Below are 1153433 nucleotides of genomic sequence, written 5' to 3' on the forward strand. Positions count from 1 at the left end.
CAAGTTTGGATATTTATTCTGCTGACTCCCTTCCTGCCTGGCGACCGCCATGATTTGGTGTGTCACCTTACTGAAGGCTATATCTCTTGAAAGGTACTGCTCTCTGTCTCACTGCCTCACCAGGTTCTGATAACTTCTACTGTTTGCATCTTCTGGCTTAGGGATATTAACAGCTCTGGCTATTCTGTCCTTGGGAGGTAACTGTTCAGTCTTGTTTTCTCTATTTCTAGGCATATCTTTATAAACGGTCCCTTTGTTCTACTCTTTAATTAGCCAGCTTGAGTGTGCCATCTGTTTCCTGCCAGGATTCTAACTGATACACATAAGGAGAGCAGTATGTGAGGTTGGGAATGTCTTCAAGAATTGGTCCTTCACGTTTTGATATAAAATTTTTAAAAATCTCAATGTTAAAAGATATTATGATATTAATTACATGTTAAATATTTTGATGCACCAGAATGTCAGGGGATAAAAGTAAACATCCTGAAACTCAATAAAGGAAGCCAGTCCAATATTGCCCTGTTATGTTTTACACTAGGGTGAAAAGGAAATATAAGTATTGTCAAATTAATTTTCGATGCATAGAGGCATTTTTAAAAAAAAATTAAAATGAACACAAGGTGAGCACTGCAAGCTACAGAAATGATAAAGTGGCTTTTAACTGTTCACTCACTATTGCTATGGAAACAACCTAGCACGAGCTGAGTTGAAAGATAATTCAAAAATGTCATCATAGTTTGGCATGGTAATATTTATTGAATGTGTAAAATCAAGTAGCTATATTCCCTGAATTTATCATAAATGATTTTTCTGTGGCCTTTTTATGTTTAATTTAATTTAATTTAATTCAACAGAGCATAAGGTTTATTTTTTATCAGCTGTATTACAATGGTAAATAGCAATTTAGCTTCCAAGAAGATATCTGTTAATTTGAAGTTTTTTCAAGTTATTTTTTCCTTATATAGCTTTGTGATTTCATATTGAATCCTCCTGAAAAAGTATACTTTACTCATTTTTATAAGAGAGTAAGAAATTATGTTTGCAGGAGTGTGTGTGTGTGTGTGTGTGTATACACCCATATAGATACATATTTGTCATTTAGATATGTCCTTCTGGAAGGAGAAGCAAGGCTGGAATTTTATATTACAAATCCTTTGGAAATCTTTGTAGGGCTCTGGGCATATTGGTGGCTTGCAGATCCTTGGTTTCTATAGGCCGCTGAGTGAAAGAAAACTCACAGTTAAGAAGAAAAGAAGGAAAATACAAGACTATGATAATTCAACGACTATTAAAGCAACACATGAATTCAGATTGAATTTTTTTTTCTTCAAGGTTTACTCCACAAATAGTAGATTCCCCAGGAGAATTACTGTTTCATGTGCAGACCCTGGGCAAGCAGTAATCAATTGTTTCTTAAGAACTTTGTTCCTTGAAAAAGGGAAGGTTAATACCCCATTTCTCACTCTGATGATAATTGGCAGAATGCCATGGCTGAGTTGTGCCAATATTAAGGGAAAGTGAGAGCTAAGAAGCATGAATTTATTTTGAGGGTGCTTAGCCCCTTTAAGGGCAGGCCTTGGTGAAAATAGTCTTTACTCCATTTTCTTTATTTCCCCTTTTCTGCAAAAAAAAAAAAAGAGAGAATATTTCGCTATAATTCTTTGGTTTAGTAACCTGTATAGTTTATCTCCCTTTTTAAAAGACTGCCATATTGCTTTTTTAGTTTGCCTTATATAATGGTAAAAAGAGTCATGCATTTGTTCAATTATACTGCAATATCATGGAACCCTTTCATCCTTCCCATAACTTGGTTATCTATAGCCAAAGTTGAAACACCCTGTAAATTGCCTTTACAAAATGAATGGCATATCAAAGCTCTAAAACAGCAGTCAATACTCTTGAGTGTTGGAGTAGCAGAAGTTATTCAGTTGAATAAAACTGAGGTTACATCTACTGAATAAAAGATGAGCTTCAGTTCACTAAGCATGACCTCATCTATCAAAGCTCCACGTTGCTGACTAGTTAGGACTTCCTCTGAAGGTCGGCACATCCCACAGATACCTGCATGGTCCCAGTCCTGTTGATGTAGGTAGCTTAAGGATTGACAATACCAACTGTTCTTAAAGAAAGACTTTTTATTTTCCGTTTTTTCAAATGTAGAGTGTTGTAGCTCAACAGTAAATTGATCTCTTGAGAGAGTCATGCCGAAAGCATCCCTGAAGACAGTAAGTGGATGCTGTGCTCTGTACCCACTTTGTTCACTGTGGTACCTGGACACTCCCTGTCTGCAGTCACCGTTGCAGTGGAGTTGGCTCCTTGTGGTCTTACTGACGTTTCATTACTGCACAGTTTTCTACCCTAGAATTCAACATTTTCCGTAAAGGAGTTGTCACCTCTTTGCAGAATAATTGCCCTTACTTAATAGACCTGCAGGTAGAAAGTCAGGAATTCCTCGGGCTACAGTAGCTCCGGATTGGTGGTGACATAAATAGGCAAGGAATAGAACTATTGGAGAAGTTTGGAACAGGAAAATCTGAGTTGCAGTTTCTTGTATTCTCTCTACTTGCCAGGCTGGGACAACTCCCCCACATCTTTTGTCTTTGTATTTGTATTAAATAATTGTTGATAGAGATTGTTTGCATGACAGAGTCTGAAATTTTTATTTATTCCAAATGATGGATGGCACGCTATGTTACTGCCACCACCAATATATTGCATTTAAAACATGACCTCTTATTTATCTCCAATGTTAGGTGTTTTAGAAAAGCAGCCTGAAATAAGAGTATAATTCTATGTAAAAGCAGAAATGATAGTGAGTTTAAGTTTATTTTTGAGGCTTTTTCTCTTTCTTTCACAAAACCACAGCCATAGAGAAAGAAAAGAAAAATAATGAACAAAGTATGTGCAAAGCATAAGCATTCATTTATTGCTGACTCATAAAGTACATGTCCTAATGGAGGAGAAAGAAAATCAACAAATAAATAGATACCATTTCAGGTGGTGATAAGAGCTAGAAGAAAAGTTAAGCTGGCTTGGGATACTGTTGTGGAGAGGGGTGATCATTTAGGTTGGTTGGACGGGAAGTCCTCTCCACAACAAAATAGTATTGGGGCAAATACTTGGATGAGGTGAGAGCATGAGCCATTTTCATACCTGGAGCCATTTTCATACCTGGAGGGAAGGAGTTACAAGCAGAGGGAACAGTGTGCACAGGTCTGAGGTGGAAGCACACCGACATGTCTTGAGTGGAATGAGAACGTGGAAACATGTAGAAGATGCTGTCAGAGGAGTGACCAAATCAGGTTCTCCTAGGCCATGGTTAGCGATTTGTGTTTTTATTCTTAGTGACATAGGAGGCATTAGCGAGTTTTGAGCATAGCTGTGCTATAATATGACAGGTAAAATGATCTGTCTTGTTACTATGTGGAGACCAAACAGGTGGGGTTGGGGGAGAAACGAGTGGTGTTGGTGAACATGTACTCAGGAGGCACATTCATACCACAGAATTTCAGACAAGAGAATAATGGTTTGGACTAGGATGGTAATAATGAGAATCAAAAGGATTTAACATGAAAGAATATTCAATTTAATGAAATAATGGGCAGAAAGACAATGTCACAAAAATGTCAATTCTCCCCAGTAGTTATAATTTTAAAAATCTTATTTTAAGGTGATCGTAAACTATTATAGAAAAACAAATGTCCAGGAATAGCCAGGAATACTTTGAGAAAAGATTCTATTTGGAGACAGGGGATACTTATTCTACCATGTATCAAGAAGGTATAAAGCTATAGGAATTAAGAGTCATTGTTTCAGGAATAAACAAGCTAGATAACATGAACATTTTCATCAAAACCTCAGAAACCATCCTATACACATATAGATACTTGATAGAAGATAAAAGTTACACTGAGCGAGGCTGTGAAATTGATTATGGGAAAGCAAAAACATAGACATTGATCCTTATTTCATAAAAATAAATTCCACATAGGTGAAAGACCAAAATGTGAAAAATAAAATAAATTTATGAAAAAAAATTAGAATTGTTTTTGGCTTTAGAATATTTTTAAATAAACTCAAAAAGCATATATATATGCATATATATATGTATATGTGCATGTGTGTGTATATATATATGTCCTAAAAAGAAGAAAAGTACAATGCATCCAACAGAAAAATGATCAGAAGCAATGCCTAGGTATGCTACAAGAAAGGAAATCCCAGAATGACTAACAAGCATGTAAAATTTGCCTAGGGTCACTAGTAATCAAGTAAATGTATATTAAAACCACAATGATGCAATAGGGAAAAATGACAAAATTAAAAAGTAATATAACACCAGATATTGGTGAGCATATGAAACAACAGGAATACTGTGCTTGTACACTATACACACACCTCCAAACCAGTTTGGAGGGTAACTTTGCAGTGCAGAAAGTTGAAGATGTGCACCCCTCATGACTCAGTATATACTCCTAAGTACATGATCTAGAACTGCACTGTTCAATGCAGTAGCCACTGGCCATTTGTAGCTATTAAATTAAAATGTATTAAAATTAAATTACATTCAGTTCTCCATTTGCATGAGCCACATTTCAAGAGCTCAGTAGCTACTCTGTGACTAGTGACTACTCTATTGGGCAGCACAATGAACTTTTCTATAATTGTAAAATGTTCTATTCAACAGAAGTGATATAGAAGAATTCTCATACACATGGACAAGAAGATGTTTATAACAGCTTTATTTGTAATAACGGAATACTGGAAACCACTCAAATGTTAATACAGTCATTGATAAACAAAATGTGGTATGTTTATTTGGAATACTCAAATGAAAATAAATAAAACTACATATACCAACATGAATGAGTCTCACAAACAATGTTTAGAAAAATTGAGAGGTAACAACGTGCTAGCAGCCCTCGCTTGCTCTCTGCGCCTCTTCAGCCTCAGGGTCCACTCTGGCCATGCTCGAGGAGCCCTTAAGCCAGCCGCTGTGCTGTGGGGGCCCCTCTCTGGGGCTGGCAGAGGCTGGAGCCGACTCCCTCTGCTCGCAGGGAGGTGTGGAGGGAGAGGCACAGGTGGGAGCTGGGACTGCAAGCCGCTCTGGCAGGCTGGCCTGGGTTCTGGGTGGGCGCAGCTTGGTGGGCCCCACACTCCACGTGGCCAGCCTGCGCCTGCTGGGCTTGATCAGAGGCTGGGTCCGGTGCATGAACGGCCAAGTTCCCTCTTCGCAGGGTTGTTGGCCAGGATGGTGGGTCTCTGTCTCTTTCTCGCTTCCCCTCTTTTCCTCTTGGTTGTCTGGGGCAACCTCTCTCTGGGCTGCCGGAGTGCCAGAGCTAGGAGCCACAAAGTCTGGCAGAGAGTGCCAGTGAGAGGTGAAGTTGGCTGGGCTTCTTGGATGGGTGAGGACTTGGGGAACTTTTCCCTCTAGCTAAAGGATTGTAAATGCACCAATCATCACTCTGTCTAGCTAAAGGTTTGTAAACGCACCAATCAGCACTCTGTCAAAATGGACCAATAAGCTCTCTGTAAAACGGACCAATCAGCTCTCTGTAAAGTGGACCAATCAGCAGAATGTAGGTGGGGCCAGATAAGGGAATAAAAGCAGGCCACCCGAGCAAGTAGCAGCAACCTCCTCAGGTCCCCTTCCACGCAATGGAAGCTTTGTTCTTTCTCTCTTCACGATACATGTTGCTGCTGCTCACTCTTTGGGTCTGTGCTGTGTTTTAAGAGCTGTAACACTCACCACGAAGGTCTGCAGCTTCACTCCTGAAGCCAGTGAGACCATGAACCCACCAGGAGGAAGAAACAACTCTGGATGCACCACCTTTATGAACTGTAACAGTCACCATGAAGGTCTGCAGCTTCACTCCTGAGGCTGGCAAGACCACGAACACACAGGAAGGAATGAATAACTCCAGACGCGCCGCCTTTAAGAGCTGTAACACTCGCCGTGAAGGTCTGCAGCTTCACTCCTGAAGTCAGTGATACCACAAACCCACTGTGTCCATAATTGGTGGGTTCTTGGTCTCACTGACTTCAAGAATGAAGCCGCAGACCCTCACGGTGAGTGTTACAGTTCTTAAAGGCAGCGTGTCCGGAGTTTGTTCCTTCTGATGTTCAGATGTGTTCAGAGTTTCTTCCTTCTGGTGGGTTCGTGGTCTCACTGGCTTCCAGAGTGAAGCTGCAGACCTTCGCTGTGAGCGTTACAGCTCTTAAGGTGGCGCGTCTGGAGTTGTTCGTTCCTTCCATCTGGAGTTGTTCATTCCTCCTGGTGGGTTCGTGGTCTCACTGGCTTCAGGAGTGAGGCTGCACACCTTTGTGGTGAGTGTTACAGCTCATAAAGGCAGTGCGGACCCAAAGAGTGAGCAGCAGCAAGATTTATTGCAAAGAGCAAAAGAACAAAGCTTCCACAGTGTGGAAGGGGACCCAAGCGGGTTGCCACTACTGGCTGGGGCAGCCTTCTTTTATTCCCTTATCTGGTCTCACCCACATCCTGCTGATTGATCCATTTTATAGAGAGCTGATTGGCCCATTTTACAGAGAGCTGATTGGTCCATTTTGACAGGGTGCTGATTGGTGCATTTACAATCCCTGAGGTAGACACAGAGTGCTGATTGGTACATTTACAATCCTTTAGCTAGACACAAAAGTTCTCCAAGTCCCCACTAGATTAGCTAGACACAGAGCACTGATTGGTGCATTTACAAACCTTGAGCTAGACACAGGGTGCTGATTGGTGCATTTACAAACATTTAGCTAGGCATAAAATTCTCCAAGTCCTCACTAGAATAGCTAGACACAGAGCACTGATTGGTGCATTTACAAACCTTTAGCTAGACACAGAGTGCTGATTGGTGCATTTACAATCCTCTAGCTAGACATAAAAGTTCTCCAAGTCCCCACTAGAACAGCTAGACACAGAGCACTGATTGGTGCATTTACAAACCTTGAGCTAGATACGGGGGTGCTGATTGGTGTGTTTACAAACCTTGAGCTAGAGTGCTGATTGATGTATTTACAATCCCTTAGCTAGACATAAAGGTTCTCCAAGTCCCCGCTAGACTCAGGAGCCCAGCTGGCTTCACCTAGTGAATCCTGCAGCAGGGCCACAGGTGGAGCTGCCCACCAGTCCCACACCACACGCCCACACTCGTCAGCCCTTGGGTGGTCGAAGGGCCTGGGCGCCATGGAGCAGGGGGCGGCACTCATCGGGGAGGCTTGGGCCATGCAGGAGCCCACGGCAGTGGGAGGCTCGGCCATGGCAGGCTGCAGGTCCCGAGCCCTGCCCCACAGGGAGGCAGCTAAGGCCCGGTGAGAATTCGAGTGAAGTGCCGGCCCGGCACTGCTGGGGAACCTGGCGCACCCTCCACAGCTACTGGCCCAGGTGCTAAGCCTCTCACTGCCTGGGGTGGCGCCAGTCGGCTGCTCCGAGTGCAGGGCCCATGGAGCCCATCCCAACCCAGAACTCGCAGTGGCCCACAAGCACCACACGCAGCCCCAGTTCCCACCCCCGCCTCTCCCTCCACGCCTCCCCGCAAGCAGAGGGAACCAGCTCCGACCTCGGCCAGCCCAGAGAGGGGCTCCCACAGTGCAGTGGCGGGCTGAAGGGCTCCTCAAGCATGGCCAGAGTGGGTGCCAAGGCTGAGGAGGCGCTGAGAGAGACCGAGGGCTGCAAGGGCTGCCAGCATGCTGTCACCTCTCACCACCAGAAGGAAGAAACTCTGGACACATCTGAACATCTGACAGAACAAACTCTGGACACACCATCTTTAAGAACTGTAACACCACGAGGGTCTGTGGCTTCATTCTTGAAGTCAGCGAGACCAAGAACCCACCAATTCCAGACACAAAATTACGATGCAGAATATACATGTATAACAAGGAATAAATTTTTAAAATGTTATAATTTTGATAATTTATAAAATTTTAAAATGGGAAAAACAACCTATATGTGGTGTAGACATATATTATGCAAGTGTAAGTACATTAAATTGCGTGGGAATAACAGACATCAAATTAGGATAGTAGTTATCCTAAGAAGTGGACGAGGGGTGCCAGGTACACGGATGCATAACTGTTGCCAATATGTATCATATTATGCCATATATTCCAGTTATTTCAAAATAATGCTATTTCTAACATTCAAAAAATGAGTTTACAAATTGATTAAACATGTTTATATTTTATGTTTTTATATTTCTACTTTATAAATACATATATTTAATAATATATATATATAATTTACCCTAAATATATATACCTATATTTTCCTAACTAAGCCAGTTAGTTTTTCACAGGCATGTAAAAATACCACAAGCTTTATCAAAGCACGACTTTAAAAAGTATACACAGAATTGTCTAAATAATTTTCATTCCTAATTCTTTATTTAAATAAATACAGTACTACTCCTTTAAAGACAAATTGTGAAGGGAAGAAAATCACCACTGTAATTTCACCACCTTTGCTACTGTTTTTATTTATCTTCTCTTGGCTCACATGCCTACACATTTTGCCTTGTTGCAGTCATGGTGTGTATCATTTTATCTCCACCTTTGCATGAAATTTTGGAGAAACAATTGTTCCAATGAAATTATTAGATGTTAGTAAAAGTTTAATGGCTGGTACATATTTCACCGATTTGTTGTAAGTATAGTTTATTTCCTTCTAACTTTTTTACTACTATAAATGCCACTGTAATTTATATCACGTGAGCTGTTTCTTTAGACAATATCATGAAGAATAGATTTAATGAAGCAAGTTATGAATGGTTTATATGATGTGTTTTAACTTGTTTTCTTGCTTGTGCAAAGGCTATACCAATGTACAATGCCACCAGCAATGTATGGAGTTCATTTTAAAACACCCTTTTGCCACCATTGAATATTACCAATTTAGTTTTTGTCCTCCATTTTGTTTATTTTATTTGTATAACATGGTATATTTGTTTTAATTTGAATTTCTTTAAATAACTGTGAAGGTAAACATTTATAGTTGTTTATTCCCCATGTATGAATTATCTACTTATGTCTTATGTTTATATATTTGGTGTTTTGATATTTTATACGTGAGAATTAGATATCCCTTATAATTGTTAGAAATCCCTTAACACATTTCTGCAATTTTTTCAATTATATTGTTATGTTTAGAGCTTATTTTCATTATAATGAATTTTAATATGTATCATTGATGATTTCTTTTATAACCTCTTATATTTTTTCAAAATTCAGAATACTGTCTCTCCAAATAGCTGCTTATGGACATTCCAGAAATAAAGAATGTCACCACCTCCAGAAACCATTCATTCCTTTTCTTGAATTCTGTATTTGAATTCTTCTGAACATGATTCAACTAAAATCTGTTTTCCTTACATTTCAACTGAATTTACATAATGTTGGTCCTGATTTTAGTCACTGGGCCATACTGACAAACTCCTTTTCAAATATCTTTCCAGCACACTCTTCTTCAGTGCTAGATTTCTCCCAAACTGTATCAGTTGTTCCCTTCTAGAAGTTCTGGAGTTGTTTATGTGCCTCTGTATGTGTCATGCCCAGAACCACACACCATGTTCCAGGAGAAATCTCTTCAGCCAAAGACATACTTGGTTTAGAATCTGAGGCTATAAATTGGGACTCTTTTACTGGACTTCTCTGTCTTACAGAGAAGAAAAATATATTTTCCTCCCAATTCGCCAAGTGATCTCTTCTGATATATTTGAAATTCGTAAATACTGTAAAATGCTAAATAAGAGTACATTTGTATTCAAATTATATTCTCCCAAGTGTGTTTACAAAATTATCGTTCTAAGAGCATATTCAACATTGTGAAAAATCACATTCTATTCAGTGGTATTGTTACTATTCCATGAAGAATCCAACAGCATGTATTTTCTACTTCGAATTGAATTTTTCTAGTAATTTAGATTTTTGATCTGTAGTAAATACATTTCTCAGCACAGGTCTTCATACATCTTTTCGTCATCTCTAAAAGATATTCCAAAAGAAGATAACTTTGGCTTGTTATGAATAAAACAGCTTGATTTTATTTTAATAATTTGAATCATTTTAACTGCAAAATAAAGCCAATAGACATGGAATTGGTATCACTTTGGTTACATTCTCTCTGTACCTAGGACAGGACACTAGTAAAATAGTGCACCAAGTTATGATTAACAATAAAGCAGAATTATTACATTGACAAATTTGACACGTTTTCTGGATGTTCATTTTTATTATTCTGTATATGACACCTGTTAACATTTCCAGAATTTGATCAGTTTTTTTCTTTAACTGCTAAAACTTCTACTTTGACTTTATCAAACACGAAATATTTTATGTATTACTTTATGCATTTTTATCACATCTTTTGTAGTTACTCTCCATCCTATTACTCTTACTGTCTGATAACCATCACTTTGTCATTAATGTAAGACTACTTAAGCAGCTGTGCTCCAAGCCTTAGAGAAACTCTTTGAACACTTGTTCTGATGAAAGGACAAAAATCATAGTGATGGGTTTGAGTAAGGAAGCCATGAAGGCCAGGAAAGCCTGTTAGCTGGCTTCTAGCTTAGGCCTTAAAGAGGAAAATAGAAGTTCTAGCTCACATTAGGTCCAAGGAGTTTGACCAAAAGTAGGTTTTGCGGCCAAAGCCCCACCTAGGGGCCAAAGAGTAAATATTTTGGGCTCACATTCTCTGTTGCAATTACTCAACTCTGCATTTGTAGGACTAAAGCAGACATTCATAATACATAAATAAATGAACATGACTGTGTCTCAATAAAACCTTGTTTGCAGAACAAGATGGCAGGCCATTTTTGGCCCATGGGCCATAGTTTGTCAACCTCTACTCTAAGTTATAGATACCCTGGGAAGTTGCAATGGCAATATATACAGCCTGCTTGATATTCAGGAATGTGTTGTTCTAAACTTATTTTTCCATTTCTTATATTTAAATATAGAGGAAATTCGTGATTGAAATCCTAAAAGCCTTTTGGGAAATGCAAAGTAAAAAAGACCACATTTTAGAGCCTTTACTCCAAATATAGTCAAGCTGCCCACCCTAGTAAATCTTGCCTCTGTCTTTCCTTAGCCTCCAAACTCTCTGCCTGTTCACTCTGAACTAATTAAAGCTGAGAATGCATGACCACAGAAAGACCTTTGCCTTTCCAGTGACCTACAAATAGATGTATTTTTACTGCATACATTAAGAACTCAAGGCTCCAGAAACAGATTCTCAGAATTTACCAGGCATAAAAGATACAGACAACCAAACCTAGCATCAAGGATTTTATTTGACCTGTATAAGCAAGTGAATATACTTTCTTTAATCCATAGGGCTGGGTGGCATTGCCACTTTGGAACCCAGGGAGACAAACCCATATATCTTTTATAAGCCTGGAAGCCTAAGTATGCTCACCTATAAAATGGAATTAACAATATTACCTACTTCATAGGGCTTTTGCGAAGTTTTAATAAGATTATTCATGAGTACCTAGTACAGTGCTTAGCATAAGTACTTTTAAATGTTACCTATTATTATTAATACTTATTCTCAGTGCCAAAGAGGCTGGTAGGAGGACCTCACCCTAATCCCTTTACAAAAAGCCACTAACAGCTAACTAAAAGCCACAAGTTTGCTAATAATTAGCTTGCTGAATTTTCTTCCCAAGATATATTCATTTATTCAGGTCCCCAAAATGAGTCAGTCATATCCCTAATAGCAAAGATATATACTACACATTCTACATTTCTCCTCTTGAGCCCATTATATGGATCATTATTCAAGCACACAACTCTTTCCTTCTGAACCTAGAGGCAGCCAAAAAATCTAGCTCATTAGGGATCTAGGAAATCCAGTCTTGTCCTAGCATCTCTGAATTCACTATAGCCATATCAGAGGGCTGTCTCATGAAAGCTTCTTTAGCTCAAACCCTGCAGAGAAATATGAGGCATCAGTTCAGAAAAGTTTGGGGAAAATTGTAAAAGCAACCTGATTTCTTTTCTAACCACCAAAACTGTAAGAGAGGAATAGATTTAGACTTTGTGAGATCTCTAAAAGTAGCATCAGAATTCATCTTCATTTGGAGCAAAAGGATATGTAGAGAGATCGACAGAGAAGCATATAGACAGATATCAATCTATGTTAGTATATAGATATCTTTATGACAAGTGCTAAATAATATTGCCTATTGATATGGTTTGTATCTGTGTCCCTACTCACCCTCATGTTCAGTTGTAATCTAATGGTTGGAGGCAGGCCCTGGTAGGAGGTGATTGTGAAGGGGGACAAGGAAGTGCTGTGTAGAGAAGGGCAGGTCCCTGTCTAGGGCTCCACCAGCGGACCTGTGCACACTGACCTAGGTGAGGACAGTCATTTCTGTTTTTGTGCCCAAATGTTGAATTTTCCAAGACCACCCTGGCCCACCATGCCCCCATCCTGTGCCTATAAAAACCCTGAGACCCTAGTGGGCATTTCCACAAGCAGCTGGACATCAAGAGGAACACACCAGTGGAAGAACACACAAGCAGCTGGACGTCAGGAGGACAATGAGAGGGGCACACCGGCAGAAGAACACACTGGCAGACACCAGCAGATGCTGGCAGGCCAGCTGGTGGAACGACATTGATTTTGGCCGGGGCAGTTGGAGGAGAACCTGGCCACTGGTCAGCCCAACTCCAGGGGAAAACCACCTTCCCACTCCACCCCCTTTCTGGCTCCTGCATCTGCTGAGAGCTACCACCACTCAGTAAGAAACCTTGCATCCATCCTCCAAGCCCATGTGTGATCCTATTTTTCAGGCACACCGAGGCAAGAACCTAGGATACAGAAAGCCCTCTGTCCTTATGATAAGGCAGGGGGGCCAATTGAGCTGATAAACACAAGCTGCCTATGGACGGCTGAACTGAAAGAGCACATTGTAACACATGCCGACTGAAGTTTCAGCTGTAAACACTCACCCGTAGACACTGCTGTAGGATCGAAGCCTCACAACCTGACCGTCTGCATGCTCCCAGAGGTTTGAGCAGCGGGGCACCAAAGAAGCAAGCCACACCCCCGTCACGCACCCTGTGAGAGGGATAAGGGAACTTTCCTTCTTTCAATTGGATCATGAGAGCAGTTTCTCATGAATGGTTTAACATCACCCCCTTGGTGCTGTTCTTGTGATAGCGAGTGAGTTCTCGTGAGATCTGGTTGTTTAAAAGTGTGTAGCACCCCCTCACTCTCTCTCTTCCTCCTGCTCCAGCCATGTGAAGTGCTTGTTTCCCCTTTGCCTTCCACCACGATTGTAAGTTTCCTGAGGCCTCCCTAGAAGCCCAGCAGATGCCAGCATCATGCTTCCTGTACAGTATGTGGAACTATGAGCCAATTAAAGCTTTTTTCTTTAGAAATTACCCAGTCTTAGGTATTTTTTCAAAGCAGTGAGAAAGTGGACTAATACACCTACTTAGGGCCACTCCTACTCACTGCCCCCTGAAGTGGTCCATGCTCCATCTGGCTGGTTCAGTATAGGATCCCAAGCCTTTACTTCCAAGAATATGCCAGAGTTTACAGGCATTTTTTTTAGTCTGAGCCACCAAAAATATCTGTGTCTTTGGATTATTGGAGGGATATCAATATTAGTTATCCAAAATTTCCCAAAACATTCTGAAACATTTGAAAGTTTTTAGAAACAAGGAATGTGTTTTTAAACATCTTTACACCCCTGCTCTGTCACTTACTAACTTAGTCTTGGTGAACTTCATTTTCTAAAAAATGTGTATATATCCTAACACATAGTGTATTTTATTAATAATGTCTAACATGTAAAATTATCTAAGAAATTACATTCTTTTATTTAGTTAGTTATATTTATTTAGTCATTGAGACTAGTGGCTTTAACTGGAAAATAAATAAATCCAAAGAAGGTTAATCATAAAATGGAATACATAACAAACCCTGATATAAATAATTTTGTGGGGTCCAAAACAAAACAAAAGAAGTTGAAAAGTTATTCCTGAGCTTTAAACCAATTCCCAAAATTACAATGAAAGTGATGATCAATATAAAGAAATAGTGACAATTCCCACTGTGAAAGTAGGAGCTCTCCCTAGGTCCTAGTTATTTCATATGCCATGCTGGGTGCCCTTAGGAGGAAGGATATAACATCTGCCTGGTGTCCTTTTTCTGCCTTTCTCTGGCTCCTACAGCAGAGGCCAATATATGCCTACCTGCTGATTGGGCTTTCTTGATCAATCCTAGTCATGGGAGAACCCCAGGAAACACTTTAAGAGCTTTAACCCAATTCTCTGGGACTGGGTTTCTAGTGATTCTTGCTCTTCATCTGGTTCTAATATTTGGTTTACTGTTTCCTAAGTTGCTCTAATGGTCTTCTAATACCTAAATTCCTATTTTATTGCCTATAGTATATTCCCAGAATCTTTAGATTTGGAACCTTAAATTACTTTCTAAAGTCCCCTCTCAAAGACTAGATTCTGAATCATTGCATAGCAAGCTTCTCAATGAACATCAAAATGGACTAAGGCATGAATGAGAAGTGAAATGTAATTGTGTTAAGCTACTGAGATTTTAGTGTTGTTTGCTACAGCACTTAGTCTGTACCTAGATTTTCTAATTGATATTGGAGATTCTGGCTTCTAAGTAGGAAGGTGGTCAGCAGGCTGAAAATCAAAAAAAGTGTTCTTCTATGGAAAATACATTTGCAAAAAAAAATGTGTTGCCAACAATAATTTGGTAGGCAGGTCATGTGCCTACTGAATTATACCTCTAGGGGAAGAGGTTGGAAAACAATGGTAGTAGTATATGCTAGCTAGTGTTGTCTGCATTTGTCAGGGTGTTCGAAGAAAGAGATGAGCTCAGGAAAGAGTTGTCCATGTTGCAAGCAGAAATGAGACAAACCTGAAAAAGTCTAAAAATTTGGGCCATGAACAGGTTGGAAACGTCTATGACTACAGCTTCCGGATCCCAAACAGTAAGTGATGTGATTGGGAGAGACTTTGGGTAATCAAAAAACATCTGTGGGTTAAAGTGACTAAACCTAGCATCAAATACCACATTAATCACCAGTTTTAGCCACCTTAAAATCATTTCAGGTGTTTTAGCCACCTTAAATTAAGAAAAAGAAAAATAGGGAAATTAAGCAATAAAATCAAGCTGATTAGAGACCAATGTCTGGAAAGCAACTTGGATGTGGTTACAGGCACATGGTATTGATTGCAAGCAAACAAATCTCAAACTTTGTGGAAATTGCATGGCAGATAAAAGCAGGAGGGTAGTCTAAAGGAACTTGTAACTAAAGAACATTTTAAAAACCTTTAGGTGGGCAGTGCACTGGCAAAGCTCCGCAGCCCTAAGGAAGTCTTCAATCACTTCAGATATGCCAAGTAAGACATGATAAGGAGGTCCCTCCCAGAGGGTAGAGTCAGGGGGCCATAGAAAATAATGTGTAAAGGAGTTCCTTACAGAGAGCAGATCCAAGGAAGAATCAAGGATCTTCCTCTGCTCTCAGGACTGACAGCCTTCACAGTGTTTGAATTACCCTTAAACAGTAACTGCTGTGTCTCTTTTTTTCATCCTTACCAAATGGGACTGTTTGATATGGTGGATATCAGGGACAGATACTAAGTTTACAAGTCATAGGACTATGCGGAACTATGTGTGATATGATGATGTAGAGGACATATTGAGGCCCAAGACTTTGAGCAAGATTTTGAAAATGAGTGTAATCTATGTGTGGAAAAAAAAAGAAGAAACTGAAAATTTGGTTACCAGGAGGAGTAGATTATGGTGGAAATGCTAGTGTTCACCAATATCCGTGTTCCCTTTTCTTGGACACACAGAAAAACTATATTTTCCAACCTTTCTTGCAATTAGATATGGTCAAGTGATTAGATTCCAGTTAAAGGAATGTAGTCAGAAGTGTATCCTAATTCTAGGTATAGCGTGCAAAGCCTTCTGCAATGGAGGACTCTGAGAGTCCTAGAAAGGTTAGAATACTACAGCACATATCTGGCTCACTGACTATCTTTGTGTAGTCCACAAATAAAATGGTTTTGCATTTTTAATAAATTATTGGAATAATATTTTATGACATGTAAAACTACATAAAATTTAAATTTCAATGTCACAAATAAAGTTTTATTAAAAACATTCATGTTCACATTCATTCATATTGTCTATGTCTACTTTTATACTGCAATGGCAGAGTTGAATTGGTGCAATAGACAGCATATGTGACAATCTCATTGCTGTAACATGCTGACTCAATACACTACACACTGCAATGATGTTATTATAATTTGACAGCATTTGAGCCATGTATATTATTGTACCATGGCATTTTACACATAAGTATTTTTTTCTATGAGTGCATGTCCATCAGGTAAAAAAAAAAAAAAGACGAAGAAAGGCAGAGAGAATAGGACTTTAAATGGCACACTTGTAAGGTAGAGTAACATGTGGATTATTTTGTTATCAAATTAGGTAGCAAAACATTATGTTTTTTATGAAATGACAGTATACTTGTAGTAGACAAAATAATGGCCTCCCAAAGATATCCAAATCAAGACCTGTGAAATCTGTGAATATGTTACCTTACATCCCAAAAGGGAGTTTTCAGATGTGATTAAGTAAAGGATCTTGAGATAAGATTTTTCTAGTGGTCTCAATGTAATTACAGTGGTCCTTATAAAAGGGAGGCAGGAGAGTTAGAGTCAGAAGAGAAAACTGGAAAATGGAAGCAAAGATTGGAAAGATGTGATTGCTGACTGGAGCCTATAAGTCAAGGAGTTCAGAAACACTATAGAATCTGGGAAAGCAAAACAAACAAACAACAAAACAGATTATTCCTTAGATTCTCCGGAATGCTTTGGTTTTAACCCAGTAATATCCCCTTTGGGGTATTCTATACTCCAGAATTATAAGAAAATAAATTTGTGTTAAGTCCCTACATTTGTTACAGCAAAAATAGGAAAGTAAGACAACACACATGGGTATTATCAAACTAAGCCTTCATCACAACATTCTCAACTCATAGGTAAGCAATGTCCAGAAAAATTAGAAAATTTAAAACAAAATATCTCATGGTAAAATTTCTTCACAAAAGTAAAAAATGAAAATGAGGCTGCACCCTCAGTAAGCTTCCAAGTGGCTTGTTAGCCAAGCAAAGAAAGCTGTTACCTGATGATGAGTTAATTAAATCATATTTGACTGTAGTAGTAGAAGAAATGTACCCAGAGAAAATGAATCTAAAACTATTAGCCTTTTGATGCAAAGAAGTTGCTCAAAGAGTTACGGATATGAGAGCAATATCAATAGGCAACAAAAAAATAAGGCAAATGATTTTGAATGGTTTGTCTTAGTTCTTCATGAGTAGATGTTATATGTACTGCTCATTGTTATTGTTTATTCAATGCTGAGTTTGAAGTTACTGAATAATCTGTGTGGAACAACTACAGGTGAGCTTATTTTCAAAGAAGTTGAGAAAACTTTAATTCAGTACACCCTGAAGTGGGATCTGCTAAGATGTGTTTCAACTGATGGTGGTAAAAATATGTGTACAGCAGAAAAAGATTTAGTTGGACAAATTCATAAAGGCAGTGAAAAAATGAGGTATTTAAAGGCTGTGATCATCATCAGGTACTTTGCAGAAAAAATTTTACTCTATCATGTGTTATTGAACCAGAGTCATCAACAGTGAACTTCATTTGCTCTCATGGACTTACTTATCATCAATTCCATGAATTTTGGTCAGGAATAGAAGCTAGATATCTTGACTTGTTTTACCCCACAGGAGATCAAGGGCCTGTCAGTGGTAAAATTTTTTTGTGTTTTTTTGAGCTTCTGGTCAAAATTGAAATTTTTCTGAACAAGGAAAATTTCACTCAGCTGTGATTAGCAAACACTAAATAGCTTTGGAAAACAGCTTTTTCCACAGAATTGATCATGTTTAAGAAATCCAACCTAAAAATTTGAGGTAAAATAGCACTTACAAGTAAAACTTTATAAAGTTATTTTCATAACAATTTGACTCACAAGTCATGTCAAGCTGCTTTACACACTTTCTGTTCTGTAAATTTAAAGGAAGAAAAAAAAATCTCCATTTCCACACAAATTTGCAGCAATGTTTCTGGACCTCAAGACAAGTGCAAAAGAATTTCCCATTTATAAAAACCTATACTTACTTCCATATTTCAAAACTGTTCTATTGAGGAGCTTCCTCTTAATCTTCAATTAAAAGTGATTAGCCTGCAATGCAATGACATGTTACAAGACAAGAGAAGAATCTAATAGAATTCTGCAAATGTTTTCTTTTTTATTTTATTTATTTATTTATTTATTTATTTATTTTGAGACAGAGTCTCGCTCTGTCACCCAGGCTGGAGTGCAGTGACGCAATCTCAGCTCACTGCAAGCTCCGCCTCCCGGGTTCACGCCATTCTCCTTCCTCAGCCTCCTGAATAGCTGGGACTACAGGTGCATGCCACCACACCTGTCAAATTTTTTGTATTTTTTTAGTAGAGACGGGGTTTCACCGTGTTAGCCAGGGTGATCTCGATCTCCTGACTTCGTGATCCGCCCATCTCGGCCTCCCAAAGTGCTGGGATTACAGGCGTGAGCCACCGTGCCTGGCCTCCTGCAAATGTTTTCTAAGAGATGAATATGGTCAATTAAATTTGTATGCTCACAGATTGATATCAATATTGAGCAGAATTTATCTATTTAAAAAGACATATACCTGTAATCCCAGCACTTTGGGAGGCCGAGGAGGGCAGATCACGAGGTCAGGAGATCGAGACCACGGTGAAACCCCGTCTCTACTAAAAATACAAAAAATTAGCCAGGCGCAGTGGCGGGCGCCTGTAGTCGCAGCTACTCGGGAGGCTGAGGAAGGAGAATGGCGTGAACCCGGGAGGCGGAGCTTGCAGTGAGCCAAGATCGTGTTACTGCACTCCAGCCTGGGCGACAGAGGGAGACTCCGTCTCAAAAAAAAAAAAAAAGACATACAAAAGATAAAATATATAAAATTGTATTACAGATCAGCATTATCCAGTGAACATTTGCAATCATTTTGATGATAAGGAAACTAATTCTGAATCCCAATTAAGCCAAAGTGTATCCCCCTAAAAGAACTATTCAATTTTTCTCATTAGTACACCTGTATTACAGAGAATTTCATTGTTATTATATTTCTAATTTCATCAAAATAATACTTGCCAAAATTTGTTTTCTCTCTTGTTACGTAAGTACCTAGATAATATATTTGATTTTGTCTATTGGCTGGCAGGCCTAAAATATTTACTATCCAGCCTTTACAAAAAAATATTTTCTGATCCCTGCTCTAGCAGATGGTGGAGGGAGCCATTACATACAAGGGGACTGTATTTCTAATCACTATGTGGGAGGCTGATTACCAAACATCCCACTGAATCACAAGTGAGAAATTAACCCTTGTTGCGGTAAGCTGCTCACAAGGTTGTAGGTTGTTTGTTACAGCAGCCAGTATTATTTACCATGACTAAAACAACCTCTTAATTACATGACTGAAATTCACATTTCAGGAAATCTCAGAAACCACAAGTATTTCCACGAAAAACTGTCACTTCGGAAATGGCTACAGATATATTACCTTAGCAAAGTAAATCAGCATAATTTGGTTTTTTTTAATTCAGCCAACATTCTTTTGAGGCGCTGTGATTAAGGCAGTATGCAAGGTTGATTTGATATTTTCCTTTGAAGCTACAAATTTCCACTTATTTTTAAATTGAGCAATTAAATGTATTTATTATTAAGTCAATAAATTGTAGAAGCCCCATGCAATCATTTGTTCAATGAAAGTCTTTACTAAGACAAAGAACATGTATTTTTGCTTTCCTAAAAGAGGAATTTCTCTTCTCTTTAGAATACTATGCTGTTTTCCACTGGCAAATTAGAAAAGAATAAATTTCAAGGTCTGAATTGGACATTACTTTGAAATATCCACAGAGAGAACATTTAAAATACTCCTATAATAAAATGCAGTCATCAAATTGCCAAAATTTGTCCCAATTGCATGAAGAACTACAGAAAGCAAAACACTAAGGAGAGAAATGTTCTCCTATTTGGCATTATAGAGTGAAAAATTACCTGAAGTGAAAAGCATTTCACTTTCTGATTCTGAGTAGAATCAGGTCTATAAAATTAAATGATATAAGTGTGGCCCAGTTTTAATTTTTTTAAATTACATTTTAAAAATATTTTCTGGATACCTATATGGCAGTGTATCCTAGATCACACTTTGATAATCTTAAGCAATGTTTTCTAAATGTTCCAAAGCATGAGAATTACTTAGGGTGAGGAGGTGATCGTTAACATGCTGGTTCTCCTATCCCAGAATCAGATTCATTAAGTGTAGTGAGGGACCAAGGGTCTGCACTTTCACCAGTTCACCTTGGAGGTTAAAATGTTCACTTTGAAAGTTAGAATGTATGCTAGATATCAGGAACTGGCTAATTTAACCTCTTTTCTGCCTTCTTAGACTCCCTTGCAGCTAGGGTTCTGTCTGCAAATTAATTCTGTTAACTAGATGCACTTGTGGGAAACATGGAAGACAAAACAGGCTGGAAGCCATCTTTTTGCCCTCATTTTGGCTATGTCTGCTTTAGCATGGTTATGGTCATGGATTTTCTCAAGTAATGTTTTAGTGTGCATGATCTAGTTTTCTGTGTGCTAAACAGTGGCTGTTTTAGAAGTAGCAGTAGTCCTTTTTTTCTGGCATAGTTACAGTTATTACCTATTGTTCTAGAATTGTTCCTGGAGGTTCAGAGAGGAAATAAACTTTTAAAATAACTTCCAACTGTTTTGTAAGCACCTAATTCCCAATATCATGTCAGTTCCTGCTTAAAATAGAGTGGTTTCTGTTTATTGAACTGAACTGTAACTAATAAGGAATGTGACACCAATGATAACGTGATACAGCAGTGGGCTCTAGAGCGGTACCGTCATTTGTACCTCTTGAAACCTGTTCTTTCCTCATCATATAGGAATGTGTTTGTGAGAAAAAGTCAGTAACTGTATCAAGATACCCTTGAATTTCCTTGATTGATGCTTGGACAGCAAGTATGCTTGCCCACTGCTATACTACCTCATCCCTTGCCCCCTACCACACACACATCAAAAGACAAGGATGACAGAAAGTGTTTAATCACTGCTTCTCCAGGTGGAGACATCCTCAGGCTAGGACCACAAAGCCCTCCTGGTAGGGCTGGAAGCATGTGTTTGTTGAGAGACAGGATCTACCAGACTGTAAATTTCATGAGCATAGATGCTTTTGCTTGTTTTCATTTTCCTCTTCAGTGCTACTATTACAAAACCCAGGACCATGCCTGACAATCAATTATTATATAACACATTTAATAAACATTAAAAATGTTTTGAATGATGAATTAACCTAGGATAATCTAAAGAAGTTATCACTTCTTAGTAAGTTAAGGCTTCCATAGCTATGTGCTGCCTCAGGGGTAGAATGGGATATTAAGACATTTTTTAAAAAGTTTCCAAGGTCTAGAAACAAGGATAGGATCTAAATGGTCTGAAACTTTGCCAACCAACCCCTACATTTATGAATACTATGATTCTCACCTTTATGCTTTGTTGACTGGGTAGGCCACTATGTGACCCCATGTTGTGCTCTCACATGTTGTTCTGAGCTAATACTTGTCTACAACTAGACCCTCAAATTATGCCCTAGAAACAACTCTGCTATTTCCCCTTAGAATGCAGAGCCTGGCCTTGCACTTCCTTGATTTTCTAACCCCTTGCAAAACTGGGTGCTGAGATGAAAGCTATGTCTTAGTAATAGAAGCAAAATCTAAGTTATCAAAATTATCAGCCACATGTAAAGACAAGTAATCATAAGGTGGCTTAAAGTTGAGCCCCAAGGCACTGGGCTGATATTATGTACATGTCCCTTCCTACAGTCAAGATTGGTCCCAGAAATTTTGAAATAGTTGATGACTAGTGGTAGACATCAAGGTGTAAGAGCTATGAGGAGTTATTTATATAAGTTAAGATAAACTCTGCTGAGGGAAATTTTATTTTATTCATTTGTATCACTTACTGACCTTTGTAATCAAACAGGAAATTCCTGATGTTTGAAAAGATGGAAGCTCTGTGGAGACAATATTCAAACAGCATTTTGTCGAATTCATGGCTGGTACCTTTCTGCAGGATTCTCTCACTTTCATTATTATTGCCACTATTCACTCTTTAAAACTGATCCAATAATGAGAAAAATCTTAACATTATTAAACTTCAGCATAACTGAGCTATGTGAGAATTTTTTTAAATTGCCAGTGGTTCTAAAGTATATAACATTAAACAGTAATATATAAACAGCATGAACATTCGTTTCCTAAGAATAGCTACAATCCTATAAAAACTCCCTTCTAGTCTCCAAAAAGACCTTATACATTATCACCTGTTTCTAGCATGGCTTTCAGCCCTTTTTGATTTTTGCCTATTTCCATGAGACAGGTGCCATCTTAACTCTGTCTCAAATTTACTGATAAATTTCCCAACCTTGTCTCTTATATGGAAATATCTTCTATTCTAGTGTATATTGAAATTGCTCTCCCACAACTCAAATACTGTTTCTAAATCACCAAATCTAAATCATTTAGCTCACATTAGAGCAAAAGACAAAATTGTATTTTGATTATTTATTCTTCAATAACTGCTTGAACTTTGTACAGAAACTCATTTATTTAATACAGCAAACATATATGGAAAGCCTCTCATGTATTAAGCACCGTGCAAGGCTCTAGGCATACAAAGAAAAACAGTCACTGCCTTCCCTTTCAAAAACCTGTGTGGTACCATGGATAGGTCCACAAACTATCAACTAGATTGCAAAGCATGATATAACTTGAACTGAACTATAAAACGGAATTATCAAAGTGAACACTTAATTGAGCAAGCATGGAGAAAAATGAAGGTTGGGATTCATCCAATATAGCAAATAGCCACTGGAGTCGTTTAAGAGAGTAATCTTAGTTGAACTGTGATATGGTTTAGCTTTGTGCTCCCACCCAAATCTCATCCTGAAATTTAGTTCCCATAATTTTGTGTCATGGGAGGGACCCAGTGGGAGGTAAATGAATCATGGGGACAGTTACCTCCATGTTGTTCTCGTGATAGTGAGTGGGTTCTCACAAGATCTGATGGTTTTATAAGGAGCTTCCCCACCTTCACTCTGCACTTCTCCTTGCTGTAGCCGTGTGAAGAAGGATGTGTTTGCTTCCCCTTCTGCCATGATTGTAAGTCTCCTGAGGCCTCCCAAGCCATGCTGAACTATGAGTCAATTAAACCTCTTTCTTTTATAAATTACCCAGTCTCAGGTATGTCATTATTAGCAGCGTGAGAATGAACTAATACAGTAAATTGGTACTGGGTAGTGGGGCGCTGCTATAAAAATACCCAAAAACGTGAAATTGACTTTGGAATTGGGTAACAGGCAGAGGCTGGAACAGTTTGGAGGGCTCAGAAGAAGACAGAAAAAAATGTGGGAAAATTTAGAACTTCCTAGAGACTTGGAGAACTCAAAAGACAGGAAGCTGTGGGAATGTTTGGAACTTCCTGGAGACTTGTTGAATGGCTTTAACCAAAATGCTGATAGTGATATGAACAATGAATTCCAGGCTGAGGTGGTCTCAGATGAAGATAAGCAACTTCTTGGAAAGTGAAGTAAAGGTGACTCTTGCTATACTTTAGCAAAGAGATTGGTGGCATTTTGCCTCTGCCCTTGAGATCTGTGGAACTTCTTGAACTTGAGAGAGATGATTTAGGGTATCTGGTGGAAGAAATTTCTAAGTGGCAAAGCATTCAAGAAGAAGCAGAGCATAAAAGTTTGGAAGATTTCCAAACTGATGATGTGGTACAAAAGAAAAAGTCATTTTCTGGGGAGAAATTCAAGCCAGCTGCAGAAATTTGCATAAGTAATGAGGAATCAAATGTTAATCACCAAGACATTGGGGAAAATGTCTTCTGGGCATGTCAGGGACATTCTGGCCAGCCCCTCTCACAGGCCCAGAGGCCTAGGAGGGAAAAATGGTTTTCTGGGCCAGGTCCAGGGCCCCCCTGCTGTGTGCAGCCTCGGAACTGCATCTCAACTGCTCCAGCCATGACTAAAGTGAGCCAAGGTACAGCTCAGACTATTGCTTCAGAGGGTGCAAGCTTCAAGCCTTGGCAGCTTTCATGTGATGTTGGTCCTGTGGATACACAGAAGACAAGAATTGAGGTCAGGGAACCTTTGCCTAGATTTCAGACAATATATGGAAATGCCTGAATGTCCAGGCAGAAGTTTGCTGCAGGGGCAGATCCCTCATGGAGAACCTCTGCTAGGGCAGTGCAGAAGGGAAATGTGAGGTTGGAACCCCCATACAGAGTCCCTACTGGGACACTGCCTAGTGGAGCTGTGAGAAAAGGACCATTGTCCTCCAGACACCAGAATGGTAGATCCACAAACACGTTGCACTGTGCACCTGGAAAGGCCATAGACACTCAATGCCAGCCTGTGAAAACAGCCAGGAGGGGGCTGTACCCTGCCAAGCCACAAGAGTGGAGCTGGCCAAGGCCATGGGAGCCCATTTCTTATATAAATGTGCCCGGGATGGGCACATTTGGAACTTCAGGGTTGAATTACTGCCCTATTGAATATTGGACTTGCATGGGGCCTGTGGCCCCTTTGTTTTGGCCAATTTCTCCCTTTTCAAAAGGTTGCATTTGCCCAAGGCCTGTACCTGCATTGTGTCTAGGAAGTAACTAACTTGCTTTTGATTTTGCAGGTTCATAGGCAGAAGGGAGTTGACTTGTCTCTGATGAAACTTTGAGCTATGGACTTTTGAGTTAATGCTAGAATGAGTTAAGACTTTGGGGAACTGTTGGGAAGGCATGTTGTGTTTGGAAATGTGAGGACATGAGATTTGGGAGGGGCCGGGGCAGAATGATGTAGTTTGGCTTTGTGTCCAAATCTCATCTTGAATTTTAGTTCCTGTAATCCTCACATGTCATGGGAGGGACCTGGTGGGAGGTAATTGAATCATGGGGACATTTACCTCCTTTCTGTTCTGGTGAGATTGAGTGAGTTCTCATGAGATCTGATGGTTTTATAAAGGACTTTCCCCGTCTTCATTCTGCACTTCTTCTTGCTGCCACCATGTGAAGAAGGACGTGTTTGCTTCCCCTTCCATCATGATTGTAAGTTTCCTGAGGCCTCTCCAGCCATGCTGAATTGTGAGTCAATTAAACCTCTTTCTTTTATAAATTAGCCAGTCTCAGGAATGTCTTCATTAGCAGTGTATGAGCAGACTAATACAGATTGGATTGTACTGTCTGTGAGATATACCTTTTTTCTCAACCAGATTACATCAATTCTAAAGGTCCTTCCTTACTTGTCAAAAAAAAAAAAAAGGGTTAGATAGGAGGGGCAGAAAAAGATGGCAGAATGGAAGGCTTTACCAATCATTCCCCCCTGCCCCACAAGACCAATTTAACAAATATGTACACGCACCAAAAGTACCTTCAAAAGAACCAAAAATAAGGTGAGCATTCACATTACCTGGTTTTAACTTCATATTGCTGAAAGAGGCACTAAGATAGAAAAAACATTCTTGAATCACTGAAGCCATTGATCTCCAGCCCCTGGTGGCTACAGCATGGTGTAGAGAGAGCTTCTGTGTGCTGAGGAGAGGGAGAGTGCAGAAATTGTAATGCATTGAACTCAGTGCTGCTCTGTTATAGCAGAAAGCAAAATTGGACCAAACTCAGTGAATGCCCATCCACAGAGGGAGTCTTTAAGCCAGCCCTAGCCAGAGGAGAATCATTAATTCCAGCAGTTGGAACTTGAGTTCCTGCAAGCCTCACCACCACAGGCTAAAGTGAGTTGGGGCCCTAAATAAACTTGAAAGACATTCTAGGCCACATGGACTGCATTTTCCAGGCAAGTCCTAGCGCTGAACTGGGCTGACATATGACCTAGTGAGATACAAGCTGGGATAGCTAAAGGAGTGCTGACATCACCCCTCCTCTAACCCCAGGAAAACAGCTCATGGCTCCAAAAGACACCACTTCTTCCTGCTTGAAGAGAGAAGAGTGGAGAGGACTTTGTCTTGCACCTTGTATATCAGCTTAGCCACAGCAGGATAGGGCACTGGTCAGAGTTGCAAGAACCTCTTTCTTATTAGATTTCTTGGTCTAATAAGAAATCATCAGTGAGGAAAGGCCATCCATACAGTATCTCAGAAGGGCTTAGACCTAACTTTGAAGGGGTGTTTATTACTCACTGTAAAGCCATGGAAAGAAGGATAACCCAAGGAAGGTGAGTTTCTTGGGACAGTTTTCTGAGGTGTCTTTTGATGATATCATTTGTCTTCTCCTCTTTTCCTGAGGACTGGGGTCTCCAAGCACAATGGAGACGATACCGTATGCCTAGTGCCTTTGAGACCCCCTGAAAAATGGCTGCCTTAAATGAGGGGTGGTTGTCACTTTGGAGGTACTTAAGAAGACCAAAACGGGGAATGATTTCATTAACTAACACCTTTACTACCTCAGAGGCCTTTTCTATATGGCATAGAAATGCTTCCACCCAGTTACTGGAAGTATCTACCCATACCAGGAGGTATTGGATGCCCTTTGTCTTTGGCATGTGAATGAAGTCTATCTGCCAGTCCTTCCCTGGATAGCTTCCCATCCTTTGGGTTTGAGGAGGAAGGAGCCATCTTCTCAGGAGATTATTTTTAAGACAGATTTCACAAGCATAACAACTGTTTTACTGTGCTTAGTAAGTTCTTTCCTGAAAACAATCTCTGGGCACATTGTTAAGTTTTATCCTTTCCCAAGTGAAAAGCTTGGTGAAGGAATTTAAGTACTTTCCACTGGCTAGAGGCTGGCAAGGGGAGCTTGCCATCCTCTGACTACAGCCATCCAGAGGGCTGGAAGGTGTACCCTCGAGAAGAGGCCCATTCTATTTCTGCAGGGGAGTACTGAGGCTTGATTTCTCTTGTGGAGCCTTCCCACATTAGAGGAGATTCAAGTGTGTTGATGTCATGAGGCTTCCTTGTTGCTGACTTGGCTGCCTGACCACCTAACTTGTTTCCTTTGGCTATTTAATCTACTCCCTTCTGATGTCCCTTACAATGCATCACTGCTACTTCTCATGGAAGAAAAACTAAGGATAATAACCTGTTAATTTCCTGATGGTATTTTATAGGAGATCCATTGGTGGTGGTTAGTAAGAAAATGCCTTTCCTTCCAAATGGTAGCATGAACATGGAGAACTAGGAAAGCATACTTGGAGTCAGTGTAAATGTTAGCCACTTTTCCCTTGCTTAATCCAAGTGCTCTTGTAAGAGCTATCAACTGGGCTAGTTGGGCGCTTGTGCCTGGAAAGAGAGATACATTTTCAATAACATTATTCAGAGTGACTACTGCATATCCTGCCTTACAGACTCCTTAGTCTACAAAGGAGCTTCCATCTGTGAAGAGGGTCCAATCTGGATTTTCCAGGTTAGTTTCCTTGAGATCTTCCCTGGCCACATAGGTCTGTACCACAACTTGTTCACGATCATGTTCAAGTTCCCCAGCTCCCTCAGGTAGGAAAGTAGCTGGATTTAAGTGAGAGCAAGTTTTTAACTGGATTGTAGAACTCTCTAACAGTAGAACTTGATATTTAAGGAGGCTGCTGTGTGTTAACCAAAGGCTTCCCTTAGAGGACAGTGATCCCACCACATTACATGGGGTATAAACAGTTAAGTCATTTCTCAGGGTTAATTTGGATGTTTCTGGGACCAGTAGGACCACTGTGGCAATAGTTTGGAGACATGCTAGCCATTCTTTAACCACCAAATCAAGTTCCTTACTCAAGTAACCCACTGGCTATTGAACTGGTCCTTGGGCCTGTGTTAAGACTCCAGAGCCATTCCCTTCCTTTCTGATACATAAAGATTGAAGGCCCTTCCTACAGGAAGGCAGAGAGCTGGTTCCTTAAGTAGGGCCTGCATTAGCTGGATAAAGGCCTTTTGAGCTTCAGGTTCCCAGATTAGGAGATAAGTTTTAGCCACTTGAGTTTCTCTTATGTGATGATACCGGGGATGAGCTATCTCACCATACCCAGGTATCCATAGCCTAAAAATTATTGTCCATGTATTGCAAAACTTTGGCCTGAACATGGGAAAACTCAGAGAGGCCTTTTGACAATGCCTGTCCAAACAAATCAGGGCTATCTCAAAATCCTTGAGTCATCCTTTAAATCTAGGACTATAAACTATTTAGTTCCCTCAAGTATTTGGGTCAGCAAGGTATAGGGATTAAGTACTATTGGGTGGATTGGGACTACAGCTTTATTAATGAGATGGAGGTCCTGAACTAGTCTCCATTCCTCATTGGGTTTTTGCAGTCTCCTAATATTGGGGTGTTGCAGGGGCTGTTGCAGGGTTTGCAGAGGCCCTGTATTTTTAGGTTATTAATAATGGCTTCTAGCTCTCTCTTAGCCTCTGGCTCTAGAGGATATTGTTTCTGGTTAGGAAAAAAAGTGGGGTCTTTAAGATGAATTTGGATTGGCCTAACAGTTACAGCTGAACCTATTCTTCCTTGAGTTGCCCACACTTCTGGATTGATATTAGCTTCCACCAGGGGGAGACAAAAAGATTGTCCTGGGGCTATAAAGATATTGGCCCCCATGTAAGCTAAAATGTCTCTACCTAATAAAGGTAAAAATAGAAACCTAATAAGGTTTTCTAGCATGATTAAAAAGGCATGTGTAAATAGTAGGTTTCCCCATCTGCAACTAATGGGTTGAAAAAAGTATATCAAATGTAAGTCTTTCCTGAGACTCCCCTCATGGTTGTGCTATAGGAATAGGGAAGACCTGTATTAGAGAGGAGCAGAGAGAGGCTGACTCCAGTGTCCAGAAGGAGATCCACCTTCCTTACTTCAATTTCCAGAATCACAAAGGGCTCCTGTGCTGTAATGGCAGTATGAGCCACTGGAGCTGTGGGTCTGAGCCCCGGGATGCATCAGTCCAGTTGTACTATCTGAAAGACTGATTCTGAACCTGCTGACCTTTGTTTCTGGGGGCAGTCCAATTTCCAGTGGTCCCCTGCCACATGCTGGACAGGGTCATGGTGATTTCTTCTTGCTGCCTGGGCACTCCTTCTTAAAGTACCCTGACATGCCACACGAATAGCAACTAGTGGATGCACCTCAGGGATCCTGGATTTTGCAAGTGTGCAAAGCAGCTACTAGAGACTCTGTCCTTCTCTTTTGCTTCCTCTCTTTCTCCTGGTCCTCCTCCTTGTCCCTATTATAAAAGACTGAAGTGGCCACCTTCAGGAGGTTCTCTAAGGTGCTATATGGTCCTATAGCCTGCTTCTGTAGTTTCCTTCTAATATCAGGAGCTCCCTGTATAATAAACTTGTCCTTTAGGATGAGCTGTCCCTCCATTGATTCAGGGGATAGGTAAGCGTGCTTTATTAGCCTCTCTAAGTCTTTCCATAAAAGCTGCGGGACTCTCATCCAGCTTTTGGTCTATCATGGACAGTTTAGAATAATCAAGATGTTTGGCCCTAGTTCTTAGTAGGCCCTCCAATATGCACATTTAAAAATGTTTCTTTTTCCATTCATCTGTAGCATCATTGGGGTTCCAATTAGGGTTTTCAAGAGAAACTGCTTCCCTTCCTATTGGGAATGGTGTTTCCATTATTTCTCGGCCTTCCCTATTTCCCCTTTTCCTTTCAGGCCTACTATAGGAGACATATTACTCATTTTTGAATCTCTCTGCTGCCTGCAGAGCTGCCTGCTTCTCAGCTGCAATTAGAGTTTGGCTTAGGAGCAGTATAACATCTCTCCATGAGAGGTCAAATACCTGAGTTAAATTTTGGAAGTCTTCTATATATCTCTCAGGGTCGTCAGAAAACCGACCTAATCTCTTTACTTGCCTATGGTCCTGCAGTAATTAGGGGACTAGAGGAGTTAGGGAACTGAATAAGGGGGATTCACAGATTGTTCCCCTGGAAGTTGATTCTCTAACTTGGGAGAATCATTCTCTATAGGCTTGCCTGACATGACTGCTAAAAGTGCTGGGTTGATTGTGCAACACTTGCGATGGTCTAGAAAGAAGGTCAAGTTCTTGTGCAAAAGCAAATGAGCCCCTTTTTCGTTAAAGTTTCAGGGTCAAAGGAGTCCTTGTGCTACAGAATGCACTCCAGAGGTGTGCAAGCTGAAGATAGTGTGTTACCCATTTAGAAAGAGATGTGAGAAAAAGGTGTCTATTTAGTCTCCTTCCTTTTGATGTGACACAAAGTAGAGGGGAAGACAGTGGGGGTGTCCCCTCTGCTGTATTCACTCCGTGGTTCCTGGGTCCTGGCACCTTGTTGAACGTGCCACCCATGGTTTCAGGCTTGACCCCCAGACATGGAACCAGAAGAACTAAGCGATTGGAATTAGTCACACTCACCCACATGACTATAGTCCTCTGCCTGTGATTGCCCTTTGACTTCCTAGACTTGTGTGACCTGCCTGGCTCCCCAAAAAATGGATCTCAGGAGAGACTATGTGACAGTTGCATTTGGGCAACTTTTCTACTTCCCTCCTTAATGGAGAAAGAGTGCTGGTTTGAGCTCTATATCTTGCTATTATGGCCCATGCTAAAACGTTTACCCTTAGAGAATGGGTCCAGTTAACTTCTGAACTTAAAATCCACTCACTAATTAAGTACCATTCTAATTGGAAGCAGAATAGGTGCCCTTAAAGAATGGAGGGACCAAGTGGCCATTTTCCTGCTGATAAGACAGTATTGATACTAAAATTTCACTTCTTAGGATATTTTACTCCTAGTTGTTGAAGGTAGAATTTTCCCATTTACAGAAGCAGCATGAAGCCTGGTTTCAAGTACAGAGGCACAAAAAGGGAAGAGAATTGGGGAGCTAGAGTGTTTCGGTAGAGGACCAACAATGCACCACATGGAGAGGATCCCCTGGGTGGTGCTGTTGACCTTGAAATGTCATATGCTCTCCAGACCAAGGGCAGAGAGACCTGGAAATGCCATGTTCTCTCCAAACCAAGGACAGAGAGTGACCTGGAAGTGCCATGTACTCTCTAGACCAAGGACAGAGAGATCTGGAAATGTCATATGCTCTCCAGACCAAGGGCAGAGAGTGATGCTCACTGTGGGCTGGGGACCCTGTGTTCCTAGAAAATCACAAAGACGCCTTCCCTTGAGCTATATTCCTGGTTACTATAACATTTCCTGATCTTGCTAAACAAGATTACTTCACTTAACTGTAAAACTTCCTGTACATTGCATACACAGAGAGGGCAGGAGATATGGTGGTCATGAAAAGAAAAGGAGGAAATTATGATAGAAAATTTGGAGATCTTGTTGCCAACACCCCATTGGGCAGTTGGAGGCTGGAGTCAGTCCAGAAGCCTTCAGATAACATTGGGGGGTATCCCCAGCCAGAAATCCTCAGTTGCTCCAAAACCTCTTCCAGCCCCATGTGACAGCTAAGTCCTCTGTGAAAGGAAGCTTAAAATATGGCCAATATGTCCAACAACCTGTAGGTGCTGTGGGATTCTCCATGTTCTCCCCAGTGAGCCTCACATCTGAGTCTTCAAAAACTGGAGCCATGCTGTTTTTAACTGGCTGATGAATGCCTGTTACTGATTTTATGTCATTCTAAAATGGAGGTGAGAGCCCTGAAATGAAAGGACAGAGTTTGAGTCTGCTCCTCTACTCACCATTTCAATGAATGTTGTACCTTGGTATCTTGGATGAGGTCCCCAATATGAAGCAGCTATGTTGTCTGGGGTATATATCCGGGTTTCATCATCTCATGCCAGGAAATGTTAGGACACAGACCCACATGATGAGTTTAGGAGCATAAGTTTAATAGGCAGAAGAAAAGAGAAAGAAAAATAGCTCTCTCTGTAGAGAGAGAGGTGTCCTCTGAGTGAAAAAGACCAGCTGGTGGTGGATATGCTGGATTTTATAGTTCAGCTTGAGAAGGCAGTGTCTGATTTACATAGGGCTTGCAGATTGGTTCAATCAGGTATGACATTTACCTAGTGTGCAGGGAAGGCTAGTTGCCCCTCCTAATCTTATTATGCAAATAAACTTTCTTTGGCCAGTGCCATTTTTATCTGCTCCTTACTGTACATATGGCTGTCAGGGAAGGGAAGATGGAGCCGCCATCTTGAACATGTCTAGTCCCTAGTTCCTGCCGGCATTCACCTGTGCAAGCTCCTAGCTTGCTTGTCTATGTCTGCAACTTGACTTTACAGGCTGCTTTTGTTAGAAAATGGTTTGGAGCTGCTTTTTATTAAAAAGTAAAGCCTTACCAAGATTACCATGCCCTTACTATCTGCCTAAGTGATTACTTCTTAATTCCTATATCAAAGGGAATGGAAGAGCCCTTGGTCCTTAAGGAAACATCAGTGGTCATCTGACAGTACTCCCTGTAAGCCTGTGGTGGCAGTAGCTATGGAGTGAGGTTCCTCAGCCTTTGGAAAGGGGAAGGAAGAGTAGGAAGGACTGCATATTGTGGGTTGAGTGCCAGCTCAGCTGCAATACAATAGAAAACCAAGTAGACATCTGAGGTTTTTGACTCTAGTCCCTGACTTCTGGATGGCACTTCTGGAGCCACTCAAGACCTTGGGGTCCTCACTGCCCTGAAAAGAAGGACACAGACCTGGCTGGCTTTGCCATTTGCTAATTGTAGAGCACCAGGTCCCTGATGGAACATAGATGGTAGTCAGGGAGTTGTTACCGCAGCCCTTGGGTGAGACTCAGTACTGTGCTGGCTTTAGCTCTGATGAATATGACAAATACAGTCATAGTGCTGGTGGCCACAGGGGTGCCTGCATCACTCCATCCCTAGTTTTAAGTGGCTCAGGACAGAGAGGGAGACTATATATTTTGAAAAAAGGAAGAAAAGAGGACAAGAGTCTCTGTCTGATAATCCAGAGAATTCTGGATAAATTTAACAAAGAGATTTAAATAATTAAAAAGAATCAAGCAGAAATTCTGGAGCTGAAAAATTCAGTTGGCATACTGAAGAATGCATCAGAGTCTTTTAATAGCAGAATCAAGCAAGGAGAAGAAAGAATTAGTCAGCTTGAAGATAGGCTATTTGAAATACACAGTTGGAGGAGACAAAAGAAAAAAAAAGAATAGAAAACAATGATGCCTACAGGATCTATAAAATAGCTTCAAATGGGGAACTCTAAGAGTTACTTACCTTAAAGAAGTAAAGAAACAGACAGGGTAGAAAGTTTATGCAAAGGGGTAATAACAATTCAAAGGGAAGAGAACTTTCCAAAGCTAGTCAAAGATATAAATATCCAAGTACAAGAAGGTAATAGAACACCAAGCAGACTTAACCCAAATAAGACTACATCAAGGCATAATAGTCAAACTCCCAAAGGTCAAGGATAAAGAAAGGATGCTAAAAGCAGCAAAAGTAAAGAAATAACATACAGCCAAGTGCAGTGGCTCACACCTGTAATACCAGCACTTTAGGAGGCCGAGGCAGGCAGATCCTGAGGTCAGGAGTTTGAGACCAGACTGGCCAACATGGTGAAACCCCACCTCTACTAAAAATACAAACAGATTAGCCAGGTGTGGTGGCAGGCACCTGTAATCCCAGCTACTCAGGAGGCTGAGGCAGGAGAATTGTTTGAACTGGAGAGGCGGAGATTGCAGTGAGCCAAGAACTCACAGAAAGAAAAAAGAAATAAATAACATACAATGGAGCAAGCTTTTCAGTGGAAACCTTACAGGCCAGGAAAGAATGGCATGACAAACTAAGGTAAAAGAAAAAAAAAACTTTAACCTTGGAATAGTATATCCAGGAAAAATATTCTTCAAGCTTAAAGGAAAAATAAAAACTTTTCCAGACAAACAAAAACTGATAGACTTCAGCAACACCAGACCTGTCCTACAAGAGATGCTGAAGGGAGTACTTCAATCAGAAAGAAAAGGACATTAATGAGCAATGAGAAATCATCTGAAGGTAAAAAAACTCACTGATAATAGTAAGTACATAGAGAAACATAGACTATTATAACACTGTAACTGTGGTGTGTAAACTATCCTTACTCTAATTAAAAATAATAAACAACAAAACAATCAAAAATAATATATAATTACAACTTTTCAAGACATAGACAGTACAATAAGATATAAATAGAAACAACAAAAGTTAAAAAGACCTGATAGTGCTGAAAAATACACTACATCAATTTCATAATACAATCACAAATATTAATAGCAGAATAGACCAAGCTGAGGAAACAATCTCAAACTTTACACACTGGATTTCTAAAATAAGACAGTCAAACAAGAGTAGAGAAAAAAGAATAGAGAGGAGTAAACAAAACCTTCAAGAATTATGGGATTATTACGCACATAATTATCACATTCTCCAAAGTCAAAATGAAAAAAAAATTAAAGATAGGAAGACAGAGAAGTCAGGTTGCCTACAAAGGGAAGTCCATCAGACTAACAGCAGACCTCTCAGCAGAAACCCCACAAGCCAGAAGAGATTGGGAGCCAATATTCAACATTCTTAAAGAAAAGAAATCCCAACACAGAATTTCGTATCTGGCCAAACTAAGCTACATAAGTGAAAAAGAAATAATATCCTTTCCAGACAAGCAAATGCTGAGGGAGTTCATCATCACTAGACCTGCCTTACAAGAGCTCCTGAAAGAAGCACTAAACATGGAAAGGAAAGATTATTAGCCACTACAAAAACGTACTAAACTACACTGACTAGTGACACTATAAAGCAACCACACAAACAAGTCTCCATAACAACCAGCTAACATCATGATGACAGGATGAAATCTACATATATCAATACTATCCTTGGATGTAAATGGGCTAAATGCCCCCAGTTAAATGGCACAGCGTGGCAAGCTGGATAAAGAACCAAGACCCTTGTCATGCTGTCTTCAAGAGAACAATCTCCTATGCAATGACATTCATAGCTTCAAAATAAAGGGATGGAGGACAGTCTACCAAGAAAATGGAAAACAGAAAAAGGCAGGGGATGCAATCCTAATTTTAGGAAAGACAGGCTTTAAATCAACAGAGATTTTTAAAAAGACAAAGAAGAGCATTACATATTGGTAAAGGGTTCAATTCAACAAGAAGACCTAACTATTATAAATATATATTGCACCCAACACAGGAGCACCAAGATTCATAAAGCAAGTTCTTAGAGACCTTCCAAGAGACTTAGACTCCCACACAATAATAATGGGAGAATTCAACACTCCACTGACAGTATTAGACAGATTATTAATACAGAAAAGTAACAAAGATATTAAGGACCTGAACTCAACATTGGATCAAATGGACCTGGCAAATCAGAACTACAATGAGATACCCTCTCACACCAGTCAGGATGGCTATTATTAAAGAGTCAAAAAGTCACAGGTGCTGGTGAGGTTGTAGAAAGTAGTGTGGTGATTCCTCAAAGACCTAAAAAAAGAAATGTCATTCAACCCAGCAATCCCATTACTGGAATAATACCCACAAGAATATAAAGTATTCTATCACAAAGACACATGTACAAATATGTTCATTGCAGCACTATTCACAATAGCAAAGACATGGAATCGATATAAATGCCCATCAGAAGTAGATTGGATAAAGAAAATGTGGTATATATACACCATGGAATGCTATGCCTCCATAAAGAAGAACAAGATCATGTCCTTTGCAGAAACATAGATGGAGCTGGAGACCATTAACCTTAGCAAACTAATACAGGAACAGAAAACCAAATACTGCATGTTCTCACTTATAAGTAGGAGATACATGATGAGAACACATGGACACATACAGGGGAATGACAGACACTGGGGCCTGCTGGAGGGTGGAGGGTGGCAGAGAGGATAGAATTAAGAAAAATGACTAATTGGTACTAGGCTTAATACCTGGGTGACTAAATAATCTGTACAACAAACCTCCATGACAAGAGTTTACCTATATAACAAACCTGCACATATGCCCCTGAACTTAAAAGTTACAACAGAAAAGAAACAAAAATATGTTAGAAAGAGGGAGGATTAAGGTTACGTGAAGCATTTTTATTAGTTTTCTTTTTGCTTGTTTGTTTATGCAAACATTGTTAAGCTGTTATAAGCTTGAAATAATGAGTTATAAGATAATATTTACAAGGCCCATGGTGACCTCAAACCACAAAACATACAATGGATACACACAAAATAAAAAGCAAGAAACTAAGTCATATCACCAGAGTAAATCACTTTCACTAAATGGAAGACAGGAAGGAAAGCAGGAAGAGAAGACCACAAAACAACCAGAAAACACATAATGAAGTGGCAGGAGTAAGTTATTACTTATAAATAATAACATTGAATGTAAATGGACTAAACTCTTTAATCAAAAGACATAGAGTAGCTGAATGTGAAATAAAAATTTATGCCAAAAAAGAGCTGAAATAGCCATATCTATACCAAAGTAGATTTCAATACAAAAACTATAAGAAGGGACAAAAAGGTCATTAAAGGTCACTGTGTAATAATAAAGGGGTCAATTCAGCAAGAGAATATAACAGTTTTAAATGTATATGGGCCCAACACTGAAGCACCCAGATATATAAAGCAAATATTATTAGAGCTAAAGAGAGAGATGCCAATAAAATATTCTCTGGAGACTTCAACACCCCACTTTGCGCATTAGACAGATCTTCCAGATAGAAAATCAACAAAAAAAAACACACTTAATTTGCATTATGGACCTAAAAAACAAAGACAGAGTTATAGTTTCATATTATATTATTTTTTATTTCTAGTACAGTTCTAAGTCTTTATTGCATGTAACTAGTACACATATTATGGAACACTTACCCAAAAAAATTCTGCTACATTGAATAATATTAATGGTATATGGGAACAAGTTCTCTCAGGAAAAACAGGAATTTCCTGTTCTTTTCTTTGGTATGCACTAGTAATTTTCTGCTTTGTACAAAAGTAGAACTTTGTATCAGTACAAATTTTAACTTTGTGCTGGTATACACTCTTTTTCAACTATAGCAGTAATCATTTTGAGGAGATCATTGCACATATTGGGAGAAAGATTACAATCTTTTTCATTCATTAATTTGTTTTTGACCTGCTGAAAGGCAAGACTACCTAAAATCATATATATATATATATATATGCCACATATATATGTGTATGTGTGTGTTTTTGACCTGCTGAAAGGTAAGACTACCTAAAAGTCACATATACATATATATGTATACATATGTATATATATGCGTATATATATACATATATATGTGTGCATATATATACACCTATGCATATATGTGTGTGTATATGTATATATTACTTTAAGTTCTGGGATACATGTGCAGAATGTGCAGGTTTGTTACATAGGCATATGTGTGTCATGGTGGTTTGCTGCACCTATCAACCTGTCATCTAGGTTTTAAACCTCACATGCATTAGCTATTTGTCCTGATGCTGTCCTTCCTCTTGCCAACCCCCACCCACAGGCCCTGGTGTGTGTTATTCCTTTCCGTGTGTCCACGTGTTCTCATTGTTCAACTCCCACTTATGAGTGAGAACATGCAGTGTTTGGTTTTCTGTTCTTGTGTTAGTTTGCTGAGGATGATGGCTTCCAGCCTCATCCATTAACTTTTATTTTTCAAACTCTGATTTACTGACTTTTAAAGCACACTTGACTATAAGTATACAAAGTATTTGAATGTTAAATTTTAATAACATACAGGTTCTATTTACCTTACTATTTCTAAATCACAGGAAATCAGGAATTGCAGGACACAGCCAATTCTATTCATTTTTATTAAATATTCTTATATACTGTTTATCATTTTTCTATATTCTACAATAGACATTTATGGTTTCATTTTTTAAAAAAAAATTACTTTAAAATAATTCTCATAAAATTTCTAACTTGGGGACTACATGTGTCCTCTGAATATAACTAATCCTAAAACCTTTTCCCTTGTATTTGACAAGACAGAGAAAAGTAATGGATCTTATTAGAAGTAACTGTGTGAATCCACACAATTGTTCAAATGTTCTTGAAACATTTGCATTTGCTGTCAGTACTTGCATAGTTTCACCGAAAAAATAATCCGGAGATTTAGTGAATCCAGTTCCGTCATTTCACTAATGAGACTCAGAGAAGAGAACTGAGGTACCCAGGACCATACACTCACTTAGTTTATGGCAAAAATGAGAATAAGAAACAGAATTTTAGGTTTCTATTTTAGGACACTTTCATTATAGCAGAGCTGCCTTCTTAATTAGCTATAAAATAATAAAAGGTCACTTTTGAAATAAAAGTTGTAAGTAAAAGATTATTGTACCCCAGATATTTAAATATATCTGTAATAAATAGTGCTATGAAATACCAGTTTCATAATTGAGAGCATTTCAGAAATTTTCACTTAAAGTCAGTGTTCAGCTTGAGCTATAAGCAGTGTGGCATGTAGTTTTAAGTCAAGATAGTGCTGTACTATATACAGTCATATGCCACATAATGACCTTTAGGTCAATGGCAGAATACATATACAATGGTAGTAGTCCCGTGACATTATAATATTATATTTTTACCATACCTCTTCTATGTTTAGATATGCAAATACTTATTATTGTGTTATAATTGCCTACAGTATTCAGTACAGTAACATGCTATAATAATCAGTTCTCACATTGCTATAAAGAAATGCCTGAGACCAGGTGATTTATAAAGAAAAGAGGTGTGATTGGCTCACATTTCTGCAAGCTGTACAGGAAGCATGATGTTGGCATCTGCTGGGCTTCTGGGGAGGCCTCAGGAAACTGAAAATTATGGCAGAAGGCTAAGGGGAAGCAGCCACATCTTACATGGCCTGAGCAGCAACAAGAGACGGGGGAAGTGCTATACTTTTAAACAACCAGATCTAATAAGAACTCACTATTGCAACAAAAGCACCAAAGCAGATGGTGTTAAACCACAAGAAACTGCTTCTATGATCCAGTCCGCCTCACAAGCCCCTACCTCCAACATTGGGGATTACAATTTGACATGAAATTTGCATCGGAGCATGTCTCCAAACCATATCATTCTACCCTCTTCTCCTCCCAAATCTCATGTTCTTCTCACATTTCAAAACACTATCATGCATTCCCAACAGTCGCCCAGAGTCTTATCTCATTTCAGCATTAACTCAAAAGTCCAAATGTCAAAGTCTCATCTGAGACAAGGTTAGTCCCTTCCTACTATGAACCTGTAAAATAAAAAACAATTTTGTTACTTCCAAGATACAATGGGGATAAAAGCACTAAGTAAATATTCCTGTTCCAAAAGGGAGAAATTGGCCAAAGCAAAGTGACTATAATCCTCATGCAAGTCCAAAACGCAGTAGGGCAGTCATTGAATCTTAAAGCTCCAAAATAATCTTCTTTGACTCCATTTCCCACATCCAGGGTAGACTGGTGTCAGAGTTGAGTTCCCAAGGCCTTGGGAAGCTCTGCCCTGTGGCTTTGTAGGGTTCAGCCTCTGTGGCTGCTCTCATGGTAGTGTTGAGTGCCTGTGGCTGTTCCAGGTGCAGGGTGGATCTACCATTTTGCTGCTGGTGGATCTACCATTCTGGAGTCTGGAGGACGATGGCCCTCTTCTCACAGTTCTACTAGGCAGTGCAGCAATGGGAACTCTGCCTGGGGGCTCCAAACTCATATTTCCCCTCCACACTGTTCTAGAAGAGGTTCTCCATGAAGGTTCTGCCCCTGAAGCAGGATTATTTCTGGACACCCAGGCTTTTCCATACATCCTCTGAAATCTAGGCAGAGGCTCCCAAGCCTCAACTCTTACACTCTATGTACCTGTAGACTTAACATCATGTGGCAGCCACCAAGCTTTACAGCTTGCACCCTCTAAAGCAGCAGCCTGAGCTGTACTTGGGCCTGTGTGAGCCATGTCTGGAGTGACTGGGATATGAGGAGCAGTCCCCCTAGGCCTGGCCCATAAAACCATTTTTCCCTCCTAGGCATCTGGGACTGTGATGGGAGCAGCTGCTGCAAAGGTCCCGGAAATGCCTTCTAGGCCTTTTCCCCATCGTCTTGGCTATTAGCACTTGGCTCCTTTTAACTTAGGCAAATTTCTGCAGTCTGCTTGAATTCTTCCTCCTGAAAATTGGTTTTTATTGTCTACCACATGGCCATGCTGCAAATTTTTTAAACTTTTTACATTCTGCTTCCCTTTTAAATATAACTTCCAATTTCAGATCATTTCTTTGCTCATGCATATGAGCATAGGTTTATAGGTTTATAGAAGCAGCAAGGCTACATCTTGAACCCTTTGTTCCTTAGAAATTTCTTCTGCCAGATACCCTAAAGTATCACTCTCAAGTCCAAAGTCTGCATATCCCTAGAGCAGGGGCACAACGCAGCCAGGCTGTTTGCTAAGGTATAGCAAAAGTGATCATTACTCCAGTTCCCAATAGTTTCCTCATTTCCATCTGAGACCTCATCAGCCTGGTCTTCATTGTCCATATCACTATCACCATTTTGGTCACAACCATTGAACAAGTCTCTAGTAAGTTCCAAATTTTTATCATCTGTCTGTCTTTTTCTGAAACTTCTAAACTCTTCCAATCTCTGTCCATTACCCAATTTCAAAGTCACTTAAACATTTGTAGGTACCTTTATAACAATGACCCACTCCTTGCTACCAATTTTCTGTAATAGTCAGTTCTCACATTGCTATAAAGAAATACCTGAGACTGGGTAATTTATAAAGAAAAGAGGTGTAATTGGCTCTTGGTTCTGCAGGCTGTACAGGAAGCATTGTGCTGGCATCTGCTCGACTTCTGGGGAGACCTCAGAAACCATACAATCATGGTAGAAGGTAAAGGGGAAGCAGGCATACCTTACATGGCTGGAGTAGGAGCAAGAGAGAAAGGGTGAGGACCTACACACTTTTAAACAATCAGATCTCACAAGAACTCATTATTGCAACAACAGCACCAAGGAGGATGGTGTTAAACCATGAGAAACGTCCTCCATAATCCAGTCACCTCCCCTGAAGCCTCACCTCCAGCAATGGAGATTACAATTTGACATGAGATTTGGGTAGGAATGCAAATCCAAACCATATCAGTTGCTGTACAAATTTGTAGCATAGCAGCAATAGGCTGTGCCATCTAGCCTAGGTATAGAGTAGGCTATACCACATAGGCTTCTGTAAGTACACTCTGATATTTGTACAACAATGAAATTGCCTAATGACTGATTTCTTAGAAAAGTATCCCTGTTAAGTGACACGTGACTAAATTGTTACACATCTTTTCAATCAACAAACCCCTTTTGTACATTCCTATTTGCAAAGCACTGTCTTTGTTCCCAGGGAAAATTGTTGGAGAAGTTAGAGAGGACTAAAGAGAAGTAAAGGATTTGGTTCTTATATTTCAATAAAATCTTCAATCTAAAAGTGGGGGAAATCCAAGAACAAATAAAGTAGCTTTTTGATTAATTTTTTACATTTTTATTATTTTACATTTTTTATTTGCTAAGCTATAGTGAAAGGGGGAATTATCCTTACCTTCTACCTCTCTTACCCCCCAAATCCCATTCCAGTTATAAATATTATACCTCTTTCTTAAAAAAAATAGTTCCAGAATTTGATACCTCTTGTTATCTCCACCATTGTATAAAAGTCTGGCTTCATTTGTTCATATTTTGAAGCCTCACCTCTCCCTGTTTGCCTTCTGCTCTACATCAGAGAAGCTGATGAGAAAGTCCTAGATACTCCCTCCTTTGGCAGTAGCAGGAAGTTCAAAGCATGCGTGGGAACTCTCAATCCATCCCCAATTTGTAACTACCATCAAAACTCCAAGTCAGTCTGCTTTCCCTGCTCTCTCTCAAGGGCAGATTTGGCCCTCTTTGGACCAACTTGGGAGGCTTGCCTTGTTTTCCCTCAAGCCTTAATATGTGAGTAATAAATCTTTTTATGCCCTGTTTGTATGAGTGTGTGTCAACATCAGTCTCAATATCTAAATGAAACTTTGGTTGGAAGAACATCCTGTTTGTCTGAAGTGGTCACAACATGTTATCACACTAGTTTAAGCTACCATCACCACTTGCCTGGATTATTACAATAGCCTTCTACATCTTTGATCTCCCAGCTTTAGCTCTTGTTCCAATTTTGTCTGTTTTCTGTTGGGCAACCAGGTTGATCATTTTAAAATGTACATCATATCATGTCACTTCTCATTCGAAATCCACCAATGGACTCACACAGAATAAGAGCTGACGTTTTTACCATGGACTCCAAGGCACCTTGTGATTATTCCTCTGTATCACTCGGAGACATTCTCTCTTTCCCTCTTGTCTCTCCCTTTATCATTTCACTCTGGCTAGCCCTGGTGGCTTTTTCATTGTTCCTTACACACACTAAACATACTTCACCTCATTTTCACTTACTATGCCCTCTGCTGGACTTCTGATCCTTTGCTGTGTCTACAGATATCCTAATGGTTGTTTCCTTCATTTTCTTCACAACTCTTCAAATCTCACTTTATCAATGGGGCCTTCTCTGACAATCTCTTTATGTAAAAATAGTAACTACCTCACTGTCTGTCTCTATTACTCTGTTTTATTTTTTCTTTATAGCATGGATCACTCCCAACATATTATATATTATCAATTTATCTGCTTACTGTTTTCACCTAGAAATTAAGTTCCCAAAGGTCAGAAATTTTGTTGTGTTCATTGTGACACATCTTCCTCTCCATGTGTGTATGGGTGTGTATGTGTGTGCATACACATACACACACAGAGAGAGAGAGAGAGACCAGAATCCCCAGAATCCATAGTTTAAAAACATATCTTGCTTGTGTAACTAAGCGAATTAATTAATCTCTCCTTCTCTCTATAGACACACAGATATACAGTAAACAACATCAAGAATCTTTTCTGATTCTTACTCCAAATCTCTATTTTCCCTGGATAAGCAGACAAGGGCAATATGCAGAATTAAAGAGTAACATTAAAATAACTTAGTTTTGCCTCTTGGTCCTATTTCGGCATGCTGTTCACTATAAATGAGTTTCAATTGGCCTGTCATTTATGCAAGGAATATAAGGCTAAGTCTTAAACCCAGAGCTGTGGTTCAGCTTATGTCCAAGTGCATGAAAAAAACAGGATGCTGGAATCTGCTGGGCCTGGTCTATGACCACTTTAGCCCAGTTTACATTAGGGATGATGAAAATTAAACAGACAATTCTCTGAACTCCTTTGTTTTTTTTTTTTTTTTTTTTCTTTTTAGAATCCTGCCCTGCAACTTCCAGGTGGAGGGGCTTGCAGGATGCTATTTGGAAGGCTGCAGCTTGTCTCACTTTGTTCTTTTTGTCCTATTGAGTTGACTCAGCATGGCAGCTCTTTGAAGACAGTGAGAGCTCTCTGTTTGTATTCCCTCCAAAGAGATGCACACTTACTGAAGGCTCAGCAGAGAATGTAGAAATCAGACTCCTCAGCCAAGCAAGCCAGTTCCCATGGAAAGCTGTGTGAGGCAAGGTTCTCATAGGTGCCTTCGTGTTTTTACATTTTGATCCTCTACATCTTTTTATGTTAAATCACAATTTTAAAAGTAGATCTAAACTATACTTAAATGCAAATATTGAGAGGATGGGATGCCTGACTAGTAGGACCCATGGAGATCTGATATTCTTATTGTTGCATTTTATCTTTGTGGTGATTCTGGCACTAAATGGAAAATAAAATTCTGACTTACTCTCATGTTGCATTTGAGTTAGCAACTTTGAATTCGTTTTTTTGATACTTGAGTTTTGCCTTTATTTCTAACTTTCTTTAGAATATATAACATCTTATGCCTTTTGTACATTTTTTTGTTTCTACCATTCTTACCACATTTATCATACCATGCCTTGTATTTTAGTCACTTTTAAAGGTTGGTCTTCCCCAAAGTAAATGTTGCTTGAAGGCAAGGAAGATATTTTCATGTAAGCTCTATAACCATGGGCCATATCCTTTGCCAGAAATCGGATGGTCTGGATACAATTTAAAATCTTGCTACCTAGTGTGAGTCAGCATGCAGGACATCTGTCTAGTGAGAAATAGTCTAAAAACAAAATAAAATAAAAACAACAATAATCTTTAGCTACTTCCCAGACATCAAAGGTCACTCATATTAAAAGGGCAGAGAGGATCAGGGACTACCAATGATAAGACTGCCATACCTGTCCTTGATCCTGGTTCCAACAGCAGTTTCTAGTTAGTGGGGATTTCCAGCCAAGTTCTCAATCAGAAAAGGCAGTTGCCTGTTCTCATTATATCATTGGATTCATATAGATTTAAAGTTGTCAGGTATTCTTAGTAGATTAATATTTTATCCTTGTAGGATGTCTCTTTATCTCAAATAATACTGTTTTCCTTACAGTCTTACATTGCCTCATGGTGATGCCTTAATTTTTCTTAAAGTGTTTGTATTATACATCTTTTCTCTACCTTTGGTTTTTAATCTTATTTTTAATGCATGATTCTGGTAAGCTGCATATACTTGCTTTTTCCCTTTATGTCCAGTGTAATGACTTATTATGGTATAATAAAAATAATTACTTTTCCCATTTCCCTAGCAATTTAGAACTGCAGAACTTTTATTAGCCCTCCCCTCCCACTTTTTGTGTTATTCTCTTCTGTGAAAGGTATCATTCCAATATCCTCTGACTTTTGTCATTGCTCTGCTACATTACAATAGTCCTATTTCTTCTGGCTGTCTTAATGCTTTCCTCTCATTTTTGTTTTTAAGCAGTTTCACTATGAAGTACCTGTTTTTACTGTTTATTCTGATTGGGGTTTGTAGCAGTTCTTGAATCAGTAGCTTGATGTCTTTCATCAATTTTGGAAAATTTTTATTTCTTATCTATTAAAATATTGTCTCTATTCTCTTTCTTCTTTCCTATGGAAACTCCCTCCATCGTACAATGCTTTTCTCTAGCCTGTTTAGTACCTTTAACCCTAACTTCCATTTTGACTGATTTTAATATTGATGCTCTTATTTTCTTTTTGTTTGCATTTGCCTAGTGGTTTTTATCTATCGGTCTTCTTTTTAAATAAGAATTTCATTATTAATTATTTTGTGCAGGTTACTTATGAGCAATATAGAAGTCTTTTTGCTCTGTTTTCAGGAAAATATGACAGTTTCTGTCTTTAAATTTTTCATGTGCATGTAGCAGAATAACCTGTATACTTGATTTTATTTCCCCCTTTTAACTTTATTGGTTATTTAACCAATAAATAATATTTATTATTTATTATTGGTTAAATAGCCAATAAATAATATTTATTGGTTGAATAACCAATAAATCACAGCAGCTGCTTGATTCCAGATAGCAAAGCACCTTGGAGTTGTTGAGGAGAGGAAAGAGGCTGCATTCAGGCAGCCATGTTTCCAGAAACCTTTCTAACATGCCTCTCATATACATCTCATTTAATCCTCCTACAAAACATTTTCAATGAATTTATTCATTTCCCCCAGGTCTGCATTTAGGATAGATAACCTGCATAACACTGCATAGTGACTCATGCCTATCTTTGAAGATGAGCTGAAGAACTGATGCCTAGCTGGATCCAATTTGAAGCCTATTTATACCTTCTGAATATGAAATGTGGGCAGCAACAAATATACAAACTATATCAGCTTACTAAGGACCCCTCATTTCCTTCATCTTACTAACCTTGGCCTTGAAATAATAAAATTCATATTCTGGCATTCCTCCATTCCATATAATAGAATAGACAGAGTAAGATTGAGACTAAACATTAAGTGATGTCTGCGTTCCTGCTAATGGCTGTCACTGGCTAGTAATTTATATAATTATGTTTTCATTTAACTATTCATTTATGCTTTATAATTTAAATATATTAAGAACTAAATGAAATATTTCCTGGAGTCCTTTCCTGGTGTGTGAGTATATATGTATGTTTTTAAAGCAGAGTCATGTTTATGCCCCAAAGTTGTCAGAGCTGACATAAAAACGAAATCACTGCTTCAGACTCCAGGCCTAAAAATATCAGGGTAGGTCCTAGTACACACTTACTATCCTTAATCAAACTTTTCTTACTTACTTTCTTTCTTTCTTTTCTTTTTCTTTCTTTCTTTCTTTCTTTTTCTTTCTTTCTTTTTCTTTCTTTCTTCCTTCCTTCCTTTCTCTCTCTTCCTTCCTTCTTTTCTTTCCTTCCTTCCTTCCTTTCTCTCTCTCTCTTTCTTTCTTTCTTTCTTTCTTTTCTTCTTTGTTTCTTCTTTCTTTCTTCCTGCACTTACCACAAGTGTCTTCTACAACCATTCAAATGTTTTCTGCAGCAAGCCAAGTGCTTCTTCTCCAGGCCTACATTTTTCCTGGGGGAGAAAAGACATCTCTCCTCAGTTTCAGATTACAGCAAAGACACCATGAACTATCTCAGTTTTATGTTACCCAGTCAAATGGAAGACAGTAATATTTGCTACGATTTTTGGTTGCAAGTAACAAAAATTAACTTTCGGTAACTTCAAATGGACTTCGAATCTCCAACATTGACCTTCATGCCTACTGTATATGAATGCTCAATAAATGTTTCTTGAGTGACTACTAATAGGGGATCTTTTTATTTGGTATGTAGCTATGCACCAGGCACTGTGAAGAACAATTTATATGTATTATCTAACTTAAATGTCACAGTTATTATCCGTATTTTACAAATGAGGCAACAGAAATTGTTCAGTGTCATAGAGCTAATAAGTGGTAACGTCACCAGAACTGTGGCTTATCTAGAGAAAGCCAGCAAATGGGATAATTCCTTAAACACGTGATCTACTCTGTGCTACAAAGAAAGGGCTGCTGCCACTTTTATTTTAGTTCAATTGTCTTTGAACTACATTTTATCAGCAATCTAAACATATCATAAACTAGAAACAGAACAGAAATGGGAAATTGCTTCTCTACCTATTACATCTATATCTATTTACTTAAACAGTTTATCCACACCTATATTTTTTCTCTTGAGGTCAGGGAAACTTTTGAAGGGAGCAAATACTATCACCTACAAGATGGACTAGGGCTTTGGGACTCAGTCAGAGTCTATGATTTTAGGGAGCAGGAGGAAATAGAATTTTACATCTATATTTTATTTACGAATATAGCATTTCCACATGCATAAGCCAATTCCTAGACAGAAATGTAACATTGAAATACATCCATGAATCCTTTTCTTTAAAAAGAAAGGGAAAAAATTTGACAATTGCTAATTGGTTAATTAGTGCTTAACTAAAGTGACTCCAAATTTGAGCACTCCCAGATGAACAGTAGGAAAAGCAAGCAGGAAACAAATGTAATGCCTTGAAGTGAAATGCACACGGCTGTTAGTCAGACAAGCAGCTGGCCTGTTTTCTTGCCCATCCTTTTTGAGGAGTGATTTCCTAAAATAACATGTGAAAATGCCCTGAACAAAGGAGATACCCAATAAATATTAATTCACTTGCCTCTTCCAACCCGCCTCCATCCCCTGTGTGCAAAGATCTGAGGCTACTCCATTTCTGATCAGAAAGAATGCAAGTTGTGCATTCATTTGTTCAACAGGATTTCCTGGGTGTCTGCTACATATCAGACACCATGCTACACACTGAGAAATAGCAATAAACCAAACAGGCATGGTCCTTGTTCTTGGTGAACTCACAGGAATAGACTTTAAGTAAATGATTACTTAACAACTTTCACGATGTGAAGATGCAACAAAGATGAAGGGGCAACCATGCAGAATCTAATGAGTGGAAAAAATTCCAGATCCAGAAATAGTCTCCCTTTTCTTTCATCTCCCTCCTTCCTCAGACAGGTATGCCACACCTGGCATTATTGGGTGAGATTTGAAGAGTAGGGTGTGGTATTGTCAGCGTTTGCATAAATCAGGTTGTACTTGACTGCAGCTCAGACACAGGCCAAAGCCTCTAGAAAAACATGTGATGAGTTCAATCCCGTGTTCCTACTGAGCATGCATGTGTTCAGCCACTTTGAGATTGCCTCATTCCCCAGGGAAGCTCCTGGCAACATACTCTTAGTCAGAATCTCAGGTATCCTAAAATAGGCCAGCAAAGATATCTGTGATGGCAGATGCTCTTGTTTTAATGTCAGTAAAAGATGATGGGGTTGCATAGTTGCCTCACATTCCCAGTGTCCTTAAATTTCCCTGTGGCTTCACAGCTAAGCAATTGTTCTTGTTGAGGCACTGAGCTTTGGAAGGTGTTTCTGTCATAAAAGTCCAAGCATATTAGAGATGTCTAATGTTTGAGAAGAGCTGAAAATTATTTCATAACAATAATAACTAATGTTTATTAAGCACTTACATGCCAAACACATTTCATACATGATCTTTTGGATGAATGATTATCCTACTTCATGAAAACCATTAAACTGCAGCAAACCAGGACTGAGAGTTTTGAAATTTAGTTCATTCCCTAAGAGCTTAAATATTTCATTTCAAAGAGAAGACTTCAAATCAGAATCTCAAACTCATATTTAATTTCAGGGCAATGCTTTTTTACTATGCCACTTAGGTCAAATTATTTAACCCTTTGGGCATTGGTTCTTAAAGGGATGAGGTTAAACTATATCAGCTCTAAGTTCCTTTCCAGTTGTGCCATTTTTCTAATTCAACCTGATGAATCCTGCCTTCTAAATAGCAGACGGTGGTAGTGAGTTTAAAATCATTTGCTTTTACTATATTCAAGGGAATACCTTCAAAAAAGAAAAAGAGAAGCATAATTGAATGTTATCTAGACTGAGGCAGTGTTGTTTCTATTTTTTTTTTCAAAAATGTTTTCTGATTCCCCATGGGTATTCTTTCTAGCTGGTTAGACAGAAACTTCAGAAGTGAAAACCCAGTCCTTTCCAATGAATCTGAAATGAAATCCTAATGAGGCTATGTTCTATTTATATAAGAGTGAGAATGGGGAGGGGAATGATTTTCCCTACCACATTTTCAGCAAGCTTTTGAAAAATGGCAATTTAGATAAGGTTTGTCAGTCTTCCCACAATGGCTAGAATTCAAACCTCCGGGAAGTTGGAAATGACTATTGTCCTCTCAACCAGAGCACAGGACCAAGTTTGATTTTCTGTTTTAGCCTTGATTTTTGGTGCAATCATTAAAAAAGATACTTAATATGACTCTTGCAAATGTCTCTGCCTCCAAATAAAGAAAAATAAAATATTTCATGCCTCTCCAGAGAGCTGTTAGAACTCATTTTTGTTTGTAAATGTTAATAAAATGATAGGCATGGATACTTGCAAAGTATGGTTTCTCTGTAATGTAAAATTGGCCAGGTTATTGACTGAGGTCTGAGTAATTACTATAACTTGAGTTTGGTGTGTAATTTGGTGCCATTCTTCCCTTTGCATTAATTTGGAGCTAGGTGGGAGCTTTAGGGCTTTTCATGGAGACTGTCTATAATGATTTATTTAAATTCTGACCATGCTTTCTAATTATGAAAATATTTCAATCACCTCTCTTGCTGACTTGACTTTTAAGATGATAGAACATTTTCTATACATAATATTTGGTGAAGTTTCCCGGCTCCTGTACATTAAATGCTATGAGAAAATATGTGTTACTGGGAAAGAAGAATGAAGCTGAGTGCTTTTCAATAATTCATCATTCTTCCAAGGTGAAAAATCCAGCACTTACATTTAGAAGCACTATCCACACACCCAACAATGTTGAAATTGCTTTTGTTCACTGGAAGAGCTGGCTGTGTCATCAGATCTTTCATTTATTCGGGTGTGCTAAAAGCTGTGTGCTAGCATTCAAGGTAGCTGTCCAACTCCTTGGCCTTTCCACAATGGGAAATGTACACCTGGCTCTTGACGGACTTCATAGTGGTCGTCTTGAGGTGGCCTCACCTTTTCATGTGCAATCCCAAGAGAAAAGAACCCAGAGTTAGCAATTCTAATTATTTCTCATTGTCATACCCTGTTATCTCCCACCTCCTGGCAAACTCTTTCATCTCCTCAAACTCTCCCTTCTGCTCACTGCAAGACAGCTGCAATGACTTCCTTCTTGTTCCCTCAAACACCATAAGGCAAACACCACTCCCACCACCCCCACCCCTGGGGCCAGAACTGCTAATCCTGCAAATACTGCAAGGCTTGCTCCTGGATTCCTGCTGATCTCAAATGATACTTAAAAGAGACAACTTCCCTGATCACCCTCCTCAAATAACACATCCCGCTCTGCTCCCTTCCCCTCTGTTGAACTCTCTGTCTCCTCAAACTGCCTGGTTTATTTTTCTTCAGTTGATGTCATTATTTGACATATATTTATTTCTCTATCTTCCCCAGTTATTACCCTCACTCTTTTCCTCCTCAACAATCATTGCAATATAAAATTCATTTGTTTATTTTATGTGTTTATTGTCTCTCACCCCCTACTTTATCCTCAATGCCTAGAACAATGAAGTAGTTACACAGTATTAGTTGATTAAATAAATGATTGAATCATGACTGATAATATTCTCCATCCATAGCTTAACAAGGTGGGAAATGTCCCTATTACTTAGAACAAAAATCCTAGCTTTTCAGCAAGACAGGTGAGAACTGTTTATAATCAGGCTCAAAGCTTTTCATATCATCTTAACTTCTGCCATATATTTGCCCCTAGCCCATGCAGCATCTTTTCCACTCCTGAGGAGCATGGACTGCTCCCAGGGCTCACTCACCATTCTTCCCTTTGTTCAAGCTGTATTGTGCTTCCCAATGTTTTCCTGATGAATTCTTACCCTTCCATATTAGCTTAATAGGCTCCCATACCAAAGTACCACAGACTGGTGGCTTCAATAAGAGAGATTTATTATCTCTCCATTCTGCAGGCTATATGTCTGAAATTAGGTGTCAGTGGGGTTGGTTCTTCCGGAGGGCTGCAAGGAAGAATTTGCTTCATGCTTCTCCCTCCTAGCTTTGGTGTTTTGCTGGCAATCTTTGACATTCCTTGGCCTTTGCCCTATCTTCATGTGGCATTCTCCAAAATTTCCCCTTTTTTAACAGACACCAGTCTTCTGGATTAGGGTCTCGTTCTACTCAGTATGACGTCATCTTAACTAATTGCATCTGCTATGGCCCTATTTCTAAATAAGGTCACATTCTGAGGTACTGGGGATTAGAACTTCAATATATGGATTTGGGGGACACAATTCACCTCATAGCACCTTTCTTCAAAGTCTAGAGAAAATATCGCCTTCTCCAAAATGCTTTTCTTGATACGTTTAGTTGGAGTCCCTTTTTCTTCTTTGTTTTCATGATGCTGGATTTATATCCATATTTTTCCTTTTACAATACTTATTTCACTAACTTATTCATTTACTCTTCAATACCTATGGGTGAGTAGGGCAGAATAACATTTTCTTTCATCAACAATAGGGCCTTAGTTGGAATGGGCCCCTATAATAAAAGACAGATCAGCAAGAGGAAAACAGAAGTCTAATTTCACATATACATGGAGATGACCAGGGAATATGTAGTCCTCCAAGAGGTGGCTTCGAATTCCAGCTTATATAGCATCTTAACAATGAACAACAAATTTTAGAGAAGTGATGAGACTAAGTAAAAGGACTTTGAGTTCCAGGGGTGAGAACATGTGAGTAGAAAAATAAATGGCAGATAAAGGCTCTTTAATACAGCTTGTTCATGTAGATTCCTCTGGTATCTTTCACGGGCATCAATGTGAAGAGACCACCAAACAGGCTTTGTGTGAACAACAAGGCTGTTTATTTCACTTGGGTGCAGGCAGGCTGAGTCCGAAAAGAGAGTCAGAGAAGGGAGATAGGGGTGGGGCCATTTTATAAGATTTGGATAGGTAAAGGAAAATTACAGTCAAAGGGGGGTTGTTCTCTGGCGGGCAGGTGTGGGGGTCACAAGGTGCTCAGTAGGGGAGCTTTTGAGCCAGGATGAGCCAGGAGAAGGAATTTCACAAGGTAATGTCATCAGTTAAGGCAGGAACAGGCCATTTTCACTTCTTTTGTGGTGAAATGTCATCAGTTAAGGCAGGAACTGGCCATCTGGATGTGTACATGCAGGTCACAGGGGATATGATGGCTTAGCTTGGCCTCAGAGGCCTGACATTCCTGTCTTCTTATATTAATAAGAAAAATAAAATGAAATAGTGGTAAAATGCTGGGACAGTGAAAATTTTGGGGGGTGGTATGGAGAGATAATGGGCGATGTTTCTCAGGGCTGCTTTGAGCGGGATTAGGGGCGGCACGGGAACCAAGAGTGGGAAAGATTAAGCTGAAGGAAGATTTTGTAGTAAGGGGTGATATCGTGGGGTTGTTAGAAGAAACATTTGTCATTTAGAATTATTGGTGATGGCCTGGATACGGTTTTGCATGAATTGAAAAACTAAATGGAATAAGAGAAGGAGAAAAACAGGTATTAAATGTCTAAGAATTGGGAGGACCTAGGACATTTAATTAGAGAGTGCGTAAGGAGATTCAGCATAGTCCTGCCAGCTAAGATTATTTATTTACTTTAAGAGTTAAGAGTGGCAGTTTGGGGATAGCACCAGGAGATATCAGCTGTGATGGCTTGCAGAAACAGTGTAAACTGGCAGTGTAAACAAGAGTGCAGTGTAAACAAGAGCAGGGCATGTATGAGTAGTTGAGAATGGTGAATAGGAGTATGACTAGACAGAAGATAGTAGGGATGACAAGTTTTTTGGGGCACAGTCCAAGTTGGTCTGGTGTCTGGAATGAGACTGGGGCCTAATAAAAAGGAGATCTACATAGGAGCTCAAATGGGCTATACCATGTAGCATTCCGAGGACAGTCCTGAATTCTGAGAAGGGAAAGTGGTAAAAGTATTGTCTAGTCATTTTTAAGTTGGTGGCCGAGCTTAGTGAGGTGTGTTTTTAAAAGACTATTAGTCTGTTCTACTTTTCCTGAAGATTGAGGACTGTAAGGGGTATAAAGGTTTCACTGAATACTAAGAGCCTGAAAAAATGCTTGGCTGATTTGACTAATAAAGGCCGGTCTCCTATCAGACTGTACAGAGGTGGGAAGGCCAAACTGAGGAATTATGTCTGACAGAAGGGAAAAAATGACCACGGGGGCCTTCTCAGACCCTGTGGGAAAGGCCTCTACCTATCCAGTGAAAGTGTCTACCTAGACTAAGAGGTATTTTAGTTTTCTGACTAGGGGCATGTGAGTAAAGTCAATTTGCCAGTCTTGGGCAGGGGCAAATCCTCGAGCTTGATGTGTAGGAAAGGGAGGGGGCCTGAACAATCCCTGAGGGGTGGTAGAATAGTAGATGGAACACTGAGAAGTGATTTCTTTGAGGATAGATTTCCAGGATGGAAAGGAAATGAGAGGTTCTAAGAGATGGGCTAGCAGCTTGCAACTTATAAGGAAGAGGTTATGAAATGACGACAGAATAGAATGGGCCATGAGGCTGGAAGGAGATATTTTCCTTGGTCTAAAAACTATTTGTCTTGTGTGGGAAGCGATTGATAGGTGAAGTTTCAGTGGGCTAGTAGGTGGGAGTGACCGATGTGAAGGAGAAAAACTGGCCATGAGGGACGGAAGTTGGAAAGCTAACTGCTTGTCTAGCTACTTTATCAACATAAGTGTTGCCTAGAGCAATGGGATCTGATGCCTTCTGACGGCCTTTGCAGTAAACGGCTCCAGCTTCCTTTGGAAGTAAAGCGGCCTCGAGCAGTTTTTATCAAAGAGGCATTAATGATGGAGGACCTTTGCGCAGTGAAGGAACCTCTTTCAGCCTATATAACAGCATGGTGCTGCAGAATACAAAAGGCATATTTAGAGTCAGTATAAATATTGATGCGTAGTCCTTTTGCAAGAGTGAGGGCTTGAGTTAAGGCAACTAGTTTGGCTTACTGAGAGGTAGTGGAGGGGGGCAGAGTGGTAGCCTCAATGATAGATGTGGAAGATACTATAGCATAGCCTGCTTTTGCTGGTGAATGGCAATTAGGCCTGGTGGGACTGCCATCAATAAACTAAATGTGATCAGGGTGAGGAACAGGAAATAAATAAATATGGGGATCAGGTGGATCAGAGAGATACAGTCATGAGGGTCAGGTGTAATATCCAGAATAATGTGGGAGGCCGGACTGAAGTCCATGCCGGGAACAATGGTAACTGTGGGAGACTCAACAAGGAGTGAGTATAGCTGAAGGAGCCAGGAAGCAGAAAGTATATGCATCAGGTATGAGGAGGAAAATAGATTTTGGAAGTTATGAGAACTGTAGAGAGTGAGTTGAGCATAGTTTGTGATTTTTAGGGCCTCTAAAAGTATTAAAGCAGCAGCAGCTGCTGCACGCAGACATGAGGGCTAGGCTAAAACAGTAAGGTCAAGTTGTTTGGACAGAAAGGCTACAGGGTGCGGTCTTGGCTGTCATGTAAGAATTCTTACTGCACTAACCATGCCTAGGAAGGAAAGGAGTTGTTGTTTTGTAGAAGGGATTGAGGTTTGGGAGATTAGTCAAACACGATCAGCAGGGAGAGCACGTGTGTTTTTATGAGAATTATGCCGAGATAGGTAACAGATGAGGATGAAATTTGGGCTTGACTGAAGTAATGGGGGCTGTCTGTGAAGACTTGTGGCAGTACAGCGTAGATAATTTGCTGAGCCTGATGGGTGTCAGGGTCAGTCCAAGTGAAAGCAAAGAGAGGCTGGGATGAAGGGTGCAAAGGAATAGTAAAGAAAGCATGTTTGAGATCCAGAACAGAATAATGGATTGTGGAGGGAGGTATTGAGGATAGGAGAGTATATGGGTTTGGCACTATGGGGTGGATAGGTAAAACAATTTGGTTGATAAGGTGCAGATCCTGAACTAACTTGTAAGGCTTGTCTGGTTTTAGGACAGGTAAAATGGGGGAATTGTAAGGAGAATTTATAGGCTTTAAAAGGCCATGCTGTAGCAGTCGAGTGATAAACAGGCTTTAATCTTTTTAAACATGCTGCGGGATGGGATATTGGCGTTGAGCGGGGTAAGGGTGATTAGGTTTTAATGAGATGGTAAGGGGTGCATGATCAGTCGCCAAGGAGGGAGTAGAGGTATCCTATACTTGTGGGTTAAGGTTAGGGGATACAAGAGGAGGATGCAAAGGAGGCTTTGGATTGGGAAGAAGGGCGGCAATGAGATGTGGCTGTAGTCCAGGAATAGTCAGGGAAGCAGATAATTTAAAGTGTCTCAGCCTAATAAGGGAACTGGGCAGGTGGGGATAACTAAAAAGGAGTGCTTAAAAAAGTACTGTCTAAGTTGGCACCAGAGTTGGGGAGTTTTAAGAGGTCTAGAAGCATGGCTGTCAATACCCACAACAGTTATGGAAGCAAGAGAAACAGGCCTTTGAAAAGAAGGTAATGTGGAGTGGGTAGCCTCCATACTGATTAAGAAGGGGACGGACTTACTTTCCACTGTGAGACTTACTCGAAGCTCGGTGTCTATGATGGTCTAGGGGGCTTCCGAGGCGATCAGGCAGTGTCAATCTTCAGCAGCTAAGCTGAGAAGATCTGGGAAGGAGTTAGTCAGAGAGCCTTGGGCCAGAGTTCCAGGGGTTCTGGGAGTGGCTGCCAGGTGAGTTGGACAGTCCGATTTCCAGTAGGGTCCCACACAGATGGGACATGGCTTAGGAGGAATCCCAGGCTGTGGGCATTCCTTGGCCTGGTGGCCAGATTTCTGGCACTTGTAGCAAGCTCCTGGGGGAGGCGGGCCTGAAGGAACACCTGGCCACTGCAGTTTAGGCGTTGGAAGTTCTTGTGTGCTGGAGATGTGGCTGGGGTTTGTCTCACAGTGGAAGCAAGGAATTGCAACTCAGAAATATGTTGCTAATTGGCTGCCTCTACTCTATTATTGTACACTTTGAAGGCAAGGTTAATTAAGTCCTGTTGTGGGGTTTGAGGGCCGGAATTTAATTTTTGGAGTTTTATTTAATGTTGCGAGCAGATTGGGTAATAAAATGTATATTGAGAATAAGATGCCTTTTGACATTTTAGGGTCTAGGGCTGTAAAGCATCTCAGGGTTGCTGCCAAATGAGCCATGAACTGGGCTGGGTTGTTAGATTTGATGAAAAAGAGCCTAAATGCTATCTGATTTGGGATAAAGAAAAAGGAGCATTAACCTTGACTATGCCTTTAGCTCCAGCCACCTTTTTAAGAGGAAATTGCTGGGCAGGTAGGGGAGGGCTAGTCACAGAACGAAACTGTAAGTCGGACCGGGTGTGAGGAGGGGAGGTGATAAAAGGATTATAGGGTGGAGGAGCAGAGGCTGAGGAACAATTGGGACCTAGCTCGGCCTGGAGAGTAGGGGAGAAGTCAGATGGGTCTGTAGAAAAGGAAGATTAGAAAGACTCAGCGATGCTTGGGGTTGTGACTGAGGGGACACGTGGGAAGGAAGGAAGATTTGGGACAAGTTGCATTGAGAACAGAGACTAGGGAGGGACCAATGTGTAAAAGAATGCCTGGACGTCAGGCACCTCAGACCGTTTGCCTATTTTACGACAAGAATTATTTAGATCTTGTAGGATGGAAAAATTGAAAGTGCCATTTTCTGGCTATTTGGAACTACTGTTGAGTTTGTATTGGGGTCAAGCAGCATTGCAGAAGAAAATAAGATGCTTAGATTTTAGGTCAGGTGAGAATTGAAGAGATTTCAAGTTCTTAAGAACACAGGCTAAGGGAGAAGAAGGAGGAATGGAGGGTGGAAGTTTACCTATAGTGAAGGAGGCAAGTTTAAAGAGGAGGGTAGAGACACGGAGAAGGGGGTGGGGAGAAGCCCTGGGCTCCAACGTGGGTGAGCAGCCAAAGCAGGCATCCCTGCAATTGACTTGCCACCAAGGGAACGTGGGTGAATGATCAAGGCAGGCGTCCCCGCAGAGATCAGACACCAATGGAACGTAAGTGAATAATCACAGAGTCATCCCTGCAATGGTTAAACACCAAGGGAAGGCTGCCTTCCTGAGTCCGTGATGGGCGCCAGAGTTTTGGGTCCACAGATAAAATGTGTCTCCTTTGTCTCTACCAGAAAATGAAAGGAATTGAAATTAAGAGAAGGGAGAGATTGAAGTGTGGCGCCAAGATTGAAAGGAGAAAGAGGTTGAGGGATAGTGAGGGAGGTTGGAGAAGAGAGTAAAACGAGGCCACTTACCGGATTTGAAATTTGTGAGATGTTCCTAGGGCTGGTCGGTCTGAGGACCCGAGGTCGTAGGTGGATCTTTCTCACCGAGCAAAGAGCAGGAGGACCGGGGATTGATCTCCCAAGGGAGGTCCCCCGATCCAAGTCATGGCACCAAATTTCATGCACATCCGCGTGAAGAGACCACCAAACAGGCTTTGTGTGAGCAACAAGGCTGTTTATTTCACCCGGGTGCAGGTGGGCTGAGTCCAAAAAGACAGCAAAGAGAGATAGGGGTGGGGCCATTTTATAAGATTTGGGTAGGTAAAGGAAAATTACAGTCAAAAGGGGGTCGTTCTCTGGCGGGCAGGTGTTCTCTGGGGTCACAAGGTGCTCAGTAGGGGAGCTTTTGAGCCAGGATGAGCCAGGAGAAGGAATTTCACAAGATAATGTCATCAGTTAAGGCAGGAATTGGCCATTTTCACTTCTTTTGTGGTAGAATGTCATCAGTTAAGGCAGGAACTGGCCATCTGGATGTGTACGTGCAGGTCACAGGGGCCATGATGGCTTAGCTTGGACTCAGAGGCCTGACAGTATCATCTCTAGATGATAAAGGTCTAAAGTTGTCTTCAGTGATTGACCTATGTTCTCTGCGGTAGGAGAAGGGGGCAGAAAACCTTTTGCCTTTGTAAATATGTGTCCTGCTTTTAGGTAAATAGAGGGAGGGCAGAGAACTTTCCTGTATCTGTTTCTTTTTAATTGCCTTCAACTCAACAACCCTTCATATTTTGGGGTGGCATTGTCTTGTCTCCTACAGATGTTTACATTGGTCTGGGAACATAATGTAAATAAGGCATACCCTCTGGCCTCATGGAGCTCCTAGAATAATGAGAATAATTTTCATCTCTTGGAAGATACTCAATAAATTTTGATTGAATTCAATAATTACCTTTCAATTTAGTATCTTTTGTTATAAACACACACGAAGAAGCAATGGGATAATGAAGGAAAAATGTTTCCACAGAAGAGATGTTTGCTTTTGTTTGGAGAAATGGATGGGTATTTGGAACACCAAGTGGGGAACAACAGAGATTTGAAGGAGTTTAGGAGAGGCATGAAATAACAAAACATGTTTGAGATGTTGCAAGTAGTTGAGAACACTTGGAATGTGTTCCAAGTATGGGGAAAGGCATGAGAGGTAATCAATCAGGAGTCATACCATGAATGTCTTTTGGCATAATTAGGAAATCAAATGTGCCTGGATATTGAACACAATTCTTCTTGTTCTTTATAAGTTTGTCTAAAATCCCAAAGTTAAGGACAATTTCTTTTAAGAGGTACAACACACACCTCATTAAGTCTTATCAAGAACAGTCCAAAACATCTTTTTCCTCTTCTCTTCACCCCTCCTTCTGGCTTATATAAGAATTCAGTTTGTTAAAGAGGAGATTAATAGAGGTGGTGAATCTTATGCTTGGGGAAAAAATACTTGGCATTTCACATTACTTCCCTTCCTCTTTCTAAGTCAAGAGGAGAGGGGAGGACTTAGAATGAAGGGTGAGAGAGAGAGGGAGAAATTGGGAGAGAGGGAGAGAGAGAGAACAAGACATTCAGAGAAACTGAGGGCGCCTGCAAAGAGGCAAGGCCAGCATTTCACCCCTGAGTTCATGCTTGTTCAGCTGTAGAAACTCTTGTGTTCTTCCCAGCAGAGCTGCAAGAATGGAAGGCAGCGAGGGAGTCCCTGGGAAACACACATGGACCTGGGGGTTGTATATATTTCTTGACCAGAGAATCCTGAAGGTGGGAAGCTGAGTCAAGAGCTACACTAGGAGTAGGAGAAGCAAGGCTGAGAAACAGGGCAGCAACAGGGCAGTTTCCTTTCTCGGCCTTATGGTGTCCAAGTGTGTCTCCTAGATGGTCACCAAGGAAGAACTGCCCTCAGGGTAAGAGTGCCTCAGGGACAAGACACAGTGGGTTGTGTTCCTGGGGCAGAAGTGGTTGCATGGGGATGGGAGCTGTGGAAGGGTGCAAAACAGACTCACCAGAGAATACTTCACCCACTGCATGAATTGTACAGTGTGGAAATGCCCCTAAGGAGCTCACAAATATGCACCACAAGGAAGCCAGAACTTGAATGCAGCTGTTGGAAGATCACTTGTGACTAAGAGAGAAGTTGATGCAGCCCCATCTGATTAAATGACTACCTCTTTTTTTCTTAGTCTTTTTTTTTTCTCTAGCTCAGATCCTAAAAGCTAGGGGGCAAGAGATTGAGAGGGGGAATCAGAGAAAAGAAAACCAGACCATGCTCCCATATCACTTCCTTGCTGCAGGAACCGCTAGCTTTAAATTGTATGGTAAATTAAAGTATTAATTTAGACTTAATTAATTTAATTTAATTCTACATCTAGCTGAAAAATGATTGTACCTTCTGATTCAGTAAATTTAATAAGCCTGTTACACAGACATTATCATATAGTGGATCCAGAGTCACTACAGGTTTGAAGTCAAGGAGTCATGTATTCAAGCTATTATTTAGAAGATAACACCAGTAAAATCCTATGCTTTGTTCTTAGCCCAATCATTACTTTCTCAGATGAGCCACTCCTTCCATCACCTTGGTCAATTTTCCCTATTTCTAATGTTTACCCTTATAGTGATATTTGCCTCTAAATGCCTCTTTCTCATGCTTGCTCGGAAGCTAATGGGGATAGAGATTTCCCTTACCTTTTTCTTTCTTTGCTCTTTTATTCTACCAGTCCTTGCATAAAAACATAACAAATAAAAGAGAAAAACTGCATCCATATTTTCTATGTCTTTAATTTTCCTGAAAGTAGAGAATATAACCTATTTGTATTTATATCCTTGAATTTATCTAGACTAGTACTAGATAAATTCTAGTTGAAATAAAATTAATTTTAAATTATTTTTAGTGACTTTGAAATCTAATAATTCCTACTTGATATCTGCAGCTTCTGAATGTTTCCTGTTGTCTGTATTTTTCTGCTGGTTCTCATTCATGTTGTCTTATCTCCTCATGGGCTTGGTTATATCATTGACTGTGTGCAGGACTTTGGTTTGAAAAAAACATTCCTAGATATAATTTGAGGCATAAAATAATATTATATTCCTCTAGGAGAATTTTTATTTGCTTCTATAGGTACCTGGGGGGCATTAAAAAACAAGGATTTTTTTTTTTAACAGGGGTTACTATGTCACTCAGACTGGAGTACAGTGGCATGATTTTGGCTCACTACAACCTCAGCCTCCCAGGCTCAAGCGATCCTCCTAAACCTCCTGAGTAGATGAGACCACAGGTGCGCACCACCATGCCTGGCAATTTTTTTTTTAAATTTCTTGGTAAAGACTGGGATTTGCCATGTTGTCCAAGCTGGTCTCAAACTCCTGAGCTAAGGTGACCCTCATGCCTCAGCCTCCCAAAGTGCTGGGATTACAGGCATGAGCCACAGCACCAGGCCAACAAGGATTATTTTAATCCAATTTCAGGGTGAGATTGTTCTGGGTGATCTGGGCCAGGCTAGAGCTAGGGAGAAGGCTAGTTTACTTCTGGGTTACCCTTACTCCTGAAGCATAGCCTTTTGAGTCCCAATCCAAGATAAAGGTGGTTTACCAAACTCAGTGTTCAGCCCTGTACCCTTTTTAAGGTTGTGAAAACTCTAGTTAGTCTTAGCAGCCTCATCTGGATCAGCAAATATTCCCGGGGCAAAACCAGCCCCAATTGCTGGGTTAACATCATTAGGGTAGGAGTCCCTTTCTTCTTCCAATCTTGGCCCGATATTCCTCATTGTTCTGTTATCTCTCTGATGTCCTCAAATGGATGATTTTTTATCTCTTGTCCATATTTTCTAGTTGTCCTCAGTGACAGGGTTACTCCAAATTACGCAGTCCATCGTTACTGGATGCTGAAGTCTTGAAAACCACAATGTTGAACTGACTTATTGATTTTTTTTTTCTAACTTTAGAAGAATGACCATTGACTTTGGCGGATTTTAAATTAGCCATAGCAGGAATCCTGGATTGTTGCCTGAGCACTGGATAACATTTTGAAAGCTACCAGGAAATGTTAATGAAATACTACATTCTATACCTCTGGAGTTCAGCCAAGTGCGTCCTCAGTTTTAGACTGATACAGAATACATTTAAACTTTCATGCAAGTCAGTCTTAATTTCCTATGAATCTGCATCATTTTGACTACAATACAATGTAAGAATTAACCTTGTGGTAATTTAAATTGTTTTTATAGCACCCACTTATCAAAACAACAGGACTTGTGAAAAAGCAAAAAGAGAGAAATAGAACAATGAAGCCTGGCAAATCAGACCCGAAGGACAAGACTTGTTTCTGCAGTGACTTTAAGATTATTTGTCCATTGCTACTTATCCAAACATTTATTAGAACCCTGTGGTATGCCAGGTATGATAATGGATGCTACAGGCAGGAAGCAAAAATTTAAAAAGAAAGCCATGGTTCCTGTCCTCCCATTATATTGTCCGTGCCTGGCAACTGCTTAATATACTATTACTCTAAAAACTTTCCAAACACAATCAGAAAGGTGTTTTATTTGTTCTACTGCCCAAACACATTTGCAGTGGGTCAAAAAATAATGGAAGCTTCATGGTAACAAGAGGTGATCATTTGCTCAATGTGTAATGAAGCGGGAAAGAGAGTGAGAAAGAGTTGGCATGTTGGGAGGATAGTTTTTGGCTGTGCTGGTTGGGAATGGGGTGGGCAAGGAAACTGACAGGTACAGTGACCCTGAGTCTCAGCTTCTCTTTTAATATTTTCCCTTTGTGTTGCATGTCCACTCCCAGGATGAGACTCCTACCTCACCTCTCTTCTGACTATGACCAAGCAAAGTACAGTGAGAGTTCTGCTCAGATGAATCAGCAGCTGTCTGTAACGGGGCCAAAGTCAAGACACAGCACTGCTCTCACCAATTTTCTAGATCAGAGGCTTTATTTAAAGGCTGAGGGAGAACTGAAAAACTTCCAACTCAGTAACCTTACTTACTCCCTAGACCCTTTCCAGGAATTGCTAAGAATCCTAAAGAAAGGAACTACTAGGCCAAGCACATTTTCTAAGTACGAAAGAGAATTCGAAAATTAAGCAGACTAACAAAATGCTGTGAAAATTAATCAAGCTTCTCATATTAGTTTTTCATAAGTCTTTTTGTTTGTTTGTTTGTTTTTGTTTTGTTTTTGTTTTTTGAGACGGAGTCTCTCTCTGTCACCAGGCTGGAATGCAGTGGCACGATGTCGGCTCACTGCAACCTCCAACTCCCTGGTTCAAGCGATTCTCCTGCCTCAGTTTCCTGAGTAGCTGGGATTTTCCTAAGTCTTAAAACCAGAGCTGTGACTATGAGTCATAATGTCACACCACCTTCTCTGTCTCTGTTGTAAATCATTCAACCAAAACTACACACTTTGGTGAAGTTCAAATATTTATGAATAAGCTGGCTGAACAAACCCACCTTGGAGCTTGGATGTGAAAGCTAAAGACAAACATGTCAAGACTGCACTTGACAGAGTTAGGAGATAGGAAGTTCAAAGGTTACAAATGTGAAACATTTGAGAATTAAAGGGTTAAAAAATGAAAGTAAATGCAACTGCATGAAGACTGCAGTAATTCATATGTCCTGGGGAAGCTAATCTGATACTAGCAGTCATAATTGTAAAATTGCACTGTTTTTACTGTTCATTTTCTATTATGTTATTTAGTTAATTAATTAATTAAGCTTGGTTGTTCAATTAAATCTTAATTAATACAGTAATTGGAACTAGGCAAACAAAGCCCTGCTTACCAGCCGTCCTTTGGAACCTGCTTTGATGAACAGATCAAAATGATTTATAATTAGGTGTCAATTATTTATATGCAAATTATATTGTTAAAGGGCCTGAGGGCATCTTGAAAAGTTTATTTTCAAGAGCTTTAAACTTTCTTTCTACCTATAATCTTATTTACATATGTGAATTTTCTTAGCTTGATAGATATTCACGGAGAGTAAAACATGACTATACAACAGTATTTCTTTGCTTTTACAAATTCTAAGCCCATGGCAAGTGAATTAGTAGTGTTTTCTTACGTTTTGTTTGGTTTAGTACTTCTAATAGGAGCTCATCAGTGGAGAGCATGATGTCTATTCACAAGAGTCAATAGGACTAAATTCAGGTTTTTTTTTTTTTTTTTTAGAGAAAATGTGTCTTAAACAGATTGGCTGATTTATTCCTTCCCTTCCCTTTCCTCTTCCCTCCCTCCCTCTATCCCTTCCTTTTTTACTGCTACTTTGCAAGAAGTTTCTGGATCTTTATGTTTATTTGTACATGGAGACACACTGATCACGTGTTTGTTAAATGTAATGTTCATCAAAGATACTTTACATTTATATAGAACTTGCATGAATATTTTCTCTTTTAATCCTCACAATTCTAAGATGTTTACAAAAAACCTATTTTTTCCCTTTTACAGATGGGAAACTAAGTCTAAGAAAAGCAAAGTATAAGACTTAAGATCAACAATTAGTAAGTAATGGAATTGCTATTATTATAACACAATCACGATATTGACCAATTTTATGTGCCATAAAATTAGAGTAAAATATTAATATCTATGAAATGTTTTATGGTTTTGATACACAGGCATAGGGCAGAACCTGAACTATGTGCAAATATTCTGTTTGTCTGTCTTCTAAAGCTAAGAGAATACCAGCCTCTCTCCACATCAAGTAAACTTAGATCCCCCCACCAGTTTTGCTCTCCAAACACGGAGTCCTCTGAAATACAATCTGCAGTACTCGGAATATTTTAAGTGGTCTTCTCACTCACTAATTTTGCCTGCAAATGTCCTTTTTGGCCCTAGGTCAAGACTACTTTTTATATTTCCTATAAGACCTGGGTCCTTATCTAATTTTTTTCCATGAAACTAGACAAAAGGGTCACGCAATCTGGATGTAACTGTGACTTGTGATTTTGGTTAATGTACCTATGTTGAACCAGAGTCACCTTGCCCATTATAATTTTACATTTGCAGTTGTGTAAATGCCCAGAAATAGCATTTTTCATTTTTAAAATGTCTAAAGCAATTTTCTTTAATAAGCACATGATCTCTACATCTCTTCCTGTAACCTTTCTGAAAACATTAAAATTTTCTAACTGAATAGATTTATGAATTTTAAAAAATGACCAGTAGGACAACACATCCTCCATTAACCTTGGACAAAAGTGGCTCATCCATTTAAGAAGAAAAATCAATAATATTCCATGGAAATATTTATGAAAAATCAAATACAGTCACTACTGAAGAGCTGATAAAGAAAATAAGGCATATGAAGCAAAAATACCTACTAATATATATATGTATGTATGTACATATAAGTAAAATATATGTAAACATGTACCTATACAATAAAATATAAAATGTTGAATATATGTATACATGTAGTTTTTACACAAATAACATATATACGTACACCAGAAATACTCTACCTCATTATTCCTTAGGTAGAGAAAATATATATATATATATGTATATATATATAGAAAGAGAGAGAGAGAGACTGATTTTCTTTGTCACAGATTAGCTGAAGATGAAATGTTTTGAGTGAGGCTCCTACCTGCTTTACTGTTACATTTACATTTTGTCCTCTCTCTGCAATTGACTAAAGTCCTAGTAGAAATGGGCACAGGAACTGGAATACATGACAGAATGCTGAAATTGCATTGACAATTACTGGATGTAGGCTGCTGCATATATTATACTGACATCAATTACAATTACATTACAATTAAATAACCTTACTATATTGGAGCATGGGAATATGTTGCCAACTTATTCCTGCCTCATCCCTATCCCACCCTCTGTAGTCCTACACATTCAATTGACAGAAGCTGAAGAAGGGTAAAATCCAATCTGAGTTTCTGATGTAAGGCTTTGCAATGTTCACCACCAAATATTTCCACAAAACCCAAAAGGGTTCCTAATGTGTTCTCATAAACAGTTATGCCCTTTTGGGACTCTGCTATTGCTCCATTAGCTTTCAACGATTACCTTGGGCACCATAACCTTCTAGTAGGCTCTCCCACTGCTCCCCCAGGCATCAATGAATATGTGCTCAAGTCTCACAGTGGTTAAATGGGGAAAGGTAGCATGCCTTTCTTCCCTTTGTGTTATAATTTGTCCGAGAGATCACCAAGCAGCACTGCCTCTACACCAACACTTTCAGAGCTTTTGTGTAAAACTGCTCTTTCTATTTTAGTTAAATTTTTCTCATTCTAGACATGCATCTGGGTGAGACATGTATTTGAGTGACGGCCACTATGTTATGCTGAAATTTCTTATTCCCTTTCAATGACAAAGACTTTGTTATAAATATGCATTCCTCGTTCCTTCTTCCCTTTAGGTGAACTCTTTTTCCAGGAGGCTTCTCAGTCCCTGTGAAAAGAGACTTGAGTTGGGGCCATACCAAAGTTTTCTAGATGAATCAGAATGTCAGCAGAAGACATAGATTGTACTAAAGATGAAATCCCTGCTGCAGAAATAAGAACACGTTTATAGACTAGCAGAACTTAAAGATCAGTTGATACTCTGAAGTTTCATTCAAAAAATGTAAAAACTAATGATAAATTCAGAGGAAAGCAACTTAATGCACAAAATTCATTTGAGTAAAGGAGCCTGAGCCAATGCTATGTATCAAGAGTCCTCTTGAAGTTTCAAAATTGACAAAAAAAAAAAAAAAAAAAAAATGAAGAAGACAATTCTGGAGATGGAGGTTTGGTTTTACTACCTATTTGTCATTAAATCTCTTAGATCTTTAATTTTCTTTTCTGTGAAATGGAAAGTCCTAACAGAAAATGGAGAAAATTGTGGATTTAGGTGTTATACTCCTCCTCCTTGGATAAAAAACCATGTAATATTTTTCACCTTCTTTTTAATTAGTGAATATATATATATTATTTTTTTAATGTGAGGTTTTAAAAATCTTTTGTAGAACACTCTTTGTAATGCATGAATATCACGAGCAGGTTATTTTAATATTTTACAATTAGGATAAGACAGCCTGGACAGAGGTTCCTTTTGATGTGAGTCCTCCTAACCTAGTTGCAGTTTTCTCAAGGTTGTTCAGGGGCCAGGCCTGGATAGAAAGGGAGAAGAAAGGGTCCCATCAGTGCTGGCTGTATCATATTGAATTTTTCTTTCCTTTCTCTTGGGGCTTTAATGGTACCCTACCACAGTAGGGGAAAGGTAAGAGCGAAATTATTTGTACATGCTAAGCACCGTGAGAAGCTTTGCCCTTAAGCACTGAATTTCTCAGTCTGACTAAGAAGAATGAAGAATTAAAGTGAAAGTACATGACTTCCCTCAGAGTTCACTGAGCTCCTTCCCTAGGACCCAAACTTTACTCTCATTATTGAATTGCTGAGATGGTTTGGTTGTGTACACTGTAAAGAACTGTATGAATATTGTTAGAGTAGTCATCATATGAGGCAAAATTCAGAGCTGATTCATTAAGCAGCATTTATTGCTAATACTAAGGACAAAAGTCCCAAAGAACACTGAAGTTATATATTAAGGATGCAATGCCTATGACCTAGTACACCAGCCTGGAACTAAAAATTAAAATTTCAACAATAGAATCCATTCCTTTCTTAGCAGATCACGTTAATTAAACCCATATAATTTCAGGAGTCTTTGGGGGGATATTTCTTGGCTGACATGTCCTTTTCTCCACTGACATAATGACTTGCTACCATAGAAGCCAGAGGTGAATAAAGTCACAAAGATAAGATGTCCCCCCCCTGTGGTATCTCCATTCCAGACGTCTGTTCTGGTTTGCTGCTGGGACTCTGGGTCCACACTGTGCTCCAACAGGAATGGCAAATTGGAAACCCTCGTTTGCTGTCCTGTGGTCTTCACTCCTCCCAGACTACAGAGAAGAGTTGCTTCTACCCCAGCTGTCTCCACAGATCACAGTAAAATAGCTCTTTAGGGTGCCTTTGGATTTTTTGATGTAGTCCCTTCTCCTTTCAGGGACAGGGGTAAGAAACTTTGTGTTCCATCATAAATTGCTCTTCCCTTTTGTAATTAGTTTGCCCCCTAAAATGGTCCATTTCCCTTTGTTCAAACTTATGAATCTCAGTCCTTCATTCTTTAGATTAACTTCACCCACCCCAGGTCCACACTCTCAGTCCCTAAAGCAAATAAGCTGGTGGCATACCCATTTCCACTAGTCTTCTAGAAGTATTTAGTCAAGTCTGAATTCAAGTGAAATAAAAGAGACATATGTTGCCAAATGGAGTTCTCCTGCTTTAAGAATAATATCCTAGCCATAAAGTATTGGCAGTGACACATAGATTCTATACTTCATGGTATTTTTTACAGAAAAATATGCAACTAGTTGTCTGAGAAGGTATATTTTTTTTTTGCTTAGAAATGAGATGGAGTGGAATCTGTGATTCAATCAGTGGACTATAAACTGAATTTCTACTAAAACTTTAGCGTTTCATCCCTCAGGTAATGTTCTTTAAAGAAAACATCACATCTGGAAAAAGTATCTCATCTGTGCATCATTGCTCATTTATTCAGAAATTGCTAGTGAGTATCTACTATACATTGTCAGTCAGTGTTCCAGTTTCTGGGTTATGGCAATGAACAAGATGACAACATCCTGGCCCTTAAGAATTAAAACAAGATGGTGAAGTCCTGGCTCTTACAGAGCTAAATAAAGAAATAAGAGCAATCCAGATTGCACTACATGCTATACAGGAAATTGTGTTGGCTTGGGCTGCCATAACAAAATACCACAGACTGGGTGGCTTAAACAAGATAAATTTATTTCTCATAGTTCTGGAGACTGGAAAATCCAAGATAAATTTCTGCTAGAGTTCAGTTCTGGTGAGGTCTGTCTTCCTGGCTTGCAGATGAGTATCTCCCTCTGTGTCCTCACATAGTAGAGAGAGAACAAGCTCTATAGTCTCTGACTATAAGGACACTGATTCCAACATGAAGTTGCTACCCTCGTTCCCTCATCTCAATATAATTACCTACCAAATACCCCATCTCCAAATACTATCACATTAGAGGTTAGAGCTTTAACATATGCATTTTGAGAGGACATAATTCAGTCCATAGCAGAAATAAATAGGGTGATGTAATAGAGAGTACTGGGGTAGATGAGAAACTTTAGGATAACAGAACTCTCTGAGGAAGAGCTAGCTGAGCTAAGAGATGAGAGCCGAGAAAGTAGCAATCTTGTGTGATGCTTAGGTTGAAATCATTTCAGACACAGGAACAGCAAATGCAAAAGCCCCAAATATCTAAAGAGCATAGAAGGCAGATTTGGCTTAAGATAAAGGAGAAAGAGATAATGTCAGCTTGGACTAGGATAGTGGCTCTGGAGGTACAGGAATGTGGATGAATCAGAAACATAGAACTATAAGAACTTACAGATTTGATGTGGAAGATGAGAAGAGGATGGAATCAAGCTCATTTCTGGGCAATTGGATGTACCGTTTACCATTTCCTATAATCGAGGAAAGTAAAAGCAACTCCTTATAAATTCAAAAAATTGATAAACCATTGACACAAATGACCTCATAAAGATAGCAGTATTGATCATTCTGGAATATAATAAAATTATCTTCAAAATAAGTTCTTATCCAGAATCAGTCTCAGAGACTTCAAAACTGGTAATATGGAAACCAAAAGATGGAACTGACTAAAATCAAGTAACAGATCATGAATTAACATATTACATTTGGATTTGCCTTCCCATTGTTTATTTCACTTTTATGATTATCTGTGCCTGTGAGAAACAAATTATTTTCTGTGTTAAAATAATAATGAATAATAAAATAATATTTATGTAGTGCTTACTATATTCTACTTTCTAGATGCTTCACGTGTGTTAACCAAGTTAATTAACAAGTTAAATTTACTAATTTATTTCTTATAGCAGTGCTATCATTAGGCCCATGGTACAGATAGTAAAACTGAAGCACAACCAACTAAAATGATCTTCATGATATCATAGCTATTAAGTGGGCAAAGCCAACGTTCAAGCCCAGCAATCTGAAAACATAGTTCATGCTTTTATCCACCTCAGTATAATACTCCTCATTCATGATTAAGAGGGCCAAGGAGGATGGGACAATGCTAAATTAATGGGTTAAATACACTTGCCTGTAGGACTAATGATTTTGTAAGAAAGCATTTGTAAAGATACCCTTATGTACCAGATAGACCCGAAGAAAACATAACTTTCAAGGGTTTTAAGGTCTTTATAACACAATAAGGATTTTTTTCAGAACAATCCAATGAGCTAGCCATGAGAGAAATCTAGTCTATACTGTGGTTTCTCTTCTGGAATTTGAAAATCGTCACCCTCGTCCTCTAGAAGAGATTGTATCCATTGCACTATAAGCTTTTAAATTCATGCCAATTAATAAAAGTTGCCTATTTGTGAACTGTAAACAGATGTATTGCAATAAATATTGTGATCTGACAAATCAAAAACAACAAAAAAACAATTTATTTCTTCACTGCAGAATAATTTATTGACTTTCCACCATGTACCAGCCACTCTCCTCAGCACTGGGGCCTTTCACAGTTTTACTTGCTCCTTAGTGAACAAAAGGCTTAGTTTTCCGATCTAGAAACATAGAAAGATAAATCTTTTATTGTGACATTTTAGACCCAAAAGTTGCTTCCTATTCACTTTTTTTTTTTTTTTTTTTTGCATCATGGTACTGCTTCTTTTCTAATGAGTAATACATCAGTGCCTCTGAAATGATCTGTCTTTAGCGATTTTCTGGAAGAATATATTTTCAAAGACATCATTTATTTGCAGAGAAGGAGGCACTATTAATAGTTAGCATGCCAGTCCAGCATTGCAATTAATGACGGAACAACCTGAGATAAGTTTTGGGCCACCAACCTTTAAATGTTTTATATAATGGTAACTTGCTTTGTTTTTTGAGTGGTGCTTTCTAATTAGTTCTATGTGTTGTCAAAACTTTTCCAACATCTCATTTTTATAGCATAGTAACATTGGCCTACTTCTTCCTGAGATTGTACCTTTGCTAGTTTCCTCAACAGATTGTATGGTATGAGGGAAATCAATTGCTCATTTTTAACATCAGGTGAGATGGACAAGCCCAGAAGAGTTTCAGTCAAGTTTTGCATCCTCCTGACAAGGTAATACATGTTTTTCTTGTTCCAAGCTGTACAGTTTACAAGCAGCAACTGACGGTTTGGCAGAACTTCCTGAAGTCAGATCTGTCACGGTAGCTCCTTAAAGTCTTACTGAATGTGCTGTGAGTGTATCTATAACCACCCTTTTCCGCCAAGTTTAATTCCATAAGAGCTTTCTATCTTTGAACGTGCTCAATAAATGTTAAGGCTGGTTAAGTAACTGGAAGAAAGCTGTTAATCACCTCTAAAGCCAGATGGTGGTGTTTGAACCAGTCTGAACAATTTCTATATGCTGAAAGGTACAAGTATAGTGTGATTTTTTTTCATTTTAAATACCTATCAAAGGTAGCAGGGACTGTGTTTTAGTCCATTTGTGTTGCTATCACAGAATACCTGAGACTGGGTAATTTATAAAGAAACGAGTTCATTTGCCTCACGATTCTGGTGGCTGGAAAATCGAAGAGCATGGTGCCAGCATCTGCTGGACCTCCGGTGAGGGCTTTCCTGTTGCATCATAACATGACCAAAGGTCAAAGGGGAAGTGACCTGTATGAAAAAGGACCAAACACAAGGGGGAACGTCACTTTATAACAACCAGTTCTCACCAGAATTAATCAATTCCTGAAAGAGTAATAACCCACTCACTTCTGAGAGATGATGCCAATCTATTCATGAGGGATCAGCCCCCCCAAACCCAAACAACCACACCTCCCAACACTGCCACACTGGGAATAGACTTTCAACATGACTTTTAGTGGGGACAAGCCACATTCAAATCATAGCAAACTGTAACCTACTTTGTTTTGCTGACCTTTAGAGAAAGAAATGGTGGCAAGTTGATTTATTCAGAGCTGGAAGCCACTTTTGTGCCCTTGAACATAATTAATTCATACATATATTCTTATGGGATTATGGCTATTGCTACTTTTTAGAACATACTAGTGGAAAATTACCTGAACAAAAACTCTGTATTTTTTATACTACTTATTATAGTAGGATGCATCTTTATTAAAAATCATGACTCCTACAGAGAAATAGTAAAAATAGTCATGATCTGGAATATCATTCAAATGAACACTGCTGGGAATAAGCAAATCCAAGAAGAACCAGACTTGACTTCTTGGTTTCACTGCCCACTCACACCTTCCCAAGAAGAATGCCATCTACAGTTCCATATTGCCTTTTTTTTTTTTAATTTCTAGAGCGTTTTCATTTTAATCATGTACACACCCCTTCCCACTAAACTCTTCTTCTTTAGGGTTGCAGACATTAAAGTGTTTTAATAATCATTTACAGACTGTTTTGCATCTTCTAAAGAGTATCTGAGGAATTCAACAATTTTTTTACATTTTTCATTTATCTTTATTTTTAACTTTTATGGGTACATGGTAAGCATATAAATTTGTGGGGTACATGAGATATTTTGATATAAGAATATAATGTGCAATAATCACATTGGGAAAATGGGATAGTCATCACTTCTAGAATCTATCATTTATTTGTGTTACAAATGTTACAATTATACTCTTGTAGTTATTTTTCTTTTTATTATTTTTAAGCTATGGCATTTTATTTTTTTTCAGCTTATATTTTAGATTCAGGGGGTATATGTGCAGATTTGTTACCTGGATATATTGCGTGATGCTGAGATTTAGGGTATAAATGATCCTGTTACCCAGGTACTAGCATAGTACCCAACAGTTAGTTTTCCAACCTTGCCCCCCTTCCTGCCTCCTCAGTCTAGTAGTTCCCAGTGTCTATTGCTATCATCCTTATATCCATGAGTATCCATTGTTTAGCGTCCACTTCTTATAAGTGGGAACATGTGGTATTTGGTTTTCTGATCCTATGCTAATTGGCTTAGGATAATGGCCTCTAGCTACATCCATGTTGCTGCAAAGGACATGAATTTGTTCTTTTTGGTGGCTGCATAGTATTCCATGGTGTATATGTACCATGTTTTCTTTCCCCAATCCACCACTGATGGGCACCTAGGTTGATTCCATGTCTTTGCTATTGTGAATAGTGCTGCAATGAGCATGCAAGTGCATGTGTCTTTTTGGTAGACTGATTGGTTTTCTTTTGGATATATACCCAGTAATGGGATTGCTGGGCAAATGGTAGTTCTGTTTTAAGTTCTTTGAGGAATCTCCAGATTGCTTTCCACAGTGGCTGAACTAATTTACATTCCCACCAGCAGTGTATAAACATTCCATTTTCTACATAGCATCGCTAGTAGATGTGACTATAGAGAATGTTGTGTAGGGTCTTTTGACTTTACTTCTATAGGCCTATGCACTTCTCTCAGGTACAGGTTTATGGTACAAGCATGGTGCCAGCATCTTGGCTTCTGATGAGGCCTCAGGGAGCTTTCACTCATGGCAGAAGGTGAAGAGGGGAGCAGGCATGTCACATGGTGAGAGAGGAAGCAAGAGAGAGATGAGAGAGGTCTCAGACTCTTTAACAATCAGATCTCATGGCAACTCATTAGCATGGGGAGGGCACCAAGTCATTCATGAAGGATCTGTTTCATGACCCAAACACCCCCTACCATGCCTCACCTCCAATATTAGGGATCACATTTCAATATGAGATTTGGAGGGAACATCAAAACTATATCAACAATTGTCTGATATTGGGGACATACATTATTTTGCTGAATTCTTTATTTTTAGAGAAGCCTAAAGGTAGAAAGGAGGTTCAACCAGCCTGCCTTAACAGGGATTCAAAAGCAAGGAGGCATGAGAGAGCAAGAAGGCATGAGTTTCCACATTCCAGGTGAATGCTAGGGGAGGTAGCTGTACTGGAGCTGTTTTGATGTGACCAGTAGTAAAGGGCGAGGGACAGGAGCTTAGGGAGAATCACAGGAGTCAGTTGAGAGTGCACAATGCACATCAGTCCCTGGGCTCTGCATCGAGATTTCCTGAGGGATCTTCGCCAGTCATCTCTTCTGTGTGAGCTCTCTATGCCCAGCATTGGTATACTGCTTTCTCTTTCTTTCAATGTCCTATCCTTTGTCTCTCCTCCCCAAATGATATCCTTCCTAACCTTCCAAATTCTCCCGAATTGCTTAAGGAGAGCAGGTTAACTCTCTGCCTTTCTTCTTACCTATCCCCGGTAAGTTGTTTCTAGATTCAGAACCCCTTAATACCTGTTAAAAAGTGCAGAACATAGCAACTCATTTTTATTTATTGTCAGTTTATACTATTTATTCAAAATTATTTGTTGATACTTTCAAGAAAAAAAGTTATAAAAAGAAGACAATCCCTTACATTTCAGAAGTAAAGGAATTCAGTGTTATCAGTTACCCAAGATGATTTGATTACCATAATTAGGTCTTAAATTTAGCTGAATTAAATTTCCTGGCAGTAAAGAAAAGAAAGAAGATGTGAGTTATGAAGCATTGACTTTCTGGCAGAAGAAAACATTCAAATTTGTTAGTAGAGAAACTTCTTTCATAAACTAAATCCAAACATGAATTTATTGTATGAGTCATTAAATAAGATGCTATGACTTTCAAAAGATGCTTAAGTGCTGCTAGTTTGCAGCAACATTACTGCAGCTGGAGGCCATTATCCTAAGTGAAATAACACAGAAACAGAAAATGAAATACCACATGTTCTCACTTATAAGTGAGAGCTAAACACTGGGTACACACGTGGATATAAAGATGGAAACACTAGACACTGGGACTCCAAAAGTTGAAAGGGAGGAAAGGATGGGGGCAAGGGTTGAAAAACTACCTATTGGATAATACCTTCACTATTTGGATGAAGGGTTCCCTAAAGGCCAAACCCAGCATTGTACAATATACCCATGTAACAAACCTGCACATACACCCCTGAATCTATAGTTTCAATAGATAAATAATGCTGTGAGCATGGATGGCTCTTGAATTGATACTCTGTAAAGCCTGAGGACATAATATCACATTGTAAGGGCAATTCTGTGGAATAGTGGAAAGCACATTGGAACTAGAGTTCAAAGGCCTGGATTTGAATCCCGGTCCTACAACTTTTGGGGATTTTGTAAAAGTTTACTGAGTTCTCTGAGCAACATTTTTCTTATCTACAAAGAATAATACTTGCTTTAAGTCTGTTTTATGGAAATTAAATAAATTAATAGACATGAACTTGTATAAATTTGTCTGTCTCAAGCTAGAAGATTAAATGTTTTTAACATTTTAATCTGAGAATAAGAAGAGAAATTACAACTACCAATACTTTTCTCACAGCATTTACTTTTATTTTTGCATTTGGCATACATCATTTTCTTCTATCAGAAATCTTTTTCCCATTTTAGAGGGAGAAAGTGAGGCTTTTGGATCCTGGACTGAGTTTGGCCCATAGATATCCATAGACTCTTTAAAAGACAAAACAACACAGAACAAAGCAACAGTGGTACCATTCTGCTTGACTGTTCTTTGAGGACCTGCTGGCATCCTTGTCTTCTAAGGCATTTCAGGAGAGTTCCGTAGTGGGCTGAGCATGGTCTTTCTCTGAAGTGGGGAGACCAGTTGGCTTTATACCTTGATAGGCAGCAAAGCAGAGTTTTTTCCTGGAGTCCCAGTGGGGAACTGACAATTTTCCAAATTAGCCCACAAGAACAGAAACTGCTATATCTTCACCAGCACCCAAGGGAATGCTGATGTTCCAGGAGTATCAGAAGCACATTTTGAGCCCCAGTTATAAATCTAAGTGTGGGCAAAAAACTAGAATAATCCTCTGAGGGAACCCAAGTGTCTTTAAAAACATTCAATTATAACCCCTCAAAGGACTGATCTTCAACCTAAAACATTTAATAGATTCACTTTTAAAAATAATTACCACTATTAAGGCTCAAATTCGAAGTCCAAATGATTAAATGGAAGAAATATTTGAAAATAAAGAGAAAAAAATACAAACAGATAAAACCATCATGGAATATGTAAAAAGCTTAGGATGCAGATCTAATTGGCATAACTTACAAATAATGAGAATTCCAAAAGAAGTAAAAAGAATATATGTAAGAGGGGCTATAATTTTTGTAAAGGGAAGGACATTTATCTAAGTTAAAGGATAACTGGAATCTGAATCTGCAAATTAGAGGGTTTGCTGGAATCCAGAGAGAAATAAATTAAAAAGAAAGACACAAAACTAGGCTTATCTAGATAACATTTCTGAACTCTAAGAATAAGAGGAAGAACACTTACAAATTACCAGGAGGAATAAAAATGACTTACAAAGGAAAAACAGTTTTGTATCAGAGCTTTCAGTAGTGACAATAAAAACTAGACACTCGAAAAAAACCCTACAGACTGATGGAAAAAAAGAACTTCAGCCTAAGAATCTCATATCTTGGGATAATATTCTTTATCAGTTAGGATGAAAGATATTTGAGAACGTGCAAGAATTCACATAATGTCTATGCTACTATCTTGTCTGAGCAAAACTCACTTATGAGAAATTATGTCTGAGAAAAACACTCATATTATGAGAAAGACATACTAAATGAAACGTAACAGAAACTTCACTATCAGCAGTAGGAGGAAGTGAGAGACATTGGTTACATGCCAGTAATTCTGCTCCTTGTATAGTTAAATTTAAATGGATAATATAATGATAGAGTGATTGGGACCATGCAAAAGGAATGCTAAATAATAATTAGAAAGAAGAGATGCACGGCAATCAGGACAATCTCTAAGAGACTGAGTCGCTCGGGGCACCTCAGCCAGGTGTGGTGGGGTGAATAATGCACCCCCCCAAAAGAAGTCCACAGCCTATTTCCAGGAACCTACGAATGTGCTATGTTATGTGACAAAGGGACTTTGCAAATGTGACTAAATCATGAACCTGGAGATGGGGAGATTATGTTCGATTATCTGTGTGGGATTATTCTTATCGTATGAGTTCTTACAGGCATAGAAACTTTCCCAAGTATGGTCAGTGCGAAATTTGACTACAGAAGTGTGATAAGAAAGGTGAAATGTTGCTGGCTTTGTAAAAGAAGTACGAAGCATGAGCCAATGAATGCAGGAGGCCTCTAGAAACTGAAAAAAGCAAGGAAACAAATACTCCCCCAGAGCTTCAGAAACATATGTCTACTGACACCCCGATTTTAACCCAGTGACATCCATGTTGAACCCTGGCCAACAGAGCTCTAAAATAATAAGTATGCTTTGCTTTAAGTCACTAAGTTTGTGGTTATTTGTTGCAGCAGTAATAGGAAATTAATACTGTATATATATTTTATATGTATTATATATTATACATATATACATTATGTATACATATATATGTACTTTAAGTTCTGGGATACATGTGCAGAATGTGCAGTTTTGTTACATAGGTATGTGCAGGTTTGTTATGAAGGTATGCACGTGCCATATATGTATAATATATGTACTTTAAGTTCTGGGATACATGTGCAGAATGTGCAGGTTTGTCACGTAGGTATACACGTGCCATGGCACGTGTATAATATATAATACATATAATATCTATATATATATATACACACACCACACACACACACCAGTAAGTTCCCAAACTGGAGACTTTCCTTCCTTTTGTCCTAACTCTGGTGATTTCAATGTCTATATGGATGATCCCTCCAATATTTCGGTCTCTCAGCCCCTTAACCTCCTCTGCAATAATTTCACCTTCATCAATACTGAAAGAATGCCTTCTCTCATAGCAAACCCTAGGACACACTAGTATTGATAACCAGACAACCTCCATGATATGAATTCTAGCCTTTCTTGTCTCTGATTACAACCTCCTATTAATCAGTTTATTATCTAAATTTCAAACTTCTTTGACCATACTCACCGAGACAAATACAATCAAATGATCACCTTGACATTATCTCTCAATTTTTCAAATGTCTTCTCTTTCCTTCTTATCTATTTATTCTCAATATCTTCTCACTTTAATTGTTGTTTTCATATATGTTCATCTTCTATGCCTTTCTCTCCCTGAATCACATTTGTCTGGCAAAACCCAGTTTAACTCAAACTCACAGCCTATTCTCAACCTACACTCACACAGTTTATTTCATGTTTGGAGAAAAAGACAAAAACGATCTTAACTTTTCTCTCTCTAAATCCCAAACTTACCTCTGTGTTGCCTGCCAATCCGATAGCATTTCACTGGTATAGCCTTCCTCCTATCCTCTGGAACAACTATGTCACAATGTATGTCAGACCTCTAGCATCTTTTTCCCTATTCTTAGCTGATGATCCTGTTTCCTCCTTCACTGAAAAAAAAAAAATTGAACTAATGAGAACTTCCACAAGCTCACATCCCATCTACCACTTTGCTAGATCTAAATCCTACCTTCCCACCTGCACCTATGGCTCTGAGGCCACTCTCTCTACCTGTGTCCTGAATACTTTGCTCTCTCACCTCTTCAAGAACCTCACCCTGCAATTATCCCTTATCTTTCACTCTCCACTAAATCATGGCTATTGACATACACCTTACATTAATAATTCCCATTATAAAAATTATTTCCATGATCTTGCATTTATCTACATCTCAGTCTCTGCTCTTTATCATAGCAAAGCTCCACCAAAGAGCTGTAGGAGCTCACTGTTTCCACTTCCTCCTCTCTTATTCTTTCTAAAACTCATTCTAACAGTCTTTCATACCCACCATTCTAGCAAAACAGTACTTGTCAAGGTCACCAGTGGTCCCTCCCTACCTTGCCAAATCCATTGAGCATTCTCAGGTCCATCTTCATCAACTTATTGGTAGATTCCACACAATGATCACTCTTTTCTTGAAAAACTATCATGATTTTGCATCTGGGACACCATGTACTTGATTCACACACCTCACTGGCCACTTATCCTCAGTCTCCTTTACTGGTTCCACCTAATCTCCTAAATTTCAGAGTTCACCCAGGGTCAGTGTTAGGACATCTCCTCTCTACACTGAGTTCGTGATCTCACCTCATTCCATGGCAACAAGTACCATCCATACCCTCACTGCTCCTAAATTTATATCCCAACCTTGGAGCTTTTCCCTGAACTACAGACTCATATAATATTTCACTTGCTAGAATCAAATCCTTGGTGTAATTCTTGACCTCTCTCTTACTCTCATGTGGCAAATTTAATTTGTTGGAAAAGCCCACTCAGCTTCATTTTTAAAATATATCAAAATTTTAACATTTTCTTGTTGCCTCCTCCATAGCCATCCTAGTCCAAACCACTATAATCTCTTGGATGTATTTCGATAGCCTCCCGTTTTCCCCTACTCTGCCTTGCTACCCTAGACAGAGCTGGCAGATGATGCTAATCCTTAAGGTATCCTCCAAGGCCTTACAATTTGTCTACATAAAAAGTGTCACAGCAAGCATTACATTGCCTGTGAGCTTGTTAGAAATGCAAAATCTCAGGCCCTACTCCCAGATCTGCTGAGTCAACTTTGCAGATGAATAAGATCCCCAGGTGGTTCATGTTACATGCTAATAAGAAGCACCACCCTGTGAGCTCTGCCTTCCCCTACAATCCCCACTACTTTCCAGATGTGTCGCCTTCTCCTTGTTCCTGTTCTGGAGCCACTACATCCTCCCTTGCTCACTGCAGTTCCCCAAATACGCTAGTCATGCTCCCTCTTCAAGGCTTGTGCTTTTCCTTCATCTGAAATGTACTTTCTCCAGATATCTGCAGTGCTTTGTCTTACTTTATTACTGATTCTGCTCAAATGTCACCCTCTCAGAGAGAACTTTGCTGGCTACCTTATCTAACAGAGCTATCCCACACCCATCCCTGTATGTTCTCTCCCCTTTGCCCAGCTTTATAGTGCACTAGCTGATATTTGATGTTTATTTCACATATGTCTCTCCACATTAGAATATAAGAGCCACGAAAACAGGTACTTCATTTTGTCTCTTAAGGGAGTGCCTACTTCTAGCAGGCTATCAGTAAAATATTTGCTGAATCGACTAAGGAATTTAGGATGCACCCCAGCCATACTTGATTCTTTGTTATCCCCTATACACACTCTATCTGTGCTCTTTTCATCATCTAATATTGAAATGCCATCCAGACCTGAGCCTCTGCTCAAACACCATGTCTCCCATGAGGCTTTTGCAGACTTCCCCAGATGAAAATAATTTCTTCCCTCTATTTCCATGTAAATTTCTATCAGTCATTGAGTAGCTTCTACCACATTCTGCCTCATGCTTTTTGTATTCAAACAATCTATCTGCTTCTTTATCAGCTTTATTGAGATGGGTATTATTTGCATATAATAAAGCACACACATTCCAAGTTTACATTTTAGGAGCTTGACAAATATATACTTCGTCTAATCACTAACCCAGTCAAGTTATCCATTATTTCCACCACCACAGAGATTTCTGCCATGTTTTTTGCAGTCAGCCCATTCTTGCCCTACTGATTCCTGCATCAGGTAACCAAAATCCCATTTCCATCACTACAGATTAGTTTTGCTGATTCTAGGACTAGAATGAATTGTATAGCACAAACTCTTTTGCGTTTGGTTTATTTTACTCAGCATAATGTTTTGAAATTTATCCATGTTGATTTAGTATCAGTAGTTCCATTTTTATTGCTGGGTAGTATTCCACCACATAGATACACTACAATTTGTGTATCCTTTTACCTGTTAGTAAACCATTTGGTTGTTTTCAGCTTGGACTATGTTGAATACAGCTGCAGTGAACATTTTTGTGTATGCCTTTTGTAGACACATACTTTTATTTATTTGGGGTGCATACCTAAGAGTAGAAGCAGTGAGCTTTAAAATAATATCTTTATAAAACTTGATAACATGTTTTTGAAAGTGACTGTATAATTTGCAAGCCTACTAGCAAGGTATGAGCATTTATTTTGCATTTCCCTGATGACTTTATGACCTTTTCATGTACTTAGTGGCATTCGTATGTCTTCTTTGGTAAAAGTACTATGCAAGACTTTTGCCCATATTTACAATTGGCTTTTTTGTCTTCATTTTATTGAGTTGTAAGAGTCCTTTATATATTCTTTATATTGACATAAATTCATAATTATATACATGTATCTGTTCTTTATATATTCTGGATATAAGTCCTTTGTTAGAAATTGCAAATATTTTCTCCCATTGTTGCTTGCCTTTTCATTTTCTTAAAATTATATTTTAAAGAGCAGAAATTTAAATCATTTTCTCATTTGTTAGTATTTTTTATGACATGAAAAGTTTTTTTGCCTTTTCCAATCTCACCATTTTAAAGACAAGGATTATCTCTGATCAAGGAATTGCTCACAGGTGTCTCCAGTGATGTTTATGTGATTGTTGAACTTATGGTTATTACAGCAGAAGAAGTATGATTTTAATGCATCTAATTGCCTTTCCAGTTGTTTAGTTGATGTTTAAGCCTATAGGTGGTTAGCTCAAGCCATATGTGACCCCATCAAAATGAGACTGCATCTGTCATAATGTTCCCACTAGCTCTGAGTTTAGCAGTTACTCTCTTCTACTGGCACTGAACAAGCATCAATTCAGCATCAGCCACATAGTTGCAAAAAGAGAAACCAGACTTGTTTAAAGAAATAAATGAACATATACAAAGAGTGTCAGGTAGCTTCCAAGATTTGGGGGAATCTGCAAAAGCAGTTTTGGGAAACAAGCAGGAATCAAGAGGGCTCTGGAGTCTAAAAGACAGGAAGATCCTGGCATGATGCTTCATCTCATAGTACTCAATGGTTCTGCCAGCCTGCATCTCAACTATTATTGTCTGCCAGCTAGAGTGAATTTGAACTCTGTCTTAATTTTTGCATTTTTTGTTCATAACTCAATATTTTGGAGAGCAGTATCAAATTTATTCAACATATATTCTTGATTATCTCTTTTAGTGTCAGGCAGTGTTCTAGATGCTGAAAATATATTAATTAACAAAATAGATTAAAATGCCTGTCTTTATGAAGCTTATAGTATTGGAGAAAAGAAATATAATAAAAATAAATATGATAAATAAGTAAAATATATTATATAATTATATACCTGGTCCTGGTTTCTCTGAAGTAAGTAGAGGGTGTATGTCTTTATTTGGCTTCTATACTCATCAAAATGGACAATTTATTACATATATACAACTCCCCATTGCATATATGTAATAAATTGTCCATTTTGATGAGTGTGAGGGAGAAATTGGATTGGGGGAAATTGGATTTTGGGGAAATTGGATTTTAAAAATGTGATGTGAGGGAGAAATTGGATTTTGAGGGGTCAAAAATATAGAAAAAAATAGTACAATATAGATATATTTAATTTAAAGTATAGATACTTTCTATTAGTTCATATTTACCTAATAATATATATTGAGCCCTTTGTTCCAGGCACTGTACCAGCCAGTTACACATATATTATCCCATTTTATCCTTATAACAATCATATAACCCTAAATTACCATCCATCTTTTTTTGAGATAAGGTAATTGGAAGTTCAGGGTGATAATTTAACTTTTTTGAGGTTGGATAACAGGATTGATATCCAAGTGCTTTTATTCTATGTCCTGTGTTTCTTTCACAAGGCCATTCTCCAATTAATAGAGAGGTTTATTTACTGGGATTTTAAAAAATGAGAAGTTTATTGTGTTCTCATCAACCAACACATGGCTGCAGTTCCCCACCCCCACATATGATAAATTACACAAATGTCCCCTATCCACAGAATAAGCCTTAAGGATTTTTACCTATGGCCCTTACCAATATTTCAAAATAATGACTGACCCCTACTAAAGTTCAGGGCTGATTATTTCCTCTTCTGGGGATAAGAAATTAGAGGAAGAGGTGCAATTGTTGCATCTTGCTCTAATTGATGAAATGCATCTCATCCATATGAAGTTAGATCATAAAATACATAAAACTGTATGAAAAAGTACCAGCAAATAGAAAAATGTCTTCACTGAACTTTTCAAAAACACTTGGAGTCACTGAGCTTGGGGTCACAAGAAGGATCATTACTGCAGCTTTTTTTCCTTTCATTAAATGTTTACTCTTGGCGTTCTATTTGGCAACAAGCTCAAGGTTATGCTGTCAGTGCAAGATCATTAGCTTTACAATTTTTCAAAAAGTGTTTGCCTTAGGAAATGTTCATCCCAACCTGAGTGAATATGTTTATGTCCAGGTGTAAATCCTGTTGCTGGAGGAACCGCTTGCTAATTAGAGTGGCTGCTGTTCTTTATTTCTCTGTGTGTGAATTAAGCAGCAGAAATTCATCAGAAATTTTTTCTTCCTGAACAACATTAGCTTCAGTTTTTAGCATAAGCTTTGGTTGTTGCACCTTGGTAAGCACTTTTCTCCTCTCATTTATCCAATAAAAGGTCTAAAGAGCTATGTCCCCTTCACTCCAACATCATCAAGGCAACTAGAAAAAAGTGACAAATGTCTAGTTATTTTTGGTTAAAGAGGTGACAGCTTGATGTCAGAAAATATTCTGGCTAATGGATATATATTCTTTTGTTTTCTCTCTCTGAACATTCCTTGAAAAAAGAAGAGTGTCTGGTTTGGTGAGGGTGGGGAAATTGGGAGGCGCACATGAAACTTTATAGAGCAACTAGAAGATGGTAGGCACTATGCTCAAGACTTGAGCTACTAGGATAACACTGCCCTTCTTTCAACAAAACAAAACAAATGCAAAACTCTCAGTCTAGGGGAAAGAAGAACATGTAAAGAAATTATTGCAATTGTGTATGATAATTGATATGAGAATGACATTTTTCTACAGAGAAAAGGATGCAGAGTCAAAAGAAATTGCTTCTTTGGGGACCAGATTGCTAAGGCTTCACAAAAGAGGTGAGATTTTTGTTGGTCTCACAGGTAACAGAGTTCAACAGATTTGGTTTTAAAATCCATTATACATTTTACATTTCCAATGTTAAATTTGAATTATGGAGTTACACATACTTCTTTTTCTTACTTGTGCCTTCAGTGACTCTTGAAATATGATTTGTATTTTTATGTATCATTAAATTAAAATTGTATATACTTATATTTTTAATTGATAGCTCCTAGCCATAGGCAACAATGACTAGGAAGCAATTAATTGAGTAGTTGTCCTTCTTCTTGCAGATTTTGGGCAAAATGATAAATGGAGGCAGGACTGAGACAGGGCTGGAGGGGTTGGTTTGGGAGCTCTTGAATCTGATGCCAAGGAAAACTTTAGGCACATTTGAAGAGGACACAACTTTATAAAGCCATCCAACAATCTTGCTACCAGTTGGTATGTTACTCTGAAAGCAAATATTAGACAAAATTCTACTAAATGTCCGAAGTGGTTAGCAAGAGGGCGCTAAAACAGGACTTTCTAGAGTCTTCTGACTTGGGTTCTCTTTCTGGTTTGACCACATTGAAGATATATGACTTTATATCAAACCATCTATCCCTCCTGTACTTCAAAGTTGTGATGAGAATTAAGCCAAATAAGGGAGGTGTATTATTTAGGGTTCTCCAGAAGAACAGAACCAATAGGGGAAAGAGAAATTAGTTCACACAATAATGGAAGCTGTCAATTCCAAAGCTCTCCAGTCGGCAAGTTGGAGACTCGGAAGAGCTTATGGTGTAGTACTAGTCTGATGGGCTCTAGGCTTAAGATCCAGGAAGAGCCAATATTTCATTTTGAGTCTGAAGGCAAGAAAAGACCAATTTCCCAGCTCAAAACAGCCAATCAGGAGGAGTTCCATCCCTCTTACTCATGGAAATCAACCTTTTTATTTTACTCAAGCCTTTAGCTGATTGGATGAGGTCCATGCACATTAGAGAGAGCTATCCGCTTTACCAAGTCTACTAGTGTCAATGTTAACCTTATCCAAGGACACCCTCACAGAAACACCAGATAATATTGATGTCTGACCAATTATCTGGGTACACTGTGGCCCAGTCAGCTGACACACAAAATTATCCATCATGGTAGGTAAACTTGCTAAGTAAATTAAAGCATCACATGACTCTAAGATATTCATATGTGGAGTTCATATGAGCCTTACCTATTTACTGCCTGCTGAATATAAGGGGATACTCATTCCTTTATCTCCAATCATTCATTATCCATTTGTATTCCAGGCCTTTCACATACCCACCAGTGTGCTTGGCCTGGGGATAAAATGATGAGCAAAACAATTCCCATCCTCACAGACATTATCACCTGCTGGATAAACACATTAATCAAGTACTCACAAACATAAACACTGATAAATTGTACTTAGTGCTAAGGAGAAAAAATAACCAGGGGACTACATAGTCTTGGGCTAGGAGTGGAGTGGGGTTGTCAGAGGTTTCCTTGCAAAAGTGAAGCTAAACTGAAGTTGGAGGATAAGAAGGCGCTAAAATGTATGAAGATAGGTGATGGAAAATAGCTTTCATTCATTAAACTAGTATTTGTTGAGTGCGTCTCCATGTGAGGCACTGTTTTAGGTGGTTGGGCTAAATCTCTAAATAAACCAGATACGGAGCTTACAGTCCAGCCAGGGGAGACAGACAATCAACACATAATAAATAAATTATATAGTTGCTAGAAGATGACCCCATGACCTGGAAAGATGAGCAAAACAGAGCAAGGTAAGAAGTCTCAGTAGTGCAGGAAAGGAAGGTAGTGTTGCCATTTTAAATACAGTTCTCAGGTTTGGCTTTGCTGAGGAGGCAGTATCCAAGCAAAGATTTACAGATGGCTACAGGGCTGGCCATGTGGGCATCTGGAAGGACAGGAGGGAATATCTTATGCAAATGTCCTAAGGTATGCACAAGCCTGTGAGGTGTGTTGGAGGAAATGCAAGGAGGCCAGGGACTAGAGCAGAGACAGCCAGGGCAGAGGAAGTAGAAGGCAACAATATAATAAGCAGGGCACAGAGTAAAATGCTATGATTCTATAAGGAATCATCTCATGTAGTTCTCATAGAACTCTGTGAGGCAGGCACAATTACCTCCACTTACTGAATGAGAATCAGGTTCAGAGATGTGAAGTGTCTGATTCAAAATTCTGTTAACCATGAATTCCATCTGTCCCAAAGGCTGCAAAAGACTGCAGAGCGTAATGGTTAGAAATACCACCTCTGGGGCCTGACTGCCAGTTTGAATCCTGGTTCTGTTAACTACAACCAGTGTGGCATTGGTATTTAACCTCTCTGTGCTTCAGTTTTCCCATTTGTAAAAATGGAATGGTTACAATACTACCTTATAGTGTTCTGAGAAGTGAACGAATTAATTCATATGGAGTGCTTATGAATAGTGTCTGGCACATAGTAATTACTGTACTCAAAAATTGTTAGCTATTATATCGAATTCTATTCTAAGTAGTTACTCAGAAAACTACTGTGTTTCTCTTTCTTCTAGCAAATTTGAATTGAGCAACCCTCTGGCTGTTGATGATAAAGAGATGAATGAGAGAAAATTACCCTGAGGTTCTATAAGTCTAGAACATAGGAGCAAGATCTGACCAGGGACAGAGACTTCCCAGGTGGAAGAAAAAATGATGGATGTAAGCAAAGTGTTCAGACTTCACTATGTTGATAATGCAAATTTTCAAAAGCTTTTAGGCAGAGGAATAGGAATAAGGTTATACTTGTGGATATATTACTGTGACTGCAATATGGAAGGTGTTAGAAGGTATAGCAAGATGAGGGGGAGGGACAGTTAGAAAGCATTTTTAGTATTCCAGGAAGAAGACAGAGGGTCTGAACTACGGTACAGTTAATAAGGATTTACTCAAAGAGATGCCCTGGAGAGACTGTAAGTATGTCAACTATGGGAATGGGTGAGGTGAAGAAAAGAAAATAATCTAGGGTAAATTCTACAGGTCTGATTTAGGCATCTGGGTGAACCATAGGGCCAACCATCAGACAGGAAATTCACGGAAACTGTTCTAAAGCTAATTTAGCAGATCAGAAGATGCCAGATTATTTGGTAAATACAGTAGCCACTGATGGGGCAGAAGTAGGTGTGGTCTATGCTTCCTTTTCCTTACAATTTGTAACAAGATGGAGTGTTATCCTGAAAGCAAGTCCCAAAAATTATTAGTAAAAATGCACAAAACCAGTGCCACACTCTGCACTAGGCACCTGACCAACACCTTGCAGTAAAGGCTAGTGAGAACTGATTCCAGGACTTTGTTAATGAAGGGCCAGACAACTTTTTGGTTGAGTTAGGTTACAAGGTTCTTTGTGGAGTCAGGGGTGGCTTGTGTTGGGGACTGGCGGTCGGGGGTTGGCTTGGGAACGCTGAACCATGGAACCATTGTGTTCCTGCAAGGGTAGTGGAGCCTGTAGAACATTCCTAGCCAGTCAGCTTTCTTAAACACATTCATTTACTTAATAATTTTTAAATTATTTTATTATTAAAATATTGCTAATATTTTAAAGATAATTACAAACTCTAGGGTCTCAGATTTTGATAATGGTAATTCAAATGTTTAGTAACCATCTTTGGAGCATTGATTTCTGATAGATTACTTCAAATACTTCCTAATTACCCCCACCTGCCTTCCCCCAGGCATTTTTGGGATTAATCTGTACAACTGTTTAAAATTTAAACTTACTTCACACCACTTATACAGAAATAAGAAATTTTTTAAAATAAATTACCAATATATCAGGAAAGTCTGTCAGAAAGTTCTACATACACTAAATATAAAATGCCAGTGGAGTCTAAGTTTATATGTTTAGTGGGCATTTGCATATTTAAATTTAAAGTTCGAGAGAGGGCTCAAAAACATAGAATTAGTCATTATTAATACAAAAGGCATAGATCAAAAAGAGTGGCAATTTAAGTGGCTTGGGCAGTCAGTATACATATAATTAGAAATTTGTTTGCATAATTACCCTGGGTAGATTGCTTGATTTCTTTTTCTCATGGATAGTATCATAGTAGCCACTCTAGTTGCATGTATTAACTTATTTAATCCTCACAATAACCCTGTGAGGTAGGTATTGTTGTTATTCCATTTATATAGAAGAGGAAACCAAGGCACAATTAGGTTAAGTAACTTGTCCAAGATCATACGCACACACACACACACACACACAATACAACACCTGGGACTTTCATCACTAAAAGGAAAATAAAATCTTATTATTAGGTTGTTTTACTAGATGAGTGAAATGCAGAGGTTTTCTTTATTTTATTTATTTATTTATTTATTTATTTATTTATTTATTTATTTTGAGACAGAGTCTCGCTCTGTCGCCCAGGCTGGAGTGCAGTGGCACAATCTCAGCTCACTGCAAGCTCTGCCTCCCGGGTTCACGCCATTCTCCTGCCTCAGCCTCCTGAGTAGCTGGGACTACAGGCGCCCGCCACCACGTCTGGCTAATTTTTTGTATTTTTAGTAGAGACGGGGTTTCACCGTGTTAGCCAGGATGGTCTTGATCTCCTGACCTCGTGATCCGCCCACCTCGGCCTCCCAAAGTGCTGGGATTACAGGCATGAGCCACCGCGCCTGGCCGGTTTTCTTTATTTTTAAAATAGAAAGTCAGGTTACTGCCACTAAATAAAAACTATGGAAATATTTTGTTGCTTCCTGTAAGGCCCACCTCAGTGTTAGAGTTAAAGGAAGCTTCTTAATTTAATAATGTGGTCACTGGGAAGCAGCACTTCCAAGCTGTAGGTTGAAAGGAAGCACAACCAGTGCCAGTAATCAGAGTCAGGGAATTCCAGAAATGGGATGCTCCCTTTTCTCTCCTCCATGAGGGTAATTGGATGTTTCGCTCCTCAGTAGGGTCAGGCAACTGTGAGGAACAATATTTGCATAACTCTCTCCCATGGACTGCAGGGCAAATGTCCTCACTGATTGTACCTCTCTGGAGAGCTATCACAACTTTTTGTGGTACTCTTTTGATCCATCCTTATTTTTTAAATATCTAGAAGCTTCAGGAAATGGAAGCGGTCAGGGTTGTTTACCATTTCTGAAGGCTTGGTTTTCATTGTGATGATCGTCATTAAAGTGGGCTCCATTTTCTATTGCTCATGGAGCATGGGGAGGATATTTATTTTTTATATATAGTCTATATAACAACCAACCTAAAAAAGATGATAGAAGAATCAAATCCTCACATGTCAATATTAACCTTGAATGTAAACAGGCTAAATGCACCACTTAAAAGACAGAGTGGCAAGTTGGATAAAGAAGCAAGACCCAACTGTCTGTTATCTTCAAGATACTCATCTCACATGCAATGACACCCATAGGTTCAAAGTAAAGGGATGGAGAAAAATATACCAAAAACTCAACAATGATCAAAAAGGACACAGAAAGGCATTACATATGAAGAAAGGTTCAAATCAACAAGAAGATTTAATTATCCTACATATGTATGCACCCAGTATTGGACCACCTAGATTCATAAAACAAGTTCTTAGACCTATGAAGGTATTTAGATAACCACACAATAATATTGGGAGACTTCGACAACCCACAGATGCTATTAGACAGATCATTGAGGCAGAAAACTAATAGATATTTGAGACCTAAACTCGATACTTGACCAGATGGACCTAACAGACATCTACAGAATAGTCCACCCAACAACAGAATACTTATTCTTCTCATCTTCACATGCCACATACTCCAATATCAGCCACATACTTGATCATAAAGCAATTCTCAACAAATTAAAAAAACTGGAATCAACAACCACACTCTCAGACAACAGCACAATAAAAATATCAATCAATATCAGGATGATCTCTCAATACCATACAATGACATGAAAATTTTAAAAGTTTGCTCTTGAATGACTTTTGGGTAAAGAACAAAAATTAGCAGAAATCACAAAATTATTTGAAACTAATGAAAACAAAGATATATGCCAGAATCTCTAGGAAATAGTTACAGCATGTTTAGAGGAAAGTTTATAGCTAAATGCCTACATCAAAAAGACAAAGATCTCAAATTAACACCCTAACATCACACATAGGACTAGTAAAACAAGAGTAAACCAACTCCCAAAGCTAACAGAAGAAAATAAATAACAAAAATCAGAGTTGAATTGAACAAAATTGAGACATGAAAATCTATACAAAAGATCAACGGGTCCAAAAGTTGTTTATTTGAAAGAATAAATAAGATTGACCTAGTGGGCAAAGGGTATGAACAGACACTTTTCAGAAGAAGGCATACAGATGGCCAATGAACCTGTGGAAAAATACTCAACATCTCTAATCATTAGAGAAATGCAAATCAAAACCGCAGTGAAATACCATCTCACACACGAGAATGGCTATTATTAAGAACTCAAAAAATTAACAAATGTTGGTGAGGTTGTTGAAAAAAGGGAACACTTTTACACTACTGGTGTAAATGTAAATTAGTTCAGCCATTGGGGAAAACAGTTTGGTGATTTCTCAAATAAATTAAATCAGAATTACCATTTGACCCAACTATCCCATTATTGGGTATATACCCAAAAGAATATAAATTATTCTACCATAAGGACACATGCATACGTAGGTTCATCACAGCACTATTCACAACAGTAGAGATGTGGAGTCAACTTTGATGCCTTTCAGCGGTGGACTAGATAAAGAAAATGTGATACATATACACCATGGAATATTATGCAGCCATAAAAAGAACAAGATCATGTCCTTTGCAGCAACATGAATAGAGTTGGAGGCCATTATTCTAAGCAAACTAGCACAGAATATCAAATACCACATGTTCTGTTTTATAAGTGGGAGCTAAATTTTGAGTACATATGGACACAAAGAAGGGAACAACAGACACTGGACCTATTTGAGGGTGGAGGCTGGGAGGAGGGAGAGGATTGAAAAACTACCTATCAAGTGCATAATTATGCCTATACCTGGATGACAAAATAATCTGTATACCAAACCCCTGCAACACACAATTTACCTATATAACAAACCTGCACATGTAGCCCTGAACCTAAAATAAAAGTTAAAAAAAAAACACAATTAGAAATGACAAAGCGGATATTACCACCAACCCACATAAATACAAAAGTCCTTCACAGACTATTATGAACACTTCTGTGCACACAAACGAGAAAGACTAGAAGAAATGGATAAATTCCTGGAAACATATCACCTCCCAAGATTGAACTAAGGAGAAAGAAATCCAAACCAATAGCAAGTTCTGAAATTGAATCAGTAATGAGAAACCTACCAACCAGAAAAAAACCCTGAACCAGATGGATTCACAGCTGAATTCTACCAGACATATAAAGAGCTGGTAACAATACTACTGAAATTATTCCAAGGAATCAAGGAGGAGAGACTCCTCCCTAACTCATTCTATGAAGCCAGTATTGCTCTGATACCAAAACCTGGCAAAGACACATGAAAAAAGAAAACTTCAGGTCAATATCCCAAATAAACATAGGCACAAAAATCATCAACAAAATACTATCAAACCTAACCCAGCAGCGCATCAAAAAGATAATTCACTACGATCAAGTAGACTTTATTCCTGTGACGCAAGGTTGGTTCAACATACGCAAATCAATAAATGTGACTGATCACATAAACAACTAATATTTAAAACCCCATGATCATCTCAATAGATGTAGAAAAAACTTTCGATAAAATTCACCATGTCTTCATGTTAAAAACCCTTAGCAAACTGGGCATTGAAGAAACATACCTCAAATAAAAGCTATGTATGACAAACACACAGCCCACATAACACTGAACAGGCAAAAGCTGGAAGAATTTCCCTTGAGAACTGGGAGAAACCAAGGATACTCATTCTCACCACTCCTGTTCACCATAGTCCTGGAAGTCCTAGCAAGAGCAATCAGATAAGAGAAAGAAATAAAAGACATCCAAATAGGAAGAGAGGAAGTCAAACCATCTCCATTTGCAGACAATATAATTCTGTACCTTGAAAACCCCATAATCTGTACCCGAAGCCTCCTAGAAATGACAAACAACTTCAGTAAACTTTCAGGATATAAAAAGCAATGAGTAGCATTTCTTTTTCTTTCTTTTTAATTTTATTTTACTTTAAGTTCTGGGATACATGTACTGAACATGCAAGTTTGTTACATCGGTATATATGTGCCAGGGTGGCTTGCTGCACCTGTCAACCTGTCATCTAGGTTTTGAGCCCCACATGCATTAGGTATTTGTTCTAATGCTCTCCTTCCCCTTTCCCCCAACCCTCCCGACAGGCCCCAGTGTGTGATGTGCCCTTCCCCGTATCCGTGTGTTCTCATTGTTCAACTCCCCCTTATGATTAAGAACATGCAGTGTTTGGTTTTCTGTTTCTGTGTTAATTTGCTGAGGATGATGGTTTCCAGCTTCACCCATGTCCCTGCAAAGGATATGATCAAAAATGGGTATTTTGGCATTTATATATGCCAATAACATCCAAGCTGAAAGCCAAATCAGGAACAAAATCCCATTTACAATATCCACAAAAAGAACAAAATACTTAGGAATACAGCTTGCCAGGGAGGTGTAAGATGTCTACAAGGAGAATTACAAAACACTGCTGCAATAAATCAGACATTACACAAACAAATGGAAAAACATTCCACTCTCATGGATAGAAAGAATCAATATTGTTAAAATGGCCATATTGCCCATAGCTATTTACGGATTCAGTACTATTTCTATCAAACCGTTAGTGTCATTTTCCACAGAATTAGAAAAATCTTCTAAAATTTATAAAGAACCAAAAAAGAGCCCAAATAGCCAAAGCAATCCTAAGCAAAAAGAACAAAGCCAGAGATATCAAACTACTGACTTCAAACTATACTATAAGGATACAGTAACCAAAACAGCATGACACTGATACAAAAACAGCCAACGAGTCTATTTTAAAATGTTCAACATCACTAATCAGAGAAATGCAAATAAAAACCACAATGAGACAACAACTCATAATGGCCAGAAAGGCAATTATTAAAATATCAAAATACAGCAGATTTTGGTGAGGCTACGGAGAAAAGGGAACACTTATATACTGCTGGTGGGAATGTAAATGAGTTCAGCCACCAGGAAAAGCAGTTTGAAGATTTCTCAAAAGAACTAAAAACAGAACTACCATTCAACCCAGCAATTCCACTACCTGGTATATACTCAAAGGAATATAAATTATTCATTATAAAGACACATGCATGCCTATTTATTGTATTGTAGCAGTATTATTGATTGCTATAGTAGTTTATTGTAGCAATAAATAATAGCAAAAAATAACAATAAACAATAGCAAAAAAGGTGGAATCAACATAGATGACCATCAACGGTGAACTAAATAAAGAAAATGTGGTACATATACAGCATAGAATGCTATGCAGACACAAAAAAAATGAGATCATGTCCTTTGCAGCAACATGGATGGAGCAGGAAGCCATTGTCCTAAGTAAACTTATGAAGAGACAGAAAACCAAATACTACATGTTCTCACTTGTAGGTGGGAGCTAAACGTTGAGTACACCTGCACACAAAGAGGGGAACAATAGACACTGGGGCCTACTTGAGGATGGAGAGTGGAAGGAGGGTGACGATCAAAAAATCACCTATTATGCACTATACTCACTACCTGAAGGATGAAATCATTTGTATCCCAAACCAAAGTGACATGTAATTTACCCATGTAAAAAATCTTCACGTGTACCCCAAACCTAAAATTAAAGTTGAAAAATCAAGAGTTCTTTATATGTTTTCATAACTGTTCTTTATCAGAGATGTTTTGCAAATATTTTCTCTCAGTATGTGGCTCATCTTTTTATTTTCTTAACAGTGTCTTTAGCAAAACAGAAGTTTTTAATTTTAGCAGAGTTTCACTTATCAATTTTTTTTCATGAATCATGTTTTTGGTGTTGTGTCTAAAAACTTATCTCTAAACCCAAGGTCTACATCCTTCTGTTTTCTTTAATAAATATTAAATATTTACTTTTAATTGTTCACTTTACATGTAAGTTTATGACTCATTTTTCATTTACTTTTGTGAAGGGTATGTGGTCTGTGTCTAGATTTTTTTTTTGCATAAGTATGTCCAATCTTTCCAGCACCATTTGTTGAAAATGCTATCCTTTCTCCATTTGGTTGCCTTTGTTCCTTTGTCAAAGATTGATTGGCTGTTTTTGTGGGTATATTTCTTGGCTCTCTGTTCTGTTACATTGATCTATGTGTCTGTGTTTTCCACTAATAAGCTTGATTAACTATATAATAACTATAAGTATATAACTACATGATCTGGAAGCTCAGTAATGTCAGCCCTCCAACTTTGTGCTTCCTCTTCAGTATTGTGTTGGCAATTCTAGGTCTTTTGCCTTTCCACACAAACTAGAGTCCAAATTAGTTTGTTGACATCCACAAAACATAATTTGCTGGACTTTTGATTGGGACTGAGTTGAGTCTGTATATCAAGTTGGGAAGAATAGGCATCTTAACAATATTGAGTCTTCCAATCTTTGAACATGGAATATCTCTCCATTTGCTTATATCTTCTTTGATATCTTTCATCAGAATTTTGTAGCTTCCTACATATAGATCCTATGTGAGTTTTCTTAGATTTATACCTAAGTGTTTATTTTTGTGCTATTATAAATGGTGGTGTTCTTAATAAAGATAACTATGCTCCTTTGAGAAACAGCTCTTGGCCTGCTGCAGTATACCAAATGTAAACTTTTAAGTCCCTTTTTAATTTTTTTGTCTTATTGCATAGCTGGGCTTCCAGTACAATGTTGAAGAGAGGTGGTAAGAGGGGATATAGTTGCTTTGTTCCTGATCTTAGGGGGACAGCTGTCAGTTTCTTAATATCAAGCATTATGTAGTTTCAGGGTTTTTTGTAAATGTTGTTTATCAGGTTGAGGAAGTCCTCCTCTTATCTTACGTTGCTGAGAGATTTTATTTTTAAGTATATGTTAGATTTTGTCAAATGCTTTTTCTTTATCAATTGCCCATATAATTTATTTTGGCCTATTTATGTGGCGGACTACATTAATTGATTTTCTAATGTTGAGCCAGCATTGCATACCTGTAATAAGTCCCACCTGCTCATGGTGTATAATTATTTTGATACATTGTTGGAGTTGACTGTTAATATTTATATATATATGTTTGTGAGGGATATTGGTCTGTAGTTTTTCTTTCTTGTGATGTCTTTACGTAGTTTTGCTGTTAGGGTAATGCGAGATTTATAGAATAAGTTAGAAAGAATTTCCTCTGTTTCTATTTTCTGGATCATATTATAGAAAATTGGTATTCTCTCTGTGAATGTTTGGTAGAATTTACTAGTAAAACTGTCTGGCCCTGGTACTTTCTGTTTTGGAAGTTTATTATTGATTCAATTTCTTTCAGAGATGTGGATTCTTTTAGATTATCTTTTCCTCCTTGTATGAATTGGGTAGCTTGTGTCTTTAAAAAATTGGTCCACTTCGTCTAAGTTATCAAATCTGTGGAGAGAGAGTTGTTCATAATATCTTTTTATTCTCCTTTTGATGACCATGAGATCAGAAATGATGACTCCTCTTTCATTTCTAATACTGGCAATTTTTATCATTTCTTTTCTTTCCTTTGTTGGCCTGGTACTATGATTTGAATCTTTGTCCCTTCCAAAATTTATGTTGAAATTTAATTGCCATTATAACAGTGTTAAGAGGTAGGACCTTTAAGAGGTGATTAGGCCATAAGGGCTCTTCCTTCATTATTAAATTAATGTCAGAGTGAGTTTGCTAAAAAGGGAGAAGTTTGTCTACCCTCCCTGCATCTTGTCCAGTGTTGCCCTTCTACCTTCCATCATCTGGCCCCTCAATTTTAGACTTCCCAGCCTCCTGAACTGTGCGAAATAAATTTCTGTTCATTATAATTTACCCAGTCTCAAGTATTCTGTTGTAGAAGCAAAGTGGATTCAGACACCTGGCTAGCAGTTTATCAATTTTATATTTCTTTTCCAAAAGCCAGAATTTGCTGTTGTTGATTTTTTTCTATTGATTCCCTGTTTTCAATGAAATCAATTCCTTTTCTAGTTTTTATTATTTTATTATTTTGTGCTTGATTTGGGCTTAAATTTATATTTTTTCTATAGTTTCCTAAGGTGTAAGCTTACATTGTTGATTATAAATATTTCTTCTTTTCTAATATGTGCAGCTACTGCTATTGTTTCCTTAAGCTCTGCTTTTGCTACATTCCACAAATTTTGATAAATTGTATTTTAATTTTTATGTATTTCTAAATATTTTTAAATGTCTGAGACTCTTTTTGACCCTTTTTTAGAGTTGTATTTGTGTTTTTGGATTTTTCAGTTATCTTTCTGTCATTGATATTTAATTTCATTGTGATTGAGAACATATTTTGTATAATTTATATTCTTTTAAATATGTTAAGTTGTATTTTACTTAGCTCATATATAGTCTATCTTGCTAAATGTTCTACTTGAGCTTGGGAAGCATAAAAATATTCTACACATGTCAATTAGTTCAAGTTGATTGATGTTATTGTTTATTTTGATTATATCCTTATTGATTCTCTGCCTGCTGAATCATTTTCAATTACTGAAAAAGAGGTATGAGATTCTCCAGCCATAGGAGTGAATTTATCTGTTTCTCCTTTCAGCCCTATCAACTTTTGCCTCATGTATTTTGATGCCCTGTTTGTTCACTGCATACACATTAGGGATTGCTATATCTTCTTGAAGAGTTAGTCCTTTTATTATTATGTAATGTCCTTCTTTATCCCTGATAATTTTCATTATTCTGAAGTCAAGTTTGTCTGAAATTAATATAGGTATTCTAGCATTCACTTGATTAGCATCAGCATTCCATTCCTTTATATATATGTATGTGTGTGTGTGTGTGCACGCATGTGTGTTTGTATGTGTCAAAGGGTTTCTTGTTGAAAGCATATAATTATAGACTCCTAAACTGTGAGAAAACAAATTTCTGCTGTTTAACCTATCCAGTATATGCTATTTTGTTATAGTAGCCCAAATAAGACCGATACAGTGATTTAACTGGTTTAATAACTACCATGTGTGTAACTGTTTTATATTGGTGGCATTTAAAAATATATTGCTCTCTTTTTTCTACCTTCTCTGGCAGGTTTTGATTGAGCATTCAATATAATTCCATTTTCTTAGTATTTTATTTGATTTCCTCTTTATTCCTTCTCTGACACTCTTCCTTTTTTATGTAGATCAAAATTCTGACTTACGTAATTTTTCTTTTCTCTGAAGAAATTCTAATATTTCTTACAGAGAAGGCCTATTTACAATAAACCACTTCAGTTTTTATTTATCTGAGAAAACCTTTATTTTTCCTTTTTTGAAAATAATTTTGTTGGGTATAACATTCTAGGCTGGTGGTATTGTTTTTCTTTTAATACTTTAAATATTTCACTTCACTCTCTTCTGATTTACATGGTTTCTGAGGAGAAGTCCAATATAATTTTCATCTTTATTTTTCTATAGGTGAGGTGAGTATTTTTTTTCCCTCTGGCTTTAAAAAAACCTCTCTCTCTCTCTCTCTGCAGTTTTAATGTGATATGCCAAGGTGTTGATTATTTCATATTTATCCTGCTTGGTGTTTTTCTAAGCTTCCTTTATTTTGATTTGGTGTCTGTCACTAACTTTTGAAAATCCCAGACATGATTACTTTTAATATTTCTTCTGTTCTCCTCTCCTTCTTCTTTTTCTTTTGTCATTCCAAGTTCGTGAATATTGTACCTTTTGAAATTGCCCCACAGTTCCTGGATGCTCTATTTTTAAAATTGTTATTATCTTTTGTATTTTCTCTTTGTATCTCTGTTTGGAAGTTTCTGTTACCACATTTTCAAGTCCACTGATTCTTTTTTTGCCCATGCCCAGTCTCCTGATCAGTCTCCTGATCAGTCTGTTGATGAGCCCATCAAAGTCATTCTTCGTTTCTATTACAGTGTTTTTGACTAGCATTTCCTGTTCACTCTTTATTAGAGTTTCTGTCTCTCTGCTTACAAACCCATCTGTTCTTACATGTCTACATTTATACTAGAGACTTTGACATAATAATCATAATGTTTAAAATTCCTGTCTAATAATCCCCAAACCTATGTCATATCTGAATTTTGTTATTATATTGCTTTATCTCATTAGGTTCTATTTTTTCTTCTTGCCTTTTAGCATGACTCATAGTATTTTGTCGAAATCTGGACATGTATTGAACAACAGGAACTGAGGGAAATAGGGCTTTAATATAAGGTTTTATGCTTATCCAGCTGGGGATTGGGCCATTTTTATGTTTATGGCAGATGTAGTTGCCAAAGCCTTCACTTTCCTCATTTACGTCTCCCCTCTTGTATTTGGCTTCCCAAGGAGCTACTCCTTAAATAGAATCTGTGTCTTGCAGCACTCCACTCTTATTATACTGAAGCCCTGTTGGTGATAAGGTACAAGAGAAGAAATATTCTGTAATTTTATGATGGTATCTCAGTGTTTTAGTGGGTCTGTGTGTCTGCACTGTGACTTTTACAGTGTTTCTAAACTTGTTTATTCCTCCTTAGGTGAAATAGAAAGGCTGGAGGAAACTGGGATTGGATAAACACCTTTCTCACTGGTGTTATAAGCATTTGGTAAAATTGTTTCTCCTAGAGATTAGGCTTTTGTCATAGAGCATGTTCTGGGTTTCTCTCAAAATGATTTATTTTCCCCTCCTCCTACCAAAAATAAGAATTTTTTTGTTTTTAATTTCCATGGCTTGTTCACCATGAGAACCTGAGGATTCCTGGAGATAAAACTCAGAAAAGTGTGAGAACCCCTCTAGGACTGGGTGCCCAAGAAGTCTTACTCTAAGCCAGTTTACACTCGGCCTCTAGCAATTCATCAAAATAATCATTAAAGTGTTTCTACCAGTTTATAGCTCTTGTGGCTTCTGCAGCAGATAAGCTAATCTCAGCTGTGATTCTCTGTATTTGGCTATGATTCTCTGAGTTCGGCCATAACTCTATGTGTTCATCTATTTTTCTAAATTTGAGGGGCACAGTTTTTCCCCTGAACTCAATTATCTGATGAATTGAAGGAAAGTCATTGATTTTCAATATGTTGGGCTTTTTCTTATAAGGATGGAAGTAATGACTTCCAAACTTTTGACATGTTGTAGCTGAAACTGAAGGTGTTTTATACATTTTGATGATCAACTTAACATTTGTTTAGTATAATGCAATTGCTTTATTTACTTATTTACTTATTTATTTGTTTATTGAGATGGAGTCTTGCTCTGTTGCCCAGGCTGGAGTGCAGTGGCGTGATCTCAGCTTACTGTACCCTCCATCTCCCAGGTTCAAGCAATTCTCCTGCTTCAGCCTTCTAAGTAGCTGGGACTATGCCTGGTTAATTTTTTTTTTTTTTTTGTATTTTTAGTAGAGGCAGGGTTTAGCCATGTTGGCCAGGCTGGTCTCGAATTCCTGACATTAGAAGATCCACCCGCCTCAGCCTCCCAAAGTGCTGGGATTATAGGCGTGAGCCACCATGCCCAGCCTGCAATTGCATTTAATCAGTTGAATTAGTGATAACAGAAGGACTATCACTGATTGTTGCAAATTGTTTTAGCCTTCAGAGACAGGATTCTATTAGGCTTTCTTTCTACCGTTCCACCCCATCTCCCACTTCCCAGCTCAAATATTACATTCTGTTTGACATCTTCAAGTATGTTATGTTCAAAGTAAGGAAACAATCACCATTGATGAATTCCTGCAGGTGCTCTTTAAGTGTAGTTCAAAAGTATGAATGCTTTTGTAGATCAGTTTGAAAAACAGTGAAACCCTAGGACACTAATTTGGGTTGATTGGCATGATTCCAGGACACAGAACCCAGAGAGCTACTTGCTCTGCCTACTAGCTTCCTTTCCCAGTGCCAGCAAGTCCTCCCAACTCACGTTAGTATTTCCCTGTTCATGCTCTGCCATCGACTCATAGACCAGCATGTGGTCTTGGGACCATCTGTTTCAGGATTACCAGGGATGTGTGTTTAAAAGTTCACATCCTAGAACTGAGTCAAGATCTTAGGATGTTGGGTGTCAGAATCTGAATATAAATCCCTTTTGCTCCTGCTCCACCACCACAACCACCACGGTTCTCGTATTCACTTAAATTTGAATCCTACTGCTCTTGGAGTAGACATTTAAGAAACCACTAAGTTAGACTGAGTATGTATGCATACTGTACAATTCAAAAGTATTAACTGAATACTATTGTGCTGTAAAGAACATAAAAGGAAGGATATATACGATCAATGCCTTCAAAACACAATTTACTAGGGGAGATAGGATAAAACATCTAATTATAATATGCATCAAATTTAGAGACATGTAGTAATAGAAGCAGCAAGGATTACTTCTACTTAGGGGATCAGGAAAGATTAGTGAAGAAGGTGACATTTACATTAAGCTCTGAGGCATGCAGAAGGAAAGGTGTGCATTCTAGGCAGAGGAAGCCCCAGGAGCAACAGCAAAGACCTTGGCAATGACTGGCATGTGTGTGGCAAATGTCGGAGAACTAAGAGGAAGAGATGAAGCCAAAAAGTAAACTGCGGCTATGACAGTCCTTGAATTCCAACTGCAGGAATTCTGCTTTATTCTGTTATTAAAGGAGGGAATGGTTATTGAAGGTTTCTGAACAGTGGATGACATGGTTACCCTTGAGAAATATTATGGCAGCAATGCGAAAGGAAAGACTAAGGTGAAAGACAGTTGGGGGCTGTGGCAACAGTCCATGTAATAGATAACAAAAAGCTAATCTGTGGAGCAGCAGTGCAGGCAGAGAAGAGGGAATCTGAAGTATACTAGAAAGTTTTAGATTTGCTGCATGGTCCAATTTATTTCCAAAAAAAAAAAAAAAAAGGTGTACTACAAGCACGGTGGCTCATGCCTATAATCCCAGCACTTTGGGAGGCCAAAGTAGGAGGGTCACTTAAAGCCAGGAGTTTGCGACCGGCCTGGGCAACACAGTGAGACCCTGTCCTTAAAAAAAAAATAAGCTGGGTGTACTGGCATTTGCCTGTAGACTTATCTACCTAGGAGGCTGAGGCAGGAGGATCACTTGAGCCCAAGAGTTTGAGGCTACAATGAGCTACGATTGTGCACTGCACTTTAACCTGGGTGACAGAGAGAAAGAGAGAGATCCTGCATGTTAAAAAGAAATAGGGTAATGTTGAAGTTGATTCAGTTTTCTAGTTTGTGTAAGTGGATGAGTGGTGACAATAAGCAAGTATAAATAGACTCAAGTCTATTGGAAGGTGTACCCATCTTAGGTGCTTTTGTAGATAAATGTAGCCTCGAAAAATTTGAGGTGATGAAGTTTAGCTATTATGCAATAAGGATAGAATGTATAATGAAAGCAGCTCTCAGACCAAATTGTGCCACACATTTAGACATTTATTAAATATTTTCTAAGTGGGCATAAAATAGTGCATACAACCTGTCTTGTAACCTTGTTGACATCCCATTTGTCTGTCCTTTAAGTAACTGACCCAAGCTTACATTAAATGTTCATTTGAGGCTGACTGAATAATAGAGGCAGGATTCAGGCACCTTTTTATTAACAATCGGGAAACTTGGATCCTCTGATTCAGTGGCTGGACACAGAGGGCCCTCTAGGGATCAAGCCTTGAGTGTCTTTTCATTTTTTTTTTGAGACAGAGTCTCACTCTGTCGCCCAGGCTGGAGTGCAGTGGCGTGATCTTGGCTCACTGCAAGCTCCTCCTCCTGGGTTCATGCCATTCTCCTGCCTCAGCCTCCCGAGTAGCTGGGACTACAGGTGCCCACCACCATGCCTGGCTAATTTTTTTGTATTTTTAGTAGAGACGGGGTTTCACCGTGTTAGCCAGGATGGTCTCGATCTCCTGACCTCGTGATCCGCCCGTCTCGGCCTCCCAAAGTGCTGGGATTACAGGCATAAGCCACCGCACCCGGTCTCTGGGTGTCTTTTCTAAAGTGGGACCAAAGGGCTTGTTAGAACACTTATTCCAGGCTTATGCAAGAATTAGAAGTATCATTAAAGTATCCTCAAATCTTAACTATCATTAATTTCACCAAGGAGGTCTTGTTTCTGAAATTCATTATACTACATAACAATATCATATCCAAGGCCAACATAGCTGGAACAGTATAGAAGGTACTTTATAGAGTGTCGCCTTTCTGATATGATGGTAGCTTTCTAATTGACCATCCAAGAAATGAGAGTTCCTATTAGGACAGCTGACTTCCCTAGAGTGTACTTTAAACAAACATGCACATATTTACATCACTCTGTCTAGGGTGAAGTATTTTAAAGTAAGTTGCATACACGGTAACCCCAAGATCTGGGATTCAAGAAGAGAAATGATTTCAAGGAAAGAAGAAAAATTTGCTTATGTAAATCCTGACATTCTACAAAAATATACAACTACCCATAATAGGAGATTTTTTGACCATTAAAAAAAATCTCTTTTCAAATCTACTTGTTCTTTGCTTATCTTTGGCACCATGTAAAATCCTCTGCCAATAGAACACAGCAAAAGCCAAAAGTGGCCATTCCACCAGCAATTTTTTTCCTAGGTTCTGTATTTGAGAAAATTGGTTTTTCTAAACAAGCAATAAGGCAAGAGCATATCAGAACAAAGACTGGCCAGAGAAACAACATATTCCAACATGTATGGATTTTAAATGTGTTGATTCTTATAGAATGTTGCAGAAAATGAGAGTATGCAATATATCTGTAATCCAATTTGATTCAGTGAGACTGAGACTTCTTCACCTTAAATTCATTGAAGAGCTTCAGAGGGTACATGAAAAATAATTCTGTCTGTAGAGCCATAGTGAGGGATCATGATGGCAAAAAAGACAGAATGACCCGACCTGCACCAGTAGCCTATCTTTGATCTCTCCCTTCCATGCCTTCTGCTGCCTGCCCACTCTGCTGCTTGCAAAAAGCATGGATGGATAACACAGGACAGGGCTGTCACACAAGCTAGATGCTCTTTATTTGAATCTGGTTTCACCCTTAACTGGTTCTGCAAGTCCAAGGTCCAGAAATTACTTGACCACAGTTTTCCATTCTGTAAAAAGGAGGTAAGAATTGTGCCTATCATGGAAATTGTGTGGGGATTACAGGAGTTAATGCATGTGAGGTGCTTAACAAAGGGCTGGGACACCATACTTAATATATGTTAATGAGACCATTGCGGGATAGTATTGGGTGAGTGAGAACTCTAAATTGTTTTTGCAAAAGAACTAGCTTTTGTATTTTCTTCGTTGGGTAGACTCACATTTTACCTTGCCTCAGGTTTTCTGCATTCAGGCAGGAATCAGTTGAGCAGTATAGTACTTGCTAGTTAGGTAAAAGTAAGGCTGATTTCCTTTGAGGAAGAAAGAGCAGAACATTTGGTAGCCTGACAAGGGAGGTCCCTGTCAACATCCCCTGCTATATAAAGGTGAGTAAATTGGCATACGGGGGCCAAAAAGCCTCCTTAGAGTAAGAGAGACCTTTGTCACCTATTTTGAGGTTCAATATTATCAGAAACTCTATGGTGAACTCCCATAATTTGAGATTAGTCAGCAGTGTCAAACAACCCATGTGACTACAAGGGACCAATTTCCAACAGTAACCATGTATGGCAATGAAGGAATCAATAACAATGATGGACTTACAATTGCTCTTAAATGCCCATGGGATTGAGTGATCCACAGGGTTAATAGTTGAAATGAGAGCACCTCAGGGAGGTATTATTGGATTCTGGGTAATATGGGAAAGCAAATTTTAAGAGATTAGTTAAGAAAATACAAGTGATAAGGCCATGTATTATGAAAAGCTATCATACTACTTACGTTGTATTCATGCATCCATCTATCCATTCATTCATTCCTTTACTCCTTCCTTTATTCACCCATCAACATGCATTTTTACAGGGGCTGTTTAAAACAGAGAGAGAGCTTTATAAGGCATGGTTTTGGTTGCCAAGTGGCCAATAATCATATCAAGGAGACATGTTTAATGGGATAATGCAGGAAGGACTATCATTACATTTGATTTGTTACTATTTTGCTAATAAAACATTGTATACTCAGAAAAGCCTAGCCATCACCTTACTATATGTGCTAAATGTTTCACTCTGTGTATGTGTGTATGTGTGTGTGGGGTGTGTGTGTGTATACAAGCATTTGTGTTTACAGATTCTCAGAATGACAAAGTATGCCAGTCTTTGCTCAGTTTTAGTGTGGTGACTGCTATTTGGTGTGAAAGTTTGTTTTGCAAAACAATATAAAATTTCCAAAATCTACCAGTACTTGGAGAAGAAAACCTCAGAAAGCATGCTCTGGTGGGCTCTCCCTCATCTGTCAATGGAGACATGCATTTTTGCAATTCAGTGTCAGATCTGGCTCCCATGAAACCCCTATTGTCTTTTCTTCTGATGACAAACATAAACTGACCACATCAGAAGAGATACTGATGAAGACAGCTTTTCTTGTCACCAAGTAATGAACACCCACTTCAGCCCTTATGAGTCGAGAATAGATGAATTCCCATCTGTCATGGATTATCAGATATTTCTGCATCTGTTCAACAAAGGTAATTATTAACAATACAATTAAAGTAGGACTGCATCTGTGGATTTGCTATCTTTTTCCTTTGCTAATCTTCTATATTTTGCTTTTTGGTCCCAAGATGATAGAATAAACATGCTTTTTGGATGCAAGAGGGCATCTGATCCAATATTCCTTAATTAATGTAAGCTTTTAAAAATCATTCCAATATCCTTAGATGGTCTTTGAATACCTAGGCAGAATGAGAAAAAAACCTCACCGCACTTATTTAAAAATTCCTATTCATGGCAGCATCTTGTGGAAGTATTCTAACCAGCTGTCAAGCAGGCAGTTCTCCCCATAGCTTCTGGACAGCCCCAAGGCTCCCAGAAAGATAGTGGAGAGGGTCAGGTTGACAGATTGTTTTTGCTGTCTTAATGAGCACAAATTAACCTATTTTGCGGAAAAATCTCTCTGGATTATAACAGACAAACCATCTTTCACAACATGATACGTCTTTAGTGGGCTGCTCTGGTTTCTTCATGTAGGGGCTGACAGTCTAGCTTGCTGATTGTAGTTTGTTCCTAGTTAATTTTTTGCTATTATGACTCAGCCTTAGCATTTTCTGATGACAGATATTGATATCCACTGCTGAGTCATTTTGTCTGTTGGTTGTTTAATTCCTCTTTATAGTGAATGCTTTCTTGCAGGCATTAACATGTGTTGTAAAGATCTTCATATTTTGTGATCACTCGCTTATGTCCATCCATATTCTTCCACAACCCCTGACCAGCCAACTAGGCCACATGTCACAGTCCATAAATTCATATATATTCCAACTTTGGGTTACTTTTCTCTCCACACAAAGGATATGACCAGGTAAACAAACCAAAGCATTGATCATTGGGAAGAATATCCCTTTTCAATGTTTTTCAATGTCATCCCTGAATATGCTATGGTTGCTGTCCATTTTCTGTTGATGTCTGCCTACCAAGCCAAAACATCCATAAACCAAGGTTAATTTTTTTCCTTTCTAGTAGTTGGTCAGTTGGTGACCAGCATATGTTCAGAGGTGTGAGTTGAAAAAGGAATGCTATTATAATAAAGGGGGAAGCTCTGGGTGCCTGGACTTGGACTACCTGCTTATGCAGCTTACTTGTCTTCTCTGGTCCTGCTTGTGATTGATGCTGGATATACCACTTCCATCTTATGATGAACTATTGCTGGTCCTGCCCAACCTTATGACTAGGACTGATAGGACCCAGCCCATGATGAGCAATTGAATTGTATGGTCATGTGTTGTGCCATGGTAAGGTACCCCATCTCTAGCAGGGGCCAGTACTATGTCAGAAGTTGTTTTTCAAAAAACATGTAATTACCTGCTGTAGATTGTATGGCCTTGCTTCAGAAACCCAGACACTTCTGTTGTGATCTCCCACTGCGGCATGACACAGGATCCACCTGGCCTCTTTTCTCAGCACTGACACCTCCAACACCATTGGGTTTACCTGTCTATGGCCCAAGTGGTGGCAGAGTTGCTTGCTGTGCTTCTTGGACTTGCTGTAGAGTCCTCTTCTGTTCTAGATTTAACAATCCCACTAAAACCTGGAAGCCTTTCCCATTGCCCAGTGTATCAACTGGAGAAGTATTTTTTGTGTGTAATGTAGGTGATATGGTTTGGCTGTGTCCCCACCCAAATCTCATCTTGAATTCCCATGTGCTGTGGGAGGGACCTGGTGGGAGGTAATTGAATCATGGAGGCAGGTCTTTCCAGTGCTGTTCTCATGATAGTGAACAAGTCTTATGAGATCTGATGGTTTTAAAAAGGGGAGTTTCCCTGCACAAGTTCTCTTCTCTTATCTGCCACCATGTGAGATGTGCCTTTCACCTTCTGCCATGATTGTGAGGCCTCCCCAGCCACGTGGAACTGTGAGTCCATTAAACCTCTTTTTTTTTGTAAATTGCCCAGTCTTTGGTATGTCTTTATCAGCAGCATGAAAATGAACTAATACAGTAGCTCATTAGGCATTATGTTTCTTTTTATTTTATTTTACTTTTTGGTGGTGGGAAGTGCAAGGTACACTAATTTGGAAGGGATGTCAGCATGTTACTGACCACAGGGGCCCCTGAAATTTTATAAATGTTTCAGGCCTCACAATTTTCTCAGGGTCCATATCCTACCCTGTTGGGCACATATCTACTACCAAGACTTTCTGTATGCTAGCTATCTCTTGCTTATTTGCCCCTATAACTATAGTATCATTGATGATATTGATCAATGTGAAGTTCCCTAGGATGTCTACATGGTCCAGATTTCTTTGGACTATGTTGTGACTGCAGTAGGAAAGTTATCCTTGGGTAAAACTATACATGTATATTTTTGCCTGATTCATGTAAATGCCAGTGGTTTCCAATACTCTTTTTTGATTAAGATAGAAAATAATTTATCTGATAAGTTAATCACTGCATATGCTGTACTTGAGGACATATTATTCTGCTCTAGCAAAAATATTGAAATTGGCACAGCTGCTGTGGTTGGAACTATAATTTGGTTGAATTTGTGGTAATATCCTACCTTCAGGACCCACCTGCTTTTTCCAGAGGTCAGACTGGTAAAATAAGCAGATATATGATAAGGATGACTACCCTGGGATCTAGAGTGGCATTAATTTCCACTCTTCTGCACTCTGGTGCAGTATTTTTTAATTTTCTATCTTGGCTGGGCATAGATGATTGGTTTTAGAGACTTCTGCTTGGCCTTCTTCACTTTGATAGCGTTCAGTCTATAGGCCAAGGACAAAATGTGGAGCTTACTTCAAGTATTAAGTGTGTCAATCTCAACTATACATTCAGGGATGGGAGAAATGACTACAGGGCAGGTCCATGGATCCAGTGAACTTATTGCAAGCCGGATTTTGGCCAGGACTCCATTTATAACTTGGTTTCTGAGTGCTCCTCAATAAAACAACAGACTATTATGACACTGTTGTAGTTTGAACACATCCCCAAATTTAATATGTTGAAACTTAATCCTGAAATTCATATGTTGATTGGAGGTGTGGCCTTTGGAGGTTATTAGGACTAGACAAGGTCATCAAGGTAGAGCCCTATGATGGAACCCTGATGGCTTTATAGGAAGAGGAAGAAAGACCTGAGCTGACACGTTCTTGCCCTCTCACGATGTAATGCCCTCTGCCATGTTATGGCACAGACAGAAGTCTCTCATCAGATGCAGGCACCATGTCCTTATACTTCCCAAACTTTCCTCCAAATGGATCTATAGCCATTTATTCAGGTAAGTGTGTAAAATGTGGAAGTTTGGTAGAATCATTGCCATAGTACATGCTATGGTGTTTTAGGATCTTTCTTCCTGAGGACCCAGTTCTCTCTTTGATCAACGGGCTTCAGGTCTTAAATTGGCTCAGGTCTAGAAACTGAACAAGGGTAATGATTTATTCGGGTGATTATGCTTAGTCTGCTGAACCTCTGTACTTAATTTCTTTTGCTGCAGCAGGCTGAGTATTACCCTAGTCCACTGCCCATTTACTTTGCCTGTAAAGACAGGTCTCCTATATTTTCTATAGATCTGACCCACTGGAAGCCACTCTAACCTTGCCAGGAATCACAATTAATCATTACACCCTGGATTTCATTATTCAAGCACCACCACATGGCCTCAATTGTTTTGGGGTGTTATCAACTCCATTGCTATAAGTCAAGTAAATAGCAACCTTTCTCACCATCAGCTGTGGCCCTCTCTAGCTCTGGTGGTTGCTAGAGCTACCACTGTTCTAACAAAAATACTGCATCTGGCACAGCAGCTGTGATTGGACCTACTATTCGGTTGAGTATGTGGTTGTCTACGTTTAGATTATGCCATTGCCTTTCTTACCAATACATTTATTTGTTCTCGGTCAATGTTCATCTCCTGGGCCTTCCTGTGGAGCTTAATCATCCAGTGGCTCTTCTGGCCTTATGTCATAGTTCCATGACAGGATTTGTGTTGCTCCAGGGAGACTGTGTCCCTGGGCAAGGTGGCTCTCTACAGCTGAGGCAGACCCTAAAGGAGCTGACACCTGGAAGCTGTTCACTGAGTATATCACCTGCTGCTGAATGGAAAGTGCTTTGTAAGGGATCTGGGGCAGCACATCTCCATGTCTACCACAAGTGATTAAGAGGGTTTGTATTGGTATTCTTGCTGTTTTGTGAGAACTCTTTGCAGAACTGAAGTTTTTCTTTTGTTTTGTTTTGATTTAAGGAGCTAGAACTGGGACACTATGAGTACATTTCTACTTTTGTATATTATTTGTACATATAAACCCAGATATATCTGCCTATTGCTTCCCTATGTCTAGGCTTAGGTTAACTTTTTGAAGAACAGAATATATTTCACTTTATTATATGAAATGAAATATTTGCAGGTAATCCTTTTTGTCCTTATAAAGACTTGAGTTACAAGAGCCTTTTCTGAGGTCCTTCAGCTGGGTAGCCCAAGCATCATCTGTCACCATGACCCTGCTGCCTAGAGCAAGTACATGGAAAAAGAATCCCCGGAGCCAGTTTGGTGTGCCATCCTCCCACAAGCAGGTGGTGAGTAATTTCATCCAGTTGTGGAGAGAGAATCTTGAGACACCAAAGTCAAGCCAAAATTGATTTAATTATTTTATTGTATTGATGGGGCCTTGAAATCTTTTCTTGGTCAGAGTATTTTTTTAAGTATGCTATACCTAATAATGTCATTTTCTGCTTAAAATTCTTTAGTGGTTTCCTGCTATCTTCAGAAGAAAGTACAAAGTTCTCAGCATGGTCAATGAGGCCCAAGCATGAGCTGAACCCTGCTCACCTCTCCCATCTCAGCATATCCTTGTTATAAAAAAAGTTTATTGTAAATAGACAAGTTATAGTTGTATGTATTTATAGAGTACAAAATGATGCTATGATTTTGTAATACAAATGTGGAATAATTAAATCAAGCTAATTAACATATCCATCCTCACAAACATTTATCATATATCCTGAGAGAGGCACTAGATATACAGGATTGAGCCATACAAATAACTAGAGGGAAAGATACACTTAAAACTCATAATGACACAAATAATGATTTAGTTATAGCTATAGAAAGGACTACCTTTTTTTGAAGGTAGACTGTTATAAAAACAAATGCAATCCTCCCTGCCTTAGCAAAGCATTATTCTTTGGCGTTATTTCAGTTGGTTTTTGTGCAGGAGCATCCTTAGGTCTGTGGATTCGGCTTTGTTCAATCACTGAGTGACTCCTACCAAAATCCAGCGGTGTCCCAGTAGCCTGCCCCCAGCAGTTAGGTCTGTTCTCAGGAGCCAGCTCCTCCTGTGTGGGGGTGGGGTGGGCACTGAGGTGTTACTTTCCCCCATATGGTGTGTCTGGTGGTTGGGACTAGAATACAGCCTGGTCTCTTGTCTGCAGTCCATTTTCTACCGGTACCCTGCCCAAAACCCAAGACCATTTGATTGGAGGCCAAGTGACTGGTCAATCACAAAATGCAAACTGGTTGACGTCCCAGCTTGGGCTGTCTGTATGGCTTTCCTTTGGCTTCTCCCAGGAATGCTTCCTGCTTCAAACTGGACAGATTTCTCTGGAACAATGACAACATCCTGCCAGCTCCAGCAGTGTCTGCTGCTACACTTCCCTCCATATTGGATCCCTTGCATCATGGGCTCTTCTGCCTTCTTTGGCAGCTACTCCTCAACCCTTTCAAACAGAGGAACCTGCAGCGGAATTGGGCCCCCGGCTCTTGCTCCTGTTTTCTTCAATGTCCAGATTTATTTGTTTTCAGGCTTGGATGATGATACATATTTAAGTCCTTAGGTTTAAAAAAAAACCAAACCAAAACAAACAAAAAAAACCAACCACCCACAAAAATCCCTCTACTCTGTCCTTCAGAAAGGACAACAGGGTATGGGGCTGGCGTAGGGTGGAGTAGAAAAACAGCTTACACTCACTGCCTTTAGATAAGAGGTAACTGATGGTAAAATGCCAAGCAGGCAGAAAGAGGGGCCGTAAGACACTTCTTGTCTAACGTTTTGCCCTCCCCCCACTGTTATCACTCTGTGTAGAATCCTGGCTGGCAAGGCTGGCTTGGATGGATACTGACGCTTAGACCTCACACTATTGATTTGCTTAGGGCTAGGTGCCAGGCTTCTCTTCCAGCCCATAAACAACTAATCAAATTAATGGATGCTGCTGCTGGTTCTCATCAAATGCCATTAAAATATAACTCTTTCATGAATAATTCTAAACATTGACTCAAAGCAATTGATTACAAGAACTATGTATTTCAAATGGGAGGAATAATTGATGTTTTCAACATGTAAATAAGCTTCTAGGGAGTTCTGAGAGTACAAAAGTTATAAAAGTACAGCTATAATCACAGTTCGTCTGAGTTTTAGAGCTTCCGACTTGTGTTTATTTTCCAGTTGTGGCTTTCAGAGAGCAACATGTAAAATGCAAACCTGTTTCATCATCTCAATTTCATTCTGTCTGGTCCTGCCTGTAAACTTACTAAGTGCTATGGGTCTGCACTTAGAGATATGAACTGTAGAAAAACATAAAGAATGGGGACATTATATTTCCTTTCTTTTAAAAGACTGGCATCTCAAGATACAGAGTCAGTCATCACATAACTGCCTTCCCATCAATCACAGTCAATTCACTCATGAAAAGCTCTAGTAGAAGAAGAAACTGAAGAGTCAGGTGAGGATATTGCACTCTTGTTTCAGAAATTAGTGCGGGGGACTTCTAGCTGCCCCCTCTGACTGGCTGCTCTTTGTTTTAACTCTCTCATGCTTTGTCCTGGTTTGCTCTCACTCCCTACCGTGGGCCTCCCTTACTTGATAGTTTTGTTCAAGTTTTTCTGGCTCAACTGGGATACTTGCTTTAAATTGGATTTTTTAAATTTTCTATTCTTACCCCTCATTTCCCATATTGAATGTAAGAAATAATCCTGCCTCCCTCTTAACTGAAAGGATTTGACTGGCAGAGTCATGGAGTCCTCTATCATGGAGAGGATCAGATAATTTGAGAATATTATGCTACACAAATGAGTCAATTCTTTTTCTTTTCTTTCTTTTTTTTTTTTTTTTGGAGTCTCACTCTGTTGCCCAGGCTGGAGTGCAAAGGCACAATCTTGGCTCACTGCAACCTCCGCCTCCCTGGTTCAAGTGATTCTCCTGCCTCAGCCTCCTGAGTATCTGGGATTACAGGTGCCCGCCACCACACCAGGCTAATTTTTATATTTTTAGTAGAGACAGAGTTTCACCATGTTGGCTAGGCTGGTCTCGAACTCCTGACCTTAAGTGATCTGCCTGCCTCGGCATCCCAAATTGCTGGGATTACAGGCTTGAGCCACCGCACCCGGCCTAAATAAATCAATTCTAAGTACATTATTTCACTTAATATGTAGTTATTCAGTCAAATTTTATTGAGTCAGAAACTATAAAGCTAATTAATGTATAATTAATTCCTCCCCCCCACACCAAGTCATCATTATAGGCAGGATCAAAATGTTTATAATCTAATAGGAGACACAGATATATAAACATATAGTGGAAGAAATGCTAAAGATACTATAATAGATAAAAGGTAGGTCATATAGGAACACAATAGAGGGGCAGTACATTTTATTTTGGAAGATGAAGAAAGACTTAATAAAAGAGATGATATTTGAATTGGTCTTGCTGGTTATGGTGGAAAAGCAGATTCCAAACAGAAGACACTGAGCAAAAGCAGAGTTGAGTGGTACAAGTGATGCAAAGGAGAGCTGTCAGTAGTTCAACATGGCTGCAGGGTTAGAAGTCACTGGACAGGGGAGAGAAAACCAGAGAAGCTGGCATACAGTCTTGAGTGCCAGGCAGTAATATGCATTTTATTAGTGGTTCTCAAATTGATGTTTGTAAGAGAATCACCTACGGAACTTTAAAAACTCAGCTCAGCTCTAGCTCCATCCCAAACGCACTGAATGTACTTCCAAGTGTGAGACATGGCTGGGCATATTTTGCAAATGCTCTTCTGACCAGAAACTCCCGAAACTTGTTCCATGTCCTTTTTGGGCATAGAGCTGAACAGCATTTCCTAGCATTCCTTGCAGCTAGGCAGAGGCTGTAACTGAGTTCTGGCCAATGGAATGCAAGAAGTGATACATGCCACTTCCAAGTCTATTCCTGAAAATTCTTACAGCATCTTCCTCACCTGCTCTCCTTCATCACCAGCCTGCTGAATATGCTGAAGACTGTAAGACCCTAGAAAGTCAAAGAACCTCTTGCTGAAACATGTCTGAGTCCCTGAGTCATTGTATGTAAGGCTACCCAGTGAACACCCAGTTCAGTGGCCATATGAGCAAGGAATTGATTTTTATTGTGTTAAGCCAGTGGGATTTTGGACTTGTACACAATACTTTTGAAAACCACTGCTGGGCAATAACTGGCCACTGAAAGTGTGAAGTGTTACAATCGGATTTACACTTCAGAAATATTATTCTGGTACAAGTGTGGAGAATAGATAGCACTGGAAAAGGTGAGAGCCAGGAAGACCAATTAAGATTAATTGCAGTCATCTTCGGAATAGAATATGAGATTGCAGCATGGCAGTAGTGATAATGATGGGGAATAGGATAGTGGACCAATTATAGGAGACAGAAGTAAATAAAATCTATTCATTTTGGAGACCATTTGGATATGTAAATGACAGAGCCTCTGAGTTTTCTACTGTATTTGAAGTTCAACATGTTGTGCTTCAAATGCAAAAACATTATAATTTGTTCAAATATAATTTTATAGTAATTTCATGGTTATCAAGCTTGAAGAGTAATTGTTAGAGTTATCTTTCCTGATATGGCCATTGCTCTTCGTCTCATCTTACACATTTTGTTTCAGTCAAGAGTAACTGTTTTTAAATGCAGATATTTTCTAGTGTGGTTTGGTTGAAGTCAACTGCTATCCAGATAAAATGATGTATTCAAAGCAAATAAGTCTATATGGTGAATGGAAAACCCTGACACTGTTTTAAAATTTTATTCTACAAAGCACTGTGGCTTGGCTGAAGTGTTGCCCTGATTCCACAGGCTGCCAAGGTGAGCTTTCTAAAAGGCAAGGCTAGAGTGACATCCCAATTCAGAAGTGGCTACCTCAACTGCATCCAAATACAGCTGGAAGATCCTAAAGTGCAGGGGCTCAGGTGCATGTGTCAGCTTTCTTTAAATGCTGAAGACACAAGCACTTTCACTTCAGGATTTATGAAAGGTGGTGGATTACTGGCAAGATGAGAGTGTCCTGATAAGAGAAGCTAGTAAAGAAATCATAAAAAGAAGGAAATAATTTAGAACTCTAGAGCCTAGGAAACCTTGAGGAATAAGTTTGGCCCAGCAGCTCCAAGGGATTATGACCATTGATTTCAGACAATATAGCTGCTTGCTTTAAACTAAGGGATCTGAACTTCTGTTACAAGTGAAAAGGGATTACATTGCAGCTTGTAGAGTTCAAAGCAACCAACAGGGACAGAAAATTGGGAGCAAATGGCCTAACCATGTTTAATGGCAGCATCAACTTGGAAGAAGCCGAGGGGGTTCTGTCGAAAGCTGGGCACTAGAGGGGACTGGAGCCCATGCCTGTCATATTCACCTCACATCTGCATGACTTGTTGCAGCTACCTGCATGCTTTCACATATATACAGTCTTCTTTGGTCCTCTTCAAAACCCTGTGAAGAATTTCCATTCCAGGGATGAGAATAGGGCTCATCACGTCAAGGGAAACATCTTCATGGCCAGTCTTGATACCTGGATAAGGATTCTTAAAAATAATAAATTTGGAGTCATCATTTCAAAATATGGTTTTCAAAATATGGTTGTCTCTAGAGCCCATATTCAAATTATGCTTCCTAGAACTGGCCATTAGCTAATCTTTTTTTCCCTTGTTTTAATATTCATAACTACCAGTTCTTCCTCTAACATTCTCCTGGGGATGTGTTCAAAACATGCAGAGCTCCAGTCTCCCTTCCCCAAAGAAAGTGAAATGACAAAAGAAACAAATTCCAGTGCTAGGAATTGCATTGAGACAAATCTGTGTTGTGGTTTTAAAAATGTAGCTTAAATCAAAACACGGGGCAATGAACTGACTGCGTTTGCCATTTAATTTGACCTTATCTGTTTCAATCATATGCTTTAAATTGTAAATTATATCCAGGAAGCTATTAAAAATTAATATTTAACTTAGATTCTTGAGCGGTAAGAATTGCTAGAAGTTAAGCATATTTATGGCTTTACAACCATTTCCCAGGTTATCCTTACCAAAGATCCCATTTGATACAGATACTCTGGTTTTGATGGGTGTTTATAGATGTTTGTGATGGAAAACTGGAGTCAGACAAGCCTGAATTCCAATCTTGACTTTGCATTTGGCTAGCTTTCAGTCCTTGGGCAAGTCAAAAAAACCTCTCTAAGCCTGAGGTTCACCATCTGTATAGTGAAATTAACCCTACTTAGCTTCAATTGTTAAGGTTAATGTGAGTATTGAATGGAATATTTATTTTCACATAGAAAATATTCAAAATGGTGGTATCATTAATATGAGAATTAAGCAAAGATCTGGATAGGGTGAAAAAGTTTATTAGAGCAAGGAGTATCTATAAATTTGTTTTGTTACTGTGATTCTCAATTATAAATTATCGTGGTCTTTCTCAGTTATGTAAGTCCTTAAAAAGCCCAATAGTACAGTTGGTATTAAGGAATTTAGACCTTAGGAGAGCTTATGTTGGAAGTAGATATATAAACCTGTGAAATATATGTTTTATATTCACTAAAATAATTGATACCTCACACTAAATTAAAATATTATCAGTAGTAGTTTATACATATTAAATTAGTAATACTTTCCAATTTTGTTTCTCATTAAATTTTTTCAGAATCTCTCTCTAGGAGAAAGTACCTGGAAGATATTTTCATTTACAGGATATCAGCTTTTATATGCTGATAATATGCTTACAAGCCAAATTTGCCCTGATGTTTGTTCTTCCATCAAGGATGTTCCAGTCTCTCTAAATTGATGTGATTTTTCTTTCTCTTCTCATGTTGCCTACTGTAGTTTCTTTCACAGTAACATTTCTCCCCTCCCAGGTCTCATCATGCTCCCTGGGGCAGACTTAGAGTAAGTTCAATGCTAGAATGTTTAAGAAGCCGCATGTTCTCACTCATAGGTGGGAATTGAACAATGAGAACACATGGACACAGGAAGGGGAACATCACACCCCGGGGCCTGTCGTGGGGGAGGGGGAGGGGGGAGGGATAGCATTAGGAGATATGCCTAATGTTAAATGATGAGTTAATGGGTGCAGCACACCAACATGGCACATGTATACATATGTAACTAACCTGCACATTGTGCACATGTACCCTAAAACTTAAAGTATAATAATAAAAAAAAAAAGCCAGCTAACCAGCAAAACAACCAACCAACCAACCAGCCTTTTATGTAATACCCTCAGTCAGCTATGTTGAACATAACTTTTGAGTCCTCTACACAACACATAAGAGTACTAGCCTAATGAGAATTTTATGGTAAAGTTCCTTTCATAGAGGCTTCTATTCTCTCCCTGCAGTTTTAAAGCCTGTTTAAAGTAAAATTGCTGTTTTTATTTCTAAGATTTCATTGCTGAAACCTCCACTTGTTCTCCACCATCTGCCTAACCTTCTCTTTTCATTATAAATCCACCTCTTTTTCTAGTTTCTTCAACAAGAGTGACTTGTGAGTTATAAATACTACATCTAAACTTCCCTAGTTGTTCAAGTAAGACAGTTCTAGGCCAGTCTAAATGGAAGCAACCCAAACGTTTCTGAGCTTGACTCTGTTACCTATATTTATACTCACTAATTACAACTCTATGCACACAAACATGTTTAAACGTCTAAATGGGGATAAATGAGGAAAGTGCCAGTTTATCTGCTGCAGAATTAATTGAGTTGCTCTTGCTGTCTTAAAGGTACAGGCTGGCTAATAGGTCAGAGTTGGGTTCTGAGGGACAAAGCTCGAAGAAATCAGGCCAGATAGAGTAGTGAGCCAAGTCAGTCTCAGAGGGAAAAACCAATATAAGCATAATACCCTACTTGTAGCTGCCTAAGCATGAGTTGAAATTTAAAATAAGGGTTAGTTCAGAGTGAAGGCAGATGAGAAACAATGGCAGGGTACTGAGGTCTTAGCTGAATGTCAGATAATCCAGTTGGCCTCCTGAATTATCAGTTATAGAGACAATTAGGATTTATTAGCATTGTCTTTCTCATATTTCATATTGGGCTGTGTTGGTGACCCATGGGGAAGCCAAATAATGTGATAAAATTGCTTACGGAGCCCAGTGGTGAGCTGCCATGTATTGACTCCCTCCTTCAAATCTGAATGCCTGTGTTGGACTTCTTTCCACCATACTGTCAGCCAGTGGTGCAGTGTTTTTGGACATTACTTGTGTGAAATCTGATACTACAAAAATAAAAAAAAAATTGTACCTGGTTGACTCTTAGGGCAGATGGAGAAGAAATAATTCTTAACATTTTAAATAGAATTTGCTGGTGATCTCAGCTATGCTAAAAGATAAGGTAACATAAGTAGCTACCATGGGGAGAAAATGGGGTAACTAATTATGATTATACAATACAAATAGACATGTGGTGATGAGATTTATGTCTAAGTGTATATTATCAGGCACAAATTCATAGTGTTTATTTAATTTTCCATTTAAACTACTAATGAAGTACTTTATAAATGTAGGATACTAAAATTATGTCAAATTAGTTCAAATTCTGCACTATGTGGAAGAAAGTACTGTAATTACTGAACAGTAGAAATATAATTGTTTATAGTACTTAAGCATCACTGCAATTAAGACATCACATTTGTTAAGCTTTCTTTAGAATCTGTGCTTAGTAATTTTTTAAATCCTTTTTTTTTAACCTCAATTTCTGAGATTGCTACACATCTCTTTTTAAAATGTCCTTAATAGTTTAAAAGTTTTGGTATTCAAAAAGCTCTGTAGAGTCTCAGTCTATTGGTATGACTCAGGATTCAAGACTGAATGTGAATGGATTTAATTTTTACTTTATTTCATTTTAGTATCTTTACTTGGTATAAATGCAATACCCAAAAGAGGCAGCAAAAGAAGAAACTAGATCCATATGTAGGTAAGAAAAGGTCACTATCAGTATATACAATTCAACAGTGGAAGCCTTAGAAGGCTGAAGTCTTGTTTGACTATTAAAATGTCCTTGGAAATTATTCCATTTGTTACTAAATTTATGAAAATTTAAATATATATTTTCATTTTTTTAATAGTTTTTCTAGCTAATCCCTAGAAACACATAAACATGTTGTTCTAGGTTTGTTATTTTTTTTCTGTCTTACTTCTGCTAATTAGATTTTCTCATTAAAACATTTTCCATTAATACCCATGTAAAAATTCTCAAATAATATTTTTATAAGACATGCATATTGATAATAAACATCTACTTTCTAAATCAACTTCTTTCATCATTCTATAAGACAATGACTTTCAGAATAAATAAAAATGTGGTACTAGGTGTTATTATTTACATGTCCCAGAGCTAAAAGTTGAATGTTCTAGGCTGCCAAAACTTAGTAATAGCTAGTGTTGCCACCTTACATAACATGGTAAGTTCCTTTAGATAGTATGGGCAATGGGTTACTATAGTGAGCTTGATCTCTGCATTTGTGTGTGTGTGTGTGTGTGTGTGTGTGTCAGATATGTTTATGATTCTAAGTAGCACCATGCATGGCTATTAAAGGTAAAAGTAACAGCAGGGGCATGGTTCCAAATGCTTAGTAAAGATGTTTATTAAAGCTGGCTCTCAAGTGACAGATAAATGCATAGTTCTATTATGCATGCTAAATTCAGTATGCTGCAAGCTTAAAAGTAGATAGGTCAAAACAAGAGAGACTTAAAAAATCATAAAGAAAAAATGCAGCTATGTCAGTGTGTGACAGGAAAATAATTTTTCCTTAAAAGTGATCTCCCTCACCCCCTCAAGAAACGTAACCACAATTTATGGAACAAAATTGAAAGCAAGTTGGCAGTGTGCCTTTTCTTAACTTGCCTGGCATCAAGCTTTAAAAACCCCATGTAAATGGACTTTTCTTAAGCCAAGATACAATTAAACAAAAAACTACATCACATAATCACTGCTGTATAATTCTTATTTATTAATGTGCAATATTTAGTTCTTAAAAAACAAAAACAAAAAACACACACGCAAAACAAGACATTAAACAAATTCTTTCATGCACGGCTTCTCTACCTGACAAGGTTCCGCTGCATGATTTTTTGAGGAGTTCCCTTGCTCAGGGTTGGCATATGTTTTTCAATTTTCACTATCCAGAGCCATATTTGCAGAAAGATATACGAATATTGTAAATGGTGGGATGTGCTGCTCTCATATGATGAAAACTTCAGTTCCTTGGTTGTCTGGGGCTTTGTGTAAATGCCAATAAATTTGAGAGTTCGCCCAACTGTGTGTCTTAACCTTTGTTCCCAAAGGTGAAGGGCAGGATTTTTAATCAAGTAGCAATTTATCTTTAATTAGGAAAACATAATTAGGTATTATCACCTAATTTCAATTACTGGTGGGAGAAAGTCACATTTCATGAGTAGTGACCCATGTTGGGTTATAGAGCTCCTATTACTGAATTTTGCATCTGTATTTATATTTGGCAGACAGCCAATAAAAATTAAAAGGTGATCACCATGTTTCTCTGCAGTCCAGTTGTCAAAGTCACCAACTCTTGCTGCTGAATAAGAAACCAAGAGATACTTCCTGAGTCACATTTAGCTATTTCTGTTTTCTGCTCAGACATCAAGTGTAGATCAAAATAGTTGTATACAAAACGCCCATGTGAAATAGGTTAGGTAACTGTTCCACACTTCATTTCTGGTACAGTTAAAAACAGTTTAATGTCTCAAGGCACCACTATGGTTGAACATCAGATACATGGGTCATCAGCTAATCTTCTACTATGCTGTAAAGTCAGTAATAGCTTGTGCAATTGTGAAAAGCAATCTCTAGAGGACTGTTAAGTATACAGTAGGCACGTGTATTATAATACAAATAGAAAACAATGAATCCTAGAAAAAGCATGTTGAGCACCGTTGTGGCATTGTTCATATTTTTACCTAACACTACGTAAACCTTACATATACAAAAGGAAAGACTAAATTTTTAAAGTTACACTCAAGGTTGCTTTTTGTGCTATCTCCAAGTCTATCTCTGAGTCTAGTTCGTAGGTGTACTTTTAGAAGTCGTTGGGTCTTGATCAGCTTCTGTTGCACTAGTAGATTCGTTCAACTGTGAGCTCAAGTTTTCCGAGGTTAGGTGGGAAGACTTGTAGACGATCTCATTGAAGTCAGACCTGATGCAAACCAAAGAAGGGTCATTCAAGGGGTCTTCTACTGAAGCCTGGGTGTTTTCTCGAGTGATTCCCATGTCTTTGCTATGTTCTGATGGAGATTTTCTTTTCATGCGAGTGTAAGTTTTGTCTTGATTCTCCATGCGTGGTTCATTTTTCAAAAATCGTCCAAAGAACCAAATAAAGAATCCAAACCACACAAAGGCTATCAGGCTTGGAACAAAGGCCAGACACTTGACATCAAGACTGGCTCCTATGAACCTGCTGTGTAAGAACATGTCTCCCTCAACATATGTTTTATTAGTCCGAGGGTTAGTGTGATTGGACCTCCATTCCCAGGATAGCTTGGTTCTGTTCAAATCTTTTAAACTTTCTGAGTCTTTCACTGTATATATCTTCTGCCCTGGGCCGATATATTGCCCATATTCATGAGGTTTATAAAATATTTGGTTCTTCCACATATTAAGATCCAAAATCAAGACGAGGAAGATAATTCCATAGTTAAACCATTTGCCTGCATTAAAAAAGAAATACTGCATTAATCAAAGGGCCATAAAATTGCAATAAGGTTTTCTACAATAAAATGAGGATAATGGTATAATAACATCAATTGTTAATGTTTCAGACTGGTTAACAATTAATTTTTTGAGAGTGCTGTGCTGCCATTAAGTGAATTGGCAAAGGGAATTTACTAAATGGATTCTGGGCATATGAAAACACAACTGTAGGTCCCTGAGCCAGTAATTTATGGCATTTATACTAACAAGATTAAGTCTCCTTGTTTTACAGGCACCACAGCTATACTCAAATTTGGTTCCATGTAGGTTATCCTCTAGAACATTTCAATTAATGTGAAAAAACAAAGTCTAATGAAATTCTTAGAAAAGTTCAATGTATGATTGAACATCTCTTACAGTTTTATAATTATGTCTGGGCAAGAAATAAATCATTTTGCAATGCAAGCACAGCAGTATATCAAATTAATTCATATTGCTGTTTGTAGGTGACCTGTTGATTAAACCATTAGTTGATGTGATTCAGATCAATAATCCTTGAGCATTCATTTCAAGACTTTAAAAATAATTACATCAAATTCTCATTGAACAAAATGCATTTATCAGACATAAATGTAACCATACCTTATGAACTGCTTGAAAAGATATATTTGAAGAGATTGCAACTATTATTTCTTTTTTCAATATTTAAAATCTTATATAAATACAATATTTAATGATCTGTTATCAAATGATATTTTTACATTTGCAAATGGAAAGAATGTGGGAAAACTTTTCAGGTATACTAGAAAACTTTTCAGGTATACTAGAGTCCATTATAATTTTTATTATGATTTCTACAAATGGACAAAAGGTGAAAAAACTTTCGAGTGATACTAGATTCCATTATAATTTTTTATTATAAATTATTGCAAATATCATGTATATTATAATAATACAGTAATACCTGCCTCATAGGTTTGCTGTAGCAAGTTAGGGGACGTATGTACCAGGTTCCAGAAGCTTTAGTTATAAAAATTTTATGTATTATGCCAAAACTTTTTTCTTTTGTATTTGAAGTAACATTATTTAACGTTATTGTTACTGCTTCATATGATTATGTATTTGGCAATATACAGTCTAACAAAATATCTAGCTACATAAAAATACAAAAGACATAACTGCGAGGGGTTTAGGAAAGTATTTTATCATCATAATTACATATTTTATTAAAGTTCCTATTATATGTAAGGCTAAATACTTTTAATACTGGCTCCAAAATTACTAGCTGTGTGATCTTGAGCCAGTTGTTAAACACTCCAAAGCCCAGTTTCTTTACATGCAGAAAATAATAGTATTTATTAAAGTTGTCAGAATTTCATGCGATTACTAGATGCTAAGGACAGTGCCTGGTACATAATAGGGGCCCAGTAATTGCTATAATTATCATCACGAAAGCCTTGCCTAAACCATGATAATTTTTTTATTTGCATGAGAAGGTGCAACTTGCTCCTCTATGAAGAGAGCTTACCTAAACTATATGAAGGGAAATAGTAACTGCTTGTCCTGACATTGTTCAGCTATATAGAGTTTATAATATTTGAAATGAAAACTCTTGCCTGAATGATTTTTTTGGGCATACCCAACTGGAAAGTAATTTTGAACATTGGGAATGTTGTCTCAGATATGATAAAATATCTATAGTGTCTGGTGCTGTTAAGTTCAAACCACTCATGAGATCTTCAAAACTAAACCAGGTTCATATTAAAGATCAACCATAACAGACTCCGTGTAGAACACACTGGTAGATGCTGAAGACATATGTCTCTGCCTTTCAGAAAGGATTTCATCATCTTGTTAGGGGAACAGGACAGAGATCAACAGATAAATAGTGAGAGGCTACATCTGGAGGTGCCAAATGAGTGATACAAACCATAAATGCTGTAAATATTGAGGAAATGGAAAAAAAACGGAAGGATACTTTCTGCAGGAAAGATTTTGAGGACGGAACAATTCATGTGGTCCTTGAAGAACAAGCAGGACAGAAAACAGTTTGGAAAATGTTGTGTTTTTATTTTCGTTTATACTTTCAGTATGTTGTAGATAGAACAGCATATATAAAAAGATGAGATAACATGGAAGAAAGAGGCTGAGGGGAGAGAAAAGGAAAAGAATGGAGATTATTGTAGAAAAAGGCAGGAAAGGGATGAGAAACAGGAGAAATGAAAAAGTTCAGAGATTCTTATCCAGTATTAAGGAGACACTAATCTGTAGATTCCATGACAGAAAGCAAGTTGAAGGAGGGGCTTTGGGTTCTCCTCTGTTGTCGGAGCTTTATATTTATTCTCTTGCTGTAAACTGTACATGTTACAAAGCCAGACCAGATGGTGGGGGAAGAGGTCCTTGTGCTTGTATGACTGATCACCATCTCCTTATAAAATTTTTATTTTCCTTTTGAGACAGTGTCTCACTCTGTTGCAAGGCTGGAGCACAGTGGTGCAATTATAGCTCACTGCAGCTTTGAACTCCTAGACAAAACAATCCTCCTGCCTCAGCCTCCCAAGTAGCTAGAACTACAAGCTCAAGTCACCATACCTGGCTCCCACTACTTTCTTGACTCCCAAAGGTTTCTTTCTCCCAAAGAACTTTTCCAGCACTATTCAATTATTTTTCTACCAAGTGAATAGTGCTGGGTCAGTTTGACCACTAAACTTGCACACCCAAGGATCACTTTTTATTATTTCTCATGTGTCCTGATGTCTGAACATTTAGATGGGGTGGAGAAGGAGCAAATTAAAACTGTATGGCCTAACATCAGTTAACGGATATCATCACCTACTCCAACACATCTTTACTGGTTTGTAAAAGGGAGCACCATGGCAACAAAGCTGCAGGCTGGAAATCAGCAGATGGGCATCTCATCCCAACACTGAACTTAAAGCATATGACCTTGGGTAACCTGTTTAACCTCTCTAGACCACGGTTATTCTATTTTCAAATTGAGAAAACTGAACTAGATGCCTTCCAGTTCCATAATTCTGCCCTTCTACCCCAAATCTGTCTACTTATTGGTCGTGTATAGAATCCAATTTTTTATTCTGTGAAATGGAGAATAATACCAGTGTAACTACCTCAAAGGATTATTTGTGAGGATAAAATGAGATGTTGTGTTGGAACATTCTGTGAAATATATTGTTTGCCAAAAATGTAGGGTGGTATTATTTCTCCAATTTATTTCTCTACTCCTTCAATCTAGACAATATAGGATCTTGGTGATGGAATAGAGGGAGAGAAGGACACATAAGGATTGTAACAAAGATATATCCTAAAAGTGATCACATTATCTAATTTTTCTGTTGGAATAAAACAGTATGCATTACTAAATACCAACAATAATAGGAAGATGACATGGGACCAGTTATCCAAGAGGACTCAGTGTGTGGCTCTATGTAAATATGCTTTGTAAATCAGCATATTTAACATGTTAAAAATCCTTGGCAATTAGTAGTTTGTCTACTGCTTGAAGTAGTATTGGCCCTGAGGAAAGACCTTTTATATCTATGAATTTTGAGGCTAAAAAACAGGGGATCGTGTCCCTACCTCTCCCCCACAGAAGAGAGGCCATGTGGGGGTGGGGAAGTGCAGAGGGGAAGGGATGCAGTGAGCCAGGCTGCCTATTCATATCACATTTCCCTTCTTCTCCCTCCTGCGGATGCAGCAGTGTCCTTCTCTCACTCAGCTGAAACTTGAAGCTGCTAAAATGGTAGAAAAAATGGCCCTTTTTATTATTTTTGTTTGTTTGTTTGTTTCTGCCCATCTGACATGACCTCTAGTTCATTTATCTGTTTACAGAGGAAGGATGTTCATCTTTCTCTGTCATCCATCTTTCCATTTTTCCCACACACTGTGTCGTTACCTTGGTAACGCTTTCTCCTCCTTAAAAAATTCCTTTTGCCCTATCAGATGTGGCAAAGCAGAAGGTGAAGTCAGGCAGGGCAACCCAACCCCTGTGTTCTTGTCTATAAAGTGAGGGAGTTGAGCTAGATAATCCTTAAGATTTCTTCCCAGCCCTAAAAGTTTCTTTGATGAGTCTGTGAAATAAACATTGCCTAAATCTTAGTGTTTTATGCTAGGCCAGGAAATCTCAACATTAGAGCAAAGAAGATGGAATATACAATTTTAGAAGGAGAAAGGTTTTCTGAAAAAAAATTGTATCTTCTGAGAAACAGTGTTTACCATAAAAAATAACTTTTGAGTCCCTGAAATGACCCAGATAGAAAGGATTTAAGACAAAAAAGAACAGAATAGAAAGTGCTTCTATAGCCATTTTCCCAAGTGTGTTGTTGTGAATATACAATCGACAGTAACTAGAGGGTTGGTATTTCAGCATTAATCATATGAGAGCTTTTGCATTTTCCCCTGTTGTTTCAACTACATAGCATAATGTAAATCAGCAAGGAGGTAGGGTAAGAATCCATACATTCTTTCTATTAATCTCCTTGTTGAAATACTTCACTATCTCCTCTAATGAGAAATCACTGCGTGGTGTTGGTGGGATTACCTCTTTTTTGGTTTTTGGGCTTTTAATGAATCTTACCGGTTGTCAGAGATGATATTATAATGAAAATTTTATCTTTTTACTTTGTGGGAGTTTACAGAATCTGAGGATAGATCATTTTAAAAGGATTCTTCATTAAATATCACCCTCACTTAAAAAGCAAATGACAACAATTTGAGGGAAAGTGTTATTTTTTTCAACTAAGGAAAAAGACTATAAGGTACTGATAATTCCACCATATAATGAACTTTTCATGACTGAAATATGCAAATATAATATTTTTAATCTTTTACTCTTCAGAGGTGCCAGTTAGCATTGTGGTTGAGCTGTGCTGTGGGCCCCTCTCTACCACATGGGTGTGATTACTTGGCCAGACTTTGACATCTAGTGCAGGTGTATGGATGTGCAGTTACGCTCCCCAAAGTCATTCAGCAACCATCATGGGACAGCACAAAACCATGGCCTTGAAGAAGATGAATTTTGGATAAGTAAAAGAAATATGCAATTTGCTGTATCAGTCTTCTTGGCCATCCATCCTAATCTTCCCTCATTCCAGATGTGAGCAGTAAAAACAGGGCTCACGAGTTAGCATCTCTTCATGTCTCTCCCTAGGCAATTTAGGGATATCTAGAAACCACATTAAGTGCTTGGGTCATGAGGAGGCCATTTTGTAAACTGAAAATATTTACTTATTAATTTATGAAGTAGTCATAATTATTTGAGTTATCAAAGTACCTTCTTAAGACTTAAAAACAAACTGATACAACTTCTCAAAGTGCCTCTCTTGTCATTGTTACTTCCTAAGTGGGAGACTATTTCTTAGGAAGCAATCCAATGTGATGAGTACAGGTAGGAACATGTGATCATAAGCATAGAAAGAAGAAGACAAGTGGTTATACTGAATTAGATGACCATTAAACTATGACTTTCTTGAGATTGGGAACTGTGTCATGTTCATTTCTGTGTTCTCCAGATACCAACTAGTTTTTGACACATATTAACTCAGAAAAATATCTGTTAACCAACTTGTAAACTCTGAGACAATGTGCCCAGAAAAATACGAAAAGAGAAGTTTTAGCATTTCAAATAAAATGCATGTATCATAATTATCTGATGAATTCCACGATATAGCTAAAATTGGACATAATCTGAAAAACTGTGAAAAGCAAAATGTTCATGTTTCAAGGATTATGAATAATTATATATTTCGAGTCCTTCCTCTGGCTCTGAAGACAATTCCTAAAGGGCATGTAAGTTTTATTACAAAGGTGCTCATGTATGTACAAATGAAGACAGGATACCTCAGGGTGGGCAGGGCAGAAACTCAGGGCCAGCAAGAACTGACAGGCCATGGGCAAAATGATGGCCCTGAAGAAGATGAGTTTTGGACAAATAAAAGGAATTGCTGCTTTATATAGAAGTAAACATAGTTAACTCTTAAGAGCTGAAAATGAAAATTGCTTGAGGAAAGGTTTGGAAAAATTCACAACAACTGAGAGCGGAGCAAGAGGTCTTTGTGTACTTTGGATAAATTCATGATCTTCGGGGACTTTCTTTGTATACAGGATGCAACACATTTCCTTATAACAAGTCCCTTGCTAATTTTTCCAGACAGAACATTCTGCTGGAGGAACCACTGGACGTCCCCTCCCCAGCCTTCTCATGGCCTGATTCACACAGGAGAGCTCTTTAAAAAAAACAGTCTCTGGGAGCTCATTTGCTAGAAATCATGCACCTATGAAAATAAAATCCTTCATTTTTACTCATTATTTTCCACATTCTCACCATTGTAAAACACCTGTACCCTCACACAACACAGGAAACTGAAATAGAACAGACACTACACAGGCTTGTTTACTTCTACATGTTCCAGTTTTGCCGAAAGGGTTCCCGTGGGCATCATCGTGCCAACAGTGTGAATTCTTTTCTCAAGGCTGCACAGGCCTTCCTTCTGGCCTTTTGCCCAACCCCCTCCTAATTTACTCAGATGATGGCCACCAATGGGACACTTCCTTTGTCTGGCTGCGATGACAGATGGCAGAGCTTCCACCGGGATTGGCATTAATAGGACTCGGAGGAGCTTCCGAGACTGAATTGAGAGGCCATTCCTCTCTCACCTCCAGAGATTTAGTACATCGCATTTTCAATCCATCTATGCACTTACCTTACAGGTAAAGGGGAAGAGGGCAGAGAAGATCATTATACAGTTGCTTTTAGGGTTTACTTTTAGGAGGAGAACAATGAACTTGGGCTAAAAGTACCAGTGTGACTTAATCACTAACCATTTATTCCCTTTGTTACTGAAGTCCATAGTCTAAGAAAAAATATATTTTAAAACACTCTTGGATAGAAATGATTTATTTTTATAAGCTGTAGCCCAGCTTATAAAATGAAAGCTCATACATACTGCAGCAAGCCATCTGTCAAGGGGGATCCAGATGAGCTAAACAGATGCAACAATTCAAGTTATTTCTGACATGCATAAATAAAACTAGCTTGGAATCAGGATTAAAAAAATACTCAAATCCTATATGCTTTTAAAATGTCAATGGGAACTCATCAGTGTCATAACCCTCTACATACAGAGTATTTCATTGGGAAAGAGAATTTTGCATTCTTAGCTTTCTCCTTTTTAAGGACTCACGACAGCAGATAACAGTAGAAAACTCAGAATAGTGGGTAAGTGGCAAGAGGGCACCCTCTCAAGCTACCCAACATTTCTGAATTAAATAGGAAAGACAATCTCTGGCCAGATGAAAGGAAAAGTTTTAAGTAAAAAACAGTGAAAGCTTACTGAATGCTTACTACATGGCAGGCAGCGTCATAAGTGCCTTACATATATTAATTTAATTCTCACAACGACCCTATGGGATAAGTATTATTACTGTGCCCATTAAATAGACGAGAAACTGAGTCTCTGAAAGGCTAAGGAACTCGATGAGGACCACACCACCAGTAAGTAGCAAAGCTAGAGCCCATGTATCCAACCTCTTTGCTCCATTGCTTCACTGTGTGCTGGATGTCTTTTCTACATCATAGGGACATGGTAGATTGGGGCCAAGTGGAGTCAACTTTTGACTCAGGAGACCCTTCATGGTCCTTGTCCAGGCTCTTCTAGTGCAGAACAAACAAAGCAGATAAAGCAAAAGAGGGAGCCATCTGGGGTTCTACAGGTTCCCTTCCCATCCCTGGCTCCAGCTTCCTCTGTGGTCACTCAGACCAGCACCTTTCCCCAATCATAGTCTCCTCTGCTGGCCCCAGCTCTAAAATTTCAGCTCCTAGGAGGATTCTACCATGTGCCTTTCTCCCTGGTCATCCCACTGCTATTGAATTTGCATTCTACCCCTTGGCTTTTGATTTTAACAGTTGCATATGAAAACAAATTAAAGCTGAGATAAGAGGAATTCTAACTATAGAAAATGTCTCTCAGCAGCAGCATGTCTCAAAGAGCAGTCCTCTGCCAGCCAGCAGACGTATCACTTGCCATGCTTGACAGAAGGGTGGATTCCAAGTCTGCTGCATACCTCAGGCATCAGATTCTGGAGGTGTGGCTAATGCAGCTGTCTTTTAAATAAGTTCTCCAGGTGATTCCAATACACATTAACGTTTGTCATCCCCTGACGGATCTAGAGGGTTTTATGCTTAATAACCCCAGTGGTGACACTGTATTTAGTTATCAAGGAAAGCACTGAAGTCTCCATAAAAAAAGTACCAGGGCTCAGAGGAGCTGATCAGCAAGCTAGAATTTGTAGTTCACATGGAAATTTGTAGGCTGCTAACTATTGAGAATATTGAAATGGAGCATGTAGCACAGTATTTTGGAAATTTTACCTAGTTTTCCACAGAAACAATTGTCTTACAAATGTAGTCAGGTAAAGTAAAAAGCCCTTCACAGATGACTAGATGCTACTCTGGGGTGGCCTCAGCAATCTCTTCAGCCAATTAACAAAACAGAGAGAGTAAAAGAAACAGAACAAAAGCAAGAGAGAAAAGCTCAGACTGCTTCAACCTCCAAACCTGTGCCATTTTCCCAGGTATTTTTATCATGGCTATGTGGATGCATGTGAACAAACTGGGTTTATCACAAATTGGATTTAATTTGTTTATGGTGGAACCCTTCACTCCAAAGTCCTCACCTACCCTATTTTAGCTTATTTTTTGAGACAGGATCTGGCTCTGTTGCCCAGGCTGGAGTGCAGTGGTGCCATCATGGCTCACTGCAGCCTTGACCTCCTGGGCTCAAGAAATCCTCCCACCTCAGCCTCCCAAGTGGCTAGGACCACAGGTGTGTGCCATCATGCCAAACTAACTTCCTTCCTTCCCTCCCTCCTCTTTCTTCCTTTCTTTCTATTTTTTGTTAGAGATGAGTTTCCCTATGTTGCCCAGGATGTCTCAAACCCCTGAGTTCAAGTGATCCTCCTGCCTTGGCCTCCCAAAGTGCCAGGACTATAGGTGTGAGCCACCACGTTCAGCCCCTTATTTTATTAATATTTTGAATGTAAGCTCCAGAATCCTCAAAAGCCTTTTTGGCAAGTCCAGACACCCAATTGTTTGCATGACACATTTCAGGGAGACGCTCTGATCTCATCTGTCATCTCTCAATCAGAAAGGAGACATCCCCAATTATCAACATCACTTGGGAGAGCTTTCCCGAAGTTCGATTCTCTGGCCCTCACCCAGACCTACTGGATCAAAACATTAGTAATGAAACCCAACAATCTGTGTATTTATAAAGTTCCCTGATGACTTGGCCATCACCATCATATGGCAAACACTGCACCAAAGCCTTAATTACAATACATTACCACCTTCGGGCAAACCAGATTAACATGTAGTCTCTGCTATAAAAGTTGAACTAGTCTTTCATCCTTTTAGGTTTTCAGAAAATAATTCTTGGTGGGAAAAGGGTTTTAGTTCAAATGGAAGTCATGTATCTGCTTCTATCTAAATGCACAGTAGGCTTTACCTCAAAGTTAATAACACTGAAGCTTTAGGGACTCTGCATGCATAGCCCCCTTCCGAGGCACTGAATATAATTTTGAGATGTAATTTTATATTCATCTTCTTAAACAGAGTATTCCACATTGTGTAAACTCTGGACACCACAAATCTGAAATCTGTACCATCTATAAATGACAATGTAAATGATAAAGTTATACAAAATAATCCTAAATTAAATATTTTTAGCAGCTCATTTTTTTTCTTACCAATAGGCTCTCCATTTTTTTTTCCTTTTTTAACCTGAAGTTCTGTACTCAAGCAGGATATTTTTGACAAGGCATTCTGATAGTCAGAGACAATATTAGTGTAATGATGGCCTGGGACAAGAGCTGGTAGCAAGAACAGATGGTCTACGCAAAAGCCCCCCCCAAAGGGATATGATGATGCCATGTGTGTGATAGCTGTTTTAGAAGTCCAAGAGGGTAGCATGCTGCAGAGATTAAGTGGGTACTCTGAAACCAGACTATGTGACCTGAACTCAAATTGATTGATTTACCCAGTGAATTTAATAGATGGGCCTCATTCATTTTGAATAGGAAAAGAAACCTGCTGCATCTTCCCTATTCATGAGCTCATTCTCCAATTTAGGAAGGTCGCCTCATGCTTAAAGCAAAAAACAGCCTCCTAGCTGGGAAGCAAAGGTTTTTTGCAGTACTCAGATGTTAATGTTTTCTGGGCTCAGACTATTTTTATTTGGCAGCACAGACGGTAGTGTAAGCACAGATTTCTTCAGCAGATTTTATTATAGCAGGTGTGGGATCCTAGGCCATTGTCCTTAAAACAGACACACACTCATTACCTGCATTTGAACAGCTTTGGAACTAATGCCATCCTTTATCTGTGATCATTCAGCTGTCTGCCTCTTGTCATAAAGAAAGAGAGATATAAAACGTAGCTCCGGGAAGCCCTTTTTAGATGAGAATGACTGATATGTCATGAAAGGATATTACAATAAATCATATTTTAGCCATTTCAAAAGCAGAAAATATCTGAAAATAAAATAATCTGAAGATCCACAAGAGAATCACTTAAGACGAACCTGAGCTTTGCCACAGAAGTAGGTTTTCAGAAAATCAAATGAGAAGTGGCCTAACTCCCTAAAGGCATATGTTCTGATTGGGGCTCTAGGATACCATTGTTTTAATTTCAGCAACAAACGAAGAACAAGAGCATAAAGAATATAACATTGAAAATAGATACTGAGTTCTATGTGGTGGAAAATAAACCCATCCAATGAACAAGATCAAGGTAGAGTGGCATATGGAGTATGTCAGAAATGACTCTCCACAGCAAAGATTTGTCTTCCCTCTTTGATAATCCTATACTAGAATACCAGATCTGACACCAGAAGTGGCTGCTCAGCTAAGGACTACATTTCCTTGCTCTCCCTGACTCTAAGTAGGGCTATGTACCAGTTATCATCAATGGAACATGAGGAAAGGTGACATATTTCTTTTCCAAGCCCAAGAGATTAAGGAACAGACAAGCCTTCTTAATCACTTTCCCCATTCTCTGTATTTCCATCTGCCTGCTGGATGCTAACACTGAAATTGTCAAAGCCACCAGTAACTTAAGTCCCAGAATGATAGTACAGAGCCCCTTGTTGATCTGAAAACTACCTTGCACTGTTAAGTGAATGAGAAATAACATTGTATTTATGCCTCTCAAATATTATGGCTTGCTTTTTACAGCAACTAGCATTACCCTAACTAATGTACGAAGATAATCAAATTGTGTTCAAGGATATAACACACCTGTTATGTGAATACGATATTCCTCCTTGAAGATTTTCTGGAAGAAAGGAATCTTGAACTGCATGTGAGGGGTGTGCAAACCAGGGAGATTTACATCAACATCTCCCATGAAATGTGGGAATTCCCAGTCCTGTCAGAGAAAATAAAATAAAAACATTTGTGATTCGTTTCATTCCTAAGCAGCAAAACACCAAAAATTGACTTTTTATAAGCACTTATTTTAAAATCATTTAAATGCAGCCAGCTGTTGGATACATCAGTTTCATTCTGTGATGGTTATTTTATGTACATTAGGTAGCAGTATGCATTCAAAATCAAAATTAAGTCATAACTTATATCTTCAGATTTTCTTTTTAATGTGGTAATAAGAAACCAATACAGAATTGATTTGCATCTACACATGTTTATCTCTTTCATTCTGGAGAACTGCACTTAAATGTTTTCAGGAAGGAAGTGATCCGTATTTAATAAATATGGGGTAAATTTGTTAAATTTTGTTTCATGACTTTTAAAAAGTATGAACCTTATAGCATGTTTTCTGTAAGAAGACAAAGTAAAGAGGATCTGATTCACTTAATCAAGTTCTTTGATTTGTATCAAGTGACTTTTATTAATCATGTCTGCTGGCAACCATCCGGAATGTAAAAATGACAGGCTCCTGTCCTGCTCTCTTGCAATTCAGCATCAGTTTGAGCCAAATAATGGAAGACCTGACATGGTAGCATAAGAGATCAACAGTGAATTAATTTCCAAATTGTCATTAGTTATTTCCTGGTTGTCAAGGCAAAACTGGGTGGGCCAACACTCCTTCTCTGAAGGAAGGGAAACAGATGCAAATGAGGATATTTTTAGGTGTCTCATCTCCTCTTGGTTTTCAGATAGAGGCACCAAAGTAAAGTTCAAAACTAGCATGTGAAGAAAGAATACACAAAACTTGAAGAAACATTTGAGATAGATCCATAGACATTAGTATACACATTTTCACTTGTAACACCTAAATAATCACCAAATAATCAGTCCTATATTTAGTTAATATTCTTTAAAGAATTTGAATATGAAAAAGTCAGAAACAAAATATTAATTTGAGATTTTGATCTATTACATCAATATAAAGAAATTAAGTCTATTTGAGATTTTTATATATGCAGCTGAGAGGGATGTGCTAGTAACATAGTGCCTAAACTTTTTAGAGGTTTCCATGTCTATTCCACTGTCCTCTCTGTTGGGAGTTCTGGTTAAGAGAGAATGGGCCTTGAAGAAGACAATATGTGAGTGGCAGTAACGAGGAAAGCCTGCAATGTCTACCAGTTTCCGGATCTATGGATCATTTCAAGCTGCTAAAAAGAAATAAATATACAAGAAGTAAAACAGAACGATGCAACATTATCCCTTTCTATCAGGGTACATGTAAATCTCTTGTTGGTCTCACCTCCACTTGTCTTTCAGACATCAGCAGCAAATAGACAGGTAATTTGGGAGGTTCATAAAACCCAACGCACTAGAGCTGAATTAATTTGGCACATTTTGATCTAAAATATTATGACTTAAGATGCATTAAAGGAGGTAGAAGATGCAGAAGATGCATCGGTGATAACACATGTGAACTACTGCTGAGGTTAACGTGCATTTGCCTTTTATTTTCCACTAATGCCACCTTTGTTCTTTCTATGTTGCTTGGAAGACGTTTGCAATAATAATAATAATAATAATAATAATAATAATAATAGACATTGAATTTAGTATTTTGCTAAAATATAACTCATGAAAAATTATGCTTGACAAAGAAAATGACTGATAACCAGAATATCTTTCACTTGCCCTGGATAAATGACACGAAGCATTATCAATAGAGCACTTCTCTTTTTATTTCTGGGTTTAAGGAGGAGAAGATTTCTTGGTAGTAATTGGGCAAGTGTATTCAGAACCGGCTTCTTTTTAGAAAGACACTTTTGAATGCTCCCATTTAGCTTTTCCTTCAATGAAACTAAAGTTTTCTATTGGGTATGAAATTGGTTTTAGTTTGAAAGCAATCTCTAGAGATTTCTTGTAGACTGTGATCAAAATCTCATACACACACACACACACACACACACACACACACACACACACACACACACAAATAGTTCCTTGATTATTTCCCACCTGTACTTTCACAGAGAAAGATAAGTTATGGAAATGAAGGGTAAAGGAAAGAGGGGGAAGAACAAGTCTTAGTTTTTATCTGGAAGATTACTTTACTTTTTTGTCTTTTTTTAAAGAAAGGGCTCAGAGAAGGTAGTTTGGGCCTGAGGGTGTGAAGTGTGACAGAAGCAGCTGGTGCCATGTAAGAATTTTTTAAAAGATAAATAAAATAGATGATGACTCATTCATAAAGTCTTTCATATCCATCCTTTCTATTTTACTTTTTGTAATCAAGATTTTGTTTTTCCAAACCTCTTTTACTTAATCTCTTAAAGCCTTGCCTCCATTCTCTCTCTCTACTACTCTGATTTTTACATTTCAATTCCTACTCTAGATATCTCTTCAGACTCATCATTCTTGAGTGAGTGTAAACTCTGGCCTAATTTGACTTGGAGCAGAAAATAATGATAATTGCTAATGTTTTGCAGAACATGTGGTGCTCATTTAATAGAAAATGGACATCCTGGCCAGGCGTGTTGGCTCACCCCAGTAATCCCAGCACTTTGGGAGACAGAGGCAGGCAGATTACCTGAGATCAGGAGTTTGAGACCAGCCTGGCTAACATGGTGAAACCCCATCTCTACCAAAAATACAAAAATTAGCCAGGTGTGGAGGCATGTGCCTAAAATCCCAGCTACTCTGGAGGCTGAGGCAGGAGAATTGCTTGAACCCGGGAGACGGAGGTTGTAGTGAGCCGAGATTGCACCACTGTACTCCAGCCTGGGTGACAGAGCAAGACTCCATCTCAAAAAAAAAAAAAAAAAAAAAAAGGAAATGGACATCCTAGGCTGGTGAAACCTCAGGTATTTAAAGGAGGTAGAAAGCAGAGAGAGCGGGGACGGTATTCTGAATCTATCTAGGTTCCAGTCTCTTCATCTATAAATTGGTGTTGAATATGTCAGCCTCACAAGCTCCCTGGGAGGATGAGATAACATTAGCACATTACTGGAGACAGAGGTGAAAGACAGGTGAATGTTCAACAAAAATGGTTTATTTCCTGGCATAATTTCAAGGTCAAGTTTATCCTGACAGTGAAGCAAAGGAAGTGGATAGGTATGTTTCCAGGAGGGTCACACATTGGCTGTTTCAAGGTCCAGGAGAAAAAGGAAGAAAGTCGTGTTCTCCTTTCTGCCCTTATCCATTGCAGAGCACTGGCCCCCTGGGGCCTTTGCCCAGGACTTGGGCCAGAGCACAGTCCTCCCAGAGGGTGCCTGGAACAGGGCTGTTGAGAAGGGCACCTCCCTCAGAGACATGTAAGCATTAGTTTCATGAAGACAGAAGAACAGGAGCTTACTGGTTTCTTGTGCAATGTGGGTCACACTGTGTGTGAAAGACTTTAACAGTGTGAGGGAGACACTGCTGCTATGCAGGTGGGAGGGAGAGCCAGCAACATGTGTAACTGATGGCAGAGGAAATCTGTGGACATTTGGGTTATAAATTATGGAGTGCCTGCAACGTTCTATTATAATCCTAGGCTGTATATTCCTGTATATACTTATATACAAAACCATCCTACTTGCTATTATTAGCCCATTTTTTATTGAAGTATAATTGACAAATAAAAATTACATATATTTAAGATCACAATGTGATGTCTTGATATATGCATACATTATAAAATGATAACCACAATCAAGCTAATTAACACGTCCACCTGCAGATGTGAACATCTGCCTCAGGAAAGTTGTCACTTGTCCAAAGTGACATAGGTGCCATGCAGCAGAGCTGAGGTTTTATCTGGCTCCAAAGAATACATACTTTCTGCTAGGTCATGCTGCCTTTAACTATGGAAAGTGACATCATTTCCTGCTTTTAATTCAGAACTGGAATTATTTTTACCTGCTCTATGTTTTCTAATTGAGAATCACTGAAGGCAGTCATCACCAAAAGCCAGTTCCATGAGAGGCTTTAAACTATTTTCTTTCTTTCTTTTTTTTTTTTTCATCACAGGGATGTCATTTGATTCATACTATCCGGATGTAAACAAGAAGACCAACTTTAACATTTTCTTCAAGAAACAACTGCCCCAGGGATAGTTGGCTTCTAATCAGACTCTGATGAGTGGAGAGATTTGACTAATGGGTGATTCATAGCAAACACTGAGATTCTCCTGGCATCATAACTATGGATGTATAGCCAGTTTTATATACAGATTGTATAGAAGTGTTATGAGAGTCATGGCTTTCTTTCCTTCTACATAAATGTAAAATATATATTTTGAACACAAGATAAAAATGTTGAATTAAGGGAATGACGAGGCAAGAGGTGTTCAGCTACAAAGCCCATGGTAGAGAGGCTAATCCTGGGATTGTATATTATGAAATATTCATTTATTTTGTTCTTTAAGAAGTGTTATCAGTGTTTAGTAATTCAAAGCTTTCTTATCGTTCTCTGCTATTAAATCTTACAATAACTACAGAGGTCTATCAGATTTGTGGTTCAGTGATGTGAGAATTACTTAGGCACAAGGTATTACGCTACTCCAATTCTCATCAGTTCAAGGTAATGTACACAGTGTGAACAGACTTCCAACTTTGCATCTTGCTTCATATATGACTAACAGTTAATTTTTATTCATATGGGTGTATTTCCCATATAAAAATAAAAGGACAGTGTCATGACATATATCTAATCTTATTTTTTACATATATGGATGGTTTACTTTTGCCTATGCAATGAAAATCAGTTACTGATCCCTACTATTCATGAGCCACAATAGACACAAAATTTCAGTTCACTGTTAAATATGTAGGCAAGATCGTCTCAGGATAGCTTGGATTCATAATTTCCCTATGTTTTCTCATTGAGACCCATGCCTCAGGGTCAAGGAAAATAATTTGGTACTATTCAGGGGAACTCAAACTTGAAACCAACACTGTTTTGAATTCCCTGACTGGCATTCAATTTCCCAAATTAAATGAAGAGACCTCATTTCTATTTAGAGAAGCGTTAGAGGGTAAAAATGTAATGATACTGATTACCCTACCCTGCAAAACTAAAGCCATAGTATCAGAACAAAAGTTGTATTTTCTAGGCTAAAAATTAGCCACCTGATTTATGAGGAAATTAAGAGATAGATTAGATTAGATTTTAGTGAAAAGCTATAAATTCTTAAATGTTACTATAAAATACCAACAGTTTTTCAATGTAATAATTTGTATATCTTCTTTTTATAGGCATTAGATTATTAAGCTTGAATGATATCAAAAGTCAACTTTACAGATATATTTATTTCTTTCTAGGTTAATCTCTATGCCCCGTATTTCATAACTGAATTTAGATCTATGAATATCATAACATCATTCTACCAAAAACTTCCCCAGCTTGTAAAGTGTCCTTAGCTTTGCTATGCTTAGCAGTGTCCTAGCAACCGAATTTCAGATGACAGTGAGCAGTGGTGGCCTGAAGAATTGTACTCAGGCTTTGGGTGATATTTTTGTTTCTTATTAAGAAACCTGAGTGCCTGATTTCTTTCAGCAACACTGTACTTCTTCTAATTGGCAAAGTTGTCCTAGTAACACTTGGCCGAATAAATCCTTGGAAACCTTGACATACAGTAGATTTTGCTTATTTATTTGTTTATTAATGTAAGCTCCAGGGAGCTTAGAGGAATTTCTTTCTGTTTTGTTCACTGCTGTATTTTCTATGGCTGAAATAATGCTCAGTATATAGTAAGAACTCAAATATTTGTTGAATTGATGAATGGAGCTCTCTGAAGGTTAAAGATATATAACAATCCCCACCTGTAATCCCAGCACTTTGGGAGGCCAAGGCGGGAGGATCACTTGAGTTCAGGAGTTCGAGACCACCCTGGCCAATGTGACAGAAATCCGTCTCTACTAAAAATACAAAAATTAGCCAGGCATGGTGGCTCATGCCTGTAGTCCCAGCTACTTGGGAGGCTGAGGTAGAAGAATCGCTTGAACCCAGGAGGCGGAGGTTGCAGTCAGCCGAGATTGCACTACTGCATTCCAGCCTGTCCAGCCTGGGCGACACAGTGAGACTCCGTCTCAAAAAAAAAAAAAAAAAAAAAAAAAAAAAAGAATCTCTGTGGTTTCACATAAATGGAAACACAGGATGGATATAAGTAAACAGAAACAACACAATAAATACTTGTTTTTGTAAATAAACATTATACATCATCTTACATTAATTATTATTAAAAATTGGTTGTCTTATTTTTTTCCCTATAAACTAGGTGTACTGGAATTATACAGAGAGTGAAACAAAGATTGAGCCATTTGTCATTGATCACAGAGGAAAGGAGTGGACAATTAGAGAGAGTGGAAGTCATTGTAAATATTGTGAGAAGAGGCAGTAAATGTTTGGAGAGTTGGTTAAAAATGTTTGCTGGGTTGAACCAAGTCACCCTTTTAGTCATCATGTAAATACAAAGAAGTTCATGAGACATGTCTAACCAAGTGAGAGAACAAGGAAAGAGAATGTAAACCAACATGTGATTTTAAAGGTCGGGGGATCATTTCACATAGCGGATGACAGCAGGAGGAGCATTAAGGCAAGGTTGAATGTTAAGAGATGCCCTGCCGTAAATTTGAAGGATGAACAATAGAGACATTGCAGGAGGTTACTTTCTAGATGTCCTTTGACAACTCCCCTTTTCTCTTATGTTGTATTCTCACTTTCTCTTAATATTCACTGTTGTTTTTCCCTTCAAGGGCAAATTAATACTATAACTCTTTGGAGTTTTCTCTCAGGAGGAACTTATGCTATTTAAAGAATTTAAAATCTGTGGAGAAAAATCTAGACTTTCTGGTTCAAGTAGGCTTTTTTCAACAAGTAGTAAAGATGGCAGACCTCATTCATCACTAAAACAGATCCAAGTCAAACTGTAAACCCTTACTTGAAATGTTGTTAAAAACTTCACTTTTTTATGTGCTTTTGTGTATTCTAAAATAGCAATGAACTCTCAAAATTGTTGTTGCTCAAGCAATTTAATTATCCTAAGGATCTATTTTATAGGATTGTTTAATATCTTTTATTCATCAATCATTTTTCTTACTTGCAAAGGCCAATATGAATTTTCCTGGAAAATTCTGAAGTCAACATATATAAATGAAATATAAGTAATAGTTTAGTGCCTATAGAAAAAGCAAATAAGTCAAGCCCAGAAGAGGCCTGAAAAGTAAGTATATAGTCTGTTACTTTTCAGAGGCCTTGCCTTGAGGCTCTGGCAAGATAGCAGCGGGTTTTTAAAACAAACTTCATTACACCTAGACACCTTGAAAACATCGTTCCTTTAAGTGTCAAGGTAGAAATGTGTCTGATGAAACGCACTGGGCCTCATTTAAAGACATCTTGCCCTGGCAGACTGATGTGATGAAAGACAAAATATAAGTCAGTCTTATAAGTGTTTACAACGAATAGAAATGCATCATGTGGCATCTAGGAATAATGGAAAATCAGTACTCCTTCACTAGGCAAATATAGTTAACCAGTACACAGGAAAGAGTGCTTAACATCTTAAAGACACCAATAAAAGGGGAAAGGGGGTACAAATAACTAGCTCTAAAGAGTTGCTGATAACTAAAGTTAGTGCAAAGTCTAAAGAAACACACTCAATGATAAGTCATCTTGGATCATCTTCATCAGTTATCAAACAACTTGACCTAGTGGGCAGTTCTTAAGAAGAATGAAAGTTAACTATATAAATTGGCATATTTCTTACTCAAATGCGTGTTCCTCCAATAAGGAATGAATGAAATCTAGTGGAACAAAGTTATTAGACAACATATTTGTGTTCTTGTTCAGGCTCTGGCTACAGTTCAATAGCACATAGCTCCTACTTATTTGGTGCTTTATTATATTTGCATATTTGGTACAAAATGTCACTGCTCCAGTATCTGTTCTGGCTCCGCACATGCTGCCAGGAATGGTCACATTCAATTGTCTGAATGACTAATTTCTTCTATGGGCTATATAGGAAAATTAATTGCATACTGTCAAGAGTAGGTATTATTGTCCTTGGTAACATTTTTATTTAATATTGAGGTCATTTTTCTCCATGAAAAAATAATGATGATGGAGATCAGTGGGAAAATGTGATTCAGTATAAAAATATTCACTTTACAAATAATGGAGAGAGTACAAGGTTGATCTAAATATTAGATGGTGGGTAGAGGTGAATGACCTCCAGAGTTCTTCACAATGGTTTTAGTTCTATGATTATATGTTTTTTCTGGAATGTCTTATGGAGGATATATTCTATTTGGGGAGACAGACCAAACAGAAAATAGCAAGATAATGTGAAGTCAAATAGTGATAACTGCTCTGAAGCAAATAAAGCAGAGAAGGGGGATGGAGAATAGTGAGTTGGGTGTGGCTTCTATTTTAATTATTAAAAAGAAAACTTCTCTGAAGATGACCTTTGTGTGGAGTACTGATTGATATGAAAGAGGAAGCCCTGAGAAGCTCTGGAGGAGGATCATATCAGCTAGAGGAAAGAGCAAGTACAAAGGCCCTGAGGAGGAAATAAGATGATTGTATTGAAGAAACAGCAAGGTAACAATGGTCACGGGAGCGTGAGAGATGTGGACAGTTATAAACTGACTGTAGGAGGGGTAAAAATCTATTAGGAGACTGTTGCAGTAGTTTAGGTGTGAAATGACAGCAATTTAAATAAGGGTGGCCAGGTGGTCAGATCAAGGTGTATTTTGAAGGCATCACCAACTGAATTTCTGAATGGCTGGAGCAACTGGTAAATGGTAATAGCATTTGCTGAGAAGGGAGACATTGGGGAACCAATACACTTACAGAAAATAGAGAAGTGGGTAAGAAATCCAGAGAGCTCAGTGTATGCTAACATGGCAGGGCTTATTAGATATCCAAGTGGAGGTATATTATGTAGGCAGTTGGGAATCTTTGGGGAGAGCACAAGGCTGGAGATACAGATGTGGACTCACCAGTCTATTGATCTAAGGCCACAGAATCGGATAAAATCATTTAGAAAGGGAGCATAGAAAGCCAAGAAAAGAGGCCAGGGACTGACTGAGGCACTCCCTCATTTATAAGCTGGAAGAGAATCCCATAAAGAAGACTGAAAAGAAATGGCATGCAATAGAAGAAGAACAAGAGAAAGTGGTGTCCTAGAAGCCAGGTAAAAAAGTGTTTCACAAGGGAAGGCATGATCAACTTGTGTCTAATGCCCCTGAAGGTTTAAGTAATAAAAAGACTGAATATTAACCATCAGATTTGGCAATATGGGGGTTGTTGATATTGATAAGACCTTTGAGCTCCTGAGGAAGCCGACATTGGGGACAAAGGCCTGACTGGAGTTGGTTCAAGAGAAAATGGGAGGTGAGAAGTAGAGGAAATAAATACAGAACTCTAATGAGGAGCTTTGCTGTTAGTTGAAGTAGGGTGAAGAGGCAGTAACTGGAGAGAGACTATGATTAGATTAGTTTCAAATAATTTTGTTAGCATAAAATAAGTTGAATTTTGGTAGAACAGAGGACTCTGACATGTGAGATTCCCTTTTAATATTTTCAGTAGTTTTTGCAAGGGCAAATGTTAAAAGCCAGTGTGCACCAATATGGATACACTGGTTGTTTACAGCTGGTGTCCATTCTGATTGGGCAGTATCTATTCTCTTTGGTCAGTACCACTGCTGTACCAGTAGTTAAATATTCTGACCATCATTCTTTGTGAAGTCAAGATGGCTGTTCTTCTAAAAAACAAAACAAAACTGGGTTAAGTTCACTGTGTCTTGAATGTAGCAGGCTTTTGGAAACAATAGGCTGGATCCTCACTGCTCTGTACCCAGTGTGGTTTCTTTCTGGTTTCATCTTTTTTAGTAAAGACTTCAGGTTCTGAAACAACCTCCATCTCTGACCCCTTTGGACCACCCAATGATAATATGTAACAGAAAGTAAAACCTTTAGAGCAATGGATTTGAACTGGCAGGCTTTCCATGCCTTTCTTCAATGAGGGTTAGGTCAAGAGCATTCATCCTCTGAGCTCTAGAGAAAAATTATCCATCCTCATGTAAGAGAGGAAAGACTAGGAAAACAAGATACACTGGAGCAGGTTAGAGGGAAGGAAAGAATAAAATACATTTTGTTGTTGGAGAATTATTTCCTCAGTGAATTGAAAAATTTTCTGAAACTATTGTCAGTCCAGAGGTCAATGGCCAAGAAAAGTCTAAAATACATTACTTTCCTTGTTGGACACCTATGGGAGAGAGATTCTATCATCCTCAGGGTCTTTTTGGAAAACAAGTCCACATGCTGGGGTAAAGAACCTTACATGCTTGTTAGCAGTTGCCTATCTTTATACCGACACAATCCATTCAAAGCCTGAGGTGGCTACAGCAAATATGTTTTATAGATTCCACATAGCATGAATAGAGTGAATGTGACGTCTACATTTCTCACAGAAGTTCCCAATGATATACTCAAGTTCCCCATAGGAGGGCATCACACTATTATTGAACTAATTCAACAGTTACTCAATGCTCACTAGATGAAAAACATCTATTCTCAAAGAATATAAAATAACATTGATAAATAAAGAATCAAATTAAACTCTTCCTTTTATAGTTACAGACAATGACAGTCAATGAGGTTACAGGAATCCTCCCATATCATCCAAAAGATTACTAGTAGAGACCAGATGAAATTCAATCAGTAGCCCCTGAACTATATTCCAATACATTTCCCTCCACATTACTGAGGACTCTTCACAGCACACCAACATGGCACATGTATACATATGTAACAAACCTGCACGTTGTGCACATGTACCCTAGAACTTAAAGTATAATAATAATAATAATAAAAGAAAATCCTATATAGGAGATTGACTGTATTTTCATATTCAATTCAGACTAAGCAAACAAACATTTGTCATGAATTTGCTCTGTGCCAGGCATTTGATATATTTAGTCTATTGTAAACCACACGCAAATATATATGGTAGGTAGGATTTTTCTTAATTTACGTGGAAGTAAACTGAGGCTCACAGAGCAGTTAAATAGCTTGTCCAATGCTGCACAATTGATGCCAAAAGGATTTGTACCCAGGACAGTCTGATTGAAAAGACTTCTTTTGTTTACCATAGTAAGATTTTTCATGACATTTTCCCCCATCAGGCCTAATATTGCAATTATCTACCCACTTTAAGCCCAACTATCATGCCGATATGTCCTTCTGTTTGATGCTAAATTATATCTGTAATGAAAGGTTGACTTTCAGTGGTATGTTGCAGCTGATCTTGAAATAATATTTTCTTAGGATTTTTTGCTACCTGGAGCACCTGGGGAGGGAATCCTGTCTAACACACATTGCAAAGTGAAGGAATGGAAGTGGTCCTATGTTTATCCTGCAAGTCACTGACAAAGCCTACAAAATATGCAGGCTGAGATATGCATTTAACTGTAGATGGTTTATGGCCATCTTAGAATTTTTACTGCCAATGCATAGATTTGGCTCTAAACTTATCATATTTCTAGTAATGAATACTATCTCCCTAACTTCTTTGCACTTCGCTTTTCTCACCTGAGGATATTTTTCATCATGTGTAGGTACTCTGATATCAGATTCCTATATCACTGCATGGAAAAACAGAATGGCTTTTGAGATGATTTAGAGCCCACTAGTGATGGCTATCACTTCACAGCTTGCTAAAAAGACACAGCTTTTATGTTTCTTCGGAACTTATGTGATGGTTAAGATTTGTACTCCCAACATACTGCGGCTGTGCATATCATTAAATGGTAAAACTTTTATGTTACGTATATGACTTAAGGCAGTGCAAAAACACAAGAAGATCTATATGGGTAACAATAACATTTTTTGGCATAGAAACCTAACAAACTATTTTATCTTAAGTCTTCCTTGTTTGTATATCAATGGAGTGTTTAAGTTACTGTGTTACAAGAAGCCCTTCACTTAAAGGATTAATTCTTTTTGCTCATAATTATGATCAGAAGATGACACATTGCCTATAAATATAAAAATCATTAATCATTTTATTAAATATCCTTCTTTATATTTGATTTTAAATAGAATTGTCAATGTAACCAACATTAAAAACTAATCTGTAATGTTATTGTGAGGTTGAAGCTTCATATAATATCTCTGCAATATATCATATTTCTAATGAAATGTGTCATATTTAAAAGTATTACAAATTATATCCTTAGGCATATGTGGAAACAAAGTAACAGTGGAGTTCTGAAGGTGGTAAAAATTATCAGAAAATAATTTTATGCTACCTCAGTATAATGTCTCATAAAATTTTTACTCATAAAAATTGGTAAACCCATGGTTCTGAAAATGGACTTTTAATGCACAGAGAGACTATATGGAAGCAATCGTAAAAACTAAACATAAAACATACAGTTTTGCCTTCAAGCAATGGATTGTACTTGGTGAACCATAGGTAAATGTGAAATTATTACATTTGCCAGTTGCCAAAGGCTTTGCTTTATGGATATCTGCAATGTTATATGCATAAATCAATTAATATGTTTTTCCCCATATAAACCCAGGTACACTTGATTTATTGGCTCTTGCTGGAGGAGAAGTTGGCAAATCGGCATCATTATGAAATTGTTTAGGTGAAAGACTATTCAGAAATCAGTTCTCTGAAGAAGGTTCCAAATTATTTTACAAATATATGATTTGTTGACTGCTCTCTGCCCCTAATTCCTAACTCAGAGATTCCTGGACTTTTAATACTATATATATCTTCAAATGAAAAATTCACTGTAACAACTACACACTCAAAACAAATACCTCAACTAATCATTTATCATCTGCCTTTCAATTAGCCTTAGCCCGAAATGGAGAGCTCTTCAAATCTCTTCTTTTAGAACAAAACATAGGAAGAACATTTGGGTGTTTTAATGTAAATACCTGCAAGGTATGCTAATTAACTCAGAATCAGTGAAAGATTTTTTTCAATTTTACTTCCTAAGCCTCAATTATATACAATGAGAAACAATAATAATTATCATAATTAATGATTTTTCTTTTTCAAGTCAGTAGTTTATGATTAATCATGCCCTGACAATTATATATTATGATCAATTGGTTGCTCATGCAATAATCTAAAATAAAGAGATGTCCTTTAAAGTTACTTAAATGAAAGGAAATACATCTTCCTTTACTAATATGATTAAATATTTTGCTTGCCACCCTTCTAGCTGGGTACTGTAATTGATGCACTGTTCTAACAATGACCACTATTCAATGATCTCCCACATGTAGTAGATTCTGTACTAGGTGCAGCCTTTTACATATATTTCTTTGTTCTATTTTAAAAATGATACTACATGGCAGGTTTTATTTTTCTCATTTTGCAATTGGAGACACTGTGGCTCACAGAAGGCACCTGCATTACCCACTGTAATACAGCTATAAATAGAAGAGTAAAAGCCAAACCTAGGTCTGTCCAGTCCCATGAGTGTTTTTGCATGATGGCAAGTAATTCAGCTTGTCCTGGCTCTAAATGACCTTACATTACTGTCTTGGTCTAACCATTGTTTCGTTTGTGTCTCTCATTAAACCACAGCTGGGTGTGGTGGCATGCACCTGTAGTTCCAGCTACTCGGGAGGCTGAGGATGGAGAATCACTTGAACCTGGGAGGCAGAGGTTGCAGTGAGCCGAGATCACACCGCCGCACTCCAGCCTGGGTAACAGAGGGAGACTCCATCTCAAAACAAACAACCAACCAAAAAAAGAAAAAAAAAAGAAAAGGAAAGAAAAAAAGAAAAAGAAGCTGCCAAATTGTGTAGAGATGTTTGCCCACAGTTGTGTAGAGATAAAGTCTTCAGATTGCTCTTCTGGTTTAGTCCTTGTCACTTCTCTTTACTCTAACTATCTTTGATTTCCAACCATTATTTTTCATTGAAAATAGATCTTGCCTTTACCATCACAATTCTAAGCTAACACTTGTTTTGCTATCCTAGTTAACAACTAATCTCTTTCCTTTGCTTTTTTAAAAAATTATTTTGTCTTTTATTTGTGCCATCACCTTTTATTTGCTAAATATTTGCACATTCAAGAACTGTTTGTGTCAGTCCCCCTACTAAGCCTTGATACAGCAATGAATCAGGTAGAAATGGCTCTAGGCTCTGTCCTCATGGGGTTTATAGTTTGAATATGGCATAACTACATACACAGAATAATTTCAGAAAATATTAGTGCTAGAGAGAAAATAAACCACGATAAGGATTGGGAGAAGCTACGTTAGATAGGGTAAGAAAAGACCTCTATGAGGTAAGAGCCTCTGCAGGGAAAGGGTACCAGGTGCTGTGATATGTGCTATGGTTGCAACCAGGACCAAAACAGATGGACAGAGGTTTACCATCAGGTCTGGTGGGAGTGACAGGTAAAAGAATGAGTAAAGAGCCAAATACGTGGTGATATGTTTTGCAAAGGAAATAAACTAGGGATTGAGAAAAGAAATAACAGAGGGCACCCTGCGAGGCATCTTGGAAGAAAGGACACCTAAGCTGGGAGATGAGGATGAGAATGATCTAGCCCTTGAAAAAGTAGAGAATATTGAGCAAAGCAAGTGCTCAATTACCTACTTCATGCCAGTGCTCTGCTAGATCTTAGAAATACAATGGTGAATGAAAACCCATGTGCACTCTGACTTTTTAGAGCACAGTCTAGAAAGGGAGTTGAACACTAATCAAACAATGATGGAAATAGACCTTAGTACTTCTCAGTTAACCTGTATGGCCATGCCTATCTATCACTCACCTATCACAATGGCACAATTTTTTTTTTTGTATATGTAACTCTTCTTGACTATTTTCCTAGTACCAGCACCAAAGAATCTTCTATTACAGCGTCACAACAGACTACCGTGTGGTGTTCATTAACTTCACATTTATGTATTAATTATACACTCCTTGAAGGTACACTTCTTTATGTCTCTCTCAGTCCTTAGCACAATAGTAGATGCGCGGTGGGAAGTAAAAACCATTTGGTTGTTTGATTATTCACCAATATTTAATAAGTGTTTACCATGTGCCAGAAACTGTGCAACGCCTTGGAATACCAAAGACATCAATCAAAATTCTTGCCTCCAAGAAAGCTCATCCTCTAGTAGAAGAGGCAAACAAGTTAAACAATACTTACAGGATAATATGGAAGCATTGTATTAATAATAGAGTCTTGAAAGAAGTTCCCTATGGACCCATTGGGGAATACATTCCTCATTCAAGCTCTGAGAGAATGAGTAAATTAACCAATCATTCTCTATCTTCCATTTTCTTGGTGACCACAGGTTGTTGAGAGTATGTAGCTCATCACTGTATTACAGGAGTAAGATGTAGCTGTATAAATTGCTCATCTTTGCTATAATTTGAAAACAAATTATAGCGTGGAGTTTTTAGTTTTAAACAGAGACCAAATGAACTTTTCTCAGTGGGTAGCTTTAATTTACCTAACTTTAGATTAATTGTCTTCTAGAGTCTGTGAAAAAATGTCTTTCTTATAATACTTTAAGTCCATTTTTCCCAAGACAGACCCTGCTTGTTAGACTGTGTGGTGAAATAGAAAATGCAATCTCTAGCACTGCTTCAATGCTCAGTTCATATCTTTGAACACTATTGCTAAAGCCATAAAAATGAGAATGGTTTGCAAAATTTCTGTCAGCTAGTAGAAATGTTTTGGTGTCCCATGTTAACTTCAGTCAATTTGCAACATTACTTAAAACCATACAATAGATAAACAGGGGTATGTGACTTCAGATCAGCAAGAATATTATTGAGAACAGTGATTAAAACAAGATCAAGTCCATGGTTAAGGCTGTATGCCTCATTCATATCTAAGCTAGTTTTGACTTCATATTCTTGACATCATTTAGATTGATTGCCATTTGGAAAAACACTGGCCTGACAGTTTCCTTGGTCAGTATTTACCTTACACATCAATATGTTTTTAATGTGTTTTAAATGTTTTTAAAAGCCAGTATTTTTAATCTTTGACTTTTTTTTTGAGACAGAGTCTCACTTTGTCACCCAGGCTGGAGTGCAGTGGTGTGATCTTGACTCACTGCAACCTTCACCCCTGGAGTTCAGGCAATTCTCCTGCCTCAGCCTCCCGAGTAGCTGGGACTACACCACCACACCCAGCTAATTTTTCTATTTCTAGCAGAGATGGGGCTTCACTATGTTGGCTGGTCTAAAATGCCTGACTTCAGGTGATCCTTCCACCTCGGCCTCCCAAAGTTCTGGGATTACAGGCATGAGCCACTGCGCCCGACCTAATCTTTGACTCTTGAGGTAATCACTTTGGTACATGATACCATGTAACAACCTGTCACCAAAAACAGTAATACACACATGTCATTTTCTCCAGTGCTTCCATAATTAATAAGAAAAATTTACAATTATATTTACTTTCTTAAAATGGGGCTTTAGGTATTAGTATACACACATACACACTTTCCTAATTATTTTCATAGAACATTTGACCATGTAAATTAAAATTAAGAAGAATACAGAGAAATTACATGTTCCAGTCAAGTAAATCTACTTTTAAAAATCAGGTACAAATTTATGTTTTCTTTGAGATTCAACTTTTTATTTTTAATCTGGTTTCATACTACCAAAGAAATTGAATTGAATGACGATGTGATAAAAATAAAATCAAACTACTTGTTTGTGCACAGACAAAAATAATTGCTAACATTTTTACTTTTAAAATAGCTGCCTTGGAAACTTGTAAACATAGTTTGTAACGTGTAAATATAGTTGGTTTTTAGATAATTTTCTTATTCCTTTTTTTCACTTACATGTTAATTTGAGAGTATGTTTATGCAGTCATGTTTAAATGTACTTACATATCCATATTAATCTGGTAATTCTATTCCCGGAAATTTTCTCTGCTAAGGAAATAATTAAAAACATAAAAAATCCATATGCATAAAGATAGATTTTCAATCTATTGTTATTTATTATGGTGAAAATGTGGAAACTGCCTTTTGGTAGAAAAGAGTAAAACAAATTATGGTTTATAATTCCATGGAAAATTATACGGCTACTCAGAATTATAAGTATGCAAACTTTATGATATATAATTAAGTGAAAAATACATAATACGAAATTGAATATATGGTATAATTTTATGTGGAAAATCACAGATGCACAGTAAAAGCAAAACAAAAAGACATAAGGTAATATATCAAATTAGTTTTATTACTGTAGTAAAATTATAGATGGTTTTAAAATCTTGCTTTTCAAATTTTGAAAGTATTTGTATATTATTTTAATTTTGTGCACACATATATATATATACACACTCTAGACACTTTGTTATTTTCTCACAGCAATTCTTTTACTTTTTTTTTTTGCCTTAAATCTCTCTTTAATTCCAACATAGTCAATATCTTCCTTTAAACTCTAACCTTGTATCCTCTTATAAATCTTGCTTTCATTCCATCTTGCTTTTATTTACTTTTGGTTGGAGAAATTCCTTTTCAGCTCCGGGTTCAAAGGGGATATAATATCACCTGCCTTCTTTCAATGTCTCCAGAGTGCTGTGAGATTTAATGGGATAATGTCCACACAGCACTTTATGCTCCTTAGAGAAAGGTGCTATATAAAAACAATGCATCATAATTATATATGTTATTACGAAACCCACAGAGATATTAGAGCTACAATTTAGCACAAGTAGATGGGTTGGACTAACTCCAAGTTAGTTGCAGGCTGGGCCATGTCCCTTTACACCAAACTCCCAGGAGTGGGAGGAGGTTGCTGCTTCTCCCTGCTGGCACTTGAAGTACCAAAAACGCAAAGCCTCAGCTCTTCTCAATGTTACAAACAGAACATTTCAGTTTTCAAGTACCATCTTTAAAAAAATCATAGTATGTCATTTATGTTTACTTGATATTCTCATTTTCATTCTCTCCCCCTTCCCTGGCTTAGTTCCAACTGAATACATTTCCAATCTATTTATGGAAGATAAACTTACAGAGCCAGGGTTAAAGGCAGATATCACTGACTACTGGAAATTATCAGGTGACATGAGGGATTGTGTATTAATGAAGAATAACACAATCTCTGAGTAGAATTAGAGGTCATTTAGCATAGCCAACAACTACCTGATGTACATCACCTATCCATTTGTTCACAAGTGGCCAACCATCCTCTGAGAATTTCTAATTAAAGAACACTTGCTACTTCTTTATTTCATTTTTTTCAATTTTATTTTATTTCATTTTAAAATTAATTTCAACTTTTATATTCATGGGTTATATATACAGGTTCATTACCTGGATATATTGTGTGATGCTAGGTTTGTGGTATGATTGATCCTGTCACCATAGGACTGAGCATAGTAGCCCAATAGTTAGTTTTTCAACCTTTGACTGCCTCCCTCCCTCCCTGCCTCTAGGAATCCAGTGTCTTTTGTTGCTTTATGTTCCTGTTTATCCACTGTTTAGCTCCCACTTATAAGTGACAACATGTGGTATTTGGTTTCCTGTTCCTGTGTTAATTCACTTAGGATAATGGCCTCCAGTGGCATCCATTTGCTGAAAAGGACATGGTTTTGTTCTTTGTTATGGCTGCATAGTATTCCATGGTGTAAATGTACCACATTTTCTTTATCCTATCCACCACTGATGGGCACCTAGGTTGATTCCATGTCTTTGCTATTGTGAATAGTGCTGTGATGAACATATGGATGCATGTGTCTTTCTGGAAGAACAATTTACTTTATTTTGAATATACACACCCAGTAATGGAATTTCTGGGTCAAATGTAGTTCTATTTTTAGTTCCTTGAGAAATCTCCAAACTACTTTCCACAGGGGCTGGATTCATTTGCATTCCTACCAACAGTGTATAAGCATTCTCTTTCCTCTGCAGTCTTGCCAGTATCTGTTAATTTTTTACTTTTTAGTAATAGCCATTCTGACTGGTGTGATGGTATCTTGTTGTGGTATTGATTTCCATGTCTCTGATGATTAGTAACATGGAAACGCTACCATTTTTAAAAGCTCTGACACTTAGAATGTTCTACTCTACGTATAGCCACACTCTATCCACTTGTAGTTCCACTTTCTGAAGCTGATCTAAGTGTCCCTCCTCTGACTTAGTCACTTCGCTGTGCTTCTTTATTCATTCACTTTGTCAACACTTATTCTATACCCATGGTGTAGTCCCATGTGAGGCTCTGGGGACACAAAGAGAATTGCTAATACCTTTCTGTTCTAGAGGATCACACAGTTTAGTGGGGACACAGACATCAAGATAGAGAAATGATCATAATTGTGGCAGGTGCCATGCTGTGGTTAGGAAGGAAAGTGCCAAGGAACAGAAAAGAGGGAGAAACTATTTCTGCCCCTGAGAGCATTCAGGAAAGCTCAAAATCCAAGAGAAGGTGATTTTGTTCTCTGTTGAAAACATGACTAAGATTTTGCCAACTGAAGACATTTTATGAAAGAATTCTGCATACGAACAAATGTGAATGGGCCAGTTTTATGCAAATGACAGTGAGAAGTCCAATATGGCTGAATCTGGGTGATAGGGATGAAGCTGAAGGAGCCAGTGTGTGAAGGGTTTTATTTTCAGTGCTTACAAATTTGGCTTTATGCCCCATGCAATGAAGGTAACAGGGATTATGAAGAGCAAATTAAATGATCAGATTTGTCCTTAGGAAGATGACTATAACAACGAAGGTAGAGTATTGACTACAGTGGGGAGAGTCTTGTGTTAAGAAGCTATTGCAAAAGTCCAGACAAGACATGGTGAAGACCTATACTCCAGTGGTAGAAAGATAGGAGTGAGACTTCAGAAGTTACTAATGGCACCGACGTTAACATATTGGATAAGGGAACCAAAGGAGTGGGAGAAGGAAAAAGTAAATCTGTTTTCCTTACTTGAGAGACTAAAGGGATGGTGACATCATTAACAACAACATCAACAACAAAATACAGAGGGCAGAAGATTTGGGGAATAATTATAAGGTAATAACATCTTCAGGTGGGAATATACAGAAGACAGCTGGAAACGTGGATCTGCAGCTTGTCAAAGTTGGAAATAAACTGAAAGAAAAACCCCAGACAAAATAAGCAGAACAAAATAGTTCAAAGGAACTCAGTTGAATACCTAGTGAGGTATTACTCTGACCTCTCTTATTCTGTTAATTCCATTATTTTTGCCAAAGATGCTGTTGACACTATGAACTCATTCAGAAGACAGTAATATAAACAAAATGGATGAAAAGAGCTTAACGGTTTGCTCCTTTACAATTCTGAATTTGGCTTAGTTTTGTAGTTTGCAACAAATGCAGTTCATTTATCTGTTTTACATGTCATATTGTAATTTGTCATTCTTATCATATCAGATTTTTCTATCTTCCCCAAGACATCTTCCTGAGGAAAAGTACTTTAAGGCATTTCAGGACCTTGTATTCTTAAAATAAGGTCCTTCACACACACAAGTTCTGAGAAGTGACCAATGGGTCTCACAATTGCACATAAACCCAGTTCTCTCTTTTACCATGTGGCATCTGCCTTTTTTTCTTTTTTTTTTCCTGACTCTAAACAGATATCTACTGCAGAAGACAATGTCCATGAACCTGCTTGGAAGATGCTGGAAAGCCACTGAGTTAGCCACCAATCTTTATGAAACAGTCTCCCTCCAGTGCTAGCATGACTGGTTTTGCTTCCAGCTAACCACTGCCAAAGATGTCTCCTGTCCTGCTTCTTCACTGGGTCAGGTAGTAGGCTGCTCCAGCCTCTTGCTGCCATCACTGTTTTAGTTCTATGTACCCCTGCTTATTCTGGTGCTATATATAGAATACAAAGCAGGAGTCTTCAGTGTTTCCAAAATTGTTCAAAAATTTGGTAAAGGATGCTTTAGGATTTGATCATCAACACACTCAAGCCTACATTTCGGAGGGTGGCAGAATGAACCACGCAACTTCCATGGTTTGGTTCCTTCTACTCTCAAAGCATTGAATTTCTATCAAGCTTCTCTATGTCAACTCTCTATTGCCATAGGATGGACTACTTCCTAAAAGACTCTTCAGTCCATCATGCAAATGGGCTCCTGGCAGGCCCATCCTCTAAGACTCTCCAGATGTATCTAATCATACCTGACTCAAGGTAAATACTGATTGGGTGATCATGTGTTATGCTGTGTATCTCAAGTAGAATAACCAGGATAAAGACTATGTAACCTCCAAATAGGCAATGGAAAGGAAGTGTCAAATCAAAAGGAACTAATGCTATCTCTCAGACATTTATTTTGAGAAACTCAAAACACTATCCCATTATTATATTCAAACACAAATTTGATCAGTCTAAAGCAATATCAGCCAGAAGACAGATATATTTCTAAATAAATATATAGAGCTGAAAAGGCCAACTTGTACAAGGAAAATCCATTTTTCAAATGATTGTGCATCGTTTAATTTTTACAACATCATGCATGAAAGTTTAGCTACCTTAGCCTCTGGAAATAATAATAAAAACAGAATATCATATATCCACTTACTTTGGGTCTGCTAACTTTATTAGTTTTAATATTAATAAAAAGGTATTTATTATGAGTATGCTGGACGGATTAATTCTAACTGTAAGCTTTCCCCAGTGATTATGGTTCTGCATAGAATTTTCAAAAGAATTTAGAAGATATAAAATTTCTTCCTGTGACTAATTTCTTTATAGTTTAACACTACTAAAAATTGTTTTCCGAATTAAAAGCACTTTGTTTTCAGTGATTTTTTTTTAATTTTTAAAATTATTTTTTGTTGAATAGGAGTGGTGAGAGAGGACATCCCTGTCTTGTGCCAGTTTTCAAAGGGAATGCTTCCAGTTTTTGTCCATTCAGTATGACATTGGCTGTGGGTTTGTCATAGATAGCTCTTATTATTTTGAGATACGTCCCATCAATACCTAATTTATTGAGAGTTTTTAGCATGAAGGGTTGTTGAATTTTGTCAAAGGCCTTTTCTGCATCTATTGAGATAATCATGTGGTTTTTGACTTTGGTTCTGTTTATATGCTGGATTATGTTTATTGATTTTTGTATGTTGAACCAGCCTTGCATCCCAGGGATGAAGCTCACTTGATCATGATGGATAAGCTTTTTGATGTGCTGCTGGATTCGGTTTGACAGTATTTTACTGAGGATTTTTGCATCAATGTTCATCAAGGATATTGGTCTAAAATTCTCTTGTTTTGTTGTGTCTCTGCCAGGCTTTGGTATCAGGATGATGCTGGCTGGAAGTTCTGGCCAGGGCAATCAGGCAGAAGAAGGAAATAAAGGGCATTCAATTAGGAAAAGAGGAAGTCAAATTGTCCCTGTTTGCAGATGACATGATTGTATATCTAGAAAACCCATCGCCTCAGCCCAAAATCTCCTTCAGCTGATAAGCAACTTCAGCAAAGTCTCAGGATACAAAATCAATGTGCAAAAATCACAAGCATCCTTCTACATCAATAACAGACAGAGAGCCAAATAATGAGTGAACTCCCATTCACAATTGCTTCAAAGAGAATAAAATACCTAGGAAGCCAACTTACAAGGGATGTGAAGGACCTCTTCAAGGAGAACTACAAACCACTGCTCAATGAAATAAAAGAGGATACAAACAAATGGAAGAACATTCCATGCTCATGGGTAGGAAGAATCAATATCGTGAAAATGGCCATACTGCCCAAGGTAATTTACAGATTCAATGCCATCCCCATCAAGCTACCAATGACATTCTCCACAGAATTGGAAAAAACTACTTTGAAGTTCATATGGAACCAAAAAAGAGCCCACATCGCCAAGTCAATCCTAAGCCAAAAGAACAAAGCTGGAGGCATCATGCTACCTGACTTCAAACTATACTACAAGGCTACAGTAACCAAAACAGCATGGTACTGGTACCAAAACAGACATATAGACCAATGGAACAGAACAGAGCCCTCAGAAATAACGCCACATATCTACAACTATCTGATCTTTGACAAACCTGACAAAAACAAGAAATGGGGAAAGGATTCCCTATTTAATAAATGGTGCTGGGAAAACTGGCTAGCCATATGTAGAAAGCTGAAACTGGATCCCTTCCTTACACCTTATACAAAAATTAATTCAAGATGGATTAAAGACTTAAATGTTAGACCTAAAACCATAAAAACCCTAGAAGAAAACCTAGGCAATACCATTCAGGACATAGGAATGGGCAAGGACTTCATGTCTAAAACACCAAAAGCAATGGCAACAAAAGCCAAAATTGACAAATGGGATCTAATTAAACTAAAGAGCTTCTGCACAGCAAAAGAAACTACCATCAGAGTGAACAGGCAACCTACAGAATGGGAGAAAATTTTCACAACCTACTCATCTGACAAAGGGCTAATATCCAGAATCTACAATGAACTCAAACAAATTTACAAGAAAAAAACAGACAACCCCATCAAAAAGTGGGCGAAGGATATGAACAGACACTTCTCAAAAGAAGACATTTATGCAGCCAAAAAACACATGAAAAAATGCTCATCATCACTGGCCATCAGAGAAATGCAAATCAAAACCACAATGAGATACCATCTCACACCAGTTAGAATGGCGATCATTAAAAAGTCAGGAAACAACAGGTGCTGGAGAGGATGTGGAGAAATAGGAACACTTTTACACTGTTGGTGGGACTGTAAACTAGTTCAACTATTGTGGAAGACAGTGTGGCGATTCCTCATGGATCTAGAACTAGAAATACCATTTGACCCAGCCATCCCATTACTAGGTATATACCCAAAGGATTATAAATCATGCTGCTATAAAGACACATGAACACGTATGTTTATTGCAGCACTATTCATAATAGCAAAGACTTGGAACCAACCCAAATGTCCAACAATGATAGACTGAATTAAGAAAATGTGGCACATATACACCATGGAATACTATGCAGCCATAAAAAATGATGAGTTCATGTCCTTTGTAGGGACATGGATGAAGCTGGAAACCATCATTCACAGCAAACTATCACAGGGACAAAAAACCAAACACTGCATGTTCTCACTCATAGGTGGGAATTGAACAATGAGAACACATGGACACAGGAAGGGGAACGTCACACTCCGGGGACTGTTGTGGGGTGGGGAAAGGGGGGAGGGATAGCATTAGGAGATATACCTAATGCTAAATGATGAGTTAATAGGTGCAGCACACCAACATGGCACAGGTATACGTATGTAACAAACCTGCACGTTGTGCACATGTACCCTAAAACTTAAAGTATAATAATAAAATTTAAAAAAACAAAAAAACAAAACAAAACAAAATTATTTTAAAAAATGTTTGTGGGTACATAGTAGGTGTATATATTTATGGGGTACATGAGATGTTTTGATACAGGCATGCAATGCCTAATAATCACATAATGAATAATGGGGTGTCCATCCCCTCAATTATTTATCTTTTTACAGCTTTTACTTACCATGCATATATGTCTGTCTTAAAGAAGAAACAAAAGAGAAAAAGGCAAGAAAAGTGAATAAAAATAAAGGAAGATAAATTTAGTCACCAGCCTTATATCTGACCCTAATGCATAAAGGCTGTACTGAGGGCGATTGCTGGGAAATGCAATTTCAGCTTTTTTTTAAGGTACGTCATGGTGATATATCTACTAATGCCAATGCTGTGTAGAGAATGGGAACCTCATCCCGGAAGCATTTCAGTTTTCAAAAATCACTCAGGAAGAGTTGTCAAAAATATTCTGAACTTTATTATAATTGTTGTAAATCACTTGGATTTTGACAAACACAATAGGTTTGGCTTTTTAAATCATTTTTTAGTCAAACATCCACAAGCAAAATGTAATGAAATTTTCTCTGTGCAACTCAAATCGGATTTCTATATGAATCAGAATATATATGTAGGCCTTGAATGAATAAAAGAGTATGTGCCAAGAACATACACTGGGGAAAAGATAGTCTATTCAATAAACGGTGCTGGGACAACTGGATGTCCATATGCAGAAGAATGAAACTAAAACCCTATCTCTCACTACATACAAAAATCAAATCAAAATGAATTAAAGGTTTAAATCTAAGACCTCAAACTATGAAACTAGTACAAGAAAACATTGGGGAAAATCACCAAGACATTTGTCTGAGAAAAATTTTCTTGAGCAATACCCTGCAAACACAGGAAACCAAAGCAAAAATAGAAAGACGGGATCACATCAATTTAAAAAGCTTCTGCACAGCAAAGGGAATAATCAACAAAGTGAAGAGACAACTCACAGAATGTGAGAAAATATTTGCAAAATGCCGGTCTGACAAGGCATTAATAACCAAAATATATAAAGAGCTCAAATAACTCTATAGGAAAAAATTTAATAATCCAATAAAAAATAGACAAAAGATTTGTATAGACATTTCTCAAAAGAAGACATATGAGTGACAAACAGGCATATGAAAACATCACTGATCATCAGAGAAATGCAAATCAAAATTACAATGAGATATTATCTCACTCCAGTTAAAAATGGTTTTTATTCAAAAGACAGGTGATAGCAAATGCTGGAGAAGATGTGGAGACTAGGGGAACCCTTGTACACTGTTGGTGGGAATGTAAAGTAGTACAACCACTATGGAGAACAGTTTGGAGGTTCCTCAAAATCTAAGAATAGAGCTACCATATGATCCAGGAATCCCACTGCTGGTTATATACCCAAAAGAAAGGAAATCAGTATATCAAAGAGATATCTGCACTCTCATGTTTGTTGCAGCACTGTTCACAGTAGCCAAGATTTGGAAGCAACTTATGTGTCCATTAGCAGATGAATGGATGAAGAAAATGTGGCACATATACACAATAGAGTACTATTCAGCCATAAAACAATGAGATCCTGCCATCTGCAACAACATAGATGGAACTGGGGGTCATTATGTTAAGTGAAATAAGCCAGGCACAGTAAGACAAACATTGCATGTTCTCAATTATTTGTGGGATCTAAAAATCAAAACAGCTGAACTCATGGAGATAGAGAGTAGAAGAATGGTTGCCAGAGAATGGGAAGGATAATGGATACAACAAAAAATAGTTAGAAAGAATGAATAAGAACTAGTTTGACAGCAAAACAGGGTAATTATAGTCAATAATAATTTAATTGTACATTTTGAAATAACTAAAAAATATAGTTGGATTGTGTTTAAAACAAAGGATAAATGCTTGGGGGCACAGATAATCCAATTTCCATGATATGATTATTATGCATTTCATGCCTGTATCAAAAAATCTCATGTACCCCATGATATATATACTTTGCATATGGCAAGTTGGGTGATTTTTGTCTTTCTGCTCTGCTAGATTGTGATAAAGATATATACCTAGTATGTACTCACAAAAATTAAAAATTAAAGAGTATGTAAGACAAGCTTTTCCTAGTGAAGACAGGCTGTTCCCAGAAATTAATTACTTCTGAAAGAGAGAAAATAATTGGAAGATAATTTAAGAAAATATCAATGATATGGGCATATGCTTTGGATAAGAACAGAATCCATTGAAAACATAGTCCATTAACTGGCCACTTCTCTGACGACCCATTCTGTATTTCACTTCCTCGAACTGACATTTGCAAATGAGCCACCTTTGCCTTTCCTGGCTACATCAGGTATACTTTGCATGTGGCAAATTGGCTGATACTTGTCTTTCTCTTCTGCTAGATTGGAGTAACTTGAAGGCAAGGACTAGGTCTCAGTCATCTTTTATGTTTCTAGTACATGGTACAGTGTTTGGAACATAGCAAATGCGTAAAAAATTGTCAAAGGAATGAGTAAGTGAGTGAATGATGAATGAATGACTTTCTATTCCATAAGGCAGCTGCACTTTCCTAAACTGGGAAAAGTTGACAGATTAAGCCCTCAGGGAAAGAAGGATGCTACTTCCAACAGAATGCTCAGCACTTCTCTGGGAACATAAAATGCAGGTTCCAGAATGTATTCTCACATGGAGTGACACAGACCAGCAATCAGCACTCTGAAGTGGATCTGATAGGAATGTCAATGGCCATGTTGTGATTAATAATGGAGGGACAGTACAGGCACTCAGAAAAGAGCAGCTTGCACTGCCTAATTTCCTCCATTATCAATTCAGCTGAAGTACCCAGACAACTTGATTCAAGTTTTCATAGCTGTTAAAATAACTACCTCATTCATATTTTACTGAATGGGTGGCTTTCTTTCAACATGTGGTTATTATAAAGAAACTGACGTATTGTTTGTTTAAACAATAGAAATTCATTGTATGACAGAAGCCCTGGAGAATGAGTTAAATGGGTCTATTAGCTGTTACCTTTCACAGAAAAGAATTAAACATACATCTCTGAAAGTTTGAAGAGGCACACTCCATCAAACTTTACAATCTATGCCTTTGAAAATGTTATCATTGATAACAGTCTATAGTATTTTAAGAGGGGCAAAAATGCAATTTGTTTGAATTCCTGTATCAGTGGATCTTTGTTAGAAATTTATGCTTGATTAATACAAATATAGTTTCAGTACTCACTGTGGTTGGGAAAGGCTTTCAACCAAAGCATGTTGTTTTAATTATCTCACTGGTGTAGAACTTCAAGCCTGGAGATACAGGCTAAGCTATAAAGGAATCATCTCTCTGACAATCACCTCTCTGACTGACATTCAATCAATACTCTTTCAGAATGAAAAAAGAATAAGATCTGTTAAGAAAAACAAACTCTTTTGGGAAAAGGGGCCCGTTCTAATGGTCCCAACTCTTCACCCTCACACTTCTATGTCTTGAGGTTTTATTAGTTTGATCCTACTTGCCATCACTACCCATTACCCAAAGGTACCAATATCCCCTTTTCTTAGTCTAAAGACAAAACCCACAAATGAAACAAAATGCCCTTCCCATTATTCTTTTTAATATAACTAGGTCTAGCATTAACTTTCTAAAGAAAATTTAAGAAAAAATTCAAGAGCTATAAACACAAAATGTTTTAAAAATTGTTAAAATGTACAGTTCTGAGATAGCAAGTTATGCCATCACCTGCTAGGCACTAAGAACGTATTATCAGAATGTGTTTTGGGCATATTGCTTCATTTGTGGCTCTTGTCTTTGGACTAGGGGGTATTGGTACCTAAGAAAAGGGGGTATTGGTACCTTGGGGTAAAGGGTGATGATGACAGGAAGGGTCAAAGTAATAAAACCCCAAGACATAGTTAGAAGTTTGAGGGTGAAGAGTTGGGATCATTAGAATGAGTCCCTTTTCCCACCAGAGTATATTTCTCTATAGCTCTCTCTTTTTTTTTTCATTCTTAAAGAGTATTGCCCTTGTCAAAGATATTATTCCTTTATATCTTAAACCAGAATGTGTTCTGTTTTAAAGTCAACCTTGGTTAATTTCTGAGATGTTCTTTATGTTACGTGATGTTCCTACTTTATGTTGAGCTCTGTGATAAAACTTTCACATCCTCTTGAAGAGAAACACAACTACCCTTAAAGGTCCCTCAGCTTCTTTTTAAGATGATGTCCAGGTAGGACTCTAACTAGCAGTAGTTTCTATTACTCCATTGGTCACTATTTGTGATTAACCCTCTTCAGCACATACTTCAGCCTATAAGGTCATGGTGCTCAATCCTGACTCACTGGGTTCCACTTTCAGAGTCGCTTCAATTGCTCGACAGCAAGGCCAGGATGTAGAAGTTTTTTAAAAGTCCCAAAATGATAACATGCAGCCAGATTTGAAACTTAAGAGCTGAGTAAAGAAGAGAGGAAAAATTCTGATGACAGGGTACAGTTAGCGGTGTTTGACTATTTCTCTGAGTTTTTAAAAATATGCTGTCCTCTCATTTTGACCCCTTGATTACTAACTCTTGTAAGAAAATCACCTCTGTTAGTAAGCAGAACACAAAGCTTCCCAAGAGAGAAGGGACAGCTGCACTGAAGATTGTTACCATCTTAAATTATTGGGGGAACAGTGTCAGATATAAGAAAATTCATAAATGATCTTGATGATTGTCTCTCCAGAGAGCTCCTATGCTCATGTATGAAAGATTTGGGGTTTATAATGTGAGGAAGTTTCCTACATAACAAAACACATATATACCATTGAAACTGTGAGGTTATGTTGAAAGATAGGAATCATTCGGAGAAACTAATACCTTTGTCCTCTGTGAATTCTTAAAACTTAAGTACCCTTCAACCCTAGAGCATTCTTGGGAACATACTTGAGATTTGTATGATTGTATCACAGGTTGTGAATTTTCTGGCACTCATATTTATTTCTACATCTATGTACCCTAAGTAGAGGTTAAAAATGCATGGCATTTGAGGTCCTTCCAGAATCTGTTACCTGTGGGAAAAACTCCAAACTTTTAATCTAGAAAACTATTCACCATGGAATAAAAGGTTACAATATAGGTAGGATTGATTTAAGTGGAAGATTAGACAATGGGAAAAAGAAGGCTTTTAACTAATTTGCTCTACGTGTGTGTGTGTGTGTGTGTGTGTAAAGGCAGATTGGAATAGAAATTACAGGGGAGAAGATTTACAAATGAATTATATTCAGTTGTCTAAACAATAAAAAATAAATGTCCTTATCAGGAAAAAAAGTGGTTAAAACTAATTCATTGGCCTAGAAAAATTAGCTTTTCTCATAGCGCATCCCTCAGAAGAGCATTATTTTCAATAATATGCTTACCTAATACAACCACTTGCAAAGAGACAACCATTATGCCACTTCAGTGAGCTGAAGATTTTAATGATATTTTGGCCTATGGCATCTTTTCCCTTGTGCTGGAAAATTCATCAGTTAAAATCCACATTCAGAGGAAGCACTCAACTCTGAAATCACTCTGCTGACTCAAATTGTGTTCTGAAGGGAATTGGTCAAGCCGCATTTGACACAACGAGGTACAACTTGGCAACATATGCTGAAGTGACACAGTCTGGGGAACAAGGAACAAAGCATGTCCTGCTGCCTATACCATGGGATCGCACAGTATGTGCAAGAGTCTGAAAGACAAATAGACCCACTGAGTACTTTTCCTATTGGGAAAAGGAAAAAGAGGGTGAGAATGAGTGGAAGAACAAGAGTGAGAGAGAGAAAGACTCTTCATTGAGTACTGTGTGTGCTGCATGTTTCCTGTGCATTTTTGAGGAGGAGATTATGAGCAACCACATTGTATATTTTGAAGCAGGATGAAAAACCACATTTATCTGATTTATGAACAACTCACACAGAAAAAGCATCATTATGCAGGAACAGAAAGTTGTATAGGTGAAATAATTCAATCCAACTTTGTAGAACACTGCAGTGGAAAGCAACACGCCATTTATAAATTTAGTACCAAGCATTTTGTTCAAAATAATCATTTCAAGAGCTTAATTAAAGGAAAGCAGTGGATACAATAATAGAAGTCTTGTTTCCCAGCTAAGACTTAGACTGAAATGATTTAAGTTAACTTACTTAAAGGTAACCAAATTAAACAAATAAAATGATTTTATTTGTATCGAACTGATAAAACTTCAGGGGAAAATAATTCAATACTTTAAAAGATATAGTTTAACAGATCACAATTTCTTCATCTTTTAAAAGAGGGAATTTTAGTAGATGATCTGTAAGATTTCTTGCAGGTCCAGAAGATTCTGTTTCTATAGAAGTAAAATAAGCAGCCTTTGTGGAGGATAAGAGATTACACTGCGCCTAATTATAATCCTATTTACAGAACCCTGAAAGATAATCTAATAGCTCCAGGGCTCACTATTCAGATATATATTTTCAATTTTAAAAATTAGAATTAATTACATCTGTACATACAAAATAACAATAACAACCAGGAAATAAGTAAATAAATAACAATGATACGTTGACTATGTAAATGAATAGCAATTAGCGTTCTTTTTAACTTAATCTCCACGGATTTTTGTATTAGTCTGTTTGGTATATCTTTAGCTCTTCCCTGTTTGAATAACACTTATAATGCTGATTATAGTAATAACAGATCCAAATCATTTGGGATCTATTTTGTGCTCCACATTTTACATATTTTCTTATTTAATCATCACTATGTATTTAATCAATACTATGAATATGTGTTTTATCTGTTTTACAAAATGAGAAAATATGCACTCATCTCAGAGAGGTAAAGTAACCTACCTAAGGTCTCCCCCATCTATACAGTGACAATTCTAGAAATTGAATCTGTGTCAGACTGAAATCAAGGTGCTGCTATTCCACAAGATAAAGGAACTGAGGGGAATATGCCCTGAAGAAATAGGAGCTGGTGAAATAACCAGAAATTCAGAGCCAACACAATACCCTCAATATTCCCGCCAGAAAACTCAGCTCTGGTGACTTTGCCTGGACAACAGTCCTTCTGACAGTGAGTCCCACTGGCATGGATGGAACCCCCTTTCCACCATGTTATCCCACCAAAGGAGCCCTACTCCTTCTATTCTGGGCCAATCTCTGCTCCTCCACACCAGCCCCCAAGTCCAACCCAGCCTGTAGCTTGGAAATCTCATTCTTCTTCCCAGTCCCCAGTTAGTTGAAATCCCTGTTGTGATTCTTGATGACTGGTTTAATGCACCTTCTCTCGGTAGGCCCACTCTGTTGAGGGGATAAAGATGAAAGATGATAGCAAGGGCAGGAGAAGCAATGCAAACAATCAGATGTCCCAATAGAAGGCATAAGAGACCCTGCAATCCTACTCACTGGGCACAACAGGAGACAGAACCTTGACCTTTTCCTATCCAGGATCTCCTCTATGTAGCAATGACAGCATGAGTAGAAAAGGAGAGGAGCACTGCAGACATGTAACTATGTGACTGGACAATGGTACTGACTGGACACAGGACTCTGTCCCCAACAGTTTACTGACAGGTGAGCTTAGAGTCACAAATTTATGCAATACTACATATTTCTCCATCTGTGTTTTTTCTTCGACTCCACCAAGATTCCCAAATAGTATCTCCACCCAGATTCCCAAATAATGTCTAGACCAACCCCAGGTCCTTTCTTTAACACTCCATATCTGCCCAAATTAGGCTTGTGCATCACCTCCTTGCGTGACCACCTGGACAGTAGTTTGATATTCTTATTGGTGCCAACTGGACCAGGTACATGATTTGAGAGGCCTAGCAGAAATGAAAACATGGAGCCCCTTGTTCTAAAGGTATTACAAATATGAAGAATGCAACAACTGTCATTAAACCAAGTACAAAGTTCTTCAGAGCATGGCAAGCAGTGTAACTGCACAAGTGGCATACTTATAAAGCTAGCCCTGGGTGTCTGTTCAGTCTTTACTTGGTGAAAACCATACTCCTAGTTGCTTCTCCTCTAGGGATATAAAAACATATGATGACTCTATTATCAAAACTATGTAAAGCAGCAGATGTTTGCTTTTCATCATACCTTACAGTTCTCAGGTGATGTTAATAGGTTACCTATATTTCCCTGACATAGTAGTTGTGATTTTAAATGCAAGCCTGCTCTCCCTACTTATTTCTCAACAATTTAAGACCAGCTTTGATATTTACCACCCATTACCTTTGTGCTCAGCACTGAACAAGCCAGGCAACCAACCACTATGAGCTGCCCCCACCTGTCTGATCTACCCCAGCTTCCGGCTTCTGGCTCCTTGCCATGAGCAAGACCATAAACTCAACATCATGGTCCACTTCAGTGCCAGCCAAACATAGTCAAAGATGATCAGCTCATTACCAAGCTCCCCAGGCTTGAAATAGTCCAGTGGAGACTCTGACACTGAGGATGTAAAACTGGATTTTTAAAGTTCAGTCACTGTAATATTCCTTCGTCTATGAATATAATTGATTTTAACATTTTATTTTAAACAGTGATAAAATACACACAACATAGAATTTACCATCTTAATCATTTTTAAGTGTATAATTTAATAGTGTTGAGGACATTTAAATTTTGGTCAACCTGATTACCATCTATCTCTACAACTTTTTTAATTGTCTCAAACTTAAACTTCATACCCATTAAACAAGTCCCCATGTCCCCTGTCCCCCAGGCCCCTGGCAACTACCATTTCACTTTTTGTCTCTATAAATTTGACTACTCTAGGTATCTCATAAAAGTGGAATCATACAGTATTTCTCTTTTTGTGACTGCATTATTTAACTTTTGATGTAAATTTTTCAGGTGAGTGTGGAGAACTGGAAGCAAGTCCCTTTAGGGGCATCAATAGACAATCAGTAAGTTTTAGGGAATTTGCTTATTCCCATAGGAAATAACAACTGAAAGGGAGAGTTGGATCTGTTCCCTGGGTTGGAAATATTCTCATCACCACTTCCCCTAGGCAAAGTCTCTTTTCCGGCCGGGTGTGGTGGCTCATGCCTATAATCTCAGCACTTTGGGAGGCAAAGGTGGGCAGATCACTTGAGGTCAGGAGTTTGAAACCAGCCTGGTCAACACGGCGAAACCCCATCTGTACTAAAAATACAAAAAATAAAAAATAAAAAAAAATAGCTGGGCATGGTGGTGGGCACCTGTACTAAAAATACAAAAAAAAATTAGCTGGGTATGGTGGTGGGCACCTGTAAACCCAGCTACTCGGGAGGCTGAGATACCCGAGTCACGAGAATCACTTGAAGAAGGGGAAGGAGGTGGGGGGCAGAGGTTGCAGTGAGCAGAGATTGTGCCACTTCATTCCAGTCTGGGCAACAGAGTGAGACTGTCTCAGAAACAAAAACAAAAACAAAAACAAACCATTCTCTTTTTCCTTTTATTCTTATTTATCAAGAAGAATGTTAAAAACCTTTGAGGTCAAATGTCTCAATCTACATTTGCCAGATGGTCTTTTTAAAAGTTATTACTAAAGAAGAAAAATATGCCTTTTTGTCTCATGATAATAAGACAATAATTTAGGTAACCAAACCTGCAAACTTGCCCACTGTTAGATATTTAATGAGTCTTTTTTTTTTTTTTTTTGACTAATCAGCAACTCATTTCTGTTTTACCTCTCCTCAGTTCACCCTTTGTACTGGGAACACTCTGCCTACATATGCAAATTGTTGCAGGCTGACCTTGATAAATGGTCTGTGTTTGTATAATTTAGATTAGTTCAGTAATTGTTTGCAACAGAGGCCAGCAATCTTGCCAGGGGTATTAAACATTCACTTTCAGGACTTGGTGGTCTGTGAGGAAGGAAAGGTCAGACCAAAGCTGCTTTACCACCTTCTCCCAAGGTCATGTCTACTTTTGCTGTCTCTAAGCAGTTGCCCAGAATCCATCAGCTGGAAGCTGGCTGAAAAGAGGGAGGGCAGATTCCCTAGATTTTCCTGGAAGCAGAGATGTAGTAAAGCTGGCCAACTTCAGAAAAAAGTAGAGAGCAAAGCTAAATCGAAAAGGTAATAAAAGTGATCCTATGGCCTTTAGACATGACAAACGACCTTCTGTAGCTCTGCTTTCAAAAGCCAGTACACTGGAATTGTTCCTGAGAAGCTAGATAGCTGACTTGTAGTTTTACAATATACTTTAAGTTTGTTTTATTATATGGAACTATTTTTTTTTTGTCTTTTAAAATATCTGGGAACTCCTATGAAGTACAAGTAAGAATATGTACAAGTAAGTACAAGTAAGAGGCTACCGCCTCTAAGAATTCCAGGGTTTGATCTCTGTCCCTTATTCGATCTGACAATACGCTTAGTTCTGAACAGTTTTCATGATGAGAGAACTCACTTGCCACGTCAGCCTCTGCTGGAGTGCCTCACTGCTTAGCGTTCTGTTTCATTAATCCAAAACTGTTTCCTTTAACATATTCTCTGAGCCCATGGCTAATATGTTTACTGACTCTTCTAGATTCAATATCCATGAACACTGCTATAGTTTCTATCCGTTATTCCTTTCCCAGCTATATAACCCAATCAAATGCTTGGATCCTTTGTCATCTGATGTGACTGCAAATTCTCTCATGCCATGGTTGTCTCTCCTAACATGTTCTAGTTGATTTAGAGACCCAAACACAGTCACAGGCCAGGATGAACACCTCAGAGCAGAGCAAGACTAACACCAACCCTACATTCCCATGTTTATTGCAGCACTATTCACAATAACAAAGATACAGAATCAACTGAACAGTCCATCAATGGATGATTAAAGAGAATGCAGCATATATACACAGTGGAATACTATTCAGCCATAGAAAAGAATGAAATCATGTCTTTTACAGCAACATGAATGGAACTGGAGGTCATTATCTTAAGTGAACTAAGTTAGACGCAGGGAAATACCACAGGTCCTTACCCATAAGTGGGAGCTAAACAATGTGTACACTTGGGCTGGGCACTGCACACTTGGGCTGGGCATGGTGGCTCATGTCTGTAATCTCAGCAATTTGGGAGGCTGAGGTGGGAGCATTGCTTGAGCCCAGGAGTTCATGACCAACCTAGGCAACATGGTGAGACTCTGACTTTAAAATTTTTTTTTTCTAATTAGCTGGGCATGGTGGTGTGTATCTGTAGTCCCAGTTACTTGGGAGGCTGAGGTAAGAGGATTGCTTGAGCCCAATAGGTCCAGAGTGCAAAGAACTGTGATCATGCCACTGCACTCCAGCCTGAGTAACAGAGTAAAATCCTGTCTAAAAAAATGTGTACACTTGGACACAGAGAATGGAATGATAGACAATGAAGACTTGGAAGGGTGAGAGATGGGAGGTGGGTGGATGGTGAGAAATTACTTAATAGATGCAAAGTACATTATTCAGGTGATGGGTACCCTAGAAGCCCTGACTTGGCCGTTGCACTATGCATGTAGCAGGACTGCACTTGTATGCTATAAATTGATGCAAATTAAAAATATGTGTACAATGTAAAAAATGTTCACATGATCAGAAATTCAAACATGCCCTGTAAGCATATAGATGCTTATAACACAAAATCAATGATCTATCCTCCTCCACAACCTCCAGCTCCATCTCCTTCTTGTAAAGGCAACTACTAGATATTCTTTCAGTAAATAAATTCTTGACGTGCATAGCTAAGTAGTTAGATGGTTTGGCATGGGAGACTCAGCTGTTTCTTCCCCAAGCCTCATATATTTTTAAGAGGAAAGGGCCTCTGTAGCTGGAGACTGGCTGAAAAGAGCAGGCAGGCACCACAGATGTTACTGAGAACTGAACTGTGGTAATGCTGGCAAACTTTCTCAGGAAAGTAGAAAGCATAGCCAAATCACAGTGTTTATAAACGCAATCCTGTGGCCTTTAGATTTGATAGGTAAGAAGTAAGTACTTCCCTGTTTTGATTGGTTTTCCTTTAATTATAAATGAGGTTGAGCCTTTCTTGGGAAATGTATTAGCCATTTATATTAATCAACTTTCTCTTTATAGTCTTTACTCACTTTTTACCTTCATGCATTTACTTCATTTACGTCATCTTTATTCCTTTGGTGTAAGGAGTCAGGTTGTGATCCAACATTTGTTTTTCACAGACGCCTAGCCAGTGTCTCAAAGGTTACTGAATAATTTACCTTTCCCTGACTGATGTAAAATACCACCTTCATTTTATATTAAATTATTTCTATATGTAGTTATGTTCCAAATCTCTATCCTAATCCAGTTAACTTCTCTATTTCTTTTTAATGCAAAAACTATTTTAGCTGTGGCTTCATTACAATATTTTAATATCTGGCAGTGCATTGCAGACTTTCCATAGCTAACTTTGCATATATATTTCTTCACTTTAAATGTAGAATTGTCAGGTTCGGAAAACACTTCTTGATTTGGATATATTAATATATGTATATTGGATATATTATATATAAAAATCATATATGAGTAATTTAGGGAAAATTAAAAGTATTGATAATATTGAATCCTCCAATTCAAAGCAAAGTACTTTTTATACATTTTTTCTTATATACCTCAGCAGAAATTTTTAAGGGCTTCTTCACAATAAAATCTACATATTTTTAAACTTTATGCCAGCTATTGTATCTTTTTTGATTGCTTATAAATGAGATAACATCTTTCATTGTATTTTCTAATTAGTTACTGATTATAGAAAAGCTATTTGATTTCTGTATAGTATATTAATGTTATAACCATTACCTTTCTGAAACCTAATTTTTCTAATAATATTTGTGCTGATTCTCTTGGTTTTCTGAGTATAGGATCATGTTAACAGCAAGCATGATGATCTTGCTTCCTGCTTTATATCTCTTATTTAATTCCATTGGCTACTACTTCTGATAAATGTCAGGTGTAGGGAATATAATATGGTGGATGTTGTAGATCATTGCAATCAGGGCCATGTCATTTCTCTTTTAGTATGACTTTAGTCTGCTAGAAGCTGGAAAATGAAAAACCACGTTTCCCAGGATTTCTTTGAGCTTGGATTCTACCTGCAATCTAGCAAGCAGATGTTTACCCATGAAATTTGGAGGGTAGAAATGAAGCAGATTGGGCTGTGCTTCTGTTCTATTGATTAGGCAAACCAAGAACATGGTCAGAGAGTTTCTGGAGTTTTCTTAACCACAGCATAGATACCAGTGTTTAATGCCTAGTTTTGTAGGTGTTGAGAAGCAGTGGGTAGGGTAGTCATTTTGCTACTGTAGGTCTTCCCTGAGATGGTGTGGTCATAGAGCCAATAGTTGGGCAGTGGCTGCAAGATTCCGTAGCTTCATAATCACAGCTGATGCAGCAGCTCTCTTGGCAGCTGTTCTACAAGACATACCTGGAAGCTATGCCCAGAGCTTGCTCCACCAACTTTTCCAACAATTTCAAAATGAATTTTGCCACATGGCCCTTTCTACTTAAACTAGCTAGATTGGTTTCTGTTGTCTGCCAAAAACTCTAATGATAAAACATTATTATCTTGCTCCTAACCTTAAAGAAAATATATTGATAATTCTAATATTTCACCACTAAGTATGATGCTGGTTTTTGAATATGTGTGTGTATAAATATATCTCCATGAAATTTAAAAAATACTTTTGAAATTATTCCTTTAATTTCCTTTATACTCATGGATGTTTACGCTTCTCATTTATATTTTTTTTAATCCTTGGATTCCTTAATTTCCCATTGTAATAGCACATTTATATGGACATGCACTATTTTTAAAATGTTTTACACATGTTACTCTTAGGCCTATTTTCCACCATCTTTTTCGTGTGTGTGTGTATGTGCGTATGTGTGTGTAAAGGATTTGGCCTAGAATTTCATAATGCAGTGTATTACCTATACCTTCCAGCTTTGTTTTATTTGTAAATCTGACCGGAATACAAATTTATATAATTTATTTAAAACAAAAAGTTAAACAGGATAGGTCTAAAGATAAAAACTCCTGCAAACCTTTAGAAATCACTTTATAGACTGACATAGATTTATTTATTAACATTTTTAGGTATAATCTTTAATCAGTTTCAAATCCACCAAATTATACTTATTTTTTCTTCATCTTTACCCACATTATCTTAATTTAAAGCAGGACATTGTGTTAAACTTCTCAAATAATTCATCAGTTGTGGAGAGGGTCAAGGTCTGTTTTTAAAAATATTCTGCTTTAATGAACCTTTAAAAATACTTCTTATAAAATATTTTAAAACAAGATTCTGAAAGCTTTAGCTCTAATGTAAAGCCTGTAAGATCCTTAAAATCAGAAATCAATAGTGCTTTTCCTTCTACTTTAAACATTCAGTCAGCATTTCCCCATGTAGGTCAGTGGTTCTTAATCATTCATGGCTGCTCCCTCTGTTCTACAGTTTGCAATGGAAAGAAACACTGTTAGGCTACATTTTTCTTCATCAGCACTTGATTTATACATTTTCCCCCAAATATTCTACATTCCCTAATTCAATTAATGCCAAGATACTTTGAACTACTGACTATGATATGCATTTTAATGTGAAAATATGTGTTTGAGAATGGATTGCATGCCGTCACACTAACCCCCAAGGAGCTCTTTCAAGGTTGGTTATCCTCATCTCTATCAGAAGGTACATCATTTGTTTATTTTCCTCTCACAGCTGTATGACTTAGTCCTTTGCAAATATGGAGTCAGATTGTCAGTCTATTGGAAAGATGTCCCTGAAGGATGAAGGGCGTGGGTCACTGGAAGCAGGATCACCTGTTCATCTCCTGAAATCTCTTTCTCTCCACAAAGCAGCTCTGTGACATTCTTACCTGACCAATGTCACCAGGTACTGCTAGAACCTGAATGTGTCTCCCAAATTAATTTGTTGAAACTTAGTCAACAATGTCATACTATTAATCACCTCACTTTTAGGAGGTGATTAAGTCATGAAGCTATAGTCCTCATGAATGGATTATAAAATCCATCCCTTATAAGAGGGTCAGTTCTTCTGCTCCTTCTACTACATGAGGATACAGCCTTCTTGCTCTCTGGAAGATACAGCAACAACATGCCATCTTGGAAGCAGAGAGCAGCCCTCACTGGATACCAAGACTGTGAGTGCATTGATCTTTAACGTCCCAGCCTCCCTGACTGTAAGGAAATATTTTTGTTCTTATTAATTGCCTAGCCTCAGGTATTTTGTTATGGCAGCACAAATGGACTAAGACAGCTTCTTCTATAAGCTTCCCCAACTGCAAAGGAATATTACACACAAAAGAGGATAAAAGATACCGAAGACACTGAGTTTCAAACACTGTTTTAAAAGATCAGTCTTATTTCTTACACGTTTAACTTCATAATACTGCTCCCGTCAGCAGCATCAATTATTATTATTACTTTTTAGGAATTGCTCTAGCTGACAGTAGGTCTGATTGATGTTTACTCACATCAGTTTGAATGAATAATTGTAAAAGATGTAGATTGTAGCTTGAGTGGAGAAAAGGGAAAGGAAGAACAATCTAGACTTAATCATTTATAAAGTGCTTGCTCTATGACTGATACCATGTTTTACATATATAGCTTTCCAAAAAAACCCCTATGGTTTTTTTTAAAACAGGCTTTAAATGCCAACTTCAGGCACTTTTCCAATGCCTAATGGATTTCTCTAAAACATAAAACCAGGAATCCAGGAATTATTTGTTTCTGGCTTCCCATAAAGCTTCATTAATCACCATGGATCACTAAAAATCAGTAAAATGTCATAAAAGCTTGCTTTCCATTTTCCTGCAAATCTAATGCTGACACTTCTATAGTAAAGGGTTGGAAAACTGAATGGGTTAGACATGTTCTAGAATACAAATTAGTAGCTCATGGCAAATAGAAAATATATATATGTATGTGTCTATGTATGAAATACACGCATAATAGTGGTTTTGCTGGCATGAGAACCTTTTTACTCATTACCATCAATTCACTTCTTTTTTATTTTCCTATTTTAAAAACAATCATAGATAAAATTTACTGAATTATTATTCTCTTCATTTTACAGATAAAGACAATAAGGCTTACAAACTTGCATAAGATCACAGGGTGAGTAAATGCTGGGACTAGGATTTGTACCTCAGCAAAGCTGACTTTAGAATCTGTCCTTTTAAACACAATACTATACAGCTTTCCCTCAAAACATTCTGCAACAAATTATCAAATGTATTTTTATGTGGCTCAAAGTATGAATCAAATAGCCGCACTCATGAAATTAAAAGTTAAACATGGTACTTGCCACATCCTAAATTGATTCTGTTTATGGAAGGTATATCATGTCTCTTCTACAGAAAAACCCATCTTTGCAACAAATCCATATTTCTGGTTTTATTTCTTATAGTTCAAACATTTCCCCCTTTAGATTGTAGTGTATGTAGTTTTAGTGGCAAGAATTGTCACTGATTGCTCATACATAAGACAATTAATGTATTCTACTGTTTAAGCATTATGGTACTTGAGTATTATAAATTTGGGTTCATCCAGCAAAATCTGTTTGATTCTCTTCAATGCTGTTGTGCAGATTTACAAACAGGTATATATTTTTAACAAAAAAGTGAAAAGCTTCACCAACAAAAATCTCTACATGTTTTTACCAAGATTATGTTTTTAGACAATATACATGAAAATCAGGACTACATAGTTATTACCATTAGATACATTTTAACTTTAATGATAGAAAGTTGAAATTCAGGATGTTTTTCTGATAATTCTGGCTCTGCCATTAATTAACTAGATGACCCTGAATATACAACTTAACCTCTCTGAGCATGTACTTCTTCCTTTGTAAAACAGATACAAGTATCATCTTACCTGATTGAACTGCTATGATGATCAATGAGAAAAAAGCAATGAGTGAATTAAAAATACTATTTTCATATAAAGTATTACTTTAAAATGATTTTACTCAGAGACTTATTCTGTTTAGACTTAGTTCATCTGTTGTAATCTAACCTAAATATTTTATTCTAAGCATGTTAGTTTCATGCCAAAAGCTACTAATGTCTCCATATTTCTGACCCCACCTTTCTACACTCCTCTGAATTTTCAAGTGTTTCCATAATCTGACTTCAGGCCACGTATCCAGTGTTAGTTTCCACTGACAATCATCATGGACTCTGTTGCTCTTCTCAAGCCTATCACCATAATGTTCCATATCTCACCTACAGTGCTCCCAATATACCATGTCTGCTTTTCTACTTAGTGAATTCTCTTCCAGTCTCCAAAGTCCCAAATTTTCCATGACAATTTCTGGAGGCTATGAACATACAGAGTATACCTCATGTTATAATGCCCCCCTTACATTCTCTGATTTTTTTGTTTGTGTTTTGGCTTGCTCTCCTTGTGAAATTATAATCTCACAGTGAAAGGCCATTCTATATACTTTTTCAGAAGATTTTTATAGTGTTGAGCATATAACTGAATTTTTTTTCTTAGATCATGAATCAGATACTCATGAAACAGTACTTTTTAAATGTCACTGTGCCAAGAGTTGAGGAGTGTGGTGGCCACTATTCCACTCCTCGTGGAGAGCATCATGTGGTGGAGGATTCCGTCCTACATCCAGGCGTTAAGTAAAGAGTTGCAAGGTTCTCTTAATGGAACCTCCTTTCTGAAGCCCAGTGCCACATAAGCCAAACCTTAAGTAATCATGCCACGTGTCTCAGAAGAGGTGACTCTTAAGCTAAAAATCTCAGAAAGAATAAGAATCATGCAGGTGAAATGTGCACCAACCACATTCTTCAGCTTTCCAAGGTGATTAAAAAAGACTTAGGGTTCACCTGAGGCCCAGAGCTGCACCATGCCTTTTCAAGAGCCTCAATGACAATCATGTACTCCTAATTCTTGGTAAGGTAGCTTTTCCATTAAGTCACATAGCTTTGCTTAGCCAATCTAATGATATCCAGGATGAATGCTATTTTCCTAAAGTCAATGAATCCATTCCCTTAATTATATTACCAAATACTTGACCTGAAATAAAAAGCCCTACATTGAATATAAGTATTTCCACAGCAGATACAATTTTATGTCATAATTACTTGTCTTGACAGTCTTTGTCATGAATAGGATTTGAAATCATACTTAAGAAGAAGAATACAATCTTATTAGGCATGAAGCAAAAGTTTGTCATCAAAAGAGAAGTCCAAGAAAGAACATTATTGTTTACTAAATGCACATTATGTGTCAGCCACCAGGAAATCTATTTTAAAGTCTCTAAAAATTCTATCGAGGTAAATACAATAATTCATTTTATAAATGAGAAAACAGAGGTTTCAGAGAGGTTTAGCATCGTCCCTCAGGATAACAGCAGACAGATTTGAAACCCAAGCTCATATCCATTTAAAGCCCAGTTCTTTCCTTTCATCAACCTCTTCATGGGGTTGATCAGTCAGATAGGTAAACTCTAACCAGGCTCCCCAGACCATGCCATGTCTCTCCCCTTTTCAGTGTTTTCCTATCTCTCTTTACTTCTCCATAATACAAATCACCACAACTTGTACCTATGTGTATTAGTTTGTTCTCATGCTGCTATCAAAAACTGTCCAAGACTGGGTAATTTATAAAAGAAACAGGTTTAATTGACTCACAGTTCCACAGGGCTGGGGAGGCCTCAGGAAACTTACAATCATGGAGGAAGGGGAAGCAAGCATGTCCTTCTTCACATGGTGGCAGGAAGGAGAAGTGCCAAGCAAAGGGGGAAAGCTCCTTATAAAACTATCAGATCTTGTGAGAACTCACTATCATGATTACAGCATGGGGGTAACTGCCTCCATGATCCAATTTCCGCCCACCATGTCCCTCCCACAACAAGTCAGGCTTATGGGAACTACAATTCAAGATGAGATTTGGGTGGGGACACAGCCAAACCATATCAATATGTATTTATTTCTATAATTCATTAGTTAATATCTACTTCTATCACAAGATTCCAGGCTCCAAAAGGGAAGTTCCAGTTTTATCCACCATATTTTATGCCCAGGGCCTGGCACATTGTTTGGGTTTAAAAAGCTCTTATCAAATAAATGACACTACTCCATGCAGTACACTTACTCCATGCATTCTGAAGCAAGAAACCTGGAGCTGTTGATCAAAGGCACTTCCAGTAAGAACAATGCAGCCTCAAATTGGTGAGAGATCTATAAATTGTCTGGGTGGTTTTGACAACACAATTGCCATCAGTTTTGAAATATTAAGGAACACTCTTCAGTAATCATTTACATCTTATCAAACTGTAATAAAAATATGTAATGTGTTAAGAAACTGTCAATGTACAAAGACATTTAAAATCTCTTAATGTCAGTTGCAACACAATCGGTATAGCTTTATATAAAAATTATTTTAAAGTAAAAGAGATCTTAAAGATATGGATATTTTCAATCCTTTATATTAATTAAAACTGTGTACACACGCAGAGAGAATTATACTTACTATGAAAATGCTGGGAAATGCTGATATTCAATTTAGGACAGTTTATTTCTAGTCAAGAATTTTTCTAAGTGTAGGGGTGTGTGTGTGTGTGTGTGTGTGTGTAGTAACAGTAGTTTGTTTAATTTGTTTTTATAAGCTCCTAGCTGGAAGCTGGCTCTGAAAAAAAAGTTCATAGACTTATGAAAATTCTATAATAAATTCCATACTTCTCCTAATTCTATGAAATTCTAGAATTGATAGAACTCTCACAGTGCTTGAGAATTTAGACATTAATTATGCCAGGATTATAACTTTTAACTTAGATTACAACAGGGATCTAGAACAATTTTATCAGTGGTCATATTATTATAAAATATTCAAAGGTAGGCTTAAATAAGCCCACTTGGTTTTCTTTTCCTTTGGTCCAGTTGTTTGTCTGATACAGAGCAATTTGGCATAACCCAAAGACTGGCTTTGTTATTCAAAGTAAGAAGATATTTTTTCCACCTTCTAGTAAGAAGTGAAATGCTCTGCACAAACTTATTCCATTCTTACAAAGTGAAGAAGGAAAGCTATTAAAATAAAACTATGCAATTTATTTCTTATAGCAACACTTAGTTTTATTACCCCCATTTTATAGATATGGGAAACTGGAACCCAGAGAGGTTAAATATAGCCAGTGTGCCAGAGCTGGTAACAGATGCAGTCAAGATGTGTCTTCTCTGGGACTTGGTTTACATACATGTAACAGAAAAAGTGGCTGTTCCATCTACATGTGCCTCAGATATGTGATAAATTGATAAATAAGTGTGATGCCTCTAGCACAGAGTTGATGATAGGTAGGCATTCACACATTATTAATAAATCTTAATTAATTAAATTTATTTTTGGCAGCACAGATAAAACCTATGTGCTCAAGGTGACAAGAATAAAGTTTTCTTCATCAGTCAATGAATTAGCAAGTGTCACAAAGTACTGCTGTGAAGTTGGGTGCTTGGGGTACTGAAGGCTAGTAGCAGGCATGGATTCGGTCTCCAGGTATCCACTCCCTAGAGGAAGGGAAAAATTTCCAGTGGACAAGAAAGGGTATTCAAAACTTTGAGCAGTAAAAAATTGTTGAATTCTATAGGAAGCTTGGAAAGATAGTTAATATTGTCCATTAAATGTAAATGAACTTTACTGCATCATTAATTCATGAACAATCACCCTGCTATCTAAACAGTCAACATTTAAGCTTAAATTGATAAACAGTTCCTTCTTATCTTATCTTATCATTTGAAGTTCCTTATCTAACAGATCCTTATCTTATCATTTGAAAGCTCTTTAACTCTTGAGTGTGGAGGCTGTGCACAGAGGAAATAAATATGCCAGCCCAAGAAACACCATCATGGGCTTTTCAGTGACAGTTGGGCCCTGAAGACAACTCTCAGCTTATGAAACACCATGGTTATTAAAGCTGACAAAGCTCTCAGAGGATCTTACCTCTCTTGTGACAATGTCTGATTCGACACCCAGGTTGCTTTATTTACTTTGTAGTGTAGTGCCTTAACTTAAAGAGTCACTTAGATGATCAAAGAGTTTAAATAGTACTACTAAGCTGGCTCACCTGCTGCCAACAAAAAAAAAGAGAAAAAAAGATTTATTTTTTTTTAAAAAAAAGGTCCCACTAGAAGAAATACTAGAGCGGAATTAAAATCCCTTATTGGAGATCTAAATCAAATATTCAGTGGTCACCTCCACACAGAAATTGACCAAATCATAAATGTTGTGATTCTACACTTTGTTTACATATTGATTCCTGGGAAATCAAATAATTTGGGGTTAGGTTCCCAGACTTGCTAAACAATGTTTTTAAACTTATAGTTTAGCTGAAATACTCTCAGTTTTAAATTAAAATGTAAAATAGTATAAAACAATGCCATTACCTTATAGTAATATAACAAAATAGTGAGACCCTGTTGCTACTTCTATCCAGAAGGAGGTTTCCTTCCATGTGTGAGTGTGCATACACATGGTCAATGTGTGGATGTTGGTGAGGTGGAAACGTTACCTCCATGCACAAGCTGCCTATGGACATAGGATTTCTGCAAATCACATATGATCATTGGTTGTTTTTGCCTTCTAATTTGTCACAGGATTAGTGAGTATTCAATTAGAATCAAGATCTTGGACTTGTCCAATACGGTAGTCACTAGCTACATGTGGCTATTAAACACTTGAAATGTGGACAGGTAGAAATGAGATGTGCTATAAGTATAAAATGCACACTAACAACTTAGTATGAAAAAAATGTAAAATATCTCATCAATAATTTTATATTGATTACAGGTAGAATTATAATATTTTAGATATATTGGGTTAAATAAAGATGTTATTAAAATTAATGTTACATGTTCCTTTTTTAATGTGGCTGCTAGAAAACTTACCATTACACATGTAGTTCACAATGTATTTCCATTGGACAGAGCTGCCTTAGAGCATAGTCAGGAGGCTTCTAGGGTTATTAGGAGGAACAGCCCCAAATAACTTAGAAATAAAGGTTTTATTTTAACTTACATAAAAAAGTTAACTTTTTTTAAAAGGTTCCTCATTAAAAAATGCAATCAAAACCACAATGAGATACTACTTCACATTCAGTAAGATGGCTACAATCCAGAAAAATCCAGAAAATAACAGTGTTGGAGAGGATGTGGAGAAATTGGAACCCTTGTGCATTGACAGTGGGAATGTAAATGGTATGGCACTTCCTCAAAAAATTAAAAATAGAATTACCAGATGATCCAGGAATTCTACTTTTGAGTATATTTCCAAAAAAACCCCTGAAAGTAGGAACTTGAACAGACATCTCTATGCCCATCATACAAATGTTCATAGCAGCATTATTCACAAAAGATGGAAGCAACCCAAGTGTCCATGGATAGATCAATGGATAAACAAAATACGGTATATACATACAAAGACATAGTAATTAGCCCTAAAAAGAAAGGAAATTCTGACACCTGCTATGACAGAGATAAACCTTAAAGACATATGCTAAGTGAAATAAGCCAGACACAATAGGATAAATGCTATATGATTGTTCTTGTACGAGGTACATAGAGTAGTCAAATTTATAAAGACAGAAAGTGGAAGAGTGGTTGCTCAGGCACAAGGGGAGAAAGGAATGGGGAGTTACTGTTTAGTGGACACAGAGTTTCAGAGTCACAAGATAAAAAATTTCTGGAGATGCATCGTGAGGTGGTAGTTGTGTTGAAGAAAACAATATTCTGACACTTTTTAAAATGGTAAGGAAGACTTTATTCAGACCATTGTGATAGATGTCAACACTATCACAACAGGAAGAAAGATTGGGTTAAACACCAAATACGGTACAGACAGCTGGGAATTACAGTTTTATGTACATCTTTCTGAAGACTATTCTGGCTAAGTGAAGTTGAGCAGTTCAGACTAGTGCTCACCTCCACTGCTTTAAATTCCTTATTTCTTTTAATACAGCTCCAGTTCTTATTAGTTTTGGTGTGTGTGTTTAGTGGGGCAGCCACATCATGGTATTGGTTGATACTGTGCAACAGGATATTTTCACACCTATTGCTGCTGAGCCTCTATTCTGTATGTTTGCACTGTGATTACTCAGAACCCTTACATTCTTCCTATGTAATTTCATATTACATTTGGGCCACTGTTATAGAGCTGTAGCAGTCAAAATATTTTACACAGTGAAACCCTGAGAGATGTTTTATAGGAATCTGCAATAAGATGGAAGGTGTTCTGGTTGTGGTGGGATAGTCCATCTCCCATCCACTACTCACTTCATGGCTTCTGCTTGTCCCTTCTGTGACCCATGTGGCATCTCTGTGGAAGTTAGGGTTCTGAGAAGTATAATTTGTCTTGAGCTATCCAAGACTTATCTTATTTCTGGTATTACATCGGGTCCCTAAACGTTTAAAGCACCTCATCCTGATTCCAGGAATAATTGATGTAACAAGAGACTTGTTTATTGATAAAATCTATATTTAAGAACTATTTATGACACTTTCTTTTCTGCATTACATTGGTTTTTTTGAATGGTATCTGACTTTCCTGGTAATGAAAAGATCTTTCTGCTACAAGAAGATTCTAGAATTCTGTAGAAACAAGCAAATTGAAATGGTAGAAAAAGATAAAGATTTGAAAAATTTTAAATTTGGGGAAAACATCTAAATTCCAACCAAAGATATCTTTTAGTTATAAATTATATCAGTGATTGTAACACGTGCTTTGTCTGGCTAGAATTTGCTGCTGTGGCTGATCCGTGACACTAATTTTCTAAAAGTAGCTGAACGAAGGAACTATAAAAGCTAGCAGTTTTCTTGTAGAGTTATTTACTTACTGGCAGAATAAAATGCACTGTTTCTGTAAATCTTCAACCCCTACACAGAACTGAGAATGTTAACAGTGCTGAAATTCTTAATAGTTTTTATCTTCCATGGCAAATGAAGTTAATTCAATTTGAGTCAGCGCACAATTATGAAAACTCTTACTGCAATACACTGGCCAAATGGTGGCAATACTAAGATATGTACGATGGCTGTGCCTTCAAGGAGTTCATATTCTAGAGGGTTATGCACTGTTTTAGAACTTCCAAAGGAAATCAGCCATAACTAATACAATTAGTATCAACTCTTAGAATGTTCTATAGTGAAAGAATAAAAGGGTCATTAATCAACTGGAGAAAAAGCTAGGGTTTTTGATCAACTAGAGATAACATCAAGCCACATTTGGTTGACAAGTTCACTATTTACAAATTACTTAACTGGCTCACTGCTCCATAGAGAAAAACACATTCGTAATCTGTCACAGAAGTTCAGGCCTGGGTCTGGATGTTTAAGTCACAGTATGTAATGTGGCGGGATGCATTTTCCTTAATGGGCATTCCATGACAGCTCACTAGCCAGCTCAGGAAGTGTGGAGATATGGAATTAAAATATTAGGGGCTTCTGATCTTGGCAATTGTGGAGTTCTTACTGACTCGGAACTTTTCCTGCACAGCACACTTATATCTGAAAGGACTGACTCTAAATGCAATACGCAATACACCTGAGTAACTGATTGCTAGAAAAACTAGAACTCCTGCTTCATATTTCTATGTAACAATAAGAAAAAAAAAGTCATGGAAGTTAAAACTATCCGTTAATGGCCAGAATGAAACATAAATATAACAGATGTTAAAATATATAAAATGTTTATTATCCCAAGATGTTCGGTGGTTAACTATGCACATTCTCTTTTGTTATGCAAAAACATGCAGGCACTTTAATGAACATTATAAGGATTCCTGAGCAAGTAAAAATGAGTGTGTCTTTTAGTTAACATACTGTATAACACCAATCAAATTTTCAATGGAATCATAAACATCTTCTACTTAATCATCTTGGCAAAAATTATGCATTTCGATTCCAAACACAATCCTGTTATTCCTCTACACAACTCAAACAAGTTTAATTCTTTTCCTTTTATTTATCCTCCTAAACACTGTATTACCAAAGATAGTTTTATACCTGAATGTACTATAAATTCATTCAAATTTCAACACTGGCTGAAATATGAATTACAGAGTTGTAATCACCTCTTCAATTTTTAAATATTCACTAATCTTTCCTATTGAATTTTCATTGTTTTTTTGAGATGTTAAGGTTCTTAGAAGAGAGGATATGTATTTAATTACCTTTGTAGCCCCAGTACCTACAGTATAGCTAATAAATAGTAAATACATAAAAATATAGGTAAATATATACAAATATAAGTACTTTATCAAGTTTTTTAATGACTTATCTTTTGTATTAGGTCAAATTGGTGACATTCTGCAGAGAGGCTGTTGAGAAACTGACTTCCAAGGCCTCCGCCTTGACTAGAGCTTAACATACGGCTCAGGCTAGAAAGAAGGAGGCTTCAGTATATAGGTAGCCTGTGAAACTCTACAGTTTGAAAAGGAGGACAGTGTGAACCTACTGAATTTTAAGAAACATCGAAACATTCATTTGGGCGACACATTTGGTGAATAGTGTGGTGAAGTTCCCCAATGAGGCCTGGATTGCAAAGGGCCTCATAGGACATTGAATGTTTTAAAGACAACAAAAGCCACAGAAGTTTTCCAAATAGGGGAGTGATATGATCAGAGCTGTTTTATAAAGGAAAACTCCCAGCGGAAGATGGATTTGATGCCCTGAATTTCAGCACACTGCTCTTCATATGACCTGATGCAACATAGAATAGCTACATTCTCTTTTCCATATGACAGTCTTTCAAATACATGAGGGTAGAGAGCATGTTCCTACTGAAAGTCTATGCTTCAAGCTAAACACCTCCCTTTCCTCCATCAGTCCTCTAATATCATTCTCTAGGTCTCTCAAGATCCTGGATGTTGGTCTCTGGACACACTTTCCAGTTCTTCACTGTCTCATTTGAAACACAGAACATTCAGCTTAACATAAAAAGCAGATATCACAAAGAAAAAGATTGATACATTTAAAACAACTGTATGTTGAACACACCCTCTCATAAATTAAAATATGGATTTCTGCATTAATAACATATTTGGGCTTTCTAACATTCAGAAGCCAGGGTTCTTTTTTTTAAATAAAAAACAAAAAACAAAAAACAAAAACAAAAACAAAACCAGGGTCTCACTCTGTTGCCCAGGCTGCTGGAGTGCAGTGTGGCAGGATTTTGGCTCACTGCAACCTCTGCCTCCCAGGTTCAAGCAATTCTCCCACCTCAGCCTCTGGAGGAGCTGGGATTCCAGGCGCACGCCACCACACTCGGCTAATTTTTGTATTTTTTGGTAGAGATGGGGTTTCACCATGTTGGCCAGGCTGGTCTTGAATCCCTGACCTCAAGTGGATCTGCCCCCCTTGGACACCCAGAGTGCTGGAATTATAGGCGTGAGCCACTGCACCCAGCCTTCACATGCCAGAGTTCTATCCTGACCTTTTTTATACGCTTTATATAAAATTTTCTATGAGCAGTGTTCAATAATTTGTATACACGCATGGACACACCCACTCCACACCACATACAGACATAAACACACACATATCAGGTGATTCTTGGGTAGATTCAATCTTGAAAACAACTGCTGTAAACAATCTCAACAAATAAAACTCAGAACAAATATGTGTAACATATATAACAGGAAAAGGGGTAATTTCTTTAATGTGCAAGGAGCTATTACAAGACAATGAGAAAAATATTAACCATCCTAAGATAAAATTATGTAAAGGATGTGAACAACCAATTCACAAAAAGAATAAATGTAAATAGCTATAAATAATATAAATAGCTATAAATAATATAATATAAATAATATAATAAATAATATAAATATAAATAGTTGAGAAAAAATATCTCAACTGCACATCTTTTGTCCCTTGTCCTCAATTTTGAAATAGAAAAGCTCTGAAAATAAAGATTTTTCATCATTCATTCAGCAGCAAAACTGAACTGGACCTGATGGCAAAACCTGATAATAAGGGAGAATATGAATGGCCAATGTCTGCCCCTACTTAGTGTGGATATTCATAGTTTTCACTGTAGAAAGATGAAGGGGATTGTTTGTTTAAAGCTTTTAAATCTCAGGTCCCCTGAGGTGGTTGTACAATATGCAGTTCTATATTACCTTGCTAAAAATCTAAACAAAATCCAAATTTTAAAAGAATCATTGAACTAGAGATCATGGACATGTGTAATTAAAGAAATGCATGTCAAAATGAAATATTCTTTTTTGTCAATCAAATTGGAAACTACTAATATAAATACAGTCCTCTTTGTTGGTTTAAGGAATGGTTGCCTTTTTACTCTTACTACGGAATGAGAGATGAAATAACCACTAGAGAAAAATTTGGCTTAGCTTATTATAAGTCATAATGTTCAACCAACAATTCCACTTCCAGGAATTTATCTCAAGAAAATAATCACCATATCTTGTTCATTGCTGCACCATAAATAGTAATAAAATGGAAACAAATATTTAACAATAGAGAATCTGTTAATACAGTTACAGATAAAATTACAATGCATTCATTAAAATGATCTTGGGAAAGAATAGTTAATGACATGAGAAATGTTAGCAACATATTGTGACCTGAAAAAGCAGGTTTGCAAAACAGTAACATAGAAGATAATTCTATTTTTGTAAAAATATATATGAATTATGTGCACAGATTGAAGCCTAGAATGATGGATTTATCCATAAGGTTGTATCAGGGTCATTTTTGTTTCCTTTTTACTATTTAGTCTTTCAATTTTTTTTCCCAAAGAACCTGTAATGTTTTTGTTACTTAAAATGTCAACACATTTTTAATGTAGTACCCTGAACTCAACATAATTCTGCTGAAATATTCGACCATGAAAAAGTAACATGAAGTTGTCATTTCCCTTACCCTGGACACTTCCGTTAATACAGCCCAAGTTTACAGTATAAAGGATTAACTATAGTTTAGTGCAGTGTAAACAGGCTCTAATATGTTATAGAGCATAGTAATGATATTGATGATGGTGAAAATAGTACTACTAATAATAGCATCATCATAGGAAAAGAAGGGGAAAGAAAAGAAATTAATGAAATTACAGGCAAGCAGAAGTCACCTTGCCAACAACTCTCCAAAGCAATCCTTTCATATGTCTCACCTCCTTTTCCTTCCATAATTGTATGAGAATGGCTCAAGAATGCAAAAGCTTTCTGATTTTAAAAGATGGGGCAGGTTCTACCTCAAAATAACAGTTTGAGATACTATATTTACTTCTCTTTCCTCTCTAAATACCATTAAAATTATTGAAATGATGTCAAAATGAGGTGAAGAAAGAGGATCAGTAATGAGGCAGGAAAAAAATAGAGTATACCACAAATAGCTCCTATATATGTAAATGGTTCTAGAGCACAGCAAAAGACAGAAGGGCTTCAGCTTATTTATAAGACTAACATAACCATGATTTTAAAAATTGCAGGAAAAAAAGAATACACACACCTCACTTATAAATATAGATGCAAAACTGGATTCAGAAGTATCTTAAAAGAATAATGCAGTACCACAAAGTGGGACATACCCTAGTAATGTAAGTTTGGGATAAGGTAAGAAATCTATTCTTAAAGTTTGTTACACTAATAGTTCAAAGTAGAAAACATACTTAAAGAAAGCACATGAAATTACCTAGAATGTAAAAAGGTGCTCTATAAAATTCATCATAAATTCCTGATAAAACAATAAGTTATTTTCTTAATGTTTTAGCAGGTACCAACAGCAAAAGTGATACTACATGGTCAAATGGGTAAGAAAAAACCCTAAAACCTCAATAAAGAAATAGGATGAGCCCATGAGCTGGATGTTCATAAAACAATATGAATATTCATCAAGCATCTAATAGAGGAAATAAGATCCATCTAACTAATAATAATAAAAAAAGAGCAATAGGGTATGTTTGACTATTGGCTAGCAAAAGATTTAAAAAATCAGTTAACACTCAGTGTTGGGAAAGATGTGGAGAAAATCAAGTGTATTAGTTTCCTATTCCTGCTGTAACAAAGTACCACAAACTTAGTGCCTGAAAACAACAGAACTTTATTATTTTAAAGATCTAGAGGACAAAAGTTCAAAATGGGTCTCACTAGTCTAAAATCAAGTTGTTGACAGGGCTGTGTTCCTTCTGGAGGCTCTAAGGAAGAATGTGTTTCTTTGCCTTTTATTGATTGTAGAGGTCACCTACAGTCTCTGGCTTATGGCCTTCACTCCTACCTTTAAAGCCAGCAATGTAGGGCCAAGTCCTTCTCACACTGCTATCTCTCTGGTTGTCTTCTGCTTCCCTCTTCCTCTTTTAAAGACTCCTGTGATTATATTGGGCCCTCCTGGATAAGGAAATTTAAGGAAATCTCCCATTTTAAAGTCAGCTGATTAGCAAACCTAATTCTAGTATAACCTTAATTTCCCTTTGCCATGCAACTTAACATATTTGCAGGATCCTGGGAGTAGGGTATGAGTATCTTTTTTGGTGGGGGGCCGGCCAGCGGGGAGCACATTATTCTGCCTACTATACCAGGTATTTCCAGTCACTATTGGTGTGAGTGTACAGTATATTCTTACAACCTATCTGGCAGTTTGGCATTAAAATGTCCATGTAGGTTACTTTGCATCGTGAGACTAAAATTAAATATTAATTAGATTTGCAAGTTCCTTTTTATAGCATAGTTTTAAACCATATCTCAAAGACGTTCAAAAATAGTTACATTGGCTCTCTTTCCTGAAATGTAGTGGTGATGACCTACTATTCATGGTGTCCTCAAGCAAATTCCAGGCCATGCAGAGATGAAAGTAATTTTCTAAAGACATGTTTTAGAATTGGGCTTACTCTTACTGATAGATAAGGGAACCAGGAAACCTTTTAGTAGCGAAATGAAGCTTTCTGCAACTCTGAGAAGAAAACAGAGAGGGTGTATAAACACTCTAGATCTCTGGGAATCAATTTTAAAAAGATGTGCTATCATTCATTTACATTTTGGCCTCGTTAGGTCAGAAAATACACACTTTATGACCTAAGGAATCCTAGAGGTCAAAAGAATATGTCTCAGAGCTACTCACCACGCAGATGCAGAGAGAACTAATACCCGAGCCATGCTACGAAGTAACAACATCTGGGTAAATACCCATGGACAGAGCTGGTTGGCCGTTAGATATCTCTAACATAGCTTCTCTGACATAAGTCGCCAATTCCTTTTATTCAAATGAAATTACGCCCTTGTTACACTTCATTCTCTTTCTCCCATCCCTACCCAGGTCATTATGGCTAGAGAATTTTCCAGTTTAGAAAAAAATCTCATTTTATGAGAATCCCTGTTTCAAGTTCTCTCATTTTATTGTGAAAGCCTACAAACTATCATTCTCTTTCCATCAAATAAACCATGATTTTCATTTTATTACAGAGAGCATAGTAAATACATATTTAAAGATACATTTGCCACGAAGCTTGAAACCTTTAGTGATTCTCTATCTGGATATACAATACACGCTAATGTTATTAATATTGAGTAGTTTGCAGTTGAGAATACATAGTTGTTATTTTTCTAAATTAATAATCTATGACTGAGCTTAAGATTTATGAGCTCTTAAAAGTTGTACTTCGTTAGGCATAGTTTTTTCACCCATCATAATATAAGTTTTTACTCCTAATGTGAAAGTCTGTGATTGCAATTTTCCATCTCTCCATTCTCAAGGAAGCAGCTCTGGGTGGGAGTCACCAGATTCATCCCTGTCGGCAGTAGCAAAATGAATCCAGATTTTATCATAATATTTTTACCTCTTTTCCTTCTTCTAGGGATTAGGAAAGACAACATGGGGTCTGCCATGTTCAGAATCTCTTCCTGGTGACTTTGCATTCAGAATTTTCCTAGCTTGCTTCATAATACACGGAAGAACAATCATACTCCCTGATTTTGCTACTCTTTGCAGCTGTCTCTAGGAGATATGCCAATGGCACGCATAGAGGATACCCATTTCAACTAAAAGAGTTACCAGAAGAAAAGCTGGGCTCAGAGATGTATAAAGGAGTCAGCACAAACAATCTACTCTGGGTCTGTGATGATTGTGCTTTGTAAAATACTATGAAAAGTGAATTACATCATAAACACTCCTACAGCCTACAGTAAATTTAATGCAGGAATTGTCTAATGTCAACAGGCTTTAAATAATCCCTGTAAAACAAATCTTTCAGTTTCTGATCAATTCAAATACAATTATCACACAGAAAATTTATCTTAAAAATAGCTCATACAAGTACATTGATCCGAAATTCTAAAGAAATGAAAAAATAAAATTGCTCCCAATTGACAATACTCTAAAATCTTTTCTTTAAAATGTGAATATTGAGTCCCAATGACCTGAAAGGAACTAGTTTAGGTGCTGGTCTAAATTCAGCCAACATCTGTTGAATATTCTCTGTGTCTGACATGAACTATTCTAGGCAATTCTTACAACTCTTTAGTAAAACAATTAAATACATCCAAACAAATTTAAATGGAACAGTAAAATAACTCTAATCGAAATATTTAAAAATTGCCATGAACAAATAATAAAAGAAGCACTAAAGTTTATTTGAGAGAGGCAGATGAGACTTCACAGAGAGGACAGCATATAAGCTGAGGGTTGGATGGCTGAGGGCAGTGAAGCATGCACACTGGGGAGATGCCCTGGTATTGCACATGCAAAGGTCTGCACTATTTTAAAAAGGCAGAATTCGGTAATCAACAAGTATTTCAAAATTTAATAGAGTGTAAAATGCAAGAGGTGGGGGTAGGAGAGGGAAGGTGGTGATAATGACCAGGAAGAGAAGGTCAGAAGCTAGGCATGAGCTAGATGATAAAAGGCCTTGTATAGATGACATGCAAATGAATTATTATTTAAAGAATTTTGAAGATAAGATTTTGGTGTTAAAAAGATTACTTTGGAATAATGGAGTAAGACCAAAAGAAGAGAAAGGGCTTTGTACTAATATAGGCAAAAGTTGATGGTAACATGAACTGTAAGGTATAGGTGATAACAGTCTAAAGGAGGGGCAGATTCAAAAGATATTTGGCAAGAAGAATATATAGGCATGATGGCTGACTGGAAGATAAGTAGGAAAGAGAAATCTTGGATTTTTAAAAGGTTTTTTGGTGTGAGTGACTGGATAGATAACTGTTTGAAGGGTTGATGATAGCTTGGTTTTAGACATGATGAACCAGAGATGCCCATGTAAACATCCAGGTGGATAGAGCTGGTTGCCAGTTAGATATCCAGGTCTGAAATTCAGCAGAAGTCTTAGGGCTTGAGGAAGATTTGAGAAAGACTAGCCTTATTGGGAGGCTGTTAGGCCATGGCAGTGAACAGAACTGCCTTAAAAAATAACTTGGATGAGAAGATAAGGAAACACAGGGCAGAATCACAGAGTATGTATAATGGACAGCTAGAGGAAGGAAATTTGACAAACTGGACTGGAAAGAAAGAGACATATAGTTAGGTTTTGAGCCAAGAAAAAAAAATAGGTAATTTTATGAAAAGCAAAGAAGAATGAATTTTAAATATTGAATTAACTGGTAGTCAGAAGACAAAGTGAATGCAGCCACTAGATCTTATTTCTACACTCATTTAATAAATGTAAGAACTTAGCACTTTTGTATTTACGTCATCAGAAAATGCATTATTTTTCTTCCAAGACAGCAGATTAGAAGCTTGCAGTGTGTCTTAGCCACTTGGAAACAGCAAAATCATACATTTTAATTCAAATGCATGAATTTTAATTCAAAAGGGAAAACGGGAACCCATTAAGACAGTGAAGGATGTCCCAGACCCCAGGGAGGAGAAGGTGGGCAAGCAGCCCCTGGGAAGGCATTTGGTAAATAAAAGTGAGTGAAGACCCAGAACAGGGGGTGGGCAGAGAGCCTCCCTCTGTGAGTCACTTTTCCAATGGGGATCCATGCAACCCAGGACAAGCAAGAGCATTTTGTTTCTCCCAAGCCTTGGGACTAGCTTGGGGTGAGGCTTGGGGACATTGAGAGGAAAAGATACCAGGAATTCCTGCAGGCATTTTCCCAGACTCAGGATGGAGAGCAGGATGCCATTTTTAATCCAGGTGCATACAAAGTCAGTAATTCTTTGACAACCCAGCAGCATGGCCATGCAGGCATTATAGTCTTGGATCAGAGATTGCAGAGCTTGCTCTGGTGCTGAGTAGAGGCCTCCATAGCCAGAATTGAATGGTGCGTGTGGACAGTGCCCCAGTTGTAGGTGCTGGAATTGTGCTCCCCCTGTGTAGTTCTAGGGTGAGAGGGAAGCTGCTACAGCGACAGTTTCTCTTGAGCAATGAGACTTGTAGCCAGGCCTAGCTTGGTGACCTGGAACTGGCCTGTGTGTGACCTTGCTGGGAGCTCCATCCTGCTCACCTGAGATCATGGTGCAGGGGACACTCTCTGCTCCATGCCTAGGCAGATTTCCAGGCATTTGGAGCACCCACTTACATGAACTTGCATCCTGAGTCATCCCACCCTCTCTGTGCCTAGATTGTGGTGCAGCAGGGACCTCTCTGCTCCATGCTTAGGCAGTCAGAGCACCCACTCTCCTGGATCAGTAGGCTGAGCTGCCCCACCCTTCCTGTGCATAGACTGGGATGCAGTGGGGTCCTCTCTGCTCCATACCCTGGCAGATTTCTGGCCATTGAGAACACCTGCTCTTCTGGATTACCAGCCTGAGCCACCCCACCTTTCCTGTGCATAAATTGGCTTGTAGCAGGATTCTCTCCACTTCATGCCCAGGCAAATCTCCATGCAGATGGAGCACCCTGTTGCCTGGATCAGCAACCTTAGCCACCCTACCTTTCCTGTGGATAGATTAGGGTGTAGCAGGGCCCTCTCTGCTACACATCCAGGCAGAACTCCAGGTATTCAGAGCACCTACTCTCCTGGACTAGTAGCCTGAGCCATCTCACCTTCACGTACATAGATTAGAGTGTAGCAGGGCCTCTTCTGTTCCACGCATGCAGGCAGATCTCCAGACAATCAGAGCACTTCTTATCATGGACCAGCAGCCTGAGTCTCCCACCCCTCCTGTGCATAGATTGTGGTGTAACAGGACCCTCTCCACTCCATGCTTAGGCATATCTCCAGGCATCTGAAGTACCCCCTTGCCTGGGTCAGTGGCCTGAGTTGCCCCACACTTTCTGTGGAGAGACTGTGGTGCAGTACGGCCCCCTATGCTACATGCCCAGGAAGATCTCCAGGTGCATCCACTCTACTGGATTAGGAGTTCGGGCAGTCACCCCTCCCCATGCAGAGAACTTAGGGCCAAGCAGGTTACCAAGCTCCATGCCTAGACATACCTCTGGGCGCTAGGTGGCCACGCATTAGGTGCTGGTGCTAGTACCTGCCATTGAGTGGCTGTAGGTGAGCCTGCCCAGTCCAGGCCCTACTCTCTTGGTTCCCTCATGTGGTGGTGAGTAGGGAGCTAAGACCACTGTGCACTAAACAGTTCAGCCCATTGCCTGCAGCATCAGAGACCTCCCAGCAAACAAGGTTGAAATATACACCCATTCACGTTGGCCAGAGCTGACTTTTACCCATAAGTGCCATCTACTGGCCTGTATGTAGAACCACACAGTCCAACATAAAACCAGCTGACAGAAGTGCATAGGGCTATAGAAGCAAAGCCAAGGCCAGGCTGGTGGATCACCTGAGGTCAGGAGTTCGAGACCAGCCTGGCCAACATGGTGAAATCCTGTCTCTACTAAAAATACAAAAAATTAGTCAGGTGTAGTGGCAGGCACCTGTAATCCCACCTACTTGGGAGGCTGAGGCAGGAGGATTGCTTGAACCCTGGAGGCAGAGGTTTCAGTAAGCTGAGATTGCGCCATTTGCACTCCAGCCTGGGCAACAAGTGTGAAACTTTGTCTCAAAAACAAAAACAAAAACAAAAAAATGAAGCAAAGCCAAAAGACCCTAGCCAACATTCTTTACAGTTACACCCACTAGGGAGAAAAACAAAGAAAAATTAAAAAAAATACATATATATATATAATAGGGAAAGAAAGGGGAAAATCCTATTCACATGAAAATATTAATAATTACAAAAATTAGAAGTGCCAGTGTCTCCAGATGAGAAAGAACCAGTGCAACTTTTCTCATACCATGAAAAATCTGAATATTGTGACTCCACCAAAGGATCACACTAGATCTCCAGCAATGGTCCCTGACTAAAACAGACACTCAGAAATGACGGATTAAGAATGCAAAGCTTGGATTGCAAGGAGGCTCAACAAGATTCAAGACAAGGATGCAAGCCAAAAAAAAAAAAAAAAAAGAAAAAGAAAAAGAAATTTCTAAAGAAATCCAGGAAATGAAGAAGGAGATAAACATCTTTAAAGAAAATCAGTCAGAGCTTCCAGGATTGAAAAATTCAATTAAAGAATTTCAAAATACAATTGAAGGTTTTATCAATATACTACACCAAACAGAAAAAGAATTACAGAGCTAGAAGACTAGTCTTTTGAATTAATCAAGTCAGACTAAAATAAAGAAAAAAAATTTTAATGAACAAAGTCTGAAAAATATGGGATTATGCAAAGCAAACAAATTTATAAATTACTGGCATTTCTGAGAGAGGAGGAGAAAAAGTAAACAATCTGGAAAACATATTTGAAGCAACAGTACAAAGAGTGTCCCTAGTATTTTTAAAGAGGTAGACACCCAGGAACAAGAAATCCAGAGAACACCTGTGAGATACCATACAAAAAGAACATCATCAAGGCATATAGTCATCAAACTGCCCAAGGACAATGCTAAAGAAAAAATCTTAAAGGCAGCTAGAGAAAAAGTTCAGACCATGCACAAATGGAATCCCATCAATTTAAAAGCATATGTCTCAGCTGAAATATTACAAGCCAGAAGAGATTGGGGGCCTATTTTCAGCATCCTTAAGGGAAAGAAATTTCAACCAAGAATTCCATATCCCATCAAACTAAGCTTTATAAGCAAAGTAGAAATACAATGTTTTCCAGACACCCCCCACAATAAAAAAACGCTAAGAGAATGTATCTCCATTAGACCAGGCTTAAAAGAGGTCCTTAAGGGAATTTTTAAAATGGAAACAAAATAACAATACCTGCTACCACAAAAATACATGTAAGTCTATAGTTCACAGACCCTATAGAGCAATTATATAACAGGAACTACAAAGCAACCAGTTAATAATTTCACCATAGGATTAAAACCACACATGACAATATTAACCTTGAGTGAAAATAGTCTAAATGCTTCACTAAGAAGACACAGAGAGTGGTAAACTGGATTAAAAAGTCTGTCTCCTGTCTTCCAGAGACCCCTCTCACAGGAAATGACACTTACAGGCTCAAAGTAAAGAACTGGAGAAAGAAAGATCTATCATGAAAATGGAAAACAAAAAAGAATAGGGGTTGCTATTTTTATATCATTGCTATTTTTATATCAGATAAAACAGACTTTAAGCCAGCAATAATAAAATAGGGAAAAGAAGGACATTATATAATGATGAAAGTTTCAATTCAACAAGAAGATTTAATAATCCTAAGTATATGTGCACCCAACATTGGAGCACCCACATTAATAATACAAGTACTCCTATATCTATGAAAAGCCTTAGCCCACCACACAATAGTGCTCAGCCATAAAGCAAGTCTCAACAGATTAGAAAAAATAGAAATCATACCCAGCATATGCTCTGACCACAGTGGAATACAAATAAAATCAAAACCAAGAAGGTATCTGAAAACCACACAATTACTTGGAAATTAAACTACTTTTCTCTGAACAATTTTTGGGTAAACAATGAATTTAAGGCAGAAAGTAAAAAATTCTTTGAAAGAAACGAACAGTCAACACAACATAGCAAAATCTCTTGGATGAAGCAAAAACAGTGTTGACAGGAAAATTTATAGCTCTAAACATCTACTTCAAGAAGTTAGGAAGATCTCAAATTTACAATTTGGTATCACATCTAGAGGAACTAGAAAAATAAGAATAAACTAACTCCAAAGCTAGCAGAAGAAAAGAAATTATTAAAATAAGAGCAGAACTGAATGAAATTCAGGCCCCAAAATTCATACAAAGCATCAATGAACCCAAAAGTTGGCTCTCTGAAAGACGAAACAAGACAGATAGACTGCTAGCTAGATTAACAAAAAAAAGAGAAGATCCAAAAACGTGCAATTTGAAACAACAAAGGTGATATTACAACCAATTCCACAGAAACACAAAAGATTCTCAGAGAATATTATGAACACCTCTATGCACACAAACTAGAAACTCTAGAAGAAATGGATAAATTCCTGGAAACACACAAGCCCCAACAGTGAATCAGGAAGAAATTGAAACATTGAACATACCAATACCCAGTTACAAAATTGAATTAGTCAAAAAAACCTACATACAAAAAAGCTCTGGATCAGATGGATTCACAGCTGAATTTTACTACATGTACAGAGAAGAGCTCGTACTAATTCTATTGAAACTATTTCAAAAAATGGAGGAGGATGGGCTCCTGCCTAACTCATACTATGAAGCTAGTATCACCCTGATACCATAAACTGATAAAGGCGCAATGTAAAAAGAAAACTAGCCTGTAGTCCCAGCTACTCAGGAGGCTGAGGCAGGAGAATCCCTTGAACCCAGGAGGCAGAGGTTGCAGTGAGCTGAGATTGCGCCACTGCACTCCAACCTTGGCGACAGAGTGAGACTTTGTCTTAAAAAAAAAAAAAAAAAAGAAGAAGAAGAAGAAACTACAGGCCAATATCCCTGATAAACATAGACACAAAAATCCTCAAAAAAAGAAAAAAACTGCCAAATGAAATCCAGCAGCATATCAAAAAGTTAAGTCACCACAATCAAGTAGGCTTTATTCCTGAGATGCCAGTTGGTTCAACACACAAAACTAAATAAATGTGATTCACCACAAAACCAGAATTAAAAACCAAAACTGTACGATCATCTTAATAGAAGTATAAAAGGCTTTTGATAAAATCCAACCTCCCTTCATTATAAAACCTCAACAAACAAGCCCTTGAAGGAACATACATCAAAAAAATAAGAGTCATCTATAAAAAATCTACAGTCAACATCATTCTGACTGGGCAAAAGCTGGAAGTATTCCCCATGAGAACTGGAACAAGACAAGGATGCTGTTACCAACCCTATTCAACATAGTGTTGGAAGTCCTAGCCAGAGCAATCAGGCAAGAGAAAGAATAAAACACATCAATAGGAAAAGAGCAAGTCAAACTATCTCAGTTTTGCAGACAATATGATTCTATGCCTAGAAAACCCTAAAGCCTCTGCCAAAGGCTCCTAGACCAGATAAACAACTTTAGTAAAGTTTCAGGACACAAAATGAGCATATAAAAATCAGTACCATTTCTATACACCAAAGAGGTTCAAGCTGAGAGCCAAATCAAGAACATAATCTCACTTACAATACCCACCCACACAAAAAAGTACCTAGGAATACAACCAACTAAGGATATAAAATATCTCTACAAGGAGAACTACAAAACACTGCTGAAAAAAATCAGAGATGACACAAATGGAAAAACATTCCATGCTCACAGACTGAAAGAATTAATGTCATTAAAACGTCCATACTGCTCAAAGTAATCTGCAGATTCAACACTATTCCTTCAAACTATCAATGTCTTTTTTCACAGAATTATAAAAAATTATTCTAAAACTCATATTGAACCAAAAGAGAGCCTGAATAGCCAAAGCAATGCTAAGCAAAAAGAACAAAGCCAGAGGCATCACACTACCTGACTTCAAACTACACTACATGGCTACAGTAATCAAAACAGCATGATATTGGTACAAAAACAGACAGACAGAATAATAGATCTGAAAAGTGAACCCAGAAACAAGCTGCACACCTACAGCCATCTGACCTTTGACAAAGTCAACAAAAATAAGCAATAAGGAAAGAACTCCATATGTAATAAATGGTGCTGAGATAACTGGATAGTCATATGCAGAAGAATGAAACTGTCCCCATACTTTTCACCATATAGAAAAACTAACTCAAGATGGGATTAAAGATTTAAATGTAAAATCTCAAGCTATAAAAATCATAAAAGAAAACCTAGAAAATAACATTGTAGATAACAGGATTGGCAAAGAACTTATGACTAAGTCCTCAAAAGCAACTGCAACAAGGCCAAAAATTGACAAGTGAGACCTAATTAAATAAAGAGCTTTCGTACAGCAAAATGAAAAGCAGAGTAAACAGACAGCTCACAGTATTGGAGAAAATATCTGCAAACTATGCATCCAACAGAGGTTTAATATCCAGAATCTGTAATATACTTAAACAACTTAACAAGCAAAACACATATAATCTCATCTAAAAGTGGGCAAAAGAACATGAACAGACACTTCTCAAAAACAAAAGACATACAAGGAGCTAACAAGCATATGAAAAAATGCTCATCATCACTAATCATCAGAGAAATGCAAATCAAAACCACAATGACATACCATCTCACATCTGTCAGAATGGCTATTATAAAAATAAATAACAGATGCTGATGAGGCTGCAGAGAAAAGGGAATGTTTATGTACTGACGGTAGGAATGTAAATTAGTTCAGCCCCTTTGGAAAGCAGTTTGGAGATTTCTCAAGGAACTTAAACAGAACTGCCATTCAACTCAGCAATCGTATCACTGGGTATATACTCAATAAAAAATAAATCATTCGATCACCAAAAAGACATGTGCACTCACATATGTATCACAGAGCTATTCACAATAGCAAAAGACATGGAATCAATCTAAGGGCCCAACAGCAGTGATTGGATAAAGAAAATGTGATGCATGTACACCCTGGAATATTACACAGCCATGAAAAAGAACAAAATCATGTCCTTTGCAGCAACATAGATTCATCTGAAGGCCGTCATCCTAAGTAAATTAACATAGGAACAGAAAACCAAATCCTGCATGTTCTCACTTATAAGTGGGAGCTAAACATTGGGTACATATGAACATAAAGATGGCAACAAGAGATACTGGGGATTACTAGAGAGGGAAGGGAAGGGACAAGGGCTGAAAAACTGAAAAACTACTTATTGGGTACTATGCTCACTACCTAGGTGATAGGATGATGCACACCACAGATGATAGGATCATCATCCTATGATCATTCATAGGATCATTCATCAACATCAGCATCACACAATATACTCATGTAACAAACCTGCACAAGTACCTCCTGAATCTAAAATAAAAGTTGAAATTATTAAGAAAAATAATGTACCTTGGCCTCCATGACCTTTTCCTTCCCCTGGCTCTTGCCCAGAAACCCATCTGGCATGTAAAGAGGAGGATTGACCTGGCCATCAAATGCCAAAAGAATGGGAGGAAAAATATAAATATATATACACATATATATACACATATATATACACACATATATATACATATATACACATATATACATATATATACACATATACACATATATACATATATACATATATATACATATATACATATATATATTTAATATTAACTGAAAATTTATTGGGAAGCTGAAGCTGGATGTAAGATGTAACATTATGTACAATACAGCAAAATTGTTTTGAAAATCCTCTCTGTTACAATTTCTGTTGGCTGTGGCAGCTGTCATCTCTACGTCCTCCCTCTTTCTTTCCCCATAACAAGTCTTCTCAACCTTCTGCATAGGCAGGAATACTCAACTAGGTTCCTGAGCTTCTCCAGTTTGCATCTACACCCACCACCCTATTCATTAAAACAAAAGATCTTTCTTGGCATTCACCCTCTTTAGAAGGCCCAGGAAGGGATTATAAACAACTACTTATCTTTTTTCTAGACACATTTTTGTGTGTAAATTTATTTTGTTATAAAACTGAGATATATGTACCTCCTTGATTTCCTGCTGTTTCTCTGCTTTAGACCTTATTTGACTTGCCAAATGAATGTACTCAGCTACTGAAATCAAAGGTTGAACAAACGGTATAATCTCTCAGATACAAATATCGTTTTCAGCATACATATATGTATATACATATATATATACACACATAAAAATTAGAGAAAAATGTATCCAGAATATATTTAGTTTTATTTTTCAGCTTTCCACAAATACACAACAGTAGTGATATAGTTTTATAGGAGAAATTCAAAATTCTGAACAATTCCCCAAACATCTTCAAATGCAATAAACTGAGACTATCATCTAGCAGTTTAGAATTTTCTTGCAGTTCTGTCATGTACAGCCATCTGATCAAAGCAATAGCAAACATTCACTTATTACCAGAGTTACATGAGAGCTGAGAAATCATAGTCTAATTTTAAACTCGTATTTCCAGGCAGAATCCCCTAGTGATTCTCATACTACTAGATGTAAGAGGAAGACCCAAGAATCTGCATTTTTAAGCAGAACCCAGGTGCTTCTAATGCAGGTAACTATGATTGCAAGAATCATCTGTAATGATTTAAAGGAACATATATCCCAGGCACCATTACCCACTTACTAAACAAGAAACTCCTGGAGCTCTTCTGATCCAGAGAACTCACATCTCTGTAAAGGTTCCGGTGATTATTTTGTGTGCTTGTGAGAGACGGAGTTTCGCTCTTGTTGCTCAGGCTGGAGTGCAATGGCGCAATCTTAGCTCACCCCAACCTCCGCCTCCAGGGTTCAAACTATTCTCCTGCCTCAGCCTCCAGAGTAGCTGGAATTATAGGCATATGCCACCACACCTGGCTAATTTTGTATTTTTAGTAGAGATGGGGTTTCTCCATGTTGATCAGGCTGGTCTTGAACTCCCGACCTCAGGTGATCCACCCGCCTCGGCCTCCCAAAGTGCTGGGATTAGAGGCGTGAGCCACTGTGCCCTGCCCCCAGTGATTCTTATCATCAGATAACAGTGAGAATCACTGCCTTAGAGTATGCCTCTATTTGTAGGTTATGGCTACATTGTTTCTCCTACTCCAAATTCTTTATATACTGTCATATTACTATAGTTTTTCTTAGTTAAAACCAAAGGTCTGAATGATCAATTGTAATTCAAAGAAAAACTGAAACATTTTTCAACTAAATTAATTTTCTTCTATCCACATTATGTACTTTTGACATGCAAAAACATCATACTTCAAGCATTTAAAAAAATTGACCATCACAAAAAAATCTTGTAACAAGAGGAAGGAAAAAACTGTCATGCTATCAACAAGAAAAGTGGATTCCTAGAAACAAGCTGACTTAACTAAGGTCACACTGCCACTAAGAACTATGCAGCCCTGACTTTAGTCTATTGCAAGAGTGTTCCCGTCATTCACTAAACTTCCTATCACCTGCAATGTGCTTTGTTTTCAACTTTGTATACAGCATATTATTCCATTTTATATGCACAACAGTAAAACAAGTTATGAAAAAAAGTATGGTCTTTGAAGTCAGACAGATCTGTTTTTTTTTTTTTTTTAAATTCTCATTCTGCTGAATCCAGACTGTATCAGTGTGCCTTAGGAAATTCCCATTTTCTTCTCATTTGTAAAATTATAAATAATATTAATAATATTATCCTTATTGGAAAGTTTTGTAAGATTAAATGAAATAAAGTACATCTGAGCATCCAGGACAGTGCCCAGTACATATTAAGTGCTCAATGAATGTTGGCCTTTTAGTTTTTCTGCCTTCTTCTCTCCCTCAACTCCTGTCTTTTTAGTCCAGTAGTGTTTTCATTGCACCATTCTGCTCATCTTAGTAGCTTGTTCCTCATTTCACTGTGCAGTGTTCTCATTATGGTCTCCTGTTACTGGATTCCATATTTAATCTAACTAGACTTGACACTGAGCCTCTTGGACAACATTCTCCAACGTGCCTCTTCACGTCCAACTCCAGAGTTAATAAACCTTGACTTAGAAACTGCCCGTTGGGGTAGTGGGTAGAGGTTCAGAAGACCCAGCTTCTACATCAGGTCCTGCCACTGACTGACTTTATGACCTTAGGCAAATTAAAGAACCTCCCTGGGCTTCAGCTGTAAAACTCAAGATATGAAAAAGTGATCCTAAATTTTCCTCCTGCTCTAAAATTTCATGACTTCATGATATTAATGAACTTGTCGCTCTAACAATAGCTCTTTTTCATTTCTTATTTTAGGCATGAGTTTAAAATGAATGCTCTGAATTATAGAGGATTGTTATACTGGCTTCCATGATTCCATTGCCTACAAAGTTCTTTTGTAATTTGTTCCTTAGCTTTATCATTGTAACTTAAAAAGCTCATAGAGGAGCCCATAGAAATACTTCATATCCCTGACAGCATCCATTAAAAATAGTTACAGGCCGGGCGCAGTGGCTGACGTCTATAATCCCAGCACTTTGGGAGGCCGAGGTGGGCGGATCACAACGTCAGGAGCTCGAGACCATCCTGACTAACACGGTGAAACCCCGTCTCTACTAAAAATACAAAAAATTAGCCCGGCGCGGTGGCAGGCGCCTGTAGTCCCAGCTACTGGGAAGCCTGAAGCAGGAGAATGGCGTGAACCCGGGAGGCGGAGCTTGCAGCGAGCCGAGATGGCGCCACTGCACTCCAGCCTGGGCGACAGAGCAAGAGTCTGTCTCAAAAAAAAAAAAAAAAAAAAAAGTTACAAAGAATCAGTCCATCAGATCTGGGAAAAGCTTGCACCATAGCTTGCATTTAGCATCACCTATACAATTCTGACCTGAAGTACAGCCGTGCTCTGAGTTTGGGTGCCAATAGCATGGCTGAATGTGTCAGTCTTCAATGCTGCACTTTTTTTTACTGGGTACAAGTGAGACAATGACAAGTAGCAACTACTACACAGGACTTCCAGGGCCAACCTTGACACACATGCAAAGATGAGAGTGAGGGATAGGGCTGAAATATTCTTTTCAGAGCGATGGTCAAGCTCTAATTATAAGAAAAAGCACATTCATTGGAAAAATACAAATGCAAATGAGTTATATCTTGCTGCTTCAGGATGGCTTTGAAAAAATTCCTGCCCATCTGCAGTAGTATAGAATTTATATCTTTCCAGTTTTTTAAATCATGTTCTAGCTCTCTTTTAAACGAATACCTCAGGGACTGAAGCATTTTACTTTAAATTGGGATAAAACTTGAATGTCTCTATTTTCCACTTACTTAACCAAATCTTATAATTCCTTCAAACTACATTCTTTCCATGTTATACATAAAAAGCTGAGTGATCTCTCCCGCTCACGATAATCCCTCACAGAATTTACTATCAGTTTCAACTGTCATCTATATCATATGCTAACCAGACTATTAGTTTCATTTTCAAGTGAATGCGTTTGTCACTCCAGTACCCATGATTGAATCCTAAAAGTTTTTGCCTGATAAACCCAATGCTTCCAGCTCACTATTACCTTCTGCCAAATTCCTCTGATACCATGGGCCACCTGTTAGGACATCCTCCTTGGCACTTCATGCAGACTACCCACTTGGCTGGACTCCTTCCTTCTGTATGGACAAACTCACCGTGTTAAGTCTGTCTACTATTTGGAGATCTGTTGCCAGGACTGCTAATAAACATAATGCAGTCCTCCTCCGTGATTCTCCCTGAACAGTCTGTCTCCCCACTGTACTAGCAGTAATGAGGGAAGTGAGAGTAAATAAAGTTGAGATTTAATCCCTTAAGCACATACCATGAGGAGAGTAGGCATTTATGGTTAATCCAGGTATTACCTAAGTGATAAGCCCTTTATTCCACGTCACCACTTGGGACCCTATAACAGAAGCCAGCACTATTGTGTTTTCAAATAGTATTTTTCCTTTAGTAAGGAAAAATGAAGATGTTAAACACATGTAAAGAGGAACTTAAAATAGTTTGAAGAAGTTATAGAAAATACTCCCAAAGCTCAAGGAGATGTTAAATCTAGTGGACAAACATTTAAACAAATCTTTCTTTCTAAGTAGCCTGTAAATGTAATCAGTTGGAATAACTTATCTTGAAAATATATTCCAACTTGTTAAAACACCATGACTATTTAATTAACATAGGTTTATGCTTGTTGCTCTGCCATATGCTCTGAAATGACTGAATCCACTTTCCACAACTGTGACCTCAAAAGAAATGCTGTACTAACGTCAGGTCAATGGGGTTTTAAAATAAAGTCTACCAAGAGTCACAATGTCTATTTTTAAAGTAGTCAACCTACTTCTTAGAGCCACGCACAAAACAGAATACAAACACACTTTAAATCTGTTACATGGTGAAATGTTTGTGGAATGCAATTTTCATGATTATTTTTTCAGTGCATTAACAATTGCTTTTCAGGAAATATCACTTCTCTCCAAGTGCCTTTTGACTATACCACAGAGTGCTTTTTAACACCTAACTGCAATTTATTCAGATTTATATTTAGATAGTTAATTACTGTAAGATCATACTTCAGTGAAAATGACCAAATGTAATATTATTGATAGTTCATTCTCCTGCTGCTGGTATTTCACCTCTTGAAAAATCACATTATTTGGTGCATGTGAAATAATGTTACATTAATTCCTTTACTCTTTCACAAAGCAAAATATTTATGGTAAAACTGCAATGCACTAACCATGCTGTGGGAATGAAAAAATTGATAAAACATTTCCTCTCCTCAAGGAGCTTACACATTATAGGAGGTATGTATGTACACAGGTGACAAGCAGGTACTTAGATAAATTACAGGAGAGAGAAATATTGAAAGATATCAATAGTATAAGGATCCAAAAGTTGATCTTTGAAACGTTCTTTTTTTAATAGTCTCTCCTCTATTCAGCTTCTGTTATGAACTTGATGCACATAAATCTAAGATATTACACACACACCTGCACACACATATCTATGTATATAGGCACACATATATTTGTATTTATTGATATAGAAATATGAGTAGATTTCTGCTAGGTTTATCATCTACTTTCCATTTTTTTCTTTTTCTTTTTAAAATAATTTCCAATTTTATTATAGACTCAGGGGGTCCAAGTGCAGGTTTGTTACATGGGTATATTATGTGATGCTAAGAATTGGGGTATGGATGGCCCTGTTGCCCAGGAGAGAGCATAGTACCTGATGGGTAGTTTTTCGGTCCATTCCCCTCTCCCCTTCTACCCTCTCCAGTAGTCCCCAGTGTCTGTAGTACCCGTTTTTATGTTCACCTGTACTCAATGTTTAGCTCTCATTTATAAATGAGAACATGTGGTATTTGGTTTTCTGTTCCTCTGTTAATTCACTTAGGATGATGGTCTCCAGATGAATCCATGTTGCTGTAAAGGACATCATTTCATTCTTTTTCATGGCTGTAGAGTATGCCATGGTGTTCAGGTACCACATTTTCTTTATCTGATCCACTGTTGATGGGCACCTAGGCTGGATGAACATATGTGTGCATGTGTCTTTTTGGTAGAACAACTTCTTTTCCTTTGGGTATATACTCAGTAATGGGATTGCTGGGTTGAATGCTAGTTCTGTTTAAGCTGTTTGAGAGATCTCCAAACTGCTTTCCACAGTGGTTGAACAATTTACATTCCCACCATTAGTGCATAAGCATTCCCTTTTCTCTGCAGCCTTGCCAGCATCTGTTATTCTTTTTAATCTTTTTTATAATAGGTCAGACTGACAGCTGTGAGATGGTATGTCATTCAGTTTTGATTTGCATTTATCTGATGATTAGTGATGATGAGCATTTTTTCATATGCTTGTTGGCTGCTTGTCTTTTTTTTTTTTGAGAAGTGTCTGTTCATGTTCTTTTGCCCAATTTTAGATGGGATTATCTGTTTTTTGCTTGTTGAGTTGTTTAAGTATCTTTTAAATTCTAGATATTAGACCTCTGTTGGATGTATAGTTTGCAGATATTTTCTCCAATACTGTGGGTTGTCTTTTTACTCTCCTATTTCTTTTTCTGTACAAAAGCTCTTTTGTTTAATTAGGTCTCACTTGTCAATTTTTGTTTTTGTTGCAATTGCTTTTGGGGACTTAGTCATAAATTCTTTGCCAAAGCCAATGTCAAGAAGGAAGAGTCTTTCCTCATGGTTACCACTGCCCCAGGCCCATGGCAAGTACTGCCTGGCTACTGCTGATGTTCACACAAGATCCAATGGCTGTTTAGTCAGCTTATGGTATATACTGCCAGGCCTGGCTCTCTCCTTTCAAGAATGGGCTCCCCTCTGGCCCAGGATGAGTCCAGATGTGTCATCTAGGAGCCAAGGCCTGGAGTCAGGAACCTCAGGAGCCAACTCTGTGCTCTACCCCACTGCGGCTGAGCTGGTACCCAAGCTGCAAGACAAAGTTCCCTTTACTCTTCACTCTGCTTTCCTCAAGTAGAAGGAATATCTCGCCATGGCCACCACAGGTGGGGATGTTTGGGTTTCACCTGAAACCAACATGGCTCTGGATGTCACTCAAGGCTGCAGTGAGTACTGCCTAGCTACTCCTTATGTTCATTTAAGGCCCAAGGGCCCTTTAGACAATGGGTGATTAATCTTGCCAGAACTGAGTCCTTCCCTTCAAGTCAGTGGGTTCCCTTCTGGCCCAGAAATGTTGTCCAGAGGTAGAACCTGAAATAGGGGCCTCAGGACTCTGTCTGGTGCCCTATTCTACTGTAGTAAGCTAGTATCCAAGTTGCAAGACAAAGTCCTCTTTACTGTCTGCTCTCCTCTCCTGAAGCAGAGGAAAGGAGTCTGTCCTGGAGCTGTGAGCTGCACTACTAGGGACTGAAGAAGGAGTGGTTCAAGCACTCCCTTGGCTACCCTGGCTGGTGTCTCACTAGGTCGCATGACACAAAGTCTACTGCCTCCAAGCTCAGCACAGCACAAGGACTAGCCAAGAAATTCCAAGTCCTTGTGGCCTAGACTGCCTTTCAAATTTATTTGGGATCCCAAAGCACTTTAGCCTGCAGTTGGGAGGCTACCAGAAATTCCCCTCTGGCTAGGGCTGGTCTAGATGCTCTCTATGTGTGCCAGCTGAATTTTGCCCTGTGTTGCATTCTGCTATGACAGGCAGCACTAAGTTCCAATGCAAAGTCCCATAGTCACTGTGCTCTCCTCCCTCCCCTAAGCACATAGATTCTGTGCCACGTGGCCACTGCTGGGGGATGGGGGAAGAGAGGTATCAGCAATTCAAGACTGTCTCTCTTACACTCTTCAGTGCCTCTTTCCTAATATAATGTTAAAACCAAGCACTGTGATCATTCATCTGATTTTTGGTTCTTATGGAGGTGCTTTCTTATATGAATTGTTAAATTTCATGCTCCTATAGGGGGATGATCACTGGAAGGTTCTATCTGGATATTTTGCTCCATTTGTCCCACTTTTTTCCTTTGTTTACAAACATATTTTAACTCTTTTTTTAAAAATTGTGTAAATTTATGGGGTACAAGTGTAATTTTCATACATGGATAGATTGTGTAGTGGTGAAGTCAGCACTTTTAGGATATCCATTACCTGAATCTTTTCCTTAACCTAGCAAAGAAGAAAGGTGGGTGGGATATGCTACAAGTCAAATACTTATGCAAAGAAATAGAGGGATATATATAAATCAAATGACATAATTACAAATACTTAACAGAAACTGAGATAAAGTTTTCCTTAGAAGAATGTTTTCTCTACAATTTATTTCTTGTGTCCTGTACGTAGCATGTGTGAGTCACGTTACACTTTGCTGGTATCTGTTTATGCCCTAGTTCTAGTGAGTTTACTAAAACCACAGAAAAATGTGATACAACAATAAAGGTAGAAAAATCCTATTTAGTAAATATCTATAAAAATTAATGATTTACTTTCTCTAAAAGTATTCAGAACTGGCCTGCTAATTTTATTAAAAATAATAAAAAGAACTTTACAAAAGTAGCACCAAATTCTAATGGTTTCTTTTTAAAAAAAATTACAATACCAGCTGGGCACAGTGGCTCATGCCTGTAATCCCAGCACTTTGGGAGGCTGAGGTGGGCGGATCACCTGAGGTTGGGAGTTCGGGACCAGCCTGACCAACATAGAGAAACCCCATCTCTACTAAAAAAAAAAATACAAAATTAGCCAGGTATGGTGGTGCATGCCTGTAATCCCAGCTACCTGGGAGGCTGAGGCAGGAGAATCGCTTGAACCCAGGAGTCGGAGGTTGCAGTGAGCCGAGATCACGCCATTGCACTCCAGCCTGGGCAACAAGAGTGAAACTCCATCTCAGAAAAAAAAAAAATTACAATACCTTTCTATAGTATAAGTGGAATTTTCCTACCAATAGAAAACCTAGGATCGACTGCTTTCAAATCATTTAAATAATTCTAATAAGGACAGGTGTTTTAGTGACACTAATTTTACTTTATTTTTCTTTCATCTGGAATATGTAAATATGGGATGAATTAGAACACAGTTTAGTTGGTTGTGAACTTGTTAGGATATTTGTCTTATATATTTTCAAATGTCTTGAGTACATATGCTTTCTGGGGCTCTGTTTCCTTAAATTAACTCTCTTACCACATGTACTAGTTCCTACAACTTCTACATGATGCTCACAAAGAGGGATACAGTTTACACATGACTCAGTGCTTAGCTGTCACTTCTTTATCCTCATCAAGCAGTTATTACTCTGGGCCTACTCCTGCCATGTAAGGCACTTTGCTTGGGAAGCTCCAGGGATATGAAGAGTTATGAGGAAAAAGTGACATATTGATTTGCAGTTCAGGTAAAAAGTGCTACAGGAGTTCTGAAGAGGAAGTGATCACATGACTTTAATGAAGAGAAAGTTGAAATGGTCTCCAATGGTAGGATCTAAATGAGCAGAACAGAAAAGGCACAATCTGTAGAGGAACAAGAGACTCCTGACACTGGGGAATAAGTATGCTGTGGGCAAATGCCCAGCAGCAAATATGTTGATCTGGGTGGAACTAGAGCATAGAAGACGTGGGAGAATACAGAGTCAGGGCCAGACCATGGAGGTCACTCAGAGAGCTCCCAGAGGCTGGACTCTCCTCTCGGACAATGAGGAGTCATGGACAATATCTAGGGCTGAGAAGTGTAAAACATGACATTTCCAACTGGAAGGTTATGAAGAAGAGCTGCATAGGGCATATGGTACGTGGATGTGTGGTGGCAGAAGATCCATAGGAGATTAAATAGTATAGAGGGGAGTCAAGACTGGAATGGTGGCAAGGAAATGAGATAGAAGAATGATATTAAAGGCATAAAGATAAATCAGTAGGCCTGGCTAGCTGACTTAGTGTTAGGGGAGACAGAAAAGAAGAAGAGACCTAAATTTTGGGGCTAATTTTTTACTCATCTTTATATTAGAAACCTACTAATTTGGAGTTATAGCCCAACCTCTCTCCCCTTTTCTTTCAGATGACCTCACCACCATAGCCTCCCATGCTGAGCCCATGAGTTTCTCCAATTCCTTCCTAGGAAATCTGGAATCAGGCCTGACAGCTAGAGGGTGATTGCCCTCTGAGGTGTCGGCAGTAGCCATTTTCTTCTATTTGAACGAGAAACCTGGAAAGGCCATTTTACAATAAGAGAAAAAAAAAAAGAGAAGGCAAAAACAAAAAAGATAAGAGATGGAAAATAAATGCTAGGTCTGGATTCCCTGTTACACCCTGGTCTCTGCTTTCATGTGTCCCTAGAGGCAACTACATCCCTCCTCTTGAATTGGGTAGGATATCCCTAAAATTCAGCAATACATTCCTCCTTTGATTAAATTAGCTTGGCAGGGTTATTGCTACTTGTAGCCAAAATGGTCCAAACTTAAATATTCCTCAGCATAAACTCTTCATCGTCGGTCATTTGGTGCTCTGACTACTCTCTGAACACTTCAGCATGTTATTAACATTTTACATTGTTATGATATTTTTTCATCTAGAATGTCTTTCCCTTCCCCTTTGCTGACTCTGCCTATGTAAATCCTGACTATCCTTTCTTTCTTCCATCTGTCTTTATTAAGCAGTTTTTGAGTGAATCTATAATATCTGTAAATTACAATGTTATATTTTCCCACTTGAAGTCCTTGATTTTAGTGAACTTATTGGAAGAATACTTAAAACTTACACAAATAGAGTAGAAGTATGAGGATGGTAATGGACAATCAAAGAATTTATGCTCTCAAATATATGAATGTAAGCAAATTCAATTAGACAACAGTCTACTGGGCTACTAATACCATTGACTTTAAGATGGGTTCAGAGAGGTATCAGTAGGCCATTTGGCCAATGTGGACATTTTACAAGAGAAATTATATTAGTTAGGAAATAGAGGAAGATAAAAATAGCCTTTATATAAGTAATGCATGATACATTATTGCATAAGTGCTAAAAATTCAATTCTGTAGATACCCATGGGACGTCCTACAGCTTAGTAACAGGCAGATCTAGAACCTGCCAGTGCTGTCTAACTCAAAGTCAGATTGGAAAGTTTTTTCCATTGCTATTTCAGGAAATAAGAAATTTATCAATTTTCAAATGCAACAAAAATATTCCGTTTTACCTCTTTAAATAATTTTTAAAAATGATAGTGTATTTTAAAATATTATCTATTAAAGTAGTAATATACTCAAAGAACCATCTTGAACCTAATGCCCAAGATATATTATTTAACAAATTAAAAAAAATCAATAAATAAACTGTTATTCTCTTTTGAGACAACACTGAATATCTCTCATAAAGGCCTCTTTTTGCCTCTAGAAATGAGAAAACCAATCTGCTATCCTGTGAAATCTCACATAAATTCAGAATACAATGGAGTATTCCTTCAGTAATTGTAGTCTTTGGTCTGGTGACTTACAATGCCTCAGGAGGGAAAAAAAAATTGCCTTATGAAAGCAATAAGAAAATGTCTAACAAATGGATGGATATTTAATGAGCAAGAAATAGCTAGTGTCTCTTTCTGCCCCATTCAAAAGAAGAGTCCTAAAACGCCAAACAGTCACACCAGATTACATGAGTAACACTGGTTAGTGTGATGCTATTGTATGAAAAATCTGTTGCTAAGCAGGGCAGAAATACGGTTTACATGAAAATGGAATGATCTCTGGTGAATACTGAAAGAAAGTAACAATTTCCATAACCAGAAAAAGAATTTTTACATCACTCCATTTCAACTGCTATAAAACCCTGAGTTGCTTTGACAATTGCTTTTCCCTGCTTTGCTGCTTTTATATAATCCTCATGTCTGCAGCTTTCCATTTACTAAATGACAAGGATTTTTGGTTTTTGTTTCTGAGTGTGTTTTTTTTCCCCCTAAAGCCTAGGCAGAAAATAACAATGTGCTATATGGTTTCTAGGGGCCCACCTTGCAATGTTCATAAAATACATTTTTGGTGCCCCTCTTATAAAAGTCCAATTGGCTTTCCCTCCCAGTATAATAGCTGAAAATATAAACAGAGAAGGCCCCATCAAAAGTAACTGTAAACGCTGTACTTATTTAGATTTATGGAGCCTGTTGCCATATCCTGTTTGTTATACTGGGAACAGAGCATGCAGCAGCTTCACTGAGGGGAGGGAAATACACTTACCTGCATCACAATAAGAAGGTCAAAGACCAAGATAAAAGAAGCAAGGAATGCTCTGGAAACTTCATCACTGGGCAAAAATCCCCGATTCAGCTTGTCCCAGCTGATCCAGTCCGTTGTAATCACAAGTACAACCACAGACGTCAGAGTAAAAAGAACTGTCCTGTAAGGAACAAGACACTCATTAAAGAACATAAGGCATAAAATATAGATACTAGAGAGTGCATGTTATCTGTGCTGTATTAAATGTCTGCCCCTTGGCAAGTACCTATCCTAAGGCATATTAGCCAAAAGGAAGATGAAAAAAGTTGGCCGGGCATGGTGGCTCATGCCTGTAGTCCCAGAACTTTGGGAGCCCAAGGCAGGTGGATCACCTGAGGTCAGGAGTTCGAGACAAGCCTGTCCAACATGGTGAATCCCTGTCTCTACTAAAAATACAAAAAAATTAGCCAAACGCAGTGGTGTGCGCCTGTAGTCCCAGCTACTTGGGAGGCTGAGGCTGGAGAATCACTTGAACCTGGGAGATGGAGTTTGCAGTGAGCCGAGATTGCGCCACTGCACTCCAGCCTGGGTGACAGAGCAAGACTCCATCTCAAAAAAAAAAAAAAAAAAATTAAATGCCTTCTATCAAAAGCAATTTTCCCCAAAGAACATTAAGATAATAATTATGGAACAAATAATTAACAACAACAATATTAAAAATGACTTTGGTTAGCGCAGTAAGTGTCCCAAGAAAACATTGGTGTGTAGCTCTTAGTAAACCTGTACATTGTTTACCAAGGGTAGTGGACATGCAATGTAAGAAGATAAGGCAGATGGTGAATGGGTGAGGAAATCTTTGGATTCCATTATCCTTCTACAAAAGAGAGGGATAGTTAGACCAGACTCATCACCATCTCTAAGACTTGATAAGCTCCATACAGGGACCACCTCTAAAAGCCAATAATGTAGCCTGTTCTCATAGGACATATATCATCCATGGCTTGTGGTCTACTGACCTCTCTCCATGTCAGAGCAACTGCTCCCTGCTAGATAAGATACTAGGAGCCTGACATTTTCTCTTATCTATCTTTGTAGCCCCCATAAAATCTTGCATACGTATACACAGATGGAATTCAATGAGGGTTAGTTGAAACTAAAGCATTTTTAAAAATCAGAAAAATACTCAAATTAGTCTTTAATGCTGACTTTTAAAGTAGATCTGAAATGTGGGTGATGAAAATTTGATCTGCCAGAGAATTGTCCATAATGTAGTTAAGCCTGTGCTTTTCAGGGCTATATTGATGGCTAGATATTGTTTAGAATTATAAGAAGAAAAAAAAAATTATTTGAAATAAATTTAATCAGATAAAAATGCAAGAAAGAAAAGGGAAATAAAGGAAAACAGAAGAAAACATAGAGGTGAAATAACATTGTAGAACACATATCCATTTTGGCAATTAACAAAACCGTTTTTGCCCTCTAATGTCTTATAATAATTGAAACTCATAAAAAATAATATGAATCTTCATAGAATTCTCTTTTCAATTGTACATAGTGTAAACCTCTAAGCCAAAAATTTGGTTTTCCTTTTCACAATTTCTTATTTGAGGCAAGTTATACTTTAATTAATGGATATAAAGAAACACTTCTTATGTTTTTTTTTCTCCTCATGAATGGAAAGATACATTATTTTTTAAAATTTTAGAAAATAAACATTCCTATTAAACCTCATTATTTTATTAAAATTGCAAACTTTCAAAAGAATTTGACTCACGACCTCTAAAATATAAAATACAGATTGTCTCCTGCTGTGGTGTAGAGTAACTTTGATCACAAAAATTCAAATGAATTAAATAAGCATGGGAGAAGTTCTAACTAATTATTATAACTCAATAGATAGAAATTGCAAGTATTATGTAATAAGAATAGTGGGATTTAAGCAAAATTTTCTCCAGGTTAAGTCTATGTGTTTTTGATTTTGTTTTCTTGAGCTTGAGAAACCTCAAACAACTCTGAATGAAATCACCACAATTTCTTTTTTCAAGAAGGAATATAGCAGCCTTGATGAAGAATAAATATTGATTATTATTCAAAGTTTTTTGGTAGTAAGGGTATTTTCTTATCATTCTTGGCTTTTCAAATGCATTTCCCACAAGGATGCTATAAATATATACACTTTACAGGAATGCACTCATATGGCTGTATAGGTTGGTAAATAGTTGGGGCTCCAATTTCCTTATGTCCCACTTTCTTTTTCTCCCCAGCCTCCTTCACAGAGCCTCTCACCTCCCTGTTATCCAGCACTGCCTGGTTAACCTCTGGGGAAACAAGGGTACTCTAGTACCTCACTCTAATTCTATAGCCAGTGTCTATTCTATTGGTCAGAGCCTGTGCTCTGTGGTATTTTTAATATCGTTACTGTATTTTCACCTGGAACCCCCTTTAGTAAAGACAGTTGATTAAGAAGAATTAATACTCTAATATTACTTCATAGGTCTAAAAATGTAAACTGATACTGTAAAATTAAATATTTATTCAGAGGCACATTTTTAGGTGTGAAAGTCTAGGAGTTTGGAATAAGTGTCTGCTGAGAAATTAGAAACCTCATCTATTACAATATTTATAAAGGAACTATTCTAGGAGTCAGCAAGACAGCAGAATAGGAGATCCTCTACTCATATCCTCCCACAGAACAATAATTTGGCAGCTATCTATGGAAAAAAGTGCCTTTTTCGAGCTTTGGATTCAGATACGAAGTCCAAGACTGATCAGGGCTGTCTGAGAGGGCAGGCTTGTACCCAGTTGCCAGGCTTATGAACAGTGGTCCTGGATACAGACCCAGAAACAGCCTCAGCCCCCTATGAACTTGGCTACAACTCCATTTGGCCTTTGTCCTGCCACCAGAATCATCCACCAAGGAATGAGGGAGGAGTCATGCCCACATGCACTTTGTACAACAGACCGGCTGATCTCAGCCCTAGCTGTCGACCGTAAAGAGGCCCTGTAATTCAGCTCTAGCCATTCTCACCTGTAGTCTGACAGCATTTCTTCCCACACAGGGACCTGCCAGGAGATATGCCCATTCATGCCCTGGTGGCAGTCCCACCAACTTTGGTCCCACTGTAGATGCTGAAAGAGCCCTTTAACTTGGTTCCAGCTCCTCTCAGCTGTGATCTGAGAGCAGTTCGGCCCACCAAGGGACTTTATAGGAAACATGCTTATCCATGCTCCCAGAAATAGGCCTCAGGCTGAATGTAGATCCTGAAGTAGACCTGTGACCCAGCTCCAGCCCTGCTCGGCTGCAGTCAGGGGCAGTCTTGCCCAGTCAAGAACCTGGCAGGAGGTACATTTGTCTGTGACCCTGGAGAGAGACCTAAAAACACTGAACTCAGCTGTGGACCCTGAAGCACACTCTGTAACTCAGTTCTAGCCCCTCTCAGCCATAGTCCAGGACCAGTTCTGCCTGACCAAGGATCCACCTAGTGACCCAGTGGGAGCCCTCTTAAGAACCTGGAGAGAAAGACACCAAATAGTATACCTGGTAATAGGCCTACCATCTGTGGAGCCAACTGTGGAATCTAAAGCACACCCTTGCCCTAGTGTCTGTTCTACTGCCCAAAGTCCAATCTGTCTTGAGACCAGACAGGATCCATATACACTCTGCTCCTCGTAAGAACCAGCAAAAGTCTCGTGACCCAGTTAAAATTCCAGTCGACTGTGGTCCCAAAACCAATCCTAGCAGGCTGGGAACCCTACAGGAGAAGGTCAATATCTGCCAAAGCCAATCTGTAAAGACTTGAACAGGTATTTGTTCCTTCAAATGCAGACACAAATGCAAAGCTACACAGACAATAAAGAATTAGATAAACATGACACCACAGAAGGAAACTAATAAGCACCAGTAACAACCCCAAAGAAATTGAGATCTATGAACCGTCTGACAAAGAATTCAAAACAATCATATTAAAGAAGATCAATGGGATGGAAGAGGAAACAGACAACTAAATGAAATCAGAAAAACAATGCATGAACAAAATTAGAAGTTCATAAAAAATAGAAACCATAAAAAAAAACAGAAATCCTGGATTGAAGAATACAATAATAGAACTGAAAAATTCAAAAGAGAGCTACAATATCATATTTAATCATGGAGAAGAAAAAAATATCAAACTTAAAGACAGGTCACATGAAATTAGCCAGTTAGAGGAATGACAATTAAAAAAGAGTAAAGACAGCATACTAGGCCAAGCGTAGTGGCTTATGCCCGTAATCCCAGCACTTTGGGAGGCCAAGGCAGGTGGATTGCTTGAGGTCAGGAGTTCGAGACCAGCCTGGGCAACACAGTGAAACCCTGTCTCTTAAAAAAAGAAAAAAGAAAATTCAGCCAGGCATAGTGGCCTGCGCCTGCAGTCCCAGCTACTCGGGAGGCTGAGGCAGGAGAATCACTTGAGCCCAGGAGGCAAAGGTTGCAGTAAGCCAAGATCACACCACTGAACTCCAGTCTGGGTGACAGAGCAAGACCCTGTCTCAAATAAATAAATAAATAAATAAATAAATAAATACAATATATATAGAAAGAGAGCATACTAACCTATGGGTACCATCAAGATAATAAATACGCGATTTATGAAAGTCACAGGAGAAGAGAGAAAGAAAGAAACAGAAGGCTTAAAGAAATAACGTCTGAAAACTTCCCAGAGGGATACAGACAGCCAGATTTATGAAGCTCAAAGAATCTAAAGAAGGACCCACCCAGAGAATATTTTTCTGAGACACATTACAGTAATTCCCCTTTATCTGTGGTTTCACTTTCAATGCTTTCATTTACCTACAGTCAGTCAACCACAGTTTGAAAATACTATACGGAAAATTCCAGAAATAAACAATTCACAAGTTTTAAATTGCATTCTGTTCTGAGCAGAGTGATGAAATCTAACTCTGTCCTGCTCTTTCTTGTCCAGGATGTGGATTATCCCTTTTTCCAGGATATGACACTGAGTATGCTAACAGTCATTTAGTCACTTAGTAGCCATCTGTTATCAGATTGACTGTGGTGGTATTGCAGTTTGTGTTCAAGTAATACTTCTTTTACTTAATAATGGCTCCAAAGCACAAGAGTAGTGATGCTGGCAATTTGGATATGCCAAAGAGAAGCCATCAAGTGGAAAGGTGAAAGCTCTTGACTTAGTAAAGAAAGAAAAAAAATGGTATGCTGAGTTTCCCAAGATCCATGGTAAGAACAAATCTTCTACCCATGAAATTAAGAAGAAAAAATGGAAATTCATACTAGTTTCCATTTGCTGTTGCACTTCAGACTGCAGAAGTTATGGTCACAATGTGTGATAAGCAAAGATGGAAAAGGCATTAAATTTGTTTGTAGAAGACATGAACAGAAACAGGTTCCAACTGATGGCAATTGGATTCAGTACTATCCACAGTTTCAGGCATCCACTGGGAATCTTAGAATTTATTCCTCACAGATAGAGAGGGAATACTTTATGATCAAATTGACAAAAGTCTTCAATAAAGAGGGAAACTTTAAAGCAGCAAGAGAAAAGAGACTCATCACAAAGAAGGGTACCCTGATAAAACTATTGGTGAACATCTCCATAAAAAACCTTGAAAACCAGGAGAGAGTGGAATGATATATTCAAAGTGTTCAGGAAACGAAGAGTTAAAAAAGAATGCTATATCCAACAAGGCTGTCTTTCAGAAATGTAGGAGAGAGAAGGACTTTTCCACAGAAGCTAAGGCTAAGGGAATTCATTGCCACTAGATCTGACTTTTAAAAGAATGCTGAAGGTAGAACTTAATGCTAAATTGAACTGAAAAGATGCTAATTAACAAAATAAAAATATCTGAATGTATAAGATTCACTAGTAAAGTTAAAAATATAGTCAAGTTCAGAATATTGTAATAGTTGTATATAAACCACTTGTAACTTTACAGTAAAAGTTAAAAAACAAAAGTATTAAAAATAACTATAGATACACTAGTTTGTTAAAGATATACAATATAAAGAGATGCACGGTGTGACATCAATAGCATAAAACGTTGACTGGGGAGTAAAAGTGTAGAGTGTTTGTATGCAACTGAAGTCAAGTTCTTATCAACTTAAAATGGAATGTTATAAGATCTTTTACGCAAGCCTCATTGTAACCACAAAGAAAAAACCTCTAGTAGACACACAAAAGACAAAAAGGAATTAAAAATATAAGATTATAGGAAATTATCAAAATACAAAGAAAGACAGCAGGAGAAAAAGAAAGGAACAGAAGCATAGCAAAACATTTTAAAAAGTGGAAGTCATAAGTCTTTACCTATCAATAATTAGTTTAAATGTAAACGGATTACATTCTTCAATCTAAAAATGCAGAGTGGCTGAATAGATTCAAAAAGCAAAAACAAGAGCCCATTATAAGCTGCCTATAAGAGAATCATTTTAGTCTTAAGGACACACATATGCTGAAATGTAGGAATGGGAAAAGATATTCTAATCAAATGGTAACCAAAAGACAGCAGGGGTGGATATATTCAAATTAGACAGAATGGACTTTCAGTCAAAATCTGTTACAAGAAACAAAGATGGTCATTATATAATAACAAATGGTCAATATATAAAGAGAATGTAACAATTTTGAATATATATATATCCAGTACCAGAGCATCTAAACATACAAGGCAACTACTAACAGAACTGAAAAAAAAGAGACAGCAATACAATAATAATAGGGGACTTCAATTTCTATTTGCAACAATGAATAGATCATACAGATCAAAATAAACAACTAAACAATGGACTTGAATAACACCATACACCAAATGACTAACAAATATATTCAAAACATTCCATCTGAAGCAGCAAAATGAACCTTCTTCTCCAGCATACATGGAACATTCTTCAGGATAAGATCATATATTAAGCCACAAAACAGCACTTTATCTTTTCTGACCACAATAGTATGAAACTAGAAATCAGTAACAGGAAGATTTTGTAAAATTCACAAGCATATGAAAATTAAACAACATGCTACCTGAACAACCAATGGGTCAAAGAAGAAATCAAAAGGGAAATCAGAAAGTATCTTGAGACCACAAAAAATAAAAACAGAACGTACCCAAACTGATAGGATGCAGCAAATACAGTTCTAAGAGGGAAGTTTATAATCATAACTGCCTATAATAAGCATAAAGATCCCAAATAAAACGCTAAATTTTATACCTCAAGGAACTAGGAAAAGAAGAACAAACTAAACTAATGCCAAAGTTAGTAGAAGATAGGATGTAACAAAGATCAGAGCAAAAATAAATCAAATAGAGACTAATAAAACAATGAAATACCAACAAAGCTAAAACTTGGTTTTTTGAAAATGTAAACAAAATTGATAAACATTTAGCCATACCAACCAAGAAAAAAAGAAGGGACTCAAATAAAATTATAAATAAAAGGGAAGACACTACAACTGATACCACAGAAATACATAGGGTCATAAGAGACTACTCCGAATAATAATATTCCAACAAATTGGATAACCTGGAATAAGGATAAATTCCTAGAAACATACAAGTTACCAAGACTGAATAATGAAGAAGTAGAAAACCTGAACAGACCGATCATGAGTAAAAACCTCTAAAGAAAAGCCTAAAACCTGATAGCTTCACAAGTGAATTATATCAGATATTTAAAGAGGAATTAGTATCAATCCTTCTCAAATTCTTCTAAAAATTCAGAAGGAGAGGATACCTCCAATCTCATTTTAAGAAGCTAGCATTATTCTGATACTAAAGCCAGATATGGATACTATAAAAAAAGAAAATCATAGGTCAATATTCCTAATGAATATAAATACAAACATTTTTAAGAAAATGTAATCAAACCAAATTAACAACACTTTAAAAGAATACCATGATCAAATGACATTTATCCTTGGCAAGCAAGGATATGTTAGCTTACACAAATCAATAAATGTGATGCATCACATTAAGAGAATAAAGGATACAAATCATATGATCATCTCAAATGCAGAGAAAGCATTTGATAAAATTCAACATTATTCCATGATAAAAACTCTCAACTAATAAGGTACAGAAGAAATGTACCTCAAAAGAACTAAGGCTATATATAACAACCTCTCAACCAACATCATACTTAACAATGAAAAAAGATGAAAGCTTTTACTTTAAGATCAGGAACAAGAAAAGATGCCCACCCTCATCATTTCTATTTAACATGGTACTGAAAGTCTAGCCAGAGCAATTAGGCAAGAAAATGAAATAAAAGATATCCAAATCAGAAAGGAAGAAAAACTGTTTCTGATTGCAGATAACATGATCTTACATATAGGAAACCCTAAAGACTCCACCAAAAAAAAAAAAAAAAAAAAAAAAAAAACTGTTAGAACTAATAAACAAATTGAGTAAAGTTGCAGGACAAAAAAATCAACATACAAAAGTTAGCTGTGTTTCTACATACTAATAATAAACCATCTAAAAAAGAATCAAAACAATCCACTTTACAAAAGAATAATAAAGAATAAAATTCTTGCAAATAAATTTAACAGACACTGAAAATTGTAAGATGTTGATGAAAGAAACTGAAGAGACAAATAAATGGAATACTTCCTATCTTCAGAGATGGGAATAATTAATACTGCTAAAATATCCATATTACCCAAATAAATCTACAGATTCAATGTAATCCCTATAAAAATTCCAATGGCATTTTTCAAAGAAATCAGAAAAACATTTCTAAAATTAATATAAAACTATAGAAGATGGTGAATAGCCAAACGAATCTTGGGAAAGTACAGCAGGGCCAGGCACAGTAGCTCATGCCTAAAATATCAGTGCTTTGGGAGACCAAGGTAGGAGGATCTTGAGATTGGAAGTTCCAGACCACCCTGGGTAACATAGTGAGACCTCGTTTTTATATATAAAAAATTAATAACCAGCTGGGGCTGATGGTGCATGCTTATAGCCCCAGCAACTCCAGAAGCTGAGGTGGGAGGATTGCTTGAGTCCAGGAGTTTGAGTTTGCAGTGAGCTATGACTAAGCCATTGCACTGCAGCCCAGGTGACAGAGAGAGACACTTGTCCTTAAAAAATAAGAACAAAACTGGAGGTGTCACACCTTCTGATTTCAAATTATGTTACAAAGCTATAGTAATCAAAACAGTATGCTGCTGGCATAAAAATGAGATACATAGACCAATAGAACAGAGAGCCAGAAATAAACCCATACATAGACAGTCAACTAATCTTTGACAAAAGCACTAAGAATACAAAGAGAATGGCATTGTGATAAATGAATATCCACATACAAAAGAAAGAAATTAGACACCTACATCATACACAAATATTAACTCAAAATGGATTAAAGACTTAAATGTAAGGCCTGAAATCATAAAACTCTTATAAGAAAACAGGGAAAAAGCTCCTTGACACTCGTATTGGCAATGATTTTTTGTATATGACACAAAAAGCAGAGGCAAAAAAATAAAAAATAAGCAAATGGGATAACATCAAAGTAAGAAACTTACGTACTGCAAAAGAAACAATCACACTTATGTACTGCAAAAGAAATAAAAAGGCAAGCTATGAAATGGGAGATGGTTTTACAAACCTTGTATCTGACAAGGGGTTAATATTAAAAATATATAAGGAACTCATACAAGTTAATAGCAAAAAATGAAATAACCTGGTTAGAAAATGGGCAAGGGGTGTGAATAAACATTCTTCCAAAGAAAACATACAAATGCCCAACAGGTGTATTAAAAGGTGCTTTATCTCACTAATCATGGGAAATGCAAATTAAAACTACAATGACATATTGCTGTTAGAATGGTTATTATCAAAAAGACAAGGGATAACAAGTGTTGGTGATGGTGTTAAGAAAAGGGATCCCTAGACTCAGTGCAGTGGCTGTAATCCCAGCACTTTGGGAAGCTGAGGCGGGCGGATCAGGAAGGAGTTTGAGACCATCCTGGCCAACATAGTGAAACCATGTCTCTACTAAAAATACAAAAAATTAGCCAGGCATGGTGGCAGGCGCCTGCAATCCCAGTTACTCGGGAGGCTAAGGCGGGAGAATCGCTTGAACCTGAGAGGCGGAGGTTGCAGTGAGCTGAGATTGTGCCACTGCACTCCAGCCTAGGTAACAGAGGGAGACTCTGTCTCAAAAAAAAAAAAAAAAAAAAAAAAAAAAGAGAAAAGAAAAGAAAACAGATCCCTTTTACATTGTTAGTGGGAATGGTAATGTAAATTGATTCAGCAAGTATGGCAAACAGTAAGGAGGTTCTTCAAAAAATTAAAAATAAAACTACTATACAATCCAGCAAATCCACTTCTGAATATATATCTAAAGGCAATTAAGTCAGTATCTTGATGAGATATCTGCACTCTCTTGTTCATATCATCATTATTCACAACAGCCAAGATGTAGAACCAACCTAAGTACCTATTAATGGATGAATGAAGAAAGAAAATGTTACACACACACACACACACACACACACACACACAATGGGATAGTATTCAGCCTTAAAAGAGATGAAATCCTTCCATTTGCAACAACATGGATGCACCTAAAGAACATTATGCTAAATAAAATAAGCCAGATATAGAAATACCCATACTGTATGGTATCACTTACATGTGATATCTGAAAAAGTAGAACTCATAGAAGCAAAGAGTAGAAGAACAGTTATCAGGGATTACGAGTGGGGAAAATTGGGAGATGTTGTTTGAAGTGTACAAACTTTCAGTTATAAGTGAATAGGTTCTGAGGATCTAATGTACAGCATGGTGACTATAATTAATAATACTGAAGTTTTACTTGAAATTCACTAGGAAGGTAGGTATTGAGTGTCTTCACCACATGCATACATACATACACACACAATGGTTAACTATGTATGATGAATATGTTCATTAATTTGATTGTGTTGATATATGCATATGTATATTAAATCACGTTGTGCACTTTAAACATATACAATTTTGTTAATTATACCTCAATAAAGCTGAAAAAGGGAGTAATTCTTATTCATGCTAATTATTTCATTGTGAATAAAGTAATTAAAATTAGTAATTAAAACTTTTTTATAATTTGATAAGTACTTCGGTAATTAGAATTTATTGTAACATTTTATGTGAGAGATTCCTGAGGCCAAATCAGCACCAATTCACCTCTTGGATGTTTTCATTATTTGACATATTTATATAATACAAAACACTCTTTCTAAGAGCTCTTGATACGTGGTTTTCTGGCTTTATAATGTACTTCCATTTTGACAAAGGGTATTGCTACAGATCTCAGGAAACAGTTACTGGTACCATCTTATTACTCCAAAGGGAAATTAAAGGAGGTATTCTGCCTGATATTTAATATTTAATTCTCCAAAAGGAATAAAAATGGCAATCATTAAATATCAATGCATACAGCTCAGAGAAAAAGACCTAAAAATAAAATCTCAAGAGAATGGAAAACAGAAAAGAGGGAGCAAAATACTTTAATTGGTCATATCACCTCCAAAATTATGCTCAGCGTCTTATGTAGATATAACTGCAGATGCAAATGTATTGCATGCCATTTGTTTTTCTGAGCCACTTCTTGTAAAATTGATAGACTTCACCATGCTATGGTAATTCAGCCAAAACCATTACTTTTAAAGAGCCAGGGCTCAGTTAGGTCATATAAAAAGAGTCACTTTTCTGTAAAACTGCCATGCAGGAAATAGTAATAATAGCAAATTACTGTTTCAGACATATGGCACTTAAGCCAAGCACTGGCATAAAGTCTTTATACAAATTAACCACCAATTAACTTATGTAATGTTTACTACTACCCCAATACCATCCCACCCAGTTTAAAAGTGCTGAAACTGAATCACAGAAAGTTTCAATAACTAAACCAAACTTATAACACATATTTTATAAATTATATAACATATAAGATAGAAATGATGTAAGATGGTTCAAGTCCAGGCTGACTCATGACAGTTTTTTGTCATAAGCACTGCACTGCAATGCCTTTCATAGGAAGCACTTGAATATTACCCTCCTGTTATTATGTTTGTAGCTAGGATTTCATTCATTTTCATTTTTCGTTATAAGCATACTATTGTAAAATCATCATCCAGAAGTACTTAACATTGAAAAGTAAAGCTGACAGAGACTGTCAAGGACAGCAGGGAACAGTTAAAAGGAAATTTCACGGCAGTGAAAATGAAACCTCATGGATGTTGGCCATCAGTGCACCATCCTTGGGTTTTTATTTAACCAATATGGTGGAAAAGATGTTTAATCTGACCATACTTCTTGGGGGGTTTCAACTTCTCTTTTTAAGTAGTATCCAATTAAATAATTATCTGGATTACTTTCCTTTCAGGCTGCAGCCACTGCCAGCAAGACACACTGGCTCATCAATTCCACCCTCTCTGGTTTCTGGCCTCTAGTCAAATGGAAAGAACTCATACATAATTATCAGCTTGAGTGGTTGGAATCTTCATTATAATGATTCCATATTTCCAGTTAGTCTATTTCCTTTTCCTCAATTGTTGCTAATACCTCTTAGGTTAATAGAAATTAGAATGTGAGACTAAGAAGGGTTAACAGAGCTTTTATAATCCAATGGTTCCTAACCTCTGGGGTGGGCTCCTGAGAATCACAGAGTTGTTGTTAAAAAAGTGTGAATGCATATGTGCACTAAGATCTCGGTAAAGTGAACAAATAAACTGCTTCCATAGAGGTTAGGCCACCTGCTTGTGTCACAGAGGCTGCCAGTGACAGAACTGATGAGAATTTATATCTATTGACAGTAAGGATTTGCTTTGTAGTAGAGTTCAAGTTTTGTAGTAGACCACCTTTTTTCTGTTCAGCTAAAAAGCTGCACAAATTCTCAAAAATATAATATCATCTTGATATCATTTGTTGGAAACATGCATTTTAGAGCCTACTCAATTGTTTATTATATATGGGATTAGAGACATAGTAGCACATGTAAATAAATCCAGATAATCTCCCAAAACAAGATTTAATTCATAGTCTTAACTGCTCCTTTATTCTAACTCCTGGGTTTTATAAAATACGGAACTTTTACTTTAGATATCTAAATTTATGGATATTGTTTTCTTTCATTCATTACCACTTAAGATAGACTTCTTGAGTAGTCAGCCTGAAAGCAGTCATTAAATCAAAAGAGAGAGGAAGTGGTATTAGGTTTAGACAATCCACAAAGGGCTGACTCATTTATGGTGGTTAACTATCATGCAATTTAATTTTCATTAAACTGGTAGCAAAAATGTGCAGAATTACCTAATATAAGCTGATTGCCAAAATTTGACGATTTTTTTCTATCAAAAATAGAAACTTCATGTGATTCAACACAATAAAACATATTTATTATGTTTATATATATTATATATATAAAACTATGTTTTAATACATTAACCATTATTCATGTTCTAAATGTTTATAATCTTTGATTCCAGTCATGAATATCATATTCCTTATGTTCATGCTGCACAGTTATTATAAAATCTTAAAGGAAATAAAAATAACTTTGATTTCTTTTTATAATACTAATGTTAAAATGTTGGAATGCAACCAAAAAAGTCAAATAATGTATCAGTTTCTTACAGAAAAATAAAAATCTGTGAATCTTATTAAATAGAAAGGTTTAAAGTGAAGTGGGATAGCAAACTTAAATTTACAATTAAATTATGATATAGTGTCACATATGAAAATGCTAAATACATGAAACAAAATATGGCATGACAATGGAATTTAAAACAATTAAATGTCATAATTTCTAACCATGTTGTTCATGAGAAAAAAATAAACAGGCAAAAGCAGAAGAATGCTTTCCTTCATTTTTCACTGCAAAACCAAGAACCAGTTCAAACATTCAGTTGCCTGTGAACACTAAGTACCAGCACACTGAAGTCACAGATGGCCATGAAAGAATGCCAACACTTTTCATTTTCCTTGTTTTAATGATCAATATTGTCACCTCAACTCTGTAACAAAAGCAATCACCACTCATGTACTCAAGCCAGTTTATCCTGAAATATGTGGGTTTACTGAACCCTGAAGCCCAGCTGATGAGGTCAACGTTGCTCTTTAGGAAGTAGGGAAGGAAGTGATTTGGTTCTCTTCTGGTTTCCTACTCTTGAGATCAGGAAACGTCGAGGGAGCACAAAGGTAATGTTTGCCAAGTGACCTAGTGAAAGAGTACAGCTTTTCCATATGGCTTTCAGTCAGTAAATGCTGCTGCTGTTTTTTGGCCAATCTGAACACATTTGTTAAGATAGCATCCTTGAGAACGGAGATGCAGTTATGAACTTATCTTGTTTGTGGCTCCATTGAGATCTGGAGTCTGTAAAGGAAATTACTAGACTCTAATGTTGTCCATTAAAGTACACATTTACGTGTTATTTATCTTTGTATATCTCTTTACTTCAACAAGAAAAGAACCCTGAGCACAGCAGCACCTCAAAAGTGTAAACAAAATAAAATGAAGGAACAACTTGGTAATGCTTGTTCTTGACAGGCCATGAAAGAGGTGGCTGAAAAAGATACCTCTGGGTTGGAGCATTTGGTCACTCAGATTGTAATGTATGTGAACAGTGTGCCAGCATCCTAATCTACGTAAAGTCCCCTGGAGTTCTGCAGTGCCCAGCCACTGCAACTATGTTGGACCCTGCACATTGGCAATCTCCATATAAAAAGTGATGATTGAAATAATTGTATTTATTGTAGTGGCTTGAATTCCTCTACCTATATCTGAAGGATGCTGGTTTACTGAGAGGCACTTAAAAGTAGCTTATTGGTATAGAACATAGTTAATCTTGGTTAGGAAGAACCATTTTAGTTTCTCTGTGTTTCACAGTTTTAGGGTGTAGAATAAAAAATAGAAAAAAAAATACCTAGTAGAATGCAAAGCCATTAGGAGATGGCCTATGCCATTTATTATTGATTACCAATGACTGCTACATTGCTGCTGCTTAATAACTAGTAGAATGAATAAATTCATCTATTTGACCTGAGGTGGAAAATGTTCATCCTTTATCATCCACCAAGCTGAGATGCTACTGCAAATAATGGTACATTCCTCTTTACAAAGCAAAGAGGCCTGTGCATTGCAAAATTAGGTTGGATGCACCTAATGGGCATGTTAATCCTGTGTGTCTCTTAGTAAACTCACCAGCCCCATTTTTCTTACTACTGAATTACCTTGTACATGCTAAATTATTCACCAGTTCAACAGAGGGAAATTGTATTAGTCTGTTTTCACACTGCTACTAAAGACATACCCGAGACTGGGAGGAAAAAGAGATTTAATTGGATTTACAGTTCCACGTGGCTGGGGAGGCTTCAGAATCATGGTGGGAGGTGAAAGTCACTTTTTTTGTTGTTTTTTTTTTTTGAGACGGAGTCTCGCTGTGTCACCAGGCTGGAGTGCAGTGGCATGATCTCGGCTCACTGAAACCTCCACCTCTCGGGTTCAAGCAAGTCTCCTGCCTCAGCCTCCTGAGTAGCTGGGACTACAGGCTGCGCCACCATGCCCAGCTAATTTTTGTATTTTCAGTAGAGATGGGGTTTCACCATGTTGGCCAGGATGGTCTCCATCTCTTGACCTCATGGTCTGCCCGCGTCAGCCTCCCAAAGTGCTGGGATTACAGATGTGAGCCACCGCACCCGGCCAAAAGGCACTTCTTACATGGCCCCAGCAAGAGAAAAATGAGAAAGACACAGAAGTGGAAACCCTGATAAACACATCAGATTTCGTGAGACATATTCACCCTATCCTAAGAGTAGCACAGGAAAGACCAGCCCCCATGATTCAATTACCTAGCCCTGAGTCTCTCCCACAACACGTGGGAATTCTAGGAGCTACAATTCAAGTTGAGATTTGGGTAGGGACACAGCCAAACCATATCATTCCGCCCCTGGCTCCTCTAAATCTCATGTCCTCACATTTCAAAACCAATCACGCCTTCCCAACAGTCTCCCAAAGTCTTAACTCACTTCAGCATTAACCCAAAAGTCCACAGTCTAAAGTCTCATCTGAGACAAGGCAAGTCCCTTCCGTCTATGAGCCTGTAAAATCAAAAGCAAGCTAGTTACTTCCTAGATACAATGGGGGTACAGGTATTGGGTAAATACAGCTGTTTGAAATGGGAGAAATTGGCCAAAACAGAGGGGTTGCAGAGCCCATGTAAGTCTGAAATCCAGTGGGGCAGTCAAATTTTAAAGCTCCAGAATGATCTCCTTTGATTCCAAGTCTCAAAATCAGGTCACGCTGATGCAAGAGGTGGGTTCCCATGGTCTTGGGCAGCTCCGCCCCTGTGACTTTGCAGTGGACAGACTCCCTCTTGGCTGCTTTCATGGGCTGGCGTTCAGTGTTTGTGGCTTTTCCAGGTGCATGGTGCAAGCTCTCGGTGGGTCTACCATTCTGGGTTCTGAAGGACGGTGGCCCTCTTCTCACAGCTCTACAAGGCAGTGCCCCAATAGGGACTCTGTGTGCAGGCTCTGACCCCACATTTCCCTTCTGCACTGCCCTAGCAAAGGTTCTCCATGAGGGCCTCGCCCCTGCAGCAAACTTTTGCCTGGGAATCCAGGCATTTCCATACATCTTCTGAAATCTAGGCGGAGTTTCCCAAACCTCAATTCTTGACTTCTGTGTACCCACAGGCTCCACACCACGTGGGAGCTGCCAAAGTTTGGGGCTTCCGCCCTCTGAAGCCACAGCCTGAGCTGGACATTGGCCTCTTTCAGCCATGGCTGGAGTGGCTGGGTCACAGGGCACCAAGTCCCTAGGCTGCACACAGCACGAGGACCCTGGGCCCAGCCCACGAAACCACTTTCCTCCTGGGCTTCCGGACCTGTGATGGGGATGCTGCTGTGAAGGTCTCTGACACAGCCTGGAGATATTTTACACGTGGTCTTGGGGATTCACATTAGGCTCCATGCTACTTATGTAAATTTCTGCAGCTGGCTTGAATTTCTCCCCAGAAAATGGACTTTTCTTTTCTGTCACATAGTCAGGCTGCAAATATTCCAAACTTTTATGCTCTGCTTCCCTTATAAAACTGAATGACAAGTCACCTCTTGAATGCTTTGCTGCTTAGAAATTTCTTCTGCAGATACCCTAAATAATCTTTCTCAAGTTTAAAGTTCCACAGATCTCTAGGGCAGGGGCAAAATGACGCTAGTCTCTTTGCTAAAACATAACAAGAGTCACCTTTACTCCAGTTCCCAACAAGTTCCTCACCTCCACCTGGACCTTATTGTCCATATCGCTATCAGCATTTTGGGCAAAGCCATTCAGTAAGTCGCTAAGAAGTTCCAAACTTTCCCATATTTTCCTGTCTTCTCCTGAGCCCTCCAAACTGTTCCAACCTCTGCCTGTTACCCAGTTCCAAAGTCACTTCCACATTTTTGGGTATCTTTTCAGCAACGTCCCACTCTAATGGTACCAATTTACTGTATTAGTCTGACACTGACATACCTGAGACGGGGAAGAAAAAGATGTTTAATTGGACTTACAGTTCCACGTGGCTAGGGAGGCCTCAGAATCATGGTGGGAGGCGAAAGGCACTTCTTACATGGTGGCAACAAGAGAAAAATGAGAAAGAAGCAAAAGTGGAAACCCCGGATAAACCCATCAGTTCTTGTGAGACTTATTCACTGTGATGAGAATAGCAAGGGAAAGACCAGCCCCCGTGATTCAATTACCTCCCCTTGGATCCCTCCTACAACACGTGGGAATTCTAGGAGCTACAATTCAAGTTGACATTTGGGTGGGGACACAGCCAAATCATAACAGAAATACACAAAATATTATCTATTAATCATTACCCCAGGCATAAAATATTACTGCAAGATTGGTAAAGAAAGTCATAATAAAGATATGGCAATAGATTAATGCCCATTAATACAGACAATGCCAGGAAGAACTATATCCATTATTATTCATGCAGTGAAAATAAAATGATACCTACAGTACTCCAAACATTGTCTCAGCTTTTAAAAATACAAAGTAGAATTTTCTTAACTAACTGTATCAAGTTGCATCTTTTACCTGTTGTTAAAAGTACTTTTAAAAAAGAAAAGAAAAAGTAGGATGCTGTCAAATGGCAGTGAACAGGACAAAAGCATGTTTTATTTGATTTCTAAATAGGACGAATTTATATACTGGGTTAAAAATAAGGTTCTGATAAAATTTTGTGACTTTGATGAAGACAAAGTGTTTACATAAATCAAGGCTAAGAACAAGAGTATGTCTGAGTTGCATCTCAAACATCTCTTGAAGAGGATATATCATCATGAGACTTTCCACCAAGAAACATATTTTGATAACGCCCCAAAAGTACCCCTAAAAGAGATAATGTTTTCCATGATAAGGGCCGCATGACATAATGGCTAGGAAGGCAGATATTATAAACATAAAATAATTTTCTGTTGTGAAAGAAAACTATAAAATAAAAGTAACACAAAAATTACCTGAAATTATACGTAAATATTTAAAGGATGTAATGTCATGTCACAATGAAAGATCAAAAAATTAATATTAGGATTCATGTAAGATATTTCACTCTTAAATTCTAAGGGGAAAGATTTTTTAAAGCATCTAATGCTTTATTACTGTAGCAATATACTTAATTTCTCTTGGGAACTTGTGAAGATGCTGACTTATTTAAGACTAATTCAGGAAAAACTGGGAAAACAACCATACTTCACTCAAAAATAAGGAAAATGCATGATAGCACTTGTGATCGGGGCACCCACTCATCAGTTTGACTGAATTAAGAATTGATTGTCGGCATTTTAAAGGCAAATCATCAACCTTGTTTGGTAAACCCAGTGGGGAATTTTAAAGCTATATAAAAAGTATAATTTCATCAGAATTTAGAAATTCTCTTAACCGAAAATGTTACTTCAGGTAATGTAAAAGATTGGAAAATAGGATTGCTTTTTGAATTTGAAAGTTATATTGTCATGTAGGCAAGGGCACAGAGAATTCAGGAAACATTTTTTGAGCAACCACCATGATAAAGACACAGAGCTAAAATATAGAGACATGGGAATGACCTCTGCCCTTAAGTAACTTGCTGCCAATTGAAGGATGCCAATATGTACACAAATAATCATACCTCAGGAAAAAAAAAAAAGATGCTATAGAAGTTTCTAAGAATATCTGATTGATTTTTATCCATGTATGAGGGGTGGCTGAGAGTTCTGATTAAATTGGACCTAAAAGATCAGTAAATTTCCACAGTAGAAAGGATACTGCAGGCAGGAATACAAATTTGAAAGGAAATGCTGAAATTGTAGCGGGTGGGTAGTAAAACATGGGAGAAGAATGGCAGATATTTCCACAGTTTCTAGACTATGTGAATAAAAGAACTGTGAAACCATTAACTCAACTGAGAAATAGGAAAGAAAATAGAAATGAAATATGAATTTGGTTTTGCGCTGATTGTTAAATTTATGAACTGGCAGGACATCTATACAGGGATTAACAACAGTCAGCTGGAGATAGGAATCTAGACCAAGAAAAGGTCAGGGCCTGAATTTTGAATCTTTCAAATAAAAGTTAAAGTCACAGCGATGAATGAATTTTTTCAGGTAAAAAAAATAAAAATAAAAAGTATATATAGGGAAAAACAAAAATAGAATCTTGAATATTACTGCTTTTTATGGTGTATTCAGAGACAGATTGAGACTAGTAAGGTGTAGCCAGAGATAGCTTAAGAAATCCAGAGAAAACCAGTAAAAATCTAGGGAAGGAGAGAATTTCAGGAACAAACTAGTGGCCCAAAACTCCAAAAACCACATAAAGGTTTCATAGGATAAAAACTGAAGATGGACCACTGTTGAAGACATTTCCTTCTTCAACACGAGATTGCTTTGAAAATTGTAGGCCGGGTGTGCTGGCTCACGCCTGTAATCCCAGCACTTTGGGAGGCCAGGGTGGGCGGATCACCTGAGCCCAGGAGTTCAAGACCAGCCTGGGCAACACAGTGAAACCCCGTTTCTACTAAAATACAAAAAATTAGGCGGGCGTGGTGGCATGCGCCTGTAATCTCAGCTTCTCAGGAGGCTGAGGCAGGAGAATGGCTTGAACCTGGGATGCGGAGGTTGCAGTGAGCCGAGATTATGCCACTGTACTACAGCCTGTGCAACAGAGCAAGACTCCATCTCAAAAAAAAAAAAAAAAGAAGAAAAGAAAAGAAAATTGCAAACTTGGATGTAAATATAGTTTCAGATATTTTCCTTGTAAATTCAGATATGGGCTTAATTTGTGTTCTGCTCCCAGGGTCTCTCTTGGTAAGGGTGAAGAGAAAAAAACATTATTTGGATAATTTATTTAAAACAATTTGGCTGCAACTGGCCAAGTAATTGACAACTTTATTAGCGTTTACCCAAACATCGGAAGCAAAGGTATTTAGTACTTTAATTTTCCATTATGTTCATGAATGGAGAAGGGCATTCAAAGCTCATCCAGGCATATTAAAATGCTACCTAATATCAAGTCATTCCACTTTGTAGAAACATATTTCTCAGTCATAGCTTTTGACTTTGACTTTATCATTTCCTTATTAAGAGAAAGTAGTTGGCATTAATATTTTGAGGAACAATTATAGGCACAAAATTATAAGATACAAATATATCTACTCTCAAGCACTTTATAACATAATTTGGAAAATGGGCTATACTTTAATTAGGTAGAGAAGACTATCATGTACTTCTAACTGTAATGAAGAATAAAGGAAAGTCTCAAGAAGGCACTAAAATTATCCATTGCCTTGAAGAAAGAGCAAATAAAATCAAGAGAAAGGATCATGTGATATCTAGGGATAAAATTAGCAGGAATTAACACCATTGTGTTGTGAGGAAGTGGATACATCTGCCTAGACAAGAAAAAGGATAGGGGATATGGACTGGGTTTAGATCCATGCTTATCCAAGCAAAATAAGGTTAGATATTTATGGGCAAAACCATATTTCCATATTTCTGATGGACTTAAAATTCTTAAATTCTTAAAATTGTTCAATGAAGACTTATTTTAATGTTACAGAAAAGAGATCCCATTGATTGATTTTTAAGTAGTATAATATTCTTTAACATCATTGTTTTTCAGGATGGATTCTGTCACGGAGGGAAGAGAGAGCTCACATTGAGGAACAGCAGAAAGTAGACTGCTGCAGTAATATATGAATGGCATGCTTACAGCTAAATAGCAATGATATAAAGAACAAATATAAAATATGTTTGAAAGGAAAGTTAATGAAACTTATTACTAAACTTGGATGACACTTACAGAAACAGGGAATTTGGAAAGAAAGCTTGTTTGAGAATAGAAGACTATAAGACAGATATTCAGATAGCCTCAAAAACCTGTGTTGCTTGCCCCAGATACTAGTACTTTTTAGTAGGCAAAACTCTTAAGATGATCTCCAATGATGCTTGCTCTCGTGTAATCTCTTTTTAATCCTGAGTAGAACCTATGAATATGATGAGGCATCACTCTCATGATTGTGTTACCTTACATGGCAAAGGGATTTTTGCAGCATTAATTAAGATTTCTAATCAGATAACCTTGGATTCATCAAAAGGGAGATTATCTGTATGGGCCTAACCCAATCACATGAGCCCCTTAAAAGCTCAGAGTTTTGGCCAGGCGCAGTGGCTCACGCCTGTAATCCCAGCACTTTAGGAGGCCGAGGCAGGCAGATCACAAGGTCAGGAGTTCGAGACCAGCCTGACCAACATGGTGAAACCCCATCTCTACTAAAAATACAAAAATTAGCTGGGCATGGTGGCATGCGCCTGTAATCCCAGCTACTCAGGAGGCTGAGGCAGGAGAATCGCTTGAACCCGGAAGGTGGAGGTTGCAGTGAGCCGAGATCACACCACTGCACTCTAGCCTTGGTGACAGAGTGGGACTCTGTCAAAAAAAAAAAAAAAAAAAAAAAAAGCTCAGAGTTTTGTCTGGCTAGTGGCAGTAGATGCAGCATGGGAGGGAAGTTCTCTGTTGCTGAAATGGGGGGAAATCATGTGGCTTAAATTTGAGAGTGACTCTGGGAGCTGACAGCAGCCCTACGAGACAGACAATAAGAAAATGGGGACTTCAGTTCTATTAGTGCAAGGAACTGAGTTCAGCCAACAATAGAAAAGAGTTTGTAAAGAGCCCCAAGCTCAAGATAAAAATGTATTAAAATAGTCAGCAGACAATTTTACTTAAGCCAAAGCAGAAGACCCAGCCATGTCTCAACAAACTTTTGACCTACAGAACTGTGAAATAATAAATGGGTCTTTTTTTTTAAGATATCAAAATTCTGGTAATTTGTTATGCAGTAATAGAAAACTAATACCGCTTTAGAAATTTAGGATACTTGGGATCCTAAAATGATTGTTCATTGGAAACATTTCCTAGTCCAGATGTAGAAAAGAAATGTTTAGCTCTTGACAGCTATAATTAAGATCAACTAAGAAGGATTACCTATACAAACTGGAAAACAAACCTCGGCTTAAGCAAAAACATGTATTCACAGGAAAATGATAATTGAATTAGAAAATAAAAATTAGCATTGAAAGAAAATCTTGTCCAGCTACTTGTCTTCAAATTTATAAATAATTGTTCAAGGAAGGCTGTATCTACCTCTTTTCCCAAAATTTCACAAGAAAGAATAATGCCTTCGAAACCCATCCAGGCATATTAAAATGCTACCTAATACCTAAATGCAATTTCTCTTGGCTAAATTTAACCACCACAGCCTTAGAAGATTGCTAGTCAGGATCTATTACACACACACACACACACACACACACACACACACACACACACACACACAAACTTTTCATGTATTTAAAAAGAACTTCTCAAAGGAAAAAAAACAGGTCTAGCTAATAGACATAGCTCACACTAATTAATTTTTAAATTGAATTTATTTTATTTATTAGCTTTTAGATTGATAAGTAAAAATTATATATCTTTATGGTATATAACATAATGCTTTGATATATGTATACAATACAATGTAGAATGGCTTAATCAAGCTATTTGACATATGCATTATCTCTCAGACTTATTTTTTCGGGCGACATCATTTAACCTACTCTCTTAGAAATTTTTAAGTATACAACATATTGTTATTAACTATAGGTACCATGGTATACAATAGATCTATTAAACTTCTTCCTCCTGCCTAACTGAAACTTTTTGTCCTTTGACCAACATCTCCCCAGTCCCCTCACCCCCAGCTGCTGATACTCATTTTATTCTCTTTTTCTATGAGTTCAAGTTTTTAGATTTCGCTTATAAGTGAGATCATGCTGTATTTGTATTACTGTGCCTAGCTTATTTCACTTAACACATTGTCCTCCAACTTTATCCATATTGTTGCAAATGATAGGATTTCCTTCTTTTTAAAACTTGAATACTATTCCATTCTATATACATGCCACATTTTCTTATCCATTCATCCACTGATGGACACTTAAGTTGATTCCATATCTTGGCTAGTGTGAGTAATGAACACTACTGCAATGAACATGGCAGTGCAGGTATCTTTTTGACATACTCATTTCATATCCTTTGGATATATACCCAGTAGAGGGATTGCTTGATCACATGACAGTTCTATTTTTAATTTTTGTGGGTACATAGTAGGTGTATATATTTATGGGATACATAAGATGTTTTGATACAGGCATGCAATGCATAATAATCACATCATAAAAATTGAACTATCCATCCCCTCAAGCATTTATGCCTTGTCTTACGAACAATGCAATTATACTATTTTAGTTATTTTTAAATATACACTTATTGTTGACTATAGTTACCCTTTTGTGCTATAAAATAGTAGGTCTTATTCATTCTTCCTCACTATCTCTATTGTACCCATTAACCATTCCCACCTCCCCGCCCCTACAAGCCTTTCCAGACTCTGGTAACCATCCTTCTACTCTCTATGTCCATGAGTTCAATTGTTTTGATTTTTGGATCCCAAAAATAAGTGAAAACATGTGATGTTCTTATTTGTGTGCTTGGCTTATTTCACTTAATATAATGATCTCTAGTTCCATCCATGTCATTGCAAACGACAGGATCTCATTCTTTTTAATGGCTGAATAGTACTCCATTATATATATGTACCACATTTTCTTTATCTGTTCATCTGTTGATGAACACTTACATTGCTTCCAAATCGTGGCTATTGTGAACACTGCTGCAACAAATATGGGACTGCAGATATATCTTTGATATACTGATTTCCTTTCTTTTGGATATATACCTAGTAGTGGGATTGCTTGATCATATGGTAGCTCTATTTTTAGTTTTCTGAAGAACCTCCAAACTGTTCTCCATAACGGTTGCACTAATTTACATTGCCACCAACAGTGTATGAGGGTTCCCTTTGATCCACATCTTCATTATTTGTTATTGTCTGTCGTTTGGATAGAAACCATTTTAACTGGGGTGAGATGACATCTCACTGCAGTTCTGATTTGCATTTCTCTGATGATCAATGATGTTTAGCACCTTTTCATCTGCCTGTTTGCCATTTGCATGTCCTCTTTTGAGAAATGTCTACTCAAAACTTTTGCCCATTTTTTGATCGGGTTATTCAACTTTTTTTCTATAGAGTGGTTTGAACTCCTTATATATTCTAGTCATTCATCGTCAGATGGGTAGTTTGTAAACGTTTCCTCCCATTCTGTAGGTTTTTTACTTTGTTGATTGTTTCCACTGCTGTGCAGAAGCTTTTTAACTTCATGTGATCCCATTTGCCAACTTTTCCTTTGGTTGCCTTTGCTTCTGGGTTATTACTCCAGAAAACTTTTTCCCAGACCAATGTTCTGGAGAGTTTCCCCAATGTTTTCTTATTAGTAGTATCATAGGCTGAAGTCTTGGATTTAAATCTTTAATCCATTTTGATATGATTTTAATGTGGTGAGAGATAGGGGTCTAATTTCATTCTTCCGAGTATTTATATCCAGTTTTCCTAGCACCATGTATTGAAGAGACTATCTTTTCCAACGTGTATGTTCCTGGCACGTCTGTTAAAAATGAGTACACTGTAGCTGTATGAATTTGTTTCTGGGTTCTCTATTCTGTTCCATTGGTCTATGTGTCTGTGTTTATGCCAGTAGTATGCTGTTTTGGTTACTATAGCTCTATAGCCTAATTTGAAGACAGGTAATGCAACTACTCCAGTTTAGTTCTTTTTGCTTAATATAGCTTTGGCTGTTCTGGGTCTCTTGTTGTTACATATATTTTTAGAATTGTTTTCCTATTTTTGTGAAGAATGTCATTAGTATTTTGATAGAGATTGCATTGAATATGTAGATTGCTTTGGGTACTATGGACATTTAAACAATATTGATCCTTCTAATCCATAAACATGGACTCTCTTTCCATTTTTTGGCGTCCTCTTCAATTTCTTTCATTAGTGTTTTATAGTTTTCATTATTAAGATCTTTCACTTCTTTGGTAAAGTTAATTGCTAGGTATTTATTTTTGTGTGTGGCCACTGGGATTACTTTTTAAAATTTCTATTTCACATGGTTCACTGTTGGCACATAGAAATGCTACAGATTTTTGTATGTTGATTTCATGTCCTGCAACTTTACTGAATTTATCATTTCTAATAGTTTTTTTGTGGAGTCTTTAGGTTTTTCAAAATATAAGATAATATCATCTGCAAACAAGGATAATTTGACTTATTCCATTCCAATTTGGACACGCTTTATTTCTTTCTTGTCTGATTTCTCAGACTTCCAGTACTATGTTGACCAACAGTGTTGAAAGTGGGCATTCTTGTCATGTTCCAGATCTTAGAGGAGAGGCTTTCAGTTTTTTCCCATTCAGTATGATACCAGTTTTGGGTCTGTTTGGATGGCTTTTATTACGCTGAGGTGTGTTCCTTCTATACCCAGTTTTTTGAGGATTCCATTTTTTATCATAAAGGAATGTTGAATTTTATCAAATGCATTTTCAGCATCAATTGAAATGATCATATGATTTTGTCCTTCATTCTGTTGACATGATATATCACACTGATTGATTTGCATATGTTGAACCATCCTGGCATCCCAGGGCTAAATCCCACTTGGTCATGATGAATGATCTTTTTAATTTATTGTTGAATTTGGTTTGCTAGTATTATGTTGAGAATTTTTGCATCAATATTCATCAGATATACTGGCCTGTAGTTTTCTTTTTACAATGTGTTCTTGTCTGATTTTGGTGTCAGGGTAATACTGTCCTTGTAGAATGAGTTTGGAAGTATTCCTTCCGCTTCTATTTATCAGAATAATTTGAGTACTATTGGTATTAGTTCTTTTTAAATATATATATGTATATTTATTATACTTTAAGTTCTAGGGTACATGTGCACAACATGCAGGTTTGTTCCATATGTATACATGTGCCATGTTGGTGTGCTGCACCCATTAACTCATCATTTACAATAGGTACATCTCCTAATGCTATTCCCCCCCCCTCCCCCCACCCCACAACAGGTCCTGGTGTGTGATGTTCCCCTTCCTGTGTCCAAGTGTTCTCATTGTTCAATTCTCACCTGTGAGTGAGAACATGCAGTGTTTGGTTTTCTGTCCTTGTGATAGTTTGCTGAGAATGATGGTTTCCAGCTTCATCCATGTCCCTACAAAGGACATGAACTCATCATTTTTTATGGCTGCATAGTATTCCATGGTGTATATGTGCCACATTTTCTTAATCCAATCTATCATTGTTGGACATTTGGGTTGGTTGCAGGTCTTTGCTATTGTGAATAGCACCACAATAAACATACGTGTGCATGTGTCTTTATAGCAGCATGATTTATAATCCTTTGGGTATATACCCAGTAATGGGATGGCTGGGTCAAATGGTATTTCTAGTTCTAGATCCCTGAGGAATCGCCACACTGTCTTCCACAGTGGTTGAACCAGTTTACAGTCCCACTAACAGTGTGAAAGTGTTCCTATTTCTGCACATCCTCTTCAGCACCTGTTATTTCCTGACTTTTTAATGATCGCCATTCTAACTGGTGTGAGATGGTATCTCATTGTGGTTTTGATTTGCATTTCTCTGATGGCCAGTGATGATGAGCATTTTTTCATGTGTCTGTTGGCTGCATAAATGTCTTCTTTTGAGAAGTGTCTTGTTCATATCCTTCGCCCACTTGTTGATGGGGTTGTTTTTTTCTTGTAAATTTGTTTGAGTTCTTTGTAGATTCTGGATATTAGCCCTTTGTCAGATGAGTAGATTGCAAAAGTTTTCTCCCATTCTGTAGGTGGGCTGTTCACTCTGATGGTAGTTTCTTTTGCTGTGCAGAAGCTCTTTAGTTGAATTAGATCCCATTTGTCAATTTTGGCTTTTGTTGCCATTGCTTTTGGTGTTTTGGTATTAGTTCTTTAAATGTCTGATAGAATTCAGTGGTGAAGTGATTAGGTCCTGGGCTTTTCTTTATGGGGACACTTTTATTATGGCTTTGATCTTGTTACTTGTTATTGAGTCTGTTTAGCTTTTGGATTTCTTGTTTTTAATTTTTTGAGGAACCTCCATAATGTGTTCCAAAATGGTTGTACCAATATACATACCACCAACAGTGAATAAGGTTCCACTTTTTTCTACATTCTTACCAATACTTATCTTTCATCTTTTTGATTGCAGCCACTCTAACGAGTATGAGGTGATAGCTCAAGGTTTTTATTTGCATTTCCCTGATGATTAGAGATGTTGGGCATTTTTTCACATATGTGTTGGATTTCTGTATGTCTTCTTTTGAGAAATGTCTATTTAGGTCCTTTGTCCATTTCTTTATCAGTCTGTTTGTTTTTGTGCTATTGAGCTGTGTGAGTTTCTTATATATTTCATATATTAACCCCTTATCATATATACCGTTTGGAAATATATTCCCTCATTCTATGAGTTATTTATTCTCTATTGATTATTTGCTGTGCAGAAGATTTTTTAGCTCGATGTAATCTCATTTGTCTATTTTTGCTTTTGTTGCCTGTGTTTTGATCATCTTGAGTATTATCCCAGAATATAATGGAACATTTCCCTATGTTTTCTTCTAGTAGTTTTATAGTTTCAGGTCTTATCTTTAAGACCTTAAACAATTTTAAGTGGATTTTTTAATATGATATGAGTGGAGGATCAAAAACCATTCTTCAGCATGTGGACTGTCAGTTTTTCTAGCATCACGTATTGAAAAGATGCTTGTTTCCCTATTGTATTTTCTTGGCATCTTTGTCAAAAATTGATTGACCGTAAATGGATGGATTTCTTTCTGGGCTCCCTATTCTGTTCCAGTGGCCTATATGTATATTTTTTGTACTGTTTATGTGTACTTGGAAAAGACAGTTATGCTCTCAGGCCTAATTTCTTAATCTATGAAATGAAGAAGGAGAAGAAGGAAAAGCAGAATGGGCAGAAGGAGACAATGATTATAAAAGCTAAAATTTATTAGGTAGTTAAAATTATATTACTATACCCATATACTCACTTTTCAAACACATCCTATGAGGTAAATACTATCATTTTATGAAGCCAGTATCATCTTCATACCAAAACCAGGAAAGGACATAACAAAAAAACAAAACTACAGACCAATATCCCTGATGAACATAGATGCACAAATCCTCAACAAAATACTAGCTAACCAAATCCAACAGCATATCAAAAAGATAATCCACCATGGTCAAGTGGGTTTCATACCCGGGAAACAGGGATGGTTTAACAAACACAAGTGATCTTTTTAATGTATTGTTTAATGTGAATTAAAACAGAATTAACATAAACAGAATTAAAAACAAAAATTAGATAAACATAATTATAAATAAAAATCACATGATCATCTCAATAGATGCAGAAAAAGCATCCGACAAAATCCAGCAACTCTTTATGATTAAAAACCCTCAGTACAATTGGGATAGAAGGGACATACTTTAATGTAATAAAAGTTGTTTATGACAAACCCACAGCAAACATAATACTGAATGGAGAAAAGTTGAAAGCATTCCCTTTGAGAACTGGAACATGACAAGGATGCCCACTCTCACCACTTCTATTCAAAATAGTACTGGAAGTCCCAGCCAGAGCAATCAGACATGAGAAAGAAATGAAGGGCATCCAAGTCAGTAAAGAGGAAGTAAAACTGTCACTCTTTACCGATGATATGATCGTATACCTGGAAAATCCTAAAGATTCTTCCAAAAAGCTACAGAACTGATAAATGAATTCAGCAAAGTTTCAGGATACAAAATTAATGCACACAAATCAGTAGCTCTGCTGTACACCAACAGCGACCAAGCTGAAAATCAAATCAAGAACACAACCCCTTTTTACAATAGCTGCAAATAAATAAATAAATAAATATATAATACTTAGGAATGTATCTAACCAAGGAGGTGAAAATCCTCTATAGGGAAAACTACAAAACATGGCTGAAAGAAACTATTAACAACCTCTTTCTGTGTAAGGAGCATTATACTTTGAGAGATTAAGTAGCCTGTTTAACATTACAAAGTTATTAAATATGGAGTTTAAATTTAAACCCTAATCTCTATGACTCCAACGCCAAAGCTCTTAGCCACTGTGCTATTTGGGTGTGCCTAATTATGGTTTTGTTGTGAAGGTTAAATGAAATAATAAATGTGAAACAACACTGAAAAATATATTTGTTATTATTGCACTTAAATGACAACAATTTAGTCATTCTTTAGTCTTCTTTTTCCAGGTCGTTTCACAGGTATTCCAAGATAAAGCTACTATAAATTATCCCACTAACAAGTAGTTGGGGAAATTTTCTTTCAAATTATAAGACTGTTAAGATTTCTTTTTATCCAGAGATGATATCTGTAATCCACAAAACCAGATTTCTTATTGACAATAATTTTCTCTGCTTTGTTTGGTAGTATTAAGTGATAAGAAACATATGCTGATATAGAAACATAAGTATCTGTTTTGACCCAATGAGGACTTGGAAAGTATCATTCATCAAATTGAAAAATATAACATAATATAAATATAATTAGTGGATTTACAAATGTTGGGCTGAATCAATAAACAAAATCGAAGGTAATCATAATTCCAATGAGAGAATGTTTAATTTTAACAATGTGAAAACAACATAGCTCATAAAAATGTAGACGATGAGGAAGGGAGACGAGGTAGAGAGAAACATGGAGCTATTATTTAAAGATAAGAATAGAAAAAACAAAACTAAAAAAAAATAATTGCAAAAAGTAGTCTGGGAGGGGCAGTAGAGGGTAGTAATATAAGACAGTAAATTTCCTATCACTGATTGTGTGTTGTTAATAATTACTGTGTGAAACAGATACATTTTTAAAATTAGCATAATAGAATAATTTAGGATTTTAAAACAAAAGGAGTCAATTACAGGAAGGGTTGTGTAGTCATTAAGGAGTGTGGATTGGGGTGGTAATGTTTTCCTTTTAAATTTATGCCTTTTGGTGTTACTTGAATTTTTATTTTTGTTTTTATCATTTGCATGTGTTACTTTTAGAGTAATAAAATTATCACATAGCTAACCCAAAAGCAATCCAGTTTGAATGTCAGACAATAGAGAAAGGAGAAAACTTGCCTTAGATACCAGATACAGGTATAAAAATAACAGAGATGAATCTCTTAAATGTAACGTTGAGTGAAAAAAAGCAAGAGATAAAAGTATGTATTTATTTAGATAAAATTCAGAAATGGATAATCGACTATATTATTTAGGGATCCATGTAAGGTTGGTAAAACTAAAGGAAACCAAGTAACTGATTATTACAAAGCACAAATTATGGCTATCTTAAGGGAGGAGGGAACTGTGATCTGGGAGGGAAACAATAGAGGTTTTTGGGGTCCCTATACTTGTCTATTTCTTGACCTGAGTGGTGGGTACTTGACACTTATTAGAAAAGGAAGACTATGGGCCAATTTCAATATAAAATAGTGCTCATACTTATTAGATTTCAAGGAAATTAAAATTTAAACCACAAAGATATATTTGCATACACCTACTAGTTTGCCAACAATGTGAGAGCTGTTAGTATACCTATATTAAACATAGAAACATATACTGTATAGTATACATATATGTAACAAATATATTTATAATAGTCTTCTATAAATAATAAACTCATACATATGTAATATGTAACAAATATATTTATAATATACTCTTCTATATATGATAAACTCATACATATGTAGTATTTCTCATAATTTTTAAAAATGACTTCATTTCTCCCCTGAACAAAAGACACCATGGGGCCAGGTGCTGTGGCTCATGTCTGTAATCCCAAGACCTGGAGAGGCCGAGGTGGGTGGATCACCTGAGGTCGGGAGTTCGAGACCAGCCTGGGCAACATGGTGAAACCCCATCTCTACTAAAAGCATAAAAAAAAAAATTAGCCAGGCATGGCGGTGCATGTCTGTAGTCCTAGCTACTTGGGAGCCTGAGGCAGAAGAATTGCTTGAACCTGGGAGGCAGAGGTTGCAGTGAGCCGAGATTGCGTCATTGCACTCCAAGCTGGGCAACAGAGCAAGACTCTGTCTCAAAAAAAAAAAAAGATGTCATGATCAAGTAGAATTTTTTCCAAAGACACTACAACAAAGGAAAATTACAGACCCATAACCTTTATAAAAATCATTAAAAATTAAACATAGAACTACCATATGGTCAAGGAATCCCACTACTGGGTATATATCCAAAGGACATGAAATCAGTATGTTAAAGAGCTATCTGCACTCCCATATTCAATGCAGCATTGTTCACAGTAGCTGAGACATAGGAACAACCTAAATGTCCACTGATGAATAACGGACAAGGAAAACATGGCATACATAATGTCCTCCAGCTTCATCCATGTTATCAAAAATCACAGCATTTCCTTCTTTTTTAAGGTATTCAGGCTTATGTTGAATAAAGTAAGCCAGACACAAAAGGACAAATACTACATGATACCAATTATAAGATGAATCTAAAATTGTCAAACTCATAGAGGCAGTGAATGGAATGGTTGCTAGGGACTTGGAGGGAGAAAGGAGGGTCAAAGGTATAAATTTTGGTTATACAAGGTGTGTAAGTCCTAGAGATCTACTGGACAGCATAGTGCCTATAATTAACAATATTGTGTTGTAAACTTACAATTTTGCTAACAAAGTAAATCTTAACATTAATTATTCTTATCATACAAATAATAATAAAGAAATTGGGAGCAAACTTTTAGAGGGGATGAACAAGTTCATGGCATAGATTGTGGTTGATGGTTTCACAGTGTATTCTTATTTCCAAATTCATTAAGTGGTATATATTAAATATGTACAACTTTTTGTATGTCAATCATACCTTAACTATTTTTAAATAACCAATTTTATTTCTTATACACTAGTAATGAACAATCTAAAAATGCAATTAAGAAAAAGATTTCATTTATGATAACATCAAAAAGAACTAAATATTTAAAAATAAATGTAACATAATAAGTCAAGGCCCATACACGGAAAATTACAAAATATAGTTGAAAAAATTAAAGAAGACAAAAATAAATAGAAATATATTTTATGTTTATGTGTTGAAAGATTTAACACCGTTAAGATGGACATACTCTTCAGATTGATATACATATTCAATATAATCCCTACCAAAACCCCAGCTGCTTTATTGGCAGAAATTGACAAGCTAATCCTAAAATTCATATGGAAATGCAAGGGACCCTTGGCATAAAGAAAGATATATATATAGGCAAAACAGAATTGAGAATCCAAAAAGCAACCCATATATATACATCCATGGTCAATTGATTTCTGACAAGGCTGCCAACACTATACAATGGGGAAAAGAATAATCTTTCCAACAAATGGTGTTGGGACAACTGGAAAATCACATGCAAAATAATGAAGTTGGATACTATCCTATACCATATATAATAACTCAAAATGGATCAACAACCTAAATATAAGAGCTAAAGCTATAAAACTCATGAAGAAATTATAGGAATAAATCTTTGTCAACTTCAGCTAGACAACTGTTTCTTAAATGTGATACCTGAAGTCTGACCAAAGAAAATACAGATAAATTGAACTTCATCAAAATTAAAAACATATGTGCTTCAAAGGACAGCAAAATAAATTGAAAATGCAAGCCACAAACTAGGAGAAAATACATGCAAATCACTTATCAGATATGTGCCTTATATGCAGAATATATAAAGAACTCTTACAACTCAACCATAAAAAGACAAATAACCCAATTTAAAAATGGGTAAATATTTTAAATAGACATTTCTCCAGGAAAGATATAAACATGGCCAGTAAGCACATAAAAAGATGCTCAGTATAGTCATTAGGAAAATGCAAATCAAAATGAGATAGCAGTTCACATCCACTAGGATGGTTACAATAAAAGTGACAGACGATAATAAATGTTTAAGAGGATAGAGAACAATTAGAACCATCATTCATTGCTGGTAGGATTACATACTGCTATAGCCAGTTTGGTAAGCAGTTTGGTAGTTCTTCAAAATGTTAAATGTTACTATATTACCCAGGAGTTTTTTCAAAATGTTATAGGTTTACCATACTATTCAGCAATTTCACTTCTAGCTATACACCCAAGAGAAATAAAAACATATATCCATAGATAAAGTATGTGAATGTTCATAGCAGCATTATTGCTAATAGCCCCAAAGTAGAAACAACCCAAATATCTATCAAGTCATGAATGGGTAAATAAAATTTGCTTTATCCATACAATGGAATATTACTTGTGAATAAAAAGTAATGAATGATTAATAAATGCTCCATAATGGACAAACCTTGAAAGCATTATGCTAAGTGAAAGACTAGCTAAAAATACCACATAGTGTATTATTCTATTAATTGAAATATCCAGAATAGGTAAATAAATAAAGAGAGAACACAGACTGGTGTTTTCCAGGGCCTGGGGAAGGGGAGAATGGGAAGCAACTGCATAATGGGTAGGGGGTTTCTTTTGGAGTGATGAAAATGTTTCAGAATCAGATAGAGAGAGTGGTTGTACAGTATTATGAAAGCCCTAAATGCTACTAAATTGTATAGTTTAAAATGGTTAATTTTATGTTATGTCAATTTCACCTCAATAAAAAAATAAAGGTTGGAAAAAAGAAACTATTTCCCAAATGGGTTCACTTGTCTCCATCTTCACTATTCACCTTCTAGTCAAAGCTCTGCCCTCTCTCACCCAAACCACTGACATAGCCTTCTAACTGGAATTACTGCTTTTAGTTTTGCCTCTCTATGATACATGCTCCACAGAGCAGCCAAAAATGACCTTTTAAACTTAAACCAGATCCTATCACTCACTTCTTCCAGTAGTGTGTCATTGCACTTAGAATGAAATCCGAATACCCTACCTTAGCCCCACTACATGATCTACACCTTGTTCCCTTCTCCAAAGTCATGTGGTACCATTTTCACTCTGGCCCTTCCTTTGTTTCTGGATCATAACAGCCTCCTTTCTGCTGTGCAGCCTTTGGATTAGTTGGTCTCTTTCCTTTACTGGCTTCTCGTTATATAGTGTTCCGCTTAAACCTCAGAGAGTTCTCTAAACTCCCAGGCAAAAGTAGCCACCTAAACACTCGTTTCTTTTTGTCATAGTATTTTACTTCTTGACAAGCATCTTCAAAGCTGGTATTTTCTTTGGCTTGTTTCTCATTTGTTTCTTTATCATCTACTATCCCCAGAGCACATATTTTGGAATTATACTGCTAGGTTTCTAATCCCAGCTCTGTCACTTTTGGGACAAATTATAATATCTATACATAATTCATAAGGTTGTTGTGAAGCTTAGATGTAATTTTTATAGAATGCTTAAAACTTTAGTAAATGCTAAAAAGCTGTAGTATATGCTAGTTATTATTATTATTATTTATTTTCAATTCTTTTAGTGATCATCCATATAAATGATGACATTTGGTATGATTTTCATATATTCAAACCACATCTTTATATTTTTTTCTTTTTCTGTTGGTTTTATGTTACCTAGAAAAAGCATCTGTTTTTTCAGATTTCTATGGTTCTGTGAGCAGTTTCATCCTTCTGACATACATACACTATCAAAATAATAAAAGTTGCGCAGTCCTTTACTTCCCTTGCAGCAATTAGGTGGGACATCTCTGCTGTCCTTATCCCTTCCCTAAGAGCTTCCCATCAACATCCTTCTTATCTGAGGGATCTGTGAGTAGCCTTCTCCAGTCTACATATTCCTTCACAAATACCCACCTCACAGAAACACTGGCTCCAGTGTCCTGAGAGCCACAGAGTTAAGGTAACAAATATGGAGGGGACTAGCATAGCTGATAGGGGATTCTGAAGGTACAATACCACATTCACATTTGTGCTTGGTGAGGGAAAAGTAACTGTCTTAGGGTGAAGCTTCAGTAATAGTTATAAAATCAAGGAAGTGAGAGGGCGCACTGAGAGATGGATTTTGAATTTCCAGCTAGTGGGAGATCATCCAGGTAGACAACAAAGATGAAAAACAATGATCAAATAAATAGACAGAAAAACAAACTTGTCAGAAAAAAATAGGTTATCTCCTAAACACTCATCAACTTATAGTTTTACCATATTCACTGAATCTTTTGTATATGTAGACAGTCATTGCTATTTGTAGGTATACTGAGAACTCTAAAGTCTTTAGAAAACCATGAAACTGACATAGCAACATTTTAAAGCATAAAACAGGGATTCTAATTGAGTAGAACTGTTGTAAAACATTACACAATTCTATTGCTCTGAAAATATTAATATGATCCTCCAGGATACAAATGCACCTTCACTGAAATAAATTATGAACTAAAAGTATTCTTGATTATTTTATCTTACAAAGTGAAGAGACTGTATATTTTATATTTATATTTTCCATGCACAGTGGTCTGTTCTTCCATTATCTTTTCTTATGAGAGGCATAATGACAAATAAGTCCAAAGAATGTGTAGCATTATTATGGCAGATCAATCAAATGGCTAATTACCCCTCTTATCTAAGTGGCATTATCTTGCTTTAAAGGTGATGAAAATAACAAATGAAGAAGTTATTTCGTTTTTTAAAAACAATTCTGTAAGGAAGCAGTCTATCACTGATGGGCATTTGGGTTGGTTCCAAGTCTTTGCTATTGTGAATAGTGCTGCAATAAATATACATGTGCTTGTGTCTTTATGGTAGAATGATTTATAATCCTTGGGGTATATACCCAGTAATGGGATTGCTGGGTCAAATGGTATTTCTGATTCTAGATCCTTGAGGAATCACCACACTGTCTTCCACAATGGTTGAACTAATTTATACTCCCACCAACACTGTAAAAGCATTCCTATTTCTCCACATCCTCTCCCCAGAATCTGTAGTTTCCTGACTTTTTAATGATCACCATTCTAACTGGCGTGAGATGGTATCTCATTGTGGTTTTGATTTGCATTTCTCTAATGACCAGTGATGATGAGCTTTTTTTCATATGTTTGTTGACCACATTAAAGAAACACCACAGAGAAGCAGATTTCTGAGAAAACTTTGTTATAGATAAAAGCAACAGAATTTATTTCACCATATTATTAACTTTTCAAAGTGAAAATGCTATTTCAAACACCAGCCTATTTAAAGTGCTAACTTATAAATGTCATTGCCTGTGACATAGCAAAAGAAAAGTCACAGCCTTATAAAAAGCACAATTTCAATAAAGAATTATTGCATAAAAAATAGAGCACAGATTAAAACAAAGTCTGGTTGTGAGAATTTTTCTTACTTAGTTTCCATTCTTAAAGTAACTGCTTCATTTTAGTAAGACAGCAATATTAAAAATGAACCTCGGCGGGGCGCAATGGCTCACGCCTATAATCCCAGCACTTTGGGAGGCCGAGGCGGGTGGATCACGAAGTCAGGAGATCGAGACCATCTTGGCTAACATGGTGAAACCCCATCTCTACTAAAAATACAAAAATATTAGCTGGGCGTGGTGGCACGCACCTGTAATCCCAGCTACTCAGGAGGCTGAGGCAGGAGAATCGCTTGAACCCAGGATGCGGAGCGAGATTCCATCTCAAAAATAAATAAATAAGTAAATGAACCTCATGCAATGAAAATCATGGTAGATCACATTAATTTAACTGCTATAGAATTATATGACAGCAAATCACATGAAACTTTTTTACTCTGGTGGCTATCTTAGTATGAAGGTCTTTTATACTTTTATAGTTTGGACAAGATAACCTCTTTCATTTCCATCAAACACGTGGGTTTGTGGAAGCAACACGAATGAACAGACTTCTCTGTTTTACTGGTTCTACCAGAATAACCACAGGATCCTTGGTCATGTTTTAACTCTCTCTTCAGTTTTCTACTTTCTGCCAAGGGAAAATAAAGTTTTCTTGCTATATTTATATTACATAGCTTCCTAAAACTAAACAATGTATGAGTATAGTATATACTAGACACTGGAATTCACACATGTACATACACACCGCATAGTGTGTGTGTACAAATGGAAAAATTTGTGGTACTATCAAAATTTTAGCCTGTTGACTATAGTCAGCATAACCTTTTACACTTTTTTCTCCTTATTTTAAAGGCAGGACTTACTTTTTGCATAAAATATTCAGGAAAGTCTCTGGAGAAGCTGGTTCACACCTACATTAATCCTTACAGGTATTTCTTTTATAAAAACTCCACATGGATTTCCTTTTAATAGCAAAAACATTGGCTGTTTACATTCCATTTCATTAAACAAGGTAATTCTCCACCTTTGAACAAAAGTCACTAACTTGTAATTCATACCCAAATCAATAGAGAATTACAATAAGATGAATCTTGCAGGGTGTAAAGGAAAAGCTAGTTCAGAACTTCATTCAGAAGGGCTTCCTGACTTGCTTTAATTGAATTTCACTCCAGTGCTTTGTTCCAAACACCATTCAAAATGCTGCACATGTGAAGGTTTCTCAGAGATTCCTACTTCTCAATTTACCACTAAACTGGGAAAATTACTGTGGTTTTCTTTATAAGCGAAATGTCATAATAGCAACAGCAGGATTATTCAACACCATCGTACCTTCCATCTATGTTCCTATTATTCAAATTGGACTGTTTCCTTAAGCTTTATTTTTTTAATATGACTTCTCCCCATAGCGATACTATTGATAAGAATCTGTAGCATCAAGTTTTTTAAAAATATAAACCTTGAAGCCAAAGCAGTACCAAGACAGCCCAAATCCTCAGTAATATCAAAAAGCTTTTTATCCATTGTGCAAAAAAATCCAGACTACTGATTTCATAAATACCAAAATTTCACAATTGTTTTGCATTTTCCACATTATAGTTTGATATTTTAAATCAGATAGCATGTGAGAACATTAGTTTTCCAGTTAGGTAGAGTCGTGTTTGAATCTTTACTATTTACTGATTAAGCAATAATAAAAGCAAGCTATTTACCTTTTCTGAGCCTTAGCTTCTTCATCTGAGATAGCGATAAGCCACCCTTCAGTTCTTTACTGAGTTAATCATGCGAAGTGCCTATAAGATTGCTCCATAAATAATTTCTGTTTTATAGACATTATTGATTTTTTAATTGATTTTTTAAAAAAATGTTTTAAGATGGACCAAAGATCCAATACGCATTAATGTAACTTGTATATACTCACAATTTTAAAATCTATTTTAAAAATCCAAGACATAATTGGATAATGTCCTGTAAAGGACATAGTTATCAGTTAATAGAGATTATTATACAAGAAACATGCTATATAAAGTTCAATGTGCCACTCACAATTACAAAATAGAATATTTTAAAAGCAGCTTGCTAAAAAAATTTGTCTCTCTTTTTACTTGTGGAGTCTGATTAAGATACTTAAATCTCAAGATTTATGCCCATCTGCCTCTCCTCTCACTGCCAGGATCTATGATTTGCACATGGTTTTCCACTGTGAAACTAGCTGGGGTGGGAAGGGGTGGAGGATGGTTTTAAACAAGACAAAACAAAACTAATCTCTATCCGTAAACAGATATTTGTTTTTCCCTTCTAAACTCATGTAGTCTGAAGTACATGCTGGGGCAAATGATAACCAAAGTAACCAACTTTAAAATAATTTTATGACTAGAGCAATTTTCCCTTATATTACCAAATAATAAATACTGTATGTTTCTATTTGTTTTTGTATTTACCATAGAGGTTAATAATAGATATTACCAATGGATTAAAAATAGAGGATATTAGAAAATGGAAAGTTATTTACTAGTAAGTACTTTTTCTTTGTAAGTATGAATTACAGCATCCTTTAGGTACAATTTCATTTGAAATCACACAGCTTCTCATCATGAAAGGAGTCTTTGTACTTGTGCACCTGATGGCTGAGGCAGCATATGAGGAAAGGTTTAGACTCCACTTAGCCAGAGGGCAAGTCAAAAAATCACAAGTGAGTCTGTAAGACACAATCTCATTACCATAAAAATTACCAGTGTAAATACGGTGGTAACTCAAATTGCTGAAGAACATGCTTTCTCACCTTTCACTAACCTGCAGATATCTGTGGCAATAATGGCCTTAGTGGCCAAGGCAGGTCTTCTGGACAGAAGAGCTAAGTGTCATGGAAAGACGCTTCTTGTACCATCGGTCCCTACGTTGGCCTGGGAGCAGTAGGGAAAATGTCCACAGCCAATTCTGACCAGTGAAACCAATTAGCAGAACCTAGTCAAGGGAGGTTTCACATGGTGTTCTAAATGTTCTCAGATATCATATAAATCTCCAAAATTTTTCATGGTGGTTTTCAAAATAAGAAACGATTGGTTCTTAACTAAAAATCATTACATAAACTGATGTCCTTCATTCTTCAACTCATCAAATAGCAGTAGTGCTAAATGTGGGCCAGGTTACAAATAATTTTATAACGAGTTCTTGTTGCTTTTTAAAAATACATGTTTCAAATGCTTTTTTCTAATTCAAATACATAATTTTAATTCAAAAAGGGTAATTCTATTTTTAATATGGCCACTGTTATTATTTACTCATTATAACAATAAGGATGCATGGAAACATTTAGATAAAGTTCCTATTTCAGTGAATGCCATCACTTACTATTCCTTGTGGAACATACTTAATTACCTACTAAGGTTGGAGAAGTCTTGTGTAACTTTTACCAACAATTACCGTAATGACCATCATCATTCCCAAAGATCAATTTAACATAACTCCTTGAAAGAAGTCCGTATCTTCATGAATTTCCTGGAAAGTCTTAAAATAGAAAGAAAAGTATTTGCGCAGTGAGACCATAAAGACTGACAAACTTTGCTTTGAATCCTGACTCAGTCCCTTTAGTAAGCTTTGTAATAATCATATTAAACATGTTTTTGAATCATCTGAGATTCAGTTTCCTCATCTTAAAACTGCAGTTATAATAACCACATCATAGAGTATGGTGAAGACTATGTGAGATAATTTATATAATTCACACAGCACATTGTAGGGACTCATATTGTAGGTTGCTATATAGCTGGAACATTTAGTATAATGCTGGCCACCTCAATACCAAGAGAGCTCACTCCATTAGCGGAGCTGCTGTACCTCCTATGCAGTTTAGTAAGAAACAATGACTTGGGAAATGCTAAAGGGATAACAGAACACTAATATGAAAAGTGAAGTACATTTTTATATTTTACTCAAATGTTTTGTATACAAAGGCAGAAATACAACACAAGCCACAAATCAATAAAATCAATTTAAAATTATGAATTTGATATTTTATATTTTTTCTTAATGAATTCTTGACATCCATGGTGACTTTATGCTTACAGCACATCTCAATTCAGACAAATTTCAAGTGCTCAGTAGCTATATGTAGCTAATGGCTCCTGTATTAGAAAATGAACATTAATGAACATCTGGCTGAATTCATCAATATTCATCTCAATGTTCCAGCAGTCTCTGGACACAGCCACAACTACACATTTGCTAATTCTGTAAAGTTTATATGTGATTCTCAAGGACAGCTATATTCTCCACTGAGATGACTTAAAAGAAACCCTGACTATTGAATTGTGAAAAGCTTTCCAAAATAAAATGTAATTACAAATGTTTTGAACCAATCTTTAATTATTTTTTCAAAAGAGTTTGAATAAATATAGATTCTTTCATTTAACAAGGTTGATTTTTCTTCTGTTAAGAATTTAAATAACAGAAATGTCAAAACACTCTAATCTTTTTTTCCTGGTGATGCTTTAATGTTAAAAATATTTCTCTAGAATACACACCATATGTCATGAGGGAAGAAGAAAAAATGTTTTCCATAAGTGAATGAAACTTCATAATCAGCCATATGAGCTACAAGTCTTTTAAACTCTTGAAAGAAATAGAACAGCCATTACTCAGTGAGGCCACGGCTGCTCATTATACATAGACAGTAATTACCTGAGGTAAGAGGAACTAATGTCAAAAATATATAAAAACATTTTTTAAATGTAATAGAATGAACAGGGAGGTCATTTATGCTTTGGAGGGGTTTGTACTATCTAGCATCAAAAATTACATAAAAAATGCATTTTGTTGATAAATGCCCACCTAATGCTTTGGTAGCTACAGAGTTGAATTCAAAGCTAAGCCAAGATAAAGAAATTCCTTGGGAAAAAATAATTAAATCTCTATTATGAAAAAGGTAATTTTCAAATTATGTTCTGTCTTCTCATAAAGGTAATAAATATTAATAATCTCCAGGTTTCCTAATCTATTTATTTTAAATATACTGGATTATTAACATTATTCTAAAGAATACTACTGAAATTAACATAGTTATGACTTAATAGCAATGAGTTCAGAAAGATTATGTCAAAAATAATTCTGGCAAAATCCAAAAACATATGTGCATAATATATACTTTATTTAAAAATAGAAACACCATATTTTCTCATAAATTTCCTCCTTATTGCATATGATATATTTTTGTTCCGAGAGGAAAATGTAAAATAAGCTGTGTCTCCTGTATAATGTGTTTTATTCAGGGTGTAGCACCAGAGACATGGGTGTCAAGTGGGATCTATGTTGGAGTAGTTGATTTGGCTTTAGGATGCCAAAGGTAGTGATTTACAATGAAATCTATATGGCAATTTGCCCCAATACCAGTGAAAATTCTGGTCAGGAGAAAAGGTTTTATGTAGAGGAGAAACTCGAAATCAGATATTAGTAGCAACTATTGTTTCAAGCTACCAGTCCTTTGAAGACACAACCCTAGCAAGTAGTTGAGGATATGACAGGCAAGGTCCTTCCTCTACTGGAGATGGCTAAAAGGACTAGACATTGTGTCAAGATCTGGATTTGAGACAGAGCTCCAATCCCAAAACAGAATGGTAAAGACAAACAACAAATGGAGTGGACACCTATATATATAGCAAGAGTCAACATGTCAAAAGGGTGAGAAGAATCAGCAAATGGATAGGAGTGCAGATGCCTACGGCTCCGCTCAAGCACATAATATTGAGCCCAGGGCAGCAGGACTACTTCTAAACCACCATAAGAGGAAAACTCTTCCCATGGGTGTGCAACTTCTCCTTCTCTCTGCCTCTTTCTTCTTTGCTTGAGTGATGTGTGCTCCAGTGACCTAGCATATAGGCTATTTGAGGATTCAACCAAGTCACATACAAATAAACATCTAGTATGCAATAGATATTTCATAAATCCTTTCTTCCTTTATGTGAAGAAGGGTTAACTAGGAGGAATAAAAAAGTCATTTGTCAGGGTCAGCAGGGGCCCAGTCACAGACCAGGAAAAGAGAAGGCAGTAACCATAGAACATATATGTGTAAATAATGGCCAAGTTACAAACCCTTTTAGAAAAGACTTAAAACCAAACAATCATTATATACTGAGACAGGTAAAATCAATAACCTGTAGAAACAATTGCACATATTTAAAAATAATGATGATGTTTCAAGGGTATTGATTTTTTAAAACAAACGTTTCTTTGATTATCCTAAATAATGCTATCCTGAGAAACAGAAATCAAGTAAGATGAAAGCCCATGTTATTTTATACATTTTAATTGCATCTGCAAACACTTTTTGGGGTTTCTGACATCATATCAATTCCTATTGCATTATATTACTACCGGCTATATCTTTCATCATAAAACTCAAGAATGCATAGTAATCTATAGCAGCAAAATTCCACATTGTATAAATCTACATCAAAATTCACATGAAATATCCATGTATTATTTATAAGAGTAATTTCATCTTGTGAATCTGATCAAATTATAAATAATGAGATGAAACCTGAAATGGAATTTAACTTTATTGAAATATGTGATTGCATATTTCTTCCTTCCTTCATATTTAAAAGGTTAAAACATGACATTTTGGGTCCACATTCAATGGTAAGTAGTTTAAATATAATAATGAGATTCCATATATCTGACCAATGCAATAAAAAAGCAGGCAAAAGTCTTGTTCCTTTCAACATACATACATTGTTTTATATGCACATATGTGTAAATATCAAATTTTTATATAAATTTAGGTATACATAAATTTATATATATCCTTATTCTGTGGGTATGCATGTGTATATGTATGCACATAGTGTGTACATATGTGTTTATGTTTATTTTTAATTTAAAGTTTTACAAAAATGCTGACCACAAATGATGTTCTTAACTAGTGTTTTTAGTAATATAACGAGTTATAAATGACTTATATAAATAATTTAATATAAAATCTGCTTGAGGATATGAGGAATGGTCTGGATTGGCTTTCTGAGTCAGGTTATTAATAATTTGCTTCACTGAACAACAATACTATAGTTATCATCAGTGTCCAGTAATGACATTCTCTTTCTGAAATATGAGGATTGTTTTCCAAAACATATTTTCCATGTTAAAAAATATTTTTTAAATGCTAATAGAAAAACACAGAAAAGGGTATAGCGGAAAATGAAATTATCCCTCCAATAATGCAGTGGTTGATTTTTTGCCAGTATTTTGTTATTCTTTGGCTGTATTTTATTCCTGTATTTTCTCTATACCTATGTATGTATATGTGTATGCATGTGTCTGTGTTACCAAATTGTGATCCTACCATGTCCAAGTTTATATCCTGCTTTTACAATTAACTGCTTACATTGTGGATATTTTTAAGAAAAATCAAACACACTATCATTCAAACATGCTATCTTACACAGCTGTGTAATATTCCATGATATAAATTTATCTAACTTACTTGGACTCGTTATTAGACATTTAGTTACTATATGTCATATATGTCAGTGTTATATGTCAGTATTATAAATCCTAGTTAATATCTGGTACTTTTGATTTGCATTTCTCTGATGGCCAGTGATGATGAGCATTTTTTCATGTGTTTTTTGGCTGCATAAATGTCTTCTTTTGAGAAGTGTCTGTTCATATCCTTTGCCCACTTTTTGATGGGGTTGTTTGTTTTTTTCTTGTAAATTTGTTTGAGACTGTAAACTAGTTCAACCATTGTGGAAGTCAGTGTGGCGATTCCTCAGGGATCTAGAACTAGAAATACCATTTGACCCAGCCATCCCATTACTGGGTATATATCCAAAGGATTATAAATCATGCTGCTATAAAGACACATGCACACGTATGTTTATTGTGGCACTATTCACAATAGCAAAGACTTGGAACCAACCCAAATGTCCAACAACGATAGACTGGATTAAGAAAATGTGGCATATATACACCACGGAATACTATGCAGCCATAAAATATGAACAGTTCATGTCCTTTGTAGGGACATGGATGAAACTGGAAACCATCATTCTCAGCAAACTATCGCAAGGACAAAAAACCAAACACCGCATGTTCTCACTCATAGGTGGGAATTGAACAATGAGAACACATGGACACAGGAAGGGGAACATCACACTCCCGGGACTGTTGTGGGGTGGGGGGAGGGGGGAGGGATAGCTTTAGGAGATATACCTAATGCTAAATGACGAGTTAATGGGTGCAGCACACCAACATGGCACATGTATACATATGTAACAAACCTGCGCATTGTGCACATGTACCCTAAAACTTAAGTATAATAAAAAATATATATATATATCTGGTACTTTCTTAAGACACACCCCTAGAAGCAGAATAATTACTGAATCAAGGGTATGACTATTTTATGGATATTTTCCATATTATAAAATTTATTTTTTGAAAGGTTGATTCAAATTACACTCTAGCAGTAGAGTATGAGAATGTTTACTTTTATCTTTTCTAGTAAAAACTTTTAAAAAATCTGGGCTAATTTGATAGATGAAAATGGTACTTTGAGTTTTCATTTCATTTTGTGTTATCAATAATGAGGTTTTTATTTTGTATATTTAGAAGTCATTTCTATGCATTTTTCTGTAAACTGTCTACTTCATAGTGTTCTTCTAATTGATTTGATTCTCATCTACTGAGACTTAATCCTCTTCATACTAATTAAAAACAACTTTCTAGCATGTAAGTCATTTTCAATTTTGTTGATAACTATTTTCTGTCAAGAATATATATATTTTATGTAGTTCAATATATAAATCTTTTTACTTGTGGTGATTTTTCCTTTTAGGCTTAGAAATCTTTTACAGTTCTCAACTCCTCACACATATGCCATTGTAATCTATATTTATTTTTTATTTTTTGCTTCACAGTGGTTATTGTTGTCATTGAGTTGGTTAGCCTGCTTCTATTTTTTTTTTTTTTTTTTTTTTGGTCAAATGAGGTGAAGGGAAAAAAAATGATGATCAAACTTGACTTTTTTCCAAATAGATGATTTTCCAAGTTTCTCTACTGAGGATAGAAATGTTCTCTGCAGTTCTGTAATGTTTCTTTGAGAGAGAGAAGGTGTGTGTGTGTGTGTGTGTGTGTGTGTGTGTGTGTAGGAATTATCAATATAGCACAGTAGCTTTTATGCAAGTTAAGTCACATTGGATTTATAACTGGCTTTACCACTTACTAGTGCATCACCTTGAACAAATGATCTCTGTATGCCCACATTTTCTAAGTGTAAAGCATGGATAACAATAATGTCAGCTTCACTATGATGTGAAAATGGCATAAACTAAGCACACAAGGAACCTAGAGAGCACTAGCTCACCTGCTGAGTTAATGGACCCAATCAAGCAATCCTGGATTCTAATCTCTAGATTTGGCTGTGGGAAAAGGGAGCTCCTTATAACCCACAACTGAAATTCAGCATCTCTGCCCTGTGGCTTTCAATTTGGGGAGGCTCATATCGGGTCTTTTCTTACCCTCTGTCGACCTCAGCTTTAGGATTTTGAGTGGATTACTGATCTCCTTTTAAGGTGTTCCCTTAGGATAGACTGAACTTTGCATAAATCATAAAAGACCACATTTTAAGTTCATCATCCTGAACATCCCTTCAAATATGGTGAAAATTTTAGCAGTATTTATCCTGTCTCTTGATTCTTGGACCAGTAACATAATGTTTTAATTTTTGATCATATAATTTAAAAAATAAATCTAACAGGTTAAATATGTGCTCCCTCCCACACACACTCCCCCTATTCATTAATGTTTAATTAGTTATTCTTTTCCTGTGTTTTGACAGGTGATTACACATAAAGTAGAAAGATAATGTTAGAAACATATCATTTTAAACCACAGTCCAAAAATTCACTTGGTTTATAGACATTTGTGTTTCACACAGCAGTAATATTTCTTAGTTAGAGGGTTGCTTTTTTCCTTTTTTTCTCCTCTTTCTCCTTTCTGTTCCTCCTCTTTTTCCGACCTCTTCTTCTTTTCTTTGCTAAATAATTAATAACCACAACCATAAAATTTTACTTCAGAAGCTTTATTATCCTCATTTTTTCTGTAGTGAAATTTTTCCTGGACAGGGGTGGGACTGACATGTCCATACTGCCCCTTTCACGCCTCCTCTGTGTCAAAAATATCCTGCTAGATACTTTTCACAGTCCTGTGGGGAAAACAACTGAAGCTTGGAGGGTTCAATAAGGTGCTCCAGGTTATGTAACTGATAAAGGGATTCCATCCCAGTATAAATCAAACCTGTGTAAACATCAAAGCCAAATCCTAGACAACTATTCTATAAGACTTAACCAAGGGATGTGCAAATGAAGAGGATAGAGCCCTGATTACATAATAGGGATTGGGAGCAGACTTCACAAAAAATGGCATTCAAGCTGAATCTTTGCTTTTTGTTTTTTGTTTGTTTGTTTGTTTGTTTTTGAGACAGAGTCTCACTCTGTGACCCATGTTGGAGTGCAGCGATGTGATCTCAGCTCACTGCAACCTCCACCTCCCAAGTTCAAGCGATTCTCCTGCCTCAGCCTCCTAAGCAGCAGGGATAACAAGTGTGTGCTGCCACACCTGGCTAATTTTTGTATTTTTAATAGGACGGGGTTTTGCTATGGTGCCCAGGATGGTCTCGAACTCTGGACTTAAGTGATCCGCCTACCTCGGCCTCCCAAAGTGCTGGGATTACAGGTATGAGCCACTGGGCCTGGCCACAGGCTGAATCTTTGGATATGGATAAAGTTTAATAGGTGGAAAAAAAGGAGAAAGGCCTTGTAGGCAAGGGTAGAGCATGATCAGAGTCACCAGAGACGAAGCATGCAGCAAGCTTGTGAAACTGAGAGAAGACTGTAGATAAATTGAAGCATTGATATGTCAAGAGACGAAAAAAGGCTAGCAATGAAGGATGAGCTAGATGCTGTAAAGCCTTGAACATTATGCTAAGAAGTACGCAATTTTCTTCTTTTTTCGCCTGTAAGTAAGGAATCTGCAGTAAGGGAGTAGTGAAGGAGGGGTGGGGTGATCTCTGGGTAGGAAGTTACCACTAAGATAGTAACAGTTTCTAAGAGTGATCTGATCCAATCCACATTTTAAGAAGCTAATGCTGAATGTTTTTGTTTGTTGCTTATTTCTTTGTGGCCTCTGAAATTTTTGTTTGACGTATGTAGAGGTAAATAAATGACTTTAAATATTTTCTTTGACCACCCAGGGTATAGAGTTACTAACTCAAAGACTAGTTAGGACTGTTGGTAGATTCAGTGTCAGCTAATAAGATTATTTGATATTTCCAATTATTCTGTGGTTTGGGTTATAAATTAATCCAATATATACTTTTTAAAAATCCATCTTACATATAAAGTAATGAGCTGTAAAATGTGTCCTTAGTGACGTAGGACAGTGGTCAAACTACACTTGGCCTCATGTTACTATCACAGATGATTAAATGCCGGTTCTCAGTGAAGCTAAATCTATCATCTTATAAGCTACCCTTAAGATTTCATCAATATAAAAAAAGCATCCAACCGATGGCCTTAGAGGCCTTAAATACCAGTGTCCTGAAAGAGGCTTTGAAAGCAACAAGCTTTCACAGCTCATAAATTGGCATGACAGATCTGTCAGTAACCACATTTTAAATGCCTCCCTGGGATTTCAAGTTTCCATTTTAGAAGACCTGTTTTCATTTTATATCCCATTAAATTATGATGATACTTCAGCTTTTTCCTTTAATAATGTTGTAAATCTAATTCAAAGGTGAATCCCTGGGCTTTGTAGTGCATCCATCAGAGGTGTCATTCACTCTGGAGTATCAGCCCTCAACCCTGTGACACAACTGCATCTTGGACAAGACAATATGTAATGCTGAGTCAAGACGTGCACCAGAGCAATCATGTGACCAAGAACCCTCTCAAAATCTTTATTTTTATTTTTATTTTATTTTACTTTAAGATCCGGGATACAAGTGCAGAACGTGTAGGTTTGTTACATAGGTATACATGTGCCATGGTGGTTTGCTGCACCTATCAACCTGTCATCCAGGTTTTAAGCCCCGCATGCATTAACTATTTGTCCTAATGCTATCCCTCCCCTTGCCCCACACTGCCCACACTGGCCTCAGTGTGTGTTGTTCCCCTCTGTGTCCATGTGTTCCCATTGTTCAACTCCCACTTAGGAGCAAGAACATGCAGTGTTTGGTTTTCTGTTCCTGCGTTAGTTTGCTGAGAATGATGGCTTCCAGCTTCATCCATATCCCTGCAAAGGACATGATCTCATTCCTTTTCATGGCTGCATAGTATTCCATGGTGTATATGTACCACATTTTCTTTATCCAGTCTATCATTGATGGGCATTTGGGTTGGTTCCAAGTCTTTGCTATTGTAAATACTGCTGCAATAAACATATGTGTGCATGTGTCTTTATAGTAGAATGATTTATATTCCTCTGGGTATATACCCAGTAATGGGATTGCTGGGTCAAATGGTATTTCTGGTTCTAGATCCTTGAGGAATTGCCACATTGTATTCCACAATGGTTGAACTAATTTACATTCCCATCAGCAGTGTAAAAGCGTTCCTATTTCTCCACAGCCTCGCCAGTATCTACTGTTTCCTGACTTTTTTATAATAGCCATTGTGACTGGTGCGAGCTGGTATTTCATTGTGGTTTTGATTCGCATTTCTCTAATGATTAGTGATGCTGAGCTTTTTTTCATATGTTTGTTGGCCACATAAATGTCTTCTTTTGAGAAGTGTCTGTTCATATCCTTTGCCCACTTTTTGATGGGGTTATTTTTTTTCTGTAAATTTGTTTAAGTTCCTTGTAGTTTCTGAATATTGAACCTTTGTCAGATGGGTAGACTGCAAAAATTTTCTCCCATTCTGTAGGTTGTCTGTTCACTCTGATGATAGTTTCATTTGCTGTGCAGAAGTTCTTTAGTTTAATTAGATCCCATTTGTGAATTTTGGATTTTATTGCAATTGCTTTTGGTATTTTAGTCATGAAGTCTTTGCCCATGCCCATGTCCTGAATCGTATTGCCTAGGTTTTCTTCTAGGGTTTTTATGGTTTTAAGTCCTACAATTAAGTTTTTAATCCATCTTGAGTTAATTTTTGTATAAGGTGTAAGGAAGGGGTCCAGTTTTTGTTTTCTGCATATGGCTAGCCAGTTTACCCAGCACCATTTATTAAATAGAGAATCCTTTCCCCATTGCTTGTTTTTACATGGTTTGTTGAAGATCAGATGGTTGTAGATGTGTAGTGTTACTTCTGAGGTCTCTGTTCAGTTCCATTGATCTATATGTTTCTTTTGGTACCAGTACCACGGTGTTTTAGTTACTATAGCCTTGTAGTATAGTTTGAAGCCAGGTAGTGTGATGCCTCCAGCTTTGTTCTTTTTGCTTAGGATTGTGTTGGCTACACTGGCTCTTTTTTGGTTCCATATGAAATTTAACGTAGTTTTTTCTAATTCTGTGAAGAATTTCAATGGTAGTTTGGATGGCAATAGCATTGAATCTATAAATTACTTTGGAGAGTATATCCATTTTCATGATATTGATTCTTCCTATCCATGGAACCCTCTCAAAATCTTGACCATATTTGGAATTTTACCCATTGTATGGATTCTAGTTGTTTGCTAATTCTATCTCCTGCAGACCTCAGCCTAGAATAATAAACATGTAACTTTGATAAGATATTAGTAGTTGTATACCACATACATTTGAATACAAACCCCTGGAAACACACACACACACACACAAACCCTCCCAACCTTTCCCTACATTAAATATCTTTATTTCCTCTCTTGCTCCTGCTCTGCTATGTGAGATGCCTGCTCCGCTTCACCTTCTGCCATGAGTAAAGGGTCCTTGAGGCCTCTTCAGAAACTGTGCAGATGTCAGCACCATGCTTCCTGTACAACTTGCAGAACAGAACTAATAAGAAGCAGCCTAAAAAAATGAATAAACCCACACACACAAAAGATGAGCCTCAGCAGAAGGACATGATGGCCCATTTTTCTTCGGGACCATTAACCTCAAAGTTGAAGGCAGAGGCCAAAACTCTGGCTCTGGTTAAGACACAAACAGTGGCTAATGCCAATGAGAAATTTGGAAAACCCCCAGAAAACCAAAAGAAGCTCTCTGACAAAGATATGGCAGTCATCAAGATCCAAGCCTGGTGTTGGGGCACCCTGGTACATCAGGCACTGTGGCACACAGCCCTCAGCACCTGGATCATTCAGTGCTGATGTTGGCTGATACTGTCCAGGATTCTGGAGATGAGGCAGTGGGCAGGCAGCATTGGAGGACTTCTCACGGGAGGAGTGGGCAGCAGTCACACTGCAGTCCCTAGCCCACATGTGCCACATCTGCCAGCGCTAATGTCACATCCTCAATGCTGTCTGCATCATCCAGGGCTACTGGAGGTGCCTCTGTGTTTCCTGGGGGCTCATCAAGGTTCATTATAGAGTGATGGCCAACCGCTGCCTCTTGAGCTGGAGATCTTGAGGAATTGGCAGGGCTTGTCTGCAGCCCCATGTGGAGAAGGACTCTAGTCCTTATCTAAACTGAATATAAACTGTGTTTGATGAGCAATGTCTGCCATAGGAAGGAAAGTTCAGGGTACAGATCGGTCAATTAGCCAACTCCAGGAAGCATCATTCATGTTTGGTCTATGTAAATGGTGCACCCTCCCCAAGACTGGGTATAATGGAAGCCTGGGGGCTGATAGTGATGGCAATAGCATCAAATTCTCCAGAAATTCACCCATCTGGGTCTAGTTGCTCAGGGTTTGTTCCCTGATCCACACGATTGAGAGGAGTCCACCCATCCCAAACCCTGTGATCCTGTCTCCCCGCCCAACTGGGGGCTATATCCTCATACTTGGCTTCTGAGTCAGAATCTGAGACCCAAACTGGAAGCTGTTAGCATAACCCAAGTCCTCATTCTCATCTCAAACCCTATCTTTCCCTTGCCCTCAAGCCCCACATGGAAGCTAGAACTCATTTCCTCCAGACAAGCCTGGCATAAGAGGTTCCACAGGCAAGGGGGTGGGAAAGAGAGCATTCTGCTGCCAGCCCAACCCTCTGGTGAGTGTCAGACCCCAGGCTATCACAGCACCCTCTCCCCAGGACTAACCTCTTCAACGACTGGTCCAGGCAGAGTTGGCTCCTCTGAAAGTTCCTTCCTGTGAAATACTGCCCCCTGGCATGGGGTTGGGGCATAGGTGATGATAAAGGGCCGATTAAGAGGTCAAGGTTTGCGCTGCTCTGGTGATTAGTGATGCTGAACATGGTTTCATACATCTGTTTGCCATTTAGCAAAAAACAGTGTAATGTATATTTCAGGATACTTAGAAGATTTTGAATGTTGTCACCACAAAGAAAGGATAAATGTTTAAAGTGATGGATATGGTAAATACTCCAATTGATCATAATATGATGTATAAATGCACTGAAATATAACATTGCACACCATAAATATGTACAATTGTTGTATCAATTATAAATTTAAAAATAAAACAAGAAAAAATATATCCTTGTTTCTCTGGCATTTAAAAACAAAGCTTGAGCATAAAAGAAAATGTTGCCGTCTCATCCTGTTGCTATTTCCCCGTGAAATTTTTCCATAATTTAATCAGTGGTATTATAACAGAGTAGCACCATTATTTCCTAATAGTATAAAGTTCAGCTAGTTAGTACCATACAGACTTCGCTTTTGAGAGAGAAAAGTAATGATCTGAAGATACAGATTGCAGCAATCATACAAGTGAACTGTAATTTGAAGGCCTAAATACCACTGCTGTGAGCAGAAATAGGAGTTTTGCCTATGCCAATACTTTCTATTAAATGGGCTGAAGATTGCCTGACATACTCTTAAGAGTGCCAAATTTATTAATGAGGCAGTGTTGGGTATCTAAATGCAAATCAAAAACTCCCATTCTCCCCTCTCTGCCTGTACTTCTTGAGATGATTAAAAATAACCACTGCTTCTGAGTGACTGTCACTCAAAACTCTGTGCAGGATGCAATAGATGCAGGGCCCAGCAATGTTTTTAGACCATCAAGCATTGGCTCACTGGAAGGTGCTGAATAAATTAAACCACAAATATAAACCCCAGGTTGATGTGTTCGAACTTCTCAGCAAACATTCTTCATACATATTTAATTGCTCCATTGAGACTGTTACTGTTTGGAGAGGTTCCATGCATTATTTCCATTCCATTAGTAAGCTTGCAGGGTGTCTACTTCTTAACCCAAAATGATTGATTCTATAAATGCCTTTCCACTGACTGACCTGGACGCTAATTGAGTTTGTGTATATATTAAAAGAAAAAGTGTGTTTTCAGAAAATGTTCAACATATATTGCTGTCACTTAAATTCCTTGTAGCAGGAGAAAGTGGCATGTCTAAATGATGACACTAAACATCTTATCTGAATTGGCTTTTTAAAATACAGTGTGCAGCAAATTAAGTTACAATGCTGGAAAAAAGCAGCGAAAAATACATTTTTCAAGGCAAAAGCAAACAGTCTTCTTTAAGAAGAGCATAAACATTTGTGGACATGTTAATACCTTATTCTGGCAGCTTCCAATTCTCCTTGTGGTTAATGTATTTATTGTAAGAAAACATATAAATTTATTTTATTCTATTACATAAAAATAAAACCCAGAATATCTTATTATTTAGTTCTACTAGGGAGGGAAAACTAAATGTTTCTTAAGATCTTTTACAAACATATATCAAAATAGTAAAGTGTCCATTACTGTACTTGCAAAAATAAAACTCCTACCTTTATGCATGGTTCATAAAAATTAGATATACCTAAGTAATGTTAATGTAATATGACTCAGCTTGAGAAACTGAGCTTATAATTCTCATATTTATTTATCTCTTTGTTAGTCTGTAGATGCTGATCAAATTAAAATTCTTAATGCTCTAACCTAATTTAGAACAAGTAAAAGTAGTTTTTAAAAAATGGTTCATATAATAATTGTTTTGGATAATTCCCATACGGAGTTATTTTGATGCTATGTACATTATATATAAAATGTATTTCTTTTAAATGGTCATTTCCAACCAATAACTGTAGGCTAATTTGGGATTATAGAAAGTTCTGTTTTCCTGACTGATTTTTTCCTAACAATCATTCTAATGTCCACCACAAGCACTCTCTTTAGTCATCTTACTATACTATCCAGAGTTCTCAGCAGCATTTTGTTAGTTGCTCCCTAAGCTTTTTCCTTAAATAAGTACATTGAAAGAAATAAAAGGTATCCAAATAGGAAAGGAAGAAGAGAAATTCTTTCTGTTGATGACTTGATCTTATATATAGAAAATACTAAAGACTCCAACAAAAAAAAAAAAACGTTAGAACTGATGAATTCAGTTAAGTTGCAGGACATAAAATCAATATAAACATTAGTAACATTTCTGCATGCTAAAAACAAACTATTTGAAAAATATTTTAAAAAACAATCCCATTTACAATAGCATCAAAAATTAAAATGCTTAGAAGTACATTTAACCAGGAAGGTGAAAAATCTGTATGTTGAAAACTATAAAATATTGATGAAAGAAACTGAAGAAAAGACAAATAAATGGAAAGATATCCAGTGTTCATGGATTGGAATAATTAACATAGTTATAATTTCCATACCACCCAAAACAATCTACAGAGTCAAGGCAATTGCTACTATAATTCCAATGGCATTCTTCACAGAAAGAGAAAAAAAAACTCTAAAATGTGTATGGAATCACAAAAGACTCTGAATAGTCAAAGCAGTCTTGATCCAAAAGAACAAAGCTAGAGGTATCACACTACCTGATTTCAAAATATATTACAAAGTTATAATAATCAAAATAGCATGATACTAACATAAAAATAGACACACCAACCAATGGAACAGAACAGACAGCCTAGGAATAAGCCAACCAATTTATAGTCAATTGATTTTTGACAAAGAAGACAAGAACACACAATAAGGAAATGCATTATCTTCATAAGTGGTGCTGAGGAAACTGATACCAAAATACAGAAGAATAAAATTGGACTCTTATCTCACCTCATATACAAAAGTCAACACAGAGTGAGTTAAAGACTTAAACCTAAGACCTGAAACTATAAAATAATTAGAAGAAAACACTGAGGAAAAGATCCATGACATTGGTCTGGGCAATGATTTTTTGTATACGATCACCAGTTGCCTAAAGACAAAATAGACAAATGAGATGACATCAAATGAAAAGCCTACTGCATAGCCAAGGAAATAATCAACAGAATTAAAAGACAATCTGTGTAATGGAAGAATATACTTGAAATCAATATATTTGATAAGGGGTTAATGTCTAAAGTATATAAAGAACTCAAACTATTCAATATTAAGAAAAAAAAATCTGATTAAAAATGGGCAAAGGACCTGAACAGACATTTATCCAAAAAAGACAAACACATTAGTTTGCCTAATGTTGAATTGTTTTGTGTTGCTAGAATAAAAATTATTGGATTATGGGGGGAGAAAATACATACAAATGGCCAACAGATAGACAAAAAAAATGCTCAAAATCACTAACCATCAGGGAAATGCAAATTAAAACCGCAGTGAGACATCACCTCACACCTGTTAGAATAGCTATTAGCAAGAAGACAAAAGATAAGTGTTGGTGAAGATGTAGAGAAAAGGGAGCCCTTGGACACTGTTGGTGGGAATGCAAATTAGTGCAGCCATTTTGAAAAACCATGTGAAAGTTCCTCAAAACACTAAAAATATAATTACCACATGATCCAGCAATTCCAAGTCTGGATATATATACAAGAGTATTGAAATTAGTATGTCAAAGGTATATGTCACTCCCATGTTTACTGTAGCATTATTCACAATAGCTAAGATATGAAATCAACCTAAGTGCCCATCGATGGATGAATGGATAAAGGAAATGTATATACATACAGCAGAATACTATTCAGCCTTAAAAATGAAAGAAATTCTGTCACTTGACAACATGGATGAATCTGGAGAACATTATGCTAAGTGAAATAAGTCAGGCGCAGAAAGACAAGTACTGCATGGTCTCACTCACTTATGTGTGGAATCTTAAAAAGTTGAATGTATAGAAGTAGAGAGTAGAAGATTGTTGCCAGAGGTGGGAGGGTGGGGGGTGGATGGGGAAAGAGAAGATGTTAGTCAAAAGGTTCAAAGTTTCAGTTAGGAGGAATAAGTTTTAGCGATCAGAATGGCACAGCACAGTGACTATAGTTAATAATAACATACTTTATATTTCAGAATTTGCTGAAGGAGTTTTAAGTGTATCATCACAAAGAAATAAGTGTGTGAAATAATAGATATGTTAATTTGCCTGATTTAATGATTCTATGATATATGTGTGTATCATAGCACCACATTGTACCTCATAAATATATATAATTATTACTTGTCAATTAAACAAAATTTTAAAAAAGGATAACTGGTTTGAATGCATTTATACTTTAGTTATTATTTATTTAAAATTAGTATTTAATCTAATTTTTAAATTTTCAGGAGTGTGTAAACTCTCAGGTATAGCTTTCTAATTGAGTCTGTTGTTAAAGTGTACAAGATAATGACCTATTGACCCATTTCTAGATATTCTATAAAGACATTAGTTCTATTCTGACCTAAATCTGATAATGCTATCATTGAAAAGGTAACATACAAATAAATACAAGAGAGATTCAAAAATCAAAGATCAGTAAACAGGCAACCTACAGAACAGGAGAAAGTATCTGTGAACTAGGCATTTGACAAAGGTATAATATCTAGCATCTATAAGGAACTTAAACAAATTTACAAGAGAAAAACAAACAACCCCATTAAAAAGTGGGCAAAGGACATGAACAGACATTTTTCAAAAGAAGACATACATGTGGCCAACAAGGATATGAAAAAATGCTCAATATCAGTGATCATTAGAGAAATGCACATCAAAACCACAGTGAGATACCACACAAGTCAGAATGGCTGTTAATAAAAAGTAAACAACACATGCTCACGAGGTTGCACAAAAAAGGGAACACTTATACACTGTTGGTGGGAGTGTAAATTAGTTCAACCATTATGGAAAGCAGTATGGTGATTCCTCAAAGAGCTAAAAATGAAACTACCATTTGACCCAGCAATCCCATATATATAATACAGAATATAGAATATAATATATAGATAGAATATAATATATAGATAGAATATATCTATATGTATAGATATCTATATACATATATAATATGTATGGATATCTATATATAGATATAATATAATATATATAGATAGAATATAATTCATTCTATCATAAAGACACATACACACAAATGTTAACTGCAGCACTATTCACAATGGCAAAGGCATGGAATCAACCTAAATGCCCATCAATGACAGATTGAATAAAGAAAATGTGGTACATATACACCATGGAATACTATGTAGCCATAAAAAAAGAATGAGATCATGTCCTTTGCAAGGATGACGATGGAGCTGGAGTCCATTATCCTTAGCAAACTAACTCAGGAACAGAAAACCCAATACCACATGTTCTCACTTACAAGTGAGAGCTACATGATAAGAACTCATGAACACAAAGAAGGGAACAAGACACTGGGGTCTACTTGAGGGTGGAGGGTAGGAGGAGGATGTGGAGTAGAAAAAAAATAACTATTGGGTACTAGGCTTAATACCTGGGTGATGAAAAAATCTGTACAACAAACCCCCATGACACGAGTTTACCTATATAACAAACCTGCACATGTACCCTTGAATCTAAAATAAAAGTTTAAAAAAAAGACAAATTATCTGGGAGTTGACTGGAAAACATGATGAGACTTGAGGAGAATGTTAAATATTCACAAAGAGATTTCTGAACTCCATGCAGAGCAAGAAGGAAGAAACAGAGCCACGTCAACCTTATTTTGTAAGTAACATAAACTTATTCTCAAATTTAAACAGGAAAGAGAAGAATAGCCAAGCAAATTCCGAAAAAGAAAAAATAAATGGGGACCATTCCTCCACATGTTAAAATATTTTATAAAGTTCCACTGATTAAAACAATTTAGTATGCATAGAAAGATTTTTAAAAATGGATCTATAGAGAAGACTAGGAAGTCCAGAGATCAGTATCTAATGCCAATGATATATCAAAACTGTGGGGGAAGATGAATCATTCAACAAATTGTTGTGGGACTACTGTTTTGCCAGCTTTAAAATATCATGGCATGTTTCTTATCTCATAACATATGACAAATTCCAAATGGATCAGAGGCCTCAACACACAAAAATAAAGGCACAAAACTACCAAAAGAAACCAAAGAGAAAATGTTTTTCATAATCTTGGAGTAGGAGAGCGCTCTAATAATAACAAATTCTCGAAGTCATCAACAGAAAGGTTGATAGATTTGATCATGTAAAAATAAAATATTTCTGCATGGCAAAAAATTGTCCACTATCACCAAATAATAAGAAAATTATCAATCTCATTTAAAGTAAGAAAAATACAAATTAAAACAACAAGGAATCACTATGTCTTTTTAATCTATCAAAGACAAGGATTAAAAATTTTGATATTATACTGTTTTGGTAAAAGTGTCTGACAAAGCACAAATTATCAGATATGGTCAGCCCTTCTTATGTGCAGGCTCCACATCTGTGGATACAATTAACATCAGATCAAAAATATTTGGAAAAAAAGCATAAAAAACAACACAATAAAAAATAGTACATCTAAAAAACCAATAAAGTATAACAACTGCTTATATTGTGTTTTACATTGTATTAGATGTTATATATAATCTAGAGATGATTCAGAGTGTAAGGGAGGATGTGCATGGGTTATATGCAAATACTAGGGCATTTTATACAAGGGACTTGATCATTCATGGATTTTGGTATCCACAAGGGCTCTGAAACCAATTCACACGGATAACAAGGGAAGACTCTAATCCAATGCATGATTCAATAGTGGGGAGATTTGGTACAACTTAGAAAAGCAATTTGTCAACACCTATCAAAATTAAAATTGCATATCCCTTTGGCCCAAGAGCTAAATTTCTAGGAACATACCTATAGCTTCATTCAACTGTGAAATAATATATGTAAATTGATATTCACTGCAAACATCTGAAAACAACTTAAATTGGTATTAATAGGGAAGTGGCTTAATAAATTATGTTTTTTTCTATAAAATGTGGAAAGGTCTCCAAAATATATCATTAAATGAAAAGAGTTGTGCAAAACAGTCTCTATGATATACTCCCATATTTATATACAAGAAATAAAAAAGCATTAACATAAACATATGTCTATAAATACATACACATACAAACATATACATACCAATTTCTTAAGTGATACAAAAGAAATTAGCCACAGTTTCTGGGAAGAAGTCGTGGGTAACTGGGAGATAAGGAGAGGATAGCAAAGACCACCAATTGTTGCAATAGCTGTTCCCTCTTCTTCCTTAGAACAGAACACTTGATTATTCAATAAGTGTGTGGCAGTCACACCAAGGGCAGGCATGTGACTAGATTTGAGCCAACAGGGTATAAATGAAAGTCATATGTGCAACTTTTGGGAAATGGCCTTAAAAGGAGAAAGAGACATGTTCCTTTCATAATCACCTTCCTTCTTCCTACAACCTGGAATGTGAATATTCAAACTGGATTTCAAGCATCTACTGTGACCCATAAATTAGAATGGCAAAGATAGCAGTGCAGCAAAATATAAGGAGGTTGGGAATCTATAAATCATGCAGCAGAATACATGGCTCAATTCTGAACTTTTTAAAGGTCACTGTTGCTGATAGGTTTCTGTCACTCTCAGTTAAATGGAATGCTAATATAGCAGGGCAGTCACTTTTGCCCAAATACCTTTTAATTTCATCTGATCTTTTTTCATCTGCATGCATTTTCTATTCAAAAGTCATTTCTGTAAGTTATTAAATAATAGAATATGTTACTTTATCAAATGGAAAGCAGAAATTACCAGTATTTATTTGGTATATATCAAAAATGATCTTTACAACTGAAATTTTAAAAAAAGTCATATGAGGTAGTACCTCAGCCACTTATAAAGATAAAGAGGAAAATAGCAACGATCTTTTTTTTATAACACTCTTTAGTGTATGAGAGCATGTGTATGTGTGCATGTGGGCATATGACTATATTCTGTGATAGTAAATATCTGGCATATAAATTGTCATACTGGTACCATTGATAACTGTTGATAAGACATTATGGACAATAGAAAAGATGCTACAGGCGTGAAAAGCATCAAATGTCCTAATTTCCATTGTATACTTCTGAAAACAATATTCTGGTAAATTTGATACCTCTCATTAGAAAGTTTCTATAACTGAATACTGAACAAATTTGGACTATTTTGAATGAATATTGAGATCGCTAAGAACCAACATGGGTTTAAGAAGAGAAAGGCATACAAAAATAACAATTTCTGTGCTGCTAAAAGGTTTAATCTTGATAAATAAGAGGAATATTGTGACAGGAACATCTTAATTTCAGTGTATTTGATAAAATTTTCTGATAGAACAATCCTTAATGCCACAGGTACAGTTGTAGCTTGTTGAATTACCATTCCCAAAAAGTAACAAATAGTAAGAGTTATGCTGTATACTTGCTGGGAGAACTAATAAGTTGCCAGATCTGTGTTCAATCTTGTTCTGTTCAACATTTTCACCCATTATTTGAATACACACTGAGAAGATACGCTTATGAAATTTGTGACTAATAAAAAGTTGAGAAACATAATACCGTGAAAGACAAAATCACAAAGCGGATTGTGACAAGCTAGAAATTATACTCTGAACCTAGAATAAATAAGGAAATATATTTAACAAAGGCAAATTTAAAACCCTACACTGGGATTGAAAAATGGAGAAACCTATATTAATGCAGATATTTCTGACAATAAGCTCAATTTAAATGCACAATGTGCCATGATTGTCACAATAATCTAAAGCAACTTCAGGCAGAATTCAAAGAAATACAGTATCAAGCACAAAAGATAATGAAGAAAAGAAGAAGAAAAGATCACATGTGGTATACCATGATCAATTGAGTGCATTTGTCTTAAAAGATAAGTTGATAAACATTTTAAATCAACTAGTTGAAACCATTTGAGTTTGTTAGTTGAATTCAGGATTGAACTGGTTCTTTGAACTCCACAGATGGTTAAAAGAAAAATACCTTTGTCTTTACATGCTATAAGAATTCCCGTTAAGAAGGGAGTTGCAACTGGGTTGAGTTTTGTTGTTGTTGTTGTTGTTGTTTAGAGACAGGGTCTTGTTATGTTCCCTAAGCTGGAGTGTAGTGGCTATTCACAAGCACGATAATTGCACATAACAGTCTTGAACTCCTGGTTTCAAGCCATCCTCCTGCCTCACGCCTCACCCTCCCAAGTAGCTGGGACTACAGGCACACATCACTGTGCCCAGGTAGGTTGAGTTTTTTCATAGCGATATATGTATAAAATCCCTCGATTTAGTAAAAATGAAACACATTAGTAGCCTGGTTCTCCCCTCCCTCCTTCCTTCTATTTTTCCTTCCATAAAGTTTTACTGAGAGTTTACTATTATGTACAACTAAACCAACATTTAACATACAAAAATCAGTTTGAAAGCTCTTCTCTTTATGTACTTACAATATTTGTAAAGATACTTCACACGAAACTGGTTCATTAAGTAATGCTTCACCCTCTTTCCTATGCTCAACTCTTTTAACTTTTCTAATAAATGTTTTGTTGTTTTGTTGCAAAACACACAGACACACACAGACATTTCTTATCTGTAATTTCCTCACAGTTTTTAAGAGATGTGAGAATTTAATCGTTTCAATGGTGAAGTCAAAGCCATGATGATATGTAAGAAAGAATTACTTTCATGGCTCTTTTTTCTCATGATTCTATTAATGAGTTTTAGTGTCCTAAAACTCTTCACACAGCAGTGCTGAATAAATGTCTGCAGATATAACTGTTTTATTGAGTATATTCTCAATGTATACAAAAATAATATTTCTCTACATGCATAATGCAAATGCATTAACTTATTTTCAACTGATACTATTTCATCTGTGCCCTGATGTAATAGGGCATTCATTCATTTATTCAACAGATATGTATCTAATACCTATTATATGCCATGAATTATATCAGATAATGATGATGAAACAATCAAAAATAGCTATAGTCCCAGTTTTTTTTTTTTTTTAATTGAGACAGGGTCTCACTCTGTCTCCCAGGCGGGAGTGCGGTGGTGGGATCTCAGCTCACATCAACCTCCACCTTCTGGGTTCAACCAATTCTCCTGACTCAGCCTCCCAAGTAGCTGGGATTACAGGTGCATGCCACCATGCCCAGCAAATTTTTGTATTTTTATTAGAGATGGTGTTTCACCATGTTGGCCAAGCTGGTCTTGAACTGAGCTCAAGTGATCTGCCTGCCTTGGCTTCTCAGAGTGCTAGGATTACAGGCGTGAGCCACCACGCCTGGCCTATAGTCCCTGTTTTAAAGGAGCTTGCAGACTAATGGGGGGTATATAAACAAGTGTAAATTACAATGTAGAATATGTGCTGTAATGGAAAGAATTATATTCTATGAAGGTAAAAAAAAAACCTATTCGAACAACGTCCAGGGGCTTCAGAAGCCTTTACTGAAGAAATGACGTCTGTCACGTCTCGAAGAATAAGAAAAACTAAGCAGATGAAACGTGACTGTTTTAATCAGATGTATCTTGAAACTTCTGCTTCAAGTAACGGGGAACTAGGAAACAGATCAAACCCCTTGCTGAAAAACTAAAAAGCCTGCAAAACATATAGAAAGAATATTCTTTAAAAGCATCAAAGAGCTAACAAGGTAGTGAGGTATTACTGGCCTTGCAAGGAAGCCTAGTTCTGCTTGGAAGGGACCTGCTAACTCTGATTTTAGCAACCTTGAACCGCTCATGATTCAAAATGAAAGCTGAATTATCCACAAGGGTAGGGGCTCTGATAATTCCTTGCTGACTTTAAGTTGGGAGCATGAAAGACTACATCCTTATGACAGGTGAACTTTGAATAAAGTGGCCCTTGCGTGAACTCCCATCCCAGCTTTATTACTTCATTCTGGGTTGTTCATGATACCTCAAGCCTTGAACTTGTATTGACGAAAATCTGTAGCATCTAGCAAAAGAAACAAAAACCTACTCTGAAAAAGAAGCTATCCTCTTATGCCTGAAATTACCCCTATAAAGTGTTTTTAAAATATAAACCGCCTATTATAGGGCCAGTGATAACTGGGTATGCAAGAAAACAAAATATCAACACTGAGAACCAATAGAAACATTCACTCAAAATGTTCAAATATTAGAATTTGCAGACAAACTATTTAAACAACCACGCTTATTATATTCTAAGAAAGAAAGTCAAGAAATAAAAATTCAGTTTTAAAATTTCAAGAAGGAGATAAAACTTTTTAAAGGATATGGCAGCTTTGACAAAAACACAAATAGAAATTCTAGAAGTAAAAAACAATGGCTGAAATTAAGAACAGGTTTAAGAGAAGAAAAGAAAACTAACTAGAAATAGGCTAGGAGAACCTATTGAAAGCATAGCATGGAGAGACAAAATGTTAAGAGGGGAGAAATCAAAGGAGAGTGTCAGAGAATAGGGCATACACAAAGAAGGCTTAATATGTATTTAACTGGCACCTCAGATAGAAAAGTGGAAGAGAATGGCACAATGGCGCTCTCTCTCTCTCTCTCTCTCTATATATATATATATATATATGCTAGAAACTAAAACATTTCTAAAACTGAGGAATGAAAACCAATCTACTATTTCAATAATCCCAAGAAATCACAAGAATGATAAATAAAATTTTCAGAAAATTCACATCTACGCATGCCATTATAAAAGAGAAAGACCAAAAACAGAGAGTAAATGTCAAAAGTAGCTACAGAGAAAGGACAGACTAAGCGGCCATCTCCTTAACAGAAACAATGGAAACCAGAAGAGAGTGAAATGATGTCTTTGAAATGTATATTCAATATGTTTAATGTAAAAAAGAATTTCAAGTTAGAATACTGTAGTCAGCAAAATATTCTTCAAGATTAGAATTCCCAGATACAGACTACCTTGGAATGACTATAGACTATAAGATTAAAGTAAGACATTTTCAAGGAAACAATACCTGGGAATTTGTAACTAACAGACCTGTACTTTAAGGAATAATCAAGAACTTACTTCAAGCAGAAGGAATGATGGAAAATGATCCCAGAGACAAGTTAATGGATGAAGAAAAGAATTAAAATAAAAGAAAGCAAACTGGAAGAAGGGAAAATAAGTGAATGTAAGACTTTAATAAGTTAAGGATACATTTTTAAAAATTCTTATATTAAAGCAGAGTTTATAACTTTTATACTGATAGGGGAGTATAAATGCAAGTGTGGAAAAACACTGATCCAATCAAAAACATCAAAAAAGGTAAAAATTAAAATACAAATTTAGATGATAGATTTAAATCCAAGTATATCAGTGTTTACATTAAATTCACATGGGCCAAATGTCCCAGTCCAAAAAAAAAAAAGATTTTCAGATTGTTTCTAAAAATCTAACTGTGCATTTAACAGGAAACATTTAAAACGTAAATATCCTAAATGATTGAAAGTAAAAGAGTAGGCAAAATGATACCCATGACAACAAAAGAAAAAGGGTGTTTCTATATTAATATCAGACAAAACAGACTTTAAAGTCAAAAAAATATATCTAGAGAGAGTACGAAGAGAATCACTTCAAAACGACAAAAAATGATGGCTTACAAATTCTATGCACCACTTAAGATGTCCTCAAAATACTAAGAAAAATTATTAGCATAATAAGAAAAAATGGACTCCATTACTATTTGAGGGTTTTAATACACTTACATGTAGCTCTCAGTAACTAAAAGAAGTAGACACATAAAAATGGTAAAAATATAGATGAATTGAACACAGTTAATAAACATAACCTAATGGATACATAGAAAACATGTACTCCCAAAATACAGAATACACATTTTTAAACATATCAGGAGATTTTCAAAAAGTGATGATATATAAAGAGGTATAAAGTATGTCTTGACAAATTTCAAAATGTTGAAATTACACACAGTATATAATCTAACACAATTTAATTATGCCAGAAATAAATAATAGATAAGTAAACAATGCTGATATGTAACTAAAGTAATACTTAGATCCTGAAATGCATATATGAAAAAGAAAGTATGCCTGTGAAGTAATTATTTCAGTATTCACTTCAAGGTATAATGAAAAGAAACAGCAAAAAAAATGTAGGAAATAAGGAGAATTAAAAAAGAGCAGAAATTAAGAAAATAAAGAAACATGCAATAAAATGAATCAACAAAGACCAAGATTAGTTTATTTAAATGAATAATTAATTTGAAAAACTATAGAAAATAATAATGAAGAAAAGAAGCACACATAACCAATATTAGGAATGAATGATAAAAAAGCCATCACTAAAAATCCTGCAGACTCTAAAGACACTAAGAGAAAATTAAGAACAACTTCATGCAATAAATTTGAAAATGTAGAAAAAACTGGACAAATGCTGAAAAAGGTATAATTCATCAAAACAAACTGAAGACAGGAATAGAATATGACTATATATCATCCTCTAACAACTAAAGAAAATGAATAATTAATAAAGAAAATTTCTCATAGAAAAAGCTCTTGTCCCAAATGCCTTCATTGAGTTATACCAAATATTCAAGAAATCAATAACTATTTTTATACAAACCCTTCCTGAGAAGGAAAAGAGTATACAATCCCCAACTGATTTTATGATGCCAGCATAATCGGGATAGAGACACAAGGATAGTGCAAGAAAAGAAAAATAGAGGCCAATATCATATATGAACCTAGAGGCAAAAACTCTTAAGAAATATTGGCAATTGAATCTAGCAATATATGGAGAGTAAGATGCAAGATTACTAAATTCTGTTTATACCAGATTATGTAGGTTATTTTAATATTAGGAAATTAACATACAAGAATGTTCATAAATGCACTGTTAATAATCACAAAAACTTGAAAGCATACTACATGCTCTTCAAAATGAGAATGAATAACTTGCATATATTCACCTAATAGAATTTTATTCAGCAGTCAAAATCAATGAATTATAGACAAAGACACTAATGTGATAAAATTTGGCAATATAATATCACGTGGAAAAGAAAATGCCACTATGATGCCTTTTCATAAAGATAAATAAAAATGAAAGATACAATAAAATATTTTTAAAGGAAAATAAATGTTTCGGATGATTTTTGCTTTGGTAGGCAGGGAATGAAGGTAAATGTCAATTATTGTCAGTGATGTAGCTATTGTTTTGCATGTTAGTGCCATACATATTTAACATATTATTGGAAATAGTTAACCAAATAATTAAACGTGACCATGAATGAACTAGAGAAGAAACAGCTTCCTGAATCAAGGATTATGATTAATCTAATTCTGTCTACTTGAGTTTCAAAAAAAAATTAAGAAAAAGAAAACAAGAAAATAAATAAATGTGATTTACTATATTAACTGAAATATATATGATCATATGATTATTTCCACAGATGCAGAAAATCATTGTATGAAGTTCAACATCCATACGTAACAAAATTCTAAGCAAACTAGAAATGGAGACAACATTAAGCTGATAAAGGTAAACTATGAACTCTCTGCAAACATCATACTTAATAAGGACTTTATTGAAATAAGTAACAACTCAACTCTTCTCATTTCAAGTGTTGTTTGGGTGGTTTTAACCACCACAATAAGGCAAGACAGAGAGAGAAAAGATAAAAGAACTGAAAACAGTGAAAACAAAGCTGTCATTCACAAGAGATATGATATTAATAAGATCAAAAACAAACTGCATATAAATCATTAAAATTAGTATAATAATTTAATAAGCTTGCTGGCTACAAAATCAATATATGAAATTTGAGTGGATTCTTATGTACAAAAGTAAGAAAGAAAACTATTAAAAAAGACTATAACTCACAATAGTATTTAAAAATACCAAGTGCTAGTAATATTTCAAACACGTCTATTGAGAACATATCATTTACTGAGAAACAGTAAAGAAGACACAAATAAAGGAATATGTAATTGAGAACATGATATTGTTTACTGAGAAACATTAAAGACACAAATAAAGGAATATGTATCAATATTCAGAGATTGGAAGGTTCATAATTCTTAAAATGTGAATTCTTCACAAATTGATCTATAGTCTCAATAAAATTGTAGTCGAAATTCCAATTTTATTGTGGAAATTGACATGCTGATTCATAAAGTTAAATGGAAAAATTCTTAAAGTTAAAAATAAAGAACCAAAGAATTATGAAGATACTCTTGAAGAAGCAGAGCAAAGTGGCAGGAACTACTTCAACATATATCAATAATAAATGTGCAGTAATTAAGAGAATGTGATATTGGTACTGAGTAACTAGGCCAATTAAAAAATGGACCCACAAATAAATGTACATTATATGGCAAAGGTAGCACTGCAGACCAGTGGAAAAAAAATAAACTTTTCCATAAATGGTTGTGGGACAATGGTTTATCTATATAAGAAAAAATAAAAGTTTACTTCTGCTGCAACCACTTAACACCAGTTGGATTGTAGACTTAAAAAGCAAAGCAGTAAGCTTGGAAAATAATACAAAGAATATCTTAATAACTTTAGAACCTTTTTGTTCTTAATAAAACACTAAAAGTTACTAAAGTTTAAAAAGTTGACTATATTATAATTAAGAAATCATGATCAAAAAATAAAAATAAAGAATAGCAAATGTTTATTTACATAATACTTCCTAGGTTTCAGGCACTCTTTTTACTGCTTTATATAGGTTAATCAACAACCATGTGAGGTAGGACTACTATTATTCTCATTTTTACAGAAGAGGCATGGGGAAGTTTAATGACTTACCAAAGTTCAAATTGTTAAGGGAGATAGAGCCATTATTTGAATCAGACAATTTTGCATCAAAGTTTATGCTTTAACCCATAAGAAGAGTAAAAAGACCAGGTACCAAATGAGCAACATATACAACTGACAAGGAATTAGCATGCAGAAAATATTTAAAAACTCTTCTATTATGAAAATACATATAAACCAACGGAAACATGGGCAAGAAACTTGAACAGGCACTTCAGAAACAAAGATTTTTAATGGTCAATACAATAATCAGGGGAATACAAATTGAAGCCATAATGAGATGTTACTGAACAACCACCGGATTGGCTAAAATGTAAGTCTATAAACATTAGGTGAAGGAAACGGGTAGAACAAAGATAACTTTCATACACTAATTGTGGGGGTGTAAAGTGATATTCCAGAAAGCTGTAGAGATTATCTAGTGAAGGTGAAAATATGTATCTCTCCTTTACTCCTGAATATACATATTCTAGAGTTATGGGGATACCCATCATCCAAGAGACATGTATGCAAGAATGATCCTGAAGACATTATTTCTAATAGCTAAAAATGGGAAATAGCTAAAATGCCCATCGAGAGGAGAATGGATTTTTTTAAAGGCTATGTTCATACAATGTAATACAATGCAATAATGAAAACGAAACTAGAGATACATTCTAAAACATGTATACACATTACAAACATTATGAGTGAAAGAAGGAAAACATAGAGTGTGGTTATTTCAAAAAGAGGAAGAATTGAACTGTATTGCTTGGGAATGCATGTGCAATTGGTGAAATGATAAAGAAAAGCAAGGAAATGATCACCACAAAGCCTGGATAAGTCCTTGGAGTGGAAGAAAGGGGATAAGAAGAATGTAATATAAAAGAGAATTGGAGGAATCTGGAATGTTGATGACATTTTATTTCTTGGCAGTAGAGGATACACAGGGGTTCACTTTGTAATTACTCATTATATAGTACATTGTGTTTAAATCTTTTTCTGTATGTGTGTTTTATTTCACAATTTTTAAAAAAATGCATTGTAAGTGCTTCAGGGAGGAGGGATAAAATATTCAAAGAACCAAAGGCAAGTGACAATGTTCAGCCATCTAGGAATTAAAGAAATGTATTATCTCTAGAGCAAAGAATGTCAAAGAGAATTGTAGGTGGAAAGTGACAAGGAATGAAGCTAAAGGCCCAAGAAAAAAGACGCATAATATCAGCTTTGAGATTCTATTAAAATGTTTGGAAGTTATAAGAGCACAGGGGAGCCAATCGATGATTGTAAATAGGGAAGTACCAAAATAAAATTTGTGTTTAAGACATTTTGATCTGTCTTTTAGTGAAGAACAGAAGAGCCTTTACTAAGAGGAAGAAAGGATGTAGGCAGGATGATAAGTAAGTTGGCTGTTGATGTTCTTCAGGAGAAAGAGGGTGAGAATCTGAACAAGGAAATGGCAGGGAGGATAGCAAATAGCTGATTCCACAGTAATGAAAAGAAAGAAAGGAAGAATTTTAAGGACCTGATTGGATGTAGAGGTGAAGAATGGAAAACAAAGTTAAATGAATGACATTGCCATTTCAGAGAGAGAGAGGTGGAGGGGAAGAGGGAAAAGCAGAATTGAGAGGAAAATAGAGTTCCCTTTTGGGTACTCATTTTCAAACCAAGCTAATTTGATCACCATTCAAAAGCAGGAAATAGAAAATATCGAGGGGTCAGCCCCTCTACTGACTGACCACATAATATTCAGCAAGTCACGAACCACTCTAAGCCTGTTTCCTTATGTATAAAACTGGGAAAACAGTATTATTTCACAAAGTTCATGCTCTGATTAAACGAGTCAGTAAAAAAAATACCATACTGAGGTCATAATAGGGGCTTGACTCAGGAATCTGAATCTGAAATGAAGATAATAGGTTGCTTTTACATAACGTGTGAGAAAACACACCATTAGCATATACATCAGAAATGTGACTGCAGAGCTCACAAAACTGAACAAGAGGATTTTTAAAATGCAAAGTTAGTTTGGTTTATGTTATTTTTATAAGCAAATGTTCCCACTGATTTGTGTGCTTAATGAAGTTCTATATTAAAATTATTGGAATAAAGAGAAACATTTTTCCCCAAAGCCCATGCATGTAATCTATAATAAATTTTCTTCCAATGTAGTTAAAGCTAACACTTGTTAAATGCTACAGATTAATTATGGCTCCCAAAGGATATCTTAAACAGGGGAATTGGCGGAAATACAAGCATATCTATTGTCTCTATCAGCTTTACAAAGCAAGGAGGCAAATGAGAGGGAAAGTCTTCCAGGGATTAGAAGAAGTCAAAAGATGGTTTCTAGAAAGGTGAGAAATGGGGCAAAGAGAATCTAGAAGTGAATTGTTCCAAAATCCCTGGGCAATGCACATAAGCTGTGCTGTGTGTCTTTTCCTGTAGCATGGTACATTTACCTGGACCCCATGAGCACATGTTCCCCTCTGGCAGCTACTGTGGAACTGTGATCACATCTCAACCAATGGGAGGTCATAGTGGGGTGACTCTAAGGTAAAAATGGTCTTAACTAAGCTAGGACACTTCATTAATATCTCTAACATGATGTTTAATAGGCATCTCAATCTAACATGTAACATTTCATTGCTGGGACCAGAAACCTTGAAGCTCAAACATTTCTCCCCATTTCATTCTCTGATAATCAACTAATTTGGCATCATAACTTGGGTGGCTAGCAGGCATCTGTCCAAAGAGAAATCTTGATCCTCTTCTCCCAACCTGCTCCTCCACCAGTTTTTCCATCTCTAAATGGCACTATTACTAGATGCTCAAGGCCACAAGTTAAGTCATCTTTGGAGATAGCCTCTTTCCATTTCTCCTCATGTCTATTTTCCCTGTAAGACAATGTTCCAAATCTATGTACATCTCTCCACCTGTACCACTGCCACTTTCGTCCAAGCCAACATCCCTGTCTTGCCCAGATCCCTGTTTGTTGTACTGCCTTCCTATAATCCATTCTCCATACAGCAACTAGAGCAATCATTTTATAAAGTTGCCTAAAATTTCACAATGGCTTTCTGCTACACCCTGTGTGTGGCCCACAGGCTCTACACCACATCTTGCCCACTACTTCTTGGACTGACCATATCTCAAATGACCCTCCACCTTTTTCACTTCCTATAGGATATGCTGGCCTTTCTTTCTATTCTTGGAACATGCCAAGCATATCCCCACCCAGAGCCTTTGCATTAACTATATACTGCACTTGGGATGCTTTGTCCTAGACCTTCACATGGCTCATTCCTTCCAGTCATTCAGTTCTCTGATCAGGTATCCATGGGAATTTTCCTGGCTCATAATTTGAAGTGGTCTCTTCAGATCACCACATTGCTTTATCTTCTTTATGACATATGCCATTATGGGATTTATTGATTGACTGGTGATCTTTTATTTATTTAGGTTTGTATAACTCCACCAGAATGTAAACTGCAGGTCCTGACAGAAGGTACTTTATCTGTTTTTTCCACATATGTTCGATACCTAAAATAGTCACTGACACCTAACAGGTAAAAACTATTTGTCAAATTTATAATTAGGCCCCTCACATACAAAATGTCAGCAAAGTTTTCTTGCCAAAACATTTCTAGAATCTATCTACTTTTTTTCATGTCCTCTGTTTCCTTTATAGTTCAAGTCACCATGATCTCTCTCGGGGTGACTGCAATGCCCTCTTTCCTAATTGGTCTTCTTGCTTCCCTCAGCAGCCAGAACAATCTTTAAAAATGTAATTGAAATCATATTGTGCTTCTATTTAAAACTGTCCATCACTTCCTATCTCTCTTAGAACAAAATTTTTTCACCTGAGATGATCTAACCTCTGACTGCTGCCAACTCTCCCCTATCACTCCCTCCCTCCCAAACCCACCCTACCCTTAACCTCCAGGTTTTGTGTCTCTCTCTAAGTCATCTTGTCAATTAAACTTTCTGGATCTCACGTTCTTCAGCTATAAAAATAGTAGTTCTGGAAAGGCATAAGATGCTCCACAAACATTTAGTAGACACATGCTGTGTGGCAGAATCTATCCTGGGCCTTGGGAACAGAAATCTGAACAGGCTTAGTCACTGCCCTTGAGGAGATCAACATGTGAAATAAACAACTACAGTGCCATGAATGCTGTACGACAGGGACTTGAAATCACATGGTGCTGAGTCTATTGGAGGAGCCTGGGAAGGCTTCACAGAAGCAGAGACAATGCTCAAAAAGGACCTTTCTACATTGTAAAGCACTATGAAAATGCGACATATATAAAATAAAATTATTGTTCAAATATAGAAGTATGAGATTTCTTTTCAGTAAAGTTTGTTCTGCCTTACCACACGATTAGGCAGAAAGAGCTGTCTAGCCAACCCCAAAACCCATTTTGTTCCAACTTGCAAGTAAAATCAAATAATCCATTTTCTTGCTTTTGTAAGTGTAATAGACTACATATGACAGAATCTTTTTTGAGACAGGGTCTCTCTGTCACCTAGGCTGGAGTGCAGTGGCATGATTTCAGCCTCAACCTCCAAGGCTCAAGTGATCCCCTCACCTCAGCCTCCCAAGTAGTTGGGACTACAGGTACATGCCACCATGCCCGGCTAATTTCTGTAGAGATGGGGTTTTGCCATGTTGTCCAGGCTGGTCTCAAACTCCTGAGCGCAAGCAATCTGCCTGCCTTGGACTCCCAAAGCAGGGTGAATCTTTTCTTTCGTGACTGCAAATAATAAAGTTCCCAGGGTCATGTTTTTGCAAATCAAGTTACTGCTATGACCCTGTAATGCAAATAGTGAATATGTGGGAATTAAAGCATAACAAGTCCAATCCTAAGCCATGTCTTGAGCCAAAGGCATGCAGGTCCTAGAAATTGCCTTTGTGAAAATCCATGAAATGAAGTTGTGCTTGTATTTCTTGACTCCTTATTTTAAAAAAAAATTTGTTGCTTTGGTGATTGGGATTAATTGGGCCAATTTTTATTGTATTTATATTACACATGTATATGAGCCTGCTAGGGCTGCTCTAACAAAGTACCACAGACTAGATGCCTAAACAACAGATCTTTATTTTCTCTCCATTCCAGGGGCTAGAAGCCTCAAATCAAGGTGTTGGCAGGGTTGGCTTCTTCTGAGGCCTCTCTCCCTGGCTTATAGATGGCTGTCTTTGCCCTGTGTCTTCACATAATCTACACTCTGTGTGTGTCTGTATCCTAATTTCACCTTCTTATACAGACACCAGTCATATCAGACTAGGGCCCACTCTAATGGCTTCATTTTACCTTATCACCTCTTTGAAGTCCCAATCTCCAAATACAGTTACATTCTGAGGCATTAGGACTTCAACATGTGAATTTGGGGGATATAAATTCAGCCCATAACAACATGTATATTATATGTGTACACACACACACACACACACATATTTATATTTATATTTATAGTTTATTGGGATATAAATGAGGTAAACTCTCCCTACTTCAGGATAGATGAGAAGCTATGATACTGAACCCAGAGGTCTAATGGTTATTATACCTTATTTAAAAGAAATAATTAATTCTATCACCATGCTATTTCAAGGGCATTTCTGGTGACCTTTATCTCTGCCCCAGTGATCCCATTCTTATCCAGAGAGATGACTTCTCAGTCAATAACCACTTACATGGAAAAGATGGCCATGAGACCTGAACAGATTGTGAAACAGGTGCAAGAAGAAAAATTTCTAAATAAATAGTGGTAGCAATTCTGCCTGGTTCTCTAAGAAATCATGGTGGTTCCCCCAAAGGGGGAAAATGCTTTCCTCAGGAGTTGTATTAATTTTTGCTATTTATTTTATTAAACAGTTAGAGCGCCATGTAAATGTAGAGTCTATAAGCTGCATGATGGGGCGAAATGAACATGTGTATGGGTGTTTAAAACTGTTTTTGCGGTGTTAGTCAGATAAATTGAGTTTCTTCCTCATACAACAGTGATTGTAACATCTATCTCACAGGGCTGTTACAAGTTAAGTGTGAGTATATATTTAAGACACCAGTCTTAGTAGAGAGTCTCAGAGATGTTAGTACCCTTCCTTCTCCAAACCCAGTCCAGTAACTTTAATCCACTGTGGACACAAATTTGTTAAATAATACTTCCATAGTGCAGAAAATCATGGACAGCTTAACTGGAATCTGCTACAGCGAGGACAGATTTATAAGAAGCAATGATGCTAAGTGTCCAATTCATTAACCTCAGAGACCTGCAGTTGGCATTACCATATTTTACATTAAAAAATATACTGTGGTAAAGTCACTGATTAAGATGTTTATATACTAAAATTGTTTAATGGGAAAAATGATAAAAGTATCTTCATATAATGTAGGTGTGAAATTAGAATTCAGATTATATGATTCTATATGTAATCATCTTATGCTAAAAGGAAAAAAATCCGTTCATTTATTCATAGAGAAAAAAACATACTAAGTTGCCTTTGATAGTTTCAACCTTGGCAACATGCTGTCCTTTAATTCCAGAAACTGTATCACTGCACTATTTTTGCAATGCAACTGGGGTAATTCAGATGTATGCCAAGTACATTTTAATGTAGTTTCATGGCAGTTTCTTGGCTCATCATTTCCTCTCTGTGATACTCAAATTTCATTTCATTAAGCACTATGTTACTTCATGGTATATTACAAGAGAATCCCAGCCAACTATATTTTAGAAGTGTGAGGGGAAACCTAAAAGTTGTATGTTCTTTCTCAACTGAATAAAGTATACTAAGTATTTTTCTTTGACATATAGTCTTTGTTCCTTTCTTTACCCCAAATTGCCACTCTAACATGAAGACACATAAAAATACTGTATCAAGAAAATGCAGCATTCAGTGATTCTCATCAAGACTGCAAGTATGAATAAATCATGCATATCTGCAGGCACTGAGCTCAGCATTCTCATTCCTTATGGAAGGGGAAAAGGGCAGATGCTGCATAGAAGCCTGGAGTTACTGTGGTCTCTCTACCCCAGGCTTTCCAGACACGGCTTCGGGGAGGTTGGGAAGAGAGCTGAGGAAGACTGAAATGAATGGGCTTGGGGAGAGCAAAATTATGGTGATTTTTTTAAATTACCAGTTTACCATACAATGACACCTGCACTCACTGATATATTATAGCAAAATCTCATTGCCTCTGGGGTAGTTTATTTACTAAAAGGGTATTCAAAAGCAAAACCTGCTTTACAGATCAAGCGATTGGGGGACCACACTTACATGGCGATAGAGTTTCAGAGACAAAAAATAAGCTCCCAGTGACTTTCACATCCTGCTTCACATGCTTTCCAATACTTGGCATTTTGCCAAAGGTAATTTCCTTTTATATTAACATGAAGGAGGAGGAGGAGGAGGAAGAGAAGGAGGAGAAGGAGGAGAAGGAGAACAAGAAGACAAAGAAAGCAAAGAAAAACTAAAAAAAAAAAAAATCATTACTCATCCCTGATTCCCCTTTGTGCTAGAGTTGGCACAGATGAAGGATGTAGAGAAGAGTCATCAATGAATCTGCAGATTAAGTATAGATGGGACAAAAAGGTCTAATTTAAAGAACTTGTATATTTTGGGTTCTTGGGCAGATTAACAAATAAAATCTCTAACGCCTAATATTGATACAAAGATGTATAGATAAAAGATGGTCTTGCATGGGCTAATACTAAAACTGTAGTGAATCAAGGCTTATAATCAATCCAATATATGTTTGTATGTGCATGCTTGGGTGTGTGCATATATGAGGTTGTGCATGTGTGTGTGTGGGTGTGTGTAAGAGAATCAAGGCAGAGACAGGTAAACATGGAATGAGAATGAAGTTAAAGGTCTTTTCTTCATATTAGAAGGGAAGCTATAAGGGCTAGGACATGGTGGGGAAGAATGTTTACCAAAAAAGGAGAGTACAGTAAAAGCCCACACAGAGTTAACAAAATATGGAAGTGCAGTAGATTGACAGCCAGGATGATGGATCACATCCCAGAAATTCTTTATCTTCTGGAAGGGCCAAGCCAATTGGCAGAATGAGGCAAACGATTATACTTTTCAGAAGCTTCTCTTGGCAGCTTTGGTATTTTTGCTTATCATTGACCTGAATTTCTGTTTTTTGCATTGGTTTGCTTTAGGACCTCACAAGTCAGCCTGTATAAGCTCTGGTTGGCTGAGTTAGTTAACTGAGGTGAAACTCCAATCTGAATAGCAGGAAACAGGACCCTAAAACTTGGGAAAACTCATAGTTTATATAGAAGAGGGTGCTTTGGTTTAAAATGTGAGCAGCCTATTCTTAGGAGCAAAGGAAGTGCCAATTTGGAGAAAAGCAGAATACTCTTAATAGCCTTTGTTTTGAAACCATGTGTACAAAATAAGTAAATTTCTACTTTGGGGGTAAGAAAGAGACTCCATCAAATAGTCATACAAACTGAGGGATCTAGTTCCAAATGATGATCTAGGTAGAAGCCACCATGAAGGGAGAAGGTCTGGTATGGGGGTTGAGTAAGGTCTGGGGGGTTGAGTAAGGTCTGGTATGGGGGAAAGGCTCAAGTCATCTACAGAAACACTGGGATGATAATGCTGAAAAAGGAGAACTTCATGTAAAGAAATTCATATGGAATGGCCCAAGAACTGAGGACTGAAAAGAAAGGTTAAAAAAAAAAATCTTTCCCTTCTATGCATCTATGTGTTCACACACTGGGGCATTTTGCAGGGTGGAGGGTAGGAAGAGGGAGAGATCAGAAAAAATAACTAACGGATACTAGGCTTAATACCTAGGTGACTGAAATAATCTGTACAACAAACCCCCATGACACAAATTTACCTATGTAACAAACCTGCACTTGTACCCCTGAACTTAAAATAAAAGTTAAAAGAAGAAGACTAGCACTAAAAAAAAAAAAGGAAAAGTTTTTGAATTCTTGGTTTATGACTTTTTATCAAGGTTCACACTTACTATTAAATAGTTTCAACACCTTCCTGGATCTATAACCACCAAAACATGTGATTTAGAGAATGTAGCATTCTGGAAAGATTATATTGCTAGAAAGCCTAGTTTGTGGCATTATAGCACTACTTGCTATAGAGATGTAATGGGGATTCTGTTTTGGAACTATTAAGCCAATACATTATTCCTTGGTAGTTCCTAATTTCTAACATCTCAGAGCTACTATATCAAGAGGCCTGACTGACCTGACCACAGAGGTGGAGAGAATAGGCAGGATGGACACAATGTAAAAGAAACTCCTGCCCATGAAAATGGAGGAAATCTTCCCTTCCACCTAGAGGCAGCAAAAGAGGGATAGAAGAGTGAGAAAGCCAGACAGCAAGGATCTTATTCCCCTATACCACCAGCATCTACTTTAAGGAGGGAGTGGTGATATGTAGAAGTGACAAGATTCACATGAAGGCACTCAAGGTGCATCAGGGCTTCTCTGACTGTAGCCCAAGGGAGATGGCAGGTCTTTCCTATAAAAGAATGATTATCACAGTCTAGGGCATTTGTAAATGGATATAGGTAGGCACAGGAGATTGAGAAAGCTCCGGATGCCCTCCTTTTCTCTCTGCCAATGCCACAAAGTCCTGCAGATGACCCAGAAGTTCCTGCATTCACTAAGAGGATGCAAAGGTGATGAGAAGACTGTAAAGGCCTGGACTCAAAAACCCTTTAGGTCCCAGCAGTCCAAGACTAAGTCCCTGGACTGTGGGAACCTGAAGGGAGGGGTAGGTGAGTGGAATTCATGACCAGAGACACAAGGCTAGGAATTAAAAGATCAAACAGGAAGCTGGACTTCAACCATCACTGTCCATGAGTAAGGCTAAATGAACAGTTGAGACCATCAAAGATACACAGACTTCCCCTCCTCCATCATTATAAAGTAAGGTAAAGAAGTCAAGAAGATGGAGTGAAAGAGGGAGATCGGCCAGGCACGGTGGCTCACACCTGTAATCCCAACACTTTGGGAGGCTAAGGCGGGCGGATTACCTGAGGTCAGGAGTTCAAGACCAGCCTGGCCAACATGGTGAAATCCCGTCTCTACTAAAAATACAAAAATTAGCTGGGTGTGGTGGCACATGCCTGTAATCGCAGCTACTTGGGAGGCTGAGGTAGGAGAATTGCTTGAGCCTGGGAGATGGAGGTTGCAGTGAGCCGAGATCATGCCACTGTACTCCAGCCTGGTTGACAGAGTGAGACTCTGTCTCAAAAAAAAAAGAAAGAGGGAGATCTAAAAAACTAAACATTTATTCAAAATAGACTTAACCAAATAAGACTGAGTTCTCTGAAAGATACCATTTAGACAAAAGTTTCACAGATATCATTAATTACTAATTTAAAATTTTGTGATGAACCCCTATATCCCACATTATAGAAGCTAGGTGGATGCTCATGAGGAAGACATGATCAACTATAGATCACAAATTTATTCTAACTTTTTGCACATTTGATTTATCCCTATACTGAATGATATCAGTAAAGAAATAGTCCATAGTTAGAAGCTTATGCTAGGGCAAACACACTGGCTATAAGAGAGTGGTTGCTACAGCCTTGAGGTTTATGCATAAGTAGGCAACAACAAAATCTGCTATAAACAACTGAACATTAATGAATAATTTGGGAGAAGGCCCCTTAGATGGCCTTCTCTTTTATCTTTCTATTCTAACTAGGATACAGTATTTTAAAAATTGGGCCCAAATAGATATAAAATATTTATAATGGTACAGCATTTTTATGGTACAGATGTATAACCTACATTCTATCAACAGGACTTATCACTGATAACTTTAAGTTTCATCACAAGGTCAAGGTAATGTTTGTCAGATTTCTCTACTGTAAAGCTACTTTCCGCCACTTTCCACAGTCTATTCTTTGGAAGCAAGTCACAAAGTTCAGTTCATACTCAAGGGGTGGGGAGTTAAGCTTCACCATCTTGAGGACAGGAATATCTACATAAATTATGTAAATTCTTCTGTACAGGAGATTTGTCTCTTCTTTCCAATTTACTTATTTATTTAATCATTTTTATCTAAGTATGAACTCATGAGTACTTGATAGTTTGGGTTATAATCTAATACTATGTAATTCATTTTGTTGACCAAATTTCTCTAGCTTTGGCCATTGAGACTTCTTTTGGGTTGACTCTTGCATCCCTTTGAAATGCTCCATCATTCTGTTTTTTGAACACTTCCTTACTTTCTGGCATGACACGATGCTGCAGGATCATCTATATTCTCTACCCCAGATTTAGAATCAGTCATTTCTCCAAAGAGCCCTGGTTCCTTTTATTGGAGAATGATGTCAGAAACCAAGATCTTGGTAGTGGGTGTGCTTATTACCACTGAGGTATTATTCTATCTAAGCTCTCTCAGCAGATAGAGTGAGCTATATACAAACATAGCTAAAATTATCCCTGTAACTATCCATCTTTCTATGTTAGAATGAGCTATATACAAACATAGCTAAAATTATCCTTGTAACTATCCATCTTTCTATGTATTAAGCTAAACATGAATTCATACTGATGTCTCTGTCTCTAATCCAGTACCACATTATTGATTATAGTTTGTCCCCAACCCCTTGCTTCTCTGTTAACTTCAGTCTTTGACAGTGAGAAATCTGGATTCTGTCATCTACCATTCATTTACTCATCAATCAATTCTAGCAAACATGTAAAGCAAGCTCAGAGTTGTTAACTGGTAACCCCATGAGAAATAACTCTACCAACTAGAATACAGTTGTGCATGTCTAGTTCCCTTCATATTAATTCTTAAAATTCCCAGTCAACACACTGTTTTCTAAAGATACCTACATTAGTATCTTTTTTTCTCCACCTCCCATGTCATTAAATATCTTTCCAAAGATAGTGGAAAGATAGTGACTAGATTGTGTTCCATGGAATGAGCATGCTAAAACTAATTTAACATTTTCTTAGGATGTTACTTTGAGTTGTTTTAATCATTATACTGAAGACTTCATGTTTGTCTGAACACATAGATGACCTTAGACAAGGAAATAGACTACCCAGAATTATATTATTTTAGAATGCAAAGAACTTTAGATACCAACTGTTCTTGCAACCAATGCTGGAATGTTATCTCCCTAGTAGATGCTTTTGGCAGGAACAATGAACTCATTATTTTCCAAGGAGTACAGTTATTATTTGAGTAGCTATAATGTGTAGTATCTTATTACTTCTAGTGTCCCCAATAAAATGCTGGGCTTTTGTTGTGCTTAATATAGCCAACATTTAGGACATCAACTATAATATTTAATTTCAACCTTGCAAATATGTTTTAAAGAGATTAAGCCCTTGAAAACCCTGAAGATAAACAAAATAAAAATAACTGCAATTGCCTTTTTATATGTGAAATTAAGTGAAGTTTCTGGTAATACATCATGTTTTACTGGAAAATTAAACTATATACTGTACATCTTTTTCTTGCTTAACCTCCATAATTGAGAGAAAATGATATACAATTATATCAAGTTAAACTACACAGAATGTTCTGATTGTTACTACTGACTTAAAAGAGTTGTTATCTCAATATATCTAATCGTCAGCAAATTCTTTTAGTTTCAATTTTATTGACTCTTTCATACAAACAACAACAACAACAAAGAATATAGGGAGGTAATGTGAAATAGTCAAAAGTCTGCTAGACCAGGAATCAGTAGTCCTGGGTGCTCACTGCCACAGAAACATTAATTTTGTGCTTAGACAAGTAACTTATTTTTGTTTCAATTTCTTTGTCAATAATAAAAGGGTAATAGAACATAAGCAGATAAACTCCAAGGGTTTCCTGGATATTTTGTCTTCCTTTACATAACCCAAATTCATTTGCAAGGAGAGAGAAAGGGTTATAGTAAATACATTTGTTGAAAATATGATTAATCATTTTTAAATATGTTAAGTATCTTAAAATCTTAGAATAACTGTAGCCATACAGTGCAGAACTGTGCAAGCTCTGCCCACACTAGATTCCCAGGTTCACTAGCTATGCAACTTAAACAGCAGATTTTTGTCTTTAAAATACAGCTAATAATGATAATTACCATGAAGACTGGCAGTGCGGATTAAAGGAAACAACGAATGTGAAAAGCCCAGTACCAAGAATACAGGAAGCACTGAATGATAGTTGCTCTAGAATAGAATTATAAGGAGATTATAAGGAGACTTCACTACAGAGGTAATGACTGATAGGTAATATGTCTCATATGTCTGATAGGTTAAATGTCTTTCTATGTCTGGGTGCAACAATTTGGACTTGTTTCCCTTTTCTTGCCTAATTGCTCTAAGACTTCTAGTACTATGTTGAAAAGAAGTGGGGGAGAGTGAGCAACCTTGGCATGTTCAGAGGAGAAGCTTTCAGGTTTTACCATTGAGTATGATGTTAGCTGTGGGCTTTTCATGTATGACCTTTATCGTGTTGAGGGTACATTCCTTCTATACCAAGTTTGTAGAGTTTTTATCATGAAAAGATGTTGACTTTTGTCAAATGCTTTTTCTGTACTATTGGGATAACTGTGGTTTTTATTCATTCTGTTACTCTAATGTGGTATAATTACATTGATTGATTTACATATGTTGAATCACCCTTATATCCCAGAGATAAATCCCACTTGGTCATGGTGCATGATCTTTTTAATGTGCTGTTGAATTTGGTTTGCTAGTATTTTTTTTTTTTTTTTTGACGGAGCCTTACTCTGTCGCCCAGGCTGGAGTGAAGTGGTGCAATCTCGGCTCACTGCAACCTCTGCCTCCCAGGTTCAAGCAATTCTCCTGCCTCAGCCTCCTGAGTAGATGGGATTACAGGCATGTGCCACCACGTCCAGCCAATTTTTGTATTTTTAGTAGAGATGGGGTTTCACCATGTTGGTCAGTCTAGTCCCGAACTCCTGAACTCAAGAGATCTGCCCACCTCGTCCTCCCAAAGTGCTGGGATTACAGGCATGAGCCACTGCACCCCAGCCTGGTTTGCTAGTATTTTTAAACAATTGTTGCATCTCTGTTCATCAGGGTGTATGTTTCTTGTTCCATATTACATTCCCAGAAGGACTAACACAATTGAAAGATATCAATATGAACAAACATATAAATAAGGTAAGCACGTATTTTTCTCTGACTTAATAGCAAAGCTTTGTCCAGCTTACACATAGAGACATTGGTTCCTCTTTGGTTTCTGGAATACGAGTCACTCATATGCCCAGGCATTATAATCAGGTTTTATTTAACTTTTGTGAGAACTAATTCAGAGATTGACTCATCTGACCTGTGACACCTGCCTATAGATTCTACCTCTAGTTTGTCAGAAAACTTCCTTGGTGCAAAAACAAACATCAAAGCATTTCAACCGTCAATATATTTAATGCATTTATCCCTTATTCTAAAGAAAGAAGGCACACACAAAGGGAGCTCTGGACAGCAGGGGAAATGAAGAAAAAAGATATTTTGAAAACAAGAGCTGGCACTATGTAACCAGCACTGCTGAGGGGAATTCACGCTGGATCTGGGCAATGGTAGCAGCCTAATCCCAGAAAGAGACTGCTCATCAATGGGGACTGTCACAGGTCTCAACTTGTCTCAGATGAACCCTCCCCTGCACTCTCCACATCCCTTAGTTTTGAACCATGGCTCATAAAACAAATAATAATTCACTTTCACTTAATAATGGTAAATGAGTTGCTCTGTAGAGGACATCAAACTACTAGTTACTAATACTATTACCAAAACTCTTCTGCCTGACATTTCCCCTGATTCTTAGGTCTTTTTATTACCTTATTGTATTTTTATGATTATTATGTTACTCTCCATACCATATTTAATGTATATTAAGATAATAATCATTTGTTGATTAACTCTTCTCTGGTCAGAGGTAAACAACTAAGTTCCTTTTGTTAAACTTTAATAACTATGATATTCAAAGCAGGAAAAATATCAGCTGCTACATTTGCTTCCCAGTTAAGAATTAAGATAATTACGATTAAGAGATACCCCATCCACACCATTACACTGGTAGAGAAAGTACTTTAAAAAATATACAACATTGCACATCCAAAAGAGAAAACATAAAATTTAATCCTATGGATTTCCATAGGATTTTATGTTCCAGGATGGAACAGAGTACACAACTGCTGTACACAGATACACACAGCAACACACTATGAACATTTTGCTTTCCAACTTCTCCTGGAGCTTCCAAGTCATCACAGACCACAGTTTTTACCAACTGCTTTGCCACTATAATACTCAAATACTATAACACTTGCCACTATAATACTCAGTAATACTCAGATTACCATCTTTCCAGTTTCCAGCATCAATTTCCTTGCCATTTGCTGCCCATCCCTTAATACACAAATTTCAGCTTTCCGTTATGGCAGCACCCCATTTCTAGGGATGACTTTTTGTAAACATCAGAATGGGTTATTTTATGCTACAGTATCAAACAGTCCTTAAATCTCAGTGGATTATTTCTCACTCAAACTACAAGTCTGCAGTGTTATCAAGGATGCTTGTTTTATCCTGGTCATTCAGGGAATCCAAATGACAAGGGCTCCAGCTAGACACAGGCTTCCACAATTGCAACTGAAAAGAGAGCTCCTTTTGGCTGAGAGCGGTGGCTCATGCCTGTAATCCCAGAACTTTGTGAGGCCAAGGCGGGCAGATCGCGAGGTCAGGGGTTCAAGACCAGCCTGACCAACATGGTGAAACTCCCTCTCTTCTAAAAATACAAGAATTAGCCGGGTGTGGTGGTGCATGCCTGTAATTCCAGCTACTCAGGAGGCTGAGGCAGGAGAATCTCTTGCACCCAGGAGGCACAAGTTGCAGTGAGTCAAGATTGTGCCACTGTACTCCAGCCTGGGTGACAGAGCAAGACTCCGTCTCAAAAAAAAAAAAGAAAGAAAGAAAGAAAGAAAGGAGCTCCTTTCAGTGCATCTCATTGAATATTAAATATTTCCACCTAGATATGGCACATGCCAATTTTATTTACATTTGCCTTGATCAAGGCAAGTCATGTAATCAGAGAGGGGAGAAAGGTGAAATCCTCTTACGTGTCTGGAAGGTGAAGACCTGGAGTATTTGTGAAGCCCTAATGACCACTAGATCTCCCAATCCCTTCTTCCACCAATTCCTCTACTAATCATAGAAGTCTATTTTGTCTTTTTTTTTTTTTTTTAAAGCTAAGCCTTTGGGAAATATCATCCTAAAATTCTTCCCTTCAAAAGCATACAAATTGTTTCTCTAGAGAGTACACAAATCAGGGGGATAGAAGCTAACATGAATATCATATTACTTGTTCTTTATGTAGCTGTTCTTTTACTTCAGACACAAGTCAGTGAAAATGGTTGTTGGTAGCGCCTCTGAAAAATAGAAGAGCATAAGGCATTCATATAGCATTTAGATTCTTAGATCTTTACTCTTTTTCATTATCAAAAGGACTAGGAAAAGGGCTTTGGAAGAGATCTATACATATTCCTCCCTTTCCGCCTTTCAAATATTGCCACTATTTAGGCTCCCTTGCAATATGAAAGCCCAGGTGCTACAGCAGCCTCATCTTTGCACAACTGCAGAAAGAAATAGGAACCATTTTCTTCAACGTAGAGACACCTATCACTGAAAATTAAGGAAGAACTCAGTTTCTGACAGGTGTTTGTGAGTTAAAGCAGCTACAAGTAGGTAAGAGATATGTTTACTAGAACAAAATTACATGTTGTGCTGCTCAAACTGCTGTGCATAGTCACATTGCAAGTTAAGAAAGATTTCCTTTGCAAAATTTTTTCTCCACCATACATTTTTTTTTCACACTAATCTCTCTTTCCTTAACTAAAGCAAAATCAAAAGAAAATACCCATTTTTGAGTGGGTGACATAAAGTATGTAAATACTGTCTTTTATTTAATCTAAAACCTTGCCAATGAGTTTTGTATTTTATCTCCTAGGGCTAAAAGAACAAAACAAAACCAAACCCCAAATGCCCTTTTTACTTGCTAAATCCCTTTTATGCGAAAAGTATGAATAAAAAGGAAGATTTCTTTACTTCCCACATAATTTCTATATTCAACTTTTTCCATCAGCTTTTCCTTTTTTACAACCATGAATACCATTGTCAAGATAATCTAAATGTATAGAAATGGATAAAATGGAAAAGAATTTTAAAGTGGCATTTAAATTGTTCTTCAGTTACTTTATGCAATGATTTGAAATACTACTTTTGAAATATAACAGTGAAAACAATCTCTCTAATATATTGCCTAATTATTAATAATTTTACAGAAAGAATAACTACAAAAAAAGTGTGAATTTTAGTTGCTCTCTATTTAAGAATATTATCTACTTGCCAGTGACTAATTAAATTATCATTTTTACAACATTTAAACTACGTTTTAGAATACCCACTGGGCTATGTTATCACATATGTTAAAAATAAACCCATTTGAGGCCGGGTGTGGTGGCTCACACCTGTAATCCCAGCGCTTTGGGAGCCCAAGGTGGGTGGATCATCTGTGGTCAGGAGTTTGAGACCAGCCTGGCCAACATGGCAAAACCCTGTCTCTACTAAAAATACAAAAACAAAAAACAACAACAAAAAAAACTAGCTGGGCGTGGTGGTGCGTGCCTGTAATCCCAGCTACTCTGGAGGCTGAGGCAGGAGAATCACTAGAACCTGGGAGGCAGAGGCTGCAGTGAGCTGAGACTGTGCCACTGCACTCCAGCCTGGGCTACAGAGTGAGATTCTGTCTAAAAAAAAAAAAAAAAAAAAAAAAAATTAAAAAAAAATTTGTAAGACATTGGTGATATATAGACCTGAGTGATAATGTTCAAAGAAAAAATCATATTAATGGATTTCTCTCCTCTGAAACAGCAATCATGATTAAGAACAGCTAATGACAACAATCATAGGGGCCTATAGAATACATGGCTTACCCTTGCAAATAGTATACATGTGACCTTGATAACTAGCAGAGAACAGTCATCAATCAGCTACCTTTGAAGATACATGTATTACTCCATTCTCATGCTGCTGTGAAGAAATACCCAAGAACGGGTAATTTATAAAGAAAAGAGGTTTAAATGACCCACCATTCCGCATGGCTGGGAAGGCGTCAGAAAACTTACAATCACAGCTGAAGGGGAAGCAAACACGTCCTTCTTCACATGGCAGCAGGAGAGAGAAGTGCCAAACAAACGTGGAAAAGCCCCTTATAAAACCATCAGATCTCTTGAGAACTCACTATCACGTGAACAGCAAGGGGGTGACCGCCCCCATGATTCAATTACCTCCCACTGGGTCCCTCCCACGACAAGTGGGGATTATGGGAACTACAATTCAAGATGAGATTTGGGTGGGGACATAGAGTGAGACCGTATCAGTACACTAATAAGAAACATGTGTAAACATAGTAAATAAATATTGTTTTAAGAGAGACCATCTATAAACACATTTGATATTAGTTTACCTCCTTTCAAATTCTGACTTTTAAAACCCATGTAGGGAATTTTGTAGGGAAGAGGGCTCCCAACAACTGTATGTTCTTCTTTAGCACCCTACCTAAACAAGAATGAACATTAATCACTTGGAAATTTGCACACTGATGTATCTTTTGTTCTCCTAGAGGCAGTCCTAGTGTAATAATTACAAACTAGGGCTCTGGAGTCAGAGAACTATGCCTATAACAATAGCACCTATCTTATGGGATTGTCATGATTAAATAAATAAAGATATAGGATGTAAAGTCTTTGGCCTGCTGCCTCAAGCAAAACATACTATCAATAAATATTTCTTATAATCATTAAATTAAATATTATTCAGAAAAGCTATATGGGAAGTCTACAAATAGGAAAAAAGATGGAGGTTAAATAGTACCATAGGCCACATGTGACCCATGAAGATGAGGTGTGAATACACATCTAAAAAATCATATTCATTTTCATAACAGTATTGAAAATCCACTTTTGTTTACCTGCTAAGAATTGAGTTCAAAATGTCCTATATCTCCAGCAACATTTAATGATAGTACTAAAGCACAAAAGATAACATAGAGTGTATATTTTCCTCAAGTACTTAGTTACTATGATTTTTGAAGCTTTTGCATTAAAAAAAAAAATCAACCGCCAGAATTAAATCCAAGAATAAACAGATTTTTTTCTCTTTTGTTTCAAAAGGCAGGTATACAGGATAATATACACCAGAGCCAGCTATAATCAATTACAGTAGTCCCCCTTATCTGGTGGGCATACATTCCAAGACCCCCAGTGGATACTTGAAGTCCTGGATAGTATTAAACCCTATATATCCTATGCACAAACATTTTTCCTTCTTTACAACTGCAGGGACAGAAGATCCATTCTTACCATATTTCTCAGCATACGATATGTTAACCTCAGTGTATGATCTTTTTTCTTTCCTTATTAAGTAGAGAACTTTCACCTTTTCACTTAAAGGAAGCCATATCACTTCTCTTTGGCTTAACCCAAATTGCCAGCATCAATACTCTTGTGCTTTGGGGCCATCATTAACTAAAATAAGGATCACTTGGACACAGCACTGCAATACCTTAACAATAGATCTGATAAGTGAGATAGCTACTAAGTAACTAAAGGGCAGGTAGCATCGACAGCATGGATAGACGCTAGACAAAGAGACGATTGATCTCCCGGGAGGGTATGAGGCTTCATCACACTACTCAGAACAGCACACAATTTAAAATGTATGTATGGTTTATTTCTGGAACATTCCATTTAATATTTTCAGACTGCAGTCGACCAAGGGTAACTGAAACCAGGGAAAGCAAAACCATAGATAAGGGGGAAATACTGTAGAACATTTATAAGTGTTAGTTTACATAACTTTTCTTGGGATTATATAATTATTCAACTGTATATTATATCACACAGAATCATTGTGCTTGGGGAGTGTCCCACAGCCACGTGAAAGTGCCCTTCTTGCTGCCTCTCCATTCCTATCTTTTCTGTTTGAACTTGTTCACATACACATAAATAATGGTGACTTCACAAAAAACAAAGTTCCATAAGACATGGATTGTTTTTTAATTGCAAAGATTGGGCTGGAGAGCTAAATGCAACTACATAAAGAAGAAATGCCAATGTAGAAGATGTGATTTGTAAAGAGGTTCCTTTTCTTTATCACTTCTCAGAGCAAAATCATATCCTGTCAAATATACTAGGCAATTTAGTATTTATAGGAGACAGTTTCATCTATCAGATTTTACTGATGAAAATTACAGCTTGTTTTTGCTGAGTCAAGAACTTACCTCTGGTCAAATCTTAGTTCTATCACTATATTAGCAAAACTTCTGTTTTATAAATGTGAATATACACAATATGTAAGAAGAAATTAATTCATAAAATAATTAGGATAATGGTTTTAATGGAGCATAGTAGCTACCAAAAATGTCCCTCTAGATAGAATTCTATAATTGTAAGGAAAATTACATCCAACTAAAGTCCTTCAGTGAATGAGGCAAGGCAGAAATAAATAAGTGAAACAATTTCCTACCAGAATAAAGTGATCCTAACATTTCCTTTCTTCCAGAAAGCTCTTGCTGATTTTCCCCAGTCAGGATAGGGTTTGTCCTGAAGCATCATATCAGTGACCTGAAGCAATGAAAGGAACTTATTCAGCACTTTCAGAAATCTTAAAATCAGATTTAACTATAAGCCTATAATTTACATTCTATTGAGAACAGAATAAGTACACGTTTTAACATTATAACATATGCAGAAACAAAAATTAGGATATACTTCATTCAATTAAAAACTTTAATAGTTTCTTCGACTGTACATACAGAATAAGTACATTTAAAGTCATTCAACATGTCAGATATTAAGAATTTTTTAAATATTAAGATTACCGGATATAAGACGGTACCACAGAAACAAAGCATATGTAACAAATAAAATACTATATTCTTTTAAAGTTTGTCTAAATCCAAAACTCAAGCATTCCCTGATGTCTAGATTTTTAGCGATATCATTAATCAAAATATTATCTTCTCTTTTCCTCTTCCTTACTTCTTCCAGCTATATGTGTGGTAAAGTACTCGTACCCAGTTCTACAGCATATTTATTCTAATTAGCTAGCATTCTCTCACCCACAATTCTGTGCCTTCATCTAAAAATGTTCTTCCTCTTTTCCTCACCTGCACAGATTCTGCCCATCTTCCGAGGCGTAAGTCATATTACTATTGTGATGTCTTCACTGTTCTCTCCCACTTATAGAAAACTTGTGGTTCTTGACCCATCCTTCTCATGTCATGTATCACCTTCTACCTTCTCTTTTACTTACTTACATGCTTTTTTCTCTCTTCACTAGGCTTTGAAATCCTTGCCGGTGAAGATCTTTCTACCCCTTCTAAGAATGTCAAAGGGATTTTTATATACTAGACCAAAATATTTGTTCAAGAAGAAATGATAAAATAAATTAAGATATAAATGCCTGTTTTTAAAGATCCATTAACAAAGTACATTTCTCATCTACCACATCACATATTAATGGTTTCAGCAGAAGCCCAAAGTATTATAAATAGTTAATCTATTAAAAGGTATTTTAAAAATCCAATGAGGATGGAGAATAAATTTCCTTTAAAAAAGTGTTACATAAATGTGTGTGTATGTTATACACATGCACATTTTTCCCATTCCCAGAAAATCTGCCTTCCCTTCAAGAGAAGAGAACACCATTCCATTACTTATGATTTTAATTAATAATGTTCAAATCCAGACAAGACAGATTCAAAATTATGAAAACAGAAACGAAATGAGGTTTACTGCATTGAGTAAGAGAGAATTTTTGTCATCCACTAAAATAAATTTTTCTCTTGTGCTTAAAGCTTTATCATTGCATTTAAGTATAGCTTTCAACAGTGGCCTTGAAATGGGTGAAATTTAATCATTTATGATGAAAGATTGTGATTCAGTGGGGAGTCCTTTTAGATCAGTGACCGCTTCAATAATACCGGACTTCCTGTGGAAGGCACATCAATTCTCAAGCAGGGTCATCCAAAATGGTCTCTGGAAACATTCACCAGCATGTCAATGCTTCACATGCTCACTTAGGTGACACAATCAGAATGGTGGATAAGGATTCCAGTTTTCAGGAAAAATCTGATTTTAATTCTTCATATTATTTCTCAATGTCATTTCTAGGAATAGAGTTCCCAAGATTCTCTTGGTTGATGAAAACCAAAGTTAGTCCATTCCCCTTCACTGAGTAACACTACAGATTTATGTAGGCTCTATCTAACATAGGGCCTACAATAATTTGTGGCTTCATTGTTGAATCAAAAAAGATTCAACAATCATGCATGGTTTTAATATAAACTTTCAGTTCATTTCTCTTTAAACTGTCAATCACTATATAAATGTGAATGCAACTAATATTAAGAATTCAAAAAGGAAAACACTTTTTGCTTATTTTTAAAGAGAAACTAGTTCATCGATGATTTTTTCAACTGTTTATTTTCTTCTTGATCCTTTTAAATTACGGGATTATATTTTCTCACTCAAACTAATGCCCATGGATTGTATTTTCCATCAAAATGATTCATGATACTTATCAAAAGGAGTAAGGGGAAGATGATAGAATAAAAATTAACCATGAATCAAGTGAATTACATTGTTACTGGAAAAAAAGAATAAAGTTGAAAATAGAGAAATTTAAATCTCACATACTCTTAGGTATAAAAAGAGCTTTATATCATAACTTCTCTAGAGGAAGAAATTGCTGTTTTTTCCAAATACAACAATTTCAGCCACTGTTCCTTTATAACCTTCTTTAATAACAGGTCTAGTGTCAAATATTTTAACAAAACCTAAAGGTTACATGAATAAATAGGTAAATAAATATTTCTTGTTGCATCAGACTTTTAAAAGACTTAATTAATTCTCTTAGGCAATATTTATCCTGTTCCAGAAAGAATCAACATGGTAATAAATATTTCCAAGGAACAGAATGATTGCTGGGTGGGTTTTATTCAATTTTCAATGTTTTCTCCAGGGCACTTTCTGGGAAATACTTATTATATTTTCTAGAAGGAGACAATCTGCTGCTGTATGACCAATTACTACAGCTGCATGTTTTGTAAAAATGACATTCAAGGATAAAGCATTTTCTCAGGAAAATGGTTAGATGAAGAAAAAAAAAAAAAACCATTCTTTCTGATGCCAGGCAGCTGATCTTTGCCACCTCCAGCTCGAACTCTTTATTTTAAGTCATATCATCAGATCAATGTCAGGTCACTTGTAGCTAAATTGGCAGAAGCAGACACAGTCATTAAAGGGATGCATTCCATAAAGAAAAATCCAATTATCTCCTGCATTAGAGAAATCAAATTCATTTCTGGTGTTGGTCAAGGACAGTCTTTGTGGGAAAAGATGCCAGAAAGGGAGACTAAAGGCAATGCCATGAGGTTTCTGTGTAGCATAAATACACAAAACCTGTGAATACCTCTCTCACAGGCAGGTATTAGAATTTGAAATTGCAAATCTTTCTATGCTGGGAGAAATGTGCTTAACTCTTTGAGTCTCAGAATCCTTCCCTTCCCCTTTCCTCTCTACTAGGTCTCTGTACAGAACTCAGAACCTCATTATGGCACTCACCGCATCATGGCTTGTCAGATAATCTTTTTCAATAGAATATAACTTTAGAACACATATTGTGCAATCTGAGCAAAAACATGCATTTTGAGGTTTAAAAGTCAGTAAATGATTGTAAAAAACAATTATCTCTACAGAAATCTAAGTGAAATCTTTGCTTTCCTTTGAGGTGAGCCTATATGATGCCAGGCAACAACAGCATGAAAATAGCAATGATGAGAGTTATACTTCACATTTGCTATACAGCTTCATGGATTACAAAGCTCTTAATGGATTTTTCTTATTAAGAGTCACAGCAACTTTGTAAAGTAAGTCATTATTTTCCACCTTTCAGCAATGGAGGAAGAGAAGTCAATGAGGTTAAATAACAGAGCAAGGTCACACATCTATTATACCATTATGTGCACTATTTCCAGAGCCAGCCTGCCTGGGTTCTAACCGTAAATATATTTCTTAGTAGGTTTTTTTTTTTAATTTAGGGCAAGGTAATTAACCTCTCTGCACCTTGTTTTCTTATTAATCACCTATGAGCACAAAATATGTATATTAGCAGGTGGTATAATAATTATTGGTGTGTTATTGTTCGTATCTGAGATTTCTATCCCATCACTTTGCTTCACATCAGTAATACAACACACAAATGAATTTAGAGTCAAAGGATTTGACAATCAATCTTTTCTATAAAGACAAGACTATCATATACTGAACTATTAGAAAATGATAAAGACATAATTTAATGTTAAACTATGATACAGTCTATAATTGCTATTAAAAATCAGAGGAAGGAGGTCACTGAAGGCTGCAGTCGTCTAAGAGGGCTTTGTAAAATATTTGTGTGACAAAACTGAGTATTAATTGACATTCTGTATGATTCTCTACTTTTGCCATTCTTATCTTCTTAGCCTGATTACAAGCTAATTCCCATGCAGGTACTACCTATACTGTATCTAAAGTCATATTTGATATAGTTGTATGCTAAGCATGTGATATTCATGTAAAATATTGATTTATTAGGGATACAAGGCCAAAATAGAAAAATAACTATGGCTATGTAGTGTCACTCTTGAGGTAGCCACTAATTGGTGGAGTATCATTTAAGATAAACAAATGTTATTCTATCAATAAACAAGCATATACATAAAGGATATTAATGAACATAATAGATAAAATTTTATTCGATAGTATGTCATTTTATTTATTTCTACTTAACAATATACTGACTTCATTCAATATTAGCACATATAAAGCTGTTTAGATAGTTTCTTCTTGCTTTAATCGTCCATCATACCTTTTTAAAATTTTTTTTGACTTTTATTTTCAGTTCAGGGAGTACATGTGCAGGTTTGTTGCATGGGTAGATTGTGTGTCACTGGGGTTTGCTGTACAAGTGATTTCATCACTCAGGTAGTGAGCATAGTATCTGATAGGTGGAAGTTTTTGGTCCTCACCCTCCTCTCACCCTCCCCACTCAAGTAGGCCCTTGTGTCTGTTGTTCCCATCATTGTGCCTCCATATATTCAATGTTTAGATCCCACTTATAAGTGAGAATATGTAGTATTTGGTTTTCTGTTCCTTTATTAATTTGCTTAGGATAATAGTCTCTAGCTGCATCCATGTTGCTGCAAAGGACATGATTTCATTATTTTTTATGGCTGCATAGTACTTGATGGTATTTATGTATTACATTTTCTTTATCCAGTCCACCACTGATAGGCATTTAGGTTGATTCCACATCTTGCTATTGTGAACAGTGCTGCAATAAACATCCATGTGCATTTGTCTTTATGGTACAACAATTTATATCCTTTAGGCATATGCCTGCTGGGAACAGGCCCCCAAATCTGGCCATAAACAGGCCATGAGAAACTGGCCATAAACAAGATCTCTGCAGCACTGTGACATGCTCATGATGGTTATGATGCCCAAGCTGGAGGTTGTTGGTTTACCGGAATGACGGCAAGGAAAACCTGGCCCACCCAGGGCAGAAAACTGCTCAAGGCATTCCTAAACCACAAACAATAGCATGAGTGAGCTGTGTCTTAAGGACATGTTCCTGCTGCAGATAACAAGGCAGAGCCTGTCCCTTTGTTTCCCATAAGGAATGCTTTTAGCTAATCTAATGTTGTGCACATGTACCCTAGAACTTAAAGTATAATAAAAAAAATAACAAAATAAAATAAAATTAAAAGAAATAATGCTTACCATTGGCTTGCTGTCAATAAATATGTGGGTCAAACTTTGTTCATGGCTCTCAGCTCTGAAGGCTGTCAGCCCCCTGATTCCCACTTTACACTCCGTTTCTGTGTCTTTGTCTTAATTCCTTTAGCTTCTCTGGGTTAGGGTCTCCACGACAGAGCTGGTCTCAGCATATGCCCAGTAATGGGATTGGAAGGTCAAATATTAGTTCTATTTTAAGTTCTTTGTGAAATCTCCAAACTGCTTCTCACAGTGGCTGAACTCATTTACATTCCCACCATTAGCATATAGGCATTCATTTTTCTCTGCAGCCTAGCTGGCATCTGTCATTTTTTTTCTTTTTAATAGCCATTCTAACTAGTGTGAGATGGTATCTTATTGTGGTTTGATTTGCATTTCTCTAATGATTAGTGATGTTGAGCTTTTTTTTCATATGCTTGTTGGCCATGTGTATGTCTTCCTTTGATAAGTGTCTGTTCATGTCCTTTGCCCATTTTTTAATGAGATTATATATTTGTTTTCTTGCTTGTTGATTTATTTAAGTTCCCTATAAATTCTGGCTATCAGACCTTTGTCAGATGGATATTTTGCAAGTATTTTATCCTGTTCTGTAGTGTATTCATCTGTTCTCACACTGCTAATAAAGACATACCCAAGACTGGGTAATTTATAAAGGAAGAGGTTTAATGGACTCACAGTTCCACATGGCTGGGGAGGTCTCACAATCATGGCAGAAGGCAAAGGAGAAGCAAAAGTATGACTTACATAGCAACAAACAAGAGAGCTTGTACAGGGGAACTCCCATTTATAAAACCATCAGGTCTCGTGAGTCTTATTCACTACCACAAGAACAGTATGGGGGAAACTGCCCCCATGATTAATTATCTCCACTGGCACCTCCCTTGACATGTGAGGGTTATTACAATTCAAGGTGAAATTTGGGTGGGCACACAGCAAAACCATATCATGTAGGTTGTTCATTTACTCCACTGATAATTTATTTTGCTGGGCAGATGCTCTTTAGTTTATGTCCCACATGTCCATTTTTGTTTTGGTTGCAATTGCTTATGGGAACTTCATCATAAAATTTTTGTCAATGCCTATGTTCAGAATGGTGTTTCCGATATTTTCTTCTAGAGTTTTTATAGTTTTAGATCTTATATTTAAGTCTTTAATCCATCTTGAGTTGATTTTTGCATATGGTGAAAGGAAGGGGCGGGTTCCATTCTTCTGCATATGGTTAGCCAGTTATCCCAGCACGATTTATTGAATAGGGAGTCCCTTCCTCATTGCTTATTATTATCAACTTTGTTGAAGATCAGATGGTAGTAGGTGTATGGTTTTATTTCTGGGTTCTCTAACCTGTTCCATTGGTCTCTGTATTTGTTTTTGTACCAATATGCTGTTTTGGTTACAGTAGATTTGTAGTGTAGTTTGAAGTCAGGTAGTGTGATGCCTCTGATTTTGTGCTGTTTGCTTAGGATTGCTTTGGCTATTTGAGCTCTTTTACTGTTCCATATGAATTTTAGAATAGACTATGGGTAATTCTGTGAAAAATGGTAGAAATAGCACTGAATCTGTAAATTGCTGCAGAAAATACGGCAATTTTAATAATATTGATTCTTCCTATTCATGAACATAGAATGTTTATCTATTCATTTGTGTCATCTCTGATTTCTTTCAAAAGTGTTTTCTAATTCTCATTGTAGATACATCTTCCACCTGCCTGGTTAGCTGTATTCCTATGTATTTTTTTCTTTTTGAGGCTATTGTGAATGAGATTGTGTTCTCAATTTGGCTCTCAGCTTGGACATTATTGATATACAGAAATGCTGCTGATTTTTGTACACTGATTTTGTATCCTGAAACTTTACAGAAGTTGTTTATCAGTTTAGGAGCCTTTTAGGGTTTTCTAAGTATAGAATCATATTGTCTGAGAAGAGAGAGAATTTGACTTCCTCTCTTCCTATTTGGGTGTCTTTTATTTCTTTCTCTTCCCTGATTGCTTTGGCTAGGAATTCCAGTACTATTTTGAATAGTAGTCGTGAGAGTGGGTATCTTTGTCTTGTTCCGGTTCTCAGGGGGAATGCATCCACATTTTGCCCCTTAAGCATGAAGTTAGCTGTGGGTTTGCCATAGATGGCTCTTATTACAGAATATACATTATTCTCAGCTGCACATGACACATACTCTAATATCAACCATATGCTTGGCCATAAAGCTATTCTCAACAAATTCAAAAAAAGAAAAATCATACCAACTACACTCTCAAACCACAACATTATACAAATAGAAATCAATATCAAGAAGATGTATCAAAACCATACAATTAAATGAAACTTAAACAATCTGCTCCTGAATGACATTTGGGTACAGAGTGAAATTAAGGCACAAATAAAAAGTTCTATGAAACAAATGAAGACAAAGAAAGAGCATACCGGAATCTCTAGGACAAAGCTAAAGCAGTGTTAACTGGAAATTTCATAGTGCTAATCACCTACATCAAGTTAAAAGGATCTCAGATTAACAACCTAACATCATACCTAGAGGACTAGAAAAACAAGAGCAAACCAACCCCAAAGCTAGCAGGAGAAATGAGTAACCAAAACCAGAGCTGAAATGAACAAATTTGAGACATGAAAATCCATACAGAAGATGAACGAAACAAAAAGTTGGTTCTTCAACAGAGTAAACAAGATTGATAGAGTGCTACCCAGATTAAGTTAAAAAGAGAGATTTAAATCAACACAATTAGAAATGGCAAAAGGGACATTATCACTGACCCCACAGAAATACAGAAGAACCTCACAGACTGCTGTAAGCATTTCTATGTATAAAAATTAGAAACACTTGAAGAAATGGATAAATTCCTGGAAACATATAACTTCCCAAGATTGAACCGGGAAGAAACTGAAATCCTGAAAAGACCAAAACAAATTTCAACATTGAATCAGTAACAACAACAACAACAACAAAGGCCATGTGTGGTGGCTCACCCCTGTAATCCCAGCACTTTGGGAGGCCAAGATGGTCAGATCACCCGAGGTCAAAAGTTTGAGACAAGCGTGGCCAACATACCAAAACCCTGTCTCTACTAAAAATATGAAAAAGAAAAAAATCCAGGCATGGTGGTACACACCTGCAATCCCAGTTACTCGGGAGGCTGAGGCAGGAGAATTGCTTGAACCCTGGAGGCAGAGGCTGCAGTGAGCGGAGATGGTGATACTGCACTCTAGCCTGGGTGACACAGTAAGACTCCATCTAAAAAAAAAAAAAAATGCTACCACTTCCAAAAGAGTCCTGGACCAGATGGATTCACAGCCAAATTCTATCAGACATACAAGAAGAGCTAGTACCAATCCTACTGAAATTATTCCAAAAATCAAGGAAGAGGAATATCTCCGTAACTCATTCTATGAGGCCGGCATCATTGTGATACCAAAACCTTGAAGAGTCACAATGAAAAAAGAAACTGTAGGCCAGTATCCCTGATGAACATACACACAAACATCTTCAACAAAATACTAGCAAACAAATCCAGCAGAATATCAAAAAGCTAATCCGCCACAATCAAGTAGGCTTTATTCCTAGGATGCAAATTTGGTTCATTATATGCTAATCAATAAATACGATCCATTTACTAGAGCACATGAACAGAATTAAAAACAGTTACCACATGATCATCTTAATAGATGCAGAAATGGCTTTTGATAAAATTCAACATGGCTTCACGTTAAAAATAAACAAACTAGGCATCAAAGAACCATCATACCTTTTTATGTGCATTCTTCTAAAATATGAAAGGTTTCTATTTTGTTCTAATTATTATCTTTATAATTAGACTTCATTTAGGCATGTATTAATATTTTCTATTTATTTAGATTTTACTTACTCCCTACTATGAACATAGACAAGAAAATTTTATTTCTGCTTCCTCCCCTTTTGTCTTCTTCCCCTTCACTACCCTATTTTATTATTTTTCCTATTAACATATTTAACTCTTTGAATATCTTATATTCCTATTTTATTTATCATCTTTGATATATAAAAGATATCATCTTGATATATAAAGATGATATATATAAAGATATCACATGATATCTTATGATATATCACATGATATAAAGATATCACGATATCTTCTCCCCTCATCTATAAAAAATGAGAAAATAAAAATATTTTACTTTCTTACACTATATTTAATTTTTATGTTCTTAGGGTTTGGGAATATTTCTACATTCTGCTTTATAATTGGGTGTTATGTATTTCTTTTAAACTTGACCCTAAAACTAAATTGGTAAGACAACGATATAGCCTACAACCAAATTGCTTATTTTTAAAACACTTGGCCAATAATTAGGCTGAGTTTAAAATTATTGGGTCACATTTTTTCCCTAAGAAACTGGAGGCATTCCTTTATTGCCTTAACATTGTTGATGCTAAGAAGTGAGAAAACTGAACCTGAAATTATTTTTTTCCATCTTTCCAGGTAAATTAGTTTTATAAAGTATTCTTTTTATAGTTTGAGTAGAATAATTTTGCTAAGTTTACTGACTTGTGTCAATTTTCTAGGCATGATTTGCCCTTTCAATCTAAGAATTCAAGTTTTCCTTTGTTCTGTTCAGTCTTTTTGGAATCTTATCCTAATCCATGACTTTTATTTTCCATTACTTTAGTTATATTTTTTAGGGACAACAATTATGTACATGCTGGTTTTCTCTGTCCTCTGTGTCTACATTCCTTATTAGCTTTCAATTCTGCTCACTGAGTTAGGATCTATACTGAGGATTTTGGAGTGTGTCAAGTAATATTTGTAGAGATTTCAATTTGACCTTTATTTATCTAATTTTCTTTCTTCCATGTTTCTTTCCTGAGTCCACCATCTCTTGTTTCATCTTCTATTGTCTCACATCATCCTCTCTGAATTCTTATGCCATTGCTTTGAAACCTCATTGCTTTGAAACCTCATTTTAAAAGGCAATTACTTCCCTAATTTTAAAAAATTCAATATAATATGTTTGGTCATCATTTTCCTCTCGTCCTTGGTAGCATTTTCTGGTGGAGGACTCTTCCAACTTCTGCAGGATTTTCCTATTATTTTCTTCCTTTTTTCTTCTTGGTAACAAAATTCTCATGCTAGTTCCTTTGGGACTGATTGACATCTGAATGATGTGAGTTTTTTCCAGACTTTTTGTATCCAAGAGGCTCATGTCGAGGGGTGGCAGGACCCACTCAGCCAGCACACTCTACCCGCATTGTGCCAGGGCTTTTAGAGTCTGGCACCTACGTTGAAGAACTGTCCTTTACCAACTTTGCCTTTGATCAGTAACCATCATGTTTCCTCTTTTCATTGTCTTGAAACATAGTTGATCGTCACTGCATTTGGGAACCCTCCATTACAGACTGATTCAGAGTTAGATATGTCACTTAGTCTTGATTCCTGTTCTCTGTGTTCTTTTGGTTGATTGCCAAAACTTCTCTATTTTTAAAAAAAATTTGTGAATTGTTATTTAAAGTGATTTCTAAGAGGCCCATTTACAATAACACAGATTTTTGGCAAATTTGAGCATATATCACCCAAAATAATTAGTATTTCCATGAGAGGCTTGTTTCCTTTTTTAACAGTATCCATCAGATGACCTAAATAACATTTAAGGCCAGTTTTTAATTAACAATGTTTTCTATTAATGTCTTCCCCAAATACAACTTTGTTCAAAATAAAATAAATGTAATAGGAGATTCTGTAGGAGTTTGAACATAAAACCGTTTCAGCTCTTTTGAGAGATAATTTTGAAGAAACATTTTGTTTAATATTCAGTATATGTGGTAAACTAAACATTGGGTTTATCTGACTACCTATCTTTATGACATAAATGAAACATGAAAAGTGTTTCATAAATGGAATGCTAAGGGGTTTGTTTCTTTTGTTTGTTTGTTTGTTTGTTTGTGTGTTTTTTGAGATGGAGTCTCGCTCTAATGCCCAGGCCAGAGTGCAGTGGCACGATCTTGGCTCACTGCAACCTCCATCTCTAGGGTTCAAGCCGATTCTCCTCTCTCAGCCTCCTGTGTAGCTGGGATTACAGGTGTGTGCCACCATACTCCACTGATTTTTGTATTTTTAGTAGAGATGGGATTTCACCATGTTGACCAGGCTAGTCTCGAACTCCTGACCTCAGGTGATCCACCTGCCTCGGCCTCCCAATGTGCTGGTATTACAGGCGTGAGCCACCAAGCCCGGCTGCTAAGTATTCTTTAACAGCATTTAGTAGGTAGATTTTTCATCTCTTCTCTTGAAGATAATAGTAATACCATAGTCCCACATTGGTAGTGTCTCCCATCTCATGAAAATTACAGCAAAATATGCCACCAGAAATAGGATTTTCATAGATTTCCTTAATTATCTTTTAAATACTTCAATAAAGGTCCTGGTATAATTGTCATCATGGCCAACATTCTTTTAGTTCCTTGTGCAACTAAGAAAGTCAATTGAGACAATTAGGGAAGAATTTCCCTATCACTGAAATATTATTTTCCTGACTTGGTTGATATTTTATTCAATTTCATTGAGGAAAATGTGGTCATATATTGGTCAGTATATTGTGGTCATATACTGGTTCACATCAGGAACAATATTTTAGGTGAAATTATAAGCAAGTATTTGGCACTTTCTCAGTATGTATAGCCAATTAATGCCAAGCTTTCAATATTAAGAAAACCCATAATTTAACGTATGCTTTGAAATTTCCTATGGTGGTTCATTCAGTGACAGGATGGAAAGATATTGAATTTCTTTTAATTTGTAAAAGCAGATCTAATGTTTGAGAACTTTTACTGCCCATGGAATATGGTTCAGGATATACTGATTTACCAATAGCCAAAGCCAACATCAAAATGAGAACATCTTCACATACACAGGCCAAGAGGAAAGACTCTTTATCATGATGAAGGACATGAGCACTGACTAGGAGTGATGAGACACTGGTTACCAACCAGAAAATGTCAGAATTTAAATTGGAGAGGAGGTGAGGTGAACAACAGGGCTCCAGTATTTCTTCAAGTTGTTCATTTTACTTCTCTGCTTCTAAGCATATTGATATAAAGTCCCAAATACACTACAGTCATATTTCCCAAAGTTTCTCCCAACATCATCATAACTGTAGTATGAAAAATGACTCCATTTTTTTTGATGTTTGATTGCTTACAACGTTTAAGCCTCACCCCTCCTTCTTCCCTTTCTGCCTGACACTTGAGAAAACTGATAAGAAAACTATGGTGCCCCTTCCTTTGGTACCAGCAGGAAGTTGAAACCATGTATGGAAACCCTCACCCTGGTTTCACTCCAAGTACACCATAAAAATTCCAAACCAGTTTCCTTTCTTGGCCCTGGCTCAAGTTATTTTCAGATTTGCCTGGGAGCCTCCATGCTCTCCCCAGAAAGCCTCACTACTTATGAAATAAATCTTTTTATACCCTCTTGGGGTAAGTCAGACAACACTGGTCCCAACATCTGAATGAATTTTGGGTGTGTGTCCATCCTATGTATACAGAATGTTAACAACAGTAATAAACCCAACATCATCATGACAGGTAAAGAGTTTCTGGTTAATTTTTCTCATTTATTATTTGAGGTCCTAACTTTTCTTACGGAACAGGCAATACAAGCATCCTCTGTGGTGGCCCTGCTTTGTTGGTAATTTTGCATCCACTGTAGCATAGCATTATTTTCTTATGCACGCACTTAAATTACTCTGAGATGGAAACAAAATCTAAATTTCATGTCTTTGACACTATGTAAATACTGTACTATATAGGATGTATGTATGTAGTTTTACCCCCCTTTTGCTGCCCTTCCTATTCTAACCTTACACAGCACATCACATACACAGACATATATATATGATCTGTCTTACACAATATCACTTCCAACTGAGATAAAGAACAACCCAAAGGCTAACCAGAAAGGATTATGCATACTCACTGAGGAACATTACCTGAGTATACAGTTAAGTGAATGGAAACTGCAGATGAAAGTTTCCTAAATCACCTAGTGATGCCTTGAATAAATTGCCACAAGAAGTATCTTAAAATCACTGGCAAACACCTACTGGTGAACATTAAACCTGGAATGTATTCTACAGCTTTTTAGAGGCACAACCAGGGTTTCATAATGCATGAATATTAATGCATCTGCTTATTATCTCAATGATAGCCTGCCCTGCTTTTGTGATGTATTGCACCTTATTGCTGGATCCCTACTGATTTACAATGAGTGATGGACTGCTTTATTATTAAGTAAGGAAATTGGGCATGTCTCAGAATAAAGAAGCATTTAGAGAAAGACATCTGAATCATCCAAATACAGAAAAATACACAATCAAAAAGTACCTTTCCAGGCAAGTTCTGCAGAGTTTCAAAAAGTGTGTTAACAAATACAAAATAAATATGACGTGCCCCAGTACAATTTGCTTTCCACCACATTGAATTGTAATTTAGAATAAATGGAAAAAAATGAGAATGATCACTGGTTTTGCTGAGCAAGAAGCCAGCAGAAAAAAAAAAAATTTACACCATCTTCTAGCATGCCATTCCTTATGGGTGGCTAAATTATCAAACAATATTAGCCCAATATTATATGATTGAGCATTTATTTTTGCCTGAAAGAATGAGTAGCTTTCAGGATGCATACCTTCTCTGCTTTGTTAACATGGATAACTGATCATTACTAGAGAAAGTAATTATGTACAATATACCATAATATAACGGCTCTGAAAATGTATACAGGGATGGAGAGCTAATAGAAAGAAAAATAAAGGATGTGTTCAGAAATGTGATCATAAAAAATATTATCCACAAAGGAGCCCTTGGAACACACAAAAAAGCAAATATTTTCTCAAAGGGAAAATAAATCTCATCTTAAAGATCCTCAGCATTCCAGTTTTCTAAATGAAATGCCTACTACATGCTATCCCTAATGATGGAGCCAAAAGAGTTAGCTCAGTCTCCCAGGTCCTGCACCACTAGGTAGCCTGCTATATTGTTTGCATAATACCACTTATCAAAATGGTTCAGCCAGCTCTATTGGGTGGCAAACCCAAATCTGTAGGCTAATGTGCAGAAGATAACTATAGGCTTGATGTCTGTTTCTAACGTTAGGAAATGGCAAGTCCAAGAAAAGACTGGTAACTCAACCATCTGACATAACCATAACCATTTTCAGAATTTGAAAGATTAAGAAGTAAGGGAACTATCCAGTAACATGGTTTGTAAGTTTGAGTAAGCATTGCTTCTATATTTTATTGTTGCTTGAAAGCAGATATAATTATAATGTTATGGAATGAGTGTTTCAGTGATATTCATAATAGAAAACTTAGAAATTTAAAAGCAATGACCTAAATGTGTACCTTTGTAAAAAGAAATCCTACTTAGCATTCAGTGTCTAAAAATAAAGCCAAATACTTTTATTTAAGATATAAGTGAAATATCAGCTTTAGGACATATTTTTAAGATTACATCAAGTAAAAGTGTTTTAGTCAAACCGTTTCATTTTCTGCTGTTTTGTTAATATATCCGATGTAATTACATATCCAAGATATTTTCATTTTACTTTTCTGATATTTTTCTGTATTGAAGCATATGGTTACATCTTTGATCTCTGCTGCATCTGTTGATAGTTTATTTTTTTCACATGGTTTATTTGTACTCTTTTAATCTTGATTAATCTTACATTTGTTAGTTTTATTAGCCTTTCAGATAACAAATTTTGTATATTTCGATCCTCTATATAGTACCTTTATTTTTATTAATTCTGCTCATATCTTTATTTGCTTCCTAATATATTTTTGACTGATTCACCTGTTCTTTTGTTTTTCTAAATTCTTAATGCTTAATGCTTACATCTTCAGTGCTTTTTCTTTTCCACCATAAGCACTATGATGGTGGATTTAACAATTAGCATATTCTGTCAACTTATTCTTTCTTTTATTTTATTTTTTAAAGAGGCATAGTTTTGCTCTGTTGCCCAGGCTGGAGTGCAGTGACACAAATCATAGCTCACTGCAGCCTCGAATTCCTGGGCTCAAGCAATCCTTCTGCCTAAGCCTTCCAAGTAGCTTGGACTACAAAGTATGTGTCACCATGCCTATTTATTTATTTATTTATTTATTTACTTATTTATTTATTTTAGAGACAGGGTCTTGCTATGTTGCACATGCTGGTCTCAAACTCCTGGCCTCAAGTGATCCTTCTGCCTTGGCCTCCCTGGTAGTTGAGATTACAGGCATGAGCTACCACATCCAGCCTAATTTATTCTTTATAAATTTTGAAAGTATGTTATATGGTACATACAAGTTTAAAATTGTTACATGTTCATTATGTAGTATCTTTCTTTAATCCTAAAAATGCTTCGTTTCCTGTCAAAAGTCTATTTTGCTAGATAGCAATATAACTATATCAACTTTGTTTTAGGTCGTATTTTCCTGGCATATGTTTTCCAGGCATTATTACTTTACGTTTTAAACATGACTCTGAGAACAGTATATGTGAGATGGAATTCCGAGAATGACCTCCTATGGCCCTTGCTCTTGTGTAATCCTCTTTCCTTTAGTTCTGGGTGGAACCTGTGACTATGATGAGCAGCAAAAGAAAGATTATTGGGTGGTACTAATTTACTCATATGAGTCCTTTAAAAAGCAGTAGAAGTCAGCGATATTGGAAGCTAGAGAGGGATTCAATGCAGGGATGCTCTCCTTTGCTGACATGGAAGAGACAATTTGAAAAGATCTAAGGTGGCCAGGGCCATTTCCAGAAAGGAAACAGGGACCTCAGCCCTACAAGCAAAAGGAACTGAATTCTGCCAACAAGCTGAATGAGCTGGGAATCAGGTTCTTCCTGGCTCCTCCAGGAAAGAGCCAAGTCTGGCCAGTAATTGATTTCAGATTTATGAGAACCTAAGTAGAGAACCCAGTGGAACCCACATAGACTTGACCTACAGAAGACTGAGCTATCAAATGTGTCTTGTTTAATGCTGTTAAGTTTATGGTAACTTGTTATGCAGCAGTAGAAAACTAATGCACAGCATATAGATGGAAATGTTTTAAGCTAGCCTGCTAATCTTTGCTCTTTAACAGAAAAATTACATTAATTGTGCTTACTAACATAATTTTTTCTACCACTTCATTTTATATGCTCCTGTGCTCAAACTTTTCTTTGCGCTTTCTTTCAGATTAATTGAGATTTTATTTTTGACAGGGTCTTCCTCTGTCACCCAGGCTGGAGTGCAGTGGCTCAATCCCGGCTCACTGTAACCTCTGCCTCCTGGGCTCAAGTGACCCTCCTGCCTTAGCCTCCCAAGTAGCTGGGACTACAGGTGTGTGCCATGCCACCATGCCCGAATAATATTTGTATCTTTTGTAGACAGGGTTTCCCCATGTTGCCCAGGCTGTTCTCGAACTCCTGAGCTCAAGCAATCTGCCTGCCTCAGCCTCCCAAAATGCTGGGATTACAGGCTGGGATTAAGTGGATTAAGTGCTGGGATTATACCACACCCAGCCCAGAGTTTATTTTCATTTCATTTCTTCCTTTCTTCTATATTGGTTTGGATTTCTATTCACTAGGAAGTTGCCCTAAAAAGTTCACTCTGCATACTTAAATTAGCAAAACGGAACTAATCACTATCACCACTCTACTCCCACCAATTTGAAAAATTTGTGATTATTTAACCCTCCTTCCCAAATGTTATGGAAATTTTTCCAGAATTTCAGTTCCATTTGACTTTTATTAACACTTGCTTAAGCTTTTTCAGAAAGAAATCACTATGGTAGCTGTTTAATATGATAAATGTTTGCTTACATTTAAAAACATATTAAACATATTCTCTATCTTTTTCTGACATGCTCTTTAACCCACAACTGAACTTTTCATTTCAATCATTTAAAATTTTTATTCCTAAAAGTGCTGTTTGGGTCATTTTCAAATGGTTCAGTCTTTCATTCCTCACCCATATTTTCAATTTCCTCTTTATTTATTTGCATATATTACTTTATGTTCTATATAGATAATTCTAATAATTAAAATCTTTGTGGGTCTGATTCTGCTAGTTGTATTTACTGCTGTTTCTCATGACACTTGTTTCTGTGTTTTGTAATTTCTGATTATGCAGTCATGTTTATCAGTAATTTATTTGTGGAGATATTTTAAGGACTGATTTGTTAGTGTGTTCCCTCAGAGAGAATTTTTGCTTCGTTCTGTGAAGGGACTAAGGAAACTTCCAACCTGGGATCTCTCCAAAATAAATTTTTATGTGGAGTTTTTTAAGCCTACAGGTAGTGAGACTTTGGGCCATCAACTCACTTGAGGAACAGAATATTATGAATTCTCAGGGGATACTTCATGTTTTCCTCTCTCTAGGATCTCTGACAAGACAACCAAGTTTCCAAAGCACCTTTTTTATTTAAGGTAGTTTTTTGATTTTTCAGTGAGAGTGTAGCTATTCAAGGTTCCTGGCCTTATATCAGTTGCTTCTGATTTGACAACAGGCTTCGTCTGAGCCCTTGGGTTTTGTTTCACATGAGTGAAAAAACAAGTGCTCTAAGTCACTAGCATTGGCAGATGCCCTCAAGCCAGTCACAGTCCCACTCATTACCTGTCTGGGTTTGAGTCACACTTTATTTTTGGTCTCTAAAGATATCCTTTACTTTTGTACAAAAGACCATGGTTTTGAAAAGATTGCTGTTTTTCTTATCTGTCTGTTTTATTTTAAAAAATTATATAGCCAAAGTGTTTTGTATTGGGAAATTGTTGCTGTTGCTTTTTCCTGGTTATCTTGTCCACTGTATTCTTAGGAACAGTTCAATTTGTCCATACTCTTTCTCTCACCCTCATTTTAGCACTGTAGAACACAAGATGTTTTAACAAAGAATTCAAGTTTTCATCATTAGTCCTAGAAAGATATTCTTAAAGTCCAGAAATAATTAATTATAGAAAGAATACAGATATTTAATGATTTTCAAAGGTGCACAGCCAAATAAACCCTAGAGATTCTAAGTCTGGTTATACTTGAGAAGTGTCTCCCCTCCCAACACATACCTCAATTCTACCTTTATTTCTCTGAAGAAGGGAAAGGCTAATCAAGTGTTCACTTTGTACCTTTTAGGACCTACAATATATTTATTGACAACTAATTAACATATTTTTCCATGATCCAGGCCTTACTATGTTCCCAATTTTATAGAACAGGAAAATATAACCAGACAGCTTGGAGAGGCTTGATAGCTGGTTCAGTGTCACAGTACAGCAGAGCCAGGATGCAGATTAAATACAATCATGCCTGATCCCAAAGTCCAAGCTCTTAGCAAATGGATTATGTGTGTATTTCACTAATGTTAACAATATTTAATGAAGTAATATTTTTTCAAACTAATTATTTTATATTTTCAGATTTTTTGTAAAAACATTTTATTTATTCAGTACATTCAACCAATACTTCACCTATATTAAATATACAATAACTTTCAAAGGACTCTTGGAAACTTCAGTTCATTTGTACTCATTACCATTCAGTGTCACCCCAGTTTTACAATCTTTATTTCACAAATGGTGAAGCAGGCACAGAGAAGTTTCATGATTTGCACAGAACAATTTAGCACTGCAGCCAAATTAGCCCATTTTATTTGGTCTTCTCCCTTTGCTTATACTAGCATTTGGAAAATGGTAATCTCCTTATGCAAACACTGAAAACAGTAAGCATCCAGTAGGTCCTGAAAGGCAGTGCAATCAGAGCAGGAATCACATGTCTAAGCCTCACGTGCAGAGGACCTCGGGTTCTGGGAGTGGACCACTGGCTCAGCTGCTGAAGACCTCACTGATGGAGAAGGAGTGAGGGTGACATTTGACCACCCTGCACCCTTTATCCCAAACCCACTTCCCACATTACTGGTATACTCCTCTAAGATTGAGTATATATCATTAGAGGGAAGTTTATAAAAATAAGTGTTTATCAAAATAAGTGTGATTAGTATCAATCCTACCCTTATACATTAAATTTAATGCTTAAAGCTGACTCTGGTCATACATACATCAATAAAATTTGTATCCCTTGACCTTTTACATTTGCTCATAGGATTTACAAAATGTCTATATATTTTATAAAAGTATTTATTAAATATTTTCCCATTTAAGGTTTTTTTGACCAGCACACATTGATTATAGAAAAAAAGTAGTAGTTCAATTCAATTTAAAACAATATTCAGTTTACTAAATACTCATGGATTATTAATTCTGTGCCCCTCCACTAAGCATTGTGATAGCTCATTGACTCGCATCCTTGGAACAGTGAGCCCTGCATTCGTGACGTGATTGTTGTGAGACCTCGATGAGGTACTATTTTAAATGACCCAATATGTATGGTCATTATTATATAAGGTGAGCATACAGAGTTTCTGCCCTCAAAAAATTTAGAATCAGTAAAATATATTCAAATCGTCTGAGTAGGACAGAACAAAATGTCAACTGAAGCCATTACTACAACTCTACCATGTCTTATTCAAAACTTATTGAGACCAGATACCCTTTAAGATCTAAAATTCTTTAGATTCTAGAAGAGAAAATGGTATATATACAGCTATATGTATATAGTTTATAGATAAAGGATTGATACATAGATAGATAGATAGATAGATAGATAGATAGATAGATAGATAGACAGACAGACATGGTTTGGCTGTGACCCTACCCAAATTTTATCTTGAATTGTAGTTCCTATAATCCCTACATGCCATGGGAGGGACCAGTTAGAGATAATTGAATCATAGGAGTGGTTTCTCCCATCCTGCTCTCGTGATAGTGAGTTAATTCTCAAGAGATCTGATGGATTTTATAAGAGGCTTCCCCCTCTGCTGGGCACTCATTCTTCTTCTTCCTGCCATCACGTGAAGAAGGATGTGTTTTCTTCCCCTTCCACCATGATTGTAAGTTTCCTGAGGCCTCCCTAGTCACGCTGAGTTGTGAGTTAATTAAACCTCTTTCTTTATAAATTACCCAGTCTCAGGTATGTCTTTATTAGCAGTGTGAGAATAGACTTATATATATATACATATATATATTATATATATTAGCATAGACTACTATATATAGTATATATATTACTAGTATATATATTACATATATACTTTTTATATATATGTATGTATGTATCTCTCTCTATAGAGAATGCACATATACAGTTTATCAAGTAAAACTTCCATAAGAAATACATTCATGCTTCTGTAACAAAACACGTATCTCTTCACACTTGTTGGGATAAATACAGATCATGAAAAGCCTCATGTCAGTTCAGACATGGTTGTGCCAGAAACTGGATGAGGGCTGGGCAGGTTTCATGAAGCCTTATTTTTTTCTTTTTTGGCTTTCAATGCTTTCAAGATTTCAGAATTGTGAATAAGGAGTTGTAAATCTCAGAAGTGTGTTTAACTGACACAGTTACTTATCCTCTATTTTCTTCTCCACATTTTCCATTTGTCTAGACCTGAAGTTAAGTGGGTTCTCTTTCTGTAGCAACTACAAGTCAGCAACAGGCATCAGAATCACCTGAGCAATGCTCCTGGCACACAGTTGCCGAGCCTCACCCCAGGGCATTTGGGTTCTATGAAGTAGAACCCAGAACTCTGTATTTTTTCTAAATTCCTACAGATGATTTGCTATATACCCTTCATTGAGAAGCATAGCTTGAAGAGACAATATACTAAAATTTATTTTTGCTTTATAGCTATGTGGCTTAATAGCATAAGAAATTCAACAAACAAGATTATTTCATGTAAAATTAACCACTCTCCAAATCCAAAGTTGCCTTTCCCAAAACCTTAGCATTTTGAGTGCTACTAAAAAATATTAGGCTATTACAAAAGTGGCAGAACAAAAATGGCCATTCTTTCAGTGACCATTTTCATTATTACTTTCCCTAGATGGACACTTCCATACTCTGAATCCATACTGTGCGCACAGCTCATGTGGACCAATCCTTGGCCTACAGCTGTTCTTGTTTGTCATCTCTTCTTACTTAATTGAGCAATTTAATCAGATTTTGGCATAGGCCTGTGAACCTTCTGTCAAAAAATCATGCTTGGTTACTACTCATGTAAAAACAGGTAACTCCACAATTTCATATAATTTTCAGCCATCTCATCTAGCATATAATTTCCAAGACTTTAGAAGAAATGACTTAAACTATGTATTTGTATTTATAAAACTATTTTTTTCTATAATCACTACTATATCTCCTTGGAGTGATGCAGAGAAGTTGATTTTACAGGACTTCTAAGTTCTCTCCTTAAGTACTGAGGAATGGCAATATATTGCTGCTTCACTTTGCCTGTTTAAGGCTTCTGAACCTTTTTTCTTTCCCTTTTACGTAAATGATCTTTAAGTTCTGCAGGTTACTGAGGTTTTTGTTTTGTTCTGGAGGAGACACAAGGCAAAAGTTTATTTTTTCTTTCAGATGTAGCATGCTGTCATCTCCTTTTGTACATAATAAGTAAGTTAATAAAATTCATACTCATGATAACATGAGCCTAAGGTAAATACTTTTATTGCCTGGAGGGTACTATTGTATAGAAGCAAATCTAACATTCTTTTAGCATCTCTAGCTTCTCAAAGCCATTCTCACATATCTTTATATTCTTTTTCACTGTGATAGCTAATCCTTTCATACTGAACAGAGAAATATCATTTTCTGCAGTAACACTGGATTAAAAGAAAGATTCTTAGCAAACATATATAGTTGAAATAAGAATTAAGAATGCAAAATAAGTCTATTCTGAATGATGGCAATGATGTGGATATTGGAGTTATTCATTCATATATTTAATCAGTATTAAAAATTAAACATATAGTTAAAAGAAATAAGACATATTGTTTGACAGATCAATAGGGTGACTATAGTTAATAATAATCTAGTGTACATTTCAAAATAGCTAGAAGAGAATAATTCAAATATTCCTAGCATAAAGAAAAGATAAATATTTAAGGTGGTATATATCCCAATTACCCTGATTTGATCTTTACACATTATATGAATGTATCCAATTATGTGTACCCTGAAAATACGTACATCTATTATGTACCAATAAAAAATTAATTTGTTACATGCTAAAGCACTTTTCTAGACTCGGGCTACATCAATAAAAACAAACGAAAATTACAGAGTTTACATTCTAGTGGGAAGAAAATACTTAAACAGTAAACACAATAAATAAGTTCCATAATATGTTACAAGGCAACAAATGACATGAAAAAAAAAGAAAAAGAATTAAGCCTGCTAAGACAAATGGGAGTGCTGTGGGAGGTGGGAGCAGAAGAGGGGGATGGTTGCAATTGTACTTGGGGTGGTAAGGCTAAATTTATTGAGAAGATGACATTTGAGCAAAATGGACTGCAGGTGGGAGATATTATATACAAAAAACAGAGCAGTAGGAGCAAGGAAGCTTGTTACTAAAGTGTGTTGATTATCTCTGTCTATCCACTGACCTCTGAAGACAAGAGATAAGATATAACTGGTGCCTGACAAGAACCTCCTTTGCTCTCTGGCCCCCAGGAATGGCATAGTTAGGGCTGACTTACTCTAGAAACCACAATAATCTTCCAATACTCTCAGATCCTGTCTCATTATCAAGTTATGGGCCCCTTGAAACAGTTAAGCAATAAGATGTAGCAAGACTAAAATTGGTACCAGAAAAACAATAAGGAAAAATGGATCAGGATTAGTTGCAAAAGATAAGCAGAAAGGCAAAGCTGAAATCACTTATTGGATGTTCAGATAGAAGATGATCAAATTCATTGAAAGAGAAAACAGATTTGCAGGCCTAAAAGAGAACCCCAAATCAGCAATAGATAATAGATATGGACATGTAAGTAGCTCACACTGGCCAGCTTATTTAATGTGATCTTTAAGGCTTGTGTTTATGCCTTTCTGCCTCATTAAGGTTATCTACAACTATTTTATTGTATTTTATATCCCCCTTTCAAATGTGTCCTAGAAGAGGCTCTAGGTACATCTTCTTACAAATACCAGGTTGGATTCTCTTAATCCATTCTCAGAGCCACCTGAAAAAAGCTTTTATTTCATCAAATGCTCTTGAAATAGAAAGTCTGCTGTATCCATTCTTCCTTAGAGGTAGTGAATAGATAGATCAATGGTAAGTAAATCATTGGTGGCAGCTCCATATGAGCTACTTAGGATATTACAGAGGGTCTCTAATATCCTAAGAGATATTACAGAGTGTGTACTATACCCCTTACCTGAAGCAGCCATCTAAAAAAACAAATACTGGTGGCCAAAAGGGTTATTTCAGGAGATGACTGAAACATTAGGACATGGTGCTTTGCCTGAGAAGTGGCTGCTTCCTTGATTTAATCCTGTTTATAACTCAAGACCCAGCACAAATGCAACATATCCATTGTCTCCATTAGACTATGAAATTCCTCCAGGTTAGAGATCCCATCTTATTCAATCTGAATTTCCTTAGCACATAGTATTAATGCAAAAACATTACTGAGTGCTAAGCATTAAAAATATATAGCTGTTGTCCCAGGGACTTTCAAATATTTGATAAGTGATTAAATTAACAAGTGAATATCAGGCTAACAGCACAAGTTCTAAAAGGCATAATATGAAGAACTATACAGTCAGAGCTATGCTTACAGGGAATAATATAAAATAGTATACTTTTTAAAAACAGAAATAAGAATTTTGTTTTGATAAGCATATAGATCAAAAAACAGATGAAAATATTAAAGATCATGATGACCTTGATTTTTTTCCCATTTACATTTGTCCATCAGGATTAGACTGATATGGAGGAAATAAATAAGCAAATATAAGTCTGGATATAATGAAAAAGCACATATATATTAAATAGTTATAAGAAGTCTCCCTAGTGAGAGTCCATCTGTGCAAGAAACTAATACGTAGTAGAAAACTTGTCTGCCTTGAGAATTAAGTAAGGATGGCTAAATATAAAATTATGCTGGTTTAGCATAAGATTATTTTATACAAAGTCCCAGGTTCTCCCACTGTTGAAATGACTCCCAAGGAATAGGGTAGGCCTGCTTAAAGGTAGGGTAACTGCTTCAGGGAATCACTACCGTGTAAACTCTCAAGAATTTAAATGTTAATGTGCTTCCAAAGCACCAAGAACACATGCACAGGACAACGATGCTTTGGGACAATGGAGACAAAATCCATTTTGCTTTTTTAGTGCCATTATGGTCTAAATTTTTATGTATAAATTATTAACTTTTATTCCTTTTTTTCTTTCACAGGATCATTATAAAGTGAAGAGTGCTAAGGTAGTCCTAATATTAGACACAGTAAAATTAGTCTTCCAGGATATACCATGTGGTAACTCAAAGTTACATGAAACTGAGCAGAGTTATGACTATTACTAGATTTTTAAACATATGCTCCTTGCAAAAATAGGCTATTGTGAGAGTAAATCGTTCTCATTTTCACCTATCCCTTTCCATAGGAAAACTGGTTACGTGTGACACAACATATGGAGATGTTTGGCAGTAATTCACACATGTATGCTGCCCTCTCTGCATCTTTCCATGTGCATTTAACAGCTCAGAGAGAATTTGCAAAGTTGGCTATCAATTAAACAAACAAGTTGTAGAATGAAGGATATCAGCCTCCCTAGACCAGTCTTGCTCGGTTTGCCAACCCTGGCTTTCTGGAGGAAACAAATCTTCTGATTACTTTCTTTGAGGCATAAGATTCCTTGGAAAGGCAAGTCAAAAGGAGTTCCTGAGCTGTCAGTATTGGTCCTGGAAGGGCTTCCAGTAATATCTTTAAGAGCAGATGTCAAAATCCTAACCACATCTCATTATCAGGACTCCCAATGGCCCTTTTCACAAAAGTGGAGGTTTTGGCAGAGGTTCTAGCCAAATCATTTGCTGATCATTCTGCATTCCACCTGCTGAAACACCTTTAGGAATTTCTATTGGATATGTTATTATTTTCTGTCACAAATTGCTACAGAACATTCTGATTACATGTTTTAAAAGTGCTGCTTTGGGTTAGAATGGGTGGTAGAATGCATGTGAGAAAAGGCACTAATAATAACACTATAAGAAAGTAGGAGCACGTGTGTGTGTGTGTGTGTGTGTGTGTGTGTGTGTGTGTGTGTATGTCTTTTAGGTCTGAAAATGAGCAGAACTATATAAAGTGTTTCATCTTAAGCATTAACCAGACCATATTTTCTTGAGCATCATGTTAAAAAGAAGTAAAAAGACCCCAAATCCATGATAGAGCAAAGACCATCTACTTGATTCAGAGAATAGAGCACCACTAAGTCAGTGCTATTCATTGCACATGGTGAAATACTGGAATATTTGTATCATGAAAACTAGGAATAATTTTACCAACTAGTAAAACATGGCTAAATAATATGTATACAATATAAATTCACAACCATAAATAGGAGTTCATGAGAAAAACAAAGGCTTTTTTTAAGTACCAATGTCTTTTCCTAACGATTTTCGCTTTGTTTTGTTATTTTTAATAACTCGCTTTTCTGTTCTGCTTTTTATAGACTAGCTCTTCTTAGAAGATATGCAACAACAGGTGGCAAAATCTGAAATATAACTTAGAGGACAAAGGTTTGAAATTGGGAATTTTTATCACTGTATTTTTTCTATAAATAGGAAAAAATCTTTATCTAATTTTCGTGATGGAACATTTTGATTCAGCTCATGACCTCAGCTTAGAAACCATTGTTCCTTCAACCATTGTTTCAGCAATCATGCTTTGTATTACTACCAGGACTAGATACTAGAAAAGTCACTGATAATGCAAAGTAAGAAAAGATGTCAGCTCTTATCAAAAGGCATTTAAGCCTGAAGGGGAATACAGACAAATAAATCAATGATTACCTGTACATAAATTCAAAGATTGAGCTGTAAAGAGGTTTCTATTGCAGTGCAGAGTAAGAGCACCTAAATTACACTCAACCCTATTGAGGGAAGCTTCTTGAAAGAGGTGACATGGTTATTTCAAAGACTGAGTAGGGTTTACCTTAAGGAATAAGAAAAGCACCATCTAGGCAGAGGGAGGCGTACAAGCAAAAAGGTACGAGTACTTGGCATAGGAAGTTATGCTTACATATGTTTGAGATTGCATTAGTTTTCTATTGTTCCTGGAACAAATTACCACAAATTAAATGGCTTAAAACAACATGCATTTTCTAGCTCACAGTTGTGTAGTCAGAAAATGAGGTAAATTATAAAACCAGGAACAGAAAACCAGGAAAGCCACAAAGTGAAACAGGGTATAAGCAGAGCTGAGTTCCTTTCTGGAGGCTCTAGGAAAGGATCGCTTTTAAGACATTCTGGTTGTTGACAGAATTCAGTCCCATGCAGCTGTAGGACTGAGGTCCCCATTTCCTGGTAAGCTGTAAGCTGGGGTTTTTCTCTGCTTCTAGAGGCTGCCTGCTTGGTCCCCTTCTACCATCTTCAAGGCATGTCATGATGAGCCAACTCCCTTTCATGCTTTGAATCTCCCTGGGCTCCCCTCCCCATCTGCCCCATATCTCCTGCTGCATCTCCCTAACTCTTCTGCCTTTTTCTGCTGCATTTCAGGGCTTATGTGATCACAGTGGGCTCATCCAAACAATCCAGGCTAATTTCTCTACTTTTTATTTTACTTTATTTTTGAAATGGAGTCCCATTCTGTCACCCAGTCTGGAGTGCAATGGCATGATCTTTGCTCTTGCAGCCTCCATCTCCCAGGTTCAAGTCATTCTCCTGCCTCAGCTTCCCAGGTAGCTGGGATTACAGGCACCTGCCACCACACTGGGCTAATTTTTGTATTTTTAGTAGAGACGGGATTTCGCCATGTTAGCCAGGCTGTTCTCAAACTCCTGACCTCAAGTGATCCGCCCGCCTCAGCCTCCCAAAGTGCTGGGATTACAGGTGGAAGCCACTGCACCCAGGCCAGTTTCTCTGCTTTAAGGTCAGCTGATTAGTAACCTGAATTCCATCTGCAAAGTCCCTTCCCAGCAGTATCTAGATTGGTGTTTGGTTGAAGAACCAGGGGACAGGAATGCTGGGGGACATGTTTAGAATTCTACCTACTGCAGGGATGTGGATTTTAGGCCTTGGCTTGGGAAGGTCTTGCTGCGTGTGAAATGTGAGGGAAGTAGTCAATCAATGAATATGTAGAAAAGAGGGATTCTATCAAATGGGCTATTAGCTATCAACTCCCTCACTGTTTTATGTGATACACCCAGGCCAAACATGCAGTCCCGCCCCCCTTCCCACCTCTTCTTTCAGCACACTAGGCTACTCAGTTGCATATTAATCCTTTGAGACCTTATTCCTTATGCAGCTTGCCTTTGATCCTATTTTTAAAACCCACTTTCACTTGCACAAAATCATTCTGTGTGATCTCTAGGCTTGCTACTGGTCTCTAAAATAAGTTTTCCCAGCCCCCTTAATGAAGGCCACAGCACAGCACTCTCTAAGATTGTCCAGTTAATGTTTACATCAAACAATATAGTGATAATTGTGCAGGAACCAGGCAAAAATATGTTAAGCACATACCTTTAGTATAGCTAAGGTACTTTATAAAGCACTTTATAATTAATCACACCCAGCTTCATGTCACCTAAAAATGTAAGTATTCTCAATTAACAGCTATGCAAAGTAAGTATCCAAAATTAAGAGAGCAATGCATTTACTAAGATCACACCACAGTGTACTCTCACACATGCAACAACTATATTGACATACATACAATAATAGGGAATGTCCAAATAAACAATGGCATTTTTATATCCTTACTAAATATAGTCATTAGATAATAATTATCCTATATGAATGGAAAATATTAGAAATACACCAAAATTTTTACTGTAATTATCTCTAGCTGAGGATTATTGGCAATTTTTTATTTCTTTATAAATTTCTAAATTTTCTAAATCCAAAATGATTTTACATATATGCCTCTGTATGCATGTGTGAAAGAAAAACAAAACAATTGCTGCTTATAAATGATTATAATGATGTTCATTGGATTATTTTATTATCCTTAAATATGAAAAAATCAAGTAAAGGTACGTACTAAGATAGAGAAGGCAACTAATAGATGTAGAAAGTTATTTTAAAGTAACAGTTTGGATTAAAAGGGTTTTTTGTTTAACTACACATCAAATGAAGTTATTTCTGCATACAAGATGGAGGTGCTACTGACCGACTCATCACACTTTTGCCAATCAGTACAACTAAGCTATGAGGTACCTGCATCCACTTGCTGAAATTCAGGTTAACTCTAGATATCGCAGGGGATATATGTCTGAATTATCCACTAGGCGTTTTTTCCTGAGCTTTCATAACAATTCTACAATGGCTGAAAACCTTTAAGTATGTAGAGAGACATGATAAGATGTCAGGTAGTTCTTTCAGTATGATATTGGCTGTGGGTTTGTCATAGATAGCTCTTATTATTTTGAAATATGTCCCATCAATACCTAATTTATTGAGAGTTTTTAGCACGAAGCGTTGTTGAATTTTGTCAAAGGCTTTCTCTGCATCTATTGAGATAATCATGTGGTTTTTGTCTTTGGCTTTGTGCACAAGACAGGGATGCCCTCTCTCACCACTCCTATTCAATATAGTGTTGGAAGTTCTGGCCAGGGCAATTAGGCAGGAGAAGGAAATAAAGGGTATTCAATTAGGAAAAGAGGAAGTCAAATTGTCCCTGTTTGCAGATGACATGATTGTATATCTAGAAAACCCCATTGTCTCAGCCCAAAATCTCCTTAAGCTGATAAGCAACTTCAGCAAAGTCTCAGGATACAAAATCAATGTACAAAAATCACAAGCATTCTTATACACCAACAACAGACAAACAGAGAGCCAAATCATGAGTGAACTCCCATTCACAATTGCTTCAAAGAGAATAAAATACCTAGGAATCCAACTTACAAGGGATGCAAAGGACCTCTTCAAGGAGAACTACAAACCACTGCTCAAGGAAGTAAAAGAGGATACAAACAAATGGAAGAACATTCCATGCTCATGGGTAGGAAGAATCAATATTGTGAAAATGGCCATACTGCCCAAGGTAATTTACAGATTCAATGCCATCCCCATCAAGCTACCAATGCCTTTCTTCACAGAATTGGAAAAAACTACTTTAAAGTTCATATGGAACCAAAAAAGAGCCCGCATCGCCAAGTCAATCCTAAGCCAAAAGAACAAAGCTGGAGGCATCATGCTACCTGACTTCAAACTATACTACAAGGCTACAGTAACCAAAACAGCATGGTACTGGTACCAAAACAGAGATACAGATCAATGGAACAGAACAGAGCCCTCAGAAATAATGCCACATATCTACAACTATCTGATCTTTGACAAACCTGAGAAAAACAAGAAATGGGGAAAGGATTCCCTATTTAATAAATGGTGCTGGGAAAACTGACTAGCCATATGTAGAAAGCTGAAACTGGATCCCTTCCTTACACCTTATACAAAAATCAATTCAAGATGGATTAAAGACTTAAACGTTAGACCTAAAACCATAAAAACCCTAGAAGAAAACCTAGGCATTACCATTCAGGACATAGGCATGGGCAAGGACTTCATGTCTAAAACACCAAAAGCAATGGCAACAAAAGACAAAATTGACAAATGGGATCTAATTAAGCTAAAGAGCTTCTGCATAGCAAAAGAAACTACCATCAGAGTGAACAGGCAACCTACAGAATGGGAGAAAATTTTGGCAACCTACTCATCTGACAAAGGGCTGATATCCAGAATCTACAATGAACTCAAACAAATTTACAAGAAAAAAAACAACCCCATTGAAAAGTGGGCAAAGGACATGAACAGACACTTCTCAAAAGAAGACATTTATGCAGCCAAAAAACACATGAAAAAATGCTCATCATCACTGGCCATCAGAGAAATGCAAATCAAAACCACAATGAGATACCATCTCACACCAGTTAGAATGGCAATCATTAAAAAGTCAGGAAACAACAGGTGCTGGAGAGGATGTGGAGAAATAGGAACACTTTTACACTGTTGGTGGGACTCTAAACTCGTTCAACCCTTGTGGAAGTCAGTGTGGCGATTCCTCAGGGATCTAGAACTGGAAATACGATTTGACCCAGCCATCCCATTACTGGGTATATACCCAAAGGACTATAAATCATGCTGCTATAAAGACACATGCATACATATGTTTATTGCGGCATTATTCACGATAGCAAAGACTTGGAACCAACCCAAATGTCCAACAATGATAGACTGGATTAAGAAAATGTGGCACATATACACCATGGAATACTATGCAGCCATAAAAAATGATGAGTTCATGTCCTTTGTAGGGACATGGGTGAAATTGGAAATCATCATTCTCAGTAAACTATCACAAGAACAAAAAACCAGACACCGCATATTCTCACTCATAGGTGGGAATTGAACAATGAGATCACATGGACACAGGAAGGGGAATATCACACTCTGGGGACTGTTGTGGGGTGGGGGGAGCGGGGAGGGATAGGATTGGGAGATATACCTAATGCTAGATGACGAGTTAGTGTGTGCAGCGCACCAGCATGGCACATGTATACATATGTAACTAACCTGCACAATGTGCACATGTACCCTAAAACTTAAAGTATAATAATAATAAAAAAAAAGATGTCAGGTAGTTCTTTTACATCGTTGTTTACAAAATCTTACTGGACAAGATAGAGGAACATGAGCTGCATGTGGCTTAATGAGGGAATATTAATGATGATGATGATGATGATGACGATGATGATGATGATGATGATGGTGATGGTGATCACAGCAGAGATACACTGTCTACCATAAATGTGTGCTCTCACCAACTGTTAACACTGGGAACTGGCTGCCCAGTCAGGGGCCACATTTTTTGGTGCCTTTTTTGAAGCTAGGTGAGGCCATGTGATTAGTGCTCCTCATTGGAATGTGAGTTGAAGTGATTTATTTCACTTCTGATGGTGTTAGTTATAAACCTTCTTTTTTATTTTCTTCTGCCTAGATAAAGAAGACACTGAGGCCCTAAGGGGTGGCAGAGCTACCAAATAAAAAGAGCCTCACCACTGAATCACAACATGGAAGAAAGCCATCTGCCAACCAGGACAGCCCACAATGAATTGTTATATAGCACTGAAATATTTGGGTTATTTGTTATTACAGCTAGTATTTCCCAAACTAACACAATGATAAAGATAGTCAGTAATAATAGACCACTCTGATGGTTAATATTAGGTGTCAACTTGACTGGATTGAGGGATGCCCAGGTGGCTGAAGAAGCGTTGTTCCTGGGTGTGTCTGCGAGGGTACTGCCAGGTGAGATTGGCTTTTGAGTCAGTGGACTAGGAAGAAAGACCCACCAATTGGTGGGCACCATCCAACTGGCTGCCAGCAAGGCTGGAACAAAGCAGGTAGAAGAAGGGAGATAAGCAGCTTGCTGCTGAGTCTTCCCACTCTCCCTCTTCCCTTGCCATGCTGGACACTTGGCTTCCTCTCTTCCTGGTCTTCGACATCAGACTCCAGGTTCCTTGGCCTTTTGAACTGTAGGATTTGCACCAGCAGACTCCCAGAAGCTCTCGGGCCTTCAGCCTCAGACTGATGCTTGCATTGTCAGCTTCCCTGGTTTTGAGGCTTTTGGACTTGGACTGAGCCACACTACTGGCTTCTCTATTTCTCCGGCTTGCAGATGACTTATGATGGGACTTTGCCTTGTAATTGTCTGAGCCAATTGTGTAAGCCAATTCTCCCTAATAAACTCCCTTTATGTATATATATATATATATATAAAGCAGTTTTGTTTTGTTTTTTTGAGACAGAGTCTTGCTCTTGTTGCCCAGGCTGGAGGGCAGTGGCGTGATCTCGGCTCACTGCAACTCCACCTCCCAGGTTCAAGTGATTTTTCTGCCTCAGCCTCCTGAGTAGTTGGGATTACAGGCACCCACCACCACACCAGGCTAATTTTTGTACTTTTAGTAAAGATGGGGTTTTCCCATTTTGGCCAGGCTGGTCTCAAACTCCTGACCTCAGGTGATCCGCCCGCCTTGGCCTTCCAAAGTGCTGGGATTACAGGTGTGAGCCATTGCACCCAGCCATATAAAGCAGTTTTTACATATATCCTCTTGGTTCTGTCTCTCTGGAGAACCCTGACTAATACAACTACTTACTATGTGTCAGGTATTATGCTAAGCAATTTATATACATTATCCCATTTAAAGTGTATCCCGGCCTCTCAGAAGTAGATATGTTATCTCCTTTTAAAGGGGGAAAAAAACCCATAATGTAGACAATTGCATAATTTATCAAGGGTAATTAAAATATTGTATCTTTTACATAATAGATTTTAGAACCATGTCTAGGATCTCTTTTCAACCCAAACTCTTAAGGTCATTGATAGAATGACCTTATCCAAAGAGCCTGATTAATGAAATGATGCCCACCTAGCGGGAATGCTGAGGTTTAACATATCAATCAATGAACTGGATGAAGATATACAGTTCTGCATATCAAACCTGCAGGTGACAGGGAGCTGACAGAGATAAGTAGACTATATGAGAGAAAAGGATGAAAACGTCTATTAAAAGAATGCAGAAACGACTGGGGTCTTACAAATTAAAAGTAAATAAGGTTAAATATAAGTTTCTGTTATCATAGCCAGTAAACAAATTAGATAGGTACACAATGGGAGTGGCATGGCTTAGTAGTGACAAGAGTTATATGACAAAGTTTAGTTGTCAGTGCATTCAATATGGGTCAATAAATTGATGTGATTATCAGAGACAAATGTAATATTGGGCTAAATTAACAGTGTATCTAAAACATGAGAGGTAACAGCAGAACTCCACATTTTAAGAAAAAGATTGGTAAGTGTCCAAGATACGGAAGCATCTTGAACTCAAGTCAATTAAGAAATAACAAGATGTTGTAGATGCTTGTCCTGAAAAAAAATACTTAGGTGAATTATATTATGTGTCTTTAATTATATAACAGTTTGTCATACGGAAGAGTAAGTTTTGGTATAACTTCAACAGTTGGAAGAATAATCACAGAATGTAAGCTCAGGAAAAGTGATTTGGGTGTCACTGTAAGGAGAAACTTTCAAATACTGAGACTTGTCAAGAGCTGGAAGGGGCTTTCCTGTGAGGTAATGAGATTTCCATTATTGGAGGCATCGAAGCGTAGTCTATTTTGCAAGATTAATCCAATGCTGAAATTAACAAAATAATCATGAAATTCTCCTCCCAAACTGAGAAACTACAATTAAATGGATGATTTATAGCTAAATTTTAATCAGTTCATACCCAAATCAGTAACCACTTTATAAGTTGTGAAGATTGAGTTATTAATAACTTTCCTGAAGCATGGTGAATAGAATGAGACAAAAATCTAATAAAAAAATATGCAGCGTTTCAGCCTTTGTATACCCAGCTCACCACCATTAACTGAATTTTGAACAATCCACTTCACTCTACCTGCAGAGGCACAGCCACAAATAAACACAGAACACAAATAAGCTATAAATAAATAAATATCCCAATTATAGTCTGTGCTTATGATTATGTGTGTGGAAAGAGCTCATTGTTTATAAGACTTGGGTGACAGGATTGCAAAGAGCTTGTTCATTTCGCATTGAGCCTTCAATGAGCTATAACAGTAAATTTTTTGTGTAAAGAAGAAAAGGAAAATGGATGCTCAATAATATTTTGCCCAGAACATACAATTTTTTTATCTAGTGAAATTTACAGACTTAGAGACTTGACCATGTAGTCCAAAAATGTTAGAAATATCTTTCTTTTCTAAAGCAATGTTTCTTTCCTGAAGTGATAGGTACTGCACCGTAAATTGAATGCCCCTACATGAAACCAGTAAGAAATGTCTCTTATATTTCTTTAATGGTTTGTAGCTTGATTTTTGTTAATCTGAAAAATGCAGCTGGGACAGTAGTTTATCAATATGAGTAACATGACTGGCTTGGGTATTTTACAGTCATGCAGAACTTTACCCCTTTCCTTCCTGAGCTAGTCCTCCATGATATAATACTGTACCAAACTTCATTTTTTATATTCTTAACACTGTTACTCTCTTCTTGTGTTGTTTTATAAAATTCTGTGAGGATAGCATTTTAAGGACATTTATATAGAGAGAGAGCATTCTTTCCATCACCAGTAGCAATTCCATAGTACTAGAAACACCTCACAATGCAGAGAATGAAATGGTTATAGTCAAGTGAGAGCCACCAGATTTGATTCTCCATATAGAATTATTTTTAAAGGGAAAAATACTTCCTTTTGGTTTAACTAAACCAGAGCTTAATTGAGAGCTGAAAGCAAGCTCTATGGCCAATTTCCCTTGGACTCTAGGTTAAGTTATTTGAACTCTCATCCTTCTCTCCATATGTAAGGCAAAAAAATAGTTATCTGGCACAACTATGTTTGACAGCCTAAGTGCTAAACTCTATACAACTTTATGGGGATCCATGGATAAACAAATCATAGCTCTTGCCACTGAGGAATTCAGTTTGATAGGGATCTCTATACATGAGATTACTAGTTAACAAAGACTTGCACGCTAAAGCAATACTGAGATAGCACTTCTATACTTCATATTAACAGAGATGTATTATTCACTCGTTCATTCCACAGGTATTTATTGGGCATGTACTATGTGCCAAGCACCATTCTAGGCGCTGGGTATAAAACAAAGAATTAAAGAGAAAAAAAGATCCTTGCCCTAGCAGAGCTTAAATTCTACTAAAAATGATAATGTTCCAGTCTAGTCAACCCTAAGTGAGGCAAGCACTTTCATATGTAGATGGTGTTATTCTTCATAATATTAGTAATAATGTTTGAGAAGAAATTTTGAAATATGTAGAAGATTAAACTTCTTTCTTAAAAATCAGACAAACAAATAATACACCTTCCTTATTCCCATCTCCCCCTTGAGCTTCTATTTTATTTTTCTTCCATTACAAACTTCTTGAATAAATCATCTATACTTGCTGTTCTTTATCTTCACCTCCCACTTAACATGTCTCCAGATTATTTCTACATCATAACATCTACTGAACTGACTTCCTACATATCAACAAAAACCATTCATTCATTTCAATTAAACCAATAAACATCTGTCCAGGATTTTGTATACCTGACTTTCCCGCAGCATTTGTTACAGTTGACCACTGCTCCCTTTTACAGTTCTCATGCCTTTGATTTGTGATACTGTTCTTATCTGCTGCCCCTCCTCCATCTCTGTCAATCTACCTTTTCCAGCTCTACCTTCTTCATTTGACAAAAAAATAAATAAATAACTAAATGGTGGTATTCATTGGGCCTTTACCTTGGCCATCATGTCACCTAACTCCATACTCTCTGCTCAGGTAACTCCCATAACCTCTATAATCATCTGTGGGCAAAAGACGTTTGAATATGTATATCCAACTGTATTCTCCCCTGAGTTATGTGCCCTCAGGCTTGAGCTGATCTAGTTCACCCCTTATTTGACATTTCCACTTATACTTCTTTCAGCCATCTCAAACTCAACATCATTATTCCCATCCCACTCTAAACAAACTGCTCTTCTTCTAGTGCTCCCTCACTCAGTGAATGACACTAACCCAGTTTCATAAGCCTGGGGTCATCCTTGCTTCCTCCCTATTTTCAACTCCCACCACCAGTATCACAAAATCTCGCCAGCTCAACCTCCAAAATATCTGTCAAATATGTCCTCTTCTCTCTTCTCCACCATCAACACCTTAAGCTCCATCTTCTCTGGCCTAAACTCCTAACTGAAATCTCTGCAGCAACTCTTTGTCCTCAAAAAAATTCCCTATTTCCTAGCCAAAGTAGTGATAAAATCTGCTTCAATAGTTTCTTATATCATTAGAATTCAAAATATTTACCATACTTTAAAATCTGTAAAGCCTGGTCCTTCAACCTCTCCAGCTCTTTTCCTCACTCATGCAACTTCAGCCAGAATTGTACAATTTCAAGGTCCTGGTATTTCTAGGAATCTCTTTCTCTTTGGATCTTCAAATACTCTGATCCTTCTCCAGGAGACTCCGTGCCCGTTGCCACTGCCTCTCTTCAACCTGCTGGCCGAGTTTCATTCTTCAGGCATCACCACTTTTTTCGAGAGGTTTTACTTGACCTCCTTCTTTTAAGTCAGGATTTTCTGTTGTGTGATAATCTCACTAGATAAACTCTGTACGAAATGTTCATCAAATGCTCAACACATTTAAATATATTTGTTTTCCCTGCCAAATTGTAAACTCCCTAAAAGAACTCTGTGTATCTTATTTACAAGCGTATTTTAGAAACAAACACAGTGCTAGTTATGAGATAGCTATTCAGTATGTTTTTGTTGAACAAAAGAAGAAATAAATAAATGAATGACTTTATTAAAGGTACTCAAAGTTCTGGCCTAAGAAAACTCAAGATAAGTAACAAATATAATTGATAAAATTTCATCATCATGTTATATATTAAAACAAAAAAATTAAACTACCCAAAGCACAAAACTCAAAAAAATAGTTAAGTATAGTGAGCAGGGATTGGCAACCTTTTTCTGTAAATAACTGGATAGTAAATATTTTTGGCTTTTGGGGCCACAGTGTCTCTCTGTCATAACTTCTAAACTGGCTATTTTATCCCAAAATGAACTATGCACAATATGTTAACAAATGATTGTGGCTGTGTTCCAGTAAACTTTATTTACAAAAAACAATGGTAGGCTGGATATGGCCCAAGGGTCATAGTTCTCTGATCTCTTCATTAAATGTCCACATGATAGTACATTTGGTTTAAAAAAATGATATTCACAAAGTATGTTCTATAATATGCTTAGATTACAGTGTCAAGAAAAGAAATCTGGGGTTCTCCAAATATTACACAGAGAGTTAAATTAATATGGTTAAAATATTTGCATGGAAAAAGCTTAAAAACTTTAAAAAAAAGTTAAAAGCAATTACCAGTGTGTCATGAATGTATGGAGAATTGATTTCTCTTTGAGCTTTTCTGAACTTTCTTAGACATTAACCATTTGTTTTATATTTAGAAATAAATAATTCATCATTTTAATAATTAGGGGAAAATAAGCATTAAAGGTATTTAAGTGTAAAGAAAATTTACCCATAAATAACTAGAAGAAAATATGTGGGAAACATTTATTTGACTTACTGATAAACTTCTATTATTAAAATTTATGAAATATATTTCAAAGAAAAAAACTAAAATACATAATATCGCAATCAAATATTTTATGAAAATAAGTATTTCAAGTACCCAAAACAACCTGGGATGTTTTATGCAGAAAATCTGATAGAGAAACATTAATATATTATCTATATTAAGAACCTATTGGTAATAAGAAAGATTCTAGTGTTTTCAGCAACTAAAGAATAAAAAAATGTCAAACAGGCAATTCATGAAACTACACACATCTCACAAACATATGAAAACCATCCACATCCAAACTCAAAAGAAGGCAATCAAGTTAAACACCAAGGCAAATGGCCCTCAACTGTAAAAATCCATTGAAAACACAATTTTACTTTATATCCTCAGTAAAATGAAGAAAGTTATTAAATTAATAAAATAAGAACAGGTTGCCAGGCATGGTGGCTCACGTCTATAATTCCAGCACTTTGGGAGGACGAGGTGGATGGATTGCCTGAGCTCAGGAGTTTGAGACCAGCCTGGGAAACATGATAAAACCTTGTCTCTACTAAAAATACAAAAAATTAGCCAGGCATGCTGGCACACACCTGTGGTCCCCGCTACTTGGGAGGGTGAGGTGGGAGGATCACTTGACCCTGGGAGGCAGAGGTTGCAGTGAATCAAGATTTCACCACTGCACTCCAACCTGGGTGACAGAGTAAGACCTCATCCCAAAAACAAGAAACAAAACAAAAACAAGCTACTTTAAAAGGTTATAACTTGAAAAAAAGAAAGATTTTGCGGCCGGGCTTGGTGGCCCACGCCTGTAATCCCGGCACTTCTGGAGGCCAAGGTGGGTGGATCACATGAGGTCAGGAGTTCGAGACCAGCCTGGCCAACATGGTGAAACCCCATCTCTACTAAAAATACAAAAATTAGCTGGGCGTGGTGGCATGCACCTGTAATCCTAGCTACTCGGGAGGCTGAGGCAGGAGAAACACTTGAACCCAGGAGACAGAGGTTGCAGTGAGCTGAGATTCCACCACTGCACTCCAGCCTGGGTGACACAGCGAAACTCAGTCTCAAAAAAAAGAGAAAGATTTTGCAAAGAAAACTACCACATGAGTAGGTGTGCTGAAATTAAAAACACATGCACACAATAGAGGCAGTGTTACGGGTTTAACTGTGTTCCTGAAAAGTATATATTGAAATCCTAGCCCCCACAGAATGTGACCTTATTTGGAAATAGGGTCATTTTAGATTTGATTAGTTAAGATGTCATACTGGAATAGGTGAGCCCTTAATCCAATATGACTGGTGTCCTAATAGGAAGAGGAGAGCGATTCAGAAAGAATAACTGCTATGTAAAGACACAGAGACACACAGCGAGAAGAAAGCCATGTGAATGAAGATGGAGGCAGAGGAGTGAATTACGATACCACAAGCCAAAGAATGTCTCAAGCCATCAGAAGCTAAAGAGGCAAGAAAGGATCCTCCTCTAGTGGCTTAGAGGAAGCATGGCCCTGCCAACACCTTGGTTTCAGACTGCTAGCCTCAGAACTGGGAGAGAATACATTTCTGTTGTTTTAAGCTTCTTATTTAATGGTACTTGGTTATGGCAGCCATAGGAATCTAATATAGACAGTAAATAACAGAATGTGCAATCCTAAAAGAACCCATGAAAAATCCTCTCCAGTGGCTTTCCACTGTCCCCAGCGTAAAATCCATTCATCTTAACAAAGTCTTCAAGACTTTTACCTGATGTGGCCACTGCTTACAACCAAACTTCATCTCCCAAGCACTGCTGCCTCACCTACTATGTTTTATTCTGGCCATCTTTGAGTACCTCAGGGATGTTAGCTCCCTTGAGCTAAGGCAAATGCCTTCGCTGTCTTGGGGCTTTGCACATCCTGTTCCCTATGCCTGGAACACTCTTCCCTCCACTTTCTCTCTGCTTGGCTCCTTCTCATACTTCTCTCCTTCTCAGCAAAAATGTTACTTTCTCAAGAGGCATTCCTTAATCATCTCTAAAGTTACCGTCCCCTCTCCCAGTCTTGATATTTCCTATTATGGTAATCAGTTTCTGCCATAGAAAATAGCATAGTTAAGAGGAGTCTAACTTAGATGGGGTACTTAGGGACAGCCTCTTGACGTGTTGGACCACTGAATGGGTAAAACCATTTTACTATGATATTAAATACTATTTCTGAGAAGCATAACTTGGGAGAAATCTTTCAGGAATACATTTGGCTCAATGTATTCAGAGGCTTCAAAAATATGTTCTAAGAAAAAAATGGGGGAAAAGGGACAGTTTTTCATTTCAAAAGAATTCCAGTCAATGAATGTCAAAGGAAAGAGGGAAATACAGTATCACCATTAGGCAAACACCACAGTAATAATTATTGCTGATAAGATCCACTAATGGATGCTAAGATTAATGGGCAAAAGTTGAGGAGAAATAGGATATTTGTGTAAGTCTCAAAGTTATCTCCCTCAAGATATTTATTAATAAAAAGAGAAAATACAGAATACTGGATCAGATCTCAGGACAGAAAAACATGTTGCTGGAAAAATTGGCAAAATTTGAATAAGATCTCTAGTTTTGTCTTTGCACAAATGTCAATTTCCTGATTGCATAATTGAATTGTGATTATGTAAAGCATTAATATTAAGGGAAACTTGTTGAAGGGTACAAGGTACTCCACATCATTTTTGCAACTGTTTTGTCAGACTAAAATTATTTCAAAATAAAGTTAAAAATTTAAAAATTAATTTTAAAAAGTCACAGGGAAAAGAGAACATTGATCTATCAAGATGTAAAATTCACTGGTTCTGCCTCCAGGAGGTAGAAAGAAACTTGCTTGGTTATTTAGACCTTGCTTGGCCTACATGAATGCATGCATGTCTGTATTGAAAATGCAGGCTTTAAAAAAGTTCATCCAGAAAAGAAAAACAAAGTTGGAGGTCTCACATTTTCTAATTTCAAAACTTACTACAAAGCAGGGAAAAGCTTCATGACATTGAAATTGGTAATGATTTTTTTTATTTAAAAAATTATAAATTTTTTTATTTTACTTTAAGTTCTAGGGTACACATGCACAACGTGCAGGTTTGTTACATATGTATACATGTGCTATGTTGGTGTGCTGCACCCGTTAACTCGTCATTTACATTAGGTATACCTCCTAATGCTATCCCTCCCCCCTCCCCCCACCCCCCAGCAGGCCCCAGTGTGTGATGTTCCCCACCCTGTGTCCATGTGTTCTCATTGTTCAATTCCCACCTATGAGTGAGAACATGTGGTGTTTGGTTTTTTGTCCTTGCGATAGTTTGCTGAGAATGATGGTTTCCAGCTTCATCCATGTCCCTATAAAGGACATGAACGCATCCTTTTTTATGGCTGCATAGTATTCTATGGTGTATATGTGCCACATTTTCTTAATCCATTCTATCATTGATGGGCATTTGGGTTGGTTCCAAGTCTTTGCTATTGTGAATAGTGCTGCAATAAACATACGTGTGCATGTGTCTTTATAGCAGCATGATTTATAATCCTTTGGGTATATGCCCAGTAATGGGATGGCTGGGTCAAATGGTATCTCTAGTTCTAGATCCTTGAGGAATGGCCACACTGTCTTCCACAATGGTTGAACTAGTTTACAGTCCCACCAACAGTGTAAAAGTGTTCCTATTTCTCCACATCCTCTCCAGCACCTGTTGTTTCCTGACTTTTTAATGATCGCCATTCTAATTGGTGTGATTTCTTGATATACTACCAAAAGTACATGCAATACAACAAAAAATAAATTGAATTTCAAAGTTAGAAACTTTTGTGTATCAAAGAACACCATCCACAGGATGGAAAGGCAACCATGGAATGGAAGAAAATTTTTGTAAATCTTATATTTGATGGGGATTAATGTCCAGAATATATAAATAACTCCTAAAACTTAACAAAAGAAAACAAGTCCATTAAAAAATGGGAAAAGATCTTTAACAGTCAAAGAATATACCCCAAAGATAAACAGATGGACAATAAGTACATGAAAAGATACTTAACCATCACTAATCTTTAGAGAAATGCAAATCAAAACCATGAAGAGACATGACTTCACACCTGACAGAATAACCATTATTTTTAAAAAGAAAGAAAGAAAATAACTGTTGGTGAGAACATAGAGAAACTGGAATCCTTGTGCATTGCTGGTAGCAATTGTGGAAGCAGTGGAAAACAAAATGGCAGTTCCTCAAAAAATTAAACATAGAATTACCATATGATCCAGCAATTCCACTTCAGGGTATGTACTCAAAGGAAGTGAAAACAGAGACTTGAAGAGATAATGTACACCAATGTTCACAGCAGACTTATTTACAATAGCCAAAAGGTAAAGTAATCCAAATATCCTTCAATGGAGGAATGAATAAACAAAATTTAGTATACATACAAAATAGAATACGAGCCTTAAAAAGGAAGGAAATTCTGACATATGCTACAACATGGATGAAACCTGAAGACATTTATTTAGTAACATGAGTCAACACAAAAGGACAAATATTGTATGATTTCAACTACATAAGGTGCCTAGTGTAGTCAAATTCCTAGAGATGGAAAGTAGAATGCTAGCTGCCAGTGGCTGAGGGGAGGATAAAAAGAGGAATTATCGTTATGAAACAGAGTTTCAGCTTGAAAAGGGGGAAAAGCTCTGGAGATGAATGGTGGTTCCGGTTCCACACAATGTGAATGACCAGCATCACCAGACTCTACACTTAAAAATGTTTAAAATGGTAAATTTTATGTTACGTACGTTTTATCACAATAAAAAAATATATTTTAGCTCAAAAGTTCTAATTTTGGGAACTTTTATCAAGAAAATAACATGAAAAAATCAAAAAAGCTTCCTGTACAAGATGTATTATTATTTAGAATAGCCCAACACAAGAAAGAGCCTAAATGTCCAACAATAAAAGAATGGTTAATTAAAGTATGTTATGACCACACAGAGTTACGATACAGCCATTAAGAAGATTTTAATAAAAAGGAGTAAATGCTTATGTTATTATGCTGTCATAAAATAATGTACAAATGCATAAGAAGTTATAAAGAAAATAAATCACAAGTTAACCATGGGTTTTCACACTGTGCTAGCAATATTTTCTATTGCTTCAATAAAACAATATTTGGGGGAGGGAAACAGCAGTAGGTTCTCCAAGGTAGCCATCAATCCTACAGATCCAGGATTTCTCTCTTTTTTTTTTTTTGAGATGGGGTCTCACTCTGTTGCTCAGGCTGGAGTCCAGTAGCACCATCTCAGCTCCCTGCAACCTCCGCCTCCCGGGTTCAAGGATTCTTCTGCCTCAGCCTCCCGAGTAGCTGGGACTACAGGCACTCACCACCACACCCAGCTAATTTTTGTATTTTTAGTAGAGACGGGGTTTCACCATATTGGCCAGGCTGGTCTCGAACTCCTGACCTCGTGATCCGCCCACCTCAGCCTCCCAAAGTGCTGGGATTACAGGCGTGAGCCACCACGCCTGGCCAAATTCCAGGATTTTTCTACTTGGCCTATCTGAATATGGGCACTTAGGAAGTAACAGGACTATATGGAATTTTCAAGAGGAGAGTAAATAACTTCTTGTAGTTCTGACTGTGCTGGGCACTGAATTACACACTAGAGCTGCACTATGTAATGCAGACCTCAGAACTGTGAACCTATAGACATTATTTCCTCTACTCTTCTAGGGAAGAAACTAAGACTCAACAAAGCTAAGCAACTTACTTATCTATTGAAATGGCAGAGCTGAAACCAGAACCCCTCTGATTCTACAGCTTATGTTCTTTTTTTTTGAGACAGGGTCTCGCTCTGTCGCCCAAGCTGGAGTGCAGTGGTGCAATCTCAGCTCACTGCAAATTCTGCCTCCCGGGTTCAAGCGATTCTCCTGCCTCAGCCTCCCGAGTAGCTGGACTACAGGCGCGTGCCACCATGCCCAGCTAATTTTTTGTATTTTTAGTAGAGACGGGGTTTCACTGTGTTAGCCAGGATGGTCTCGATCTCCTGGCCTCTTGATCTGCCCGCCTCGGCCTCCCAAAGTGCTGGGATTACAGGCATGAGCCACCGCGCCCAGCCTACAGCTTATGTTCTTTCTACACTGCAAGTCTCCAGTGTATTCAACTTGGGGCAAAAGGAGTGCAGTGGGCACTGGAATAATTATATTGATCCCTGGGAGGCATTTAATGCAAGGCAACCTCTCTATGTCCAACAGGAGTACAATACATTCAGAATCATTTAAACTCAAGGATTTGACAGCAAAACCATCTGTGGAGACGTTCAATATGGTATATAACAAATTATGCTCAAGTAGAATGGAGGACGTTTTATTGCATATAATTTCAGGAAAAAATACATATTCTAGGGGCCATCTTAGTGCATGTATACTACACTTCTGTGAAACTCAAGTGGAAAAAAGATGTAATAATCCCACAAGAGACTGGAAATCCTTTAAGAAAGAGCACATTTGACAAATTATTGCAAAATTAGTTTGTTCATTCAACAAATATTTATTAAGGAATAACACTGAGCTACATACAATACTAGTGTGGAACCAAAAATTATAGGTTTTAAATTTTGAGAGACTGGTATATTTTCATATTTGATAACAAGCCTTGTAAATTTGGGTAGAGAGGCTAATTTCAGAGACAGGAATACTTGGAGAATTTAAAATTCTGTGCTGAAATTGCTCTTATCCATTCACAGAGGAAGAAGATTTTGCAGGATGCTTAAATTCATGTGAACATAGATAGGAGTTTGACTAGAGGACTAATAAATATAATCATTTTCCTGCAAGGCTTGTAGCAGCATGATCATTTAAGTAGCAAAACATGTTTATTTTAGAAAATTTTATTTGTCCACTTAGAAACAGAGCAATCTTGTGTAATTCACCCCATAAAGACTGAACTTGATGTGAAATTTCAAACGTTTTTAATTTTTATACTGACTCTCCCTCTAAAATGTTTGTATGAAGGAAATCAACTTGTTTTTTAGCATATTTGGTCCAAACACAATGTGAAACTTCATTTCTTTCACAAAACCTATTTTTAATACCCTCCAACAAAATTCATTGTTATAGATTCACCTTTTTAATTAACTCAACTAAAGATGTTAGCACTACTAAACATGTGTGGCTAAGCTATACCATCCAGTTCCTTGAGAGGAGGTCACTGGCCTGTTTATTTGAAATCTTTATACTTTTTTGACGTAGGTATTTATTGCTACAAACCTCCATCTTAGCACTGCTTTTGCTGTATCTCATGGGTTTTGGTATGTTGTGTTTCCATTTTCATTTGTTTCAAGAACTATTTTTATTTCCTTCTTAATTTCTTCTTCAACTCAATGGTCATTCAGGAGCACGCTTTTATTTTCCTTGTATTTGTACAGTTTGTAAAGTTCACGTTATTGATTTCCAGTTTTATTCCATTGCGAGCCAAGAAGATAGTTGATATGATTTCAAATTTTAAAAATTTGTTGAGACTTGTTTTGTGGCCTAATATATGGTCTATCATAGAGAATGTTTCATGTGCTGATGAGAAGAATGTATATTCTGCAGCTGTTGAATAAAATGTTCCATAAAAGTCTGTTAGGTCCATTTGGTCTAAAGTGCAGTTTAAATCCAATGTTTCTTTGTTGATTTTCTGTCTAGATGATCTGTCCAATGCTGAGAGTGGGGTGTTAAAGTCCCCAACTGTTATTGTATTGAAGCCTGTCTCTCCCTTTATATCTAATAATAATTGCTTTATGTATCTGGATGCTCCAGTGTTAGGTGCATATGTAATTAGAATTGTTAAGTCCTCTTGGTCAATTGACCCCTTTATCATTATGTAATGACCTTCTATGTCTCTTTTGACTGTTTTTGACTTAAAGTCTGTTTTATCTAAGTATAGCTACTCCTGTCAGTGTTTAGTTTTCATTTGTGTGGAGTATCTTTTTCCATCATTTCACTTTCAGTGTATACGAGTCTTTACAGGTGAAATAAATTTCTTTAGGCTGCATATAGTTTGGTCATGTTATTATTTTTTCATCCATTCAGCCAATCTATATCGTTTAAGTGGGGAAATTAATCTGTTTTGTAAACAGATTGAAGTTTACTGATAGGTGAGGTCTTATTTCTATCATTTTGTTAATTGTTTTCTGGTTGTTTTATGTATCATCTATTCCTTTCCTTCTCTCATTGTTTATTGTGATTTGGTGGTTTTCTGTAGTAGTAACATTTGATTCCTGTCTCTTTGATATTTGTGTGTCTGCTCAATCAGTGAGTTTTTAAACTTTTGTGTGTTCACACCATATTGTCATTCATATGTGGAACTAAAAAAGTTGATCTCATGAAGATAGAGAGTAGAATGATGCTTACCAGAGGCTGAGAAGAGTGTGGGGTGAAGGTGGTGGCAGGGGGGTAGTGACAGAGAGAGGTTGATTAATGGATACAAACGTACAGATAGAAGAAATAAGTTCTAGTGTTTCACAGAACAGTAAGGTGACTATAGTGAACAATATATTGTATATTTCAAAATAGCTAGAACAGAAGATTTGAGCTGTTCACAACACAAAGAAATGATAAATGTTAGAGGTGCTGGATATCCTAAATACCCTGATTTAATCATTACACATTGCATGCATGTATCAAAATATCACATGTATCCATAAGTATGTACAAATATTGTATAACAATACAAAATATACCATCCAGATCATGGTTTAAGTGATTCTCAGAGTACTGACAGGCTCACACCTTCTGCCTCAATTGCCCCCTCTATCAAGACAAAGATTGTACCCCCATAATTCAGAAATCCTCTTATTATATCCCAGGGTTTACAGAATCTTCATAGCCTATTCTTTTCATTTCAAAATTCATGTTCCTGTATTTCCATACTGTTGCCTTTTACAAGGGTTTTTTTTCCAGCCTCTCGTGAAAGTATAGTTTCTGCAATGGCCTTTGTAACAACTTGAATGGAGCTGGAGGCCATTAAACTAAGTGAAGTAACTCAGGAATGGAAAACCAAATATCATATGTTACCACTTATAAGTTGGGGCTAAGTTATGAGGATGAAAAGGCATAAGAATGATAAAATGAACTTTGGGGACTCAGGGGAAGGGGTGGGATGGTGGTGATGGATAAAAGACTACATATTGGGTACAGTGTACACTGCTTGGGTGATGGGTGCACCAAAATCCAGAAATCACCACTAAAGAACTTATCCATGTAACCAAAAACCACTTTACCCCAAAAACTATTTAAATAAATTTAAAATAAGATATTAATAAATTCATTGAAGAAAAAAAGAAGTATGTTTTTCTGACTTTGGCTTATGTCTCAACCCCTTTATGCTGTCTCTCGGGTTTCTCTTATTCCACGGTATAGTCTTCTCATTCCAAGACCACTGCGGATGGAGAAAGCTTTGTCCAATCCCAATCCCACCCTAGCTCCTGCACCAGGCCCCCAGGATCCACTTGGATCCAATCCATTTATTTTAGGATCCCTTTCATCTGGGAAGGGAGAAAAAAGAGGTTTTGCCAATATAGGGCTCAATGCTAGATGAAAATAGAAAATACTTTGGGAAAATCCAGTTGACCTGACATATTATGATGAGTGGCTTCAATAATCTCTAAATGCCATTAGCAGGTTCAATGTTTGTCTTAAAATATAAAAAGTAACCAGGGTGCTACCTAGGATGTTATATTTTAGAAGTCACATTTGTGACACTGGCTAGTCAATGGCAATCCAACAACGCTCTTAAAATTAGTACATTTTGGTGATGTTCACATTTTTATCCTAGGAAGACTCGGTGAAATAATTTTTCTAATCATCATTCTGGCTGTAGTGAAACAAGGCCAAATTCTCTTTTGTCTCATAAATAAAACTGATGATGATTAAAAGAAATCTTTATTACAGTGCTTTCCAAAGTGTCACACACTTACCTATTGCTTCTAAGGCAAAGTATGCTTAGGTAAGTTTGGTTAACATTAGGTAAGTCTGCCACCTGATTCTTTTCATACCTTCAGTAAAAGATCATTTCAGAAATGCAGACTTAGCTAAAGATAGAAAATTTATATTATTACTAAATAAATGTTGAACTCGTTCTGGAAAAATAAAATAAAATAAAACAGGTTTTACAGCATTTTAAAGTTCTCCATGTCCCTAAATGTTATGTCATGAGATTATCTTGTAGACAAAAGGTATTAAGAAGGTCTGAAAAGCCTCAGTGAGCAATTTAAAAATAATGCAGTCACTACTGAAGAATTTTAATCTTACTTCTTAAATGTGGCTCGTGCCTAGAAATACCTGTTAAAATGCTAATCTTATGGATTTGCTAAACCATTCTTTCTTCCACCGAAGAATGTGCAAGCTTTGCAGCAAGTCATCTCTAAAGTTTTCTAGCTCAATTTCTTCAAATGGCAAATCCCTTATTTAAGACTCTTCAACAGACATTTAAGTGAGGCAGAAGAACGGAGGCTGACCAGAAGGCCTGATCTTCCTGTTAGTGTTGTAGGAATTTTGCATATGCATTTTTCCAATGTTGGTGACCAGTCAAAATACACTGATCACATCTCTTAGGATTTTTCCTAGGGAGCAAAAATCACTTGAAAAGGCTATTTTTAAAAAATCTTTGATTTAATAATAAATTTTGAGAAAGGTCATCATGCAATACCTACTCCAAAGGTCACACAACTACATGTGTTATTAGTCTACTTTTATGAAATGGAGGCAAGACAACATCAGAGACATTTTCAACGGAACAAGTGCAAAGGCCACTGCATCATCAGTATTCATTCCGTCTCATAACTATTACAACCTTATTTATGTATTCATTCATTCAGTCTTAATGCTACAGTAAACAGATACATCTGGAAGGAAGAGGGAGAAAAAGGACAAGATATAATGACTCTTTGTAAAAGTGTTAGGTTTTGACTATGTAAGCTTCTAAACCAAGAAAACCCAAGCAGCCAGTTAATGGATATGCATTAGGTCAGAGCATGAAGGGCTAAGAGACAGGTTGAGTGACAGATGAGGGAGTAGTTTTACTGGAAAAGATCAGAGATGAGTTACTTTGTCCAACACCATTCAGCTCTGTCTGGGGAGGGAGAGAAAATGCACCCTGAGGGCATGGTTTCATGCAGAAGAAAATTGAGGAAGCTGAGACAGTGGGGCCAAGAAGTGGCACCCACCCCAAACTTTGCATGAGGGCCTAAAGAAGGGACACTATGTCAACTGTTGTAGAAGTGAATAGGCATTTAAAGACTGGGGTGGACCACAGATTCTCTGTCCACATACAGTGCCCAAAGTTGCTGTGGTTCTCTTCTATGTCTCCAAATATATATCATCATCTTTATTTCTGGGGAGTTCTCTAGAATGTTCACGTTCTCTGGAGCTCCATACGGCATCTCATTCTTTAAACTCACTTTAGTAGTTTCAAATAACAGGCGTATTCTGATGATTCCCAAATGACTGCATAAAGTCCAATTTATTTTCTGTATCTGATTGCTGACCATACTCCTCTACCTTGATGTTCCATAGATGCCTCAACTAACATATATATCTGACCTCACTACCTCTCTCACCACATAATTCTCACCTTCCTGAATTATGGATTTTTGTGATCAGTGTCAACTTGTCACTTGGTACACCTATCCATGAAATAAAAATTAATTAATTAATTAATTTGCCACTACCATAAACCAAGAATAGGGAATAAGTACAATAGGACAACCAACTGAAATACCAAAACAAAATGATCATATGGTAATAATAATAGATAACATGTGATAAGTCCTTCCTAAATGCCAGGCATATTCTAAGTGCTCTGCCTGCATTAATTCATGTAATCTATATGCTTACTGAATGATAATTACTAAGAACTGTGCTAGGGTATGTCACACACATATGCATTTACAAATGGCATATATAAATTCCATTCGTTTAATCAGCAAAACTCCTATAAGGTGAGCAATAGTCCCTCACTTTCCTTTTAAGGAAATAGGAGCAATAAAATTAATAGCAATAGCTAGCATTTATGAGAGCCTATCATGACATAAGTTCCATGCTAAGTGACTTACAAGGATGTAGGGATCAGTTCACTTTACCAATAAGGAAATTAAGACCCAGGTCATACAATTACTAAGTATCAGAACTGAGATTTAAACCCAACTGTATGCAAATTCAACATTCTTTCCATTATTAATATAATAGGTTATCTTTATAATTTTCTGTTTATTAAGATAGGAACAGACGCAAAAATTTTCAGAAAAATTTCATCAAAACACAATTATAGTCACAAACTTCCAGGGTTTAATTTGTGTTTATGTTAACTATTGAGTAAAGAGAAATATGTATTTTGATGTCAAATAAATGAGATGTTACTCAATATCCCTGAAAACCCTATTGCCCAGTGCTCACTGCACTTCATGATTATAGCCAATTAGTGGCTGTGTAACCTTGACTCAAAATGCCTCTACTTCCTCAGCTATAAAATAGAAATAATCATAATATACCTAATACCATTTGGCTCTAAATAAATCAATAGGTTTAAAACATTTAGAACAGGCTTTAGCACATGGATTCAAATTTTGTATATTACTATTGTAATTATTATGGCAGCTACAATAATTCATTTCAAATCATCAACACGGATCAAGGCATTGATAGGGTAATTTCTTTTTTTAGAAACGGGATCTCACTATGTTGCCCAGGCTGGCATGCAGTGGACCAACCATAGCTCACTGCAGCCTCAAACTCCTAGGCACAAGCGATCCTCTCACCTCAGCCTCCCTAGTAGCTAGGACTACAGGTATGCACCACAGAGCCCAGCTAATTTTAAATTTTTTGTGGAGCCAGTGTCTTGCTATGTTGTGAGGCTGGTTTCAAACTCCTGGCTTCAAGCAATCCTCCCACCTGAGCCTCCCAAAGTGATGAAATCACAGGTGTGAGTTACCACACCCAGTTAATTTTTTAAACTGTATAAGGAAATCCAACATTATTCAATAGTTACATTCCTGAAAAATTATATACAAATCAAATTTTTAATAAAGTAAATAGCATTCTTGCTGAAAATAAGCTTCATTGGTGGATCGTACTGCACTGTAACTAGTAATTTCCTTTTGTCACTTATCTTTTAAAATGGTAAAGTAGAGAAATATGGATATATATTAACTTTTCTGTGAGTTATATGTGTGTGTATATATATACATATGTGGATGTGTATGTAATTTACTTAATGCATGAACAAAATAATTTAGATGCTCAATATAACACCACTGAACTGACTTGGTGATCTAAAAGGGCTAATGCAGCTTACAAATACATGAGCCTTTCTCTGTGGATTGGACATCTACACATTCTCGGTACTTATTTTTATCCTTGGAATACCTTCAGGGAATGTCATGTTGCTTTCCAGGCTAGTAGCAGGGTCCTGCTAATTTACAATCTGCCACTTCTCTCTGAGCCCTCCTTTGGCCAGGGTCTTTGTGCTTTCATCCTCTCTCTGATTTGAAACTAGGAACCTGGGTGGAGATGAGCATTATCCTAAATTGCCTACATTTGTTCCTGTGTCTTCTCTGTCATTTCCACACCAGCACTTTGTTTCTCACCAGGCATCTGGTAGCTTAGATTCTTTATTAAAATTATTTTTTGTATTATCAAGAACCATCTGAATTAAGTTCATTCTGCTGATGTTTTCAACAAAGTTACAAAGTAATTAATAATTTTATCAGCATTTTAACTTTTAATGGCATGTTTACGGAGAACCATAAATATACTTATGTTTAGGGTATCAGTGCTAATTCACAGGCACGCAGAAATTATATGCCCCACAGTTTGACACCAAATCTTGTGATTATCTGGCTGCACATTATTATCATGAATTTCAAGCATGAATGGGCAAAGCCTTCATTAGAAATTATGGACACACTGTTTAGGAAAAAAAATGCTAACATCAAAAGTGAGGCTGGCATTTGGTAAGCTTTCAAAAGCACAGCTCTGCAATTGTTTCAGCTTGATTAACCATTCACACCTTTGCATTTGTTTTAGAAAACTAAACCATCTGCAGTTTTTGGTTAAAAAAAAAAAAAGTCTTTAAAGAGTAAATAATGCTGTTGGACACTGCAGTCTGTTTTCCCTGTAGGTAAACAGAACAAGAGCTAGAGTCCAACAAGCTGGCAAATAATGTTTTTTCAAAGGAAAGGAAATGCTAAGAAGACAGAGATTTTAAGGCAGTAACAGATATTCCATCTGAAGAAGACTTAACACTTTCAAACTCAGCCTTCCACTTCCCATGGCTGCAACATTTGGTGATTAAGGATTGCCATTCACCATTTCTGCTGCTGAAATATTATCTCAGAACCAATATAATTACCTACCCATAAAATATTTTCCATTTGCCGCCCCCATCTCCAATCAGCCCAGTACCACAGAAATTCTCTGCAGATTTCTTCCTCCCAGCACTAAACATCAAACATGCATCACCCCAGTCTCTGAGGCTGCTGGCATCTTGTATTCTGCAACCCTTGCTCCTCCTCACCTTTCTTCTCTACTTGCACATTAGCTACAATCTGCCAGCCAGCTGTACCACAGCAAGGATGCCAAAGACCAGGGCAGACACTGATGGCCACTGACAACATGGTCAATAATCACTTTCCTATTGTGTAGAATTCCTATTGTGTAAAATCTTTGTAATTGACTTTTTCAGGGCTGCTATTTTTTTTTAAAGTTCCCAAATGCAATTTAATTTTTGCAATAATGTTTCTAGAGTTTGTTATTTTCCAACTGTACTAAAACACCCTAGACCCAACATTTAAACCCCAACAATATATGATTAAATTTTTTAAGATGCCATGGCAACCAAAGATTAAATTTGAATTTGAATAATAGAACTCAGACTCCCTTAAAAATTGTCTCTCAGCTGAAAAGAATACTAATATAATTTTGTGTGGAGGCTTGTCAAGTGCTTTCAAGAAATGTCAAACTATATTTTTAGCCATGGAGTTTGCTTAATCCCATAAGACACTATCTCGCCTTTATGTTGACAAATGAACAGGACTGAAATATCAGGGATCTGAGCTTCTGTCAGGATCCACTTCACATCAAAAGTTGTTGTCCTTGAGCAGCTGTTTTGTCAAAACTTTCGAATTAAAATCTGCACTTGCCTTTATGATTCCCCTGGGTTTACTATTGAATTCTTTTGTTGTCACACCTGAATTGACTCCAAGCTTTACTTTTATAGACAAGTCAATGAAATGTTGTGGAAACATAACGCAGAGGAGAGGTCCTGATAATTGTCACTGACTAGGAAAATACCATCTTTACTCAGCTGCTTCCCAAATTTGCTTCCTGAATTACATATCTGGCCCAAACTCCCTTTCCTTCATGTTTTTCTGCATATAATCCATTTTAGAGAATATAGCATTCATACTTTAATAAAATCTGCTACTTGGACTCTACTAAAATAAGCAGGACTAAAAGTATACACAAGAAAACTATTTGGATGAGTATCTAATTTTTGCCTCAAATACTCATAGACTTTAGAACTCAGAACTCATCAGGATGGAAAATTATGAGACAAAGTTTTATGGCAAAACTCAAATTATCTACTTTGAGTCAAGATTATATTTTAAAGTTTTGCATTCCTCAATACTTCTTTTTCATCACTTATTTTAATAAATGGGACTATGATTTGCCTGCTCAAGACTGTCTTACCATCTTTTGAAAAGTATACCTAACATATAAGCATTCCTTACAGAACACAAACTTTTTATTGTGTTTTCATCACATAATTCATATAATTCATATTTTAATTTCTATAAGCAGAGAAAATTGTAAAATGACATAACACTAACATCACGTATATTTATAATTCAGAGTGACCTACTTACAGCCGACCTCATTATTTTTTTAAAAAGGCTGCTATGTAAAATAGTGATTATACAGTCTTGGTATCAGTTCCTGTTTGGCTAAGCTTTGGAAATGACACTAGAGCAACAATAAAAAGATGTTAAAATTAGTAAAAAGTCTTCATTCAGAAAATCCAAATTGAGAACGATATTTTAAGATGTTCTAATGTATGAAACACTGTAATTTTTTAAATTAAGTAACACTAACAATATTAGCAGTCATAATTCCACATGCTTTATCTTTTATCTCACAGCAGTTCACAGCCATATCCTCTAAGTAATAATTACTAAAAATAAGCCACCCCCTGAGCAAATGGCAACAATACCTACTAATGTTTAATAAGAAGTAAAGAATCAAATTAAAGCACATGAAGAATTGGCGGAGCAGGTCATTTGCTGGTGGGCAGGTATCAGAAGAAAGTTGATGTAGATGACACTTTATTGCAATAGGCAAAATTATAAAAGGATTGTTCTTCATATTATGAACTGAAAGCGGTGGGCTGGCGTGCTTGTCCTGATAACTAGAGAGAGGAAAACTTAAATATTATCTGAGCCAAAGCCTGGGCATAGTAACATCTGTCAGGTTTTCCATGAAGGATGGTAGAATATAGCCTTGGGAAAAGGGGAATACACTGTGAGCATCAAAAGGAACCCAGAGTCAAAGTTGCTCTGTAAGAATCCCACAGCAAGTTCTAGACTTAACTCTGGAGGCTAGGTAACATTTACTGAGCACTTATATTGCCTTGTGGCAATGTACAGGCCCTTGGGGTGCTGCAACCCAAAAAGAAAGCCAACCCTCTTCATATCCATCTTACCCTCATGCCTGCTTGTTGTATAGTCTTCCAGCACCAAAAGATTCTTTCTCCTGGTTTCTCTTCAACCTTAATATCTGATAAGTATGACCCCATAATATCTGATTTTGACATAGAATATGTCCAAATGTTCCCATGCCAAACTTCCTGGAACCACCTTAGAGAAACAGTCCCTGCATTTTTCTGCATTTTAGAATCTCTAGGAATCTCTTAAACATTCCAACACCCAGACTACATGCAGACAAGTTAAACCACTATCCCAGAGTGAGACACAGGCATCAGTAGTCTTTGAAACTTCCCAGGTGATTCCAGTATGCAGACAAGTTTGGGAATCACAGCCTTATGAAATTCAGGTAAAAACTGATTAGAGCACCCAACTAAACAATAAGCTCTGTTCCCTAAATCTATATATAAACTGCTTAAGAGATTTACAAATATTGACAGCTTAATGATATTTGTATTCATTTAAGATTTCCACAATGCATATTAAGTACGCATCTGCACACACTTTCCTGATGAGAAACTAAAGCTAGTAAGTTAGTCAACAAATACAGCATGATCTTGAGGTCTCTCTGAATCCATGCTGGTAAGGGCTAACCTGACTACTATAACAAGCATTTAATTAACACTTCAGTAAGTGTTATTATGAAAATGCTTTTTGCCTGCTTGAGCCTTAAATGTTTGGGTGGAATTAGTGCTAAGCAGTACAAAGATTCCGGTTGTTCTTATCAGCTATGATTAACATGCAGACAGTCCTTGTCTCCCCTGAATTTTAGTGGACAGAACAGGGAGAACCAACCTTTTACAGGATGGATAAGTTTAAGGGTGTGATAGAGACATTACAACATGGCACCTGTCCCAAACTCATGCCCTGTGCTGTGCTGTTCTTGCAACATTCATACCATAATCAGTTTCCAGATTAATGTGCCCTGTTTAAAAAGCACAAAGCAGGACTCCCTGTCAGGTGACCAAAGGGCAGAATTTCTGCTGAAGTTATATCCTACTTTGCATTAGTGATATTTTTGTTGTAAACTGAATTTTAATGCTTCTTTACAAGAAACACGATCTCTGGTTCAACGCAGCTCCCCTCAACTCCTCACAGACCCTTTTATCTCATACCAGATGTTTCACACTTTTACTAGATGAGCCTGGCCTTGAGGGCATTTGAATTTGCAATGCTGGTATTTATTATTTATGCAAGTTTAACAGAGAAAGCCACTGTCACTCATTAAGACCTCACCACAAACTGATGACTTAAGCTACTGAAACATGGTTGGTAAGATTTGAACAGACCCAAAGGTATTGCAGAACAAATTATACACAGCATGACCACTTGCCAAACCAGCAAGTCTAGGGAGGGGCTGGCTGGAACAAGACCATTGAGAGATTAATAAGAGAAAGTTAACTTCAAATGCAATGGTATTTTGACTCAATTTTTACCATATTTAATACAGTCCAATGTTTACTCCTTACTAATTTGTTATGACTTTACATGTGTTTTGTATATATTTGTTAAGTGAATAGATTCATGAAGAAGTAAGAGAGACCCTCAGTGGGGTTTTGGAATACCAAAGGTCTGTAATTTTGCAACATCAAAATTTGATAAAATATTTAAAAACTATGTATACAAATACCTTATTTCATGAGTTTTGTTATCTCAAAATGTTTGTTGCAAAAAGGTGGCTGAATGGAGGAAAGAGATGATTATCTTAAGAAATATTTGGACAAAAATAGTAGCAAAAATAAATTTGGACTATTCCTCATTTATTTGTATAAGCTCTGCACTTCACAAATCCCTTGACACCAGAAAAAACATGTTCTCAAAGATATGGTCCACAGAGATAGTCAATTGAAGGTGTCACCAATTTTAGAAAGATAGCAATGGCATTACGATAGAGACTTGTAGGGCTAAGAAAGTAAAGTATGCAGAAGTACCAGGAATAAATATTCTGCTTATTTTTTTAAAAAAAATCATATAATCAAAACAAGGGGTTTTTTTTTTAGATATATAGCATATTGTTTGGGGGAAAACTGGTTCACTTTGCTAAATTTTATTTAAGTAAAATAAAATGCTTCTTTTTTTTTCAAACTGCAACTTAGATTTGCCAAAAATCTTCCTTGATTCTATGATTTTTCGTTCAAACTGAAAATGTCAAAGAGAAATTAGGATAATTACAACATAAGAAAAAAAGCACTTGGGTTTTGAAAATTATTAGGTTTCATTTTTCTTCAATAGCTACAGGTTCATAGTATTTTTATGATGTATTTTAAAATCTTTACGAGAGGTGCTGTTCTTTCAATGAAAACAGATGGCTTCTCTCTAGGTTTTCTGTTTCATCTCACTCTCACTCACTTGACTCATAGGCATTACTTCTCATATATCCTCTGGTCAGTAGTCAAGAACAATTTGGAATTCTTAACATGGCCCACGTGGTGTCCTACTTTCTTTTTGTGAGTCCTTGTCTATAGCATTTAAGAAACTATTGATGTGGACTTTATCTTCTGTTTTAACTGATATCTTTGGAAATGGCAGAGATATTTATTTGATCTTACACTTGACCAGTAATTTCTATTGCTGTTGCATGCTTAATTGACTCCTTATGCAATATCATGTTCCAAAAGCTACTTAAGATGTTTCACTGAGCAATTTGGTAGACTAGTGAAGGATCGTGGAGGCATGTCCAGGTCTGAGATAAAGCTTAACATATTTTGTCAGCCAGGAAAAAAAGAAGTTATTTATTTCCTAATCAGCTTTCAGATATATAAGAGAAGAATATATCCCAAACTTAGTTTTAGGAAAACTCTTACTTAATCATTTCTTATCAAATATTGTATTCCCTGTGTTCACTCAAATTACTTTAATCTCTTGAAACATAATGAAGCTTTTATGAAGCAACAACAATAAAGCATAAATACAAGATACTTCATTGCTATAAATCTCTTTCTGATGTTTAACTAAATATGGTTAAAACACGTTTAACTAAAAATGTGGCATACTCTATGAATATAAAAAACTTTACTGCTCTAAAAATCCGCGGAGCAAACAACTGCTAAAGAATAGCAATTTCATAAAAACACTTAGCACTTAAGTAACCAGGAACTGCAATATCTATCTTAAACAATAATAAGATAAAACTTATTCTTTTACTTTTTTCCCATTCCAGAAATGAGATGCTTTCCACCATCTTTATCAAAAGGGAATAGGAATATAGGAATTTAGGAATTTTCTAAAGTTGAAAATCAACAGTTTGGCTGAGACGTGATGGTTATATCATTTCGTGCCTAAAAATATACTCACTTCCCCCATCTGATGACAAAATTCAACAAATTCAGTTGACATGTAAGCAGAAAAAAAAATTGAACCAAAATCTATGTCTATATGCCATATTGGATTAAGATCTACTATTAAATATTTGCAAGAAAATTATTCAGTTTATCAGAATAGTATGTGAAAACAATAAAAACTTTGGAACCAGATTGCCTGGGTTATATTCCAAGTTCTGCCATTCATACTGCCGTATCTGTGTGAACTTGGGCAAGGGCAAGACACTTAACCTCCTAAGCTTCAGTGTCTCCACCTATTTCAGGGTTTTTATGGATGGAAAATCAGTATGTATCTGATATAAAGTTAATGATACAATAAAATGAGTACTCATTAATATTAGCTGAGATTAGAACTTGAAATATGAAGCTATGTGCTTCTTTTGTAGTACTTCTGGAATTAGTCGAATGACTCCCCTGAACATTTCTTTTACCTTTTAGTTAGCACCTCCTGCAGGCCCAGGATGATTCTAAAATATGTGTGTGTGTGTGTGTGTGTGTGTGTGTGTGTATGCACTATTCTTAAGTATATATAAATATATACTTAAGAATATAATTAATGAATCAGGGGTAGGTTGAGGTCAAAATGGTTCCATAAATATAATGTATATATTGTATTTATATAAATATAATACATACATTATATTCATATAAACATAATGTATATATATTTATGTGACACCATATTTATATTTATATTATATACATTATAAATATAATATAAATATAAATATATTTATATTATATATAGTATATATTTATATAAATATCAATATTATATATAATATTTATATAAATATCAATATTATATATAACTTTATATATAATATATTATATATATAAATTTACATAAATATAAATATTACATATATTAATTTATATATAATATAAATATTACATATTTATACATAATATAAATATTATATACATAATATAAATATTATATACATAATATAAATATTATATATAATATAAATATTAGATATTATATTTATATATAATATAAATATTAGATATATATTTATATATAATATAAATATTAGATATATATTTATATATAATATAAATATTAGATATATATTTATATATAATATAAATATTAGATAAAAATTTAGATAAAAATTTATATATAATATGAATATTAGATATGAAAGTTTATATATAATATAAATATACATAAATATAAAAATTTATATATAATATAAATATAATATATATATAAATTTATATATAATATAAATTTATATATAAATATATAAATTTATATATAACATAATTATATATAAATATATAAATTTATATATAAATATTATATATAAATATATAAATTTATATATAAATATTATATATAAATATATAAATTTATATATAATATAAATATTATAAATATAATTATATATAATATAAATATGATTATACATTTTATATTTATAATTATATATTATAAATATAATTATATTTATAATATATATTATAAATATAATTATATTTATAATATATTATATTATATTATATTATAATATATTATAAATATAATTATATTTATAATATATATTATAAATATAATTATATTCATATTTATATACATAAATATAATTATATTCATATTTATATATTATAAATATAATTATATTTATAATATATAAATATAATTATATTTATATATATTATATAAATTTACTTTTATATATATTATATAAATTTATTTTTATATATATTATATAAATTTATTTTTATATATATTATGTAAATATAAATATATAAATAATATAAATATATAATATACATTTACATTATATATTATATATTTATGTTTATAATATAAATATATATCTATAATATAAATATATGATTAATATCATATATATTACATATTTAAACATAATATATATTATATTTATAATAATGTTTATATATAAATATATACTTATATTTATATAATATATAATGTAATATAATATTATAATATATAATGTTTATAATATATATTATATATTAAATAATATTAAATATATATTATAATATATAATATATTAAATATAATACGATATATATTATATATAAACATTATTCTAAATATGTGTATTTAGAATAGTTCTCGGCCCACAAGAGGCACTAAATAAAAGGTGAAAGAAATGTTAAGGGAGCCATCCAACTCCTAAACATACTACTAAAAAGCACATAGCTTCTTTTTTCAAGTTCTAATATGAGCCTATATTAACAGCCAGCTCTCATTTCATTATATCATTGACTTTCAAAGAGGAAAAAATCAAGTATCAATGCCTCCTGGGCTTTATTCAAAGTTCTTCAGGTAAATGGTGGATAAATACTGCTTTAAACATGGACACAGGAAGGGGAACATCACACCCGGGGACTGTTGTGGGGTGGGGGGAGGGTGGAGGGATAGCATTAGGAGATATACCTAATGCTAAATGACGAGTTAATGAGTGAAGCACACCAACATGGCACATATATACATATGTAACAAACCTGCACGTTGTGCACATGTATCCTAAAACTTAATGTATAATAATAATAATGAAAAAAAAAAGAAAATTCCATCGAAAAAAAAGGTGCAGAACTTTACGTTAGAAAAATCATAAAGAATATGTGGACAAAGGAGGTACCCAACTAGAGGAAGTATAAACTAAGTAATAGAAATAAAGTATAATGGAATTGGAAGAAGCTGAAACTAAGTTGGGGATGAAAAAGATGAAAAATGAGCATCCCCTGTCTCTGGTGGGAATGTCTTTCTATAAGAGATGTCCTCAGTTTCTTTCATATCTTAATGTAGTTCATTCAATACCTAGGTGAATTTTCCTAGGTGCCTTTCATATTCTTGGTGAATATGAATATAAAATTTATCTTCCATAAATTTTTAATAAATGAATATAAATTGCATACATATACCTATCACATACTATGGAATTATTTGATATTTTGATGGGCATTGGCATTAGGAGACTTACAGTGAAAGCCAGAATTTGTGCCTCTGTTCTTAAGTGTCTATACATTATAGTACAACCTTTTTTACCCGGAAATCCTTTTTTATTCCAGGTCATATTCTATTTTTTTAATTCCAAAAGTCATGAAAATTAAAAGACTCTTGATCATCATTTAGGATGCTATCTGAACACAGGAAGTTAGACTCTCCTGCCTTATTAATTTTTTAGCTGGAACTTATTATTTTGAAGGAACATGAAACACAAAGCTAAAATATTTATAGAGACATTAAAATATTTATACATGCAAAAGCAAAATGACCACATTTACTTCCCTCGAAACTTCCTAATGAGCAAAAAGGAAATGCAAAAAATAATTTCCCTTTTATGCTCTTTGCTTCAATGAAATGATCAAACAAACTGATTATTATTAATTTTTTTTGGCAAGTATGGGTGCCACTAAATCTGCCGTCCTTGGGTTTTGTCTGTGCGATGGTCCATGTTGGTGTCCCACTCACAACCTCTTGACCTACTGGAGCACTCCATTGCCCAAGAGCACAGGCCCAGGAGATCAGGCTGAGGGCAGACTTTATGTGACACCATAGAACTATATCTTTGCTTGCCTCCTTCTCTTTCTCTCTCCTGTTTCTCTCATCTCTTACAGATTCCCCAAGAGTACTTCCTCTTTAAATCTTGTGCCCCTAAATCCCTGATGCATGCTTTTTTTCTTAGAGAACCTCACATAACACGAAATCTTTATAGAAAGTTAGTGTATTAATTAAATGCTTGATCCAGTTTGTATTTTCACTGTATAAGTAATGAAATGGAACATACGAATGTACCAAACATGAGGTTAACTAATCAGGGGTAGGTTGAGGTCAAAATGGTTCCAATGAACAGGCAGAGAAAGACAGCAAAAGAGAAAGACCCAGAGGAATGTTCAGCTCTTAGGTCCAGCTCCCATGGCTAAATATCTGGTTTGCACCCTTCCATTTCTCATATACATGTGTTCAATGAGTTTGCTCATCCTGGCCTTCTATTCCAAGTTTCATGGTTTAAATTTTTTTTCTATTATGAAGTTCAATAAAACTGTTATTGCTACTTTATTTCAAGTGCTAAATCAAATTCAATTATGCTTCTTATTCTGTCATTTTGAAACATCAGTAGAAGAGAAATAATTAGAAAATTGGCACTGATTATAATATGCATTGTCAAAATCAATTCCAGACAGAATAACAAGCTAGATGTTGGTTATATTCCAGGTTACTGTTCATTCACACACTTAGTGTTTGTGAAATAGTCCACAAAATAGTGACATGTATAAACTAGAAAATTTTGAACTAAACTATTTTTAACTTGATAAAATGAAAATAACACAAACAGTTAACTCCTTTCCTAAATAAGTGTGCAATAAGCATAAAACGACAATTAAAAACATCACCACATTTTAGGTTGTATGTTTATATAATTATAAATTTTATTTCATATTATCTATATTTAAGCTAGAAGGAATACTTTATGCTCAAACACTGCAGAAATATTTCCTCCCTCTATTCTGTTCTAGAGTTGTAAATGAATATTAACCCTTGATGTAATGGTATTTACTCTCAAGTATATGCCATTCTTTAATTCTCTCTGTCCACTGAAATTTAACCAATTTTCTATCTTATGTAGTAATCTCTTCTTGCTCACATGACTCAAGGGACATATCTCAACCCAGCTTCCTTCTGCCCCAGAGCTGGGATCAACACAGTGCCACTGAGAGCAGTAATGACCATTCAAAGAATGCACTGGCAGGATCTGCAGAGCTCAATCTTTTCTTTATACTCTTTGCCATTTACACTCAAGAATGACATCACCATTTTGGGAGACTTACACTAGCAATTCATCACTTCCATTCAAGAGTGTTCACAAGCATGTGTCCCTGTGGTTCTGGGAACAAATTTAGTGTGAAGAAGTGCATAGCCTGGTTGAGGTGGGGTAGGGAGAGGAGCAAAGCAGGGTTAATATATATGATACCCTGAACAATATAGCTGACCTCCTTCCACCTTTATAGGATTCTAGAATGCTCATTTTACAATAATAAGTCACAAAACTGAACCAGAAAAAAGAAATGAAACAGTGCTTATGTGCTGTTATGATCTATTTATTCTTTAAATAAATATTTCTTGAGCACCTATTTTATACCTGGTTCTGTGTTGGGTGTTAGGAATATAATTATAAATATTATTGACATTGTAACTCCCCTCAAGAAGCTTCTAGTCAAGTCAGGAAGAGTTTTTAACTTTTTCTCTTAACTAGTATGAACAGTCTTTTGAAGCAAAGATAATAGCAGTATAAATATTAATGATAAAATCTCTCTGAAAAAATACAAAGTGTATGAAAAATAAGACAGCAAAAATTGTCACTCAAATATTTAGACAGATATTGCAGTACTTATACATAAAATAGACACAGTTAAAATAGAAAGGTAAAATATATTTCTAAAAAATACCTTTTTTCTAAAATCAACACATTTTTTCTAAAATCATATTCTTGCTAGATCCTCAATACAGAGAAATAATTCAGCAAAAATTACAACTTATTTCTTACTATATTCCAACTACAAAGGCTATGTTTTATTAATCCAAAAGCATTTTTAGTGGTTAAGCTTGTCTGGCTCTAATGAAACTCCAACTTTCAAGGGGAAAAAAAGTCCATTAAAAATCACACATAATTTTATAAAGAGACGGTCACTATAAATGCCTTAAATAAAAGTAAAGCCAACTGGCAAACAACTAAACTGACTTTTTCCTGTTTTATGTGTCTACAACATCACTTTATGGTAAAGCCTTTGCTAGTAGTGGCACATATACATAAATTCCGACAGATAATCCTAGGGCTACTATGTTAAAGCCATGCAATGTCCTGTGACTGTTAGAAGTTGATACACACAGTATATGGTTTTCAGGATGAAGGATGCTTTATGATGACTTCAGTGTTGGCTAACAGAATTGTCTTTTTTTCTTTTTCTTTTTTTTTTGAGACAGAGTCTCGCTCTATCACCCAGGCTGGAGTGCAGTGGCACAATCTCAGCTTACTGCAACCTCCGCCTCCCAGGTTCAAGCCATTCTGCTGCCTCAGCCTCCTGAGCAGCTGGGATTGCAGGCATGTGCCACTATATCCAGCTAATTTTTGTATTTTTAGTAGAGATGGGGTTTCACCATGTTGGCCAGGCTGGTGAGCTCCTGACCTCAAGTGATCCACCCGTCTCAGCCTCCCAAGTGCTGGGGTTACAGGTGTGAGCCACCGCGCCCGGCCTAGAGTTGTCTTCTTAGGTCATGGCTCAGTTTTACCTTATCTATACCCCTCACCCCAACAAGAACCTCAAACCTGGAGTCTGATGCCCTGATTCTATTGTGAGTCATACCATTTACTTCTGTAAGATGGAAGCAACTAGAACAGGATGTACCAGGGGCTAGAACAGGGGATTATTAGGCATAGATCAGCAGAAGTGCTTCTTCTCTCTGGCATTAAATTAAGGGCAGAAGCAAGTGCCATCATGATGTCCTTGGAATCCCCTGCCACCTTAGACCTCATCAGAAGCTGAAGCAGCAATGGCAAAACTGGGGTAATGTGATATGGAACTGGCCAACTCTCCTCCAGCTTCTGACTTAATGGCACAGTGCACGGGCACATAGGTGGATACCTGGAAATGGTGTCTCGTGAGACACCCCATGTTGTTTTATTTACAGCTTCATGACAGAGCTTTTCTCTGATCCTGCCCATAGCAAAGACCCAGCTCAATGTGGATTACATCACTCAGCACTTTACGTATTTCTTACATATTAACCTATTTTAAAAACCTATTTGACAAAAGAATTAGTACCCTTAACCCTGAGTTATGTATCTCTTGTCCTCTGCATGGGGAGTACCACAGAGCCAGGAAAAGTCAGAGCTGCCTAAGAAATTGGACCCAGTAGAGCTTGAAGCTCTGTAATGTGAGGGCCAAAGATACTTCTCATATTGGTTGACACCATCCTTATCTTTGGATCACATTAATACTGATATGCCTTTTAAAACTATAAAAAAGTTTTGAATTATTTCCATAAAAGAAAAATCCTCCATTTCAGAAATATATAAAAGACACACTTTGATTGTTAATGTAAATAGTTGCTTTTCCATGACAGTCACCCTCATCATTGATATTCATTTCACGATGAGAATCCTATAGACAGATGAAGGTCAAGGCTATGTTAGACTTCTCTCATGAGGGAAAATATTATTTTTTTAAATGTTATCAATATACACATATGTAGACATATAAATATTTATACAGAAACTCACTGCCCAATCAGTGAATAGAAATGGGAATAGAAATGATGTGTCTGGGAATCCTCCCTGTGTGACTGTATTTTAAAATCAGGAGCACTTGGTATTTCCTTTGCTATTTCTATCCCTGTGTCTAATGTGGAAAGGTCAATGTTTCATATAACATAGCATAAAGAGACTTTGGATTCTCTTCCAGCTTACAGAAAGGCCCCAGGGGGTTAGGTGACTTAAGATCACATTGTGAGGTTCAACCTAGAACACGGTTTTCTTGACTCTCAATCCAGTCTTAGTTCTGTGATGTAGCAGTAATCTTTCATATAGAAAAAAGTGAAGTTATCAGGTTAGCCAGTAGAAATATAAGACATTAAAGCAGTAAAATTAGAAGAAACTATGAAGGTCAGCCAGACCTTGAAAGGAGACAAAGATCACAGGCTGAACTGTGGAATTATTTGTACTCCCCTTAGCCAGATGAAAGCGGCAGACAAGTGCAGAATAGAAATCCAACCAGGAAGGGTTAAAGGTCTTTGGTCAAAACTCTACCATGCATTTTCCTCCTAAGGGTGCTGCAGCAATTGGACCCCTCCCTATGGTTAAAAAAGAAAAAATGCTAATTTAAAAAATAATAATGATGAACCAATAAAGAGAGGCAGAGCTGTATATGGTACAGAAAGCAACATCTTGAAGAAATGGCTGGGGAAGAATTGGATAGAATTGGGTTAGAAACAAACAATGTTGCCATAGTGGAAAAGAAAATGATTTATGTAATAAATGGCTGGCATGAGCCTGCAAACTTCAGCTCCTAGGTCCTGCTGGTTCATTGTTTCTCCTCTAACTTTTGTCAGGTTCAGTATAAGAAAAAAGTCAGGAAGCAATGTACCATATCATCTTAGCCTCCTGCAGCATTGGCGATTGAAATAAACTCCAGACACTCTGGACCCCAGGCCTGGGATAAGGTGGGCTGCTCACACTTATGGGGCTCAGAAAGTCTAGGCATCCTGAGGTTTGGATCAATGACTTGGCCCTTGCCATCCCCTCAAAGGACTGAGCCAAGCTAAAGTGATGAGAAGCCCCACAATGTGCACAATGAAGCACTTATGTCTACCTTATACGTTAGCATTTTAAGTCACATCACAGGGCCACACATTTAAGCTTTACAGAAAATATGTAACACAGGAAGGAACTATTAATCCTATTTGATAAATCTGCAAACTGAGCCTCCGAGAACTGTTCATTATTTGTGGAAGGTCGAACCATAGGTGGTCAGGTCAGATACTTCAAATTCCTGGACTCTTAATCTAGTTATCTTTTCCATCTTATTAAGCAGATTTGCCACAAAGTGATGTCAAAATCACGATGCATAATTAATGTCAAAAATTTTTTTAAACATCCCCTCAAATTTCAAGGAAGTTACGTTTTTCAAAGTTTATGTATCTCCTCCTAAAAAGCTTTTTCCAATGGAAAAAAGAAATTTTTCTTTTTTTTTTTCTTTTTGAGACGGAGTCTTGCTCCGTCGCCCAGGCTGGAGTTCAGTGGCGCGATCTCGGCTCACTGCAAGCTCCGCCTCCCGGGTTCACGCCATTCTCCTGCCTCAGCCTCCCGAGTAGCTGGGACTACAGGCGCCCGCCACCACGCCTGGCTAATTTTTTGTATTTTTAGTAGAGACGGAGTTTCACCGTGTTAGCCAGGTTGGTCTCGATCTCCTGACCTCGTGATCCGCCCGCCTCGGCCTCCCAAAGTGCTGGGATTACAGGCGTGAGCCACCGCGCCCGGCCCGGAAAAAAGAAATTTTTCACGTGAGGCAGCCTGTTCTCAATGTCTAGCTTATTCTAATTGCTATTTCTAGAGATTACAAATAAATCATTTTTCAAGTTTACATTTTAAAGTTAATGGAATAGAATCCATACAGTAATCTGTTCTGTTAACATTCTAAAAATCAATAGAGGTAGGTGGAGGCTCAAAAACAGGCCATACAAACCCTTTGGTAGTTACTTGATACTCTTCCTGGATGTTCTCAGTAGGAGCAGTTAAGCTACAACTGCTTCCTGATCCTGGAAAGCACCTGTTCCAGGTAAGAAGCAATCAATAGAAATGGCAGGAACTCTTTTGTTCCTACCTACAATATCTACCTACAATATCTGGGACATATCTGCAGGGACATGTCCATGCCAAGTCTTGTTTGAGTCAGGCATTATCTGCCTTCTGGTATATCTCCTCATTTTCAAGTGAATAGACTAACAAAGGTAATTAGAATCAACTGCATTTATGAACGGTATTAATGAAGTGCTCCATTTTTATGGGAGTTATGCTCTTTGCATTTTGTGAGTCTCTCATAAATTTATAGAACCCAGAGCCTTCTAGCAACATGCTATCTTTAAATTTTAACCCAATGATTAAAAACAGAAGATACTTTATTGACAGATGAGCTCAGCAGGAGACATGTTTGTCTGTTTGTTCCAGGCTTATAGTAACAAGGAGTAAGAAAATACAAAAGAGATTAAAAGAGATAATACTCAGAACTCAGTTACCATTATATTAGTAGTTCCAATGAGGAAAATAAATGTAGAAAACGATTTCTTAAATTGCTAAAAAAAATATTTCATATGGTCTTCTGAGACAGGCCAGACCACATTCCTTACCTGAAAATTGTACATGCCTTAAGAAAAAGCCAAAATTATTTAGACAAACAAAATTATTTATAACTTCACAGGGAGAATTTCTATTAATGTTATGACTGTATATGTTTATATGCTCAAACATACATGTGTGTTTAGATAGGTAGATGATAGATAGATAGATAGATCGACAGATTCTGGTGGAGTGCCATTACTTGTATTCTAATTGCATTGATTTTTTTTCTGAGGTCCACAGATATTGGATATAATCTCTGGAATTATCTTTACTCATAAATTTGTTTCACTCAAAGAGAGGTAATTATTTTACTCTACATCATCAAAAGCAGTGTCTGTCCAACACTGTGAACATGTCTTCCGTTTGATGTTTGAAATGGGTGAAGTTAAAATTTTCTTACCATCCAAGCTGTGACAAAGTCCCCCATCCAGGTCCCTACTGCAGCTAATTTCATGAAACTTTCATTTCGGATGCCCATATAGTCTGTAATGATATATGCTCTGTGGAAACAAACACACAAGACATTGTCCGGACTCAGAGAGTCATACAGTTAAGGCTTTCTGGTTCAGCAACAGGCAAAGGGACTTCTCCCATTCTCAACAAGCTGTCTGGCTCTTGTCCCATCACATATGCTTACAAATCTGGAAGTCTAAGAAGAGCTCTCAGGGTGTCTGGGTCATTTTCAATTATACTTGAAGACTGAATGTGGCTCCACCAATTACCATGTGCACTTCATATTTGAGCTGTACGACTAATGACAGCTTTTGAAAAATCAAACAGAAATACTCAGCCAAGGTATTATTGCATGCTCACTCAAGTATGAGCAGAGCAGAAACACTTCCTAAATTGGAGTAACTTCAAAGAGGAGAGAAGAGCTAACTTTCCTTCAGTTCCATCAAATCAAAACAATTGGAAAAATGCTGGGATTAGGCTTTAGATATAACATCATACCTGAATAACGTTCAGAATAATATCGAGATTTAAGAAAAATTTCCATGCATAATAAAGCAGTACGAAATTTGATCCAAATATGTGTGATTTAAATTATTACTGAAATATAAATAAGAAAATGTAATTATACCATTTACTTTTTGTATAGCTAATTCCTATTTCCACTGATCATTAAATATTAGTATTAAGACCAGGCTTACTGTTCATCAGGCATTTTCATTTCTACTTTTTCATTTAATATTCAAGAAAACACTAATTATTATTTTTCTAATTTTGCAATTTCTCTGAAAAAACTGGGACTCAGATCACATAACTTGCCCTATTCATATCATATAACTAACGAATGGTAGCTAGGTGACAAATTTCTCTCTCCCTCTTTTAGTTTTTATTTTACTCTTCAGTTTTTGTTCACTTAACTACTTTTATCTTAAATTTTGCTCCTTTTCTTATACATAATACCTGTACAATTAGAGTATTGGTAAAACTTAATTCTTCTTAATTTTAAAATACATCCAATAGATAACGATTGTTCATTATTTATCTACTGAAATTATGAAGAAACATGTTTTTGAAGTCACTGAGAGGTAAACTATCTCCAATTCAGTTTTTTCTTTTCTGGAGTTATTTCAGATGGTTCTGTTATCCATAAAATAAACAGATATTTAACTAGTTTTATTTAACAACAAAAGCAAACTTAAAAATTCTTAACATAACTCTTTTTCAACAGACTTCATTCACCTACCTTGGAGGCTCTCTGTAAGTGTTTTAAGGACAACCCCAAAATTCTGGATCTCCAATTCCATGGACTTTGATAGTAGCCCAAAATTTATAGCTACCATAAATTGCACGCTTATAAGGTGCCAAAGATAGTTATTACCACTTTAAATACAGTGTATACATCAACTCTCACACTGGTACAATGAAATGTATTATTATTCCTAATTCACAATATGAAATTGAGATTTACAGAGTTTTTGCAACTTGCTTAAGGTCAAGCATCTGGTAAATGGACAGGATTTAAATTTAAACTTGATTGACTCACAAACGCAGAAATTTAACCACTAAGCAACATCTTCTTCTTATAAGTGTTAGTGAAGATATAAAACACAACAAATATCTACTCTGTCCACAAGTAGCTTAGTAGATGATAAAAATTAAGACTTATTTCCCTTTAAGATAAATCCTAATAAGAAGTCAAGAATAGTATGCAGAACCTTTAGCTCTCCAGAGCAACCATCAAGTCTTGAGTTTCAATTCATGTTGAATTCACCAATCAAAGTGGCGTCCACTTGAAAGCCCCCAAGTTATTCACTTGGACAACTTGGTGTAGCACCATTCAGTACCACGATCACTGAACAGCTCTTGGTCAGTGAGCTCAACATTACTATAAAGGATTAGCTCTGGTAATTGCCCAGTTCTTTCAATGATACCTAATTTGAAGAACTTGTTCAATGCCCCACCTGTCCACTTTTCCAATTAGTTCTAGAATATCTTGGGGTAGAGTGGAAATTTTAGGGTATATTCCCTGTAATTGCATACATTTGTATAAGAGAAGGTATCATTCTTTTATTTTACTATCTAAAAATAGAGACAGGCGGCTGGATACACTTGCAACAGATCAATCATCCAGCTAAGAACTAAAAAAATAAAAACCAAAACCACCACCATACTCTGGGGCTTTTCAGAGGGAAAAGGGTGGGAGAAGAGAGAGGATCAGGGAAAATAATTAATGGGTACTAGGCTTAATACCTGAGTGATGAAACAATCTGCAAAACAAACCCCCATGACACGAGATTATCTATATAGCAAAACTGCACGTGTACTCCTGAACTTAAAAGTTTTTTAAAAATGCAAAAAATGTCACAAATTTGGTATCATGGAGGTTACTGACAAAAGGAGTTTTAATGAAGTGGTGCTACTGTACATGTGTATACAATTTGAATATATGTTAATCAAAAGTGTTAACACTGTTTAAATAATCAAAAAATTAAAATTGTTGAGGCAATGAAGACTAGAAAAATCAAGATACCAGATTAGAGAGAACTGTGGAAAGTTAGAACTGTGAAGAACAGACAACATTGGAAATTTAAGGAGCCAAGATCCTAGTGAGGAAGGAGAAACCCAGAAGACAGCATGACACACAGCTGGTTGCCTTTCAAGACACTTGCCAAACCTTTCTGAACTTGTACAGGAAGGAGACTAAAAGACTAAGTAAAATCTCTAAAGAGCATTAGGGAGGTTTGGCAACTTCCTCATATTGAGGACTCTATTAGAGTTCAGAACCAGCTAGAGAATGTGGTCCAAGAGAATACAGCCCTCTGGAGGGCTACAGAAAACCAGAGATGGATGAATCCTTGATGAAAGTATAAACCAGCCCTTACCCAGGCCATTTGATGACCGGATTGTGGTGATCAGCTTCTACTGTCTCCACTTAACAAAGGAAAAAGTAAACGTTTTGTGGAAAAATAAAATTTTGTTTTATCCTCTACACACTTTTATACATAATATCTGTCCATCATTCAAAAATTACTAGGATGTCAAGAAACAAGCTCCTATCACTGAAAACCAAGAGAAAAACTGTCCAGAAGAATAGGAAGCTATTTTGGCTATCTTGTCTACTGTTGATTCTCCAGTGGAGAATTAATAAATATTTGTTTAAATTATGATTTAATAAAGTGACCCAAATCATTCATATTTATTTATATATGGCATGGGTAGATCTCCATACATTAAATCCTAGAAACAGCAATAAAATGAGATTGAATCATGAAAAACTTTTCCATGGAGGAAGATATTAAAAACTTCTAAAAATTGTTTTGTGTGTTCACTTTATCTCTCCAGCTACATTTATAGCTTCTTGACTGACTGGAAGATAACTGTCCTGTATTCACCCAGAGTAATATATCAGCACAAAATAAAGTATCCTTGCCTGTGGCTGTGGACATATGATAAGTGCTAGATGCTATAACAATGCAGATGAGATAGTACTGACAACTTATGAAATAACTAATATACTTAAAAATGAAGAATAATATATAAAGACTAGTCATTATTCAGTAATTATTCTTATTTTTGCTGCTTTGGATAAATATGAAGAAGAATTACAAATATGCAGACCTGTCATAAAAATTTTCAGCTACTATTTCACTCATTTGCATATCCATTAACATTTAACAAGATTTCCTGGTTGGATTGTAAACAACAAGACAGGCATATATTTATATTAGCAATTTTAGCCAGTTTGAATATCACATTGGACTCTAGAAAAGTGAAATTGTGAGGTTTCATATACCTAATGATTTGGGCAAGTAATTCAGAATTAAACTTTATTTGCTAAGAGGCACAATTAAAGTTATTTTGTTTGGTGCATTAGCTGATTATTTTAACAACTCATACATCCTTTGTTTTCTTTTATGCTTTATTTGTTTTCTTTTTTCCACTATCTAGAAAATCTTGCAGTTCTACCAGCCTTCTAAGTAACTATTGATCATTGATATAGGCTTTTAAGATCCTAAATAAATTTTTTCTCAGCCTCTAACTCCAATTATTTTTTCCTCGAGATTTAAACCTTAACCATCAAATCCATAACAAACATGTGGAGATTTCAATATACAAGATCTGGAAAAGGCTAATTATCATAACATCTTGACAATATGAGATACCAAGCCTATTAAAACCTGTTGCAAAATGACTAAACTAAACAGACTCTAACATGAGCAAAATAGTCAATAAAACTATAATATAGTGAATTGGTCTTACAGTAAGGGTCTTGATCACTAGCAACAAAAGTTCCAGTTCACTTCAGTCTATTAGTCATATATAAGTGGTTGCAGTCAATGCCAGGTGATTTAGTGGTTGAGTCTGAATTTTAACAGGAGGCAGTACACACAGATCACCAAACCAATATGGATCCATGCTTCACTGAAAACCCATCTGTGGCCAGCTGGATTCATAATGTCACAGCTGTCTCTCTCAGCCATGTTTGGACAACATAAATAAGATTGGGGGCTTCACACACAAGTAAATCATGGGCGAGGAGTTGACTTGCATGAGTACAGGTCTGCATTAAACACACTAAAACTAAAGCAAAAGCTCTAAGGATTCTTAAGGCATTAAAGTGAAAATTTGTCACTACAAAATGCCAGGAACTAAACCTAGATTTTTAAAATTAACCTTTCCTCAATCATTTTGTGTTTGTAATGAAATGATTAACTAGATTAATGACTCCAGTCACTTACTCGACTATTATCCAAATAACCACATTATAGTATATTTGCTCAAAATCTCCAGTTCTTGATTTAAAATACTTTGATGGAGCTCAATACATGTGTAAGGACCTTCCAGGCCAGACCTATGGTTTGAAGCTATGGGGCAAGATCCCCTGGAATGTCACAAAAAAGCTGCAGACAATTGTTAGCTGTAGCCTGTAATGATTAAAATTGCATCTGAACCTAACAATGGTCACTGATAAAATCCCAACTCAAATTTCCTAACTTTAGCCATTAATTCCCTCTAAGTTCTATAAGGAAGACATATCTAAGAAGACTGGAGACAGAGTATCATTAACCAAGCCCACCCTCACTGTGAATACATCCAGCATACATCAATTCTTTCTTCCATTTCTTGCCTTACTTCAGCCCATTCAGTGAAATTCATTTGTGCTGTATACAGAAACATTAGTATTACATCAATTTCTCCCTTTCCTTTACTCTCAACATTAGTGATTAATCACTAATGTTACTTCTGAAAGGCTCTCAAATCTATGCTGTTTTTCTGTCATCACCACTATCAATGTCTAAATTCTGTCCATAATCATCTCTAATCTGAAACTAAAGTAATAATTTCCTATTCTTTTGTAACTATTTCCACCCACAGTAAATTCTTTATTGACACTATGGGGATTTCTAGCAAAGAAACAGGGCATACTGGAGAAGCAGAAGTCCTGGAACCAGAAAAGATTAAGCTTGCAACCCACCCCATACCCCCATGACTTGGGACAAATGATCAACTTTGATAATCATCCATTTCCTTATCTATATAGTGGGAATAAAAATACCTTTCCTTCCCAGGGGTTTATTGGGGAACACATGATATAAAGTATGCAAAGCTTCTAGTACAACTATTTCATAATATGCATGTAAAAAAAGGTAAACTTCTGGCCTACTGGCTTCCATTTTTCAAAATAATATTGTGGTCCCCAATGTCACAGGGTAAAGCATATGATATGGTTTGGCTGTGTCCCTACCCAAATCTCATCTTGGATTGTAACTTCCACAATTCCCACGTGTTGTGGGAGGGACCCAGTGGTAGGTAGTTGAATAAGTGGGACTGGTCTTTCTTGTGCTCTTCTCGCAATGGTGAGTGGGTCTCATGAGATCTGATGGTTTTAAATAGAGGAGTTCCCCTGCACAAACTCTCTCTTTGCTGGCTGCCATCCATGTAAGATGTGACTTGCTCCTCCTTGCTTTCTGCCATGATTGTGATGCCTCCCAGCCATGTGGAACTGTAAGTCCATTAAACCTCTGTTTCTTCCCAGTATCAGGTATGTCTTTATCAGCAGCGTGAAAATGGACTAAGACAACATGGATAAGAAGAACCTCCACTCTGCAAGGCATCTTCATTTTTAGACTCACCTCCTTATATTTCAGAATCTCCTTCTTTCAGGCCCTCCTCCTACTAGGAAATCAATCTCACCAATATACCACCATTTCATAATACACTTATAATGGCTGCCCAGAATGCTCTCTTTATTGTCCCATGCCAATCCCTGTCTTCTGGCTTGAGATTACTAACTCAGTCTGTCCACTGAGAAACCTACCGCCATTACTTTTGAAAGTTATCGCTTCCTTAGTGTTGTCATAATACTTTGACTATACCTCTATGTTAAATCATTTTCCCAGAGTATTTTAATGATTTTCTTACATTGCCCCTCTCTCCCATAAGATTTACTTCATCAAGGGTAAAAAACATGTATCTTTTTTTTTTTTTTTTTGGCAAATGGAATTCTTGGCCCAGGGTATAGTATGTTTTAGGAATGCAATAAATAAGTAAATGAATTAAGTAGTAAATTACTTAAATCATTTGACATCAGGGTCAAAGTAGGATGAGTATAAAAGCATAAAAGGTAAAAGCAAGGATTTGCAATACAAGATAAAATAAAAGCAAACATCAAAGACAAATTGTGTGCCATGTAATTATGATGCTCTAACAAAGTTAGAATAGAGCGTTATTGTATCATTTTTATTACCTCTTCTGGAATAAAAAGCTAGAGGCTAGAATATAAATAAATCAAAATAAAGAACATATCTTTGACTTTCTGCAACACATGCTGTAAATTTACTTACTTCGAACGTCAGTTGAATAATTTAAAAAGTAAAATATTGAAAATCTACTTAATCATATTAAAGTATTTTTTTAATGAGATTACTTATCAATACATGATTTAGTGCACCAATTTGCTGGCACAAACAATACCAGAGCTACACAGTAAAACACATTTATTTTATCCATATGTAAAAAAGGAAACAAAATGTATTCCACTGCCCTTCAAATGGATACTGTAAAACTACATTTGTTGTGTGTCTTTTAAAGTCAAAATATAAAGGTCTATAAGGTTAAAAAAACAATATAGCCTCAAAACTAATTCTAAAGTCCCAGATTTTGTGTGGTTATATCCCAAGTTTCTTTCATAGTTTAATTCTTTTCTTTTATCAACTTCCCAAACACTCCAGGAATATGCAATCTAATTTGATGCTCTGAATAGTTCTGTCTTCTACCTCTAATGAAGTAAACAAATACAACAAAGAGACTTCATTTATCTTCACTAAAGTTATTAGAAAAATGATACAGATAACCAAGCTTTAAAATCCTGAGCTTGTTGCTAAGAGAACCCCAATAAATCCCCAAAGGAATCCAGAGAGTCACAAATTACCTGAAAGTAATTTCATAATTAATTTAGTCACATTTTAATGTTAAATAAAATTAAGTGTTTAGAACTATTCAAGTAAAATATATACAATGCATTGCCATAAGTTTTTATTATTGTAAAAGGGAATTGTAAGCTAAGCCAGAATGGCATTCATTAATTTACCCTATATAATGATTCTTCTATCTAAACTAATTAGAAGAGCATAAAATAACTTACAAGTTTTGCAAAGATTTTGATGCTGTTCAAAGTAGAACAAAAACCAAGTTCAATTTTAATGGGTATGTGTCAGTGGAGGCAAGTGTTCATGGTTGCAAATGATCAAAATAATGGAATAAAAACAATGGGACATAAATACAATAATTAACATTTACCAGGAACTATAATTTGTCCACTGTATATAATAAAATGAAGAAACCTGAAAAATGAGACTGTTCTTGTATTTCCTACAAAATTTTCAAATTCAAAGCAGTTGTGACAATTTCTTTTCTTTCTCTTCTCTCTCCTCCTCCTTCTTCTTCCCTTTCTTCTTTTCGTCCATCTTCCTCTGGATATGAATTCAACCACCTCTTTTTCTCTTCCCTGTAGCTACTCAACACTATTTCCCAATGATTTACTCCATATTCCTGTTGAAACAATTTTAGGCTCCAGTAATATGGGGAAGGGAGAAGGGAACTGTCTTTACCCAGGAACCTTATTGCAGCATGTAAATTTATATTGGATAAGCACCTATCTTAATTTATATTCATTTATTCATTAAACAAATAATTACTGATGTCTCACTGCATGCTAGACCATGACCCTGATACTTGTAAACTCATAAATTCTCAAGGGAAAGAAAATAGCACCCCAGAGCTAGTGGTCCCATCTTGGATTATCACTCAGTGCCTGTTTTCTAGTAATTTCTTCCTGCCATTGGGGTAATCTTATGGAGACATATATAATGATGCCCAACTCTGCTATTGTTTCATTTTCTGGTAATTTAGAACCAATACAAAAAGAGAGAAAGAAGGAAATATCTTTCCTGGAGGTTATATGAGAAAATAACCCAGTGATTGTTGGAGACCACAATTTTATCCCCTGTAATCTGCAGACAAAGCAAGAGAAGGAAAGAGAGTGAGAGTGGCAGAGAGTGAGAGGGCAGGCAGAGGATGAAAGCTGGCTGACATATGCAAAGGAGAGAAGACAGGAAAAAACATGGGTGGTGTGGCAGTCTAATTCCAATGCCTTCCTGGGACATGTATACCAGCACTTTGGATTCCATGGGACATCCATGTTGCTTCCTAAGAATCACTGTTCCCTATCTTATCTTTGTTCTTGAGCTAACGTCACTGAGATTATATTCGTTGCAATGAAAAGCATTGTAAATATTCACCCAGGAAAGAGGGTAGAGTCTCAAAATTGTGGTTCTGAGTATTTTGTTCAATTTTAACTGTGCAACCATTCTTCTAGCCTTTTAGAAATAAATGACACTAAATTGGCTATACGAAAAAAGCCATCAGTGTAGTTGGTAGACTGAGGTTGGTTCTCAAATTATTCCTAATTAGAACGAAGATAAACAGATGTGCCCACACTTTGTGGCACTGCTCTAGGAAATGGGGGAAACTTTTGTTTAAATCTAATGTACTGTTTCCGCATATAAATTTCACAGGTGTCCTGAAATTTAGAATAGCACTCCCCTCTCTCTCCAGTTAAAAAATGTGATATATGGTCCAGTTAAGACCAATCTGTTAAGCCTGGGCAACATAGTGCACCACATCTCTACAAAACCAAAAAATTAGCCAGGCTTGGTGGCACATACCTGTAGATCAAGCTACTTAGAGACTGAGCTAGGAGGATTGCTTGAGCCCAGGAGGTCAAGGCTACAGCAAGCAAGCCTTGATCGCACCACTGCACTCAAGCCTGGGCAACAGAGTGATAACCTGTCTCAAAAACACAAAAACAAAAACCCCAAAAGACCAATGTGTCTCCGTTTTGAGAGATGTGGGACAAACGGTGAGTGTGTCAACTGAGTCACAATAAGTGAGGGAATATCTGTGGACTGAATAGATGAAAAGCTAGATTTGACATCACTTAACTAGCTAATATAAAGGGAGCCTGATTTTGAAATATAAAGTGTTGACAAAAGATAAAATAAAGGCAGATAATGTGTAACCTGGAGAGAGTGGAGGCTGCATTTCTGAAGACCAAAGGTATTTTATAGGTCTCTTACAAAGTGTCAGAAAAAGGTAACAAGAAGATAATATTAAGCAGACATCATTTAGTAGTATAGAATAGAGCTGGAGAGAGCAACACAGGAGTTTGGGAGAGGGGCCCTGGAATTGAGTTTGCCAATAATATAGAAGTGGCATATCAGATAAAGGATTATGAAGCACTTTCCCCATTTGTGCTTGGCCATACCTGAACTTGGACCTTCCACGAAGAGCTCTAAAGCCCAAGGGACATCTCTTTAGCCTCACAAAGCCTCATTATCATCAAATGCCCTTCAAATTAGAAGTGAATTAGTTCTCATTGCCCCATAAATTTGTTTCATAATTTTACTAATTATATAGTTTCTCTTGACTTAACCACCAAGAATTTCATGCTCTGCTTTTGAAATGTGTGTTTCAAAAGCTGCACCACACCAGCTATCAGACCATGGTCAAAAAAGAAAAAAGAAAAAGGAAAAGAGAGGAGAGAAGAAAAGCCACAATTCCACCCATCTTGTGAACATTTCAGACCCATCGAGTTCCTCCAAATAACTCAGTAAGTTTTCTGAGAGTTTCCTTTGCGCTGTTGGAACCAGTACTGTTAGCTATTACAGTGCTATTTTCCTCTTGTTCCACTCACTGTCATGAAGGCTAGTTGATTCCAATGTCAAAAGTCGTTCCAGAGATACCCTCTCCTCAACTGATGCCCACCAAAGAGCCTGCTACTGCCACTCATGTTGTCAACATGTGCACCAAGACCAAGGTACTCATGTCTGTGCCAAGGACAATGCAGACATCTTTGCAAATTCTGTTATTACAACAGATGCCTCCCTTATAATGTCTGTAATCAGTCAACGAATACACCCACATCATTGTACCATGCCTGTGCTACCATAAGCCAATAGCAACAGGGACACTGATGCCCTGCAGTCTCAAATTCCCAAAGATATTATGGAAAACTCACTTTTCACTTTTACTTGTTCTTGTACTTGCTCTTACCATCTGATTCGGGTGTAAGTAGTTGGGACCATGAGTAAAATACACTGTGCTTTATTGACAATAATCCTTTCTTTTTCAACACCTGCCCAGTGTCTTTGAACTAGATACGCCTGCTTCAACTGTCTCTTAGATGTTATTTTTTAGGCCTTTTGGTGCCACATGTAAACAGCACCCTAGAAGTAAGATTACACATAAACTTGGTGGAGTGAGAAATTATGTTTCCCTCTTCCAAAATTTACTACAATGACAATGTAGGAATTTAAAAAAAACTGCAGAGTAGGAGAAGAAATGACAGAACATGAGAAATTTTTAATGCAATTTTAGAAAGCAGGTTGAGGAACGGGGATGGTCATAGTTTCAGCTTTCTTTGTTGTATTGACTTTTTCTGGAGCACGTAATAAGAAGGAAGCTAAACTCTACCTCTGGATCCCAATAATGCTCAGGGATGAGAAGCTCAGGATTTCTGAAGGCAAGGGAGAAGAGGAATGAAAGAGAAAAATGATCCTCCAATGGAGGATCAGTAGAAATCTTTCACAATGAGTTGTTAGGCCACCAGGTATCTTCCCTGATGCAATGAAACCTGGAAATGACTTTCACCCCACCTAACTTAGATTTGCTACATGAAGAAGTTCAAGCCTGGAATGAGGTACCTTAATGAGAAGGAGCTTTAAAATACAAAGGGTGTGTGTGTGTGCGTACATACACATATGAGTCCCATCATCCACAATGTTATTTGTCTAGGTTAAAGACAGAAGTTTCATCTAAAAAAAAAAAAAAACCTGAGCAGCCCCTCCCGCTTAAAAAAGGCTTATTAACAATTGAGGGTCTCCCAGTGAAACGGCCAAATTCCTACACTGCCTCCGTCTCCCTAATTCTTATCCATCAATAAGCCTATCCATGCACAGAGACTTCCCAGTCATCTTTTTATCGCTCAGCCTTAAATATGGATAGACTTCAGGTATTATCATATATTTGAAGAAAATCTCTAACAAGGAAAATAAAAAGCTCAAAATGAAATAAAAACAAGGAACAAAACAGACAATGCAGAAAACAGAAAAAGTGAGAACAGAATAAAGATATTTTTCAGACCTGCAAAGTAAAAATTCAATTATATGCTGCTATAAAAATACCTAAAACTAAGGCTACATAAAGGTTGAAAATAGTGGGAAAAGATAACATGCAAAAAATTAATATCAATTTTAAAGGTGAATAGTGTTATTATAAATTAAGACAGATTCTTACTAATGATAACAGGGTCAACTTATCAGGAAGATACAGTGTGCTATCAAAATATATAAATTAAAATAAATTGGCAAAACATTAAGGAAAAATAAATTCCCATAGAAAATGTGAAATAACATATTTTACTCAATAATCAATGGAACAAGCAGACAAAAACTAGTAAGGATATAAAGGATTTAAATAAGAGGATGAGCAAACTCTGCCTAATGGATATATAGAGAAAAACTCACCCCACAACTACAGAATGCACATTCTTTTAATGCAACAGAGAACACTTAGAAATATTGATCATCAGCAGGGCCATAAACAAGTCTCAAAAAAATTAAAATGACTAAATTATACATAGGATATTCTTTGTCCATAATATAACTAAACTATACATCAGTAACATATAATTTGAGAACTCCCAGATCATTGGAAACTAAGAGAGACACTTCCAAATAACAGGAGTCAAAATAGAAACCTCAATGAGGCAGAGTAAATATTTTGAACAGGATAATAATGAAAAAGCACTGTGAGAAAGAGCTAACACCATGCTTAAACTTTTAATTTTGAATAAATATATTGGAAAATAAGAAATGCTAAAACTGAATGATTAAAAATCCTTGTCAAGGAATTAGAGAAGAAACAGCAAAATTAACCACAAAGAGAGAAATATATAAGTTTTTCAAAGACTTCAATTAAATAAGTAGTAAAGAAAAAAGGAATTATACAATAGACCAACACAGCTAGTCCTATGAAAAGATGTAAAATTAATCAGTCCCTGGCAAGACTGATAAAAATATACAGAAAAAGCACAATGTCAGAAATCAATGTCAGAAATGAAATAGGGGCATTGCTATAGACTCTTCAGAGATTAAACAAATAATCAGCTCTTTTTTGAAATGATATGCAAACTAAAAATGAAAATTTAGGTGAAATCAATAAGTTTCTAGAAAAAAAAATATTTACAAATTACCAAAATGTACATAGGAATAAAAAGTAGATTTGTAACTACTCACAAAATTCTATCTATATTTAGAAACTTTCCCACAAGAAAAATCCAGGCCCAGATGTGCACATCGGCACCAAGAGAAAGGTACAGGAATGTTTATAGCATCATTATTTACAATAATCTGGAATGGGAAACTACCCAAATGCCTATCAACAGAAGAATGGATGAGCATATTATAGTACAGTCCTACAATGGAGACTGTTCAACAATGAAAACTAGTACTAATTGAAGCCTGGATAGTTCTCAGAAACTGTCACAGAAAAGAAGTCAAAACCCCCTCACGAAAAACATTATATAATTACAAATATATAAAACTCAGAAATAGCCAAAACTAAGCTATGGTGTTAGAGAAGTTGTATAAGTGGTAAAACTATTTAGCAAAGTAAGAAAGCAAAGGGCCTAAAACATGAGATAGTTATTACTTTGGAGGGAAGGGAGAGGTTTATCACTAGGACAGCCAGAGGGCAGCTTCTGGGATCCTGACAATACTCCTTTGATTGACATCAGTGATGATAACATGAGCAACATGAGTGTTCACTTAATAATATTTTATAACAATTTACTCCACAATAATTAAGATATACATGTGTGCAATCGGCCTTCACATTTATGCAGATAGATTATTTCCACATTTTAAAAATTACCAAAAATATAAAGAACCAATTAGTATAGCAAAGTTTCAACGAATGGTAACTATTAATTTTTTTTATGGGAGAAACACTGGGATAGTAAAAGGTCAACATAGCTTTGGGAGAAAATTATTTTTATGTTGGATCGGATGGTGCCATAAAAGGAAGTAGAAGAACGAAGATTCCTGAAATATGATCGAGGCTGTGCAATTAGTGAAATATCCTGGCTAGAACAAGGGCAAGGTAAAAAAATAATAATCGATGAAGCTGAAAATTAATGATGTAGTGAAGGGTATTGTAATGAGTGCCTACAATGTAATTTAGCCTATATTTTAAAGTATGTGAACAATTCACATTTGGAAACTAGATTGTTTCAGTTTCTTCCATAAGTTGCTACAGTTTAAATATCTTTCTGCATTCTAACTGACTAAGCTTCTTGGTACCTCTTAAGGGGAAAGTGATGGTATAGCTGAATGAAAGGGCTACCATTTTTACATACATAATGCATGACAAGGTAGAGCTTAAATCTAGTGCCATTTGAAAGACCCATAAAAATTTATATTTGCTTCATTTATTTCAAGACAGGGAGGCAGGAAGTCACCTCAAAGCAAATGTTCCCTGGGTTCCATGAGGAATCACTTTGGTAATTTCCCGGTAGTTCTCTGGGTTAAGATAAGAAAGTTACTGAGGAAGGGGAATGGGAAAGAGTGTAATAAACTTCTGTGACTCTAGTAAAGCTCTGCAAGACACTGACATGCAGAGCTGATCACCAGGGAGGAAAAGAGGAGATCTGCTCCCCAAGATGGGAAGCACACAGGCTTCTTGTGAAAGACCTGACAGGCCCAGCGCTACAGAAGAATGATGAGACGTCTCCAAACAAAAACTGTGGGGAAAGTGGATGGCCACACTGCTGACTTGGGCTGCTCACTAAAGGGTATGTGTAGGAGAGCTGTTTTCAGCCCCCGGTATGACTAATGGAAGCTCTTCTGAACTCACCATTCTGGGGTTAGAAACAGCGCTGTGGCCCATGCAGGGTCTGGGCCAGGGACAACACTCATGCTGAGTAGACAGAAGTCTGTGGAACTATGCAGGAGCAAGCTTCAACAATGACACCATGTAGCACACTAACAGTAAGACACACATGAAGTAGAAGAATAATCAGAATGGCACAGCTTTTTCTATAGCTGGTATTTGAAAAACACAGACCCTAGTGACCCTACATAGGACTGGGCAAAGCATCAAGTTTAAAGTTGACTGGGCGGGTATAACTTCAAAAGGGATATTGGATTCCTTGCTAATGAATGCAGGTAAGACTTCAAGACATTAATTAAAAGGTTAAAATATATCAGCCCAAATTTATACTCATTTTGCAAAGCATTCATGCCACCAATATATGATGCCAGATATTTCTACACAATCAGCTTAAATCTGCTGGGCATACATATAATCCCTCACAAATACTGAAAGCATAGGCCTTTGGTGGTAATTAAAGGTCTGTTTGCCTGGGAATTTCTCTTCAAGCAACTCAGGAACAAGAAGCTTAGGAGCATACCCAGCCCTGAAAGAAAAGCCACTTAGGATGCCTCCCAGCCATCTGCAATGGAACTTAAAGGCAGCTGCTTATCCCTGAAGGAGAGGGTCAGCTATTTATTCATTCTTTCAACAATATTGATTGAACACCTCCTGGATGCCAGGAACTGTGCTAGGTGCTGGGAATACCAAGATGAATAAGACACACTCATTACCATTTAGCAAATGAAAAAAGACTTGCAAACAATTCAACAGAGCCCTCTGTGTAAAATGTTGTGCATGAGAGAGGAAGCGGGGATGAGAGAAGCCTAATTCTTCTGGTGTGAAGAGAAGGGGGCAGAGAGAAGAGAAGGCTTTACAGAGAAGGGCAGAGGAGGGCAAAAGTGTTTGAAGTAGAAGAAAACAGACAGACAAAGGAAGAGAAGGCTGGAAGCAGCAGGGCATGAGAGGAGCGGAGAGGGCAGCTCAGGGCTGCTGCTGGAATGCCCAGTGCAGCAGGCAGGCAGGCTGGAGAGGCAGAGGATATGTCCCAGCAGGCTTTGCACAGCCTTAACAAGGCTTGAAATGAGAACTGAAATGGGAACATTAGAAGCATAAACCTGTATCCCAACATCTACCTAATATTATTTATTTCATATCTTTAAAAGGCTTTCCATTTAGGAAATGGTATCAGTCAGAGTTCTCCAGAGAAACAGAACCAGCAGATGATGAAATAGACAGATAGACAGACAGACAGACAGACAGACATTGGCATACACATAAATAGAGATTTATTCAGGGAACTGGCTTATGCAACTGTGGATCTGGCAACCAGGCTGGAATTTCTTAGGAAGACGCTGATACTGAAAAAATTCAGGAAGAATTTCTTCTTTCTCTGGGAAACATCAATTTTTGCTTCTGCAGCCTTTCAACGGATTGGGTAAGGCCCACCCACATTATCAAGAAGAAACTATTTTACTTAGTCTTTTTTTTTTTGAGACAGAGTTTTGCTCTTGTTGCCCAGGCTGGAGTGCAATGGCACGATCTCAGCTCATCACAACCTCAGCCTCCCATGTTTAAGCAATTCTCCTGCCTCAGCCTCCCGAGTAGCTGGGATTATAGGCATGCACCAACAAACCCAGCTAATTTTGTATTTTTAGTAGAGACGGGGTTTCTCCATGTTGGTCAGGCTGGTCTCAAACTCTTGACCTCAGGTGATTTGCTCCCCTCGGCCTCCCAAAGTTCTGGTGTAACAGGCACGCGCCACCGTGACCAGCCTTACTTAGTCATTTTATTGGAGATGTCGACTATATCTACAAAATACCTTCAAAACAACGCCTAGATTTGTATTTGATTAAATAACTGGGTACTACAGCCTAGCCAAATTGATACATAAAACTATCATAGAAATCATATTAATAATTTACATTTAAAGATACAGTTGTTTTTACATCCAAAAATACAATGCCTATCAACATACGACACAATATTTTAAAATCTCTATGATCCTAATTTTAGAATTCAACACAGAAATCCTGTAAAATTGCCTCCACTTTCCCTAGCTACCTCATCAAGTAGAAATGGTGCTTCTCATCAATATTATCATTGAGAAGTCAACAGACTTACTCATACCTGAATATTTTATCATTTAAACTGTGGGATTTCACAATATTTCTGAAATTTTAACTCAGTTTCCATGAGTTCATACCTGTGCCTTAATCCACGAATTTTGTTGCAACACAGAACTACATGGCTCTCTTTTTCTTCTGGCTCCTTTTTGAAGTTCCTGCACTAGAATTATTTATGCTGTCAAGCATCAACTTTCTGCTTGCATGTTAACAGCTGCAGATAACAGGTAAATTACATGCATGTCCAACCTAAAAAGTGTTCCTCTGAAACCACAAGGTATTCATTTTAAAATCCTCTTGAGAATAGAGGTCATGTTTATGTTGGGTGTTTTTACCAAATGACCTATTTTTTCCCATTAAAAATAGACTATTCCTTGAACAGAGCCAAATACTGCAACTAGCGCACTGTGTACTAAACAGTCATCAGCCTATGAGAAACACTGTACAATGTTAATATCATATGAAATCACCAACTGCTGGAACTTTGAAGGTCAGAAACCATTTCTGAAATCCTGATAGTTTCAAGGCATTATATGAATACAGGTAGAAGAACAGAGGTAGAATCTGACATATTGCCTAATGCTGTAGATGTCAAGAGAATATCTGTTAAATCTAAAAAGGAGGGAGAGAAATTCCACCTTATAGAGTTAAATGAGTGAAGAAGAATTGGAAGTTGATATCAAACTAAACCAAGCATTGTATACATTTATACTCAGTTATCTGATATAAAAGCACATACAGTTGACCTTTGAACAAGGGAGGGGTTAGAGAAACTGCAAAAATCTAACAGTTTCAAAAATCTGTGTACATGCATTCATATGTTAATCGCAGCACTATTCACAATAGCAAAGACATGAAATCAACCTAAATGCCCATTAATGGTGGATTGGATAAATATGTGATACATAATTAGAACTAAAACATTCCTCAGCAAATGCAAAGAAAAAAAAAACCTGAAGTCATAACAGTCTCTCAGACTACAGTGCAATCAAATTAGAAGTCAAGATTAAGAAATTCACTCAAACCATATACTACATGGAAACTGAACAACCTTCTCCTAACTGGTTTTTGGGTAAATAATGAAATTAAGCTACAAATCAAGAAGTTCTTTGAAGCTAATGAGAACAAAGCTACAATTAGGAGAATCTCTGTGATACAGCTAAAGCACTGTTAAGAGACAAATTTATAGCACTAAATGCCCACATGAAAAAAACTAGAAAGATCTCAAGTTAACAATCTAACATCACAACTAAAAGAATTAGAGAACCAAGAGCAAACAACCGCAAAGCAACCAGAAGACAAGAAATAACCAAGATCAGAGCTGAACTGAAGGAGACAGAGACAGAAAAAGAACTTCAAAAAATAAATGAATCCAGGAGCTGGTTTTCTGAAAACTTAATAAAACAGATAGACCACTAGCTAGACTAATAAAAAAGAAAAGAGAGAAGATTCAAATAAATACAATCAGAAATGATAAGGGGGAATGTCACCACTGACCCCACAAAAATACAAACAACCATCAGAGAATACTATAAATAAATACTTCTAACACATAAACTAGAAAATCTAGAAAAAAAAATGGATAAATTCCTGGACTACACATCTTCCCAAGACTGAACCAGGAGGAAATTGAATCCCAGGCCGGGCGCAGTGGCTCACTCCTGTAATCTCAGCACTGTGGGAGGCCGAGGCGGGCAGATCACAAGGTCAGGAGATCGAGACCATCCTGGCTAACACGGTGAAACCCTGTCTCTACTAAAAATACAAAAAAGAATTAGCCGGGCTTGGTGGCGGACGCCTGTAGTCCCAGGTACTCCGGAGGCTGAGGCAGGAGAATGGCATGAACCCGGCAGGCAGAGGTTGCAGTGAGCCGAGATCACGCCACTGCACTCCAGCCTGGGCGAAAGAGCAAGACTCCGTCTCAAAAAAAAAAAAAAAAAAAAATTAATCCCATAATAGACCAATAATGACTTCTGAAATTTAGGCAGTAATAAATAGGCTACCAAACAAAAAAGCCCAGGACAGACAGATTCACAGCTGAATTCTACCAGAGGTACAAAAAAGAGCTGGTACCATTCCTACTAAAACTGTTCCCAAAAATTTGAAAAGGAGGGGCTCCTCCCTAACTCATCCTGAGGCCAGCATCATTCTGGCCTCAAGATATCAAAACCTGGCAGAGATACAACAAAAAAAGAAAACCTCAGGCCAATATCCTTGGTGAACATTGATGCAAAAATCCTCAACAAAATATTGACAAACCGAATCTAGCAGCACATAAAAAACTTATCCACCATGATCAAGCAGGCTTCATCCCTGGGATGCAAGGCTGGTTCAACATATGCAAATCAATAAATGTGATTCATCACATAAACACAACTAAAGACAACAACCACATGATTATCTCAATAGATGCAGAAAAGGCCTTTAATAAAATTCAACATTTCTTCAAGTTAAAAACTCTCAATAAACTAGGTATTGAAGGAACATACCTCAAAATAATAAGAGCCATTTATGACAAACCCACAGCCAATATCATACTGAATGGGCAAAAACTGGAAGCATTCCCCTTGAAAACTGGCACAAGACAAGGTTGCCCTCTCTCATCACTCCTATTCAACATAGTATTGAATGTTCTGGCCAGGGCAGTCAAGCAAGAGAAATAAATAAAGCGTATTCAGATAGAAAGAGAGGAAGTCAAATTGTCTTTGCTTGCAGATGACATGATCCTATATCTAGAAAACCCCATGATCTCAGCCCAAAATCTTTTTAAGCTGATAAGCAACTTCAGCAAAGTCTCAGGATACAAAATCAATGTGAAAAATTGCTAGCACTCTTATACACCACCAACATGGAAGTGGAAAGCTGAATCACAAATGAACTCCCATTCACAATTGTCACAAAAAGAATAAAATACTTAGGAATACAGCTAACAAGGGAAGTGAAGAACATCTTCACAGAGAACCACAAACCACTGCTCAAAGAAATCAGAGATGACTAAAACAAATGGAAAAAAAAATTCCATGCTCATGGATAGAAAGAATCTATATTGTTAAAATGGCCATACTGCCCAAAACAATTTATAGATTAAATTCTATTCCCATTAAATTACCATTGACATTATTCACAGAATTAGAAAAAAACAATTTTAAAGTTCATATAAAACCAAAAAAGATCATGACTAGCCAAGACAATCCTAAGCAAAAAGAACAAAGCTGGAGGCATTACGCTACCTGACTTCAAACTATAATACAGGGCTACAGTAACCAAAACAGCATGGTACCAGTACAAAAACAGACACATATACCAATGTAACAGAATAGAAAACCCAGAAATAAGACCACACACCTACAACCATCTGATCTTTGACAAACCTGACGAAAACAAGCAATGGAGAAAGGATTCCCTATTTAGTAAATGATGTTGGGAGAACTGGCTAGCCATATGCAGAAAATTGAAACTGGACCCCTTCCTTACACCATATACAAAAATCAACTCAAGATGGATTAAAGACTTAAATGTAAAACCCAAAGCTATAAAAACCCTGGAAGGAAATCTAGGCAATACCATTCAGGACATAGGCATGGGCAAAGATTTCATGACAAAAATGCAAAAAGCAATTGCAATGAAAGCAAAAATTGACAAATGGGATCTAATTAAACTAATAAAGAGCTTCTGCACAGCAAAGGAAATGATCATCAGAGTAAACAGACAACCCACAGAATGGGAGAAAATTTTTGCAATCTATCCGTCTGACAAACATCTAATATTCAGCAAACAATACGTAACTTAAACAAATTTACGAGAAAAAAAAACCATTAAAAAGTAGGCAAAGGGCAGACACTTCTCAAAAGAAGAAATACGTACAGCCAACAAACATGAAAAAAAGCTCAACAACGATTATTAGAGAAATGCAAATCAAAACCACAATGAGATACTATCTCATGCCAGTTAGAATGGCTATTACTAAAAAGTCAAAAAACAACAGAGGCTGGTGAGGTTGTGGAGAAAAAGGAACACTTTTATACTGTTGGTGGGAGTATAAATTAGTTCAACCATTGTGGAAGACAATGTGGCAATTCCTCAAAGACCTAGAGGCAGAAATAGCATTTGACCAGCAATCTCATTACTAGGTACATACCAAAAGGGATACCAATTGTTCTATTTTAAGGATACATTGCACATATGTTCACTGCAGCATTATTCACAAAAGCAGACAGGGAATCAACCTAAATGCCCATCAACTATAGGCTGGATAAAGAAAGTATGGTACATATACACCATGGAATACTATGCCACCATAAAAAGGAATGAGATCATGTCCTTTGCAGGGACATGGATGGAGCTGGAGGCCATTATCCTCAGCAAACTAATGCAGGAAGAGAAAATCAAATACTGCGTGTTCTCACTTATTAAGTGGGAGCTGAATGATGAGAATGCATGGACACATGGCAGGGAACAATATGCACTGGGGCCTCTCAGAGGGTGGGAGGTGGGAGAAGAAAAAGCATCAAGAAGAATAGCTAATGGATGCTGGGCTTAATATCTGAGTGATGGGATGATCTGTGCAGCAAACCACCATGGCACATGTTTGCCTATGTAATAAACCTTCACATCCTGCACCTGTACCCCGAACTTAAAAGTTGCAATAAAAAAAGAATATGTGCTACATATAGAACCATGAAATACTACACAGCCACAAAAAAGAAAAAGAGGCTGGGCGTGGTGGCTCATGCCTGTAATCCCAACACTTTGGGAGGCTGAGGCAGGCAGATCACAAGGTCAGGAGATTGAGACCATCCTGGCTAACACAGTGAAACCCCATCTCTACTAAAAATACAAAAAATTAGCTAGGCATGGTGGTGGGCGCCTGTAATCCCAGCTACTCGGGAGGCTGAGGTAGGAGAATTGTTTGAACCTGGGAGGCAGAGGTTGCAGTGAGTGGAGATTGCGCCACTGCACTCAGCCTGGGCAACAGAGTGAGACTCTGTCTCAAAAAAAAAAAAAAAAAAAGAAAAGAAAAGAATGAAATCATGCCCTTTGCTGCAACATGGATGGAGTTGGAGGCTATTACCCTAAGTGAATTAACACAGGAACAGAAAACCAAATACTGCATGCTCTCACTTACAAGTGGGAGTTAAATATTGAGTACACATGGACACAAAGAAGAGAACAAGAGGCACCAGGGCATACTTGAGGTAAGGGTAGGAGGAGCATGAAGATAAAAAAATTACTATCGGGTACTATGCTTATTACCTGGGTGATAAAATAACCTGTACACCAAACTGCCACAACACCCAACTTACCCATACAACAAACCTGCACATGTATCCCCTGAACCTAAAATAAAAATTGGAAAGAGAAAAATAATCTGTATATAATTTTGACTCCCCTGAAACTTACCTACTAATAGTCTACTGTTGCCTGGAAGCCAAACCAATAACATAAATAATTAATATGTAATTAACCTGTTATATGTATTACATACTACATTTGTACAATATGTTAAGCTAGAGAAAAGAAAATGTTATTAAGAAAATCATAAGGAAAATATATTTACTATTCATTAAGTGGAAATGGATAATTCTAAAGGTCTTCATCCCCGTCATCTTTACACTGACTTGGCTGAGGAGGAGGAATAAGAGGAGGGGTTGGCATTGCAGTATCAGGGGTGGCACAGGTGGGATAAAGTTTGCATAAGAGGATTGATACAGTTCAAACCCATGTTGTTCAATGGTTAACCATATTTATTACAGATTTTAGGTTTACTCATACTCCAAAAGATACTTTTAGACATTGATACGGTTTGGCTCTGTGACTCCTCCCCCAAAAATCTCATCTTGTACTCCCATAATTCCCATGTGTTGTGGGAGGGACCCAGTGGGAGAAAATGGAATCATGGAGGCAGGTCTTTCCCATGATGTTATCATGATAGTGAATAAGTCTCACAAGATCTGATGGTTTTAAAAATAGGAGTTTCCCTGCACAAGCTCTCTTCTCTTGCCTGCCACCATGTAACACATGCCTCTCACCTTCCACCATGATTGTGGGGCCTCTCCAGCCACGTGGAACTGTAAGTCCAATAAACCTCTTTCTTTTGTAAATTGCCCAGTCTTGGGTATGTCTTTATCAGCAGCATGAAAATGGACTAATAAAGACATCTTCATAAAATCTTTAATAGAAATGACTCATTACTTGTGAACAGGTGGCCTCCACAGATGAAGGGGATGGGGAACACACAGTAGGACCTCTTAACTATGGTTGCTATTAAATGTCTGTATTCCAACACCCAGAAACCAGGACGAGGTCCTAAGCAATCAGAGTCTGAACTGTGATCCTGCATCTAATGGTCAGCAGATAAACGAGGCCAAGCTAGAGCTGCTCAGCCAACAGAAAAAGTCAAATCACCAAATCTAGGGAGGAAATTTACTAGAAATGTGGACATCAGGGTATAAAATCAGACAATGTCTACAGGCAGGCACAGGGGAAGCTAGTAGCAACTCCTGAACTGAAAAGCAGGCCCTCTGGTTACATACATGGCTAGCTTTTTACCCAGCTCCTGGAGCTGTGAGCAAGGCCATGCTAGAAGAGCTTAAAATGGGCAGAAGAATAAGCCTACAGGAGGCCTCTAGATAAATACCCAAGTCTGTACCTGGTGAAGCTTATACTATTATTATAGTCAAGCTATGAGTATATAATGCAGGAAAAAATAGGTAGACAGCACCTTTTTAATTAACATTGCTTTGATAAATTTTCAGTGGCCTTAGTTGGCCTAACAATACACATGCAAATCAGCAGCACCCAAAATTAAGAATAGAAGACAGCCATCAGGAAAATGATAATTCCTACTAATTTGAAGTATTTTTTTGTCAACTTAGCTAAATCATCCCCTTTCTTCTGTCATTTCCTCTTCACAATATGATTTTACCTTCTCTGGGCACACACCTTCATGGGCACCAGACAATTGCCCAGGTGCTACCTCCAGGCCCCATCTCTAACCTCTCCTTTGAGTTCTCTCTCTCTTCAAGGCCTAAAGTTCCCATTCTACTGACTTTCAGTGACTTCTTTTAAAAGCCTATCTGGATTTTTCTTTGCCACTTCTCCAAGATACTACTTCCTAGACTCCTGAGCATCCTTCACCACTGCCCATGGTGAGCATGTCCCACAGACCTCTCAGTCCTGATCCATGTTCTACTCATTCTCAACCCTGGTTACACATTAGATTCACCTTAGGGCACTTTAAAGAGGCACTATTGCCTAGCCCACTTCCTAAGAGGTTCTGACTTAATTAAGCTGATGAAAAGCAAATGCATCAGTATTTTTTTTAACCTCCTGGTGATGCTAACACATGGTCAGACTGGGGAGTCACTGACATGGCTAAAGCTCCTACACACAGCCCCAGGTAGTCAGGTAGTCAGGAAGATGATCTGGGGTGTGAGTCACCACACTAAGCCACAAAGGGTCTCAGAAGTCACTACAAAGGACAACTGCAATAAGAATCATGAGCACTGTAAGAATCCTAAGCGCTTAAATGACACAAGCAAGTACCTTTGGATAGATAGGAATGATCAAGGCTGGGGCTCATGAAAACAAAACGTTTACACTCTCCTGACTTCCAACAAATGGCATCATTTATTCATTCAGTTGAGTGTTCACTAGATTAATAATCTCATTCAGAAGAACCAGAACCATGAGCTTCCTGCCATCAAGAGGCATCTAGATTGTGCTGAGGTGGTCAGCTTTTCACTACATAAACTTCCTCTGCAAGCTCATGAAAAAATGATGAAACTATCAAAGAACAGTCTGTTTCAGAATCATTTATTTAAAAAGCACACAGCATATGATGACATAATTATATCTTTGGTGATTAGCACAACCAGAATTTATTTAAATTAGAGACCTTCTGGCTGCAACAAGCTGTCATCATAAGGTGATGTGCTTGGCACACATTGCATTCAAAGTGGAGCATAAGTAAAAATAATTCCACACAAGCTACTTTTGTTCACTTTGGAGTCAGCCTTCTGAAAAAAAATTAACAGTAAAACTTGAATTATGAGTACAGATGAGCTAAAATACAGTTTCATATTACTTTAGGTTATTTAGGAATTGGGGGAAAGTCTGTTAGCTAATGGCTGCATCATATTCCCAAATGACACCTGAGAACTGGAAAGTAAAATGCAAGAAATGTGTTTTAAACCAGAGATGCAAATAAACCTACTCGTGACAAAGGGTAACAGGATTTCATTGATTAAATGGTGTTATAAAAAATAAACTGCATTAAGTTTAAAGAAGTGAAAAAATACCTCTGCCTGAAAAGTAGAGGCTAAAGAAAAATTGCAATGTGTATTGATTTTAATAAAATAAGATATCATGTAATACTTGAAGAGCTCATCAAAAACACACACACAAAAATCCTTACTTTCACCAATTTCTACTAAAGTTTTAGGGATAAGCCAATAACATGACATACAATCTCTCTACTTCTCGTCATCTAATAAACATAGTAATATCCAGCCATTCTGAGCTGCCCTTGCTTTGCTATATCTCTGAGGTTATTATACAATTGCTGTTCCCTATGTTTGGAATACCTTCCTTTATCATTTTCAGCAGTTGACCCTTGCTTCTCTTTTAAAATAAAGCTCCAATATCACTTCCTCTTCTTTCCGTCCTTCCCCTGCTTTCTAAAGCTGAAATGGATTTCTACCTCTTCTAAACCACAGTTAACGTAGGTACCTAATAGAATTCTTTTGGTTAAATACATGTCATTCTCTTCAAATCAAATCTGGATCATTAATCAATGAGAAAGGGGTTGACCTCAACATAAAATTATTTCCCATGAAAATATTGTCCTTTTATTTATTTGTCTTTCTTCATTTAAAAAGCTTTTTAACCATGAAAGTTTAAAAATTTCATTAATCTATAAAAAGCATTAAAGATTGGAAGGAAAACGTCACCTGATATTCCATCACTCAGAACAACTGCCCCAATTTCCTTCCAATATATTCTCTGTACATGTTTTTTTTTAATAAAGAAGTCAAGGTGTGTATCAGGATAAAATGAGGCAGAAGATTTAGAGAGATGATATTAATAGATAATTAGGTAGCTAGATCACAATTTACAAAAATAAAATTATTTACAAAAAAAAACAATTGATAGTCCATATATCTCAATAAATTGGTAACACAAAGATACAGAAAGGAGTTTTGCTGGTAGGATCTCCTTACTCAAAGAAGCAGGAGGTACTTAAAGGAGAGTCAAATAATATCATTCCGACATATATCATGGCAAAACAAACAATAATGTCTGACCACAAAGACAAAAACACAGACGGTTTCCAGGCCAAATATAGATGATATAAAAGTGAAGCTCTAAAGTAAGTGGTAGGTTGTTCTAGAATTACTTTCTTTCTTTCCCCTTCACTGGTCAAAAACAAGATATGGCCTAGTTTCATTCTCAAAACCCCTGATGACTTCAGGATCAAGCTATTGCATATTGCTCACCATGAGCCAATGCAGTGACAAACCCAAGCAGAGGAACTGTGCCAAGGGCATGTCCAGAGCCCCAGGACAGAATGGGAAGACTCTGGGGACAAGACCAATCATGATGCAACTGATTCGATCAACACATCCTGCAAATAGTGAAAGGCATTGCAATAGCTAAAGATCAAAGAGGACAACTGCAACACCTTGAAGAAAATGCTACAATTAAAGAAAAAAAAAAAAAACAGTATGCTATGGATTAGATAAAGCTTCCATGTGCAAATGGCATCAGAATTGACATTTAAAAGATGAGTCAGTATAGCTAAGAAAAGAGAGGTGGAAACATTTCAGGTAGAAGAAACAATATATGCAAAAGTAAGGAGGCAAGAGAGATGATGATGAACTCAAGGCACTTAAAATATGCTGAAACTGAAGTCAAAACTAAGGGGTTAGTTGATGGAAAACTAGGGAGTTAGAGTGATGAGCAACAAAAAGTGGAAATGTAGGCGGGAACTGATCCTCAAGAGCCAAGTACAAGGGAGAGAGTTTACTCCAGAATCTAAAGAGAGTTTTCAATGATTCTAAGCTTGGATGCCAGATGATACAGTTTGTGTTTTATTAACATTCAGCTGACAACAACATGGAGATTCATAAGGTTACGATGAGATAAAATTAGATCAGTTAGGAGGCTACTGCAGAGAGTCAAGGAAAGACAAGAGCCTAACTAAGGAACTAGCAGCAGTTATGAGGAGGAGGTGGGGACACAGTTAAAGTCTTCTAAGGGATGAGAACCAATAGAATTTGTAGGATGAGGATGGTAAGAAAAAAGATGGGGTTAAAAGAAATTCAGTATCTCTGCTTCAGCAACTGGTGAACCAGTGGTGCTGCCATGCACCAAATTAGCAAATACAGGAAGTGAGGAAGGTTTGAAGAGAGGAGATACATTCAATTTTGGAAAAGTTGAGTTTTACATGCCTGTGGAACACAAGGACATGCCCAGTAAGTAGTTGAAATACTAGTCTGCACTGGGATCAAGAGAAAGATACAAGAATATTCAGGCTAGAAGTGCAGTTTGCAGTTTGTAGTTTTAAAAGTAGGTGAAATTCCACAGAGAGAAGAAAAGGAAATTGAGGCCATAATCTGAGATTGAGAGAAAGATACAAAAATATTCAGGCTAGAAGTGCAGTTTGCAGTTTGTAGTTTTAATAGTAGGTGAAATTCCACAGAAAGAAGAAAAGGAAATTGAGGTCATAATCCCAGGGAAACCAACCTCAAAGGAATTGGAAGAAGAAAAAGAACCCACACTGTTTAAAGAGAAGGCAGCTTCAGAGAAATGAGAACACATTCGAAGAGTATTGTAAAGCGATATAACAAAGAATACAAGAAAACAGAATATAATAAGAAATTCAAGAAATGAAATGATTGACAGCATGAAATGCTTAAATAAAGAGAGAAAATTAAGAATTGAAATATATCTGTTAAATTTAACATGTAGATGATTATTGACTTCAGCAAGAATATTTTCAGTGATTGAGAAGAGAAAAATACTAACGTGCAGTCAGTTGGGTCATATAAAGAAAGGAGATAGAGACCATAACTGTAGCCATTTATTTTAATGTGAAGCTTGGCTGGAAAGGGACAGAAAGATACACCAATAACTAGGCAACATAGGCTTAAGCAATGAGAAAGACACGATCGTGTTTCTAGTAGATGAAACTGATCCAGAAGGCACTTTATCATGTATGAGGGCTAGCTTTGTAAAGACCTGATTTCTCTATTTAACTCTAAGTTTCTTGAGTGCAGAGACACCAGCCCAGGCATAGTACACATAGTAGCTGTTCCATAAATGCTACTTAATCAAAGAGTAAATGAATGAGTTGATCAATCAGAAAGAATATGAAAATTATAATGACTATAATGAATGCAGACAGGCTTGAAAATTGTAGAAACAGCCTGATGTCACAGAATAAAACTACGGTGGGAACATGCACATCTGGCTTTTCATTCAAATAATGGCAAAAATAACAAGTTATATGACTTCAGTAAAAAAAAAAATCCCATACTATTTGAGTCTTAGATTCTTTATCTGTAAATAAGAAAGTCAGAGTTGATCAGGAATGGCATAGCGGGTTTTTTTTATTGTACTTTAAGTTCTAGGGTACATGTGTATAACGTGCAGTTTTGGTACATATGTATACATGTGCCATGTTTGTGTGCTGCACCCATTAAGTCAACATTTGCATTAGGTATATCTCCTAATGCTATCCCTCCCCCTTCTCCCCACCCCACAACAGGCCCCGGTGTGTGATGTTCCCCTTCCTGTGTCCAAGTGTTCTCATTGTTCAATTCCCACCTATGAGGGTTTTAACTCATCCTCAACTCTGATGGGTTGGTCATAGCTTCCTGAAACACAGTGCAGAGAATTCTGCAGCTCTGTCTTTATTCAATAGAGTAGAGGATTTTAAAGGATTGGCAATGTCTGCCATGTATGCAGAAGGAGGAACAGATGACGCATATGCTACATATTTGCCAATCCTGAAATAGTTCATGTATACAGCTCTTAAAGATAAAAAATTATATATGATTTACGGTCTTTTTCTGAAAATTCATTCATAATTAAGTTTTTAAAGATATTCTACAGTAAATTGGATTTAAGATTAAAGAGATATTTTATTCATAGCCTGTATCTGATTTTCTTTAAAAACACCAAACTAGAATGTCTAGAATAGAGTCCACATACAGGAAATGTGGAAGTAGTAGCATTTTTATAGGAAACAGTAGTGTTTGTTCTATTAGCTAAACGCACAGAAGAATAATGTGTTCTCCCACCCTCACCCCTTATACTTCTACTAATACTTATGTGGTGACTTTTGAGCATCCCTGATGCTCAGTGAGATTCTTTTCTCTCAGAAGTTTGTCTTGATGGAGGTTGGTGGTAAGTATGATTGGCCTCACTGACTAGATGGAGAAAACAAAGCACAGAGAGAATAAATTACTTTTTCAGAGGCTACTGAACAAACTAGAAATGGATGTGGAAATCTTTCTTTGGCCAAGCAGATGGAAGGCTTGATTTAGGCATTTCCTCAGCCATCCCAGAGCTGTACAGAAAAAGGTTCTCTTGAGATCTGGGTTCAGTACCCCTGAGTTTTACCATTTGTCCAATACTAAGCTAAAATACAGTCCTAAATGCAGAGGTGAGCACCTTAATTTTACTGTATATCTAGTTATAAAATCGTTTTATTTCCATAGCCATTCACTCATTTTTGGTTGCCATTATGAACAGGCACAAGATGGATATAAAGGAGTAAAAAGTTGTCATTTTTCTTTAAAATAAAAATTTAAACTTATTTAAATTTGGTACAAGTGATTAGTGGAACAGGTAAAGAAAGAGATGAAGTAAACTATCCCTTTTAAATTCACTTTAGCAGATGTGCTCATCAAATGTCAACAGATCTGTGGAAGTATAGTCTAAACTGTTGAGAAGATCTTACTCATTTTACTAAAAAGTGTCAGAATGAAAAATAAGCAAACAAAGTTACAGATGAAAATAAACAAACATACAAAGGGTTTATTTGGTCTGTAGAAGCCAGGTCAGATACTGGTGGCTCTTTTGCTGTGTTATTCAATTGGTTCAGTGCAGGACATGAGCAACTTTTAAAAGCCCTGTTCCACAATGACTACATACTACTTTTCCAGAATATGAAAACAAAAAGTTTTGTGGATATAATTTTTGCCATCTGTCCACAAAGAAAACAAAGTTGCTTTCTGAAAAGTTGATTTGAAAATTGTACATTTTAAAATGATCATGAAAGAAGTAAAATAATGTTTCTTGTGGAGTAAATATTATGTAAATTCATAATTGGAGGCTGATTAAATACCATTGAAATATTTTAAATATTCTTCATTAGAAATAGTCGAAAAATTAAAAATTCAGTCTGTGCTGTTTACCCTTCACTACTATATGTTAATTTTTAACATTAAAATTATATGTTTCCTATCTCCATGTCAACTCACATTAAAATACAGTGACACAGTGAATGAGTCTTCAATTAAATGTGACAATGCTCTCAAACCACTGTGCAATAAAGCACGAAGAGTCTAGGTTCTGAGTGAATTTTTATTTCTCTTCTAAAAAAGTAGATAATGTAAACCTGAGACTAATTTTTCCTCTCCTTTGATGCTGGTCACAAATAAATGTTTCTTAAAAGAGAATGTGTTAATTGGACAAATATACATGGAGTTATTTTTAACACTGTGAGCCCTGGAGCCAAGGAGGCTAGGTTCAAATCCTTGCCCCATATCTTACTAACCCTTGGAAATAAGAGAAAGTTAATTTTTAACTTCAATTTTCTTAGTTTTACAGTAGAAATTGATGATAGTTTATATATAAGGTTATTTTGAGAACTAAGTGAGATAATTTATTGTAAAGCACTTAAACTTTGTGCCTGACCTCTACTAAGTACTCAATAAATTGAGTATTGTTGTTCGTTTTTAAAATTATACCATCATCAACTTTATTGACGGACAGCCAAATAATCATTCATCCTCACTGCCATCTGAAGGATGACCTCTTATGAATGCAATGTTAGTAGTATAATAGCAATAAAACAGAAAAGAGATTAAAAAATAAAAAAGTACTTTATAAACTCTGTTTTACATAGGAAATATATGTATACATTTCCATGAAAGAAACTAAGCTCAAAAATAAGAAAGAAATATTCAATGTACTATTCACTGTAATTGGAATTCATCTTTTATTCCACATGTGAAATACTCAATATCTGTAACTCTGTGGTATCAATTATTAATTTAGATTATGTAATCTATAGAATAATTTTTCTGTGATTCAGATGTATTTTCCCAGATACATAATTTTGTTTAATTTTTTATTAAAAATTGACAAATTATATTTGTATATATTTATGGAGTACAAAGTGATGTTATATGTATACAATATATTATTGTTAAATACAGTTACTATGCTGTGCAATAGATCTCAAAAATTTATTACTCCTGTTTAACTGAAACTTAATACTCTTTGTACCAATAAGCACCCAGATATATAATTGTTATTCAAAGTAATAACAATATATAATTGTCACTCAGAGCAAAAGACCAATTGTAACAGCTAAAATACATTTTTTAATTGGAGTTCAATTTTTTTAAATTTTAGATTCCATCCCTTATGTTTGTGTTTGACCTCAAGCAAGTTACTCAGCCTTGTTGAAAACTGCCTGCTTTCATATATTTAAATATAAATAATAGACAAGGTTTTCAGTTCACCAGGCTCCTCTTTCAGACTGGAGCTGGGAAGTCATTACACCATCCTAACAGCAAGTTAAAAAAGGTGAACAAGCCAAGAAATCAACAACTCTTCTTGGATTTGTCAGAGAAGTGCAAGCTGCTGCCCCCAAAACTGGAAAGATAGACAGGTGAATACAGAAAATTGCAACTTAGAAGAAACCCTTAAGTAGAAACCTCTGAGGGAACCAGTGCCAGGACAGAAAAACCTGAACTGTAATTGATAAATTGCTAGAGGCTCGGTATGGACACATCTGAGAGTTAAAATCTCCACAGGGAGCAAGTCATAGAAAGGTACCGAAATTTAGAAGTTTTACTTCCTGGAACTCTACCAGGTTCTCAGAGTGAAAATTGCTTTAAAACACCCTTATACTTTCAGCAGGGGAAAACACTCCTTTTGGAATATGACAGAGCGCTCTGCTCTTCACGAGACCTGCCCTCAAGAGAAACTGTTTTATGATGCCTAACCTTATTGGGATTTGATCAGAGCCTATCTGACCTGGGGAAGGGAAATACCCAACTCTAGACCCCTCCACCCATCCTGCCCCACCCAGGGGCCAGGAGGTTGGTGAAGGAGACTAAAAAGCACTTTTCAAGTTCACAGTCCAAAGGCTAAAACACTGAGACCTAACCATAGGGCTATAGAATATTTCCCCTCTTCCCACACCTTACTACCACATTAGTAAAGGCCGATTTACTGCAGTTTCTCTTATCCAATGCATGATTACCAGGTATACTAAAAAGCAAAAAAAAAAACACTTTGAAGAAATGGACAAGCATCAGAATCAGAGTCAAATATGGCAGGAACGCTGGAATTATCAAGCCAGAAATTTTCTTTAAGAACTTTGATTAATATTCTAAAGATTCTAATAGAGAAAGTAGACAACATGCAAGAATAAATGTGTAATGTAAGCAGAGAGATAGAAATAATTTAAAAATTCTAGAGATCAAAACCAGTGTAACAGAAATGAAAACTGCCTGTGATGAGCTCCTTAGTAAACTAGGAACACTTGAGGAAAGACTCTCTGTGCTTGAGGCTATGTCAATAGAAACTTACCATATTGAAAATCAAAGGGAAAAAAGACTGCAAAAAAATCAAACAGAACATCCAAAAATTATGGAACAACTATAAAAGGTGTAATGTAAGCTTAGTGGGACTAACAGAAAGAGAAAGAGAGAAAGGAACAGAAGAAATATATGAAGCAATAATGATGGAGAATTTTCCCAAATTAATGTCAGACACCAAACCACAGATCCAGGAAGCTCAGAAAACACCAAGCAGGATCAATGTCAAAAGTCTACATCTAGGCATATCATATTCAAACTATAGAAAATATATTTTTTAAAAATCTTGAAAGAACCCAGGGGAAAAAAATACCTTACCTACAGAGGTGTAAAGATAAGAATTACATCTAACTTCTCCTCAGAAGCCATACAGCAAGAAGATAGTGGAGTGAAATGTTAAAAGCATTGAGAGAGAAAAAATAACACCAGTCTAGAATTCTGTACCCTGCAAAGTTATTCTTCAAAAGTGAATGAGAATAAAGACATTCACAGATGAACAAAAATGGAGGGAATTTGTTGCCAGTAGACCTGCCTTGCAAGAAATGTTAAAAGTTGTTCTTCAGAGAGAAGAAAAAGTATAAAGGTCAGAAACTCAGAGCCACATAAAGGAAAAGTGTTGGAGAAAGAAAATAAGTTAAGGAAAATTGGAGATAATAATACCAGTCACAGGACCTTTGTGGGACTTAAATAAGTTTACATAAATAAGGTAATTTACTAACTCACCAGGCGAGCAAATGGTAGGTGCTCAATAAATATTTATGACAGGAAAAAAAACCCTAATTACCAGTTGACTGAAACATTTAAGCTTGATATAATTTTGATTGATGAGATTGTGTATGCTCAAAATATTTGTTAAAAAAATAAAGGGAAGGAGGAGTGGAGAGAGAAAAAACAAGAATGGAGAGATGAAGGGAGGGAGGAAACCCAAAGCTATAATTTAAATGACCTTATATTCCTGTTATAGTTAATATACTAATTAATCATTCTACTTTATAGCAACAATATTTACATTCAATTCCAAATAAGTTTTCCAGGATAGCTTCCATTTAACAGCATCTGTTGAAATAGTAGTAATGAGTGATCATTTACAAACTGTTAACTCCATATCTTGCTTATAATGACCACTGCTCCTCTCTCTTGCTTTCCAGAAGTGCCAATTTCACTCTTTTTATTACAGTTTATACTGTAAAGTTTTAATTCAGGGGTTTGTTGATTCACAATGAAACTGCGATAATGAACATTACATGGTTCTCTTCAACTATGACATGAAAGTTAGTGAGAAAAAAAACAGGAACAAAATTCAATTATCTATATGTTTTAAAAGTGCTTGAGGGGGAAATCTAGTGAAGACTAGATAAAAAGTCAAAGATGAGATATTGTAGCTTCTCAAGAGAAAAGAAAAAGAAAAATGACGGTATCGACTCAGCCATGTGACTTTCCCACAAATAATACAAGTTTAACATTTGTCACCTCATAGTTGTGTGGATTCCAGTAGCAAGTGCTGGGATCCATCAGCATGCCAAGTTTCAGGACTGCATCCTTGAGGAGCCAATCTCAGTAAATGATGAAATCTGCCCCCAAAAGGCTAAACATTAAAAAGGAATGAGAAGAACTGAAAAAAAGTAATAGAGGAGAAATAGGAAGCAAAGTTAATGAGAGACAGATTGCCACCAACATCATCAAAAGAAAGGCAGGAAGTACACACATAGGTAGAAAGAGAATATAAGAAACAAGTACAACCTACTAAATGCAATGGTTAGAAATTGAACCTACAAATATATAACTCAAAGTTCAGCAGGGCATTCTGTGGTGCTTCTTGCTCCCCAGAGTAATGGTACTGATTAATGTCCTCTTCCCTCAGACTTCATTACAATACCATGTAATGAAGGAACTTTATAGTTAACTGGCAAAATATGTTGTCCATAAGTTACAGGAAAAATTCCTCTCAAAAAAAAAGATATGGAGTTATGCTGAGAAAAGTGCAGAAGAAAGAAGACCTTATAAAATAATGTAAAGTAAGTGATCATAAAAATGCCTCTCTCCTTAACTCTACAGAAATAAAAATTTTCCTTTGTATTAGTCTATTCTCACACTGCTAATAAAGACATTCCAGGACTGGGTAATTTATAAAGGAAAGAGGTTTAATTGACTCCCAGTTCGGCATGGCTGGGGAGGCCTCAGGAAACTTACAATCATGGTGGAAGGGGAAGCAAACATGTCCTTCTTCACATGGCAGTGGCAAGGAAAAGTGCAGAGCAAAGGAGGGAAAATCTCCGTATAAAACCATCAGATCTCGTGAGAAGTCACTCACTATCACAAGAACAGCATGGAGGTAACCACTCCCAGGATTCAATTACCTCCCACTGGGTCCCTCCCACAACAAGTGGGGATTATGGAAACTACAGTTTAAGATGAGATTTGGGTGGGGACACAGCCAAACCATATCATCCTCTTATCCAAAATATTTACAATGCCAACCAAAAAATATGAGGAACTTAAGACCAAAAAAATGGGTAGAATAGTGGTGTTTGGACTATTTCTGAAACCTTTTGTTTGTACTGCATTTTAGGGCTCGGAGGATAGGAGCTCAAATGAAAAAGTATTCAGGAATGGTGAGAGAAAGGTAAGAGAACAAATGGAAGAAAAAGGAGAGGGAGAAATAGTATTACAGAGATGAAGAGAAAGAAAGCCAGAGAGAGGCATTTAGAGAGATGGATAGAGGAAGAGAGAGACAGAGAATGAAAGAATGACTTACTGAGGGGAAAAAAAAGAACTGCAAGAAATCACCTAACTCACTTCTCCACATTCAGGCCTCTTCATACCTACATGGGTTAGACAGAAGAAAATATATCTTTTTAGATCTACAGATGAACAGATTTGGGGAGTTTAATGAATAAACTATTCTAGATAGCCGATTCCCTTAATGTGGGAAATGTTCCTTACAGCAAGTGTAAATCCTATATGCTTTGCTGTGCTTTCTTCTCAATATTAATGGAGGATGGTCTAAGTCTGTCCTCTAGGAAATAATTTTTCTTTCTTATATCTCCCTTCAGGCTTTTCTTCTCTTGGCTGAATAATTGTTCCTTTTCCTGTTCTTCATTATTCTAATTTTTAAACTTTTAATTATCTTTATTGGTTTCCTGAGTATCCTCCACAAATTCCCCCAAGCCCACCTCAAAGTGATCTAAAAACAAGAACTACATAAATGTGTATAGATCAGTTTATGATGCTTGTAGAAAATAAAGCAGTTACATAGGCCCTATTTCCTTTGACCATCACAATCTTCCCTTAATACAGACATTACAGTTACCCTTGCTGTATCAAAAAGAAAAAGGCATGCAGGGATTAAACACCTTAGATATTGCTAGACAGAGAAAGGAGGACAGCCACATGCTCAGGAACACAAGTGCAGAGGCAGCCATTCCAGCTGGTGTAGGGAGGAGAGTGGAAGGACATAAGACAGAAACAGAAAATGACAGCCGGTCTCTGAGGGGGTTTGCATGCCATGCAAGAATTTTTTCATTTGATCCATTGTGCAATGGATGTTTTAAGTAATCTAGTGAAAGACCAGGCTTGTTTTAATGGACAGCTGCTCTTCCCACAGTATGTAGTATGATGTGGAACAGGTGGGAGAGGCTTATGCCCAACAAGCTATGAGGATATTGGGAGTCTTCGGAAGTAAACCAGGTGAGAAGTGATGAGTCCCAAACTAAGGCAAAAACTATAAAGACTGAAGATTTGGACCCACATTCAGGGAATGTTAATGGACAGTCCATGAAAGAGACTGAAAGGAAATAGTCAAAGAAGGAGAAAGCAGATCGGGAGAGTGATACTTAAGGCAAATAGCACTGCCATGGTCTCAATGTTTGTGTCACTCGAAGGCACCATCACCAACCTAAGATGTTGATTAGGTTTCAACATATGATTATGTTGAACATATGTATTAAGCGTATGTTCAACATATGTTCAACATATTCATAAGTTGAAACCTAATCTCTAATTTGGTGGTATTAGGAGGTGGGGCCTTTGGAATCTGATTCAGAGTTCTCCTGAATGGGATTAGTGCTCTTCTAAAAGAGTCCCCAGAGAGCTGCCTTTTCCTTTTACTATGTAAGGATGCAGCAAGAAGACACCTTCTAGGAACCAGAAGATGGTCCTCAACAGGCACCAAATCTGCAGGTACCTTAATCTTGAACTTCACACCTCCAGAACTGTGAGAAATAAATTTCTATTGTTTATAATCCACCCAGTGTGTCATGTTTTATTACAGCAAAATACTGCAATGGACCAAGACAAGCACCAAACTGACGGTTGGACAAGCAGTAGCACAGAGGCTGCAAAGACACTCCAGAGCTGGTGTTTAGCAGGTCACCAGTAACGGCTCTGAAGTGAGTACTTTTATTAAGCACTGGAAATGGAGAAGAAAACCTGCAGTGCATTGAGAAGTAAATACTGAGTGATAGAAACTATTATTTCTAGAAATTTTATGGTGATGATGAGAAACAAGATAAAGCAATAACTTGAGGAAAATTTAAGAGGCAGAGAGGAGTTTTGCTTTGGGGGATGTTACAGACAAAAGAGAATAAGCACAATATGAGCAAAGTATCATCAAGCATTATATTTTATGGGTGAAAACACACCATCACTTGGCAATGAGTAAGCTTTAGCTAAAAATAGAATGAACCTGGCATTAAATATTCCCATGATCTGAAGCATTAGGCATTAACGTGTGCAGTAAATCTAAGAGACAATTAGGATGTTTAATAGAATTTATTGGTCTCCGCATGCATAGATATCTATATATATTCCAAACTCTCTGCTAGTACTGCCCATAAAAAAAGACCAGTATTCCAAATGAAAAGAATAAATCTCAATTCTTTTATATATATAATGTCACTTTGCAACCTTATCCCACATATTAGTAGATAATAGAATGCTAGTGATTCCCATCTGGCACGTTTATGGGGCATAAAATAACCCGTGTTTTCAGTTTTTAGCTTCAGCATTATTTTCATTACACTACATAATATAAACATACCTAGCACCATGTCCATCCCATTAAAGAGGATAAATGAACTGAATTAAACTTTGTCATTATTTTTGGAGTCCTGATATGCCTGTTTTCTTTGCCCTAAAAGAATCATTCTAATTTTAATACAATTTGAAACACCCCCTAAGGCTTTTTTTAGTCGGATATTACTGTTCCTCTGCAATCTGTAACTAGCATTCCCATTAAAGCAATATCAGGTCATCATTCTTAATGTCCTCACCACTACATGGCTTGCTCAGCTACCAATCTGCTATAGCTTCTAGGCTCATTTTAGCCTTTTTACTAATATCCCACTTGTTTTGGTGGACTTCTCAAAGTGCTCCTCCATATACATATGGCAAAATAATATTCTGCTTCTTATTCTGTTTCTTTCTCATGCTCCTCCTCATTGGTAACATTTGATATTGAAATTCTAAACTCTAGACTTTGAAGTCATGTTTTATGCAGTTCTAAGCCAGGACTCCACCCAATTCGCCAATGCATTCAGGCTTCATCTAGACTATCTCTAGTTTTATCACTTTATTATATCAGGTTCTTTATATTTTATCTGAAAACAAGGTTGTACTGCTAAACCAAAAGTTTGAAAAACAAAACAAAAAGTTTTAAAGTTTTAGACACCCTACTATATCACTATTTTTAAAAAATGTAAATAATTAAACTTCCACATATACCCAAGTATTTTTACCATCTTATGGAAAAGTGTTAAAAGTATAGTGTTACTATTAATTTCTTCAACCAAGTCCATTGTGGCATACCATTTAGGGCATGAAAATCAAAACATCACAGAGATCTGCAAAGGGCAATGGTCACCCGCCAGAAATCTATTTAAGTATTTTGTATGGAATAATTATTTTTTAAAAAAATTAAAAAACAAAAATGCTGATACCAAGAAAAGGCTGAGGTTGCAAAGCACAGAGGTTGCTATTTTGTTAAAGCATAATTAGCTGTTGATACTTAAGATCTCTTTAGAAAAGTGGAAATAACTTCAGGTTGACTTTAAAAAAAAAATAAAGATAGCCTGAGGTTGGCTTTGCCAGTAATCAAATAATAACAGCAGATTTCTAAGCAGATGGATAAGAACCAGATGTCAAAAGCAAATTAACACATCATGAGACTGCTCCATCCCCTGAACAGTTGAAAGACATCCCATAAGATTATGGGCTGGCCCTTTGCCAGCCATACCTGAGGCAAGAGACGTCTGCCATGAAATCAAGAAATGACACAAGGGAACCACTATAAGGAAACAAGAAAAGATAAACATATCTATTCCATCACTTGACTGAAAGCAGTATCTCTCAGATATATGTTCAATATTATTTGGAGAGACTAAGACCTATTCCTTTTAGAAATGTTAAGGCAAAACAAGAACAGTTAACACAGATTTTGAGTGTCACCAATGAGCCCAGCTGGTTATTTCTCAAGAAAGTTATGATAGTATAGGATCTGGCTCCCAGCCTTCAAGACTCAAAAATCTGACTTTGGCAGAAGTCTAAGAAGGGGTTTAGCCCTTAGGGATATACCCTTAGTAGACTGATGTAACACACAGAATACTAATGGCCATATTTTAAAAGAGAAATGTAAACATCACCAGGACCAAAGCCCTCATATTTGCTTGACTCTGGTATTCATTCTCATAGGCAGACACATCTAAGAATCCAAATTATGATCAGAAACTTAGAGAGTTAGCATGGTCTCAGAAAAAAAAAGGGCATTTGTGAGATGACTTAAGTCTGTAATGACAGGCAAAAATGCCTGCTGTCTCTGTCTTCAAAGGAGAGATGTCCTGGAAAGTGGAGAACAGTATCACTGGCAGCCTCTCTCCCGGACAATGCTCAGCCACATCACGCCATCACTGACCTCTATGACTGTAAGACCTCTGAGGGGTCAGGGACATTGCCTGTCTTGTTCATCACTATAGCCTCTGTCTGGCACCCAGAAGGCATTCAATATATATTTGTTTGGCTGAATGAATTCAACTCACCTTTTTCTATGTTTGCAATGCTGACCAATGCATATTCTATTTTCAAATATGTTAATGTTCAATCCAGTTACTATAGACCCTACTGACCCTGGGGCCATTTTATACAAAAGCTGACCTTATCCATCTCTGCTCTAACTTATTAAATTGGAATCTTAGAGGAGTCATCCTATATTCCTATTTCAAAATTCATTATAGATACCTATCTGAACTGTCTCCAAGCACCAGCAACACTCATTTTGACCTATTCCAGATTACTGTATTTTTATTTTATTTTATTTTATTATTATTATACTTTAAGTTTTAGGGTACATGTGCACAATGTGCAGGTTTGTTACATATGTATACATGTGCCATGTTGGTGTATTGCACCCATTAACTCGTCATTTAGCATTAGGTATATCTCCTAATGCTATCCCTCCCCCCTCCCCCCACCCCACAACAGTCCACAGAGTGTGATGTTCCCCTTCCTATGTCCATGTGTTCTCGTTGTTCAATTCCCACCTATGAGTGAGAACATGCGGTGTTTGGTTTTTTGTTCTTGCGATAGTTTACTGAGAATGATGATTTCCAATTTCATCCATATCCCTACAAAGAACATGAACTCATCATTTTTTATGGCTGCATAGTATTCCATGGTGTATATGTGCCACATTTTCTTAATCCAATCTATTGTTGTTGGACATTTGGGTTGGTTCCAAGTCTTTGCTATTGTGAATAGTGCTGCAATAAACATACGTGTGCATGTCTCTTTATTGCAGCATGATTTATAGTCATTTGGGTATATACCCAGTAATGGGATGGCTGGGTCAAATGGTATTTCTAGTTCTAGATCCCTGAGGAATCGCCACACTGACTTCCACAATGGTTGAACTAGTTTACAGTCCCACCAACAGTGTAAAAGTGTTCCTATTTCTCCACATCCTCTCCAGCACCTGTTGTTTCCTGACTTTTTAATGATTGCCATTCTAACTGGTGTGAGATGGTATCTCATTGTGGTTTTGATTTGCATTTCTCTGATGGCCAGTGATGATGAGCATTTTTTCATGTGTTTTTTGGCTGCATAAATGTCTTCCTTTGAGAAGTGTCTGTTCATATCCTTCACCCACTTTTTGATGAGGTTGTTTGTTTTTTTCTTGTAAATTTGTTTGAGTTCATTGTAGATTCTGGATATTAGCCCTTTGTCAGATGAGTAGGTTGCCAAAATTTTCTCCCATTCTGTAGGTTGCCTGTTCACTCTGATGGTAGTTTCTTTTGCTGTGCAGAAGCTCTTTAGTTTAATTAGATCCCATTTGTCAATTTTGGCTTTTGTTGCCATTGCTTTTGGTGTTTTAGACATGAAGTCCTTGCCCATGCCTATGTCCTGAATGGTAATGCCTAGCTTTTCTTCTAGGGTTTTTACGGTTTTAGGTCTAACATGTAAGTCTTTAATCCATCTTGAATTAATTTTTGTATAAGGTGTAAGGAAGGGATCCAGTTTCAGCTTTCTACATATGGCTAGTCAGTTTTCCCAGCACCATTTATTAAATAGGGAATCCTTTCCCCATTGCTTGTTTTTCTCAGGTTTGTCAAAGATCAGATAGTTGTAGATATGCGGCATTATTTCTGAGGGCTCTGTTCTGTTCCATTGATCTATATCTCTGTTTTGGTACCAGTACCATGCTGTTTTGGTTACTGTAGCCCTGTAGTATAGTTTGAAGTCAGGTAGCGTGATGCCTCCAGCTTTGTTCTTTTGGCTTAGGATTGACTTGGCGATGCGGGCTCTTTTTTGGTTCCATATGAACTTTAAAGTAGTTTTTTCCAATTCTGTGAAGAAAGTCATTGGTAGCTTGATGGGGATGGCATTGAATCTATAAATTACCTTGGGCAGTATGGCCATTTTCACGATATTGATTCTTCCTATCCACAAGCATGGAATGTTCTTCCATTTGTTTATATCCTCTTTTATTTCATTGAGTAATGGTTTGTAGTTCTCCTTGAAGAGGTCCTTCATGTCCCTTGTAAGTTGGATTCCTAGGTATTTTATTCTCTTTGAAGCAATTGTGAATGGGAGTTCACTCGTGATTTGGCTGTTTGTCTGTTATTGGTATATAAGAATGCTTGCGATTTTTGTACATTGATTTTGTATCCTGAGACTTTGCTGAAGTTGCTTATCAGCTTAAGGAGATTTTGGGCTGAGACAATGGGGTTTTCTAGATATACAATCATGTCGTCTACAAACAGGGACAATTTGACTTCCTCTTTTCCTAATTGAATACCCTTTATTTCCTTCTCCTGCCTAATTGCCCTGGCCAGAACTTCCAACACTATGTTGAATAGGAGTGGTGAGGGAGGGCATCCCTGTCTTGTGCCATTTTTCAAAGGGAATGCTTCCAGTTTTTGCCCATTCAGTATTTCTAACTGGTATAATTCCAACTTGGCCACTGGTGAAGATTTGGAAGCTATTATATCTTTGAGTCATGAAAATGAATACCTAACCTGAAAATAAGTGACAACTTTGAACCGAGCCTTTTCTTCTCTCTCTCCTATTCATCTTCCAGGCTTTTTCTCTGCAACTTTCTCTTGAATCCAAAGGCCTACTTTCATTTTTTCTTCTCACTTCTGTACTGATACACACTCACTATCCAGCCTCTATTCAACTAAACTAACACATATCTTCCATTTCTTTCCCCACTTTGCTACTTACTTCCCAGTGGTCCCATCAAATTTCTATTTGCAGAAATTTAGATTTCTATTCAAATCCACTCTCAACATAAGATTCATACAAAATGGCTTCCCAATCCTACTCGTTGAATGAATTTACTTATTTTTCTCAAAGTTTTTGCCAAAAAATGGTCTGTTTTGAGGATTCCACATACAAAAAGCCAAAAAGAATTAAGAATATTAAACTTAATAAAGCAACTAAAAATGTTAACAAGTGTTAACGCTTCAGGATCAGACTTTCACTAAACTGCTAGTACATGCTTGTGCAATATGCATTGTACATGGGTCATGTGCATGTACAGCACCGACAAGTGTCCTTTCCCTTACAGTGCTTTTCACTACAGAAGCAGCAAGAACAAGTTGTAGTGGTATCATGCATCTTTTTAATGCTCAGACGATTTTTTTGCCCCGACCCCACCCCTGACAAAAAATGTTGACCAACATGGTAATATTTTAACTAATTAGTCTGGTAGGATCACATTACCAGTGTAAAAATATGACGGTACATACGTATGAAACAATGCCAAATACTTTCAGACAAATAATATTTACTAGTTGTTTATAAATTAGAAAAAGTGTCTAACAAAGTCCTTGGCACACAGTAAGAACTTACATTTTAATTTCTCTCTCCCCTTTTTAGTTGAGTATTCCCCCTACACACACACTAACACATATGCAAGTTATTTCCCTAATTTGCTCTATTCATTAATTAATAGTGAGTGAATTTTTAGAAATATCGACTTGGATGCCCAGAGTGGATTTTCTTAGTGATAATGGAATTCCTATCTTCATACTAGGAATGGGAAGAATTAAATACTGGACATGAAAGACAAGGTTTAAGGGGATATTTGTGTCGATTGATTTATGCTCTTTTATCAACCATCTAGAATTGCTCCGTGTGCTAGAGATGTCAAAGGTAATTTTTTAATACTTTTCACTAATGCATTTCTTTCATCACTCCTTCTGGGTCTTTCAATATAATCAGAAAGCCAGCCAAAATAAAAATTTAGGAACCATTACTATTAATAAATGCAAGCTCCTGGGTAAAGTGTCAAAACATTTCCAAGGGGCTAGACTTTAACCTCCAATTCATTCCACTCACTTCTGTCCAATTACCAAATGCATGCTGCTCTAACCAAAGTGCACATTTTTTAAGTTTGACATTGACATGCACCACACAGAGATCAGAACTGGGCAGAAGCCCATGACTTACTATGATTTATATTCTGTCATTGGAGCTAATGCATAGTGAATGGTTCAAAATTCTCTTCCCTTTCTTCAGCCCTTTAAATTGAATCAAGCATAGGCACAATATTAATTTTAAAGTTAACTTACTCTAATTGAATGGCAATGCTTTATTATAGTCATGTATCAAACAAGGGTCGTAATACATCATAAGGGACACAGCTAAAGTAGATTCTTCCATGTTTTGCTTTTCATTCTGCTTGATTTTTCATACTCTAGCCCTTTAAATACTATTAGTTGATTAATATACTCTGTGAGTAAATTAACAATATTAAATTATCCCTGTATAAACCACAGCAATACTAAATCATGCACAATGATATGCAAACCAGTTCATATTTCTTTAAACAGAAGAATTCTTAAGCCACTGAAACACACAGCTAAAGAAATCTTTAGTGGTCATCCAGTCTATCTGCCTTCCTCCAAGAAAGATCAATTTTCTCACATTCCACCTCTGTCCCTTAGATGATTCTGTCTCTTAGTAGCATCTAAGAAAAAGTAATGAGTAAATATTTCTTAAAAGATCTAAGTAATGCTATTCAATGAAAAAAAGATGATTTCATTGGGATGATTGGTTTATAACTTCCTAGAAATAAGAAAAAGAAACTTCCCACGGTTGGATTGAGAAATCAAACATGGTTTTTTGTTAACATCCATCATCTGATTTTCATTGTAAACATTAGAATTGGTCTAATACAAAACTGTGAGGTTTGTGCCAATGTCCTCCATCCCCCAGAGAGGGATCCTGGACACTGTGATTCTTGTTCATATTAATTGTGAGAACTGAATGAAATTATATATGCAAAACAGGTTAAAAACATTTCAGAAACTTAAAAAATCATACAATTATATTAATAATTATCAAACTGGGATTGATGAAAACAGTATCAATTAGAAATAACAAAGTTAGAGAGACAAAGTCTTTAGCTTTATACTCTGGGGAGCTGTGAATATATAATTTAATTTGAATAATGTTAGTAATTCTGGCATGGTATTCTTTCTTCAGAAAAAAAATCTCCCTTGACCAGACACTGAAAAAAAATAGGATTTAGCCTAATATAACTCCAAGCCCAATTAGCGTTCTTATGGATTCGGAGTATTACCATGCTCATCTCAAACTTTCACAGTCTTATTCCCTATCTCTGAAACACTTGCTCCTTCCTCCCACCCCCATTTCAGTCTAATTTCTATCCTTATGTTTGCAACTTAAATGTCACTGCTTCAAGGGAATTTTTCTGCTCCAAACCCCACTCCAAACTAGGTCAAGTCAATTTCCTGTACTGCAGAAGTGCAGAACACTTTGTACTCTTCCTCTATATTGAATTTAAGAAAACTGTATTCACAAGATTATGTGGTCATAATATATGCTCTGTGTTCACAGGAGTTACGTCTGTCTTGTATGGTCCACCCCCTGGCAGAGAGTTGGAGCTCAAAAACTACTAGTGAAAGAATGAATAGTTATTAGCCTCTTAGGATCTACATGGAGACTGCTGATGCTTTTCCATGCCACTTGAGTTCTCTGGGTAGATGTCTGGTTTTCTATAGTGTGTGGCTGCTTTTGAAGGAGTTCAGTATTTTTATTCCCATGAGTTAGCTTCAACAACAGCTATTCCATTGGCAAAGTCACTCCTATGTGTGGGCGAGAGGTGATGTTATTTCAATATGCCTCTGGATGGTCCCTAGATGGTAATAAAAGTAATGTCTTCTACACAAGCTAGCATTAAAGCATTTCATCTCCTACCTCCTAGGCAAGATGATCTCACTGCACTGCACTTAGGAAAGCCCCTAGTTCTAAATGTCAAGCTCTGATTGGTACCCATCAGTACCTGGCCCACTGTACTGAGCTCAGCCAAACACTGCTTTGCTTTTTGAAAGGAACACTCTACTCTGTCAGAGGATGTGACTGGAAATATGCTTTCAGAAATTCTATGATTTTAGCAACATGTGAAGAATCTAGAAGGTAATAAATGCCTACACAAAGTTGAGCATTTAATCCCACACAGTGGCAAGAGAATGACTTATTTCTATACTTAGCTCTGTGTTATTTTATTATAAAGAGATGCAGCTGATACATATCAGATTCTTCACTATGATCAGCATAACTATTCTTTGTTACCAATGAACCATGCTAATTCATATTCCAAGATGAGGCATTTGAGCTGAGTATCTTCTTGTGTCACGTGGGATGGCTATACTTTTCCCCCCCCCATCAGTTCTACAAATCATATGGCTTATCATTAATCTACTGACCCCATCTATGTCACCAGAAAATGTGGGTGTAGTATTTGAAATGAACAGCTAACATATCCAAATATATGGTTACAATACAGCATGAATAAAAACCTATGACTGGACTACATTTATCAGAATTTTTCTCGAGGCTAACAGAAAAAAGAAACAACTAGAAACATGCAGTTTTAAATTGTTTCTGTTTTTACACTCCAGTTTCCCTTGGGTAAATATAACATCTAGAATACTGTCCTTTCCAAAGCCTTGAATTTTGAAAAGAATGCAAAGTTGATTGTATTCTGCCCTCTGTTGTGCCAACTGACAATAAAATGCTGAGAATAGAAATATTCCCCCCTTCTGACCTTAATATCAATCAGTAGACACTGTCAAACTTGACATTTTATTGTCCCTTCCTTAGTGGCACGCTGTAAATAGAAACATTATTGTTATAAATTGTTCTTTGAAGTTTGACATTGTACAAATTACACTGTGCACTCTATTTTATTAAATGGCAAAACTCAACAGGCTTTCTATCAGGAGCCCAACCTATGGTACTTTGTTCTCCTAAGAAATGAGTGCTATGTTGGCAGGCTAAGCATGAGGCCTCATCCTAATCATTCTGCCAACAAGTAAGTTGATATGGTTTGGCTGTATCCCCACCCAAATCTCAACTTGAATTGTAGCTCCCAGAATTCCCACGTGTTGTGGGAGGGACCCAGGGGAGGTAATTGAATCATGGGGGCTGGTCTTTCCTGTGTTATTCTCATGATAGCGAACAAGTCTCCTGAGGTCGGATGGGTTTATCAGGGGTTTCCACTTTTGCATCATTCTCTTTTTCTCTTGCCGCCACCATGTAAGAAGTGCCTTTCACCTCCCACCATGAGGTTCTGAGGCCTCCCCAGCCATGTGGAACTGTAAATCCAATTAAATCTCTTTTCGTTATCAGCAGCATGAAAACGGACTAATATGTAAGTCGCAAAATATTTTTCTGAGGATATAACTTAAAGTATTTATCTTGATATGTTTTAATATGTATCTTTGTATACCTTAACATAGAGAGGTAATACACTCTATCAGAGGTAATATGCTCTATCAGCAAGAGGTGATGCCTGCACTCAGCAAAAAAAAAAAAAAAAAAAAAAAACCAACATATAAATACAGGATTAAGAATTAGTACACAAACAAAAAGGCACAAGAATGGAAGTAAAGAGGAATTAAGTGTTTTTCTTGTCTTTAAAAGGTGTTCTGGGCTGAGGGTGTTGGCTCATGCCTGTAGTCCCAGCACTTTGGGAGGCTGAGGCAAGTGGATCACCTTAGGACGTCAGGGGTTTGAGACCAGCCTGAGCAACATGGTGAAACTGCATCTCTACTAAAAATACAAAAATTAGCTGGGTATGGTGGCACATGCCTGTAATCCCAGCTACTCGAGAGGCCGAGGCAGTAGAACTGCCTGAGCCCGGGAGGCAGAGGTTGCAGTGAGCCGAGATTGTGCCACTGCATTCCACCCTGGGTGACAGAGTGAGACTCAGTCTCAAAATAAATAAATAAATAAATAAATAAAAAGTAAAATAAAAATAAAAGGGGCCCTGCACTCAAAGACAGGAACAATAAACCCTGGAGAATCCAAAAGTGGGAAGGGAGCAAGGGTTGAAAAACCACCTATCAGAGGCTATGTTTACTACTTGAGTGACAAGATAAGTAGAAGCCCAAACCTCAGCATCACACACGTAACAATCCTGCACATGTACCCCCTGAATCTAAAATAAAATTTAAATTAAAAACATTGTTTAAAGGTGGTTAAATCAATCACAAATATCTCTATGTCTGAATATATACCATGTTTAATGTATCAGAATTGATGTGTGGAATAGAAAAAATGCTATGGTTGTCTTCATGAAATTTATAGTCTAGTTGATCAAGTATGGGATAAACACATAAGACAATAAGAAAAGAAGACATTATGTGGTAAGTATTGCTAATCACAATAGATGCTCTAGAAGATGGGTTGGCAAAATATAGCTCCTTTGTTAATAATTATTACAAATTATTTGTAGATAATTTGTTGGAACACAGCCACACCTATTTGTTTAAGAATTGTCTATGGCTGTTTTTATTTACAAGAAGAAGACTCAATATTGCAACTGAAACCTATGGCCCACCAAGGCTAAAATACTTACTGTCTTTAAGAAAAAGTTTGCTATCCCCTACTGTAAAAGGTTAGAGGAAGAAGAAATTGCTATTCACTAGACTGGGAAAGAATGGCTTGAAGAATGGGTAGAAATCAGTGAGGAAAGGTGTTACAGGAGAATTATAGATTCATGATAAGTGTATTCTCATGTGACTGTCTTACGCTGAGAGAGTCACATGAGCAAAAGTGCAGAGATGAAAATCTGTGGGGTGGGACAATACAGAAGCCAACCTGGGTTAAGGTGGTAGGGGCCATTGTTTGGGAAGAGGAGACCAAGTGGAAAAGGTGGTTTTGAGTATGGCACAAGACTGACAAAAAGCACCTAAATGTCAAGTGAAGAAACAGAGACTTTCTCCTCCCAGTCAACAGAGGGGAGCTTTGTGGTTGTCGGTGTGGTGGCTTTATTTATTTTGCTTTATTTTAGCAGCTAAGTAAAACATCAAAGATACAGTTTAGAAGATATTACCATTTTTGTATTTCAATAAAGCATTTATTATATTTCTTCTAACTAGTTCAGTTTGCGGCAGAGCAAAGATTGTCAAGGAGTTTTTTATACCACTTCTATAAATTCATCCTTCCTTTTCATTCATTTCAAAGAACATTTAACATTGTTATTTATAGCTTCTTACCCAGCACATATTTGTGTCCTTTATACCCGTGATCCATATTGTCTTCATGTTTAATACTTGAAGTATCAAAGCCCTGAGCAGCAACAGAGAAAAAGAATGACATTTGACCAGGTCCCTTTTGATGTACAGGGTGTACAGGTGCTGTCATTTTGATTTGCGCAAAGGTTAAAACTTAAAAACAGTATAGAAAGTGCAGTCCTCCAAAGAAATAAATACACTAGGGCCAGCTCCCAGGCATATAGTATTTGATACTTTTGCTCCTGGCTGTTGGCCATTTTAGTCTAGTGCTGGAGGCAACAGTTCAGCCCAGGAAAGATTTGGCAAGTCTGTTCAAGTATCCAGTGACCCTGAGTGGTATAGCTCAGTTGTCAACCATTTGTGCCTAAGAGTCCAGGTAAATTCTGCAGCAGAATTATAGGTTCATGATAGGTGTATTCCCAGAACTACCTAAGATCCATCTAAGGAAGTCTCCCGACATCTTCAGGTTAACCTTGAATGAAATTAAACTTTCAGGTGTCACCCAGGACCACATTAGATTTCACAAGATCACTCATAATCTAAATGGAGACATCAGTTCTAATTCAAATCAGCCTCATGCTCCAGAGGCTGTGATAGAACTAGATTTAACTCAACTAACCTTGTTTTATGGAAATTTTTTAAGAGGAAATACAATATAATGGAAAAATCACAAGCTCTAAAATTAGAAGATCTGAGTTAATTTTATTAGTTGAGTACCGCTGAGACAATCACTTAATTTCCCTGAATATAATTTTTTCTTACCTGTAAACTTATATAATATTGTCATGACTATACTAATTAATCTCACAGTGTTATGGGGGAAATCAAAGAGAAAACACTGGTGAAACTACATTGTAAACTTTAAGCTGTTCTGAAAATATTTATTATTACCACTTCATATTTATACAGAAATTCCTAAAGTGTTGCTGGGAAGCCCTGGAGACACCAAGACCCTTTGAGTTCTGCCACAACAAAACTGTTTTTATAACAGAACTAAGCTGTTATTTGACTTTTTCACTCTTAACTATCTAAAGCTACAGTGAAGTGTTCCAGAGGCTAAGGGACATATGATATCATCACACTATCAGCTGACAGAATGCTGTGCTTGTGTATTTTCCAGAATTTTCTAAAGTAAATGTTTGGGGTGCTCAATAAATTTTAAGAATGTAAAAGACTTCTGACATCAAAAAGTTTGAGAACAACTATTTTATATCAGTTTAGAGCTCCTTTTGTACTTTATAAACAAATAATGCACAGATTATATGTTCCTTTGGTAAATACATGTCAAGATTAGAGAGGCAGAGAAAAACATTTTTGAATGCTATACATTTGTGAACTTATCAATTTAAAAATAATAAGGCCAGGTGTGGTGGTTCATGCCTGTAATCCTAGCACTTTGGAAAGCCGAGGAGGGTGGATCACTTGAGCCCAGGAGTTTGAGACCAGTCTGGGCAACATAGCAACACCCCATCCCTACATAAAATAGGGAAATTGGTTGGGCGTGGGGGCACACACCTATAGTCCCAGCTGCTCTCGGCAGGCTGAGGTGGGGGCATCACCAGAGCCTGCAGAGATTGAGGCTACAGTAAGCCATGATCATGCCACTGCACTCCAACCTGATTAAGAAGAGTGAGACTCTGTCTCAATATACATACATACATACATACATACATACACACATAGAAAGAATGGTAAGAAAAAACACTGCAAATTCAGTTATATCAACTAAGGTGCTTATTGAATACTTTTTGTATGTTTAGCACATTGTTCTAAGGCACACACAAGAAAAATCCAACACACTTCCGACTCAAAATACCTTGAAGTAATTAGTGAATAAAAGAGTATTTTTAGGGCAATACGAATATTGATTAAAATTCTGACTGAGCTATTTTATTTTGTGAAATTAATAATATAATTGTACATAATTTGGAACTAAAGTGTACTAATTTTGTGGCACAGATCAAAAGTAAAAACAACTAGGATAGGAATAGATCTATGACAGTGTGTGTAAGAGGCATAAGAAAAAAGGCATCATACTCTTTGGCTTGGTTCTGCAAATTATAATTTATAATTATATAATTTATAATTATTAATTATATAGTATATAATTTATAATTATTAATTATATAGTATATAATTTATAATTATTAATTATATACTATATAATTTATAATTATTAATTATATACTATATAATTTATAATTATTAATTATATAGTATATAATTTATAATTATTAAGTATATAATTTATAATTATTAATTATATAGTATATAGTATAAATTATATAATTTATAATTAATAATTATAAAGTCATTTATATATAAATTTATATATAAATTATAAAGTCATTTATATATAAATAAATTTTATTAATTTAATTAAAATGACATCACATTTGCTGTCCGATGGAAACAAGACCAAGGGAAGTCACCCTGGTTGTTGTAATATAAGCCATAAGTATTGTTGGACCTCATGTACTATGCTCATGCATTTCATGGCTAAAAGTAAAAACTGTTTCTAAAAACTAGGCTTTCATACTTTGTTTGATAGCGAAAGAGCCTACCAAAACCTCAAATGCAGCAGCACAGCTGCTTGCAAATGGCCCTTGACCATTTGAATCTCTGATCTATCCAGATAGAATTTTGCTTGGGACTTGAGCCAGAAACTGAGAAAGCAAAGCAGGTCTGGATTTAAATAGAAACAAAGTTGAAGGCCAGCATGCAGAACAAACCTAGATCTGGAATGAAAAACAGGACCAAAGTATAACGGAGGCAGGAATCGAGAGTTGTGGCCGGACGCAGTAGCTCACGCCTGTAATCCCAGCACTTTGGGCGGCTGAGAGGGGCGGATCACGAGGTCAGGAGATCGAGACCATCCTGGCCAACATGGTGAAACCCCATCTCTACTAAAATACAAAAAAAATTAGCTGGGAGTGGTGGCACGCACCTGTAGTCACACTTACTCAGGAAGCTGAGGTGGGGGAATCGCTGGAACGTGGGAGGCACAGGTTGCAGTGAGCTGAGATCATGCCACTGCACTCCAGCCTGGCAACAAAGCAAGACTCCATCTCAAAAAAAAAAAAAAAAAAAAAAAAGACTTGGAAGCAACATCCAAGATACTCCAAGCCAAAGCATTTTAATACTCAATATCCTGTTGAAATAAAAGCTCTGGCAAAGTCTAGCATCATTTTCCATTGTTGTTAGCTTTCTTGTTCACTTTTCTTTGTTAAAACTGATGTTGGGAGTAAATTGACCTTAGATGACTTATAGCAAGAAACATTGGTAAAGGAGAATACTTAAATTTATTTAAAACCCTGTGCTATTCTCTGTATCCTTCCCTCTCTCTCTCCTTTCTCATACTCTTCATCCTCTTCTCTTTTTTCTGAAACCGTGATTCCAGAAGAAATTGTAATTTTGAAAGAAGCTCTGCTTTATTTATTCTTATTCTTCTCTAGAAAAAAAAATAGCTAAAGAAGGAGCCCAAAGAGACAGTGTTTTTATACATTTTGTAATTGTTATGTTCAGTAATGATCAGGCATGGGGATAAAGAAGATAATTTCTGTCTTCCAGGAAGAAAACATGTTCTATAATTTCAAAGTAGTACAGATTTAGTGAGATGGCATATAAGAGTTAAAATGCATTATTAGCAACTACCTTTCACAGGTGAGAAAACACCATTTTGCTTTCCCCTAAACATATGTTTCTCAATGTATTTTCTGCATTGCTGAAAATGGACTCTTGAACCCCTGTAGAGGGGAGCTGAAGGTGATCTGCTTTTGCATGTGTTCTCAGATCAAGCTCCCTATTGATAATTTGGTGATAGCAAACCAGACAGAATGATTATACCAGAGTCCCAGAACCACTAGCCACCTTGATACCAGCTTTATTATTTGGATTCGTACTTTGAAGTTCAAATGAATACATGTTCTGTATCTACATTTCTTAATCTGTGGTTATAATATGCAGATGCCCTGGTAACATTGTTTTAATTTAATCAAACATTTATTGAGCACTATGTAAAGCACATTTCTAGACACTGTAGTAGAAAAAAAAATGAGACAAAGTACCTGTCAAATTAGCTTTAGGTAATTATGGAAATAAAACACATGTAAAAGTAGGCCTCCAAAGACTACAAATGAGAAATGTTTGTACATTCAAAATAAAGGTTTAATGAGGTAGTCTTACGGATTAATAGCAAAACATGGATGATGCCAAATGTGTCAAGATTTCTAACAATACAAAATCACATCATTTTCCTCACTGGTAACATTTAATGAAAACTTCCTATATATCAGGTGCTGTTATTGAATCTTCACAGCAACCCTAGCTGAATGTAGTTTTCAGAAATTCTGCTTATATTAGATGGTACAGAGAAGCAAGCATTTCAGGGAAGTCCTCCCATATAAAGTTTACTTATTCTTCAGAAACTGGATTTCAGATAAACTTTCACACCACCTGGGGAGCACTGGTCTGATGGTACCAGTAGGATTGAGTGCTTTTTTATATAGGATGCAACAACGTAAGAGTATATTTAGCAGAGAATCCATATGGTCATTGTTATGCCACTATAAATATATGAAGTCAATAAGTAAATTAGGCTTAGCATGGGGGCCTGAGATCCCAGTATGAAGCCCTGAAAAGGACAGATCTTGGGAATTCAAGCCATCTCACCAGGTAGAAAAGGTGAAGTGCATAATTATCCCCAGATTGTGACCTTTTCTGATACAGATGAGGGAAAGAATGAAAGACACAACAGGGAAAGCTCATGCTTCATATAATACATTTGCCTCTTACTGTGAAATATCACTTTAGGACACAATTGGATTTTAAAGTTGTATTTTAAATAATTAAAATAATTAGTATAATGATATTTAAGTACCTTTTTATCGATAGTATGTTATATTGATAATGGCATAATGATAGACTACTGACAAAGGCTTAAAAAAATCTACAGATATGGTAGTAATGGCTTAGGTAGTTATCATTCTGAACTTTTTTGTTCCATGGATATTGGAAGACTTTTCAAAGTACAAGTATAATATAAATGATGTTTAAATAACATAAAAATGTCAAACCAAATTTAGTATTCCCCTTGTTCCAATAATAAATATGTTAGAATCTAAAGGCTTTAGGATAAAGGATCACTCTTAGTTTGGGCTGAAAAAACACAAACATATTTCTACCTATGTATATATATGATTTAGTCTGTCATCTACCTTTAAACCAATATTTAACCAGTTAGACATTTTCTTATTGGAGACCATTTCAATAAATAAAACGTACTGCTTTAGAGAATTCACATAACATTTTGAAACAGTTGTGCTCAAAATATTTTGCTTGTGTTTTTTGTTGTATTTTTAGGAAACTGAATTTAATTTAGGAAAATTAATTTAATACAAATAAATAGGAAAAAAGACAAACAACCTAACTGGGAGGAAAAACTGAACAAAACATGTAACAAGCAAACAATATTTCACACACAAAAAAAGTAATAGTAATAAAAATATAAAAAGATGATCACTCTCATTAGTAATCAAGCAAATGAAAATTAAGACCACAATGAGATCATTTTACACCCAAGAGATTAGCATGAATTATGAAATCTGGCCAGGTGCAGTGGTTTATACCTGTAATCCCAGGGCTTTAGGAGGACAAGGCAGGTGAATCGCTTGAGCCCAGGAGTTCAAGAGCAACCTGAGTAACATGGCGAAAACTCATATCTACAAAAAAATACAAAAAATTAGCCCGGCGTGGTGGTGCATGCCTGTACTCCCAGCTACTCAAGAGACTGAGACAGGAGTGATACCTTGAGCCCAGGAAGTGGAGGTTGCAGTGAGCCAAGATCCCACTACTGCACTCCAGCCTGGGCAACAGAGTGAAACCATGTCTAAAAAAAAAACAAAAACAAAAAAACTAACAATACCCAATACAAATTTAAGTGAGGATATGGATCAAGGGTAATATTGCCAGGAATAGTGTAAACTGGCACAAACATTTTTGAAAACAATTTGTCATTATATGATAATTTAGTATGTTATTTATGTTACTGAACATAAATGTTCAATATCCAAGTTGAACATTTGGATAAACCATGGTCTTGCAACTCTGCTCTTCATTATATGCCTAGAAAAACTTTTGCATATGTTTAAAGGAAGATGTTTACACTAATATTCATAGCAGCACATATAAAATTGGGAAGAAAACTGGAAATGGTCCAAATATCCACCAATAGAAAAATGGATAAATAACTTGTGGTATACTCACACAATGGAATGTTTTACTATGAGAAAGTTAATAAAGTATAGTCACAACATCAAAGATGAAAAAAATTACAAAAAGAAGTTCAAAGATAAGCAACATCAGGCAACCTACTTTTGGCTATATATACACATACACACACATACACCCACACATATACATATATACATATGATATAAAACTATTTTAAAATAAAGGCATGGGAGAAATAAGGCCAAAATGCAAAATAATCACTATTTGTGAAGGGATCCAGGGTAAGGCTACTAGTATTGTTCTGACTCCTGATTTGAGTGGTAGAGTTCATTATATTGTTGTGTTGCATAACATACTTTCATGTTGCATGAATTATATTTATAAATTGGTATATTTTAATGTCTTTAAAGGCTTATATGTAAAACTGTTACATAATTATTATTTGATAGCTGTAATTATTTCCAATTTTTCTCCCTTACTTTCTAGAAAGTACTTTTATGTAACATATTTCTCTCAATTCTATTTTATCGATCAATCATTTATATGTGTTTTAAAAACCATAAGAAGAAAAAGTAAGGATATTTACTGTTTTGTTTATGAGAAAAATATTTAGTTATATCTATGCCTATATCCCTATAGATACACTGACTTAGAACAGAAACCTATAGAAAACAGTAGCTATAGAACCCATAGATAATACATCCTTCAAACACAATTAGAAGTCAGTTAAAATACTCAGTAGTATCAATTAAGTTTCATACATTCGTAGAGAAAAAATGTTGAATTTGGACTAAGAAATCCATAAAATTTTTAATTGTTACTTTCTAACTCATACTGAAAATTTCTACACGTCCATAGATGTCATGCTTATAAATAACATGGGTACAATTTTGATTTTATATCAAATTGTGTAAATAAAAATTAATATGGTATCAATGTCATTCTAATAGAATTATTCTATTTTACAGATGAGCAATAGTTGCTGTCCTTTTTGTTGAAGCGATCTTATAAATCACAATTATTTGGCTGATAATTTCATAAATATAAATTAAATAATATTTTAATATTATTTACCTAGGGGAGTTTTTCTGTTATACCTGTCTGTCCTAAACTGTTTTGAAAGTTTATCCCATTAACATTTATACAGTTAACTCTCTCTTATAGTAATTGTGGTTCTGGCTCTAAAACCTAATACTGTATATGTGACATTAAATTATGCTGATGAGATTTTATTAATGGAATTGTGGGGCACCATGCTTCTAATTTACAAGGCTTCCAGTAAATAACTTGCTTGATGAGATTGGAGATTTATTTGTTTACTAACTTAGAAGTTTTGCATGTTGGACTTACTTCAGTCTCAAATAAATCCCCAAAGAAGTCATTAACTTTAAAAATAATTATAATCAATAATCATGGAAGCTTCAAACTCAGAACTTAAGACTCTACCAGAAGGAAATCACTGTACAGCAGAAATGTCAAATTTATATTCCAAGGCCATCTAATTATTGATTCTCTACAAATAAGGTTTTTAAATGTATAAACGGATGATCACAGAACACAGACGCTTCTGTCTCTCAGTGTGAATAATTGTAGAGATTTGCATATATGTTTTTTACTGCCTGCACAAAGAAACCACAAAAAAATGAACTGAGGAACACAAAAAGCTGGAACACCATGCATCTAATTAGGATCACATTTAGCTGAATTAAATCGGACACAAATATAGTTTGTGATTCCACAACTGTATCATTTTCAAATTTATGGCAACTGATTACTTCAGAGACATGACAAATATTACTAAATTAAACAAGTTTTCAAAAACAGAACTTAAATCAGAAGAAAAAGTGGCTAAAATGGATTATTCTTTTAGTACCAATATTTTTCTGCTTCATGTGTGAATTTATTTATCTATTTCTTCAAAAAATACTTATTGGGGACCTATTTCATGTCATGCAAATGCCAATGGAAAATAATACTATAGTTTAATTAAATCTGTTATAATTATTTGTTCATAATATTAGTACAAAAGTAATTATAACATAAATTCCCATTTAACTACAAAAACACTTACTTTTCATTATGCAATCTTGTATCAAAATCAGAAGATAAGTAATTTAGAACAGAAGTTGGCAAACTTTTTCTGCAAAGGGATAGATAGTGAATATTTTAGGCTTTGTAGGTGAGATAGTCTCTGTTACAACTCTATTCTGCCATGGAAGCACAAAAGTAGCCATATGTAACAGACAATACATCAGACAATACATAAATGAACGAACATGACTGTGTTCCAATAAAACTTTACTTAAGGAAACTGAAATTTACATTTTATATCATCTTCATTGGGTCATAAAATATTCTTCTTCTTTTGATTTTTTTCAACCATTTAAAAACGTGAAAATCATCCTTAGTTCACAGACCATGCCAAAACAGGTAGGAGGCAAGATGTGACCTGTGAGCCACAGTTTGCTGACCCTGATTTAGAACATAAAACTATCCTCTTTAAGAAAAGTTCCTTTCTTAAAAACATCATCTTTATGCATAACATGTGATATGGTTTGGCTGTTTCCCCACCCAAATCTCATCTTGAATTTTAGTTCCCATAATCTCCACGTGTCATGGGAGGGACCTGGTGGGAGGTAATTTAATTATGGGGGCAGTTACCCTCATGCTGTTCTCATGATAGTGAGTTCTCATGAGATCTGATGATTTTATAAGGTTCTTTTCCCCCACTTGCTTGGCACTTCTCCTTGCTGTCGCCATGTGAAGAGGGACGTGTTTGCTTCCCCTTCCACCATGATTGTAAGTTTCCTGAGGCCTCCTCAGCCATGCTGAACTGTGAGTCAATTAAATCTCTTTCCTCTATAAATTACCCAGTCTTAGGTATGTCTTTATTAGCAGTGTGAGAACAGACTAATAAAACATGAGAAAAGAATTTTGTGTTTCTCATATGGTTTTAAAGGTTCTACAATGGTACTTTGGACAGAACTGTCAAACCTCAGTATACGTAGAGAAAGACTCCCATATGCACTCTTTTTTTTTTTTTTTTTTTTTTTTTGAGATGGAGTTACTCTGTCGCCCAGGCTGGAATGCAATGGCATCATCTCGGTGCACTACAACCAGTGCCCTCCGGGTTCAAGTGATCCTCTCACCTCAGCCTCTTGAGTGGCTTGGATTACAGGTACCTGCCACCACGCCTAGCTAATTTTTTTGTATTTTTAGTAGAGATGAGGTTTCACCATGTTGGCCAGGCTGGTCTTGAACTCCTGACCTCGGGTGATCCACCTGCCTTGGCCTCCCAAAGTGCTGGACATCAGGCATGAGCCACTGCACCTGGCCCTCATTTTTAATTCCTTTAAAATAGTACCTCTCTGGAGATAAACAATTTTTTGGTTTGCTTCTCCTTAGTCTCATAAAATCTTATGTTGAGATAATCATATCTGCCTTATCTAAAATATCTTGAGATATCTTTACATATTGAAATGTAACTTAAACAAATTTACAAGAAAAAAACAATCCCATCAAAAAGTGGGCAAATGATACGAACAGACACTTCTCAAAAGAAGACATTTATGCAGTCAACAAACATATGAAAAAAAGCTCATCATCACTGGTCATTAGAGAAATGAAAATCAAAACCACAATGAGATACCATCTCATGCCAGTTAGAATGGCGATCATTAAAAAGTCAGAAAACAACAGATGCTGGAGAGGATGTGGAGAAATAGGAATGCTTTTATACTGTTGGTGGGAGTGTAAATTAGTTCAACCATTGTGGAAGACAGTGTGGCAATTCCTCAAGGATCTAGAACTAGAAATACCATTTGACCCAGCAATCCCATTACCGGGTATATACCCAAAGGATTATAAATCATTCTACTATAAAGACCATGCACATATATGTTTATTGCAGCACTATTCACAATAGCAAAGACTTGAAACCAACCCAAATGTCCATCAATGATAGGCTGGATAAGGAAAATGTGGCACATATACACCATGGGATACTATGCAGCCATAAAAAAAGGATGAGTTCATGTCCTTTGCAGGGACATAGATGAAGCTGGAAACCATCATTCTCAACAAACTAACACAAGAACAGAAAACCAAACTCCACATGTTCTCACTTATAAGTGGGAGTTGAACAATGAGAATACATGGACACAGGGAGGGTAACATCACATACTGGGGCCTGTTGGGCGGTGGGGGGGTGCTAGGGGAGGGATAGCATTAGAAGAAATACCTAATGTAGGTGATGGGTTGATGGCTGCAGCAAACCACCATGGCATGTGTATACCTATATAACAAACCTGCACATTCTTCACATGTATCCCAGAACTTAAAGTATAATAAAAATAAATAAATAAAAACAAAACAAAAACAAACAAACAAAATAATAATAATACCTAAGAATTTTACACAATTGTAAGGCACCTCAAATAGAAGATATTAAACTGAGTATCCTCAGGAAAAAAAAAAATTGAAATGTAAACATGTAAAAACAGAATATATTGAAAGTTGAGCACCAAAGTGCCTCCTCTGTGGTTCATCCAATCGTGCACTGGTTCTTGTGTCGCCTGCAGAGTATACTCGTGGCTGCAAATGACTCACCAAGGATGAACCAGCTATGTTTGCACACATGCTGTCGAAATGCTGTATCCAGCTGGGGACAGCCACTTTCCTAGAACGTTAAAGAGCTATGTCATGTATGTTGCTTGACATCTATCCTCAACCAACTGATCCAGTTCAAATTACTTGATATGGTTTTATTGTTAACTCCAACAACAAATCAACTAAAATTCTGTGGAATCTTAAATATTTCTGTCGTTGGCATATCTCTCTGCTCTGAAGGTGTGATCCTTCAAAATACTAGTTGAGGGGAACAAAAGTGCAAATAATATGAAGATGTCTTTTACATAAATAGTGTTCTATTTCTCAAAATTAAACATTTTGGATAATTACGTCATTTACTTTTTCTGGGTTTTTATCAACACAGAAGTTATGATTACTTAATTCCTGTAATTTGCCTTTCTGAATTCTGTCTCTTTGGTTTTTTGCATTTCTTTTGAGTTACTTGCTTGTAGGAAATGTCAAAAAAAATACTGGTATTTTTCCTCCTTCTTTTGAGTTTGTAAAATATAAGTACAACAACATATTTTGGTGTCGGAATTTCTAAAGCTATGTCTTTGAGAGGAAAATATTTTCTATAAATAAGAAAATACAAAGTATGAATGAAGAACCTGAACTGTCAGCAAAAGGAATAATAAAATTATGCTGTTGGAATCCTTTGTTTGGTTTGAAGGACTATGCCAAAAGAATGAAGCAGTAACATTTTGCATCTTTTTCAAGGTCACAATTGCAGGTGAAATTATCTTAACATTTCTAAGTTGTTCTTAGGAAGGAACCCCTTCATATAAAAAAAAAGTGATTAGAATATAATTTAGCAATTTAGCAGATGGTATTTCAAAATGAAAGCAAAATCTTCTAGGATTCATGCCCTTCCAATCAACAGAAAGGTGCAATAAATTAACCAAGCTCAGGGCTGACATGTTACATGACGTTTGGCCACGTTAAAGGGCTGGAAAATGTAGTAGTTCAAGCCATTGTTTATGTTTCTAAGTAATAAATTCAGCTCAACGTTTCTAAGTAATAAATTTAGATCAGACCAAAGTAACAAAAAAAAGAGTTCCTTTTGGCAAATATTCTCACACAGGCTATAAACTGAAATGAATCTAACATTAAATGAAAATAAAGATTTTCAAATTCCGCACAACTTTAGAGCAGAATTCTTGACCTGTTTGCAGCAAGTTGTACCTGTGGCAATGCCAGCTGCAAAGTAGCATCTAGTAAAGAAACACAGGCTTGGAAGGCGATAGAAATGTGACTCATTTGAGCAACTGTTCTAATGAGAGCTTTTCACTGCCTTCAGCAGGTTAAGAATATTAAAGCTTTGTTCCTGCTAAGCCTGCGTGGGTATTTTCTATTTGTTAACTCCCCAGGAACTTGTTGTAATGTCTCCTGGTGAGTATGAGACTGTACCACATTCTGTAGTTGCCAGCTGGTAGAAGCAAAAACACCTGGGCAAGGTACTTGTTAAATGGCATATTTCTTCTCCCTGGCAGGCTCTGCAGACTGGGAAATCTGCTTCTTAGTTGGGCCTTCATTCTAACGGCCCAAACTGTCAAATCAATAGTTTAAGGCCTGTCTACTACTGCTCCTGGAAATGGTTGGTGTTTTGATTTTTTCATATCTTCCATTGGGCTATTTTACAGCCTGCTACAATAAATTCCCCGTTAGTTCATTATCTACTACCATTCTCAAAGGGCTATATTTATTATAGTAAAGTTCAACGACTAAGGGGACAACTATGTTTATCCATGCATAATCAGAAATTACCATATTGCTGTGGACACTGATTACTCAAATATATATCAGCACTGGTTAATTGGAGATATGTGCTGATTTGCTATCCATATTTAAATCTATGGTATAAATGTAGAATCATGAACAGAATATCTTGCTTACATGCTAAATAGCTTTTAACTTCATAAGCTGGGAGGTGTGAGCAAGATATGAAAACCTTTCTAACACCACAATAATGATCCATTATTAGTTTTTATAAAGAAGAGATGAATTGGTAACCTTTTCATTACAGATTGTTTCTTCCTTGCCTTTGGTGTTCAAGTATGATTTGCTTGAATGTTATGTTGCTATATATGTCATTGAAATCCAATTCTTCCTGTCATTAATTAATAGAAGAAAAAGAGGCTCATATATCAAGGTAACTTTTGTGTCACAGGCCACAGACACTCACAATACAATATAGTTCTTAATGTTATCAATAACCCAAATTTCTCTGATGTCATTTCCTCACTAATTTTTAAAGTACTTCCAGCGCTTTACAAAATCCATTCCAATTATTTCTTAGAGAATGAAGGCAATTTCTCACGTATGTTTTTAATGCAATGCCTGAGGTACTACCTGGCATCTGCCATTTTCCTCTTATGAAAAAGTCAGTTCATTTAGGTGGTGGTAACGGCAGTGATTGCATCAGCTGATTGGCTCTCCGAAGTCCTCAAAAACCTAATAGGGAACTTTGGCCCCACTGTTGTCAGCACTGCTGGGACTCAGACAATGCTAGTCTACCAAGTTATGGCACTGATGCTATCCCAAAACTGTGGTACCAAAGCCCAGTTTTACTGAAGAAAAGAGACTCTCCCCACCATCTTCATATGATACCACCTGGCCACAGTTTCAAAACAAGGCTGCTTTGGCTCCTAATGTCTCCTAGATATTCTCATGTAAAAGAGTACTATAACTTCCCCCCTATACCCCAAGGCACAAGTCTACAGCAAGATAAGCTAAAAAACAACATGAGAGGTGGACACCATATAATAGCCAAGTTCAACCTTCCTTTTTAAATAAATTAGCTTAGATTAAACTCACTGCCTGACCCGACCTTACCACTGGCATATCCTTTCCTAGGAGGATCCTATGTACACAAAGATGAAGAAAATATTACTATCCCTGTTTTACAAGTAAAAAATCTAAGGCTAAGAAACAGAATCAGCTACTTAATTTTTGAGACCCAGTGAAAAAGGAAAATATGGATCTCCTTGTTCAAAAAATATTACACATTTCAAGATAGCAACTACAGAACATTAAACCAAGTGCAGGGCCCTCCTCACCAGGGTGCTGTGCAACTATGCAGATCACATGCCCATGAAGCCAACTCTGCACAAAGAAATGAAGTAACTTACCCAAGGCCACACAGCTACTGCATGCCTGAATCAGGATTTGAACACAGAGGGCTGATTCCAGCTCCTAGATTTGAAGCCACCATGTGCTCTGTTCCTAATACAACATCCCCACCATCCTTCAGATGTACCCAGTCTTGGCCAAAACCTAAGAGGAGAGCATAGCTCAGGTTTAAGGTGGGAATCACAAAATAACCCTGGTCTAGTCTCTTACATGTAGACAAAGTTATGACTAAGCCAGTCTAAAAAAATCAGCATTTACCACTATGGAGAAAGCACAGGGCTTCTTCATATGTTGAAAAAACTCAACTTCTGAGAAAACTGAATAAGCCTCAAACATGAAGGAGAAAATGACAAGAAAAAATTATGCATTCATGTACATTGGGTTACACTAATGCATTAGTGTATAAAGAGTGGGGTTTATATCCTTTCTCAATTTTGTCTAAATTACCACGAAGCAAGAGATGCTAGCATGTTCTTAAGGATTCTAGGAAACAAGATCCCACCTCTCATGAAAAGGTTGAATTTGCCTCCTCCTCTGAAATTCTCTGTTTCTGAGGCATCAATAATTTTTTGTAAGAATTGCAGTTTTTACTTAAACACAGCTATTAAACATCTTTCTGCTTTAGACCAGAACTGCCAAATGTATATGATACATATACATTTGTATCATGATAAAGTCCCAAGTCAGACAAATCTAGAATTAAAGCCTCATTCATCTCTATTACTTACTAGCAACAGAACCTTACAGAAGTTATGTATCTCTCTGAGCTTTATATCTATAATTGAGAGATATAATTGCTTAGCAAATAAGCATTCAACAAATATTAACTTTTATTTATTCATTTTATTTTAATCCCTTAACTTTTCTTAAAGCATTTGCAAGACTGAGACTTCGTAAATTTAATTTCCATAGGAGCTATTAATTTGTTTCTGGTATTAACTAATAAAAGACTAACGAGAAGGGATTTAATAAATAAAAACTATAATCAGGATGCCCAAATGTTCCCATGTACCCAGGACAATTCAAGTTGATACTTAATGTCTTAGTCTAATTATTAATAAAAGTCCCCTTTGATTATCAGAAGTGTCCCATTTTGGATGACAAATTGTATGATTACCTTGACTATAATGCAACTGGTATAACTTCAAAGGCTACCAGTTTCTCCATTCCAGGTAAGTTGGGTTTTTTTCAAAAGTTACTTTTATTTGTGGCTTTGTAAAATCAAACAGAAAACAGGGAAGGTACATTGATTCATTAACAAAGGTTGACTAAAAACTTCTTGTGTTAACCCCTCTGTTAGGCATGTGAGGCCAACAAAAATAAAGAACACAATCACTATCACTAGTTTTGTTGTCTTGTATCTTTTTCTTTTTCCTTTCCAAAATGGCTCATGTACTAAAATCATTAAGAACCACATTCCCAGATTAAAATAATCACAATAACTTTAACTTTTCCTTACAGAAATAATTTTCTGTCCTTTTTTTCTGCCACTTACGTTTTTCACATTTCTCAATTTGTGTAGCCACAAATAGAACACCGAACACTGGACATCAACTTGCAAATGTAGTAAGAGTGCAGCTTCAGGCTTTGTCTACACCATATCTTCGAGACTGGCTCTTCTAAGAAGTTCCTTCCTGTTAACAACTGCTCTCCTTGCTCCAACCTCCAACAGTACTTCCTCCAACAGCACTCCAACGACCTCCAGTCTCCAGCTTCGACTGATCTGAAACTTGCCACGTTGACTTTCAATACACTTTTAAATAAGGACATATCTGTGTTCCCAGCTGTACTAAAGTCTCCTTGAGAGCAGTTGGAAAACCTCAATAATAGTATGAATTGAAATTCATTAAACACTAAATGTATGCCAAATGCTTTACATTCTTTAGTTATTTAATCTTTAGAAACATACTTGAAGGTATTATATCACCGTTTAAAAAAAAAAATGCTTGATGGGGTATTGGGGGTGGGGGCAAAGTAACTTGCCCGAGTTCACCCAGCCAATAGGAAGGAAGGCAGAAGCAAAGTGTGACCCACAGTTGGTTGCCTCTTAAATCCTTGCTCTGATATTCTTCTTTACATGGCCTGAAAATAGAGTTATCTGGGCATTAGGCACAATAAGTGGTCAAAAATGATCTACTTATTAATGTTTTAAAAGCTTGTAATATAGAATAGGGAAGCAAATGCTAAAGGTTTTCAACAGAAAACAAAAGACAATGTAGGTTGGTTTTTTTTTGTTTTTTTTGTGGGGGGCAGAGGACAGTCTCGCTCTGTCGCCAGGCTGGAGTGCAGTAGTACGACCTCAGCTCACTGCAACCTCTGCCTTCTGGGTTCAAACGATTCTCCTGCCTCAGCCTTCTGAGTAACTGGGACTACAGGCACACACCATCATGCCCAGCTAATTTTTGTATTTTAAGTAGAGATGGGGTTTCACCATGTTGGCCAGGATGGTCTCGATCTCTTGACTTCATGATCCGCCCACCTCGGCCTCCCAAAGTGCTGGGATTACAGGCGTGAGCCACAGTGCCCGGCCGACAATGTGGTTTTCTAAATTGCTTCTTTTAATCATAAATTATTTACCTGATTGGTCCTTGACACATACCTAACAAACAGCAGCCACTCAATAAACATTTGTGGAATGGAGAAACAAACTTATATTCAGGTTATTTGTTATATTCAAGCTGTATTCAGGAGGTTTTTTGTTTGTTTTATTTTCTTCTTTTCATTACCAGACTGAGCTCCCTATTTGAAACAAAAGCCCTGCCCAACCTGAGCCCCATATAGGGTCCTATGACTTCCTGAGACCTAAACGCTTGACCTCAATGTGGACTTGGTGTGTCTGGCCAGACAGGCAAGAACTTATCACAAAAGTAACTCAGAACCCAGGGACCTAATTCTTGTCAGAAAGAGACAAAAGACAAAAGCCATCTTTTCTACTGAGGATTCAGGCAGAGAGAGAGCAATGGGAATGTGAAGCCTGTAGTGACAAGAGCAATATTTTTAGCATCCTCTGAGAATCTCTTCTCGTGTGTCTGGCTAGGTAAAAGAAATAAAAAAATTCCAGATCCAAAGTAAAGGGAAAGAGTAAATAAAGCATGCTGTATGTTGCCTCTTAATTTTTTTTTTTGTTTGTTTCTCTATTATTACCAAGAAAAGAGCTACTGTGGTTTTTCAATATCTCCTCAAAGTTCTCAATGCCAAACTGGAATAAATGGGAAAAAGTCTCCATTGGAGATAACTTGTTTATCTTTATTAGTGAGAAGTGCATCAATCTACCAACTCCTGGATGTGAAGCTGGAAGCCTCCTGAATGCCTAGTGCCATTCTGGCTATTAAATTTCAATTTAAAGCAATATTTCTTGAAATGTCATTTGCAGAAAATCTACACCAAAGAAGCCTGGATGCTTACTAAACTACAGATTCCCAGGCTTGTCACCACCCCTGCTTAACCAGAACCTCCGGATCGGAGCCTAGAAACCTGCATTTCATAACACTCCTTAGACGAATTTTAAGCACACAGGAATTTGAGAACCAATCACTGGACTTGAACCAGGCCACAACACATGCCATTTATAGGATACGTGTGATATTACCTATCTGTGAAATTAAGGTCCCAAGATGCCCCAGAATTTCATCACCGCTCCTCATTTTTCCCTCGAGTTTTGCTAGGGTGCCCAGGACACTACAGAAAGCTGTTAGCAGCTACATAAGCAGAACACAACTAGATCCAAATCTGTTTTTGGTTGAATACTGATTGTAAGTAGTTTAATTATAGCTCTAAATTTCAGTTTCTTTATCTGTAAAATAGAGATTGTAATAAAATAGTCACATCTTTCACACGTTATTATAAAGATTAAATGTAGTTTACATTTTCAGCATCATAGGTTAAAATTCCCATTCCCTTTAATTTTATTATTTATGCCTAAACCTAGGGGCTTTCTGTATTCTTTCATAGCCATTTTGGAGCCTTGGGTCATTCATTATTTCAATCCCAAGGTCTGTTGGATAAAACAGCATCAGTCATGTGCAAGGGAAGGGTGAACGCACACCTGGACATAAGATGGATCTGAAGAGCAGTGTCTCCCAGCTGCATCCACTCAGGCAGGAGGAAAAACACCCGTCTGGCACGAGCGCGGCTGTTCTGCTCCCAGAGCTATTTGGAAACCCAGCTTTAAGCAAATCTTATGAAGAAACTACAGGGTTAGTTAAAAAACAAAGGGCCATTGTTATCTTGATAAAATAATTATGCAATTTATAAAACTAATGAAATATACTTTCTTTACAGACAGAGCTCTTCTGGTGCATTTAAAATGTTTTTCTATAAGAAACATACTCTATCCCTGAATTCTCAGGAACTTTTCCACTGTGTCACAGGCCAGAAGGATGAATCTGCCTCTTCCCTCCAGAGAGTAAGGATTTTCCTTACTCCTTGGCTTTCTTCATTGCCTGCGGAAGCTCAGCTCTGGGACAACTAGAGAAAAGCCACAAAGTAATCATAGTCTCTAAACCCTTGCAGAGACCAGGTGGCTTCTCTCATTTACTGGAGGAGGCTGAATGCAATTGGTAATGCCTCATACAAGGTATTCATATAATGCTAAAGTTAGGTCCCAGGATATAATAAATGAGAGTTAGTGACATCTGTGTTAGTCTCTGCCCTGTCATCAAAAGACCTGTGAGGCAGTCACTTTCCCTCTGGGCCTTGGCTTTCTCATCTCTAAAATGAAGCTTGCCATCTCTTCCTTGCTCTCCCCCAGAGGATCACTGCAGGACCCTAATGAGAATATGTACATGAAGAGCCTGGTAAAATGATAAACCACAACAGGTATCATGAATCATGACTGTCAGACACTGCAGGTTGACTGACCCAATATCCACCCCCAACTTCTTCATTTCTTAACTGCCATTTCTATAGGAGCTAAGAATGAAAATATTTTAACTGTTTCATCTTTCCTTACAGATCCAGATAGCCTGTAACACAGAGGTAAAGCTTTCCAAGTAGATGTGGCTAAGTGCTGTCTTTCCCTCCTTTCTGCCTTCAACAAGGATGTGATGTCTGGAGCTGCAGCAGCCATCCTATAACCATGAAACAAAAAGTACAATGTGGACAGCCAACATGTGGAGGATGGTGGAGAAAAAAGATAAAAGGAGTCTGGGGACCAGGGTGGCTCACGCCTGTAATCCCAGCGTTTTGGGAGGCCAAGGTAGGTGGATCACTTGAGTCCAGGAGTTTAAAACCAGCCTGAACAACATGGCAAGACCCCATCTCTACAAAAAATACAAATAATTAGCCAAGCATGGTGGCATGTGCCTGTAGTCCCAGCTACTCAGGAAGGTGAGGTGGGAGGATCACTTGAGCCTGGGAGGCAGAGGTTGCAGTGAGCCAAGCCCGTGCCACTGCACGCCAGCCTGAGCAACAGAGCCAGACTCTGTCCCCTGTCTCAAACAGAAAACAACAACAACAACAAAAGAGCCTGAATCCCTGATTTCATCATGGAAAGGCTGAATCAATTTCAGAAACCTGCATCAAAGAAAACAATAAGAAAAGCAATTCTCTGTTTGTTTAAATTACTATTAGTCAGATATTTTGTTGCTTACAGCCAAATATATTCCTGAAATAGGGATAGAAGCCAGAATAATCATTTTAAAGCCTAAATCAGATCATGTTCCTCCTCTGCTTTAAAACATTACAGTGGTTTCCCACCTCACACAGGCTACTGTCAGCCTTTCCAAGACCCTAAAGCCCTACTCAGTCAGGCCCCCTTATGAACTTTCTGACCTCATCTCCTGCTATCTTCCCAGACGTGGTCCATTCCAGCCAAAATAAGCTTCTTGGTCTTGAATCAACACACCAGGCACACTCCTGCCTTGAGTCTTTTCATTTTTACTGTTTCTTCAATTTGGAACACTCCTCCCTTAAATATTTACCACCCTCTCCCTCTCTACTGCCAGGACTTTGCTGAAATGTCACCTCTCAGTGAGGTCTTTATTTCACCCTCTATCAGACTACCTCCCCAGCCCTCAGCACTGTTTTACTAGTCTATAACCTTTTTAATTAATATAAATCCCATATATATCCTGCAAAGTGTAGGTTTTACATAAAAAGTTGATTTAAGACTTGAGGGTTTATTTTTTTCAGAACCATAAAAATGTAACATTTTAAAAAACATTTTATTATTTATGTCAGGGCAACTACCAAGAGAGATTTGAAGTACCTTACAAAACAAGCAATATGCATAGTCAGTCATTACCTAAATAAACATAACTAAAAACCATAAAGAATAAAGATTTTAATGGTGATTCTCCTTTGTATTTACTCTAAGCTCTTTGAGTGTGCTCAAACTCCTTGGTAAGACCCAGGAAAAAATAATTAACTATGACAACTGGCTGCCATCATTGCTAGAGATGGCAATTTACAGAAGTACCTATACTAAGTAAATACAGGCATGCCTCATTTTATTGTGCTTTACTTCATTGTGCTACACAGATACTGTGTTTTTCGCAAATTGAAGGTTTGTGGCAACCCTGAATCAAGCAATCTGTCAGCGCTGTTTTCCCAACAGCATGGGCTCACTTTGTGTCTCTGTATCACATTTTGGTAACTGTCACAATATTTTAAACTTTATCATTATTATTATATCTGTTATAGTAATCTGTGATCAGTGATCTTTGATATTACTCTTGCAATTATTTTGGAGCACCACGAACCACACCTATTTAAGAAAGTGAACTTAATTGATGAATGTTGTGTCTTCTGACTGCCCTACCAACCAGCTGTTCCCCTTTTCTCTCTCTCCTCAGGTCTCCCAATTCCCTGAGACACAACAATAGTGAAATTAGGCCAACTAATAATACTATAATACTAATAACTAATACAATGGCCTCCAAATGTTCAAGTGAAGGGAAGAGTTTCACATCTCTTACTTTAAATCAAAAGCTAGAAATGATTAAGCTTAGTGAAGAAGGCATGTCAAAAGCCAGGATAGGCCAAAAGCTAGGCCCTTAGCACCAGTTAGCCAAGTTGTGAATGCAAAGAAAATGTTCTTGAAGGAAATTAAAAGTGTTACTACAGTGAACAAACTAATGATAAGATAGCAAAATAGCCTCTTGCTGATTTGGAGAAAGTTTTAGTGGTCTGGATAGAACATCAAACCAGGCACAACACTCCCCTAAATCAAAGCCTAATTGAGAGCAAGGCCCTAACTCTCTTCAATTCTGTGAAGGCTGAAAAAAGTGACGAAGCTGCACAAGAAATGTCTGAAGTTAGCAGAGGTTGGATCACGCAGTTTAAGGAAAGAAGTCACCTCTACAACATAAAAGTGCCAGGTGAAGAAGCAAGTGCTAATGGAGAAGCTGCAGTAAGCTATCCAGAAGATCCAGCTCAGATCACTGATGAAAATGGCTACAGTAAACAACAGATTTTCAATGGAAATAAAATGGCCTTCTATTGGAAGAAGATGCCGTCTAAGACTTTCATAGCTCAAGAAGAGAAATAAATGCCTGGTTTCAAAGGACAGGTTGACTCTCTTGTTAGGGGCTAAGGTAGTTGGTGACTTTGGGTTGAAACCAATGCTCATTTACCATTTCAAAAATCCTTGAGCCCTTAAGAATTATGCTATACTTACTCTGCCTGTGCTCTATAAATGAAACAACAAAGCCTGGATGACAGCACATTTGTTTACAGCATGGTTTGCTGAATATTTTAAGCCCACCGTTGAGACATACTGTTCAGAAAAAAATATTCCTTTCAAAATATTACCGCTATAATATTATGAAATATCATTGACAATGACAATCTTGGTCACCCAAGAGCTCTGATGGAGATGTACAAGGAGATTTTCATGCCTATCAACATAGCATCCATTCTGCAACCCATGGATCAAGGAGTAACTTCAACTGTCAAGTCTTATTATTTACGACAGACATTTCATAAGGCTATAGCAGCCATAGATAGTGATTCCTCTGATGTATCTGGGCAAAGTAAATTGAAAATAGTCTGGAAAGGATTCACCATTCTAGATGACATTAAGAACATTTGTGATTCATGGGAGGAGGTAAAAATACCAACATTAACAGGAGTTTGGAAGAAGTTGACTCCAACCCTTGTGGATGGCTTTGAGGGGCTCAAGATTTCAGTTAAAAAAGCAACTGCAGATGTTATAGAAACAGCAAGAGAACTAGAATTAGAAGTAGAGCCTGAAGAGGTGACTAAATTGCTGCAGGTCTCATGATAAAACTAACAGATGATGAGTTGCTTCTTATAAATGAGCAAAGAAAGTATTTTCTTGAGATGGAACCTACTCCTGGTGAAGATGCTGAGAACATTATTAAAATTACAACAAAGGATTTAGAATTTTACGTAAACTTAGTTGACAAAGAAGCAGCAGAATTTGAGAGAACGACTCCAGTTTTGAAAGAAGCTCTACTGTGGGTATAAGGCTACCAAACAGCATCACATGCTACAGAGAAGTCTTTCATGAAAAGAAGCGTCAATTGATGCAGCAAACTTCATTTTTATTTCAAGAAATTGCCATAGCTCCCTCAACCTTCAGAAACCACCTTCATGATCAGTCAGCAGCCATTATCATCAAGGCAAGACTCTCCACCAGCAAAGATTACAATTCGCTGACAGCTCAAATGATCATTAGCATTTTTTAGCAATTAAGTTTTTTTAACTGAGTTATGCACATCTTTTAGACATAATCCTACTGCACACTTACTAGACTACTGCACACTAACTAGACTACAGCATAGTGTACATATAGCTTTTATACGCATTGGGAAACCAAGAAATTCATGTGACTCACTTTATTGAAATATTTGCTTTATTTTGGCAGTCTAGAACTGAATCTGCATATCTCCCAAGGAAGGGGTTCCTCCAATCAAGCAATAGCTTCAGAATTCAACAGGTGACACAGGTAACCCAAAACATTTAGCTCGTTTACTATGGCTCACAAAGTCAACAGCAAATTCAACAACTCTACAAACAGTTCCAGAGAATGCTTAGTATACTGTCTTTTGCTTCTACAGCCAAAGCCACTCCCATCATCTCACCTATAGTTATCCCTTGTTAAATTAAGTTTGGCCTAAAGTTGCCTCCTTACCTATTTTAAGTTCAGCCCAAAGGTTTCTCTGTACACATTAAACTGTAACTGACTGGATGTGTAAACAGACTGTAACCTACTCTGGTGCCAATCACCAAGTAATCAAGGGCCCAACTGTTCAAATTGTATCAAATAAGGCACTGTTTCTGTACCTCATTTCTATCTTCTGTATGCCACTTTCCTTTTTCTGTCCATAAATTTTCTTGCACCACTGCTGCACTAGTCTCTGAGACTACTCTGGTTCAGGAGTCTGCCTGATTCACAAATCATTCTTTGCTCAATTAAACTCTGCTAAATTTAAACTAAGGTTTTTCTCTTAACACCATCAAACCTATTTACTTCATCTGCAAATGATATTCTCCTTATGCATCATTAACGTAGAGAGAGGAACCACATTATAAGGGTAACTTTAATGTAGCCCTCTACCCCACTTTGCTGAATGTTAGCTAGGTATGTTTTTCTGTACACGAGTGGGATTCTTCATCTCATCTCTGCTGCTCACCATATGAACTCATTCTCCCTTTCTTGTCTATCAGGACAATTTAAGTTCAGCACTTTTTAGAAAGCCCTCAAGCACAACTGCTTTACATGGATTTTTACCAAATAAAATTTGTGATTTGGTGGAGTTTTGATTTTGCCAAATAAAAAATATAATCCTATAATCATACTCACAATTCCCTATGAACTACTGATTGTTTTTAAGAAATATGTAATGAGCTCTAAATATGTCCCAGAAACTGTACTAGGTACTAAGGATATGTAATGTACTAGGCAGTAAGGTATGACCAAAGCCTCCATTTCAGGGAGTTTACAGTTTACTATTATTCCTTTTTTTTTCTTTTTATTTGAGACAGAGTCTCTGTAGCCCAGGCTGGAGTGCAGTGGTGTGATCTCGGCTCACTGCAACCTCCGCCTCTTGGGTTCAAGCAATTCTCCTGCCTCAGCCTCCCAATTCTCCTCCTCAGCTGGGATTACAGGTGCCCACCACAACTCCCGGAAAATTTTTGTATTTTTAGTAGAAACAGGGTTTCACCATGTTGGCTAGCTGGTCTTGAATGCCTCAAGTGATCTGCCCGCCTCAGCCTCCCAAAGTGCTGGGATTACAGGCGTGAGCCACCATGCCCAGCCAGTTTACTATTATTCTTACATATTAATTTTATCTTTATTTTATCAGATCGTATTACTAAAATTAAACTAAAAGGGCTATTGTATTTTTATTTTATGTATGCAAGGCATACCACATAATATTTTGATATGCAGTGAAATGGTTACTATAGTCAAGCAAATAAAACCTATCATCACACATAGTTACCCCCCCTTTTTTGTATGTGGTAAGAGCACCTAAAATCTACTCTTAGCAATTATCACAAACACAATACAATATTATTAATTATAGTCTGCTGTACATCATAGCTTTAGACTTATTCATCCTATACATATACAACTTTATATAACCTTTGACCTACATCTCTCCATTATAGGGCTATGTTATTGAACGCTAAATTATGCATACAATTCCTAGTGTTCAAAACCAAGGATAGAAACAAAAATTTATCATATCACATTGGTAATCATACCATTCAGGAGAGAAAGCTTTTTTCTTTAAAAAAAAAACAGATTTTTAAAAAATTAATCATGAGTCATTATACTAATGACACTGCAAAACATTTCATAGAAGTCTTGACTAACAAAGCTAACAGACGGACAAAGCACACACACACACTCCTTCAAAGAGCCACCTGATAAAATATCCTTTCAATCTGAATAACTTTAGCACCAGTTAGTGGCAGAATCAAAGATTCGATTTTGGTCTAAATTGCAATCCCTAAACTTTATTGAAGTAATAAATTAGTATGAGCTTCCAAACCCTTTTCCAATTAAAAACAAAATACATATATACATATTGCGAATAGCTGAAGTTTAAATGAACTTAAACAGCAATATTTAAGCGGAAACTTTTAAACTTTTTAAAAAACAAAATAGAAATAATGTCAACTGATTCACACTGTCCTTACGGCTTTTAAGGAGAAAGCATCTCCTCCCTGACTTGCTTAATTTGGGTTTGATTCCTGAAGTCTGTCATCATCTCTCTTTTTAGGGAATCATCTCTTTCTCTGTGGTTGTCTTTTCTGATCCTGCCAGATGTAGGTCTCTCTCCAGAATTGGTTCTCAGTAATCCCTTCAAGGAGACCCCCCAGGAGGCCCATAAATTCACCTAGCATAAAAACATGTTTAGAATCTCCCTAATACTGGAAGAGGTTTTTGCTCTAAGAAATTATTTTAAATTTCCCTCCTGGCTTCTGATTAATGCCATATCTGAAAGGAACAAGCCTATTAATTTACAGCTCCTTCGTTGGTTGCCCCTGGCAACCACCTTTAGCCACTTCTCTCCCTCAGAGCCATGCATTCTTTTATATCATCAGAGAACTGCATATAATTTTAATTGGCTTTATAACATCTTCTAAGTATGAAATGAAATAAGAACAACGTACAGAGGGAAGGACAAAATACCAAATGTCGCATGTTCTCACTCATAGGTGGGAATTGAACAATTAGAACACTTGGACACAGGAAGGGGGACATCACACACCGGGGCCTGTTGTGGGGTGGGGGGAGGGGGTAGGGATAGCATGAGGAGATATACCTAACGTAAATGACGAGTTAATGGGTGCAGCACACCAACATGGCACATGTATACATATGTAACAAACCTGCACGTTGTGCACATGTACCCTAGAACTTAAAGTATAATAATAATAAAAAAAAGAAACAAACCTAGGATTGACAAATTTGGATTCTATTTAACCACATAGGAACTTTCTTTTTTCAACTGGCAAGTGTGTTGGAGGTTACTTTGAGCAGTGAGATTGCATTTCAAAAAGCAAACTGACATTGCTAATAAGATATTCAAGGTTATGCAGAGAATACAAACTGTCAATGAGGGATTTAATGGCTCCACTGCATTCCTTTATACTCTTTAAAAACATCTTCAAGCTTCAAAACAGAAATAATTCTACATTGAAGAAATACACATATACAGTCTTCATGTTTTAGGAAAGAAGATGATAAAAGATTCTTGGGAGATAGGATTTTCAGTCTTGGTGTCTCTACGTCTCTGAGCAGTCACATTCTGCAGGAGGAGGGAGGGTGTTGTTTCTAAACATTCAGACTGTTCAACTGAGAAGACATTGTGTGTCTCCGTACAGCAGGTGCACGACATCATTTCACCCATGAGGCCGAGAGTTAATGCTCTTCAAAAACAAACTTTTAACATTACATTTTTAGGTTTACATCTTAAAGTCATTTTAGAAACTGGACCTGGACTCATAACTAACCCACCATTATGGCCACAATTAGACTTCAGGACATCCTTTCCATTTCAGTGATCACTTGCAGTTTCTTGTCTTAGCACTTATCAAATCAGATTCCCTAAAGGGAGAATTGTATTGGCCTACCTCGCCTTTTCTTGCCAGGCAATGGTTCATAAGTCACTAACTACTGCTTAGCTCTTTTGTCAGGAGACTCCTGTATTCCAATCCACTGTGGTCTAGGGAAAATTAGGATCATTTGGTTAAGACCATGGCTCCCAGGTGTATCTCCTCAGTGGGAACTTTAATCAAAAAAGTCCTTCTCACAAGGAACAAAGGGTAGAGAAATGCCATGAAACATATCTGATTTAGCCCATCATCAGCAACATTCTGAACCAGTTAATGGGAAAATTAATCATATTTGGACTATTCCACCAAGGTTACAGTCTTGGAGGCAAAATACTGAGCTATTTCATAGATGGTATGGACATCTATATAGATACTTTAATTAGATACCCTGAGACATATAAATTTAGTTAGGCGGACTGTCTCTTTTAAGAAAACTGGTGCATACCTAACCGCCTCTTACAAAGAAAGTGGGGAACAACCCCTCTGATATAATTTGAAGCATAGCTAGTTCTTCCTACCTAAATATATCCTTCAACTTTATTTACTTCTAATGCAAGTGGCAATATTCCTGGAAAAATTTATAAAATGAATCTGATAGCATTCAAACCCTTTCTTGCTCTAGGCAATCATTTTATTCATTGTTCAGTCAGATGGTCCAAAACATTTGCCTTCTTTAAATCTTATGTTTAATGCTGCTTCCTCATCCCTCAAAATGATACTGCTCCCTGCTTGATAGAGAGATTGATATGATGAAGCTGATCTTGGCATAATTCCTCATCTTGAGTGTCTCTCCCAAAATTATCATAGGCTTCACCACCAATTCACTTTAAAAATGCCCTTCTATTTTCCCCAACCTTCTCTTTTTTCCTCTGCCTCTGAGGAAAAGATAACCACCTCTTATTCATGGCCTATAAACCTATTTTTGAGTCCATCTAATCTCACTTTTGAACCTTTAGTCTCTCACTCCCTACTGTTTTCTTCTCCCACCCCATAAATTTATTACCTCAACTATCCTAATCTTAAACCAATATAAAACAACAATGACAAATTAAATCCCCATGAATATGGGTCCTCCTCCATATGGAATGACTGTTTTAGTACTTCACTAACATTGATATAAATCTCATCTCCCTTACAGGCAATCACGAAAAAAAATGCAATCATACCAAGTACATCCTGGATTTTGTAGTGTTACGGAAATGTGTGGGGATAACAGGAGGTGTCATGTACCATGAAGCATAGAGTTTCACTCAGAAAAACCCCCATTAAACACATCTCCTTTCCAGTCTCTCTCCTTGATCCCTAGTCACCATATCTCACCTCACAATCCTCCCACTGCAGAGTGCTGAGACCAGTCTTTTCTCTTTCTCACTTATTTTTCTTGGAGAGCAAAATTTTTGGCTTCCATATAAAACATAGCTCAGCTAAGCTCCAACAGCTCCCTCTTACTGTCTTCTCAGAAATGTTCTTCCCATCCTACAAAGAAATTCTCATGAGTTGCAAAGAAGATAAAATCTTCTTCACATCACAGTCTGAAAATCTCCTCTGACCCCAGATACCAGAGATCTACCATTGTAACATTTTTTCACACCACAAAATTTCTCCAGAAAATATATGTCCTCTGCTGTTTTCTAATCACCAACTCCCTAATCCCCTGCAATAAATATTTTCAACTCAATTGCCACTTAAAATTTGCATGGCCCTATTTAATGACAAAAGCCCACTTTTCTGTTCCATAATTTGGTGAAAATACTGTCTACTTAATTGGGTTGTTATAAAAATAAAATGAGTTAAAACACATAAAGCCACCAAACAGTGCCTAAATCTGAGAGGCAATAAAGAAAAGTAACTCTCCCCCACCAAACATGACTAACTTCACTGTTAACGTCTCCTTTTCTCTCAGTGACCATTCCTTTAACTCTGTTTCTTGCTTGTTTTGTCTCTCCCATCTACAAAATATAAGCATATGTCAAAGTTAGTTAAGAGTTCATACTTCCTCCTGTTCCTCCTCCTCATTGTCTCTCTCTCAGAAAACTCACCAATTTTGTGGCTTCAACATATACAGCTCTAACCTTCCTCCCGTGCTTTTGTGACTTTCTCATCTCTTAAAATTTCTATATGTCTAAAAATAAATCTTGTGTCTGAAACCTGCTCCTCTCCAGACATACTTTTCTCTATAAATGTTGTCATTGTTCTAGCAAGTAAAATTACTCAACAACTTCGCCCAAAGCTTAGAAGATGAAGTCCACAGGCTCCTGAGCTCTCATGTTGAAGCCCTCCACAATCAGCCTCCAATCTTAGCTGTTTCCTGCACTGTTCCCTAGAAACACCAGGTTAAACTCTGCTGCTGAGCCTCTGTTCTTGAGGGCCCTCTTGCCAAGAATACTCTCCCAGTTTCCCGCAACTGTAACTTAAATTCTAAGTTCCTTCAAAGACTAGACAAATTCCACCTCTTCCTGAATCCTTCTACAGTTGCCCCAAACTTTCCCCAGAAAATTTGCAATGATTATTGTTGCTATAACACCTGCTCTTTTCCCATTTATTTCCTTAGATGGTTTGGTAAAAGAAAAGAAAGACAATGCCAGAAGACAAGAAGAAAAAATTAAACATCTATGAAGCTTCCCACGTATCCTAGTCACTGGGCTAGCAGCTTTCACTAATCTTCCCAATAGTCCTGAGAGGTAGATACTACTGTTGCATGTTAAATTCTTCCAGGGATAGAGCCTTCATATTTCTCATATTTGGAAATCATTCGATGATACTTGCTTTCTCATTTTTTGTTCCAAATTCCCAAGGTACTTGGGATAGTTTGTACCTAAACTTCGTTATAGCAGAATCATACAGCTATTCATAAGCTATTTTCACTATATTCTTCTTATTTAGGCTGTCATCCTTTAGCCAAGTGAGAGGCTGGGTCCCTAACTTTAGTCCATAAAGCTGTCACAACAATCCTCATGGACAATTTACAATGACATGCCCATAGGCATGTCAAAAAGAAATACATATAAATGTCATAGTTAAATACTTGGTGGCAATTTATTCTGCTTTTTCTGCTGCTGTAATTTTAATGAGCACATTGCACTTTCTCATATGGGACCTGCAATCCATTAGAGAATGTTGCTGTATACACTATGTAAGCCCTTGCCTGTCAGAGAGATTTGCTGACAAAATGAAAATTATGCCTTATTTCTTCAATGTCACAAGAGGTAGAATGGTGCAAACTTTTGTAAATGACTTACAAAATGGATGCCATAATCCATTTACACTTATTTTTAAAGTAAAGACCACCCCAAAATGAAAGAGTGAGATTATCACACATTCTTAAACAACTAAAATACATCTGCTACAGCAAATGTTGGCAGAATTCTCTCAAAAACTAAGCTTCTCTCCTTGTAACAATGGAGATTCTGGGGAAAAAAGTGATATATAATTTTTCACAATTATTTACACATTTTCTTTTTAATCTTAAAGGGATTTTAATAAAGTGACAAGAAAGCGGGTACCTCTAAGCCACTTTTTATAAATCTATACATTATCCTAATTTATTTCTAAACCATACATCAGGGGTCCCCAATCCCTGAGCTGCAGACCGATACTGCTGCCTGTTAGGAACCAGGCCACAAAGCAGGAGGTGAGCTGCATGCCAACGAGCATTACCACCCAAGCTCCACTTCCTGTCAGATCAGCAGTGGCATTACATTCTCATAGGAGCATGAACCCCGTTGTGAACTGTGCATGTGAGCAATCTAGGTTGCATGCTCCTATGAGAATCTAACTAATGCCTGATGATCTAAGGTGAAAATTTCTTCCCTAAACCATATGCCCACCTCCACCCATCCCCCAATCCATGGAAAAATTGTCTTCCATAAAACCGGTCCCTGGCACCAAAAAGGTTGCGGACCGCTGCTATAGATCCTTTGAATAAACTAAAACATATCATTTCCTTCTTTCAGTTGATTTCTCTGATCTGCAAAGTTCACAGAGAAGAATGTACAAAGTACTTTGACAACAGAGTGAACAAAAAAAGAAACTGAAGACAAAACGTAATAGCAAAATCCATAGGTCTATAGGGCTCAGATTTCATCTTCTTCATATTCACAATACAATTTACTGTAGTAATTACATGTTATGTTGTAGAAACCACTTCCTTCGCACAGAAGAAACCCTTCTAAGAATGAGTATGTCTGTATGGGTATTTTCTTAAGTCACCAAGATAACTTTTACTCCTTCAGTATATGAAATTTGTTAACTGCTTGAAACAGTGCCATGGAAGAACTACAGTAGAACAAGAAGCAGTATTTGGTTCTTTTTTAAATGGATATTGAAGAAAAATACAAAAACCTGAGAAAATGATTACATTGGTATTCACAGCATAGAAAAATTGATCCAGGTAATATCACCTACCAATCCCTTCCTGGGTAACACCTGGTGAAATAGCTTTCTATTGTGATTACAGAAGATCATGTTCAGCCAGAAAATACAGGTTTCAGACTTTTTCATACTGATTTGACTATCCCTTGTGATATACGTAAGCTTTCATTTTTGACTTGAGGCTGCTGAGATTCTTAGCGAATATATTATTTTTGAGAAGGTTAAATTGCCCACTCTCTGATGTCAATAACATGTATGATGATTGTCCCAGAAAAAAAATCTATTTTCTACATCTCTCTATTATTTTTTCCAAATTAAATATTGAATAAAAATAAATAATGAAGCACAGCTGCTCTCAAATGGCTTCTTATTAACATAGCTGGAATTTAAAAATGCTTCAGCAATAATTCACTTTTACAGAGAATACTCTTGGTTAAATAAAATTGGGAAAACTGGTGAAATCCTGACTTTGTGAATTGAAGCCTGTACAGGTATTAGGCAACTGGATATAATCACCAGTGCTTTACACATAAACACCATTTCATACAGAAGAAATCAGCTTTACACAGGGTTTGTTATTAAGTTATATTCTGACATACATATTTTTTCTATTTCTAGATAAATAAATCAAGCAACAGAAGTATATGGTTCCCCCAGAGCCACACAGCTTATCAATGTGGCAGAACAGAGCCAGAATCTAGACAGAAACTTTGAATGGTGTTCTTTGGGTTGTCCCTCAACAATTTAAATAACAAGTGACATATTCTTTTTTTTTGAGAAATATTGTTTTCTTATCAATTAGCTGGCCACATATTTCCTATTTTTTTTTTTCAAAAAAATCATAGCACAGACTTTCTATGGCAAATTTTCTCTCAGGACCTCTGTAAAATGCTCTGCCACTATATGCTAACTCAGAGAGACAAACCTTTCACTCCCTTTCAGAGACAGAAATGGTATGTGCTTGCGGTTTTTGGGTATTCACAGAACAGTTACTCTATCATATCATGCTGCTATCTCCTCATAGCATTTATACCCAGTCTGTCATTATTTTACGTGTTTGTATATTATTTGTCTCCCACTACAAGTTCCTTAAGGGCAGGGCTGCTATCTTAATCATGTAACCCCAGAAATTCACGGGACCATGACTGACACATAGTAGGTGATCAAGACATTTTTCCTGAATAAATTGACTTATTCATAAGACCCGCTTACCAACTGGGCAATTTAGATACACTGCTTCCTTTTCTAAAGGGAGCTGAAGTTCACAAAACATAGCCACCTCTCAGATTCAACACCTCAAAGTAAAATATAACTTTTAAAGTTACACAAATGGAAGACAGCCATCATTTAAGGCAGTTTCTTTCCAAAGGTCATTAAGCACAAATAAGGTGGAGATCTCTGGCTTTCTCTGAGAGAGTCAGTGACAACTCAAAGGCATGAGACTTGCTGTGATCAGAGCTCAGGTAACCATTTCTTTACCCTACATATAGGTGGGTGCCTGCTCACATCAGTTCTGAATAAAAGGCCTCTCTGTGCCTCAGTTTCTTCATCTGTAAAACTGGGTAATAATATAGCCTGTCCCATAAGGTTAATATATCAATACGAAGATTTGAAAATACATAAAATATATGTTATACACAGAGAAAGACAGAGAGAGAGAGAGATACACACACTATCACAGTGCCTAGCACAGAGGGTTCATAGTAGTAATTGTTATCAGGTGTAATGGGCAGCCTATTACTGGTTTCTCCTCCAAAGTCACCCACTTTCCCACAAATGTATAATTTATGTTAAAATACAAAAGAGAGAGTCAAGTTCTTGCTAGCTTCCAAAGTTGACACATTTTTTTCAAAGCTATATTCTAACACCTATAATTACTATTAATTTTACAAAACTCCTTTCAAAACTCTGTTCAAGTACATATAATTAAAACTTTAAAACACTCTCTAGAAAAGAGATTAAAATAAAAGTTAAAATGTTAATTTGACAAATGAGAAAGTTTTTATTGGGAGCACCTTTCCCAACATAATATAAACAAGTAGTTTGAGAAAAGAGGTTTGGAAAAGTGTGTCAATGTCCCTCATCCTCTGATGCTGGGAAGAACATCAATGGCACATTACAAAAAGCAATTTGTTAATATATTTAAAAAATGCTTTCAAATGTGTATACAATGGAGTGCAGTGGTGTGTGCCTATGGTCTAAGCTACTCAGGAAGAACCCAGGAGTTCAAGGCTGCAGTAAGCTATGATTATGCCACTGAACTCCAGGCTGGGTGACAGAGCAAGAACGTATCTCTAAATTAAAAAGAAAAAAAGGAAAAGAAGAGAAAACTGTTAAATATAGATGTAAAATTTTAATTAAAAAATACGTATGCATCTATATACTTGTAATTCCACTTCTTGTAATTTATTCTAAAATTATAACTGCTACAAACTTAGATATAACAATTATGCTGAGTGTTTAAAAGAATAAAAAGCTGAAAACAAGCTGAAAGTGTAACAGTTTATATAATTGTTGGTAGAAATATACAATAAAATGCTTTAAGCTTTTAATAATAAAATGTTAAAGATGTGGAAAATAATTATAATATACAAAGTTAAAAAAGTAGGTGCAAGACGTATAGGGTAAAATTTTTACTTAAAGAGACTGTGTATATCTTATTCACAATACATCTGTATAGTATTCAATATGTTTAAGATACTGTTCTAAGCACTTTACAAATATTAACTAATTTAATCTTGGTTTTAACCCTATAAGAAAATGATATTATTACCATTTTACAAATGAGGAAAATGGAGACACAAAAAGAGTGGCACACCTACCTGATGCCACACAGCTAGTAAATGGACATATCAGGACTTGAACTCAAGTATTCTGGCTCCACAGTCCATGCTTTTATTCACTGATTATTTTTCCTAAGGTTGATTTTTGCCTATCCATATGTTTAATATGCTACAGTGAATTTGTATTATTTTCATTATAATCAAAGTGATTTTAAGTGTATTGTAAGAGATATATATTTTAAAAGAACATTTCCTGGGTAACTGTTTCCAACAGCTACATGTTTTTTTCTTGCCATAGCATGTTTTTATTTTCATGAAAAATGTCCTAAACATAAATAATCAGTACAGATGTACAAAATTTTTATTTGATACAATTTTATCTAATCTGCATTCTCCTATCTCTTCTTAGCTTTAACAGAAAAAGGAGCTTCCTGCTAATTATACAGTTTTTACAGAGTTTTTTTTAAATAAAATAGAGTTTGCATCACAGAACTTTTATACTTTTCTTATCTAAAATGTTTTCTAGGTTAACAGTTTAATTGTGATCATCCATTGCCTACCTATTATAAAGGAAGAAAGTAATAAACATGTAATAAATCTAAAAAATTCTGAGTAGGATTAACACTGAGGTGAGTTTATGGCCGTGGCTAGTCTGATACTATTCCAGTATTTGGGGACATGGACATTCTTTTAGAATAAGACCAGTCTATACACCGGGGCCTGTCGTGGGGTGGGGAAGGTGGGGAGGGATAGCATTAGGAGACATACCTAATGTAAATGATGAGTTAATGGGTGCAACATACCAACATGGCACATGTATACATATGTAACAAACCTGCATGTTGTGCACATGTACCCTAGAACTTAAAGTATAATTTAAAAAAAAAAAGAAAATGAAGATGAGGAAGAAAAAAAATTGAAAAAAAAAATAATAATCCTATTGGTATCCATAAGGAAAGTATCATTGTCACACACAACCTAACAAATAAGGCAAAAACCTAAAGGAAAGTTGTGCTCCAAATGAGAACAATGTACTTCTGATATTTAAAACACAGTTTGCAAAAAATCCAAAGTTTTCAAATTTTATTTATGAGACATCTGTTTTGAAATGTGCCATGTGGGTTTTAAGATAACCTCTCCGTGCAGCTTTCACAATGATCATAACTAACACTGGGACACAGTTCAGTTGAATTTCAAAACCGATTGTTCATATATTCAGGGGGATTTGCAATATAATCTATTTCAGGATTATAAAAAAGAGCAGCCTTTCAAGAAGTCTCAATACGACCCCAAGGTGTTCTTCAAATTCAAAGCATTTTAGTTCCCTCAAACATTTCTGAAAATTTAGAAATTACTAGATAAGTTATTCCTTTCCAATCCTCGTAAAGATTTATAAGCACATAGATTGTAAGTACAAACCTTCCAAAATAGGAAAATATCCTTCTCAATATACACCATTGCTCTTATGACTTTGATACCCAGGGGATCTCCAACTAAATTGGTTCACTAACGGCAGTACCTCCAGGGTGTATATAACTAACATTAAAAATATGTCACTAGTTATCAGGGATGCAATTTTTCAACAAGTTCTTTGATCTGTGTCACTTCTTTTCACTTACAATTACCTAACCTGGTGCAAAAAACTTCCAAGAACATTTAAAACTAATCACACCCAAATTTAAAAGTTGTATTTGCCCCATCTGAACTAACATTCATGTTGCAATAGTTCTGTTGCATTTTCATTCTGTAATAAGATGTTAAAATAATATTCTTCCTCTCACTTTTGACTAAGGCCCTTGGATAGGTACCAACCACTCCCAAATTCCATGTTTGTGGTATAATTTTTAAAAGTACATTTGGCCTTTGTCCCGAGTTCTTGGCACAGTGTTTCATAAACCCTTGGAATTTCCTTAATGATAAGAGTGTCTTTTATTATTCATACAAACCCCTTTGGACCATACCTGAATTTATGCCAGCAAAGTGGTTCATGGATGTGGGGTGGGGAGGCTGGCTGCCAGAAAAACCAATTATGTAATTAGGGGGTTGGAACTTTCACCTTCCCAATTTCTGGGCAGAGGAAGGGGACTAGAGATTGAGATCAATCACATGGCCAATGATTTAACCAATTATATCCATAAAATGAAACCTAGATAAAAACTCTCAGCAATAAGGCTTGGAGAGCTTACTGGTTGGTGAACATATTGATATGCTAGAAAGACCAGTTGGAGAGGGCACAGAAGCTCTGTACCCAGGACCCCTCCAGACCTTGCTGCGCTGAGTATCTCTTCATCTGGCTGGTCATTTGTAACCTTTATAATAAAATATCATTGTAACTATAGTAACTACAGCGCTTTCCTAAGTCTTGAATCAATTCTAACAAATTTTTGAACCTGATGGGAACTTCCATATTTATAGTCAAATTGAGCAGAAGAGCAGGTAGCATGTGGACCCAGGATGTCCAGCTCGCATCTGAAGGGAAGGCAAGTGTATGAGACTGAGCTTCTTAACCTGTGGTGTCTGCACAAACTCACAGTAGTGTCAGAAGTGAATTGAATTGTAGGACACCCAGTTGGTGTCAGGGACCACCAAAAAAGACCTTAAAGGAGGTGATCAAGAACTTTTGCACCCTGACCTGGACACCACCTCTAAGGTTGGAAAGACTGGGAGGAGAGGTGTGAAGTTATAACAGTTCGTGGTATTCCTTGGGGGCAGGGAGTAATTTTCTGCACCTCATGCCCAAGGAAAGGGATATCAGAGAGATTCATATGTGTCCCCTAGAATGAAAGTGAGCCTACACCTGAGAAATCTAAAGCGGAAGAGACTGTCTGGCAACCTGCTCTGACAACATTGCCAAGAGTGGTCCCTGCACTGGGGGAAGAAAGCAATTACACAATGTGTGGGGCAAAGGGCATGGGACTATTTCCCCTGGGTCAGACGTGGGCCACACTTGACAGGGCCAGCAGTTGTTGCCTTAAATGCTGCCCGAGGGTCCTTGAGACAGGGTAGAGACACCAGCAGTGTCTGGGAAATGAGGGTAGAAACATAAGTGACCAGCCAAAGAGGTTTATTCACCCACATCACGGAACTCAGGGGAGAGATTCCCAGCAACACTACAGAAGGTCTCCAAAGAACCCACAAAAACACCCACAACTGCCTGGAGTGTCCCTGAGGGGCTGTCTGTGACTGCCACACTCAATTATGACTTCTCCTGTTCCTTACCTCCTTGTTCTTTCTTTTCTGCAGGAGCCAGTGCATTGGGAGGCTGGATTATTGCCCTGGACTGGATTGAGACTGCTCTGGGGGCACTAAAAGTAACCAGATAAATAAATGTATTTATACCTAAAAGATGCCAGAAAAGTCATGAGATATGGCCTCTTTTTGGTCAAAGAAGGTGGGAAAGGGCGAACAAGCCCAATAGTACTGAAGCTAAAAATAGAATACTTTGAAGAAATCTAGTTATTCAATGAGATAAAGATCTTCCTCAAATTTGTCAGCATTGCTAATATGTATTGTTTTATTATGTGCCGCACATATTTAATCTACATGATAACCCTATCAACTATAGGTACTATTATCATCTTTGTATTTGATAAGAAAACTAAAACTTAAAGAAATGAAATAGCTTACCAATATTGCACATGACTGAGGAGTAGAGCTGGTATATGAACCCAGACCTTATTGACCCAGAGATAGTGCCCTTATTTAATGCATCATGTTGACTTGCCCACTGCATATAGGTTTTTAAAATCGTATTGACAAATTGCATAACGATGGTTAAGCCCATATGATTCCTTTTGAAGTTGTTATTATATACTTAAGTTCATTAGCTTGTACTTTGAATAATGAGTGGGGTAACTTTCAATAATGAATAGGGTGCATGTGAGACATGGCCATTGAGAAGACAAATTCCCACCTCTCTCTTAGCACTGCCCCTATTCACACAGTCTTGTTACCATTTTATGCATCTCAATTTCTTTATCAAGATGGTGTGATTTCCACTGTCATATAACTTGATCATGGCTAATTTAAACAGATGCCTTTAAATGGTTGCCTGATTTACCATTTGACAGGAGAGGAAATATTTAGTGAAAGAATATATAATGTACAATTTCCCTTACAACATTAGTCTTGTCAGAACCTAGTTTCACAATAATTTTTAATTATATACTTTTGGGCTTCAAGTATATTTTATTATTCATTTATTCTTGAGAAATGAAAGGAAGTCTGACATTTCTTGCATACACACATAGTATAGTTTTTGCTACTGTTGTTCAGTAGAACAGATGTGGATATCGTCTATTATTATTACTGTCATTATCATTATTAGTATCCTCCCTCTCACATCAAATTACCATGGCTACTATGAGTTGGAGGAGGGTTTACAACATGTCAAACATTCTACAGGATTTATCATATTTTGAGGCCACAAGGTCCTCTCAGGACTTCAAGGGCATCCATGTGTATGTCTATACACATTTCCTTCACCATTCCTGAGCTTCCCACTCTGAATTTTATATGCAGTTGGCAACACACTTGGGAATGTTTCAAAATGAATGACTCCATACTATGTAACACAAAAAGAGATTATTATTGTTGTCTTCAATTATCTCAAATCCCAAGGATCGTAATAAATGAAGTCTTAGGAATAATGAAATAATAAATTTTCATTTAGAAGGAGCTGCAATCTGAATATCCTTAATACCTGCCATCAGTCTTACTCCTAAACTTCCTAGGACATGGGCGATATTGCCCTTGCATGTCCTCAGGGCTGTCAGTAAGATTAAATCTTCAGTCTTTACTGATGTAAATTCCTAACTCAAGGGAATATAAGACATTCTTTGTGAAACAAAAGGTGACAGACAAAAATGGTTTAAGAAATCACTCTTTAGAACTATATTAGCGATAGATCTCCTAAGGGTTCTTCTACCAGATTGAAAGTTCCTTAAGATCATGTACCTAACAAGCACAATGCCACAACATATGTTTGTTTCATCAATGTTAGATTTTATTTTTAAAGGCAAGGCAGAGAAAGAGACTGAGGCAGAGTTGAGAGAGCTGATGAGGAAAGAGATTCATCTCCATATCAACTTCTCAGTGCCTAGAAGTTGCTCATCACCCTTAAAGTTCTGACCTGCTTAAGAATCTCTGCTATTCTAGCCAGGTACAGTGTCTCATGTCTGTAATCCCAGCACTTTGGGAGGCTGAGGCAGGCGGATCACGTGAGGTCAGGCATTCGAGACCAGCCTGGCCAGCATGGTGAAACCCCGTCACTTCTAAAAATGCAAAAATTAGCCAGGCGTGGTGGTACACGCTTGTAATCCCAGCTACTTGGGAGGCTGGGGCAGGAGGATCACTTAAGCCCAGGAGGCAGAGGTTGCAGTGAGCCAAGATTGTGCCACTGCACTCCAGCCTCGGTGACAGAATGAGACTCCGTCTCAAAAACAAAGAAGCTCTGCTATTTTGAACATCCAATCCAGCAAACAAAGACTGTAGTCTGGATTCCCCACTACCCAAGAGCTTTGCTCACGTGTTGAGCTCCTACCCTTCCAGAGGCCCCACCTCATTTCCCTTCATTCTGCTATAGAATTGTGAATTATTGATTGTTTTGCCTTATCTGTCCCTTGATCCCCCAGGCTAATCAGAATCGAACACTAACTGCAGCTAGCTTTTCTGTAAAATTTGTCAAATAAAACAAAACTTTATTACTCACTAAGTATCAATCATTATTTGCTCTGGGAAAGCTGTTATTTGCAAAGTGGTAGAATCTAAAGTTAATTCCTCGGGCCATTCTCTCCAATTGAAAAACTATTACTAACCCAGCCCTTTATTTTATGGGCACAAATTATTATGCTTCATGTCACTTTTTAAAATGATTGAACCCATTTGTCTTGTGGATAAAAATAGTTTATAGACTATAATAATTTTAGATAAAAGATTTTGTAATTAATGAAAAATCATTATCTTAACACATAAATATAGCATAAACTTGTCTTTTGGTGCTCTCACATAATGTCCCACATGCAAGGAAATAAATGCATAGATAGGGACTAACCCAGGCATTTCTTTTTTTTTTTTTTTTAATGTTTTTTATTTTACTTGAAGTTCTGGGATACACGTGCAGAATGTGCAGGTTTGTTACATAGGTATACCTGTGCCATGGTGGTCTGCAGTACCTATTGACCCATCCTCTAAGTTCCTTCCCCTCGCCCCCCACCACCCAACAGGCCCTGGGTGTGTGATGTTCCCCTCCCTGTGTCCATGTGTTCTCATCGTTCAACTTCCACTTATGAGTGAGAACATGTGGTGTTTGGTTTTCTGTTCCTGTGTTAGTTTGCTGAGGATGATGGCTTCCAGCTTCATCCATGTCCCTGCAAAAGACATGATCTCAATACCTTTTTATGGCTGCGTAGTATTCCATGGTGTATAAGTACCATATTTGCTTTATCCAGTCTATCATTGATGGGCATTTGGGTTGGTTCTGTGACTTTGCTAATGTAAATAGTGCTGCAGTAAACATACGTGTGCATGTGTCTTTGCAGTAGAATGATTTATATTCCTTTGGGTATATACCCAGTAATGGAATTGCTGTAACCCAGGCATTTCTTGACCACCTTTTACACTAGGATAGAATTATCCAACATTTCAGACATATTTCCTAATACCTGCTATATAAATATAAAAAAGTAGTGAGAATTATAGTTATATAATGACAAAAATGATTATAGCATTAAATGCCACTCCCTTGAAGTACCGATTTGTTATAATACTATATTTCCAAAAGCTTTCTTTTATCTTAAAGAAATACTCTGTCCAGTACATGTTTGTATTTCTCATGTTCTGAATACTCACATATATTCACAGTCAATGACACCTAGTGTGACAAATACACCCACGCTGTCTTGGCCAATGGTATTACTCTATCACGCTAAAAATACTCTCACGCAATGGATATGCTAACTTACTAGGAGTTGAACATACTCTGAAACATATACTATTTATTTAATTGTAGCCTCAGTTCTGCCCTTTATTTTGTGCACTGCAAACCATTTTGATCCATAGTAGCCAAAAAAAATTTGCATATGATAGTACACAGAAAAATTTACCAGATTCAGCTAAAGCTGTTATTGAAGTGTATAGGAAAATGTTTAACATTTAATATAATGGAATGGAAGAAAAACTTGAAAATTAATGGCTAAATCCATCTCAAAAATTTACAAAAATAACAGTAAAACAAATGCAAATAAAGTGAAAAAAGAGAGGTGGCAAAGATAAGAACAGAAATTAAAGAAATAGAAAACAAACAAAACTTAGAAAGGATCAATGAAGCTAAAAATTGGATCTTGAAAATGATTGTAAAATTGATAATCCCTTGGCAAGATGAATGAAGAATAAAAGGGAAAAAGAAAAGTAATAATGTTAGAAATGAAAGAGGTACATCACTACAAAATCTCTAACTATAAGAGTGTACTGTAACGTGTGATAAGGAATTTGAAAATGTAAAGAAAATGGATAAATTTCTAAAATACAACAAAATTGATACAATAAACAAAAAATTTCAATAATTTCAATAGTTTTAATAATTTTATAAAGTATATCTGTGATTTAAAAATTTTTCCCAAAATATTTCAGGCCCAGGTAGCTTCACTGGAAAATACTACCAAATATTTAACAGGAAAACAAAGCCAACTTTGTACACTCTTCCAGTGAACAGATAAAGAGGGAACTTTTCTCAACTTATTTTAGGTCAGCATAACCTTGGTATTACATTCTAACAATAAATTGGTGCAAAAGGAAAATTTCAACTCAGTTTCACTTATGAACATAAATGCAAAAATCCTAAACAAAATATCAGCCAACTATATCCAGTAATATATAAAACAAATGATATATCTTGACTAATTGGGGATTTTTCTCTAAGGGCCTACCATTTTGGGTTTTATGGTCTACAGTCATATAAAGGATTAGATGCAAAGTCTATGGACTATTCAATTTAGCTGGTAAAATTATTGACTCCTTACAAAGCAAGAATTTTTTAAAAAGCAATACCTTCTACGAAATAGTGAACTAGAAAATAAAATACACCCTACAGAACAAACTAAGAGAAAAACAATCTCTTTGTCTTGAATATGGATGAAGGTAGGTGATTTGGGGGCTAAAATTCACAGGATCTGTGTGGTCAAAAAAATCCAAGCCAAAATATTAATATCTAGTAATCCAAGGTTGCCACAGCCTACAGTTTTAGACAAAGCAAACTCAAATTCTCTCTGCAGTAAAGCACTTTAAATGTGAAGTTCAAAGAATTCCTACAGATAAAATCCCATGGATTAAGAGCTCAAATGTAAATACGATCAAACACATGAGGAAATAAGCAACCTGAATGCAGAGAGCAGAAAATAACAGAATCAAAGACTGCTGACACTGCATTTAGCAGATATCTAATATAACTATATTAGTCGGGGCAATCTAGAAGGACAGAACTAATAGAACTATATATATATATATACACACACACACATATATACACTAAAATATTAATCTATTTTGGCAACACCCATACAGACACATCCAGGATTAATACTTTGTATCCCTCAATCCAATCAAGTTGATACTCAGTATTAACCATCACAAGTTCACCCCCGTGTCAACTTGGATCCACACACATCTCTTAAGATCATACATAATCTTCAAATAAAGACAATAATGAGGTCATAATTATGCCTAACATAATACAATTATCCTTCATACAACTGGAAACACACCAATCCCCAACCCAAAAATACTATTACATAAAGGTAGTGATACTTAAATGCTGATATGAAGTCAATAAATCTTATGTCATATGATAAAGGAAAAGGAAATAAAATGAAGATATTTTCTTAGTGCAAGTCTATACATGCACAAACACGTTTTTAACAAAAAAAGGAGGAAATAAACTCATGACAGTTACAGTCCTCATTTCCGTAGCTGGTCACATGGTCATAGCTGGTATTGATGACTACCTTCTTCTACTACCCATTCTGTATTCCCTTTGCCTTCAGCAAGCACCTTGGCAGGTCGTGGTTTTTTTCCCTGGTGGAGTGACCCAAACCTCCATTCCTGAAGTGTCTGGGTCATTTGTAGTCCTGCCTGATTTGGGCTGTTTTAGTTTCCCATTGACCTTAATCACAGGGCATGGTAATACTAAGAGATGCCCTAATGGGTCACCTATATTCCATGCATGCTCTTCCTAACCTCCGATATGGAGTGGTAGACTGATTTCATCTTGATAGTCCAGGTCAATCACCCCAGCCAACACTGAAACTCCCTTGTTAGTCTGTTGACTTAAAGGCAGGAGGAGCCCAAAGTGTCCAGGTGGCAATCTTAACCTGCAGTTTAATGGAATTGTTGTTGTGTCTCCTGGTGGCAGTGTTCCTCCCTCTGGAACTAAGACCTCTAGCCCAGCAGAATGTAACTTGAACAGGGAGCAAAAATTTTGCGAGTGGATCACTGGGGTGACAGTGAGTGGTGCCACTTCCACTTCCACCCCTTGATTCCTGGACCTGTTATTCAGGGATATGGGAGAAATAGTACCATATATTGAACGCTGATTCAGAACATACTTGGCCTTCTGGAGAACTTTGCTCCACCCCTGCAAATTATCGTCACCTAGTTCATGTTGTAATTCTGACCTCAAAGGCCATTCCACCGTTCTATCAATCAAAAGCCATTCCACTGTTCTATCAATCCAGCTGCTTTAGGATGATGGGGAACATGGTAAGACCAGTGAAATCTATTAGCATGAGTTCACTGCTGCACTTTTTGAGTCTTGCATGGTCGCCCAGGCTGGAGTGCAGAGGCACGATCTCGGCTCACTGCAATTTCCGCCTCTCAGGTTCAAGGGATTCTCCTGCCTCAGCCTCCCTAGTGGCTGGGATTACAGATGCCCGCCACCATGCTTGGCTAATTTTTCTATTTTTAGTAGAGACAGGGTTTCACCATGTTGGCCAGGCTGGTCTTGAACTCCTGACCTCGTGATCCAACCGCCTCAAGACTCCCAAAGTCCTGAGATTACAGGCGTGAATCACTGTGCCCGGCCACTGCTGCACTTCTTTAGCCGTAAAGTGAGTACCTTGGTCAGAGGCAATGCTGTGTGGAATACCATGATGGTGGATAAGGCATTCCGTGAGTCCACGGATGGTAGTCTTGGAGCATTGCATGCAGGATAGGTAAACCCATATCCAGAGTAAGTGTCTATTCTAGCAAGGACAAACCTTTCCATGATGAAAGAGGTCCAATATAGTCAACCTACTACCAGGTAACTAGCTGGCTGATCACCCCGAGGAATGGTGCCATATCAAGGGCTCAGTGTTGGTCTCTACTGCTGGCAAATTGGGCACTCAGCAGTGGCTGTAGCCAGGTCAGCCTTGGTGAGTGGAAGTCGTTGTTGCTGAGCCCATGTGTAACCTCCATCCCTGCCATCATGGCCACTTTGTTCATGGACCCATTGGGCAATGACAGGGGTGACTGGGGAAAGAGGTTGAGTGGTGTCCACAGAATGGGTCATCCTAGCCACTTCATTATTAAAATCCTCCTCTGCTGAGGTCACCTGTTGGTGAGTACTCACATGGGATGCAAATATCTTCACAGTTTCTAACCACTCAGAGAGTTCCATCCACATATCTCTTCCCCAAATTTCTTTGTCACCAATTTTCCAATCATGCTTCTTCCCAGTCCCTGACCATGCTTCTTCCAAGTTCTAAACCATTGGCTACAGCCCATGAATCAGTATATAACTGCACATCTGGCCATTTCTCCTTTCATGCAAAGCGCACAACCAGGTGCACTGCTCAAAGTTCTGCTCACTGGGAAGATTTCCCTTCACTGTTGACCTTCAGGGACGTCCTAGAAAGGGGCTGTAGTGCTGCTGCTGTCCACTTTCAGTTGGTGCCTGTGTATCGTGCAAAGCCATCTGTGAGTCAGCCCCTAGTCTTCTCTTCCTCTGTCAACTGATCATAGAGAACTCCCCATGAAGCCATCTGTGCAGGCTGAGGGAGAGAAGGCAGGGTGGCAGGAGTGGAGACCATGGGCATTTGAGCCACTTCCTCACGTAACTTACTTGTGCCTTCAGGACCTACTTGAGCCCTATCACGTATATACCACTTCCATTTGATGGTGGAATGCTGCTGCGCATTCTCCACATTATGGCGGGATGGGTCAGAAAGCACCCAGTTCATTCAGGTTGCATGGTGACTTGATGATCCATGGTCAAACGTTCAGTTTCCACCAAAGCCCAGAAACAGGCCAAGAGCTGTCTCTCAAAAGGAGAGTAGTTATCTGCAGAAGAATGGCAGGGCCTTGCTCCAAAATCCTAGATGACACTGGTGTGATTCACCTGTGGGGGCCTGCCAAAGGCTCCAAACAGCATCCCTATCTGCCACTGACACCTCAAGAAGAGCAATTACAGGGCTCTTCAAAGACACAGGTGCTGCTCTCACAAATCTGTTTCACAAGGCATTGGTCTACAGTATATCTTCTGGACCTTCCCAGCTGGGATGAGTACGTTTAAAGTGATTAATCCACTCCACCATCCCAATCTCCCTAAGCCTTTGGATTCCTTCCTCTACATTAAAACAAGGGAGGTCAGGCATTTCCAGCTCACTCACAGCAGGCCATCTTTTCAGCTAACAAAGTAAACTATTAGAACCTTTTTTAACTCCCTGAGCTGCAACACTAAATGCAGAGTCCCTACTTAGCGGGCCCAAATCAATAAATTCGGCCCGATCCAACTCTATGTTCCTTCCACCATTATTCCATACCCTTAATATCCATTCCCATGCCTGTTCTCCAGATTTCTGTTTATATAAACTAGAGAACTCAAACAGTTATTTTCAAGTGTAGTGCTCCTCCTCATGGGTCACACTCTCAACCTCACTTCCAGGGGCCCGCTGGGACTTTAGTCTAGTTATAGGTCCAGAAGCAAATAGGGGTGTTGGGGGTGACTTCTGAGGAGAATCAACATTATTTTGCCTGGAAACAGGCTCGGGGAGGCCATCACTGTTGTCTCAGGCAGTGCAAGGTTTATCTCCTCAAAAGTGGAAAGGCTGATGGCAGCATGGGTCGGGGAGGGGATGTTGCCACTACGGAGGATGGGGCAGCTGTTCCTTATGGCAAAAAAAGTTTCATCAGCGTTTACAAACTCAGTGCCCCCAGCTTCATCAGGGTCCTCCCACATGTCCCCATTCCAAGTTTCAGGGTCCCGTTCTTTTCCAATCAATGACCTCACTTTAACAGCAGACACCTGGTGAGGCTGTGCATCCATCTTTCATTGCAGGTCAGCCACTCACATGATAAGAACTTGTATCTGTTTTTCCACAATTTCAGCTCTTTCTCTACAGAAGATAAAACTCACTGGGGGCAATCTTAGCAGATTTGAGGCTTAGTATCTGCTTCTGAAGCCAGGAAACAAAATCCCTGAGTTCATCATTTTCTTTCATCACTTTGTCCACTAAACTTAGGAGCAACCACCAGCTTCATTACGCTCCTTGGTTCTCCACATACGGTCAAGGAGTCACTAAACTCCTTGCCTCTCACAAGTGGTGAAAGAAGAGTGTCAAATGCATTTATTTTGCATAACTCTCTAAACAATTCACGCTGAGGACTAATCAGTGTTCTCCACACCATTAGAAGTAGAGTCCTTAGCATTTTGGGGTCTAATCATATTAAGAAGCCAATTCCAGAAACCCAAAACCAATGAAAGAACTCCATCCTTAATATTCTGTTCCTCTACAACTACTCCTGGTACCAAAATCAATATTACTCAGGATTCCCTAGAGGGGCAGAATAAGTGTGTGTGTGTGTGTGTGTGTGTGTGTGTGTGTGTGTGTGTGTGTGTGTGTAGTTTATTAAGGATTAACTTACACAATCACAAGGTCCCACAATAGGCTGTCTACAAGTTGAAGAGCAAGGAGAGCCAGTCCGAGTCCCAAAACTGAAGAACCTGGAGTCTGATGTTGGAGGGCAGGAAGCATCCAGCATGGGAGAAAGAGGTAAGCTGGGAGGCTAGGCCAGTCTCTCCTTTTCACATTTTTCTGCCTCTTTTATATTCACTGGATGCTGATTAGATGGTGCCCACCAGATTAAGGGTGGGTCTGCCTTCCCCAGCCCACTGACTCAAATGTTAATCTCTTTTGGCAACAGCCACACAGACACACCCAGGATCAATACTTTGTATCCTTCAATCCAGTCAAGTTGACACTCAGTGTTAACCATCACAATAACTATGCTTAATAATATTTGAAAAAAAATTAAGATTTTAAGTTTTTTTAAATAAATAAGTAAATCCCAGCAGATTAAAAAAAAAACCAAAAACATAATACAACTTCAGACACTGAAAACTGTAATTATCAAACATGAAAAAAATGAATAGGATAAAAGGCAGATTACACATAGCTGAAAAGGGAATTTATGAAATGAAATATGAATATTAAAACACTGATCTTGTATCCTGAAACTTTGCTGAAGTTGTACATCAGATCTATGAGCCTTTGGGCAGAGATTATGGGGTTTTCTAGGTATAGAATCATATCACCTGTAAGAGAGAAGTTTGACTTAATCCCTTTCAATGTGGATGACTTTTTTATTTCTCTCTCTTGCCTGACTGCTCTGGCTAGGACTACCAGAACTGCTGAATTGGAGTAATGAGAGTGAGTATCCTTGTCTTGCTCTGGTTCTCAAGGAAAATGCTTCCAGCTTTTGCCCTTTCAGTATGATGTGGACTGCGGGTTTGTCATAGATGGCTCTTACTATTTTGAGTTATGTTCCTTGAATGCCTAGTTTGTTGAGGGTTTTCAACATGAAGGGATGTTGAATTTTATTGAAAGCCTTTTCTGTGACTACTGAGATGATCATGTGGTTTTTTGTTTTTAGTTCTGTTTATGGGACAGATCACATTTATTGATTTGTATTAACCAACCTTACATCCCAGGAATAAACCCTACTTGATCATGGTGGATTGGCTTTTTGCTGTGCTCCTGGACTCGATTTGCTAATATTTTTTGAGGAATTTTGTATCTATGTTCATCAGGGATATTGGTCTGAAGTTTTCTTTTTTCACTGTGTCTCTGTCAGGTTTTGGTATCAGAATGATGCTGGCACAGGAGGCTGAGGATCGGAAGACTACTGGGTACTATGCTGACAATCTGGGTAATGAAATAATGTGTACACCAAACCCCAGATGCAATTTATCCATGTAACAAACCTGCATATGTACCTCCTAAGCCTAAAATAAAAGTTGGAAGGAAAGGAAAAACATATACGAAAACATTACTGAGAGGTAGTGCAAGCAGCTTAATTGTGGTCAGAGAACATTGCATGCATGATACAGATTCTTTGAAATTTGATGAAAATTGCTTTATAGCTGATCTGCTAAATGGTTAATTTTTGTAAATAATTAATGTAGCTCAAGAATACTGAGAACACATGGACACAGGAAGGGGAACATCACACACTGGGGCCTGTTGTGGGGTGGGGGGAGGGGGGAGGGATAGCATTAGGAGATATACCTAATGCTAAATGACGAGTTAATGGGTGCAGCACACCAACATGGCACATGTATACATATGTAACAAACCTGCATGTTGTGCACATGTACCCTAAAACTTAAAGTATAATTTAAAAAAAGAATACTATGTATTTTTGCATTCACTGGAGTGTTCTGTACTTTTGCAGTAGATCAAGTAGCTAGTCATGCTGTTCACATGTATTTCTTTTTTCCATGTGCTTATTTTTTCATTTGCCATTTACTTCTGTCAATCATTGCTTTTTGCATTTTGGCACTATGTTATTAAGCAAGCCACAAACTATTCTTGGTATGTTGAACATCTTCGTTATATAGTATATGACCATCTCAATGAATAGAGAATAATCATGCCATGAAATCCGACACCCACTCATGAATAATAAAAACAAATTTTTATCTAACTATAAATAAAAGAAAACTTATTTTGTCCAACAAGGACAATATCAAAAAGAAACATAAAATCTTAAAGCACTCATTTAAAATCAGAAGCAATACAAGGATGCTTTTCATTACCACTAACATTCATCATTATACTGGAAGTTCATGTCAATGCAATAATACAGGAATAAGATATAAAATATATAAGGATTGGAAGTGAAGAAACAAAACTGTCATTTTTCAGATGATAGAACAGTCCACAAAGAAACCTGGAAAGATGTACATATAAATTATTCAAATTATGAAGAAATTTTAGCCTGTTTGCCAGATGTAAGAACAAATATAAAAGTTAGCTGCATTCCTATAAATCAAGAAGAAACTGTTAGAAAGCTTATATAAGGAAATATATTTATAACAGTCGCACAAAAACATAAAGAAACTAAACAGTGGAATTCTGGATCCAGTTTGTACAGCTCGCAAGAAGTTGCTGTTAAATTTTTAAGAATTTTGTGAGCCAGTTGTTAAATATGATCATAATTAAAAATTAAATTATATAAACTTATAATTACTAATAATTATTATTACATTTTGCAATTATTTACATTGTTGAGGTTACTGGCATCTATTGTTTCTGTTTAGTGGGAATACTATATAATGGCACACTACTCCACATCTCTTCTCAACTCCCCCATTCCGTGATGTCATGTCAATAACTTGATATTGGCCATGGTAGGAGAATTTACAGCATGGAAATCAGCAAATCTACAAGTTGTTCTGCTTCTCCCACTCCCCAGGTAATCTATTGTTAAACATTTACTGGCACATCACCAAACAAAAGAACAAATCTATCACAAGATTTAAAAGACCTTTATGGAAAAAAATTATTTAAAATTAATTTATTGAGCACCTACTATATACCAGAGAGTATTCCAGGAAATAATCAGGCAGATAAAACTCTCTGTTATCATTTATATCAAGGAGAAGCAACATGTAATATGAGGTTAAGAACTATGGTAGTAAAATACAAATATTCTAGAAGAGGGTGGGGTTTCTTTTTAAATAGTCTGCATGGTAAAGATTTCATTGAGAAGGAAAAAGCCAATTAAAAACCTAAATAAACAGAGTAATAAAGCTAAATAAATTGAAAAGTATAATGCATTCACAGATTAAAACCCCAAAATATTTCAAATTTGGGGAATTTTAATCTGTGAATGTGTTATACTTTTGCATTTCATAAAATCTGTAACTTTATCACAAATTTATCTATACATGGATTGCCAGTCAAAATCTCAAAAGTTTTTGGTAGAACTTCATCATCTAATTCTAAAATTTACATGAAAGAACAAAAGCCCAAGAATTGTCAAAGTTTCTGAAGAGCAAAGTTGGGAACTCCTGCCCTAATAATTATTAATATAGTTATATATACAATAATATATAAGAATACTATAGATACAATAATATATGGTATTAATTTATTATAAGGGTATAGTGATTAATAAAATATGGTATTAGCATGAGTACAGAGCCCAGAAACAGATCTCACAGATTTGTAAAATTGATATGCCAGAGATAGCATAAGAAATCTGTGAAAGAATGGGGAAAGGCTATTATAACTAGTGTGTAGGTAAAGCTTTAAAACAGTTAGACAAAAACTTAGGAAATATCTCCACAATCTTTTGCAGAAGAATTTCTTAAATAAGAAACACACAATCCATAGAGGAAAGAAACTTAGGAATTCAACTGCATTAAAATTACAAACTTTTGTTTATCAAAAGAAATACTGAAGAAATGAAAAACAAGCCACAGTAAAATTATATGACGTCTGGCATTTGCTTGGCGGGGAGGTGGTGAATTGTGAGTACCTGTTTGATGAAATAAGAGTAACCATGAATTGATGAAATGGATACTGTTGTAGCTGAGCAGTGGGTACCACTATTCTATCTACTTTTACATGTGTTTGAAATGGCCACAATTTGCAGAAAACATTCACAACACATACTGAAAAAAAGATTAATATTCAAAGCATTTAAACAACTCCTAAAATGTTAACAAGAAAAAAAGGATTCAGTAGAAAAGAAAATGGCCACCAGATATAAATATGTTTTCTACACAGGAGGAATATTGTCACAGGATCCATCAGGTGTTGATTCGCCAGCTGGAAACCTCTGTGGCCAGGGGCACCTTTGCCCAAGTTTTTACTTGAGCCTGCTGGGCTCATTCCACCCACTCAGACTGGCAGACTGTGCTCAGCTCACACTACTGGTCTGACTCTCATGCCTGTCAAGGGCAAGCCAGGCGCGAGTGGTGAGGGGTGTGTGAGCAATTGAGTATGGGGTGCAGTCACTGTGCACAGCCATGCACACTGGCTGTGGTGGGGTGCTTAGCTCCGGGTTCTGAGAAGGGTGCTGGCTCCCTGTGAGGCTGTGACTGGACCAGGTGTACCACAAGCAGCTTCCATGGCTGGCACTGGGGAACACAATGGCACCCAGAAGCTTGAAGATGCCAGGAACTGCAGAGCCCCAGAGAGGGTGTCACAGCCCTGGCTTGGTGAGCTCCTAGGTACAGGCTTCCCAAGGGGCCACAGCTTTTCTCTCCTTCTCTCTTCTCTCCTTCTTGTCACCTGCAACAAGGCAAGCAAGGGGTATGCTTCAGCCCTGTTTGTGTTATTGCTCTTTTAGCCCCACCATTTGGCAGGTCCTGAGTTCTTGTCCTGTGTCCAGGAAAAATGTGGTATGCAGACAAGTGGAAGGTGAGCAAGATAAAGAAGGGCTTTAGTGAGTGACAGAACAGCTAAGAGGAGACCCTCAGTGGGTAGCTCCCATCTGCAGGCAGGGCATCCCGACAAGTATTGAGCTCTCAGTGGAGAGGAGACCCCCAGGGGGTAGCTCCTCTCTGCAGCTGGTACTCCCAATATCTGCCCAACTCTCAGCAGAGGAGACCCTGGAGTGCTCCTCTCTCAGCAGAGAGGAGACCCTGTAGCGTGTAGCTCCTCTCTGCAGCTGGTAGTCCTGACGTCTGCCCAAATCTCAGCAGAGAAGAGACCCTGGAGTGGGTCACTCCTCTCCACAGGCAGGTCTTCCAGTCATCTACTTGAGTCTGGCTGAGTTCAGAGTTTTCATGGGCTTCAAAGAAGAGGAAGTGCGTACTAATTGGTTCATGGGTGGCCATGGGTGGGCCCAGAAAAAGCATCATATGTTCCCATTCTTGTCCGTCAGCCAGGCCCCCAGGCTTCAGGCCCTCCCTGGTTTGAAGATGGGGCTTCACAGGGGACCCACCCCTTTCTGCCTAGGAGCCTATCTGCCTCCTGTCATTGCCCAGGCTCTTTGTGACGAGGAGTGCCTGCAGGCCCCGGCAGCCACCCTTAGCCTCCCTCCCATGGTTGTCAGTGCCCAGCGTCTGGAGGGGCCGAGGCGGCAGGAGCCTAGCATGTTAGCATTATCCCAAATGGCTGGGTTGTGACAGCACCCAGGCTCAGCCTCAACTTTGCTTGAAATGGGAGTGAGCATCAGGAGCGGGGAGAGGCCAGGCAGCAGGAGCAGGCACTTCCAAGCTGCAGGGAACGGGGGGCTTCCCAGGCCGTCAAGAACACAAAGATGCCTCGCCTGCAGCTGTGGCTGGATGGCTATAGCTGTGCCCCAGGACAGCACGGCTCCTGCCTGCTTCCAGCCCCCAAGAGCACAGGGATTTCTGAGTCTGCAGCCACAGCTTGGGTGGCTGCAGCTTCACCTGGGAAGTGCAAGGCTCCTAACCTGCCCACTTGGAAGGGAGCGGGGCTTCCACCTGCTTCCAGCTCCCACCAGCTCCATGGAGCTGCAGCCCTGGCCACACCTCCCCCACTGTAGCCAGTGTGTTTGCAGCGGTCACTCCAGGTGGGCCGCTGCTGCCATCAATATGAAAGATCAATAAATATGAAAAGATATTTCAACCTCATTTGTAATCAGGGAAATTAAAATTAAAACCATGAAGAGATAACATATTACACAGATGGGTAAAAATTGTAGTCTGTTACATAATAAGAACAGACCTGCAGCTGATAAGAGTATAAATTGGTACAACCAACCTGGATAATCATTTGGCATTACGTAACAAAGTTGAAGATACACATAACATATAACCTTAGAATTTGACTCCTAGGTATATTTGTTATCTGTAAATTTGGACATGCTACAAGAATGTTCTTAGCAACAATATTTGAAATGGCAAGAAAACTACAAACAACAAGAATTTCCACTAAGAACAATAAAAGACTTTTTATGTTATTTTCCTTCAACAGAATACGGTAATAAAAGCAAATACCTTAGTCATAAACAGCAACATTGCTATATCTCAGAAAAATAAAGTTGAGTGAAAAAAGCAAGTCTTGGCAGTGTATGAGTATGATATCAAGTTCCACAAATGAAAAATAACATATTAATTGAATGCATTTATACCTGATAAGAAAGGCAAATAATTACAAACACATAATTAATTATACAAGTTTCCACTGGAAGGAGGCAGTAGGGGAGTGGGAGAAGATCAGAGAGATGTCCATAGAAGGCTTCAGGACATTAGTTGCTTAAGCTGAGTGGTAGGTAGAAGACTGTTCCTTTCACTATTATTCTTTAAACTTACAAATATTTTATATACTTCTTTCTATATTTACTTTACATATTTCAAAATGCATATATCATTGTTAAAAAGGATAACGTATATAGCAACTTCAGTGGAAGAGATTTATTTTTAATGCAATGTGAGATGACAACCACTGAGATCTGTAATGATCTCTGTGATCTAGAAACTTTCTACTTTTCTACTTTATATTATTAGTGCCCCAAAACTGTGTAGAAAAGCACAGAGCTAAATATCAGAGAACAAAGAGCTAGAAAACACTTAGTGGGAAAGAATGAGATATGTCCTTCTATCATGTCATAAAACATCTGCCATATCTTTCATTTGATAAAAGATACTAAGAAAACTCAGGGGCCCTCAGCAGTCCTGCAGTTGCCTTCCTTTCTCTTCAGGTGTGATTCCCATCATTTTCATCTTGAATCAAATGACAGAAAATTCATGGTCCCATTCTCTCCCTGGTGTAACCTCACATCAATTTGTTATCAAGCATAACCTATTTAGCTAATTGCAAGACCTCAACACTTCAGCACTGTCAGCAGGTAAAAGTCATCTAAAATCCAAGCCAGATTCAATACATTAATAAAGATTATAGACTTTAAGAAAAGAGTACACTCAAGTTAACAACCTAGATTAAGGTAAACAGCAATGAATAGAAAGTATCAACGTTCAATGTTAACCCTAGGCTAATGTAGTCATCTCCTGGCTGGTCTCCTGCTTCAAGTTTATTCAGTCAGTCAATTCTACATATACATCCAGTTAAATAACGTATTGGGTTAATTACTTGCTTACTACTGTTTCTCTCACTAGAACATACGTTTTTTGAGCACAGGAAATGTATTTTATTCATCTTCAAATGTCCAGCATTGGGCATAATAACACTCAATAAATATTAAATAAATGAATGAATAAAGATATAATCACAGAATACATAAGCAGTCATCTACTCAATTCCTTTGTTTCACAGGTGAGAAAAATGAGACCATCCAGATTTCTCAAAATGTCTACAGGGTTGTTTCATTTGCATCCTTACTGTACTAATCAGAGAACTCAATAGAAACAGAGCCAGTAGAAGATACACACACGGAGATTTATTATAGTGGAATTGGCTCACACAATTATGAAGCCTGAGAAGTCCCACAATCTGCCATCTGCAAGCGCGAGACTCAGAAAGCCAGCACTGTAATTCAGTCCAGGTCTGAAAGCCTGACAACCATGGGAGCTGATGGTGGAAATTCCAGTTTGAGGACCAGAGAAGATGAGATGAGATGAGATGTTCCAGCTTAAGGCGAGAAGCAACAGGGGCAAATTCCTCCTTTCTCTCCGTTTTGTTCTATGCAGGACCTCGAAAGATTGACTGGTGCCTGCTCACATTGGAGAGGGCAATCTACTTTACTGAGTCCACTGATTCAAGTGCTAATCTCATCTAAAAACATCCTTACAGACACACCCAGAACTGATAAGTAATCTGGGCATCCTGTGGCCATTCAAGCTGACTCATAAAACTGTCACAATGTTAAAAGGTACTTCATAATAGCATTACCTTCCTACAGAGTACAGGGTTTTCAAAATGTAAAAGAATCATTCATTTTGAATTTTCATTTTCTCAAATTTTAATTTCATTTGAGTTTGATTTATTGAGTGGACAGCTTGTGAGCCCACTCTGAATTCAAGACTGCAATCTAAAAATAGCTACCAAAAATTGTAAATTCTGCATTTGCAGAATTCTAACATGACTTTAGGAGTAATCACCATGGACTTAATTGCATTAAACATCACACATATATTTTAATCTATTTGGACGAATTTAACAACTATTATTTATACTGTTAATATCAATTATTTATATCTAATACCAATGCTATACCATGCAAAGATAAATGTTACTGATTTCCCTATGAGGCCATAAGAACCCGAGGATAGAGCCCCTCACTGCCCTGTTTACATTTCTCTTTTTTCATAGTTTAGTCTCTGTGAATTTCCTTTACTTTCTTGGCTACTAATATAAAAGGATGTTTGTTGTAGCTAACCTAGCATTTCTCTATGTTTGTAGCAGGAGGGTTTTTTCAGATGTAAAATCTATCACAGTGTAATTAAAGGAATTTTAACCTGTTGCCTAAGAAAGAAATTGTTTTCCATCTCCATGTTTTTCTCATCCTGCTTTTGTTGAGGGACTTAGAAATGTATAAAATGCTCTGTGAAAGTAACAGTATCAAGAGTAAATGGATACCACAAGAATGATACACATGATCTTTGCCATTGACTAGGTAGACAAGAATCACAAGAAACAGTCACTACAACTCCACCTCCACTGAACTGAAGAAAACATCAAACTTCATTAATGGTCTTTGATTCTGCTCTGAAAAGATCACCAGCATCTTTAAGCTGAAGGCAGGATGAGTAACATCCAGTGGCAGAATACTGTCTAGTCCACTATCCATCTCCAATCAAGGCACATTATATTAAAAGCATTTTTATTAGATTCTACTCAGTCCTCCTTCAAGAGAAAAAACTTTGAAGATGATGTCAAAATGTGCTTCTACACTTAGAAAATTTTTTCTACTGAAGGGATTAAGATGATTATCCAAAAGCCTGATGACCATCATTGAGGAAATGTTTAGATCCAAATCACATCATGTGTGTGACCTTTGGCAAATCACTCCATAATCCTGGGCCTCTTATTTCATCTGTTAGCTGAGCTTGTTGGCTTTCCAGCTAGGACATATTATGACTCTATCAAGGACATATTATGGAAATAAAGGATCGGTTTTCAAAACTGGCGCATTATTATAAAATCGTTATAGGAAAGGGGTCCCACCTGATCCAGGCTCCCAGAGAGGGTTCTTGGATCTCATGCAAGAAAGAATTCAGAGTGAGTCCATAAAGTGAAAGAAAGTTTATTAAGAGAGTAAAGGAATAAAAGAATGGCTACTCGATAGACAGAGCAGCCCAGAGGGCTGCTAGTTGCTCATTTTTATGGTTATTTCTTGATGATATTCTAATCAAGGGGTGGATTATTCATGTTTCTCCTTTTCAGACCATACAGGGTAATTTCCTGATGTTGCCAAGGCCAAGGCATCTGTAAACTGTCTTGGCACTGGTGAGTGTGTAGCAGTGAGGACAACCAGAGGGTCACTCTGGTCACCATCTTGGTTTTGGTGGGTTTGGGCTGGTTTCTTTACTGCAACTCATTTTATCAGCAAGGTCTTTATGGCCTGTATTTTGTGCCAACCTTCTATCTCATCCTGTGACTTAGAATGCCATAACCATTTGAGAATGCAGCCCGGTAGGTCCCAGCCTCATTTTAACCTGCCCTTATTCAAGACGGAGTTGTTCTGGTTCACACGCCTCTGACATTCCTCCCCTCCCTTTTATAAGAGAACCCTTAATCCTACGGGTTGCAGAGGGATGAAGATCCATCTTCTGTAACTTCTTCAGGCTGAACAGGGGCAGTGATAATCCTACCTCACTATTAGGGTCTCTTGTATTCAAGGTAGAGAGGAGCTCAGTCAGAAAGCATCAGTATGGTGAGGGTCATTCATAACTCTGAGTTTTGACAAAAGGTGCTGTATGAAAGATTAGTAAGTGTTTACGAAAACATTTAATAAGCTTGTCCTTCATTCCTACACCAAGAATACAACAGCAAAATATCCCACAACGGTAAAGTGAAATAAGTAAAATTATCTCAAATAAACTAAATTAGAAGGCTTTCCATGAATTGGACAACTGTTGGAACCAAGCTGATATGGGGTTGCTACATGATTCCAATATGTGGCCACGATTAGAATACTGATCCAGATTTTTACATTACCCATCTCTCTTGTTTCTTTTGAGCTGCTGTCAGAGATTACTGGATGGTTCACAGGAATAAGTAACATTAGCCTAAATTGAAGAAACAAACTTAAAATCAACTGATGAGACTAGAATTTAATAATGTGTACCATAGTTCTTAAAACATAATATTTCTATCTCCAGTTTTCCATCTTTACTAAAGACAAATCACAGTAAGATTGATTTGCTTTATTACACTTGGCCATTTTATTTGTATGAAGTGTAGCAAGAATAATTATTTCTCACATAAGCTCTTTTTAAATTGGCTTTGATGGAACTCTGTTCCATAGAAGCAATCTCAATTAAGACTTTTTTAAAGCTGAGCACAGCCATGGGTTTGTACCATCAAATACCTATGAGTTGAGTAAATTCCTCTCCTTATGAGGTCCCAGGATAACTTTGGGCTCCTGGACTTGTTAGAAAGTGGCATTCTTTACTTACCACAGGTCAGAAACCCTGTACAGGAACTGTGGAGACAAGGTATGAGACATTTCCCCAAAGGGCTTTTATTGGCTCTACAAGTCAAATTTGATTCCTTAAAGGAAAGCATGCCATTCCAGCCAAAGCCTTGGTAAAATAACCAGTTTTTCCTATTGTGTCCTGTTATAAAAGGAATCAGATTCTTATTGCACTTACGCAAATAACTACATTGCCATAAATTAAGGATACTCACAAATAGTTTCTAAATTATGGACAAATCAGGTAGAGAGAAACAAATATGCTCCAAGTTTTGTTCTTGAGTATACTTTACTCAATTGCTACAAGCTGTAAATAGCTCAAAAGAAAAGTTTTCTCAACTCTGAAAAACAGAACGAAGTATCAGCAGCATTTTAAGCAAAAAGGTAAAAAGATTACTTCAGATTTCTTTAGTTTAGTTTATGTATTTAACTCGTGTTTGATATTCATGAACATTTCAGCTATCAATGAGAGTCCTGAAAGTTGTTTCCTTTATTCTAATGTCACAATTTCCAAAGTTATCAGAAACCTGCATTTAAATGCACCTGTCGAAGTCCTATACCTGACTATAAACCATCTTGTAAAGAGGACCAAAACAAGACAACACGGTTGTCTGTGGATGGCAAAATGTTCTAGGACAGCCCCAGTCAAAAACACAATTGACAAATTTTGGTTACCTCTGTGGCACACAATGATTTTATGTAACAATTATTGTTATTAATATACACTAAGTTATATCAGAATTATAGAAGTTTCCTATAATTTTCAACACATATCAATAGTACATTTATACAAATACAGCCCAAAGAAAGCAAACACTATTTTACATTTGACAATGCTACCTGCATGATTTTCATACCAAATAAGCCAAATGTCACTGTTGCATTAGTGCATTATTGATGTCAAACCCAATTCTTAATAAAACCTTATAGACAAATTTAATCTTAATTAGTTTGACCCTAAGGTAAGATTCTCATAAACCTTTTATAACCCTTTATAAGTTTTGTTAAAGAGCGGATTACAAGCAGGTTTTTGCTTTAAGAAAAACCTGTTGTGCTTTTATTGCAAAATTCAATAAACAGAAAAACTGAGTAATGGCACTTTAACTTTAGCCAATATATTCACACACAGAATTTCTTTTATAATTAACTTCTCACAAACCTTCTATAACTTGCTTAAACCTTCAGCTTTATCCTATTTAACTTAACCCATTTATGCTGGAGGTTACAAATTCTGGGGGGAAAATCAGACCTTGGTGTTGACCTTGAGCAGTAGGATATAAATAACTGCCACAAGCTCCGCGTTCCAATAATGGAACACTAGGCATATGTAGGTTAAAACAATCCTTTAACCCTTTAATTTAGGCAAGAAAAATCCACATTCCCATGCCTTTCTATAATCGTTTCCAAAAACACATTTCACTTTTCTTACACACTTTGCATGTAAAACTGTTTCTTTAAGAGTCTCAAATACACGTTACACTGTTAACTCTTAGTGACTTTTACTTTTGGTGAAAATCCTGGTTAGTAAGCGATTTTAATTATGTACTAGGTGTGGAGCCTATCCTAGGACACACCAGGCAGAAGTGCAGATAAGGGCTGAATCCAGCATAGCTAGACAGCGTGGCTAACTCCACATGTCCCCAGGCTTTATCTAGAATTTAATGCTCCAAGGTAGGTAAATTGAACAATTTTCAAAAGTCAAAGAAGCAGTTTACGACCTTAAAGCATTTAGCAAACCTAATATCGAAACTGCATAACTTAGACCAAATGTTTACATTTTTGAAGATATTTTTATTTTACCAATAATCTTTAAAACTGTCTCTATTTCCTAAAGATTACTTAAGTCACATGAACTAAAAAGCATTACACTTTTTACTTTTCTAATAAAATATTTGATTTAAGCTCTTATTTTTAAGCCAATTAATCAAAGCTCTTTTATATCACACACACAACATATATACATATACATACTGACAGAAGATAAAGGACTCATCTCTAAACCAGGAATTGAACCCTAAATGCAGGCCGCCATTGTGAAAAGAGAAAGCATGGCCACATGGTTACAAGGTCAAGCTCCCAAGGACATACAAGACAAGAAGGAAACCTCATCCAGTTTTTTCAGGGAACTGCAGCAAAGTTTTTAACTGACCAGTTTGCTGGGCTATCTTGAAAAGCGGGCTTACAGGTGTCCTAAGCCTGTGTTCTATCCTAAGGTACCCCTCTCCACTATAGAACACAGAAAGACACACACACCAAATTCACAACAGCTTAAGATTAGCCTCGCAAATCCTTTTTCCCATTAATCAAAACTTTAATAAACAATGATTTTTACCATTCTTTCAACCAGTTTGCAGAAAGAGAGAGAGAGAGAGAGGAGCATTGCCTGTGGCAGAGTGGGGAAAGCGAGGCACTCAGGGAGGCCAGAGAAAGACCCCCCATTGCAGCCGACACTGAAAAGTTCGGGCAGCCGCTTGTCAGTAGTGAAGGACTCTTTTCCAGCAGTCCTAATAGCTCTCAAGTTTCCCCATTTAGGGAGGAAAAAGTTCCCCATGTCCCATGATCCTGAACATGCCTAATCCTGTACATGCCTGTACATGCCTAAGGATTAGGCTTACCATAGTCATAAGCAAAGAGTGCAAAGCAGATTATTCCAAAGAGAATAGCAGTTAACATCCCGTAGTGCCAAACCTATTCTTAGCCGAGAAGGACTTAAACGAGAAGGACTCTACCAAGAGGGACTTTACTAAGAGGGGTCTCTAACCCCCTAAATCTTAGAAGGAACTCCAACCCTCCTAAGTCAGGCCTCTAACACAAGGTCAGTCAAGCATCCTTGCCTTTTATTGAGAGAAGCCTTTAACCCTCTCTGTCTTAGGAGACACTCTAACTCCCCTGAGTTAAGCCTCTAACCTAATTCCATTCTTTTCCTGGGTATGCATATACCCAAAGTCATCCAATCAGTGCTGTCTATTTCCTTTGGGTGAGAGGTCTCTCAGTATCATCCCTTCAGGGTTCTCCAGAAAGAAGTTACTGGACCCCACCACTTACCCAAAGTTAGCATTTGGGTCAGGGGTTTCCGCACTATAGTACCTTCCATGGTCACCAGAAAGATGTTACAAGAAAGGAGTTCCAATCCAGACTCCATTCTTGGATCTTGTGCAATAAAGAATTCAGGGTGAGTCCACAGTGCGAAGTGAAGGCAAGTTTATGAAGAAGGCAGAGGAATAAAAGAATGACTACTCCATAGGCAAAGCAGTCCCAAGGGCTGCTGGTTGCCCATTTTTATGGTTATTTCTTGATGATATGCTAATCAAGGTGTGGATCATTCATGCTTCCCCTTTTTAGACAATATAGGGTAACTTCCTGACGCTGCCATGGCATTTGTAAACTGTCATGGCACTGGTGAGAGTGTAGCAGTGAGGACGACTGAGGCCACCCATCTTGGTTTTGGTGGGTTTTGGCCAGCTTCTTTACTGCAAACTGTTTTATTAGCAAAGTCTTTATGACCTGTATTTTGTGCTGACCTTTGATCTCATCGTGTGACTTAGAATGCCTTAACCATCTGGGAATGCAGCCCAGTAGGTGTCAGCCTTATTTTACCCAGCTCCTATTCAAGATGGAATTGCTCTGGTTCACATGCCTCTGACAAAATAACATTAAGCTTAAACACTGATTTGCTCATTCATTCATTCATTCACCCCATGCCTTTGTTCCAGATACTGGAATGATGGAAGTGTTTTAATACCTTTAAAAAAAAATCTAAACTCAGTCAAACAGCTTTTTGTTTTTGAGACGGAGTCTCGCTCTGTCACCCAGGCTGGAGTGCAGTGGTGCGATCTCAGCTCACTGCACGCTCCACCTCCCAGATTCACACCATTCTTCTGCCTCAGCCTCCCGAGTAGCTGGGACTACAGGTGCCCATCACCATGCCCAGCTAATTTTTTGTATTTTTAGTAGAGACGGGGTTTCACCATGGTCTCTATCTCCTGACCTCGTGATCCGCTCACCTCGGCCTCCCTAAGTGCTGGGATTACAGGTGTGAGCCACCGCACCCGGCCTCAAACAGCTTTTTGACAGTAAATAATAAGCATATGTTTCAAATACAGAAAACTTAAGAGTGTGTAACAGCTAACTCTAGACTAACACGAGGGGTCCAAAGGCCTGAACTCACACTCATGTCTCCTCTCTATAGTTAAACAATTTATTTAATACTACTTGTAAGGTATCCTAACAATCAAACGACAGGTCTAAAGTCCTAGAATATAACCCTCTACCATCCATTTAGTCACTGTTAAGAAATATGATTTAAACATGACCATCTGACATCATGTGCCTCTTCATGTAATGCAGTAAGAAGGAAACACCTCTCATGTAGTATTCCTCATAAAAATGCAGCATGGAATCCAATCATGTAGCAACATCAGATAACTGCAAATGGAGGAACATTCTACTATATTACTGACCTATTCTATCCTCTTTTAAAATGTCTAGGTTATAAAGGCTAAGAAGGCCAGATGCGATGGCTCATGCCTGTAATCCCAGCATTTTGGGAGGCCAACACGGGCAGATAACTTGAGGTCAGGAGTTCAAGACCAGCCTGGCCAACATGGTGAAACCCCATCTCTACTAAAAATACAAACATTAGCTGGGTATGGTGGTGAATGCTTGTAATCCCAGCTACTTGGGAGGTATCACTTGAGCCCAGGAGGTGGAGGTTGCAATGAGCCAAGATTGTGCCACTGCACTCCAGCCTGGGCAGCGGAGAGAGACTCCATCTCTAATTAAAATAAAATAAAATAAAATAAAATAAAATAAAATATAAAATAAAATAATAAGATAAAATAAAATAAAATAAAATAGGCTAAGAAATGGTTTGATGTTTAAAGAGACCAAAGAAATGAGCTAACTACTAAATGCAACTCATATTGCATCTTGGGCTGGTAAAACAGTTGATAGAACAATCATTAATGAAAGAGTTATCGAAATGTCTATCAAAATCTACATAATAATATAGATTATTAATACCACATCCGTGTTAAATGTCTTGATAATTGTCTTGTGTTTACAAACAAGAATGTTCTTGATCTTAGAAAACACAACTATTTAAGGATATATACAAACAGAAAATAATAGTGCAAATATGATTTTAAAACATGGTGATAATTGCTAAATATGAATATTTGAAAGTTTTTGTACTATCGTTTACAACTTTTCTGTAAGTTCTAAATGAGTTCAAATTAAAGATTAACAAAATGATTAAACACATACTTGCCAATTAAGAGATCTGGGAAAATAAAAGTGTTCCAGTCCTACTCTCATAAGTATAACAGAAAGATAAAGAAACAAGTAAATATGTAATAAATAATTATAAATCATAATAAATGCTACAAAAAAACCTACAGTGTTTAATTAAGAAATAATGGGACTGGGAAGGTTTTAACGGGAACCACTGATGAGAAGGTCAGGGACTGTCTCAGTGAGAAGGTGACATGTGAAAACCCGTCTCTTCGGAGGCACGTGGAAACCCAGGGAAAAGCAACAGAGGCATCTGGGCCAGCATGTGCAAAGGTCTTGAAGTGGGTCCCCAGGTTTTTAATCACAGTCTAAATTTACAAGGAAAGACAGAAAAAAATGTGGCAGCAGGGTACCAGAGCAGCAGGGGTATAAAATCAGAACAGCCTATGGAATTATTTTGGACATATGAACATGGTTCCAACAAGATAATACCACTGCAGATGGTTAAAAAACAACCACAGCAAGGAGCAAGCCAAGTCTTTGAAATGAAATTTCTCATTTGAGTGAAAGAATGAGAATAATCACAAGACCAAGATGTGATAATTCATATAACAGGGTCACCTGCTATAGCCACAAACCAGTCAGTATGGTTTCCAGTGCAGAGGGTAGAAAAGATTATTGGTCCACAGCACAAAGATTATTTGTGCTGACAACTACAGTCATCTTTGAATGAGAAGAATGGTGACCTGGCCCACCTAAAATTTCCTCCAAAAGGATATACACATACCTCTATGGGTGGGGGGGGCAGATAGGTAATTCTTTGATTATACCAGAAATTCATAAATTCTTCGTCAAGAATTGTAGCTGTGTAATGAATCTAAATTTGGAGTTCTATCACATATGTAATTGACAGAAGATTTGAAATACCATCTGTTATCATATTTAAACTTCAGAAATTTTCTCTAGAAATGTTCCTTTTCTTAAGGAAAGAAGACTCTTTAATACTCATTTAGTAGAATAAAAAATGAGATGTTCCAACAGGCTGCCAGCAACATTTTTTTTCGAAAATACAACAGCTGAATTCACAAATTGTCCCAGCATTTCATTACTACATGTTCCTAAACTTATAAAAAATCCTTTCAACACCAATCAATACAATCGTGAAAAAAGAGGAATAGATCTCTACATTCTTGTTTTTCTATCTTTAAATAGGGTTAATTTAACACTTACCTATTCCTCCATATCTTTCATTAACCTATACAGTTTATTTTCCTAAAATTCCACAAAAGTTTAAACTCTATTTCCACATTAGCAGAAGGAGAAGCCTATTATGAATAATTATTAATTTAAGCAAATCTGGAGTTTATCTAATTCCTTCTTAAATAAAAGTCAGGATGAATCCAATCAGCTGCACACCCGCTGCGTATGGTGATTAGGTGCCCCTGAACCGTATCTGTTCAACTTGACATCTGCTTCATTGTGTTACAATTATTATTATTATACAAGATGGAGTCTTTAATTCACATCAACATTTTACAGGCATTGCTTCATTGACTCCTCAAAACAACCATTTGAGCATTATAATCTCCATTCTATACAGGAGCAGACTAAAGCCTAGCAAAGTCAAGTTACTTGCCTAAGGTCAATCACTCAGTTACTATACAGTGAGTCCTATTATGTATGTGGTGGAGCAACTTAGTCACCTTTTGGTTGTAACATGAAATCTAGTTCCTGATTCAAGCACTCCAACCTTCCTACACTTAGGAATAGATGAAGGCGCTCTCTCTCTCTGTATGTATATGTACTTATATGTATGTACATATATGTGTGTGCACACACATATATACATACACAAATATATATGTAGATATACATATATACACATATATGTGTGTATATATACATTCAAAGGCATAATATTTTTATACCTACACTGACTAATTGTTAAAATAATTTTTCCTTATGTTAAGAAAATCTAATATGAAACGTTTGGGTAAATTTGACTTTCAATCACCACAATCCTTCCACTTTGTTTTCATTTGCTGTTTTCCTACTCTCTCTCCCTCCCTCCCTCCCTTCCTGCCTTCTCTCTTCCTCCCACCCCACCTTCCTTGCTACCTTCCTTTCTCCCTTCCTCCCTTCCTTCCATTCTTCCTTTCTTTTGTTTCATTTAGTTATATACCCTGCTTTCTTCCCCAAAAGTTTATGAGATACTAAATAATCCCCCTGCTCTTGTTTCTTAACTTGTTCTCATCAGTACATGCACTCAATCCATGCTCTCTGTACCACTCATCACAGAAATAAGTACTGTAACGGTGAGGACTGCTCCCTTTCATATCTGCCCATACAGCACTCATATTTTTATCCTACACATTGTTGAGGTCACCTTACTTTTATGACTTCATTATCCATCAAAGGCATTTCTGCTGCTCAGCATATAATCTAAGTAGATATATCAACTGACTTGTCTTCATTTTAGCTACATTTTCTTTGCCGTCACACCCTAATGCAGTGCACAAGACAAACTATACACATCTCCTTAGTGCTGCACTTAGCAATATTACGCTTAGGCTCACAAGGAGCAAATGTCTACAGTTCATTGTTTTTTCTGATCTCACGTTACCATGTTAGTCTTCTGAAAAGGGCTTCCTGTCTTCATGTGGAACGAGCAGATGTCAGTTAATCAGTGACATGGAAAAGAATAATAGTTAAATCCATGGGTTTTCCTACTGGATTTTTTTTTTATACTTTAAGTTTTAGGGAACATGTGCACAATGTGCAGATTTGTTACATATGTATACATGTGCCATGTTGGTGTGCTGCACCCATTAACTCGTCATTTAGCATTAGGTATATCTCCTAATGCTATCCCTCGCCCCTCCCGCCACCCCACAACAGTCCCCGGAGTGTGATGTTCCCCTTCCTGTGTCCATGTGTTCTCATTGTAAAATTTTCGCGACCTACTCATCTGACAAAGGGCTAATATCCAGAATCTACAATGAACTCAAACAAATTTACAAGAAAAAAACAACCCCATCAAAAAGTGGGCAAAGGATATGAACAGACACTTCTCAAAAGAAGACATTTATGCAGCCAACAGACACATGAAAAAATGCTCATCATCGCTGGCCATCAGAGAAATGCGAATCAAAACCACAATGAGATACCATCTCACATCAGTTAGAATGGTGATCATTAAAAAGTCAGGAAACAACAGGTGCTGGAGAGGATGTGGAGAAATAGGAACACTTTTACACTGTTGGTGGGACTGTAAACTAGTTCAACCATTGTGGAAGTCAGTGTGGGGATTCCTCAGGGATCTAGAACTAGAAATACCATTTGACCCAGCCATCCCATTACTGGGTATATACCCAGAGGATTATAAATCATGCTGCAATAAAGACAGATGCACACGTATGTTTATTGCGGCACTATTCACAATAGCAAAGACTTGGAACCAACCCAAATGTCCAACAACGATAGATTGGATTAAGAAAATGTGGCACATATACACCATGGAATACTATGCAGCCATAAAAAATGAAGAGTTCATGTCTTCTGTAGGGACATGGATGAAACTGGAAATCATCATTCCTACTGGATTTTAGGGAACTAAGTCACCTTGTTTTCATGCAAGGGCAGTCTTTGCTTTTTTCTGTTAAGAGGGCTGGGTTCATCTGTGTAACATGAATAAAAGCACTCGGCATCATGTTGAAGCCACTGAACTGGAGTCTGATAATTGATCTGCTTCCTTTATTTGCAGTTTTTGATTAGATGCCAGACCTCATTGATGTAATCCACTGTCTGGAAATTAAATTAAAATGAAAACTCCTTGTTTTCCTTTTAAATTCATCTCTGCACTTGGGTAGTATTTTTGTGGTTTGAGTATAATATGTGTGAAGTCTATATCTATGTGAATCATGAGAAAGGAACATACAACAATTATTTTGATGATTTGGGGAAACTTTTATTGCTGAGTGTTATCCCTTCCTAATATTTCACACTTTTCACATCAATACAAAATTACTGCCTAAAGACTTCATGGCTTTTTAAAACTGAATATCACCCCCTCCTCAACATCATCCTTCTTTATTATGCTCACATTCCTCATGACACCTGTAAATGCTTTAGATGACACTTGTACTTCATTTTACTATTGAAGCACACACATAATATGCATGTCTATGCATTAGAAACATTTAAAGGAGACATCTTTTCATTCTTAGAGTAACCACATGAATGAGGTAGTATTGTTATCCTCATTTGACGGTTAAAAAAACAAGTTCAAAAAGGTTCCCCTTTGGACGCCCAAGTCATGAGGCCAGAATTTCAAAGGAGAGTTCACTCTCTTAATTACACTGTTTTAATTACATTGTTTTACAGCCTTTCTGTCACCTTTGTATTGTAGTTTGGTCAATAAAAATAATTATAGGTAGTATCATCATTATTTTACAGCTCAGAGAGGCTAAATGGCTTGTCTAAGTTCACACAGCTAATGAGTAATCAAGGCTCAAACTCAAGCCTTCTGACTTTAAGTCCTTTAGTGTTTCACTAAATAATGTTGTCTTTAATGTTCACATAAAAACAGGAACCAAATTACAATTTCATACTATGAAGGAACAATTTTTAATGCATCCTGTATGTAGATTTATTTTCTTCATGCCAAGGCAGAAACAAACCTACCTGGCTTATTATTTTTAAATAACATACTCATAGATATATATTACACATATGTGGTAAGTTCAAGGATTTGGGGGTTGACCACAGAAAAGGCAAGACCCCAAGAGGCACTACCACAGAGCATGCTTTATTGCAACTTATGGTTGCATGAGAGAGGAAGTTCCTCCCAGCAAGAGTACTTCCAGAGACAGTGGCAGGTGGTCACTACTCAGAAGGAGAATAGGGCAAGGGATCTCCAGGGGAGGAGAACTTGGAGAGGTGGCTTACATGCCTATGTTAGGGCATTCAGCAGCAAACTATTTGGGTTAGAGGGATCAAAGGGCAGCAGGGTTTCATGTCTTTATTGCTGGAGTTTGTCTTATCTGTGGTTAGCAGATGCTGGGTGCAGATTCACAAGCTATGTAAAACAGGCAAGCTCTAAGTGTCTAAAAATATGCTTATTTGGGCTATATTTAAAGCAACTGGATGTGTAAGAATTTGAGTTTGGTTCTAGCTAACCCCCTAGCCTGCTATGAAGAAGTAAACAACGCAGAGGCCAAATCAAGCTAATACACCAGGGCCTTCTTTAGCCCGTCCTATAACACTATACGCAGGAACATGGATGAGGCTGGAGGCTATTATCCTTAGAAAACTAATGCAGAAACAGAAAGCCAAATCGCACGTTCTCACTTATAAGTGGGAACTAAATAATAAGAACTTATGAACAGAAAGAAGGAAACAGCAGACACTAACTAGGTTCTATTTGAGGGTGGAGGATGGGAGGAGAAAGAGGAGCAGAAAAGATAACTATTTGGTACTGGGCTTAATACCTGGGTGATGAAATAATCTGTACAACAAACCCCCGTGACATGAGTTTACCTATGTAACAACCCATCACATGTACCCCCGATCCTAAAATAAGTTTATTTATGTATATACACACACAAATCTCTCATCTACTGACTGAATTTCAGGTAATCTGTGAGACAGTGAAAAACAATAGTTAAATCCATGGGTTTTCCTCCTCTTTATATTTTTAACAAACTACTTCATTACCCTGATTTCACACTACAAGCAGAAATAAATAAATGCCTGGGTTTTGCAAGCCCTATAGTTATTATCATCAAACTCAGCTAGCACCACAAATCATGGTATATGTTATTTGCTTAACCAACTGATGTATAAACTGGATCTTGGATTTTGCCATTTCTATGTATTGTAGCCTCTATTCTGTCTTTAGCATGTTCTCCAAATGACGTGTAGATTGTGGGCTGAGTTCTGGCTGCTAGCTATTTCTGGCAAACTGTTGACTCCTTAAAATATTTATAAAATACCCTATCAAGAACTACAGAATGTTTATGGAATCACAGAAATTTACATTAAAAATCCCTAGCCCTAGGTTTAAATCAGCATTCATAGCCTTAGTGCATGCCCAAAGTTTTCAACATATTTGCTTAAATACTCACATAAAACTTTAGGGTTAAAAGGCACAAATGATAATGTTAGGGAAGTCCTTTAAATTTGTAGATCAGAATAAATGATGTCCCAGGGACACAAAAGTAGATGACAGTAACAATACACGAGAAGTCAGGAATCCTGGCTCAAACTGAGTTCTTGAACTATGCCATGCTACCACTTTATAAATCCTTCACAGTTGGTCTTTGACCAAGAGAATACATCGAAGGTGGATAGTAAGAGGCATAACCACTGCCCCATGTATACTTTTAGAATGCTGACCCTTGTCAGATAGGGCTCCATATAGTAAAAAAGACATAAAATAACTGTGAGGGAATAATGATCCACTGATAACAATATCTGGATACTGCTAACACAGACTGTATTATTTTCATTGAAAGAGTTATTTCTTTTATTAAAGATATCATAGACCTGATCATTGAATTTGACCAAAAAACCTGGAATTTTTTAATCCTGGTTTGTTCTGAATTTAAAATTTATTTTTAATATGCACAATTGTTAGAAATTTCTAAGAAAACACCATTACTGACTAAACCATTCCCTATGCTACACAGAGGTAGTGGGAGGAAGAATGTCTATTTGCTGAGTATTTTTAACAACCAGATTCTATTACAAAATATGAACAATCAGACCTTTCATTCTGTTTAAAAGAGCTTTTTTCTCAAATTGGGGATTGTCATATGTGGAATGAGGAAAAATCAAAGAAGTTTGGGAGGATTCATTACTCACGTTCATAGGGCCTTTATTAGAATGCTTCCAAAACTTTCTAGAGACAGAATTCCATCTTTTGATAATTAAGAATAAAAGGAAGGACTTCCACATATCTATGTAATATTAAAGGCACCACCTGCATAGTTTATAATCTACACATATTTACACTGATTAATGAACCTGCCAACTAGAATAAATGAAAATTAATCAGAAATTATATTTATGAAATAACATTACATAAAACTTGAAATAATGAGCACATTAAACTTATTTGCCTAAATGTCTTTATCCAGAAGAAGAAAAAAGAGGAAGAGGAGAGAAATGTATAGAGAAGAGAGCCCCAGATCAGGAAGCTAAAGATCTGAAACCTGGTCCTACTTCCAGTGCTTATTAATGGTGCAGATTTGAATGAGCCAATACCCTCCTGAAGCCTCTGTTTCTCCCTCTGCCACTCTGTCAGGGCTGCTGTAAGTGAGTGTTTCTGTGAAACTACAATGGGTCTCCTGGGGAGTGAGAATTGACTGTGACTAGTCTTTTCAGGGAAGTGCGCAACCTGCTCTACAGGATTTGCCTGAGATGGTCTTTGTCTCAGGGTTTTGTGTGCATCATATCCTGGGAAAATGATGGTCTGGTCACACTAGATGGCTGCCATTCATCATAAAGCCCCACCCCAGACAACATTCTTTCATACAAACACACAATTAAACAAGCAAAAAACTCTATAGGCAATTTGAATACATAAATCTCCTCCTTCCCTGGCCTCTGCCCAGAGCTGAGAACCACTGACTTAGGTGAAGTCCACTTAGGGTTGAGTGCAGCTACAAGAGTAGAGTTAATCGGCTGGGCACAGTGGCTCATGCCTGTAATCCCAACACTTTGAGAGGCTGAGGCAGGCGGATCAAGACCATCCTGGCCAACACGGTGAAACCCCGTCTCTACTAAAAATACAAACATTAGCTAGGTGTGGTGGTGTGTGCCTGTAATTCCAGCTACTCGGGAGGCTGAGGCAGAAGAATTGCTTTAACCTGGGAAGCGGAGGTTGCAGTGAGCCAAGATTGCGCCACTGCACTCCAGACTGGCGACAGAGCAAGACTTCTTCTAAAAAAAAAAAAAAAGAAAAAGAAAAACAGTAGAGTTAATTATCAAGAGTACTTTCTGGATAAAATATTGATAAGGTCCTAGGAGTTGCTTAAGACATACTATGTGGTTTAAGGAATTCATAATAGCAGAAGTCTCCATTTATGTAACAACCAATGGAATAAACAGTGCAAAAAGTTAGTTTCATAATCTAAGAAATGTACCATTTTTATTAAAACAATTGTCTCTAAATTACTTTGGCCATTTCTAATTAAAATTACTTCAAATATGTTTCATCTAATATAGTGTAGAGATTTTACATGTTTTTATTGCATGCTTAGAACACTTGCAAATTCAGTAGGTCTAAAATATAATTTTGACCTTTCCTTAAAGCATACATATCATTATCAAATCATCTGAAAGAAAATCTGAAGCATAAAAAAGGAGAAAAAAATGAATTTTTGAATGAAAGAGTCCTTTTTTCATTCAATCAGCAAAAATTCACTTTTGCCTTTTGTAACCATTTTGGAAATCTAGTTGACTAACTAGAGTTAGTTCAATTCTCTACATTTTTATGTTTCTTATCTAATTTCAAGACAAAGGCAGAAAAAGGTTGTGTCTGGGCACAGCTGCAACACACAGCATGAAATGAACCCCAGCAGAGTGGCCTAGTCACCAAGAGCAGCCAGCACATACCAAATTGGGAGTGATTAATGCATGATGTACCAACTAGATAGTCTAATTAAATAACAGTGGTTAATTACTAATTAGTATGTGACTTATGTAGACAGAAGTACTTAGACTTGTCAGATGTTAAAAAGAACATTGAAAAAAATCAAAACTCTGTCATTTCAATGATCTATTTAAAAATGATGCATTAGAGGTTTTTTCTGCTATCATTTGCCTAGCCAAAACACACATTGAAGAACCTGTTTTCTCTTTCTAAAACAGATGTCCTTATTCTATTTAAATAACAACATTACCTTTGATGTCATGAAAGACTATAAAGCCTAAAATGGTATAATATTTTGAAGTGGTGGAGAGGGTAACATAGTGTCTAATATCCATTTAAACACCAGTATATTTGAAATATATCATTATTAATCAGCTGGATATATTTCGTTCTTACTTCTTACATGCTTATCAAGTGCATACTTAGAAAGCCCTGGTTTCAACTAAAAACCCCTCTAAGTTAGCCAACCCAGTGACAAGCACTCAGAATACACAAATCTATTTTCCAAGTGATTCATGGTCCCTAGTCTTTGGGGTAAGAGGACGGCCAGCAGATCCTTGCTTTTAGAAATCATATAAGATTTCTTTCCACAGCTGTGAGACTTGGTGGGTTTGGGTTTTTTCCTTTTTTGGCATCTATAGAAAAAAATACCATCTGTCTCATCACCAAAAAAAAAAAAAAAAAAAAAAGGAAAGAAAGAAAAGGAAAAGCTTGATATGGCATAGTGATGCCAACCTTTACTTTCAATTATTTATCACCTAAAACACACACACACACACACACACACACACACACAGAAGGCTTCATAAATAATGCTTTCTCCTTTTGTGAAAAGTGTATGTGGAAATACTACATGTATCCTGCTAAATGAGCAGATCAGATTGATGCTCATCTTTACTAAACATTATTTTTTCACAACCTCACCAAAAATCAAAGTAATCATACCTTTCCCATCTCCTTGGTGATAGTGACACATTTGCCACCTTAAAACAAAAACCCATAAACAAAAGATAACACTCTAAAATCCATGACACATTAGCCTGAAAGGAGGCTTAAGGATGGAGGGACTATTATATAATTTTATCAATTTATATCTGTGGCCAGAATAACACTCATCAGAATCATCAAGGATACTTAATTAAAATGCACTTTTCTGAGTCCCACCTAACACCTCACAGAATCTGTATTTTTGGCAGGCACCCAGGTGATACTGATGCAACCTAACTTATAAAGGTGGTTTGTGGGGCTCAGGGTACTCCCCCAATACTTTGCATCATCCACAAACCTTCAGGCACTCTGTTCACCATTGACCTCTGACTACATTCCCATTAGCTCGTAAAAGATGAAAGAAAACTGTGACTTTGTATTTCCACTAAAGAATAAAGGGAAGTATGGCAAGAAATCAGGGCAAATTAACTGTCAAGTCATGTATTGTTTCCCATCTAGTTTAAAACACTCATTGATTGAAATGTAGACTTACGTAGTGAAAGCCCTAGAGAAAAAAAATTAAATAATCCCAAAACAGTAATTAAGTTAGACGGAAGAAAGCTGAAGAAAGAAAGAGGAAAGGGGAACCATTCCTAGGGCAGGTGGGACACAGGGAGAAAGGGAGACTCTGCTGTGGCCATAGGGATGGTCCCGTTTCCACCTGGGAGGTGAACTGAGTGAATTCCCAAAGTTAGGTCTGCAAGCAAACAGTGCTAAATTACCCTTGCTAGCTTGGAACTAGGAGGAATGGCTTCACCCAGAAGCTGGGACTGGCTGTATATCTGGATGCCTTTAAAGAAAAGGGAAAGAAGCCAAACATGCCACTGAACAGCACCAGGAGGAGAAGCAGCAGTAGTGAGAGGTAGTGGACATAAGAACAAAGCAGCCAGGTGGGGTTCAGGGGAGGCAGAACCGTATGAACCCCACTCCACTAAAAACTGAAGGGAGTTGGGAGGAGGGGGTAGTGCTATCAATCCATTCAACGGGGGTGACCCACAGATTAACAGTTTATTCCTGGGTATTTTGTTTTATTCTTGTTTTTGAGACACAGAGATTGCAACTCTGTAATATTTCCAAGCTAGTGGGTTTTTGTAATTAAGCCAGTTCACACCAAAATAAAACTCTCTACATCAAAATTTTCTTAAATCCCATTATATCTAAATGAGTTGTATAGTCTTATTTGTTGTTTGGTAAATCCCATTATATCTCAATGAGGTGTATAATATTTGTTTTTGTTATTGTTGCTTCCCTTCACATAACAAACAAATCTGTGTCATATATATATTTAACAGACTATTAGAGGTCAACTTGGGAAATTATTATACTACTACTTATTTTATTGTTTCTATTAGGAAAATACACTCTGAATCCTGAATTCCAAAGAGTTAATTTATAAGCACATTTTTGGACCAGTACATGTCGGTAATTGAGGACTTCCTGTACAACTAAATTCTGGCAAGTTCTAGCTCCTATAGGTATCTTTGCTACAAATACTTATCCACAGTGCCCTCTAGCGGTTTTAATTCTCATTTCAACATGGACAAAAAAAAATTTGAGCAAAAGCTTTTCCATCTTATGAGATGAACATATGCATGTAAGTCTCAGAATCATACAATCCAAAAATTTTAAGTCCAAAAAATACCAAGAAATCTTATTTGAGTATATTATAGATATATATATTCAAAAATCACTGATCACCATGACACAAAAGAAATATGTTCTTCATGGAATCGATAAATAAAAGCCTTCCTGGGTTTTGTTCTTTTTCAGTTAAGAATATCAATATGGATACAATGACTGACTTAAGACTTCTAATTTACATTTTCTTTTTCACTTATTTTTTTAAGTCCAGCATCCCCTCTTTTAGATGATACACTGTTCTTGGACAGATCTTATAGACAGTACGAGTAATAACAGCCAAAGAGGAAAAAAATTTCCTATGGTAACTACATCATCTGTGTCTCAAATCTCTGATTTATATATTATTACTGTAGCCACCATTTTTTTTTTCTGAACCAAGTTTGCTAAGGTTTTTCAGGTGCCTCTCAACAAATAAAATCCCCTAAGTGAGGCCAATCATAGAAATTACAGCAGGCTTGTGCTGTTCTCAGGCTAGATGCAAGGTAGTGTGCCTTAAAGCTTAATTAAATGATATTATTTTCACATACCGATCACAGTATTTCACAGAACATAGAAAAAAACGGTACAACAAATAGAGGCTATAAGGAAAGATCAGAGTAAGGAGAACAAAGAAAATGAAGGAAGAAAGAAAGAAAAGTGTCAACATAAAAGCACAATACCAAGGGGAAAAAATAGCAGTAACCAACAGATGGGAGATACCAGTGTTCATTTTCCTTGCTACATCTAGGTGATTAACCATATAGTACAAGAAAGTACACCACCTGTGGAATTGGGTAGTGTAACGTATCTTTTGATTATGCATAGATCTACTTATACTTAACAAATAATAGGAGGTTAGGAAGTTTGGAATAAAACAATGCAGTGGTTTTCAAAGTGTTATCCCAGATTTAGGAGCATCAGCATCACCTGGGAACATGTTAGAAATTCTCAGGACATACCCCAGCTATTTCTACCTCGGGCTCATATCCTCTCTGGAAGCAGACATTTCATGTTAGGTTATGAGAAACTCAGCTCCTCAGGCACCTGGCCTACAGTCATCGGCCTCATCTTTCAATCTCATCTTATCCCCCTCATCCTAACCCCAAGGCCTCATCAGGTCTGCTGAGGGAGCATGTCCATACCACCCTCAGTGACAAAGATAAAATGATTCTGTTATTCTCTGCACCACAGTGGGGTGACTGGAACTCTGCAAGGTTGCCATGGCCCCTCTACCTGCAATGGCCTATCTACCTAGAGCCAGTTCAGCTCTATTGCTTTTGTGCTGTGGGGGACAGGGGGACTTCTGAATACGGCTTCCCACTGCCCAGGCTTCGCCGTGAAAAGGACACAAGTCTTTCCTTCTCTAGTCCACAGTTGTATCTGAGGTGTCTATTGTTCTCCCTATGCCCCTCCCCTGAAAGTTTGTTAGGTTTCAAACCCTTTTTCAACTTCCAGTATCCACTCCAACATGTCAGGAGTTTAGAAGTTGCCACTCCATCCTAACAGCAAGCAAACAGCTGAGTGATCTGAAAAATCAACAACTCTTCTTAGATCTGTCGGTGAAGTGAAGTCTTAGGGCAAACCCTACACCACAAATTGGAGAGACAGACAGGCAAATACAGAGAATCACAACTTACCAAAGGAGGAATTCATGAGCAGAAACCTCTTCAGGAACCAATGCTGAGGTACAGAAATCTGAGCTGCAATTGATAAACTGATGGAGGCTCGGTGTGGACAAGTCTGAGAGCTAAAACCTCCAGGGAACCTAGCCACGGAGGACCCTCACCCTTCTGTGAGTCTTATCTCCAGGCCCTCACAGCGACTATCAGAGAAAAATTCCCCTGTACTTTCAGCAGTGGGGAAGGAAGAGGAACCATTTGAAATATGAAAGAAAGGATATTCTGTTCTTTGCAAGGCCTGCCCTCCAGACCCTAACTTCTTGGAATTTTATCAGAGCCTAACCTACCTGGGGGAAGGGAAATACCTAACTCCAGACCACCCTAGCCATCATATCCAGCCTAAGTTGGGGAAAAACTGTGAAGCACTGGTGAAGTTCAGAGCCCAGGGCCACAGGCTCATTAAAAGTCTGAGACCTAGACTGGGCGCGGTGACTTACACCTGTAATCCCAGCGCTTTGGGAGGCTGCAGGCTGATCACTTGACCTCAGGAGTTCGACACCAACCTGGGCAACATGGCGAAACCCCATCTCTACAAAAAATACAAACATTAGCTAGGGTGTGGTGGTGTGAGCCTGTAGACCCAGCTACTTTGGAGGCTGAGGCGGAAGGATCGCTTAAGGCTGGGAGGTTAAGGCAGCGGCAGCAAGCCCTGTTCACGCCATTACTGGACATGAGCTTGGGTGACAAAGTGAGACCCTGTCTAAAAAAAAAAAAAAAAAAAAGCAAGAAAGAAAGAGAAAAAAGAAAAAAAGTGTGATACCTAATCAGAGGAGTACAAAAGACTTCCCCTCCCCCCACACCCTACCACTGCATCACTGAAGGCCTATTTACTGCACTTCTTTCTACCCAGTACATCATGTCCTCCTTTCAACAAGAAATTACAAGGAAAACAATTATAAAGCAAAAACCCCAGTTTGAAAAAACTGAACTGGTATCAGAACCAGAGTCCCATATGCCAGGAATGTTGGAATTGTCAGACCAGGAATGTTTAAAAACTATCGTTAATATGCTAAGGGCTTTTATCGAAAAAAATAACTTGCAAGAACAGATGGATAACATAAGCAGAAAGATGAAATTCTAAGAAAGGATTTTTTTTAAATGCTACAGATCAAAACAAGTGGATCAGAAATGAAGAATGCTTTTGATGGGCTCATTAATAGATTGGACATGACTGAGGAAAAAAATATCGGAACTTTTATTTTTGAGAATATGTCAATAGAAATCTCCAAAACTAAAAAGCAAAGAGGAAAAAAAAAGAAAAGAAAAAAGGAATATATAAGAACCGTGGGTTAACCATGAAAAGTATAACTGTGTAATGGGAATATCAGAAAAAGAAGCAACAGAAAAAAAAAAAAACAGAAACAATATTTGAAGCAACAATGACTGAGAATTTTTCCAAATTAATGTTAGACAACAAACCACAGCTTCACGATGCTCACAGAACACCAGGCAGAACAAGTACCAAAAAAAGCACATAACACCTGGGCAAATTGTATTCAAACTGCAGAAAATCAAAGATAAGGAAAAAAATCTTAAAAGAAAACCAGAGGGAAAAAAACACCTTACATATAAAGGAAAAAAGATAAGAAATATATCCAACTTCCCCTCAGAAACCACGCAATAAAAAGAGACTGGGGTGAAATACAGTGTCCCCCTTATCCATGGTTTTGCTTTCCACAATTTCAGTTGCCCTCTGTCAACAGTGGTCTGAAAATATTAAATGAAAAATTCTACAAATAAATAATTCATAAGTTTTAAACTATGCACCATTCTAAGTAGTGTGAAGAAATCTCACACCATCCCATTCCATCCCTCCTGGGAAGTGAATCATCTCTTTGTCCAGTGTATATATGTTTATATGCTATAAATGCATATAGTCACTTAATAGTCTTCTCACTTATCAGAGAACAGACAACAAAACGAAGTTTGGTATAACACCATAAGATATTCTGAGAGAGAAACTATGTTTACATAACTTTTATAACATTATATTGTTGTAATTATTCTATTTCATTAATATTGTTAATATCTTACTATGCCTAACTTATAAAATAAACTTGGTCATATGTATGTATGTATGTATGTATGTATAGTAAGGAATATAGTTATATTACTCTATTTTCATGCTGCTGATAAAGGCATACTCAAGACTGGGATGAAAAAGAGGTTTAATTAAGTTACAGTTCCACATGGCTGGGGAGGCCTCACAATCATGACGGAAGGCAAGGAGAAGCAAGTCACGTCTTACATGGATGGGAGCAGGCAAACAGAGAGAGCCTGTGCAGGAGACCTCCTCTTTATCAAACCATCAGATCTCATGACATTTATTCACTATCACAGGAGCAGCAACAGAAAGACCTCCATGTATGATTCAATTACTTCCACTTGGAATGAGAATTGTGGGAGTTACAATTCAAGATGAGATTTGGGTGGGACACAGCCAAACCATAACAATAGTATATACAGGGCTTGGTACTATCCTCAGTTTCAAGCATCCGCTAGAAGTCTTAGAATGTATCCCCTACAGATAGGAGGGACTATTGTAATAAAGGGTTGAGAGAAAGGAACTCTTTTTTCTAGAAAAAAACCTAGAATTCTGTACCCTCTGAAATTATTCTTCAAAAGTGAAAGAAAAATAAAGACTTTCTTAAGCAAGAAAAAAATGAGAAAATTTGTTGCTAGTAGACCTATCTTGCAGGAAATGTTAGAAAAAAGTTCTTCAGAGACAAGGGAAATGATATAGGTCAAAACTTCCAATCTTCATGAAGGAGAGCATTGTGAAGGAACAAATGAAGGTAAAATAAAGACTTTTGTTTCTGTTATTCTTAATTGCTCTGACAATTTGTTCAAAATAACAAGAGCAAAAATGTATCTGATTATGTATGCTCATGTGTATATGTTTAGATACAGTTTTGTATAAGTAAAATGAATGATAGCAATTATACAAGGGATGAGAGGGAGGAATTAGGAGTATCTTATTATAAGGTACATGCACTACCCATCAAGTGGTACAGTGTTATTGGAAAAGGGACTTGGATTACTTATAAATGTATATTGTAAACTCTAGGATAAACACCTAAAAAGGTAAGAAAACAAGTATGGTAATATTCTAAGGAGAGAATATAAAATCATATAAAATAATTTAAACCACAAAAGGCAGCAAAAGTGTGGAACACAAAAACAGAAGCAAAGAACAAGCGCAATAAAGAGAAAATAGACAGACATCGACCGAGGAATAGTGAATCTGGGTAAGGTCTCTGGGAGGTGGAGGGATAGAATGGGAAAACTGGTCTTCCAGGGCCCCTTCCAAGGCTCCGAAAATCTTGGAGCTTCACTTGCCAGGCATAGTGCGCTTTCCTGACACCGCTTCCCCATGTGGCACAGGAACAGAGCTTCAATACCCAGAGCAGCAGGGAGACATGGCAACAGAGGGTAGTCAAGCTGAGAAAGAGGAAAGTGGCCTCCAGGGAAGCCAGAGCCTACTGAAGTGCTCTTAGGAAGATCTACTCATTGATATTGTACCAAACCTGATGCACCCTCATTTGTCAGAGGTGGCCCCAGGTGGGTGTCAGTGTCACACACAGGGTTAAAACTGTTCCTAGAGCAAACAATGATGAGAGAGCTGAAGGCAGATGCATACTTGAACCCCCAGATGGGGGCTATGTGGGAGACTAATGGGTCTGTGAGAGAGAACTCCAGTCCCAGTAAGAAATACACCACATAAATAGAGTATCTCGGCCTGAGGGCACTCACAGGCACTTCCAGACCTTCTGATACGATGAAGCAACTGGAACACCAGAGGCTATCAGCCTACTTTAGAAATTATGCTATCAGTGATTGAGGCCAGAGATCCACCCAAAAGAGTAGATCTTGGAAATATTGATGTTAGAGCAGTTCCTGACCATTTTGCACAAGGATACCCAGAACTGGGTGCAGAAGCAGCATCCACAGAATGTCAAAACAGGCTCTGGTCCTGGTGAAACGCTTGCAGAGAGAACCTGGTCAAACAAAGAATAAGGTCACAGCCCATGAGCTGGGAGAGAAGGCAGTGCTCCTGGGAGGAACAGCAGTGACCCCAGACTTCAAGTATAAACCAGCGGAGCCCCAACCAAAGCGTGTGTTCCAGAAGGAATGTTGGAATATATACTGGGTACTACAAGAACAGCTAGGCTGGAATACTCACAAAGAAACCCAGCCTGTATATGAAAGAGTTTTGTATGCTCAACAGGTTTTAGCCTGTGCTGAGCAGAAAAGCACCAAAGACTGGAAGATGGCATCTCAGCTCATCCTGCCTGAGTCCCAGAGTTTGCTGACATTTGAAGAAGTGGCTGTGTATTTTTCTGAGGAAGAATGTCAATTATTGCATCCTCCTGAGAAGACTTTATGATGTTGTAATGCAGAGTATCTGTGAAGCTGTCATCTCTCTAGGGTTAAAGCTAAAATATGACACTGGAAATGATCATCCTGTATCGGTTTCTGCATCAGAAATACAAATGCTAGGATGCAAAATATCAAAACAGACCAGAATGAAATTGCCCAGAAAACAACAGGCAGGGAAAATCATGGTGATATACACAAGGTACAGAAACAGCACTGAGCTTTTCCAAGGAAGTAAAGAAACTTGCCACTTGTAAACAAGAGCTTCCAAAACTTATGTGTCTTCATGGGAAACACCACACAGGAGAGAAACCTTTTAAATGTCAGGAATGTGGGAAAAGCTTCAGTTAGCTCTGATCTTATTAAGTACCAGAGAATTCACACTCAACAGAAGACCTATAAGCATCACCAATGTGACACAAGGTTTAGATGGAGTTCAGATCTTAATACGCGCTACATGACACATCAAAGAGTAAAACCATATAGATGCTCATGGTGCGGGAAATGCTTTAGTCATGACACAAATCTGCACACATACCAAATAATTCATATGGGAGAGAAGTCCTTTAAATGTCATGAATGTGGAAAAAGATTCATTCAGAACTTCCACCTTATTAAACACCAGAGAACCCACACAGGTGAACTGCCTTATACTTGTATCATATGCAGAAGAAACTTTAGTAGGCGGTTGAACCGTCTTAGACACCAGAAAAGCCACAGAAGAAGGAAGGCATGTCCAATGTCGCTAAACTGAGGAGTTGCCACATAGAGCTTCACCTTAGAAGTGATGAAAGAATACAAAATTATGAGGCACTCGATGATAGCAATCTGTCATCAACAGAACATTTGGGAGGGACAGATCTTACGCTTCAGAAAAAGGAATCTAAGCTGTCTTATTCAGCATTTCATCTTCAGTGCCTAGCACAAGACTTATATATAATGAGTATCTTATAAACAAAAAAAATGAAAGTATAGCTATGAGATATCTTTACCTATCTATCTATATGTATGTATCTGGTTATTAGAAGCTTCCCCAGCCTCAGTCATCTAAATTCTTCCAGTATCAGGTGTTTGACAGATATATAACAGTCAAGACTCATTCTTTATTCTTTGTCAGGAGAGAGGGAAAGTAAGAGTATTTGGGCCCTCTCAAGGGAGCTCACAGAGAATTACTAAGTTAGAAACAGTATTAACAGCTATCATTCAATCTGGGAGGCAGTCTTGGTCCTCATCCAGGTATCTGTTTCTTTGTAGGAAGCACAGATAAGTGGTGAATGGTCTTTTTCTGACTTTCATTATGTGGACTGGATGGAGGCTTTCAAACTGGTGCCATACTGCTGCAGGGCCTAAGGGGAGGCCTGTATTTATGGCTGATCAGCTACAACTCTATTAGTCCATTTTCATGCTGGTGATAAAGACATAACCGAGACTGGGTAATTTATATGGGAAAAAGGGTTTAGTGGACTTACAGTTCCACGTGGCTGGGGAGGCCTCACAATCATGGCAGAAGACAAGGTGGAGCAAGTCATGACTTACATGGATGGCAGTAGACAAAAAGAGAGAGCTTATGCAGGGGAACTCCTCTTTACAAAACCATCAGATCTCATGAGACTTATTCACTATCACGAGAACAGCACCAGAAATACTAGCCCCCATGATTCAATTACCTCCCACTGGGTCCCTCCCACTACACATGAGAATTGTAGGAGTTACAATTCAAGATGAGATTTGGGTGGGGACACAGCCAAACCATATCAATACTATTTAGAGGGCTTAGTACTATCCTCAGTTTCAGGCATCCACTAGAAGTCTTAGAATGTATCCCCTATGGATAGGAGGGACCATTGTAATGAAGGGTTGAGAGAAAGAAACTCACTTTTTTTCTTGAAAAAAGCTAGAATTCTGTGTCTTGTGAAATTATTTTTCAAAAGTGAAAGAGAAATAAAGACTTTCTTAGGCAAGAAAAAAAAAGAGGAAATTTATTGCCAGTAGACCTATATTGCAAGAAATGTTAGAAAAAAGTTTTTCAGAGACAAGGGAAATGATACAGGTCAGAAACTCTGATCTTCATAAAGAAAAAAGGAGCATCATCAAGAAATAAATGAACATAAAATGAAAACTTCTTTTTCTTATTCTTAATCTGACAATCTGTTCAAAATAAGAGCAAAAACATATTTGATTATGTATGCTCATGTGTATATGCTTAGGTATAGTTTTGTATAAGTAAAACAAATGATAGCCATTATACAAGCGGTGAGAGGGAGGAATTAGAAATATCTTGTTATTATAAGGTACATGCACTACCCATCAAGTGGTATAGTGTTATTTGAAAGGGGACTTGTATTACTTGTAAATGTATACTGCAAACTCTAGGACAAATATCTAAAAAGTAAGAAAACAAGTATGTCTCTAAACTGAGGAAGGTTACCATGTAAAACTTGACCTTAGAAGTGATGAAAGAATACAAAATTATGAGGCTCCTAATGATAGAAGTCTGTCATCAATAGAATATTTGGGAGAGATACATCTTATGCTTCACAAAAAGGAATCCACGCTGTCTTATTCAGCATTGCATCTTCAGTGCTTAGCACAAGACTTACACATAGTGAGTATTTTATAAACAAAAAAAAATGAAAGTGGAGCTATGAGATATCTTTACCTATCTATCTATATGTATGTATCTGGTTATTCAAAGCTTCCCCGCCCCCAGCCATCTAAATTCTTCAGGTATCATATGCTTGACAGATATAATGGTCAATACTTAGTTTCATTATTGATTCTTTGTGAGAGATGGAAAATAAGAGTACCTGGGCCCTCTTCTCAAGGGAGCTCACAGAGAATTACTAAATTAGAGACAGTATTAAAAGCTATCATTCAATCTGCATGAAAAACCAAGCCCAGGCCTCAGGGAATTTTACTCTGTAACAGCAAGAGAGGATTCAATGTTTGCCTTGGGAAAAATGCCCCATTCTAGTTGCTTCTCTCCTAAGTACCCACTACCACAATGTCTTCTGTCAAGGAATTACAAGTAGCAAGGGAATGTCTGAATGCAAGGACAGATCTAGGTACCTTGCAAGCACTTCATATCTCCCTTCTTGCCGACTCTGTCTACACAGACATACAAAATGACATGAAGAAGAAGGCAGTCTTGGTCCTCACCCCGGTATCTGTTTCTTTGCAGAAAGCACAGATAAGTGGTGAATGTTCTTTTTCTGATTTTCATTATGTGGACTGGATGGAGGCTTTCAAACTGGTGCCATACTGCTGCAGGGCCTAAAGGGAGGCCCATCTTTATAGCTGATCCGCTACAACCCTATGTATTAGTCCGTTTTCATGCTGCTGATAAAGACATACTCGAGACTGGGTAATTTATATAGGAAAAAAAGGTTTATTGACTTACAGTTGCACGTAATTGGGGATGCCTCACAATCATGGCAGAAGGTAAGGAGGAGAAAGCCATGTCTTACACAGATGGCAGCAGGCAAAAAGAGAGATCTTGTACAGGGCAAACTCCCCCTTATATAATCATCAAATCTTGTGAGATTTATTCACTATCACGAGAATAGCATGGTAAAAACCCGCCCCCATTATTCAATGACCTTCCACTGGGTCTCTCCTGTAACATGTGGGCATTGTGGGAGTTACAATTCAAAATGAGATTTGGGTGGGGACACAGCAAAACTATATCACCTATATCACCTTCACCTTCTATGTCTGAATCCTCTGCAAGAAGGCCTGGAGATTTTGCAAAACTGATTTATTGAGAATGGCAAGGACAGCGCTGTGACCTCTTAGCCTTGATGCACAGCTAATACCAGCAGGAAACATCCTGAAGTGTCAGAGCAAAATAAGGCATGTGGCCTAGAGTGATGACCCCAGTCAGAGCAAGGCTGGATGGAATTGTTTTCTGATGTTATTGGTTTTCTTCTTTACCCTATTGGCCAATGTGACTATCTCTTATGAAAAGATAATGTGATGTCAAAGGAAGTTGGAAGGTATGGATTTATGTCAGATCCTGGTTTATAATGTTGGCCAAGGCTTCTAAATATTTAGTATTTCATAAAATTGTACTTTTTAATGAAAATGATGTTTCACGTTAAATTTAGACATTAAACAAAACTTTGTTACCAAATCACCCAGAAATGGCCAATGTTCACTTATTTGAAACAGAGGTCTTCAGGTATTTTTTCTACCAAGAATCCGTTCTAATCTTGTTTACAAATTTGTAAAATGAGCATAATAATTCCTACTTCCTAGGGCTACTGTGAGGATTAAATGCACACATGTGAGCATGCCTGACAATGACTGGCCACAGTAGATGTTTCCTAAACATTTGGAACTTTCTTCATTCTTCTTTCAGCTAGTTATTAGAAAATAAGCTTTGTCTACTTGTCCGGCTTTTAAGCATCCTTCATTAATGAGTTTTCCCACATTTCTAGCTGGTATTTAGGCCCACTAATAATGGTCAGAATGGTAGTCTTCTGCATGATATTTCTTTCTGGAGGCGCTCCTCTCTAGTCAGCCTGAAACAATACACTGATGTCCCAACTCAGCTAGGTATACTGCTCATGAGTAACAAAACAAAAATATACTAGAAACCCCCAACTTGACATTCCTGAAAATAGAGGGGAGGTGATGGCTGGGGGTGGAATTTTTGTAGACAATATTTATGCTCTTAGGTGCATCCTCAAGCCAATAAAGTAGAAATGAAAGAGGAAAGAGGTGATCATATAAACTGGCCACTAAAAAGAATGAAAATGCTAAGCCAAGAGGAGGAAGTGATCTGGGAGGAAAAGATCTCATTATATTCCCAAAGGCTGAAGATTATGACTGTGCCACCATCCTCCCTACAATGATCTGAGATTATGCCCTTGAAATTAAAAGGGGAAATTCAACTTCCTGCAGAGGGCTCCATTCTCTTTGTGTGAATCCATGTTTGCTGGCATCCCAGATAGATGATAGCATACCATCATTCCAAAGAATTTATTCATGTAGCTTTTAGAAAGAAAGGAAGTTAACTCAAAAATTCAAGGATGTACTAGATCAATGGACCCAGCAGTTATTGCTCCTCATGAGGATCAGCAAAGTCCCCAGAAACAAGTCAGCAAAAGAGCACTCCATTTTCCCAAAGCTGCTTACCCCTGTTATAATCCCTGTTAGCTTCAAAGCTTATCGTGCAGGTCCATCTACACTGGCATCATTACCAGCAGGGTTCGAGAGCAGGAAACATGGTTCTATTTGACAGATCAATTATTTATGGCAGGTGGCAGGAAATGATTACCTTTAGATGTGTCTGAGCAGAAACAGAGAATTGAGATTTGTTAGTCCAAGTTCAGATACTCCACCATTATTTGAGTACAAGGGCTCCAGGAAAAAGCATATTCTCATCCCTGAGGTTGTAGAACAGGACCAGAATGTCAGGGCTTCTGACTGACTCATTAGTGCCGAGTCTGCCCTTTCAGCCCTCTGACACAGTCCCCCAGGGCCACATTACCTATGCATCCTGACTACTCATGTCATTTCCTTGCCATCACAGAAAAAGAGAAAAAACATATGTCCATGGAGACATGGGCAGTAAGGAAAGAAATGGCAAAATGAGATAAAGGAGAAAGATGTCATTCTACTGCATATCTGCCCACCACCTCCTCAGCACATGGCTAAGAGACATAAACTCCATTGCCTTTCTGAGGACACAAGAGAAAGACAGCATACAAAAGCTCAGGAACTAGAGAAATGGACAGATTATTCATGCATGGGACAGAGTGAAGAGGTGGAATGCTCCAACTCCAGATCCCACAGGCAGAGATGGAACTGAAGACCTGAACCAAGTGTGAGGGGGTGTGGGTTCATATTTCAGTCTCCCAGAGAAGATGGGCTGAGCGGAGAAAGACAAGAAAGGGTCTGTGAGAGCAGAGGACTGCAGGCTTTTTCCACCTGTGTGCATTTGTGAGGCCTGAGGTTGGAAGTCAGGAATTCAGGGACAGAATGCCATTGTTTGCGGTGGCTGAGGCACAAGAGCATGTGCGTGGGTCAAGCCTACCCTGTGCTAGATTCAGGTCTCCATCTTTCCCTCCCAGCAGACAATGACATGGCTTCTACCCATGGGCCTTTTAAAGTTTCTTCTAGGTTTTTCTCCACTCCCAAGAAACCTCTTCCTCCTTCATTACCTTGTTCCCTCTGCCACAAGCCAATCTTGCTCCTGCCACTTTGCCACTTCCATTTTCCCAGGGCAGTAGAGGAGGAGGGGGCCAGAGGCAGGGCCTAGTGAGTGTTACTGTGTTCCACTGTTCCCAGAAGAATGGGCACAATAACTGAGAATGGCAGGCAGGGTTGGGGAGAAAAGAATAAACAAACAAGAATGATGGCCTAGTCTTTGTCAAGTAAGTTAAAGGCCCTCCTTGCTACCTCCTCTTTATTCCTTGAAAACTAGTAAATGGCAGGTAGGTGGGCATGGCGATGACCATGTTGGGGAGGAACCTAAAGGAGGGAGCCACCTACAAAGTCCTGTCCCTGGCTCAATAGCAAAGCCCTCCCATTCTCATTCTTGTCTTCTTTAACTTCCTCTTCTCCGTCCATGCTGCCCACTCCTTCCTACCACTGTGGGTTCAGACAAGGGACACTGGTATAGAAGGAAGAAGGGACAGGGAGCCAGGGAAACTCTCAAGGATCAATAATCATGAGATATGAGGGGAGAGGTCAGAAGCCATATTTGAGAGCAGTAGAAGGACAATGTCACCCTTAGATCTGGACAACCCAGGGAAAGGAGGGAGGGAAGGAGGCCAGGTCAGCTTTGGGAAGCAAACTCCCAGCTCCAGGGCTGGGAGTTAGGGATGAAGTAGGGAGGAAGAGCTAGGCAATGCCTAGAAAGATTTCCCTTGTCCCTCCTCAGGCTCTGGGTATCTCAGGGTGAGACTTTGGATGACAAAAAGGAACTGACCCCAACCCGAGAGCTGCAGCAGACACTTCAGAGGGACTCTGAATTTGGTAGCAAAAGATCTCATCCCTAAAGGGGGTTGTCTCTTCAGATTGTACCCATGCATCTGCCCATCTCCAGGCCTCCATTAGGGAGGCCCTCAGCTTCCATAAAAGGGGTTATTCTAATTTTATTTCTTCACCTTGGGCCCATTCTGCTGTAAGTGACAAGAGTGTAAAGACCTTATTTTGGTGGCATTCTCTATGTTGAAGCCTCGTGCAGGTGTTCTCTTGGCTGTCTCCTATAAGTCCAGGAATCCCTTCTTAGGATGGTCTGGGCTTTTTGTTGTTGTTCCTCTTGGAGGGTTCCAAACCTATTCTCTCAGGATATCCCCTCAGCAGAGGTTTCACTCCTGAATTCTTTAAGAAAGAGCTGGCCTGTTAACAGGTGGTGCCATGTCCTCCAGGAGCACTTCTTGTCCCTGTATACAGTCTGATTGCCCCTCCTCTACCCATTCTGAAGCAGGAGAGTCACAGGAAAGGATGGACACAGGGAAATTCCCCTGGAAAGGCAGAATCCTCAAAACATCCCAGCTTGAGATTTCTGTGCCAAATATTCAGTAATTTTTCTCAAATACAATGGTCACAATGTCACTCTTCCACTCGTAAAGCTGCAACAGCTCCCAGTTCCCATACCCTTGAAGTCCCACTCCCTCCTTCAGCCTCAAGGCCTTACTTCGCCTTGCCCTGGATGATAGCCACTCTCTCTCCTCTGTTCCAGCTCACATATACTAGATGCTGAACCAGGCTGTGAATCTGTCTTCGATTATGCTTTGTTTTTAGCCCCTAATATCGCCTCCTGACCTGTCCAAATCCTTTCTTCGGCATCACACCCTGTTTCCTCCATGTAGCCCCCCCAAACTCACTTCATAGTGTCCTCTTAGAACAGCTTCTGGAATCCAGAATTTGATTAAACATCTATCAGTGGGTCCCTATACCACAGTTTCTACTTCAATTGGTCTGGAGTAGGGCCAGAAAACTGGCATTTCTAACAAGTTCTCAGGTATGCTGATGTTCCAGCAACCCCACTTTGAGAACTACTATCTTAGAGCACCTCTCCTGTACTTTCTCCAGAGGGGAGGGGTTGCCTTAGAAGCCTAGTAATTCTACCAAAGGCTGGCCCAGAGCTAGGTATCTATATACACTCTCTGAATAGATGGGCCTGACCATTTTAGGGTTAAATGTGAACTTAATATGTACCTTATTTTCATCCAATTGGCAAATCTGCACCAATAATTAAGAGTGGTACAAAATCTCCATATGTTCCCTCAATGTAGAAGCTTCCAATGCCTGTCTTCCTAATTTTCCTGATGTCTCCGGGACTGCCAGAAGCCTTCGAGGAGTCGAAGACCTCTGGGTCTCCATGAGCAGGAACTCATGAACTAGCACTTCTTCCATCTGCTTTTCTGGGCCCTTGCACATCAGTCACCACAACTTCAAAGCTGGATACATAGTGAGGACCTCTGGGATCTGGTGACCTCTAAGGGTGGAACTGACCTAAACACCCAGGAATCATCTCTGCAAACTGGTTTTTCTTTTTTCTAGTGCTGTATCTCCTCCACTTTGCTACCTGTTGGCCCTCTGCAACTCAGCCCACCTTGCACGCTGTCCCCACTGAAAACCGACCCGGGAAGAGGTCACAGAGAAGCCTGAAATGATGTAGCAGGGAAGTGCAGGGACCTACTTCTCTCCAGGGAGATTCAATTTTCTCTGAACACTCTTAGCCCTTGCTTCATTCTGGAGGTGGGCAGGGGCTAGATCCATCCAGTGTCCCGGAGGTACAGTTGACAGTGTGCTGAGTAAGACTCAGCCCAGTTGCCCAGGCCTGTCCAAAGTCCTCTGAGAAAGTTGGGGCTCCCTCTAGTGGTTTCAGAGAGTCCTCACCTCTGGGGCCTGCAGCTCCTCAGCCCCTACAAGTCAGCAGCTGCACAGGTGTTTAAGACCCAGAGAGGCCTCTGGAGATGCAGTCTGAGGAGCAAGTCCTGAGAAGTCCTTAGTCAGCTGTCTTCAAACAAGGGTCACTTGCCTCTGGGAGTACACAAAGACTGCCCCGGGAATAGTGGGCATGAAGAATTCTAAAGGAATCTATTTTCAAATCCTCAGTTCCATACATACTTCTTCCCCAGACCTATCCAAGAGAAACCTCGAGGGAGGTTCTCTCCTGCCTTCCTTTCACTAAACTCTTCCACCACTTTCTCCTTCCCTGAACTTACCCGGGTACATTGCCCCAGAGTTTACCGCCTCCCAGGAGCCAAAGGGGCTTTCAAAATATCCTAGCCCAGGAAAGGAGGAAAGGCTGGGAAGGAAATCCTGCATAGCAAATGATTTCCTGTGTTTTCCTTTCAACAGAACTGAAGAAGGACTTCATCAATTAGTCAGCTGATCATTGGGCAAAATTGATGATAGTTCAGGATTTAATTTGTGCCATATAACTCTAAAGGAAATTTAAAATTTTGAATGACCTTATTATAAGAAAATTCCTTACATTCCCATTAACATACCATCTCTGAAAATAAGAAATAGAGATTTAATTGGTGGTGAGCCAAGCTTTATTCTGGAAATAACTAATATTAATTCATGGTATGAACTAATTTCAAAAATCCATCTATATCCAGCCGGGCACGGTGGCTCACATCTGTAATCCCAGCACTTTGGGAGGCTGAGGCGAGTGGACTGCTTGAGCTCAGGAGTTTGACACAAGGTTGGGCAACATGGTGAAACCCCGTCTCTACAAAAAAAGAAAAACAAATAACAAAAATACTAGCTGGCTGTGGTGGCGTGTGCCTGTAGTCCCACCTACTTGGGAGGCTGAGGTGGTAGGAAACACTTCCGCCCAGGAGGCAGAATGAGTGAGCTAAGACTGTAACACTGCACTCCAGCCTGGGCAACACAGCCAGACTCTGTCTCAAACAAACAAAAACCATCTGCATCATTAGAAGTGGGATTTTTAATACATTTTAATTTTTCCCATAATTATTTAAATGTATAACATTTTTCTGGTTTGATCAAAAGCATTTAATAACTGTAATAGCTCAGTCAGAAGAAACATAGCACTTAGCCTCATGGTCACAAGAAAGTTTTTCTATTTATATGCATTTTAAAAGAAACCTTTTTGGAAGCATGACACACAAACAGGAGTATTTAGTGTAAAGCTCAGTGAATTCTTACTAAGTGAACATCCTTGTAATTATCATCCAGATCAAGAAAAATAACATACAGCAGCATTCTAGCATTCCAGGAGCGGAATGACTGGAATATTGATATATGTTCACCTTCTTTATAAACTGCCAAAGTGTTTTTCAAAATGTACCAATTTACATTCCGAATAGCAGTGTATGAGGGTTTCCTTATCCTTGTCAACATTTGAAATTGTCTTTTTCATTTTAGCCTTCCTAGTGAGTGAATTGTAGTACCGTGTTGTGGTTATAATCTGTATTTCCTTGATGATCAATTAAGATGTGTTTTCATGTATTTGGGTATTTGAATATTCTCTTGTGAAGTGCCTGCTAAGTCTCTTGACCATATTTCTATGTCTATCTTTTTTCTTACTGATTTGTTTGATTCTAAATTTGAGTTGTTAGATACATATACTGCAAATATCTTCTCTTACTTCCTGGCTTGCTGTTTCACTCAGTTAATGATGTCCCTTGATGAAGGGAAGTTTCAAGTCATAATGTAGTCCGATTTATCAAATATTTTCTTTCATTATTAGTGCTGTTGGAGTTCTGGTGAAGAAATAACTGTCTACTCAAAATCATGAAAATAATTTCCTATGTTTTAATTTTCCAGTTGTATTATTTTACAAATTTAGACTTACACTTCATCTGGAATTGATTTCTTAAATAAAATGTGATATGTCCAAAATGAATAAATAGAAAACAGTAACAAATATGGTAGACATTAACCTAACTATAACAATAGTCACTTTAATATCAATGGTCTAGAAACACCAATTAAAAGAAAGATTATCAGGGTGTATCCAAAACCAAGACTCAAATATATGTTGTCTACAAGAAACCCACTTTAAATATAAAGACATATAGATTAAAAGTAAATGGATAGATAAAGATATACTATGCTAACACTAATTAAAAGAAAGTTATATTCTTGGCTGGAGCCCTGACAACATTTCCAGTCCTTGTCTTTCCCTCTACCAATGTCTGGATGATTTTGTTTCTGGAATTCCCAAGCAGTAATTTAAGTCCTGTGCTTGTAGGCAGAACCACTATCCTATCTACAAAATAATCTAGGTATTGCACCAGTTGTGAGGGATTTTTGCTATAGATCTTACCTTCCCTAGTTGATTCCATAGCGCTTTAAACACTGATTTGGACTTATAGCCTAGCAGCCAGACACTCTACTAGACTAGTAAGAACACTATCTGTTTATCTCCCTCTCCCTATGCAGTTGTGAGAACCAGCTCTATCACAGAATCTGGCATAAGTGGTAATATTAGCATGAGTGCATGCATGAACTTTAAACGGAGATTGAACTGGATTCAAATCTGGGCACCAACACTTACTAGGTATGTGATCTTGGGAAAGGTCAGAAAAGCTCTCTGAGGCTCAGTTTCCTCATATACAAAATGGAGAGAACCATAACAACAATGGCATATCAATAATAAGAATGGTAGTAGGAGGCAAAGAGGAGGTGGGCCTACAGGGCTTTATAGTAAAACTTAGATGAGATAATATTGATTTGCCTAATTCATGCCAGGCCCATGCAAGCACTCAGTAAATACAATGCCAGTGACAATGGTAATGATGATAATGAAAATAAGAAATTACAGATTCTATATATGGTGTTCTACATAAGGTGTTCTTATTTTTAGAACTTAAGGGGAATAGAATTGGAGGATGCAAAGGAAGAAGCAGAAAGAAACCAGTCATCTTTAGCAAAGAAACTGATAACTAGTCCCAGTTAAATATGTAGTCTGAACTTGATGGACAGGGTATATATTGAAAATAGAAGTGGAGATATTCAAGTAGAAAAAAAGGAAGATCTCCTTACTGTTTCTTATTAAGTCCCCTGTCCTTATACCAAAAAAATAAGAAAAATGGAAACAAAACTAAAACAAGCAGGTACCTATGCATCATTTCACCTGTTCTTGCTGCTATTTCTGTTGGAGAGAACCACATGGAGAGAGAAGTTCCAGAAATACTCTGCTTCAAGACTATGAATCTTAATGGTTGCATATGCAGGTTTTGGAGTCAAATATATCTGGGTTCTATGTTAGTTCTACCACTTTCCAGCTTACCCAATCTCTCAGGGCCTCAGATTTTTAATCTTTACCCTTCTAAAGCAAATGTATTAGAACATTTTGTAAAATGCCACAGAAATCCAACTCAAACCAGCGTCAACAAAAAGAATCTACTGGCTTAAGACTGAGTCGCCAGAACAACTGGAATCACAGGCACTGTCTGGATATTTTTTCTGACTCTTGTATCTGCTCTCTATATTGTCAACTTAATTTCCTCTTACTGACACCAACAAATATGCCCAGTGAAAGTTCCCACTGCTTCAGCTACCAGGGAGGTTCCAAGTTAAAATTTTTTTCCTAAGGTAGTGCTCCACTAAGCTCATTTTGAGTCAAGTGCCCATCTCTGATCCAACTAAAGATTGCCACTGGGATATGGTTATATAAGATGATGGCTGCTCCTATAGTAACCATAGTAGACAACAGAAGAAAGGATCATGCTGGGAGAAAATCCCACAGACATTCCCTAAATTTATTTATTTATTTATTTATTTATTTATTGAGATGGAGTCTTGCTCTGTGGCCCAGGCTGGAGTGCAGTGGCGTGATCTCAGCTCACTGCAAGCTCCTCCTCCCAGGTTCACGCCATTCTCCTGCCTCAGCCTCCCAAGTAGCTGGGACTACAGGCGCCCGCCACCACGCCCAGCTAATTTTTTGTATTTTTAGTAGAGACAGGGTTTCACCGTGTTATCCAGGGTGGTCTTGATCTCCTGACCTTGTGATCTGCCCACCTCGGCCTCCCAAAGGGCTGGGATTACAGGTGTGAGCCACTGGCCCCAGCCAATAATGTTTCTTTAAAATTTTAATGATACGTTTCAGTGAAAATGGATTCATTAACTTTTAAGTGAAAATGAAATAAAACTGTATCTAGGAAACAATCTCAACTTTAGAAAGCATAGTATATACCAAAATCACTGTAAGAAAATGCGCTAAAACATTAATAGTGTTTACTTGGATAATAGAATCATGAATAACTTTCATTTTTTCTAAATGTTTTACTTGTTCTATATTTTTTCTTCAATAAGCTTGTATTACTTTTACAATCAGCATGAAACAGTAAAAGATTTCTGTTGTCATTTTTTTTTAATATTACCTATATTTGTTTCAGGTTAAATTCTGCAACACATTAAGACAGGCTCATACATAACCCTAGTTAAAATCCAGGGGAATGAGACAAAGTTCTACAAGCTTTCTTGTGACTTCTACAGTAATTGTGAAAGTTGTCCAGAGAATATATTTGGAGTTTATTTGGAGACAAAACTCCAGAACAAGGAGTTTTCAGAGATGATTCATTAAAATCACATCGGTTGTTAATTTTATAATCTGGAAATTTATCATATTACTGTTATTGTTTTGGTAATGTGGGGATTATTAGTCTGTTTTCTTGTAGCCTGTGATATCTGAGCATTCAGTATTCCACAGATCATACAAAGTCCAGATCACTAGCTAGCAATTTCTAATGGGAGGGAGGTGAGAGATGAAAGACTACATATTGGGTACAGTGTATATTGCTCAGGTGATGAGTACACTAAAATCTCAGAAATCACCACTAAGAACTTTTCCATGCAACCAAACACCACCTGTTCCCCAAAAACTATTGACTTAAAAATTTTAAAAAACAAGAAGACAAGTAATCACTAGCGATGGCTTCTTTACAGTGCTTCAAAGAGTATGGAGAGAGAGTTCCAATCTATCTGGTAACAACAATGTCAATCCCTGTGTAAACCCTAAGGCATCTAAAATCAATCACCTTTAGGAGATACCAGGTTTTACAAAAGGTATCTAGTCAGAGGGAAAAAAACCACAGGCTTCAGAGTCAAAGTTTAAAGGCCAGTTTTGCAAGCTCTGCGGCCTTCAGCAAATTCCTTAATTTCCTTTTTTTTTTTTTTTTTAAGACAGAGCCTTGCTGGAGTGCAGTGGTGCAATCTCGGCTCACTGCAACCTCCGCCTCCCGGGTCCAAGCGATTCCCCTCCCTCAGCCTCCTGAGTAACTGGGACTACAGGCATGCACCACCACACCCAACTAATTGTATTTTAGTAGAGATGGGGTTTCACCATATTTGCCAGCATGATCTCGATCTCCTGACTTCGTGATCCACCCGCCTCAGCCTCCCAAAGTGCTGGGATTACAAGCATGAGCCACCACACCCGACCGAATTCCTTAATTTCTGAAGCTTCAATTTTCTCACCTATAATAAAGATAATGCTTCTAACATATAAGATTGCTGTTGGATTGGATGAGATAACACATGATATTCTCATTATCACAGGTAGTGCTTCTGGCACACAATAGGCACTCATCAAAAGTTCACTTCTTCCTTCATCTCCCATCCCAATTCCTCTTCCCAGTCCAACGAAGACCATTTTCCATCAAACATAATATGTTAAATAAATAAATGCAAAACATGATTTCTCTTGAGCATATATATTCACTATGAGAAAAGGATAATTATAAACCTTTCTTTCAATTAATTGAAAAGGAATAGTAGCTATAAAATACACTACTAGATAAAAAAGAAAAAACTATATGAAATGTTTGGACCATGTAACTATTGCTAATAAACAAAATCCTGGATTTTACTACTGTTTTGTTGATGTTGTTTATTTGCATGTTTGTTTTGCTTTCCAATCTCTGATCCTCCAAAATAACAAAGCTTAAAGTTTGCACAAAAGTTATTCCATGGGAAAAAAATTTTGGCCATCATCAAATGCTAGGCTTAAAATCACTTAGGAAACTCTTTTTTATTATAATGAGAAATAGGAATATAAGATAAAGACTTTTCTTGTTGAATCATGATATTCTATAGTCACCAAATATTTTAAGGGGTCTATTATTAATAAACATGCCTCCATTCCTCAGAGATGTAGCTCACTGCCTTAGTTCTGACTGGAGAAAGCACAAAAATAACAATGTTTCTTTACCTCTGGAAAGAGCATGGAAACTTTTAATACGATGGTCCCTTTCCTCAAAAACAGACAAGTTGCAAGTATGAAATTTGGCATTGCTGACCTGAACCAGAAGACATTTATAGGACTTCCATGGACTCAGGTTGGTCCCTGACTTAGCAGGATTAAGAACATCAAAATATTCTACATTAACATCTCCATTCTCATGAAAACATTCTCATGAGCTTTGAAAGAAAATAAAAATCTTGTCCAGACACAGTTGCTCACACCCATAATCCCAGCACTATGGGAGGCTGAGGTGGGTGGAACACTTGAGCCCAGGAGTTCAAGACCAGCCTGTACGACATGGCAAAACCTTGTCTCTACAAAAAATACAAAAATTAGGTGAGTATGGTGGCACATGCCTGTAGTCCCATCTACTCAACAGGCTGAGTTGGGAGAATCACTTGAGCCCTGGAGGTTGAGGCTGCAGTGAGCCAAGATTGTACCACTGCACTCCAGCCTGGGCAAAAGAGTGAGACCCTGTCTCAAAAAAAAAAGAGAAAAAAGAGAAAAAAAGTCTGAATTATAGGTGGTTTTTAATTTAATATAAACAATTCTATATCTGCTGCCTGCCTGAGATAGATACATAGTGATGTTTTTTTCACCTCCCTCCCATTTTCTCCTCATATCTTCCACCCCCCTCCATCTTCTCCAAGTCTCTCCTCTCAATCCCAAACCCTAACACAAGAGTCTAGTGCACCAGGGATATATGTGTGCTCAATCATTAGGCTTAGGAAATGCTTACATCTATGTAATCTGTCCCTTGAAAGAGTTAAGGATCCCTTGAATTGAGCTGAGGCATATAGTACAAGTGATAATGATAAGTGTAACAAACACCCGTTGTTGAGCATCCCTTATGTGCCAGGCACTGTGCCAGGTGTTTCACATTTCATACTATAAAATTCTCTCAACACATCTGTAAAGTAGGTGTTACTATAACATCCATTTTACAGATGTACAATATTTTATAGCCAGGAAGTAGCTCAGTTGGGATTGCATTCTGGCACAAAGACTACAGTTTGTCTAACTGATGCCCTAGAGGTTTACTTGAATGTCTTTATTCCAGAAAGACCAAGCAAAAGACTTTAGCTAAAGTATCACATTTATGTGACCTTTTCTCTGCCTACATAATCAAGGCAGTGTCTACTTTCTGTAGCTTTTCTTGCACTTTTTGTCTGAACTACTGAACATTTGTTCCACACTGCTGTGTATTGTTATTCATTCAATATATATTTAGTGAGTATCTTCCTTGTGCCAAGATTTGGACTCTGGGGAAATACCAGTGAACAAGATGTAGTCTTTAACCTCAAGCCTCTTGGGTTTAAAGATGAACAAGGACATAAAGGTTATTACACCTAAGGGATCAGGGAAGACTTCTTGGAGTTGGCATATAAACCGAACCTTGAATGATGAGTCGAACATAGCCTGAGGAAAGGAAGCAAAATGGGGTCCGATAATGCAACTTGTGCCACAGCTCAAGCAGGAAGTGAAGCTGGGGGCCTGGGCCAGACCTGGACACATGCATACCTGAGAGAGCATGAAGAGCTGGAACACTGTCTATTTCAGAATTTGGACACAAAATCAGAGGACATATGTGGTATAAACAAGCCTGAAGAAGCAGTCAGTTTGGGCATGGTGGCTTATGCCTATAATCCCAACACTTTGAGAGGCTGAGATGGAAAGATTGCTTGAACCCAGGAGTTCGAAACCAGCCTGGGCAACATGGTGAGACCCCGTGTCTACAAAAAGTTTAAAAAACAAAAAAGAAATTAGCCAGGCAGGATGGCATGCACCTGTAGTCCCAGCTACTTGGGAGGCTGAGGTGGGAGATCACTTGAGCCTGGGAAATGGAGGCTGCAGTTAGAAACACACCACTGCATTCTAACCTGGGCAATACAGTGAGACCTCATCTCTAAATTAAACAAATTAATTAAATTAAGTTAAAATTAAAATAAACTAATTCAGAAGTACATGGAGAGCAATGAATTTTAAGACAGTGGTTATTATGCTCAGACTTGCCTTTTTTTTTTTGGAGACAGGATCTTACTCATTCACCCAGACTGGAGTGTACTGGAGTGCAGTGGTGCGATCTCACCTCACTGCAACCTCCACCTCCCAGGCTCAAGTGATCCTCCCACCTCAGCCTCCTGAGTAGCTGGGACTACAGGCATGTGCCACCACTCCCAGCTAATTTTTGTATATTTTTTGGTAGAGATGGGGTTTCACCATGTTGCCCAGGCTGGTCTCAAACTCCTGGGCTCGAGCAAACCGTCCGCCTAGGCCTCCCAAACTTGCATTAAGTTCAGTTTGGCTTCAGTGTGGAAAATGGGTCACAAAGGCTGAGACTGGAAACGGAGAGAGCAGTTTGGAGGCTGCTGCCGTCATTCAAATGAGAATGGATGACGGTCTCATTTAAGATGATAGTATGGAAAACAAAATAAGATGTAATAAGCAATCTCTCTCTTGCTCTCACTCTTGCTCTCTCTCTCTCTCATTTTGTCCGTAGATAATAATTAGAACTAATATTTACTGAGCATATATTATGTAGCAGTCTCTTTCCTAAGTGATTTATATTTGATTCCTTTAATCCTCAAAACAAGCCAGTTCCTCATTATATACATTAGGAAACAGATTGAAATCAAGTTACTTGGCCGAGGTCCTTGAGGAGGTCAGGGACAATATCTTATATTTCTTTCATTTTGGACAGATAGATAGACAGAGATAGATAGATAGATAGATAGATAGATAACAATAAATATTTGTGGATTGGTTATTACAATTATTATCCAGTGGAACAAAATTTCTTGGACAATTTCTTATCTCCCGAGGTGCTCAAATGGAGACTATGTGACGATTTGTCAAGGATGTTTTGAAACAAAATCCTATATTGTGTGGAAGTTTTTCTCAGAAAATCCTAAGGCCCCTAATAATACTAACATTCCGACGACTTTATAATTGGAGGAATTTAAAGGATGCATGACTTGATCATTAAAAGAGAAACCTCTGAGCTTGCAAGGTTCTCCACCAGTAAGAAAATCATCGCTAGTGTCACCCACACTTGCAGTCACCATATTCTCTGGCTACTATTTCTGAGGCCCTCTTTCAGTGCTCCCCATATGACAGGGCAAACGGAAATACCTAGCTTTGTGTGACAGGACACTGATCACACATATTTCCCTGAAAACCTAATCAAAGTATAGTAGAGACACAGTGATATTTTATTAAATTCTTAAGTCCACTTTAATTTCCTAAAGCACCAGCATATAATAATATGCTAATTTCCATGGACAATGTAGCATTTTAGAATGGAATTAGGGATATATTCCAAGGAAAGGTTGAAAATCTCTCAAATCAGAGGACTGTGCCTTTATTGCTTTTCTAATATTAACATGCTCGAGGACTTTGGGCAGGTCTCTTATGCCTCTCTCAGCTTCATCTGTACCTCATTTGTAAAATAAGGAATAATACTTAACAGCTACCTCACAGGGACATACTGAAAAAATAATGAGCTAATATAGACAGGCAAGATGCTTTGAGATCTTTGGATGAAAGATCCAGCACACTAAATCCTAATTAATGTTAAAGAATTAAAGAGGCACACAAATCCTATTAAATGTATATATTTCAGAGGAATGGACCATGATATCATAAGTTATATAAAAAATCTTTTACGGTGTGAGGTATGAAAACATTAAAATACAAGATCACTTTATAAATGCCCTCTCCTTTTAGATTAAAAGCCAGTAGTGCTCAATTCCATCTTTTTTCTAAAACTTCAAAGGATAGTGAAATGTCCCATGATAGTATCTTAAAAGGAAATCTGGAGTTACCTTAAAGTCATTTTTGGATAATAAAATAGTGTAAAGTCTAAGTTTTTAAACTGCAAGAAAAAAGACCTCAGATTCATTTGACCCTCAATTCCTGTGCTCATCTACATTTTTCACGTGGGTTGAAAGCAGGCAGATGGTTAACAGCTGCCAGGAATGACAGAGTTCTAGACTAAAGGATGATGATCCGTTGCTCTAATATCCTCTACTTCAAGAACTATCTTTAAGAGTTTTTTAAATCAATTTTCTTATAATTAATATTTCCTAAGGCAGATCAGCTTCCATATTAGGAAATGCTGGCCTTGATTTATGTACTAGTTTAAATCTTACCAAAGGGCATGTTTCCCATTTTAGAAATATAGTCTAAAATGCCATCTGAGAGCTAGTAGATAATACAGTCACTGTCTTATTCAAAGGCATTGTATGGAAGGTATGCAGAAATAACACAGAAATAAACATTTGTTTCAGAGTCAGAAAATGCCACTGATCCACAAGATAAGACAGATTTTAAGATCTAAGTTCTTAAATGAAGATCAATTACTCCAGATTATTGTTTGAGGCTAAAATTTTAGGCATAAATTAAAATAATAACAATAATTAATAATAATTATCTGGAGGAACAGAGGAACAGATTTTATGGATCTAGGATTCCTAACAAGAGCTATGACATTCTCATAAGGCTTAAACAGCTAAGTACAGCATCCCCTAACAGAGAAAACAATTGTCCAGAAAAATAAATACATTTGAATTAAAAGAGGTCATCGATCTCTGATTGGAATCTTGCAATTGAAATTTCTAATATCCAAATGTTACTCTGCTTTCACAGATATCAACCATTCTTTGAAAAAAGAGAGAAACCAGCCACGGGTAGAACAAATTATAGAATGTAGAATAAGATTGCAGTTTTAAAAAAAATGTAGCAGTAGAGAGATTCTAGGTCTTATATTTATGAAACCAAAACTAAATTTCAAATACAAATGAGTCATCAGGAAAGCATAACTGCAAAACTACCTGTCAGCCTACTTCCCATTCCAGGGAGGTCTGAATCAAGCACAGTGACTAGAAAGCAATGAATAATATAAACATACGCCCAAGAGGAACAGATTCTGAAAACCTGTCCCAGAAATATAAAGTTGGAAGGCATAAAGTTTTATCTATTTGTACACCTACTTTTTAAATATTTCATCAGGACCAATAAAAAATTGAACATGACATGTGCTATCTTATTAGCACTTGGAGAAGAGTCAGTAAATGCCTCATACTGGTACCACCGCTCCCTTTTCCCTTGCCCACAGTAAACATAACTTATTGAAAAATGATAGTTTCTCACTGAGTATAGGGAGGGTTTTTGAATCCTTTTGAAAACATTGCCCCACTTAGTCACTACCTATCAACTGGAGTTGTGTTCTGAGGTGACAGCTATTTCCTATCTACAACTTAGAAACTCATAAGGAAAAGGTGCTTATAATTAAAAAGCAGTGGTTTCTTATTTACATATTATGTTTAGCAAACACTTAAATACATACTTGTAAAGGTTTTGCAAAATACCAACGATCATTCAGAGCAGCCTCATATTTATTTCATTTTGTTTTTTAATATTTGTATAAATTTATGGGGTAAACATTAATTTTGTTCCATGGATACAGTGCAGCGTGGTGAAATCAGAGGCTTTTAGGGTATCCATCACCCAAATAACATACATTGTACCCACAAAACTCTTACTGACACACCCCAACCTATCACCATGCAATTCCCATTGCTAACCATTGAAATACTTGATGCTGTTCTTTGTAGAATTTTCCAATGCATTACAGTCCATATGTTCTCAAGACTACATACTTTCATTCTAATTTGCTGCAATTTAATAACAGCTTCCCTGAAGGAGAAGAAATAAAGCACTACCATATGAATGTAATTTAATTGTAACACTGCCAAATTTTTGGTCATTAAAATATGAAAAATGTGTGTGATATATATGGACATAAGCAAAACCTTAACACTCACACTTCCACTTCTGTGAGTGGTACTTTTAAGCCAAGGGTTAAATAACACAAATTCACACATGTAGATCTCATTTTACTAGATGCTGCCAGGCATCTAATACATACACACATTTTTTAATATATAGGTGAATCCAACGTGCCCAATTCTGTGAAGGCTTATTACCACACAGTATCTTATTTTACTCTATTATAAAAAGATATTTAAATGAAACATTTCTATTACAATATTTCAAATTTTCATGTTTTCCATAGGCAGTAATGTCTTTCCTAAGGCTTGTTCTAAGATTCTAAAGGCATTTCAACCAAAAAGAAATATATTATTTTAGTTGATACAAAATTAGAATATGATAACAATACCCTGACAAATTGAAACTGGTGGTTTGCCATGATTAACTGCAGATATTATATAGAGTTAAAAACAAGATCCCACCCCATCTTCAAACATTCATGTGTTTTCCTGACAAATATAGAAATAAATATTAATTTTCAACTTCCTGGAGGAAGCCAAGAAAGACTTATAACTTGCAGATATTACAGAGCTCAGAAATCGATAACACTGAATCATCAGAACAAAATGTAGTCCATGATTAATGTACATGTTTTTATTTTATAGGGATAAATATGAACACTGCTCCTAACTTTACGAAAGAAGAAATGCATATGCTAACAAGCACATGAAAAAGTTCTAACTCATTAGTACCTAAAATAACACAAATTAAAATAATACTCAATTTTTTGTCCATTTGATTAATATGTTTTAAACTGACTCAGGGCACATAAGACTCCCAAGGGGGAAAAAAACTAACTAAAAGCTTCATTGAGAGGTTAATTCACAGTAAAATGTACATTCTAAACAAGACAATGTGAGTATCATAGGGGCAAGATAACAGAAACAAAAAGCTAGAAAATAGATTAAAATATGTTAAACAGAATTAAAGACATCAAAAAATGATAAAAGTCACATTAAAAAATCACTCTAGCATGTGCATGACTTGGTGAGTGTGCCATAAGAAATATCCCATGTACTGGGTAACTAAACCAACAGAAATTTATTTTCTCACAGTTCTGGAGACTAGAAGTCTGAGATCAAGGTGTTGGCAGGTGTGGTTTCTTCTGAGGCTCTCTCCTTGACTGGCAGATGGCCACCTTCTTGGTGTGTGTTCACACTGTCTTCTCTCTATGTGTGCTTGTGTCTGGTGCCTTAACTCTTCTTATAAAGACACAAGTCATATTGGATTGGGGCCTATCCATATGACCTCATTTTACCTTAATCATCTCTTTAAAGACCCTGTAGCCAAATATAATCACATTCTGAGATACTGGGGGCTGGGGCTTCAACGAAAGAATTTGGGAGATGGGGACATGATTTAGCCCTTTAGCCCATAACTGTATAGAAGGGAGAAAATATGACTTAAAAAAGAATAAAATAAAACTTATGGAAATAAAAAAATATAGCCTTAAATTTAAAATCTAATTGGTAGGTTAAACAGCAGAAGTTCAGTTTGGAGTTCTGAAAAGAGAATTAGTGAACTGGAAAACACCTGTGGATAACATCAATATGCACAGAGTAATAGAAAGGTGAAGGATAAGACAGAATGATTAAGAGAAACTGAGAATAGGATGAGATGGTTCAATTTATGTCTCATTGAAATTCCAGAAAGGATGTTACAGAAGTGAGTGAGAGGTAATAGTTAAAGAGATAATGGTTGAGAATTTTCCAATAGTCTGAAAGATATTGATTCTAAAATTTAGGAATACCACGAAGTTCTAAGGAAGACAAATGAAAAGAAATCCACATTTAGATGTACTGTAGTGAAGTGCAGAACTTCAAATACAAGGAGATCTTAAAAGCAGTAATGGAAGGAAAAAAATCATAAAGACATCAGCAATAATAGATGCCATAGGACAACAAAGTAATGTCTTCAAAGTGCTGATGGAAAATAATAGTCAAATTCTAATCCTATATCCAGTTATACTATCATTCAAAAGAGAATGCAAAAGGAAAAGAAAAATACTTTATATCAAAAACTTAATCATGAGTACTTCTAAGTACATTAACTGTAGATGATTTTTATTTCTTCTTTATATTTTTCTGTATTTTCAAAAATTTCTGTAATCAGTTGATTTTTTAACCTCTATCATTTTAACATTAACAATTTACATTTACACAAAAAAATTAATTAAAACACATTCATCTTTGTTAAGACAACTGAATAGAATAACTTCATAGTCATTTTCTTCACTTTAATCAGTAATTTTTCTTTCCTGGTGTATTACATCTCAGAGCCCACTAGAATAAATATCATTCATTCAGACTTTGATTCTTTCCCAATAAAATGTGTGACCAAAAAAATAATAATAGCAATTTAAGACAAGACGTGGGACTGCAATTTAGAATTCAAGTATAGCAGAATTATAAAATGTAATTAACTCAGCATTGTTGAACCAACAAACATAGAACTTTCAACTTGAAGTATGTCCTCTGGACCCCTCACTGAAGGTTTGTTCTTTCAGCATGACATATTATGTCAGCAGTGACGGGCAAGGCCAATGAACAAAAGCAGAAATCCTGTTGGGATTCCATCCTCAGTTAATCCTAGCTTGTTTCAGAAATTACTTTCTTTTAATCACCTTCATTTTCAGTTTCTAGCATTTGCTTACCAACATCTTGATTAGTTTTTATTAACATATCTGACACTAATTATAAGCTGAGTGATGCTGCTAAATCTTTCCTTCCAAAACAATGTTCCATACACAAACATTTGAAAATAAAATCAGTAAGAAATAATCATCCACAATTATTTTTTGCAAGCACTTTTTAAATGAATATCATAATTAATATGTAAAAAGTTATGCTCTTCATTAATAATTTCTTAAATTTGGGGTAACAATCAAAATATACAATGATGAATAACCCAACTATTTTGTTTTTCAGTGTTTCTTTGGAATAGGCCAAATTTTTAAAAAAGTATATCACCTTTTTTGGTTCAAATATTACTTTCATATAAATATAAAGCTTTGACCTTGTAATTTTCAATGTTTCATTGCAATTTTACTGGCTTTTGGGCTTTGGCAGGATCCTGCTGTTTTTCTTGCAATAAAATGACTTTAAAATAACTTTCTAGCCCACACTTTACTTGGTGAGCACAGAAGATAACGGCTTTAAAAAAATCTCTATTCAATCTATAAAACATTCTTGAGAATTTCAAGCAACCGTTTGACCTCTTTGCATGTAGAGATATGTAGGAACTTATGGACATTTCCCTCCCATTGTTTTCTATCAAATGATTCCCAGTTTATTAATATGCAATCTTTTTGCATGTTAGGTAAGTACAAAAAAAAATCTCAAAGAGAGAAGTTGCAAATAAAGCCATCACACAGGAACTTATTTCAGCTCAAATTTCTATTGGAAATGCTCCCATTTCATTGATATTTCTTTAAAAGAATCTTTCTCCTTCAACATTTAATGGCATGGTTTCATTTTGCAAATAAAAGACATTTCGGTATGTGGGCTGATTTTAAAACAAACGTTCCATTTTGCATGACTGAAGACAAATGAGATTAACAAAAAAAAAATAGATTACAAAATAATACTTTTCCTTTACCTCTTTGGACTAAATATTTGAGTAATAAATGCTTTGGTTCAAACACAAGGCATTACATCCAAATTGTTTAAGTGTCTCTTGTACTAGTTATTGGTTCCTACAAGGGTCTATCAATAGGGGAAATTGATGTTCTAATTTATTCCACCCAGAATTCAAATCTCTCCCTATGATAATGATTTTCTGTAAGTCACAAAGAAATGTTAGCAGATATTGATAAAAGGAGATTAACTGCAGTGGAAAGAGTCAGGTGTTCATCTGATGAAAACACTATCTCAATGTAATATAGTAGTCATGGTACACCTTTCAGCTAAATCAGGATTGGGAAACTAATGATATGCTTTTGTTGTTGTTGTTGTTGTGGTGGTGGTGGTGGTGGTTGTTGTTGTTACGGAGTCTCACTCTGTCGCCCAGGCTGGAGTGCAGTGACGTCATCTCAGCTCACTGAAACCTCCACATCCCGGGTTTAAGCGATTCTCATGCCTCAGCCTCCCGAATAGCTGGGACTACAGACGTGTACCACTGCACCTGACTAATTTTTGTACTTTTAGTAGAGACGGGGTTTCACCATGTTGGCCAGGCTGGCCTCAAACTCCTGACCTCAAGTGACCCACCCGCCTAGGCCTCCCAAAGTGCTGGGATTACAGGTGTGAGCCACCCCACTCAGCCACGATATACTTTTAATCCCCTCTGGTTCTGACCATTCTGGTTTCACATGCTTATGGGAGTCTATATGGGGTAACAGTGGCTTTCCAGTTTAAAAACAAAAACAAACAATTCATGGCAAGAATTCTATTATGCATTGTGAGCCAACACAAAAAAGCAAATACAGTTTATGAAAAAGTACCTATTATTAATATATGCTTTACTGATATTTTTTATTCTGTTCTTTTTTGATTTTTTTAATGCTTGTTGAGTCCCATAGACTGGAGTGTAAAGTGCTAACTGTGACCTTGGACAAGTTATTTACCTTCCTTGTATCTCAGTTTTTTTCACTCTGAGTTTACAAAATTAAATGAGATAACATATGTAAAGTTCTTGGCATATCATAAGTTCTCAATGTAGATTAATTCCCTCCTGTTCACACTACTCTTTGTTACTTATATATAAAGTAAATCCTCATATTATGTTGATCAAAGCCAAATATTAAATGCCAACCATATATATATATATATACACACACACACACACATACACACAGACACACACGGTTGGTCCAAAAGTAATTGCAGTTTTTGCCACTGGAAGTAATGACAAAAACCACAATTACTTTTGCACCAACCTATAAATTCATGTGCAAACTGTGATACAGGCTACAGCAGTGACTCCTAGTGTATTACACCTCGCTGTATCCATGACCCTACATGGCCCTCTTCCTCACAGACTGTGAACTTGGCCATGGGACTTACTTTGGCCAAAGAGGTATTAGCCAACATGACACAAACAGAAGTTTAAGAATTGCTCGTGCACTGGATCTTGCCCTCTTGGTGCTGGGAACTCTTTCTTGCTACTTTTAGGAGGCTGCCACCATGTAAACAAACCTGCAAAGCCTACCAGAGACTTGTAGTCCTGCAAACAGCCAGAACCACCAAACATGTGAGTAAGGTCATCTTAAAGCATGTCAGAAAACAGCTGCTTGAGATGGGCAAAAGAATATCCAGCTAAGCCCAGCCTGAATTGCTGGCCCACAGATCAGCAATCAAATAAAATGGCTGCTGTTTCAAGCTTCTAAACATTGAGGTGGTTTATGATGCAACTCCTTTAACTGCATAGTATTTATTCAACTTTATAATAAGAATTTAAAAATGAGATCTGTTAATCTGCTTTAGAATAATAGATTAAGGATATCATTGGCCAGGGAAAATGAGGTAGCATATGGAAGGGGTCAAAATACCTTCTCCGGGAAATTTGTATAGCTCAAGTCTTTGATAGCTGAGCTTCTAAACAAAATACATAATATGTGAATACGCTCTGTGTTCTATTTGGCAATATGACAGAACAAGTAAAAGAAGAGTCATTCTATTCACAGTTTATCTCCCAGGAGAGATTGTGACTGAGGAATTTGTTCTGTGATTTTTCCTGAAAGGGATAAGCACACAAGATAATTTTTAAGAGGAAAAGGTCTTCTCCCAGAATGAGCTAAGCAGAAAATATTAAGATGCCATCTCAATAATTTGTCAAGTATATGTAGGGAAGTAGATTAAATAATTACATAATGTAGAAAAGGTAGAAGGTATTCTTTTTTAATGCATTTAATTTGAAAAAAAAAAAAGGTTAGAAAACAAGAGTATGGGGGTTTCTTAGCAGTAACCATATTTTCCTGTACCTAACGTGAAGCCAGTGTGTAGACTCAGTTTGCCTACCAGACATCTCCCTTTTGTGAACATGGATACATTAGAACCTGATGTCATTAGCCACTCAGTAGTGCACCCATTTCCCTTATTCAGATTCACAATCACCCTGGAACCTTCTGATCATTTTGTATTCTTCGGGGAAACTATTTTAGCTGACCCACACATCTGGTTTCTCTGACATTTGTAGTCTCACCTTAAAAGAATGAACTCACATTCCTATTTATACATTAAAATGAAATTTTTAAATTTTTCATTGGCATATTGTAATTCTACATATTTACAGGGTACAATTTAGTGTTTTGATACATATATATATTGCATAATGATCAAGTCAGGGTATTTGGTGTATCCATCAACTCATGCATTTATCCTTTCTTTGTGATGAGAACATTCAAAGGCTCTCTTCTAGCTATTGTGTAATATACAATACCTTACTGTTAACCATCATCACCCTACTGTGCAATAGAACACCACAACTTACTCCTCCTATCTAATTGTAACTCTCTGATCTTTGACCAACCTCTCCCCATTCTTTCCTCCCCCTATCTCTGGTAATCACTGTTCTACTCTCTGCTTCTATGATACCTACATTTTTTTTCTTTGCAATTCCATATATGAGTGAACATCTCTTGAAAAGGTAATTTTTGTAGTAGAGCCCATTTTCTCTTCATTTAGATTTCATTTTGAGGCAATACTTTGCTCTATTGCAAACACTTGTATCTTTTTTGTAATACTAAAGAATTTTGGACTAGGTAGAGGTATTAGAAGTCAGAAGGTTTAACCAATCACTCAAAGCAGAAATCTTATCTATATTCTCCCTGATAGGCAGTCTATCTCACAGTTTCTCGAACACTTCTACCAGTAAGGAACTCATTGCTTTACCAACAAAGCAGGCACTTTAGTTTTACGTGGCTCTAACAGTTAAAAAGTTATTGCTTATATTAAGCCCCAACTGAAGCTCTATAACTATGATCCATTCATCCTTCCTCTTTCTGTGCTCCAGCACTATACAGATTAAGTCTACTCCCAATTATACATGACAGCTCTTCAAGTATTTGAAGATAGTGATAATATTCCCCAAGCTAAAACCCAGATTGAACAATTCCTGAAATAAAATGGTCAGAAAAGCCTTTATTCAAGTGGTCTGGCCTCCAAATATAATCAAATGGCCAATGAACCTTCAAGAATATAGACTTCAGATGTGGTGAAAATGTGCTAGACATGGTGTAGGAGATAGGTCAGGGTTGTGGGAAAAGTTATAAAAATTATAGGGAAAGACACTAACTTTCTTGGAAGGCCGGGAAGCTTTGCAAAGCTTTGGGGAAGAATGAGCTGAAGGCAGCTGTTCTTACCCTGGGGCAAAGGGCGAGGGCAGATAATAAGGGAATGTAAAGAAACCTATCTAGATAAATTTGTTTACTCCTGTCTCCAGAAACCAACCTTTGATCATTCACACTCAGGACTGCTCTCTACTCAGGGAGTCAACAATGTTTGTTACCCACAAATTGTGTTTGCTCCAAGCCTTTGTCATTAAATCTGTACTAAATAAATGTGAGCATCGCCGGCTTGGGGGGCTGCTAACTCTCTTCAGCCCCTAATGCCAGCAGTCCCCTAGCCTGCTCTTTCACTGGATACCTGTGTCTGAGTACTTCTTTCATCTGTTGCTTGGCCAGAGTCTGCAGGACAGACTTGGCAGGTGGTACCCCATGTGAGGAATACTGCAACAGATCACAATGGAACCCTCTAAAACGGAAGTGAAGAGACTGCACAGTCAGTAAGTCAGTAAGTCATTGGTGCCCACTCGGGATTTCCAAGTTTAAGGGAATTATTCAGGCTAGGGTTTCATCATGGGACAACAGTTATCAGCTCAAGAGCAACAGTATATAAAAGTATTGAAGCAGCTGCTTAAAGCTACCACAGCCTCAGTTTCATAGGCTCAATTAAGGGACCTAATGCAAACTGTTGTATCCCATATCCCATGGTTCCTAGAAGAAGGTACGCTAGATGTAGAACTCTGGGAACAAGTGGGAAGAAATCTTAAACAATATCATGCACAAAGGCAAAGGGTCCCAGTAACAACTCTAACATTATGGGCTTTAGTTAGGGCTGCTTTGATCCCACTCCACACAGAAGAGCCTAAATGGGAAAGGGAGGAAGAACTATCACCTACCTTACTACCTCCTCCTTCTCCCTCAGCCAAGCCATTACTGGGCAAAAATAACAAAGAGGAAATAGAGGTTTTGCCTAAGCCCCCTCCTCCAATAAATTGGAAAAAAGACAAGGGATACACTACAGCTGTGGGACCCTATCTTAGGCAAGTGTCATTAGAAGGGGAGCTCTTAGCCTGCCCAGTAATACAAGATCAACAAGGCAATCAGTTCTATGAACCCATTTCTTTTGACGCTTATCAAGAGATAAGAAAAAGCATTAGAGAAAATGGAGCCGCTAGCCCATTTACAAGAGGGTTAATTGAGGTCACTCTGCAGACCCCTTTCTAATAATGGCCACTGTTATTCCTCCCCTACCCCTGACATAGCTCTCTCAAAATCCTATTTGGATAGAACAGTAGCCTTTAAAGGGAGAGAAATTATGAGCCCATGAATTAGTGGAGGAGCAATTTAAAGCCAACCATATAGAATATCAAACAGCCTTTGGAATTCGCCCATTTTTGTCATTCCCAAAAGATCTTGCAAATGGAGACTTTTGCATGACTTATGGGCTATCAACGCTAATTTGCAACCTATGGGGCCCCTTCAACAGGCCCTCCCTTCCCCCACAGCGATTCTTCAAGATTGGCCTATAGTTATTGTTGACTTAAAAGACTGCTTTTATACTATTCCCCTTGCAAAACAGGACACAGAAAAATTTGCATTTACAATACCAACTATCAATAATGAAAGGCCAGCTCGCCAATTTCATTGGAAAGTACTTCCTCAAGGAATGCTAAACAGTCCTACCATGTGTCAGTATCATGTAAATCAGGCTTTGCTCCCCAGTAGAAAAAAAATTTCCTAATTGCAAGATTATTCATTTTATGGATGATATTTTACTAGCAACCCCAGTGGAGCCAGTACTTTTAAGTTTATACGCCTCTGTCATAAAGAACACACAGTTAGGAAGTTTAATCATAGTACCTGAGAAAGTAAAATTGTCTTCTCCTTGGAAGTATCTTGGACACATATTAACTTCCTGGTCAATAAGACCTCAAAAGGTTAAATACTAGCAACTTACACACCTTAAATGATTATCAAAAATTATTGGGTGATATTAATTGGCTTCGCCCCTCCTTGAACATAACTACTGATAAGTTACAAAACCTGTTTTCTATCCCAAAAGGCAATACAGCCCTAGACTCTCTCAGGCATTTAACTCCTGCAGCAAAAAGGGAAATTAAGGAAATAGAGCATACTATTTCTCAGAGGCAATTAGATTGCACAGACCCAAAATATTCAGTCCAATTGTTTGTTTTTCCTACTAAACATTCCCCAACAAGATTAATAGGACAGATGGCCCCAAGGCTATACTTCCTAGAATGAGATTTTTGCTCACATACCGGGACTAAAACACTATCTCCCTATATCCAGCTAGGTAGTAAACTCATCTATACAGGCCACAGATGATGCAATCAGTTGCTAGGTTATGACCCTGATGTCATAAGAATTACTTTAAGTAAAAAGCAATTTGAAGCAATAATGCCCCTATCTCTAGATCTTCAGATAACACTCTCTGATTATACAGGCCATATAGAGCATGCCCTTTCTGCTGACAAACTAATTCAGTTCTTATCTCGTACTCCTGTAGTTGTGCCTACAAAAGTAGTTCACTCCCCCATACCTAAAGCTTTAGCACCTTTTACTGACAGCTCTGGTAAAAATGGAAAAGTGGCCGTTTGGTGGAGACCACATAATTCCCTCACTCGTTCTGGACTTACTAACACTCAGAGAGCTGAAGTTAGAGCCTTAATATTGGCCCTGGAGACCTTTTCCGTTCAGCCTATCAATATTATTAGTGACTCTGCTTACTCTATTTATTGCAGAACCTTGAAACAGCTCTCATTAAGTCCACTCTTGAGCCCACCCTGTGTGCACTTTTTCTTCAACTTCAGCAATTGCTGGATCAACGTACACGTCCTATTTTTATCACACATATTCAAGCCCACAGCTCACTGCCTGGCCCACTGGCTTACAGTAATAATCAAGCAGACCTGCAAGTTATGACCTCACTGCTTGACCAAGCCACCCAATCACATCAATTTTTCCACCAAAACTGGAGGAACTTAACTGAACAATTTCAACTTACCCAAAGACTAGCTAAACAAATTATCCTGCAATGCCCAGATTGCCAGCTCACAGGCATGTCCCCTCCTTCAACAAGTGTTAACCCTAGAGGACTAGAACCTAATCAGTTTTGGCAAACAGATGTTACACATGTCCCTGAATTCAGAAAACTAAAACTACATATGTACATGTATCCATTGACACCTATTCTCACCTAATTAGCACACATGCTCTTCCTGGAAAGTCCAACCAATATGTTATTAAACATCTTCTCTCAACTTTTGCATTTATGGGGTGGCCCACAAAAATTAAAACTGGTAATGGTCCGACTTATGCCAGCTCACAATTTCAACAATTTTGCCACATGTGGAACATCCAACATTCCACAGGCATCCCATATAACTCTCAAGGACAGGCCACAGTAGAATGTGTCCATTCCACTCTTAAAAATATGCTCAGAAAACAAAAAAGGGGGAATATGAGTAAGGACCCTGCAACACTACTAGCACAAGCCTTATTTACCCTTAATTTCTTAAATTTAAATAATAAATTCCAATTAGCTATAGAAAAGCACTTTGCTAAAACCTCTCTAGATATAAAACCCGCAGTTTTATGGAAAGACGTAAACAGTAATGTATGTAGTGGTCCAAACAAATTGCTAACATGGGGAAGAGAATATGCTTGTGTTCATACCCCCTCAGGTCCTCTGTGGATTCCAGCACGACACATCAAACCCATACCATGGTGTGGCTAGGACCCAACCTGGTATCAGAAATGAAGGAAATGTCCCTGCAGAACCCGCAGCCCTGGACGATGCAGCTTCCTTGGATGACACAAGCCCCGGACATTACCTAGGAAATGCTGAAGAAGACAACTCAGGAGGCTGAGTGAATCCTGCTCCAGAAACAGACACCATTCACTTCAGATAATCTGTTCCTTGCTATGCTCTCTGTTGTACATCACAACTCACATAGGGTATTTATCCTTTTTATGCTCTCGCTCTGCCTGCAACCTGCACCTGCTACACTCTATTAGGCTCATCTCTTAGATCTGCCTTTCTTCCACCCTGTTACTTGGGCAGTCTCTAATAACATAACTGCTTAGCTGAAAGGGGTTAACATACCCTTAGTGGGGGGTTCCTTAGTAACGGCACACATTGAACTGAGGTGCCAAGTAATACTACATGTCACTCCTTGATTAGAAAAGAATGTTACTGATTATACTCATGTTTGTCTTATGTTATTTACTAATTCTAGGATGCAAAGCCAGAACATGAGTTATAACCGTGGCACCTGACAAACCTGTTGCTGCACACATCTATACTCTTCAATCAACAAAACCTGATGCAAAAATCAGAAAAGGGGGAGATGTAGGAGATCAGTCAGGCTGGTAGGAAAAGTTACAAAAATTATAGGGAAAAAGGCAAACCTTCTTGGAAGGCCAGGAGGTTTTGCAAAGCTTCAGGGAAGAATGAGCTGAAGGCGGCTGTTCTTACCCTGGCAAAGGGTGAGGGCAGATAATAAGGGAATGTAAAGAAATCTATCTAGATAAATTTGTTTACTCCTGTCTCCAGAAACCAACCTTTGATGATTCGTGCTCAGGATGCTCTCTACTCAGGGGGTCGACAATGTTTATTACCCACAAATTGTGTTTGCTCCGAGCCTTTGTCATTAAATCTGTACTAAATAAATGTGAGCGTTGCCAGCTTAGGGGGGCTGCTAACTCTCTTGGGCCCCTAGTGCCAGCAGTCCCCTAGCCCACTCTTTTACTGGATACCTGTGTCTGAGAAATCCTTTCATCTGTTGCTCTGCCACAGTCTGCAGGACAGACTCGGCAACATGGTCTGATACTGCAGTGTACTATTAATTTCCTTATTTTAGAAAACAATGCTACCTATGACTCATTAGCTCCTTTAACAGTCATGTCACACTGGTGATTCCCATTTAGCCTCCAGTCGACTAGAAGTGTAAGAGCTTTACTAAAAACAAACTTCTCTATTTTTCGGGGAGATACTTAATACAAGTGTAGAATTTAAAGTTGTCTCTCATTTTAGTCCTGGTACTTTCAAGCCATCACACCATCCTATGGATACTTTTTGTAATTCTGATTCCTTTAGCTACTTCTCTCACCATCATCCCAAAGACTGATAGGCTGAGGAATCTGGCAGATCCAGAGCCCAGTGGCATGCTGCTAGATACTGTGGAGGGTCATCCGGCTATCAGTCTTTTCAGTGTATGTTTTTCCATGTCATCCTAAAGCCATAATGCTTTCTGCTTTTTAGTCCAGCATAATGAATTGTATCACAAAGCCACTGGGTTTCCAGCAAAGATCACCTTTGTTTAATGGATAAAAGCAATGTTCCCTGAGAGTCTGCTAATGCTTGGTGAATAAAAGTTTATTTTAAACAGAAGAGAATGTATTTTTCAGATATTCTATGACTTAATCACCACACTAATCCTATAAAGTAGATACGATATTATCATTTTTACTTTATACCTAGGAAAACTCCATGTAGCCAGTTCTCTGGAGCGAGAAAGCCTGCATTTGAATTCTGACTCTGCCTGACATGATATCAGCTACATGACGGTCAGCAAACTACTTAACCTCTGTTAGTGGTCTGTCTCTCCTCCTAAACTGTCATGAGCATTAAATAAAATGATATACATCAATCATGTAACACAGCACCTGGCAAAGAGTTAGGTCTTGATAACTATTATCTATAATTATTATACCTGGGACAAGAGAGTTTGAGAAGTGGCAGAAGCAGGATTTGAAGCAGAGTTTGTCTGACCCCAAAACCACTACAAATATATAGAGTCAAGGGCACACAGAACTAATTTTATTTTTCCTCTAGCAAATACAATTTGTCTTCCTGACCATACCCTTTGATATAATAATAAATATGAGGTGTTGAAACTAATAAGAGGAACAATGCAACCAAAGATATCTCCCAGTTAGAGATTTTATAGTGACAACTTAAAGACAAAAACCAGATTAAGAACTAGGTCATGGAAAAGATGAGTTACAAGGCAGACAAGTGGTAGCTCAAGGCAGGATATTTGTGAGAAAATGACAAATTCATTTGCTGTCAAATATTGAGGGCAAAGGCTGAATGGCATTTTGATTGTGATAGGTTAAATACATTGTCCTGGTTCTTAACACCTTCCTGACCTTCCTGGGCTTCAGACAGCTCCCTACATTTTCATAGGTAGGGATGTTAGTTATAACATCATGGAAACTATCACTAAGGAAACTAAATTATTCATTAGCATTACATATTATTAACAGATATGTCAATATTATTAAGAATATAAACATAGAAGACATAATTACTTTATAATTTTTAGTAAAAAAGCCTATTTCCATGTTGTAGCAAATGAGGAAATTATATTAAATACATGATAACTGGAATAACAGACATCAAAAATGTACATCTGGAACAAGGTAAGTTGAGATAGAGAGACAGATCATAAATTTTGCCTATCATAGTTATTAGACAAGAGGATAAAGAGAAATTAAAACAGAAATTCCAAGGAGCAGTCTTCTCACTATCAGGTGTTAACCAATCTAAAGTTTATTTAATCAATCATTCAGCACTTTCTTAAAACATGTGAAAGAAACAAGAACTCAGAAATAGAACAAGTCCTTTACAAAACATACTTTCTAAAGGATAATTCCCAGCTATATATCCCTTCATTTTAAATAAATAATATTAATATTCTCCTATAAAAGGAAAAGTTTTCTGAATAAAGTCAGATTTTAAAATGCTAAAGCCTTTATAATACTTAAAAGCCTTTATAAAATACTTAAAAGACTTTAATATTGGGATTCAACTAGAGAAGTACAATTAGAGTTTCTCTAGACACTGCAGTCCCCAAGAAAAAACAATAACGTGCCACTACTCTGTGTCAAGTGAAGAAATAGGTAGTGAAACAAATAAATCTTTCCAGAACCTGACAAAGGCAGGAAACTGTTCTCTTCCAACTGTGGCTTAAAGTCAAATCACTGAAGGGTATAGAAAAAGTTACTTGATTCAATTTAATCAAGCCCTCTTTCTATGGTCTGATGACTAGAGAAGTTTTGTAGAAAGAGCCAAGTAAATTCTGGTATAATCCAAAAGACTTCTTGTTTAACATAATCTAAACTGACAAAAAAGATACAAAATAGTATTTTTGCTTCTAAAAAGTCTCACTACCCAAGCAAACGTTTCTACTTAAAAGATTTTAAAGTCACTATAATGTGGCATATGAAAATGGGTTATGATCCTGATTTAGGAATAGTCAAAGAAGTTCACATGTGGCTTCCTTGATGGTAGACTTCTAAATAAGTGTCCCAGAAAGAATTATAACATCTGGGAAACCAGTCCAAAGCCAAGAACCCCAAATTGCTGTAGCAGCTTTGAATACCAGGCTCTTGCAACAGTAAGTATATGATAATCTGAAATTACATGCCATTGCAAAGAGCTGCTGGTCTTGTCTCACACTTTCAACCAAATGCAATGACAGTTTCAAAAGCTGCTTATCACCCCTTTGAAAATTCCTTGTACACTCGCAGTTAAGTCATAACCTAATTAAGACTTCTTGGTTTCACCTGTGAGGTTACTCTTTGTAAAGTTCAAAAGCCGAAAATCTTAACTGCTTGGCGTGGCTAAAGTCAAGTAACAAGGGATTTAGAAGGATTTTCTTAAAGAGTGCTCAGCTTAATTAAAAGTGGATATCCAAGTTACAAGTATATTTAAAAGGCCTTTACATTTTTCTCTTCTTGAATCTTATTTTTCTGGAAATTTTTTTCTCCTTCTCAGTCGACTGAATTATTTTTCTCCATTTTTTGTCTTGCCACTCTTAAAGCACACATGAGAGGCCTTAAGATAAATTCTGGTAGCCTGGGACTCCTTGGGAAAAACAAAGGAGGTGTCACAGACCCTATTTTGGGAAAAAACCTGTTTTCAGAAAAAAACCTTTTTTCTTCATGAAACCCTAGGAATTAAAAGCAGAGAGTTCCCTCTCAAAATCATAGGCTCTGTTCTGTTTTACACTGTGTTATCTAAGTTTTTAGTTTTGGGGGTATCAAATTACTTCATATTATGAGAGCTTTGATATGTAACAACTAGGTAGGAAATATACTTTAAAAGATAACTAATAGTTAAGGAGGGATACTTAACTCTTTGCATATTTGAATCACAGAAGCATGCTCTTGGTCACCTGAAAGATATGCAAATGAGAGGTGAAGCCAGTTGGACTTCCTGGGTCAAGTGGGGACTTGGAGAACTTTTCTGTCTTACAAGAGGTTTGTAAAACGTACCAATCAGTGCTCTGTAGCTAGCTAGAGGTTTGTAAAATGTACCGATCTGTGCTCTGTAAAAACACAGCCATCAGCGCTCTGTAGCTAGCTAGAGGTTTGTAAAATCCACCAATCTGTGCTCTGTAAAAACGCACCAATCAGCACTCTGTGGCTACCTAGAGGTTTGTAAAATGGACCAATCAGCACACTGTAAAATGGACCAATCAGCGCTCTGTAAAATGGACCAATCAGCACTCTGTAAAACAGACCAATCAGCAGGACGTGAGCAGGGACAAATAAGGAAATAAAAGGTGGCCACCCCAGCCACCAGCGGCAACCCACTTGCATCCCCTTCCATGCTGTGGAAACTTTGTTCTTTCACTCTTCACAATAAATCCTGCTGCTGCTCACTGTTTGGGTCCATGCCACCTTTAAGAGCTGTAACACTCACCGCAAAGGTCCACGGCTTCATTCTTGAAGTCAGTGAGACGAAGAACCCACCGGAAGGAACCAACTCTGGACACAGAAACATCCCCACCCCCCACACTAAGAGATGAGACTCCCATGGGGGATGGGCTGATTACAAAATAAGTTGATTGGCTTTGGGTTGCCTTATTATGAAATGCATGGTATGTGCTGTCTTCTCCCATAGTATCTCCTTCCTGTTGGGGATCTAAGATCCAGTATAAAATGGGACCCTTAATTTTGGGGATTTGTCTTTGCCTTCAGCTGTGCCTATTAGGCCCTAACAATGCATGTTATCCTGGCCCTGTTCCTCCAAGGGCTCCACCCTGAAGCCAATAATCCAATTAAGAACTGGCAAATAAAAAAACTTGATTCCACTTATATGAGGTATCTAAAATATTCAAACACATAAAAGCAGGGAGTGCAGTAGTGATTGCCAGGGGCTGGAGGGATGGGGAACTGAGAAGTTACTAATCAATGAGTATAAGGTTTTTGTTATTCAAGATGATTAGGTTCTAGACATCTGCTATACAACATTGTGCCTACAGTTAATAATGATGCATTGTATATTTTAAAATTTGTTAAGAGGACAGATCTCATGTTAAGTGTTCTTGCCACATAAAAAATAATTTTCATCTAGAGTACTGGAGGTGGGAGGGACACGGTGTGCTAAATGTTATGATGTGAGTGACACATGGTTCCATGTGAACACACAGAAGAAACATTTTACCTGACCTTAAGGCGTTAGGAAGGTTTTCCCAGAGGAAGTGATGTCTAAGCAGAGACCTGAATAAGTATGAGCTTGCCAGGGTATAGGCAGTGAAGGCGTGGAGGGTAGGGGCTGAAGGGGTTTATATCAAGACCTAGAGGTTTGAAAAAGAAAGTCCTCTTCATAGAACTAAAAGAAGTTCACTTTGGATGGAACTTAGCCTTTGGGCAAAAATTACAAAAGAGCAGAATAATGAGATAAGCTGGGGCCGTTACTTAGAGTAGTAAAAGTCACGGGAAGGACTTGGACTTAATTTTGAAGACAATGATAAGTTGTTCAGTGAACAGTTAGAAGCCAGGACATAAATGTTTTAGAGGAATTACCACCACATGAACATATTGAACTAGGAAGGGCAATTGTTGCAGTAATCCAAGAAAGAAATAATAAGGAGAGCATCAGTAAGGTAGGACTAATTAAATGGATTTGAGAGATACTTAGCAGGTAGAATCAATAAGCCTTTGTGATTTACTATATGCATGAGGTAAGGGAGAAGAAAAAAAAGAATGAACAACACATGTAAGTCTGCCCTTAGCTACTGGGTACATAACTGTGCTATTTGTTGATATGGAACAGAGAGGGTGGCAAGGGTAGGGTGAGAGAAGTGAAGAGTTCAATTTTAGACTATCAAGTTGAATACTGTTGACATATTCAAATGGCTGTTTCTAGTAGCTAGTATGATATTCAGCTGAAAAAAAAATCAAGGGTGGACATACATATTTTAGAATCTCCTGCATAAAGACAGTCAATCAAGCTAGAAAGGTAGGTCCATACAAGTAGCCTAACTAGAGTAAGAAAACAAGATTAAAACCCCGAGTGATGAAAGCCCAAAGAAAACTGAAAAGCAGTACAGCAGTCCCCTCTTGTCCACCAATGGATGCCCGAAACCACAGATAATACTGAACCCTATATATACTGTTTTTTCCTATATATACATACCTATGATAAAGTTTAGTTTCTAAATTAGGCAGAGGAAGAACTTAACAACAATACTTTATAATAAAGTAGAGCAGGCCAGGTGCAGTGGCTCATGTCTGTAATCCCAGCACTTTGAGAGGCTGAGCCAGGCGGATCACAAGGTCAGGAGATTGAGACCATCCTGGTTAACATGGCGAAACCCTGTCTCTACTAAAAATATAAAATATTAGCCAGGTGTGGTGGCAGACGCCTGTAGTCCCAGCTACTCGGGAGGCTGAGGCAGGAGAATGGCATGAACCCAGGAGGCGGAGCTTGCAGTGAGGCGAGATGGAGCCACTGCACTCCAGCCTGGGCAACAGAGCAAGACTCCATCTCAAAAAAAAAATTAATAATAAAAATACATAAATAAAGGAGAGCAATTATAACAACAGGCCACCATCATTACTCTTGCACACTGAGGTCATTATGAAGTAAAATAAGGGTTCCTTGAACACAAGCACTGTTGTACATTGACAGTCAATCTGATAACCAAGACGGTGATAACCGAGACCTGCCTCCTGCATATCCAATGTGGATATGCTGAACAAAGGGATGATTCACATCCCAGGCAGGATGGCACAAGAGTTCATCAAGCTACTAAGAATGACTCACAACTTATAACTTATGAATTCTTCATTTATGGAACTTTCCATTTAATATTCTCAGATCATGGTTGGCCACAGGTAACTGAAACTGCAAAGAAAAACTGGGGATAAGGAGATACTGCTATACCTAGAAGAGAGATTAAAGAGAGGAGGAGAGTGAATGGTGTTAGGAACCAAGGAAATACAGTATTTCCAGGAGGCAGGAATGGTGATAAGTGTCAAGGGATGGAGAGAGAAAGAGGTTAAGGAGAATAATGACTGGGAAGCATCCACTGGATGATTTGACAGAGTCCCTAGGTGACTGTATGGATTTTAGAAACACCCAAGATGATGGCAAGACTTGAAGCAAAGACCAAGACTGTGAGACAGGCACAGAAACCTTTTAGTGAGAGAGAAGGAATATTCAGCAAGTTGCCAGATGACAGAATGGAAGAAGTACAAGTTGAATGCCAGAAGCCTCCAAGGGTTTTCATACGAGGATGAAAATATAATTTTAAATTATTATTATTTTTTTTTTTTGATACAGAGTCTCACTCTGTTGCCCAGGCTGGAGTGCAGTGGTGCGATCTTGGCTCACTGCAACCTCCGCCTCCCAGGTTCAAGCAATTCTCTGCCTTAGCTTTCTGAGTAGCTGGGATTACAGGCACCCGCCCCCATGCCTGCCTAATTTTTTTTTTTTTTTTTTTTTTAGTAGAGACGGGGTTTCACCATCTTGGCCAGGCTGGTCTTGAACTCCTGACCTCGTGATCCACCCACCTCAGTCTCCCGAAGTGCTGGGATTACAGGCATGAGCCACCGCGCCCGGCCAATTTTAAATTAAGTTTTAAAGGGTTGATAAATCTGTACTGTACACTAACAGATATCTATCACAAACAATATTTTGCTTCTATCTTTTCTTGACAGCAATTAAAGTGCATTTTCTACTTCATTCTGTAAAGTAAAAAGATATTTCTATGGCTCTGTTGTGCTTTCTTTGATTAGTGATACTGTGACATTACCAGCCAAAACAGTTTTATTATATGTTTTTATATTTCCGCTTACAATATAAATCTTACTTCCCAAAGTAAAATTCAAACTCATTTCCTACTAAAAGGACATGCACATAAATCCGCGTGTCACACAAAGCTCATAAGGAAGTGTTAAGTGATTTTAGTAAGAATTATTTCCCCATGTGCAGGCTGCAGTAAAAACTGCCAATTCTGGAAACAGTTTTAAATACGGGTACTTCCTCATAAATAACTGAAACAGCATTACACCACTATTCCTAGATTAATGTGGTATATGGCATCTATAATCTGATGACTCTAATAATTTGTATTGTGCTAAAGAGATTTTTTTTTTTAATTCTGCAAAGGGTTTTAGCTACCCCTATAGCAGAATAGGATGAGATGTAGCCTGGACTTAATCTTCCTTCAGCAGCTTTTCAAGCTGAATATTTACCTTTTTGGAACAAATAACTTAAAAGTTAAGTTATAGACAACAAATCACAGAACTATATAGCCGGAAAAATGGTGTTACCTGCCAATTATTTTTTCCTTTGTCACAAGTAGAACTTAAACCATTCCCAAAAGACAACCATCCGTCTGCAGAAGAAATTTGATGAACTCCTTTGTCATGACACTTGATATTGTTGAAAAAGTCAAATATGCAAGATATTCTCCTTGGAGGCTAGTAAGTTCCACTTGGGTGCCATGTGCTACAATTAGGCTAGTCCTTAAAACTGCAAATAAAGACCATACTGACAGACTTGAAAAGAAAGCCGGCTAAAATTCATTGTTCTGTTTACGGTAAGGATGTTGTTAGGAATGTCACTGAAGGTGTTCTCTACATTTTAGAGAATCCTCTTTATGAAAACTCACAGGAAAAATTTGCATTCAATAAGAAAGATCAATAGTGCTTCTCCCAAATATATGCTGTATAATAAATATCATATGTGGTCTCTATGCCTGAGCCTAAGTCTTCTGTTTATTATTTGCTAATATTCTGTGGAACCATTTTAAAGTCCCCCTACCATAAACATAGAAGAAAATATCCAGAAAAACACATGGCAAAAAATAAAATCAGCGCAGAGAATGCAGGAGAGCATAGGAAAAACTCTTATCCTTCACACATAAGGATTTTGTAGCCATTCTGTGTATGTGTGCGTGTCCACACGCACACGCATGTTTCTGTGTATTTTCATCATCAGAACACACTATTTTATTTTATATGCAGTGCATTAGTTATCCACTGCTAGGGAATAAATTATCACCAAATGTATCAGTTTAAAACAGAAAGCATTCATTATCTCAGTTTCTGTGGGTCAGGAATCAGAGCACAATCTAGCTGGATCCTCTGGCTGAGGATCTCTCACAAGGCTATAATCACCACATCGGCTGAGGCTATAATCATCTCATGGCTTGATCTGGGAAGGAACTGCTTCCACTCCCTCATGAGGTTGTTGGCAGGCCTCAGGTCCTTCCTAGCTATTATCTGGAGATAGCTGCTTGCCACATAAGCCTCTCCATAGGACGACATACTGACAATGTGGCAGCTTGCTTCCCCCAGAGTAAGGGCTCCCAGAGAGAGGGCAAGAAAGAGCATGCAAGACAGAAGCCACCCTAACCTCAGAAGTAACATGTGGCTGGGTGCAGTGGCTCATGCCTGTAATCCCAGCACTTTAGGAATCCAAGTGGGAGGATCGCTCGAGTCCAGGAGTTCAAGACCAGCCTGGGAAACATGTGAAACCCATTTCTATAAAAAATACAAAAAATTAGCTGGGCATGGTGGCACATGCCTGTAATCCCAGTTACCCAGGAGGCTGAGGTGAGAAGATCATTTGAGCAGGAGGTCAAGGCTGTAGTGAGCTGTGACTGCGCCACCGCACTCCAACCTGGGTGACAGAATGACGCCTCACTCAAAAAAAAAAAAAAAAGAAGAAGAAGAAGAAGTAACATGGCATTGCTTTTATCAAATTCTATTCATTAGAAGCAGGATCCACTGGGTTCGACCTATACTTAAGGGGAAAAGAATAAAGGATTGGGCTTAATACCAGGAAGTAGGATCACTGAGACTATCTCAGAGGCTGCCCACTACACAGTTATAGTCATTTCTCACATTCTAGGGACTCTTCTTTAGTCCTATTGAAATCTGAGGCAGGGCATGACAGGTTTGCCTTAAGAAAAGTGGAGTTCATTTTAATTTTCTTAAATTATTGTCATGGGCACAGAAAATGCAATCATATTAGTGAGTTAGTCCTTAATTTGACAATTCTTTTGTCAATCACTAAGACCATTTCTGAGGCTTCACTATGAATATGGATTTCTATGACTTTATTCTTTGCCTAGTAACTCATTCTTAAATAGTCAGCCTGATACAAGTTATTCCTGGAAAAGAGCTTTTATCTTAAAATAATTTCATGTTCTCTATTATTAATAGTACTGAACTTGGCTGCAAATTAATTACAAGTGAGTATGAAAACTCAGTGTGCATCAAGGTGAAGATTTCCCCTTAGAGTATCCCAAGGTAATTCTCCTTCCCTCCTTATCTCTCTGTTCTCTCCTACTGGCTTTAGGTATGGTGACTATATTTTTAAGTTAGGCATGGACATCATAATCTATGTGTTTTCTTCTGTGTTATTATTAACAGTACTTTCTTTCACTTTCAAAGGTGTCCTCATTTGAATAACAAATTAAAAACCATCCTATTTTTAGGTAATGTTGTGTATTATTTTAATTTATTTATGTTATAGTTTTATTGGGTTTTGTTTCAGGAATTTTAAAGAGTGGAACAGAGGAAGCACCTCTTATCCCCTTCTTTTTCTAGTGGGAAAGGTTTAGATAAAGAGAAAACAGATTGAAAGAGTGAAGTACTCAGCTATTCACAATAGCAAAGACATGCAATCAACCTAGGTGCCTATCAATGGTGGATTAGATAAAGAAAATGTGGTACACATATACCATGGAATACTACGCAGCCATAAAAAAGAATGAGATCATGTCCTTTGCAGCAACATGGGTGCAGCTAGAGGCCATTCTCCTAAACGAGTTAACAAAGGAACAGAAACCCAAATACCACTTGTCCTCACTTTTAAGTGGGAGCTAAACATTGAGTATACATGGACATAAAGATGGCAACAGTAGACATTAGGGACTACTAGCGGGTGGAGAGATGGAGTGGGGCTAGGGTTAAAAAACTAACTATTGGTTACTATGCTCACTACCTGGGTGACAAGATCAATCGTACCCGAAACCTCAGTGTCACGCAATACCACGTAACAAACCTGCACATGTACCCCCTGAATCTAAAATAAAAGTCAAAATTATAAAAAGAAAAAACAGTGAAGTGCTCATTGCTTACTCTTCCTAATCTCAGTCCAAGCAGTGGTGTACATTTGACATATATTTAATGAAAGCAAAAAAAGGCTCAGACCATTAAGCAGAATTCGAACAGATACATTTGGCAAGGATACAATATGCCTAAGGACAATATCAAATAGAAAGTAAACAACATTTACAGAAAAATATGAGCAAGCCTGTTTTGACTCCCTCTTGAACCTTTTGGGCAGATGAGAACTTTCTGGGTAACTCTAAGAGAGACAGAGTAATCCACACACAGGTGGCTCTAATCCAAGCCAATTTGCACAGGTTACAATTTTCCAGTCTAGTGCTTCCTCTGGGCTGTGATGGAAGACCTCATAGAGATATACAATCACATGACTTACTGTCTACCCTGACTTCAACCAAGATCCGGAGAAATGCATGTGATGTGTGGGGCTCTGCTCAGAAAATTTCAAGATAAGGCTCAACTTAATTCTTTTCCTTATTTTCTTTTTAACTCAAATTCATCCCTTTATGACCTCATCCTTTGCCTTCAGCAAACTCCTAACTTACCCAGAAGTAGGAGCTGACTTGAACGCGTATGTCTCTACTGCCAATTATTACCTCACTCACACTGTAACATCACTAGCATAGAAAGGGAGCCCTGTTACTAGGGCAACCAGGACGAGTGCAAAAGTTCAGCCACAGTTGGAGCCTCTATTTTAAATGATCAAATTCCAACTGTGTTCTTGACTTATTTTAAATTTGTAGACATAAGAAGGTATAACATTTTATAATTCCTCTGACTTATTATACATGTTTTATCCATATCTCCATAAAGTTCTGTTGACCTGTTCCTTTTCTTCGAAATTCAATAACTTAACTAATTTATTTCTATTAACTAAGGATGACATTCGAAGTATTTAGAACCAAAATGGCATAAGAAGTACCAATTAGAATGAATGTAGTGACTGTATCAGAATGTATACAGTACTAATTATAGATAAGAACCCAACCAGAGCGTAGTAGCCACCAGTCAGTCCAATGTCTAACTAATCCTGACATCTTACCTTCCTCATGAAATAGATTTCTCCTCTGTTCAATTATTGCACACTTATCCTGACTGGCCAACTGGTATCACTATGACGTACAGTTGGAAAAAGAACTAGATTTTGATGTGAAATGCATCCACACCTTTTATGTCAAGCCATAGATGGGATGATTTTTTAAATATTCTATATATTTCCTTCATAGGAAGAAAGACATTGTGTGTTAGAAGGTGGAGAAGAATTTTAGGAAAGAGAAGTAGGAAAGAAGTAGGAAAGAGAAATTTTAGGAATGAGATCAGGAAGTATATAATCCCTTTCTAGTTGAGAGGTAGGAGTGGTCTCATGTGGTAGTCTGTAGAGTTGTTCCTGAAAATGCTTCTGGTTCTCCCCCTCCCAGGCCCATGCAATTACCATGCCCTTGTGCTTGGGTGGAGCCAAATAATTAGTTCTTATCAGAGTGTGAGCAGAAGTGATTTATGTCACTTTCAGGCAGAATGTTCAATTACTGACTGCTCTGAGACCTCCCTGAGAGCTACTAGCAACCTTCCACATTACAACTGCTATTTCAGCCTTGATCCCAGAGAGACAGCGACAAGCAGTAGAGCCCTCCAGCTGACTCACAATGAAAATGTAGTGAGAGCAAGAAATAAACTTTGTTGTTTCAGACCACTGAGATGTTGGATTTGTTTGTTACTGAGGCATAATCTAACCTATCCTGATTGATACATATTAGTTTTAAGTGCTTATCATTGAGGTCTCCTGTTTACTCTCCTAATTCGGAGATACTTAGTTCAATGGCTGGGAGTCTGTAAACTCTCTCACATTGTACACAAATTTGGGAGGCTGGAGGAAGTGGGTCCATGGAGTTCATTAAATTCTCCAAAACTCCTGACTTTAGCTCCATCTTATTGCTAATTCCTAAGTAATCCATGAGTTTAGACTATTACCACAAATGACAATCTTAATGACTTGGATCTCCAATCATGCCAACCTTGACTTGCATCTTCTAGTCCTAAATTCTTACCTTGCCTTTGTAAGCCATCATCACTCATTGTATGGCTATGACAAAATGTGTCAATGACCTACTTCTTGAACCAACTCTGTTTGATGTCAGGGAAATCTGTCTTTAAACTACAGCTAGAGCTGAAATTTCCTAGCTCATCTCTTTTCTGCTGAGCCCTGTATTAACTTGACAGCATCCCAACAGAAATAACACATCTGTTGCTCCTTTAAGATCTATTCTATGAAATGTTGTTGATGTCTCAGTTTTATGAACTATATCTCCACACACTTAAGATGCCTCTGTAGGGTTCAAAATGTATCTCTTTGTTACTCATAACTTGTTATCATCAGTGATTTATTTTGGATACTCAGCTGTAAGTTTGTACATCAAATTCTCTAATAAAAGTAAAATGCTTTAATGACTAGATTTTATTACCTAATAATGGATATTACACATACACATAGAGATATATATATAGTGTATACTAGAATACATTAAGTAATATATTTAAAATATAATTTATAATATATTTAAAATAACAGAATATACATATGTAGCTGTATTAACCATATTTAAGCAATCAAATATTGACGCAACATTGAAATCTGAGGCAATACTGAAGCAATAAAAACCAATTGTTTTTTGCTAAAAGAATATAAGCATCTTATATGTGATATATATATAATTTCCTATTACTATATAGGATGCTGAATAATGTATGCTTTGCAATATGCCTAGGAACTATACTCCTAATTTTTTTTTTTTTTTAAACGGAGTCTCAGAGTCTCGCTCTGTCACCCAGGTTGGAGTGCAGTGGTGCAATCTCGGCTCACTGCAAGCTCTGCCTCCTGGGTTCACACCATTCTCCTGCCTCAGCCTCCCAACTAGCTGGGACTACAGGCGCCCGCCGCCATGCCTGGCTAATTTTTTTTGTTTTCGTATTTTTAGTAGAGACAGAGTTTCTTCACGTTAGCCAGGATGGTCTCTATCTCCTGACCTCGTGATCCGCCCACCTCGGCCTCCCAAAGTGCTGGGTTTACAGGTGTGAGCCACGTGCCTGGCCCCTCCTAACCTTTTAAAATATGTATTTTAGGGAGAGAGAATTAAACTATGTAGGCTACAAAATATATATCAAAATCCAATACTTCCCTTTCTTTCTTCATATTTTGTTTTTATTTTATTGATCTTCTATTGTAAATGACATAAAGTGGTGGTTCTTAAAATTAAATAAGGATATTAATTTAGTATGTTACTTAAATCAGTATCAGTCTTTGAGTGTCCCAATTCTAAAGAACTTTACTATTGTAAATATTTTGCTCTTTCAAGTCCCATAATCCCACGTCTTCTGACACTAACTTAATTATGTTATGCATATTTGCTTCTCCAGAAAAAAAGAAAAAGTAGAGTGTCAGGGTACCCTGGTGGTAGCCTAAAGGCAAATGAAATAGAGAAAAGTTAACCAATTCCAATGTGATACTCTTCTTAAGAAAGCACAGGCAGCTTACTTAAGTCCACTATGAAAAAAAGTATTACCTTCCTGACCTGGTACCAGAACGGTAGAAGAGTTTGTAGACATTCCTAACTCAGGAGCAAGGATAATGTATAACAGTTGTACTGTCACTGATGCTACCTTAGGAGGGAAATATTTAAATATTAAAATATTTTCTTAATAGGACTCTGTTAACTGTTTTCATCAATTCCTCAAGAATAACAATGGAGTTAATAACAAATAGGATAACCTGCCACAGAAATATCACTTTCTCAGATGGTGCTGGGCGATCTCTTATTAATTTATTAAATCAGACTATATAACTTTTGGTAAGCCTTGAAACCTCAGGCTATCAATATACATCAATTTTCCATGACTAGAAAGTAATTATTTCCTACATACTCACCACTGGGAAGAAGGAACTCAGATAGATCTAAAGATATTCATTATCGTATGGGCTCTAGATAACGAATACACACACAACATGTGCATACACACAGGCCACTGAGTTATTAATTCCCATGCTATCATCCATAATTGTATCAAATTTTCCCTCTTTTTAAAAAGAATTATCAAATAATCATTTAGTTACTTAATATAACTTGTGAACCCTAATGAAATATTATAGATTTTAATATTTACTTTTCATTTATGGAAAATCAAATAAGGAACTGCTTTACATTCATAAAGATGCATTCCAATACCATTCAAGCCAGGTGCCATATATTCCACGGGCTAATTTCACTCTATAAGTATCTTTAAGATTACACATTAAGTACTATGGCATAAGACATTCCTATTTATTAAAGACCTACTGGAGCCAGGTATTCATTTGGGCATTTTGTATGAAATTAATAATAATTATTACAATTGCATGATAACGTAATAATATTATTGCCATAAATTAGGTCATTTCATTATATTGGCCAAATTACTTATTGTTTTTAATTACAGCAATTAATATTTATTGAGAGCTAAAGTACTTCAACTAAAATATATATTTTCTGTTTTTATAATAGCTACTAATATTTATCAAGAGTTCATTATATGGTGGGCATCATACCAATTGTTTTGCATTTATTATCTTCCTTGATTGTCACAACCCTGAAATGGGTACTAACATCCTCATTTTACACTTGAGGAAACTGAGGCTCAGAAAGTATAGTTTACTCAGAGTCACATGGCTAAAGAATGCTGGGACAAAAGTCCATGCTGTTTCTATTATATCACACTGCCTCCCACATAAAATAAAGCCAAAGACAACCACGATTTTTTGCAACCTTAAAAATTTAGTTTGCCTCTTCACTTTGGAAGCATGCATTTCCCCCAGATTAATGATGATGATGATGTCAGGAATAGTAATATTAATATCACTATTAATATCATTAATTATAAATGATATAACAACTCATTTCTAGAAAATGAGAAAACTGTCTAACGTTTCCGCATTATTTTTGCCTCTATGTAGTTAAGATGGGGCTAACATTCAAGTATTTTATTTGCCAAATCAGAATTTTCCCCCTCTAACAAGCTGATAAAATATTTAATAAGAGAGCTGGAGTAAACAACCATGAATAACGATCACAGAATACCTCTTAAGTGTGTCAAATCAGTGTTCATTCTGAATAGGTAATAAAGCACTCCCACAGAGTAACAATGATCCAACATTGACTATGTTTTTCACTAATGTTTTAAAACTTCACCAATTCAAACAACACTAACTAAACTCGTGATAATTTGGATATGCTGTGCTATTTTACCTTTGTACTATTAAAACCAAGTAATGCAAAACCAATAGTATTAACAGCAGCAAACTGTGCCCTATTGCTGTTTCCTCTAGCTAAATAAGTCTAGTCTCATTCTCTTTCTTCTTCCTCCCTCTTACCCCCTTCCCTCTCCTTCTCTCTCTCCCCTTACTCAACCCCCCTCTTCAGGGCCTCCCTGGGTCAACCCCCTTGACCAGAATCAGCCATTCATTTCCAGCCTTTCTTGCCACCAGCCCATTCTCGGCAACTGGCTCTGCCCCTTACTCCCAGCCTTAGTAATTAATTGTGCTATTATTGTGAATTAATCGTACAAGCAAGTCAATGTTTAGCCTAATTAAGAGTGAACCCAACAAATTATCTAAAGCACCACTCCAGCAGAATTTGCATCCAGCCTTGTATGAGCAGCCAATCAAGCTTTTCAGCTATTGAATCAAGGAGTTCTGGGCTTCATTAAAACATACAACTCGGCTCTCTTCCCACACCAGCTCCTGAACCCTTTCCCAGTCGTCCATTCTTTACCCACCCCTAAATGCTGTGTTTAGCTACATACCTTTGGAAATCATATTGTATCTCTTTTTTAATTTGCTACAGTTGGTAGCTTTGTACTTCAATAGTTTCATCAGTTTAGGTCACTTATATTTTATTAAATTTAAATTTTTTCTTACCACCTCCCAAAATAAATTAAACAAATACCACCTCCCAAAACAAACAAATATCACCTCCCAAAATAAATAAAACAAAGAAGCAAACACACAAACACTCCTTCCTTGGAAGGAAGCTACCGGTGTAAACAATGGAAGCAGGCTGACCACCTTATTACTTGAAGAGCAATAAGAAGTGAAAATCACTGTTCTTATCAGTAAAAATGTGCACCTGGGCTTCTACTACTCAATCAATATTGACTAGAAAAGGAAAAAAGTTTGTGTAAGGGATCAGAAAGCATTACTGAAGGTGTTGAAAATGGTGAACTTAACAAAAATTTTTTAATTAAAAATAAACTACTGCTTAAAGTAAAAGTTCACCCTGATTTTTTCCACTAAATGATAATTCAGCCTTGAGAAAAATTATGTGCTGAAGCCTACAACTGTGACGACAGAAACTGAAGCTACAAATCAGAGAGTCTTTTCATACTTATGAACCACTGTATTAGTGATTCTTTTAAAAATCAGGATAAATGTAAGAGCTCCAGAGGCTAAGACCTAAGTCAGCTTGGTGCATGGACTTTAATTAGATCTTGAACAATTTCTTTCAGCCTTCGAAGTCTATGCCAGTCTCTCCCTCATTTATTTTTCTTATTTATCCTTGCTTGCTTTTGCTGCCCCCTCAGCACATAGAAACCATGCATTTTGGCCGGGCGCGGTGGCTCACGCCTGTAATGCCAGCACTTTGGGAGGCCAAGGCGGGCGGATCACGAGGTCAGGAGATCGAGACCATCCTGGCGAACATGGTGAAACCCCGTCTCTATTAAAAATACAAAAAAATTAGCCGGGCGTGGTGGTGGGCGCCTGCAGTCCCAGCTACTCGGGAGGCTGAGGCAGGAGAATGGCGTGAACCCGGGAGGCGGAGCTTGCAGTGAGCCGAGATCCCGCCACTGCACTCCAGCCAGGGCGACAGAGTGAGACTCTGTCTCAAAAACAAACAAACAAACAAACAAAAAAAGAAACCATGCATTTTACACTTTAGGAAAGTCTCCATTTCAGATATTCTCTCCTGCCACCTCCTTTGGTGCAGTCGTCCTGGTCAGATCACACTTACTGAGGGTACTCACCACACCCAGCCAGATGAGTTCTCCACGTGACTTCTTACTAAAGCTTATCAAAAAGGAAACAGAACAGAGAGACAGAGTCTATTCCATTCTCATTACAGTCACCACCTAACTTTCACCTTCACGTTGTTCAGGTCCTGAATACATAACATTTATTTTCAAATAAATAGTAACATTTATTTTCAAAATTGCCTGCATCACTTTGTCTTATTTCTCAATTTCTCTCTCTGAAATACTTAACACATAGTGATGTATTAATATTGGTAATTGATTCTCTGGAAAAGGCTTTGTATCAAGAAAAATGGAACTTTTCCTTTTGATTAACACTAAAAAAATCAGCTTCTTCATATTCTGCCCCAAATAGTATGCGCTCTTTGGAAACATTCCAGTTCACAGAAGGATTTTTACCAGTGAGTCAAATGTCTAATTCCCTCAGTGCTAGACACAGTATTTATCATTATAATATGAAAATAAGTCTATAAACATATAGATGCATATGCAAGCATATAAGTATCTATGCATACTGTTATTTAAACCTGTTTTGGAACATAAAGTAAAAGGGGCCAAGCACATCACAAAATAACAAGTGCTTATTAAAGAGTTCACTATGTATTTCCTCAAAAAGCCCATTAACAACACAGCAGGAGAATATTTCAACAGCAAGTTTCAGAAATTCAGAAGGGGGAAGATACCCTTCTTTTCCTGTGATTCATTAATGAGACAATCAGTGCTGAAAACATGCCTTTTGCTGCCATCAAGTGGCTCTTTTCAGAATATTCTGATCAACGTCATGGTGTGCTAGCACTGCTTCCCCCACCACTTCCTTCCTTGTACATTATACATTATCATCCTTTGGGGAACAGGAATATTTGAAAAGACCAAGCAAGCCTTTCCTAAATTAGGGCTTTATACTATGGATGCTATAAAAATTACGTTACTAAGAAATTATTCAGAAAGACAACTTCAAAAAGTGTTTGAAGTACCCAAAACTGAAAAATCCTTCCCAGCCCTGGGTGACCTTTTCAGTTTCTAGTCAGTAAAGATTTTGACCTGAACTTGGGAGCATGCCTCTCTTTATTAATACCAAATAAATAATTTCTAAATAGACTGGTTCAGGGTACATAGTTGAAAAGAGAGGAAATTAGAAAATGTATTTGGAATAATTTTTAATCAAGTCAAATCCCATTACTATGGAAGAAAATAGTTTTCTATTGATGTCTCATTTTCTCAAGGCTTCATTCCTATATATAAATAATGCAGCATATTGTATAGTCACTGCAAAAGTTCAACTGTGATTACTATATAATTCTCATTTTAATATAGTTGATTGCCTAGCCCCTTTTTCTTTGAATATCTTGCCTTTTTTTATAGCTTTTTCTTTTTTTAAGTTCTGGGGTACATGTGCAGGATGAGTAGGTTTGTTTCATAGGTAAATGTATGCCATGGTGGTTTGCTGCACCTATCAACCCATCAGCTAGGTATTAAGCCCAGCGTGCATCAGCTCTTTTCTCTAATGCTCTCCCACTCCCACTCTTCCCCAACAGGCCCCAGTGTCTGTTGTTCCCCTCCCTGTGTCCATGTGTTCTCATTGTTCAACTCCCACTTATAAGTGAGAATATGCAATGTTTGGTTTTCTGTTCCTGCATTAGTTTGCTGAGGATGATGGCTTCCATCTTCATCCATGTCCCTACAAAGAACATGATCTCGTTCTTTTTTATGTCTGCATACTATTCCATGGTGTGTATGTACCACATTTTCTTTATCCATTCTATCACTGATGGGTATTTGGGTTGATTCCATGTCTTTGCTCTGGTAAATAGTGCTGCAATGAACATAGGTGTGCATGTGCCTTTATAATAGAATGATTTATAAATCCTTTGGGTATATACCCAGTAATGGGATTGCTGGGTCGAATGGTATTTCTGGTTCTAAATCTTTGAGGAATCACCACACTGTCTTCCACAATGGTTGAACTAATTTACATTACCAACAGTGTAAAAGTGTTTCTATTTCTCTACAACCTCACCAGCATCTGTTGTTTCCTGACTTTTTAATAACTGCCATTCTGACTGGCATGAGATGGTATCTCATTGTGGTTTTGATTTGCGTTTCTCTAATGATCAGTAACATTGAGCTCTTTTTCATGTGTTTGTTGGTTGCATGTACGTCTTTTTTTTTTTTTGAGAAGTGTCTGTTTATATCCTTTGCCCACTTTTTAACAGGGTTGTGTTTTTACCTTGTAAATTTGCTTAAGTTCCTTATAGATTCTGGACATTAGACCTTAGTCAGATGGATAGATTGCAAAGATTTTCTCCCATTCCATAAGTTGTCTGTTCACTCTGATGATAGTTTCATTCACTGTGCAGAAGCTCTTCAGTTTAATTAGATGCCATTTGTCAATTTTTGCTTTTGTTGCAATTGCTTTCGGCAATTTCATCATAAAGTCTTTGCCCATGCCTATGTCCTGAATAGTATTGCCTAGATTGTCTTCTAGGGTTTTTATAGTTTTGGGTTTTACATTTAAGGCTTTAATCCATCTTGAGATAATTTTTGTATAAGGTGTAAGGAAGAGATCCAGTTTCAATTTTCTGCATATAGCTACCAAGTTCTCCCAGCACCATTTATTAAATAGGAAATCCTTTCCCCATTGCTTGTTTTTGTCATGTTTGTTGAAGATCAGATGGTTGTAGATGTGCGAGTTTATTTCTGAGTTCTCTATTCTGTTCCAATGGTCTATGTGCCTATTTTTGTACCAGTACCATGCTGTTTTGATTACTGTGGTGTTGTAGTAAGTTTAAAGGCATCATAGCGTGATACCTCCAGCTTTGTTCTTCTTCCTTACAACTGTCACTTTAGCTATGTGAGCTCTTTTTTGGTTCCATATGAATTTTAAAATAGATTTTTCTAATTCTGTGAAGAATGTCAACGGTAGTTTAATGGGAATAGCATTAAATCTATAAATTGCTTTGGGCAGTATGGCCATTTTCATGACATTGATTCTTCCTATCCATGACCATGGAATATTTTTCCATCTGCCTGTGTCCTTTCTGATTTCCTTGACCGGTCTGTAGTTTTCCTTAAAGAGGTCCTTCACTTCCCTTGTTAGCTGTATTCCAAGATATTTTATTCATTTGTGGCAATTGTGAATGCGAGTTCATTCATGATTTGGGTTTCTGCTTGTCTGCAGTAGATGTATGGGAATGCTTGTGATTTCTGCAAATTAACTTTGTATCCTGATACTTCACTAAAGTTGTTTATCAACTTAAGAAGCTTTTGGGCTGAGATGATAGGGTTTCTACATATAGGATAATGTCATCTGCAAACAAAGACAAATTGACTTCTGCTCTTCTTACCTGAATACCCTTTCTTTCTTTCTCTTGCTTGATTGCCCTAGCCAGAACTTCCAACACCATGTTGAATAGGAGTAGTGAGACAGGGCATCCTTGTTTTGTGCCAGTTTTCAAGTGCAATGCCTCCAGTTTTTGCCCATTCGGTATGTTATTGATATGTTATTGACTGTTTTTTGTCATGAATGGCTCCTATTATTTTGAGGCATGTTCCTTCAACACCTAGTTTATTGAGTTTTTAACATGAAGCGGTGTTGAATTTTATCAAAAGCCTTTTCTGTGTCTATTGAGATAATTATGTGGTTTTTGTCTTTAGTTCTGCTTATGTGGTGAATTGCATTATTGATTTACGTATGTTGAACCAGCCTTGCATCCTGGGGACGAAGCCAACTTGATCGTGGTGGATAAGCTTTTTGATGTGCTGCTGGATTCAGTCTGCTGCCAATATTTTATTGCGAATTTTTGCATGAATGTTCATCAGGGATATTGGCCTGAAGTTTTCTTTTTTTGTTGTATCTCTGCCAGGTTTTTGTATCAGGATGATGCTGGCCTCATAAAGTGAGTTATGGAGGATTCCCTCCTTTTCAATTGTTTGGAATAATTTCAGAAGAAATGGTACCAGCTCCTCTTTGTACCTCTGGTAGAATTCTGGACCTGGGCTTTTTTTGGTTGGTAGGCTATTTATTACTCCCTCAATTTCAGAACTTATTATTGCTCTATTCAGGGATTCAACTTCTTCTGGGTTCAGTCTTAGGAGGGTTTATGGGTCCAGGAATTTATCCATTTCTTCTAGATTTTCCAGTTTATGTGCATAGAGTTACTTATAGTATTCTCTGATGGTTGTCTGTATTTCTGTGGGGTCAGTGGTGGTATCCGCCTTATCATTTCTGATTGTGTTTGAGTCTTCTCTTCTTCTTTATTAGTCTCACTAGCAATCTACTTTATTGATTTTTTTTCAAAAAACCAGCCCCTGGATTCATTGATTTTTTGAAGGGTTTTTCATGTCTCTATCTCCTTCAGTTCCACTCTGAGCTTGTTTATTTCCTGTCTTCTGCTAACTATGAGATTTGTTTCCTCTTGGTTCTCTAGTTCTTTTAGTTGTGATGTTAGGGTGTCAATTTGAGATCTTTCTAGCTTTTTCATGTGGGCATTTAGTGCTATACATTTCTCTTAATACTGCTTTAGCTGCATCCCAGAAATTCTGATACATTGTTTCTTTGCTCTTTTTGGTTTCAAACAACTTCTTGATTTCTGCCTTAGTTTCATTATTTACCCAGAAGTCATTCAGGAGCAGGTTGTTCAATTTCCATGTAGTTGTGTGGTTTTGAGTAGGCTTTTAAATCTTGAGTTCCAATTTGATTTCACTGTGGTCTGAGAGACTTTTGTTATGATTTCAGTTCTTTTGCATTTGCTGAGGAGTGTTTTACTTCCAGTTATTTGATCAATGTTAGAGTAAGTGCCATGTGGTGCTAAAACAAAAATGTATATTCTGTTGTTTTGCGGGGAGAGTTCTGTAGATATCTATCAGGTCCACCTGGTCTAGAGCTGAGTTCAAGTCCTGAATATATTTTTTAATTTTCTGTCTCAATGATCTGTCTAATACTGACAGTGGGGTATTAAAGTCTTCCACTATTATTGTGTGTGGGGGTCTAAGTCTCCTTGTAGGTCTCTAAGAACTTGTTTTATTAATCTGGGTGCTCCTGTATTGGGTGCATATATATTTAGGATAGTTAGCTCTTCTTGTTGAATTGAACCTTTTAACATTATGTAATGCCCTTTTTTGTCTTTTTTGACCTTTGTTGCTTTAAAGTCTATTTTGTCAGAAGCTAGGATTGCAACTCCTGCTGTTTTCTGCTTTCCATTTGCTTGGTAAATTTTCCTCCATCCCCTTATTTTGAGTCTATGTGTGTCTTCGCACATGAGATATGTCTCTTGAAGACAGCACACCGATGGGTCTTGTCTTTGTATCCAACTTGCCATTCTGTGTCTTTTAATGGGGCATTTAGCCTATTTACATTTCAGGTTAATATTATTACGTACGAATTTGATCCTGTCATCATGATGGTGGCTGGTTAATTTTGCAGACTTGCTAATGTAGTTGTTTCATAGTGTCATTGGTCTGTGTACTTCAGTGTGTTTTTGTAGTAGCTGGTAATGGTTTTTCCTACCCGTATTTAGTGCTTCCTGAAGGAAGCGCTAAATATGCAAGACAGCCCTGGTGATGACAAAATCCCTCAGCATTTGTTTGTCTGAAAAAGATTTTATTTCTCCTTTGCTTTTGAAGCTCAGTTTGGCTGGATATGAAATTCTGGGTTGGAATTTCTTTTCTTTAAGAATGTTGAATACTGGCCCCCAGTCTCTTCTGGCTTGCAGGGTTTCTGCTTAGGGGTCTGCTGTTAGTCTGATGGGCTTCCCTTTGTAGGTGACCTGGCTTTTTTCTCTTGCTGCCCTTAGCATTTTTTTCTTCATTTCAACTCTGGAGAATCTGGTGATTACGTGTCTTGGAGTAGATCTTTTCATGGAGTATCTTATTGGGGTTCTCTGGATTTCCAGAATTTGAATACTGGTCTGTCTTACTAGGCTGGTGAAGTTCTCCTGGATGATATCCTGAAGTGTGTTTTTCCACTTAGTTCCATTTTCCCCATCTCTTTCAGGTACTTCAATCAGTTGTAAGTTCCATCTTTTTACATAGTCCCATAATTCTTGGAGGTTTTGTTCATTCCTTTTCACATTCTTTATTCTCTAATCTTGTCTGCCTGCCTTATTTCAGCAAGATGGTCTTCAAGCTCTGATATTCTCTCTTCTGCTTGGTCAGTTCAGCTATTGATACTTGTGTCTGCATCACAAAGTTCTCTTGCTGTGTTTTTCAGCCCCATCAGGTCATTTATGTTCCTCTACAGACTGTTTATTCTAGTTAACAGCTCCTGTAATCTTTTATCATGGATCTTAGCTTCTTTGAATTGGGTTAGAACATAATCCTTTGGCACAGTGAAATCAGTTATAACCCACTCTCTAAAGCCTACTTCTGTCAGTTCATCCATCTCAGCTTCAGCCCTGTTCTGTGCTGTTGCTGGAGAGATATTGTGATCATTTGGAGGAAAAGAGGCATTCTGGCTTCTGGGATTTTCAGGATTTTTGCATTGGTTTTTCCTCATTTTTGTGGATTTATCTACCTTTGATCTTTGAGGCTGATGACCTTTGGATGGGGTTTTTGTGGGGTCTTTTTTGTTGTTGTTGCTGTTGTTATTGTTGCTTTCTGTTTGTTTGTCTTCTAACAGTCAGGCCCCTCTTCTGCAGGTCTGCTGCAGTTTGCTGGGGGTCCACTCCAGACCCTGTTCGCCTGGGTTATCACCAGTGGAGGCTGCAGAACAGCAAAGATTGCGGCCTGCTCCTTCCTCTGAAAGGTTCTTCCCAGAGGGGTACCAACCTGATGTCAGCCAGAGCTCTCCTGCATCACGTGTCTGCTGACCCCTGTTTGGAGGTCTCACCCAGACAGGAGGCATGGGGTCAGGGACCCTCTTGAGGAGGCAGTCTGTCCTTAACAGAGCTGGTGTGCTGTGCTCAAGGAATCGCCCTCATCAGGATCAGAGCCCTCATCAATCTCTTCAGAGGTGGCAGGCAAGAAAGATTAAGCCTGCTGAACCTGAGACCATGGCCACCCCTCCCCACAGGTGCTCTGTCCCAGGGAGATGAGAGTTCAGTCTGTAAGCCCCTAACTGGAGCTGGTGGACTTTCTACAGGGAGGCCCTGCCTGCTGAGGAAGGATCTAGAGAAGCAGTCTGGTCACAGCTGTTTTGCTGCACTGTGGGGAATTCTGCCCAGTCCGAACCTCCCAAACTGCCTACTGAAGCCACAGTAATGGCGCTTCCCCTCCCCCTGGCAACTTGATCATCCCAGGCAGATTCGAGACCACTGTGCTGGTAATGGGGATTTCAAGCCAGTGGTTCTTAGCTTACTGGGCTCTATAGGAGTGGGAGCCACTGAGCAAGACCACTTGGCTCCCTGGCTTAAGCCCCTTTTCCAAAGGAGTGGACGCTTGCATCTCACTGGAGTTCCAAGTGTTGCTGGAGTATGTAAAAAACTCCTGCAGCTCAGTGCCTGCCTGAACAGCCACCCAGTTTTGTGCTTGAGACCCAGGGCCTTGGTGGTGTAGGCTCACAAGGTAATCTCTTGATTCATGGATTGCAAAAATCCATGGGAAAAGCATAGTAACCCTGGTGGGTAGCACAGTCCCCCGCCACTTCCTTTGGCTGGGGGAGGGAGGTCCCCCCACTCCTCTGGGCTCCATGCACTTCCTGGGTGAAGCAATGCCCCACCCTGCTTCTGCTCACTCTCCATGGGGCGCACCCACTGCCTAGCCAGTCCCAGTAGGATGAACTGGGTACCTCAGCTGGAAATGCAGAAACCACCTGCCTTCTGTGTTGGTCTCCCTGGCAGCTGCAGACCCGAGCTGTTTCTATTCGGCCATCTTGGCCCCTCCCACCATCTTCCCTTTGTTCCACAAGAGATCATTAAACTCATAGTAGAATTTACAAAAATAAGGACAATTGTTACTTCTAAAACAAAGCCAAAATACTGAGGAAAATATTTCTTTTGAGAAAAAAAATTTTGTCTGTTAGTGCACATGCTTGAGCCCACTAGCCCAACTTCTGAGATCTTATCGGGAAGCTGCTGATCACCAGGAATTTGCTATCTAATGGGAGACTGCCTTTCCCTGGCACTGGCTGCGACCAATTATTATTTTGGAGAGACTGTTTAACAAAAGTACACTTTTTTTTTTTGAGAAAAAAAAAATAGTTCAGAGCAGTCTGAGCTATGTGAGGTACTCAGGCCCAGAAAGACATGAGTATGAAACTTCAGTCATTGCCCCCAACCCCACAAGACCCCACCCCCAGCCTCCACCACACCCATCACCCATGCCTGGGGGCAATTGTTTAAAGTCATTTTGTTCCTGACCAGCTGTATAGCCAATCAACAGCTTGTGTTATTTTAATGTAAATTCTTGGTAAACAGCTCAAAATCTGCCTCTTCTTTTCCTTTAACAAAACACTTAATAACTGCTGTTAATTGAAACATATATTCAGGGCCATTTGAATCTATGATCCTGGGTTGCAGTCCTCAAGATTGGCCTAAACAAACTCTACTTATATTAATTTTGCCTCAGTTTCTTCCTTTTAGGTCAACACTTTCATATGCTGAGAAAGCAGCAAATCAGAGTATTGGTTCCTTTGATTGGAAAATGCATTAATATGATTTTTTTCACTAAAAGAAAAGCCCTTGATAAATCAAAGTGGATAGAAGTTGAGGCAAAAGGAAACTAAATTGCTCTACATAATAAAACAGGAATTCAAGTTATTTGGGGAGGGGTGTCCAGAGAAAAGTAAGAACCTGAAACTGGGAGAAGAGAATAGCTGGGGATGTTTTGAGGTTCTAAAATCCAAAGGAAACTGTATATTAAAATCACAAAACTGCACCTATGGTAGCAGTTCCCCGGGAGATATTTTTCCCCCAGAGCCCAGTTTAAGTACAAGCTTCCTTGATGCTTGCCTGTGCTAAGTGGTTTTGTTGGAGTAGGTAGCTAGGCAGACATGAGCAGGGCAGGAGAGGGCCCTCCTCAGGAATGTCAGGCTACCATCAGGTGATAGGCAGTCATTAAACAGTCTCTCCAAAATAATAATTGGTCGCAGCCAGTGCCAGGGAAAGGCAGTCTCCCAACAGATAGCAAACTCTTGGTGATCAGCAGCTTCCTGATTAGATCTCAGAAGTTGGGCTAGTAACTGACAAAATGGCAGAGTTTAACTAGTATATGACCTTCCTCTGGGAACACTTGACTGCTAAGGGAAAAATGCCTTGAATGAGTATGCACACAACTTCAGTAAACACACTGCACATGCAGCACCTCCCAAGTGCTGGCAGGCCACTGAGCATGCAAACAGTCCACTCCAAGGGAAGAATCAGGGGAGAAGAAATGCAAATCTCAGAACCATTCCAATGTATAAAAACCCAAGTCAAAGGTTAGATGGGGCACTTGGATCTCTCAAGTTGTCCGCTTGGCCCTCTTCCAAGTGTGCTGTACTTCCTTTCATTCTTGCTCTAGAATTTTTAATAAACTCTCACTCTTGCTCTGAAACTTGTCTCAGTCTCTCACTCTGCCTTATGTCCCTTGGCTGAATGCTTTCCTCTAACAAGGCAAAAATCCAGTTTGCTGCAGATCCGATGGATTCAGTGCTGCTAACAGTTACATGTTTTCCATTTCACCTCCCCCTCCCACTATAGCCCATTGCGGGATCATCTGTGTGGAAATTTCTATTTTCAATTTTTCAATTAATATGAGCCAAATCCTTGTTTCTGGTCCCTACATAAAGGTTAAAATTCAAGTGCCTAAGTCACCTCCACTGAGCATCTCAGTATCAATCAGTTGTTAGTCTTACCACCTGAGTTTTCAGATCCTTCTGCATTTTTGTCCTCTGGGATTTTTCCTGACCTTTGGGTAAACTCAGCTATGCATTTTAAAGGAGTATACCAAGCTGCATTATCTCCTCCAGCTGTTCTAAAGATTTTGTAGTAGGCAAGGCTTCAGGTTACCTAGTCTGCCACCTTGTAAAAAAAAGAAGTTACTCATAAAATGGCTAGATGCAAAACTATGCCCAGGATCAGCACCTTCTCCTCAGCAGAACCCTCAATATTTATAAAATGATGAGTTTAGTTACATCTTGGTGACTTAAAGAATAAAGGAGGTTCTCTTTGGAAGGCTGAGGCGGGCGGATCACGAGGTCAGGAGATCGAGACCATCCTGGCTAATACGGTGAAACCCCGTCTCTATTAAAAATACAAAAAATTAGCTGGGTGTGGTGGCAGGCACCTGTAGTCCCAGCTACTTAGGAGGCTGAGGCAGGAGAATGGCATGAACCCAGGAGGCAGAGCTTGCAGTGAGCAGAGATCATGCCACTGCACTCCAGCCTGGGCGACAGAGTGAGACTCAGTCTCAAAAAAAAAAGAAAAAAGGAGGTTACAATAAGCAGCATTTTAGTGGTATAAGGAACAGAGGTGCAGAAAGAGAGTCAAATTTGAGACAAGGTTTTTCCTCGTGGTGCTACAAATATGGATTGTCTGAGCCTTGATCCTTTTTAGCTCAACCAACTAACTTACCTCTTTCCCTCTCCATCTGACTGCCTTTCAGCTTGGCTCCCCAAAGATGTCTAAAGCCATAAGAGTTAGTGCATACTTCAGGGAATCCACTGTAATGAGAAGAACAGGAGCCAGGCAACTCTGGGCTAAAAACTCTTGAGGTTCCAGTCTAGATAAACCTAGGGATTCTTTTCTCTATAGTAAGAGATCATGAGACCCCAGTTTAGATTAAATTTATACCATTCCTAAAATTGGCATACATGCACACAAAATGCAGACCAGTCTAAGAAAACTCCTTCTTCCCCTTGGAAACCCTACAGCCACTCACCATTCATTCTAGTCCTGAACTCCTCCAGTTTGGAAAGGAATCCTAAAATACATTAACACAGATCTAGCCATCATAGGATATTCTTGAAACCGTTTTGGAAATAATTCTAGGCCAGTATTCCTAGAGAGACCTATAAACAAAGACACATTGGACTCCCCACAAATTCAGTGTAATGCAAATGAGATTCAGTGTAAAGAATCCTGAATTCCTCTTTACTACCAAGAATCTTCTGACATAAAACCAGTTACTTGTGATGTCTGTGTGCTCACTGTCCTTTGTGCACTCCCTGGCTCCATCATTCCCTGTGCTACATGGGATGAAGCAATACCTCAGAAAACATGGTGTCTTCTAGGACAACCCCAATAGCACAGTTGTATCCACTTGCTCTAAGAACTGATTTTCCTCCAAGTTTACACTCCTATTTCAATGTGCTCACTTGATCAAATGATGTGTCATAAAAGTTAATTATACATCTTTTATAAATGGTGATTTAATTTTTATTTTTTATTTTTCTTTTTAGAGGCAGAGTCTTGTTGTTTCACCCAGGCTGGAGTGCAGTAACACAATCATAACTCACTGTAACCTTGAACTCCCAAGCTCAAGCAATCCTCCTGCCTCAGCTTTCCAAGTAGCTAGGACTACAAGGCGTGCCATCATCCCCAGCTAAGTTTTTTTATTTTTTGTAAGAGACAAAGTCTCACTCTGTTGCCCAGACTGGTCTCAAACTTCTGGCCTTAAGTGATCCTGCTGCCTCAGCCTCCCAAAGCACTGGGATTATAGGCATAAGTCACCATGCTCAGCCTTGATTTATTTTTTCTGCAGAACTAAACCATTTGTCCCTTGCTTTGAATTTTTCTAAAATGTGGCACCTTTAATATATCCTCTCAGTAAATGATGCTTTTCCTATGAAGATGAGGCATAATGGTGAAGAGTTCAACAGTTATCTAAAAATCTGCAAGATTGTATTTAGTCTGAGAATAAAAAAGACCACTTTCAATTTTAGTTAGGCTACACATAAATTCTAGGCTAACTATTCTCTTATTTCCTAAGCATATCTCCTGCTTCTTTCATTGTCAAATTCAGCTTGAATAATAAAATACAGAGAAAGGCTAATAGGATATGGTGAATGAGTAACAGGGTCAACCATCAATCGGACCTGTGTTCTCCTTTAAACAACAAAGTGGCAAAATGTCTCTAGTCCTCAGTTTCTTGATCTGCAAAATGGAGGTAATAACTCCTATTCCATGGAGTCACTGTGAGATTTAATTGAGATAATTCATGCCTGGTGTAAATGTTCAACAACTATTAACTCTCATTTTATTTCCAGCTATTGAGTGCTTCACAGAGTACAAGGAATTATTTATTGCATTTAATTTATTGCTTTCAAATCTGCTCCCTTCCTCAGAATAAGCATTTCCAGTTAGCACAGACCTCATTAGCTCTAGATTAAAAAAAACACAACAACAAAAACAAAAAAAACAGAATTATCAAAAGTCAGCTTCTGAGCAGAAGATATATTTTATATATTATATCATGTATTATTTCCAGCAATTGCTTTTAAAATGTAGTTTTCACAGAGGTTCCTTCTCCTTCTGCTCTCAGTGCTTTGAGTTCAAAAACAACTCACAGAGAAACCTTTGGCTGTGTTAGCTAACTCCAATCATTACCCATTCTAGTATTACAGGCACTGCTCCAAGGCTGAGACATATTCTGACTAGCCATAGGTTACAGCCTTCAAAACAGACCTGGTATTAAAACTATCATTCTAAGTCCAAGAAATAATTACAAAGTATTTTAATAACTTTCTAAAGCCTGAACATTTTATCTAAAATCACATTCTTGAATTTATCACTTGTTAGTATAAACTAAAATATAAAACATGTGAAATGTATTTTTCCCTTTGCTATTCATCTCCTTTAGTGGTGAGGGAAAAACAATGAAATTCTAAATGAGCTTCCCTCTCAGTACTGAACAATGGTAGCCAAAATCTATACATAACATCAAAACAGTTCCATGTTTCCCATGGAACTGGACAATAATCCTGCCTAGCCTACATTTAGAAGAAAAGGATATTACCTAGCTTTCTGATCTATTGGGGAAAATGGATCAAAATCTTTCTCAGTAACTATTTCAACACACAACAAATACCTGAAGTGGTTTATTATTGTCACAAATCTAATTTTAATACTAAGCCAATCTCCTTACATTCCGGCCTTAAAACTTACTGAGAGCAGGCCAGACGCAGTGGCTCAAGCCTGTAATCCCAGCACTTTGGGAGGCCAAAGCGGGTGGATCACCTGAGGTCAGGAATTCGAGACCAGCTGAACCAACATGGTGAAATCCCACCTCTACTAAAAAATAACAAAAATTAGCCGGGTGTGGTGGCAGGCGCCTATAATCTCAGCTACTAGGGAGGCTGAGGAAGGAGAATTGCTGGAACCCGGGAGGCAGAGGTTGCAGTGAGTGAGCCGAGATCGCGTCACTGCACTCCAGCCCTGGCCGACAACAGCGAGATTCCTTCTCAAAAAAAACTTACTGAGAACAAACCAAGAGGAAATTATACTGAAAGACCAATCCTTGTGTTTCATTATATAATGAAAGAAAGAAGTGAAGAAAGTTAGAAAAATTATACAACTACTTGTTAGCATATATTCATGTCTTAGTGATTTGATAAGTATATATCACAAGCTAGGAGTTAATACAGGGTGGCCCACTTTATTTTTATTTATTTATTTATTTATTTATTTATTTATTTTGAGACGGAGTCTTGCTTTGTTGCCAGGCTAGAGTGCAGTGGCACGATCTTGGCTCACTGCAACCTCTGCTTCCTGGGTTCAAGCAATTCTTCTGCCTCAGCCTCCCGAGTAGCTGGGACCACAGGCCCGCACCACCACGCCTACCTAATTTTTATATTTTTAGTAAAGATGGAGTTTCACCATGTTGGCCAGGATGGTCTCCATCTCCTGACCTTGTGATCCGCCGCCTCAGCCTCCCAAGTACTGGGATTACAACATGAGCCACCATGCCCAGCTGTGGCCCACTTTTAAAACAACCTATTTATAACAAAGGTCTCTCTCTCTCAGGACTGTCAAGAGAGTTAAAGAAAATGCCTCCTGTACCACTTTTATTTAGCCAGGCATTGCAGACCAATGAAATTGCAAACCTGGAAACCTTCACCTTAGCCCCACTCTATGAATCATTTGAATATATGCAAATCAATAAGATTTCCTGATTCTCATACCCCCTTGTCAGTATAATGAAATTAGTACCTGCCCTCCCACCACCCTATATAAAAGTCCTAAACGATAAAGAACAAAATCTAAATATTGTAATGTACTATATGCTTCCTGGAAAAAAAAATGTTAATGTCTTAGGTAAGAAAAATACACAAAATACTCCTTCTTCTTAGGGTAGAATATTTGTAAAGCAGACTTAGACTACTACAAGTTAAAAAACTCTTAAATTCTTACGAGTTTCAAACATAACACTCACCACAGTAGAAAGGGGAAAGATAACCTACCCCATGTTCCCATCCATTAGAAGAATCGTGTTGTATATGTGAGAAAATATGAAAAGAAAGAGAATTGTGCTGAAGAACATTGTCATCCACGACCCATGATCTTCTCGAAACATTTTTAATCGGAGCAACTGACCTGAAATACAAATATTATTAAAAATTAATGTACATTGTAACTCAAAATTCATGGATCTTTGCTTTATTTTAATGAATCTTTTAATGTCTCACTATATTCTGAAGTCTTTGCCATAAGACTGCCTTATGAGTGAAGCCACAATATAAAGTTCTTTTTGCTTTTTTGTAAATAAATGATCATAAATAAAGTCGAAGACGATCCTCATATCACATTTCATCCTAGAGTAAATAGTACTAATCCAAGAATCTAGTGTTCAGAGATAGTTCATCATGCTAGCATGAAAACAAGATGAATTACAGCCCTACTTACCTGCTATTTTTTATTTTACAAATATGTTTTTGGTTCATAGCAAACGGTAAAGAAGTTGCATGAATCCTATATCGTTTCCCTTTGCTTCTATAGATCCATTCCCAATACTGGCCAGATGATAAAACCAAGGCCAACCTTACTTACAAGGTCTAATTGTTTAAGGTACATGAAAACTTGAAAGAAAAAATTAAGTCTCTGTTATAAAACACGCAGCTTAGCCTCACTCTTAACACACATGCCCCTGTACAAGTACAAACACAAGTGCATATGAGAGGTGACAATGTATGTGTTAATGAAGCTTGGTGTGGCTCCTGGCAAAACATAATTTTCACCCTGATGATAAAATTCCATTTATGAAGACAAATGCTAAAGTTAGAGAGAATGTTAAGAAGCAAACATATATTAAGATGAACACTAAAGTAAAAATTACTAATATCAGAATTCGATCAGAGAAATGTTTTGATTTATGGTAAAGAGAAATGATGGCACCAGTACCCTGAAAGATGAGGAAGGTAAAAAACCTTGGGAGTAAGAAAGAAGTGAGCATAGGTCACCCTGGCTTCTCCCAAGATAAACCGTGTCTATTATACTTACCTCCTTTCCTAAGAATAATAATGGAGATGATGTGCATATAGGAACTACAATTAAAATAGAGTAGAGTAGACCTGAATCTTACAATAATTTTTTTTTTTTTTTTTTTTTTTTTTGAGACGGAGTCTTGCTCTGTTGCTGGGCTGGAGTGCAGTGGCGTGATCTCAGCTCACCACAACTTCTGCCTCTTGGGTTCAAGTGATTCCCCTGCCTCAGCCTCCCAGGTAACTGGGATTACAGGCACGCGCCACCATGCCTGGCTAATTTTTTGTATTTTTAGTAGAGGCGGGGTTTCACCGTGTTGGCCAAGATGGTCTCGATCTCCTGACCTCGTGATCTGCCCTCCTCGGCCTCCCAAAGTGCTGGGATTACAGGCCTGAGCCACCATGCCCATCCTAAAATTTCTTACGTTAGAAAATATTCCCTTTTTTAATGATATGTCAGTTATGAAATATATGTATGTATTTCTATCTGGAAATTATCTCTCTAGCGACAAACAGTATCTCTCATATATCTCACTGAGCATAGGAAGAAATAATCTTTTAAGATTTAACTATTGAACTTTTCCTTATATCTCACCTTTATGAAAACAGTACTTTAGATTTCATTTGGAAACTAGGCTAACAGAAACATTATCCTAGCTAAAACTTGAGATGAAGAGTTAAAAAAAAAAAGCGGGGAGGAGATTTGGTTACATCATGCCATGGATTCTTGGCCTATACAAGAGAAGCAAAGGTTAAAACTGAAAGTCAGGGAGAATGTGACTGTATAACTAAAAGAAGAATGTGGAAAACGTTCTACTAAAACAAATGATACTAGCCCCCACAAATTATAAGATCACAGAAACTGCTGATTAATTTAATCAATAATTATGAAAAACCAGGGATTTTCAAGCCTCCACACAACATACTGACAAGAATATTAAAAAAATATATTAACCACAGAATGCTTGAGAGTAAAACCACATGCTACAAATATTTTACACTATAAAGAATATTTATTCATTCATTGAACAAATATTTAATGTGTGCCTATTACACGCCAGACACAGTTCTAGGTGCTGGAGATTCAACTGTAAGCAATGCAGGACAGTGCTTGAAGTCAATTATCATCTGAGTATTTAATGGAATTGTGACCTTACTTTGGACTCATGGGCTCTCTTTGTTCAGGGGTCCCTTTGCTGCAAGTCCTTTCAGCTTTGGACCAAGACCTATTTATTTAATTCAGCAGTTGATAATGAAGCACTTCAAAGACCGGCAATTAGAGTTCCTTTAAGATTCAAATGTAAATTTCTTTCTTAACATAAGCATATGTCAAACACATTCACTAGCAAATGTATGTTAAGAGTCAAATAATAATGCTGGTGATTTAACAGTGCTTTGCAAATAAAACATTGTGGACTAACTGTACACAGGTGGAAATAATACAAAGTTAGCAAAAAGAGAGATGTGGCAGTACCATTTATGCTGTCACTGCCAAGCTCATCGTCTGCCACTAATTTCAGCCATTAGTGTCATTAGAACAAAATGGCAGGTTAACATGACTTGAAATTCATTTGAAGAGAACAATAAAAGTGCTGCAAAATATTAAGTCCAGAACTAGTATGACCCAAGGGTTCAGTCAAATTGTACTATAAAAATTTCCCATAAGCTACTTAAAGGTTAACTCTGTAAGTAACCCTCAAATGTTAGAAACATATACACATAGACTGCCCTCAGCTTACTGTTCTCATGAAGGACTTCTCCCATGCAATGTAACCAGACCAAGAACCTTGGAACTGCCTGAAGATGTCAGATGGAAATACACTGTCTCTGCCCTTTAGGGTGACTATATATGTGGTTTCCCTGGGACAGTAGTGGTTTATAATTGTTGTCCTGGCATAATTATTAATAGTAACCCCTTCCTTTCTTAGGTATGCTGGTTTGGAAAATAAATTATGTGCCACTTTTCCTACAGGTCTATAGGTCCCAGAATTCAGAATTTTATGACTTTCTTTTAGAGGAGTTTCAGGAGACAACCAAATGACAACAATCCTTACAGGCCAACAGAATTGAAAACATCACTAAGAGGGATACATTTCTGACATGGTCAAAAACATGACTATTTTAATCACAGATATATGAATATTTGTAAATCTGAGTGTGTATTTATGTTATTAATAAGATCCATCTTGGAGTATATAGACTGTTACCTTCAATACAGTCAAAGAAATTAGAAAATAAAGCTTAGAACAATCAAAAGCATTAAAGTGGGACACAAACCTGTATATGTGAAGAAGGAGAGGGTGGGAGGGCACAGGGATTGATGATTATGAATGTTGGCTAAAGTCAGGTGAAATGGCCTAGAACTTCAGAATTTTTTCTGGAAATACAGTAGGTTTAGGATCACTAAGATGTCATAAAATTCTAACAAGATTAATGATATAAAAGCATATTTAAAAGTATATATTATGGGCCAGGTGCAGTGGCTCATGCCTGTAATCCCAGCACTTTGGGAGGCCGAGGCAGGAGGATCACCTGAGGTCAGGAGTTCGAGACCAGCCTGGCTAACATGGTGAAACCCGGTTTCTACTAAAAATACAAAAATATTAGCCAGGCGTGGTGGTGCACGCCTGTAATCCTAGCTACTTGGGAGGCTGAGGCAGGAGAATCACTTGAACCCAGGAGTTGGAGGTTGCAGTGAGCCAAGATCGCACCATTGCACTCCAGCTTGCACAACAAGAGCAAAACTCCATCTCAAAAAAAAAAAGCGTATATAAAATGAGCAAACATATGTTGTGGAAAATAGAGGTAGACAACTGTGACAGGGAGAATTATGGAGAAACTACTTGGTTTCTTGGCCTTTTTGCTGCTGTGTTCTCTTCACCAAAAGAATGGAAAGAAGAATTTCCTTTCTACCTCACTGCTAGACTTTTTAAATTGAGAGTTCTAGGTCCCTTTTCTTTAGGAGTGATTTTCACATGGAGCCTGTGCAAAGAAATACACTAAAGAGTCTCAGAGGAGAAGGAGAAGTGTTTGTGTTTCCAGGTAGGAGATGTGGGGAGCCCTACCTCTGGAAGGTTGTTAAAGCAGGGATCAGATAGACCGAGGGCTTCTGGGTTCATAAAGAATACAAGGATTTAGGTCTCCAAGGTGGCAGAGCCTCATTTGGGGATGACTACATGAATGTTGGTCAAGGCCAAGGTATCAAGGGTCATGTTGATACAGTTTGGCTCTGTGTCCCCACCCAAATCTCACCTTGAATTGTAATAATTCCCAAGTGTTGAAGGAGGGTCCTGGTGAGAGGTAACTGAATCATGGAGGTGAATCTTTCCTGTGCTGTTCTTGTGGTAGTGAATAAGTCTCATGAGAGCTGACGGTTTTATTAATGGGAGTTCCTCTACACAAGCTCTCTCTTGCCTGCTGCCATGCAAGATGTGATTTTGCTCCTCCTTTGCCTTCTGCCATGATTGTGAGGCCTTCCCAGCCATGTGGAATTATGAGTCGATTAAATCTCTTTCCTTTATAAATTACCCAGTCTTAGGTATGTCTCTATTAGCAGAATGAGAACAGACTAATACACATGGCTTTGGAAGTCTGAGTTATCAAACTAAGCTAGTCCCAGGGGAATGGTGCCAGTTAGGGCAGCCACCCACCTCTATTAGGTGCACAATGACGTGAGTAGATCCCAGGCACCTTATTCTGAGTCATTGTGCCAAAGTGGTAGAAGACCATTACTGAAGTGGCAGTAGGAGAAGGGATGGAGAAGTAAAAACAAGCTAAAGGAGTCTTTTCAGTAACTGTAGCCCTGGAACTCCTATAAAACCGTAGTGATAGAAAAGGTGATGTGAAATATTATTAATATTGTACTCTCTGCTTACCTTGGTAAGCAAAAACTCAGAGTAAGATTTAATTTAGAGGAAAAAGTATGGCATTACACATAAGACCCTGACTAGGAAACATAAAAGGACAAATGAAGGGATTCATTCCTCAAGAGGACTCCAAACTGAAATTAACACTACTGTCCATTAAGTCTTCTGCTCTAAAACCTATATATGATTTGGCCAACCTATATATGATTTGGCCCACCCATATATACAAGAAACAAATAGAATCTGCAGCTACTTAAAGGAGTATATTTGGTTTGTTGGAGTCAAAAGATATAATAGTCAAAAAATCAGCATAGCAGGCATTCCACATACCAGTAATATTCCTGTTGCAAATAACAAAAGCAAAAACAAAAACTAAACTTAAACTAGATTAAATTATAAGGATTCTTTATTGGCTTCCTTCTCACATTTTCTTTTCTTTTATTTTTATTTTTATTTTTATTTTTGTATTTTGAGACAGAGTCTCACTCTGTCACCCTGACTGGAGTGCAATGGAGCAATCTCGGCTCACTGCAACCTCCACCTCCTGGGCTCAAGTGATTCTCCTGCCTCAGCCTCCCGAGTAGCTGGGATTACAGGCACACGCCACCGTGCCTGGCTAATTTTTGTATTTTTTAGTAGAAATGGGGTTTCACCACGTTGGCCAGGCTGGTCTGGAACTCCTGACCTCAGCTATCCATCCACCTTGGCCTTCCAAAGTGCTGGGATTACAGGCGTGAGCCACCATGCCCGGCCCTTCTCACATTTTCCATCTTTTTTTCTCATGTCTGTTCTCTAAACAAAATTTTTGTAGATCTAGTTTAACTAAAGGCATAGAATGACTTCAAGCAAAGCCTGATCCAGCACTCAGATAATACTATCAAGGCTTGATTAATCTCTATTTCCCAGCTCCATTTCCTCAGTGTGGCGTCTTATCCTAGTAGGCTCCCACTACTTTCTCCCCCAAGACACATGCACACACCCTTTGTTGTCCCAAGATGACCATAACAACCTGAGGGCTGCTTCTTCATTGTTGTCCATGGATGAAAAGATAACGCTTTTGCCCTAGCACTTCTAGAGAAAATTATGAGATTCATTCTATTCGGGCTCATTTGGGTCCTGAAGCAATTACCCTAGCCAGAGTTATGAAAAGCAATTTAACTAAGCCTTAGGATTAGCTAATATATATATATATATATTATATAATAAATATATAATATAATATATAATAATATATAATATAGCCTTGTTGCCCCCAGCCAGACCACTAGGTGGCCCATTACCTCAAACCATCACAACTAGATATGCTGTCCTGCATACCCCAGCCCTCACATGCTCTACCCAGCCCAGCCTGCACACCCTCCCGCTGATGTCAGTTCCTGCACATTGCCTAATAAAAAATCCCTACGGGCTCTTTTCAGGGAGCCAGACAGAGAATTCTTTTACCTCCACTGTCTCCCTTGAGCTTGAGCACAAGCCGCAAAATAAAGCCTTGTCTGGCTAATCCACTTGGCCTTATGTAAATTTCTATTACACGGGAGCCTAAAAGCCTGTGGTCTATAACACTGAGACCCAAAGATATGTATACTTTTTGTCTACTATATGTGTGCTACACCTGTCTATAAACTGTAGCACAGTAGAGACCAGATTGATCTTCTTTACCACTATGTCCTCACGGCATAGTACCTGGCACACAGTATGTCTTAAGTTATTTGTCCAGTGGATTTTAAAAAAAAAGGCTATACAAATAAATGAACAAATAATATTCCACCGTATGGAATCCTATCTTTCTACATCTAGGTCCTATTATACTTGCCCTCTGAGCCCTTCAGTTCTTTAAGCTGCTCTCCTCCCCAACTTTCTCCCCATCTATAAGCCACCTCCTAAATTCTGTTCCCTCCTATTTGGCGAGAAGCTCCTGCTTCCTTATCAGCCTTTTCATCAACACCACATACATTTCTGTATACCCTATATTTGTCTTACACATCCCCGGCAAACACCCAACTCTGATGTACAGCTACAGTTCGTTTTCTCCAATTTTGACTACTGTGGAAAAAAGTTGCACAACACAGTTGAGAAGCCACTACACAATCATGATCCAGAGTTTAGTTGCTATCACAGCACTGCACATTAATGCATCAATGCTTTCCCCTATCCTTGTCAATTCTCTTTCCTGTTCTCCTTCATATCTATTTCAAATTTCATCTCAAAGCTCCCACTAAGCCCTTTTCACTCTTAGAATATGACTTTGGTCTCAACCTCAAGAAGACATCCTTGTCATCAAACATTATTTTCCCTCAACTTCCTACCTGCTCACATTCATCTACATATCTACCTTCATGACTATCCTAACTTCCTTCCCTTATTCCTCAAAGGATGGAGCACTCCTCCCAAAGAAGACCCTACCTGTGCCTTTTTAAAACCACACCCCCTCCTCTCTTGGGGGACTTGGTCCAGCCATCCTTTCACTCCTTTGTATATCTGATCCCTCCCTCTCTCCTCATTCTTTTTTCTCCACCTCTGAGGCCTCTTAAGTTGATCCTAAAAACAATGTCCTTGAACTTCCACCCATTCTCCTTGTTTTCTCATCTAGACTTCAAGAAAGAGTAATCTTTATCACACCCACTCACCGAGATCTTACTTGCCATGCAAACATTCCACTGAAGTTGTTCTGGCAAATGCATTGACCTCCACCACTCCCAAATCCTCCAGAATAAATATATTGGTCTTTAACTGGCAAGACATCCTGGCTGCATCTGACCTAACAGTTGTTCTCCGTCTCTTTTGACACTACTTCCTTGGGTTCCCTAGCACCAAATATGCCATTCTTTTTCTATTTTCCTGATTTTTCTCAGTCACCATTTTAGGCATCCCTTCTTCCAATAAATAATGATGTGCCATGGTCTGTCCTCAGTCCTTGTCTTCATCATATCACTATATGATCTCATCCTCTCCCATGGTTTCAACATCCCATATCTCCAGTAGAAATTTTTCCTCCTGAGCTTCACACTGGAAGTCAGCTGCCCACTATAGTCTTAGATATCCTACCAGCAAATCAAACTCAGTAGACAAAAACAAAGCCAAAATCCCTACCCTCTGCCCCAACATACAATATGCTGCTATTTGCAACTTGACCCATCCCATCCCTAAATCTACTCCTACACACCTTCCATTTCAATCAATTGCCCTATCATTTTATGTCCTTACATCCAAACTCTTCTCTCATAATTTAGGTTCTCACTGTCTTTTGATAAGACCTATTGCGATGCCCTCTTAACTGGCCTGTCTTACTCCAACCTTTTCCATCTCAAATCCATCCACCACAGAGCCAACAGATCTGACTAAAATCCTATGTGGTCAAATCTAGTCACCCCTTCACTTAAAAAAACTTTCAATAATCACAATTCTCCTGTAATATAAAATCCAAGCTCCCTAACATGGTATACAAGGCATGAATTAATTTGACCCATACTTCCCTCTCCTCCCTCACCACTCCCATCCTTTCACTCTGTTTCCATCAACACTAAGCAGTTGCATTTTCTATGCTCATGCTGAACCCTCTGCCTGGGATAACCTTCCTTCCTTCTCCATAACTCAACTAACTGCTCTACTTCCTATAAAGCCTAGAATGCAGGTCAGAAATGATCTCCTCTGGGAAGTTGTCTTCTTTGTTAATATTTTATATCTGGGATTATAGAAAGAGCTTATGCGATGGACTCTCTCAGGAGGTAGTAAGTTCCTTTCAGTGCAGACAAGGAGAAATGGCCATTGCCAAGCATAGTTTAAAGGGCTGGATTACATGACTTTTAAGATCCAGACCAATTCCGAGATTTATGATTTGCTTTGTCAGTGAGAGATTAGCTCAAAATCTGCTATATATATTATCCTTACCCACTAAAAGAAAAAATATTCCTCCTTATATTCTATCTCTCAATGTATGCTTCTCTAATATATAAAATGAACCCGAAGTAACAAACTGATAACATTCTTTAAAGGCCAACTTAATATTTAACATTTTAAATATTAGAATACTTGACAAGAAATGTAATCCCTATTTCTTATGGCTGGAAGAAGAGAATAAAAGATAAAATGAAATTTGATTACAGCAGTTGAAAATTAATTGAAATTCACTTCCGGTCAGACTAAAATAAGTATATTAAGAATTCATCACAAGCTTGTGTAAATTTATAGTTTATAAAAACATGATATGACTATTTTTGTTTAAATTCACTAACTAAAAACTGGTAACAGAAGCCTGGGAAACATGGCAAAACTCTGTCTCTAATACAAAAAAATTAGCCAGGCATGGTGGAGCACCTGTAGTCCCAGCTACTCCAGAGATTGAGGTGGGAGAATCGACTGAGCCCAAGGAGGTTGAGGCTGCAGTGAGCCATGATCATGCCACTGCATTCCAGCCCGGGTGACAGAGTGAGACCTTGCCTCAAACAAAAAAATAAAAAATAAAAAACGGTAACAGAATAAAAATAACTAAAATATGAGAATTATTCCATGAATGGGACATCAACAAAGTTATCTAACAAACTACACCAGAGTATCATTATGGCAGTTAGGATGGTCTAGTTAGACAAACACGGCTTTATATAATAAATGTAAGATCATAAAACTTTTGTACTCTAAGAGTACCCTTACATTAATATTCAGATCAAATCTTATTTCAGGGTACAAAGAGAATTTAAAAACATTGAGCAGATGGTTATCATCTCTTATTAGAAATAGGAGCATACTCAAGAAATGTCGGCTATTCACTGAATTTGACAGAATATCAAACACTGAATATTGAGATACAATCTCATATAATACTAACAAAGATTACAATGTGAAATTCAAAAGAGGTTCTATAAAAAAGAGGAAAATAAAAGCATGGTTAGAAACAGCATGAATAATAGTGTGTTCAGATCTAAAGTTTAATGTCAATTTAACTAAAGTTAATGTCAATTTCAAAAGTGTGCATATTAAAATAAATGTTTAGTAAAATTACTAAATAAACACATGTTGACATAAATTAGTCTCAGTAACACAGTAATAAACCTTCCATTTGAGAGAGTCTGAATATTATATTTTACTATTACTATTTGGCTCTTTCCATTAAACTATCCTCAAGTTTAACTAAATCTAATTGCTTATTGCTCAACATGAAAAAACATGACTCCAAGAGGAAATAAAGGTATTCATTTATTAGAATCTATTAGTTTTCCTTTTAAGGAAAAGTTAACCATCAAATAAAAAGAATGCTATATTAATACTACATATTACCTTGTAGCCCAAGGTAAAATTTATCAGCACACTTAATTTATGCATACATATATTATGTTCTCTAATTTTGACGGAATCAATTTTGCCTATATTTTACTACTAAGTGAAATTATATCAAATAGCATTTTTAAGGTCAAAACCCACCAAATATCAGCAATTTGATATCACTTAATACGACATAACTAGCTATAATAGGTTTAAAATAATTATATTAGAAACATTATTTCAACATTTAATAATCAAAATTCTTTGAATCTATTTTTATAATTCAAGTAAAAGTAAACAAAATATTTTCTGAACCATTAGAGATTGTCACTATTGAAATTCTGGGCCGGGAGTGGTGGCTCACGCCTGCAATCCCAGCACTTTGTGAGGCTGAAGCCAGCGGATCACAAGGTCAAGAGTTTGAGACCATCCTGGCCAACACGGTGAAACCCCGTCTCTACTAAAAATACAAAAATTAGCTGGGTGGGGTGGCACGTGCCTGTACTCCCAGCTACTCGGGAGGCTGAGGCAGAAGAATAGCTTGAACCCAGGAGGCAGAGGTTGCAGTGAGCCGAGATCACATCACTGAACCCCAGCCTGGCGACAGACTGAGACTCCATCTCAATAAAAAAAGGAAATTCTGTATTTTGAAATGGGCAATGAGATAGAAAGTATAGTTCCCAATTGTTAAAAATTAGTATTACTGGCCTGGCGCAGTGGCTCACGCCTGTAATCCCAGCACTTTGGAAGGCCGAGGCGGGCGGATCACGAGGTCAGGAGATCAAGACCATCTGGCTAACACGGTGAAACCCTGTCTCTACTAAAAATACAAAAAAATTAGCCGGGCGAGGTGGCTGGCGCCTGTAGTCCCAGCTACTCGGGAGGTTGAGGCAGGAGAATGGTGTGAACCCTGGGGGGCGGAGCCTGCAGTGAGCCGAGATCGCGCCACTGCACTCCAACCTGGGCGACAGTGAAACTCCGTCTCAAAAAAAAAAAAAAAGTTAATATTACTACCATTATTAAATTCTTACATCTTCATCATTATACTGATACCAATATTAAAAAACAAGAATACTTAACAATTTTAAAATAGGTTTTCCTTTAACTTCAGGCATTACATTAATGCAATTAAGAAGGAAAAGTTAAATTGTCAAGAATAGTCCCCTGAAGGCTGATTTCCATGGTCTTAAGCAATCTTGATCAATCACAAGGGGTGGATGCCAAGGCCAAGATTCTGCCATGTCATCCACATTTACAGTATTCCTATTATTTGTACCTATGCATTCAGATCTCTCTGACTCTCCCTTTTATCCTGAATTTGATTTTCATTCACGACTTTCCACAAGTCCTCTAAGTCTTTCAGACTGGTGTCTTGTACCTGCAAATGTGCTATTGTCTCTACCCATTCCATTTATAGATTTACTAAAATATATTAATAATTCATAAGATACAAGTTTAAATGACAGATTAGGAGTATCATAGACAGGTGTTAATTTTAAGTTGCTATGCTTTTTAATCCCTTAGTAATATCCAAGAATAATGTATTTCAACTCCTTTGATTAATAAATGAGAAAGCTGAGGTGTAAGTAGTTCAAATAACCCACCAATAGTCACACAACAGTTTGAAGGCAGAGTCCAGGACTCTTTTGATGTACTTTAAGGTGAGTTAGGACAAATCTATCAATCATTATTTCTTTTAAGCCAAGCATAAAGATCTTTCAGACAATTCTCCAATAACTATCCAAGCCCAAGTTAAAGTAGAATCAAAAGAACAGGATGCAGGAATCACTTTGGTGATCACCATCAAAAAGGGTATTTGAAAGGTGTTCAAATAAAAGTATCCAGTTCTGAAAAAAAAAAAAAAAAAACTTATTTAATGAAATCAAAGCAAAGTAAATCTGACTACCAAAGAATTTTTATTAAAAATCTGTTATTTTATATAAATTATTATATGAGGTAGTCATTTTCTCTATTTTATCTAGACTCCTAAGATTTAAAAAATCTATAAATAAACAATATAATTTTAAACACCATAGGCTTTTGTATTAATGATAGTAACTCATATGGCAAATTCTTAATTCTAACTATGAGCCTGGCCAGTGCTGTGTACTGTAAATATGATGGTAAATAGGGGAAACACAACAAACATAGATTTTCATGCACATCAAAAGGGCTAGAGGCAAGAAGAGTCAGCTAAAATTTAAAGAGTACCAGTAAGCAAACTTAAAATCTAGACTTACTTTCAGACCAAACGCCCATAAAAACACTGAGAAAATAAAAGTGTAAGCTCAAGGACACTGCAAGGTGGAGATGCCAAGCCTGGGTCTCCCAGAATAAATCAGGACCCTTCAAAGAATGTAAAGTTGTCCTTAAACTATTGTATCTCTTGGATTCCAAATTTGGCAAATGTGAATACTCTCTAGAGAAAAACAAGCTTTATTTAAATCCTCAGAATTCAGATAGATTATATTATTAAAATATGAGTTCAAAGTAAAAATTCACTAAACTCAAAAAGAAGTGCTACCATGAGTGAGAGTTGATAGAAATAGCAAATAAAACTTTAGACAATACAAGAACTTTAAATATTGAAATTACCAAATATAAAATATTTGAAATCTGTTGTATCTCAATTTAACACATGGGCATTTCTCTACCCTCTGAAACATATGGAACATAGTTATAATTTTTGATATCATTGTTACTAACTATATTAACAGTATCATTCCTGGGCTTTTCTTTTGACTTATTTTTCTTCTGGATTATGGGTCATATTTTACTGCATCTTTGTGTGTCTAGTAATTTTTGATTGGATGCCAGACATTGTGAATTTTCACTTTATTGGGTGCAGGATATTTTTGTATGCCTATAAGTACTCTTGAGTTTTGTTCTTGGATGCATTTAAATTACTTGGAAATAGTTTGATGCTACTGAATATTTCTATTAAACTTTATTAGGCAGCAGGAGCCCTCAGGTTAATTTTGCCCCACTTCCACCATTCTGACTACTCTACCTGATGGCAAATAAATGACAAGGTTTTGTGTTTTTGCCTTGTAGGGACACACACTATTCTTAGTCCTGTGTGAGCTCTAAGAATTTTTCCTGTGTTCCTTTTGAGTGATACTTTCCCCAGCTTGGGGTGGGTTCTCACATCCCTGTGGTGATCATTACTCAGTGAAGAGTCAAGAGGCATCTTCAGATCTCTAGAGTTATTCCTCTGTGCTCTCTTTTTCACTCTGGTACTCTGACATATGAAATAGCTGTTTTGACCTCCCCACACACCCAGCTCTATCTCCTCCATTCAGGAAGACCCTGGCCTCTGCCTGATTTCCTCCTTCCTGCAATGAGGCCAAAAAACTCTCCAGGAAGTAAGCTGTAGTAACTGCAGGGCTTATTTATCTTAAAAGACAAAAAAGATCTTAAAATCAGACAATAATAAAGGCAGATTATTTGAAAGGAACAATAATTATACTGATTTCTTCCCAACAGCAACAACAGATGTCATAAGACAGTGCCTCAAACTGCTAAGAGGAAATAACGATCAATCTATAGCTGTGTACCTAGCAAGTGTATTTATCATAATGAAGGCCACTGTTTGAAGGCATCAAAAAGCAAGCAAGGCAGGCAAGACTTGAAAGGCCAAGATCACTAAGGAAAGAAAATGCACTTAGATGAGCCAAATTTATTGCATCTTTTTCCCCTTGGGAGATTTGCTGATTTTCAGTGTCATAGGGACCATATGGAAAACTGTGGCTTAGAGCTTGAGGCAGTGTCACTGGGCCAGAGATAAAAATTGAAATTCATGTCTACAAATGCAATCAGGACATGAGGGAACAAAATACCAGAAAAAAAAAGGAAACTCAGGAAATGACCCAAAATTCTAACACAATTTCCCATAGATCATTTGCTGACACCTACTAAACTATGTAGGTGAGAGGTAAGATCAAGCATAGAACTGCTGATAAGCAAAAAAAACTAAGCATAAATTTTACTCTCATGATGCTGAGTAAACAAAAATTAGAATCCAGGGAACATCAAAGGAGAATAATTATGGGCAGAGTTCAGGCTTTAGGATGTGATATATGAAAGGCAATATCATAGGAGTAAGGACAAATCAGAAACAGATCAAACCAAAGAAAGCCTGAACCCAGTATCTACAGACCAGAAGAAAATAAAATTTTCTCTAGGGAAGATTGTATCATCATGAACCTCTACAATTCTTTAGATATTATCTCTAATATTCAATTTTTAAAATTAGGCACATAAAGAAACAAGACATAAAAAAATTACTGAAAAGCAGGTGAAAAAATTGATAACATAAGCAGACTCAGTGATGATGCAAAGATTGGCATTATAACGTAGAAGTCAGAAAACTGCAATTAGCATGTTCAAAGAAATATATAAAAAGATTATGAATTTTACCAAAGAAATAACCAATGGATAGATTTAATAGCTGTTAAATATGCACATAATATATTATTCCATTTATATAAATTTCTAGAAAATGCAAATAAACAGTGATTGTGTGAATGTATGGAAGGATAAGAGAAGCAGGTTACAAAAGCTCACACAGACATGGTTATCCTGACTGTCATGGTGGTTTTACAGTTATATACATATATTAAAAACTTACAAAACTGTATACTTAAGTATATGAGGTTTGTTATATGTCAATTATACCTCAATAATGCTGTTAAAGACTAAAACAACAGTAATAATATCACTTAGAATTTAAAATGTGGAATTTCAGTTTATGACAAAAATAAGCTACAAGGCAGAAGGGGTCAATAAAGTTAAGTGCTATAAGGTTCTTGGAAATTGTTGGCAATATTAATTAAAGGTAGGCTTTAATGTCAATTATGTGTGTTTTACTCTTTAGGGTAATCACTAAATGAATAAAAGTATGTGTAATTAACAAAGTAGTATAGTAGTAATAATAAAATATTAAAAATATTTTATTTATCCAAAGCAAAGCAAAAAGGAGTAAAGAACTAAAGAAAGAAGGTAAATAAAAAACTAGCATGGTTTACACTGTTGGTGGGACTGTAAACTAGTTCAACCATTGTGGAAATCAGTGTGGCCATTCCTCAGGGATCTAGAACTAGAAATACCATTTGACCCAGCCATCCCATTACTGGGTATATACCCAAAGGACTATAAATCATGCTGCTATAAAGACACATGCACACATATGTTTATTGTGGCACTATTCACAATAGCAAAGACTTGGAACCAACCCAAATGTCCAATAATGATAGACTGGATTAAGAAAATGTGGCACATATACACCATGGAATACTATGCAGCCATAAAAAATGATGAGTTCATGTCCTTTGTAGGGACATGGATGAAATTGGAAATCATCATTCTCAGTAAACTATCACAAGAACAAAAAACCAAACACCGCATATTCTCACTCATAGGTGGGAATTGAACAATGAGAACACATGGACACAGGAAGGGGAACATCACACTCTGGGGACTGTTGTGGGGTGGGGGAAGTGGGGAGGGATAGCATTGGGAGATATACCTAATGCTAGATGACGAGTTAGTGGGTGCAGCGCACCAGCATGGCACATGTATACATATGTAACTAACCTGCGCATTGTGCACATGTACCCTAAAACTTAAAGTATAATAATAAAAAATAAATAAATAAAACTAGCATGGTAAAGTGATATATTTAAATGCAAATATTTGATAGTTATGTAAGTACAAATGGACTAAATACTCCACTAAAAGACATTTGTCACAGGATTTTAAAAATGAAAAAAACAAAAAGCAAAAACAGAGAGTATACCTCCTATATACCTTCATTTAAAAGTACTTCAAGGAGAATGAACCTGATTCCAGAGGTGATCTCAGAAGACATATCTGAGGCAAAAAGAAATGGTGATAAAATAAACTAGTAAGTAATGTATCAAATCTAGACAAATATTATTTATATAAAATAATAAAAATATTAACATCTACTTTGTGGAGTTGAAACAAAAAAAGAACTAGAACCCTGAACAGCAATCCCATGGAAGTAAGAAGAGGTTGATTACAGTTAAAACGTTCTAGAGAACTTTTATTATTTAGCAGGTGATTAAGATATTGATCAGCTTTAGAATAGCTAGCTTTTTAAATATACATAGTAAAGTATCAAGGGTAGCCACTAAAATAGTAGATATTTAATACATAATTTCTAAACCTAGTAGAGGAGTGAAGGAGGGATAGAAAAAGAATAAACAAAATTCAATCTGTTCAAAAAAAAGGGAAAAAAGAAAGAAGGAAAAGCTGTGCTAACAGAAAACACAAAAAAACTTGGCAGAATCAAGTCCTAATATAAATTCAATATATTGATCTTGCCAGTTAAAAGACAATAATTGTTAGATAGAAGATAGAAAACTGAGAGCAAAACAAATCCAAAGATGTGTGTTTGCAAGAGATATGACTAAGAATGCAGAAGTGTTGGAAGTAATAGGCTGTAAAATTATATACCAGATAAAACTAACAAAAAGAAAGCTAGAATATGTATTAGTTTCAGACAACATGGATTTTAAGTTAAAAAACAATGTTAGGAATAAAGAGAATCATTACATAATAACAAATAATAAATTCTCCAGGTAAATAGAATGATTTTAAAATTGATCAATGAGATAGATTATATAAATAAGATAGATTCAAAATACTGTATGTAAAACAAAATCAGATAAACTACAGGAATTTAAAAATCTATAATCAGTGTGAGATGTTAGCATTCCTCTCTCATTTAATAAGTCATGCAAACCAAAAAAAAAAACCAAAAACAAAAAAAATTAACAAAGATATAGTATATTTAAATACTACAATTAAAACTTGATTTAATGGACTTCATACTGAACCCTGCATGCAACAATTAGAGAACACATATTCTCTTCCAACATGCATTGGAAGCTTTAAAATTGACAAAACAAACCTCAGTGAAGCTCAAAGATTAGATATCACACAGACCACATTTCCAAACAAATGTAATCAATTAGAAATTAGTAACAAAATGTTAAATAATTTTTATACCTCATACTTCAGAATTTAAAAACACATTTCAAAATAATTCATGAATAAAACAAAAATCCCAATGGAGATTAAGAAACATTATCAAGAGACTACATTTCAAACTTTTGGAATGCAACAAAAATAGTTGAAAATAGGAAACTTAGTCTTCAATTGTTTAGATTATAAAAGGCTGAATATCTATAAGCTATATATCCAACTTAAGAAGAAAAAGAACACAAGGTAATAAACTCATAGAAAGCAAAAGAAAGTTGATATTAAAAGATACGAAAAAATAATTAAGTCAAAGGCAAAAATAAAATATAGAGGATCAATGAAGCCAAAAACATTAAAGTTTTATAAAACCAACAAATCTCTTACTAGACTGATGAAGAAAAAAGAGATAAGGTAATACAAGTATTAGAAATGAAAAACTACAAACATAGCAGAGATAAAAAGTGGATAAATACCTTGATAAAGATATTATTTGCCAAAATGATTAAAGAAGTATGAAACCTGAGTTATTCTATTACTAAAAAATATTCTATTCAGTAGTTCAAGCACCTTTCGGTAAAGAGAACACCATGTCTAAATGGTTTGAGAGAGGAGTTCTTTCACAAACATTCAAGTAACAATTAATTCCAATATTTCATAAACTCTTCTTCCCTAAGATTTTATAATTCACTTAAAAAATCAAATTTAAAAGGGTAGATATTTATAAGAATGACTAATGTGAATTTAAATCTGAAATTCTGATGTAAACATTTATTTTTTTCTCAGACTATATTCCCTAGCTTATGAAAATGTTTATCAGAAGACTTTAAGCAATGTAACTCCCGGATTTTACAAAGAGGAGCAGTAAGCTGATTGGAAGAGAGGAGAAGAGTGTTGAATCTACAGTTGCATAGCACTTCACTTTATATAAGGGAGAACAAATCAATTATCCATTAATGGAAAGGATATGCCAGCCAATGTTTTAGGACTAAAGCACCCTGGTGCTTCTGATTTCAGGTAAGAATTTCACTGCCAATTTTGAATTGAATTATTCTATTAAAGTACAAAAGTTCCTTGACAGATGTATGCAACGAATAACTTCAAGATATATAAGACCAAAATTTAGATATATACTGAATTTTTCTAAACATATATTTAATTAGCATACAGATTAACCTCAAACATTATTTATGCAGCTACTAATGGCACTGGTGATATGTATGTTTAATATGTTCTGTGTTGAACATACATGGCAAGTGGCTAGTTTGAGCTTAAAGCTGGGACCCAGACTGGCTTGCTAAACTGAAAGCAAAGAATTCCAGTCGTTTCAATAGTCTACTTTCCGACTAAATGTCAAATGAAATAGGCAACACAACATTGCATCTGAAGCACATGATGGTACACGAGGGTCAAGCTCAGCCCATGGATCCTGGTCTAAGCCCCACCAGATATAGAAGCACACTATCTTGTACTAGAGGATAAATATATATAATTCATAGGTAGAAAAGGGAACATTTTTTTCCACTTCTGGGTGGAAATAAGCACAGGTTTTTAAATAGGAAGGATTTCACGTAATTCACCTTCATTTTAGCAGCCTGGGGGCTTATAAATGTGGAAACCCTGGGAAACCATACCATTGGCATGGATGACTGACGAGGTGGAGTCCTAAAGCCCGCAGCTGTGGCGGAGCACTAGCCTCCACCAGCCTCCGGCAAGTCAACATCAATAGAGGGCACAGAACAGAATATGACAGACGACTTTATAAGCCCATATGATACACTCAGAGATAAGAAATAAATGTTTGAGATTTTAAATAAAATTAGAAATTGGAGGTTACAAAGAGTCAGTGAAATTGGCTTGCACATATAATAAATGTGACCATTTAACCCAATTCAATACTTTTAACAAAAAAAAAAAAATTTTTTTTTTGGCAAGTGTGGTAGCCAGCCTACAAGATGGCCCTCAATGAGTCTCACCTCTGGCTAGACACCCCCACACACACTGAATTATGCCTTCCCTGTGTGACCAACAGAATATGGTTGAAATGACATGAGGAACTTCCAAGGGTAGGTTGTGAAAGTTATCGTAGTTTCCACCGTGGTCCCTCTCTCGAGTTGCTGTCTCTGGAGGAAATCAACTATTACGGCACGAGGACAATCAAGTTGCCCTATGAAAAATTCCACTTGAGGAACTGAGGGATCCAGCAAACAGCTAGCACCAACCTGCCATCCATTTGAGAGAACATCTTCCATCCATCTTGGAAGGTAACTTTCCAGTCAAGCCTTCAGATGACTATAGCTCTAGCTGATATAGTCACAACAACCTCATGAGAGATCCCAAGCCAGAACCAGCCAACCTGCTCCCAAACTCCTCACGCACAGAAACTATGAGATCACAAATGTTTATTCTTGTTTTAAGCCACTGAGTTTTGGATGTGTTTGTTACACAGCAATAAATAACTTTGTGCTTTATAATTATTCTGAAAATGAATAAGAGCCACTTGAGAACTTGAAGCATGGAAATAACATGATAAAAATGTAATATGATAATGCAATTTTTATGAGGAGAGATGTGAGATCACAAACTAGAAATAAAGTACAATATTCATAGGGTAAATATGTATTTTACATTATTAAAATGTTTGACATTTTATTAAGACAGAGCAAAAGAACATTTGTGAAAATAACCTTCACAGCACGAAATACTTGAAATAATTAAATAATTTCAAAGGGCAACTTTTATGTAGTAAATGTCAGTAATGGCATTTTTTATCTCTACTGTAATTCACATAATGTATCATATTTTCTTACCATATTTTATATCCTTTTAGTCAGAATGTTGATGTCTATATTGACAATAAAATAATAGACATAGGAGTTATTTTATATGACCAGTGTCTACGCAAACAATGAATAATAAAGCACTATAATTTAAATGCTTAGGGTTCTTTCATCTTTAAGAATTCAGGCAATATTCCTCCCAAGTTTTAATCTACTGAGATTTGTAACTTGTCTCAGTTATAGAAAGAATAGACAAGGAGCCACACCACACTCTGGAGAGCCAAGAAATTGTATTTACAGAAAAGAGATTAGTATATAAAACCCATTAAGATTCACAGTGCCATTTTTTGTTTGAAGTACCACTCCTACAGAATTCATTATTTTATTTGGTTCCTATTTAACAGGCATTTATATAGTGCTGTGCTCTAGGCTCTGTGTTTTATTAGAGAGTAATTTACTTAGCCACTATTCTAACACTTGATGGTCATAACAATATTTAATATCTATATAGTATAAATTGTGTTTCCTTCCTGAACTTCATAAATAAATCTATGAATTAAACACTGCTGACTATTACTGACATTTATTTTTCTACATATAAGGACATGAAAAATCTGTGGTTAAGAATATTAGTATATTACTCAATACTTTCCATTTCCAGCATCGTCTGTACTCAATGGTATTACATGACTATGTAAAAAGAAATTGATAATTTTTATTGTACACTAACTTGAAATTATGACAGAAAATTATCTTATATATTTTTACTTAACCAAATATGCAAACCTCCAACTTCAGAGAGATTAGTAGGAAAGTCTTTCCAAATATAATATCATTTGAATTAGCCTCTTGTACAGTCTTAGAAATAGTTATCCATTAGTGCCTGGAAGAAGTAATAACATGATGAGTTTGTGATGAAAAATACTGACTCATTGTAACACACTATATTCTACTGTGGTTCATCATTAACACATAAGATAAAACAGTGATACCTGTTATAGGAGTATTGTCACATTTGTGAAACTGAAAAATGTGTGACCAGATGCCACCCTGGTCTGTACATCTAACAAATGAAAAATCATTTTTAGGTAGCTATTAAATGCAAAGCATTACTTGAAATCTTGACTGTTCCTTTTAACAAATATGTTGGGATAAATCCATTATAATGGGCCACCTCATTTGTTCTACCAACTAGATTACACAAGAGGATTGGCCCTATTATGTGGAATGTCTATTCCCTAGTCCTAGGTGTTTCCTTCCAGATAAAGAACGGCCCACTCTCCACTTCCAGGGAAGAAGCAACATATCTGATAGACCATTTTGAAAGAATAAATTTGGCATATATAAGTCAACATCTTTTCTCTAGAGACCAAATCTCTCCTGGCAGCGCTCCAAATTCTGCTCTGCTCCTCCAGGAGAGGTGTGTCCAACCTAGTATTGTCAAGGACTAGGGAAATCTATTTAATTTTGGAGTTTAGTATTGGGAAGTCCCATGCCTGCAGATTCTCCAGTATACAGTCTTTTAGGAATAAAGGTGATATTTTGGTAACCACAGGCTTTATTTCTGTCTTATTTCTTTCTATATTTAAAACATAGGCTGAGAAAAGGGGTACTTCTTCTTGGGCCTCCTAAGGGACTTAAAAACATCAGTGGTGAGAAGAACCAAATAGTCCACAAAATGATCAAAGACAACCACCCCAGACACTAACCAGCATTTTCATGAGTTCCAACTTTCATTCTCTTGCAAACTACCTGTGTTGTTTGAAGTTACAATGAAGAGATTCAAATAACTTAATCAAGTGTAAAGTTAGCAAACTATAACATGTTTAACCAAACCTCAAAGCAAAGGTGATTTTAGCCATCAACAGACCTGAGAAGCCAAACGGAATGCCCTAATGAGGCTAAGTCATGCTAACATAAAATCCAAATTTACCAAATGTGTCACTCTATTGTAATGCTTTTGCCTTACAAAAGCACATAAATATTTACATTATTCCATATAATTAAACCAAAAGCACAAATAAGGGCTACATTTACCTATATGTTAATTTCATATAACATTCTCCTTTCTTTCACTAAGTCACCAGGGATGGTTTATTTCTTAATGTATCCTTAAATTCAATTTTTAAAAACCTAGAAATAATTACAATTCAATTACTGCTCCAATTTCTAATGTTATATCCCTTTCTATTTAGAGAACCCACTGCACGCGTATTGCCTTCTAATACCAAGAAAGAGAGAGAGAGAGAGAGACAGAGACAGAGACAGAGAGAAGCAGAGACAGAAAGAGAGACCACACAAGTGTTAAGAGAAACCATAGTTTGTAAGACATATCTGACTCACTGGTTAAATCCAAGGAGTCCTTATTGTGCTTTTTTGCTGGTTCTACTGACAAGAAGGCACCCTAAGGTGGGCAATTTACATGGAGGTTTAATTTGGAGAAAGAAGCTTTAGGACTTTTATGGTAGAGTTCAGGAAGAAAGTCCATTTTTAGAGTTTGACAGTGGACATTTGGGACACCTGGTAATAATTAGAAAGCTGCCAAACAGAGGTAGCAATGGAGAAGTCACCAACATGGAGTCAGTGGAATGGAAAGAATGTCAGCTGAGCAAATGGGGGAATGCATTTATTCAATGAATATTCATTGAGTGACTCTCTATGCAGAACCTAACCTTAACTGCAGCTGTGAACATAAAAACTTTTCCTTCCCTCAGGAAACTTGATATTTAGTTGAGAAGATGAGATACATAGAAATGAAAAGGTAAATAGCATTAAAACAAAATGTGATTAACAGTGGAGTTGTATAACAAATTTAATATATGAGAATAGAGAAAATCAGAAGGAAGAAAGAGAAGGTAGAACAATAAAACTTACTGAGCTCTTCTTTGCAAAGGTCTTTCACATAATACTTCAAATCTCAAAATAAGCAACTAAGTATAATTGCTCCCATTTTGTAGATGAGAGAGTAGAAGCTCAGAGAGATTACTTGATTTCTCTAAGGTCATACAGCTAGCAAGTGGGATATCTAGGATTTAAATCTAGATCTATCAGACTCCAAATCTTATTCTCTCTCTACCAGATACTAATAAAAAAAATGTAAAGGAAACTGAACACTGGAAAACAAGCAAAACACTTTCCTTCATCCACCAAATATTAATTGACTCTCTGTTTGAGTATATGCATGTTCTGGGGAAAAATAATCAGAAAGAAAAATATTTTTCTACATTTTTGAAGCTTCTAGGCTAGAGATGGGTGGGTAGATAGATAAGACAGATAGAGACAAACCAACAAATAATGCAAAGCTTAGTAAGAAAAGTACCAAAGAAAAATGAGAAAATGCCATGGGCTCAGATAAGAAAAGATCACATTATTTTAAGAGCATCAATAGGGCCACATTAGGAAACACAGAAGGGTAGACAAGTTTATAAGAACGGGAACAAGCTACTCCAGATATAAATGATAAGTAAAAGCGTAGAAGTGGAAAGCACAATGCAGATCAAGGACTAACAAAAAGCAGGAGTGTGACTGAAGTGTAAGATACAGGGAGGGAACCACAGGAGGGTGACGGATTTCAAATATCTGGCTAAGATATTATACTTAATTTTGAGCATAACAAATAACTAGATTGTCAAGCAGAGAAGAGATACTCTCTGAATTATCCTTTACAGGAAGTAATCCACATTTTAAAGGATGGATTTTAAAATGCTACTGAAATAGTACAGTAAAAAGCAATTTAGAGCCAGGTGTGGTGGTGCACCTATGGTGCCAGCTACTCAGGAGGCTGAGGCAGAGGGATCACTCCTTGAGCCCCAGGAGTTTGAGGCTGCAGTGAGTTGTGATCATGCCACTCCACTCCAGCCTGGGCAAAAGAGTGAGATCCTGTCAAAAAAAAAAAAAAAAAAAGGCCCTCTAGGTTTGAACTGCTATGACAAAAAGTCATTTTTTTGAGTCTCAGTCTGTCACCCAGGCTGGAGTGTAGTGGTGTGATCTCGGCTCACTGCAACCTCTGCCTCCCGGGTTCAAGTGATTCTCCTGCCTCAGCCTCCAGAGTAGCTTGGACTACAGGTGCCTGCCACCATGCCCGGCTAATTTTTTGTATTTTTAGTAGAGACGGGGTTTCACCGTGGTCTTGATCTTCTGACCTCGTGATCCGCCCGCCTCGGCATCCCAAAGTGCTGGGATTATAGGCGTGAGCCACCATGCCTGACCAACAAAAAGTAATTTTTAAAGAGAGGAGTGCAAAGACGTTTTAGAGATAAAATCTATAAAATTTGGTAGCTGTTATCCTGTTGAGTGTAAAGAGAGAGAGGTCAGAGAGCAACTTCAGTGTTTCAAACTCAGGAAACTGGGGAAATGGTAAAGCCAGTAAAAAAGGAGAGGCTGCAGAGATTAACTATTGACATGGGTTGTGCCACAGGGAGAAGATTGAATCTGGATTTCCATTAAAGTAACAGAATGAAGAGGTCCTAAAGAGAGATGAAAATATCATGAGTGATGCTGGACCTAGAGATATAAATACGAATTGCATCAATTTAGAGCTGATCAGTCAATTCTTGAGAATAAAGTCACCAAAAGAAAGAACATGCAAATCAAAACCACAATGAGATATCACCTCACACCTGTCAGAATGGCAATTAACAACAACAACAAAAAGTGTTGGAAAGGATGTGGAGAAACTGGAATCCTTACACACTACTGATGAGAATAAAAAATGGTGCTGCCACTGTGTCAGTGTGGAGGTTTCTCAAAAAATTAAAAATAGATACCATATGACCTAGCTATTGAATTTCTGGATATTTATCCAAAAGAACTGAAATCAGGATCTCAAAGTGATATCTGCATCCCCATGTTCACTGCAGTTTCAACAGCCAAGCTATATAAACAAGCTAAATGTCCACAGACAGAGAAATTGATACAATAAATTGATAAAGAAAATGTGGAATATATACACACAATGATATAGTATTCAGCCTTAATAAAGAAGGAAGTCCTGCCATATGAGACAGCATGGATGAACCTTCAGGACATTATGCCAGGTGAAACAAGCCAGTCACAGGACAAAGACAGCATGATTCCACTTATATGAAGTATCTACAACAGTCAAATGCACAGAACAGAGAGTACAATGGTGGTTGTCTGGTTCTGGACGGGGAAATAGAGAAATACTAATCAACGGGCATAAAGTTCCAGTTAAACAACTATGAATCAGCCCTAGACATCTGCTGTACAACGCTATACCTAGAGTCAACAATAACGTATTGTACACTTACAAATTTGTTAAAGAGGGTATACTTCATGTCCAGTGTTATTACCATAATAAAATAAAATTTTTAAAAAGAGAGTGGATGCATGCAATGAGGAGAAAAGGAGAAGAAAGAATGCAGGGCTGGAGATACAACACCGAAGTTTTTGAACTAGGGAAGCAGCTCTCTTATGTGGCTCACTTAATACTTGCAGGAAACTGGAAATTAAAGAAGAGCCAATAAAGGAGACCAAAAAAGCAGAGTATATAGTAGATAATTTTCATTATGGAAATCAAATGAGAAAACTTCAAGTGCAGTTACAGTATCAAATTGTACAGAGATTAGAGAATTAAGACAGAAAAGCGGATTTGGTATGTGATGGTCAATTGAGACTGAAGAAAGTATTTTCAGAGGCATGGTGAGAATATTAAAATGCTTTTGAGTGTTGGTAAGGCAGACAGCTGTGGAACTCAGTAGAATGCAGGATAATTCCCAGTGTTCAAGAGGCAGGCATAGAGCTAAGGGCTAACAAGACCCACTGGAAGCGTCTGTACGAAGGAAGCATCAAATTAATGTTTTTTAAAAAAGGAAAATAAATTCAAAGAAAAGGCCTACAGACAAGCAAGCATGTATCTTGAAAAATAATATCAGAAGTAGCTTCTAATTGGTTAATTAACTAAGCAGCTAGACAAAGCTATCCAAAAGAATTAGCATGGTGAAATAACCTTTTGCTTAGGCGGTGATTCTCAGGTGAGACTGGTTGTTAACCTTTGTAAACTTTGCTGTTAACCTTGGCAAGAACTGGGTGACAAGTTAAAAAAGACAAGTCAAAAAAAGTATTCAAAACCCCTGCAAGAGATGTTCTAAAAATGAAACAAAAAATTATGATTGCTGATGACATAAAAATAGCCATCAACTTTAATCAGACTAGACCAGATGGAGCCTGCATATACAAAAAGTGTACTGTCAGTAATTATATTAAGAAAAGAAAAAAAGAACTGTTCCAGGCAATGACAGAATGACGTCCCCCTTGTAACAGTTATAATCACAGCACTCTGCAGGCAGTCTGCAGCACCCTGTAGGCTATATTTTGGTCAAATAATGTGTGTGTCTGACAGTTATGTTCCATCTCAGGCTATGTCCTTGATGATAAGAGTGTTCTCGTGGAGCAGAAATAGAAACTGAAGGATTTCCCTATCTACCAGATAATAGCCCTAGGAAATCAATCTAACAAACTAGTAAAGATGACTCAATGCCATAGACCAAGTGACTGGAATAGAGATCAAGTCCTTCTATAGAAACCTAAATCAACCTCAACTGGCCAATGTCTAAAAAAGTATAACCCAAGTCTGTGCAAGAGGGTGACAGGACAAGGGGATTGTAAGGTCACTCACTCCAGCTCCCACCTTCTATGAGTTTATAAATCCTCATAAAAATGTTTGCCTTTTGCTTGATAAAAATCTTTAAAAGAATCCTAAAATTAGACACATATAAAAGAATTGGTTTGAAAATTCAGGTAAGAATTATGAACCCCAATATTGCAGCCCAAGATCTTTTAAAAATAAATGTTACTAAAAGCTAAAAATGTTTATGTTTATGATATGCATAATGGGTAAAGGTGAGGACTTGGGAGACAGATGGCTGAGGCTTAACTCCTGGTTTTGCCACTGCCCACTGGGGTGACAGTTACATAACTTCTCCCTGCTTCTGGTTATATGTAAAATGAGGGTAATAATAGTAACCACTTCATAAGATTGCTGTGAAGATTACACTGTGAATTACATAAACCACTTACTAAAGTGCCCTGACACAGGGCATGCACTCAAGGTGAGTTAGCATTCTTTCTTTGTTTTTAGAGACAAGATCTTGCAGCCTCAAACTACTGAGCTCAAGCGATCCTCCTGCTTTGGCCTCTTGAATAGCTAGGACTACAGGCTTGTGCCACCACAGCACGCCTTTTTTTTTTTTTTTTTTTTTTTTGTAGAGATGAGGCTCTCACTATCTTGCCCAGGCTGGTCTCAAACTCCTGGCCTCAAGCAATCTTCCCACCATGGCCTCCAAAAGTGTTGGAATTATAGGCATGAGCCACTCTGCCCAGCCATAGTACTATTATTGTATCACTATATCAATAAATCAGATTTGATCTCTGCATGTAACTCATCACATCTAAAACTGGGCATAGGGAGGCCGTAAATAAATGGTTAAGGTAACTAATGGCTTCAGGTAATCTGATTATGCTCTAGGAGGCTGCAACCTTAACATGGATCTGACTGTAGCAGGGGAGAAGGATGGACCACTGGGAGGAGTAGAGAGGGGAGTCTAGGCTCTAACAGTGAGATTGTTAACATCAGAAAAGAAGCCTAGATCTACTTCACGCCAACAAGAAATCAGATATGTCTACCTGGCTTATGTTTAGCCCTTTCAATTCCTAGGATGAAGTAGGAAAACTTTGAGATGCCATTTAATTTTTTAGTCCCAGTAACTGAAGAGAGAACACCATCAGGACTCATCAGTTTCATACTCCAGCAACAGTAATGTAACAACTCTTCATTGTGTTTCTCCTTCTGACAATGTTCAAAGATCTATGGACTAAGACGTTCACATCAGAGTGATATAAGTAGTAAAATAAAGGCAGCATCCTGTGAACATCCTAAATGTTCAACTAAATATGGTGGTACAATAAAGTAATAAAATCATGCAACCATTAAGATGTGTTTATACATGATATTTAATAATCTAGATGGGGTAGAATCATTATAAATATTGAATACACAGAATAAATTCATGTTTTATAAACATATATCCATAAGAAAACTGCCAAAATGTTAATGGTGGTGTTCTCTAGATGACAGATTACTAGAGAATTTTTTCTTCTTTGAACTTTGCTACATTTTCTAAATTCTACACAACGTTCTTGTTTTAGTTTAATAATTTAAACAACATTTTGAAGAAAATAAAGAGGTTACCATGGCTGGCATTAAGTCACTGAAAAATATTAGGCAATGAAGAACAAAGAGGTGGAACAGGGAATCCCTCCCCTCTCTCCATTCCATTTCCCCTTCTAACATTCTCCCTCCATGCCTCCCCTCTTCTGTTGGATTTGAAGGTGGCTCAAAATGTGGCTGGAAAAAGAAGAATAAGTTAGTAGTGACTATGAATTTATCCCCCACTTTTTTCTTGCCCAACCATCACCCTCTCCCTGCCACTATTTACCATAATGGCCACAGCAGTCCTTTTGCTAGATCAGACAAGAGAGTTGTTAGAGTGGGGTTGGGAGGTGAGGTTGAGGGGGGTGCTGAAGCTGTAATATCTGCAACAGTGGCAGTGAAATGTAGTCATAGCCTCCTATATTAAAAATAAAAATAAAAAAAGTGTTCCCTTACCCTTGCCTCCTCTAGTTTGAAAACACTATACTCAGTAAACACCACTGGATTTTTTTTTCCTCTTTCTTTCTTTCTTTTTCTTTCTTCACTCCTTCTTTCCTTCTTCCCCTCCTTTCTTTTTCTTCCTCTTTCTTTTTAATAATAGAAACAAGCCTTCTCTATTCTCCTAGGCCTCGCCTGAGCAGGCCTTTAAATTAGACAATTCTAGAGCCAGCAGACAGTCACTGGCCTGGGACTAAGTGCAATAAACCCTTCTGTGACCAAGCAAGAGTACTTAGCTATGCAAAGTTGGTCACTGAAGGGGATGAAGATCAGTTTGTATAAGAAGCACTGATATTTGAAATTAAGGAAAGTTTCTTACCACTTGACAAGGTCAGGTGGTAAGAAAGGGTAATGAAGCTCTAGAAACAAAATAACCTTGAGGCAAGAAGAACTATGACTGATGAACCAGACTCAAGACAGGAAGCCCAAGATCCACAGAGGAGGGTTAACTTCGGTCTGCCCCTCTGTTTCCAGCCACCTGGCACAATGCTTGGATCCTAAGAGGTAATGACTCATCATGGGAATATTAACTGAAGGAGAAGTCTAAAGTGTGGAGCCCCTTTGGTAAATGTCACTGAGGGGTGGCCAAGCCTCCCTCCAAGGGGTATAGGTAAGACCCAGACTTTGAGAACCTGGATGTTTGTATGCCTGGAAAGAACTAACACTCAATACTGACACCATGTGGAAGCAAAGAAGAAATGGCAGTAACACTGTTTAAACATCAGTGCTTTCCCATGGGGAAAGAAAGCAGCCAGATTTTCCTCTCACAGTATAAGCTTCAGGGGTTCTTGGGTAAATCAAGATGAGAAGAAAATCCCAAGAAGATACTAGGCTTTCTGATATGCAGATGTACAGTGAGTTTTAATATAAATTTGCTGAAGGAGGGGGTACCAGAACTTATACCACCAAATATTACAGAACTATTAATAAATACTACACTATGAACAAAATCAAATACCGTCAATCTCTACCCTCTGAAGGTTTCAGCTTCCTCTCCCTTTGATCTCAAAGTTTCCACATACCCAAATGCTTTTTGGTCAGCTCCTCAATCCAAAATTTGATTTATTTCATGAATGAAAGAAAGACAGGAAAATAAAGAGCAGGCACGGCTACCATGAAATCTCACCAATCTGACTGTTCTTTTATACGCAGACATATCAGTCAGGGACAGTAAAAGTAACCCATTGTTCCCCACTGTCTTTCTCTCCCATCCTCTCTATCATGCATTTAACTGGAGGCTGAAAGCTCCATTGGCAGGGCCTGTGTCTGTCTTGTTCTCCACTGAATTCCCGGCACAGTGTTTGGCACATAGAAGGGGCACCACGAATATTTGTGAAATGAATTAGTTCATTCAATTGCCAGATCAGACTTAGTGCAGGGATAAAGAAGAATAAAATGTGATCACAATCTAGGGGAAGACTGAGGAGCCGGTTCGTTAGAGCTAAGTTTCTTAGCAGACCTGCAGGTCTGAGAAAAGAAGAAAGCAGTAATAGAGGGAAGAGAAGCAAAACCAAAGCAGTATCAGAGAAGTTTAGTAACTCAAGGTTTTCCCCATAGATGAATATTCCTAGTACCAAGCCTTCAAGCACATCCCCTCCCGAACCTGCTGCATGTCCCCCGACTCTCCCATGCATTGGTATACATGGGGTTGTAGGATCACGGTTTCCATTTAATTGATTGAATTTAGCCAAAGACTTCTCCTGTGATACTTTGTCTACCCTCAGATGCACCAGAGGAAATATGGAAAGGATAAAGCATTTCTATCTTTCACATCTGGGCATTTATACCTGATATCCCAAAAACATTAACAGAACTAAGTCAATTAAAATACATCAATATAAATGGAAAAGCCCATGAGAACTTTTGTCCTACTTGACATGATATAGTTAATATTTGGTCACGTGTAATACTTCTATTCTCTGTAAACATAAATTTAAAAATAAAACATATCTTATATTCTGCCATGATGAAAGTGAACAAAATGAATAATTAAAATATGCCAAAATTTTCCTTTATTCTTTTATTAAAGCATGTTGTGTGATTCTGTGCCTTGCATAAATCCAGTTTGTATTGATTTTCTAGAGACAATATAATGCATACTGTAAAAGCAACTGTCACACAGTGTCAAAAACAGGAATGACTCATAAACTCAGAGAACACCTGGATGTTAGATTTAAATAGAATGCCAGTTGGACATGGTCTGCTTCTCCTCTCTCTGTCCCCAGTTTCTCTGGGATGTCACTCAGATAGCCCCAGCCCTCTATCAGGCAAAAATAGTCCCTCTCTGTTAGTTCCCTTTCCTTCAGGTAAATGGGATCTTTTATCCCATAACATGATGGGACAGATACTTAATACAAACTTTATTAATCTATATGAATATATATACAGCAAGAAGTTCAAAATATGATTATAAAACAATATGACTGTTTTGTTACTAGACATTGTTTCAAGCAATGTTTATTAAATATGAGGCACTTTCCTGTGGTGAAGAATGAAGCAGATGCAGCAGCTATATTCAAGGATTTAGAGCTTGATAGGTATGCCTTTAAAGCCAGGCTTCCTACCTGGAGTCCAAGGACCCATAGACAGTCCATGAATGAGCTTCCAGAAGCCTACAAATCCCTTAAATAAATGTAGTGTGTTTACATGTTGGTATGTGCATTTGGCAGGGCCATATGTTCAACAGAGATCAAATTCTCAAAAGGATTGGTAGCCCTAATGAAGTTAAGAATGACTGCCTTGAGGCTTATAAAGTATTCCACTTCTCAAAACAGTTCCAGATGCTCAAAATATTTTTTTGAACTTTTCCTTTGGAATGTTTCAAAGCCTAGGATAGCTTTTATGAATAATCTCAATAATGACAAGCCTTTCTTGGAGGACTCCAATTTTTAAAGTCATGCAAAAACATGGCAGACAGATACAACAGGAAGATGCCTAAACTGTGTAGTTTATTTGTGGATAAAATGAATATAACTATAAATTAGACTAATTTTCTTGGGGTACATGCATTAAAGGCTACACATATATTAATTGAAAATCACATGGAAAAGCACCAATAAAAACATCAGTACTTTAAGGATAATATTAACCAAGGTGAAAAAAAAGACATATTTCCATTATTTTCATTCATTAAACACATATTTACTGAGTGTGTAATATGTACCAGGCACTCTTAAAAGTGCCAAGGATATAGGAGTTAACAAAACAGATAAAAATCCCTGCCCACATGGAGCTTTCATTCTGCCATATATATATATATATATATATATATATATATATATATAAATTATTATTATTATACTTTAAGTTTTAGGGTACATGTGCACAATGCGCAGGTTAGTTACATATGTATACATGTGCCATGCTGGTGCACTGCACCCACTAACTCGTCATCTAGCATTAGGTATATCTCCCAATGCTATCCCTCCCCCCTTCCCACACCCCACAACAGTCCCCAGAGTGTGATGTTCCCCTTCCTGTGTCCATGTCTTCTCATTGTTCAATTCCCACCTATGAGTGAGAATATGCGGTGTTTGGTTTTTTGTTTTTGCGATAGTTTACTGAGAATGATGATTTCCAATTTCATCCATGTCCCTACAAAGGACATGAACTCATCATTTTTTATGGCTGCATAGTATTCCATGGTGTATATGTGCCACATTTTCTTAATCCAGTCTATCGTTGTTGGATATTTGGGTTGGTTCCAAGTCTTTGCTATTGTGAATAATGCCGCAATAAACATACGTGTGCATGTGTCTTTATAGCAGCATGATTTATAGTCCTTTGGGTATATACCCAGTAATGGGATGGCTGGGTCAAATGGTATTTCTAGTTCTAGATCCCTGAGGAATCGCCACACTGACTTCCACAATGGTTGAACTAGTTTACAGTCCCACCAACAGTGTAAAAGTGTTCCTATTTCTCCACAGCCTCTCCAGCACCTGTTCTTTCCTGACTTTTTAATGATTGCCATTCTAACTGGTGTGAAATGGTATCTCATTGTGGTTTTGATTTGAATTTCTCTGATGGCCAGTGATGGTGAGCATTTTTTCATGTGTTTTTTGGCTGCATAAATGTCTTCTTTTGAGAAGTGTCTGTTCATGTCCTTTGCCCACTTTTCGATGGGGTTGTTTTTTTTTTCTTGTAAATTTGTTTGAGTTCATTGTAGATTCTGGATATTAGCCCTTTGTCAGATGAGTAGCTTGCAAAAATTTTCTCCCATTCTGTAGATTGCCTGTTCACTCTGATGGTAGTTTCTTTTGCTGTGCAGAAGCTCTTTAGTTGAATTAGATCCCATTTGTCAATTTTGGCTTTTGTTGCCATTGCTTTTGGTGTTTTAGACATGAAGTCCTTGCCCATGCCTATGTCCTGAATGGTATTGCCTAGGTTTTCTTCTAGGGTTTTTATGGTTTTAGGTCTAACGTTTAAGTCTTTAATCCATCTTGAATTGATTTTTGTATAAGGTGTAAGAAAGGGATCCAGTTTCAGCTTTCTACATATGGCTAGCCAGTTTTCCCAACACCATTTATTAAATAGGGAATCCTTTCCCCATTGCTTGTTTTTCTCAGGTTTGTCAAAGATCAGATAGTTGTAGATATGCAGCGTTATTTCTGAGGGCTCTGTTCTGTTCCATTGATCTATATCTCTGTTTTGGTACCAGTACCATGCTGTTTTGGTTACTGAAGCCTTGTAGTATAGTTTGAAGTCAGGTAGTGTGATGCCTCCAGCTTTGTTTTTTTGGCTTAGGATTGACTTGGTGATGCGGGCTCCTTTTTGGTTCCCTATGAACTTTAAAGTAGTTTTTTCCAATTCTGTGAAGAAAGGCATTGGTAGCTTGATGGGGATGGCATTGAATCTGTAAATTACCTTGGGCAGTATGGCCATTTTCACAATATTGATTCTTCCTACCCATGAGCATGGAATGTTCTTCCATTTGTTTGTATCCTCTTTTATTTCCTTGAGCAGTGGTTTGTAGTTCTCCTTGAAGAGGTCCTTCACGTCCCTTGTAAGTTGGATTCCTAGGTATTTTATTCTCTTTGAAGCAATTGTGAATGGGAGTTCACTCATGATTTGGCTCTCTGTTTGTCTGTTGTTGGTGTATAAGAATGCTTGTGATTTTTGTACATTGATTTTGTATCCTGAGACTTTGCTGAAGTTGCTTATCAGCTGAAGGAGATTTTGGGCTGAGACAACGGGGTTTTCTAGATACACAATCATGTCGTCTGCAAACAGGGACAATTTGACTTCCTCTTTTCCTAATTGAATACCCTTTATTTCCTTCTCCTGCCTAATTGCCCTGGCCAGAACTTCCAACACTATGTTGAATAGGAGTGGTGAGAGAGGGCATCCCTGTCTTGTGCCAGTTTTCAAAGGGAATGCTTCCAGTTTTTGCCCATTCAGTATGATATTGGCTGTGGGTTTGTCATAGATAGCTCTTATTATTTTGAGATATGTCACATCAATACCTAATTTATTGAGAGTTTTTAGCATGAAGGGTTGTTGAATTTTGTCAAAGGCCTTTTCTGCATCTATTGAGATAATCATGTGGTTTTTGGCTTTGGTTCTGCTTATATGCTGGATTACATTTATTGATTTGCATATATTGAACCAGCCTTGCATCCCAGGGATGAGGCCCACTTGATCATGGTGGATAAGCTTTTTGATGTGCTGCTGGATTCGGTTTGCCAGTATTTTATTAAGGATTTTTGCATCAACGTTCATCAAGAATATTGGTCTAAAATTCTCTTTTTTGGTTGTGTCTCGGCCTGGCTTTGGTATCAGGATGATGCTGGCCTCATAAAATGAGTTAGGGAGGATTCCCTCTTTTTCTATTGATTGGAATAGTTTCAGAAGGAATGGTACCAGTTCCTCCTTGTACCTCTGGTAGAATTCGGCTGTGAATCCATCTGGTCCTGGACTCTTTTTCGTTGGTAAGCTATTGATTATTGCCACAATTTCAGCTCCTGTTATTGGTCTATTCAGAGATTCAACTTCTTCCTGGTTTAGTCTTGGGAGAGTGTATATGTCGAGTAATTTATCCATTTCTTCTAGATTTTCTAGTTTATTTGCGTAGAGGTGTTTGTAGTATTCTCCGATGGTAGTTTGTATTTCTGTGGGAGCAGTGGTGATATCTCCTTTATCATTTTTTATTGCATCTATTTGATTCTTCTTTTTTTCTTTATTAGTCTTGCTAGCGGTCTATCAATTTTGTTGATCCTTTCAAAAAACCAGCTCCTGGATTCATTAATTTTTTGAAGGGTTTTTTGTGTCTCTATTTCCTTCAGTTCTGCTCTGATTTTAGCTATTTCTTGCCTTCTGCTAGCTTTTGAATGTGTTTGGCTTTGCTTTTCTAGTTCTTTTAATTGTGATGTTAGGGTGTCAATTTTGGATCTTTCCTGCTTTCTCTTGTGGGCATTTAGTGCTATAAATTTCCCTCTATACACTGCTTTGAATGCGTCCCAGAGATTCTGGTATGTTGTGTCTTTGTTCTCGTTGGTTTCAAAGAACATCTTTATTTCTGCCTTCATTTAGTTATGTACCCAGTAGTCATTCAGGAGCAGGTTGTTCAGTTTCCATGTAGTTGAGCGGTTTTGAGTGAGATTCTTAATTCTGAGTTCTACTTTGATTGCACTGTGGTCTGAGAGATAGTTTGTTATAATTTCTGTTCTTTTACATTTGCTGAGGAGAGCTTTACTTCCAACTATGTGGTCAATTTTGGAATAGGTGTGGTGTGGTGCTGAAAAAAATGTATATTCTGTTTATTTGGGGTGGAGAGTTCTGTAGATGTCTATTATGTCTGCTTGGTGCAGAGCTGAGTTCAATTCCTGGGTATCCTTGTTGACTTTCTGTCTCGTTGATCTGTCTAATGTTGACAGTGGGGTGTTAAAGTCCCCCATTATTAATGTGTGGGAGTCTAAGTCTCTTTGTAGGTCACTCAGGACTTGCTTTATGAATCTGGGTGCTCCTGTATTGGGTGCATATATATTTAGGATAGTTAGCTCTTCTTGTTGAATTGATCCCTTTACCATTAAGTAATGGCCTTCTTTGTCTGTTTTGATCTTTTTTGGCTTAAAGCCTGTTTTATCAGAGACTAGTATTGTAACCCCTGCCTTTTTTTGTTTTCCATTTGCTTGGTAGATCTTCCTCCATCCTTCTATTTTGAGCCTATGTGTGTCTCTGCACGTGAGATGGGTTTCCTGAATACAGCACACTGATGGGTCTTGACTCTTTATCCAATTTGCCAGTCTGTGTCTTTTAATTGGAGCATTTAGTCCATTTACATTTTAAAGTTAATATTGTTATGTGTGAATCTGATCCTGTCATTATGATGTTAGCTGGTTATTTTGCTGGTTAGTTGATGCAGTTTCTTCCTAGTCTCGATGGTCTTTACATTTTGGCATGATTTTGCAGTGGCTGGTATCGGTTGTTCATTTCCATGTTTAGTGCTTCCTTCAGGAGCTCTTTTAGGGCAGGCCTGATGGTGACAAAATCTCTCAGCATTTGCTTGTCTGTAAAGTATTTTATTTCTCCTTCACTTATGAAGCTCAGTTTGGCTGGATATGAAATTCTGGGTTGAAAATTCTTTTCTTTAAGAATGTTGAATATTGGCCCCCACTCTCTTCTGGCTTGTAGAGTTTCTGCTGAGAGATCTGCTGTTAGTCTGATGGGCTTCCCTTTGAGGGTAACCCGACCTTTCTCTCTGGCTGCCCTTAACATTTTTTCCTTCATTTCAACTTTGGTGAATCTGACAATTATGTGTCTTGGTGTTGCTCTTCTCGAGAAGTATCTTTGTGGCGTTCTCTGTATTTCCTGAATCTGAATGTTAGCCTGCCTTGCTAGATTGGGGAAGTTCTCCTGGATAATATCCTGCGGAGTGTTTTCCAACTTGGTTCCATTCTCCCTGTCACTTTCGGGTACACCAATCAGACGTAGATTTGGTCTTTTCACATAGTCCCATATTTCTTGGAGGCTTTGCTTATTTCTTTTTATTCTTTTTTCTCTAAACTTCCCTTCTCACTTCATTTCATTCATTTCATCTTCCATCACTGATACTCTTTCTTCCAGTTGATCGCATCAGCTCCAGAGGCTTCTGCATTCTTCATGTAGTTCTTGAGCCTTGGTTTTCAGCTCCATCAGCTCCTTTAAGCACTTCTCTGTATTGGTTATTCTAGTTATACATTCTTCTAAATTTTTTTCAAAGTTTTCAACTTCTTTGCCTTTGGTTTGAATGTCCTCCCGTAGCTCAGAGTAATTTGATCGTCTGAAGCCTTCTTCTCTCAGCTCGTCAAAGTCATTCTCCATCCAGCTTTGTTCTGTTGCTGGTGAGGAACTGCGTTCCTTTGGAGGAGGAGAGGTGCTCTGCTTTTTAGAGTTTCCAGTTTTTCTGCTCTGTTTTTTCCCCATCTTTGTGGTTTTATCTACTTTTGGTCTTTAATGATGGTGATGTACAGATGGGTTTTTGGTGTGGATGTCCTTTCTGTTTGTTAGTTTTCCTTCTAACAGACAGGACCCTCGGCTGCAGGTCTGTTGGAGTACCCGGCCGTGTGAGGTGTCAGTCTGCTCCTGCTGGGGGGTGCCTCCCAGTTAGGCTGCTCAGGGGTCAGGGGTCAGGGACCCACTTGAGGGGGCAGTCTGTCCGCTCTCAGATCTCCAGCTGCGTGCTGGGAGAACCACTGCTCTCTTCAAAGCTGTCAGACAGGGACATTTAAGTCTGCAGAGGTTACTGCTGTCTTTTTGTTTGTCTGTGCCCTGCCCCCAGAGGTGGAGCCTACAGAGGCAGGCAGGCCTCCTTGAGCTGTGGTGGCCTCCACCCAGTTCAAGCTTCCCAGCTGCTTTGTTTACCTAAGCAAGCCTGGGCAATGGCGGGCGCCCCTCCCCCAGCCTCGCTGCCGCCTTGCAGTTTGATCTCAGACTGCTGTGCTAGCAATCAGCGAGACTCCGTGGGGGTAGGACCCTCCGAGCCAGGTGCGGGATATAATCTCCTGGTGCGCCGTTTTTTAAGCCTGTTGGAAAAGTGCAGTATTCCAGTGGGAGTGACCCGATTTTCCAGGTGCTGTCTGTCACCACTTTCTTTGACTAGGAAAGGGAACTCCCTGACCCCTTGCACTTCCTAAGTGAGGCAATGGCTCGCCCTGCTTCGGCTCGTGCATGGTGCGTGCACCCACTGACCTGCGCCCACTGTCTGGCACTCCCTAGTGAGATGAGCCCGGTACCTCAGATGGAAATGCAGAAATCACCGGTCTTCTACGTCGCTCACGCTGGGAGCTGTAGACCGGAGCTGTTCCTATTCGGCCATCTTGGCTCCTCCCCCGCTTTCTTTTTTTTTTTTTTTGAGACAGCATCTCACTCCCTCACCCAGGCTGAAGAGCAGTAGTGCAATCTCGGCTCACTGCAACCTCTGTCATCCAGGTTCAAGTGATCCTCCTGCCTCAGCCTCCCGAGTAGCTGGGATTACAGGCATGCACCACCATGCCCAGCTAATTTTTGTATTTTTAGTAGAGATGCGGTTTCACCATGTTGGCCAGGCTGGTCTCGAACTCCAGACCTCGAGAGATCCACCCTCCTCAGCCTCCCAAAGTGCTGGAATTTCAGGCATGAGCCATAGCACTAGGTCTCATTCTGCCATCTTTGTTTAACAATTGAACTCATCTAAAATGTATTGCACAAGTATGAATGTGTTAATAGAAATAAAATAGAAAAAATAAAGTAGGAGTTTAAAAAGTATTTTATAGAGAAAATAATGGTTGGGTAGAAAATTATTGATGGCAAAATACAATGTATGTTTAGCATGCTGGTATAAATATTTGGTTAAAATGAACAGAATTATTATAACCAAAACATACAAATAAACAGTAATGATATTAAGTGCTTGACAATTCTTAGAGAATATACAGTACACTTTTAAACTATATTTATTCATGTGATCTAAGCAAAAGCTACAGAAAGATTTGGGGGATTTGGGAGCGCAGGATCACAACATGGAGGAAACAGAAAATAAGGATGTCATCAGACTCAGGACTGAGTTTGCTCCCTTCTCTAAAAATATAAAGATATGCCACATCCAGAAATTCATAGAAAAGGAAGTTCTTGCTCCAAGCCTAAATCATTTTCCTAAGTTAAATGAGCAAATAAGTCTCCATCCTTCTCTAATCTGAACACTTTAGGTTATTTCTAACACTCTCAAGCTGCAGATCAAAGAGCCCAGAAATACAACTTTCTGCTATTACCCATTATGGTTTTAACAGTCTATGTGAAAATGCAAATAAATAAATAAATATTTAAAAATAAATAAAGTCTAAGTTAATTGACTAACAGTTAATATAATCTAATGGGAGAATGTCTTCAGCCACGGTGTCTGCCAGGAGAAGAAGGGTGATCATCTTCTGGTCCCCACTCCCCATCAAGATTGTCCATCACCCCTCCCACTGAGTGCCTAGAAAATGCAGATGAGTGGATACTGGGAATAAGAGAATGAATAGAAAGAATACTCAAGTATTCTAGATTGAGTACTAAGAAACTCATCTGATGCCTTGCAACTGCAGCTGCCCTTTCTAAGCTTTCTCTGAATAACTTAAGGGGAACTAGAAATCTTCAGGATAGGGGAGACATACACAGGCACAGACATGCTCAAAAACAATTTTTTTTTTTTTTTTTTTTTTGAGACCAAGTTTTGCTCTTGTTGCCCAGGGTGGAGTGCAATGGCACCATCTTGGCTCACCGCAACCTCCGCCTCCTGGGTTCAAGCAATCCTCCTGCCTCAGCCTCCCAAGTAGCTGGAATTACAGGCATGCACCACCACGCCCAGCTAATTTTGTATTTTTAGTAGAGACAGGGTTTCTCCTTGTTGGTTAGGCTGGTCTCGAACTCCCGACCTCAGGTGATCTGCCTGCCTTGTCCTCCCAAAGTGCTGGGATTACAGGCGTGAGCCACCACGCCCAGCCAAAAACAGACCGTTTGATAAGCAAATGTTGATGCAAATGTTATTTTGGAGTGAAGAAACTGGAACAACAAGGGACTAAACTGCTTGGTATAACAATGTAAAAATGTTTTCTTGCGTACAGAGAATATTAGTTCTATAACTGATTTTTCTTCTTCAGATGTAAATGTTTAGGACCAGGGAAATGGAAGCCAGGCACCAACCCGGGAGTGATAAATGATCAACAGATCAATGTAGTGCTATTGAGTACATAAAGGAGTCACTGAGGCAGGGTTAAGCACTTGCTCAAGCACTCTTGGTGGTAGAAAAATTAGAAAGGACAGAATTCTTGTTCCAAAAGAGCTGGCTGGGGCCTCAGGAGAAAGACTGCTTTGTGAAAGGGCCTGATGAAAGGTCTAGGATTGGGGACATTAAAATTTAAATAGATATTAAAAGTTAAATAGAATTTAAAACACTAATACCATTAGGAATCATTTTGTCTGTTTGTTTTAAAAGACAGGATCTTGCTCTGTCCCCTAGGCTGGAGTGCAGTGGTACCATCATAGCTCACTGTAGCCTTAAACTCCTGGGCTCAAGCTATCCTCCCCCATCAGCCTACAAAGTTCTGGGATTACAGGCATGAGCCACCGTGTCTGGCCTAAAAGGTTGTTTTTAAGGAAATAAACTTTCTTCTTGTGAACTATTTAATGAATCTGTTTTATTGTACGATTTTGAGGAAATTAAGAAATCATTCTTTTTAATTTGTGAACATGTCAAGTTGTTCATGCAAACTGATCTTAGAAAAATCAAAATACTTCTTTTCTTAAGTGATACCATCTGGCAAAATGACCAGGCATTCACTTATAACACAATACTCTGTGAATGCATGATCATTAAATATGATAGTGATGAAAGTTAAAGACTTGGGCTTTGTTTCTTTTTGTGGAAGAAAAAGTTAAGCCATCAGAATGATGGCATTTGAGTACATAAAGGAGTCATTGAGGCAGGGTTAAACACTTGCTCAGCCATTCTTGGTGGTAGGAAAATTCGAAAGGACAGGATTCTTGTTCCAAGAGGTCAGATAACCAGATAACCATGGGTAGGCATATAAATGGCCCAGGCTGAGCTGCACTGCAAGATCAAGTGTTCCTTGGGTTGAATAATCTCCAAGAGAAAGAGCTCACTAGCAGAAACTCTTTTGTAAAGTGCAGACATATCAAACATTTTAACATTTTCTTTAATGTCAGAGTTCCCCTAAACCCACATCTTAGGCTATAAATGCTCCTTTATCACCTGCCTCTTCATTTTATCTTTATCTAAAAAGAAAGCTGCCAACTTCAGTAGATATTTTTCAAATATTCTAATCAGTTTTAAATGAAATTGAATGTAAATTATTAATGCAACACATAAAAATCATTCTAACAAAATTTTCTGCTGTACTGATATCCCATTTTTTATGTGAGATGACTCATTCTAATGTCCCTTAATCTCTATTTTTCTTTATTCTATATTCAATAAGTCCCTCTTGGACTCAATTGATTTTATATCCTCAACACTCGATTTCTTAGAAAAGTTTTTATTAAAACACCAGCAGAAGCAGTGAATAGTAGTGCTTAGTGACCTTTTCCCATCCAGCACTAGAAAAATCAGATTATACTTTTCATAATTTCATGGTATCCACTTTTCTTGACTTGTACCCAAAAAATATATACAATACTTCTTCTGAAAAGTATATATCAAGTAGCACCAAGAGAGGTCTGATAATATTTTATTCTTTTTCTAAGCATAACTGGACTCTAGAAAATCAAGTAAATTTCAGAAAACTTTAAAACTGGGAAGAGTAAAGTTACTAATGTCACAGTTTAAAAATTCCATCAATACCTCATGAGTTTTCCAGAAAAGATCAACCAGAAAATAAAGGTCTTCCATTTTTTGGTCTATAATTTTAGGAAAAATAATTTACTTGTAGCATTTTTTTTTCTATTTAAAGGTACTGTTGTGCTTTTGTCCTTGTTAAGCTACTCTTGGGTTTTAATCAGTTATCCAGTTTTTTAAGATTATGCTGAAATCTTATTTACTAATATGCAAGTAACTATTTTTACTTGATGCCATTTGAGTAACTAATGTATTGTTCTCTAATCTATCCATTAAATGGAAGTGTTAAATAGCACTGAATCTAGGACTGGCTCCTCTGGGTCATCATGTATCCCTCTTACTTCTAAAACATTAATAGTCACCTTTGGGTGATACTACCATGGTCTGTCTGGTTCCAATACCCTCCTACCCCTATCCCTTCTCTCCCCGCAGTGGAAGCCACTTAAGCTTTCCTGGATGTTCAATCTTATCTCAGGCTTTGGACCAACAGCATCCTCATGAGAAGGGAACTTTAGCTCAATGTAGAGCACTAGATATCAAGTCAACCTTGCTATTAGTTCAATTCTGAAAACTGACTCTTTGGCAAAGTTCTAACAACAGGCTTCTGTCTTGTTTTCCTGAAATCAAGTCCCAGCTGATCCTCTAGATGTGGTAACTGGGTCCCTTGCTCATTTCCTTCTGTGCCTGGGCCTTTGTTCTGATAAAACCATTATGTCAGCTCTCTGGATACCATAAAGTATCTTCCTGAAATAATATTTCCCCCAGTGTCTATAGTTATGCCTTGGTCCCAACCCATCTCCAGCCTCCCTCACTCAAGGACATGTCTAGTTCCAACTTCCAGGTTCCCTAGATCACTTCTGTTCCAGTTAACACCGTCAGGTGTGACTCTGCCTTGCAATATAAGACAACCAGTTGTAAATTCACCAACAGAATGCACAATTGATCAAACAGCGCATTTTCATAGATTTATAAACCTATAAAATTTATGTAGGTTGAGTAAGCAAATGTCTTCCCAAATCCATAAAATGTTAACATTATCATTTTCTCTATGTAATATGCCACCATTATCACCACAGAATAGACCACAAAATGTAAATTTTGTATATTGTTATAAGAAATGGTACAATATTTACTGAATACTAAATCCCATTCTCTCCTAGGCTCTTGAAAAAAACATTAGGCAAACAGATTCATAATTTCATGGAATACATATATTTTACTTCTTTTCTTTTTGAAATAGAGACTTAAAAATGCCTTCAGGTGCTTCATCTATTCTTCGTAATCCTAAAAAGTTGGTTAGTAGCGCTGTGATGCTCTGCTCTATTTTGTACACTAGCAGTTTCACTTTATAATTTTCTTGTTGAGGAAAATGACACATGTAAATCAGTTAAACAGCACCAGCCAGGTGTGATGGCTCACGCCTGTAATCCCAGCAATTTGGGAGGCTGAGATGGTGGATCACTTGAGGTCAGGAGTTCAGGACCAGCCTGGACAACATAGCGAAACCCCCTCTCTTACTAAAAACACAAAAATTACCTGGGCGTGGTGGCACATGCCTATAATCCCAGCTACTCAGGAGGCTGAGGCAGAAGAATGGCTTGAACCCAGGAGGCGCAGGTTGCAGTGAGCCGAGATTACGCTACTGCACTCCAGCCTGGGCAACAGAGCAAGACTCCGTCTCAAAAACAAAAACAAAAACAAACAAACAAAAAACGGGGCAAATTAATGATCTATTGTTGAAAAAGAAAGCATCTGGAGAAAAATAACTCTCATATGCTACTAGCAGAAACATAACTTGTTTCATTCTTTTCAGAAAGCCTTTGCACAATTTGTTTCCAGAGCTTTCTTAAAAGTCAACTCATTTTGACCCAATAATTCTCTTTCTAGGAGTCCTTCCAAAAAAATTAGACATTTATTCAAAGATTTATATACAAAAATGTTTCATTTATATCAAAAGAAAAATAGAAACAACCTAAGTAAGCAATGAAGGTTGATTCAATAAATCACAGTACATCTATCTATATGATGGGCTATAATACTTAATGAAATCAGGGAAATCCAGAAAAAAAATTGTGCTCTGGTTAGTCAAGAGTCTTCGAATAGTAGGTGATTTTAATTTTCTTTTCCTTTTTCATTGTTCTTCCTCTTCTTCTTTTCTTTTCTTCCTTCCTATCTCTCTGTCTCTCTCTCTCTCTGTTCTGTAGTTTCCAAATGTTCTATACTTAACATGCATTGCTCTTTAAATAACCCCTCCCCCAAAAAGAAAGAATTGCAGAGAATGTAAAATAATTTTTTTTTTTTTTGAGACAAAGTCTCACTCTGTCGCCCAGGCTGGAGTACAGTGGCGCGATCTCAGCTCACTGCAAACTCCATCTCCTTGGTTCAAGCGATTCTCCTTCCTCAGCCTCCCAAGTAGCTGGGATTACAGGCACGTGCAACCACACCTGGCCAATTTTTGTATTTTTAGTAGAGACAGAGTTTCACCATATTGGCCAGGCTGATCTCGAACTCCTGACCTTGTGATCCACCCGCCTCGGCCTCCCAAAATGCTGGGATTACAGGCGTGAGCCACCGTGCCCAGCCGAGAATGTAAGATAATTTAAGGGCATGAGAGTTTCTTTAGGTATAATAAAGAAAAATCTAATTGATTTATCTTTTTAATTCCTTAATAAATTAATGGGTAATTTTCCAAAAAGCAGTGGTCGCTGCTGTAACTTCCTAAACTACCTCTGGGTAATGACTGCCCCCATCCTCAGAACACTGTCCCAGCAGATCTCTAAAGCAGATGTTAAGGAAAAAGTTAGCAAGCAAATAAACCAAAAAACCCTATATGCAAGTACCCTATTTAAATACAATATGCTGCAGCAAACTCCAGCGGTCTAATCCCACCAGTAGATTTTTACTGTAGTTTGGAGAATCAGATTTGAGAATAAGCTGAGAAAAGAGTTGTGAGTGGGCTCCAAACTTTAAAACTTACCTTCGATTATAAACCACCTTCAATTATAAACCATTAGCAGGAAATGATCATGGATGGTGTGAACACTCACTGAGAGCTTACCAATTTTGTCCCACTTCATAGTAATACACATGAGAATAAAATGAATATATATTAATCTTTATTATAAACCTCTTCAGAGAGAAGAAAAGCAGTTTTCACAAGGTCACATATCTAGGTAGTGGCAAATCCAGCTCTGTCTGCTTCCAAAGCTCATTTTCTTTCTAATACACTACTTAGGACTAAAGATCCTGCCAATTCAAAAGAGGACAATTAAAGAGAATGTATGTAAAGTACTTTGCACTGTGGTGGGTATTGGGCAGGTGCTCAATAAATAGTAGTCATTTTTATAATTGCTAAAAGTTAGTAACTTGGGTACATTCTCATTTGAAAAAAAAAAAAAATTTAGGGAAACACACCCGAAATGAATCTCAAAGATCTTCTGTTAATTGAAGTGGCTTACTGAGGAAACAAAGCACAACTCCCCAGGACTCCAATATGCAGAATTCACAATATGGCAAACTAGTGTTTCTTCAGAATGATCATGATAGGAGGCTGGTTATTATTGCCACTTAAAAATGAATATATGAACTACCAATGTTTTACATTGTACATACAATAAAACCCCCAACCACATACTAAAAATAAGTTTATATTTTTAACGATGAAGAAAGTTCAGAATCTTTTACAAATTATCAACATAAATTGTCACTGTGGTTTATAAACAGTACTCATCAGTAAAGATTTTCAGTAAAAGGAGCCCTAGATAATCCAACTTTCACTACCTTACGAAGTTCATTGCTAATAGGCAGCTTTCAATTGCAGCTAAGAAAAATATTTTGGGTTTTGTAATTAAACATATTTAGGATCAGACTTCAAGCAATATGAATCTACAGAAAACAGCTACTTTCATGTGGTTAGATTAGGACTTATATTGAATTCTCAGCAGTATGAAAGGTTCTTGTGCAAGGGCAGGGGCTGCATTCTCAAGATCTTTCTGATCTTGCCATAACACTTGGTTATCTGCCTATAACATATATTCGACAGAAATCCACTGACAGACAGCTGCTCCATCCCAACTAGAAAATGACCGCTGTCTTTCTTGGCCGAAGTAAGAATCTGGAAGTTCTCAAGTCTGTCAGATCGGTTACTTTTTCAACAACTTATGGGGCCACTTTTGTCTCAGAGCCAATCCTACTTTCGGTAGATCTTCTTAGACTCTCCGGTTCTGTTGCAAATGCTAATGAATCAGTTCAGGAGTTGAATTTCAAGAAAGTATCATGTAAGAGAAGCACCCTATTACAGTACAACTAACTACTGTGTTGGACATTGTGAAGTAAGTTATTTAACACCGACATCACATGCTGCTCTCAGCCATGGAAAACTGTGCAGGGGACACTATAATAGGTCAATGAGATTAACTCACTCCTGGAACACTGAAGGCACTTTTTTCCTGTATCCTAGATATCTAAAGTGGATTACAGATGAGATGAAAACAGCCTCCCATCCCACAGCCAGATCTAGAATAGATCTAGAAATGTGAGGTTCAAGTAGGGTCTATTATTAATCTATTCTTAATAGAAAGGGTCTATTATTAATCATTACAATATGTCCTGAAGTGTATTATTAATTATTAATATATTATTAATTAATATATATTATTAATAATATATATTAATCACAATATATCCTGAAAGTCCAGCTTGACACTAAAATACCTAAAAGGGCATTCATATGTCTAGCTAGATTACTAAGAGAAAAATTACACCATTAACAGGAAATAAAGTCACAAGAACTCAGATTCATAGGATTAAGAGTGAAGAAGTACTTCAAACATCATCCCAAATCTACAAACTCATCTGGAGGGAAAGATGAGGAATTCTGTTTTGAGCTGTTAAGTTTCAGATGCCAATAAGTAAAGAGCAGAAATTAGGAGAGAAGCTAAAACTGAAGGAAATCGGTGTGTGTGTGTGTGCGCGCACGCGCGCGTGTGTGTGTATGCATGTGCATGTGTGTGCAGTATATTAGTCACATTCATAGCCTTGACAGCCGACGCCATGGGAATTAGACAAGGGTCATGAGAGAAAAAGCATGGACAAAGAAAATGAAGGCAAAGGCCAGGCACAATGGCTCATGCCTGTAATCCCAGCATTTTGGGAGGCCAAAGCTGGAGTGGATCACTTGAGGTCAGGAGTTTGAGACCAGCCTGGCCAACATGGTGACACCTCACCTCTGCAAAAAAAATACAAAAATTAGCTGGGCATGGTGGCACGCGCCTGTGGTCAGCTACCCAGGAGGCTGAGGCAGGAGAATGGCTTGAACCCAGGAGGCAGAGGCAACAGTGAGCCAATAACATGCCACTGCACTCCAGCCTGGGAAAGAGAGCAAGACTCTGTCTCTAAAAAAAGAAAAGTCGGCCGGGCGCGGTGGCTCACGCCTGTAATCCCAGCACTTTGGGAGGCCGAGGCGGGCGGATCACGAGGTCAGGAGATCGAGACCATCCTGGCTAACACGGTGAAACCCCGTCTCTACTAAAAATACAAAAAATTAGCCGGGCGTGGTAGCGGGCGCCTGTAGTCCCAGCTACTCGGAAGGCTGAGGCAGGAGAATGGCGTGAACCCGGGAGGCGGAGCTTGCAGTGAGCCGAGATCGCGCCACTGCACTCCAGCCTGGGCGACAGAGCGAGACTCCGTCTCAAAAAAAAAAAAAAAAAAAAAAAGAAAAGTCCAGGCGCGGTGGCTCACGCCTATAATTCCAACACTTTGGGAGGCTGAGGCGGGCGGATCACGAGTTCAAGAGATGGAGACACCATCCTGGCCAACATGGTGAAACCCCATCTCTACTAAAAATACAAAAATTAGCTGGGCCATGGTGGTGCATGCCTGTAGTCCCAGCTACTCGGGACACTGAGGCAGGAGAATCACTTGAACCCAGGAGGCGGAAGTTGCAGTGAGCCAAGATCATGCCATTGTACCCCAGCCCAGGCGACAATGTGAGATTCTGTCTCAAAAAAAAAAAAAAAAAGAACGGTTACAAAAGGAAAGTATAGATGGAACTGATAGGTGAGAAAAGAATTGAAATAATTCAGTACCACAAAAGTCCAAGGAAACATTTCAAGAAAGCAGCTCTCGGCAGAAGTTTAAGAACATGGTGAGAGACTGAGGAAAATGTAGACTGAGAAGACTGAATGTGGCAATGTTTTATTCAAAGCATTTTGGGTTGCAAAAGAACACTCAATATAGTTCAAGTGAGGGAGAATTTACTTAATAATCAGAGAGGCAATCTCACAGAGAAAGAAAAAGTTGTCTTATAGGCACTTGACTCAGGCAACTAGGTCTAGTCATTCTCTCGAAGTTTATATGATGAATCTCATCTTCTCTATTTGTTCTCTTGAGCAGCTTCCTCTTCTTGCACACAGACCAATACAGTTGCCTGACACAAAAATATATTAAATTATAGGGCAAACACCCACCATAAACTGAAACCTCCTCATATTAATGCAAACTGATTAGAAAATATGATAAAATGATAAGCTGTGGGTCAGCAATTGAGTTCACCAGCCTCGGATTATGTGCACATTCCTATCCAGTCAACTGTAGTGAGGAAGGAGTCACATGCTTTAACCATGGCCAACAAAGCCTCCAGCAAAGGCCATGGACTGAGAAAAAATTTTAAAAGCATGTATAGGAAGTGTGGACCACAAAAAAAAATGTGTTTATTTCAGGCAACCTAGAAGTGACTGTTACAATGAATCCAATGTTCAAAAACATGGGGTTGCCTACCCTGTACAAGGTGCTATAGACTGAACTCAAATGTTGCGTCTTCCCAAATGTCAGCAGAGTAGGAGACAAAACAAGTTGAGGACAACCATATAACAACAAACTATGAACAATGTAACTGCCATATAAAAGTGATCAGATGACTAGAGGAAACACAAATGACTTAATAGAAGAGGTGACATTTTTGCTGAGCTCTGAAAAATGACTAAGATTTTAATAAGAGATGGAAACAGGGAGATTGGGAAGGAGAAGGTACAATCTAGAAGACACTGTCTCCACTGCTAGTCTGAGAACCTCCTGAGGGTAAGGAATATTTCCCACGAACCTTTATATCTCCAGTGCCTCATACACTATTGCTGCAAGGTAGGAGCTCAATTAATATTAGTATTTTATTATTAAATATTGTGATGGTCAATACTATGTGTCAACTTGGTTGGATTGAAGGATGCAAAGTATTGTTCTTGGGTGTGTCTTTAAGGGTGCTGCCAAAGGAGACTGACATTTGAGTCAGAGGACTGGGAAAGGCAGACCCACCCTCAATCTGAATGGGCACCATCCCATCTAACCAGCTGCCAGTGTGGCTGGAATAAAGCAGGCAGGAGAAAATGAAATCGCAGATTTGCTGAGTCTTACAGCCTTCATCAGCAAAATTATGAGAATGTTTTGAGCCTGTTTAGAAAAAACAATATTCAGTACTTGAAGACTATTGAGACATAAAAGGAAGGGTAAGTTTAAGGACATATTATGAAGGGCCTTGAACATAAACTAAGCATTAGCATTAGCATTAGAATGGAACTTTAGCATGGTGTACTGAATATCACTGCCCTGGAAACAAAGAGACTAAATTATAGCAGCAGATCTGATAAAAGTTTCCTTGACCATTTCTCATGTATAACATGAGACTGGCAAATTTTCTCCACCACTTCAGACAGTTGTTTTGATATGTGAATTAAATAATGTTGTATTGAAGATGGTGTCATTCACCTTTGTATTCCCCACAGCACCCATCACAGAACTTTGCCTAGTAAATGTATAATGGCTTTAATTCATTTATAAACTGTAAAACTATTCAAATATAACAAGACACATGCACGCATATGTCCATTGCAGCACTATTCACAATAGCAAAGCCACAGAATCAACCTAAATGCGTGTCAGTGATAGACTGGATAAAGAAAATGTGGCACATATACACCACAGAACACTATGCAGCCATAAAAAAGAACAAGATCATGTCCTTTGCAAAGACATGGATAGAGATGGAGGCCATTATCCTTAGCAAACTTACACAGGAACACAAAACCAAACACCTCATGTTGTTATTGACAAGCAGGAGCTAAAGGATGAGAACACATCGACACATAAAAAGGAACAGCCCACCACACTAAGGTCTTTTGGAGAGTGGAGAGTGGGAGGAGGAAGAGAATCAGGAAAAATAACTAATGGATACTAGGCTTAATACTGGGTGATGAAATAATCTGCACAACAAACCCCCATGACACAAGTTTACTTACGTAACAAATCTGCACTTATAGCCCTGAACTTAAAATAAAAGTTAAAAAAAGCAAAATGTTCAATCCTCACAATTAATAAACCCATTGAACTTAGTACATATGCAATAATTATGTGTTCAACTGAGTTAGTTTTTATTTCTGTATATATTTTCTAAGAATATTGCCACATAAATTCTATTAAAAAAAAAGGGCATTGAAAATCTGTGATGTCAACAGCAAAGATGTGGAATCAACCAGAATGTCCATCAATGACAGACGGGATAAAGAAAATGTACATACACACCATGGAATACTATGCAGCCACAAAAAGAATGAGATCAAGTCCTTTGCAGGGACATGAATAGAGCTGGGGGCCATTATCCTTAGCAAACTAATGCAGGAACAGAAAACCAAATACCACGAATTCTAGGTGGGAGCTAAATGATGAGAACACATGGACTTACACAGAGGGTAGCAGTATACACTGGGGTCTATTGGAGGGTGGAAGGTGGGAGGGAGAGAAGGAGGAAATATAACTAGTACGTTCCAGGCTTAATACCTGGGTGATGAAATAATCTGTACAACCAACCCCCATGACACATGTTTACCTATGTAACAAACATATGTACCCCCAAACTTAAAAGTTAAATTTTAAAAAAAAGAAAGAAAAAGAAAATCTGTAATGTGACACTAGGGATGCAAAAATGAACCAGCCACCATTCTCTCCCTCAAATAATTTACAATTTAATAAGGAAGATGAGACATCTGTGAAAATACATTTAATACCAACCAACACCTTGAAAGTGGAAATGTGAGTAAGGGAGTATGCTTTGGTAGCTGTCCCCAAGGTGGCTGCCATTAATTTCTTCTCTCCCTGTATGTCCATGCCATGCTCTTGGCAATGAGCAGAGACTTTCTTTCCACTCTTGAATCTGAGCTGGCCTGTGATTTCAGTGACCAATACAGTACCATGGAAGTATTGGTATGTCAGTTCCAGACCTAGCCTTTAAGAGGAATGGCAGCTTCCATCTTGGTCTCCTGATGGCTTTAAGAAGTTGTCATGCTGAGAAAAGCCAAAGCTCAGAAGGATGAGGTGCCATGCAGAGGTGGAGAAAGGCCAAGAAGCACTGAGGTGCCAAACTTGTGAGTGAATAAGCCATCTTGAAAATTGATCCTCTAGTCCCAGCTACTTCAGCTGATGAGTCACGCACCCGAGTCCTTCATGTATTTCTAACCCACAAAATCACAAGCAAGGTAAAATTGATATTCTAAACCAGTAAGTCTGGGTTAGGGCTTTAGGCAGTAATAGATAAGTGAAATATATGGGATAACAGAAGAAAAATTAATTTCAAAGTAGAGAATAGGGAAAGGTTCATGAAAAGGTGGTTTTGAAGAACAGGTAACATTTGGATGGAAAAAATGGCTAAAGGAGATTGTGATTTTTCACAAAGAGAATTGAGTATATAATGAATCATGGAGGTAAAAAAGTCTAGAATGTCTAAGTAATGGACAGAGATTTAGGTTGATTTAAATATGCACTGAAAAAGGCAGAATTTTGAGAAATTTTTAGTGGGAATAAGTGCAAGACTGAAACTTGGTTTCAAAAAATGCCTTGAAGGTATCTGAACTACATACTGTAGCCAACTGAGTGATTTAAGTTTTTAAGCACTAAAGTGTCATAATATCCTCGCCTCTTCACTGCTCTCACCCTAGTCCAAGCCTCCATGATGTCTTAAGACTTCTAGAAAAGCATTTGATTTGTCTCTGTGCTTCCATTCTTGTTCTCTTACAGTTCGTTTTTGACACAGCAACTAATATAATCAATTAAAAATATAAATTAGGTCATCTCCCTTCCTGTTCAAAATGCTTTGAGAATTTTACATTATACTTAGAATAAAATCCAAACTCTTTATCGTGGCCTCCTAAAAGAGCCACCATAATCTGTTTTTTGCCTATTTTACCAAATTCATCTCCTTCCACGCTCTACCTTCCACATTGCACTCCAGCTACGCTGTCCTTCTTGCTGTTTCTGGAACATCATATCCAGCTCATTTCACCTCTGGGCTTTTCACTTGCTATTCCTTCTGCCTAGACATTCCCTTAAGTCTATGATAAAATCTCACCTTTTCAGACAAGCCTCCCTGATGACCTTATCTAAAATAGTGCCTACCCCATCCCTTGTTCTTTTCCCCTTAAACTGCTTTATTTCATAATCTTGACTACCATCTGACATTTACTATTCATTTTTCATTTATCTCTTTATAGTCTATCTTCTCTTATAGATCAAAACATGACAGGATTTTATCTATTTTGTTTATCACTGTAGCCCCAGTATCTAAAATAGTGGCTGATGCATTGCAGATTTCCAATAAATATCTCTGGAATTTCCGGAAGGAAAGAAGGAAGTTAGATTAGAGCTACACTTTAGGAAGACTGTACAGAAAATAGTTAACATAGCAGGCCTAAATTGCTGTCCTTAGAAAAGCCTGCTTGCAAAGTTGGCCCTTGGCTGGCATCTGGGAACTTGGATTTGGGGAAGGTTCCTATCATTCCATAATTTAAAAGCCTGGTTCATTATGCCTAAAATGTTTATATAAACGATATGGCTTACCCTGAACACCTGCTTTCCTTCTGGGAGCCTGGAATTTGGTAACATGCCAGGCAGAGGGTGCCCACAAGACCAGCACCCAATAAGAACCCTGGCCAATGAGTCTCTAACAAGTTTTCCTGGTTGGCAACATTTCCTATGTGTTGTCACAATCCCTTGCTGAGGGAATTAAGTGCGTCTTGTGTGCCTTCACTGGGAAACAATTCTGGAAGTTTGTGCCTAATTTCCCCAGGATTTTGCCCCACACACCTTTTCCCTTAGTTGACTTTCTTTTGGATTCTTTCTCCATAATAAATCCCAGCCATGAGTCCTAATATATGCTGAGGCCTGTGAATTCTCCTCATGAGTCATTAAAACTAGGGGTAGTCTTGACCTCCTGATACCAGGAGTATTTTGACAGCAGCTTATAAGGTAGATTTGATGACTAATTATTGACAAAGAGGCCAGTTTGGAAAAAGGCTATTGCAATGGTCCAAGAGAGAGATATTGACAGTGTAGCAGTGGAGGCAAAAAAAAATGGATTTTTTTAAAGTACATTTTCCACGGGACAGTTTTGCAAACTTCTAATGAAAGACATTGGATCACAAGAGGTTAAGGAATAACAGAGAACTAAGGAAGCTGAGAGTAAGTGCAGACTACTTTAAAACAATAGAGGAAAAAAATATGAGTATGGTAGTTTTAGGGTAGCCTGATAAGGAGAAAATTATATAAAATAAGAGGATATGAGTGTTTTCTAGAAAACAGTTAGAAAGCTTAAAAATTCAAGAGGTATTTCTGGCTGGGCGCGGTGGCTCATGCCTGTAATCCCAGCACTTTGGGAGGCCAAGGCGGGTGGATCATGAGGTCAGGGGATCGAGACCATCCTGACTGACATGGTGAAACCCTGTCTCTACTAAAAAAAATTAGCCGGGCATGGTGGTGGGTGCCTGTAGTCCCAGCTACTGGGGAGGCTGAGGCAGGAGAATGGCATGAACCTGGGAGGCGGAGCTTGCAGTGAGCTGAGATCACGCCACTGCACTCCAGCCTGGGTGACAGGGCGAGACTCCATCTCAAAAAAAAAAAAAAAAAAAAAAAAAAAAAAAATTCAAGAGGTATTTCCCAAAAGAAATGTTAGAAGATGCCTTAAGAACAGAAACAGAATCTAGAAAAGTTAAGACTGTAAGCTCAATGAGGACAGGTACTTCTGTGTGTTTTGTTCACTGGCATATTCCATGCACCTTGAAGAATACCTAACACATGGTATGCACTCAACAAATACTCGTCAAATGGTAAGGGAAAAGGAAGGGCCATTATTTTAAAAGTAGATAAATTCTGAAATGTGGAGGAATAGAATTGAGACACGTCAAAGATGATTGTATCATATCTGTCAGTAAAGTAAGAAGCTAGTGGGTGGGGAGGAGGATGGCCCTCCACATGCATGACCACCTCTGGGGAAATCATTAGGAATCAATAAGAAAGTAACAAAAATAAGTACTGTTTTTCTGCCGAGATTTCCTCTTTAGAAAAAAAAAAGTCAGATGAATTTTTAAAATACTTTTAGAATATATATAACATGACATCTAAGTGAACTGAGACAAATCAATGTCTTCTTTAAAAGTATTCATAAGAAAATATCCCTTGGGGCTGGGCGCAGTGGCTCACACCTGTAATCCCAGCACTTTGGGAGGCTGAGGCTGGTGGATCACGAGGTCAGGAGTTCAAGACCAGCCTGGCCAAGATGGTGAAACCCCATCTCTACTGAAAATACAAAAACTAGCCGGGTGTGGTGGCGGAGGCCTGTAATCCCAGTTACTCGGGAGGCTGAGGCAGGAGAATCCCTTGAACCCAGCAGGCGGAGGTTGCAGTGAGCCGAGATTGCACCACTACACTCCAGCCTGGGTGATGAGCAAAACTCCGTCTCAAAAACAAAAACAAAAAAAAACAAAAAAAAACAAAAAAGAAGAGAAAATATCCCTTGGATAAATTCTTTCTCTAGCCCTAAAATCTGATGAAAAAGAAAGATGCTACTTTTGTCTTCAAAACCCATCTAGAATGACAGGACATCTAAATGATTCTCATTTGAATGAAGAGAGAAAAGGTACTTTTACACTGCATGGGGTGAGATTTATTGACAGATTTTCACTAACGGTCTTACAGTCCAGACCAAAGTACGATGTCAACCTAACCCAGAAGTTGCAAAAAGAATTGTTAACATTTGAAAGGAAAATACCAAAAATTAAATTTCTATTTATTTTATAACTGCTTCAAAAAGAGAACACTAAAAATAAATCTATATTCCTACATTAAATGTCACTTCTCTCCTTTTTATGAGTTACATATTATAGAACATGTCATGAATACTGGGTGGCACTTCCCAAATACCCCTTTTAAGACCAAATGACTGATTTTCCAAGCTGCTGGGAAGATTGTCAGCTGACTGATCTCAACTCTCAGCCCTCAGCCCTCTCCAAGAACTGCCCTTGCCTGAAGAGAGCTGTCTCTCCCAAGGTCATGCTCCCTTCCCAAACCAGCCCTGATCCAATGGCTGATCTGTGTGACTGTATAAAAGCCCAAGCTCTCATCCCACTCAGGCCTACTCTGAAGGACTATTCTAGTTTCAGAGCTCCCTGTGTGGTGCTCATAGGGACCCTGTTGTGACTATATTGCAACTGAACTGGTGCCTCTGTCTTATCCTGCTCTGCCTTCTTCCCTTCCCAAGACCACTCCCCATTGAACTTCCTGCACCTCCTTCTCAGAGTCTGCTACCCAATGAACCTGCAAGAAAGATGCAAGAATCACCCATTGTTTTAAGAATTAAATATAAACAAAATCTATGTCTTGCTTTTTTCATAGTTTCAGCAAAGTGGTTATAGTCTGTCCCTCAACAGTTCTCTTATTTATAAGTAAATGCAACATTAGAAAGTAAAAAAAAGATAAATCCTACTTTCAAACAAAACTATTTCAACCACACCATTTATTATCTACATCGGGGTCCCCAATCTCTGGGTCACAGACTGGTACAGGTCCATGGCCTGTTAGGAACTGGACTGCGCAGCAGATGAGTGGCTGGAGAGCAAGCATTACTGCCTGGGCTCCACCTCCTGTCAGATCAGTGGCAGCATTAGATTCTCATAAGAGTGTGAACCCTATTGTGAACTGCACATGCGAGGGATCTAGGTTGTGTGCTCCTTTTAAGAATCCAGGCCAGGCTCGGTGGCTCATGCCTATAATCCCAGCACTTTGGGAGGCCAAAGCAGGTGGATAACTTGAGGTCAGGAGTTCAAGACCTGCCTGGCCAACATGGTGAAACCCCGTCTTTACTAAAAATACAAAAATTAGCCAGGCATGGTGGCAGACGCCTGTAATCCCAGCTACTCATGAGGCTGAGGCAGGAGAATTGCTTGAATCCGGGAGGCGGAAGTTGCAGTGAGCCAAGATCATGCCATTGCACTCCAGCTTGGGTGACAAGAGCAAAACTCCATCTCAAAAAAAAAAAGAATCCAATGCCTGAGGATCTAAAGTGCAAGTTTCATCCCACAACCATCTCCTGCTCCCCTAACCCTGGTCACTGAAAAAACTGTCTTCCACAAAACCCACCCCGGTGCCAAAAAGGTTGGGGACCGCTGATCAACATTACCTTGGGCAACTTAATCTCTGATACTCAGTTTCTTCATGATTTAAAAAAATTGTAATAGTATCTATCTCATTAAGTTGTTGTAATGATTAACTAATGTGGCCAGGTGCGGTGGCTCACGCCTGTAATCCCAGCACTTTGGGAGGCCGAGGTGGGCGGATCACGAGGTCAGGAGATCGAGACCATCCTGGCTAACGTGGTGAAACCCCATCTCTACTAAAAATACAAAAAAATTAGCCAGGTGTGGTGGCAGGCGCCTGTAGTCCCAGCTACTCGGGAGGCTGAGGCAGGAGAATGGCGTGAACCTGAAAGGCGGAGCTTGCAGTGAGCCGAGATCATGCCACTGCACTCCAGCCTGGGTGACAGAGCAAGACTCCATCTCAAAAAAAAAAGAAAACTAATGTGCACAAAAATACACAATAAGGGCTCAATAAATATCCCCTAACCTCTCTCCATTCATTATCCATGGGGCATGAGTTCACAATTGCTTTTCCATAAGCAATTCATTCGCACTGATGATGCAAACCCCTACTAACAAAGAGCACATAATTATAAAATAGTGTATGGCTAACGGATGGCATATCTGATCAATAAGATATGGGAAAGGATTATTCATACTACATAGAATCACATACAGAATAGTAAATTAGTCTTTACTGAGCCTTTAGAATATATGAAGTACAATGTGGAGTGTTTTGCATTTTATATTTTCTTTAATCCTTGAAACAATACTGTGAGGTAGGTATGCCTATCTCACAGATATGAAACTGGTGATGTTCGGAGAAAGTAAATTATTTAAGGTTACACATCTAGTAAGTGGCACAACCAACATCTGAACTTAGTTTTTCTGCACCTAGACTTTTGTATTATACTATAGAATCTCTTTTGCTTTACTTCTCTTCTACAGATTTGCCCCAAATAGAGGCTAACTTTGGCACACCAGCTATACAAAAACACATAGAGCCATCTTAGCTTCCACAGCATAGCACAGAAAGAAGGGATCTGTAACTGCTATTTTGATCCTCACTATGAAACAAACAAATGGTCTCACCTGCAGCCACATAATTTACTCTTACAGCCATAGCCCCTTTCCTTCCACACCCAGTCCATAAAATCTGCCTTCTCATCACTGTTGTTCTTGAGTAGATTGGTCCTTGTCTGGCTATTGAAGCTACCCCAGCCCTCTATCTGATCCTAAATAAGTATAACTTCTGCTGAACTTTCTGCTGTCATAAGTGTAACTTCTGCTGAATTTTTTTCCATCCAGGCCTTGGCAGTGAGATGCATCAGAGCTGTTGGAGTCAGAGTGCTGGCGGTCTTCTGCAGTAGGGGCACCTGTCCTGAGATCAAATGTCTGCACTGGCTGAAGGGCATGGTCACAAACCAGACTAAACCCTAAGTAGACTCCAGTTCCACATTTTAAAGAACATCCTTAGTTTAGTTTCTTGTAAAAGCCCCTATATATGCCACAATGGTTGTCTTCCAACTGTTTAATTTTTCATGATGCTATTTCAACAACCTACAATAATTTGTTTTACTCAGTTTTGTGTACATTGCACAAAACAGCAGGAAGAGAAGTACCTTCTTCACTTTTAACTGGCATTAATCATTACTCTCCCCAGGGAATAGCTATTTATAAGATTCTCAATAACATTTTATCCTAGGAAACTTCCTGAGCACTGGATTCTAGCTTTGTCCCAAGCAGTACTTCTGCTTCTTGCTTTAGGTAAAAATGACAGCAGGTGCAGCCACCCAACCCCTCAGTGAAAATAAGTGAGGCCCAGGCCAGGCACGGTGGCACACACCTGTAATCCCAGCAGTTTGGGAGGCCTAGGCGGGCGGGTCACTTGAAGTCAGGAGCTCGAGACCAGCCTCACCAACATGGTAAAACCCCATCTCTACAGAAACATATAAAAATTAGCTGGGTGTCGTGGCGTGTGCCTGTAGTCCCAGCTACTCCAGAGGCTGAGGCATGAGAATTGCTTGAACCCAGGAGGCAGAAGTTGCAGTGAACCAAGATCACGCCACAGCACACCAGCCTAGACAAGAGAAAGAGACTCTGCCTCCAAAAAAAGAGAAAATAGGTGAGGCGACGGACACATAGAGCGGAACAATTCACACTGGGGCCTTTCTGGGGATGGAGGGTGGGAGGACAGAAAGGATCACGAAAAATAATTAATGGGTACTAGGCTTAATACCTGACTAATGAAATAACGTGTACAATAAACCCCCTTGACACACATTTACCTATGTAGCAAACCTGCACATCCTGCACGTGTACCCCTGAACTTAAAAGTTAAAAAAAAGAAATGGCTACCTCGCCAGAAAAAAAACATTTCTCAAACCTATGTCCCCCTCAGATTATTGCTGTCTCTTTCCTCACCTTCAAAGCCCAATTTTTTAAGCTATGCAAGCTGTTTGAATTTGCCTAAGTACTATTTACTACTGAACCAACTGCAATCTGACTTCTATCCCCACTCCACTGAAATATCTTTTATAAAATCTTAAGTGATCTACATACAAATCTAAGTGAAACATCCCAGTCCTTCCCTACTTGACCATTTTGTTGTTGTTGTTTTTGAAATACTCTCTTGTCTTGATGCCTATGACACCATACTCTCTTAGATATTTCCTCCATCTCTAGCAATTCTTCTTCCTCTTCTTTGCAGGTATACCGCCCTCTATATGTCCCTTATATTCCTTAGTCCCTGTTCTCCTCTCTCTTTACCTCCTTAGATGTTTTCTTGTAATCTTGTCTCCAGGATTTTCCACCATTAATCCTTCTTTCTGCTGCCAAAGTGATCTATACCATCTATCTAAATTATTACTCTACTGCTTAAGATCTTTTAATGCCTCTCTATAGCATATGGGATAGATAATATGATACACAAGGTTCCCCCATGTCATGGTGACTGCCTTTATCTCTATCCCAACTTATGCTCAATATTCTAGAAATACCTCATTAGTTGTAATTATCTGTGCTCAACATACTGTTTCATAGTAAAATGTCTCATACCTGGAACGCTTATTCTCTTGTCCGTACTTAGCTAACTTCTACCTATTCTTTCAATTTAATCTCTTGTGTAACCATCTCCAGGAAGCCTTCACTGGTTACCTCTGGTTGAACTAAATGTCTGTCTTCTGTATTCTGAGAGCTTCCTGTGCATATCTGTATTACTGCTTCTACCATATTATGGTGAAATTTATTGTATACATATTTGTCTCACACGCTAAGGTTAAAGCTTTTTTATTTACACTTGGTCTTAGCCAAAAAGCCAAAAAGTAATAAATCTTCTTTATTTAAAAAAAAATAAAGTATATATTTATGCCTAAAAAGAAAACTCCCAAAAGTATTAACAGTAGTCATCTCAAAATGGTAAATTATAGATACTGTTCTTTTTTTTCCCTCTTGGCTGCGTTTCCCTAATGTTTTACAATGAATTCACATTTGTTTTTTTAAAAAAAGTTCTTTCTCATGAAAATAAACTGTATCTGGATATCAAAAAAAAGAAAAAAGAAAAGAAAAAGAAAATAGGGGAGGCCCTTAAATCTCTATGAAAGCAAGAGAACAAGTCAGGAGGGAAGCTGTACTCTATTCTCTTTGAAGCACTCACATGTTGACAACAAGCCTACACAGGCACAGGGCATGCTGATCTCAAAACAGTGTCCTTACACAGCCCGCCCTGACTAGGACCAATACACACAAAGCTGAATTGTTCACACCAAAAGAGGTCAGGTGGACATCCTGCTCTCAAGAGACGGTGATTGCTACGAATCCATGAAGTGTTTATTGGCTTGCTGCCTCACTTTCATAAATGGGATGGGATAGGTGTCTCGGGTAGCGACTATCTGGGGCCTGTATTGCGCAGGCAGTTAGAATAATTTACCAAGACATTAGTAAGTAAAGAAAAGCAGATTTATTAGAGAAAGCAGAAAGTATGAAAATACATTGTGAGCGTGCCATGGGCAAGTCAGCAAGAGTGGAGCTGACTGCAAGGAGACAAAGGCTTGCTGGGGATTTTATAGGATGGTGCTTGTGCTGTGTGCTGAAGAGGGCTTTGTGCAGTACTGATAATGCCAAGAATGCAGTGTGCTAACTTGTAGGGTCTGGTGGTAAGTTGAATGCAGGAAGATTGTGAGTTATTTGTGCAGGAGGGCTACATGTCCTGGACCAGGAAGAAAGGCAGACTTAGCTTATCTGCTTTTTCTTTTGGCTTTCCCCTGTTCCCACCAGCCTGAGACTTTTTCCCTAATTAGGACTCCACGACAGGCAAACAAAACAGTAAGAGTGGAGCAAGAATATGGAAGATGGTAGAGACAGTTGCTTGGAAGATTCCACTTAAATGAATCCTTCCCTACCAAGAAAAGCCAATTGTCTTTTTTGGACAGACATGGGATCAAAACCCCCTCATCAACAGAAGCCTTTACTGGAGGCCATGAAACAAGCATAGATTTCTGGAAATGCTAGAGAGAACTGAACAGAAGTTATCACTAAAACAAATACTATAAATCTAAAAATAGCCTTTTTGGGAAAATGAGTTTGAATGAATTTTTTTATTCCATTGAGATTTACCTAATAAATAATACAATATAATAATATATACTATTTCATACACTGATCTAAAAGTATATTACCACATATCAACTCATGAAAGCATTTTAATTAATAAGCAAAGACAATATTTTCATACAAGTAAAATAGTCATTTCAGCTCTCTGCTATCAATATGGGTAAATTTTGGCTCCTTTCACTAATAGAGTAATAGAGTAATACAATCTTTCTTTCTTTTTCTTTTTTTTTTTTTTTGAGATGGTATCACTCTGTTGCCCAGGCTGGAGTGCAGTGGTGTGATCATGGCTCACTGCAGCCTTGACCTTCTGTGCCCAAGAGAGCCTCTCACCTCAGCTTCCTGAGTAGCTGGACTACAGGCGTGAGCCATCACGCCCAGCTAATTTTTGTATTTCTTGTAGAGTCAGGGTTTTGCCATGTTGCCAAGGCTGGTCTCATACTCTTGGGCTCAAGCAATCCTCCGACCTCAGCCTCCCAAAGTGTTGAGATTATAGGCATGAGGCACTATGCCTGGCTACAGGCCACTCTTACTATATTTCCTCCCTTAGAATAGAGTTGCTTGGCTAGATCCTTGTTTGGGTTTTTTTTTTGTTTTTTGGGGTTTTTTTTGTCTTTCATACAAAGAAAGAATGGTATTTGTGTTATGTTTTCATCATCTGAACGTTTTTCACATTTTTACTAGGTTCCAAAGAAGGTAATATGCATAACTAAAGCACAATTTTAGAAATGGGCTGCCAGGGTCTCTACATTAAAAGGAAATCCAACTGATTCATTCCCTTATAACCACTCATAACTATTCTTACATCAGCCTGAAAGGCAATAAGTGGTTTTGGAAATCTTTATTTAGCTGATAGCTGGATGTTGGCTCATATTTTAACTGTCTTACTGTTTCTGGTTAATGTAATTCCAAATTATGAGAAATCTATTTTGTTCTCAGTATTTAAGATCTCAGCTATTTCATAGTTATTTTTGGCAGGCTTTGTATATGAAATGCGGTGATGAAGAGATATGACTTGAATAATCATATGTACTATAATACATCAAGAAGAAACAGAAAAAGACAAGAAATACATGATCCTGAGCCTTTCAACAATGTTTCTCTTTTTAAATGCATTTCTCCAAAATAACTAAAATTACTTCTTGAGAAAATGTAATAGGGCTTATTTATTATACCTCTTATTCCTCATTTATCTAATGAAGCTTACTTGTATATACTAAATAACCTAAACCTCCTCAAGTTTTACATTATAAAGAACAAAAATATAGAACTCTTCTCCTTTTTATAATGGATACAAAAACCACCATTGGAAACTTTTGGGAAAAATAACCCAAAAATTCAAATAAGAACTTTGCAATTTTAAAAAGCACTCCAAATCAGAATGCTCTTATTATATTGTCTCAACCTTAGCCTTGTGTAACTAAGAAAAATAAGTCCCAGAACTGAGATGAGCTTCAATTATAAAAGATGCTGCAGAGAAATGAACATCTTTATTGTTAATCTTAGTTTTTTTCCTCCAAACACCTGAAATGAATTTTTTTTGCCAATTCCAGAATCTTAAAGTCTACATCTGATCATCGAATAAGCTGCTATGTTCAGTATATTCCACCAGAAGGTGCCCTCGCCCAAGGAAGAAAGCCTCCTTTCCATACATGCACAGCTAAACTCCACAACATTTATGCTCATTGACCTAAAGTGAATTTAAAATCAACTTTTTATAGATGAAACCTCTTAGAGAAGAGCAAACTCTTCAGGTACTTCTAATGAAATTTTTGATGTGAGACAACAGAAATTAGTGCTTGCAGAATGTGCAGACCTCTTTAAACTGTCTTCAAAATATGGGGTAAAGTGAGGTAATTTGGTAAAGAAGGATAAAGGATATAAACATAATATTTCTTTTTTTTTTTTTTTTTTTTTTTTTGAGATGAAGTTTCACTCTTGTCCCCAAAGCTGGAGTGCAATGGTGTGATCTTGGCTCACTGCAACTTCCACCTCCCGGGTTCAAGCGATTTTCCTGCCTCAGCCTCCTGAGTAGCTGGGATTACAGGTGCCTGCCACCAAGCCTGGCTAATGTTTGTATTTTTAGTAGAGACGTGGTTTCACCATGTCGGCCAGGATGATCTTGAACTCCTGACCTCAGGTGATCCGCCCGCCTTGGCCTTCCATAATATTTCTATGCCAAGACTGCTTAGAGAAGTACTGTGCAAGAGGAATATAATGCAAGCTTCACACATAATTTTAAATTTTTTAGTAAGTACATTTTTAAAGTCTTTGTTGTTGTTGTTGTTGTTTAGTTTGTTTGTTTTTTTTTTGAGACGGAGTCTTGCTCTGTCTCCCAGGCTGGAGTGCAGTGGCTCGATCTCGGCTCACTGCAAGCTCCACCTCCTGGGTTCACGCCATTCTCCTGCCTCAGCCTCCTGAGTAGCTGGGACTACAGGCGCTTGCCACCACGCCCAGCTAATTTTTTGTATTTTTAGTAGAGATGGGGTTTCACTGTGTTAGCCAGGATGGTCTGCCCACCTCGCCCTCCCAAAGTGCTGGGATTACAGGCATGAGCCACTGTGCCTGGCCATTTTTTTTTTTTTTTTTTTTTTTGAGACAAGAGTTTCACTCTTGTTGCCCAGACTGGAGTGCAATGGGGCCATCTCAGCTCACCGCAACCTCCACCTCCTGGGTTCAAGCGATTCTCCTGCCTTAGCCTCCTGAGTAGCTGGGATTACAGGCATGCACCACCACGCCTGGATAATTTTGTAGATTTAGTAGAGACGGGGTTTCTCCATTTTGGTCAGGCTGGTCTCGAACTCCCAACCTTAGGTGATCCGCTGGCCTTGGCCTCCCAAAGTGTTGGGATTACAGGCATGAGCTTCCACGCCCGGACTTAAAGTCTTTCAAGAGTGAAATTGATTTTAATTTCCTATTTTACCTAATCAAATATATCTAAAATATTATCATGTCAACACATAATCAATATAAAAAGTATTAGTAAAATATCTTACATTTTCTTTGTATTCACTGCACTCCAGCCTGGGTGACAGAGAGTTCTTATGCTTACTGACACAAAGGAATGCACAAATGCTTTTCTCTATATATCATATGAAAATAATTGGTCTAATTTCCCTTCATCTCTGTAATCTTTGGACTGCATAATAACCTACAAATATAAAGTAAAATAAATCCTAGCCTTGTTTAATAATATCTATGTTCCTGATAGCACCAAACATAAAATATATAGGCATGTATAATAGACCAAAAATTGCAAGTTCCCATATACATAAGATGAACAGTGAATAGTACATGTCATGTGTATAATAAAATAAACAAGCATTAAAAAGTAGATTTAACAAGCATCTCCTTGTTGTCGGTTTTAGAATTCTCTATTTAACCAGCTCTGTGAGTTAGAATTTTCTGAATCACAGGTAACAAGAACATAAAAGTCCTATTTATCATCCAGATTCTCTTCTTTCATAATAAATTATACTTTTACATGAAGAATGGCAAGTTGATACAAAAGTATTCTTAACAAAAATGAAAAGGGTTGACTTCTTATTAGGCCATAAGGTCCTGAAAGTAGACTGGGTTTTATTTTTCCTGTCAAGCAAGAGCACAGTTTAAAAGACAACCTTGTTTCTTTTACAAGATGTGTTTATGAGAGCAGTGAAATACAATCACTTTGAAATACTGCAGCAGCAAGAGGTCACACCACTCTGGCTCTGTGGAAAATGGCTCAAGGGAGACTGTCTCAGCCTGCAGGAGATCTTTAGGGACCCCTGCACCCAGTTCCAAGGCACCATTAATTGATGCTGGGCAAAACCGGACTTTTACATTAAGAACAACAGTATGCCCAGGAGGAGCTGGCATTCATCTGCAATTCCTTATACTCCCCAAATTTCTACAAAGTCTTAACTGCTTAATTCTGCAAGATAATTTTGAAATTAGACATGAGTAGCTGACAGGCTGATTTTTCTTTCTGCACAGGAAAAATAAAAGGAATAAAAATTGAAGTTAGAAATTTTTTTTAAAAAAGTTATGTAACCATGTAACATGGTTGGTTTTATGTTATTGTATTCAAATAACAGTATATAGTGCAAGTAGTTATGAAAAGTAATAAAAAAGCAAAAGCCACCCTGATAAAGAAAACAATGCCTTACGATAGTGGGTAAATTTATAATTTATAGGAGCCTTTACATCCTCCTATTTGATCTTCATAAATTCGTAGAATTGAGGACAGGCATTATTACTTTATTTTATAAATGAGAAAACTAAAGCTTGGAAAATTTTGTACTAAAAGTTGATGAAATAGGGAAGTATGAAAAATGCTACCTGAAAAATATTAGAGACACTCCAATGACTTGAAGAAAGCTTTAATTTATATTCCTTACAAATGAATTATTCTTCTGTCTTGGTAGAAACAGATTTCCTTCCTAAAGGTCTATTACAGCCTTCGTGTAATTTTTTCTAGCCAGCTGGAATCACTTTCAATCTTGCTCAAGTGAAGGGAACCTCTTGGAGGCTTAGCAGCATCTTCTGCAGCAATGTGGCTCTTTCTACGAGTACACTCTCAATTATTCAAGATAACACAGGAAGGCCTGGAGATAGATTACTCCAAAGGCAGCAGAAACAAATTAACAGTTAGTTGAATTAGATAAACTTGAATAAATTAGTGTTTCAAACTATGCATGCTGATACAATGTACATTGATGAAATACGTAGAAAGGAGTTGGGGCTCTCCAAAAATACAGCAAGCAGGCACAGTAGGATGGTTTAGAATCAAACTATGGAGATGACATAGCCCTCATTAGACCCAGAATTAGGAGGAGGCACAACTTGTACCTCTACTGGTTAGCTATACGCATTGATACACTTAATCTCATCCAATAGCAAAATATATTTGCATACTACTTTGAGGCCTGCACTGAGAAGACATAAAAGTTTGCTTCAGAGTGATATGGCACTCACACTGACCTCACCAACAGGGAGCAATGGAGTTGCATATGCAATTATACACTGAAATATACAGTAGTCACCAATGACCCCCATGGAAACTTTTGTTTCTATTTTAGTATTTAATTTCATTGACATTGAATACAATGCTTTAAACTGTTTTGATGATAAAGTTTTAGCAAACATAAAATAAAATCTGCCTTATTCATTAACTTATTATCACTTATTTATGATCTATGTCAAAATTATGGTTTGATTTTGAATTCTGAGGCTCGCACAGGAATAGAAAAATTTCAGTATATCCTTTGATAAAACTGTTCATATGTGTATCCAATATCTACCTATATTAAAAATAATATTAACATACAGGGTTTTCAGATCCCTGATCTGATCATGCTTGACAAACTTATTCATTCATCAGCATTTATGACTAGCATTTATCATTTAACGCAAGTATTACTGGCTAATCAAGTATAAATACAGTATTCCAGGAACTTCTTTCACTAGATATTTTCAATATATCATTGGTACACATTTATGAATGGTCACCTGCCATATTTAATTCACTGTGTCAACATCTCTGTTCACAGACATTGAATGATCAAGATTTTTTCCATGAGCAATAACCAATTTTACTTTTCCAAATAAAGTTTTTATTTCACTTTTGTTCTCCAAGTTTCTAAACTTTCTCATTTTAAAATGATTTTACATAGTGCTACTAGGCTTAAAATTTTCTAAGACATACCAAGGTTTTTCCTTTTTAATATTTACTTCTCTCCTTCAGAAAGACAAAATTTTAATCAAAATCACAGCATACATCTAGTGAGTTAATAAAAGCATGCATTTAGCTATACAACCTATTGTTGTCACCTTATTTTATTCTATATTTTTAGCTGTAACAAAAATTGTTCCTTCCTCTTATCAATAGAAAAGTATAGATTATTTCTGAAAACAATTTCTTAAATTGAAACATTTTTGCTATTTCATCCTCTATTTCCTCTTCTAAAAAAATTGGTTGTTTGACATGAACCAGACCAGGATGTAAGCTGACCATATTTTCAGCAGCCTTTCTGAGGATGATTACCTCTGAGAACATCAATGACTTGAGAAATCGCAACAGTTTAGCTGTTATCTTGTGTAAAATAATATACCAATTAAGCTAACTATAAAAGTGATCCTGACTTCAGGACACACTCTTTAAAGCCCTGAAATTCCTCCGAGAACTACAGGAAGCTGTCTAGTTTGAAAGCACAGTTTGCAGAAAAGTCAGAGTGGTTTGTTAAGGCCCTGATTTTTTCTTTGTCTTCCTTATTTACTTTTTCTTACAAAAGCAAAAAACTTTTTCATTGTAAAACGTGAAACAATCCTAAGATATACATGCACACACTAAGATACAGTTTTAAGAACTTGAGTGTATCCTTTCACAGCTTCCTGTACATTCAAACAAATCATTAACATATATAAAGTATTATTGTGTGTGTGTGTGTGTGTGTGTGTGTTTTGTTTTTACAAAAAAAGAACCATACTATCCATATTACTTTGCAACTGGTATTTCTCACTTAGTATCATGGGCATTACCATGAGTTAACAGATCTAAACCAAGGGCTACATAATATTATGTAACATGAATGATCCACATTTTATTCAAACTTTTTCTTATATGAGGTCATTCACACTGATTTCAGCTATTAGCTGCTACAAGCCCTCAAAATATTACATATATGTTTATACAAAAACACTTTTTTTTCTTTTTGAGACCGAGTCGCACTATGTCACCCGGGCTGGAGTGCAGTGACACGATCTCTGCTCACTGCAACCTCCACCTCACGGGTTCAAGTGATTCTCCTGCCTCAGCCTCCCAAGTAGCTAGGATGACAGGCGCCCACCACTATATCCAGCTAATTTTTTGTATTTGTAGTAGAGACAGGATTTCACAATGTTGGCCAGGCTGGTCTCGAACTCCTGACCTCAGGTGTTCCACCTGCCTCGGTGTCCCAAAGTGCTGGGATTACAGGCGTGAGCCACCGCACCCAGTCAAAACTACTTATATTTCTATGAGATAGATTCTCTCAATTAGTGGGCCAAAGATTATAGCTTCTTTTCAAAAATTCGTATTTCTCCAAATTGAAGATCAAAGTTCATAGGACAACCTGGAAATATATACCAAGAGAAAAATGTGCACATTCTTTGACTCAAAAATTCTAATTCTAGGCATTTTTCTTAAATATATTGTGCAAATGAGCATAATTTTTAATGTATGTATGTACATGGACATTCTTTGATGCTCTGTTTATAAAAGAGGAAAATAGAAAACACCCCAAATTCAAGAAAACTATGAAATAAATTATGTTAGACACACTCAATGGAACAATAAGCAGACATTAAAATTGGGTTTATACTATACATTACACATTATGAAAATATATGCTTATTGACACAGTAAGATGTTTAAAAATAAGAAAAATTAATTACATGTCACTGTCATAAAATAATTTAAAAGAGAGGGGTATTGAGGGAAAGGATATGACAAAATACTAGTAATACTTATTTCTATATAGTATTTTAAACTAAGTATAATTATTTATTTCATAGGTCTTGTTTATCCAACATTTATTCAACAAATATTTACTGAGTATCTATATATCAGAAACTATGCTAAGCACAGCATTGGAAAACACAATACCTTAATGAAAATTATCCTGTGTGTCTATGAGGCAGGAAGAAAGTGGAAGCTCAGAAAAGGTGAGGGGAGGGGAGCTTCAGAAGGTAGACAGGACAGGTTAAAGGCTCAAAAAATATTTGAAATTGTATAATCATTCTAACAAAGCTGTGAGATATTACCATATTCAGTGCACTGCAAAATTTCTATAAATTGTCTAAGATTACTGAGCAAATAAGAATGTCTTCTCCATCCTCTTATCCTCCATCTGGCAGCTAGATATGAGCTGAGTTTCCTAGAAAACGACATCTTGAAGATCAACCTAAGCTCTTGAATGACCCTAGAAATGACAAGACAATACCAGAGGAAACCAAGTTGAAAGCCCACAGTCTGGTTGGGCCCCGCATGGCAAGAAGGTGTGCCTCAACTCTAGGAAACAACAGAGACTCAGAGAGCAAAATCAGCCAGAGAATGCCACCACACCTGAACAATCCTAGATAAATCAAATCATGAGTTACACTAGCTGTTGTTCTTCATCATAAATGCAAGGTGAACAATAACCGGAAAGGAAAGGACAAAGTCATGAGAACAGGATGAGCCACTGGATACCATGCAGATCATGAAGGGCACACTTTTCTCTTGTACCTTCAGATGACATCTTGGAGGAGAGGAAGAAGAATTCTGAGATACTAAGTATTTTACTCAAAAGAACTAAGCCAATCAAAACTATCCCAACAAGGTTTTCAATTTTGAAGACTAAAAGTTTAAGCCATCAGAATTATTCCATATGAATAAGTGGACCAAGTGGGACTAAATGCAGGTTTTCCAGATGAAGCTTGTGGACTCATACCATCCCGGGGGAAAAAAAAACATAATATATAATGGGGAAGAGAGAAGAGTGAGTAGGACATGAGTGCAAGGTAAAGTAGCCTCTGATTTCTTTCCCTTATTCACTGTTAGCCCGGCCCAATAATGGAGTGATAATTTGTCATTCTTCCTATCAATAGTAAATAAAGTAGCCCAACAGGTTTTTGTTCTAGGCCCTGTCCCAAATTTAATTCTTTGAATTTTAGGCAGCTAGATAATCAATCCAACCAAAGTCACAGTCAGAGGAAAAGGCAAAGAAAATAATCAAGACATAGAGAAATGAATTTATGAGAGAAACTTTATTGGACACAGTCCTGCATGACTTTTAGATTACAAATGAGAAACATATAAGCCAAGTTGAATTGCTTAAGCTACTGAAAGCAAAAAGCAACAGCATATCCCAAAAGCTCAGATGTGGATTTCCAGGTATCTCAAAAAAATAAAATAAAAATATATCATGTAAACCTGCTTCAGCGTTCTGAGCCCTCACTACTGTTGATAGTGACATTCAGCTACTGGATCTCCAGTACAAGTCAGATGGCTCCTGGCACACCTTTAGCACAACCCTTTCTACTTATCCTGTTGCCCTACCCAATTCTGACTCTTTTCTCACACACACACACACACACACACACACACACACACTTCTCCACCATTCTTTTCAACCCCCTGTCCTGAGTTTAACCAAATCTTACTGCTGTAAAGAAGCTGTTTGTATTTAACTTCTTACAAATACATCATTTACAAAATAATTTTGGGCGACTTGTATCTATTACTTGCAGCTCAAAATTATAGAGGCTAACCTGTTTTTTATGAAAGATAATTAACACAGTTTGTATGAACAAGTTCAGCTCCCCTGAACTTAAGAATACTTATCAAATGTCAAATGTTATTTATTAGTGAGAAAATGTAATTCCCACCTGCATCCCCAGAGGGATTTCAGTGACCCTGGCCTCACTTCATCCCAGCGGATCTAATTTGATATCCCCATTACTCTTCCAGAAATGAAGGATTTCAGTGCATATTTAAATGGTAATGAAGTCAGTACATTAGATAGTAGCTCAAATTAATTCAACTGATACAAACGGAGTACTCATTCTGTGCTATATTGACAAAGGACTTAAACTGAAAAACATGTCAAATTAAAAAGAATGCTAAAAGTGCAGGATCAACTATCCTAGAACCTGTGTAGACTAACAAAATGGTTGGGGGAAATAGACTATATGAGGCTATCTCCCAGGATTTAATATGGCTTTTTGTTTGCTTGCTTTTTTGAGATGGAGTCTTGTTCTTGTCGCCCAGGCTGGAGTGCAGTGGCGCAATCTCGGCTCATTGCAACCTCTGCCTCCTGGGTTCAAGCGATTCTCCTGCCTCAGCCTCCTGAGTAACTGGGATTACAGGTGCCTGCCACCAGGCCTGGCTAAATTTTTTTTTTTTTTTTTTTTTTTTGTACTTTTAGTAGGGATGAGGTTTCACCATGTTGACCAGGCTGGTCTCAAACTCCTGACCTCAAGTGATCCACCCACCTTGGCCTCCAAAAGTGCTGGGCTAACAGGCATGAGACACCATGCCCAGCCTTAATATGTTTTTTAATAAAACTTTCTGACCTCTTACCCATGAAATGAGGAGACAAATTAAAGTTCCATAATTCCTTCCTATTTATTGTAATGCAAAAGTTAAATGTCCTGTTGTCTTCACTATTTTCATTCCTTCCTACAATGTTATTGAAGTAAGAAATTTATCTAGTCCAAAGAGAAAAAAAAGCAATAATTACCAATGTGGGAAAAACTAAGATAGGAAAACAGAACAGAATAAAGAAATGAAAAGAAGGGAGTTAAAATGTAAGACTAGAATATAACAAATGAAAAAAAAACATGGATTTTTCAGCTCAGATTAAAAGCAAGCTACAACAAAAAATAATTATAACTCACTGGCTTTAATAATAAATGATCAAAAGGCAGTTGGAAGAATAAAAGAAATGAAAGAGAAAACAAGTATATGCAGATAGCTTTAAGGTAGAGAAAAAGGAATGCAAAAGACACAAATAAAATAGCAAAGCTTTAAGAGAACTTATCAAAGTATTCTTCTGAGAGCCTTGTTGGTAAAAGGCTCTCAAAATGAAATTTTGAGAAATATAAAAGGAAAAAATGAAATAAAATAAGACGAAAAAATTAAAACTAACTGGAAAGATACAGTAAAAATAGGTAGAAACTGTACAGAAAGAAAGACAAAATTTAAGATTAGAACAAAAGTAAGTACAGTTTTCTTTTTTTAATGACATAAAATTAACAAATGTTTTCCTGCCTCAGCATAAGCCTCAGATTTTTATTAATATTCAGGACAAGCAAGAAGATAGCTAAATGTGTTTTACTGCATTTTGGTATTAAAATTAATTGTTAAATAAGAACGTCATTAGGGTACTAAACCTCTGAATGTTGGATGAATTTGATACCTTTCCATCATATAGTAAAGAGAATTTCAAATATATTTGTAAAATGTAATTATATTCTCACATACTAAAAGGTTTTGATTAAAGTGGATTCTCAAATACTTAACTTTTAAAATAATCTCTGTGCTGCACAACACTTGTTAAGTTTGCCTAATTATACTCTACTAACCCTATTAGAAGAAAAATCAGACTTTCATATTTAAACTGTAAGTCAGTACTTTGAGAACTCACATTCACTAACTATTATCCTTCCATTAAAAGGAGTTTTAATTAGAAGCAGTTTTAATTAGAAACTATTATTTCCATCACCTTTAATCAGTTTGCAAAATCCTCTGTCTCTCCTCAAGCATCCATCACTATTGAGCATCCTCTTCCTAAGATTTTATTTCTCATGGCACCTTTGATGAAATTCTCTACTGATCTTCCTACATCCTCATATTGCCCCTACATTTTAGAGTCTGACTTCTCTTTTATTTCAAGATATTTTCCAGTGCTATAAAACATCGCATTTGCATCATCATTTTTTATCCTTCTCTCTTTGCCACAAAATAAGAATCAAGAGGGGAAAAAGAAAGCTATAATCTGTGGATTTTACAGAAATTTCATATTGCTATTAAGGTATTAAGAATTCAAAGACTGGTTGAATTTTATTTCATGACAATTTCTTTGTACCATAAGGCACGACACACTACTTGATGGTAGAGTGGTAAAGCACACTATTATCTTAACTGTCATAACTGGAAGATGGAAAGATTCAAAAATACCTTTGTGAGTGGGCATTATCAACAAATTATGCTCAATGTCTTCCTGTACAATATGTCATGTAATGATTTATGATCTTCCATTCTTGAATAAGCTAATTCTCTGGTAACATTAAAATACATACAAAAGCTCTGAAAAAATAAGTATTTGAAATTCTCAGCTAAAAATGAGCAAATTAGATGCCCAAAAGAAAGTATCTTACAGAAAAGTTCCCTATTTCTTAATACCTGCTATGTCACTGAGTTCCACTGGCCGAACAGTCAAAATGCCTTCATCATAGCTTTTCTGTAGTTAGAGGTACAGACACCTTTTTCATTTATTTTTAGAATAGTATTCATGCTCATAATGATGGTCTGTGCCAATACTGTTTTCAAGCCAATCTTTGATTACTACAGGATATAAGCCAAAAATAGAAAATAATGAACCTGCAATTGAGATAGGTAGCAGGTAGTTCTGAAGATAGAGTGCTTTGAAATGCCTTAGTCACATCTCACTCCGCTAAAAAGGCAGGAATAGACCAATGCAGGAATATTACTTGAAGCCAGGAATTCAAGACAGGCCTGAGTAACAAGGCAAGACCCCATCTCTACAAATTAAAAAGTAAAAAAGGAATTAGCTGAGCATGGTGGCTCACTCCTGTAGTCCAAGCTACTGAGGAGGCTGAGGCGGGAGGATCACCTGAACCCAGGGGGTCAAAGCTGCAGTGAGCTATGATTACTCACATCCATAATCTTTGAGCATCTACCATTTAAGGTAAGAGAGCACCCAGAAAACTGATCAACTGATATGTATATTTTTTTGCTATCAGAACAATACTTAGAAAAATTGCTGGACTAAATAGGGCCTAGTACTGTGCTGTGAACAAAGTGAAAAACGTTCCTCAATAATGTTTGAAAAATACTTCCAAATACTCTTTTATGAAACATTATTAGCTTCTTATTAGCATACATCAATTAACAAAAATTATCAAATCAGATCAATAAGTCAATCCAATTCTCAAATATTGCAAAACTGCTCTGTAATGGCTTACCTAGTTGTAATTAAATACTAGTCATTGTTGTGGAGACTGCTAAAGATAGATATTTTATTCAGAGTTGATTTCCAGACACAAAACCATGAACAGACACTTCTCAAAAGAAGACATACATGTGGACAGCAAACAGGAAAAAAGCTCAAGATCACTGATCATTACAGAAATGCAAATCAAAACCACAATGAGATACTATCTCATACCAGTCAGAATGGCTAGTATTAAAAAGTCAAAAAGCCCAGGCACAGTGGCTCATGCCTGCAATCCTAGTACTTTGGGAGGCAGAGGCAGGCAGATCACCTGAGGTCAGGAGTTTAAGACCAGCCTGACCAACATGGCAAAACCCCATCTCTACTAAAAAATACAAAAATTAGCTGGGAGTGGTGGTGCACGCCTGTAATCCCAGCTACTCAGGAGGCTGAGGCAGGAGAATCACTTGAACCCAGGAGGCAGAGGTTGCAGAGAGCTGAGATCGTGCCACTGCACTCCAGCCTAGGCGACAGAGCAAGACTCCATCTCAAAAACAAACAAACAAACAAAAAAAACAAAAAGAAGGCTGGGTGCAGTGGCTCATGCCTGTAATCCCAGCACTTTGACAGGCCAAGGCGGGTGGATCGCCTGAGGTCAGGATTTCGAGACCAGCCTGGCCAACATGGTGAAACCCTGTCTCTACTAGAAATACAAAAACTAGCCAGGCGTGATGGCAGGTGCCTGTAATCTCAGCTACTGGGGAGGCTGAGGCAGGAGAATCGCTTGAACCCAGGAGGCAAAGGTTGCAGTGAGCGGGGATAGCACCATTGCACTCCAGCCCTGGCAACAACAGCGATACTCCGTCTCAAAAAGAAAACAAAAGCAAACAGATGCTGGTGAGGTTGTGGAGAAAAAGGAACACTTTTACACTGTTGGTGGGAGTACAAGTCAGTTCAACCATTGTGGAAGAGAGTGTGGCAATTCCTCAAAGACCTAGAGGCAGAAATACCACTCAACCCAGCAATCCCATTACTGGGTATATAACTGGGTATATACCCAAAAGAATATACATTGTTCTATTATAAAGACACATGCACAAGGCCGGGCACAGTGGCTCACGCCTGTAAACCCAGCACTTTGGGAGGCCGAGGTGGGTGGATCTCCTGAGGTCAGGAGATTGAGACCATCCTGGCCAACATGGTGAAATCTCGTCTCTACTAAAAATACAAAATTAGCTGGGTGTGGCGGTGCATGCCTATAATCCCAGCTACTCGGGAGGCTGAAGCAGGAGAATCACTTGAATCCAGGAGGCGGAGGTTGCAGTTAGCCGAGATCACACCACTGCACTCCAGCCTGGCGACAGGCCTAGACTCCATCTCAAAAAAGAAAAAAAAAAACAAAGACACATGCACACTGCAGCACTATTCACATGTTCACTGCAGCACTATTCACAAAAGCAAAGGCATGGAATCAACCTAAATGTCCACCCATGACTGACTGGATAAAGAAAATACGGTACATACACACCATGGAATACTATGCAACATAAAAAGGAATGAGATCACGTCCTTTGCAGGGACATGGATAGAGCTGGAGCCATTATCCTCAGCAAACTAATGCAGGAACAGAAAACCAAATACCACATGTTCTCACTTATAACTGGGAGCTAAATGATGAAAACACATGGACACATGGAGGGGAACAACACACACTGGGGCCTGTAGGAGGGTATGGGGGGTGGTGGGAGAAGGGAGAGGATCAGGAATAAAAGTTAATGGATGCTGGGCTTAATACCTGGGTGATGGGATAATCTGTGTAACAAACCACCATGGCACACGTTTACCAATGTAACAACCTGCACATCCTGCAGATGTACACCTGAACTCAAAATAAAAAGTTGGAAATAACAAATTTAAAAAAAATGTAGAGATCCAAGGAAATAGCATGAGCCTGAAAGGCAGAAAATCATGCAGCAAGAACAGGAAAAAGAAAGCATTACAGTTTAGCCTCATATTCCAGGTTTTAACAATTGTTTTCTATTCGGCATACAGAGAGAAAATGAGAGTAAGCCACTGACTGATTGCTCCTGCCATCAGAGTACACATTTAAAGGCATATTCCCATTTGCCCACAAGTTTCTGTCACCAGTGGGTAGAAAACAATTCTGTTAAGTATACATTACTTGCATATGTTGTAGAAAATAAACATTCCTGAAATTTTCCTTCATCTCTTCATGTCCTTACTATGAATCACATCTCTGACAGGTAAGTTATTATTTATAAAGTGCTCAGAACAGTAGCTGGCACATCATAAATGCTACAATAGAATTAAATAAAGTAAATAAATAAGTGAAGCCTTGACTCTCCCTTTTGCTTAAGAGAAGGATGGCAGCTACAAGTCCCCAAGAGCACAAAAAAAGGGAACCATTTATGCCAAGAAATCTCTTTCTAAAGAGGTTTTTGATAACGAACTCAATTTCTTATATAAATATATAGCTATGTGGTTTATTTCTTATGTCAGTTTTGTTAAGTTATGACTATCAAGAATTTTTTTCTATTTCGTTAGTGGATTTTTTAGAATTTATTGGCATAAACTGGCATTCCCTGTACTTTTTATCTCTTTAGATCTGTAATGAAATTCCATCTTTAATTCTTGACATTGGTAATTTGTGTTTTCTCTCTTTGCTTCTTAACCAATATTTCTAGAGATTTCTAGTCTTATTAATTTCTCAAATAATCAACATGTGGATTTATTAATTTTCTCTATTGTTTTTCTTTTTCCTTTTCCTTTTTTATTTCTGCTCTTATTTGCTTTATTATTTCCTCCTTCCTACTTACTTTTGATTCGATTTGTTCTTTTCCCAACCCCTCACAATAAAAACAGAGCAATGATTTGCAACTTTTTTCTTTTCTAATATAAGCATTTAAAATATAAATTTACCCTAAGCACTGTTTTGTCACATCCCATACATTTTTATATAACTTCATCATTCAGTTAGAAATATTTTACAATTTATCTTCTAAATTCTTCTTTGATCCATAGGCATTTTGAAGTGTGTGGGGTTTTTTTGGAGAGTGGGGTGGGGTTGTTTATTTTGACACGGTGTCTCGCTCTGTCGCCAGGCTGGAGTGCAGTGGCACCATCTCAGCTCGCTGCAACCTCCGCCTCCAGGTTCAAGCAATTCTCCTGCCTCAGCCTCCAGAGTAGCTGGGACTACAGGCACGGGCCGCCATGCCTGGCTTTTTTTTTTTTTTTTTTTTTTTTAGTAGAGACAGGGTTTTACCACGTTGCCCAGGCTGGTCTCAAACTCCTGAGCTCAGGCAATCCAACCGCCTTGGCCTCCCAAAGTGCTAGGATAACAGGCATGAGCCACCATGCATGGCCTGAAGTGTGTTTTTTAATTTCTAAATATTTGGAGAGAGAAAGAGAATTGGTGGGGGGCGGGGGTTGGGTGGAGGGAGAGACAGAGAGGGGGGAGAGACAGAAAGAGAGAGAGAGGAGAGAGACAGCAGACAGAGTGTGTGTCTGTGTGTGTGTGTGTCTGTGTGTGTGTATGTGTCTGTGTGTGTGTATATTTGATTTTTATTTCTAATTTAATTCCTTTGTGGTCAGAGAACATACTTTGTATTATTTTATCTTTTGAAAATTTTTATTATGGATCAATATATGCTCTATCTTGATTAATATTCCATTGCACTTGAAAAAAATGTGTATTCTTTTTCTGGAGTAATGTTCTGTGAACATCAGATCAAGGTGTTTGTGCTAGAATTGTCTATATTCTTACTGATTTTTCTGTATAGCTAATTCTGTCAATTAGTAAGAGAAGGACAATAAATTATCTACCTACGATTATGCCTTTTGCTCTGTTAGTTTTAGTATCAGATATTTTGATTCTCTAGATAGGTATATGACTGTTTTATTGTGCAGATGAATTGACCCTTTTCATTATTTTAAAACATCTTTTTGGTTACTTTGTCTGATATTAACATATTCACACTAGTTTTCTTTTGTTAACTGTTTACAGGATATATTCATTTTCCATCCTGTTGCTTTCAACTGCTCTGTTGTTATATTTAAAATACATCATTTATAAACACTATATACTTGGATCAAACTTTTTAAATTCAGTCTGACAATCTCTGCCTTGTAATTGGAATGTTTAGTTTTTCTGCGTAAAAAATTATACAGTTGGATTTAGGTCTACCACTTTGCTGTTTATCCTTGTCCCATCTATATACTCTTCCTCTGCTCCTCTTTTCCTGCCTTCTTTTGGCATAATATTATTTTATTAGTATAATAATTTACATCCTATTTAGGTTTCTTATGTATCCTCTTTATATTTTTCACTGATTGTTCTAAAGATTGAAACATGCCTTTTTAACTTATCACAGTTTAATTAGGGTTAACATTGTGCCACTTCATACAAAATACAAGAATCTTGCTAAAGTGTAATTCCATTTGCCTCCAATCTGTCATTATTGTCATATATTTTATAGTATCATGTTACAAAATCATGACATACAATATTACAATTTTCCTTTTAAACACTGTTGTCTTTTCTTTTTTTTTTTTTTTTTCTCTTGAGATGGAGTTTTTGCTCTTGTTGCCCAGGCTGGAGTGCAATGGCGCAATCTGGCTCACCACAACCTCTGCCTCCTGGGTTCAAGCGATTCTCCTGCTTCAACCTCCCAAGTAGCTGGGATCACAGGCATGCGCCACTACACCCAGCTAATTTTATATTTTTAGTAGAGACGGTGTTTCTCCATGTTGGTCAGGCTGGTCTCGACCTCCCGACCTCAGGTGATCCACCCGCCTCAGCCTCCCAAAGCGTTGGGATTACAGGCGTAAGCCACCGCGCCAACCTAAACATTTTTGTCTTTTAAAAAAATTAAGGAAAAAACAGTCTTTCTAATTGAGCCCTATATTTATGATTTCTAATGCTCTGCATTCTTTCCTGTATCTTTGATATTTCTATATGGTTTCACTGATCAGCAGCCTGAAGAACTTTCCTTAGCATTTCTTGTAGAGCAGGTCTGCTATAGATAACTGTCTTGTTGATTTGTTTGAAAAGTGTCTTTTATTTATTTTTGTTTTTTAAGAGACAGGATCTTGCTCTGTCACCCAGGCTGGAGTGCAGTGATGCAATCACAACTCACTGCAGCCTCGACCTCCGAGGCTCTGGTAATCTTCCTGCCTCAGTCTCCCAAGTAGCTGGAACTATAGGTGTGCACCGCTTCACACAACTTTTTTTTTTTTTTTTTTGGTAGAGATGAGGTCTCACTATGTGTCCCAGGATGGTCTCCAACTCCTTGGCTCAAGCAATCCTCCTGCCTGGAAGTGTCTTTATTTTACCTTCATTTTGTAAGTATATGTTGGCTGGATATAGAATTTTAGGTTGAAATTTTTATTTCTTACAGTACTTTAAAGATATCTTCTGGCCTCCCTTGTTCGTGATAAGAAATTAACCATCATTCATATCATTATTCCCCTATGTGAAATGTGACCTTAGTTCTGACTGCTTTCAAAATTTTCTCTTTATCTTTTATTTCAGCAGTTTGACTATGAAACTGTTGGTGGTTTTCTATGTCCTTGCCCATGAACAAAGTATGAACACTGTTATAAAGTCTTTGCTAATGCCAGCTTCTGGATCATCTAAGTGCTTGTTTCTATTAACTACTTTTTCTCTGGACTATGGGTCACACTGTCCTGGTTTTTTGTATGTACAATAAACTTTAATTTTAAACTGGACTTTATAGATGATACATTGTTTTATTATCTTCCTCTAAGAGTATTAATTTTACTAATTATTATTATTAATTATTGGCTAATCATTTCAAACTGGTGAAGGCCTGATTTGGCTAATCACTAAATTAAATTTAAAATTACTGGCTAATCACTTTGAACTTGTGAAGGCTTTATTTGATACTTGGTATGTATGAGTCTATATTAGTTGTGTTTTTTTTTTTTTTTTCTTTTTTTTGGGACGGAGTCTCATTCTGTCACCCAGGCTGGAGTGCAGTGGTGCGATCTCAGCTCACTGCAACATCCACCTCCCAGGTTCAAGCATCTCTCCTGCCTCAGCCCCTCTAGTAGCTGGAATTACAGACATGCACCACCACGCCCGGCTAATTTTTGTATTTTTAGCAGATATGGAGTTTCATCATGCTGGCCAGGCTGGTCTCAAACTCCTGACCTCAAGTGATCCACCCACCTTGGCCTCCCATAGTGCTGGGATTACAGGTCTGAGCCACTATACCTGGCCAAATCTACGTTAGTTTTTGCCCACAATCCTGAGGCAACTCCTATAGCCCAAGGATGAATTGTTTATTTCTAAGGGGCACCCTTCTGGGGTTTCAATGCCCGTGACTTTACCAATCCTTCTAACTTGGTATGACTCAAACCCCAAACTCTGTCTTTACTGCAGTAGACAGCACTAAAATCTCTGTTCAACCCTTCCCACTGTGTCCGGAATTGGTGGGTTCTTGGTCTCACTGACTTCAAGAATGAAGCCGCGGACCCTCGCAGTGAGTGTTACAGTTCTTAAAGGCAGCGTGTCCGGAGTTTTTTCCTTCTGATGTTCGGATGTGTGCCGAGCTTTTTCCTTCTGGTGGGTTCGTAGTCTCGCTGCCTCAGGAGTGAAGCTGCAGACCTTCACGGTGAGTGTTACAGCTCTTAAGGTAGCGGGTCTGGAATTGTTCGTTCCTCCCGGTGGGTTTGCAGTCTTGTTGGCTTCAGGAGTGAAGCTGCAGACCTTTGCGGTGAGTGTTACAGCTCATAAAGGCAGTGTGGACCCAAACAGTGAGCAGCAGCAAGATTTATTGCAAACAGCAAAATAACAAAGTTCCCACAGTGTGGACCCCCTGCTGGCTCCAGCAGCCTGCTTTTATTCTCTTATCTGGCCCCACCCACATCCTGCTGATTGGTCCATTTTACAGAGAGTCGATTGGTCTGTTTTACAGAGAGCTGATTGGTCTGTTTTGACAGGGTGCTGATTGGTGCTTTTACAATCCCTGAGCTAGACACAAAAGTTCTCCACGTCCCCACTAGATTAGCTAGATACAGTGTCAATTGGTGTATTTACAACCCTGAGCTAGACACAGAGTGCTGATTGGTGTATTTACAAACCTTGAGCTACATACAGAGTGCCGATTGGTGCATTCACAAACCCTGAGCTAGACACAGGGTGCTGATTGGTGTGTTTACAAACCTTGAGCTAGATACAGAGTGCTGATTGGTGTATTTACAATCCCTTAGCTAGACATAAAGGTTCTCCAAGTCCCCACTAGACTCAGGAGCCCAGCTGGCTTCACCCAGTGGATCTCGCACTGGGGCTGCAGATAGAGCTGCCTGCCAGTCCCGCGCAGTGTGCCTGCACTCCTCAGCCCTTGGGCGGTGGGTGGGACTGGGTGCCATGGAGCAGGGGGCGGTGCTGGTCAGGGAGGCTCAGGCCGCGCAGGAACCCACTGCGGGGGGAGTGGGGGAGACTCAGGCATGGCGGGCTGCAGGTCCTGAGCCCTGCCCCCCAGGGAGGCAACTAAAGCCCCGTGAGAAATCCAGTGCAGCGCTGGTGGGCCAGCACTGCTGGGGGACCCAGCGCACCCTCCACAGCTGCTGGCCCGGGTGCTAAGCCCCTCACTGTCCAGGGCTGGCCGGCTGGCAGCTCCGAGTGTGGGGCCACCAAGCCCATGCCCACCCAGAACTCTAGCTGGCCCGCAAGCGCCGGGTGCAGCCCCGGTTCCCACCTGTGCCTCTCCCTCCACACCTCCCTGCAAGCCGAGGGAGCCGGCTCCAGCCTCGGCCAGCCCAGAGAAGGGCTCCCATGGTGCAGTGGCAGGCTGAAGGGCTCCTCAAGTGCGGCCAGAATGGGCGCTGAGGCCAAGGAGGCACCGAGAGCAAGTGAGGGCTGCGAGGGCTGCCAGCACGCTGTCACCTCTCACCACCTCTCAGCCATTGCTTTTGCTGGGCTTCTTAAAAACTCCCTCAAGTGTGAACAGTTCAGGGCCAGTTAAGAATTAAAGGAGAGTTTATACATAAAATTTGGGGCTTCCCTCTGTGGGTCTGCCCTTTCTAAGATTTGCTCTATTACTTTCCAACTGTTTTGTCAGCCCTGAACTCCATGCTCTGAGTCCCCAAATCAAGAGAATTGTGGCTTTCTTCTAGAGTCAGAGATGCCCCATGCATAATAGTCTGATCTTTTCAAAGAGTCACTCTAAAAATCTAATTCAGATCATATCCATGTTCTGCTGAAAACTATGATGGCTTATTCTTAAAATGAAATACCATGATCTATCAAGTCTAACATCACTAAACTCCTAGCTACCTCCTCCTTCCTTACTCTTTAGGCTCCACTAACTTCCTTGAAGTTTTTTTGTTTGTTTGTTGTTGTTGCTGTTTTTGAGACAGAGTTTCACTTTGTTGCCCAGGCTGGAGTGCAGTGGCACAATCTTGGCTCACTGCAACCTCTGCTTCCCAGGTTCAAGCAATTCTTGTGCCTCAGGCTCCTGAGTAGCTGGGATTACAGGCACCCACCACCATGCCCAGCTGATTTTCTGTATTTCAGTAGAGACAGGGTTTCACCACAGGCCTCCCGAAATGCTAGAATTACAGGTGTGAGCCACTGTGCCTGGCCAATGTTTTTGTTTTTCTTGGTTTTTTTGTTTGTTTGTTTTTCAGTTTGAGACAGAGTCTCGCAGTGTCACCCGGGCTGGAGTGCAGTGCGTAATCTCAGCTCACTGCAACCTCTGCCTCCCGGGTTCAAGCGATTCTCCTGTCTTGGCCTCCCAGATGTTTTATAAATGTACCAAATGTTTTCACCACTCATATTCTGCATGTGCTATTCCTTCAGTTTGAATGCACTTCTTCCAGATTTTCACTTGGCTAGCTCCTTCTCATCATTCAGGTCTTAGTTTCAATATAACCTCCTCTGAGGGAGCTAACCTAACCACTCTAGTTAGAGTATCCTCTGCACTCCACCCCAGGCATTTTCTGTCACAGCTCCCTGTTTTGTTTTGTTTATAGACTATATCACTAGCTAGAAGTACTTCTTTTTCTAAAATGTTACTTTTTAAATTTCTATATCAGTCAGGACTTTTTAATTTCTCCCAGTCAGGCATTAAGGACGTTAGGTTATGCCATGCTTGGAGTTATGCCAACTCTAAAATCTCAGTGGCTTCAAAAAATAAACATTTATTTTCCGGGTGCAGCGGCTCACGCCTGTAATCCCAGCACTTTGGGAGGCCGAGGCGGGTGGATCATGAGGTCAGAAGATCGAGACCATCCTGGCTAACATGGTGAAACCCTGTCTCTACTAAAAATGCAAAAAATTAGCTAGGCATGGTGGCGGGCGCCTGTAGTCCCAGCTACTCCCGTGGCTGAGGCAGGAGAATGGTGTGAATCCTGGAGGCAGAGCTTGCAGTGAGCCGAGATCACGCCACTGCACTCCAGCCTGGGCAAAGGAACAAGACTCCATCTCAAAAAAAGACAAAAGTTTATTTCCTTCTCATACTATATGTCCATTGAGGATCAGTTAAGGGGCCTACTCCACATTGCCTTCACTCTGGCAGACTCAAGCAGACAGCGAAGCAACTGTCTGGAAAACTGTTGATAGCCAAGGAAGAGAAAAAGAAGCTGGAGGGTCTGGCATGTGCAATCAAATGCTCTAGTTCAGAAATGCCACACATCACCCCTGCTCTGACCTAACCAGCCATAACTAATCACAAGTACAACCTCACCACGTGTCAGACATGATGAGACAAAAATATCTGATGAATTGCAGGAATGACCGACCACAATTGTATATTTTCCCCCATCAGAATACATAACTTATAAGAACAAAAATCTTGAGTATTTTGTTATTATTATTATTCACCACTGTATCCCTAGTGCATAGAATCAATCGTCCCACATAATAGGCACACTAGAAATATATCTCGAATGAATGTATAACATCTCTTTTATTACCCTTTCTTGCATACCTAAAGCTAAAATATGTCTAGACTTGCTCAAAGTATTGTATCTAAAGATCTTCCTCCACCCACTGTGACAGTGTTCCGAAGAAGAGTAAAAATATTCTTCTTTCATATTCAATTTGATCTGTCATCTAGAATTCAGCTGTTAAGCAAATTCTCTGTCCTCTTTTAAACATAGATTGTTAAGCACTTGTGTTTACAAAATTCATTGGATAGCATAGAGTTCAGTAATCTGTTTAAGCTCTAAATAGAAGCAGGGGAGCAACCCAGAAAAAAACAGATAAGAGTCATTTTCATGCGCCTGATCTAGCAGACTCATGGCTGGGGTTATAACAGGGAAAGAATCTGAGAGGTCTGTGAACCTCCATCTCTACAACCCCCTCCCCCACATGGACAGAAAATCTATTCATCCCTAGAGAAAGAAAGATGCTTTTCTTACTCTATGGGGGGATCTGAGAGTTAGAACTTTAAAGACAATCAACTGTGACTTCCCCACATGGCTGCCTCCAGGACCACGCTCCCCACCTCCACTGCTGAAAATACTATTACAAAGTTAGCATTGCCTCCACTACAGACAGGGATGGGGAACAGGCACAGAGAAGAATCTCTCTTAAAAATTATTAAATAAATCAGCCTTCCTAAAAAGCATCTTCCTTCACTTCTATGTCCCACTGGAGGGAGGGAGGTGAGGTGGACAGCCCCATAAAGGAGCCATAATGGGGAGCTGGAGAAGAGTAAAGGAACTGCCAGAATAAAAATCATGGATCCTGCATTCTCTCAGAATAAACTAAGACAATGAGCTCAAGGGCGTCACTAAAACATCAACTTTAAATATACAATATTTAATTTAGAAACTAAATAAAGCTATACAGATTTATGTGTTTATTGGTGTCTCCCTTTTACTTAAGGAGAGAAGGCTTGTTATAAAGCCTTGTTATAAAACCTATGACCGGCTGTCCCGCCTCCCTCCACTTCTCCTCCTACTCTCTTTTCTGTTCCCTCTGCTCCAGCCACTGACCTCCTTGCCACCTTGTTCACTAAACACTCTCAACACACCACTGCTTTGGGGCTTTCAGGGCTGCCCTGCCCTCTTCTTGGGATGTCTTCCCCCAGAAAGCTACATAGGTTGTTCCTTCATCTTCTTCAGATCATCTCATTAGGGAGGGAATTCCGGGAACTCTCTGGACCCCTCCCTAGACTCTCCCTGCTTTATTATTCACCACAGCATTTATCACCCTCTGATATAATATATAATGATTTGTTTGTTTATTATCCATCTTTTCCTACTAGACTGTAAGCTCAGTCACAGCAGGGACCTTGTTGGGTTCAATGCTGGATCCCCAGGGCCTAGAAAATTCTAAGTGTTTATTGAATGAACAAAATCAAGTCCTATATCATTAAGGCTCCTGTACTTTGCAAATGAGACAAATTAATGAGCATGATTCACAAATTCAACAAATGCTAAGCTTCAAAAAAGAAATTCTTCACAAACTGGGCCCTGTCACGGGGTGGGGGGACTAGGGGAGGGATAGCATTAGGAGAAATACCTAATGTAGGTGATGGGTTGATGGGTGCAGCAAACCACCATGGCACGTGTATACCTATGTAACAAAACTGCACATTCTGCACATGTACCCCAGAACTTAAAGTATAATAATAATAAGAAGAAACTCAATGACATTAACACCTTCATAGCTTAGTATCAGTGAGCATAAATCTGTTTTTTCTTAAAGTCTCTTCTAGTGTCACAAATAACCACCAGAACCACACATTTGTTTCTTTCAGCAAACTTGGAGAATAAAGTAAGATGATCTAATGATAATTTAAGTTGCCAATTTTAGAAATAGATTGTTATGCCTTATGTTCAGTATATGATGGGAATGGACTCAGGGAATAGGAGTCCTTAAAATGATGTTATTTAGAATAGAAGAAAACTGTATTTGAACTATCAGTCTTCCTCACATATTCTCTTCCTTCCTTCCCCTCCATTTCATTCTCATTGCCACCACTTCTAAATCAAGCCTTGATCACTTGAGGTCAGGTATACCCCAGCAACTGTGGCACACCTCCCTGCCTCAAGGCCAACTAAGCCTGCATGCATTTTCCTACGATACTGTTTTGATCTTGTCATCTTTTTGATCAAAAAATTTTTCTTCTTTGACTTCATATATTCTGGTTTTTTTCCCACAATAGGTTTATATAACTTTTTACATTTACAAATCAAGAAGGGAGGGATATGCTCCATGGCTTCCTATCATTTTCAGAATGAATTTTAAGCTCCCAAATCTGGAATTCCAGACCCTTCACAATTTGCACTGAAGTTTCTCTTTCCTGCTGCCAGTCTACCCAAAACTACTGATCCAGAAACACTGGCCTGTTCACGCTCTACACTGCAACCATTTTGCCCGTTCCTTCCCCACAACTTTGCGCTTGCCACTTCTCCAGCTTGGAAGGCCCTCCTCCCTCCAACAGAATTCCGCTGGAGTTGTAATGGCAAAGCTCAGGTTCACACACAGGAAATGCAGAAACAGTAATCGAACACAGAGACTTCTTTGGGGATAGTCGCCTTTGTTGGAGGTGCTCAGAGATTGGCTGAAAATGTAACAAGAAAGCTCTCACCAATTCCATTCACTCTGAGATTCTATGATTCCCACAAACTCCTATTTCTCTAGGAAGCTTTATTTGATGATTTCTCTTCGGTTTGACTTCTTGCCCCCTTCAAAAGAGACTGTCCCTTCCACTCCCACTGCAGTGCTGGCAATTATCATATTTGATAATTTTCCCTCCTAAAAGGCAGAGGCTCATGGCACCTGGTGCTTTCCCTTGCAAATAACAGGTATTCAACACATTTGTCAATTATGATGTTGAAAAACAGCACAGTTCAAACAGGAATAAAGTGGAAAGGACATAAAAAACACTCTTCCCTGAGATACTGAAGAGCAAGTTCCAACTCACTCTCTCAGGTTTGTGTGTATTTGCTGGTTACTCTTAGCTAGTCTGTCCATTTCAATGGCTACATGCTCAGCGACACACAAAGTATCATAACAAGCATGGAGTAGCCTAAGAATATCTAGATTTCACTCCTCTGAAATTAAGGGGAAAAAGTATAGTCCAGCCAAGAACATGAGGTTACTGATGGCCACAAGGACAGGAAGCATTGTACTGAGTTTCTCTGGGCTCCACAGCAATGACAGACTTTGCCCTGAAACTATAGAACTTCTTGTGGGGGCGACTAAATGACTTTCTTTAACCAAAAGTGAGAGCTGGTCAGGCAGGAGGTGGTGCCAGAAAAAGATGCCAGAACACAGGCAATGCAGAGCAAAACTGTAGGGAGTGGCCTAGCACAATCCGGTCCTAAGGCAGACAAGGCACACCGGCTGCCAGTTCGCCATCTGGGATGCCTGAAAAGGCGCCTGTCTGGGAATCAGGAGGCTTCGGTTTATGTTCCAATTTTACTGCTGGCTACTGTTATGACCTTGGAGGCAGGCAGATCAACCCTGTACATTTCTATTTACCCATCAACAATAACTCTGGGTCACAGCCACGATAGGAATCCAAATTAAAAACAATAGGACTGCTTGGACCACCTGTGATACTCAAAATCAGATATAGTGTCAAGGCCACCACAGTAAAACAACTAAAGCCTGCCTTGGAGAAGCCCCTTATTCCAGTCTGACCCTCTGCATATCCCTAAATCTTCTAACAGCGTTTCTTTGACCCGTGCTTCTATCCAGAACCGTGCAGGGCAACATAGTTACCGTATCAGCACATTCGCCTACTTCCTCCCACCTACCACCACTTATTTATCCTTTGGGCACAGATCTCTCTATGATGGGATTGTTAACATCCTTGTTAGTTCATCACACCTCTCAAGTAGCATAATATTTTAAACCCAGTGAAAATATCTTCAAGAAATGATTCTAGTTGTAGGAATTAATAAAAGATAAAAGGAAATAAATCAGGGGAAAATTCTGGCAGCATCCTCTCAAATCACAGTACTCTACTCAGCCAGGACTGATTACCCCTTTATTTGAAGAATAAGCAAACTAAGACCTCTATCAATATGGTTTTAAATGAATCAAGTAATCAAGCACTTTTCATTTTCAATTTTACCATATGTTATTTAACCAGCTGTCAAATTCCACCCTGGCTGGTTACATCTCACTAATAGTGAAGTGGTTTCCCTCTGCACCATGTATATGAGTCTGCCTTCTGTAATTCCATGTGATAGCCCCCTTTGTGAAAAACTTCTAGCATTACCTCCCATGGGTAGGAAATGAGAAAAGGACGTGGAGGCAATGATTGGACCTGGTAAGAAAAGAGTCCCTTGGTCCCTGAATGACTCATTTGTATCAAGTACAATAAAAAAAAAAAAAAGTACCTAGAAAGGCACCCTGGTTCATAATTGCTTAATTATAATGCTCTAACCTAAGTTAGTTTATTAAGTCCTTGAGGTATCCTTTTACAGTGTTTGTATCCTCTGTCCTAGGGGAACTAGAGCAGCCAGACGATTCTATCACACTGAAAGCTGCATGCAGCTCATTGCCCTTTAGCGCTAATGGATGTGCAACTGACTGCACTGCAAACTAATGAAGGCACCTAATAAGCAGGTGTGGGAGGAAATGGCCATGTACTTGGGATTTCCAGCCTTACCTTGCTTTCCTGCTCTAGGAGAGAGAACATAACAGGAACATAAAGTAACAAGATCAGCTTTTTGAAAAGGGCTACAAAGTTCAGTAGCTCCAACACACCAAATCTCCCTCTGAAGAAGGGTGTTCCTGGGAATTTTTTAAAACATCAAATATCAATAATTTTCCAGGTTACCTTTCCTAATCTATCTCATGTCTTTTTAAGGAACTGCTTTTTTATGTTTTTTCATGAGTGTTCATAGATTTGTGATATATAAAAACTGAAAAAAATAGAAATGTCTATCAACAGATACCATGGGTAAACAAATTTTGACATAGTCACACAATACCAGTCAGAAATAAAAAGGAATGAAGTATTGATACATAAAACATGAATGAATTTCAAAATTATGCTGAATGAAAGAAGCCTGACAAAAAAGAGTATATACTGTATGTTTTCATTTATATAAAATTCTAGACAATGCAAACTAATTTATAGTTGACAGGAGTGGTTTGGAGAGGGAGGAGGAGGATTGTGATGAGGTATGAGGGACTGTTTCATAGTGATAGACATGAGGAACTGCTTTTTTAAATTCCTTATGCCAGAAGGTCCCTCCAAACTTTGAAATAACATTTTTCTCTAACTTAAATTCTGTTGGTCACTTTGGGCTCTAAAATTACTAACTCTGTGAAAAAGGACTGGGTCTTGACAATTCAAGCACCTAGAAGAAGTATGATTCCAGAACTCCATACAGACTGGTTGAGAATGAAGATGGTGACGCAACATTAAATATTTGTCATGAGTATCAAATATAACATTTTGAGGGGGCAAAGCTTAAAACTATAGATATTCTACATGGCATTTGGCTATATAGACAGCGTCTGTTCAAATAATTTCCCCAAAAAAGTCCTTAGCACTCTGATAATACAATTATTAAAATAATCAGTTGTTGACATTTGCCCTGAGTAGTCATAAATACAGTTTTAATATACTCTCAACGACCATGATAACTTGTTGGTTATTTATACTATTCAGCTATTCAGATCTCAAATTAACACAAAGGAAGTCAAACCATACCCATATCGTTGTATTAAAATAATAGTTTTTTATTCCTAAATGTCGAATTCTTCATGTTTTGATATTCCTGTATTACCATGACTACCTTGACCATGCTTTTCAGAATCTTTTAACCTCTTCTATTTTGAAATGATAAAATCATATGTGCAGTTCAACATATCAAAAAAATTCAAACTAAGCTTAAAGCTAAGAAAATAGAAGACAAACAGGCATTTCACTTTATTAAATTCATTAAATGACAAAATATTGTTGAGTTACTTGGTATTGTATGGGAGATATCCTTTTTGTTACAGTAAAATGAAATATACAAACTAGAATTTGTCTTCCCAAATCTCTGGATATATTGAGAATGCTTTTGTCCCCAAACTTCCTGTTTCAAACTAAAACAGACATAGGTACATAGAAAATAGCAAACCCCTTAATGATTTGCATAATATAAACACAAGAAAAGTACATCTTTAGCATGTATTCATCTATGGCAGATATTTAGTTATCAAATTATTCTATTTTTTTAACTACAGCATTTTTTAAAATTCATGATTTTTATGCAGCTGGCTATCTTGGGGTAAGCAAAGATGTATATGAAATGCTTATCAGGGAGGCTGAGGTAGGAGAATCCCTTGAACCCGGCAGGCGGAGGTTGCAGTGAGCCAAGATCACGCCACTGCACTCCAGCCTGGGCAACAAGAGTGAAACTCCATCTCAAAAAAAAAAAAAGAAAAAAAGAAATGCTTATCATAGTCAAGTACAGGTCCACAATCCAGTTTCCACAGTTCTGAGATCCAAAAGACTCTGATTTTTGTAACTAATTTATTCGCAAAACCTGACCAAACCTGAATCCATTCAGTAGCAACACCTAACCTGAACTTACTTGAGTCTGTCTGTGGTCTTTACTTATCCAACTTCATGTAAATATGTATACATATATACAGAAATATTAACATGTCTGATGATGGGGTATTTAGCAGGGTGACCTTAAATAAAGGCAAATGCTCTAAATTCTGAAATACATCTGGCCTCAAGGTTTTGGATAAGAAGTGGTGGGCCTGGGCCAGGAGCGGTGGCTCACGCCTGTAATCCCAGCACTTTGGGAGGCCAAGGCAGGCAGATCACCTGAAGTCAGGAGTTCGAGACCAACCTGGCCAACATGGTGAAACCCTGTCTCTACTAAAAATACAAAAATTAGCCAGGTGTGGTGGTGGACGCCTGTAATACCAGCTACTCAGGAGGCTGAGGCAGGAGAATCGCTTGAACCTGAGAGGCAGAGGTTGCAGTGAGCCGAGATCACGCCACCGCACTCCAGCCTGGTGACAGAGTGAGGTTCAGAAAAAAAATAATAAATAAATAAATAAATAAAAATAAAATTTTTTTAAAAGTGTGCCTGGACTAAGCTTAGTAACACACACCTTTACTGTTCTGTGAACTGTTCAAGGTAAATGAGCCATCACTTATGTGCTCATGACCTGCTGCCATCACTTCCTTAACTCATTATCTTCTTCTCTAACCGGATTCCACTATGGACTCTTTTTTTTTTTCAGTAGGATAATCACTCCTCCAGTCTCCCAGCCTAATCTTCCTAGTTACCTTTCATTTCACTCTCACTCTTGCCTACTCATATCCTATCAGTTGTGGAGGTTTCACATTGCCTCACATACCCCAATCTGCTTGCCTTTGCTCCACCCCTTATTTTAGACTGGTCTGAACAAACATAAGCCAGAATTATTGCAGGCAGCCCCCAAAATACCTTCTTACTTCTGTTTTACTCCCCAAATCTCTCCCTTTCCAATTCCCCTTAAATTCTGCTTCAAGATTAATCTTGTCATCATCTCACACATTGTTCAAATATTTTCGTTGACTTAAAGACTGTAATGGAAGAGATAAAGTCTAAAGATAGAAGACTGGCATTTAAAGACCAAAGAATTTTGGCCCAACCTACCTTTTCACTGCAACGCCTCTTTCCTAACATAAATTGTTCTCAGTCAAAATGAGCATGAATTCTTCAGCTTTTACCCCAACTCCAAAAAAAAGCTGAGTTGTCTCCATCTTTGCTCACACTTTCTACCCCATGACCTGAAATCTATAAGGAATACCTTTCACCATATCTGACTATTTTAATCCCACGCACACTTGAGACTCAATTTAGGTCCCACATGGGCAACAAAGCTTTCTTCCCCTGTCCTGGCCCACTATGATCCTCTCTCCTAAATTCTCACAGCACTCACAGTCCATACTATTCATTTGATACTCGATACACATTTTCTTGTATCATCAAGAGTGTTTAATTTTTCATGCATATATATCTTGTCTTTTTAACCAGATTTTAAATTTCTTGAGATCAGAGATCATGTCTTATTTTTTATAAATGAACAAATAAATACCTTTCTATATCTTACAATAAAAAGGCAATACTGGGCCAGCCACCGTGGCTCACGCCTGTAATCCCAGCACTTTAGGAGACCGAGGCAAGGTGGATCACGAGGTCAGGAGATCGAGACCATCCTGGCCAATGTGGTGATACCTTGTCTCTACTATAAATACAAAAATTAGCTGGGTATGGTGGCAGGTGCCTGTAATTCCAGCTACTTGGGAGGCTGAGGCAGGAGAAGAGCTTGAACCTGGGAAGCGGAGGTTGTAGTGAGCCAAGATTGCACCACTGCACTCCAGCCTGGCAACAGAGTGAGACTCTGTCTCAAAAAATAAAAAAGGTAACACTGGCAAAGACAACATGTAAAGGATGAAGAAACAAATTTATTTATTCAATCAAATGTATGGAATGCTACTGTGCCAGGCATTGTTTTAGGCACTGAAAATTAAAAGGTAAGCAAGATCAACATAATCTCTCACTCATAGAGTTTCGGGTATAGCTGGGAAATCAGATATTAATGAAACATTATACAAATAACTATATAAGCAAACACATGTTTGGAAAAGGAAGTATGCAGTATTAACAGGTTTAGAATCATTTTCAGATGCAACACCTACCAACTCGTTCTGAGGTGGCCTGCCTTCCAACCACTCCAGTTTCAGCTAAGTAATACCTTCAATGAATACAAAGAACATCACTCTTGTTGAGAGACTGACAGCTCCTTATGGTGGAGGTCATCTGACAATGTGTTAAAAGGGCAGTGTTAAAAAGAAAATGGCAACTAATAGAGGATCTCTGCACATGTTGGAAAACAAAAGTAAAAGAGAGAAGGTAAATAATAGGAAAGGAGTTTGTCTGAGAAATACATTATTACAGTCTTGATGTTCTAAAATCCATCCTCAGATAAAGCTATTCAGTCAAAGTAACTTGAACCCTTATCACTTTGCCCTTCATAGAAATGTTTTCATGAAATAAAGCATCACAGGCTTGCTTTCGTGATTAATTGTTTTTGTTTGTTTTTGAGACAGAGTCTCGCTCCGTGCCAGGCTGGAGTGCAGTGGTACAATCTCAGCTCACTGCAACCTCTGCCTCCTGGGTTCAAGCGATTTTGCTGCCTCAGCCTCCCAAGTAGCTGGGACTACAAGCGTGTGCCACCACACCCAGCTAATTTTTGTATTTTGTTTTTTTTGAGATGGAGTCTTGCACTGTCGCCCAGGTTGGAGTGCAGTGGCGTGATCTCGGCTCACTGCAAGCTCCGCCTCCCGGGTTCACGCCAATCTCCTGCCTCAGCCTCCCCACTAGCTGGGACTACAGGCGCCCACCAACACGCCTGGCTAATTTTTTGTACTTTTAGTAGAGACGGAGTTTCACTGTGTTAGCCAGGATGGTCTCAATCTCCTGACCTCGTGATCCGCCCGACTCGGCCTCCCAAAGTGCTGGGATTACAGGCATGAGCCACCGTGCCCAGCCAGTTTTTGTATTCTTAGTACAGACAGGGTTTCACCATGTTGGCCAGGATGGTCTTGATCTCTTGACCTCGTGATCAGCCCATCTCGGCCTCCCAAAGTGCTGGGATTACAGACGTGAGCCACCGCGCCCAGCTGGTTAAATGTTATACTCTACACTTTGATGAAAGTTTGCTTTAAGACACAAGAATATGAAATCCATTTCTGCATTTGCCACTTCACCATTCAGCATCTCTTGTACCAAGCACAAGAAAAAAGAAATGCTTTACCAAAATTTATAGCAAGGAAGTTCTACAATTTGGTGCAAAGAAAAAGACCTCTGTTGAACTTACAATTTTCATCACTGCTGATAACGACAGTGATGTAGTTTCCCCTTGTGCTCAGCTCTGAGGAAGCTCAAAACCAAGCAAGGTTTTGAAACCCATGAAATCAAAACAAATTTGATTCTGCCTTTTCCGTGGTCCTGATTTTCTACTTCTACTGTATTATGCATGTATGTTGCAAATAATTTCAATTCATTTTTGGAATAAAAATTATTTCTTGAATAAGCTCAAGAAATTAAATTCTCCTTGAATATAAGTCCTAATTGTCAGCATAAGAATTTTGGATGTCTCTATTCATGGATATGTCTAAAGTATAATCCCCCCAAAAGCTAGGATGCATTATTAAAACACATTTTTTAAAAAAACTAGAATCATCCAAGCAAATGAGAGAGAGAGGTACTGGAAGAGTATAAACTGACATTCCAATGGAATTTAACTTTTATAAATCCTAATACCCAAAGATTCCATTTTAAACTAAAAAAAATTCTAAACATATCAATTCTGATTTCAGAATTGCTCCTGAATTATGTTACTACCTAAAGAGTCACAAAATCATAACATTTATGTCTCACAGAAAAATTAAATTTATAACCAATGAAGTATATTAAATCATGTGCTCACAGAATCATTCACTCTTTCTCACACATCCCTTAAATTGGCAATACTGTATTGTCCTTCTGGAATCTACTAAGAAGAGACTTCCCATAACAAAATAAATGAAGGAAGACTTACAAGTTGATTAAATGAAAGGGATAGTGGCATTCTATATATTTGTATTTGGTATCTTATTAGAGAATTATATAAAAAAAGAACCTGTTTAGTTGATCTCAAGAAATGATTGTGATCATTTTTGTAAGGCATTCCAATATTTCTGTAACAAAAATTTCTGTGCTCGTCATTAGCAATCCCACTCCTCCCAACATACACACAACATCATCATCATCATCATCACCATCATCATCACCTATCAGAAGTTTGCATGTACAAATTGTTAAATATGTCCTTTTAAAAATGAATAATGAATAAATGCTAATTATTTGGGAACCAGGGCAGAAACATTTATCATATACCAAGCCAATAAGAACATTAATGTTTGCATTAAATTTTTAATTATTTTCCATATCATTGCATGGCTGTGACTCTTTGGTACAAGTAGTCACAAGCAGGAGCTGAAGAGAAGACAACTGAAGTCTTACGGGAGGGAGTCAGAGAAAGTGTCACAGAGGAGATAATGCTTGAACTGAGATTTGAAGGAAAATGGAAAACTAGCCAAGGTGACAAAGCAGAGAGGAGCATAATGGGCATGGGAGAGCACATACGCAAAAAAACACTGGGACATGAGATAACATGGCAAGTTTGAGAACCAGCAAATATTTCCCTGCAGTATGTGGAATGTGAAAGATCAGGTTTGGAGTGAGGAAGGAGTAGATCATAAATAGCTTCGGATATCAATCAAAGGAGTTTAGCTTTTATTCTGTTGGTGGTTCTGCAGGTCAAAGTAACTCCATCTTAAATGCTAATCCATCATGTTGACTTCTGATCAACCCTAGTTCTGAGAAGGCCTCTAAGATTTTTACTTACCATGAATCCTTCCCTTAGGCAAATTCCCCATGGTGTATAAACCCTGCGTCTGGAGGATAACAGGGCAAGGATCCATCATCTCACAGGTACCGAGACATGGCTTCTGTTAGTAAGGCCCTATTAAATGTTGTTTCCTGTGAAAACGGATGTGTCAGCCTCTTTCTTCAGCCTCTCAGCTCCTCAGTCTTTGGGGATAGGTTTGCACAGACCTGCTCACCACAGAACAGTGGTAGAAGCCATTTAGCAATATGAAAAAAATAATTCCACTAGCAAAATCCATAATGAATTTATGGATATAGCAGATAACTATTAGGAGGAAATGATTAATAGTTCATGAAGTAATGAAGAATCAACTGCCATGAGCAGAGACAGACGAAGAAGACAAGTTCAAAGTTTATTAGGAAATTGGATCAGAGAATGAGAGGTGACAAGTTCGGAGTTCATCAGGAAATTAAATCAAGAGTCCTCACCAAGATTTACAGAAGGTTATGATTCCTTCTCTAATATTCCATATAATTTCATAGGTTTTTAGTAAGAAAAAAAGGAGAAACTGCCAAATAGAAGAAATAAAGCTGACTACATCATATAATCTTTTCTACTGTAAGTAAAAAAAAAAAAAGAGAGAGAGAGAATTCACTTGCATTATTTTAAAATAATTTGTACTCAATAAATCACTTGAAATCGAAAGTGCTTTTTCAGGGCTGATTACTTATACCACCAGGAGAATTAAAATCTAAGCCATAACTGAAATGTGATTTTAGTATAAGAGATAAAAGTTTGCAACAGAATAATTTAACAAAATGTTGCAATTACAAAACCAAATGTCCTGTTTATAATTAATACCATTAGCTTAATGGTGTGATTCTCAATCAATCTTCAATATAGACAGATGACTTTTCTCCAAACTGGATATTTTGGTCTAAATTTGCCTTAGCTTCCTATGCTGAGAAAATTTCTTGAATGGGATCCAAATACATCCAGCCATTGCTTGTAACAGGTATCTACTGTTTTGTCTCCCCAGCACTCTCCATCCATTTTTGGAAAATGACCCACTCCCATTCGCTATCCACCCTTATCCTCTTCTATCCATATAATTACTAGGTAGGACATGATGCTTGTTTAATGTTTGGTGGATGATCCAACTGAGTTCCTAAATATTCTCTGTGTCAATGAGCCATCTCTCCACTCCACTTTAGGACTCACTCTCTAAAGACCACACCCTACTTGGGAATCACTACTAAAGAATGGTTTACTTCTGTTACAACATGTCATGTGACCACACCCACAAATCCTTTCCCCTTTCTTACTCCCATCTCAGCTGTTGAGTTTCATCCAAATCTTTAGGCCCCTGCCCACTCCTCCCAGACTGTTACAGGAAGTCAGGGACTCCGAACAGAGGGACGGGCTAAAGCTGTGGCAGAGGAACATAAATTGTAAAGATTTCATCTTAATATGGACATTTATCAGTTCTCAAATAATACTTTTATAATTCTTATGCCCGTCTTTAATCTCTTAATCCTGTTATCTTCGTAAGCTGAGGATGTATGTCACCTCAGGACCACTGTGATCATTGCGTTAACTGTACAAATTGATTGTGAAACGTGTGTTTGAACAATATGAAATTAGTGCACCTTGAAAAAGAACAGAATAATAGTGATTTTTATGGAACAAGGGAAGACAACCATAAGGTCTGACTGCCTGCGGGGTCGGGCAAAAAGAGCCATATTTTCTTCTTGCAGAGAGCCTATAAACGGACATGCAAGTAGGAAACATATCGTTAAATGCTTTTCCTAGCAAGGAATATTAATATTAATACCCTGGGAAAAGAATGCATTTCTGGGAGGAGGTCTATAAACGGCAGCTCTGGGAATGTCTGTCTTGTGCAGTTGAGATAAGGACTGAGATAAGCCCTGGTCTCCTGAAGAACCCTCAGGCTTACTAGGGTTGAGAAAACTCAACCCTGGTAAATTTGTGGTCAGACCGGTTCTCTACTCTCAAATGCTGTTTTCTGTTGTTTAAGATGTTTATCAAGACAATACGTGCACTGCTGAACATAGACCCTTATCAGTGGTTCTGCTTTTGCCCTTTGCCCTGTGATCTTTGTTGGACCCTTATCAGTGGTTCTGCTTTTGCCCTTTGCCATGTGATCTTTGTTAGACCCTTATCAGTGCTTCTGCTTTTTGCTCTTTGAAGCATGTGATCTTTGTACCTACTCTCTGTTCTTACACCCCCGCCCCTTTTGAAACCCTTAATAAAAACTTGCTGGTCTGAGACTCAGGCAGGCATCACAGTCCTACTGATATGTGATGTCACCCCTGGCGGCCCAGCTGTAAAATTCCTCTCTTTATACTGTCTCTCTTTATTTCTCAGCCGGCCAACACTTATGGAAAATAGAACCTACGTTGAAATATTGGGGGCAGGTTCCCCCAATACCAGACCATCATCTCCCTCACCTGTTTTCCATGTCCAACCACAACCCCCTGTCAATCAAATGAATAATGCTTTTACTAGAACTCTCCATTTATTTTCCATCCTTTGTTTCCAATACAGCAAGCCTGAGCAGTCCCCACCCAGATGAATCATGCTGAAATTCTCTTCTGGATGACTGAGCTCTCAAAAAGAACACTGCTCAACAATCCAGATTGGTATCATTCAAATTTATAGTGGCTAACAATCTTCATGATAATCAGCAACCCTTTCATTTGTTCTGAGTCAGTTCACTTCCCAACTCCCTAGGGCCACTGTTCCAAACCTTGACCACTTCCTTAAACCCCTTGCATCATCAAGCCCCTCCATCTTTATCATCGGATCTTCTTTTTCACAGTAAAACAGAGGTTATCAGGTTAAACAGATATCAGGTTATCAGGTTCAACAGAGAGAAGAATATTCACCTTCCTGTTTCTATACCTCAAAAATACCTAATATAGTACCAATCTTTATCTCACCCATGCCTATATTTGAGAAACCAGGGTCTCTCCTCTTGTCCTCTCTAAGCCACCATTTCTACCTGTGTCTTAAGTCCCAGACCACAGAAACCTTCAGAGATGCTATCTTTCATCTATATCTTTTTATCTCCACTTTAATCTAGCTCCTTCTCCCACAAATATCAACAGGTCGATTAATCTTATCCCCCAAATAAAACTATCTGCCCCACCACCAACAACAAAATTTTCCCTTGGCCCTTCTTCCATTTTTAGCACTTCTCCATTTCTTTCTTCTAGTTTCTCACCAAATGTCTAGAAACTATGTGCATCTACACATATGTGTACATTTTATACATATATGCACAAGACGATATAAAATATGTACATTTTATGTATTTATATAATAGAAACAGATGGCAATAATTTGAGGAACAGAGAAAAATACATACATAATACTACGTGTATGTGTGTGTGTATGGATAGTTATTTATTTATTTATTCCTTAAAACATTGCCATGGTTTCTAACCCAACCTCTAGACCAAAAATACCTTCAGTAAGTCACCTATTTATCTTATCACTGCTAAGTCCAAAGCTCTATTATTACATTCTCTTCCTAATTGACCCAGCTACAGCACTCAAAACTACTTTCTTTTCCCCCATTGCATACAGAGTATACATTTATTTGTTTAGTCTTTCTCTCTCCTGTAGGAAGTAAGTTTTTATGAAGGCAAAGACCTTGCCTGCTTGATTCACTGTCTAGAATTTTGTCTGGCATGTAATAAGCGATGAACATCTATTGAATAAATACCACCTACCTCTAGGCAAAAATCGGTTAGTTCAGAGGTGGGAACCAAACCCTGAGACAACTTCACACTCTTCCCTGAGAGTTTAAACTTGAGACCAGGAAAGTCAACCCAGTCTCTCTAGGTAATAAAAATTCATTTTCAGTGTAAAAGGAGAATAAAGCAGATATTATAGAGAAAGTGAGACAAACAGCATCATAACAGATGTCAAGCCCTTGGTTTCATTTATCCCAATGTCCCAATGTCCCTGTCACTTCATTCTACCCTCAGTCTCTGAAATATCCTAACATCCTTATAGTAAGTTACCTTTTTAACTTAAACTAATTTAGTCTCTTCTTCTGTCATTATCAAGAGATCCCTTACTACTATTCTTTGGTTGGATAGGCTCAAAATAAACATCCTAAAGCCAATGTTCAAAAAAAAAAGAGAGAGAGAGTAAAAGTTTATAGTTCCAACTCCCTGAATGAACAATATGTGTAAAATATATTTAATGAAAATGTGCTGTGATATGGAGGCATTTTTTTATGATTTATAAACTCTCTACAACACTTTGGTACTATTTATGGGGGGAAAAGCTATTTTCATGTTCATATCTTCTCTAAATAAGATTACGTATATATCACCATGGAATACTACGTAGCCATAAGAAAAGATGAGTTCATGTCCTTTGCAGGGACATGGATGCAGCTGGAAACCATCATTCTGAGCAAACTATCACAAGGAAAGAAAACCAAACACCACATGTTCTTGCTCATAGGTGGGAGCTGAACAATGACAACACTTGGACACAGGGTGGGGAACATCATACCCCAGGCCCTGTCATGGGGTTGGGGGAGGGGGGAGGGATAGCATTAGGAGAAATACCTAATGTAAATGTTGAGTTAACGGGTGCAGCAAACCAACATGGCACATGTATACCTATGTAACAAACCTGCACATTGTGCACCTGTACCCTAGAACTTAAAGTATAATAAAAAAATTTTTTTAAATAAAAAAAAGTTTTTAAAAAATGACTAGGTATATATTCATTTTATCTCTAATGCTCTTTTTTTTTTTTTTTTTTTTTTTTGAGATGGAGTCGTGCTGTGTCACCCAGGCTGTAGTGCAGCGGTGCAATCTTGGCTCACTGCAACCTCCGCCTCCCAGGTTCAAGCGATTCTCCCACCTCAGCCTCTCAAGTAGCTGGGATTACAAACATGTGCCACCACGCCTGGCTATTTTTTGTATTTTTAGTAGAGATGAGGTTTCACCATGTTTGCCAGGCTGATCTCAAACTTCTGACCTCAAGTGATCTGCCCACCTTGGCCTCCCAAATTGGTGGGATTACTGGCGTGAGCCACCACACCTGGCCTAATGCTATTTTTTTTTAATGAAGTTTGGTACTAATTTTACCTCGTGCTAATTTTCCTTAGACAGTAGGAAAAGTAAACCATTAACAGAGAGTAGTTGAAGAACCCAATTACAACCATGCATAACAACTTAAGGCAGGAGGACAAACTAAAATGCCTCCTACATTGGCACTTAGAAATAGCAAAGTTGTATCTTGGAGAATAGAAATTAAATAATTAGTGATATTACATTTCATGGGTCATGGTACTTACCAAACAAACGCTGATGGAACAGAAATTTGCCAGCTATTAGTCCTGTGAGAATGGCAAGCAGCCATAGAAGCACCTTCAAAATCCTCCAGCCAACTCCTCTAGGGTATTTATTTGTAACAAATGAAAAACAGTTTCCAACAACAATAACATTGGCTTCTGTTTGGCTATGAGAAACTGGGTCCTCCGCAAATATTAAGAAGTTAAAGAAGATCACCAAGTAAGCCACAATCATGCGAGACCAGGGATGCTGGAAATAGTAACGAAAGTCTTTACCCATTCTTCAGAACTCCCAGTTCGTAGTTTACCTGTATAAGAAAAGATAGATAGGGTTAGAGGAGGAAAACAAGTAGTGGCTTTCTTCTTTTTATCAGTTCAGGTTTATAACAGTTCCATAAAAATGTATTTGGAAAAGATGATACCTGTTCCTACTCATGGCTCCAAGACAAGTCTGAGAATGAGGAAAGCGAATACTGTCCCTTCCCTAACATCTAATCATACCTCTGATCATCTGGGGACTTAGGAAAGAAAAACAATGAAAGAGTATGGGGAGACAATGGGATGTGAGAGGGCAGAACACTGTCCAAAATTGGGATGGTGACCAAGATGACATGTAGAGGCCCTCCCAGGCGGAAATGCAGAGGTGGCACAACCATGGCTCATTGCAGCCTCCACCTCCTGGGCTCAAGTGATCCTCCCACCTCAGCCTCCCCAGTAGCTGTGGCCACAGGCATGTGCCACCACGCCTGGTTAACTTTTGTATTTTCTGTAGAGACAGGGTTTCTCCATGTTGGTCTTGAGCTTCTGGGCTCAAATGATCTGCCCACCTAAAGTTGCCAAAGTGCTGGAATTACAGGTGTGAGCCACCATACTCGGCCTCCTCTTTTTGATTATTACAAAATCAAAACAATATAGAGGTAAAATGAGCATATATTAACAAAAGTTAAACAATATTCTCTCCTCTGCCCAAATCCCTCTCCTCAGAGTTATGATTGCTTATGAATTTGGTGTAATTACTTTCAGATCTTCTTCTAAACATTGACAAATGTATACAGGTGAATAAACTTTTATTAAAATGTTCACAGCCTAATTATCAAATAATTTCAATAGAGAGTAAGTTCTATGAAATAGCTAAGTCTACAGTAGAGTAGTAGCCCACAGAAAGGACTGGGCAACTTTGCATTGGGTGAATGAGAATAAAGAGGAAGATTTCACAAAGGATATCCCCAAGTTTAAGGTTGGAGGATTAGTAGAATTTTTTTACTAGTGAAGAAGGGTAAGATAGAAGGCAAGCCACTCTAGGCAGTGGCTACGGCACATCCAAAGGCACAGAGCACTGCAAAATATGTAATATGCCCACAGTAGTAGGTCCTAACCTGAATATGTGCACTGGAAGTACATAGCTGTCTTAAAAAGAAAATGTTCAGGCCCACCTCCAAAGTCTTGCTTAGCTCCTCCTTCTTCCCTCTTTGGGAACCAGCCTGCCCATAAAAAACACAAGCTGTAACTTCCACATGAAGAGATCTGTCTGGGTCCACCAGGGCTTGTAAGTGGATGATTATGTCTATCTAATTCTGGGGTTTGGACTTTGTGAGCCCATTTGGCTCTCAGACTAAACTATGTCTGTTTTTCAGCAATAACACTGATTAAATCTTAGATATCAAAAATAATACAGACAAAAATTTGACTGCCATCTGCCAATTCATTTTTCTTCTCTCCCAGTTTAGTTAGAATTCAGAAAGGGAAGAGGGGGAAGAGGGGGAAGAGGGTCCTTTACAAAGCCTACAGCAGTTTGCACGCCAGGCTCTGTGCTGGATGTCTGCGTGTATCATTGTATCATTTTTGTCATAACAACCCCCTGAAATACTGTTATTATCATTCCTGTCACTTCATTTTACAGGGTGGAAATTGGGGCTGACACAGATTTTGTAACTTGCCCAAAGTCACCTAGCAGGAGAGCTCTGATCTGAGCCTCTGAGGCTGACTCCAGGTGCTGATCACCATTCTCTGCAGACAGCCAGATCAACTCCTTGCACCTTCCTTGCCTAGAGAGCAGGCCCAGGTCCCAGTCCCAGGGATGCCATCCCTTAAATGTCTTCTGGAGACATGTTCTTCTCCAGACACAATTATAATAACTCTGTAATATATCTACTTCTAATGCATAAAAAAAAAATTGTGTGTGTGCGTGCACGTGTGTGTGTGTGTGTGTGTTGAGAAAGAATCCTTTATAAACCCTGAACACTTGGTGGGGGGAGTATCCATTAATAAATATTCTCACTTTATACATGACTGAAATCACAAAGACCATGCCACAAGCCTGAAGTAAGTCAATGGAAGATCTGAGATAGCCTCCAAGGCTCCTGAGTCCCAATCCAATATTCTGGGCTGACGAATGCCAATTCAACCCACAATCTTAGTTAATGAGGACTTGTCATGACTATTTTACAAAAGCAATATAAACATTGGCAATATAAACATTGGCAATAGAATTCAGCCAAGCAAACAGTGACTGTGCCTTGGATTCATAAGCCTTCTAAGCAATTTTAAGTCCCTTGTTATCTTTGTGAACACTCAGAAATCTGTCCCCAGGGGCTATAGCTTGGACCACCTAGGAATGGTGACTACCTCAAGAGTCTTGTTTTTGTTTTCATATTTTTCAGTATGAGGCTCATTACCTGCTATAGCAGCAGAAACTTACATGTGTGACTCTCACACCAAAGAGAGCAGAGCAAGTAGTGAAGAACAAAAAAATGAACTTTTATGTGTTTTCATGATATTCAATGTGTAAGAATGCCAGAATAGGTTGGTTTTGAACTCGATTTCACACAACAGTTTTGGAAGTGTCCAAAGACCACCACTACAAAAAAAATTCATCACTGGTCACCAGTGAGTCATGAAAAAGAAATAGTTCCCATATGCCCATCAGAACTAGAAAGGAGTATTATTTAAGAAGCTGTTATTACAGGATGCTGTTGCTTCTTTCGCCAGTGAAGAATTCTGATATGGTTGCTATCACCACCTCCCCTCCCACCATGAACACACAGAATTAAGGCAGTAGGATTTAGAAATACTACTGAAATACCATTATTATCATTCCTATCACTTCATTTTACAGAGAGGAAACTGAGGCTCACATGGACTTTGTAACTGGCCCAAAGTCACCTCTCAGAAGGGCTGTGATCTGAGCCTCTGAGGCTGACTCCAGGGCCTGATCACCATTTCCTGCAGACGGCCAGATCAATTCCAATACATATAATCTTGACTCTTTTTTTAAATACACGCATTTTGGAGGCTAGCACATACTTATTTTCTTGTTGTTTTTAACTTCGGAAACTTGCTTCGTGGGCTATGTAATGTCCACATGCTCAAGTTAAATTAGAACATTCAAAAAATTTCTGAGACAGCTGTTTCTCTCCAGCATTTATATTATTTAGGGAAGAGAACTATAGCATTGAGCAATAATCCTGCACTAGTACATGATCTTATTTAATTACCACAGTAATGCCATGAATGCTACTATCACTGCCACATTACAGGGAAGAAAACAAAGGCTCAGAGCAGTTGCTGCCTGTTTAATTTACATAACAAGTGGAAACATCAGGATTTGAATCCAGACTTACACCTAGCCCTTAATCTTTCTAATATACCACAAAGCTCGAAGTGTTTCTTCCAGTAAGATATTTCCCATCATGCTTACAGCTCATTCTTTATTTCCACTAACAATTTCAACTAGCAGAACAAAACAGGGCCCCATTATTGATCATTTAAGCTGGCTGGAATTTATTCTTGCCTCATAATTCTGAAGTTGAAGTGATATCTTCTAGAGGGTCCCAAATTTCAAACCCTTACATAATAATTTGAATTAAACCTCTGCTTATCCTCACTTCATGACTTCGTACACAGGCTGCAAATGTTTGCCTAGTCCTCTCAGCCCTACTTTCTAGTTCCTTAGGTACCCCAATATTATCCAGAGAACCAAAACTGTTTTCACCTCTGTAGTGCACATAAAACATCTTTACAATCAGTGTGATCATTTGGTGTATCTACTGTTAATTTAAATGCAGGCTTGAGGCTGTTCAAATGGACTATGTTACACAGGGCACATAGTCTGCAAAACCTTTCCATTTTTAAAAATTCTTTTCTATAACCACAGATGAGAATGAGCTTTTATCTTAGCTCCTGGCTCACTATAGTGAAATTATCTATGTATGTGTTTGTCTCCCTCACTTGATCATAAGCTCCTCAGAGAAGTGGCTGTTTACTGCCAGGGCACAGCACAATACTGGGCTCATATTGGGTGATCAGTAGGCATCTACTGGATGAGCTGAGTGCTACACTCACAAAGAGAAGCTCCCTCATTGTTTAGGTGAGATGAGAAGGTGGAGCAACCTGCCATTCAACTTCCGCTAAGGCAAACAAAGCGAAGAGAAGCAGTGGAGTCCAAGGACTGCATTGATGACGTGGCCAGTAACAATACTAATGCACCCCCCCTCAACTCCCTCTCATTTCAGCACGAGGTGTTAAATTAATATTTCTAAGGCTAACATTTATTAAGCACATACTATATACCAGATACTATGCTGATAAGCTTTACAAGCATCTCTTAAATTTCATAGCAACCCAATGAAGAAAATATTATTTTCCTCATTTTACAAATATTGCAACAGAGACTTAGAGTTCCGTACCTTGTAAAGAATAACAAAATTAATTTATATCAGAGCCACAATTTAAATCCAAGCCACCTGGCTTCAACACTCCATGCAATGCCTTCCACACACAGGGACATAAATTCTAAAATCTTACCCTTTACGTTAGTTAGAAAAATAAAGCCATCTGATATTAAAAAAAAAAAATCATAGTACTTCTATTTTGTGCAAAGGCACAAAGGAAACCGCCTGGGGCTGATGTAGAGATGTATCACTAGTTCTGTGTAGCTGGAACACTGGGTGCTTGGAGTTATCCTGTGAGAGTTAAGGATAATTTGGAGCCAGTCCAGCAAAGATTATCCAAAAGTGTTGGTCTGTATTTTACTGAAAATAGAGAATTATCAAAAGTTTCAGAGCAAAAGAGTGCTGATCATCATATAAAAGTGATGATGTACAGATTTGTTAATTCCATAATAACATTCATTCATTCATTTGTTCAATATTTACCAGTTGCCTATTTTTTGCCAGGCACTGGCCTATGTGCTAGGGTAACTACCAGACAAAGTCCTGTTGCCATGCATCTGATAGTTTCTTTGAGGGAAACAGATATTAAACAGATAAAAAATAAACACAGTATTTAAGAAAGTTCATAGAGAAAATTAAAGCAAGGAAAAGTTAACAGGGAGTGTCAGGTGTGAGGGAAGTTGAAGACCTCATTATAAGGTGACATTAGAAGACAGGCATGAAAGAAGGGAGAGAAGCCAGCAGCTATCTAGGGAAAGTGTGATCCAGATAGAGGGAACAAAACTGGGAAAGGCCATTGTTGGGTGCACATTTAGAGCAAATTAAGGATCGTTAAGGAGGGCAGTATGACTGGATGGGGAGCAGGTGCAGGGGAGTATGAAAGAGATTAGGTACAGGAGGTAGCATCTGATCATGAGCAGGCCTTGAAGCCCTCGTATGTGGGCTTTCACCCTGAGTGGGATAGGAAGTAGAGGAGGGACACAATCTGACTTATATGACAGAAAGGCCTGTCTGTTTCCTGGTTGAAAATATTTTGTAAGAAAGGAGGGCAAGGAACAGAAGCAGGGAAGCTACTGAGGAAGCCGTTGCCAAAGATGCAGCAACTTGGACCAAGCAGAGAGAAATTAAGGCAGTTTAAACAACTCTGGTTCTGGACACATTCAAAAATAACTAATAAGATTTACTAACACATTGGATGTAGATGTGACCTAGGCAAAATCCAGAATGGAACTGCCATTTCCTGAGATACAAAATGCATTTCCTGAGATGGAAAATGCATTTCCTGAGATGAAGAGGGATGCAGTAGATATAGACAGCAAACTTGTAATTAACACTTTTTAGTGCTTTTAGGGGTTGGGCTCTTGGAAAGCACTATCCATGTATTCTCTCAATTATTCCTGATACCTGCCATTTGGATTTACCAGTGAAGAAACAGAAATTCAGAGAGGTTATGATCTGTCCAGGGTCATAAAGCTACCAGCTGACAGAAACAGGCACGACTACCTCTATATAACCCCAAAGTTATTACTCTTAGTTACCATTGTGTGAAGTATAAAACACAGAATAAAATTCCAATGGGAAGGAAGTAAGAGTAAGTACTAAGTGATGACTTGAATCTAGTAGGCCCTCAATAGATATTTGCTGATGGATGAATAAATGAATAAACAGATGTATGGATAACACATAACAGACCAGCCTGGGTGAGGGAAAAAAAAACAAAAAACAAAACTGGAAGACTCCATTCCAGAGAGAGTAGAGTCTGGATAATACATATCCAAATCTGCAAAAGGATAAATGGAAGAAAGGTGAAAAACCAAATATATGGAATGTCCTCAAAGAGCTACAAACTTTCAAAAGCAATCTCAGGTGGCAAAACATCATTTCTGTTTTTGTCTATTAGTGGTATGGGGATGTGGGGGTGGGGAGAGGCAGAGCCCACAAGGGGTATGAAAAGTCTTATACTTACTTTCCAACCTACCTGGTCTCACACACACACATATGTACACATACACACAGAACAGTCCTGAGGTAATGACAGGTCTGAGTACATTATCTTAAATTGTTAGATAAAAAGGCAGGAAAAGATTATACATAGCATTTTACATAATGCAAGTGCCTAATACAGGTTAAAAAAAAAACACAAATAGCAATAATAACAGAAATGAAGTTAGAACTTCTTACTTTTAGTCTAATACAAAAGACCACAGGGGCTTTTAAATAAAAAGCAACCTTTTAAGTCAATCAATAAAACCACCATAAGTGGTTCTGATAGATTCCAGGATAATATTTGTGGTACCTTAGCTAATTTAGAGGTTTACATCTATAAATCACTTCCTAGATTTTCTCTTCACATTGTCTCAACCTTTAAGTGATTTTTCTTCCCTTGCTCCTATCCTGCAGTCCTTGGGTAAACAAATTGCTTAATCAATGCAAGTTTTTAAAACAGCAACTCCAAAAGCAAAGTAGGTCTAGGGGTCCTCTGAACAGAGAAAACTCTCTATTGAAATGGCAAAATATTTACGAGCCCGAGCACATTATAAAGTTAAAATATAATCACTACTATATCCTTTAAAAATCTTTAGACCTCCTTTTCAGTGATTTGTTTGCAATAAGGAATTGCCAGCCCAGAGCAGTGGCTCACACCTGTAATGTCCGCATTTCCGGAGGCCAAGGCGGGTGGATCACGAAGTCAAGAGTTCGAGACCATCCTGACCAACATGGTGAAACCCCATCTCTACTAAAAATACAAAAATTAGCCAGGCATGGTGGCGCGTGCCTGTAATCCCAGCTACTCAGGAGGCTGAGGCAGGAGAATCCCTTGAACCCGGGAGGCGGAGGTTGCAGTGAGCTGGAAATCATGGCACTGCACTCCAGCCTGAGCGACAGAGCCCGACTCCATGAAAGAAAGAAAGTCAGAAATTAAAGAAAAGAAATTGCCATGATCATATTCCAAACACAATGCCAAAGAAAAACACATTTAATGAATTAAATAGAATTCATGTGAAAAGTTAATTTTTTAATGACAGCTTAAAGAAACATAGATAAAACTGACAAGAGCCAGTTTCTCATCACACTGATCAGATGGAGGGTGGAATAGGAGGGATAAATGCCTGAGACAAAATGTCAAAATCCATAATTACTTTTAAACTATAAAGACTTGGGGGATAAAAGAAAGTATATCCATGGTCAAATGTCAATACTTTACCAAAAAAAATGGGGTTTACAGGGATTCAACTACTTTTATATTCAATAAATTGGAAGACCTTGTTTCTGAAGCCAAAACAAAACCCTGTAGCTTCCTAGAAGTCCTTCCTTGGATTTCAGACAATACATCATTTATAATTGGGGGCAATACATACCCTTATATTCAACACACTTTTACTCATTTTTTTTTCCTTTTTGGTTCCTGATAAGCATGTGATGTTTACTCCCGTGTCTCTCTCTCTCTCTCTCACACGCACACCCACACACACATACACACACTTCATTGTTCCACAGAGGGTAGAACACACTTGTGGGCCTGTGGCATTTTCAAAAATAGGAATGAAAAAAATAGTTTTATTTAGTCACGATGAAGTTAGCAAACACCCAAACACCCAAGTCTTTGTTTTGTTCCCAAGAACAACACCTACGAACTGCAACCTGTTAATTTAATTAAGAAAAATAGGGCTTTTACTCAGTTCCTAGGCTAGGAATCGCTGAAGCAAGGAAAGTTCAAGGTCTGCTCTCCCGCCGTATCTCTGCACCCTGGAGCCGGGAGTTTGAGGACTCCCACCAAGAGCCTTTCGCCCGGGAGTCTCCTCTGCCCTTAGCCAGAGGGCTGGCGCGTCCCCCCTCCCTCCTTGACACTTCACCCTGCCTCTTTGGCTGCCATCCCCAGGAAGGCAGGAGCAGAGGCGCCGGAGAATTCGGGGGCCGGGCCGGGGTTCCGCGGCTGCTTCCGCACTCGCGGGCAGTGACGAGGTGGCAGCCGGGACACGGGCGGCAGGGCCGGGAGGGCTCCGCTGCGGCTGGACCGAACGGCTGGGGAGGCTCGCCCAACGCCCGGGCCCACGTACTCACCCGAAGGGTCGCGCGGGGCGCGGGGCGACTGCACACGGGATTCGCGGTCGAGCACAGCCCTCGGCGCGCCGGCGGCCTCGCTGGGAAGCGCGGCGAGACGGGCCGGCGGCGTCGCTGCCGCTGCTGCTGTCACGGAGCTATAAATACCGGCTCGGCCCACACCCGCCGCCGCCTACGCCGGGCGCCCTCCGCGCCGGTGCTTCACCGCGCCGCGTTCCCGCCGCAAAGTCCGCGGCCGCGGGCCGGGCAACGCGAGCGCAAGGGCACCGGCGCCGCGCAGGTGACCGCGATCATGCCAGCTGTGTGCAACCTCTGCAGCTGGAGGCATGGCTTCTCCCCGCCCCCGCCCTCTCGCCCGCACCACAGGCTGACTCCAGCCCGCGGGCCGCGTGCGCCACGGGCCGAGCCTGCCCGGGCCGGCCCGCCTCTGCAGAGCGGCAGCTGCAGGCGAGGGACGGACTCAGGAACCTGGTGGGGGTTGGGGGGCGGCTGACAGAAAATCCACCATCCTGCAGGGAACCAATGAGGGTCCCACTGGAATGTCCTCGAAGAGCTACAAACTTTCGAAAGCAATCTGAGGTCGCAAAACATGATTTCTGTTTTTGTCTGTTGGTGGTGTGGGGATGTGGGGGTGGGGAGAGGCAGAGCCCATGAGGAGTATGAGAAGTCTTCCACTTACTTTCCAACCTGCCTGGTATCACACACACACACATATGCACACATACACACATTCATACACACATAGAGATGCACAAATACACTCATGCATACATATGTATACACACATAAGCACACGTATACACATGCATACACACATATGTACATCAGCACACATACTCATGTACAATTTTTAAAGTTTTTGCAGTCTGAGGCTCTCCGGAGCCTATCATTCTATGATACCTAAATGATACCTCTGCAGCATAGGGCAGGAAGACCCTTTGACTACATCTGACCAATTCCTCTCTTCCTGAATGTAACCTCCTTTCCATCATGTATGTGTGGCCTCTGTTTCCTTCCACACCTAATAGCAACTGCTACCTCAGTTTACCGGTTGCTGAAAATGTGTTAACAGCTGCTATCCAGCATGCTAATATTTTGTGGTAATGGAAGTTATCACTAGTGTGTATAATCAAATGGAAAATAGGATTTCTATATGCCCTATATTAGCAAACTTATGAAGGCAGAGCAAGACCCTCCCCTGTACTGGTAGCCTGATTCAGGAATGGGTGGATGGCAAGAGGGAGAACTGAGGTGTCCGCGGATTTTAAGATGGGATGGAGAGAGCCATGCCCAAGTGCCATAGGGTAGTTTATCTGCATAGGCATAATTGGGAATTCACTGCCATACTTCCCACTAATTTGACATTTTTCTAGCTTCCAAAAATGACCATGTATATATGGATATATATATATATATATACGCCTCTCATATATATGAGAGTGAACTCAATCCACTGCGTAATCAATTGAACTACATGGGTGTCTACTAAAATGAACTTCAGTTCATCAGAACCGAAATGTCATTCAGCAGCTTGTCTTCTGTCTTCTTAAGAAATAGAACCCCCACATCCCCACACCACTGGATATATAGTAGTCAATCATTTGTGATCATTTTACAGAACTCTTAACTAGTAAGGTTCTCTTTTGTAATGCTTTAACAAGTTTTGCCAGAAAGAGTTGTTGCCTATGCTAGCACTTGGTACATTTTACTATTACAATTTTGTTGTTCTTTTTTGCAACTTCTTTTTTCTCCCACTACGCTATGAACTCTTCAAGGGCAGAGATTAAATCTTACTCATGATTGTATCCTTAGTACCTAACATAGTAAGTTATAGTAATGGCTCATAGATAGTGGATTAATTCCACATATTAGTCATTATATTCCACTGTGCTTTTATAACTGTAATTAATATTATTCTCTAAAGAATTTTTAAACTGTTACATGTGGGTAACTGTTTAACAAAGATTCCATATGCTATATTTTCCTTGGATCTCCATTTAAAGCAAGGACTCTTCAGTCAGTTAAAACTGAAAAATAGTAAAGCTTCACAAATTATACAGAATACTGAGGTCTATAATTTATTTCTTTTATTACTACTATTTTCTTTGAGACAGAGTCTCACTCTGTCCCCCAGGCTGGAGTGCAGTGGCACAATTATAGCCTACTGCAGCCTTGACCTGCTGGACTCAAGTGATCCTCCCACCTCAGCCTCCAGAGTAGATGGGACAACAGGCACACACCACCACACCTGGCTAATTTTTGTATTTTTTGTAGAGACAGGGTTTTGCCACATTGTCCAGGCTGGTCTCAAACTCCTGAGCTCAAGTGATCTGCCCACCTCATCCTCTCAAAGTGCTGAGGTTACAGGTGTGAGCCACCATGCCCAGCCTATTTTTTTTTTTTCTTTTTTAAAGAGACAGAGTCTTGCTCTGTCACCCAGGCTGGCGTGCAGTGGTGCAATCACAGCTCATTGCAACTTCAAACTCCTGGGCTCAAGCAATCCTGCTGACTCACCCTCCCAAGTAGCTGGGGCCACAGGTGCACACCACCACACCTAGCTAATTTTTTTTAATTCTGTAGAGACAGGGTCTACGTTGCCCACCTGATTGTGAACTCCTGGCCTCAAACCATCCTTCAGCCTCGGCCTCCCAAAGTGCTGGGATTTCAGGGTGAGCCACAGCACTGAGTTGAGGTCTGTAATTTATAACCCCCTGTCACCTCCAGACAAAATAAAATAAGAGAAAATAAAGGAAAAGAGGAGGCACTTTCCTTTTCATTGAGAAAGAGGCTGAAAAATATATTGTATTTCAGGGGATAGTGGGATAAAAATCATCCAGCAGCTTGTCTTCTGTCTCCTTAAGAAATAGAACTCAATCCACTCCATAATCAATTGAACTACATGAGTGTCTACTAAAATGAACTTCACTTCAGAACCGAAATGTCTGGCATCACTTACATGGAACTTGTTAGCCTACCTTTAGACCTTTAGATCTCTCTTCATATAATAATAATTTTAAGAATAAGCTCTACCAATGCTTACTATTTATTGTTGAGAAACCTCAGGACTTAGAGAGTGTAGTTCTCTAGGACCACTGCAAGGCAAAATACTGAAATGGGCAAGGCTTGTTTTCAGCATCAATGTTCCCTTTTTAACCACTGACCAAGAAGCCTGTGCCCTTTGCCTTGGTAGCCAGCCATGATCTCCAGCTCAGCCCTGTTTCAGAACTGGACAGAGGAATAGCCTCTCAGTTTGATCACAATAACAATTAGTGACAAAAGCTCAACTTATTGAAGGCTTATTGTATACCAAGCTCATTACATGTATTAAAGACCTGTGAGATAGCTGCTAAACACGGAGTATCCCTCTCTACATTTACCTTTGAGGAGACAGGCATACTGAGATTGAGTAGTTCATTCAAGATCTCACAAGTAGCCATAGTGGTAGAGTAAGGATCAGAAACCAGGCAATGTGGCTTGTCAGCCCACGTTTTAACCTCTCATCTTACATAATACTTCCTCCCCATATAAGAGGAAAGAGATGTGGCTTTTATGGTTAGGAGACCTGATATAATGAATATTGGTATAAATTCTGGCTCCACTGCTTACTCGCTATAAAGTTATACAAATTGCTACTGAAAAATTACAATAGGAATCCCCAGATCTTCCTTCTTCACCACTGAAGTGGTGAGATGTTAGATCCGGATGTGGACTTAGGAGCTCAAAGTAGGTCACTGAAATCTGTTCACAGAGAGATCTCACTCAGGATTTCAGCTACTGTTCTTCCTATTCTTCAGTCTCCTTCCATCCCAATCACTACCACACAGACCTATTAGGGGTTTTAAATGACCAACATCTATAAAACACCTGTAGTGTCTGCCATGTAATAGGTACTCAGTAAAGGCCATTCTTCCTTCCTATCAAACATTACCGTTCTATGAAAACTTTCCTCTAGGTCAAAATCAATTGGCCCAGTAGCCAGGTGGTGATTGCTTACTCACGCAGAGTTAACCACTTCTTCAGTGTTGGCCAGCAATGATTTTCAAAGGGTACAGATAGAAGTTCCAAAAAGAAACCAAGATAGTAGGGCATAAATCTCCCACTCTTTCATCCATATTTTAGCCCAAACAACTCCATTTCTTTTATATGCAGGAGTTTAGCCAATTGGCCACAGTTTCAGAGTGTCAGGGTAACAATAGAAATAGTTTTTCAAAACTCTCAGATCACACTAGTCAATCATCTGCCTACTCCACCTCCACATCTGAAGTCAACCCTGCAAATAGGCTTAAAATGTGTGTTGTTTACATATCATTCCTTTGTAAAATCTGATCCAAGAGTTAAAAAAACAGAAAGAAGTAAGGCCAGGCACAGTGGCTCACTCCTGTAATGCCAGAACTTTGAAAAAGCTGAGGTGGGCAGATCACAAGGTCAGGAGTTCAAGACCAGCCTGGCCAATATGGTGAAACCCCATCTCTACCAAAAATACAAAAATTAGCCAGGAGTGGTGGTGCGCACCTATAGTCCCAGCTACTTGAAAGGCTGAGGCAGAAGAATCACTTGAACCTGGGAGGTGGAGGTTGCAGTGAGCCAAGATTGTGCCACTGCACTCCAGCCTGGGTGACAGAGTGAGACTTGGTCTAAAAAAAAAAAAAAAAAAAAATCAGAAGTAACCACATGAGACATGATGTTTTTCCATTCACCTCACATGTCCCAGTACCTCAATAATACATTTCAGTCTTTATTAAAAAAAAAAAGAAAAAGACAAGATCAATGCTCAATGTACATTTCAAAAATTGGTGAGAGCTTTCATTATGAACCAATTTATCCTCTCTAAATGGCATTTTGAAAGCCAGGGGAAAGTATAGGTGTAATCATCAGTAACCTCTACCAAGTCAATCGGGAAATGCTTTTGTCAGTGATTAGATGGACTCTGAGCAAAACTATTTTTAACTTCCAATAGGTCAGTCGGGATGATGCTAATTACATGCTCTGAATATAAACAGCATAATTTCCTTATTGCCAAAGAGGCAAGAATAGAAATTTGCCAACCAAACACAGACAAATTATGATCCATAATTTTCTTTGGTATTTAAGGGCAATGACTCTACTGCTAGGATTTTCCTCAACAATCCTAATTTCAAGTGTTCATTCTCATTGAGCCCAATGCATGCTGATATATTTTAAGCCCCATATCCTGAATTTTGCTTGTGAAAAGATCCCATCACATGTATGCTGCTTGGAATACTAGAACCCGTGCTCTGAAATCCCCATGATGCCAACTAGTAGCAATATGATATCAAGCAAATTAATTAACCTCTTTGTACTTTAGAAGTAGCTGCTTTGCTGTCTTAGAGGGATTAAAAAATGAATGTTACACTTTTAGCATTTGGTCTGGTACGTATTAAATTTTCCATAAATGTTGGCTCTTTTTATCATCATTATTATTCATTTCACCCCTGCCCTGCTTATATTCTTCATGTCCCACAGAGTTTCTTTTACTAAAAGAACTGGTTCACCTAGCCTTGGCTTAACCCTATAAATGGCTGGGCAAAGGTACTTTTCTAAACAGTTTTCTTTTTTTTTTTTTTTTTTTGAGACAAGTGTCTTGCTCTGTTGCCCAGGCTGGAGTGCAGTGGCATGATCTCGGCTCACTGCAACCTCTGCCTCCTGGGTTCAAGCGATTCTCCTACCTCAGCCTCCTGAGTAGCTGTGATTACAGGCGTGCACCACCACGCCTGGCTAATTTTTTTTTGTATTTTTAGTAGAGACAGGGTTTCACCATGTTAGTCAGGCTGGTCTTGAACTCCTGACCTCGTGATCCACCTGCCTCGGCCTCCCAAAGTGCTGGGATTACAGGCATGATCCACCACGCCTGGCTCTAAACAGTTTTCAAAGCAAAGGAGTCATGCAAACAGAGGGTGGGCTAGCAGTCACACCAGAAATACAGCTGTTACTTGCCTGGTGGGGTGGTCAGCATCACTCCTGATTCATACACAGGGCTGTCCTGCAGAATCTATATAAATGCAGCAGTTTCTTCACAGGGCCATTCCTATTACCTTGACAGAGAGGGGCAATTGTGCTGCTGCCCTGTCCCCCTACAGTTCCTTTTTTTTTTTTTTTTTTTTTTTTGAGACAGAGTCTCGCTCTGTCACCCAGGCTGGAGTGCAGTGGCGCAATCTCGCCTCACTGCAACGTTCGCCTCCCAGGTTCAAGCACATCTCCTGCCTCAGCCTCCAGAGTAGCTGGGACTATCGGCACGCACCACCACGCCCAGCTAATTTTTGTATTTTTGGTAGAGACGGGGTTTCACCATGTTGGTCAGGCTGGTCTCAAACTCCTGACCTCGTGATCCACCCGCCTCAGTCTCCCAAAGTGCTGGGATTACAGGCGTGAGCCACTGCTCCCAGCCTACAGTTCCTTTTACTGCTTCTTGCTTTCTCCTCTGCCCCATGCTCTCTCCCACATGCACTGAGGCTCCCACTTCCAGTGTGCAGTGCTTAGATGACCTCATAAACAGGAATGTGACTGCTGGTTTTAAATGGAAAATTTGCTTTTGGGGAGTTTTGAGCTGACGTTCCCTTTCTTCGTGGTTCAAAAACAAATGATCTTTTTCTTTCTTCAAAACTTTTTTTCTTCAAAACAGACCTCAGACAAGTTTGATAGACCTAACCCAAGGTAGAAGGGAGGCTTAATCTGGGGGAACAGAATAATGTACTGGCTTCGAGAGCTCTTGACTTCATGTAAAGTACCAAATACACCACCCAATCAATGAACATCTCCAAGCAACTAGTCTATCAAGCACTTGAAAATGTTGAGGTTTCTAATATAAATACATTGTGTCTATTTCCTTAGGGTACTCATCATCTAAATGAGCAGACAATAGATGGCTTATAATCACCATAAATAGTAATGCAAGGTTACAGATGATCGGGGCTAAATGCATTGTACTGACCATAAAGGCTACAGAAATCTGAAATGGGAAAATAAAACTATCCCTAAGAATTGCTGTAGAAAGCCAGACAGAAGAAGTTTGAAGCAAACATTGAAGGATAAGGAGAATTCAGATACACAGTAATGGGGGAAGAAAGAAATTCCAGGCAATGAGGAGCAGCACAGAAACAGTAATGATAGCTGGGTACAGTAGCATGCCCTTATAGTCCCAGCTACTTAGGAGGCTGAGGCAGGAGGAAGGCTTGAGCTCAGAAGTTCGAGACCAACCTGGGCAACAAAATAACAAGGTCCTGTCTCTTTAAAAAAACAAAAATAAAAAATCCCAATGTCCAAGGCTCTAATTACCAAAAGGCTCTCAATTAACAAGTGCTGAAGCAGGGGAGAAAGACAGCAAAAAGGGTAGGAAAGAAAGGAGGGAAAGACGAAGAAAAAAAGCCAGAAGGAGCCAGAATGTTGTGGTCCATTCACAAGAGCAGGGACTCATGGGGGATAGTGAAATATATCATTTGTAGTAGTAGGAAAAAACAGATTGTTGAGAATGGACTTCTCAGGTCCAGCCATTTTATCAGTAAGGGGATGGGGGCAGGGACTCAGGATAGAGGAGGATAAAATAGAAGTCAAGGGAAATAATTGGCACCAGGAATTTTAAATAATAAGAAACGAAAATTATTTCTTTGTTTCATGACAAGGGTTATAAGTACCAGTTGCCATGAAATGAAAAACAGTAAGAGCCATCCTCTCCCCATGGACTGGAAGGGCTGGTCTCTCTGCCTCTCAAGGGTTAAGGGGAGCAACCCCCTACCCCCAGTATTTCATATGAAGGAATAAGGTAGGGGGGCTGGAATGCCTTCTTCCAATGAGCTACCTGAGACATGTCTGAGGCCCTTCCTGCATCATAGCTGCTGAGCCCTGAGGCCTGGCTGGCCCATTCTTCTGAGTTTTAGGATGCCATTAAAGAGCTGAATCTCACAGAGTACATTATCTGCTCATAGTGAGCACTCATATGCTTTAGGTATTATAATAATACTCAAAATATTGTAGACTAAGGTACAATTCCCATATCCTCTTTTTCTCAAGTTAGCATATATCTCCTATCCTCACTGTATTCATTTTCCAGGCTGCCCTAACAAATTACCACAAACTTGGTGGTTTAAGAAAACAGAAATGTATTTTCTCACAGTTCTAGGGACTAGAAGTGTAAAATTATCTGTGCCAGTAGGATCACATTCCCTCTGAAGGTTCTAGAAGAGAATATTCCTTGTCTCTTGCAGCTTCTGGTGGTTCCTGGTATTCCTTGACTTGCAGACGCATCACTCCAATTTGTACTTCCATCTTCACGCGTCCTCTCTTCTGTGTCTGTGTGTTCAAATCTCTATCTTCTCTTAGAAAGGCACATTGTTGGGTTTAGGGCTCACTCCAAATCCAGGAAGATTTCTTCTTGAGATTTAACTAATTACATCCGCAAAGACTCTATTTCCAAATAAGATCACATTCTGAGGTTCCAAGTGGACATGAATTTTGGGTGGGGGGCAGGACACTATTCAGCCCACTACATCACATTTTTAAATAAGCAACTGTCCCTCATCTATATGTCATAATTTTACTTATACCAGTCATTTCTTCAATATGGGGTAAAAATACATGAAAGAAGTCTAAAAATACATAAAAGAAGTCATTTACTTAATGATAAAGATAATGTGTTTTTGTAAATATCCCCCCCCAAATAATGTTATTTACATCTCTCACATTTACTCCAGCATTGTACAGCACTGGGTTTTTATTTTGCTTCTATCTGCTGAGGTATGTTAGGCCTCTGAATGCCAAAGTATTGCATGTTAATTATGCTACCATTCCAAAATGTAAAACCATCATTTTCAGGAAGCTCTTCTGTGTCAGGCATTTCAATGTTCTGCCAATTTGGTGGTGAGAAAGATAAAGCTCAAGGCTCAAACAGCTTATTGTAATGAGTGAACAGACAGTAAATACAAAATGCATAATGATGTAATGTTAGACTGTGAGACGTGCTATTAAGAAAAATAGGTAGAATCAGAGCATCAAGAAGGATGTGGGTGACAATTTTAGAAAGGGTGGTCAGGGCAGATTTCCTTTGAGGTGACATTTATGCAGAATAATTAAGTGACCTCCTTGCTACTTAAGTCTATTTTACATCTGTTTCTTCCATTGCATTCTTACTAGAGACAATAAGTAGTCCACATACTAGATTAAATGTATTTTTTTCTATATTTGAATATAACTCAAATAACCATGTTTAGTAATATAAACACATTCTATGTCAAAAGGGTATTTTGGTCATTGCATCGTCAACCAACCATAGACTAACGCATCTGTGATGTATTCCTTCACAGTCACTGCATTCCAGGCACTATTCTAGGTGCAGGCAGATACAGAAATGATCAACACAGACAAACATCCCCAGTATCACGCAACTCTATTAGAATGAGGCTTGCATTCCAGCATGAGATGTGAAGAGAGAAAACCGAGCTTTCCTCCTCAGCTCTCTTACTCCTCTCTTACACTTAGTAAATCACTTTTTAGTTGTAGGCCTCAGTTTCCAAGTCTATAAAGTAAGGAAATTGGACTACACAATCTCTGAATTTTCTTCTTACCCCTGCACTCTATTGTTTTAAGGTAGGCAGCAACCCAATTTACAATAGCTAGCCAGATATGTTAAATAGCTTCCAATTTAGGCAGCCACCAATATCCCTGGAATTATGAGCAGAAAACAGTAGCAGGAATCCCCAACTCTAGAAGTCTATAGTTAGGTGGGTGGTCTCATTGTGGGAAAAAGATGACATTATCTGTTTGAAGCAGCAGTCCCAGCTGGCAATTGGAAATATGGGGAGTAGATCTAGCCTCAGGGGGTACTGAGCTGCCAAAAACTTGGACAGAGAATTCAGTGGCTTCAAGAAAAGATTAAGTTAATACATGTGAAACACTTAAAAGAGTGCCTGGCACAGAGTAAACCTCAATAAATAAAGCTCTTCCTATTATTGGCTTGTCCCAGAAGAATTGGATTACCCTTAGAAAGCCAAGGTAGACTCACTGAGCAGTCATGGCAAAGCCTCAGTGGGCACACTGGTGCCTGCCACATACTGCATGCACCCTGATTGCTGGCATCCACCCACCAAAGGTAAAAATGTAGATTTCTGGCTTGGGCAAGAGAAATATACCTTTGATGGTACATTTCAATGGAGTTTTTTTAAAAGTCTGTGTTCAGGCTTTGGAGGAAAATAATACATTTGGATTCAGACAATGAGAAGTTATCCAGGTAGAGATGGTGGAGATTTCTATTAGGCAGTTGTTTATACAACTCAGGCAAGAAACTAGGGCTGAAATAAGAGATGTGCCAGCCATAAGCATCCATTATGAGTCAGTGTTTCTCAAAGTGTGGTCTCCAGACCATCTGTGTTACAGTAAACTCAGGTGGGTGTTAACAAACAAATTCCAGAACCCTACCTACTAAACCAGAATCTCTTGAGGTGGAGTTTCGTAATCTTCATTGTAATAACTTCCTAAATAACTCTTATGCACATTTAATTCAGAGAAACACATAGGGAATTATTCATGTTACTGCTCTTCCTATATTTGAATAGTATAATATTTAATAATAATATAATCACATAATATTTAATAATAAATACAATCATGTTCTTTATGTCAAAGGGAGTATTCTGGTCATTGGATTTGCCAACCAAACACAGACAGATGCATCTGTGATTTATTCATTCACATGAAGATAAAATCACCTGAGGAGAATAGAGAGAATGAGGAGAGAAGGTAGCCAGGAAAGGCTTATGGATAGGGCCCTGTGGTGCCTAGAATCCAGTCACTTCATACCACCTTTTAAGTGAGTAGGGATCAACCCCTGCTGCATATTGGGATAATCCGGTGCTTGGGGTCCACCCAGTCAGACTAATGAAATCAATATTCCTTAAAAGCAGGTAGGCCAGGCCCCTTCCCTCCATAGTTCCAAATAGCTGCTTCTACGCCAACCCTTGTAAACTAGTGGCAATTTTTCCTGTGGATTATTTTCTTTGATCCTCATACTACTTTAAAACTTCAGCTGAGTTGCAAATATTTAAAAACCAGTAGATTTCACTTTAAACAAAAACAGAATGTTTAGCTTCTCATGAAAACCAAAAGAACTGACCTTACAGGGTCTACACTCTTGAATGGCATACAGTTGCCTAACAAGGTCTTCAGTCATTTAAGTTCCCCACCTGGTTGCCTGGCCTCTGAAGGCATTTGGGGACTATAGTGCACCCTACCACAGGGTTTTCTTTTTGTTTTGTTTTGTTTTGTTTTGTTTTGAGACGGAGTCTCGCTCTGTCGCCCAGGCTGGGGTGCTGGAGTGTAGTGGCACAATCTTGGCTTACTGCAAGCTTCGCCTCCCAGGTTCACACCATTCTGCCTCAGCCTCCCCAGTAGCTGGGACTACAGGCACCCGCCACCATGCCCGGCTAATTTTTTGTATTTTTAGTAGAGACAGAGTTTCACTGTGTTAGCCAAGGTGGTCTCCTGACCTCATGATCCGCCTGCCTCGGCCTCCCAAAGTGCTAGGATTACAGTCGTGAGCCACTGCGCCCGGCCCTACAGGGCTTTCTTAGCTCAGCAGCTGCCTTCCTGCATCCAAGGCCCCACGCTAGCCTCTCCTGTCACAGATCTCAAGGTTTCCCTGAGCAAGCATGACAATGGTTTGGGAAAATCACATGAAACAGGCTCCACCTTATCTGCTGGTTTTATCCTCTCCTAGAGCCCATTTCCTGGAGCCATAGTTGCCAAAGTCTCATGTCCTCTTGAGAGAACTAGAGCTGCTACCCTGGAAGCGGCACTCACCTCAGGCCAAGTGAAGTCTGACACCAAAACTGATACTTCTGCATTCTACCAACAGGGATAGATTCCCTCCTAATCACAAATTAGCTGGACACCTGGGTCTCCCAGAATGAATCCTGGCAAGTCCCTCAAGCCTTAGTGAAATCACTCTTCTTCAGGAGAAAGCAATGCCACCTCGTTTGACCAGAGAGCCTCCCTAGGACTGTGGAAGGCTGGATTCTGTATTAGAATTCGATAGACATGCTTGGTGAGAGAAATTCAAGAAAATTGCCCCTCCTTCAAGTAATGAACTTTCTCAAGTCTCTTTTGTTTAATTACATCACAATATTAGCTAATGGATTAGCTAACTAATTAGCTAATTAATTATTTTTTAAAATATCAATGCTAGACAGCTGAAATTTTTATTGTTTTCCTGCTGTGAGAATGTATATGTATACTAATGTAAGTAATTTGTCAAACTATTGTTAAAACTATTAAGCTGGCACAAATGTTTCTTATCTACAGTAAAAAGGAAAACAATAGGAAATTAGCATTTGAACTGATATGGAAAGTACTTCAATTTAATCACTATCAGCACACAAAGCTTTTTTTTTTTTAATTACACTCATGGCCAGTGCAGTGGCTCATGCCTAGCACTTTGGGAGGCTGAGGTGGGTGGATCACGAGGTCAACAGATCGAGACCATCCTGGCCAACATGGTGAAACCCCATCTCTACTAAAAATACAAAAATTAGCTGGGTGTGGTGGCGCGTGCCTGTAGTCCCAGCTACTTGGGAGCCTGAGGCAGAAGAGCCTGAGGCTTGAACCTGGGAGGCGGAAGTTGCAGTGAGCCAAGATCACGCCACTGTGCTCCATCCTGGAGACAGAGTGGGACTCTGTCTCAAAAAAATAAATAAATAAATAAATAAATAAAAATGAAATTACACTCACACAAATTTGTTCTCTCTACTGTGAGATTGTTTTCAGCCTCACCAAAAAATGTAGTTATCCTTTTCTTGATCATCTCATCGTTTAGCCTCAATAAATGTATAGTATAATGGAAAGGAGGTAGATTTTTGGAGTTAGGCCTGGGTTCAAATTCTACTTTGCTACCTTTTCTATCTGTGAACTTGGCCAAGTTGTTTAACCTCTCTGAGACACATACCCATATCTAACATTTTTGGCTAATAACATAAAATGTATGGACTGCAGTGAGGATTAAATGAAATAGTATAAGTAAACACATCCTGGCACATCTCCTATTACCTTCTTAATACATCAAGTTTCATTCCAGTGGATAGTAGGCCTAATAAATGTCCTCAAATTTTTATAATAAAATTTCTGTATAAATGCTTTGCCATAAATTCAATGGAAAAGTATCATCATACCCTCTGGGTCCATGACTTTGACTTGATATCCCTTAAACGTGTATTGTGGGTTCCATTTGTACAATAGGTCTAATAGTTATAATTATCTCTATTAAAGAGAGAAAAAGGTTTTCAAATTTCAGTAGATTACCCTTTTTTTTTTTTTTCGAGACAGGGTCTTACTCTGTTGCCCAGGCTGTAGTGCAGTGGCATAATCTCTTCTCATTGCAATGCAACCTCTGCCTCCTGGGCTGTAGTGATCCTCCTACCTCAGCCTCCCAAGTAGCTGGGAATACAGGCAGCTACCACCATGCCTGGCTATTGCCACTTATTTCAATCAATATTTCATTCATCCTCTCAGCAAAAATTTACTGTCTACTATAGGAGCAGCTAAAAGAACATCATCCCTGCTCATCTGATAGAAAAATAATATAGACAGGTAAACATATCATTTATTATACTACCATATAGAAACTGACGAATAAGTGTCTCATGAGAACACAGAGTACTGGATCACCAGTTTCACCTAGACATATGAAAGGATTCACAGAGTGACAAAGTGAGACTCTATCTTAAAAAAAAAAAAAAGATATTTAAAGATTTGATAAATACTAGGCTATGGCCATCTATAAAATTACACAAATTAATTTTGTCACCAAACTGAACTGTGTTAAATCATTACTGGAAAATCATTAATGTAGTGTAATAAATGATACGAATTTACTTAAGTCTGCAAAACCAAAGTTTGTAATGTGTTCTGAGAGTTTCTCTGTCCAATTTAACAACAAGAAAATAAAAATCTTGTTTTAATGTGGATGTTGGGTAATTATCTGGGCTCACGCAAGAGTTAAGTAACTGTCTTCCCAAAGCCAATCTCACATTGAAGTCAACTCACATTTGTGCCTTAGTAAAAATACACATAAAAAATGCACTGGAATACATCTTCAGTACCCTAGAGAAGTCCTGAAATCTTGAATATCGGTTCCATGTCCATAAATGTCTGGACCTCTTAAAGTTATAAAAACTCTTTGAGACTCATCATCTTTTGCTTCCTCGTGAAAGAGACAGGCAAAATTATACATTCACAACAACGTGGCCACACCCACAGCTACGTCACCCAACATAGTGTTCTAGGCTGTCATGGCTGACACCTTAGAAATGCACAAAATAATACTTTTTTAAAAATGCTTTAAAAACTTACCTTTCTTGAGAGGAACCAAATCCCTGCCCTTCTCCGCTAAAAACAAAACAATGATTTAATATTTGGTATCCTTGCAGATAGTCACATTTGAAGTATAACACAAACAGAATACAAATGGAAATCATGAAAGACGGGCTTATTCAGCTCTGCCACTGCTGATTTGTATCATCCTGGATAAGTTACTTAACTCTGTGCTTTCAGGGCCTCAATGCATTTTCATAAACTTTAGTAGATTCAGGCATTTTGGGGAATATGAAATTAATATACAAAATCTTAAGACTTCTTGGCTGGGCACAGTGGCTCACAATTGTAATCCCAGCACTTTGGGAGGCTAAGGTGGGAGGATTGCTTCAGCCCAGGAGTTTGAGACCAGCCTGGGCAACATGGTGAAAATCTGTTTCTATAAAAAATACAAAAATTAGCCAGGTCTGGTGGTGTGTGCCTGTAGTCCCAGCTACTTGTGAAGCTGAGGTAGGAGAATTGCATAAGCCCAAGAGGTTGAGGCTGCAGCCAGCTATGATTACACCATTGCACTCCAGCCTGTTAAGACCTCTGTGGGCACCCAAGGTTCATCCCATGTGCTTATGTGTATTTTTGCTAAGGCAGAAGATTTCTTCATGATTTCAGTCACACAATAAGGGTATTGGATTAAAAAATATTTGCTTAGTCCCTAAAATTCTATAGTCCTAAATAATTTGTATCAAGTGGTAATGCAAATTTTATTCATTTTGTGTCTTTATGCTTTTTTTTTCTTTTTCTTTTTTTAATTTGAGAGGGAGTCTTGCTTTGTTGCCCAGGCTGGAGTGCAGTGGCGCGATCTCGACTCACTGCAAGCTCCGCCTCCCGGGTTCATGCCATTCTCCTGCCTCAGCCTCCCAAGTAGCTGGGACTGGAGGCGTCCGCCAACACACCTGGCTAATTTTTTGTATTTTTAGTAGAGACGGGGTTTCACCGTGTTAGCCAGGATGGTCTCCTGACCTCGTGATCCGCCTGCCTCGGCCTCCCAAAGTGCTGGGATTACAGGCGTGAGCCAACGCGCCCGGCCACTTTATGCTTCTTATAGAAAGACAGAAGGGTTTGCCAAACATTTAACTTATTACTTGTCTATGTGTGTTTGAGACTAATTTCTATTTGTGAGTAAGCAGTGCCCTTCCTGCTGTCTTTTGATTATGAGGACAATAAAGTGGGCAAAATGCATAAAATTGCACACCTGCAGAATAACAATGCTTGCTACATATTTTTCTACAGCAATGTATTGATTCTATTAAAAAAAAAAAAAAAAAATACGCCTGTGGCCAGGCGTGGTGGCTCATGCCTGTAATCCCAGCACTTTGGGAGGCTGAGGTGGGCGGATCACGAGGTCAGGAGATCGAGACCATCCTGGCTAACACGGTGAAACCTCGTCTCTACTAAAAATACAAAAAATTAGCCGGGCGTGGTGGCCGGCGTCTGTAGTCCCAGCTACTCGGGAGGCTGAGGCAGGAGAATGGCGTGAACCCGGGAGGCGGAGCTTGCAGTGAGTGGCGACTGTGCCACTGCACTCCAGCGTGGGCGACAGAGCGAGACTCCATCTCAAATAATAATAAACAAAAATACAAAAATTAGTTGGGCGTGGTGGCGCACGCCTGTAGTCCCAGCTACTTGGGAGCCTGAGGCAGGAGAATCGCTTGAACCGGAGAGGCGGAGGTTGCAGTGAGCCGAGGTTGCGCCACAGCACTCCACCCGGCAAAAACAAAAACAAAAACAAAAACAAAAACAAAAAAAATACACCTGTAATTACATCCTGTTAAGAGCTAGAGAGGTAGAATATCTGAAAGCACATGCAATGGATAATAATGTTTTCTTTTCTCTTTTTTTTACAAGTTTAATTTTACCATATTTATTCAACTGCCTTTATGTGGGAAATATAAGCTTAGATCTTTCCATATAGAAGAGAACCACAAAATAATTAGGATGCCAAATACAACTCTTTTGTAGAATTCAGCATCAGCCTACAGAGTTTCATACTGTAATGATGCCCCTTCCTTCCTTCCTTCCTTCCTTCCTTCCTTCCTCTCTCTCTCCCTCTCTCTCTCTCTCTCTTTTTTTGACAGAGTCTCGCTCTATCACCAGGCTGGAGTGCAGTGGCGCAATCTCGGCTCACTGCAACCTCCGCCTCCTGGGTTCATGCGATTCTCCTGCCTCAGGCTCCAGAGTAGCTGGGACTACAGGCGCGCGCCACCACACCCAGCTAATTTTTGTATTTTTAGTAGAGACGAGGTTTCACCATGTTGGTCAGGATGGCCTCGACCTCTTGACCTTGTGATCCGCCTGCCTCAACCTCCCAAAGTGCTGGGATTACAGGTGTGAGCCATCCCGCCCAGCCGCCTGTTTCAATTTAACCACCCAGTCATGGGTACTATAATAGAGAAAATCAATGCTGTTGGGTCAGACATCTTTTCTGAAATACCATAAGGGGAAATGCAATACTTTTCTGAGAAACAAGATAGGAAAGTTCAGCTTACAGTGGAATCTGCCACCAATCAAACTTTAGAATAAAAAATCAGAAAGATCTACAATAAATAGAAAGACTTGAAGACCGGTGGAGGCCTTCACTCTTTTTTTCCTTTACCAAAACTAAGAAGCAAGAAAGAAAGTAAGAATTTGGCATACACTGTGTCTACAGTACATCATAGAAAGTGGATTTTTAGGTCTACAATCAAACAACTGGTTCAACAAATCCCTCCTTCCCCTCCTCCCCTCCGCCATGTATTTGGTGACTTAATCCCTAGCTGTGGGGTAATGTTGCCTCTCCCTGTACAATTCTGTATCTTTAGTTTCTTATTAACCCTGTGTTCTCAATCTATGCATCACATCATGGAGAATTATGGGAACCCTATTGGTTTTGTTAGAGTGATGTGGCACTGAGATGTATTTAAAATTGAAAGAACAAATGACAAGGAAGGAAAAAGAAAGTTATAGGAAGAAATAAAAAGTGGAAAGAGGTTCCTTTAAAATATTATGGATGTACATACCCCTCTAATTTCTATTTCTGACTCCATTAAAATGTGTATCAAAATCTGAACTGAGACCATAAGGGTAATATTAAAATGTTAAGATTAAAAGAACAGATACAGGCCGGGTGCAGTGGCTCACGCCTGTAATCCCAGCACTTTGAGAAGCCAAGGCAGTCAGATCACGAGGTCAAGAGATCGAGACCATCCTGGCCAACCAACATGGTGAAACCCCGTCTCTACTAAAAATACAAAAATTAGCTGGGCATAATGGCACGCGCCTGTAGTCCCAGCTACTCGGGAGGCTGAGGCAGGAGAATTGCTTGAACCCGGGAGGCAGAGATTGCAGTGAGCCAAGATTGCACCACTACACTCCAGTCCAGGCGACAGAGCGCGATTCCATCTCAAAACAAACAAACAAAAAACAACAACAACAAAAAAACAGATACAAATTTCAAAGTAAGAAAACTAGGTTAAGGTGGGTGGGGTGTGGGAGTGGGGGGAGCAGATTGTTTATAAATTAGAAAAAAAGGTGTTTAAAAGTTCATTTTATTTTCCAGTAAATAGAAGGAAAAAATGTCAGTACTTACTTATATGTACTTTCTATTCTCACAGGAAATTTGATGCACTCAAACATTTAAAGCTTATCACATATAAATGGGTAGAAGTGAGAATGTATTTGTATAACTTTGTTTGCAAGTTTTAACGTGTATGGAGAGGGGAAAAATCAAAGTCCTTTATTTCAATAACAGTATGAAGGTGGACTTAAATTAACATTCTACAAACTCATCAGAGAGGCATCCTTGAAAAGTTAAACCTCTCCCATATTTTAGAGCTGCTAAATAAGTGCAAGTATATACCTGTGCTATAACTAAGTACATATTTTCAAGCAGTAGAAGTCAAAAGTGGACATGGAGTCTCCTTGTTTCTGTATATTTTTTAAAAATAGCTTCTTCACTCATGAGATAAACTGAGATATGGCTCTAAATTTAGTTCGCAAAACTAAACTCTCTGAAGAATAAAGCTTTTATGCTTGATTAATGTAGCTGATATGAGTAAATTTTATGCAAGTGGAGAATTATGAAATAATTCATAGTCCAATCCTGAGCTTAGAAAAGAAGTGTATTTTTATTTTTTCTGCATTGATGCTAAGTGGAATCAACTAATCTAATAAAGTGTACCTTCAGAAATACTCTAGGATGACTGTGTTCATACACTAACATAATTTATTGCCTGAAAAATAAAAGGTGATTTTTTTCTTAACTCAAAGGAATGATGTAGTTCCTTGTAAGTCCGCTCTGAAATATTTAAATAGTTTCCACTGCCTTCAGTAGTGGAAGAGTTTCTTAGGTGCTGCCTAAATATATAAAAATCCTAAGCTCATTCCAGTCATTTAAGGTCATAAATTCAAGTTTTGCTTTTGTCACTTCAGGACTCCAAATGGAAATAAACAAATGTATATATTCTTTTCAATCATATAATCAAGGGAATATCTCCTAAATCATCCTCATTATTCTCCCAAGAGGAGTTTTTATTCAATCACTATGTTTTCAAAACATAACTCTTATAGCAGAAATATATTTCCCTAACTAGCTCATTATCCCTTCAGGTAAGGCCAACACATTTGACAGAGATCCACAAAGGTTATTTTTCTGAGTGTAGGTAAACAGGCACAGTTTGTACCCAAATTGCTTTTCCTGAAAATTGAAAACCCTATGAATTTTTACTCAATTCTGTGTTACTTATTTCTATTTTAAGAAGAGCATATTAAAACCAGTATTTAGATTCATTTAAATGTGGGCCTTTCAAAGGCCCTACATCTGCTCAGAATGGTGAAGAATCCAGTGTGCTCTTTGATGGCTGAAAGAGCTAGGCAGCCAGGATATTTCTGCATTCTTTCACAGTTCCCAGTTTCCAAATAACTTCAATTTATTCTAAATTCCTAATGCATTCAGGTTGTGTGAAATGTTAATTATACCATCTTGTATAAAATTAATATACATCAGATGTCAGATAAATTAATGCTGGCATCATATTATAGTTTGGGTCTCAGGTAGTTTATTTTCAATAACTTCAACAATATTGATGTTTCATTTTAGAGAATGTTTAGTTCATAGTGCAGTTAATTTTAAAAGCCTGAGAAATTTGGAGGATTCTGCTTGAATCAAATCACCGAGGTGAAACACTGGCATATGATGGCTAAGTATCTTCCTTCTTTGCAGCTAGTTTCCAAATGCAGGGCCTATCAAAATCCCTGTTCTGCCAGCTACTCGACCATCTCTCCAGAGTTTTAGACTGGGTAGTGGACAAGAGGTGAGTAAAGTCATAGGTAGCGGACAGGAGGTGAGTAAAGTCATGAGTAGTGGATAGGAGGTGAGTAATCTTGTGGGTAGTGGACAGGAGGTGAGTAAAGTCATAGGTAGCGGACAGGAGGTGAGTAAAGTCATGAGTAGTGGATAGGAGTGAGTAATCTTGTGGGTAGTGGACAGGAGGTGAGTAAATTTGTGGGTAGTGGACAGGAGGTGAGTTAAGTTGTGGGTAGTGGACAGGAGGTGAGTAACATCGTGCGTAGTGGACAGGAGGTGAGTAAAGTCATAGGTAACGGACAGGAGGTGAGTAAAGTCATGAGTAGTGGATAGGAGGTGAGTAATCTTGTGGGTAGTGGACAGGAGGTGAGTAAATTTGTGGGTAGTGGACAGGAGGTGAGTAAAGTCATGAGTAGTGGATGGGAGGTGAGTAATCTTGTGGGTAGTGGACAGGAGGTGAGTAAATTTGTGGGTAGTGGACAGGAGGTGAGTAAAGTCATGAGTAGTGGATAGGAGGTGAGTAATCTTGTGGGTAGTGGACAGGAGGTGAGTAAATTTGTGGGTAGTGGACAGGAGGTGAGTTAAGTTGTGGGTAGTGGACAGGAGGTGAGTAACATCGTGCGTAGTGGACAGGAGGTGAGTAAAGTCAGAAGTGAGCTAACTGTGGTGTGGAAAGAAATGAAGTGGTTTGGAGTATAATGAAGCAGAACAGAACACCTTGCCCACAATTACCCCCAACAAGCCAAATGGCATTTTGTCTACCTCGTCCCTTTCCCCAAACTGACAACCCCAGATAACTGCTCAAATGCCATTTGAAGTGATAGCCAAAGACTTTGAGCTTAGAACCCTTACAATTTGTGCACAAAATAAGTATTTAAAAAAATCTTCACAACACAAAAACTACCTAAGATAATAGAAAGCCTACTCAATATACACGAATATGCAAACAAATGGATGTTTTATTTAGACGTTCCAAAATTTAACGCAAAAAATTTGAAGCCCTAAACATTTGAAAAGTACAACACATTTGAGTGGCAAACAAAAGGAATGGAGTTTTGTCCTCCTTTCTCTTGCACTGCCTTCCTGCCCTTGTGCAGAGCCAGCTATTGGGTCTCAATTTATCATTGTCATCGGTGTTCAAAATGATGCCACTGATGGCTGACGGTGTTGTTTTGCATGTGTGCAAGTGTGGCAAAAAGACAGCTGCATGACCAGCAGTTCTCTCCATCCAGCATATGTGAAAAGGCAGCCCTTTGGTTTATGGCTGCAGTAGCAATTTTTACAGCCTGTTACTGTTTACAGCTTTGGGTTCTTCACCTTGTATGCTACCTGACACCTTGACTCCAAACAAATGACCTACTTTTCACTTCATGATCTGCTGTTGCTGTTTCCTGGTATTTTATCGCCAGGCTGCCTCATTTGAAAATGTACCTCTGTGTATCCTTATAACACCTCTCCTGTGTCTTCAGCAATTCACTCTGCATCAGTTCCTCAGACAGCTGATACTGGGGTATTCTATTGACAGAACTAAGACAACTGGTGTTGGTGAGAGGCAAACAGAAACTTCCCTGACTTCCTAAATAGCTCTTGCCAACTCGTCACAAGACTTAAAATTCTTAACTGTTAAGGCACTGACAATTTGTATCCAAAGTTAAAGCATTAAAGGTCTCCATAAATGATAAACGAGAAAGATAACCAATAATATAATAACAAGAACTATTTACTTAACATCGACTAGGAGCTAGCCACTGAATATACTTGTCCTTAAAACCCAGCGTCACCTGCAAGATGTTATTATTGTCCCCAGTTTACAGATGAGGAAAGTGAGATGTCTGGAAAGATTAAGGAATTTTTCCTAGACGACACATCTAGCAAGTGACATGGTAAGATTCAAACCCAGGGCTGGGTGTGGTGGCTCATGCCTGTAATCCCAGCACTTTGGGAGGCCGAGGCGGGCGGACCACCTGAGGTCAGGAGTTCGAGACCAGCCTGGCCAACATGGTGAAACCCCGTCTCTACTAAAAATACAAAAATTAGCTGGGCATGGTGGCGGGTGCCTGTAATCCCAGCTACTCGGGAAGCTGAGGCAGGAGAATCGCTTGAACCTGGGAGGCAGAGGTTGCAGTGAGCCAAGATAGCGCCATTCCACTCCAGCCTGAGGGACAAGAGGGAGACTTTGTCTCAAAAAAAAAAAAAAAAAAAGATTCAAACCCAGGACTGTCTGACCCCAAAACCCAAGGTTGCTGCATTGTACACTGGTAATGCAGCAGAACAGCCTTGGTCAGCCATTCACACCTCCACAGGAGCTGCAGTGCTCAATAAATGTTTGATGAATCAGTGAATGAGCTCCTCCTGGTGAATTAGTTTACCAGATTGGCTTCCAGTTACCTGGCAAGTATTCTGAACAAGCGAGAGTCTGGACAAGTTAGCTGTGCTAGGAGAAAGGAAAGATGCAGCCCAGAACAGAGGGTCAGGACGAGCAGGGTTAGGTGAGATAACATCTAGAGAAGCCAGTGGGGAGAAAGTCACAAATATGCTATGATGTTAGAAGGATGGTAGGGAAGAGAATAGAAAGAAAGAGCCCAGCAAAGATGAAACACCAAAACCAATTCTGGGATAATACTGTTGTTCAAAGATGACCCTGCTGCTGTGGTCCCTTCTTTCTCCCTTTGACCATCTCCCATTCAACATCACACAAGTAGGCAGTCGTGGAAGTGAGCTTTTTCCATAGGGGAAACACTGCTTCTCTGATGTGTACTCAAACTTTAAATTCCTCAAAGTGCAATTCAGCTTACTTAGAGTTGTATTTTTTTAATGAAAATTACATATAATTTCAAACATATTCCTGTTCCGGACCAGAGCTGTAGAACAGAAAGGTCTGTGTCCTTTTCAACACGTTAGTCCATCTCCATTATAAACACCTAAGCTGTGCTGTCACAGTATGAATATACCTGAAAATCTACTAGGGATCTTTGCCCTCTATCCCACTTCACTGTTAATGAGCTAGAATAAATAGGAAATATCAGGGCACTGACAATGGTTGTAAAAGAAAGGAAGGGAGGGAGGGAAAAAAAGGAAGGGAGGAGGGAAAAATAGAGTTTAAAATGAAACAAAATTGAGGCTAAAGTGAATTGCAGATTACCTACTAGAGCCAGGGAAAGTGAACTGTGATTTAGCTGGACCTGTGCTATTGTTTGTGAAAGAACAGTTCACGAGGAAACAACAGTCACTGAGTAAGGAAGGGCCTTGAAATGAGCTTCTTTGAGAGTGTAGAAAACACTGCCTAGGGAAATGAACTGATGAGACTCATGTAGGCTGGCACACTGTGTGAAGAAATAAACTGTAATGTTATCTCAGAGAAAGGGAGGGAAAAAGAGTTCAGGATTTGAAAGGTAAGAAAGAAAACCAGTTCAGGGCCGGGTGTGGTGGCTCACACCTGTAATCTCAGCACTTTGGGAGGCCGAGGCCAGGAGTTCGAGACCAGCCTAACCAACATGGTGAAACCCTGTCTCTACTAAAAAATACAAAAATTAGTCAGGCATGGTGGCAGGCGCCTGTAATCCCAGCTACTCTGGAGGCTGAGGCAGGAGAATCGCTTGAACTGGGGAGGCAGAGGTTACAGTGAGCCGAGATTGCGCCATTGTACTCCAGCCTGGGCGACAGAGCAAGACGCTGTCTCAGAAAAAAAAAAAAAAAAAACCAAGAGAAAACCAGTTCAGAAAACCTGAATGAAATAGCACCTAGGATCATGAATAAGGCTGGTAGGAGTATGACTATGAAGGCAAGTGGGATGGACCTACGGAGTCAGTGAGTCAGAGGAATCCAAACAGAAAAGTGCTCTTGGGAGCCTGAAGGGAAAATCTAATCTGGAAACTTGAGTGGCAGACTCAGCTGCTGCTGGTGCTGCTGCTGCTTTTTTTTTTTTGGAGACAGGGTCTCACTCTGTTGCCCAGGCTGGAGTATAGTGCACATGATCATAGCTCACTGCAGCCTTGAACTCCTGGGCTCAAGCAATCCTCCCACCTCAGCCTCCCAAGTATCTGGGACTACAGGCTACTTTTTTTTTTTCTTTTTGTACTTTTTGTAGAGATGGGGAGTGGGAGGCCTCACTTTGTTGCCCAGGCTGGTCTCGAACTCCTTCCCTCAAGTAATCCTCCCTCCTCAGCCTCAAAAGTCCTGCGATTACAGGCATGAGCCACCGCACCCGACCTCGGCTTCTCTTAAAAAGAGCCCAGCCTAGTATAGGATCAAAGTCAACTGGCTTAATAAGATTGATCAAAATTGCCAAGTGCAAGGGCTAGTGTGGACCCGGGAGCAGAAACAAGAACCTGGAAGAGTACGGTTAACTTGTGAAACCTTTGCTAACCTGATAATTAAACACCACAAAAACAAGAATTTGACATTTCTCTCACTAGTATGTAAATATATCCTTCACTTTCCTTTCTCTCCAAGGTGCACATTAATTGTAGTAAAATGTGCTGCATTGCAGTGAGTAAAGAGAAAGAACAGAAAGAAAAGGTGGGTCAAGCTCCATGCTTCTGTGGATTCCTTGATCCCAGCCCACCCAATCCTCTAACAAGCTTGATTCTCCATTGACAACAGGTCAAACATAACTGAAATGAAAGGCCAGAGAGAAATTGTTCCCGAGGGTTTTCTCTTTTAGGCGCTGTCTCTGAGAACTCATTTAAGAGAGGATAGTGTCAAGTCTAAGCCTGTAGGTAACAAAGAATGAAGTAGAAACCAGAATTGTAGGATTACATCATAAATTCAGAGACTATTGATGTCTGTTCGCAGTACTATTCAGATGTTTAGCAAAGCTACTCAACAAATAGAATCTTAAACTTTTTTTTTTTGCAGATGGTGAATACTTTTTGGATTTTTATATAACCTTGGGATGAGTCAATATTTAATAAAAATGCTGAAATTCAGAAGATATATGTATCTCTTACAATGTTTTCATTTACCGTAGTAGTGAATCTCATTAAAGTTTTAAGAATAAAGAAATACATGCTGAAAGATGTACAGTATTTCTAAATCTGATAACCAAGGCATATTTAGCTGCTTTTATGCAAAGGAATATTTTCAGGTCTCAGCTGATTTGCTTCTCTATTTAGCAAACTTATAGGAAACTTTTGCCACTATCTAGTTACATGCAAAGAATGTAGATTAATTTGCTGTAATTTCAACTTTAAAACTATATGTGTCCTTTGCTGCTCAAATTCTCACTAATTGCAATCTAAAATTTAGGAATCAAATGAATTTAGTAACACAGCATCCCTGTTGTACTAACCTGCTATGAAAGATTTCACTCTATGAACCAATGAACTGTATGATGAAGGATATTTTTACTTAACACTCTTGGTAAAACAAGGTGCCTCACTTACAAAATATATTTGGCTGCTGGTAACACAGACTATAATAAACTGTGGCTTAAATAGAATGGAAGTTATTTTTCTTGAATGTAAGACAATTCTAGAAGGAGGCATGCCAGGTCCAGTAGGGGAGAGTGACAATCAACAAGGAGGCAGAAGATTCCTTTCTGTCTTTCTTTTCCACTATCCTAATTTGTGGTTTTCATCATTTAGATAGCCTCAGGTCCAAGACAGCAGCTGGAACTCCAGCCATCCCATCTTCATTCCAACAGAAAACAGGAGGAGGTGGGGAAGGGAAATACAAAAGGATCATCCACTATCTAGCCCCACTTAAGAAGACTTTCAAGAAGACTCACCCAACAATTTTTCATATCATTGGTTGAAATTTAATCACATGGCCACATCAAGCTGCAAAGGAAGCAGAAATGTGAACTTTTAGCTAAGCACCTTGCCACATCAAATATTAGTTGTTTTGTTAAGGAATAAAAATTATTGTGTAGCAACTGTCTATCTAACCAAAAACTATCATTAAAGCATTACAAACACATATGCGCCAATATAATTATCTTAATAAATTACTTTTGAACAGTTATTTTTCTGGGATCCATTATATTACTGTTCCCATTATTAACATAAAATGTAAGAGTTAACTCCTTCATTGGCACACCCCTAAATAAAGGTCACCATACTGACCTAGCCTATTCTGAAAAAACATAACAGATACATTGATGCTTTATGATAAAGTATTTGTTATGGAGCAGCGCTTAGTGAAAGGGTTAATCTGTTTTGGATCCCAACCATGAGGCTATGATTTTCAGGCAGCTCCAAAGAGTAGTTTAGCCTGGAAGTGAAGGGGCTTTAACTCTCCCATAATCTCACTGAGCATCCCTGCCCTCTCGCCCTGCTTGTCAATTTGCTATGAATGCCTTTCTTGAATTTATTTTAAAAAATACAGCAGATCTGAACAAAACAAACAAACCCTGCTATGCAAGCTCAGCTCACAGTTCCCCTTGCACCATCTTCCCACCAGATTGCAGATTCCAGCCCTAAATTTATCTAATATGGAAAGTCTGGAGTGGCCTGTGTTGCGATTACAGAAATACATAAAGGACAAGGAAGGTTGTCCCCGTTTGTGGACTCAGTATGAGATAATATCTCCTGTACATGCTATTTAAACGTTAGGGAAGGTTTTTGGGTGTTAATTAGCATCACTAGCAAAGACAGAGAAACAGAGAAAGAGAGCAAGCAGTATGTTCAAAGTGATTTGCAAATATTCCTATTAGGCATTTAAACCATCCTACCCCACATGACATGTTAGAGATAATGAGAAAGAGATTCAAGATGCTGTTGCTAAGGCACTTTTCCAACCCAGGGTGAAAATCTCACTATAAATAATACATCAAAAAGCTGGTTGCTTTGTGCTTTCCTGCACTTTGATTCCAATATGCATCCTTATCATTATCAACAATTCTTTTGAACCAAAGTGTTCCCTGTTTCTTTCATTGGAAAGTACGTATCATTTATTAATATTACTTCAGTCTATATTTTACTTGGGAAAATAATAAAGAAATATCATTTGCTTGAACTATTCCTTAACCCAGACTCTCTGTTCTGTTTTCTCAAGCACCACTGAGTCCAATAGGAATGAAAGAATTTTATCTTATATATTCCATTTCGTGAGAAGTTTTAGCAATCTTGTCAGGTGTTTATTGTGAATTGTTGAGGGTTATAATTACATGCATATAATAAAAGGTAATTTCAGTCAAGGTATGTTGCTTAATTCTTGATCCTCATTTTTTATAACCCAAAGGGTTACTTTTCTTATTTAATGCTTTATAAATCTAAGGACGTGTTAACACAAAACACAGCAGTTCACAGGGCCCAGCGATATTGTGGTTTTATGAACCTATATAAGAAATCAACTTTGGATTGTTGCTTTTGAGGTTTGGAAATTCAATCTAACTCCATTTGCTCTGTTTTAAATGACCTTTTATTTTGAATCATACTGTATTGTAAAGTATTGTGTTAGACTTAATTCTAACAAAATATGAAGCCTAACATACATTGAGCATTCATACATGTTAGAGCTTCATAAAGTCATATTTCACTTGATTTTCATGACAACCATGAGACATGGGTATGACATATAACAAGAGAGAAAATGGAGACTTAGGTTAAATAATGTTGTTCATGGTCACACAACTTCTATGTGTTTTTAAAAATTTTACAGCAGGGTTTCTTCTCTAGGAAAATCTAACGCAAATAGTGCAGCTCTTTATAATTACCTCACCAAGTAAAGAAGAAATGAATCTATCAAAAAGGTTTCAATTCAGAGAAGAAACAAGATGGATGGATGAATGATTTTTTTAGTTTCCTGTGTATATGCACTATACACAAACATGTATACTGCTCACATTAATGTGGCACACATCATAGTCTCTTCTATGGTAAAAAGACTTTATGGAGGGTGTGATTTTAAAATGTCATTATTTGGCAATTGACCACACAGATGATCTAGGTCAGAAGTCCTAAACTACCATTTCATAGGTCAAACCTGACTTGCAGTTATAGTTCTCTTTTTGTTTTGTTTTCCTACATAATTGAAATAGAGATTTTAAATAAAATCCCAGTTTCCGACATCACTTGCAAAACATAAGATTGGTCACCTTGCGCTTGAATTCCCACAGAGCATCAGTCAGTCAGAATTGAATTGAGTAGTAGTAGCTCCTTTTTTTTTTTTTTTTTTTTTTTCCCTTTGAGACAGGCTCTGTTGCCCAGGCTGGAGTGTAGTGGGGTGATCATGGCTCATTGCAGCCTCTACCTCCTGGGCTCAAGTGATCCTCCCACATCAGCCTCCTGAGAGCTGGGACTACAGGTGTCAGCCATCCCACTTGGCCTAGTAGTAGCTCATTTTAGATGGATCCTGTGCTCCCTCTCATTGCCACAGTCTCCATTTATTAGCTTCATTCATTTATGTTATTTAACTGACCCCATAAGCATTTGTGTTTTTTGACCACCATCTTAGGTTCTAAACATTACCTCTACCAAACTGTAAAAAGTAGGAATTCTACACCTGTTTCCCACACCCAAGATCCATCTCCCCTCCTGTGATAATTGCCTTTCACTCATGGGCAGTGTATATTGGGTAAACCAGCCACCTTGGCCAAGAATGATTTGACACAAGCCAAGCAGGGTCATTCACGTGCTTTCTCTTAGGAACTTTAAACTTGGACTTAGAAGAGCTATGTAATCTCTGCATGCAGCTACAACCCTGTCAATTTGGAAAGTGTAGGGTAGCCATATTCAGCCATTTTGACTGCACAAGCAGAGAGATCTTATTTGGAGAAAAAGAAGAGAAAAGCAGAGGTGACAACCAAGTTGTCAAGATCTATAAGAACCTCCAATATCCTTATAATAAACCCTCTTATCTGCATACATTGTTTTCAAATGGTTTGTTTCTTACAGACACTTGTCTTAGCCTTGAAACCTGCTGACTTCCCAACTCTGTGGTTCAATTTCCAAACCTCTTAAAGTTAAAAAACAAAACCTGCTATTTTTTTCAGCTCGTCACACAGGATTATGTTGGTACTCAAAATAAGTCTATTATATATTATTTGTAAACTCTAAACTACCATACAAATCTAAGGTATTATTCTCATGACAGCTCTGGCAAATGTTCACTAAATGGAGACACAATAGATGAAGAAAAGTGGGAAAATATTTGTGGCTAGAGCAGAGCAAGGCACCCAAGACGCTTGCAGCTTTTAAGTCAAACTATTGTACTGGCAGTAAATAAGCACTTTCTGGTGGCTGTCAGGGTGGTCCCAACCTAACTAGACATTCCTCTTCTTCAGGACTGAGAATACAGTGGCCTTTCCCAAGCACGAATATGGAAGGATTATATTTTGCTCAACTGTACTTTTGAGCAACGCCAACTTCCTTAAGCAATTTCCCCGAAGCACTAGGACATGAATCAGTCAAAATACTGCAAGTCAACTCTGCAATTTTCTCTCTGCTCAGCAATGTAGTCAAAAACTTGTAAATCAGGGTGAACCATTGTGTCAGGAAGAATTTGATTAGAATGAAACTCCTCCCTACATTTCTTAAATCCATACGTCATAAAACTCAGATTTAGTTTATTCCTGAATATGAGAATATGTCTGAAAAACAGAGCTCAGATAACAGGCAATAGAACATAACCTTGTTTGCTGTGATTCTTGTAAAGAAAAACAATTGCAGGCCTGTTCATCACTCATGAAAAATACATCGTATAGTATTGGAACAGTGATTAACTTGCACTTATATTATTGACCTGAATAAATTATTTCTTCATTAGCAGATTATAATTTTGTGTATGTGTCACTTCAAGGCCCTAAAAATAAGAACTAGCTTCCCACCTAGTAGCAGTAGAGAAGCAGTACCAAAAAAAACCAAACCCCCCACAAAACTAACATTACCCTTCAGGAAGGAACTACATGTTTGTAAAAGCAGGAAAGGAAAAGATTTTTAAGTAATATCTGCTGCTACCTTACAAATCTGTCCAAGTGAATTTTGAATAATTACTGGATTAAATAATAAACTGCCAACCTAAAGCAGAGCAGGATTTGCAATGGTATAATCGACCACAGAGGGATACTCAAATCAGCTAATCTCTTAGTGGCTGTCTCTTTCCGGAGTGAAGAGAAAGATACACTGAGTCTCTAAATGTGTCCAGCTGAAAAGAAAAGTTAACAGTCTGAGATTAACTTAATTTAAAATCGTGGAAAAATTTGATGAGAGGCAGTCTATATTAATTCTTTCAAAACAATGGAGCAAGGAGAAGGCTTTTCTACACTAAACGGTATCGATTATAGGAAGAGTAAACCAAGAAAAATAATGTGCACATCTTTTTTAAGCTGGAAAATGCCTATTTGGTAAAATGATCACTTCCGTTTTTGAGCACCCCTTTGCTGAGGCAGCGAATGGCGGCGTCGGCGGGGTCGTCAGAGAGCAGACGTCGGAGCACTGAGCTGTCTAGATTCTGCGGCATGTCCCCCCCGGAAGAAGCGGGAGAGGCGGCGGCAAGAGCAGAAGCACGACCCCAAGCAGAGAACTAGGATAGCGAGGCCGGGGGCTGGACCGCAGCCCGGCGGCCAGGAAGGGCGGCGGGGCGGCGGGGACGCTCGGGCACTCAGTCAATCTCACGGGGCGGGGCGGCCGCGGGTCGCGGGCGGATGACGCGCCGGGGCCGGCGGAGGAGCAGCCACTTCCTGGAGCCGCCGGCCGGGGCCGCTGGCTGCACTCAGCGCCGGAGCCGGGAGCTAGCGGCCGCCGCCATGTCCCACCAGACCGGCATCCAAGGTAACAGCGCCCGGCGCGACTCGCAGGGAAGGGGCTTCCGGGAGAGCCGGGAGGGCTGCAGGACGGGCAGGGCTGGAGTCGGGCCGGGAGCTCCGGAAGTCGGTCTCGCGGGGCGAGCCGGGCCTCGGCGCCTCTCCGCGCTCCTGCTTCCCGGGCGCTGCCGGCCTGCGTCCTCCTCCAGCCCGGTCCCTGCTGCCGTCACGTTGCAGATTGATCCGAAATTCGGGGGAGCGAAGGAAATTGGCTTTCGAGGCGGCCTGGTTGAAGGGGGCGTGCCTTCCACCGTCCCCGACAGTCTCCCAACTTTCCCCCTTTTGGTCACGTAGGGAAGAGCTGGGACAGTGGAGGCGACTGGGGCTTCGCTACGCTGTCGAGAGCCAGGCGAGTTTTCTTTTTCATGGTCCAAAGGAGAATATTACAGGACTTTGATTACAAAAAGAACCATGCCAGAATCTTTCTCACATCAGTAGGGGTGCTTCCCAAAACTCTCCCGCATTTTCTCTCCAAATAGGAAAGTGAGAGTTATGTTCTGAGAAATCTCGAGTGTAAGCGTGTGTTTTGATCTTTTTCCTAGATACTCCCCAAGGGAAACTGATCTGTATGGTTGCGTGTAATGCGTGCAGACAGTTCAATATGCAGTTATATCTGACCTCCATTATTTCCTGGTTTGAAATTGGGCAGCCTGCAGGTACTCACCTCATCAAGAGTCAAATAATATATCCCCGGGTTACTCGCGATCACTTAACGAGTTCTAGTGTAAACTCAAGCTCTTACTGTTAATAGCGAGTCTTTCTCCCAGATGAACACTTAATTGTATGTTTTATTCGTAAAGATTTTTGACACCACGGCACACATCCTCCTGCACGCACGCAGAAGCAAAATAGTCTCAAATCTGAAAACGTTGTTTTATTTATCCGCATTAATTTCGATATATAAATATGTAGTTATTGACTCATGCTTGAGCCTTATAGCAAGCACTACCTACTTACATAGTGGTTCTTGCTGCTAATAGACAACACAGGCACGAAATTAGAACGAAATTGAAGCTTTAATAGGAACACAAGGGTTAGTTATTAAATACATATTTATTCAATGAGTTTAATCTAGCTTTTGAGAAATGCAAGTTAGAAAAATATAACCAGAGTTAAGATTGAATGCATTTTATTGTCTTTTTCTTTAAACAAGTTAGGATATTTGATATATACTGTTGTTTTTAACGGGAAAATACAGAAAGTGAATTGATGAAGGAGTGTCTGTCATAAGCTTGAAACTGAATTAGAGAATGAAAGCAGGTTTTCAATATTTTTCAAAAGAGCAAGAAAAGTTTTTCAAAATTGTAATTTGCTCATTATTGGGTTTGAGTAACTTCAGTATATTCACCCCAGTGTTATTTCTGCACAGAATTATGTAGCTAAAACAGATTAGAATTACTAACATACTTTTAAAATGCTAATATTTATATTTCTTAATTGTATACAGTCTTCGTTATTTTATGCGGTAAAGTTTTATAATACTGATAATAAGGATGCTACATGCTCCAGATTTTTTCTTTGTATTCTAATTAACTTTTCCAATATAGATAGGAAAGTATTTATATGTAAGTATAAAAAGTTTACTTTCTTTATCTTTTTCCACAGCAAGTGAAGATGTTAAAGAGATCTTTGCCAGAGCCAGAAATGGAAAGTACAGACTTCTGAAAATATCTATTGAAAATGGTTAGTTAAATATTTTAAAATATTTTCTGTTCCTGGATTAGTGGCTGTTGTATTTTTAAACTTACTGTGTGTTGTCAGTGATTTGAACTATTAATTAATGTGAAGCAAGTTCAAATCTTACGGTAACTTGGATTCCTCATATTTTGTGCAGGTCCCTATGGGCCCCTAATTTCATTCTGAATTATGTGACTATCAGGGAAACAAAGATGTTTTTTGATGTGACTTCTTCCTCTTTTACTTTTTGTGTCTCAGTTTCTGCACCACAGTCCATTTCTAATGTCAGTGCTTCCATCTCTGGAATGGAAATCACTAAACAGGTGATTATCAAAAAAAAAAAAATAGTTACTTGTGAATTATTCAATAAAGTTTGTTTTTAAATATAAACAAAGGATTTCAAACTCCCATTTTCTCCATTTGATTGCAACCTTTGCCACAGAAATGATCATTTCCCTTTCTTGTTTTGGGAAAGTTCTGAGAATATAACAAACTACAAATTGATTCTTTAAAAATAATTGTGTAAACAGGGAATCTGGTTGAGTGGGAGAATCTTTTAAATCAGGCAGATTTGAATTTGAACAATTACTGTTATAGGTACTCAGTCACAAATGAATATATTAAAATATTCCAGCGGCCTAATTTCTTAAATATCTGAAAATATTTTGCTTTGGAAAAGTAACTTGTTCTTTCACAAACTGGAAGTAAATCTAATTTGTTTTCTATTTTCTGCTTATATAAAAAATACCAGAATAGTTTGTAAAATATGCATTTGTTTACATACAACATTCAATAGGAATATATGTATATTGTAAAACAGCATATTTTAAAAATACTGAGCTAAAATTTTTAATGCCATCACTTCCTAAGTGACTAGTTAAGGAACTAAAATGGAAAAGTTAATCTAACTAGCATCTCTACGGAAGGAAAATGGCACTACTTCCTAAGTTATTATTTTCTGGTTTTACTTTTTTGTTTTGTGAAAATTTTTAAATAAGGAAAATTCCAAAGACTAAAATTGTATCATAAATACCTATATCTCCCCTTTATTAATAACTGCTAACATTTTATCTTATTTACTTCAAGCATTTTAGAAAATTCAGTGTTTTTCTGTTATAAGAGCATCCCCTTTAAACAATTTTGCTTCTGACCTCCTTACCCTGGGGCAACTACAATTGGGAGTTCTGATACTTGTGCAGTCTGTTTTTACATGTATCCCTAAATAGCATATAGTGCTCTTTGAGTTTACATAAACTGCATGATACCATCTTACTCTGTATCTTTCCTTTTTCTGAAAATGTTACATTTGCAATTAGTTTTGATAGCTCAATAATTCATTTTAAATCTGAACAGAATGTTATATGACTATGCCACACATTATTTTTCCATTGTCTTATTGATGAACATTGAGGCTATAACTTCACTGTTACTGTATAGTGCTGCAATGAACACCTTTGTATTTATGTATAAGAGATTCTGTATGCATAGTAGATTAACAGTTTTACTTGATTCTGCCGAATACCATTTCAAAGTGGCTATACCAGTGTATACATCTAGGCAAATGTTTAAATCTGTAGCATTATGGCCAAATAAAAAGGAGTTAAACATGGTTTTATTTAATATTTCTTACTGTACAATTCATTGTTAATGTCAGAAATTATACTTTTGAATGGTAGTTTAAATATATTTTGTTGATAACTTAAGCACAGACATTTTGGAAAATAGAAATGTAATGACTGTTATAGGTCATTACATTATTTGACCATTCAGTTCAACTGTTATGATCATTTTTATATGTTTCTTTCTTAGGCTGTGTATATTTTAAAAATTTTAACCATGTTCATAAAAAGTTAACAGTTTTTATAATACTCTATGTCATAATTACTTTCTATGTTGCCACATTTTTCTTTTCAACTTTTTGATGTGAATAATAGTAACTGGGAAATGACTATATATTTATTTTTCTAGTCTTCATCACACTACCACTTGATATTTCAAACCATTTACCTATCTTTCTAAAAATAATTTTTCATAGAGCAACTTGTGATTGGATCATATAGTCAGCCTTCAGATTCCTGGGATAAGGATTATGATTCCTTTGTTTTACCCCTGTTGGAGGACAAACAACCATGCTATATATTATTCAGGTTAGATTCTCAGAATGCCCAGGGATATGAATGGATATTCATTGCATGGTCTCCAGATCATTCTCATGTAAGTAACTTTTTTATAGTTTGTTTAACATTAAATGCTAGAAAGATGTTTTTGAAATTTCTAGGTCAAATAAAGGTTAAAAAGCAATAATTATTTCCCATAGAAGGGAATGATCATGAGGAAAATCCTTGGATTGATAACGGAGAATCAGGAATAATGTGCTTAGATTCGGGAGTTTTGCCCTTGAAATCAAAATAATTGTTACTGATTTAAGATTTAAAAATTTGTGGCAATGGCAATTTTTTCTTTCTTTTTTAAGGCAGAATCTCACTCTGTCACCCAGACCAGCTTGCAGTAGTGCAGTCTCGGCTCACTGCAACCTCTGCCTCCCAGGCTCAAGTGATTTTCCCACCTCAGCCTCTTGAGTAGCTGGGATTACAGGCATGTGCCACCACGCCCAGCTAATTTTTATATTTTTAGTAGAGACGGGGTTTCACTGTGTTGCCCAGGCTGGTCTCAAACTCGTGGCCTTAAGTGATCCACCCACCTCGGCCTCCCAAAGTGCTGGGATTACAGGTATGAGCCACTGTGTCCAACCTAATTTGTGGTAATTTTAAAATGACTCCATGGGCCTCTGAAAAATGAAGGAAACTGTCTGGCCCTGAGAGTAATAATTGTAATAAATCTGAGAACTAATTGAACATAATATTAAATTTTGTTAGTATTATCATACATTTATTAATCGCTACCATTCAAGTGATGGGCCTGCATACAAACAAGTATTTTAGGAAAGCTGGTAGTAGATTGACTGTATAGAACAATAGACAGAATTAATATATGAATATGGCCCAATATTTAAAAAATTAATTTGAATTTTTCTTATTAAAAAATAATTATTTTTAAAGTTATCTAGATATTGTTCTCAAAAGATCATCCCATTCCTCTTTAATTCCCCATGTTCTATCTGAAAGAAATACTGGGTTTGACCATGCAGGATTATGAAATTATTTGTTAATTGGTAGTTATCTTTAGTAGCTTTCCATAGATACTAGTTGACTCTTGAATTTTTTTTTCCATCTTTGTGTCCCTCCTAGAATGGTATGTGCCATCGGTAAGCCGTGAATTTTGATTCTTAACAACTTAATTCGTAATCTTTGATACAGCTTTGAGAAGAATGTCACTATCAAAGTTACTTCATTTCAGTTTTCCTCATATTTTAATTTTTTATTCTTGAACTTATGAGTTTGAAAAATGAAGAATTTAAACAATTTATATTTTTTTCAGCTTTAAAATGTGGCCAGGCACGTTGGCTCATGCCTGTAATCCCTAAACTTTGGGAAGCCGAGGCGAGTGGATCACCAGAGGTCAGGAGTTTGAGACCAGCTTGACCAACATGGTGAAAGCCCGTCTGTACTAAAAATAGAAAAAATTAGCTGGGTGTGGTGGCACACACCTATAATCCCAGCTACTCGGGAGGCTGAGGCGGGAGAACCACTTGAACCTGGGAGGCAGAGGTTGCAGTGAGCTGAGATCATGCCATTCCACTCCAGCCTGGGCAACAAGAGCAAATCTGCGTCTCAAAAAACAAAAAAAGTGACATTGTAAATTGAAGTCCATCTTACTAACCATTGATAGTTTAGATGCCCATGTTAATGACGGTTATTTGTACACACGTATTTTAGCATATTATAGTGGGTGGACTTCAGCTCAGTTTTGTTTTTAATGTGATTCAGGATATTAATACATTCAGAATGTGCTTGCTTTTGTAATGTTATGTTTTCATCTATAAACTAAGTAAACTTTCACAACTGAATAGGTTCGTCAAAAAATGTTGTATGCAGCAACAAGAGCAACTCTGAAGAAGGAATTTGGAGGTGGCCACATTAAAGATGAAGTATTTGGAACAGTAAAGGTATTATGTTTGTATGTGGATTCTATATGTTGCAATTAAAATGATTAAAGAGGAACTCCTAGGTAATGGGTAATTGATACGAATTCAGATGGATAATCTGAAAACATGAGAATAAGAGAAATACTGTATTTCATATAATATTAAAGTTAGCTGTAATGAATATGTAACTTTGAGTTTATTCATTTGTATCTATTTGACATTGACAAGTGATATTGAAACATACTGATTCTTCTAAAGTATATGGTAAATATATGTATTTACACATATATATACAAATTGAAACACTGAAATATATTTTTGAACTTTTTTGTTTGTTTAGAGCTTTTCTGATTCAGAAAGTCATATAATCTAGTGGATAGAGCACAAGACTAGATGGGAATATATTGCTTCTTCACCATTAATTGTGAAGTGGGCTGGTTTCTTAATTTCATGAGTCTCAGTCTTCTAAACCACAAAATTTTGATGATAGGTAGACCTCTTTGTAGTATTTTTTTCTTTTGACATGAAAACTATAATAATTTTCCATGAATAATTACAAAGAAATTATATTAAGCATTATAACATAGTATTCAGAATCTGAATATGTTGATTATTGGATAATCATTGGGCAGTTTTCTCCAGAAGGTTAATTACAGTTGTCCTATAGACTTACAGGATGACCAGGTTCAGTATTTCACTTTGCCAGTATGAAACTCATACAAAATATTTAGTAATTATAAAGCTTCATATAAAATGAACAGTGGGTACTCCCCTTAAAAAGTTTTGAAACTTAAAATTGAGGATTAAAGAAAAGTAAAAAGATATTAAAATTCATAATGCTATTTATTTTCATTTAAAATCTTTTCTGTTAATGATTTTGTTTTTCCTAAAGTAACTTCACTGTCGTTTTACTTCTAGAGAATTACTGATTATAGTCTATTCTGTACTTACAGGAAGATGTATCATTACATGGATATAAAAAATACTTGCTGTCACAATCTTCCCCTGCCCCACTGACTGCAGCTGAGGAAGAATTACGACAGATTAAAATCAATGAGGTAAGTTACAACTACAAAGTCTTTGCAAGATTTTAAGTGTTTGAAAATACTGTATTTTTAATTAATAGATGTGGGAGGATAACTAGAGATTAAAGAAGTTAGGTAGCTTAGGTTTATTCCGTTTAGTTTAGAGATAAGGCTATGTGCTTAATGTCTTTTCAGAAAAAAAAAGTTAAAATGAATATTAAACTTTATATGCATTTTATAAATAGCTTTTCCTATAATCTTCCTGTCAGAATAGTAAATCTTCCTTTTGAAGTACAACTGTTGTGAACTTTGTACTTTGAATATTATATAGAGAAAAAGTGTGTGTTACCCATTTAGTGCAAAGAATGTATCTAATAAGGTTGCCTGAAGCAGATTATTGTTTTGTTGGCTTTCTAGAGAGTCTACAAATTAACTTCTATGAACTCTACTTGAATAGAGATATATATGGAAGATTATTATTTGAGTACCTGTTGAGCATATTAGAGTCAATAAATTTCAGCCATATTATTTTGTAGTTTATCATTATTTTTAATGTGTTTTCTACAGCCATTCTAACATACTGGAATAACTACTGCATTTCTACTGGGACTTTACAGAAAAGAACAAGTGGCTGAAACCACTATTCATTAGCTGAAACCACTGTTCATTAGCCTGAGTCACAGACAGTAGGAATCAGTCTGGAGAATGGTTGAATATCATTTAATATTAAACTGGTAGCAAGGATCTATCATATTATTTTAATTCATATTATTTGAGTAGGGCTTTTTATGTGATTTTTTTTTTTTTACGAGTTTGATAGTTTGTTTTATTTCTTGCAATCAGAGCCCAGAGGATCATATTGGGGTATGCATTCGCATATGTTCTATGATGTTTTCATTAACCAATATCATTTATGCTGTAGAATCTCCATTCATTTTTTTAAAAGTAAAATTTCTATTGGACTTTCTGTTGCAACACTGCAAATGAGACTCTCTACTAGCTATCATTTATCAAGTATAAAAATCTTAAACATGTGCATTGAATGCTTTCTTATCTTTCTCCTCTTCCAGTACATGCACACCATGTTCTTAGTAAAGAAATCTCTTAAGTCTGGAACTTCTGCAGTAGTATAACTTGTTGAGCTGTGTTGTCTTTGTACACTGTTTGTACTCCTTTCAATTCAGTGCATGATGTTTGTGTTGCATTTTCTGTCCAACAGAACAAAGTAAAGTTCTATACATATTGTATGTAGATTGTTGTTTATAAATTCTATCAAGTAAAATTTTATAATCAGTGGTGTAATCTGATGACACTCTAAAGAAATTGTGCCAAACCAAACATAAAAACAAACCCACCCAAACCCCACTAACTGTACACTCATTCAAATGTTCACTTCCAACATTGTCGTAAAGATGTGTCATGCACTCTGCATGTTGACAAAATGCTAGCAGGACCGTAAACAAATGTGAAAAATAATTTTAATTATAGGTTGGGCTAGGGTTGAATGATACTATTTTATAGAGGTTGGGTTTTCTTATGTTTGCCATAGGATACTGCTAACTGCTAAACTTGTAAATTAAATCTGTCATACTTAGGTACAGACTGACGTGGGTGTGGACACTAAGCATCAAACACTACAAGGAGTAGCATTTCCCATTTCTCGAGAAGCCTTTCAGGCTTTGGAAAAATTGAATAACAGACAGCTCAACTATGTGCAGTTGGTAAGAGATGTTTAATGATTATTAAGTGGCTGCTCTTTTTGGTAGTTTATGACTCATATAGGGTTTATTATTAATGGATTTTACATTTTAAATAGCTTTCTGATTTCTAAAATTCATTATGTAAATGTTCATTGTGAAAAAGTCAAACCATCCAGAACTAAGTTCCTCCTTTATCTCTTAGTCTTTTTATTATATGTTTTAACTTAATTTCCTTATATCTGGTTTTAATGAACATATTTTGTTTCTTATTGGCAGGAAATAGATATAAAAAATGAAATTATAATTTTGGCCAACACAACAAATACAGAACTGAAAGATTTGCCAAAGAGGATTCCCAAGGATTCAGCTCGTTACCATTTCTTTCTGTATAAACATTCCCATGAAGGAGACTATTTAGAGTCCATAGGTATATGATACATTGTTTTTAACACATTACTTTCAGTTTGTTTATTGGTGTATCAGCCCTATATTCTTACTTATTTCTTGCCCAGAGGGCTTAGCTGTAGTTTTATGAAGTTTCTGTACTTGTTTTTATGAAGTTTATATATGTAGTTCTATGAAGTTTATGTATTGATATGCTAATTATATTTGTTATTATTTGAACTTACAGTTTTTATTTATTCAATGCCTGGATACACATGCAGTATAAGAGAGCGGATGCTGTATTCTAGCTGCAAGAGCCCTCTGCTAGAAATTGTAGAAAGACAACTACAAATGGATGTAATTAGAAAGGTAGCCCACCTATTTTAAAATCTTCAGTTTTTGCTAAATTTTTCTTTTCATTTCTATGTAGTTTATGATGTACTGTGATTTATAAATGAAAATATTTATTTTTCTTGTTATCATCCTAAATCCTTAGGCTCTCCTCTAAGTGCCTGGGGACTACCTGTCATGATCCCCATCTCTATATATATCTGTACTTCCTAGTAAGCCACATGTGGCTATTTAACTTTAAATAAGATTTAAAGTTCTGTTTCTTAATTCCACTAGCCTTATGTCAAATTCTCATTAGCTAAATGTGGCTACTGGCTACCGTATTGGTTAGTGCAGAATTTATAGGACATTTCCATCAGTGCAAAAAGTCCTATTGGACAGCGCTGCCAGAGCTGCATACTTGTGATTATTTCTACTGCATATTAATAAGGAATTACAGTCTCCATTATGACTGAATTATGGGATGGTTGGGAGTCTTTCCAGTTTGGGGGAAGGAAGGAATAAGCATAAACATTTGAATTTTGGGAACTAAGCTACCAATTTTCTTAAATTTTCTTAAGTACAGATAAGGCATGGGGAAAGATATATATTCTTGAGCCCTTAAACTCATAAAAATACAGGTCCTTAAAAACTACCAGTGTTTTTAGGGTCTGAACCCTTCATGCTTTTTAAGTTCCTAAGAATCAATCACTTTATCATGGGTAGCACCTTCTATAGCAGGGATCAGCTGACTTTTTCTACAGAGGACCAAATAGTAAGTAAAGGCTTTGCCAAGCCACATATAATCTCTGTCATATATTCTTATTGTTGTTTAACAACCCTTAAAAAATGTAAAACAATCTTGCCTTGGGCAAGATTTGGCCTTCGGGCCATGGTTTGTTTACCTCTCTTGTAGAGGGCTTTCAAGTGACCCAAGTGATGAAAGGGTCATGAGTAAATGTTCCTTGAATAAATAGTGTATCATAGCAACTTGAGAATGTAGTGGTGGCTTCTACTTTTAAACATTATTTAAACTGGAGCACTAAGAAAGAACCAAGAAGGAAGTGAATGTAGCTGATTATATATTCAAGTAACTCATTTAGCCCCTTCCCCCAAAAGAAGAAAGTGAAACTGTTTACATATGGTCCTTGATTCTGCCTTACTGGAAAGGGTATTATTTGTGAGCATTCATATACCTGAAAACCAGCTGGTTGCTTGTATTAGGTTTTGAATGTTGTGCTTCTAATTTTGTCTTTTACAGATCGAGATAGACAATGGGGATGAGTTGACTGCAGACTTCCTTTATGAAGAAGTACATCCCAAGCAGCATGCACACAAGCAAAGTTTTGCAAAACCAAAAGGTCCTGCAGGAAAAAGAGGAATTCGAAGACTAATCAGGGGCCCAGCGGAAACTGAAGCTACTACTGATTAAAGTCATCACATTAAACATTGTAATACTAGTTTTTTAAAAGTCCAGCTTTTAGTACAGGAGAACAAATCATTCCATGTTGATATAAAGTAGGGAAAAAAATTGTACTTTTTGGAAAATAGCACTTTTCACTTCTGTGTGTTTTTAAAATTAATGTTATAGAAGACTCATGATTTCTATTTTTGAGTTAAAGCTAGAAAAGGGTTCAACATAATGTTTAATTTTGTCACACTGTTTTCATAGTGTTGATTCCACACTTCAAATACTTCTTAAAATTTTATACAGTTGGGCCAGTTCTAGAAAGTCTGATGTCTCAAAGGGTAAACTTACTACTTTCTTGTGGGACAGAAAGACCTTAAAATATTCATATTACTTAATGAATATGTTAAGGACCAGGCTAGAGTATTTTCTAAGCTGGAAACTTAGTGTGCCTTGGAAAAGGCCGCAAGTTGCTTACTCCGAGTAGCTGTGCTAGCTCTGTCAGACTGTAGGATCATGTCTGCAACTTTTAGAAATAGTGCTTTATATTGCAGCAGTCTTTTATATTTGACTTTTTTTTAATAGCATTAAAATTGCAGATCAGCTCACTCTGAAACTTTAAGGGTACCAGATATTTTCTATACTGCAGGATTTCTGATGACATTGAAAGACTTTAAACAGCCTTAGTAAATTATCTTTCTAATGCTCTGTGAGGCCAAACATTTATGTTCAGATTGAAATTTAAATTAATATCATTCAAAAGGAAACAAAAAATGTTGAGTTTTAAAAATCAGGATTGACTTTTTTCTCCAAAACCATACATTTATAGGCAAATTGTGTTCTTTATCACTTCCGAGCAAATACTCAGATTTAAAATTACTTTAAAGTCCTGGTACTTAACAGGCTAACGTAGATAAACACCTTAATAATCTCAGTTAATACTGTATTTCAAAACACATTTAACTGTTTTCTAATGCTTTGCATTATCAGTTACAACCTAGAGAGATTTTGAGCCTCATATTTCTTTGATACTTGAAATAGAGGGAGCTAGAACACTTAATGTTTAATCTGTTAAACCTGCTGCAAGAGCCATAACTTTGAGGCATTTTCTAAATGAACTGTGGGGATCCAGGATTTGTAATTTCTTGATCTAAACTTTATGCTGCATAAATCACTTATCGGAAATGCACATTTCATAGTGTGAAGCACTCATTTCTAAACCTTATTATCTAAGGTAATATATGCACCTTTCAGAAATTTGTGTTCGAGTAAGTAAAGCATATTAGAATAATTATGGGTTGACAGATTTTTAAAATAGAATTTAGAGTATTTGTGTGGGGTTTTGTTTGTTTACAAATAATCAGACTATAATATTTAAACATGCAAAATAACTGACAATAATGTTGCACTTGTTTACTAAAGATATAAGTTGTTCCATGGGTGTACACGTAGACAGACACACATACACCCAAATTATTGCATTAAGAATCCTGGAGCAGACCATAGCTGAAGCTGTTATTTTCAGTCAGGAAGACTACCTGTCATGAAGGTATAAAATAATTTAGAAGTGAATGTTTTTCTGTACCATCTATGTGCAATTATACTCTAAATTCCACTACACTACATTAAAGTAAATGGACATTCCAGAATATAGAAGTGATTATAGTCTTAAACTAATTATTATTAAACCAATGATTGCTGAAAATCAGTGATGCATTTGTTATAGAGTATAACTCATCGTTTACAGTATGTTTTAGTTGGCAGTATCATACCTAGATGGTGAATAACATATTCCCAGTAAATTTATATAGCAGTGAAGAATTACATGCCTTCTGGTGGACATTTTATAAGTGCATTTTATATCACAATAAAAATTTTTTCTCTTTAAGTTGTGTATGTTCTGTTGGTTTTTCTACTATAGTTTTTTTAATTGTTTGTGTAATGTTTCATAATTCAGTACCTGGTGTTAGGTTAGGAATCCCATTCATTTATTTGTTAATTAGTCTGCCTAAGTCCAAAAAGGATTTTAAGTAGCTTTAAACCTAGGCAAGAATAATTGTGACTATAGAGTGCTTAGATTAAAAATTTGCCCCTGTTGTAGCAATAATAAAAATGCCATGAGTTATTCATTTTCTGTAACAGAAGCACCCTAGTACTGATTTACTTGACACTAAACTCAGACTTGCCACTGTATTCATTCATGTGAAAAATGTTGAATGCACTCCTGTGTGCGATTTGGTTTCAAATCCTTTTTATTAGAGATGTGACAAGATGGATGTCTTTGGTAGCAGTTTTGCAAAAGATGCTGAAATAGCTTTAGAAAGGCTCATCGTTGGGCCGGGCACGGTGGCTCACGCCTGTAATCCCAGCACTTTGGGAGGCCGAGGCGGAGGTCAGGAGATCGAGACCATCCTGGCTGACACAGTGAAACCCCATCTCTACTAAAAATACAAGAAATTAGCCGGGTGTGGTGGCGGGCCCCTGTAGTCCCAGCTACAGGCTGGGCAGGAGAATGGCGCGAACCTGGGAGGCGGAGCTTGCAGTGAGCCGAGATTGCGCCACTGCACTCCAGCCTGGGCGACAGAGCGAGACTGTCTCAAAACACAAAAGGCTCATTGTTAAAACTTTTAAACATTTAAGCTAAGGCATTTCTACTCAGAGCTAAAATAATGTACTAATGTGCCTGAGGTACGTACTGTAAACAGTTTGGTGTATATCCTTTCACATTTTCTTTGCAAATAGAGCCATACGTTTCAGGATGGAATTTTTGTTGTTGTTTAGATGGCGTCTTGCTCTGTCACCAGGCTGGAATGCAGTGGCGCAATCTTGGCTCACTGCAACCTCCACCTCCCAGGTTCAAGTGATTCTCCTGCCTCAGCCTCGCCAGTAGCTAGGACTACAGGTGTGCGCCACCACGCCCAGCTAATTTTTGTATTTTTAGTAGAGATGGGGTTTCACCATGTTGGCCAGGATGGTCTTGATCTCTTGACCTCGTGATCCACCCACCTCGGCCTCCCAAAGTGTGGGGATTACAGGTGTGAGCCACTGCACCCGGCCTGGAATGTTCTTTTTTAAATAAAATACTAATTCTGGGCTTCATACTAGATTTTGACCCAGTAGGTGGGTCCAGGAATCAAATAGTTCTACAAATGATTCATGGCTAGCCATGACTGGGAACAGTTTACCTTAAATCATATAAATTGTAGCTCTCCCCCACCCCAATTCAGCCAACAAACTGAAGTTTTACACTGTACTAGTTATGATAGTGGCACTATCTCATAGAAGTTTAGGTCTCACTGTTGCCCAGTAGCTTCTACATGATTTGCCCGTGGCTCTCTACCTTCCTTGGTCAGTCTGCTTCAGTTCATTGACAGCTCTCTGTTCCTCTAGTAGACCAAGCACAGCCTCAAGAGCACTGAATGCGTTCCCCACACTGGATCACTCTAACCCGGTATCTACATGCCTTCCTCACTTACAGGTCTCTGCTCAAGTGTCAGTGTCATCTCCTTAGAGAAGTCTCCCCTAATTTCCCAATCTGATTGTACTCCTTGTTCCTCTCACCTTAATCCTGCTTTATTCCTCCTCATGGCACTTAGGTATTCTATATCTGTGCATATATTGTCTCTTCCACTAAAATACAAGTTCAATGGGGACAAGAAGCTTAGTTTCATTCACTGCTACATCCTTAGCACCTAGAAGTTTTTATGATATAGTGGGCATTTTTCAATTTATTGAATGAATAAATGAATTTGCCTTTCCTTGAAGAACAGCTGTGAAAGGAGCACATGCCAGCAGTGGTAGGTCACCAGAGGATCTAGCCTCCATCATTTTATTTCTGGCCACAGGAAAACTCACTAGCACTGGCAAAATCTCTTGCCCTGCGAAAGCCATGGGTTCTACCACACAAAATGGCAGTACTGACCCATTCCTGAGCATCAAATGCCTTCCAGTAGGGATCTTCATTCAGCTGATTCTGTGCTCCAAAAAGATTGATACCAGCCTACTCAACTGTCAGTGCTGCTGCACTACCACCCTCATTTGCTAGGATTCAGCCAGGCTGTAGTTTCTTAGTGAACTCTGGATGGTTAATGGGAAAGAGGCAAGCCATGAACAGGGGTTAGATTGCATTTCTTAGTTTTCTATTACCAAGCTGTATTTATAAGACAAACTGGGCCACATCCTTGTGTGTGTGTGTGTGTTTCTGACTGCCACTTACTGGCTACATGACTAAATCATGATTTAGTCATACTAATGCATAACAAACTAGGTGATTTTCCATGTGATTTTCATGGTAGCTTATACCTGTAATCTTCATACTAACGAATAACAAACCATACCATACTAATGCATAACAAACTAACCCCCAGATGTGATTTTCATGGTAGCTTATACCTGTAATCTCACACTTTGGGAAGCTGAGGCAGGAGAATTGCTTGAATCCAGAAGTTCAAGACCAGCCTCAGCAACAGAGTGAGATCCTGTCTCTACAGAAAATTAAAAAAAAAAAATTAGCTGGGCACAGTAGCACACACCTGTACTCCAACTACTCAAGGTGCTGAGGCAGGAGGATCACTTGAGCCTGAGAGATCAAGGCGGCAGTAAGCCATGATCACACTGCTGCACTCCAGCATGAGTGACCAAGTGAGACTCTACAAAAAAAAAAAAGTAGCAGTTTAAAACAACAGCTACCCTCCCTCACAAATCTACAGTTGGCTGACCTCTCATGTCTCATGTATGTTTGTGATCAGCTGGCAGGTGGGCTGATTAAGGATGACCTCATCTGAGATGCCTTGTCTCTGTTTTGCATGGTCTGTCATCAGCAGCATGTTGCCCTTGGCTTGTTCTCATGTCAGTGGCAGGGTTCCAAATGAGAGAAGTAGTGCATTAGTGCTTTTGAGACCTGGGCTTGGAACTGACCATCACTTTTTCTGTAAGCAAGTTACAAGGCCAGCCCAGATTTAATGGTTGAGGAAATAGACTTTACTTCCTGATGGGAAAAATTACAAAGCCATATTGCAAAAGGCATCAAATATAATAAGTGGAGAATTGCAGTCTAATACAATGAACAAGGGAAAGAAGTTATTTAATCATTGGGGGTCTCAAAATTTCCTCAAGAAGTAAAAGAATAGAACCTACATTGTAGATTTATCAAATCAGATCATGCTTCTAAAACTCTTAGCACAATGTTTGGCACAATAACTTTCAACATATGACAGAGAAAATGATTAGGATTAATATGATGCACAGACATCGTGTTAGTGGTAAAGATTGCAAACTGATACCAGATGCTAATTTCTGCCATGCAACTTATTAGCTATATAATCTTGGGTAATTTCCTCATCTGTAAAATGTGATTATTACCAAATTCATAGGATTGTTATAAAAATTAAAGCACTTCAAACAGTATTCATAAGTGTTTAATAAAAACAATCTATAACTTAAAAATTACAAATTTATATAGTTAGCCCGTTTTGCATCACTATAAAGGAATAACTGAAGCTGGGTAATTTATAAAGAAAAAAGGTTTGTTTTGGCTTATGGTTCTGCAGGCCATACTAGCATGGCACCAATATTTGCCTGGCCTTTGATGAAGGCCCCAGGAAGGTTACAATCACAATGGAAGGCAAAGGGGGAGCAGACTCTTTTAAGCCACCAGATCTCACACGAACTGAGTGAGAACTCACTCATCACCAGTGGCTTTAAGCCATTCATGAGGGATCCGCCACCATGACCCAAACACTTCCCATCAGGCCCCACCTCCACCCCCAACACTGGGGATTACATTTAAACATGAGATTTGAAGGAGACAAACATCCAAACAATGTCATTCTACCCCCAGCCCCCCAAATCTAATGTCTTTCTCACATTGCAAAATATAATCATCCCTTCCCAAAGTCTTAACTCATTCTAGCATCACTCAAAAGTCCAAAGTCTCATTTGAGACTCAAGGTAAGTTCCTGCCACCTATGAGCCTCTGAAATAAAATATAAGTTATTTATTTCCAAGATACAGTTGGTGGTACAGGCAATGAGTAAAACATTCTTGTCCCAAAAGGGATAAATTGGCTAAAGAAAGGGGCAACAGGATCCTGGCAAGTCTGAAACCCAGCGGGGAAGACATTAAACTTTAAATCCTGGCACTTTGGGAGGCCGAGGCGGGTGGATCACGAGGTCAGGAGATCAAGACCATCCTGGCTAACACAGTGAAACCCCGTCTCTACTAAAAATACAAAAAAATTAGCTGGGCGTGGTGGCGGGCGCCTGTAGTCCCAGCTACTGGGGAGGCTGAGGCAGGGGAATGGCATGAACCTGGGAGGCGGAGCTTGCAGTGAGCCGAGATCGTGCCACTACACTCCAGCCTGGGCAACAGAGCAAGACTCCGTCTCAAAAAAAAAAAAGCCCCAACATATTCCTTGATTCCATGTCCCGCATCCTGGCACACTGGTGCAAGGGGTGGGCCTTCGAGGCCGTGGGTAGCTCCACTCCTGTGGCTTTGCAGGGTGCGTGGCTTCCCTCATGGTTGAAGTTGAGTGCTTGTGGCTTTTCCAAGCTCAGAGTGCAAGCTGCTGGTGGCTGTACGATTCTCAAGTCTGGAGGGTGGCAGCACCCTTCCCATAGCTCTACTAGGCAGTGCCCTGCTGGGGTCTCTGTGTTGGGGCTCCAACCCCACATTTCAGTACGTACACTATAAGCCTCCCACTGTACATGCTCTGTATAATTTCCACATACCCCTCAAATGTGGGCAAAACCTGTAAATATCATGGGAAATCATCATGGGAAAAACATCATGGGAGAGTATCTGTATTTGTTTTCTATTACTGCATAATAAATTACCACAAACTTAAAGGCTTAATGTGACCCATTTATTTATTTATTTATTTATTTATTTATTTATTTATGATGGAGTCTCACTCTGTCACCCAGGCTGGAGTGCAGTGGCACGATCTCAGCTCACTGCAACCTCTACCTCCCTGGTTCCAGCAAGTCTCCTGCCTCAGCCTCCCAAGTAGCTGGGACTACAGGCGCCCACCACCATGCTCATCTAATTTTTGTATTTTTAGTAGAGACGGGGTTTCACCATGTTGGCCAGGCTGGTCTTGAACTCTTGACCTCGGGTGATCTGCCCGCCTCGGCCTCCCAAAGTGCTGGGATTTACAGGTATGAGCCACCACATCCAGCCAATGTGACCCATTATCTCACAGTTCTATATATTAGAAGTCCAGCACAGAACAGATAGATTCTCATACTGAGGATCACGCAAAGCTGAAATATAGGTGTCAGCCCAGGCTGTGGTTATCATCTGAAGCTTGGAGTACTCTTCTAAGCTGACTCAGATTTTTGGCAGAATTCAGTTCCTTGTGGTTGCAACTGAGGTCCCAATTTTTTTTTCCTGCTTGCTGACAACTGGAAGGTAGGTCTCATCTCCTAGAGACCACCTTTACGTTTTAGCCAATGTGGCCCTCTCACATACTTCTTCAAGGCTTACAAGGAGAATTCTTCTTGCAAGGGTTCACTTGATTAGGTCAGGCCCTTTCAACAGTCTCAGAGTGAGTTGTTTAGTAACCTTAACTGCATCTGCCAAATTCCTTCAACTTTGTCATGTAACATAATCTAATAATGGACATATCATTATGGCAGTATCATCAAGGGATATTTTATTTGTGGTTAAATGATTGCTGTGAACACAATCTATAAATATATGACTAATAGGATTTTGTAACTGGCTCTATAAACTTTAAATTTTGTATCATTTTACAACTTACAAAGTGCTTGTATATATTCTGCATCATTTGATTTTCATGACTACCTGTCAGAGAAGCACAGCAGATATTAGCCCAATGTTATTAGTGGCTTACAGCAGCTAAGTGTTATGTCCAAAGCTTTACAGCAAATTAGTAGTGGAGTCAGTTGGGCTTCAGATCAGAGTGTTTCCACCCTACATACAGCCCAGGCTCTTTTTGCTAACCCTGTAATTTTCAAACTGTGTTTAGTGATGCTTGAAGGAGATTTCTCAGGGATTACTGTAAGAACTGGGGGTGATACTAATGGGTAGGGCTAAGTGTTGATATGGTGGCTCTATTTCTATATTTTGGAAGTTCAACCCATGCTTTAATAACCACTGTCCTGCAACAGCCTGTGCCTTGTTAAAGGTAAAGAAGAATATTTAGGAAAAAAATCAGTTAAAAAAATGGTTGAGATAGGTGTATATAAAAAGTCAAGAGTCTTTTCCAATAAAGTTTTAAGAAGCTGTCATCTCTTGCAGCAGTTGTTGAACCTTTTAAAAAGAAAGAAAAAAACAAAAGAACCACATTATACAGTTGCTTTAAAATGTACACTCTGGAAAATATGATGAACCCCACCCCTTTCACTTTTTAAATAAGTATAAAAAATGCATACCTTCTTAATGTCTGGTCTCTTATTTTTCTTTTCATGCAGACATTCACTAGCAACAGAGTACATAGTTTCAACTGAAGTGGAATCAGCATCATTCATCTTTTTATCAATATAATCTTCAATTGTCTTTTCTTCATCTTCAATTTCTTCTTTAATATCTAGCTTTAAAATGAGTGTTAAAACTTTAAGAGCTTCAAATCATAGTGAAAGAAAATAGAATATATATTTTAATTATTTAAATTAATCTACTTTGTAATAACATGTGCTCTCATTTTACTATCTTATCTTAAAACCTTATTAAGAATTGAAGACCCAGCCTGGGCAACATGGTGAAACCCTGTTTCTACTAAAAATACAAAAAATTAGCCAGGCATGGTTGTGCATGCCTGTAATCTTAGCTACTTGGAAGGCTGGCAGGAGAATCGTTTGAACCCAGGAGGCAGAGGTTGCACTGAGCCGAGATCACGCCACTCCAGCCTAGGTGACACAGTGAGACTCTGTCTCAAAAAAAAAAAAAAAAAAAAAAAAAATTGAAGACATACAGGACAAATCCTATGTAAATAAGTACAGCCATCTACCACAAAATGACATTTTGGTCAATTGGTCAATGACAGATCACATATAGATGGTGGTCCCATCAAATTATAATACCATATTTTTACTGTACCTCTTTTATGTTTACATACACAAACACTTACCAGTATGTTACAATTGCTTACAGTATTCAGGAGAGTATTATGCTGTACAGCATATGTTTGTAGCCTAGGAGCAATACCATATAGCCCAGGTATGTAGTAGGTCATATCATCTAGGTTTGTGTAAGTACACTCTATGAGGTTCACACAATGAAACTGCCTAACAACACATTTCTCGGAACGTATTCCTGTCATTAGGCAACACATGACTGGGTATGTGTATATGTATATAAATATATATACATACACACACATATATATATGAATGTATATTTAATTATTTATACCTCCTAGATACTTCCACCCATTTGCCTTCCAATTTTTATATCTATGTTATGAGCTAATTGCTTATATGTTCCCATTAGCAGCATTTACTAGGTGGGCAGCACAGGGTGGTCTGCTTCTTGATGTGCTTCTAATAGCGCAATTCCAACTTTTGGACCCTGACTCCTCCTCCCTGTACCCAACAAATTTCTCTATGGGTACTAAGATTGTTGAATCAAAGAGAAAAAAGGAGGGGAAAAAATAGGGAGCAGGCCATGATAAAAAAAAATTAACAGGGAGAGAAGTGTAGGAATAAGATAGTGGAGTTGGGTGAATCATGGTCCCCCAAAACATGTCTATGTCATAATTCCTGGAACCTGTGAATGTGATCTTATTAGGAAAAGAAGGGCCCTTTTAGGTGTAATTAAGTATCCTGAGATGAGATCATTCCAGATTATGGATAATCCTGGAGGTAAGCCCTACATCCAATGAGCAAGGCAAGATTCTCTCTGGAGCCTCCAGAGAGAGCATAGTCTTGCCCATACCTTGATTTCAGACTCTGGCCTCTGGAACTATGAGCAAATAAATTTCTGTTGCTTTAAGTCACACAGTTTTTGGTATATTTTTATAACAGTCCTAGGAAACTAATACAGATGAAAAAAACTATTCATGAGAGGTAGGATGTAAACTCTTCAAAACCACTTTCAAAGATAAATTCTGAAAATGTTTGACAATGGCAGAATCTAGTGACATAACGGTTCTTCAGATGATCACTTTTTTAAAAACTGTGCTTGTATGAAAATCTTATTACTTTAGAGTCACATCGCAGTCAAACCTTAAGAATGGGTGAAAGAGTAAAACCTTCTCCAAAGATTTATGATTTTCACTATTATATGATGAAATGCAAAACTTGTGACTGAGATACAGCTTATGTTTTTCTGCATTTCATTCTTACTCAAGCCAAAGTTTTGAGGCTTTTATATATTTTGAAGGAAAAAGTCTTAGGCAAAACGATGGAAAACTTAGGTAAAGTATATGCTGCAACTTAGTGAATCAATCTGGGTTCAATCTTGAGCCCTCCATACTCACAGAGGAGGTCATAGGAACTCCATCTTGAAGGCAGTTGGTCAGAAGTTCTGGAGGCCTAAACTTACAACTGGTGTCTGGTGGGATGGCAGTCTCGGGGACTGAGCCCTTAACCTGTGGGATCTGACTCTGATGCTATGTCCAGGAACGTAGTGTCAGAATTAAATTGGAGGAGATCCAGCTGACTTCCGCTGCAAAGTAGATTGCCTGCTTGTTGGTGGGGAGAAACCCTCCCCACTCACATTTGGTCACAGAAATCTTCTGTGTTGATTGTTGTTGTGGTGTGAGAGCAAAGGAAAAACATGATATGAATTTTTCCTAACAATAGCAAATTTGGTATGTTTTTGATTGTAACTCTGTAAATAAAATACCCCATGATAGAAATAAGTGATAACTTTTGCTAGAAATTTTATTCTGAAAGAAATTTGAATGGAAGCCTTTTTTTTTCCCCTTCTGAAAATGCTGGAAACACTGATATTAACAGTAGCCACCCCAAAAGTGACAAAATAAACATAAGCTAAAGAGGACCCCAGAAATCATTTAGTTCTATTCTCATTTTACCCACAAAGAAATCAGAACAAAGAATATATAAGTGACTTTTCTAGGCTTCACAAATACTTCATGGGAGAGCTGAGAATGAAAAATATTTAATGCTTTTTCCATATGCTATCGTGTAATAGCCAATGGAAAGATTGCCAATAGAAAATGTTATTTTTAGATGTCAAATTTATCCATATAAATTTAGACTACAAAAGCAGAGAAAAAAGGATGGAGGAAAATGAATATTTCATTTACCAATAACTGAGGTTCACGGTGTTCATCCACAGCTGGAAGTCCAGTTATTATTTCTAGTAAAACCTATGAAGACAAAAAAAATCATTAATATAATACACAAGATAGGCTTGACACAGTGGCTAATGCCTGTAATCCCAGCACTTTGGGAGACAGAGTTGGAGGATAACTTGAGCCCCGGACTTCACGACCAGCCTGGGCAACAGGGAGACCCTGTCTCTACAAAAAATTTTAAAAAAACATTGGCTGGGTGTGGTGGCACACACCTGTAGTCCCAGCTACTTGGGAGGCTGAAGTGAGAGGATCACTAGAACCTGGGAGGTTGAGGCTACAGTGAGCCATAATTCCACCACTGCACTTCAGTCTGGGTGACTGAGTGAGACCTTGTCTCTCTAAAAAATATATATATTATACGTGATACTAATAAATTATATATATAATACTCAAGACAAAAATAAACTAGAATGAATATGAATCTTGCTTACAAAATTTGATTAATCATTCTATACAGAGCTATGTCTTTTAGATATTAAAGTGGAAAGAACATGAGCTCTGGGCATTTCTCACCATCCCTCCTTCAGGGACATCTTGGACCCCATCATGACCATAAGCAGCTCTTTTCTATTGGCAACTTACTAAAGAGTCAGCCCCACTAAACATATGTTCTAAGAACTCCCAGTCCTTTTCCTGCCTCTTGGGGATTCTTCACAAGAATAATTTTCTCTGGCTCTTAGGAGAATATTATTTTCTAAACATTAGGCATATTCTATAGCCCTATGCCTTATTTTCAGTGCTATGAAGTTAAATTTCCGTATATGAAACACATATGACAAAATAAAATGAAGAAAAAGCCCCCGGCTTCTTCAACCACCCACACCTATCTCTTGCTCTATCTTAAAAGTTATTGGGAATAGAGAGGTAGATTAGTAAATGTCAAAAATGTGAGACTAAAGTATATACTGTATGACATGATTCATTTAATGCATTAGGTGTCATGCTAATTCATAAAGACAGATGGCAAGAAAATCATTTCTTGTAGTCATTTCAAAAATCAACTCAAAAGTTTTACACATTGGAAGAAGTTTTTATAAACTTTCTGGTATAAGTAGAGGTTAATGTGAAAAACTTATATTGTTACATAAGAGAGATAAACAAGATGGGTGTATTAAATAATATTCTCTTCATTTTCACAATTATAGCAGAATGATTATTTTTAATAATTATGTATATGGAACTTACCACACCAAAGCTGTAAATATCAGATTTGGGTGTTATTTCTCCACGCAAAGCTTCTGGTGCCATATAAGCTGTTGTTCCCACAATTCTGCTAGTCATGACTGTCTGGGCAAACTTCTCAGAAGCCCGTGCAAGGCCAAAGTCAGATATTTTAGCAGTAAAAGCTTCATCTAGTAAGATATTTGCACTGAAAAAAATGTAAAGTTTGAAGAAAAAAATGTTTTTCCCACCCCAAAAAAGTCAAACAGTTCCTTAGCTAGATGTACGTATGTATGCATGTATATATGTATATGCATACATGTATATGTACATACATATTTACAGAGTGTAACATTTTATAGTATGCATCATAAAAGCCTAAAATTTATAGAAATAAACCTAGAATTCAGATTATAGCTAAAGAGAAGCAACTGTCCTCTTTTTTTATGTTTCTTGAGGAAACATTTAGGAGAATAAAAATGAAATAAAACTGTCTACATTAGTAAGAGATATTTTCATTATTCCACAAATTATTTATTACAGGGTAAATTACTACAAAGTCTTCCAAGGCACCTTTATTAATTCCTTTCTTAGTATGTATCAATTCATTTCAAAACAAATTTCCAACCAAAGTATCTCAATTATGAATTTCTTTATTCTTTTGTTCTGTACTATCTGGCTTTTGAAGAGAAAAAAATATGGCCAAAATATCTCAATTAATTCATTATGTGCTTTCATACTTTAATTCAACACAATCTTATTGAGAACTCCCTATGTTGTGTAGTATTTAAGCTCACTGCTGGGCATGGGGGAGTCTTAAAATCTTGTCTGTGACAAAGGCATAAATAATTTTTTAAAACAATGGTAATATTAGGTACAAAATGCTGAGAGAATAACCATGTGCCTGGAAAAAGTAGGAAAAATTTCAAACAGAGGGTGAAAAGTGTGCTTAGTATTGAAGGATTATTAGAAGTTAATAGTTATATGAGGGAAAGAAAGGCACTCCAGGCAAATGGAATAACAGGTACAAAGTGACAAAAACATGATATGGTATACATGGTTAACTTCAAGGAACGAGTGTCCAAGAAACATGGAGATAATTTGCATTTTATCCTGTGAGCAACAAGATACCAGCTAAAGTTTTCACAGTAGGAAACTGATGTTATTAGACTTAACTTTTAGGACCATGACCTGGTAGTGTGGTAGTGAATAGATGAGAACTGATAGGCTGGATTTAGGTTGACTATGAAGGTTTGTAACAAAGCAAATGGGAGATAATGAGGGTTTAAATGGTCATAACATGGGATAAATGGAAAGTGAAAATTTTGAGGCTCACACAACAGAATTTTGTAATTGGCATGATATAGAGAATGAGAACGTCTTCAGCTTGAGAGACAGAATGAATAGTGACTTCACTGGATCAGAAAGGAAATGTGGGAAGACTTTAGGTTGGGAAGAGCTGATGAGTTTGATTTCTGATGTTCTGACTTAAAGGCTACTGTGGGATACCCAGATGAAGTGTTTTTGGTACGGGGACACAAAAAATCCAGGATTGGAAGCTAATAATACAGATTCAAAAGACACTCACATATAAGTAGCAGTTAAAATCAACATAATATCACTCAGCAAAAACATACAGAGAGAGGCCAGGCGGGTGGCTAATGCCTGTAATCCCAGCACTTTGGGAGGCCAAGGCGGGTGGATCACCTGAGGTCGGGAGTTCAAGACCAACCTGATCAACATGGAGAAACCCCATCTCTACTAAAAATACAAAATTAGCAGAGCGTGGTGGTGGATGCCTGTAATCCAAGCTACTCAGGAGGTTGAGGCTTGAGAATCTCTTGAACCCGGGAGGCGACGGTTGCAGTGAGCCAGGACCGTGCCATCGCACTCCAGCCTGGGCAACAAGAGTGAAACTCGTCTCAAAAAAAAAAAAGAACATACAGGGAGAAAAGAGACAATGATATAAGAACACAAGAAAGTACCAGTCCATGAAGGATAGGAGATGGTGTTTCTTTTCTCATCTAGGGTCAGTTCCTCTGCTTGAGCTGCTTTCTACATTCTCAGGAACCCTACTGAACACATCATCTCATTTCTCTCTTCCATAGTATCCTCTCCCTCTTAATCTGGATCCTTCCTATAGGCACATAAGCACAGTTTAATCTCTGCCAGCTTAAAAAAAGTTTCCTGAATGACTTATCTATTTCTAGCTGTCCCCTTCACTAGTAAAATGTCTTAAAAGACTTGTCTATACTGCTATCTCAGTTCTCTAGCTCTCACTCTCTCAACTACAATGTGATTTCTAAACCAACTACTACCTGGAAATGGGTTTCCATAAAGTCACCAAAGACCATGGTGATGCTAATCCAATGATTAAAGCCCTTGACTCTTTTTGACTACTCCCTCTTGGGAAACACTTTCTTTCCTCGTTTTCAGGGACTCCACACTCTCCAGGTTTTCATCTTACCCTTCTCTGTATGTGTACTTCCTTAGATTCCTTTTTGTGATCATCTCTTCTATTTGGCCATTAAGTCTTGGGGTTCCCCAAGACTTAATCTTGTGACCTTTTCTTAATCTACATCTCCCCTCAAGTGAATACAGTCACTTCAATTATCACCTGTATGCAAGTAATACACATTTATATCTTCAGCTCAGACCTTCAGCTCCAAATCTGTATATCACACTGTCTAACATCTCTACTACTACATCGTAAAAGCACCCCAAACACAACATGTACAAAGGAGAATTCACATTTTCTAACCATCTCTCTAACCCCAACCTAACCAGGTATTTTTTCAGTCCTTTCCACATAAGTGAATCATGCCATAATCATTCCAGAATGCAAGTCTGGATGCCATTATTCCAGGAGTCATTCCTGATACTTCCCTCTTCCTGAACCCCTGCGTAGCCAAGGTATCAACAAGTTTTGCCATTTTAATCTTTCTAATCTGCTCCCCTCTCTTCTTATGAACTGCCACCTATGATAGCCTACTAACTGCCTCTTCTTACAAACTGTTCTCTACACTAGAGTTAAAATCATCTTTGCAAAACTTAAATATGATGCCATATTCCTACTTAAAATTTTCAACGGCATCTCATTACACTTGTGATAAAACTAAAAGCCTTACCTTGATCTATTAAGTCCTATAGGACTTAGCTTCCTATACTTCTCTGTAGTTTTATCTCCAATCCACCACCCTATAACTTTCTGCATCTTAGTCATACTGCATTTACTTCATTTTTTTTTTAGACAGAGTCTTACTTTATTACCCAGGCTGGAGAGCACTGGCACGATCATAGCTCACTTCAACCTTGAACTCCTGGGCTCAAGCCTCCTCCCTCCTCAGCTGCCCTGGTGTCTGGAACTGTAGGCATGCACTACCATGTTTGACTAGTTTTTTTGTAGAGATGAGGTCTTGCTATGTTGTTCAGGGAACATAGTCAGGTCTGCTACTCCTGGCCTCAAATGATCCTCCTATCTTGGCTCCCAAAGCATATTTCATTTCTTGTAACTCATCATGCTCCCATATTCTGTCTCACCACTGGTCTTACAAATGCAGTTCCTTCTGCCTAGAATGTTCTTCTCCCCATCATCCATTCTACAGTTACCCTCAAATTGTGTCTACTTATTTCCTGCCCATTCTTTGAATCTCTGCTTAAATGTCACTTTCTTGGAAACCCTTCTTTATATTAATCCTATGTACTATACTATATAATAATAATACATATATATGTGAACTGTACATATTAACATTCTATAATTATTTTGTGATTGATTGATGTTGAGCTCTATATATTAATATGTTACTTATAGTAGGTAAATATTTAACTAGATAAATACACAAGAAAGAAAGAGAACTGAAAAGTACTCATGGAGGATGAAGGTGATTCAGAAAAGAATAGTGATCCATAAACTAAGAAAACAACTAATTTCCATAAGGCAAAAGTGTCAAGAAGAACAGAATAAACTACTATTAAAACAAACAAAAAAGGTCAAGTAGGATGAGTACTGGAAGTAGGTCACTGGGCTTGGAATAAAGGAGATTATAGATGTCCTTATTGAGAAGAGCTTTCATGGAGTGATGGGAAAGAAGTCCAGATGCTCCAGGTTAAGACATGCATGTGAATAGTGAATAGAGTGACAGCAAATTATTCTTTAAAGACAGCTTTCCAAAAGCTTTTAAACAGTGGCATTTACCTTTTAATATCTCTATGAATATGATGATTTTCATGTAGAAAATTGATGCCATTAGCTGCACCCTGAGCAATCTTGCATCTCATGTGCCAAGAAAGTGGTGGAGTACCATCCTTATAGAGAAATAAACCAAATTAAAAACAAGAAAGAATAATAAAAAATCTACAGAGAATATATAACACAGAATATTTTTCTAGGCAACAACTGAAGATGATGTTATAGCACTAATAATTTAGGACTACATTTTTAAGTTATTAAAAATAATATCTAAATAAGCTCAAATGGGTGTTTACATTTGTTATTTGAAGATAAAAATATATAAAAGCATCTTCCCAGTATAGTCTTAACTGAAGTTTACATTTAAGATTACCACCTAATAAAATGGCAACCCAGTTGTTGACATATCAACTGTATAATTTGTTGACATATCAACTGTATAATTTTCATAGAGCAGGAAAAATATGAAAGTGAATTTGGTTTAAATAATCCAGTAACAAAATGAATATTAATATTCCAGCATATAAACAAAAAGCCAAACAATCTGATGAACAAATAGCTTACCAAGCAAGAGAGTCTGTCTAGCAATGAACCATTAGGCATGTAAACATATACTAAGCAGAGGTCATCTCCCTCACTTGAGAAACCAAGTAGTTCTACTAAGTTTTCATGTTGACACCTGTGACAAATAATTTTTCATGCAAAATTATTATAATAAATATATATTCAGCTATAGGTTGGAAGTTATTCAAAGTTTTAATAAAAAAAAGAGCAAAAAAATAGTATGTTATATATTATTTCTAACTTGATGTTTATGTTTATATATGTTTATTGTAACTGTTTATAATTTTCTGCAAATACTTCTCTTTTCAGCCAGTATTAATCAACATTAGAAGTAAAACCTCTTTTTCTTTTTTTTGAGACAGGGTCTAACTCTGTTGCCCAGGCTGGAGTGCAGTGGTGTAATCATAGCTCACTGTGGCCTCGACCATCTGGACTCAAGTGATCCTCCTGCCTCATCCTCCCAAGTAGCTTGGACTACTGGTGTACACCACACTCAGCTACTTTTTAAATTTTTTTGTAAAGATGAGGTCTCACTGTGTTTCCCAGACTGGTCTCAAACTGCTGGCCTCAAGTGCTCCTACCACTTTGGCCTCCCAAAGTATTGGGATTACAGGCGTGAGCCACTACAGCTGGCCAAACCTCTTTCTATTTTACGGTAAAAGCTAAATAATTCAGATTTTTGGAACTTGTGATAAGTTTGGTTAAGGACTAGGCTGATGCTCACTTTCTTTAGCCCAATTTTCAATGATGGCACAAATAAGATTTCAAGAAGTCCATTGAATTTTTATGCTAATACTGTCAAGAATTTTCTAACACACTCAAAGCACTGATTTACAGACATGATCTTGAATCACATCTAATTTACATGTTTTTGATCTTTAATCACACTGGATTATTTATAACCTAATTTGAGTGTCTTTATATACTTGAGAGTAATAAAACTAAAGAGACCTACAATCTAATAAAGTGGCAGCATCTGTGGTAAGACGAAAGAAAACAGGGCTCAGAGTTATACATCCTAAATTTAAAGTCTAGTTCTGCCCCCTCCTGGATATGTGACCTACCGCAAGTTAACAGCCTTACTGAGCCTCAGCTCCTTTATCTGCTAAATGCAGAAAACAGTATGTAATATGGATGCTGAGACAATTAAATGAGCAAATGTAAACATGACAGCCTAGAAACGTATCTGGCACATGATAAGTGTTTTATTATTTAAGTGCTTATTCATTTTGTTCATTCAAAATGATCCACAATTCTAGCAGCTCATTATATCAATTTCTTCTAGTCTCATATTTGAAGAAGTGCAAATTAAAACAGTAAGTGTCCCATTTTCCACCAAACTGGCACATTTTAAACATGAGTAGTTAACGTTTGCTGAATTTATACTATATACGAGGCAGTGTGGCAAGTGATTTACCTGTTTTATTTAATCCTCACAATAACTTAATAAGTACTATTGTCCCATTTTATAGATGAGAAAATTAGCGAATAGAAAGTTAAGAAACTTGGCCAAGTTCATTCTGCTAGTAAGATCCAGAGACCGGCACTTATTAAAAAATTGTAATAACAGGCCGGGCGCAGTGACTCACGCCTGTAATCCCAGCCGAGGCAGGCAGATCACGAGGTCAGGAGATCTAAACCATCCTGGCTAACGTGGTGAAACCCCGTCTCTACTAAAAATACAGGCGCAGTCACGCCTGTAATCCCAGCTCTTTGGGAGGCTGAGGCAGGTGGATCACAAGTTCAGGAGATCGAGACTATCCTGGCTAACACGGTGAAACCCCGTCTCTACTAAAAATACAGAAAAAAATTAGCCAGGCATGGTGGCACACGCCTGTAGGTCCAGCTACTCGGGAGGCTGAGGCAGGAGAATCGCTTGAACCTGGGAGGCAGAGGTTGCAATGAGCCGAGATCATGCCACTGCACTCCAGCTTGGGCAAAAGAGCAAGACTCTGTCTCAAAAAAAATAAATAAATAAAAATGACTGCTATTTAATCTCCAGGCATATGAGTATATGTAATCATAGAATTATGGAGCCAAAAGTACTTTCAATTTCTCTAATCTAAACACTTTATTTTAATTTCATATATGTGCAAACATCACTAGTTCATGGCATACTCTAGAGTGAACCAGGTTCTTTACTCCTTGTCTTTTTTCTTTCCACTACACCGCACTGCCAGATTAAGACTTACTTTGCCATTACTTTTATTTCTTGATCAAACTGCTGTTTCAGTTCTTCAGTAGTAATGTCAACCATCTGAAAAAATAAAATATACAATGTAATACTACACAATTCTAAGGTTCCTAATGCTCAGAGGGATCAAGAGATCAGCTGGCTCATCTCCCTTTCTTTAAAACAATAATGTATTATTCTCCCAATTCTACAGAATAACTGAGATCTAGAAATCCTAGTGATTTTCTCAAGGCCCATGGCTGGTTAGTGGAATGAAAAATATATATAAATTTCACTGAGTTGTGGAAACAAAATGAAATAACACGAAATTTCACTACACAAAAAAATTTGAAAAAAATTCTAGGAAACCGAAAACATAAGCAATTTAAGTGCAAAATGGAAAAAAAACCCTACAAAAGCCCTGCAACGTATATGACAAACAGTGACTATCTTTATCAATACATATGCATTCTATTGATATTTTTAGGCTCTAACAAAAGATTTAGAATATAACAAGTAAGTAAAAGTTAAACACCTCAGTAGAAATGGCAACAAAGGACACAGATAAAAAAAATTTTAATGTTTTTTCTTAATGTATACTTCCTAAATTTTATTTTTAAATGGGAAAAGTAATGCAAACAAGGTTTTTTAAAAACAGTTTTCCTGGTATCTTACCATTTTAATCTTGATTACACATGAAGCACTATGTGGAGCAGGGCTTCTCAACTTTAGTTTGTGAATCTCCCAAAATTGTATGTATGATCGTGTGTACATGTACATAACCACATTTTTCTAGGGGTAGGGTCCATAGTGTTCAACAGATTTAAAAATTTTAAGAACTACTATTTAGAATGATGTTTATTTAAAGAAAATACATACTGAAATAATGTATTTCCTAAAGATTAACTTTAAAACCTATTATAGAGCACATTATGAAGCAACTCTTTCTTTTTATTCCTGAAAATATAACTTACTGCTGCAAGCTTCTTCACTGCCACAGTTGTGTTATTTACGTAGCCTTTATATACAACTCCAAATCCTCCCTCTCCCATTTTATTACCACCAACAGAAATGGGTCGTTCATCAAAGTTATTTGTGACATTCTTCAATTCATAAAATGAAAAACTGTGAAAACCTATGTCAAAATAAGAAAAACATGCTTAAATTTTAAAAATTCGTTTTAATAATATTTTCTCATTTGAAGATTTCACATATATGCAAATATTTATGATTTTGAATTAGACAAGATGAGAGAAGATAAAACCATTTCTAAAATACAAATTATAAGTTTTTCTTGAGAACTCTGTTTGGTGATCCTACCCTCTGAACACTGTAGTCACCCACCCAAAATTCTAGTCACACATTTGAGTGGGTCTAGTCTACCTACCCAAAACTCTAGTCACATATTTTATTTTAAAAAGTGACCTTTCCAAGTTATGTAAATATTTACTTATTTTTTTTCATAGCTTCTCTGGTTGTTTGCATGTCCTATTACCTCTAATCACTGATTAATACAATGAAGATGGTTCTTAATATATCAGGAGGAAACAACTCACAAAAGAGCTATTGCCAGTGTGCCTGTGATTGCTGCACAAACAAAAGAGCAAGAGCTTTCTTTTAAAGCACTGGTAGTCTTAATGACAAATCCCTAGTGGAAAGCGCTGAAAATGTTACTTACGTGTATCACTAACTTCTAAACTTTTATTTTCTGGACTTGAGGAGTCAGGTGGCATATAGCTTTGTTCAAGATTCTGCACAGGTGTCATCAATGTCCTGTCTTTGTCATAGAAAGGCATCTGTTTTTGCTGAACTGTTACAGCTTCTTCAGAAGGTAGTGTATTAGCAGTTTTGAGAACAGCATCTAACAAATGAAGTAAGATACAAGTGGTTTTTCAGTAAGAAAAAGTGGTTGTGAAAAAGTTAAACTAGAAACTTGGTTCATTTAATATCATTCCAGTTTCTACAGGTTGGTCTCATATTCTCACAGCACACACAAGAAGCTGCCTAGTAAGAATCTGTAAGTTATAATGAAGATGGGTAAGGAGAGTAAGGCAGTGTTTTCAAACAGTGATCCATGAGCCACCTATATCAGAGGCACTGAAGCACCTGTTTAAGAATATAGACCTTAAACCCAATTCCAGAATTCTGATTACGTAGATTTGGAACAGACCCTAGGAACATGTTTAACCAGAACCTAAGTGATTCTTATGCATGATAAAGGTTGAGAACCACTGGTGTGAAAGGCATCAAAGGAAAAAAAAGAAAGTTTATAAGGAAGGCAACTAGACACTACCACATCAGAATACAATTTTTTAAAATTATGATTATAGAGTCCCATCAGGGTAGAAGTTGAAGATGAAAAAAAGGAAGAACTCAAAATTATAATTACTTTCTTACAGCCTAAGCCAGATGTATGAAGTCTTTCCTTCTAAACTTCCTGTTGGCACAAAACTATCTAACTCTTACGAAGCTTCTATCACCTTAGCAGCAGAGTCCACAGTGTCCTTTGTCTGTGCTGCTTTTTAAAGAGTTGAGGAGTGCTGAAAGAAAGGGACTCTCAAATGTAAGCTTCATCTACTATGAGAAAAAAGGAAGAGTAAGAAGAAACATTTATATTTCTGCCATTTGTCTTTCCACCCTAATTGTGGACACCCTGGTCACAATCAGTTTACCTGGGAGCAAAAGACTCGCAGGAGCAAAAAATTCATTTTGGATCAAAAGATCCACAAGATCACCAACTGTGCAATTTGTGGTGCCCCAGTCAAACAGTAATTCAGAAGTGGGACTTTTTCCAGTTTGAAGTAATGCTTCAAATCTCCTTAAAAGTAAGTAACAAAGAAACAAAATTAGTCTATTGTCTTAGTCCATTTTGTGCTGCAATAATAGAATACCACAGACAGGGTAATTTATAAACAATAGTTAATTTGGCTCACGGTTCTGGAGGCTGGGAAGTCCAAGATCGAGAGGCTGCATCTGGTTAGGGCCTTCTTGCTACATCATCTCATGGTGGAAGGGCAGAAGGGCAAAAGAGCATGCACACGTGCATGTGAAAGAGAAAAAAAAAGAGAGAGAGAGAAAAAGAAAAATAGGGCCTAACTTATCCTTTTATCAGAAACCCACTCCCTAGATAACTAACCCACTCCTGCCATGACGACATTAATCCACTCATAAGGGCAAAGCCCTCATGGCCTAACTACCCTTTAAAGGTCCCACCTCTCAACCCTGTTGCAATGGGTATTAAGTTTCTAACACATGAACTTTTGGGGACACATTCAAACAATAGCATTTATAAATTGAGGTCATATGAAAATAGGTGTTGATCTCCCCTGCCCATTTTGCCCACAGCATCTCCTACAACATTAAAGAAAAGGGACAACAAGAGAACCAGCAAGAATTACAAAGAGACAGGAAAGATAGGAGGAAAAAAGATGCCAAAGATGATGATAATAATTTACTGGGTACTTACTGGATATTTACTTAGTGGGTTATAGGATGCACACACATGAGCATGTTCAAAGATATTATGATTATCATATGAATTTACTAGTGAAAAAGCCAGGCTTGGAGAGGTAGAGTAACCAGCCCATAGCCACACAGCCAATATGATGTATCCAAGTTGAGGTACAAATTCAGATCTCATTTGACAAAAGAGTGTATTCTTAATCTACTAGAAATATTACTTCCCACATGACTTAAGACTCTGATAGCTATATAATTTTTAATAAATGCACCTGCTTAATTAAAGAAACAGAACACACAAAAACTTAGGAAATTATTCCTTTGATCTTAACTGTAATTCAATTAAATTGAAAAAAATCACAAAGTCGGCTTTCAACCCATTTCTTTCCATTTCTTTAAAATCAAAAATTAGTTTTGAAAAGTAACATTTAAAAATTTAACCAATATTGTTTCTTTCTGTTTTTCCTCTAAAGATTTTATTTTAAAAAATTTCAAACTTACAGAAAAGTTGAAAAAATGATAGAATGAACAACCATTCACCTAGATTCACCAATTGAATAATTGATAAAATTGTGCCATATCTGGGCTCTTGTGCATTCTCTCTTTCAATCTGTGTCTGTAGGTGTGTGTGTTTTAGAATACGGGCCAGATGTCTTATAGAATGGGTCTAACAGCCTAGATTTATCTGACTACTTTCTCATGATTAAATTCAGATTAAGCATTTTGGTAGAAATACTACATAGGTATAATGTGCCCTTCCCATTGTATCACATCCAGGGGTACATATTAGCATTTTGTACCATTATTATTGGTGCTAAAGTTTGATCACTTGGTGAAGGAAGTGTACTTCAGATTTCCTCATTAAAAATGTACCCTTCCCTTTCATACTTCACAAGTAATTTGTGTACAATACTTTTTCTCTATCTATTGAGGGGGTCTTGCTCTGTCACTCAGGCTGGAGTGCAGTGGCATGATCATGGCTCACTGCAGCCTTGACTTCCCGGGCTCAGGTGATCCTCCCACCTCAACCTCCCAAGTAGCTGGGACTACAGGCGTGCACTACCACACCCAGCTAATTTTTTGTAGAGATGGGGTTTTACCATGTTGTCCAGGCTGGTCTTGAACTCCTGGGCTCAAGCAATCTGCCCACCTCGGTCTCCACAAGTGTTAGGATTACAGGCATGAGCCACTGTGCTCAGCCTATAATACTTTAAAATCTTGTGCATATCCTGCTCACATGCACGAGAACAACCACCTTTCACCTTATGCTTTTAGGTTCAGTGATGAGCCTTGCATGAATCAGTTACTCATTGGTGGTTGCAAATAGGTATTTTTCTCATTCTACCATTCTTTTCACAATTATTTGCAGGTATTATTCTGTAAAGAAAAGCTTTTTCTGTCACAGGAATGAGTCTTGGAAAAAAGAAAAAAAAAAGAGAAGAGCTTTATCTTCCTGCCACCACTGCCCCAATTATCTTCCATAAGTTTTTAACAGTAATATCAAAAAATTATCTTTAAACACTGGCTTAACACAGTTTAAACTTAAGCTTCTTTCAAGTAATTTAACATGTTCGCTCTTCTTATGAGGAAATATTTCCTGCAAGGGAGCCAAGGCTTTTAGGTTCTTTCCCAGATTAATGCTGAAAATAACAAATAGTCTTCTTTTCCTTTTGCTACCAAAGAAACATTTTGACATAGGTTTTAACTGCAATGACTGACAAAAATAAAATATGCATGCATATTTTACACTAAATCGAGCAGAGATGAGTAAAAAGGAAAAATTGAAATTATCTGAAGATAGCACTGAGAAATCCTGGCTAAGATTTAAGAATTCTGTGCACAGAAGTGTACACTTGTAAGCAACAACTTTAAAACGTCAAATTGAAAAAGTCCCAAAATACATTGTTAGAGTGCGTTAGAGATTCACACACTTTGAAATTTAAGCTCTAGATTTTTACCAGACATTCTTGTAACATTCTTATTTTCCTTCAATCTGGAAATGAGAAGTGTGAGGCAGAGTGAACTTCACTTGGCTTGCCAAAGAGGGAACCACAGCAAAGGTGGGAATCTTGATTCTAACCCAAAAAACGTATTTGAGAGATCACAGTATTAGCCCTATTGACATATGGGACAAAGAAGACAAAACTGCAAAAGGAACAATCAAAAAGAGGTTACCTACTATCAATGTCTCCTCCATAGTGGAGAGGTTTACTTTCTAAACTGCCACATTAGACAGTACTTATACCAATTAATCATTCCATATTGTGATGTAAGAATTTAAAAATACAAAGAATTTTATCTGTTACCTTATGTGAAACTGATTGTATCTATCATCACCAGATGGTTTTTTAATAGCTACAGCTAACTTCTTCCATCCTTCTTGAGGATCAATAAAATCTGACAGCTTCCTAATTAGTCCAACATTGAGGCAGCGCACATATGTTGATGGTGTTATGGGTTTGTTCATCTTCTATTCCTAAAATATGGAAAAATCTCATTAAAATTTTACAGTACTTTTAGAGATGACATCTGTAAGCTTATATATCACACTTTGCTATATCATATGAAATGTCAGCAACTGATTATACCATAATAAAGAAACATTCCAAAGTCAAGTCATTGATATCCTAAGATGAAATTAAAATTGTAATTCATTTGTCCAATTATCCTCTGGGTTTGCTTCCTTTTTCCACCTATTAATAGCAATAAAAATCGGAGGACTTTTTTCTGACACTGATATTTTCCAAGTAAAATTTATAGAAAGGGGCAAAAAACTTACCAGAAAAATTCTTAAGAGTAATATCAACAAACTCTTGTTGATATCAGAATTAGCATATTCAGAAATCAAATCTATTAATAAAAACATTTACCTTTCAATTTAATATATGTTTCTCAATTAGTACTTATTTACAATTAAAATTTATGCAACATTCTTTGGTAGAAGTAAAAAAAAAAAACGTACTGAAATGATTTGTGTAGCGTTAACAGATATGGTCCACCCACCCACTTTTCACATAGTTTGCTCTTCCTTGACCTCTGCACATTTTTTGAGTTCATGAGATCTGCCTGACCACAATTCATTTTCAACTACTCTCTAGACAGAATCTTTATTTCTGCAATCCCCCTTTTCTTCTGCTACTCCATCCTGGAGAGCTGCAGCCAGGGATAAATCTAACAACTTTACTTGTACACCAGAGTTGCTGATGTGAATACAAATTTATGGTAACCCCCTTTCCACAGGGCCTTCAACACTGCCGTTAATCCTTCCACTTGTCTTCTCTCATAGTCCTTAGTGACTATTTCATACCTTTACTTCTTTCTATGTGGATTTTATTTGTTCTGCGTGTCCCTCATTCTCAATAGGAAATGATCTTTCCTTCCAATGAAGACAAATAGACTCAGATATTCTTCTGTCAATTATTTTTGCTTCCCTATATATATTTTAAAAATACAATTTTAGAGTAAATAATGTGTTCATATGGAACAACATTCTAAAACTATCAAAAAGAGTAAAAAGCGAAAAGCTTCTCTGTATCATAGGCTTCTGTGTTAGTATTCACTTCTTCTCTTTGGACGTCTTTGACCACATCTAAATAGGTCTAGCTGCCCTTCACCTAATTATCTTTCATCACTGCACAATGTATTTGTAATCATATACTTATTTGTTTACCTGTTTACTGTCTCCCATATTCGATTTTAAGATCCATGAGTTCAGGACCATGCTAATTTTATTCATGAATATACACCTAGTGACTTGCATACTGTAGATAATGGTGTTGTTCAGTTTTTACTTTAGGAACAACTAAATTATTTCCCAGTACAGTTTTATCATCTCTATTTTACAAAGGTGGTAAGTGAGAGATCCAGGACCTACAATTATGTCTGACTCCAAAAGTCATGCCATACAACTCTGCTTTTATAACAGAATGCATTGTTCATGCCATTCTCTATTTCAGAAAGACCATTCCTTTCCTTTCATTCATGAATACATTCAGAAAATATTTATGTCAGTCTTTGTACTAACAAATGGGAGCACAGAGAAGAGAAAATCTTTGTTTCCAAGCTGTTCAGTATACCAGGGGATACAAACAGTGACAGGGAGTGATAAATGCTGCAAGAGTGTTATGGGGCCCAGAAAAGGGGCATCAAGCAGAGGCAGTCTGGAATAGGGATATCAAGACAGATTTGGTTGGAGTAGGAGGTTGGAAGGATGAATGAAAGGGAATGAGGATAAGCCCAAAAGAAAATTCCAGGCAGAGGGAATAGCATGGGCAAAGGTAAGAGCACGTGTGTCTCAGGCAAAGAGCTTGCTATGGCTGGACCACAGGATGCCTGTGATTAAGTGAGAAGAGATGAGGGTGGAAAGGTAGCAGGGCCAGATCATCATGTACCTCATGTGCTAAGACAAAGAGTTTGAACTTATAAACTAAAAGTTACAGGAGAGCCACTTTAGGATTTTTAGGAGGGATGTTAAATAATCTTATATGGTTAAGTGGATTCCTCTGGATAAAAATCAAAGGGATGTATATTGAGGCAAGAAAATTAGTTTGAAAACTTCTGCAATAATCCAGGTGAGCAGAAATGAGAGCTTGGAAAAAGTATAGGGTAGGGGAATGGAGAGGTAAAACGTCAAAACATTTAGGAGGCCAAATCAAAACAATTTCACTAGAGATGAGCAATTAGAAGAAAGGGAGATAGAATAAAGTTTTTTTTTTTTTTTGGCTCATGTTAAATGTGAAATATCTACCTTTGGCACTATCTAGGAGCCTTCATACCAAGTACTTATATATGTGGTCTGGAGCTTAGGAGAGAGGTTTCAGCAAAGAATGCTCATTATGTAAATATTCTCATATATAAGGGGTTTTCAAAGAGTTCATGGAAAATGCATATCGTGCAAAAACCATGCATGGATTTCAATTTTTTTTTTTTGCAAAACGTATTTCCAAAATAAACTCATACTAACTTATCATTCATGTCTAAAGAGGATCTAGTTGAGACACTAAGAAGAATAAGACAGTTTGAAAAGAACCTCTACCACAGCAACATGAATTCTGCTAAAACTAAAGCAAGAACAAACACCACATTTATGGTGGAGGTTGGTTGGAAGAATGGTGAAATCACTGATGCTTTATTTATGGGGACAATGCCCCCCAGAAAATCAGCAGTGTACAAATCAGTAACTCATTTTAAAGGATGAGATGATGTTGAAGATGAAGCCTGCTGCGGCAGACCATCCACATCGATTTTCAAGGAAAACATTCATCTCATTTGTGCCCTAAATGAAGAGTACCTATAATTAACAGCAGAACCAACAGTGAACACCATAGACAACTAGTTCAGCCTATACAATTCTGACTGAAAATTAAAGTTGAGCAAACTTTCCACTTGATGGCTGCCCAAACTGTTGTACCCAGATCAGCTGCAGATGAGAGCAGAGCTTTCAATGGAAACTTTAAACAAGTGGGATGAAGATCCTAAAGCATTTCCTCAAAAAATTGTAACAGGAGATGAAACATGACTTTACGAGTATGATCCTGAAGCACAATCAAAGCAATGGCTCCCCCAAAGTGGCAGTCGTCCAATCAAAGCAAAAGCAGACAGTCAAAAGCAAGGGCATGGCTGCAGTTTTTTGGGATGCTCAAGGTATTTTGCTTGCTGACTTTCTGGAGGGAAAAAGAATGGTAACATCTGCTTATTAGAGAGGGTTTTGAGAAACAGTAGCTTTTCTAAGTGTTTCTAAACTAAAGCTTTTCTGTTATGGCTTTAGTCAAATGTTTAGCAGAAAAACACCTGGGAAAGCTTCACCACAGAGTCCTTCTCCATTACAACAATGCCCCTGCTCTTTTCTCGCATCAAACAAGGGCAATTCTGTGAGTTTCAACTGGAAATCATTAGGCATCCACCTTACAGTCCTGATTTGTCTCCTTCTGACTTCTTTTTGTTTCCCAATCTTGAAAAATCTTCATAGGGCACCCATTTTTCTTCAGTTAATAATGTAAAAAAGACTTTATTGACATGGTTAAATTCCCAGGACTCTCAGTTCTTTAGGGATGGCCCAAATGGCTGGTGTTACCGCTTACAAAAGTGTCTTGAACTTCATGGAGCTTATGTTCAGAAATAAAGTTTACAGTTTTGTTTTTGTTTTTGTTTTTGGAGTCTCGCTCTATCATCCAGGCTGTAGTGCAGTGGTGCAATTTTGGCTTACTGCAACCTCTGCCTCCCAGGTTTAAGCGATTCTCCTGCCTCAGCCTCCCAAGTAGCTGGGATTACAGGTGTGCACCACCACACCCAGCTAATTCTTGTATTTTTGGTAGAGATGGGGTTTCGCCATGTTGACCAGGCTGGTCTTGAACTCCTGACCTCAGGTGATCTGCCCACCTCGGCCTCCCAAAGTGCTGGGATTACAGGTATGAGCCATAGCGCTGAGCCAAAGTTTACATTTTTTATCTTTTAATTCAATTTTTCCACAAACTTTTTGAAATGCCCTCATACAAATTAAGAGCATATACACATATACGGTTGAAGCAACAATAAAATGAGGTTGCCTATTAGGAATGCTTAGAATGGAAAGGAATGATGTGAAAGAAGAATTTTAAAAAATACTGCTTAGTCATGAAGGCAAGAAAAAAACCAGGATGGTAGCATACCAGAGACTTCTAGAAAAGGTGGCAGGTTGGTATAAAAGACTCAGAGAGGTCAAATAGACACTGATGGATATGTTAGACTCTGAAATCAGAAGGCCATTGGTGACTTGGGAACAGCTATAGTGAAAAAGCGAGTGAATGGCAAAAACAGATTTTCCAAGAAGTCTGGTTATGAAGGGAAGGAGAAAGAGAGAGAGAGGAGTATGAGGGGAGGGAAAATGAGGGTGGAGGGGTAGGGAAAGAGAGGGAAGAGAGCATGCAAGAGAGTAGCAGTTTTCAAATTTGGTCTCAGGAACTTTTACCCTCTTAAAAACTACTGTAGACCCCAGAGGGCTTTTGTTTATATTGGTTATATCTACCAATATTTACCATAATAAATTGATGCTGAGAAACTTAAAAATTACTTATTAATTCATTTAAAATAATCATAAATATAGATGTTAGCATATATATTTTAATAAAAATAATTACCTTTTCCTCAAAAACAGAAGAGCAACATTGTTTTAAAGTTTTGCTAATCTCTTCAATATTTAACTTAATAGAAGAGAGCTGAATTCTTGTATCTGCTTCTGCACTCAACCCACTGCAGCATGTTGTTTTGGTTGATGTATATGAAGAAAATCCAGCTTCACACAGACATATAGTTATAAAGAAAGGTGTATTTTAATAGCCTTTTCACAAAGTAGTAGATATTTCTCTGTGATACTACACTAAAATTTGACAAGAAATAACTTCCTAAAGGTAAGCTGCAATGTGGAATCTGAAGCTGTATAAATTAACTTGGAACATTAAAATCCATTGCACTCTGAATGAATCTTTTAACTAAACATGATTTTGACCTTACAAATCTCCTGAAAGAGCATTAGGGACTCCAACCAGACTTTTGAGAACTGTTGGTGTTAAGGGTTTAAGACTTAAGCTGTTTGGCAATACAAATGGGATAATGAATAGCATATAGGGTGAAGAAATCAGCCTTGAATAGAGAGAAACCTCTTTTGAAACTAGAAAGAAGGAAGCAGAGGTTTAAATACAGATATATTTGAAGGGAGAAGAGTTCCCACATACTGTTATTTTTTCTGTGAAACAGGAAGTGAAGTCATCTAGGGCCAGGTAAAAGAATAGCCCACGTACCTTAAAGGCCACCGGGCAAATGCCTATTATTCCTTCAAGCCCAATTCAAAAGGCACTGTTAGCTTCCCCTGATTGTCATCTCTTTTGCTCCAAAATGTCACCTAGTCATTCTTCTGTTATAATAATTATTATGTTTTACTGTTTATGTGTTTGCTTTCTCTGTTAGATGGGTGCTCTCCTGAGCTAGGACCCAACCAAATTCACCTCAGCAACGACTCACAACATTTGTGTTGAATGAAAGGCTGATGATTTTTTAACTTTAATTAAGAAATTGTATCTAGGTTACCTATAGACTCTGCAGTTGCTCTCTTCAAGTTATTTTTCCTTACTAAGATTTCTCTCTACTATAAGGTACAACATGATTGACAAAGCTAGACAAGATAGAACTGCTTAGTAGTCTTACAAATTAGAGCTAAATACAAGGAATTGAGGAAAAAACCCAGACTATCTAAAGGCCAGGGATAAATTTGGTAGCTCTCCTGCACCCAGGCTTCCAGCAGAGGTGATAAGTGTAGGGATACTAGGAAAAAGAAGGCCTTCTGCAACTCCTCCACACATGTGCCCAGAAGTTCAAAATCCCAGAAATCAAAATTTTACTTTAAATGTATATTCATATACCACTCCCAACCACATACTTACAAGAACATAAGCCAGAATATTAACGTGGTTATCCCTTGGTGATGACTTTTATGATAGTTTTGTTTTCATTTTGCTTTTCTGAATTTTCAATAATGAAAACAGACTGGGCAAAAAAACCTTAGAAAGTGTCATCTCTTTCAAACTCTTCAAGATTTACTTTAGTACACTTAGGATTAACACAGGTGGAACAGGATATGTTGCTTACAAATAAGTAAATACCTTCATGACTGTTTCCTCATACCACTAACTCTCATAGTAAAGAAAACCCATTCATATTTTCAAATAAGACAACTCAGACAAGTATAAAAGGTGGGGTGGTGATTGAGAAATATATTAAAATCAGCACCTGCTTATGGAATCCAATGCCTTCCCAAAGTACTGTGCCCAAAACAGGAGGGCAAAAGATTCTTGTCAAATGTGTTAATAAAGTTTTAAGACTGCTTCATTAGCACTTTGATCAGAGGAAAAGATTGTGCAGGGGTGGAGGGAAGATGAACTTTGAGGTTGCACAGGCCTAAGTTCTAACCAAAGCCAACTGTGACCAGAGCTAGTAAATACATTTCTCTGGACCTTGCTTTTCTTTATCTGAAAAACAGAGATAGTAATACCTAAGAATTGCTGTAAGAATTAAAATCAACACATGCAAAGGGCCAAATCTTGTCACATAATAATAGGTGGTCAAAAAAAAAAAAGGAGCAATTATTATTTTCTGGCAGAAATTATTCTTATACCACATTATTTTTAAAGATATGTGCAGACTGTATTTAGGTTCAATTTCCAGAACAGTAGTGAGGATCTCCTGAAAGCGTACAAATAACAAGTCTGAGAAAATAGCTAAGCTTTTGAGATGGTGGCAGTCTTATTTGATCAACCATGGTAATTTTAATGTATTTATATCCTTTCTAAAATACACTATTTACTTCCATACATTCTTAGCAAAATATGCTGTATAAACATTAATCTTTATTTTTAGATACTTTAACATCATCATTATGAACAAAAGCTGGTGAGGGCTTCCAGAGCTATTAAATTAGATAGGGCTGCCTATTACAAACTGGGATATGTGCTGGTGTACCATAAATTAAACTTAACATATCTTTCTTGAACATTGATCCAACACAACAGTAAGTAATTGAAAATGCTTTGCATATATTTAAAAAACAAAATATAATACCATTGACTCACCAAATATTTACTGAGTGTCTACTTTGTGCTAGATACTGCTCCAGGCCCCTGGAGATGAAGCATTAGGAAAATTAGAGAGAAAAAAAAAAAACAAAACCAAAACCTGAATTCATGGAGTTTATATTCTAATGGAGGAAGGAAGGCAATAAGCAAATAAATAAACTCTACAGTATGTTAGATGGTGCCAAGTGAAATGAAAGAACAAAACGAAATAGAGAAAAGGTTGTAATTATAAATATGGTAGTCACAGGAAGCCTCAATAAGAAGGTGCCATTTGATTAAAGGTCAAAAAGAAGGAGAAAGCCAGCCACTGGACTATCTGTGGGAAAAGTTTGTGGACAAAACGAAATGTAAATGCAAAGGTTGGACGTGGGCCCACTGGGCAACAGCAAGGACATGGTGAGACTGCAGAGGAGGGAACAGGCAAGTAGCAGATGAGGTCAGAAAGGTAAAGGGGCCAGGTCTTCAAGGGCCTTAGAGTTTTTGTATTGACTTTGTTTATCCTCTGGGTGAGATGTAGATGCTGGAAGTTTTGAGAAAAGAGACATGCTCTGTACTCATGTCTTAGAAGGATACTGGGGCTGCTGGGAATAAAGGATGTTGGAGTAAGGACAGAGAAGCAAGAAAGAAGCATTTAGGAGAGCCTACCAATAAGCCAGGTGGGACGTGCTGCAGGCTGGGACCAGGGTCGTAGCAGAGCAAGTGCAGAAGTCCTAGGATTCTGAGGTGGAGCCAATAGAAAGCTATGGGCTGATGTGGAGAGTGAGAAGACAGCACCAAGGTTTTTGGCATAACCAAGTTTACCGATATTTACTGAGATAGAGAAGGCTGAGGAAGGAGCAAGTTTGGCCTGGAATATCAGAAGCTCAGTTTGGAGAGGTAGAAAGCAAACTTCAAATGAACGCTCTGCACGAAAACAGAAGAAATTTGAACTTCCCGATAGCCCTCTTCAAGGACCACTCCAAGAAAGGGAAAAGGCAGATTTTAGTATCCTCTGCTTACCAGGGGCCTTGGGCAGTTACGTTTTTGAAGCACTAATAGCGCCGTTTGTTCCCATTCTAAATGCTCAAAGTGCTTTCTCGCTTTCTCAGGGTTTGCTTTTTTTTTTTTTTTTCTTTTGAGACGGAGTCTCCCTCTGTTGCCCAGGCTGGAGTGTAGTGGCACGATCTCGGCTCACTGCAACCTCTGCCTCCTGGGTTCAAGCGATTCTCCTGCCTCAGCCCCCGGAGTAGCTGGCATTACGGGCGCCCGCCACTATGCCAGCTAAATTTTGTATCTTAGTAGAGACGGGGGTTTCACCATGTTGGTCAGGCTGGTCTCGAACTCCTGACCTCAAGCGATCCGCCCGCCTGGGCCTCCCAAAGTGCTGGGATTACAGGCATGAGCCACCGCACCTGGACAGGGTTTGCTTTTATCCCTTTGTCTCCCTCTGGCTTCTAAGCTGACAGGTACACTTTTTTCCCCCATCTGCGAATGTACTCATCTGATCCCATAAGCCGCCTCCACTTTCTAATTCCCTGGAAGCTTGGAGGCCGGAGAAACAAGCGAATTACAATCGTGTGGAGGCTCAGCGAGCTGCTGGCGCCACAGGCATCTGTCAGGTGCTGGCCTGACTTCCTGGTTCTGGGGAAAAGAGACTTCATTTCGCAGTCGGGTTCACGGAATCCAGGGCCTGAGAGGTGAGAAACTTGAGGTCCGACTGCGCCCCAGAACAGCTGGGTGACGTCCCTCCAAGCCTCAGGCTCTTCCTCAGGGCCGACGAACTTCTTGATTCCCGGGGACCTACCCAAGTCTTTCTTCTGGAGTAAGCTCTGTCCAAGGAACCCACTTCCTCTCTAACTTTTCTCACGGATGATAAAGAGATTTCCGTTCCGCAACCTACCCCAGCAACCCTGGGGCAGAGGTGCCGAGGCCTGGAAGCGGACCTCGGACGACGTTTGACCGAGGCATTAAGGCGGGGAATGCCTTACCTGCCCGGGCGCGGGCTGCTGAAGCCGGCGACAGAAGAACCAGCCGAACTAGGAAGCGCCGCGAAGGGGCGGGGCCTGCCGGGTTGGCCCCGCCCCACTTCCCCGATGGGCTTCATCTTGGCGCCTCCAGGCGGCTCCACAAAGTGAGAAACTCCACGTATTGCGTAGGGCGCGTCTTTACGTGGGCGCCTGCCCCTTTAATTACGCCCCTGTCGGAGGCTGAAACACTTAAGGCTTCCGGGCATGCGCACAGCGTTGTGCAAATGAATGCCTTCCACTGAACTGAGGTAGATCGGGTCGAGTTTCTTGCGCGATGGTGGGCTTGTATGTGTGTGTGTGTGGGGGGGGGTGTGTGTGTGACGAGGTTGGCATTGAGGATCCATACCCTTTGCCCCCAAAGAAAGGTGACGTGGACTAGTGTCGTGCCTTTGGACAGGCAGAGTAACAGGAGGGAGAAGAAACAGGTAGAGCTGCTGGCCTTGTCGGGGACACCTTTGGACGTGCTGGAGGGCAACGACGCCCTAGTTTTCTGCGAAGTTAGTAGCTTCTGCAGGACTGGGTTCAGTATTTCTAATACCTTCTCAGGATCCCTCCTCCGCCAAGGAATTCCTCAACCACGGCCAAGCAAACTACTCCCCCGCCCACTGTCATCAGCAGTCTCTGTTGAATGGGAATACTGCACCTTCAGGCTTAACGCCACGTGGGCTCCTTTGCTGTCCTCCAGGTCAGTTCCACTCTTCTACCAGGATGCTGGAATTACATTCTCCCCAAGTTTCCCTACCTGTTTCACTTGCTTAGAATGTCTGTCTTCCTCCTTTTTTCTGGGAGAAAGAAAAGATCATTATTCTTTCAGGGCCAATCCCTACAGCTATGTTCTTGACCATGTTGTTTTGTTTTTGAACTCCTCTAACTGTTACTCCATCGGATACATCTTGCTCATTTCCATCAGAATCATCTTACAATTCCAAAAGCATGTTTTGGAATTGTGTCACTTTTCTACTCAAACACTAACAGTAGCCATCCATTGACCACCCAATAGATTCTAAGTCCTTGTCAGGGCATTCAACATCTTCCATAATCTGGTACTAACTCAGCTACATTTTCCAGCACTGTAGTCTCCCTGCATTCCCATCCCCACTGCTCTGTATCTGGACTGCTTGTTTTTCTTGCACACATTGCATGTTTTGTTTGTACATTACTTGTGAGGTCTCTGCCTCATTTCTATCTCTTGAACTATGGAGGACTTAGATGGCCACTTCTTGCATTATGCCTCTTCTAATTATCTTCCACTTCATTCCTACAGCTCTTATTTTGTACTAGTTATTTCATTTATTTAACAATAGTATTTATTGCAGACCTACCATGTGCTTGACACTGTTCAAAATGTGTGATCATCAGTAGTAAATAAGGCAGACAAGGTTACTCCTCACGTGGAACTAACATTCTCTTTGGAGGAGATATACAATAAATAATAAAGAAAAACTTTACCTAGAACTGCTATGCAGAAAATTAAATAGGGTTTTGTGAAAGAGAATCACTTGCTGGGCACGGTGGCTCACGCCTGTAACCCCAGCACTTTGGGAGGCCGAGGCGGGTGGATCACGAGGTCAGGAGTTCGAGACCACCCTGGCCAATATGGTGAAACCCCATCTCTACTAAAAAAAATACAAGAATTAGCCGGGCGTGGTGGCGCGCCCCTGTGGTCCCAGCTACTCGGGAGGTTGAAGTAGGAGAATCGCTCGAACTCGGGAGGCGGAGGTTGCAGTGAGCCGAGATCATGCCACTGCACTCCAGCCTGGGCGACAGAGTGAGACTTCGTCTCAAAAAAAAAGAGAATCACTTGCAGGTTCCTGTAGATTATTGGTCAGGAAAAACTTCTCTGAGGAAATGAATCCTAAAAGATGCAGCTATATGATTGGGGAGGGAACAATTTAAACAACAGGAACAGTTAGCACAAAACTATTGAAGAAGGCCAGAGTAGCTGGAGTATAGTGGGTAATGGGGTAAAGGTACAAATGAGTTTGGAGAATAAGCAGGGTCCCTAATCTTAGATGTCCTTGGAAGCCAGGGTGAGTAATTTGGATTTTATTGCAAATGTGACTAGAGGGTTTTAAACTGGATTGTGATATGATTTAATTTACCTTTTAAGACCATTCTGGCTGGTTTGTGGGCTACTTATAGAAGCAGGAGTTAGGGACCTTCACAATATCTAAAAGTTTTTGGAATGGAAGTATTAAAGTTGGTGTGATAAAGGACATTGGGAGTCATAAGAATCAGATGCTTAAGGTTAATGCAGTTTTTGGAGATGAGAAAGTCAAAGTTATGACCGTGACAGTGGATGACCAAGATGAAGTAGAGGTGTGAGGTTGAGGTTGAGATTGAGGACTTGAGGGTCTAAGACATTGAATGGATGATCCATATAGATGATCATGAAAATCATGTTGGATAAGAAGGTAGTGAGCCAGAGATCAGTGAATGAAGCAGAGTTGTCTGGGGATCCGAGAGAGGATGACAGCAGATGGTAAAGCCCAATGGCAGGCTCTTCAAAAGAATTGGGGTTTTTGGAGGTAGTAGAGGAAGAAATGGCTTGCAAGGAACAGTGACAAACATAGACCAATATTTACAGCCTCCAGGTCCTAAGGTAGATGGGTGGGAAAGAAAAAATAGCCTTTACTTGAGAGGACTGAAGAAGAAGCAGCCTGAAGAAATAGCCAGATTTGAATTAGGGCAAGAAAGTGAGGGAACTGTACAGGAAATTAAGTAATTAAGGAAAGTAAGTATATCTTATATATTCCTTAGGAAATTAGAATATGGAGAATTTGTAGTGATTTCTATATGGCATGATGGAAAGGATTGAGAAGGTGTGATTTGCTAAATTGGTTCAGATTAGTAGAATACATTATAGGTATGAGATGATGGTCCAGATGATGATAAGTTACTCGGAGAATGTGGGGGAAACACAGAACTCACTAGTATGGGGCCCCTGGGCAATTTATCTTTCCTGCAGCTCCATATGGTATGGTAGCCATGGGTTTGTGTGAAAAGTGAGAGATCAGAGTACTATTCTCTTGCATAGTGTTTCCAGGAAGCTCTGTAAGGGTTTCTTCTGTCTGATGCCAATGATATAGTTAGAATTTTCCTCTGGGTCAACCTTGAAAGCTTCTATTTGTCCTAATGGGGGCATTAGAGAAGGCCCAGGACTGACTGAATCCTACCTTGAAATATAATCAAATCACAAATTTGTATTTAGAACTTCATTTACCCATCAGTTTTCCTATTGTCTTTTTGTCACCTCTCCTGTCACTAACCACTAATAATATAAGAAAACTTAGCCACATGTTCTCTGGAATTAGCTGGAAATTTTAGGCTCCAGGAATGGAATTTGGACAAATCTTTGTTTTATAGTCCTGTGTTCTCACCTCTTCTTGTGGGCCTACAAATGATATTTTTAAGATAAAATTGACTCATTTTAATCCTGGATAATAGGTACAAATCTGGAGTGAGTGAAGATACAAGTTAACAAATCTTTAGCTATACCAGAAATAGTTTGCCTATTAATTCACCTTGGTATAGGAGAGTCAAAGTACACAGGAAGTACATATAGTTATAAATTAAGTTAATGATACCATTTAAGAAGACTCAGAATTAAAAGAGAGACAGAATTAACTAAATCCTGCAAACCTATTCCTATTTGGTCATCCATAACTTCTCTTTCTGTTAACTAACCACCTCTTTGTTTTGTTTTCTAGGCACTGTTATAGAAGAATGGAAGAAGATACAGATTATAGAATCAGGTTTAGTTCTTTGTGTTTCTTTAATGATCATGTTGGATTTCATGGCACTATAAAAAGCTCACCAAGTGACTTTATTGTTATTGAAATTGATGAACAGGGACAGTTAGTTAATAAGACCATCGATGAGCCTATTTTCAAGATTAGTGAAATACAACTTGAGCCAAATAATTTTCCCAAAAAACCAAAACTAGATCTTCAAAATCTGTCCTTAGAAGATGGAAGAAACCAAGAAGTTCATACTTTGATTAAGTACACTGATGGTGACCAAAATCATCAGTCTGGTTCAGAAAAGGAAGATACTATCGTTGATGGAACTTCCAAATGTGAAGAAAAAGCTGATGTTTTAAGCTCCTTTTTGGATGAAAAAACTCATGAGTTACTGAATAATTTTGCCTGTGATGTAAGAGAGAAGTGGCTTTCTAAAACAGAGCTAATTGGACTACCTCCTGAATTCTCAATAGGCAGAATCCTTGACAAAAACCAGAGGGCTAGTTTACACAGTGCCATTAGGCAGAAATTTCCATTTTTAATAACTGTAGGAAAAAACAGTGAAATTGTTGTAAAACCAAATCTTGAGTATAAAGAACTTTGTCATTTGGTATCTGAAGAGGAAGCATTTGACTTTTTTAAATATTTGGATGCAAAGAAAGAAAATTCCAAATTTACCTTTAAACCTGATACAAACAAAGACCACAGAAAAGCTGTCCACCATTTTGTCAACAAAAAGTTTGGAAACCTTGTGGAAACCAAATCTTTTTCTGAAATGAATTGCAGTGCTGGTAATCCGAATGTGGTGGTAACAGTAAGATTTCGGGGAAAAGCACACAAACGTGGGAAAAGGCCTCTTTCTGAATGCCAAGAAGGAAAAGTTATATATACAGGTAATTTAATAAATCATCATCCATTTTCTTGGATAAGCTTAGCTAAATTTAAAATTGTGAAAATGAATTGAACAGACTTGGCTAGAGAGATTGGAAAGAATATATGATTTACCTTTAGGGAGAGGAATTGCTGATAAGCAATTTAAGCAACTCTAGGAATTCTTATTTATTCTGTTACTTACTAGAAGATGATAAAACCTTTTAAATTACACTGAATTTAAAAATTAGCCTTACTGATAACCTAGGCATTTATATTAGCCTATTCACAAATGTATAAAGTTGAAGCAGTTGGTTTGTGTTTAATAAGTTTTATTGAAGTTAAATCTTGATTTCATATTTTGGAAGTCATCTCAATTAAAATTAAGTTTTTAGAGACTAGAAGAATATATTTACTGTGCTTGGGAAAGTGAAGAGATACTCTGTAATCCAAAACAAATTATATTTCCCTACCCAAGGTAGGGAACCTGAAAACTTGGTCCTGCTGGTCTTTAGACAAGATGTTCTGAAACTTTAGCATGCATATAATCATCAAAAGTTCTTGTTAAAACAGATTTCAGAGCCCCATTCTCAGTTTCTGATTCTGGGGCTTTCACAGATTTCCAGGCAGTGTTTTTTCCTGGTCTGCTACGTTTTGAGAATCACTGTTTTAGGGTCTGTGTTTAATTCCCATGGTGGCTGGAACTGATGAACTCTCACTGTAAAAGTCCAGCTGACTAGGTTTAATTGGCCTCAGTTCTACTTGAAGGATGGGAACTGTTTCAGATGATCATATTTAATAAATTTATTTGGCAAGATATTTTAAGATAAAACCAGGAACCTAAATTTGCACAGTGACACAGAAATAGGATGGTGCCATGTAGGGACTACAGGAGCAAATGAAAAGAGTTTGGACCTTGGAACTATGTGGGTTTGATTTGATATTATGACTTTTAGTTCACAAAAAGACTTATGAAATTTTTAACATCTTTAAGATTTGATTTCACAAATGTAAAAATGGGAAGAATAATACCTTGGGCAAGTTACTTAATAATTCATAACTTTTGGTTGTACTTGAAAAATAGGGTAATAGGAAAGCCTGACTCACAATGATATTCGAAGGATTAAATGAAATAATGAAATTGTTTACTATGTAATAGTTACTTAATATTAGGCATATAGTAAGTGTTAACAGATATATCCATTTTGAAGGAAAAACAATACTAGCTTTACTTGTAGAAAGAGGAATTGCTGGTGAGTGATTTAAGCAGCTCTAGGAATTCTTATTTATCTTATACTACTTGAAATTCTAACAATATTAATTTGGGTTAATGAGTAAAAAAATTATAGAACTTTATATATTAGTTTAAATTCACTTTTCTGAAGTTGTGAATAGTTGGAGGCATATGTTAAAAGGAGGAATGATGGTTCGAAAAACCTTTTATTTTTAATTTTAAATTACATTAAAATATACATAACATAAAATGTACCATCTTAACCATTTTTAAGTATCAGTGGCATTGAGGACAGTCACATGGTTGTACGTCCCTCACCACCATTCATCTCCAGAATTTTTTCACCATCCCAAACTAAAACTCCATATTTATTAAACAATTCTTCCTCCTCTCCAGTTCTGAAAAATGGGAACCACCATTTTTCATTCTGTCTCTATGGATTAGACAACTCTAGGTGTCTCATATAAGTGGAATCATACAGTATTTGTCTTTTTGTAATGGGCTTATTTCACTTAGTATGTTGTCGAGATTCATCCATGTTGTAGCATGTGTTAGAATTTCCTTCCCTTTTAAGGCTGAATAATACCCCATGGTAGGTGTATGCCACATTTTGCTTACCCATTTGTCTGCCAGTGGATGGGATATAATGGTCAGTAAAGCACACATGATATTTACTTTGGAAGCATTCAGCCTTGGAACTTGGAAAGAATTTGAGGGAGAATGTGGATGTGAGGTGACTTCTGAGGCTAGGTCATAAAAGTATTACACTTCTTGTCATGTTCTTGGATTGCTCACTCTGGGGAAAGCCAGCTGCTGTGCTGTGAGGATACTCAAACAGCCCTTTGGACAGGAACTAGAGCTTCATGCCAACAGCCAGTACCAACCTTCCAGCCACGTAAATGAGCCCCTTTGGAAATGGATCCTCCAGTTTCTTTCAGGCTTTTAAATAACTGCAGCCCATCAGAGTGAACAGGCAACCTACAGAATGGAAGAAAATTTTTGCAATCTACTCATCTGACAAAGGGCTAATATCCAGAATCTACAAAGAACTCAAACAAATTTACAAGAAAAAAACAACCCCATCAAAAAGTGGGCAAAGGATATGAACAGACACTTCTCAAAAGCAGACATTTATGCAGCCAACAGATACATGAAAAAATGCTCATCATCACTGGCCATCAGAGAAATGCAAATCAAAACCACAATGAGATATCATCTCACACCAGTTAGAATGGCGATCATTAAAAAGTCAGGAAACAGGTGACAGGTGCTGGAGAGGATGTGGAGAAATAGGAACACTTTTACACTGTTGGTGGGACTGTAAACTAGTTCAACCATTGTGGAAGACAGTGTGGCGATTCCTCAGGGATCTAGAACTAGAAATACCATTTGACCCAGCCATACCATTACTGGGTATATACCCAAAGGATTGTAAATCATGCTGCTATAAAGACACATGCACACGTATGTTTATTGCAGCACTACTCACAATAGCAAAGACTTGGAACCAACCCAAATGTCCAACAATGATAGACTGGATTAAGAAAATGTGGCACATACACACCATGGAATACTATGCAGCCATAAAAAAATGATGAGTTCATGTCCTTTGTAGGGACGTGGATGAAGCTGGAAACCATCATTCTCAGCAAACTATTGCAAGGACAAAAAACCAAACACTGCATGTTCTCACTCATAGGTGGGAATTGAACAATGAGAACACCTGGACACCGGAAGGGGAACATCACACACTGGGGCCTGTTGTGGAGTGGGGGGAGGGGGGAGGGATAGCATTAGGAGATATACTTAATGTAAATGACAAGTTAATGGTTGCAGCACACCAACATGGCACATGTATACATATGTAACAAACCTGCCTGTTGTGCACATGTACCCTAGAACTTAAAGTATAATAATATATATATATATATAAATTAAAAATAAATAAATAAATAACTGCAGCCCTAGCCACATCTAACTGCATGCAACCTCAGGAGAGCCTGAACTGGAACCACCAAACCAAAGAGTTCTTGAAGTCCTGATCCACAGAAACTACAGGAGATAAATGAATATTGTAAGCCACTAAGATTTGAAGTGACTTGTTACACAACAATAAATAATACATAGCATTTAACCGTAGACATGCATAAATTACTGATCAGCAACAAACTCAAGGAACGATTTATGTAGATTTCTGGAACTTCTTCTCTACAAAGCTTTGTCTTATCAGGTACTCTCCCTGTGAATTCCAGCCCACTCAGCCTTCCTGAATTCCAATATCTACCCTCTTAACTCAGCAAAACTCCTGTGCTCTACCTGGATTCTGTCTGTGCTATGTTCCAGAATGTACTTCTAGGCAGAAAATTAGAGTATTTTAGGACTCCCCTCATTTGTTTTTCTTTTCTTTTAGATTACAGTTTTGTGGTACCTATTTGCCAGTCTCTAAAGATGTCTGTTTCATATGTTTTGTTCAGTGTTCTATTTGTTTACAGTGGGAGGTCATCTGGTATCAGTTATTCCAACAGGGCTCAAAGTGGAAGTCTCTAAAATTGAATTTTAAAATTCAGTGTAATTGACTTTGTTTTTAAATATGTAATTGTTCTAAGTAATTAAGAAAATGTTATAAATCTTATACATTAAACTTATAAATTTAGTGACCCTTAAGATTTTGTAAATGTTCCCATATTGCTTACTAACTTAAATAAGATTCAATGTAAAAAGACAAATTAAATCAATTAAATATTTTAAATTGGAACTACAAGTTTCATTCTCTTAAACATTCAAGTGCATAAACTTTTATGTAGATACAGATTAATATTAATACAATATCATGGATTTGATTTTCTTAAATATATTTCTATACTAAATTCTAAATCTTTATGGGCGAAAAAATGCTTATCCACCTAGGCTAGTATCAGCAACAAACTGATATCTCAAACAAGCTGGGGATTTCTTTTAAATTGCTGAGCGTTTTGAATGACATGTCCAAAATTGTTAGGGCGAATGGCTGCTGCTGTTGGACCTTCAAGAATGCATAGAAGTAAGACAAATAATAAATGGAAGGAACACATTTTATTTTTTAATTTTTATGTTAGTTTCAGGGGGTACATGTGCAGGTTTGTTACAAGGGTATATTGTGTGGTGCTGAGATTTGGGGTACGATGGAACCCATCACCCAGGTAGTGAGCATAGTACCCAATAGGTAGTTTTTCAGCCTTTTTGCCCTTCCTCCCTCCTACCTCTTAGAGACCCCAGTGTCTATTGTTTCCATTTTTATGTCTATGTGTACCCAGTGTTTAGCTCCTACTTATAAGTGAGAACATGAGGTGTTTGGTTTTCTGTTCCTTTGTTAATTCACTTAGGATAACGGCCTCTAGCTGCATCCATGTTGCTGCAAAGGGCATGATTTTCTTTTTAATGGCTGTGTAGTATTTCATGGTGTATATGTACCACTTTTTTTTCTTTGAGACAGGGTCTCGCTCTTTCACCCAGGCTGGAGTGCAGTGGCACCATCATGGCTTGCTACAGCCTCGACCTCCTAGGATCAAGCAGTCGTCCCACCTCAGCCTCCTGGGTAGCTGTGACCACAGGTGTTTGCTAACTTTTTAATTTTTTGTAGAGATGGGGTCTCCATATGTTGCCCAGCCTGGTCTTAGATTGTTTGCTCTTGAAATCCATCTGCCTCAGCCTCCCAGAGTGCTGAGATTACAGGCATGATCCACAGTACCCAGCTACATTTTCTTTATCAAATCCACTGTTGTTGGGCACGTAGGTTGATTCCATGTCTTTGGTATTCTGAATAGCGCTGCAATGAACATACAAGGGGAACACATGTTTTAGACAGAGGACTTAAATGTACGAAAGTACAAAACTGTTGAAGGCTGTAGTTAATCCAGGGATTACAAGAAGTTCTCTGTGGCAGGGTTACAGGATATGTGAAGGGAAGTGGTGCACTTGGAGACAGGAAAAGTGGATTTGGGCCAGATATGAATACCAAATTAAGGAATTTGGAATTTTTTGCCTGTAAGCCTTCAATGAGCCAACCAGCAGTTTAAAAATAACAGCTGAAATCTATCATGCTGATTTTATATTTTCGTTAAAAAGTACTCCTTACGGCTGGGCACGGTGGCTCACGCCTGTAATCCCAGCACTTTGGGAGGCCGAGGCAGGTGGATCACGAGGCCAAGAGATCGAGACCATCCTGGCCAACGTGGTGAAACCCCATCCCTGCTAAAAATACAAAAATTAGCTGGGCGTGGTGGTGTGTACCTGTAGTCCCAGGTACTCAGGAGGCTGAGGCAGGAGAATCACTGGAACCCGGGAGGCAGAGGTTGCAGTGAGCCTAGATTGCGCCACTGCACTGCAGCCTGGTGACAGAGTGACACTCCATCTCAAAACAACAACAACAACAACAAAACTCCTTAGATTAATAGTTTGATTTATTATACTAATCTGTTAGCTAAGAATGTAATTGATGTATGGTAGATGCTTTTTTTGTGATCTAAGTTTTTTTTTTGTTTCAGCTTTTACCCTACGAAAGGAAAACCTGGAAATGTTTGAAGCAATTGGTTTTTTAGCTATCAAACTTGGTGTTATTCCTTCGGATTTTAGTTATGCAGGCCTTAAAGACAAGAAAGCCATCACCTATCAAGCAATGGTTGTTAGAAAAGTGACTCCAGAGAGGTAATAAGATATTACTTTATAAGACTGAACTTTGGCCGGGCGCGGTGGCTCACACCTGTAATCCCAGCACTTTGGGAGGCCGAGGCGGGTAGATCACGAAGTCAGGAGATCCAGACCATCCTGGCTAACACAGTGAAACCCCATCTCTACTAAAAATACAAAAACAAAATTAGCCGGGCGTGGTGGCAGACACCTGTAATCCCAGCTACTCGGGAGGCTGAGGCGGGAGAATGGCGTGAACCCGGGAGGTGGAGCTTGTAGTGAGCAGAGATAGCGCCACTGCATTCCAGCCTGGGCGACAGAGCGAGACTCCGTCTCAAAAAAAAAAAAAAAAGAAAAAGACTGAACTTTACTTTCATACTTCATCCAACAAATACGTATGAGATCGAAAGCTCAGAATAATACTGGGAGCATATTAACCTCACTATCAATATTCACTGATTACATGCTTATTGAACAGCACATTCTATATTCATAATTATCTTCTAAATAGAGCTATGTCTTAAGTTTACATTGAAAATATAAGAAATTTTAGGATAGAAACTTTGAGAAGTGGAAGATTTAAATTGTCTAAATTGTTTCTAAACATCCTGTACTGCATTCAAATATGCATTTATATTCAGAAAAGTGTCTCGTAAATCATGTTTTCCTAATTAATTATATTATGCCTTTATTACCGTGGATCCTTACATTTAAAATAAATCCTCATGAAATAGAATGTAAAGTACTCAAATTTAGTCTCCGTCAGCTTAATCAAATTTTACAAATATTTTTTGTTACTGTAAAAGACATATATTTATTATAGAAAATAGAAAAACGTTTTTTAAAAATGAAGTTACTGGTAAGCCTACTACTCAGAAATAACTGCAATAGGCTGGACACGGTGGCTTACGCCTATAATCCCAGTACTTTGAGAGACTGAGGCAGGCGGATCACTTGAGGTTAGGAGTTCGAGACCAGCCTGGCCAACATGGTGAAACCCCATCTCTACCAAAAATATAAAAAATTAGCTGGATGTGATGGCGTGCGCCTGTAATCCCAGCTACTTGGGAGGCTGAGGCAGGAGAATTGCTTGAACAGGGAGGTGGGAGTTGCAGTGAGCAGGGATCATGCAACTGCACTCCAGCCTGGGCGACAGAGCGAGACTCTGTCTCAAAAAAATAAACAAAAATAAATAACTGCAATAACATTTTTCTCTGTGTCTCTCTAGACCTTTTTCAGAGACTACATCACACAGAAACTTTTTTTTATTATTTATTATTTTTTTGAGATGGATTTTTGCCCTTGTTGCCCAGGCTGAAGTGCTACGTGCAATCTTGGCTCACTGCAATCTCTACCTCCCAAGTTCAAGCGATTCTCCTGCCTCAGTCTCCCGAGTAGCTGGGATTACAGGCGCCCACCGCCATGCCTGGCTAATTTTTGAATTTTTAGTAGAGATGGGGTTTCACCATGTTGGCCAGGCTGGTCTCGAACTCCTGACTTCAGATGATCCACCCGCCTCAGCCTCCCAAAGTGCTGGGATTACAGGCATGAGCCACTTCACCCAGCCAACATTTATTATATATATGAAAATCATACTGCATATACAGTTTATATTTTACTTTATAAAATAAAATAATATTGTTAGATGAAAATTTATGTCATGAAATAAATTATGTCTATCATATAGACTAATTTGTTTAACATTCCCTGTTTTTGAAAATTGAAATTCTTTCCAGCTTTTCACTGTAAATAATACCATGAGTAATATTCTTATACTTAAATCTGTAACTTATAATTTCCTTAAGATAAACTTCAAAATGTGAATAATTGGGTCAAAATTCAGCCTAATTAATGTAATATCGATATATTAATTCTTAGTTAACGCATGTTTAAGTATCCACTATGTGCAAGTAGACTCTTCTGAGTGCTTCTAAGCTCTTATGTGGGGGACAAAAAAAGTGTTTGATTTTGCTTTTGTGGTCAAGAAGTGCAGGATAGGGCAGAAAGAAGAACTTTAGATGTTAAAGTGTATTTAAGATGAAAGCTCCCCTCTTAGGAAGAGAGATTACTTTAATTTAGCTTATAAGTCTGGAATTTTAATTACACTTTAAGTAATAGTAAGATTTTAGCAGACGCAAAAAACTAGAGATATATTTGCGGGCAGTAAACTCAATGGTCTGTCATGTATATAATTCCTATAAGGACTGTGGAAAATATAGCTATAAAGGAAATTTTAAATCAGCCCTTATAGGGTCATACAAGTTACTCTAAAAATATTGAAGATATTAATTCTTTAGGTGTTGGGAAGAATTGAAAGTTTGAGTAAGGAAGTGGTCAGAGCAGAATTTCAGGAAAATCCTCTGGTGCTAGTGATTTTTCTTGGTAATGTTGGGTAAAGAGACTGAGAAGGAAAGGAGCAGAGTTGGGGACAGGAAGATCAGGAGAACTGCTAGGAGCTTCTGTCACTCGAGCTAAGGAGAAGTCAGAAGGCCTACATAGGAAGAGTGATAACATTAGTAATATATGTTCAAGTTTTTAAAATAGTTCTGTTAATGCAATCCTATAATAATGGGTATTAAGCACACATTTGGTGAAATAACATTAACTTTAGAATATTCTTAAAAAATTGTATTAGTATTCTCATATAAGGGGTTGCTTGGCAACTGCCACTTAAAACCTTATTTTAAAATAATTTTTAAATGTAAAATTTAACTGAGTTTATATGATTTATTACTTACAGGTTGAAAAATATTGAAAAAGAAATTGAAAAGAAAAGAATGAATGTCTTTAATATTCGGTCTGTAGATGATTCCCTGAGACTTGGTCAGCTCAAAGGAAATCACTTTGATATTGTCATTAGAAATTTAAAAAAACAAATAAATGATTCTGCAAACCTGAGGGAGAGAATTATGGAAGCAATAGAAAATGTTAAGGTAAGAAAACTTAATTTTAAAAGGCATCCAGGGAAACCTTCATAGTCTCTTTCTCTACACTGAGGCAAGAGGGGAAACTTCTTTTTCTTTTGTACCTTTTTATGGGATTTTTAAAAGTGATTAATTATTTTCTAAAGTGATAATTAGGGCCATTTGGCTTATATTTTATTTTCAGCTTAATACATTTTTGTATTTAAACAAAACAAAATATGTAAACACAATTTTAAAAATGCAGGATATGGTGTCCTCTAGAGAAGAGGGGACAATCTACATTCATAAGAGAGATTTTTTTTAAGCATCTGCTATATAGAGTAGTATTTAGTCAGGGGAATTTATTTTTTGGAAATTTTGATGTATACACATTATAAATCACACACACTGTATTAGTCCATTCTCACGCTGCTAGTAAGGACATACCTGAGACTGGTTGATTTATGAAGGAAAGAGGTTTAGTTGACTCACAGTTCAGCATGGCTGGGGATGCCTCAGGAAATTCATAATCATGGTGGAAAGGGAAACAAACATATCCTTCTTCCCATGGTGGCAGGAAGGAGAAGTGCCAAGCAAAGGAGGAAAAGCCCCTTATAAAACCATCAAATATTGTGAGAACTCACTCGCTATCATGAGAATAGCATGGGAGTAACAACCTCTATGATTCAATCCCACTGGGTCTCTCCCATGACAAGTGGGGATTATGGAAACTACAATTCAAGATGAGATTTGGGTGGGGACACAGCCAAACATATCATAAACTTTATGTTTTACAGTAAAAAATTACTTAGCATAAGTTTCTAAATGACATTTTCCTGACATTTAAATGTGCACATACAACTATAGCTTTCAAGACTAGACCATCTTAGATCATCTAGACATCAGCAAACTTTATACTGTAAAGGGCCAGATAATAAATATTTTTGACCTTTTAGACATATGGTTCCTCTTGCAACTAATCTACTGCCATTGTATGGAAGCAGCCACGGACAATATATAAGTGAATGAACATGGCTGTGTTCCAATAAAACTTTATTTACAAAAACAGGTGTTGGACCAGGTTTCATTTGTGGGCTATAGTAGTTTGCTAACCCCTGATCTAAATGAGTAGTTCTCAACCTGAGGAGCTTTCAAAAAATTTCACCCATTGATATCTACTCCTGAACCAATTAAAAAAGAACATTTGGGGATGCAGGTTAGGCATTAGTACTTATTTTTGAAAAACTTCTTAGGTGACTGTACTTTAGAGCCAATACCGAGAAACACTGATTCAAGTTTCTGACCACGAAGACCTTTTTACACAATTTTATACCTGTCCAACAGGAAAACAAACAAAAACTGGTTATTAATCTGCCTTGTAGTTAGGAAAATATCTTCCAACTAAAGATCTTTTAAATCCAGCACTTTCATCTGTATATGGAAGTTATCTGATTATATACTCTTTATATGTTTTGTTTGTCCATTCTCATGCTGCTATGAAGAAATGCCCGAGACTGGGCAATTTATGAAGAAAAGTGCTTTAATTGACTCACAGTTCCATATAGGTGGGGAGGCCTCAGGAAACTTACAATCATGGCAGAAGGCACCTCTTCACAGGGTGACAGGAGAGAGAATGAATGCCAGCAGGGGAAATGCCAGACACTTATAAAACCATCAGATCTCGTGAGAAATCACTATCGTGAGAACTCACTCTCATGAGAACAGCATGGGGTAAAACCGACCCCATAATTCAATTACTTCCCACCGGGTCCTTCCCATGACGTGGGAATTGTGGGGATTACAATTCAAGATGAGATTTGGTGAGGACACAGCCAAACCATATCATATGTTGTTTTACCTTCGTTTTCCTTGACCCACCTAAAATTCTACTTTTTTTCCTCAAAAACTGCTACTAAAATGATATATCTTAAAAAAGGTAGAAGTTTCTTTGAACTCTGGTAGCATTTATTTCCTGTCTTTCATTTGTTATTTATGAACATACAGCTGCCTATTACAAAATTCCCATTAGAAACAATCTTTGTTGTAGCCAACTTCCATTAGTTCTTATGATGTGAGAAAGGAATGGAGAAACCCTGAAAATAAGGAGTCTTTGAAGTTTTGTTTCAAGGGGTTATATCTCTGTTATAAACCTTTTGTTATATCTAAGTACTTTGAAGGGTTAATTTAAAACTCTTCTGGTTACTCTAGGACATCATCTTATGTTATTTTTTCAAATTTGAAATAACTAAAAATATTTATGAGATTTAATTCAGGGAGTACTTATTCTATCTGTAATTATTTTTTTTTTTTTTTGAGACGGAGTCTCGCTCTGTCACCCAGGCTGGAGTGCAGTGGCACGATCTCGGCGCACTGCAAGCTCCCCCTCCCGGGTTCACGCCATTCTCCTGCCCCAGCCTCCTGAGTAGCTGGGACTACAGGTGCCCGCCACCACGCCCAGCTAATTTTTTGTATTTTTAGTAGAGACAGGGTTTCACCGTGTTAGCCAGGATGGTCTCCATCTCCTGAGCTCGTGATCCGCCCGCCTTGGCCTCCCAAAGTTCTGGGATTACAGGTGTGAGCCACTGCGCCTGACCTGCAATTAATTTTTTAAATGACATGAGATAAAGATGCAATTGCTTTTGTACCATGCTGATAACAAATTGGCTCAGCATCTTTTATTAAAAAGTTCTTGAGTTGGTATTCAATAATAATTGTTGACTGAATAAATGCATACTCTCCTCATAAAGTAAGTGTGGAGGACTCCTGTCTTTCAAGAAACTGTCTGGGCCTGGTGTTGTCTTTATGAGCACATGTTTAATGACTGACCAATTTCTTTAATGGTTGCGGTAGTATGTTACAGTTTTCTATTTCTTCTGAGTAATGTGACAGTTTTAAAACATGGCCCGTATGGTTCACCTCCAGCAGGAAGTGAAGTCTGTATTCTTCCCCTGGAATACAGACTGTTCCAGGTGCTGGAATAGCTGGACCGGTAGAGTACTGCTGAAGTGACTCCATTGTCTCAGGTCAGCCTTTAAGAAACTGAGATGAACTAAAGAACGAACGTTATGTAGAAAAGAGCCAGGATATGTGGGGTTTGAAAGTGAGCCTGTTCTTGACTCCCGACATCTCCAGACAGCTGAAGAGTCTCAAAATAAGAAACAGCATCAGAGTAGGGATCAGATCTTGGTACTAGGTGATCAACTCATTTTGGAAGCCCAGAACTTTTCTGGCTTTAACACTGAAAATCTCACATCCCAGGAAATCCCTCAGTAACATGAATGGAAAGCTGACATATTTTTAAAGTTCTCTTCATTGGTTTTATGTTCTAACTTCTAATTCTGTGTTTTCTTTCCTTTTCTTTAATTTACAGCATTTTTCAGACCATTTGGTCCCTATGTGTATACTGCTGATTACAGAGTTATTCTGTTAAAATAATTATGAAGAGAAAAATTCAATTGTGTATTTTGACACATAATTGTATTTATAGACTCTTAATTTGTTGATTATTTTGTATACATAGAAAAAAGGCTTTGTGAATTACTACGGACCACAGAGATTTGGGAAGGGAAGGAAAGTTCACACAGACCAAATTGGACTAGCTTTGCTGAAGAATGAAATGGTATGGATTTTGAAAAATGTAATCTTATCTGTTTCTGTCAATTATACTTACTACATAATCCAGCTCCTTACTGTCTTAACTCTAGCATATAAATCCATGTAAACACACCCATACCAAATATATTACATCACTGAACATTTAGTAAGCTGCTGCTCTGTCCTTGATATCACATTACAAGAAAGCCAACTGTGTGAGTGTCCTTGTGGTTAGTACATGTTTGAGATTTGACACAGAAATGACCATCACTTTCCAATTTTAGTGAACTGAATAGAAGATTTAGAGGAAATTTTGACCCTACAATCCCAGAAATCAGATATCAGATCATATAAAAGATAGGAATCCACGAGTCCAGAGACTAAAAGGGGAGCAGTAAATTTGAAAACAAAATCTGACTAGTTCAAAATGAAGCTAAAAATGCATGTTACAACTAAGAAGCTGCATTTGCTGAAATATTAAAAGTGTATGTGAGTATATCTACTTTTAATTTATATTTTTTATATATAATTACATATTTTTACACTAAAATGGAGTGCACATAATGGAGGAAAACTATAAAACTATAAAAATTATATATTTGAACAAATGCAAGATTATTCTTATGATAGTATCTTGTTCACTCACCTGTGTTCTAATATGATTTCTTGAGTGGAAGAGAAAGAAACAGTAAAAGATTTTGTGAGAAGCGTAGTGCATTGAATATCATCTTACATATCAAATAATGTTCAGAGCTGATGATTTAGACCACATCTGCAAATCTATAATTAGTTCTGGGTTTCACATTTCAAAGGAGATTTTAGCAACTGGAATATAACTGATATAATAAAGAGTCTAGAAATGTTTACCTCAGCAGTGGTTCTTCAGTCTAGAAAACTCTGAAAATTAACTTGTAAAATGTTTAAAATTTTGTCATACAGAAGAAGAACTTAATAGTTTGGGGCCTGTTGGATGCAGCAGATATTCTACTTGAGTTCTGCCATTTGTCACATGTGTTACTGTAGGTACTTAACTTTTCCAAGTTGCTTAACTTTTCCAAGCCTCGGTTTCCTTATCTGTAAAATGGTGATAGCATGTATGTCACAAGATTTTTCTGAGAATCAAATGAAAGAATTTTTGTGAAGGCAGCTAGTACAGTGCCAGACAAGCGTCCATAGATGGGATGGGCTAGATATTTAAGGGACTTGTAGTCCAGCATAAGAAAGACTTTTTCTTAACAATTGTTCAAATAACTGGAATGTCCGGTTTCTCATAACATTTAAGCAAAAGCTGGATGGCTACCCCTCTACCTCTTTCAAACCTCATATTACATGCTCTTGAATTTTTAAAAAATTTTGCTTTAGTAGTAATAATCAATTATTGCTGTGTAACAAATTACCCCAAAACGTGGTGGTTGAAGACAACAAGCATTTATTATCTCAGTTTCTGAGAGTCAGGAATTTGGGAGCAGCTTAGCTGAGTGGCTCTGGATCAGGGTTTCTTGTGAGGCTGCAGTCACACAATTGGCCCGGATGTGTAGTCTCTGAAGACTTGACCAGGATGGAGGATCTGCTTCCAAGCTCATGCTCGTGGTTGTTGGCAGGAGACTTTATTTTCTTGCTTAAAACTATTTGTGGCATGGCTTCTCCTAGAGAGATAAGTCCAAGGATGCAAAGGAGAGAGAGAGAGAAAACAGATACCACAGTGTCTTTTATAACCTAGTCTCAGAAGTGGCATACTTTCACTTCTTCTGTCTTCTGGCCACAGAGACCAACCCTGATAAGTGTGGGAGAGGACTACTCCATGTGTGAAGACCAAGTGATGGAGAGCATTGGGGGCCATCTTAGAGGCTGGTTCCTGCAGCTAAAAAGCTATATCTTCTTTCCTTTGCCTGAAGCACCCCCTCCCCAACCTGTATATTCTTTAGGTCTCAGTTTAAATATTCTCATTCTACTCCCCAAGAAAAAGTGAATTCCTCTTATTTTGTGATCCTGAATCATCTTGGGCTTCCCATCTTAAGTTTTATTATATTTTATTGTTATTGCTTATTTAATTTTGTCAGTAGGCAGAAAGTTTTAGTTGAACAGAGACCATGACTCTTTTACTCAATGCTCTGTCCCTAATACCCTATGCAGTACCTAGCATGTGGCAGATACCTAATAATATTTGTTTGAATAAATGAATGCTGTAAAAGAAAATTGAGTGGGAAATTGGGTCAAATGACCTATTTAAGATCCTTTCCTACTCTAAGACACGGCTTTAGAAATAAATCCCAGTGCTAAAGACAGTGATAAAATACATAAACTAGTAGATACTATTTTTTAAAAAAGGAACATCTTTTAATCATTTAGGATTTAAAATATTAAATTTGGCAACTTTTTCATTAAGATTTTGGCAATTATTTTTAAGTCCAAAGAATTTAGGAAATTGAGAGCACAAATGAAATTAAGGGCTTGCCATTCCCCTCTGCTTGCTACTTTCCTATTTTTGTCATGTGTGTTGGTCCAGTCTGAAATTTATGCCATTATTTTACCCTTGTGTTCTTGGCTCAATAATAGAGATAAAGGATGACAGAACTCTAGGTTGTCTGTCAATTGCCAATGACAATAGAATTTATACTGTGTACTTACTTTGATAGTACTCTCAATATAACCTCTTCTCCAATTTTATGTCTCTCTTTATCTTTTGTCTTATGAATCCTTTTTAGTTTTTTTTTATTTTTTTATTTTTTTTTATTTTTATTTTTTATTATACTTTAAGTTTTAGGGTACATGTGCACATTGTGCAGGTTAGTTACATATGTATACATGTGCCATGCTGGTGCGCTGCACCCACTAACTCGTCATCTAGCATTAGGTATATCTCCCAATGCTATCCCTCCCCCCTCCCCCCTCCCCACCACAGTCCCCAGAGTATGATATTCCCCTTCCTGTGTCCATGTGATCTCACACCATGGAATACTATGCAGCCATAAAAAATGATGAGTTCATATCCTTTGTAGGGACATGGATGAAATTGGAAACCATCATTCTCAGTAAACTATCGCAAGAATCCTTTTTAGTTTTAAGGGAGAACCATCTTTTATATTTCCAGCATCCTTTTGTTCTTCAAGGACTTCTAAGTCTTGAGAAATAAAAAAGCCAGTTATTTGTGCTGAGGCAGGAGGATCATAAGGTCAGGAGTTCGAGACCAGCCTGGCCAATATGGTAAAGCCTGTCTCTACTAAAAATACAAAAATCAGCCGGGCGTGGTGGTGGGCGCCTGTAGTCCCAGCTACTCAGGAGGCTGAGGCAAGAGAATAGGTTGAACCCGGGAGGCAGAGGTTGCGGTGAGCCAAGATCGCGCCACTGCACTCCAGCTTGGGTGACAGAGCGAGACTCCGTCTCAAAAAAACAAACAAAAAAGATATTTGTGGCTGTGAAATGGGTGAAACATAACTTTAATTCATTTAATCCTAACCTGAAAGTTATAGCTGTGTTTTCTTTGGAAACTTCTGAGGCTTCTTTTTTTAATGTTGTCTTTCTGAGCGATTTTCTTTACTTTTGCTCTGGGAGCGAGGCATTCTACATCTTCAGAGCTACTTCTTTTCTTCTTCCCTTTTTTGACTCAGGTAAGTTGGATACTTAAAATCTTTCTTGTTTTTTTGTTTTTCTTTGAGGGTTGCTTTTGGAGTTCACTAGTTTCTACTTCTGAGCCCTCAGAGTGGTTCTTGATCTTTCACTTTACAGCTGCTTGCATTTCTTGTGTCCATATTTAACTCTTTGATCTGGACATTGTCTTCCTTTTTCATTTGCCCTTTTTTTTTTCTTTTTTCTTCTGTAACAATACAAACATTGGTTTAATTTTACTTCTACTCCAGCCATTTAAATATTAAATATTTTCAAACACATCTATTTAAATATTAAAGAACTATTTAATATTTATTTTTAGGCCAGAAGGGGCTCGGTTTTCACTGTCTTAGGAAATATGCTGGGTTTTCTTGGTGCTTCTTCTGGTGGGTTGTTAAGAACCTGAAATGACTGCAAAAAAGTTTTACTATTTATAATACTTGCTAATTTTTTTGCTTTTGGAAACAGTTTAAAAATAAGGGTTTAATACATTTAGCCTAAGCTTTTCAGAATTCTTACACCTTACTAAGAATGTCAATACATTTTAACTTTAATATTTTAAAAAAATGACAAAAGTAGAATTATGGAAGTGATAGGGAAATACTTTTTTCAGTCCATAATATTTTAAACCTATATATAAAATTATTTCATGCAGAAGGCTTATTTCTACATTTAACATTGTCTGTTTAATTTTTGCAAGCCTAAAGAGAAAATTGCAGCATCAAGTATAATTATTAAATCCCTATTCTTTTAGGATGCTAGAGAATTTGCATCTTTTTTTTAAGAAAGTAATTTGACATTTTCATTAACACATGTTCACTTGCTTGATTTTTTAAGATGAAAGCCATAAAATTGTTTCTTACACCAGAAGACTTGGATGATCCTGTAAATAGAGCAAAGAAGTATTTTCTTCAAACTGGTATTTACGTTTCTTTATCCTGTACATAACCATGCAGATACAGATACACACTATAAATGTTTTATCAGCAGGAGAGCATTTATTGTAACATAAATGTGATAAGAAATAAATTATAGTATATTACATACTGAACACTTTTATTACATGACTTAGGCACTCACTTCGTTTTTGGTCAGATTTGGAAGATTTTTTGTCTATGCTAAGTCTTGTCTAGGGGTAGGGGCAATGGGAGAAATAGTTTCTTAGTTTTTCTTGGCTGAAATCCTCTGAAGAGAGAGTTCCAAATTCGAATCTGGCACTGATGGCAATATAATTAATTGCAGCTGGGAGAGATACAAACACAAATAAATAAAAGTTCATTTATGATATTCCAAACTTTACACATTATTTTCATTCTAGCTGCCAATTAGCCCTGTCAGTTTTTAAAACGTTAGGTCAATATGATGGAATACATATAGAATGCTTGATGAAAACCACTAAGGAAAAGTGGTTATGAGTATGGCTTGAGTCAGACTGCATGGGGTTAACTCTCAACTTTAATACTTCCCAACTGTATGATTTTGTGCAAGTGATTTGACATCATTGTGTTAGTTTCCTTATCTGTAAATTGAAGCAAATCACAGTACCTAAAAGAGTATTATGAGATTTAGATATGCCCTTGGAATAATGCCTCGCGTGTACTACATACAGATAAATATTACCTTTATTTAAATAATATTATTTATAATATTTTAAATATTACCTTTATTTAAATAATAAAAACACCAAGCACACCACTTCAGATTCATTCAGATATCTGACCGACATACTGAATTTCACTTATATTGAAATAAAGGATGTCAGTTTTCAAATATTTATTATTTTTAATTATGTACATATTACATATGTGCAGCTATTCACAGGAAAGTAGTATTTTTGTGCCATACCACAATGTGTAAACAGTGTGGACACTTCTAACTCTTATGAGTAATTTAAGTAATAATAAGGAAAATTCAAAGTGACTTGTTTGTGTCTGTTGTAGAGTCCCGAGATGATAATTTCCTTATGGCAATGATTCTTAAACATTCATATGCATAAGAAACACCTGGTACATCTATTTCAATGCCAATTCCAAGGCCATACGTGAATAAGCATCTTTGTGGTAGATTCCAGTCATATACATTTCAAAGTGCATTTGTGAGGCATAATAGTGTGCCTGAAGGCTCCAGATCTCAACCCTTTCTTAGTAAAAAAATTCTGTGTTTATGTCCAGAATAGCTCTTTAAAAAACCCAAGCCTCTGCTAGCTCAGCAATTAAATTATTTAATCCTTTAGGTTTTTTGTTTGTTTGTTTGATTTTGTTTTAACAGTCCTGTGAATAACTTCATTAGATTATCTCTATTCTGAAGTAAGGGACTTTAGTAAGCTGTTACTAATGTTGGATTCTTGGCTTTTTTTTTTTTAATAGCAGGGAAAGTGAAAGTAGGGCCATATTATGCTTATTATTTTTTTTAAAGCTCTTCAAGTGTAGCTAGGTTTAACTGAAAGTGTTGAATATCATCTTAATACCCATGTTCATTGCCTCAGTTTGAGATTAGAACAAAAGCCTTTATAACTGGCCTTTAAATAAAAGTGGCTAACTATACCTGATTTACCTTTTGTTTCAGAGGATGCTAAAGGCACACTTTCATTGATGCCTGAATTCAAAGTGCGTGAGAGAGCATTGTTGGAGGCATTGCACCGCTTTGGCATGACCGAGGAAGGTTGTATCCAGGCATGGTTCTCTTTACCCCATTCCATGCGCATATTCTATGTTCACGCATATACCAGCAAAATTTGGAATGAGGCAGTATCTTACAGACTTGAAACCTATGGAGCAAGAGTAGTGCAGGGTGATTTGGTCTGTTTGGATGAAGACATTGATGACGAGAATTTCCCAAATAGTAAAGTAAGTATCATTCCATCAGAGTTTTCCAAGAATAGTTACTATACCAGAACATGAATTTTCAAAAGCCCTGATTATAGAAACACTTTAAACATACATGTAATTTATTTATCTATTTGTACTTATATTTACTTATCTCCTGCTTCAAGTCTGCTGTCAGTTTAGGCTTAACACATGTTGGTAAATGGAAAGATAAAAATAGTGGTATGGAGTGAAAGATATATAGGTAGTAAAGCTTCCTTTAAAAAACCCATTTTAAAAAAGATTACACAAATAATGCACAAAACAGCCCATAAAAATAAAAATCAAGGCCAGGCATGGTGGCTCACACCTGTAATCCCAGCACTTTGGGAGGCCGAGGCGGGCAGATCACGAGGTCAGGAGTTTGAGACCAGCCTGACCAACATGGTGAAGCCCCATCTCTACTAAAATACAAAAATTAGCCAGGTGTGATAGTGCACGCCTGTAATCCCAGCTACTCAGGAGGCTGAGGCAGGAGACTCTCTTGAACCTGGGAGGCGGAGGTCACAGTGAGCCGAGATCGCGCCACTGCGCTCCAGGCAGGGTAACAGAACGAGACTGTGCCTAAAAATAAAAATAAAAACATTACAGATGAGGCTGCCATCCCTGCTAGCGTCCTAATGTGATTCCCTGTGCTTCCTCCAGAGACTCAACCTCTGTTGTTTGTTATGTGTCTTTCTAGACCTTTCTGTATGTTTTCACATAAATATCCATTGAAAATCTATTTTTATTCTATTAGTTAACACCGAGAAAAGAAAAGGTAGGACTTAGAGACTCAAAACTTAAAATACGGAGAGGAGAAGGAATATGATTTTTAAAATGGTATATGGAACAATGTAATGTGTGTATTTCTTTTATAGAAATGTGATTTTATCTAAATATGATTCATAATTTCCTCTTAACAATGTCTTAGAGACATTTATATTAGTGAAGTTATAATATAGTTTATATTATAAAGCTTGGTCCTTCCATTTCCTCCTTGTCCAGTTTTATTTTTTATTTTTATTTATTTATTTATTATTATTTTTTATTTTTTTATGTTTTTGAGACAGTCTCGCTCTGTCGCCCAGGCTGGAGTGCAGTGGCGCGATCTCGGCTCACTGCAAGCTCTGCCTCCCGGGTTCACGCCATTCTCCTGCCTCAGCCTCCCAAGTAGCTGGGACTACAGATGCCTGCCACCACTCCTGGCTAATTTTTTTGTATTTTTAGTAGAGACTGGGTTTCACCGTGTTAGCCAGGATGGTCTCGATCTCCTGACCTCGTGATCCGCCCGCCTCGGCCTCCCAAAGTGCTGGGATTACAGGCGTGAGCCTCCGCACCCGGCCATCCAGTTGTTTTTATCTCTGTGAGTTTGAACTAATGAAACTGGGTTCCATAAATCATGCAAGGAAATTCATTTGATAGTGCTGTAATACAAAAAGAACAAATTATTATTCTCCAACTTTATCATGTCAGTCTCATAAATTTTAAAAATTAGCGAAAATTTGAGTAACACTTTCGTATGTAACAGTAAAATCATTGAATTTTAGAGAACAAAAGGATTTTACAGACACTCTTTTTTAATTCCCATTTTATAGAAATGAAAATTGGGTCCCAGATTGGAGAGTAGACAGATTCAGAGTCACACAAGTAGTGGAATTAAAAAGACCCGGCTGCTTAACTCCTAGCCCCGTTTGGTCTCTACTAGAAAAATCATGGAGTATAGAGAAGCAGTCTGTAGTGAGAACTAGAACATGGTCCAGTTTTTCAAAAATAGAGGTAAAACAGACTCTGAACTCTACATAAAGCAAACTTTATCTAAATTAATGTCAGAATTCTTGATGTATTAATTAAGGTTTTTTGGTTTTAAGTAATAGAAACCCACCTCAAACCCACAGTAATTTAAAGAAACATGGGAATTTATTGGTCCTCATAACTGAAAGCCCATGATTGATTCAGGCACAGCTGTATTTGGGACTTAAGTGTCCTAAACGATCTCCTTTTTTTCATCATTCAGCTCTGCTTTTCTCTGTTAGATCCATTCCCAGTCTAGCTTACACCTTTGGTGGCAAGATTATTATTAACGACTCTAGGCTTATTTCTCACCACTCTAGACTTGCTTCTCTGCAGAAAAATGATTTTTCTTTCTCAACAGTGTCAACAAAAGCTGTGTAATTGAGTCTCAGTGGCTAGGAATGGCCTGGCCTGGATCATATGTACAGAACCAAACCAGAAAGTGTGAACTGCAGTATGTGATTGACTAAACCTGCATTCCTGGGGCTCCTTCCTGGGACCCTAATCCACATCTGACACCTGGGAGAGGTCCCCTGGAAAATGAGAGTGCCGCTACTTGAAAAGAGGGAGTAAAGATTGCATAAGCCAGAACATCAGATGTTGGCTTCACTTTTTCATTAAATGGATGAATATGCAAAAACTGCAATTACTTGTGCTCCAACCTAATAGGAAAGAAATGATAAGAAAATGGTCACTAGGAGGCAGCATATGTTACTAAGAATGGTAATTTAATTGAGATACAGACTCAAACTGTGTGAAAAGAAATCTAGTAGCATTATAAGTTTTATTTTACCTCATGTGGGGGAGAAGAGATATGTCAATGATCCCCTTTTGATAAATAATAAAAAATCGTTATCATTTCTTAACACCTCCCAGAAAACATGTCCAATTAAATATTGGAAAGCACACTAATTAGTAAGTCATCCATTTCTAATTCAGATTTTTGGAAGTTAAAGATTACTTTCACAAGATACAACAATTTTTGAAATGCATGAGTTTTATAAGACTTCTTCATTCAGAATAACATTTACAAGGATAGTTTTGTGATTGGAATTTTAGCTGCTTTCTTTTTGGAGCTATAGGAGAAGAGAAAACATTTTCTCCTACATATTTTGCAGAATTTCCTTTTATGAGCAGCAAAATCAATGTTTCTATATATTTTAAGATTGATCACTTATTTTATTAGTTAGCACTGAGGAAAGAAAAGGCAGGACTTAGAGGCCCAAAATATAAAATATGAAAAGGAAAAAATAAAATTCTTAATAAATGGTATATGGGGCATGTAATATGCATCTACAATTAAAAATTATAGAAAACTAATCTGATTCCTTCTTTTGATAGAGTTACTAGACTAACAGGTATATCTACATTTCAAATCACTTGGTAACTTTTCTTTGTGTGTGTGTGTGTGGGCAAGATGGAGAAATGTGTGTTAGACAATTAAAAACTTAGGTGAATTTATAGTTGGGGAGCAGCCATACAAGGAAAGCATGTTTGTTCATGAATTGCTGGATATCAACCTGGAGGGAATTCTTTAAAGACAAAGCATGGTGTTTTATACCTGACCATGTTTATTCGATGTTTTCATAAATTACTTAAATCACAGTATGTAGGTATACTTATGACTCTGTGAAAGAAAAAAGGCTAGAAGTGGTGATGCAAGAGAGATCATAATTCCATGTAGTCTGTCTCTTGTATTTTGATCAGATCACATCTGGAGCTTTGTTTCTGTTTCTGAGTGCAGTAATTGAAAGAGGTTAGTTACCAATAAACAAAAAAACCCTAAATTAAAAACAAAAAGGAGCAACATTATTGATAAGACTAGGGAGAGTTGAGGGGAAATCAGGTAGATTTAGAGGGGCTCTGGACACTACCGTGTGATGAATGCTTTAGGAATATGAGAATGCGCTGAAGCCTTGTGAAGAGAGAATAGCTGCCTTTCTGTTTGAGCTTTCATGTATAAGAGAAAGCAGAACTGCTTATTCTGTGATATCCTAGAGCCACATTTCATAGAGTTAATCTGTCATGCACCTTTTTTTCATCTTGTATGTGACACCTGTTACCATTCTATGAAACAAATGCTGAGAAATACCACCTCTTTAAATTTTTTTTTTCAATTTTATTTTAAAGACAGAGTCTTGCTCTGTCACCCAGGCTGGAGTGCAGTGGCACCATCATGTTTCACTGCAATCTTTAGCTCCTGGGCTCAAGCGATCCTCTTGCCTGGGTCTCCTATGTAGCTAGCACTACAGGCATGTGCCACCACACCTGGCTAATTAAAAAAAATTGTTTATATAGACAGGGTCTCCCTATGTTGTCCATGCTGGTCTCAAACTCCTGGCCTCAAGCGATCCTCCCAAAGCACTGAATTACAGATGTGAGCTACCACATCCAGCCAGAGAAAAATCAGTTCTGTATAGAGTATTATATTTTCGGGGGACAGAGATTAGTGGGGGTGGGGAGTGGATTGATATTATAGAAGCAGATTTTCAATTCAGCCTAATAAAGAAAAACTTTGTGGTTTAGAAAAAGATTGCTGGTGATTGAGGTGAAAGTATTGCCTCAGGGTTTTCAGCAGCCCACCTTTCTCCATGTTATCCAAATTCAGTGATTAGTGGTTAAAGCAGGAAGAATCATTCTAATTTTTATGTAGTCTACTCCTCCAGAAACAAATTATGATAAGATCTTGTTTGGGTTTATGTATATTCAGCATAGGAACTGATTTATATATAATAGAGTTAGGGAAAATTGAAAGTGGCAGAAATTTGGAACATTTGGGAATCATTCATATTTTCATGTTTTTTAAAACTAGATTCACCTGGTAACTGAAGAGGAGGGATCAGCTAATATGTATGCAATACATCAGGTAAATTTGCTTAAAAATTACTATCACTTAGATCTAAGTGTAGACATTGTCCCCAAAAAGCAAAAAGTTGACTAGTTCCCCTCCTCTTTTTTTATTAAACAACTTTTAAATTAAGGTATAATTTATATACAATTAAATTCACTTAGTTTACAATTGTATAGGCTTTGATAAACATATTTTTGATAAATGTAGGACTGTGTGGCCACCACAAATATCAATCATAAAGAACAGTTTCCTCCCCTCTCCAAATTTTCCTGCGCCCATTCCCATCCCTCACCCCTGGCAACCCCTGATCGGTTTTCTGTCACAATGGTTTTGCCTTTGAAATAATGTCATATAAATGGAATACTACAGTATATGGCCTTTTGTGTCTGGCATCTTTCACTTAGCATAGTGAATTTCAGATTCTTTCATATTGTGTATATTTGAATTTTTTACCTTCTTCCTTTTCTTGACTACCTTTTGGTACTGTTCAAGAAAACTGTCTAGAAGACACCAGCAAAGGAAGAACACCCCACAAAATGCAGTGTTTACTCACAAGCAGCTAAGAAAATAAACATGGAATGTGTTGCTATGTGTTTGTTTTCTTGTTCTGGAAGAAATAAGAAAATTTAAAATTGTCCACCAAAATACCGGTAATGTGACTGAGCAGTAGAGGTTACTCTTTGTGTTATAGAAAGTACATGCTTTATTTTATAGAGATTAAGTCTTTATCAGCTAATTAAGTGTACAACTTCTTAAATAGTGGATTGTTTAATAATATCTGATTTGAGTTGGTTACCTTAGTTATTGTGAGTCCTTGATTTTAGTTAGCTATTTTCTTTGGCAGCATAAAAATATCATAGCATATTATTTAAAGCATGTTTTAGGCTGATTGTGGTGTTTATATTCTGAGACTATTTTTACAAATCCAGGTCACAGTCATAAAAGTACATTAAAAATATGATCATGTATCTTTTTGAAGGCTATTTTCATATTTTTTCCCTCTTTTCTTTCACAGGTGGTTCTTCCAATACTTGGATACAATATTCAGTACCCGAAGAACAAAGTAGGGCAGTGGTACCATGACATACTTAGCAGAGATGGACTACAGACATGTAGGTTTAAAGTACCTACTCTGAAACTGAATGTACCAGGTTGCTATAGACAGATTTTGAAACATCCCCGTAATCTCTCATACCAACTAATGGAAGATCATGACATTGATGTCAAAACGAAAGGTTCCCACATTGGTGAAACAGCTTTGTCTCTTTTGATCTCTTTTGATCTTGATGCTTCATGCTATGCTACCGTTTGTCTGAAGGAAATAATGAAGCATGACGTTTAAAACTGATACCCTTGGTATAACCATATATATGTCACTCTTTGAAGGAAAGGGGGCTAAAATGTCTTAAGCACCTTCCATGTGTTAGGAACTTCATAATTGTTATCTCTTTTAATTTTCACAGCATCCTGAGAAGTTAGGATTTGATACTGTAATTTTATAGAGGATATGTAAGTGTCAGGGTCCAAATTTAAGGTCCATGTGACCCCAAAGCCTGTGTTTTTTTTCTATTATATGTTTCAGTGACCTTTATTCTGTGTCATAAAGTTACAATCTTTTAAAACCGTTAGGAATATATATAATACTGCAAGATAACATTTAAGAAAAAAAGTTGTGAATATTCATATCCTCCAGCTCCTTGCTTAGAACACTAGTAAAATTAGGTCGCAGTGAAGCAAATGTTGGAGAGAAAGATAGATGAAGCATTTTGCTAATTATTATTGTCCTCCTTTCCTGTTTTTGAAATTATTGATCAGAACAATATACAAGGGAAATGCCATACCTCTGTTTGTGATAGGTACCCCAGAGTAGTTATTACCTCTTTGTGAGATAAGTAATCTTTGATGAAGATTGAAATACAATTTCTCATCCAATTTTTATATCTTGGCATACGCTGACCCTCTTGACCATTCGTAATTTTTTCATATTATCTAAAACAGGTGTTAGAGTCAGACAGATTCATTCTTAGATTCTAGCTCTGACACTTACTAGTGATTTTGAGTATGTTGTTGATTTTTTTGTGTGTGGTTACTGATAGAATCAAGACAATTACAACTTCATAAATGACAAATAATAGGATTATCTCCACATTTTCTGTTGCTGGAGGAACAAAACATTGTGCCCATTTGAAAATTTTAATTTTTGTTGGTTTAACTATCCCACATTATAAATCATCCTTCACCATTTTATATCAGTTAAATATGAGGGTGTGTGGGGGAGGAATGACTGGCATGTAGACATGTATTGATTTAGGAAGATCTGAGCATTTCTTTCATTGTTGGTAAGATATAATGATGAAATTTAAAAAGCAGTATGGAGCATTATATATCAGTAATGTGATATATATACTTAAGCCAGTTTAACCATTTTGGGAAATGTTAGCATTAGGAAATAAAATCCAAAAGAAGGAAGAGAAGCTATATGCAATGCAAAATTTGCTTATTGCAATATTTTCATATACAATTAAAGACACTAAAAACAGTTTTCAAAGTCCAGCATTACGTAACTAAAGTAAGTAAAATGATGTGTATCAACTTGATGGTAAAATATGTAGTTATTTAAAAAAGCAATGAACAATTTAGTTTCATGAGAAAATGTTGCCCCCTAAAAGTAGAACACATATGTTACAACTGCAATAATACTCTGAATTCATCTTTCACAAATAAGAGACATGTTAGCATAGTGATTAAAAGCACAGATATTGGAGACAAACTAACCCAGTTTGAACCCTGGCACTGCCATGTATAGCACTGCAGCCTTGGGAAAGTTATTTAAACTCATGGGCTTCGGTTTCAACATCTGTAAAATGGGCATGTTAACATTGCCTACCTCATAGGATTACTGTGAGAATTTTCTAAGTTAATATATGTAAAGCAACTTTAAAAAGTGCCTGGCACTTAGTTATTGTTAAGTAAGTGTCTGCAGATGCAAGTTTGGAAGAGAAAAGCAAATAAATGAAAATGCCTTCCTGTTAAGATGATGGGGTATTTGGATTTTTTTTAATACTAAAAAGTTTTTTTTGTTATATGTTTTGGCAATAAATAATTCTCAATACACAAAATTGGATATTGTAGTACCATTGATTTTCTTTGGATTACTGCCATCATTTTAATGTTATATTGAGAATGAAGTGATCCTCTATTAGGTAGTAAAAAAAATTTAGAAAAAATGTTTTATTTTATATGATAAATCGTATCCTATAAATGTAATCATAAAATGAGTTATATACATTATTAAATCCTAGTTTTTAAAAGTTTTGAATAGCAATCAGAAAATACGAAAGCATGAAAATATATCATTGATTTTACTTTCTTTGCCTGCAGATGGCACTATAATTTTAGACATTTATTGATTTATTTAGTAAATACTTCAGCAGTGTATAAAGGAACACTAAGTTTATTTCATCACCATAAAATGTATTGAGATATCATTCATGTGGAATATTATTTTATATGCCAATAAGATGCCATGTTAAACTTTTTTTGTTTAAGGACTTTTATTTATTAATAGTATGCTTTGGACCAACTGATGACTAGTCACTTAGGTTTTTGCAGTTTTGCTGGGGCATTTCAGACCTTCATAAGCATGATCTTTGGATTAGTTTTTTTTTTTCTTCACCTCATTATTAGGAGTTAATTTATTTTTAAAGTGTCATCTTAAACTGCAAGGATGTCCTTTAAACATCACATGCCAATTAAACATGCTGAAGGAGAAGCTGTGTCATCAAAATGCCCACTTAACCTACCCAAACATCTCAAACCTACCCTTTGCTGACCTTCTATAGCCCCATTTCCAAAGTTTTGCTTTATTTTTATTTTTTCTTCCAACTTTTATTTTAGGTTTGGGGGTACATGTGCAGGTTTGTTACATGGGTAAATTGCATTTTGTGGGAGTTCTGCATACAAATTATTTAATCACCCAGATAATGAGCATAGTACCTGATAGGTTGTTTTTCTATCCTCATCCTTCTCCCACCCTCCACCCTCAAGTAGGCCGTGGTGCCTATTGTTCCCTTCTTAGAGTCCAAGTGTACTCAAAGTTCAGCTCCCACTTATGAGTAAGAACATTTGGTATTTGGTTTTCTGTTCCTGCATTAATTTGCTTACAATAATGGCCTCCAGCTACATCCATGTTGCTGGAAAGACATTATTTTGTTCTTTTTTATGACTGTGTAGTATTATCTGGTATACATGTACTATATTTTCTTTATCCAGTCCACTGTAATGGGCATCTAGGTTGGTTCCATGTCTTTGCTATTGTCAATAGTGCTGTAATGAACATATGCATGCATGGTCTTTATGGTAGAACAATTTATATTCCTTTGGGTATATAACCAATAATGGGATTGCTGGGTCAAATGGTATGTCTGCTTTAAGTTCTTTGAGAAATCTTCAAACTGCTTTCCACAGAGGCTGAACTAATTTATATTCCCATCAGCAGTGTATAGCATTCCCTTTTCTCTGCAGCCTCCCCAACATCTGTTATTTTTTGACTTTTTAATAACAGCCATTCTGACTGGTGTGAGATGGTATCTCGTTGTGGTTTTGATTTGCATTTCCCTAATGATTAGTGATGTTCAGCATTTTTTCATATGCTTTTGGCCCATGGATGTCTTCTTTTGAGAAGACATCTGTTCATGTCCTTTCTTCCGTTTTTAATGGGATAATTTTTTGCTTGTTAAGTTCTTCATAGATTCTGGATATCAGACCTTTGTTCATGCATACTTTGAAAATATTCTCTCCCATTCTGTAGATTGTCAGTTTACTCTGTTGATAGTTTCTTTGGCTGTGCAGAAGGTATTTAGTTTAATTGGGTCCCACTTGTCAATTTTTTTTTTTTTTTAGATGGAGTTTCCTTCTGTCACCCAGGCTGGAGTGCAGTGGTGCAATCTCGGCTCACTGCAACCTCCTCCTCCTGGGTTCAAGCCATTCTCCTGCCCCAGCCTCTCAAGTAGCTGGGATTACAAGTGGCCACCACCACAGCTGGCTAATTTTTGTATTTTTATTAGAGACGGGGTTTCACCATGTTGGCCAGGCTGGTCTCAAACTCTTGACCTCAAGTGATCTACCCACCTCGGCCTCAGAGAGTGCTAGGATTACAGGCGTGAGCCACACCATGCCCAGCCTTCACTTGTCAATTATTGGCTTTGTTCCAATTATTGCTTTTGGAGTCTTTGTCATGATATCTTTGTTAGGTCTTTTGTCCAGAATGATATTTCCTAGGTTTTCTTCTAGGGTTTTTATAGTTTTAGGTTTTACATTTACATTGTTAACCCATCTTGAGTTGATTTTTGTATATGGTAAAAAGAAGGGGTCCAGTTTCAATCCTCAGGATGTGGCTAACCAGTTATCCCAGCACCATTTATTAAATAGGGAGTCCTTTCCCTATTGCTTGTTATTGTTGACTTTAACAAAAATCAAGTAGCTGTAGGTGTGTGGCCTTTATTTCTGGGTTCTCTAACCTGTTCCATTGGTCTATGTGTCTGTTTTTGTACCAGTACCATGCTGTTATGGTTACTATAGGCTTGTAGTTTAGTTTGATGTCAGGTTGTGTGATGCCTCCCTCATTGCTATATTTGAATTAGTTTTAATTGCCAAGGTTGTTTGACGCTGAGCTAGCAGTAGTGCCTGGGAGTCGGTTAGGTGAAACAAATTGAGGTCTTTTACTAATATTAAGATTAAAACACCTTGATTTTTTTTTTGTGAGTTGTAAAAAACTGAAAGTCATGTAACTTTTGATTTAACTAACATTTTCTGAGTATCTATTATGTCAGTATCTCACACTTTAATCCATATTCCCACCCTGTGTGGAGGTATTATCTTCCCTTATTTTGCAGATTGGAAACATACCTGAGTAGTTTACTAACCTAATCAAGGTCAAACAAAATAGCGTGTGGTTGAGCTTGATTATGCTTCTTAAATCAGTACTCTTTTCATCTACCTAACATTTGCCTTCTGAGAACAAGTTTTTGGATATTAACTTCCATTTAGGCCAGGCACGGTGGCTCACGCCTGTAATCCCAACACTTTGGGAGGCCAAGACGAGTGGATCACGAGGTCAGGAGTTCAAGACCAGCCTGGCCAAGATGCTGAAACCCTGTCTCTACTAAAAATAAAAAAATTAGCTGGGCTACTTGGGAGGCTGAGGCTGGAGAATCGCTTGAACCCGGGAGGTGGAGGTTGCAGTGAGCCGAGATTGCCCAGCCTAGGTGACAGAGCGAGGCTCCGCCTCAAAAAAAAAAAACTAAACTAAAAATTAAAATATAACTTCCATTTCTACCAACTTGATATAACTTGCCATTGATTTAATAGGCATATTGGGGCATGTCTTGAGAGAGACAAGATACCTTTTGATTCTGAGACCAAAATATAAAGTAAAGGGGATCCCTTCAGGAAATCCCCAAATCATTTTGGAGTTTTCCCAAAGTATTTTGGGATTTGTATCATAATAATATGTAAAATCATTATAGATCATAGGAGGTGTTTTAGATGGTACCTGGCACAAATATCATTGAAAAAGCATAGTGAGAAACTTGTTCTTTTTCAATATACTTTCAGTCCTCACATCAATCATTCTGTTTAAGGAAGGAGAAAGCTGATTGATACTATTTACATATATCAACATTGGCTGATTTACCTTTTTAGCCAACTATGCAGGCCTCAGGCTCAGAAACATCAGCAGTCAACAATATAATATGTAGCTAGAATGTAATAGGATTGCATTGTTTTATTGAATTTATCTTCCCTTTTATTTATGGTAATCAATTCTGGCTTCCTGTTTATGTGATGGTATTATGTTTCCTTTAAAACTAAATTTAATTTTAAAGAGGTAGAATCAATTTAAAGGTATTAAATAAGTAATAGTATAGACATAGCAGTAATTATGATACCAATACATGAATGATTAGAGTATGGGAAATATACTGGTACAGTTGAGAATCCCTGAAATCAGAGATGGGCTCTACCACTGCTTTAATATGCGACTTCAGTAACCCACTGATTCTGTTGTAGAATTCTTGGACTTGAAGTACTGTTAGTTATCATTTTTCAGTCCAGGATAGTATTGCATCAAACAAAATTATGAAATATATACAAATTTGAGACATTATGAGCAGAGGCATTGATGATCACATGCTATATCTTAAAATTTTACTGATAGTTGATTTTAGCAAGTCTTATGAAACACTAAGAACAATGTCTGGTGCCTAGCAAATTCTCAGTAAATTTCAGCTAGTATTATTACAGTTAGTATTACTTTACTATGCTCCCTGATAAAATTTTTATAATAAAATGGTTAATGACTTTCCATTGAGGTCTGATCTGACTTAGTCTTAGCATAAAGTAATTACAATTCATATTTTTAGAGGTTTTTTTTTTTTTTGTAGTAGTAGAAACAACTATTTCTAAATCTGGGGATTCAGTAGTTCATTCAAATTAGGATCTTTAAGAGCTGTCTAGGTCAATGTTCCTTAACGTTTTCTACCTGGGAGTAATCTTTAAGAGAACAAAAAGAAAATGAAACTATATAATTTAATGCGAAGTCTTTTACATTAATGTAAGGGTAGGAAAAGAGGTTGGAGGAAGATATGGGGAGGTAGGAAAATGGGAATTTTTTCCTCCATTTACTTTTGATGTTTGAATTTCAAACATGAGTGTATTTGTGTATTATTTTGCAGTTAAAAACATTGACGATTACATAAAGATCAAAGAGGGAAATTTAAGGGAATTAATGGGTTATGATTGCATTTGTTCAGAATGGTTTTGGTGGCTCATGACAACATTCTGAGAGAGAGAGATTTTTATGCATTGTACATTTTAATGACACCAGTGGCAGCTAGGATAACTAGTTTAAAGTTTAGGGCCTGTGTTAATAGATTTTGCTTTCTAGTTTCAGAAAGATTCTGTCTTATAGTACTGTTTTAATCTGTTTTTCTAAGCCCTCTGATTTATGTATATTTAATGGGCCACAAAGTAATGTCAAATATATGGCATAATAACCAACAAATATTTGAATAAGTGTAAGGTACTTTACAAAATGCTATGGGAAAGACAAAAATAAATAATATCCCTTTCTTTGAGGGATTAACAGTGTTAATATCTCTTGTTTTCATTTGATTTGAAATGCCACTTGCAAGTGGAATATGCAGACTAAATGGTAAAGAGAAAAACAAGCAGCATCTTTTCATTTCACTTACAGCTCACTGTATGACCAATAATATGTTACTTGACCTCTCAGCACTCCATTCTAAATCCTTAAATGATACTTATTTAGCATTTCTAAGCATCTTGAGATCTCCTCTTAAAATATGCTTTGAACTATTCAGTCTAAATGCTGCTTTCTAAAAAGCTACTAGTTTAAAGAATGGGAAATGGTGTTAATGGAGTTAATCTTGTGTAATTTCAGTGTGGGTTGTCAAGAATACCTCTAAGTAAAGAAAATGACTCTAATCTTCTTAAGCAATTCATTTTCTCAGCAACTTTGAGGCAGGAGTTAATTTACTCTGCCTGTGTACATAGGCCGTCTCTTACAAAAGAAAAATTTTACTATGGAAAGAAGTCAGAATAGCCATGAAATTATTTAAATTTAGTCTTTAGAACATATTACAAAATATATTAAATTGTCTTTTTTGTTAGAAACTCAACTACCAATGTAGAAATAAAACTCCTGTTGCAAGGATGGAGTTTAGCCATGGAGTCAAAACAAGAGCTATTTGGTTATTTTAAAAGAGAAGAGATCAAAGAGCTGGTCACTCCTTAACTAAGGGTGTTTGGGCAGCAGGATAGGGTGAAGAGTGGAGGGGGTTGAACTCAATTCTTTATGCTTTTATACCAAGCCTCCCTTTTCTAATAAGCCTTACTGGCATTTCCTTAGACTAGTTAAGTCAGGATTCTGAGTTTTTCAGTACAATAGGGTTTTAATCTGAGCTGATCATTGTTTCCAATGCCTCCCCTGTGGCAGGGGAACATAAAGGACTAGTGTTCTTTTCTAAAAAGGGAAGATGGATATTTTTTCTATAACCTTTATAATTCCATTATAATAAAATGAATGATAGGTTATAATAAAATGAATTTTTTGCATATGATTTTCAAAAGGAAACTAATTTATTTTTCTATAAAATATCGCAAAGGAATTGAATACATTTTTATTCTATGTAAATAATAATGTAATTTTCACATTTAGGAGGCAATAGCAAATCTGGGAAGCAGTTATTCTAAGTTGGAAGAGCATTATCCCAATGCATTGAAAACATTTGATGACTATTTTTTATGTCTTCTTTATTTTGATGATTATAATAATGTTCTAACTGGGTGGCCTTCGTTTTTCACTCTAGTCAGTCCATCTTGTTTACTATGTCAGTTATTCTCCAAAAAGTAGAAATGTCATTGTTTTGGGGCCATAGAACATTTCAGAAGCTTCCCAGTATCTATGCAGTAACAGTCCAAACCCCTCAACATAACACGTTTACACCTGCAAGTATGGCCCCAAATCTTCAAGTGGCGTCTGTCACTACTCCATAGTACATACCCTTTGTTACAGCTGTTTCACAAATACAGGTTGAATATCCCTTATCTAAAATGTTTGGGACTAAAAGTTTCAGATTTCAGATATGTTTGGATTTTGGAATATTTGTACATGTATAATGAGATACTCTTAGAGTTGGGACCCAAGTCTAAACAAAATTCATTTATGTTTCATATATACCTTATACACATAACCTGAAGGTAATTTATTTTTCCCTTGGGAACACTGAATAGACTATGTGTTGTGCACCTACATTTTGACTGTGATCTATCACATGAAGTCAGGTGTGGAATTTTCCATTTGTGGCATCATGTCAGTACTCAAAAAGTTTTGGATTTTGGAGGATTTTGGATTTTGAATTTTCAGATTAGAGATGCTCAGCCTAATAGCAAATGTTCCCATGTTATACACCTCAACCTCCCATTCCCATTGGCTGGAACATCTCTGCTTATATTAAATGTCTTTTATGTGAAATCTGTGTTCTCATAGCCTTTTGTATAGTTCTCTACCATCTCATGGCTCACATTGTATTGTACTTATTTGATGAAATATCTGGATCATCTACTGTGAATTATTCAAGAGCATTGATCTTTATACCTCTGGCACCTATCAGTGCCTGACATATAACAGGGTTAAAAATGCTGAGTGAATACTGCAAATATACCTTAGCAAATTTATTTGCTGAATACACATCTCAAGAAAGTTCTGAAATAGTTATTTCCCCTCATAGAAAGTTCAGAGTATTAAAATTGGGTATCATTATAATGCTTTTTCTTTTGTAATAGTTTCATCTTTGCCTTTTATTGAAATATTAAATGCATTGTAGAATTTCATTTAAAATTTAGAACAAGCTGTCAGGTATGATAACTAGTCTCATTTAACAAATGAGGATTCCAGGGCTTGAAGAAGTTAAGTAGCTTCCTCTAGATTGTAAAGAGAGTTTAACCTGGCCCTTTTTGGTTTTAAGGGCATGATGATAACCACTTGCTCTACTGATTTCTAATGGAAAGTGCTTCAGTTTTCCACTTTGCCTAGCTAGTGATTATTTAATTTCTGCTTATCTCTGAATTTATCTGCATATTTCTAAAACTTTATGACATTAAGGAAAGTTGGGGAAAATTCACTTTAAGTGTTGTAATGACAATAGCTATCAATCATTGAGTACTGTGTATTAAGCATTTTATATTTTATCAACAAGTACTTACATGTGGGATAAGTACTGTTATTATTTTCATTTTATAGATGAGGACACATATAGAATGCAGTTAGGAAACTAGAGAAAGAGAAAACATGGAGAATTATCTGGAACTAATAAGACAGTAAAGTACAGATTTAAGAAGTTCAGTGAATCCCAAGCAGTGTAAATTAAAAAACTACATTGAGATACATCATAGTGAATATGCAAAACATCAGTAATAAAAAGAAAAACCTTAAAGGCAGCTTTAACAGTATACTGAATGACCAATATACTCAGCAGCCACAGAACCTCTATTCTTTTAAAGCATCCATGGGACATTTATAGAAATTGACTATGCACTGGACTATAAGCATATGCAATAAAATTTCAAATGACTGAAACCATATGAGTATATTCTTTTGCCACAACACAATTAGGCTAGAAATGAACAACAAAAAGATAACAGGAAAATCTCTATATATCAGAAATTAAGAGATGCACTTACTTATTTATTTTTTGTTTTTTGTAATGGAGTCTCACTCTATCACCCGTGCAGTGGCACGATCTTGGCTCACTGCAACCTCTGCCTCTTGGGTTCAAGTGACTCTCCTGTATCAGCCTCCCAAGGAGCTAGGATTACAGGCATGTGCCACCATACCCAGCTAATTTTTGTATTTTTATTAGAGACGGGATTTCACCATGTTGGCCATGCTGGTCTCAAACTCCTGACCTCAAGTGATCTGCCAGCCTCAGCCTCCCAAAGTGCTGGGATTACAGATGAAGAGATACACTTCTAAGTAATCTATATGTCAAGTAAGACAAAATGAAATTAGAAAATATTTTTAAGTCAATGATATTAAACCATACTACACATCAAAACTTGTGGGATGCACTTAAAGCAGCATGTAGAGGGAGATTATATTCATAAATGCTTATGGTAGAAAAGAAGGAAGTCTGTACATTATGTAGCTATGCACCCATCTAAAGAAGTTAGGAAAATGACATCAAATAGAACATCAAAAGAAAGAAGGAAAGGATAACTTAAAACAGAAATGAATGAAATAAAACCAGAATAGAAGAGACGATCTACAAATCCAAAAGTTGGTTTGTTGAAAATACTAGTAGAGCTGACATACCTGTGGTGAGACTGATGGAAATAATGCAGTTACAACTAACCGATATCATAATTGGAAAGGAAATCACTATAGGTGCTGTAAAAATTAAAAAGATAATAGAATATTATGAACAATTTTCTGCCAATATTATTGAAAGTTTAGATAAAATGGAAAATTCATTTAAAAATATAATTTGACAGTATTATGTTATGTGAATACTATAATGATAATCCTGTAATCATTAAATGAACCAGTAGTTTAAAATTTTTCCATATAGGGAAGGTCAGGGCCAGATGGGTTCAATGGTTGGTTCTACTAGACATTCAAAAAAATAATAATTCAAGTCTACACAAACTTTCCTGAGATTAGAAAAAATAAAGAAGAGTCCCCCCACCTGTTTCTTACTTTATGAGACCACACCTAAAAGATAGAAGACTGCTTTGCATCCAAGAAATCCTTCATGAACACCTCTTTAATCACAAGTCCTCAACTCCAAGGTTAGCTTTATTTCAACTTTTATAATACTTTTCTTACTTTTCTTGATAGCTTTACCACCCATGTATTCATTCCTAAAAAATACACAGTTTTGTCTGATTTTGAATTTTATGTGAATGGAATTGTACATATCTGTGTTTGTGTCTTCCTTCTTTTACTCAATACTGTTTCTGAGATCAATCATATTATTTGTTAATATTTTGTTTAGGATTTTTGCATCTCTATTTCAGTGTGTGTTTGGAATGTAAATTTCCATTCTCAGACTATCTTTTGGCCTGAATTTGGTTACATGAGTATATGTTCTAAAAATATTACTTACACTTTCAATAAATTTTAAGGACTTTTATATTGTTATGTATCAAATTTTTTAGAATGCAAGAATAAATATTATAAAACATCCTTTGGTTTGAGGAAACTGCTAAATCTGTTAATAATCCTTTCAGCTCTATTGAAACAGATTCGTTTTTAAAAGCTGCCCTGTTTTTGCTTTGGGGTTTGGGGAACACACACACACGCAGATGCACACAAACGAACACATATATTGAACTTGCATATATATATATATTTTTTTTCTTGAGACGGAGTCTCACTCTGTTGCCAGGCTGGAGTGCAGTGGCACAATCTCGGCTCACTGCAACCTCCGCCTCCCGGGTTCAAGCAATTCTCCTGCCTCAGCCTCCCGAGTAGCTGGGACTACAGGTGTGTGCCACCACGCCCAGCTAATTTTTGTATCTTTAGTAGAGACGAGGTTTTACCATGTTGGCCAGGATGGTCTTGATCTCTTGACTTCTTGATCCGCCCCCCTCAGCCTCCCAAAGTGCTGGGATTGCAGGTGTGAGCTACTGTGCCCAGCTGGTGAACTTGCATTTTAAATGTAATAGGGAAGTAGTCTACCCTCAGCCTCCCAAAGTGCTGGGATTACAGGGGTGAGCTACCGTGCCCGGCTGGTGAACTTGCATTTTAAACGTAATAGCGGAGTAGTCTATGAGAAAACCCATGGTGATTACCATGACAACAAAGGAAACCATCCATAGAATGAAGACACAACCTACGGAATGGGAGAAAACATTTGCAAACCATACATATCATAAGGGGTTAATATCCAAAAGTAATTAATAGCAAGAAAAAAACTTGATTAAAATATGGACAAAGGACCTGAGTAGACATTTCTCAAAGAAAGACATATAAATAACCAATAGGTATATGAAAAAATGCTCAACATCACTAATCATTAGGGAAATGCAAATCAAAACCACAGTGACTATCACCTCACATCTCTTAGAATGGCTATTATTTAAAAAGATGAAAGATAACAAATCTTGGCAAGGATGTGGAGAAAAGGAAATCCTTGTACATTGTTGGTGGGAATTAAATTAGTACAGTCATTATAGAAAATAGTATAGAGACTACTCAAAAAATTAAAAATAGAACTACCATATGATTCAACAATCTTACTACTGGGCATATATTCGAAGGAAATGAAGTAAGTATGTTGAAGAGATCTTTGCACTCCCACGTTTATTGCAGCAGCATTCACAGTAGCCACAATACAAACCAACCATTCAGCAGATGAATAGATATAGAAAATGTGGTGCATATACACAATGGAATACTATTAAGCCTTTAAAAAGAAGGAAATTCTGTCATTTGCTATAACATGGATGAACCTGGAGGACTTTTCAATAGCTGTAAACTTTGGATGACTCTAAAAGAAGACTAAAATTTTCCAAAAAATTTTATATGCAGTTAAATAGCATTTACTATTTGGTAGGCACTGTCACAAACACTTTGCCTGTTATTCTTTTAATCCTAAGTTTAGCCAAGAAGTGTATATACCCATTGCACACACAAAACCCACTATTAAAATATTATGGTCAGAAAAGCAAGCGCGAATGTCTCATTAAAATTGCAAAAATACTTTATGTTGAAATTTTATACAAATTGTATACTTAATATCTTCCCTAGTAGTTGTATTTTGTTTTTCTTATAATTATTTAAAGAAAGGTAATCATTTTTTTCCCCAACTGATACCCCTAATCCTCTCCAGTCTACTTTAGAGAGACACAATTATCATTTTCTTCATGTGAGGGGAAAAAGTTGGGGAGCAATACACTATATGGAGTCAGATAAAATAGAGGAAGAAGCTGAAGGCAAAATTCCTCATTATTCTTAACCATTCTGCATTTTCAAGGTATATTAAAAATAAATAATGTTATAAAATATGATGTCCATATAAAAATGACATTTATTGCCCTGTGTGTTTCTTCTTTGTTTTTCTCTCTCTTTTTGGTCCATGCCCCCATGCTCTCAGTCTTCACTGGACTTGATCAGTTCCACAGCCACAGAAAGCCATAGGTGGTTGGTTGGCTTCATAAGATACTTCTGTGACCTTTGTACTGATGATTACTTAGTGTTCCCAAAAGAAAACTCACTAGGAGCCATCCTTCAACTTCAATGCCTGCTCTAATTTCACAGTGAAACATATCCTTGCACTTATAACCCCCTCATAGCTTATGTAACTCTACTGGGTATACTTGCATGGCTTAGTGCACTTAAGAAAAGCTGGGGGCTACTCTACAGTTCACTCTGGCTATTTCTGGAGTTTTAGGATGTTTATTTTTATTATGCAATCAGTTTTTAGATGAGGAATTAAAGTATTTTGATAATCAGCTGAATAGCTCTAACAATTGCAGTTGAATAGAATTTCTTTTAGTAGGAGCTACTGGGAAATATTCTGTATATGTTCTTTGATAAGAAAAATTAGCAAACTTAGCATTTTCAGTCCTTGACTACTGCATTTACAATTGTATTTCATGTTATCCAAGAGACTAGATAAAACACTGTCTTATGAGACATGAGTTAGAATTTAGATTTCTGCCAAAACACCTTTAGGTGACTTTTGATATGAACATAGCTGTGTAAGTGGGGATTTTTTCCCCCTTCTGGAAGTCATACAAAAGTAATGAGAAAAATGACATTAAAAAAAACCCCTACAAACAATATAATAAGCAAATTTAACGACATCTATGAGCTACCAAGAGCAGATGAGACCTGAAAATTTGCATAATAGAGAATGAAAAAAGTGGCAAGACTGTTCAATAATAGCGGATCTCAAAAGCAGCAAAACTGCTTTTTCTAAAGAAAAAGAGTTAATTTGCTTATTGTCAAGGGTGTACAAAATTAAGTAAGCAAAATTGGCAGCAGAAACCCTGCTGAACCTGACTTGGGGCTAAACAAAGCATCACAAACAATGGTGTGCTATAGTTGTAGAAGTAGAAGAGGGAATCTTTGAGTTATAAAGCTTGGAAGATTTTCTTGGCCTCTCCCTCCTAATCAAGATCTTCCTGCAAATAGCTGCTCTGGGAAATTTAACTCATTGAATTACTAGTAATAAAAGATACTGGCATGGCCTCAATACATAGATACTGTAAGATAAACATGTGGAAGAGAGCAGCAAAATTTACCAACAGACTACACACAGGTGGCCATAAAGAAGATAAAAAATGTGATAAACACATAATTTTTTTGTAAAATAATAATTTCTATAAAGGATGACTATAAAAAAGAAATGGATCAAGTATAAAAACACAGGAAAGATATGACAAGACAAAAGGAGGAGGAGATGAAACCTGAGATAGTGGATCTTAGGAAAGATGCAGAAGACAAAAGCAAAATCATCAGAAAAATGGAAATAAATTGAAAGAAGCACAGGTAACAATAGACAATGAGGAAAACAAATTAAGAGAAAACAAAGACTACCACTAGAACCAAGTTGAGCTCTCCCAAGTATGAAGATTTAAACACACAACAGATACCCACAAATGCAAGAAAAACAATAAAATGAAATGTTAATGGGTTAGGATATAAAAGACTACAAAAGACCTTTGTGTTAACAAGAATCTCTGAGACAAAACAAAAATTATACTTTCCCATGGAATTAACAGAGGGTATTGAATTTAAGGAAAGCTTGATGGACTGACTATAAGGGTGACATAATTTTTTTTTCTTTTTTAAGCAACACGGTCTTGCTAAGTTGTTCAGGCTGGAGTGCACTGCCTATTCACAGGTGTGATTATCATAAGGCACTGCAGCCTCAAACTACTGGGCTCAAGCAATCCCCCTGCCACAGTCTCCAAGTAGCTGGGACTACAGGCACATGGCACTGCCCCAGGCTGACATGAATTCTTTATGGCTAAGCAGAGAGCCATATTAGCTCCCATTCTGAGGGTAGGTAAACTCAACCTAACAAAATCTGTGTACCAGCCTAAGCTCAACTCAAACTCTAGAAAGAGTCAGAATAAACAGCCTTTCTTCCAACAGCCAAATAAGGAAAGAGCTTGTACTGTTTGGGAAATAAATAAAACAAAACACCACTGATATCTTATACTCAATGTTGGGAATTGAATTTTTAAAATAAGGCATTTAATGAAGCAAGAAAGTGTGATCCATAATGAAGAAAACACTTAACGTTAAAATATTGAAGAGCTTCTCCTAAAAGATCAGAAAGAAGGCAAAAATGTCAGCTGTCACCACTTCCGTGATAGTAGAGGTCCTAGCCAGGGAGATAAAGTAAGGAAAAGAAATAACATGTAAATACATAAAGTTTGGAAAGGAATAAATTTTTATCTTTGGAAGACAACATGTTGGTGGACATACAAAATGCAAAGGAATCTACAAACAGCCAGAACTAATCGATGCTTTTAGGAAGTTCACAGACTAAAAGGTCAATGTGCAAAAGTTAACTCTATTTCTATGTAATAGCAACGAATAATTGAACAATGAAAATTTAAAAACAATAATATTTACAATAGCATAAAAGTATAAAACAAATAGGAGTGTATTTAACAAGTGGTTACATGTTCTCTACACTGTTAACAAAACATTTCTGAGAGAAAAATTAAAAAGACCTAAATAAGTGGACAGATGTATGATGTTCATGACAGTAAGACTCAATGTTGTTAAAATGGTTTACCCCAAATTGGTATACAGATTAGATTAAATGCCAACCAAAACACAACCTCTGTTTGACAGCCTGTTGTTTGTGTGAAAATGGTACAAATCAGCCGTCTCCAACCTTTTTGGCACCAGGAACTGGTTTCGTGGATGACAATTTTTCCATGGACGGGGCAGGGGAATGTGGGGAGATGGTTTTGGGATGAAACTGTTCCACCTCAGATCATCAGGCATTAGGAGCCCAAGACCTAGATCCCTCGCATGCACAGTTCACAATAGGATTTGCATCCCTATGAGAATCTAATGCTGCCGCTGATCTGACAGGAGGAAGAGCTCAGGCGGTAATGGTGGCTTGCCTGCCACTCACCTCCGGCTATGTGGCCGGGTTCCTAACAGTCCAGTGCCAGTACCAGTGGGTACCAGTCTGTGGCCCAGGAGCTGGGAACCCCTGGAACAATGATTTGGAAAATTGTTTGTCATTTTCTCATAAATTTCACATACACTTACAATATGATTCAGTAATTCCAAACTAGGTATTTACCAAAGATTAATGAAAATACATGTCTACACAAAAGAAGGATAAAAAATGTTCATGGTAACTGGGCTCTGCCGAGGTGGCTCACACCTGTAATCCCAGCACTTTGGGAGGCCGAGGCAGGCGGATCATGAGGTCAAGAGATTGAGACCATCCTGGCCAACATGGTGAAACCCTGTCTCTACTAAAAATACAAAAAATTAGCTGGGTGTGGTGGCGCGCGCCTGTAGTCCCAGCTACTCAGGAGGCTGAGGCAGGAAAATCGCTTGAACCTGGGAGATGAAGGTTGCAGTGAGCTGAGATCATGCCACTGCACTCCAGCCTGGTGACAGAGCGAGACTCCATCTCAAAAAATAAATAAATAAATAAATAATAAATAAATAAATGTTCATGGTAACTTTATAATAGTCAACAACTGGAAGCAACCCAAATGTCCACAAAAGGAACATGGATAAACAAGTGATGGTATAGTTACATAATGGAATAAAAAACAATTTTAAGCTACTGATCACGCTGCATGCATGCATATTAAAAACATTATGTTACATAAGAGAAGCCAGAAGCAAAACAGAACATGTACTATGATTCCATTTATATGAAGTTCAAAGCAGGCAAAATAAACTATGGTAATAAAAATCAGATCAATGGTTGCCTCAGTTTGTAGGGGGGAGAAGAAGCCAGTGTGCAGAGGGAAGGAGGTTTGATTTGATCCAAGGGCCACAGGGAATTTTTCGTGTGAAAGAAATGTTTGGTACCTTGAGATGGGATAAATGGATTTATTAATTTGTCAAAACTTGTTACGCTGTACACAGTTAAGATCTGTGCATTTCTGCATGTAAATTATACTTGAATAAAAATATTATAAAATGTGTGTGGTAGCCATGGCAATTTTTCACTCAAATACTCCTCCAAGAGTGAGATTGGCAGGCAGCATGCAGTTAGCTACAGGCCTGCGTTTAGTTACCTACATACTTCCAGGATGTGCTGCAGCGTTGACGACAAGGACATGTTCTCTCCTGCAACTCCACCAGTGCTTAACAGGGCAGGGATATTAAGGCCACATCTGTGCCCAATGTGAGGCTTCTCTAATGCACAGTCTTTGTTCTGGAGCTCCCTGTAAGGTTGGCCATGACTTTTTCAGAGCTGCAGTGCAGTCAGAGGATCTTCCTACCCAACCCAACTATCCTTTCCTTCCCCTCCCTCTTCTCAAGTTTCAGACCCATACCATGGTCTGAAGGCTTTTCCTGCCTACTCTTGCTCCTTCTCTTCATTATCTGTCAGTCATTAATCCCCAAAACCTTTTGCATGTCTAATTCCGTCTTGGCTTCTGACACAAACTATCAATTTAAAATAAAACTGTGAGGAAAATGAGGCCATATATATGTCATATCATAGCAGAAAGCACTCTCACTCTATCCTGTATGATACAGGCTCACCTAAAACAAATACATTCAAAGTGCTCATATATAAAGTCGTGAACAAAGGCAAATATGAACAGAAAGCAAAGGTCATAATGTTAATATCAGTTTAGAATGAATTCAAGTCAAAATACATTAAATAAGACAAAGAAGGATGCTTTATAGTGCTAAAACTTCCAGATTACAAAATTATAATAAGCTGGAATAGTTATGCATTGAATAAAAGGAGTTTCATCAGTCCAAAAGCAGGTATTATATAAATAGAAGGAAAGATAGAAATATACTACTTTTAGGACTCTTCACTTCCCTCCATCCATGACAGGGTAAGTGGGAAAAAATATGTTTAGATATGAAAGAATTATGTTAATTCATAAGGTAGATATTTTATATATATAAAATGAGCTATATACATGGAGAATACAGAATAAAACTTGTTTTCATTGCCAATGTAGCAGTCTATGGAAACTGGCCATATATTTACAAACATAAAAAATTAAATCCCATAACACTGAAAGAGTGGAAGCATCTTTCAATCACAATTTTATACAAGTAGAAATGATTAAGGAGTATAGCAAAAACACAGGTACTATGAGGTCCCATGAGAGAAGGGACATTGTTGGTTTGTGGGTTTTTATCATTGTATCCTCAGCACCTGGCACAGTGCCTGGCACATAGTAGGTACTCAATAATTCTTATGACTGAGTAAATGAAGAATAGAAGACAATTCTATTGATGTAATTCTTTGTGAAGGACTACAACTAAACTTATTCCACGTAGATGAAAGTCTCTCTGGAGGCAGAGAGATGATATGCTCATTGATTGACTTATTTGCTCATTCTACAAATATTTACTTACATGGCAGACACTAGGCTAAGCATGAAGTAAACAGTGATAAGGGGAATAGACATAGTTCCTGACCTCAAAGAACTCACAGCCCGGGAGGTAACTGTTGAAGAACTTAGCAATCCTCTATTTCTAATATTTTATGTATGACTGTAATTATACATTTGTAATGGTGCTGTAATAGAAGGTTCTCATGACTATTTTCTTGATTCTCATACAGATGTTGTATCCAATATATAGATAAAGAAACAGATACTTAAAAAGTTATGCTTTGTATTTCATTTAATTTAAGAAATATTTATTGAGTGCCCACTGTATGTCAAATATTTCTCTAGGAGTTGGAGACACAGAAATGAACAAGACAGAGAATGATCCTTCTAGTGAAGATGGTGGGAGGGAGCTGGTAAACAATAAACAAGTAAGTTTAAAAAATCTGGTAAGTATTACAGAATAAACAAACAGATTGATGCAAGTAGAAAGTGACTATAGAGAGGGAATTCAAGGAAGGACTTTCTTAAGGTTGTGACATAGAAACTGAAAAATAAAGAGTTAGGGGAGGGGAGTGGAGCAAGATGGCAGAATAGAAGCTCCACTGATTGTCTCCCCCCAACAAGGACACCAATTTAACAACTATCTACACAAAAAAAAGCACCTTCATAAGAACAAAAAATCAGGTGAGCACTCACAGTATCTGGCTTTAACTTCACATAACTGAAAGAGGTACTGAAGAGGTAGGAAAAACAGTCTTGAATCACCAACACCACTCTTTCCCCATTCTCTGATAGTGGTGGCATGGTGCGGAGAGCATTTCTGTGCACTTGAGAAAGGGATTGATTCAGTGCTGCCCTATTATAGCAGAAAACAAAACTGGACCAAATTCAGCTGATGCCCACCCACAGAGAGAGCATTCCAATCAGCCCTAGCCAGAGGGGAATGGCAGATCCCAGCGGTCTGAACTTGAGTGCCCACAAGCCTTGCCACTGTGAGCTAAAGTGCTCTTGGGACCTAAATAATCATGAAAGGCAATTTGAAAAGATTGAAAGGACTCACCTGAACTCCTAGCTGAGTCCTAATGTGGAACTGGGCCCAGAGCCAGTGGAACGGGGGGACATGTGACCTACTGAGACACTGGCGGGGGCAACCAAGAGAGTGCTGGCATCACCCCTCCCCTAACCTCAGGCTGCACAGCTCATGGCTTCAAGACTCCTTCCCTCTCCTTAAGGAGAAGAGAGGGAAGAGTGGGGAAGACTATGTCTTGCATGTTGGATACCAGCTCAGCTACAGCAGGATAGGGCACCAGCCAGAGTCGTGAGGCCCCCCCTTCCAGGCCCCAGCTTCTGGATGACATTTCTAGATACATGCTGCACCAGAAGGGAACGTGCTGCTTTGAATGGAAAGATCTAGTCCTTCAAAAGATTCATCAACTGCTAAGTGAAGAGCCCTTGGGCCCTGAATAACCAGCAGCAATACCCAGGTACTACGTCAGGGGGGTGAGACTCTGAGACTCGCTGGCCTCAGGTGAGACTCAGCACATTCCCAGATGTAGTGGTTACATGATGAAATTCCTCCCCTGGTTACAGCTTGAGAAAAATGGAGGCAAAAGTAAAGGAGACTTTGTCTTGCACCTTATGTACTAGCTTGGCCACAGAAGGTTAGGGCACCAGGTGGGCTCTTGGGTTCCATGATTCCAAGACTTGGCTCTTGGATGACATTTCTGGACCTGCCCTGGGTCAGAAGGGAGCCCACTGTCTTGAAGGGTGAGTCCCAGGCCAGGCAGCGTTCACCATAAGCTGACTTATGAGCCCTTGGGCCTTAAGGGAACATCAGTGGTAGTCTGGTAGTACTTCTTGTGGGCCTGTGGTGGTAGTGGCCATGGTGTGAGGCTCCTCTGACTTTGGAAAGGGAGAGAAGAGTGGGAAGGACTGCATCTTGTGATTTGAGTGCCAGCTTAGCCTCAGTACAATGGAATACCTGGTAGACTTCTAAGGTTTTTGAATCTAGTTCCTGGCTCCAAGATGGCAGCTCTGGACTCACCCAGGTCCTGAAAAAGATTGCCATCATGAAAGGATGGACACAGATCTAGATGGCTTTGCCACTTGCTGATTGTAGAGCTTGCAAGCAACAGCCAGGGAGTGGTTACAGCAGGCCTTGGGTGAGATCCAGTGCTGTGCTGGCTTCAGATCTGACCCAGCACAGTTCCTGTATTGGTGCCCACAGGAGAGCTTGTATCACTCCACCCCCAGCTCCAGTTGGCTCAGAACAGAGGAGAGAGAGAGAGAGAGAGAGAGAGAGAGAGAGAGAGAGAGAGAGAAAGAGAGAATCTGTTTGTTTGGGAGAAAGTAAGGGAAGAGAATGAGAGTCTCTGCCTGGTAATCCAGGGAAATCTTCTGGACCTTTCCAAGACCATCAAGGCAGTACCTCTGTGAGTCTGCAAAGAAGCACAATATTAAATGGCATGTGGTGCCCCTTAACACAGATTCAGCTTAGATCACAATACCCACATCATTTCAAACATCTGGAAAGACTTCCCAAGAAGGATGAATATAAACAAGCCCAGAATGAGACTACAATAAATCCCTGACACTTTAATGCTCAGACACAGACAAATATCTACAAGTTTTAAGACCATCCAGGAAAACATGACCTCACCAAATAAACTAAATAAAGAACCAGGGACCAATTCTGGAGAAACAGAGATATTTTACCTTTCAGATAGAGAATTCAAAATAGCTGTCTTGTGGAAACTAAAAGAAATTAAAGATAACACAAAAGGGATTCAGAATTCTACCAGAAAAATTTTATCAGACAAATATGATAGATAAATTTTATTAGAACCCGGGACCAATTCTGGAGAAATAGGATATCCGATGTTTCAGCAGAGAATTCAAAATAGCTGTGTTGAGGAAACTCAAAGAAATTCAAGATAACACAGAGAAGGAATTCAGAATTCTATCAGACAAATTTAACAAAGAGATTGAAATAATTAAAAAGAATCAAGCAGAATTCTGGAGCATAAAAATGTAATTGGTGTATTGAAGAATGGATCAGATTCTTTTTAATAGCAGAATTGATCAAGCAGGAGAAAGAATCCATGAGCTCGAAGACAGGATATTTTAAAATACACAGTCAAAGGAGATAAAAGAAAAAAACAATAGGAAGAATGAAGTATGCCTTCAGAATCTGGAAAGTAGACTCAAAAGAGCAAATCTAAGAGTAATTGGTTGTAAAAAGGGGTAGAAAAAGAGATAAGGGCTGAAAGTTTATTCAAAGACATAATAACAGAGATCTTCCCAAACCCAGAGAAAGACATCAATTTCCAAGTACAAGAAGGTTATCAAACACCAGGCAGATTTAACCCAGAGGATACTACCTCAAGGCATTTAATAATCAAACTCCCAAAAGTCAAGAATAAGGAAATAATCCTAAAAGCAGCAAGAGAAAAGAAACAAATAATATACAATGGAGCTCCACTATATCTGGCAGCAGACTCTTCATTGGAAACCTTATAGGCCAGGAGAGAGTGGCATGACACTTTTAAAGTACTGGAAGAAAAAAAATTTTAACCCAGAATAGTATATCTGGCAAAAATATCCTTCAAACATGAAGGAGAAATAAAGACTTTCCAAGACAAACAAAAGCTGAGGGATTTCATCAACACCAGACCTGTCCTACAAGAAATGCTGAAGGGAGTACTTCAATGACAAATAAAAGGATGTTAATGAGCATTAAGAAATCCTCCGAAGGTAGAAAACTCACTGGTAATACAAAAGCACGCAGTAAAACACAGAATATAATAACACTGTAACTGTGGTTTGAAAACTACTTTTATCTCAAGTAGAAAGACTAAACAATGAACAAATAAAAAATAATAACTACAACAACTTTTCAAGACATAGGTAGTATGGTAAGCTATAAATAGAAACAACAATAGTTAAAAAGTTGGGGGACAAACTTAAAGAGTAGAGCCTTTAGTAGTTTTCTTTTTCTTGTTTGTTTGCTTATACCAACAGGGTTAAGTTGTTATCAGTTTAAAATCATGTGTTACAAAATAGTATTTGCAAGCCTTGTGGTAACCTTAAACAAAGAAATATACAATGAATACACAAAAAATAAAAAGAAAGAAATTAAGTCATATCACCAGACAAAAATCACCATCACTAAAAGGAAGAAAGGACAAAAGGCAGAAAGGAAGAAAGAAAGAAAGAAAGAAAGAAAGAAAGAAAGAAAGAAAGAAAGAAAAAGTACAAAAAACAACCAGAAAACAAATAATCAAAGGCAGGAGTAAGTCCTTACTTATCAATAATAACATTGAATGTGAATGGACTAAACTCTCCAATCAAAAGACATAGACTGGCTGAATGGATGAAAAAACAATGCCCAATGATGTGTTGCCTACAAGAAACACACTTCACCTATAAAGACACACATAGACTGAAAATAAAAGGATAGAAAAAGATATTCCATGCCAATGGAAATCAAACAAAAGAAGGAGTAGCTATACTCATATCAGACAAAATAGATTCAAGACCAAAACTATTGACAAAAAAGGCTACTATATAATGATAAAGCGGTCAGTTCAGCAAGAGGATATAATTGTAAATATATATTTACCCAACAATGGAGCACCCAGATATGTAAAGCCAATATTATTACAGCTGAAGAGAGAGATAGACCTGAATATAATAATAGCTGGAGACATCAATACTTCACTTTCAGCATTGAACAGATCTTCGAGACAGAAAATCAAAAAAGAAACATCAAACTTAACAGATATTTACAGAACATTTCCTTCAACAGCTGCAGAATAAACATTCTTTTCCTCAGCGCATGAATCATTCTCAAGGATAGATCATATGTTAGGTCACAAAACACGTCTTAAAGCATTAAAAAAGTTGAATTATCTAGCATCTTCTCTGATTACATTGGAATAAAACTAAAGATCAATAACAAGAGGAATGTTGGAAACTATACAAATACATGGACATTAAACAGTATGCTCTTGAATTACCAGTGGGTCAATGGAGAAATTAAATAGGAAATTGAAAATTTTCTTGAAATAGCAATTGTAAGGCATTGAACTCAGTGCTGTCCTGTTAGACCAAACTCACTTGATGTCTACCCACAGACAGAGCATTTAAACCAGCTCTAGACAGAGGGACATCAGAGATCCCTCTGGACTTGAGTTCCCACAAACCTTGCCACTGAGGGCCAAAGTGCCCCCACTCTCTAAGTAAACCTGAAAGGCAGTCTAGGCCATAAGGACTGCAGCTCTTAGGCAAGTCCTAGAGCACTTGGCCCAGAGACAGTGGACTGGGGTTACATGTGACATACTGAGACACTAGCTGGGGCAGCCAAAGGAGTGCTGGCATTACTCCTCCCCTAAGTCCAGTCTGCACAGCTCAGGGCTCCAAGAGACATTCTCCTGTTTGAGAAGAGGAGAGAGAAAAGTGGGGAGGACTTTATTTTGCATCTTTGATACCAGCTCAGCCACAGCAGGGTAGGGCACTGGTCAGAATCATGAAGCCCCTTTTCCAGGTCCTAGCTCCCAGATGACATTTCTAGACACACTCTGGGCCAGAAGGGAACCTGCTACCTTGAAGGAAAGGACCCTGTCCTACCAGACGAGATTGGGCCACTGTACTCCAGCCTGGGTGACACTAGTGAGACCCTATCTCAAAAAAAAAAAAAAGGACTCCATGAAGAACTGGTAAACACATTCAGTAAAGTTGCAGGATATGAAATCAACATACAAAAATCAGTAGCATAGCATTTCTTTCTTTCTTTTCTTTTTTAGTTTTAAGGAGCAGGGAGTTTAATAGGCAAGAAAGAAAGAAAGAAGGGGGAAGAAAAAATAAGAAGCTCCCCTGTACAGAGACAGAGGGTTGGGGGCTCCAAAGCCGACAGACAGAACCCCACCTACCATTGCCCATATGCAGAGGCTGGAGGAGGTGGTGTCTGTTTTTCATACGGCTCAGGGGATTGGTTTGACTAGGCATGTCATTCACATAGCAGGTGAAAAAGCTGGCCCTTTCACCCTAGCCTTTTAATATTGCAAATGGAGGGCGCCATGATGTTCTCCACACGTGGGGATACGTGAGGGAAGCCATGTTGTCAGGAACATGTGGGGCAAGGGCAAGAAGGCCGTGGGAATCTCCATGTTGGGTGGACCCAGTTTCTAACAGCTGGCATTTGCATATTAAAGGTTGCTGGCCTGGCTCTAAGAGCCGGGGCTTTACAAGAAACCTTTCCGGAGATGCTTTAAAAAATGAAAACTTCCCAAGACCGCTTTTTCTATCTGCCTAAAATAATTTCTTAATAATTTCTTATTAACTCTTACAACATTCCTCCCTGTGGAGATGCCACACTGACTGCTGTTAGGGGGTTTTGGGCGATGACTCTTTCTGGCTACTTCCTGCTGAAAAGGGGTGTCAAATGGGGAACAGCAGCTAGGGCTCCTCCTGGGGTTGATTTAAGGGTCCTTGGAAGAATGGCATGTCCATGTGTGGTTCAGTTTGCGGCACCATTTGGAGTTTGATTGCTTCTAGGCGAGAAGAAACAATTCAAGTTACAGTATTGAGTATACAAGGTCTAAATATTAATACAAGACATATAAGCAAGAGAGGGCTTAATAAAGTGACTAACCAATCCCATAAAGAAGACTGGAATTCATTAAAGAGGGATTGTAGCCACCCAGGGCTGGAGTCGGCATTTTCCCTGAGCCTGTTAATAATTTTGATTTGATTTTTAAGTACTTGTAGATTTTCCTTTACTTTACTGGAGGTGTTAATCCAAAAGCAGCATGTTTCATTTAAAAGTGCATCAGTAAATTCAATAAAAAGTCCTGGCAGACTTGATGATAGTAAAACTTTTATGCTTCATTTTTGTTAGTAACTATTATCCCGGTTATAAGGTTAATAATTAAGCAAAATATGACAGCAATGGAAACTCTCTGTCCAATATTTTAGTTAGAAGGTGCTACCGTGTAGAACCCTATTGCAAATAGTAGAGTGAGTATAGCAATTCCCACAAGTGTGGTGTAGTAAATAATTTCCATTAAAAAATTTACTTGCCAAGATATAGAATTTTCCTTTGGGGGGATCTATGAAGTTCCTTGGTTTTATTTACCTAAAAAAATAAATCTTTGGGTTATGGGCACCCTATTCACTTTCATTACCTGGCAGAGTTTGCAAGATAATTGCCAGAACTAGTATATTGATCCAAATATTTACGTTACCCATTCCTTCTTGTTTCTTCCAAGCTTCAGGAGATCACCACTTGATTCACAGGAATAAGCAGGGTTAGTCTAAAATGCAGGCAAGCAGCTTAAAAACAATTAATGACTAGGATTTAATGACAAACGTATGATAAGCTTTGAAGCAAATTTTTTCTCTCCGGTCCCATTTTTGGTAAAAACTAATTATGAATAAACTTCAGTTTTATACTTGGCCTGATTATTTGCATAAAGTGCAGCAAGAATGGTTATTTTTACATAGGCCTTTTGGATTGGCTTTGATGAAACTCTGTTTCACAAGGAATCTCAGATAAGACCTTTAAAGCTGAGCCCAACCATGGGTTTGTATCCTCTAGTACCTGCGAGCTGAGTAATCCTCTCCTCTTGAGGTCCCAAGATAAACTCAGAGCTCCCAGACCTGTTAGAAAGTGACACTCTTTACTGACCACAGGTTAGGAATCCTGTGTGGGGACTGTGTAGACAAGGTATGAGGCCGGTTTTCCCCAAGGGGCTTTTATTGGCTTTGCATGTCAAGCTTGATTCCTTAAAGGGAAACACACCGTTTCAGTTAAAGCCTTGGTAAAATAACCAGTTTTTCCAATTGTGTCCTGTTGACAAAGAAAAATGGATTCTTATTGCACTGTTGCGATCAAGTATATTGCCGTAGGTTAAGAGTACTTACAGGTAGTCTCCAAATTTTAGAGGAACCAGGCAGAGAAAAATTGAACATGCCCCAAATTTTATTCACAGTAGTATACCTTACTCAATTATTAAAGGCCATAAATAGTTTAAAATAAGTTTCCTTGACTCTGAAAAACAAAATAAGGATCAGCAATATTCCAAGGAAAAGTTGAAAATGTTGCTTAAACTTTTTGAGTGGAGACCACTTAGTTAACTCTTGTGTTGCTTGATATTTGTGAACATGTCAGTTCTTTAGGAGTCCTGTACATTCTTTCTCTATTCCAGTGTTACAATCTTCAAAGCTATTAAAAACCTGCATTTGAGAACACCTGTTAAAGTCCTTAATATGGCTTGATTATAAACCATCTTTTGAGAAGGTACAAAGCAAGACAACAATTGTCTGTGAATGGCAACATTTCCAGGATAGTTAACAGTTAAAAACGTGACTGACAAAGAAGTTTGTTTATCTCTGTGGTTTACAATAACTTTACCCTTAATTATGATTGATAGCGTATACTTAGACATTAGAATTTTAGAAATTCCATACAATATTTGAACATATATTAGTATTATTCACCAAAATATAACTTAAAGAAGACTGAACATCATTTTGGCAATCTCATGTGACTAAATATGTCAAATAATCCTGTTTATTTCTTTTTTAAATGTTTCAGGGACACTCTGATCCATCTAAAAAGCCAGGCATCAGGAAGGACAATTTCCAGATTGCCATAAATTATTTTGCCAAAATGATTACTCAAAAGGCAAAAACCTTTCATTAGCCTTTACTATGACATGAAAATCCTGTTCAAAGCCAAATTTTACCCTCGCATTAGTTTATTAATGTTAACCCCAGTTTGTTTAAATGAAACCTTATAGATCATTTCTCCTTATTTTAATCAATTTGACAATGAGGTGAAATCTTTACAAACCTTTTATAACCCTTTTACTGAAGGGCAGATTAATGGCTTAAAGCCCTCCTTGCTATGCTTTTATTTCAATGCTCAATTTATGAAAAGACCATATAGATACTATGGGAGAGGACAGTATAGTGCTTTTACCATGGATTTCATTGCAAGGCAACCCAAAGTTAATTGGCTTATTTTGTAATCAGCCCATCCCTGATGGGACTCTCATCTCCCAGTCAGGGGTGGGGATGTTTCCCTATTTTCCAGATGGCCAAGAACATGCTTCTCTGATTTATAACTACTATTAGCCATCCCTTACAGTGTATTTTCTACCTAGTTATTACACACCAAAGCTCTGTCATAATGCAAAGTAATTTCTGATACCCCCAAAACTCAAAACTGTCAGATAACACAATGCAAAACAGAACAGAGCCTTTGATTTTGAGAGGGATCTATCTCCTTTTAATTCCTGGGTTTTCGTGAGGAAAACAGACTTTTTTTTCCCAAATCAGGGTCTGGAGTCTGTTGCATCTCCTCTGTTTTTCTCCAGGAGTCCCATACTACCAGTAGTTACTTTAGGGCCTCTTATGCGTACATTAAGAGTGATAAGACAAAAAATGGAGAAAAATAATTCAGTCAACTGAGAAGAAAAGAGCCTTTTTCCAGAAAAACAAGACCCAAGTAGAGAAAAACATAAAGGCCTTTTAAATATGCCTATAACATGAATATCCACTCTTAATTAAGCTAAGCATTCTTTAAGAAAATCCTTTTAAATCACTTGTTACTTGACTTTAGCCATGCCAAGCAGTTAAGATTTTTGCCTTTTGAATTTTACAAAAAATAACCTCACAGGTGAAACCAACAAGCCTTAATTAAGTTATGACTTAACCACAATTGTACAAGGTATTTTTAAAGGTGTGATAGGCAGGTTCTGAAACTGTCATTGCAAATTTGTGACAGTGGAAGAGATTGGACCTAAACAATTCCATTTTGTTTCCAACCCCTAAGCTCTATTTGCCCATCCTGGGCATAGGCTGAAGCAACTTTGGGAGGAGCTTGGTTTACAGTTTATAGTCTAAAACAAAGATGATAACAGGCACTTCCCAAGATACACTTCCTTTTTTCCTGAGGACCAGACCAATGAACTAGGCACAAGATTAGAAACCATGGCCCAGAAACCATGCAGCTGGAGGCTACAAGATGTTTGACCCTCCCTAAACTGCTCTCAAGATCAGTGCTTAAGATATTTTGTAAACCCTGCCCTTGATGGATCAGCTGGCACCACCCAGATTGACAAACTGGCTTATCTAATTTAGCACAAGAAGAGGCTACTTCCTGTTGAAAAATGGCTGAGACTAAAACAAAGTATTGCCACATGGTTACAGATTATGTTCCCAAGGACATGAAATAAGATGGAGGCCTGTGGCCAAGTTCGTTACTGATCATTTTGCTGGGTTGGCTTGAACAGCAGGCCCATGGGATCCTGGGCCTGGTTTCTAATCTTATCCCTTTTACCAGTTTGCACAGGTAAAGGGAAGCCAAAAGCCCTAATGGTAAGAAATTTTTACCCTTTTGCCAGCATGTCAGGCTTCTGGGTTCCCTTCCCCCAGGTCAACTCTAAGCCAAGCATTTTTAAGGTTTGGAAACTTAACTTCTTCCAGGTTGGAAGAGCATTATAAAAGAGATAAAAACCATTTTAACCCATGAAAGAAGGAAAAACACCACAAAAAGGAGTTCCAATTAGGGTTTTTAAGAGTTATTGCCTCTCTTCCTATTGGGAATGGTGTTTCTCCTATTTCTTTGCCTCCCCTATTTTCTCTTTTCCCTTTTGGCCTACTACAGGAGGCATATTGCTCATGACCAAAATTTTCTCCTGCTGTCAGAGCTGTCTGTTTTAACCGTGGTTAGGGTTTGGCTTAGGAGCAACATAACATTCCTGCATGAAAGGTCAAATACCTGAGTTAAATTTTGGAAAGCTTCTATACACCTATCAGGGTCATCAGAAAAATGACCCAAGTCTCCCTCTACTTGCCTAATGTCCTGCAATGAGAAGAGAACATGAAGGGGCCCCAAATAAGGGGGACCCTCAGATGATTTCCCTGAAAGTTCCCTTTTTTAATTTTGAGGAACTATTTTCCCTGGGCCTGCCCGATATGGCCACTAAAGAAAATAAGGCACTTTTTCTTCAAAGTTTCAAGGTTGAAGGAGTCCCAGTGCTTCAAAATACACTCCAGGGGAGTATATGTTGAAGACGATCTGCTACCCGTCTAGAAAAAGAAGTGAGAAGAAAAGCGTCCTTTTAGTCTCTTTCCTTTCAGTATGTGATCCAGGATGGAGGAGAAAGTAGTAGGAGGCGTCCGTCCCCCCAATTATTTTCTCTCCTTCTTTCCTGGATTCCCAGCACCCGTTTAAATGTGCCGCCCATGACTGCAGGTGTGACCCTCCAAGCCATGGCACCAGAGGAACTGAGTTTGGACCTTAGTCGTGCTGTCCCCAAGCAATCAGTTCTCTGCCTTTTATTTCCCTTTGACCTTCCAGAGTTGTGTTGCCTTGTGCCTTTCAAAACAATGAATTTCAAGAAAAACCACGTAATTGGGCAAGGCCCCTTTAAGGGAGAGGGCGTGCTAGATTGAATTCTATATCCTGCTATTATAGCCCATGCTAAAGCATTTACCCATTAAAAAATGGTTCCGGTTAACTTCCGGACTTAAAATCCCTTACTAATTAAGTACTCTCTTAATAGGAGACAAAATTGATTCCTTAAAGGAACTTAGGAACCAAATAGACGTTTCCCTGCCAGTGGGACAATATTGAGACTAAAATTTGGCTATGGAAGACATTTTACTCCTAACTGCTAAAGGCAGAAACCTCCTGTTCCCAGAAGAGCCTAGATTCTGATTTACTTCCATGAGGTGATGTTGTTGGCTTAGAAATGCTATGTGCTTGCCAGAGAAGTGGTAGCAAGTAAACTTACTGTAGGGGAAAACGGGAAAACTGTATTCCCAGACTGTAAAAATCCTGCACATTTCACACAGAGAAACAGTAAGAGGCTGCGGATAGAGAAGGAAGAAGAGTTATGGGACAGGACAGTTGAGGTTCTCTGCCAACACCCAGGATGGGCTGTCAGAGGCTGTGTCTGGTCCAGAGGTCTTTGAATCACACCAGGGTGTGCCCTGGCCAGAAATTCTCGGTTGCCTTTGAACTTTTCCCAGCCTCGTGCAATGGCAAGGTTCCCCATGAAAAGAAACTAGTTCAAACATGGCCAACATTCCCAATACCCATGGGTAATGGGGGTTCTCCACGTTCTCCCCAGCCAGCCTCACATCCATGACTTGAGTACAGCAGCCAACGCTAAGCATGTGTACTAGGCTGACCAATGCCCACTGATTTATTGGATTTATTTAAATATAGAGGCAAAGAGCACTTCGGAATGATAGAACAGATTTTAAGCTTGCTCCCATACTCACCACTCCGATGAAGGCTGTACCTCAGATTCCGAGCCAATGCACCAAAAGATATGGCTCTGATGAGTGGAGGAATGCCAGGATCTTCATCTCGAGTTGAATTAGAAAAAACGACACAGGCACAGGAGGAGCAGTTTTAAGGAGCAGGGAGTATAATAGGCAAGAAAGAAGGGGGAAGAAAAAAAGAAGAAGCTCCCCTGTACAGAGACAGAGGGAGGGGGGCTCCAAAGCTGAGAGACAGAACCCCCTCAGTAGCATTTCTATATGCCAATAGTGAACAATCAGAGAAGAAAATATAAAGTAATGCCATTTACAGTAGCCACAAATAAAATTAAATACCTTGGAATTAACCAAAGAAGTGAAAGATCTGTTACAAAACTATAAAAGACTGATGAAAGAAATTGAAGAGGGCACCAAAAAATGGAAAAAATATTCCATGTTCATGGATCGGAAGAATCAATATTGTTAAAATGTTCCTACTACCCAAAGCACTCCACAGATTCAATGTAATCCTTATCAAAATACCAATGACATTCTTTACAGAAACAGAAAAAAATTCCAAAAATTTATATGGAACCACAACAGACCCAGAATAGCCAAAGCTATCCTAAGCAAAAAGAACAAAACTGGAGGAATCATATTACCTGACTTGAAATTTTACTAGAGCTATAGTAACCAAAACAGCATGGTACTGGCATAAAAATAGATACATAATCCAATGAAACAGAATAGAGAACCCAGAAACATATCCACATATCTACAGTGAACTCATTTTTGACAAAAGTACCAAGAATATACACTGGGGAAAAGACAGTCTCTTTAATAAATGGTGCTGGAATAACTGGATATTTACATGCAGAAGAATGAAACTAAACCCCTATCTTTCACCATATACAAAAATCAAATCTAATGGATTAGACTTAAATCTCAGACCTCAAACTATGAAACTACTATAAGAAAACATCGGATAAACTCTCCAGGACATTGGTCTGGGCAAAAATTCCAGCATAGGCAACTAAAGCAAAAATGGATAAATGGGATCACACCAAGTTAAAAAGCTTCTGCACAGCAAAGGAAACAATCAACAAAGTGAAGAGACAACCCACAGAACGAGGGAAAATATTTGTGAACCACCCATATGACAAGGGATTAATAAACAGAATATATAAGGAGCTCAAACAACTTACAGGCAAAAATCTAATAATCTGATTAAAAAATGAGCAAAATATCTGAATAGACATTTCTTAAAAGAAGACATACAAATGTCAAACAGGCATATAAAAGGGTGCTCAACATGACTGATCATCAGAAAAATGCAAATCAAACTACAGTGAGATATCATCTCACCCCAGTTAAAATGGCTTTTATTCAAAAGGCAAGCAATAACAAATGCTGATGAGGATATGGAGAAAAGGGAACCCTCATACACTGTTGGTGTAAATGTAAATTAGTACAAACACCATGGAGAACAGTTTGGAGGTTCCTCAAAAAACTAAAAATAGAGTTATCATATGATCCATCTATCCCACTGCTGGGTATGTATCCAAAAGAAAGGGGAATCCATATATGAAAGAGATATGTGCACTCCCATGTTTGTTGCAGCAGTGTTCACACTAGCCAAGATTTGGAGGCAACTTAAGTGTCCATCAACAGATAAATGGATAAAGAAAATGTGGTACATGTACACAATGGAGTACTATTTAGCCATTGAAAAAAAAGACATCCTATCATTTGCAACAACATGGATAGAACTGCAGGTAATTATGAAATAAGCCAGGCACAGAAAGACAAACATAACATGTTCTTATGCATTGTAGGATCTAAAAATCAAAGCAATTGAAGTCATGGAGATAGAGTATAAGGATGTTTATCAGAGGCTGGGAAGGGTAGTTGGGGTTGAGAGGGAAGCCGGGATGGTTAGTGGGTACAAAAAATATCTAGAAAGGATGAATAAGACCTAGTATTTGTTAGCACAACAGGTGACTCTAGTCAATAATAATTTAATTGCACACTTAAAATGATTAAAAGAGTATAGTTGTATTATTTATAACACAAAGGATAAATGCTTGAGGAGATGGATACCCCATTTTGCATGATGTAATTGCTACACACTGCATGCCTGTATCAAAACATCTCATGTACCCCATATGTATATATGCCTAGTATGTACTGACAAAAATTTAAAGTTAAAAAAAAGAAAAGGGAAGTGAAGAGTTAGAACCAGCCATGGGAAAGTCTTCAGAGGGAACATCAAGTTCAAGGCAATTAGCAGGATGTGAGCTTGGCACATTCAAGGAAGAAAAAGGCTAATGTTAGTGGGGCAAGGGGTTACACAGTATGAGATAAGATTCAGAAAGCCAAATCACGTTGGGTTTTATAACCCATGGATTCTTTTCTGCATGCAACAAGAAGTGACTGAAAAGTTCACACAACTTAATTAGCATGGGTACTCACGGATGAGGATTGTGTGGCATTACATATAAAACAAACTAATTGTGCCTATACTGATTTCAAAGACAATATGGACTCAATAGAGAAATTGTAAGTTATTATCTTCATTATCTGGGGAATTTCTTTGGGCCAATGAATCACCTTGAAGACACTGAATGCTGTCCTTCAGAAGTGTGTGCGAAAGGAGGGTGGGAGGGGATAATGCCCGGGAGACACTGAGGGTATTGCTCCTTAGGAAAATATTTAAGAAGCCCCCTTATCAGAGGGAAAAGGATGTAATCAGAACATTTGGATCTGGGGGATTTCAAAGAAAAACACTCCCAGATCTTTAGGGAGGGAAGAAAGAGTGATTCTGTGTCTTTAAGTACTTAATGTGGTAGAGAATGGAAACAGTCCTATGAGACCCTGGGAACCAAGTATCGGGCAAATTCAGCGGAGTTTAACCCCTGATGAATCAGCTCATCCTTCCTCATGACCTGCACAGCCTAAGCAGGGGTGTGTGTTACCGCTAGATATTCACTATCTGCCAGGCTATAGGACCAGCTGTCAACAGCAACACCATGTAGCAGAAAGAAGCAATTGCGGAACCAGCTGCCTTTCTGCTTGAGTGCAAAAGGCAGAATGAACCTCTCTTCTACTGGGTAAAGCCAGGGATTTTGGAAAATTCAGGGGAAAGGTGGAGCTCAAAGAAAAATGTTGAACTTACTACTAAAATGGCAGGCACATGCTTAAGCAATCAATTGGGAAAATAAAAAAGAAGTGACCCCAAGTTTGGGGTGTACCCCAAGTTTGTAGAGCAATTTTTAAGTGTTACATATACCACTCATCTCAGGAATATTGCCTTGTCTGGCGGATGAAAACAAGATTTTTGGTACAAAAAGTTACATAAATCATTTGAAATTCAGTAGCTCTTTCAGGGTTGCAAAATCAAGCTGGCACCACAGTCTGTGCTCTTATCCAATAGTATTTTTTTTTTGGTCTATCCATTAATTTTAAAAAATACTGTTGTAATTTTTAAAAATACTATTGTCTTTATTTGGCATACAGTTTTTATTAAATTTTGGTTTCTGGTTAGTATATTTTATATTCAGTCATTTTCACCATTGCTCAAATAGTAACTAAGGAGTTAGCCAGGTCTGCTGCCTTTGAGAACCTTCCGTAAAGACTCTGTATTGTGGCTGTTTATTATTATTATTATTATTTGCTACTCAAACCTTGTTCTTTTTTTTTTCTTCTAATGGTACCTTGCTTTTGCTCTTTTTATGTTAACTCTGCTTCATTATCTGTATTCTTGACGTGATGAAAATTCAGGTTCATATCTGAGCAGTGGTGGTCATGTGGAATTAGAAAGACCTTTGGGGGTTATCTGGTTTCACTTTTCCCATCTCTTTTCTTCAGCTCTCTCTTAGGTCCTATGAGCTGCTCATATCATGTTTTCTTTTACTTAAGTTAGCCAGGTTTGGTTTCTGTTGCTTGTTACTTAAGTATCCGAACTAATACATAAGTCATGACAAGGTCTTCTCTAACTTCCATTCCCATAAATAAGTCCTCTAGGGAAGTAAGTCCTGCCAGGAAAATACATAGCTAAGCTGATCATGAATGTTAATCATGGTTTTAATAGTGATATGTATTATTCCTGCCCTATATTGCATGCATTTTCATAAGAAATGTTTTAGTGGAAAAAATATGTTGGTCATAATATAGTAAGGTCTAAATCAAAAGATGCCCAGAGACCATCTTGAACAATATTTCTCACTCTTGTAGTACACAGAGATAATATTCACAGCTCACACTTTGGACAGGAGCCAAAAGAGCAAAGAAGAAGGGTGCAGAGAGATAAAGTGAGCAGGAATTTATTCCAGACGTTTGCTGCCTAAAAGCACCTTAAAGTTTTGGTAAACTTAATTTTAACATAGAGACAGATTCCTATATTTTTTTAATGGTATTTTATATTTGTATTTCCAGTTTGACTTTTTTTTTTTTTTTTTTTTTTTTTTTTTTTTTTTTTTTTTTTTGAGGCAAGAGTCACACTCTGTCCCCCAGGCTGCAGTGCAGTGGTGCAATCTCGGTTCACTGCAACCTCTGCCTTCCAGGTTCAGGTGATTCTCCTGCCTTAGTCTCCTGAGTACTGGGATTACAGGCACCCACCACTATGTCCGGCTGACTTTTGTGTTTTTGGTAAAGATGGGGTTTCACCATGTGGGCCAGGCTGGTCTCGAACTCCTGACCTCAGGTGATCTGCCCACCTCGGCCTCCCTAAGTGCTGGGATTACGGGGGTGGGTCACCGCACCTGGCCCAGTTTGACTTTTGACTTTTCAAAATTCCCACAAAATAAATACAGATTATACAATGCAGTTTTTATACTTTGTAAGACTATTTTGTAGTAAGGCTTAACAGTTTTTTTAATAGTATAAAAAAGTCTTAAGATTAAATTTTTCTTTTTATAATTTCTTTCAAGGCCAAGAAACACAAGTCTTTTTGAAACTGAATATAATTTTGTTAAACTTTAAATCTGAAATAGCGTTAAAAGCAGGAAGTAATATTCTAAAATAAGATTATTTACTAATAGTGTTATTTTTGTCTAAATATAAAACACTTTATTAAAAATTATGGTTTATTTATTGTGGTTTACATTTTCTTTTATTGATTTTTTGGTTTCTGGTTGGTGTATCCCAGAATCATTTATTTCAAAATATCCTTCAAATAGTAAATAACGACAATTTTAGGACCTAAGGTCTAATGTTGGAATTGAATAATTATTTACTATATTCAATAGAAATAAATACTAATAATTATTATATAGCTTAATGAAAGCAGTATTTATAATTTTATTAAAGTTTATTTTTGAGCTTTTTCTTTAACATAAATGGGACTAAGTAATCTTAATATCTATGCTTTTTTTTGCCTCATTATTTTCCTGTTCTTCTATTTTTATTCATCATTCTTATTAGCCAATTCCAACCATTCTTTTTTTTTTTTGAGACGGATTCTCGCTCAGTCGCCCAGGCTGGAGTGCAGTGGCACGATCTCGGCTCACTGCAAGCTCCGCCTCCCGGGTTCACGCCATTCTCCTGCCTCAGCCTCCCGAGTAGCTGGGACTGCAGGCGCCCGCCACAACTACCGGCTAATTTTTTGTATTTTTAGTAGAGACAGGGTTTCACCGTGTTAGCCAGGATGGTCTCGGTCTCCTGACCTTGTGATCCACGCATCTCGGCCTCCCAAAGTGCTGGGATTACAGGCGTGAGCCACCGCGCCCGGCCAATTCCAATCATTATTATAAATGTTTTTTCTCTTCTAAGAGGTCTTCTAACACTATCCCACGATAAAGTTCCCTGTCTCTAACAGTCATCTAATATGGGATCACAGGCTCCTTTGTGATAAGTTTTTTGTCTTATTATTCAGTATTCCATATATTTTACCTCAAACTAGATTGTAAATTCCCTGAAATCAGGGACTGAGGCAGTATACACAAATCGTTTAGAATCATAGCCTCTATAGCTGTATGCCTTGGGTGAATGTCAGCTCTGTCACTATTTTCTTATGGGCATAGGACTCAATTTCTCTAAGTAGTTTCCTCTTTTGCTTAAAAATACTCTAAAAGAAATACCTGCTTTTAGTTTTCTTTTTGTTTTTTTTTTTTGTGACGGAGTCTCGCTCTGTCGCCCAGGCTGGAGTCCATCTCTGCTCACTGCAAGCTCCGCCTCCCGGGTTCACGCCATTCTCCTGCCTCAGCCTCCCGAGCAGCTGGGACTGCCACCACGCCCAGCTAATTTTTTTGTATTTTTAGTAGAGATGGGTTTTCACCGTGGTAGCCAGCATGGTCTTGATCTCCTGACCTCGTGATCGCCCGCCTTGGCCTCCCAAAGTGCTTGAGCCACAGTGTCCGGCCACCTGCTTTTATTTTTCAATAACAGTAAGCATCAGTTTATCCACAACATTAGCACGATTTATTGGATTTATTTCTGATGATAGTCTATTAAATATATGTTACCCTCACTTCATAGATGAAGATTATTTTGCTCAAATAAGCCAAGAACTTCATGAGATGATATTGTAGGAGGTGAAACCAAGGCTTGAACCTAAGGCTATGACCCATGCCAAAGTACTTTGCATACTGAAAATGCTGAATTAGGTGATTAGCTAGCGTGGTAACTCTCACTTGTAGTGTCAGCTCCTCAGGACTGAGACAGGAGAATTACTTGAGCCCAGGAGTTCGAGGCTGTCATGAGCTATGATTACACCACTGCATTCCAGCCTGGTGACACAGTGAGACCCTATCTCTAATAATAATAGTAATAAACAATAAATTTAAAATAAATAAATTAGGTGATTGATCAGTTGTCCCTTCTTCAAATCTTTGCCTACTTAGGCTTTCTTACGTGTAGACAGTTGTTAATTTCTTTGAGTTTCTCCCTAGTTTATTGCCAACTCCCCTCTTCCAACCTTAAGAATTTTAAGAATAAGGTAGGGCTAATTATCTATCAGCTACCATTTTATTTCTAATCAAATTCTGAAACTAATTTGAAATTTCCTGCTTGACTTGCAAAGTCAGTCTCTGTTCCTTCATTTTGTGCTTTCCAACCTCATCTTTTCTTAGATCACCTCTCTGTGACTGCATAGCTGAGTCACTCTTTCCTGTTCACTGCTCCATTGCTTACTTCCTTTCTCCCCCCAAGCCATTACATCTGTCCTTCCTCACAAAATGTATTTCTTGTCGGTTGAATCTGTTTTTAATTCAAGTCTTCAATCATCCTTCATTGCCTGGAACACTTCTGCTTGTCTGAAATCCCATTTGTGATTTTACCCCTTTACTTTAGATTTCTTCTTCTTTTTCTTTTTTTCTTTTAGGAATCTTTTTCTATTTATTTTCTTATAGAATTATCTCTTCATCTATACTGCTTGTTCAAATGACTATTTTTTTTATGCTGGCCATAGCAGAACAAGTTAATCTGTTAATCACATATGTATTAATTAGAGTTCACTCTATAATTTTAACTATGCATGGATGGAAAAAATCTATTTCTACCTCTTTTTATAAATCTAAATTTAAAAACTAGCATTTTATATATTTTTTAATGATAATGAAATTTCAGGAGTAAGTAAAATTTGGGTAAGATAGAAATTTCTATGGAAACTCTGGTAGACTTCAATCCTACATTGAGGTACATAAGCAGATTTGGGTGTAAATGAGTTCAGTGTCTGTTAAAAAGCTTGAGTATCTCTGTGTGTTGATGTAGAGAACTAATTATACTGCCTATTCCTGCATACTGATTGCTTTTTTCTCATAGCAGCAATCACAGTGGCTGTTATGACCCAAGGTAGCTCAACCTCTTGGGTTGAAGGGTTTGTCCCCTTAGATCTAGTGCCTAAGAGCAAAACTCCATATTCTCACATGTGAAACCAAATGTCTTATTTCAGGTTTTCAGCAATAATTAAGATTGTGCATTATCCTTTTGAAGACACAAGACTAGTCAGCAACATTTAATCCTACCAAAGTAAAAATGTCATATCAGAGTCTCCATGAAATTGACCCAACTATTGATTTTAAGAGATGCTAATTTGACAATTTTATAATCCTGTATTTGCTAAAACTCTATCATGCTCATAAATTAGCTCAAGAAAGTCTAATATACCTAGAGTTTGGATCCCTACATCAAGAATTGCCTTATTCTTCATTCTCTTAATTCTTCATCCAAGTGAAAAGTATCTGAAATTTCATGCCAGTCTCTTGCTATGAGACAAATTCCAGCCCTGGGCTAAACACATAGAAAGCCCTAGGCTCACTGAATCTTTAGCTCAATAATAAACCTCATTTATATTGTTGATTTCCCATGCCTGTTACTAAAGCCACCTACTTGGAATCTGAGCATTGCTTTTTGGCTTGATTTTCTGATCTTGTGTTGCCCAGAAACTCTAATTTTCAGCCTCTGTCTTCCAGCATGGCTTTAAGTCCTCCCAGATAACTGACCTACCTGATTTGTAATTAGATTCCAAGGAACTTGCCAACTCCAACCTGTCTTTGTTAATATTCTTGATTTGGATCTTTGCCTGCTTAGATATTCTTTAATCATAGCCTTAACATTTACTCTCTCATAGCCAAATTCTTAATTCTGTCCCTGAAACTTCCAGCCTTTTTTGTTTCAATCTAAATTCTGGTGAAATATCCTGGTCAGTCATTCAGCAACTTGAACATTATGTATAAGGGAAGAAATATTGTCTTTCTCAACTCTTAGCCTTTATAATTTATAATTTAATCACAAGGGTGTCACAAGGATTTGGTATACAGATTATTTTGTCACTGAAGTAATAAGCATAGTACCTGATACGTAGTTTTTTGATCCTCACCCTCCACCCTCAAGTAGGTCCCGGTGTCTGTTGTTCCCTTCTTTGTGTCCATGTGTACTCAATGTTTAGCTCCCACTTATAAGTGAAAATATGCAGTATTTGTTTTTCTGTTCCTGTATTAGTTCACTTAGGATAATGGCCTCCAGCTTCATCCATGTTGTTGAAAAGGACATCATTTAGTTCTTTTTTATGGCTGTGTAGTATTTCATGGTGTATGTGTACCATATTTTCCTTATCCAGTCTACCATTGATGGGCATCTAGGTTGATTCCATGTCTTTGCTACGTGAATAGAGCTGTGACAAACATATGCATACATATGTCTTTATGGTAGAACAATTTATATTCCTTTGGGTATATACCCAGTGATGGGATTGCTGGGTCAACTGGTAATTTTACGTTAAGTTATTGAAGAAATCACCAAAACGCTTTCCACAATGACTGAACTAATTTACATCCCCATGAGCAGCATATAAGCTTTCTCCTTTCTCTGTGACCTCTTCAGCATCTGTCATTTTTTGATATTTTAATAACAGCCATTCTGACTGGTATGAGATGAAACCACATCTCACTGTGGTTTTGATTTGCATTTCTCCATAATTAGTGGTGTTGAGCATATTTTCATATATTTATTGGCCTCATTTATGGCTTATTTTGAAAAGTGTCTGTTCAAGTCCTTTGCCTGCCTTTTCATGCACCTGTTTGTTTTTTCCTTGTTAGCTTGTTTTAAGTTCCTTATAAATTCTGGATATTAGGCCTTTATTGGATGCATAGTTTGCAAATAGAGTGTCCCTTTCTGTAGGTTGCCTGTTACTCTGTTGATACTTTCTTTTGCTGTGCAGAAGCTCTTTAGCTTAATTAGGCCCCATTTGTCAATTTTTGTTTTTGTTGTGATTGCTTTTAGTGTCATCATCATGAAATCTTTGCCAGGGTCTATGTCCAGAATCATATTTCCTAGTCTATCATCCAGGGTTCTTATGGTTTTAGGTTTTACATTTAAATCTTTAATCCATCTTGAGTTGATTTTTGTATATGGTGAAAAGAAGGGGTCCAGATTCAATCTTCTGCATATGGCTAGCCAGTTATCCCAGCATTATTTATTGACCAGGGATTTCAGACCCCATTGTTTGTCTTCATCGACTTTGTCAAAAACAGATGGTTGTAAGTATGTAGCATTGTTTCTGGGCTCCCTATTCTGTTCTATTGGTTTATGTGTCTGTTTTTGACATCAGGTAATGTGATACCTCCAGCTTTGTTCTTTTTGCTTAGAATTGCCTTGGTTATTTGGATTGTTTTTTTTTTTTTTGGTTCTATATGAATGTTAGCTTCCAAGATCAGACAGGAGTAAACACATTCAGGGTGGTATGGCTGTAGACAGGTTCCATATGAATTTTAAAACAGTTTTTTTCTAATTCTGTGAAGAATGTCATTGGTAGTTAGATAGGAATAGCATTGAATCTGTAAATTGCTTTGAGCAGTATGGCTATTTTAACAATGTTGATTCTTCCTATCCATGAGCATAGAATATTTTCCATTTGTTTATATCATCTCTGATTTCTTTGAGCAGTCTATTGAAATTCTTGTTTTAGAGATGTTACACCTCCCTTGTTAAATGGATTTCTAGGTATTTTATTCTTTTTATGGTTATTGTAAATGGGATCGCATTCTTGATTTGGCTCTCAGCTTGGATGTTGTTGGTGTATGGAAATGCTACTGATTTTTGTACATTAATTTTTTATCCTGAAACTTTACAAAAGTTGTTTATCAGTTTAATGTGCTTTTAGGCAGAGAGTATTGGGTTTTATAGGTATAAAATCATGTCATCTGCAAACAGAGATATTTGACTTCCTCTCTTCCTATTTGGATGCCCTTTATTTCTTTCTCTTGCCTGATTTCTCTGGCTAGGACTTGCAGAACTATGTTAAAATAGGGATGGTGAGACTGGGCATCCTTGTCTTGTTCTGGATGTCAAGGGGAATGCTTCTAGCTTTTGTCCATTCAGTATGATGTTGGCTGTGGGTTTTTTTATAGCTGGCTCTTATTATTTGGAAGTATGTTCCTTTGATGCCTAGTTTGTTGAGGGTTTTTAACATGAAGGATGTTGAATTTTATCAAAAGCTTTTCTGTACCTATTGAGATGATCATATGGTTTTGTTTGTAGTTCTGTTTATGTGATGAATCACATTTATTGATTTGCGTATGTTGAACCAACCTTGCATCCCAGGGAAAAGCCTACTTGATCATGGTGGATTAGCTTTTTGATGTGCTGCTGGATTTGGTTTGCTAGTGTTTTGTTGATGATTTTTGCATCTATGTTCATCAAGAATATTGGCTTAAAGTTTTCTTGTGTGTGTGTGTGTGTGTGTGTGTGTGTGTGTGTGTGTGTCTTTCTGTCTGTCTGTCAGGTTTTAGTATCAGGGTGACACTGGTCTCAAAGAATGAGTTACAGAGCAGTCCATTTTAAATTTTTTGGAATAGTTCCAGTAGGAATAATACCAGCTCTTCTTTATATCTCTGATAGAACTTGGCTATGACTCCATCTGGTCCTGGGCTTTTTCTGGTTGGTAGGGTTTTTATTACTTATTCAATTTTGGAACTCATTGTTGGTCTGCTCAGGGATTCAATTTCTTCCTGGTTCAATCATGAGAGGTTGTATGTTTCTAGGAATTTATTCATTTCTTCTAGGGTTCTAGTTTGTGTGCATGGAGATGTTAGTTGTCCCTGAGATTTTTTTGTATTTCTGTGGTGTCAGTGATAATGTCCCCTTTGTCATTTCTCATTGTGTTTATTTGGATCTTCTCTCTCTTTTTTTCTATTAGTCTAGTACAAGCAGTCTATGTGTTTTACTTATTCTTTTAAATAATGAACAAACCAAACTTGTTAATCTTTTATATGGTTTTTCATAGCTCAATTCCTTTCAGTTCAGCTCTGGTTTTGGTTATTTCTTGTTTTCTGTTAGCTTTGGAGTTGGTTTGCTCTTGTTTCTTTAGTTTCTCTAGATGTGATGTTAGGTTGCTAATATAAGATCTTTCTAACTCTTTGATGTGGGCATTTAACACTATAAACTTCCCTCTTAACACTGCATCAGCTGTGTTCCAGAAATTCTGGTATGTTGTATCTTTGTTCTTATTAGTTTCAAACCATTTCTTGATTTCTGCCTTAATTTCATTGCTTACCCAAAAGTAATTCAGGAGCAAGTTGTTTAGTTTCCATGTGATTGTATGATTTTGAGCAATTTTCTTAATATTGATTTCAATTTTTATTGTACTGTGGTCCAAGAGTGTGATTGGTATGATTTCAGTTTTTTTGAATTTGATAAGGATTGCTTTATGGTTGGGCATGTGGTCAATTTTAGATCATCTGCCATGTGCAGATGAGAAGAATGTATATTCTGTTGTTTTTGAATAGAGAGTTCTGTAGATGTCTATTAGGTCCATTTGGTCAAGTGTCAAGTTCAGGTCCTAAATAGCTTTGTTAGTTTTCTGCCTTGATGATCTTTCTAATACAGTCAGTGGGCTGTTGAAGCCTCCCTCTGTTATTGTGTGGTTATCTAAATCTCTTTCTAGGTCTCCAAGAATTTGCTTTATGAATCTGGGTGCTCCTGTGTTGAATGCATATATATTTAGGGGAGTTAGGTCTTCTTGTTGAATTGAACCCTTTACTATTTTGCAATGCCTTTCTTTGTTTATCTTTTTAAATTTTTGTTGGTTTAAAGTCTGTTTTGCTTGAAATTAGAATAGCAATGCCTGCTTTTTTTTTCTGTTTTTCATTTGCTTAATGGATTTTTCTCCATCCATTTATTTTCATCCTGTGGGTATCATTGCATGTGAGATGGGTCTCTTAAAGACAGCATACAGTTGGGTTTTGCTTCATTATTCAACTCACCACTCTATGCCTTTTAATTGGAGTATTTAGTCTATTTACATATAAGGTTAATATTGACATATGTGAATTTGATCCTGTTATGTTGTTAGCTGGTTATTATGCAAACTTGTTTGTATGGTTGCTTTATAGTGTCAGTGGTCTATGTATTTAAGTGAATTTTTTTGGCGGTCCGTGTTGGTCTTTCCTTTCCATATTACTCCCTTCAGAACCTCTTGTAAGGCAGGTCTGGTAGTCAAATTCTCTTATCATTTGCTTGCCTGAAAAGTATCTTATTTATCCTTTGCTTATGAATTCTGTTTCTCTTTAAATATAAAAATGCAATACCCTAGGAGGGACATGTTTTATTTATATGTGTATGAATAAATTGGCACAAGAAATAGTACAAAGAATTTTAACATATGCCCATTAAATAAATGAATGAATGGTTCAACTAGCCACATTATTTGCTTTTCTTTATTATTTTTGGAACTGATTATTTTATTTATACATATCTATGTAGTTTATTTCCTCAAAGGTTATGATGGAATTAAATTATTGGCCAATTGATAACAAAGTAATTTAAAGACTCATACCTGATTGGAATGTCATGTGCAGAGTTTAACTTTTGAGTATAGTTCCAAGGTAGTTTTCTCCTTGAAGGTTTGCTGCTTTTTCTGTAGCTAGTAGTAGTAACTTCAGCTTTGCAGTATTTGATATCAGACATAAATATAAATTCATTGCCAGAATAAAGCTTGTAAATACTGTGCAAGAATGTTTTTCTATACATAAACTTTTAATAGGACCTACATGCTAGAGAGGGATCTTTGTATTTGGCGCTTATGTCCAAGGAAATTAGCTGGTACAATACCACATATCGGATATGGCAATGTTCAGTTATCAGTACCAGAAACCCAAAATACCAGTGAGTTAAACGAGAGTAATTTATTTACATCTTAAGTAAAATTCCAAAATAGGCAGTACAATGCTGGTAAGAAATATCTGTTCCACAAAGTTCTTGGGAAACATTCCTCCTCCCTTTCTGTTTGGCAATGTGTAGATTTCCATTCCTAGCGTCTACTCATGGTCCTAGTTCACTGCTCCATTCACATTTTCTAAGGCCGGGAGGTGGTGGCGGGGGGTTGGGGGAAATTGACCAAAAAAGAAGGAAAATATGTGGACCAACTACTTTTACAGAAAGGTTTTGCTTATATGTTCTTGCTAGAATCCAGTCACGTGCTGCTTGAAGATGCAATGGAAGCTAGGAAATGTAGTTCTTATTCTGGGTGTCTATGGGTCTAACTAAAAAGTCAAGAGTTCTTTATTATGGAAAAGGAGAAGAACTACTGGGGAAAATGAGGAGTCTGTACCACCATATGAGAGTTACTTTAGGTTAAAGATGCTCTGAAAATAAAAATGGAAATACTAAGTCATTGGAGAATACCTTAAGGTAGTCACTGGAATTTTTTAATATAAAAATCACAATGTGCTCATATCTTATAACTTGCCATGTGCCCTGTCAACTTAGTAAATTAAATATACTTGGAATAAGGGACAGAAAAATAAGTAAATAGAAAAATAACACATTATCCATATGTCCTAATAATCTATTTATCAAAGCAGGTCAGGTATAAAGAATAAGAATTGTTCAAAAATATCTGAAATTGAAATAAAACTCCTTAATAAAATAGAACTTCAGTAGTTTTATATCCCTATATCATTGCTTTGAGTGTGGAAAAAAGAACAGTACACTTCACTGAAACAAAGGAGATGAACTAGAAATCCTGACAAGCATCATTTAACAGAAGGTGGGGGCTGGTTGGGCTAGCATCAAAAAGAATTAGGAAGACATGCAAATGTTGCAGAACAAAAACTTTGTGATAAATACTGAATATAACTATGTTACCTTTTGAAAGTCTTGGTTATTTTCATATTGAATATGAATAAATTTTAAAAATGAGGAAGAAATATCTAGAAACATATTTCACGCCAGTTTAAAGAAAACATTAATTCGACAATGTTCCAACTTCAGTGGTCTCTTAAATCATTATTTGTATCACTTGTTTTTCACAACTTTCTCCTTTTTTGCACCTGCACTTGCAAGATATGAAAGATGTGCTACTCTTCCCCCCACCAAAAAACCCGCTTTATTCAATTTATACCTTACTTTGTGAAGGAAAGCTTAGTGTTCCTAGAACTTCTGCTCTTGAAAGGATTGAATTCTCTAATGCTACATTCAAACAAATGTCATTTATTAAATAGTTATATTTCCTCATTAATGTTAGCATTTTTCTCATCTACCTGCTGTGAAATTGTAACCAAAATAAAACTTTAGAGACAGTGTGAGGCATCTACTGCCCACTCTTTTCCTTTCTTTGCGTCTGAGAGCAGCTGTGTTTTAGAATAAGGGGGATGATAACACAAAAGAGGTCTTTCTTGGTCTCCTCCTCAAATATAGCTAGGAATTTAAAATAATGTTGACATATATTTTGTAGCACACAAATATTATCTTTTGGTCGTTAACATTCTGTGCAATAAAATTAGGTCCCTCCCCCGGTCCCCACCCTCACTCAAACTATCCTTTTCTCTTTCTAATTAAGTTTAAATGAGTTGGAAGTTATTCATCCTTCTTCTTTCCTTTGGGTTACCAGGGCGATGGGATGCAGATATCCAACAGTCATGGAGATTCTGACAATGCCAAGAGAATGTATTCCCTTTATATTTATTTAGTGAGAGGTCTCAAAAAATTAAGGGCAGGAAGTGATTGTTAGAAGAGTGAAGAGCAGGAGTAGATTCAGGTTTTGTGATGCCTGAGATTTATTTAATATGGGAGACAGGAGGTTCCTGTTTAAGAATAAAAATACAAAATATCTTTACAAGCTTACAAAAATGATCATGCAATCATGGTGGCCTATGCAAAGGAGAGGTCCCGAAATGTTTAGCGTCACAGAAAGTCCGCATCTGGTTCAGTGTTCAGATGTATTTTGTGCAGATTTTTGCCACTGATTTATCTCATACTTCACCTAGTCCTCCTTTTGACTCACTAGACTTTCTTGGGCAAAACACTGGGTTTGTTAAATGACAGAATAGAAGTTGGGCAGTGCAGCCCAACTCTTCATGTTTCCTGTACAGCCTATTTCAGCCTATGTGCCGGAACCCAGAGGCTGCCCTTTTGTTTTTTTCTAGCAAGAGATAATATGAACTTAATCTGGAAGGGGAATGATTAATGAATAAATTTTCCCTTGTAAAGAATCATGTTAGATGGTACCCATTTATCCTATGAATATTTATTATCCATTATAAACAAAGTATTTCAAGTAGAATTCCAAATGCCATGATATCTAAGACAATAATCCTATAACTTCTATGAATTTTTCATAAGCTAAGTTAGGAAATAGAAAGTTGGGTGTTTTTGTGTATGTGAATATAAATGATAATTTCATCAGTAAAGCGGGCAAGTATTATTACTTAAAAAAATTCCTGACACTTTATATTTACAGGCTACTAATAAATAGTTTAACTATAAAGTAACGAGCTTCATCTTTAGCTAAACACACTCATATTTTGAAATAAATATGTTTCTTCTTTAAAATGGAGTCGTTTTTGAAAGTGATATGCTTATGCATTTATTCCAATATTATTGAATTTTTTTGGAATTCCCCACATAATTTGTTTTATACATACATATATGTATGCATGTATGTATAAATAAAATGTAAATATGTGTTTTATCTCTTGTGTGGCCTATATGAATATACATGCACACACATACACATACATTCATGCACAAAGTTTTATCCTCTGCATGACCTATATATGTAAAACTACAAAATATACTGCTGTGGTTGTATTTATTTTTGTGTGCAGATATAAGAGTAAAATAAATAAAGGGAAATAACATAAACATGGATATGGGACATCCTCAATATTGTTACAATGTTGTAATTTGTAATTGTAAGGTGTAATTTCTCCGTATTAATCTATAATTAAATGTAATTCCAAGTCTTGTTTTTGGAATATTTTACTTTAGAATTTGAAAACTTAAAAAGGCATTTTATAGTGCATTTAGAAAAAATGTATAAGAAATATTAAGAAAATGTTTCAAAAAATAATAACCAAGAAATTTATCCTATCATTGAAATATATTTTAATATGTAAGACTTCAGCAATGAACATGTTCCATATTAACATATATTATGTAATCAATTCAGTATTGTACCAGTGTCAGATTGTACAATTAAAAATAAGCCAAAATATCTATAATGATTTAGTGTGTGGATACGGTGGCATGGAAAGCCATTGAGCAAGGTCGCATAATAACAGCATTTACTGGTTACTCACTGTGTTCCAGGTGCTGCTGTGATCACTTGACATATATTATTTCATCTCCACAGTAAACTTAGAAGGTTGCATTAGTCTTATTTTGTAGATGTGGAAACTAAGGCATAGAGAGATTATGCAAATTGCCAAAGATCATATCGGTGGTAAGTGAAACAGGCAGATTTTTAAAAACGTTTAATTTTTAATTTTTCTTTCCTTGTCTTATGGTGTTAGTAACAGGCAGGTTTTGAATCTAGGCAGTCTGGCTCTCAATTCAAGCTCTTAGCCACCATGTATTATTGTTCACAATGACCCTTATCCATTTTGGATGCTGATTATTTCAAAACATTGTTAGTATCATAGGCAAAAATTTTAAAAATGTTTTTCATTTTTAATTGAATTTTTTTAGTAATGGGATTGAACTTTTAAAATTATTATATATTTATATTTCTTTTTTGGTGAATTGTCTGTTCCCACTGATATACTCAAATTTTTCTTATGATTTGTAAGAGTTCTTCATATAGTAAGGATATTAACTTTTTATCTGTCATACAGATGGCTTTAGCCAAACTGGGCTTTACTTATTTTCCCCAAATGGCATATTCTGTCTTATTCCTGGTTCATCTATTATACTGTCTTCTCTCTTTCTGAAACACGTTTTTCCTTTGTAACCTGTACTCTGCAGGATCTCAGTTTAAACATCTCTTAGTAAAGCATTGCCTGAACTGAACAGAGAGGCACTTCTTCTAGGCAAGTAAAATGCCTTGTGTTTCCCCTCTCTGAAACACAAATCATACCTATATTTATTAATCCAAAATTTATCCATCCTAATAGAAGGCAAATTACCTGAGAATCACCATCTTGTTAATCTTGTCCACCTCTACAACTGGGGCAGAGCTTGGTACTCAAAACTGGGGAATAATATGAATGGCCATTTAGAAATATGTATGAAAAGCCTAACCTTTAACTCAGCAATTTCAGATCCACAAATATTTTTAAAATAAATAATTGGACAAGTATACAAAGATGTATATATGAAGTGTCTTGTTTCTTCACAGTTACAATACTAGAAGATATGAACCATGATAATTTCTAACAACAAGGAATTGATAAATAAGTTGTGGTTCTACCTGGTTCAACCTTGGGAGATTGTATGTTTCCAGGGATTTATTCATTGTGTCTAGGATTTCTAGTTTGGGCACATAGAGATGTTCATAGTTATCTCTGATGATCTCTTTATATTTCTGTGGTATCAGTTGTAATGCACCCTTATCATTTTGGATTGTGCTTATTTGAATTTTCTCTCTTTTTTTCTTAGTTAAACTAGCTACTGGTCTATTGATTTTATTTATCTTTTCAAAGAACCATCTTTTAATTTTGTTGATCCTTTGTATCTTTTTTTTGGTCTCAATTTCATTTAGTTCTGTTTTGATCTTTGTTATTTATTTTCTTCTTCTAGCTTCGGGTTTGGTTTGTTCTTGCATTTCTAGTTCCTTGAGTTATAATGTTAGGTTGTCAATTTGAGATTTCTATATTTTTAATATAGGGGTTTAATTCTATAAAAATTTCTCTTAGCACTGCTTTTGTTAAATCCAAGAGGTTTTCGTATGTTGCATCTCTGTTTTCATTCATTTTAAAAACATATTTGATTTCTGACTTAATTTCATTATTTACTCAAAAATCATTCAGGATCAAGTTGTTTAATTTCCATGTACTTGTGTATTTTTGAGAGTTCCTCTTGGTATTGATTTCTAATTTTATTCCACTGTGGTCCAAGACGGTTCTTGATAGGATTTTGATTTTTAAATATTTATTGAGATTTGCTTTGTGGCCAAGCATATGGTCAGTTTTGGAGACTGTTCCATGCTCAGATGAGAGAAATGTATATTCTGTGGTTGTTAGGTAGAATGTTCTGCAAATGTCTATTAGCTCTATTTTGTCCAGAGTCCAACTTAAGTCCAGAGTTTCTTTGTTGACTTTCTGACTTGATTACCTGTTTTGTGTTGCTAGTAGGGTGTTGAAGTCCCCACTATTTTTGTATTTCTGTCAGCCTCTTTTCTTAGGTCTAGTAGTATTTATTTTATGAATCTGGGTGCTCCAGTGTTGGGTGCTATTTATTTATGATAGTTAAATCTTCTTGCTTTATTTAATCCTTTATCATTATATAATACCCATTTTCTCTTATTTTCCTGTTGTTGGTTAAAAGTCTGTTTTATCCAGTATAAAAATGGCTACTCTGCTTGCTTTTTTTTTTTTTCCATTTGTATGATATATCTTTTTCCACTCCCTTGAATCTGTCTTTAGTTATTTGAGAGATCCCTTGTAGGCAGCAGATAGTTGGGTCTTTTTTTTTTTCAATCAAATTTGCCACTCTCTATATTTTAAGTGGAGTATATAGGCCATTTATGCTCAAGGTTAATATTGATATGTGAGGTTTTTTTTCTCCTGGTCATAGTTTTGTTAGCTAGTTGCTTTGGGGTCTAAACTGTGTAATTACTTTATGGGATCTGTGGACTTTCTACTTATGTGTGCCTTTATTATGGCAAGTATCACCTTTTCATTTCCATGTTTAGGACTCCTTTGATCATTTCTTGTAGGACCTGTCTAGTGGTGACAAATCCCTTAGTGTTTGCTCATTTGGGAAATACTTCATTTCTTCTTCATTTATGAATCTTAGTTTGGCAGGATATAAAATTCTTGACTAGCAATTTTTTCTCTTTTAAGAGCTTAAAGATAGGCCACCAATCTTTTCTGATTTGTAAGGTTTCTGCTGAAAAGCCTGCTGTTAGTCTGATGGGATTTCCTTTGTAAGTGATTTGATGCTTCTGTCTAGCTGCCTTTAAGATTTGCTTTTTCATGTTGACCTTGGATAGTCTAATGACTACATGGCTTTATGATATTCATCATGTAGAGTATCTTGCAGATATTCTTCACATTTCTTAAATCTGGATGTCTACATCTGTAGCCAGATCAGGGAAATTTTCCTGAATTATTCCCTCAAACATGTTTTCCAAACCTCTTTTTCTTCTTTTCCCTCAGGAATGCCTAAAAGTTGTAAGTTTGATCACTTTACAAAATCCCATATTTCTCAAAGTCTTTGTTCACTTTTAAATATTGTGTTTCCTTTATTTTTGTCTAACTGTGTTAATTTGAAAGACAGATGTTGAAACTCTGATATTCTTTCTTCTGCTTGGCGTAGTCTTGTTAAAACTTTCAATTGTATTATGAAATTGCTTCAGTGTATTTTATATTTCCAGAAGTTCTGTTTTTCAGTAAAACATAACTGTTTGTTTTCAATAAAACGGAACTCCTGATCTGTTTTTCTGCCTTTTTGTGTTATTTTTCAACTTTCACTTAGATCTCACTGAACTTGCTTACAACCCATACCTTAAATTATTTATCTGTCATTTCAAAGTTTTCATTTTGGTTAGGACCAATTGCTAGAGAGCTGGTGTGGTCTTTTGGGGGTATCACAGCATTTTGTTTCTCCATGGTGCTGGAGTTCTTGTGCTGGTTGCTTCTTATCTGTAGAAACTGTCACTTTTTATTTTTGCATTTACTTTCATTTGGGTGAGTTTTTTTCTTCTCTCCTTGAGAGTGTGACTGTTGCATATGCTGGCTTTTTTTTTATGTGGTTTCATGTGGCCAAATCTCTGTTTGAATTAGTTGGTTATAGATAGTGTAGTGGTTTTCTCTAATGCTAGTTGTTTGTAGGTTGTAGTAGCAGTGTGCTGTATGTGTGATCAGGTTCACTGTTTCCAATCAAGACAGAGCCATATTTTGTTCTCCAGCACCTCTGTCAGCAGGAATTACATTGGGTTGGGCCGTTCTCCACGCATGCCAGTAGGTGGTGCTTGTGAGTGACAACTGGCTGTCGTACACTAATGTCAGAAGTTGTGATGGACAGTACGGTTTGACCTCCCAGCCAATAGATGGTGCTTGTAGGCAAGATGAAGTTACAGTGATGGTAATGGCTTTTTTTTTTTTTTTTTTTTTTTTTTTTTTTGAGGCAGAGTCTTGCTCTGTCACCCAGGCTGGAGTGCAGTGGTGCGATCTCGGCTCACTGCAACCTCAACCTCTGCCTCCTGGGTTCAAGCAATTCTCCTGCCTCAGCCTCCAGAGTAGCTGGGATTACAGGCGCCTACCAACATGCCTGGCTAATTTTTGTATTTTTAGTAGAGATAGGGTTTCACCATATTGGTCAGGCTGGTCTTGAACTTCTGACCTCAGGTGATCCACTCACCTTGGCCTCCCAAAGTGCTGGGATTACAGGCGTGAGCCACTGTGCCCAACTGGTAGTGGAATTTGTATTTGGCCTTTGTTGATAGGGGAAGTACTGGGGTGTCCCTGGCGATGGGTGGGGTGTGTGGCTCTCAGGGGTCACTCCCCACACTCTGCTGCCAAGGCAGCTAGAGGCAGCAAAGCTGGACACTGCTGGGTCAGGCTGGTTCAGGCTCTCTAGGGCAGGTACAGGTGCTGACCTTGGTGAAGTTCTGGGGCAGCTCTCAGGCCACTGGGACAACCCTCCAGGGAAGGGCAGAGGCATCTGTCCTGTGCCACAGAGCCAGCTCAGAGGAAGAGGGGTGGCCTGGGGTTTTCAGCGCAGTAGGGAGCTGTGGGGCCTGCTCAGCTCCCACACCCTGATCTGGTGGGTCTTCCTCCTCTCAGTGTCTGGCTCTGGCAACAGGCCCAACCAGTTAGGCTACTTCCAAGTCATCTATGCCCAGATCACTGAGCCATTCCAGGCATTCCAGAGTATAAAATTCCCTGTGGCAGAAAGTAAGGCTATCAGGCCAGACACATTCCAGGTCTTGTGAAAGGAGGGGTGCCCAACTCCTGCGTCATGACATGGACCTGCACTAAACTCTTCTCTGTGTTCTGACAGTGGGGGCTCCTCTCCTGCTAAAGATCAGGCCACTAGTCTCATCTTCATACCCCTAGGCAGTGTGGTCAAGTCCTGGGGAACTGGGACCAGACCAGCAGATTGTCCCCTGGCCACTCAGGGTCATGCACTGGCTGTGATGGAGGTGTTGAACTGCTCCTAGGCCACCAACAAACCACTCCAGGCAGGGCAGTAGAGACTGTGCTGTGGGTGCCCACTTGCCCCACTGTGGGAATGACAAGCAGGTAGTCTTGAGAGGGACCAGCAGGCATGAGGGGCACATGATATGATGCATCTCAGTCCTGTGACAGTGATGGTGGGTTCTGTCTTGGGCCCATGAGCACACCCAGCCTCAAATCTCTCCTGGCCTCCACAGATGGCAGGAGCTGCAGCCACTTAGGGCATGACCCAGAGCCTCAGGGGATGGGTGCCTAGAGTTATGTTTTGCTATAGCTGCCCAGCACGCTGAAATCTTGAGGGCTCCATGCAGGTTTAAGCGGTGCCTCTGCTTGTTCTCCAGACAGCTCTCCTTGCTACTCCAAATATCTGCAGGAGTCATGGGAACTCCCGTAGCTAGGATCTCAGAGGTCCACGGTGGGAATGTGGTGCCCTGGGTTTCCTTCATTCATCCTTTCCCGGAGTTCAGTCTGGGTCTAGGGGTTGGTTCTGGCACCTAGCAACACCCAGCAGGATACTCCACTTCCTTCCTCTTCAATCACAGTGCCTTCCATCACATCTCTGTTACATTTCAGTGTTTTCTCTCTAAAGATCCATTTGAAGTGTGAAGGTTTACTGGATATTTTGCTTCCTCTCTGTGGAGGAGCCACATCTTAGCTGCATCTAGTCAGCTGTCTTGAATCTAATCTCCTGGACTCATTTCTATTCAATTGATCTCTATGTCTATCCTTATGCCAGTACCACACTGTCTTGATTACAGTAGATTTGCAGTAAGTTTAAAAATGAAGAAGTGAGAGTTGTCTAGCATTGGTTTTCTTTTCCAAGATTGTTTTGGCTAACCTGGGTCCCTTGCATTTCTATAAACATTTCAGAATCAGCTTGTCCATTTCTTCAAAAGAACCAGTTGAGATTTTACTAAGGATTGCATCACATCTGTAGATCCATTTGGGCAGTATTGCATCCGAACAACATTAAGTTTTCCAATCCATGTACAAAGAATGTCTACCATCTATTTAGGTCTTTAATCTGTCTCAACGGTGTGTTCAGTATACAAGTCTTGTACTTAAAAATAATTTTATTCTTGGCCAGGTGCGGTGGCTCAAGCCTGTAATCCCAACACTTTGGGAGACTGAGGCGGGTGGATCATGAGATCAGGAGATCAAGACCATCCTGGCTAACACGGTGAAACCCTGTCTCTACTAAAAATACAAAAAATTAGCTGGGTGTGGTGGCACACACCCATAGACCCAGCTACTTGGGAGGCTGAGGCAGGAAAATTGCTTAAACCTGGGAGGTGGAGGTTGCAGTGAGCCAAGATCACACCACTGCACTCCAGCCTGGGTGACAGAGACAGATTCCATCTCAAAAAAAAAAAAAACATAGTAATAATAATAATTTTATTCCTAAGTTTTTTTATACCATTGTATTTCTAGACTACTTAATTGAAATGGTTTTTTGTTTTTTAGTGTATACAGCTCGAATTATTTAACAAGCGGTTTTGGTAGGTTTTGTTGATTTATTTAGTCTCTTACCTAATATTTCAACTGTTGTAATTCCATGCAAAAAGATGTCATTACCATGTCAAACAAGACAATTTTATGTGAAAAGCCAGCTAGTTCATTTTGGCACTACTCTGTTACTACTTACATGCCAAGTTCATATTCTAACCAAATGTTTTCTAAACTTTATTATTTTCCTTTTGCCTTTATGACTCTTGTCATATCTACATGCCATTTAATATATTTTTTAAAAATCTAATCACTTTTTAAACATAAATAAATGTATCTAAAAGGAAATGTTATATCACAGATTTAAGAAGGTAGTAAATTAATGTCTTCTCCTATGCATTATAATAAATATATTACTATTAAAGTAAAAAATGTCATGCATGTGACACCTAAAATTATTTTTAGGTAATTGTAAGTTTACTACCCTTTGGGAAACTCTATTATAACCAGTTTAATTAATCGTATAAATAAAAATTTCCCTAAAATTTAATATTTCATGATGACCGGATGATTAGTGACAGAAAGCAAATAATTAGGGTCACTATCAGATCACCTACGCGAAAGACAGGAATAATTCTTCCAGTTCTTAATTGTGTTTTCTAGAGACTATCTAAGGAATATGTATGAGTTTATAATACTCCTATGAGTAAAATCTGCTCTTATTCAATGCTACATTGTATAGCATGGATTACATCATGCTGTTATCTGACAAATAGGATTAATTCCCTCTTGGAAGGTAGGGACTGTGTCTATTTAACTTGCCTCATACAGCATGCAGCATAACTTTATGTTCATTTGGGAACTTAATAAATGCAAGTGGATGATATAATTTATCTGTTAATCACCAATCATTCTGAAAAATAATGATGTACCCAGAGCTGATGGTTCCACCCCACAACAGTTGTTGTTTTTTTTAATTGAAGGTTGAACATTATTGAAAGGCCTCTACTTAAAAGGAAACACAATAGAAAATTGTTCAGCTTTTCAACAAAAAGAGGGAGCTTTTGTCTTTGATAATTAAATTCCTTTCAAAGATAAGAATTAACTGAACATTTATTTTACTTGGAGAGTAACAGTATTTATTTAAACAACAATTTAAAGCATTTTATCTAAAAAAGAAAACACTTCTTGTCTGGATTTTTAAACAATCCTTCAGTAAAAATCAGGCCACAGAATTTTTCACAGAAATAATTAGCTAAGGGTTGCGTGGTAGGGAAACAGAGACTCTTGGCTTATCTCCTTTTTTTTTTGAGACAGTCTCACTCTTGTCACCCAGGTTGGAGTGCAGTGGCGTGATCACGGCTCACTGCAACCTCCGCCTCCTGGGTTCAAGCTTCTCCTGCCTCAGTCTCCTGAGTAGCTGGGATTACAGGCACTCACCACCACACCCAGCTAATTTTTGTACTTTTAGTAGAGACAGGGTTTCACCATGTTAGCCAGGCTGGTCTCAAACTCCTGACCTCGTGACCCACCCGCCTCAGCCTCTGCAAAGTGCTGGGATTACAGGCACGAGCCACCACACCCGGTGGCTTATCTCTTGACACTACAGTTTTGAAACATTTAGAGAAATACCAAAACTAGCTTCATTCTATCCCTTTCCATCCCCTGACACTCCTTCCTCAAATCTGGGTCCAGCTTCTGTGAAGCTAGAGACAACTTCCAAGTGTAGAAAAGGGTCTTTCTTATAGTTACTCCCACGGTCTAGGAATACAAAAGCTAAAAGAATAATTGTAATCTAACCAGGAAGTAGAGACACAACTCACATAATTTGATTTTGAACATAAAATTTCCTAGATGTGGCACTTCAGAAAAAAGAATCAGTGAAGCCAAAGAGGGTGGGGAGTGTATTGTTCAATAAATACAGAGAGTATTTGAGAAGGTTTATAATCTAATAGACACTGTGACTTATAGCTTGGCACCATATTGTTATAGGCAAAATATACCTGAAATTAATTTTAGTGAGGTTTTTAAATTTTGTTAAAAATAATCAGGGAAGGTCCTTTTAACTAAGAGCAAACAGCTAATTGTACTGTTTTATAATCTGCATCTTCGCCACCTATAAAGTGTATGTTCCTATATTTCTTTTGGTTGCACTGTAACTGTGGCAGTAGAGTTGTTTATCTTGATTAAAAAGATGATAGAGCATCTATCTGACTGGCAATCTAAATAGAAATTCCTGTTCCAAGGTGACAGGAAGCTCTTTGATCAAATGTCCAAACTAAAGGTAATGTAATCATCTGTCTTCCTGTTGAAAATGCCCTTCATCATTCAAGATGTTTATACACTTGAATGGAGTGATTAGGGTTAATGAAACTGTTGGTTCCAAAATCCTTAAACTAAACATCTATAAGGCCATAAATTTTATTTTTCTGCTCTTTTAAAGACAGTAGGAGGATAAACGGTTTTGCAACAGTAAAATTAAATCTGGATCTATATTTCCTCTCATGTAATTTTTTTTAGAATAGCAAACACATCAAACAGGACAGATAAAGCAGAGGGTTTGCTCTTTTAAGTAATAGAAAATTGAGGTGAATGTCTAAAATCTCAGGCCTAATGACTCTTGGTAATGGAAAAATTCAGCCCCTTTGCCAGTACACATATATTTTTCTTTGATATAGTCAAGATTGTTGAAATAATTTCGCTTCCCAGTTTGTGCCTCCTTGGTATTGGACACAAATCTTGCCCTCCTTTGTATTAATATTAGCTTGCCCTTCTTCCCTGCCTCTTTTTTCCTTCTCCCTTTTTCCTGATGCCCTGAGTTTACGTCCCTCACTAAGGTGATAGCTTTAGACGATCACTTTAGGCTAGGCTAAGATAAGCATTCTTTCATATTTATTTGTCATAAAAATATGTATACAAATTAAGATTGAACTTTTTATATCCTGTGACCATAAAATTATAAGTACAAAAAGTGTCTGAATTAAATTATTATAATTATCAAGAAAATACAAATAACAAAAACATGAATATGTTATGCATTTGATAAATGGGTGATAACTATAAAAATTAACTTTTATTGGTAACCTGGATCTTAATGAGCTGGATATGGAACTATTTTCTCTAATTAGTTTGTATGCACAGATGTTTATTAGTTAACACTAGGGTATGTCCTAAGGGAATATATCATGGTAAGGTTCAGGATGGGTGAGAATGACGTCTTTCCTTGTAAGGGGGAAGATGACTATCATGAAAGGGGATCTAGGAAAGTAAAACCTACCTCTTTAGCAAAGATACTTTCTCAGTCAGCATCTTGGGACATTTCAGGGTTCTTACGAAAATTATTACTTGAAAAATATCCTTGTTTTGTGCCACTTAGGTGTATATCTGGGAATAAGTATAAGCCAATTCGAAGACTGCTAATATGGACAGTTACAGGTCACTTCTTTGTGGCATTACCCTAGCCCAAGCCTTGTGTTCTCCATTAGAGACTAAGGATCTTCTTTGATATAAAAGTCAAAACTGAGCTATGGTCTGTGGAATGCTAATTGCAAGGTACCTGGAAACAACCAAGAGATGCCAAGAGTATTCCAGAGAACAGATTTTCCTCAAGGTATACCAGAGGCATTGGATTGAATATCAATCAAATTTATTTAAACAATGGCCATTTGCTTTACAGACATTAATCCATCTTAGAGAGTACATAATATTTAAATCAATTTTCTATATTTAATACCTTATCTGAGAAACTTAGCCTTAAAGTAAAACTGTTTGTGTAAATGTTGATTTTCTGACAGTTTCTCAGAGTGAATCTCCTTAGCATCCTCCTTGTTCTGTTTGTTGTTGTCATTTTCCTTTTTTTTTTTAATTTGAAAAATTCAGAAAGGGAAGAGATGAATAATGACCCATATCCTGTGACCCAGAACTAACAGTTGTTAACATTTTGGTTTTTGTGCTTTTGTCTTTTCTCTATGTGTATTTTTTTAAAAAAGATTTCATAAATGACAAATTGTATTAGTTTCTTGTGGCTGTTGTAGCAAGTTACCACAAATTGGGTGACTTAAAACTACAGAAATGTATTTCCAGTTCTGGAGGCTCTAGCTCTGAAATGAGTTCCACTGGGCAGAAATCAAGGTGTAGTCAGGGCTATGCTGCCTCCAGAAGTTCTAGGGAAGATTCTGTTGCCTGCCTCTTCCAGCCTCTGATGGCTCTTGCCATTCCTTGGCTTGTGACTGCATCGCTCCAACCAGCAACTTCCAACTTTTTTCTCTCTTCTTTCTATCTTTGCATTGCCTTTTCCTTTGTATGTCTGTGTCAAATCTCCCTTTACCTCAGTGTTATAAGTACAGTTATGATTACATTTAGGACCCAGTCTGATAATTTAGAATAATCTAAATTAATCACATCTGCAAAGTTTTTGACGTATTAGTAACATTTTTAGGTTCTAGGATTAGAACCTGTATCTTTGGGGGTTGGGGCACTTTCAGCCTACCACACATATGAATATATAGTCTATTTAAATTACAATTTGGGATTTTAGAGATAAAGCTAAAATCCCACTTGCTCCCAATTTTGGATCTCTCCAGATTCTCCAGAGATCACCACCATCTTTATAGTTTGCCATCCTTCAAGTTCTTAATTGTGTTTTCTAGAAAATATCTAAGGAATGTGTATGAGTTTATAATACTCCTATGAGTATTTTATATATATAAATATATATATGCAGACATATACATATACACATATACACACACAGATATCTATATCTATAGATATAGATACACACAGATACTTATATTAGAGATAGATACACACAGATGTGCATCTATCTCATCTATCTATCTATCTATCTATCTATCTATCTATCTATCTATCTATCATCTATCTTTATATACAGCAGGTTTCTTTACTGTCCAATATAATGAATATGTTTCTCTTTGGTGCAAGATTGGGCAGGTTTAGTGCCGGCTATGAACAGATTCGAGTTCCCTAAACTCTGAATTCCACTCCCATAATGCAACCTCCTACACATGCACGATTCACTGGGTCTCTCTTTGTCACGTTACAGAAATTGGGGCTCAGGGATAGAGCGCAAATTTGCTGTATTGCTGTGACTAATAGTTTGCTTCTATTGCTGTGACTAATGAACTATCCTGTGTCTCTGATTCAGGAGACTCATGTCTTCCACAAGCATCCAGTAAACTATGGCTGGCTAATTTGCTGGCTTCTAAGTAGAATAAAATCTCTGACATTTCACAGTACTTTCATTTCCAAATTTAAAACTAGCATAGCTGATAACTGCAGAAAAATGCTATGTGAGCCCTCAAATTTAGATTTCAAAAAAGTTTAGAGAGAAAACTGATTTTTTCAGGGATCTAGAACTAGAAATACCGTTTGACCCAGCCATCCCATTACTGGGTATATACCCAAAGGATTATAAATCATGCTGCTATAAAGACACATGCACATGTATGTTTATAGTGGCACTATTCACAATAGTAAAGACTTGGAACCAACCTAAATGTCCAACAACGATAGACTGGATTAAGAAAATGTGGCACATATACACCATGGAATACTATGCAGCCATAACAAATGATGAGTTCATGTCCTTTGTAGGGACATGGATGAAACTGGAAACCATCATTCTCAGCAAACTATCACAAGGACAAAAAACCAAACACCACATGTTCTAACTCATAGGTGGGTATTGAACAATGAGAACACATGGACACAGGAAGGGGAACATCACACACCGGGGACTGTTGTGGGGTGGGGGGAGGGGGGAGGAATAGCCTTAGGAGATATACCTAATGCTAAATGACGAGTTAATGGGTGCAGCACACCAACATGGCACATGTATACATATGTAACAAACCTGCACGTTGTGCACATGTACCCTAAAACTTAAAGTATAATAATAATAAAATTAAAACAAAACAAAATAAAAAGTTAATCATATACGAACAGGCAAATCTATACTTTTAGACTTATACATACATGCATACATACATAACACACATATATATATACACACATACACATTGTGAAAAAAACATATAAAAACTTTAGAGAACACTTGTAAAAATAGGAAGAGAAACAAGTTACTTATGCTGTCATCATTGTGAAATAACAACTACTGTTAAAATGTCTTAGACTTAAAAATTGGCTTTGAAATTCCTGCATCTGACCAATCCTGCTGCATTTTCTTTACAGTGAAACTATGGTCTTTGTTGGGGACTAGCGGTAATTGTGTTTTATATCAATATCATAAAGGTAAGACATATCTCAAATATGCTATATTTTCTTTAACAATGCATACTATACCTGTAATCTGCAATTTTTCTTTTTTTAACCTTAGATATCTATTTTAATCTTTACCTTATAAAAGAACAAACGTCTAATAACAAACTTTTTATCTGGCCACACTTGTATTGTTCTAAAATTCCGAGAATTCTTAAATAACACATATTCATTCTATTGATATAATTATTGATTGTCTTCATTCTTAATCCTGTTCTTTTTTAAAAAAAACCGTCAACTGTCATTCTCACAGATGTTCTACTTTTTCCTATCCCCTGGGTCAGCTCCATTCTTTTCCTAAAACATCTTTAAATTCATTTTCAAGATTTGAAGAAAGGCACTTTTTACTTATTGGGAGAAAATCACTATTTTAAATAAATTATTAGTTTTTTAGTGGAATCCTGGACCATTAATCTGAAATTCTGCAGTGAAGGAACATGACTATTTTCTGTGATAAGTATAACACTATTTACAGCTCAAAGAGAAGAAATAAATGCTGAAGAGATCCTTGGACCTTAGTTGAAAGAAGTTCCACCCGAAGTCTAAAATAAAAAGAAAATGAAACCAATAATTTTTAATATTAAAGTATTGAATAAATTATGTCATAAAAATACCATTTACATTATTTAAACAAGTTCATATTTATACAAAGTCTATAAGAACTCCCCCACACGTATACATTTTTAATTAATACAAACCCATACTTTATATTCTTTTAAAAATAGCTTAAATGATCCCTCATAGTCAAAGCAATGTTGCCAGTGTTATTACTCTATTTGCAGCATGTTTTCGGAAAGATAATATGTCAGAGACAATGACATGAGTCATTATGAGTGATTTTATAAAAAGAGTTCATGTAAATGAGAGGATTTTAAGTGTTTTCACTTCAAAGAAATGATAAATATTTGAGGTGATGGATATGCTGACTGGCCTGGTTTGATCATTCTACAATGTATACATGTGTTGAAATATCATATTGCATCCCATAAATATATATGATTATTGTTTGCCAATTAAAAATAATAAAATAAGAACTAATCACAGATGATGAGGCCTGCTATGATCTGAATGTTTGTGTCTCCCAAATTCACACGTTGAAACTAACCTCCAGGGTAACGATATTAAGAGGTGGGGCCTTTAGGAGGTGATAGGGCATGAGGGCTCCACTCTCATGAATTAGTACTGTTGTAACAAAGGTCTGAGGGAGCTTGTTTGCCCCTTCTGCCATAAGAGAACCCATAGACGGCATTATCTATGAGGAACAGACCCTCACCATACACTGAATCTTCTGGAACCTTGATCTTAGACTTCCCAGCCTCCAGGAACTATAAGCAATACATTTCTATTGTTTATACATTTTTTCTTAAAAAAGAGTTCATGACCCTTCAAGGTGAGTGATTTTATCATGAAAATAAGGAAGGATGAAGGAGACTTTGTTTCAGAAATAAATTTTAATCTATATTTACATTTGAATGAAATAACATTTTTCTAACAATAGACTTTTTAAAAAGATGGAAACCAACATACAGCATGATTTCTATGTTTAAATTAATGTGAAGATTGTGTTCCAAAGAAGTGAGCCATTTCAAAGAGATAAAATTCTCTTTGTCTTTTTTAGCAACAAGAACAATGGTTGTGAGAAATCTATTTTAGGTTTTTCTAGGACCGTGTGATTTTGAGGTACTCAGCCATTTTACTTTCTTATTGTCAAATAAGTTATCATTCAGATAAAAAGATTCTTGGAGGCTTTAAAATAAAACGTGTGATTATACTTTGTCATTAAATCTTGCTGTTTAGGTCAACTTACCACCATCAGTCTTTCCATAGTAGCTCAAGTCAACATTAACCATGGACCACTATGACTACTTGGAAATTTTGTCACTCCTAGTGATTCTGTTTTTCTACTTCATGACTTTCTGACCCTTTCTTTAATGTTAACCTCCTTTTTTTTTGTGATGGCATTTCTGGGAATTGGTGGATTTATTTCACTTCTTCCTTGTTTCCCACAGCTACGCCAAAAGGTTACAGTTATATCACTACATGTTTATTTCTTTGCTGCCTGCTTGGCATATGAAAAATATATTTCTGCTCTTGGACCATCTGAAATTCAACAGTCTTCTCTTCACACAAGCCAAACCCAGCTTTGATGATGACAGCTTGGCCACATGCCAGGGTCTTGCTTTTAGTTATTCTTGCTTGGTAATTTATTATAAAGAAAGTATAACATGTGGTTCATTAGGAAAAAGTTATCAACTGTATATAGTTAAAGCTGTGATAAATTTTAAAATGTGGCAGTAAAGAGTCTGCTCACTGATTAAAACTAGAAAAAAGTATCATCATGACTAGTAAGTTAAGGTCAGGTAATAGAAGTGGTGGGATTTGTGGTAAGACTAAATAAAAAATGGAGAATTTTTAATTTTTTGTTGCTTTTCATATTCATGAAAAGTCAGTGTGATTCATGTAATGACTCTATGAGTTAGATATTTTATGAAGTCTATTTACAGTTGGTGGGCATAAAACTTAGGAAGATTAATGACTTGTCCTAGGAAATACACCTAGTAAGTTTCAGAGAGGGTCGCAAACTCTGATACCTGACTTTTTTTTATGGCGGCATGCCTATCTGAGGAGTCAACAAAAAAGATATAAGTTATATCACAAGTGGAAAAAAGGAGGGAAGGATATTCAGGTTTCATCTAATCTCTAAATGTCTTCTTTTTGAGGCCAGAAATATTATCTTTCACTATTTCAGGTTATTGTTAAAATGTATTAATTTTCTTGGGCAATAGGGAGTGGTTTTAGGGTTCTCCACCCATCTTCATTAGAATGGATTAATTCATTACAGTTGTTACTTCAATTCAGACATTTTGGAAGAAGCAGAGGTGTTGGAGGTTGAGAACTGAGAAAGTAGATTTTAATAGGAAACAGGGATTTGCCTTGAAGGCAGTTGTGGTGCTATGACTGAAGAGTTTGATCAAGAGGAAAGTGTGAGAGTTGACAGGGTATAAAAGGCAACCCTAGACAAATTTAGACCACTCTCTGCTGTGGTAAGGGCCAGACAAGAAACCTGGGATGGAAGTAAATCAAGGCTAGGGTTAGCAAAAATCATACTCTGATTCAATTTTTGTTCTTGCCTCATTCACCTTTTTCTGGTTCTGCTAGATTTTCAAAAAGTCATTCCCAAAAGCTAGGGTTATATGATATGGCAGACCACTTCTGTTCATGTCAGCTAAGGGAAAAATCTGCTGCAGTTAAGATTGACAGGGGCAAACTGAGGTGGGTGGGGGACATAGGCAGTAGCTGCTTTGTTCTGTCATTAATGGGAAACAGACATCAAAACACCTCTTGCAAATGCTTGAATTTATATCAAATATGTTAGGCACCATTATGGTATCCTTTATTCAGTCTTTGTACCATGAGTATGAAGACCCTTCCAGCATTTTTACAATATGCTTCACTTTATGAAGACATGCTCCACCTTATGAAGATTCATCTAAAATGAAATTAATGAGTTCCTTCTTAGGATTGGGTTACATGCCGATGCACATATTTGCTTTACACACACCCTTTTCCCACAGTGACCCAAAGGGCAGCTGGGCATTTTATGTAGGAAAAGGGAATTCTTTGTGAGAATAGCCTCATGTTTGGTGAAGAAATTTTACCCAAAACTGAAATACAATGAAGGAGTTGCAGATTCTGTTTCAACTTAAAAATTTCATGTTCTTTAAAGCATGAAAATGTATTAAAAAACTTAGCTATACCTTTCCAAGTAGAATAATCTACTACACAAGTTCCTTTTCATTGATTTTTTCCTGCTTAGAAAATTTCCATTTTTTAACGATTTATATTTACTCACTGAAAGAATGTATGAGAATTAAAGTCAAACTAAAGAATAAGGACTTTTTTTTGTTAGACAATATTTTAAAACTGTTTTAAGAAAGATTTAAAAATTGAAAATAAACATCCTAAATTTTGGTCTATGGTTTTCTCTGATTTTGTGGACTAGATCATTAATCAGAAGGCTATAATTTATTAGATGAGTGAGCAACTGCCAATGTGAGATTGTAATTTGTAGACAAATAGCTGAAATTATTTGTTTGGGTGAATTCAACATATATTTTACCATTTTGTAAATTTGCCCAGCTTGAGATACTGCTTTCAGAGAATTTATCAGAATCATATATATTAAGTTCACAGATGACTATTTGCATGTGTTCCTTATTTTGAGGACACATTTAGACTTTAAACCGTACTTGCAGTTACAGCGAGGTGAATAGCACTTGCTTTTCTGATTCAAAAAAGTGTTTGATAAAACTACTTCTCAACTACTTTTTTTTTCTCTTGCAAAAGGGCAAGTTAATATAAATACTTTCTGGTACTTAGACAAGTCATAATTTTCTAGCATCTCAGTCAGGACTCTCTTGGCCCATATTTTGCAATCTCCCTTTAATTGTTGACTTGTATATTCATGTGTAGTTTAATTCAGTTTAAACTGACTACCAGGGAAAGGCTTCAGGCTATTAGGTAGAGATTACAATTATGTTCTTATTTCACTTGTAGAAAGGGCCAATTGTGAAGTACTTCTAGGAAGACTTTGTCTCAGTCTCTGTGTTGTGTATGGAGCTGTGCTGGTGAGTAACTGGTTTGCCTTTTAAATGTTTCGTAGAAAGTAATATATGTCTTGTCTTATCAACCTTGTCACTTATATTCTGAATGCTGAAAATTCTGATTTGTCTTGAAAGCAAGGAAGAGTCATCCCTAAAGTTTCCAAAGATGAGCAAGATAGAAGTTTAAATGTGTAGCTATTTTTTCTTCTGAATATGGTTACTTATTTTAAGGATAGTAATACAACTTATCATGATGCATTTAAAATGTTTTAATCAGTGAAATGTAGAGTTGGTTGCAATTCTGATTAACTTAGATTCAGACAAATTAATTAAATCAGAATTTCAGATAGCATTAAATATTATTTCCAGACTATTTATATTTTTCATAAATTCACAGAAAATGAGAGGCAATATTTAATCAACTTAATAAAATGTTTCTTCAAAGCTTTAGCAGAGCAATTATAAATACATAAATTAATTTGCTGAATAAAAATATTGCATATATTAAAACGTTGAATAGAGCACCTATTTAGAAATATATTCATGCAATTCTACTTCATGTATATAACCAGTAAATTTGCATTTAAATTTTTCTGAAAGGCTGTTTACTTTTTGAAACTGTACTCATATAGTCTTCATACCTCTTGGGCCCCTGAAGGAAAGATACAAAGTAATCAAAGGAGGAAGGACCCAAAGAGGCAGAAACATAATGATTAGAAAGCCAGAGATATTATTATTAAAGTTGTCAATGGAGAAAAGTTTCAAGAAGCAGTTCCTCATTTACAGTCTTAAGTGCAGTAGAAAGGTCCAGCAAAACAAAGACTAAAAAGCTCACGTTGCATTTGGCAATTTGGGGTTCATTTGTGACTTTTCTGAAAGCATTTTGAGTAGAATTACCAAAATCAGATTGCTGAAGCTAAAAGAAAAAATGGGAAGTGAAAAATTAGAGACAAAAATCTAGTTAATTTTTCAAGTCTGGATGGCTAAGGTAGGGAGTAGATGGCAGAGGAAATGACAGGGCTAAGGGAGAGTTTTGAGGAAGGAAGGCAATTGCACATGTTAATACATGAGGGACAGCCACTGTCAGGGGAGAAGTTAAAAAGAAGGGAGAAGAGAGGTATTCAACAAATACTGTATACATGAATTTCTTTATTCTATTAGTAAAAATTTAGTTACACCAAGAAGCAAATTTTTTGAGCTTTAATTAGAGTTGAAAATCAGAACAGTTATAAAATTATATTTGTTTCTAAAGTTTATGGTGTGTACTCCCCTAAACTACTTTAAAAATCTACTCACATCATTCTTTCTCATCAGATTTCACCCAGGTGGGAAGAGTTTCCTATTTCCTATTCTTGGGGAGAGCTTAGGTGAGATTACTATTATTTCTTAAAAAAAATACATATATATATATTATATATATTTCTTAGTAAACTTCATTTTAATGGGTCTCAAAATTCTGTGACAGATTTTTGGTCAAGTTGTTTCCATTAAAAAGTACTGATTTTAAAAACTAATGACTTAAAATGGCCACACACATTAAAAAAAAAAGAAAGAAAAAGAAAAAAGAAAACAACAACAAAAACCAAAGTGGTCCACAAAACATTCTCCTTTCCTTCTGAAGGTTTTATGATGCATTGTTATCATTAACCAGTCATTTACTATTAAACTTAAATGGCCAATTGAAACAAACAGTTCTGAGACTGTTCTTCCACCACTGATTAAGACTTGGGTGACAGGTATTAGGGATAATGTTCATTTAGCCTTCTGAGCTTTCTGGGTAGACTTGGTGACCTTGCCAGCTCCAGCAGCCTTCTTGTCCATTGCTTTGATGACACCCACAGCAACTGTCTTTCTCATATCACAAACAGCAAAGCGACTCAGAGGTGGGTAGACTGAGAAGCTCTCAACACACATGGGCTTGCCAGGAACCATATCAACGATGGCAGCATCACCAGACTTCAAGAAAGTAGGGCCATCTTCCAGCTTTTTACCAGAAGTGCTACCAGTCTTTTCCTTCAGCTTAGCAAACTTGCATGCAATGTGAGCCATGTGGCAATCCAGTACGGGAGCACAGCCAGCACTGATTTGGCCTGGATGGTTCAGGATAATCACCTGAGCAGTGAAGCCAGCTGCTTCCATTGGTGGGTCGTTTTTGCTGTCACCAGCAACGTTGCCATGATGAACCTCCTTGACAGACACATTCTTGACATCGAAGTCCACATTGTCCCCAGGAAGAGCTTCACTCAAAACTTCATGGTGCATTTCAACAGACTTTACTTCAGTTGTGACATTGACCGGAGCAAAGGTGACTGCCATACCGTTTTTGAGAACACCAGTCTCCACTCAGCCAACAGGAACAGTACCAATACCATCAATTTTGTAGATATACTGGAGAGGCAGGTGCAAGGGCTTGTCAGTTGGATGAGTTGGTGGTAGGATGCATTCCAGAGCCTCAAGCAGCGTGGCTCCACAGGCATTGCCATCCTCATGGGTGATTTTCCATCCCTTGAACCAAGGCATGTTAGCACTTGGCTCCATCATGTTGTCACCATTCCCACCAGAAATTGGCACAAATGTTACTGTGTCAGGTTGTGGACAATTTTCTTAATGTAAGTGCTGACTTCCTTAACGATTTCTTCATATCTCTTCTGGCTGTGGGATGGCTCAGTGGAATCCATTTTGTTAACACCAACAATTAGTTGTTTCACACCCAGTATACAAGCCAGAAGGGCATGCTTTCAGGTTTGCCCATTCTTGGATATACCAGCTTCAAATTCACCAACACCAGCAGCAAAAATCAGGACAGCACAGTCAGCCTGAGATGTCCCCGTAATCATGTTTTTGATGAAGTCTCTGTGTCCTGGGGCATCAATGACAGTCGCGTAGTACTCGCTGGTCTCAAATTTCCACGGGGAGATATCAATGGTGATACAATATTCAAGCTCATCTTTCAGTTTATCCAAGACCCAGGCATACTTGAAGGAAGGTAATTTTAATCGCTTTTTCTTGTTCCTGTATTTTTAATAGGTATTGTAAAATTGAAGCAGTCCAATTTGCTCAGAATTTCTAGGAAGTTATTTTGGACAGTTTGCCACAGCATTTTCTAGTATCTTCAAGCGAAATTAGTGAAGGTTGTTATTTGGATACATTTGAACAAGATAATTTCAAAATAGAGAGAAAGTCATGATGGAAATAAAATATGCAGATTTAACTTTTGATACCTCTTGTAGGTGAGAGGTGATTATGATTAAGTTTGATTGTTGCCAATGATTTATTAAGATCCTGTTTCCTTTTACAGAAAAGGTCTGCCTCACATCAATGGGGTAGAAGGAAAGAAAAAGGAAGTTAAATAGCTACTCTGTTATTTCCAAAGTAAATAATTATGGAGTAAAATGTATGTAACTACCTCAGCCTGTGAAAGGTCAATTACTCCTTTAAACACTTCAGAGGTGGGTACATAATTGTTATATTCGTTGATTCTTATTTTCGTTATTGAGTTAGTATAAGGACAATGCAGCAAATATAGAAATCTTTCTTTTGTTCCAATACTTTTTCCTGTTAGACTCTGGGCAAATTTCTAAAAATATTTGTACCTATCTAAGTAGGATAACTAAATGTCACCACATCTTAGAAGTTTGATTCATTCTCTCAGTCTGCTTGGACTGCAAAAGACAATTATGAGGTAAACCAAAACTTTGAATTTGTTTTGTTTGGGAGCCCCTGAAATTTCCAGTTTTTTTTCTGAAGTCATTCATTTTAGTTGAGGGCAAATTTGTATTGTAATTCGAGCCTTTTTCATGGAGACTTTAAGCTTGGCTTTAATTTCCTCACCTGTTGGTTAAGAGTTCATAAAATGTTTGTGTATGTTTGTTTCTGTGATACGAAATAATTCCAGTGTGTTTAACAGTTTTCCCAGAACCAGCAACTGTGCATCCTGAGTAGATTTTCAATCTACTGATGGCAAGGAAAAGCAATGATATTAATATGGATTATTTCCCCTCCTCTTTTTCTTTCATCTTATTCTTAAATGTGACCAAACAACATAAACTAACTAAAGTCTTCTAAATGTGTAAGACATGTTAAAAATGATAAATCAGTGAGAATGAAAAAAAAGATTTAAAGTTCTCTCCAAGCACAATACTTACTTAATATATACTTATGCAGCATTTACCATGTGCTTGAACTTGTGCTAAACATTTGCAAACATTAGTTCATTTTGAGCTCCTAATACCCAGAGTAGATACTGTTGTTATCATTCACATTTTACATACGAAGAAATGTAGGCATTGAGAGGTTGAGTAACATGGCCAAATTCACAAAACTTCTGGCAATGAAGTTGGGATTCAAGCTCTCCAATCTGTGTTCTTAATTGCCTAGTTATTCTGCCTCTCATTAAGTGGTGATGAGTTGACTGCATTGTTATAAGAAAAAAAATGATGGCCTGGTGAATTTCAGTCTTTATAGTGAGTTCTTCAAATTATAATTTGTGAGTGAACCACTGGCTTCTCTCCCTAATTAAATATTAAGAAATATAAGTGCAGAAACAGTTATCTGATCTATCCTTGTATACTGAATTTCTTAGCAAACTACAAACATAAGTATTTAATCATTGTACTTCAAAGGGAATCTTTTTTGCAGGTAGATGAGTAGTCCCAATTATAAACCTTGTATGCCCCCTGAATTAAGCTTTTTACTTCTCAGATTGCCTAATTGTTCAGCAATTAGGCTTACTGTTAGGCCACTGCATTGAATACCTCTAGGAGGTGTCACTCATAGAGCACACATGGCAAATGGCACAACATACCTATACGGCTAAGTGCATTGGCTCTGCTATGTAAGTCAGTATTCTTTGGTCTAAGTCATTAATGATGAATGGCTGCTTCATTGTAGACAATGTGTGCGAGTAATCCCAAGAAAGTGAACAGAAGGTTTGATAGGGTTAATAGCAGTGATTAATTCATTCATTCCTTAATTCATTGAGACACTAGAACACAGAGGTTAGGAGCTGGGGTCTAGAGTCAGAATATCTGGACTTAAATCCCAACTCCATATCTTAACTAGCTGATGACCTCTGACAAGTATCTTACTCAAGCCTTCGGAGTTCTCACTTATAAATAAAGATTTTAGTTCCAACCTCTGGGATTTTTGTGATGACTAAGTAATTATATTACAGAATGTTAAATATTAAATTATACTGAAAATTACTTAATCTCCCTGGGCCTATGTTTCCTCATTTATAAATGGAGAAAAGGAGGCAGGAGATAGGGATGTGGGTGAGGCAGGGTAGAGTTGGGGTATGCTGGAGGTGGAAATGAGGGAGGATGAACTGAGCTCAGTGGTTATCAAGGTTTTGAGTTTCACAACCAGTGAAGCACATATACCCATATATGTTGTACTGGGGGTCCCCAAGACCATCCTTAGATTTGATGCTTCACTGGAAGGTTTCACAGAACTCAGAAAGCTGTTATACCCATGGTTGCAGATTATTACAGCAGAAAAGATACAGATTAAAATCAGCAAAGGAAAAACACACAGAAATCTAGAGGTAAGCACATGGTTTCAGGTATCTTCTTCAAGTGAAGTTGTAGAAACAGCAGACAGTGCTTAATTCTCTCAGTAACAAGGTGTGACAGCATGTGTGGCCAACCAGGAAAACTCACTCCAGCATTTTTGGGGTCAATCTTGGGGGTCAGTCACGTAGGCATGAGGTGCTGTCGTGACTGACCTTAGCTACTCAGTCTCCAGTCCCTCCCAGAGGTCAAACTGATAGAGAATGGCCCTCGGTCCCAGGTGAACAAAAACAGACATTCACCATACATCACATTGTTAGCAGAAACACTTCTGGCATGGCCCAAAGCTCAGGTATAAAATGACATGTTTATTAGGTAGGATATTCCAAGACCTTATGGGTTATCTCTTAGGAGTCAGTCAAGGCCAGCCTTGAAGACAGTTGGAATGCACAGTATTTGAATAGCCCAAGTCCAAGTTAACCCTTTACTGAACAGACATATATACCTATACATATTGCTTTGGTCTAATTCTTCCAAAATTTACGTTGAAACCTAATTCCCATTGTGGTGGCACTAAGAGGTGGGGCCTGTTTGGAAGTAATTAATTAATGAGGTCTTCACATTCATGAATGGGATTAGTGCCCTGATGAAAGAAATTTAAAAGCAGTTTCCTGGCCCCTCCTGTCATGTGAGATCATAGCATTCTCTGCTGCTGCCATGTGACAATGCAATAATAGGTGCCATCTTTGAACTGCAGAGCAAGCCCTCACCAAACACTGAGTCTGCTAGTGCCTTGATATTGGACTTCCCAGCCTCTAGAACTGTAAACAATGAATTTATATTTTTATAAATTACTCAGTCTGTGGTAATTTTGTTATAGCAGCCAAATGAACTAAGGCAAATATACATATATGTATGCATACACATAAACAGATACATAAATATATATATATAAGATGTATATAAGATATATGTATATATACATATTTAAGGTTTTGATGAGGCTGGAGTAGAATAAAAAACATTGAATTGCCAACTTTTTAGTTTTGCAAATAAAGCTATTAAATGAACTGTATTCAACTATCACCATTACTTAATAAGACGAAGGTCATTTTTACCAGCAAAAAAGGTAGAGGGACTCAATTGCAGAATACAGATGTCCTTATCGCGATAAGACATTCATGCATACATATGCACATATGTATTCACGGAGCAAAAATATTATTAAAATGCATACATTTATAATATAAAGGCTTATTTTATACCATTTCCATAAATAATTATTTCCTTGAACAATTATCAATTTGGAAATCTATATTTGATTATATATCACAAAGTAGAGTTTATTCATCCAACTGTTTCCTATACTATATTATTTTTTCACAGTTTAACATAGAAAATACTATTTGCAATACATAGAAGTGTTGGCAAAAAATAGAAAATAAAACCTATTTTATTTCATTTGGAATATTCTGGGAAAACTATACTGAAAGTCCAAGCAATGATTGTGCCATACCTTTGGCTGCAGTTTGGATGACTCGCTAGAGCAGCTTGTGGTTAGGAAGCTCAAAGGTTCCCCTTATACTGAACACTGTGAGCTTGAGGGTTGGAGGAGTGTGGGCATTAAGTGCCTCAAAAACAACAGTCCAGAATTTATGTGAGAAGAATGTTTTGGATCAGACCATGAAAAAGTGTTTGGGAACAACTGGGCCAGATGGACTTCTTCAGTCTTAATTTATATTACCTGACTTGTGGAAATACAAATAAGAAAAAAAAAGTGGACGCTGCTTTTAAGAAGTTCGTGATATAGCTACAGAAATAAAACTAATGGGAATGAAACAATACAAAGTAATGAAATGCTAAATAAATGGACTAACTATATAGAGATGAGAAGGTCTTAGAATGATGGAATTTTCAGGGAAGATGTGAAATCTGATCTGGACTCTAAAGAACTAGCAGGATTTGCACAAGTAGAAGGAGAGAGCTTTCCAGGTGGGAGAAAGAGAAGGACCTGAGGCCTAGAGGAGGGATTAGTCATAGACCATGCCAGCACCAGTGGTGGCCCCAGCAGCTTAAGTGGAATTCAGTCTTATTTTTAATTTTTTTAAAGAGAGTCTTGCTCTGTCACCCAGGCTGGAGTGCAGTGGTGCCATCAATATGGTTTAATGCTAATTGTGCACTTTTTAATGAAAATAGTTTTATTAAAATATGTTATGAACATATATGATCTTATACTTTGGTTTTAGAGCAGCAAAGCCATGGTTTTATTAAAATATGATGAGCACATTGAACTCACTTGCACTATTTGCATACTTGTAATATTTGTGGATTATTAATTTCAAAATAAATCAAATAGTTGGTTATGCAACTTAAAAGATAGATAATAACAAAGAAATAACACAATGGAATCCACAATGGAGTTAAGTTTACCAAGTGATTTTACTTATTTTGGATACACCATCCCTTAAAAGAGAAAAGAACTAATGTGTCAAGTAGAAAACATGCATTTCACTACATAGTAGCTCTCTGAACATGGGCAACTTACCTAAATTCTAAACTTCAGCTTCTTTAAATAGGGGTTCATTGCAACCTCTGCCTCCTGGGTTCAAGCGATTCTTGTGCCTCAGACTCCCAAGTAGCTGGATTACAGGCATGTGCTACCGCACCTGAGAGACAGGGTCTCGTCACGTTGGCCAGGGCGGTCTTGAACTCCTGGCCTCAAGTGATCCGCCTGCCTAGGCCTCCCAAAATGCTGGAATTACAGGTGTGAACCACCATGCCCAGCCCAGAACTCAGTCTTATAAAAGAATAAAAACATTGACTTCCTAGTGGGGGACCAAATGAGGCAAGTCTAGAAAGCTAGGCAGTAGAGTTGGACTATGAATTGTGCAGACAAGGCATACATATTTATGAGGGGGCGAACATCTGTAATTTATTGAGCAAATGTATATTGAGTACTACTGTGCGTCAGATGCTGTGTATAGTACCTGTAAGTAGTGACTATGTCAGATGTAATCAGTGCTGCTAAATGTTTAACAATAAGCCCCTGGGGGAAAATATGCCCTGATTCATAGTGTTTGCTGATGTCTATGGTATAAATGCACCCACAATGGACAATTTAAAGTTATCAACATGACTTCCCTGAAGGCAGTGTTTGAGAAGACATGTGCACAATCCACTTTCTCCAGCTGGTGAGAGCCAGGTCCAGCACACCAGTGGATAATCCCAGGCATCGTAAATCTGAAAAGTGATATCTCTGGGAGAGCCATCTAGCAGTATTGTTGAGGGTAATTGGTAGAGGGAGGAGATAACAGCCTAAGGTTATTTGCTGTACCAGGCACACAGCAATAAAGGCTGCGCTGGAGTGTTAGCAGTGAAAATGGGGAGAAAATTGTGGATAATGGAAATATTTTAAGGGAAGAAAGAGTGAGACTTGCAAAAGTAGCTGTGGGTGATGAAGGAAAAGTCAAAGATTGACTTCAGCAATACTACTGAATTCAGTAGTCAGGGAGGCCTATTATTAGAAATAGTATGGTTGGTGTTATAGTTCTCCACTCCCATGACCTTTCACCCTAGCAGCTGAGGTTCTTTTGCTTCTTTTAAAAACTTAATCCTATCCCATGCCCTGGGACTAATCCTGGACTATGCAAAGGAAGTTCTTAAAAACTTTACTAGAGGCAGCTGCGTGATAAGATGAAATGAGTCGTGGGTTCAGGAATTGAAGGTTTGGTTTTTAAACCCTCGCTCAGCTACTTGCTAGTAACCTGACCTTGAATAGTTTGCTTTCAGCTATTAGCCTTTAGTTTCCTCATCTGAAAAGTTAGGACTATAATGATGGACATTTCACCTTCACATATACTATCTCATTTAATCCTCAAAACAGCTTGTACAGAAGACCATTCAAGTCCTATTAATGCCCTATATTACTCACAAGGAAAATGTAAGTCAGAGGATCTTGATGACTTGCCCAGGACTCATAGCTAGTGATAGAAACAGAAATGCAGATGCGTTGATAGCAAATATTAATGGTCGTTATGATTTTTTGAATCCTTCCTATATGCGAGGGACTTTATATGTGCTATAAGCACTTTACTTATGTTACCTCAATTATTCTTACAATCACATTGTGAATTATCACCTCTATTTAAAGAAGCTGAAGTTTAGAATTTAGATAAGTTGCCCATGTTCAGAGAGCTACTATGTAGTGAAATGCATGTTTTCTACTTGACACGTTAGTTCTTTTCTCTTTTAAGGGATGGTGTATCCAAAATAAGTAAAATCACTTGGTAAATTTAACTCCATTGTGGATTCCATTTTGTTATTTCTTTGTTATTATCTATCTTTTAAGTTGCATAACCAACTATTTGATTTATTTTGAAATTAATAATCCACAAATATTACAAGTATGCAAATAGTGCAAGTGAGTTCAATATACTCACCATATTTTAATAAAACCATGGCTTTACTGCTCTAAAACCAAAGTATAAGATCATATATGTTCATAACATATTTTAATAAGACTATTTTCGTTAAAAAGTGCACAATTATCATTAAAATTAAAATTAATATTAAATTGATAAAATCAAAATCTTAAGGATAAGACTATTTTGCATTTTAACATGTGTATTACAACCAAAATTTCACATTACATGAAGTTATTTATGTGTTTGTGGGAGCTGTGAATTTTTTAAAATGTGGAAAACTGATTCCAAAAATAAATAAATTAATTTAAACACAATTAGTAGACAGTTGGGTTCAATTCCCTTCAGAGAAAGTATTTCTAGGCAGTGCCTGAAGAAAATGCCATGATCAAGGCCATGTAAACCTCCAGGATCCAAGAACATACTTGAGATATTTCAGAAAATTATATTTCAGTCGCTTAATTAAAACTTTTTCCTATAACTCTTATTAAAAATAAATTCAAAAGTATGGACAATTATAAGTCTATTTTAAACATTACAAATGATTGGAAATAAATAGGTAAGCTCGGCAAATTCCTTCCTTTTCTTGGGATATTGGGCAAAATTGCTCTATGGTATAAGGCCAGATTTATAATGTAGTCTCTGAAGGTTCAACCTATGTATTGTTATTCCAATGCCTTTAATTAGAATTACTCTTTCATCATGCCACTGAAATAGCTTTATTTGATCTATTTGGTCAGAATTAATGAAAACTTCTGATGGATAGAGAAGTGTTAATACAGCATGTTTTACTCCCTAGATAACTTCTGCAAAATGCTGCTAGAAAAAGAAGTTATTCCAATATATCTGTAAGGTTTTCCAACTGTGTGTTTGATAAAATTAGAGAAAAATATTTAAACGGAACTAAGTAGAGTTCATCTACTTGAAAATCAGTTATATTCAAAATGCTCATTACGGCATGGTGTATTGAGTTGTCCACTTTGCAGCAAAATAGAGGTTGAATTTCATGACTCTGCACTGGAACAGAAGGAAAGTAGAATCCATCACTGGAGAAGAAAGGTTGTAAAGTAGAGAACTTTTGAAGGAACATAGAATTTGTTTAGTGCCAGACTCCTCTTCTGTATAAAGCCTGCCACCTACCAAAGAGCTGGACTGGAAAAACATTCATAAAAGAGACATTGAGTAGATAGATCGTGATGTTCCTAGGGTTTTGTATATGGATCTTGGCCTTAGTATAATGCTGCAACTCTCTTTACCATATCGGTTCTCTCTTCTGAGCCAGCATTAGATGCTCTTCTGGTTTTCATGCCAGTAAATAATCCCCTAATTTATTTGATTGAATACATCTATGTAGTATCTTCTTTTTAAAAATTGCACAAATATTTTCATAAAAACAATAAATTATAGAAATCATACAGAATACTATCATTATTCCACTTTCCATAATTCTCTTTGAGACTGTTTAAATCTAAACCAAATATTCTTCAGACTCTAAAATTAACTTCTAGAATTGTAATCTTATCTTACACAATGAAATATTTCCTTAAATAATATTTTCTCCATAATTTAAATGAAAAAAAAATGAAACTGGTGAAATGCTGTGATTCTGACCTCTGCCTATATCTCAGGTACCCCAGGAACCCATGTGGAATGTTTATTAGGAAGTATTCTTGGAAGGGACGTGATGGAAGCAAGATTGGGCATAGGGAGAAGTGGAGCTGTGATGTGATCCCAGTGAAGGTCTCAGCCAACACATGGGGAGCTCTGGATATAAGAGGGTCATTCCAATTATTCTGAGTTGTGGCTGGGGCTGGCTGTTATACCCCATGTAAATTAATTATTGGATATAATCTGATCTTGGAAGGAGATGAAACTTTGGGGGAGGCAATTTTCTGGAGCCATGACATTCCAGCTAAAGAAGGCTGATAATTGAGGGCTGTTTTCAGGCCATATTTCCAGCAGATGGGAAATAAGCCCTTCCTCCTTGAAGAGGGACCTAAATGTCCATAACAATCCATCTTTGGTTTCATTTATTCTCCCTGATGTTCAGTGAGAGTGAAGATAATCCAAGCAAGTGGCCAATTACTTAAACTCACAGAATTAGAGATATTCTGAATTAGAGATATTCCATGGCAGTAATAGATTTGGTTCAACTTTTCTCCAGTAACACATGTCTATCATCATAGTTGGATTGATACTTGGGAAATAAAGTGAAAAAACAGATGGGAATAAAATACTGACTGTACAGTTTACTTTATCACCATAAAATTCCAGACGCCTATGGATTGATGAAGAATGGGATAAGATGAAGAGGTATTTTGTTTTACAAGATAAACTCTTGTAACAGAAAGCCAAGTGATGTTTTTCCTGTTTTCCTCAAATTTCTGCTAAGGTAAAAAAACTGAAATAAAAGTTTCTAAGATATGAAACAAAAGTTTCTAAGATATGAAACAAAAGTTTCTAAGCTCTGTATATTCTACATTGAAGGAGCTTCCAGAAATTAATTTAGCTATCTTTCTGCAGATCTTAATTAATTACATAGCTAACCCTGTCACCAACAACCACTTTCACCCCCTCTTCCTCAAACCCAAGTGAAAGAAGGGTCATCATCAGTCTTTTGGGGATAGTAGTGTCCATGCAGAGAGGCAAGAGGGAGGGAGCTGTTTGCAATCCTCAGTATCAAGGAGGGTTGTTTTAAGATAATCACTTACACAAGGTTAAGGATGCAGCAAAGGGAGGTGGGAACCTTGTTCCCCAGTAGGAAATCAGCTTATCAGCAGTTTTGCTGATTTGGGTCTGCACTACCTGAACAGGGGAGGGAAGAATTGGGAGAGATGTGAGGCTCACAGCAGCATGATGCCCTCACTCTCACTTTTTGGCTTGGCAAGAATATGTGAGTTTCTCACAGAGGAGAGCTGGTCTTGGCCTGTGTTGCTGATACCTAAGCTGGATGAAGAACCTCAGCAGCAAAAGGCTGCAAACAATCTTCCTTTGGTGGGGAGCTGATTTTCTACTTCAGAGAACTGTTTAGTGGTAAGGACCCTGGAGGAGCCAGCTTTTGGATACCTGCCACACTGAGGTCATTGAGAACCAATGTTGGGCAGTGAAAGGGTGACGTCTCCAAAGAGGGCCCACTATGGGAAGCCATGTGAGGTTTCCATAAGCCAGACACTTTTCAAGCTCATCCACCCTTCTCAGTTCTGAAAGTTGAGCTTCAATGGGTCACTGTCCAGTAATGGAAGCATGGCCAGGAGATTCTACTGTTCCACGATAGTCTCCTAGTTTGTCGGTTTTTACTTTGCCTGGCAGAGCTTACTGTACAAGTGGAAAGTTCTCCCTGATTGCAGCTGGAGGAAGAATGCCTGGATTTATATAAACTCTACATTGCTAATTGTACAGTCCTTTGGTAGTTTAGTGAATGATTCTGTGCCTCAGTTTCCTTATCTGTTATTTGGGGATAATAAAAATGTTATGGGGTTGTTGTGAAGTTTAAGTGCACATAGTTTATATAAATCATTCAGTCTAGAGCCTGTACTATTGTATAACCTCAGTAGATATTCACTGTTAATGAGTGCAGTCACAGCTTGTCATTTTTTTTTAAGTGAAAGCAAGTTTATTAAGAAAGTAAAGGAATAAAAGAATGGCTACTCCATAGACAAAGCAGCCCCAAGGGCTGCTGGTTGCCCATTTTTATGGTTATTTCTTGGTGATAAGGTAAAAAAAAAACGGTGGATTATTCATGCCTCCCTTTTTAGACCATATAGGGTAACTTCATGACGTTGCCATGGCATTTGTAAACTGTCATGCGCTGGTGGGAATGTGGCAGTGAGGACAACCAGAGGTCACTCTCATGGCCATCTTGGTCTTGGTGGGTTTCAGCTGGCTTCTTTACTGCAGCCTGTTTTATCAGCAAGATTTTTTATGACCTATATCTTGTGTTGACCTCCTGTCTTATCCTGTGACTTAGAATGCCTTAACCGTGTGGGAATACAGCCCAGTAGGTCTCAGACTCATTTTATCCCGCCCCTATTCAACATGGAGTTACTCTGGTTCAAATGCCTCTGACACTACTGGCCATTTGATCTCATTTTAACCTACTCTTCTATCTTCTCTGGCCTTTAAAGAGTGACTAACGTCATAGGACTCTAGAATATCCGGTCTCGGAGAATAGGTATCAAGTTATCTTTCTGAGGGCCACAAGGTCATTTAGGACATCACTAACCATTACCATGTTTCTGGAAGTAATTTGTAATTGTGTAATAATATTTATCAAATGGTTAGCATTCTAGGAGGCAAAACTTTTAGATTTCCATAAGGAAAACAGCTCTATTGAATAAGCATTGCAGAGTGGCAGAGAGCACAGCCTCATAAATGAAGTTACTCTGCTTCTTTATTTGTCTATGAAGTTAGGGACCATTTCTATGGTTCATCACAGCTTGTCATTTCACTGTTTTATGTTGGACTCTGCCATGAATCTGCAGCACACATAGTTGGGACTCTGGTGATATCCTTCTCAACCTTTGTGAGGTAACTGAACCTGTTTTCTATCTGGATTTCCTGCTATTGGCTAAGTTCATGATTCAAATCAAATGCCTGACATTGCCATTGTCTTGGCTTAGACAAATGACTCTCAAATATCAGGGTAATTAAACACCATTTGGAGGAGCTTCTAAAAATACATGTCTTCATATTTCACTGACAGAAATTCTAATTCAGTAGATCTGGGGTTGAGCTCAGAAGGTGGTCTATAGATCACACTTTTTTTTTTTTTTGAGTCTTGCTCTGTCACCCAGGCTAGAGTGCAATGGTGTGATCTCCGCTCACTGCAATCTCTGCCTCCCGGGTTCAAGAGATTCTCCTGCCTGAGCCTCCCAGGTAGCTAGGATTACAGGCATGTGCCACCCCAGCCAGCTAATTTTTGTATTTTTTAGTAGAGACAGGGTATCTCCATGTTGGCCAGGCTGGTCTTGAACTCCTGGCCTCAAGTGATCCACCTGCCTCAGCCTCCAAAAGTGCTGGGATTACAGGCATGAGCCACCGCGCCTGGCCAGATCACACTTCTTTGAACAGTGTCCTAGAGCAGAATTGTAGAATTCTGTTGGGACTCACTCATTATCAAGCACCCATTTGGATATTGATGTTAGCCTGGAGTTAATATCAATATGCTCAATATTTATTGAGCATCTAAAACATGCTCGGAATTTGCCTGTATTTACTTATTTTTATATCCCAAGCACCTAGCACTCAATTATTGACTGATTAAATAAACACATGATGGGATAAATTCTCTGACAGGAGCAAATAAAGGGCAAAATGCAACTCGTCTTAGAAGGTCAGAGAAGTTTCCTTCAGAGAAAGTGCTAATAAACTGTATTCTGAAGAATGAACAAAGGTGAGCCATGTGAACAGGTGGTGCATGAAGAGTGATCTGGTAAGTGTTTGGTCTATGGCATGGAGGCTGAAATATTTGGTTGTCATGAGTGTACAGATAACGATTGAAGCCAAAATAATGAAGAATATGACTTAGGGGGAGTGCATAGTGTAATAGGTTAAAAAAAAAAGGCTGGGCTGGGCGTGGTGGCTCAAGCCTGTAATCCCAGCACTTTGGGAGGCTGAGGCAGGTGGATCACGAGGTCAAGAGATCGAGACCATCTGGCTAACATGGTGAAACCCCGTCTCTACTAAAAATACAAAAATTAGTTGGGCATGGTGGCATGCGCCTGTAGCCCCAAGCTACTCAGGAGGCTGAGACAGAAGAGTTGCTTGAACCCGGGAGTCAGAGGTTGCAGTGAGCTGAGATCGCCCCACTGCACTCCAGCCTGATGACAGAGCAAGACTCCATCTCAAAAAAAAAAAAAAAAAGGCCAAGAACAGACTTCTGAGATGATAAGAGACATAACCATACCTTGAGTTAATGGATTTCTCCTTTTCATTTTATTACATCCTGTTCTAACAGGAAATTCTCAATGCAGCTAAATTTTTAAATGAGCAGTGATCTTTACAGTCATTCTTACTTCTTATTTAATGGGAAATGTATTTGAGAATTTTATCAATAGTCATATATTAAAGGTGAAGTCCACTTCCAGCGAGCCAGAAAACAAAATTCTTAATTATGGTTCGTGCAAGCTTAGCCTCCTTTGGACAGGATATAGTAGTATATGAGTGGAATGTTCACAGATCCCATGTAAGATGTTGGCCAGTTATTTCCCTGCTCACTTTTTTCTGCTGCTCACTTTTTCCACTTTTTCTAGATGGTCAAGTAACACTTGATGTTCAGACTTATAAGCATGGACTACTTAGCTGGAATAGCATTTGAGAAATATTTTTAAACTGTAATTTAGAATCCGATGAAAGCTAAGGAAGGGGTTCACCAAATGCATGTGACTTCCTCCTTTCCAGGCTCCCTAATTTGTCATCCAAAAACCCTATAATCCATCACCTCCCACAACTGTGGGGAGAGTATGAATGAAGTTGATAAGGTAAGAACAGAGATGGGGTAAGAAGGAAACTCTGGCTGAGGGAGGGAACTTTAACCTGAATCCAAGATCCCAAGTAAGTAAACAAAATGTAGGCTCCTGTGGGCTCTGAAAATTGAAACCAGAGGCTTTCTTCTGCCAAGCACTCTTCTGCAAGTCTCCTACCAGTGAACAGCTTAGAGGTGTCAATATGTCATACATAAAAATACTTACATGTGAATTGATACTCCATATTAAACACCTGCTATGGTATCAGATATTAGCAGGGGTATTGAAGGCAAGGTCCTTCCCTCCAGGAGCTTACATTCTAGTTGTGAGTCCTTTATACTGGAGATTGCATGCAAACCACTCTGAGCTGAATCCACCCTACTAGATTTGTTTTGTATAATCCTCACAGTGTTTTAATAAAATCTTAAATTCATTGGCTACACTTAAAAAGTTTTTGCATGAAAATTTGGATTTCTCGGTTGTCTTGAAAAATTAGAAAGTCTGGCAATTATAGACAAAACATTTATTCATGGCAAAAATCCATGTCATGAATGGGAGCCATGAAGCAACTGCCCCTTTAAGGTGAGGCAAGCCCTCCAGTGCCCATTCCTCAGGTAATACATCTGTCTAGCATCTGTAGACTTACGAGTTTGTAACTCTTACTCTGCCTCTCAGGCACTGTAAAAACCCTTCTTCAGCAGTCCCCAGGTTGCAGTGTTCAAACCTTTTCAATGCAGGAAGTCCAAATGTACAGCCTATCCCACTCCAAGACTCCAGTTCCTCCAAAATATTGTCCAGGAATGCTCTAGTTGTAAAGGTGTCCTCAGGACCTCCTTGCAGGCCAGATCTTCTCAGATGACCAAATTTTTCTACACTTGAGTGAGACAGTTTTTCAAAAAATTTGTCAAAACAAAAATGGCATTCCTAGCTGAACATCTATATACCTAAGAGAGGTGATGTGAGTCTTTACAGAACAAGAAAGATCTATCTCTTTAAAGTTACTTATCTTCTACTTGGAATAATGGAACCCATAGACCCGACACTTTCATCACTATAGAAGATCACTTAAATGAGTCTTCACCAAACAAAGTTATAAATCTATTCTCTCCTGTGTGACCCTATTAATTACTTGCTACACATATGGGAAGACAATTAGAACACAATGAGGAAAGTATTATGAAGATATGAGCCTGATATTTGAAATTTAGTCAATAACCTTTAATAAACTCATTGGCCCAATTAATAAAATAGTGTATATTTTCTCCCAAAATTATCAACTTTAAACATTAAAACTCATGGAATCTTGCCTGAAAATGATACAGCATTGAAAATTCTCATTCAACTTAAAATACTTATACCTCAGCCATTTGCCGTAGCCCAGTTTTTCATTGCTAAGTGAGGTACTTTTTTTTTCCACATTAGAAAGTACCAACTCGAAGATACACAGGTCCTTTTAGTTCATATTTTATAGTATAATATTATACAACAATAGAACTACGAAAGTCTTTAAAGATCATCCAGTACAGCCAAAGTATTTCATTTGTGCACATTAAACCCTTGACAGCTGTTTTTAGACCTAGTTGCATTTTGCTAGTATCCATTGTGTTGCCAGGCTTTGATCTAGAGGATTCCTTATCTGTGGTCTACAGAAAATGAATTAAAAATCATGGCCTTTCATCTACTGTGAGCTTAGCCTTGTGAATCATTTGCTTAGCCCTGCTCCTTTTTAGAAGATGTGTTGTTTCTCTCACTGGTTCCTGGTAAGAATCCTTTTTTTTCTTGATGAACCAATTCCTTTATCCCTTTCTACAAAAGAGCCCAGCAGATGTCACTTCACATTTGTCAAGCCTAAACCACATAATCTTTTTAGCATGGGATATTTTATAATATCTTCCTGTAGCTTTTTCTTTACTATCTTTAATTAATCCCCCAAATTGCTAAATAGTTGAACTACATGATCAAAAAAAACACTGGGAAACCTTGGGAAGAGGGCCCAAACTCCATTTATATCTCATTTCCATATATGGAAATGAAGATTTGGGGCAGCTTACTCAATTGTCTGAATTAACTCTATAATTTGAGAACTTATAGTGGCCTTACTTTAAACATAACTACAAAATTTCACTACATATCATACTTGGATGTCAAAAAAATTAATTTTGAAATCCATAAGACTTGGATATTTAAGTTGCTCTCTTAATAATACTGTAAGACAGTGAAATATTATCATAAGACAGTTAATATTTTTATAAGGCAGTACTTGATAATACTATAAGATTCTCTATCATGGTGCCATTAAAGAAGAGAAGTTGAAAAATAATTTTCCTTGTCTTGGGCATAGTTCTATTCTGCTGTTATTCAATATTTGATCTAAATTCTTATTAAAACAAGTTTAAAACCTGTAGTTAATACTCTAATTGTTCCCTAGGAGAATATTTAATTTGTTCATATATTCACAAGAATTAAAAATATATATTTCCTAGAAAGCCACAAATTTAAAATAATTCTGTAATTCAAAGTTTAAAATTGGTCTGCTTTAAAAATAATAGTAATCTGTTCCAAATATCAATTGACTTCTTAAAATGTTAGTGTTATTTTTTTAAACAAAAGCTTCAGAGCCAATTTTTTCGTCAAATATACAGCTCATCAGTTTGACTTTGAAATAACAAATTAATATGTCTCTTTCTAAAATCACTGTATAGGTAATACATTTTTCCTCTGTAACTCATGAGTTCTATGCACAAACTACTAAAGGAAATATACAAATTTTATTTCTGAAATTATATTGAACTTGATTTTATAGGAATGACACATGAAAACAGCCTATATCAGGTAACTAACAACCTAAAATTAACCAATGCAAATCTGAAATAGACACCTTTGAAAAAGCTATAAAAACTTAATTCCTGCATAATTATATTTGGCTCTCTGTGTCTTAGTTGAGGTTGTTATTGCTAGTTTCATAATTAACTTATATCCATTCCATATTTTAGCCTTAGCTGAAAGTAAAATTTTCTCATCAAATTATTAATTACTAAATGTAGGGAGTTAAAAGGAAATGTTGACAACTTATAATTTAATCATCCCAGAACTAATAGTTCTGATATAATTGAAGGCTAGTTTAATCCAACCATTCTATAAAATTTCTTAGTTTAATTTAAAAAGTATGTTTATTTTGTGGTTCGTTTCATTAGAAAGGCTCTCTTTGTTTTGCTCTAGTGCAATTAAATATTTCTCCAGGAATATATATTATTACCAACGTGCTGATGTCAGAACACAAGGCAAAGTTTGTTAAAACCCTCAGAAAATCAGAACATTTAAGATGTCTACAAGTATTTTGACTACTGACATTTACTGAGTTGAAGAATTCCATATGATTTATTCTTTTCTGAAGTGTAGATGTTAGAATAAGGCTTTTCTGAAGTTTATGAAATTTTCTATAAACAGATTGACCTGTGTCTTTTTGTAAGGACTTATTGTATAATAGTCAACTGCTATTAGTTTAGAAAAATTATTTGTTTATTATTGTTATTATCCAAATAGTTTTAATGAATTAATGTTTGAGAGAGGACAAATATCCTTATGTGCAATACAAAATTATTTGAGATTCTCTTTGTATGGATTAAGCTGATTATTCCCTGTGCTTTGCCAGTCTTTCAGGACTTTCTATAGTCTGATTCATGGGCTAGATCAGCATTTCCACATACTTCTGCATAGTTTAGCTCTTACCTTCCTTTTAAGCATTCAGCATTAAGGTTCAATATGTACCAGAAATTTCTGCTGAGTCCAGGGAGTCTAGTCTACTAGGAGAGTGAGTGTTAGGACTGATGGAGTTCTAAGTGGAAGTTGTTTTCTAGGGTCCATCTGAAGTCTGGGTTAATACTAGTCCTAAAAGTCCTCAGCTTCTGATGGCATCATGCAACCTGACTTCAAACTACACTATAAGGCTACAGTAAACAAAACAGTATGGTACTGGTACCAAAACAGATATACAGACCAATGGAACAGAACAGAGGCCTCAGAAATAACACCACACATCTACAACCATCTGATCTTTGACAAACCTGGCAAAAACAAGCAATAGGGAAGGGATACCCTATTTAATGAATGGTGTTGGGAAAACTGGCTAGCCATAGGCAGAAAACTGAAACTGGACCCCTTCCTTACACCTTATACAAAAATTAACTCAAGATGGACTAAAGACTTAATTATAGGACTTAAAACCATAAAAACCCTAGAAGAAAACCTAGGCAATACCATTCAGGATATAGGCATGGGCAAATACTTCATGACTAAAACATCAAAAGCAATGGCAACAAAAGCCGAAATTGACAAATGGGATCTAATTAATCTAAAGAGCTTCTGTGCAGCAAAAAAAAATCTATCATCAGAGTGAATGGGAAACCTACACAGTGGGAGAAAATTTTTGCAATCTACCCATCTGATAAAGGGCTAATATCCAGAATCTACAAGGAACTTAAACAAATTTACAAGAAAAAAACAACCCCATCAAAAAGTGGCCAAGGATATGAACAGACACTTCTTAAAAGAAGACATTTTTGTGGCCAAAAAACATACAAAAAAAAAGCTTATCATCACTGGTCATTAGAGAAATGCAAATCAAGACCACAATGAGATACATACCATCTCATGCCAGTTAGAATGATGATCATTAAAAAGTCAGGAAACAACAGATGCTGGAGAGGATGTGGAGAAATAGGAATGCTTTTACACTGTTGATGGGAGTGTAAATTAGTTCAACCATTGTGGAAGACAGTGTGGCAATTCCTCAAGGATCTAGAATCAGAAATACCATTTGACCCAGCAATCTCATTACTGGGTATATACCCAAAGGATTATAAATCATGCTGTTATGAAGACACATGCACACGTATGTTTATTGCAGCACTATTCACAACAGCAAAGACTTGGAACCAACCCAAATGTCCACCAATGATAGACTGGATAAAGAAAATGTGGCACATGTACACCATAAAAAAGAATGAGCTCATGTGCTTTGCGGGGACATGGATGAAGCTGGAAACCATCATTCTCAGAAAACTAACACAGGAACAGAAAACAAAACACTGCATGTTCTCACTCATAAGTGGGAGTTCAACAATGAGAACATATGGACACAGGGACGGGAACATCACACACCGGGGCCTGTCAGTGGCTAGGGGGCTAGGGGAGGGATAGCATTAGGAGAAATACCTAATGTAGATGATGGGTTGACGGGTGCAGCAAACCACCATGGCACATGTATACCTATGTAACAAACCTGCACATTCTGTACATGTATCCCAAAACTTAAAGTATAATTAAAAAAAAAAAAAGGAAAAAGGAAAAAAAAAAGTCCTCAGCTTCCCTGAAATCAGTCTTGAAAGTCCCACAGAGCCTTCAAGGACTCTGGGTTCAGGATCACCACAGATGAACTTCTTCTAGGGAGGTAAGAATTGATCTCATTCTTCTGTGAGGACTGAGGAAGTGTTAAGGAGTGATCAGTGTCCATTAGCATGAAGTCCCTAGACTTGACCTAACTGCTGCTTTGACCTTAGAGCCTGGAGGCAAGGAGAGTTCTGATGAGCCTTAGGAATGCTACCAAAATAAGTAACTTATTGGAACTCTCTCTCTCTGAGCACTCTCTGATACTTTCTAAGTTGAAGAGTGGTACCAACCCACATTTGGCATTAACCATTTTATATTATCAACTCATTAAAACCTCAGCATATATGTACAATGATAACACACACATGTTCATGCCATATATTTTTATATTTATTAGATTATATATGCAAATATACTCTAAGAATATTCACTTAGAGACAAAATGCCTGTGTATAAAAAGTCAGTCTAACCTGAGGATTAAGTAATTTTTTATTGTTAAAAATGTATATATTTTTATTATACATGTATGAGAGAGAAAAAGAGAGAGAGATAGAGAACATGGAGGAGGGAAGAAAGGAGAGGAAAAGAGAGAGAGAGCTTATGTGCTGACTACATTTATGCAAATACAATCAAAACGTGTTATAACTTGAAAGGACATTCATGGCCTTCTTATCCAACTCCTTTATTTTCTAGTATAGGCGAAAAGCTCCAGAATGGTTTGTGATCTGGTAATATCTTTATTCTCTTTGATCTATTAATTTGGGAAAATTTCAATGACTATAACAATAGGAACACTAAAAAAAAAAAGAAATGATCAAAGCAAATTAGGGATATAACTTTACCACTGAACGATTTACAATTCAGTAAGAAGGTCTTGTGCATTTATATTAACATTGCCTACGTATAATATACTTGTCTCATCTTCCTGTTTGGCCAGCAAGCTTATTTAGAGCAGAGATAATGCCTTCTCTACAGCCTGTGAACCTACTCTGTGACTCTGTGCAGTGCTGCATCATTCATAGCCAATCACTCTAGAGTGAAGGATAAATAATGACTTTTTAGGAAACAAAGACCAAGGGTCTACTTTTTCTGACTTGTTCTGAAAATACACTTCTACTTTCAAGCTTCTGTGAATTTTGTTCCTGCTTTTTCTTCACTTACACTCTTCCCCTCTTTTCCTTCTATATTTTTGTCAAAACACTGCTGATTTTTCAATGTACAATGCAAATGCCAATTCTTCTGTGATGTCTGTCTAAATACCCTAATAGAACTTAATATTTCCTTTGTCTATATTCTTGATTTCTGCTTTGTATTGTATTACTAACATGTCTTTCTCATCTATTAGTCACAGAGTTGCCTCTGGAACTAATGGGTGATTTAAAGGCAGGTCTCTGGGGAGGTGAAGTGGGTAGGATTCAGGCTTTTTAGGGCTATTTTAAACAGAGATGCTCAGCTTTTGTGTTATAAACTTGGGAAAGCCAATACAATTTATTTGATAAAATCTTTTAACTGCTAAAAGCCAAAATTTAAAAATGACTACCAAAATTTTTAATTACTTGAAGGATTATTTTATTAATTTCTATATTTTGGCAAACATGGAACAGAGAGTTTTCCAATAAATGGCCATACCTGCCCAATGAGATAATTTAAAAGAGCTGTATTGCATTTTAGCTTAAAGCACAATGAATAAATCAGTATTACTGCTTTAACATCAGACTTTTTCAAATATTAAACTAGGAGAGTGTCAGAACCTCAAGTACCGGTGGAGTGGCAGGGAAGGAAAAAAAGAATCAGGGCCCCTGGAAATGATTTATGAAGAAGAGTGGTGAGACTTTATGGAGCGGACACTAACAGATGGTTCATACTTTTTTTCATTCCCACAATTACCCCTCCTCGACCCTGCTCCTGGAATATACATTCTGCACTAACACAAAGGTGAAAAGCTCTTTGGAAGATCTATTGGAGCCATGTGTAAATAGCACTTGGGCTCCTAACACAATGACGACTCTCAGCATCCCCAGGCTCCAGATTCATATTTGTGGGTATTGTGGGTGATGAGTTTTTTATTCTTTATACTCTTGTTTTAACAGACATGATTTATCAGAGGCTTGGAGAGTCACAGGTATGCTTTTTAAGCTTCTAGTCTAGACAGAAGGTATGAAAACATTAGTCAACCTCCTCCAAATTGATTTAAATGAATCATGAGTGGATTTCCTCCAAATCCGTTGAACAAACCTCAGTCATTAATATATTTCATTCTTTAAGGAATCAGAAATGATTTTTTTTAAATACGAAACATTCTTTTTAGAAACCAGATAACTTTAAAAAAACTAATTTATACTTCATTTTGCTTAAGTATGTCACTAAAATTAAATGGAACTTATAAAATATGTATTTTACTTCCAGAAGTCTTTGACTTATTTTGTTAATTATGGCTTAAATGTAAAACATATTTCTAAAAATATAATACTATTAAACCTGAACCTAGAACTTCAGATTGGAAAGATTTTAGCAGTTTCTAATCTAACCATCTTTCAATGCAAGATCATATCTAATAATATAATCTTTACATTTTGGCATGTTTTGTTAGAAAACTCTCTTTTCAGAAAGCCAGGCACCTCATCAGACAGCCAATTTCTTATCCAGTGCTACTTGTCATATCTTGACATTGCATTATGTTAAGCCACAGTCTGCCTACAGAAATGATGTTCCCACAGATCAATTGTTGTTAAGCCTTCTGGGAACCTGTAGAAGTCTAATCTCTCTCCCAGAAAAGTTATTTAAGTATGTAAGGATACATACAGGCATACTTCAGGGACATTGTAAGTTTGGTTCCAGACCACCGCAATAAAGTGAATATCGCAATAAAGCCAGTCATACAAATTTTTTGGTTTCCCAGTACATATAATAGTTATGTTTACACTATACTGTATTCTATGAAGTGTGCAAAAACATTATGTCAAAACATTTATATACCTTAGTTAAAAATATTTTATTGCTAAAAAATGTTAACCATCTTCGGAGTCTTCAGCAGGTTGTAATCTTTTGGTGGGTGAAGGGTCTTGCCTTGATGTTGATGGCTGCTGGCTGATCAGGTGGTGGTTGCTGAAGGCTGGCATGAGTGGGGCAATTTCTTAAAATAAGACAATGATGAAGTTTGCTACAGAAGATTTCTCTGTAGCATGTTTTCCTGTTTGATAGCATTTTACCCACAGTAGAACGTTCAGAATTTGAGTCAATCCTCCCAGACCTTGCCACAGCTTTATCAGTTTTATGTAATATTCTAAATCCTTTGTTGTCATTTAAATAGTGTTTGCAGTATCTTCACCAGGAGTAGATTCCATCTCCAGAAACCACTTTCTTTGCTCATGTATAAGAAGCAACTCTTCATCTGTTAAAGTTTTATCGTGAGATTGCAGCAATTTGGTTACATCCTCAGGCTCCACTTCTAATTCTAGTTCTCTTACTATTTCTACCACATAAGCAGTTACTTTTCCCACTGATGTCTTGAATCCCTCAAAGTCATTCACGAAGGTTGGAATAAACTTCTTTCAAATTCCTGTTATTTATATTGATATTTTGACCTTCCCCTATGAATCACAAATGTTTTAAATGACATCTAGAATGGTGAATCCTTTCCAGCAGGTTCAATTGACTTTGCTAGATCCTTCAGAGGAATCACTATCTATGGCACCTATAGCCTTTTAAAATGTACTTCTCAAATAGTAAGACTTGAAAGTCAAAATGACTCATTGATCCATGGGCTGCAGAATGGGTGTTGTGTTAGCAGGCATGAAAACAACATTCATCTTCTTGTATGTCTGCATCAGAGCTCTTAAGTAACTGGGTGCATTTGTTAATGAGCAGTACTATTTTGAAAGGAATTTTTTCTGAGCACTTCTCAACGGTGGGCTTAAAATATTCAGTAAATCATGCTATAAACAGATATGCTGTCATTTAGGCTTTGTTGTTCTATTTAGAGAGCACAGATTATTAATTTCTTTTTTACCCAGTGTGTTCTAATTCAAGCACATATGATTTGCCCTTTCTCTGAAACCTGCTTAAATGGTATCCATCTGTACAGGATAAGCCCTGTCATCTGAGGATTTTGAAGCAGACTTAAAAGCCCATGGTATGTAATATTTTGCTGAGGTATTGTTTTGAATTATGAGTATTGCAAGGCTGGTGTGTGAACATGAATCATAGAGTAGGGAAGAAAGGCTAAACAAACACACAGAGCCTACACCCCCCAGGCCTCAGTGCTACTCTCTGTGATACATTATTTCATTTAGTTGTCAAAATATCCCATGATGCTTGTATTATTCCACCCATTTTAGCTGTGAGGTCACTGATAAATTACATGCAGGTATTTGGTGACAAACATCTTTGGACATGTGTGTCATAATTTCAAGACCTATACTCATTTTATCCTTTATTCTAGATTACATGCCTTTTGTGATCAGAGACTATTTGATGGCCCCATCCTTTACCACCCTCAGTACTTAGGACAATTTGTCAAACTCTATAGGTTCTCAATCAATGTCTGAGAAATGAATGAATGATAAGGTTTAAAAATTCAGACAGAAAAAGTTTATAGGGGTCATTAATTGGCTAACTTAAGTAGAGAGGAAATATTTAAGAGGAAAGTAATATGTGGTAAAAAAATACAAATTAGTGGAGCCAGAGAAAATGCAAAATAAACCCCAAGTAGCATAATTGTAATTTTTAATTTAATGAGATATTTTCAAGGTCCACTGAAAGTATTAATGGAATATGACAAGAGTACATTGGCAGTTGTATTTTGACTCACTAAACTGGAAAGATACTAGGAGAAAGAAATTTAATGGTAAAATATTGCCAACACTAGACCTATTGCAAGTTGCCCAGAGTCCAGGTGAGTGATTTAACTAAAGATTTAATAAAAATGACAAATTTATTTTAATGTAAAAAATTATTGCTAAGTTGCAATGTATATTTTTTTGCTAGGTCTGCCATACAAAGTATCACAAAGTATTTCTGTGTGGCTTAAACAACAGAAATGTGTTGTCTTACAGTTCTAGAGACTAGAAGTCTAAAATCAAGATGTTGGCCGGTTTGGTTCCTTATGAGAGCTGTCAGGGAAGGATTTATTCCAAACCTCTCTCTTTGGCTTGTAGATGACTGTCTTATTTCTGTATTTCTTCACATCATCTTCCCTCTATGCATGCTTCTCTGTGCCCAAATTTCCTCTTTTTATGAGGACACCAGTCATATTGGATTAGGTCATACCACAATGACCCCATTTTAACTTGATTATTTTTGTAAAGACTCAATTTCCAAATAATTCACATTTGAGGTGCTGGAAAATCAAACTTCAGTCTATAAATTTGGGGTAGGAGTACACAATTTAATCCTGAATAACAATAACAAGAATTAAAAGATAAACTCATCTAATAATTATTTATTGAATTCCACTATACACCAGACATGGTGCTAGGCATTAAAGGTACCAAACTAAGTAAACATAAGATATATATATCCTCAAGGGTTTTACAGTCTCTTGGATGAGGCAGATAAGTAGGTAACTAATTACAATGCAATTCATTTAGAAGTATAATTTAAATATTTACAAAGTACCATCTAAGAATAGAATGGCGGGAAAGTTAAAAAATAAGAAAAGGCAACAGTGAGGAGATCACTTTTAGGTTAAGTCTTGGATGATGTAAAGAAGCTTGAAAAGTTAAGTTGGAAAGCAAATTCTAACAGAGGAAATAGTAAGGTTTATTCTCAGTAATGTCAGATTTTTAGTATGAAGTACATGTTGCAAGTAAAAGATGAAAAGCTTGAAAGTTAGGTAGGGAGCCTATCAAGAACGTCATGCAAATGAGATCCACTAAATTATTTTAAGTAGAGAAGTGGTTTATAAAGATCACCCCGAAGACTATTTGAAGAGTACCTTAGGAAGGAATAAAGCAAGAGCCACAGAGCCCAGGTAAGAAGACATTGCACTAGTCAGATGAGAGACCAAGAGGGCCTTAATGACAAGAGTAGCAAATGGAGAGCAAGGTATGGACAACAGAGAAATGCACATGATAGACTTGGCAAGATTTAGTGAGCAATGTGTGGAATTAGGTGGTTGTTTAGTATGACTCCTAGATTTCTGAAGTGCTTACTGGGTGGATAGAGTTGGTATTAAATAATATAGGACTACAAGAATCAAGATTTGGGGACAAAGATAATTCATCCAGTTTTGAACACATTGTGTTTGAGATGCTTGTGAGGCATCCAAGTAGAGCTGTTTAGTGGAAAGTAAGAAATACATATAGGCAGATCAGGGAAGACATGTGGTAGAGATTAAGCTTTGGTAGTCACCAGCATACATATTCACCCACTTGTATAGCAAACATTTGTTGAGTACCTACTAGATCCCAAGAATTATGCTTTTGGCGAACATTAAAGCTAGGGGACTAAATTGAGATACCCTAATGAAAACACGAAGAAAATATGACCCAGGCTCTGGGAAACACCAATGTAAAAAAAAGTGACAGAGAAAGAACTGATAAAGTAGATGAGAATGGTCAATCAAAAAGTGAAGAATCTGAGAAACTGAAGAATAGCAAGAAGGAGATGTTTAACAGTATCAAATGTTATTGAAAGACAAGATAAGGACTGGAACTGATTCCTGGCAGGGTTCTGCCAGGAAATAGCTGGCTCCCTCAAGTGGGGTGATTAAGGAGAGAATGAGAGAGAGAGAGAGAGAGAGAGAAAGAGAGAGAGAGAGAGAGAGCTGTAGAAGAGCCAAGAACCTCCTGACATAGGTGGTTGTGGTCATGAATAGAAAAATATAGTTGCAGCCAAACCACGGGATGTCAGGAAGGGAGCTGGGTGAATACCTTCCATACTCTGGCCTCTTATGGTGCCTCCCATTGACAAAACCCAACTGGATGTCAGAGGAAAAAGTTATTGATGTAGTTCATATAGGTCAGCTTATCTGATAAAGAAGCAGAGTGGAGGGCTGGGGGCGGTGGCTCATGCCTGTAATCCCAGCACTTTGGGAGGCCAAGGCGAGTGCATCACGAGGTCAGGAGATTGAGACCATCCTGGCTAACACGGTGAAACCCCGTCTCTACTAAAAATACAAAAAAAAAAAAAAAAAATTGCCGGCCTTGGTGGTGGGCGACTGTAGTCCCAGCTACTCGGGAGGCTGAGGCAGGAGAATGGCGTGAACCTGGGAGGCGGAGCTTGCAGTGAGCCGAGATCGCGCCACTGCACTCCAGCCTGGGCGACAAAGCGAGACTCCGTGTCAAAAAAAAAAAAAAAAAAAAAAAAGCAGAGTGGAAAAGAGTAGAGAGTAGACTTGGTAGGGTAAGTGGAGAATATTCCGTTTAGGTTTTAAAAGATACTGTACTTGGCAATTTGATGATCAAGGGTTCCTTTCTTTCATGGGTACCCTTGAAAGGAACATGATGGAATGAGGTTAGAAGCCACATTGCAGTAGGCAGAGGGACAACTGAGGTGTGAAACTATAGATACACCTGTAGGCTTTCAAAATGCTTAACTGAGAAGGGAAAGAAAAAAAACAGGTCTTGTTTTTTTAGTTGCAAGAAGATGAAGTGTTGAGGGAGTTAAGACGGGAGATATTTAGGCTGAATGAAAATATTGAGTGGGGAGATGCATATCTGCATATCTGATGAAGCAATGTGTTAGGGGACACAGGTGATTAGAATCAAGAACAGGAGAAAAGAGTAACTTTTGACATATGTCCCTCCTTCTGACCAGCTACCTTGTCTATCTTCTTGTAGCACTTGACACCTAGTCTGATGTGCCCATTCTAGTCCCCAATGACAACAAATGCCTTGAACCTGGTCCACTGGCAAGCAGAGGTCTGCTTTTGCACAGACATAATTTTTGAAACTTTATCCTTGAGGAGTGTCCCCAGGAAAAATTCAATGACTTCAGATTCCCTGATGTACAGAGAGATAGGACTACTCTTTCTATTTTAGATACTCCTCAGTCATCTCTGCTTTTCTCTATGCTTCTGTTCTTTCTCTCATTCTCTCTCTCTTAAAAATTTCCCATGATTACTTACCTTACTCATGGTTCAAAATGAACCCCTTTAGCCATCTATGGCCTAGAGAGGTAGAAACATAGGGTCCATTATTCACTCAGCAGAAGTTGTGACCTGCAGAAGATCCCTTCAAGAAGTGTGAGCAGTGTAGACATTCCAGAATACTACCATTTCTCTTTTAATCAGAATTTTAATTTCTGCTTTTATCCATCCATTTTACCCCATAAGTGATATTATTTTATTTAAGAGCTTTCAGTAACACTCATATTTGAACAAACTTTGATTGAATATGAAACTGCATTTATCAGGCTTGGGCTTGTGGTGTAAAATTCTAATTTACTTTAATTTTTATATAATGGGCAGATTGAATTTAAATGATCATACTCAGAAAAATCTCGGTGTAGTCAAAACCATAAATAAATGTGTAAGATTCTGTTACTGCAAAATAGCAATGTTGTACTGTGGTCAGCAATTTAAACAGCCTCGCACATATTTATAGTAGGCATCACATACAGGGTCTGTTTCTGCCTCACTTAACTTTGGGATTAAGATTTGAACCCGACCTCCTTGCCCTTGAGTTTATCTACCTCTTTCAAAGAAAACAAATCATTTCTATCCAAAGTTAATTATAATTTACATGCAGTAGATTTCCTAAATTGCTTCCAGATCTGCATTTTAAAAATAAGCACACTAGAAAGAAATATTTGCTCTTTAAAAATAATATTTGTTTTTGTCCAAATGTACCTTTTCTTTAGTTACATATGTTCAGTTAATTTTCTCTGTAGTTTAAAATGGTGCCTAGAACACCTTTAAAGAGTTAGAATGGACATTGCTATAGAAGAGTGCCTTGATGTTCTATTGCTTTATTACTCAGCTATTATCATCTGGCAATGCAAATTTATTTGTAAAAATTGGCAAAAACATAGCTTTCTGGGAAAGTTTTATCTATTAACCAAAAGTAGAGAGGACGCACAGAATTCCTTTCCTGTATCAATACTGATTTTGGCTATCTTAGGCCTGGATTGGGAAAGATTTTGAAGATGGGGGTAGAGTGTCGCAGAGAACTGTTTAGTTGTTGATCTCAGCCAGATGCATGGAATGGGAAGCTGTGCTGTAGCTCCCATCTCAGTATTAATGGCATATCAGAACAGTGTCAGGAAAACTGACACTGTCTTGTAGAAATAAACAGGATTGTGAGGATAGGGAGTAGCAGAAAAGAGAAGGGAGAGCGGGAAAAGATACGCCAGATGCTATTTCAGGAGCCTGCATCCTAAAAATAAATGTGCTCAGTAGAGAATTTCTGACTGTGGGGTAGTAGAATTTTTAACAATAGTGATTCTAACTTTCCATTCTATGCTGTGACAAAAACCTTCTCCATCTTCATTTTCACAAACAGTGTAAAACCATCAGCCTTCAGCACATTTTGGGGGAAAAGAGGCTTGTTTAAAAAAAAAGAGGTTTCTTTATGGAAACTCTGGAGACAACCCTCACTGTAGCTATTTTTCTGTTTGCTCTTGTTCTAATTTGGCCTACCATTTACACTGCTGCCAATCACTGCCTAGAAAACTTAGATTTCTGTTTACTTTTGTATAGTACAACTATCCCCATGTGGATGTCAGTAGAGTGAAGAATTTTGGGAGGTAACACTTTTCTTTACTGTTGCATCCCAATATTCCCCACAGAATCCCTCCTCATGAGATTAGACAGGTTTGGAGTACTTTTTTTCTCTTATTTTTCCAACACACTATATGTTGTACATTTTTTATCTTCCAACTCATTTTTTAAAAAGTGTGCATGTTCGTATATTATTTTCACTGCTATATTTCCCACAACCTAACAGTCTTTAACAGAGTAGGTATTCAACAAATAGTTGTTAAACAAAATACAAGTAAACAAGTATTTTATATTTTATAAAATAATTTACATTTCTTACAACATGATGCAATAAGATATAATCTGGACTAGTCTCTAATGTACTGAATTCTAAAAATGTGAATCAACAATTCACAGAACTAATTTCATGACCCACAAATGATCATGATCCATAGTTTGAGAAACAGTGACTTAAACATTAAGGAAGAATTTTCTGTGTCCAGCATAATGGCAAGAGCCCACTAGAAACCAGATTTCCAACTAATTACAACAAAAGGATCTTGACAAAAACAAAAAGAAACTACCTGAGGACTGTAAAAAAATAAACAAAAGTAGGAGACGAAGAGTCAAAAGTAAATGTACAAGGTATCTTTTGCATTTTTTTTTTTCCCTTATGCTTTGCCCCAGGGGTGAGCCCCAGTCACAGAGCAGCGCATCAGCAGTGGATGCATAATTAAAACTTCGATAGGAAGCTCGTCTTCCAACCAGAGAAACCAGCAAAGAAGATTCTGGGGGCTGGAGAGAGGAGAGAATCTCAGAGAAGAGAGAACCAGAAAAGAGAATCCCCTGATTCTGTGTAAAACCTGCAGATGTTTCAGGCTCACTTATTATTCATGGATGCGAGAGACAAGCTCAAACAAGTGGACTAAGTGTTTTTGGAACTGAACTGAGATTTTAACCACCACACAAAGAAAGTGAGACAGACTTTGTGATCTGAACCTAGCCATGTTGATTGCCTGCTAAAGAAAAATCAACATTCTCCAGAGTATTATAACAGAACTTAGAGTCTACACAACATGACATTTGCAATGTCCAGGATACAATTCAAAATTATTCAGCATAAAACCAGGAAAATGTGGACAGTTATCAACAGAAAAAAATAAACAGATTTCCTAGATAACCCAGATGTTGGAATAATCAAATATTTTAATGCAGTTATTACAAGTAGGTTTTATGAAGAAAGAAGAACATACTTGAAATGAATTAAGATAATTTGCCATCACAGAAAAGAATCTTTAAAATTAACTAAATGGAAAGGTTAGAATTTAAAAAGTAGTTTCCCTAAGAATAAAAAATTCACTGAATGTGCTCAGTGGCAGAACGTAGATGACAAAATAACTTGAAGACAGGTAATTTGATCAAATCTGAAGAACAGACAGAAAAAAAAAATATGTGACAGTATAAAAAGGTCTAATGTACATGCAATAGGAGTTCCAGAAGGAGAGGAGAAAGAGAATGGGATGATAAAAAAATATATTTGAAAAATAATGGCTTGGAGTTTTCCAAATTTGTGAAAGATAAAAATGTACATATTTAAGAAGTTCAGCAGATCCACAAACCAGATAAATTTTAAAAAATCAAATTTAAACAAATAATACTAAAAATGCAGGAAACCAAAGATTTTCTTTTAATCTTATAAGTACTTTTTTTTTCTTTAAAGGTTACATTTCATACATACAAAGGAGCAAGGATTTGAACAATGGCATGTTGCTCATTTAAAACCTGGGAGATAGAAGACAGTGCGATAACATCTTTAAAGTACTGAAAGAAAAGAACAGCCAACCTAGACTTTTACAGCCAGTGAAAATATCCTTTAAAGATACAGGTAAAATAGGAAACTTCTGGTCTCTATTCCAGCTTCATTCTGACAAGTAAAAGCTAAACAAACGGAAAAATCAACAACCATTTCTTAGATCTATCAGGGAAGTGAGGCCACAGAAAAATGCCACTTTCCAAATTGGAGAGACAGACAGGTAAACACCTATCATCACAATTTACTGGAGTAGAAGAAACCCATGAGGCAGAAATCTCTGAGGGAACCAGTGCCAGAGTATGAAAACTTGAATTGTATTTCATGAATTACTGGAGGCTGAGTGTGAACAAGTCTGAGTTAAGAACTCCAGAAGACCCAGTCATAAGGAGGCCTCCATGATTTTGTGAATTTTACTTGCAGGAACTCTGCCATGTCCTTACAGTGTATATTGGAGAAAAATCCTCTCACACATCTAATAGAAGGAGGGGAAAAAGAACCATTTTGAAATACACTTGAGCATTCTGTTTTTAGCAAAGCTTGTCCTCAAGAGAAACTATTTTACCACAGCCTACTCTGCTGGGGTTTTTTTTCAGAGCCTAAACCTCCCTTTGGGAAGGGAAATACCCAGCTCCAGCCAGCTGTAGCCTTCCACATAGGGAAAGGAAATACTCAACTTCAACTCCCTTTAGCTTTACACATGGGAGAAGGGAAATATCCAAGTCGGGCTTCCTCTAGCCATCATATCCCATCTAGCAGGGTAAAAACTGTGAAGTACTGATGAAGTTCACAGTCCAGGGGCACAGCCTTACCAAAAGACTGACACCTTATCATAGGACTATAGAATGCTTCCTAATATGGTTTGGCTGTGTCCCCACCCAAATCTCACCTTGAATTATAATAATCCCCACGTGTCAAGGGCTGGGTGAGGTGGAGATAATTGAATCATGAAGACAGTTTCTCTCATACTGTTCTCATGGTAGTGAATGATCTCTCAAGATCTGATGGTTTTATAAATGGGAGTTCCCCTGCACAAGCTCCCTTGCCTGCCGCCATGTAAGACGTGACTTTGTCTTTCCTTTGCCTTCTGTCATGATTGTAAGGCCTCCTCAGCCATGTGGAACTGTGAGCCCATTAAACCTCTTTCCTTTAAAAATTACCCTGTCTTGGGTATGTCTTTATTAGCAGTGTGAGAACAGATGAATACACTTCCCCTCCCAACACATGTTATCAACATATTACTAAAGGCTTATTTACCAGAGTTCCTTTCACCTAGTATGTCATGTCCACCTTTCAACAAAAGGTTACAATGCACACTAAAAGCCAACCCCCACCCAACGCAGTTTAAAGAGATGGAGGAAGCATCAGAATCAGAGTTAGATATAGCAGGAATGTTGAAATTATCTAATAAAAAAGTTTTAAAATCTGTAATTAATGTGCTAAGAACTTTAATGACAATATGCAATAATAGATAAATAACATAAGGAGCGAGAATGGGCATGGTGGCTCACACCTGTAATCTCAACACTTTGAGAGGCTGAGGTGGGTGGATCATTTGAGGCCCGTTCAAAACCAGCCTGGCTAACATGGCAAAACTCCGTCTCTACTAAAATACAAAAATTAGCCAGGTGTGGTGGCATGTGCCTGTAATCCCAGCTATTCAGGAAGCTGAGGCATGAGAATCGCTTGAAACTGGGAGGCAGAGGTTGCAGTGAGCTGTGATATCATACCACTGCACTTTAGCCTGGGCAACAGAGAAATGGAAATTCTAAGAAAGAATCAAAAAGAAATGCTAGAGATAAAACACAGTAGCAGAAATAAAAATATCCCTTTGATGAACTGATTAGTAGGTTGAACATGGCTGAGCAAAGAATTGCTGAGCTTGAGAATATGATAATAGAAACTTCCCAAACTGAAAAGCAAAGAGAAAGAGCCAGAAAAACCCTAAAATATCCAAAAACTGTGGGGCAACAAAAAAGATTTAATATATGCATAATGAATATACTAGAAAGAGAAGAAAGAGAGAAAAGAACAGAAGCAATATTTAAAATAATAATGACTGAGAATTTTTCCAAATTAATGCCAGAGACAAAACCATAGATCTAGGAAGCTCAGAAAATATCAAGCAGGATAAGCACCCATACCCCACTCTCCAGCAATAACTACACCTGGGCATGTAATATTCAAATTACAGAAAAATCAAAGGTAAATAAAAAATATTCCAAAAATCCAGAGGAGAAACACTTTGTCTTTGGCAGAGCAAAGCTAAGAATTATACCCAACTTCCCCTCAGAAACTATGCAAGCAAGAAGAGATTAGAGTAGAATATTTAAAATGTTTAGAGAAAAAAACCATCAGTCTAGAATTATGTACCCTGTGGAACTATCCTTTAAGTTGAGGGACAAATAAAAATTCAAGGACTTTGTTGGAAATTATATAGGCGCACACACACACACACACACACACATACATACATATATAAGTGAACACGTGAATGTTTATGCATAAGTAAAATGAATGACAACAATTATACAAGGAATGGGGGAGAGAAATTAGGAATATTTTGCTATATAAGGTACTTGTACTACCTGTGAAGTGGTATAATGTTATTTGAAAGTGGACTTCAATTAGTTGTAAATATGTATTGCAAACTCTAAGGAAACCACGAAAGAAAGTTTAAAAATAAGTATACTTGATATATTAAGAAAGGAGAGAAAATGGAATCATATAAAATTCTCAATTAAGACCATAAAAGGAAGAAAAAGTACAGAAAAAAAAATAGGAACAAAGATGACAATAAAAGACATGGATTGCCAGAGCAGATAAAAAAAGGAATTTCCAACTATATGTTGTTTATGAGAAACTCCCTTCAAATATGAAGACATATGCACATTAAAAATAAAAGGATGGAGAAATATTTACCATACTATTACTAATAAAAATAAAGTGGGAGTAGCTATGTTAATTTAGAGCAGAAAAATTACCAAAAAAAAAAAAAGAGAGGCATTAGATAATGACAAAGGAGTTAATACTCTGAGAAGACATAACAATCCTTAATGGGTATGTGCCCAACAACAGAGCATCAAAATACATGAGGCAAAACTGATAGAACTGTAAGGAGAAATTGATAAAACTACCATTATATTTGTAGACTTTTACACTCCTCTAATAGAAATGGACAGATCTAGCAGAAAGAAAATCAGTAAAAACATGATTCAGCTCAATAGCACCATCAATCAACTGGATAAGAATGGAACACATGGGCCAAAGAATAAATCTGGAGAGAAATTTCAAAATATTTTGAATTAAATGAAAATGAAAATACAAATTATCACAATTTGTGGGATGCAGTGCTGAGAGAGAAATTTATAGCATTAAATACAGAAGAAGAAACTTCTTTTCTAATATATGCATTCAATGCTACATATTGGTAGTGGAGGGGGAGTTGTGTGTGTGTGGGGACAGGAAGTATATAAGAACTCTATATTCTTTCCACTCAATTTTAATATGAACCTGAAACTGCTCTAAAAACTAAATTTTATTAATGCAAACAAACCAGATAACACTTCATACCCAATGAAATAAGCTGAATCTAGGGTGACAATATCAAGTGCTACTGAGATTATGTTACGGAGAATTTGGGTTGCTACATATTCTTAACAATCCAAGTGTTGTTAAGAATATGAAGTAATCCAAATTCTTCTACATTGCTGGTGGGAATGTAAATTAGTACAAACACTTTAGATAATAATTAGATATTACATACTAGTGTTCAAAATATGCATACCTTATGATCCAGAAATTCCACTCATAGGTATATACCCAACAGAAATACATATATATGAGCACCAATAAATATGTACAAAAATGCTCAAAGCAGAATTACTCATAATAGCCTCAAACTGGAAAGAACTCTAACATCTGTCAATAGTAGAATGAATTAATAAATGCTATACATTCATTGATGGAATGCCAGATGATAAAATTAACAACTGGATAAATATAAGCAACATAATATTGAGTGAAAGATGCTCAAAATTTAAAATGTATTATCTTATTTATTTAAGTTAGTTTAAAATAAATTGAAACTACAATATTTAGAGATAATGTTTGTGTTACAAAATTACAAATTAAAGAAATAGTTATAAATTTTAAAACTGATAAAATAAAAATATACTCAAATAAAGGTAAAATAAGATAATATGTTGTTAGCATAGTCTACAAGAAATTTTTAAATAATTTATTCAGGGAGAAGAGGCATGATATCAGAGGGAAATGTTTGTCATCAGGCATGAAGAAAGAACAGAAGTGGTAAATATATCTGACTAAATAGAAAATATTATTTTTTACTCTTAAATTCTTTAAGATATGTATAATAACTCTTTAAAGCAAAAATGACAACACTGTCTGCTGTGTTTTTGAGCAACTGTAGATTATATTGTGTCAAACAAAGTATATAGACAGAATATCAATAAATAAGTTAAATTGGAACATTAAAAATATTCAAAAATCTCAAAGAATGCAGGAAAAGGAGAACAAAGGAATGAAGTCAGTGGGAACATATAAGAAAGAAATAATAAAATGGTAGACCTAAACCAAACCATATCAATAATTATATTAAATGGTCATGTTCTAAATACACCAATTAAAGATAGAGATTGATAGAGCATATAACAAAGCAAAACTCAACTATACTTTGAAATAAACCTCAAATATACAGGCACATATAGACAGAAAAAGATATACACATGGATGGAAAAGATCTACCATACACACAGTATACATACAAAAGCTGAAGTGAAAACTTTAGTATCAGATAAAATAGACTTTAGGACAAATGGTATTGCCAGAGACAAATATTTTATAATGATCAAAGTGCCAATTCACAGTTCTCTGCTTCTTTCTATGGCTGATCCTTCTACCTGGCTTCTAGATTCCTTCTCCTCCCTGCTTCTCCAATAATCCTCTCTCTCAATCTCTATCTCAAAACTTCACTTCTGGTGTTTTAGACATGAAGTCCTTGCCCATGCCTATGTCGTGAATGGCATTGCCTAGGTTTTCTTCTAGGGTTTTTATGGTTTTAGGTCTAACGTTTAAGTCTTTAATCCATCTTGAATTGATTTTTGTATAAGGTGTAAGGAAGGGATCCAGTTTCAGCTTTCTACATATGGCTAGCCAGTTTTCCCAGCACCATTTATTAAATAGGGAATCCTTTCCCCATTGCTTGTTTTTCTCAGGTTTGTCAAAGATCAGATAGTTGTAGATATGCAGCGTTATTTCTGAGGGCTCTGTTCTGTTCCATTGATCTATATCTCTGTTTTGGTACCAGTACCATGCTGTTTTGGTTACTGTAGCCTTGTAGTATAGTTTGAAGTCAGGTAGTGTGATGCCTCCAGCTTTGTTCTTTTGGCTTAGGACTGACGTGGCGATGCGGGCTCTTTTTTTGGTTCCATATGAACTTTAAAGTAGTTTTTCCAATTCTGTGAAGAAAGGCATTGGTAGCTTGATGGGGATGGCATTGAATCTGTAAATTACCTTGGGCAGTATGGCCATTTTCACAATATTGATTCTTCCTACCCAGGAGCATGGAATGTTCTTCCATTTGTTTGTATCCTCTTTTATTTCCTTGAGCAGTGGTTTGTAGTTCTCCTTGAAGAGGTCCTTCATATCCCTTGTAAGTTGGACTTCATGTCTAAAACACCAAAAGCAATGGCAACAAAAGACAAAATTGACAAATGGGATCTAATTAAAGAGCTTCTGCACAGCAAAAGAAACTGCCATCAGAGTGAACAGGCAACCTACAAAATGGGAGAAAATTTTTGCAACCTACTCATCTGACAAAGGGCTAATATCCAGAATCTACAATGAACTCAAACAAATTTACAAGAAAAAAAAAACAACCCCATCAAAAAGTGGGCAAAGGACATGAATAGACACTTCTCAAAAGAAGACATTTATGCAGCCAAAAAACACATGAAAAAATGCTCATCATCACTGGCCATCAGAGAAATGCAAATCAAAACCACAATGAGATACCATCTCACACCAGTTAGAATGGCAATGATTAAAAAGTCAGGAAACAACAGGTGCTGGAGAGGATGTGGAGAAATAGGAACACTTTGACACTGTTGGTGGGACTGTAAACTAGTTCAACCATTGTGGCAGTCAGTGTGGCGATTCCTCAGGGATCTAGAACTAGAAATACCATTTGACCCAGCCATCCCATTACTGGGTATATACCCAAAGGACTATAAATCATGCTGCTATAAAGACACATGCACACGTATGTTTATTGCGGCATTATTCACAATAGCAAAGAGTTGGAACCAACCCAAATGTCCAACAACGATAGACTGGATTAAGAAAATGTGGCACATATACACCATGGAATACTATGCAGCCATAAAAAATGATGAGTTCATGTCCTTTGTAGGGACATGGATGAAATTGGAAATCATCATTCTCAGTAAACTATGGCAAGAACAAAAAACCAAACATTGCATATTCTCACTCATAGGTGGGAATTGAACAATGAGAACACATGGACACAGGAAGGGGAACATCACACTCTGGGGACTGTTGTGGGGTGGGGAGAGGAGGGAGGGATAGCATTGGGAGATATACCTAATGCTAGATGATGAGTTAGTGGGTGCAGCGCACCAGCATGGCACATGTATACATATGTAACTAACCTGCACAATATGCACATGTACCCTAAAACTTAAAGTATAATAATAAAAGAAAAAAGAACTTCACTTCTTCCCCTTTTAAATTCCTTTATGTTACTCTGCAAGTATATTCAAGCATTTCCTATCTTAAAAAACAAAACAAAAGCTGGATGCTGTTTCAAAATTTCTGACTAGATGCAGCTAGTGTGAACCTCCTCCAGAGAGGAACCAAAATGGCAAGTGGATATTCGCATTTCAAATAGATCATCTAGAAGATAACACTGGGATTCAGCAGAGAAGTGATGAGAAGCACCAAAAGCAGGTAAGGGGAGAGTGAGTCCTTGCTTGGTTGGAATTGGCTGGGATCCAGAAGAAGCTTCTGGGTGCAGGGAAAGCGTAAGAGAGAGACCCCCAGGGCTCCATACTTGCACCATGGTCCTTTATAATGTTAGCTATGGGAGAATGTCTCAACCCATATAAATTTTGAAACTAACATAGGTAATGGCCTAGAGATTGCACAGACACATTGCTAGAAAGAAGGAACTCATGTAACGTCTCACAGGTATCCAAGCCCTGAGCAGCTGCAGCTTGGCACCATCCTCAGAGCCAAATCCCCAGAGAATTGTGTCTTGCCCTGGAAACAATGCCACAGCTTTTGCCACTAGACTAAAGAGGGAGAAGGGAGGCTGGGTGCTCCTATGCACCCCAAGAACAAGTCCCATTGTGCTGTTATGGGCTGCTGTGGGACCAAGGTGCAAGCAAATTCCACTCCCCATAGCTACCTGCCTTTGGTCCAGTCAAGGAGGGTCCTCCCTTCCCTGGTGGTAATCCCACAGCCAGAACTATTCTGAGAGCCTAGCCTTCAAAGGTTTACATTCTGCAATGGTGTCTGGACTGCCACTGCCATTGCCACTGCTGGGCCAAGGAGGAAGAAGGAAGGCTGGGCACACTTACATACACCTAGTGCAAACCCCACTGCTGCTGCTGTAGGCTGCTATGTGACAAATGCATGAGTAAACTGCTCTCCCCACAGCTACCTGCTTATACTTCTCCAGCTAAGAGGGGAACCACCTTCCCCGGTGGCAGGTATGCAGCATAGACACTGCTGCCCACACCACAGCATTCTGCCATGGCCTGGGGACCACCATCCTTTGCTTATCACAGCCAATATCTGAATGTACCACCACGGAGCCTGAGGACAAGTCTTCCAGACTGGGCCCCTCTACCCAGTACTTGAGCATGCCATCCAGAACTATGGAAACCTTCCAGCCAAGCCTACTACTGCTAACACCTGAGCACTCCTCCCAGACTCTGAGGTTGGGCTGATTCAACTTTCCAATACCACCGCAGCCAGCGCACACCCACACATGATCCCAATACTGGAATAATCAGCCCTCCTGGAACCAATAATACTGTAAGCTGCCCTGGGTTGCCCAAAAGGCATTCTCAGTCCATTGCTGCCACCACTAGGGCCCAAAGACTGGCCAAGCTGGTATCCTAATCGCCAGCAAAACACAGCACAGCCTCCACTATTAACTGCACCCTATTAACTGCCACCATTTGTTGAACACTGTCTTCAATAAATGATGCTTGGAGACATGGATAGCCACATACGTAAGAATGAGATTGGACTCTTATCACTCACCATATACAAAATCAACTTAAAATGGATTAAAGACTTAAATGTAAGACCTGAAGCTAAGAAAATACTAGAGGAAAATCTAGGAAAAAATTTTGTGGACATTGGCCTAGACAGTGAATTCATGACTAGGACTCCAAAAGCAAATGCAACAAAACCAAAAATGGACAAATGAGACTTCATTAAACTAAAAAGCTTCTGCACAGAAAAAAAAATCAAGAGAGTCAAGAGTCAATTTGCAGAACGAGAGAAAATATCTGCAAATTATTCATTAGACATGGGATTAATATTCAGAATATACAAGGAACTCAAACAACTTACCAAGAAAAAACAAATAATTCCTTTAAAAAGTGGGCAAAGGAAATGACTAGACATTTCTCAAAAGAAGACACATAAATTGCCAACAAGTATATGAAAAATTGCTCAGCATCACTAATCATCAGAGAAATGCAAATTAAAATCACAGTGAGATGTCATCTTATCCCAGGAAGAATGGTTATTACAGACACTGGTGAGGATGTGGTGAAAAGAGAACCCTTATCCACTGCTGTTGGGAATGTAAACCAGTATAGTCACTATGTAAAACATTATGAAGATTTCTCAAAAAATTTCTCATGCAATTCAGCAATCCCTTTGCTGGGTATCTACCTAAAGGAAAAGACATCAATATATGACAGGGATATCTGCACTCACATGTTTATTGCAGCACTATTCTCAATAGCAAAGATATAGAATCAAGGCATGTGCCCATCAACAGATGAATGGATAAAGAAAATGTGGTGTATATACACAATGGAATACTATTAGGCCATGAAAAGGAAATAAATCATGTCATTTGCAGCAACCTAGATGGAACTGGAGGTCATTATCTTAAGTGAAAAATAAGCCAGGCACAAAAAGACAAATATTACATGTTCTCACATACATGTGGAAGCTAAAAAACTTGATCACATTGAGGTAGAGAGTCAAAATATAGATAACAGAGACTGGAAAAAGTGAGTTTGGGGGAAATGAGGAGGATAAAGAGAAGTAGGCTAATGGATACAAACATACAGTTAAAATGAATAAATCCAATGTTTGATAGCAGAACAGGGTGATTGAGTTTACAAAAATGTATTGTACTCAAGTGATGGATACTGTAAATACCCTGTGATAATAGTGACTCGATTTCAGTGCATTATATATATGTAACAAAATTTCACGTGTACCCCATAAATTTGTACATCATAATAATAATGATAAAATGATCTTGCTTGAAAACAGATAATTCATCAGGAAGATACAGAATTATAAGTATGTATTCCCCTAATAACAAATCCATAAATATATGAAGCAAAATGGACAGAATTAAAAGGCAAGTAGTAGTATACTCCTACACAAATATAGTAGGGGGTTTAAAAACAAGTATTTCAGCAATTGACAGAGCAAGGAGACAAAATAAAAAGTAGTAAAGACATAGAAAATCTCAATAATATTACCAATTGCCTTGATCTAATTGACCCTTATAAAATACCACATCTAATAATTGCAGACTTCACATTATTTTCAAGTGTGTATAGTGGATTTACCAAAATAGAGTATAAATTAGAGAACAAAACAAGCCTTAGTAATTTAAAGGGATCAATAATTATACAAAGTATATTCTTTTGCCAAAACATAATTAACTTAGAAATTAATAAAAAGTATTTAGGGCCGGGTGTGGTGGCTCACACCTGTAATCCCAGCATTTTGGGAGGCTGAGGTGGGTGGATTACCCAAGATCGGGAGTTCGAGACCAGCATGACCAACATGGAGAGACCCTGTCTCTACTAAAAATACAAAATTAACTGGCTGTGGTGGCGCATGCCTGTAATCCCAACTATTCGGAAGGTTGAGACAGGAGAATCCCTTGAACCCGGGAGGCAGAGGTTGCGGTGAGCCAAGATTGCACCATTGCACTCCAGCATGGGCAACAAGAGCAAATCTCCATCTCAAAAAAAAAAGTACTTAGAAAATCTTCAAATATCTAAAAATTAATCAATTTATGAATTATTTACAGGTCAAAGACAAAATCACAAGGCAAATGTAAAAAATATTCTGAACAAAATGACAATGAAAATATTATGTCAAAGTAAAACATAGCTAAAGAAGTAATTTGGGAGAAAATTTTAGCTTCTAATGCTTGTATTAGACAAGAAGAAAGATCTAGAATTAATGACCTAAGTTTCCACCTTAAAAATCTAGAATACGAAGAGCAAAGTAAGCCCAAATTAAACAGCAAAAAGGAAATATGAAGAGCAGAAATCAAAGAAATAGAAAACAGGCCAATAATAGAGACAAGAAGGAAGGCAAATGCAGATTATATGAAAAGATCAATAAAATTGACAAATGTCTAGTTAGACTAATCAAGGGGAAAAGAATCACAGATGAAAAAGGGATTGCTATCACAGATCACATAGACAGCCAAAGGATAATAAGAGAATACTTTAATCAAATGTATGCCTAACAAATTTGAAAACTCAGATAAAATAGACATTTATTCAAAAATACCAAAATTTGCTGTAAAATTTTAACATGGAATTTTAACTACCATGTCAATGAAAGAAATTTATTTATTTTATCTAAAATCTTCCTAAAAAGAAAATTCGAAACCCATAGATTATCACCAGAAAATTTTATTAAAAATAAAGAGGAGGCCGGGCGCGGTGGCTCACGCCTGTAATCCCAGCACTTTGGGCGGCGGATCACGAGGTCAGGAGATCGAGACCACGGTGAAACCCCATTTCTATTAAAAATACAAAAAATTAGCCGGGCGCGGTGGCGGGCGCCTGTAGTCCCAGCTACTGGGAAGGCTGGGCAGGAGAATGGCGTGAACCCGACAGGCGGAGCTTGCAGTGAGCCGAGATCGCGCCACTGCACTCCAGCCTGGGCGACAGAGCGAGACTCCGTCTCAAAAAAAAAAAAAAAAAAAAAAAAAAAAAAAAAAAATTAAAAAAAAAAAGAAAATAAAGGAGGAAACAAGACCAATATTACACACACATTTTAAGAAAATAGAGAAGGGATCACTGACTAATGGCCAGCATTACCTTAATATGACAAACTGACACAAATGTTACACACACACAGGAGAAATTTATAAGCCTAGAGAAATGTATAGGCCAGTATCCTTCATGAATCAGAATGCAAATATCCTTAACAAAATGTTTGTAAATTAATTTTAAAAACATTTAAAAAGGATGAGACATTATAATAAAATGGAACTTATCCCCTGAATGCAAAGTTGATTAACTTTCAAAAAACAATCAGTAATATTCATATAAACAACAGCCATATTCATATAATTAAAAACCCCACATATTTTCAATAAATGCAGAAGAAGCTTTTAACAAAACTCAGCTTATGTTTGTGAGAGTATCAGCAAAGTAGAAACGGTAGGGAATTTTCTGAAAGAAATAAAAGGTACCAGAAAGCAGCTATCATATTTAATGATGAAAAGCTGAATTGTTTCCCCATTTGCCTGGGAGCAAACCAATACTGCCTGATTTAGTACTTCTACTCAACAGTGGTCTAAGGTCTTAGACATTGAAAAAAGGCAATTAAACTGTTTCTATCTGCAGATTCTGTAATTGTTTATGCAGAAAAACCTCTGGTAATTGACAAAATAATTACTAAATTAACTAATGGATTTAGCATTGTAGCAGGATACAAGGTTCATATACAAAAGTTATAGTCTTATATACTTACAAGAAACAACTGAAAAAAATAAAAAAAAATCTTCCTGAATAACACAAACAAACAAGTCAAAACATAAAATACTGACGAATGACACTAGCAAAGGGTGTCCAAGACATCTGCACTGAAAACTGCAAACATAGCTGATAGAAATTAAAGAAATGCTACATATATGAAAAGAAATTAAGACTCAATATTCTTAAGCCAACTAATATTCTTAAAGTCCACAAATTTATCTACAGAATCAATGCAATCCCAAATAAAATTCCAGCATGTTTTTAAATAGAAATTGACAAAGTTTTCCTAAAACTTTCATGAAAATGCAAAGGATCTAGAGCAAACAAAACTTTTTTTTTTTTAAAGAAGAAAGTTGGAGGGCTTACCCTATAGTTTGCTATTCATGATAATAGAGACATATAGATTAGTAGAACTAAACAGAGACCAGAAATAGAACTATACATATATAACCAGTTGATTTATAACAAAAGTGCCAAGGCAATTCAACGGGACACATCTTTTCAACAAAAGGCACTAGATTTGACTGAATGGAAATAAATAATTAATCCTTGCTGAACATCATGGATAAAAATTAGCTCAAAAACAATCATAAATGTAGGCAAGATGGTGGAAGCCCCACCAATCGTCCCCCCTGCAAGGAGACCAAATTAACAGCTATTTACACAGAAAAAATGCCTTCGTAAGAACCAGGAATCAGGCAAGTGTTCATAGCACTGGTTGGATTTAACTTTTTATCTCTGAAAGAGGCACCGAAGAGATTAAAAAAAAAAAATCCTGAGCAGTCAACATCACCTTGCCGGCACCCTGGGCAGCAGCTGCCTTATGTGGAGAGCTTCCTTGTACACTGGCGGAGGGAGAACACAGCAATTGTGAGGCATTGAACTCAGTGCTGTCCTGTTAAGGCAGAAAGAAATACTGGACCTAACTCAGCTGGCACCCACACACAGACAGAGCATTTAAACCAGCCCTAGTCAGAGGACAATTGCAGATCCCAACAGTCAGAACTCGAGTGCCCACAGACCTCACCACTGAGGGCCAATATCTCTGATGAATATTGATTCAAAAATCCTCAACAAAATACCACCAAACCAAATCAACAATACATTAGAAAGATCATTCATCATGACCAAGTGGGATTAATCCCTGGGGTGCAAAGATGGTACCACATATGCAAATCAATCAATATGATACATCATATCAACAGACTGAAGGACAAAAACCATATGATCCTTTCAAATGACACTGAAAAAACATTTGATAAAATTCAACATCTCTTCATGATAAAAACTCTCAAAAAACTGGATATTGAAGGAAAATATATCAGCATAATAAAAACCATCTACGACAGACCCACAGCTAGTATCATACTAAATGAGAAAAGACAGAAAGGTTTTCCTCTAAGATTTAGAACACGACAAGGATGTGCACTGTCACAACTGTTATTCAACATAGTACTGGAAATCCTAGCTAGAGCAATCAGACAAGAGAAGGATATAAAGGGCATCCACACTGCAAAGGAAGAAGTCAAATTATCACTGTTTGCTGATGATACAGTCTTATATTTGGAAAAACTAAAAGACTCTAAAGGCAAACTATTAGAACCGATAAACAAAGTCAGTAAAGTTGCAGGATACAAAATCAACATACAAAAACCACTAGCATTTCTGTATGCTAACAGTGAACAATCTGAAAAAAAAAATTTCATGTACAGTAGCCACACATAGAATTAAACACCTAGAAATTAACCAAAAAAGTGAAGGATCTCTATAATGAAGACTGTAAAATATTGGTGAAGAAAATGGAAGAGAACACTCCCAAAAATGAAAAGAACAAAAACATACCATGTTCAGAGATTGGAAGGATTAATATTGTTAAAATATCCAAACTACCCAAAGAAATTTACACATTCAATGCAATCCCTATCAAAATATCAATGACATTTTTCACAGAAATACAAAAAAAAAAAAAAACAACCAAACCCTAAAACTTACATGGAACCACAACAAACCCAGAATAGCCAAAGCTATCCTAAGCAAAAAGAACAAAATTGGAGGAATTACATAACCTGACTTCAAATTATACTACAGAGCTATAATAACCAAAATAGCATGATACTGTCATAAAAACAGTCGCAAGACCAATGGAAAGAATAGAGAACACAGAGACAAATCTATATACCTACAGTGAACTCATTTTCAACAAAGGTGCCAAGAACACATTGGGGAAAAGACATCTCTTTAATAAATGGTGCTGGGAAAAACTGGATATACATATGCAGAAGGCTGAAACTAGACCCCTGTCTTTCACCATATACAAAAATCATATAAAAATGAATTAAAGACTTAAATCTCAGACCTCAAGCTAGGAAAGTACTATAAGAAAACATCTAGGAAACTCTGCAGGACATTGGTATGGGCAATGTCTTTTGGCCCCGGCATATGGGTTATTTCTTGAGTAATACCCCACAAGCACAGGCAACCAAAAAAAAAATGGACAACTGGGATCACATTAAGTTAAAACTTCGGCACAGCAAAGGATACAATCAACAAAGTGAAGAGACAACCCACAGAATGGGAGAAAATGTGTGCAAACTACCTATTTGACAAAGGATTAATAACCAGAATATATAAGGAGTTCAAACAACTCTATAGGAAAAAATCTAATAATCCAATGAAAATGAGCAAAATATTTGAAAAGACATTTCTCAAAAGAAGACATACAAATGGCAAATGGGCATATGAAAAGATGCTCAACATCACTGATCATCAGAGAAATGCAAATCAAAACTAAAAGGAGATATCATTTCACTCCAGTTAAAATGGCTTATATCCAAAAGACAGGCAATAACAAATGTTGGCAAGAATGTGTAAAAAAGGTGTACACTGTTGATGAGAATATAAATTAGTACAACCACTATGGAGAACAGTTTGGAAATTCCTCAAAAAACTGAAAGTAGAGCTACCATATGATCCAGCAATCCCACTGCTGGGTATATACACAAAAGAAAGGAAATCAGTATATGGAAGAGATCTGCATTCCTATGTTTGTTGCAGCACTGTTCACAATAGCTAAGATTTGAAAGCAACCTAAGTGTCCATCAACAGATGAATGGATAAAGAAAATGTGGTACATATACACAATGGAGTACTATTCAGCCATAAAAAAGAATGAAATTCAGTCATTTGCAGCAACATGGATGGAACTGGAGATCATTATGTTAGGTGAAATTAGCCAGGCACAGAAAGTCAAACATCACACATTCTTACTTATTTGTGGGATCTAAAAACCAAACCACTGAACTCATGGACATAGAGAGTAGAAAGATGGTTACCAGAGTCTGAGTAGAGTAGTGGGGGGCTGGAGGGGAGAAGGGGATGGTTAACGGGTATAAAAAATAGAAAAGATAAATAAGACCTACTGTTTGCTAGTAAAACAGGGTGACTATAGTTAATAATAAATATACATTTTAAAATAAAGAGTAACTGGATTGTTTGCAACTCAAGGGATAAATGCTTGAGGAGATGGATATCTCATTCTTCACAATGTGCTTATTTCGGAGGTGGGTGGATCATTTGAGGCCAAGAGTTCAAGGCCAGCCTGGCCAATATGGCAAAACCCTGTCTCTACCAAAAATAAAAAAAAATTAGCTGGTCGTGGTGGTGCATGCCTGTAATCTCAGCTACTTGGGAGGCTAAGACACAAGAATTACTTGAACCCGGAGGTGGAGGTTGCAATGAGCTGATATGGCACCACTACACTCCAGCCTGGGTTACAGAGTGAGACTTTATCTCAAAAAAAAAAAAAAAAATAGCCAGGCATTGTGGTATGCACCTGTAGGCTCAGCTACTCAAGGAGGCTCATGTGGGAGGATTGCTTGAGCCCAGGAGGTCGAGGTTGCAGTGAACCAAGACGGCGCCACTTTACTCCAGTCTGGGCTATAGAGTGAGACCCTGTCTCAAAAAAAAATTTGTTTTAATCAAAATTAAAAGGTTTGCTCTTCAAAACACACAATTAAGCAAATCAAAAGGCAAGCTGCAAACTGGTAAAAATTATTTCCAACACACATATCAAACAAAAGACTTATATACTAAGTATATAAAGAACTCTTACAAGTAAATGATCGACAAGCAACCTAACGGAAGATGGGAAAATGTTCAAAGTTACTAGTTATCAAGGAAATGCAAATTAAAATCACAAGGAGCTACCACAACTCAGATACTAAAATGTCTAAGTTTTTTTTTTAATTATACTTTAAGTTCTACAGTACTGTGCACAACATGCAGGTTTGTTACATAGGTATACATATGCCATGTTGGTTTGCTGCACCCATCAACTCGTTATTTACATTAGGTATTTCTCCTAATACTATCTCTCCCCCAGCCCCCACACCCTGACAGGCCCTGTTGTGTGATGTTCCCCACCCTGTGTCCATACGTTCTCATTGTTCAACTCCCACTTATGAGTGAGAACATGCGGTGTTTGGTTTTCTGTCCTTGTGATAGTTTGCTGAGAATGATGATTTCCAGCTTCATCCATGTCCCTGCAAAGGACACGAACTTATCCTTTTTTATGGCTGCATAGTATTCCATGGTGTATATTTGCCACATTTTCTTAATCCAGTCTATCATTGATGGACATTTGGATTGGTTCCAAGTCTTTGCTGTTGTGAATAGTGCTGCAATAAATGTAAGTGTGCATGGGTCTTTGTAGTAGCATGATTTATAATCCTTTGGGTATATACCCAGTAATGGGGTCGCTGGGTCAAATGGTATTTCTGATTTTAGATCCTTGAGGAATCGCCACACTGTCTTCCATAATGGTTGAACTAATTTACACTCCCATCAACAGTGTAAAAGCATCCCTGTTTCTCCACATCGTCTCCAGCATCTGTTGTTTCCTGACTTTTTAATGATCGCCATTCTAACTGGCATGAGATAGTATCTCATTGTGGTTTTGATTTGCATTTCTCTGATGACCGGTGATGATGAACATTTTTTCATATGTCTATTGGCTGCATACATGTCTTCTTTTGAGAAGTGTCTGTTCATATCCTTTGCCCACTTTTTGATGGGGTTGTTTGTTTTATTCTTGTAAATTTATTTAAGTTCTTTGTAGATTCTGGATATTAGCCGTTTGTCAGATGGGTAGATTGCAGAAATTTTCTTCCATGCTGTAGGTTCCCCATTCACTCTGATGATAGTTTCTTTTGCTGTGCAGAAGCTCTTTAGTTTAATTAGATCCCATTTGTCAATTTTGGCTTTTGTTGCCATTGCTTTTGGTGTTTTAGTCATGAAGTCTTTGCCCATGCCTATGTCCTGAATGGGATTGCCTAGGTTTTCTTCTAGGGTTTTTGTGGTTTTAGGTCTTATGTTTAAATCTTTAATCCATCTTGAGTTAATTTTTGTATAAGGTATAAGGAAGGGATCCAGTTTCAGCTTTCTACATATGGCTAGCCAGTTTTCCCAGCACCATTTATTAAATAGGGAATCCTTTCCCCATTGCTTGTTTTTGCCAGGTTTGTCAAAGATCAGATGGTTGTAGATGTGTGGTGTTATTTCTGAGGGCTCTGTTCTGTTCCATTTGTCTATGTATCTGTTTTGGTACCAGTACCATGTTGTTTTGGTTACTGTAGCCTTGTAGTATAGTTTAAAGTCAGGTATTGTGATGCCTCCAGCTTTGTTCTTTTTGCTTAGGATTATCTTGGCTATGTGGGCTCTTTTTCGGTTCCACATGAAATTTAAAGTAGTTTTTTATAATTCTGTGATGAAAGTAATTGGTAGCTTGATGGGGATGGCATTGAATCTATAAATTACTTTGGGCAGTAAGGCCATTTTCGAGATACTGATTCTTCCTATCCATGAGCATGGAATATTCTTCCATTTGTTTGTGTCTTATTTCAAGAGCAGTGGTTTGTTATTCTCCTTGAAGAAGTCCTTCACATCCCTTGTAAATTGGATTCCTAGGTATTTTATTCTCTTTGCAGTAATTGTGAATGGGAGTTCACTCATGATTTGGCTCTCTGTTTGTCTGTTATTTGTGTATAGGAATGCTTGTGATTTTTGCACATTGATTTTGTATCCTGAGACTTTGCTGAAGTTGCTTATCAGCTTAAGGAGATTTTGGGCTGAAACGATGAGGTTTTCTAAATATACCATCATGTAATCTGCAAACAGGGACAATTTGACTTCCTCTTTTCCCAATTGAATACCCTTTATTTCTTTCTCTTGCCTGACTGCCTTGGCCAGAACTTCAACACTATGTTGAATAGGGGTGGTGAGAGAGGGTATCCTTGACTTGTGCCAGCTTTCAAAGGGAATGCTTCCAGTTTTTGCCCATTCAGTATGATATTGTCTGTGGGTTTGTCATGAATAGCTCTTATTATTTTGAGATGCGTTCCATCAATGTCTAGTTTATTGAGAGTTTTTAGCATGAAGCACTGTTGAATTTTGTTGAAAACCTTTTCTGGATCTATTGAGATAATCATGTGGTTTTTGTCGTTGGTTCTGTTTATGTGATGGATTACATTTATTGATTTGTGTATGTTGAGCCAGCCTTGCATCCCAGGGATGAAGTTGACTTGAGCATGGTGGATAAGCTTCTTGATGTGCTGCTGGATTCAGTTTGCCAGTATTTTATTGAGGATTTTTCACATTGATGTTCATCAGGGATATTGGCCTAAAATTTTCTTTTTTTGTTGTGTCTCTGTCAGGCTTTGCTATCAAGATGATGCTGGTCTCATAAAATGCGTTAGGGAGGATTCCCTCTTTTTCTATTGGTTGGAATAGTTTCAGAAGAAACAGTACCAGCTCCTCTTTGTACTTCTGGTAGAATTCAGCTGTGAATCTGTCTGGTCCTGGACTTTATTTGGTTGGTAGGCTATTAATTATTGCCTCAATTTCAGAACCTATTATTGGCCTATTCAGAGATTCAACTTCTTCCTTGTTTAGTCTTGGGAGGGTGTATGTGTCCAGGAATTTTCCATTTCTTCTAGATTTTCTAGTTTATTTGCATAGAGCTGTTTATAGTATTCTCTGGTGGTAGTTTGTATTTCTGTGGGACCAGTGGTGATATCCCATCTATCATTTTTTATTGCGTCTATTTGATTCTTCTCTCGGTTTCTTCTTTATTAGTCTTACTAGCAGTCTATCAATTTTGTTGATTTTTTCAATAAACCAGCTCCTGGATTCATTGATTTTTTGAAGGATTTTTTTGTGTCTCTATCTCCTTCAGTTCTGCTCTGATCTTAGTTATTTCTTGCCTTCCGCTAGCTTTTGAATTTGTTTGCTCTTGCTTCTCTAGTTCTTTTAATTGTCATGTTAGGGTGTCAATTTTAGACCTTTCTTGCTTCCTCTTGTGGGCATTTAATGCTATAAATTTCCCTTTACACACTGCTTTAAATGTGTCCCAGAGATTCTGGTACAATGTGTCTCTTTTCTCATTGGTTTGAAAGAACATCTTTATTTCTGCCTTCATTTCGTTATTTACCCAGTAGTCATTCAGGAGCAGGTTGTTCAGTTTCTATGTAGTTGTGCAGTTTTGAGTGAGTTTCTTAATCCTGAGTTCTAATTTGATTGCACTGTGGTCTGACAGACAATTTGTAGTGATTTCTGTTCTTTTGCATTTGCTGAGGAGTCTTTTACTTCCAATTATGTGGTCAATTTTAGAATAAGTGTAAAGTGGTGCTCAGAAGAATGTATATTCTGTTGATTTGGGGTGGAGATTTTTTAAAGTAACCATATTAAATGTTGGTAAGGATGTGTATCAACTGAAATTCTCATTACTGCTGAAGGGGATATAAAATGATAGAACTACTTTGGAAGAGTCTGGTACTTTCTTAAATGAACATACATATACTATATAACTTGACCTTTTAATTCCCAGGAAGATAGTCAATAAAAAGTCTAAGATTTGTACATGATACTTTGTAGCAGCTTTATTTGTAGAGGCTTCAAACTGGTAAATACCCAAAGCCAATCAAAAGAAGAATAGGTCAACAAATTGTTGTATAGACATAAAATGGATATTAGTCTTCATTTAAGAAAAGGCAAATGAATACAAACAATCACATGGGTGAATCACAAAATCATTATGCTGAATGAAAAAAGCTGGATAAACTAGGGTAGGTAGTCTATGATTCCATTTATATAAAATTCTAGAAAATGTAAACTAATCTATAGGAACAAAAAACAGATCATTGATTGGGGAGGGGGGTGGAGAAAGGGTTGGATTATGAAGGGGCATATGAGTTGATGGAAATGTTTTTCTTGATTGTAGTGAGGATCTCACATGTGCATACTTATGTCAAATATGATTAAATTATAAAATTTAAATATGGGTATTTTATTGACCTCACTTATACCTTAATATAGTTACAAAATAAAGCACTATAGATGGACTTTTCTGATGGTTCTTCGCTAAGTAATAGCAAAACATATTTTTGCCCTTGAAACATAATATATAACTTGATCATAAAATATTAATTTGTAAATCACGAAGAAATAAAAAATCTGAAGAGACCAATAATGAGTGATGAGACTGAATCAACAGTAGAATGATTCCCATCAAAGAAAAGCCCAGGACCTGATGACTTCAATGCTGAATTCTACTAAACATTTAAAGAAGAACAAATACAAATCCTTCTCAAACTTCTCCCCAAAAATTGAAGAGTAAGGAATACTTTCAAACTCATTTCAATAGATGCAGAAAAAGCCTTTGATAAAATTAAACATCCATTCACGATGAAAACCCACAAATTTGGTATAGAAGGAATGTACTGCAACCCAATATAGGCCATATATGACAAACCCACAGCTAATATCATATTCAATGGTGAAAAGTTGAAGGCTTTTCCTGCAAGATCAGGAACAAGACAAGAATACTTTCTCATCACTTATATTCAACATAGTAGTGGAATTACCACACACAGCAATTAGGTAAGGGAAAAAAATAAAGGCATCCAACTAGAAGGGGAGGAAGCTAAATTGTCCCTGTTTGCAGATGATATGAATTCATATGTAGAAAACCCTAAAAATTCCACCCAAACCAGTTAGAACTAATAAACAAAATCAGTAAGGTTGCAGGATATAAAATCAACACACAAATATCAGTAGCATGTCTATACACTAGCAATGAACTATCAGAAAAAGAAATCAAGAAAACAATCCAATTTAAAATAGCTACAAAAAATACTTAGGAATAAATTTAATTGAGGAGATGAAAGACCTGTATACTGAAAACTATAAAATATTGATAAAACTAAAGGCACAAAAAATGAAAAGATATCCCATGTTGATAGAATGAAAGAGTTAATGGTGTTAACAGGTACATACTATCTACAGTAATTTACAGATTTAATGCAATCCTTATCAAAATTGCAAGGACATTTTTCACAGAAGTACATAAAACAATTTTAAAATTTGTATGGAGTGCACAAGAGACCTCGAATAGCACAGCAATCTTGTGCAAAAGGAACAAAGCTGGAGACATCATACTCCTGATGTCAAAATATACTGTAAAGCTACAGTAATCAAAACACTGTGATATTTCCATGAAAACAAACACATATAGACCAATAGAACAGAAAAGAGACACAGAAATAAATTCATGCACTTATGGTCAATTGATCTTTGGCAAAGATGTCAAGAACACAGAATGAGGAAAGAACAGCCTCTTCAATAAATGGTGCTGGGAAAAGTAGATATCCATATGTAGAAGAATGAAATTCGACTGTCATCACATACCACACATGGAAATCAATTAAAAATGGATTAAAGACTTAAATTAAGACCTGAAATTGAAAAACTGCTAGAAGAAAACAAGCTCCATTACATTGGGCTGGGCAATGACTTTTTTATGTTTTTGTTTTTGTTTTTATCATTTTAAAAAATATTTTATTAACCATTCCAGAGTTCTCATTAAAGAGAGATCATCCTGTCATTTCCTATTTTTGCAGCCTGTGCCTGATGGGTTACAGGTTGATAAAGCAGTAATCCTTGAGTAAATTGACCTTACATCCTGTATTCTTTCCTGATTTTATACTAAATTTTTAATGATTTAAATAATGACAAACTAAGCAGTCATGTTTTTGAAAATATCAGGCCACTAAACTATGTTTGATCAGAAATGCAGATAAGGTCTGTAGTGCAGATAAACGAGGTGTAGGTGTTTAAGGTAGCTTGTCTCTCCTTCATTCCAAACAAGAGAAACAGCATAGTACTTTCTTACTTAGGAAGGAGGTTTAATTGAGCATATATGTTCCATAAAAATGACAAACCAACTTCATAGTCAAATTCTTCCTTTGTTACACAGATGAGGGGAAAGAATTTGAGCAGATTGAACAGCTGTGAGTATTAATTTTTGCAGATTAATTTTCACTTGAGTAAAATACAGGGAAATATAAAATTGAATGAAATGTTTGCAGTTGGGGCAAAAAAGGCAGAGGAGTATTTTCTGTATATGTCCACATGGTGGTGGAAAGTGGCATTCCAAGTCTGCCTGCCTGCGTCAGAGTTCTTCTTCATCAATTACTACCTGCACTTCTCTGTACTTCGGCTTTCTTCTCTACAAAATGGATTTATTTATTTATTTTTTTTTTTATTTTTTATTTTATTTTATTATTATTATACTTTAAGTTTTAAGGTATATGTGCACAATGTGCAGGTTAGTTACATATGTATACATGTGCCATGCTGGTGTGCTGCACCCATTAACTCGTCATTTAGCATTAGGTATATCTCCTAATGCTATCCCTCCCCCCACTCCCCACCCCACAACAGTCCCCAGAGTGTGATGTTCCCCTTCGTGTGTCCATGTGTTCTCATTTTTCAATTCCCACCTATGAGTGAGACCATGCAGTGTTTGATTTTTTGTCCTTGCAATAGTTTACTGAGAACGACGATTTCCAATTTCAAGCATGTCCCTACAAAGGACATGAACTCATCCTTTTTTATGGCTGCATAGTATTCCATGGTGTATATGTGCCACATTTTCTTAATCCAGTCTATCGTTGTTGGACATTTGGGTTGGTTCCAAGTCTTTGCTGTTGTGAATAGTGCCGCAATAAACATACGTGTGCATGTGTCTTTATAGCAGCATGATTTATAGTCCTTTGGGTGTATACCCAGTAATGGTATGGCTGGGTCAAATGGTATTTCTAGTTCTAGATCCCTGAGGAATCGCCACACTGACTTCCACAATGGTTGAACTAGTTTACAGTCCCACCAACAGTGTAAAAGTGTTCCTATTTCTCCACATCCTCTCCAGCACCTGTTGTTTCCTGACTTTTTAATGATCGCCGTTCTAACTGGTGTGAGATGGTATCTCATTGTGGTTTTGATTTGCATTTCTCTGATGGCCAGTGATGGTGAGCATTTTTTCATGTGTTTTTTGGCTGCATAAATGTCTTCTTTTGAGAAGTGTCTGTTCATATCCTTACAATGACTTTTTTGAATATGACTTTAATAGCACAGACAACAAAAGCAAACATAGAAAAATGAAATTACATCAAACTAAAAAGTTTCTGCACAGCCAAGGAAACAATCAACAGAGTGAAGAGACAACCTACAGAATGGGAGAAAATATTTGCAGATTGTATATCTGTTAAGGGATTGTGTTCCAAAACATAAGGAACTCAACTCAGTTGTGAGAAAACAAGTCAGTTAAAAAAGAGCAAAGGATCTGAATAGACATTTCTCAAAAGAAAACATACAAATGGCCAAAAGATATAAGAAAAAATGCTCAATATTACTAATTATGATGGAAATTTGTAAACTCACACCACAAGGATATATCACCTCACACCTATTAGGAAGGCTATTATCAAAAAGACAAAAGATACATGTTGGAGAGGATGTGAATAAAAGGTAATCCACCTGTTGGTGGGAATGTAAATTAATACAGTCATTATGAAAAACAGAATGGATGTTCCTCAATTAAATAAAGAACTACCATATGATCTAGGAATTCCATTACTGGGTATATATCCAAAGGAAATGCAATTAGTATTTTGAAGTGATATTTGTATTCTCATGTTCAATGCAGCATTATTCACAATAGCGAAGACATGGAACCAATCTAAGTGTCCATCAATGGATGAATGGATTTAAAAATTGTAGTTTGTATCCCATACCACATATATATAAATGTGTATACACATACCACATACCACATTTATATATATGTGGTATGTGTATATACACACACACACACACAATAGAATTCTATTCAGCCTGAAGAAAGAAGGAAATCTTGTCATTTTTTTACAATATGGATGAACCTAGGGGACGTTATGTTAGGTGAAATAAACCAGGCATGGAAATGTCAATACCTCATGATCTCACTTATGTGTGGAATCTAAAAAAGTTGAACTCATAGAGGTAGAAAATAGAATAGTGGTTATGGGAAAATGTTGGTTAAAGGATACAGAATTTCTGGTAGATTGGAGTAATAAGTTCAAGTGATGTACCATAATCTATTGTACAATGTGGTGACCATAGTTAATAAGAACATGTTGCATTCTTGAAAACGGTTAACAGAGTAGATTTTAAGCATTCTTGCCATAGAAAAATGATAAGTATGTGAGGTAATGCATATGTTAATTAGCTCTATTTAGTCATTCCACAACGTATACATACTGTATTTCAAAACAACATATTATACATGATAAATATATACAATTTTTATTGACAACTTAAAAACATAAAAATTTAAGAAGTATTGAAGAATAAACTATAAATTTAACTTCCCTCATATATGTCATTATATAATGTGGAAGTCAAATATAATGTGTGTTTGTATATTTATACATAAAATATATACATAAGATTTATCTCGTACATTAATTTATAAGCCTCCTGAAAGTTAAGGACCAGAGCTTTTGCATCTATATCTCCCACTGGCTGTGTACAGTGACATTAATAAACTTTTAATGCTTATTTTATGAAAAATATCTTTTATTAGTAAAATAGTGGAACCTTTTCTGATCAAAGGTATCACATTTTCTGATCAAACTCTATTGAGAATTGTTTAGAAGAATGAAAAGCTTAAAACATATATTAAAATGAAAAAAGAATAAAGGGTTACCCAGAAACATATCAATAGAACAAAAATATATCTCTGCTAAGAAGACCATTCATATACTCTAGGAAATAAACGTATTAAAGTCTTTCAACTGAAACACACTCACATACATATACATGCACACACAGTACTTTTATCTTTGCCATAAAGAAAAGGAGAATCATAAATTGGAGACCCTCACACTGTATTTAAGAGCAACCTACAATTAGCTTTAAAATGAGTTACTTTATCCAGACTAAATGAAGGGTAAAAGCTTTGAAAAAAACCCAGCTGTTTCAGTGAGTACTTTCATGCATTTAAGTAATGGGATGTGCTTAGAAATGCTCCATTTCCTGCTTTACACCAAGAAAGCATGCGTTATACAGCTACCTGACACCCCATCCCTAGCACACTTGCTAAGTATAAATTCCACCTGAGGATTATTTTCTTCACCACTTAAAAATTTTCTCTATTTGTTTTTGTTTTGCTTTGGCTGATGGTTTCCATACACAAATTTCTGAAGAAACCCTTTAGCAGAATACCTCCTAATGTTGATTTATAGTAGCTGACTGTAGAGAAGCTTTTTTCCTTTGATTTGTTGATTTTTAGCCCCTCTGGGTGGCAGTGGAAAGACTAAAACTTCTAGATTTGTCTCAAAATAGAGGGTATTTTTGTATAGTTTCATAGTACACAGTACATCAGACACCTGACAGTCCAAACTGTTGTTATAATTTAAAAATAATACATCAGTGAAATTTAGCCTTAGTGTAGAACATTCCAGTCCTCCACAAACATTTATGAATTCAATTTTTTTCTGCTTATTAAACAGCAGTCTTCCTGGCATGTATATACTACTGTGCATCCTAACCAAATAAACCACTGTCAGATGAAGTTAGTTACATTTAATGTAAATTTCATGTGATGTAACAAACAAATTTAATATGTACCTTCTACAGATAAGATCATTTGATGTCAGCATGTGAAACTTTGGTTATCTTAATTTTTTGAGTCTTAATAATTTAATTAAATGTAGATTTGTTAAGTTATTGTGCATTTTTATTGTCATTAGATCTAATGATATGATACCCAGAGGTTATTTTGTAGCTGGGGAAAGGATTACCAACAGTTTTGCCCTGCCAACAGTTAACACTCTGAACGAGCATGAAATACTACAGTTCATTTCTCTGCGTGAACACAAGCATGTTATACTGAGCGGACTTGTAAAGAACTGTGATCTTTGAACTTTGAGAGTTACTCAGGCTCTGCAGAAATCATAGAGTAGTTAAGTGGGAAAGTTTTAAAGTCAGCATTTCAATATAATTTTCCCAAAATAAATACATTGAAAGAATAAGAGGGGCCAGTCACGGTGGCTCATGCCTGTCATTCCAGTATTTTGGGAGATGGGTGGATCACCTGAGGCTAGGAGTTCGAGACCAGCCTGCCCAACAAGGTGAAACCCTGTCTCTGCTAAAAATACAAAAAAAAAAAAATTAGTTGGACATGGTGGTGCATGCCTGTAATCCCAGCTACTCGGGAGGCTGAGGCAGAGAAGAGCTAGAACCTGGGAGGCAGAGGCTGCAGTGAGCTGAGATTGCGCCACTGCTCTCCAGTCTGGGTGACAGAGTGAGACTCCATCTCAGAAAAAAAAAAAAGACAGAAATAAAGAGGGAAGAGAGTCTTAGTCTTCTGAGACTCAAAGAATGAAATTATGAAATTAAAAACTTAATTTTCTATCAAACTGTCATAATCTATTTTGGAGTTATTAAGAGAACTCTTACTGATACTTTCTGCTTTCTTGACCCCTTTCATTCACATAGAAAGCATAGGAAAAAACAAGTAATATACTCAGTGCTTGTGTGTTTGCTGTCAAACAGCATCTGTGAAACAGAACAGAGAACACTTCCCTCTGTAGTAATGGTCCCTAGGAGTCTATATCATCTCCTGAAAACACACCCTTCATGTTCTGTGGGATCTCAAGCTCCCTGCTGAAATTTAGCCTAGTGACCAGACAAGGTTCTGACCTGCCAGTGAGCAGACTGCATCACATTTAGAACACCCATAGACCACAAGCATAGCAAGAATTTGTCTGTTAAATTGATCTCATTTGTTCATAAATAAATAGCTGTATATTTATTCGTTCATACGGCTATATATAGCTGTATATTTATCCATAGCAGTAGGGAACTATTTCATTCCATACTTTAACCCACTCTCTTTCATATTCCTTATTTTTCTCTTCACTTATTTCATTTAAACCTCACTACTATTTTTCGAGTTCATTTTTATGACGAATCATTGAAAAAAGGATATTGAAATTGGAAGGGACTGGACGGATCCGATTTCTCATTTTACAGTTGAATACATGAGGGTCCAAGACTTGAAGTAACTCATCGGCGATTGCCAGAGAATTGCAGAACCCAGGACTAGCTCTCTGAGTGGTCAGCTTACAGTTTAATGCTGTTTTTGTCATACCCACTTGCTCTCAACATACATGACTTTTCTTTTAAAAAATTTGAACTAGTTCTTTACCTAGGCAGCCTTACCTGGTATGATTTAAAGGCATCTATAATCCTGCTTGAAGCAACATTTCTTCACTGCTTGCCAGGATGCAGGGAGTTTCCACCATTAGATTATCAAAAGAGAAGGTCTACTGTTTCTTATGAATGGACATTGGGCCTGACACAAAGATTTGCCCTATTTAAAACAATGATTTTGGCAAATAGATATTTTATTCCTTGATCCTAATCCTTTGGCATTCCTTATTCCTTAATCTCATCTGATACAGAAAATTGCAGTCATATTTTCTGGGGATATTGGTTACCAATCTGGAAGAAGGTACAAGGGAAATTCTTGTATCTCCTAAGTATGTAGATTGCACAATGGTTTAAACAAAGAGATATTTACTGTATTAATGGTTTAGAAGTAATAGGAAAGAAGTAGGGAAGAAAGCAAGGAATAAAGGGAGGAAGGGAAGTAGAGGGATGGGGAAGAAAGGAAAGAGAGAAGAAAGGAAAGAAAGAAGGATGAAAAGAATGAAAGAAAAGAATAAAGACTATATAAAAAGGAAAGAGTGAGAAACCAAGGCACTGAACATCTAATCGTCATAAATTGTTATAGGCTTGAGTATTTCTAAACTTAGATATGAACACAGTGACAAATTTTGTGGGCAAAAAGAGCCACACAAGATTTGTTCAAACTGATGAAGAGTTCAGAATTGGAACAGTTTCATTAGATATAAAATAAGGCTCTTTGCTGAATCCATAAGAAGAATAAAAAATTATGATAAGGATTTTTGTTATAATAAGAATAACAATATAGAGTAAATAAGGAGCACATGAGCTTTAACTATTGCTTTAAGGTGCCCTTATCTAATCCAGGAGTGTCTTTGGTCATAAATGGGTTTATGATTCCCCATTCCTCCACCTCTTAAGGACAGATATAAATGATAGGCATATATTACTTGTGGAGAAATGCTTATAGAGGATGAGCTCACAGTAGGAGTGACTCTGCCAATGCAAATACTTTAAGAATGACTTTTTTTCCCCTAAACTCTACTGGAATAGACTGATCATTTTCTTCTGGGACAAGCATTTTAAAAATAGTGTTCATAATTGATCAATATTCCTTCGGTTTGACACATTATTGTCTGAGATAATTTAATAAAACTCTTCTCAAACTTTAATATGCATTAGAATCACCTAGGGATCTTCTAAAAAAGATTATAATACAGTATATCTGAAATGGAGCCCTAGATACTGTATTCCTAACAAGCTAGCAGTTATATCAGTATAGCTGGTTCGTAAACCACACTTTGAGTATCAATAAGTTAATACATTAAATGAAATTATCTTCACCTCTTGTAGGCCTAGGAGCTGGTCTCTTTAGGGAATATATAAATCTGACTTTCTTTTGAGATTAAATATAAAGAATGTGAAGCTAATTTACCTTTCCCCAAGTAATTCTCCCCAGTCACTCATCATTACCAAAGGTGAGGGTCAAAGATAGTCCAAAGAAAAAGGTCATCAGTTGTGATTGGGGGTAGGCTCAATATCTCAGGTAGATTTGGACATGTTTATCATGGAAAACAAAGGTTTGGACAAAATGTAGAATTAACAATTCCGGGATCATATCAATGCTAACACAAGGAGCATACCTCTTACATTTAGAGTGTTGAAGAAACATATGGCACAAAAAAGGACCATTCCAACAAAGTAAAGTTCAGTCAAGACAGAACCAAATTTGCTGACGCAGTCTTCTTCTTTTCTGGTTTGTCAAGATCACATACCAATTGGTAGATCTAAAACTATACTGAATGTAGATAAATCTGACTTTAGAAGGCAGGAAAAATAAGGTTAAATAACCCCAGATCCTCTCCTCTGTCCAACTTCTTTTATTCCCTTGCACTCTCTAGTAATTTTTGCTCAGCCTGAGTACTCAAAAGATGATGAAATCATCGGCCAATGGAACTCTGATATAATACATCTCCAGCTTATAGTAAATAGAGTAGAAATATTTTATATGGATTTGATCAGCATTGTTTTATGATGCAGTGTCTTATAAAAAATCTGGACTCATGGGTATGCAAGAAATTTGCTAAGCAAATTGATATATAAAATGGTTAAAATCTATATTAGATCTATTAAGTGTATTGTATTTGGTGAATTGGGTGATCAAGCAGTTAACAAATATTTATTGAAAGCATAACTGAGAGTCTATATCTAGTAGTCTTCTGGGATCTTGGAATATCCTATTATATATATAAAGGAATTGTCTAAGGGAATGGGCAGCTTTGAGATCTAGATAAGAAAAGAATTTAGAAGACCAGAATTGTTGGCGTTGTGGTGACGAAGAAGAAAGAAGCCAAGCCCTCTAGTGTTGCTTTTGATAATTAGGTGAATGGTGGTGGCATTCACTGACAGCGTACAAAGATAAGGAATACTAGGGGTAGTGGAGGTGGAATTCATTCAGATTTGGAAATGTAAAGTAGGAAAGATGCAGGATATTTAGCAGGCAGTCACATGTATGGGCCTGGAGCTCAAATGAGTAGACCAGTTGAAGATATAGATTTGGGGATTATAAATCTATTGATGTAACTGGAGTCATGAGAACAGAAGCTGCCCCCATGGAGATTGTGAGGTTGAGGATTAATGAGGATTGAAGGCTGAAATCTGGTGAATACCCAGATTAACAGGATACTTAGAGAAAAATGTACATTTGTGGTGTATGGAGATAATATTTTTACCTTTAATTTATAAAATGTTAACATCTGTACATTCATACAGCCTGTTCCCTGTTACTTTGATTCTTTTAAAATTAATATACTATTAAATTATCATGAAATGACTCAATTCCTATAAGTATGTGCAACAATATAACTAGAAACAACAAAATCAAAGCTGTAAGGTCTAGGCAGGGTGGGCCTGGTTTGTCTCTGGCTCCAGTTTGGTGCCTTGTATGGGCTTCTGTCTCATCAGCCTTTACAACACCTCCTCAGCAGGGGTCAAAGTAGCAATCGGACAAGCCAAGTATAAACCTCCACATGCCTGACATTCTCCATCAAGCACATGGATTTATTCTCTCTTCTTACATTCCCCATTGGTGCTTCTGTGTCTTCCACAAAATGAAACCAAAATATTTCAAGAACACATAGCATTTATAATGTTACCAGCCCATATTTTTGAACAATGATAGCAATCGAAGTTATGAAGGTACCTATGAGTTAAAAACAATTAGACTGTTTTTAGGGACTGTTAATGACTGACACAAACTGAGCCAGTATTAGATCCATGTAAGCAGTTTGTTTAGAATAATTCGAAAGAAGAAAATAATGGAGAATGGGAGAGAAGTAGCAGCAAATTAAAAGAAAAAGGACTAAATAAAGGTGAATTATGTTAATCATAAACTATTATTTGGCTAACCTAAGGGTTAAGAAAATTTTCACATATCTTTGAAATATTTTATGTGTATTGTTTGCTCTGCAGATTTAATGCGATATTAGAGGGCAGGTCTCTGCTATTGTCATGCAAGCATGCCAGAAAAACAAGGTATTATTTTAAGATTAGAAGACATATTATTAACTTGTTTTACTTCCACAATTTGGGAAAGAAAACACTGTAGCCTTTTACTTACCTCCACATATTGAAAATCATTGTCATGTACAAAATTATAGCCATATCAATTAGTGGGAGATCTGAGGACAACGAGAGCAAGATGCACTCTCTTAAATTGGAAGAAAAAGTGAAAAGTATCCACTGAATAACTCCAAGCTCTATATTTGTAGACAAAATGAGGTACAAATTATTTTTGAATTCAAGGTGGAAAGGGATAGTCAATTCAAAAATTCTGTGAGTGGATAGCTCTTTACAATCTTTGGTAGTAGCATAGCTGGTTTGAAAGTTATTTAGGCCATTTGACCCTGTCTTCAGTTTTGCCCATGCTATGACAGTTCACTGTGCCTGTGTATCTTGAGCAAAGAGCAAAGAACTGAAAGAAAAGATAAATGCTTGCTCCTAAATGTCCCATTTCAGCCTCCATTATTCATGATAGCAAAGTCATGGAATCAGCCTCAATGTCCATCAACAGTAGATTGGATAAAGAAAATGTGGTACACATACACCATGGAATACTACCAGCCATAAAAAAGAACGAAATCATGTCCTTTGGAGCAACATGGATGCTGCTGAAGGCCATTGTCCTAAGTGAAATAACACAGAAACAGAAAATCAAATGCCCCATCCTCTCACTTATGAGTAAGGAACTAAACAATGGGTACACATGAACATGAAGATGGAAGTAATAGTCACTGGGGGCTCCAAAAGAGGGGAGGGGGGCAAGAATTGAAAAACTATCTGTGGCTATTATGTTCACTATTTGAGTGATGGGCTCATTGGAAACCCAAACCACAGTATGACCCAATACACCCATGTGACAAACCTGCACGTGTGTTCCCTGAAGCTAAAACTTAAAAAAAAAAAAAAAAATGAAGGGCAACAACATACACAATTGTACCAAAACCTGTCATGGGGCCCATGTGGACAATGGCATGCAGGATGATACTCTGTGTTCTTTATAACATAGCCAGAATGACACTTCTGACTATCATATTTTTTAAGGAGCTGGGATACTTTTTCATTTTATATCTGTGTACCTAGTTGAATAGAGGCTTTTATCTTAAAACAAATCATCTTTTACTTTCAGAATATCTATCACTACCAAAAAGTTGTTTTAAAAATTATTTCGTAGTTTCCTCAATGCAAAATGTGTCATTATTTATGGTTGCAAATAGATTGATAAATGAATACAATAGTGTCTTGAACTCATAATTTTCCAGACAATGTTATCTAAAATGATTTAAGTATGTATATTTTGTTTCCATACTGTGGAAGAGAAATTTTAGATCTAAAAATCTAGTGGTATTATCTTTAGCTCTGACTTTGAGGTACTTTCTCAGAGTAATTTTGTTACTTTGAAAATTGCATGGATTATATTATCTACAGTTACATTGTCACAGGCACTTCGGCTGAGGTAAATTTATTCCTCTCTGTCCTGTTGTATTGACCAAAACTCTTTGATTAAGCAGCAGCTGTTCTGCTATAAGCTGGTGTGATTAGCATTCTAGGGGCCAAGCCATCCATGTTTTATTTTATTTATTTTTGAGGCAGGGTCTTGCTCTTTCACCCAGGTAGGAGTGCAGTGCCATGATCATGGCTCATTGCAGCCTTGGCCTCTTGGGCCCAAGTGATCCTCCGGCCTCATTTTTTAATTTTTTGCAGAGACGAGGTCTCACTGTGTTGCCCAGGCTGGTCTTGAACTCCTGGGCTCAAATGATCCTCCTGCCTTGGCTTCCAAAAGTGCTGTGATTACAGACATGAACCACCACACTGGCCACATGTTTTAAAGGAAGTGTAATTTGGCCTGTTAAAGAAAGTTTATTTTTTATTTTTATTTTTTACATTTGATGTGATATCCACATAAAGGGAAGATGCTCTCCTTGCTAAAATTCTAGGAGAATGGGGCATATTTAATATTATTTTCCAAAACTCTTATGTGAATAAATGTATCAACAAAGTAGACATCCTCCATCACCTAGAGGTTGAACTGTTTTTTCATTTTTTAATAATTCTAGTTCACTTTGCATAGTACTACTTGAAACATACACGTTGAGAAGATGCAGAACTTGTTTACCAAATCAGCTATGACAAAAACGGCCTTAGGCAGAGGTTGCAGTGAGCCAAGATCACGCCACTGCACTCCAGCCTGGACGACAGAGTGAGACTCTATTTCAGAAAAAAAAAAAAAAAAATGGCCTTAGGGATTTCTTGAGTTTGTGATCTAAAACATACACCCGCTTTTTATTTTTTAAAATTATAATCACTTTTTAGTGACATTATGCAGTGGCGTTTTTCCATTATAGAGATGAATATAGATTCTGTAAAACAATGTGCACATAGTAGCAAAACATCATCTCATATTTAGGGAGATTATACATTTGTCTTTAAATAAAAAGGGACAAATAGTTTTGTCATTTAATAAAAGAAAAACATTGAAACATAGATATTTGTAGTCTAAGGGAAATTATAAAAGAAAACCTGGGATTCATAGTCTTCTTGACTCAGCCTTGCCTTTCTGAACATGGCAAATATTACCCCCCTTCTGATCCATCATGGTGCCCCAAGAAGGAGCAAGTGAATGGCCCTTTTCTCATCTTTCTCACTTAAATATATTTCATTTCCATGTTAATATTCTGTCTATATGATCTGGGTTATAATGATATTTTTAAAGGGAATTTGCCAGTGTTGGGCAGTTGATCTATAAAGAACAACATCAAATGCCTGTAAGCATCTTGTTTTTACTAACTGTACCATGGGTAATTTAATTGCAAGACACACTTCCCGAAGATGAAGCACTGTAAGACAAAGTATATTCTGCATTGTACTTCAGTTTGTACACAGGTACCCAAACCAAATCCTTGCTTCTTCTTGGATTTTCTTTATTACATTCCCGGCATTTATAACTATCTGACATTACCCAATTTACTTATTGGCTTATTGTTTACTTCCCATCATGAATGTATAACTTTCAGAGAGCAGGGATTTCTGATGGTCTTTTCCACTGCTGTATCCCCAGGAACTGTATCCCAGAACCTGCGCAGTTGTGATACCCGGTAAATGTTAGTTGAATGGATAAATAAATGAGTACATGAATTAATGAATGAATGTACTTCTCAGGATCTCAGCATCTGGGACCCAGAAGACTTAAATCTTCCTTTCAGACATTCTACTGTAAATTGGGAAAAGGAAGTCTGAAGAAGGTAATATAGTTTGCAGTAAAGTGACTTGGGATATTAACAATACATACAGCTGGGACTAAAGGATGGCCTCTTAATTCCTGGCCTACTTTTCTTTCACATGCAAGTCAATTATGAATGGTAGTGATTTTTTTTTTTTTGAGACGGAGTCTTGCTCTGTTGCCCAGGCTGGAGTGCAGTGGATCGATCTCGGCTCACTGCAACCTCCACCTCCCGGGTTCACACCATTCTCCTGCCTCAGCCTCCCGAGTAGCTGGGACTACAGGCACCCGCCACCACACCCAGCTAATTTTTTGTACTTTTAGTAGAGACGGGGTTTCACCATGTTAGCCAGGATGGTCTCGATCTCCTGACCTCATGATCCACTCGCCTCGGCCTCCCAAAGTGCTGGGATTACAGGCGTGAGCCACCACGCCCGGCTGAATGGTAGTGATTGTTTATCTGGAGATGGTAGAAATTCCTTCTTACCTACATTGTTGAGCCAACTAGAAATCCTAATTAGAATATATTGCAGTAATTAGAAATTACTGTGCATAGATATATGTATTTGGAGAAATAGTGAATAAAAAATATGTACAGTCTAATAACAGCTGTGTAAAAATACCTATATCAATTTATATGAGTCAATGGATATAAATGGCTGCAATTTGAAATGTATTTAACTTTTTTCTATAGAATTAAAGGTAATGAAAGATGACTCTTATTTTAACTCTTGGAAATTCTGAAATTGAAGTTTTAAAAATTTATTATATCTTCGGCCTGCTCTTCTTCCCTGGTTTGGTGACACTCTGAAAATCAGTCTATTTCAGTTTTGCATTCTTTCTATCAATGTTTTAGCTTCTTTTCAGAGGGAGAGTGTCAGCTTCTGGGATTGTTTTAATATTGCTTGGAATTACTTGTTATTTTTTCAAAGACATTGCATCACACCTGATAAATCAGTCTCAGGCATCTTTAAAATCCCTAGTTTGTTATTCCACCCTTCTTATACATATTCCTTACTCCCCACCAAGGAATATGTTGTTGTTATATGTTAATGGATTACTAAAAACATTGTCTTACAAATAATTTGCAGTCACTACTGACAGGTAAGTTAGAAGAGAAAGACTCCTCAATATTTTAGGTCCTCCACCAAATCTTCTCACAATGTAATGATAGAGAGCCTTAAAACAAAAACTGAAAGCTGCATTCTATTCTGAATTTATTCCCAGACTTGCATTATTTAAAATTTCTTCACTCTGTGGCTTTGTTTTACAGTCCATCGGCAGGCCTTTTAAATATATGGAAACCTAGTAAAATATTATAGTGCCCAGATTAAAATTGAGGAAGAAATACACAGAAAAATAACAATTCCATACCATTTTATTTGATTTTCATTTTTTGAATATTTGAGCTAAGTCAATATTTTGAAAATAAATCTATGAAGGGTTCTGTGCTGATAGGACAAAGTCCAGATTCTTCCACTTGCATCCTAGATTGCCTTTCTAAATTTCTCTGCTGTGTTTGTTTCCCTCTGATTTGAAAAACTCCCTTCTTGAAGCATCACTTCCCTTAACCCAGGAAGCTTCATGGTCTTTCATTTCTCCCCACCACGGCTTAGGCTATTTCCTCTACTTAAAACCCTTTTCTATCATTTCTGTCTAAGCCGCTCCTGTTTATCTACCAATAACCAGTTAAAATATTACCTCAGTGGTAAAGTATTTTTTAACTTTCCCTTTGTCCCCTACAGAATATTTATTCCCTTCTTTCTCATCACGTAGTATTTTGTATTTATCTTTGGTCACACTGTATGGTTATTGAATATCCTGGTAGTAAACTTAATAATCTATTAGAGTCAGAAACTGATACCTCTTCCTGCCTCTCCAGGGTCTTAGAAAAATGCCTGGTACACAGAAGAATCTCAATAACTATTCAGAGAGTATTGGGCACATGGGAGAATTCGTTAGCAATATGAGTCAAATTATTTATTATTTGCTAAGTGAGAAAAGCATGATAAATGGAGAGATTCCTCCCCCCATATAATTTAAATAGCTTTATTTTGGAAGATAATGAAAAATATTTGAGGAATAAGAAATGACAGAAAAAAGTAACATTGTTCCAACTTTGCACATTTAACTATAAAAAACACATGCTATGATTTAGCATAAGTGAAAAATGAGGTGAAAAATTAGACAGTACACCACCGGTTCTTATGAGAAATGCTGGAAATTTGTCATAACTCACTGTCCTCAAAAGTTTTAGTATTATTTCTATGGCGAGTAAGAATAAAAATCAAGGGCAGTTGATTTCAGTAGACTTGACATCAAATAAACTCTTCAAGCAAATCTGGTGGTTTGTCTAAGCTGGAACATAAGTGAGATTTCACTACAGTTAATTGAGAGAGAGTTTCTGTTTTATTTCACTAAACTTTTCCTCACCCAGTACTGCTCTCTTTCACTCCATGTCCTTCTCCTTATACAGATGGGTTTCTTTCTCTTTCACACATGTGCGCAATATGGAAATAAGAATTATTTTTCTCTGGTATATGTAGTAGATAATATATAAGGAAATGTATTAATACACACATACATCCATATGTTTGTACACATACATGTCTGAAATGAATATTATAGGTAATATAGAATAATAATAGCTTCTATCTATTGATTCAAACCACTGCTGTGGTTTGAATGTTTGTGTCTTGCCCAAATTCCTACAGGGAAATCCTAACCTCATGGTTATGTTATTATGACCTGTGATCTTTTAGGAAGTGATTAGACCATGAGAGCAGAGCCTTCATGAATGGGATTAGTGCCCTTGTAAAAGAAGCCAGAGACCTGTCTTCTCCCTTCCACCATGTGAGGACACAAGTAGAAGGAGCTATCTCTGAACCAGAAAGTGGACCCTCACCAGACATCGAACTGCCAGTACTTTGATCGAGGACTTCCCAGCCTCCAGAACTGTGAGAAATAAATTTCTATTGTTTATAAACTACTCACTTTATGGCATTTTCTGATAGCTGCCTAAATAGACTAAGATGAGTACTTAATATGTTGTTCATGCCATAAAAATATTATACCAAATCTCATTTATTTCTTATAATATCTCTTCAAGGAAGGTATTGTCCCCATTTCACAAACTGAGGCTCAGAGATGTGAAAGAATCTCTGTGGGAAGGTGCATTAGATAGGCAATAGCATGGCTCATTGAGTCTCTAAATTTTTTTAATTAGAGAAGAATCTTTAAGAGTTGCCAACAGTTTTCTGTTTCTAGAGGTAAAGAGATGTCAGTTTACCTTGGAACAGACTTTGATTTGGTGGTGGAGGTTGCGGGAATCACTAGATTCCTTTAGTTATACAAATACATATTTGCAGTCCTTTAGTTATAAGACAAATATCGACCCATTTTTCTTGGAGAAAACAATAAAGCAATCATGAACTCTATAGGCAGTGTTTCATATGAGATGTTAAAACTTCTATTTAATAAAAATATTTTGTACATTTTTAGGAGGACCATTCCACGCTGGAGACAGAATTCTCTCCTCTCTTTTATCGAGTCTGGTCTTAAGCTGCCAAATGCCCAAGAGCATTAGTATTCTCGAAAAGTATGCGTTTGCATACATGAGGAAGGGTTTTCTTTGCTCAAACTTTGTTATTAGCTAGTCACAAGACTAGATCACAGCAGAAAAGAAATGCAGACATGATTTCTTCATCTTATATCAGGAAAAGCTAAAAAAGGAGCCAGGTCACATTTCACATACTAACTTAACATCACTTTGGCATCCCACAAAGGGTGTTATTTAAGATTAATTTAGGAAATTTACTGGATTAGCATTGTTTTTCCTTTTCTGGGCCATGCGGGCCAAACCACACTTGATAGGTGCAGGAGAGCATTTTCTCCCTGAAGGAAAGAAAGTACGTTCTTTAAGTTGTCATGCCCCATGGAGGAAAGGCTTGGAAGGAAACCAGGCAGAGGCAGATATGGAAACTGGGGTGTGGTGCTCGGAATTTGAAATCTGCCTCTTTTCTCTAGTCCTATGGGTGGATGATATGGGAGCTCAAGGGTCACTGATGTCTAGAGTTTCCTTCTGGTGGGTGGAAGTAAAAGGAGGTCCATTGGACTTAGCCAGTTCTAGAGCTATGTCATACTTCCATTACTCCAGGCTATCAAACATTTCAGCAGAGACTTAGCTGTGCCCACACTCGAGTAGAAATAGGATGATGTGTGTTAACAACCTGACAAAATACTTGCGAGAAAAAGGGAAGTGGTCTGTAAAGCACCTGGAGTGAGATTGGTCCTGATTGAGGGGCCAACACAAATTTGCAGAGCACATAGACATGACTTAGCATGCTGGTTTTATTTTGTGTCTACTCAGCCAAATTGAAACAACATTTCCCAGAATCCCTTTACTGTATGGTTCCAGATTAGAATTGACCTCAGCAGAAATTTGTGTGATATTTGGGAGGCAGAAGAAAAGCAGTAGCAACTATGCTTTGAAAGTCCATCAAAGGTGCTAGGCATGGTTGAAGGTTGTGCACTTCATTGCTGATCTACTGGCCCAATTTCTTGGTGCTGGGCTGTAGTTGGCCTGCAGTTTCTCCTGTTCCCCTCACATCTTCCTTCAGCTTCTTGGGGTCCTGAGCCATGCACATGTGCAGCTCCATGAAGAAGTGAATGAATCCCTTCTGCGTGTCACCTGCATCTCAAGATTAGAAACAGTGAGAGACTGTTTCTTATTGTTGTGGGTTCTAGTTTGTCCTTAGACAACGTCAGTTCACATCCAGACTGTCAGTCCTATTGTCTTGCAGTGACTTCAGGCCCATCACCAGAGGCAGAGACAATGTGTTTCCTTAGACTTCTTTATCAGTTCCCACAATTTCCTAAGGCCTAATCTCCATAATAAATCCCTCATCCCATAGCAATTACAGTGTTTCTACTTCACTGATCAAATCCTAACTGGTAAACTTGGCAAAGCCTGAAGACCAGATAGATGCACCTGGGTTGGTTATATATTTGGTAAAAATGTTTTGGAACACTGCAGCTGTCTGCAATTAGAAAGAAGGATTAATAAATTTATGAATCATGGTTCTATTTATTGCTCCCTTTGAAAGGTAATTATTTATCACCTTAAGTAGGATTATAGATTACATGTGTCAACAACATCCAATGATAAGCCAGGGATGTTCTGTAAGATGCAAATTCAAGTGACGTTGTAGCTTAAATTTGCATTATCAAGTTCAGATCATCAAGTTCAAATTCAGATATCTTATAACTCAAAATAGTTATTAATCACTCCCCCAAAACATTTAACTCAAACCCATAGATGATTAGTCCATTCTATTCAGTCTTTTTTATTTTTTTAACACATTCTCTATGCCAGGCACTGTGTCAGATACTAGGGACATAATCACAGGTTTAAAAAAAAAAAAAGACATAGCCCATTCCCCCAGGATGTTTGCTACCTGGAGGTATCTGGCCCCTTGCAACCTTTTAAAGTAGCCAGTTTGGCTATTCATCACCGTGACTGACAGATAAAAATAAAACTCAGAAGGTGACATCTGTTAAGATCATTTTTTTCCAGCCCTCTCCTGGCTCTTGACTCCCAGGATTTCAAATTCTGGTCTTCAGACTCTTGAATTCCAAACCTGCTTCTGCTCCTTCCATCTATTTGGGGATCTTTGATTTTCAGCTCATTGGATTTCACGTTTTCATTGAGCTTTGTTTTCTCCTTGCTTCTGACATTTCCTGGTCTTTTCCAGTTCTGGCCTAAGGAACCAGGCCAGATAGGTTAGCCCCAACCAATCTCATAGCTGAGGGAGTGGGATTCAGATAAATAAGGAGACAGAGGTGAAACACAGAATTGTAACATAATAAAAAGTGCTATACTGTTCGTGCATAACATGGTACACATTCATCGATGGTGATGTAATCAGCACTATAAATTGTGGCCTCTATTGACTTCTGGCCCTATAGCTACATATCTTTATCTATACTCTGGTATTCTTCCATTCATCCTACAAATATTTATTATGCAACCACCATGTGCCACCCACATTCATTAATTTTCCTTCATCTCACAGATGTCTCTTTTGCTGTTTCAGGCTGCCACCCAGGCTTTGGAGAAGCAATGTAAAGCAATGAATAACCATGTGGAGTTAAGCTGCTTAGGTTCAAATCTTGACTCACAGTCCTTTATGTCTTAGTTCTTTGTCCATAAAATAGGAATAATCACACACCTACCTCCCTGGAGTGTTAAGGTTAATGTCATTTATGCATTAAAGCCCTACCCCAGGACCTGAAACAGTTAGATAGATATTCAGTGGGCGTAACTATTATTATCATTAATGATTCCACATTTTCATCTGCTCTAAGACCAGTTTTTCATTTTGCCATATTTTCAATCTTTCTTTATTCGCTCCTGTCTCTTATATCATTAAAAGTCCTCAATTCTATATATCTCTAGCTATGACCCTCATCATTCTCCTTTCCTTTATAATTTGAATGCTTAGAAATATTAATGCACACTATTTCTATTTCCTTACATCGAATTCACTTCCCAGCCCTTCCCAATAATGCTCACTAATAATCATATTAATTTCCAAGTCCAAAGGTTTCTTGGCCCTCATTTGTTTGAATTACTACAGCATTCCTGAGACTTTCTTTTCCTTCGGCTCTGGCACACTGCTCTTTCAGGTTCTTCTTTCACATTTTCAACCATTTCTTCTCAGTCACTTTTACAGATTTCCCCATTCATATATCTACAACCAATACAATTGGTTGTAGAATTCTGTGATTTCTACGTTCTTAACGTATATTTTATCTACCTCATCCATTCTTTTTACACCACCGTTGCCTCAGCCCAGATCCTCTTTATGTCTGAATTGTTGCAATAGTTTTCAAGTTGGTCATATTGCTCAGTTTCTTGGCCCTTCATATTTTTGCTACAATCGTGATCCTTTCAAAATACAAATGAAATACACTATATTTCTCAGGTCAAAGCAGTGTGGAGGTAATAAGGGGACACAATATCAATATCAAAATAGTACTTCCCCTCCCAAAACTTATAACCCCAAACCCATCATGGGGAAAACATCAGGTAAATTTAAAGAGAGGAGGGTTCTGCAATATATCTTGCCAGTACTCCTCACAACTATCAAAGTCATCAAAAACAAAGAAAGTCCGAGAGAACATTACCACTAAGAGGGGCCTAAGGAGATATGACAACCAGTTGTCATGTCGTATCCTGGATGGAATCTTAAGAAAATGGGATCGTAAGAAAACTAAGAAAATATGACTAAACTATGAACATCAGTTAATACTCATGTATCAATATTGGTTTATTAGTTGTAATAAATATAGCATGTGAATATAAGATGTTAATAACAGGGGAAACCACAGGGGGTGGGCATGTGGAAACTCTTTACTATCTGTTCGATTTTTCTGTAAATCTAAACTGTACTACAAAATAGCCTATTAATAAAAAATAGTTTCTGTCTCTCTCTCTGTTTCCCAAATCTCCCTCCCTCTGTGGGAAGCTCTAGATCCCTCAAATTTTTATCCAAATACAGAAGCCTGGGTGGCTGGTGACATTTAATGTGTGCTCTGAAATAGTCTTGTTGTCCACTGTTTCTTCTGTCTTGTCCTTTCAAAGAAAAGAGAGAATAATGCCTTCTGCTGGAGTTCTTACCATAGCACTGATGTCAATGTTGGTGTCCGATGTTTAACGCTGATTTGATGATATTGTCTTGGGATCTGAGGTTCTCATGGGCATCTTGTGGAACAGGTGTTTCTTTGCTTGTCATTGCAACATTGCAATTCCTTCTCCTTGGGGCTGAGGCATCAGTCCCTGGGGACTAGGAAGGAGAACAATCAGGAACAGACATTGCATTCCTAAGCTTAGACTCACTGGTCTTTTGTCACTTACTCCAAGAGTTCTTGGAACTCTTACTTCTTATGGATGGACTATTTCCCAAGAAGTTTCTTGACTACTCAGGCAAACAGATTACTGAGGGCCTGGGCCACCTGCCCTCAATACCTGTCTGGACACGTCCGAATCTGAGGCAAAAAACAGCTCAGGCTCAGGTTACACAGATATAATCATGTCGTTGTGTTGTTTGGAATTCTTTAATAACTGCTTACTTCGCATGGTCTTACAAGGCGCTCTCATATCCTGCTTCAGTATGTATCTCCAGACTCAGCACTCCACACTCTCCTCCTTTTTCCTAGTCCAGCCATATTGAATTATTGTAAGCACCTACATTTCATTGATTCACCAGGTTTCTTGGTCTCCATATTTTACCCATGCTGTCCAAACTGGGTTAGCCACCCTTCCTTCCCTAACCATCACCCCAAAGTGTCAATATCTTTGTATATTTTCACCACTACTGCACTACTCCATTGTATTAATTATCTATTGATGTTTAACGAACTCCCCGAAAACCTAGTGACTTAAAACAACAAACACTTATTGTAACACAGTTTCTGTGGGTCAGAAATCCAGGCATGGCTTAACTGGGTCCTCTATCCAGGGTCTCTTGAAAGGCTACGATTGAAGGTGTTGGTTGGAACAACGGTCTCATATACAGGCTCAACTGGAGAAAGATCCACTTCAAAGCTCACTGACATTGTCATTGGCAGAATTCAGCTGTACATGAGCTGATAGACTGAGGGCTTCTGTTCCTCCCTGGCTATTGACCACAGGCCTCCCTCAGTTACTGATGATGTGGACCTGTTCATAGGTAACTGGTTTCCATCAGAGAAAGCAAGAGAGCAATAGAAGTTGAGCAAGAGAGAAACCAAGAGTCTTTTTGACATTTAATTTGGAAAAGACACCCCATTACTTTTGCTGTATTCTATTTGTCTGAAGCTAGTTACTAGGCTCAGCCCACATTCAAGCAGAGAGAATTATACAAGGGCATGAATACCAGGAGGCGGGGGTATGTTTTGTGGTTGCTTTGTGGAGGGCAATAAACACTCATCCATAATTGGTTAGGATGATGAGACTGTGAGACTGAAGATGCTTCCATCCCTCCATCCAAGCGGTAGGAAAAGATTTATTGCTCACGTAATGAGACTTTCTAAAAAAAAGCTGGGCAGGCATAAAAGCTGGTCTGGAATGTCTTGAGTGAAAAGGGAAGCCAGTGGCTTTGGTTTCTATTGTGCTGAGAGGGTGGGGCTGTAGTGAGTGTTCCCAGAGAAACTGGCTTTGAATGGTGTGCACTTCTCCACCAGCACCAACGAATGGAGCCCCAAGGCTTTCTTTTTATCTTCCCATTATGTGGGACAAAAGGGAAAGGGGTAGGGTAGGGCATGAAAGCTGTCAATAGTCAAACATCAAAAATGAAATTGGTGTTAGATTCCTTATTACTGGGAGCTGTCTAACGTATCCATTGTAATATAATTATATAATTGTTTGTCTTTTTTTGGACAAAGAATATAATTTATTTATGTTTGTGTTTTCAGCACCTGGTGCAGTGCCTGGAATATCATGGTCACTCAATAAATGTTGGATGAATGAATAATTGAACGACTGAATAGACTTTCCCTCTTTATTTTATTTTATTTTGATTATTATAGTTTAAGTTCTGGGATACATGCGCAGAACCTGCAGGTTTGTTACATAGGTATACACATGCCATGGTGGTTTGCTGCACCCATCAAGCCGTCATTTACATTAGGTATTTCTCCTAATGCTATCCCTCCCCTAACTCCCCACCCCCCAACAGGCCCCGGCGCGTGATGATCCCCTCCCTGTGTCCATAAGTTCTCATTGTTTGACTCCCACTTATGGGTGAGAACATGTGGTGTTTAGTTTTCTGTTCCTATGTTAGTTTGCTGAGAATGATGGTTTCCAGCTTCTTCCATGTCCCTGCAAAGGACATGAACTCATCATTTTTACGGTTGCATAATATTCCATGGTGTATATGTGCCACATTTTCTTTATCCAGTCTATCATTGATGGGCATTTGGGTTGGTTCCAAGTCTTTGCTATTGTGAACAGTGCCACAATAAACATACGTGTGCATGTGTCTCTATAGTAGAATGATTTATAATCCTTTGGGTATACACTCAGTAATGGGATTACTGGATCAAATGGTATTTCTGGTTCTACTTTCCCCCTTCTTTTGATGATTATTTATTTACTGATTGTATATCTGTTGATCTTTCAAGATTAGCTCAATTATTATTTCCTCTTTGATGCCTTTCTTGTTCCCTTCCCTCTTTTTCTGGTAGAACAGACCACCTCCTTCTTTGTGGTCAATTGTACTGGGTTCTGTCATAAAGCTAACATAACTCAATTGCCTTTATTTTTATACAGGACTGTCTCCTTTATTAGTCTGAAAGTTCTTGGATGGTAAGAACTAGTCTTGTTATATTTGTACCCCCAGTATCTAATGTGCTATTAGACACAGCAGATGTTCAGTTAGTGTTACATGTGAGATTCAATTAATTCTGCTTTGGAGAAGGGAGTAAGAGAAAGCTAAATATAGGAAGAAAATATCTGGATCTTGAAGACTAAATAAAAGGGATACAGGAGTGGTGAGGCTTTGGGGAGAAAATAATCTAGACATAGTAAGTAGCAGAAGGAAAGAAAAAGACTTGCAAAAAAAAACATGCTGTATTCAAATAATACACTAAGACTAAGTTGGCTGGAGGTGAGGCTAAAGAATTAGGTGCACAACTAGGTTGTGAAATTTTGTAGGCTATGTTAAGTAGGATGTACCTTCTCTTTAAGCTAATGGGGAGTAGTTGAAGATTTAAACAAAATCTGAGTGCAGCTGTTAATAGAAGTAAACTGTTAATAGAAGTAAACTGTTCTAGAAAAATAACTCTGATGGTAGGATAGGATGAATTTGAGTAGGGAGTGACCTAGTATCAGTCACGGATGGGGACGAGGACTGGGTTTTTCTACTGGGACAACATGAACTCGAACTAGAAGAAATCAACGTGGATGGAAGGTGAGCATCAGCATTCTCTAAGCTGATGAGAGGAATCTGGGAGCTCTTGAGATTTGCGGGTGGTGGGACACTGAGAAAACTCCATTGAAGGGATTGTGAGGATGTATAGACAGTGGAAGTATCATGCAAAGGAAGAAAAATTTGTTATAATTGTCTTGATAATTGATCAATTGGTGTCCCCAGTAAGGACTTTATTCTACTTCTGATTTTAGAAAGATACTTTTTAACATAAGACAATAGAAAAAAAGAGAATTAAAAAGAAAACCTATCATGCCTAAAGAATCAAAATGGATACAGAAGATAGTTTTTCTTGTCTCCCTGGTTAAAATTCTACAGAATTGTATTATCTCCTCAATTTTAGCTTTTATTCTAGAAGAATTACCACAAACTTCTTATATCAAGTCCCAGAACTATTTTCTAACATTGAATATTGTAGCTTAAACTTTCTGTTCAAAGAAAAATGTTGCAATGGTTATAGGCATGACTATTTTCATAGGTAACTCTGAGAAAGAGAAATAAACATGTTTGAAGATATCCAGTGTTCCTAGCTTAAGTTGGAGTCTGAAGCATTCTCGGTTTCGGTTAGAATCCATAACTCTAATACTCCATAAAGGCCTTCACTGGCTAGTTGGGTGGAAAACAGCCTACAGGACAAAAAGATACCCATTTGCTGCTCTATTTCAAAGTTTCTATAGCTGTTCTATAGAACAGCTATAGAAATGTAGAACCCCCCTATGGGGGTTCTCTTTAATGCCATTTTTTCAGATCTCTTATGTAATTTTAGTATTGAATGGTTAATGGAAATGAAAGTAACAAAATGCTGTTCTGAATTCAGTAAGACTTTTAAGTGAACTTATATTTTACTAATAGCGATAGCATGTGCACACATTTGATGACACTAGTATTCTACATACCTGTGTGATAGTAGCATTTATTCAGTTGTGCATTTGATGTACCTTATCCCTTTCAGTAATCCCATGACTCTGAAAGGGTTTTTGACTCATGGGTTAGAAATGGATTTCGCTCAACTTCCTTACTGTATATAGATAAGGAAACACGTTGAGTAACTTGCAACTTACAAGCAAGTTACATGGGGGTTACTCAAGATTACACAGAGTTTTGAGGGCAGAGTGCGATCTGGAACTCGTGAACTTTAAATCAATTAATACAATTCCAAAATACCCCAAAGCATTAATACCTGTTAACGCAAAGGCAAAACTAAACTGTAGTTCCTATGCTAAATGGTATGATGCATCAATTCCACTCTTCAGAAGGTAGTCTCAGACTTTAAACTTCCTGGCATGTTTGACATATCGTAATGGTCCCAATATTGCTAGTGAATGTAACAAATCATTTTCTTGATTTTCATTATTCAAAAAAATACATAGGGTTTAGAATCTATATTTGATAAATTCTATCTGCTTTTCTACATGCCCAAGGACTTGGTACCATGGTTCAGTCTCTTTCGCATTAGTTTTTCCTCCTTGAGAACAGGAAAGATGTAATGAAGAAAATAAAAGCCAGCATAGCTTGGCATCGAGGAAGAGGAAATGAGAAGGGTCAGAACGGTATATGTTTGAGATGCTGAACCTATGTATAGATGGCTGTGTTCCACCCATCAGCTGAAGGAGTGTATTTGAAGTGGCATAATAATTAGGTTCAAAAATTTACCCTCAGTGTGCCCTTCAAAGTAAAACCTTGAGTTGAACTTTGGGGCAATTCATTTCAATGGTTTTTCAATCTCTGTAGAATTCAGCTGCAGATGGGAAATCTCAAGAGAACTGGTTTTCTCCCCTTTGAGAGCTATAATGCGTATTTTCTGGGTAGAGTGTTGGCGAAGCAACTTCCCTTTTAATTTCATATCAGTTATTTATTCTTTATGATTAAACTGATACTCAAGATTATTATCAGACCTCATTTTCTCTGAACTTACATTATTATAATAATAATGCAATGTAGGTTTTCTGAACTTACATCTTATGTTTACAAGATAAAGTATCTGGAGACAGAAATTTTAAGTTCTATATACATTCTAAACTCTGTGTATTGTTTTTTTCAAATGACAAAATACAGGAAAATAAACACATTGCAGAATTAAAATGCACATAGCTGTCACTTTATTATGCATATCAAATATTTTTCTTTTCTTGGTTTGCAGATGAGTTTTGCAATTAATATAAGTTTGATTCAGTTGAAATAAAGGTTTGGATACTATTGCCTTTAGAACAGAGTTAATACATAATCGCATATATATCAGACACTCCATATTGTCAATTAAAAAGATCTTAAATATTTTTAAGAGACATGGATTTAAACAAACAGCCACTTTCTGACACTTCAGCACTTTAGAAGCACGTGAGGGAATGTAATATTATGCTCTGGCACAAAGCCAGAATGTTTTGTTTTCTTACCAACATTTTATTTCCTTGAACTCGAAAAGAAGTGACAGGTTATTTTGTCTGTAATGGTGGTTATTTTCAACTTCAAAAACTTTTCTGTGATCTTAAAACCTTATAATTTGTTCACAGTTACAAGTTAATACAAGCACTGAGCAGCATCTGTATGTAATTTTAGCTGAGAGATATAGCGGGAACTTTTAGTCTTTCCAAACTTATTTCATTAGACATGTATCGTCTAGAACAAGTCTGCTGCAAGCATAGTGCCGAGTTAGCTTACATCCAAATTAGTGTTGGAAATGTGGACATGTGTGTGTTTTGGGGGGTCTTCAGTGGCATCCTACATCAGTCTCGTTCTCTGTTATGTGGAGAACCGGGAAGGAGGGAGGAAAGACAGAAACATTTGTAGTAGAGCTTGTCATGCCAAGCTTTGTGGTACTGCATTCCCATGGGCTGCATCACTGAAATCTGAAGAAAACTCTCAACTCATTTTTGACACTAAAGCTTTTCAGTGTTTCCTTTGCTTGTTGCTTGTCTCTTTTTGGGCTTTCCCTTCCCAGGGAAGTGACTGGCCCTCTCCAACTTCTCTTCTTCCTCCCAGGTATTTGTTTCCCTGAAGTATAACTGAAGCTTTCTAGAGATGTGGGATTTAATACAAAGTAGTCTTGGGAGAGGAAAAAAAATATTGTGGGCAAGGCATCTCTTCAGGGCTTCTCAAATTACAGACAGACTAGACCTGCCTTCATGTAAGAAAAAAAAAATCCCATGGATCATCCTGATGAAATGAAGGGTAGAAAATTTCAAAGAGAAAAAAATTGTTTGTTTGAAAAAGGGTAAAGAAAAATCAAACTGAATTCAGTGTTTTGTTGCAGTCCCAATTATTTTAAAACTATGAAGTTAGGAGGCATGAAATTTTATAATGAAATTAGAGAGAGTCTATCATTTACATGATTTTAGGGTAATTGTGGACAATGTCAATGTAAATGTTACAAATTGGAGAGAAATTATGGGAATTGCATGAATTTTCCAAAAACGTTTCGCTTTCTTACATCCAATCTTTATGTTTGCAGCTGTGTCTTAACTGTGAAAAAAATGATGAAAGCAAATCTTACCTGATAACATTATTAGACAAATTAATTAGGGAAAGTTTGGATGGAGAAGTTTCTTTGTAGAAGTCTAAAGGTGTGTCCTTATCACTTAAAAACAGAACCAGGGATTCTGCTTGTTATTTTCTATGCAAGGTTCTTGCCCACTAGCAATAAGGACAGAAGCTGGGGTGCTTTGTGGTGGCAGCAAAAGGCTGGCAGTGAAAAATATATAACAATGCCACTCTTTCTGTTTCCAATTCTTGCAGCATAGAGCTGGAAAACAGAAAACGTGCTGCCTTGAAAAATTCAACTTTTAAACCTGTTGGTGGTTCGAGACAATTTTGATTTACTTTTCTTCCTTGCCTAGTTTTCATCCCAAGGTTTTTGGCTTTTTTTCCTCCTCTGCTTTAAGTTTCATTGATTTTTAAGAATCATTGTGATGATCTAATGCTTTAGAAATATTAAGCAGGACTATCTAGTCAGAAATAAGAAACACAAAGAATGATATAAAAAAATGCCAAATCTAAAATAAAAAAAGTCAGCATGAATTTTACAAGGCTTTATGGTTTTATAACGACTCTGTTATCCCACTCTAATGTTTTAAGAGAGTTTTAAAGCTCTATTCTTGCCCATAATCTCTTTTGTAGATAATGAGCTTGACATGCTTTAAATATTTATAGTGGGACTCCAGCATGTTAGAGAAAACAAGGCAGCTTCTAGCATATGCGCTATGAAGCTAGAATCTTCATTAGTGTCACACATGGTGATAGACTGGAAATAAACAGTCTAAAACAGGCAAGCCTGGTGAGGCTGGATCAGCTAAATGATGATAAACTTTCACATGTGTCTTACCGATATGTGCTTTATTATATATGTTTGTGTTTTCTTTTTATTCAAAAAAATTTTTGTTTAAACAGCATAAAATGTTAATAAAGAGAATGCAAACAGAAAAATATTCAAGTTACTACTTTCCTAATAAAACTTTTATTTTCTTTCTTTCTCTCTCTCTTCCTCCCTCCCTTTTCCCTCTCGTGCTCTCTCTCTCTCTCTCTCACACACACACACACACACACACACACCCCTAAGATTGTCATTGCTGTCCTTCATTCTCCCCTCCTTCAAACAGGCTTTCCCCTCATGATAGAGAACACAATGGGTAGCAGCCGCTCCGAGGTTGTAAACATGACAATTTCATGACTCTGAGCAAAGACAGGGCTTCTCTCTACCTTATTCCATATATAATACTCCTATTAAATAATTCTGATTAACCACATCTCAGTCTTATATCTATCCTTGACACCAATCTCTGTTGCTAACACAACAGGATACTGTTGAGATTGTGAGGCTTGTTCGTGTGTCTACAACTGGCAGCCTCACCAGTGTCAAATAGTTGGAGCAGGGAAGAACCAGTTTCCCAAAAGAAGGGAGTTGCATTTACTAGAGGAAGGAGAAAGAGGCATGTTCAGCATGCAAAAATGTAGATGGCCACTATATGGAAAATTAAGGAAATAGTGAGAAAATGAGAATTGCTGGATATGCTGTTTTCCAAGAACTGGTCGTAGAATTTCCAGCAGAAAATGACAATATGTTTATTATTTATTCAATTCATATTTATTAATTGTCTACAATTGTAAACTTTTATGTACAGTTTCTTCTGTGTTGTGATATAGGAGTGAGCAGTAGCTAAAACTCAAATTCAAACCCCTTGCCTTGGTGGAGTGGTTTATGAATGCTTCTTGTGACTTTTGGAATGTCTTCACTGTAGCCACATGTGGTTGTTTCTGTAATTCTGAATTCTCTAATTCATCTGAGGGCCCTGCTGCTGACACCACAACATCACGGTCACAGCTGCCCTGTTGGTCCCACTTCTTCTGCCTGTACACACACTGACCCCACGCACTTTATTGTTCGGTCCCTAACCACACTCATTCAAGCTGACTGCTATGACTTGGATTTGTCATCTTCTCTTTGGTCTCATGCCCATATTATCACACTTGTCGATACTTTCTCTTTTCCATCACTTTCATCTTCAGCTTAGGTAAGAAATAGCCTTCTTCTCTCCAGTGAAGTAACTCCTAACCAGCTCCCAAATAGTATCCCTTGCAATTTTCTAGAGATAAAAACACTTTATTAGGCTCAGTTTTTAAAAATTCTTCACCTGAGGCTTCCAAATCCATTGTTGGGTGCTGGTAATTTTAACTATTGTTTGATTCCTTGAGTTCATCCCTGACATACTTCTGCTAGTGCCCCAGTACAGTTCTAGTTCTTCCACACTGCACACTCAGGTCCATCTCAAGACCTCACTCCCTACAGAGTGGGAGGTTTGATTGACCCTGTTATTTGTTCAAGGGTCTCAGAAACTTCTTTCAAGTGGGCTGTTTAGTTTGCATGCAACTAGAATCTTCCAAGTTCTTTTCTTTTATTCCTTGATATGTTGGAAGTTTACAGTGGATGTACATTTTGGGCTTTGCCTGATGCCCATGCTGCATAACTATAATATAAAACAGAATGAAATAAGATCAAAACCAAAAGAACACAGAAAAGGTCAGGGGAATGCAGGCTAAGGACTAACTGATTCCAACTGTGGGAATCAGATAACAATTTTAAGAAGAGGTGATATTTGAGCTGAGCTTTGAAGGGTGGGTTGGATTTTGATTGGGGGTATGGAAACACTTCAGATTGAGAGACTGACATAGACAGAGAGTTGTGACACCCATGGCCAGTTTGGGGAAATAAAATTGCATGGTCACAGAACTTTGGGGGAACAAAATGTATTCCTAAAGATCCTTTAAAATGTTGCCCTTCAAAGTGGCTCCTAATACTATTCAAAATGCTTTTTTGTTGGAAAACTGAATAAAAGGAAAAGATTATTGAATCCCATATATGAATACTGAAGAGTTAAGTCTTAATTGGGAGGGGCCAGGTATCTGAGCAAGTAAGCAATATTTTCTTTTCTGGGTTTTTGTTTGTTTATTTGTTTTTGTTTCTGAGATGGAGTCTCACTTTCATCCCCCAGGCTGAAGTGCAGTGGTGTGATCATGGCTCACTGCAGCCTCGACTTCCTGGGCTCAGGAATTCTCCCACCTCAGCCTCCTGAGTAGCTGAGACTGCAGACCTGACTAATTTTCTTTGTCTTTTTGTACAGATGCATTTTTACCATGTTGCCCAGGCTGGTCTTGAACTCCTGGGTTCAACTCCTGCCCACCTTGGCCTCTCAAAATGCTGGGATTACAGACGTGAGTCACAGTGTCTGACCTGGAGGCAATATTTTCTAAAAAAATATTGACAGCATTGAAAATGTTGCATAAAGAGCTGCTAGGCGCCGGGTGCGGTGGCTTATGCCTGTAATCCCAGCACTTTGGGAGGCTGAGGCGGACGGATTACAAGGTCAGGATATCGAGACCATTCTGGCTGACAAAGTGAAACCCCATCTCTACTAAAAATACAAAAAAAATTAGCCGGACGTGGTGGCGGGCGCCTGTAGTCCCAGCTACTGGGGAGGCTGAGGCAGGAGAATGGTGTGAACCCGGGAGGCGGAGCTTGCAGTGAGCCGAGATCACATCACTGCACTCCAGCCTGGGTGACAGAGCGAGACTCGGTCTCAAAAAAAAAAAAAAAAAAAAAAGAGTTGCTAGATTGAGATAAGGAGACCAGTCAAGAAACTACTGCAAATTAAGAGGAAAGCAGTTGGTTAAACAGGCTGAATTCAAAGAGAACTGATCAGAAAATAATTTTGGAGGTCAATAGGAGGAAAACGACTGCTGTCTGACGGAAGCTCCTGTTGTTATCTGGCTGCTGGGGCCTTCTGTAGGGCAGATGCCCAAATATTGCTTTTTCTTTGACACAGGCTCTTTTTGGACTACCTCTGAGATACGCATCTAAAGGCTTCGGGGACTTCTACATTATCATTCTCTGTCATAGGTGATATTCTCTCTAGCTTACTTTGCAGGGAAGCCTTCAGGTTTTCAGGCCTCTGTCTTGGAGGTAGACCCTACACAACCTTTCTCTCCTGGTCCCCCGTTTCCCATGAGACAACTCTCTTAGGCAGGTGTTAGGCAGACAACTCTCTCCAACTGGAGTCAGGCTTATTTCAATGACATTCATTTGGTCCCCCAGAACTCATGCAGACTAGTCCTGTGAAACTCTGGAAATGCAAGCTGGCCATTCCCACTCCTTCCCTTTCCTCTCTATTCACTTAGCAACCAAAGGCGACTGCAATCATATGCCACCCTCAGACTGCTCCACGTGAGAGCCACACACCTAGACCCTCTGCTCTCCAAACTCCATGGATTTATTAGGCAAAGACTATCATGCTTCATTCTTGAAATAGCGTTGGATGATCCAAATAGTTTATGCAGCTTAGAAAGCATCCAGCTAGAGAATAAGATGCCATCTGAATGTTCCAACCAATCTATCCAAAGATTCCCCTTTGTTGTCTATCATTGGAGATGCATCCTGCAAATTCCCTTAGAAGGAACTTCTCTCCAAAGAATCTTATGTGATTGCTTGTCACGTAGTAATATTTAGCAACCATTACTTTTTCTGTGTGTAGTATTCTTTGAAGTTCTACGTGTGTGGTGGTGTTTGCTCTTTATTCCTTTCATATTATAATATTGGGGAATAATGAAGAGTATTAAGAATTAAGAATTTCTTCCAAATATCTGTGTTAAAAATATATCCTCTACTTAAGTGATAACTGCACTCTTATGTATATTGCATTGCTGTTCACAATGGCCAAGATTTGGAAGCAACTTGCGTCCATCAACAGATGAATGGTTAAAGAAAATATTGCACTTATACGCAATGGAGTACTATTCAGCCATAAAAAAGAATGAGATTCAGTCATTTGCAACAACATGGACAGAACTGGAGGTCATTATGTTACATGAAATAAACCATCCTTTTACTGACTGGATGTCTCTCTTTTTGCCCAAGACCAGTCCATCTACCACTTTACAGAATACTATCTTTACTCCTGTTTCATTCCTGAAACTTCAGCTGCTCCTTCTCTATTCCATTGGCTTTTAAATATTCTCAAGACACTTTTATCTTTAAAAAGTTCTTCAACCATATGTCTCCCAGAGCTCATGCTCTCTCCATAACTCAGTTTCTGAAATACATGTCTGTGCTTATTGTATCAACCTGCCTTGCTTCCTGGTGTACGATCTACTCGTTTCACAGTAATGGGTCCTCTAACATCATGGATGATTCTCTTTTTGTGAAATCCAGTAGATATTATCACTCTTCATTTTATTTTACCTCTTCCCCATTCTTAGTTGACTAATGGTCCTTCCAGAAATATTCTGGCTCTTAAGTAATCCAATTTTAACTCATATTTTAACCTTTTCCCCAGTTCTTTAAAGATAGCCTCTTATAATGAACCATCCTAGCAGCTTTAATGAAACAACAAGTTGGAAGAATTTTTTTTCTATATTCCAGTGTGATAAACCAATCCCACAGAGGTGGGTATATCCTTATAGGTGTTCCGGTATTTAAAACAAAGAGAGAGAGAAAAACAGGGAGAAAGAGGGGAAGGGGAGATCGCAAATAGATATCCTCAATATGCTTCATTTAGGAGCTATTCTGGAAAAAACAAAACCCTGACAACTGTATGAAATCAAAATAGAGACACAGTAAGAGAGAGAGGATTTAAGTAAATTCACATGTGGTACTTTGTAACAAAAATTGCAGAATCATGGCTGATCTTACTGACAGATGTGGTTTGGGCTCTCTACTCCTCCTACATTCACTATAGCTTACCTTAGATGAGAAAAAGCACAAATAAGAATAATCAATAAATATTTTGATGCGGTGAGGTCTGATCCACAATCATGGTGAACCACTCTAAAATAGATGACTGAGCCTGCCGCTCCTTATCTTGTATTTATTCAAGGAAATGGGAATCTAGGTACTTTCAATGTTTACAAGTTTATATGGCACAAGCTCAGTGTGTCTGTGAAAACTTCTGTTTTCTTCTGGAAGAATCAAGAAAAGATGATGTTGAGAGATGACAATATCTGGTCTGCGTTGAAGCAACATTTCTATTTTGTATACAAACAATCTTTGTGTATTATTCTTAGCATCATCTCAAAGGACAGGGAAAGTTACAATAGCACTTATTTATACAAAACCATGAAAGTAGGCTTCTCGCCTGCCCGCCCCTCCCCCGCGCGTCGGCCCTGATGAGCCGGCCGGCAGGCCAGCCTGGCTCCCCTCTCCGGCACCGAAGCGCGGGCGTACTCCCCTGAGGAGGCGGGCATGGCAGGGCTGGGCCGGCCGGCGGGCGGGCTACGGTGCCGAACTTCTGCGCTGCCCTCAACCGCATGCGGAAGAGCACACAGTCCGACGTGGCCTTCTTCAGGTTCCCGCGGTACCCGGCCAGATGCCAGAAGTGGGTAGAGAATTGCAGGAGAGCAGATTTAGAAGGTAAAACACATGATCAGCTAAATAAACGTTATCGATTATGTGCCAAACATTTTGCGACCTCTATGATTTGTAGAACTAGTCCTTATAGGACAGTTCTTCGAGATAATGCAATATCAACAATATTTGATCTTACCAGTCATTTGAACAACCCACGTAGTAGACACAGAAAACAAATAAAAAACTGAGTGAAGACGAAATCAGGACACTGAAACAGAAAAAAAAAAAATTGATGAAACTTCTGAGCAGGAACAAAAACAGAAAGAAACCAACAATAGCAATGCTCAGAATCCCAGTGAAGAAGAGGGTGAAGGGCAAAATGAGGACATTTTGCCTCTAACCCTTGAAGAGAAGGGAAGCAAGGAATACCTAAAATCTCTATTTGAAATCTTGATTCTGATGGGAAGGCAAAACATACCTCTGGATGGACATGAGGCTGATGAAATCCCAGAAGGTCTCTACTCCAGATAACTTTCAAGCACTGCTGGAGTGCGGAATAAATTCTGGTGAAGAGGTTCTGAGAAAGCGGTTTGAGACAACAGCAGTTAAAATGTTGTTTTGTTCAAAAACACAGCAGAGGCAGTTCTAGAGATCTGTGAGAGCTGTATTGGAGAAGAAACTCTCAGGGAAGTGAGAGACTCACACTTCTTTTCCATTGTCATTGACGACATAGTGGACATCAGGGGAAGAGCACCTACCTGTGTTGGTGAGGTTTGTTGATGAATCTCATAACCTATGAGAGGAATTTGTAGGCTTCCTGCCTTATGAAGCTGAAGCAGAAATTATGGCTGTGAAATTTCACACTATGATAACTGAGAAGTGGGGATTAAATATGGAATATTGTCGTGACCAGGCTTACATTGTGTCTAGTGGATTTTCTTCCAAAATGAAAATTGTTGCTTCCAGACTTTTAAAGAAATATCCCCAAGCTATCCACACAATCTACTCTTCCTGTGCCTTAAATATGTGGTTGGCAAAATCAGTACCTGTTATGGGAGTATCTGTTGCATTAGGAACAATTGAGGAAGTGTGTTCTTTTTTCCATGGATCACCACAACTGCTTTTAGAACTTGACAATGTAATTTCTGGTTGTTGTTTTTTTTTCAGAATAGTAAAGAAAGGGGTAAAGAACTGAAGGAAATCTGCCATTCTCAGTGGACAGGCAGGCCTAATGCTTTTGAAATTTTAGTGGAACTCCTGTAAGCATTTGTTTTACGTTTAGATGGTAGAAATAGTGACACAAATATTAATGGAATAACTGTATAGCTGGCCAAGCATTTGTACTCTGCAGTGCAGTAACAGATTTTGATTTCATTGTTGCTATTGTTGTTCTTAAAAGTGTCCTATCTTTTATAGGAGCCTTTGGGAAAAACCTCCAGGCGCAAACCTCTGATGTCTTCTTTGCAGCCGGTGGCTTGACTGCAGTACTGCATTCACTCAACGAAGTGATGGAAAATATTGAAGTTTATCATGAATTTTGGTTTGAGGAAGCCACAAATTTGGCAACCAAACCTGATATTCAAATGAAACTCCCTGGGAAATTCCGCAGAGCTCACCAGGGTAACTTGGAATCTCAGCTAACCTCTGAGAGTTACTATAAAGAAATCCTAAGTGTCCCAACAGTGGAGCACATTATTCAGGAACTTAAAGACATATTCTCAGAACAGCACCTCAAAGCTCTTAAATGCTTATCTCTGGTACCCTCAGTCATGGGACAACTCAAAGTCAATACGTTGGAGGAACACCATGCTGACCTGTATAGTAGTGACTTACCCAATCCCAACACGGTCTCAGCCGAGCTTCATTGTTGGAGAATCAAATGGAAACACAGGAGGAAAAATATACAGCTTCCATCCACCATCTATGAAGCCCTCCACATGCCTGACATTAAGTTTTTTCCTAATGTGTATGCATTGCTGAAGGTCCTGTGATGAAGGTTGAGAATAAGCAGTATGAAAACGGATGAAAGCATCTTAAGGCCTATTTGGGGAACACTTTGACAGACCAAAGGTCAAGTAACTTGGCTTTGCTTAATATAAATTTTGATATAAAAAATGACCTGGATTTAATGGTGGACACATACGTTAAACTCTATACAAGTAAGTCAGAGCTTCCCACAGATAATTCAGAAACTGGAAAATATGTAAGAGACTTTTAAAAATAGGCTTTCCTGGCCGGATGCGGTGACTCACGCCTGTAATCCCAGCACTTTGGGAGGCCGAGGCAGGCAGATCACGAGGTCAGGAGATCGAGATCATCCTTGCTGACATGGTGAAACCCCGTCTCTACTAAAAATACCAAAAAAATTAGCTGGGCGTGGTGGCGGCATGAGCCTGTAATCCTGGCTACTCAGGAGGCTGAGGCAGGAGAATGGCCTGAACCCGGGAGGCGGAGCTTGCAGTGAGCCAAGATCGCGCCACTGCACTCCAGCCTGGGTGACAGAGCAAGACTGTCTAAAAAAAAAAAAAATGGCTTTCTCATATTTGATATTTGGAAGAAAAGCCATAAGGTGTATGTAGGCCACTTAATCACTAAGTATCTTTGCCTATAGGACTCCACTGAATACATTAGCCATTGATAATCTACCTGTTTAAATGAGCCCTGTTTGAACTCTCATGCTTTGAAGACCTATCTGTTCTTCCAGAAGAGAACACTGAAAGTGCCATGTTTCCTTCTGTGTGATCTCTGCTAGCGGCACTCTGGAATTGTTTTAGTTAAGTCATTTTAGACATAGCATTTATTATCACTGTGGATCTCTACTCGTTGGGTGTTATGAATTCTTTGAAGAAATATATTTTGAAGAGGTATGGGAGGAAGGAATACATTTTATAAAATGTTACAGTGAAGCCCACAACTGACCTTTGACTAATAGGAGTTTTAAGTATGTTAAAAATCTATACTGAACAGTTACAAGAAATTACCAGAGAAAAAACAAGGACTTCAGTGTAGATTTTGCCTTTCTCAAATGAACTTAAAGGAACAAACAAAAGTTAAAGTTTGAATGGAAGAGCCTGTTTTTTTCCCACATCTCGTTGTTGCTGTTTACATTCCTTTGTGGAGCCTACATCTTCCTAAGCTTTTTAGCAGGTATATGTTGAACACTTCTGTTTCATGGTGAAGGCAGAATCGGAGGCCATGGATACTGACAACTGATTCGTCTGTTTTTTTTCTGTCTTTTTCCATGACTCTTATCTACTGCCTCATGTTGATTTATAAGAAAAACCTGGAAAACCTACAAAAATAAGTGTTGAGGTTTATCTAGAAAAATATGGAAAATATTGCTGTTATTTTTGGTGAAGAAAATCAATTTTGTGTAGTTTATTTCAATCTAAATAAAATGTGAATTTTGTTTAAAAAAACAAACAAACAAACACCATGAAAGTAAAGAAATACTATGTAAGGCATCCCTTTGGCTGGTGTATTTTCAAAGTAATTCCTGTGAATTTGAATTTATTTATCTTAATTTATTTATTGGGATTTATCTTATTTTAATTTTCTATAAAAAGTACATTCCTTTACATAAAATATAATTTTGATCTCAATTTGTGAGGGTGAGAATATTCAGTAATAGAAATCATGCACTTTGATAAGTTCATTTCAGTTTTTAAAATGACCCTAATACTTAAGTCTCTATATATGTGTGCAGTGTAAAATGTTGGAACAAAAGAAGTCAGTGTGCATAATCTACAAAATTTCTCAAAAGAAACCATGTAATGCACCCTTTTCTCTCTAAGCTGTTTGTAAAGCTTTATTGACTACATGTAATTCATTTGAGCTTAGTAGGCCTCTTTTGGATACCAAAATATTGATTTCAGCTTTTTATTTCCACCTTACTTTGTTTCATCAAGGAACAAGGTATTTCTTGAAGCTCCTATATAATATCCCAAAGTGCAACATCTATTTTTTGCTACCCTCCCTTCATAATGAAGATTCAATATTCATATTGTCCTTCTTTAGCCTGAAACCTCTTCCCTTCCCAGGTGGTCTAGTATATTTTATACTTTATTCTAAATCATAAAATTATAGAAAAATAAAATGTTGTGTGTGTAAATGGTCACAGAAGTTATCCAGTCCAATCTTCTGATTTTACAAGTAAGAGAACAGAGACCTTAAAAGAAGAAGAGGTTTGACATACATGTTCTTTGGTGTGACAATGTCTTGAGTATCACTCTTACTAGGCTATATTGGTTATAAACAGTTATTATTTTTGAAAAAATGTGGTGAAGTATACTGGAATGAAAAAGCCTGTATGAATTTTTGCTCAGAGTCAGCAAATCCCTGCTCCTTAGTGCAGGCATTTACTTTGCTCTTTGCAAACATATTAGAGAGTCTTATATTTAAACCATTCAATCATTATCATGTTAGCCTGATGGATTTCCAGGCACCTTCTGAGCCAGAACAGAGTTGTAATTTTAGCTCCTCCCATTGCTTCCAGAGTTTTGTAACTTAAGCTGGATAGGGAGAGAGTATCTCCTTTCTTCTTCTATCCTTGGAACCATGTCTTCCCTTCCTTCATTGGCTTGCTAAAGTCTCCTTGCCTTTTTTTCTCCCTGTGTTGGTGGTGTTCCACCTTATTTGTCATTCAGTCAGGTCACTGGGGCAAACTCCATGACTGGCTCCTGTGTTCTCTAATCTTCTGCCATTTTTTTTCCCCTAGCAAAACCCTCTAGTAGTTAAATGCCACATAATGTCTATTTTTTGTTTAACACTTCCTTAAAATACAATTATTTTTACTTTTTCTCAGTACAATATATCTTTGCCTTAGTGTAGAATTAAAAAAAAAATCTCAGTGGTAATAATTCTTTTAACCTTTTCTACCCCTAACAGACTGCTAAAATTTTGTCTCATTAGCAAATTGAAATGCAGAATATACTACTTGAATACTTTGTAAAGAAGGAAACACTTTACTTATATGGCCCTTAAACCACAGATATCAAGAACTTATTTTCCAGAACATTTTGCCAAAAGACAAATTTCAGGAGCAAGACGCATCAGTTCATTACGCTTTGTACAATTCCAATATAAGGACCATTTAAACAGAAACAATGGTATAATTGTTTAGAAAAATGTATTTCCTTTAAAGCAGTTGACTGTTCCACTTATATTTCATTTTTCCTGGACTAGAAACATCACTCTGTATAGAAGTCAATTGATGTATTTTGTGTGAATCCATTGTGTCAGAAAAAATACTTCTACTAAATAATCCTATAATACTGTAAAACAGGATATAGACCTTAATATGCAAAATGGTGTAAAAAGTCAAGAAGTTTCAAATAAAATAGAAAATGATGATTAGACCCATCAGGAGTCTACATTCTCTTGAGTAAACTTAGCAGCACTACATATTTTAAAAGAAAACGAATGAATAATAAATGAATCCCTCAAAATCAAGGGAAAGTTATTAATTTCCTTTTTTCTTTATTTTTTAACTCATGAGTTAAGCGCCATGTAGTTGACAATGTATTCCAATTAAATGCAAACATGTTCTTTGGAGGAAATATAAAGAAAAATTGAATACATTGTTAAGTGACTCATAAATAGCAATAGATGATATTTTTGTCAGAATTTTCCTGATGTTTTTGGATTGTGAGAATCTAGTTATAGGCTCCAATTATTGTATTAAATTGTGTCCGGAAATAAATATTTACCCTCAAAGATTATTTTAATGTTTAATTACCTGAGGTTCTTTTAAGCTTTTCCCATATAGTACAAAAAAGTGTTTTCAATATTAACATATTAAATAAAAATACAGTATTACATACCCACACATAGAAAAATGAACGTAAGAGTGTAGATGTATAAACTTTCACAAAACAACCCACCTGTAAAACTAAAATCCAGATCAAGAAACAGAACGCTTCTACCATCTTAGAAAATCCCTTAACTTCACTCTAATCTCTATTCTTCGCATCCCAAGGGTTAGCAAGTACCTGGACTTCTAATGACATAGAGTATTTTTCTCTGTTCTTGCATATTGTATAGATATGGAATCATGCAATATTTATCCTTTTTTGTGGGGTCTGGGTCTCTCTCTAAACAGTTTCTTTGTGACATTCATTTATATTGTTGCATGTAACTGCAGATTTTACATTTTCATTCTGTCTAGTATTCCATTGTGCACATATACCACAATTTCTTGATCTTTTCTACTGATGATTGGCTTTTGGGTAGTTTTTAGGTTTAGCTCAAACTGGTTGTAGCAATTTGCATCCCCACTCAGCAGTGTCTGAGAGCTCCAGTTGCACGGTGTCGTTGCCACCATTTGATATTATCCGTCTTTTAAACTTATTCAGCCTGTGGGTATGTGCTTTTTTTGTTTGCATTATCTTGATTAATGGTTTTGAGTAAATTTTCCAATGTTTATTTGCTATTTTTATATCCTGTTTGTGAAATGTCTTTTAAAGTCTTTTGACTATTGTTTGGTTGTCTTTTATTTAATGTAGAGGAGCCTTTACTAATATGTTCTGGATACAAATCTTTGTTAGATAAATAGGTCTCCTACACTTTTCACTCTCTTGACAGGGACTTAAAATAGTTCTTAATTTTCCTATAATCCCATGTGTTATTTTTCCTTTAGAAATCCCATGTCTTATTTTTTCCTTTGTTTCTCTATTTAGAAAGAAGTTCTTTGTTATTTTATATAATTACAAATAATTTCTCCAACATACTTCTCTCTCTCCAAATGGTATCTGATGCACAGAGGTTCTCAATTTTACTGTAATCCAGTTTATCATTTTTGGTTGACAGTTTTGAATCTTTCTAAATAAATTTTTACCTATTCCCAAGGCCCATATGTTATCTTACATTTTCCTTAAAAGGTCTATTCTTTTTCTTTAACATATAAATCTGTAATTCATCTGGAATTGATTTCTGGGTATGCTGTGAAGTAGGGAATCGTATTTTAATTTTTATTACATAAAGAATACATATTCATTGTACAGAAAGCAGAATGTTCTACCACCCAAGACTGTCACTCTGACACTGTGATTTGTATATTTCTACACACTGCTATTGTTATTACCTTTTAGTTTTGTTACATAATGGTATTGATGAAAAAGATATTCTTTATTTTTTTTTTCTCTCAGTTATATAAACTAAGACTAAGAAGCCTAGTTCTTTTTCTGAAAAAGTCACCCTCCTGGTCCATGATAAAAAACAAAATGAAACAAAACAAAATGTCTCTAAGTTAATGTGAATGCCTTATTATTTTGTTTCACATTTTTTGTTTGTTTGTTTGTTTTTTTGAGACAGAGTCTCACTCTGTTGCCCAGGCTGGAGTACAGTGGTGTGATCTTGGCTCCCTGCAATCTCCACCTCCCAGGTTCAAATGATTCTCCTGCCTCAGCCTCCCCAAGTAGCTGGGATTACAGGCACCTGCCACCATGCCCAGCTAATTTTTGTATTTCTACTAGAGATGGGGTTTTGCCATGTTGGCCAGGCTCGTCTCGAACTCCTGAACTCAGGTGATCCACCCGCCTTGGCCTCCCAAAGTGCTGGGACTACATGCATGAGCCACTGCACCGGGCCTGTTTCACATATTACAGGCTAACTTCTCAAGCAGACTTTTGAGTTTTCCTTCTCCTATGGCAAACTTTCCCATCAAAGTCAGTTAAATACATTATCTTTAGAATCATGAAGGCCTGCAGTTTATTTTCTAACTCTTTCATTTTTGCTTGTATTTTTATTAATTCCTGCATTTTGTTTTCCATGATTTTTTAACCAACATTTTGGTTATTGGCTGAATTAATTTTTCATTCCTTTTAAAAAATTATCTAAAAATTTAAGGTAATAAATTTTCTTCAGAGTCCTGTTGTATCTCTATCCCATTTGTTCTGATGTGTAGCTTTTCATTATTGCTGATTTTTTTTTCTTTTCTTATTTTATTATTATTTATTTTTATGATGGAGTTTTGCTCTTGTTGCCCAGGCTGGAGTACAATGGGCCGATCTAGGCTCACTGCAACTTCCGCCTCCCCGGTTGAAGCGATTCTCCTGCGTCAGCCTCCTGAGTAGCTGGGATTACAGGCGTCTGCCACCATGCCCAGCTAATTTTTGTATTTTTAGTAGAGACGGGGTTTCACCATGTTGGCCAGGGTGGTCTCGAACTCTTGACCTCAAGCAATCCGTGTGCCTTGGCCTCCTAAAGTGCTGGAATTACAGGCGTGAGCCACCGCGCCTGGCCTATTGATGATTTTCTAAAAGAATGTTCAAAATATGCATATAAACATGCACATGGATACAATGCAAATATAAATGTTTGCATTTTCTACTTGACTCGAGTTGTTTTAAAACTCCCTCTGAGGCCCGGGCGCGGTGGCTCACGCCTGTAATCCCAGCACTTTGGGAGGCCGAGGCGGGTGGATCATGAGGTCCACAGATCGAGACCATCCTGGCTAACATGGTGAAACCCCTGTTTCTACTAAAAATACAATCAGCCGGGCGCTGTAGCGGGCGCCTGCAGTCCCAGCTACTAGGGAGGCTGAGGCAGGAGAATGGCGTGAACCCAGGAGGCGGAGCTTGCAGTGAGCCGAGATTGTGCCACTGCAGTCCGCAGTCCGGCCTGGGCGACAGAGCGAGACACCGTCTCAAAAAAAAAAAACCAAAAACAAAAAAATAAAAACAACAACAACAACAACAACAAAACTCCTTCTGAGGCCAGGCGCGGTGGCTCATGCCTGTAATCCCAGAACTTTGGGAGGCCGAGGTGGGCGGATCATGAGGTCAGGAGTTTGAGACCAGCCTGACCAACATGGTGAAACCCTGTCTCTACTAAAAATACAAAAATTAGTCGGGGGTGGTGGTATGCACCTGTAATCCCAGATACTCAGGAGGCTGAGGCAGGAGAATCACTTGAACCCGGGAAGCGGAGGTTGCAGTGAGCCGAGATGAGGCCACTGCACTGTAGCCTGGGTGACAGAGCAAGACTCCATTTCAAAAAACAAACAAACGAACAACAACAGCAAAAACTCCCTCTGAAGAAAACTTTTAGTTTTCCTGCTTTTTTTAGTTTATTACATTGTAATCAGAGAATGTTAGCTAAACTAGTTCTACTTTTTGGAATTTACGAATGTTAAACAAACAGTCTAGACACAACTATTTTTTTAGTTATACTATAAAGGTTATTTACATTCTCATTCATATTCTTGCCCTTTTACCCTGTCATGAAATGGTAGGTATGAATTAAAAACTCCTACTACTAGTCTATTCTTTCCTATATTTCCTACTACTTTCCTACTACTACTAGTCTATCCTTTCCTATATTTCCTTATAATGCTTGTAATTTTTGCTACGTGGCGGTGGTTGCTATGCTATGCACTTACATACATACTCATAACTGCCATATATTTATTAATTTTTCATTTCACTCTGTAACATTTGGATTGGTTCAGTACCCAACACTGATTTCAGTCTTAGCTGTCAGTTAAAAATTTTCAAAACTGTTTATCATTCCTTTTGCTCTAATTTACCCATTCTTTGGTTGGTTGCCTTTTGGCCTTCAGGAAAATATTCTTTGAATTCTTGCAGATTCAGAACTGTTTGTCTATAGGCTGTATTTGAAAGATAGTTTTGCTGGATAGAATCCTCAACTCATATTTCTTTCCTTGATACACATTAAAGGTTGTATCCTTGATACACAGTAAGAATCTTGTTTGGATGTTGAATGCCTTCTGATGTCTTCTGCTGTTAAATGTTCCTGTGAAGAAATATGAATATGACCTATGACTTTTTCCTCATAAATAATATTTATCTTGCCTGGCTAGGAAGAAAATTAATCTTTATTTTAAAGCCCAGTAGTTTTACTAGGAAATGTCTTTATGTTAACCATTCTTGGTCAATTTCTTTCTACTCAATGTGTTTGTCAAATATGAAAATTTAAGTCTTTCATTTTAACAAAAGCACTGTTGAATTATACCTTAAAATTTGTTCTGTTCACTTTTTTTGTTCTTCAGCGACTTCTCCCAACATGTATATGTGGATCTCCAATGTATATCTTTTATTTATATTTATCTCCCTATCTCCCTAGTCTGTCCCTCTCTCTCCCTCTCTTCTTCCCTCCCCTCCCCTCCCCTCCCCTCCTCTCCCCTCCCCTCCCCTACCCTTCCTTTCCATTCCTTTCTTCCCTCCTCTATTTTCATTTCAATGTGGTCAGTTTCTCATTTCCTCCATATTCCTTATTGTGTTTTTCATATTGCCTATTTTCCCTTGTGCAAGTTTCAATTTATTTTGTTAGGATAATTTCCCCTCTCTACTTCTTTTCTGAGTTCTTCCAGATCATATTTTATTTCTTTCTGTTGTCCTTCTATATCTTCCCAGAGTTCCTATGTTTCTATTTTGAGGTCTTACTTCAAAAGTAGTCCCTTCATTAATTTTTAAAAAAATCCATGACAAAATGTTTGGTGACGACTTTTGTTTGCTCCATGGCAACCTGTTTGCAGTGTTCTTTCATCTGTAGGTAAGTTTTGATGTTCCTTCCCATGTTTGTTTCTTATAACACATTTTTATTTATTAAATGCAATCCTTAAAAAATAAAACATCCTTCTTTCAGCCAGAACTGCCATCTTCCAGTAATTCACCAAAATGACAAACACAAAGGGAAAGAGGAGAGGCATCTGATACACGTTTTCTAGGCCTTTTAGAAAACATGGAGTTGTTCCTTTGGCCACATATATGCGAATCTATAAGAAAGGTGATATTGTCGACATCAAGGGAATAGATACTGTTCAAAAAGGAGTGCCCCACAAGGGTTACCATGGCAAAACTGGAAGAGTCTACAATGTCACCCAACATGCTGTTGGCATTGTTGTAAACAAGTCAAGGGCAAGATTCTTGCCAAGAGAATGAATGTGCGTATTGAACACATTAAGCACTCTAAGAGTTGAGATAGGTTCCCGAAATGCGTGAAGGAAAATGATCAGAAAAAGAAGGAAGCCAAGGAGAAAGGTACCTGGGTTCAACTGAAGTGCCAGCCTGCTCCATTCAGAGAAGCACGCTTTGTGAGAACCAATGGAAAGGAGCCTGAGCTGTTGGGACCTATTCCCTTGATTAATGGTTCCTTATGAATTATTCATATTTCCTATGAATTCATGGCATAATAGTTGTTTAAAAAAATACCTCCGGACTGTAAAAATGTTTCTCTCCATTGAGTAGAAGTGTGGTGTCCTCCTCCCGCAAAGAAACATTTAAAGTAAATTTTAATTGTGTCCTAATTCATTATGTAATGTCTTTACTATTCAAATTTAAAGTACTTCTTGCTGAAAGATGTGAGGTAGCTTATTGTGCAACACATTACTCAATTGGTTAGAAAACGGTCAGATATTATTTATGAAACATTTGTACCGGTTTGAAGATAGTCCCTTTAAATCATCATGGAACAAATAAAATAATTTATAAAATAAAATAGAACATCCTTGAATTAGCTGGATTTTCTTGGACTAGCTATTTATTGAGGCTGAGAGGTGTAGACTAGCCTTCTAGCCTCTGTAGTTCTCTGCTGTTACAGAGACAGATTGTTTCTTCCAGCTCTGGCTCCTCTTTGTTATTATTTGCATGGCTCACTTCCTCTGCTTTTCTGGTCAAAATTTGCTCCAAGAGGACTTCTGCTGGCAACATGCTCATGTGCTCAATCTCTGATATTCCACAGATGGAATATAGCTTTCACAAAACAAGGTTAACACTCACCTTCAGCAAACACATTTTTTTTTTCTGGTGTAACTTGACATCTGCCTCTGCTAAGCCTCCTTGCTCCTCTCTGGATAGTTTACTTCTCCATATGGCTTCTACCTCATTTGTTTATGGTAGCCGTTATGTGATCTGGGAGTTATCCCTCTTCTTTAAAAAAACAAAATTTCCAGGAAGTGAGAGTGAACTATTCTGGTATATATAGTAATATTCATCTTTTAAATTAATTTCTTTATATTTCATCTATATGAAGCATTACCGTCTTAAAAAATAGTGCACATGCACGTGAAGCAACTGTGGAACAACAGGGAAAGAATCACCCAGAAACATTAGAGGTAACAGTGCCTCTGGCTATTACAAAGCCAGGAACAGTCTGTTTTTGCTAACTACATTGGGAAGCCTTTTGATTCATGGGCATTGGATAGAGTACACAGAGGGTCTTGCCTTAGTAGTAGAAGATAATTCGCCCTAGACTGAGCCCTGCTTTACTCTTGCTTAACAAATCTTAAAAGCAAGAAAAGAGACGACTTGTTTCCAAGCAACTTAACTTCATTCAGAATAAAGTTCAAGAATAATTATAAGAATTCAAAAATATCCAGTACCCCCAAATGTAAAATTAACAGTGTATGACATCCAATAAAAAAAATCATCAGGCATTCAAGAAGCAGGAAAATATGACAAATATTAAGGGAAAAGTCATTTCACCTAAATTCACTGAGCACTGACCCTTATGTTAGAATCGACATCAAATGAATTATAACTGCATTTCATATGTTCAAAAAGTTAAGTAGAGGTATGTAAGATACAAAATAAGATTCAAGTTAAAGTTCTAGAGATAGAAATGACAATATGTGAAATGAAAGGTACATTGAATAGGATTAATGGCAGAATAGACAAGGCAGAAGAAAAGATTAGTAAACTTGAAGACATGGCAATAAAATTATCAAAAATGAAACACAAAAAGAAAGATAATTTAAAAAAGGAAACAGAGCTTCAGAGAGTTGTGGGACTTCATGCAAGCTGATATATGTTTAACTGGAGTCCTTGAAAGAAAACAGAGAGAGGAAACAGAAAAAGTTTTGACCCTAAAGATTCTTCCAGAAAGCTCCTAGAATTGATAAAAGAATTCAGTGAAGTTTTTAGATACAAAATTAATGTACATGAATTAGTACCTCTTCTATACACCAACAGTGATCAAGCTGAGAACCAAATCAAGAACACAACCCCATTTACAATAGCTGCAAAAAAAATACTTAAATACAAAACTACAAAACACTGCTGGAAGAAATCATAGATGACACAAACAAATAGAAACACATCCCATACTCATGGATGGGTAGAAGCAATATTGTGAAAATGACCATACTGCTAAAAGTAATCTACAAATTCAACACAATTCCCATCAAAATACCACCATCATTCTTCACAGAATTAGAAAAAAAATTCTAAAATTCATATGGAACCAAAAACGAGCCTGCATAGCCAAAGTGAGACTAAGCAAAAAGAACAAATCTGGAGGCATCACATTACCTGATTTCAAACTAAACTATAAGGCCATAGTCACCAAAACAGCATGGTACTAGTATAAAAATAGGCACATAGACCAATGGAACAGAATAGATAATTCAGAAATAAACCCAAATACTTACAGCCAACTGATATTCAACAAAGCAAACAAAAATAAAGTTGGGGAAAGGACACCATTTTCAACAAATGGTGCTGGGATAATTGGCTAGCCACATGTTGGAGAATGAAACTGGATCTTCATCTCTCACCTTATACAAAAATCAACTCAAGCTGGATTAAGGACTTAAATCTAAGACCTGCAACTATAAAAATTCTAGAAAATAACATTGGAAAAACCCTTCTAGACATTGGCTTAGGCAAGGATATCATGACCAAGAACCCCAAAGCAAATGCAATAAAAACAAAAATAAATAGCTGGGACTGAATTAAACTAAAGAGCTTTTGCATGGCAAAAGGAACAGTCAGCAGAGTAAATAGACAACCCACAGAGTGGGAGAAAGTATTCACAGTCTATACATTTGACAAAGGACTAATATCCAGGATCTACAATGAACTTGAACAAATCAGCAATAAACAACAAACAATCCCACCAAAAAGTGGGTGAAGGACATGAATAGACAATTCTCAAAAGAAGATATACAAATGGCCAATAAACATATAAAAAATGCTCAATATCACTAACAATCAGGGAAATGCAAATGAAAACCACAATGTGATACCACCTTATTCCTGCAAGAATGGCCATAATCAAAAAATTTAAAAATGATAGATGTTGGCATGGATGTGGTAAACAGGGAACACTTCTACACTGCTGGTGGGAATGTGAACTAGTACAACCACTATGGAAAACAGTGTGGAGATTCCTTAAAGATCTAAAGGTAGAACTACCATTTGATCCAGCAATTCCACTATTGTGTATCTACCCAGAGGAAAAGAAGTCATTACACGAAAAAGATACTTGCACACATATGTGTATAGCAGCACAATTCATAATTGCAAAAATGTGAAACCAACCTAAAAGCCCATCAATCAATGAGTGGATAAAGAAACTGTAATATATATATATATATATATATATATAAAATGAATACTACTCAGCCATAAAAGATGAATTAATGGCATTTACAGCAACCTGGATGAAATTGGAGACTGTTATACTAAGTGAAGTAACTCAGGAATGGAAAACCAAACATCGTATGTTCTCACTCATAAGTGGGAGCTAAGCTATGAGGATGCAAAGGCATAAGAATGAGAAAATGGACAATGGACTTTGGGGACTCAGGGGGAAAGGGGGGGAAATGGTTGAGAGATAAAAGACTACAATAGGGTGCAGTGTATACTGCTTGGGTGATGGATACACCAAAATCTCACAAATCACCACTAAAGAACTTATTCATGTAGCAAAACACCACCTGTTCCACAATGAACTATGGAAATAAAAAAAAATCAAAATAATAATAGTTGTACTATAGTTATATATGTAATATGTGAACATTAGAGAACACAGGATTAAAGGTATGCAGAAATTCTCTTAAAAAAGAAAAAGTTTTGAAAAAATAATAACTTCAAATTATGCAAATTTGATGAAAATAAATTTGGGAACCCACAGTTCTCAAAACACTCAATGAACTCCAAGCACAAGAAACATTAAGAAAATCACGTGAAGTCTTATTATAATCAATTTGCACAAAACTAGTGACAGAAAAATCTTAAAAGTGTTCACAATAAAAAGATACCCTATTGCAGAAGATGAGTATAACAGATTTTTCATTCGTGACTTTTTTTGTTAGAAAAAAATCTAGAAAGAAGCAAGAAGACAATTAATCAATGTCTTCAAACTACTAAAAGAAAATCTACAGCTTTCAGCATAGAATTCCATACTCAGAAAAAATAGGCTTAAAAAATAAAGATGAAATCAATACTTTTTAAGACATACAAAAGTTGAGAGAATTCATTATCAGCATACTTACACTGTAAGAAAGGCTAAAGGAAGCTTTTCAGGGAAAAGAAAATTGATGTTAGATGAAAGCAACTGTTTAAATAAAATCGCAACAATGCAATATGGGATTTATAACATATGAAAAAGTAAAAAGTAAAAAGATTGGAAGAAAGAAATTGCATTGGCATACTATTACTTGAAGATAGAGATAAGCTAAATATGTATACTATAAATCCTGAAATAACCACTTATATAACAAAACAAGGAATGGAGTAGTAAAGGAGATTAAATAGAATAAAAAACATATTAATTTAACCCAAAAGAAGACAGATGATGAAGAAAAAAGGAATGAATAATGATAGGACAGATAGAAAACAAATAGCAAGATGATAGACTTGAATGTAACTATATAAATTATTACATTAAATGTAAATGGTATAAATATCCCAACTAAAAGACAGAGATGGTAAGATTGGCTGATAGTATGCCCAATTATCCCTAGGTTATATACATTTTAGTATTTGTATTTATTCATTTAATGAATATTTAATGTATTTCTATTTCATAGGGGGAACAGAACTTGGTTCTGGTGATATAATTTAGTATTAAATGCAGGTAAGTAAATATACAATTAATACAGAGTGTAATAAGTGGCTGGGTAGGAGTTTGATTTTTCTCTGCATTCCTGGAAACAATGACAATGTTTTAAAATTATTAACAAAATGACCACAGGTTGCGCTGCTTTAATTACACTGCTGGATAATTTTCATACCAATTAGAATATATGAAGAGTTTCTACTAAGCAGTCAGCTATTTATAATTACAAATGAAGCAGTATCTGTGGAGTCTTCTAAAAAATCCACTTTGCACTTATTATTTATCTGTTTTCTTCCTGTACTAGAGCAGAGGTTTTCAACTGGGGCCAATTTTGCCCTCAAGGGAGATTTGGCAATATCTGGAAATATTTTTGGTTGTACAACAGGGGTGGGGTACTACTGGCATCGAGTGGGTGGAGGCCAGGGATACTGCTAAACATAGTACAAAGCACAGCATAGCCTCCAATAACAAATAATTATCCAACCCCAAAAGTCAATAGTGCCTTGGTTGAGAAACCTTGAATTTCAGTGGCCAACTAATCCTAGTTTTCAAAAGACTTCCCAGGTTTCAGCAATGAAAATCTTGCACCTTAGGAAATTCCCCAGTCTCAGGTAAATCATGAAGTTGACCTTCCTAATTCCTACCTATTAATATTAGAAAAGCAGTATATATTCAAAGAGTTGTTCCTTTTAGTATGAACATTCAGTATTCCATAATCAGCATAAATATGCATTGAGAACATAGTTTGTTCAGTATTATGTCAAGAATGTTACCTGTATTGTCTCTTTTAATCATCTTAACGATTGCACGAGATTACTATTATTAACTTTATTTTACAACTGAGAAAAAGTAGGCTTACATTAGGCAAATTGTTCAACGTTATACAGCTGCTTACAGTAGAATTAGGATTATAAAACAAGGTCTATTAACCCCTAAGTATAGTAAGAATATTTCTTCTTTGCAGGATTGAATATATTTTCTCCACACTGTGCCAAAAACTGATCACATGGCTTGTGTTTATAATGATTAATGTCTCAATTACAAATCAAACAATATTTTATTAATTATTATGTTATATTATTATTATTATTTTTAGAGACAGGATCTCACTCTGTTGCCCAGACTGGAGTGGTAGCGTGATCATAGCTCACTGTAACCTTGAGCTCCTGGGCTCAGGAATGATCCTTCTGCCTCAGTCTCCCCAGTAGCTAGTTCAACAGGCAAGTGCCGCTATGCCTAATTTTTTTTTTTTTTTTTTTTTTTAGAAAAGGAGGTCTCACTGTGTTGCCCAAGCTGGTCTCAAACTCCTGGCCTACATGATTTTCCTACCTCTGCCTCTCAGAGCACTGGGATCAGGTACCACTTATGAAATTCCTCTGACATACCATTTAACTTACCTATTACCTCCATGAAGCTCAGAGAGATTATATAATTCATTCTGGATTAGCATCAAGTTAGACCCAAATCTCTTTGGTTTCAAATTTCATACATTTCAAAGAATTCCATAAGTGATAGCTCTAATTATCCATGTGAGGAAATAGTTTGAATTAAATGGCATAGATTAGCTTATTCATGACATTTTCATTAGCAGAGTAGGAAGAAAGAAGAGAGATAATGTGAATATCAATAACATTTATAGCTCAGTATAACGAAAAAGCATTTGGAGTCAGAAAGGATTAGTAGAAATCCAGCTTAGATACTGTACGACAATGTAGCATCTATCTTCTATGAAATGAGGAAAACAATACATTTTACCGAACATTGTAAAGATAATAATGATATAGTATACACACCCCACATACCTTGTCATTTATTTGAAAAATGATGCCGGGCACTGTGGCTCTAGTCTGTAATCCCAGCACTTTGGGAGGCTGAGGAGGGTGGATCATCTGCAGTCAGGAGTTCGAGACCACCCTGACCAACATGGTGAAACCTTGTCTCTACTAAAAATACAAAAATTAGCCAGGCGTGGTGGTGAGTGCCTGTAGTCCCAGCTACTTGGGAGGCTGAGACAGGAAAATTGCTTAAACCCAGGAGGTGGAGGTTGCAGTGAGCCGAAATCGTGCCACTGCCCTCCACCCTGGGTGACAGAGCGAGACTCCATCTCAAAAAAAAAAAAAAAAAAAAAAAGGAAAAAGGAAAAAGAAAAAAAAATCCCTCGCCCCATTCCTAGAGCAAGCTGAAAATCAAATGCTTGATTGTAAATACTGCCCTGAGTTACAAACATTCAGTGATGGAAATGAAATATCAAATTTTCCCTGTAGTCAGCAATGAGATCGCCAATTAAACAGGTGCAGTTCTATTTTCCGGTATTTGTAGGAGAGAAGGTATGGCTCCTAATGTGAAGACACATTCAGAGCTGCAATGTAATTAAAATGACTCAATTATAATGTACTGAAGGTAACCACTAAATAGACAGGTGTGAGTAAAGTCCATTTTTGTTTTGTTGAGAATAATACTATGTTTAGCTTAGGAAAAAAATCCTAATACTATGTTTAGCTTAGGGAAAAAATCCCACCAGAAGTCTATAATTCTTTGGTGAATGAAATGTCACCATTTCATTCATTGTGAGAAAAGAGTACAAAAGAATGGGAATGATTATCGAAGAATTACTATCACCAAGCTGGGTGATTTCCTTGGGAGATGTAAGATTAAACCCTCTTTCATTGAACAAGATTGTTCCACATTTGTGGTGAACAACAGATGACCAAGTGTATGATATAAAAGTGAAGAGGCATGCCATCAGAGGTCAATTCAAAGAGTGCAGCATTTCCATTGTTGAGAGCTCAGAGGAGGTAGAGCAGTCAGGAACTAAATTAAAAGTGTTTTCCATTGTGTGTGTGAAGATTTACTCATATACTCCTTTCCTTATTTCTTATATTCTTTCTCTCCCCTGGTTGGATTTCAAGACAATCTGACTACTCCCACCCCCTTTGCTTTCATACTGGATATAGAGAAAAGTAATTATGTAACCTGCAAATCAAACAGGTGGATTTGAGAAATGAGAAATCGTACTAAAATAATTGCTTTCGGCTACCACTGGGGTGTATTCAATTTAACAGACACCTGGAGACAACTGGATTCAGAGCCACAGTAATTGTAGAGGAGGATAATTGTGAATATACGGGATTATTTGTATATTATAAACAAAGTGTATATGAATACTGTGGAACTAACGGCAAAAACTCTCGCAGGCAGGGCAGATCCAAGTTTTGTGGGTCTTGACGTTTATATAATTTTGGAGGGCTCTTGATACAAAATTAAGCACAAATATGAATATTAAAAGAAGAAAAATAAACCACAGTAAGTTACTAAAACTTTGGAGACTCAGATCCTTTTCTGAATTTATTTCGGCAATTGTCAGAAGTGCTTGTGTGCAAACTCGGCTTCCTCGCCCCACCTATGGCACTCAACTCCCGGCAACTCCCAGCACACACAGGGGCCCATGCAAGTGAGGCCCGGTCACTGAGCTTCATTGGTAGCATCCTCTGCCTACAAGAACTTCCGTTGTAGCTTATTTTATTTTGTTTGAGAAGCCTAAAAGTACCGTAAAACATAAAAAACAGAAACGTTCTATCTGATGCTTGTCATTTCATCTAAGAGCTCAAAACCCTAGGCACCTTTCACGTACGCGGGTGCTTGCATCTCGCTGGGTTTCATAGGTCCGGAATTGGTGCCCAGCCGGGCCTTGGGGCTACTCAGCAAGTTGCGCGCCCACTGGGGCAGCAGAAGGGTACCGCAGTCCCCTTGCGGCTGAGTGGAGAAGGGAGGGGGCTGCGCGGGGAAAAGCGAGCAGGGGCCGCGCCTCCCGCTGATTGGCCGGGAACAGCCCATAGGGGCGGGCTCTCCGCGGCGCTCGCCGGTCCGGGGTGGCTATATTGGCACCATTCCTGCTAGGTCGAGTTGCTTCCCCGCGCCGAGCTGAACCTGAGCAGAGAGTTTCTGAGGGCAGTGCGGGCGCAGGAAGGGGAGTGAGGCTGCAGTGCGATGAAGCAGCGGCTCAGCGAGCGGAGACAGGCGGTGTGGCTGGACCAGCCGGCCCAGGGCCCGCGCTGCTGTTCCCTAGGCTGCTGAGGCGCGGAGAGCGGCGGCCGGCGCGGAGAGCGGCGGGCGAGAGGGAGGAGAGGGATCGGAGCGCGAGGGAAGCCGGCTTGGCTGCCGGCGGCTCTGGTGGGCCTCCCCGATCGGGGTCCCCAGGGTGGAACCATGTGGGTGGCCAAGTGGCTGACTGGGCTGCTCTACCATCTCTCGCTCTTCATCACCAGGTCTTGGGAAGTTCACTTCCACCCCAGGCAAGGTAAAGTCACCGCGAGACGCCTTCAGCGGCGAAGTGGGGGCGCGGGGCCCGAGTGGGACATGCAGGTCGAGGGGACGAGCGGCTCAGCCCGTTGGGGAACGCTGGCCCTGCTGGAGCTCCCGGGACTCCCGGACCAGTCAGCCCGAGAGGTCGCGACTGCGCCGGGTTTCGAGGAATCGCGCGCGCCTAAGACGCATCGCACTCCCAGGACCACACGGCGGGGGCGCAAGGGGCAGGGGGTCGCTTGCACCCGGAGGGAATGAGTTGGCGGCTGCGGGGAGGTTAGGAGGTACTGGGGAAGGAAGTGGGTTGCTTAGGGCCATTAGTGGTAGGGTCTTTGCTTGGGGAGGGTAGGGCAAGTTGGGGGTGTGGGAAAGCAGAGCACTAACCGTCCCAGTGCACGTGTGTGTGTGTGCGTGCGCATCAGCATGTGTGCATTTGTCATGCCCCTGGCTGTACTGGGACCTGGGACCTTTAGCGGGGACGTTTGGTGGAAGAAGTTTAGAGTTGGACAATGAGGAACGCGTGGGAGCTCACTGGTCCTGTCGCTGTGGTTGCAGAAGCCCTGGTGAGGACACTGACCTCCTACGAAGTAGTGATCCCCGAGCGGGTCAATGAGTTTGGAGAAGTGTTCCCTCAGAGCCACCACTTCAGCCGGCAGAAACGCAGCTCCGAGGCGCTGGAACCCATGCCGTTCCGAACCCACTATCGCTTCACTGCCTACGGGCAGCTCTTCCAGCTGAACCTGACCGCCGATGCATCCTTTCTGGCCGCCGGCTACACCGAGGTGCACTTGGGAACCCCGGAGCGCGGGGCCTGGGAGAGCGACGCAGGGCCCTCGGACCTGCGCCACTGCTTCTACCGCGGCCAGGTCAACTCACAGGAGGATTACAAGGCCGTCGTCAGCTTATGCGGAGGCCTGGTGAGTGTCCTCGGGTCCCTTGGCATTTTCTTGGGATCCAGGCAAGGGCTACATTCAGCGAACGGGGCCTTGGGTTTTCGAGTTGGTGGCTGATGACCCTGGAGTTCAGGTTGGGCTACAAGAAGGGTTAACACCAAGCCAGAGGCAACTCCTTCGGAAGGCTCTCGTGGCAGGATGAGCAGGTCTCTGCCTGCTGGGCAAAACCGACCCTCTGTGCAACGCTGATGAAAGATGCTCTTTCATCATCCCTGGAGTGGTGATCAGGGAGTGGCATGTGGGACCACTGTTACAATGGAGTGTGTTTTCCGAATGGAGGGCAGGCTGTTTGACTCAGATGTACCCTTTCGTGGTCCTATTGAGGCAGAATCCCCTGGATTTACTTAGATAAGTTTGTTTCTGGAATTTGATAGAAGGAAAGGAGAATGAATATACATAAAATGAAATGGCTCCCACTGGCAAGGTCTGAATAGGAAAAGTTCATTTTGTTGATGGTATGGGGATGGCCTGTGAAGTAGAGTAGGGAAGAGGTTGAATCTGTTTAAAATGCATCATACTTGAAAACAGTCTACCTACAGAGATCTATTGGTTATGTCTATTATATTTTTGTGGTGGTAATCAGTTGACACATATATCACATATATCACACCAACCATAATGTGATATAAAAGTATCATTTTATTGGTGATAAAACCACAATGTCTGTGGTTTCACCTACCTTCATACTTGAAGGAAATGCTCAGTATCAGAGGTTAGTGAAAATAAAGATGTAACTTTTTTCCATCCAAGTTCATGGAACCCCAGGGTAAGGACAGTTGTTTTAAAACATATATAGGGTCACTCCATCAGTAACTCCTCTGACAAATACATATTCAAGAAAAAACAAGAACTAGGAATTTGGTTACAGGATTCTACAGTTCCTAAGTATCTAGCTTTTGTTTAGCAGATACATACTTTTACAAAAGTTACTTCTGGAAGGTGTTCAAAGATATTTTTAGAACATCAACACTGTTTATTCTTTGATTAAATAAAAAATCGATAACATTTCTCTGCAGTTCAAATGTAATACTCCTTTAGCTTAACTGATTTAAGATGTCTTCCTGGATGTGAGCTCTTTTTCAAGTGATTATCTTGAGTTGTTTTTTACATGAAATGGCTAGAACCATTTCCTTTCTTCCATGTAAAATACTTGCAACATCACAATGGCAGAATCACACTCTAATATTTACATAGCCACCTATACTTCAAAGGATAAAAAATTCTCCTTCTAAAACCTTTCTAAAATAATGTTTAGTTTGTCTGGAAAATCCTAGACTTGCTACCACAAATTTGTCATGGTCATTATGTTTTCTCATGGAAAAGCATTCCAGATGGGAAGGCATTATAGGGAATGCTGTTTCTGCTCATTTTGATTCATAATGTTGATGTAGTTAAATTATTATTCAGTATCCTTTTTTAAAATTTTTAATTTTTGTGGGTACATAGTAGGTATATATATTTATGATCAATATCCTCTTTTTGAATTCAGAAAGCAGTTAAAGATTTTTGAGTCATAACTTTCTAGTCACTGTGTCATTTTGGATACAGTTGCCCAAGTCATCATCATACTTTTTTTGTTTTATAACCTAGTTCATTTTATTAACATATCTAAAAATTAATATTAATATTTTTATAATGTTACGTGTGAAGATTTATTATTTCCTCATTTATGTGGATAATTTAATGTATTATACAATATATTATGTGTAAGCTAATCAGCAATGTTTATCTTCTTTAGCAATGTACTCATTAATCAAAAATAAAATCAATCATTTGTGTTATATAAATTTTATAATAAAACATTCAGAACAAAATTATTTAATTTAGTTGAGGGATTACTAGAAATTACAAACAAATAAAATGATTTGTTCTGAATGTTCTTTTACTAAATTTTTGAAGAGGAAAAATCACCTATAGGAGTCATACTTTCAATGGCAAGTAAATAATCCCATTTATGTACTTTGCTTTTGATAATTTATTGATATTATCAGAAGTAGTTGATAAAACATTTAAACGTTTCTTTTCATACCTCCATAACTTAGCTTTATTTTACATAATTTCTCTGTATTTGCATAAGGCTTAGTTGCATACTTCAATCATTGTAGAGACAGAAATTTTCCAGTAACATTGGAAATAACTAGAGGTATCAAGATCTACATTTTTTTCAGTAGTGTGATCATAATCAATTGTAAGTCTAAATTACTGATGAGATTAGTGACTTTTTAAAAATTTTGCTTTTTTTATATTAGCACTAAAATGGATATTAGCTACCTATTTATGATTATATATATTTATTTCTACACTGACTCTACGATTAAATTTCTTTGGATTAATAGTTTCATCAAATAATAGAACCTGGTAGATTTTAGAATCCATTTGTAATTATACCAGATTCCCCTTTTTAGTCTCAGATCAGCCTTTAGTCTTTGTATCTAGGTAAATTGTAGTATCCGAAACGTGGACCAGATGAATTGTTTGCAGATCAATGTTGATACAAAGCTTGGGAATTCAATAATGCTAACCTGATGGCCCTGCTCCTACTTGCTTCCTAGTTTATCTTTGTCACCTTGTGTACTTGATATCTGACTTTGGCCTCTCAGTCCATTAAACATTAAGGTTGAAGTTTGCTGAAGGATTCTCAGAGCTAGTCTTATTAATTTAGAGATGTTCTCTTCTTTTTCTAGTCGCTTTTTGCTTTACTTTAGTTTTGCTTTTAATCATGAATGGATGTTGTAGTTTATTAAATGTTTTTCCTGAGTATATTGAAATGAGCATCCAATTTCATTTCTTTTTCTGCTAATGAGTGTTGTTTCATATATTGGTGGATTCAAGAATTCATTGACCATTGATAGAAACTGACTATATACAGGGTTATAACATGTTATGAGGTCTTTGTATTGTTTGGGAGAGGGGTGAGGAAATTGTACCGTCCTTCAGTTCCTCAAGTTTCTGGTGATGTTCTTTGTGCCATAGTTTCATTGTACTTTTCTGTTAACAGCAGCTGATTTCTGGGCCTGAGAACTTATGGCCTTTTTCTCCTTATTCAATGAGAGCTCACTGGTCTTGACTCATCCTCCTCTGGGCTCTCACTAGTGCTGTATATCCCTCTGAATTCTGGCTATAATATCCATTTGATTTCTTGTCTCAGTGATTCATTGTGCAGCCTTCAAATACAAAGTCCTGCTGCATCACCTTCTCCAGGTAAACTGGTTTGGTGATGCTATTGCTCTTCTTGCAGACTCCTCTAAAGGCCTCAAGCCCTCTATGGCATTTGAGAGTCAAGAGGGATTCAGTTCCTCTCTTTGTCGAACTCTTCTACACCTCTAAATTTGATGTGTGTAGGGAACCCTTTCAGAGGGTTCCTTCCTTGAGTCCCACATAGTCAGCACCCTGGAACACCTCTTTGGGCAGTCCCTTTGAACAATGCAATATGCCTTCTGTTTCTGGGATTTTAACCCCCTAGTGGAGAAGTTAATGTACATACATCTTAGCATCTGTTTTCTTTGCCTCCATTGCCTTTCCCCCTCCCCGCCCCCCCCAGTATCTACTGAGTTCCATTTTCACATCTCATTTAATTGACCTTTTGCCTTTCCATCTTCCCAACTGAGGTAGACTCTCTCATTCCCTTCGCTGGTGGCAGCGAATGTGGCTTTTAGAGAAAAAGAATGAAAAACAAATCAAATTAATATTTTCAAAATATCTCTGTATAACCATTTGTTAAAGTTGACACCCCAATGTATTTATTGATTCCATTTAGTTGTTAGTTTTGAATTAACCCCAAACATGTGAACTAATACTTTCTTTTAATTTCTATATGGTTAAATTTCCCCCACTTTTAGAAGTTTTGGTATTTATGTTTTTCTCTGAACCATAACTAGTATTGTTTAGTTTTTTTCCTAAGTATTTTGAGCCCAAGAACCAGAAGAGTCTAAGAGTCTGGCAGAAATTTTCTTTGTTTAACATGTATATAATTCTTGCTTTTCTAATCTTTTCTTCTCTATAATTTTTATTTTCCATAAGTGTAAGTATTTATTCATCCCATAATTCAAACATTTCTGAATAGAGATTTATTTATACATTTCCAAGATCTATAAAAAGTATAAAAATGGAACTGAATCATAAAATTATCTATAAGTAATGTAATGGCTAATCAAACTCTATGTTTTTAATCCATTGATAGGCTATCTCATAACACGTATAGTTACCAGGACTTAATATCCCTATATCCAACTCTAAACTTCTTTTTTATGGTCGTATTATTTATCATCTCATAATGTTGTTAAATACTCTTGCCAAAGTATTTAGAGATCAGTATTTAATAAGTTGGCATATACTTGTCAGGATGGAATTGACAAACTTTACACAGGCTGTTTCTGACAATCCCTCATGCTTCTGGTAGCCCTTTTCTCATATTACCTAGGGTGTTCAAGTCTTCCCAAGGTCCTCAGGGATTAACTCAACTGCCTAGACAGTTAACTTCTCTATTTCTTGGTGGGATTTGAGGCAATGCAGTCTTTTTGGTTGAAGGAAACAGTTTCCAGATGTCATGAAACCAGACATTTCATCTGACTTATACATGGAGTAGAGCTTGTCATGGCTGTGTGTACTTTTGAAGTTTCTCACATGAACCATTCTGCAACATGTCAAGCATTACCTCTCTGATGACTGATTATTGAGTTGCTCTAGTAACTTCTTGTTCAGACAGGAAATAAGAATAATGAAACTATCAATAGTGTTTTTACTGTTTTTTGTGTATTCTGGCAAAATTTTAGTTTTATTATTTTCCAAACTTTCTATTTTCCAGGACTAATATAGCCTTGGATTATTACACATGCCATTCTGTATTCATATTTTTTCTTATTGGGAAAACTAATAAGAACCTCTTTTGGCTATTCATGTACTTGCTGCAATACTAGTCAAACAGCAGTATGGAAAATTTCTTATGCTGTTCTTTTAACATTCTAGTGTGTGTTAGTCCAGGTCTTTCAAGAGACAGATGCAAAGATAAGATTTTAGTTAGGGGAAGTGTCTGTGTTAGAGAAACTAAGGAGAGAGCTTGGAGAGCTGTGTAAGAGCTTATGTAAGAAAAAAAGGCTTACATAGGAAAAAAAAAAGGATGAGAATGTTGGGTAGTAGCATCCTAGGCTGCTGGCCAGTCCAAACAAGGTTGAGCAAAGCTGTCCTTGAGCCAGACTTGGCCAGAACAAGAGTCTATGGCTCTCGAGAACAGGTCTGCCATGATATCCCTACCATACTCAGTTACTGACAGGGAGAAGTCCTTGGGAGCTATGGCCAGGGTGCAAACACTGTGATGGATTTCAAAGTGCCCTTGCTAAAGTAGACAACATAAAAAGTGCTATGTAAACTTTGAGGAATGAAATAATTAAGGAAGGAGTGATTAAGAGAGTTGTGAGACCTCTGCTGGGCAAGACTTCTCAACTGGACTTTGAGGAATGAATAAACATGGATATGAACATTCAAGGACTTCTCGTGGACTGTGCAGCTGAAAAACAGGGTAGATTTGGTAGTGAGAGTTTAAGACCAAGGAATCAGATTGTTAAGGTCCTGAAATGCATTGTAAAGGAGTGAGAATTTGAACAGTATGTGGTAGGTTTGTTCAATGTATTAGGAGGCACATCTCCTCTTATGCACCATTGTGCAGGGTACAGGGGAGGCAGTGAGTCACTGAGAAGACCAGTGTTGTAGCCTATTACCCTACTGCAGGTAAGGAAGAGAGGCTATTTAAAGTAATGTTGCAGTGGGGAAGGAGAAGAGTGGGTACCTATGGACCGTATGCTACTGCAGATCAGTGCTTCCTTACTGGGAGCAGTTTTGTCCCCCAGAAGACATTTGGCAATGTCTGGAGACAATTTTTGTTGTTGCAACTGTAGGTGCATTGAGGCGAGCATGCTACTGGCAGAGCATGGGTACAGGCCAGCAATATCCCACAATGCACAGCACAGCCCCCTACACAAAGAATTATCAAGCTGTCCGTAGTGCTGAAGTGGAGCAGCCTTGCAGGAGACCCCTTAGAATTCTGGAGCATTGGTGAAGGAGACCAAAAAGGTTTTAATGACTCTGGTTTAAATGACTGAATGATCTTGTGGCTGTTAACCAAAAAAGGCAATGACAGAAGTGGCAAGAAAGGTAATTATTCTGGAGACACTTGTTTGATTCTATCACAGATTTACTCTAATCTTCATAATTGCTTGAATTTATATTTGCTCTTCTCTCTGTATAGAATGTCCTTTCCCTCAACCTCCTAACTATCCTTCCTGATCCATTTTGAGCTGCCTTCCTTTTCCCCTGATCTTCTCTTGGCAAAATTGACCAGGGCGTCCTTGTTGTACCAGTTGACGTTTTATGCACGTGTACTCTCATTACATATTAAATTAAAGCTAGGTGTCTGCATTTCTATTTCATTTATAGAATTAGAAGGTAGAAATGATAGTCATATTTCTTTTAGCACCTAATATAACATATAAAATTGCTCAACACATGTATTATGAGTAAGATAAGCAGCTAACTTTTATTTATATATGCCAAATATTTAGCTAGCTCATCTTTACCTCAGTCATTCGATGCAGGAAAATTACTTTACCAATTTTAGTTAAAGTGCTTGGGCACATTTAAGAAATTCTGTATTTACTAAATCTTTTCCGATGATACCTAAGTTAATTGTGTTCTATTTATTAGTTCATTCATTTGAGCTTACATCACATCCTTGTTTTTTGTGGCTTTATTTCTGTTGCAATTATTGTAATTACTGTTTTCTATGAAATATATTTAAGCTGTCCAACTCTTACTAATATGCAAAGGAAGAAACACATTGTTCATTTTTTTCAGCAAATATTTATCAGTCATTTATTACCTAACAGCCACTATTAGGTTTTGGCGGTACAGTTATGTGTTTTCTATTGGAAAAATATTGTTTATTAATTACAAATATGTTTATGAGCTATATAATTTATAACTATAGTAAGAGCATGGAGAAGGTATACTGGATCTTGACTTTCTCAGCCCAAAGGTGACGCAAACCAATTTTATGTATATTCTATTGAGGAGAACTAGTTGCCTGGTTCTACCTAGATGTAAAAAAGACTGGAAAATGAGGGGCGTTGATTTTTCCTAGGAGAAAGAAAGAACACCCATATTGGTGATCACCTATAGTCTTTATTACAGGCTGCTCTTCTGTTCACCAAACAGATCACACATCAAACATACTCATCTTGTCTATAAGGAGAAAACTCAAAGTTCCCACAGGGGCACTGACTCTGGCTCAATGTCCAGGATCTCTGGATAATGCAGTCTTCTCCATAAAGTCAAGATGTGGCTCTTTGTAGCTTGGAAAAATATGAATTAAAAAGATAAATTATCTTCAGCTACCAGCCAAGTATACAGCATGACCAGCATGACTGCAACCCTAACCCCAACTTGCTACAGAAAGAAGAATAGGAGACACCTAGTAGTCACTGATATTTAGCAGTTTTTGACTCCTGAAGAGGAATTGTGGAGACTCACTACTGTGGAAGGAGGGGAGCTCCTTGATTACTTTTCTTTCTTTTTTTTCTTTGAGACAAGACCTTGCTCTGTTGCCTAGGATGGAGTGCAATGGCATGATAATAATTCACTGCAGCCTTGAACTCTTGGGCTCAAATACTTCTGATTCAGCCTTCCAAGTGGCTGGGAACTACAGGCACACCCCCCCACACCTGACCAGTTTTTTTTTCTTTTTTAAAATTTTTAGTAGAGATGGTGTTCCCCTATGTTGACCAGACTGGTCTTGAACTCCTGGCCTCAAGCAGCATTCCTGCCTCAGCCTCCAAAAGTGTTGGGATTACAGGCATGAGCCAAGTGCCCAGCCCTTGGTTTTGGCTGGGATCCTTGGACCTCAATTGCCCAGATCCTTGGTTCTACCTTCTGGAACGGTCTTGTCCATCTTCCTCCATGGCCACATCTAAAATGGGGTCTCAGGAGGATGTTGTCTTGGGGGAGCTTCAAGAATGCTGGGGTAATTCTGAAAGCCTGTAGGTTATTTTACAATGAACTCCGTCAAAGGCTTTTTCAGTCCAGGCTAGTGTTTTCTTTGACAGTATAATCCCTCTAAAACTTAGTTGGCTTCTGACAGCAGATCAAGTTTTGATAATTGCTTCAAGTTAGTTTTCTGTGACAGTTGCCAAAGCCTAAAAGGCATTTATTTTAAATCTTTTAATGCCAAGAACTTATTATAGGGAAAAACTAAATTTTGAATTCTCACTTTACTGGTAAACCAAATAAAATTCCAACTGTACTAAAGTAAAAGAAAATGACAGTATATTGTAATTTTTAGATAGGGAAAAATACAAGAAATAACACATGAAAAAAAACAATAGATTGGCCCAAATAATAATTGAAGAGTTCCATGTCAAAATAATTGTAAAAAAATTTAAAAATAAACTAGGAAAATATATGCTACAAATATTACAGGTGGTCTGGCATATGTATGGCATATGTCCCTCTAGATATTATATGTATTTTTGTGTTTGTTTTAAAGTAATATTGCTTCAGAATATTTTGACAATATATCATGAGTATGTTTCCATTATAGACCTACAAAATAGTTTTTAATGATTTCTTATTATTTTAAATTTCTCATTGTTATGATTTTTGATTTCATATTTTCACGGATATTTTGGAGACAGTTTGGGAGAGGCCATCTGAGGACCACTACGCAGACCCCACAAGAACGTGGCCATTTCTTTGACAGTTCTTTCCACTTTTTAATTAGTTCATATGACTTCATAACACCTCAGTGCCCACAAGGATGAGAAATATTACAGAATTTGCTCCATGTTATCAAGGCTGCTGGGGCACACTATTTGAACTTGTGTCTTTTGGATACATAAATCTTGGGTAGATGAGTCTAGTCTTTGTTTTATTTTCTTGATTTGAATAGACCAGGACTTGGCAGGAGACCAGTCCCTTTTAAAAAGGTAAGGTACCAGCAACGTATTTATTTCCCTTTTATTGTTTCATTTTTATACTAGAGATCTGGAATTGTCTCAGAATGGGGAAGGTAAATAATGCTGCTAGAGAAGAGAAGAGAAGAACAACTAATCTTAAAAAACAAAACAAAACAAAACCCTTACTATGAATTTTCTGTTTTATGCATCTGGAGTTAATTCTTGTGTTTTCTTTATATCATTGATTCATTCATTTATTCAATGTGTGTTTCTGTATAATACACTATTTCCTAGGCATGATTAATGGTGTTATAAGGAGAAACTGTCAGAGAGAGAAAACTTTTTACATTTTTACTTATCCCCAAATAAAAATTAATCTCAGAGTTCATATTTGTTGTCTTCGATTATATAACATTTATACTCTGCCAGTGGTAAAAAGAGTGGCTGTCACATTTGTGTTGTTAGTGGAGAATTTTTCATCTTGCTTCAAAATACATTCAATTTCAAAACAATTATTGAAGCTCCTATTATTAATATCACTTAAACACACATTAACCTTCCTAGGAAATTGGGTAGATACAATTATTTCAATTTTGTTTTACAGACAATGGAACTGAAGGTCAAAGATATAAAGTAATTTACATAAGATTCTCTGAGTACAAACCCAGAACTCATACCTAGGCTTTCTTCTTATATATCATCATACTGATTCTTATGATATGATTTATGATTGAAGATGGAAAAACTAAGTATTTTAGTCAACACTTCAGCAGTACCTTATTTCCGAATGTTCTCCAGTTGACAGTGTTTAATGTGATAACTATAAATGATTTGGGAAAAGAGTTCAAAGGGTTTGTATTTTGTACTTGTTATCATCCTTTAATGAAATCTGAGAGTACCTTATTGGTTGTAGCAAAAGTACATGTATTCGCTATGTATTTTGAAAAAAATATATGGATGAATGCCATGATACTGAAATAAGAACATTTTGGAAAAACAATTTTATAGAATCTTCTAAACATATAAAAATTTTGGCCTATGATAATAAATTGGAGCCAGTTTTATAGTCACTTAACTGCCTTTCAAAACAGCTTGGCAAATAGAAGATCATTAAGTAATCAAGAAACTCCTACCCAAGTGAAAACTAGTTTTGCTGTTTTTAATAGTCATTGAAAGAAAGTGTTAGGGATTTGATTGGCATTTATCATGAATCAAATTGCAGGGCCCATCTGCAGATAGTCATGTTGCTAAAAATATGGCATGATCTAAGTACAATTCTATGAACCACCTGTTTTTTTTAAGTCTGCTAATTCCTTGCTGGGTTCTTTCCAAGTTAAAAAAAAATTTAAAGTGCTTCCTTAGGAGCCTTTAGGCAAAGCTCTAATATTTTAATTATTTGAACAAAAAGTCCACTGCAATGGGATAGGTTATAGAAAAATCAGTGGGGGCAAAATACTTCTAAGTCTTTCATTAATAAATAAAAAGGACAAGTATTTATCCTCAGTTTGAGGACAAATATTTGCCATTATTTTTTAACTTAGTGTTTCCAAACATACAAGCTTTCATTTAAGTTATAAAGGCAACATTTTTTAAAGGCTGGAGTGTTCTAGCACAACTTAAAAGGAGGTACCGATGGTTTCTGGATAGAACTGTATTTTCTTCTTACATGGGAACACAGATTGGACCCATGTGCAGTTTTATTGGCATATTAAAATAGTACCTCCTAATCAGAGTTTGAGCCAAAAGGAGCTTAAAAGAATTCTGTGGTTGGCCGGGCATGGTGGCTAACGCCTGTAATCCCAGCACTTTGGGAGGCCGAGGCAGATCAGGAGATCGAGACTAGCCTGGCCAACATGGTGAAACCCCGTCTCTACTAAAAATACAAAAAATTAGCTGGGCATGGTGGCAAGCGCCTGTAGTCCCAGCTACTTGGGAGGCTAAGGCAGGAGAATCACTTGAACCCGGGAGGTGGAGGTTGCAGTGAGCTGAGATCGTGCCACTGCACTCCAGCCTGGCGATAGAGTGAGACTCTGTCTCAAAAAAAAAAAAAAAAAAAAAATCTATGGTTAATATAAGTACTTTTAATTTTGCTTGAAGATAGTGTGATGCTATTTAAAGTAGCTTTGTAGGTACAGTTAGTTGAGTAAACAAGCTGCCTTATGTCTATTAGTATATTTTGTCAAGATAGTATCACATTTCCCCTCTTCAGCATGCTTTTTAAAAAAGTCAGAAAAGGATTTTCCATGGATCCATGTACTCAGGTTTCAAAACAATGTCTTTTTTACTTCTTATAAGTATGGGTAAAATTAGTTTTCTAGGAAGGCAGAGAATGCTAGAGTATTGGTGTTTGTTGAAAGTAAGTGATTTGTAGTTATCTTTAGAAAATAGACACTGGTAGATTTAGTGAAATATGGTAGGGTATCGGCCCTAGAAAAGTATCCAAGAAATAGATAAGAATTCTTAATATTTGTAGCTTTGCCTTTTATTTTATAGACTATAATTTCAGTGCTTTATAGTCAGTAGTCTGATGGAATTTCATTAATTTTTGAACTATTAAAAAATGTGTAATCCTAACACATTAGCACACTATATAAGGGTGTCTAAACATTTTACTTTTCAGCATTGAAAGAAAACCGTCATATAACTATATCCTAGACATGTCTCAAGAGTACCATAACTTAAGAATGTTCATTAAAGCCTGGGCGTGGTGGCTCACACCTGTAATCCCAGCACTTTGGGAGGCCAAGGCGGGTGGATCACGAGGTCAGGAGTTCAAGACCAGCCTGGCCAAGATGATGAAACCCCATCTCTACTAAAAATACAAAAATTACCTGGGCGCGGTGGCAGGTGCCTGTAATCCCAGCTACTTGGGAGGCTGAGGCAGGAGAATTGCTTGAACCTGGGTGGTGGAGGTTGCAGTGAGCTAAGATCACGCCACTGCACTCCAGTCTGTGCGATAGAGTGAGACTCCATCTCAAAAAAAAAAAAAAAAAAGCATGTTCATAAAAAAAATTAAAGAATTATTTACCCAAGGGTATAGGATGAGAAAAAACCAGGTACTTCACCAGGTTTGTTACAAAAATGTTCATTTCTGCAGCTGTCTACGGAGTGCCTGCTGTGTTTCAGGCAATGTTTTAGATGTTGGAACTCTGAAAATAGTAAATATGTTCTTACCTTTAAGGAGATTTCAATGTAATAATAAATATCATTGGAAAGAGAACTTTATGGCTACAATTGCCATGATCATTTAAATGGCTTTAAATGTTCGGTTAAAATAGTGATTTAAAATATATGTTACTTCAAACTATTAAACTACTACAAGAAAACACTAGGGAAAATGTTCAGGACATTGGGCTGGGCAAAAATTTTTTGAGCAATACCCCACAAGCACAGGCAACCAAAGCAAAAATGGACAAATGAGATCACATCAAGTTAAAAAGCTTCTGCACAGCAAAGGATACAATCAACAAAGTGAAGAGACAACCCACAGAGTGGGAGAAAATATTTGCAACTACCCATTTGAGAAAGGATTAATAACCAGAATATATAAGGAGTTCAAACAACTTTATAGGAAAAATATTGAATAATTTGATCAAAAAATGGGCAAAAGATTTGAATAGACTTTCTTAAAAGAAGAGACACAAATGGCAAACAGGCATGTGAAAAGATGCTCAACATCATTGATCATCAGAGAAATGCAAGTCAAAACTACAGTGAGATATCATCTCACCCCAGTGAAAATGGCTTATATCCAAAAAACAGGCAATAACAAATGCTGGTCAGAATGTGTCAAAAAGGGAACACTTGTACATTGTGGTGGGAATGTAAATTAGTGCAACCATTATGGAGAAGAGTTTGGAGGGTCCTCAGAAAACTAAAAGTAGAGCTACCATATGATCCAGCAATCCCACTGCTGGGTATACACCCAAATGAAAGGAAATCAGGATATTGAAGAGATATCTGTACTCCCACTGTTTGTTGCAGCAGTGTTCACAATAGCCAAGATTTGGAAGCAACCTAAGTGTCCATCAACAGATGAATAGATAAAGAGAATGTGGTACATATACTCAATGGAGTACTATTCAGCCATAAAAAAGAATGAGATCTAGTCATTTCTAACAATGGGGATGGAATTGGAGATCATTATGTTAAATGAAAGAAGCCAGGCACATAAAGATGTACACTGCATGTTATTTGTAGGATCTAAAACCCAAAACAGTTGAACTCATGGACATAGAGAGTAGAAGGGATGGTTCAGAGGCTGGGAAGGATAGTGAGAGGGTGCGTGGGGTGGGGAGAGGTGGGGATGGTTAATGAGTATAAAAAATTAGAATGAGTAAGACCTATTTGCTAGTACAACAGGTGACTATAGTCAATAATAATTTAATTGTATATTTTAAAATAACTTAAAGAATGTAATTGGATTTTTTGTAACTCAAAAAGCATTTATCAAAAGATAAATGCTTCAGGAGGTGGATATCCCACTCCCCATGATGTGCTTATTTCACATTGTATGCCTGTATCACCATATCTCATGTACTCCATAAATATATACACCTACTATGTACCCACAAACATTAAAAATAAAAGTAAGGGCCGGGTGTGGTGGCTCATGCCTGTAATCCCAGCACTTTGGGAGGCTGAGGTGGGTGGACCACTTGAACTCAGGAGTTCGGGACCAGCCTGGGCAACATGGTGAAACTCCATCTCTACCAAAAATACAAAAAAACCCCTCAAAATTCCGCCAGTTATGGGAGGCTGAGGTGGGGGGATTGCTTGAGCCTGGGAGGTGGAGGTTGCAGTGAGCTGAGATCATGCCACTGCACTCCAGCCTTGGTAACAATAAATAAATACATACATAAATAATAAATGAATGAATGAAAAATAAAATAAAATATGCTTTTTATTTGCAGTGGAATTTAAAACAATGATTTCAAAGTATCTCTATATTAAGATATTTGTGATTAAGAAATGGAAATGAAGTCTCATTCACTAAAACTATGTTTATCATACTACCTGCAATTCAGTAATTTGTTTCTGAATTGGGTCTTCACAGAAACATGCCTTTCCATGTGGAAAAGTGCAAAGTTTTAAATGTAGGTAAATATATTTGTGTGATTCTGAGGTGTGAGGAGTGCTTTTTTTTGTCAAGCATAATTAGTGCAACCAGGCTTCTGCCTGTCTGATGTCATCTGCTACTCTGTATCTCCTAGCTGGCACAGCTGCAGCCTCACTGTTCTCTCTGTCACTTTACCTGCCAAGACTTTTTCATCTCTAGGCCTTTCAGTCACCGTTTGGAATATTCCCTTCTATGTGGAATGTCCTCCCAGAATTTTCCACGGCTACCTCCTGATTACTCTAGCCTCAGCTTTGCTGTCCCCTCCAGAGTGCCTCCCCACTCTCACCCTCTTTTATTCTCTCTCTCCTTATTTTATTTTTTATTGCACTTATTGCATATTCTATTTATTGGTTGCCTTTTTTCCATAGGAGTATAAATTCTTTGAAGGCAGGGATTTTGTCACATTTACCTCTGTATCGTTAGCCCCTAGAACGGTTCTTGGCACATAGTAGGTGCCCATTAAATATTTGTTGACTAGTTCATAGAGTTTATCAAAATTGGTATGTGATAATGAGCACAGTGTAATGAGTTAAGGCATGAATTGTGAAGCCAAAGTATTTGGGTTCACATCTTGATACTGCCACTTACTAGGTATGAGCCTTGGACAAGTGACTTAACCTCTCTGTTCCTCATTTGTCTCACCTGTAAAGTGGGGATAATGATATAATTTACTTTAAATAATTATTATTAGGTGGAAAAGAATTATATATTTATATAAAATATGTATATGAATGAATATATATAAATGAATAATGTCTGATCTCTATATTGGTATTAGCTATTAATATTATAAATGCCTCCCTTGGATGACTTAGCCTCACCTGACTCGAGAGAGGGATCTAGCTACATAAATTGACCATTTAAGGGCTTCTTTCCAACAGAGTGCAAGTCCTTGTTGTTTCATACCTTGATGGCTAAACATTTCCCTTCACTAGTCTTTCTTTAGTTGTACAATTGTTCAGTCTTTCAAAGTTATTGCTTTGACTCTGCTCTCCACTCCCACTTTTATTTGAATTCTTTAATGATTAAATGAACCCTTCTCAGAATCTCAATGCACCTAAAATATTAATAAAAATACAAAATAAACCATTTATATTGAAATATAGTTATCAAGATATTTAAAAAGTTATGTATCTTTTATTAGCACCTTAAATAATATGATCTAATGGCAGACTAATAACTACCTTAATTTTGAAGTGTTGATAAGCATAAACAATATTTTTAGATATTTCAAACATCATCATGTGATGAAAATATCTGTGCTTTCTATTGACAACCTTACTGGAATTTGTAGCCTACTTTCAAATTTAGCATTTCTTTCATGAAGGAGTTTATAGGTTAATTATAATTAGGTTAATGATAATAAGGATGTAATTTTTTTTCTCACCCAAGTTTATGGACTCCTCTGACAAAAATCCCTGCAAGCAAGAGTCTTTATATTCTAGGTCTAGCCTAAGTTTTCAAATTTATGCCCTACTTTTGCTTAACATAAACTGAGCTTGCAAAGGTAGGAAATAATAGCTTTCACGGTTTAACAAATACCTACTGCTTACCACATGTGCCTAGATCTCAGATAGTCTCTTCAGCAGTAGAAATTCAGGGATCGGTCACTGCTTATTTGAAGACTTCTGTCTAGTGGGGAAGAATAGTTTTAAATAGCAAACAAACATATAAATGCAACATATGATAAATGTGCTAAAGAAATCAAGCAGATGTAATGTGTTTTTAGGAGTAGGGATGGGTATGTAGTTACCTAGAAAACTGGTCGAGGAAAAACTTTCTGGGTGGTTGTTATTTGAGCTGAGACTTGAAGGATGAGATGAAGCCAGCCAGACTGAGTGTGATGATGCAGAGGTAGAGGTGAAGGGTGGGAACCAGGGAAACATTTTAGGTAGAGGGACAGCATGTTGGAAGCACGATGCCATACCTAGTCCATCCTACATGCACCCAGTTTCTCCCACTTCTATCGGCACTGTTCCTAATAATCCTTCTAGAGTTTTTTCAGTAGTAACCAGGCAAATAGAAATATTTAGTTTTAGGGTTTCTTCCTTTATTATGCAATAGTAGTGAAGTATACATTCTGTTTAGTAGTTTTTTTTGTTTTGGTGTAATGATATGCATTGGAGTTCTTTCTATATCACTACACAGAATGTTTTCTCTTTTTGTTTGTTTGTTTATAACCTCAAGGGATGCCATCACATAGTTGTGCCAAAGTTTATGTAAACAGACTCTATCAATGGACTTTTGAAGTAGTTCCAATATTTTGCTATTAAAAACAATGTTATGGTTAATAACCTTGTAAGTATATTATTTCACACATGCAAATGTATGGTATATGTAGGATAAATTCTCAGAAGGGGAATTGCTGTGTTAAAGGGCAAATACATTGTTAATGTGTTAAATATTGCCAAATTGCTTTGCATACTGATTGTACTGATTTATATTTTCAACACTAATGTATTAAAGCATCTATTTTCCCACAGATCAAAAGCACAGGCTTTATTATTTATAGACTATTCTAAACACTTTTTCCATTTTGATGCTTTTATCTATGCTGTTCTTTGCACCTGGAATGCCTGTCACTTAGCTTGGCCTGTTGGAATACTATCCAGTCTTCATGACTTTATATATAGGAGTGGAGAGAGAAAAGTGACCCATGGAAGGGAAACTTTTTATGCTCAGTTGATGGCTCTTAGTGAACAGACTCCTTGCTGTTTTGCTTCTGTCTGCTCATTTAACCTGTGGTACTATGTGTTTTTTCTTCTTGGCGACTGTTAGGAAAAATTCATTTTTGTTTCCTTTATTTTCAGACGGGAACATTTAAAGGACAGAACGGTGAATATTTCTTAGAACCTATAATGAAGGCAGATGGGAATGAATATGAAGATGGTCACAACAAGCCACATCTTATATACAGACAAGAATTAAATAACTCTTTTCTGCAGACTCTGAAGTATTGCAATGTGTCAGGTAAACTGTGAAATAGAACTCTTTTCAGCTAAATAGTGATACTATTTAAATCTTTTTTTATAGGTTATAATTTATATATTTCCCTTCAATATTTTATTTATTTTTAATTAATTTTTTAAATTCAGAAATAAAAATTGTGTATGTTTAGCATGTATGACATGTTGCTTTGAAGTATGCATACATTGTGGAATGGCTTAATCAAACTAATTAACAAATGCATTAACTCATGTACTTATTTTTCTTTTTTTTGTGGTGAGAACACTTAAAATCTACTCTTAGCAGTTTTCAAGAATACACTGCATTGTTATTAACTATAGTCACCATGTACAGTACAGTAGCCTATTCCTTGTATCTAACTGAAATTTTATGCCCTTTGAACAACATCTTTCCTTTCCCCCTGCAACTGCAGCCTCTGGTAACCACCATTCCACTCTTTACATCTATGAGTTCAACTCTTTTAGATTCCACATATAAATAAGGTCATATGATATTTCTTAAATATTGAAGGACATGATCTTTTAAACAATCTTTTCACCTGTATGGATGCATGAGAGATTTTTCTGTCTGTAGATAACTTTTTTTGTAATAAACTAAATTTGAATCCCAAAAGTTTTTCAGTATATGAGATTGGTAGCAAATAATCATAGAAAAATTTTACTTTAATCTGTTAGTCACATTAGTATTATTTAATTTTTTTCAGCAGGATTTTAGATGAAAAAAAATTCCTGAACCTAAGTAACAGTAAAAACACATTGCTCAATTTTGCATGGTTTTAACTTTATATAAATTGGAAACATATTTTATATAGTTTTCTGTGATTTATCTTTTTTGCTTAGTATTGTTTCTGGGGTTCATCTATTTTGGTGCATGTGGGAACAGTTCATTTATTTTCATTGTTGTATAACATTTCATTGTTTGAGGGTAACACAGTTCATATATCAATTTTCCTGTTGATCTTTTGGGCTGTTTGCAGTTTTTTGGTGTTAGAGGCAATGCTGCTGTGAATATTCTTGTCCCCATCTCCTGTTTTTGAGAGTTTCTCCAGGATATATACCTAGATACTAGATAATTCCACATTGTTTTACAAAGTGATTTTTAAATCAATATTATAGTTTCACCAATCTATGAGAGAGGTATATTTTCATCATTTTTTTCTATAAAATTTAGACTACTGAAGATTTATAATAGATTAGAATCTAAGAAGCATAGATTTCTACAAAGAGTATATCTGTGGCTGGTAAAATACTTACATATTGTATAAAAGTTGTATTTATTAAGAGTTGTGTCCATATAGGTACATGTATCTTCATGATTCATAGAATGACATGCAATGATATGATGGAGAAAAGGCACCTGCAGTTACCATCAAAGTACAAAATCTAGACAAAAGGGTGGGATTAGCAAGGATTTATTTGAGATCGTAGGTGTCCGTAAACTATAGTTCCAAACACTGTGATGCCATCTGTTTTGAGATATAATGATATGTAGGCCTTTGATGGTTTTCCTTGGGAATGAACTTCTTAACCTTTAGAGTGGTTCTCACTGTGTCTAAGGCCGTGTTTTAAATCTATTGACATAATAGATGCCTTTCTTATGCTTTTAATATGAGCATAAGGGTTTCATTTTTATGGCTTCAAAGAAAACACAAATGGGTACAGCTTCACAATAGAATTCTACAGAAGGCAGCTTAGGCTTGTTCTGATCTACTATTCAAGAGCAGCTTGTTTAATGAATTGTTTAGCTTCTTAGGAAGAAAACCACAAAGTAATATTCTGAATACATAAATGTTTCAAATAATTTGGAAGGTTTTGCATTCACAAGCAAGAATATAATTCAAGGAAAGCTAGGCTTTTTTTTTGTTAAACAGTTTTATACTAAAGATTTACTAGAAAGCTACAAATAAAAAGCAAATAGAAAGCTACGTAATTTCATTTTCTTTTAATCATAAAATACATTTTTTCTACAATATTTATCTAATAAAATGTAAAAGGTAGTATCCTTTTCAAGTCTTAAATTGCCTCCAATTTTAGGTACAATCAGCATACACATTTTTAATCACTAATAAAGGCAATTAATTAATGACCTAAAAATTAGCTAACAAATACTCATATTTTAGTAAAAGTGGAGCATTGCAAATGCAATTAAAATTATCTAAGGTATTTTTTTCCTCCCTCAGTTCACATGTTGTTTAGAAATACTTGAAGGTTTTATATATTCTTCTTAAAAGTTTTAATAGCTTTTGGGGTACTAGTGGTTTTTGGTTACATGGATGAATTATGTAGTGGTGAATTCTGATATTTTAGTGCACTTGTCACCCAAGTAGTGTACCTTGCACCTAATATGTAGATTTTTTATTCCGCAACCCCCTCCTACCCTCCCGCTTCTGAGTCTCCAAAGTCCATTATATCATTCGGTATGCCTTTGCATACTCATAGCGTAGCTCCCACTTATAAGTGAGAACGTATGGTATTTGGTTTTTCATTCCTGAATTACTTCCCTTAGAATGATGGCCCCCAGCTCCATCCAACTTGCTGCAAAGGACATTATTTCATGCCTTTTTGTGGCTGAGTAGTATTCCATGGTGTATATGTACCACATTTTCTTTATCCACTTGTTGGTTAGCAGGCACGTAGGTTGGTTTCATATCTTTGCAACTGTGAATTTCATGCAATAAACATATGTGTGCATGTGTCTCTTTCATATAATGATTTCTTTTCCATTGGGTAGATGCCCAGTCATCATATTAGCTGGATCAATCGGTGGATCTACTTTTAGTTCTTTAAGGAATCTCCATACAGGTTTCCATAGAGGTTGTACTAATTTATATTCCCATCAGAAGTGTATCAGCATTCCCCTTTCACTACATCCATGCCAATATCTATTGCTTTTTGACTTTTTAATAATGGCCATTCTTACAGGAGCAAGGTAGTATCCCACTGTGGTTTTAATTTTCATTTTCCTGATGATTAGTGATGTTGAGCACTTTTTCATATGTTTGGCCATTTGTATATCTTCTTTTGAGAACTGTCTATTCATGGACTTTGCCCACTTTTTAATGGAATTATTTGCTTTTTTTCTTGCTAGTTTATTTTAGTTTCTTGTTGATTTTGGATACCAGTCTTTTGTCAGATGCATAGTTTGCAAATATTTTCTCCAATTCTCTGGGCTGTCTGTTTACTCTGATGATTATTTCTTTTGCTGTGCAGAAGCTTTTGGATTATTCAAGTTCCATTTATTTTTGTTTTTGTCGTGTTTGCTTTTTGGGTCTTAGTCATAAATTCTTTGCCTAGGCCAATGTCCAGAAGAGTTTTCCCTAGGGTTTCTTCTAGGATTTTTATGGTTTCAGGTCTTAGATTTAAGACTTTAATCCATCTTGAGTTGATTTTTGTACAAGGGGAGAGATAGGGATCCATTTTCATTCTTCTACAGGTGGCTATCTAAGTCTCCCACTATTTATTAAACAGGGCACCCATTTTCCAATTTATGTAGTATGCTTTGCCAAAGATCAGTTAGTTGTAAGTATTTGGCTTTATTTGTAGGTTCTCTATTCTGTTCCATTGGTCTATGCGCCTACTTTTATGCCAGTACCATACTGTTTTGGTTACTATAGCCTTGTAGTATAATTGGAAGTTGGGTATATATTGCCTCCAGATTTGGTTTTTTTTTTTTTTTTTTTTTTTGCTTAGGATTGCCTTGGCTGTTGGTCTCCTTTTTAGTTCCATATGAATTTTAGGATTTTTTTCCTAATTCTTTGAAAATGAATTTTTGGCAATATGGTCATTTTTCAGGATATTTTCCAATCCATGAGCATGGGATGTATTTCTGTTTGTTTGTTATTCATTTATGCTTTCTTTCAGCAGTGTTTTGTAGTTCTTGTTGAGATCTTTCACCTCCTTGGTTAAGTGTATTTCTAAGTATTTTATTTTATTTTTTGCAGCTATTGTAAAAGGGATTGAGTTCTTGATTTGGCTCTCAGCTTGATTGTTTTTGGTGTATAGCAGTGCTACTGGTTTGTTTATGTTGATTTTATAACCTGAGACTTTACTGAATTTGTTTATTAAATCTAGGAGTCTTTTGGAGTACTGTTTAGTCTTTTCTAGGTATACAATCATATCATTGGTAAACAGAGATAGTTGGACTTCCTCTTTTCCAATTTGGATGCCCTTTATTTCTTTCTCTTGCCTGATTGTTCTGCCTAGGATTTCCAGTATTATATTGAGTAGAAGTGGTAAAAGTGGGCATCCTTGCCTTGTTCCAGTTCTCAGGGGGAATGCTTTCAACTTTTCCCCATTCAGTGTGATGTTTGCTGTAAGTGTGTTAAATATGGCTTTTATTATTTTGAGGTATGTTCCTTCTATGCCTAGTTTGTTGAGGGATTTTAGCATAAAGAGATGCTGGATTTTTTTCAAGTGCTTTTTCTACATCTGTTGAGATCATATGGTTTTTGTTTCTAATTCTGTTTATGTGATATATTACCTTTATTGACTTGTGTATGTTAAACCATCCCTGGATCCTTGGATGAAACACACTTGATTATGGTGTATTATCTTTTTGATGTCTTTTTGGATTTGTTTAGCTAGTACTTTGTTGAGGATTTTTGTTTCATTTTTATCAGGGATATTGGTCTGTGTTTTCTTTTTTTGTTACGTCGTTTCCTGGTTTTGGTATCAGAGTGATGCTGACTTCATAGGATATTTATGGAGGATTCCCTGTTTCTCAATTTTTTGAAATTGTTTTATTAGGGTTGGTACCAATTCTTCTGTGAATAGACGTCTGGTAGAATTCAACTGTGAATCTATCTGGCCCTGGGCTTGTTGTTGTTTGCAATTGTTAAAATTACTGATTCAGTCTTACTGCATGTTATTGGTCTGTGTAGGCTTTCTATTTCTTCCTGATTTACTGTACAATGGTTGTATGGTTCCAGGAATTTATCTGTTTTCTCTGGGCTTTCTAGTTTGTGTGCATACAGGTATTCATAGTAATATTGAATGATCTTTGTATTTCTGTGGCATCAGTTGTAATGTCCCTAGTTTCATTTCTAATTGAGCTTATTTGAATCTTCTCTCTTCTTTTCTTGGATAATCTCACTAATGGTCTATTAATTTTGTTTGTCTTTTCAAAGAACCAGGTTTTTGTTTCATTGATTTTTTTTTGTATTGTTTTTGTGGTTTCAATTTCATTCGGTTTTGCTCTGAACTTTGTTATTTATTTTCTTCTGCTAGCTTTGGATTTAGTTTGTTCTTATTTCTCTAGTTCCTTGAGGTGTATATTAGATTGTTAACTTGTGATCTCTCAGACTTTTTGATGTACAAATTTAGTGCAATAAACATTCCTCTTAGCACTACTTTTGCCCTGTCCCAAAGATTTTGATAACTTGTGTCACTATTATCATTCATTTTAAATAATTTATGAATTTCCATCTTGATTTCATTGTTAACCTAAAAATCATTCAGGAGCAGATTGTTTAATTTCCATGTATTTGTATAGTTTAGGGGTTCCTTTTGGAGTTGATTTCTTGTTTTACTTCACTGTGGTCTGAGAAGATATTTGATATGATTCCTATTTATTTATTTTTTTTTTTTTTGAGACGGAGTCTTCCTCTGTCACTCAGGCTGGAGTGCAGTGGCACGATCTCGGCTCACTGCAAGCTCCGCCTCCCGGGTTCACACCATTCTCCTGCCTCAGCCTCCCGAGTAGATGGGATTACAGGTGCCCGCCACCACGCCCGACTAATTTCTTTTTGTATTTTTAGTACAGACGGGGTTTCACTGTGTTAGCCAGGATGGTCTCCATCTCCTGACCTCGTGATCCGCCCACCTCGGCCTCCCATAGTGCTGGATTACAGGCGTGAGCCACTGCGCACCTGGCCGATATGATTCCTATTTTTAAAAATTTATTGAGATTTGTTTTGTGGCCTACCATATGGTCTATCTTAGAAAATGTTCCATGTGCTGATGAGAAGAATGTGTATTCTGCAGTTTTGGGGTAGAATATTCTGTACATATATCTTACGTTCCTTTGTTCTAGAGTGTACGTTAAGCCTAGTGTTTCTATGTTGCCTTGCTGTCTCGATGATTTGTCTAGTGCTGTCAGTGGAGTATTGAATTCCCCCATTATTATTATGTTGCTGTCTATCTCATTTCTCAGGTCTAGTAGTAATTGTTTTATGAGTCTGGGAGCTCCAGTGTTAGGTGCATATAATTTACAGTTGTAATTTCTTCTTGTTAGATTGATCCTTTTATCATTATATAATTACCTTCTTTGACTTTTTTTCTTTTTATACTGTTGCTGCTTTAAAGTCTGTTTTATCTGATATAAGACTGACTACTGCTCACTTTTGGTTTCCATTTGCATTCAATGTATTTTTCCACCTCTTTACCTTGAGTTTATATGAATCCTTGTGTTAGGTGAGTCTCTTGAAGACAGTAGATATTTGGTTTGTGATTTTTAAAAATCCATTCTGCCCATCTGTATCTTTTAAGTGGAGAATTTAAGCCATTTACTTTCAGTCATAATATTGAGATGTGAGATACTGTTCCATTCATCATGTTAATTGTTACCTAGATACTTTTTTCGTTGTGTAATTTTTTCATAGGCCCTGTGAGTATTATGCTTTCAAGAGATTCTATTTTGGTGCATATTAAGCTTTTGTTTCAAGATTTAGAACTCCTTTCAGCATTTCTTATAGGGATGGTCTGGTAGTAACAAATTCCTTCAGCATTTGTTTGTCTGAAAATGATTTTATTTCCTCTTCATTTATGAAATTTAGTTTTGTTGGATACAAAATTGTTAACTGACAGTTGTCCTGTTTAAGGAGGCTAAAGCTAAAACCCAAAATCCCTTCTTGCTTGCAAGGTTTCTGCTGAGAAGTCTACTGTTAGTCTGATAGGATTTCCTTTATAGGTTCCCAGATGCTTTTGTCTCATAGCTCTTAGAATTCTTTCTTTCATGTTTACTTTAGACAGCCTGATGACTATATGCACTGATGATGACCTTTTTGCAATAAGTCTCCCAGGAGTGCTTTGAGCTTCTTGTATTTTGACATCTAAATCTCTAGTAAGGCCTGGGAAGTTTTCCTCAATTATTTTCTCAAACAAAATTTCAAAAGTTTTTGCTTTCTCTTCTCACTCATAAACACCATTTATTCTTAGGTTTGGCTATTTTACCTAATCCCAGACTTGGATTGTTTTACATAATCTTAGAAGCTGTATTCATTTCTCTTAATTATTTTTTGCTTCATTTTTGTCTGATTAGATTAATTTGAAAGCCTTGTCTTTGAGCTCTGAAATACTTCATTGTAATTGTTCTAGTCTGTTGTTGAAAGTTTCCACTGCATTTTGTATTTCCCTAAGTATATCTTTCATTTCTAGAAGTTCCGATTGATTTTTCTTTGATATCTATCTCTTTAGAATTTTTTCCATTCATACCCTGAATTGTTTTTTAAATTTCTTTATGTTAGTTTTTACCTTTCACCTTTCTTCTTGAGTAACTAAATAGTTAACATTTTGAATTCTTTATCTGGCATTTCAAAGATTTCATCTTGATCTGGATCCATTGCTGGACCGCTAGTGTGTTCTTTTGCATGTTTTATAGAGCCTTGTTTTGTCATATTACCAGAATTATTTTTCTGGTTACTTCTCATTTGGGTAGAATATTTCTTCTAATTATTCTTGAATTTATTTTTGATTTGTGTTTTTAATTTCTTTTTTTCCATCTTAAGGGTGTGACTTTAATGTTTACAGTTTACTGTAGTGTAATTAGGCTCTCGTTGCTTTCAGGGGTGAAGACTGTATGAGTTCCTTGATTATAGAGAGTGATAGCTTTCTCAGATGCTGGTTGTAGCAATGTGCTCAGTGTTTGAGCAAGTTCACTGTGTCCTATAGGGTTGGAATGGCAGCGGTCTCTTGAAGCTTATCTCATTCCCCCATGGTGTGTACTTTATTTTTTCCTATAATTTTATTTACTAGGTTGAATATTCAGGCCAGTAGGGGAAGGGCCCATAGGGAAAAACTGGCTGTGGCTAAAGTAGGTGAGTAAATGCAATATCCATTGGTGGGCAGAGGGCCCATCCTTGACAGATGTGGCTGGGGAAGCTCTCAGTGAAATGCACTGAAGTTTTATCAGGCAGAAAGGCCAGAGCCACTTCAGCTCCCCTGCCAGGTCAGCAGGAAAGCTATCCACTTCCCAGACACAATCCTGACCCAGTGTTTCAGTTGTTCAGATTAGGTAGGCAGCTGTTTTAATCTGCAGGGATACCGATGTTCCAAGTAGAGAGGAATCTGGACTCTACCTCCCTTGCAAACCTGCACCTGGGGAGTATTCTTCTTGTGGGGATGCAGTCACCCTGAAGAGTCCCAGAAAGGCTGGTTGTAGGTGTACTCATGCCAAACTCCTATGGGAAAAGCCTCAGTTGTGTCTGCAGTGGTGGATGAGGGAGAAAAAAAATCTCTGTCTTCAAGACCTTTCACAAGCACTAGGGCTACCTGAGTTGGGGTAGAACTGCAGACTTTCCCTGCTGAGCCCAATACTGCAACTGTGCCTCTGCTGATATAAACTTGCCACCAGCAGAAAGGTCTGGAACTCAAGACCTGCCATCTGGGTTCTTTTGTCCCATAGGGTGTTCCCTTGATGTGGTGCATTCCCTCTTCCCCTAGGAGTAGGAATCCCTGAGAATCAGATTACTGGGAATGCCGTTGCACCTTTGAGTCTAGCTGCCAGTGGGGCTGCCACACTCTAGGCTAGTGCTGGGGAACATCTGCAGTGAATCCAATTATGTGACCTGTCCTCAAGTCTCCCTGCAGTGGGTACCAGCGCCAGCTCTGATGGGAGTGGCGAGGGAATGACATAGATTGTGAGATTCCTTGGTTGTCGATAGCCTCAATGTGTTGACTTGCTCAAAAGCCAGTTGTGGTAGTAATGAACTGATCCCATTAATTACTGGACTGTTTGGACAGGCTCAGGACCTCCTGATTAGCCAAGGTAATGCAGAATATTGTGATTGCTGCAGTCATGTGCAAGTTAACTCCTTCCTGGGCACAATGTTTACTTGGAGATGCTGTAACGGACTGTGTCAGTTGGCCTCTAGCCAGGAGGTGGTGCTTGCAGGAGAGCACCAGCTACAGTAGCAGTGGTGGGGTTTGTGCTTGCCTTATGTTACCCAGGGGAGGTACTCTGGTTTCTTGGGTGATGTATGGGTCCATAAAGCTCCCGCAAAGTGTCTGTCCTTTGTGTTAAGCTACCAGGGTGGTTGGGGGGAGGGGGGTGCTGGGGCATGGGCAAAGCCAGCTGGGGGCTGGGTCAGGCAAGTCCTTGCTCTGACTCTCTGAGTGTGGGGCAAGGAACAACCTCTCTGGGGGTCAAGGGGTAGGTCTCTGGTCACTGGGGAGATGGTGTCATGTTCTAGAGGAGAGCATAGCTTCCTGTACTGCACAGAAGTATTCACCCAGGGAGTAGGGAGTAACAGGCAGCAGTAAGCCCCACCCAGCTCCTGTGCACTTGGCAAGGTAGATCTCAAAGTCACAATTTTTCTGCTAGCAGCAGCAAGCTAAATTTTAGGCCATCTAAGCTCAGAACCCAAGAGCAGCTTTCAAGCCACATCCCTTCCAGGTTGCCTGCACAGCTGGGGTACCCAACTCCTGCACTCTTTCCACTTGCCCCCCACCCCCACCTGGTTCTGGCCAAGGGAGTTCTTCCCCACTTGAGGTTATATCACAAAATTCCTCTGGGAGCTTTTTTCAACTTATGACCACTGCCTGAGTTAATTGGCAGAACTTCCATGAGGTCCCCTGTGAGACAAAATAAGGAATGGCTTCCGCCGTTCTGCACGGAGACTGGGAATGCATGCAAGACTCTTTCCACTGCCTCTCCTACTTTTATATTTCTTTCCTTAAATCAGTTCCAGCTCTGGGTATGGTTAAGGCCTTGCCCTGTGACCTGGATTCCCAGGTTTCCTGGTGGGGGTGTATTTCCTGGAGGCAGTCTCTCCCCCTTGCACATTTTGGGGACCAAAGGTCTTATATATTCTAATGGATGAACCTTCAGGAGGTTCCCCAGAGAATCCTTTAAATAGGTGGGCCTACAGATTTAGCACATGAGACGAAGTGATTAAATGGAAAAGGAAAAGTGATATCTTTTTCTGATACAGTATTTCTGTTGATAGTTTTAATTCATTATGACCCTAAAATATTACAATTCATGGTGGTTTCAGCCTTGAATTAAATTGTTTCCAAGGTCAAAGTTCACTGTGTGCCTCAAGGTCATCCAACTTACGTTTGGTAAACCTAGCCACTGTGGATGTCAGGCTCTCAAATGGATATCAGATATATTCTAAATAAAATCCTGTGGAAATGGTAAAGCAAGCAAATTAAAAACCCATGAGATGAACAAACACCAACAAAAACCCCCACAAACACCCATCAAACAAAACTATACAAAATAAAGAAACCCAAGTGAGGAAGGACCCTAAAAAGATTCACAGGAATGAAACAAAGCCTCTGAATTCTGTGAAGTGTAGTTCTGCTATGGCTTGTCTCTAAGGGCAGATCACAACCAGTCTGTGTTCCTCAGGAGACCTCATTAGTTTCGCTCCACTTCCTCTGTCACCCACTCTGTCCCTCTCATCTCAGTGTCATGGGTTAGGATGCAAAGGATTTGTAGAGCAATAAAACAGATGACTGGATGGAAGTGAAAATGAAATGTCTTTAGATGGTGATATGCTTTCGCTCTGTGTCCCCACCCAAATCTCACCTTGGACTGTAATCCCCATAATCCCTATGTGTCAAGGGTGGGACCAGGTGGGGGTAATTGGATCATGGAAGTGGCTTCCCTTATGCTGTTCTCATGATAATGAGTGGGTCTCATGAGAACTGATGGTTTTCTAAGTGTCTGGCATTTCCCGTTTGCACTTCTCCTTCCTGCCACCTTGTGATTAACGTGCCTTGCTTCCTCACTTCACCTTCTGCCATGATTGTAAGTTTCCTGAGGCCTCTCCAGCCATGATGCACTGAGTCAATTAAACCTCTTTCCTTTATAAATTACCCAGCCTCAGGTATTTCTTCATAGTGGCGTGAGAATGAACTAATACAGCTGGGTATTAAGATGATGTCAGCCAGCTTTAAATTTCTCTGTTTTTCCTAGAAGTTTTCTAAATTTATTTATTCTTATAGTCTTTGAGTACCTAATGTTACAGAATGTATAAAGATTGGTTAGAACAGGGCTCTCCAGCCAAGAGGGAATGTGACATTTGTATCTTCTAAGTCCTGATGTGTGTGGAAAAGAGTAACCCATTTACTATATCAGGAGAGTAAGGTGCAGGTGTGTGTGTAGTCTGGGGAGGCAGGCAAGGCGCACAGAGACCAGTTATGAAAGAACTTTTAGGATTTTGTTGCTTACCCCATAGGCATTGGGGAAACAAAAAAAAATTTAAAGCAGAGATATTATAAAAAATGTTTTAAAACAGATATTATATAATTTGCTTTAAAAAAATAGTTGTATTAGTTGCTGTGGCAGCTTCTAAAAAAATATGTAATTTTGGCTTGAATGATAAGAGGCCGAAGGTGGGGAGACTGAATTAAAGAAAAAAGCCATCTTATCAACAAAGGATTTAAGTGTCAAACAAGGAAAAGTGCACATAAAGAAGTAAATTGAAGAGAATTTCCTGAAAACATTTTTCTCAACTTTGAAGAGACGTTTATATTTTTTTTGTGAGTAATCTATTTGGAAAATATTTTTGCAAATACATGAGAACTGCCTTTTAAATAAAATTATGTACAGATTATTTCCCATTCCTTTAAATGTAATAATTTAATCAGCATTGGTCTGGAGGAAGTCCAAGGTTTTTAGTTTCAGCAGAGGCCAGAGTTTGCTCAGTAAGCGAGTTCTGGCTACGCTGCTAACTGGCTTTGAGACCTAAACTTCTCTAGGTCTTACCAAAAGTAGATAATGAATAGCTAATGAATTTAATCAGTTTCCTATTCAACTAATTGGCAAGCTTACGAGTTTTTAACTTATTAACTTTTTAACCTTACAGCTAAAGGGATCAGGCATTTACCAGAAAGGAGTAAGGTGAGGTATCATGAAGGAACTGAGCTGTCCATTGGGCACTGGAATATACATGCTTCTTGAAAAAGATGCTTTGGGAATGTGAGACCAGTATTACCAGATCTTTTGTACTTTACGAAGAAGATGAAAATCTAGATTCTTTTTTTAAAGTGGAAAAAAACAAAAACATGAGAGCTGAATTTCATTTGCAATCTCTTACTTGATTTCTGAAGCCCCTACTATTTATAACATTTTATAAATGTGTGAGCAGAGAAGAAGGTGCCATTAATTAATGTAGGGACAGAGGATTATAAATATGGCCACGACCATGCCCATTATTGTGTACTATAACTTGTTAATGGTGTTTTAAAGAGTCAGCTTAAGCTTCTAAATCTATGTAGAGATGACTATAGAGATATTCTCCTTTCCAACATGTTTACTGGAACTACTCTTTCAAAGATCACTTATGACCTTCTACTTGCTAAAAGCATTAATCTTTCTTGGTCTTACTGTTACAATTTTGAGGAACATGTCACACTATCCATCAGCTTATCCTAACTGAATTTTCTTATGTCTTTGGCTTAACTGGCACACTTTGCTTTTATCTTTGCTTCCTTTCTTTCTTTCTTTCCTCCCACTTCCCTTCTTGGTTGTTACTGGTTTCCCATCTCCTAAGTTAAGCATTTTTTAAAGTGCTCTTCCTGGACCACCATTTTAGACTATGTTTTAATTTAGATTATGTATTTTTTTCTACTTTCTTAATTTTAACTACAAATTTAAATGATACATGATGTTAAAACTTTAACTTAAGCGCTTGTTTTTAGATTAAAACTCAGATCTATAAACTGCCTGACGTGCATGTTTTCTTGGATGTACCAGTGATATCTTAGATTCAATACAGTTAAGCCTGAAGCCATTCTCTCTCTTTTACCTCTCTCTTCACCTACACCCTCCAAAAGAAGCCTTTTTTGGTGCCTAATTTATTTTTTTACATTTAAAAAAATTTTAACTGAGGTATTAGCAAATATAATACAGGCTGTGGTAAAAGGACAAGAACTAGAAATAGTGCAAAACTGCCCAGTTTTTTGTTAAATCATTTCTTTTTTGCCATGGCATTTAATAATTTTGTGTATATTCTAGCAAATTGGGATTATTTGATGACCACTCTTCAGATTTTTTATTTGGGAGGTGGAGAGGCTGCAGGTAGAAAGACCAAGGTGATATTAAGGTTGTAACTTTCAAAATCTGATTGTACAACAGCAAATAAGATAAATTTCTGAATTCGTTATCTCTCTCTTTTGTATATTGAGTACTAACTCTGGAGGAATCAATGCGTAGCATTCAGCTGAAAAGAGAAAATATAGCATAGAGTGAATAAATGAAAAGTTTCTTACCATGGGGTAGGTGTGCTGGCAGAAGAAATGAGAAGGAAAGCCAGAAGACTGCAGTGGTAAGATGCATACAAGTTTTTCGTGCTCCATGTTAGAATATGAGAGTGGAGTTGGACATTGAATAAGTGAAGAAAAAAGTTGATTGCTAAGAGGAGACTCCTGTTCTTGTTCCACATAAGAACTCTGTAAGATGAGGTGTCAACCTTGCCCCAGCATGGGTTTTTTTTTATTTGTTCATTTATTCAAAAAATATTTACTGAATACCTTCCTCACTGTTGCAGGACTATCCTGTACAAGTGCAGTGAGGGAGGAAAGAGGGTTCTAGGAAATCAGCAAGAAATTAGTAGAAATAATGGTAGTGGGAGGCCAGATCATGTAGTTATGGGTGGCTCCAGGTTGTGGAATCCTGAAGATTAAACAGTTGCAGTGCTCTTTAATAGAAAATTATGAATACATAATTTTTAGAGACCAAAAGTTTAAGCTTTTTTTAGGTTCATGGTGAATCCATCTCTACATTTAGGACATTTTAAGTCACAGTACTGAATCTGGCTAAACTCTAACACTGGAAGCTACTGTCAGATATGGAGCATAGTAATGATATAATCAGTCCACATTTTAAAGAGATCACTCAGATTATGTGGGAAAAAAACTAGGGGAACAAGAAAAAGCAAGAAAATCAATTAGGAGGTACTGCAGTATACTGCAATAATTGTGTTAAGAAGTGGTGAGGTGCTGAATCAGGGTGGTAACTATGAAGAAAGCGAGAGGTGTCCAGGTATTGCATTTATTTTGATGGTCAAGCTGACAGGTAAGTTATAGGTGAGGGCTGAGAGTAAGAGAGTTGTCAGATTATTCTTTTTTTTTTTTTCCTGAGCCAGTGGAAGGATGGAGTTCTCGTTTACTAAGATGGGGAAGTCTGTGGGAAATACAAGTTCAGGAGGGAATATTAACAACTAGGTTTCAGGCATTTTGAGTTTGAGGTGCCTGTTAGAAATCCAAAGGGAGAGAAGTAGGCAATAGAGTAAGTGAACTGGAACATCAGTAGAGGGGTTTAGGCTTGAGATAAGAATTTAGGAATCAGAATATCAATGATTTTTAAAGATATAAGGCTGAATGAGATTGTCTGGGGAATAGACTAGATAGACAGAAAAAATAAAAATCCAAAGACTGAACTATGGGGCATGCCAATAGTTGGCAGTTGGGGAGATGAGGAGAAATCAACTAGGAAGATTGAAAGGTAGAGGTCAAGGACATTCTAAGAAGACTGAGGAATGTTTGCCCAAAAACCACTCGAGGAAAGATTTACAAGAAGGTAGGACTGATTAGTTGGCTAAATGGTATCAAGAATTCAAAGCACATGAAGATTTAGAATTGATTACTGGATTTTGCAAAGTAGGTGATTGGTGACCTCAACAAGCTAATTGGAATGTGTTTGAGAATATTTGCATAAGTAAAACTTATAAAACTTAGGTATCATAAAGGAGAGTTAAGAGTTAGATGAATTGTCTTTAGTTCTTCCTTGTTGGAGACTAATCCTATTGTGGTGAAAACCTTCATTAAAAAAAAAGGTGATATATTGAACTTTGGGATATAACATTGAGTAAAATGAAATTAAATGCCTTTTTGAAAATAAGAACTCGATTTATCAGTAATTTCAAACTTTGACTTATTCCTTTATGAAAACCCAAAAACAGTGGAAAATAAAATTATCAATAGCAATGTTAGTAAAACCTTATCTTGTAAAAGATAATTGAGATATTTCAAAGGAATTTTAAAAACTTAGCATATATAACATTTATTCAAAAAGTATCTATATTGTAGGTCTGTTTTGGACATTGATTTCTTTTCCATTGGTCTATTTGTGCCAATGCCATACTGTTTTAGAGATATTATAGCTCTGTTATAAGTCTTGATATGTTGGAGGAAGCCTTTGACTTCATTCTTCTTCAAGATTTTCTTAGCCATTCTTGACCCTTTAAATTTTACTTAGAATCATCTTGTTTCCCAAAAGAAAAAAAGAGATATCTATTGTACTTCATTGAGTCAACAGATCAGTGTGGTGGTGAAATCACATATTTATAATATTGTGTTTTCTAACCCATGAATACGTTATATCGTCAATTTATTCTTTAATTTACCAAATAATATTTAATAGATTTCTTTGTGGAGGTCTTCACATCTTTCGTTAGTTTTCTTCTTGGGCATTTGGTGGGTTTTCTTTTGACAGTATTGTAAATGATATCATTTAAAAATTTTATTTTCTAATTGTTTTGTTTATTCTATATAAAAATGCAAGCATTTTAAAATATTGGCCCTATATTCAGCAACCTTGCTAAATTTATGTCCTCTAGTGGTTTATTTGTTGATTCTTTTGGATTCTGTACCTTGGTAATCATGTAGACAGTTTATTTCTTCCTTTCCAATCTTTCAATATTTTATTTATTTTTCTTGTTTTGTTACGTTGGCTAGATTTTCTAGAACTGTCCTTAGAAATAGCAATAACAAAAATCCTTGCCTCATTTCAAGTTTTAGAATGAAAGCTTTCAACCTTTTCTAATACATATAATGTTTGTTGTCGGTTTTTCTTAGGTACCCTTTATCTGATTAAGGAAATTCTCCTAAATTTCTAGTTTACTAAGAATCTTTATTATGAATGGATGTTGAATTTTATCCAGCTTTTTCCCTGCATGTACCAAGATGATTATATAGATATATAAATATACATATTTCCTTTTATTAAGTTAATGTGATGAATGTGATTGATTCTCAAATGTCATGTCTACCTTATATTTTTGCCAGTCTTGGTTTGATAATGTTATCTTTAGAATTTTTGCATCTATGTTCAAGAGTAAATTTAGTTTGTAATTTTCTTTTTTTTATTATACTTTAAATTTTAGGGTACATGTGCACAACGTGCAAAGTTTGTAATTTTCTTGTGTTGGATAGAAGAAGAGCAAGGACGATGAGGGCCTATTGAAGGGAATGATTAAAATAATGGACCATACGATATAAGCTCTGTAAGGACATCATTTTTGTTTTATACAGTTGATACTCATTTAGATTTACTCACCAGGTAAAGAAGATAAGTGAAAATAAATGGATTTGTAGAGAGCAAGATATACAACTTTTTCTATCTAAAATAGTGGATCACTAATCAGCCATGTAGCTCCTTTTATAGTTTTCCTTTGGTCTACCAACCACTTAATTGTAAATGCTTAGTGAAGTCAATTTGAATCTTTGGCTCTAGTAGAGAGCTGCTTAGCCACATGATGCTTTGCTTATGAAAAGGAAGCAGTAATTCTAATTATTTGCAATTAGAATCTGATTCAGAATTGCACCATTCAGAAGCAGCCCTATTTTTAAAGACATTGACACGTCTGACTGGGCTGCATTCACAGAGTACAAATGCAAGGGAAAACTGCAAAAGGAGGATGGTTCATGGTTTTGGCTGGCCCTAGCATGTGTTCAGTACTTTGTAAAGATCATATGTTGGAGTGAGTTGGAGCCATCACCAGGACAGGAAACAAATATAGTGTTTCATGTGGCGAGCATCTCAGACTACTGGACCTCAGGACTAATGTTTTCTCCCTTGAAAGAGAGCCAGAAAACTGAAGGCGGTGGGGCGGTGGGGTGGGGGAGATCCTCCCTCCCCAATCTGACCTGTCAGTCTGCAATTTCTTTTGCATGTATTCAGTTGTATCCAGATACTAGATTTTTCTTGGTGTTAAATAAGATCGACAAAACATTCATTTGAAAAATGGTGAATTATTAAATTCTGGGATGTAGCATAAAATAAAATCCCTGTTTGAAAATAAGTGTTCTATCTATAAACAATTTTAAAGTTTGATTTTTTCCTACTTTTGTCAACATCTAAATATAGTGAACTTAGTAACAGCTGACAAAAGCCATGTGAATAAAACTGATTCCATAATCAACATATTAAGTACTATTAATATATCACATAGAATTTTTGTTTCTAACATTTAATATTCATTTAGTGACAATCTTTTAATTACATCTCTAAGTTTTTTAACACTAGATTTACTTTGGAAAATATCTTTAATATTTCTTATTTTACAAAATCTTTTAAGGAAATATAAAAGGTTAGATGAATATTTCATATGAGAATTCTGTTTTCAGTCAAAAGCTCTTTCAGAAATTACAGAGCCAGGAGGAGTAAATGTAGATTAATAAAAAAATTGGCAATAGTAGCATTAGAATTAAGAATGAGTTAAAGTGTAAACTTAGCTTACATCTTAGATATCTGAATTATGACTTTTTAAACAAATATTCATCATAAATTACAGAGTTAATAACAAAAGGAAAAGCTCATACTAATATTTCATCAAATCATTTGAAAACGGTGTTGAAAATAGTATTATATCAATACTTGAACTGATGGAGTAAATAGAGAAGTTAAAAATTATAAATGGTTACTTTGAATTACCTTTGTATTTTGGAAAGTATTTTAGAATTCTTAGTACTTAAAATTATCTCAATGGTATTTCTAGAATGATTTTATGCACATGGAGCAGATAGTTCGAGATTGTGGTTGATCTAGCTCAGAAACAACCTGTATAAAAATTTGAAAAACAAAAGGGAGTTATTTGTTGCCTGCTGTTAAATCATAGTCAGTGGACATGGCTTGGAAATGGAGTGCCATGAAGGCTCATCTGAAAATAGGAAGATAAGATTAATGTAGTAGAATCATGTATTACTGTCAATTTTAATAGCGTTATGCCATGTTCTAATTTCAGCAGCCTCACATATTTGCAAGAGTCGCTCAGTAGATATCGATATTCAGCATGAATTCTGAACACATGGTTTTTCTTTAAAGAACAAAATGATACATTTCATTTACATGTTCAAATGCTAGAGTATATATTTAATTCACTGATATAAGATTTTCAAAAGCAGATCTTTTCAAGAAATAATAGAGGAAGAGTTTGGAATATCACAATGCTATACGTATAATAATCCATCTAAATCTGACATTAGGATCCATTGGTTCATCTTAGTCCGACTTCTTCACTTAGAATTTCTGGCAAATTGCATTTGAAGATGTGGAACGCTTTTTTTTGTTTTGTTTTGTTTTTTTGAGATAGAGTCTCACTCTGTCACTGGCCTAGAGTGCAGTAGCGAGAGATCTTGGCTCACTGCAACCTCTGCCTCCCTGGTTCAAGCTGTTCTCCTGCCTCAGCCTCCCGAGTAACTGGGATTACAGGCACGCGGCACCATACCCAGCTGATTTTTGAAATTTTAGTATAGATGGGGTTCCCCATGTTGGCCAGGATGGTCTCGATCTTCTGACCTCATGATCTGCCTGCCTCAGCCTCCCAAAGTGCTGGGATTACAGGCGTGAGCCACCCTGCCTGGCCGGAAAAGCATTTTTTAAAATGCAAAAGGTGAGGCCAGGCATGGGGGCTCATGCCTTTAATCCCAGAGCTTTGGGAGGCAGAGGTGGGAAGATTGCTTGAGCCCAGGATTTTAAGACCAGCCTGGTCAATATAGTGAAAGAAAATGCAGAGGGCTACACAAATGATCCCTCACTTTTTTTTTTTTTTTTTTTTTAGAGTTTATTCTCTCTCTTTTTTTTTTTTTTTTTAGAGTTTATTCTCTCTCTTTTTTTTTTAATTATACTTTAAGTTTTAGGGTACATGTGCACAACGTGCAGGTTCGTTACATATGTATACATGTGCCATGTTGGTGTGCTGCACCCATTAACTCATCATTTAACATTAGGTATATCTCCTAATGCTATCCCTCCCCCCTTCCCCCACCCGCAACAGGCCTGGGTGTGTGATGTTCCCCTTCCTGTGTCCATGTGTTCTCATTGTTCAATTCCCACCTATGAGTGAGAACATGCGGTGTTTGGTTTTTTGTCCTTGCAATAGTTTGCTGAGAATGATGGCTTCCAGCTTCATTCATGTTCCTACAAAGGACATGAACTCATCATTTTTTATGGCTGCATAGTATTCCATGGTGTATATGTGCCATATTTTCTTAATCCAGTCTATCATTGTTGGACATTTGGGTTGGTTCCAAGTCTTTGCTACTGTGAATAGTGCCGCAATAAACATACGTGTACATGTGTCTTTATAGCAGCATGTTTTATAATCCTTTGGGTATATACCCAGTAATAGAATGGCTGGGTCAAAATGGTATTTCTAGTTCTGGATCCCTTTGTTTTAATGCTCTTCAAGTGTAGACGTTAAGATGCCAAAAGCTGTAAAGAGACAGCAGGTGTGCATGTTCCTTTCCATTAAAAAAATCTTAAAAGGCTTTGAGTTTGTGAATGAACATGTGCCTGTTTTCAGTTCCCGATGTATGCAGGAATCTTCGATGCAGCTTTTAAGGGAAGTGTGTCTTATACTTCTTTAGAACAAGTCCTGTGGGTTGGTTTCTTGAGAATGTGGAAGAATAAAAAATGTTTACTCTGTGACACTTGACCAGTGTGCTCCATTGTCTTGTTAGTACACATAGTGGGAGGAGGTAGAATTTTTTGATATCTGTAGGATTAATGGGGGTAATTTGGGGGTTTCTAGTGCCTTCTTTTTTCCTTCAAGGCCACTAGATGAAAGGACAGTATCAGATCTGTCTCAGGTTTTTATTCTAAGTAGAGCCAAAAGCCTTTATATCCAAATCTTGGCTCAGTTCTATGCTTCTACAATGCAAGGAGGACCTCTGTAATGCATATTTTTGTGAACATGAGTAGCTAGTCTTTTAGTCTTCTAGGAATCAACATTTACCAACATGACCCTGGTTACTACATTCTCAACAGTCTTCATGTATTACCACATTCAACCTTTAGAAGAGTCATGTGATGTGGAGTTCAGCTGTAATAATTGATACTGAGAAATCTGAATTCATATCTTTGCTATGCCATTTATTCAGTTGGTGGCTGTTGAAATTTCACCTAATCTGTGTCACATGTCTCTCTGTTTTAAAATGTACACAATAATAGTAAGTGATTCAGGGGATGCAAGGAAGACTGATGGTGTAATGATTTGTTTCAAGTTTCAGCTGGCCACTGGCAAGTTCATAACCTTCTGCAAATTTATTATTAGTAGTTGGGGCCCCAATTATTAACTCGTGAAACTCTTTGAAAAAAGTACTATAAAATATTTGATAAGCTGCAAGCCATAATTCTAAAGTACTGGTTGAAATTTCTAATTATATTGAGAAATCACAGAGGACTGTAGATTTTCATACACTTTCATGTTATGAAATACTACTAATTTTTAAAATAAATATATTTCAGGTTTATATTTTATTAGTTATATTACAATAGGCAGTTTAACCTTCCTGTTCCTCACTTTCCTTATATATAATAAAATATTATCTTCATATATAAAATTATGATTATTATTATCATCATATAAAAATTATCCTCATACATAAAATGAGGATAATAATAGTACTTACCTCATAGGGTTTTTGTTAATGCTAAATGAGATAACATATGTGAAGTGTACTAGTACCTGATATGTAATAAGCACTCAGTATTATATCTTTATTGTTATTGATAGTAGTATTAATAAGAAAACTCAATAGTGTGGCAACATAGGGCATATAATAGATCCAGAAAACAATTTAAATCATAAGAAAATGTGAGATTTCACAATACATCTGATATGGTCACACTTTATCTCAAGGGTCACCCAGGTATTTGATCTGTTGCACATTCAGCAAGTTGTTTGAGATGTTAAGTCTAGAACAAGTATTATTTCACTTTTATGTCCTCATTTAAAAAATGGATTGTTGCATGTTAGTGAAGAAGTGTAAAATGTGTTTCCTTATCTGGTCAAATATAGAGCATTATATCAATTCTAGCCTGTGTACAGACATCAGAATTAACATTGTACTTAATATTAGGCAAATCAAAGAGCACATATCTGTCTTTGAATTGTTCCTATTGTACATCACAATTATTGTTCCTACCCTGAAGATCTGGCCTGATAAACTCTTTTGTCTTGCTCTTCAATATATTCTTTTCTTTCATTTCCCTCTCTCACTACCTTTCTTCTTTCTATCTCTCTCCTCCATTATCCTGCCTTTCTTCAACCTAATCCTTTTTCTTCCTTTCCACGAACATTTACTGAGCACTTATAAAAGGCAGAACATATTGCCTAACAGTGTTCTCAGTCTTTAGGGAATTTATAGCTTGGTGGTGGTGACTGTGTTTAGGGGTGGGCTAGTAGGGAAAGGCTTAGATTTTATCTTATGGGCAGTGAGGATCCATTATATCTCATCCTAAATAGGGATGAGATAAAAGGAATGTTTCTAAAAATGAATCTTTTTGGACATAAATGAAAGATGAATGGGAGGGACAAGAGATTGAAGACAGCAGGAACATTTGGGAGACTCTGTGTCTAATTTTGTATTCATTATTCTAATAATGTTCTGAGGTGAGAAGGACCTGAATGAGTTTGGAGGCAAGGACTCTGCAGGCGAAGCAATACAAGGAGCATTTTGAAGGAGAAATGGCCAAACTTGGTGACTAGATACAAAGGGTGAAGGACGGATAGGAGGAGCCCAATGGTAATGTTCAGTTTTGAATATCAGTTATAGGTATCGGGAGACTATTTCTCACATTAATAGAAAGAGAAACTGTGTATGGGAGAAGAAAATGATGAATTCAGCTTTGTATGTTTAAATATGAGGTGCCAGTAGGACATCCAAGTAGAATTATGGGATTCTAATTATATTATTATTTAACAGTAATTTTCTAGTAGTTTATATTCTTATTATTATTTTAACATCCTCCTTGCATTCTAGAATACACCATGCTGTTATAAGAGATATTCAATGTTTGTAATTTTCAAGTGTTTTATGCTCTAGTGGGCAGATTATCATTGTTGCATGGTGTGCGTGATTTTGTATTTTGGTTTGGTCTAAATTAGTTTTGGGTCGTAATACACTTGTTATTAATAAAAGACAACACAGTATTTTAACATTTGACTCAATGGGACCTAAATAGAAAGGGATGTATTACATAGAAATGATGTAATTGAACTGGCCAATGTGCTTTGAATAGTGGCCATTTATGTAGGGTATTTGGAAAGGTAAGGAATTGTATCAACATTTGTAACACCACTTAGGTATAAATACAAAAAAAAAAGTAATGAGATTAGATATTTAGCCAAGAAAATAGTAATATATGCTGTTTTTAAAAATAATAATTTAAATTTAAAATTACAGTAATAAAATAAGCTCATTGTAATAATTTAAAGGGCACCGAGATGTTAAAGAAAGCATGTAATAGTTTTACTGTCTCCGTCTTCTGTCTCACTTACTGTTAAATGTTTGGGGTGTATACCTTTTAGGCTCATTATATAAATTTTATGAGTACTTGTATATTTGGAAGAGTTTGTTTTTACAAAACTGGGATTAAACTACACACACCATTTATATTTTTACTTAAAAATGCATTCTGGGCATCCTTCCATATCAAAATTTATAGACCTAATTCATTCATTTAACAACTGCCTAACATTACATTATTCAACTACTTCTCTATTGAGGATTATTGTCTTAATTGGTTTCTTATTTAGTCTCCTGGGTTTTTCAGTTATGCAAGCCTTTCATCTACAAAATAAAATCAGAACAATGAAAAAATTTTCTTCCTAATATTCATACTGTTTATTTCATTTTATTTTCTTATTGCTTTAGCTAGTATTACCAAAACAATTTTATATGATAGTGATGAGAGCCAGCATATTGCTTTTATAGCAGTCAGTTTGGTATATTACTATTTACTAAGAACTTATTAATAATATAACACATATTGATGAATATATGACCCAATACAATATATAGGACCTGGATAACAACCCAAATGCAACCACATAATTTCACTTCCGTCACCCATTTTGTTCACTTGCCTCCCCTTACCTGAAGCAACCAGCATTCTTAATTCCATGTTTGTCATCTCCTTGCTTTCTTCTTCTTACGTGATGTTATTATACCCATATATGACATATATTTTTATTTTAGTTTTTAACTATATTTTAAAAACTATGTTGGATTTAATTTTCTCACTTTCCTTACTTATAGTGACAAGATTTATTAACACTGTTGTGTGTTCAAGTAAGAAATTATAGATCTCTTCTAAATTGTTCAATTACTTTGCCAAAGAGTTGTATAGAATGTTCTCTTATGGTTGATTCCATTGCTGAAGAAATTAAACCCCTGAGATCTGTATTGATAACATTATCAATATTTATATTGATAACAATATCAATAACAACAACCAAAATTTGTTGTTAAATTTTGGTTCTCTTTCCTTTTGTCTTTAAACGTCATTGTCAAGCAGAGTCCCTGTGTCATTCTATTATAAAGATAAATGCACACATATATTCATTGCAGCACTATTTCCAATAGCAAAGACATGGAATCAACAAATGCCAATCAATGATAGACTGGAAAGAGAAAATGTGGTACATATACACCATGGACTACTATACAGCCATAAACAGGAACGAGATCATGTCCTTTGCAGGAACATAGGTACAGTTGGAAGCCATTATCCTCAGCAAACTAACTCAGGAAGAGAAAACCGAACAGCTTATATTCTCAATATTTATAAGTGGGAGTTGAACAATGAGAACACATGGACACAGGGAGGGGAAAAACACACACTGGGGCCTGTCAGGGTTGGGGGAGGGAGAACTTCAGGAAAACTAGCTAATGCATGCTGGGCTTAATACCTAGTTAGATAGAATGAATAAAGTCTAGTACAACAAGGTGACTACAGTCAGCAATAATTTATTGTACATTTCAAAATAACTAAAAGAGTATAATTGGATTATTTGCAACACAAGGAAAGGAGAAATGCTTGAGATGATTTATACCCCATTTACCCTGATGTTATTATGTACTATATGCCTCTATCAAAATATCTCATGTACCCCATAAATATATATACCTGCTATGTACCTACAAAATATTTTTTAATAATAAAAAAATTTTAATTAAGAAAACATTCTGAACCAGGTCCCCAGGATTTGAATCCCAGCCATGCTACTGATTAGTTAACATATGGCTAGATTTTGTTCATTAACTCCTTTCTATAAAGTTTCTGTTTTTTGGTGGACAAATTCAACCCATTCAGTTTTATCATGATAAATGATCTGTTTAGTTTTGTTCCTTTTATTTGTCTTTATTTCTACCTCCATTACTTAGCAACTGTGTGAGTTTCTTAAGCTCTGTATGTTGTAGATTCCTCATCTGTAAAATGAGATTAACAATAGCACCTATCTTATTTGGTGTTATTAAATGTTTCAATGATAATAATAATGTTCTTTAAAAATTTATCCTTTTTTATTGCGGACTTTTTTTCTGTGATCTAATTATCATCTCCTTCAGTGTTCTCATTCCAGACAGAAACTGTTTCTTTCATCATTTTATTTTATATTTTTAGCTTTTATTTTAGGTTTGGGGTACATGTGCCAGTTTGTTATGTAGGTAAACCTGTGTCACAGGGGTTTGTCGAACAGATTATTTCATCACCCAGGTACTAAGCCCAGTACCCAATAGTTATTTTTTTTCTGCTCCTCTCCCTCCTCCCACCCTCCACTCTCAAGTAGGCCCTAGTGTCTGTTGTTCCACTCTTTGTGAACTTGAGTTCTCATCATTTAGCTTCCACTTGTAAGTGAGAACATGCAGTATTTGGTTTTCCATTCCTGCATTAGATTGTTAAGGACAATGGCCTCCAGCTTCATCCATGTCCTCCAAAAGATACCTCGTTCCTTTTTATGACTGCATAGAATTCCATGGTGTATATATACCACGTTTTCTTTATCCATTTTGTCATCGATGGGCATTTAGGATTATGAATAATGTGGCAGTCTTTCATTATTTTAGTTTGCACAGAAACCATCTATTCTAGTTTAATCTCTGTCAGCCTGATTTCTTCAAACCATAGTGCTTTCTTAATTGAATTGTGTTGTTTTTTACTTATTATTGTTAGCCATTGAGATATATAATTTCTTAGCACTTAGGCCAGACAGACTTTGGGAGATTCTGCAGGGAGTGCGATATTAACAGGCAGTAGAAGATAAGATGGGATTTGTTCTTCTGCTAGAGACAAGTGGTAAATTACTTGACAAGAGGGATGCTTTCTTTTGAGGAGTGTGGAGAAGGCTTTTCTCTTCTTAGATGAGTGCTGCTTGTAGTCCCACATTGCAAATCATATCCAGTGCTGCTACATCAGCTAGCATAGTCAGCCTGTCCCAGAATAGGATGCCACGTATGGACAAGGAAAGCATCTCTTGCTGAAGCTTTGTTCATTATCACTTCCCCCACCCCAGCTTTATTGATGTATAATTCATTGATAAAAACTGTATATATTCAAGGTATACATCATGATGATTGATATATGTATACATGCAAAATGATTACCACAATCAAATTAATTAACACATCATCACCTCAGAGTTACCAATTTGTATGTGTGTGGTGAAAACACATAAAAGCTATTCTCTTAGCAAATTTCTATTAAATAAGACAGGATTATTAATTATAATCACTATGCTGTACATTCAATTCCCAGACATTATTCATCTTATAACTAGAAGTTTGTATGTATGACCAGCCTCTCCTCGTTTCCCTCACTCCCCAGCTCCTGACAACCACTGTTCTACCCTTTGTGAAACTTAGTTCTTGTCCTTTCTAGTTTTCTCCTGTGGACAGACATTTGGGTTGTTTTTAGGTTTCACTATTATGAATAAAAGTGCTATAAACATTCTTTGAAACATTTTTTAATTGTGGTAAAAAAAAAAAAAAAAAAAAGGTGGCCAGGCACGGTGGCTCACGCCTGTAATCCCAACACTTTGGGAGGCCGAGGTGGGCGGATCACAAGGTCACGATATCGAGACCAGCCTGACCAACATGGTGAAACCCTATCTCTACTAAAAATACAAAAATTAGCTGGGCATGGTGGTGCACGCCTGTTATCCCAGCTACTCAGGAGGCTGAGGCAGGAGAATTGCTTGAACCCGAGAAGCAGAGGTTGCAGTGAGCCGAGATCGCGCCACTGCACTCCATCCAGCCTGAGGCGAGACTCCGCCTCAAAAAGAAAAAAAAAAAAGGTAACATGAGATTTGCCATTTTAACCCTTTTTACGTGTGCACTTCAGTAGTGTTAAGTATATTCACATTGTTATGCAACAGATCTCCAGGACTTTTTCATCTTGCAAACTGAGACTATATCCATTCACAACTCCCCATTTTCCCTTTCTCTATCCCCTGGTAACCACCAGTATACTTTTTGTTTCAGTGAATTTTACTATTTTAAGTATCTCATTTAAGTAATATCATACAGGATTTAAAAAAAAAACTGGCTTATTTGACTTAGCATGATAACTTCAAGGTTCATTTATGTTGTCATATGTCACAGCATGTCCTTCCTTTTTTTTTTTTTGTTGTTGTTGTTTTTGTTTGTTTGTTTTAGAGGTGGAATCTCATTCTTACCCAAGCTAGAGTGCAATGGTATATCATAGCTCACTGTAGCTTCAAACTTGGAGGCTCAAGTGATCCTCCCACCTCAGCCTCCAGAGTGGCTGGAACTACAGGTGCATGCCACCACACATGCCTTCCTTCCTTTTATATACTGAATAATATTTCATTGTATGTGTATACTACATTTTGTTTATTCATTCCTTTGTCAGTGGACATTTGGGTTGCTTCTCCTTCTTAGCTATTGTAAATAATACTGCAATGAACCTGGGTGTACAAATAGCTCTTCAAGACCCTGCTGTCATTGTTTTTGGATATTTACCCCAGTAGGATTGCTGGATCATATGGTAGTTCTATTTTTATTTCTTAAGGAACATCCATATTGTTTTCCGTAGTGGTTATACCATTTTACAACACTACCAACAGTGCATAAGGTTTCCAATTTCTCCACATACTTGTCAACTTTTGTTATTCTCTCTTTCTCTCTGTTTTGTCTGTGTTTAATAGTAGCCATTCTTATGAGTGTGAAGTGATATTGTGGTTTTGATTTGCATTTCTTTAATGATTAATTGTGCTGAGCATCTTTTCATATGTGTGTTGATAATTTTATAATACATTTGGGAAAGTGTTTATGCAAGTCTTTACTCATTTTTAATCAGGTTGTTTGTTTTCCTGTTGTTGAGTTGTAGGAATTTTTTTTATATTCTAGATATTAATTCCTTATCAGATATATAGTTTGTAAATATTTTCTCCTAATCCACAGGCTGCTTTTATGCTTTGCCAATTGTGTCCTTTAAGCAATAATTTTTTAAGTTTGATGTAGTCCCATTTGTCTATTTTTGCTTTTGTTGCCTGTGCTTTTGATGCCATATCCAATAAATCACTGCCAAATCCAATGTTATGAAACACTTTCTCTATGTTTTCTTCTAGGGGTTTTAATATTTTGGGTCTTTTAGATTTGTAACTCATTTTGAGTTAGTCTTTCTATATTGAGTGGTCTTGGCACTCTTGTCAAAAATCATTTGATCATATACACAAGGGTTTATATCTGGGGTCTCTATTGCAGTTCATCAGTCTATATATTTGTTTTGCTATGAACTTATACCAATTTTCTTGTGAATGTATATTTTCCTTCTCTTAGATAAATACCTAGGGGTGGAACTGCAATGTCATAGGGTAGATGCATGTCTAATTTAAAATTTTCCAGATTGGTTTTCAAAGTGATTGTACCAGTAGTTATTATTGCTCTTTGTAATTTTAGTCATTCTGGTAGGTAGAATCATATTTTTTTTTTGTCTCTTTGTTGAATTGGTATTGAAGCACCTAAAGATACCTGAAATTTTATCTTTACTATGTTGTTAATTTATTTTTTGCCTCTTTCAACTAGAGTGTAAGCTTTATGAGGTGCTATTTGCTCCTCAATACCTAAATGTTTCCTGATATGGATTAGACATGCAATATTTCCTTTAAATTAACAAATAAATCAAAGCATAAATATTTATCTTTTCCTTGATTGAGATTTGTATATATCAGGTATATCTGGGATCTCCTCTAGGGTCCAGTAATTGGTCATGGATATTTTAGTGGCCAAGTCACTTCAGGAGAAAATGGCAAGAAAAAGTTTTAGGACTGCACAATTGGTCAAATTTCCAGAATTTCCCACTGAGATAAAATTTAAAACCTAGGAACATAACAATATTAAAAGCTAGATGTTTATAGGAATTAGAAAAAGAAGTTCATATACACTTTTCAAAAGAAGACATACAGGTAGCCAACGAACACATGAAGAAATGCCCAACATCACTAATCATTAGAGAAATGCACATCAGAACCATGATGAGATACCATCTCACATCAGTCAGAATGGCTATTACTAAAAAATAAAAAAATAATAGATGCTGATGAGGTTGTGGAGAAAGGGGAATGTTTACACACTGCTGGTGGGAGTGTAAATTAGCTCAGCCACTGTGGAAAGCAGTGTGGCAATTCCTCAAAGAACTAAAAACAGAATTACCATTCATCCCAGCAACCCCATTATTGGGCATATACCCAAAGGAATATAAATTGTTCTATAAAGACACATGCATGCGTATGTTCACTGCAGCACTATTTAAAGTAACAAAGACATGGAACCAACCTAAATGCCCATCAGTGATAGACTAGATAAAGAAAATGGTGGTACATATATACTATGGAATATTATGTAGTCATAAAAAGAATAAGATCATATTCTTTTCAACAACATGAATGGAGCTAGAGACCATTATCCTTAGCAAACTAATGCAGGAACAGAAGACCAAATACTGCATGTTCTCACTTGTATGTGGGAGCTAGATAACAAGAATACACAGACACACTAAGTAAAAGATACCTGGGCCTACTTGAGGGTGGATGGTGGGAGGAGGGAGAGGATCAGAAAAAAACAAATATGGGGTAACATGCTTAGTACCTGGGTAACCAAATAATCTGTGCACCAAACTCCCATGACACGAGTTTACCTGCAGAACAAACCTGCACATGTACGCCTGAACCTAAAATAAAAATTAAATAGAAAAAAAAAGAATAAGACGAATAAAATTTTTTATATTAATTAAAAAAATTCATCTGTGGAAACTTAATGTCTAAAGTGTTCTTTCTTTCTCACAGCCATAGGATTACATTCGTACTTAAAATGAATTATTTTAATAATAATGAAATATGTTTTTATATTTATATCTAATTCTTATAATACAGCCATGTCTTGGTTATTGATTATTTTGGTATTGATTATTTAGTTTATAAACTATCCAGGACCTTTATTTCTTCTCACTTGACTCCTTTGGTCCGCTTTTCTATTGAAAATACCACCACCAAACAATTGGCAGAAAAATTAGCCAAGAAAAAAGGAAGAAGTGAAGAGGAAAGGAGAGGAACAAAATGAAGGGGAGAGAAATAGGACAAGCACCTGTGCAGCCCATGAATTTTTTTTCCATTAGGGCAATTAATTAAGATTTAAATGCACAGGCATAAATGTGTAAGTTTCTGTAAGTGCGTAGGACTTAAATGCATATTACTTCACTGTAATAATCTTTAATGTTCAATTATTTTTCATGCAGTATTTATATATAAGCAAACATAATAAATCAGGTATTTTATATAATCAAGTATTAAAAAATTTATAGGAACATTTGCCTTTCTGGATTCAATAGATTCACCCACATATTGTTATTTTGCTTAATTTTCTGTTGTTCTTGATGCTTTTCGCATGTAGTATAAAGAAAGTTTGTTTTGTTCTATATTTTATGAAGTTTCACCCTGCAAAATGGTACTACTCTGTAATGAGATTAAATGTCATTGTTGACTTGAAAACCTAATTCACATGCTGAGAAAAACATAAGAAGTCCTGGATATTTTTATTTTCTACTTGGTAGTTAATAAATGCTTTTGAATCGTCATACCTTCCTTTTCAAATATGACTTAGATAAAATTTCTTGTTGGTAAAGTCTAAGAAAATGTGAACTTTTGCAAACTTTTTATTACTATAAAAAGCAATCTTCATGATAATGCTGTACAATACTATTTTAAATAATAATTTCTCTTTGTTCTTTTATTTTCACGTTGGGAACAGATATGTAAGTATTAAATATTTTTGGCTGTTCTATTTTTTGCGATATTTTTCGTCACATCCAATTTAATGGCTCTGCATTATATTCTTTTTTTCTCCCTAGAAAGTCAAATAAAGGAAACCAGTTTACCCTTTCATACCTACAGCAACATGAATGAAGATCTTAACGTAATGAAAGAAAGAGTTTTAGGACACACATCAAAAAATGTGCCATTGAAAGATGAAAGAAGTCAATTACATTCCAGGAAAAAACGTCTTATATCATATCCAAGATACATTGAAATTATGGTTACAGCTGATGCTAAAGTGGTTTCTGCTCATGGATCGAATTTGCAAAACTATATACTGACTCTAATGTCAATTGTAAGTAAACTTAATATGACTTTTATATTTCCTAAAATGTTTAGCTTAATGAATTTTTTTCATGTCGAATTAAATTTTTTTTCTAAACTCTTTAGATGTAATTTTGTATCTAGGTTTAAGCCAAAAATAAGATTTCATTGAAGTTTAGTTTAGTTAGAGTTATAGCAAGTATCCTATTCTGTTACTTGGACACCTTTCTTTCTAAAACATTTACAGATCCCCAAAACCGCTTATAGAAAATGCTTGAATTATTCTTTACTTTCTCACATGAATGGCTTCTGCCCTCTAGTGACAGGACTATCCTAGTTGCATTGATCTTTTTGCTCTTTGAAACTGAATTTTAAAACCTTACCCTATTTCTGCACAGAGGGGAGAAGATACTATTTTTATTATGGCTATATTCTCCAAATCAGAAATTTGGACGCTTAATATTTTAAGTTATACATGTATTTATGGCGATAAAGGGATAGGTTATTACTAATGCAACAGTCCTAACAAATTTGGAATATAAGGTCACGATAACTCTAAGGGTCCTTGATCTGATGTTACTATCTTTGTCAAGCAGTGGTAGTGCTAGTACCCACAGAATTGAATTCTAGAGCTAGTGAAGGGTGTCAATCCTGTGTAAGTGGCATCACCCTTCATCCTTACGTGTGTGAGCGTGTGTGTGGGGGTGTGTGTGTGGGCGCGCGCGTATCCCCCTCCACCACCCTGGGACATTCCTGAATTAGGCCTGTTATTTTAGAGTAATCACTAAGGGTAGCCCTTTTCACGCTAGTTTAGTTGATGAATTACTGGCCAGGTGTGGTAGCTCACACTTGTAATCCCAGCACTTTGGGAGGCTGAGGCGGGAGGATCACCTGAGGTCAGAAGTTCAAGACCAGCCTAGCCAACATAGTGAAACATCATCTCTACTAAAAATACAAAAAATTAGCCAGGCGTGATGGTGAGTGCCTATAATCCCAGCTACTCGGGAGGCTGTGGCAGGAGAATCGCTTGAACCCGGGAGGCAGAGGTTGCAGTGAGCCGAGATTGTGCCATTGCACTCCAGCCTGCACAACAAGAGTGAAACTATGACTCAAAAACAAACAAAAAAAAGAATTACATAGCCACCTATTTATAGATTCAGGGTATTTGGAACATATCTCATTGCTGGAAGTACTTCTATTCACATATAGGGAATTCAGGCCCACTTGGTTGAAAAGACTCAGCAAGGGCATATCTATAGGATATTGTAAATTTCCCTTAGCTAGATCCCAGTTCATTGTGACATGAAGATCATAAGAGACAATCATTTTTCTAAAATATGACATTTTACCTTAAATTCTTATTGTTATACCATAGTCTACATTGCCTAAACACAGTATATGAAACAGCGTGGGTACTCAATAAATAGTTACTGAAAGAATGAATGGAGACATGGTTAAAGTATTAATAAAAGTAATATTTTTTCAGAATTCAGTGCATTGTGATAAATAAAAACAAATATATAAAATGATTTTTTGAAATTGTGTAAAATTTACCCTTATTTTTACTTCAATTGAATTTTTTTAAATGACAACAGAAGTATAGATAGAACTTTATCCTAATTACTTTTTTTAAATTCTGAATTTGAAGTAAAATTACCTACATATATTACCTAGATGTATAATTATCTAAATGTTGGTATGGCAAACTCTAAATTATGAAGGGATTCTAATGAAAACTATGGTGTGGAGGATGTCAATTGATATGTACAAGATTGTATCAATTATATGGAACAATGGGATATACTTTGCAATAGAAAATGGTTAAAGGAGATGACATTCATTAAGAAAGTTGGGGCTCGGCGTAGTGGCTCACGCCTGTAATCGCACCACTTTGAGAGGCCGAGGCATGCAGATTACCTGAGGTCAGGAGTTCGAGACCAGTCTGGCCAACATAGTGAAACCATGTCTCTACTAAAAATACAAAAATTAGCCAGGCGTGGTGGCACATGCCTGTAATCCCAGCTACTTGGGAGGCTGAGGCTGGAGAGTCGCTTGAGCCCAAGAGATGGAGGTTTCAGTAAGCCGAGATCATGCCACCGCACTCCAGTCTGGCCAACAGACTGAGACTCTCTCTCAAAAAAAAAAAAGCAATAAGGAAAGAAAGTTGGGTGGGAGAGATACTGAAGGAAAATACTAGATTTGATAGATTTTAAAACATGGTAAATGACAGATAACTATTGTCAGTGCTTTGGGCATACTGACTAGAAGGAATAAAGGAATAAACACAGGACTAATTTTGGAATAGTTTCATGCATTCTTGGTGACATCACCACCCTCAGAAAGGTTGTGTTATCTATATTTTACATAAAAATCAGTATTGGCCAGGTGCCATGGCTCACGCCTGTAATCCCAGCACTTTGGGAGGCCAAGGTGGGTGGATCATGAGGTCAAGAGATAGAGAGCATCCTGGCCAACATGGTGAAACCTCGTCTCTACTGAAAACACAAAAATTAACTGGGCGTAATTGCCCTGGCCAGAACTTCCAACACTATGTTGAATAGGAGTGGTGAGAGAGGGCATCCCTGTCTTGTGCCAGTTTTCAAAGGGAATGCTTCCAGTTTTTGCCCATTCAGTATGATATTGGCTGTGGGTTTGTCATAGATAGCTCTTATTATTTTGAAATATGTCCCATCAATACCTAATTTATTGAGAGTTTTTAGCATGAAGGGTTGTTGAATTTTGTCAAAGGCCTTTTCTGCATCTATTGAGATAATCATGTGGTTTTTGTCTTTGGCTCTGTTTATATGCTGGATTACATTTATTGATTTGCATGTATTGAACCAGCCTTGCATCCCAGGGATGAAGCCCACTTGATCATGGTGGATAAGCCTTTTGATGTGCTGCTGGATTTGGTTTACCAGTATTTTATTGAGGATTTTTGCATCAATGTTCATCAAGGATATTGGTCTAAAATTCTCTTTTTTGGTTGTGTCTCTGCCCGGCTTTGGTATCGGAATGATGCTGGCCTCATAAAATGAGTTAGGGAGGATTCCCTCTTTTTCTATTGATTGGAATAGTTTCAGAAGGAAGGGCAATTAGGCAGGAGAAGCAAATAAAGGGTATTCAATTAGGAAAAGAGGAAGTCAAATTGTCCCTGTTTGCAGATGACATGATTGTATATCTAGAAAACCCCATTGTCTCAGCCCAAAATCTCCTTCAGCTGATAAGCAAATTCAGCAAAGTCTCAGGATACAAAATCAATGTGCAAAAATCAGAAGCATTCCTATACACCAACAACAGACAAACAGAGAGCCAAATCATGAGTGAACTCCCATTCACAATTGCTTCAAAGAGAATAAAATACCTAGGAATCCAACTTACAAGGGATGTGAAGGACCTCTTCAAGGAGAACTACAAACCGCTGCTCAAGGAAATAAAAGAGGATACAAACAAGTGGAAGAACATTCCATGCTCATAGGTAGGAAGAATCAATATTGTGAAAATGGCCATACTGCCCAAGGTAATTTACAGATTCAATGCCATCCCCATCAAGCTACCAATGCCTTTCTTCACAGAATTGGAAAAAACTACTTTAAAGTTCATATGGAACCAAAAAAGAGCCTGCATTGCCAAGTCAATCCTAAGTCAAAAGAATAAAGCTGGAAGCATCACACTACCTGACTTCAAACTATATTGCAAGGCTACAGTAACCAAAACAGCATGGTACTGGTACCAAAACAGAGATATAGATCAATGGAACAGAACAGAGCCCTCAGAAATAACGCCGCATATCTACAACTATCTGATCTTTGACAAACCTGAGAAAAACAAGCAATGGGGAAAGGATTCCCTATTTAATAAATGGTGCTGGGAAAACTGGCTAGCCATATGTAGAAAGCTGAAACTGGATCCCTTCCTTATACCTTATACAAAAATTAATTCAAGATGGATTAAAGACTTAAACGTTAGACCTAAAACCATAAAAACCCTAGAAGAAAACCTAGGCATTACCATTCAGGACATAGGCATGGGCAAGGACTTCATGTCTAAAACACTAAAAGCAATGGCAACAAAAGACAAAATTGACAAATGGGATCTAATTAAACTAAAGAGCTTCTGCACAGCAAAAGAAACTACCATCAGAGTGAACAGGCAACCTACAAAATGGGAGAAAATTTTCGCAACCTACTCATCTGACAAAGGGCTAATATCCAGAATCTACAATGAACTCAAACAAATTTACAAGAAAAAAACAAACAACCCCATCAAAAAGTGGGCGAAGGACATGAACAGACACTTCTCAAAAGAAGACATTTATGCAGCCAAAAAACACATGAAAAAATGCTCATCATCACTGGCCATCAGAGAAATGCAAATCAAAACCACAATGAGATACCATCTCACACCAGTTAGAATGGCAATCATTAAAAAGTCAGGAAACAACAGGTGCTGGAGAGGATGTGGAGAAATAGGAACACTTTAACACTGCTGGTGGGACTGTAAACTAGTTCAACCATTGTGGAAGTCAGTGTGGCGATTCCTCAGGGATCTAGAACTAGAAATACCATTTGACCCAGCCATACCATTACTGGGTACCTACCCAAATGACTATAAATCATGCTGCTATAAAGACATATGCACACGTATGTTTATTGCAGCACTATTCACAACAGCAAAGACTTGGAACCAACCCAAATGTCCAACAATGATAGACTGGATTAAGAAAATGTGGCACATATAAACCGTGGAATATTATGCAGCCATAAAAAATGATGAGTTCATGTCCTTTGTAGGGACATGGATGAAATTGGAAATCATCATTCTCAGTAAACTATTGCAAGAACAAAAAACCAAACACCGCATATTCTCACTCATAGGTGGGAGTTGAACAATGAGATCACATGGACACAGGAAGGGGAACATCACACTCTGGGGACTGTTGTGGGGTGGGGGGAGGGGGGAGGGATAGGATTGGGAGATATACCTAATGCTAGATGACGAGTTAGTGGATGCAGCACACCAGCATGGCACATGTATACGTATGTAACTAACCTGCACAATGTGCACATGTACCCTAAAACTTAAAGTATAATAATAAAAAAAAAATTAGCTGGGTGTGGTGGCGTGTGCCTATAATCCCAGCTACTCGGGAGGCTGAGGCAGGAGAATTGCTTGAACCTGGGAATCAGAGGTTGCCACTGGGAATCTCGGTTCCCAGCCGAGATCGTGCCACTGCACTGCAGTCTGGTGACAGAGCAAGACTCCATCTAAAAAAAAAAAAAATCAGTATCATCACTGTTAGAAGATATTGTGACATACTTTGAGATAACTAAAGTTCTCCATGGAAGGTTTAAAGCCAGAGTTAATTGAAGGGAATGGAGACAGACCTTTTGACTTCATGGAAAGTAAATCTGCATCTGAGATTGCTTGAAACAACAGACCAATGCATGTACTTATCATTTTCTGGATTTTTAGGCCTAGTAGAAAGAGAGCAGGTTTCTGTTGAAGACAGAATTTTTATAGATACAGTCATCTGGTTTGTGTTAAGCTTTTGTTCTTAGGGAGATAGATGTAGCAGAGTTGAGGAAAAGGTGTGCATTCCAAATATAAGTGGGGTAGGAGGAAAAATTAAGGAGGGTAAGTCTCCCTTTTGAGATACTTTGAGTTTTTGTATATGCTTTCTTTCTTCCTAAGAAGCCCAATTTCAGATGACTTCTAAGCTACCTGGGTTTAGTGCTTTTCTTCTCTCTCACTGAAAGAATGTTCAAATGAGGACATAGGAAAATTAGCAGACCCTATGGTTCTGTACATAAATTGTTGTTTTATTGGTTAAAAAACAGTGATCACAACTATATTTATGGTTGCAAAAATATTAAAAGTGAAAGGGAACTTAAGAGAAAGGGTGACAAACTCTCCCTGTTTTACCTGGAACTTGATCAGTTTTGGTATTGAGTCTCATGTCCTTGGAAACCCTTCAGTCCTGAGCAAACTGGGACTGTTGATCACACTATGTAGCGATCAAATCCAGTCCAACTTGTCTTATTGCTACTTGTTAAGGCCATTTCAAAAACCGCTTTAAAGAGGTAAGAGAAATGCTATTTGCACATAAGTGTCCACAGATATTTCCAGTTTAGGAAGGAGCTGTTCAGGTTTTGCATACTTTTTCCAGTTTTTAGAAGGCACTCACTGCATTTATTCAAACATACACATGGATTATTGGTGATATTCTGTCACGGTAATTTAGGAAAAGGTCAAGACAATGTGACATAGGCTTGGTATATGATAAAGACAAGTTCAAAGTGATGAAAAAATAATTTTTGTCTGTTGAGCTCCAGATATAAAGGGGGAAATAGGGGAATGCTTTCAGGATTGAGCAAATGGATTATATACACAACTTGGATTATCTATCCTTACTCATCCTGCACAAAGTAAACAATTGTGCTGTCTTCTTAAACTTTTTCTTTGCTTTCAACAATTTAAGGAAATACCTGAGTGCAGTGATATTGAAATAAAGAATGTGACTTAATTCAGTTTTTAGTTGCACTTAATGTTGTTAGAATAGCCTAGAGACCCTTCTTACTTAAAGGTTTCTGGAATTAACATTAAAATTAGTGGGAAAGAACAGACTTGTGATGTATAATATATCTAGTGAAATAGTGTTTGTGTTACATGAGCAGAGATACTCAGCTGTTATTCTAAAACCTTTATTCATAGGGAATTTGGTTGACAACATCAGGTTAAAATGGCATATATATATGCATTATTAAGCTACTAAAATGTATGTAAACTAGAGCAGTTTTTCCTTCAGTATATTTATTTTGATACTCAATTTGTTATTTAATAGACCTTAAATATTTACTAAGTATTAAAGACTTCCACACTTCATTTTGTTTGTAAGGGTTTGACTCTATAATATTCATCCTGTTGAAGATTTAATAATGTAAATTTAAGGAGCATCATGTAATCCTCAAGAATTAACCCTTTCATTAAAATATGGTTACTATTATTAGAGGCATATATCAACTAAAAACCCTCATTTGCATTACATTGATTTTATACCATTACTTTCAATCTTGTTAGTTGCTTTTACTGATGTTATTAGGATGGGGAAGATTTTTAACTATATTAAAATAAAAACTAATGATATGCTTTCGTACTTCAGGTATAACCATTTATATTACTTTTCCCTTCAATTTAGTGCTCTGCATATTCTTAATTATTTGCACATATTCGCTTTGTATGTATGTAGAATTTCATCATTTTCAATTTAAAAATGAAAAGATCTTTCCAAAGAAGTAAAGAGTAATGATCTTTGTAAACAAAATTTGTTTGTCAAAATCAGTTTTTTATAGATGACTTTGTACTTCTTAATGAAGGTGGCCTATGAACATACCATATGTGAATGTTTGCTAAAGCTCTATCTAGAAATTATTTTCAAAATGGTTGGTAAGTTAATGGTGATAGCAATTTGTTTCATGCTTTGTATGAAGTATATTTTGCCTAGAATTTTCTTAAAGATTTCAACAATACAATTCATACCATTTCTTCTTCACCTTTCATTCAATATCCATGAAAGAATAGTATTTACTATTTTATGAAACCTATAAACAAGTCAGAACTACTTAAGTGAAGGAAACTAACATTTAAGGAATAAAAGATTAAATACATTTTAAGTAGATCAATAAAAATTTGAATACATAGCACTCTAAAATGTAGTGATTAAGGTAATATATTGAAAATATTACAAGGCTTTTAGAATAGGATGATATGTTAGAAATCTGGTCTGGTGTTTCCTAAAGTGTAGTCTATGGAATGGAATATTAGTCCTGTGATACGCTCCATGGTGGGGGGGCTAAGGACTGTGGTCATATAGTTGCATGAAATACTGTATATAATATCTCTGTCTCATAGATTTAATATATGTATGTGTGTGTGTATGTGTGTTAGCCTATTCAAGATTCCATGAAGATATCTAATTATTTTAGCTCATTTCTCAAACTGTGGAATGATTTTGTTCTTTAAAACAAATGTCTTTCACAACTCTTCCCAACAGCACCTGGTTAATATTAATCCAATATGCAAGGACATTGTGACCCAAGGGTACCCAGTGCCTCAACATGGATATTAAAGACATTAAGACAAAAAAAATCAACTTATTTTCCAGGGTTGACCAACTAGCTTGTAGCTACTAACAGAGCTGGAACTAAAGACCAGGTCTTCTGACTGCCTAGGACTTCTCTGAGGCCACGGGCAAGTGACCATAACAGGACAATACCAGTGGCCGGGGGATGTGTTGCAGCAGGGTTTTGAAATGTCTTCAAATGTTTTGTACCAAGAACTAATTGGTTCAGAATGCTGAATAAAGATCAGATAAAGTAGTCAGTGCTCTAAAGCCAGACTGTACAGAATGAAAATTGGGTTCTGTTTGCTACCAGCTGCCTAACTTTCAGTGTCTTAGTTAACTTCTCTGTATCTTACTGTTCTTATCTGTAAAATGGACACTATAATAGTTCCTATCTCATAAGATTTGTCATGATAATTAAATGAATTAATACATTTAAACTTGAACACATCTGGCACACAATAAACATTGAATAAATATTTTATGTATCATTTAATATTTACTCATTTATTATTTATAGCAAACATAGTATCCTATCATCAAGGCAATCTAATTTGGGGTGGTAGTTTTAGGAAGGAGAGAAGTGCATTGTACATACTGCTTCAAAAATTCTCTGAGTACCAAATGGGCCTTGTGGCTATTCATTGCTTGAATCACAATTTAGCTTTATTGAATAGAGTTGTTCAATAACATCACCTTTAAACATCTAAATATAGTTAAAGGTATACGTATATCCTATATGAGCACTTAAATTATAAAGGTCAGTAAAACAATAAGAGATACAATTAGAAAAAATGAGCATGATGACATCCTTAATTATTTAATGAAATATACTATTTTAGTGTAAAAGCAAAATATCACTTCCTTTGGGGGAAGTAAAAATTATTTAAATCAAACCATCTGTTTTTGTATCTTTTACCCCCAGAGGACTGTGAGTTAAGGGCAGAGATTATGCCTTGTTTGGCTCTGTATATTTAGTAAGCAACACAGGGTTTGATGGGCAATAGATATTCAGTAAGTACTAAAAGAGATAATAAAGCAATCATGCTTTTGGATACTTTGCTTCCAATTTAGACATACTGTGATAATTAACTTGAAACACATGTACTAGAACTAGCATTATGTATATCTATATCTGTATTATGCCTTTTCTTCTGAAAAAGCTTTATAAGTAGCAATAAGAACAATAGCCACTATGATTGATCCCTTTGATCCTGGCCCTAATCTAAGTACTATTTGCAGACCATCTCATTTAATCCTTATAGTAGCCTAGAAGTAGGTTTTACCAAATGGCTGTTAGAATTGGAACCTGTGTCTGTTTCCCTTAAATAACTATGTTTTATAGCCACTATCCACCTTGCATAACAATTGTTTGCATTATCTTTTCATTAGTGTTACATTCAAGGATATTTTGCTGTAGTAATATATTTTAAATTATATTATCAGAATATTGGGAATTTTTTTCCAAATTCTAGCTTGCAGATTTGTCACTTTTAAATAAATGTGCAGCATCTGTTTCCTCCCGAAACTGGAAATATTTTTGTGATTATATATTTTATAGCTGATATTATAACATCCAGATTTTCATTCATAGTCAAAATACTTGGGACAATGGATATAGTAGTTAGCCATGTAGATACCTCATAGTGCATATGCTCTTTTTTCTGTGGACCACTGGATATGCATATTATTCTGAGACACAGAAGTCTTCACAGCTGTTTTTCATTTATAGGGGAAAAAGAGCTTTTATAAATACCTTTGAGGTTTATCTTTTACCTTGTAATTTGACTTAGAAAAACATCCACTTTTAAACTCACAGGATCAAAGTAACTCCAAAATCATAATTACAGGTGTGCTTTTTTTTCTCCATGGTAAATGTATTTTAAAACATTGCCTGTAAAATGAATATATAAATTCAACTGTAAATTCACAGCTCCTATTTTAAAGTGAGAAGTACTGCATTGCTAACAGACCTGCTTGAAATCACCAATCAGCTGACCATCCCAGTCTTAACTTACTGTCAACCCCACTGGGGCTACCTCCACTCTTGCCAAAAGATGCTACCACCAGAGCCAAAGTCATCACTATAGGTACAGATGACAAACCTGTAAATATTTGAGGCTGCACAGCTATAACAGTAGTAAAGATGCTGGATTATGTATTTATGCTCATGCTGACCCTACAGTGTCAGCAGCTCTAAAGATGCTTTTGGCTGTAGTTCTGGTAGTAGTCCTTTTGGCACAAGAGACATTGGTAGCAGTCATGTTATATGTTGTGGTGAAGCAGCTTTGATAGAGTGAGGGCTCCGGTAGTGATACTTCTAACAAACTGTAAGCTCCATAAGGTCAGGGCCTTTGTCCTCTTATCTATATCTGCTTCTCTAGCCAACAAAGCAATGAGTAGATACTGAACATTTCTTTATTAAACAACTAAGGGAAGTAGCACACCCTGGAGCAATTGCTGCCTTGACTTAGGCAGTGGCCAACAAGAAGGTGATCTAGGGTTTAGAAGCAGTTTTCATTGCACAGGTAGCCCAGATCCAGAGTGGGATATGCCTCTAATTAAGTACCAGGCAGAGGCATTGGCCATGGAAGACACCCCTACTGCAGTGGCAACCTCTATAATGGCTACAAGAAGAGAATATGAATTAGCGAATGGGATGGCACTTTGATCATGAATCATAAATGAGCCCATGCAGAGCCCATTCAGAGTGCCTAACATTCTCCAATCCTGGAAAATTGAGGACCAGGTTGTGACTCATGACCTCTTCTAGGGCTGTTTATATGATTCTAGATGGATCTGCCTCTATGGATTCTGGTGATGCTAACTTTAAAAATAATAACCATATTTGGAGTTGGAAATATGCAACTGTGGCCGAAAGATTAGGTGAACTATCAGAAAAGAATAGGTAAAACTTACATATTTTTATGGAATATTGTAGTCATGTAAATTGTGGATTATGCCACAGAATGAAGTGAATTTCTTGCTGAATCATCCATAACAGCAGTTCCAAACTCTAACATGTGTTCAGATCACTTGACATCTTGTTAAAGTGCAGACTCTGAATCATTAATCCGGGGTGGGGCCTGAGATTCTGTGTTTCATATCAGCTCTAGGTTATGTGGATGCTGCTGATCCATGGATCAGTCTCAGTAGCAAGGTTTAAGATACTCAAATTTTGAGAATCTTTAAGATGCCTGAGTCTCAATCCTGCAGATTCTGATTTATTTGGTAAGGGATGTGGTCTGAACATGAGGATTTGTTAAAGCACTCTAAGAGATTCCAAGATTCCTACGTGCAGTGCAATTAGAGAATTGATACTCTGTGACTATTTCAACTTACTTTTGAGAAGAAATATTCATTTTAAACAACTAATCCTACTTTTTTTTACATGCAGGTTGCAACAATCTACAAAGATCCAAGTATTGGAAATTTGATACACATAGTAGTGGTAAAATTAGTTATGATTCACCGTGAGGAGGTAAGAAACAGGTCTAAAATTAGTAACCTTAGTTGTAGTAAGTTTTTAGTGACAATACATAGAGATTATGGAACTCTTATTAGAAATGAGATATTTTTAAAATTTTAAAAGACTTGATTTGACAAGGAATGAGATTACCCTTATTTGTTGTGATGGAAATAAAATAGAATGACAACAGTGTTTAACTGAGTAAAGGAAGTAACAAAAGTGAATAAACAATTCAAAAATAAAATATTGAAAACCTTAGTATTCATTTTTATAATCCTAATGTCAGAGGATTTAGAATATAGTCGTTTTTAAAAGTTTTTTTCCTAAATATTGGATGGCTGTATTAAGAAGATCTAATTAGATTCAGTTTTGATCATAATGTTTTAGATATTGCTAAAATACATTATAGTTAATATATGAAGAAGAGATGCTGTCACTCCTTCATTCGCCTGTGAGAATGCTATTTGATAAATTGTGCAGATGCTGATAAACTTGGAAGGAAAAGAGGACGTTAATATTTTGACATAGTATTGCATTGCTTATTTTGCATAGGAAGGACCAGTCATTAATTTTGATGGTGCTACCACATTAAAGAACTTTTGTTCATGGCAACAAACTCAGAATGACCTTGATGATGTTCACCCTTCCCACCATGACACTGCTGTTCTTATCACTAGGTATGATTATAGAAATAACCCTTCCCATACAATCCTTTACTCTTCCCTCCTGCATGACTGATACTTCTTCTTAATTCTTTGTTTTTGTTTTTGTTTTGTTTTTGTTTTTCTTTTTTTTTTGAGACAGAGTCTCGCTCTGTCGCCCAGGGTGGAGTGCAGTGGCGCGATCTCGGCTCACTGCAAGCTCCACCTCCTGGCTTCACGCCATTCTCCTGCTTCAGCCTCCCAAGTAGCTGGGACTACAGGCGCCCGCCACCACGCCCGGCTAATTTTTTGTATTTTTAGTAGAGACGGGGTTTCACCATGTTAGCCAGGATGGTCTCGATCTCCTGACCTCGTGATCCACCCACCTCGGCCTCCCAAAGTGCTGGGATTACAGGCGTGAGCCACCGCGCCCGGCCACTTCTTCTTAATTCTTTGTTAATAATACACAGAAGTGTTCTATAAGAATTTGTATTACAAAAGAAACTATCGAATAAAAGCATTCTTCTATTCTTTCAAACCAGAATACTAGTTAGTTCTCTAGGAAATTAGCAATGTCAGGTTGCTGAGTAATGGTTTGATCTAAACAAGACAATTTCCTTACGATATTAGTGACAGAATGAGAGAATTAAGAAATTAACATAGTTATGGAACTGAGAGCAGGTTTTGTTCATTCCCTTCTTGGTATTTCAGTTGCTTGGAAAGAAGAGCAACTTTGTTCTTCTTTCGTTTGTCCACTTTTTGGACTCCCTTTCCTTTTAAAAATCTGTTTATCTGTTCCTCGTTTTGATGCTTAATGCCTGCCTTAATTACCAGGCTACCTTTGCTAGGGTTGTTCTCAAACCTACTTATTTATATGAAAAACAGCTTCTGCTATTATAAAATTATTATTCATTTTACAAGCAATGCTATACATTGTTAATTTACACCTTTCTTTCAGCAACAGTGATACTACCAGAATATATAAATCCTAGGTTTGATATTTGGTTGACTAACCAAAGAAATCCTTTATTTAGGCATCAAACTCAAAAGAAATCTCAGCTTTCTAGAATCCTGAAATGAAAAACTTCAGCCAATGTAATATAGCTAACATGTAGTTCATGTACAATTATGTGTTGCTTAATGATGGGGACACATTCCAAGAAATGCATCATTAGGCGATTTAGTCTTTATGCAAACATAAAAGAGTGTACTTATGCAAACCTGGATGGTGTAGTCTACTACACACCAAGGCAATATGGTGTAGCCTACTGGCCCTAGGCTACAAACCTGTACAGTATGTTACTGTACTGAATGCTACAGACATTTGTAACACAATGGTAAACATTTGTGTATCTAAACCTATCTAAACATAGAAAAGGTGTAGTATAAATATGGTATTATAATCTTATAGGACCGATGTCATATATGCAGTCCATTGTTGACTGAAACATGTTATGCAGTGCATGACTGTACTTTAATCTCTTTTCAAAACTAAAGTAGAATTGATTTAATTTTATACATAGTATTATGTTATATATAGTCCATGGTTCTTCCTTGGATTGTAGTTAAAAGCCAAGCAGGAGAGATTGGAGATAGCAGATTAAATATGGGAGGAAGAAAGGGCTATGAGAAAGAGGTGATAAGAAAGGAGACACGAGAACTGTCAAATTGAATGGCCATGGACTAAGTAATGCAGAAGCAAAAAAAATTTATCAACTTCGTAACATCTGAGAACACCATTATTTTGCATGAGAGAATGATAACTGAAGCTGATGATGACATTGAATCACCATGAGGGTAAACTATATTACATATACTGTGTAAGTAAAAGCAGAGACATTAAAAATAGAAAGTTTTTCATTGAACTTGGTTAATGATTCAACTATTTACAACACTGATTTTATAGTACGTATTGCTTATTGATGTGGACAAATGGTGCGTTACTCTAGGTTTAGACTTTTTGAGAGGTTAATGTGAACTAGATTTTAGAAGTTAGTTTGTGGTAGTAGTCATGTCATAGTTAAAGCTTCTTTATTTTTATTTTGGCTTGTTGCAAAAATATTTTCCAAAAATGCTTCAAAATAAATCTTTTATTTTAAGGGAAGACATTTGTTCATCTAAAGAGAAATGTAACATGTTAGGTAAGTTATTTTGTCAATTAAGTTTAGCTTATGTAATTGTTTATTGAATTATTTACAATAATGTTTAGGCTATTTTCCATTTATTTTACATTTTAGTAATTTTGATTAATTATCTTGATAAATTATTACACTTGTCACTTATTCATTCTGCTGCTGTAAATTTTACAAAATGATAAGAACTAACATTTATTTGCAAATTACTAAATATCAAATGCTGTGCATGAGAAATAATACGTAATCACCTATATGCCAATTTAAAGGGAAATAATAAAATGAATAGCCATGAATTCACCATTAGATTTAAGTTAGAACTTTGCCACTACTATTGCTTGGTCTATGCTCAGTCATTTTCCATCACTCTACTTTTCCCCATGAGGTAGCCAATAGCATGAATTTTGTATTTACCAATTCCTTCTGTCTCTTGAAAAATAGTTTTATTACATATGTATGTTCCTAAACAAAAACTATTTGCTTTTATTACATATATATGTGTTCCTAAACAAAAATCACTTTTGCTTATTTTTGAATTCTGTAGTCAAAGTTCATGCATTTTCACTGTTATATATTTCATCTACAGTTTATATATCTATATCATATTAGTGTGTGTTTGGGCTGATTCTACTTTTTCGTGTCATGAACTTCACTGGAAGAGCTAGGGATATCCCTAGGATTAAGATGCCTGTGCCATTAAGTGAGCTAATATTCACATTTATAAGATATAACAAATTATTTTCTAAAGGGGTTATACCAGTTTTTACATTTATCAATAAACATTCCTTTTGATTATATCTTTATAAATACTGGGTATCTTCAGATTTCTTTTTTTTAGTCTAAATGTAATATATTTTATTACCATTAGAATTTTCTTTTCACTGATTGCTAATGAATTCAAGCACCTTTTCATATATTTGTATTTCTTTTTCTGTAAGGAATGAAATCAATGAAAGAAACATTGCCCATATTTGTGGTGTGGTATTTGTTGCTTTCTTACTGCTTCTCAGGTATTCTTGATAACTTCCTGACACCAAATCCTTTGTGGTTTATACATATTACAAACATCTTTTAGCAGTTTGTTGGTTTGTTTTCATTCTTTTATGTGTGAAAATATAAAATGTAGCTGAATTTATAAACCTATTCTTTTAGAGTTAGCTTTTTTGTTTCTTCTTTAAGAAACCATTGTGTAACTCAAGGTCTAAACATATTATCCTGTTTTCTTGTAAATATTTTAAAATTTGTCCTTTAACATTTAAATCTCTAATCCATTGGGGTAATTTTTTTTGACATCATATTAGGTAGACATTTAGTTTTATTCCTTTAAAAAATTCAAATAAATATCCTTTATTAAAGAAAAAAGGAAGATTATTAAGCACCAAAACTGTAAGCTGTTACATTGCATGTACAATAACTGAAAGGTAATTGCAGTACTTGGTGTACTGGTACTTAACTCTGAAGTTATGTATAACAAACAGGAAACACAAAGCAATACAATATAGTAATTACAATGTAGAAAAGTTGCACTAAAGAGCCAAAGGCAACAGTCAAAACAATTATTGGAGATTTCATAGTATTGCTATAAATGTCTGTTTAGTTTTTTCTTTATACTTTTAATACATTAGAATGTTAAGTATATTTAAGTATTGTAAATTTGCAAGAGTAGGCACTTACAATACACTATGCACATTGTTTATTTAACGTAACGGTGCTAAAGCAATCCTTATAAGCCAAGCACAATGTGCTGCTGTTTTGCTTCTACCTTTATAATATTGTACAAAGCTAGTAAATGGTGAATGCCAATAAAATTTTCATTTACCCGGAAATGCTACAAAACATGTCAGTCTCCTTAGCTCGAATGGGTATTATTCATGCAAAATGATGTGTAGTCTTGAAGTTTTCATAAACTCATTATTTCACACTTGGCAAGACATGCGATACAGTGAGAAATTCAACAAGGCAGTGGAAATTCTATCAAAGAAGTTCGAAGTCACTGTGTGGGTTGCATCATCTACTCCCATAGATAAAGGGAAAATGCCACCTGTGATTATGGAGACTTCTTAAAACCAATATAATTAATATTTGGAAAAGCTGGAATAACTTGTCATACCCCTCGATGGTTAACCATATAACACGTAAGTTAAAAAAAAGCCAAAAATTTTCCCTGTTAAACCTGAACTCTATAACCACATCCATACCTTTTGTTTTCATCTAAACATTACTTTTTAACATCTTTTCTTCCCTCGCTCAACTCCCCAAATTGAACCACTCTGAAAAATCAGTTGTACCTGATTTAAAAACAACAACACAAAAACAAAAAAACTCTTCTTCTAACCCTCAAAATAAACAATTGCTTTGAAGTTCACTGTGAAATTACATTCATAATCCTTTTTTATTTGAATAATCAATTCCCCAAACTATACATTGAATAATTCCTCTCTTTTTCTTAGAATCTGAAATGTCATATACAAAATTTTGGTATGCACTTGAGTCTGCAACATCATGCCACCATTTTATGGGACCATACTTGCTATTTATCCATGCATCAGTTCCATAATATTTTCATTTTTATAGTTCTATAATAAATATTAATCAGTGGGGTATATACCTCCAGCTTCTTTTCTTCAAGATTATTTTGGCTATTTTTGGACTTTTGTTCATCTATGGAAGTTTTAGAATCAGCATGTCAAGTTCTCAAAACATTTATCTGTCTGTTTAGGTAAGACTTTTAAAATGTCATTCAATAATAAATTATTTTCTTTCAATGTGTCATGTACAACTGTTGCTAGACTTTAATTTTTTAATTTATTAATTTTTTTATTTCAATAGTTTCATGGATGCAAGTGGTTTTTGGTTACATGGATTAATTATATAGTGGTGAAGTCTTAAGATTTTAGTGCACCCATCACTTGAGTAGTGTACATTGTACCTAATAGGTAGTTTTTCACTCCTCACCCCCCTCCCACCCTCCCACTCTTCCCTCTTCCGAGCTTCCAGTGTCCATTGTGCCACTCTGTATGCCTTTGCATACCCATAGCTTAGTTTTCACTTATAAATGAGAACATGCAGTATTTGGTTTTTGATTCTTGAGTAACTTCACTTAGAGTAATGCCTCCAGTTCCATCCAAATTGCTACAAAAGACATTATTTCATTGTTTTTGTGTGTGTGTCTGAGTAGTAATCCATGGTGTATACATACCACATTTTCTTTGCCCACTCATCAGTTGATGGATACTTAGGTATTTTTGCAGTTGTGAATTGTGCTGAGATAGCATATGTGTGCAGGTGTCTTTTTGATATAGTGACTTCTGTTCCTTTGGGTAAATACCCAGTAGTGGGATTACTGGATCAAATGGTAGATCTATTTTTAGTTCTTTGAGAAATCTGCGTACTGTTTTCCACAGAGGTTATACTAACTTACATTCTTATCAGCAGTGTACTTGCATTTCTTTTTTACCACATCTATGCCAATATCTGTTGTTGTTTGACTTTATAATAATGGCCTTTCTGGTTGTGGTAAGATGGTATCTCATTGTAGTTTTAATTTGCATTTTCCTGATGATTAGTAATGCTGAGCATTTTTTCATATGTTTGTTGGCCAATTGTACATCTCCTTTGAGAAATGTCTGTTCATGTCCTTTGCTCACTTTTTAATGGGATTATTTGTTTTCTTGCCAATTTGTTTGAGTTTCTTGTAGATTCTGGATATTAGTCCTTTGTCACATGCATCGTTTGCAAATATTTTCTCCCACTCTGCATTGTCTTTTTACTCTAATGATTATTTCTTTTGCTGTGCAGAAGCTTTTGAATTTAATCAGATTCCGTTTATTTATTTTTGTTTTTGTTGCATTTGCTTTTGGGGTCTTAGTCATAAATTATTTGCCTAGGCCAATGTCCAGAAGAGTTTTTCCTAGGTTTTCTTCTAGAATTTTTATGGTTTCAAGTCTTAGATTTAAGTATTTAATCCATCTTGAGTTGATTTTTGTATAAGGTGAAATATAGGGATACAGTTTCGTTCTTCTACATGTGGCTATCCAACTTTCCCACCACCATTTATTAAATAGGATATTCTTTCTCCAATTTATATTTTTGTATGCTTTGTCAAAAATCAGTTAGTTGTAAGTATTTGGCTTTATTTGTGGGTTTTCTATTCTGTTCCATTGATCTATGTGTCTGCTTTTATACCAGTACCATACCGTTTTGGTTACTATAGCCTTGTAGTATAGTTTGAAGTTGGGTATGTGTTGCTTCCAGGTTTATTCTTTTTGCTTAGGATTGCCTTAGCTACTGGGTTCCTGTTTGGTTCTATATGAATTTTATAATTGTTGTTTTATAATTCTTTGAAAAATGATATTGATATTTTGAATAGAAATGCATTGAATGTGTAGATTTTTTGGCAATATGGTCATTTTCAATGATATTGATTTTTCCAGTCCACAAGCATGGGATGTATTTCTGTTTGTTTCATTTATTACTCATCTATGTTTTCTTTCAGCAGTGTTTTATAGTTCTCCTTGTTGCAATTTTCCACCTCCTTGGTTAAGTGTATTCCTAGGTATTTTGTTTTATTTTTTGCAGCTGTTGTAAAAGGGATTGAGTTCTTGATTTGATTCTCTGCTTGATTGTTTTTGGTGTATAGCAGTGATACTGATTTGTGTATGTTGATTTGGGAACCTAAGACTTTACTGAATTCATTTATCAGATCTAGGAGTCTTTTGGAGGAGTCTGTAGGATGGTCTAGGTATACGATCATATAATCAGTGAACAGAGATAGTTTGACTTCCACTTTTCCAATTTGGATGCCGTTTATTTCTTTCTCTTGCCTGATTGCTCTGGCTAAGACTTCTAGTAATATGTTGAATAGAAGTAGTGAAAGTGGGCATCTTTGTCTTGTTCCACTTCTCAGGGAGAATGCTTTCAGCTTTTCCCTGTTCAATATGATTGTGGCTGTGGGTTTGTCATATATGGCTTTTATTATTTTGAGATATGTTCTTTCTATGCCTAGTTTGAGGATTTTTATCATAAAGGGATGTTGGATTTTAACAAGTTCTTTTTCTGAATCTATTGATATGATCATATAGTTCTTGTTTTTAATTCTGTTTATGTGATGAATCACATTTATTGACTTGTTTATGTTGAACCATCCCTGCATTCTTAGAATTAAACTTCTTTGATCATGGTGAATTATGTTTTCGATGCACTCTTCAGTTTGCTAGTATTTTGTTGAGGATTTTTCTACCTATATTCATCAGGGATATTGTTCAGTAGTGGTTTTGTTGTTGTTGCTTTTTTTTTTTTTTTTTTTTTTTTTGGCTATGTCCTTTCTTGACTGGTATCAGGGAAATACTGGCTTTATAAAATTAGTTAAGGAGGATTCCCTCCTCCATCTTTTGGAATAGTTTTAGTAGAATTGATACTAATTCTTGTTTGAATGTCTGATCAAATTCAGTAGTGAATCCATCTGGCCCTGAGGTTCTTTCCTACATGTTGACTTTAGATAGCCTGATGACTGTAAGCCTTGGTGATATCCTTTTTGCAATGATTTTCTCAGGAGTTCTTTGAGCTTCTGAATGTCTGAATGTATCTGAATGTCTAATCTCTAGCAAGGCCAGAGAAGTTTTCCTCAGTTATTCCCTCAAATAGATTTTACAAACTTTTTGATTTTTCTTCTCTCTTAGGAACACCTATAATTCCTAGGTTTGGCCATTTTACATAATCTCATATTTCTTGGAGACTTTGTTCATTTCTTTTCATTCTTTTTTAAAAAAATTGTCTGATTGGGTTAATTTGAAAGTCTTGTCTTTGAGCTCTGAAATTATCTCTTCTAGTCTGTTGTTAGACTCCTAGTCTATTGTTAAAATTTGCACTGCATTTTCTAGTTTCGTAAATGTGTCTTTCATTTCCAGAAGTTCTGACTTTTTTTATTTGAAATATCTCTTTAGAATATTTTTAATTTATATCCTGAATTCTTTAAAAATCCTATTTGTTTTTCACCTCTCTATTGTATCTCCTTGAGTTACTTAATAATCAACCTTTTGGATTCTTTATCTGGTGTTTCAAAGATTTCATTTTGGCTTACACCCACTTCTGGAGAGTTAGTATAATCTTTTGGGGATGTCACAGAACCCTGTTTTTGATATTGCCAGAATTATTTTTCTGGTTCCTTCTCATTTGGGTAGACTATGTCTTCTAATTATTTTTGTATTTATTTTTGATTCAACTGGGTTTTTAAAAGAATTTCATTTTCCCCCTTGAGGATGTGCTTTTAATGTTTATAGTTTATTGTCACCTAGCTTTGGTTCTGGCTGCTTTCAGTGGTGGACTCAGTATGAGTTCCTTGATTATAGAAAATCTTCATGCAATGGGTTTCTCAGATGCTGGTAGTCGTAGTGATGTGGTGGGTCTATGGGTTCACTGTCTCCTGTGTGGCTGGAATGGAAGAGGTCTCATGACACTTATCTTGTTGCCCCATGGTGTGCACTTTAAAAAGTGTTTTATCCCAATTACTTTATTCACTGGATTGAATAGTTCATGCTTCAGGCCAGTAAGCGGTACCCATGGGTAAAAACTGGCTGCGGCTAAAGCAGGTGAGTAAGTGCAATACCCCAGTGTTGGGCAGATATCTCAGCCTTGACAGAGCAGGCTGGGGAAGCTGCACTGAGGACTTTTCAAGGGGAAGAGAAGGAGCCACCGTGACTCTCCTTCCAAGCCAGCAGGAAAGCGATCCACCACCCAGTCACATTCCCCACCCAGTGTTCTGGTTATTCAGATTAGACAAACACCTCATTTCATTTTTAGGAATGCTAATGTTCCATTTAGAGAGGGGTTGTGACTCTACCTCTTGTGCAAGCCTGGACCTGGAGGGTGCTCCTCCTGTGGGGATGTTGTCACCCTGAAGTACTCCAGTAAGGCTGTCTACAGATGGTGAGGGGGAGAAGTCCCCTTCTCTAAGACCCTTCATGAGCACCAGGGCTGCCTGACTCTTGAGCTCAGTACTGTACCTATGCCTCTGCTGAAACTCCCCACAGGTGGAAAATTCAGGGACTCATGGCCTCCAGTCTAGTTTCTTTTGTCCCACAGGGTGCTTCCTTAATATGGTACACTCCCCTTCCCCCTAGAATTAGCAGTCCCTGAGAGCCAGGCTACCGTGAATCTTGCTGCTTCTTTGGGTCTAGCTGCCCAGTGAGGCTGCCACACCCCAGGCTGGTGCTGGGGAATGTCTGCAAGGAATCCAGAGATGTGACCTGTCCTCTAGTTTTCCAGTAGCAGGTACCAGTACCAGCTCTGATGGAGGTGGAAGAGGAGTGACGTAGACTCTGAGATTTCTTTCATTATAAGTAGCCTTAGTGTGTTGGCTTTCTCAAATGTCAGCTGTAGTAGTGATATACTGGCTCATGGACAGACTCAAGATCTCCTGGTTAGCCAGGCTGATGCAGGCAGTGGTGACAGCTGAGGTTGTGCGAAGGTTTTCTCCTTCCTGAGCCAGGAAGGAGATACAATCTGTTATCTGACCTACAGATGCTGTAACTGGCTGTTCAGTTGCACACCAGCCAGGAGATGGTGCTTTCAAAAGTACAGCAGTTATGGTGGTAGCAGTGGAATTTGTGCTTGCCTCGTGTTACCCAGGGGAGGTACTCTGATGTCTCAGGCAATGGGTGGAGCCATGGAACTCCCAAGTGTCCTTGTCTTTTGTGTTAGGCTACCAGGGCAGGTGGAGGGGTAAAGCTAGGTGGGATGGGTCAGGCAAGTCTGTGCTCTGGCTCCCCACATGTAGGCACAAGCAGCAGCCCCAGTGGGAAGCAGAAGGTAGCTCCCTGGCTGCTGGAGTAATGTTCCGGGGAGGAGCACAGCTGCCTCTGCTACACAGAAGAATCTACACTGGGAGGTGGCAGTAAGCCCCACTCAGCTCCCACACTCTTGCAAGGCAGGTCTTACACCCACAGTGATCTGCTAACAGCAGCTAACTGGGTTTCAGGCAGCTTGTTTCTGAACTCGAAACTTCCCCGGACTATAAGCCTTCCCTATGGAGATGGAGTGACTTTCAGGCCACACCCTTTCCTGTCTGCCCATGAAGCAAAGGTGTCCAGCTCCTGCCCCCGTGGTGACAACACACTTCAGGCTTGCTCCTCGGGTCTGGCCAACGAGGTTCGTTCCCACTTGAGATTGTATTGCACACCTCACTTGGGAGCTTCTCTCAACCTGTGACCACTGCCTGAATTAGCTGGCCAACTTTTGCGAGGTTCGTTGTGAGAAAGGATCAGAAATGGCTTTCTTCCATCCCTGCTGGAGACTGGGAGTACACACTGATGCCGTTCCTTCTCATATATTCCCCGCTGCTCACTAAATCAGCTGTAGCACTGGGTAGGGTTAATGCCTTCTCCCCATGGCCTGGATTTCCTGGTTTCCCAGTGGGAGTGTGTGTCATGGTGGCAGGCTCTCCCCAATTCACCCTTGGGAGGCTCCATTTTCCGTCTGGTTCATGATGTAGGCTGTTGCCCATTGCTTCCTTCAAAGGGTCTGTGGTTTCTTTCCATTTTTCGGTTAAGTTCCTGTGTTGCTCCTTGGAAAAAAGTTCACAGTGTGAGTTCCACACGCTATTTTGTCTTTCCGGGTGGGAGAGGCATGCCAAAAATACCTCCAGTTAGCCATCTTGGAGAAAAAAAAATAAAACAAAAAAACGACTTTTATTTTCTATTGTTAAAGTAAATGTTTTATGATGCCAGTCCATAGAAATGCAACAGATTATTTGGCTTGTTGATTTTTAAATGCAGCCACCTGATTCATCACTTTAATTAATTCTCATAGTTTCACTTGTAGATTCTTTTTGATTGTTATGTGAATAATTACATTTGTGAATTATGGCAATATATTTCCTCTTCTTTAATCCTTATAACTCTTTTCTTGTCTTACTGCAAGATAAAAATCTCTTATAGAATGATGAAGAGACGTTTCTGAATTTTAAAAGGAATACTTTAAGGTTGCACCATTAAGAAAAATATTTGCTGTAGGTTCTTAGCAGATAAATTTATTATCCTTGTTTTCTGAGTCTTTTAAAAAATGATACATGTTTTATTTTCTTAAGTGTTTTTTCTGCAGATAGTGAAATGATCATATGATTATTTCATCTTAACCCGTTTAGGCCTAGTGTTCCATTATTGGAACGCTAAGCTTGTGGAAGTTATTTATATCCTACTGCTCAAGGTCATCACCAAGGTCTGATTTTTCACACACAAAAAATGTGCAACCTCCTGTATAAATGGGTTAATCTGGTGAATTCCATAGATTTTTAAAATTAATATTATTTTTAGTTGACAAATCATAATTATATACATTTTTGGGGGTAAAATGTAGTGTTTTGATATACGTAGGCAATGTGGAATGATTAAATCAAGCTAATTAACAAACCTATTATCTTATTCTTTTTTTTGGTGAGACATCTGAAACATACTTTCTTAGTTATTATAATACATTATGATAACTATAGTCACCCTCCTGTGCAATAGATCTCAAAAACGTATTTCTCCTGTCTAACTGAAACTACGTACCCTTTGACTAAGAACTTCCCCATTCCCTACCTCTAATATCTGCCCACACTCCCTCAGCATGTGGAAACCACCATTCTTCTCTCTATTTATCAGAGTTCGACTTTTTTAGATTCCATGTAAATGAGATCATGTGATATTTGTCTTTCTGTGCCTGGCTTATTTCACTGAGCGTAATGTCCTACGGATTCATCCATGCTGTTGCAAATGACAGAATGTTCTTCTTTTTTAAAGGCTGAATTGTGTTCCATTATGTATATATACCACATTTTCTTTATCTACTTATGCATTGATGTATACTTATGTTGTATACTGTAAAGTAAATTACTACAGCCATTATGGAAAATAGTATGAAGATTTCTCAAAAAGCTGAAAATAGAACTACCATATGATATAGCAATCCCACTCCTGGGTATATATCGAAAGGAACTGAAATCAGTATGATGAAGAAACAGTTGCACTTCCATGTTTATTGCAGCATAGATTTTTCTAACAGTAAACCAACCTTGAACAAGACTCTTCCTTCTTTACCCCCCACACACTGCTAGATTCTACTTGCTAATTTCATGCATACATTTTCAGGAGTGAAGATGGCCTGTAATTTTCCTCTCTTTTAGTGTAGTTTTCTAATTTTGATTATAAGGTTTCATTCACCTTATAAAATGAGTTAAGGTGTATTATTTTTTCCCCAAGTCTAGAAGATTTTATGTGCTATTGGAATGATATATCCTTTCAACATTTGAACAGTTGGTAGGCCTCACGTGGAAAACCATTTGCTTTTACTTGCCATCATATTTACTTTGCGGAAGGTTAACCATTTATGGAGTTTCTCCAGTGGAAATCAGATTTTATTTATGTCTTCTTAAATATATATGAAAAGTTATTCTTTCTAGATATTTGACTATTTCTTTTACTAGTAACATTTATTAGCTTAAATGATTTTCATAGCATTTTCTTATTGTTTTAAGCTTTCTCACTCTAATTGTGTCTCAATTTATTTCTGATATTGTTTGTGCCTCTCTTTTTTAATAGGTCAATTCACTGAAATATTGTTTATTTCATTTGTCTTTTTAATGAAGCAACTATTTGCTTTTTGTGTCTTATTTTTATTTCATGAATGTCTGCTCTTTGTTATCTTTCTTGTAGCTTTGTTTTTCAATTTACTCCTGCTGTTCTATTTGTAAGTTGATTGCTTAACTGATTAATGTCCAGGATTTCTTCTTTTCTAATTTTATTATCTAAGACTATCAATTTACTTTAAGGTATCACTTTTTTGTGTCCCATAAGTTTTTATTGGTATTTTCCATGTCATTAAAAATTCTAAATGTATGTAAATCATATTTAAATTCCATCATGATTTATTTGCTGCTTCATGAATTACATAAAAATGCATTTAAATATTTATGAATGTGTGGAGACTTATTTTTATTTATTGACTTACAACTTAATTTTATTGTAGTTAGAGAATGTGATCTATTGATATTCTTTGAAATCTTGATATTTCCTTTATGATCTATTATGTAGCCAATTTAAGAAAATACTCCATGTATATTTTAAAAGAATGTATATTCTTTGAGTTCTGTATTTGTCTATTAAATCAAATTTGCTAATTGTGTAGTTCAAATCGACTATTTTTTTACTAATTACATTACTAATTGAAACATGAAGTATATCTCTATCACTTTCTTCATATAATTTTACAATTAGTTACCTCGTCTAGCTTAAGGCTAACTTATTAGATACATAGTTTAGTGAATAGAACCTTTTACAACTGTGTAGTGACTCTATCTCTGATAATGCTTTTTAAAGAAAAAATAGAGTTGGTGTGTCTGAGCTGTTGTCACTCATAATAAATGTATGGGTTCTTTCCACATCAACAACCAGTTCTTCAACTCTCCAGACACTAAATACTCTACAATTCAATTCATTTCTGATACTTAACTACCCTGAGTTTGTGCCAGACTCCGCAAGTTTAAGCGCTCAGTCCTATAAAACCGTCCTTACTTCAGGCACCAGTTGCAAGTATTAGGTGCCCAGGGTACCTACACATCTGTCTGAGTTAGCTGCAAAGTCAGGGATTCTCACAACCCACTCTTTCTGATTCAGTAATTTACTAAAATAACTCATAGGTTTCAGTTTTTTCCTGATTTAACAGGCAAATACTCTTATTTTCAAAATATATTTTTTCTAGTTACCAATTCTAGGTTGACAGTTATTTTCTCTCAATATCTTGAATATATGATTGTGTTGTGCCTGCCTTTTGCTGTTGAGAAATCTGTAGTGGGTTTAGTTGTAGATTTTTTGGTGATCTGTCTTTTATAAGATCCTCTCTTTGTCTTGAATATAAAGCAGTTTCATTAAAACTTCATCCTAATATAGATATGTTTCTTTTTATTTATCCTGCTTGGGCTATGTCATGAGTCCTATATCTACTGTTTATCTTCCAGCAATTTTGGAAAATTTTCATTTTTTTCTTTCAAATTTTATCCTATTATTTTATCTGTTTTCACTGTGGGATTCTACTACATCTGTATTAGATCTTCTCATTCTGTTGTCTGTGCTTTCATTTTTTTTCTCTTCATGCCTCATTCAAGCAGCTCTAATTTCCATTTTACTAATATAAATTAGTATATTTGGCTCTCTCTTTAGCTATGTCTAATCTGGTATTTCACCCATCCTTCACATTTTACATTTTAAAATATATATATTTTTCAATGTAAAAGATACTACTTAGTTCTTATTAAAAATCTACCTGTTCATTTTGTTTACATTTAAAAAATATTTGTGCATGTTTTTAATTGAATTTCATTTTCTTAAACATCTTATGTGGAATAATTTTATATTACATATCTGAAAATTCACATATCTGAAATACATGCTAGCCATACATCTTATTTCTGCTTTTACGTATGTTCTCTTATTTATTTGTTTGTTTGATGGTCTTTGATTTTGAGCTTATATTTATTTAATATTAAGCCATGGGGTTGAAAAATTGCTAGCTCAAAAAGTGTGTGCTTTCTTCTAGAGATTTTTATTTCTTGTTGGAATCCAAAGGGTGTTCATAACTTGAGTCCCTGGTTTAATGAAGAAAACTCAACATCCACATGCACCTTGAAGCTTCCTCTAGCAAGCTCTTACTCTTTGGACCATATTACTTTTATCAGTATTTGCCCTCAGAATAGCGTCTATCCTTATTATTCATTGCTTACCACCTAGAATTTGAAAAGTATGAATGTGTGTGTATGTGTGTACATATGCCTGCATGCTTGTGTATTGAGAGAGAGAGAGAGAAAGAAAGAGACAAAGAAGAGAGACAGAGTGCATATGTGTGCTAAATCACTGAGGCTTGGACTTGGTAGTCCTCACTAGTCATGTGAGCTAGGCTTTCATTAAAACCTAGTTTTTATTAAATATCTAGTTCTTTATGTTAAGGGGTTCTTTGGAAATGCCAGTCTTCCACACTTGTAGAAATAGGCACTTGTTGCTCTAATTTTTACAACAGACTGAATTTCTTCCTCCCTACAAACTATTCTCTGGGTTTGTTAAGAGTGTTTTATGAGATCACTTAATAAGAATCTACTGAATATATTTCTTGCATTATCTATACCCTGTTGTCCCATCTTTAAACTTAAGTAGTATGAACTTTTACTGAGTATCTGTCATTTCTTACTATTTTTTTAGTGCTTGAATGCTAGACATTCTGGACTATTCCTATAGAAATTGTTGGTCTTCTAGTCCCCAATTATGGTTTTATAGCTTTCTGCCACTCCTGTGTACATAAATTATAATGACATTTAGAAACGTATAATATGATGATGAAAGCATTATTATCCCTTAAGTCAAGAGTAATGATTATAATGATAGTTAAGGTATTTGAATGCTTCCTATGAGATACTATATTTGAACAACTGTTATTCTAATTTTATAGATGACGATGAATAATTTGCACAAGACCACACAGCTTATATTAATGCAAATATTAGTATTTTATTTTCTCATCTGAAATATGTGAAAATAACAAACTAAGGAGAGTTCTTAATAATAAACACAAAATGTTGGTAGTAATTACTAGATTTTCTGTTGTATCTCCATTTACGTTTATTGTTGCCTCAGTCCCTGACCATGTTTTGCAAAATACGTTGCAGAATGATTTTCATTCTTCAGGATGGCTAGATTGGGTGGCTGTATGCAGCTTCTTGTATTTCCAAACACAGGGAACCTGTATCAAGCTTGGGCCCATGCTGCCTTATTCTATCTTTAGACTTTTAGAGAACCCAGAATTAGCTTGAATGAGTCTAGACACAAACCATCAACCAGCGGCATGTTTCCATAATATTAACCATTTACTTTGAGTTTTGTAGGTGTTGCCTGCTTACGGGAATATTTGAGCTTGGTCTCTAATCATATTTGATACATAGTTTTACAAATCTCTTATGTGACTAAAATGTTCAGTTTAAAATGTATATACCTTTAGGCATGATACATAAAGTTTGGTTGGTAATGGACTCAATAATGTGTTCCAAATATCTGCATAGTGCTAAAAATGAAAATATTGGAATTGTGTAATTTGGCAAATTGAAAATACTAATAAATCCTACTGTAGGATGTCCATGAAAGAAATGCGTTTCCCTTAAACTTATCCTGACAGAAGAGAAACATATAATAAGATGATGATCCACTAAAAAACTGAACATGCAAGCATGAATTGTAGAATCTTAAGGAAACCAGTAATTCCCTCACACTCTACAGAGGAAATAATTTCTCTCCAGAGAAATAATTTTTTTGTTCTTTTTAATTTTTTTCCTTGCTTGATTTTAGTCTTCATTGTAAGGAAAAAGCTCGTTTTCTGGAGGGACCTTGCCGAAGCAAGACCTTTTGATGGTGTGGTCAGAAAGAGAGCAAATCTTTCCTTTTTATTAAAAAGTATTGGCTAATGAACTTCTTCATCTTTTGACTTTTCCCCAGCTTATTTGGATTCCTCAGTTTAACTTCAATTTCTCTTAAAGCACAACAAAAACATTCTAGTTGTTAGGACATCTACCTTAAATGCTAAGAAGATGTTCAAGTTTTTAACTCCTAAGAATAAAAGATGACATAGCAGGGAAGAGCTAAACTAGGAGCTAATGAAGTCTGTTTATTCTATATTAAGACATTTCTAAATGCAAAAGCTTTACAGTAAGAAACTGATTATCTATGAAAAAATCTTTTTTTTGTGAAAGGAAGAGTTCTAGGAAAGCAGATAAATTTACAACCAAATTGAAGGATAATAATAGCAAAATCATGGGATTATGTTAAGCTAAAAAATAAGTAAATGAAAAACTAACATGATTGGTGGTGAAATATGGATTGTTGTAATGAATATTTATTTTGAGTTTCTTATCCTATATTATTTTTAGAGGACTGCGTATACGATAATTATTGCTGTCTTTGGTGTCCAGCCAGTTCATACCTTCATCTTTCAACAGCACATTTGAGTTGCATGTTATTCTTTACATAGAACTAAATATATCCTGATTTGCAATACATTTCCTATTGCGGAAATGTTACAAAATTATTCAGTGACTTCAGTAATTCTTATATTATAAACTCATTTTATTTTATTTAACATATACTAAATGCCAGACATTATTCTGACCACTTAACATATTTTTTACTCATGTCATGTGATAATTGAATATTTGTATACTGCTTTAAACCTTAAAAAAGTAAAGAAACTTCATAGATTTGTAGAGTTCTGTGCCATTTTTTTCTCTTACTAGCTTTTCTATTACCAATCAACACATTTAATCTCTTTCCTGCTACCCACGCTAATGTGTTAAAACACTTCATACTTCCTGCAAATATTCTTTTCTTTTTAAAAATTTTTTAAAAATATTTTAAAAAGTTGTTTGCTCACTCTGCATTTTGGATTATTTACTTCAGTAGATTCCCAAAATTTGCAAAGATGATTTCAACTGCAAATAAATCATTCCATTCTCTTTTTCACCTTTTAAAACGTTTATTCAATATTAACAGCCAATTCTGCATTCTTTTCTAAGTAATAACATCAATGGTTAAATGCTTCAAAATTAAGTTCTTTATGATTTTGGTAGTGTTTTCCATTTTGATGAAATACAAATGTGAAATTTTTCAGGTTTATCATATTTAGGTACCATATGTGATCCTTTACAAAGCTGCTTTATTAATGAAGAAAAAGGACTCATTTCTGCTTTTACTATAGCCCATGAGCTTGGGCACACGTAAGTACCTTCTGTCACCTCCTTAATGTGCATTCTATTTATCTTTGCACAGAATGCCTGAAATTCTATCTTCAGTTGAGTAATTAGTACCTTTGTTTCTTCATAAAATGTTATTAGTGTAATTTTCTTCCCTGAAATGCTAACTCTGGCTCTTTTGTGATCTATGTTAGGTCAGACAGGCTGCACAGATCAACAGACTAAGCAAAGAACTAGAACTTGGGAGTTCTTTTATTTCCTTTACTGTATTGGATACATGACAAGCACTTCTGGCCTCTGTCTCTTGTTATCCTATATATGACCAGGTACTGTCCTCTACCATTTTATGGGAGGGCCTGCATGGGCTCCTGGTTCTGGGGGACTCCCCCAAATATTTGTAATACCAACTCATTTCTTGCTCTCAGTAATGTGCCCCAACAGAGGATATTGCCCATGGGAATTTCTTAGTTACTAAAAGATTTTTTTTAAAGTATTCACTTTTTCCATAGTTGCTCATAAAAATTTGGGATTCTCTTACCTTTTCCTGCATTACTGAAAAATATGCTGGGGTTCTGTGTTGTAAGAATAGAGGCCGTGATTTCTCATGATACCCTTGGAGCTCCCATGGAAAATCAGAAACCCCTACAAATGTATCCTCTGAGAAAAGATTCTAAATGTACCCCTCAGAACTCCTGGTGTTTCTTTGTTATCTGCTAATAAGGACCTGAGTCTAGAGTTGCCTCTGTTAGTTTGACCACATTTAATTTCCTAGTCATGCCTTGAGAAATCATTAGAACGTTCAAGGGGAATAGTAATTTCAAATGGAGATAATTTTTAGTAAACGATCATCTCTTCAGTTCCCTTTTTGCATGGTTATATCTCATAATCATCAACAAGCTACACACTTTATTTTGTAAGTTGTTTATGAAGTGGGGGGATAGGATGAACAGAATATCTGAGGACAGTAGAAGTATTGCGGCAACATCTGGGTGGCACTATGTGCTGGTTTTCAAGGCTACTAACCAGTAGAAGACGATTTTTGCAGAGAGTACCATCTTAGATATTTGTTTTCTTCCTGAGAAACTCTTTAGGTGTCTCTAGTATATGGGTAAGTTGTTTAATTTAAAAAATTGTTTAAATACAAATTTTAGCAGGCAAGGATCTGAATTAAGTGGTTTCAGTGTTCCTTCTAAACTTGAGCTTATACTTGAGTTCCCCCTAAATTGTATAGGATCTGCTGCCAACCTGCTACTTACTTAATAATTAAGTCATGAAGATGTGACTGCCCTTTAGGAATGTTTTTATTATTCTAGTTCTGTTGGGCATCACTTAGGAAGTATGGACCTAAAATAGTATTTAGGGTCTTTCATATAAAATAGGTGGATACTGTAGAATGATGAGAATTGGGGATTCATGAAGTTCTTGTGATATTGTAGCCATAGTCAATGGTCTAGAATTTAGTGTGGTATTACCTTTACCTAATCTCTATCCACACACGTCTCTATCCACAACATGGGATATCCATGTTGAACCTGCAGGCACTTTTATGTCAATGCTGTGGTCCATATTGTGATGAGGTGCAACAGAGTCCAAATATTTTGATTGTGTAGATTCAGATGTCAGATCACCAGCCTATAATATTTCTCAGTCATCAGGTACTTCTAAACATGAACATTGTAAGGCCTTATGGATAGATGGAGTTCAAATTATGATATAACCAGATTTATCTATATTTTATATTGTATTATAATGTGACTATAAAGGATCTATTACTAATATCGTAAGCATCTTTTGATATTCCTTTTAAGTGTTTATTTTTATTTTTAGACTTGGTGTTCAACATGATGATAGTCCTAGATGTAAAGAAATGAAAGTTACACAGTATCATGTAATGGCCCCTGCTTTAAGTTTTCACATGAGTCCTTGGAGCTGGTCAAACTGTAGTCGGAAATATGTTACTGAATTCCTAGAGTAAGTAAATTTATGTTAAATAATTGAACATGTATTCGATTATAAGATTTGAAATTGATATTTTTAAAGGTGGTTCAGTTTCTGTTTAGCTTTTTCTTGTTTAAATTTATGTTTACTTTCACTGTACAAATGGATGTTTAAGAACAAGAAGAGTTGTGTGCATGTGTACATATATATATACATGTATATAATTTCACTCTTTAAAATAAATATTTTTATTGTAGTTTAGACCTAGCTATTATTTTTTTATTCTGGATTCTTTCTTGTGATGAAAACTATGTTTGATGGGAGACTTAATGGGAATTCCAGTTTCCTTATGTGTTTTTGAATTTTTTCGAAGTGACTAGGTAATATTTTGAGAGAAATTTGAGTGGCTCAAGTTTGAGGTGCCCCTGAAGGACAGAGAATAGCTAAAGTCAAACTACGAATTATTCTGTTAGTTCTCTAAAGCCACAGAAATGCCAAGTCTCTAACTTTACATATTCTTTCAGGAGCTCTTTCTAGCTCTGCAGAGAGGTAGTAGATCCAGGTTTTTCTTGCCTCATTTCTCCACCTTCCTTCAGGTTTCTCTGCTTCCCAATTTCTTTTATCCAAATGGTGTTTCTTTCTCAGTCACTGAAACTTTTCCAAAAGGCAAGCCTGAGCTCCTTCCCAATAATCTTTTTGTATAAATGTAACACTACTTCACTTCTTCTATGGATGTATTCTAAATCATCAATTATCATCAGTTATTTTCTAATTCCCTCTTTATGAAACCTATGGGGAAAAATAAAATCATGCTTTGGAATATATATTTATAAATATATCCTCAAATTATAACCAACAGTGATAATACATACTTCTATAGGAGCTTGACTTAAAAGCACAACTTATACTTGCTGATCTGTACAGAATTGTATATAGCTTTGTTCAATGGTTAAAAATACTGATGTGACATGTAAAAATACCAATGGTGCACTTTTCTTTTTAGAAGGGGGTAATATTTTGATTTTCTTCAAAGGAAATTTTTAAGCTTACATGTTCATTTAATTGGAAAATTTATATTTTTCCTTTTAGCCAGTAAAATTTTTCAAAAAAGATTTATTTTAATTATTGCAGTGGGACAAATTGTTGCTCTTAGCCCAATTGGAATAGCTGTATATTTCCACAGAGTTTTCTGCATACTGGACATCGCATGGTAAATTAGGAGTAATACGTATATTTCTCATGTTTTTCCTAAGTCATTCAAACATATCATGTATTCTGATAGCATGTTAAAAGATATTACCACTCTCAATTTACAGATGAGGAGACTGTGGTTCAGGGAGAGAGGGAGATTAAAAAATTCTTACATGGCCATGCATCTTAGGAATTGATGGGAACCAAAATGTAAGCTCCCAAAGCCAGTGATCTTGACTCTGCTATACTCCCACCTTGAAAGACCTCTTGAGGTGGAGACAGCATAAAACTTTTTGAAGCTTCTTTGTTGTTGTTGTTGTTGTTTAGGACTAGAAATATACTTTCTCAAGTGATTTTAAAACTTATTTTTCCAACATTTTAACAGTTAGTCCTTACACTTGAGGCATTAATTGGATAGCAAAGTAGACCAAAAGTGTGATATGGATGTATGTTTCATAAATAATGTTCTGATGAATTTGTGTTTATTGCTTATCATTTTTTAAAATTGCCACCTTCAAGATGGTTGTGGGGATTAAGTGCAAACATGCATATTAAAGATCCTTTGTAAACTGTGAGGTCATCCTTATGTGTACGAACATTGCTATACTGATATTGATGTGAGTTGGTTTTTAAAGTTATGAATAAATACTGATATTCTCTTTGAAAGTAAAGAACTACAAAAAATGTGATAAAGAATCATACTGGAATGCATCCATGTGTATTCACAATATTTTATTTTCTGTCACTGTTACAGTACTGGTTACGGGGAATGTCTTCTTGACAAACCACATGAAGAAATATATAATCTGCCTTCAGAACTTCCTGGATCACGATATGATGGAAACAAGCAGTGTGAGCTTGCGTTTGGTCCTGGGTCACAAATGTGTCCCCATATAGTAAGAAAAGAAAATTCCTTTATTTTGTTCAAAAATTGCCATAAAGTTATACTTAGAATATATTTCAAAATGTGTTTATTCTCTTGAACTAAATATAGCTTTTAAGTCTGATAATTTAGTATTTATCAAAAAGAGGTTAAGAAAAGGAAAATTAAAACTTATTGACTACTTATTATGTGTCAGGTACTGTTTTGGGTACTTAAAAATTATCTTTGTTAACTCTCAAATTCCTATGAAGTATTCTCATTTAGAAAATAGGGAAGTTATATAATTTGAAAATAAAATCATTGATATATTTATTTTCAAATGATATTATTTTGAGGTTAAGGAGAAAATATAGGTGTTTTGAATCTGAATTGTTTTAAAGGCACCAGGAATCTAACTAATAGAGTACATTTTCCTTTACATATATTTGAATTCAAAAGAATTAAATTTGGGGCATATTGTTTAGTTTTTCATTGAGCTATTATTTTATAATATTTTGAGGATTTTTCATAGATGAGATACCTTTGTCATTGAAATAGTTGATCCTAACACTTTTATTAGATCTATAATTATGATTTTCTTTTATATGGGGGTAAATTTAGGATTTAGTTTAGAATAAATGTCACTGCTTTGGTGAATCCATGCTTTACTTTTCCATGTAGAGTACTCATTCAGTTTTCCTTATTCCCTATATATTTTTGCCTAATTGCTTCCCTCCCTACTAGGTTGTGAGGATCATTGGACCAATTCCGGAATGTAGACTTACTCAGTCATTAAAATAAATATCTATATCTATTCCTAGGGTCCAGTTTAGGATTTGTCGCACAGTACATGCCACAAAATAAACGCTTATTGAATGTTGAAAGAATTAATTAATTAGAGAATGTAGGACAGGCAAAACTTATTTCATATAGCGACTATTCTTCCTAAAACCTTAAATTTCAATAAGCCTTTAAACATTCACTGTGAAATGGGGAAGATTTACCTTAAAATATCATTGTAAAAGATATATTTCTTTCCAATCTGATTTAGACACTAAATAAACTTTGAATTTAAATTCAGAAAAAGAAAGGAATTATATTGGGTATAGCTCATATGACTCTCTGTGGACTTTTGTTTCTTTCGAAACCTTCAGAGCCCTTTGTTCAAAAGTTGAAAGTATGCATTATATTCACAAAATAGGAAACTTCAGTATACATTATACATTATTTCAATGCAGATTATTCATACATTCCACCATTGTATCAAAAGCGGCTTTTGGCAAATTCTTATGAATAACATTTAACAATAAAAAGTTCTTTAGAAAGATATCTTGTAAAGAGAGAAAACTATCTCAAATAATTTTGAAAATTTCCACTCCAATTCATAACTCCTATTCAATGTTTTTTTAAAAAGTTTTAAAGAAAATGTCACAATTTTATGTATTTAGAAGAAAATTAATGACTAGAACTTAGTAAAAAAATTTGCTGATTAGTTTCAGCTTATACCATAGAACTAGGAAACAGATCAATTTATAAATCAATGTGTAATACTGAATTGAACCAGTGTTGTGGTGTTATCTTTACACTGGCTTGCCTGCCTTTTGTTACTCAGGAGAATATATGCATGCATCTGTGGTGCACAAGCACAGAAAAGCTTCACAAAGGCTGTTTCACTCAACACGTGCCACCAGCAGATGGAACAGACTGCGGTCCTGGAATGGTAGGTTTTCTTGAAGGGTGAGTCTTGTATGAAGATATTATCCAAGGATGTGATTGCTCTGCATTTTAGCACTCTGTTTGTTATTTGCTGTCAACTTTTCTTCAGCTAGTCGAATTAATGTTATTGCCATGTTTGTTTGATATAGTACATTGTCAATGAATTAAATCTTTAATTTTACCCTATTTCTAAGCTATGGCAGATGAATATTAAAGTTTTGTATAGTTAGCATATAAATAATTACATGGATATATAGTTATCTATGTATATTATAACATTATTATTAAAATTGAGGACAGATATAACAGTCCTAATATTTTGGTAAATTCTCCAAATTCAGGGATGTTTTCATTTCATACATTTTATCCCTTAAAATTCCGTTAATACAATTGAAAGTTTTAAGTGGCTTCTTTAGACCTTTATTGTTTCTAAGTGTATCAAGATACATTATACCGCTAAAATCAACCACCTACCATGCTAGGTCTTTATTATTCCAACAGTCATGAACTTATCTAAAGCTGTCAACATGATGTTGAATAACGCTCACCATGATAATGAAAAGTGTCTTGTGAGAGGATGAAGTCAGAGTGTACTTTGTGCTCCAGGATGGCCTCAGTGGCCAGTGTTGACTACATTAAGTGTTTAGTCTGTCAGCATCTCTGAGCTCCCTCAGTGTAAAAGGAACACTTCCTTGGCAATGGATTGGCTAATTGTGCCTCTTTGTTACCTTCACATTAGCCAAAAAAGATAAACTGCTTAAAAATAAGGTCAGTTCAGTAGCTGAACTTTGCCTTTACCACTTCTTGCTTCCTTGAAATATTTATAATAGCTAATACTTTTCTCTTGAATCACTTGCATCAAAAGGTGTGTGTTTCCTGTGAATATTGCTCACATTACAAATTAATTGGTTACTAATATATTATTTGGAACTTCAAGTTTTGTAGCAGCTGAAGTACTCATTGAATTCATCTAACACACTAATAACCTTTTTGTAATTTTAGGACGAAAGTTCTAGTGGGCTTTTTCAGTTCAGCTGGCTTTGAATTTTAAAATTCAATCTTTATATAATGTTTCTGTTTGGTGGATAAGAGTTATTTAAAGGACTTTACTTTTTTCTCGGTTCCTGTGACTAGTATTAGTAGATAGCTTTTTGAGTAAGAGGTGGTATTTGTGAGAGTGACTACCTGAGGCTCAGCAGAGGAAAAAAAATCTTTTTGAAGTATGAATGCTGGGCTGCTGATATTGGCACATTTGAAGATGTGCTCCAAGATGTTCACCTGATTAAAATCCAGGACTGGCACCCTCCTCTGTTCCTTAGCAACTTTTCAAGTTACTGTATGCCATGAACCTTCAGGATTGATTGCTTGTGGCAAAAATGTCATTGATATATTTACAAATATTAAGAGATATACTATTTATAGCTAATTTATTAATATTCTAAATCCAGTTAGGGCATAAACATGATTTTTTGAAATTAAGGTATATATGAGTATAATGCATAGATCTTAGGATTTTAACAAATGTGGATGCACATACAGCCAACATCCCAATAAAAATGAGAACATTTCTATCACTTTAAAAAGTTCAGTTGTGGCTGGGCACGGTGACTCATGCCTGTAATCCCAGCACTTTGGGAGACTGAGGCAGGCGGATCACCTGAGATCAAGAGTTCAAGACCAGCCGGGCCAACAAGGCAAAACCCCATCTCTACTAAAAATACAAAAATTAGCCAGGCGTGGTGACAGGCGCCTGTAATCCCAGCTACTCAGGAGACTGATTCAGTATAATCGCTTGAACCTGGGAGGCGGAGGTTGCAGTGAGCCGAGATCACGCCTTTGCACTACGAGGGGACAAGAGTGAGACTTCGTCTCAAAAAAAAATAAAAAAATAAAAAAATAAATATATATATATAAAATTTAGTTGTGCCTCTATCTAGACAACTCTCCTTCCTTCCAGAGAAAACTCCTATTCTGATTTTTATTTCCAGAGATTCGTTTTTTTCTTGTTCTTGTTGTAAGTAGAACTATACAGCGTCATCTTTTTTGAAGGAGTGGAATGGGACAGGCGTCTTTTGTTCAACATAATATTTTTAAGCTTCATCCATATTATTGTGTGCATTAGCAGTTCATTCCTTTATACCACAGTATAATTCAGCTATACAGATGTACTATAATTTATCAATTCTCCTGTCAATAGATATTTGAATCATTTCTTGTGTTTGGTTATTATGAATAAGGCTGCCATGAACATCCCTGTACAAGTCTTCTTGTAGACATACGTTTGTGTTTCTCTTGGTGTAGAATTGCTGGATTATAGGGTGAGTGTATGTTTAACATCATAAGACAGTGCCAAACAGTTTTCTGAAGTATGTGCACCATTTTAGACTCCCCCTAGCAATGGAGTAAAGTTCCAATTACTCTGTATTTCTTGCCGACTTTTGATACTGTTAGTCTTTAAAAAAAATTTGGCCATTCTACTAGGTATAAAATGGAATCTCATTGTGGTTTTAACTTGTATTTCCATGATTATTATCAATCTTATGCATTTTTTCATGTGCTTATTAGCCATTTGAAAATTTTCCCAATGAGATGGTAGGATAGGCATGGATTTATTGAGATTCAAGGTAAATGTGATGAGATGCTAAGATTTACTTTAGAGCCAATGCAGATTGAAAGCAAAGGTGGTATTTGGGGTAGCATCATGTGGATTATAATAGGTATAAATTATCTTTTTAAAATTAATAAAACACAGTGAACCCCTATATATTTAGCTGTATTCAGTATTAAATAAACCTTTTATTGAAGGGACATTTGAAACAAATATTCTATAATTTTGCCTTAACATTCTTCTTTATTCTGTTTATCTTGTGACTATCTAATGAGTGTGTGTGCTGAACACTTTTGGTAGTAAATCAATTTGTGTGAAGCCATGGTGAACCCTTCTGATAATGAGTTAATTTTACTACATGGTGAATAGTATAACGTTATAACTTTTTCATGCTCTAGTCTATGAAATTATTTTTTAAAAAGAGTAAGGATTACTTAAATTTTTTGTGCAAGATGCTAACAAAATGCACATGCACATAGTACATTACGATTTTTTTTTCACTTCTAATATGGCTTTCTTATATTGAATGACTTTTTCTAATGGAGAGCACAAAGCATTTTTACTGCTATAAGCTTGGCTGTAGGTTTCATTCAATCAGCAAAGATTTATCAAGGGCCTATTATGTCAGGCACTATTTTAGGTACACTATTTCTCATTTTCTTCTGTTGCTGTAGGATACATGAGTTAACAAAACAGACAATATTACCAGGGGGTCCTTGCTCCCAGAGCTCCCAAGATGGTGGCAGGCCACTTCCAAGATGGCGGCAAGCCTCGTTTTCTCTGACCATTCCAAGGAATGGAATCTTGGGCCATGCTGTGAGTGTTATAGCTCTGTTAGAAGCCATGGGTCATGGAAGAGAACCATGGAACCCAGTGACTAGTGTTCAGCCTGATTAGGATGAACCCAGGCACTTAGCCATGCAGGAACAATGGCAAGCCTTTAGCCCTGTGGGGAGCGGCAATGGGCATCTCGCTGGATCAGGAGCACAGCAGACACCCTGTTGGATCCGGAGGGATGGAAGTCAGCAGCAGGCCTGCGATGGCAGCAAACAGCAGTGGTAGACGGCAAGTGAAAGCTCAGCTCCAGCCGTAACAAACATGGACCAGAAGAGTGCAGCTGCAAGATTTAATAGAGTGAAAACAGAGCTCCCATACAAAGGGAGGGGACCCAAAGAGGGTAGCCATTGCAGGCTTGAATGTCTGGGTTTATATCCGGATCATTGTCCCTCCTGCTGTGCTCTCAGGTGATAGATGATTGGCTATTTCTTTACCTCCTGTTTTTGCCTAATTAGCATTTTAGTGAGCTCTCTTTACTACCTGATTGGTTGGGTGTGAGCTAAGTTGCAAGCCCTGTATTTAAAGGTGGATGCAGTTACCTTCCCAGCTAGGCTTGGGGATTCTTAGTCAGCCTAGGTAATCCAGCTAGTCCTGTCTCTCAACAAGATCTCTGCCCTTATGTAGCTCAAGTTCTAGAGGGAGACTAGAATATTACAAATAATTAATATAATAGTACCATCAAACTGATTGGTGCCACACACCAGAAAAATAGAGCAGGAAGCTGATTAGAAGTTTTATAGTAGGAGAGGGCAGATTGCAATTTAAAATATGATGGTCAGGACAGACATTATATGAAGTTACCAAATTAGCTGTCTTAAAGGAGATGAGAGGGTTAGCTATGAGGATATCTGGGGTAAATGAGTTTCCAACAAAGGGAACAGCTGAGCTCCTAAGTCTGGAGTATGCCTGGAGTATTCAAAGAAGAGCAAGGAGGACATTTTAGCTGGAGTGAAGTGAAGAGAGAAAGAGACTTATAAGAAGTAACTGAAGGAAGATTTCGTAGGGCATTGCAGGTGTGAAAGAAAAATATCTTGGGACCCTTCAAGCTGGGAACGACTCAGGACAAACCTGCTTCCTAGTCTATTCAAGTCATCACTTTGCTCACAGAGATAGATGGATATTCTGATTGCCTCCTTTGGAAATACTTATCAGAAACTCAAAAGAATGCAACCATCTGTCTGTCACCTACCTGTGACCTAGAAGTCCCCATTGAGGGGTGGGGAGGGGCTTGCTTTGAGCTGTCTCCACCTTTCTGGAGAGAACTAATGTACTTCTTATGTATTGACTGATGTCTCATGTCTCCCTAAAATGTATAAAAATAAGCTGTGCCCCGACCACCTTTGGCACATGTCATCAGGACTTCCTGAGGCTATGTCATGGGCATGCCCTCAACCTTGGCAAAATAAACTTTCTAAATTAACTGAGACCTGTCATAAATTTTTGGGGTTCACACAGGCCATTGTGAGAACTGCATATTTACTCAAAGTAAAATAATGAAAGATTTGAATGGATTCATACCTGATTTGACTTAGTTTAAAAAGAGATCATTCTGGCAACTGTGTTAAGGCTAAACTGTCAGGGACAAGAGTGGAAACAGACATCTACTTAGCTATTTCAGTGATAGAAGTAAGGGATGCTAGTGCTCAAACCAGAGTAGTAGTAGTGAGATAATGAAAGGTCAATTTTTGATATATTTTAAAAGGAACTAGAACATTTATTCTAGCTGATGTATCAGATGTGGAATGTTCAAAGAGGAAGAAGAGAAATGATGACTAGGCTTTTGGCTGAACAACTTAGATCAACTTGGTAAAAGTAGGTTTTGAGTTGGGAAGGCAGGAATTCAGTTTTGGATATGCTATGCTTGAAATGTTTATTAGACATTCCAGTAAATAGTCATAAGTAAGTAGGCATATATATGAGTCCGGAGTTTAGGAGAGAGATCTGGACTAGACGTAACTCTTAGTAGTACAGAGTTAAAAAACCAAGATATGAGCCTGGAGAGACATTCCAACATTAAGTTGTCACAGAGAAGAAGAGAATTTAAGAGAGAGATCTGGACTAGAAGTGACTGTTAACAGAAAAGAATAAAAAAACTAGATGTGAGCCTGGAGAAACATTCCAACACTAAGTTGTCACAAAGAAAAAGAAAAAACAACAGAAGAAAATGAGAACAATTAGTTTTGAAGAAAGGAAGCAAACCAAGTGTGTAGAGCCCTGGAAATGAAGAGAAAAAAATTATGTCAAAGAAGAAGCATGATTAATTGTGCACACATTGCTGATAAGTCAAGGAAGACAGAGAATAAGAACTGGCTATTGGTGTCCTACACATTGTTAAATATAGTGAACCCCAGGTTTCTCTTCAAAGAATCAGTATGTCAGTATGTTTGGCTCTCTTATTCTTTGATTCTCCATTTTAAAGTTTAACTTCCTGGTTCTTTTTGCCTCCTTGTCTCTAGTTTCAGTAAACAACTTTCCTGCCATTCCTAATCAGTAATTCATATCTGTTCCCCTGGTTACCTGCTCTGACCTAAGTCATCTTTAGTTACCTGTTCCTAACCATCCTTCCCACCAAACTACTCACCCCGCCACTCTGGCTTGTACTCCTGCTCTTTTTAAAAGAGCCAATCGTAATTAGCTTAGACTATACGGTCCAACCCTAGCCAGTAGGGAATGACACAGCAGTAGGGGCTATCTGTGTCAGGAGTAAGAACTCCTGCCCCTGCCCTGTCCAGGTGTGCTCTTGCCATTGTTCCATCTGTGAGGAGCACCGTTTTTGCAGAAAGGAAAAATTGCCTTGCTGAGAAACTTAAATTTATGTTCGAGTGCTATTTCTTTGCAGCACCAAGGAACAAGCATTTTGCATTTCTAACAATTTGAGCAGATTCACGGAGGAATAGGATATATTCCTCATGGGGCGGGGTTATGAGGGAATAGATAGGGAGTTAAAGAATGTACATGGCCGACTCTTTCAAGGAGAAGCAGGGCAGTAGCTGGTAAGGGCAGTGAGATCTAAGAAAGGTTTTGTTGTTGCTATTGTTTTCTTAAAGTGAGAGAAATAACAGCTGTGTTTGTATGTTAATGAGAATAATCTAGGCAACTACTTTGTGAATTATCTGTAGTGATAATCTAGGAAACCACTTTGCAAATTATCTGTAGTAAAATATTGTCTTTGTTCTTTTTTAAAATTTCTGATTATTTATAAACTGATACTTTTGTACAAAGTAATAAAAATTATTGACTAGGAAAATGAAATGCAAAAAAGACATCCAAAATATAAGCCATATTTTTCTGTGGGAAACAGTGTGGCCATTCCTCACAAAATTATTAATCGAATTATCATATTCTCCAGCTATTCTACTTCTGGACATATACCCAAAGAATTGAAAGCAAGATTTCAAAGAGATATTTGTACACACATACTCATAGCAGCATTTTTCACAATATCTAAAGGTGAAAGCAGGAGTTTGAGACCATCCTGGCCAACATGGTGAAACCCTGTCTCTACTAAAAATACAAAAATTAGCTGGGTGTGGTGGCGTGCGCCTGTAGTCCCAGCTACTCAGGAGGCTGAGGTAGGATAATCACATGAATGTGGGAGGCAGAGGTTGCAGTAAGCTGTGATCACGCCACTGCACTCTAGCCTGGGTGACGGAGCGAGACTCCATCTCAAAAAAAAAAAAAAAAAAAAAGATGAACGCAACCCAGTGTCCATTGACGGATGAAAGGATAAATAAAGTGTGGTAAATGCATATGTTATGGTTTGAATGTTTGCCCCCTCCCAAACTCATATTGAAATTTAATTGCCAGTGTAACAGTATTGGGAGATGGGGCCTGTTTGATAAGACTAGGGCATAATGGCTCTTCCCTCACCGGTGGGTTTAATGCCTTATAAAAGGGCCTTCAGGATTGAGCTGTCTCAGTCCTTCTGCATTGTGCTCTGTGAGGATCCAGCATTCTCTCCCTACAGAGGATGCAGTGTGCAAGGTGCTATCTTGGAAGAAGAGAAAGGCCTCATCAGACACCAAACCTGCCGGTACCTTGACCTTAGATTTCCCAGATCTCAGACCTGTGGGAAATGAATTTCTGTTATTTATAAATTATCCAATCTTGGGTTTTCTTATATAGCAGCACAAAATGGACTAAGACGACATACAGTGGAATATTATTCATTTTTAATAAGAAAATTCTGACACATGGATGAAGCTTGGGCATATTATGCTAAGTGAAATAAGCCAGTCACATGAAGACTAGTACTATATGATTCCAATTGTATGAACTATCTGGAGTAGTCAAATTCATAGAAACAGAAAGTAGAATGGTGGTTACCAGGAGGTAGCAGGGAGGACAAAATGGGAGTTGTCATTTAATGGGTATAGGGCTTCAGTTTTGCAAGATGGAAAAGTTCTGGAGATTGGTTGCACAACAATGAGTATACCTAACACTATTGAACTATATGCTTAAATATGGCTAAGATGGTAAATTTTATGTTATGCATGTTTTGCCACAATTAGAAATAAACATAAGCCAATTTTTAAATTATTTACTTAGACATAAAATTTCTCTGTAAAAATCTTACAAAAATTTCTTAATGCTTACTCTCAAGTTGTGTTATTGTCTCTCAGTCTGGTAACTAATTCATAGACTGGCATGAGTGCATGGTCATACTTTGATTAGATATCACTGAAATGATGATATAGAAGAGATGAGAGAATTGCTGGAGTGATGTTTGGTGTAGTGAGAAGGGATGGATTAAGTGCACAAGCAGGGGGATTGACTTTGTCTGGGATAGTGAATTTTCCATGTGTGCTAACAGGTAGCAAGGCTGAATGTGAGTGCAGATGCTGTTGAATGGGTAGAACAGGTGGTGAGAGACTGTGGGTAGATTCTTCTGTAAGTTTCCATTTTCCTGATGAAAGTAAAGGAACAAGGTTGTCATTTGAGACTTCCGATAGAATAAAGTAGAAAGCTTTTTATAAGAGTGGAAGAGTGTATAGATACTTTGAGTAAAAAAGTGGAAGGATGGAAATATACCATATTAACCTGGTATTTGGTTTCTTCTATTCAAAAAATACCCGCCATATTCCATTTTACTATTTAATTTTTCCTTCCTCCCCAATGACACTCTAAATCTTAAAGCCAGGAGAAATATTACACTCCTTTTCTATTCCACAGATCTTACTCAGTAGGTAGGAAATATTCATAAAATCATTTCAAATGTAATCTGAATTAATAACAGCTAGCTTCAAATTGTTTAGTTTGTTCTTCTATTGATCTTTATGCTGCTATTATAATTTTTGTGATGTTCTAATTAGAGACACGCATCATTTCTTTTTGTGCTTATTATTTTTATAGCATTGCCGTCATGGGCTATGTGTAAACAAAGAAACGGAAACACGTCCTGTAAATGGTGAATGGGGACCATGGGAACCTTACAGTTCTTGTTCAAGAACATGTGGAGGCGGAATCGAAAGTGCAACCAGGCGCTGTAATCGTCCTGAGTATGTCTTTTTTATGTCACTATAAATTAAGATTATCTCAAGGCACCAGAAAGTAAACATCAGTTTCACTCACTTCTAAAACTGGAGGTCAGTCCGTAAGTTTCTGAGATTCAGAAAATTTCTGGAGCACTTTAAGCCACATTGATTTATATTTTGGTAGATTCAGACATTTAAAAAAAAAACCTAAATAGATTAAATTTTATAATCTGAACTGAGATCCATTTTCTTCATTTTTTTGTTTTTTAATTTAGTATAAATTTTGAAATATAAATATGAATGATGGTTATATAATGGCATTTTCACATTTACTGTATGCCTAATGAAACATCCTGGCTACTTTCACTTATGTTTCGGATCTTCTGGATAACATATATAGTTTGGTTACCAATTTTTTACCATTTTGTGCATTGTGACATGTGATACTTTATTTTCTCTGCTTCTTGTGTTATAGACGCATCATTGTCTTTAGCTGAATAAGTACTAAAGCATATCTCCCCCTCATCAAACTATTTAAAAGGGCTTAGATATTGCATTAAGATTTTAAATTAATGTTTTTGTTGTATATATGATATATAAGTTGGTAAGCAATATGATACTCTTTACTTAAAGTATTATTAATAAGCATTTTTAATGCAGAAATGTGACTTACTCTGAATAAAATCTTGGTTCATTTAAATTTTAGGATAAATTATACTAGAAGTCTTTATATTCCAAAAATTCTGCAAAAAGTTTTATTTTCCAGCATAAGCCAAAATAACATGGATATAGATTGATACCATAAAACTCCTTGAATTGAGTGATAAATAAGATATACATGACAGATGTATATACATTTCCTTTTTATTTAACATGGCATCTGCCTTTGTTATTGTCTTTGGCTCACCACATGTCTTTTCTTCTTTCCAGAAAGTGAGCAAACCCTTTTTTGGAAGTTTAAGAAAAACTTCCATTGTTGGTTTCTTGCTAGTTAACCTAGTCAAGAATAAGGTATCGTTTCTGCCCTCTAGGCTCACTGTCCACGTTAAGGTGGATATTTTTGTGGTTCGTTATCCATAGAATTGCTTAAAACTCATGTTACATACTTCTGTTAAAAAGTGTTAGTGGGACTTCACTGGTTTTCTAGATCCTGGAAAAGAATGGAACTTTTAGAAGTAAGTGGCACAAATAATGTTGTACTGATGTGCTTTAAAATGTAATGAATTTGACTAGGCCAAGAAACGGAGGAAATTACTGTGTGGGCCGCAGGATGAAATTTCGATCATGTAATACTGATTCATGTCCAAAAGGCACACAAGACTTTCGAGAGAAGCAGTGCTCTGATTTTAATGGTAAACATTTGGACATCAGTGGCATTCCCTCTAATGTGAGGTGGCTTCCAAGATACAGTGGCAGTAAGTAAATTATGCTGTTTCTTTGATGTAAATTTTTCTGAGACATAAGAACACATAGCTTTATTATTATACATGAAAAATTTGACCTTTTTCTTTTTTACAGTTGGCACAAAGGATCGTTGTAAACTCTATTGTCAGGTTGCTGGAACCAATTATTTCTACCTATTGAAGGATATGGTTGAAGATGGTACTCCTTGTGGAACTGAAACTCATGACATCTGTGTTCAAGGCCAGTGTATGGTAAGTAAACTATAAGTTTCTATTAGATTTAAAGTGACTTTAAGAATAATGTTTTTTTCGATTTATATAACCAAATATTACTTTTACTATTTCAGCATATGTTCTTATGCATTCCAACAAAGCAACCTTTGTTATCATGCTATCTATAGAAGTATGGTTAGCCTGGTTACTGGGAATTCTCTGTCATCAAGAATGCCTCAACAAAGCATTAAGATAAATTTGATGACTTTCTGTGGTCTATTGTACTCATAATCAAAATAGGAATGAGGTCAGCTTCCTAAAAAGATAGAAAATAATAAGATACAAGGATTGTAAGGAGATTTTGCTACTTTAAATATAAGCTTCTACAGTAACGTTTTCCTTGTCCGTTGAAACCATTGATATTCTCCTTTCCCCTTTCCAGCTCTCTGTCACTTATTTTTTATGTACATTCAACAAACATTGATTGAGTAGCTACTAGATGTCAGATACTGTTCAAGTCACCAGGATAAAAGATTGGAGCAGAGAACCCCACTTCCAAGATGGTCACAGATTTGTGGGGGAAATAGGCATGTAAACAATTAGAATGTAGTGCTATGGGTCATCTGCAAGGTAGCATGGAGATATTGAAAGGAGTTTCTTATTTTATGGGGAGGTGGGTAAAGGATTCAGAGAACCTTTTATGGAGCGCATAAGACTTGTGCTAAGTATTGAAATGAGTAGGTTTTAGGAAGATGAGGAAGTATGGGAGCAGAGTTGGAGTTAGGGACTAGCAGATGGTTGTCAAATGTACTTTTTTTTTTTCTTAACTCCTTGGAAACACATAGAAGCATTTGAAGTCAAGGGAGAGATGTGATTCGATTTGCATATTGTAATCTTCAAAATACTGGGTTTAGAAGATTGGAGGCAGGTGGTCCATTTAACAGGGTTGTAGGTCAGAGCAGATGAGATGCTGAGTTAAAGCACAAACATTGCAATGGCAGTCTTGAGAATGGATGGCGAGTTTGAGAACTAAGATAGTGAATGTGGTCTAAAGAATATAGTAAGTGTACTTCTATGAGATCAACTTTTTTAGATTCCACATATGAATGGGATCATATAGTATTTGATTTTTGGTGTCTGGCTTATTTCATTTAACCCAATGTCCTCCAGGTTCATCCATGTTGTCACAAATGGCGAGGTTTCCTCTTCTTTATGGCTGAATAATATACCATTTTGTATATAAACCAGATTGTTTAAATCCATGCATCCACCGATGGACACTTAGTTTGATTTCATATTTTGCCTATTGTGAATAGAGCTGTGATAAACATGGGAGTGTAGATATCTCTTTGATATACTAAATTCATTTCCTTTGGAAGTAGTGAGGTTGCTGGATCATATGGTAGTTCTATTTTTAGTGGATGTTATGTGCTGTCACCACAAAAATGATAACTATGTGAGGTTATGCATTTGTTAATTAGCTAGATCTAACCATTCCTTAATGTATTGATATTCTTCGAAACATTATGTTGTACATGATAAAAACATACAATGTTATCTGTCAATTTGAAAATAAAAGATAAAAATAATTAAAAATATAAGTATAAGTTATGAACTTATTCCTTCAGTTGAAGTGGAGCTCTATAGGGCCAACTTCATCTCCCCATAAACAAATACCTTTTACGTTATCTCAGTGATAAAGGCTCTTCACCCAAAGAGCTAATGAGATGTTCAAAGAGAATTAAAATAATTTAAGTCGGAAACAGTTTAAATACTGAAAAGGTTATTCAGTGGCCTGAAAAAAGTTGTGCTTTAAATTAGCGGCATAAAGTCATATGACAATGCAAAAGTTATGATGAAGATTATCTGAACATATAGAGGCATACTACTTTCAGAAAATATATGCTTAACATTTTGATTTTGAAAATATCTGCCTTGTATATAAAAAAATTCACTAGGCTTAAGAAATTTTCTTTGCTGATCACTAAATTTAGAGGGCCATTCCAAACAATGGAAAGAGTTATTGCAATGTATGCCGAGGACAGCTTCTTCATGGAGAGGAGCTGCATTTGTTTTTTTGAAATTTCTGGAACAAGCCATCTACTTGTATATTCATTCATTTATTCATTCATTTTTAAAAATAAGCACTGTTATGCTGGGTATTAGTTTTAGAGAAAACGTTACTTTTAAATACTTATTTGAAGCTAAGACTATTTGCAGAGTTCTAAGGTCATGAGTTAAAATAATAACCATGGAAGTCATCTTTTTGGAGTATTCTAATGTGTTACTTACATACTCATACTTTAGTCTCTTTGAATTACATTTCTTTTAAGAGTGGTTTTCAAATGACAGTGGGTATTGGAATCAATGTCAGTGTTACAATGCAGATTCCTAGGTTTTATTTCCAAGTATTATAATTCAGAAGATCTGGGATACTGTCTTTTTAAATACCACCCCATGTGATGTTGATGCAGGAGGTCTGTGGATGACCCTTTAATAAACTTGGCTTTTTAAATGAATATGTGAAAATGTTGACATACAACTAGATGAGTACATATTTTGAAACAATTCTGTTGTACTGAATCTCCTGTTAATTGAAAGGATATTTGTGAAAAGAACTTTGTAAACTTTAAAGCGCCATGCTTATAGTTGGTCATTCTTTTTTTTTTAACTTTTATTTTAGGTTCAGGGGTATATATGCAAGTTTTTTATACAGGTAAACTCGCGTAACAGGGTTTTGTTGTACAGATTATTTCATCATCCAGATACTAAGCCTAGTATCCAATAGTTACTTTTTCTGATCCTCTCGCTCCTCCCACCCTCCACCCTCAGCAGGCCCCAGTGTGTGTTGTTCCCCTCTTTGTGCCCATATGTTCTCATCATTTAGCTCACATTTACAAGTGAGAACGTGTAATATTTGGCTTTCTGTTCCTGTGTTGGTTTGCTAAGGATGATGACCTCCAGCTCCATCCATGTTCCTGTAAAAGACGTCATTTTATTCTTTTCTATGGCTGCATACTATTCCTTTGTGTATATGTATCACATTTTCTTTATCCAGTCTACCATTAATGGACACTTAGGTTCATTTCATGTCTTTGCTATTGTAAATAGTGCTGCAATGAACACACACCTGCATGTGTCTTTATGGTAGAACAACTTATATTCCTTTGGGTATATATCCAGTAATGGGATTGCTGAGTTGAACAGTAGTTCAGTTTTTAGCTCTTTAGGGAATCGCCACACTGCTTTCCACAGTGGTTGAACCAATTTACACTCCCACCAACGGTGTATAACCGTTCTCTTTTCTGCAATCTTTCCAGCATCTTTTATTTTTTGACTTTTTAATAATAGTCATTCTGACTGGTGTGAGATGCTATCTTATTTTGGTTTTGATTTGCATTTCTTTAATGATCAGTGATATTGCGCTTTTTTCATAGGCTTGTTGGCTGCATGTATGTCTTCTCTTAAAAGGTGTTTGTTCATGTTCTTTGCTCACTTTTTAATGGGATTGTTTTTTTTTTCTTGTAAATTTATTTAAGTTCCTTATAGATGCTGGATAGTAGACCTTTGTCAGATGTATAGTTTGCAGATATTTTCCCCCATTCTGTAGATTGTCTATTTACTCTGTTGATAATTTCTTTTGCTGTTCAGAAGCTCTTAAATTTAGCTAGATCTCATTTTCCAGTTTTTGCTGTTGCAATTGCTTGTGGTGTCTTCATCATGAAATCTTTGCCAGTTCTTGTGTCCAGAATGGTATGGCCTAGGTTGTCTTCCAGGGTTTTTATAGTTTGAGGTTTTACATTGAAGTCTTTCATCCATCATGAGTTGATTTTTTTATATGATTTAAGGAAGGGTTCTGGTTTCAATCTTCTGCATATGGCTAGCCATTTATCCCAGCACCATTTATTGAATAGGGAGTCCTTTTTCCATTGCTTGTTTTGATCAGCTTTGTTGAAGATCAGATGGTTGTAGCTGTATGGACTTATTTCTGGTCTTTCTATTCTGTTCCATTGGTCTGTGTGTCTGTTTTTGTACCAGTTCCATGCTGTTTTGGTTACTGTAGCCCTGTAGTATAGTTTGAAGTTGGTTAGCATGACACCTTCAGCTTTGTTCTTTTTGGTTAGGATTGCTTTGGCTATTCAGGCTCTTTTTTTTGGTTCCATGTGAATTTTAAAATAGTTTTTTCTAGTTCTATAAAGAATATTAATGGTAGTTTTATAGAAATGGCATTGGATGTGTACATTGCTTTGGGAAGTATGGCCATTTTAATGATATTGATTCTTCCTATCCATAAGCATAGAGTATTTTTCATTTGTTTGTGTCATCTCTATTTCTTTGAGCAGTGTTTTATAATTCTCATTGTAGAGATCTTTCACCTCCCTAGTTAGCTTTATTCCTAGGTATCTTATTCTTTTGGTGGCCATTGTGAAGGGGATTGTGTTCCTTATTTGGGTCTCAAGTTTGTTAATATTGGTGTGTAGGAATGGTAGTAAGTTTTGTACATTGATTTTGTATCTTGCAAATTTGCTGAAGTTGTTTGTCAGGTTAAGGAGCTTTTGGGCCAAGACTATGGAGTTTTCTAGATATATAATCATGTCATCAGCCAGCAGGGATTGTTTGACTTCCTCTTTTTCTATTTGGATGCCCTTTCTTTTTTTCTTTTTCCTGATTGTTCTGGCCAGGACTTTCAGTACTATGTTAAATAGGAGTGGTGAGAGAGGGCATCCTTGTCTTCTGCCAGTTTTCAAGGGAAATTCTTCCTGCTTTTCCCCATTCAGTATAATAGCTGTTGTGGGTTTGTCATAGATTGCTCTGATTATTTTGAGGTATGTTCCTTCAATGCCTAGTTTATGAAGAGCTCTTAACATGAAGGAGTGTTGAATTTTATTGAAAGCATTTTCTGCATCTATTGAGATAATCATGTGATTTTTGTATTTTGTTCTGTTTATGTGATGAATTGCATTTGTTGATTTGCATATGTTGAACCAACTTTGCACCCCGGGGATGAAGTCTACTTGATTGTGGTGGATAAGCTTTTTGATTTGCTGCTGGATTTGGTTTGCAAGTATTTTGTTGAGGATTTTTGTATCAGTATTCATCAAGGATATTGGCCTAAAGTTTTCTTTTTCTGTCGTGTCTCTGCCAGGTTTTGGTATCAGGATGATGCTGACCTCATAGAATGAGTTAGGGAGGAGTCCTTCCTCCTCAATTTTTTAAATAGTTTCAGTAGGAATGGTACCAGCTCTTATTTGTACATCTAGTAGAATTCAGCTGGGAATCGTGTGATCCTGGGCTTTTTTTGGATGGTAGGCTACTTATTACTGATTCCATTTCAGAGCTCATTATTGGTCTGTCCAGAGATTCTCTTTCTTCCAAGTCTTGGGAGGGTGTTTGTGTCCAGGAGTTTATCCATTTCTTCTAGGTTTTCTAGTTCATGTGCATAGAGGTGTTCATAGTAGCCTCTGAGAGTTATCTGTATTTCTGTGGGGTCAGTGGTAAATCCCCTTTGTCATATCTGATTGTATGTATTTGGATCTTCTCTCTTTTCTTCATAATTAGTCATTCTTATAATATTGATTGTAATTGTGTCTTGAAGGCAGCTGGTTGTGATCACGTGTTAAACTCCAGTGCCAAGATAGACAAATGTGGAGTGTGTGGTGGGGACAACTCTTCATGCAAGACAATAACAGGTGTCTTCAACAGTTCTCATTATGGTAAGTTGTGTATTTGTTTCTAGATTTCGCTTTTATTTAGTATAATAATGGAGTCTGTAAAGAAGGTGTAACAGTAATTCTTTGTTACTGTTTTGTCTACTCTATACCTTTAGTCCAAAATGATTGTTAAGGAAAAATTTCCTAAATATAAAAAAATTAAATACTGTATTAGACCAGATGTATCCTTGATTAATGAATTCACCTGCCCCAGGCAAATCTGATTCTTAAAAATGTATTAGGTGCATTTCTTAGAGTAAATTCAGTGCTATTTGACTGTGATGTGTGATATGTGAATAATCCTCCCATTAATGAAATGGATTTTTCCCTATAACCTAAAATGTATATATTTGTGATTTTTCCCAGGAAACTTGCTTTCAAATATTTTCATTACTTGAATCACTTTCTTTTTTTGGTATGACTTGACATATCTGTTACATTTCTTATTAATAGTACATAGAAAATGTTGATTGAAGGTGAAGGATGAAACCATTAACTTAAATATTTTCTGAATTAAATGTTTCAGAATTATTGTCACATTTGATTTTCCAGGCAGTATCTGGATCACATATTGGCCATAATTTAATTTTTCTCCAAAATTATCATGAGACTATGTAAAGTATTTTCCATTGTAATGTTTTCTGGGCAAACTTTTTTTGTTTTTATGATAATTAAAGCAGATCTTTAAAACTTTCTTTGCAAATTAAATTTATTTCTTACAACCTTATTTATTCATTTATTTATTTAGAGACAGGTTGCTACTCTGTTGCCCAGGCTGGAGTACAGTGGCACAATCATAGCTCATTGCAGCTCTGAACTCTTGAGCTCCAGCAATCTTTCCACCTCCTCATCCCCAGTACCTAGAACTACAGGTGTTCACCACCATGCCCATCTAATTTGTGTGTGTGTGTGTGTGTGTGTGTGTGTGTCTGTAGAGATGGGTCTCAATGTGTTGCTAGGTTGGTCTCAAACTCCTAGCCTCAAGGGATCCTTCCATCTCGGCCTCCCAAAGTCCTGAAATTACAAGCATGAACCACCACACCTAGCCTATTTTTTACAGTCTGACTGTTCAGCTTTAAATTGTGTTCATGTGTGTTCAAATTGTTACTTCCATTAAAACAGTATAATTTAAAACTTAATATTTATGTTTTTATGTATGTGAAAAACATAGTACATTTTAGACTCTGATATTTACAAATCTCGGTTACTAGATGATTTGATATATGATTTTTCTAGTTATTTCTTGGGAGCTACACACATTTGATTCCCTTCTATAATGCATGGCACATACTTATTACAGTCTGTATTTACTGAAAAATATTTTTTCCAGGATAAAGCCACATGAACCAAATTAAGATCAAATATGTAATCTTGTGAAAATTGTACTGTGCATTAATCAGTTTGCAAATAGAACAACGCGTTAAACTTATTTGCAAGGTCTGATTAGCATTTGTCACATTTCTGCCCCCTGGTGGTAGCCTTCATCTTGTCACCTTTGCAATGCCTTAGGCTTGCTTTCTTGAAAAAAATATAATAAATAGTAAAGATATAAATAGTAAAAGTAATGGGTGAGAATATTTTATAGTGAAAAGGAGGTTAATTAAAATTATTCTTGTAGGTCAATAACCTACAACCAGTAGGCATATAGTGTATACCGAATCATGAAACTATTTCTTATCGTCTTACACTAAAAATGTGATGCCTTAGATATAAATAAGTCTGCTCTAAAACACATGCAAGATAGTCTGACATTAGGGTTGTAAATTTAAGCTCTTTTTGAACTGTCTTCTTAAGTTAATTCCATATTTATCAAAGGTAGTGTATGAGAAAAATTACTTTTTACTCATGGTGCAGTTAACTAGGAGGAAATCCTAATAAATAAGGAAAAGGAAAAACTTAGAATAATATCCTTAGAGTATAAATAATTGTATATTAAAAAACCTGCGTATTTGGACAACTATGTAATGTGAGTGTTTTTAGTTTTCATGAAAATGTTTTTTCTTAATGTATGTTAGATAAAATGTTTCCTCTTTTGAGCAGTGCCAATGTCGCTGAATTTGGCCTCATAAAATGGAAATATTACATTCATTTCACTTGAGTAAACTTTTTACTTTTCTCATAACAAGTTTATTAGTATTCTTGTAAAAATAATGTAAAATTTGGGGAATAGATGAAGGGATTCCTGCTTATACTACAAACTAAAACTTGAGCTTTAAACTTTTTCTTTTTTATGATTTTTCAATAATGAAATTGAAAAATTTCATTATTTTGCTGTTTACTGAGTCTGTGTGAATATATCATAGCAATGACCAATTATTTTAATATCTCCTGGACTTGTGAATTGTATTTGAAATCTTCTATTTTTTTCCCAGTATAAAATATAAAAGCATTAACAAAGCTTAAAAATGGGTATGTGTACTAAGGGTCTCAGGAGCTAAAATACTAGCTTCATTCCATTCTATATTAAGAATATTAGAAGTAGGAAAAGATTAGGAAAAGTTAAGAATCTTAAACTCTGTTTCTTGACAACAACCACTTTTTCTCAATCCTCAGTAATTTGTGTAAGGTACTGACTCAAAAGGAATAACCACTGTGTAATTTTGTAAAGACCCAACAAAATGAAGTCTGACTATGCTATTCGAATTTTTCATTCATTCAGCAGTAATAACCTCTGGGCCATCTGCTTTTTGTGAAATTTAACATATGTAAAATTATATTGCAGGTTATAATGTTGTTGTAAAGATTCCCGCAGGAGCAACAAACGTTGACATTCGTCAGTACAGCTATTCTGGACAACCAGATGACAGTTACCTTGGTAAACATTTCTCGTAAACAACAGCCAGTATGTGGCTCATGTGCAATTTCATGGAAGTCTGTAGTTGATGTGAATTCTTGGAAGACAACAGGAGTCCCTTTAGCAAACATGCAATTTCATTTCATACTGAGCTTAGGGCTCCCTATACATATGTTCTTAAGCACTCAAAAATGTATTACTTAAAAAAAAAAAAACTTAATGAAATTCTGAACAATAATTTGTTTTCAGTTTTTTTCTCGTGTGAGTATTTTAGATAACCAGAAGTTATATTCAATTAGTTGCATGTGTATTTAGAATAAAATTCTCTTCTATCATTTTGTCTAATATTAATTATAGAATTCTTTGGGGTTAAATGTTTTAAATAATTTTCTTAATTTTTTTTTTACTATGTAGCTAAAGTATTTAAATACAGTTTTTTAAAAGCTCTTGTATTTAAAAAAGTCAGAAAAAGAACTGTGGTTTCACATTTTTATATGTTAATGAATGTAGTCACAGTATATTGTCTGTTAGCTATTTCTAAAGTATAAACTTAATTTATGTTATTTATTTTTAGAAATTAGCTTTCAGGCTTAAAGAATTTCACTTTAGACACAAACATGAAAATGATGCTTTAAAAACCTTTTCCTTCTGCCTGTGAAATATCTTAATAGTGAGTTATCTATAATTCACCAAGCTGGAGTAGGTAGGCAACGGTGCAGAGCTGATATTGAGAAAGCATCTGCTGTACATAAATAAGATGTGAAATATTGACTCAAATAATTAACTTATGTAACTGGCAATCTGAATCTATAATGAACAGCCTATCTCAGGAATTGCATTTGGAACTATAAAGCCAAATGTAAGGGGAACAACTGCTTAATGAGTACAAGGTTTCCTTCTGGGGTGAACAGGTTTTGGAACTAGATAGAGGTGATGGTTGTACGTCATCGTGAATATACTAAATGCCATTGAACTGTTTGTTTAATGATGGTTAATTTTATATCAGTTTCACCTCAATACAAAATGCAAAATATTTATTAAAATCAAACATAAATAGTTTGATTTATTAGCCTTTTACATTTAGTTGAAATTCTTTTCCTTGTGCTAAAAATATTGCTTCAGTACATTTACATAGATATATGCTACCATATTGGAGATACATAATTTAATAGGTATCTCTTAGATTCCAAATGTAGACAAACATATCTTTCTGGGACTGGATCACAGGTTATTCTCAACTTTAAAAATTAGAAATGTTGGCCGTGCATAGTGGCTCATGCCTGTAATCCCAGAACTTTGGGAGGCCGAGGCGGGTGGATCATCTGAGGTCAGGAGTTCGAGACCAGCCTGACCAACATGGCAAAACCCCGTCTCTACTAAAAATACAAAATTAGCCTGGCATGGTGGCGCATGCCTGTAATCCCAGCTACTCGGGAGGCTGAGGCAGGAGAATCGCTGGAATCTGGGGGGCGGAGGTTGCAGTGAGCTGAAATTGTGTCACTGCACTCCAGCCTGGGCAACAAGAGCAAAACTGTCTCAAAAAAAAAAAAAAAAGAAATGTTCACCAATAAAGTATCAATATACTTTGTGAGAAAATTATAAACGGAAATATCAAAGTCTAAATTGAAGTGAGTAAAATAGACATGTGATGTCAATAGAAGGAATTTTTAAAACATTTATGTTTATGACGTTTGGTAACTAAAAGTAGTGATGTGTGTAGACTTTTTTTCTAAGCCAGAAAGGTTTTGTTTATTTCCCTTAAATTTAACATAACCAATAATCCCTTAAATAGACCTAGCCACATTTGATAAAGCGCAGATTCTTAAATAGAGGAATGTCTATGTCATAGACTAAATATAGAACTTTATTTGTTCCTCATTGAATTCAGCGTAATACATAAAGACAGTTATACTAGTCCACATATACACAGAAACACCAAATTTATTTTACAATAATCCCTTCAATATTGCTTTTTCAGAGGGGTATTGTATTTACATTAGGAAGTTAGCCATAGATAATTGTGCGCTTTCGGTGAGGTTTCCTGGAATGCCAAACAAATGTTTTCTGGAAAGGTTATTATTCCATTGAAAAGTATAACTTAAGCAAGCAAAAAAGTATTTGATTAATATGGGGGTTTTCTTAGTGTAAAATTTTAGGTATTACACATCCTCTTGAAAATTAAAAATAAATAGCACAGTACTTTACAATTCACACACTTACAAACATTTTTCAAACTTGATCCTGATTAAAAGACTGAAATAGAAATTTTTATTATTTCTATTATGCAGTTTAGGAAACTGAGCATGAGGTTTGTCCAAGATTACATAGACATTAATCACAACAACTTAAACTTAAATCCATTGTTTTTATCCCACATTGATTTCTTTTTACTACGCATGATTGTGGGTGACATGTAATTTTATATTTAAAAAGTAATGTTACTAATTACATACTATATAATTGTCTTCTCTATTTGTATATATATAGTATATAAATAAATATACACACATATACACATATACATATTCTATAGGTATATATTAATGTCTGTCACTGGGAAAAAGAGAGAACAAGAAGGGGACATGAACAGAGAAGGAAATAGGAGTATTATTCTGAAAAGCAGATACCCACGTATGTGTTAACAGGGATAGAGGGCTTTTCTATAGAAGATCTAGACGTTTGTATAGAGAATGGCATAGTCATTGCATGGCCTTCTAGAATGTTGACCCTAGAGTTTTTTTTGTTTTTTTTTGGAGACGGAGTCTCCCTCAGTCTCCCAGGCTGGAGTGCAGTGGCGCGATCTCAGCTCACTGCAAGCTCCGCCTCCCGGGTTCACGCCATTCTCCTGCCTCAGCCTCCGGAGTAGCTGGGACTACAGGCACCCGCCAGTAGGCCCGGCTAATTTTTTTTGTATTTTTAGTAGAGACGGGGTTTCACTGTGCTAGCCAGGATGATCTCGATCTCCTGACCTCGTGATCCGCCCGTCTCGGCCTCCCGACCCTAGAGTTTTAAAGCTTTGTACCTTTTTTCTAAGATAAGCATAAATGGAATGCTGCAGCAGTCTGGCTGCTCCTTCTTTCCCTACCATTGATGACCAGGATGATTGAACTAATCTGTCTGCTGGGGTCATGACTTCTTTCTGCTTTCGCACTGCTTGTTCTGAAGCTACATACCTCATGAAAGAAGATGACCATCTGAGATAGAAAAGTATAAAGGGAATTTATTTTAATATCTTTGGCTGATGTGCTGAAGTTACCTAACATTGTTAAAATCCCACATTACAGTAAAATAAAGTTTATTTCCTCAACATTAATTTACGTTTGCATTAATTTCAAAAAAGGATTTGAACTTTAAAAGTTAAACAAGGCCAGGTGCGGTTGCTCACGCCTGTAATCCTAGCACTTGAGAGGCCGAAGCGGGCAGATTGCCTGAGGTCAGGAGTTCGAGACCAGCCTGGCCAACATGGCAAAACCCCGTCTCTACTAAAAATACAAAAATTAGCCAGGCGTGGTGGCGCATGCCTGTAATCTCAGCTACTCGGGAGGCTGAGGCAGGAGAATTGTTTGAACCCAAGAGGCGAGGCGAAGGTTACAGTGAGCCAATATCGTGCAACTGTACTCCAGCCTGGGAGATAGAGCAAGACTCCGTCTCAAAAAAAAGTTAAACAAGTGTTTTCTGTATTGTTGATTGGTGTTACTATTTCATGAGTTATGCTTTATTCTTTTACAGCATTATCTGACGCTGAAGGGAATTTTCTTTTCAATGGAAATTTTCTTCTAAGTACATCAAAAAAAGAAATCAATGTGCAAGGAACAAGAACTGTGATTGAATACAGTGGATCAAATAACGCAGTTGAAAGAATTAATAGTACTAATCGACAAGAGAAAGAACTTATTTTGCAGGTAAATTCTCAGTCATCAGTAATAACACTTAGATTTAATTATATTAGTAAACTACTGGTTAAGTGCTTAACATTATCAAATATAAAATGATGTCTTAAGAATATATTTTTATGTATTAATTGTATGTTCTTTTATATTCTTATTGAGGTGTTGTGTGTGGGTAATTTATACAACCCTGATGTACATTATTCCTTCAATATCCCTTTGGAAGAGAGGAGTGACATGTTCACATGGGACCCCTATGGACCATGGGAAGGCTGTACCAAAATGTGTCAAGGTACGCTGGCATTCAATAAGGGACAAAAGACTGACTGTGCATTCTGGCATCATTTTGGGTACTTTTGAGTCTTGGTTGCCTATGGAATCCTCCCCACTGTCCACACACATATCCCACAGACATACAAAGGTTTTCAATCTTTTTTTCCTTTCTACTTTTTTCACTAATTCTTTCTGTTTCTTATACTTAACAGCAATATTTAATGCTACTCTTTTCAACCTTCTCTATCTATTACTGTTCTTTTACTTTCCCGTTCTCATTCTCTTTTTCACGGCCACAGAAAGTTTCTCTAACTTATATATATCCTGCTTCCTGGTGAAATATCTGCCTTTTTTTCCACTCATCTCCACACAGTCTTTCTCAACAACCTGGCTTCCTCTTTTATTGTTGAGATATCAAACATTCTTTTGTCTTTTATTTTCCTTCGCTGACCATGAGAAAGTATAATTGTATAGATGGCATGAAAAATGGAAAGAAATAGAGTGGGAAAAGGAGCAGAGTGGGAACAGCAGGGCAATTTATAGTAGGGAAAAAAGTGGAAAGACTAGAGTCTGCAGTCTGTAATTATGAATATTTAATTGTGTAATATTATGTTGAATGCAGTAAATATTTATTGAGGGAATATGCTCAGATTATTAATAAGATCCCAATTCTGAATTCATGTTTTATTTTAGTGCTTGAAACAGATGCATGAATATATATGTTAATTTATTAATAAAATGGTAAATGCAGTACTATAGATACCCACAGTGTGGACCTCAGAAAAGGTGGAGGGAGCAGTTTTTGAGGAGACTGAAGCTGAAGATAGAGAATTTTGTATAGAATGGAAGAGAAGTTTTCATGAAGAATAGAGAAACAGCTTGGGAATTAGGGCAGGAGTGGGTCAGGGCAAAGGAAGCTCAGAACCATGTGGAGATGAGCTTATCTTAGAAAGTGGGCAGCCAGAGGCAGTGACCAAAGATGGTGAGAATGTGAAGAACAGTCTACCATCTGACCTGACGAGGTGCCAAAGGAACTGTGGTGCCCTATTCAGGAAAAGGCACAGTCTTGGTCCTGTGGCATCTGGACAGTGCTTCCCAGAATGATTTCATGGGAACAAATGTTCCTATTTTAGCAGTGTCTCTGTGGAGGGATACAAGGAAATGATGCAAGATAGACGGGGATAAATGCTAGAGGTAGAAAACACAGAGCTTTGGTTAACATAGAAGAAGGAAAAATTTATTTTGACAGAAAGGTCCTGAATATCCTTTTAGAAGATAATTGGAATTTGGGGAGCTGGGATCAGCATTCCAACTTGAGTGGGTAAGCTCATCTGTGACCGTGGATATAAGGAGCTAGAAGGAGAAATTTCAGAAACAGGAGAATGAAGGAACATTTTAAAATGCAGTGAACACACAGAGAATAACAAGATTCAAAGTGGAAGTTTGGAAAAACATGGTGGGAGACGATTTGGGAGTCCAAAGCATGAGAGTTCTCTTAAACAATCGCGTGCAGGGGAAAAGCAACTATTATTTCTTTTACCATAGAGTGAACTCTGATTATATTCCCTTTTTTGTGTAATTTTTTTTAGTTTCTCTAAAGTTAAAGTTAAATTCCCTCTGTTTTGCTTGTTTCTGTGTACTGAAAGTTATCAGTCCTCAAGCTTTTTGTCAGAACTCTACATTTTGTCTTAATATTGTCAAGCATATTATAGAATTTTTCAATTTGATTTTTCTTTCACTTTTTCTTTACCTTTGGCTACTGTGGCCCTCTTTTCTCTAATTTGTTCATGTTGTTTTTTAGGCTTGTTTAATGACTGTCATTTTGAGATTTCCCTTCATTATTGTCTTGGGAATTCTCTTCAGTATTATGTGTTAGATTCCCTGTTTTCTAAATCCTATCAGTCCCTCTTTTTGATTTACTTCTTTCATTGGGTGGAACATATCCCTCAGTATTTTCTTGAGAAGAAAAGAATATTTTTGAGACCTTTCATATCTGAAAATGACATAACTATATTCTCACGCTCGATCAATAGTTTAGCTGGTATAAATAGAGAATGTTTTTCTTTAGAATTTTGAAGGTCTTGTTTTCTGGCTTGTTTTCCAATTTCATGCTGTCATGCTTGTACATGACATGTTGTTTTCTGGAAGTTTTGTGGATCCTCTCTTTAATTCTAGTGGTATGAAATTTCAGGACAATATGCCTTGATTTGTTGTTTTTTCATCTATTTTTTCTGGGTAATTAAGATGCCATTCCAATTTGGAAACATAAATCTTTGTCTTGAGAAATTTTATCATGTTCTTAGATGACTTTCTCACATTAACTTTTCTCTTTTATCTTTGGGAAACTAGTATTATTTGGATGTTCACATTCCTAAACTGATATTTCTTTTCTAATTTATTCTCTCAATTTCATTGTTTTCTTAATGTTTCTTCTCATAACATCTTGCTTTTGTTTTATGAATATAATACCTTCTATCATATCTCTGAGTGTATTAATCATAGTCTTTAAGTTTTCTTCTGCTCCCTCACTTATATGTGTTTCATCCTAGGTCTATTTTTTGTTTGTTTATTTTACCTTTTTTGTGTGTGTTAGAGGCTTTCCTAGAATGTCTACTGACCTTGCGCTGTTTGTTCATATTTTAAAAGTACTAAAAGTCTTATTGAAAGTCCTCTGTGGGTCAGACAAGTTAACTAGAAGTTTCATTATAGAGTAATTTGGTCATTAAGTAGCCCTCTCATATGTCATTGGAGAGAAGTCTCAAATGTTATTGTCAATTGATCTTTTTTCTTGAGTTAAACGGTCCTGCAAGAGAGGAATTCTCTCGTCTTCTGATTGTCATGAGGGTGCTGCGGGATAACAGAAGTTGGCATGGTGCCAGCAGGAGATTGAGCGCTGAGTGGGCTGGGATCACATCATTCAGTGTGGGGAATTTTATTTAGCCACCTTGTTTCAGTAGAGTGTGTTCCCAGCTTTTCTCAGCTGTGTCTTATGCCCTCAAGTTCACTTTTTCTAGAGCTATGCTGTGCAATATGGTAGCCGCTAGCCATGTGTGGCTAATCTATTGAAATGTGCTGTAAGTGTTAAATGCATGCTAAATCTGGAAGACTTAGAATGAAAAAAGAACGTAAAATATATTATTAATAATTTTATATTGATATGTTCAAATGATCATATTTTAAATATTTGGGGCTAAACATAAAGGTTATTAAAATTAATTTAACTTTTTTTTTTAACGTGACTACTAGAAAATATAAAGTTCCAGATGTGGTTCACATTCTGTTTTCATTGGATAGTGCTTTTCTCAACTAGGAAGCTAGTGGTCTAACCATTCTTTTAAAATACTTTTCAATTAATTCTTTATTATTTTAGGCCTACCCCTCACACATTCGCCCTGTCAGAGGAACCTGGTGTTTTCCATTCCTGGGCCTCTCTTGGGTTCTATGTCATGAATGATTTGTTGCTTATTTACTTTCCCACTTTGCAGGCTTAGGTTCCAGCTTCCTTGGCTCTGTTAAATAGTTATTTCCATCTACTTTTCATATTCAAAATTTCATTTCCTTGCTGTTTTTTTTCTTTTCCTTTTTTTGTTCTTTTACGTTTATGTGCTTTCAGAATTTCTCATAGTCATTTCAAAAGATATTGAGAAAGGAGCAGAGATAACATATATAATCATGTTTAGTTAACTGGAAGCACAAAGTTGAACTTTGATAAAACAGAAATTTGTTCATGTCACTGACTGCTTAAACTCTTTACTGTCTCCTCATTGCAGAAAGCATAAAGTTCAAATGACTCTGGTCAGTTATGACCACTTCTCTTAGTTTGCTTTTGCTGTAGTTATCCTGCATGCAAACCACCAAATCTTAATGGCTTGGAACAATAAAGGTTTATTTATTGCTCATGTCATGTTTTGGCTGCTAATTGGCTATGGGTCTACTCCAACTTGGTATCTGTATCCATGTTTTTTTTTTTTATAGACTTTATTTTTTTATTTTATTTTTATTTTTTTGTTTTTTTTTTTTTTTTAGAAATGAAGTCTCACTCTGTCGCCCAGGCTGGAGTGCAGTGGTGCGATCTCGGCTCATTGCAAGCTCTGCCTCCTGGGTTCACCCACCATTCTCCTGTCTCAGCCTCCCGAGTAGCTGGGACTACAGGCACCCACCACCACGCCTGGCTAATTTCTGTATTTTTAATAGAGACGGGGTTTCACCTTGTTAGCCAGGATGGTCTTGATCTCCTGACCTCGTGATCCGCCCGCCTCAGCTTCCCAAAGTGCTGAGATTACAGGTGTGAGCCAACACGCCCGGCCTAGACTTTATTTTTTTAGAGAAGTTTTAGGTTTACTGAAAAATTGAGTAGAAAGTACAGAAAGTTTGCATATTCATCTTTCTTCCCTCTGCCATTCTCCTCCACACTCCTCTATTATTAACATCTTGCATTAATGTGGCACATTTGTGCAATTGATGAGCCAATTTTGATGCATTATTATTAACTAAAGTCCATAGTTTACATTAGAGTTTACTATTTGTGTTGTAAATTCTATGGTTTGACAAACGTATAGTGACATGTATTCACCAATATAATATCATACATAGTAGTTTCACTGCTCTACAAATCTCTTGTGCTTCATCTATTTATTCTTCCTTCCTTCCCCCACAACTGGTGACAGACACTGATCTTTTTATTGCCTGTCTATGCCTTTTTTTCCCCATGATTCCAGGCTGAAAGATCAGCTGTATCTGGGAAATGATGTTCTGGAGGCAGAGGGAAAAAGGAAAGAGAGCTGGGTGGGACTGGAATAGGTCACATTCCTTTTCAGTCGGTTGATAAAAAGCCTGATGCCAATCAACAGGAAAGAGTTCTTCCCCTACAGGAAGTTACTATAACATTGCAGCAATAGAGAGTGCAATCCTCTTATGGGAAAATGGGAGGTAGCTGAGGTAGCTGATGGATGACAGTAATATAGTGTACTGTATAGCAACAGTGCTGTCCTTAGCTACTCAATTATTCACCAACAACCACTCTATCCCACTATAGTGAATTTCATTTTACTCCAATGCCTGTCCCATCTTCTGTACATCTCTTCATTAAGCAAACTTTCAGTCATTCAGGATTCAGCTTACTTATTATAAAAAGTCATTCCTCACTAGATTAATATACTAGTATATCCTGTATGTTGCATTGGAAATTTTTACTTGCTTAGCTGGCTCCTTTAAGCTATTAGCAGAATTACATAATTATGGAACATCTAACTGTGAATTTTTCTTTCATTTTTTATTTTCATTTGACTTTGGCCAAGGTCTTCAGCGAAGAAACATAACTTGCATACATAAGAGTGATCATAGTGTTGTGTCTGATAAAGAATGTGACCACTTGCCACTTCCATCATTTGTTACTCAAAGTTGCAATACAGACTGTGAACTAAGGTAAAAGAGAAATAATATGTAATATAATCAGATTAATAAGTGAGCTAAGATCAAAATGTCTAACACAGTGACTGACACAGCGTGGACATGCAATTATTACTCATCATCTGCCATGCCATGAAAAAATTTCAGGCTCACTATTTTATGGTAAAACTCAGTACATAATTGATTTGAATTTTCATTCATAGTATTTTCTGAATACCAGTATATAGGCCTCAATATTTTGTGTAGAAAAAGATTGTAATTTTGTCTGTAAAATAAATACAAGTAAACTGTTATCTGAAAATGGATGGTTTAAAGATCTGAAACAATAAATTTTTTAGCATGATTCTTTACTTTCCACTGAATTAATGAACCAGTAAACTTCTGAAGTTTGGAGAAATCAAATTGATTGATTTCCTTGACATTCTATCAGTATTTTGTCCATTAAACTTTAGGGAAATTGATCCTAGATCATGACAGCAAGTTTATACTTCTAATTTAAATTTCTTGTTATTTGGTTTGTGTGTGTGTGTGTGTGTTTGTGTGTGCATGTGTGTGTGTGTGATTGGTCTTGTAGTGACATGGTATACAATGAGTCCATCTATCATATTTATACCTTTATTTTTAGCATTGTAGCAGGTGCCATTTAACATTCAGGTATGGCCAGAACCTCTTTCACTTGATGAGAATTTCTATATATTTATGATGTTGGTTGAAGACATAGCAGAAGCACAGTAGTAGAACTGCCTATATAAGTTGCATCCACTACATAGTAGTAAAAGGAAGCACAGTGAAATTCTTGAGATGCTATTAGGGACGGAAATGAATTCCGTGAATTCTGTGTTTTTTTATACTGGTGCCCTCACATTGATGAATGCTAGACTACAATTGGGATAATTTGGCTATAACTAACATTTTTACTTGTGGAAAACATGTTTTACCTGGAAACATGTCTAAATATAGATTACAGGAATGAATGAGAAAGTGTAGTGTACTTTACAAAAACTAGTTAACTATTTAAATGCTTTATTTTTATTGATGTAGTCAAATTCCTAGATGTTCCCTGGTCATAAAATCAAAATACTTATAGAGGATTGCATGGGGAGAAACTATCTGATTGGCAGTCAGATATGTTCAGTTATTATCTTAAATCTGCCACTAAGTAATTGGGTAATCATAATCTAAACCAGTTGTTTTCAGAGGTTTTTGAGGAAGCTTGGGGTTCCTTGGACACACCTCCAAAGCTACCACCAAGTGCTGGCATGAGGTCGGTAGTATAATGCTGGCTTCCTGGCTGCAGACTGGTTTTGTTTTTTGGTGGTTTGTTTATCAACTTTTAGGATTTTAAAAACTGAATGCATGAGTGTCTCTGAATCTGTTTTTAAATTATGTAATATACCTCCTAAGTATAGTAACATCTTTTTTCAAGGTGGCATGTTATTGGCAAAAGTGAATGTTCATCCCAATGTGGTCAAGGATATAGAACCTTGGACATCCATTGCATGAAGTATTCCATTCATGAAGGACAGACTGTTCAAGTTGATGACCACTACTGTGGTGACCAGCTTAAACCTCCTACCCGAGAACTATGCCATGGTAACTGTGTCTTCACAAGATGGCATTATTCAGAATGGTCTCAGGTACAATAAAAATGATTGCTTAAAAAAAGTTTCCCCTTTCTTTCTAATTACGTATTTATGTTACTCTGAAGTATAATTTTGTTGAAAATCTGATTTTTTTCCATTAGTTACCACTTTTTTTTTTTAATCAGTGTTCCAGGAGTTGTGGAGGAGGGGAAAGGTCTCGAGAATCTTATTGTATGAATAACTTTGGCCATCGTCTTGCTGACAATGAATGCCAAGAACTGTCCCGAGTGACGAGAGAGAATTGCAATGAATTCTCCTGTCCCAGTTGGGCTGCTAGTGAATGGAGTGAGGTACATTAAACACATGAGGCTTGGAACTATTAAAATATTGTGTTAGTAAAGCTTTGTAATCTAAGACTTTACAAAATTTAAAAGTGCTTAAATTTATTTCATCATTTTGTAAATAACTATTATCAAAGCTGTCAGAAATTTATAAGACAGGCCAGGCACACAGTGTCTCATGCCTGTAATACCAGCACTCTGGGCAACTGAGGTGGGCGGATTGCTTGAGCTCAGATGTTCAAGACCAGCCTGAGCAACATAGTGAAATTTAGCTGGATGTGGTGACACACACCTGTGGTCCCAGCTACTCGGGAGGCTGAGGTGGGAGGATTGCTTGAGTCTGGGACGTGGAGGTATCAATGAGCAGAGATTGCGGTAAGCTGAGATTGGCCACTGCACTCCAGCATGGGTGACAGAGTGAGAATCTGTCTCAAAAAAAAAAAAAAGAAATATACAAGATAGTTTGTCTTTATACTATTTACAGTATCTGACTAGTAATAACACTAACTGAACAGAGCTGTGTACTTACACCTTGCTCATTTATTTCTAAACTTGAGACCGCTTTATTACCAACTGTTCTCATAAAAAAGATGGCACAATGGCGACATGGTTCTTGGACCCCAGTAAGTGAATTTCTTTAATAGATACAGTGTTTCTATTATGGCAGCTTTTAGACATCAACAAAATGGTTGCTAGAGATTTCACAAATTAATGTATACATTTATTCTCAGGTATTTTGATGGCATCAAAGAAGTATAGGGTTTAGAATTAGGAATTAATGGCTAAGTCCTTTGCCTTTCAAGAGCTCTGTGTCTCTGGACAAGAAATTGAAGTTTTCTGAGTATATTTTCTAATCTTCAAAATGGGAATACTAATAATACTTATGTCACAGGTTGTTATGAGAAGCAGATTTAGTATTAGGCTGTATCGGCTTTTATTTGAACTACAAACATTTTCATGTTGTTTTTCTACACTGAAAGCTTTAACGTATGTGGAGTATACGTTGCTAAAATCTTGTAGAATATGTATTTTTAAGCTTCATATATTCTCTGAATATTTTAATTATGGAATTATATCTATCTGTTACTTAGATAGTAGTAGATATTATATATCAAAATTATTTTTATTGATATCATAAGATTCTCTTACCTAAAATATTTTCAGTATCTTTAATTTTAGCAAATAACTAAGCATTATTTTAAATCATTATATTTATGTATTATTGAAATTACTATACATTATTTGTGAAATTTATGATCTAAACTGATTGGAATATTCACTACCCCATCTTTATTTGACTCAGAAGTGATGTCAGGTAATATTATCTATAATAATTTAAAATTTCTCAAGAAACTGGATGTTTTAGAAATGTGAGTAACAGCTATGTAAAAGGGACATGGGTGAGGTACTACTGTATAATGCCTGGATACAATTTGATTTCTTAAAAAGTGCTCCGTATCTTGTGGAAGAGGTACTCAAGCCCGCTATGTAAGCTGTCGTGATGCTCTTGATAGAATAGCAGATGAATCATATTGTGCCCACTTACCCCGACCTGCTGAAATATGGGACTGTTTTACCCCTTGTGGAGAGTGGCAAGCAGGGGATTGGTCACCCGTAAGTATTCTTATGAGAAAAAAAGAAAATGAAAAATTTAAATATATTTGATATTCAATATAAATTAATGTTGTATATTACCATTGGCTAAATTTTTGATCAGTGTTCAGCTTCTTGTGGCCATGGAAAAACAACTCGACAAGTTTTATGCATGAACTACCATCAGCCAATTGATGAGAATTACTGTGATCCTGAAGTTCGCCCTTTGATGGAACAGGAATGTAGCCTGGCAGCCTGCCCTACTGCACACAGCCACTTTCCTAGTTCCCCTGTGCAGCCAAGCTATTATCTAAGCACGAATTTGCCATTAACTCACAAACTTGAAGATAATGAAAATCAGGTGGTCCATCCATCAGTCAGAGGAAACCAGTGGAGAACCGGACCATGGGGATCAGTAAGCCATCTTTATTGAGTTATATTAATTCTGTAATTTTGTTATATTACATCCTTTTAACAGGTATGTATATGATGCCATCAGTACTTTAAATGCTAAATTTATTTCAAGATCAATAGTTTAAATATTAAAAAGATTAAGCGTCTTTGATGCTCATTACAAATGCTAGAGTTCTTATTGAATTATGCACTAATGTGTTATTATGATTACAGAGGAGTGTACTATAAAACAATCTGATTAGAATTCATTGTAATAAAAACAAAAGAAAATGCTTTAAGGGGTAAGGCTATAAATGTTTATGAATAAACCTAAATCCCAAAATTATTATGATAGCAATACAATAAGCTGGTATAAAATCATGACAAACTACAAATGGTATAGTTTTAGTTCCTATTTTACATAACATTCATAATACAAAATAAATAAAAACACCAGTGTAAAGTTAAGTAATTTAATACTGTCTTTTATTCGTTTCTAGTGAGACCTCAAAACTTTAATTTCTTTTTACTTAACACTTATGATAGAAGTGAAAATTGTTTCCTAATGCAAACTTGAAAGTCCCACCTTTTCATCAACAAATTCTAATGAAGCTCCCAGTATAACTCAAGTGTTTTGACAGATTTTCTCAGTTCAAATTGTGATTCCAATGAAGGAGATTCTAATGTAGGGTTTGATTTTGATTGAGTCAATGCTGATTTTTTTTTTTTACCATGTAAATTCATGATGTGGAATCCGCAGTTTGTGCATATTTTGTGTTTTATTCTTGTCAGTGCTCCAGCAGTTGTTCTGGAGGTCTTCAGCGTAGGGCTGTGGTCTGCCAGGATGAAAATGGACAAAGTGCTAGTTACTGCGATGCAGCCTCCAAGCCTCCAGAGTTACAGCACTGTGGTCCAGGGCCTTGTCCACAGTGGAACTACGGAAATTGGGGAGAAGTAAGTCATAATATTTTCCAAACTTGTGAGATTATTACATCTCTGAAGACTGAAAGTAAAAAGCATCTTATACTGTTCAATAATCTGATTTCACTATACTATGTAGAAAAAGAATTTTTGTTTTTTTTTGTTTTTGGAGACAGGGTCTCACTCTGTTGCCCAGGCTGGAATGCAGTGTCGTGATCTCGACTCACTGCAACCTCCACCTCCCGGGCTCAAGCGATCTTCCCACCTCAGCCTCCCGAGTAGCTGAGATTACAGGTGTGTGCCACCATGCCTGGCTATTTTTTTTATTTTTAATAAAGATGGGAATTTCACCATGTTGACCAGGCTGGTCTCAAACTCCTGGCCTCAAGTGATTCTCCCGACTAATTTTTTTTTTAATTGAGTGATTAAACCATGTTCTTTTAATAGATGTTCTGTCATGGTTTAGGTCACTCATTCATGATTTTAAAAATGCATATTCTAGATTTTTCAGCAGACTCTAATATGCTAGGCAATATGTCTTTGAATTACTAGTATCTTTCTAAAATTGGTTTATTCTCTTAATTTCTTAGAAAATTAGGTTGATATAAAAATAGAAAACTAGAATAAAATATAAAGCATGTTTAATCCTATTACTAAGTTATGCATTTGGCAAATCTTTTTCTTTAAGCCAGATAGTTGTCAGTTATTGAGCACTTGCTTCATGCACTGGCACTCTCTAGGCACTGGAAATAAAAAGATAATTTTTTAAAGTCACTTTTAATACTAACCTCCTTCGTAATGTGGAATGGTAATAAATAAGAAGCAAAGATTTCTATTAGCTTTGGATAAATAAAATGAATGACTTAATTAGTCAAATGTTTTTGCTTAATGATTTTTAGCACATAATTTCTGTTCATTGGGAGTTTGAAACCATGTTTTTAAAGTACACCCAGACCAGGTGTTAATACATATCAAGCACATTTTTAAGATACAGTTTTACTGTTTTCCAAAACGAAAGTGCTTCTATTTCTGAGTTTACATGCACTTATTTTGAAAATTCAAATTATATGTCCAAATAGAGATACAAACTTTTAGCAAGATTTGGTATATTTCCTGCCAGGCTTTTGTTCTGCATGAGTTTTAGAAATTGGTTCACATTATACAGCTGTTTTGTTATTTGCTGTTTTTATATTATATATACTGAACATTTCATGTTTATAAAATTAGACGTACCTTATTATTAATAGCTTTCATGGTTACTTAGTAACCTGTTGATTGGATATTGTACATTATGTAATTAATGCTCATGACTTAGATAAATAAATTTTGATTCTGGCTTAACCTGCCAACATTATCTTATAGGTCCTGGATATCTTACTGAAATATATTATGATACTAATCCTCAAAATCTGGTCAATTTTTAAAGTCGTGGAATTGAAACTTTGATTTATTTTTTTGTCTAGGGGGAAATGTTGATAATTATGAAGTAATTATAAACTTAAACGCTACCATTACTAGAGTAACATTACTAGAGTAAACTAATTATGTTAAAATTACTAGAGTAAACATAATTACTAATTATGTTTAAACATTGAATGAAGCAATACATTATTCTCTTTAAAACCACAGTTTTGAATTTTCCTATTCTTGTTTTTAGTGTTCACAAACATGTGGAGGAGGAATAAAATCAAGACTTGTAATATGTCAATTTCCCAATGGCCAAATATTAGAAGATCACAACTGTGAAATCGTAAACAAGCCACCTAGTGTAATACAGTGTCATATGCATGCTTGCCCTGCTGATGTGTCATGGCATCAGGAACCATGGACATCGGTATGATAGCACTCTTGTTTGTTAACATGTCATACTTTAAAGTTTGAGTCTGAGTGAGGGAGAGTTCATTGTTTTTCTTTTCTTCGACTTTTATTTTACATTCAGGGGTACATGTGCAAGATGTGCAGGTTTGCTGCATAGGTAAATGTGTGCCATGGTGGTTCACTGCACAGATTATCCCATCACCTAGCTATTAAGCACGGCATCCATTAGCTAGCTATTCTTTCTGATGCTCTCCCTGCCCCCCACACTCCTCCCCCAACAGGCCCCAGTGTGTTGTTCCCCACCATGTGGCCATGTGTTCTCATCATTCAGCTTCCACTTATAAGTGAGAACATGGAGTGTTTGGCTTTCTGTTCCTGTATTAGTTTGCTGAGGATAATGGCATCCAATTCTATCCATGTCCCCGCAAAGGACGTGATATCATTCCTTATTACGGCTGCCTAGTATTCCGTGCTATGTATGGTATGATAATATTCTTATTCTTTTTTGTTTTGTTTTGTTTTGTCTCTTTTGCTTTAATTTATTCTCTTTATAAATTGTGGAATGCATACACTTTGTCTTCTCCAGTTTCTTTTTAAAGTATATCATTGGCCCTCTTGGTTTGTGTTTTGAAATTTGATAGTTTGGAAGAGGAATCTATTTAATTTCAAGTAATGTAACATATATAATAGTTTTTTTATATATTTATTTTTTAATATGTGAACTTTGAACCATACTACTGTTCTAATGGAAATATTTTTCTCCGTTTTATGTTTGGCTTGCTGTCAATTAATCAGGACTATTATATTATTTACGTTTATATATAATGTTGATGTTGTGCTTGTAAAAATGGCAAATTAAGGCTGTGTCTTGTTTAGGCATATAATTATGTGTGGCTTTCATCTGTTGGTATCCATAACTGCTCCAAAGACCAAATAGTATTCTTTAAAACTTGTTTTTTGTCATTATCCAACTTATTATTTTGTTTGGAAATGTGAAAATATTATGTTTAAAAAAGTAGAGAAATTTACTTCCATAACATAACTTGTTTACAGTTTTTTACATATGTCATGCAAACGTTTAATTTATGTAATAATTTATATGATTACGCATTTCTCCCACTTTGTGGAGTTAGTGGTTTGGGAATATTTTAATTTTCTGGGTTTTTATTGGAGCCATAGACAAAACTCATAAACTTTGTTCATGAATGATTATTTAGTAGCCTTCAAATATCTTTTTTTGAGGAGTAATTAATATATAACTATATTGAAATAGGCATTTTGATTACCATTGATATTTTAAATCAAGAATGACCAAGTACATTTCCATTAAGTGAAAAACTGATTTGAGTTTATAATCTATTTGTAATTAAATTCATAAAGCTATGTGGTTCTTTATTTGAAAATTAGTTATAACTCCAGTTTTATAACCAACCCTTGATGCCTGCTCTTGTTTGGTTTTGCCCTACCCAAACATCTTTATAATAAGATGTAAACCCAAGTTTCAAGTCATGTTACTTGAAGAGTAGGTCAAGCTCTGGTTCAGGCTGAAATTCATCTTTATAGTCAAAGTGTGACTGATGATATTAAACAACAGAACATTTTAACTTTATAGGAGGATCTTAAAGTGAAATTGCTGCCTCAAAGGACCATCATCTTGTGGGAACTAATGAAAAACATATTTTGCCATGGAAAGCACTCACATATGTATTTAATAAATGTCATTACTGACCATCTACTATATCCTAGGCACTGTGATCCAGAGACAATTGAAACATATTTCTTATCCCTATGGAGTTTACAGTTTACTTGGGGAGATTTGAAATACTATAAGAACTCACTATAAAAAGATATTTTTTATTAGCTATCTTAGATTGGAAATCTACTTTCTGCTTACTATGTCTCTGTTGCATTTTCTTTCATTTTATTGGTTTTAGTTTGCAAGCCTAGTTCTTAAGAAGACTATGGATTACTTTCTTGGAATTTTTTCCCAATTAGGAAAGCAGAATCCTAACTGCTAATGAGATTGAATTGTAATGGCATTTGTTTCTGAGCATAGACGTTTTATTTTCCCTACCCATTCATGACTTCAATTCATCAAGCATTAAACATTTACTTAGGTCTCATGCTTTATACTAGATACTGAAGCAATTAAAATTAAGTGTTTGTGAGTCAGATTCTCTGTTTTAGAGGTCAGCAAACTATGGTCCAGGTACCAAATCTGGCCTGTTGCCTATTTTTTAAATAAGTTCTATTGGAACACAGTCATGCTCATTTGTTTATGTGTTACCTATGGCTGGTTTTGCACTACAGCAGTAGCATTGATTAGTTGCAGTAGAAACTCTGTAACTCACAAAGCCTGAAATATTTACTATCTGGCTTTTTCTGGGAAAAGTTTGCTGACCCCTGTTCTATTTAATAAACATTATAATGCTTTTAAGTTTAGCATAAAAAGGTACTTAGATTTATAGAATATTAAAATTACAAATAATTCATTCCAGGTCAGTTTTAGATGTTTTTGATCCTTTGATATTTTACATTTTAAGGTTTATCAACCTTCTCTACATATCCACTGTGATATTCATGCAATGTTTATGTAAATGTATCTACTACTATATTCCAATATATTTTTGTTATGCTATTTTTTGTATGTAAATTATATCACAAGTGAAAAATCTGAATGCTCATTAAAGTCCTCTGTATAGATGACTTTTCAACCTCACAAAAACAAATGACCAAGAAAACAATAATCACAGATTGCCAAATAGTAAGACAGATGTGCAGAATTCTTTAGTGTTATTACATGTATACCCAAAAGGAGTTCATTGAATAATTCATTCTTTGCACTATGAAGAAACGTAGTATTTTTATTTTTTTGATAAGTTGTTGAAGATATTGAAGTTTTAAAAATCACAATAAAGGTTTGTATAGAATGTTTACAATCATATTTACTTTTTTATATGTATGAAGTACTTACATATCATTAGAGTGACTGGATTTCTTTTATTATATGAAGCATATTTATTTGTTAAATTAGCCTTTTATATTAAATGGGTTTAGGGGATCTGAAGTTCTGTTGTCAATACCAAATATAACATTTTACCTCTTTCAGTGTTGGTGCATATTAGACAAACTTCAGAATAGCTTATTAGTGTATCAGATTAATATTCTTTCATGGGTAACTTTAACTTCAACAGATCCTGTTAACTAAGTAGAAAATTAAGAGTGTGTATGCATGCGTGTGTGTGTGTATGAGTGAGTGACATGAAATCTCAGAACATTTTTCATTTTAAAGCAAATGAAATGTGAAATGTAAAATTATTTAAAATATTATTAGAAAGCTTTAAGATACATTTAAATTTTCTTCATGTTGTAGAAAGTCTTGTGCTGTAATAAAAAAAGGAATAAATAAATCTTAACCTATGTTAATTTAATGGCTACATTTTTGGTGATTAGTCAGCGTGAAATGATTGTATTTTAACCCGTTTATTAGTGGGTATTGTGGCTTTGTGCTTTATGTCATTCATATGTATGTTGTATTTTTACTCCTTGCACTTAAAATGTTCTGAGTCACTGAACAGATCTTATATTATTAATATAAGGAATGCCTCCTTTCTTTTGGTGGTGTTTTTCTTAAATAACAAACTGTTAATTTCTCTTATTAAACATTTAATTGTTGAATAGTATATGTTTTCATAATTGTATTTAGTTTATGTATAAGCTACTGTATTGTTTACATAATATTCTTGTTAGAAACTAACACTGGGATTTAAAAGTATAAGACTTATTTGTTAGCAGTCAATTTTTAAATACTGTGAATTTTTATAATTTTCTTTTTATATATTATAAACAATGAATACAAATTAATGATGTAAGCAAATTTATTTAATAAGTTAAAAATAGATATGCTTATGACCAAGGTAGTCTTTAAAAGGTGAGTAAAAGTTTTACTTTTCTCATTCATATATAGTAAGGGACATTACGTGTAACACAATTCAACTAGCAAATGCTCTTTAAGTAAATTCATATTACTTAACTTATATTTTCTCACTAAGTTTCATTTTAGAAGTTATTTATTTTCTTGGAATGTTTTTATTCCTGACATAGAATGAAATCATATTTGGTAAACAAATAGTGGGTATTCAGTGTGCTTTGGGAATGATGACTATCCAACAGTAGTGAAGAGAATATATATTTTTTTATTTTTTGCCTTAAAGATTGTTTTTCCTCACACAAAAAAAGAGAAAGTTTTTTTTTTTTTTTTTTTTTTGGAAATGAAAGCTTGCTACTTGAACCCTAAATTCTGGCGCATTCACTTTGTGTTTCTTCTTTAAAAAAATGTCCTTCTGAAACATTGTGCAGAAAAAAATATATACTGTACTAAATCTATTATATGATATAATGGAATGCAACAAATAGAAGCACTGTCAGAAATGATCATGTAAGCCGGGCATAGTGGCTCATGCCTGTAATCCCAGCACTTTGGGAGGCTGAGGCGGCTGGATCACTTGAGGCCAGGAGTTTGAGACCAGCCTGGCCAACAGGGTGAAACCCCCGTCTCTACTAAAAATACAAAAATTACCTGGGCGTGGTGGCATGTGCCTGTAATCCCAGCTACTCTGGAGGCTGAAGCAGAAGAATCGCTTGAACCTGGGAGGTGGAAGTTGCAATGAGCCGAGATGGTGCCACTGCATTCCAGCCTGCATGACAGACCGAGACCCCATCTCAAAAAAAAAAAAAAAAAAAAAAAAAAAAGGAGGAGGAGGAGAAGAAGAAGAGGAAGAAGAAGAAATGAGCATGTAGTAGCAGCAAACACCGGTAAATCTGACATTTGTCCATTTGAAAAGAGCACTAAGGGTCTGAGCAAAGGGTGTTGGGCTCTGCCTCCCCCTGTAGCTCCCATTTAAGAGAAATGCACTCAGGAAGAAACTGCCTCTGTTGCTCCTAAGGCCAGCAGGAGCCAGGCAATGTGTAGGCAAATAGTTTCAAGAAACTGCCACTTCTTTATGTTGACTTTGTAAAGTGGAGTGTTCCGTGAAAACATAGTAATTGTTTTCTTAAATTTGAAAAAGACACAAGTATAGTAAACAGGTTAGAAATATATTTTAAAAATAAATTTTATAATATACTTCTCATAACAATTAAGTATTTAACTAGTATTTCTCCATTTATTATGTTTTCTACTGTATCTTTCTAAAGTACATTCATTGATTCTCCCCAAAAGTATGAGTATCTACTACATATTAGACATCGTAATGGTCACTAAAAATAAACCAGGCACTGTGGAGAAGGTGTTTGCAGTTTAGTAATGAATGTAATTAATAAACAGGTGGCCAGAATGCAGGGTGAGATTCCTAACACATTTCAGTAACAACCATGTGATTTATCGTACTGAAGACCCATAATATTTGGGGCTTACTAGGTTGAGATAATCCAAGAATTAGTAATGAAGATTGTATTTAACAGTAAAATAATTCGGCAATTGTTCCTTCTACAAAGCCTAAACTAGTAGGCTATTCTGTCATAACCTGGCAAGAGATAAGCAGTGTCCTAATTCCCTACCATAAAAGAATAATATTTTGCATAATTGCAGCATCTACCTTTTCTGCACATGTGGATTTCATATGTCACCAAAGAAGAGAATGTAGATGGATGTATAGTTTGTCCTAGATATGATGTTCTGAAAATAATTTTGAAGACAAAATTGGGCCCTGCAGATTTGAAATGTATGACCTGGGAAAAATTTAAGTGGATACTCTAATTATTGGTGAGATCATAAAAGAGGAGACTGTGTGTGTGTGTGTGTGTTTGTGTGTGTGTGTGTTATAATGTTGAGTGAAGTTGGAATGTACAGTATAAAATAACCCTAAAAACTCTCAATATGAAATGGTTATAGGCCATGTTTTTTTCTATATGTTTCCATGTTAAAGAAAGTGAAATTGTCCATGTTTCCATGGCAGTTCTCCTATTTTTCAGGCATAATGCTTCAGGAATGTTTAAGCATCTCAAGAAATTGTTGTCAGTGTTCTACAATATCTATGTGCTGTATATTGAGGCTGTTTATAGAAGATATATAAGCATTCTTAATATTAGTACATTTAGATATCCCAAATTTTTGTTATAGAAACTTTGTGTGTTACCTTCCAATAGTTTGAGAAAATCATACTTTAATTTCTACATTATCACATCACTCAGACATTAACGTTTTTATGTTTATTCCTTGTTAGGAATAAACATTTTTAAGTCATTTGATTTTTAATTTTTTGATCATGTATCATTCTCAGTAGAACATTTTGAGAATGTGCCCATATATATGTATTATATAGTCATACATTGCACACATAAACTAACATATGATTATGTGATTTATAGAAGATATACAATTGTAAATTTAAAAGGGTAAGTTGAATAATTAATGTTAAATATAATTTTTATTTTGTGAATGGTAGCTTTTCTCTCACAACTGTTCTAACCATTTAATTTTTTTAAAAGTAGTAGACTGTTTCGTTAGTTTTGAAAATTTTCTTTCAACACTGTGCTATAGCAGTTTTAAAATATGGTTTATTTCAATATGTGGTTTCAATAACTTCTTTAGCTGAAAAATATACCTCACAAAATACCTCCAAATAACAAAGTTTGTCACTGAATGCTCCTGATATATACCAGTAATTGACTTCAAATCCAGTATAAATAATGATTGGAAAAAGATTGAAATTTGCTTCGCAAATTTCTATTTTCCAGGTTATTCAGTTCTTGAAGTACTACTAAAAGAAGCTGTAGTTCAATATTTTAACAAGAAGCTTTAAAACTCAATGAAACTTTGAAATATTCGGAAGCCATTTAAACAGATTAGAAATTTTTGTTTCAACATTTTTAGAAATATACAATTGGCATATTGTTTCTGAAATGTTTGCTTCAAAGTTTTAAAAATATGCACTTGGCGAGGCTGGGTGCAGTGGCTCATGCCTGTAATCCCAGCACTTTGGGAGGCCGAGGCAGGCAGATCACGAGGTCAGTAAGATCGAGACCATCCTGGCCAACATGGTGAAACCCTGCCTCTACTAAAAATACAAAAATTAGCTGGGCGTGGTGGCGCGTGCCTGTAATCCCAGCTACTCAGGAGGCTGAGGCAGGAGAATCGCTTGAACCTGGGAGGCGGAGGTTGCAGTGAGCCAAGATAGCGCCATTGCACTCCAGCCTGGCGACATAATGAGACTCCATCTCAAAAAAACAAATGCCCTGGGCAAAATCACCTAGCAGGAGAAACGTTTCCAAACATTTCAAAATGTTCTCTCCTGAGTAGGAGTTTCTAAAAGTAGTTGCTTTCTCAACTACTGCTAAATGTTTTCTTCACCTTAAAGACTAGATATTAGGTATCACATTTTTCTCATAGAAAAAAATTCAGCAAATTTGGAACAAACCTCTTTTTGGTAATATAAAAATTGGTAATTCATCTTTATGAGCCCATTCATCATTATGACTTTAAACTTAACCAGCAAAAGTCTGTGTGCTTAAAACTAAAACATAAACCAACCACCACCAGCAGCAGCAGCAGTTGTAGTTGCAGTTCCTCCTGGCACTCCTCATCTCACTACAGATGATTTTGAGTTATACATATGACAGAGTTCATATATCTTCCTCAGTGTGCATGTATGAGCTGCAGTGAGTACACTGAAAGTGTATGACAGAGTGATGGTCTCCTTCTTCTGTCAGGAAATCTAATGAGTTACAAATGTTGTATGTCAGACTGACATATAGCCCCATGTAGTAAATCTTGCTTATTTTCCTAGAGTGTTAGATAAAACAAATATGAGTATATGTCCTAAAAAATAATGTTTTGGTCACTCCAGTGAATCACCCTTGCCACCTCTGAGCAATATATCCATTTGAAAGACTGACTTAGAAACTCTGATACTTATGAGGAATATATGTTCAATAAGATCTCTCAAACCTTATAAATTGGAGTCAGTATTGGAATTACGTAATTTGTTTTTATAGCCACCATTGACCGCTTCCTGGTTGTAATCCTCACCCCCTAGATTGTACTTAAGCTCATACACTAATTTACCCAATTCCTAACCAGTGGTAGGACATATCCAGGAAGGTACTTTGTTATCACATTATGTTGTAACATGGCCTTTTATGTATTAAAACTCTTATACATTATTGTATGTTATACATCTACTTGTAAGAATTAAATGAAATATTGCAAAGTTTTTGATAGTTCAGTTATTAGGTCACATAGTAAATCCTTCTGTGTCAGTTAACTGAACTGAAAAGTGATCCTATTAGACAGCTTTTGATATTTTGCAGCTGTGACTCAGGGAAACCCAGAGGTCTTAGAAGTAGTTATGAAGGGAATCATGGCCATTGCACTGCCAGAATTGCATGTTACCATTCCACTCAAGATTATTGAGATCCCATATCTACCAGGCACTGGGTTAAGAATTGTGGGAAACAAGATAAATAAGAATGGCATACTCTCCTCAAAGGACTCACAGTCTAGGAAAAATTAAATATACATGCAAATAACTATAACAAGCCAGAAAAGGATGTCATAGGAAGTCAGAAAATATGCATCTAATTGGAGAAACGTGAAAGGATTTATGGGGGAGAAGGTATATGTCTAAGGATTGATGGGTAGATAGGATTTTGATTGGGAAAAGAGGTACCAGGTAGGAGACCACCTATAGCAAAACCATAGAGACCAGAAAAAAGTAGTTCAGTTTGGCCAGGCGTGGTGGCTCACGCCTGTAATCCCAGCACTTTGGGAGGCCAAGGCGGTCGGATCACGAGGTCAGGAGATCGAGACCATCCTGGCTAACACGGTGAAACCCCGTCTCTACTAAAAATACCAAAAAAATTAGCCGGGCGTGGTGGCGGGCGCCTGTAGTCCCAGCTACTCGGGAGGCTGAGGGAGAATGGTGTGAACCTGGGAGGTGGAGCTTGCAGTGAGCCGAGGTTGCTCCATTGCACTCCAGCCTGGGCGACAGAGTGAGACTCCGTCTCAAAAAAAAAAAAAAAAAAAGGTCAGTTTGACTTGTTTGTAATGACAAGCCAGTTTGTGAAACTAGTTTGTGAGAACAAGGGGTGGGCATAAAGTTAGAAATATGAATTAAGGCCATGTCAAGAAGACCAATGAGGATCATGCCTAAGAAATTTTAAAAATTCTATAGGTATAGAAAAACTTGGTTTTTTTTTTTGGACTGGGTGTCAGAACTGTGTCTGGAGAAGATTAGTGGACAACTCTCATCATAAAATATCAGTAAACTGAAAAGTGACAGACTAGAGACGAAAAGTCAAGGAGGGAATGTTCCAAAAGCCGAGGATGATTTAGGGGCCATTCGTGCAGCTAGTCATCAGATGTTTGTGGATTACTCACCCAGAGCACTCAAGTGTCTGTAGGTAGAGTAGAAGAAGCCAGTGGAGGAGTGATTGATGGGGCTGTTTTTGACCCAAGGGTGGGGTGGCATCTGAAGGTGGGAGTAAAAGAGGTATAAGACAACATCTGAACAGAATAAAGTTGAGAAAAGCTGTGATGGGTAATTTTGAGATCAGGGAAGTTTGGACTTGAGGAGAGTAAAAGTTTGGGCAGTGAGCGAAAAAGTCAATCTGAGAGCACTAGGATTACACATTGCAGTGTGAAGGGCCCATCTGATGATGCATAACAAGATTTTGTATTAGATAGTCTCATGTAAGAGAATATAATCTTGACTTTACCAAAAGAAATGTGAACTTTCATTTACCAAGAGTTTGAAGACATATTATTCCTAAGCCTTGAAATATTAAATATTAAGTCTATCCTAGATCTTGTAGGTAAGAATAAGAGCTGTGGTATTAGAATGCCTCAGTTTGACTCCTGTTTTATTCAGTGACCTTTGCCAAGTTACTTAGCATTTCTAACATTTCATTTTCTTAGAATGAAAATAGTAGCTCACTAAGGAGGGTATTTTTTAAGGATAAAATGGAATAGGAAAAGTGGTTGAAATAGGGCCTGTGACATAAAGGCTCAATATATTTTGCTTATTGTTATCACTTATCCAGTAAGTATATATTATTTTTCCTCGAGTTAGAAATCCAAATATAGTAGAAAAGGCTAATAATATTTCAAACAATCTGAAACAAGTCTACTTGAGAAAGTTGTACTCTAGTATAAGAGAGAAATCAATTTGGACTGGAGTTGTTTTTTTTTAAGCAAACTTTTATGGAAATAAGACATCCAGCAAAACTTCAAATCATAATGGTCCAGTTCAATGAATTTTCCAAAGTGAACACACCTATGTAGACAATGCTCAAACCAAGAACATCAGCACCACAGAAATTCCCCCACATCCCGCCTTGCAGTTACTATCTTCCCAAAAGGTAACCCTTTTCTGACATCAAACATAATAGATTCATTGGCCTGCCTTTGAACTTTTTTGAATGGAACTTAGAAAATTTGTGAGAGTTAGGATACTGTACTTGAGACTCATTTACGTTGCGTGTAATTGTAGTTTCCCATTGCAGTCCTAGTACTGTATTGTATAAACATATAACTTCTATGACTTGTATATAACTTGTATGACTTCTATGAATAGATGAATTAATATGATTTGTATTAATATTTATCCTTCAGTTGACAAACATTTGGGATTGTTTTTAATGTGGGACCTACAAACAATGCTGTGATGAGCATTTCTCAGACATGTCTTTCGGTGAACATGTATATCCATATCTGTTGGTTAGGTAGCCAGGAGTTGAATTGCAGGATCTTAGTGTATCTAGTATAAACTAGTGTAAACTAGTTTAGTTTTAGTACATACTATATGACAGTTTTCTAAAGTGGCTGTACGAGAATTCCAGTTGCCCCAAATCCTTGTCAACACTTGATATTATCAGACTCTTAAATTTTAGCAATTCTAGTGAGTGTGTCGTGGTGTTTCTTTGTGGTTGTAGTTTGCATTTCTCTGATGGCTAAATTGTTTATTCCCAGGGGATATCATATTTTTCTGAAGCACCTATGGAAGTCTTTTGTCCACTTTTCTGCTGGATTTTCTGCATTATCTTATTGATATATGGGAGCTATTTTTTTGTTCTGGATATAAGTACCCTGTTAAATATATGTATTGAAGGATGTATCACCTCTTCATTTCAGTCTTTTATGGTCATCCAATCCCAGGAATAGCTACTGAGAAGTAGCAACAGTAAACGAGTTTCTATTTCTTTGCATTAAGTAGATAGATGGGAGATTCTGAGAGGATTAAAGTGAACAAATATGGAGAGAACAGCAAACTGTTCTGTTTAGAGAATGGATGGCTTGTGTGTGTAGCAAAGATTTATTTTAAAATTATTTGAAAGGCAAACTTTTTAGGAGAGAAAACTTGCTACTTTACTCTGCTGGTTTACTTAAGAGAAGAAAGATTAGTCTCCCTGCACTATTTCTCCTTTTAAAAAATGTTAAATCCCTAATTTAGAATCTTTATGAATTTCTATTAAGTTTATTTATTCAGTAGATATTTACCTAGAAGTTACTGTGTGTTAGATACCAATAGATATGGAGGATAAAAATACAATTAGATCAGGACATAAGAGAGTTTTTATTACAGGAGGTTAAAAAATGTTAAAACGAAGGAATATACATGAGGTTAGTTCTGCACACACAATCTTGTGAGTGCAGAGGAAAGTGTTTAGGAGTGTGGTGGGATATGGGATGGGAAAGATTCCTGAAGGACTGAAAAGGGAAGAAATGAATTTTCTTCTCAATCAATCAAGTTTCATTATTGTTAGCTTATTCAGGTGTTTTAAATATCAGTTTGATGTTTGGTAAAGAATTCTACCTCTGGAAGTTAGAATCCATTCAAAATCAGTAGAAACTTGCAATGAAATTAAATTTGCAGGAAAAAATAGTTTTATAAAATCAATTTGATATGTTTAATCATTAAGTATAGATTATTGAAATACTTAAACATGATTGTCACATTATTTTGAGACAAATATTTCTTTTAAGGTGATATTTATTAATAGTAAGAATTACTCTAAATTAAAATATCTCTGAAATATGAGTAACAACATACCTAAAATACCAAAGCAAGATCTACTTTCTTATAATCATTAAAATTGTCAGAAAAAGATTTGCCCACAGTAGAACCATTTCTATTTCTTTCCTTTTCAAGGTGTAAACATTGAAAAATTTAGGAAAGTTCATGTCTTCTATTATAGCAGATTTTGCCCATCATACACAAACCCTATAACAGTTGATAGAAAAAATCAGAAGACATTTTGTATCATTAATGATTAATCATTCTGTTTGGGATGTCATTAAATATAGTGTGATAATTAAAATGTGTGAATGTTAATGTGTAAATGATAATGTGTAAACGATGTGACTGTTCTTTTTACGAGAAGGTAAGAATAAAAGAAAATTTATACTGATACACTAATAAAAAAATTATTACCGGCCAGGCACGGTGGCTCATGCCTGTAATCCCAGCACTTTGGGAGGCCGAGGCGGGCAGATCACGAGGTCAGAAGATCGAGACCTTCTTGGCCAAAATGGTGAAACCCCATCTCTACTAAAATACAAAAAATTAGCTGGGGGTAGTTGTGCGTGCCTGTAGTCCCAGCTGTTTGGGAGGCTGCGGCAGGAGAATGGCTTGAACCTGGGAGGTGGAGCTTGCAGTGAGTGAGGTGGCACCACTGAACTCCAGCCTGGGCGACAGAGCCAGACTCTGTCTCCAAAAAAAAAAAAAAATTATTTCCTATTCTGCTAACTAGAGAATCTATCTAAGGGCAACCTCTTTATTGTTTATTCGTGGGCCTTAGGAGAATTTTCACATCTAGAAATAGGGAAGATAATCAGACATGATGCCTCCCTCACTCATGGACATTTCTTCTGTGACAGGGAGCTGGCTCACGGATAGTGGCTCAAATGGGATCCTGTCTCCTTGTCAGCATTTCTCGTCTAAAATTGGCAAGGTGTCAATCTTAGGTGAAATCAGGAGAACTTTCTTGTCTCTGCTGATCTACAGGATACCCGTTAGAGTCAGAACAAAACAACAGAAATCTTGAAAAAGAGATCTATTACATGTAGCTTTCCTTTCAAGGTTATTTTTGTGGGACTAAAGATCATTCAACTCTGCGCCATTCAGATAAAGTAGATTGCATATTTAAAAGGTCTTTGTTGTGCATATACATTGCAACTTTGTAAAACTTCACCCTTTAAATAAAAATGCTCAAGCAACTGAATTTTCTCTCTACTGAAGAGTAAGTGTAGAATAGTATATCAGATCTTAGGTTTCTGGAGCAAAAATGTTAGACAATTTGAAGCTTTGCAATGTAAAAAAAGTATAAAAATAATTTGAGAAGAAATACAGAAAGCATATGTAAGCCTGATTAACTCTACATATACAAGTTTGCTCCTATGGTTTTTTCCTACATAGCATCGGTTCATTTCTTTATTCAGTAAACATTTATGGAACTGGTTTCTGCCGTTATTGAGTTTAGCATTCTCATTTATAATTTCATCATTTTATTCAAATTTCTAGTGTGTTAATAAGGTATTCCATTTTTTCATATATGGTAAAGTAGGTGATTTAATATTATGGTATACATTGAGGAGGTACCTTAAGAGATTTCTTTGTATTTTATTAAATGTTCTCTCTAAAGTTTTCTGTGTCACTCTGAGGATCTGAAAATTTTACATAGTTATTTTTAAAGTCAAAATGTGGAGAAAACTATGATGGATAAAACTCAGTTTCTTACAGATTGAGGAAATTTTTCTTTATATTTTTATTTATTTTTGATGTTTAGAAAAATTCTAGAAAAGTTTTTAAAAGAGACATTACTTGGAAAGATGTTTAGCTTATGGTATTAAAAAGCAGATGCTGAGCCAGGCGTGGTGACTCATGCCTGTAATCCCAGCACTTTGGGAGGCTGAGGTGGGTGGATCACCTGAGGTCAGAAGTTCAAGACCAGCCTGGTCAGCATAGTGAAACCCTATCTCTACTAAATATACAAAAATTATCTGGGCGTGGTGGTGGGCGCCTGTAATCCCAGCTACTTGGGAGGCTGAGGCAGGAGAATCGCTTGAACTCGGGAGGCACAGGTTTCAGTGAGCCGAGATCGTGCCATTGAACTCCAGCCTGGGCAACGAGAGCGAAACTTTGTCTGAAAAAACAAACAAACTAACTAACAAACAAACAACAGATGCTTTTTGAAAACCAATTTTATCAAAAGCTAAAATTTAAAAGTCTGGGGAAAACTTAAAGGTTTCATTTAGACACCTGATGTCATAGTAAAAGAGGCAATATAAAACTTTGACACTTATTTGATAATTTTGAAGACTAAAGGATAGCAGAATCCCTTTCTGTCAAAGGATGCCCCATAATTCAGGTAGAATTTGCATTTTTCTCATCTGAGTAAACAACAATAATGCAATATGTTTTCATTAGTTCATAAATACTGTATATATCTAAAGAGTTAAATTATTGTGATTCTTGAAATATTTTTAAGATATGTTTTTCCCTCTCTTTTTATCATATCTTTAAAATTGCAGTTTTCTCTTTCTTATCCCTTCTTATCTACACAAAACATAAATTCTTTGAAGACAATTTTCAATTGAAGTGCATAAAGCTTCAATTGTGTCCTAGTGAAACTTCCTAAAGTTGGGGGCCATACATAATACAATATAGCCCATTTCTTTGTAGGAAAACTAAATAAACATTTGCTTCCAATTCTCATTCTGCACTCTGAAGTAAGAATCAATCAAATTCCTCCTCTATAGGGCAAATATTTGAAGACAGTTGTTTCTGTCTGCCTTCTGCTTTCCAGAAATCCAAGTCTTTCCTCCCCTAGAAGTAATCTCTAATCCTTTCATCTATATCTTTTGATATTTACCCTCCATATTGCCAAATAATAGGCTTATTCAGCTGTTTTTGGATATATCCAAACAAATTTACCTATTGACTCCCTTTTATAGAGGTTGAGAATTCCAAATTAATTCCAAATCAATTTTGATTAAGTCAGCAGTGCTGCAATGTCAGTGTGGAACCAAGTAGTGTACTGTACTTTGAAACGTTGCTCCTTTCTTACACAACTCTTCATTTTTCCTGGGGAGGATTGCCTTGTTTTAAAATTTGCTTAGTTTCGTTATGTTTTAATCACTGTTTTTTTCCTTAAGGGCTTGAACAGCTATGTAAAATCTCTATGAATGGTTTGTCTAAATGCTCAGATATTTCCTCTGTTTTGGACTCCTTCCAGAGACCCCTCCACCCCCAGTCTGCCTCCTCTGATCTGGCACAGATGACCTTAACCCTGCTGTACCAGTCTCTCATCCTGTGTTTTGGTTTTGATAACTTTTTCTTACATCACATATGTTTCTCTTTTTTTGGTTTACCCTCTCATACTAAAACACTTCTTCCTGCCTGTACCTTCCTTAAAAATGAAAAAAAACCAGAGGTGCAATTTTCCTTCTGTGCAAACCTGGAACTGACTTTAGTCAATCCTTATATTGGAATAATTGACTAGCTATAAAATTCTAGCTTGAAGATAATTTCCCTCAAAATTTTTAAGGCATTGCCTATTTTACTTTAGCATTCTGAGCTATTATTGAGAAGTCCAAATGCATTCTGATTCCTTCCCTATTGAATGTGCCCTTGTTTCCATGCCTGTTCCACTGAAGCTTTTGGTATTTTCTTTCTGTTTATCCCTGTCATTCTTACAGTTTCTGGTGAAGTGACTTAGTGTTAACGAATGTGCTTAAAATTTACTTTGCTATACATTCTGCAAGCTCTTTCATTAAAAAGATTTGTGTTGGGAAAATTTGTTGTATTACACTTTGATAATTGCTATGCAACCATTTTTTAAAAAACTCTTTCTGGTTAAATATTGGGATTCTTGGATTGGTCTTCCAATTTTCTTGTTTTTATCTTCCTATTTCTACTTCTGTCTTTTGATTTTACTTGATGGGAAACTTTATCAATATTTAAACTATATATTGAATTCTTTATTTTAGTTATATTTTTTAATTATCAAAAGGTTTGTCTTGCATTCTTATTGTTTTAGTGACATAGTATTCTATTTTTGTTTTGTCCATATAGGATTTACATTTCTCTCATAACTACAGTATTTTTATTTTCAGGGGATAGTTTCTCTTTATTTTCTCTTGATAAAAACACACTCAGGATTTGAGAAAGGAAGTAAAAAAAAAAAGGAATACAGGTTAGTATGCTTTTAGGTTATTGTGTCAAGCACTATTTCAGGTTTCTTCATACATTATATAATTTAATCTCACAACCACCTTGAGATGTAAGTGTTATTATTATCATAGCTTCTGACAGCTGAGATTCAATTGTAGGCCTCTGACACCAAATCCCATGTACTGCTAGATTAGTATTCCATCTACTACTCTCCACTAGTGAAAATGATGAAACCCCAACTTAAATATTGATACAAATAGTTAATTTTGTGTGATAAAGGCAAAATCTTAGAAATTAACTTAAATTCATTGAAATATGAAATTAATCTCTAAACATTCTCCCCTCAGCTTTTTTTACATATGGAAAACAGACATTAATATGTGCAGTGGGTATGGTCTTTTAATCTCAACTCTGACATTTCTCTTTTCAAAGCATCCTTAGAACTCATTTATTTCTCATCTCAGAGTACTCTGTGCATATTCCTTTTTAGGCCTTTATAACCCTACTTAAAAGCATAGTTCTTGGCTTTATGGCTGTTAACTCCCACAGCTAGCACATAAAACATTTGTGGGAACTTGAAATGGTAAATCCTGCTATTTTGTTGGCACTTGATTTTAAGAATTTTGTAAATGTTACCATAGTAATGCCTTAAAAGACAATATTTTTGTAAAAAGGTATGCTTTAGATATTTTTCTAATCTCTTTAGCTTTTTATGGTCTACTCACACTGAATAGTTTTCTGCATTTGTCAGTCCAGGAAGGCAGACGGTCATGCTTCTGGATGTAGGCTCTCAGGGGTAAGATGGGAGTGGAGTTTTTATAATGGAATGTGGCACACATACTTTCAAAAGCAGTGTTTCATTTGATTTGTGTAAAAACATTAAGAAAAAGTAAATTCACAATAATGGCCCCAAAGAAATTGTTAAAAATAGACAAGATTTGCATTGTTCTCATATTAACCATACCATTTTTCTCCATGTCACCCTATACTTGTAAAGGTTCATGTTACTGGATGAGTCAATAAAAACTCCAAACAGGAACTCTTTAGATGAGTTCCACTTGCTAAACAGATTTTATAGAGGAGTCTGAAATGTTCATTTCCCCTTTGTAGTACATACAAAGAATATTATTAGAAAGTTAAAAGTATAAATTACAAGCTTTAAATGAATGGCAGTTTTTCTTGAGTATTTTTTGCTACAAATAGTGCTCACATCTTGAGTTAGACTTACATTTACTATTGCTTCTACCAAAATAAACTCAAGTTCAATAACTAATGTTTGCAGGTTTGAAATGATTCTTTATCAAAACTTATTATTGAAGAAAATTAATCCAATAATTGAGTCCTTTAATTCTCACTCACTAGGATGATTTCTTGTTCCAATTTTCTAATAGTTATTTGTGGAAAATAATATTATAAAATGAGATAAGTGAATATTTCTGTACAAGATACTTGCATAAGTTACTGCAGCTTTCCCTCAGGTTTTATATTTGAAAGTGAAAATAATCACAAAACTTTTCCAAAGTTATAATATAGAAAATATTAATAATTATAGTAAATTATCTTTAAATATTACTTCCAATTGAGTTAGATGAATTACATGCAAGTTCTCTCATATTGCATGAATTAGCCAAGAACTGTAAATCCATTATGAGTGTACATACATGTACATATATGCTCAAAATAATATAAAATTATATATTATTATTACAATGATATTAATTTAATCGAAGTCTGCTGGTTATATTTGTTGTTAATCATTTGGTTTTTTCCTTTAAGTTGAGAGTCAAATATATTTGCAAATTAATCTGATTTTTAAATTTTTAAATGTCTGGAGCTACAAATTTTAAATATGATTAGATGCAATGCAATTGAATGAAATATTTAAGTGGTAAATATTTTTAAAACCAAATGCTTTCTTGGCTTATTAGAGCTGAATAGTCAAAGAACGCCTGTAACAAGTTAAAAAGGACATTTTCAAACTCCATTAAACTTTAAAACTGTAAGTATTATCTTTCAGGAAGCACTATGAATGGGGTCCCTGTTGATGGATTTAGTGTCTTACTCCTTAGAGCACATGTGTATTGAATTAAAGGAACAGTAGCAGTACTATTTTAGAGTTGACACTCTAGTCTTAATATGCATATTTTGTCATTTTTTTTGTTTTAAGCAGAAATATATCCTACTACTCTATTATAGCTACTTTAATGTTTTACTTTGCTAATAATTGAGACGCTCAATTTAAAAAAGGTTTCTTCATTCTAGGTAATTCCCTCAATTACAAAGTAGTTGTATAAACTCATATCTAAGATTTTACTGTAGTGGGCTTTTCTCTTAGATCTCCAAGTATCATTGGCTTCTGGAAGATTTCAGAACTATTGGGGTTTAGATATAGCCTCTTTGTTTTATTTAGAGAATGTTATTATAGGCTTCTAAAAAAATGAAAGACATATACAGGGATGCATACACATGATAGTGTTTTGTTTCTCAGAATATCTAATTTCTGGTCTGTTTTGACTTGAAATTCTGTCATTTCCTGATTTAATATGTTGTTTCATACACTAATCTTTTATTTCATAATAGTGTTCTAAAGACATTTAATATAATCACTCAAACATCATTTAAAGAATTATTTAGCAAAATAGCTATAATATGTTTTTTATTTAAAAATTTTAATTTAACTTTGCTGCAGATGCATAAAATAGTTTAATTTTGAAAAGAGATAAAAACAGGATAAATAATACATACTCTAATGTTGAAAAGTTCACTGATACATTTGGAATTGCCAAAGACTAAAGAAAACACAACTAATCCTCTCAAATTGTTCCAAGAGAGACACTCCAACATCTGATTATCTTTAGCTATTATAATATGTGGATGTTTAAAGAAAAACCACTCTATTTTATGTATTGCATGATACATCTTATGAAGTTGCACTTATCTTGATGGAAATGATTTCTGGTTTGTAATGAGAAGCTGGATTTGAATTTGTAATGTATAATATGTGTGTTTCCTTAAGTTTACCTTTACTTAAACGAAAAGGTTGCATGAACCCTCAGCATGTTTTCTTTGGTTGTCTGCAGAAATTAGCTAATACCTGGCATACAATGAGCAATAGGATAGACATAATACCCAGCCATATGGTTATAAGTGCTTACATTTTCAACGATGACTTATGCACCTTGCTGTCAGAAAGCAGACAAAGAGAAGTGACATATCTAGTAATAAAGTAAAAATTTGTTTTTGTCTGATCATTTGATGACTTCTTAATTATTATGTTTTGAAAAACAATCAGAAAACTTCAAAAGCCAAAGTGAAATTGAATAATATCACCTCATTTATTTTTACTCAGTTTTGTATTTTCTTGTCGTCATTTTTTGTTTAATAACAACAATAGAGGACTAAAATAAAATGGTTGAGGGAGAAAAATGATAATTATGAAGTTTATGTCTAGTTAGGTTATTTATGGTAGCTGAAAAATTAAGTTTCATAATTTTTAACCATCCCCAAAATGGTTTTTGAAAAAGCATATGAAATGTTTACAATTATATTATCAAATTTTGAAATATTTAATTTATTTATTGATTATTATTATTATTATTATTAGAGAAGACGTCTTCTTCTGTTGCCCAGGCTGCAGTGCAGTGGGGTGATCATGGCTCACTGCAACCTCCGTCCCCTGGGCTCCAAGAGTCATCACACCTCAGTCTCCCAAGTAGCTGGGACCACAGATGTGCATCACCATCACCATGCCTGGCTAATTTTTTTTTTTTTTTTTTTTTTGTAGAGATGAGGTCTCATTTTGTTACCAGGCTGATCTCAAACTCCTGGGTTCAAGCAGTCCTCTGGCCTCAGCCTCCCAAAGTGCTGGGGCTACAGGCATGAGCCACCCCACCTGGCCTCTATTTAATTTTAAATATTTTCCTTATCAGCAAATGTGGAGGCATGTTTAAGGAGTAGTAGTTTAACTGTTGTAAGATACTTCTAGTTCTTACTGATTGACCTGGAATAACTAAACAATCTGTGCTTCAGCAAAAGAGTCATTGCCAAATTCACTCATTGGAAGTTTGTTCAGCTGGCAATAATTTAGGCTGTGTATGGATTTAGAAAATTTTAAATTATAACACAACAATTTATATGAAGGAAACATGTATGAAGGTAAACTAGGTTTTCTTTAAACTCCCTCTCAATAATCAACTTTATCTTAGTAGTCACTAAAAATATTTAACATAAAACTTACAGTTGATGTCAAAGCCTTTTTCTAATATTGTGTTTCAAAGACTAATTTTTAGTGTATTAAATATTAGTTTTGATACTCTTAGAGAAGTTTAACTAAAGTTTAGATGATTAACATAAAAACAAATATATATATCTTCATCCATAGATGAAATGATGTAGTTGCAAATGAAATGGATATTTACCACTTTTGTAGCCAAGCTTAATTAAAAGATCCAGTGGATAAATAATGCTTACTCTTAATTTTAATTTCATTTGATTTTTTATACACCAAACTTCAGATGTTTTTTTCAAATAGCCAGCTGAGGGATTTTTATAGCTAAAATTGAGGATGATCATTACTATGTAAAATATCTATTACGTTGGAAATGTACCATCTAAATCAGTTCATGTGGTGCCAGCAGAATATCTACCACTTCAGACAAACATTGGTCAGTAAGTTGATGCAAGATCCTGTGGTTCATGGTGCGTTGGTATTATTTCCTCCTTGTAAAAGAAAGGTAGAATGAGTCATGACACACTAAATTAAAAACGAGTGATTCTGGGTGCTTTCTATTTGTGTGTGTGTGTGTGTGTGTGTCCCCACAATATGTCTGTTCTCAGCAGATTTTATAGTCTGGAAAAGAAAAGAGACATAGAACAGACACTTTCAGGTGTACTGAGTATAGCAAAGGACGCTAAAAAAATTCTGTAAGAACCCTACCTAATCTGGTCTAAATTGGACATCAGACATCCTCCATCAGAGAAGGGAGTTTCGAGAAGGAAATGAGATTTAAACTCAGCACTGAAAAATACGTGGGGATGAAATGGGTGAACGTGTTGGGGTGGGAGGAAACGATATGATGACATGTGCAATGATATGATGACTTGAGCTGGGAATGAACAGAGTATTTTCCGGGAAACAACATTCATACGTCGACTCTCCATCTCTTCTCTATCTGTCTCATCTTCACTATTCCATTTGCTTTATGGGAGACATTTTCAGTCTTGTCCTGAATCTAATCAATGTGATATTCTGCAGTACTCTTTTTAGTTCTTTATTGATTTTATTTTACTTTGCATTTTGCTATAGCATTACAGATGTCTTTAGAGTTTTCTTAGTTTGGCTATTTCTCTCTTTAAAAAAAAAATGCCTTTCATCTTACCTTTACCCAGAGATGTATATGAAATAGGTATTTTATAGTTACCCAGCTTGTAAAATCTATAAAGGGCACAGTTTATGCATGACTAGTGTAATAGTTACTTTTCAGGGATATACAATTACTAGTTAGGGTACATATTAATTCTAACCAGTACCTGTATGTTTCCCCCTACTGTCAGAAAGGATACAGTGCCAGATCAATATAATAGTTTAGGGAAGCCTAAAAAAAAACAAGGCTTCCATTTCCTACAACTGAAACTAAATGAATTTTATTTCCTTATTTTATCTTGTTTAATAATTTAAGTTTCCAGAATTAATCAAGAAGACTCCCACAAATTAAGTCAATACATTCATTCTTCTGCAGTATCCTTACATATAAACAAAAAAATCCGCACCTCAAATATGAGAAGTAATCTTATTCTATAATTATGTACAGCTTTTCTCTAAAAATAAAAATATACTTATTCCAAAGTTATCATGTTAGAGGGGACTAATTAACTTCAGCTCTCCATTCTGGAAGGCAAAGTACCAGCCAACTAGAACAACTCTAAAGATCTACTACATTTTCAGGCCTTGCAAATTTTGCATTTGTTTCAAATGCCCTGTTTTATCTTAGACATTTGTCTGCACATAATTTATAAGAATTATCAGTTCAGGGCACTTGTATGTTTATTTAGTATCACTACTTCTGAAATGGGTTGTGTGCTGTATCTACTGCTCCACAGTAGTCATGGAAAAAAAAAATCTCAGTAACAGTTTAAGACTATGTCAATTAAGGGAACTAGGGCTGATTTTTGAGAAAAAGTCTTTTGATGAGAATGCTAGAAATGAATTATACAGCACTAAATAAAACTTCAAGACTATGATGGTGTCAGAGTTATAAAATGGAGGGGAAAAAACAGCAGATTGCTGGAATACCAGAAGAAAAAACTGCATGTTTGAATATTCCTACCAAATGGGCTATTTTGTGGAATCCTTACAACTCAGAATGTATTATGGTTTGAAAGGAAGGTATCATTTCACTAGTTGTTTACTCTATGGATGCCTCATTCCAACTAAAACATAACTGTTTGCATAACATGTCCTGTTTTACTTTAAAGAAATTCCCAGATGGAATTCCATCAGATATGATAAAATACTGGATGTATTCCTTTTTAAATCTTGAGGATAGAATCTGTACTTACCCTCTTCAGATCTTGGAGAAAAAGAACTTTACTTTAAAAGTATATCTAAAGCATAATTTATTTTATAATTCTTTGATTTTGTATTTTTTTCTAACATTCCTAGAGGACTTTTGGTTTTTTAACCAATAAATATATTTCATGGAATTTAAAATTTTTGAGTAAATTATTTTAGAGTTTAATAAAAGCAAATTAAAAATTGCTTATACCATTAATCGACATCCATCAGCTGATAGTTATTACACATGCCACTTTGTAGGTGATATGGGTGATCTAAAAGGACTTGACCTTCAGGAAGCTGGGTAGATGAAGCATGTGACAGAAGTTGAAAATGCAGAAAATGATGAAGTGCTAAAAACAGGGTAGGACTCAGAAGAGTTCAGGGAAGTGAAAGATTGATGTGTATTTACCCTAGACATGGGATTGAATTAGGGCTTTAAGGATAATTATTAGAGGAAGTGATTAGTCTAGGTAAAGAAAATAATGAGTTAGGCCCTGTTTTTGAGCGAATGTGTCACATTAAAGAGAAAGCAATTATGCTTAAAGAGAGCAAAGGTTTGCATGGTGAAAAGCAGCAAAATATGAAGTTGGAAAGGCATGTTGACTAAAATTTGGTGGATCAAGAAAGCAAGGAGTATAAGTTTGGTTTGCTATTAAGACAATAAGAGAGCCATTGTTAGCACTTGAGCAAAAAAAAAAAAAGCATAAAAATATACTTATAAATTATAAAATATAAAGATTGATAAAAATAGATTTATGTTTAAATTATGTTCAATGACAATAACAGTCTGGATTAGACTAGTAATAAGTTATATTAGTTTAATAGATTAAAGTAACAAAGAAGAGAGAGAAGCAAAGATGACCTAAAGTTATAGAGTAGAAGACTATTCAGTTTCTTGAAAAATAATTATTAACTTTGGCAGTGTATTACATGTGTGAGTTTATATTCCACTCATAGATAATGCTTATAGAGGAAATGTATTGCTGAATTCTTAATTAGAATTTGGAATTTAACCTGTCTCCTCTTATGTTACATAGCTTTGTAAATGAATTGGCCATTCTTATCAGAAATGCCAACAACTTACTGTATATTTACTGGCTGATTCTTGGATTCTTGGCATTGTTAAAAGAACTCTGGGAATTTTACAAAACAGACACAGCTGGACAATGTCTAGATAAGTCATATCAAACATACACATAAGACCATTCATCTTTGTCCATCAACAAACCTACCTCTCCTTCAAGAATGAATTTAAATATTATCTTCTCTTTGAACACTTACAAATGTCCTAGAAAGAAATGGCTACATTTCATGAATTTTTAAATTCTATCATACTTTTTATTGTATCCTTTTAATGGTATTTAGTATCGTGTAGTGTTTTTGTTTTTCTGATCTTTATTGAGTGCAATATTAAGACCTACACTGGTATAATTCACTTCATAGATGATGTGTATCATTTAGATTATAAGCACTTGGAGGATACATCAAGGGCAAAAGCAAGAGATGCTGTTTAATGAATCTTTGCATGACTATTCACAGTAATTATTACCTTTTAATAAAGTGGCTAGCAGAGGGAGTAATAAATGCTTCCTTTGTTCAAAAAGTAACAATTTAAAAGTATTATTTAGGGGAAAATTATTCTTCCATGTGTGAACATGTACATACTCAAAGTAGTCAGCACACTCCATGGTATATACTTGATACTCAATAATATTTGAATTTTTTTTTTTTTAGTATAGAATAGGTTATACTCTGAAAAACAAACAATGAAGAAAAGAAAGAGGCAGGGTAAGTGCCCAAGATAACATGGTCAGGAACGGTAAAGCATATAGGTAGGTCTAGATCAATAGAAGGAAAGAATGTATCTTAATACAACATATGAAGATCCATTAGAGATTTTCACAGAACCAAGTGTGCTCTAAGCAGCATGGAATGGCTGTATTAATGAGGTGGAGGAGAGATCGAGAACATCTAAGATATGATAATAGTTCTTAATAATCAATGCATTATTGCAACATATTGCTAGTAATATAAAAAGGTAAATTATCTCCAGACTGTTCATTTTTTAAAAGTTTAAAGTATTTGAGTATCAAATAGGCCATATAGTCTAATATTCTATGAGTTCACAATATGCATAAAATGCATAATGTGTTTCTAAATGAAACCATATGCCAACAACTGTCTCTCTCAGAGGAATGAGAAAGGTTGTCTGAACTCCATGACTTCTTTGCTTAGCTTTCCCCTGGTACATCTATCATGCTGAAATTGTCAATATCCTCTCTGAGACTATATGAAGGAAAATGGTAGAAGAGCAAGCTAATGTTTACTGAGGATCTACCAAGTGTAGTAGGACTGGGTTAGACATTTCATATTCTTTATCTTATGTTAATCTTCATAACAAGTTTGTAAGATTGATGCTACTACTCATGTTTTATAAATGAAAAAAAATCAAGACTTGGACAGGTTATGAAATGTGCCTAAAGTCACCCAGCTATAAGTGGCAGAAGTGATACTCAATGCCAGAGCCCAAGTGCTTTCTACCATATTGCACTGTCCTCACTCATAAAATGAAAACTGGCTGACAAATGAAGTCAAATTGTTATTTTACCTATATTTTTAAAAAGACTTCAGTTATTTTTTGTTTACTAAATAAATCAGAAGGCCGATGGTAGAGAAAGACATCTTCCAGACTGATGCCAAAAACAACCTGAACTGAAATGCTGTTAAAAAAATAAACTTTCTGCTTTCTCAATCAGTTTTCTGCACTGAGAGATTACTAAAACTTTTTAACATAGAAAACATACTTTACAGTATAGAAAAGCATGTGGAGATAAAAATAGAATGGGTATTGATGCTACAAGATTGAATACAAGTTTTATTGGATGATAAAAGGAGTTAGTTGAGGATAGTCTAACCTTAAAAGATTTAAAGCATTGTTGTGTCAGAAGAGTACCTGGTATATTGTAGACAATCAATACATTTTTGTAGAATAAATTATAAAAATGTAATCATATTACCTTATGATATTCACATTAATTGATGGTCCAGAGCAGATTGGTAACTTTTAACTTTTCACTAATTAGAAATACTAGAGCATATCTTCATAAAAATATCAAAGGAATTATGTGTGGATTGTTACATTTTGTACTTCTTTAAGATAAGCTTAAATTAATCAAGAAGAAAATGAATCAAGTGCATTCATATTTCTTTTCTAGTGCTCAGCTTCTTGTGGTAAAGGTAGAAAGTACCGTGAAGTGTTTTGCATTGACCAATTCCAAAGGAAATTAGAAGACACAAATTGCAGTCAAGTACAGAAACCTCCAACTCACAAAGCCTGTAGATCTGTCAGATGCCCTTCATGGAAAGCCAATAGCTGGAATGAGGTATATGATGTATATTTTATAATTATATATGTATTTTTTTGTATTTAAAAAGAAAATTCATTCTTATTTTTCATAACCTTGAATGTTTTGCTTCTCTAAAATTTATCGTTATATACTTTTTTGCACTATGCTGTAAGTTAGTATTAATACTAAACAGTGTTAACACATTAACTAAGTTTATAGTTAAATAATAAATTAGTCATTTGATTTTTTAAAAAATTAAGACCAGTTCTTGCTATGTTGCCCAAGCTGTTCTTAAACTCCTGGGCTCAAGCAATCCTCCCATCTTGTCCTCCCAAAGTGCTGGGATTACAGACGTGAGCCACTGTGCCCAGCCTAGTCATTTGATTTTTGTGACTATAAACTTAACAAGAAATTTTGTTACTGAATACTAGCAGAGGCTACTGATAATCATAATACTATTCTATGCAGGCTAACAGAAAAATATATATGATGATACATTTAGTAACTGCCTTGTTTCTACCCCCAAATCTTGGATTTTAGCTAAGATTGAATTCTGGAGAAGGGACTGGTAAATTCCAGATGGGATTGTAATCCGAGATTGAGAGTTAGGAAGTTGTCAGAGATAGATAGCCTAGGCTGCGCTAGAATGGAAAGACTCACCAAAAATGAAAAGACTCAGCAAAAATGAAGCTGATAAATAAATGAGACCCTGGCTGACAATTTAGCCTGTAAAAGAAGGGTAATTGATACCACTTGGCATACTCAGAGGAAAGAGATCAAAATTTAAATTCGGGTAGGCATGCATTTGAAAATGACTGTCAAACACCACCAGCTTGGGAAATATTGACAGGATAAAAGCCATGAATGAAGTCAGAAAAGATAACTGGAATAATTTCCTGAGGACTAATTTCAATGGGTCTAGACTTTCAATGTAGCCATCTGGCTGCTCTCAGTAGTACCTCAGAGAGCTTATCTATTTCTTAAAGGGCCTAGTCCTGCAAAAGGAAAAAGACACCCATCTTCTGATGTTGGAACTTCCTTATCTCTGTCAGATGTTTGAGTTATGTCTATTGGGGAGCTAGAAGGAAATGGAGTTTCCCCTGGGGTCAAAAGTCATCATCATTCTCTCTTTGCGCTCAGCATGTCAATGCAGGGCACGCAGCTTTGGAGTGGAATTATGTCAGTGCCTCACTGATACTGAATAAAAGCCTCCCAAATTGAGTAAAAATCTCAAATTTCTTTGTAGAAGAGGCAGCCTCTGTCAAGTGTTAATGCGCTGGGGCTTGTGGTCAATGTTTAATTGAAAACTAGATGCTAATGCATCTCTGTTTTTTATCCCACAAAAAAAGATGTATTATTGGGCATTTGCTTCTATATTGAATGTTCATCAAATAAATCAATTATTTTTCATGCTTTACCAGAGGTCATGATTTAAAAGATTTCTCTATTAACTTGTTTTATTTTGTAAATGTCACTACTCTCTACTAAGTTGTTCAAGAAAGAAATACTGGATCCATCCTTATCCTTTTTCCTTGCCTCCATAGTTAGTCACTCAACAGGTTCTCTCATCTCTTTCAAGTAGCTCTTGAATCTCCATTGCACACACCCCGGTCTAGTTTAATAATTCATCATCATCTGTTCCTGAGTCTGTAATGGCCTCTCTACATATATTTTGGCCATTATTTACATTCACATAGTGTGAGCTCAGAAGAACTCAGATATGCTTGTGTCACTTAATATCATCTTGTGTCACTTAATATCATCTTGTGTCACTTAATATCATCTGTGACTAAGCATTATCCTTAGAGAGTAAGACTAAAACCTAACCTATGCTCACTTGTTCAGAATTATCTCAGACCATTATCTCTTTTCCTCTTGGCGACAATGGATATTTTGTTTCCACACCTAGCTTTGTATCTAAGCTAAATACTTTTTACTTTGAATACTGTGATCTAATTGCAAAAATACTCACCATCTCTTAAATTATTATGTTTCCAATATTGTGGTTTTGCTTAAAGTGGAGGTTTGCCTTACTTGATCTGGATAGAGGTGTGTCAGGATAATGGCAAAGTAGCTTTCCCCTAAGGGTGTGAAACATTGCAAAGGCACTGAATATGAACGGCCACAGATCTGTCCAGCAGTTAACTCCCAGTTCCTACATCAGGAAGGAGCCACGGGGGCATGGGAGTGGAAGTGGGAGAGACTTTTTGTGTCTTGGCCACCAATATTCCTGTTGGTCCCAAAGATTCTTTTGCTGCTGTGCAGCTGCTGCAGCTGCTGTGGTTGGTATTCATGAGAGACACTTTCTGTCTCTGAACCTCCAGCTCCACAATAGTGAATCCATCATCCGTGATAACAAATTGGCCTTGGCTTACCACCAAATATGAAATTATATAAAATCTGCTAAAGGAACATATTTCTGGGGCTTCAAAAATACAGATATGAATATTTAAGGACTATAAAAAATAGATGCTTTTTTATATAATTTGCTTGCTTCTCTTTGAATTAGTTTTCCTTGTCATAGAAATTAGTTGCATTCACCCACACAGTCCCCAAATCTCTGCCAGAAACAAATGACCACTTGTGAAGTCATTGCCTTTTGATTTATTCTATAAAAAGCACCCACACGAAGTTAACAATTGCAAGCTGTCATTGCACTACATATAATAATGTATTAAACAGAAGCGTAATTTCAGAGGTAGTTACAAGATAATCACTGGTTGTTGCTTTATTCCGATTGTATAAATTGTAACATTACCTTAATATAATCACTCACCCTTAAAATAATTTCATTTTATTACTATTTTACATGATGCCTCAAATGGAAAGACTCATTTGGTAAATTTTGACCACAGAGGTGCTTAAATGAGTTTTGAAGGAACACTCTTCATTTGATATTTGTATCTTTTTTTTTTAACGAAAGGATTTAGTAACGCATTTTAATGACTGTTGCTAAACAGGAACAGACATTGCTATACAGGGCCATTTGTCCTCTATGTTCAAATGTATATCCTTAGATGCAAATTAAATAATTGAATCATTTAAAAGAAAAAATAATCCCACCCCACCCCCACTTCCTGGAAGCGAGGGGATTTTTTTTTCGTTTAATTTTATCTATTTGGGAATAGCAGCTTCACTTGTAAATTCAAGTTTTTAAAGCTAGTATGGTTCTAGATTCTTCATTGTCTCAGGTCCCATCTACTTACTTTAGTGCCATCCAAATGCACAATCTCTAGGAAAAAAATATTCTGAATTCTCACCTCCCCTTAATCATGGCAAACCTGCTGGACAACGTAGATACCTAAAGAATCTCACACAACAGTATTCAATGTAGAACCAGGTCAAATCAGCCTCTTGGCTGCTTACACCTTCTTTGAGACCCATCATTTTCTTACTTGCATTTTAAGACTAGAGCTGGGACCAAAGGTGATATAAATTCCAAAATCCCACAAATCTGCTGCCCAGTGCTCCCCACCCAAAGCCCCTAATTTGGAAAAAAAAGAAAAGAAAGAAACTGTATGCTAAATGCTAGATGTTTAAGATATTTTGTATTTCTGTAATTCCATATTGTCTATATTTCAAAAATACATAAGTATAAATCTTTATTTCTATATTTTCAGAATTTCTGACATATACATATATGTTTTATAATTTGAAAAATAGTAAATGTTAATTTTTTAAGTCCCTAAAGCTCCTAAGAATCTGTGATCCCTTCATTTGAAATGTCAGGGTATTCAGTGACATTTCTACTGGTGAAGGTAGACTAGGGTTCAGGGACAGGGAGGATGCCCTCCTGCTTCCAGCGCTGGTTAAACTTTGCTTCCTAATTTTTTCTAGATAGTGAAATTATATTTTTAATTTCAGTGCTATCTGTTAATGCTCCTCCTTTATCATCTTTCTTGATATTTAAAATGGCCTTTCTTGGGGTAGGCTGAGGTGACTAGCACTCTAACTTAGGGCGTTTATCAAACTTTTCAAGGCATAAATGGTTGAATCTCCATAAGAAAAGTAAAAAAATGAGAAGAAGGGAGCAGCAAGGGACAGTCACTTCCTGACACTATATTAAGAGTTTTTATTCCCCACAAATGCAGGTTTTATTACGTTCATTAGGCAGATGAAGAAACAGCAGCTTATAGAAAGGTTAAGAAGCTTGTATAGGTCATAGTGCAGGAAATGTTGGGGGCAGGGATTTGAACAGAGGTCTAGTTGAGCTTTCTCCATTATACTAGTTATCGTTATCCCATTAATATCATTATACATTAGCTCATCCTTATATTTCCTTAGCAAATTATTGCCCCTTTGGCCAAGAAGGGGCCTGAAGTTCACAATTTCAGGCCGTCACTGCACTACATGTAATAATGTAGTCAATAGAAATGTAATTTCTAAGTTGTGCTGAATTCATGGCAAGTTGTTAATGTAAAACTGTCTGTTGCATAAATATGAAATATTATATATAGATTTTACAGGTTAAAGGGTAAATAACTGAGGATATAGTTGATCACATATTAAATATGATGGAGTTGCTTAAATCACTAACATACTAGGTTACATTAACAGAAGGATGATGTTCAAAGTGTTGGGCACTAATATATCCTGATCAGATATTTGGAGTGGTGCCTATTCTGGAATACAGATTATAAGTAAAATCTTGACAATTTTCCATATCCCTAGAGAAAAACAATTAAATGGTAGCAACTATGCTATGTCAGTTGTCTAGTGTTCTGCTGCCAGTAGCAAGAGCCCTGATTTTATTAGTGGTTTAAACTACAAAGACTTTTATCTTTCATATAACAAAATCAGAGTGTTGCTGATTTTAATTTTAATTCAGCAGCTCTACAACATTAGGGTGCTGGATTGGCATTTCTGTGATTCTGTTGTTCAACTTGTAATGGTCATAAAATGGCTGCCACAGTTCCAGTCCTCACATCTTCATACTTTCTCACATGAAATTAGGTATATATTTGTTCTACATTTAAAAGACAGACAGATTCTGGACAATGCATTAAAGTTTAAAAAATATTCTAGTTCAATATAAGAGAATATTTGCTAATGTTGCAGATTAAAAAATGCCATGGCTGCTTTCACAATACGGTGAACATAGCCACAATGAAGTTAAGTATGGGTAGGTTTTATGGTCACTCATTCATTATTGTTATAGAAGGATTTCATAATGAAAGAGAAATTAGGATTACTTATTCCTAGAGTCTCTTTAACCTCAAAATACTATACTACTGCTAATGGTACTACTATATTATTGATTCCCTTGAAATAAACCATAGTTGCAAATAAGTGACTATAATGAAATCAAAACCTTATCCATAATAAAAAAAAATTATAAACAAGGCTTCAAAAGAGAAGACTTCCCTATTTTCATTTTAAATAATTATTTATTAAATAGCAGAGTGAGTCAGCCTTGATGAACCCATTTTTTCAATGCAGAATCTAATATTTCCTTATCTCTGCTCCACAATAGCTATAATGGCTACAGTACCTGTGGATTTGCTAAAATTTACCTAATCCATTTCCACTCTCAAGTCTTTAAAGCACTAATGTATGCAGTGTTATATTTGTTCATAAATAGGATATTTATGAACTGTCTGGATTGAGTTATGTAATATAGACGAAGAAGTAGTGCATCCCAGTCAATTAGGTGGTGGTATAATTGCACTTACAGCTTCACAATGCCTTTACATTCATTACCTGGATTTTTTAAAAAACGAAATTTGGCATGCTTATATTAGTTCTATAAAACTGTTAAAATAATGGATACATATTAAGGAGTTATAATGTACCTTGAGAAGCCATTCTAGTAAGCCACTTAAGAGTGGATGATAGTGTTTTCCCTGTATCTACAACCATAGAAGAAAATGGCTTTGGGAAAAGGGAAAGAGTTCTGCTATGGAAATGTTACATTTTAGGTGCCTTTGACATATCTAAGTAGAAAACATATAAAAATCTTGTAAATACATGAAACGGTTCTTATAAATACATGAAAATGTAAATGCAGAACTCAGAACTGTGACCAAAGCTGGAGATAACATTTAGAAATTACTCATGTATAGAAGAAATTGCTCAGAAGGAGCTTTTTAAGAGAAGCCAGTTATAAATGGAGCCCTGGGATATGCTGACATTTAAAGAATATGCAGAGAAAATAGTAAAAGACCCTGAGAAGGAGCAATTCAAGAGGTAAGAGGAGACCCCCTAGAACTAAAGGAATTTCAATCACAGAACCAGAATGATTCAACAGAAAGTGATCAGTGGTGCCAAATGTGTTCGGGAGATTAACTAAGAAAAGATTTGAAAACTTTCTATTGGACTTGGCAATTGGGGTTATTGATGACAGCAGGCTAAGGAATATTCAATTTAAGCAATGAATTCGTCTATGTTAAAATCTAAAACCATACTGATTTATGCTTTTGTACTTTTATTCCTAAAAACTGAAAAACAAGTTACTTTTTTTCTTCCAAGTAGTAGTCCCTTCTTTTTCTTTTTAGAGAAGAGGTTCATATCGAAAATATAGTAGCTAGCTGCTCTCTTAGTGGATTTTTAAAAACTCATGCTAGGATCAAAGGACCAATAATTAAGTGTGGTTTATTGAATTGTAGGAAATTATATTTATCTAATAGAACTTCTTGCTAAACTGTGTTTTATAAACTATTTTTTTCCAGGAATTCTTTTTCAGGCTTAGAGGCAGGATGTTTTCCAAATATAGTTTATATTTCTGAAATTAGCTGTGAAAAATGTTTTCAGGAGCTTTATTTTATAGGCTAGACATTTTCATAAGAGATTCATTTACGTTAAACTACATCCAGACATTTTAGTCTATTTAATATTGTGCCATACACAAAGTGCACATGAAATTATTATTCTCTACACAAAAAACTGTATATTTTTTCTGAAAATATTTAATGAGTTGGCAAAATTCAACTGCTTAAGCATAACATGAAGGTCAGTGTAAGTTATGTAGATGTGCATAAGATTTTATACATTTAAATATGCCTTATATTTTACTTCATAAGTAAAACAACAAAAATTCTCTTTGAAGTTGGTGGTTGCTGCTTATACTCACAAGAGAGAAAACTAAATTTTAAAGTGCTTTTCCAGTAAAAATGTTGACACAGTTTATGAGAGGAATTTTAGTCTACTGGGTAAATGAAATTCTTAGCTTTTGTGGGCTTTAAATTTTTTTCTTTCAGGGTAAAACTGTATTTTGCAGATATATATTTACTGTTGTGAAAAGGAAATTAGTTACTCTGGAATCCTGCAGAAATAATGAACTTGGTGAATAACCTGATTTTTCCCCCTTATAATATTACAGTTGGGAATACTAATGGATCCCCAAACAATATTACTCATTATGACCTCCAATTCCTACTGAAATGACAAGGAATATAAACAATGAAACTCAGAAATTAAATATCTTTAGACATACTCTACACTTCGTTAACGTTGGCATCACAGCTCTTGTAGTTAAGCTCTGTTATTATATGGCTTTACTACTTAATTTTGGAAGATGTGACATCCTAGAGTTGAAAGATTGCCAAGTCCTTCTTCATCCCCAGGAGGCAACACAGTAAGAGCTCAGTCTGGAGTAAAAAAGAACGGAACTTCAACTATTTTTCACTGCTGCTATGATCTGAATATTTGCCAACCCTACACCTGAAAAAAAATATGCATGTGTTGAAATCCTAATCCTTGAGGTGATGGTATTAGGAGGTAGGGACTTTAGGAGCTGACTAAATCATGAGGGTAGAGCACTCATTGTTGGAATTAGTTCTCTTATAAAAGACACTCCAGAGATCTAGCTTGTTCCTTCACCCATGTGACGACACAGTGAGAAGGCACCCTTCTACAGATCAGAAAGTAGGCCCTCACCAGACACTGACACCACCAGCACCTTGATCTTGAAATTCCCAGCCTCCAGAACTGTGAGAAATAAATTTCTGCTGTTTATAAGCCATGAGTTTATGGTATTTTGTTATAGCAGCCCTAATAGACTAAGATTAAAAAAATTGGTACTGATAATGAGGTGCTGCTATAACAAATATCTAAAATACAGAAGTGGTTTTGGAACTGGGTAATGACTAGCAGCTGGAAGAGCTTTGAAATGCATGCTAGAAAAAGCCTATAGTGCCACGAATGGATCATTAAGGGCTATTCTTGTAAAAGCCCATAAAGAAAAGAGGAGAGCTTTAGAGAGAGCCTCAATCTTTGAGAATACCTAAGTAGTTGCAAACAGAATGTTCTTAGAAATATGGACAGTAAAGGCCATGAAGTCTCAGATAGAAATTGTTATTGGACAGTGTAGGAAAGTCCATGCTTGCTCGAAAGTGGCAACAAACAAACAAAAAAACAAAACCTGACAGAACTGTACTCATGTTCCAGTGTTTTGTGGAAGATAGAACTGATAAGTGATGAAATTGGCTGTTAGGCTGAGGATATTTCTAAGCAAAGTATTGAAGGTGCAACTTGGCTTTTCTTGACTGCTAATAGAAAAATTTAAAAAGAGAAATGATACAAAGATGGAGTTGTTAATAAAAAAGAAAGCAGAACTTAACATTTTGGAAAATTCTCAGCCTATTTATATTTGAAAAAATGAGAAAGTTTGTTCAGGAGAGAATACAAAAGGTGTGGCTGAATTTGATAAGGAGATTAGTTTGATTCGTTTGAATCAGCAATTTCAATCTAAGCTATGAGCTGTTTATCAGTACAACAGGGAGATTAGACAGCTATCTAAACAGATGCCATAATATATTGTCTAAGACAATGGAAGGATGGCCTCCCATCAGCATTCTGAAGCTCCTCAGGGATTGCATAGGCCCAGAGTGCAATGGCCTAAGGACAGAACAGGGCTGCAATGGTTTGGTGCCACCCCACATTATTGGCTCTGCTTCCCACATTCTGGCACAGCAGTCCTCAACTACCCCAGGTGTGTCTCCAGTGGTCCCAAGTACAGCAATGGCTATGACGGCCATCCCTCCAGAGTTCACAGGTGATAAACTTTAGCAGTGTCCAAGTGGGACTATCTCCACTGACACACAGAGTAAATGAGTCATGCTTGTGTGGCAACTTCCGCCTAAATTTCAAGGATAGAGCTGCCTACGGACTTGGGCACATGAGCAAGGAAGAGGGCCATTGCAAGGGCAGAGATATGTTCATGGAAATATGGACAGTAAAGGCCATGAGGTCTCAGATGGAAATCATAACATGTTATCATGTTATTGGACAGTGGAGGAAAGTCCATCCTTGTTCTAAAGTGGCAAAAAAACAAAAACAAAAACAAAAACAAAAAAAACCTGGCTGAATTGTCCCCACTAAGGTGATGCCATGGCATCAGAGCTGCCCCCATGACCCCAGACCACTACAGCCACTGGCATGCAACTTCAGTCTGGAAGGGCCATAGGCACCAAACTACAATCCATGAGAACTGTGGCATGGGCTGGATCCAACAAAGCCATGGGGCAATGCCACCTAGAGCCCTGAGGACCCAATCTCTGCCCCAGTGTGTCCAGAAGGTGGAACATTGCATCAAAGATTATTCTCAAGACTTAAGATTTACTGTTGTTGGCTCTGCTGGGTTTTTTACTTACTCAAGTCCTATTACCCTTTTCTTCTTTTCTACTTTTCTTTTTTGGAATGAGAATGTCTACCCTATGGCTTGCCTGTACCACCATTGTGTTGTGTAAGCACATAACTTTCTTGATTTCACAGGTTCACAGCTGAAGAGATATTTGCCTCAGGATGAATCAATTATACCTTGAATCTCACTCATATCTGATTGAGATGATACTGAGATGAGAGTCTGGACTTTATAGACTTTTGAATTGATGCTAGAATGAGCTAAGACTTTGGTATTATTGAGATGGAATGAATATATTTTTCATGTGAGAAGGACACGAATTTGAGGAGTGGGGCAGGGAAAGAATGGGATGATCTGAATGGTTGTGTTCTTTCAAAATTTATATGATGAAGTTCTATCCCCCAAGGTGATGGTATTAGGAGGTGGGGCCTTTTCTAGTCCCTTATAAAGGACACCCCAGAAAGCTAGCTCATCCCTTCCTCCATGTGAGAACACAGTGAGAGGGTGCCCTGTAGGAACCAGAAAGTGGACTCTCACTGGATGTAGAATCTGCCAGCACCTTGATCTTGAAATTCCAGCCTCCAAAATTGTGGGAAGTAAATTTCTGGTGTGTGAGACATTCCGTTTATGGTATTTTGTTATAGCAGCCTGAACAGACTAAGACAATCACTAACTATAGGCAGCACCTCAGGCAAGGGACTTTAACCTCTCTGAGTCCCAGTGTCCTCAGCCATAGTACCGCTTTTATAGAGCTGTTGACAGGAATAAATGTGTGGAAAGTGTTCTGTGACATTTCACAAGTAACACAAAATTGTACACATAAGAAAAACAAGACTCGGACAAGGTTGTCTAAGTTTACAGTTTACACAGCCAGTTTTCCAAAACTCCTATCCATTGAAATATAATCATGAATCAACAAATCAGCCGAGATGGCCAAATAGGAACAGTTCCTGTCTGCAGCTTCTAGTGAGACCAATGCAGAAGGCAGGTGATTTCTGCATTTCCAACTGAGGTACCCAGTTCATCTCACTGGTTAGACACTGGGTACAGCCCACGGAGGGTGAACAGAAGCAGGCAGGACGGGATGTTGCCTCACCTGGGAAGCACAAGGGGTCGGGAAACTCCCTCCACTGGCCAAGGGAAGCCGTGAGGGACTGTGCCTTGGGGGACGGTCCTATCTGGCCCGGATACTATGCTTTTCCCCTGGTCTTTGCAACCCACCGACCAGGAGACTCCTTCAGGTGCCTACACCACCAGGGCCCTGGGTTTCAAGCACAAAACTGGGTGGCTGTTTGGGTAGACACCAAGCTAGCTGCAGGAGGTTTTTTTTTGTACGTGGCACCCGGAATGCCAGCAAGACAGAATTGTTCACTCCCATGGAAAGGGGGCTGAAGCCAGACAGCCACATGGTCTAGCTCAGCAGATCCCACCCCATGGAGTCCGGCAAGCTAAGATCCACTGGCTTGAAATTCTTGCTGCCAGCACGGCAGTCTGATGTCAACCTGGGATGCTGGAGCTTGGTGGGGGGAGGGGCATCAGCCATTACTGAGACTTGACAGTTTTCCTCTCACAGTGTAAACAAAGCCACAGGGAAGTTCAAATAGGATGGAGCCCACCACAATTCATTTTTTCAAATTGGGAGGAGCCCTCCACAACTCTAGCTTGCAGCTTTGCCGCTCTAGCCAAGCTGCCTCTCTAGATTCCTCTGCTCTGGGTAGGGAATCTCTGAAAGAAAGACAGCAGCCCCATTCAGGAGCTTATAGATAAAACCCCCATCTCCCTGAGACAGAGCAATTGGGAAGGGGCAACTGTGGGCGCAGCTTCAGCAGACTTAAATGTTCCTGCCTGCTGGCTCTGAAGAGAGCAGTGGATCTCCCAGCACAGCATTTGAGCTCTGCTAAGGGACAGAATGCCTCCTCACGTGGATCCCTGAGCTCTGTGCCTCCTGACTGGGAGACACCTCCCAGCAGGGGTCAACAGACACCTCATACAGGAGAGCTCCAGCTGGCATCTGATGGGTGCCCCTCTGGGACAAAACTTCCAGAGGATGGAAAAGGCAGCAATCTTTGCTGTTCTGCAGCCTCTGCTGGTGATACCCAGGCAAGCAGGGTCTGGCATGGACCTCCAGCAAACTCCAGCAGACCTGCAACAGAGGGGCCTGACTGTTGGAAGGAAAATTAACAAACAGCAATGGCATGAACGTCAACAAAAGGACGTCCATGCCAAAACCCCATCCAATGGTCACCAACATCAAAGGCCAAAGGTAGATAAATCCACAAAGATAAGGAAAAACCAGCACAAAAAGCCTGAAAATTCCAAAAACCAGAATGCCTCTTCTCCTGCAGAGGATCACAACTCCTCGCCAGCAAAGGAACAAAACTGGACAGAGAATGAGTTTGGCGATTTGACAGAAGTAGGCTTCAGAAGGTGGGTAATAACAAACTCCTCCGAGCTAAAGGAGCGTGTTCTAACACAGTGCAAGGAAGCCAAGAACCTTGCGAAAAGGTTAGGGGAATTGCTAACTAGAATAACCAGTGTAGAGAAGAACATAAATGACCTGATGGAGCTGAAAAACACAGCACGAGAACTTCGTGAAGCATACACAAGTATCAATAGCTGAATCAATGAAGCAGAAGAAAGGATATCAGAGATTGAAGATCAACTTAATGAAATAAAGTGTGAAGACAAGATTAGAGATAAAAGAATGAAAAGGAGTGAACAAAGCCTCCGAGAAATGTGGGACAACGTGAAAAGACCAAACCTATGTTTGATTGGTGTACCTGAAAGTGACAGGGAGAATGGAACCAAGTTGGAAAGCACTCTTTAGTATATTATTCAGGAGAACGTCCCCAACCTAGTAAGACAGGCCAACATTCAAATTCAGGAAATATAGAGAACACTACAAAGGTAGTCCTGGAGAAAAGCAACCCCAAGACACATAATTGACAGATTCACCAAGGTTGAAATGAAGGAAAAAATGTTAAGGACAGCCAGAGAGAATGGTCTGGTTACCCACAAAGGGAAGCCCATTAGACTAACAGCGGATCTCTCTGCAGAAACCCTACAAGCCAGAAGAGAGTGGGGGCCGATATTCAACATTTTTAAAGAAAAGAATTTTCAACCCAGAATTTCATATCCAGCCAAACTAAGCTTCGTAAGCAAAGGAGAACTAGAGAAGCAAGAGCAAACAAATACAAAAGCTAGCAGAAGACAAGAAATAACTAAGATCAGAGCAGAACCAAAGGAGATAGAGACCTGAAAAACCCTTCAAAAAATCAATGAATCCAGGACCTGTTTTTTTGAAAAGATTAACAAAATAGGTAGACCGCTAGCCAGACTAATAGAGAAGAAAAGAGAGAAGAATCAAATAGACACAATAAAAATGATAAAGGAGATATCACCACTGATCCCACAGAAATACAAACTACCATCAAAGAATACTATAAACACCTCTATGCAAATACATTAGAAAATCTTGAAGAAATGAATAAATTCCTGGACGCATACATCCTCCCAAGACTAAACCAGGAAGAAGTCAAATCCCTGAATAGACCCATAACAAATTCCGAAATTGAGGCAGTAATTAATAGCCAATGAAACAGAACAGAGGCCTCAGAAATAACACCACAGAACTACAACCATCTGATCTTGGACAAAAAATCTTTAACAAAAACAAGCAATGGGGAAAGGATTCCATATTTAATAAATGGTGTTGGGAAAACTGGCTAGCCATATGCAGAAAACTGAAACTGGACCCCCTCCTTACACCTTATACAAAAATTAACTCAAGATGGATTAAAGACTTAAACATAAGATCTAAAACCATAACATCTCTAAAAGAAAACCTAGGAAATACCATTCAGGACATAGGCATGGGCAAAGACTTCATGACTAAAACACCAAAAGCAATGGCAACAAAAGCCAAAATTGACAAATCGGATCTAATTAAGCTAAAGAGCTTCTGGACAGCAAAATAAACTATCATCAGCGTGAACAGTCAATTTACAGAATGGGAGAAAATTTTTGCAATCTATCCATGTGACAAAGTGCTAATATCCAGAATCTACAAAGAACTTAAATTTACAAGAAAAAAGCAACCCCATTAAAAAGTGGTGAAGGATATGAACAGACTCTTTTCAAAAGAAGACATTTATGGGGCCAACAAACATATGAAAAAAAGCTCATCATCACTGGTCATTAGAGAAATGCAAATCAAAACCACAATGAGATACCATCTCATGCCAGTTAGAATGGTGATCATTAAAAAGTCAGGGAACAACAGATGCTGGAGAGGATGTGGAGAAATAGGAATGCTTTTACACTGTTGGTGGGAGAGTAAATTAGTTCAACCATTGTGGAAGACAGTATGGCGATTCCTCAAGGATGTAGAACCAGAAATACCATTTGACCCAGCAATCCCATTTTTGGTATATGCGCATAGGATTATAAAACATTCTACTATAAAAAACGCATGCACACATATGTTTATAGCAGCACTGTTCACAATAACAAATAATTTGAACCAACCCAAATGCCCATCAAGAATAGACTGGATAAAGAAAATGCAGCACATATATAACATGGAATACTATGCAGCTATAAAAAAAGGATGAGTTCATGTCCTTTGCAGGGACACAGATGAAGCTGGAAACCATCATTCTCAGCAAACTAACACAGGAACAGAAAACCAAACACCGCATGTTCTCACTCATAAGTGGGAGTTGAACAATGAGAACACATGGACACATGGAGGGGAATATCACACACTGGGGCCTGTCGAGGAGGTTTGGGGACAAGGTGAGGCATTGCATTAGGAGAAATACCTAATGCAGATGACGGGTTGATGGTTGCAGCAAACCACCATGGCACATGTATACCTACGTAACAAAGCGGCATGTTCTGCACATGTATCCCAGAACTTAAAGTATTAAAAAAAATTAGCAAGTATTTAGATTCCATAACAGGTACAAACTATAGTAGGTACTGTAGATAAAAAGATGAATATAACGCAATCTTGGAAATTATTGTTTCTTTGAGGGAGATAATGAGTATAGTCTAAGAATTTAATTGACATTTAAAAGCAATGTTGTGGAATAATTCATGATTAATTGTGTGGTAATTTTTATAGACATTATACTTATTTAAGTAGAAGACAGAGTCATTGATTGAGATGCTGTCTACTATAACTTGATTAGCTTGTCAGAGTTTCTGTAAAGCTTGAAGTGCCTTATGCCAAACAGGGAAAATATACATTTACAGAGATAATGGTAAAAATACTTATTGTATGTATTTTTTTATCTAATTCATGTTTTAATACCAGGCTGTATTTAAAATAAATAATATGTAATGGCTCCATTGGCTACTTTTATATAATTTGGTATTTCTTAGCTAATTGTTCAAATCAACTGGACTCCTTTGTAGTGCTCTGTGACCTGTGGCTCTGGAGTTCAGCAGAGGGATGTATACTGCAGACTGAAAGGTGTTGGTCAGGTGGTTGAAGAAATGTGTGATCAGTCCACCCGACCTTGTTCTCAGAGGCGATGTTGGAGTCAGGACTGTGTGCAGCACAAGGGGATGGAAAGAGGGAGGCTGAATGTGAGTATCGACATGTAAATTTTCAAAGACACTGCATATAAGAATGTGTTATTCATTTGGTTATTGCATTTCTAGTGTTCAACATCATGTGAGAGAAAAGATTCACATCAACGAATGGAGTGCACAGATAACCAAATGAGACAAGTGAATGAAATAGTCTATAATTCTTCAACCATATCTCTTACATCCAAGAATTGCAGGAACCCTCCTTGCAATTACATTGTGGTAACAGCAGACTCATCACAGGTAAGGTAAAGAAAGGAAGTTGAGAATTTTTGCTCCTTGATAAAACAGCTGGATCTACAATTTGACACAGGTGAAACTGGGTATAAAATTTGAATATGAGGGCAGATGATGGTATGCATATCAATCTAAGGAATGAGACCACTGACAGTTGGATGGTGCAAATAGAGTAATAGTGACATATGTGTTAAACTCTAGTGCAAATCTCAAGTGTCAGTAGGTGCCAACTGTGAAACCAACCACCAGGAACAATTTGGCAAACTGGCACTGTACAGTTGTCCACTTTTTAGAAATGGCTTTATCGAGGTGTAATTGATGAACCATAAACTAAATATATTCAAAATATATAGCTTAATAAGTTTTAACACATGTACACAGCCATAAAACCAGTACCATTTTGATTTCCGTCACTCCCAAAAGTTTCCTTGTGCTGCTTTATAATCTCTTTCCCTCCTCTCTTTTCCCTCCTCACCCAATAAGTGACCTTACCTGTTTTCTATATTAGTGATCTATCACTATACTTGTTTGCATTTTCTAGAGTTTTATATAAGTGGATCATACAGTACATACTTTTTTTGTCTGCTGTAATGTAAGTATTTTGAGATTCGATCAGGTTGTAGTATGTATCAATAGTTTTTTCTTTTATTGTTGAATAATATTCCATTATATGGATGTCTTTACATTTGCTTTTCTTTTCTTTCTGATGTCTGATCCCCATCCAGTCTGTTTTTTATCTAAGCCATTATCATCTTCATCTTTAGAGGTTTAATTTCAGCTTTTTTATATCTTCCATATCTCTACTTAACATTTTGAACATATGAAACATAGTTACTTTTATTTTTGTAGGTAAAATTTTCCAATTTTTATTTTATTTTTTTCTTGAATTTTTTTAAAAATTATCTTTTTAACATCTTCTTCTGGACATCTAATTCTAACATCTATGCACATGTTTATAATTTAGTGAATTTTAGTATAATCACCTGTATGTGCAAGCATCACCATGATCTAATCCCAGGCCTTTTTATCACTCCCAAAAAAAATCTGCACCCATAAGTAGTAATTCCTTATTCTCACATTTTCTCCTAGTCTCAGACAACCACTAATCTGCTTTCCGTATCTGTGGATTTGCCTGTTCTGCACATTTGGTATAAATGGAATCATACCATATGTGGTCTTTTGTGTCTAGCTTCTTTCACTTAGCATGATATTTTAAAACTTTATACAAGTTTTATCATACATCAATGCTTCATTCCTTTTTATGATAAATAATATTCCATTGTAGGAATATACTATATTTTGTCTATTTATTTGTCAGTTGATGGACATTTGGATTGATTCCAATTTTGACGTTTCAATAATGCTGTTAGGAACATTTGCATACAAGTTTTTGTGTGGCTGTATGTTTTCAATTTTCTTGGGCATATACCTAGGGATAGAATAGCTGGGTATCATAACTCTATTTAATATTTTGAGGAACTGCCAAACTGTTTTCCACAGTGGCCACACCATTTTTCTTTCCTATCAGCAATGTATAAAGGTTCCTATTTCTCTCTCCATATCATCATCAGTCATCAACAGCACTTGTTATAATCCATCTTTTTTTTAACATAACCATCCTAGTATGTATGAAATGGTATCTATTTTGTGTTTAAGTTGCATTTCTCTAATGACTAATGATGTTGAGTATCTTTTTGTGTGTGTTTTAGGTATTTGTATATCTTTAGATAAATGTCTATTCAAATCTTCTGCCCATCTTTTTTTTTTTTTTTTGAGATGCAGTCTTGTTCTGTTGCCCAAGCTGGAGTGCGGTGGTATAATTACAGCTCACTGAAGTCTTGACCTCCTAGGCTCAAGCAATCCTCCCACCTAAACTTGCTGAGTAGCTGCGACTACAGCCATGTGCCACCATTTCTAGCTTTTTTTTTTTTTTTTGTAGAGATGGGGTCTCCCTGTGTTGCCCAAGCTGGTTTCTTACTCCTGGGCTCAAGGGATCATCCCTCCTGGGCCTCCAAAAGTGCTGGGACTATAGCATAAGCTACCATGCCTGGCTGCTCATTTTTTCACTGGGTGAGTTGTAAATCATTTATATATTCTGGGTACCAACTTTTATCAGTTAGATGATTTGCAAATATTTTCTCCAATTCTGTGGGTTATCTTTTCTCTTAATAGTATGCTTTGATGAAGTGAAATTTATTTTGTTTTTTGTTTTAGTTCTTTGGCTTTAAGTATCATATCTAAGAAACTATTGCCTACTTCATGCTCACAAAGATATATATCTATGTTTTCTTTGTAGACTTTTATAATTGTAGCTCAGATAATTAGGAGTTTGATACATTTTGAGTTAATTTTTGTATGTGATGTGAGGTAGGGGTCTAATTTCATCCTTCTGCATGAAAAGATTATTCTTTCCCCCATTGAATTAGCTTGGCATCCTTGTCAAAAATCAATTGACAATTGACCATAAATGTATTGGTTTATTTCTGAACTCTCAATTCTATTTTCTTGATCTATATGCCTATCAATATATTATTACCATGTAGTCTTGATGACTGTAATTTTATAGTAAGTTTTGAAGTCAGGAAGTATGAGTGAACCAACTTTTTTCCTTCCTCTTTAAGATTACTGGGCTATTCTGAGTCTCTTACATTTCCATGTGAATTTTAGGACCAGTTTGTCAAGTTCTGTGTAAGAGCCAGCTGAGATTTTGTTAGAGGTTGCAATGACTCTTGTTCAACTTGGTAGATATTATTATCTTAATAATATTGTCTTCTTATCTATGAATGTGGAATGAATTTCCATTAATTTAGGTTTTAACTTATTTCAAGTGTGTCTTATAGTGTGCAAATCTTGCACTTCTTTTAATTTATTCCTGAGCATTTTTAATATTCTGTAAATGGAATTGTTCTATTAGTTTCATTTTTCTTATTATTCATTGCTAGTGTATAGAAATAGAATTGTTTTTTGTGTATTGAAAATTTTTGGGGGGATTTAATTATTTAGTGTGTGGATTAAATGGGATTTTCTACTTACAATATCATCTCATCTACAAATAGAGATAGTTTTACTTCTTTCTTTAAAGATGGATGCCTTTTGTACCTTTCCTTGTCCAATTTCCCTGTCTAGAAATTCCAGAATAATGTTAAATAGAAGTGGTAAAAACAGACATTTCAGTCTTGTTCCTGCTTTCTGTAGGAAAACTTTTAGTTTTCCTAATTCAGTATGCTAACTATGGATTTTCTGTAGATTCCCTTTATCAGATTGAAGAAGTACCCTTCTAGTCCTAGTTTGCTTCATGTTTATATTATGAAAGTGTGTTAGATTTTGTCAAATGTTTAGTCTACATCTACTGAAATTATCATATTTTTTGTCCATTCTTCTATTAGTATGGTGTATTACATAGATTGACTTTCATATGTTACAATAATCTTGCATTCCTGGGATAAATCTTACTTCGTCATGGTGTATAATCCTTTTTATGTGTTGCTGGAATTGTTTTGCTAGTGTTTTGTTGTAGAACTTTACATCTGTATTCTTAAGAACTACTGGTCTATAGTTTTTTTTTATGATGTCTGTCTGGATTTGGGAAATACTGGCTTCATAGGATGAGTTAGGCAGTGCTCCTTTTTATTCTATCTGTGGAATAGTTTTGGCAGACTTGGTGCTAATTCTTCTTTAAGCATTTGGTCCTGGGCTTTTCTTGTGTGAAGTGTTTTGGTTACAAATTTAATCTCTTCACTTGTGATAAGTCTATTCAGATTCTTCCTCCTCCCCAGGGTTTGTTGTTGCTACTGTTTGTTGTTGTTTGCTTTTTAGTGACTTTTCTGAACTAACTGTTAAGTCTGTATTCTTTGTCATACATGGCCACTGAAGTCTCTGCTCACTTAGTTTAGTTGTCAGCTATGACTAGACAGTAATTTCCTTAATATCTGGAACCAATAATTTTGGTTCCCTAGCCTTTGCCAAGGTACTGTGTGTTGGGGGGTTGGGAGTAGGGTGTGGCCTTCAACACTCATCAGGTTGTTGACAACTGTTCCTTAATCTTAACTTTCTGCTTGTGTAGAGCCTTGAGGTCAGCTGGAAGAGAGGCTGCAGGCCCTCCTCAGATGCTTCCTGAGCTTGCAGACAGACCTGGACATGTGTACAATCTGATGCATGTTCACGGCCATCTAGATCCCATTAATACACTGGAGCTTTTCAAAGCTCTGATGGACATCTTATTCCCTAGCTTTTCCTTTTAAGCCTTTTTAGCTAGCCTGTTGTTGCTCCAACTGTTATTCAGCATCCTGGAAACTGCAAAGTTAAACAATGGTTTTTAATTGAGCGCAACAAATGTCCCTAGATTTTTAGCACTGAGCAAGTCAGGTCAAATAAAGACATTCTTGCAAGTGGGGTCTTCCAGAAAACCACTAAACAGTTTAAATAATGACAATTCTCTGGGAATGAGGCTTTGAATGATATCCAAGCCTGTTCTGCTCCCCTCCAGTGGCTGCCGGAATTCTGGTTTCACCATAATCACAGGGCTGTTGATTTTGAAGGTTACCATGGAGCTAGAAAGAAGAGAATGGAAATAGGAGAAGTTAAACCATCACAAAACTTGCTCTTCTTACCAAGAGTTAGCCATGTTTATTGAATAAATGCCTTCTGGATTGCTGCAAGTCTTTGGTCAGTTTCTAGATTTCTGAAAAAACTGATCGGGCAAATTTTGCCCATTTTGTCACTGCTATTATAGAAGAGAGAATTTTTAGATGTCCTTACTCTTCCATTTTCACAGATGTCACCCCTCTAGGGATGTTTTGATGGACGGGTTTTTTCTTCATTATGAGTCTTATTTTCCAGGTTCTTTGCATTCCAATTAATTTTCTGTTGCATGTCAGCCATGAATTTTACCTTTTTGGTGACTAGATATTTTTTATTCCTATACATGTATTTTGAGTTTTGTTATGGGTTGCATTAATTTTGTTGGAGAACAGTTTGACTCTCTCTTGCCTTGCACTTAAGATTTTGTAGGCAGATCAGTATATTGTTTAATCTAGGGTTAACTGTTCCTCTCTACTGTGGCAAGACCCTTTTGAGTACTTTACCTATTTCCTCATGTATTTAAATTTTCCAGTCTAGCTGGAGGGAATAGGCACTATATTTGGTTCTGTGTGATCATTAGAGAAAGTAACTTCTAAGCCTTTTGTTTGGTTAATTGCCTCACTTTGGTTGGTGTCCTCACAGGTATGTACACACTGCTGGTCAGAGCTCTGCTGTCTTCCTTTCGTTGTGCCAAGACCTGGAAAGTTTTTCAAAGCAGTAGGCTGGAATGATTTTATAGTGTCACTTTGTTTCTCATCTGTCATGGATTACTATTCTTTACTGTCTAATGTTGAGTGTCTTAAAAGCCATTGCTTTATATATTTTGTTCAGATGTTTTAGTTGTTTAAAGTTAGAAGGTAAATCTATTCCTTGTTACTCCTCTTTTGCTAAAAGCAGAAATCTATTTGCCCATTTTTGGATTGGGGCTTTAATTTACACCTAAATCACTTACCTATTTTAGTCAAGTGTTATTAGACTTTACAGTATATCTATGAAGATACATGTGTGCTAACTTATACATAGTTACCAGTGATCTAAGGCTAATAGATACCCTTTATTTCCAGTAAGGACCCTCAAAATGTTTTATTCCTCCAATGCTGTGCCTATTGGGAGATATAGTTTCATACAATTAAGATGGTAATGTAATGAAAACACACACACACACACACACACACGCACACACAGGCACTACAGCTAGAAAATCTAGCCTGAATCTGAGATTCTTTCCTTTATTGGTACAACTCTGGGAAACTTGTCTAATGTCTGAACCTATGTTTGCTCATCTGTAAATGAAGCTAATTAAATAGGATTGTTGTGGAAATGACACAGCATAATATATATTAAGCATCTGACAAATATTAGGCCCTGGCTAAAGTTAATGACATTTTCTTTCTTGTAATTATGTATTTTTCAGTGTGCAAACAACTGTGGATTTAGTTACAGACAAAGGATTACATATTGCACCGAGATCCCATCTACTAAGAAACATAAGCTCCATCGACTTCGGCCTATAGTTTATCAAGAATGCCCTGTGGTGCCTTCCTCTCAGGTTTACAAATGCATTAACAGCTGTTTGCATTTGGCCACTTGGAAAGTTGGAAAATGGAGCAAGGTCGGTGTACAATTATGAATTTTAAAACTTCTGAATAAGACTTTCTAGGTGTGGGAAATCTGGTAATCTGTTTGTATGTCTAACTAGATCCTCAGAGTTGCCTCAGACCACTATTTTCTAAAATCCACATTACCAGTTATTTATATAAATATTTTATCTCTTGTTCGATGCTTGCTATAACTCGCTTAAAGCAGAGACCATAACTCATACTTATTTCTGTTCCTTAGATAACTTAGCACAGTGGCTTGCACTTTGAGTAAGTGCTTAAGAAATATTTATTGGTTAAGTGAAGAAGTAAATAAATCTAATATATGAGTAATAAAAGTTATTTATATCATATTCTATTTCCAATTTAATTGATAGAAAGCAAGTAAATATCACTTTGCAAACTTAGCATATAACTTAATGAGATAGTTTTAATTACCATCACTGACTAATGTTTATTAAGTATTTACAATGTATTGTTGCTAACTGCACAAAATGAATTAAAAGAAGCCAGTAACTGAGAAATAATAGATTCAGGCTCATGCCTAAGGATTTTTCCCACCGGTGACTATCCAGCCCCCAGCATAGTTTTGTGTCTTCTGTGTATCTAGCCACTACTGACCCTCAGTGTGCTCCAGAAATATCTGGTCTAAGAAAAGGAGACTTGGATTTTATGGCCTTAAGATTCATAATATAGTTTGCCTTCAAATTTTACTCTTTTCACAGTGCTCAGTGACTTGTGGAATTGGGATAATGAAGAGACAAGTGAAATGCATTACCAAACATGGTTTGTCCAGTGACTTATGTTTAAACCATTTAAAACCAGGTGCTCAAAAGAAATGTTATGCCAATGACTGTAAGTAGTAGACTTCAAAAATCTAATACCTAAGGGTTTCTAATAAGTTTCGGTTAAAATAAATATCTGTAGTAGTTTCACACTCCACAAAACAAAGTGTCAGATATTCAGAGTGTAGCAATATTTCTATGATTAAGTTCTTGCTGTGTTTGTAATTTGCTCTGTGTTAAGTTGTGTTAATTTGTCTTTGAAGGTAAATCATTTACCACCTGCAAAGAAATTCAAGTGAAAAACCACATTAGAAAGGATGGTGACTATTACCTTAACATTAAGGGAAGAATAATAAAGGTATTATGAAAACAGTTCCTTTTTTATTTTAACATTGACCATTGACTTTGGAAAAAGTTTTTCTAGATGTTTACATTTTTTCTTTAGATTTATTGTGCAGACATGTACTTGGAGAACCCTAAGGAATATTTAACACTGGTCCAAGGTGAAGAAAACTTTTCTGAAGTGTATGGCTTTAGGTACGAGATGTGTTTTGGTCTATCTGAGCATTTTCATGGTCCTCCAAGAGAATTGGAACTTCTAGCCTTCAGAGTGATACTTGAATAGCTTACATGTGAGACAAATAATGTAGGAGCAGGTAGACATGTTAGGACCTAAACCAGATGTTGTTAATGCCTGTTCAGAAATAAAGCCTTGAATACTAACATGTATTGTTAATATTGACTATTAACAGAGAGATTGACTAAGAATACTGTGGGTGAGAAGTCGGACATAGAGAAGGGAAGAATTTAAGAACTATGTGCATTTTCATAAAATCAAACTAATTCCAGTAATCAAAGCTAGAAGAATTGCAGTTGAATTATTTTTCTACAAGCTCTTCTTAGATGTTTCATTGAAAATGTTGTATGTTCACCTTAAGTGATTTTTGCTTCTTTCTTGTTTAACTTGTTGACACTATAATATTGAAGAGCAGGAGTATTTTATTTTTCTACTCCCAAAGTTTGTCTACATTATGGCCTCGTAACTGCATCTAATACTAAAATATTCCAATGTTGTTACAGACTAAAAAATCCATATCAATGTCCTTTTAATGGGAGTAGGAGGGAAGACTGTGAATGTGACAATGGACACTTAGCTGCTGGATACACTGTTTTCAGCAAAATAAGAATTGATCTCACTTCCATGCAAATTAAAAGTAAGTGCTCAATCTATATTTTAAAATCAAAAAGCCTCCATTTGCTTATGAACGTCAAACAATATGTTGGTATATGTTGTAGCCAGGGTACAGAGAAGGACCTGACATTGTGCAAAAATTACTTACTTTTTTAAAAAACAGTTAGCTACATACTTGCTCTGCAATGACATGCACCATGGGGCTTTTTTTTTTTTTTTTTTTTTTTTTTGAGACGCAGTTGCACTCTTACTGCCCAGGCTGGAGTGCAATGGCGTGATCTTGGCTTACTGCAACCTCCACTTCCTGGGTTCAAGCGATTCTCCTGCCTCAGCCTCCCCAGTAGCTGGGATTACAGGCACACGCCACCATGCCCAGCTAACTTTTTGTATTTTTAGTAGAGATGGGGTTTCACCATATTGGTCAGGCTGGTCTTGAACTCCTGATCTCAGGTGATCCACCTGCCTTGGCCTCCCAAAGTGCTGGGATTACAGGCGTGAGCCACCACTCCCAGCTGGGGACTCTTAATAAAAATGTAATGACAGTAACAAGTAAGATACTGCCCTTCCAAGATAAAACCCTCTACCTTAAAATCCTCAGGTACATTAAGGATAAGAAAGTTAATATCCTCGGTCTACTTGTGGAAGCTTTTTGCAGAGTTTAAAGTAATCATTTACATTAGTTTCTAATGATAATTTATCAGGTATTTTCCCATACATTATCTCATTTGACCTTTTTAACACTTTTATATTAAGGCAGATACTATATCACAATGTTGTAAGTAATATGGAAGTTAAGCAATTTGTTCCATTCATACAGTTAGTACTGGCATTAGGGAAAAAAAGTCCTACTCATAGACCTTAGATTATAGATCATACTGCTTATCTAGAAAGTAATTTATAATACAATCAAGTCAAAACATATTTATAGAACTTCATATGCACCTGGCAAATGCAGGCTGCTGTCCAGAAAGTTACATATCTACATGAAGAGGCAAAAAAGTGCATTTCACTAGCAGAGACTCCATCTCAATTGCCATTGAATCATCAGTGCCTAGCATGGTGCATAAGTCATAGAAAGCAATAAAAAAAATTAAGACAGTATATGCATGAATATATAATATATAAATTATAGTCATAAAATTATGAACCATTATTATTAATAATGATGGCTATCATTTACTGAACATCCACCATCTACTACAGTGTGGAAGCATTATATTACTATGGTTACAATAATAAACTCTAGACTGTCTGGGTGTAATTCTTTATTTATCAGCTCTGTGACTTTCGGCATATGTCTTTAAGCCTCGGTTCCCTCATGTGTAAAATGAGAAACTACTACTAAGGTTTTTTCTTCATTTCCTTTTTCTTTCCTTCTTTTTTTATTCTTGTTTGGTGAGGATTAAGAGATGATATTTCTAACATATCTAGTCATTGTTTTACATATAATACAAGCTTGTCAAACCCACAGCCTGCAGCCCTCATGTGGCCCAGGGCAGCTTTGAATGTGGCCCAACACAAATTTGTAAACTTTCTTAAAACATTTTGAGATTTTTTTTGTGACTTTTTTAGCTCATAAGCTATTCTTAGTGTTAGCGTATTTTATGTGTGGCCCAAGACAATTCTTCTTCCAGTGTGGCCCAGGGAAGCCAAAAGATTAGACATCCCTGATAGAGTACATGCTCTATAAATATTGGTTATTATTTAATGATGTATATGGTTATAAGTATGTTATTAGCGCTCTAAGTTTCTAATAGACACTCAATAGCTTATTTGCTGTTAACTAGACTGCTTTTTAACAAAGCTGCCATTTTGCCAGGCATTGGTCTGGGCCCAGAGCATGCAAGCATGCAATGTCAAATATATACAGTTTCTCCTCTCTTTTTCTTCTTTAAACTTGCATGGTAAAAATCCAGCCTTGATTAAATTAAATCTCCACCCATTCTGTGCTTGCAGCATAAAACTGAATGTGGCAAATAATACACAGCCCTTCTGACTGATACCATTTTAAACACATGAGTACTAAGCTTACACGGATCCATGGTACTGCCAAATAATCCTATTGCACTTCCCTAGTCCATTCTCTCTCCTACTTTTCTAAATGTCTAAATTATACCTTCTCCTGTAGCTTCAAATTTCAAAATTTTTAATACCTCCACTCTACTAACTCACTGCTGGTGATCTTGCTCGCTATTTCACTGAGAAAATAAGAACCAGAAGGGAATTGCTCAAGTTCCCACTGCCACATCTACCAGCCTACCTGAATCTTTACCTATCTCCTTGCTTTCTCCTGTTTACTCTGGATGAACTCTTCATGCTCCCATCCAAGGCAAATCCTGCTCCTTGTCCTCTAGGCTCAGTGCCTTGTACCTACTCAAGAACGTTATTTCAGCATATTTCCTAATCTCTCTCACATCCTCAATTCTGCTGCTGAATCATTTAAATTCTTCATAGAGAAACATTTTATTTCTTTTGTCATAATCACAAGCAAATCATCTTGACCTCTACCCTTCCAGCCAGCCACTGACCAGTTTCTTTGTGTTCATTTATAGTAAAATTTCTTAAATGAGTTATAATTTGCACTCTCCAATTCTCTTTCCCCATGCTATACTCTAATCAATCTCTTATTCATATCACTTCCAGGAAACAGTCCTTATCAAAGTCATCAATAACCTGTTTCCTTAAATTCAATGATAAAGTCTTGTTTTCCATCTTACATGATGCATCAGCAGCATTTGGATCCCAGGACACCATCCTCTAATGGTTTTGTGTCTTTCTTGACCGCTCTTTCTCCTGTCTTTCTCACTGTTTCTCGACTTGGCAAGTTATTCTTCATCTTCTACAACTCTGAATGTTGAGGAGCTATAGGATTCAGTTGTTATTTGGGAATCTCATTAAATTTATAGATTTCAAGTACCATCTATTAAATGACAGTCCCAAATGCACATTTCCAGCTCAGATTGCTACCCTAACCTCCAAAATCCAACTGTCTACTCAGCATATTCATATGAATGTCTAATAGGCATGTCAAACTCAATGTATCCAAAACTGAACTTCTAACATTTCCTGCCAAACCTGCTGTCAAACCCAAATGTTTACCACTGCAGTAAATGCCACCAATAATATTCTACTTAGTCTAGCTAAAACCTAGCAACGTCTTCAACTTCTACCTTTCTTCCACACCCACATGTAATTCATCATCAACTTCTGTCAGGTGAATTTTCAATGTGCATGCTGTTATGGGCAAAATTGTGCATTTCACTGGTCAACAAGAGTCACCATGACCTTTCCACCTCTATTCCCTCTCAGTTTTCTGCTGCCCTGAGCCCCATGATCACTCCTACTACAGACACAGTGGCCTATTTGCTGTTCCTTGAACACACCAGGCATGCCCCCATCTTAAGGCCTTCGCACTTACTGTTCCATCTGCCGGGAACATTCATCTGTAGCTGTCTGTGTGGTTTACCCCTTCATTTCTTTTGGGTCTCTGCTGAAATTTATCTTCTAAATAAGACCATCCAGAACCGCTCTCCACCACTAAATTCTCTTCCTCCCCATTCTATTATCTGCTTTATTTTCTTTCCATAGCAAGTATCACCCCTAACATACTGTAATATTTGTTTTATAACTTGTCTCTTCCTGGTAAGACTCAGGTTCCATTGGCCTCTGTTTCACCCACTGTTGTGTTCGCAATATCTATAATACTGCCCAATGCAAAATATATTGTAAATAAGTATCTGTTGAATTAAAAGTCCTCGCTTTTCTCAAGAGGTTTATAGGAACAGATAGTTTGAACAATCTCAAGACAACTTTGAGTTAACAAAAGAGGCAAAAAAATGAGTTTTAGGAGGAGGGAGAAGCATGAACAAAAGCATGGAAGGGAGAAGCATTTTGGTGATATCAGAGAATAAAAAGCAGTCTAGTTTTGTCTAACATAAATCAAATGTAGGTTGGGGGATGGTAGCTTATTAGAAAAGTTCGCAGGGAGCAGATCATGAAGAACAGTGCGTACTAAACTATACAATTGACTTTTATCTTGCAAGTTATAGGAGCCATTGGAATAAAGGCATAAAGGCATAAGCAGAGGAAGGAATAGAGTTGGTTGGAGGCAGAACAGATTGTATCCATGAAAAATGATTAGGAAGCGAATGTAACAATTCAGATAAAAAGTGATGAGTACTGGGAACATGGGTTAAGATACCTATTTGAGAAATATTAAAGAGGTAGACACTACAGGATTTTCTGATAGAAGGGGTGTGAGAATAAGTGACATGGAATATTTAGAAAGGTTTCTAAAATAACAAGATAGATGGTAGTACAGTTTAGTGAAATGGGAAATAGAGCAGGGCAAATAAATTTGGAGAAAAAGATAATGCATTTAGCTTTGAACATGTTAAATTACAGATATCTGTAGGTCATCCAAGTAATGATGCCCAATAGGAATTTGATATATGTTCTGTAACTCATCAGAGTCAGGTGGACTGGAATATATACTTATGAGTCATCATTGTGTAATTGGCTGATGAAACTGGCTGTTGACTGACATGCTTTTGGAGTTAGTAACAATAGATGCTTTGAAAGTTGTGTCTCTGCTCTGCCCCAGCCTAATCCACAAATGCCACAAATAAATAGTGGTGTGCAGATGAATGACGACCAGTTATCCAGGGAAGAAAAAGTCTGATTTGTGGTGTCAGGCACTAATATATACATGGTGTATATATTCCCACCCTGACCAATCATGAGCTACCAACATGACCTCATTGTACCTGGGCTTGGGAAGAAATGCACAGAGTTGGCTCTTACTATTTGGTACAAGCTGGCTCTGGTAAACCATGGAGAGCTTCCTGGTTTTTGAAACTGCCCTTTGGAGATATGACAAATATTTCCAGAAATGCTACCTTTGGGAATTGCCTCTGAAGGACTGATGTCATCCTGGGACATGCAGTGATTTTGCAGTCTTGAAAGTGAAGAGATTTGGAATACATAGTGGAGGTGACAGCCACTGGCTGGATGATTTGGTTGGGATAATATTTGATTCAAACATGAATAGGTGATTGAAGCAGCTGACTTTTAGTGTTCCTTCCAGCCTGTTTTAATCCAATGGCTCTATTTTTGATACTTTATATAGACTCTTCAGCATTATTACCAGTCAGGAAATTTTGCTAACACTGTTAGCAAAAGTAAGTTTGAAAAAAATAAAAAGAATAACATAATGCAATAAGACACGAAAAAAAGAAAATGGCATACTTTTTTGTGGAGAGATTTTGAATTACCTAAATGAATTTTTGTATGTGCTGTCTATAAGCATTCAATTTTATTGTTTTGTCATTTATGTTTACATAACCTTTTTTTCTCCAGTGATTTTGCTCCTGACCCCACTTTACCTATTTCAGATATTCTATGACTTCAAATGTAATAATGCATTTATTTAGTTTTAACTCTTCTGTTTAATTACAAATGTGCTTGCCATTTGTTAGGGCAATTTATGATATGAACATTTTTATATTAAACAAAATTTGTTCAATGAGAGCTTATTCTATGATATATACCAGAATTGTGGCATTTGTGCTTAAAATTTTAAAATTAATATATAAATATGTATATTTACTAAGTAAGTAATAAGAAAACTCTGTTTGACAACAAAGATTGCATTATTGTCTCCATGCTAAAGAGTTTTATTTATTATTTTCTAGCTACAGACCTTCTTTTTTCCAAAACAATATTTGGAAATGCAGTTCCATTTGCCACAGCTGGAGATTGCTACAGTGCTTTCAGATGCCCACAGGTATTTCATATTTGTTTGATTAATTTTCTTTCTTTGTGAAAAAAATTATAGCTTCTCTTCATTCATTTTTTTAACCAGAATATTGCAAGAAACATAAGTAAATAGAAATGCAAAACTTCACATATGCGCTTTGTTTCAAAGGTTATAGATAACCTTTGGAGGAAAAGCATCTTTGCCAATTTTGGGTTTGTTTAAAAGGCATAACAATAATTTTAAACAGATTCTATTTCTTCTTCCATAATGTGTTATCAGTTTCTTCATCTTTCCGTTTAGTCCATGGAAATGAATAGATATTTGTCAAAAGGCAAAGGAATGGATCACAAGCATGTGACTTTCATACACTTCTGCTGACATCAGTTCTATTAGCTTCCTGGGTCTGTAATGTCCTCCAAATGACAGTCTGTTATCAATAAAATGTATATTGAATACATTTTCATATTTTTATTCTCGCTTTTATCCTTTATTTCTAGAGTTCTCTTCACATGCTCTTATGTCATTTCCATGATTTCCAATACAGAGCATGTTTCCTAGAAGAAAATTTTCTCTCACATTATTAACTAGAGATTTTACATAGATAATGAAAAGAACATTTTTATGATAGATGAAGAATTGTAAGCTAGATGAATATAGCACTTTTGGTGACTCATTGCTAATTGAATATATGAATCAAATCTACTACCTAAGACAAGTGGTAATTACTATATTGATATCATTTTGAAGAGAAGTAGTTAATAGTTTGTCATAGTCTCTTCTTAGACTATTCCATTTATAATTTTCATTATATGACATCTAAGTTACGCTTATATTAGGAAGAGAGGACATTTTCTGTTAGAGAACTTAAAGGAGATCAAGAGACACTAGAACTACAGGCTAAAATGAGTAAGAACCTAAATAAATCTATACATCTTAACTTAGGTCCAGAAACTCAAACGGAAAGTGGTGATGTTACATGAAAAAGACATAGGTGTTTCTTCGCCCAGCATGAGTTCAGTATGACTCCTTTAGATCAGGGAGTGATTTATAAACAACCTAATATAATCGTAAGGTTCCAAAACAAAATAGCAAGACTGAAGGATTTATTTTTATTTGACACTGGAACATTACAGTTATTTTAAAATTTCTGTCTGTAAAACATCATTTTCAATCTATTTAGGAGTAGGAAGAGATCACAGGAAAGAAAGAAGGGTTTGAATCATGTCAACTAAGGAAAATGGAGAAGGTAGCCAGGAAAAGAGTGAGAGACAATGGTAACGATCTTTACATATTTAAAGAACTACCATGAAAGAGGAGTAAAGTTGCTTGTGTTCCTCCAGAGGCATTAATAGGGCAGTAGGTTCCAGCTCAACATTAAGAAGGCTTTGACAGGTAGAGTGGTTGGTAAGGAGAACCCAAATCTGGGGCCCAAATAAATAATCAATTTTTGCCTATATTTGTATGGATTGATCTTGAATTCTGCAACTTTGCTGAACTCATTTATTAGTTGTAACAGTAGATTACTTAGGATTTTCTTTATACACAGTGATGTCATCTGTGAATAAAGATAATTTTACTTCCTCCTCAATCTAGATATCTTTAATTTCTTTATCTTGTTTTATTGTGCTGACTACATCTTCTATTATAATACTGAATAAAAGTGGCAAGAGTGAACATCCTTGTTTTCCAATATTAGGCAAAAGGCATTCAGTCCTTCAGCAGTAAGTATGTTAGTTTCATGTGTATGTTAAGTATGTCAGCTAGGAGTATTTTCTAAATGTCCTTGATCAGGTTGAGGACACAGCCTTTTGTTTCTAGCTTAAGTGTTATTATGAAAGGATGCTGGATTTTCTGTGGAGAAGATCCTGTGGTTTTTGTCCATTACTGGATTGATAGAGTGTTACCACACTGATTTATTTTTATATGTTGAAACACAACCTTGCGTTCCTGTGATAAATCCCACTTAGTCATGGGATGTAATTATTTTCATATATTGCTAAATTTGGTTTGCTACTATTTTTTGAGAATATTTTATTCATATTTGTAGTAGAAATGGTTGTATCATTTTTTTTCTTGTGATATCTGTCTCATTTTGGTATCACAGAAATAGTGGCCTTATAGAATGTAGCGGGACGTGTTTTTTCCTCTTGTACTGTTTGGGAAGAGTTTGCGAAAAAATTATTCTTTATATGTTTGGTAGAATTTACCAGCAAAGCCATCTGAGCCTGGGCTTTTCTTCGTGAAAGTTGTTTTAATTACCAATTTACTCTCTTTATTTATTATAGATGTATTCACATTTTTGTTGTTCTTGAATTTGTTTTGGTAGTTATGTCTCCCTAGGAATTTGTTTGTTTTATCTAAGTTGACTAATTGGTTGTCACACATTGTTCATAGTATTCCCTTACAATCCTCTGCTCTTCTTTTTCCAGTGTTTTAAGGTAGAAGGGTAGATTATTGATTTGAGATTATTTTTCCTTTTTAAAATAGGCATTTGTAGTCATAAATTTTCCTTTAATCTATTCTTTTGTTGCATCCCAAAATATTTGGTATGTTGTATCTCCTTTCATTTATTTTATTTTCTATTATCTATAGTTATGTCTTTGATATATTGGTTATTTAAGAGTGTGGAGTTTAATTTCCACATATTTGTAAATTTCCCAAATTTTCTTTTTTTGGATTTCAACCTTTATTGTGACTGGAAAACACGCTCTGTGTTATTTTATCCACTAAATTTATTGAGGCTTATTTTATGTCATAACATATAGTTTGTCCTGGAAAACATTCAATACATTCTTGGGAAGAATGTGCATTCTGTTGTTGTTGGGTGAAGTGTTCTATAGACTACAGACCTTATTGGTTTATATTGTTGTTCAACTCTTTCTTTCTTGTTGATCTTCTGCTTAGTTCTATCTGCTGAAACTCTGCAACTATTATTTTTAAATTGTCCGTTTCTCAATTCAATCTTTTATGTATTTTGTTTTGTTTCATTTATTTTGAGATTTTGTTGTACACGAATATATAACTGTCATAACTTCCTAACATATTGACGTTTTTATTATTATAAAATATTCTTCTTTATCTACAGTAATGTTTTTGTTTTAAAGGCTAATTTATCTGATACTAGTGTGGCCACTCCAGCTCTGTTAGAATTGCTATATATATTTTCATCCCTTTACTTTCAACTTATTTATATCTTTGGCTCTTAAGAATGTCTCTTATAGAGTATTTTGTTGGATTACTGCCTTTGATTGGATTTTTTTAACATCACTATCGCTATGTCTGGATTTACATCTGCCATTTTACTTTTTGTTTTCTATATGTTTCATGTTGTCTTTGTTCAACTGTTCCTCCTTACTGCTTTCTTTTTATTCAGTGAATGTTTTCTGGTGTAACATTTTAATTTCCTCAGTTTTTTCATTATTTTTGAATTGCTTTCTTAGTGGTTATTCAAAGGCTTACAATATATATCTTATCAGAATGTACTTTACATTTTACTATTGAACATTCCTCTCTTTCCAGTGAAATATAAAGACAGTACTACTATAAATGACCTATTTCTTCTCTTTTTCTGCTATGTTTGTTATACATATACCATTTATAAAGGCAACAAACTTGCAATATATTGGTATTATATTAACTTAAATAATTTTATGTCTTTTAGATAATATGAGAGAAGATAGAGCAATTGTATATTCATAGAGTTTGTTATGTAAACCTTCTCATTTAGTATTTCTGGTTCTCTTTATTTCTTCCTGTGGATTTGACTTATCGTCTTGTGTCATTTCCTAACTCTAAAACAGCTTTGCTTCCATCTGTCTTATTTGTGCCATTATTGTCAAATATATTACATGTCTATATATTACAGGTCAATAATATACTTATATACACCTTGGTTTATACGATTGCTTTTAAATCAGTTGAAATAAGAAAAGTGAAGACATATGCAATTATAGCGTATTTTATAATTATCTACATAATTAACTTTATCAGCACTCTTGATTTTTTTAAGTTGATTTGTATTAATGTCTGATGTTACTTGATTTCAGCCTGAAGAACTTCCTTTAGTATGTCTTGTAAAGTAGATGTGCTAGCAAGAAGTCCTCTCAGTTTTGTTTATCTAGGAGTGTCTTTATTTTGCCTTCCTTTCTGAATGATAGATTTGCTTATTAAAAATTATTGATGTACAGTTTTTTATTTTCAGCACTTTGAATATGTCATCACACTGCTGTCTGACTTCTAAGTAGATAATAGATGTCAGCTGTTTATCTTATTGGGTTCCATGGATGTGGTCCTTTTTCTCTTGGTGTTTTGGGGGATTTTCTCTTTGCATTCGTCTTTCAATGTCTTTACTGTGTCATATTTGATGTGCATCTCTTTGTGTCTACTTGGCTTGGAGTCCACTAAGCTTCTTGGATGGGTAAATTAATATATTTCACTGATTTTGGAAAGTTTTCAGTCATTATTTTAATATATACCACTGATTTTGGAAAATTTTCAGTCATTATTTCTTCAAATATATTCTCTGCTCTTTTTAATTCTTCTGTCCTCTTGATGCTTCTTTTATGCATATGTTGGTGCACCTAATGGTGTGCGTTCATTCCTCTGAGGCCCTATTCATTTTTCTTCTTCTTTTTTCCTCTCTGTTCTTCAGATTGCATCATTAACATCCCTTTAAGTTTGCGAATTCTACTAGCTCCAGTAGACAATTTCAGCCCCTTTGTGAATTTTTTTAATCTTGATTATTGTACTTTTCATCTTCAGAGTTTTCCTTTGACTCTTTGTAAAATATGATATCTTCATCTTTATTGTTGTTCTCTATTTGATGAGACACAGTTATCATACCTCCTTTCACTTTTTTAAACATGGTTTCTTTAGTCCTTTGAACATATTTATATTAGCTGCTTTGAAGTTTTTGTCAGCTTAGTCTGACATCTGATATCTCTCAAAGGAAGTTTTTCTTGACTTTTTTCCTGTGTATGCGTCATGCTTTGTATGCCTCATAAATTTTGTTGAAAACTGGACATTTCAGGTACTGTATTTTAGCAACTGTGATTACTGATTTCACCCTCCCTTCTGAGGCTTCTTGTTATGGTTATTGTTTACTTCTTTGTTTGTGTATTTTTTTAAATCACTTGGCTGAACTGTTTCAGTGAATTCTATTTCCCTTGTAGTGTGCAGCCTTTGATGTTACTCCTCAGTGGGCACAGTCTTGGGCATGCACAGTGACCGTGATGCTCCTCTCCTTCAGGGATAACAATAGTCTTAGGTGGGCTTTCTTCAGTTCTCTTTCCCTGAAATTGTGTTGAGTTTATGCGTGGTCTGTCTTTACTGATATCATGCTTAGCTCTTAGTCTCCACTAATTGCTAGATGATTTCCCTATTCTTTCAACAATATTTTGGGGGGCATAAATAACTCCATAATCTGATCCAATTAAATAGAGGCCCCATGGCCTCAATTAGTCTTATAGTCTGTTTTTGAGATCAGGAAAGTCCCCAAGAAGAGCCTTTCTTAGCTGCCTCATTCCCTGATTCTCTCTGTTAAACTTCAATCTTATCTACCATTTGCCTTCATTGAGCTACTACCCTCCTCTTAACAACACACCACTAAAATCTTCTTTTCCATAAAGTACCTAAACTTGAACTTCTCCAGGTTTTATTCCAAATAAGCTAGTCACAATAGGAAAAGCTAGTGAATTTCCTATTTTTACAACTTGATTCTCTCCCTGGGAAGAAGCTCTGCAATACCGTGGATCTGGGGACAGGGACAGTGGCCCATTCCTCAGAGTAACACCCCTGCTCAATAAATAGAGTGCTGAGTCATGGCAGTAATCCCTGGTCCTCTTGGCTTTTGACCTTGTCAGCATGGAGTGTCTGCCTTACCAGTGATTTTTTGTGGGGACATTTCAGGCCTAGTGTGCTTGATCTACCATGCCTGGGATAGATTGACTGCTCTGTGAGTAGGGACTGGGTGGAAGAAGGGAGCTTCGGACTCTCAGCTACTCTTGCCTATAATACAACTTCTGCAGTACAGAGTTGGGTGGGATGAGAAATGCTGGTGGCCTGCCTGTCTCAAAGAGAAACCATAGCCTTAACAGGAAGCTAGGGGGAAATGGAGTCCTGTATCCTTAACTGCATTCACCATGATTAGAATGATCATCTTGCTGAGGTGGGAGGAAAAGAGGGTGAGTCATGGGAGGTGGGAGGAAAAGAGGGTGAGTCATGGTTCAGATGCCACAGGTTCTCACTGTTCTTACCTAGATTTAATAGATATTCTTTTTTTTTTCTTGGTAGCACAAATTTATTATTTAACAGTTATGGAAGTCAGAAATCCGAAATGGGTCTTACTGGGCTAAAATCAAGCAGTCAGCAGGGCTGCATTCCTTTCTGGAGGCTTTAGGAGATAATCTGTTTTCTTGCCTTTTCCAGCTTCTAGAAGTTGCCTGCATTCCCTGGCTCTTGGCCCCTTTTCACCTTTTTTTTTTTAAATTATACTTTAAGCTTTAAGGTACATGTGCACAATGTGCAGGTTTGTTACATATATATGCATGTGCCATGTTGGTGTGGTGAAATCAAGAAGAAACTCTTCTTGATTTTCTTCTTGAATAAATGTCTTCTTGAAGAAGATTTTCTTGAATAAATGTTTCTCCCTTTTCCGTATAACCATAGAACAAATTTCAGAGACTTTAAGTGGTGGTTATAGTTATCATTTTCACCAGTCATGTTTGTTTCACTGGAGAGAGTGTCCATGGGCTCCTCACATCACCATTCTAGAAGTGTTTCTTCACATGATTGTATTTTTAAAGGCAGGCAACTTTGCAGAGGAATCCTATGTTCTCATTCAATCTTTGAGGCTGGTTAGCCCTATTTATTTCCATTCTTCTTCCCAATTCCCTATTTCACCCATATTGGTGATGAGTACCTACCTCCAACATGGTGACTCTGACCTACTACTTTCCATTCAGTTGCCTTCCCAGGACTGTCCTTTCTCTGCTGAGTCCCTCCTCTCCTGAAGTTCTGCACTGTCTCTTTTTATACCTGTTCTTAAGTCAAGGATGTGTAATCTAAAACTTTTAACATTCTGAACAGTTTTTTCCTTGATATGTGGATGTCTTTTGTTGGTGACACATCCATTTCAACTCTCTTAAATGGAGATTATACATTCTACAATGGTTAACCTATCTGAAGACTGGTCAACTTTGTCCAACAACCCATCCTCCTTTTAAGCTGTGCCTTCTGGTCATATATTTGATGTAATTAGAGATAAGTAAATTGACAATGCAACCTAGTCTGCTAATACAAAGCCTAACAAATGTTGTTACTTTGGAAAGGTCACCCAGTTCTGGAAATCTGGTCCTTGTCATTACATGTTGTATTGGGAAAGGTCTGGTCAGTGAGACATCAAGAAAATCACAGGAGACGCATATACAAGTAAATCATATAACTGTCAAATGGAATTAAAATTTTATTTTATTTTATTAATGAATTTTCTTATAGGAAATACCTTAACATAAGTCCAATTATTACAAATAAAATATTTCTTCATGTACATGGAATTTGAATGAGATATTTGCACAACCAGGTTTTTAAATCATAAGATAGCTATTTCCATTTCTTTCTAACTCCCTTTCTCCAATGTCTCTGTAATCCTCTTTTTTCCCTATAAGATCTTGAAAAAGTTATATAGCTATAAACTGCGATTGCCCAGTTTATAGCTGAAGAAACAGACATTCTGTGTTAACAGTCTGTCCAAGATCCTGAAGAAAGTCATAGGCAGAACCGGCAATAAAATGCTCTTCCTGCCCACTGGGGCGAGATGTCTCTCTTGCATGGTTTTCTAGGCATTTCTGAAATGCAAAGCTCCATTTCCAAAATTGGTTGTTATTGGGCATAGACACATGCTGTCAAAAGGAGCTGTGCCCATCTATATTCAGCCTGTATTTATCTCCTTGAGGCTACTGTTACCAAAAATACAAACTGCCCAATATTTTTGGAGATGTTCTGTAATATATAAACCAGATTCTGTGTTATGTTACACAGCATTTGCATGAATACTCTCCAGATGCTTGATGTCACAGAAAGAACTTATTCTGTTGTTTGGGATTCATCAAACCCAAATCCTCTGTGTTCGCATGTGACAGGATAGTCTGGGATAGGAATGCTAAAAAGAGTATGGACACATATGGCACTCTTTAGGGAAAATAAACTTTGCCACATTGCAATATGAGATGAAGTTAAGGAGTGTGGTGTGACTTTAGAATGCATATGTCGAAAGTAAAGTAAAGTAAATGTTTTGTACTTTTTGCAAAGCCACAAAAACTTTTAAAAAACAAAAGTAATGTGGATCTATTTAACTGGTTGGTAATTACATAAAAGTAAGAGAAATAATCATATTCGGCTAATGTCAGTGGGTCTTGGCCAGCATCCAGTTTGAATGTTAAGAGTCAGTTGTTAGATATTTGGAATGTGTATTCATTATTATCAGGGTGTAGAGTTTAATATATATCCATAAGATCTACCCTTTCGATTACATTGTTTAGATCATGTCCTTACTTTTGTTCACTTGATCTCTCTTGTTACTGGAAGTGGTATATTGATTTTTCCTATTATTAGGGTGTGTCTGTGTCTCCATGCATATCTCATAGTTTTTGCTTCATAAAAGTTGTTCTCTATGATTTGATACATAATATTTATTATGTGTTATGTCTTCTTTATGGATTATTACTTTTAGCACTTCCTTGTCATGGTTTAATGATTGGGGACTCAAATTCTCCTTTATCTTTTATCAACATTGCTACCCCTACTCTCTTTTTATGTCCTTTGTCTTTTTATGCTTATTTTTAAATTTATTTTTATTTATTTTTTTGAGACAGAGTCGTGCTCTGTCGCCCAGGCTGGTATGCAGTAGCACAATCTCAGCTCACTGCAACCTCTGCCTCCCAGGTTCAAGAAATTCCCCTGCCTCAGCCTCCTGAGTGGCTAGGATTACAGGTGACTGCCACCATGCCCAGCTAATTTTTGTATTTTTAGTGGAGACAGGGTTTCACCCTGTTGGCCAGGCTGGTCTTGAACTCCTGACCTCAGGTGATACATCCACCTCAGCCTCCCAAAGTGCAGGGATTACAGGCGTGAGCCACCGTGCCCGGCCGGTGATATGTGTTTTCAAGTCTTACTCATTTTAAAAATTGAGTTGTTTGTTTCCTTACGGTTGAGTTTTGAGTTTTTTTATATGTTCTGGTCTTCTGTTGGATACGGCATTTTAGTCTGAACCTTGTCTTTTCTTTCTTTTAAATATCTCTCACAAAGCAGTTTTCAATTTTAATAAAGTCAAATTTTTCTTTTATGGACTGTACATTTAGAGTCATTTCTGAGAAATCATTAAACTCAAATTACTAAGATTTTTCTCCTTTTGGAAATTTTCTTCAAAAACTTTTTATAGTTTTATGCTTTATACCTAGACCTACAAATTATTTTGAATTAAATTTTGTATTAAGTCTGAGGGATTTATAGACCTGATTTTTTGTCTGAGTCAAAAACATATAGACAGACAGCTGTTCTAACACCATGTGTTGAAAAGACAATGTTTTCTCCACTTATTTGCCTTTCTACCTTTGTCAAAAGTATTGGCCATATTTATGTGGGTCTTTTTTTCCCTTTGATCTACATGTCTCTGTCTTCACCAACACCATACGTCTTGATTAGGATAGCTTTACAGTAAGTGTTAAAGTAGCATGGGTCCTCCAGCTTCATTCTTCTTTTGTAAGCTTATTACGACTATTTAAATCCATAGCCTTTCTATATAAATTTTAGAATCAACTCTCTGTATGTACAAAGATTCTGGGTGGAAAATTTGTATTGGTATTATATTAGATCTATAGATTACATACATAATAAAATGTATACAGTACATTTAAAAACTGTAAAACATAATTATTTAATGAGCACACATGAACCAACCAGTCAATCCAAGAAGTGAAACATTAAAACTTGCATCTATCTATATGCTTCTCCTCTATCTTATACCCGTACTTACCTTTTTCTTTGATGCAGCCAGTTACTCAAGAATAAACATTCCAATTTATTGAATTCCTAGGTCTTTTGAATCATTTTACCTTCCATTTGTGATTTGGCTACTGGAATTTTACTTTGTTTAGTGGCTGCTTCTTCAAAATGTCAGGAGAGTAGAAGAGGAGATAAGTTTCATACTACGTATCTACTCTCCTGACATTTCATACTACATATGCATGTATGGAGAGAGAGACAGTGAGAGAGAGAGAGGACCTCGTGTGTTGAACTAATTTTTAAGTTAAAGATTAGGTTTGAGGTTTAAATTTTAATCTTAAATGAAGTATTGGAATTAATTAACACACTTATTCACACTCACTTATTTATTACTTCTAAAATCCTATAGGAATGTATAAGTACCTTTTTATGGCACTTATAGTTCTCTTGTTGAATTACTTTTTTTAGGTACATATGCTATTTCACTTAACAGATTTAGAGTGAGATCTGTCTGAACTTTCATGGTACTTGACACCATGTCTGCCAGTCAGTTAATTTTGAACAAATGAGTGAGATGTATTTTTACCTCCGTCAACATCATACCAAATTTTAGATAATTGTTTTACCATTTTTTTTGAGACCATATTTAGCTTTCTAAGTGAGGACTAAGAACAGAAGTAAAGCTCATGAAAATTAGTCCAGAGAAATGGAACAATCGATAGTTCTAGACTCAACTAATTGTGTTAATGACCACCTAAGGCTCTCAGTAGTCAGTCAGATTTATTCCTTTTACTTCCAATGTGTATACATTTGAATATTTTTAAGGCACATTGATCAGGGAGGTAGAGAGCAAATGGAAGAATGGAACAACAGTATTAGGTTGCATGGCCCAATTGAGCACTCAAGGAGCATCTGGTTACAAGAAATTTACATGGTAGAATATATTTTCATTTTTTAATAACTTTATTTGGTGAAAAACCTATCTGAGAAGGAATGTGAGATTGGAGGTATACAGTGCAAAACCTGTATCAGGTTGATTAAGTATCAAATAGAATAATATATCCTAAGAATCAATTCTTTTTATTCAAATATTTGTGAACATAAAATACGACTTTGTCTGGTTTTAGTGTCATTCATTATCACAGAGTCTGAAGAGTTTTATATATGTATTTGTGTATTTACTTTTATAATACTACTATTTAATGTTTTTAATGCTGCACTTAATTCATCCATTCAAAAACACTTATTGAGAACTTAGGCCCTGTTCTGGGCTCTGGGAATATAGCAATGAAGCTGACATAGAGTTCATATTCTAAATTTCATAACCAAGTGATGTTGTATGTGATACATTTTCTTTGAAATTTATCTAAAACTAATTATTTCTGCAATGGAAAATTCTCCATTTATTGTCATTGTTTTATGCGAATATTTGATCTTTGTTTTTAAATGAGAAATATACAATATAAGATTGCTAAGAAATCCAAGTTAATGACTAAATTGATATCTATTTGTTTTAGCAATATTAATATTCATATTATATATACAGAGAGTTTATTTAGCTTTTGCTTTTATGACAAGATAATATTTTCATTCATATAATATAAAATCCAGTGTTTCATCACAATCTTGCTCAAGATTCATGAGTCTTAAGCCACTGAGATATTGTGAGGTAATTAAAGAATGTCGTAATATTGTTCTGAATCTATATGCCTACTGAACATTGTCAGTAGACTGAACTTGTTTGCAGTTCTACTTTTCAATGTTTAAATCTGTACTGTAAAATTATATAAATATGACACAAATGTTACCCATTTTAATAACACATTTTCTCAGTTAATATTTACAATTTAACTGTTAACAAAGATAGTCTGAAGTATTTTGACATAAAAATGGTCCTGCACTTGGAAAGAATTAGATCATGAAGCTCATAGGGGACCCACACACCATAATGTGTGTAAATCATGTGGCATCACACATCTGCACGCTGTTTCTGGTGTTTAAAATGGATGTAATTGCCAGGAAAATAATATTATATTAGATAGTTTTGTGTGGTGAGTTAAGAAGTAATATTCTTACCACAAAAGGAATGGGGCAATAACAGAGATTCTGGAAAATATGTCAAACAGGTGAAACAGCATAGAAGTTAGCAATGAAGGGTCAAAAATGGAACGTGTAGAAATGTTAAAGTGCAGCAAATGTTGGTCCCCGTGAACACTATTTCTGTCAGAACTTGCTAATTTCTACAGGACCATTAGTTCTAATTGTCGAATCATAGAGTCCTAGAGTTGGGCAGAGTTACTTCTCCACAAATAACATTATATAGTATTAATTCAGTTGCCCCTTGCAATTGAGAAGACTTATTTGTAATCAAATATTTTGTAAATTCCATCTATTTTTCTTTGTTTTATTTGCAATCCAGGGACAGTTTAGCATTAATTTGTCAGGAACTGGGATGAAGATATCCAGCACAGCAAAGTGGCTCACTCAGGGGAGTTATACCTCTGTCAGCATACGAAGATCAGAGGTAAGTCCTGCGGGACCAAAAAGCCTGTTTGAAATACTTCTGAGCTATGAACTAGCATTAAAGGTTCTCTACCTAAAATGTAAACTTATATGAAATTGATGACTAAAGAGATATTGCATATAATGGGTATATTACATATAATGGAGCACAACATTAATTTATGAAATGAAACGGGATTCATTTGTATTAATGTGCATGTGGAGGTTTTGTATATTTATGAATCCATATATAGGCTATAGATATTTGAACATAAATTGCCAAATGCCAGGACATATAGATTTTGTCTATCTCAAGTTTGGAGCTAATGACTTGAAATACAGATGTTCAAGAAAGGTATGCTTTTTACTATACTTTAATTACTGAAGGTTTACAGGTTTTAATATTTCAAAATGAGGGTTAAATTTTTTGTTTTCTTCCCTCACTGTTTTAGTGATGGGGGTGGTGTTGGAGACACTTGTCATTTAACAAATATTCTTCACAGTTTTTTCAAGAATTAGGATTATGTATTTATGTTGTACTCATGTTTTCCTATCTTTATCTAGATAACATTGTTATTTTATCTATAAAATGTAGACTGTTATGTAGTATTTATATATATAGTTATAACTATTTTTATAGTTTATTCTTATAATTATTGTAACTATAGCACATGTTGTATTATCCAAAGTAGAATCCACTTAATTTTCTGCAGGTATGGTGTTCTAACATGTACACTTCATGAAATGCTTTCTATTACTTATGGTTATTGTGTCTTAGATAACATAGCCCTGCTCATAGTAAATCTGGATCTAGGTTATAGGTGTTCTCACCTATATTACACATAAATTAGCACCAGCAACAGCCCCGGTATACTCTAATGTTTTATGACTTTTATTTCTTATGATAAAAGTAAATTTTGTTATACTCCTATTTATATAAATATTTCTCATAAATGAAATTTAGTATTCTGATAGTCATAGCCTTTAAAACATTCTATTTCTGAAGATGATAAAATTGTGCTTAATGAAGGATTTGTGTTTTTATTAACTTCTCAAGATTAATTCATTATTCATTTCGTTGAGAAGTTCTATCTCAATCAAAAATGTTGCACATAACTAGTTCTTGAAATCTGATGCCTGGTGTGAAACTGACTGGTAAAATCCAGATATACTTACAGAAATGCAAACATATTTTCCTTTGCCAATAAGTTTAATGAAGATAGAGTTTTTATTTCAACAGAGGGAATAGGGAGTTATACAACTCGGAGATTTTACTGCCATTCCCTTCTCTGTGTACTCAGATTCTCCAGAGTTAAATTGCTTTAGAAAGAGAAGGTAACTTCAAAAGCTTCCGGTCTCAAAACATTCTTCCATCTCAAAATGTCCCAAGAACCTACAGTTTTCTTCTCTATCTTTACTCCCTTAGATTTAAAAAAATTACCTTTTCCAGATATGATAGGCGTTCAACCTATTTTTGTCTCATGTTCTGGAAATGTCTTCAGTCTTGACTTGTAGACCTAAAGACGTGAGGCGTCTATCACGTCCTGACCAACCCACTTCAGCCTACCTCTGCCACCTGTTCCTCAGTGAACTGCTCTGCTTATGGAACAATCTCCCATTTTAGTTCTTTTCTAATTCTAATGATTGCTTTCAGCCCAGTTTTTATCTATTTATTTTCTCTATTTTGCCACCTTCTATACTTTTCTCCAGAGTGTGTTTCTAATGCCTCCACGAGATGCTTGAAATAAATGGGATATAAAATGAATTATATGCCTTTAAAGTCAAGTTTGTACAATATCTTTCTTTTATTTAAAGAGATTATTATATAAAATTATGTAAATACTGGATTGCAAATTGGGAGAGGTTTTAATACACTCACTGAAGCAAATAGATACCTAGATGAAATATATGTGGATTGAGATTGAAATATGTGGATCGGATTTAAATCTTAATTGAGATTTAAATTGTCTAAATTATAGTATGGTATATAATATTCAACTAGCTAATATGAATCTCAGGTTATCTAATATCCTTTAACTTTCCCATGTCCACCAATTTGAACTAATATCAAAAGGGGTATGATCTTTGACCTCAAATGCAATTGTTATAGGAAACCTCTGCTAATGATTTTAGCCATATGATTCAAAGCATTTGCTTTTTCTGCTATTTGCATACAGATACCAGCTTGTATAAGATTCTTTTGTATTTCTTCTTCCGATTTTCAGGATGGAACTAGATTTTTCGGCAAATGTGGAGGGTACTGTGGAAAGTGTCTTCCTCACATGGCTACTGGTCTCCCAATTCAAGTCATATGAACATTTAGAAGGGGGAAGTATGCCCTAAAGAGGGGATATTCTCTGGAATATTCAAATAACTGGTGCTCATTTCTTTATATCTCCCTTCCCAAGATTTCCATGTCCAATATGTCTCTGCCTTTTTTTCAGGGTGCTCATCAGGGATTCAAATCACTGCTTAATAAGGTCTATAAAAGAAATGTAAGAGCTATCTTAATTTATTTTATATCTAATCAGGATATTTTTTAAAGAACATAATAATTTATAATAGAGAATACCAGGATTGAATGAATTATACCCAGACAGTGTTGCTCTTAACATCTTGGCCTGGACCACACTTATTTTATACCTATAAACACACATGTAAATCTCTGCTCAGTTTTGTACTGTACAATGAAATGTTTATTCTACTTGCTAAAATGAAGCAAGTAAATATTAGGATAATAAACATTCAAAATTACTATAAACATTATTGAATCTTTCCGACAAATAGCAAATCAATAGTTACATAAAAAAGCACAGAGCCATTATACTTTGTACTCATACAGTTTAGATACCTTCTTTTATTTTTTCTTTAATTTTTGCTTGTGGATTATGGGGCTTCAATTAAAAAATAGTCCTCAAAATGAGGTACAAATTGTGTATTAAAAATGTATGTTTGGGTTAAATAGTAAATAAAAAATTTTGTGGGTATAATAAAGATATGATATAATTTAATTTTAAAAATCTACCTCAAATTTGATTGTACTTATAAGAACAATACATTGTTTTTATAATGTTTATATTCTGTTTTGCCTTTATAATTCTTGTATGTGTATATATATTCTTTAAAAATCTATTTTCTCAAAGTTATGTACTGTATTCTATTAATTAAATATGTGAGAATTCTTTTAATTTTGAAGATCTTATTTTGGTAAACATAAAAATATATTGACATATGTAAAAGTTTTATTAGAGATGTTTAAGTTATTTTATATCAGAGGTTTCTCAAAGCCAGAACATAAGGGAGTATAAAAATTAACTATTAATTGGCAAATTCTCAGGTATTGAGTTTTTTTCATGCAGATAATTTAACCATGTATTATATAATAATATACTTTTGAAAGACATGTAGACAAATATATTTTTCTATGGAAATCTACTCGGAAAACCAAAAAAAACCAAATGGAATCTACTAATAGATTTTTGCCAGTGAATACTAGTGTACTTTTTTTACCCACAAAGTGTTTTTCTCCCAAACATTTATTACAGATGTATTGTACCATATAAAGCTCTAATGCAATTTTGTTTCAATGTGGTTAAACGTTTGAAGATGTCTGTATCAGAAGAAGTATTTTGTATTATGTGCCTTAAGCCAGTTACAAACATTAAGACAAAATGTGTGACATTTTCCAGGAATCTTTTCATGTATATTTAGAATCTTACAATTGATAAACATTCAAATAAACATATTTTTATGATTCATTAGCACTTTGTTTTTATTGTCTTTACATGTTAAAAAAAGAACTTTCACTGCAAAGAGCTATAACTCTAAAACTTCAAAAATTCTAATTTTTTATTTTTATTTTTTGAGACGGAGTTTCACTCTTGTTGCCTAGGCTGGAATGCAATGGCACGATCTCAGTTCACTGCAACCTCTGCCTCCCGAGTTCAAGCGATTCTCTTGCCTCAGCCTCCTTAGTAGAGGGGATTACAGGGGCCTGCCACCACACCTAGCTAATTTTTTGTATTTTTAGTAGAGATGTGGTTTCACTGTGTTGGCCAGGCTGATCTTAAACTCCCGATCTCAGGCAGTCCACCCACCTCGGCCTCCCAAAGTGCTGGGATTACAGGTGTAAGCCACCGTGCCTGGACAATTCTAAGAAATTTTAAATCAAATTTGTGCAGTTAGGATGAAGCGCAGCTCCTATCTATGCCCTTCTCATGGCAGAGGAAACCTGGCAACAGCTTGCAATGCCTCTGAAAGCTTGTATATACAAGGACTACTGGTGTCTACTCAGATTCAAGTGACCAAACCGGATCACATGACCAAGTCCTACGCAGTGGGGCAGGGAAATGTACTCCTGCAGGGCAGGATGGCCAGATCTATGGAAATGGGTGGGGACTTAACAATCTCTCCCAAGGCAAGAAGCAGGTCCTTGTGATATATCATCTTCAACTCCCTAGAATTTGCCCAAGTACCTCCAAAGTGGTTAAATAAATTAAATTACCACTGGAAGAGAATAAAAATTTTAGTTGATCCACATTCTCAATGACACCTGAATTTCTGTTTTGTTTTGTTTTCTAATCTGGTGGGACATGGCATGGTATTTCATTGTCTGAATTTATATTTATCTGAATACCAGATTAGATGGGGATCTCTCATACTTTTTTACATTTGGTTTCTTTTTCTGAGAATAACTTTTTTATTATCTTTGTCAGTTTTGGTTTGGGATTTTTTTTAAGTTAAAGGGCTTTTTAATAGTTACCATCAGAGTGGGAACAAAAAAATATAAGTTTACAGTTTGGGGCTGTTATTTTAAATTCACTTTCTTTGTCACTTTTCTGTGTCTATGTCAAAGTGTTGCTGTTTTGCTCAAATATTTTGTCTCCTTTCTAACCCCAAATTCTCAGTACATAGCATTACTTTCTATTTCACAAGAAAGAAAACCATTGAAAATAAATTCTTTCAACTTCCTGCCACTTATACGTCTCCTCTCCATGTCCCTTGCCCCAAAAAAGAGAAAGAAAAAAAAAGTCATATTTCTGAATAAAAGCCAAGCAGCTTTATGTGGATGCAATTTAAAACATTTGAGAATCTCTTGCCAAAAAGCATGCTTTTGTATTGTACCTTAAATTAGTTGCAAATATTAATACACAACTTACAACGATTTACTTGTTTAACATTTAAGATGACATGCTCCCTGCATCTATTTTATCTTTTTTTGTTCATGCCCTCATGGAGAAACAATTACCCTGCTCATGTCTAAGGACAATCACTCAACCTCTGCCTTTGATTTCTCCCACTCTGAATTCTCTAAGACTTCTTTCCATTGATTATTCTGTCTCCCTTTTCTTTCTCTCACCACTGGTTCCTTTTCTTCATTCAAAAACCATGTTTGCCTGTCTTCTATATTAAAACAAAAATATCTCATTTTCCCGTCCAATCAATAATTATGTCAAGTTAGTTTATCATATTGTTTAAATCTTTTCTATGTATTTATTGATTTTTCTAATTGTAGTATTGATTACTGAGAGATTGTAATCAATATAGTCAGTACTGCAATTTTAAAACATTGTAAAACAGGTAATTCTCTCTATTTTTAGTGTTTCCTCCAGGAATTCCAATATAGATCCCTAAACTATCATAATCTACCTTCAATGTTATAAACTTCAAATACAATTTTATATAAATTCTTGCTTTAAACGTGTGTTTTAAAATAAATAAGATACTATAAATTATCCTTTATATATTAGCTGGGTATGGTGGTGTGCATCTGTAATCCCACCTACTCTGAAAACTGAGGTGGGAGGATTGCTTGAGCCCAGGAGGTCAAGGTTGCAGTGAGTTATGATAGTGCCACTGCACTGCAGCCTGGGCAACAGAACCAGACCGTCTCTTAAACAAACAAACAAACAGACAAACAAAACCCTAACATCATGTACAAACATTGATGGAAATAGAAGATAGTAATATAATAAATTTTGCAATAACAACTTGTTCACAACTGAGTACAGATTTGAAAAATATAAAACTGTTTTATGATGCTATAATAACAAAAAGGAACAGAATTAATTTATTTTATTCTCCCTCAATGTCACTCATCAGGATAAAATATATCTTGGCTACTAAATGTAGCTATCAGCCAACATTGACCATCGTATGGACTTCTAATTTTTAAAAATGAGTAGGATTTTCAAACATAGAGAACTCATTCTTTCCCCTGTTAATTTTTTTCTTATAATTTTAGAGTGTCTTTATTTGCTAAGTGTTTACTTAAATATTTTGCTAAAAGGTAAATAATAGGATTCAATTATACAGTACTTGCACTACTCAATCTGTAAAAGATAACAGGATTACTTTTGCTACTTTTCACTTACCCCTTTTTCTAGTAATTTTCCATATTTGAAACTTGAAAGAATATTTACAACTGACAACAGTGGCATCTGCTGGCCATAATGATTCCTCAGAAGAATCAAGAAAAATTGCCAACCTAATTTCTTCAGTAGTTTCTTGGAAATCTTGAGGCACAACTATTGCAATGCATTAGGTGAACTATCTTTGAGTCATCTTTAACCCAATTTAACATTAATATCGACATCTATATTAATATCCTACATTCATACATACATGCATTTTTTTTGCAACTTCAATCTGAGAACATTCTTAATACAAAATCTTCCTTGACCTCCAGGAGAAAATAAAGAAGTTTTTCATGTAATAATTTTGTTCAGGAATTTTTATTCTGTAAAGGGGGGAAATGTGGAATGTGAACAGAGGCTTTCTGGACCAGGGTGTAGCAGTAATGAATAAGGTAACATTGAATAAGTTCACCACTTGGGTTTTTTTTTTTTTTCCTCAGCTATAAAATCAGAAATTCAAAACAAACAGCTTCTAAGGTACTTTTCAGCTGTGAAAGTTTATATGTATAAATTGTGTCTGGTGCACTAGTAAGCAGTTACTATTTGTTAAATGTGTAAAGCTACTTGGTATTTAATATGAATAAAAAACTGTTCAGGGGTAGCTTATCAATCTACTCTTCACTTTTGTGATACAGAAAACTGTTCAATTTACATATGTCAAAGCAAAGATTTACTCCCTTCACAGTTTTATACCCAGTGTTTTATAATTAAGAAAACCCGAGTTTTTGATGTGCTCTGCCACTTTTTGGATGTGTGGTCTCATAGCAAAACACTGATACAATCTGAACTTCAGTATTCTCAATTGCAAAACGAACAGAAGAAAAAATGTCTTGCTTACCTTCCTAGCATAAAAATTGTGAAGTTAAATGAGCTATTCTTCTAAAAATGTTTTCAGTAGTACAAATGACCCAATTAGCAAAATCCCTTTATTTTAAATATAGAAAGCAGCTTTGAAAGCATTATAGTTAGTAGAAGACTGGTTCTGAGGTTAAAACTCCAGCTCTACTGCTTATGTATGCCCTGTGATCTTGGGAAAATCACTTAATTTCTTTGAGTTTCATGGGAATGTTAATAGTACCTGTCTCATTTTGTTGCAGATATTAATATGTAAAATATTGTACTAGGTCAGGCACATAATAAGTTTTCATAAACGTTAGCTATCATTACTATTGTCATGATGACCTGTAGGGTCAATACTTTTATAAACTAATCCTAAAGCATACAAATATTTTGTGTATGTAGTGGGGAGTAGAGGAGTGTTGCCTCTTGGAAACACAAGTCCCAAGGAAAGTGAGGAGGTTTTCTGCTTTTCCATACATTATTCACAGTATAGATCATCTTGGACCATCTGACTTAAATCTGATGCTCTCACCATCCATCTCTACTGAACACCACTGCTGTGCTCCTGACCTGCTCTGAATTAGCAATCACCCCTCACCTTGGAAAGAATTAGCCACAGTCCAAGGTGTGGATTAGATCTCTCAATATTGGTTTCATTTAGACCTTGTCATTTCTGCCCCTTCTGACTCCTTTTTCCTCTGATCTTCCTCCTAATTCTCTGGTCTTTTCCCTTGCCCAATTTCTCTTCTGTTTCAACATATCACATAATGAATGCCTTTCTCTTCTGTTTCAACATATCACATAATGAATGCCTTGGCATGACCTATCATAAAACCATCTTGGAAGGTAACGTCGAGTGCTTTCTAAGCAGCTTCATCAAATGCGTAACCCAGATGGTTGAAAAAGATGATCTCAGTATGAGGTATCTGTGAAGGTGCCAACCAAGCCAGAGTGTAGCCAACTTCAGTTACATTAGCACAAGGACTCTCTTTACAGGGCAACACTTATCTATTCCATCAGTTAGTATTCTGACTTTTGGTTCTGTCTTTCCATCATTTCATAAAAGTAGTGGTTTTTTTTTTTGAAAAAAAACCTCTTTTGCTTTTTTTTAAAACCAAAATTTTAAAATGTAATAATGATGTATCTGTATTTACACCAGCGATGGTAGATACCAGGAAACATGCCAGTACTCTCATATTTGGCACCTAGAGTAGGCATTAATCATTCCAGACATTTCCTACTACTAATCAATCTGGATATATCCTCAAAACTCTTAGTATAGTTTCCTGGGTAACCACCACCAATATATCAAATTTGACACATGAAGGGATAGCTCTCTGCTTTCTCTGAACAAGGTCTGGATAGCCAAGAGGAATCAACTTTCCCAGAGCCTTGCCTAATGGCATAATTCGATAGAGTTGAATTTCCCAAAGCCATTCAGCATGTGTTTATTGAAAACAACTCTAGCCAAGACACTAGACTAAGAATAATTGAGCAAGTCAACACAGTCCCTGTCATCACAGAGTATATAATTAGTTTGGTATGTAGTTTTTAGTATCTTCTCAAGCAGCAAGTGTTGGAGTTTTGCTTTTGTTTTGTTTTTAATTAGGACTAGCCAGAAAAAAAAAAAGAGGTATTGTGTCATTGAGGTATAGGTGGGGCAAATCCCAGACTTGGGATTTAGGGAGGGGTGCGAGAAAAAGTAACTGAAAAGGAAAGTTGCATGGAATCTCGGGCAAAGATAGTTTAAAATCTTGCTGGAGACATTCCCTGGAGAAAAGTCATCATTTATTTTGTGTTCACTATCTACATCATTTTTCTTATGTTTTATGCATGCCCCACTTTATCAGGTGGATCATGTTTCCCGGTGTAGAGGCTGAAAATGTCAGACAACTTGCTTTCCTGACCTCCCTTGCAACTAAGACCCAGCCATATGACCTCAGCTCCAACAGTCGGATGCACCATCACTGATTTTCATCAGAAGTTAGTGACTCTGAGAAGTAGAAGCAGTGCAGTACACACCAGTGACAGATGGCACATTGGTGATGCCTAGATTCAGGGCCCAGAGGCAGCAGCGGGAGCTCTTGTGGCAGCATCATGCATCAGTAGAGCAAGCTGACGAGTCCAATGCACAGCTGCTATGTCAGCAAATCTTCAATGCACCAACCAGGGGAGTGATTTTGGCCTTTCTTCCTGCTATTTGCTTTATATTTATGCTATATATTATTTATAATGTAGATATATATATTATTTATAATTCAGATATATATAATATATAGCTTATATTTATGCTATATAAAGCAACTGGATATGCTTTAATAATTTATTTTGTGTTGAATTAACCAGAATCAGTTTCTGAAGCAAAGAACAGGGAAGAAAAGAAAAAAGATCACTATGCAAACTCTACTTAATATCAGTCTGTGTTTATTGTTGCCAGAGGCATTTCTCTCAAAAATGTAGAGATAGAGGTCACTTTCTAATTCTAACCATATGCCAAATCATAACCCACATAAAATTATTAACTTTCTTTTCTAGGCTAACATGGCTTCTTTGAATCTTTTAGTCTATGTTTGTAAATAAAATTTGGGGATTAAGACATGAATTTTACAACCATGCAAAATAAAAGCCCTGCTTCTCTAAGGTCTAATAGGTTTTAGCAAATGTGAAAACATATGAAGTCTTGTTTGAAAGTAAAAACATGTCTGATTGTACATTTCTGGTGAGACATACCTACCTCTAGTCTTGTCTGTTCCAAGGATAGCTGTTCTGCAAATGCCTTTCAGAATGCACATCAAATTCAAATATAAGTGCTCCTCATAAAGTGGTACAATGTTTTTATTATTATTATGAAGAAGCTTATGAGTGACTTTACTGAAATAAAGATGTACTCGTTAATGGCAAAGCCCCAGCTTATTGAGATTCTACATGACTCACCTAGTTGAGATTATAGACAACTTGCCTTAGTAAGGAAGTCTGGGAAATATCTGAACCACCCCTAATATGGTTTGGCTGTGTCCCCACCCAAATCTCATCTTGAATTGTAGTTCCCATAATCCCCATGTGTCATGAAAGGAACCTGTTGGGAGGTAATTGAATCATGAGGGAGGTTACACCCATGCTGCTGTTCACATGATAGTGAGTGAGTCCTCATAAATCCAATGATTTTATAAGGGGCTTTTTCCCCTTTGCTTGGCACTTCTCCTTCCTGCCATCATGTGAAGAAGAATGTGTTTTCTTCCCCTTGATTGTAAGTTTCTTGAGGCCTCCCCAGTCATGTGGTCAATTGAACCTCTTTCCTTTATAAATTAGCCAATCTCAGGCAGTTCTTTATAGCAGCATGAGAATGGACTAAGACAGTAAATTGGTACTGAGTGGGGCACTGCTGTAAAGATACCCAAAAATGTGGGAGTGACTTTAGCACTGGGTAACAGGCAGAAGTTGGAACAGTTTGGAGGGCTCAGAAGAATATAGAAAGAAGTGGAAAAGTTAGGAACTTCCTAGAATCTTGTTGAATGCTTTGACCTAAATGCTGAAACTGATATGGACAGTGAAGTCCAGGCTGAGGTGGTCTCAGATGGAGATGATGAACTTGTTGGGAACTGGAATGAAGGTCACTCTTGCTATGTTTTAGCAAAGAGCCTGGTGGCATTTTGCCCCTGCCCTAGATATCTGTGGAGCTTTGAACTTGGAAGAGATGATTTAGGGTATCTGTCAGAAGGAATTTCTAAGCAGTAAAGTTTTTAAGATGTGACGTGGGTGCTGTTAAAAGAATTCAGTTACATGTATTTGCAAAGATATGCTTTGGAATTGAAACTTAAGTTTAAAAAGGAAGCAGAGCATAAAAGTTTGGAAAATTTGCAGGCTGAAAATGTGATAGAAAAGAAAAACCCATTTTCTGAGGAGAAATTAAAACCTGCTGTAGAAATTTGCCTAAGTAACAAGGAATCAAATATTAATTGCCAAGACAATGGGGAAAATGTCTCCAGGACATGTCAGAGGTCTCCATGGCAGCCCCTCCCATCACAAGCCCAGAGGCCTAGGAGGAAAAAATGGTTTCATTAGCTGGGAGCAGGGCCTTGCTGCTTTGTGTAGTCTTGGGACTTGGTGCCCTGCTTCCCAGCCATAGCTAAAAGGGGTCAACATACAGCTCAGGCCATGTCTTCAGAGGGTGCAAGCCCAAAGCCTTGGCAGCTTTCATGTGGTGTTGAGCCTGGGGGTACACAGAAGTCAAGAATTAAGGTTTGGGAACCTCAGCCTAGATTTCTAAGGATGTATAGAAACTCCTGGATGTCCAAGTAGAAGTTTATTGCAGGGGTGAAGCCCTCATGGAGAACATTTGCTAGGGAAGTGTGGAAAGAAAATGGGGGGTTGAAGCCCCCACATAGAGTCCCCAGTGGGGCACTGCCCAGTGGAGCTGTGAGAAGAGAGCCACCATCCTCTGGACCACAGAATGGTAAATCCACTGACAGCTTGCACTATGTACCTGGAAAAGCCACAGACACTCAATGCTAGCCCATGAAGGCAGCTTTGAGGGGGGTTGTACCCTGCAAAGCCATGGGGGTGGAGCTGCTCAAGGCCTTGGCAACCTACCTCTTGCATCAGTATGATGTGGATGTGAGACACGGAATCAAAAGAGGTCATTTTGGAGCTTTAAGATTTACTGATTGTGAAAAAGGCTTCCTGTCTCGATTTCGAAGACTGTGTGGTAGATAGAGCTCCCTCTCCCCTCTCCCCTCTCCCCTCTCCCCTCTCCCCTCTCCCCTCTCCCCTCTTTCCACGGTCTCCCTCTGATGCCGAGCCGAAGCTGGACGGTACTGCTGCCATCTCAGCTCACTGCAACCTCCCTGCCCGATTCTCCTGCCTCAGCCTGCCGAGTGCTTGCGATTGCAGGCGCGCGCCGCCACGCCTGACTGGTTTTCGTATTTTTTTGGTGGAGACGGGGTTTCGATGTGTCGGCTGGGCTGGTCTCCAGCTCCTAACCGCGAGTGATCCGCCAGCCTCGGCCTCCCGAGGTGCCGGGTTTGCAGACGGAGTCTCGTTAACTCAGTGCTCAATGGCGCCCAGGCTGGAGTGCAGTGGCGTTGATCTCGGCTCGCTACAACCACCTCCCAGCCGCCTGCCTTGGCCTCCCTAAGTGCCGAGATTGCAGCCTCTGCCTGGCAGCCACCCCGTCTGGGAAGTGAGGAGCGTCTCCGCCTGACCGCCCATCGTCTGGGATGTGAGGAGCCCCTCTGCCTGGCTGCCCAGTCTGGAAAGTGAGGAGCGTCTCTGCCTGGCCGCCATCCCATCTAGGAAGTGAGGAGCGCCTCTTCCCGGCCGCCATCACATCTGGGAAGTGAGGAGCGTCTCTGCCCGGCCACCCATCGTCTGAGATGTGGGGAGCACCTCTGCCCTGCCACCCCGTCCGGGATGTGAGGAGCGTCTCTGCCCGGCCGCCCTGTCTGAGAAGTGAGGAGACCCTCTGCCTGGTAACCGCCCCGTCTGAGAAGTGAGGAGCCCCTCTGCCCGGCAGCCACCCCGTCTGAGAAGTGAGGAGCGTCCTCCCTCCTCGTCCGGGAGGGAGGTGGGGGGGTCAGCCCCCCGCCCGGCCAGCCGCCCCGTCCGGGAGGTGAGGGGCGCCTCTGCCCGGCCGCCCCTACCGGGAAGTGAGGAGCCCCTCTGCCCGGCCAGCCGCCTCGTCCGGGAGGGAGGTGGGGGGGTCAGCCCCCTGCCTGGCCAGCCGCCCCGTCCAGGAGGCGAGGGGTGCCTCTGCCCGGCCGCCCCTACCGGGAAGTGAGGAGCCCCTCTGCCCGGCCAGCCGCCCCATCCAGGAGGGAGGTGGGGGGGGTCAGCCCCCCACCTGGCCAGCCGCCCCGTCCGGGAGGGAGGTGGGGGGATCAGCCCCCCGCCCGGCCAGCCGCCCTGTCCAGGAGGTGGGGGGCGCCTCTGCCCGGCCGTCCCTACTGGGAAGTGAGGAGCCCCTCTGCCCGGCCAGCCGCTCTGTCTGGGAGGGAGGTGGGGGGGTCAGCCCCCCGCCCGGCCAGCCGCCCCGTCCGGGAGGGAGGTGGGGGGGTTAGCCCCCCGCCTGGCCAGCCGCCCCGTCCGGGAGGTGAGGGGCGCCTCTGCCCGGCCGCCCCTACTGGGAAGTGAGGAGCCCCTCTGCCCGGCCAGCCGCTCTGTCTGGGAGGGAGGTGGGGGGGTCAGCCCCCCGCCCGGCCAGCCGCCCCGTCCGGGAGGGAGGTGGGGGGGTCAGCCCCCTGCCCGGCCAGCCGCCCCGTCCGGGAGGGAGGTGGGGGGGTCAGCCCGCCGCCCGGCCAGCCGCCCCGTCGGGGAGGGAGGTGGGGGGATCAGCCCCCCGCCCAGCCAGCCGCCCTCTCCGGGAGGTGAGGGGTGCCTCTGCCTGGCCACCCCTACCGGGAAGTGAGGAGCCCCTCTGCCCGGCCAGCTGCCCCGTCCGGGAGGGAGGTGGGGGGGTCAGCCCCCCGCCGGGCCAGCCGCCCCGTCGGGGAAGTGAGGGGCGCCTCTGCCCGGCCGCCCCTACTGGGAAGTGAGGAGCCCCTCTGCCCGGCCAGCCGCCCTGTCCGGGAGGGAGGTGGGGGGTCAGCCCCCCGCCCAGCCAGCCGCCCTGTCGGGGAAGTGAGGGGCGCCTCTGCCCGGCCGCCCCTACTGGGAAGTGAGGAGCCCCTCTGCCCGGCCAGCTGCCCTGTCCGGGAGGGAGGTGGGGGGTCAGCCCCCCGCCCAGCCAGCCGCCCCGTCCGGGAGGTGAGGGGCGCTTCTGCCTGGCCGCCCCTACTGGGAAGTGAGGAGCTCCTCTGCCCGGCCACCACCCCATCTGGGAGGTGTACTCAACAGCTCATTGAGAACGGGCCATGAAGACAATGGCAGTTTTGTGGAATAGAAAGGGGGGAAAGGTGGGGAAAAGATTGAGAAATCCGATGGTTGCGGTGTCTGTGTAGAAAGAGGTAGACATGGGAGACTTTTCATTTTGTTCTGTACTAAGAAAAATTCTTCTGCCTTGGGATCCTGTTGATCTGTGACCTTACCCCCAACCCTGTGCTCTCTGAAACATGTGCTGTATCCACTCAGGGTTGAATGGATTAAGGGCGGTGCAAGATGTGCTTTGTTAAACAGATGCTTGAAGGCAGCATGTTCGTTAAGAGTCATCACCACTCCCTAATCTCAAGTACCCAGGGACACAAACACTGCGGAAGGCCGCAGGGTCCTCTGCCTAGGAAAACCAAAGAACTTTGTTCACTTGTTTATCTGCTGACCTTCCCTCCACTACTGTCCTGTGACCCTGCCAAATCCCCCTCTGAGAGAAACACCCAAGAATGATCAACAAAAAAGAAAAAATATATATATATATATATATACACACACACACATATATACATGTATATATATACATATATATGTGTATATATATGTGTATATATATATAAAATTGTGGAGATATATACATATATGTATACCATATTACCCATTTCTAAGTATATCCTATTCATTGTTGAAGGCTCAATTTACATATTACTTCCCCAGAAAGCTTTCCTAGATCACCTTTTCTCCCTAACAGGACACATGAAGAACTTTATTCTCTGTGTTGACCGTTTATCACATTTCTGTTGTTCTTTTAATACATATCCTGTCTCCCCAACGGGCCATGAGGAATGGGATGTTTATTTCTGTTTATATACTAAAAGCTAAAAACACCATAAGCACTTGGTAACATGTGTGTTAAATGAAAAGGTGCTCAAAATATGCACATGAAATGAGGCAATCTTATTTTTAAGATTATAAGACAGCACTTTGGGAGGCCGAGGCAGGCGGTCACGAGGTGAAGAGATCAACAGCATCCTGGCCAACATGGTGAAACCCCATCTCTACTAAAAATAACAAAAATTAGGCCGGGCGCGGTGGCTCACGCCTGTAATCCCAGCACTTTGGTAGGCGAAGGCGGGCAGATCATGAGGTCAGGAGATCAAGACCATCCTGGCTAACACGCTGAAACCCCGTCTCTACTAAAAATACAAAAAATTAGCCAGGCGTGGTGATAAAAAAAAAAAAAAAAAAAAAAAGATTTACTGATTGTTCCGTTGGATTTCAGACTTGCATGAGTTCCTGTAGTCCCTTTGTTCTGGTCAATTTCTCCCATTTGGAACAGGTGTATTTATCCAGTGCCTGTACCCTTATTGTATCTAGGAAGTAACTAACTTGCTTTTGATTTTACAGGTTCATAGGCAGAAGGGACTTGCCTTGTCTCAGATTAGACTTTGGATTTGGACTTTTGGGTTAATGCTAGAATGAATTAAGATGTTGGAGGACTGTTGGGAAGGCATGATTGTTTTTTAAAATGTGAGGACATGAGGTTTGGGAGGGGCCGGGATGAAATGATATGGTTTGGCTGTGTCCCTACCCAAATCTCATCTTGAATTGTAGTTCCCATAATCTCCACATGTTGTAGGAGGGATCCAGTTGGAGGTAATTGAATCATTGGGGCAGTTACCCCCATCCTGCTATTCCTGTGATAGTGAGTGAGTTCTCACAAGACCTGAAGGTTTTATAAGGAATTTTTCCCTCTTTGCTTGGTACTTCTCCTTCCTGCCATCATGTGAAGAAGGGTGTGTTTGCTTTTCTTTCCACCATGATTGTAAGTTTACTGAGGCCTCCCCAGCTATGCAGAACTGTGAGTCAATTAAATGTCTTTCCTTTGTAAATTACCCAGTCTCAGGCAACTCTTTATAGCAGCATGAGAGTGGACTAGTACAGCCACTGAAATTCAGAAGTAGGTCTAAGATTTCCCACTGTTGAAAACATCACTGGCTAGGCACGGTGGCTCACACCTATAATCCCAACACTTTGGGAGGCCAAAGCAGGAGGCTCACATGAGTTCAGGGGTTCAGGACCAGCCTAGGCAACGTAGTGAGACCCCATCTCTACTAAAATTTTTTAAAAATTATCAGAGCATGATGGAGTATGCCAGTAGTCTCAGCTACTTGGGAGGCTGAGGCAGGAGGATTGCTTGAGCCTGGGAGTTTGAGGCTGTAGTGAGCCATGATTGTGCCACTGCACTCCAGCATAGAAGACAGATTGAGACCCTAACTATGAAAAAAAAAGAAAAGAAAGAAAACATAACTTGTTTATCCATTGCCTCATTTAAGAAACACTGTTTATATACGTACCCTATGAAGAGCTAGGGATACAATTCTAAGTACGTAACTTTTCAACCCTCATCATGCTTACATTCTAGTGTGGGAGCTAGGCATATGCAAAGTAAGTGAATTTGGTTGTGACAGTGCTATAATTCAAGTTGGTGCAGGGTACAATGGGACAAAGAGGAAGAATTAATCTGGTTCATTTAGACTTGGGCTGTGTAGTGGGAAAATATTTTATAAACCCTGCTCATATCTTCAACACATGAGTAGAAAAAGCCAGCTTTAAAAATTAGAATGTTTTTTTGTTTGAAAAGAAAGGAAATCCCAACTTGAAGAGGCTCTAATCAAAGGCTTTTCTTAGAGAAACCTTCTAGTTACGGCCACTCTGTGAGCTGGGGTAACATAGGCCTCCCCCTCACTGCAGAGATGCTGGACAAGATAGAGCAGCAGCAACCACAATATGCATAGCCAAGCTCAAAGTGCAGAGGGAAATGAACAGTCATTCTAATGTTGTATACTCAGAAAAATAGCAATAAATGTGGAATAAAGTTATTTTCATACAAAGACTGTGTTTCCTACTGATGGACCCTTGCTCAATGACCTACTCATGGACCCTTTACTGACCATTAAAATTTTTACATCAGTAGTAAAGGCATGGATCTCAGAATGTAAATGCAAAGATTTAGTTAACATTTGTGTAAATCTGAATAAGCCCTGACTGCAAAAACTAACAATAAAAATGTCCTTTTTAAAAAAATTAAAATGCTGACCTACAACGAGTTTGAAAGAGGTAGGAGGGTGATTTGTAATTAAAGCTTTCTGAAGATCTCATTTTGTTTGGGAATAAAGTAGAGAGATAAAATTCAGACTTTAGTTAAATAAGCATGTTTAAAATTATAAGGGTGACTATTGAAAGTTCTAACTTCTAAACAAGGATAGGAGAAAGAGAATATAAACAAAACTTCATCAAGGGAGGAGATATGGAGGAAAATAAAATAAGCAAAGAGAAAGCATGTTAAAAAATAGCACAAAATAGGCAGTAAAACTGAATCAAGATATATCTGTAATTTTGGTTTTGTTTTCGTTTTTCAAGTCCAGCTTATGTGCTTTAAAGAAATGCATATAAAATGTAGTGATTGCAAAAGTTAAAAATAAGGGGTTGAGGAAGAGATATTTTAGGTAAGTATGAACCTTGTAGAATTACTAAAATTTGCAAAATGTTCTTTAAGCCTAAAGCATTGGAAAAGGTAAAGACAGTTATTACAAACAACTATTACTGAAAAAGTGTCCTGATCCAGACCCCAAGAGAGGGTTCTTGGACCTTGCCCAAGAAACAATTTGGGGTGAGTCCATAGAGTAAAGTGAAAGCAAGTTTATTAGGAAAGTAAAGGAATAAAAAATGGCTACTCCATAGGCAGAGCAGCAGCATGGGCTGCTTGTGTAAGAATACTTTATTTTTTCATTATATGCTTAACAAAGGGTAGATTATTCATGAGTTTTCTAGGAAAGGGGTGGGCAATTCCTGGAACTGAGGGTCCTCCCCTTTTTAGACCATGTAGGGTAACTTCCTGATGTTGCCATGGCATTTGTAAACTGTCATGGTGTTGATGGGAGTGTCTTTCAGTACGCTAATGCATTATAATTAGCATATAATGAAGAGTGAGGATGACCAGAGGTTACTTTCATTGCCCTCTTGGTTTTGGGGGGTTTTGGCCGGCTTCTTTACCACGACCTGTTTTATAAGCAAGATCTTTGTGACCTGTATCTTGTGCCAACTTCCCATCTCATCCTGTAATTAAGAATGCCTAGCCTCCTGGGAATGCAGCCCAATAGGTCTCAGTCTTATTTTACACAGCCCCTATTCAAGATGGAGTCACTCTGGTTCAAATGCCTCTGACACAACCAGAGAAAATATTTATCAGAAAGTTAGGGCAATCCTGAACCCACGCACCCAAACTCATAGCTTCAAAATATAAAAAGTAAAAATGGACAGAACTACAAGAAAAAATGTGAAAATGTAATGGTGTCAGAAAATTTAATTTGGATATTAAAAACAAAACTTCCAAACAACTTGTAGGTTGGAGAAAGACTCAGAATATTTTGTAATTTTAAATAAAAGCAAAACACGATCACAGCTTGTAAGATCAATGTTAGCAACAAAAGGAAGCAAAAAGAAGACAAACTAAGGATAGGACCTGTTTGGGAAACCCTGAGACACATGAAGAGAATCATCTGGCCTGATATTCCTCCAGATGTTTTGAACTGAAAGACTTCTGAACTTTCTGAGCCTACAGGAATGGCCAGCCTCTGTCTAGTATGAACCAGTACACCCTGCATTCTGGAAGATGATGCAGAGGTCCCTCTTCCACAAAGTTTTAGGTACCTCTTTCTGGATCTGCCCTTCCCTCTCCTCCTGGGCACTAGGACACTGGACCTATAAGTAGGATTAAGTCACAGCATGACACAGCTAGGGACTTACTGGGCTTTATAACAAAGGAAAAGAGATATTTCCCAAAGGAGCTGCAAGACCTAGCCAACATGTACTGGCAGAAGCTGGAGAAGTGGCATTTGAGGGGGCCTGCCCTGCTGAGAGTTATGGAGATAGTCAACAGAACACGTCATCTAAATGGTCAAAATATGAGGGGAGTCAACAAGGGCATTGCTCAGCGTCTACCAGTAGAAGACATCAAAAGAGGCCAAGCACAGTCATTCTTTGCCAAATTTTTGGACTTGAGGCAATTTTGAGACCCAACACCCATTGACTGAGGAGTGGCTTGGTCCCCAGGAGGAAAGACTGCCAAACCCCAGTGAATTTATATGCTAATAGTTTTCCCAATCCTTCCTCTGAAACATCTATGGACATTTACTCAGATATTGTGCACTAAGGAAATGGGAATGTCTATGCATTTCAGAGACCATTAGATACTGTGTCTGAGATAATACTTACATCTGGAGACATGAAATGTCATCATAACCATTAGGATGGGGTCCAGATAATAAATGGAATCCTGGCTATGTTCTGATTTACATGGGGTTCGCTAGGTCCATAGATCCATAGGTCCACCTGGTGATCATTACTCTAATCTGAAGGTATAACTGGGATTGAAACACATGGCAGTTGGTACAATTTCACATTGGGTCCTTGGCCTGTGGGGTGAGATTTGTCATAGTAGGGAAGATGGAGGTCTCCAAATCTCACACCCAGTCTGGAAGTCTTATCACATTGTGGAGGTAGTGATATTGAGGGAGGATGGCAGAGATTAGTGCCCTTAAGGATCTAACGAATCCAGGTTCCGGGGATAGTGTTTCCCATCTTATTTCCATTTAATTCACCAGTTTGTATGCTGAAGAAACTGGATGAATCCTAGAAGATGACTATAGCCTACCACAAACTCAACCAAATAGTAATTCTCAACACAGTCTTGGTGGCAGAAGTGGTATCTTTGCTATAACAGATTAATATGACCTCAGACACATGGTCTGCAGCCACTGATTTACCAAATTTGTTCTTTTCTATCCCCAAAAGGAAAGAAGATTAGAAACAGTTAATAATCACATGGATTGGACCCAAAAAGTTACATTTACAATTTTGCTTCACCTCAAGACTGTATTAATTTTCTCATCTTCTGTGACAGTCATACTCCAAAGAAACACGGATCATGTGGTCATCTTTGATCATCACATTGATCCATTACATTGATGGTCATATGTAGACTGGATTAGATAAGCAAGAAGTGGATGATGGAGGTCTTGTTAAGTAAAACATACCAACTCCAGAGGAGGGGAGATAAACCCCATAAAAATGTCAGAAACCTGACAGAAACCTATGAGTTTAGGGATTTTAGTGATCAGAGCTCTGCTGGGACATCCTATCCTGAGAAAAATCAAACTTTCATATCTTACAGCTCTTACCATGAAAAAGAGAGCAAAATAGCTGGAAGACTTCTTCGGGTTCTGAGGCAACATATTCTACAACTAAAAACACTGCTTTGGCTTTTATACTGAATTATGGGACAGTGTGTGAGTTCTATGAATTGGGTCTAGAATGGGAAAGGGCTTATAGCTCATTCAGGTTGGGGTCC

The 1153433-nt window shown here is 37.1% G+C and overlaps 5 protein-coding genes and 4 pseudogenes across 47 annotated transcripts; 6 read left to right on the plus strand and 3 right to left on the minus strand.

Moving 5' to 3' along the window:
* Positions 1-118018: 118018 nt before the first annotated feature.
* On the minus strand, positions 118019-666721 carry TMEM117 (transmembrane protein 117). Of its 6 annotated transcripts, XM_063785727.1 has the most exons (9): positions 666360-666480; positions 657631-657935; positions 557779-557911; positions 418342-418434; positions 364167-364266; positions 296317-296414; positions 207989-208148; positions 131046-131175; positions 118019-119752 (listed from the first exon to the last, which is right to left on the minus strand). In XM_063785727.1, the coding sequence occupies exons 5-9, from the start codon at positions 364242-364244 to the stop codon at positions 119106-119108; spliced, it is 1113 nt and encodes a 370-aa protein (XP_063641797.1). In that variant the 5' UTR covers positions 364245-364266; positions 418342-418434; positions 557779-557911; positions 657631-657935; positions 666360-666480; the 3' UTR covers positions 118019-119105. The 6 variants fall into 6 exon arrangements, with proteins under 6 accessions (XP_063641797.1, XP_509012.2, XP_009423846.1 ...); XM_509012.8 differs by lacking the exon at positions 418342-418434 and having other exon boundaries at positions 666360-666721; XM_009425571.5 differs by lacking the exon at positions 418342-418434 and having other exon boundaries at positions 557751-557911.
* LOC129136643 (zinc finger protein 75D-like) lies at positions 492008-493525 on the plus strand (annotated as a pseudogene).
* A 29600-nt stretch (positions 666722-696321) lies between the features above and the next one.
* Positions 696322-709208, plus strand: TWF1 (twinfilin actin binding protein 1). Of its 3 annotated transcripts, XM_016923598.4 has the most exons (10): positions 696592-696719; positions 698357-698434; positions 700464-700642; positions 702399-702494; positions 703427-703531; positions 704342-704362; positions 705094-705219; positions 705475-705625; positions 705830-705951; positions 707174-709208. In XM_016923598.4, exons 1-10 carry the CDS (start codon positions 696593-696595, stop codon positions 707342-707344), a joined length of 1176 nt encoding a protein of 391 aa, XP_016779087.1. In that variant the 5' UTR covers position 696592; the 3' UTR covers positions 707345-709208. The 3 variants fall into 3 exon arrangements, with proteins under 3 accessions (XP_001165727.2, XP_016779087.1, XP_063641822.1); XM_001165727.6 differs by lacking the exon at positions 704342-704362 and having other exon boundaries at positions 696322-696719; XM_063785752.1 differs by lacking the exons at positions 696592-696719; positions 704342-704362 and adding an exon at positions 697299-697407.
* A 4952-nt stretch (positions 709209-714160) lies between these two features.
* On the minus strand, positions 714161-741877 carry IRAK4 (interleukin 1 receptor associated kinase 4). 28 transcript variants are annotated; one of them, XM_063785745.1, is made up of 15 exons: positions 741723-741776; positions 739753-739800; positions 737269-737423; positions 732460-732629; positions 729628-729694; positions 729367-729512; positions 728373-728555; positions 727669-727829; positions 726714-726778; positions 724522-724636; positions 723964-724073; positions 719790-719973; positions 718554-718616; positions 715717-715875; positions 714161-715594 (listed from the first exon to the last, which is right to left on the minus strand). In XM_063785745.1, the coding sequence occupies exons 7-15, from the start codon at positions 728488-728490 to the stop codon at positions 715559-715561; spliced, it is 1011 nt and encodes a 336-aa protein (XP_063641815.1). In that variant the 5' UTR covers positions 728491-728555; positions 729367-729512; positions 729628-729694; positions 732460-732629; positions 737269-737423; positions 739753-739800; positions 741723-741776; the 3' UTR covers positions 714161-715558. The 28 variants fall into 28 exon arrangements, 22 of the variants coding, with proteins under 22 accessions (XP_063641815.1, XP_063641810.1, XP_063641806.1 ...); XR_010148040.1 differs by lacking the exons at positions 729628-729694; positions 737269-737423 and adding an exon at positions 717762-718019 and having other exon boundaries at positions 715717-715871; positions 741723-741803; XR_010148037.1 differs by lacking the exons at positions 729628-729694; positions 737269-737423 and adding an exon at positions 717762-718019 and having other exon boundaries at positions 741723-741803.
* Positions 741844-772983, plus strand: PUS7L (pseudouridine synthase 7 like). 9 transcript variants are annotated; one of them, XM_063785730.1, is made up of 10 exons: positions 741953-742009; positions 742308-742446; positions 745472-746397; positions 752132-752291; positions 755014-755206; positions 758697-758795; positions 763214-763295; positions 764942-765222; positions 769826-769879; positions 770880-772983. In XM_063785730.1, exons 3-10 carry the CDS (start codon positions 745488-745490, stop codon positions 771204-771206), a joined length of 2106 nt encoding a protein of 701 aa, XP_063641800.1. In that variant the 5' UTR covers positions 741953-742009; positions 742308-742446; positions 745472-745487; the 3' UTR covers positions 771207-772983. The 9 variants fall into 9 exon arrangements, with proteins under 9 accessions (XP_016779089.4, XP_016779091.2, XP_063641798.1 ...); XM_063785732.1 differs by having other exon boundaries at positions 745472-745516; XM_063785729.1 differs by having other exon boundaries at positions 741974-742038; positions 742123-742446.
* Positions 772984-838227: 65244 nt separating this feature from the next.
* Positions 838228-839579, minus strand: LOC744843 (putative elongation factor 1-alpha-like 3; annotated as a pseudogene).
* A 62049-nt stretch (positions 839580-901628) lies between these two features.
* On the plus strand, positions 901629-927281 carry LOC451840 (52 kDa repressor of the inhibitor of the protein kinase-like; annotated as a pseudogene).
* An 8419-nt stretch (positions 927282-935700) lies between these two features.
* LOC134807532 (large ribosomal subunit protein eL21-like) lies at positions 935701-936182 on the plus strand (annotated as a pseudogene).
* An 8570-nt stretch (positions 936183-944752) lies between these two features.
* On the plus strand, positions 944753-1135914 carry ADAMTS20 (ADAM metallopeptidase with thrombospondin type 1 motif 20). The gene is made up of 36 exons (XM_054664337.2): positions 944753-945161; positions 945722-946083; positions 962991-963150; positions 993745-994004; positions 1005493-1005576; positions 1006117-1006241; positions 1008306-1008346; positions 1024013-1024118; positions 1025922-1026065; positions 1027978-1028119; positions 1029701-1029805; positions 1038599-1038744; positions 1039954-1040135; positions 1040239-1040375; positions 1045933-1046050; positions 1048770-1048862; positions 1052571-1052743; positions 1052891-1053020; positions 1058299-1058425; positions 1059837-1060047; positions 1060179-1060343; positions 1061784-1061948; positions 1062052-1062342; positions 1063113-1063274; positions 1064899-1065075; positions 1091003-1091170; positions 1106136-1106309; positions 1106385-1106555; positions 1112545-1112742; positions 1113454-1113583; positions 1113777-1113871; positions 1113959-1114050; positions 1114594-1114727; positions 1120399-1120490; positions 1132882-1132986; positions 1135190-1135914. Exons 1-36 carry the CDS (start codon positions 945071-945073, stop codon positions 1135277-1135279), a joined length of 5346 nt encoding a protein of 1781 aa, XP_054520312.2. The 5' UTR covers positions 944753-945070; the 3' UTR covers positions 1135280-1135914.
* The last annotated feature ends 17519 nt before the right edge of the window (positions 1135915-1153433 follow it).

The sequence above is a fragment of the Pan troglodytes genome, chromosome 10 (assembly GCF_028858775.2).
Source record: "Pan troglodytes isolate AG18354 chromosome 10, NHGRI_mPanTro3-v2.0_pri, whole genome shotgun sequence".
Classification (NCBI taxonomy): domain Eukaryota; kingdom Metazoa; phylum Chordata; class Mammalia; order Primates; family Hominidae; genus Pan; species Pan troglodytes.

Excerpts from the sequence above, each read along its gene's own strand:
- IRAK4 (XM_001166114.7), bottom strand. The coding sequence starts at position 732,620 with ATGAACAAACCCATAACACCATCAACATATGTGCGCTGCCTCAATGTT. Across the intron at positions 729,513-732,459 it reads TACAATCAGTTTCACATAAG|GAGATTTGAAGCATTACTTC; the intron begins GTAACAGATAAA and ends CTTACTTTTAAG. Across the intron at positions 719,974-723,963 it reads ATTCATAGAGATATTAAAAG|TGCAAATATCTTACTAGATG; the intron begins GTAAATGCCACT and ends CATTTTTTTCAG.
- ADAMTS20 (XM_054664337.2), top strand. The coding sequence starts at position 945,071 with ATGTGGGTGGCCAAGTGGCTGACTGGGCTGCTCTACCATCTCTCGCTC. Across the intron at positions 1,006,242-1,008,305 it reads ACTGCTGTTCTTATCACTAG|GGAAGACATTTGTTCATCTA; the intron begins GTATGATTATAG and ends TTTTATTTTAAG. Across the intron at positions 1,106,556-1,112,544 it reads TAACAGCAGACTCATCACAG|TGTGCAAACAACTGTGGATT; the intron begins GTAAGGTAAAGA and ends TGTATTTTTCAG.
- TWF1 (XM_016923598.4), top strand. The coding sequence starts at position 696,593 with ATGACGCGCCGGGGCCGGCGGAGGAGCAGCCACTTCCTGGAGCCGCCG. Across the intron at positions 696,720-698,356 it reads CCACCAGACCGGCATCCAAG|CAAGTGAAGATGTTAAAGAG; the intron begins GTAACAGCGCCC and ends CTTTTTCCACAG. Across the intron at positions 705,220-705,474 it reads AGCTCAACTATGTGCAGTTG|GAAATAGATATAAAAAATGA; the intron begins GTAAGAGATGTT and ends TCTTATTGGCAG.
- TMEM117 (XM_509012.8), bottom strand. The coding sequence starts at position 657,907 with ATGGGTAAAGACTTTCGTTACTATTTCCAGCATCCCTGGTCTCGCATG. Across the intron at positions 296,415-364,166 it reads ACTTTGTCACAGCTTGGATG|GTCACTGATATGATGCTTCA; the intron begins GTAAGAAAATTT and ends TCATTGCTTCAG. Across the intron at positions 119,753-131,045 it reads ATATCGTATTCACATAACAG|GCAAATGGTTTAACTATGGA; the intron begins GTGTGTTATATC and ends TTTTTAATGCAG.
- PUS7L (XM_016923600.4), top strand. The coding sequence starts at position 742,049 with ATGTGTGTGTGTGTGGGGGGGGGTGTGTGTGTGACGAGGTTGGCATTG. Across the intron at positions 746,398-752,131 it reads AGGAAAAGTTATATATACAG|CTTTTACCCTACGAAAGGAA; the intron begins GTAATTTAATAA and ends TTTTTGTTTCAG. Across the intron at positions 769,880-770,879 it reads ATATGTATGCAATACATCAG|GTGGTTCTTCCAATACTTGG; the intron begins GTAAATTTGCTT and ends TTTCTTTCACAG.